This window comes from Mastigoproctus giganteus, chromosome 5, assembly GCF_048544385.1.
Source record: "Mastigoproctus giganteus isolate SK-2022 chromosome 5, ASM4854438v1, whole genome shotgun sequence".
NCBI lineage: Eukaryota > Metazoa > Arthropoda > Arachnida > Uropygi > Thelyphonidae > Mastigoproctus > Mastigoproctus giganteus.
The window spans coordinates 97,561,180-98,714,612 of NC_143579.1; the positions used below are offsets into that span (position 1 = coordinate 97,561,180).

The 1,153,433-nt window shown below is 37.9% G+C and overlaps 4 protein-coding genes across 6 annotated transcripts in view; 2 read left to right on the forward strand and 2 right to left on the reverse strand.

Annotated features, from left to right (window-relative positions):
* Positions 1–12,696, reverse strand: part of LanA (laminin subunit alpha) — a 1,178,005-nt gene extending 1,165,309 nt beyond the window's left edge. Inside the window, exon 1 of the mRNA XM_090374120.1 lies at positions 12,292–12,696. Coding sequence (XP_090230246.1) covers positions 12,292–12,696 — 405 coding nt within the window. The remainder of the gene's footprint in view (positions 1–12,291) is intronic.
* Positions 12,697–33,841: 21,145 nt separating this feature from the next.
* l(2)gd1 (lethal (2) giant discs 1) lies at positions 33,842–552,036 on the forward strand. 2 transcript variants are annotated; one of them, XM_090373359.1, is made up of 23 exons: positions 33,842–33,881; positions 45,293–45,440; positions 76,751–76,860; positions 106,928–107,185; positions 140,023–140,119; positions 171,990–172,130; positions 184,792–184,904; positions 196,817–196,892; positions 237,660–237,779; positions 247,584–247,738; positions 268,450–268,522; positions 291,014–291,163; positions 319,812–319,951; positions 329,292–329,348; positions 333,666–333,797; positions 355,876–355,934; positions 370,912–371,028; positions 434,246–434,310; positions 458,884–458,936; positions 480,947–480,998; positions 502,233–502,332; positions 529,027–529,117; positions 551,901–552,036. In XM_090373359.1, exons 2-23 carry the CDS (start codon positions 45,308–45,310, stop codon positions 552,018–552,020), a joined length of 2,412 nt encoding a protein of 803 aa, XP_090229485.1. In that variant the 5' UTR covers positions 33,842–33,881; positions 45,293–45,307; the 3' UTR covers positions 552,021–552,036. The 2 variants fall into 2 exon arrangements, with proteins under 2 accessions (XP_090229485.1, XP_090229484.1); XM_090373358.1 differs by lacking the exon at positions 33,842–33,881 and adding an exon at positions 33,946–34,108.
* A 24,549-nt stretch (positions 552,037–576,585) lies between these two features.
* On the forward strand, positions 576,586–698,512 carry LOC150085579 (acid sphingomyelinase-like phosphodiesterase 3b). The gene is made up of 7 exons (XM_090374121.1): positions 576,586–577,160; positions 590,610–590,826; positions 601,953–602,197; positions 626,233–626,396; positions 647,029–647,221; positions 684,970–685,181; positions 697,522–698,512. Exons 1-7 carry the CDS (start codon positions 577,034–577,036, stop codon positions 698,038–698,040), a joined length of 1,677 nt encoding a protein of 558 aa, XP_090230247.1. The 5' UTR covers positions 576,586–577,033; the 3' UTR covers positions 698,041–698,512.
* A 55,013-nt stretch (positions 698,513–753,525) lies between these two features.
* Positions 753,526–1,153,433, reverse strand: part of LOC150085580 (uncharacterized) — a 433,845-nt gene continuing 33,937 nt past the window's right edge. Inside the window, exons 2-4 of one of the 2 annotated variants that reach the window (XM_090374122.1) lie at positions 1,046,273–1,046,377; positions 779,355–779,516; positions 753,526–755,587 (exon numbers count right to left, since the gene is read on the reverse strand). In XM_090374122.1, the coding sequence (XP_090230248.1) occupies positions 755,239–755,587; positions 779,355–779,516; positions 1,046,273–1,046,377 (616 nt within the window). In that variant the 3' untranslated portion in view covers positions 753,526–755,238. Of the gene's footprint in view, positions 755,588–779,354; positions 779,517–884,039; positions 884,467–1,046,272; positions 1,046,378–1,153,433 lie in introns of those variants that run through there. The other variant, XM_090374123.1, reaches the window with a different exon arrangement.

A 1,153,433-nucleotide genomic window follows, 5' to 3' on the forward strand; every position in this document is an offset into this window, starting at 1 on the left:
AACAATTTTTAGCTCTTATCTGACTTTCCAACAATCTTAAGTTTATTACAAAAAGCTTTGACATGTCCATGCAGTTCATGAACCAATTGTCCTTGTTTTTGCAATTTGAGATTCAGTTCGTTTAGGTATCCAGTGACATCTACAAGAAATGCTAAATCACACACCCACTCATCATCTTTTACGAGGTTAATTGCGTTTCCTTTTATGTCCATAAAATCTGCAATGTCTTGTCTTGTCTCAGATCATAAAATCGTTTTAACATTTTACTCAACCACCTCACTTCACAATAATAAAACACATCTTCATAATCCGAAAATAGGTCTGCCAAATACTCCTTAAATTGGCAGTGATTAAGTGCACGTGACTTAATAAAGTTAATACTGACTACTACAACTTCCATAACATTTGTGAATTTAATCGATTTTGCACACAGATTTTGTTGGTGGATAATGCAGTGAAAATTTGTTAAATTTTCCTGATGGATCTGTAGTTCTATTGCTCTTTCATGAACTATTCCAATAAATCCCTTCCGTGCATCAACCATTGCAGGAGCTCCATCAGTGCACATGCCAGATAGTGAACTCCATTTAAGCCCAAATCTCTCGAAGACTGTGTTGACTGTTTCAAATATATCTTCACCGGTAGTTGTTCCTTTTAACGGCCGAAACGCCAATAATTCTTCTGTGATGTGGAAATCCGCATCAACTCCTCGAAGAAATATATCGGAGGCATCGGTGCTGTCATCCAAAGCAATTGAAAATGCTTTCAATCTAGTAATCTTCTCTTTTAAACTTTTTTCGATATCATCAGCCATAATTTCTATCCGTCGGACAACAGTACGTCTCGACAAACGAATATTCTCGAAGTCTTTTTTCTTTTCAGGACATATTATACTTGCAACATCCAACAGACATTCTTTGATAAATTCTCCTTCACCAAATGACTTAGAATGCTTAGCGATTTTTTCGCTTACCACAAAGCTGGCTTTGACAATGCTGTGGTGCTGCGTTCTTTGCTTGTTGAACATTTGCTGGGTATCGAAGTTCTTCTTCAACTTCTGTATTTCATCTTTTCGCAGTTGTCCATCAATTTTTTGATGATCCGCATGTCTCGAAGTAAAGTATCTCTTCAAGTTGTATTCTTTGTTGACAGATACAGATTCCTTGCACAGCAAACATACAGGAAATCCTTTATTCAGAATAAAATAATAATCCTCCGTTCAGTTGTCTTGAAATTGACGATTCTCTGCATCTACTTTTCTTTTTTTTTTGACGTAACCCCTATCATTGTCCCAAATTTATAAGCGATATTCAGAACTGTCGAACAAACTGTCTTCTACACAGCAGGCACAGAACAGAACACAACATCAATGCAAGCGCCGAACTGACACGTTGTAACACGTTCACACACGCCGCTAGTCAAAGTGAGAAAGAGACCTTGGTGGGAGAAAACATGATGTGTTTTGCGCAAGTCATATGATGTAAGCTTAATGTGAGTTAATAGAACACACCATGTTTTCTCCCACCAAGAATCAGACAAACTTCGCTGAAATAGATTAGGGCCGGATTAAAAGAAGTAGAGGACAGGATATGGCCCGCGGGCCGCCCATATGTGCTCTATAGCTAAGCTATGAAAGCTTTGAGAGTGGTGGCACATTCCTTCACATCGTTGCTGACTTACGAATACGAGTACATTTCAGAACATCTAATCATTTATAACATGTTATAAATACAAAATAAGTTCAAATTCGTGATAAACAAAATAAATATAAATACAAAAATACAGAAAAGGTATTCACTCTTATTTTTTTCAGTGTCAAGGTAGTATTGCCATGATTCAATGGCACTTTACAGTTAGCTGAAAAGAAGTCCTTCTCCATACAGTTAAAGACTTTGGGATGAGTATTAATGTGAAGAAAGCAAAAATTGATAGTCAGCAAAGCAGAAGATACTCCAAAATAAGCACAGAGTTAATTGGAACAGAACTAATTTATAAATTTATTTACCTAGGGCATAACAACTAATGACATAAAAAGCAAAGTGGAAATTAAAAAAAAGAACAGTTGCTATGGCAAAACATGCATTTACCATAGTGTGTGTTGGGGGGGGGGGGGAGAGATAATTAACAGCCCAAGATCTTAATGTAAAAACTAGGCTTACAGTTAAAAATGGTTTGTTCGGTCCATTCTATCATATGGAACCAGAACACGGATAAGAAAAAATACCGAAAATAAACGGTTTTGAAATGGAAACATATGAAAGAAAGATGAAAATATTGGAAAACAAAATTACGGAATGAAGCTGTACTATAAATGATAAACGCTGCAATAATTATAAAGGTTTTGAGGTGAGGAAGAGCAAAGGGATAAAATAAGCGCTAATTGTTTGTTTGAATATTATTATTTTTTATAGTTTTCATCATATGATAGGGGAGCATTCGCTCCCCCTGCTCCCTCCCTGGCTACGCCACATCATTATTAATATCAATTTATTTTTAAATGAGCGAATTTTGTTATTACTAGTGGAACTGATTTTTTTGTTACAGTGAAACTTTTAGAGTGCTATTACATATCATGTATAGCATTTCTGTCCATTAAATTATTTTTGACATGTATACTATTAAATGTAAATGTAACCATGTTAAAGAAAAGGAAAATAGCATACAAAGTAAGTCAATAGCTTCGTAACTGTAAAAGTCTGTAAATATATATGTAATTAAAGTAGCAAAAACAGTCAAATTCGGAGTCTTCATGCTTTCTGTTATTGACTGCTGAAATAGCCACCTGCGGCTTTTTGCACTAGCCGCAGGTGGCTATTTCAGCAGTGAATGGGAGCAGGGTATACGTCATATACCTCTGGATTTTTTTTTAGGTGAATAGCGTATACCTTCTGGTTTTTGAAAGACTTGAAAAAACAAATATTAAAATATTTATTGAAAATTAAAAAATAAATTTACTAGAATTTGATTACCAGCATTCAGAATATTGTGTTGAAAAATCGCTTGTTTTATTCTATACGACCGAAGCGAAATCCATTAATAAGCCTGATATGCACAGTGTACTCTCTGCTTTTCGTAACAGAGTATACCTTCTGTTAATTTTACGACTACAGCACTGAGTGGGAGCTAGCTAGGGAATCGCTTGTGGAGTTGATGTCAGGATGTGGCGTCTTTGCTTGAAAAGAGAGAAACGGAAAATGTGGAAAAAGCTGTAAAAGATTATCTGTAACTCATTAGTGCATTAACAAGCTGTATAGCAGTTGGGATATGTGTGTGTAGTTGTTGCTGGAGGTCAAGATAGACAGCAAGAAGCCAATACGTGGTCCAAGTCATCAGTTTCTCCGCAGAAAGAGTATCTTCAGAAAGACCCATATCATGCAGCTTTGTCTTGATGGGGGCTGTGTCCAGTTAACAGAAACGAGGTTTGGTGTAAACTACTGAAGGCACTATCTTATCGATGGAAGAGACCAAGGGAAGGAACTTCCTGGTAATGAGATCTCTGTCACCAGTTGACCAACAATTCTGCCAGATGGAGACGAGTTCTGCCCAAATGAGTTTTTCCTCTGCTTTGATATCGGTGTCGACCTGTATTTGAATACTAAGGAAGGAGCAACTTGGTTCTTGCTAACATAGTAAATTAAACCCTGGAAAATGGCATAAAGTTCCAAGGGATGACTACTAGTGAGTGCTTTTAGAGCTGCAGTAGCGGTTGTTCTGAAGAGCGAGTCATATGGAATAGGATGATTCTCTATGTTTGTTAAAGATGATCATTCTCCAGCACCATAGCGAACAACTTGAATGAAAATAGTGGAGTAAGTACGTAAGCTGAAGAAACCTACCCTTCCATTCCCAGTCTCTATGGCCCATTCTCCTTCACAGAAAGTGTATTGAGATATCAGTTCTGTGTATAGAGGACATCCTGCATAATTATCTGATCCCGAAAAGGACTCAGAATGATCCCGACAACAATATACTCCAAAAATATAACACAACCTCCACTTCCATAAGGATGTACGAAGCTATTTGGATCTCCACTTTCCAGGTTGATAGGTAGAGCATGCAGGTTCAATTTTCTAGCAAGTTCACTCACCAAACCTCACATCAATGGAATTTGGGACAATATATAAAAGTTTCCTCTTCCCAACTACACCAGCCATGTTAGAATTACACCAGAATTACACCAGCCATGTTAGAGCAGATCTGTCAACAGGTTGATTAGCGTTGGGATGTTCCATTGCAACTTTCGATTTGTACAAATTTTTTCCCAGTATAATATTTCGTCCATGTAAGCATACAAAGTTATAAGGCAACAAACAAAGTCAATTTCAAGCCACCTATACATAAGTTGCAATACTGTATGCAGTCAAAGGTGTGAAACTATTTTTGACTTACCCTATATACGGGACACCTAATGAAAAATAACACATAGAAACTATGAATTGAAGGGAAATAGAAAGCAAAAGAGAAAGAAGACGCTCCAGACAATTATAGATAAGATTGTTTTATTTTTATTTATTGTTTTATTTCTCGGGTTGCCATAGTATGATCCCGATCACATTACGGCAACCCCCGCAGTGTATTTGGGATGATATTGACCCCAGCAAGGCCAATCCGTGAAGTGGTATAAATGTAGTGGTTATGTAGTGTTGAATGATCCATCTCTTAGCCCAGCGTATAGCAGAGTATGGTACACACCAGTTTCTATCCTTGCTCAGTGCAGGAAGAGGGGGGGTCTACTGTTATTACGTTCAATTCTTTGTGCTGATAAACAGATCCGAGTCTGTTCCACAGTGAGAGGATCACAAAAACGTCCAGGAACTGATCAAATCACAACTCAATCCGCCAAGTCCAAGAGTATATTCAGCTCAGTCTAATTTGAGGATTCATACAAAGTCCCTTATCTCCGACCTCAGGTGTGCAGTTCTGATATGCAGTCCACTATCATGAAAATCAGACTACCGGTAATCCTCCGCAAATGCACACTGAAATATACACTGCAGAAAACTGAGAAATGGTTGGTCATTGGATCTTCCAGCACCAACAACGTCCGCAAAGATCGAAGCCTAATTCAAGAATTAGACCCATCAGCAGCTTCTTTAACCTGTTGATGAAGACAGTGGAGTTGATGGCCTCCATCACGAATTGATGAAGGCCATTACAAAGTCTATTTCAAGCTACATACATGACCATCAACTCCTCAAGCGAATGGCATAGTGGCATAGTTTGGGTCAGGTGCCACCGGTGGTTTCCCACATCTGCGCCGTATGTACTCTGTGATGGAATGCAGAACAACTGCAAAGGCCAGAAAAAAGTGTAATGTCTGGTTTATGAAGTATTGTGTTTTGTTCTGTTGTTGTGTCTCTGGCTGCTTGGCCGCAGGGCCCCTAATGGGATCCTACGTTTCCGCCACCACCACTGGGAGGTGAGCCAGGCTGCCTGTTATACTCTGGCTGGTCTCTGCCACGGTCGCCTGAGCTTCCTGACAGAGACCAAGTAAAAAAAAAAGTTACATGTATGGGACGTACGTCCGAAACGCACGCACCTGTAACTATTGGGGACAGAGATGTGCTCCCAGTATCTATGGCTGCCCCAGGCAATGTAAACCCTGTTTTTGTTAGCCAATGATCTGCCACGTCCTTGGTGACAACTCAACGATCCAGTTAACATTTCCTGGTACTTTTGCCCTGGTACTATATTTCGGCGCTACATGCTCTTCCTGATCCCCTCTGTTAGGCACATACTGAGATTCCTGCGATAGACCTCATCCTTTAATTCCTGAGGGGTTAGGTTTTCATCGATGTCAAACAGGACTATTGATGGGCCTTGCCGCTTCGGAGCCTCCACTCACAGTCCATAGTTTGTTATATCAGTATTCTTTAGGATTTCCAGTGCCTCCTCTCTGGTATCTGTCTCTATTGTAATGCCAGGGTTCCTGGTTTTTGGTATACTTTTAATTCTTTTGTTCTTCATTTGTTCTTTCATGTTTTTTGTGAGTGCCTCTTTGACCTTCTCACTCGTTCCCAGTCTTGCGCCTTCGGTAGGCTTAACTAATATAACGTGAGCCTCCGTTTGTTTTTTGGGTCCTTTGTCAGGTTTTGCTCTTGTCGGCTGATTAGTTGTGGCTGTAGTTAAGCCATTCCTCAACCCCTCGGCAAAGGAACGGGGGCGTTGTAGCATTTGTTTTTCCTGTTCCTGAGCTAGAACATCAAGCTTAGTTTGCGTTCTCTCATTGTCAATGTGGAGGTTGAGGATAACATACTCCATCTTTCCGAAAAGCCAAGCGAATGGCACAAGAAATGCGTATTTCCCTGTACCCATGCAGCACAAGGAACCGCACAGGTCTGATTTTTAATAATCTTGCCAATGACAAGAACGCAGAACAAACAGCCACTAGCTATTAAAATACATACAGTACAGGGAACTGAATCAATACAAGAGTAAATGCCATCAGGATACAGCGCAAGGAAGAGCAATTTTGCACAGACTCGTGCAAGACAAGGAACTGCATGCTTTGGATCTCTATATGCAGATGTTGAAGTGAAGATGTTGAAGGAGGAACTGTGAAGAAATAGATCGAGCTTAAGTATAAAGAAGTTGCAAGGCTCTCTTCTCAGTGCCTTGGAGAAGAGAGCCTTGCAACTGGTGCGTGGAGATCCTTGGTAGCCAACCTCCTGAATACGGCATACAACGAATGGATGGATTATATACATTATAAATACGATTTTCAACGGCCCCCCGATGCTACTGGCCCATATGGAAATGTTCACGCTCTTCAAATAGCCAGTGCGACCCTATGATCATGGGATGATGATAAACGTGCTAAACTGCCAGATGCGTTCATATATAGTATTCATATCTTTTAAGCAGACGGCCTCCGTAGCCGAGTGGTAAGGAACGCAAGTGCAATAACACACGCTCTTTGAGTAGAGTGGGGTTCACGCCTCTGACTGCTGAATACAGTCTATCTGCCAACCCACACTGGACTGGCAGATTATGGTCTATTTCCCTCAACATGAATTGAGGAGGCGGCTTCCATCCTGCAGTGGATTGATAATGACTGCTGCTTACTTTACCTTTTAAGCATGCCATGCCTGATGGAATTTTTTTCCCGTACTGTAACTATCACAACTTCGTTATAAAGTGTCCAGAATAATCTCTTTCTCAAATGATAAACGACATTTGAAAATCTTAAATTTATATATTTCACATAATGAAAATGTTATGTAATTTTTATTATTGTTGCTGTAATTCTGACAGTCAGTGTACTTTCTGAATGCATGGCTAATTGAGTACGTTGGAACGCGGTCCTTTGTATTTACTAACACGTGAGTAAATACAAAGGCTCTAAAGACAATATTCTTTAGTCTGCCTACTTCAATGAACAGTCCAAACACTTTTCATTTCCACTTTTGCACTGAAGAAATACAGATGACGATAATATAATTAGTGACACTGAACAAGTGAAATGAAAATAAAAGAAAAACAAAACGAAGAAAAACAAAAATAGGTCAACAATTATACGATTTGGAGAACTTGCTGCACAGAGTATGCATACGGCAGTACTCAATGCTTCTTAGTCGTGAAAGAAACATGCATGCAGAAAACAAAAAATGAAATGAGAAGTTGGCCTACTACAAACAAGTTAAAAAGTGCAGTAAAAGTTCTTTAGGTCACAGCTCTTGATAAGGAGAGTTCGCCTACATCCTAGTCCTCACATTCAAGACATAAATTATTATTATTATTTTTTTTTTTCACTTCTAATTTTAGAATTATAATTTCCAGAAAGAAGATAAGATACACGTTGCTAGCATTCCTCCTCCCGCCAACAAACTTGGAAGGGTGTCCCGCAGTTCGGGCATCCAGACGACTTGTTAAATGCATTTTGCGGAGTTTGAACACACTATGTCGCGATCTAACAGCAGGGCCGGCTTTGGGGATAAGTCGAGTAGGTACTGGTCCTGGAGCACAAACGCTCCTTAAACCTTGGCGCAAATTGGTAAAATTAATCATTCTAAAAAATGAAAATCTTCGCATCGGAGGGAGAGGGGCGCCATCAATCAATGTGGTGGCTTGGGGTGCCATATACCCTTGAGTCGACCCTGTCCAACAGTACAAATTTTCGGTCTGTAGAATCTGCACGGTGGACTGTTGAGGCGGCAGTTTGAAGAGCAGAGTAGAATAGTAAAACGTTCCGTTACACAATACAAAATTCCACAAAGCATCCAAATGTTAACTCCATATTGTTCATTTCTATTTTGCTAAAATTGATCATAAATTAAATGCAGAAGATAATCCAGTCGTTTTCATTAAACCTGAGAGATATTTTTGCTGAAGGATAATTTTTTTTTTTTAATTATGCTGACATTTTTACCTAAATTTGACAGTACGTGTGGACAATAAAACTCGTACAACTGCAATACTGTATGCCATATATCCTGAGCTGGAGAAGGGGGCGACGGCTGATTTGGTATGGTTGTTAAAGATCACGTGAAGGAACCGTTCGATAATCTGGCGATGGGGTGTGGGACAAAATTTACAGTTTCGCCTATGCTGAAGCAACGTAATTAGGAGCCAGTACGGGGCCTCCGTAGCGGAGTCGTCAGGAACGGGAGTGCAGTAGCACACGCTCCTTTGGTAGACCGGGGTTCAAGCCCCGACTGCTAAATACGGTCGATCTGCCAACCCGCATTGGATCAGCGTGGCAGATTATGGTCCACTTCCCTCAACATGAATTGTTGAGGAGGCTTCCATCCTGCAGTGGGTTGATAATGGCTGCAGTTTACCTTTTTACTGTATATCAAATAAAACGGTAAAGGTGTTCATGAACTTTACAGGCTATAAACAGTGGCGTACTAGGTGTAAAAATATTGGTTGCCAGGAGACAAAGGGGGCCCGGCCCACCCACAACTATTATATTTTCAAGCTACTAAAAGGTCATTAGCATTTTTGACATATTGTCTAATGTTATTGCAAGGGGGCCACTTGCCATAGGGCAAGCTGACACTCTGACTAGTCTGCCACTGGCTATAAAAAACCTTGAAGAAGTATCTCAGACATAGTTAGCTATTCCAGGATAGTATTAGACTGAAGTTTGAAACAAAAACAGTGGCGAAACTATCAGTACCACTGCAGCTGGTATGGATGGTTGGTTTGATGCAGGGGCGTATTGGGGTGAATATTCCCCCTTAACATGTGTATAAGTGTTCCTAAGTCTATCTAAAAACACTCAAAAACCTGGTCGTCATGCCCACCCCTTACGTGACGCGATATATCTGGATACGATAGTGGTTTGATGTGGTTCGTGAAGCACGGGGGGGGGGGGGGGGGAAGGTGTACAGAATTTTCGTTTTGCTGCTGAACAAAACTATTATTTTATTTTTGTTTGCGACTGCAAATTTCTGATGTCCTTGTATTTTGACATGAAAAAAAAAAAAAAAAAAACGCGGCGATCAGCAATCCACTTTTTTTTTTATTCATTTATTTTTAAATTGGCAAAAATTTACTTAAAATGTCGTCTTTCTTTCTCAGCTTCAGTTGCACAAACACAGCACTACAAACTACACTCATTTCTGGCAATTTTACAGAATTCTGTATATCAACACAGATATACAGAATTCGTAAATTAATCCTGAGCATATACAGTACTTAAAATTTTGTTGTATATTATTGCTGATACTTCGCAGCATTACTTATGAATAATGCACAACTCACTATTGAAGAAAGTGTTTTACCAAAGACCGCCATAACAGAGTAGTCAGGCACGAGGGTGAATAAAGTACATGCACTTTGAGTGATCGTGGTTCAAGCCACCATGATTGCTCTGTTTTTCTTATCTTGGGAACCACATGGACTCTGACCTGTAGTATAAACATAAAATTTACTGATTTATTTTAATTTATAATATCAGAAAAGTGTTTTGAGCTTGGATAAAAAAAAAATCCCGAAATATTATTATTATTAGCTACATGGTGCAAGGAAGCTTGAGGCTTATGCTGCACCGGCCAAAAAAAAAAAAAAAAAATTCCCCGAGTTACCCTGAGAGAGAAAGTCAAAAGTAGAATGGAATCACCCTGAAAAAGAAGAAATGATGATATCCAGCTCAGGACCTTGGGTGTGCTGAGCCCACACTCACCCGATGTGATTTTTTTTCTTTTGGTAGTTGTTAGCGCATCGGCTTCTGTTACCATAATGCACCTCCCAAGGTTTTTGCAGTACTTTGATCCAAGCCCAAGGCGGGATTCGAACCCGCGACCATTGGGTTGCTAGGCAGGCACTTTACCCACCCAGCTAGCCCGGCCGGCACCAGATGTGATGGTTTGGTGTTTTTTTTTTTTTAGGAGCATTAACAACTAAATCCATATTGCTCCGAGTATATGCAGTGGTTATTCCCTGACCTTTCTGCATTCTCCGTATTTGGTGGTCAAGGGCTCGAACCGCGGTCTAATCAAGAAGAGTGTGCTAGGCACTGCCGCTCCTGCCCATCTGGCTACGGAGACGCCCAACCAGATGTGAGCCCCTGGGGTTATATATGTCTAAACCAAAATTAGCTTTCTAATTCGGAGCTGACAGGGCTGGTATTACATATGAAGTTCAACCACTCACATAATTAAATAATAATAATAAAGAACCCTAAAGAGGTTATCATTAGCAGCAAAACCGTGGCTACCTGAGTGACTATCTTTTGAGATCCAAATACCCCCAGGGGCTCACATCTGGTGAGTATGGGCTTGGCACACCCAGGGTCCTGAGCTGGATATCATCATTCTTCTCTTCCTTGGTGATTCCTTTCTCTCTCTCTCTCTCTCTCTCTCTCTCTCTCTCACAGGGTAAAAGGGAAATTTTTTTTTGGCTGGTGCAGCATAAGCCTCAGGCTTCCTTGCACCATATGGCTAATAATAATAATATCCTCTATTACCAGCCCATATCATCATTGTAATTCGTGAAGGATCAAATGAAAGTACACAAACAACTCTATTTGCGTTCTGTTATCAATTATTCACTGTGCTTTGGCGCCGCACAGTGGATTGCCTCTTAAACCAGGCATATTTCATTTGTGACTTTTGGTGTATTTTTAAGAAATTTCCAGAGTTTCTTCTGATAAGCATTTTAAACAAATATTTTTGACAGTGGCGCATTTACGCGCGCCTGGGGCCCATAAGTTGGGGCCTCCATAAATTAAAATATTTTATCGAAGTCAACACCTCAGTTTTGTAAAAAAAAAAAAAAATCGGAAATAAATTATTATATTATAACATGTCAAATTATTTGAAATAATTACAATGTCATTAAAATGACAACCGTCTACACTCTCGACACTATTAGTAAAGTTCCTAATAGAGACTTCAAAATCCCACAGTGGAAGTGTTGAACTACGATTTCTGATCAACCACTATTCTGATTAATTATATGAATGGACAAACCAATGTCGACAACAGAAGGAAATAATAAAAAGCCTATTTGAAATTTTCGTTATGTAAAAATAATTTATTACTCTGATACGATACCCAAGAGAAAAGAATCATCATTATAACTACTTCTGATATTCGACAAAGGTCTGTGGTTCTTCTTTAAATAAACTTCCTGTTTATACTCGAGACAACCACATGAAGTCAAACGAATTCGCAGGATAGAAGTTGTGCAAGAACATCACCGCATTCAGTAGACAAGGGACTGAAGCACGACCAATTCAAACGCGCGTACAAATATATTCTCGAATTTCACCACTCGGCTACTGCTACGTTTTTAATTAATATAAAGCTAATTATAGCGAGTATTTACAGATGGGCACCTCCCAACGTTAGGCTCCTAACGGGGCCTAACGCTACTTCGCACTCAGCCCACCATGAAAGTTGGCCAAGTCGCACATTTTCGTGGCAAGTCAGGAATTCGATCGCTCGCGCAATATGCACTTTGGTACTTCAGAATATTTTATTCAGTATCACTGGCTTCCTCTAACGCATAAATACAGAACCCATCAGAACCAATCTAATAAAATATTATGGATCACCCTGAAATATACATAAACGAAAATATAAACTTGTAGAGATTACTATATACTAAATAAAGTTTCAGTGTACAGCCCTATACACGTTTTTTAGAAAATATATAAACAATATATGCTTTCATACGCGATTTCAAAATAATGATCCTTTGCAAATCCTTTCAAAATATTAATATAAAAAAAATCGAAAACAAAGCAATTCTATTGAAAAGACCTACAACCTACATATAACTCTGGTTTCTTAAATAAATAAAATAACTATATGAAAAAAAAAAAAAAAAAAGCACACTCACCTGTCCAAGATCAATTGTAAGATTGATTTCATTGTACCTGTTACCGCGAGAAAGTGGGGGACTTTGCCACCAACGTTGAGATCCATCAATAGCGTTTTCGGCAGGATGAGCTCGTTTTGGATCTGCGGGATCGCAATAATCACAAACTTGACCCTGAATAAGATTAACATTTGGATTGTCTTGTCTGTCGGTGTTTGCACCAACAAGTTTACAATATAATTCAGGTCCCGAAACACCCTCTCCGCACGTTGCAGAAGCCCATATTTTGCGCCCTTCAGCCAAATTAAAGAAAGGAGGGTTTAGGACTTGTCCCGCTGTTCGAGGAACAGTAAGGCACATGAGCAGTAACCATGCAGTCAACGCTGCGATAACGAACTTCCCGCTCCTACTTTCTCCTCGTAACATCTTGTTTACTCTGACTGTAAAGACTGGACTGAAGAAAGTTTATAACGAGGCTGGTCCATTTTCTTTAGAGGAGGGTAAAGACAAGCGTCATTAATCAGTAACATCCCTAATGGATGTGAGATGCCTCAGACACACGCGAGTTTGAAGTTCCGCATGGTACAAAATGTAATTTATATTTGCTCTATTTTTCTGAAGACCAAAGGGAAAACAAAAATAAAATTAATATTTTAGTTATCTTTTCTTTCAGACATTTCACATACAGGGCAATCTTATTAGATATTTCCCATGCTTTTATTTCGGCTTATTCGTTTTATTCTACATTGCGTTTTATTCTACTTTTTAATTATTGTTAATTAAGTATGGTAATTACAGTTTTGAAATGGTGCTTCGACTGACAAGATGGGAAGTAATGTTTGTTTTATATGCATATATTTGTTTTATTTTGTTTTTATACATATATTTGTTTTATTTCGTTTTTATACATACATTTGTTTTATTTCATTATTATACATATATTTGTTTTATTTCGTTTTTATACATACATTTGTTTTATTTCATTTTTATACATATATTTGTTTTATTTCGTTTTTATACATATTTTGTTGATTTTTTGTCTTTGACAAGATGGGAGGAAATGTTTGTTTAAATATATATATATATAGGTGGTGGGATCAAAAAGTTCGGTGAATGGCATTGCCAGATTAAGGTACGAGCTAGCAGGGCCCTTGCCAGGGGTCCATTCTTTAAGGGGCACCAAATTTTACAAATAATGAAAAAAAATATATATCTATAAGTATATGTATATACACTGGTGTTCAAAGAAAGTGCATCACCTAGGAATTTCACATTTCTAACCCTTTTTCGCGATGGGATGTTACATTAATGACTAGCATCACAAATAAAAATATATACAAAAAATATTTATTAATAGTTAAGGCAAAGCTAAGTAGTATTTGACAGGCGCTCTCAAAATATTCCAAATGACCATTTGCAACCTTTATACAACAGTTTTGGTAAACACGATAATTATGACTGAAATATTATCAGAAGCCCTCAGTTTGCTTCAGTTTATCATTTTAAATGGAAAACAAAATGAAAAGTTCACCAGGAGCAAACTAATATTTAGTTGAACCGCCTCTGGCCCTGATGACAGCAGCACACCGTCGAGGCATTGGCAAGATCAATTTCTGAAGATAATCAACTGATAGTTCGTGGTCCCAAACACGAATTATGGCTTCCTGAAGTTCACAAAGGATCTTTGGTTTCTTTCTGGCAACTTCAGATTCCAACGATGCCAACAGTTGTCTATAGGATTCAGGTCCGGGCTGTTTCCTCGCCAGCTAACAGTTGTAATGGACCGTTCTTCCAACCATTTTTTCACCTGTAACAAATGTTCGACATTACTGTCGAACCTCTAATGCAGAAATGAAGCTAAAGTAACTACAGAAGTGCCTACTTACACTTTTTGCACAATGACAAGGAGCAGAGTCGTCTTGAAAGATGCAGTTACTTGGCAGGTTGAAATGGTCTCTAATGGTTGGCAGCAATTTGTTTTCTAATTACGGAACCTTTTATAAACTGCAGATGATCTACTCCGCGATACGAAATGCAACCCCATATCATTTGGCTGGTAGGGAATTTCACTGTAGACATCATACAGTCTGGATGGTATTCTTCATCACGTCTACGGCGAATCGTTTGTCTCCTATCAGAGCCATGCAGGTTGAATTTCTCCTCATCCAAGAAAATAACTGACTTCCACTGCTCGGGGGACCATTTGAAATGCTCCATACACCAAATTAATCGGGCCTTTTTCATTTTTTGTGTGAGGAGGGGCTCCTCTCAGGACGACGGGCTACAAGTCCATTTTTGAAGAGGCGTCTGTTACTGCACTTGCCGCCATTCCTGTATGTTCTTCCCATTCTCTTTTCAGCTCAGACGAAGAAGATTTACGATTTTTAAGGCATAAGCGTTTCAAAACGCGGTCGCCTTTTGGCGTAGAGACTCGTTTGCGTCCGGTTCCTTTTTTTCTATCAGCAGAACAAGTATTCTTGAGTTCGGAAAGAAATCTACTCACTGTCGACTGATTACAAGACATTCTATAAACAATATGACGGGAAGAACATCCTTCCGCACGTAAAGCAACAATAGCACTCTTTCTTCGTGGCGTCAACTGCACGTAACTCACCATCCTGACACAAGCAAGAAATGACTACAACTCTTGCAGAGCGTGCTTATACAGCTGAAAGTAACAGCTGATGCAATATTACATCATCGCTACGCGTGTCAATCTTATCTGATGCAATCTGTTTGAAATTTTGCCATATACATAAGTTATTCGGACTACAATTACAATTTTAAGGGGTGATACACTTTCTCTGAACACCAGTGTATATATATATATATATATCCTTAGTAAAGGGGCGCCGAAAAATCTTTCTGCCCGTGGCTCGGAAATACCTTGGTCCTGGCCTGGTGAATGGCTTTGTATCTTGAAACTTAGCTGCCGCAATATGTTCGCTGATTCATCTGTGCATAACAAGACACGTATCACTCCGTTCATCTGCAGTCAGTGTGAAGTAGCACATGTTGAATGGAAAGTGTTCTATATGTTTCTGCACATTTTAAAAATAAATGATTTTAATGAGAAACAAATTTGCAAAAAGTGCAACAGAAACCCACCAAATACAACAGTTTTGGTGTGTTTAAAAACATCTTATATGAAAGCTGTTTAAAAACAGCTTTCATATAAGATGCTGTATAGTTCGAAAACTGTTCAATAGTTCACAAAGTTTAAAGAGCTGCTTATTCGTCGAAAATAATTCTCGGTCTGGCCGCCATGAAACTTACAAACCAATGATGCAATCGCTCGTGTTCGTGAGCTGGTCGACATTTAACTATTACCGAAGTTGCTAGTGAAATTCATATTTATTATGGGACCTATCAATCAATTTTAACACAAGATTTGTCAATGCGATGTAGTTCAGCCAGATTTGTGCTTTGCATCCTCACTTATGATCACAGAAAGAACGGCGTGTTCTAGCATGTCAGGATCGTCATCAACGTGCTGTTGCTGCTCCACACTTTATGTTGTTTCCATCTTTACTAGTGACATATTCTATGATCCGGAAAAAGACCCAATATTCTCAACTGATTGCTCCGTCTTTTCCAAGGCCTAAAAAAAAAAAACCAACATAAACTCGTTAAATGTAAAGATCATGCTTATCGTATTTTCTGACTGACAAGGCATTGTTCATTATGAATTCGTCCCATATGGTCAAACAAAGTTATTTTTGCGATTATGAGATGCTGTTCGAAAAAAACGGCCGGAAAAGTGGGCCTCCAAAGACTTGGCGTTTACGTCTTGACAACGTCCTGCACACTCGGCTTTCCATTGAAGAATTTCTTGCAAAGCATTCCATTACTCTGGTCTCCCCCTTTTCATTCGTACTCAACAGATTTAGCTCCCTGTGATTTTTTTTTTTTTTTTTTTTTTTCAGACTTAAAGCGCTCATGAAAGGTCACGGATTTTCGACAACTAAGGAAAACATTCTAGAATGCAATACAGGAACTATTAGCAATTCAATTTTTGAAATATTAGCCCAGCCCCGAACCGTTTAAACACATCGCATATACAGGGCGCTCAAAATGATAAATGCGTCATTAATATCTTACAGAGAACATCTGTAACCCGGGCGATATTCAGAGCCATACGCAAAGAGAGCCGAGAGCCCGCATAAACCCTGGAAGAAACAACCACACCAGGCTGACCTGTCTTTCTCTGCAGACAAAAAGGTAAAATGCAGCCATTATCAACCCACTGAAGGATGGAAGCCTCCTCAACAATTCATGCTGAGGGAAATGGACCATAATCTGCCACGCTGGTCCAGTGCGGATTGGCTGATCGACCGTATTCAGCAGTCAGGGGCTTGAACCCCGGTCTACTCAAAGAGCGTGTGCTACTGCACTCCCGCTCCTGACCACTCGGCTACGGAGGCCGTTTTTCCCCGCTCCGCAGACAACCCGACACCAATTCCGGGCTTCTTCCACAGTGTCTGGGACCGGGGAATCTCACCCACTTGCCTCCCTCCCTCTCCTTTTTCGGCGCTCCTGGATGAGACTCTTTATTTTATTTTTATTTATTTCGTATGATGTGATCAATACACGAAGGAACCAGTTTTTTTCTTGCTTCCTTCGTGTATCGTGGCCGGAATATCCAACCAACCGGTTGGTTCGGCACCATCCTGATATCCAGCCAGAGGCGGGAATCGAACCCGCGACCTTTGGGTTGCCAGGCAGGCACTTTACCTACTCGGCTAGCCCGGTCGGCAGACTCTATGATTCCAATTAACAGGGCATAACCCCTCCTCCATTTTTAAATTTCTGCGTGTGTGTGGGCGCTTCTGACCGTGTTAACATGAAGAATGGGAGCTGTCGCATCTAGGCGACAGTTCTCAAGGATGGCAAAATGGTCACAACCCTTTACATATTTCAGGGGCAGCAGACGCGGCATTTTCTTGTTTGTTCTCCATGTTTCTATGTCATGCCAACGCCTCCGCCTGTAACTATTAACAATTCATCAGCATTACAGAGCAGATTCGGGGAGGGGGACAAGAGGTAATATATATTTAATGGTGCAAGTTCATATATAATATAAGTTATTGTGGAGAAAAGGATGCATTTCCAAATAACTGCTTCGGGAGCAGAAATTAGTTGTCGGTCTTAGGATTTTCTGAAAGGAGAAAAGCAGTGTCTTGGGGGAATCAATGGGCTTTAATTATCATGTAGTGTAAAAAAGAAAAAGAAAAAAAACATCATATTATTTTTATCATGAGAAGGCTGGGCTGTAGTTGCTTTAGCTCTTATCTCCAAACGGCACTTCCTCGGAAGCAGAAATACCTCATCCCTGCTTTGAAACACAGTAGAAAACTTCAACAACAATTGTAAAGTTAAAATTAGAAAGAACTTTGAACTTTCTAAAAAAATCTAAAACTTGAACAGTAGTTCCAATATTCACTGAAATATCGGACTTCCCTGAAAGCTCGTACTTCGAACTTGCATTGCATGTTTTCTATATTTACTTTGTCAATGTAGCTGTCAGAGGCGGGCAACCTTTCCTACCATTCAAAAATAAACCAAATCTCAATTACTGACTTGTCATAATGATTTCACAAGTGTACAGTATCTTTGAATAATTTTTTTTCCAACAAAAAGTAGTAAAATGCGCAATATTTAATCCAAAGTATTATATTTAATTTTAATATGCATAAATTTTGTAATACTACAAAAACTTTCATGTTAATTTTGAGAATGTTTGTGTTGTGTATTAAGTGTAGGTGTATTTTTATATGTATGAAATGCGATCGACCGAATTATGCTTTTTAATCGACCTGCTTTGATCAAAAATGTTAAAGCATCATATTTAGATCGACCCGGTCTAAATATGATGCTTTAAAACTAAATACTTTAATGGTAGAACATTGTACTGTACTTCAAAACAACTACCTAAAAAGTGATTTATTTTAATTTATTGATAATGTTTATTCCCTATAGTCATATTGGAAAAATAAACATCACTGTTTATCATGGATGTTTCCTCCATGGTAAACAGTGTGTTCAACTGTAAAGTTCGGAGGGAAAAAAATTATATTTTCTTTATTAATAGAAAGAAAAATAATATTGACGAAACTACCATTCCGTTAGACATGCAACTGCGAGGGGAGATGGGAGATAAAGAGTCAAAAACTTGTGGTTAGCATAACTTTAAGGAAATCCCACATCAGTACACAGTGTACCGATATGGGATTTACTTAAAGATATAATTACCATCAGGGATAAAGGGAAGCGTTTTTGCTTCCGCAAAGGTGTCTACAGTGGTCTCAGACAGTTATTAAATTCTGTACACTGGGACCAACAGCAAATAGTTGTTAAAGAGCATAAAAAGGGTATCCCGTTCGAGAATCATGTGAGTGAAGTTATAATTAGTGGTTTAGGTCCCCACCCCATGTAGGACTGGTCTATGAAGCTGGTGAAGGCTCAAATTCGAGAACGGCTGATATAAATTTGTATTTCGCATATGAGACCTCAGACCTGTACACAGTACTCCAGGTACGGCCTGAACATTGCCTTATACAAGAAGACAATCACCTCTTTATCCCTGCTAAAAATTTTCTTGTATATCATTGACAAGACACCATGAGCTGCTCTTGCGGAACGTCTGCAAGAGCAGCTCAAGTTCCAGTCAAGATATTGACTGGAAATTGTGGTTGGTCACTCGCATACTAGAAAGACTTTTGTGGATTTATTAGATGATTGTTTTCTGCAGCAGCACGTTCGAGAGGGAATCAGGGAGGGTAATACTATTGATCTCGTTATCACCAGTGAATATTCATGTAAAAGAATTTGCAGATAAAGGAAACGCTAGGTGGCAGTGATCACAGTGTATTGATGTTGGATTTACTAAAAGATATAATTACCATCAGGGGTAAAGGGAAGGGTATTTTGCTTCCAGAAATGTAACTACAGTGGTCTCAGACATTTTTTAAATTCTGTACAGTAGGACCAACTGATGATGTCACAAATAGCAAATTCTAAGCGGGAATCATTTAGGGAACTAATCGTGGAAGCTACCAGGCTTTTCATACCGATTAAGAAATGTTGTTCAAGGTTTAGGCCTAAACGGATGTCAGATGAATTAATGAGACTCGTGGATTAGAATAAAAATGCATTGGATGCATATGAATTATCAGGTGACACAGAAGCCAATGGCAGATATAACATAGTCTGTAATCAAGTCACAAAGGAGGTTAGGCAAGCGAAGGCAAATTAAGAGAAATCTTTTGCAAAGGATGCTAAGAAAAACAGCAAGGACTTCTTTACTAAATTTTTTTTTTTTTTTTTTTTTTGAAGGAAATGGGTACTAATGCTATTGACATGAAGTACATCAATTAAGGCATTAATTCGATCACAGCCCTGTATCATGAATCTTCCCTATTCGTCTTGGAGCGTTTCACATCCTTTCAAAAATGACGGCACATTTTTTAAAGGATTTTGTTTTATCTGTTGATAAAAATTATTTTGTATACACAATATATTATACCCATAAATTTCATGTATTCATATTCTCTGGTCGGGTTTGCCTGTTTTATAGGTCAAAAAACTGAGTTTCTGGGAGATAAAACTTTAAAATTTTCACGTGAGACCGTCTACCTCAGCCACAGTGTGAAAAATGCCCATAAAAGAACCTCACTTGACAGGATTGAAATCCGAAACCTTTTCCAGACGATGTGGGAAGGACGAGGATTATATTTAACCACAGGGGCTCACATCTGGTGAGTATGGGCTTGGCACACCTAGGGTTCTGAGCTGGATATCATCATTCTTCTCTTTCTTGGTGATTTCCTTTTGTCTCTCTCTCTCTCTCTCTCTCTCACACACACACACACACACACACACACACACACACACACACACACACACACACACACACACACACACACACACACACACACACACACACACACACACACACACACAGGGTAACTTGGGAATTTTTTTTGGATGGTGCAGCATAAGCCTCAGGCTTCCTTGCACCATATAGCTAATAATAATAATAATAATAATAATAATAATAATAACCTACCCGCGTGGCTGCATGAAAGCGTACAGTGTTTATTTGTTACCAGCGAATTTGTGATCCTAGTGACAACTTAACTTTGCATATACCGTGCATTTAATTATCTGTTGATGTCAATTGAAAAGGTTTCTAATTTTTTTGACAATTAGTGCATGAAACGAAACAAATTTTTTTCTGGCTACTCAGATCAGGTCTTCTCTGATCTTTCTTCGTAATCTTGGCAAAATCGGTCATGTCCAAACGAGTCTCACCATCAGGCGTTGTTTGGAGGTGATTGTCCAGCTGACTCAAAGGATAGCTCTTTGCTCCTCCTACCTCTCAGTCTCTTATACCAGTGCTATTCAATGAGTATGGACGGTACACCTTTGGATGGATAAGACTGATTTTGGTTGGATAGCTTAGATGGAATAGCTTAGGTGGGATAAGATCAACACACACACACACACACACACACCTCTCCGAATTGACAAAAAAATACAGTTTTTCTTTTAAAGTCCGTCTATGTTAGGTCAGGTTATGTTAGATTAGGTAGCCGAGCAGTCAGGGGCGCGAGTGCAGTAGCACAAGCACCTTGAATGCACAGGGGTTCAAACCCGTGACTATTAAATACGATTAACATTTGTATTGATTGATTTATTGTAAACTCCAGTGACCTGGTGGTCGTGCTGGAGTATAAACAAAAAGTCCTTTAAAAGAAAAGTACGTCTGTAGTATCTATAATATGATTTGGATCTGGTTTGAATAACAAGAAAGATTCTTAAGGGGATTTATGAACTGCTGCAAAAGGCAAAGGGTTGAATTTTATAGTTAGTCTTTTGAAGTGCCCTATGCTTTAAAGCTTTAAAAATACAAGGGTTTTACATTGGCAAACTAGCAATCTATTGACCAGATTTTTGAGACGAATATCAGGGCCAAGGTATTCTGAAGATAAAAAAAAATTGTTACCTGGATAAAAATGAATGAAGCAGTGCAAAATCGTGCTCACTCATTTTTAGGCATTTTAAAGTTAAAAAGAAACAGTGTACACTGAGTGATCACTGAATTATGACCACCCCTATGAAAACTGAATGCGACCCGTTGACTATGTGAGGTACGAGAGGGCGCACTTAGTCGACCTTCGTAGCATAGATAATGTGTCAGTGGTTCAGTAGGTAGTAAAATTCCGAGCGTGATGGGTAAAAGGAAGGATTTATCGGACTTTGATAAAGGGCAGATTGTGGGTGCTCGACGAGCTAGTGCCTCGATTTCCCAAACGTCTGAACTGGTGGGGTGTTCGAGAGCCGCCGTATTTAAAGTGTACCAGGACTGATGTAAAAATGGTCAAACAACGACCCGACGGCAAAACTGCAAAGGTCAGCGAACGGTTGATGTTAAAGGTGAGCGCTGGGTCGGAACACCCGTACAGGCGAACAGGCTCAGCAATGTTGAAGAGTTGACTACCCAATACAACATGTGCCAACCCGGAACGATATCTGGCTTGACCATGAATCACACGCTCGCATGTATGGGCTATACCAATAGACGACCCCGACGGCATCCTCTCCTAACCAAGGTTCATCGGCGTAAGAGACTCTCCTGGTGCAAAGAGCATGCAATTTGGACATAAGAAGACTGGAAGAAGGTGTGCTGGTCGGATGAGTCATGTTATTTACTCCACACCGAGGATGATAGTGTACGGATTTGGCGTCAACAACATGAGGCTGTTGATCCATCATGCATGGTATCAAAAGTGCAGGCTGATGGAGGCGGTTTGGTGTGGGATATGTTTCACTGGCAGGAACCTGAACCCCTGGTGCATGTGGAACAACGTATCAGTGACCTCCGCTATCGTCAATTGCTTGCTGACTGTGTACACCCCGCTATGTTGCCCCCTTTTCCCGAATACCAATAGATGGTATTTTCCAAGATGACAATGCGCCGAGCCATCGGGCACCTGTTGTGCAGGAATGGTTTGAGGAATACAGTTCTGACTTTCAGCATATCGATTGACCTCAGAACTCCACGATTTCAATCCCATAGTGCACTTTTGGGACAATATGGAAAGGCATATCAGGCGTCTGGATACAGCAATCCCCTCCATACTTGCATTGCTAACTGCATTACACACAGCTTGGTTGGCCCTACCTTCCGAACGCTTCTGACGTCTTGTTGAATCAATGTAACTTTGGATAGCTGCTGTACTGAGGGCAAAAGGAGGACCTACGAAGTATTAGGTAGGTGGTCATAATTCAGTTACACTCAGCCTATAAATAATTATATATAATCATGTGAGGACCAAAGTGTGGATTCATGCATGTTGATTCATGCTTAGTTATTCCTGAAATAGTGCTTCCTTCACTCCAAAATGCTTTAGCATTAGCATAAGCAGTGGCAAACGGTGCAAGAAAGCAAGCTTATACAGCATCAGACAAGAAAAAAAAAAACAAAAAAAAAAACACGACATCTCCCATTTCACCGTCTCATTCTCTCCAATTGTTTGTCTAGTTCTTATTTACTCTATCAACTTCCACATCAACAGAAGAAAGCTTGTTCCCTCAATCCACCACCCTCAGGCAAACTTCCGCACGTATATTCAGCAATGGTCATTCCTCAGTTTGAGTTTATACTCCCTGATTTGTGTGTTTAGGCTCAGCGACAGGAAGAATCCAATCAGCATTGAACTTGCTCTATCCATTCAAAGCGTTAAACACTTCAATCAGATCAGCACACAGGTGTTTAGTCTCTAGACGCTGCAATTTGCAGTACTGAAGCTTTTCTTGGTAAGAGCACCCCCTTTGTTCCCCTCACCAATGTCGTTGCTCTCTGTACTCGTACCAGCAGCTAAACATACTTCCAGAAATGAGGTCGACCGGCATGAATGCAGTACTCAAGATGTGGCCTGATCATTGCCTTATACACTGGGATAATCACCTCATCCCTAATAGCAGAATTCATGTATATCTTCGATAACCCCATGGGCTCACATCTGGTGATTATGGGCTAGGCACACCCAGGGTCCTAGGCTGGATATCATCATTCTTCTCTTTCTTGGTGATTGCCTTCTACTTCTGTGTGTGTCTCTCTTTCTCTCTCTCTCTGTCTCTCGGGGTAATTTGGAAATTTTTTTTTAGCTGGTGTAGCATAAGCCTCAGGCTTCCTTGCACTATGTGGCTACTACTACTAATAATGATGATGATGGGATGGCCCAGTGGTTACGACACTGGACTACCAACGAACGCAGTACTCGAACCCAGGTTCGAGTACCGCCTTTGCGGAAGAGAACGCGGCTCGATCACACTGGGAGACCGGTATATAATAGTAATAAATTAGAATAATAATAATTATAAATAAATTAATGGTAATAAAAATTAATAAAATAAATAAACATCGTGAAAGTTGCTCCAAAGTCCCTACGTACCCCAAGGTCGGAGTAGCGGCTAAGGCAGATTGTGGCGCCATCTGGTGTCACCCCCGTTAATTACCACTGGACATAAGCCGAAGCTAAACAGTTCCCCTCCATATCTATGGATGATGTCGCAGAGAAATATTAATTATACTGCATCGAGTGTGGCGCAGGATAAACTCACTCTCGTTCAGGCCTTAGGCAGAGGGGTCGGTTCGAAAAATCAGAGACGGTCTGCTGATAAAGACAGTGGAGCGAGTGGCGCTGTCCCCCGTACGGCTATCACAAGAGAAGGGCAAGACCATCCAGCCCCACCAACTGGAAGTGCTTCCTGTGGAACTGCGCTAGTGGCCACCCAGGATGGAGGGAAAGGTCAACGCATGAAGTGGAGCATCAAAATGATTATGTACATCATGCAAGCATACTACGTAATAACGAAGCTGGAGACTGATGTGACAACTTACAGGGCGAGACTACATACCAAGTAGCTGAAACGATTCCGGGATATTCAGATCACCGGACAGCGAATAGTGGACCAGAGAAGGACCATCGTCACGAAGAACCTGATAGCTGCTGTAATCTTGGAAAAAATCAAACAGTACGTGAGCGATCAACTACAAAGGTTAAAGAACACGGAACCACAGGAGGAAGAACATACCACCACCGAACCAGAGGAGGGAGAGCAAGAAGATATACAACCCACAGCAGCTAAAGTGGAAAGAGCCGATGTCATGATATCCAGAATGGAGGACGAGTGGAAGAAGGCTCTAACAGAATTCGAAGGAATGGACTCCAGAAACACTCACGTGATACGGAAGCAGAGGCCGAATAGAACTTTGCGGAGAGTCACAGACCACCTGAATCGGCACATAATACCCCATTGCAGCAATGGTGCAACATTGCAGGCCATCCACACAGCCGTGTATTGTGCTACGGTAGCAGCCACGAGGATTAACGGGAGAGAAACGAGAGACCAGCAGCAGAAGAACCGAAAACAGAAGGAACCACCAGCTCGGGAAAGAAGACTTCAACATAAGATAGAAGAATGAAGAGTCAAGGTGGCCAATTGACCCAGTACCAACGGGGAAATAAGAGAAAAATTAATTGGAAAAGTGAAGAGCATCCTCAAGAGAGAGACAGCGTCCACAGAAAACACGAAATAAAAAAAAAATCAGAGAATAAGAAGTATTTGGACACATTGAAGCAGAACTTCCTTGCACTCAGCAAGAGACTACGCCGATACAAAGATAGCTTCCAGAGGAAAATAAACAACCGAATCTTTGATGAGGACCAAAGAGGCTTCTACAGGAATCTCGGAGAAGACGGGAAAGAAGGGAACAGTTCACCCCAGAAGAAGACGATTGAGGAGTTCTGGGGAAACATAGGGAGTAGGGAAGTAAGACATAACAGCTGAGCACCCTGGACAGAACTAGAACGGAAGAAATGAGAGGGTAGGAGATTCGGGAAGAAGAAGTAAAACAGACGATCAAGAACTCCCAACTGGCGAACTCCAGGAATAGATGACGTTAGCATTTTAGCATTAGCATTAGTAGAGGCGTGTGATGCAAGAAAGCAAGCTTATGCAGCATGAGCCAAAAAAAAAAAAAAAAAAAAAATTGCCACTTCAACCCCTCCGTTCGTTTAAAATACCTGTCCAGCTTAGCCTTAAATTCATTTAGGCTATCAACTTCCACAACAAGGGATGGAAGTCTGTTCCACGACTACAACTACTGGCACATTACGCTCACTTGCAAAAACAAGCACCTGCAGAGCAGTTCACCTGAATGATAAGGCACCCAGAGACAATCCCGAAGTTTCTCATTCATTAAATCACACATCTGAAGCCTAAAGACGAAGATATAAGAAACCTGGCGAAATATAGGCTAATCACCTGCCTCCGAACAATGTACAAGATCCTGACCAGCTTCATAACCAGGAAGATACCTGACCACTTGGAGAGCCAGAACATAATGGCTGAACAGCAGAAAGGTTGCAAGCGGCTGAGCAAAGGATGCAAGGAATTAACCATGGATGCTGCGGTTATGGAGCAAGCCTACAAGAAGCGCCGCAACATGTACACTGCCTATATCACTAGATGCGAGCATCACTAGACTCTGGGGAGATTCCCTTGGATTGGAAAAGTGCAAATGTATCTCCCATACATAAGGGTGGCTCTAAAAGTGAAGTTGGAAATTATCCACCTGTCAGTCTGACTTCAGTAGTAGGGAAAATCATGGAGGCAATGATCAAGGGTGCAATTCAGGATCATTTGGATCGAATTGAAATTCTCAAGGATACCCAGCATGGTTTTGTAAAGGGAAAATCATGATTAACAAATCTGGTTCGCTATTTCGAAAGGGTCACTCACGAGCTGGATATAGGGAATAATTTCGACATTGTTTATTTAGATTTTAGCAAAGCTTTTGACTCAGTCCCACATGAGCGGTTGCTTTATAAGCTGGAACAGGTTGGAATCACTGGGAAAATCCTTAGATGGATAGAAGGATGGCTTCGGGGCAGGAGGCAGAGGGTTGTGATAAATGGCTATTCCTCAGATTGAGTTGATGTAAGAAGTGGAGTTCCCCAAGGATCATTATTAGGACCACTATTGTTTTTAATTTTCATAAACGACATTGATGAAGGGATAGAGGGCGTGATGTCTAAATTTGCAGATGATGTTAAAATTGGTAGAGTAGTTAATGATCACTGTCAAGCTGAGCTTCTTCAGAGAGACCTAGATATACTCCAGGAATGGTCAGAAAAATGGCAGCTGTGCTTTAATCCAACAAAGTGTAAGGTATTACACCTGGGAAACAGTAATCCCAAAAAAACTTATTCACTTGGTGGAGTTCAACTAAACTCAGTACTGGAGGAAAGGGACTTGGGTGTTACGATACGGTCAGACATGAAATTCTCTGAGCATTGTAAACAGGTTGCAAGGAAGGCCCATGGTGTCCTATCGATGATCTATCGAACTTTTGCAAGTAGAGATAGGGACGTGATAATCCCATTATATAAGGCTTATGTTAGACTACACTTGGAATACTGTGTTCAAGTATGGAGACCGCACCTAAAGAAAGACATCGAGCTTCTTGAAAGGGTGCAAAGAAGGGTAACTCGCCTGGTGAGATCGGCAAAAGGGCGTCCTTATGAAGAAAGACTTCGAATATGTGGGTTGCAGAGTTTGGAAACTAGACACCTTAGAGGAGATTTGATTGAGGTGTTTAAGGCTCTGAGAGGCATCAGTAAACTGAATGAGGACAAAATTTTCAAGATTATAAATGATGCTAGAACTAGGGGACATAAATTGAAGTTACGGGGGGAAATGTTTAGATTGGACTGCAGGAAGTTTTATTTTAGCCAGCGAGTTATAAACTACCGGAATAAGTTGCCTTCATGGGTGGTAGAGGCCGATAGTTTGGGGAAATTCATAGGTCATCTGGATAGTACTTTTGGGTAAGGGAAGCGCATAGGATGATAGGTTTAATTTCCTTTTTATTTATTTTTTATTTTATTTTTTTATTTATTAATTATTATTATTTAGTTATTTATCTTATTTATTTATTTTTTTTTTTGTTTTTATCATTGATTTGTTCGGATTTTTTTTTGGCTGGTACAGCATAAGCCATAGGCTTTCTTGCACCATGCGGCCGTTACTAATACTAATACTAATACTAATACATCGATTATTGCAAGGCTTTCGACTCCGTGCCTCATAGCTGGCTAATAGAAGCGCTGAAGATCTGAAGTCGGAAAAATCACAACCAGGCCAATCCCCATCAGGAGAGGAATTTTTCAAGGAGATGCCCTGAGCCCATTGTGGTTCTATCTAGCACTTTACTCGCCATTCACCATGCTCAACAATAGCAAACCTCATATAACCTCATATATCCTTCTTTGAGGATATAACCTCAAAGAAGGAAAGAAAGAAGAACCTGCACACCCTCACCCACCTGATGTACATGGATGACATCAAGCTCTACGCAGGAACCGAGAAGCACTTCCAGAAACTGCTCCAGGTCACCGAAAAATTCAGCCATGATATTAGGATAGAATTTGGTCTAGACAAATGCAAGACCCACGCATTGCGCCAGGGAAAATTAGTCAATCGAAACTACCAACTGCAGAGTGGTAAGGAGATCAAAGCCGTGGCAGAGGGAAAGGCCTACAAATACTTGGGGATGATACAGGCTCAGAAGTTAAAGCACAAGGAAATTAAGGCCTTCCTAACCGAAAAAATACCACCAGAGGCTCAGAAGCCTGCTGAAAGCAAAACTGAATGAGGGTAGAACACAGTTAAAGCCACAAACACCTATGCAGTCCCAGTGCTAATATACTCCTTCGGGGTCATATATTGGACTAACACCGAGCTGGAGGATATCATGAGAAAGACAAGGACAATGATGACCAAGAGCCGCTCACACCATCCGAAATCTGCCGTGGAGAGTCTGACAATTGCCCGGGAAGAAGAAGGAAGAGGCCTGATAGACCAACAGAAAACAGCGATAGTTAACCTGAAAGACTAGCTCCCGAGACACACAGCTGCAGTCCAACAGGCCATAAGGAAGATAAACAAGCGGTATACCCCACTCAACCTAAGCGAGGAATCCCCTTCCCCAACCAGGAGATTCAAACGAAACTAGAAAGATGGGCAGAGAAGACACTCCATGGCAGATACTACAATGATCTCCATCAAGATCACATAGAGAAAACTGCTTCCAATGCATGGCTCATGAGGGGGACGCTCTTGCCCAAGACTGAAGGACTCATGCTCGCCATCCAAGACCAGGTAATCAAAATCAAAAATTATAGAAAATACCTCGTCAAGGAACCCGGAATGTCCGATGATACATGTCGACGATGCCGCAGAAACGACGGCCTCAGAAACGATCTAACACATCACCGTGGGGTGCAATGTCATCACCCAGACTGAGTACACTCATAGACACGACCAAGTAGCAAGGATAATACATCGGAAGCTAGCGAGGAAATACCAGTTGACCAAAGAAAGTGTCCCATACTACAAGTCCGAACTACAGGCAGTACTAGAGATCCCAACCCACAAGCTGTACTGGGACCTCGGTATAATAATGGATAGGACATTCCCGCACAACAGACCGGACATAATCCTTGTGGACAAGAAGGAAAATACTACCTATCTGATTGACATAGCGGTACTCAACACTGGCAACCCGCAGAAAGCCCATGGGGAAAAAAATCAGGAAATACACGAACCTAAGACAGGAGATTAGAATTAGCATTAGCATTAGTAGAGGCATTTGATGCAAGAAAGCAAGCTTATGCAGCATCAGCCAAAAAAAAAAAAAAAAAAAAAACTACTTCCACTTCACCGCTCTGTTCGTTCAAAATACCTGTCCAGCTGAGCCTTAAACTTATTTAGGCTATCAACCTCCACCACAAGGGATGGCAGTCTGTTCCACCAACCAACCACCCGCTGGCTAAAGGCAAATTTCCGCACGACTATCCTACATCTGTCTTTCCCAAATTGGAATTTATGCCCTCTCAGGTGATTTTTCTGAGCTAGAGGAAGAATCCCATCAGCATTGAGCATTCTTAAACCATTCAAGGCTTTATACACCTCTATCAGATCATCTCGCTGGTGCCTAGTCTCCAGACACTGTAATTTGCAAAACTTAAGCCTTTCTTCGTAAGAGCACCCCTTTGTTCCATTCACTAATCTTGTTGCCCTTCTCTGTACTCGTTCCAGCAGCTCTACATCGTTCTTGAAATGAGGCCTCCAGACCTGTATACAGTACTCTAGGTGTGGCCTGACCATTGCCTTATACAATGGAATAATCACCTCCTTATCCCTGCTGGAAAAATTCCTGTATATCATTGACAATACTCCATGAGCTACTCTTGCAGCCCGTCTGCACTGCTCAGAGAACTTCATATCTGCCTGCACAATCACCCCCAAGTCCCTTTCATTCTCTACCACTGTCAGTGTAGTACCACAGAGTTGATACGTTGCTCTGGGGTTGCTGTTTCCCATGTGTAGTACTTTACATTTGTCAATGTTAAACTTCATTTGCCACCTCTCGGCCCATCTGCTCAACCTTTCCAGATCCTGTTGCAGCAGCATAGTGTCAGTAGTGTCCTTGACAACCCTGCCAACCTGTGTATCATCTGCAAACTTGGACATTAAGCTTGATATACCATCATCAATATCATTTATAAATACAGAAAACAATAATGGACCCAACACTGAGCCCTGAGGGACTCCACTAATAACATTAGTCCACAATGAGCAGTGTCCATTGATTACCACTCTCTGGCTTCTCCCTCTCAACCACCCCTTTATCCATAGCAGCAATTTGCCTCCAATGTCACACTGCTCCAATTTGTGTAGCAGTCTTCCATGTGCAACAGTATCAAAAGCCTTTCTAAGATCCAAGTATATAATATCAAAGTTATTCCCTGCATCCAGTTCTTTTGTGACTGCATCATAGTATCCAATCAAGTTGGTCAGGCAAGACTTCCCCTTAACAAAACCATGCTGTGTCTGAGCTATAACTGAAGTCTTGTCTAAATGATCCTGCAGTGCTTCTTTAACAAGTGCCTCCATTAATTTTCCTGGAACAGAAGTTAAGCTCACAGGTCGATAATTACTTGTGTCAGCCTTTGATCCTCCTTTGTGAATTGGGGGTCACATTTGAACATTTCCAGTCTATGGATACCTCCCCTGAGTCCAAGGAAGCTCTCATAATTATGGCTAAGGGTTTGCTTACTTCCTTTGCTGCCTCCTTTAATATAACTGGATAGATCCCATCCACCCCGGGTGCCTTTCTTGTGTTTATCTTCGACAGTTTCTCCTACACTTTACTCTCAGTTATTACAAGATTCTCTAGCTTACTGCCAGAGTTGAATACACCTCTGCCATTCCCCTTGCTGAATAACTGCTCATGTGTGAATGTCGATGCAAAATATTCATTTAGTTTGTTAGCTACCTGAGCAGGATCATCAACAGTTGACCCATCAATATCAAGTGGACCAATCTGATTCATCCCCTTCCTTCTAGAGTTTACATAAGTAAAGAACTCTTTGCTGTTTTTCTTTGCATCCCTTGCCAAGGATTTCTCATAATCTGCCTTCGCCTGCCTAACCTCCTTTGTAACTTGGTTGCATATCAACTTGTATCTATTATAGGCTTCTGTGTCATGTGTTAATTTGTAAGTATCCCATGCATTTTTCTTCTCTGCCATATGCCTCATTAGTTCATCTGACATCCATTTTGGCCTAAATCTTGAACAATATTTCTTAGTTAGTATGTAAAGCCTAGTAGCTTCCAAGATAAGTTCTTTGAATGCTTCCCATTTTGAATTTGCTGTTGGTAACATTATCAGTTGGTCCCACTGTATAGAATTTAAATACTGTCTCAGTCCATCGTAGTCGCCTTTACGGAAGCAATAACCCTTCCCTTTACCCTTAATGGTAGTTACCTCTTTGAGTAAATCCCACTTCAGCACACTGTGATCACTGCCACCTAGTGGTTCATTTATCTGCAGATTCTTAATGCATGAAGAATCACTGCTGATAATCAAATCAAGAGTATTACTCCCTCTAGTTGCCTCCCGAACATGCTGATGTAGAAAACAATCATCCAATAAATCCACAAAAGCCCTGCTAGTGTGTGAGTAACCAGCCCCCAAATTCCAGTCAATATCTGGGAAATTAAAATCTCCCATTATAAGACTCTCTGATTTACTGGCCCACTCTATTTCCCTGTACAGTTCCTTATTATACTCATCAGAGTCATTAGGCCTATAGCACACTCCTACTCTCAATTTTGTTCTCCCAATGCTTATGTCACACCAAACTGACTCAACACTGCACTGTCCAGCGATGTCGACTGGCTTCACTTCCTTGGTTTTTATGTGTTTCTTAACTAATAGCATAACTCCTTCCCCCTTCCTATCCTGTGTATCCTTTCTGTAGACGTTGTACTCCCCAAATTGCAGTTCTGCATCCCTTATATCTGTGTGACACCACGTCTCTGATATCCCAACAATATCTGCCTTTGATGTTTTGAGCAATACCTCAAATTCATCAAATTTATTTACTAAACTCCTAGCATTGGTGTACACGCAAGTATACCTGCACCTGTTTCTATTCTTAGCTACCCTAACACAACCCATGTGTTTACTTGTACCGCAATGGCTCCCAGCACTCTCTGAAATACCATGCATCTTGTTTTTCAGGCTTCTGCTCATTCTAATAGAAGCAGTGCAAGAATCTCTTTCACCTCTGCCAGTGGCTACTGTCAATCTATTGGTCTTTGTCTCCCCATTCTAGCAGTTTTCCGACCCACCTAACACTGCCTCGATAGCATCAGCAAATATTCTTGCACCCTTTCTATTTAAGTGTATCCCATCCCTGTAGAAGCAATCTCTCCTCTTAACAAGTACAGTCTAGGCTGAAAAAAATTCTACCCCTTGAGCCTTGCACAATCTTTCCAGGGCCGAATTGATCAACAAGGCTCTCATCATATACTCCCTCCTATCGTGTCTGGGCAGAATTGCAGACACTTTCAAATTCAACCCTAATTCTCGGCTTTTGTTCAACAGTGACCTGTATTTGTTAAGTAATTCTGCCGGTCTCCTACTCTTAATATTATTAGTGCCAACGTGTACAACTATATCACCTTTTGTGCCCTTAAAAGATATTCGCTCTACAACGTCATCAACCTTTGCCCCTGGCAGACATACCCTGGTCCTGTTTCACCTATCTTTTTTACAAAGCATGTTCCCCGTTTCCCTGACAATAGAGTCACCAACAACTACTAGTTCCTTCGGGACCAACGCATTCTGCCTTGGGGGTTGTCTCTGTGTCACGCGATGCCCAAGTGCAAGCTCTGGCGTTGATGTGGGCAGCTGAGAGCTTGATGGGCCCCTCAATTTAGTTTCTTCGAGGGCATCCACCCTGTCCTTCAAGCTCTCATATAGGCCCACAAGAACGCCGAGTTGTTGCCTGATATTGATACACTCCTTGCATCGCGCACACATCCCCCTTGGCAGTATCATGTCCCGTACCGATTGAATACCCGATTGCAGAGCAATCGGGTATTCAAACTGGCTGCAGATCAAAGAGGTGTGACCTATGGAACAAGTAACGACCATTCCGATCATCGCGTTAACCGCAGGTATGTTACCAAAATCCTACATAACAGCCTAGCAGCAATAGGTCTTCCCAGCGAACACCTACAAGGAACTCCAGTAAGTCGCAATTCTGAACACCTGTAGTATAGTCAGAGAGTTCCTCGACCAACAGTAACACCAGACACAACCACCCTGGGAACTTGATAACAATACCCGTCACGAGGTGGAACCCCCAATCAGGGAGAAACAATATAAGAGCAATAATAATAATAATAATAATAATAAAACTCCTGAGCTGTTTTGGGAGCATATCTGCATTGTTCATAGAACTTCATAACCGAGTGTACAATTACTCCCAGGGCTCTTTCATTTTTCAACTCCCTGATTGCAGTATCACACATTTTATACGTTACTCTGGGGGTTACTGCCACCCATATGCAGTACTTTGCATTTCTCATTGTTAATCTTCAATACTCATCACAAATCTCTAACTATTCTAGATCCTGAAGCGTTAAGCAGATTGGATGAGATTTTTTGTTACAAGTATTCAGTAGCATACTTGTCACAAAAAATGTCACTGTGATTACTGCTCCCGCTAGAAAATCTTGGGACTGCATGTGTATATTATGTAGCATTTATAATTCCTATGTTATTTTAACCTTAGGTCAGAGGGAAATGTCACTCGTTTTTTCCACCCCAGATCGGTTGTGTTTCGTTGAACTCGTCCTCAATTATTTTCTGAAATTTTTGGACTTTTTTTTTTTTTTTTTTTTCTTTTTTCCAGAAAGTGCCTGAATTAGTCGATATCAGGTGGGGGTAGCATGATTTTTCTCCCGGAAAATCTGGGTTAATGTATAGTAAGTCCAACACAGAATACGTGCATTTACAGACAGAATAAGTATACTAACACACCACAGCCATAGTGGCTTTGCGTTAATACGCATATATACACTCTTACTTTACGCTGGGACATATCTTGAATTCAAGATATTCACTGTATATCTTGAATGTGATTGGATTTGGGGTAGTCACAGCGTAGTATTACTCTGTGGTAATCCTGAGTATAGTAATATTGGATAACTTTTCGATTATACGAAAGTATTGTAAACTGTATATATATATATATTTATTTTTTTTATTATTATTCTTTCCAGCTTATTGAGTGGTGAGTGGGTTTTCCAAGGGAAAAAGAAAAGTTCTATTTTGTAAATGGCAGGTCGACGTAGAAGTGCGCCATCAGGAAATAAACGAAATGCCAGCGGAAATTCTTTTGCCCAAGTATGGCATTTTTTTTTAAAATCAAAATACAATATAGCATATGTATAGCTAGCCCTGCTCCACAGACTGTAATCGAAATAATTCAGGAAAATATGTTATAATAATTTCTTAGAGTGTTAACAAATGAAAATATTACATCATTCACGAATCGCTGTTGGTAGGTTTGTAGTCTCTCTGTGAGGCAGTGAATTTAGACTAGTGGTTTGTATTATTTTCTCCGGAGCTCCAGAGTGGCATGTACTTTTCCAAAGTTGAGGTAATGCAGTTAGCCTACTCGTGCAGGATGTCGAGCCCTAAAAAAATAATAATAATAAATAAAATAAAATAAAGCTTCCACAGCCCATTATATCTCTGTGATACGTTTTGAATTTGTCCATCCAAATGAATTTGGGAAACGGGAATGTCTGATGGGGTGTTAGCTATTAGTATTTAATTAATAATTACAAATGGAGCAAGAAGCTTATACAGAATTAGACAAAATAAGCAAGTACTCTCTAGTGAAAGTCAATTTTTGCATATCTGACCTTTTGCAGCCATATTTTTTGGTTTATGTTCCCTTTGGTCTGAGAAAGAGTAAAGTTTTCTTGTCATTTTGTCATTGCTCTTCTCTATGCCTGTTACAAAAATTCCACATTCCAGAGCTGTATAAAGTTCTTATGTGGCCTAACCATTGCTTTATACAGTGTGGTAACTCCTTGTAAAAAAAAGGTAAAGTGCAGCCATTATCAACCCACTGCAGGATAGAAGCCTCCTCAACAATTCATGCTGAGGGAAATGGACCATAATCTGCCATGCTGGTCCAGTGCGGGTTGGCAGATCAACCATATTCAGCAGTCAGGGGCTTGAACCCCAGTCTACTCAAGGAGTGTGTGGTATGCACTACCGCTCCTGACCACTTGGCTACGGAACTCCTTGTTCCTGTTAGCAAAATTCTTGTATGTCATTGATAGAACTCCTTGAGTTATGGTAGCAGCATGTACATTCTTCAGAGAACTTCATGTCAGACTGTACAGTTACCCTCAGTCGCTTTCCTTCACCACCAACTTGAGTGTGGTATCATCCAATTGGTATGTTATTGTGGGATTATTTCTGCCCATATACAGTACCTTACATTTATTACTGTTAAACTTCTTTTGACATTTCTCAGATTTTGTCTTTTTACAGTAGCCCCTGATTGCTGTCATTAATCACCTTGCCAACCATTGCATCATCTGAAAACTTAGATAACAAGATTGTAATATACCTTCATCAATATCATTAATAAATATTGAAAACACTAACTAGTCCAGCAGTGAATTGCAAGGGACTCCACTAATAACATTATTCGTAGTAGACTGGTGCACATTTATAACCACCCTCTGGTGGTTGTAAATGTGCTTCTATCACTCAGATCCCTTGATCATGATGAATTAACTTGCTCATAATTTCACACTACTCAAATTTGTACAGCAGTCTTTTGTGTGTGTAACAGTATTAAATCTCTACTAAATCTTAGTTTATGATATAAAAATTACTTTTTGCATGCAGTGTTACTGCATCATAATAGCTAATCACATTGGCCATACAAGTTTCCCCTTAAGAAATTCATGCTGTGATTTCTGTGTAACTGCATTCCTCTCAAGATGATCCTACAGTACTTCTTTATTCAATGACTAACAGAAGTCAGTCTTACAGGTCTGTAATAACTCACTTTACCCTTCTAACTCCCTTTATTAATAAGGGAGACATTTGCACCTTCAGTATGTAGGTACGTCCCCTAAATCCAAGTACCCTCTCATAATTATGATCAAAGGTTTGTTTACCTCTTTTGCTGCTGCTGCTGCTTTTAATATAAAATTATAATTTGGTATATTTTGTATTCTCAATCCAAAAACTTCTTCCTGCATAAAACTTGATCCAGGATCATCAGATCATGGACATTGAACCAGGTTATCTGAACAGGATCATCAGTATATGTACATAAATAAAAGAATTCTTTGCCAGAGACTTGTGGAAATCTATCTAAGCTCAACTTATCCCCTTCTTCACTTGATTTAAGGCATGTTTTTACTTGCCATAGATTTCTATATACCCTGATAATTTATAATCATTGTTTTATTTAGTTTATGCCACTAGTTGCATCAGTTCATGACATCTGTTTAGATCTAAACCTTGAATAGTTTATATTTATCATTATAAAAAGCATAATAGCTTTGATGATGTCCTTGCATGTAGCACAGTTGGTAGAATCACTATGCTTACTGTACCAGGTTCAGAGACCTGAATTTGAATCGCGTCAGTGATGTGAGGAATTTTAACGGGCTGTTTTCACATTGTGATTGAGATTGTCTTCAGCAAGGTTAGCATGCCCCCTTCCCCCAGAAACAAAGGATTTTCATCCAGTAAGTAAACAGGCAAATTGACTACAGAACACATACAATTTATAGACACAAGCATTAGCATTAGTAGAGGCATATGTTGCAAGAAAGCAAGCTTATACAGCATCAGCCAAAAAAAAAAAAAACACCTTCCCAATTTCACCCATCCATTCACTCCAAATGTTTGTCTAGTTCTGCCTTAAATTTATTTAAGCCAACCACTTCTACAACAACAGATGGAAGTTTGTTTCAGCGTTCAACCACCTGCTGGCTAAGTGCAAATTTCTGCATGTCTATTCTACAACTGTCTTTCCTCAGTTTAAATTTATGTTCCCTCAGATGATCAATCTCGGCAAAAGGAGAAATCCCATCAGCATTGAACACGCTCAAACCATTTAAGGCCTTATACACTTTAATCAGATCACCTCACAGGTGCATAGTCTCCAGACACTAATTTTCAAAACTTAAGCCTTTCTTCATAAGAGCAACCATTTGTTCCATTCATTAATCTTGTTGCCCTTCTCTGTACTTGTTCCAGCAGCTCTATATCCTTCCTAAAATGTGGCCTCCAGACCTGTATACAGTACTCAAGGTGTGGCCTAACCATTTCCTTATAAAAAGCAATAATCACATCCTTTTCCCTGTTAGAAAATTCCTGTATATATCATTGACAAGACACCATGAGCTACTCTTGCAGACCATCTGCACTGCTCAGAAAACTATATCTGACTGCACAAATATCCCAGGTCCTTTTCATTCTTTACCACACTTAGTGTAGTACCATACAGTTGATATGTTACTCTGGGTTTACTGCTACCCATATTCAGTATTTTTCATTTGCCAAGGTTAAACTTCATTTGCCACCTCTCAACCCATCTGCTCAACTTTTCTAGATCCTATTGCAGTAGCGTACTGTAATTTGTGGCATTAACCACCCTTCGTGTCATCTGCAAACTTAGACATTAAGTCTGATATTCATCATCAATAACATTAATAAATACAGAAAACAACAATGGACGCAATGCTGAACCCTGGGCAACTCCACTAATAACATTAGTCCACAAAGAGCAGTGACCATTGATTACCACTCTCTGTCTTCTCCCAATCAACCAACCTTTTATCCATAGCAGAAATTTTTCCCCACTGCCACACTGTTCCAATTTATGTTAGAACAGTGTGGCATTGGGGAAATTTAACAAACCCATGCTATGTCTGAACTATAACTGAAGTCTTGTCTAGATGATCCTGCAGTGCTTTTTTAATCAGAGCTTCTATTAATTTCTCCTGAACAGAAGTTAAACTAACAGGTCTGTAATTACTTGTGTCATTCTGTGATCTTCCTTTATGAATTGGGCTCACATTTGCACATCTCCAGTCCATGGGTACTTCCCCCGAGCCCAAGGATGCTCTCATAATTATGGCTAAGAGTTTGCTGCCTCCTTTAATATAGCTGGATAGATCCCATCCACTCCGGGTGCCTTCCTTATGTTTATCAACAATTTCTCTTCCACTTTGCTCTGAGTTATTACAAAATCATTTAGCTCACTGCCGGAGTTGAATTCATCTTTTGCACCCCCCCCCTCCCCAAATAACTCTTCATGTGTAAATGTAGATGCAGAGCCGACTGGGCTAGCCGGGTGGGTAAAGTCCCTGCCTGGCAACCCAAAGGTCGCGGGTTCGAATCCCCGCCTCGGGCTTGGATCAAAGTACTGCAAAAACCTTGGGAGGTGCGTTATGGCCACAGAAGCATATGCGCCAACAACTACCAAAAAAAAATTTTAAAAAATGTAGATGCAGTAGTTGAAATAGAATTTAATTTTTTGTTATCTACATTTGTATTTACGTGTTTTTTTTTTACATTTAATTAAATAGGAAATCCACCAGTTATTAGATAATATTAATAACATTTGTGTTATATGGTTTTAATAATATTGCTAAATTCTGAGGAAAATACTTAAAACATGAGTATTTTTTTCAAAAGTCATTGTGAAACTATATCTTGTGTAGTCAGCAGCCACAACTTGGCTGCTGACTGCACATTGGGAAGGAGTGGGCTACACATGGCCTGCAAGCTGTGGGTTGGGCACTCCTGTGTATATTCCAAGATTAATGCACGAGTGTGTAGATGGATGTGTGACTATTTTTGCTCTTAGTAACCATAAAACAGCCTATGTATGCTTACCCCATGAGAACCCCAGCAGGCCCACTGATCCCCTACTCCTTGTTTTCCATACTGCTACATGTTCCAATAGAAGCAGTGTAAGAATGAATTTTACCTTGGCTGTTAGGGAGGGCTGTTAGATCAAACTATTACTCCGTGTGTTTCCCCCTAAACTAGCAGTTTTCTTCTATACCCAATACTGCCTTAATAGCATTAGTAAATATTCTTAGTATTTACTTAGTTTACTTAAATATTTAAGTGTATTCCTTTCCTGTAAGAACAGTTTCCTGTTAACCAGAACACACCATCCTGAGAAAAATTCTACTCCAACAAGCCCAGGGCCACCTTTAGGTATTCACAGGTCCTAGGTACTCATCATTCTGAGGCCTCACAAACTGTCAGCCTCACTTCATTCTGAGGCTGACAGTTTGAATAAATTCAAAGGTCTACTGAATACTTACCTTTATGAGGAGAGAAGCCTATAATTTGTGTTTTCTTATCTACTTAGATGTTTTATTTTATTTTTATTTATTTTTTTTTTTGGAAGTGCAGCAAAAGCCTGTGGCTTCCTTGCACTATATGGCAAATACTATTACTTTCCAAAAAAATTCCCATTCATTTTATCAAATATACGTGATCTCAGTTCTGATCTCAGTGATGTCCATTTCCACCTGCACTCTGCAGGTGGAAATGGACAGGTGTACAAACAGCTTTAACTTTTCAAATATCTGCCAGCAATTCCTTAAAAATTCTCGAATGGGACAAAGATAATTGAGTTAATTTCAGTCCTAAAGATGAGTCCTGTCTTATATCTTGTAAAAAAAAAAAAAAAAAAGTCTATAGCACCTATGCTTATCTTTGATGACACTCAGATTTCTAGATAAGATCACATATCTCTATTGGGGATTACCCTGACTTCTAATCTCTCTCTTGACATAAGCACATCACAAAAATTGTTTCCTCTTCATCTCAAAAGCTGGGTTTTCTTTTTGGCTTTAGACATTACTTTCTTCTAACACTGTACAAATTTGAAATCTGCCCTACTATGGAATATTGTTCTCACATCTGGAGTGATCCCCCAAAACCTCTCTCTCTTACAAAACAAATTGTTTCTTACAAAGTTTTTCCACTCTTTGTGTCATAGATTGGTCTTGGTCTAATAAAAGCGCTCGTCCCCGAAGGTCGGAGCTCTGCTGCATGTATTAGCTCTAGAATTACAACAGTTATCCAAGTAAAAAGGTACGATCTAAGGAACCATAACTGATTTAATGAGCCATTCGCGGTTTCACCTTGCTTAGGCATGTACTTAGACATGCATGGCTTAATCTTTGAGACAAGCATATGACTACTGGCAGGATCAACCAGGTAGCATTTGCAACAGTCCACGAATGCACTGCGGTCTCGCCGCAGAAAATCGTTTCCGACTGCGTCGCAGTCGAGGTGCGCCAAGTCTGGCACACCACGGTACACTCTCGGCATACCGTGTCTTAAATAAGACCTCACAATGAGGAGCAGTTCGCCTCGATCCCGCTCTGCTCTCCAACTCGTGGTGCGGAAGAATGCTTCGACTTCGAAAGAAATCTCGGCGCTCGGGCGCATATGCAGCAAACTCAATAAATAGAAATTCGAATCCAGAACGCCGCCCGATCAGCACTTCGGCCGAAACAGGCGACTGGATCTGCTGTGTAGACCAACGGGCACTACTTCGCGAACGGAACGAGAGGCATAGAGGAGAGGTGTAACACATGGCAGGGGTTCACAGGTACGCTGCACTTTATCAAGAGTCGATTAGCCATCATCGGTATCGGTATTGATCAGCCCACACATATTTTTCACCATTCGTTTCCATTACTTCTCTTATCGGTCAGTATCTGCTTTATTCGCCCTCGTTTCTGGGGGCTTTTCTTCGAACACCCAGCGATTTTAGGATGACTAAGACATCGGACCGCCGTACACTTCTCAGCGCAGGCGGCCCCAGACCGTCCCTTTTGGGCTCACATTTTCTTTTTCATGTGTGTTCTGCTTGTAATTTACATGGCGGTACGTGTATCGGAAATTTGTTTAAACGTTCCTCACCATTCTTTTTCGGTGATGGCAACGTACGGCGCATTATTCAAGCGACTGGCTAGGTCGCTGGGACGGTCTCTGCTGTACCCTATATTATTCAACATAGAATCGTGCTCTGGTGATGGCTCGCATTTAAGACTCATTTCCGTCGGCAAGCGTCTCTGCTCCCGCTGACACACCATGATACTGTCATGACCATCCTCCCCTCTCAGATGTGAGGACTGCCTCTCTCAAGGGGATACACTTAAATAGAAAGGGTGCAAGAATATTTGCTGATGCTATCGAGGCAGTGTTAGGTGGGTCGGAAAACTGCTAGCTTGGGGGGAGGCAAAGACCAGTAGATTGACAGTAGCCACTGGCAGAGGTGAAAGAGATTCTTGCACTGCTTCTATTAGAATGAGCAGAAGCCTGAAAAACAAGATGCATGGTATTTCAGAGACTGCTGGGAGCCATTGCGGTACAAGTAAACACATGGGTTGTGTTAGGGTAGCTAAGAATAGAAACAGGTGCAGGTATACTTGCGTGTACACCAATGCTAGGAGTTTAGTAAATAAATTTGATGAATTTGAGGTATTGCTCAAAACATCAAAGGCAGATATTGTTGGGATATCAGAGACGTGGTGTCACACAGATATAAGGGATGTAGAACTGCAATTTGGGGAGTACAACGTCTACAGAAAGGATAGACAGGATAGGAAGGGGGGGAGGGGTTATGCTATTAGTTAAGAAACACATAAAAACCAAGGAAGTGAAGCCAGTCGACATCGCTGGACAGTGCAGTGTTGAGTCAGTTTGGTGTGACATAAGCATTGGGAGATCAAAATTTACAGTAGGAGTGTGCTATAGGCCTAATGACTCTGATGATTATAATAAGGAACTGTACAGGGAAATAGAGTGGGCCAGTAAATCAGAGAGTCTTATAATGGGAGATTTTAATTTCCCAGATATTGACTGGAATTTGGGGGCTGGTTACTCACACACTAGCAGGGCTTTTGTGGATTTATTGGATGATTGTTTTCTACATCAGCATGTTCGGGAGGCAACTAGAGGGAGTAATACTCTTGATTTGATTATCAGCAGTGATTCTTCATGCATTAAGAATCTGCAGATAAATGAACCACTAGGTGGCAGTGATCACAGTGTGCTGAAGTGGGATTTACTCAAAGAGGTAACTACCATTAGGGGTAAAGGGAAGGGTTATTGCTTCCGTAAAGGCGACTAAGATGGACTGAGACAGTATTTAAATTCTATACAGTGGGACCAACTGATGATGTTACCAACAGCAAATTCAAAATGGGAAGCATTCAAAGAACTTATCTTGGAAGCTACTAGGCTTTACATACCAACTAAGAAATATTGTTCAAGGTTTAGGCCAAAATGGATGTCAGATGAACTAATGAGGCATATGGCAGAGAAGAAAAATGCATGGGATACTTACAAATTAACACATGACACAGAAGCCTATGATAGATACAAGTTGATATGCAACCAAGTTACAAAGGAGTTTAGGCAGGCGAAGGCAGATTACGAGAAATCTTTGGCAAGGGATGCAAAGAAAAACAGCAAAGAGTTCTTTACTTATGTAAACTCTAGAAGGAAGGGGATGAATCAGATTGGTCCACTTGATATTGATGGGTCAACTGTTGATGATCCTGCTCAGGTAGCTAACAAACTAAATGAATAATTTTCATCAACATTCACACATGAGCAGTTATTCAGCAAGGGGAATGCCAGAGGTGTATTCAACTCTAGCAGTAAGCTACAGAATCTTGAAATAACTGGGAGTAAAGTGGAGGAGAAACTGTTGAAGATAAGCACAAGAAAGGCACCCGGGGTGGATGGGATCTATCCAGTTATATTAAAGGAGGCAGCAAAGGAAGTAAGCAAACCCTTAGCCATAATTATGAGAGCTTCCTTGGACTCAGGGAAGTACCCATGGACTGGAGATTTGCAAATGTGACCCCAATTCACAAAGGAGGATCAAAGGCTGACACAAGTAATTATAGACCTGTGAGCTTAACTTCTGTTCCAGGAAAAGTAATGGAGGCACTTGTTAAAGAAGCACTGCAGGATCATTTAGACAAGACTTCAGTTATAGCTCAGACACAGCATGGTTTTGTTAAGGGGAAGTCTTGCCTGACCAACTTGATTGGATACTATGATGCAGTCACAAAAGAACTGGATGCAGGGAATAACTTTGATATTATATACTTGGATCTTAGAAAGGCTTTTGATACTGTTGCACATGGAAGACTGCTACACAAATTGGAGCAGTGTGACATTGAAGGCAAATTGCTATTATGGATAAAGGGATCGTTGAGGGGGAGAAGACAGAGAGTGGTAATCAATGGACACTGCTCATCGTGGACTAATGTTATTAGTGGAGTCCCTCAGGGCTCAGTGTTGGGTCCATTATTGTTTTCTGTATTTATGAATGATATTGATGATGGTATATCAAGCTTAATGTCCAAGTTTGCAGATGATACAAAGGTTGGCAGGGTTGTCAAGGACACTACTGACACTATGCTGCTGCAACAGGATCTGGAAAGGTTGAGCAGATGGGCTGAGAGGTGGCAAATGAAGTTTAACATTGACAAATGTAAAGTACTACACATGGGAAACAGCAAACCCAGAGCAACGTATCAACTCTGTGGTACTACACTGACAGTGGTAGAGAATGAAAGGGACTTGGGGGTGGTTGTGCAGGCAGATCTGAAGTTCTCTGATCAGTGCAGACGGGCTGCAAGAGTAGCTCATGGAGTATTGTCAATGATATACAGGAATTTTTCCAGCAGGGATAAGGAGGTGATTATTCCATTGTATAAGGCAATGGTCAGGCCACACCTAGAGTACTGTATACAGGTCTGGAGGCCTCATTTCAAGAACGATGTAGAGCTGCTGGAACGAGTACAGAGAAGGGCAACAAGATTAGTGAATGGAACAAAGGGGTGCTCTTACGAAGAAAGGCTTAAGTTTTGCAAATTACAGTGTCTGGAGACTAGGCACCAGCGAGGTGATCTGATAGAGGTGTATAAAGCCTTGAATGGTTTAAGCATGCTCAATGCTGATGGGATTCTTCCTCTAGCTCAGAAAAATCACCTGAGAGGGCATAAATTCAAATTGAGGAAAGACAGATGTAGGATAGACATGCGGAAATTTGCCTTTAGCCAGCGGGTGGTTGGTTGGTGGAACAGACTCCCATCCCTTGTGGTGGAGGTTGATAGCCTAAATAAGTTTAAGGCTCAGCTGGACAGGTATTTTGAACGAACAGAGGGGTGAAGTGGAAGTGGGTTTTTTTTTTTTGGCGGATGCTGCATAAGCTTGCTTTCTTGCATCAAATGCCTCTACTAATGCTAATGTTCTGTTTCTGCTGCTTGCCTTTTCTAAAGATACTTCCATGGGCACCATTCTTCTGAATGGCTTCTGTAATTCTTCCTCTCTCTTCCAAACCAGTTTGAACACTTACTGCAACCAGTCACCATCCATATACCTTCAACTTCAAACTCATAGAGCCAACTTTTCTTCCTACTCATTTATCCTTTCAACTTTCACATTCTAGAATAACCTTCCTTCACATATATTTCTTGAAAATTGCTATGTACAGAAATTCTAGTATAACATCAACAAGTTTCTTCTTCTGTCTTTCTAACCTTCAACTTACACATGGTACTAAGTACTTTAGATTTTAATACATTTTGTGTTTGGGGGTTTAATACTAATAAAAAATCACAGGAATCATTACATATTAATAAAAAGAATCATAAATAAAATAATTGTGATAAATTTAAAAATATAAGAAATATATAGGAAGTTTTTTTTTTTTTTTTTTTTTTTCCTTGAGAGAGAGAGAGAGAGAGATGGTTGATTGTATTCTAACAAAATAAAACATTATACATTCTGCACATAAAAGAGTACAGTTAATAATTATTTATGGAAATAATTTGTTTGCATGTTTCACTGGGAATGTGGTCTGGAACATACACTTAGTGTCCCAGTACATAAATGCACTACTGCTGCAACAAGTGTACTTATTTTTGCATACTGTGTATGTAAAACCGTACTGTGTGTGTGTGTGTCTTTCCCTTGAATGTCTAATAGTTCCGAGGGGGTGGGTTTCACATAATTGTGAAACCCACCCCCTCTATACAGTCTGGAAAATCAAGGGTTTACTTTAATAATGGTTTATATATAAGAATGTAAAAAAAATAAATAAATTCAAGACTATCATGACCATGTGTGTGTGTGTGTGTGTGTGTGTGTGTGCGCGTGCGTGCGTGTGTGAGTGCGTGTGTGCGGCGCCTCCGTAGCCAGGTGGGAAGGAGCAGCAGTGCATAGCACACGCTTCTTGATTAGACCGGGGTTCGAGCCCGTCACCACCAAATATGGAGGATGCGGAAAGGTCAGGGAATGACCACCGCATATCCCGGAGCAATATGGCCTTAGTTGCTAATGCTCCTAAAAACCAAACAACAAACAACAAGCGTGCGTGTGTGCTTGTATCAAGACCATGTGTGTATCAAGACAACACTTCATGTGGTAAGTGTTGTTTTTTTTTTCATGATTGGCATTTTCTGATTTTTTTTTTTTTTTTTCTGTTAGCTTGGCCTACTGGAGATGCCAGATATATCAGGCTTAGGTGAAATAGAGGATAATGAGAGTGATGAGGATGAAGAAGCCTTAGAAGCAGAACTTTCAGCCTTAGTTTCTGGAAAATCTCCTTCAAGAGCTTTAAGAAAACCAAGGAAAGGTAATATTTATGAGGTTGTTTCCTTAAATAACTCTATTTTGTCATTAAATTATTTCATAGTTGTATTATAGTTATTAAATTATTTAAGAATGTAAAGATTCAGTTTGCTGTATTTCATTTAAAAATGACATCTTTTTTTTTCACTTTGAACTACACTGAAAGAAGTGGTAATCACTGCTAATAGAGAAAAATACTTTACAGATTTCACTCCACTGTTTAACACTTTCAGAACTACGTATATACGAGGGGCATTCAAAAAATAAGTTACACCTGCCGCCATCTCTTGGTATAATTGTGCAACAAATGTGGCACCTGCACAGAATGGAGTACAGGTGCCACATTTGGTATAATTGCGTCCCCTGGTAGGTGAGTTTCGTTGACATAGCGGTAACAGTTGTGTAGGAACAAGCGTTCATAATGGCATGTCAGGTAGAATGTTTTTTGACTGTGAAAGAGTTGTTTACATTGTTTATTTATGGCAAAAGGCACAACAATTAATGCTGCCTCATAGGCGCCTCCGTAGTCAGGTGGGCAGGAGCAGCAGTGCGTAGCACATGCTTCTTGAGTAGACCGGGGTCGGAGCCCATGACCACCAAATATAGAGGATGCGGAAAGGGGGAATGACCACTGCATATCCCCGGAGCAACATGGCCTTAGTTGCTAATGCTCCAAAAAACCAAATAACAACAACAACAGCTGCCTCGTACTGCCAAACATTATGGTCTTTGTGAACAGCCATGAAAAACAAAAGGCTTGGAAAGTTAAGCAAAGGTTGTTCCCATTCAGGACAATGCCACGCCACACAATGCATGCACAACACGGCACTTTCTCAAAAGTTTTGGATGGGAGGTATGGCAACATCCACCTTACTGTCTTGATCTTTTGCCTTATGACTATCACATCTTCGGTAAGCTGAAAGAACATCTAGGGGGGACATTGATTTGCATATGATGAGCAGGTGCAAACAGCAGTTTGATGGCGGCTGAATGACCAAGGAGTGGATTTCTATCATTAGGGAGTCGAACATTTAGTCACACGTTCCGAGAAGTGTTTGCGCCAGCTCGGTGACTATGTCGAAAAGTAGTGTGAGGTATGTGCTTTCTATTGCATAATGTTATGTACCTCAATAAATGTCTCTTGGGCTACAATGGTCAAGTGTAACTTATTTTTTGAATTGCCCTCGTAGATATATGTTTTTCATGCAAGGGAGGCTAACTATTTTTCATGCGAGGGAGGCTAACTATTTTTCATGCGAGGGAGTTTTGGGGACGAGAGTAGCCTTATGCAGGCAAAGTTTTTACTGCTGAGGAACATAGAGAAGTTTTTTCTGTTTTATTAACTTAAATTTGCTTGAATTGGCATATTGAATTGTCTTATTTTGAAGAGTAGCTCTATATTCCTAGTTACGATACTTAGTTTAAATTTTAACGTAGATAGAGATTTTGTAATTTATTACTTAGTATCGGTAATGGTATCCAATCCATGTGTTTATAAGTTTTGCAGAGCTGGCAAACCGGAAGTTTTTTAGCTATAGTTAGCCGCTTTATTGACCAATTGTTATATTAAATTATTTTCTGTAAGTAGCTTATAGACCCAGGCAAGATCCTTGGTTTATTCTGAATTTAGACAGCGAGATTTTGGAAATTAATTACTATTTAAGTGTCCGTAGATTTACCATTCGTAACTTGCCGCCATTGTTATACGATACAACGTTATAGCCCGAACTAGATAGCGTTAGCTTAGTATAGTATAGTATAGTATATAATATTATCAATTAATCAGTAATTTATTAATCTTGTTGACCTTCATAGGGCTACGGAGGCGCCCTATACCTTAAACAATATTTCTTAGTTGATATGTAAAGCCTAGTAGCTTCCAAGATAATTTATTTGAATGTTTCCCATTTTGAATTTGCTGTTGGTAACATCATCAGTTGGTCCCATATAGAATTTAACCGTACAGAATTTATATACTGTCTCAGACCACCGTAGTCACCTTTACGAAAGCAAAAACCCTTCCCTTTATCTCTTTGAGTAAATCCCACTTCAGCACACTGTGATCACTGCCACCTAGTGGTTTCTTTATCTGCAGATTCTTAATGTATGAAGAATCACTACTGATAATCAGATCAAGAGTATTACTCCCTCTAGTTGCCTCCAAAACATGCTGATGTAGAAAACAATCATCCAATAAATTCACAAAAGCCTTCCTAGTGTGTGAGTGACCAACCCACAGATTGAAGTCAATATCTGGGAAATTAAAATCCCCCATTATAAGACTGTCTGATTTACTGGCCTGCTCTATTTCCCTGTACAGTTCCTTATTATACTCATCAGAGTCATTAGGCCTATAACACAGTCCTACTCTCAATTTTGATCTCCCAATGCTTATGTCACAACAAACTGACTCAACACTGCACTGCCCAGCGATGTCGACTGGCTTCACTTCCTTAGATTTTATGCATTTCTTAACTAATAGTATAACTTCTCCTCCCTTTCTATCTTGTCTATCCTTCCTGTAGACATTGTACTCGCCAAATTCCAGTTCTGCATTCCTTATATCTGTGTGACACTACGTCTCTGATATCCCAACAATAGCTGCCTTTGATGTTCTGAGCAATACCTCAAATTCATCAAATTTATTTACCAAACTTCTAGCATTGGTGTACATGCAAGTATACATGCACCTGTTCCCATTCTTAGCTACCCTAACACAACCCATGTGTGTGGCGCCTCTGTAGCCAGGTGGGCAGGAGCAGCAGTGCGTAGCACACGCTTCTTGATTAGACCGGGGTTCAAGCCCGTGACCACCAGATACAGAGGATGCGGTAAGGTCAGGGAATGACCCCCGCATATCCCGTGAGCAATATGGCCTTAGTTGCTAATGCCCCTAAAAACCAAATAACAAATAACAACCCATGTGTTTACTTCTACCGCAATGACTTCCAGCAGTGTCTGAAATACCCTGCATCTTGTTTTCCAGGTTGCTACTGATTCCAATAGAAGCAGTGCAAGAATCACTTTCACCTCTACCAGAGGCTACTATTAATCTATTACTCCTTGTATCCACCTCCAAGCTAGCAGTTTTCCGACCCACCTAACACTGCCTCGATAGCACCAGAAAATATTCTTGCACCCTTTCTATTTAAGTGTATCCCATCCCTGTAAAAGTAGTCTCCTGTTAACAAGTACAGACCAGGCTGAAAAAAATTCTACCCCTTGAGCCTCACAAAATCTTTCCAGGGCCGAATTGGTCGACAAGGCTCTCATCATATACTCCCTCCTATCGTGTCTGGGCAAAATTACAGACACTTTCAAATTCAACCCTAATTCACGGCTTTTTTTCAACAGTGACCTGTACTTGTTAAGTAATTCTGTCGGTCTCCTACTCTTAATATCATTAGTGCCGATGTGTACAACAATATCACCCTTTGTACCCTTAAAAGATGATATCTGCCCTACAACATCATCAACCTTTATCCCTGGCAGGCAGATATACGCTGGTCCTGTTCCACCTATCCTTTTTACAAACCATGCTCCCTGTTTCCGGGCGCCTCCGTAGCCAGGTGGGAAGGAGCAGCTTGTTAGATTGTTTGTTATTTGGTTTTTAGGAGCATTAGCAACTAAGGCCATATTGCTCGGGGGATATGCGGTGGTCATTCCCTGACCTTTCCGCATCCTCCGTATTTTGTGGTCACGGGCTCGAACCCCGGTCTAATCAAGAAGTGTGTGCTACGCACTGCTGCTCCTGCCCACCTGGCTACGGAGGCGCCGGGGGAAGGAGCAGCAGTGTATAGTACACGCTTCTTGATTAGACCGGGGTTCGAGCCAGTCACCACCAAATACGGAAGATGTGGAAAGGTCGGGGAATGACCACCACATATCTCAGAGCGATATGGCCTTAGTTGCTAATGCTCCTAAAAACCAAATAACAAACAAACAAACAAATCCCTGTTTCCCTGACAATAGAGTCACCAACAACTACTAGTTCCTGTGGGACCAGTGCATTCTGCATTGAGGGTTGCCGCTGTGTTGTGTGATGACCAAGTGCAAGCTCTGGTGTTGATGTGGGCAGCTGAGAGCTTGATGCGCCCCTGAATTTAGATCCTTCGAGGGCATCCACCTGTTCTTCAAGCTCTCATATAGGCCCATAACAACACTCAGTTGTCGCCTCATTTCCTCACACTCCTTACATTGCGTGCACACAAAGACATTCCCCTTGGTAATATCATGTCCCGTAACTGATTGCTCCACAAACATCAAACTAGCAGTGCATTTTAAAAGGCTGTGATTCAGAGGGCAACTGCCCACTTCCTCATTTCTCCCCTGAGCCACAGCACTCCATTTAGGTTGAGCCTTTTGCTTTGCTGCTCTGGTGTGAGTCATGATTCCGATTCAATTTCAATAAAATTTCAATTTCAGTAAAAAATTATAACCCTAAACTTGTATCCCAATGCAGTTGTAACACTATATATCTATATATATTTTTTAAGTGTCAAGTATTATCTTCAAATTTCTTTATATAAGTTCCGTATCAAGTTATGTATTAATTAATTATGTTACGTTCGTAAAATCTAAGTCGTTATATGTATTTATGAAGGTCTACAGTTGACCCATTTACAGTTGTGTGTTTTTTTTTTTTTTTTTTTGGCTGATGCTGCATAAGCTTGCTTTCTTGCATCATATGCCTCTACTAATGCTAACTATGTAACTATGTGGGAGCAGATTTTCACATCTGCTAAGCAGACTTTTTATATTTCTTAACCTGTTTATACTCACCTCTTTAATCATTATGCTTGTAGTCTGGGTGTAATGGACCTGAAAAGCAGCCCCAAAAGGAAACTCAGTAGTGTGGTGCTGGCATTTATGAAATTTCTTAATGCATTTTTTTCCCTGGTTAGTATAATACTATGTAATTCACAAAACGAAAATTTCTCATTAATAATCACAATAGTTATTTTTTATGAAATCATATTTATTCGATTTTGTTCTTTTCTTTTTTTGATTTGATGCCGGTTTATAACATACTTCTAATAAAAATAATTTTCCTTGAAATTTTTTTATGAAGAAAATATATATCAAACAATGATTCTGTAACAGTTTAATTTTCAAAAATCAATCCATTAGTAGCACATGCTATTTTTCTTTGTGTGTGAGCATGGGCGAATCCAGGTTTTGTGAGACTGAAGCTTATGCAATTTTTGGGGCCCTCTTTAAGAAAAAAAATACAAAATTATGAATACGAAATTAGGTATTAAAGTGAATATTAATTTAAAATGAATTTAGAAATTTATAATTTATTTAGAATAAAAATCATAACAAATTACAATTTAAAAAAGCTGACAAATACCACAAACATCACAAAATCCAGAAAAATAAAATAATATTTTTATTAATTAACTGCCTGATAACACCTCTATAATACTTTTTTTTCTACATTTTTTGGCTGCATACTCTTTGATTGCCTCTACACATATGGGGATTTTGTAATATCATTTTCTGTTGAGAGAATACAAAGATAATTCAGTCTTTCCTCAAGCATGGTTGATCAAAATTTTTTTTTTTTTGTTGACAGTTTATAAAAGTCCCTTTTAGCTTCACAACTTGTCATTGGTAATGTCATGTAAATTTTTAGGTTGCTGTAAAATTTAGGAAAACCTCCATCAAGTTTCTTTCATATATGAGCTGTTTCAGGACATTTCAACTTTTCTTGTGCAGTGACTAATCTTAATACTCTCTGAAGTGATGACACTCAGTTTGTCATCATTGTCCTTGTTGTAGTGGCATATTATGAGTTTTATGTTAACTTCGTTAATATCAGTATTTCATGTCAAATCAGCAAGAAATTTGAATCTATTTCCATATGATTCACTCCACTTCATTAATTGAATTATTAAACAATCCAACAGCCTATTTGTTACTTCTATTTTAAATTTATCTCTTCTCCTTAACCCTGACTTGGTCTAGTCCTTTTAATTAATTACTAATTACCGAAAATACCGAAGTAGTCAACAACTTCAGCTACTGTGGCAGCAACTTTTTGTCTGATGAGATTAAGGGAATGAGCTGTGCATGGCACATACTCTGCTACTTATTAATGTTTTTAAAGAGTGCTTGCAGCCCTTTGTCCTCACCTTTCATAACAGCTGCATTGTCATACAACTGACTGCAAATGTTGTTCAACAGCAGGTTACAATCATCTAGAACTTTTTTCACTTTGTTGAATAAAGTCACAGATAGATGGCTTTCAGTTGGTGAAAAAAAGTCAAAAATCACACAGATTTTTCTGTTATAACAATAGTGCATAATAATAGCCAAATGATCAGTGTTTGTCACAATCTGGTGTAGAATCTACATAATGGAGTTGTATTTGGTGTCTGATTTATTTATTTGATTTACCACTTCATTTTGTACATGTTTTGCCATTATTTCAATTAATTCTTCGTAAACTGTTTTTTTTTTTTTTTTTTAATTTTTACATTTTTCCAGGAATAAAGAATTGAAACAAACAATCAATGAGAAAAAAAAGACCTATAAACTGTTCCTACAAACTAAAGACCTACATCTACACATAAAATATAAAAAGCTTCGAGCCAAAGTCAGAAAACTAACCAGAAGAATCCGACGAGATGACTGGGATAAATTTGTTAAATCTTTAGAACGTGATATCACGGGCCCACAGAGAAGAGGTTTTAAAATTTTTAAGAAATTACAACTAGACACAAATGATCAAATAAAAACCAACTCCATCTCCCAAGCAGAATGGAAGCAACACTATTCCAAACTATGGTATAACCCAGACGCTGGGAAATTCGAAGATGAATCTGTGATAACCAAAGATGACGAAAATATAACAATGGAAGAACTAGAGTTAATATTACAAAAATCAGAAAACCGAAAAAGCCCAGGCATAGACCATTTGAATGTAGAACTATTTAAATATGGGGGCACGTTACTAAAAAAAGCATTACTAAAATTATTTAACATCATATGGCATAATCCTCTGCTTGCACCTTCACGATGGTGGGACTGTTAGTAATCCTGGGTATAACCACCATGCACAAGTATATGGTGGTGGCCACCCAGGTATGAACCAACATAAGCAGGGGTCGAGGTGTGGCGCCCACACCACATGGAGGAACGCCGCCCCTCTATGTTACCAGGCAGTACTAGGTGGTAGATGACTCTCATCAACCGGTGCAATACCACCACTTTGCTTATTGGAGGCTTGAAGTGGTGGAACCCATGTTTAGTCTCTAGAGCTAAGTTCCTGTCAACTCTTCCCTATCTCTTCCATCATGCAGTATGATTGATGACTTTTGAGGTTATGATGAACATCGTGGCGAGATCCAATATTCCTTACATTTCGAGGGTACAGCTCTAAAACGGTGTTCGCAGGCTGGCCGCTAGATAGTACACCAGACCGAACCTATTGGTAACTCTCTAGGAGGCTTCCGGATCAGCTAGTGTATAATCTTGCTACCTCTACTCTGCCAGATAGTGACTGGAGGGAGTCTGAGTAGTGTGTATGCGGGGAGCATTGTCGAGGCCACATTATGTCAAGGATCTGGGTATATTCTTACCATATGTACGCCATATCCAAAAATTTCATTACTTCATACAGCATGTCCCACCCACTTTTTCTTACCATTGAATACACCATGAATTGTCAAACTAATAGAGCAAGCTTATCTGCGAAAAGATCGAAACATCCCAAGCACTTCCTAATTCATTTCACAAATATACGTGGTCTCAATTCTAATCTCAACGATGTCCATTTCCACTTGCAGTCTGCCAAACCCCATGTACTTTTTCTGACAGAATCTCAGTTATCAGTTGTTCAACTACTGCTCATCTCAGATGCCCAAATTACTTGTGCATATGTCCATTCCGATATTCCTTGTCAGAGACTTGGTAATTTGGAATCTCCTCTTTTCAATCTTCTCTGGCTTAAAATCTCTCTACCTCATTGTGTCAATTTCATCTGTTGTCTCTACCATTCTCCCAACTCCACTAATCACTTGGAGCTCTTTGACTTTCTCTCTTTGCCACTTGACTTTCTCCAGTCCAACATTCCTAACAGTGAGGTAATTTTCCTTGGTAATTTTAATGTTCACAACTCCATCTGGCTTCCGTTTTCTAGCCACACCGACCCAGCTGGTCGAGATGCTGAGGCTTTTGCAATTACTAATGACATTGCACAGATTGTTCATTTACCTACAAGAATACTGGACAATCCTAATCTTTTACGCTTGATCTTTTTCTCACAAACAATCCTTCTAAGTACACGGTCGAAGTGAGAGGTCCTTTAGGCACTTCAGATCACAACTTGGTGATTGTCTCTTCTCCAATGGAACCTTTATCTCATGGTTATTTCCAACCTTGTGTCGTTTGGTATTACAAGAATGCAAAATGGGATGAACTGCGAGACTTCTTTTCTTCTTTTCCTTGGTTGGATTACTGTTTCAAAACTTCTGATGTCAACATTTCCTCAGATTGTATCAGTGAAATTATTCTTGCAGGAATGGAATCCTTTATCCCACACTCGACTTTAAAATCTCGTCTTTTATCTAAACCTTGGTTTTCCAATAAACGTGCTAAGGCTGTTCAAGAGAAGAATGTTGCATATCGTAATTGGCTTGTTTCTAATTCTTCAGTGTCATTTTCTGCCTACACCAAAGCTCGCAACAATTGTAAAGCAGTTATTAATCAGTCCAAACTAGAGTTTGAACAGGCTAAGAGTAGAAAACTTACTTCTTGCCCTAATGGTAGCCGAGCATTCTGGTCTCTTGCCAAAGCTATTGGCCGCAACTTTTGCCCATCTCTGCTCCCACCTCTGTCCAAACCAGATGGTTCTGTTGTCACTTCAGCCAAGGATAAAGCTGACCTGCTAGCATCCCATTTTTCTTCCAGCTCATGTATTAATGATCTTGGTAAAACACCTCCCACCATTCCCAACACACTCCATTCAATGCCTCCTGTGGTCTTTCGTCAAAAGGTTATCAGAAGGATTTTGATGAATCTTGATGCTAAGAAAGCTCCAGGTCCTGATGGTATTTCTCCACTTGTTCTCAAAACCTGTGCTCCTGAACTTACTCCTATTCTTTACCGCCTTTTTTTCACTTTCTTATTCCAAAGGTGTTTTTCCTTCTGCTTGGAATGCTCATATCCAGCCAGTTCCTAAATAGGGTGACAAATCCCTCCCATCCAATTATCGTCCCATTGCAATTACTTCTACTCTTTCTAAAGTAATGGAGAAATCAATTAACCGCCAACTCTTAAACTACCTAGAAACCTTCCATCTGATCAATGATCGCCAGTATGGATTCTGTCAGTGTCGATCCACTGGTGATATTCTGGCTTATGTTACCCATTAATGGATTAATTCAACGGAAAGATTCGGTGAAACACAAGTTGTTGCTGTTGACATCTCAAAGGATTTCGATTGTGTTTGGCATAAAGGTCTTCTAAACAAGCTTCCATCTTATGGTTTGCCCACTGTGTTTAGTAATTGGTTATCCAGTTTTCTCTCTGATCGCTCACTGAGGGTGATGGTAGATGGCTCTCTGTCTTCTAATTTCTCCACTAATGACGGTGTCCCCCAAGGTTCAGTTCTTTCCTCCACTCTTTTCCTGTTGCATATTAATGACCTTCTTTCATTGACTGGAAATCCTATCCATAGTTTTGCTGATGATAGCACATTGCATTCCACTTTCCATTTTGAGAAACCTTGTCCTGCTCAATCAGCTTCAATTTCTCAAAAATCTGCTACCAATTCCTTAAACGCCGATCTTCAGGTAATTCTCCAGTGGGGCAAAGACAACTTAGTTGATTTCAACCCTTCTAAAACTCAGTCTTGTCTTATATCTCGCAAAAAGGATTCTTCTGCTCCTATGCTTATCTTTAGTGACACTCTGATTTCTAGGCAAAATGATATATCTCTTTTGGGGATTACCCTGACTTCTAATCTCTTTTGGCACAAGCACATTACAAATATCGCTTCCTCTGCATCTAAAAAACTTGGTTTTCTCTTTCGCTCTCGGCGTTACTTTTCTTCTAAACTGCTGCTCACTTTGTATAAATCTCAAATCCGCCCTGCCATGGAATATTGTTCCCACATCTAGGGTGGTGCCCCCAAATCCTCTCTCAAGCTTCTTGATTCCATTCAGAAGAGGGCAGTTAGGTTAATTAATGATTCATCTCTAACAGAGTCTCTCCACTTGTTCTCTCATAGACGTACTGTTTCTGCTGCATGTCTCTTCTACAGATACTTCCATGGGCACTGTTCTATAATTCCTGCTCTCTCTTTCAAAACAGTCCGAACATGTGCCGCCACCAGCCAACATCCATTTACTGTCCAACTTCAAACTCACAGAACCAACTTTTCATCTTCCTCGTTTATTCATTCAACTGCCGTTTTCTGGAACAACCTTCCTTCATACGTATTTCCTGAAAATTACAGTCTACAGAAGTTCAAGTCCAATGTGAACAAATATCTTCTTTCGTCTTCTGAACCTCCACCCAAGCACGGTACTAAGTACTATAGGTTCTAATACCTATCGTGTTTGGGGTTTACATAAAAAAAAAAAAATAAATAAAATAAGCAACAGATGCCCAAAGATTGGGAAACAGGAATAGTAATCAATTTACACAAAAAAGGCTTCAGAAATAAACCTAACAACTACAGAGGGATAACACTGCTATACTCTAATATACTAAAGAATAAACTTAATAAATACAGTGAACAATTCTTAGAAGAAGAACAATGTGGGTTCAGAAAAGGGAGAAGCACAATAGATGCCATTTTCTCACTACAGCAAATTTTGGAGAAAAGAAGAGAATTCAATCTACCAACATTTCTGCTCTTTATTGATTATGAAAAAGCATATGACAATGTAAACCGGGAAAAACTTTGGCAGATTCTACGTGAAGAAAATATTCCAACCCAACTCCGGAAAGCAATCCAAAGACTATATAAAAACCAAAAAGTCTGTATAAAATATTTTAATGGCCAACTATCAGACCCAGTTAACACCAAGAAAGGAGTGAAACACGGATGTGAACTATCACCAAATTTATTTAATATCTACATCAATAAAATTCTTAAAGAATGAAAACAAACGTTAACAATGGAATACAGTTGAACAACAGGAATAAAATCCAAACTATATTATATGCTGATGATCAAGTTATAAATGCGAAATCCGAAGATGAACTACAGATAGCAGCAAATGAACTTAATAAAATAGGTAAAAAGTACGAGATGAAAATCTCCACCTCAAAAACAAAATCAATGGGATTATGTGGAAAAAACATACAAAGAGTCAAAATTGTTATTGTTGATAAAATAATAGAATAAATATATGACTTCACCTATTTGGAAAATTTAATATCAAATGAAGGGAAAGACATCCACATTAAACTACAAAAATATAATAAAATGAATGGAACGATTAAACGCCACTTGGAAAACAAATGACAACTGAAACAAAATTATGACTGCACAACATCACTTCAAAACCAGCCCTCTTCTACAGCTGTGAGACTTGGGTCATAAATAAGAAAGATGCACACAAACTAGAAGCAGCACAAATGAAATTTTTAAGACCATTATTAGGCTTTACAAGACTAGACCACCAAAGAAATATAGATATCCGCGAGAAATTAAAAAAAGTAGATAACATAGTAAATGACATAAAACGGTATCAGGAAAAATGGATCAGCCACGTAGAAAGAATGAACCCAGACCAGATCCCAAAATTAGCCTTTAACTACAAACCTACAGGCAAGAGAGATGTTGGTCGACCAAGACAACGATGGCGAGATCAAGACCACCTCCAAGAGCTACAACGGAACAGGTCTTAAAAGACCTAAGCCGGACCAAGTTCATGATGATGATGAATTGCAAATAATTTTAAAATTTTTTAATTTTAAAATTTATAAACAACATTTTTCAATATGTGTTGATTAACTTTTTTAACCTTGTGCAATGAAATTCTTGAGATGGTAGATTGTGACACATTTTGAAGAAAAAAAGTAGATCGCATCACAAATTAAGTTGGCCACCCCTGATTTACAACATTCTGCATTGTTTATAGGAAAGAATGACACATTAAGTAATAATTTAAATGATAAATGCACAGTTTTGAAAACAAGTGTAAACCACAGTACAGGTTAAAGAGTCAGTATTTGATTTAAAGGGGGGGTGTTGGTTTCGATGTCCATGTATTGCCGTATTCTTGCCGGTTCACTGGGAATGTCTATCACTTGCCACAACTAACGCTAATAATAAAACTAATATATTGATTCTGGGCATTGCAGACATTGATTTACATTTCATAGGTGTGCTCTCAGGAGTATGTATGTAGACCTACATTTCAAAAATCACTCTAAACAATGTGTCTGTTAATGCATGAATTATCATCAATTTTTCTAGTTTGTGCTGCCATCTATTATCTGTGTTTCCAACTAGTTGTTCAGCTTTAATAGATGGCAGCTTGAAAGTAGCCTTGAAAATTGGAGGTGAAGATTGCAAATGTTGACTTCTGTTGTCTGATATTTAAAGGTTGTTTCTGTTGAATTCAGATCCAAAATTTAATAAAGTCTGAACAAATATATATGTAGTGACAAAATGATGCTAGGAAGCAAGCTTATACAGTAGGGGTGGCCAACAAGTCAGTTATGATCTACCAGTCGATCGCAGCTTTAATTTCGGTTGATCATGACGAATTTTAAATACAGTGGATTCCAGTTATTTGGGCCACCGGTTAATCGGGCAGCTGTTTATTTGGGACAAATCTTAAAGAAAAGAATCCAATCGAGAAAATAGCCAGGGGTTTACTTCACTTAATTGGGACAACATGTTGTTTAATCTTGGCAAAAGACTGCAGCACTTGAGATTACCCTACGATTGCCTCCGACCATACCACGTGCTTTGGTCAGATTTCTGGAGGTCACAACCATAAAACAATTAGCAGTGTTTTTCTGTTAGTGCAACCAATTATAAACAGATATTAAACTCAATCTTGTTGAATTTGCAATAATACCGACAACTGGAATTCTGTGGATTTTTATGGTGAAATGTGATTTCACTTCCATGAAATCTTCAATCGTATAAAAAATTAAATTTTCGGAATCTTCTCTTCATTCCTATTTTTTAAGCTTCATAACTTGTTACTCCCTTCTCACTTGCATGTATCGTGTTACTTGCAGTTTGTGTGTGCTTGTTATTGTTTGCGTATCTTTTTTAACCCCTCCTCCAAATGTCAGTGAACAAAAATATCAACTACTGTTGTTATTATGTAATACCATATGGAAAAGTATTCTTCCATATAGTATTCTTCCGGAAGAAAATATACAGAAGAAAAGTATTCTTCCGTATTCTTCTTCTTTTCCATTATTACGTATTACAGTACGTATTAATTAAGCTATACATGTAAGCGTAAATTTATTTTTCTTTTGCTAACCTGTGGAAAATATTCTTCTAATTTTCATATATCATTTAATTTTTTAATTGGTAAGGTAATAAAGTGGAAATTTGTACATAATATATCTTTACTTTTATAGTAAATATTCATCCTATTTTCACTAATTAGAATCGCTGTTTAATAGAATTAAAATTCAATTTACAAATGTGATCACAGTGACTGGTGCTTACTACATATCGTATAGTGAATGGTACTTTGCTATGGTGAGTCCATCATAACACGATTTGATTGTACAGAGAATCAATCATAAAGCTGGGGTTCAGTGTATTTTTAACTATTTACGTGAAACTTCACATAATTGGGGTGGCTGCTTAATCGGGCCAAAATGCACTAGTCCTGAAGTGTCCCAAATAACCCAAATATATATAGCTGTTATATATATAGCTGTATATATAAAAAATAGATTAGTCAAAATCTAAACGTTGTTATTATTATTATGCGCCCCACTGCATATTCGTGGTGACTACTCTTGTTACCACGCAGCCGCTAGGCTTGTCTAACGAAAATTCACTCAGTTACGGTGTGGAGAGCATCGTGTATGTGTTGAATTCTTATTTAGGTTACTTAATATTAATAACTGGAGAGTACTTGCACATTAATTTAATACCCTTTGATTTGAAATGAATACTACAAAAAAGAGTAAAACGTATTATTTTCATCAAGGTTGGGAACTAGAATACTTTTTTGTAATGATAAAAGAAAATGTTGTTGTTTGATTTGCAACGTTTCCATGGCTATACCCAAAAAAGGAAATTTAGAAAGGCATTTCAATGCACTCTATGGTAAATACCAATCAGATTTTCTGCCTAATAGTGACCTTAGAAAAAATAAATTAAAAGAACTTAAATCCAGATTATTCGCACAACAAAATTTCTTCATTTACAATGGTAAATATGGTAAATGCTCCACTCTGTGGTAAATACCAATTGGATTTTCTGCCTAATAGTGACCTTAGAAAAAATAAATTAAAAGAACTTAAATCCAGATTATTCGCAGAACAAAATTTCTTCATTTACAATCTAAATCAGTAACTGTAGCATCATTTGAAGTGAGTCATTTTGCAAAAAAATGCAAACCATTTTCTTATGGTCAGTGATCGAAGATGCATTTTTAGAAATAATAGTTTCTCTTTTTGAAAATTTTAAGAATAAAAATGAAATTAAAAATGCCCTTCAAGATCTGCAATTATCTCGAAATACTGTGATGCAACCCATCGAAAAAATGAGTAAAAATGTGAAGGAACAGTTGCGTGCCCATATTGCTAATTGTGTGTCCTTTTTTTTACAACTGGATGAATCTATAGACGTTAGTGATCTATAGCTCAATGGCTCGTTTTTATTCATATATGTTCAATGATTCTGTCACTAGGGTGTGGTTTCGTTAAAAGAATTAGAGATCTTTACATATTTAATGCATTCAAAAATTTTATCGAAAAACTTAAATTACCACTATTGAAGCTCGTATCAATAATAACAGATGGAATTAAAGCAATGACAGAGCATCTTAATGGATTCATTGCATTGTGCCAAATGAATTTCCAGATATTTTGAGTTACCAGTGTATCATCCACCATCAAGTGTTAGCCAGCAAAAGATTAAATATTAAAGGTGTTATGGACATAGCTTTCAAAATCGTGAATTCCATCAGAGGATAATCTCTTCAAAGGAGACTTTTCAAAATGCAACTTGATGAAAATGAACTAGATTTAATATTACACACAGACGTGAGGTGGCTGAGTCGGAGTAAGTTTCTACAGAGATTTCAAAATTTGAAATTAAATGAAATGAATGAAATTAAAAAATTTGTTGATCAAAGGGGAGATGGTTATCAGCAGCTACAAGATACAGAGTGGTTGTGTGATCTGGTTTTTGCCAGATTTTACCAGTAAATTAAGTGATCTGAATTTGGAATTACAAGGAAAAAATAAAAATGTGGGCGACATGATTAGTAGTATTTCTGCATATAAATATCAGTTTTTTGGAACTGGCTAAGAATCTCAAAGAAAACAAAATCTATCATTTTGCAAATATACAAGATCATTTGCAGAAATATCCTGTTTTTGAATTTTTATATTAGAAATATGTTTCTGATATTGAGAAAGTTGTGGATGATTTTTAAACCAGATTTAGTGATTTTAAAACAATTGAAGACTTGTTCAATGTATTTCTTATCAATTTAATGTCGACTTAGAGACAAAACAAATTGCAGAAAAAATTGCTCAGATTTTTCATATAGAGAAAATATTACTTGAAAATGAAATTATTACATTGCAAAATGATATCTTTCTAAAAGCCAGATCATCAGAAAAAGACTTTTGGAAATATGTTTGCTTAGAAAAGTACCCAAATGTAAAAAAATGCAGTGAACTTTTAAATTCCTGTTTTGGTTCCCCATATCTATGTTAATCGGCCTTTTCCTAGTTGAAACAAACAAAGATGAAGAATTGGTCTACTCTTACGGACTTGCATACAGAATATTCTTATCGCAGTATATCCCCAATTTTGAAAGCTTCGCAGATGACATGAAGACACAAACTTCACATGAATTAAAAATTTCAATACATGTGAATTTAAAATAAGAATTCAGAATTGTATTTAATTTTAAAATTTATAAACAGCATTTTTCAGTATGTATCGATTAACTTTTTTTAACATGCACAATGAAATTCTAGAGTTGGTAGATTGTGACACATTTTGAAGAAAAAAAAAAAAAGGAGATTACATCACAAATTAAGTTGGCCACCCCTGTTATACAGCTACAGCAAAAAAAAAAAAAAAAACCTACTTTTTTTTTTTTGCACATACCTTCTAATAATTTTTAAGCCTTTCTTTAAGGTCATTCAAACTATTCACTTCTACAACATAAGGTGAAAGTTTATTCCGACAATGAATTGTTCTCTAGCTGGAAACATTTTGCAATTCTTTGTAACCATTATTTTTTTCAATTTAAATTTATATTCCCTTGTGTGTGTGTCATTTGAGAAAGAACAAGTATATTCATCAGCATTTAGTTAGCATTAGCATTAGTAGAGGCATTTGATGCAAGAAAGAAAGCTTATGCAGCATCAGCCAAAAAAAAAAAAAAAAACCATTTCCACTTTGCCCCTCTGTTCGTTTGAAATACCTGTCCAGCTGAGTCTTAAACTTATTTAAGCTATCAACTTCCACGACAAGGGATGGAAGTCTGTTCCACCAACCAACCACCCGCTGGCTAAAGGCAAATTTCCACACCTCTATCCTACATCTGTCTTTCCTCAATTTGAATTTATGCCCTCTCAGGTGATTATTCTGAGCAAGAGGAAGAATCCCATCAGCATTGAGCATGCTCAAACCATTCAAGGCTTTATACACCTCTATCAGATCACCTCGCTTGTGCCTAGTCTCCAGACACTGTAATTTGCAAAACTTAAGCCTTTCTTCGTAAGAGCTTCCCTTTGTTCCATTCACTAATCTTGCTGCCCTTCTCTGTATTCGTTCCAGCAGCTCTACATTCTTCTTGCAATGAGGCCTCCAGACCTGTATACAGTACTCATGGTGTGCCCTGACCACTGCCTTATACAAGGGAATAATCATCTCCTTATCCCTGCTAGAAAAATTCCTGTATATCATTGATAAGACACCATGAGCTACTCTTGCAGCCCATCTGCACTGCTCACAGAACTTCATATCTGCCTGCACAACCACCCCCAGGTCCCTTTCATTCTCTACCACTGTCAGTGTAGTACCACAGAATTGATACGTTGCTCCGGGGTTGCTGTTTCCCACATTGACAAATTACATTTGTCAATGTTAAACTTCATTTGCCACATCTCAGCCCATCTGCTCAACATTTCCAGATCCTGTTGCAGGAGCATATTGTCAGTAGTGTCCTTGACAACCCTGCCAACCTTCGTATTGTCTGCAAACTTGGACATTAAGCTTGATATACCATCATCAATATCATTTATAAATACAGAAAACAATAATGGACCCAACACTGAACCCTGAGGGACTCCACTAATAACATTAGTCCACGATGAGCAGTGTCCATTGATTACCACTCTCTGTCTTCTCCACCTCAACCACCCCTTTATCCATAGCAGCAATTTGCCTCCACTGCCACACTGCTCCAATTTGTGCAGCAGACTTCCATGTGCAACAGTATCAAAAGCCTTTTGAAGATCCAAGTATATAATATCAAAGTTATTCCCTGCATCCAGTTCTTTTGTGACTGCATCATAGTATCCAATCAAATTGGTCAGGCAAGACTTTCCCTTAACAAAACCATGCTGTGTCCGACTGAAGTCTTGTCTAGGTGATCCTGCAGTGCTTCTTTAACCAGTGCCTCCATTAATTTTCCTGGAACAGAAGTTAAACTCATAGGTCTATAATTACTTGTGTCAGCCTTTGATCCTCCTTTGTGAATTGGGGTCACATTTGCACATCTCCAGTCTATGGGCACCTCCCCTGAGTCCAAGGAAGCTCTCATAATTATGGCTAAGGGTTTGCTTACTTCCTTTGCTGCCTCCTTTAATATAACTGGATAGATCCCATCCACTCCAGGTGCCTTTCTTGTGTTTATCTTCAACAATTTCTCCTCCACTTTACTCTCAGTTATTACTAGATTATCTAGCTTACTGCCAGAGTTGAATACACCTCTGGCATTCCCCTCTCTGAATAACTCCTAATGTGTGAATTTCGATTCAAAATATTAATTTAGTTTGTTAGCTACTTGAGCAGGATCATCTACAGTTGACCCATCGATATCAAGTGGACCAATCTGATTCATCCCCTTCCTTCTAGAGTTTATATAAGTAAAGAACTCTTTGCTGTTTTTCTTTGCATCCCTTTCAAAGATTTCTCGTAATCTCCCTTTGCCTGCCTAACCTCCTTTGTAACTTGGTTACAGCTCAACTTGTATCTATCTATCATAGGCTTCTGTGTCACGTGTTAATTTGTATGTATCCCATGCATTTTTCTTCTCTGCCATATGTCTCATTAGTTCCTCTAACATCCATTTAGGCAAACCTTGAACAATATTTCTTAGTTAGTATGTAAAGCCTAGTAGCTTCCAAGATAAGTTCTTTGAATGCTTCCCATTTTGAATTTGCTGTTGGTAACATCCTCAGTTGATCCCACTGTATAGAATTTAAATACTGTCTCAGTCCATCGTAGTCGCCTTTACGAAAGCAATAACCCTTCCCTTTACCCCGAATGGTGGTTACCCCTTTGAGTAAATCCCACTTCAGCACACTGTGATCACTGCCACCTAGTGGTTCCTGTATCTGCATCTTCTTAATGCATGAAGAATCACTAGTGATAATCAAATCAAGAGTATTACTCCCTCTAGTTGCTTCCCGAACATGCTAATGTAGAAAACAATCATCCAATAAATCCACAAAAGCCTTGCTAGTGTGTGTGAGTGACCAGCCCCTAAATTCCAATCAATATTTGGGAAATTAAAATCCCCCATTATAAGACTCTGTGATGTACTGGCCTACTCTATTTCCCTGTACAGTTTCTTATTATACTCATCAGAGTCATTAGGCCTATAGCACACTCCTACTCTCAATTTTGATCTCCCAATGCTTATGTCACACCAAACTGGCTCGACACTGCACTGTCCAGCGATGTCGACTTGCTTCACTTCCTTGGATTTTATGTGTTTCATAACTAATAGCATAATCCCTCCTCCCTTTCTATTCTGTCTATTCTTTCTGTAGAATTTGTACTCCTCAAATTCCAGTTTTGCATTCCTTAAATCTGTGTGACACCACATCTCTGATATCCCAACAATATCTGCCTTTGATGTTTTGAGCAATACCTCAAATTCATCAAATTTATTTACTAAACTCCTAGTATTGGTGTACACGCAAGTATACATGCACCTGTTTCTATTCTTAGCTAACACAACCCATGTGTTTACTTGTACCGCAATGACTCACAGCAGTCTCTGAAATATCCTGCATCTTGTTTTTCAGGCTTCTGCTCATTCCAATAGAAACAATGCAAGAATCACTTTCACCTCTGCCAGTGGCTACTGTTAATCTATTAGTCTTTGTATCTCCCCAAGCTAGCCGTTTTCCGACCCACCTAACACTGCCTTGATAGCATCAGCAAATATTCTTGCACCCTTTCTATTTAAGTGTATCCCATCCCTGTAGAAGCAGTCTCTCCTGTTAACAAGTACAGTCCAGGCTGAAAAAAATTCTACCCCTTGAGCCTTGCACAATCTCTCCAGGGCCGAATCAATCAACAAGGCTCTCATCATATACTCCCTCCTATGGTGTCTGGGCAGAATTGCAGATACTTTCAAATTCAACCCTAATTCACGGCTTTTTTCCAACAGTGACCTGTACTTGTTAAGTAATTCTGCCGGTCTCTCAACCTATTTAAACACTTTAATGAAGTCTCCTTGCAGATGCTATAATTTATAGAATTAAAGTCTTTCCTGTTAAGAGTACCCTCTTGTACTTGTGACTAGGCTTTGTTGCTCTTCTATATACCCAATCACCCCAGAGGCTGACACTTTCTTCTTGATTCCTCTCTATCTCTCTCTCTCTCTCTCTCTCTCTCTCCCCGGCTCCTCAGTAGTGAGGCGGGTAGGAGCAGCAGTAGCACATGCTTCTTGTTTAGACCGCGGTTCGAGCCCGTGACCACCAAATACGGAGGATGCAGAAAGGTCAGAGAATGGTCACCACATATCCCCGGAGCAATATGGCCTTAGTTCCTAATGCTTCTGAAAACCAAATAATAGTAGTAGTAGTAGTGGCATGTGATGCAAGAAAGCAAGCATTTGAGCTTATGCAGCAACAGCCAAAAAAAAAAAAAATTACAAAATAATCCCCTCTAAATATTTGTCCAGTTCCTCCTTAAATTTATTTAACCTATCAACTTCCACAACGACATGGAAGTTTGTTCCAGTATTAACCAGCAAATCCCACTGGCTAAAGGCAAATTTCCACACATCTATTCTACATTTGTCCTTCCTCAATTTCAATTTATGCCCCCTTAGGTTCGTAATCTGAACAAGTGGAAGAATCCCATCAGAATTCAGCGTGCTCAACCCATTCAAGGCCTTGTACACCTCAATCAGATCACCTTGCAGGTGCCTAGTCTCCAGATGCTGCAATTTGCAGAACTTAAGCCTCTCCTGGTAAGAGGATCCCTTACTTCCCCTCACCAATCTTGTTGCTCTTCTCTGTACATGCTCAAGCAAATCTACATCCTTCTTAAATGAGGCCTCCAGACCTGCATGCAATACTAAAGGCATTCCTGCTCATTGCCTTGTACAGAGGGACAATCACCTCCTTTTCCCTTCTAACAAAATTCCTATATATCATTGACAAAACCCCATGACCTGCCCTGGCAGCCTGTCTGCATTGCTCAGAAAACTTCATATCTGACTGCACAATTACTCCCAGGACTTTTTCATTTTCTACCACCTTAAGTGTAGTACCACACAGTTGGTACGTTTCTCTGCGGTTACTTCTACCCATATGCAGTACTTTGCATTTTTCAATGTTAAACTTCAGTTGCCACTTCTCAGCCCATCTGCCAAAATTTTCTAGATCCTGTTGCAGTAACACACTGCCATTATTGTTATTAGCAACCATGCCGACCTTTGTATCATCTGCAAACTTCGATACGAAGCCTGATATACCTTCATCAATATCATTGATAAATATACAAAACAACAGTGGACACAATACTGAACCCTGTGGGACTCCGCTAATAACATTAGTCCAGAAGAGCAGCACCCATTGATTACCACCCTCTGTCTTCTCCCACTCAACAATCCTTTTATCCATTGTAGCAACTTACCTTAAGGTACATTGTAACTTAATACCTCCGTAGCCGAGTGGGCAGGAGTGGGAGTGCAGTAGCACACGCTCTTTGAGTAGACGGGGTTCAAGAACCTGACTACTGAATATGGTCAATCTGGCAACCCGCACTGGACCAGCGTGGCAGATTATGGTCCATTTCCCTCAGCATGAATTGCTGAGGAGGCATCCATTCTGCAGTGGGTTGATAATGGCTGCACTTTACTTTTTTTTTTACCCTTAATACCATTCTGCTCCAATTTTTACAGTAGCTTCCATGCGCAACAGTGTCAAAAGCTTTCCGGAAATCCAAGTATATGATATCAAAATTATTTTTTGCATCCAGTTCCTTTGTAACCACATCATAATAACCAATCAAATTTGTCAGACAAGACTTTCCCTTAACAAACCCATGCTGTGTCTGAATTATTGCTGCAGTCTTTTCTAGATGATCCTGCAATGCATCTTTAACCAGTGTTATTTTACCCGGAACAGAAGTTAAACTAACTGGTCTGTAATTACTCGTGTCACCCTTCGATCCCCCTTTGTGAATTGGGGATACATTTGCACATCTCCAGTCCGTGGGAACCTCCCCTGGGTCCAAGGATGCTCTCATAATTATGGCTAAGGGTTTGCTTAGTTGCTTTGCCGCCTCCTTTAATATAACTGGATAGATCCCATCCACCCCAGGTGCCTTTCTTATATTTAACTTCAACAATTTCTTCTCCACTTTGTTCTCAGTTATTACGAAATCATTAAGCACCCTGTTACAATTTGATAACCTTGTGGCATTTTCAAACCTTAATAACTCCTCATGTGTGAATGTAGATGCAAAATACTCATTCAGTTTGTTTGCTGTTTGAGCTGTATCAACAGTTGAACCATTGATATCAGGTGAACCAATCAGATTCATCCCCTTCCTTTTAGAGTTTATATAAACTTTAAAAGGAAGGGGATGTTTTTCTTAGCATCCTTTGCCAAAGATTTCTTGTAATCTGCCTTTGCCTACCTAACCTCCTTTGTGACTTGATTGCAGACTACGTTATATCTGCCATTGGCTTCAGTGTCACCTGACCTGATAATTCATATGCATCCCATGCATTTTTATTCTAATCCACGAGTCTCATTAGTTCATCTGACATCTGTTTAGGCCTAAACCCCGAACAATATTTTTAATAGGTATGAAACGTTTAGTAGCTTCCACTATTAATTCCTTGAATGCTTCCCACTTAAATTTCCTGTTGGTAACATCATCAGTTGGTCCCACTGTACAGAATTTAAAAACTGTCTTAGACCACTATAGTCACCTTTACGGAAGCAAAAACCCCTTTCTTTACCCCTGATGGTAATTATATCTTTAAGTAAATCCCACATCAGTACACTGTGATCACTGACACCTAATGGTTTCTTTATCTTGATCATTTAATACACAAATGATCAGCAGTGATCATTCGTGTATTAAATTCTTATTACATGAATGAACACTGCTGATAACCAGATGAAGAGTATTACCCTCTCTGGTTGCCTCTCGAACATGCTGCGGCAGAAAACAATCATCCAATAAGTCCAGAAAAGTCTTACTAGTGTGCGAGTGACCAACCCATAAGTTCCATTCTTTATCTGGGAAGTTAAAATCCCCCATTATAAGACATTCTGATTTACTAGCCCACTCTATTTCTCTGTACAATTGTTCATTGTACTCATTCGAGTCATTAGTCCTATAACACAGTTTAGGCCTAAATGGTTGTCAGATGAACTAATGAGACATGTGGCAGAGAAGAAAAATGCATGGGATACATACAAATTAATGGGTGACATGGAAGCCTATGATAGATATAAGTTGGTCTGTAACCAAGTCACAAAGGAGATTAGGCAGGCAAAGGCAGACTACGAAAAATCCTTGGCAAAGGATGCAAAGAAAAACAGAAAAGAGTTCTTTACATATTTAAACTCAAGAAGGAAAGGGATGAATCAGATTGGTCCACTGGATATTGATGGTTCAACAGTTGAGGATCCTGCTCAGGTGGCTAACAATCTAAACGAGTATTTTGCATCTACATTCACGCATGAGGAGTTATTCAGGAAGGAGAATGATGTAGGTAAAGTAAACATTGGCAGTGAGCTGGATGATTTTGTAATAACTGAGAGGAAAGTGGAGGAGAGATTGTTGAGGATAAACATAAAAAAGGCACCTGGGGTGGATGGGATCTATCCAGTTATATTAAAGGAGGCAGCAAAGGAAGTAAGCAAACCCCTAGCTATAATTATGAGAGCTTCTTTGGACTCAGGGGAGGTACCCATAGACAGGAGATGTGCAAATGTAACCCCAATTCACAAAGGAGGATCAAAGGCTGACACAAGTAATTATAGACCTGTTAGTTTAACTTCTGTTCCAGGTGAATTAATGGAGGCACTGGTTAAAGAAGCACTGCAGAATCATCTAGACAAGAATTCAGTTATAGCTCAGACACAGCATGGTTTTGTTAAGGGCAGGTCTTGTCTGACCAATTTGATTGGATACTATGATGCAGTCACAAAAGAACTGGATGCAGGGAATAACTTTGATATTATATATCTGGATCTTAGAAAGGCTTTTGATACTGTTGTACATGGAAGACTGCTGCACAAATTGGAGCAGTGTGGCACTGGAGGCAAATTGCTGCTATCGATAAGGGGATGGTTGAGTGGCAGAAGACAGAGAGTGGTAATCAATGGACACTGCTCAAAGTGGACTAATGTTATTAGTGGAGTTCCTCAGGGTTCAGTGTTGGGTCCGTTGTTGTTTTCGGTGTTTATGAATGATATTGATGATGGGATATCAAGTTTAATGTCCAAGTTTGCAGATGATACAAAGGTTGGCAGGGTTGTTAAGGACACTACTGATGCTATGCTGCTGCAACAGGATCTGGAAAGGTTGAACAGATGGGCTGAGAGGTGGTAAATGAAGTTTAACATTGACAAATGTAAAGTACTACATATGGGAAACAGTAACCCCAGAGCAACGTATCAACTCTGCGGTACTACACTGACAGTGGTGGAGAATGAAAAGGACCTGGGGGTAATTGTGCAGGCAGATATGAAGTTCTCTGAGCAGTGCAGACGAGCTGCAAGAGTAGCTCTTGGTGTCTTGTCAATGATATACAGGAATTTTTCTAGAAGGGATAAGGAGGTGATTAATCCCTTGTATAAGGCAATGGTTAGGCCACATCTTGAGTACTGTATACAGGTCTGGAGGCCTCATTTCAAGAAGGATGTAGAGCTGCTGGAACGGGTACGGAGAAGGGCAACAAGATTAGTGAATGGAACAAAGGGTTGCTCTTACGAAGAAAGGCTTAAGTTTTGCAAATTACAGAGTCTGGAGACTAGGCACCAGCGAGGTGATCTGATAGAGCTGTATAAGGCTTTGAATGGTTTGAGCATGCTCAATGCCAATGGGATTCTTCATCTTGCTCAGAATAATCACCTCAGAGGGCATAAATTCAAATTGACGAAGGACGGATGTCGGATAGATGTGCGGAAATTTGCCTTTGGCCAGCGGGTCGTTGGTTGGTGGAACCGACTTCCATCACTTGTTGTTGAAGTTGATAGCCTAAACAAATTTAAAGCTCAACTGGACAGGTATTTCGAACGAACGGAGGGGTGAAATGGGAGTGGTGTGTGTTTTTTTTTTTTTTTGGCTGATGCTGAATAAGCTTGCTTTCTTGCATCATATGCCTATGCTAATGCTAATACATTCCTACTCTTATTTTTGCTTTTGCATTGCTTATGTCACACCAAACTGACTCAACAGTGCACTGTTCATCTATATCAACTGGATGCACTTGTTTTGATTTTATGGTTTTCTTAATTAACAGCATAACACCTCCTCCCTTCCTATCCCATCTATCCTTTCTGTACACATTGTACTCCCCAAATTCCAGTTCTGCATTCTTTATATCTGTGTGACACCACATCTCTGCTATCCCAACAATATCTGCCTTTGATGTCTTGACCAACACTTCAAATTCTTCAAATTAATTTACTATACTTCTAGCATTGGTATATATGCAAGTATACATATACCTATCCTTATTATTAGTTACCCTAACACATCCCATATACCCACCTGTTTCACGATGACTGCCATCAGTCCCTGAAACCCCCTACACCCCTTACTCCACGCCGCTGCTTATTCTAATAGAAGTTGTGCAAGAATCACCGTCACTTCTGCCTGCAGCTACTTTTAACGTTTTAGTCTTCGAATCTCCCCCAAGCTAGCAGTTTTCCGACCCACCTAAACTGCCTCGATAGCATCAGCAAATATTCTTGCACCCTTTCTATTTAAATGTATTCCATCCCTGTAGAAGCACTCTCTCCTGTTAACAAGCACAGACCAGGCTGAAAAAAATTGTACCCCTTGAGCCTTGCACATTTCCTCCAGGGTCGAATTGATTGACAAGGCCCTCATCATGTACTCCCTCCTATCGTGTCTGGGCAGAATTGCAGACACTCAAATTTAACCGTAAATCACGACTTTTTTGCAACATTGACCTGTACTTTTTAAGTAAATCTGCAGATCTACTCTTAATGTCATTAGTGCCAATGTGTACAACAATATCGTCTTTTGTGCTCTTAAAAGATGATATATGCTTTACATCGTCATCAACTTTTGCCCCTGGCAGACATACCCTGGTTCTATTCCATCTATCCTTTTTACACAATATATTCACCATCTCCCTGACAATAGAATCACCGACGAGTTTAGTTTGTGTTTTAGTTTGTTGGTTTTTCGGAGCATTAGCAACTAAGGCCATATTGCTCTGGGAATATGCGGTGGTCATTTCCTGACCTTTCCGTATCCTCCGTATTTGGTGGTGACGGGCTCGAACCCCGGTCTAATCAAGAAGCGTGTGCTACGCACTGCTGCTCCTTTCCACCTGGCTACGGAGGCGCCCTCCCCGACGATAACTAACTCCTGTGGGACCAGTGCAGTCTGCCTTGGAGGTTGCTGCTGTGTTGCCTGATGCCCAGGAGTGAGCTCTGGCATTGAGTTGGGCAACTGAGAGCTTGATGGGCCCCTCATATTAATTTCTTCAAGGGCATCTACCCTACACCTCAAGCTCTCATAGATGACCATGAGAATGCTGAGCTGATGCCTGATTTCTAGACACTCTCTGCACCTGACACACACACACAGACATCCTCCTTGATAAATATATGGCTAGATCATGTTCCGTTCCAGAGAGTTTGGCAAACATTTCACAAGTTGCACATTTTTTAAGGCTGCAGTGTGTTGGAGAATTGCCTCTCCCCCCTCAGTTTTCTCCCGAGTCACAGCACTCCTGCCACTTTGTGCCCGTTGCTTTTCTGCTCTAGTCTGGGGCATGATATTTACTAAATAACAACAATAACTCTCTCTCTCTCTCTCTCTCTCAGGGTAACTCTGGAATTTTTTGGCTGGTGCAGCATAAGCCTTGGGCTTCCTTGCACCGTGTGGCTAATAATAATAATTCCGCCGACCGGGCTAGCCGAGTGGGTAAAGTACCTTCCCGGCAACCCAAAGGTCGCAGGTTCGATTCCCGCCTCGGGCTTGGATCAAAGTACTGCAAAAACCTTGGGAGGTGCAATATGGCCACAGAAGCCGATGCGCCAACAACTACCAAATCAAAAAAAAAAATAATAATTCCAGCAGACCTATAGCCTTCCTAAAATGAAACTTTGATTATGAGCATTTTCACACAATATTTTGGTAGTGTCATTGATGCTCATATTACATTTGTTTGTTATTAGTGAGTTTTGCATTGGTAATTTTCAAAATTTAGATAACATTAAAATTTTAGATTATCTTTTTGAACTTCGAATTGACGAAATTTGCTTAATTCAATTTTTTATTATTGGTCAAATTTTGAATTAATGCCGTGGAATATAAATATATGTGGAAGAGTAATATCTGTATGATAAATAAGGGAATGAATAGGTGAAATGGGAGGTGTGTGGTTTTTTTTTTTTTTTGGCTGATGCTTGCTTTCTTGCAACATTTGCTGCTGCTAATGCTGAAGTTTAGATAGGTATGTTTGAAAGAAATATGAAATATGCTGAAATTCTCTGCCAAAAACTATGGAGTATGCAGATTTCATTTGAGGATTTCAACATAATTTATATATTTTTCAAATATATCAGTCTAAATTCCTTCACATTTATACATATTACAGTAATTATGATTAGTATTGAGTTCCATTTGCAGTGACCATATGTCATATATTCATGTTTTTATACTCATGTCATACTTCAGTATATATATACAGAGTGATTCATAAGTAAGGAAAATATTTTGAATAACTGCTGATGTAAAAATGTATATGTTGTTTGAAAAATAGTGTATAATTTTGTTTTTGTCATTTCAGAATAATTTGAACATAGGAGTACAATGAGCCTTATGATGAATGATTGGATTGAAATTGTAAAGTGGCATGCAATGTATGAAAATGCCTGCAGATGTTGCACACTAGTTTTAAAAGCTTTTTTGGATATAAAATACCCACAATAAAGACCATAAAGCAAATTGTGAAGAAGTTTGATGTGGGAACAGTGCACAGTATACCAAAACCTGATAGACCTTGTATCTCAAAGACATAAGGAGGTGATTATCTCCTTTATAATGCAATGGTCAGGCCACACCTTTAGTACTGTGTACAGGTCTGGAAGCCTCATTTTAGGAAGGTTGTAGAGTTGCTAGAATGAGTACAAAAAAAAAAAGGTAACAAGACTAGTGAGGGGAACAAAGGGGGTGCTCTTACAAAGAAAGGCTTAAGTTTTGCAAATTGCAGCATCTGGAGACTAGGCACCTGCAAGGTGATCTGATTGAGGTGTATAAGGCCTTGAATGGATTGAGCAGGCTCAATGCTGATGGGATTCTTCCGCTTGCTCAGATTACAAACCTGAGGGGCCATAAACTGAAATTGAGGAAAGACAGTTGTCGAATATATGTGCAGAAATTTTCCTTTAGCCAGCAGGTAGTTGATTGCTGGAACAAACTTCCATCTGTTGTGGAAGTTGATAGCTTAAATAAATTCAAGGAAGAAGTGGATAAACTTGAAATGAATGGATGGGTGAAGCGGGAAGGTTTTTTTTTTTTTTTGGCTGATGCTGTATAATCTTGCTTGCTTGCTTGCATCATATACCTATACTAATGCTAATCATTTACTACTTTGGAACCTGTGCTACGTTTAAGAGAGGATATTGAAAGAATTATAAAAAAATCCTCAAAGAAAGTAAAGTTTTAAACTTAAAATACCTAAAATAAGATTAAATAGAATCATAAAGGAACTTAAATACAAAATTTATCATCCTATGTTGCTAAAAGTTTTGATTGAGGACAACCCAGACAAAACCTGGAATTTACCAAATGGATTTTGACCATTTTGACAATATCTGGTTCTTATAAACCAGATATTGTTGATGAGGTTTTTTGGACTGATGAAGTCACATTTAAACCAAAGGGGAATGTTAATCACCATATCTGTGTAAAATTACTCTCTTAATAAGCCCATTTATTTTTTAACAAGGATTTAAATTCTCCTTGCTTGACAGTCTGATCTGAAATTTGGACAGATGTTCTCAGACATTTTTTGTCTTTGAGGGAACCATAACAGGAGAAAGCTAACTGCCAAAAGACAATTTTAGGAAGGTTGTAGAGTTGCTAGAAATCCATTAATGCATTTCAAAATGAATTTTCAGCATCTTTTTTTTATGCAGCAGCATCTAATCCACTGACATGCTAGAAAAAGTTCCTAGCATGTCAGTGGATTAGACAGTGGGGTTCCATTGAATGGCCACTGCTCTTCCCAGATTTAACACTGTGATTATTTTTTGTGGGGATGCTTAAACAGTAAAATATTTAGTGATATGCATTGGATTGTACTGACACTTCAGCAGTCAATAATTAGAGAATTTCTGAGGAATTATGCCTTGTTATGTGTTTTGAAAAAAAAAAAAAATTTTTTTTTTTCATTTTTTCACAAGAGCTGCAGATGTAAAATATCATATTTGATTTTTGTTATCTGCAGACTTTCCAGTTTTCCCTGCAAAACCTAAAAGATAACAAGACTTTTTTAGAAAGTTGTGTCCCATCTCCTCAAGCTACAACCATTGTATTATTATTTTATTTATTTGGATAAAATCAGTTTATGTTAATCTCAGAAGTACAGTCCATTCCGGTTATTTGGGACACATTGGGACTAGTGCATTTTGGCCCGATTATGCGGCTGCCCCAATTATCCGAAATTTCACGTAAATAGTTAAAAATACAATGTACCCCCCCATCCTTTTTTTTTTACTATTAGTTCACTGTATAATCAAATTCAGTTATTACTATTTTTTTTTTTATTATTTTTTTTTTTTTATCTTTTTATTTTATTTTATTTATTTTTTTTATTATTTATTTATTTTTTTTTTTTTTTTTTAGGCCCTTGCCACTGAAATCTTAGGAAATTATGTGGCAGGGCCTGCCAGAGTACTTACTTCTAATGTGATCCCTCTATGCCTGACCTGCCCCTCGGGGCTAAGTGTGGGCAACGGGGGTCTCACTAGGGGCCCAACGGCTAAAAGGTCAGAGGAACAACACAACATGACACTACACAACATAAACATGTACCGTACACTTTTTAAAATCTCTGGCCTTCACAGTGTTCTGTGTTTCACAAACAGAGTACACAACACGGAGATGGGGGAAACCGCTGGGGCCGTTAGACAATGAACACTTTACACTTTATACAATCAAATCACGTTATGACAAACTCAACATAATAAAGTACCGTTCACTATACGATGTACAGTAAGCGCCGGTCATTGTGATCACGTTTGTGAATTGAATTTTAATTCTATTAAACAGCGATTCTAATTAGCGAAAATAGGAGGAATATTATCCACAGGCTATAAAAGCAAAGATATATTAAGCACAAATTTACCCTTTATTACCTTACCAATTAAAAAATTAAATGATACGTGAATATTGGAAGAATATATGTGATAATCGGAATAATTAATACATACTGTAATAAGTACATACGAACTAGTTGACATTCCTGTTCACTGACATTTGTGGGTAGGGGTTAAAATTTAAAACAGTAAAAAGATAAGCAATCAATAACAAAGAACACGGCACACACAAATTGCAAGTAACACGATACGCGCAAGTGAGAACCGAGTAACGAGTTACAAAGCTTTAAAAATATGAATGAAGAGATCTGAAAATTTATTTTTTTATATGATTGAAGATTCCATAGAAGTGTAAACACATTTTACCATAATAACCCACAGAATTCCAGCTGTAGGTATTATCGCAAATTCAATAAGATCGAGTTTACTATTCGTTTATGATAGATTTCACTAACAGAAAAGCCCAATAAACAGATGACTGCTAATTGTTTTTATTGTTTTATGGTTGTGACCTCCAGAATTTCCACCGAACCACGTGGTACCGTCGGAGACAATCGTGGGGTAATCTCCAGTGCTGCAGTCTTCTGCCCCGATTAAATGGCATGCTGTCCCAATTAAGCGAAGTAAACCCTGGCTATTTTCTTGATTGGTTTCTGTTTTTTTAAGATTTGCCCCAAATAAATGGCTGCCCCGATTAACCGGTGGCCCAAATAACCGGAATCCACTGTATATTGATGATATTTTTACTCTGAACTAAGGACAGGGAACAGCTTTTACAGTCAGAAAAAAAGTGAGTTGGTTAGGTGAAGTATAAATTTAGAAATCACAGAATGTAAACACTTAGTCCAATTTTAAAATTAAATGTAGCACTTAGGCCAATTTTAACACTAAATTCAAAAATTTCAGCCTAAATAAGACAGAAGTCCAGACAACAAATAGCCTAAACCTTAGTGAGAGAGGAGAGAGGCAGAGGCAGGCTTCTCCCAATGACTTTTAACAGAAACTGTGTGTGCGTGTGTGTGCGTGCGTGCGTGCGTGTGTGCGCGCGTGCGTGCGTGTGCGTGTGTGCGCATTTATTTATTTATTTATTATTTTTTTTCTGTTTAGCCATTGAGCTGAGTGATATTAATCGGTTAGCATCTGAATGCATGAAAGATCAACCCAGTGATGATGATGATGGTGATGACGTTAATTTATCTGATGATGAAGAGCTTGTGGTAATTAGTAAAATATTTGTCTCTAATATCAGTTTAGTTTGTATTTCTTGAGAATATTTCTTGTGCTACATTTTTTTGTAACATGAAGCTTAAAAATTGTGAAAAATAACTTTCATAACACAATTTAGAATGTATCATGTGTGACAGTTTTTCATTATTTTCCCTAATCTAGGGAAGTGATAATATATTCAGTCAGAACCTCCCAAATCTCCAAATACAGCAACCCTACTTAGTACCAGCAGGAACTATTGGAGGGCTATCATCAGCAACTCACCTGGCCCCCTGAATTCTATGATTGGCTTTTTTATTCAAAAAAAAAAAAAAAAAAAAGTAATCATATTACATATCACAGTAATTTTAAAAAAAAATTTATAACCTATGTAGTTTTGTGGGACAATTTTTGACTCTGGACTTTATAAGCTTATATAATGGCTATAAATGGAGGGTTTTTGGTGAAAAAAAATTTTTTTTTCATTTTTTCAAAAGAACTGCAGATGTAAAATATCATATTTGATATATCTGCAGACTTTCCAGTTTTCACTGCAAAACCATAAAAGATACAAGATTTTTAGAAATCTTGTATCTTTTATGGTTTTACAGTAAACCTAGTTTTCTTAAAAATTTTTGTGAATTTTTTTAATTATTGAATTATTGAATTGAAATAATGTCCTGTAGATTGCAGTTTAGGCTTAGTACCACAATTAATTTAGACAAAGGACAGTTACATCTGAGCCCCATTCAGTTTTGTTTAAAATTTTCTTACAAATATAGGTTACCTGTTGAAGTATGTTGTATGTACAGTCAGTCCTCGTATAGCACGATAGTTGTGTTCCTAGAAACCCTCGTGCAATGCAAAATCATGCAATATAAACAACAGGCCCTATGGGAAAAATAGGATTAGGTGCCAACCACCCAAGATTGAACACACATTTGTAACCAAATCATTACCAAACACAATAAATAATGGTAATCAAATACTTGCGTATTTTATTACGACTATTACGTAATAAAATATTGCTAATGTTTTTGCTTCTATCGTAAGCAAACTTGTTTTTTGTTTGATTTTCTATCCAAACAGATGACAGCCGTTCCATCTCTTCCAATTCTTTGTGTCTTAATCTAATGGATTTTAATTACACTTTGAGTTGTACCTGCTATGAAAGTTGTTTTTATTTTCTCTGCATTCTTTGTAATTCTCGGAGTTGCCTCATTTAGGTCTGTAGCACGTGCAATATCACATGGTCTTTCACTTCGCTCAAAGCATTTCACAATTTCATATTTTTTCTCTATCGATAGAGGCGAATTGGCCATAAGCCTTACCGGGGAAACCCCGGTGGGCCAGAGGCTGGTGTGATTTTGGCCATAAACCATAGTATGAGGCCACTACAAATTTTCCCGGGTAAGAATTTTTGATCCAGTCCACCTCTGTTTATCGATATTGCTTTTCTTTTTTTCTCTGAATCTGCAGTGTCTTCACCAGGATGCTTCCTTTTCACACCTTTTAAGTATTTTACTCATTTTTAAGGAATAAAGCACAATTAAAAAACGAGGAGGCACGCTTGTTACACATAAACAAAGCTGCGTGCATGTAGCAACTGAATAAACAACACCGTAAAGGCAGAGATACACTATTAACACCTCACATTTCTAGGGGTTACTACCATAAAACAATAAAAACAATTTCCAGTTGCATTTCTGCTAGTGGAATCTGTTATAAACTGGTAGTAAACTCTATCTAATTGCATTTGCTATTATACCGATAGCTGGAATTGTGTTGTTTTTACGTTATTATGATGAAATGTGTTTCCCCTTCACTGATATAAAAAACATAAATACATTTTCAGAATCTTCTCTTCATTCCTATCGTGTTGCCTTCGGTTGGGGTGATTTCGCGTTCGACTGCCATTTCTTGTAAGCACAAAGGCGAATCGTGCATAAGCGAATTCGGTTTGTGTTATATAAGATATCAGTCCCCTATATATAAATCGTGTATGATCGAATTCGTGTAGTGTAAACACGTGTTATACGAGGACTGACTATATTCAGTATGTGGACTATACTAGTTAAGGAAAACATTAGGGTAGTGCAGCAGTTCCCAAACTGTGCTCTGTGGCACCCCAGGGCGCTGCTGCGAACTCGTAGGGGTGCCGCAAGATATTTAGAATTTTCGAGGGAAAATGTCGGACACCAAACGAACTACTAACACGAGGTAGTTCATAGTTTCAACATTACTTAAGTTGTTTGGACCTAACTACTTAATAAACGGAACTGTTAGGTATTTATTTTGGCCTAGGGGCACTGTGAAAAAATTACTGAGACACTAAGGGTGCCGTGAACCGAGAAAGTTTGGGAACCCCTGGGGTAGTGTATGGGTTTTAGAGGTAATAATATGAAAAATTACCAAAACAACTAAGAGAAATACAAAAAGACATTATCATAACCTACATTTCAAATGCTATGAACAGTTATAGCTTTATTTGTAAAAAATTTCATCAGGAAAAACTAAACACATTATCAGAGCCAATAAAAATATAATTTTCAAGCAGTTACTTGGCCTCTGTTAAAAATTAAATTTTAAAAACAATAATACTAAATTTACTTCCCTACTTAAATTTCTTATATCTCCATTAAGATTTAGGTTTATTACTTTTAGAAATGGTAGATATACAAAGACACTCAGTAAATTGCTAGAAAAATCAGTCAGTATAATTATCAGTAATATTGATAATGCAAGATTTATTAACAGTTATTCCAGGAGTTATTCAATCTTTTAGTAATGTATTGATAAAGGTATATTAATGATATTGATGAAGGTATATCAGGCTTAATGTCTAAGTTTGCAGATGATACAAAGGTTGACAGGGTGGTTAATGATGATGGTATGCTATTCAAAAAATCTAGAAAAATTAGCCAAGTAGGCTGAGAAATGGCAATTGAGGTTTAATATTGACAAATGCAAAGTACTGCAGATGAACAGCAGTAATCCCAGATTAATATACCGACTGTGTGGTACTACATTCTTAGTGAAAAATGAAACAAGATCTGGAGATAATTGTGGTCAGATATGAAGTTCTCTGAGCAGTGCAGACAGGCTGCCAGGACAGCACATGGAGTTTTGTCAATGGTATGCAGGGATTTTGCTAGCAGGGATAAGGTGATTATTCTATTGTATAAGGCAATGATGATGTCACATTATTATTATTATTATTATTATTAGCCATATGGTGCAAGGAAGCCTGAGGCTTATGCTGCACCAGGCAAAAAAAAAAAAATTCTGAATTACCCAAAGAGAGAGAGAGAGAGAGAGAAAGAGAGGTAGAAGGGAATCACCAAGAAAGAGAAGAATGATGATATCCAGCTCGGGACCCTGGGTGTGCCAAGCCCATACTCACCAGATGTGAGCCCCCTCTGGAGACTATACACCTGCTAAAGTGATCTCATTGAGGCGTTTAAGACTTTGAATGGATTAAAAAAGCTCAGTGCTGATGGCATTCTTCCTCTTGCTCAGACTGCACATGAGGGGTCATAAATTCAAGTCAAGCAAGGATAATTGCAGACTAGATGTTCAGAAGTTTGGATTTAGTCAACAGGTGGTTGATTACTGGAACAAACTTCCATCTGATATTGTGGAAGTGGATAGCTTTAATAAATGTAAGGAAGAACTAGACAAACTGTTGGAGGAATGGGTATGTGAAGTGGGAACATTTTTTTTATTTTTGGCTGATACTGTACAAGCTTGCTTTCTTGCATAATTTGCCACTACTAATATTAATATTTATGCTAATGTTATTTTTCATATTGGCACATATGACTTCAGTAATCTGTTTACTAGTATTTCACATTATAATTTAAACTTGCATCATTTATACACAGCCAATTATAGATTAGCAAATTTGCAATAGCGGCATTGTTTAAGTTACATCTCATATTGTGAATACCTTCATGACGAGTTGCCATATGACCCCTCGAGTCAAGTTGACACGAGGGGTCATAAATTCAAGTCAAGCAAAGATAATTGCAGACTAGATGTTCAGAAGTTTGGATTTAGTCAACTCAAGCTGTGAAAGAGTTATACATAGTCTAACTCTTTCGCACTTGAGGCATAAGCCCTTAATGCATTAGAATTTAAAATTATTATTTGATAATTGCTGTAACATTTTAAAGGAGGAACCATTATGTCTATAATGGGTTTTCCTTATTTATTGAAAGTATATATGTAGCAATGAGGGGATGGACAGTAAATCATGTGTAGTGGCTTACCTTTACCAGCACTATTATTATGAATGAACCTAAACCAACGTATTATAACTTTTGGTAGATTTGTTGATGACGTGATTTTCAACCAACCAACCAAATTTTAATGAAGAAATTGCTGATATTTATCCTCCACCACAACTTGATTATTGAATGCATTAATGCTTCCAGCCAATGGGAGGCCTCTTATCTGGATATATTTTATTGGAAGACCATGATAATAATAATATAAATACAAAAATCTACAATAAAAGGAAAGTTTTCAAATTCCGAGTAGTCAATCAGTTTATGTAATACTTCTAAAAAGATTCATGGCTATGTTATCAAATCACAGTGTGTGAGAGTAATTAAAATCTATAGTTATATTAAATATACTATAACTGAAATAAATAAAATAAACTAATCAAAGAACCAATGTTCAATATATATATATATATATATTTTTTTTTTTTTTTTATGAAAATGCCAAACATGAATGGTATCAGAACTTATAGTAATTGGTACCATGTGTGGGTTGAAAGTTGAGAAGATTGACGATACTGTTGACATTAGACTTAAATTTTTGTAGAGGTTGCAGCAAGTGTTTGTGAAGAACTGAAATTAAGTTATCTTTTTCCCCATTGGAGAATTACCTGGAGATTAGCATTTAAGAAATTGGTGGTGGGTATTTGAAAAGTTTAAGCTGTTTGTGCAGAGCAAGGTTTCTCAACCTGGAATGTGGAATGCAATGTATTATCATTATTGAAACTATGGATAGGATTTGCAGTCAGTGGAAGAAGGTTATTAATATACAAGAAGAAACAGAGTTGAAGAAAGAACTGAATCTTGGAATGCTAGCATTAGTGAAAAAGTTAGAACACATAGGAGCCATCTGCCATCACCTGCAGTAAGTTATAAAACCAAAAACTTGATACCCAATTGCACAAAACAGTCGGTAGTCCATATTGATAGAAGCCTGTTTATATGGCTTTATGCTAAACACAATTGAAAGCCTTAGAAATGTCCAGGGCAACTGCTTCAGTTTCACCAAACTTTGCCATTGAATTTGGTAATATAAGTTGATATATCATCAGTACGGCGCAATATAGCCGAAGCTGCTCTTGTGCCATTAAACCCCAAACAACAACAGTATATCATCAGTGAATTGGCATTGACAGAATCCGTTTTGGCAAATGATTATCTGATTGAAGTATCAAGATAGTTTATGAGTCGGCTGTTAATAGGTTTCACCATTATTTTAGAAAGAATGGAGGTTAGTAGTAAGAGCAGTGTGATGATAATTGGAGGAATTTATCACTCTTTTTAGGAACTGGCCGGATATGAGCAAATATCCAAGCAAAAGGATAAAAAGTCAGTGGCATAAGAAAGTGTAAAATGGCAAACAATAGGGCAGGCTCAGAGCACAGGTTTTGAGAACATGTGGAGAAATGCCATCAGGACCTGGAGCTTTCTTGGAATCAAGATTGGCCTAAATTTCTTCTGATATCTTTTTGACTGAAGACTACAGGAGGCATTGAGTGGAATTTACTGGGAATGGTAAAGGTGATTTAACAGGATTGTCAATACAATGGTTAGAAGAAAAGTAGGCTTCTGGCAAGTTGACTTTATCTTTATCTCAGGAGGCAATAGTCCCATCAGGTTTTAACAGAGTTGGGAGTATAGCTGGGCAGAAGTTGTGGCCAAGAGATATAGCAAGAGACCAGAATTCTCGGACTACCTTTTGGACAAGAAGCAAGTTTTCAAATCTTAGCCTGTTCAAAATCAAATTTGGACTGACTAATAACTGCTTTGTTTGTTGTGAGCTTAGTTTAATGTAGGTAGAAAATGAACATAGAGATTTGGATACCAGAAAAGCATAACCACACACCCACCGCTCTTGATTTTTTTTTTTTTTTTTTTGCAAACAACCCTTCAAAATATAGTTGAGGTGAGTGGTCCGCTAGGCACCTCACATCACAACTTGGTTGCTTATTGCCAGTTGTAATATGCAACATTCTTATCTTGAACAGCCTTGGTACACTTTATTGAAAAACCAAGGTTTATTAAAGAGTGAGCATGGAATAAAGGATAAATAAAATATTCTTGTAGGGAAGTTATCCCTATAAGAGTAATTTCATGACACAGTGTGAGCAACCATTGACAGCAGAAGATTTAAAACAGTAATCATTCCAAGGAAAAAAGAATAGGTATCTTGCTCATGTATCATCCTGTTTCACATTCTTGTATTTTCAGACAACACTAGGCTGAGAAAGTTACCTCAACTCTATATTTTGAAGGGTTGTTTGTGAAAAAAAGATCAAGGGTGTTGGATATGTGATTAGGTTTTTCTGGTATTCTGGTAGGAAAATGAACAATCTGTGTGAAGTCATTAGTAATTACAAAAGCTTCAGCATTTTGACTAGCTGGGTCTGTGCTATGAAATTGAAGCCAGCTGGAATTGTAAACACTAAAATTGCCAACAAAAATTACCTGGGTTTTAGGAAAGTTGGACTTGAGAAAGAAGTATACTATAGATTAGTAAAGTTGACTACAGAGATTAGTGGAGTTGGGAGAACAATAAAGACAGCAGGTGAATTTGACACAATCGGGTAGAGAAATTTTAAGACAGAGAAGAAAAGAGGAGATTCCAAATTACAAAGTGTGTGACAGTTAATTTTAGAATGGAAATATGAATAAGTACCATCTATGATGCAAAACAAGTCATGCACCAAATAATTAGGACAACTGAGATGAGCAGTGTTTGACTCAAACTAATAATTTACAATTGTGTCAGAAAAAGTAAGTGGTGTTTGGCAGACTGTAAGTGGAAATGAGTATCATTGCAATTGGCACTAAGATCACATATATTTGTGAAATGAGTGAGAAGTAGTAGAGGCAAATTATGCAAGTAGAAAGCTTATACAGCATCAGCCAAAAAAAGAAAACAAGCTAACAATTTTTATTTCACCTGTCCATCCCCTCTGATAGTTTATATAGTTCTTCCTTGAAATGATTCAAACTACGCACCTCCACAACACGATAGGTGTTTGCTCCAACAATCAACCATCCTCTGGGTGGAGGAAAATTTCTGCCCATCTGTCCTGCAACTACCTTTTTCAGTTTCAATTTATGACCCCTTGTCTGAGCAAGAGGAAGCATTTCATCAGCATTCAGGTTTCTCAATCCATTCAAGGCCTTAAACATCTCAATCATATCTACTTGTAGATGCCTAGTCTCCAGACACTGCAATTTGCAAAACAAGCTCTTGCCTGGTAAGAGCACACTTTTGTTCTCCTAACCCATCTTGCTATTCTTCTCTGCACCTGTTCCTACAGATCTATCACCTTCCTAAAAGGAGCTTCTAGACCTATATGCAGTATTCAAGATGTGACCCAAATCATTGCCTTATGGAAAGGAATAATCACCCCCCTGTTCTTAGGCGCCTCCGTAGCCAGGTGGGAGGGAGCAGCAGTGTGTAGCACATGCTTCTTGATTAGACCGGGGTTCGAGCCCGTCACCCCCAAATACGGAGGATGCGGAAAGGTCAGGGAACGACCACCACATATTCCCGTTGCAATATGGCCTTAGTTGCTAATGCTCCTAAACACCAAATAACAAAACAAACAAACCCCCCTGTCCCTTGCTGCAAAATTCCTTCATTGACAAAATCCCATGAGCTGTCTTCACTGCTCAGAGAACTTCGTATCTGACTGGACAATTACCCAGGGCTTTTTCATTCTCAACTTCCCTGAATGTAATACCACAGAGATTACTGCTCCCCATATGAAGCAACTTGCAATTTGTGGGAACTGGGGTTTTTGTTTTATTTTATTCTATTTATTTTATTACTTTCAAATATCCCTATTTACCTTGGAACCTCTGTGGTAGTTGTTATTATGTTTCAATTTAAACTTGTAGGTGCCTAGTATGCTCACCTCCTCCAAGGCCCACAAGGCTACTTGACTGCAATAATTTCTTTTCCTCAGAAGATTCTGGGCAATGAGGATTTAATTGTTTCCCCCTTCCAGGATAAACTTCAGTGGCTTATTTTTTGAGGGCTGTGCATATTTCTCTTGAATAATGAGACATTTTCATTATCAACATAACAAAGTTTATTGCACTGTTAGAATCATATGGGAAATACAAAGTACTAAATGAATCATAAATATACAATTACACAATTCTTTCTCCTTCTGCACATAATTACAAACCTCTCATATATTCCTTTCCCTTCCCACACGGTTTATAACTATCTAAAAATATATGAGCAAGACAAAATACTAAATTAACCAAAATGTACAATCACCCAATTCATGGGAATACATACTTTGACACTTACTGTTAGTTTCCCTTTCTTCTTTTCTAGCTCTACCCTCTAATGTAAGTTAAAAGTAAACACTCAGTAACAGTAGTGCCTCCGTAGCCAGGTGAGCAGGAACAGCAGTGCGTAGCACGCTTCTTGATTAGACTGGGGTTCGAGCCCGTGACCACCAAATACGGAGGATGCGGAAAGGTCAGGTTCCTATTGATTATTAATTTCGATTAACACATTTCCGTTTTGCATAATGCACTTGTGGGACAAATTAATAGCATTAATCAAGGCCAGCCTGTATTTATATATATATAAAATGAGAAAAAATAAATATGAAAATTAATGGTAAAAATAGTAATGCAAACATGCACATTCCACTAAACATTGCATAAAGTAATCTATAAAACTAAAATAAAATGTACAGTTGGTACGTTTCTCTGGGGTTACTTCTACCCATATTGACAAATGCAGTACTTTGCATTTGTTAATGTTACAACTTTAGTTGCCACTTCTCAGCCCATCTGCTCAGCTTTTTCTTGTTTATACTCTGGCATGACCACCAGTTCGGTGGAGTTTACAATAAATCATCAATACAAACGTTAATCATATTTAGCAGTCATGGGCTTGAACCCTGGTCCACTGAAAGAGAGTGTGCTACTGCACTCTTGTTCCTGACCACTCAGCTATGTTTTCTAGATCCTGTTGCAGTAGCATACTGTCATTAACAACCCTGCCAACATTGTTTGTTATACCCATCACAGAGGCCTGTAACAGCCGACCGGGCTAGCCAGGTGGGTAAAGTGCCTGTCTGGCAACCCAAAGGTCGCGGGTTCGAATCCCGCCTCGGGCTTGGATCAAAGTACTACAAAAACTTTGGGAGGTGCACTATGGCCACAGAAGCCGATGCGCCAACAACTACCAAACCAAAAAAAAAAAAAACCAAAAAAAAAAAAGGCCTGTAACACTTTCTACTCCTTTTTTTGTTTTTCCAGTACTTATTATATTTCACACCAAACTGATTGTGTGCTTCTTTATTAAGAGTATAGCCCTCATTCTATCTGTACTCTCTGTACACATTCTATTCCCATATTGAAATTCTGAAAATTTGAATTTTGTATATTCCCTTATATCTGAATGACACCATGTAACCGATATCTGTAGAGTGTCTGCATTTGGTTATTTGATCAGCAGCTCAAATTCATCAAATTTATTTACTGTGTTCCTAGTTCCTAGCATTAGTGTAAATACAAGCATTAGTTCCTCATAGTACATACCTGGAATTGTTTTTATTCTTAGTAACCATGACACAGCCTGGTGGAATGACCAGAATACCCAGCACATTTATTATTATTAGCTATATGGTGCAAGGAAACCTGAGGCTTTTGCTGCACCAGCCAAAAAAAAAAATAATTCCCATGAAACCGAGAGAGAGAGAGAGAGAGAGAGAGAGAGAGAGAGAGAGAGAGAGAGAGAGAGAGAGTGAGTGAGTGAGTGAGTGTCAAAAGTAGAAGGGAATCACCAAGAAACCTGAGGCTTTTGCTGCACCAGCCAAAAAAAAAAATAATTCCCATGTTACCCTGAGAGAGAGAGAGAGAGAGAGAGAGAGAGAGTGAGAGTGAGTGAGTGAGTGAGTGAGTGTCAAAAGTAGAAGGGAATCACCAAGAAACAGAAGAATGATGATATCCAGCTCAGGACTCACATACTCACCAGATGTGATCCCCTGGGGTAGTAGTGTGAGGAAGGACATAAACACCGCAATCAGAAATTCCTATAGGTATCCAGTCCCGAGGTACTGCAGTTTGCGGAACTGAAGCTCCCCCTAGTAAGAGCATCCCTTTGTTCCTCTGACCAGTCCTGTTTCCCTTATCTGCACCTGATCCAAAATATACACATCCTTGTTAAAATGCAGCCTCCAGCCCCATATGTAACTGTTAAGATTTTGCCTGACCACTATACAATGGGACAACCACCTCCCCACCCCGCTAGCACAACTCCTGCATATCATTGACAAAACCCCATGAATAGCTTATCTGCACTTATCAGAAAATTTCATATCTCACTGCACATCCACCCCTCCTCCCAGGTACTTTCCACCACCTTGAGTGCGATACCACACAACTGGTAAATTAATTCGAGGTTACTGCTCCCAGATTAATATCTAGGAGCTATGACCTTACATTTGTCAGTGCTAAACTTCAATTGCCACCCTCCAAGCCATCCACCCAACTTGTCCAGATCCTGCTGCAACAACACACAACTCGAAATTCCTGACACCCGACAGACCCAAAACCAAGTAGAATGGCCGGGTGCACAGCAATTCCTTTGTCTTAGGCAAATAAGTGTGTACTAGGTTTAATTCAACTGTTCTCACATAGGCTTTTTTTGTGATACAGTTGAATTGAATTTTGCATTTTTTGTTTTGAATTATACAGGGTGTTCCAAAAAGGTGTAACCAATTTTAAATGTTTGTAACAAATGCAATTTTAATGATAGAAACACAAAACCTGTGCTAAATGTGAGAAAAAGAGTTGAAGTTTTTACTGACATTCAACATGTGCACCACTTGTCACACGAACAAAAAGGTGTAACCAATTTTAAATGAGCAATACAAACATGTTGGAGAAAATGGAACAAGATGAACGTGTAATGACACGGATTTGTTTCACGGACGAGTGCACATTTCATGTTTTGGGAAAGGTGAATAAGCAAAATGCCAGAATTTGGGGGACCGAAAACCCACACTGCACGCAGGAGTATCAGCGAGATAGTGCAAAGGTGAATGTGTGGTGTGGCATCATGGTTGATCGTGTTCTTTCAAGAAGCGACTGTGAGAGCCGATAATTACCAGGACATGCTTGAGCTTTATGTGTATCCTCAATTGGATGAACTGCCAAATGGGGTTATTTTCCAACAGGATGGAGTGCCGCCACATTGGGCTCTGAGTGTGAGGAGGTCTCTTGATGATAAGTTTCCTGACTGTTGGATTGGGCATGATGGTCCCATTGTGTGGCCACCATGTTCATCAGATTTATCCCCTTGTGATTTCTTCTTATGGGGATTCATCAAAGACACAGTCTACAAGACCCCTGTTGCAGACATCGCAGACTTAAAGCGCAGAATTACAAACGCAATTACCATGATTAAGCGTGAAATTCTTGAAAAAACATAGGATGAACTTTATTACCGATTAGATATTGTTTGTGTGACAAGTGGTGCACATGTTGAATGTCAGTAAAAACTTCAAATGTTTTTCTTACATTTAGCACAGGTTTTGTGTTTCTATCATTAAAATTACATTTATTACAAACATTTAAAATTGGTTACACTTTTTGGGACACCCTGTATAATATTCTCTTTATTTTCACTCTTGATTATCATGGCTGCACAATCAATGGCTAAAGATGTTCAGAAGGCAATGGAAAGTGAGGAGGGAACCAGTGTATGGAAATCTCCAAAGATGAAAGCACTGACTGTGAGATTAGAGAGGATCCCAGAAGAGGAACATGAAGGAAGTTCCTTTGAAGAATCAGAGGGTGAAAGTGATGTTAATCCATCTGTATTAACGGAAGTGTTATGTCAAAGAACAGGATTCAGGAGATCACAAACAGAGGAAATGGAGATTAGCATTAGTTGAGGCATATAATGCAGAAAAGCAAACTTATACAGCATCAGCCAAAAAAAAAAAAAAAAAAAAAAACCTTCCTATTTTACCCATCCGGTCACTCCAAATGTTTGTCTAGTTCAGCCTCTTAAATTTAAGCTATCAACTTCCACAACAACAACAGATGGAAGTCTGTTCCAGCAATCAACTACCTGCTGGCTAAAGGCAAATTTCCGCACATCTATTCTACAACTGTCTTTCCTCAATTTCAATCTATGCCACCTCAGGTTCTTAGTCTTGAGCAAGCAGAATTATTCTGTCAGCATTGAGCCTGCTCAAACCATACAAGGCCTTATACACCTCAATCAGATCATCTCGCAGGTGCCTAGTCTCCAGATGTTGCAATTTCAGAACTTAAGCCTTTCTTTGTAAGCGAACCCACTTTGTTCCACTCACCAGTCTCGTTGCCCTTCTCTGCACTTGTTCTAGCAACTCTACATCCTTCCTGAAATGAAGCCTCCAGACCTGCATGTAGTACTCAAGGTGTGGAATGACCATTGCCTTATACAAAGATATAATCACCTCCTTGTATCTGCTAGCAAAATTCCTATGTATCATTGACAAAACTCTATGACCTGCTCTGGCAGCCCATCTCCACTGCTCAGAGAATTTCATATCCGACTGCTCAATTACCCCCAGATCTTTTTCATTCTCCACCTTCCTGAGTGTAATACACACAGTTAGTATATTTCTCTTGGGTTACTGCTACCCATATGCGGTACTTTGCATTTGTTAATATTAAACTCCAGTTGCCACTTCTCAGTCCATCTACCTAACTTTAATAGATCCTGTTGCAGCAACATACTGTCTTTACTGTCATTAATAACCCTGCCAACCTTTTTATCATCTGTAAACTTGGACATTAAGCCTGATATATCTTCATTGATATCATTGATAAATACACAAAACAACAATGAGCCCAGCACCAAACCCTGGGGGACTCCACTAATAACATTAGTCCACATAGAGCAGTCAACCATCTCTCACTCAACCATCCCTTTATCCATTGCAGCAATTTGCCCTTAATGTCATACCGCTCCAATTTGTACAGCCGTCTTTCATGTGCAACAGTATCAAAAGCTTTCCTGAAATCCAAGTATACAATATCATAATTATTTTGAGCATCCATTTCCTTTGTGAACACATTGTAATATTGAATCAAATTGGTCAGACAAGACTTTCCCTTAAGAAACTGATACTGTGTCTGAACTATTTCTGCTGTCTTGTCTAGTTGATCCTGTATCACTTGATCTGTATTGCTGCTGTCTTTAACCAGTGACTCCATTATTTTTCCTGTAACGGAAGTTAAACTAACAGGTCTATAATTATTTGTGTCATCCTTTGAAACTCCCCTTTGTGAATTGGGGATACATTTGCACATCTCCAGTCCACCATGACCTCCTCTGAATCTAAGGATGCTCCCATAATTATGGCTAAGGGTTTGCTAACTTCCCTCACTGCCGCCTTCAATATAACTGGATAGATTCCATCCACCCCAGGTGCCTTTTTTTTATGTTTTAACTTCAACAATTTCTCCTCCACTTTGCTCTCAGTTATTACAAAATCACATAGTCCCCTGTTAGAGTTTGAAAACTGCTGGCATTCCACTCCTTGAATAACTCCTCATGTATGAATGTGGATGCAAAATATTCATTCAGTTTATCAGCTACTTGAGCAGGAGCACCAATAGTCGAACCATCTATGTTAAGTTGACCAATCTGATTCATCCCCCTTCCTTCTAGAGTTTACATAAGTAAAGAACTCTTTGCTGTTTTGCTTTGCATCCTTTGCCAAAGATTTCTTATAATCTGCCTTTGCCTGCCTAACCTCCTTCATTACTTGATTACACACTAACTTATATCTGTTGTAGACGTCTGTGTCGCCTGATAATTTTTATGCATCCCATGCATTTTTCTTCTCTGCCACAGCCTCATTAATTCATCTGACACCCATATAGGCCTGAACCTTGAACAGTATTTCTTACTTGGTATGAAAAACCTAGTAGCCTCCAAGATTAAGTCCTTGAGGCTTCCCATTTTGAATTCACCATTGTTAACATCATCAGTTGATCCCACTGTATAGAATTTAAAAACTGTGATCCCACTGTATCGAATTTCAATATATACTTAAAGAATCTGTGGAAGATGCTTTTAGTGATATTAAAAGAGTAAGAAAAAGTTGCATGACTTCCTTTTCTGTGATGCAAACAAAGTTACAAGGATAGCAATGCAAGAAATTTTAGAGATGTGTGACTTATTGGAATTGAAATCAATTCCAGTATGGTTAAAGAAGGTTAAAAGAATTGATAAAAAACACATGAGAATTATGCAGTTTTATTAAAATGAATAGTGAACAGTTAAAAATGAGTGAAGATGAAAGAAGACGTAGAATAGATGTGCGGTAATTTGCCTTTAGCAAGCGGGTGGTTAATTGCTGGAACAAACTTCCATCTGTCATTGTGGAAGTTGATAGGTTAAATAAATTAAGGTGGAACTGGACAAACATTTAGAAGGAATGGTTGTGTGAATTTTTTTTTTTTTTGGCTGATGCTGCATAAGCTCATACACTGCTTTGTTGCATCACATGCCACTACTACTACTACTACGTCCTGAAATCTATTAAGCTGGCATTAAAAAATGTCAAGATTAAAAGAATGAGAACTATAAGAGATAAGGGAGTTGTGTTAGAGGTGAAATCAAAAGCAGACATTAAAAGTGTATCTGAATGTTATCTTGTTCGAGAAAAAGGTACAAAGCAGAATTACCAGGACAGTCTAGTTCCAGAATAATTATATATGATGTTGAAAAAGGAATAGATAAGAATGAATTTGTGGATCAATTATATAAAAGAAATAGGTGTTTCAAGGACAGTTTGAAAAAGATCTTCAAATAAAGTCAGTGGCAAAAGTAGTAAATACGATTATGAAAAACTTTATAATTGAAGTATCAGAACACATGACGAAGTATTTGATAGATAAAGGTAGAGAGTACCTACACTGGTCTTTGTATAAAGTTAGAGATATCATAAAGGTTGTTAAGTATTTTAAGTGCCTTGCCTATGGACAAATGGTCAGAAATTGTAGATTTAAAACTGTGTGTGTGTTCGGATGGGGACCACATATATAAGGATTGCCTGTTAAAAGTGGAACCGCCAATGTGTGTTAATTGTAAGAGACAAGATAGGAGGGCTGACCATTCTGTAAGAAGTCGAGACTATCCTCTGTATAAGAAGTATATTGATCAACTTAAGAATAACATACGGTATGGATAGACAAAATAGCCAGGACTTTAAAGGATTAAAATAGTCCAAGTGAATAGTCAGCATCCATGTCAAGTTGCATTACAGTTGGCGGAGAAAATAAAACTTGTTCTAGCAACTCTACATCCTTCCTAAAATGAGGCCTCCAGGCCTGTATGCAGTACTCAAAATGTGGCTTGACCGTTGCCTTATACAAAGGGATAATCACATCCTTTTCCCTACTAGCAAAATTCCTGTATATCATTGACAATACCCCATGACCTGCTCAGGTAGCTTGTCTGCATTGCACAGAAAACTTCATATCTGACTGCACAATTACTCCCAGATCTTTTTCATTTTCTACCACTCTTAAGTGTTGTACCACATAGTTGGTAAGTTTCTCTAGGGTTACTTCTACCCGTGTGCAGTACTTTGCATTTGTCAATGTTAAACTTCTCAGCCCATCTGCTCAAATTTTTTAGATCCTGTTGCAGTAGCACACTGCCATTACTGTCATTAACAACCCTGCCAACCTTTGTATCATCTGCAAACTTCGACATTATGCCTGATATACCTTCATCAATATCAGTGATAAATATACAAAACATCATTGGGCCCAACACTGAACCTTGGGTTGACTACACTAATAACATTAGTCCATGAAGAGCAGTATCCATTGATTATCACTCTCTGTATTCTGCCACTCAACCACCCTTATATCCATTGTAGCAACTTGCATTTAATACCATACTGTCATCCTTTGATCCCCCTTTGTGAATTGGGGATGTATTTGCCCATCTACAGTCCGTGAGGAGTTTCCCTGAGTCCAAGAATGCTCTCATAATTACAACTATGGTTTGCTTACATCCTTTGCTGCCTCTTTTCACATAACTGGATAGATCCCATCCACCCTAGGTGCCTTTCTTATGTTTAACTTCAACAATTTCTCCTCCACTTTTCTCTCAGTTATTACAAAATCGTTGAGCACCCTGTTACAGTTTGATAAACATCTGGCATTTTCCTCCCTTAATAACTCCTTATGTGTGAATGTAGATGCAAAATACACATTCAGGTTATCAGCAGATTATCAGATTATCTGAGCAGGTCATCAACAGTTGAATCATCGATATCGTGGACCAATCTGATTCATCCCCTTTCTTCTAGAGTTTAATTTAGTAAAGAAGTCCTTGCTGTTTTTCTTAGCATCCTTTGCCAAAGATTTCTCGTAATTTACCTTCGCTTTCCTAACCTCCTTTTTGACTTGATTACAGACTAGGTTATCTCTGCCATTGGCTTCTGTGTCACCTGAAAATTCATATGCATCCCATGAATTTTTATTCTGTGACACGAGTCCCATTAGTTCATCTGACATCCGTTTAGGCCTAAACCTTGAACGATATTTTTTAATTGGTATGAAAAGCCTAGTAGCTTCCACGATTAGTTCCTTGAATGATTCCCACTTAGAATTTGCTATTGGTGACATCATCAGTTGGTCCCACTGTACAGAATTTAAAATATGTCTGAGACCACTGTAGTTACATTTATGGAAGCAAAATACCCTTCCCTTTACCCCTGATGGTAATTATATCTTTAAGTAAATCCCACATCAGTACACTGTGATCACTGCCGCCTGGTGGTTCCTTTATCTCCAAATTCTTTATACACGAGTAATCACTGGTGATAACGAGATCAGTAGTATTACCCTCCGTAATTCCCTCTTGAACGTGCTGCTGCAGAAAACAATCTTCCAATAAATCCACAAAATCTTGCTAGTGTGTGAGTGATCAATCCACAAGTTCCAGTCAATATTTGGGAAGTTAAATTCCTCCATTTTAACACTCTGATGTACTGGCCCATTCTATTTCTTTGTACAATTGTTCATTGTACTCATTAGAGTCATTAGGCCTATGACACACTCCTACTCTCAGTTCTGCTTTCGCAGTGTTTATGTCACACCAAACTGACTCAATATTGTGCTGTCCACAAATGTCAACTGGATGCACTTCCTTAGATTTTGTTTTTCTGATTAACAGCATAACCTCACCTCCCTTCGTATCCTGTCTATCCTTTCTGTACACATTGTGCTCTCCAAATACCAATTCTGCATTGCTTATATCTGTGTGACACTGTGTTTCTGATATCTCAGCAAAACTGGAACTAGGGTGAGATGAGCGGGGTGCCAGCCCCAGGTGCAGCATATTAAGGGCGCATTTGACCAGTTATATTTTAAAATTGCTTAATTTTTGATTTAATTACAGTGAGACCTATGTTTAATGAACTTCTTTATGCAAATTTTTTGAATTCCTTTTGGTAATTACATATAAAAGTTTCTGTAGAATTAAAAAAAATTGCATATGACAAATGGATTACGTGTGACTTTACATTGCATGCTTTGTTTTCACCTCTGGCCTTTAGGCAATTTTTTTTTTTTTTCTGATAAGCAATTAGAAAGTGCAAATTAAGGGTTAAATGAATTACCGTGCCACAATGTAAATAGAACGTAAAATGTATGCAGCTACTTATCCCTATCTTAGCCAATCAAAAAATTAAGGTGGATTCTCGACACGGATAATAGCTTCTGGTCAACTTGCGTTCTTTGTTTAAGATAAAAATAGAACTTGTATTAAAAGAAATACCGAATTATCCTTGTACATGCTACTTATGATTCCAGGACTTTTTGTGAGAGTTAAAAAATTATAAATTTGGGATTTATAGTCACTTATGGAAAAAAATATCAGGGAGGAATAGTGTTTTACAAATTTCAAAAATAACAGAGAAACTCCAATTACAAACTTCTATGAAGTATGGCCCTTTTTTGTGATGTCATACTTCTTAGCTTTTTTTTTAGTTTGTCCTCCATTGGTTAGCACTGGAATACAAACAAAATTTTTCAAATATCTCTTGATATTTTTAACAGATATTTGAAAAATCATGTTTTATCAATTCTGCAGGATATAAAATCTGTAACCCCTTTAAAACTTCTCCAATTTGTTCATGAGTATTGTCTAATAGAATCTTATCCAAATGTAGAAAAAGCATTATGAATTTTTCTTACCCTGCCTGTAACAGTAGCTTCTTGTGAAATTTCCTTCAAAGTGAGAAAAATTCAATTAAAAATTCAATTCGAGTATTATTCAATTAATACACCTTCATTGCATATTTTTAGTTTATGTTATAATGTTAAAAGTACTATATTTCACAATATTTTGTTTCTATCATTTTTTACTAGATATATAAACATAAACTATCTGGTTTTCTAATTTCTCTGTGGTTATATGTACTTTCTTTGTAGTTTAGAATTAAAATCTCTGTAGATATAAACGAATATTTGTAAGTTTCTTTTTATTTGATATTTTTGTTTTGTTATATTCATTGTATTATTTAAATTATTTTATTAATAAACATATACAAATGGTCGACCGTTCGATTGCAGAGGCGTAACAAGGGGGGGAATACCCCCGGGGGTCGAAATGAGGGGTGCGCACTGAAGGAATCGACTAGGATCGTCGATGCCCCCGGGCATCGACAACCCTAGCTACGCTATTGAAAGATTGACTACCAGCATATAATGGGGGCGTACTTATAACGCTTTTGCCCCCAGGCATAGGATTGCCTAGTTCTGCCTCTGTATCTCAGCAATATCTGTCTTTGATGTCTGGACCAGCACTTCAAATTCATCAAATTTATTTACTATACTTCTAGCATTGGTGTACATGCAAGTATACATGCAGCTATTCTTATTCTTAGTTACACCTAACACAGTCCATGTATTTATTTGTTTCATGATAACTCCCACCAGTCCCTGAAACCCCAGCATCCCCACCCTCCAGGTCGCTGCTTATTCTAACAGAAGCAGTGCAAGAGCCACTTTCACCTCTGCCTGCGGCTACTGTTAACCTTTGTGAATCCCCCAAGCTAGCAGTTTTCCGACCCACCTAATGCTGCCTTGATAGCATCAGCAAACACTCTTGCACTTCTTCTATTTAAGTGTATCCCACAGTCTCTCCTGTTAATAAGCACAGACCATGCTGAGAAAAATTCTACCCCACGAGCATTGCACGATCCCTCCTTTGATTTACAAGGCTCTCATCATATACTCCCTCCTATCGTGTCTGGGCAGAATTGCAGGCACTTTCCTGTCTGGATTCAGATGAAATAGACGAGAAGAAGTGGTATTGGCAAGAACCAGAAATGGGCATACTCATATTACACACCTGTTTTTATTATTGGAAGAAGGTCCACCCCAGTGCACATCCTGTTAGATACAACTTACAGTTCACCACTTTCTTGTAGACTGTTCTCTTTATTTATCAATCCATTCTAGCACCTTTTGGTCATTCAGCAAATTAAACGAATCCCAGATTTTCTCTCTTTTTCTTGGAAACCATGCAAACATAGAATTGTTAAATTGCTGGCCTATGTGCAAGTATATAATTAAATTGTTAAAAGGTATATGGATATAAGAAATAAACTATGAACTGACACAATTTGGCCTTAGTAGCCCTTGTGTCATTAAACTTGATAACAACAGCAGACATTTTTAAATTTAATTCTAACTCGCGAATTTTTTTTAGCATTGATCTGTACTTGTTAAGTAAATCTGCTGATCTCCTGCTCTTAATGTCATTAGTACCAATGTGTAGAACAATATCACTCTTTGTGCCCTTAAAAGATGATAGCTGTTCTCCAATGTCATCAACTTTTGCCCCTGGCAGACATACCCTGGTCCTATTCCACATATCCTTTTTACACAATATATTACCCTTCTCCCTGACAATAGAGTCACTGACAATAACAAATTCCTGTGGGACCGGCACATTATGCCTTGAAAATTGCCACTGTATTGCCTTATGCGTAAGAGTGAGCTCTGGCATTGAGGTGGGCAGCTGAGAGCTTGATGGGTCCCCCATTTTCATACCTTCGAGGGCATCTACTTGACTCTTCAAACTCTCATAAGCACCCATCAGAATGCTGAATTGCACCTAATTTCTTGACGCTCTCTGCACTTAGCACACACAAAGACATCCTCCTTGACTAGATCATGTCGTGTTCCAGAGAGTTCTGCAAACCTTTTACAAGCTGCACATTTTTTTAGGCTGTGATGTGTTGGAGAATCGCCCTCTCGGGTCTCCCTCGAGTCACAGCACTCCTGCTACTTTGTGCCCATTGCTTTGCTGCACTAGTCTGAGGCATAATAATGAAATTAACAATGAAATTTAATAAGATTAATAAATTTAATTAATTAATTAATTATCAATGCTACACTATCTAATAGATTCCTAAATGCAGTGATTCGTATTATGCCAACTAGTTTTACGTTAGAGCTACCTACTTACTGCAATTCAAAATTTGAATTCTCTACCACTCACTCTATACGAAAATAATGGCTGCAAGATTCAAACTAAACAATGGTTTTACGTTGCACGTAAAAAACTGCGGTACAGATTGGAGCACTATGGCATTAATGACAAGTTGCTACTATGGATAAAGGGATGGTTGAGTGGGAGTAGACAGAGAGTGGTAATCAATGGACGCTGCTCTTCTTGGACTAATGTTATTAGTGTAGTCCGGCTGAGGTTTGGTGTTGGGCAAATTGTTGTTTTCTATATTTATCAGTGATATTGATGAAGGTATATCAGGCTTAAAGTTTGCAGACAGTACGAAGGTTGGCAGGGTTGTTAATGACAACATGCTACAGTAACAGGATCTAGAAAAGTTGGGCAGGTGTTCTGAGAGGTGGAAACTGAAGTTTAACATTGACAAATTCAAAGTACTGCTTATGGGTAAGAGTAACACGAGAGCAACATATCAACTGCATGGTACTACACTCAGGTAGTGGAGAATGAAAAAGACCTGTGCAGTCAGATATGAAATTTTCTGAGCAATGCAGCAGGCTTCCAGAGCAACTCATGGGGTTTTGTCAATGATATACAGGAATTTTGCTAGCAGGTATAAGGAGATGATTTTCTGTTTGTACCTTGAGTACTGCATACAGGTCTGGACGCTTCATTTAAGGAAGGATGAAGAGCTGCTGGAATGAGTACAGAGCAGGGCAATGAGATTGGTGAGGGGGGAACTAAGGGTTGCTCTTACCAGGGTAGGCTTAAGTTCTGCAAATTGCAGCATCTGGAGACTAGGCACCTGTAACATGATCTGATTGAGGTATATAAGGCTTCAAATGGTTTGAGCAGGCTCAATGCTGTTGGGATTCTTCCTCTTGCTCATATTGCTTGCCTGAGGGGAGAATAAATTCAAATTGAAGAAAGATAGTTGCTGTGTGGAAATTTACCATTAGCCAGCGGGTGGTTGATTGCTGAAACAAACTACTGTCTGTCGTAGTGGAGATCGAAAACTTAAATTCAAGGAAGAAGTGGGCAAACCTTTGGAGCGAATGGATGGGTGAAATGGGAAGGTTTTTTGGCTCTTCTCAGTTGTTTTTTGGCTTGATGGAAGGAATGTGCTGGGAAGATTCAATCAAATACTGAATGGGTTATATGTTGAGGATGAAATTGATTTAGAAAATGAAGAATAAAGAAGTATAAGAAGATTGAATGTAATGTATCAGAACAACTCAAGAACTTGTGTTCACTATAAAAGAAATAAATGAAGCTATTAAGAAAACTAAATGTGGTAAGGCACGAGGAGCAGATAATATTCTTGTAGAAGCTGTTAAAGTGTTCATGCAGGAGTGGCCAGGTATTGTGTTGCAGATGTATAACACTTGTTTAATAGAAGGGATTATTACTAATAAATGGAAAGTTGGAAGTGTTAAATTATTATTGAAGAAGGCTAATAAAGAAGTATGTGACCTGAGATCCTATAGGACAATTGTCTTACTATCAGTGATAGGTAAAATTATGGGGCAAATGGTAATGACGAGATTAAATAGTTATTATAACATTAGTACTGTCTAACTAATATTCCGTTTGTTATTGTTAGTAAAGATAATAATCACAGTGTCAATATATAATATTTTAGAAACATTATTCAAACGGTTGACTGAAAAGTGGAAGTTTTGTTCTACCAGGAATGTATCAGAGCAAGTGCAGTATCCATTTCCGCTGATATTCTAATAATGGAAGCCTCACGTTTTGTAGAGGATTTTGGTTGAAACTTTGCTTCAAGGTCATATAACCGTTAAGCCTTTAAAATTTCAAATGTCAAGAGTGTCTGTATGTACTGTAAATAATAAATAAAATATGTTTTACAAATTAATAATAATACCCTAACACAAAAAAATACAAGTTAAGTATTTGAGAGCCCCTGCATCCATCCTGTGTAAAAGCCGTATTAGTGTCATTGATTGTAGTTCTCATGCAGTATATTTCTAAATTCTCCCATTCCCCTCACCTTATCCTCTCTTGATCTTTGGCTCTCTTTCATTCCACTTCCTCTAATGGAGTAATGCTCCTAATTTAGTTTAGTACATTTTTTCCTATACAGCCATTCCCTGACTTACATAGATTGCGTTCTGCGGAACTCTACGTAAGTCGGAATTTCCCTAAATGCTTATGCAGCACTTGCAAATTTGATTGAATTTGATTGAAGCAAAATAGAAATGTTCGACAAACATGTAAATAGAATTATTTATTGTATTTATTAAATTTGTTACCTCATACGCAGGAAAAATTACAAAAGCATGCAATTTAAAAAATTTCAAAATTATAAAATTATAAAAAATAGAGAGGAGACAGGCATAACATCAGTAAGTTTTACTTCTCGAGATTGTTGCCAGAATCAACATCTTCAGCTGATAATTACCCCACTGTGGAGGTTGAGGGCTGTGGAAATTTAGAAGGGGTCGGCCACTCAACCTTACGAAAGAACATATTAATGGATGACTGGATGGTGACTTTTTTCTTTTCATCGTCGATTTCTTTGTAGCAAGCAAGCATATCATTAATCCCTCTGTTAACATTTAAGAATCGTTTGCTGTCAAGATCCATCTTCTCAAACCTCGCCGTTGTCGATGCAATTTCACGAAATGCCACTTCCATCTCTCTGGTGGTGAAGCATCTCGGCTCCTCATTTGGTTCTTCTTGAGCTTCGTCAGCATTTTCTTCTTTCACTATTGCTGCCTGCAAGTCAATAAGTTCTTCGTTAGATAATTCCTTCTCTTCTTCCTCTATTAACTCCTCCACATCTTTGGCATCAACTTCTAACTGAAGTAGCTCTACAACCTTTACAATCTTATCTGTACCTCTTCATATGATTCATCTTTTTCAAATCCTTTGAAGCTTTTTATATGCCGTGGGCATATTTTCCTCTACACGCCATTTAAACCATTTTTAGTAATTTCCGCCGAGGCCTTATTAATGTTTAAGATGGTGTAGTAAATATTATAAGATTTCCAAAAGTCTCCTTAATGTAAAATTTTTCTCACCGTCTACTGCAGACAATGCCTGAGCAAATTTTGTGCTTAAATAGTATGCTTTTAAATTTGCAATAACACCTTGATCCATAGATTGGATAAGTGAAGTTGTTTTTGGCGGTAGAAATATGACACTCACGTTCGAATTGAAATCATATAGATACGTAGGATGTCCAGGAGCATTATCTAATAGAAGCAAAATCTTGAAAATAACGTAGTTGTCTTTACAATATTTTTCAACCTTGGGAATGAAGCAGCATTAAAACCACTCCTCAAAGAGAGATATTGTTATCTGTGCTCTCTGGTTTGATTGGAAATGCATGGGTAGGATGGCTTTATTGATGCCCTTAAATGCATGAGGATTTCCAGAATGGTACACAAGCAGTGGTTTTAATCTGTAATCTCCTGATGCATTAGTACCAAGCAAGAGCTTGGGACATACATTGCCTTTTTGGCAATGTATGTTTGATCCGGCATTTTTTTTTTGCAATACAGAGCAGTCTTATCAACGTTAAAAATTTGCTGCATTGAATAGCCGCCTTCATCAATAATTTTTTCTAACACATCACAAAATTTCTCTGCAGCTGCAGAATTGGCACTGGCGACTTCATCGCCTACTTTAATGTTGTGGAAACCACCACAATGCTATTAAACCACCCATTGCTTGCCATGAACTTGGGTTGGGGTTTGCCGTACTTATCCTTAATATCTTCATAAACACTTCTTGCTTTTGCTTGAATGGTCATCAGATTCAGGGACACTCGCTTCTGAATCTGATTTTCCATCCTTATTATTAATAGTTTTTCCATCTTCGATATAACACCTGAACGCTGTTTTGTGATCACTGTTGATCTTAAATGCATTGATCCTTTAACATGTTCTTTTTTACGCACACCGTCCCTTAAAATAGTATTCATTCTTGAAGCAGCGAGACCTAATTCCGTGCAATAGATGACAAACTTTGTCCTGCTTTGTACTTAATCATTTTCATCTTCATTTATTTCTAAATCAATTTTGTTTGGTTTCCTAGCACTGCCAGCACTTGCATTTTCCGTTGGTCCCTTTCCCTTCACCATTGTAATAAGTAAATAGGAACAAAGAGAAGATTCTGAAAATTTGTTTTTTATATGATTGAAGATTTCAGTGAAGGAACTCATTTCACCATAATACCGTAATGTAAAAACCCACAGAATTCCAGTTATCAGTATTATCACAAATGCAATAAGATCGAGTTTACTACCCGTTTATAATAGATTGTGCTAACAGAAAAGCCTAATAAAGTGGAAAGTGCAAATTGTTTTTATTGTTTTATGGTAGTGATCTCCAGAAATGTGTTTTAGATTCTTATAACAGAACATACGATAACGACGAAAGTGCAATTTCCATTATAAAAATGACCATTTGGAGAGATAATAGCTTCGTTATATTGTGAAAATTTCAAATTTTGAGGTCGTGGAACGAATTACCAAAAAAAACAATGTATTATTGGGTTAACATAATATTTTTATGATACCTTATTTTATCCATAATACATTTCCATTTTTTTAAAGTTTGCACCCGCCGGCAAAAATTTATGTAAAGTCAAATATGTGTAAGTCGAGTATTACGCAAGTCGGAGAGTTCCTATATATAGATTTTTTTCTTCCCCACACACCATTGGCTTTCTCATTCTTGCTCTTTCCAAGCTATTAGTCTACTTGAGCCTGAGGAATTTTTTCTTTCTATGCTAGTACTCCTATTACTACTCTAATCTTCCTTTACTATTTATAGCTTTCTCAGTAATCCCCACCCTGTTATGTTATTGACTTTAGTTTACCGAGAACTGAGGGGAACAATTCTCCAACGCATCACAGCCTAAAAAAATGCGCAACTTGTGAAATGTTTGCCGAACTCTCTGGAACAGAACATGATCTAGCCAAGGAGGATGTCTTTGTGTGTGTGTGTGCCTGCCAGGTGCAGAGAGTGTCTAGAAATTAGGCATCAACTCAGCGTTCTACTGGGCGTCTATGAGAGCTTGAGGAGTAAGGTAGATGCCCTCGAAGAAATTAATATGAGGGGCCCGTCAAGCGCTCAGCTGCCCAACTTAATGCCAGAGCTCACTCCTGGGCATCAGGCAACGCAGCGGCATTCTCTAAGGCAGAATGCACTGGTCCCAAAGGAACTAGTTATTGTTGGTGACTCTATTGTCAGGGAGACGGGGAATATATGTTGTGTAAAAAGGATAGAGGGAACACGACCAGGGTATGTCTGCCAGGGGCAAAAGTTGATGACATTGTAAAGCATATATCATCTTTTAAGGCACAAAAGGTGATATTGTTGTACACATTGGCACCAATCACATTAAGAGTAGATCTGCAGATTTACTTAAAAAGTACAGGTCAATGTTGCAAATGAAAGTGTCTGCAATTCTGCCCAGACACGATAGGAGGGAGTACATGATGAGGGCCTTGTCAATCAATTCGACCCTGGAGGAAATGTGCAAGGCTCAAGGGGTACAATTTTTTTCAGCCTGGTCTGTGCTTGTTAACAGGAGAGAGTGCTTCTACAGGGATGGGATACACTTAAATAGAAAGGGTGCAAGAATATTTGCTGATGCTATTGAGGCAGTTTTAGGTGGGTCGGAAAACTGATAGCTTGGGGGGATTCAAAGACTAAAACGTTAAAAGTAGCTGCAGGCAGAAGTGTCGGTGATTCTTGCACAACTTCTATTAGAATAAGCAGCGGCGTGGAGTAAGGGGTGTTGGGGGTTTCAGGGACTGATGGCAGTCATCGTGAAACAGGTGGGTATATGGGATGTGTTAGGGTAACTAATAATAAGGATGGGTATATGTATACTTGCATATATACCAATGCTAGAAGTATAGTAAATAAATTTGAAGAATTTGAAGTGTTGGTCAAGACATCAAAGGCAGATATTGTTGGGATAGCAGAGATGTGGTGTCACACAGATATAAAGAATGCAGAACTGGAATTTGGGGAGTACAATGTGTACAGAAAGGATAGATGGGATAGGAAGGGAGGAGGTGTTATGCTGTTAATTAAGAAAACCATAAAATCAAAACAAGTGCATCCAGTTGACATAGATGAACAGTACACTGTCGAGTCAGTTTGGTGTGACATAAGCAATGCAAAAGCAAAAATAAGAGTAGGAATGTGTTATAGGACTAATGACTCGAATGAGTACAATGAACAATTGTACAGAGAAATAGAGTGGGCTAGTAAATCAGAATGTCTTATAATGGGGGATTTTAACTTCCCAGATAAAGACTGGAACTTATGGGTTGGTCACTCGCACACTAGTAAGACTTTTCTGGACTTATTGGATGATTGTTTTCTGCCGCAGCATGTTCGAGAGGCAACCAGAGAGGGTAATACTCTTCATCTGGTTATCAGCAGTGATCATTCATGTAATAAGAATTTAATACACGAATGATCACTGCTGATCATTTGTGTATTAAATGATCAAGATAAAGAAACCATTAGGTGTCAGTGATCACAGTGTACTGATGTGGGATTTACTTAAAGATATAATTACCATCAGGGGTAAAGGAAGGGGTTTTTGCTTCCGTAAAGATGAATACAGTGGTCTCAGACAGTTTTTAAATTCTGTACAGTGGGATCAACTGATAATGTTACCAACAGTAAATTCTAAGTGGGAAGCATTCAAGGAATTAATCGTGGATGCTACTAAAAGTTTCATACCTATTAAGAAATATTGTTCAAGGTTTAGGCCTAAATGGTTATCAAATGAACTAACGAGACTTGTGACAGAGAAGAAAAATGCATGGGTGCATATAAATTATCAAGCGACTCAGAAGCCTATGGCAGATATAAGCTAATCTGTAATCAGGTCATAAAGGAGGTTTGGCAGGTGAAGGCAGATTATGAGAAATCTTTGGCAAAAGATGCTAAAAAAAACAGCAAGGATTTCTTTACTTATATAAACTCTAAAAGGAAAGGGATGAATCTGATTGGTCCACTTGGTATCGCTGGTTCGACTGTTGATGATCCTGCTCAGATAGCAAACAAACTGAATGAGTATTTTGCATCTACATTCACACATGAGGAGTTATTAAGGTTTGAAAATGGCAGAAGATTATCAAATTGTAGCAGGTTACTTAATGGTTTGGAATAACTGAGAGCAAAGTGGAGGAGAAATTGTTGAAGTTAAACATAAGAAAGGCACCTGGGGTGGATGGGATCTATCCAGCTATATTAATGGAGGCGACAAAGCTACTAAGAAAACCCTTAGCCATAATTATGAGAGCATCCTTGGATTCAGGGGAGGTCCCCATGGACTGGAGATGTGCAAATGTATCCCCACTTCACAAAGGGGGATCGAAGCGTGACACGAGTAATTACAGAACAGTTAGTTTAATTTCTGTTCCAGATAAAATAATGGACTCGCCGGTTAAAGATGCATTGCAGGATCATCTAGACAAGACTGCAGCAATAATTGAGACACAGCATGGGTTTGTTAAGGGAAAGTCTTGTCTGACAAATTTGATAGGGTATTATGATGTTCGCCTCCGTAGCCAGGTGGGAAGGAGCAGCAGTGCATAGCACACGCTTCTTGATTAGACTGGGGTTCAAGCCTGTCACCGCCAAATACGGAGGATGCGGAAAGGTCAGTGAATGACCACCGCATATCCCGGAGCAATATGGCCTTAGTTGCTAATGCCCCTAAAAACCAAAATAAAAAATTATGATGTGGTTACAAAGGAACTGGATGCAAAAAATAATTTTGATATCATATATTTGGATTTCAGGAAAGCTTTTGACACTGTTGCACATGGAAGACTATTGTACAAATTGGAACAGAATGGTATTAAGGGTAAGTTGCTACAATGGATAAAAGGATGGTTGAGTGGGAGGAGACAGAGGGTGGTAATCAATGGGTGCTGCTCTTCGTGGACTAATGTTATTAGCGGAGTCTCATAGGGTTCGGTGTTGGGTCCACTGTTGTTTTGTGTATTTATCAATGATATTGATGAAGGTATATCGGGCTTAGTATCGAAGTTTGCAGATGATACAAAGGTTGGCAGGGTTGTTAATGACAGTAATGGCAGTGTGCTACTGCAACAGGATCTAGATAATTTGGGCAGATGGGCTAAGAAGTGGCAACTGAAGTTTAACCTTGACAAATGCAAAGTACTGCATATGGGTAGAAGTAACCCCAGAGAAATGTACCAACTGTGTGGTACTACACTTAAGGTGGTAGAAAATGAAAAAGACCTGGGAGTAATTGTGCAGTCAGATATGAAGTTTTCTGAGCAATGTAGACAGGCTGCCAGGACAGGTCATGGGGTTTTGTGAATGATATATAGGAATTTTGCTAACAGGGAAAAGGAGGTTATTGTCCCTCTGTATAAGGGAATGATCAGGCCATACCTTGAGTTCTGCGTACAGGTCTGGAAGCCTCATTTTAAGAAGGATGTAGATTTGCTTGAGTGTGTACAGAGAAGTTCAACAAGATTGGTTTGGGGAATGAATGAATCCTCTTACCAAGAAAGGCTTAAGTTCTGCAAATTGCAGTGGCTGGAGACTAGGTTCCTGCGCGGTGATCTGATTGAGGTGTATAAGGCCTTGAATGAATTGAGCACGCTGAATTCTGATATGATCCTTCCACTTGTTCAGATTACAAACCTAAGGGGCCATAAATTCAAATTAAGAAAAGCAGATGTAGAATAGATGTGCAGAAAGTTGCCTTTAGCCAGTGGGTGGTTAATTGCTGGAACAAACTTCCATCTGTCGTTGTGGAAGCTGATAGGTTAAATAAATTTAAGGAGGAACTGGACAGGCATTTGGAGGGAATGGTGTGATTTATTATTTTTTTTTCCCTTTTTGGCTGATGCTGCGTAAGCTCATACACTTGCTTTCTTGCATCACATGCCGCTACTACTACTACCGTTAGTATTTTACCATATTAGTAGCTTATGATTAATTTTAATTTCGCTATTACAGGTTTTTTTTTTTTAAACCTGCTTTTGTCTGAATGTTTTAATTCAATTAATTTAAAGCAGTATAGTTCTTTGCTAAATTATTGAATACCATTTAATATTAGTATTCAATAGTATTGCTTAATACCAAAGAGTAAAGATTAAAAACAACAGAGTAATAATTGTGCATATTTTATTAGAAATTATCAAACTTATGTAGAAATTTTAGAAAGAAATATTAAATTTTTAAAAATTTATAAATTTTCATAATTCTAAATCATCAAATTAGAAATTCTTATTCTTTGAATTCTTAGGCTGAACTACAGGACCTTACCCATGGTGCATCACACACCACTTCATCCCCATCTTTGCCTGTTCATGAATCGCCCCCACCTCCAATTCCACCAAGAGCCAAAGCGAATTATGTTCCACTTCCTTCAGAAAATAAAGAAGAATTAGTTTCAACAGTAAGCATTCTGGAAGCAAGGTTAAAGTTATATAAAGGAGCAGTAGACGTAGCTAAATCTATGGGTGATGTGTCAAAATGTAGAAGATATGGAAGAGCACTAAAGGTATGTCCAAAATTATAGTGTTTAGCCATGTCAAAAGCCATGTTTTGCCATGTCTTTCTAAATTGATTGTGGATATTCTTATATGTTCTATAATTTTTACAGTTAACAATGATTTATTAGAATTATTAACTGCTGGTGTTAAAGTATATGTTAAGATATCCTGCCACAGAGGGATTACAGTACATTTCAGATTTACTCTGAAATGAATTTTTTAAAAATTTATTTTATTATTTAAGATATTGTTTTAAATATCAGGGATAACAGATTTCTGGTTGCACGTTTAGATAATTGCAGTATTTATACATTCATGAATTTCTATATAAAATATTCTGTAAAATATATAAAAAATATATTTTACAGAAACATTTTTTTTAAAAATGTTTTTGCTACATCAAGATGCATTTCTGTTTCCTATTTCCGAACTGTTATGAACTAAACAGATTTTTTTTTGCAAACAGCTGTCATGATGTGTCTCCCTCCCTGCACTTTGATTATCTTCTGAAATAAAATCCTCCTGAAGGTGTGTGTTAACTACACCATGTAATAGAAAAAGATAATGTTTGATTAAATATGACGTAGCAAATTTAATTTGGCCTACAGGATTTGCTTTTGGGATGGAGAATCAGCATTTAATTTGCAAAGTTAATTGACTATCTTTCTTCACTTAAAATTCAAGGTATAATTTTATTACATAGTTAAAATACTATAGGTAATAAATAAATTTCCATTTGTATAAATTTGCCTTCAGCCAGCAGGTAGTTGATTGCTGGAACAAACTTCCATCTGTTCTTGTGGAAGTTGATAGCTTAAAGAAATTCAAGGAGGAACTGGACAAACATTTAGAGGGAATGCGAAATTGTTTTTTTTTTTTTCCCGCTTTCTTTCTTGCATCCCGTGCGTCTACTACTACTATTTATACTAGCAGTGGCTACTACAACCAGAGGAGCATATTGTTTAATTGTAACTTTTTATTTAAACTGATAAATCAGCATAACTCTAATGTCTAACAGTGGGCCTGCATTTTCTGTGCAAGTGTACAGGATGTGTGTGTGTGTGTTTGTTTGTTTTTTTTTTATGAAAACCCCAAACACGAAAGGTATCAGAACCTATAGTACTTAGTACCGTGCATGGGTTGAAGGAGAAGTGTGGGGGGGAGGGGGATGCCGGAAACTTTGCTCTAGAGACTAAACATGGGTTTTACCACTTCAAGCCTCCAATAAGCAAAGTGGTGGTATTTCACCGGTTGATGAAAGTCATCTACCACCTAAGTAAAGAACTCTTTGCTGTTTTTTTTTTGCATCCTTTGCAAAAGATTTCTAGTAATCTGCCTTCGTCTGCCTAACCTTCTTTATTTATTATTTTTTTTTTTATGAGAACCCCAAACACGAGAGGTATTATAACCTATAGTACTTAGTACCATGCTTGGGTTGGAGGTTGAGAAGACGAAAGAAGATATTTGTTGATATTGGACTTGAACTTCTGTAGATTGTAATTTTCAGGAAATACTTATGAAGGAAGGTTGTTCCAGAAAACGGCAGTTGAATGAATAAATGAGGAAGATGAAAAGTTGGTTCTGTGGGTTTGAAGTTGGACAGTAAATGGATGTTGGCTGGTGGCGGCACGTGTTCGGACTGTTTTGAAAGAGAGAGCGGGAATTATAGAAGCCAATTCAGAAGAACAGTGCCCATGGAAGTATCTGTAGAAGACGCATGTAGCAGAAACAGTGCATCTATGAGACAGCGAATGGAGAGACTCTGTTAGAGATGAATCATTAATTAACCTAACTGCCCTCTTCTGAATGGAATCAAGAAGCCTGAGAGACGTTTTGGGGGCACCACCCCAGATGTGGGAACAATATTCCATGGCAGGACGGATTTGCGATTTATACAGAGTGAGCAGCTGTTTGGGAGAAAAGTAACGCCGAGAGCGAAAGAGAAAACCAAGTTTTTTAGATGCAGAGGAAGCAATATTTGTAATGTGCTTGTGCCAAGAGAGATCAGAAGTCAGGGTAATCCCCAAAAGAGATATATCATTTTGCCTAGAAATCGGAGTGTCACTAAAGATAAGCATAGGAGCAGAAGAATCCTTTTTGCGAGATATAAGACAAGATTGAGTTTTAGAAGGGTTGAAATCAACTAAGTTGTCTTTACCCCACTGGAGAATTACCTGAAGATCGGCATTTAAGGAATTGGCAGCAGATTTTCGAGAAGTTGAAGCTGATTGAGCTGGACAAGGTTTCTCAAAATGGAAAGTTGAATGCAATGTGCTATCATTGGCAAAACTATGGATAGGATTTCCAGTCAATGGAAGAAGGTCATTGATATAAAAGAGGAAAAGAGTGGGGGAAAGAACTGAACCTTGGGGGACACCGGCATTAGTGGAGAAGTTAGAAGACAGAGAGCCATCTACCATCACCCTCAGTGAGCGATCAGAGAGAAAACTGGATAACCAATTACTAAAAACAGATGGCAAACCATAAGATGGAAGCTTGTTTAGAAGACCTTTATGCCAAACACGATCAAAAGCCTTTGAGATGTCAAGAGCAACTACTTGTGTTTCACCGAACCTTTCCATTGAATTAGTCCATAAATGGGTAACATAAGCCAGAATATCACCAGTGGATCGACACTGACGGAATCCATACTGGCGATCGTTGATCAGACGGAAGGTTTCTAGGTAGTTTAAGAGTTGGCGGTTAATTGATTTCTCCATTACTTTAGAAAGAGTAGAAGTAAGTGCAATGGGACGATAATTGGATGGGAGGGATTTGTCACCCTTTTTAGGAACTGGCTGGATATGAGCAAATTTCCAAGCAGAAGGAAAAACACCTTTGGAATAAGAAAGTGAAAAAAGGCGGCAAAGAATAGGAGTAAGTTCAGGAGCACAGGTTTTGAGAACAAGTGGAGAAATACCATCAGGACCTGGAGCTTTCTTAGCATCAAGATTCATTAAAATCCTTCTGATATCCTTTTGACGGAAGACCACAGGAGGCATTGAATGGAGTGTGTTAGGAATGGTGGGAGGTGTTTTACCGAGATCATTAATACTTGAGCTCAAAGAAAAATGGGATGCTAGCAGGTCAGATTTATCCTTGGCTGAAGTGACAACAGAACCATCTGGTTTGGACAGAGGTGGGAGCAGAGATGGGCAAAAGTTGCGGCCAATAGCTTTGGCAAGAGACCAGAATGCTCGGCTACCATTAGGGCAAGAAGCAAGTTTTCTACTCTTAGCCTGTTCAAACTCTAGTTTGGACTGATTAATAACTGCTTTACAATTGTTGCGAGCTTTGGTGTACGCAGAAAATGAAACTGAAGAATTAGAAACAAGCCAACTACGATATGCAACGTTCTTCTCTTGGACAGCCTTAGCACATTTATTGGAAAACCAAGGTTTAGATAAAGGACGAGATTTTAAAGTGGAGTGTGGGATAAAGGATTCCATTCCTGCAAAAATAATTTCACTGACACGATCTGAGCAAACGTTGACATCAGAAATTTTGAAACAGTAATCAGACCAAGGAAAAGAAGAAAAGAAGTCTCGCAGGTCATCCCATTTTGCATTCTTGTAATGCCAAACAATACGAGGTTGGGAATAGCCATGAGATAAAGGTTCCATTGGAGAAGAGGCAATCACCAAGTTGTGATCTGAAGTGCCTAAAGGACCTCTCACTTCAACCTTGTACTTAGAAGGGTTGTTTGTGAGAAAAAGATCAAGCGTATTGGCTGTATGATTAGGATTGTCCGGTATTCTTGTAGGTAAATGAACAATCTGTGCTAGGTCATTAGTAATTGCAAAAGCCTCAGCATCTCGACCTGCTGGGTCGGTGTGACTAGAAAACGTAAGCCAGCTGGAGTTGTGAACGTTAAAATCACCAAGGAAAATTACCTGACTGTTAGGAAAGTTGGACTGGAGAAAGTCAAGTTGCAAAGAGAGGAAGTCAAAGAGCTCCAATTGATTAGTGGAGTTGGGAGAACGGTAGAGACAACAGATGAATTTTGCACAATGAGGTAGAGAGATTTTAAGCCAGAGAAGATCAAAAAGAGGAGATTCCAAATTGCCAAGTCTCTGACAGGGAATATCAGAACGGACATATGCACAAGTACCACCTTTGAGGCGAAAGGAATCATACAGCAAATAATTTGGACATCTGAGATGAGCAGTAGTTGAATCAACTGATAACTGAGATTCAGTCAGAAAAAGTACATGGGGTTTGGAAGACTGCAAGTGGAAATGGACATCGTTGAGATTAGAATTGAGACCACGTATATTTGTGAAATGAATTAGGAAGTCCTTGGGAGGTTTAGATCTTTTCGCAGATAAGCTTGCTCTATTATTTTGACAATTCATGGTGTATTCAATAGTAAGAAAAAGTGGGTGGGACATGCTGTATGAAGTAATGAAATTTTTGGATATGGCGTACATGTGGTAAGAATATACCCAGATCCTTGACATAACGTGGCCTCGACAATGCTCCCCGCATACACACTGCTCGGACTCCCTCTAGTCACTATCTGGCAGAGTAGAGGTAGCAAGATTATACACTAGCTGATCCGGAAGCTTCCTAGAGAGTTACCAATAGGTTCAGTCTGGCGTACTAACTAGCGGCCGGCCTGCGAACACCATTTTAGAGCTGTACCCTCGAAATGCAAGGAATATTGGATCTCGCCACGACATTCATCATAACCTCAAAAATCATCAATCATACTGCATGATGGAAGAGATAGGGAAGGGTTGGCCGGAACTTATCTCTAGAGACTAAACATGGGTTCCACTACTTCAAGCCTCCAATAAGCAAAGTGGTGGTATTTCACCGGTTGATGAGAGTCATCTACCACCTAGTACTGCCTGGTAACATAGAGGGGCGGCGTTCCTCCATGTGGTGTGGGCGGAACACCTCGACCCCTGCTTACGTTGGTTCACACCTGGGTGGTCACCCACCATGTACTTGTGCATGAAGGTTATACCCAGGATTACTAACAGTCCCACCATCGTGAAGGTGCAAGCAGAGGATTTGGCTGTCATAGACCGTCCGGACTTCGCCGAAATTGGGTCCACTTTGACTTGAGTGTCACCCGAATATCAGTTCCATCAGCGTTTTAGACTCCCAGGTGGCAAGAACAGCTTGTCTGGCATATCTGAGAGAATGTCTGTGACAACCTCAAGGACCAGTGTGTGTGTGTGTGTGTGTGTGTGTGTGTGTGTGTGTGTGTGTGTGTACGTACGTACGCACTCACGTGCATGCAGAAATGCATGCATATTCATGTACCTGTATCCATTTACACCAATGAGCCAAAACATTATGACCAGCGAGTCGTTATTCAAATCGAAGCAACTGCAGGTGAACTACAGCATGTGCATGGGTCAAGACACAGTATAAAAGGCACCTGATACTGAGCTCTGTTAATCAGTGTTACTCTTGTTCTTCAGATGGGAAAGGCAGCGGACTTAAGCGAGTTTGACAAAGGCCAAATTGTAATGGCCAAAGCATATCATATCTGAGCATATCTGAAAAGGCACAGCTGGTGGGATGCTCACAGTCAGCCATGGTTAGTACCTATTGTTTTTGTTTTGTTTGTTGTTTGGTTTTTAGGAGCATTAGCAACTAAGGCCATATTGCTCCGGGATATGCGATGGTCATTCCCTGACCTTTCCGCATCCTCCATATTTGGTGGTGACGGGCTCGAACCCCGGTCTAATCAAGAAGCGTGTGCTACGCACTGCTGCTTCTTCCCACCTGGCTACGGAGGCGCCGGTTAGTACCTACTGAAAGTGATCCGAGGAGGGCGAACCCACGAACTGCAGGCAAGGTGTTGGACGATTATGGCTCATTGATGTTCGAGATGAGCGAAGGCTCCCCCAGATGGTAATTGGAATGCTTGTGATGGGAGTAATCACAAGCATTCCACTGCAACTCACTGGTAATTGGAATGCTTGTGATGGGAGTAATGTGTCACAACACACAGTACATCGGCTGACCGGGCTAGCCAGATGGGTAAAGTGCCTGCCTGGCAACCCAAAGGTTGCGGGTTTGAATCCCGCCTCGGGCATGGATCAAAGTACTGCAAAAACCCTGGGAGGTGCATTATGGCCACAGAAGCCGATGTGGCAACAACTAACAAAAAAAAAAAAAAAAAACACAGTACATCGAACTCTACTGAAAATGGGCTATGTAGCTACAGGCCACTCTGATTGCCCATGCTAACCACGGTTCACCGGTGACAGCACCTACAGTGGGCATGCAAGCATGGAAACTGGACCTGGAGTGATTGGAAGAAGGTCGTCTGGTCCAGCAAATCACGTTTCCTTTTGCTGTTGTTGTTATTTGATTTTTAGGAGCATTAGCAACTAAGGCCATATTGCTCCAGGGATATGTGGTTGTTATTCCCTGATCCTCCGTATTTGGTAGTCATGGGCTCAAACCCCGGTCTAATCAAGAAGCGTGTGCTATGCACTGCCGCTCCTGCCCACCTGGCTACGGAGGCGTCATTTCCTGTTGCACCATGTGGATGGCCGGGTACATGTGCGTCATTAACCTGGGGAAATAATGGTGCCTGGATGCACCATGGGACGAAAACAAGCTGGTAGCAGTGTTCTGCTGGGATGCCCTGGGTCCAGTCATCCCTGTGCCGGGCACTCTGACATCTACCACCTACCTAAACATCATTGCTGACTAGGTACACCCTTTCATGGCAACGGTTTTCCCCTCTGGCGGTGCCGTCTTTCAGCAGGATAATGAGCCATGCCACACAGCTCTAATTGTTCGAGACTGGATTGTGGAACACGAGGAAGACTTGCAGGTATTGCCCTGCCCTCCAAATTCCCCAGACATCAATCCCATCTAGCACCTGTGGTTTGTGTTGTAACAGCAACTCCGATCTGTGGCATCTCAACCACAGACCTTACAGAAGTTAAAAGATCTGCTGGTTATGTGTTGGTACCAGATACCAGAAGACGCATTTAGAAATCTTGTAGCATCCATGCATCATCGGGTACGAGCTGTTTTCGCTGCACATTCAGGACCAACATCATATTAGGTAGGTGGTCATAATATTTTGGCTCATAGGTGTATGTTATCTCAGGAAAAACAGTCCCATAAACAATTCCCCAGAACTTATTCTAGGAATATGGTCTGGGGCATTGATTCCCAGAATGGCTCTAAGAATGTAGTCGGAAATTACCAACCGGTCAGTCTAACTTCACTAGTAGGGAAAATCATATAGGCAATGAGCAAGGGTGGAATTCAGGGTCATTTGGATAGAAATCAAAATCTGAAGGATATGGAGCATGATTTTGTAAAGGAAAAATTGTTTAAAAAGTCTGGTTCGCTATAGTGATAGGGTCACTCGTGAGCTGGATTAAGGGAATAATTTTGACATTGTTTATTTAGATTTCAGCAAAGCATTTGATTCAGTTCCATATGAGTGGTTACTTTATAAGCTGGAACAGGTTGGAATAACAGGGAAAATTATTAGATGGATATCAGGATGGCTTCAGGGCATCAGACAGAGAGTTGTGATAAATGATAAATGGTTATTCCTTAGATTGGGTTAATATAAAAAGTGGGATTTCCCATGGATCAGTGTGGGGACCACTGTTGTTTTTAATTTTCTTAAATGACATTGATGCAGGGATAGAGGGCATAATGTCTAAATTTGCATGTGATGTAAACATTAGTAGAGTTGTTAATGATTACCGCGGCGCCTCTGTAGCCAGGTGGGCAGGAGCAGCAGTGCGTAGCACATGCTTCTTGATTAGACCAGGGTTCGAGCCCGTGACCACCAAATACGGAGGATGCGGAAAGGTCGGGGAATGACCACCGCATATCCTCGGAGCAATATGGCCTTAGTTGCTAATGCTTCTAAAAACCAAATAACAAACAAACAAACAATGATTACCGCCAAGCAGAGCTTCTTCAGAGTGACCTAGATAGACTTCAGGGATGGTCAGAAAAGTGGCAACTATGCTTTAATTCAGCAAAGTGCAAGGTCTTATACCTGGGGAACAGTAACCCCAAAATAACATACACTTATTGGAGTTGAACTAAAGTCAGTAGTGGAAGAAAGGGACTTGGAAGTTACGATTCAGTCAGACATTAAGTTCTCTGAGCATTGTAGGCAGGTTGAAAAGTAGGTCCATGATGTCCTATCAATGATTTATTGAACATTTGCTAGTAGAGATAAAGATGTCATAATCCCATTATATAAGGCTATCGTTACACTTGGAATATTGTGTCCAAGTGTAGAGACCGCACCTAAAAAAAGGCCACACTTGGAATATCGTGTCCAAGTGTAGAGACCGCACCTAAAAAAAGGCATCGAGCTTCTTGAAAGGGTTCAGGGAAGGGTAACTCTGTATTTATAAATGATATTGATGATATTATATCAGGCTTAATGTCCAAGTTTGCAGACGATACGAAGGTTGGCAGGGTTGTTAATGACACTGCTGCAACAGGATCTAGGAAAGTTGAGCAGATTGGCTGAGAGGTGGCAAATGAAGTTTAACATTGACAAATGTAAAGTACTACATATGGGAAGCAGTAACCCCAGAGTAATGTATCAACTCTGAGGTACTACACTGACAGTGGTAGCGAATGAAAAGGACCTGGAGGTAATTGTGCAGGCAGATATGAAGTTTTGTGAGCAGTTCAGACGGTCTGCAAGAGTAGCTCATGGTGTCTTGTCAGTCATGTACAGGAATTTTTCTAGCAGGGATAAGGAGGTGATTATCTCCTTGTATAAGCATTGGTCAGGTATACAGTACCTTGAGTACTGTATACAGGTCTGGAGGCCTTATTTTAAGAAGGATGTAGAGTTGGAACGAGTACAAAGAAGGGCAACAAGATTAGTGAAAGACAGTTGTAGGATAGATGTGCAGAAGTTTGCCTTTAGCCAGCAAATAGTTGATTGGTGGAACAGACTTCCATCTTTTGTTGTGGAAGTTGATAGCCTAAATAAATTTAAGGCTGAGTCGGACAGGTATTTGGAACGAACAGAGGGGTGAAATCGGAGTGGTTTTTTTGGCTGATGCTGTATAAGCTTGCTTTCTTGCATCGTATGCCTCTACTAAGAGTTGCAGAGTTTGGAAACTAGACACCTTAGAGGAGATTTGATTGAGGTGTTTAAGGCTCTGAGAGGTATCAGTAAAATGAATGAGGACAAAATTTTCAAGATTATAAATGATGCTAGAACTAGGGGACATAAATTCAAGTTACGGGGGGAAATGTTTAGATTGGACTGCAGGAAGTTTTATTTTAGCCAGCGAGTTATAAATTACTGGAATAAGTTGCCTTCATGGGTGGTAGAGGCTGACAGTTTGGGGAAATTCAAAGGTCATCTGGATAGTACTTTCGGGTAAGGGAAGCGCATAGGATGATAGGTTTAATTTCCTTTTTATTTATTTTTTATTTTATTTTTTTTATTTATTAATTATTATTATTTAGTTATTTATTTAATTAATTTATTTATTTTTTGTTTTTATCATTGTTTTGTTCGGATTTTTTTTTTTTTGGCTGGTGCAGCATAAGCCATAGGCTTTCTTGCACCATGCGGCCATTACTAATACTAATGCTAATGCTAACTCACCTGGTGAGATCGGCAAAAGGACGTCTTTAGGAGAGACTTCATATATGTGGGTTGCACAGCTTGGAAACTATGCACCTTAGAGGTGGCTTGATTGAGGTGTTTAAGGCTCTGATAGGCAATAGTAAAATGAATGAAGATGAAATTTTCACGGTTATAAATGATTCTAGAACAGGGGCCCTTAATTCACATTACGTGGGGGATGTTTAGACTGCATTGCAGGAACTTTTATTTTAGCTAGCGAGTTAAAAATTACTGGAATAAGTTACCTACATGGGTGGTAGAGGCTGACAGTTTGGGGAAATTCAAAGGTCAGCTGGATAGTTACCTATGGGAGGAGGGAAATGCATGGGTTGCCTATTTCCTTTTCTCATATTATCTCTCTATACATTCAAAACGTTTAACTCCTAGTGATATTTATTCAAGCCAATAGGAGAAGAGGTCGGGGCAATTATGTCACTACAAATGCACAGGTAAATAATTACATCGTTGTCTTCCATTGAAAGACTGAATCTACCTCCATAACGTTCACCATCGTCGTGCACTTGCTTCACTCTGTAATACCTGACCATGCACTGAATCATTTGATGTTCCGTTTTAATGTCAGCTGATGAAAGGACCCAATATAGTTTGCATATTTGTAAATAGTTTAGTATTTTGTAAATATTTTAGTTCTGCTCTTTTGGATGCAACGATATTCCTCATGCATTATGGAACCCCAAGCAAAAGGCCTTTTCCTAAGTGATATATGTAAACGCAGGTAAATAATTACTTAGTGATATTTATTCCACCACGAGAATGTTGCGTGGATGGGGGTGGGGTAGCCAGTGGAAGAAGAGGGATGCATGTCACGTGGTACAACTGGGCAGGACAATTACATCACTACAGATGCACAGGTAAATAATTACGTAGATCATTTCCTGATTAGACATCGATCATAGTGTTTGTGTAAGGCACCACCTGTGGTTTCCCTGAACTGTGCCATCAGTATTCTTGTGATGAATATAGAACCTCTGTAAAAGCCAGAAAAGTGTTGTGTGTAGTTTAGTTAGTTGTTTGATGGCACCAGGGGTTCCTCCCCCATCTCCTTGTGTAGTTTAGTGTTGGTACTGTTGTTTGGGCTGGCTTCTTGGCAGCAGGGCCTCTAGTGGGACTCCATGTTGTCCACTACCACCACTGGGAGGTGAGCCAGGCTGTCCACAGTACTCTGGCTGCTCTCCATCAGGGGTCTCCTAAGCTTCCTGGTGGAGAACAAAAGGAAAAAAAAAAAAAAAAAGCATCAGTGAGGGAGATAGCTCAAGGATAGGAGTAGAAAGAGGGAGGAAGAACATCAGTGCATTTCGACAGGTGTGTCTTTTACTTAGAAACGATTTGACTTACTCCATCATACCACTACATTTTATGTAGAAAACCATGCACGAGGGTTGGCGTGCAAAACTCCCTAGTTATTTATTAATTATTTATTTTATTTAATTTTATTATTATTATATTTATTTATTTATTTTTTTTGGCTGCTGCAGCATAAGCCTTATGCTTCTTTGCACCACACACCAAATGGCCATTACTAATATATTAAATTGAAATTATATTGAATTCAGTTTAACTCTGCACATGCACACACGCACATGCATGGTAATCCAGAGGTATTTTCACAAGTTTATAACTTATAATTTTTTGTTTAATTTCTGTTTTTAAGTTGCTAGGGATTTCAAGAACTGCTGGGAGTTATCATGAAACAATGAAATCAAACTAGTTATATTAAAGGAGGTGGCAAAGGAAGTAAGCAAACCCTTAGCCACAATTATGAGAGCATCCTTGGATGCGGGAGTTCCACACGAACTGGAGGTGTGTGCAAATTAGCATTAGCAAAGGCACACGATACAAGAAAGCAAGCTTATATAGCATCAGCCAAAAAAAAAAAAAAAAACCTTATTTCACCCATTCACTCACTCCAAATGTTTGTCAAACATTACCTTGAATCTATTTAAGCTATCAACCTCTGCAACGACAGATGGAAGTTTGTTCCAGCAATCAACCACCCGCTGGCTAAAGCCAAACTTCTGCACATTTATCCTACAACTGTCTTTCCTCAATTTGAATTGATGCCCTCTTAGGCGATTATTCTAAGCAAATGGAAAAATCCCATCAGCATTGAGCATGCTCAAACCATTCAAGGCTTTATACACCTCAATCAGATCACCTCGCAGGTGCCTAGGCTCCAGACACTGTAATTTGCAAAACTTAAGCCTTTCTTTGTAAGAGCAACCCTTTGCTCCATTCACTAATTTTGTTCCCCTTTTCTGTACTCATTCCAACAGCTCTACATGCTTCTTAAAATGAGGCTTCCAGACCTGTATATGGGCGCCTCCTTAGCCAGGTAGGAAGGAGCAGCAGTGCATAGCACACGCTTCTTGATTAGACCGGCGTTCGAGCTCGTCACCACCAAATACGGAGGATGCGGAAAGGTCAGGGAATGACCACCGCATATCCCGGAGCAATATGGCCTTAGTTGCTAATGCTATTACAAACAACAACAACATCCAGATGTGTATACAGTACTCAAGGTGTGGTCTGACCCTTGCCTTATACCAGGGGATAATCACCTCCTTATCCCTCTAGAAAAATTCCTATATATCATCGACAAGACACCATGAGCTATTCTTGCAGACCGTCTGCATTGCTTTAGAAAACTTTATATCTGCCTGCACCAGGTCCTTTTCATTCTTTACCATTGTCAGTGTGGTACCACAGAGTTGATACTTTACTCTGGGATTACTGCTTCCCATATGTAATACTTTACATTTGTCAATGTTAAACTTCATTTGCCACCTCTCAGCCCTTCTGCTCAACTTTTCTAGATCCTGTTTCAGCAGTGTACTGTCATTGGTGTCATTAACAACCCTGCCAACCTTCGTTTCGTCTGCAAACTTGAACATTAAGCCTCATATACCATCATCAATATCATTTATAAATACAGAAAACAACAATGGACACATTATTGAACCCTGAGGGACTCCACTAATAACATTAGTCCATGAAGAGCAGTGTCCACTGATTACCACTCTCTGTCTTCTCCCACTCAACCATCCCTTTATCCATAGCAGCAATTTCCCCCACTGCCACTCTGCTCCAATTTGTGCAGCTGTCTTCCATGTGCAACAGTATCCAAGGCTACGATCCAAATATATGATATCAAAGTTATTCTTTGCATCCAGTTCCTTTGTGACTACATCATAGTGTCCAATCAAATTAGTCAGACAAGACTTCCCCCTTAACAAAACAATGCTGTGTCTGAGCTATAACTGAAGTCTTGTCTAGATGTTCCTGTAATGCTTCTTTAACCAGTGCCTCCATTAATCTCCTTGGAACAGAAGTTAAACTAACAGGTCTGTAATTACCTGTGTCTCCCTTTGATCCTCCTTTGTGGATTGGGATCACATTTGCACATCTCCAGTCTGTGGGTACCTCCCCCTTTCTCATAATTATGGCTATGGGTTTGCTTACTTCCTTTGCTGCCTCCTTTAATATAACTGGATAGATCCCATCTACACCGGGTGCCTTTTTTATGTTTATCTTCAACAATTTCTCCTCCACTTTCCTCTCAGTTATTACAAAATCATCCAGCTCACTGCCAGAGTTGAATACACCTGTGGCATTCCCCTCCCTGAATAACTCCTCATGTGTGAATGTAGATGCAAAATATTCATTTAGTTTGTTAGCCACTTGAGCAGGATTGTCAACAGTTGAACCATCGATATCAAATGGACCAACCTGATTCATCCCCTTCCTTCTAGAGTTTACATAAGTAAAGAACTGTTTGCTGTTTTTTTTGCATCCTTTGCCAAAGATTTCTTGCAATCTGCCTTCGCCTGCCTAATCTCCTTTGTAACTTGGTTTCAGACCAGCTTATATCTATCATAGGCTTCTGTGTCACATATTAATTTATGTACCCCATACATTTTTCTTCTCTGTCACATGTCTAATTAGTTCATCTGCCATCCATTTAGGCCTAAATCTTGAACAATATTTCTTTGTTGGTATGAAAAGCCTATTAGCTTCCAAGTTTAATTCTTTGGTTGCTTTATCTGCAGATTCCTAATGCATGAAGCATCACTACTGATAATCAGATCAAGAGTATTACTCCCTCTAGTTGCCTCCCAACATGCTACTGTAGAAAACAATCATCCAATAAATCCACAAAAGCCTTGCTAGTGTGTGAGTGAACAACCCACAAATTCCAGTCAATATCTGGGAAATTAAAATCCCCATTATAAGATACTCTAATTTACTGGCCCACTCTATTTCTCTGCACAATTTCTCATTACACTCATCAGATTCATTAGGCCTATAACACACACCTACTCTCATTTTTCCTTTCCCAGTGCTTATGTCACACCAAACACACTCAACATTGCGTTGTCCACCAACATCAGTTGGATGCACTTCGTTAGATTTTATGTGTGTCTTAACTAACAGCATAACCCCTCGTCCCTTCTTGTCCTGTCTATCCTTTCTGTACACATTGTACTCCCCAAATTCCAGTTCTGCACTGCTTATGTCTGTGGGACACCATGTCTCTGATATCCCAACAATATCTGCCTTTGATGTCTTGACTAGTACTTCAAACTCATCAAATTTATTAACTATACTCCTAGCATTGGTGTACATGTACGTATACATGCACCTGTTTCTACTCTTAGTTTTCCACAACAAAGCCCATTTATTTACTTGTTCCCCTATGACTCCCAGCAGTCCTGGAATTTCCCATTGCCTTGCTTTCCAGGCTGCTGCTTAATTGCATTTCAATAGAAGTAGTGAATCACTTTTACCTCTGCCAGCAGCTACTGTTTATCTATTAGTCCATGCATCTCCCCAAGCTAGCAGTTTTCCGACCCACCTAACTCTGCCTCGATAGCATCAGCAAATATTCTTGCATCCTTTCTATTTAAGTGTATCCCTTCCCTTCCCTGTGGAAGCAGTCTCTCCTGTTACCAAGCACAGACCAGGCTGAGAAAAATTCTACCCCTTGAGTCTTGCACAATCTCTCCAGGGCTGAATTGATCGACAAGGCACTCATCATATACTCCCTCCTATCGTGTCTGGGCAGAATTGCATACACTTTCAGATTCAACCCTAACTCACGGCTTTTTTCCAGCATTGTGACCACATCGTAGTATCCAGTTTGATTGGATACTACGATGTCGTCACAAAGGACTCCTACTCTTAATATCATTAGTGCCAACGTGTACAACAATATCACCCTTTGTGCCTTTAAAGGATGATATCTGCTCTACAACGTCATCAACCTTTGCCCCTGGCAGACATACTCTGGCCCTGTTCCATCTATCCTGTTTTCACAATATGTTCCCCGTTTCCCTGACAATAGAGTCACCTACAACAACTAGTTCCTTTGGGATCAGCGCATTCTGCCCTCGGGGTTGCTAGGAAATTACCACCGCATATTCCTTGAGCAATATGGCCTTAGTTGCTAATGCTCCTAAAAAAAAAAAAAGCTTCTGTGTTGCGTGATGTCCAAGTGAAAGCTCTGGTATTGATGTGGGCAGCTGAGAGCTTGATTTGCTCCTCAATTTAAATCCTTCGAGGGCATCCACCCTGTCCTTCAAGCTCTAATATAAGCCCATAACAATACCGAGTTGGTGCCTGATTTCCTCGCACTCCTTACATCGCGCAGCTACAAAGACCTTGGCAATATCATGTCTCATTCCTGTTGCTCACAAACATCAAACAAGCAGTGCATTTCAACAGACTGTGATTCAGAGGACAACCGCCACCCTCAGTTCTCCCCTGAGCCACAGCACTTCCACTTGTTTGAGCCTTTTGCTTTGCTGCTCTGGTCTAAGTTATGATTTCTATTTAAGTCAATAAAATTCCAATACAAAATATAACTCTAAACCTATATCCCAATGCAGTTATAACACTATATATATGTATTTCGGTATCGAATTTTATCTCTGAGTTAAGTTATATATGACTTTAACCCCTGTCAACTTATATGTATTAATTTATGGTGTTACGTTGGTAATAACTAGGTCACTTTATTTATTTATTTAAAAAAATACAATTCAGTTGACAATGAAATGTGTGAGTGATTTATTAATCTTTATTTAATAAGATTAATAAATTTTACCGATTAATTGATACTACTACACTCGCTATCTAGTTTTCCGTTAAACCTTACGCTAGCACACATTGTATCGTATAACAATGGCAGCAAGTTACGAACAGTTAATCTATGGCTCGAGGTATTATTTACTTTCCAAATCGCGCTATCTAAATTCAAAATAAATCACGGAGTTTGACTAGGTCTATAAGCTACTTATAGAAAATAATTTAATCTAACAATTAAATAAAGCGGCTAAGTATAATTAAAAACTTTCATTTGCAGGAGCTGCAAAACCTGTCCACACGTGCATTTGATACCCTTACCGATACTAAGTAATAACCTACAAAATCTCTATCTAAATTCAATTTAAACTAAAGTATTGTTACTAGGAATATAAAGCAACTCTAAAAAATAAATTAATATGCCAATTTAAGTCAATAAAAAAGCAAAAACTTCTCTATTTTTTGCTGGAGCCGTAAAAACTTCACCTGTTCACATGTACTCTCGTAACCAGTCAAATGTATCTCCAATTCACAAAGGGGGATCAAAGGGTGACATGAGTAATTAGAGACCTGTTAATTTAATTTCTGTTCCAGGGAAAATAATGGAGATACTGGTTAAAGAAACATTTCAGGATCATCTAGACAAGACTGCAGTAATAGTTCAGACACAGCATGGGTTTGTTTATGGAAAGTCTTGTGTGACCAGTTCGATTGGATACTGCAATGTGGTCACAAAGGAACTGGATGCAGAAAATAATTTTGATATCATATACTTGGATTTCAGGAAAACTTTTGATACTGTTGCACATTGAAGACTACTATACAAATTGGAGCAGTATGGCATTAAGGGCAAGTTACTACAATAGATAAAAGGATGGTTGGAGAAAGTGGGGGAAGACAGAGAGTGGTTAATTAATGGACACTGCTCTTCGTGGACTAATGTTATTATTGGAGTTCCCCCAAGGTTCAGTATTGGGCCCATTGTTGTTTTGTATATGGTAAACCCCTGCTATTCGCGGGGAGTTACATTCCCGAGAAATGCTGCGAATACCGAAAACACGAATACTGAGTTATGGCTCCCATAGTAATAAAGGGGTTCCGTTCCAAAGTATGAAATATATAAGAAAAACTAGTCTAAATTTTTGTGTATGTATGTATTATATGTACCTTCATAATATGACTATGTACATAGACAGTACATAGTGAAATGCAAGCATATGGCATCGAAATGAAAATAAGAAACAATTTAATATTAAATGTAATATTTATTAGAAATTTCAAACAAATCTTTCAAACCAGCGCCTTTGCTAGCTAAAAAAACTTATCCCACCAGTGCTATCACCAGTTTCGCTAAAGTGTTGATAAAGGAGTTTTGCCTTTTCACGAATGATGAGTGAATTTAATGGAATTTTATTTTGAGTTCGGTCTTCTATCCACAGATTTAAAGCTTTTCCATTTTTTCTAATTTAACATCACGAGTTATAGAGCAAATTTTTGAAGCAATTAGCACATTTTCACGGACACTATGGCGGATTTTTCCTTCTGATTTCTTGATTGATTGTACCGTTGACTCATTGATTTTATAATGTTTTGCCACTGAGGAGACACTTTCACCATTAGAAATTTTGTCTAATAACTCAATTTTATTCAGTAATGTCATCACCTTTGATCTTTTCACATTTCCCTTGTTATTCGTAGCCATATTTTTATACGGGTTAGAAAGAACTTGTTAAAAATAAAGTCACTTTCTTCCGTTAACACACTCGAAAAAGTCTGTTTTACACTGCAAAACGGTAGATTGATCACTTTTGTAAGCATATCAATTTATAAATTTATTCAATTTATAAATTGATAAATTTATAAATTTATTCAATTTATAAGCATATAAACTAAAAGCAAACGATGAAATCTTCCATGACAAGCGCATAACACATACTGAACAAGGATTAGCGAGAAACATCCACACTTGCGATTTTGTCACCCCTCTCCCCCACCCACCGAGCGCTGTTTTGACTGGGAAAGATAATTTTAGCCACGCCCATGTTTTTTTTATGGCGTAAAATGTTCACGGCGCTTTAAAATTCACATTTTTTCAGGTTTCATTTTATATGAAATCAGCAACTGCGAATACGCGAAACCGCGAATACAGATACCGCGAATAGCGGGGGTTTACTGTATTTATAAATTATATTGATGAAGGTATATCATGCTTAATGTCTAAGTATGCAGACAATATAAAGGTTGGGAGGGTTACTAATGGTGGTAATGACAGTATGCTACTCCAACTGGATATAGAAAAGTTGGGCAGATGGGCTGAGAAGTGGCAACTAAAAAATGCATAGTACTGCATATGGGTTGCAGTAACCAGAGAGAAATGTACCAAATGTGTGTTACTACACTCAGGGTGGCAGAGAATGAAAAAGACCTGGGATTAATTGTGCAGTCAGATATGAAGTTTTTTGAGCAGTCCAGATAGGCTGCAGTGCAGGTCATGGGGTCTTCTCAAAGATATGCAGGAATTTTGCTAGCAGGGATAAGTAGGTGATTATTCCTTGTATAAGGCAATCAAGCCGCAATGTGAGTACTGTATACAGGTCTGGAGGCCTCATTTTAGAAAGTATGTAGTGTTGCTAGAATGAGTACAGAGAAGAGCAACAAGATTGGTGAGGGGAACAAAGGGATGCTCTTACCAAGAAAAGCTTAAGTTGTACAAATTGCAGCATCTGTAGAGTGGGCACCTATGATATGATTTGAATAGTTTGAGCAGGCTCATTGTTGATGGGATTCTTTCTCTTGCTTCGATTATGAACTTGACAGGCAGGGGCATAAACTCAAATTGAATAAAGACAGTTGTAGAATAGATGTGCGGAAGTTTTCTTATAGCCAGTGGATAGGTTGATTATTGGAACAAACTTCCATCTGTCATTGTGGAAGTTGATAGCTTAAATAAATTCAGTGAAGAACTGGACAAACGTTTGGAGTGATTGGTTGGTGAAATGTTTTTTTTTTTTTTTTTTTTTTTCCTCTTGGCTGATGCTGTATAAGCTTGCTTTCTTGCATCATATGCCTTTGCTACTGCTAATTTCTGACCCCCTATGTAGAAGTAATTCAGAGTACAGGAGAATTACTCCTGTACTCTGAATTCTCCTTTACAGGAGAATTTAGAGGTTTATGGATGGGATCCTGAAATGTTCATCTCTAAAATTGTTATGGGTGAGGAAACATGGGTTTATCACTGGAATCCAGAGATTAAGCAAGAATCAATGCAAATGGAAGCACAAGGGTTCGCCCCTACCCAAAAATTTTGGACACAACCTCCAGTTGGCAAGATTATGGCCACCATTTTTTGGGATGCTGAGAGAATTTTGTACATTTACTACTTGGAACACAAGCAGACAGTTACCTGGAGTCATATGCATCCCTACTATACAACCTAAGGGAAGTCATAAAGGAAAAAATGGTGTGGAAAACATTCCAGAGGTCTGCTGCTTATTCACAACAACACACCAGTGCACAGGTCACATGCTGTTGCTGCTGCTTTGAGAGACTGTGACTTTACAGAACTTACCCATCTACCTTAGTTCAGATCTTGGCTCCAATGACTATTTCTTGTTTTGCCATCTCAAGAAAAATGTATGTGGACATCACTTTTCTGATGATAATGAACTGAAGTCTATTGTTTCTGCATTCTTTGATGGACAGGATAAATAATTTTATTTGTCTTGTATTTCTTTATTGCCAACAAAATGGAACAAGTGTATTGAAGTTCAAGGGAGTTACATTGAAAAATAAAAACAGATTTTTGTCTCTTCTCATTTCCTTCATAGGTATATAGATAAATTATTGAATGCTCCGGTATCATTAGCTATTGCTACTGGACACATTTCCTTCTCTTTCTATACCGAAATGGAGTTATAGTTTCTAGATATAAAGAGCGTTACAGAGCTAATCACTTTATTTTGACAAAACTGAGTAGTTCATAAGTTGATTGGAAGTACAGCTTCCTAAAGGTGTGTGAATGTGATGCAGGTGTTCAGTTAGCTAGCAGCACAAGGAGTTGTGTGATCCATCCTAGTCTGTTCTTTGGTCATTAGCACAAGGAGTCCCTCAGTGGTGCAGCAGTTCAATTGGTCAGCAACACGAGGAGCTGCATTATGACACTGTAGTCATTGCTTTGTGAGAAGGGTTACTAAATTGTTGTGTTTTTTTTTGCTTTGCGGCGCAATTTAGCATTAGCATTAGTAGAGGCATTTGATGCAAGAAAGCAAGCTTATGCAGCATCAGCCAAAAAAAAAAAAAAAAACGAATAAATAAATAAATAAATAAAAAATAACCACTTCCACTTCACCCCTCTGTTCGTTCGAAATACCTTTCCAGCTGAACCTTAAACTTATTTAGGCTATCAACTTCCACGACAAGGGATGGAAGTCTATTCCAGCAACCAACCACCTGCTGGCTAAAGGCAAATTTCCTCACGTCTATCCTACATCTGTCTTTCCTCAATTTGAATTTATGCCCTCTCAGGTGATTATTCTGAGCAAGAGGAAGAATCCCATCAGCATTGAACATGCTCAAACCATTCAAGGCTTTATACACCTCTATCAGATCACCTTGCCGGTGCCTAGTCTTCAGACACTGTAATTTGCAAAATGTAAGCCTTTCTTCGTAAGAGCACCCCTTTGTTCCGTTCACTAATCTTGTTGCCCTTCTCTGTACTCGTTCCAGCATCTCTATATCCTTCTTGAAATGAGGCCTCCAGACCTGTATAAAGTACTCTAGGTGCGGTCTGACCATTGCCTTATACAAGGGAATAATCACCTCCTTATCCCTGCTAGAAAACTTCCTATATATCATCGACAATACACCACGAGCTACTCTTGCACCCATCTGCACTGCTCAGAAAACTTCATATCTGCCTGCACAACCACCCCCAGGTCCCTTTCATTCTCTACCACTGTTAGTGTAGTACCACAGAGTTGATACGTTGCTCTGGGATTGCTGTTTCCCATATGTAGTACTTTACATTTGTCAATGTTAAACTTCATTTGCCACCTCTCAGAATATCTGCTCAACCTTTCCAGATCCTGTTGCAGTAGCATAGTGTCAGTAGTGTCCTTGACAACCCTGCCAACCTTCGTATCGTCTGCGTACTTGGACATTAAGCTTGATATACCATCATCAATATCATTTATAAATATAGAAAACAGTAATGGACCCAATACTGAACCCTGAGGGACTCCACTAATAACGTTAGTCCACGATGAGCAGTGTCCATTGATTACCACTCTCTGTCTTCTCCCCCCTCAACCACCCCTTTATCCACAGCAGCAATTTGCCTCCAGTGTCACACTGCTCCAATTTGTGCAGCAGTCTTCCATGTGCAACAGTATCAAAAGCCTTTCTAAGATCCAAGTATATAATATCAAAGTTATTCGCTGCATCCAGTTCTTTTGTGACTGCATCATAGTATCCAATCAAATTGGTCAGTCAAGACTTCCCCTTAACAAAACATGCTGTGTCCGAGCTATAACTGAAGTCTTGTATAGATGATCCTGCAGTGCTTCTTTAACCAGTGCCTCCATTCATTTTCCAGGAACAGAAGATAAACTAACAGGTCTATAATTACTTGTGTCACCCTTTGATCCTCCATTGTGAATTGGGGGTCACATTTGCGCATCTCCAGTCCTTGGGTATTTCCCCTGAGTCCAAGGAAGCTCTCATAATTATGGCTAAGGGTTTGCTTACTTCCTTTGCTGCCTCCTTTAATATAACTGGTTAGGTCCCATCCACCCCAGGTGCCTTTCTTGTATTTATCTTCAACAATTTGTCCTCCACTTTACTCTCAGTTATTACAAGATTCTCTAGCTTACTGCTAGAGTTGAATACACCTCTGGCATTTCCCTTGCTGAATAACTCCTCATGTGTGAATGTCGATGCAAAATATTCATTCAGTTTGTTAGCTACCTGAGCAGGATCATCAACAGTTGACCCATCGATATCAAGTGGACCAATCTGATTCATCCCCTTCCTTCTAGAGTTTACATAAGTAAAGAACACTTTGCTGTTTTTCTTTGCATCCCTTGCCAAAGATTTCTCGTAATCTGCTTTCGCCTGCCTAACCTTCTGTGTAACTTGGTTACAGATCAACTTGTATCTATCATAGGCTTCTGTGTCACGTGTTAATTTGTATGTATCTCATGCATTTTTCTTCTCTGCCATATGTCTTATTAGTTCATCTGACATCCACTTAGGCCTAAACCTTGAACAATATTTCTTAGTTGGTATGTAAAGCCTAGCTATGTTCTTTGAATGCTTCCCATTTTGAATTTGCTGTTGGTAACATCATCAGTTGGTCCCACTGTATAGAATTTAAATTCTGTCTCAGTCCATCGTAGTCGCCTTTACGAAAGCAATAACCCTTCCCTTTACCCCTAATGGTAGTTACCTCTTTGAGTAAATTCCACTTCAGCACACTGTGATCACTGCCACCTAGTGGTTCATTTACCTGCAGATTCTTAATGCACGAAGAATCACTACTGATAAACAAATCAAGAGTATTACTCCCTCTAGTCGCCTCCTGAACATGCTGATGTAGAAAACAATCATCCAATAAATCCACAAAAGCCTTGCTAGTGTGTGAGTGACCAGCCCCCAAATTCCAGTCAATATCTGGGAAATTAAAATCCCCCATTATAAGACTCTCTGATTTACTGGCCCACTCTATTTCCCCGTACAGTTTCTTATTATACTCATTAGAGTCATTAGGCCTATAGCACACTTCTACTGTCAATTTTGTTCTCCCAGTGCTTATGTCACACCAAACTGACTCGACACTGCACTGTCCAGCAATGTCGACTGGCTTCACTTCCTTGGATTTTATGTATTTCTTAACTAATAGCATAACCCCTCCTCCCTTCCTATCCTGTCTATCCTTTCTGTAGACATTGTACTCCCCAAATTCCAGTTCTGCATTCCTTATATCTGTGTGACACCACGTCTCTGAAATCCCCACAATATCTGCCTTGGAGGAGTATACAAGGTCATGATTTACCATGTTAGGAGGGAGCTGGAGATTAGTCTCCTTATAAGCCCTAACATTACTGTAGTGTGGAATTGTACAACAATGGGGGTGTACAACACTCATTGTTGTACAAGAACAGAATACTATCCATTCGTGCCTACCTACAATTGTAACATGATGTGTTCTCAGGAATCTATAAGCCTCATTTTAAGACTTGAGTTGCTAGAATAAGCAGAGAAGGGCAACAAGACTGGTGAGGGAAACAATGGGGTGCTCTTATGAAGAAAGGCTTAAGTTCTGTAAATTGCAGCATCTGGAGACTAGGCACCTGTGAGGTGATTTGATTGAGGTGTATTGAATGGTTTGAGCAAGCTCAATGCTGATGGGATTCTTCCTTCTGCTCAGATTACAAACCTGAGGGGGCATAAACTGAAACTGAGGAAAGTCAGTTGTTGAACAGGTGTGTGGAAATTTGCTTTTAGCTAGCAGGTAGTTGATTGCTGGAACAAATATCCATCTGTCATTGTGGAAGTTGATTGCTTAAATAAATTCAAATTAGAACTAGACAAATATTTGAAACTAATGGATGTGAAATGGGAAGGTTTTTTTTTTGGCTGATTCTGTATAAGCTTGCTTTCTTGCATCATATGCCTCTACTAATGCTATAGCTAAAGCTGTAAACCCCTCATTCGGGTCTCCTTGCTGGTGCCTAGTTTCTAGATTCTCTAATTCCTTTCTTTGTAAGTTATCCTTCTCTTCCGTGAACTAATCTTGTTCCTCTTCTCTGTGCCAGTTCCAGCAGATTCATATCCTTCGAAATATGAGGCTTCCAGACCTGTGTGATTGATCAAGATGCAGCCTAACCATTGCCTTATACAACAGGATAAATACTTCCTTATCTCAGCTGGTAAAATTCCTGTATATCATTGATTGAACCCCCACGAACTATCCTCTCCACTAACTTTCTGTTTAAACCACTCTGCCAACATTTTGTATTATCCGAAAACTTAGACATTCCTGATAAGCTGTCATCACTTTTGTTAACAAAAATAATTTGATAGTATGAACCATAGCTATAATGCTCAGTGCATTCTACTTTGATATCAATATTAGTAAAAGAATAAGAGGGATGCGAATGAAATCCAATTTAACCTCTATTGTAAACCTACAAACAATGGTATGCTTCTGTTATACAGCTATCACCCGTTCACCTACAAAAGACTGATTATCTTTAATCAATTTCTCAATGCTTATTCAACTACAGAATCTGCTTGGGGCTCAGAAATACAAATATTAAACAGGGGGTTACCCATTTGCTACAATAGACAGAATTAGGGTACAAACTAAGAAGTATAGAATACAAAAAGAGTACACCAACCAACAATAGTAATATTAAACAATACTTTATTTCTGTCCCATATGTTGAACAATGGCACAAACAACTTAACAGATTCTTTAAAGATATGATATCGAATTTAAAATTGTAGCCAGGCCAATATGGAAATTAAACGCTATATTGAACAATCTCTCAGTCCTTTCCTCATTTGCAACACAAATAAATGACCTAGTATACAATATTTCTTGTGGTGATTGCGACTTGTCTTATCAGGGTTCTACGCGGTTTCCTCTGAATTTTCGTGATAATCAACATGTGGCCTCAGTTCGTACTTCTTGTTCAGCAGCGTCAGAATTAGCCTTTCATGCCATTAATGAAAAACACTTTTTTATTTAACGAGGCCAAAATACTTAGTGTCCAACGTAATAATACGAGACTGTTAATTGCAGACACTATCGAAATAAAATTACACTAGAATTCTGTTAATCTTCGCCGGCCATATCTAATCTCCAGCTCGTGGTCCTTTACGTGCATGCACGAAGACGAACAATCCCTAGTTAAGTTCCATGCTCACCCCTATTTGGTAATTTTAATTTCTGTGATCATGACATACGGTCGAAAAGCATTATCAGCTTCAGGAAGTAAAATCGTTTTGCAATTTGTTTCGTTAAATTAATTTTTTACTTAATTTTTAATTGTGTTAAATTGATATTTAATTGTGTTCATATGATTTTTAATTATTGTTAATTATTTCTTATTGTAATGTAAGATTTTCGATTTTTAATTATTGTTAATTATTTCTTACTGTAATGTAAGATTTTCGTTTTTTAATTATTGTTAATTATTTCTTACTGTAATGTAAGATTTTCGATTTTTAATTTTTTTCGTTTTAATTTCTGGAGAGTATCATATGGAAATATTCTACGTATCATAGTGAGGTTTTTTTTTTTTTTTTTATGTGAACCCCAAACACGAGAGGTATTAGAACCTATAGTACTTAGTACCGTGCTTGGGTTGGAGGTTGAGAAGACGAAAGATATTTGTTGACATTGGACTTGAACTTCTGTAGATTGTAATTTTCAGGAAATATGTACGAAGGAAGGTTGTTCCAGAAAACGTCAGTTGAATGAATAAATGAGGAAGATGAAAAGTTGGTTCTGCGGGTTTGAAGTTGGACAGTAAATGGATGTTGGCTGGTGGCGACACGTGTTTGGACTATTTTGAAAGAGAGAGAGCGGGAATTATAGAAGCCAGTTCAGAAGAACAGTGCCCATGGAAGTATCTGTAGAAGACACATGCAGCAGAAACAGTACGTCTATGAAAAAGCGAGTGGAGAGACTCTGTTAGAGATGAATCATTAAATAATCTAACTGCCCTCTTCTGAATGGAATCAAGAAGCCTGAGAGAGGTTTTGGGGGCACCACCCCAGATGTGGGAACAATATTCCATGGCAGGGCAGATTTGCAATTTACACAGAGTGAGTATCTGTTTGGAAGAAATGTAATGCCGAAAGCGAAAGAGAAAACCAAGTTTTTTAGATGCAGAGGAAGCAATATTTGTAATGTGCTTGTGCCAAGAGAGATTAGAAGTCAGGGTAATCCCCAAAAGAGATATATCATTTTGCCTAGAAATCGGAGTGTCACTAAAGATAAGCATAGGAGCAGAAGAATCCTTTTTGCGAGATATAAGACAAGACTGAGTTTTAGAAGGGTTGAAATCAAGTTGTCTTTGCCCCACTGGAGAATTACCTGAAGATCGGCATTTAAGGAATTGGTAGCAGATTTTCGAGAAGTTGAAGCTGATTGAGCAGGACAAGGTTTCTCAAAATGGAAAGTGAAATGCAATGTGCTATCATCAGCAAAACTATGGATAGGATTTCCAGTCAATGGAAGAAGGTCATTAATATACAAGAGGAAAAGAGTGGGGGAAAGAACTGAACCTTGGGGACACCGGCATTAGTGGAGAAGTTAGAAGAAAGAGAGCCATCTACCATCACCCTCAGTGAGCGATCAGAGAGAAAACTGGATAACCAATTACTAAACACAGTGGGCAAACCATAAGATGGAAGCTTGTTTAGAACACCTTTATGCCAAACACGATCAAAAGCCTTTGAGATGTCGAGAGCAACTACTTGTGTTTCATCGAACCTTTCCATTGAATTAGTCCATAAATGGGTAACATAAGCCAGAATATCAACAGTGGATCGACACTGGCGGAATCCATACTGGTGATCGTTGATCAGACAGAAGGTTTCTAGGTAGTTTAAGAGTTGGCGGTTAATTGATTTCTCCATTACTTTAGAAAGAGTAGAAGTAATTGCTATGGGACGATAATTGGATTGGAGGGATTTGTCATCCTTTTTAGGAACTGGCTGGAAAAGAGCAAATTTCCAAGCAGAAGGAAAAACACCTTTGGAATAAGAAAGTGAAAAAAGGGGCAAAGAATAGGAGTAAGTTCAGGAGTAAAGGTTTTGAGAACAAGTGGAGAAATACCATCAGGACCTGGAGCTTTCTTAGCATCAAGATTCATCAAAATCCTTCTGATATCCTTTTGACGGAAAACCAAAGGAGGCATTGATCTTTCAGTATCTTCTTCAGCGGCGAAAAACATTTTTAAACGATTGATTTGTATGAGCGCTTCTTCTGTTTTTATCGGTGGTTCGTTATTAATATGTTCTTCGACAGAATGACCTTCTTCCATTTCTTCATCCTCGTGAGGAACTTCTTGAAAAATATCGATGATAATGTTGTTGATATCTAGAGCACCATCTTCTGTAGTGAAGTTCGAGTCTATATCTTTGTAGCCAGGGTCACTTGTAGCGAAAGTATCATACATTATCAATAGATGTTGAAGTTCTTGTTCTTCTTGGTGCTCCACATCGCTGTTCACAACTTCAATTTTTGCGTTTGAGAAGCCAGACTTTACAAAACAGTTCACCACAGTTTGTTTTCTAATTGCGTTTACTGAAGAGGAAATCCAGTGAATCACATCTAGGATGCTGAGTTTCTTTGCAAGGTCACTTGCACATGTTACATCGTTCATGTTTGCAATGAGATGTCTTAAAACACGTTTTCTGTAGTGAAGTTTAAATTTTTTTATAATCCTTTGATCCAAGGGCTGACACTCTGCAGATTGTGTTTGGTGGCAGAAAAACGATTTGAATGTTGGACAATTCAATGTGCAGTGAGATGCAGCATTATCCATGAAAAGAATAATTTTTCTGTTTTGACGAATCATGTTTTGGTTAAAGTGACTTATCCATTCGCTCATGATATCTCGTGTCATCCACGCTTTTTTTATTAGACTTCCAGTCAACATTCTAAAGATTCAACTTTATGCCCTTGAAACAATGAGGATTTTGTGGTTTTCCTATAAAAAGAGGTTGTTCAAAGTCTCCCAGCATATTTGTACACAATAGTTCAGTCAAGCATTCCTTAGAAATTTTTCTGCCCTGGCCCTTTTTGTTTTTTAGACTCATTGTTTTTTCAGGAAGAGCTTTAAAAAACAATCCTGTTTCATCACAGTTGTAAATATCCTTAGCTTCAAAATCACGACATAAATCTTCCAATTTGATGGTCCACTCTGTTACAACCCCAGTATCAACAGATCCACCTTCACCACTTACGGTTTTCCAAGAAATTTTATGTTGAGTTTTGAACTTGCCTAGCCATCCCACAGAAACTTTGAACTCATTTACTCCCATAGATTTCGCAACCTCCGAAGCCTTTTCCCTAATAATAGGCCCATTAATGGGAATTTTTTTAGCACGTGTGCGACTAAACCACTCTTACGTAACATTGTCAATTTGAAGTCCAACAGTTTTCGGGAATGATTTTTGAACCTGATCATTTACGTGTTGTCAAAATTGTTTGAGCAATTCATTTTTTTTTATTTAGAATGTCGCTTACCTGCATCTTCCCGATTTTGAATTTTGCAAGGAGATTGCGAACACTATTTTTTTGTCGATCATATGCATTAATGAGTTCGACTTTATCTTTTAAAGTTAAATGTTTACGAGAAGACATTGTGCACTTCACACGACACTGAACAAAACTGAAAACTGAAACTCAAAAGACGAAAGGCCGACAAAATTCCCCCCCCCCTGCACACACCGAATTCATCAGAAGTTTTACACATGCCTTAAAATTCTTGAAAAAGGGTTTAGAATGGCGGCATCATAGAAAATAAACACACGATTGAGGCAATACGTGGAAGAAACGTTCCTAGAAAAAGGGCCGTGAGCTCGTCCGCTGTCTGTTATTGGGAGATCAAATTAAGTGTTAATCTAAATGAAACAGTGCAGATTGCCTGTCCACATCCGTTACAGTGAATGTATGCTAGACAGAAGCTGAAAACAATTTAAAACCAATAGAGGAGAGTTGGGGAATTTGAAAATGTCCGTTATAGAGAGATGTCCGTTAAAGAGAGGTGTCCGTTAGGAGAAGTTTCACTGTAATACAATATTTATTCACATAGTAAGAATGTAACAATAATGTAATCAGTTTGTTTTAATAGTTAAGTAAATTGTAATGAATAAATTTAAAAGGCTGTGGTAGCTTTTGTGTTTGAAAAGGGAAAAAAAAACATTTGTCAAGACTGAGGTAGAGGTATATTCAGAATGTTCGAATAAAATGAAATGGCATTTGGGTTCTTTAGATGAAGTAATAAAATGTCCAGATGGTACCAATGTGATTATTAAAGATCAACCACATCTGAAAGGTTAAAGACTGATAGTTCTGCACAAAGAGCGGAAAGGCTGGACTACTTTACAGTGGATAATTTAAATTTTCTGCTGATGACAGGTTAAAAAACTGTAAATAATATATTGATTATTTTGGAGTAAGAATAAAATAACATAAGCTTGATAGGTGGGCATGATGTCTGTCTTCTCACATTAGGTATGCACTATCTCTATCTAGTTGCAGAATACCCCAGTTGTAGATATACTCCATATCATCATCTGTATTAGAGGAGAAGGAAAGCTGAGCGAATTTTGTAGTATGTTGTATTATTTTTGTCAAGTTATGGCAGATTGAAATCATATATAACACTAAAGAACAAGGCTTTATAGGTTATTCCTTTCACAGTGTTCAAGTTAGTCAGTCTCAGGTTAGGGCTGCACTGTTATATTTTTTTCTGTCATCTTGGATAGATGCAGAGGTTTGCTTTCAGCCAGCAGATGGTCGATCATTAGAACAAACTTCCATCTGTTGTGGAAGTGGGCAGTTTTAATAAATTCAAGGAAGAATTAGACAAATTATTGGAGAAGTTGGACAGGTGATGTGGGATTTTTTTGTCTCTACTTGATACCACATAAGCCGATACTACATAAGCTTGCTTTCTTGTATCATATGCCACTACTACTACTGCTAATAATAATAATAATATCATGGAGAGGGTCTTATTTAGCTTTCACATTAAAAATAAAGGTCATATTACAATAGATCAAAATTCAAAGGCCAAAAAGAACAAGCTCCTACATAAACCTAACTTGATTATAATCAAGCCAGCTGAAGAGTCTACACATCAGCAAGGCCATCAAAGACACCGTTACCAAGCACATTAAAGCAAACACGAAATCACTGAAAATCAACTACATAAGAAAAACCAGGAACACTGGCATCACAATCGAGGCATACACAAAAGCTGACGTGCAAGCCCTTCTAGAACTCACTGCTGCTGCAGGGCTAAATCTCTAAGCCAAAACCAGAGGATCATCAGTCATAATTTGTGATGTCTCCAAAAATATTGCCAAAGAAGAGTTATTAAAGGAAGTATATGAGCACAACCTCAGCAGTTTCATCACTAGAGAAGAAAGAGGCCTTCAGAGGATCCCTACTGAAATGCTCAACTATTTGCCCTCCACGCTGAATTCAAATTGGATAGTGGAGCCATCACTACAGGAAAATTATCAACTCTCAGCCTAGAATATATATTGGATGGCAGTCTCATCGGTACTGAGAGCACTTCCATTTCCAAGTGTTTTCGGTGCCTAAAATTTGGCCGCGCCACATGCTTGTGGCAAACAGTGCCTACCTGTGGTCAATGTGCAGAGCGAGGCCACTTGCAGAAGGAGTATCAGAAAAAGGTAGATTCTCCATTGTGTGCAAACTGCAAGTCAAACGAAATAGATAGAGACCACTCCATCCACCATCCCAACTGCCCAGTATACCAAAAAACCAAGTGTCTTCTCCAACAACAGACTGACTATGGCTGCACACCATAATTGTAATAACAACAGGGAACTTAGATTTCTACAGTACAATGCCCAAAGAACTCGAAGTGTTGCTGACCAACTTAAAAAGAAAGCCGAAGTGGGGGCGTAATTGATGTTATATTCCTGCAGAAGTTCTACATATGTTCTGGACACATTCAAGGCTACCTAACTTCTTTTAAAATTGTGGTGTCCACTGGTAATATCCCAAAAGCAGCGATAATTATTAGAAACAAGGACATTATTTTTGACAAAATCCATGACCATCTGTGTTCACATTATCTGTGAGCTCATATTGTTCTATGACATTTGCAGTTTACCTAATATCAGTATACACTAGACCTGGCAAAAACATCATGCCAACAATCCAGTACCTACAGCATGCCAAAAATGTAATAGTCAAAAAATACTAATATCCATGGATGGCAATTGCCACTATTTGGCTATGCCATTCATGGCATAGCCAAAACCTCCAAGCCAACCCAACCCATTCAGCAAATGGAACCCAGCTATAGGACTACATTGTCACTTCCACCTATGATGTACTTAATCAGCCAGATCACCTACCTTTTTGTCGTGAATCTACAATTGACATCACTCTGGCCAGGTGGACAACACTCTTTCTTCTCCTACCAGCAATATCACCAGGTATGTCCTGAAGCATGCTGACTGGGACCTCTTTGCTACCACCAGCCTGAGAACATAACATGTACCACCCTCAACTTACCTCCTGTAAAAGAGCATGATGCCACCATCAAAGTGTAATTTTCAAAGTATGCAAAACAGCAATCCCTAGAAAGAAGCCACAGCAAAGCTCGGCACTCTGGTGGCACCACAAACTTAACATCCTTCGATGGCAAACATTGCATGCCAGGAAAAGATTTCAGTCTGCTCGGTCATCCTGGCCCCAATCTGAAGTAATTGCACTTCAAGAAGCCTAAAGAGAAATCCATCAACTGCCAACTCTTATATTATTCTGAAACCTTCCATCTGATCAATGTTTGCCAACATGAATTCTATTAGCATTAATAGAGGCATACGATGCTAGAAAGCAAGCTTATGCAGCATCAGCCAAAAAAAAAAAAAAAAAAACTCTCCCATTTCATCCCTCCATTTGTTCCAAATGCCTGTCCAGCTCAGCCTTAAATTTATTTAGGCTATTAGCTTCTACAACAAAAGATGGAAGCCTGTTCCACCAATCAACTATGCCGACCGGGCTAGCCAGGTGGGTAAGGTGCCTGCCTGGCAACCCAAAGGTCGCGGGTTCGAATCCCGCCTCGGGCTTGGATCAAAGTACTGCAAAAACCTTGGGAGGTGCACTATGGCCACAGAAGCCGATGCGCCAACAACTACCAAAAAAAAAAAAAAAAAAAAACCATTCAACTACCTGCTGGCTAAAGGCAAATTTCCGCACATCTATTCTATAACTATCTTTCCTCAGTTTGAAACTGTGCCCCCTCAGGTTCTTAGTCTGAGCAAGACAAAGAATCCCATCAGCATTCAGCTTGCTCAATCCATTCAAGGCCTTATACACCTCGATCAGATCACCTCGTAGGTGCCTACTCTCCAGATGCTGCAATTTGCAAAATTTAAGCCTTTCTTGGTAAGAGCACCCCTTTGTTCCCCTCACCAATCTTGTTGCCCTCTTTGTACTCGCTCTAGAAACTCTATATTCTAAAATGAGGCTTCCAGACCTGTACACAGTACTCTAGGTGTGGCCTGACCATTGCCTTGTATAACGGGATTATCACCTCCCTGTCCCTACTAGCAAAATTCCTATATATCATTGACAAGAGTTAGTGTTAATAAATTGGTGATATATTGACGTATGTTACTTATCTTTGGGTCTAATTTGATGGAAATGTTTGGTGAAATTCAAGCAGTTACTCTTGACATTTCTAAGGCATTTGATCACATTTGGTAAATGTCTTCTAAATAAGCTCCCATCTTATGGACTGACTGAGTGACTGTGCTTTCTTGGCATCAAGAAAGAAAGTATTTTGCTTTACTTTATTCCATTTTGCAGCCCAGTTACAAATTGAAATTTTTTATATTATAGTTTTTTAATATTACTTGCTATTTTTTGTCTTATTGTGTCCTTTTGAGAGTTGTCAAGAAACCACTCTTCATTTGTCTCCTTCAAAACAGACATTTGCAGTTTAGTATGATTCCCTGATCCAAAGTTTGTGTGAGAGCTGTGGTATTAGGAGGAAACAGGTGCTTGATATTGCCATCATCACTTGTTAAAATGTTAGCAAAAGAATGTGCAGGTGCATTAATGCTTTCATTTGCATTTAATTTTTCCTTTTGAATAGCTTTACTTCTATAAAAAAAAATTCTGAAATCATTTTGAAAAAACAAAGCTTGAGATTGCATCTTTAAATTCTTATGTAGTAACTATTTCCATTTTGCATACTTAAAAATGACATTCTGAATTATAGAGGGTCCGAATTACTTAAATATGAATTAGTGAAGTTTTCTGTTTAAAGTCAATTTATCTGGATAACTAAACAATCGATGCATATCTGAAAGGTTTTTATTTTTTTGCATTGATTTTTAAAGACTTTAGACAACTTACTGAAGACTGCAAAAGAAGGAAAACCAATAAATGAAGAAGAAATTCCACCACCAGTTGGCATTCCAAAGCCTAGAACATCAGGTATATAAAAATAAGTTCATTTTAAATATCTCATATAAAGAATCTTTTTTTTTTTTTATCTGATATTATTCTTAATAATCCTTGAAGTAACATAAAGCTATAACTTTATATTTTACATGAAAAATTAAATTTTTTCAACATATTAGTCAAAATGTTATCAATCCTACTTCAGTATGAGTCTGGGTTATATATATATGCTAAAGGCAAGTATGTATGTAAGGTAGGGCAGAACCCGAATATGAGTTCAACTCAGCATTAAAGGCAAGTAATATACCTCATGAACTAGGTTCCATTAACATCTGGAACATGTGGATGGATGTTTTTGCATTTTTCATATATGTATATATTTACAGGGTGTTTCAAAAGTGATGGTCAATAATTTAAAGGTGAACTGTACAGACTACAATATGTAAAAAAAGCCTAGTAAACATGGGTCCTTAAGTGAATCGTTTTCAAGATATTGCACATTTCTAGTTGGGATCCACCACTGACAAGGTGAACTGGGATCCACCATTGACTTGTTTGTTTATGTTAGGTTATGCTCATTCTCTTCATTTCCCCTCTCTCAATACTCTGAGACATAGCAGGCATACTAGTACTTGTCAAAGGATAGTCAACATGAAAAGAGGTTACAGCAATGAAAAGCATGCGGACATGCACTTCATGTATGATAAAGCCAACGGCAGTGCACTCGAGACTGCACGTTTGTATCAAGAAGCATTTCCTCGCCGAAGGTAGCCCAACAGGTGCACATTCATCAGGGTACATCAACGCCTTAGAGAACATGGGTGCTTCACACATGGAGTACAAGTAGGCAGGCCCAGAAGCATAACACCCGATGTTGAGGAAAGGGTGTTAGAAAGAACATCCTGCAACATGTAACATCTGTAAAAATCCTTTAATTTTTGGTATTGAAACTAAAAATTAAAAATGTTGTATCTTATTAAACATAAGATAAAACATAAAACCACCTTTAGCAAAGGATTCACAGCTTTTTGCTAAACTAGTGCTCCCATAGTCAGTGGCCGATCTTAATAGAAAATGGTGCATTATCTTGAAAACAGTTCATTTGTGGCCCGATGTTCACTGGGAATTTTTTGTTTATTTTGGTTTGTACTTTTCACCTTTAAATTATTGACCATCATTTTTGAAATACCCTGTATATATATATATATATATATAGGAAAAAATATATTATTATCAGTGTATTAGGTGGAGGTGCTGAACTGTCAGTTGTAATTACCATGGAAAAATTGAGAACACATGCATGGTAAAAACAGAATACCTGAAATGAAATTAAAGTTTAACATAAATATATAAAATAATAAAAATAAATAAAGTAAAGGAAAGCTTAAATAATGCCAATAGAATCCTCTAAAAAAAAAAAAAAAAAAAAGAACTAAATCCAAAAGAAGGCAAAATAAGAAAACTTAATGTGTGCATGGACAGGAAAATGTTGAAATAGCTGAGTGCCATCAGAGACCAAAGAAGAAAACAGAAAGTTCACTGTATGGTGTATTTAAGTCAGTTGAAGTAACCCCGATTGGGCAGGGGAAAAGAGTGTGAAGTGATCAAAGTGAACCGTATATACACTGGTGTTCAAAGAAAGTGCATCACCAAGGAATTTCACATTTCTAACCCTTTTTCACAATGGTATGTAGACGTAGGTAAATGTAATTGTATATTGTTATCAACAAAATTTTCAATTTCTGGTGTATCATTATTTTTTTTATTCACCTTAATATTCACCTTATATCTTAAACAGTAATCCTTTCAAGTTGTAAATTTTCTAAAGTGAGCTTTTAAAGGCAAAAGTAAGGTATTTTTTAAAAAACAAAAGAAAGTCATATTTTTATAATTTTAATAAAATCTAAAAAATAAATTAGTGACATAGATTTGCTACACATAAAAGTATTGGGAATTTGCATTTTTTATATATTGTCTGAAAATAAAAAACGGTAACATGAAAACAGAAACTTCCTTTTACATGTAACAAGATATGGAAAATTCAACACCCTAATTTTTATCGAATCACTCACTGCGCCCCCCCAAAGAATTCTAACTTTGAATATGTCCCTTGTCGACAAAAGGTTGGACACCATTGCAGTAGAAGGTGAACCAAAGTTCATTGGGAATATTCCTTGATCTGCTCACTGTTGACCAATGCAACTTCTCCGCATGTGAGACAGGTGGTCGGATAGGTTTTACTAGGTACCACTAAGTTGTAGAAAGGTAATCCCTTTAGCTTTCTCAATTCTTGCTTAGCAGCAGCACTTCCTAAATTGCCTGAAGGCCAGAAGTGCGAACAGTGTGTCTGTATGCAGTTAAGTCTCTCCAAAGCTGTTCATTATATGAAAATTTTCTTCACTCAACTGAAACTATTTTAAATGTAATTCCCAAGGGGATTAAAAAAAATCGCTATAAAAGGAGTTCGTTAAAGAGAGGTTTGACTGATTAATTTAGAATTCTAAAAATGGTTATAAAGTTTTATATAGAAGAGATCTTAACAATAGACAGTGAAAAATGCAAATTTAGTTAAATAACTTTAAGCTTATTTGAAAAGTAGGTAAACATGTGAAAAAATTTACCGAATATTACAAATTTTGAAGTGTACAGCATCCAAATGTCACGCATCACTGTTAATAAAGGTGCCGGTACGCCGTACGATTGCATACTGTCCCAAAAAAAGGGCTGTGTATATATATATATATATATATGCATACACACACAAGGTGATTCACTACCAGTGCAACAAACTTGCAGGAGGTGTAGGGGAGACAAAGACGAATCGGAATCACATAGCATTGCAGGATCCGAAATGCCTTCGTCATGCGGGAGGTTGCTTGAACAAAGAAGCAAAGAAAAAGAACAGAAACAGCAACTCGTTAGTGAAACAGAAATCATTTTAATGACAAGTTTTACATTGGCAAAATGCCATGCTACAGAAGGTGTTCGAAAATTCGACCAGAAGCAGTCACACAGGCTTCACAGCGCCGCTGCATGGAATCCCTAACGTTCTGGAAGATTCCTGGTGTGTCTCGAATCTCCCCTGCAGCTACAGAGAAGCAAACGACGAGGTCTTCAACTGAATCAATGGGGGTCTCGTACACCAATGTCTTCATTTGACCCCAGCAGAAGAAGTCCAGGCATGATCTAACAGGCTAATGAACCGGACCACCACGACCTATCCAGTGCTGTCCAAATGTAAAGTTTAGGTGTTGGCGGACGTCATTGGTGTAATGTGGGGGAGCCCCATCATGTTGGAACCACATTGAGCGGTGCAACGACTGAGGAACATGTGCTTCTTCAATACATTCAGGCAGGACTTGCTATAGAAAGATCAAGTATGCCCTACTATCCAGACGAGAGGACAGAAGGTACGGTCCAATGAGGTGGTCTCCAACAATGTTGGCCCAAACATTGACAGAGAAACGGCGTTGAGTTGCGCGTGTTTGCATACCATGGGGGTTCTCCAAAGCCCAAATGGGCATTACGTTGATTGAAGGTCCCCTCTCTTGTGAAACTTGCCTCATCTGTGAACAATACGGATGCAGCAAATGCACTGTCTGCCGCACTCTGTTGAAGAAATCAAGTAGCAAAAGTCCTCCGGAGTGGATAATCCACAGGCTCCAATGATTGGACGCATTGCAGATGGTATGAACTCATTTGGTTTGTTGACAGTATCCTCCATACGGTGGATTGGGAACCAATCGTTGGCCTATCGCTCGAGTACTCGTACTCGGATTGCCTTCTGCAAGACGTAGGACATTCTCCTCATTGTCTGGTGTTCTTGTCGTTCGCTCTCGATTCATGGTACCTCTTGTGAAACAACCAGTCTCACATAACCTTCTGTGCACACGTGCGAAAATTGTACGATGAGGAGCACGCCTGTGCGGGAAATGTTCCTGGTACAAGCGCAGAGCGACGCGCCCCATTACAGTCTGCAGCTCCACGTGCGAGGTGCATGTCGGCCAGTTCAACGTTTGAATACTCGTCCATCCTATGGCCTCGGGAACCGGTTCGCAAATGCTGACTTCCAGCGGGATCGCTGTTCACGCGACATCCCGTTCAATGTCCTCTACCACATGACAAAGGCATTTCGGACCCTGCAATGCTATGTGATTCCGATTTGTCTTTGTGCCCCCTACACCTCCTGCAAGTTTGTCGCACTGGTAGTGAATCACCCTGTATACATAACCAAGTTTGACTGTATATCATAAGGGTATCTAATCCACGCATTGGACAAGTTTTGCAGCTCCTGCGAACGCTAAGTTTATAACTATATTTAGTCGGTTTATTGAATTAATTGTTAGACTAAATTATTTTCTCTAAGTAGCTTATAGACCTAGTCAAGCTCCATGGTTTATTTTCCATTTAGATAGCGCGATTTTGAAAGTAATTAATACCTCGTGTCCGTAGATTTACTGTTCGTAACTTGCCGCCATTGTTATACAATACAATGTATAACCCTGAACTAGATAGTGTAAGGTTTAACGGAAAACTAGATAGCAAGTATAGTAGTATCACTTTATCAGTAAAATTTACTAATCTTATTAAATTTCATTGTCAATTAAATTGTACTTTTTTAACTAAATACATATAACGACCCAGTTTTTACAAACGTAACATTATAAATTAATACATATAACTTGACAGGAATTAGAAAGTCATATAACGTAACTCGGAGATAATATTCGACACTGAAATACACATATATAGTGTTATAATTATAATTGCATTGGGATATAAGTTTAGGGTTATATTTTGTATTGGAGTTTTATTTGAAATTGAATAGAAATCATGACTCAGACCAGAGCAACAAAGCAAAAGGCTTAAACTAATGGGAGTGCTGTAGCTCAGGGGAGAACTGAGAAGACGATTGTCCTCTGAATCACAGCCTTTTGAAATGCACTGCTTCTTTGATGTTTGTGGAGCTATCAGGAATGGGACATGATATTGCCAAGGGGAATGTAGTAGTAGTAGTAGTAGTAGTAGTAGTAGTAGTGGCATGTGATGCAAGAAAGCAAGTGTATGAGCTTATGCAGCATCAGCCAAAAAAAAAAAAAAAAAAAAAAATCACACCATTCCCTCCAAATGCCTGTCCAGTTCCTCCTTAAATTTATTCAACCTATCAACTTCCACAATGACAGATGGAAGTTTGTTCCAGCAATCACCCACTGGCTAAAGGCAAATTTCCGCACATCTGTTCTACATCTGTCTTTTCTTAATTTGAATTTATGCCCCCTTAGGTTCGTAATCTGAACAAGTGGAAGGATCCCATCAGAATTCAGCGTGCTCAACCCATTCAATGTCTTTGTGTGTACATGATTTAAGGAGTGTGAGGATATCAGGCACCAACTCAGCATTTTTATGGGCCTAAATGAGAACTTGAAGGACAGGGTGAATGCCCTCGAAGGATTTAAATTGAGGGGGCCCATCAAGCTCTCATTTGCCCACATCAATGCCAGAGCTTGTACTTGAACATCATGCAATGCAGTGGCAACCCACGAGGCAAAATGCACTGGTCCCAAAATAACTGGTTGTTGTCGGTGACTCTATTGTCAGAGAAAAGGGGAACATATTGTGCAAAAAGGATAGGTGGAACAGGACCAGGGTATGTCTGCCAGGGGCAAAGGTTGATGACGTTGTAGAGCAGATATCATCTTTTAAGGGCACAAAGGGTGATATTATTGTACACAGCACTAATGATATTAAAAGTAGGAGACTGGTGGAATTACTTAACAAGTACAGATCAATGTTGAAAAAAAGCCATGAGTTAGGGTTGAATTTGAAAGTGTCTGCGATTCTGCCCAGACACGATAGGAGAGAGTATACGATGAGAGCCTTGTCGATCAATTCATCCCTGGAGAGATTGTGCAAGGCTCAAGGGGTAAAATTTTTCTCAGCCTGATCTGTGCTTGTTAACAGGAGAAAGTGCTTCTACAGGGATGGGATACACTTAAATAGAAAGGGTTCAAGATTATTTGCTGATGCTATCGAGGCAGAGTTTGGTGGGTCGGAAAACTGCTGTCTTGGGGGGGGATACACAGACTAATTGATTAACAGTAGCTGCTGGCAGAGGTGAAAGCAATTCTTGCACTGCTTCTGTTGAAATGAAATTGAGCAGCAGCCTGTAAAGCAAGTCAATGGGGATTTCCAGGACTGCTGGGAGTCATAGTGGAACAAGTAAATACATGGGCTGTGTTAGGGTAACAAAGAGTAGAAATAGGTGCATGTATACTTGCATGTACACCAATACTAGGAGTATAGTTAATAAATTTGATGATCTGGAAGTGCTAGTCAAGATATCAAAGGCAGATATTGTTGGGATATCAGAGACATGGTGACATACAGACATAAGCAGTGCAGAATTGGAATTTGGGGAGTACAATGTGTACAGAAAGGATAGACAAGACAGGAATGGAGGAGGGGTTATGCTGTTAGTTAAGAAACACATAAAATCTAAGGAAGTGCATCCATTTGATGTTGGTGGACAATGCAATTGAGTCTGTTTGGTGTGACATAAGCACTGGGAAAGGAAAAATGAGAGTAGGTGTGTGTTATAGGCCTAATGAACAATCGTGCAGAGAAATAGAGGGGGCCTGTAAATCAGAATGTCTTATAATGGGGGATTTTAATTTCTCCGAGATTGACTGGAATTTGTGAGTTGGTCACACACACACTAGCAAGGCTTACGTGGATTTATTAGATAATTGTTTTCTACAGCAGCATGTTTGGGAGGCAACTAGAGGGAGTAATACTCTTGATCTGATTATCAGTAGTGATTCTTCATGCATTAGGAATCTTCAGATAAAGGAACCGCTAGGTGGCAGTGGTCACAGTGTGCTGAAGTGGGATTTACTCAGAGAGGTAACTACCATCAGTGGTAAAGGGAATGGTTTTTGCTTTCACAAAGGTGACTACAGTGATCTGAGACACTATTTAAATTCTATACGGTCGGACCAACTGACAATGAGTTACCAACAGTAAATTCAAAATGGGAAGCATTCAAAGAAATAATCTTGTAAGCAACTAGACTTTTCATACCATACCAACTAAGAAATATTGTTCAAGATTTAGGCCTAAATGGATGTCAGATAAACTAATTGGACATGTGGCAGAGAATAAAAATCCATGGGAAACATAAATTAACAGGTGACACAGAAGCCTATGATAGATATAAGCCGGTCTGTATTAGCATTAGTAGAGGCATATGATGCAAGAAAACAAGCTTATGCAGCATCAGCCGAAAAAAAACTTCCATTTCACCCCTCCGTTCGTTCGAAATACCTGTCCTGCTGAGCCTTCAATTTATTTAGGCTATCAACTTCCACAACAAGGGATGGAAGTTTTATTATGTATGGAAGTCTGTTCCACCAACCAACTACCCACTGGCTAAAGGCAAATTTCCGCACATCTATCCTACATCTGTCTTTCCTCAATTTGAATTTATGCCCTCTCAGGTGATTATTCTGAGCAAGAGGAAGAATCACATCAGCATTGAGCATGCTTAAACCATTCAAGGCTTTATACACCTCTATCAGATCACCTTGCTAGTGCCTAGTCTCCAGTCACTGTAATTTGCACCCCTTTGTTCCATTCACTAATCTTGTTGCCCTTCTCTGTACTCGTTCCAGCAGCTCTACATCCTTCTTGAAATGAGGCCTCCAGACCTGTATACAGTACTCAGTGTGGCCTGACCATTGCCTTATACAAGGGAATAATCAAAGGAGGTTAGGCAGGCGAAGGCAGATTACAAGAAATCTTTGGCAAAGGATGCAAAGAAAAACAGCAAAGATTTCTTTACTTATGTAAACTCTTGAAGGAACTGGATGAATCATATTTTTTCACTTGATATTGATGGTTCAATTCCTGCTCCTGCTCAGGTGGCTAACAAACTAAATGAGCAATTTGCATATACATTCACACATGAGGAGTTATTCAGGGAGGAGAATGCCAGAGGTGAGTTAAACTCTGGCATTGAGCTAGATGATTTTGTAATAACTGAGAGGGAAGTGGAGGAGAAATTGTTGAAGATAAACATAAAAAAGACCCGGGGTGGATGGGATCTATCCAGTTATATTAAAGGAGGCATCAAAATAAGTAAGCAAACCCTTAGCCATAATTATTAGAGCTTCTTTGGGCTCAGGGGAGGTACCCATGGACTGGAGATGTGCAAATGTAACCCCAGTTCACAAAGGTGGATCAAAGGGCAACACAAGTAATTATAGACCTGTTAGTTTAACTTCTTTTCCAGAAAAATTAATGGAGGCACTGATTAAAGAAGCACTGCAAGATCATCTAGACAAGACTTCAGTTATAGCTCAGACAGAGCATGGTTTTGTTAAGGGAAAGTTTTTCCTGACCAATTTGATTGGTTACTATGATGTGGTCACAAAGGAACTGGATGCAGAGGATAACTTTGATATCATATATTTGGATCTTATAAAGGCGTTTGATACTGTTGCACGTGGAAGACTTGAACAAATTGGAGCAGTGTGGCATTGGAGGCAAAGTGCTGTTATGGATAAAGGGATGGATGAGTGGGAGAAGACAGAGATTGGTAATCAGTGGACACTGCTCATCGTGGACTAATGTTATTAGTGGAGACCCTCAAGGTTGAGTGTTGGGTGCATTGTTGTTTTTTGTATTTATAAATGATACTGATGATATTATATCAAGCTTAATGTCCAATTTTGCAGACGATACGAACGTATCAACTCTGTGGTACTCCACTGACAGTGGTAGAGAATGAAAAGGACCTGGGGATTATTGTGCAGGCAGATATGAAGTTCTCTGAGCAGTGCAGATGGGCTGCAAGAGTAGCTCATGGTGTCTTGTCAATGGTATACAGGAATTTTTCTAGCAGGGATAAGGAGGTGATTATCCCCTTATATAAGGCAATGGTCAAGTCACATCTTGAGTATTGTATACAGGCCTCAAATTAAGAAGGATGTAGAGCTGTTGGAACAAGTACAGAGACGGGCAACAAGATTAGTGAATGGAACAAATTGTTGCTCTTATGAAGAAAGGCTTAAGTTTTGCAAATTACAGTGTCAGGAGACACAGCGAGGTGATCTGATTGAGGTGTATAAAGCTTTGAATGGTTTGAGCATTCTTAGTGCTGGTGGGATTATTCCTCTTGTTCAGAATAATCGCCTGAGAGGGCATAAATTCAAATCGAGGAAAGGCAGTTGTAGGATAGATGTGTTGAAGTTTGCCTTTAGCCAGGCCTCCGTAGCCAGGTGGGCAGGAGCTGCAGTGCGTAGCACACGCTTCTTGATTAGACTGGGGTTCGAGCCCGTGACCACCAAATACACAGGATGTCGAAAGGTCAGGGAATGACCACCGCATATCCCCGGAGCAATATGGCCCTAGTTGTTAATGCTCCTAAAAAACAAATAACAACCTTTAGCCAGTGGGTGGTTGATTGCTGGAACAAACTTCGATCTGTTGTCATAGAAATTGATAGCTTAAACAGGTTCAAAACAGAACTAGACAAGGATTTGGAGTGAGTGGATGGGTGAAATGAGAAGAGGGTATGTCTTTTTTTTTTTTTTTGTCTGATGCTATATAAGCTTGCTTTCTTACTTCATGTGCCCTTGCTAATGCTAATATACACTGGTGTTCAAAGAAAGTGCATCAACCCTTAAAATTGTACTTGTGCGAATAATGTATATGGCAATATTTCTTATAGATTTCATCAGATACGATTGACACACGTAGGTGATGACGTAATATTGCATCTGCTGTTACTTTTAGCTATATAAGTACCCTCTGCAAGTGTTGCAGTCATTCCTTGCTTGTGTCAGGATGGCGAGTTATGTGCAGTTGATTCCACGAAGAAAGAGTGCTGTTGTTGCTTTACGTGAGGAAGGATGTTCTTCCTATTATATTGCTTATAGAGTGTCTTGTAATCAGTTGACAGTAAATAGATTTCTTTCGAAACTCAAGAATACTGGTTCTGCTGATAGGAAAAAAAGGATCCGGACACAATGAGTCTCTACGCCAAAACAGAACCACATCTTGAAGCACTTATGCCTTAAAAACCATAAAGCTTCTTTGTCTGAGCTGAAAAGAGAATGGGAAGAACATACAGGAATGGCAGCAAGTGCAGTAACAGGCAGACGACACCTCTTCAAAAATGGACTTGCAGCCCGGACTAAGAAGGACTAAGAAGCCCCTCCTCACACAAAAAATGTAAAATGCCTGATTAATTTGGTGTAAGGAGCATTTCAAATGGATCCCCGAGCAGTGGAAGTCAGTTATTTTCTCGGATAAGAAATTCATCCTGCATGGCTGTGATGGGAGAGAAATGATTTGGAATAGCCGTGGTGAAGAATACCAATCAGACTGTATGGTGTCTACAGTGAAATTCCCTACAAGCCAAATGGTATGGGGGTGCATTTCGTATCGCGGAGTAGATCATCTGCAGTTTATAAAAGGTTCCGTAAATGCCAATGGATACCTGGGTATATTAGAAAACAAATTGCTGCCAGCCATTAGAGACCATTTCAAGATTTCACAAATGCTAATGGATACCTGGCTATATTGAAGACAAATTGCTGCCAAGTAACTGCATATTTTAGGATGACTCTGCTCCTTGTCATTGGGCGAAAAGTGTAAGTAGGCACTTCTGTAATTACTTTAGCTTCATTTGTGCATTAGAGGTTCAACAGTAATGTGTTTACATTTGTTACAGTGAAAAAATGGTTGGAAGAATGGTCTGTTACAACTCTTAGCTGGCCAGGAAACAGCCCGGACCTGAATCCTTTAGAGAACTGTTGGCATCGTATGGAATCTGCAGTTGCCAGAAAGAAACCAAAGACCCTTCGTGAACTTCAGGAAGCCATAATTCGTGTTTGGAATCACGAACTGTCAATTGATTATCTTCAGAAATTGATCTTGTCAATACCTTGACGGTATGCTGGTGTTATCAGGGCCAGAGGTGGTTCAACTAAATATTAATTTTCACCTGGTGAACTTTTCATTTTATTTTCCATTTAAAATGATAAACTGAAGGAAATTGAGGGCTTCTGATAACATTTCAGCCATAATTGTTGTGTACCAAAACTGTTGTATAAAGATTGCAGATGCTCATTTTGGAATATTTTGAGACCACCTGTCAAATATTACTTAGATTTTATTTTTTTGAAATTATAAATATATGACTTCCTTTTGTTTTTCAAAAAAATACCTTACTTTTGCCTTTAAATGCTCACTTTTTGACAATTTGCAAAATTTAAAATGCTGTTTTAATTCACTTTCCGCACAGGCCGTAGGTTGGACTCTGCTGGGAATCAACTTAATTTGGTGCAAGGCCCATTCGAGAGTTAGGAGGGAGTGATTTTCTTTTACCTCGACAAATGATCATTGTTGTTTTGTGGAAGTGCGTTATCCATATTTTTCCGTAAATTTTTCCCATCTCTGTTTATATGGTCAGAGTAACTGAATATCCGAATGACACTAACATTTTGGAGGCAACTTCGTAGCCAGGTGGGCAGGAGTAGCAGTGCGTAGCACAAGCTTCTTGATTAGACTGGAGTTCAAGCCCGTGACCACCAAATACGGACGATATGGAAAGGTCAGGGAATGACCACCACATATCCCCAGAGCAATATGGCGTTAGTTGCTAATGCCCCTAAAAACCAAATAATAACAACAGACATTTTGGACAGTTTCAAAAAAAGAAAAATTCAAATTTAAGAACTAGTGACAATATTGATGACGTGAGAAGGAAAATGAGAATAACAAAAGTAATTGAACCTTCTAAACATGAAATGTTGGCATTTGGTGAGAATGAATTTAGAAAATTGTCAATTAGGCTTCAGTTAAATGAAAGAGATAAAATTCGTCCATTTCGGGAATACCTAATCGAAAAGACGTTTTTTGGAAAAATTGAAGAGCATTTGATGAAAGCTCTGAGTATGATACCAATTTCATCGAGTGAATGTGAATGAGGATTTTAACAAATGAATCTGATCATCAGCCCAACTAGAGCTTTACTGATGACAAAAACAATTTCTTCATTACTATTTATTAATTAAAATTGTAGGCCCACGGTTGACATGCTTCGATCCAGCAAATATGTCAATTCATGGCTGCTTCGGAAATGTCATTCAACAACAGACACAAATAGTAAAGTCAGTATAGGTGTTGGATGAAAACTCAATAAAAATTTGTAATATTCTATAAAAACTTTATGAAATTATTTTTACTAATTTTTACTTATTTTTTAGTTATTACTTATTTTTTATATACTTGAATAAAAAATTTATGCTTAATAAACTTTGTGTTAATATACTTAATTTGTTGTTCTTATTCAAAAATCATTACCACTTAGTAACAATATCAGGAAATAATTTTTTAGAGTACTGTACTTTTCATGTCCTTTTAATTTTCAATTTTTCCTGATAGCAAAGAACGAGTACCGGCACCTATTTTTTTTTTCAAAAAAGCACTGTATATACATATATATATTGATTATAACAAGCACGGAAATAACGAGACCACAGTTATAACAAGCAAAAAGCTATAATGATTTTAATTTACGCTTATTCCCATACAATCGCTCACTGGTATAATGAGCATACTAAATGGATTTACCATACAAATTTTGGTAACTTTGCAAACCTTCTTAATTCCTCGTGTAGTCAGAAAACATCGTTTGTACGCTGTGTACGCATGAAAGATGTTTTATTTTGTGTGAAAACATCTATGGCGGCACTGGAGTAAAACTGTTTAAATTTTTAAACAGTTTGATCGAACCTTACTTACTTACTTACGATACTTAGAAAGTTGATGTTGATCAAAATCTTGAGAAGCCGATTTTATTAAAGTCTGCATTTTATTCTTACATAATATTTTGCTTTTATTCTTGCATAATATTACTACCTGCTGCTTACTCTACCGAATCAACATTAGCATTAGCATTAGTAGAGGCATTTGATGCAAGAAAGCAAGCTTATGCAGCATCAGCCAAAAAAAAAGAAAAAAAAAAAAACCCACTTCCACTTCACCCCTCTGTTCGTTCAAAATACCTGTCCAGCTGAGCCTTAAACTTATTTAGGCTATCAACCTCCACCACAAGGGATGGAAGTCTGTTCCACCAACCAACCACCCGCTGGCTAAAGGCAAATTTCCGCACATCTATCCTACATCTGTCTTTCCTCAATTTGAATTTATGCCCTCTCAGGTGATTTTTCTGAGCTAGAGGAAGAATCCCATCAGCATTGAGCATGCTTAAACCATTCAAGGCTTTATACACCTCTATCAGATCACCTTGCTGGTGCCTAGTCTCCAGACACTGTAATTTGCAAAACTTAAGCCTTTCTTCGTAAGAGCACCCCTTTGTTCCATTCACTAATCTTGTTGCCCTTCTCTGTACTCGTTCCAGCAGCTCTACATCCTTCTTGAAATGAGGCCTCCAGACCTGTATACAGTACTCTAGGTGTGGCCTGACCATTGCCTTATACAATGGAATAATCACCTCCTTATCCCTGCTGGAAAAGTTCCTGTATATCATTGACAATACTCCATGAGCTACTCTTGCAGCCCGTCTGCACTGCTCAGAGAACTTCATATCTGCCTGCACAACCACCCCAAGTCCCTTTCATTCTCTACCACTGTCAGTGTAGTACCACAGAGTTGATACGTTGCTCTGGGGTTGTTGTTTCCCCTGTGTAGTACTTTACATTTGTCAATGTTAAACTTCATTTGCCACCTCTCAGCCCATCTGCTCAACCTTTCCAGATCCTGTTGCAGCAGCATAGTGTCAGTAGTGTCCTTGACAACCCTGCCTACCTTTGTATCGTCTGCAAACTTGGACATTAAGCTTGATATACCATCATCAGTATCATTTATAAATACAGAAAACAATAATGGACCCAACACTGAGCCCTGAGGGACTCCACTAATAACATTAGTCCACGATGAGCAGTGTCCATTGATTACCACTCTCTGTCTTCTCCCCCTCAACCACCCCTTTATCCATAGCAGCAATTTGCCTCCAATGTCACACTGCTCCAATTTGTGTAGCAGTCTTCCATGTGCAACAGTATCAAAAGCCTTTCTAAGATCCAAGTATATAATATCAAAGTTATTCCCTGCATCCAGTTCTTTTGTGACTGCATCATAGTATCCAATCAAGTTGGTCAGGCAAGACTTCCCCTTAACAAAACCATGCTGTGTCTGAGCTATAACTGAAGTCTTGTCTAAATGATCCTTCAGTGCTTCTTTAACCAGTGCCTCCATTAATTTTCCTGGAACAGAAGTTAAGCTCACAGGTCTATAATTACTTGTGTCAGCCTTTGATCCTCCTTTGTGAATTGGGGTCACGTTTGCACATTTCCAGTCTATGGGTACCTCCCCTGAGTCCAAGGAAGCTCTCATAATTATGGCTAAGGGTTTGCTTACTTCCTTTGCTGCCTCCTTTAATATAACTGGATAGATCCCATCCACCCCTGGTGCCTTTCTTGTATTTATCTTCAACAGTTTCTCCTCCACTTTACTCCCAGTTATTTCAAGATTCTGTAGCTTACTGCCAGAGTTGAATACACCTCTGGCATTCCCCTTGCTGAATAACTCCTCATGTGTGAATGTCGATGCAAAATATTCATTTAGTTTGTTAGCTACCTGAGCAGGATCATCAACAGTTGACCCATCACTATCAAGTGGACCAATCTGATTCATCCCCTTCCTTCTAGAGTTTACATAAGTAAAGAACTCTTTGCTGTTTTTCTTTGCATCCCTTGCCAAGGATTTCTCGTAATCTGCTTTCGCCTGGCTAACCTCCTTTGTAACTTGGTTGCATATCAACTTGTATCTATCATAGGCTTCTGTGTCATGTGTTAATTTGTAAGTATCCCATGCATTTTTCCTCATTAGTTCATCATTAGTTCATCTGACATATGCCTCATTAGTTCATCTGACATCCATTTTGGCCTAAACCTTGAACAATATTTCTTAGTTGGTATGTAAAGCCTAGTAGCTTCCAAGATAAGTTCTTTGAATGCTTCCCATTTTGAATTTGCTGTTGGTAACATCATCAGTTGGTCCCACTGTATAGAATTTAAATACTGTCTCAGACCATCGTAGTCGCCTTTACGGAAGCAATAACCCTTCCCTTTACCCCTAATGGTAGTTACCTCTTTGAGTAAATCCCACTTCAGCACACTGTGATCACTGCCACCTAGTGGTTCATTTATCTGCAGATTTTTAATGCATGAAGAATCACTGCTGATAATCAAATCAAGAGTATTACTCCCTCTAGTTGCCTCCCGAACATGCTGATGTAGAAAACAATCATCCAATAAATCCACAAAAGCCCTGCTAGTGTGTGAGTAACCAGCCCCCAAATTCCAGTCAATATCTGGGAAATTAAAATCTCCCATTATAAGACTCTCTGATTTACTGGCCCACTCTATTTCCCTGTACAGTTCCTTATTATAATCATCAGAGTCATTAGGCCTATAGCACACTCCTACTCTCAATTTTGATCTCCCAATGCTTATGTCACACCAAACTGGCTCAACACTGCACTGTCCAGCGATGTCGACTGGCTTCACTTCCTTGGTTTTTATGTGTTTCTTAACTAATAGCATAACCCCTCCCCCCTTCCTATCCTGTCTATCCTTTCTGTAGACGTTGTACTCCCCAAATTGCAGTTCTGCATCCCTTATATCTGTGTGACACCACGTCTCTGATATCCCAACAATATCTGCCTTTGATGTTTTGAGCAATACCTCAAATTCATTAAATTTATTTACTAAACTCCTAGCATTGGTGTACACACAAGTATACCTGCACCTGTTTCTATTCTTAGCTACCCTAACACAACCCATGTGTTTACTTGTACCGCAATGGCTCCCAGCAGTCTCTGAAATACCATGCATCTTGTTTTTTAGGCTTCTGCTCATTCTAATAGAAGCAGTGCAAGAATCTCTTTCACCTCTGCCAGTGGCTACTGTCAATCTATTGGTCTTTGTCTCCCCCCCAAGCTAGCAGTTTTCCGACCCACCTAACACTGCCTCGATAGCATCAGCAAATATTCTTGCACCCTTTCTATTTAAGTGTATCCCATCCCTGTAGAAGCGATCTCTCCTGTTAACAAGTACAGTCCATTAGTGACTGAGTTAGCATCCTTAGTGCCATTTAGGAAGTGACTTAAAATTTAACAGCCACCTAAGAAGCGACGTCAGTTGCATAATTTCCGTAAAAAAATTTCGTTAACAATCATTTTCATCTTTTCTGTTACAAGAAAATCTCATTACCAATCTTGCTCTAGTGTCGTCATAGATGTTTTTATATAAAAAAACCCAGTTCTCGGAATAGACAAAAATGAAAAGGGCAACTTAGCTTTTATGACCACTGGCATCGGATCAGTGGTCAGTTTATGACCTTGTCCTTTCAGGGACAGGGGCTATACAATAGTGCATTACCCTATTTACAAATTGTCTTGTTTTCCTTGAACCATAAAGTTATTTTGTAAACGATAATTCTAAGAACTTTGTATGGAGATCACTTTATCATTTTAAAGTAAAATCAGTTAGAAATGAATCCTTCCTTTGGAAACATGTCTACTAACAAAAGAAAGTGTCTCTTGATTCATGAAAAAGTCAAATTTAATTGTGTGTTAGAACGCGTTGCCAAAAATGTTGAATTGTGAAAAAAAGGTTTCTTTGTCCTCTTCAAGTGTATCAACCTTGTGGAAGAATAAATGAAGTTGTTTGCATATCAGCACTGGAAAAGAACATAATTCAAGATCAGACAGTCTATTGCAATTCTGCACTTCTTTGATGAAGCATTGCTTCAATGGTTCACTACACAAAGAAGTGCAGAATTGCAATAGACTGTCTGATCTTGAAGGCTCAAGCGGAAAAATTTGCTAAACACTTTGGACATGATGATTTTGTATGTAACAATGGTTGGCTGGATCGATTTAAAAAACCGACATAACATCATTTATGCAAAAATTAGTTGAGAATCTCGATCTTGAATGGATTGACCATGTTTGGGCAAAAACAGAAAAGATTTCAATGACAAAGACATCTACAACACCGACAAAATAGGACTTTTTTTATAATTTGACACCTGACAATTCAATTTAATTCAAATGGAAAAAATGTGTTGGTGAAAAAAAATAAAAGGCTCGCTTTGTGGTGCTCGTATGCACAAATATGACAGGAACTGATAAAAAAAAAACTGTTTGTTATCGGAAAATTGTTAAAACCTCTGTTTCAAAAACGTAAGAAAACTTTCTGTGGATTACACTGCGAACAAGAAAGCTTGGATGACTTCAGATATTTTTCGGCAATATGTAAATGATTGGAATAAGGAGCTGTTCAAAAAGAAGAAAAGTATTTTATTGTTAGTTGCTAACTGTCCTGCACATACCACCACTTTGCTTATTGGAGGCTTGAAGTGGTGAAACCCATGTTTAGTCTCTAGAGCAAAGTTTCCGGCATCCCCCCTCTCCCCACACTTCTCCTTCAACCCATGCACGGTACTAAGTACTATAGGTTTGATACCTTTCGTGTTTGGGGTTCTCATAAAAAAAAAAAAAAAAATCCCCCAGATTCAAAATTTTTCCCATATTAAGCAAGTGTTTCTGCCTCCCAATGGGCACACTATGATCTCCGTTGTCAATGCGCCAATAAACAACAAAACAACCAACCAACCTCCCGATGTGACATCAATTTTACAACCAGTGGACATAGGTGTAATCAAGAGTTTGAAAGGATTTTAAAAAAGATTTATATAGTTCTATATCTAATTAGTCAAAGAGAACAGAAACTTAATGAGTCTATATCGATCTTAGATGCTATAAATTTATTGTATGATCTGTGGAAAAACATTACTTCGACAACCATATTGAACTGCTTCAAGAAATCAAAATTAAATTCAAATGAAATTTCAATCGTAGATGATGATGGAAATGAAGAAAACAACCTACCATTATCCGAATGGTTGCTATGTAACAGCGTTGTAGGGATATTGTAGATGCTGTGCTCAACAAATACAGTAAAGACAATGATTGTGATGATACGATGACAAGTGAAAGTGAATCAAAATCAGTGCCGACAATCTCACAAGCTCAAGGTGCAATGGACACATTAAATTTGTTTGAAGGAACTGAGGCAACTAATGAGACTTTTAATGCTTTGAGTGTTTTAAGGGGAAACTTAAGAAATATAAAAGTTTAATCTTTAAAACAAACATCAATTTTAAGATTCATAAATAGACTAATTGAAATTGTGTTTATTATTAATTAGTATTGTTTTTAATTATGGAGAAATAAATTGTGTTTAGTATTAAGTGTATTGTAGTTTATACAAGCATATTAATACAAATAATATGTGGATATATACTTATATTATTTTGTTTCTGTCTAATATTTCTTTTATTTTTTGAATCTGTCTTTTTATCAAGTTATTGAGAATTTAAAAAAATAGGAGGTAGATGTAACTCATCACTGATATAAAGTGTTCATTGTCTAATGGCCCCAGGGGTTTCCCCATCTTCGCTATCACTGATATAGTGAGTAATGGTTATAGCGAGGAAATTTTGTCTGTCCCTTGATGCTTGTTATAACCAAGTTTGACTGTGTGTGTGTGAGCAAAAGTTTAAACTGAGGCAAAGCACAAGTATCAAATATTAAAGAAACACTAATAACCAAAAATCAAATCCTACTAGTGTTATCTCTCTACACATTAAAAAAGTTTTCCTCCTTGTGATATTTATTCGACCTTGAGAATGCTGCACGGTGGGGTAGCCAGTGAGAGAAGAAGAATGCTAGTCACGTAGTGCAAGTGGGCAGGGCAATTACTTCACTACAAATGCACAGGTAAATAATTACATAGGTCATTTCCTGATTAGATATCGATCAGTGCATTTTTGCAGGTGTCTGGAATCCATGACGTTTGATTTATTAACGCATTAATTAACACAATGCCACGACCTAGATTGGCAATCACTGATTCCGAGAGAAAACGACGCTGTCACGTGTCAACACAGAAATATAGAGAGAAACATGCCAAAGGTTAAACTAATTAGAGAATAAGTTCAATGATGACGGAGCAAATGGAAAATCAACGGAATAGGAAGCAGGTAGCTAATATGGATGAAGAACATGTCGAAACTCAGTGAACCATTAAACGGCTCAGACATAACGTAAGATCTTCACAAGATCTTTATAACGAAGAAACCACTGAAGTATCATATTGCGATTTAGGTATATGGTAGATGAATGTTAGCACTGTGGCAGATTATCTTTTCACAGCGAACTCGGAAGAACCACACATTCGCGTTGCCACCAAGGGAAGGTATGTTTGCTGATGGCAGATACCTATCCAGACGCTTTAAAGACTTTGTTGATTGATAACACGGAAAAAGGGAGACAAATCCGAGAACACGTTCTAGTCTACGAAAATCTTTATGCCTTCGCATCTTTTAATGCCAAAAACACAGAAGAAGTCTATAGGACATTGAGTTCCTGTGGAGTAGTGGTGGCAGTGGATTGTAATGCAAATTCCCCATTGTGGGGCAGCAAGACTTCTGATGATAGAGGTATGATGCTTGAAGATTTGCTTGCTGCTACTGGAATGGAAGTAATGAATACTGCAGCTCGTGCTCCTATTTATTCGGCAGTACATGGTCATGAGTCCTACATAGATGTTACAATTGCAACTCAGGCTATCAGGAATAAGATTAAGAATTGGAGTGTGATTGAGAATTACACAACAAGTGACCACAACAGTATATCTCCTTTAATGTAGTGTCTGATGATGAAATTACAATTATATATGATACTAATAGATATTTAACTAAAAGTGTAGATTGGATTTGGAACTGTGTATTTGGATGCTATTAATAGTGTAAAGTGGGGATCCTCCTTTGTGAATTGGAGTCACATTTGCACATAGAAGAAGCTCTCATAATTATGGCTAAGGGTTTGCTTATTTCCTTTGCTGCCTCCTTTAATATAACTGGATAGAACTTACAGAGTTAAGAAAGAAACATTTAAACTAAGGAAAAAGTTTCAATGTCAGAGAAGGTAAGGAAATTTAGATCTGCTATCTATGTATAAAGAGTTGTACAAAGAAAAGAGGGATTTGTATGTTAGAGCAGTCAATAGAACTAAGATTAACACGTGGAAGAAGTTTTTAGAGGAACAGGGTTGCCGAGGTCCACGGAACTCTCTTTTTAAAATTATAACTAACAAGCGTAGTTTAACGGATATAACTTGCCCTATTGGTGCTTGTAGTAGCCAGACACTTACTTGGACTGAGTCTGTGAGTAAAATCTTGGATGATCTCTTTCCGGTTGGAATAGATCCATATACAGTGCAACAGATGCAGATGGTATTGGAGAATGCCCAGTATGATTCAGAAGAGCTGGAGGAAAAATTTACATTTAATGAGGTAAAAGAGGCCATGGACTGTGTGAAGGAGAGTAAGTCGCAGGGCCTTGACAAAGTAGAAGTTATTGTTATGAAAAAGTTTTTCAGTTAAAACCTGAATTGTACAATAAATGTATAGAGGAGGGTGCCTTCCCATCTTGCTGGAAAGAAGCTCAAATTAAATTGATTGCTAAAAGTTTAGATTGAATGTTAAATGAAACTGGAGCATATCAGCCTATTGCTCTACTTCCAGTCTTAGGAAAGGTATTTGAACAGTTATGTGTAAACCGATTGATGATTATATATGAAAACAAACAGATGTCCTCAGTAACCCAATATGGGTTTAAGCAAGGTTATTCAACTGAGGATGCGATATATAAGTTGGTTCAGACAGTGAAGTGGAGTGGTTATCGATATGTTCTAGGGATATTTGTAGATTTCAGAGGCGCATTTGATTGTTTATGGTGGGAAAGTATCCTTGCCAGAATTAGAAGAACTGGATGTTCAAATAAACAAGTGGTTAAAACTAAATATGCTAAGATAACCAAGAAAGTATATCGTGGATGTCCCCAAGGCTCGGTGATTGGCCCCTTTGCATGGAATCTGGTATTTAATGATTTTTTAAATCTCTCTATACCTGAAGTAGAAATTATAGTGTATGCTGATTATTTAGCATTGGTTATACAAGGAAATGCTAGATCTGAGATTGAGAAAAAAGCTGAGGAGACATTAAAAGTTTTGGTGGAATGGTTAAAAATATATAAATTAGAAATTTCTAAGGATAAGACTGTTCACGGGGGCAAGTTAAGTATGAATTGAGCCCCAACCGTGAGGCTTCAGGGTGATGCTGTTGGATATGTTGACTACAAAATATTTAGAATTACTTTTGGAAGAACAGCTCTTTTTTACAGAGCATATGAGATTTTTGAAGAATAAAATTAGAACTCTGTATGCCAAGCTCCAGAGGGATAGTAAGGGCTGATTGGAATATTAAAGGTAGAACAATAAGTCTAATATATGAATGTTTATTTGTGCCCATAGTCACTTACACTTCTGGAACTTGGGTACATCGAGTGCAGAAAGTTGTGATACAAAAATATTTATTGCAGACTCAAAGATTTGCTTTGTTAGGAATAACAAGGGCATGTCGGACGGTCTCCTCTAAGGCCTTACAGATTATATCTGGAAGGATTCCTGTCTGGTTCCTGGTCCTGCTGGCAGGAATGTTGTATTATACAAGGAAAAATGTAAATAAAACAATAATGAATTTAACATCATGTCCTAATAGAGAGAGATACTTTATTCAAAATTCGATGTTAAGTCAGAAAAGAAGCGATTTTTACAATCTATAATGGAGATATGGCAAGAGAAATGGGAACAAACTGAAAAAGGACAAACAACTTTTATGTTTTGATATTATAGAAGAGTTGATATTATAGAAGTTCAGAGAAAGATATGGCTGCAATTTGGATTAAATGCAACATTACTGCTCATGGGCCATGGATTGGCATTAAGGCTGAAACAACTTGGGTTAAAGAATAACCCAAGGATAAGGACAAGTAATAGTGAGATATGTGGTGCCCGAGCCATCTTAACATGTCATGTTAGAATGCCATTGCTATCTTGATCTGAGATCTAAGTTGGAAGGATCTATCGGCATACTGGAGAAAGAGAGACTCTGGGTTCTCTTATTTAAATGATTATGTAAGTGAAATGTTTAGGAGATGACTTGTTTTAAATCTAGATAGTGGATAGTCCCTGGGAGCCAGGAACTAGATAGTCCCTGGCTCCCAGTGCTAGGGACGGAAACCTCAATGATTGAGATTGGTCGGACATGATCAAAGTCAAATTGTCTCATCCAAGGCTAAACGGCTGAAATTTACTAACATTGTTTGATTTGAGTTTATTTGATTTTTATTTTATTCAAAATTATATGAGTTCTAGAAACTTAAGAATTGTATCCTGTTAATTTGGATTAACAGGATACAGTGGGCTTTGGCCCAGGGAATGGTTGAGCTTAATGGAGACTTTAATTAATATTATTATTTTTTATGGCAAAGAAATAAAACTACTTAATTAAAAATAACCGTGTTTTTAATTACAAAGTGAATTGCAATGCATAGTACATGAAATAGTTATGTGACTGAATATGTTGTAGTCCATACATACTGTATTTCAAATTTTAGTGTAATTTTAGATGTTTTGAATAATTAAAAAATAAATATTATTTTTAGTTTCAGATACCTGCTAAAATATCCATTAAATTTGGTGCATGCTTTCATGAATATAACAGATTTTTAATGTGCAGTACAATGTATTCAACTTGTCCATTTACACTGTTTTTAATTCTGCTTCTATAATGTGAAGTTTTGATAACAGATTTTTTGTATTTCCTCGAAGCTTAAGTTATTTTATTTCAATAATTTTTCAACCCCATGCCATTCCTCTGATCAATGGGATTGCTGTTTAATGGAATTAGTCCATTCCGGTTATTTGGGACACATTGGGACTAGTGCATTTTGGCCTGATTAAGAGGCTGCCCCAATTATCTGAAGTTTCACGTAAATAGTTAAAAATACAATGTACCCCCCCCCCCTTTACAATTGGTTCACTGTACAATCAAATCATGTTATGATGGAGTCACCATAGTAAAGTACCGTTCACTATACGATGTGCAGTAAGCACTGGTCATTGTGATCATGTTCGTGAATTGAATTTTAATACTATTAAACTGTAATTCTAATTATCGAAAATAGGAGGAATATTATCCACAGGCTATAAAAGCAAAGATATATTAAGTAGAAATTTACCCTTTATTACCTTGCCAATTAAAAAATTAAATGATACGTGAAAATCGGAAGAATATACGTGATAATCGGAATAATTAATATGTACTGTAATATGTACATACCAACTAGTTGACATTTCTGTTCACTGGCATTTGTGGGTGGGGGTTAAAATTTAAAACAGTAAAAAGATAAGCAATCAATAATAAAGAACATGGCACACACAAATTGCAAGTAACACAATACGTGCAAGTGAGAACGGAGTAACGAGTTACAAAGCTTTAAAAATAGGAATGAAGAGAAGATCTGAAAATTAATTTTTTTTTATGATTGAAGATTTCATGCAAGTGTAAACACATTTCACCATAATAACCCACAGAATTCCAGCCGTCGGTATTATCGCAAAATCAATAAGATTGAGTTTACTGTCCATTTATGATAGATTTCACTAACAGAAAAGCCCAGTAAACAGGTGACTGCTAATTGTTTTTATTGTTTTATGGTTGTGACCTCCAGAATTTCGACCGAACCACGTGGTACCGTCGGAGATAATCGTAGGGTAATCTCCAGTGCTGTGGTCTCCTTCCCCCAATTAAACGGCATGCTGTCCCAATTAAGCGAAGTAAACCCTGGCTATTTTCTCAATTGGTTTCTGTTTTTTAAGATTTGCTCCAAATAAACGGATGTCCCGATTAACCGGTGACCCAAATAACCAGAATCCATTGTATAATACATTTTTGGTCACAGTAACAGTCCTTGTACACTTAGTATATTCTGTGTATGACATGTGCCCAAATAATTAAGATAAAATGAGATGAAGAAAATCTTGTTTCTTTTAGGCACTGCACAAATTCTCCATACAAAATTTTCAAATTGCACCAACCATTAGGCATTTTCAGATAATGTCTTTGGTATCTGGTCATCCACATACAATTTGAACTCCAGAAGTGATCAAGGCTTAGCAACCAAAATTGATGAATCCTCTTTATAAATAAAAGGCAATGGCTAAGAGAAGCTCAATTAAATCAGATCTAGGGTTGCATGCTTTTCATAGCATAAGGCAAATGTTACTGTTAGTATTCAAAAAACAGACACAGAATGATTCTTCTTCGCAGACAAAAAAACCACAATGAAAAAAAATTTTTAATCACCAAGATGATCAAATTTTTGTTCTTAGGTGGCTATTGGATGTACCCATAATGTGGGGGGGAAATGGAATAGAGGGGTTGTCAACACCAGAATTTATGCAAACATGGAGTTAATAATTGTTGAATGGTGCTTTGCACACATTAGCGTTTTCAGGCAGAATTCAGTTCATGCCCCTTAAGCTGCTGACATCACAAACATGGCCTTGAACCAATTCCAGTATTATCATGGTTTGAACCAGTTCCAGTATTATCATGGTTTAAGTCAGTTCCTTTTTCAAACATTTGCCTATGTTTCATTATCATTATGGTTTGTCAATTCCATCATCAAAAATGGCCTTTGTTCCATTATCATCATATCTCATGGAATGGTCCTTTGGAACGCCTGTGACTTGATAGATTAGCATTAGTGGAGGCATTTGATGCAAGAAAGCAAGCTTATGCAGCATCAGCCAAAAAAAAAAAAAAAAAAAACCCACTTCACCCCTCTGTTCATTCAAAATACCTGTCCAGCTGAGCCTTAAACTTATTTAGGCTATCAACCTCCACTGCAAGGGATGGAAGTCTGTTCCACCAACCAACCAACCACCCGCTGACTAAAGGCAAATTTCCGCACGTCTATCCTACATCTGTCTTTCCTCAGTTTGAATTTATGCCATCTTAGGTGATTATTCTGAGCTAGAGGAAGAATCCCATCAGCATTGAGCATGCTCAAACCATTCAAGGCTTTATACACCTCTATCAGATCACCTCGCTGGTGCTTAGTCTCCAGACACTGTAATTTGCAAAACTTAAGCTTTCTTTGTAAGAGCACCCCTTTGTTCCATTCACTAATCTTGTTGCCCTTCTCTGTACTCGTTCCAGCAGCTCTACATCCTTCTTGAAATGAGGCCTCCAGACCTGTATACAGTACTCTAGGTGTGGCCTGACCATTGCCTTATACAAGGGAATAATCACCTCCTTATCCCTGCTGGAAAAATTCCTGTATATCATTGACAATACTCCATGAGCTACTCTTGCAGCCCGTCTGCACTGCTCAGAGAACTTCATATCTGCCTGCACAACCACCCTCAAGTCCCTTTCATTCTCTACCACTGTCAGTGTAGTACCACAGAGTTGATACGTTGCTCTGGGGTTGCTGTTTCCCATGTGTAGTACTTTACATATGTCAATGTTAAACTTCATTTGCCACCTCTCAGCCCATCTGCTCAACCTTTCCAGATCCTGTTGCAGCAGCATAGTGTCAGTAGTGTCCTTGACAACCCTGCCAACCTTTGTGTCATCTGCAAACTTGGACATTAAGCTTGATATACCATCATCAATATCATTTATAAATACAGAAAACAATAATGGACCCAACACTGAGCCCTGAGGGACTCCACTAATAACATTAGTCCACGATGAGCAGTGTCCATTGATTACCACTCTCTGTCTTCTCCCCCTCAACCACCCCTTTATCCATAGCAGCAATTTGCCTCCAATGCCACACTGCTCCAATTTGTGTAGCAGTCTTCCATGTGCAACAGTATCAAAAGCCTTTCTAAGATCCAAGTATATAATATCAAAGCTATTCCCTGCATCCAGTTCTTTTGTGACTGCATCATAGTATCCAATCAAATTGGTCAGGCAAGACTTCCCCTTAACAAAACCATGCTGTGTCCGAGCTATAACTGAAGTCTTGTCTAAATGATCCTGCAGTGCTTCTTTAACCAGTGCCTCCATTAATTTTCCTGGAACAGAAGTTAAGCTCACAGGTCTATACTTACTTGTGTCAGCCTTTGATCCTCCTTTGTGAATTGGGGTCACATTTGCACATTTCCAGTCTATGGTACCTCCCCTGAGTCCAAGGAAGCTCTCATAATTATGGCTAAGGGTTTGCTTATTTCCTTTGCTGCCTCCTTTAATATAACTGGATAGATCCCATCCACCCCGGGTGCCTTTCTTGTGTTTATCTTCAACAGTTTCTCCTCCACTTTACTCCCAGTTATTTCAAGATTCTGTAGCTTACTGCTAGAGTTGAATACACCTCTGGCATTCCCCTCGCTGAATAACTCCTCATGTGTGAATGTCTATGCAAAATATTCATTTAGTTTGTTAGCTACCTGAGCAGGATCATCAACAGTTGACCCATCAATATCAAGTGGACCAATCTGATTCATCCCCTACCTTCTAGAGTTTACATAAGTAAAGAACTCTTTGCTGTTTTTCTTTGCATCCCTTGCCAAGGATTTCTCGTAATCTGCCTTCGCCTGCCTAACCTCCTTTGTAACTTGGTTGCATATCAACTTGTATCTATCATAGGCTTCTGTGTCATGTGTTAATTTGTAAGTATCCCATGCATTTTTCTTCTCTGCCATATGCCTCATTAGTTAATCTGACATCCATTTTGGCCTAAACCTTGAACAATATTTCTTAGTTGATATGTAAAGCCTAGTAGCTTCCAAGATAAGTTCTTTGAATGCTTCCCATTTTGAATTTGCTGTTGGTAACATCATCAGTTGGTTCCACTGTATAGAATTTAAATACTGTCTCAGTCCATCGTAGTCGCCTTTACGGAAGCAATAACCCTTCCCTTTATTTACCCCTAATGGTAGTTACCTCTTTGAGTAAATCCCACTTCAGCACACTGTGATCACTGCCACCTAGTGGTTCATTTATCTGCAGATTGAATGGCATTATCACCATGTTCCATAATGCTGAATTTTGTTTACTATGTATCAATAAATAAATTCTTTTGATAGCAATGAATTTCTGTTTTTTATGGAAGCTGTTAAAAAACACTCTTGTAACAGTATTTATTACATTACTGTCCGTTTTGTCTATTTTTAAAATCCATACTATGGTAACCGTTAACCTTCCTACAAGTGTGTTCTGGACAGTATGCAAGTCACCTGGAGTGAGTTTTTCAGGGAATTTTGAAGTTTATAAAAATTAAAACACTATGTATGTGAATGCTTTTAAATATTAATATTTTCCTATTTTGACATTATAGTTGAACAGTAGGATGAGATTATTGTCAAAAATAAAATAAAAATTTCTTTAAAAAATATTTTAAAAAATTGGCATATTTTTCATTGAAGTAATATTATTTCATTTTTATCAACATCTGGAATTCCAGAATTTCTTTTATTTCTGCCTGATGTTAAGTCCATGTTTACCAAATCTTGTCAAAAAGTTGCACCTTCCTAGGAGCAAAATTGAAACTGTTGTAAATATAGAAATGACAGTTATTATTTGGAAACAGAAATATGATATTTCTGTGAGCAACAGTGTGTAGCACATGCTTCTTGATTAGACCGAGGTTCGAGCCCGTCACCACCAAATACGGAGGATGCGGAAAGGTCAGGGAATGACCACTGCATATTCCCGGAGCAATATGGCCTTAGTTGCTAATGCTCCTAAAATCAAAACAAACAACAACATTGTTGTTTTCTCTGTTTATTAATGATATTGATGAAAGTATATCAGGCTTAATGTCTAAGTTTGCAGATGATACAAAAGTTGGCAGAGTGGTTAAATGACACGAATAACAGTATGCTACTGCAACAAGATCTAGAAAAATTAGGCAGATGGGCTGAGAAATGGTAATTGAAGTTTAACAGTGACAAATGCAAAGTACTGCATATGGGTATCAGTAATCCCAGATTAAGGTAACAGCTGTGTGTTACTACGCTCAGGATAGTGGAAAATGAAAAAGCCCTGGGGTAATTTTTTTTTTTTTATGAAAACCCCAAACACGAAAGGTATCAAAACCTATAGTACTTAGTACCGTGCATGGGTTGAAGGAGAAGTATGGGGGGGAGGGGGATGCCGGAAACTTTGCTCTAGAGACTAATCATGGGTTTCACCACTTCAAGCCTCCAATAAGCAAAGTGGTGGTATTTCACCGGTTGATGAAAGTCATCTACCACCTATTGGTTAGATATGAAGTTCTCTCTGAGCAGTGGAAACATACTGCCAGGGCAGCACATAGGTCAGCACATTGTCAATGATATACAGGAATTTTGCTAGCAGGGATAAGGAGGTGATCATTCCACTGTATAAGGCATTGGTCGGGTCACGTCTTGTGTACTGCATACAGGTTTGGAGGCCTCATTTTAGCAAGAATGTAGAGCTCCTGGAGTAGGTACAGAGAAAGACAAGAGTAGTGAAGGGAACAAAAGAGTGCTTGTACCAAAACAGGTTCAGTTCTGCAAATTGCAACATTTGGGGACTAGGCACCTGTGAGGTGATCTGATTAGAGTTGTTTAAAGCTTTGAATGGATTGAGCATGCTCAAATTGGTGGGATACTTTCTCTTGATCAGACTATGCACATGATTCTTAAATTCAAATTTAAGAAGGATGGTTGCAGAATAGATTGAGGAAGTTTGCTCTTAGCCACTGGGTGGTTGATTACTGGAACATATTTCCATCTGATGTTGTGGTAGTGGATATCTTCAATAAACTTGAAGAAGAACTAGACAAATTAATGGAGGAAATAGATAGGAGGTTTTTTTTTCCTTTTTTGATTGATGCTGTATATGCTTGCTTTCTTGCATCATTTGCCAATACTAACATGACAGGAGAGCCCTGCAAATAATCATCTGCTCAGAATTCAGGTTGTGATTGTTGCAGCAGGTACAGGCCTTAGTGAGACAATTGGAATATATGTCAACACCAGTACAGTGCAGGATACTGTATGATATGCACTAGCGTAGCTACCCTTTTTCAGACCCACAGACAAAGAACATGTTTGGGCCCATACTTAATTAATTAAAATTGCAAAAACAGGAGACGGCCAAAGATGCTGGGCCCCTAAATGGCCCGGAGGCAATTGCCATGCATGCCTACATGGTAGCTACGCCACTGATGATATGCATTATTTACCACAGTTGTCCACAAACTGCCAATCTTCCCAACTATTGCCAGATGCCAACTAGCTTGGTGTAAGGCCTGCCATTCTTGGACTGTAGACCAATGGAAAGTGCTTTTGTGTGATGAATTATGGAAGTACTCTAGCGTGCTTTGGAGTGGTGAAGTATGGTCTACCAGTCTGATGGTCATGCTGGGGTTTGGCAGATGCTTGGAGAAAGGTATATGCTGGATGTATTGTCTCAAAATTATAGGTTAGCAGAAGCAGTGTGATTGTCTACAGCTGCCTTTCATGGTTTGGCCTGGGACCTCCGTTGTTTTGGGCTTTTTTTAAAACCACAAATGCCGAGGTATATATGATGCCTACATCATGATAGTGCATCACGGAAGGAGACATAGTATATATATGTGTACATGCCTGTATCAGCAGCATAACACTTCATGTCATACTGCTCACAGTGTGACATTCTGGTTTGAGAACATGAGCGTCAAAATGTTGGACTAGCTAGCCAGTGGAAAATATCGGAGGATATTTAAAAAACTGGTGGAGAGTGTTCCATGGAAACTAGAAGCTGTCCTTAAAATTAAAGGTTTCAGTTCACATTAGTTTTCCTGTAAATAAAGGTTATTTGTAGATATGCAGGTGTCTGGATATTAATGGTATGGCAGTGTATAGTGAATACTTTTATTATTATCCCAGCTTGAACTCAGGGTTATTCTTGTATGAATATACATTTCTTTTTGCTGTCCCTAGATTAATAATTATGCAACAGTATTTTTATCACCAGGTTAAAATGAATTAGCATTTGTTCAAATAAATTCTGCACTCTTTTAATATATAGAAGTAGTAATTTGTATTTTTGTTTCACTTAACCATCAATTTTAAAATCAGTAATAAATAAATAAAATGAAAACATATGACCTACAAAATTATTTCTTTATAGATTATCATTTTCAACATATTGTGTAAAATTTAATGAACCATGCATTCAGAAATATATTTGGAAAATTAAATGCACTAGGCATAATCCTTATGGGTTTTGATAATTAACTATATAATATTGGTGTAAATACACCATAGTTAACCCATATATTTGAGCTACGATTGTAGCGTAGAAGGCATTGTTTTAAATGTATCTCATAATGTGGTTGCCTTCACAACAAGATAGCTACTATTGAATTACTTCAAATAAATAACGCTTCTCTAGTAGAGAAGGCTACTGTTATTTATTTTAAGCGGCACCACCACCCAGACGATCGTTTCGAAGCTTTTTGTATGTATGTATGTGAATATCTACTCGATTATCCACTTGTCCCTATTAGACTTAGAAAAGCAAAAAGTAGAGGGAAAGTTATAGTAGGAGGGGAAGAGGAAACGAAACGATTCAGAAGAATGAAAGGGACAGTAACTCCTTCAACTCACACCACTCAAAAAAACTCATAAATTCCTCGAATAGGCAACGCTTCTCCAGTAGAGAAGACTGTTGTTACCTATTCTCGGAAACTCCGTGATTATCTGGCTCCCCTAGCGACCGTTTCAAGACTATTGGTCTATCATCAGTGGGCGGGCAGGTACCCAGGTAATACAACAAGCCATCTCAGTTGCGAAGTTATATCCACATTATGAGAGATGCCAGAAGGGTGTGGTGGTAATGTATTTGGAAAATTAAATGCACTAGGCATAATCCTTATGCGTTTTGATAATTAACTATATAATATCAGTGTAAATACACCATAGTTAACCCATATATTTGAGCTACGAATGTAGCGTAGAAGGCATCGTTTTAAATGTATCTCATAATGTGGTTGCCTTCACAACAAGATAGCTACTATTGAATTACTTCAAATAAATAACGCTTCCCTAGTAGAGAAGGCTACTGTTATTTATTTTCAGCAGTACCACCACCCAGATGATCGTTTCGAAGCTTTTTGGCTTTGTCATCAGTGGGCGGGTAGGTACCCAGGTAATACAACAAGCCATCTCAGTTGCGAAGTTATATCCACATTATGAAATATAATACAGTTGATATAACTTGTTAGTTTCATGTATTAATATGAGTACAATTTTCTTCTTTTTTTTTTTTGTGCATTAATTTTTTTCGTTACTGCAACTGCTTTACGTACATTTCCTTTGAGTTTTTTTTTTTTTTTTAATTTCCCTGTGGAAAATTGTCATTAAAAAATTCATCATCACGCATATTATTTAATTTTTTTGTGAAATGGTGCTATCCCTTGCACCATTGCAGACAATGTCGTTGGTGTGTTATTATGATATGGAGTACCATCATATTGAGGTGGGGGGAAATGAGTTTGAGCATAATCATTTAAAAATGTGGGAAACATAAGAGGATGTAATATGGAATTTTTTACTTTATCTTTTAAGCTTTTGCTTGTTTCATTGAGCAAATCCTTCCGTACCATATTTACAATATAGACTAAACAGTGCCATTCATAATTTTTAAATAAAGTTTTTCTTTTGCTGTACTGAATTTTTCTGTAGAACTGTTTTGCTCAATTGGACTTATATAGCACTAATTAGGGAATGTCAGCTGGGACCTAGAAATAGCATTATAGTAAAATTTTTATTAAAATTATATTTGTTTAATGGATTTTACGTATTAAAATGTTACACATTATTTTTTTTTAATTTATTGGAAACATAAAGTGTTTTTTGTTATATGATTATTAGCACAGATATCAACAGATAATAATAGTCCTGTAGCAATGCCCAGCTCACCATCTTCACAGATATTTCCTCCTAAACCTTCACTATCACCACCACCACCACCACAATCAAGATTTGATATGAAAAGAGATAGTGATTCAGATGGTAAGTTTTTATATAAACTGTGTTTTCATTTGTGCATGCACATACAGGTATTCCTTGATAATAGGGGTTAGAGATCAATGAACTTTCACGATTGGCAAAATTGTGAATAGCAAATACAGTAAACTCTATTATGGAATAATAGTGAGAAAGGGTCTCCATTCTTGTTAGATGTCCATTAACGAGAATGATTTAGGACAAAGGCTGGCTTTTTCCTTCATCCTCCTTCCATATAATTGCAATTTCAACACCTTCTGAATTACACTTCTACCGGATACAACCATTCCTGAAGAAAACCCCAGGTAAGAGTATTCTTCTGCCTTAAAATAAAATATATAATATTTCTAAAATTTAATATTCCTTTTAAATTTCCAAAAATAGCCTATACTACCCTTTTCAAAAAATCCACAAAGTTTATTTTAAATCCATAATGAGATCGCATATCCTCTACAAGGAAAAATTACAGTAAATTATTAGCATTTGTCCAATTTTACGAAAATTAGCAGTCTTGACTACTCAGGTTGTCTGTCCAACTGTCTAATAAAGTTTCGAGACTTTAGGACCTCCACATATTTTTTTTATTCTATGTCATATGTCCATTAACTTGAAAGATTTTTTCAAGATCATTTGTTGCCCCACGTAATTGAAAAGTTAAACCGTTACTCTGTGTATGTATGTATGTATTAGAAACACTGAAATGAAGTTAAACAATAAAAAGAACAAGCTTTTGTTTATCTTGACTTTATTGGTTGATACCAATAAAGTCAAGTAATTAGCAGAAATACAGTAAGTAATTAGCAGAAAATAATTTTTACAGGTATCACTATACCATGACTGAGTGGTGGTGGTGTCTGGAAAAAATTTGTTCCGAGTTGGTGCTAAACAGCTGAAGTTGAGATACTGGTCAATTTTCATAGTCCTTAAAAACCCAAATTTAACTCTGCTTTTACCAATGTTTGACACTCCCCCCCCCCCCCTTTTCCACACTGTGTTCCTCATAAACACTGGAAACAGACATACCTGAGTAATTTCTCTAACAACTTGAATTTATGTGAAATTTTCAGATGAACATGCTTTCTCTTTTCATTAGTTTTCGTAAGGCTATAATGTTACACTGTAAGTGTGGTTATAATAATGAAGCGCTGAAATTTTTTAATAATAAAGAAACAACACGATATGATAGTAAACTTATCCATGAATAGACTAGGGCACCTGCCATCTGCTGCCATGACTCACAAGTTCCTAGTTTTACCTTATCTCCTGAATACACTTTGGTGCCAATGAAATTTTTCCATGTTAAATCACAGCCTGTAAATTCAATGGTTTACTGTACTACTGTACTTCAAGTAAAGAGAAATGAGGGATTTACATTCCTGGCTAGTTGTCCAAAAAAAAGAAAAAAAAAAAAAAGTGCAATTTTTAAACAATAGAAATAGGGAAAAATTATATACATATAAAACATGACTTACATTATGTCAATGGTGCCTCCGTAGCCAGGTGGGCAAGAGCAGCAGTGCATAGAACACGCTTCTTGATTAGACCGGGGTTTGAGCCCGTGCCCACCACCAATACGGAGGATGCGCAAAGGTCAGGGAATGACCACCGCATATCCCGCGGAGCAATATGGCCTTAATTGCTAATGCTCCTAAAAACCAAATAAACAAACAAACAAACAAACATTATGTCAAGTCCTTTATTTGTTTAAGGCTGTGTTTTACAAACTTAAACAGATATGGGGCTTGATAAATATTCCTGCTGCCTCATTACAAGCCCTCTATGTACTTGAACACATACAGGGCTTGAGGTGTTACATTCATGTGCAAAAGTTATAGAAGTTTTATGTTTTTCACTGTATGAAACCACACATACTGTGTGTGTGTGTGTGTGTGTGTGTGTGTGTGTGTGTGTGTGTGTGTGTGTGTGTGTGTGTGTGAAACTGGAGAAACATATTCCATATATAAATTCAACATTTAAATTTCATACCACTGAAGCCTATTTAAATAAATAGGCTTCAGTGGTATGAAATTTGATTATTATTATTATTATTTTATTTGATTATTAATAATCATAATAATCAGATATATCTTATCTTAATATTAATAAAAATAATAATCAGATATATCTTATCTGATTATTATTTTTTTTTTTTACAGAGCTGTACATTGAAATAAAGCAAGGAGTTCCTCTCTGGATGATTGTTATACAAAAGTGTCATCTCAATGCTATGAAAACATTTCCAACAGACAGGAACATGTAGCCTCAGGAAAGGTGGAGGCTGTGCTTAGGCAGTAAAATTAAAAAATTATCAATGCACAGCCTTAACAACCAAATATAGCAGAAAATTGTTTGTTTGTCTTGTATTGGGGTTCTCATTAGTGATAGTGTCATTCTTACTCTATTAAGTATATAGTGTATCATAACCTTAAAAATGGAGTTGCAATATTAGGCAACCTGGATTTGAACTAAGATAGCCCTTTTGTAGAAATTTGGAGCGAAATATATACAACAATATTTGTTGATAATGAAAAGGAAGTGAAACACCAAAAAGCCAGTGAGTTGGTATGTCTCTTTATGGCCCTAGGATTTTCACGAATTAAGAAAATTTTTCACAAGTGAGAACTCTGAAATGCCATGCTGATGAGATGGGATGGTATGGCTGCTTGACTGGCTAAAGCTATACAAACTGAATTGAAAATTAATAAAATGATGGTTGCCTGGTGAAGAATAAAAGGAAATACGTGGGAAAAAGGGGAAGGAATTTGGCTGCTGATGCCTCATCTTTTCCTGCTGCCCCATTTTTGCCTACTGGTGAGCCACATTGCACACCAGTGGGCAATGGAGGAACATATTGTTTCAATAAGCCTTCAACTCTGCAAAGCCTGAGTTGAGCAGCTGTAGCTCTGATATTAAGACAACCATTAAGCAAACACAATCCTGGCCAGCAAGGCACTCAAAGCTGTGAAAAATTGTTTTCCAAAACATTGAAAAACCAAGGTTTAGATAAAGGACAAGATTTTAAAGTGGAGTGTGCAATAAAGGATTCCATTCCTACAAGAATAATTTTACATTGTTACAATCTGTGCAAATATTGAAATCGGAAGTTTTGAAACAGTAACCCGACCAAAGAAAAGAAATCATTCATCCCGTTTCCCATTCTTGTAATGCAAACAATATGAGGTTGGGAATAGTCGTGAGATAAAGGCTCCATTAGAGAAGAGACAATCACCAAGTTGTGATCTGAGGTACCTGAAGGACCACTCTACTTAGAAGGGTTGTTTGTGAGAAAAAGGTCAAGCGTGTTGGCTGTATGGTTGGGATTGTCCAGTATTCTTGTAGGTAAATGAACAATCTGTGCAAGGTCATTAGAAATTGCAAAAGCCTCAGCATCTCGACCAGCTGGGTCAGTGTGACTAGAAAACGGGAGCCAGCTTCAGTTGTGAACATTAAAATCACCAAGGAAAATGGTGATTTTAATGTTCACAACTGAAGTGTTCACTCTATTAGGAAAGTTGGCCTGGAGAAAGTCAAGTTGCAAAGAGAGAAAGTCAAAGAGCTCCAAGTGATTAGTGGAGTTGGGAGAATGGTAGAGACAACAGATGAAATTGACACAATGAGGTAGAGAGATTTTAAGCCAGAGAAGATTATTATTATTATTATTATTATTATTATTATTAATGGCCATATGGTACAAGGAAGCCTGAGGCTTATGCGGCACCAGCCAAAAAAAAAAAAAAAAAAAAATTCCCAAGTTACCCCCTGAGAGAGAGAGAGAGAGAGAGAGAGAGAAGTAGAAAGGAATCACCAAGAAAGAGAAGAATGATGATATCCAGCTCAGGACCCTGGGTTTGCCAAGCCCATACTCACTAGATGTGAGCCCCCGGGGTTAAATTGAAAAGAGGAGATTCCAAATTACCAAGTCTCTGACAAGGAATATCGGAATGGACATATGCACAAGTACCACCTTTGAGGCGAAAGGAATCATACAGCAAATCATTTGGGCAACTGAGATGAGCAGTAGTTGAATCAACTGATAACCGAGATTCTGTCAGAAAAAGTACATGGGGTTTGGCAGAATGCAAGTGGAAATGGACATCGTTGAGATTAGAATTGAGACCCCGTATATTTGTGAAATGAACTAGGAAGTGTTTTGGAGGGTTAGATCTTTTCACAGATAAGCTTACTCTATTAGTTTGACAGTTCATGGTGTATTCAATAGTAAGAAAAAGTGGGTGGGACATGCTGTATGAAGTAATGAAATTTTTGGATTTGGCATACACATGGTAAGAATATACCCACATCCTTGACATAACGTGGCCTCGACAAAGACCCCCCCCTCATGCACACTACTCAGACTCCCTCCACCATCTCTCTCACCATCTGGCAGAGTAGAGGTAGCAAGATTATACACTAACTGATCCAGAAGCTTCCTAAAGAGTTACCAATAGGTTCGGTCCGGTGTACTAACTAGCGACCGGCCTGCAAACACCGTTTTAGAGCCATACTCTTGAAATGTAAGGAAGATTGGATCTCGCCATGATGTTCATCATAACGTCAAAAGTCATCAGTCATTCTGCATGATGGAAGAGAAGGGTTGACCATTACTTAGCTCTAGACACTAAACATGGGTTCCACAACTTCAAGCCTCCAATAAGCAAAGTGGTGGTATTGCACCGGTTGATGAGAGTTATCTACCACCTAGTATTGCCTGGTAACACAGAGGGGCGACATTCCTCCATGTGGTGTGGACGCCACACCTCAATCCCTGCTTATGTTGGTTCACACCTGGGTGGTCACCCAGTGTGCTTGTGCATGGAGGTTATACCCAGGATTACTAACAGTCCCACCATCATGAAGGTGCAAGCAGATGATTTGGCTGTCACAGACCATCCGGACTCTGCCGAAATTGCATCTACTTGACTTGAATGTCTCCTGAATATCAGTTCTATCAGCGTTTTAGACTCCCAGGTAGCAAGTACAGCTTGTCTGGCCTATCTGAGAGAATGTCTGTGACAACCTCAAGAACATATAATAAAATAATTAATTCAATGCCAGTAGCATTGCAATTTTCTTAATTTTTATTCTTAATTGCTTATTCTTAATCTTATTCTTAATTTTATCCTTAATCTTCTTTGCAAATTCTTAATTTTCTTTATTTTACAATTATTCAATTTATATTATTATTATTGCTGTTATATTATTTGATTGGGGATTCCACCTTGTGACGAATCCTCTGATTGGGGATTCCACCTCGTGACGGATATTGCTACCAATTACACAGGGTGGTGGTTGTTGTTATGTCTGGTGTTACTGTTGGTCGAGGAACTCTATCCTATATGTGTTCAGGATTGCGACTTTCTGGAGTTCCTTTTAGGTGTTTGCTGGGAGACCTATTGCTGCTAGGCTGTGATGTAGGGTCTTGGGCACCATACCTGCGGTTGACATGATAATTGTGATGGTTATATATTATTATTATTAGCCATATGGTGCAGCGAAGCCTGAGGCTTATGTTGTACCAGTCAAAAAAAAAAAAAAAAAGGGTTGCCCTGAGAGAGAGAGAGAGAGAGAGAGAGAGAGAGAGAGAGAGAGAGAGAGAGAGAGAGAGAGAAGTAGAAGGGTGTATATATACAGGGTGTCTTAAAAATATTGGTACAAACGTTTAGGGGAGGTACATAACATCTAAAAGAATATGAATCGCATAGGAACCCATAACCGGAAATGTCACGGGAAAATAGTAACAAAGGCACAAGAAGCAGAAATGACACAAGACAGTAATTAGTGGCAAACATTTATTTGACATAATATTAACAATGGAGTATGAGATGGATGCATTTCATGATGTTACAACACATGCTTAAAGGTTCCACCATGAGACGTGATGCATGCGTGACACTGACGCAGCATGGATTTGCGGACACGGTCGAACACACCTGGAGTTTCTTTAACAATAGCAGCAGTGCAGATGAGTCTCGCCACGAGATCCATTTCCGTCTCCACAGGCAATTCATACACGATAGATTTGAGGGCCCCCCCACAGAAAGAAATCAAGGTTCGATAAATCAGGTGAGCGTGGGGGCCAGGCAACAGGTTCACCCTGGCCAATCCATCGATGCCCAAAACACCTGTTGAAATGGTCACAAACACACCTTCCATAATGGGCAGGCGCCCCATCATGCTGAAACCAAATGTTGCATCTCACATTTGCTCGAACATCGCCAAGTAACTCTGGTAGAACTTGTTCAAGAAAGATCTGATGTTTAGCAGAGTTCGTGCGGGATGCTAACGACTAAACAGTCACCGACCATACCTGCCCACACATTTATTGCAAAGCGATGTTGTGCCACTAACGATGTCACTAACAGAAGATATATTGTGAATGATGTTACTGTCCTGAATAAGGTAAATGTTGGAAGTGATCACAGAATGGTAAGATGTACACTTGATATAGATGTAGGAAAGGAAAGGAAAAAACTGACCCGAGTAAATAATACAAAGGTCTTTGAGATAACAGAAGAGGAGAAAAAGCAGTATGTACTGGAACTTAAGAACAAGTATGAGCTTCTGCAGACTGCTGCGAACCAAGATATTGACGAGGAATATTACAACTTTTTGAAAGTGATAAAGCCCAAGAAACCTATAGGGAAAAAGAAATCCAAAGAAGAAAAAATTAGTCAAGAAACACTTGTCATGATGAACCGAAGAGACGACAAATGAAAAGCAAGAAAAACACTGACAGGGAGAAAATTGAGTATACTCAGTTATGCAAAGCCATTAGAAAGAGACTCAGAGAGGACATAAGAAGATTTAACACAAGAAAAGTAGAACAAGCATTAAGGGAAAACAAAGCATTTAAATCAGCAGTCATGAGCAGTAATACAGAAAGACAAATGATACTGAAACTGAAGAATAGCAATGGTATACTTATAAACAGCAGAGAAGGCATAATTCAAATAGCAGAAGACTACTATAGAGAATTATACAAGGAGCAGGGGAATGATGCCAGCAGTGGGGAAGATGGATTGCAAAGTAGCAACACATACGACATACCCAATATTCTTCCTGATGAGGTAGAACATGCATTGAAGAAAATGAAGAATCAGAAAGCCCCGGGGGAAGATGAAGTTACTGTAGAGTTGTTAAAATTGGGAGGAAGAGACATAACACAAAAACTGGCAAGGCTCTTCACAAAGTGCATTAGAAAAGGTGTGACACCTAAGCAGTGGAATAATGCAATCATAGTTTTGCTGCATAAGAAAGGAGATAAATCAGAAATTGGAAATTATAGACCAATTAGCTTGCTATCCCACATCTACAAGTTGTTCACAAGGGTCATTACTAACAGATTAGACAGAATACTTGATGAGAATCAACCGAAAGAGCAAGCTGGCTTTAGGACAGGATTCTCAACTATGGATCACCTTCATGTAATATCACAGCTAATGGAGAAAGCAAATGAATATAAAACACCATTATGCCTGGCATTTGTGGATTATGAAAAGGCATTTGACTCCATACAGCATAAGGCAATGTTTCGGGCACTGGAAAGACAAGGCATTGATACCCCATATATTATGATTTTGAAGAAAATATATAAGAGTGCTACCTCCTTTATTAGACTAGACAAAGACAGTAGGAAATTTAAAATTGAGAAAGGAGTTCGACAAGGAGACACAATATCTCCGAAGCTGTTTACTGCTGCCCTTGAGGAAGCTTTCAGAAGATTAGACTGGTCGCAGAAAGGAGTCAATGTGAACGGAGAGTACCTAAACCATTTACGATTTGCAGATGACATTGTGGTCATTAGCCACGATCCCAACGAATTAGAGGAAAATCTTAATCAGTTATGCACAGCTAGTGAGGATTTTGGACTAAAGATGAATATGGCTAAAACAAAAGTAATGATGAAGAAGTATGCCACAGAAAGGGAAATAAAGATTGAAGGAGCAGTAATTGAAAAGGTGGAGTCATATACTTATCTGGGACAAGTCATTAGCTGTAATTATGATAAATGGCTGGAAGTCAAGAGAAGAATAAATTTTGGATGGATAGCATTCAGGAAATATAGTCACATACTGAAGAGCAATATCCCAGTTTTTCTGAAACGTAAAATAATGAACCAATGTATACTCCCCACCATGACTTATGGAAGTGAAACTTGGGCACTCACCAAAAGAATGGAAGAGAAGCTGAGAACTACACAGCGAAGAATGGAACGAATCATATTGGGAATCAGACTCTTAGATAAGAAGAGAAACACATGGATTAGGCAACAAACTCAAGTAAAGGACATTCTTATCAGAACTAAAGAACTAAAATGGTCCTGGGCAGGACACATAGCTCGAAGACATGATGAGAGATGGACTAAGAAAATAACAGAATGGTATCCAAGAGGAGCTAGAAGAAAACCTGGAAGACAAAGGCGGAGATGGATAGATGAAATTCATGAGTTTGTGGGTAGTAAATGGATGGCCAGTGCTCAAAACAGAAGGAACTGGAAAGTTGCTGGAGAGGCCTTCATCCTGCAGTGGATTGAAAATGGCTGATGATGATGATGATGATGTTGTGCCGCATGGGGGCGCACACCGTTTGGGTTGTTGTGAGCCCGCGCATGAGCATTGTGCTGATTGAATAAGCCTTCCCGAGTGAAATAAGTCATCCATGAACAAAACATTGACTGGACAATTCAAGCCTTGAACACTTTCTTGGAGAAACCACTGCACAAAAGCCACACGTGCAGGATGATCTTGGGGGAGTAGTAACTCAACCCTTTGGAGATGAAAGGGGTGTAAGGAATCGTCGTGCCAGACACACTGTACACTGCAATGAGACACTCCTAAGGCAGAAGCAACGGCACGTGTGCTAGTAGTAGGATTATTCTGGACGGCATTCAACACACTTTTTTCCATGGCGGGAGTTCGCGTTGAATGTGTTCTGCCCACACTACTACTGTTACCTCTAAATGACCCATAATCGCACAAATTTTGATGCACACGCGCAAACAAACGGTGGTCCGGTACATGTCTGTCTGTGAAGCGCGTCTCCCTTAATTTGCAGGCACCTCCGTAGCCAGGTTGGAAGGAGCAGCAGTGCATAACACATGCTTCTTGATTAGACTGGGGTTCGCACCCGTCACCACCAAATACGGAGGATGCGGAAAGGTCAGGAAATGACCACCGCATATCCTGGAGCAATATGGCCTTAGTTGCTAATGCTCTAAATAACAAACAAACTAACAAACACTAAATTCGTTGAGTGGCTCATCCATTGCCCTCTGCTAATCCATACACTAGGTGCATGTCTGCCAGCTCACAGTTCGTATATCAATGCATTCTCTTTGTGCGGCGACTACTGCTTGAATGAGTAAACCAGAAATTTTCCCTCTCGCAAACTGATGAACAGTGCCATGTACCGACTTATGGTGATGTTTCCGGTTATGGGTTCCTATGCGATTGACATTCCTTTAGATGTTACCTACCTCCTCTAAATGTTTGTACCAATATTTTTGAGACACCCTGTATGTATATATATATATATATATATAAATAAATAAATATAAAGAATCTTTCTTTCTTTTCATATTATTTCCTAATCTAACCTTTAAAGTTAGGTCAGGAAATATAAGGAAACCTTTTCTATTATTTCCTAACGTACTATTTAAGGTCAGGTTATGAAATATAACAAAAAATAAAGAAACCTTTTCCTTTTTATAATATAGTGAAAACACTCGTGAACTCCAAAATTCTGCTTTTAATAATGAGAAAAAACATAATGAAGAACATAAAAAATGAACAGAACAGTTCTTTTTCAAAAAAAAAATCAATTTTATGAATACAAATCATATAGTTGCACCTCAATAGCTATTCGTAATTTGATTAATAATATTCTGAAAAGTATCTTCATGATTTTTCCCATAAATTTGACGGCACATATATTCATTCAAGTGACCCATCAACATATCTTTACTGCTGCCATTTAGTCTTTTAGTCACACTTTTTAGTCTCTTCCACTGGGCTTCAATGTTATTCGTATGTGTTCCTGTATTTGGATCTACAAAATGTTCCTTATGTTTCACTGTTAAATGTTTGTAATTCTTTTTTTCTAAAGCCGTAATATGCCTATATCCACTCCATTCATCTGTTATATGATGGTAGTGTATGTTTTTTTTTTTTTTTTTTTTTTACTACTTTTTGAATAATGCATAAAAGAGTTTTTGCTTTCTGATTTTTTATGAATTTCACGAACCCTAATTTTGATTCTCTTTCAAATACTCCAAACACCCATTTCTTCTCTGCAGTTAAATTTCATTCTCTGTGATGTTTTGGTTTTACCAATATGGTTTCATCAGCTTCTACAGTTTTCCCCGATCCACCCAACTTAATGGAGTTTTTTAACAACTGCAATTCACAAATATCTCTTAGTTTCTTATAAAACTTAATTGCTGCTACTTTCGAAATCTCCATATGGGATGCTGTCATAGTTACTGGCATGCACTTGACCAAAAGTGTATAATATACATTATCTTTTTTAATGGAAGTTTTGTATTTTCCATAAAACTATGTTTTAATTAAGAAACTTGTGGAGAACATTTTTTACAATGCCAGAACTTTTCATATAACTCTTTTTGTGATTCATTTAGTTTAAAATAATCATTGCACTTAAAACATTACAATTTCAGTTTTATTAATTTAGTTTTCATCAAAAACTCAAGCAACGTTATATTTTCCTTACAAATTTCTTCCATCTTTAAAAGATTCATCGCTACTGTTACCTATTTACTGTTCCTTACAAAACTAATTATGCACTGTTCTTTATTCATAAATACACATCATAATGCCAACCAGTGACTACACAGTATCTTGTCATCTGTCACACCCACCACCAATCATTTCATCACATGTCACACCTACGTGTCAATCAATATATTGTTCTCATCTTCTGCTCCAGACTGATAACACCAACCGTCTGTTTACCGAGCGAGCAGCACTAGAGTGCAGTAGTGGCAAACAATTTGCCCAGTAAGTTACCTAAAGTTTCCTGTGGTTCTCATGTTGGCTTTCTTTACCTTAGCCAGAAATCCAAATATAGCTCTTCAATTCAACATAAATCACATCGATGTACCGAGGTCATTACTCCTAGGTATATTAAAGAATGTTATTGTAAATTTATTTTACCAAGAGTTTTCAAATCTTTTTGTTTTGGAAATTGATTACCATAGTAGGTTAAACCAGAAGGAAGATTCTGATTTAGTCGTAGGCTTTTCTACTGTCAAGTTTGTCGAGAGAGTCTAAAAGAAGAGAAGATGCTGTTCTTTTGCTCATTTAGAAAGTGTGTTATGGCTGCATGTGAATACATGGTGTACAAGTTCCCACTGAAAAAATTTTATTCTTATAATACTGAGGTAGTGCATGATTTCCAGCTTTTAAATTTTCTGTACCAGTACTTCTTGCAATCATTATAGATAAAGCAATGATGTTTTGGAGCATCAGTTTCAGTGTGAGGGCCTATCAGATGCTATTATGAAAGAAAAAAAACGAAATTGATGTACATTAGTCCTTGTTTTGGTAATTGACAAATGTACAAGGAACCTTGATAATTTGCCAATTATCCCAAATCATACTTGGCATTTTAACAATTCCTTGTAGCAGTGCCGAGTGTGCAAGAATATTCTGCCAGGTTAGAAAAACAAAAAATGAGTTCAGGTCTTTTTTCTGCTGAAGCTTTGGAAATGCTCCTGGCTGCTATGTCTAGTAGCAGGACCAATGTTATTAACAAAACTTTGACTCAACATTTCTGAAGCAGGCAAATTCTGTAACAGTATCTTTCTTGAAGCAGTCAAAACCATTTGGTGTTTTGTAGAATATCCAAACAGAAAATGTTAGATAAGGTAATGTGTAAAAACATACTGTATTAGTAAACATTCCCAAGCCTTTTAATGTATTTTAATATAAAATGTACATCTTGCCAGTAAAATGTAATTTCCAGTACCAGTGGACTTTTAAAAAACCTCCTGCTCTTTCCAAAAAATCTTGTTTTTCTGGACCAAAATTTGTTTTTTGAAAAATGTGCTTTTTGTCTGTTTTGGCCAAAAATCTCTTATTTTCCTCCTGCTTGCTACCCTTTCAGAAACTATCCCTTGGGTCTTTTGCTAGCAGGAATCCCTTTGTATAAGGCAGTATTAAAAGCAATAGCACCTCACTATCCACATCTTGAGCTGCATAGGTCTGGAAGGATCTATTGGAATGGGTGCAAGGAAGATTAGTGAGGGAGAACAAAAGCCTTTCTCTTACAAAGAAAGGCTTTAGTTCTTCAAATTGCAGCATCTGGAGACCAAGTGCAGTAATTTGAGGTGTTTAAGACTGCATGGATTGAGTATGGTAAATGCTAATGACATCCTTTCTTGCTTCAACTTCACACATGAGGGAATATAAATTCAAGTTGAGAAAGGATTATTATAGGGTAGAATGTTATACTAATACCTTTGTATTATCAGTGAACTTAACGTCAGAAACCAAACTTGATTTCTACTCTGAAAACCCTGAATTTACTCTGATTATAATTTGTGAAATTTAATTTGAGTTAAATGTGTAATCCTAAAAATTGTCACATTGTTATAACATCTGGTTCACTGTTCAATTAACATTTTGTAAAAAATAATACATTTTCTCAGATACAACACGTCCATTACTTTGTGCAAGGAGGGATCAATATAAGGTAGCTGCCCTAAGAGCAAAGAAGGCTGGAGATAACCCGACTGCATTAAAATTTGTTCGGATTGCCAAGGTACATGCTCATAATGTTTAATACTTTACTAAGTAAAAGTATACTATTCATTTTTTTTGTATTAGAGTATTATTGTGTCTGATTTGTAAAATTCTTACTTATTTATTTTTAATAGCAATTGACTTCTGTACTTTTTTGAGAGTCACTGCTGATATTCAGAACTGTTGGTTATTTGGTTTTTAGGAGCATTAGCAACTAAGGCCATATTACTGTATTCAGAACTTAGCCTTAGCTGGATATCATACATTTTGCCAGCTGTATGTTATTGATGGGTAGTGTTTTCTAATCTACTCTATCTTCTTCACTGGCTTACAGTAGGACCTCAATTACCAAGGTGAATGGGACTGAGACTTTCTTGAATAATAAAAACCTCACATAATAGAATGAATAAATTTTACCTTTTTTAATTAAGAGTTTGGGTCTTGTTTTTTAATTAAGAGTTTGGGTCTTGTTTATCGTTGTATTTATCATTGAATACTGTAATTTTTAAAATGTAGTTCTTATGAAATAAAACATTAAATTGTGTAGTAGTAGTACTGTATATGTAAAAAGTAAAATTATAGTACTGAACAGTATGTATTATGCATTTAACCCAGCAGTGGTGGTACCCCCATTTGAGGCAAATGTGGTGGTGGTAAAGTACCTGAGAGTTGCATTATTTATTTATTATTATTATTTTTTAATCCTGTTCGAACAGTGTCAGTATTTCACCTTTTCTTAACAAATTTCAGTATTTATTGTGTATAACTTTTTAAGTTTTAATAAAAAGTTAAATTTTTAAAAGATGCTGTATGTTTAATATAAACATAAATCTGGTAATCAGTTCCATTTTCCAGTTTTAAAGACTGTTACATGTATGAAGTTTCAATGTGCATATATTTTTGAATCCTTCTTTGACTAGGATTAAAAAAAAAAAAAAACCATCATTATTGTATCTATCAAGGTAATTTGATAGTATCTTGATGAATTGTAGTACTTATTAATTGTAACGTTTTATTTTTTAATAAAAAATAAATAGTTAAAAATGCTGTACTTTTATCCCATCTTTTATTTTCCAAAAAAATAAAAATAAATAAGGACTTAATACAAACATGGATCTAGTCTTCCATTTTAAAAGACCATTATGAATGTGAAATTTCAAACATGTGCATAGCATATATTTTTGCTTATTATGTATATAAATACTTTTAAAAAATATTAAAAACATTAAAAACATACTGTGAGTGTGTGTATATATTTAATATTATTCAAGTTTTATTTCCAATCTGGTGCACTTCATGGTATGTAGTAGCATCCATCTTGAGAGAATACAGAGTTTTATTTTGTTAAAACACCACAAATCTTACATGAAGAACTCCTGTAGAAGCAGTGTGAGAAGAATGAAAGTAACTTTGAACTATAAACAAAAAAACGTAATTCGAAACCATAGAAATGTCATCATTTCCTGTCACCTGCTACTGGTCACCAAATAATTGTAAACTGTTAGCAGGGGGCCTGATTGATTCTCGTGCACAATCCACTGCAAAAACCTTAAGAAATCACTTCAGAAGCTATTGCAGTTAAAGTTTGAATTTTTAGAAAGGTAAAAGAAAAAATTTCAGGTAAAAGAAATTAATCATTGATTAATTATTAACACAAGATTATTAACATCAAGTTCTAATAAGATTCCATTTGGATTAATATTGTTGGCCATTAATCCAAATAGAATACAGTCAGTTCTGCTATATTACGGTATATGTGTTCCTAAAAATCTCCACATTATGGTATTGCGCACATTAAAAACAACAGGACTTATGGGAAAAATAGGGATAGGAGCAGAGCATCCAAAAAAAATGCTCAGTCTGGTAAGTAAAATAGTAAAAAAAAGTTGGAAACCCAATAGGTTTAAACATCTTAAATTTCTAATAAATAAATATTACAGTAAATATAGCACTTTACCCTGACAGGGTATGAAGTTTGTTTGATTGATATTTCTGGTCACTGACAATTTCTTCTTTTTTTTTTTTTTTTTGCATTGCAAAATTTAAAACAGTAAAAAAGATGATCAATCAATAATGATGAAAATGGCACAAAAGATAAGGTTCTGAAAATTTATTTATGTTTTTTATATGATTGAAGAGGAAACACATCTCACCATAACGTAAAAACCCACAGAATTCCATGCTATTGGCATTAGCATTAGTAGAGGCATACAGTGCAAGAAAGCAAGCTTATACAACATCAGCCAAAAAAAAAAAAAAAAAAAACCCCTCCCATTTCCACCCCTCCATTCATTCCAAATGCCTGTCCAACTCAGCCTTAAATTTATTTATCAACTTCCACAACAAAAGATGGAAGTCTGTTCCACCAATCAACCACCCACTGGCTAAAGGAAAATTTCCGCACATCTACTCTACAACTGTCTTTCCTCAATTTGAATCTATGCCCCCTCAGGTTCTTAATCTGAAAAAGAGGAAGAATCCCATTAGCTTTCAGCTTGCTCATTCCATTCAAGGCCTTATACACCTCAATCAGATCACCTTGCAGGTGCCTAGTCTCCAGGTGCTGAATTTGCAGAACATAAGCCTTTCTTGGTAAGAGCACCACTTTGTTCCCCTCACCAATCTTGTTGCCCTTCTTTGTACTTGTTCTAGCAACTCTACATCCTTCCTAAAATGAGGCCTCCAGACCTGTACACAGTACTCTAGGTGTGGGCTGACAGGATAATCACCTCTCCATCCCTGCTAGCAAAATTCCTATATAACATTGACAAGACTCCATGACCTGCCCTGGCAGCTCGTCTGCACTGCTCAGTGAACTTCATATTTGACTGCACAATTACCCCCAGGTCTTTTTCATTTTCCACTTCCCTGAGTGTAGTAACACACAGTTGGTATGTTTCTCTTAGGTTATTGCTACCCATATGCAGTACTTTGAATTTGTCAACGTTAAAGTTCAGTTGCCACTTCTCAGCCCATTTGCCCAACTTATCTAGATTATGTTAGAGTAGCATACTGTCTTTACTGTCGTTAACAACCCTGCCAACCTTTGTATCATCTGCAAACTTAGACATTAAACCTGATATACCTTCATCAATATCATTGATAAATATACAAAACAATAATGGGCCCAACACCGAACCCTGGTGAACCCCACTGCATTTTGTCTAGATGATCCTGCAATGCTTCTTTAACCAGTGTTTCCATTATTTTCCCCAGAACACAAGTTAAACTAACAGGTCTATAGTTACTTGTGTCACCTTTTGAACCCCCTTTGTGAATTGGTGACACATTTGCACACCTCCAGTCCATGGGGTGGAGTTGTGCAAATAGTGTAATTTTTAAAATGTATTATTGCAAATGTTATAAGATTGAATTTACTACCCGTTTATAATTAGTTTTAGACTACCTGTTTTTACTACCCATTTATTGTTAGACTGCACTGATAGAACTGCAAATTGTTTTTATTGTTTTATGGTAGTGACCTTCAGAAATGTGCTTCTCTGCTCGCACTATCCCCCCCCCCCTCACGAAATTTCTGTTTGAACAGAAGATCTTGGGAATACAGTGAATGATAAGTTTGATAACAGTGTCTCTGACCAATACAATTACAGTAAATGGGAAATATAGCTCTCACACATTTGATGTTTGACATTTTTTAAATTTCATAAACTCGTATGTATTGCTGCGCAATTCGCTATGTTCAGCTTGGCGCTGGGTTTTATGTTTACCTGGTGTTACTCGCAGACGAAATCGTGCATGAGCCAACACAAAAATCGCGTTATAGTCGCATTGTTCCCTAATTTATAAATCATGTTGGAGCAAATTTGCATTGCAAAAATGCACATTATAGCAGAACTGACTGTATACTGTTCCTATGGTTATTCTTTTCAGAAAAAAATAATTACCTATTTTTATAAAGTATGGGAACTTGAATTTTAGCCACATGATCTCACCATTTCATAATCATTTTCCCCCCCCCCCAAGTAGTAGACAGCTTTATCTAATTATGCTAAATTTTTGTGTCTAATTTTAATGGTTTTCTGGTTGCTGCTGTTCTTTCTCATTGCTTCTTTCTTTTATTGTATTTTTTCTGAAATGATTTCCCCTTCACCTAGAACTTGGAATTCTGGCATATTATTTTCTGTAATTAACCACTCTTTAGTGTCATTTGTAATGATTTGTTCACAACTATTAATTTTTTCAAAAAAGTATTCTTCAGCAGTAGGTGCAGGCACACTATTTTTCTGTATCACATTCACTGCAGGCCAAATTTTTGCCTGTGATTTATATTGATGGTTTTTCTACTTTGTGCTCAACCTTAAGCAGCCATGTAAATTATGTCTGATATTGATAAATTTAATGACCCAGTGGCATTTTGTGCTAATATAGAAGGTGCAAAAGAAGTTTCTTGAATCGGTCATTCAGCTAGGTGACTGTAGACCCATCTTGAATGGAATTAAGCCACTTAATAATTATATGTCACTACTCCACAATCCAGATCCAGAAGTTGACAAAATTAAACAAGGCAATGCGTAAATAGATATATCAAAAAAATAAACAATGGCTATTTTTTTTTCCACTAATTTCTGATTTTTTTAAACTTTTTAAAAATTTGGATTTGACTTTTGGAATAACTTTATTCTGTTATTGACCAACTGCCAAATAAAAGCAAATGAATAATTAAAAGCATTTATATACATATTTTTTGTTTTTATGAATTTTCCAAAATTTCATGAAGAACTCATTTCACACGGCCAACCACTAGTTTAAAATTCTCTGCCTGAGACCCAGGCTTTTTTTTTTTTATAAACATGAAAACCCCCAAGTACAAAATGTATTAGAACCTATAGTACTTAGTAGTGTGCATGGGTTGAAGGTTGAAATGATGAAAGAAGATACTAGTTGACATTACACACAAATTTCTGCAGAAGAAGAAAAGCTGGTTCTGAGTTTGAAGTTGAACAGTAAAAGGATGCTGACTGCTTGCAGTACGTGTTTGTATCAATTTAGAAGGCGGGAAGAGGGAATTATAGAAGCCAGTTCAGAAGAAAAGTGTCTGTGGATGTATCCATAGAAAAAAAGCATGTAGCAGAAACAAAATGTCTATGAGATAGAGAGAGTGGAGAAATTTTATAAGAGAGATAAGTCATTAATTAACCTAACTATCTTCTTTTGGATGGAGTCTAGCAGCCTAAGAGAAGTTAAGTGGTTACTGCTCCAGATTTGGGAACAATATTCCATGTTAGGCAGATTTGTAGTTTATACATAGTGAGTAGTTGTTTAGAAAAAAAAGTAACACCAAGGGTGAAAGAAAAAACCCAGTTTTTTAGATGCAGAGGAAGCAATATTTGTTGTGCTTATGCCATGAGAGATTAGAAGTCAAGTCATTCCTAATAGAGATGTGTGATCCTGTCTAGAAATCTGAGTGTCGTCAAAGATAAGCACAGGAACCGAAGAATCCTTTTTTGCGAGATATAAGACAGGACTGAGTTTTAGAAGGATTGAAATTAACTGTTATATTTGCTCCATTGGAGAACTATACGGAGATCAGCATTTAAGGAATTGGTAGTGGATATTCAAGTTGAAGCTGTTTATGCAGGGCAAGGTTTCTCAAACTGGAAGGTGGAATGCAATATGCTATCATTATCCTTAGCATTGGATTTCTGTAACCAAGACTGAAAAATTTTGGCTGTAATTGTGTTTTGTTTATACAGTTACTGTTAACTGGTTATTGCTAAGCAATAAATTACTTTAAAATGTCTTGATTTGAATACTTAACTAATTATTAATGGGTGGTGTTTTGTGCCATCTGCATTACAGTATAATCAAATAGTGATCCCTCTTTTACTTAATTTTCCACCATTATAAGGCTGTCTTCAAACAACATGTCTTCAAAGAAAGTGTTTATTTTTTTCTGAGGGGTGGGGGGAGGGACAAATTATAAAATATAGTCATCTCATTGAGATGAAAATATCCTTTGCTTCGTTTTTTCAAGAATGGACTGCAGCCCATCTATAGTTATTCTTTTCTCAACTGATAGAACAGAAGCTCACTGCAAACATTTTATTCCTGTACTTAAGTTTTGTTTCAAACCCCTCCTGTTTAGCACTTGGAATTGATTTCCTACTTTTAAATTATTCACTAGCATCACTTCCATCAATCTTTTGTGTGCAGCAGTAACAAATACAATGCACAAGATTTAACAACTCTTGTGCATTTTTGATTTGCTGTCAACATCTTTGGAACTTATCATGCCGACACCTTTTTCGTAATGAGAATTTCTGTTATTGGAGAAAGCTTCAACTAGGGTGTCCCCTAAGGACATAGTGGACACCCCAGTTGAAGCTTTCTCCCATTATCTGCTGCAAATGCACATGACTATGTAATTCAAAAAATCAAATTAATTGCTTATGTATGTAAAATCAACTCCAAAACAGGTCTCTTCCTGCCCAGTAATCAGCCCTTTAAAAATTCTGATACTACAAGATTTGCTAACCAATCAATAAATAGTGTTTCTAGTCCTGATGAAATTTATCATATAATTTTTAAAATGTCTTAAATTTAACTCACATCTCAATTCTTGTCACAGTAGCGGCAGATCCTTCTTAAGAATCTGTTTTGATTTTTTCCTGATTTATCATTTTCTTATTCTTAATGTTTTTTAGGTAATATTGTTAGCAGTGGTGAATTGCTTACAAAATAAGTTCCATGCCTTACTTTGTTCCATTTTGGATTTTATGGAACTTTGTGTGTGGAACTTTGCAGATATCTCAGGATTGTAGATTCCATTCAAAAGAGGGTAGTTAGGTTAATTAATGGAGGGCTGTAAGGTTAATTAATGGAGGGCTGTTAGGTTAATTAATGACTCTTTTCTAACAAATTCTTTCCACTCTCTGTCTCATAGATGTTCTGTTTCTGCTGCATTCCTTTTCTATAGATTCTTTCATGGCACTGTTCTTCTGAATTGTCTTCTATAATTCCCACTTTCTCTCTTCCAAACCAGTCTGAACACATTCCGTAACCAGTCAACTTCCTTTTACTGTCCAACTTCAAACTCACAGAACCAACTTTTCTTCTTCCTCATTTATTCATTCAACTTCTGTTTTCCGGAACAATCTCCCTTCACATATATTTCCTGAAAATTACAGTCTGTTAAGTTTAACTTCTGTTCCTTGGAAAATAATGGTCATTGGTTAAAGAAGTACTGCAGGATCATCTAGACCAGTTCTTCTCAAACTATCTATGGTGAAGGACCAGTTTCTTTTATTTCCAACCCATTGCAGACTGATACTTTTGTAAAATACAAATCGGGAGAGAGAGAGGTTCCATTGAATAAGAGACCATCACTAAGTTGTTATCTCAGATACCTGGAGGAGAGGTAATATTAACTGTTTGCTCTGAAGAGCTGTGTAAGGAAAAGATCAAGAGGGTTACGTTTAGATTGGTGCTTGGTTTAGATTATCCACTGTCCAAGTTGATAAATAAGTTGTATATAATCAATAGTAATAGCAAAAGGCTCAGCATCCCTTCCAACTGCACCATATAAAAAATTAAAACTGGTTGAGTTATGATCATTAAAACCAAGGAAAATTATTTCATTGTTAAGAAAGTTAAATTTGGGAAAGTAGAGTTTCACAGGAAGAAAGTCAAAAAAAAGTTCTGAGTGATTTGTAGAGAATTTGGAAGAATGATAGAGAGCATCAAAGAATGACAGCAAATGAATTTGACTGGGTGGGTAAAGAGATTTTAAGCCAGAGGAGATCAAAAAGAAGAGAAACCAGATTAGGAAGTTTTGCAAGGAATATGTGAACAGAATATGTGCTAGCAACGTCATTAACAGCATCATCAAAGTTCATATTGCGAGTTAGTAGTGGAATAAATGTTGAGATGCTTCAAAACCTTCAGAAGAAGTGGAGAAACGCCATCAGGATCTGGAGACCTCATCATCAAGATTATTCAGACCTTCTTTTTATTCTATTTATTAATCAGACCTCCTTTGACCTTCTTTTATCGGACTGTTCACAGATACCACCTTTAAAGTGAAAGCAATCATAGAGTAAATAATTAGAAAAATGAGATGAGTGGTGGTGGTCAAACTAACTGATAACTGAGATTGTCAGAAAACGTTAGTGAGGCTTGGCAGCTTGTAAGTTGAAATGGACATCATTGAGATTGGAACTTTTTTTTTTTTTTTTTTTGGTAGTTGTTGGCGCATAGACTTCTGTGGCCATAATGCACTTCCCAAGGTTTTTGTAGTACTCTGATCCAAGCCCAAGCCTGGAATTGAACCCACGACCTTTGGGTTGCCAGGCAGGCACTTTACCCACCCGGCTAGCCCTGTCGATGAGATTGGAACTAAGATCATATATATTTTTGAAGTGGATTAGAGTTTTCGGAGATTTAGATCCACTTGCAGATAAGTTTGATCCCTTAGGTTGACTATTATAGATGATGAGGTAAAACTTTGGAGTGGGGGGAGGTACATATGAATTTATGAAATTTTTAGATATGGAATCACAAGAATACCTGGCCATTGCAACCGTAGCTACCTGATGTTAATGGTTTCTGTAGTATCTTGCCTTATTCGATTGCCTCCTAAAGTGTTGCCAGTAGATTTAGTCTGGTGGGCTATCTAGTGATTGGCTAGTTTGTTAAAACTGATTGAAAGCTGTACTTTGAAATGTAAAGAATGCTGTATCTTGCTATGATAGGCATCATAACAAGATCCACAATCATCAAAAGACTTACAATAAGACATGACTGATACTGTAAGCTAGAAGAGATGGGAAGATGCCAGAGTTTTGGTCTGGAGACCAAACGTGGTTTATCAACAAATCAAGCCTCCATTAAAATTGGTGGCATTGCATTGGGTGAGGAGAGTCATCAAGCCTAGTAGTGTCTAGTTTTACAGTGGGCTGGCTACTCCTCTGTGTGTTATGGATGACCCACCTTGACTCCTGCATAATTATCATTCACACCAGGGTAGTTCCCTCCTCTACCAGCACAGTATTTCTTGCACTTGTAATTTTGCACATGTAATACACAGCATTACTAACAATCTGACCTTCACATTGGTGAGACTCAGGAACAGTCCCACCAGCGTGAAAGTACAAGCACAGGATTTGTTTGTCACAGAATGACTGAATTTTGCCTAAATGCATAAATGCACTTAATGCATAAGTGGAACCTGAAATGATATCATTTTAAGATATATTGATGGAGCTGATAAATAATATCAGCTCCACCAATGTTTTTCAGACTCCGAAGCAGTCCTTAGTTATCATTGCTGGATGAATGTCTACAACAAACCTCAGGAACTAAGAATTTTTTTGTGCATATTGAATCACCCTGTGCATGTATATACATGGAACTTAAAAAAAAAAAAAAAAACACTGCATTTGTGGATTAAAAAGCTAAAAATAAGTGGTAGAAAACAGTTAAAATATACAAACTGCTTGCCTAATGAAGGTCAAAGACAAGTTTTTGGGTAGAAAATATACAAATATATCTAACTTTATTTACAAGAAAACTAATATATGTGCTGAAATCTCTAGCCCACCAGTTCCCAAACTGTGTGCCGCAATGAACACACAGGAGCACTGTGGGATATTTAAAATTTTCGAGGGAAACACAGCAATACTCAACATCTGTGGGATACCTCGCGAACTACTAGCTCGAGCTAGTTCACAGTTTCAACATTATTTATTAAGTTATTGTTATTTTGTTTTTTTAGGAGCATTAGCAACAAAGGCCATATTGCTCCGGGATATGCAGTGATCATTCCCTGACCTTTCTGCATCCTCCGTATTTGGTGGTGACGGGCTCGAACCCCGGTCTAATCAATTAGCATGTGCTACACACTGCTGCTCGAACCCCGGTCTAATCAAGAAGCATGTGCTACACACTGCTGCTCCTTCCCACCTGGCTAAGGAGGCGCTATTTATTAAGTTGTTTGGACCTAACTACTTAATAAACGGAACTGTTAGGTATTTCTTTTGGCCTAGGGGCACTGTGAAAAAAAATTACTGAGACACTAAGGGTGCTGTGAACCGAGAAAGTTGGGAAACCTCTACTCTAGCCTGTTATGACTGCCTCCAGTACTCACCACCAGTTTTTTGTAAATGTCTTCTGATAATTTTGCTGTTTTTGCTCTGAATTTTGTGCGAGATCTCTCTCTCTCTCTGTCTCTTTTCACATGTACCCGATAATCCACTTCATCCCAAAGGTTCTTTTTCTGTAGGATTGAGATTAGGGCTCTGGAGCCTGTGCATCTTTTCAGCACTCAGGTCCTACAACCAGTCCATCATAATGTGAACAGTATGACATTGAATGTTTTCCTGCTAGTCTGGACCTTCTTCAGCATGCTGTTAGAATGCAGTAATGCATTATTGTGAGCCGACCGGGCTAGCCGAGTGGGTCAAGTACCTGCCCGGCAACCCAAAGGTCGCGGGTTCGATTCCCGCCTCGGGCTTGGATCAAAGTACTGCAAAAACCTCTTGGGAGGTGCAATATGGCCACAGAAGCCGATGCGCCAACAACTACCAAATCAAATCAAAATCAATCAAGCATTATTGTGCAGGACAATCTAGGTAGGCCACAGCATTCGTGCTTTTGTTCAAAACAACCAATCAGTCTAACCCAAAGCATGAAAAACAGATCCAGCCCATCTTGCTGTCTCCACCAAAATTCATTGTCAGGACAATACTGTCTGGCAGGTAGCTTTCTCCAGCCATTTGCCACACCCAGGTATGACCCATCAGACTGGTAGACCATATACTGTGATTCGTCATGCCAATGCACAGCTTTTCATTGGTCTGTGGCCCAAGAACAATGGGCCTTACCCTTTAAATAAGGGTGATTTGTGGCTTGTGAACAGCAGCACAATCATGGTAATCCATATAATGTAGTGTGACAAATGTCCCAGTCATTTTACTGAAGGCTGTGTGTATTGTGACAATGTCAGCCTGCATTCTAAGTGGACGATTCTTTGAAGGGCTCTCCTGTCGCATTCCTTTAGCTTCAGAGGTTTTCTGGATCATTTTATGATGGTTTCAGCCAGTGTACTTCCATTTGCAGATAATGCCACAAATCATGGACCTGGGGATCTTCATTCCCATTGAAATGTCACATACAGACTGACTGTTTATGTGGCATCCTGTTATCATTCCATCTGGAAGTCTGTTACCTCCATATATCATAGCATCTTGCATTCACAATTGTACTACGGTCTCCTTGAAGACATATGAGCATATTTATAGTTGTGTCATACACCTGATGCTTGGGTAGGATGTGACCAACTATCTATGGAGGAGCATGTGATAGAATAAAAAAAAAATTTCATCTGCTGGGATCCCCATCCTGTCAGGAACCATGTGGCACCTGTGTCTGAAACAACCAAGGCAAATAGCATTTCAGTTGTCTTAAACCTCTCAAATGGGTCTGTGGGGAAGGTTGAAAGGATATGGTTTTATACTTTACAGATCACTAATAAAACTACTTGCCTAATGAAGGTTGAAGACAAGTTTTTGGGTAGAAATTCTTCGTACAGTACCCTCCAATTAAAATTAGAGGGCACTTTCCTAAATCATATAGGAATATATCACAAAATATAATAGTTATTACAGTAAAGTCAGTGTTTCATCTTAACCATTAGGAAGGCACAGTATGGCCCTAATAGCCTTTGTGTCATTAAATTTTATCACAACGACAATGGCAACATATGTTCCAGTGCTCCTATCAGACTGGCTGTGCCCTACTCCAGAAGCACAGCCAGCCCTTTGAATTACTTACCCTTATATCTGAAAATGAAATTTTTTTAAATTCATTGGGTTACATATTAAAAGTATATCTAGAAAGAATGCTTGTATTTAACAGACAGGAATTGACTTTTGATTTTTAAAATTTAAACTTGTTTTGTAATTTTTTTTTCAGCAATTTGATGCTGTAATTGATGCTTTTGACAATGGACAACCAGTTGATCTAAGCAATATGCCTCCTCCTCCTTCAGGTATTTTCTGACATAAATATAGCCTTTGATAAAAATTCATCTTTTGAATTCACAATACATGCATACATTTATAATTAGGGCTTTTTTATTAGTTTATTGGAATGTTTCAAGATGCTCTATTTATGTCAAATTCAATTTATTCACATCATGAGAAATAAACTTCTGTCTCTGCAGATCAATATCTGGTGATTAATCTATAGTTAAGTTTTCACACTCTGTATATATCAAATTGAAATTATGCACATAAATGAAGTAACTTATGCAAATTAGTACATGTGCCCTTATTCACATAAACAAAAAATATATGGGAATATGGGTGATTTAAGTAACATGGCTTAGTCACACAGTTTGATTGTGTGCCTATACCAAGAATGTGTGACAAAAATTTCATATCCATTGGCATAGAAACACCATATTGGTGATCCAGCAATTTGAGAGTTCCACAGGGTTAGCAATCAGTTGTCAAGATGAAAATGGACCAATCGCCAATGGAGCTAGTAAAGATTTTGATTGACCATCTCCCTAAATGTGATATTGCATTTGTATAAAGAGATTCAGCGAGGGCGCTGAATCTCTTTAAAAGTTACAGCTGACAGTTACAGGCTCCGCAAAAACGATAAGTGTTTGCCTTTTATTTACATGATTGTTATTTTATATTGTACTTAATACGTAGTCATATAGTTATAGTTACGCTGGTTATTTTTTATTTTTAATTTAGATAAAGAGTTTTTGTGGATTTTACTTACGATAGGTAAAACCGTTATTTCGTTCCATTTTGTAGCCATTGTTTTTGGATATAGTGGTAGGGAATTCAAATTTTTTAATTGAGGTAGCTAGGTAGCTCTAACGCATAATTATATAGTAATACGCTTCACTGTTTCTATTTAATAGTTTCTATTGATATTTAATTTATTGATTTTATTAATTTAAACTACCATGCCCCAGACTAGAGCAGCAAAGCAACGGGCACAAAGTGGCAGGAGTGCTGTGAATCGGGGGGAGAACTGAGGGGGGCAATTCTCCAACGCATCACAGCCTAAAAAAATGTGCAACTTGTGAAATGTTTGCCGAACTCTCTGGAACGGAACATGATATTGCCATGGGGGATGTCTTTGTGTGTGCGCAATGTAAGGAGTGTAAGGAAATCAGGCGACAACTCAGCGTTGTTATGGGCCTATATGAGAGTTTGAAGGACAGGGTGGATGCCCTCGAAAGATCTAAATTGAGGGGCCCATCAGGCTCTCAGCTGCCCACCTCAACGCCAGAGCTCACTCCTGGGCATCGGGCAACACGGCGGCAATCTCCAAAGCAGAATGCGCTGGTCCCAAAGGAACTAGTTATTGTTGGTGACTCTATTGTCAGGGAGACGGGGAATATATTTTGTAAAAAGGATAGGTGGAACAGGACCAGGGTATGTCTGCCAGGGGCAAAGGATGATGACGTTGTAGAGCGGATATCATCTTTCAAGGGCACAAAAGGTGATATAGTTGTACACGTTGGTACTAATGATATTAAGAGTAGGAGACCGGCGGAATTACTCAACAAGTACAGGTCACTGTTGAAAAAAAGCCGTGAAATAGGGTTGAATTTGAAAGTGTCTGCAATTCTGCCCAGACACGATAGGAGGGAGTACATGATGAGAGCCTTGTCGATCAATTTGGCCCTGGAAAGATTGTGCAAGGCTCAAGGGGTAGAATTTTTTTCAGCCTGGACTGTACTTGTTAACAGGAGAGATTGCTTCTACAGGGATGGGATACACTTAAATAGAAAGGGTGCAAGAATATTTGCTGATGCTATCGAGGCAGTGTTAGGTGGGTCGGAAAACTGCTAGTTTGGGGGGATACAAAGACTAATAGTTTAACAGTAACCGCAGGCAGAGGTGAAGGTGATTCTTGCACAACTTCTATTAGAATAAGAAGCGACCTGGAGCGAGGGGTGTTGGGGGTTTCAGGGACGGATGGCAGTCATCATGGAATAGTTGGGTATATGGGATGTGTTAGGGTAACAGGGAATAGGCATAGGAGCATGTATGCTTGCATGTATACCAATGCTAGAAGTATAGTAAATAAATTTGATGAATTTGAAGTGTTGGTCAAGACATCAAAGGCGGATATTGTTGGGATAGCAGAGACGTGGTGTCACAAAGATATAAGGAATGCAGAACTGGAATTTGGGGAGTACAATGTGTACAGAAAGGATAGACAGGACAGAAAGGGAGGGGGTGTTATGCTGTTAATTAAGAAAAACATAAAATCAAAGGAAGTGCACCCAGTTAATATAGATGAACAGTGCTCTGTTGAGTCAGTTTGGTGTGAGATAAGCACTGCGAAAGGAAAAATAAGAGTAGGAGTGTGTTATAGGCCTAATGACTTGAATGAGTACAATGAACAATTGTACAGAGAAATAGAGTGGGCCAGTAAATCAGAATGTCTTATAATGGGGGATTTTAACTTCCCAGATATTGACTGGAACTTGTGGGTTGGTCACTCACACACTAGTCAGACTTTTGTGGAGTTATTGGATGATTGTTTTCTGCAGCAGCATGTTCGAGAGGCAACCAGAGAAAGTAACACTCTTGATCTGGTTATCAGCAGTGATCATTCGTGTATTAAGAATTTGCAGATAAAGGAACCACTAGGTGGCAGTGATCACAGTGTGCTGAAGTGGGATTTACTCAAAGAGGTAACTACCGTCAGGGGTAAAGGAAAGGGTTTTTGCTTCCGTAAAGGGGAGTACAGTGGTCTCAGACAGTTTTTAAATTCTGTACAGTGGGATCAACTGACGATGTTACAAACAGTAAATTCTAAGTGGGAAACATTCAAAGAATTAATCGTGGAAGCTACTAGACTTTATATACCGATTAAGAAATATCGTTCAAGATTTAGGCCTAAATGGTTATCAAATGAACTAATGAGACTCGTGACAGAGAAGAAAAATGCATGGGATGCATATAAATTATCAGGTGACGCAGAAGCCTGTGGCAGATATAAGCTAGTCTGTAATCAGGTCACAAAGGAGGTTCGGCAGGCGAAGGCGGATTACGAGAAATCTTTGGCAAAAGATGCTAAGAAAAACAGCAAGGATTTCTTTACTTATATAAACTCTAAAAGGAAGGGGATGAATATGATTGGACCACTTGACATCGATGGTTCGACTGTTGATGATCCTGCTCAGATAGCAAACAAACTGAATGAGTATTTTGCATCTACATTCACACGTGAGGAATTATTACAATTTGAAAATGGAAGAAGGTTATCAAATTGTAGCAGTGTGCTTAATGATTTTGTAATAACTGAGAGCAAAGTGGAGGAGAAATTGTTGAAGTTAAACATAAGAAAGGCACCTGGGGTGGATGGGATCTATCCAGTTATTTTAAAGGAGGCGGCAAAGCAACTAAGCAAACCCTTAGCCATAATTATGAGCATCCTTGGACTCAGGGGAGGTTCCCACGGACTGGAGATGTGCAAATGTGTCCCCAATTCACAAAGGTGGATCGAAGGGTGACACGAGTAATTACAGACCAGTTAGTTTAACTTCTGTTCCGGGTAAAATAATGGAGTCGCTGGTTAAAGATGCATTGCAGGATCATCTAGACAAGACTGCAGCGATAACTCAAACACAGCATGGGTTTGTTAAGGGAAAGTCTTGTCTGACAAATTTGATTGGTTATTATGATGTGGTCACAAAGGAACTGGATGCAAAAAATAATTTTGATATCATATACTTGGATTTCAGGAAAGCTTTTGACACTGTTGCGCATGGAAGACTACTGTACAAATTGGAGCAGAATGGTATTAAGGGTAAGTTGCTACAATGGATAAAAGGATGGTTAAGTGGGAGAAGACAGAGGGTGGTAATCAATGGGTGCTGCTCTTCGTGGACTAATGTTATTAGTGGAGTCCCACAGGGTTCGGTGTTGGGTCCACTGTTGTTTTGTGTATTTATCAATGATATTGATGAAGGTATATCAGGCTTAATGTCGAAGTTTGCAGATGACACAAAGGTTGGCAGGGTTGTTAATGACAGTAATGGCAGTGTGCTACTGCAACAGGATCTAGATAATTTGGGCAGATGGGCTAAGAAGTGGCAACTGAGGTTCTACCTTGACAAATGCAAAGTACTGCATATGGGTAGAAATAACCCCAGAGAAACGTACCAACTGTGTGGTACTACACTTAAGGTGGTAGAAAATGAAAAAGACCTGGGAGTAATTGTGCAGTCAGATATGAAGTTTTCTGAGCAGTGCAGACAGGCTGCTAGGGCGGGTCATGGGGTTTTGTCAATGATATATAGGAATTTTGCTAGCAGGGAAAAGGAGGTGATTGTCCCTCTGTATAAGGCAATGGTCAGGCCACGCCTTGAGTACTGCGTACAGGTCTGGAGGCCTCATTTTAGGAAGGATGTAGATTTGCTTGAGCGTGTACAGAGAAGAGCAACACGATTGGTGAGGGGAATGAAGGGATTCTCTTACCAAGAGAGGCTTAAGTTCTGCAAATTGCAGTGGCTGGAGACTAGGCACCTGCGCGGTGATCTGATTGAGGTCTATAAGGCCTTGAATGGGTTGAGCACGCTGAATTCTGATGGGATCCTTCCACTTGTTCAGATTACCAACCTACGGGGACATAAGTTCAAATTAAGAAAGGACAGATGTAGAATAGATGTGCGGAAATTTGCCTTTAGCCAGCGGGTGGTTAATTGCTGGAACAAACTTCCATCTGTCGTTGTAGAAGTTGATAGGTTAAATAAATTTAAGGAGGAACTGGACAGGCATTTGGAGGGAATGGTGTGATTTTTTTTTTTTTTTTTTTTTGGCTGATGCTGCATAAGCTCCTACACTTGCTTTCTTGCATCATGTGCCACTACTACTACTACTATATACACTCCTCATTGGTGGATGGTTTGTAAGCACAGTAACTCTCATCTGAGTTTCAGCCATCTCTTAGGGTAGAATATCTGTATCCCATAGGCCGGGGCGCTTCTGTAGCCAGGTGGGCAGGAGCAACAGTGCGTAGCACACGCTTCTTGATCAGACCAGGGTTCGAGCCCGTGACCACCAAATACGGAGGATGCGGAAAGGTCAGGAAATGACAACCGCATGTCCCCGGAGCAACATGGCCTTAGTTGCTAATGCTCCAAATAACAATAACAACCAACCATCCCATAGGCTGAAGGGGAGAGAAGAGGGGGGGGGTCTGTTTGCACAACCTATGATTTTTACCCCGTTTCAACTGGAGTCAAGAACATGTCATTTGAACCAAAAGAAGTACTGAGAGAGAGAGAGAGAAATCCTGTGTCAGACTTTTTAGGGGTATAGCCAGTCCCCAGTTCTATGCAATAGTTGGTAATGCTCTCCACATTGTGCTACTGCTTTAAAGCAAGGATATTTCACTAATGAAGTGGCCACCAAGGTCTCCAGACCTGAATCCCTTATATTGCATGTATTGTGAGAATTATTTCATATAAAATACTGCTGTACAAATTGAGGCTATGGAAAGTAACTAGGACAAGATACTGCAAGTAATAAGGGCAAGTTACTGCTCTGGATGAGGGGTCAGTTATCAGTGGACACTGCTTGATCTTTTTTGGACTAATTTTATTAGTGGAGTTCCACAGGGTTTAGTGCTCGGCCCATTGTTGTTTTCTGTAGTTATTAATGATATTGATGAAGATATATCAGGCTTAATGTTTAAGTTTTCAAATGATATAATGGTTGCAATGTGGTTAATGACAATATTGAAGTTATGGTGCTACAAAATTATCTAGAAAAATTAGGCAGGTGAGCTGAGAAATGTTAATTGAAGCTTAACATTGATAAGTGCAAGGTAAATGCAGAAATCCCAGAGTAACGTACCAAATTTGTGGTACTATACTCAAGATAGTGGAAAATGAAAAGCCCTGGGGGGAATATTTGTGCAGTCAATTATGAATTTAATTTTGCAGTGCATACAGGCTGCCAGGACAGCTCTTTTCATTTTGTCAGTGATATAAACATTGCTAGGAGGGATAAGCTTTTGATACTGTTGCATATGGAAGTTGTACAAATTGGAGAGGTATGGCATTAAGGGTAAGTTGCTACAATGGATAAAGGAATGGTTGAGTGGGAGAAGACAAAGAATGCTAATCAATGGACACTGGTCTTCAAATAACAAATGTTATTAGTGGAGCTCCCCAGGGTTCGGTGTTGGGCCCATTGTTGTTTTGTATATTTATCAATGATATTGATGAAGGCATATCAGGTTTAATGTCCAAGTTTGCAGATGATACGAAGGTTGACAGGGTTGTTAACGGCAGCATTAGCATTAGTAGAGGCATATGATGCAAGAAAGAAAGCTTATGCAGCATCAGCAAAATAAAAAATAAAAAAAAAAAAACCACTCCCATTTCACCCCTCTGTTTGTTCGAAATACCTGTCCAGCTGAGCCTTAAATTTATTTAGGCTATCAACTTCCACAACAAGGGATGAAAGTCTGTTCCACCAACCAGCTACATGCTGGCTAAAGGCAAATTTCCGCACTTCTATCCTACATCTGTCTTTCCTCAAATTTGAATTTATGCCCTCTCAGGTAATTATTCTGAGCAAGAGGAAGAATCCCATCGGCATTGAACATGCTCAAACCATTCAAGGCTTTATACACCTCTATCAGATCACCTTGCCGGTGCCTAATCTCCAGACACTGTAATTTGCAAAACTTAAGCATTTATTCGTAAGAACAGCCGTTTGTTCCATTCACTAATCTTGTTGCCCTTCTCTGTACTCGTTCCAGCAGCTCTACATCCTTCTTGAAACGAAGCCTCCATACCTGTATACAGTACTCAAGGTGTGGCCTGACCATTGCCTTATACAAGGGAATAATCACCTCCTTATCCCTGCTAGAAAAATTCCTGTATATCATTGACAAGACACCATGAGCTACTCTTGCAGCCTGTCTGCACTTCTCAGAGAACTTCATATCTGCCTGCACAATTACCACCAGGTCCTTTTCATTCTCTACCACTGTCAGTGTGGTACCACAGAGTTGATACGTTGCTCTGGGGTTATTGTTTCCCATTTGTAGTACTTTACATTTGCCACCTCTCAGCTCATCTGCTCAACCTTTCCAGATCCTGTTGCAGCAGCATAGCATCAGTAGTGCCCTTATCTACCCTGCCAACCTTTGTATTGTCTGCAGACTTGGACATTAAGCTTCATATACCATCATCAGTATCATTTATAAATACAGAAAACAATAATGGACCCAACACTGAACCCTGAGGGACTCCACTAATAACATTAGTCCACGATCAGCAGTGTCCATTGATTACAACTCTCTGTCTTCTCCCTCTCAACCATCCCTTTATCAATAGCAGCAATTTGCCTCCAATGCCACACTGCTCCAATTTGTGCAGCAGTCTTCCATGTGCAACAGTATCAAAAGCCTTTCTAAGATCCAAATATATAATATCAAAGTTATTCCCTGCATCCACTTGTTTTGTGACAGCATCATAGTATCCAATCAGATTTATTAGGCAAGACTTTTCCTTACCAAAGCCATGCTGTGTCCGAGCTATAACTGAAGTCTTGTCTAGATGATCCTGCAGTGCTTCTTTAACCAGTGCTCCATTAATTTTCCTGGAACAGAAGTTAAACTTACAGGTCTATAATTACTTGTGTCAGCCTTTGATCCTCATTTGTGAATTGGGGTCACATCTCCAGTCTATGGGTACCTCACCTGAGTCTAAAGAAGCTCTCATAATTATGGCTAATGGTTTGCTTACTTCCTTTGCTGCCTCTTTTAATATAGCTGGATAGATCCCATCCACCCTGAGTGCCTTTTTTCTGTTTATCCTCAACAATTTCTCCTCCACTTTCCTCTCAGTTATTACAAAATCATCTAGTTCACTGCCAGAGTTTACTTCACCTCTGGCATTCCCCTTCCTGAATAACTCCTCATGTGTGAACGTAGATGCAAAATACTCATTTTGTTTGTTAGCCACCTGAGCAGGATCCTCAGCTGTTGAACCATCAGTATCCAGTGGACCAATCTGATTCATCCCTTTCCTTCTAGAGTTTACATAGGTGAACTCTTTTCTGTTTTTCTTAGCATCCTTTGCCAAGGATTTCTCATAATCTGCATTTACCTGCCTAATCTCCTTTGTGACTTGGTTACAGACCAGCTTGTATCTATCATAGGCTTCCATGTCACCCATTAATTTATATGTATCTCATGCATTTTTATTCTCTGCCATATGTCTCATTAGTTCATCTGACATCCATTTAGGCCTAAACCTTGAACAATATTTCTTAGTTGGTATGTAAAGCCTAGTAGCTTCCAAGATAAGTTCTTTGAATGCTTCCCCTTTGGAATTTGCTGTTGGTAACATCATCAGTTAGTCACTCTGTATAGAATTTAAATATTGTCTCAGACCATCGTAATCACCTTTACGAAGGCAAAAACCCTTCCCTTTATCCCTGATGGTAGTCGCCTCTTTGAGTAAATCCCACTTCAGTACACTGTGATCACTGCCACCTAGTGGTTCCTTTATCTGCAGATTCTTAATGCATGAAGAATTACTACTGATAATCAGATCAAAATTATTACTCAATCTACTTGCCTCCCGATTATCATGCTGATGTAGAAAACAATCATCCAATAAATCCACAAAAGCCTTGCTAGTGTGTGAGTGACCAAACCACAAATTCCTTTCAATATCTGGGAAATTAAAATCCCCCATCATAAGACTCTCTGATTTACTGGCCCACTCTATTTGCCTGTACAGTTTCTTATTATACTCATCAGAGTCATTAGACCTATAGCACCCTCCTACTCTCAATTTTGATCTCCCAGTGCTTATGTCACACCAAACTGACTCGACACTGCACTGTCCAGCGATGTCGACTGGCTTCACTTCCTTGAATTTTATGTGTTTCTTAACTAATAGCATAACCCCTCCTCCCTTGCTATCCTGTTTATCTTTTCTGTACACATTGTACTCACCAAATTCCAGTTCTTCATTCCTTATTTCTGTGTGATACGACGTCTCTGATATCCCCACAATATCTGCCTTTGATGTTATGAGCAGTACCTCAATAAGCAAAGACAATATGCTGCTCCAACTGGATCTAGATAAGTTGGGCAAATGGGCTGAGAAGTGGCAACTTAAGTTTAATATTGGCAAATGCAAAATACTGCATTTCGGTAGTAATAACCAAAGAGAAATGTGCCAGTTGTGTGGTTCTACACTCAGGGAAGTGGAAAGTGAAAAAGACCTTGGGGGTCATTGTGCAGTCAAATATGAAGTGTGCTGAGCAGTGCAGACAGGCTGCTAGGGCAGGTCATGGAGTCTTGTCAATGATATATAGGAATTTTGCTATCAGGGACAGGGAGGTGATTATCCCTTTATACAAGGCAATGGTCAGACCACACCTAGAGTACTGTGTGCAGGGCTGGAGGCCTCATTTTAGGAAGGATGTAGGGTTGCTAGAACAAGTACGAAGAGCAACAAGATTGGTGAGGGGAACAAAGGGTGCTCTTACCAAGAAAGGCTTAAGTTCTGCAAATTGCAGTGCCTGTGTTGAGCAAGCTGAATAATGACAGGATTCCTTTCTCTTGCTTATATTAAGAACCTGAGGAGTCACAGTTTCAAATTGAGGAAAGACAGTTGTAGAATAGATATGTGGAAATTTGTCTGTAATCCACGGGTAGTTGATTGATGGAACAGTCATCCATCTTTTGTTGTGGAATTTGATAGCCGAAATAAATTTAAGGCTGAGCTGGACAGGCATTTGAAATGAATGGAGGGGTGAAATGGGAGGTTTTTTTTTTTTTTTTTGGCTGGTGCTGCATAAGCATCGTATGCCTCAACTAATGCTAATGCGGAGGTGATTATCCCATTATACAAGGCAATGGTTAGGCCACATCTTGAGTACTGCATACAAGTCAGTAGGCTTCATTTTAGGAAGAATATAGTGAACCTGGAACGAGTGCAGAGGCAGGCAAAAACATTAGTGAATGGAACAAAGGGGATCCTACAATTTGCAGAACTGAAGACTTTCTCTTTATGAGAAAGTCTTCAGTTTTGCAAATTGTAGGGTGGGATTTTTCCTCTTGTTCCGACTACTCACATGAGGGGCATAAATTCAAATTGAGTCAGGATTGTTGCTCACAACAATTGATCACCTACTGCCTTCAGCCAGTAGGTAATCAATTGTTGGGATCATTGTGGAGAAGAGTAGTTGATTCATTTGTCGTTTTGAAACAGACTGTCAGTGATTATCATAGAATCTTATTAATGTCTACGTTTCCCTTTGTTACCTATTCATTTTCAGTTATATGTATAAATTAATTTCTGTATTTTAGAAATGATGTGTTTATTACTCAAAAATTCATAAGGTACTTATGCTTTATGAAATAATGTGTTTCTATACTAGATTTCATCAGCATGTTTCCTTTGTTTCATTTATACTTTTTATTAATTGCGTTCTTTGGAGAAACTGTCAAATGTAAGAAAATTGCAAAATAACAGCAAATCAAGTCCAACAAGCAATACTCTTGATCTGATTATTAGCAGTGACTACATACATTAAGAATCTGCAGATAAAAGAACCACTAGGTGGCAGTGATCACAATTTTATTGATATATATATTTTATTTACTTAGATATATGTAGCTATTGTCAACTGAAAAGGTAAGGGCTTTTGCTTTAATAAAAGTGACCATAATGGTTGTGATAGATTTTAAAATCTATTCAGTGGAACCAAAGATGGTGTTACCAACAGTGAATTTTAAAGGGAAGCATTCGGGAAAGTGACCATAGAAACTACTAGGCTTTGTATACCAAGAGATGCCATTCAGGCTTAGACCCAAATGGATATGAGATGATCTGGTGAGACTAAGGGAAGAAAAATGCATGGGATGCTTATAAATTATACAGAGAAACCTACAGTATGTATAAACTAGCTTGAAATCAAGCCACAAAGTGATTTAGGCAAGTTAAAGGAGATCACAAGAAGTTTCTGTCAAAGAAAAGTAACAAAAGTGTCTTTACTTATGTAACCACTAGAACAAATAGGATGAATCGCATTGTTCCACTAGGTATGAATAGTACAACAATTGACAAATCTGCTCAGGTTGCTGACAGCCTGAATAGATATTTGCATCTACATTCACGTATGAGGAAAGTTTTTAGAGGTAGAAATGCTAAAGAAATGTATAAAATTACGGGTAACTAAATGAAAGTGGAAGACAAATTGGTGAAGGCAAACATAAATAAGGTGGCTGCGAAAGGGGTCTGTCCAATTATATTGAGAGATGCAGGAAAGGAGGTCAATAAACCATTAGCCATAACCATGAGAACATCCTTGGATTCAGAGGAGGTTCCTAAGGACTAGAGATTTGTGAGCATATCCTTGATTCATAAAGGAGGATCAAATGGCGAAATGAATAATTATAGACTTGTAAACTTGACTTCTATTCCAAGTAAAATAATGGAATCATTGGTTAAAGAAGTAATGCAGGACCATCTAGACATGAATATAGTCACAGCATGGGTTTGTTAAGGGATTATCTTGTCTGACCAATCTGAATGGATACTGTGACACAGTAACAAAGGAACTGGATGCACAAAATAATTTTGATATCATATACTTTGATTTCAGAAAAGCTTTTGATACTGTTGCACATACTGAACCAACCAGCATTACTTTAAAAAATATTATTCCAGTTATAGAAGTGTTCAGACCAGATAATGCTCTGAAATCCATTTTTTTTTTCTTTTTCAGGACAGAATTCTTTTAAAAGCATTTGGTTGTTAATGAATGGTCCTCTATGACAGTATAGCTAACTTGACACGTCCTTTTTTGGAGCGATCTGGTTCTTGTCACAGACTGGAGGAATTTCTGAAGGCCTTGTCAACATAGTTGTGCAGTTTCCAGCCCACAAAATGTGAAAATTGGCCTGTGAAAATGTGAAAATTGGCACTTGCAGACATAATATGCAATGGCACAGTATGACTGAGTTGCTGATGTGCCTAAAAACTGATGATTATTAACATAATTTCCCACCCATTGTCTAGTGATTCATTTTCAAATTGCTTCAAATACTCAAGTTTTCTATTTTTAATATTGTTACCTTTGTCAGTTGCATGACATCTGACAGACATTTTTTTCTTTCCTTCTTTTATATATATATATATAGATATATATATATATATATATATATATATACTTAACTTATTTATACCTTAATATTTTTAAATTATGATGTTACTTGGGAGATAAGCCTATCCATACCAGGGCTAGATTTAAATATAACTTGCAAGTTCGTTGAGGTCACTACAAACCTGACGCTCCCAAATAGTACCGTAATTTAAAAATAATAATGTATAAATAAGTTAAGTACATATACAACCCATGCACGTATAATGTCTAATTGTCCACAGACAATAGCATTAATGCTGGAGCCAATATTTACAATACTTATGCCGTTTAATATTTAAACCTAAATATCATTTGACATAATTCCAATATATATACAGGAACTCTCCGACTTTACATAAGTTTTTGTCGGCCAGTGCAAACTTAAAAAATCGTGGAAACATATTTTATGCAATTGCGTAGAAATAAATGGAGGTATCGTGAAAATATCGTAATGTGAACCCAATAATGCATTGGTTTCTTTTTTTTTTTTTTTGTAATTCATTCCAAGGCCTTGGAAGTTGAAAATTTTGCTATATTACTAAACTATTTCTCTCTCTAAAAGCTTATATGTATAATGGAAATTGCACTCCCCTTTCATCGTTATCATATATTCCCATTATAAGAATTAATTTTGAACGCCATTGTGATATCTTTCTAAGGCACATTTCTGGAGGTCACGACCATAAAACAATTTGCTCTTTCCTGTTTATTGGGCTTTTCTGTTGGTGCATATAATTATAAACGAGTAGTAAACTCGATCTTATTACATTTGTGATAATACCGATAACTGAAATTGTGTGGGTTTTTACGCTATTATGGTGAAATGAGTTCCCCTTCACTGAAATCTTCGATCATATAAAAAACAAATTTTCAGAAACTTCTCTTCATTCCTATTTGTGTATTACGATGATGAAGGGAAAGGGACCAATGGAAAGTGCAAGTGCTAGCAGTGCCAGGAAACAAAACAAAATTGATTTAGAAATGAAGATGAAAATGATTAAGTACGAAGCAGGACAAAGTTCGTTATCTATTGCAAGGGAATTAGGATAACACGCACTTAAGATCAACAGTGATCACAAAAGAGCTATATCGAAGTGGAACAGCTATTAATAATACGGATGGAAAATCAGATTCAGAAGCGGTTGCCCCTGAGTCTAATGACCATTCATGCAAAAGCAACAAGTATTTATAAAGATATTAAGGATAAGTATGGTGAACCCCTGCAGAGAAATTTTGTGATGTGTTGGAAAAAATTATCGTTAAAGGCAGCTATTGAATGCAGCAAATTTTTAACGTTGATGAGATTGCTCTGTATTGGAAAAAAATGCTGGATCGAACATACATTGCCAAAGATGAAAATACACTGCCAGATTTTAAAAAAATAGTACTACGCTCTTACTTAGGGCTAATATGCAGTGGGAGATTACAGATTAAAACCACTGCTTGTGTACCATTCTGGAAATCCTCGTGCATTTAAGGGCATCAATAAAGCTACCCTCCCTTTGTATTTACGATCGAACCAGAGAGCATGGATAACACTTTGAGGATTGGTTTAAATGCTGCTTTATTCCTGAGGTTGAAAAATATTGGAATGACAGCGACGTTCCTTTCAAGATTTTGCTTCTGTTAGATAATGCTCCTGGTCAAAAAATATTTATTAATAGTTAAGGCAACGCTAAGTAATATTTCACAGATGCTCTCGAAATATTCAAAATGAGCATTTGCAACCTTTATAAAACAGTTTTGGTAAACATGACAACTATGGCTGAAATGTTCTCAGAATTTGTTTAATTTTATCATTTTAAATATAAAACAAAATGAAAAGTTCACTAGGTGCAAACTAATATTTATTTGAACTGCTTCGGCCCCTGATGACAGCAGCATATTGACGAAACATTGACAAGGTCAATTTCTGAAGATAATCAACTGATAGTTCACGGTTCCAAACACGAATTACCGCTTCTTGAAGTTCACGAAGGGTTTTTGGTTTCTTTCTGGCAACTGCAGATTCCACACAATGCCAACATTTCTCTATAGGATTTACGTCCGGTTTTAGGTGAGTGGGGGTAGGGCTTGCCGATTAGGGAGGTACTTATATATTTATAATTTCTTGCAATCACAACATTTTCTTATTTTGAGTTTATTTTTCATCCTTTTGAGTTTGTGAACGCATCATGTCGGTGGAATTTTTGAAATCAGAAAAAGGAAACCCGAAATTGTGCTTTAGTAGACATTTGTTTTATAAAGACAGGCAAAATGAAACAAAAATTCATTGGAAATGTCAAAATTACCGAAAAACCAAATGGGCCACTTGAGTTACTATGGTAGATAACACCATCGTTAAAACATGGAAGGAGCACAATCATTGTGGAGACGCAGCAGTAGTTGAGGCAGCACAACTTCTTGATACCATTCGAACTTATGCAGAAACAACAAATAATATGCCTCATAGTATTATTTCAAATGTTTCGAGAATCTGTAGCCAAGCAGCAGCCCCTATGCTTCCAAGTGTAGATACAATGAAACGAACAATCCAAAATATAAGAAATCGAAATTTTGATGGCCCAGTTCTTCCAACGCATCGTAGAGACACAGTTTTTACAGAAGAATATAAAACATCATGCAATGGAGAATTGTTTCTACAATTTGATTCTGGACCCGAGGACAATTGTATGTTAATTTTCAGTACGAAAAGAAATTTGCAGTTGTTAGCGTGAACACTATGCCGATGGGACTTTCAAAACTGTTACCTTACTTTTTTATCAGCTGTATACGATACATGGATTCAAGGACAAAATATCGCTTCCATTAGTTTATGCATTATTGCCTAAGAAGTCTGAGGAAATGTATGTACAGTCGGTCCTCGTATAACACGTGTTTGCATTACACGAATTCGATCATACACGATTTATAAATAGGGGAACGTTATCTTATATAACACGAACCGAATTCGCTTATACACGATTCGCCTTTGTGTTTACAAGAAATGGCAGTCGAACGCGGAATCACCCCAACTGAACGCAACACGATAGGAATGAAGAAGATTCTGAAAATGTATTTGTGTTTCATATCATTGAAGGGGAAACACATTTCACCATAATAACGTAACAACCAACACAATTCCAGCTATCGATATAATCGCAAATGCAATTAGATGGAGTTTACTACCAGTTTATAACAGGTTCCACTAGCAGAAACGCAACTGGGCGTTGTTTTTATTGTTTTATGAAATTGTTTTTATTGTTTTATGGTAGTAACCTCCAAAAATGTGCTTTAGTAAAATGGGAGGTGTTAATTAATAGTGTATCTCGGCCTTTACGGTGTTATTTATTCAGTTGCTACACGCGCGCAGCTTTGTTTATGTGTATGAATCGTGCCTCCTCGTTTTGTAATTGTGCTTTATTCCCTAAAAATTAGTAAAATACTTAAAAGGTGTGAAAAGGAAGCGTCCTGGCTAAGACACTGCAGATTCAGAGAGAAAAAAAAAAAGCAATATCGATAAACAGAGGCGGACTGGGTCAAAAATTCTTACCCGGGAAAATTTATAGTGGCCTCATACTACGGTTTATGGCCAAAATCACACCGGCCTCCGGCCCACCGTGGTTTCCCCCGTAAGGCCAGTCCGCTTCTGTCAATAGAGAAAAAATATGAAATTGTGAAACGCTTTGAGCGAAATGAAAGACCATGTGATATTGCACGTGCTACAGACCTAAATGAGGCAACGCCGAGAATTACAAAGAATGCGGAGAAAATAAAAATAACTTTCGTAGCGGGAACAACTCAAAGTGTAATTAAAATCCATTAGATTAAGACACAAAGAATTGGAAGAGATGGAACGGCTGTCATCTCTTTGGATAGAAAATCAAACAAAAAGCAAGTTTGCTTACGATAGAAGCAAAAGCATTAGCAATATTTTATTACGACTTACGTATTATAATTTATACTTACGTATTATAAAATACGTAAGTATTTTATTACGACTATTTTATTTAATATAATAAATTTTTTACGAATAAAATATGTATTTTATTCGTAAAAAATACTTTTTAGTATTAAAAAATACTAAAAATACTTTATTATAATATAATATTATTTTTATTACGTATTTTAATCGTTATAAAATACGTAAGTATTTTATAACGATTAAAATTACCCGATTATTTATTGTGTTTGGTAATGTTTTGGTTCCAAATGTGTGTTCAATCTTGGGTGGTCGGCACCTAACCCTACTTTTCCCATAGGGCCTGTTATTTATATTGCACGATTTTGCATCGCACGAGGATTTCTAGGAACGCAACTATCGTGCTATACGAGGACAGACTGGTTGTATCTCTACTACAGCAGCTGAAAGTATTGGAACCGGCTATGTTCCACAACCCCCACAATCAATAACTATAGATTTTGAGATGGTGATGATGGCCAGAAGAGTTTTTCCTGGTGCTTCGTAATTGGGGTTGTTTTTTCCACTTTTCACAATGTATTTTTTGTTCTATTCAGAATAATGAATTGAAACAACATTATGAAACTGATGCTAATTTTGCTTTAAATATGCGAATTTTGGCAGCAATTGCATTTGTGCCCACTCCAATTGTGATTGTCATTTTTTAACATTTGTGTGAAAATGGTGTTTTTCCTCCAGAATCGCGAGAAGTTGTTGATTATTTTGAGGATACGTGGATTGGACACCCAACCAGACGACATCTTCGTCGACCACCAAAGTATTCCCATGAAATGTGGAACGTACGTCAGCTTGTTCTTAGGATTACCAAGAACGAATAATTCTGTTGAAGGGTGGCATAGAAGATTTGAGGAACAAGTCGCTGCTTATCATCCCAACATTTGGAAATTTATCGATTCGTCGACCACCAAAGTATTCCCATGAAATGTGGAACGTACGTCAGCTTGTTCTTAGGATTACCAAGAACGAATAATTCTGTTGAAGGGTGGCATAGAAGATTTGAGGAACAAGTCGCTGCTTATCATCCCAACATTTGGAAATTTATCGATTGCATTAAAAAAGAACAAAGTATTAAAGAAATGCGCATTGAACAATATTTAAGTGGAAGTGATCCGGGCAACAAAAAAAGGAAGTATCGCGGTTTTTTGATGAACGAATTAAAAGGCTTGTTAGTGCATATGATGAACGGGGTGATATTGTTGATTATCTAAGAGGTATAGCGCATAATATTTCTTATTAATAATTTATATACTGTGTTGTAAATATTACAGTTTCTTAGTAATTAATTATCCCAAAGTGACTGATTCTGAAGATTGCATAAACATTCATTTTGAATTTTTGTAGTGTACTATGACATACCTAATGTTATAATTAGTTTATTTTAAAATTAACCAATTGTTATATTGTTCAAATAATGGATTTTTTACTGTTTTTGTGATACATGTTAACAATTAAAATACATAATCTACCTATTAAATTACATATTTCCATACATGTGTTTTTTTATTTCCATACTATTCCCTCATAGTTCATAGAATTCCAAAAAATAGGCTAATCATAGCTTAAGGCAGAAACTTAAATAATTTTTATATATAATTTGACCAAACACATCTCATTGCTTCTAGACGGTAAAATGCAATAAACTGACGTGGCTGTAAATTGCTGGCGGTAAATTTTCCGGACCCCGTAATGGACTGTTCTTCCAACCATTTTTTCACCTGTAACAAATGTAAACACATTACTGTCAAATCTCTAATACAGAAATGAAGCTAAAGTAACTACAGAAGTACCTACTCACATTTTTGCCGATTACAAGGTGCACAGTCGTCCTGATAGATGCAGTTACTTGGCAGATTGAAATGGTCTCTAATGGTTGGCAGCAATTTGCCTTCCAGTATAGCCAGGTATCCATTGGCATTTATGGAACCTTTTATAAACTGCAGGTGGCCTACCCCGCGATACGAAATGCACCCCCATGTCATTTGGCTGGTAGTGAATTTCAGTTTAGACACCGTACAGTCTGGACGGTATTCTTCACCACGTCTACGGCGAATCGTTTCTCTCTCATCAGAGCCATGCAGGTTGAATTTCTTCTCATCCGAGAAAATAACTGACTTCCACTGCTCGGGGGGGGGGGCATTCGACATGCTCCTTACACCAAATTAATCAGGCCTTTTTCATTTTTTGTGTGAGGAAAAGCTTCATCTTAGGACGACGGGCTACAAGTCCATTGGCAAGGGGGGCATTCGACATGCTCCTTACACCAAATTAATCAGGCCTTTTTCATTTTTTGTGTGAGGGAAAGCTTCATCTTAGGACGACGGGCTACAAGTCCATTTTTGAAGAGGCGTCTTCTGACTGTTACTGCCCTTGCTACCATTCCTGTGTGTTCTTCCCATTCTCTTTTCAGCTCAGACTACGGCGCCTCTGTAGCCAGGTAGGAAGAAGCAGCAGTGCATAGCACATGCTTCTTGATTATACCGAGGTTCGATCCCGTCATGGGACCAAATATGGAGGATGCGGAAAGGTCAGGGAATGACCACCGCATATCCCAGAGCAATATGGTCTTAGTTGCTAATGCTCCTAAAAACCAAGTAACAATCAGTTCAGAAGAAGAAACTTTACGGTTTTTAAGGCCTGAGTGTTTCAAAACACAGTCCTGTTTTGGCGTAGAGACGCGTTTCTGTCTGGTTCCTTTTTTCCTATCAGCAGAACCAGTATTGTTGAGTTTGGAAAGAAATCTACTCACTGTTGACTGATTACAAGACACTCTATAAGCAATATGATGGAAAGAACATCCTTCCTCACGTAAACCAACAATAGCACTCTTTCTTTGTGGCGTCAACTGCACATAACTTGCCATCCTGACACAAGCAAGGAATGGCTGCAACTCTTGCAGAGCGTGCTTATATAGCTGAAAGTAATGGCTGATGCAATATTATGTCATCACCTATGCATGTCAGTCTTATCTGATGAAATCCGTAAGAAATATTACCATATACTTGTTATTCGGACAACAATTACAATTTTAAGGGTGATGTACTTTCTCTGAACACCAGTGTATATATATACACTGCTGCTGCTCCTGCCCTCGGTGGGCAGGAGCAGCAGCAGTTCGTAGCACACGCTTGTTGATTAGACTGAGGTTCGAACCCGTGACCACCAAATACGGAGGATACGAAAAGATCAGGGAATGACCACCACATATCCTCCGGAGCAATATGGGCTTAGTTGCTAATGCTGCTAAAAACCAAATAACAAACAAAACAGCAAATGTATATTTTTGCCATTTGGTGCAAACTTTAAAAAATCATGGAAATGTATTTTGCATCCAGTAGGAATAAATGGAGGTATTGTGAAAAATCGTAATGGGAATCCAATAACACATTGTTTTTTTTTGGTAATTCGTTCCAAGACCTCAGTAGTTGAAATTTTCGTCATATAGCTGATCTGTTTATCTCTCCTAAAGGTCATTTTTATAATGGAAATTGCACTTCACTTTCATCGTTATCATATGTTCCATTATGAGAATCAATTTTGAATGCCTTTGTGATATTTTTCTAAAATGCATTTCTCGGGGTCACTACCATAAAAGAAAAACAATTTGCACTTTCTGGTTTATTGGGCTTTTCTCTTAGTGCAATATATTATAAACGAGTAGTAAACTTGCTCTTATTGCACTGGTGATCATAGTGATAACTGGAATTCTGTGGGTTATGGTATTATTGTGAAATGAGTTCTTCACTGAAACCTTCAATCATTTAAAAAACGTAAATAAATTTTCAGAATCTTTTCTTCATTTCTATTTACTTATTACAATGATGAAGAGAAAGGGACTAATGGAAAGTGCAAGTGCTTACAGTGCTAGGAAACTAAACAAAATTGATTTAGAAATGGAGATGATTAATTAAGAAGTATGAAGCAGGACAAAGTTTGTCATCTATTGCATGGAAATATGTCTTGCTGCTTCAACAGTGAATACTATTTTAAGGGACAATGTGTGTTTAAATGAACGTGTTAAAGGATCGACGCATTTAAGATCAGCAGTGATCACAAAACAGCGTTCAGGTGCTATATCGAAGATGGAAAAGCTATTAATAATATGGATGGAAAATCAGATTCAGAAGCGAATGCCCCTGAGTCTAATGACCATTCAAGCAAAAGCAAGAAGTATTTATGAAGATATTAAGGATAAGTACAGCGAACCCCAATCCAAGTTTGTAGCAAGCAATGGGTGGTTTAATAGGTTCACGCATCGCATGAGTTTCCAAAACTTTAAAGTATGCGGTGAAGTCGCCAGTGTCGATTCTGCAGCTGCAGAGAAATTTTGTGATGTGTTGGAAAAAATTGTTGATGAATGCGGCTGTTGAATGCAGCAAATTTTTAACGTTGACGAGACTGCTCTGTATTGGAAAAAAATGCCGGATCGAACATATATTGCCAATGAGGAAAAGACAATGCCAGGTTTCAAGGCTTCAAAAGATAGGACCATGCTCTTGCTTGTGTACCATTCTGGAAATCCTCGTGCACTTAAGGGCATCACTTAAAATGATGCTCCACTTAAAGCCACCCTACCCATGCATTTCCATTCGAACCAGAGAGCATGGATAACAGTATCTCTCTTCGAGGATTGATTTAAATGTTGCTTCATTGCTGAGGTTGAAAAATTTTGTAAAGATAACGCCGTTCCTTTCAAGATTTCGCTTTTATTAGATAATGCTCCTGGACATCTTACATATCTAGATGATTTCAATTTGAACGTGCGAGTCATATTTCTACCACCAAACACGACTTCACTCATCCAACCTATGGATCAGGGTGTTATTTCGAAATTAAAAGCATACTATTCAAGCTCAAAATTTGCTCAGGCACTGTCTTCAGTAGACGGTGAGAAAAATTTTACATTAAGAGACGTTTGGAAATCTTACACTATATACCATGCCATCTTAAACATTAATAAGGCCAGGGCAGAAAATACTAAAAGTTGTTTAAATGGCGCATGGAAGAAAATATTCCCATGGGAAAATATTCCCATGTGGTGAAGTCACCAGTGCCGATTTTGCAGCTGCAGAGAAATTTGTGATATGTTTGTAATTTTTCCTGCACATGAGATAAGAAATTTGAATAAATAATTCTGTTTTCATGTTCATCGAACATTTCTGTTTTGCTTTAGTCAAATTCACCACGCATAGTTGCAAGTGCTGCATAAGCATTTAGGGAAATTCTGACTTACATAAAATTCGACTTATGCAGTGTGAGGAGCTCGTCTCCACGGTTGAAAATATTGATCCATGGAGGATAGTATATAGAATTACAACAAATGAACTCCCAAGAGGAGAGGTAGTGTCATCAACCAAAACTTCCCAAGGAAATATGACTACCACCTGACACAGCTCAGTCAATAACATCCTGGACACCATCTTCAAAACCCAGGTAATACCAGTACCCAAAGGCAGATGCAACTACAAACAGAAAATGAGACATATAGCAACCATCAACTGGAACCACCCTTCACTTTGCAGGAGCTCAACACTGCTGCCTCTAAAATCAGAACAAGGAAATCCTCAGGCCTAGACCTTCTTGAACCTGAAATCATCAAGAAGACAATAGAATATACCCCACAACCTGTCCTGCATTTCTTTAACCACTGTCTACAAACATGCTAATTCCTGAGGGACTGGAAAACATCAAACAGACTGATCCTCAAAAACCCAACCAAACCACAAGACCAGCCAAACTCCTACAGGCCTATTGCTCTCCATACTTTGCTTAGCAAGCTATTGGAACACCTCATCCATCAGCATATTGAAAACCATTATAACTCAGCCAAACTTCAATCTCCAAACCAATATGGATTCTGCAAAGGCTTGTCCACAGTGGACACTCTTCAAGTGATCATCACAGTCGCACAAAACACGGATAAAAAATACTCTTTAGTCATCTCCATTGACTTTGCCGGGGTATTTGACATCATTTTGATGGTCAAGCATCCTCAGCAGACTCCACACTGCCAACCTTCCAAAGAACCTTTATGACTGCATCCGAAACTACCTTTCTCAGAGGAAAATCATAGTAACAACACCCTACAGCCAGGTCTCACGACAGGTCTACAGAGGTTGTCCGCAGGGCTCTGTCTGGGTACCTCCTGTGGAATATTTTCCTAGATGAATTCCTAAACTACGATCTTCAAAACGTACATTCCCAGCCATATGCGGATGATTTGGTACTCACTCTCGCAGCGGACCCTTGACAGGAATGGGCAAACGATAACTTCCTTCACATCTCATCAACAAAAACTAGCTCCTTACTGCTCAAAGGGAACCTAAATATTAGGAGGTCCCCACAAATAAAAATACATGAAACAACAATCCTCTTAACAGAGCAAATGAAGCACCTGGGGATTGTCCTCGACAGAAACCTGACATTCACTCCCCACTTAAAATTCATCCAAACAAAGATCTAAAAGTACATGGTCATGATCAATAGAAGCACCCGAAGAGACTGGGATCTTAAATGCCGTACACTGTCCTTGCTCTATAAGGCTGCCTTTATGTCAATCATCAGCTATGCCTCCAGCATATGGTACCACAAAGCAATAACGGTGACAAATAGAAAGAAACTTGACACAATACAGCACTCCACACTGCTGACTATATGTACTGCACGGTCAACACCCACGCCTTACAAGTGCTGGCTGGTGCCCTCCCCCCTTGACCTGGAGATTGTCCGGACAGGCCAATGTATAACCTCACAAAAGGCATAACAATAACCTGCCTTGCCTATACCACGGACCCAACAAACACCCTCACGATGGAGAAAAGACAACTTGACACTCACCTAATGCAGATATGGCAGGACTGCTGGACCAATTTCACCAAGGAAAACATCACCAGGAAATTTATACCCAAAGTCGCCACGTTGGTTTTTCCCGGGTCTACATGCTACCTTCCTGCTAACAGGACACGGACCCATTAGGAAGAAACATTCCATCGTAGGCATCACTATGTCACTGTGGAATCCCTGAAAGTTGGTTGGTTAGGCATCTCCGTAACCAGGTGGGCAGGAGCAGCAGTGCATAGCACATGCTTCTTGATTAGACCAGTGTTCGAGTCCATGACCACCAAATACGGAGAATGCGGAAAGGTCAGGGAATGACCACTGCATATCACCAGAGCAATATGGCCTTAGTTGCTAATGCTCCTAAAAAAAAACCAAATAACAATAACCTGAAAGTTGGAAGCACCTAATGTATGGATGTGAACTATATGAAGATCTCAGATGCCAAGTAATAACAAAAATATATTATCTGCCGCTAGACCAGGAACATCACATCCTGAGTGATGAAAGGCACTACAGTGCCTTCAAGATATTTGCCCATGATCTCTTCAAGAGATGATAAACCTTCCAGCTCAACTAAGACATAATTCTGACGTTGAATGTCCCTCCAGTAGCAACCGAGGTATACATCCACCCACAACCAAACCAAGCCTGGCAACAAAACTGATAGTACAACCTGGACGCGACCTATGTGCCAGGAACGATGTCTTCACTGGATACAACACTTACTGATCTGGACTCTGCACTGACCTTGAAAATGTGCAGTTCTGCTGCCAGTGCCATCAGGTGATTTGTATCGTGCTCCCTTGTGTGGTATTTATAACCCCTCATCACTTGCGGGGGAGGAGAGGAGTTTTGTTCCCCCCACTTCTTCTGGTGACGCATTGGCCTGCCTCACTGACTGATTGGGGTCGCCTTCCCTAACATCTCCATACTTTTGTCTTCCCCCCCAGTCTTCAGTCTGCCTCCCCACTCTATCTATATGCAAGTGAATGCCCCACACATCGAAATTTAAACATGTCAAATTAACTGCGACCTCCAGTTTTTTTTGGCTTTTCCGGCTTCAGTGTTCCCCTATGTTTTTTTTTAAATTTTTTTTATAGGTCCTTGCCACTGAAATCTCAGGAAATTAGGTGGTAGGTCCAGTCAGAGTAAATAATTATAATAATGGTGTACCTTGTCTGCCTCCCTGTGGAGGCAGACAAGGTACACGGGGTGGAGTTGGGCAACGTTGGGTCCCATTAGAGGCCCAGCAGCTAAATAACCAGAAGAACAATGGTACGACACTACACGTATACAAAATCCATACACCTTTAAACCTCTGGCATTGACAATGTTCTGTTTCACACCCACAAAGTATACTATGCGGAGATGGGGAAATCCCTGGTGCCGTTTGACACTAAACACACTCTACTACCCTTACGTAAGTCGGCGAGTGGCTGTATATATATATATATATATATATATATATACACACACACACACACACACACGGGGTGTCTCAAAAATATTGGTACAAACGTTTAGGGGAGGTAGGTAACATCTAAAGGAATGTGAATCGCATAGGAACCCATAACCGGAAACGGCATGAGAAAATAGTAGCAGAGGCAGAAGAAGCAGAAATGACACAAGACAGTAATTAGTGGCAAGCATTTATTTGACATAATATTAACAATGGAGTACGAGATGGATGCATTTCATGATATTACAACAGATGCTTGAAGGTTCCACCATGAGACGCGATGCATGCATGACACCAATGCAGCATGCATTGGTGGACACGGTTGAACACACCTGGAGTTTCTTTGACAGTAGCAGCAGCGCAGACGAGTCTCGCCATGAGATCCATTTCCGTCTCCACAGGAGATTCATACACGATAGATTTGAGGGCCCCCACAGAAAGAAATCAAGGCTCGATAAATCAGGTGAGCGTGGGGGCCAGGCAACGGGTCCACCATGGCCAATCCATCGACGTCCAAAACGCCTGTTAAAATGGTCACAAACACACCTTCCATAATGGGCAGGTGCCCCGTCATGTTGAAACCAAATTGTGTCTCACATTTGCTAGAATATCGTCAAGGAACCCTGGTAGAACTTGTTCAAGAAAGATCTGATATTTAGTGGAGTTCATGTGGAATGGTAACAGGTATGGGCCAACTAAGCAGTCACCGACCATACCTGCCCACAGATTTATAGTGAAGCGATGTTGTGCAGCATGGGGGTGCACACCATGTGGGTTGTCGTGAGCCCACACATGAGCATTGTGCTGATTGAATAAGCCTTCCCGAGTGAAATAAGTCTCATCCATGAACAAAACATTGACTGGACAATTCAAGCCTTGAACACTTTCTTGGAGAAACCACTGCACAAAAGCCACACGTGCAGGATGATCTTGGGGGAGTAGTAACTTAACCCTTTGGAGATGAAAAGGGTGTAAGGAATCGTTGTGCCAGACATGCTGTACACTGCAACGAGACACTCCTAAGGCAGAGGCAACGGCACATGTGCTGGTAGTAGAATTATTCTGGACGGCATTCAACACACTTTCTTCCATGGTGGGAATTTGCGTCGAACGTGGTCTGCCCACACTACTCCTGTTACCTCTAGATGACCCATAATTGCACAAATGTTGATGCCAAACAAACGATGGTCCGGTACATGTCTGTCTGGAAGCTTTCTCCATAAATTCATTGAACGACTCATCCATTGCCCTCTGCTAATCCATACACTCGGTTCATGTCTGCCAGCTCACAGTTCGTATATCGATGCATGCTCTTCGTGCGGTGACTACCATGCCGTCTACCGACTTACAGTGACGTTTCCGGTTATGGGTTCCTATGCAATTCACATTCCTTTAGATGTTACCTACCTCCCCTAAACGTTTGTTCCAATATTTTTGAGAAACCCTGTATATAGTTAGATATATATATATATATATACACATATATATGTATATACATATACATATATATATATATATGTATGTATGTATGTATATATATACAGGGTGTTTCAGTTAAACGTTTCAGAACTTCTAAGAGGGGTAGGGTACATCCTGACAACTCGAAATCATATAGCAATGTGGGGTCGGAAATTCTTTCCTGAAGCAGTGTTGTACACAGAAGCACCATAAAGAAAAGAGACCGTAAGTGAGAAATCGTTTTAATAATACATGAAAAGAAGCAAAAGGTACATGGATTAAAGTAAGTGTTCGAAGTTTCTTCCACGGGCTACAATGCACGCCTCACATCTCCGACGCATGGACATCCGAACATTCTGGAATACTCCAGGCGAATTTCTTCGGCAGCTACTGCGATTCTTGCAACCAGCTCCTCAGCATTGTCAACAGGGGTGTCATAAACTAGCGATTTCATATGACCCCAGAAATAAAAATCAAGACATGATAGGTCGGGTGACCGAGCAGGCCAACGCACGGGACCACCACGTCCGATCCACTGTTGACCAAATGTGACATCCAGGTAGTTACGAACATCTCCGCTATAATGGGCAGGGGCTCCATCGTGTTGGAACCACATTGTCTGTTGCGTCGATGCAGAAATCTGTTCATCTCTCAAAAGTTGTGGCAATACTTGCTGCAGAAAGATCAAGTAGATAGGTCCGGTTAGACGACACGGTAACAGGTAAGGTCCGATGAGGTGATCTCCCATAATACCGGCCCATACATTGACCGAAAATCGAATCTGTGCTGCACGACGTCGTATTGCATGCGAGTTCTCGACCGCCCAGATATGGTCGTTATGCGTGTTGAAAATTCCTTCCCTTGTGAAGGATGCCTCATCGGAAAACAACACTTCAGCAGGAAAAAGGGGATTTGTAGCACATTTTCCAAGGTATCACTGTGCGAAAGCAAAATGAGGTGCATAATCCTCCGGTTGCTGTGTCTGGACACGCTGCCTGGAGTATTCCAGAATGTTCGGATGTCCATGCGTCGCAGATGTGAGGCGTGCATTGTAGCCCGTGGAAGAAACTTCGAACACTTACTTTAATCCATGTACCTTTTGCTTCTTTTCATGTATTATTAAAACGATTTCTCACTTACGGTCTCTTTTCTTTTTATGGTGCTTCTGTGTACAACACCGCTTCAGGAAAGCATTTCCGACCCCACATTGCTATATGATTTCGAGTTGTCAGGATGTACCCTACCCCTCTTAGAAGTTCTGAAACGTTTAACTGAAACACCCTGTATATATATATATATATATATACAGGGTGATTCACTACCAGTGCGACAAACTTGCAGGAGGTGTAGGGGGCACAAAGACGAATCGGAATTACATAGCATTGCAGGGTCCGAAATGCCTTCGTCATGCGGTAGAGGACGTTGAACGGGAGGTCACGTGAACAGCGATCCCGCTGGAAGTCAGCATTTGCAAACCGGTTCCCGAGGCAGTAGGATGGACGAGTATTCGACTGGTTTTTTCACGAGAGGTACCATGAATTGAGAGCGAACGACGAGGACGCCAGACAATGAGGAGAATGAGCAGAAGGCAATCTGAGTACTAGTTCTCGAGCGATAGGCCAACGATTGGGTATTTCCCAATCCACTGTACGGAGGATACTGTCAGTAAACCAAATGAGTTCATACCATCTGCAACGCGTCCAATCATTGGAGCCTGCGGATTATCCACTCCGGAGGACTTTTGCTACTTGGTTTCTTCAACAGAAACGGTTCGCAAATGCTGACTTCCAGCGGGATCGCTGTTCACGCAACGTCCCGTTCAACGTCCTCTACTGCATGACGAAGGCATTTCGGACCCTGCAATGCTATGTGATTCCGATTCGTCTTTGTTGCCCCCTACACCTCCTGCAAGTTTGTCGCACTGGTAGTGAATCACCCTGTATATATATATTCAAATAAAGGTAAAATAAAATGAAATAAGATTTATGCCAGTAGCATGGCAAACCAGTAGAGTGAAAATGAGAAAGGGAGTGGGGGGGAGAAAAATAAGAAAGTACTGTTGGAGAAACGTTCCTAAATAAGTTAGAAAATGAAGTCCAAATACAAAGAAATTTAATGGCACCTCCATGATGGCACCGGTTTCCAAATTGTGTGAAATATCACTAATATGGAAATGTAATCTACTAACAATACAAGACCAATAAATTTAAAATGAAAAAATAAAATAAAATAGAAAATAAGATAGACTGACCATTATGCCCCATCTTGTGTATATATATCTATATTTGGTGTGGGTTGAAGCCCTTTTATGTGCTTTTCTCTTGCCGGTTTTCTTTAAATGATGATAATGTAGTATTTTATGTTTTTGTTTAGGTTTACTACAAATTATTGTAGGTTATTATTATTATTATTTTGTTTGTTTGGCTTCCAAATGGCAGCATTGAGTGATGGTATCTGTCTTTTATGGGATTAATTTTGGAGTGTATAATAATTCCTCATTCAACAACCATAATTCATTCATCTGTATACCTTTCAGTGTGAATACATAAATAAGGACTTACATTGTACTTACAAATACAGCATTCTCTAATTTGATTCATTTTACCCATTGTATATTTTTTTTTGTCCAATATGTTTTCCAACTGAATAAACAAAAATGGTAGAATTAGAGTATAATAGAATGCCTGAAAAATGCATATGGCACAAGAAACTTCAAGCAGTAACAAATGAGATGTTATATAAATTGTAATACATTAAAGGCCATTTTCAGTTCAACCAAAAAGGCAATACTGTACTTCATTTTTTTATGAAAGAAAAAATCACATTCATTGCTTAAATTGTATTTAAAATATAATAATATCACTTTTTTTTTTTTTTTTCCTGAAAACCCCAAACACGAAAGATATAGGACCTATAGATTACAACCTATAGTTAGCATTAGTATATGATGCAAGAAAGCAAGCTTATGCAGCATCAGCCAAAAAAAAAAAAAAAAACTTCCACTTCACCCCACCATTCGTTTGAAATACCTGTCCAGCTGAGCCTTAAATTTATTTAGGCTATCAACTTCCACAACAAGGGATGGAAGTCTGTTCCACCAACCAACTACCTGCTGGCTAAAGGCAAATTTCCGGACATCTATCCTACATCTGCCTTTCCTCAATTTGAATTTATGACCTCTCAGGTGATTATTCTGAGCAAGAGGCAGAATCCTATCAGCATTGAGCATGCTTAAACCATTCAAGGCTTTATACACCTCTATCAGATCACCTCGCCAGTGCCTAGTCTCCAGACACTGTAATTTGCAAAACTTAAGCCTTTATTTGTAAGAGCAACCCTTTGTTCCATTCACTAATCTTGTTGCCCTTCTCTGTACTCGTTCCAGCAGCTCTACATCCTTCTTGAAACGAAGCCTCCAGACCTGTATACAGTACTCAAGGTGTGGCCTGACCATTGCCTTATACAAGGGAATAATCACCTCCTTATCCCTGCTAGAAATATTCCTGTATATCATTGATAAGACACCATGAGCTACTCTTGCAGCCCGTCTGCACTGCTCAGAGAACTTCATATCTGCCTGCACAATTACCCTCAGGTCCTTTTCATTCTCTGCTACTGTCAGTGTAGTACCACAGAGTTGGTACGTTGCTCTGGGGTTGCTGTTTCCCATATGTAGTATTTACATTTGTCAATGTTAAACTTCATTTGCCACCTCTCAGCCCATCTGCTCAACCTTTCCAGATCCTGTTGCAGCAGCATAGCGTCAGTAGTGTCCTTAACAACCCTGCCAACCTTTGTATCATCTGCAAACTTGGACATTAAGCTCGATATACCATCATCAATATTATTTATAAATACAGAAAACAATAATGGACCCAACACCGAACCCTGAGGGACTCTGCTAATAACATTAGTTGGCACGTATAGTACCAACCCAAGCTATAGGACCTATAGCTTGTGTTGGAGGTTGGGTAGACGAAAGAAGATATTTATTGACATTAGACTTGAACTTTTGTAGACTGTAATTTTCAGGAAATACATATGAAGGAAGGTTGTTCCAGAAAACGGCAGTTGAATGAATAAACGAGGAAGATGAAAAGTTGGTTCTGTGAGTTTGAAGTTGGACAGAAAATGGATGTTGGCTGGTGGTGGCACGTGTCGGACTGTTTTGAAAGAGAGAGCAGTAATTAGAGAAGCCAATTCAGAAGAACAGGTTTTGGGGGCACCGCCCCCAGTTGTGGGGACAATATTCCATTGAAGAGTGGGTTTACGATTTGTACAGAGTGAACAGCTGTTTCAAAGAAAAGTAACGCTGAGAGCGAAAGAGAAAACCAAGTTTTTTAGATGCAGAAGAAACAATATTTGTAATATGCTTATGCCAAGAGAGATTAGAAGTCAGGGTAATCTCCAAAAGAGATATATCGTCTTGCCTAGAAATCGGAGTGTCGCCAAGATAAGCATAAGAGCAGAAGAATCCTTTTTGCGAGATATAAGACAGGACTTTAGAAGGATTGAAATCAACTAAGTTGTCTTTGCCCCACTGGAGAGTTATCTGGAGATCAGCATTTAAGGAGTTGGTAGCAGATATTCAAGAAGTTAAAGCTGATGGAGCAGGGTAAGGTTTCTCAAATTGGAAAGTGGAATGCAATGTGCTATGATCGGCAAAACTATGGATTGACTTTCCAGTTAATGGAAGGTCATTAATATACAAGAGGAAAAGAGTGGGGGAAAGAACCTTGAGGGACGTCAGCTTTAGTGGAGAAGTTAGAAGGGAGAGAGAGCCATCTACCATCACCCTCAATGAACGATCAGAGAGAAAACTGGATAACCAATTACAAAAAACATTTGGGAAACCATAAGATGGAAGCTTGTTTAGAAAACATTTGTGCCAAACATGATCAAAAGTGTTTGAGATGTCAAGGCCAACTGCTTGTGTTTGACCAAACTTTTCCATTGAATTTGTCCCTAAATGGGTAACATAAGCTAGAATATCACCAGTGGATTGACATTGACAGAATCCATACTGGTGATCATTGAACAGACGGAAGGTTTCTAGGTAGTTTAAGAGTAAGCAGCAAAGAACAGGAGTAAGTTTGGGAGCACAGGTTTTGAGAACAATTGGAGAAATACCATCAGAATCTGGAGCTTTCTTAGCATCAAGATTCGTCAAATTCCTTCTGACAGGCTTTTGACGTAAGACCACAGGAGGCATTGACTAGAGCATGTTGGGAATTGTGGGAGGTGTTTTACCAAGATCATTAATACATCAGTTGGAAGAAAAATGGAATGTTAGCAGGTCAGCTTTATCCTTGGCTGAAGTGACAACAGAACCATCTGGTTTTGATAGAGGTGGGCAAAAGTTGCAGCCAATAGCTTTGGCAAGAGACCAGAATGCTCGGCTACCATTAGGGCAAGAAGCAAGTTTTCTACTCTTAGCCTGTTCAAAATCTAGTTTGGGCTGATTAATAACTGGGTAGAGATTCAGAAACGGGTACCCCTTTCAAAATGGCGGCGAGGAGAGGGGGGGAAAGCAATGATTGACGGATTGTGACTCCGCCCACTCACTGCGTTCCCCCTCCTCTCCTCGCCCGATGGATTTCAACTGACACGCGGACGGCACTTGGCACAGCAACAAATATGGCGGCTGAAAACAAATGATAAATCCAATAAATTTAAAAGTTCAAGTTACCAAAATGCACGTTTTTTCGCGATAATAAAATGTCACGTGATATTTAAATAAGTCGCATATAGCTGAAAAGGGGAGAAGGAAATTTAAAAGGAAATTTCGCGAAAGAAAAGGAACGGCAAATCAACAAAATTTAAAAATAAAACAAAAAGTTACGCGAAATGCAATCACTTGATTCTTCTCGCCCATACATAACTAGACTATTTCGCGAGCATTAACAACGAACTGAGACGAAGAAATACCACTTGAAAACTGAAAATCTATATTATATATCTATAAGTATATTATTTCATTTCCTACTTTTAGCGTTCGGCAAAAACTATTAATTCACTCGAAAACAGCAAAAATGTACGATCATAATATCAATTTAGGAATTATTACTTCGGTAAAACGGCGCTCGAAACTTTGAAGACGAAACGCGCTAGGGCATTAGTTCAAAATTAGCTCTCTGTAAAAAGAAATTCGCGCGCTCTACATCAAGAAACACCAATCTCATTTTCCTTTCACACCGAAAACATTTGTACTCACACGAAATCAAAATAAATTTGATTGCGTGTGAGTACAAATGTTTTCGGTGTGAAAGGAAAATGAGAGGTTGAACGGAGAGAAACAAAGAAAAAAAAAAACCTGTGAAAAAGAAGATGACACAGCAACAACAGGACACCCGCACAAATGAAATACTGTCTAAAAATGACCGCCGGAGCCTGGAAATGGCGCAATAGTAATCAGCCAATCACATTGTGATTGGCTAATTACAGTACTATTACTAATATGGCTTCGAGCGCCGTTTTGCCGAAGTAATAATTCCTAAATTGATATTATGATCGTACATTTTTGCTGTTTTCGAGTGAATTAATAGTTTTTGCTGAACGCTAAAAGTAGGAAATTAAATAATATACAGTACTTCTGTTTATGTATATTGAGAGTTTCAATTTTGTAAATTGAGTAGAAATTATTAGTTTCTCTCAGTGGGGGGGGGCAATTTTCAAGTGAGATTATTATTATTATTGTTATTAGCTATATGGTGCAAGGAAGCCTGAGGCTTATGCTGCACCAGCCAAAAAAAAAAAAAAAAAATTCCCCAGTTACCCTAAGAGAGAGAGAGAGAGAGAGAGAGAGAGAGAGAAAAGTAAAAGGGAATCACCAAGAAAGGGAAGAATGACGATATCCAGCTCAGGACCCTGGGTTTGTTCTTTTGCTTACATAATCCTCCTACCCCAATGAGCAGGCTAGTCATCAGTGGTAGCAGCTGTTCTGTTAGCTAGCAGAACATGTATTCTAACTCTTCCCACAGTTTATAATGTAATGTATTCAAATCCATGTTTCCACAGGGCCAAAGTGAAGACTTGATAAACTCAGAAGCATTTACTTTGAACTATTGGTACAACATTATGCAAGGAAGATATGTCTTGATTAAGTGAAAATCCTCATTCTGCATTATGGAAGTTTACAAGGTGTTTAATACCACTAATATGCATACACTGTGTGCATTACCAGTGTACATTATGAATTTAAAACCACTAATGTATGCATTAGTGGTATAAAGTACCCAAATTAGATTTTCCAACTCTACTAACTGCCCCTTTTCATTAAAGACGATTACCGTGTAATGTGATCAAAATGCCTGAAATCAGTGTTTTCAGATCATTGTAACAAACCACTAACTGTATGAGATAGAAAATTGTAAAAGGATATATTACTAGACCTTCAAGTGCAAAGCGGCTGTTAATAGTATATAAATAACTAAATTAGTGAAAAGAAGATAGTCTGAAAAAAAGTATAATGTGTCTTCATATCAGTTACCAAGTGCAACTGAAATAAAATATTATAAATTAATAAAAGCAAACAGCATAAAGCAATACAAACATACAGTGTAAAAAGTAATATGAAACAGATCCACTATACCAGTATTAATGTGTAAAGATAAGGATGGAAAAAATCTTGTAGCAAGCAAATATCTGAGTCAAACTTGGGCAGGTCAAAAACATTAATACCAGTGTCTCAAAATAAGTTAAAATATATAATCTTTGCAGGAACTGCAGTTATGCTTTTCATTTGGAATATAGCATTTTAATGTTCAACAGATATTTTCAAATGTTTTGAAAGTAGTCACAATGTTATGAAATAAAAAAATAATAATAAACATTGGTTGTATATATAATGCCATGTTATAAGGTTGGAGAATAAAAAGGACAGCAGCAAAAAAGTAATGAAGCTGAATTTTAAAAAATACCTAATGTGAGTACGTATTGCTCCGGAGAGGGTGCTGGAAAAGCACAGAAGTGTGACCTTGTCAATCCCACAATCCAGACCAGTTAGCCTTACGTTGTTTTTTTGTATGAACGTCCTCTGTGCATTGTGTCTAACATCATCAGAAACCAAAGAATCAACATCAAGTTTTTTGTAAAGCTGGAGAAGAGTCCCACTGAAACACATGAAACATTACAAACAGCTTATGGTGATGAAGCTCTATCCTGAGAAAAAACGTTTTGATGGTTTAAGCATTTTAAAGAGGGCAGAGAGGATACAGCAGACGACCCTTGAAATGGATGACCAAAAACAACCTAGAGTCCCAAATTGGTGGAATGTGTACAATTTATTAGCAAGTGACTGCTGAGTAACATTGAACAAGCAAGTAATGCTAACAAATGATTTAAACCACTGTAACAAATGTATTTAGTTCCCTGGGGAGGAAGATGAGTAAGAAAATATTTCCTTATTCAAATTTTGCATTATTTGAATTCAGTCATTACTATTTTTGCCATACTGTGTATAACCATGAAATACTCAAGCACAAAAATTAAGATATGCAGTTTCCTGCATAAAAATAAATACTAACAAGATGAATTATTCAGGCAAGCTGTGAAAGTGTAAATGCCCAACTTCAATTTGTAAAGAAAAGAAAATTATTATAATTAATAAAGAAAATTGTGAAAAAGTGGTAAACAAGTACATGCAAAATCAGGTAAAAACATCTTCAGTATCCTTAGATAACTAATAATTTCAAAGTAAGAAGGTAAGAAAATTCAAAATAAAAATGTAAGAAACAGTATTGAAGGTTACTACATACAGGTTTGAAAACCTCATTTTAGGAAGGATGTAGATCCAGAAAGGGTGCAGAGAAGCACAACAAGGTTTGTTGTGCATGGAAACAAAAGAAAAGTAAAAAAGGTACACCTATCGAGAGAGACTGGGTTTCCTTAAATTGAAGTCTGAAAACTAGTCATCTGTGTGGTGACCTAGTTGAACACTAAGCAGTTAACTAAAATAAATGTTAACATCTTTTCACTTTCTCAGATGACACACAAAAGGGAACAAACATTTAAATTGGAAAAGGATGGTTGTAGATTACATATGCTGAAATTTGCATTCAGCTAAAGTGTAATCAATACTTAGAATAAACAACTGGAATTGGTTTGAGGGTAGGAACTGTGCAAAGTAAGGATTTTAAGCTCCTGGGAATGGATAAGTTTTTCTGGAAAATTTTATCATCTTTTTTTTTTTTTTTTTTTTTTTTGACTTAAGTAACATATTAAATTGTTCAATAAATAGTTTAATAGTCTTACTCACATGTGTTAGCTTATTTTTAAATTTAGCTAGAAATTTTCAACTTAATCTATCGGTGATTTGGTGTGAATATTGTAGCACATAACTAATGTAGTGCATGGTAGTTAGATTATAGGGCTTTAATTTTGATAGATAAGTAACTGGAAGGTTCTAATCACATAGGTTGGCATATATTTTTTATTTTTAACTAAGAAATTTTACTTTTAGTAAGGCTATAACTAATTTAAAATGCTACAAATTTAGCAGTATAGCATAACGTATAACATAAAAAAAAAAAAAAAAAATGGGAGAGTGGTTATCTATAAAAATGGGAGAGTGGTTATGCACAGAGTGAGAAAGTAGAAAAGGTGAGCCAAGGCTGCTCCTAGTTCCAGGGCAGGATCCGGAAACAGTGCAAAACGCAGGTTAGAGAAAAAAAAAAAAAATATTAAGCTTAAATAAATCGGAAAAAAATAAATAATAAATAAAAATAATTAAAGAATAAATAAATAATTTTAATGCCACACCCTGGCTACATTGAAGAGGAAGATGTAAGTCGGGTGCCAGCAGAGAGAGAGAGAATGAAAAAAAAAAAAAAAAAAATGGGAGAGTGGTTATCTATCTTGCACAGAGTGAGAAAGAAGAAAAGGGGAGCCAAGGCTGCTCCTAGTTCTACGGTAGGACACGGAAACAGTGCAGAACGGAGGTTAGAAAAAAAGAAAAAAAAAAAAAGAACATCAGTAGAAGGAGTGACTTTCAGTTGGCAGTGGAATTGTTAATGATCGGCATTTCCACGTCCACTATGTTTTTAAAGATTAAAACGAAAGAAGAAACAAAATAAAATGAAAGTAAAGAATTAAGTAACTTAAAATTAAATTGTCAAGCATCGGACCGTTCAAAGTCGTTGAAATTTCACCCGACCGATGTGGTGAGTGGTTTTTCTTCGTCTCAGTTCGTTGTTAATGCTCGCGAAATAATGTTTTATTTTTAAATTTTGTTGATTTGCCGTTCCTTTTCTTTCGCGAAATTTCCTTTTAAATTACCTTCTCCCCTTTTCAGCTATATTCGACTTATTCAAATGTCACGTGACATTTTTGTAACTTTAACTTTTAAATTTATTTGGTTTACCTTAGCGTGCCTCGTGTTTCCAGTGCCGTTAGGTACATGGCACGGGGATGACACGGCTGGCACGCAGTGCGTGCCACCCATGCCGGCTGTTTCCGTGTATTAAGGAGATCATGTGACAATGGGCGGAGTCAACACGCGTCAATCACGGCCGTCTCGCCGCCATTTTGAAAGGGGTACCCGTTTCTGAATCTCTGCCAATAACTGCTTTACAATTGTTGCGATCTTTGGTGTAGGCAGAAAATGAAACTGAAGAATTGGAAATAAACCAATTATGATATGCAATGTTCTTCTCTTGAACAGCCTTAGCACATATATTGGAAAACCAAGGTTTAGATGAAGAACGAGATTTTAATGTGGAGTGTGGAATAAAGGATTCAATTCCTACAAGAATATTTTAATGACACAATCTGAGCAAATGTTTACATCAGAAGTTTTCAAACAGTAATCCAACCAAGGAAAAGAAGAAAAGAAATCTCACAGTTCATCCCATTTTGAATTCTTATACTGCCAAAGAACACAAGGTTGGGAATAGCCATAAGATAAAGACTCCATTGGAGAAGAGACGACCAAGTTGTGATCGGAGGTACCTAAAGGACTACTCAATTCGACCGTGTACTTAGAAGGGTTTTGTGCGAGAAAAAGATCTAGCATGTTGGCTGTATGGTTAGGATTGTCCAGTATTATTGTAGGTAAATGTACAATCTGTTCAAGGTCATTAGTAATTGCAAAAGCCCCATCATCTCGACGAACTGGGTCGGTGTGACTAGAAAACGGAAGTCAGCTGGAATTGTGGACATTAAAAGGAAAATTACCTCACTGTTAGGAAAGTTGCATTGGAGAAAGTCAAGTTGCAAAGAGGAAGCCAAAGAATTCCAAGTGATTAGTGGAGTTGGGAGAATGGTAGAGACTAAAACGAAATTGACACAATGAGGTAGAGAGATTTGAAGCCAGAGAAGATTGAAAAGAGGAGATTCCAAATTAACAAGTCTCTGATAGGGAATATCGGAATGGACACATGCACAAGTTCCACCTTTGAGGTGAAAGGAATCACACAGCAAATAATTTGGGTGGCTGAGATGTGCAGTAGTTGAATCAACTGATAACTGAGATTCTGTCAGAATCTCAGTTATCATGGGGTTTGGCAGAATGCAAGTGGAAATGGACATCGTTGAGATTAGAATTGAGACCACGTATATTTGTGAAATGAACTAGGAAGTGTTTTGGAGGTTTAGATCTTTTCACAGATAAGCTTATTCTATTAGTTTGACAATTCATGGTGTATTCAATAGTAAGAAAAAGTGGGGGGCATGCTGTATGAAGTTATGAAATTTTTGGATATGATGTACGCATGATAAGAATATACCCAGATCCTTGACATAACGTGCCCCCCTTCCCATACACACTACTCGGACGCCTTCCAGTCACCATCTGGCAGAGTAGAGGTAGCAAGATTATGCACTAGCTGATCCGGAAACTTCCTAAAGGAAGCTTCCAGAGGCTTCATCATAACCTCAATAACCCCCAAGTGTAATACATTGGATCAACTGGGAAATGTCAGAAGACTAGCACGACCTTTACGTGTGAGGATAGGTAACAAAACAAAGTTGAAATTAATGAATTTTATAGTTAATAACAGAGTTCAAGAAAACAAAATTCACAGCTTCTTTGAAAACGTTTTTTTCTTTATTGAATCTATTAATGGTCTTGGTTAAGCAATGATTGGTTTACATCATGATAAAGTTATTGATTGGTGTTATTTCAGTTTGAACAGCGGTAATCAAATTTCAGCATTTCATCTAGGCCCAAAATTTACTTTGTTGAGAGACTGTCTGGTGAACATTACTAAAATCTCATATGTTCATGTCATGTTTTTTTCCCCCCCTTCGTGTGTCATGTTATTCCCTGTCTGAGTAGAGGCTGGGGTTTGAAGGTTGACTCCTCCCTGTAATGATTTTGAAGATATTTGCAAACATGTTTCTCAAAGCCAGTGTACAGTTGTCATAGACAAGATGAATAACCAGAAGTATGAATTTTATGGCTATACTGTTATTGTAAAAGAATAAGAAACACACCTAGTCGTGATGGCTTTTAAATTGTCTTCAAAGGTAATAAATTTTATAATTTTTAAGTGTAGCTGAGAGAGAAAGATGGAGCCATTGCAGTAACCATTTCCCCATCTCTCCCCCCCCAGGTTTTGATTAGAATAATAAAATCAAGAGTTTAAAGATAATGTTTTATACAGTGATTCAGATTTGCTTCTGAAACCCCTAATTTTTTGTGACCATAAGTTGACATATAAGTGTCCCCTACTGAATGGAGTGTAATGTGCTGTAACATTTTTGTGGTAACTGGTATTTCTTCTACATTTACTATCTCTGAAGAGTTACTTCTTCCGGTAAGATAACAGTGCTTTTTCTAGTTGATGATCTAAAGAGTTGCCAAATTTAATTGATGTTGAATTTACCAGATTGTTTTAACTCTTGTATTCATATAATGCCAACTTCCCAAGACAGTCAATATCTTTCAACCTCATGCTATCATATTAGATAGTCTGTTGATGATTAAATTCTGTATAAATTAAAAAAACTTTTGAATTTCTTTATTGATTATCTGTATGTTGTATTAACTGTAAATGATATGTTAACTGTTAGCAGCATATCAAAGCAACACCGATTGAAAAATACAGTACAGGTGATGATAAATTCCTAGAGTTTCTAACACCTACCCACCCATCTTACAACCATTATGTGTATTTGAACGAAGTTTCATAAAACAGTGTAATGATTTCACGAATGAACAATATTTGCTTATTTATTTTTTCCCTGATAAGTTAAAAATCAAGTTTGCTGTATTGATGTTGAATAAGAAACTAATTATGAAATGCTCTTTATTATATTTATGTTATATGCTCTATATTATATAATTATGAGTTGTTCAATAAGAAACTAATTTTTGTGCCCATATAATGAAAAGATGATATGATTGGTTGAGCTATTATTTGTTGTCATGTTCTTCAGCCAGTAAGATTTATTCCATACAGTAATGCTATCAGTAGTTTAGCATCCATACTAAGAGTCCCAGGCACAATATGGCCCAAGAGGCCCTTGCGCCAATAAACCCAAATACAACAACAACTAAGAGTCCATTGTACTTTGTATTTCTAATGCATCTTTGTTTAAAGTTGTTGTTTAATGTATCAATCCTTGTAAGATAAAGATTGTAGTAATCGTAAAATAAAGAACTGGAAGTTTAGCCTCATAGCAACTACAAAGACTTCTAAAATGCTGGTCACCAAGCTGGGTTTCTTATTTGTGGTGGTTGCCATGGAAACTGTTTGTTTAGTCAAGGGTGTCAGTATTAATTTTTCTTATGTATTACAATTTCTGGTGCTCGCATAACAGCACATACATTGATCAGTGGGTGTGTGATACAAACAGTGCTTATGACTGTTACCTGCGTGTCTTATGGGGGATGGAACCTTGGAGATTATTTGTTACTGAAAGTGACTGGCAGCTGAGCCTTTGAGCACTTGACTGGTTTAGATTGCTGGCCTGTGCTTGTGTGTGTGTGGGGGGGGGGGGGGCTAGAGTTCTGTGTACATATTCCAGCATGACCACTAGGTCAGAGGAGTTTACACTTAAATATTTCATCACCAAATATGAACAAGTTAATTGTATTTAGACTTGGACTTAATTTAGATTGGTGAATTGTGCTTGGGGTGTCTGTTTATACTCCAGTATGACCACTAGTTCACAGGAATTTACAGTGAATATAGTTCACTATAAATTCCTCAACAACGAATATAGTTGTTAACTGTATTTAGTAGTCACACAGACTTGAACCAGTCATATGCACGTGCTAGCGCACTCTTGGCTACATAGGGCCAAAACCTTGTTAGGAGCTGAATATGAATCTGCATCCTCATACAAGAGCCAGATTGAAAGCATAGGGCTTCCTCGAGCCCGTCACCACCAAACATGGAGGATGCGGAAAGGTCAGAGAATGACCACCGCATATCCCGGAGCAATATGGCCTTAGTTGCTAATGCCCCTAAAAAAAACAAAAATAACATAAAATAACATAGGGCTTCCTGCAAATAAAGTTTAGATTCACAGTAAATGAAAAGGTACTGGAACAACAATTCTAATTGTTCTGTTTTTAACACCCATTTTTTTTTTGCCAGTGCAGCAAAAGCCTGTGGCTTCCTTGCACCTATATGGCAAATACTATTACTATTACACTGCATTAGTCAATGTAAACTTGCCATGAAAAATACATGGTCTGTTCATATTTTGGAACATGAACAGAAACTATTATTTATTTATTATATATTATTCATTTATTTATATATTTTTTGGTGGAACCACTTAGATATGATATTGTGTGTCTAGTTGGTTAAATATTCCACTGAAGCACACAAATCTTTTACTTGGAATTATATTTTAGTTTGATTTTCATATAAAACATACTTCTGTAATAATTAAATAATACAACTATTTCATATTGTACTACTTTAGAAATAAATCAGGCTTCACCAAGTCAACCAAAACAAGAGTTTCAGAAATTAGAAAAAGGGGCCAACAGTGAAAATGAAAATTTTCCACCTGAGAAAATAGTACCTGTACCTGAGAATAATGGTAAATGAAGTTGCCATATTTTATGCAATTTTTGCTATTTGTTTTTGTAGACATTTTGTTTCTTTCATTAAATAAATCAGAAGTTGAGGTTCACATTAGCTGATGTGAGCTCAACTTATGTCATTATCTAGTCAGGTGGAAGCTTCATATAAAAGACAAAGCAGTGTATATATATATATATGTAAAGTTATATTTAAAACTGTTCCCACATTATTTAAATATGCCTTATGCATTTACAGTAAGTAATATCAAGATAAAAGAATTACTTTCGAATGTTTTTCATATTAGAAATTTTAGCATCACCTTTCACATTTGAATTATAGTGAAGAGTAAAAATCACTTGCAAATATCAGCAACATAGTTTTTGTTGCCCAGTAAATAGTCAGCTGTCTTAGTGCCAATTAAAATTTTATGTGAATAAGTTTTAATATTTTTCAAAGATTCTTTATTACTGTTTAATCTCAGACTACTGAGATTGATGAAATTGCAGATCTGATTGTCTCTCTCTTCTTTCCTCTGTCTTTGGATATTATTGTATCTAATTTCAGTTCCACTCACATTATCATCCAGTAAACCTTACAAGTTGTCTTGGGAAAACAATTGGCCATTTTGCCTATGGAAAAGTAGCCAATAATTCAAAAGTTTCTCCCTAGCCTGCCTGATTCTTGGAAACTCAGCACTTTACTAAGCATAAATCAGTATGGCTTTCATAAACACAGATAATTTATTCACCTCATGATGAAAGCATAGACAAATATATGTAATGCTTTTCTTAACAACAAACACCTAATAATGATTTTTCTTGATATAAGAGAAAGCTTTAACAGGAGTAACTTGGCATACTTCAGGATTTTCTGTGGGCTGAGAGATACTTATCACTTTTAATTCAATACTTACTGACAGACTCTTCCAAGTCAGATGTCAAAAAAGAATCTGTCAGGACTCAGCAATACATTTTATAGAAAGTGCAAAATGCACTTATATCCAGAAAAAAACTTAAATATTAGCCTCTAGCAAATAGTATTTGATTTTGTGGCCTTGACTTTCTGATTCTTGACCAAAAAACAACTTCTTGGAGCATAACAAATACATATGACATGTTTTAAAAACTTATCAGGATAATAGCAGAATAAAAATAATCTAAATGAGGTTGATGTTGAGGAGCACTGTCCAGAACTAATAAAAATTTTGAAAAGAGTTCCCTTTTTTACACAGCAAACCTTAACTTCTGGCATAGTGTTTGTAGAACCGCTCTTTGTGAATTTCTAGTGTCACTCAAGCATTTTTAGTCATCTTAGCACATGCATAAAGGGTCTGTTGCCTTCACCGTGCCTCTCCCCATCAATCCACAGTAAATAACTTAACTCCTAATGAATAATTTTAAAAAAAATTTTTTATGTCCATCCATTCATCCATCCATACATAATAACTCAACTCTCATTGGATAGATTTTCATGAAATTTTACATGTAGTTCTGTTATCTCAAATTTCATTCCAGCTGGATTAATAAAAATCTGGGAATTATTATTTCTTTTGCCATTCATCTGCATGTAATCACTTGACTCAACAGTGGATGAATTTTTATAAAATTTTGTATTTAGCTCTTTTAGAATGTTAAGCAAGAATTCACAAATGTCATTTAAATTGGACTAATTGAAATCCAACAATTATTAATTAATTTCTACATACATGCCACACAAGCTACCCATGTACTGTATATTATAGCTGAAGCACTGGATATTTGTGCGTAGCACACGCTTCTTGATTAGACCGGGATTCGAACCCGTCACCACCAAATATGGAGGATGCGGAAAGGTCAGGAAATTACCAGCGCATATACCGGGGCAATATGGCCTTAGTTGTTAATGCTTCTAAAAACCGAATAACAACAACAACGACTGGATATTTAGTTACATTTTTCAAACAATGATGGATTCCACAATGATAAATGAGCAGTGGTGTGAGTTTGCAATCACTTGCTACATTGCTAGCTAGCAATACAGTTAGTAATCTTTTTTTTTATTAGCTTGAAAACTAGGCAACCTCTTTTCATTGTGCCCCATAATTTCAGCAAATAGAAAATTAGTATTAGCATTAGTAGAGGCATTTGATGCAAGAAAGCAAGCTTATGCAGCATCAGCCAAAAAAAAAAAAAAATAAATAAATAATTAAATAAAATAAATAAATAAAAAAATAATAATAAATAAATAAATAAAAAAAAAAATAATAAATAAATAAAAAATAACCACTTCCACTTCACCCCTCTGTTCGTTCGAAATACCTGTCCAGCTGAGCCTTAAACTTATTTAGGTTATCAACTTCCATAACAAGGGATGGAAGTCTATTCCAACCAACCAACCACCAGCTGGCTAAAGGCAAATTTCCTCACGTCTATCCTACATCTGTCCTTTCTCAATTTGAATTTATGCCCTCTCAGGTGATTATTCTGAGCAAGAGGAAGAATCCCATCAGCATTGAGCATGCTCAAACCATTCAAGGCTTTATACACCTCTATCAGATCACCTCGCCGGTGCCTAGTCTCCTGACACTGTAATTTGCAAAACTTAAGCCTTTCTTCGTAAGAGCACCCCTTTGTTCAATTCACTAATCTTGTTGCCCTTCTCTGTACTCGTTCCAGCATCTCTACATCCTTCTTGAAATGAGGCCTCCAGACCTGTATACAGTACTCTGGGTGTGGTCTCACCATTGCCTTATACAAGGGAATAATCACCTCCTTATCCCTGCTAGAAAAATTTAAATATATCATCGACAATACACCATGAGCTACTCTTGCAGCCTGTATGCACTGCTCAGAAAACTTCATATCTGCCTGCACAACAACCCCCAGGTCCCTTTCATTCTCTACCACTATCAGTGTAGTACCACAGAGTTGATACATTGCTCTGGGGTTGCTGTTTCCCATATGTACTTTACATTTGTCAATGTTAAACTTCATTTGCCACCTCTCAGCCCACTGCTCATCCTTTCCAGATCCTGTTGCAGTAGCATAGTGTCAGTAGTGTCCTTGCAACCCTGAAAACCTTCGTATCGTCTGCAAACTTGGACATTAAGCTTGATATACCATGATCAATATCATTTATAAATACAGAAAACAATAATGGACCCAATACTAAACCCTGAGGGACTCCACTAATAACGTTAGTCCACGATGAGCAGTGTCCATTGATTACCACTCTCTGTCTTCTCCCCCTCAACCACCCCTTTATCCATAGCAGCAATTTGCCTCCAATGCCACACTGCTCCAATTTGTGCAGCAGTCTTCCATGTGCAACAGTATCAAAAGCCTTTCTAAGATCCAAGTATATAATATCAAAGTTATTCCCTGCATCCAGTTCTTTTGTTACTGCATCATAGTATCCATTCAAATTGGTCAGGCAAGACTTCCCCTTAACAAAACCATGCTGTGTCTGAGTTATAACTGAAGTCTCGTCTAGATGATCCTGCAGTGCTTCTTTAACCAGTGCCTCCATTAATTTTCCAGGAACAGAAGATAAACTAACAGGTTTATAATTACTTGTGTCGCCCTTTGATCCTCCTTTGTGAATTGGGGTCACATTTGCGCATCTCCAGTCCATGGGTATTTCCCCTGAGTCCAAGGAAGCTCTCATAATTATGGCTAAGGGTTTGCTTACTTCCTTTGCTACCTCCTTTAATATAACTGGTTAGATCCCATCCACCCCAGGTGCCTTTCTTGTTTTTATCTTCAACAATTTCTCCTCCACTTTACTCTCAGTTATTACAAGATTCTCTAGCTTACTGCCAAAGTTGAATACACCTCTGGCATTCCGCCTCGCTGAATAACTCCTCATGTGTGAATGTCGATGCAAAATATTCATTCAGTTTGTTAGCTACCTGAGCAGGATCATCAACAGCTGACCCATCGATATCAAGTGGACCAATCTGATTCATCCCCTTCCTTCTAGAGTTTACATAAGTAAAGAACTCTTTGCTGTTTTTCTTTGCATCCCTTGCCAAAGATTTCTTGTTATGTGCCTTTGCCTGCCTAACCTCCTTGGTAACTTGGTTACAGATCAACTTGTATCTATCATAGGCTTCTGTGTCACGTGTTAATTTGTATGTATCCCATGCATTTTTCTTCTCTGCCATATGTCTCATTAGTTCATCTGACATCCACTTAGGCCTAAACCTTGAACAGTATTTCTTAGTTGGTATGTAAAGGCTAGTAGCTTCCAAGATAAGTTCTTTGAATGCTTCCCATTTTGAATTTGCTGTTGGTAACATCATCAGTTGGCCCCACTGTATAGAATTTAAATACTGTCTCAGTCCATCGTAGTCGCCTTTACGAAAGCAATAACCCTTCCCTTTACCCCTAATAGTAGTTACCTCTTTCAGTAAATCCCACTTCAGCACATTGTGATCACTGCCACCTAGTGGTTCATTTACCTGCAGATTCTTAATGCATGAAGAATCACTACTGATAATCAAATCAAGAGTATTACTCCCTCTAGTTGCCTCCTGAACATGCTGATGTAGAAAACAATCATCCAATAAATCCACAAAAGCCTTGCTAGTGTGTGAGTGATCAGCCCTCAATTTCCAGTCAATATCTGGTAAATTAAAATCCCCCATTATAAGACTCTCTGATTTACTGGCCCATTCTATTTCCCCATACAGTTTCTTATTATACTCATCAGAGTCATTAGGCCTATAGCATACTCCTACTCTCAATTTTGATCTCCCAATGCTTATGTCACACCAAACTGACTCGACACTGCACTGTCCAGCAATGTCAACTGGCTTCACTTCCTTAGATTTTATGTATTTCTTAACTAATAGCATAACCCCTCCTCTCTTCCTACCCTGTCTATCCTTTCTGTAGACATTTTTCTCCCCAAATTTCAGTTCTACATTCCTTATATCTGTGTGACACCACGTCTCTGAAATCCCACAATATCTGTCTTTGATGTTTTGAGCAATACCTCAAATTCATCAAATTTATTTACTAAACTCCTAGCATTGGTGTACATGCAAGTATACATGCACCTGTTCTTTTTCGTAGCTACCCTAACACAACCTATGTGTTTATTTGTACCCCAATGATTCCCAGCAGTCTCTGAAATAGGCACTAGTCTCCAGATGCTGCAATTTGCAGTGTCTGGAGACTAGGCACCTGCAAGTGATCTGATTAGCATTAGTAGAGGCATATGATGCAAGAAAGCAAGCTTATAAAGCATCAGCCAAAAAAAAAAATAAAAAAATAAAAATACCTTCCCATTTCACTGATCCATTCATTCCGAATGTTTGTCTAGTTCTGCCTTGAATTTATTTAAGATATCAACTTCAACAACAACATATGGAAGTTTGTTCCAGCAATCAACTACTCGCTGGCTAAAGGCAAACTTGCTGTTGTTGTTGTTGTTGTTTGGTTTTAAGGAGCATTAGCAACTAAGGCCATATTGCTCCGTGAATATGCGGTGGTCATTCCCTGACCTTTCCGCATCCTCCGTATTTGGTGGTGACGGGCTCGAACCCCGGTCTAATCAAGAAGCGTGTGCTATGCACTGCTGCTCCTTGCCACCTGGCTACGGAGGCGGCAGGCAAACTTGCCCACATCTGTTCTGCAACTGTCTTTCCTCAGTTTGAATCTATCAAAGTTACGCAACGCTGAATCACTTTTTTATTGCCAGTGAACAGTAACAGGTACTGTTTCAATTTGTTGGTACAGTTGATGTTGAGATGGCACAATAGGATGTCCAAGCTTGGCATTTAACCATCTGATTAGAAAACATTCAAAGGGTTTTGAGATGAAAGACTAGATTAATGATGCATAAATGAAGCGAGATAGGATATAGATAGCAAAATAAACAGTTTTGTTTATTATAATATTTATTCACAGAAAAGTACCAATTCAGTTAATTTAAGTAATAATCTAACATGCCTAAAATGTTAACACTTTGCATACCTTAACTAACTTATTTTTGTACGTTGTGGAGAGGGAGAAGACATAAAAAAATTAAAGTTTATTTTTAAAAGAATTAACAAATTAACAATTTTTACTGATATTCTTCATATTTAATTGTATCTTAAAATACTGATAAAAAAAACAAAAATTATTTTAACATGTTATATTGTATTGCATTATTTTCTGTTCTTGTTATTATTATTTTCTTGAAGAACGATTTTATGAAATTTGTTTATTTTTTAATCCAAAATGTAACTATTTTATTGCATATGTAGATTCAGAAAGATTCCGGAATTGCATACTGGTATTTAAATGGTTTGTGCTATGGCTGTAAGGTTTCGCCAGGTGTTGATGTTGACCTTGATGTGAACATATGCCAAGTGGGAACTGGCTCGACCACTTCGCTTGTGTGTCAGCCGATTGATTGAGAAATGTCGCAGTTTCAACAGTGTGCTAACACCAAGTTGTTCTTTAAACTTGGGAAAAGTGCTATAGAGATGCTGCAAGAATTACGGAAAGTTTATGGAGATGATGCTTTTGAAGAAAACAGCCATTTACGAGGGTTTAATTTGTTTAAAAATCGACAAGAAACACTGGAAGATGAACCTTGCAGCGGACACCCTTTGACATCACGAAAGCTAAGGAATACTTGTGAAAGGCAAATGACCATTGTTGAGATTGTTCATGAAGTTGGGCTGCCTATAAGCACAGTACACACAATCATAATGCAAGATTTAGGGATGCACTGCATGTGTGAACAGTTTGTTTCACACTTGCCGTTGGATGATCAAATGGACAGCAGGAATGGCATCGCTAGTGATTTGTTCAAAAAAATCTATGCAGGATCCAAGCTTCCTAAGCAAAGTGTTCACTGGCAGGCGAAGGCAGATTATGAGAAATCTTTGGCAAAAGATGCTAAGAAAAACAGCAAGGATTTCTTTACTTATATAAACTCTAAAAGGAAAGGGATGAATCTGATTGGTCCACTTGACATCGATGGTTCGATTGTTGATGATCCTGCTCAGATAGCAAACAAACTGAATGAGTATTTTGCATCTACATTCACACATGAGGAATTATTAATGTTTGAAAATGGCAGGAGGTTATCAAATTGTAGCAGGATACTTAATGATTTTGTAATAACTGAGAGCAAAGTGGAGCAGAAATTGTTGAAGTTGTTGAAATTGTTGAACATAAGAAAAGCACCTGGGGTGGATGGGATCTATCCAGTTATATTAAAGGAGGTGGCAAAGCAACTAAGCAAACCCTTAGCCATAATTATGACAGCATCCTTGGACTCAGGGGTGGTTCCCACCGCCTGGAGATGTGCAAATGTATCCCCAATTCACAAAATGGTATCGAAGGGTGACACAAATAATTACAGGCCAGTTAGTTTGACTTCTGTTCCGGGTAAAATAATGGAGTCACTGGTTAAAGATGCATTGCAGGATCATCTAGACAAGACTGCAGCAATAATTCAGACACAGCATGGGTTTGTTAAGGGAAAGTCTTCTCTGACAAATTTGATAGGATATTATGATGTGGTTACAAAGGAACTGGATGCAAAATATAATTTTGATATCATATATTTGGATTTCAGGAAAGCTTTTGACACTGTTGCGCATGGAAGACTATTGTTCAAATTGAAGCAGAATAGTATTAAGGGTAAGTTGCTACAATGGATAAAAGGATGGTTAAGAGGGAGAAAACAGAGGGTGGTAATCAATCATGGACTAATGTTATTAGGGGAGTCCCACAGGTTTCGGTGTTGGGTCCACTGTTGTTTTGTATATTTATCAGTGATATTTATGAAGTTTGCAGATGATACAAAGGTTGGCAGGGTTGTTAATGACAGTAATGGCAGTGTGCTATTGCAACAGGATCTAGATAATTTGGGCAGATGGGCTAAGAAGTGGCAACTGAAGTTTAACCTTGACAAATGCAAAGTACTGCATATGGGTAGAAGTAAACCAGAGAAATGTACGAACTGTGTGGTACTACACTTAAGGTGGTACAAAATGAAAAAGACCTGGGTGTAATTGTGCAGTCAGATATGAAATTTTCTGAGCAATGCAGACAGGCTGCCAGGGCAGGTCATGGGGTTTTGTCAATGATATATAGGAATTTTGCTAGCAGGGAAAAGGAGGTGATTGTCCTTCTGTATAACACAATTGTCAGGCCATGCCTTGAGTACTGCGTACAGGTCTGGAGGCTTCATTTTAGGAAGGATGTAGATTTGCTTGAGCATGTACAGAGAAGGGCAACAAGATTGGTGAGGGGAATGAAGGATCCTTTTATCTGCAGTTCTGCAAATTGCAGTGGCTGGAGACTAGGCACCTGCGCGGTGATCTGATCGAGGTGTATAAGGCCTTGAATGGGTTGAGCATGCTGAGTTCTGAATGGATCCTTCCACTTGTTTAGATTACGAACCTAAGGGGGCAAAAATTGAAATTAAGAAAGGACAGATATAGAATAGATGTGCGAAAATTTGCATTTAGCCAGCGGGTGGTTAATTGCTGGTACAAACTTCTATCTGTCGTTGTGGAAGTTGATAGGTTGAATAAATTTAAGGAGGAATTGGACAGGCATTTGGAGGGAATGATGTGATTTTTTTTTTTTTTTTTTGGCTGATGCTGAATAAGTTCATGCACTTGCTTTCTTGCATCACATGCCACTGCTATTACTACTATTACTACTATTAATGAATGGAAGAAAGGCTTAAATTTTGCAAATTACAGTGTCTGGAGACCAGGCACCTACAATGTGATCTGATTGAGGTGTATAAAGCCTTGAATGGTGTGAGTAAGCTCAATGCTGACAGAATTCTTCCTCTTGCTCAGAATAATCATTTGAGAGGGCATAAATTCAAATTGAGGAAAGACAGATGCAGGATAGATGTGCAGAAGTTTGCCTTTAGCCAGCGGGCGGTTGGTTGGTTGGTGGAACAGACTTCCATCCTTTGTTGTGGAAGTTGATAGCCTAAATAAATTTAAGGTTGAGCTGGACAGGTACTTGGAACGAATGGAAGGGTGAAATGGGAGCGTGTTTTTTTTTTTTTTTTTGGCTGATGCTGCAGAAGCTTGCTTTCTTGCATCATATGCGTCTACTAATGCTAAACTGAAAATGGGGCTTCAGGGTCATTATTTTGCTACGGTGAATGACAGCAAAGAAAACGGCAGAGTGGCCTTACGTGTACTAAAAAAGCACTATTTTAAAGAATGTTTCAAGTCTTGGGAAGACTGATGGAGCAAGAGGTGCGTGTGCGTGCATGCATAAAGTACTTTGAAGGTGATTATGTTAGTAAGCCCAACTCTTCCTTGTATATTAAAATCCCAGAAACGTTTTTGAATGTACCTCATATATATATATACGTATAGGAAGAATTGTAAACAAAATTGTTTTATTTAGCAAAATGATATTTTATTTAAAATTTTTATCAATCTCTGAACCAAACTCTGTTTTCCTGAGTTTTCCCATTAGTTTACTGATTTTTACCAATGCAGATCCTTGCAATATGATATACTTTTAAAATTTAGTTTATATTTAATCAGAGGTTTCACTTATTGTAATTTATTTCAAGTTAATACCAAGAAACTTTTGGGTAGATTATTCCTTATTGAATGATCAGTGTCATTACAGGAAAAACTTTCTTTCTAATACACTGCATATTCTATATATAATTGTATGCAAGTTATATGTTGTGTTAGAATGATTTATTTCCAGTCCACCAAACATCATAAGTTTATAATTGACTTAATATGAAGCTTTTAAAGCTCTTTTATTTTAAAGAAACCCTTTAACTAAATAGCTCTACCTTCCATGCATGCTCTCTTCCCATCCCCTTCTGTCTCTTTTTCTAGCACCTGAAGACTCAAGTTTATTTAATGCTCCACCTCCTCCATCATCACTTTTAGAAGCCTTGCAACAAAGGTTTGAAAAGTTTCAGAGCACAATGAATGAAGCTGCAGCAGCAGGCAATAAGAGCAAAGTTAGACGGTTAGGAAGAATTGTACAAGTAAGTGAAATTATATATTATTAATAATATGTTTGAAAAGTTATCATAATTTGTAATATGCCACTCAGTATACCAGGAATAGCGTTTACATGGTAAATTCTCATTAATAAGATTATCCACTTGGGTTGATTAAATGTGAGTTGAGTATACTGTTTTTTTTAACATTTTTTTAAAAGCAGATTTAAGTCAGTTGTTTAAATGTTACAGTACACTAATATTAATTAATATATTGTAACAGTGCCCAATATATTAATTAATATTAGTGTAATATAAATAAAGAAAATCTGTTTGTAATAGATTTAAATGTGTGGAGAAACTGCGGCCTTAAGGCCGCATGCAGCCCTTTGGGGGTATCAGTTGTGGCCCTTTGTCTGTTTCTCTCAAATGCAAAATCCACCTTTTATTTCATGACATAACACCAAACTAAAAATATTTTTAAGGTAAATTTTATCTATTTTCTTTTTTTTTATATATATATATCGTTATTCTCCTTATATAATTTAGTTTAAGTTTAAGGAAATGTGACATGAAAGAATACACAGCTGTTCTAGACTCACTGATTGAAGAATACAATGAAAGGGTTGCTGATTTGAGAAACATGATCTCACACTGAAACTAGCTTTTCAACCACACTTGATTGATGTCACCAAAGCATATGATGACTTATAGATGGAATTAATTGAGCTCGTGGAAGATATAATTCTGAAATCTCTATTTGAAGCGAAGAAGAATCCTCTTCAAATATAGAAAAATGCTGTTGAATACCTACATCTACATCAACGTGCTCATCGAATGCTATCTTGTTTTGGCACAAACTACTGTTGTGAATCAATGTTTTCATATATGATACAAATAAAAACAAACTTGAGATCTCAGTTGATGGATATTCAACTGGATTAAAACTAAGCTCAACCAGATATCAGGCTACTATCTGGCATTAAGCAGTTGCAAAAAAGTCATTTAATGGTTTGTTGTCTAAGTTCATCCATTTTTAGTTTTGTTATCATCATTGCTAAACAAATAAATGTCTTTGCTAATTTTTTTTGTTTAAATTCCTCATAAAATAACAGGCTGTAATTAAAATTGTAAATATGCCTACAAAAAATATAATTTTTTGTATATATGAAATTCTCAGCATGCGGCCTAATAGTAGCGTGGTTAAATAAAATGTGACCTTCCAATATAAAAATGTTCCCCACCCCTGCGATAAACAAATGGTAGCTAGAAAGAGACTATGAAAACTATTGACAAACTACTCTCCGATCAGGCAGTGATTGATCTGAATCACTATGTCAATCAGTAACCTATGATATGGTTTCTGACCATATCATAGGTCAGTCAGATCAGTGGGTCACATGATCTTATTTGCTATTACAATTTTTTTTAATTTTTTTTTTAATGAAAACCCTAATCACAAGTACTTAGTACCATGCATGGGCTGAAGGTTGAGAAGGTGAAAGAACATACTTGTTCATTTTAGACTTCAATTTCTGTAGATCATAATTTTCAGGAAATATATGTGAAGGGAGGTTGTTCCAAAAAACTGAAGTTGAACGGATGTTCAATGTTAACAATATACTATGTTAATTTTATGCAGCTTGATTTTGAGTGAATTGTGTAATTTACCAAAACAAATCGTGTTTGGCTTTTTGTTGGGGGTTTTCTTCATTTCGTCAAACATTCATTTGAACCTTCTCACTAAATAGTTAGTTCTATCAGCCACTGAACACTGTCATATTATCCAATGGCATAGGAGGTACCTAGCATTTAATTTTGCATTTGGCATTACTTTTTATTTGGGTTATAAGAGTGTTTTTTATTTTGGACATCACTGGTTGATTATATCATATTTATTTTATTCATTTTGTTTTTACCTTTGTTCCTCTATGCAGGATATTAGCCATTGTAAAAAAAAAAATCCTACATGACTAATTTTCATTGCAAGTTTTAAATATGAAAGTTTGGTATAATGCTGTAAGATATAATGCTGTAACCCATAAGCATAAGAGGATATCTGGTTTTTAACTTTTTTTTTCCTCTCTCAGGTTATTCCTTCAGGTAACTGTTAAAAAATTTCTAAGCAGTATGAGACCATCAAGTTTCCATCGCACTCTGTGTTGAAAGTTGTGAATGTTGATTTAACCAAATTGTCACTGTCTTAATTTGTGTTTACTAATAGCATAAGAGAAAGCCTTGCTATTACAAAATATAATGCTGTAATTTTATACTGTAGGCCTGTGAATGTGAAAATTACTGAAACAAATCCTATTTATTTGTTATCAGAGGTTTTCTTCATTTAGTGTGTCTTTAAATGCCCATATGAACCATCCCTCTTAGCGGCTGTTTCTAGGCATAAAATTACATGCTGCAAATGTTTTAAAAATAAAATGTTACTTTAAGATAGGTCGGAAAAATTTGCAAAATCACTGGTTAGTAGAATACATTCAGATTTTCTGGAGTGTTCATCAGCATATCAGTTTTTATGTTACAAAGTTTGTACTCATGTGGGACGGGACTGCTCACCAACTTTTGTCAGTTGCTCTTTGTTGTTTTGTAGAACTTTACACTTCTGACAGAACTCTCATGTTCTTCTTTTACCTTCATTTTAATATTGCTGTCGTGGGTATTGGAATGCTGCCAACTTGAGTGGATACACTTTCCAATTACTGAATATGTAAAAGGGGGAAATCCTGGGAATAAAGGGCTGACTGGATAAACTCATCTCCCCATTTATCAAGAAGTATCAGTTCCTGATAGTTTTATATTCTGTTTCTTTACTGTGCTGCTTGATAGACAATAATGTAAGCATTTGCATATAGTAGTAGTAATAGCAAATGATGCAAGAAAGCAGGCTTATATAGCATAAGCAAAAAAAAACAGTTCACCTATCTGTACCCTCCAAGAATTTGTCAAGTTCTCCCTTGAATTTATTCAACCCATCCACTTCCACGACAACAGATGGAAGCATTTTCTAAAAATCAACCACCCACTGATTGAAGGCAAACTTCTACGCATCTATCCTGCAACCAACCTTCTTCAACTTGAATTTATGCCCTCTCGTGTGCAGTCTTTGGCAAGTGGAAGAATACCATTAACCTTCAGCTTGCTCAATCTATTCAAGGCTTTGAACATCTCAATCCAATCTCCCTTCAGGATCCTGGATTCAAGACACTGCTATTTGAAGTCTTTCTAAGTAAGAGCACCCTTTTGTTTCCTTCACCAATCTGGTTGCCCTTCTCTGCATCTGTTCCCGCAGAATTATATCCTTTCTAAAGTGAGGCCTCCAGACCTGTATACCGTACTCAAGATGCAGCCTAACCATGACCTTTTACAAAGGGATAATCACCTTCTTATCCCCGCTGGCAAAGGTTCTGTATAACATTGACAAAACCCCATGAGGCAGCCTGGCAGCATGTCATGTCTGCACTGTTCAGAGAATTTCATATCTGACTGTACAATTATCCCCAGATCTTTTTCTTTCTCCACTACCCTCAGTGTAGTACCACACAGTTGATAAGTTACTCTGGGGTTACTGCAACCCATATGCAATACCTTGCTTTGTCAATGTTAAACTTCAATTGCCATTTCTTAGCCAGTCGACTCTATTTTCCTAGATCTTGCTGCTGTAGCTCACTGATGACTGTCATTAACCACCTTGCCAAGCTCTGTGTCATCTGCAAACTTTGACATTAAGCCCGGATATACCTTCATCAGTATCATTGATAAATATTAAAAACAACAATGGACTCAGTACTGAACTCTATGGAACTCCACCATAACATTAGTCCACGAAGATTGTATCAGTATGAATGTTTGAGCAGCATGGACGATTCAATATTTTTAATGGCAGTGAATTGTAATGGGAAATTTTTGGTTTTAGTAAACCAACTGTGACAGCTGCTTTTCAGCAAAAGAGGCAAATCAAGGCCAATACCTACTTGAAGTTAGTAGAAAGCATGCGTAGGAGGTGGCGGTAAAAGGCCAACCAAAGATTTCCTATCATATATTAGGTTTTTTGAATTACAGTCCTCTTTTCAGCTACTGATTCAGATATTTTTGTAATATAATGTATTTCTATCTTCTTGAAATTTTAATGGAGAAACTGGGGCAAAAAAATACCTCAAAAGCAGAGTGAACAGACTGGTCCCAGAGAAAAAAGGAAAGAACAGGAATCAAAATGACTCCACATAACAGTGAATTAAAGAGGGAGAGTGCATCTTCAATCAAAGCATAATTAGTTGATCTCAGGCAAAGGGAATGGTTTGCTACCATCATTGAGAATTGTTATACTTAATGTGTGCAAATCATTATTATAGTACAGCTCAATCTTTTTTGCCCTGTTAGACTTCCATTCATTTTTACTTCATGCCATCCTGTTTCCTGGTGGATCTTTAACCCTTTTAACTAGCGTAAGTGCTGTTTCTTCTGATGACTGCTTGCCACCATTAGATCATCTTCCTTTTGGTCCATCTGTCTAATTACCGTTATTTTTTGTTTCTTATTTCTGTTTAACTGATTTTTCTCTCCCATCATTTCTAGATGCCTGTACCATCTTAAATTTGCTTTAATCTTAAATTTGCTTTATCTACCTGTGGATTTTTGTTATTTCAAGATGTTTTCTTATTTGTGCATTTATAATGTGGACTTTTCATTGCTTCCGTCTGCTCCATTTATTTTTCTTAATGGCAATCTTTTCTCAGGTGTTTATTTCTGCCATATTCATTACCACCTGCCTTTCTAATTATATACTGTATAGATTTTTAATATTTTAGCCAGTAGAACAGATCTATGCACTGTATTAAAGATATCTGAACTGCTACAGAGAATTTTTTGTTCATGATTTCCACATTTCATCCAATCCATGTTCAGGAGTACGATCTCAAACAAAAATAGAGTACAGGTATGCATATTGGTCAGAAAACTGAGAAGTTCAAACTGGTTTACATCTGTCTCAAATTTGCTGGATAGGTTGTTACATTTGAATTACACACAAAAAGATTATTATCCAGACTCTGGTTTCTGAATGAAACATATCATAATTTTTATTCTCTGAAGCAACTGTTGTTGTTGTTTTTTATTTCTTTGCATTGACTTCAAGGCAATTGAAGTGTCCCAGCAGTTGTAGGAAAACATTTTTACACTTCCAAAAATAGCGGGAAACTGTTTGGTGTGGATTATGCAAGTGAAGATTTAAAAGCCTTTTCTTTTATTCATAAAAAAAAGTATAAAACTTGGTCTTGTAAACAATATCCCATGCATTATTTTTTTTTGTTGTTTATTTATTTATTTTTTTTCCTTGTTACTTTATTATATATTTTTTTAAATGGAATGTTATCAGAGTGATTTTATGTTAATTACTTCAGTTACATTGTGGTGCCAAGTTTTTCATTTCCAAATTTTGATAAGGGAATATATAAGAATAAAATAATCTAGTTTAATAAAAATAAGTTAACAATCCAGAAAAGTTTTCGGAAAATAGACAGCTGTGCCACCAATGCATTCTCCCTTTATCCATGTTTTCAGTTTTGTAAATTTTGTGTTTGGTTTCATAATTTATTATTCAAAAACAGCAATCCCCAAGTTACTGTATTTCAGATGTTATATCAGTGTAATATATACACTGGTATATATTACACTGGTATAACAGTGTAATATATACAGTATATATAAAACAAAAAGATAAACACGAATGTAAGTGCTGTGCAAGCAATATCCAACAGACCAGTTAGTTTAACTTCTGTTCCGGGTAAAATAATGGAGTCACTGATTAAAGATGCATTGCAGGACTGAGAAGTGGCAACTGAAGTTTAACATTGAAAATTGCAAAGTACTGCATATGGGTAGAAATACCCCACAGAAACATACCAACTGTGTGGTACTACACTTAAGGAGGTAGAAAATGAAAAAGACCTGGGAGTAATTGTGCAGTCAGATATGAAGTTTTCTGAGCAATGCAGATAGGCTGCAAGGGCAGGTCATGGGGTTTTGTCAATGATATATAGGAATTTTGCTAGCAGGGAAAAGCCTTGAGTACTGCGTGCAGGTCTGGAGGCCTCATTTTAGGAAGGATGTAGATTTGCTTGAGCGTGTACAGAGAAGGGCAACAAGATTGGTGAGGGGAATGAAGGGATCCTCTTACCAGGAGAGGCTTAAGTTCTGCAAATTGCACCTGCGAGGTGAACTGATTGAGGTGTATAAGGCCTTGAATGGGTTGAGCATGCTGAATTCTGATGGGATTCTTCCACTTGTTCAGATTACGAACCTAAGGGGCATAAATTGAAATTGAGGAAGGACAGATGTAGAATAGATGTGCAGAAATTTGCATTTAGTCAGCGGGTGGTTAATTGCTGGAACAAACTTCCATCTATCGTTGTGAAAGTTGATAGGTTAAATAAATTTAAGGAGGAACCGGACAAATATTTAGAGGGGATTGTTTTGTAATTTTTTTTTGGCTGATGCTGCATAAGCTCATACGCTTGGTTTCTTGCATCACATGCCACTACTACTACCGCCTGTTTTCTACTGTAAGCACCCTATTAGAGAATTAGGAGAGAGTGATTTTCCTTTATCCTGGAAATTCATCTGTTGTTTTGCAGAAACGAGTTTCATACTTTCACTAAATTTCACTTGTCTCTGTTTTACATGGTATGTACAAGTGGTCCCTAAATCAGTTTTGTTTTAGCTCCTGCTGCTGTGCAAGTAACCTTACAATGTCTAAAAGGAATCCTTGAGTGTAGTGTGAAAAAGTGGAAGTGCTTAATAGTGTAGATTGGAGAGTTAAAATAAAAAGAAAAATCTATTTAAAATTTGTTATCCCTGCCAGTAGTGTGTCAACCATTCTGAAAATCCATGTTTCAGTTCTCACACTGTTTGATGAAATGGGACCCAGTCAGAAGCATGCGAAATTATGCCTGTATGAAGCCATTTTTTGTAAGTGGATGAAGTTGATTCGAGACCAAAACATGCCACTATCAGGGCCATTAATAAAAGAAAAGGCTATGAAGTATGCATCTTTTCTGGGGCATAAAGCCAGTTCCAGTTGGCTGGGCAAATTTTAAAAGTGGCATGTCTTACTTGAAAGAGTGATTTCTGGTGAAAGTGGAGTTGTAATCAAAAAAGACTGTACCCACTGGAAAGAAACAGTTTTGAAAAAAATTATTGAGCCAAAAGGCATATTCACCATTGATGAAATAGGTCTGTTTTTTAAATGTTTGCCGAACAAGACAGTGACTTTTAAAGGTATAAATGTTTAGGTTGTAAAAATAGAAAGGAGAAAATTACAGTTTTGGTTGGTGCAAATATGTCTGGTAATGAAAAACTGAAGCTTTTGGTAATGGGCAGAAGTAAACAACCCGGATGTTTCAAAGGAGTAAAGTCATTAGAGTTGGACTAATGACTCTCTGGAACGGAACATGATATTGCCATGGGGGATGTCTTTGTGTGTGCGCGATGTAAGGAGTGTAAGGAAATCAGGCGACAACTCAGCGTTGTTATGGGCCTATATGAGAGTTTGAAGGACAGGGTGGATGCCCTCGAAGGAAATAAATTGAGGGGCCCATCAAGCTCTCAGCTGCCCACATCAACGCCAGAGCTTGCACTTGGTCATCACGCAACACAGCGGCAACCCCTAAGGCAGAATGCGCTGGTCCCACAGGAACTAGTAGTTGTTGGTGACTCTATTGTCAGGGAAACGGGGAACATGCTATGTAAAAAGGATAGGTGGAACAGGACCAGGGTATGTCTGCCAGGGGCAAAGGTTGATGACGTTGTAGAGCGGATATCATCTTTCAAGGGCACAAAAGGTGATATAGTTGTACACGTTGGCACTAATGATATTAAGAGTAGGAGACCGGCAGAATTACTCAACAAGTACAGGTCACTGTTGAAAAAAAGCCAAGAATTAGGGTTGAATTTGAAAGTGTCTGCAATTCTGCCCAGACACGATAGGAGGGAGTATATGATGAGAGCCTTGTCGATCAATTCGGCCCTGGAAAGATTGTGCAAGGCTCAAGGGGTAGAATTTTTTTCAGCCTGGACTGTACTTGTTAACAGGAGAGACTGCTTCTATAGGGATGGGATACACTTAAATAGAAAGGGTGCAAGAATATTTGCTGATGCTATCGAGGCAGTGTTAGGTGGGTCGGAAAACTGCTAGCTTGGGGGGATACAAAGACTAATAGTTTAACAGTAACCGCAGGCAGAGGTGAAGGTGATTCTTGCACAACTTCTATTAGAATAAGAAGCGACCTGGAGCGAGGGGTGTTGGGGGTTTCAGGGACGGATGGCAGTCATCCTGGAATAGTTGGGTATATGGGATGTGTTAGGGTAACAAGGAATAGGCATAGGAGCATGTATGCTTGCATGTATACCAATGCTAGAAGTATAGTAAATAAATTTGATGAATTTGAAGTGTTGGTCAAGACATCAAAGGCGGATATTGTTGGGATAGCAGAGACGTGGTGTCACAAAGATATAAGGAATGCAGAACTGGAATTTGGGGAGTACAATGTGTACAGAAAGGATAGACAGGACAGAAAGGGAGGAGGTGTTATGCTGTTAATTAAGAAAAACATAAAATCAAAAGAAGTGCATCCAGTTGATATAGATGGACAGTGCACTGTTGAGTCAGTTTGGTGTGACATAAGCACTGCAAAAGCAAAAATAAGAGTAGAAGTGTGTTATAGGCCTAATGACTCGAATGAGTACAATGAACAATTGTACAGAGAAATAGAGTGGGCCAGTAAATCAGAATGTCTTATAATGGGGGATTTTAACTTCCCAAATATTGACTGGAACTTGTGGGTTGGTCACTCACACACTAGTCAGACTTTTGTGGATTTATTGGATGATTGTTTTCTGCAGCAGCATGTTCGAGAGGCAACCAGAGAAAGTAATACTCTTGATCTGGTTATCAGCAGTGATCATTCGTGTATTAAGAATTTGCAGATAAAGGAACCACTAGGTGGCAGTGATCACAGTGTACTGCAGTGGGATTTACTCAAAGAGGTAACTACCGTCAGGGGTAAAGGAAAGGGTTTTTGCTTCCGTAAAGGGGAGTACAGTGGTCTCAGACAGTTTTTAAATTCTGTACAGTGGGATCAACTGACGATGTTACAAACAGTAAATTCTAAGTGGGAAGCATTCAAGGAATTAATCGTGGAAGCTACTAGACTTTTCATACCGATGAAGAAATATTGTTCAAGGTTTAGGCCTAAATGGTTATCAAATGAACTAATGAGACTCGTGACAGAGAAGAAAAATGCATGGGATGCATATAAATTATCAGGCGACGCAGAAGCCTGTGGCAGATATAAGCTAGTCTGTAATCAGGTCACAAAGGAGGTTCGGCAGGCAAAGGCGGATTACGAGAAATCTTTGGCAAAAGATGCTAAGAAAAACAGCAAGGATTTCTTTACTTATATAAACTCTAAAAGGAAGGGGATGAATATGATTGGTCCACTTGACATCGATGGTTCGACTGTTGATGATCCTGCTCAGATAGCAAACAAACTGAATGAGTATTTTGCATCTACATTCACACGTGAGGAATTATTACAGTTTGAAAATGGAAGAAGGTTATCAAATTGTAGCAGGATACTTAATGATTTTGTAATAACTGAGAGCAAAGTGGAGGAGAAATTGTTGAAGTTAAACATAAGAAAGGCACCTGGGGTGGATGGGATCTATCTAGTTATATTAAAGGAGGTGGCAAAGCAACTAAGCAAACCCTTAGCCATAATTATGAGAGCATCCTTGGATTCAGGGGAGGTTCCCACGGACTGGAGATGTGCAAATGTATCCCCAATTCACAAAGGAGGTTCGAAGGGTGACACGAGTAATTACAGACCAGTTAGTTTAACTTCTGTTCCGTGTAAAATAATGGAGTCACTGGTTAAAGATGCATTGCAGGATCATCTAGACAAGACTGCAGCAATAATTCAAACACAGCATGGGTTTGTTAAGGGAAAGTCTTGTCTGACAAATTTGATTGGTTATTATGATGTGGTCACAAAGGAACTGGATGCAAAAAATAATTTTGATATCATATACTTGGATTTCAGGAAAGCTTTTGACACTGTTGTGCATGAAAGACTATTGTACAAATTGGAGCAGAATGGGATTAAGGGTAAGTTGCTACAATGGATAAAAGGATGGTTAAGTGGGAGAAGACAGAGGGTGGTAATCAATGGGTGCTGCTCTTCGTGGACTAATGTTATTAGTGGAGTCCCACAGGGTTCGGTGTTGGGTCCACTGTTGTTTTGTATATTTATCAATGATATTGATGAAGGTATATCAGGCTTAATGTCGAAGTTTGCAGATGACACGAAGGTTGGCAGGGTTGTTAATGACAGTCATGGCAGTGTGCTACTGCAACAGGATCTAGATAATTTGGGCAGATGGGCTAAGAAGTGGCAACTGAAGTTTAACCTTGACAAATGCAAAGTACTGCATATGGGTAGAAGTAACCCCAGAGAAACGTACCAACTGTATGGTACTACACTTAAGGTGGTAGAAAATGAAAAAGACCTGGGAATTATTGTGCAGTCAGATATGAAGTTTTCTGAGCAATGCAGACAGGCTGCTAGGGCAGGTCATGGGGTTTTGTCAATGATATATAGGAATTTTGCTAGCAGGGAAAAGGAGGTGATTGTCCCTCTGTATAAGGCAATGGTCTGGCCACGCCTTGAGTACTGCGTACAGGTCTGGAGGCCTCATTTTAGGAAGGATGTAGATTTGCTTGAGCGTGTACAGAGAAGAGCAACACGATTGGTGAGGGGAATGAAGGGATTCTCTTACCAAGAGAGGCTTAAGTTCTGCAAATTGCAGTGGCTGGAGACTAGGCACCTGCGCGGTGATCTGATTGAGGTCTATAAGGCCTTGAATGGGTTGAGCACGCTGAATTCTGATGGGATCCTCCCACTTGTTCAGAATACGAACCTACGGGGACATAAGTTCAAATTAAGAAAGGATAGATGTAGAATAGATGTGCGGAAATTTGCCTTTAGCCAGCGGGTGGTTAATTGCTGGAACAAACTTCCATCTGTCGTTGTGGAAGTTGATAGGTTAAATAAATTTAAGGAGGAACTGGACAGGCATTTGGAGGGTATGGTGTGATTTTTTTTTTTTTTTTTTTGGCCGATGCTGCATAAGCTCCTACACTTGCTTTCTTGCATCAAGTGCCACTACTACTACTACTACTACTACATCTACAACAAAAAAATCTTGGATGACAAGTGAAATTTTTGAACAGTGCATTTGAAATTTCGATAGAAAGATGATGAAAGAAAACAGAAAAATCGCTGTGATTGTTGAAAATTGTGCTACCTACTTTTACTCGGTAATATCGAAACTTACTAGTATGAAGCTCATTTTTCTTCCCTCTGATCACCTCATCTAAACTGCAGCCAATGGACCAAGGCATTATCAAGAATTTGAAAATGCACTACCAAAGGTGCATACTGAAAAAAGTTATACTCAAATACCAACCAACCTATAGATTCTGTTATAGATTTCCGGATGTGCATATCAAAGTTGGCAAAAGTGTGGAGTCAAGATATGATGAATTGTTTTGCAAAAGCATATTTTGCTAAAATGCCAATAAACAGCAATGAGAGGGATGAACTACTACAAGATAATGAGCAATCGTGGGAAGAATTCCAAGCAAGAGATTTGATCAGTGGAGAAATTGTTCTTGACAAATTTTTAGGAGTTGATAATGTTGTAATAGTAGCTGAATATCCAAGTGATTCCAACATTTTGGAGAGTATTCAAAGAACTAATTACAATATCGATGATGAGTTGTACGAAAATGAAGGCAATATTAAACCTTCCAAACATGAGATGTTGGTGGCATTTGAAATTTTGCATCAAGGCTTTAAGTGTGAAGGAAATGTGCCAGAAAATATATTTGAGTGTTTAAACAAATGCAAACATTTTTATGGACAGTGTACAATAAAATCCCGTGTACACCAAAAAATAACCAAATAATTCTTAAAAGTGTACTAATATATTGTGCGCATTATGTAAGTAGTCATTTCTTAATATGTATGTATTAATAAATTAATTGTTTTAAAATTTATTCATTTCCATTTATTTCTGACTTATTTCCCATTTTTTACTAAATTTCTGAATGTTACTATATTTACTATATATTTGAATTAGTATTTTTCATTGTTGAAAGGTCATGTTTCTTTATAACGAAATTTCTGTTTAATGAATTTTCAAGAAAATTTTCGATTTCGTTATATAGAGCTCCGACTGTATATATATATATATATATATATAGGCAAATAGAATAAATAAGTGTATGGTAGGAGTGCTGATCTGTCAGGTGTAGTTATAATGGAAAAAAATAAAAGTGCCTGAAAATTAAAATCAGATTACACAAAAAAAATTTAAATAAAATAAAATTAAATGAAAATATATAAATGGTACTTAATGCTGTAGGTCCTAAGATTTTAACTATGTCGTCAAGGGCCGTCAGCCAAAACCAAAGGAAACACAGTATTAAGCAAGGCCTCTGTTTCTGTTATGATGTATACATGGCAGACAGAAAAAGCAAGCAGATGTATACATCATAGCTGACATGGCAAAGACCAAAAAGAAAAGGAATAATTAAAAATCAAAATTACACTAAAATTAAAACCAATTGATTCCAGTGAATGAAAAATGAATGAATAGCAAACAGCCCTACCCGAATTTTGAAAAGAAAGTGAAATTTCAGGACAAAAGAATATAGTCAGGATATGACAACTAACTGCTGAGCAGAGGGAAGTGAACACAACAGGGCTGTTTTGGAAACCAAAGAAGTTAGCCAATAGTTCCCCGCAAATTTATAACAGCTAAAGTAACCCTGAGAACGGGGGGAGAAGAAGGTGTAAATCGGCCAAAGTGAACCATACCTGCGTGATGAAGAAGTCGGCAATTAAACAAATGAGGCAAATGGACCAGCAAAGGGGAGAATTCTAGACTAACTAAGTAGCATTGAAAAGACTAAACTTTGTTGTAGAAGAAAAAAGGAGTGATAGCAGAAAAATAGTATCTCGAATATTGCTTTCGCCCAGCCTTGATCACACATGAGATATAAAATGTGGTGTTTAAGAACAGCAAAAAATAATTGGAAGAAGGGGAATATAGTGGTGCTCAGACAGTCCAGGGTTGCATAATCCATACCAAAAGTGCATCCCTGGACATAGAACTGGACACATTCGTCGTGTTTGTGTTTAAGTCAGTAATGGTATTGTTTTTACAAATATGAGACTGAATAATGTATAAAAATAAAGATGACAAAACATTTATCCTCCATAACTTACTCTGGAGAGAACAAATAACTATGACTATTTGGCTAATTACTTAGACGTGGACATTAATATCAATGGCCCTCATACTACAATTAACATATATAATAAAAGAGATGCTTTTAATTTCAAAATAGTCACTTCACCCATTAGCACTCCTACATTTCAAAAAAAAGAGCATTCCAATATAATAATCTCTTAATACATCAGAATTTCCATTATTTGCAGTAGCAACATTCTCTTTTTAGACAATATCAAATTACTCTCATAATAAACTGCTTGGTAATAGTTTCCCTTCAGCTTTCCTTTACTATCATTTTAGGAAAGCACTCAATTTCATGAAATTTAAAAAACTTATTGATAACAATATTGATATTAACAATGTAATTGCTGGTTGATATCTTTGGTTATATCCCTTATATATGACTGTACATTATGTACAGTCATATATAAGGGATATATAGTCTCATATTTGTAAAAACAATAACCATTACTGACTTAAACACATGAAGTATATGCCCATTCCTATGTCCAGGGATCCACTTTTGGTACGGATTACGCAACTCCAGACTGCCCGAGCACCACTATATTCCCCTTCTTCCAATTACTTTTTTGCCATTCTTAAACACTACATTTTATATCTCGTGTGCGATTAGGCTGGCCAAAAGCAATATTCGAGATACTATTTTTCTGGTATCATCCCCTTTTTCTTCTACAACAAAGTTTAGAGTCTTTTCAACACTACTTTGTTAGGCTAGATTTCTGCCCTTTGCTGGTCCATTTGCCTCATTTGTTTAATTGCTGACTTCCCTGTCACATCGGTACGGTTCACTTTGACCAATTTATACCTTCTTTCCCCCCTATTCTCGGGGTTACTTTAACTGTTATAAATTCGCTGAGAACTATCAGTTAACTACTTTGGTTTCCATTACAGCCCTGTTGTATTCGCTTCCCTCAGCTCGACAATTAGTTGTCATATCCTGACTATATTCTTTTGTCCTGAAATTTTGCTTTCTTTGTCAAAATTCAGGCAGGGCTGTTTGCTATTCATTCATTTTTTGTTCACTAGAATCAATTGGTTTTAATTTTAGTGTAATTTTGATTTTTACTTTTTATTTATTTCAGTATTATATTGATTTTGTTTTTTAATTATTCTTTTTCTTTTTGGTCTCTGTTGAGTCGACTGTGATGTCAGATGCCTTGCTTATTGTTGTGTTTCCTTTGGTTTTGGCTGCTGGCTTTTGACGACATAATTAAAATCTTAGGACCTGCAGAATTAAGTACCATTTATGTATTTTCATTTAATTTTATTTTATTTAAAATTTTTTTATGTAGTCTGCTTTTATTTATCAGGCACTTTTAATTTTTTTCATTATAACTACACCTGACAGGTCAGCACTCCTACCCATGCACTTATTTATTCTATTTGCCTATATTTCATTATGGTTGCTGGGCATTTCTGCTATTACTAACAGTCCTGGATCCATAATCAATTATTATATATTATTATTATTATTTTTTTTTTTTTTCGTTCTTTTTTAGACATTCCGTTTTATCTCACTACAACCTATTATTATTATTGTTATTGCTGCTCTTATATTATTTCTCCCTGATTGGGGGTTCCATCTCGTGACGGGATATTGCTACCAAGTACACAGGGTGGTTATTATGTCTGATGTTACTGTTGGTCGAGGAACTCTCTGACAATCCTACAGGTGGTCAGGATTGTGACTTTCTGGAGTTCCTTGTAGGTGTTCGCTGGGAGCCCCTATTGCTGCTAGGCTGTTATTATTATTAGCAATTAATAACTATTAATAATTATTATTATTAATAGCAATATTCCAATCTACATAAATGACCACTCTTAACAACTCACCTCAAGCAGTTGTTTTGGGAAACAAAACAATTAGTAAAAACTCACAGTTACAAATTTTTATGGTTAAAACATGGAAGGATTTATGTGAAAAAGAATGAATCATCAAGAGCCATAAGAATTTTGAGTTCAAAAGATCTGCAGTATATAGAGCTAAGGTAAAATTAAGACATCAGGTATGCTTTTTGAGGAATCACGGATTTTTAATTCACCATTACATTTTTTAAATAATCCGAATATTCAAGCTCTTATAATTGATAAAAATTAGTTCTTTCTGGTAGCTCTAAATATCAGGTCATTAAGAAAAAATTGGTTTAACTTCTTGCAATATATAAATGCAATGAAAGAATTTATTTCATGTATAGTTTTAACAGAGGTTAACATAAAAAGTGATGAAATTTCTAATTATAACATACAAGGTTATGACAAGGTCTATATGTTGAGAGATTTGATAGTATGAATCAGAGCTGTAATACTCAATATGTTCTACGTTGATAATGATATTAGTAAATTAATAAGAGGAGTTTACCTCAATATAGTACGTGGAACACTTCCGTATGATACCCTCCAGAAATTAAAACGGAAAAAACGAAAAAATCGACAACTTACCGGTACATTAAAGTAAAATATAAATAATTAAAGTAAATTATAAATAATTAAATAATCAGTTTAACACAATTCAAAATCAATTCAAAACAATTAAAATTCAAATTAACGCAATTAAAAGAAGCTAACGAAAATATTCAAAACGATTTTCCTTCCTGAAGCTGACAATGCTTTTCGACCGACTGTCGTGATCACAGGAATGAAAATTGAGAGATTTGAGAAGGGGTGGAGAAATAATAATATACTATAGAATATGCTTTAAGGCAGTACAGGTTTACCACTTAACTCAGTCTTGTGAAAACTGCTGTGTCAAATTATTAGGAGAAGATCCAAAAAAACACATTCATGATTTGTTCTTTTTATAGGCCACCATCAGATTCTATAAACAGTTTCCTAATTGAATTAGATAACATAATTCTGCTATGGGATGATATACAGGCTAATAAGACCATACTAGTAGGAGATTTTAATATTAATTTACTAACCGATGAAACTGATAATGTGATGCTCAGATACTCTGCAATTTTAAACAATTATGGATTTGAACATACCTTATTTGGAATAACTAGGCAACAAAGGATGGAGGGTGATAGAACAGTAAGCTCTTGTTTAGATCACCTTATAACAAATATAAATTTTAAGTATGCTAATTCTTACATACTATTAAATCAATTTTCAGATCACAGAACATGTATACTAATAGTAGATATGTACTCAAAACAACATCCATGTGAAGATATAAAATTAACAAATGTATGAAGAAAAATTATTTATCAACAGGTAAACTGAGACAGAACATAGATAACATGTTAATACAAGAGCAAGTATCTTACACAAGAAATGTAAATGTCTTTTCAAATAAGATAATACAAATGATAAACAATTCGAGGTTTAATACAGAGAGAAAAGTAAATCACTCAGCTTGCAACATAAATTCTAGGAGTATCAGGATTAAGCTTAAATAAATAAATAAATAAATTTTTCTGTTTATACTCCGGGACGACCAAACGGTCAGAGGAGTTCACAAGATAGACAGATTACAAGAAACAGCACCGTATTCAGTAGTCACGGGCTTGAACCCCGGTCACTCAAGGCACGCGTACTTATGCACCAGCGCGCCTGACCACTAGGCTACGGCGGCCCTTAAGAAACCTTGGATGATTAACGAAATAGAAGAATTAATGGTACAAAGGGATAAATACTTCAGGCAGTATAGAAATTGACAGGTATGACAAGAAAACAAAAAAAAAAAAAAAAACACTTATTACAATCAACTTTTTATGGATAAGCAGATAACTCAAAAGGATAAATGGAACATTATAAATAACCTGTTAAGTACAAGGAAGAAATTATCAAGGGGAAATCAAATTAAAACACTATTAGAACAGATTCCTGGTGCAAACAAACAATATGAGGCTGCAAATAGGTTTGCCAAAGCTGTATTAGATCTCAGCAGATATTATATTCATTATTGTCAAAATTCCTTAATCAACAAGATAGTCTTCCTCAGATAATGAACTCTTGTGTAGTCTAGTCTTAACTCCACAATATACTGAGATTCTTAAGATTATAGAACAGTTAGAGAACAAGAAATCTTATGAACTGTACTGCATTTTTTTTTTTTTTTTGTTAGTTGTTGGCGCATAGGCTTCTGTGGCCATAATGCACCTCCCAGGGTTTTTGCAGTACTTTGATCCAAGCCCGAGGTGGGAATCGAACCCGCGACCTTTGGGTTACCAGGCAGGCACTTTACCACCTGGCTAGCCCAGTCGGCCTGGACTGCATTACAGTAACCGAAGTAAAGAGAAATAAAGAACAGTTCTCTGTTCTCTTGGTGGAGCTTATAGCATGGATGTTAGAGTCGGGAAGCTATCCTACAAATTTACTTTCATTTAAGGTAATTCCTGTATATAAAAAGGGATCACCAGATGACTTTTGCAATTATAGACCAATAACAATACAGTCAGTTATAAATAAGATAATAGAAAATTATATTTTTTCCCATATAAGCAAATATTTACATCAATATGGACTGTTAAACAACTCTCTATTCTCATATCAGAAAGGCAAGAGCACACAGACATTATTAGAGAATTTAGTACAGGTTGGCCTCGATTAATGCGATTAATTCGTCCCGCGAGTGCATTGCACAAAATGAAAATGCCTTAATCGAATATAATAATCAATAGGAAAAATTATAATTGGTCCTTGACCTTTTGGAATGTCCATAAAGAATTTTAAAAATGCCTTTTAATACCTTTTTAACTGCATACAATGTAAAAGATAATGAAAATAATTATGGAATTAAATGTTTATTGCATAAAACAGCGGTTTCCCAAACTGTGCGCCGCGGAATATTTAAAATTTTTGAGGGAAACACAGCGATACTCAACATGTCAGACACCGCGCGAACTACTGGCTTGAGGTAGTTCACAGTTTCAGCATTTCTTATTAAGTTGTTTGGACCTAACTACTAAATGGAACTGTTAGGTATTTCTTTTAGTCTGGGTGCTCCTTGAAAAAATTACTGAGACACTAAGGGCGCCATGAACCGAGAAAGTTTGGGAATCTATGACATAAAATACACAATGAAGAAAAGACTGTTGCGGAAATATTTGAACAGTGTTGACTTTCTCTTTTCATCAGTCAGTTTCCAATAGCCGACAACAATCTTCTCTGGGCCCTGGCAAAATAAATATCGCAGAGAACCTCAAACCTTTTGTTTGACGTTCTCTGCGATATGAAAGATTTCATCTGGTTCTTTTACTGTTATCTCCTTTGTGGTAGGAGATAACGGTTCATCTGGCTCATTTAAAAATTTGAATTTTTATGCATGTGGGCATTGACTTTATTAGCAGGAGACAAACAAGTAACACTTCTTCTTTCGATGGTTGATGGAACACACGAGGCGGACAGCAGGCAGACATATGTTTATTGACCGTACGACTCACGGTAAGCTTAACACGCGATTCAAATCTTTTTCAACTATTGCATAAAAAAAAAAAAAGATCGCATTAACTGGAAATTTGCATCATGTAAACCGAAAAGTGGTATAATTTTTCAGATAGCGTTAACCGAAAATTGTGTTAATCAAACTCGCGTTATGCAAGGCCTTGCTGCAGACTCTTTTAACTTCCATTTAAACAACAATAACTTCATAATGATTTTATTTATAGATTTGACCAAAGCATATGACGTAATTGATATCTCAGTATTGCAACAAAAATTACTGAAATATCATATAAGGGGAAGAATCAATCAACTCTTAGCATGTTATTTAACCAAAAGAAAAATAACAGTTGAAGTAGAAAATACAAAGGGAAAATCATATAATGTAAAGAGAGGAGTACCTCAGGGTACTCATGCGGGGCCAATCGTGTTCAACATCTATATAAATGACATATTCAAAGTAATAAAAGAACTCCTTTATAAAAATTTATTCAGATGATATAATCTTATATACAATTGGAAAGAACCTGACAAAAGTGGCTAAAGATTTACAGCAGGATTTAATACATTTACAAACTTGGTTGCATGATAATAAATTAGCACTCAGCTTTGAAAAAACAAAATTTGTGGTAATTAGACCTCATCAAACCTCTGACATTCATCCCTCTATTAAATTACATAAACATGAATGCCTACATGATCAGAATTTCCAGAATTGCAAATGTTTAACTGTGGAAGAAGTTTCAAATCATTGTTACCTTGGGTTATGGATTGACTACAGTCTAAGTTGGGCAATGCATATAACAAATTTGTACAAAAAAATAAGATTTTATGTGTACATTTTTTACTACATTAAGAATAAGTTAAATCTTAGAATAAAAGTTACCTTATATTATGCATTAGTGGACTCCCAACTCAATTATTTAGTAAATGTATGGCCACGAGCAAATATAACTGAAATAAGGGTAATAAACAACTTAATTAACAGGACTTTGAGACTTTTAATGGAGACAAACTTTTGGAATGACCTGAATAAGAGAAAGCAATTTTTGTTGAAATATAAAATACTTTATCCAGTTCAAAAACTGAAGTTAAATTTAATCTTGAAAAATTTTAACACTATTTTTGAAGAGTCGAATCTGCAAAGAAATGTCTCACATAATTTAAGGAACCCAAAAGCAATTGTTTTGCCTCACCCTAGGGTACTAAATAGATTTGGAGATGGGCATAAAATGAATATAATAAATAACTTGTTGGCTAGTGTAGAGCTAGTGCAGGCTCAGGAGAAGTTATTCTTGCTCCAAATTAAAATTCTTAATAAGAAAAGTTTTGATACTCGATATGTATTGATTAGAATTGCTATTCAGATAAATTGCTATCTCTGTTTGCATTCGGAATGTACTATGTGTTGTGATTTCATTATCTTTTCTGTTAGATAACAAATTTGTATGCAAAAACTGTTGTAAATGAAGAATTACAACTTGTCGAGAAATTTACTTTTCTTAAGTTCATTTATTGTAAACAAATTCTCATGATAAAAATAAATTGTATTGTATTATTATTATTATTATTATTATTTATATAATATATATATATATATATGAAGTAATTTACAGTATTATATGCAATTTTTGCATAGCATGCTAAGCCATCCATGTCAGAAATATCCCAGAAATTGTTCACAGAGGATTTTATATATATATATGTTACCCGAGGGCAGGATTTGTCTATTTTTATCCAAAACTCTTTACTTAATTTCACCTTCATTCAGAAAAATTGCTAGACTTTTACTTGTGGCTTCATGGCCAAATTTTCTGGACAAAATATTTAAGTAGAATATGAATATATGCCTACATCATACACTGTTTGTTGCATTGTACATGGAGGCTTATTAATCTTTGATACTGAATATATACAGAACACTTAATTCTGTGTAATTTAAACATGTTGCTACATCTGTGTCTTTTTTTTTTCCCCCCATAAAGCAATATGATGATGCCATAAAATTATACAGTGCTGGCAAAACTGTATCCATTGATGACCTTCCAGTGCCTCCAGGTAATTTTTTTTTTTTTTTCTGTTTTTTGTTTTAATGAGAAACTTGTCTTTTCTAAAATGCATATTGATTGTACTTTAATTTTTTTTTTTGTTTTGAACATTGTATCATAAACTATTTGCTGAAGAGTGATGCAAATTTTGTGACATTGTTTGTCGATTGTATATTTTAGATTGCTCTTGACAAATTTTCATAATTGGAACTTTTCAATTAAATTATGTCAACTATTGTACACTCAGATGCCATCAGTCAGTTAGTTTTAAGTTAAAAATCACTACTCATATGAGTAATTTTTAACTTAAGGCCTCTAAGACAACTCTTCCTCTGTACATCCAGTAAAAAACAAATCTGATCTTGTTTATGCTGCTTTAGAACCAAGAACCACCCATCAGTCAAGTTTTGTTATATCCCAAAATATTCTGGAATTCCAGGGAATGAACAGACAGACTAGGATGCCAAACACCCAAACATTCAAACTAGTAACAAACTTTCTGGTTAAACAAAAATCATAACCATGGCAGTCTAGTTTCAGAACAAGTTGACAGGAAGTGTTTTGGCCAAGTAACATATCAGCTGTCATAGTTCGTGTCGCAAACCTGCTGGGACATATATGTATACATATATAGGTTGTCGGATAACCTGCAACCATTATTGCTGATGAAGGCAGCCACCGCTGCCGAAAGCTCCTGTTTTAGTGGTTTTTAGTAATTTTAAATATCTTTTTAGCACTTTTAAGTTTATATTTTGTTGCATTTTATTCTTGTTATATACACCATCTTATTTTATACAGTCAATATGTGTAATTTTGTTTAATAAAGGCATTTTATCGATTTGAGTCAGTGTTTTAGTAGCATCATAGATGAATCAAGAGTTCCTGACTCCAGAGGCCTCTTCAATGAACATATCAGCTATACACATTTTACTCATTATTATTTTTTTTATCTTTTAGTGGGAGATAATTCCCCTTCCAATGCATACATTTTAGCACACAGCAATTAAGCATATTCTTGTTAACTGCAATGATAGTTGTACATCATTCATTATTGAACTAGAGGAACCATTGACGCCAACACACTTAATATAAAATTATGCAAATCTCAAAGACCTCAATCGTTTATAGAAGATTTAAGTAAATAATAGAGGTCTGATGTAGCTGAGTGGTCAGGAGCGTTAGAGCAGTAGCATGCACTCTTTGAGTAGACCGAGGTACAAGCCCGTGACTTATAAATACAATTAACTTTTGTATCGATGATTTATTGTAAACTCCACTGACCTGGTCGTCATGCTGGAGTATAAACAAGAACTACCAACAGCAAATTTAAAATGGGAAGCATTCAAAGAACTTACCTTGGACGCTACTAGGCTTTACATACCAACTAAGACATATTGTTCAAGGTTTAGGCCTAAATGGATGTCAGATGAACTAATGAGACATATGGCAGAGAAGAAAAATGCATGGGATACATATAAATTAACACATGACACAGAAGCCTGTGATAGATATAAGTTGTTCTGTAACCAAGTTACAAAGGAGGTTAGGCAGGTGAAGGCAGATTACGAGAAATCTTTGGCAAGGGATGCAAAGAAAAACAGCAAAGAGTTCTTTGCTTATGTAAACTCTAGAACAGGGGTGGGCAACTTTTTTTCGTCAGCGGGCCGAATGAAATTTTCGTATCATGATGCGGGCCGAATGAAATTTTCGCAACATGATGCGGGCCGAAATAGATTGAACGATTTAATAAAAAAAATCAGAACCTAAAAAATGTTATATTACTTGAATTACCAAATTATTAATGTATTTTTAAAAAAAATATCTGAATGTCCAATTATCATTGAAAATGCGGCATTTGGCATCAATTTTTCTTTTTTTTTTAATTGGCTCATTTTATTTATATTAAATTTAAAATAATTATATTAAATTAAAAATTGTAATAATTAGAAAAGGCATAAAACGTAAAATATCTCGCACCAATATTATTTTTTTCAATAAGAAGTCAAACCCAAAGGAACTTCGTTCGATCGATGCTACAGTAATAATTAGGAAATAACTCTTTGACGCTGCGTAGAATCACTTGGTTACTGTTGTACTGGTCGCGATTCCCGATTGAACCGAATTAAGCTGAACGTTTACGGCGAGTGTAGTCAGGTATGGATTTTCTATATTTATGCATTTACCGAGGGGGCCGGATTCAACATCGTCGGGGGCTGGATGTGGCCCGCGGGCCGGCTGTTGCCCACCCCTGCTCTAGAAGGAAGGGGATGAATCCGATTGGTCCACTTGATATCGATGGTTCAACTGTTGATGATCCTGCTCAGGTAGCTAACAAACTAAATGAATATTTTGCATCGACATTCACACATGAGGAGTTATTCAGCGAGGGGAATGCCAGAGGTGTATTCAACTCTGGCAGTAAGCTAGAGAATCTTGTAATAACTGAGAGTAAAGTGGAGGAGAAATTGTTGAAGATAAACACAAGAAAGGCACCTGGGATGGATCAGATCTATCCAGTTATATTAAAGGAGGCAGCAAAGGAAGTAAGCAAACCCTTAGCCATAAGTACGAGAGCTTCCTTGGACTCAGGGGAGGTACCCATAGACTGGAGATGTGCAAATGTGACCCCAATTCACAAAGGAGGATCAAGGGCTGACACAAGTAATTATAGACCAGTGAGTTTAACTTCTGTTCCAGGAAAATTAATGGAGGCACTGGTTAAAGAAGCACTGCAGGATCATCTAGACAAGACTTCAGTTATAGCTCGGACACAGCATGGTTTTGTTAAGGCGAAGTCTTGCCTGACCAATTTGATTGGATACTATGATGCAGTCAGAAAAGAACTGGATGCAGGGAATAACTTTGATATTATATACTTGGATCTTAGAAAGGCTTTTGCTACTGTTGCACATGGAAGACTGCTGCACAAATTGGAGCAGTGTGGCATTGGAGGCAAATTGCTGCTATGAATAAAGGGGTGGTTGAGGGGGGAGAAGACAGAGAGTGGTAATCAATGGACACTGCCCATCGTGGACTAATGTTATTAGTGGAGTCCTTCAGGGTTCAGTGTTGGGTCCAATACTGTTTTCTGTATTTATAAATAATACTGTTGATGGTATATCAAGCTTAATGTCCAGGTTTGCAGACGATACAAAGGTTGGCAGGATTGTTAAGGACACTACTGACGCTATGCTGCTGCTGCAACAGGATCTGGAAAGGTTGAGTAAATGGGCTCAGAGGTGGCAAATGAAGTTTAACATTGACAAATGTAAAGTACTACATATGGGAAACAGTAACCCCAGAGCAACGTATCAACTCTGTGGTACTATACTGACAGTGGTAGAGAATTAAAAGGACCTGGGGTATTACCCCCATATGAAGTTCTCTGAGCAGTGCAGACGGGGTTGCAAGAGTAGCTCATGGTGTCTTATTAATGATATACAGGAATTTTTCCAGCAGGGATAAGGAGGTGATTATTCCCTTGTATAAGGCAATGGTTAGGCCACACCTTGAGTACTGTATACAGGTCTGGAGGCCTCATTTCAAGAAGGATGCAGAGCTGCTGGAACGAGTACAGAGAAGGGCAACTAGATTGGTGAATGGGACAAAGGGGTTCTCTTACGAAGAAAGGCTTAAGTTTTGCAAATTACAGTGTCTAGAGACTAGGCACTGGCGAGGTAATCTGATAGAGGTGTATAAAGCCTTGAATGGTTTGAGCATGCTTAATGCTGATGGGATTCTTCCTCTTGCTCAGAATAATCACCTGAGAGGGCATAAATTCAAATTGAGGAAAGACAGATGTAGGATAGATGTGTGGAAATTTTCCTTTAACCAGCGGGTAGTTGGTTGGTGGAACAGACTTCCATCCCTTGTTGTGGAAATTGATAGCCTAAATAAATTTAAGGCTCAGCTGGACAGGTATTTCGAATGAACAGAGGGGTGAAGTGGTTTTTTTTTTTTTTTTGGCTGATGCGCATAAGCTTGCTTTCTTACATCATATGCCTCTACTAATGCTAATTTCACCTTATTATAACTTTCAAACTCATGCATCTCAAGCAAGTTCAGAATAGGGACATTTTGGCCTTATTAGCCCTTGTGCCAATAAATGCAAATAACAATCTTCTCCATGAAGAAGATTGTTATTTGCATTTATTCAGACATTACCAGTGTGTGCTCATCTGGTTAGACATAGTCTGGAGAAAATTTGCATGTGGTATTAGCTTGATGCTACATACAAAGGACCAGGAGTTTGTGAAAGTGATGTAATCTCAAGGAGAGATACTAACATTAATATCTCTCTCCTCACCTTCAAATCATTGTTAATATATCTTCTGGAGAAGAGATATTAACATTAAGATATTAAGCTTGTAGGACAATCTCTAAATGCCCAGATGGTGTAAGTGCCAGCCTGTGATCAGGTGAATGCTTTTGAGAGAGGCAAGATAATTATTGGAACTTGCACTGAGCAGTATTAGTAATGATAAGTAATGCAAGAAAACAAGCTTAGGCGGCATCACCTTAAAAAAAATATATTAACATTTTCCTTATTACTTGTCCCATTCCTCTATTAGTTTGTCTAGTTTCTTGAATTTATTCAAATTACCTACCTCCACATCAGATAGAAGTTTGAAGGCAAATTTCTGCAGAAAGTGAAACAGAGTGACATCCTTAGAAAAGAGGAACAATCAGAGCTGCTGCTCGTATGCCCCACATTACATCTAAACCTTGGCATTGTTTGCAATGGTATCAAGCTCTTCATTTTGGATACTGGAAAAAGGACTTTTGGAGTGACAATTTTCAGTGCACAACCCCTCAGATCAACAATCTGGTGTGGGTTTGGGGAATGTCTAGAAAATGTTATCTACTGCAGTGTATTGTGCTTGTAGTGAAATTCATAGAAAAGCAATATTTCTTGTGATTTGGATTCAGACTATTAGTTGTGGTGCCAAAAACATTACCATCAATGCTGAATGGTACACTGGCATGTTGATCAATTCTGTACAGTTCTAGGGAAATGAGTCCTTATGTTCCAGTGCAATAATGCTCCATCCTATACAGCATCAGCATTAGTAAAGGCATGTGATGTGGGAGGGCAAGCTTGTGCAGCATCGGCCAAAGGAAGGGAGAAAAAAAAAAATTCCCATTCCACTCATCCATTCACTCCAGATGTTTGTTTGATTCTGCCTTGAATTTGTTTGGGCTGTCAACTTCTGCAGTGATGAATGGAAGTTTGTTCCAGCAGTCAGCTGGCTGGGGGTGGGTTTCTGCACATCTGTTCTGCAGCTGTCTTTCTTCAATTTTAATTTGTGTCGCCTTGGGTCTGGGCAGGAGAAGAAATCCTGTCGGTGTTGGGCTTTCTCGGGCCATTCGGGGTCTTGTGCACCTCAGTCGAATCGCCTCGTGGGTGCCTGGTCTCTGGACACTGGTTTGCAAAACTTAAGCCTTCAACTCATAAGATTATGTAAAAACATGATTTGAGGAAAACAAAGTTCAAAAACTTACCTGGCCTGCACAGAATCCAGACCTGAATCTGAATAAACACCTTTGGAATATACTGAAATGCTGGATTAGGTTGCAGTTAGTATGCCCTGCTTCCACAACCGAATTGGCAGCTGTACTGAGGGAGGACTGGGCATTAATTTCTGCTGCCTTCCAAAAAGAACTAGTATACTGGTGTTCAAAATTTAAAGACCAGTCAGGTTCACCTGTAGCTTCTCATAGGAGTGGCCTGGATATGGGAAAGCATACCAAAGGAACCTCGTCTCGTGAGGTACAGAAATGATGAAGGAAACAACACTGGCACAACAATGGAAACAAAATGGTACAGAGGGACTTTATTCAAAAATGGCAACATGGCACTGGCTGCGATGATACAGATGCATCACTGCCAAAGATGGGACAAGGGGAAGAGGTGGTCCTCAGTTGGAGATATGGCCACCCTTATTGTTGATGCAGGCTCTGCACCACCTATCCATACATAGAACAATGTTGTTGATAAGTTCTTGCGGTAACATCGTCCATTCCTCTGTCAGCACCCCATCTTCAGCGAGTGAACATTTTCTGGTGGGTATGGACGTGTCCGCTAGGTGTCTCCCCCAGAGCATCCCGTATGTGTTCGATATGATTTAGGTCGGTAGAGCGTACAGGCCAATCCATACGAACAATGTCCTCACCCTCCAAAAGCATATCAACAGCAGCAGCAATGCAGTGGGATATGGTGTTATCATCCATAAACACGAACTTAGGGCCAATGGCACCTTGGAACAGATGCACACGGAGAAGGATTACCTCAGTACAGTAGCGTGCACTGGTTACAGTACCGCCTTCCAGTATCTGGAGTTCTGTATGTCCATCCAAGATAACACCTCCCCAGACGAGAACACCTCGACTGTCATATTGATCCCTTTCAGTGATGTTTGTGGGGTGATACCATGTGCCAACCTCTCACCAGATTAGCTAACATCCAGAATCACTGCTGAGACTGAATCTACTCTTATCAGTAAAGAGTACCTTAAGTAAAGATTTTGTGATTGTAACCTTTAGAAATAGTGTTGGTCCTTAAGTTTTGCACACCAGTGTAAAAAGCTTTCCAAGGTGCTGTTATTAGGGCCAAAAGTGGGTCTACAGCTTATTGCTTTTTCATTAAACTTTGTATTTTTACAAAATGCTTAGAGCATAGAACAAAAATCTTATGAATTTCAAGTGTTGGCAAAATCAACAAATGGTGATATAAGGTACAAGAAATTTCATAAATGTATTAATAAGACATGTAAAATGTGATTGTGGTGTGTGCAATGTGTATAAACATGATACAAGGGTGAAGGGAGAAAATACAAGATCAGGGGCTGATACAGTATCAAATACAGTAGATCCTAGATTCAATAAGTGCAGTAGTCACCTAATAGACAGGAACTGTCAGTGCAATATTGAATCAGTCTGATATGATATGGGAAAATGATAAAATAAAGCTACTATAGCAGTATGTGAAACACTTGGGATACATGGTTTGATCAAAAAGTCAGTAAATGATCTTACAACTCTTGAATGCATAGTGGTAGCTAAAAGGATTTGAGTGGGGTTTACAGCATCTTTTGAGCCTGCACTCACCAAGTTGTTATGCTCCAGTCTAGGGGAAAACTTCTTTGAGTGAGCAAACACTTGTTTTTCTAATTTCTTGCATTAACTGATAATGATGAAATGTGAACATGATCAATAAACAATTTTTGAACAACAAAAATATTCTGGTTGCTTTACACCTACTCCACCGTATGGTCTGATATGACACCTTGTGTCTTTTGACTATTCCCAAACTTACAATAGGACATGAAAGGAAACTGATCAGAGTTTGATTCCAGAATTAATCACACACAATGGACTACCTACAAGCATTACGGACTACCTACTTACAAGCAAAGAGAAATTATGGGAGTGACATTGAAAAATATGTAATTAATGATATTGAAATTTCACATGATTATTTAATGAAAGAAATTTCGAGTACAGGCCAGTAAATCTCCTGGGGTTGATGGCATATAACCTATAATCTTAAGGGAGCCAGAAACTAAGTGCATTGAACCATTGAGGCTAATTATGAGATTCTGTTGGATTGGAAAAGTGACTATGTATTTCCAATACATAAGGGTGGTTCTAAGAGTGAAGTGGGAAATTACCAACCAGTCAGTCTAACTTCAGTGGTAGGGAAATTCATGGAGGCAATGATCAAGGGTGGAATTCAGGATTATTTGTATAGAAATGGAATTCAGAAGGATACTCCACATGGTTTTGTAAAGGGAAAATCATGTTTAACAAATCTGGTTAGCTGTTTTGAGGAGGGTCACTCATGGGCTAGATTTAGGGAATAATTTCTACATTGTTTATTTGGATTTCAGCAAAGCATTTGACTGAGTCTCACATGATTGGTTACTTTATAAGCCGGAACAAGTTGGAATTATGGGGAAAATCCTCAGATGGATAGTTGGATGGCTTCAGGGTAGGAGTCAGAGGGTTGTGATAAATGGTTATTCCCAGTGCTTTTTTTTTTTTGGAACGTTTGAGTATGCCATACGCAACGGTACAGCATACCGGCACCTTTATTAACAGTGACATTTGGATGCTGTACACTTCGAAATTTGTAATATTTGATAAATTTTTTCACACGTTTACCTACTTTTCAAATAAGCTTAGTTATTTAACTAAATTTGCATTTTTCACTGTCTATTGTTAAGATATTTTCTATATAAAACTTTATAACCATTTTTAGAATTCTAAATTACTCTGTCAGACTTATTTTTAACAAACTCCTTTTATAGCAGATTTTTTTGAAATACCCTTGGAAATTACATTTAAAATAGTTTCTGTCGAGCGAAGAAAATTTTCATATAACGAACGGCTTAGGAGAGACTTAACTGGGTACGCACTGTTCGCATTTCTGGCCTTCAGGCAAATTAGGAAATTAGTGCTGCTGCCAAGCAAGAATTGAGAGAATTAAAGGGATTACCATTCTACAATTTAGGGGTACCTGTTAAAACCTATCCGACCACCTGTCCCAAATACAGAGAAGTCGCACTGATCAACAGTGAGCAGATCAAGGATAATTTCCAATTGGCTCTGGTTCATCTTCTACTTCAGTCGTGTCCAACCTTTTACTATACAGGGACCATATTCAAAGTTAGATTTTTTCGGGCGCTGCACCGAGTGATTCGAGAAAAATTAGCGCATTACATTTTCCATATCTTGTTACATATAAAAGGAAATTTCTGTTTTCATGTTTTCATGTTTTTCATGTTTTCATGTCACGTTTTTTATTTTCAGGCTATATATAAAAAATGCAAATTCCCAATACTTTTATGTGTAACAAATCTGTGTTACTAATTTATTTTTTAGAGTTCATTAAAATTATAAAAATATGACTTACTTTTGTTTTTCAAAAAAAAAAAAAAAAAAAACCTTACTTTTGCCTTTAAAGGCTCACTTTAGAAAATTTACAACCCGAAAGGATCACTGCTTAAGATGAATATAAGGTGAATAAATAAAAATAATGATGAACCTAAAATTGAAAATATTCAAAAATTTTATTAAGTATGTACAATACAAGATTACATTTACTAAACAAAACATTTAATGAGAATTTTTTTTTGATAATTAGGAAAAAATTAAAATGCTGTATTTACTTTCCGCGTGGGCCGTAGGTTGTACACTGCTGTGAATCAACTGTAAGTGCCCCGTTTGAGAATTAGGAGGGAGTGATTTAATTTTAATTCGACAAATAATCATCTGTTGTTTCGCGGAAGTGCGTTATCCACATTTTTCCTTAAATTTTCCCTATCTCTGTTTACATGGTCACAGTAACTGAATATCAGAATGACAATTACATTTTGGACAGTTAAAAAAAAAAAGAAGAAGAAAAAATTCAAATTAGGAACTAGTGACAATATCGATGACGAGAGAAGGAAAATGAGGACAACGAAAGTATTAAACCTTCTAAACGTGAAACGTTGGCATTTGGCGAAAATGAAGTAAAAAAATTGTCAATTAGGCTTCAATTAAATGAAAGAGATAAAATTCGTGGATTTTGAGAATACCTAATCGAAAAGACGGTTTTGGAAAAACTGAAGAGCATTTGAGGAACACTCTGTTTATGATACCAATTTCATTGAGTGAATATGAACGAGGATTTTCACAAACAAATCTGATTGTCAGCCCAACCAGAGCTTCATTGATGACAAAAACAATTTCTTCACTACTATTTCTTAAAATTGTAGGCCCACCGGTGACACACTTTGTTCCAGCAAATATGTCGATTCGTGGCTGCTTCGGAAATGTCATTCATCAACAGACACAAACAGTAAGAAAAGAAGTCAGCAATAGTGTGTTGGATGAGAACACGATAAAAATTTGGAATATTCTATAAAAACTTTATTATGAAATTATTTTTACTTATTACTTAGTTTTATGTACTTGAATAATAAATTTATGCTTAATAAACTGTGTTAATATACTTAATTTGTTGTTCTTATTCCAAAAACATTACTACTAAAGTAACAATATCAGGAAATACTTTTTTAGAGTACTATACTTTTCATGTCCTTTTAATTTTTCCTGATAGCAAAGAATGAGTACTGGCACTTTTTTTTTTTACATAAAAAAGCACTGGTTATTCCTCAGATTGGGTTGATGTAAGAAGTGGGATTCTTTAATCATCAGTATTAGGACCGCTGTTGTTTTTGAATTTTCATAAATGACATTGATGAAGGGATAGAGTGTGTGATGTCTAAATTTGCAGATGATGTAAAGGATGGTAGAGTAGTTAATGATCACTGCCAAGCAGAGCTTCTTCAGAGTAACCTAAGTAGACTTTGGGGATAGTCAGAAAAATGACAGCGATGCTTTAATCCAGCAGAGTTTAAGGTATTATACCTGGGGAAGAGTAAGTTACCTACATTGATAGCAGAGGCTGACAGTTTCGGAAAATTCAAAGGTTAGCTGGATAGTTATCTATGGGAGGAGGGAAACATATAGGTTGTCTATTTATTTTTCTTTTATTAATTATTTATTTTTAAAAAAATTTCTTATAATTTTATTTTAATTTATTTTATTTATATATATATTTTTTTGCTAGTGCAGCATATGCCATAGGCTTCCTTGCACTATGTGGCCATTGCTAATACTAATACATCTATTCAGCAGCCATCCTTCCTCGATTTGAATTTATGTCCCCACATCCCACATGTTTGTACACGTACACTTAGCAAGAGGAACGATTTCATCAGCTTACTCAGTATATTCAAAGCCCTAAAGTCCTCAGTTAGATCTCCTTCCAGGTGTCTAGTTTCAAGACACTGCAATTTACAGAATTCAATCCTTTCTTGGTAAGAGCACCCTTTATTATTATTGTTATTATTGTTGCTCTTATATTATTTCTCCCTGATTCGAGAATTCCACTCCATGACAGGTATTGCTACCAAGTACACAGGGTGGTTGTCATGTCTGGTATTACTGATGGTTGAGGAACTCTCTGACTATCCTACAGGTGTTCAGGATTGCGACTTTCTGGAGTTCCTTGTAGGTGTTCTCTGGGAGACCTATTTCTGCTAGGCTGCTATGTAGGGTCTTTAGCACCATACCGGTAGTTGACACGATGATCAGGATGGTCGTTACTTCTTGCATATGCCATGTCTCAGGTTCATGTACTTCCTAATTTTTATCTCGTGGGTTTTCTGGACATTGCTAATGTTGGGCAGCACTATCAAAAAAAATAAATAAATAAAAAATAGCATGTAGCCGAGTGGTCAGGAGCGGGAGTGCAGTAGCACATGCTCTTTGAGTAGACCGGGGTTCAAGCCCCTGACTGCTGATTACGGTCGATCTGCCAACCCGCACTGGACCAGCGTGGCAGATTATGGTCCATTTCCCTCAGCATGAATTGTTGAGGAGGCTTCCATTCTGCAGTGGGTTGTAAGGGCTGCACTTTACCTTTTTTTTTTTTTTTTTATGTCAATCAGGTGGGTAGCCTTTTCCATCTTGTCCTGTTGTGCGGGATGGTCTTATCCGTTATTATGGCACAGTTGCAGTACAGCTTGTGGGTTGGGGTCTCTAGTACTGCCTGGGGTTCATACTTGTAGTATGGTACACTTTCTTTGGTCAACTGGTATTTCTTTGCTAGCTTCTGATGTATTATCCTGGCTACCTGGTCTTGTCTATGAGTGTACTCAGTCAGGGTTATCGATCGCCTTGCACTCCGTGGTATTGTGTTGGATTGTTTCTGAGACCAGGTGACATCGTCGACATGTGTCATCTGACATTCCGGGCTCATTTGCAATGTATTTTTATAGTTTCTGGTGTTGATTACCTGGTCTTGGATGGCCAGCACGAATCCTTTAGTCTCGGGGAAGAGCATCCCGTTTGTGAGCCATGCATTGGAAGCAATGTTATTGGTGTGATCTTGATGGAGGTCATTGTACTACCTTCTTTGCCCATCTTTCTAGCTTCATTTCTTGTGCTGTCTGGGTGGGAGGGGCCTCTGCACTTTGGTTGAGTGGGGTATACCACTCATCTATCTCCTTATGGCCTGGTGGAGTGGTGCTGTTCTCGAAGTAATCCTTTAGGTTAACTATTGCTGTTTTCTGTTGCTCTATCAGGCCCCTTCCTCCCTCTTTCCGAGGTATTGTTATTCTCTCCACTGCTGACTTTGGGTGGTGTTGGCGACTCTTGGTCATTGTTGTCCTTGTCTTTTGCATTAAAACTTCTAGCTCGGTGTTAGTCCAATCTATGACCCCGAATGTGTATGTTAGTACTGCAGCTGCATAGGTGTTTATGGCCTTAACTGTATTCCCTCTGCTCAATTTTGCTTTCAGCAGGCATCTGAGTCTCTGATGATATTTTTCGATCAGCCACTTCTTGATTTCCTTGTGCTCTAACTGCTGAGCTTGCATCATCCCTAGGTATTTGTAGGTCTCTCTTTCTGTCATAGCTTCAATCTCTTTACCAGTCAGCAGCTGATAGTTTCGGCTGACTAATTTTCCTTGGTACAGGGAAAATCCTTCAGTCTCGGGGACCAAATTCCATTCTGATGTCCTTGCTGAATTCTACGGTGATCCGGAGTAGTTGCTGGAGTTGCTTCTCAGTTGCTGCATAGAGCTTGATGTCATCCATGTATATCAGGTGGGTGAGGATGTACAGATTCTTTCTTCCTTCTTTGAGGTTATATCCATACTTGCTGCCGTTAAGCATGGTCAATAGCGGGTTGAGTGCTAGACAGAACCACAGTGGACTTAGAGCATCTCTGTGAAAGATTCCTCTTCTGATGGGGTCTGGTTGTGATGTTCTCAACCTTAATGGTGGTACTCCATTTCGCCATTGTTGCTCTTAGGAAGTTTGTTACTATCAGATTTACCTTGTAGATCGTCAGTGTCTCTATTAGCCAGCTATGAGATACGGAGTTGAAGACCCTGCAGTAATCGATGTAGGCCATGTATAGGTTGTAGTGCTTCTTGTAGGCTTTCTCCATAACTGCGGCTTCTATGGTTAATTGCTCGTTGCATCCTTTCTGCTGTTTGGCCATTATGTTCTGACTCTCTAAGTGGTCTGATATCTTCTTGGTTATACAGCTGGTCAGAATCTTGTACATCGTTGGGAGCCATGTGATTTGCCTGTATTTCACTGGGTTTCTTGTAACTTTGTCTTTAGGCTTCAGATATGTGACTCCTTCAGTGAGAAACTTCAGAATTGTCTCCAGGTGCCTTATCATTCAAGTGAACTGCTCTGCTAGGTGCTTGTGTGTGCAAGTGAGGTTCTTGTACCAGTAGTTGTGGATGTTATCAATTCCTGGGGTCCACCAGTTGTGGGTGTTCCTGATCGACTGTTTTACTACTTGTTGAATCTCCCACTCTCTCATCTCTTGTACGTCCTTGGTTTTCTTCCATTCTACTTCTATTCAGGGGGCTCGGCTGTTATGTCTTACTTCACTGCTCCAGATATTTCCCCAGAACTCTTCGATTGTCTTCTTCTCGGGTGGTCCGTTTCCTGTTTTCTCATCTTCTCCCAGTTTCCTGTAGAAGGCTCTTTGGTCCTCATCGATGATTCGGTTGTTTATTTTCCTTTGGGAGCTCTCTTTGTATCGGCGTAGTCTCTTGCTGAGTGTGAAGAGGTTCTGCTTCAGTGTGTCTGCATGTTCTCCTATTCTCAGATTTCTGGTCTCATGTTTGCTATGGACACAGTCTCTCTTGAGGATGCTCTTCACCTTTCCAATCAATGGGTCAACTGACCTATCTCAACTCTTAATTCTATCTTCTGCTAAAGTCTTCTTTCTCAAGCTGGCGGTTCCTTCTGTTTTCGGTTCTTCTGCTGCTAGTCTCTTGTTTCTTTTCCATTAATCCTAGTGGCTGCTGTGGCAGCATAGTATACAGCTGTGTGGATAGCCTCCAGCATTGCACCATTGTTGTCAAAGTAATGTGGTATTATTTGCCGATTGAGGTAGTCTGTTACTCTCCACAGGATTTTATTTGGCCTCTGCTTAGGTATCATGTGGGTTCTTATGGGGTCCATTCCTTTGAATTCTGTTAGGGCCTTCTTCCACTCAGCTTCTATTCTGGATATCGTGACTTCGTCTCTTTCCACTTCGGCTACTCTGGGTTGTATTTCTTCTTGCTCTTCCTCCTCTGGTTCCGTGGTATGCTGTTCCTCCTCTAGTTCCACATTGACCATATTCTTTGTTCTTTGTAGTTGATCACTCACATCCTGCTTGATTTTTTCCAAGATGGCAGGAGCTATTAGGTTCTTCGCAACGATGGTCCTTCTTTGGTCCGATAATCGCTGTTCAGTGACCTGAATATCTGGGAATCATTCCAATCACTTGTATGTATTCGCAACCTGTAAATTGTCATATTGGCTCTGGTTATTTCCTAGTATGCTCGCATGATGTACGTATTCATTTCAGTACTCCACTTCATGCATTGGCACCTTCTTCCGTTCTTCCTATTATTATTATTATTATTAGCCATAGGGTGCAAGGAAGCCTGAAGCTTTTGCTGAACCAGCCAAAAAAAAAAAATTCTGAGTTAACCTGAGAGAAAACTTGGGCCAGAAGTAGAAGGGAATCACCAAGAAAGAGAAGAATAATGATATCCAGCTCAGGACCCTAGGTGTGCCAAGCGCTTACTCACCAGATGTAAGCCTCTGGGGTTTTTTCACATCACTGATATTGTTGCTCTTTTGTACATCCATTCCAAATATCAACATCCTTTATAAAATGAGACTTCTGGACTTTATGAAGTACTCAAAATGCAGCCTAACCATTGCCTTACGCAATGTGATAATCATTGTGTAAGGCTTATGCCTGCTGTATGTTTTTGAAAAAACTTCAGCAGCTGTCCTGGCAGTCTATTTGCGCTGGAATTTTGCCTGACTGCAGTTACTCCCAGATATTTTTCACTACATTACCCTCAGTGTTGTACAACAGATTTGATATGTTAATCTAGGAATACTGCTACTCATCTGTAGTATATGAAATTTACAAATTGTTAAACTTCAATTGCCATATCTCAGCCCATCTTTTTTTTTTTTTCCCTTTTATGAAAACTAGAAGCACAAAAGGTATTAGAACCTGTAGTACTTAGTACCATGTGTAGGCTGAAGATTGAGAAGATGAAAGAACATACTTGTTGATATTAGACTTGAATTTCTGTAGATTGTAATTTTCAGGGAATATGTATGAAGGGAGGTTGTTCCAGAAAACAGAAGTTGAATGAATAAATGAGAAAGAAAAAAAGTTGGTTCTGTGAGTGTGAAGTATGACAGTAAAAAGATGTTGACTGGTTGTGGCAAGTGTTCGGATTGCTCTGGAAGAGAGAGCGAGAATTATAGAAACCAATTCAGAAGAACAGTGCCCATCGAAGTATCTATAGAAAAGGCATGCAGCAGAAACAGAATGTCTATGAGACAAAGAGTGGAGAGACTTTGTTAGAGATGAGTCATTAATTAGCTTAACTACCCTTCAATTGAATCTTGAAGCCTGAAAGAGGCTTTGGGCACTACCCAAGATGTGGGAAAAATATTCCATGGTAGGAATTTGCAATTCCTACCATGGAATATTTGCAATTTGTACAGAGTGTGAACAGCTGTTTGAAAGAAAAGTAATGCTGAAAGAAAAAGAGAAAAACAAATTTTTTAGATGCAGAGGAAGCAATATTTGTAATATACTTATGCTTAAGAGAGATTAGAAGATAGAGTTGTTGTTGTTGTTATTTGGTTTTTAGGAGCATTAGCAATTAAGGCCATATTGCTCCGGGGATATGCTGTGGTCATTCCCTGACCTTTCCGCATCCTCCGTATTTCGTGGTCATGCGCTCAAACTCCGGTCTAATCAAGAAGCATGTGCTGCTCCTGCCTACCTGGCTACGGAGGCACCCAAGAGAAGATTTCCCCAATAGAAATCTTCTCTTTTCCCAAGAGAAGATTTCCCCAATAGAGATGTATGATCTTGGCTAGAAATCAAGATATCATCGAAGATAAGCATAGGAGCTGAGGAATTCTTTTTTGAAATATATGACAGGACTGAGATTTAGAAGAATTGAAATCAACTAAGTTATCTTTGTCCCACTGAGAATTACCTGGAAAACAGCATTTAAGGAATTGGTAGTGGATATTCCAGAAGTTGAAGTTTTTTATGCAGGGCAAGGTTTCTCAAACTGGAAGGTGGAATGCAATGTGCTATCATCAGCAAAACTATGAATAGGATTTCCAGTTAATGGAATAAGGTCATTAAGATACAAGAGGAGAAGAGTGGGAGAAAGAACTGAACTTTGGGGAACACCAGCATTATTGGAGAAGTGAGAAGACAGACAGCTACCTACCATCACCTGCGGTGAGCAGTTAGAAAGAACGCTGGATACCCAGTTACAAAAAAAAAAAATGTTGGAAAACCATAAGATAGAAGCTTATTTAGAAAACCCTTATGCCAAACATGATCAAATGAAATGCCTTTGAAATGTCAAGCACAATTGCTTGAGTTTCACCAAACCTTTCCATTGAATTTGTCCACAGATGAGTAACAAAAGCCAGAATATCACTAATGGATTGACACTGATGGAATCCATGCTGCTGAACATTGATCAGATGGAAGGTTTCTAGATAGTTTAAGAGTTGGTGGTTAATTTATTTTCCCATTACTTTAGAAAGAGTAGAAGTAAGTGCAATGTGATGATAATTGGATGGGAGGTATTTGTCACCCTTTTTAGAATCTGGCTGTGTGAGCAAATTTCCAAGCAGAAGGGAAAACACCTTTGGAATAGAAAAGTGAAAAAAAGGTGACACAGAACAGGAACAAGCTCAGGAGCACAGGTTTTGAGAACAAGTGGAGAAATATCATCAGGACCTGGAGCTTTCTTAGCCTCAAGGTTTGACGGAAGACTACAGGAGGCATTGAATGCAGTGTACTAGAAATAGTAGAAGGAGTTTACCAAGATTATCAATAGACAAGTTGGAACAAAAGTAGAAATTTTATAGGTCAGCTTTATTTTAGCCGAAGTGGCAATAGAACCACCTGGTTTTGGCAGCAGTGGGAATAGAGATGGGCAAAAGTTGCAGCCATTAGCTTTAGCAAGAGACCAGAATTCTCGACTACCATTTGGACAAGAAGCAAATTTTCTGCTCTTAGCCTGTTCAAAATCTAGTTTGGACTGAATAATAACTGTTTTTCAATTATTATGTACTTTGATGTAAGCAGAAAATGAATGTGGCGATTTGGATACAAGCCAATTGTGAAATGCAACATTCTTATTTTGAATGGCCTTAGCAAATTCTTGCAATGCCAAACAACACAAGCATGAGAATGGCCACAAGAGAAAGGGTCCATTGGAAAACTTTGGTTTTTCAATAAAGGAAGTGATTTTAAGGTGTAGTGTGGAATAAAGGGTTTCATCCTTACAAGAATATTTTTCATTGACATAATCTGAGCAAACGTTGACATCAGAAGACTTGAAATAGTAATCTGACCTCCCTAGAAAATGAAGAAAAAAAATCTTACAGATGATCCCGTTTTGCATTCTTGCAATACCAAACAACACAAGATTGAGAATTTCCACAAGAAAAAGGGTTCATTGGAGAAGAGACCATCAAAAAGTTGTGATCCGAGGTGCCTATAGGAACGCTCATCTCGACTGTGTACTTAAAAGGGTTGTTGTTCGTGAAAAAATTATTAAGAGTGTTGGCTGCACGATTAGGATTGTCTGGTATTCCGGTAGGAAAATTAACAATCTATGTGAGGTCATTAGTAATTACAAAACTTCAGCATCTCGACCAGCTGGGTCTGTGTGACTAGAAAATGCAAGCCAGCTGGAGTTGTGAACATTAAAATCACCAAGGAAAATTACCTCACTGTTAGGAAAGTTTTACTGGAGAAAGTCAAATTTCAAAGAGTTCCAAATGATTAGTGGAGTTGGGAGAGCATTAGATGCAATAGAAGAATTTGACAGAATGTGGTATTGAGATTTTAAGCCAGAGAAGATCGAAAAAAGGAGATTCCAAATTGCTAAGTCTCTGACAGGGAACACCAGAAAATATGTATGCACAAGTACCACCTTTGAAGCAAAAGGAATCATAGAGTGATTGATTCAGATAACTGAGCAATGGTTTAATCAACTGATAACTGGGATTCTGTCAGAAAAAGTACTTTGGGTTTGGCAGACTGTAAGTGGAAATAGACATCATTGAGATTAGAACTGAGACCACGTATATATGTGAAATGAACGAGGAAGTGTTTGGGAAGTTTAGATTTTTTTCGCAGATAAGTTTATTCTGTTAATTTGACAATTTGTGATGTATTCAGTAGTATGAAAAGGTAGGAAGGACATGCTTTATGAAGTAATGAAGTTTTTGGATATGGTATATACTCAACTCATTGACATAATGTGATCTCTACAGTTCCCCCCACATACACACTCCTCGGATTCTCATGATCCAGCAGAGTAGAGGTATCAAGATTATACTCTAGCTGTTCCAGAAGCGTCCTAGAGAGTTACCAATAGGTTCAGTCTGGTGGACTATATAATGGATGAGCTGCAAACACCTTTTAGAGCTATGCCATCGAATTGTAAGGAAGATCAGATCTTGCTGCTGTTGTTGTTTAGTTTTTAGGAGCATTAGCAACTAAGGCCATATTGCTCCGGGGATATGTGGTGGGCATTCCCTGACCTTTCCGCATCCTCCGTATTTGGTGGTCATGGGCTCGAATCCCAGTCTAATCAAGAAGCATGTGCTACACACTGCTGCTCCTGCCCACCTGGCTATGGAGGCGCCATTAGATCTTCCCATGATGTTCATCGTAACCTCAAAAGACATTAATCGTACTGTTTCTAGATCTTGTTGCAGTAGCATACCTTGATTACTGTCATTAACCACCATGCCAACTTTCACATCATCTGTAAACTTAGACATTAAGCCTGACATGCCTTTGTCAGTGTCATTAATGAATATTGAAAACCAAGTATGGATCCCGCACTGAACACTGGGAGAATCTACTAATAACATTAAATCAAGAAGAGCAGTGTCCATTGATAACCATTCTATCTTTTCCCACTCAACTATCCCTTTATCCATAGGAGTGATTGTCTTTAATGCCATACTGCTCTAATTTGCATAGCATTCTTTTATATAAAACAGTATCGAAAGCTTGTCTGAAATCTAGGTTTATGATGTCAAATTATTTTTTGCATCGATTTCATTTGTTACTGTGTCATAGTATCCATTCAGATTGTCAAAATTGCCCCTTACAAATTTATGCTGTGACTGATTATAACTGCACGCCTATGTGGATGAACTTGCATTACTTCTTTAACCAGTGACTTCATTATATTCCCTGGAACAGGAGTTAAGCTAACAATTATATCACCTTTTGATGATTCCCTTTGTGAATTGGGGATATTATTTGCACATCTCTAATTCATAGGGACCCTCCCCTGAATCTGGATGCTCTCATAATCATTTCTAAAAGTTTGATGATCTCCTTTTGTTGCCTCCATGAAAATAATTGGATAGATCTCATCCACACCAGGTGCCTTTTTTTTTTTTTTTTACATTTAGCTTTGACAGTTTCCTTTATAAAAAAAAAAAAAGTAAAGTGCAGCCATTATCAACCCACTGCAGGATGGAAGCCTCCTCAACAATTCATGTTGAGGGAAATGGACCATAATCTGCCACGCTGGTCCAGTGCGGGTTGGCAGATCGCCCATATTCAGCAGTCAGGGGCTTGAACCCCGGTCTACTCCAAGAGCGTGTGCTACTGCACTCCCGCTCCTGCCCACTCGGCTACGGAGGCCGGTGTTTCCTTTATAGTGACCTCTTAATTATCACAAAATCATTCTGTTGGCTGTTAGAATTTGATACACTGCTGGCATCCCCATTCCTAAAAAATGCCTTTGTGTGAATTGTAAGATGCAAAATACCTATTGTTTGTCAGTAGCTTGAGCAGAATAATCAATGATTAAGCCATTCTTGTCTAGTAGACCAATGTGATTTCTTCTCTTTCTTCTAGTAGTTACATAAGTAAAAATGGCTTTGCTGCTTATGTTTCAACATTCTATTTATATCAGACACACTTGTAATGAGAAGGTGTCACATATCAGGAAGAATGTGACAGGTGTAGAATCACAGCACAAGAATAATGTGACTGGCTCTGAAAACGGGACTGTCACCCATTCAGTGATAACTAATGCGAAGTTTGAGCTGTAATTCATAGTTGCAAAGTAACCACCAAACAAACCATTCTGAGATGACCCATATTCCTGAATTCATTTGCCCATTATACAGCTCTCCATTGTTTTTCTAGCATTGGAAAGAGTTATGTCAGGATCAAGTGACCAGGAGACACAAATGTTGCCATGTGGTGACATTTGTGTCTCCTGGTCACAAATGTTGCCATGTGGTGATGTCTTCAGTAACGAATCCTATTGTTCTTTGTGACAGATGACTGCAATTGTGTATGGTGATGAGGTGGTAATAGGTTCAACCCATCTGTTGTTCTTGACCAGCACGAGCACCAACAGTCATGGTATGGGGCAAGCATAAGTTATGGTAGGTAGTCTCCTTTGTTTACCGTACCATGAAGTCTGAGAGCCTAGGAGTACATCAACAAGATCCTGTAATTTTGTTGCAGGTACCACAAAAGGTAGTATTTTCAAACATACCATGTACATACTATAAAGGGTATTTTGTGCACTGGGTCCACAAACTACCCTTTGTAGTGTGTGCATAATGGCCTAACATGTCTAAAACAGAAGATTTTTTAGACATGTTAGGCCATCATAACCAGTTCCATCTGCAATCAGTACATACTATAACTGTCTTGATCTAACCAGTTGAAAAATGCATGGCAGACATTTTACGTGATGCTGCCTATCATCTGTATGATTCTTAGGTTTGACATGTACAAGCACGTATTGTAAACCACAGGTGTTATTAGATACTGAAGAGGCATATGTTGTATTTTTTTTTTTTTTTTTTTTTAAAGTGTATTATTCTTTTGCTTTGTAACTTGTATCATTTCATTCTCACATATATATGAGTATTTACTCCAATTTTAAGTTGGTTCCTTACTCATGAAATGTTCATGTTTTAGAGTTTAAGATAATGTGATTTTGTTGATTGGAACTTACAGAATTATAACATTGTATGTTATTGGATTCTCATTAGTGCCTTTCTGTGCTGACAACTGCAGATTGGCTGAATCTTGCAGAATCAACTGCCGCCTCCGTAGCCAGGTGGGCAGGAGCGGCAGTGCGTAGCACACGCTTCTTGATTAGACCGGGGTTCGAGCCATGACCACCAGATACGGAGGATGCAGAAAGGTCAGGGAATAACCACCGCATCCCGGAGCAACATGGCCTTAGTTGCTAATGCTCCTAAAAACCAAATAACAACAACAGCAAAATCAACTGTGATAAATATTATTTAAAGATGGAAAACCATAGGCGATACTTCAATGGAAAAAAATCTGGATAGCCTAATAAACTCATACAATATTTGATGAATCATAAAGAGGATTGTGCCTCATGCTTATCATTTCATGAAAACATAATGGCAACATTTTTACAGTATACCCTGTGAAGGGTATATTGTATGTATATCACTTTTGTATACAAAGAGATTATATATGCCGACCGGGCTAGCCGAGTGGGTAAAGTACCTGCCCGGCAACCCAAAGGTCGCGGGTTCGATTCCCGCCTTGGGCTTGGATCAAAGTACTGCAAAAAAACCTTGGGAGGTGCAATATGGCCACAGAAGCCAATGCGCCAACAACTACCAAAAAAAAAAAAAAAAGATTATATATAAAATGGAGCAGTCCAAGAGGTTACAGGGACATTTATCAACTATTTATAGGGAGCTGAATAGCCTTGAGTTCAGTAGTAGGCCACTGGGAAAAAGCCCATTATCACTGTCACCAGTGCAAAATCAGCTTTGAATAGTGGCAGAAGGTGTTGTGGAGTGGCTGATCTCACTAAACTGTGTTTCAAAAACACTTCCTTTTGGAGTGTGTCATCTCAAACATGAAATTTGGTGCAGGCAGTCATGATGTTATGGGGGTCGTCTCAGCTGGTCTAAACTTTGTCCTTAGCAGTATTGCCTAAAACCATGAAGTTCATGACTTACTTGGATGTGTTGAACAATAATGCACTACATATGCTGCAGCAGTACTATCAACAAAATCTTGTTTTGCATTAATCAATGACGAGAAATATTTGAAATTAAGTAACTCTGTGTAACACAATGAAAATGGTGACTCTAATAGTAAGGAGAAAAATGGATAAACTACTGGTTTAAGTGGCATAATTTCAAGAATCAAAGGAGAATTTCCAGGCCTATTTCCGGGTCTGGAAATTCCACATAGTATTCCAAAGTATTCCACAACAGTAGTAATTGTTGTGGAATACTTTGATAAATTTTCAATAATTATATATTTTATGCTAGAATGTGTTTATTATTATTATTTATTATTATTTTTTTTTTTCAGGATTTGCCCCTTTTCCAAAAGAAGAAATTCCAGATAAAGAAGCTGTAAAATGTGAGCCTTTGCCTCCTCCTCCACCATCAACTCTGCCACCAAGTGAACCTATAGCAACTACTAAACCAAGAGTAGGTTCAGCTAGTTCGCGAAACCCACGTAAGTGAATTTTTAACAAAAAAATAAGTTTATCAGAGAAAGTTTGTTAGATATAGCCCTATCAAAGTGTTATAATGTAGAATAATAATAATAGAATATCTACATTGTTTCATTCCTATTCATGAGCAGATTCTTTAATAGTTAATTTTGTATAATCATAAACATACTCCTTAAAGTTTTATTTCTTTTTTCCTGTACTATTGCATTTTTCTTTGGACCTGGCATTTACCACATAAGAAATTCTGCTAAAGTTCTTGCCCTCCTTTTACCTGTTTTAATATCACTTAACATTCCTTCTTTTATACAGGCAATGTCACATAACACATGGTCTGTACTTTCAATATTGCTTCAGGGTCTGAAAACAGTGAAAAAAGTTTATTTAAATATATGCCTAAGGTTGCTTTGTTTCTGAGTTACAGCCTTCCTTTGGTCTCCAGGTAGGAAACCACATTATGGCGACATAGTAGGTAGGTATAAAAGATTACTGTTCCATTGTGCATAATCTAAATTTATTTTGAAAATGTATTTTACTGTTTACAATCATACCTTATTACTATAAAATCAGTTCTAATGCAGTTTCCTGAGAGAAAAAAAGGGGGGAAATTTTGTGCTATTAGTAATACTGAACATTTCAAGTGATCAATGGACTCATTTTTCAATCTGAGAAATGACAGACAAATAATCTCATGTTTGGCTTTCCAAGTAGGATGTCACAGCAGGATGTCTGTATGTAGATAGATTTCTGAATCTTCATTTGCCAAATAAGAAGATCTATGAAAAATAGATAGTGTCTTAGAGATATGGGATCATCCAGTAAGTAAGTAAGTTTCAGTTGGTGGTAAACCAATTAATACCAGAATGGTTAGGTTGGAGGAGCAGGTTCTGATTCACATGGAGTAAAATCCTGGTGATCCTTTCCAAAAGAAGAAATTCCAGATAAAGAAGCTGTGAAATCTGAGCCTTTGCCTCCTCCACCATCAACTAGGCGCCTCCGTAGCCAGGTAAGCAGGAGCAGCAGTGCATAGCACATGCTTCTTGATTAGACCGGGGTTCGAGCCCGTGACCACCAAATATGGAGGATGCGGAAAGGTCAGGGAATGACCACCGCATATACCCGGAGCAATATGGCCTTAGTTGTTAATGCTCCTAAAAACCAAATAACAACAACAACAAAACCACCATCAGCTCTGCCACCAAGTGGTGGCAGAGTTGATGGTGGAGGAGCCAAAGCCTGAAATGTGCTGTCAGCCAGGTGCTGCTGAAGGATAATAGCATCAGAGGGCATAGTACACAACTGGAAAATTTTATGGAAACAACAACTTTATCCATATCACATTCAGAGATTACAAGGTCTTCCTGAAGCTGATTTTCTACTACAATGAGCTTTTTTATACACGGTTCCTACAATTATCTTGATGAGGTTGGCTCCACAAGAAACAGTGTGATTAATTTTTGCAATGCTCATTACTGACAGAGGAGAATCTATATACCATCATCCAGTCAAGGCACAGCAATTTAGTGTTAATGTATAGGCAGGAATTATTGTCATACTGCTTAATTGGTTATTTTGTTTTTTGTGTAAGGTTAACCATAGAATTCTTTTCCATTTTTTGGGATTGATTTACATAATTTTACTAAAATGTGTTTAGTAAGTTTCTTTTGCTATATAACATTGTATGTGGTTTATGCGTGGCAGCAATCTGCCTCATTTTAGTCACGTAGTCAGATATTATTTGAATGAGCATTTCTCTGATAGATGGATAATCCATGGAGGCCTGTTGTGTGGCTTGCTCACTTCCTAGACCTGAATCCATTATTTTTTAATTTTTACCTGTGGGGTCACCTAAAATTCATTGTTGGCATAACAACAAACCATTGGCAACATTGAAATGCTTTGTGAATTTGTAGAGCAAGGATCCAGCAAATCAAACAATGCCCAGAATTTTTCAGTGCATTGGGCACTCCTTGATGAGGTGCATTCAGGCATGTATTCAACGACAAAGCATTTCCTTTAAAGGTAAGATGGATAACTCTTTAAACACAAAATAGGCTGTAACTTGAAAACAAAGTAATTTTTTGGATATGTTTGTATAAACCTTTTTCATTGTTTTCAGATCCAGAATTGGTCCCATATACAGTCTGTCCTTGTATAGCACGATAGTTGTGTTCCTAGAAACTCTCGTGCAATGCAAAATCGTGCAATATAAACAACAGGCCCTATGGGAAAAGTGGGATTAGGTGCCGACCACCCAAGATTGAACACACATTTGGAACCAAAACATTACCAAACACAATAAATAATCGGGTAATTTTAATCGTTATAAAATACTTACGTATTTTATAACGATTAAAATACGTAATAAAAATAATATTATATTATAATAAAGTATTTTTAGTATTTTTTAATACTAAAAAAGTATTTTTTATGGATAAAATACGTATTTTATTCGTAAAAAATTTATTATATTAAATAAAACAGTCGTAATAAAATACTTACGTATTTTATAATACGTAAGTATAAATTATAATACGTAAGTCGTAATAAAATATTGCTAATGCTTTTGCTTCTATCGTAAGCAAACTTGTTTTTTGTTTGAATTTTTATCCAAAGAGATGACAGCCGTTCCATCTCTTCCAATTCTTTGTGTCTTAATCTAATGGATTTTAATTACACTTTGAGTTGTTCCCGCTATGAAAGTTGTTTTTTTTTCTCTGCATTCTTTGTAATTCTCGGCGTTGCCTCATTTAGGTCTGTAGCACGTGCAATATCACATGGTCTTTCATTTCGCTCAAAGCGTTTCACAATTTCATATTTTTTCTCTATCGACAGAGGCGGATTGGCCAAAAGCCTTACCGGGTAAACCCCGGTGGGCCGGAGGCCGGTGTGATTTTGGCCATAAACCATAGTATGAGGCCACTACAAATTTTCCCAGGTAAGAATTTTTGACCCAGTCCGCCTCTGTTTATCGATATTGCTTCTTTTTTTTTTCTCTCTGAATCTGCAGTGTCTTAGCCAGGACGCTTCCTTTTCACACCTTTTAAGTATTTTACTCGTTTTTAGGGAATAAAGCACAATTACAAAACGAGGAGGCATGCTTGATACACATAAACAAAGCTGCGCGCGTATAGCAACTGAATAAACAACACCGTAAAGGCCGAGATACACTATTAACACCTCACATTTTACTAAAGCACATTTCTGGGGGTTACTACCATAAAACAATAAAAACAATTTCCAGTTGCGTTTCTGCTAGTGGAATCTGTTATAAACTGGTAGTAAACTCCATCTAATTGCATTTGCGATTATATCGATAGCTGGAATTGTGTTGGTTTTTACGTTATTATGGTGAAATGTGTTTCCCCTTCACTGATATAAAACACATAAATACATTTTCAGAATCTTCTTCGTTCCTATCGTGTTGCGTTCAGTTGGGGTGATTCCGCATTCGACTGCCATTTCTTGTAAACACAAAGGCGAATCGTGTATAAGCGAATTCGGTTCGTGTTATATAAGATAACGTTCCCCTATTTATAAATCGTGTATGATCGAATTCGTGTAATGCAAACACGTGTTATACGAGGTCCGACTCTCTCTCTCTCTCTCTCTCTCTCTCTCTCTCTCTCTCTCTGTGTGTGTGTGTGTGTGTGTGTGTGTGTGTGTGTGTGTGTGTGTGTGTGTGTGTGTGTGTGTGTGAGAAACTACTTGCCTATCTTGCATTTGGCTGCATAGATAGAGCTAGTAAGTATATAATACATATTGTGTATTATAGTTATAAGCCATTGTCTGGTTGTTTAGCTAATGGGAGGTGAAATTAGGATAGAAATAGACACTCCTGCCCTCAAATTACACTAATAGCCCGGAGTGTGGAAAATTTTAGTTTTAGGAAAGTGATATATGATTGAAGAATATAAAGTTGGTGCTCATGTTATTCCTAATTTCATCTTCCAGTTAGCTAAACAACCAGACAAATGACTTTTAACTATAACTACACAACCAGACAAATGACTTATAACTATAACTACACTTATAACTATAACTACAAAATATAAAACAAAACAAAACAAAAAAAAATATATATATACATCTAAACCTCTTTTTACGCGATAGATACGTTCCTAAAAATTATGCGTAAAAATAATTCACATAAAAAGAACTACTGACTCCGTAGAAAAAGTGAAGATTGGTTCCAAACCTGAAATATAAGCAAAATAATGAAAAAAACAAACAAACATTATAAGATTTTTATTTACATTTCATGGAGAACACACATACATATAATGAATTTTAATAACTTTAAAAAAAAACATATTCATTTCTGTTTGCTAAGGATTCTATAAAAAAATTGTTATTCGCTATCAGTTTCTGACAATAAATGTGAATGCTTTCATTCGTGAGACTGTAATATCACTAGAACTACTAGATATGGTATTATCGTCATCGCCTTCTGCCTCAACTTGTGGAATTCTTCTTGTCATGTCTTGAACAAAAGTACCACTGGTTGTTTCAGTAGTTTTAGGCATGAACTCAGTTATTAATCGCCGTGTTGATGCTTTAGATAAGTCGCGATATAATTCTCTGTATGGAGACATTATCAACTTAAGCTCATGTGAAAACTTCCCAGCACATTCTTCATTTGGATCATGTCGGGCAAAATAATTACCTAAATTACTGGTCAGTTTAAGACCTTCTTTAATTATATCAGCAGTAAAAGTAGGATTATCTTGATCATTATCATTAACTTCTTCCCTTTCAGCAGTCTCAGAAACAATCTCCACTATTTGTCTTCGCTAAGAGGTTTATCAATTAACAATTCTTCGATATCTGCCGACGTAAGATCATCGAATCCTTCTCTGCCAATTTCACATGCCAAACTTATTATATTGGGGAATTCTGCAGTATGATTGAATGAAGGAAACAGGAGCATTCTCTTTAACGCATGCGGGCCAAATAGCATTCCAGCATGCATTCATAGTTTCTGGTCTCAATTCAGATAACGAAAATCGAACCTGATCAATACAATCCACAATTGAAAATTTTTTCCACACATCCATAATGATGTGTTTCATCATCATTTAGCTTGTTCAAAATGAACTGAAATGTTCGTCTGACATAATATGTTTTAAAAGTCACAATTATACCCTGATCTAGAGGTTGTAGCAATGATGTGGTATTGGATGGCAGAAAACAAAATTGCACATTTGGGTGTTCTATGGCAGGATGACCGGGTGCATTATCAGGAATCAAAAGCACTTTAAATTCGAGACACTTGTCATTCAAATAGCATCTAACTTCTGGCACAAAATGTTTGTGGAACCACTCAATGAAAATATCAATGGTCACCCAAGCTTTTTTGTTGGCCATCCAATGAACTGGCAGTTTTTGAAAATCTATGCCTTTCATTGCCCATGGTCTTAATGATCAATTTATGAGCAGTGGTTTTAACATATGATCTCCTAAAGCATTCGAACAACATAGGAGTGTTATGCGATCCTTTGCTGCTTTGAACCCACCAACAGTTTTTTGCATTTTTGATATGTAAGTTCTGTTTGGCATTTTTTTCCAGAAAAGGCCAGTTTCATCCATATTCCAAACTTGTTCACGAGTGTAACCTCCGTCTTCAATTGGCCCCGAGTGCCAAGCGATAGTGCCCAAGCAAATGTGCAATTTTGTGCGATACATAGCGTTCTTTCTCAGCGGATTAGTTATATTTATTTTCCAGTGTCACTATTCTTCTTGTTTTTCATAAGTGATTCTTTACTTAAAAGCTTTGAAGTAGAATCCAGAAAGGAAATACACCTTTCTTTCCTTGTGTATATATATATAATCCGTACTAACCTAACTAAACCTCTAAACCGCTTGGTCACTGGTGGCACCGCTCCTGCCTCCACGTGGCGGGGCTGGTAACCTGGGAGAAGAAAAACACTCTCCCGGGGCAAAAAGGAGCAAAGATGGACATAAATAGACATGCCACTTATGGATCTCATGATCCAGATCTCTCAAACAGAGAAGACTTAAATGCAGGTAATGCAAAACGGCAGAAAAAAGAAGGAACAGAAACCCCTGCTCCTCTTTTTTTGATATTGCATTCTTTGACTGAGAATCCTTTGAGTAAGCTCTCCTCATTCTTAATACAGAAATGTCTTGAGAATGTGGCGGGTCCACCAAAAATGGTTCGAAGATTAAAATCCGGAGACCTTCTAGTGGAGATGAATGAGAATAAACACTCGGAAAAACTATTAAAAATATTGACTTTTGGTGGAATTCCCACAAAGGTTACCCCGCATGCCACCTTAAACTCCTCTAAAGGGGTAATAGCTGAGTGGGATCTCCTTAATGTATCTGAGGAGGAAATTGTTCAGGAATTAGGCGATCAAAATGTAATAAATGTCAAAAGGATAATCATTAAGAAAGATGGGGTTCTTATTCCTACCCGAATGGTCATTCTTACATTTAAAACACCAATTTTACCAACAACTGTTAAAGCTGGATATTTAAGGTGCAAAATTCGACCTTATATTCCAAACCCAGTCTGGTGTTTTAAATGCCAAAAATTTGGACACTCACTAGCAGTCTGCAGGGGTGTAACCACCTGTGCCTCCTGTGGTTCAAAAGAGCATGTTCACACAGACTGCCCCACTGAAATACAAAGCTGCCCAAACTGTAAGGGGAATCATTCAGCATTTTCAAAGGAGTGCATCCAGTGGCAGACTGAAAAGAATATACAAAAGTACAAAGTAGAACACAAGGTGCCATACCAATAAGCAAAAAGACATTGTTTAATTTCAAATAAATTGCCATCTTATTCTTCAGTTGTAAAAAAAGCGATGATCCATAACAGTACAAACAGATTGTTTAGTTCCGCCAATTATCTCAATTTCTGATTGGGCCAGGTCAGTCCTCTCTACACTAAAAGAACAGCTTACCCAACAGCAATCAACTCATTCGGTAAACACACCATTGACAATACCGCCAGATAAAAATTCTGTATACAACAGCCAATTAATCAAACAAGCTCTGAAAGAAATAATCAAAAAACCAATACTGATACCATGGACATAGATAGAAATTCACACCGAGATGATCCACTTCTTGAACTTCATGCAGAAGAGGAGGACATGGACGTCACTATACCAAATTTCCCAAAAAGGGAAAAAAGACTAGACAGGCGCAAACAGACCACATCCCGTAAGCAAGCAGACACACCCGATAATCCTCAATAATGCATAGAATCATTCAATGGAATTGTCGCGGACTCCGAGCTAACTTAGACGATGTTTATGACTTAATTACCGAATATAAGCCTGCTGTTCTTTGTCTACAGGAAACAAACCTGACCCCTAAAATAACTATGAACATAAAACAACATATAATGCTTAGAAAGGATAGAAACGACTCTAATACAGCACATGGAGGTGTAGCATTCCTAGTAAACTCCAGAACTCCTTTCAGACCAGTCCCACTGCAAACAACTTTAGAAGCAATTGCTGCTAGAGTTATGGTTAAGATAGCAGTAACAGTTGTTTCCATATACCTTTCGCCAAACTATTCATACTCTCTAGCAGATTTGAATGATTTAGTTACCCAGCTGCCACCACCTTTCTGTATCTTGGGTGACTGGAATGGGCATCACCCCCTATGGGGTTCCTCGCACCTTGATAAGAGAGGTCAGTTAATTGAAAAATTTCTTGAAAGGCACAACTTAACATTATTAAACAATGGGACTCACACGTACGTGCATCTTTCCTCAAGGTCAACTTCTGCAATTGATCTTTCAATATGCTTGCCAAACCTCCTTCCTCTTATTGATTGGACGGTCACTGATAACCTGCGAAATAATGACCACTTTCCAGTAATATGCACACTATCGGCTAACTCTCCTCCTCAAACTGAGATAAAAACTGTTTGGAAATTCAACAAAGCTAACTGGAAGAAATATCAAGAGCTGGCACATCTAGATATTCAGACTATTGAGACCCTCAACATTGACTCTGCCGTAACTTACATAACTCAGCAAATGATAGCAGCTGCAGAAACCAGTATACCCAGATCATCTATGAAAACTCGCTCCCACCCAAAAATATGGTGGAATGAAGCCTGTAGCAATGCCAAAAAAGAGAACAATAGATACTGGAACTTATTTCGTAAATACCCAACCACAGCTAATCTCATACAGTTCAAGAAAGCTAGAGCTAAATCTCGTCACTACAATGAATAACCAAAAAAGAGACATGGTCTAAATATGCCTCCTCTATAAACAGGACCACAAATATCAGAACTGTTTGGACTAAAGTTCGAAGAATTAATGGAAAATATCCACCTATAACCACTCCGATAATATATCTAAAAGGCAAAGAAATCTGCAATCCTCTCGATATTTCTAATACATTAGGTGAAACCTTCGAAAAAATCTCTGCTGTAACCACATTTGAGCCAAGTTTCCAGGCACATAAAGTACAAGCAGAAAAATATAATCTCAATTTCAGTACTTCACGACAGCATCCATATAACGTACCCCTTACCATGGCAGGGTTACGTAGTGCACTTGCAAGATCCAAAAATAGTGCTGCTGACCCTGATGGAGTGTACTATGCCATGATATATCACTTGAGTGAAGAATCCCTTTCTGCTCTGCTTAAACTGTATAATAGAATCTTTGGCGAAGATTACTACCCTACCAGTTGGCGTCATTCTATTGTATTAGCTTCCCAAAATTATTATTTTCCAAAACCAGGAAAGGACCATTCAGATCCAGCAAATTACCGACCGATAGTGTTAACTAGTTGTATAGGAAAAGCATTAGAAAAAATAATTAATGCCAGATTGACATGGTTCCTAGAGACTGAATGCATTCTAAGTCAAAATCAATATGGATTTCAAAGAACTAGATCAACACTTGACCTTATGGTCAAAGCTGAAGGAAACATCCAAAATGCATTTCTCAGGAACGAACACCTAGTGATGATATGTCTTGACATCAAAAAAGCTTTTAATACAACCCGGCGGTGTGGAATTCTTCACGATCTCTATGAACCCGGTATTCGTGGTCATCTTCCAAAATTTATCCAGAACTTTTTGAGCAATAGGACCTTTCAGGTACGATTTCACTCTGCTCTTTCGCAAACATTTGTGCAAGAAGAGGGGGGCTCCCTCAGGGTTCTGTGCTTAGTGCCACGCTCTTCTCTCTCAGGATTAATTCCATTACCAAATGTTTTCCCGACACAGTCGAAACTTATCTGTATGCCGACGATCTGGCAATCTCAAGCCACTCACAAAACATGTGTTTCATTGAAAGGCAGCTTCAAGGTACAATTAACAAGCTTGTTCGGTGGGCCAAAAATAATGAATACAGACTTTCAAAACAAAAAACAACAGCAATTCATTTTTGCTGTAAATGGAATTTACATCCAGATCCCGATTTACATCTTGATTCTCATCCAATTTCTTTTCAGCGGAGTATTAGCTTTCTTGGACTAATTCTGGATAAAAAACTTAGTTTCTTAGAGCATATTAAGCATATTCATACAACCTGTCTAAAGAAGCTGAATCTCCTCAGGGCAATTTCCGCTGTGTCATGGGGTACAGATCGGTATATGCTGCTGCACTTATACCGGTCGCTCATAAGATCCACACTAGACTATGGGTCACCTGCATATGCCTCAGCTAGAGAAAGTGTATTAAAATGGCTCGACCCAGTACATCACAATGCTCTCCGAATTGCACTGAGAGCTTTTCGTACATCGCCATTTCAGAGTCTCTATACGAACCACCACACTATAAGCACACGAACCACCCCTATTTCTTCGTCGGCAAGCTCTGTTATTAAGTTATGCAGCAAAAATCAGAAGTTTTCCACATCATCCTATAAAGCAGTATTTATTCACCCCAAAATGGCATAATTTTTACCAAAATAAACCTTTGCAGAATAAACCATGTGGCATTAGATTACAAAGCATAACTACGTGCTGGGAACTAAATATGAATGACATGATTCTAGATATTAGCACAGCTATGCCACCATGGCAAATACTCTTGGCCAATGTTGACCAACATTTCCAACAATGGGGAAAGAATGCACTTCCAAATTTCAGTATTCAGCAGATCCATGCAACTCACTCTTTTCAGTTCTCTAGTTTTACCCAAATTTACACTGATGGTTCCAAGACAGATAAGTTAGAGCAGCTGCAGTTCTACCAAACATTACAGTATCCCAGCAGCTCCCTTTGGAGTACAGTATTTACACCCCAGAACTGTATGCTATCCTGATGGCTCTAGACAATGTAAAACAATCATTATATCCTCAAACTATTATCTACACCGATTCCTTAAGCACTGTATCTGCTCTTCAGTGTAAATTTCCTTCCAGTCATCCGTTTCTACAACAAATTCAAACCAAGTTAGTGCAGCTTCTTGCAAACAGGCAAAAATTAATTTTCTGTTGGATACCTGGGCACTCTGGAATCAGAGGAAACGAACAAGCCGATCTTGCAGCCAAGAATGCCAGTCACATAAAATCAGACATGCAGATACCTTACACAGATTTAAAACGCATCATACATAGCAATATTAGAAAAAAATGGCTATCCATTTGGCAGGGAGTAAAAAGCAATAAGCTTTTTCAGATTAAAAATGATCACAAGAAGTGGCTATCAAGCCTAAGAGGCAATAGAAAGGAAGAAGTAGCACTTGCTAGAATTCGAATAGGACATACTCACCTAACTCATAGTTATTTACTCACTCAGGATGACCCTCCACTATGTAGCAACTGTCAAACTCAACTCACAGTAAACCACTTGATCATTGAATGTCCATTATATCTGAGAGAACGAAAAACAGCTTTCTCTTCACATCTATATTCTTCTAATAAACTTACCTTACAACAGATTCTCGGAGACTGATAAGATATTAATGATGTTTTTACCTTCCTCAAAATGATAAACAAATATCACCTGATCTGAATCCTTTTATTTAATATAACAATCATGTACCAAATAAGATTGAAATAGGTGCATTATGGCCTTAGTAGCCCTTGCACCAATAAATCCAACAAACAACAACAACAACAACAACCATCTTCAATTATTTTAGCAAGTTTTTGTGGAAATGCTTTAGCAGCTGTTTCATCAGCAGAAGCCGTTTCACCTTTAATTTTTATATTATGAAGAGCATGTCTTTTAATAAACTTAGCCAACCAACCATTGCTTGCATGAAATTCATATTTTTTCCTCGATTGAGATGAAGTATCTGGCTGCAGTTTTTTAATCTGTTCATAAGATCTCAGTGCTGATTGCTTGATGGAATTTCCGTCAACTGGCATTCTTTTTTGTACATTATCTTCTATCCACATCACTAAAGCTTTTTCGGCCTTTTCTAGAACAACATCTCTTGTGTATGATGATAATTTTGCACTCAATTTTGTACCAGAACATACCGCTTTTCTATAAGCCTCTTCATATTTCTTTATAGATCTGATAGTTGATTCACGGACTCCAAAATGTTTACCCACAGCCATCGCACCTTCCCCAGTTTGAAGACGATCTAAAATTTGAATTTTTATATCCAAGGAAACGGCTATCCTTATTTTTTTTGTTATCGGCAACATCATGTGAGGGCTGGATTAAAATCTTCGGTTAATGAAATGAAAGTTTGAAAATTACATGCAATGTAGCTTACCATTTATTATTTCTTGGGAAAATTATTAATTTTAGAATGCAATTTTTATTTTGATTTCACTTAAAAAATGCAAATGCAAAAAATGCGGTAACTGTGTTCTCAAACACCAAATCACCAAATTCAAACTGCTAAGAACTGCTTTTTTATGCGCAGTCAGTTATGTAATTCGAGGAATTCCCAATAAATTAAATTCATAAGAATTTTCTAAGCTGATATGAGAAACCAAATTCAAACTGCAAACAACTGCTGTTTTTTTTTTTTTTTTTTTGTTTATGCACAGTCAGTTATGTAATTCTGGGAATTTTGAATTTTCTTAATTGAAACGAGAATGCAATTCTACAAAATTCTCAGAATTTTGTTGAATTACAGATTTTTTCCTAACTTAGAATTAGATAGTATGAATCAGAGCTGTAATACCCAATATGTTCTACGTTGATAATAATATTAGTAAATTAATAAGAGGAGTTTACCTCAATATAGTACGTGGAACACTTCCGTATGATACCCTCCAGAAATTAAAACGGAAAAAACGAAAAAATCGACAACTTACCGGTACATTAAAGTAAAATATAAATAATTAAAGTAAAATATAAATAATTAAATAATCAATTTAACACAATTCAAAATCAATTCAAAACAATTAAAATTCAAATTAACGCAATTAAAAGAATCTAACGAAAATATTCAAAACGATTTTCCTTCCTGAAGCTGACAATGCTTTTCGACCGACTGTCGTGATCACAGGAATGAAAATTACCGAATCAGGCTAAACCTGCAACTTAAATAGTGATTGTGTCTTCGCGCATGCGCGTAAAGGTCCACGCATCGGAGATCAAATATGGCCGCCGAACATTAACAGAATTCTCGTGTAATTTAATTTCAACGGTTTCTGCAATTAATAGTCGCGTATAATTACGTTGAACGTTAAGTATTTTGGCCTCGTTAAATAAAAAAGTATGTTTTTCGTTAATGGCATGAAAGGCTAATTCTGACGCTGCTGAACGAGAAGCACGAACTGAGGCTTCGTGTTGATTTACACGGATATTAAGAGAAAACCGCGTCGAACCCTGATAAGACGAGTCGCAATCACTGCAAGAAATGTTGTATACTAGATCATTAATTTGTGTTGCGAACGCCGAAAGAACCGAGCGATTGTTCAGTATAGTGTGTAACTTCCGTATAGGCCTAGCTATAATTTTAAATTCGGTATCTTTAAAGAATCTGTTAAGCTGTTTGTGCCACTGTTCAACATATGGGACAGAAATAAAGTATTTTTTGATATTACTATTGTTGATTGGTGCAGTATTTTGTATCCTATCCTTAGCTTGTACCCTAATTCGATTTATTGTGTTAATGGGATAACCCCTGTTCAAGAATCTGCTAGTTAGTATTTGTATTTCTGAGTCTAAAGCAGAATCCGTCGTTGAATATTTATAGGCATTTAGAAATTGATTAAAGATAATCGATCTTTTGTAGGTGAACGGGTGGTAGCTATTATAATGTAGAAGCATACCGGTGTTTGTGGGTTTTCGATAGATGCTAAATTGTATTTTGTTCGAGTCCCGGGTAAGCGTGAAATTTAGAAAGTTTAATGACTTAGTATCCGTATCTTCCCTTTCCAATGTAAATTTGAGTCTAGAATGAATATTATTAAACGAATGTAAAATATCTTGGATAGTACTACTATCGGTAATAACTAGAACATCGTCTAAATACCTCCCATAGTATGTGATACGGGGACGAAAAGGTGTCAAATGTATCTGCTCAATCGTTGAGAGATAGATCTCTGACATTAAGCCACTCAGGCTCAAACCCATTGGTAATCCAAAAATTTGTTTGTACACCTTGTCTCGAAAGGTGATGTAGTTAGCCTCAACTAATAGTTTAATTAAGTGAAAAATCTCCTTTATAGGCAGCTTCGTATAATTAATCGGTGTCGAGTTTTTATTTAACATATCCCAAATAATATCTAATGTGTATTCAACGTTTACATTCGTATATAATGATGTAACATCTAATGAGAATAAATTGTCATTGTCGCCGAGTCCACAGTCTTTAAGATTATTAAATAATGTATCGTAATTCTTAATCCCAAATTGTATAACCTGTCTAAAAGGTTTTATAATGTTATATACATGTGTGGCTAAGGCTGAAAATGCCGAGTTCCTGTAGGAAACAATAGGTCGAATCGGAAATCCAGGCTTGTGTAATTTTACCTGACTATTTCATTATTGACTATTTCATTCACTTCCTGTCTCTCCAGTAGTATACAATCGATACACACAATTATGGGAGATTTTTTGAATGGCTTGGTACAAAATTACATTAAATCTACACTAAGGTACTCGGCCCAAAGTTACCATATTTCTTTCCTAAAATATTGCCTTCAAAACAACATCGTTCCGAAGTTTGCCAGGGTGAATTTAAATCAAAAAATTTCAGGCATAAAACAACTATCACTGGCGACATCACGTAATATTGTTAAGCTTGCCTTAAAATCTCGATATTCGGATAAACAAAAATACCTTTCCCAGGTTAGGAAGCTTCGCGATAAATTAAAAAATTATCTACATCCGAACGATTGGTCTGTATTGAAGACCTCCATAGATTTGCGACGGGAAGCACAAGGCTCAGAAATAAAAAACAGACACGTTAATAAGTTGCAAACATTATCGAATAGTTCAAGACACGTTCATGCGAATTCTAACACATTGTCGCGAGCTTGCGACCAAGTTCACACGAGTTGGGTGACATCCCCCCCACAGACACATAACGCACTACCACAGAATATGTCGGCTAGTTCACGAACACCCCCTCACCCAGTATCCAACGAACCGACATATCAACAGGTTACAAATCTTTCCTCGTGTACACTATCGCAGGACCAGATTTCACTTTTATCCAAAGGATTAAATTATAATTTACCACCTCGAAAGCTGCCAAAAAAACAATGCGTAATTGATATTGAATTTGGACTTCGTAGTGTTCCACAAAAAGATGTATTTATTCAGCAAGTTAACCAAGTAGTGAATAACATAAAAGAAACGCGACTTCCTAAATTGAATACACATGACAGTTCAGCTTTACGAGAACTTCGAGAAAATAAGGACATTATTATACAGAGGGCAGATAAAGGAGATACAGTGGTAATACTAGATAAACATGATTATATTAATAAGTTAGATTCAGTTGTATCTGATAGCTCCACTTATTGTGAAGTGGACCCGACACTGTTTACCAATTTGGTAAATCAATACAATAAAACGTTAACCACATATCGAAAAAACGACTACATTACTATGGTTCAGTTGAAGGAATTGAAGTCCAGAACATACAATATTCCTGCACTTTTTGGTCAGGTAAAATTACACAAGCCTGGATTTCCGATTCGACCTATTGTTTCCTACAGGAACTCGGCATTTTCAGCCTTAGCCACACATGTATATAACATTATAAAACCTTTTAGACAGGTTATACAATTTGGGATTAAGAATTACGATACATTATTTAATAATCTTAAAGACTGTAGACTCGGCGACAATGACAATTTATTCTCATTAGATGTTACATCATTATATACGAATGTAAACGTTGAATACACATTAGATATTATTTGGGATATGTTAAATAAAAACTCGACACCGATTAATTATACGAAGCTGCCTATAAAGGAGATTTTTCACTTAATTAAACTATTAGTTGAGGCTAACTACATCACCTTTCGAGACAAGGTGTACAAACAAATTTTTGGATTACCAATGGGTTTGAGCCTGAGTGGCTTAATGTCAGAGATCTATCTCTCAACGATTGAGCAGATACATTTGACACCTTTTCGTCCCCGTATCACATACTATGGGAGGTATTTAGACGATGTTCTAGTTATTACCGATAGTAGTACTATCCAAGATATTTTACATTCGTTTAATAATATTCATTCTAGACTCAAATTTACATTGGAAAGGGAAGATACGGATACTAAGTCATTAAACTTTCTAAATTTCACGCTTACCCGGGACTCGAACAAAATACAATTTAGCATCTATCGAAAACCCACAAACACCGGTATGCTTCTACATTATAATAGCTACCACCCGTTCACCTACAAAAGATCGATTATCTTTAATCAATTTCTAAATGCCTATAAATATTCAACGACGGATTCTGCTTTAGACTCAGAAATACAAATATTAACTAGCAGATTCTTGAACAGGGGTTATCCCATTAACACAATAAATCGAATTAGGGTACAAGGCTAAGGATAGGATACAAAATACTGCACCAATCAACAATAGTAATATCAAAAAATACTTTATTTCTGTCCCATATGTTGAACAGTGGCACAAACAGCTTAACAGATTCTTTAAAGATACCGAATTTAAAATTATAGCTAGGCCTATACGGAAGTTACACACTATACTGAACAATCGCTCGGTTCTTTCGGCGTTCGCAACACAAATTAATGATCTAGTATACAACATTTCTTGCGGTGATTGCGACTCGTCTTATCAGGGTTCGACGCGGTTTTCTCTTAATATCCGTGTAAATCAACACGAAGCCTCAGTTCGTGCTTCTCGTTCAGCAGCGTCAGAATTAGCCTTTCATGCCATTAACGAAAAACATACTTTTTTATTTAACGAGGCCAAAATACTTAACGTTCAACGTAATTATACGCGACTATTAATTGCAGAAACCGTTGAAATTAAATTACACGAGAATTTTGTTAATGTTCGGCGGCCATATTTGATCTCCGATGCGTGGACCTTTACGCGCATGCGCGAAGACACATAATCACTATTTAAGTTGCAGGTTTAGCCTGATTCGGTAATTTTCATTCCTGTGATCACGACAGTCGGTCGAAAAGCATTGTCAGCTTCAGGAAGGAAAATCGTTTTGAATATTTTCGTTAGATTCTTTTAATTGCGTTAATTTGAATTTTAATTGTTTTGAATTGATTTTGAATTGTGTTAAATTGATTATTTAATTATTTATATTTTACTTTAATTATTTATATTTTACTTTAATGTACCGGTAAGTTGTCGATTTTTTCGTTTTTTCCGTTTTAATTTCTGGAGGGTATCATACGGAAGTGTTCCACGTACTATATTGAGGTAAACTCCTCTTATTAATTTACTAACTTAGAATTTAGGTTGGTCGTGTAAAAGTGAATAAAAATTGCGTAAAAAAATTATTTTTGCCAATTCGCGTAACTCTGAATTCGCATAAAAAAAATTCGCATAAAAAGAGGTTTAGGTGTGTATATATATATATATATATATATATATATATATATGCTGTGTAACCGAGAAAGTATCAGGACACTCCTTGATGAATATTGTGTTTAGTGTGTCAGAAGACTCCGCACATGCATCATCTCAAACATACTAATATCCAAACCTTTTATGAGAAAAAGGTTTGGATAGCCTCAAAAACTTATTGAACATGTTTGATGAACCAGAAAGATTATTATTTGTAATAGCTATATAGTGCAAGAAAGCAACAGGCTTTTGCTGCACTGAAAAAAAAGAAAAAAGAGAGAGAGAGAGTACATAAGAAAATACAAATTATGCACTTCTTTTCTCACATAAGTAACTATCCAGTTGACTTTAGAATTTCTTAAAACTATCAGCTGCAACTACTGCAGAATCAACTTGTTCCAGTAACCAACAATTCACTGTCTAAAAGAAAACTTCCTACAATATACTCTAAACCTTTCCCGTGTAATTTAAATTTATTGCCCCTAGTTCTGGAATTCTTTATAACAATGAAAATTCCACTTTCATTCATTTTACTAACCCATCTCAGAGCCTTATATATACCTCAACCAGGTGCCCCTAAGGTGTTATTGCCAAGTTCTGTAGTCCACATAATCGAAGTCTTTCTTCAATTATGTGGGCCATTTTCACCAATCTCACCCTGTGAGTTGCCTGTCTTTGGACTCTTTCGAAAAGCTCAATGTCTTTTTGTGGATGATGTTTCCATATGGGAATACAGTATTCCAAATACAGTGAGACTTTATTTGAAACACTGTAATTGCCTTATACAGTGGGATTATAATCTCCCTATCTCTACATATATTGTTATAAAATATTGCTCAATAAATCATTGATAGGACACCATGGGCTTTTCTGGCTGCCTTTTTACACTGCTCAGAAAACTTCATATCGCCTGTATCATAAATCCAAGATACCTTTCTTCTTCTATTGTTTTTGATTCAACTCCACCAAGTGTATAAGCTATTTTGGGGTTGGTATTCTCCAAGTATAAGACCTTGCATTTTGCTGCATTAAAACATATGCCACTTTTCAGAGTGTTGCTTGGCACTCACTGATCACCAACAACTCTCCTAATCTTTACATCATCAGCAAATTTTGACATTGCACCCTCTGTCCCTTCATTTGTGTTGTTTATGAAAATCAGAAATATTGGTCCAAGAATCAATCCTTGGCAGACCCCACTTCTACCTTACAGTCACCCTGCAACCCATCTTAGAATCTTTCTAGTAATCCCAACTTGTTTCACTTATACAGTAACCTTTCATGAAGGACTGAGTCAAATGCCTTGTTAAAATTCAAATAAACTATGTCAAAATTGATTCCTACATCTAGCTCATGAGTAACTGTGTCAAATAGCTTTACCAGGTTAGTTAAGCATGAGTTTCCCTTAACAAAACCTTGTTGTTTCCTGCTGAATGCCATTTTTATTGAAATGTCCCTAGATTGCACTCTTAACTATTGCCTTTAAGATTTTCCCTACCACTGAAGTCGAACTGGCCTGTAGTTACTGATTCATTCTTAGAACCACTTTTTATGTATTGGCAATATGTTGGAACTTCTCCAATCAAAAAGAATCTCTCCAGCGTCCAGTGATGCTCTCATAATTAACTTAAATGATTCGACACTCTCTCCCACCTCCCTCAAAATTATGGTAGTTTCTGTCTAGATAGCTGCACATAAGCCAAATATCACAGTCTTCAATGCAAGATGGCATTTGGAGCAGTATAGTCCTTGACATTCTTATGTTCATGATATTCATCAGTCTATGACACTGACAGAAGGTGCTATGGAGTAAAAAAATCTTGCTGCACAATGTTTTAATTCAGTGCTTGTATTTGCATGTGAAATTGCCCAGAGTTGTTTCTTATTGGAGCACATTATCTCAACCATGAAGTTTGACAGAGGCAGTCTGATGGTATGGGGCTGGTTTGTACTTGGTCCATCTGTGATAGTGCCCGAAACCATGAAGCATATGAGCATAGACATTCAGTACAATTATATAAATATAATATTTATATTCTTCTATCTTTCCAAATTTTTAACAATAGAATCATCAATGTATAGCCCAGTACCAGTTTCCTTTTGATTTCTTCTTGGCTGCTTCCTTTATTTGTGAATAATGATCTCAGAGATATAAAGTTGTCGGCCAAGACTATTTTTGGTAAGGAACTAAATTAATTTTTGAGCAATTTGTGATATATCAACAATTATTAATTTAATTTTACTATAATTAATTTTTAATCCTAGTTTTGTGCCGTCATAGTTGCCTTTCAAGTTAAGTTTTCGTTTAACATTAGCATTAGTAGAGACATATGATGTAGGAAAGCAAGCTTATGTAGCATCAGCCAAACAAAAAAAAAAAAAAAAAAAAAAAACTACCCATTTCATCCATCCATTCACTCCATATGCTTGTCTAGTTCTGCCTTGAACTTATTTAAGTTCTCGACCTCTGCTACGACATCTGGAAGTTTCTTCCAACCATCAAGCAACCCCTGGCTAAAGGCAAATTTCTGCACTATCCTTGGTTTTGCCAATGATAGCACTATCCAGGTATTTTTCCAGTGGGGCAAAGACAACTTAGTTGATTTCAATCCTTCTAAAAACAGTCCTTCTTATATCTCGCAAAAAGGACTCTTCTGCTCCTAGCTTATTTTTGGCGACACTCCAATTTCTAGGCAAGATGATATATCTCTTTTGGGGATTACCCTGACTTCTAATCTCTCTTGGCACAAGCACATTACAAATATTGCTTCTTCTGCATCTAAAAAATTTGGTTTTCTCTTTTACTTTTTTTCCAAACAGCTGTTCACTCTGTATAAATCGCAGATCCGCCCTACCATGAAATATCGTTCCCGCATCTGGGGCAGTGCCCTCCAAAACCTCTCTCAGGTTTCTAGATTCCATTCAGAAGAGGGCAGTTTGGTTAATTAATGACTCATCTCTAACAGAGTCTCTCCACTCTCTGTCTCACAGACGTACTGTTTCTGCTGCATGCCTTTTCTACAGATACTTCCATGGGCACTGTTCTTCGAAATTGGCTTCTATAATTCCCCATTCTCTCTTTCAAAACAGTTCAAACACGTGTGGCCACCAGCTAACATCCATTTACTGTCCAACATCAAACTCACAGAACCAACTTTTCATCTTACCCATTTATTCATTCAACTGCCGTTTTCTGGAACAACCTTCCTTCATATGTATTTCCTGAAAATTACAGTCTACAGAAGTTCAAGTCTAATGTCAACAAATATCTTCTTTCATCTTCTCAACCTCCAACCCATGCACAGTACTAAGTATGATTGTATGATTCCTTCTGCCTCAAAGGTAGTACTTGTGCATATGTCCATTCCAATATTCCCTGTCAGAGACTTGGCAATTTGGAATCTCCTCTTTTCGATCTTCTCTGGCTTAAAATCTCTCTACCTCATTGTGTCAAATTCATCTGTTGTCTCTACCATTCTCCCAATTCCACTAATCACTTGGAGCTCTTTGACTTCCTCTCTTTGCAACTTGACTTTCTCCAGTCCAACTTTCCTAACAGTGAGGTAATTTTCCTTGGTGATTTTAATGTTCACAACTACAACTGGCTTCTGTTTTCTAGTCACAATGACCTAGCTGGTCGAGATGCTGGGGCTTTTGCAGTTACTAATGACCTTGCACAGATTGTTCATTTACATACAAGAATACCGGACAATCCTAACCATACAGCCAACACGCTTGATCCTTTTCTCACAAACAATCCTTCTAAGTACACGGTCGAAGTTAGTGGTCCTTTAGGCACCTCAGATCACAACTTAGTGATTGTCTTTTCTCCTATGGAGCCTTTATCTCATGGCTATTTCCAACCTCGTATTGTTTGGCATTACAAGAATGCAAAATGGGATGACCTGCGAGATTTCTTTTCTTCTTTTCCTTGGTGGGATTACTGTTTGAAAACTTCTGATGTCAACGTTTGCTCAGATTGTGTCAGTGAAATTATTCTTGTAGGAATGGAATCCTTTATTCCACACTCCACTTTAAAATCTCGTCCTTTATCTAAACCTTGGTTTTCCAATAAATGTGCTAAAGCTGTTCAAGAGAAGAATGTTGCATATCGTAATTGGCTTGTTTCCAAATCTTCAGTTTCATTTTCTGCCTACACCAAAGCTCGCAACAATTGTAAAGTAGCTATTAATCAGTCCAAACTAGATTTTGAACAGGCTAAGAGTAGAAAACTTGCTTCTTGCCCTAATCGTAGCCAAGCATACTGGTCTCTTGCCAAAGCTATTGGCCGCAACTTTTGCCCATCTCTGCTCCCACCTCTTTCAAAACCAGTTGGTTCTGTTGTCACTTCAGCCGAGGATAAAGCTGACCTGCTAGCATCCCATTTTACTTCTAACTCCTGTATTAATGATCTTTGCAAAACACCTCCCACCATTCCCAACATGCTCCATTCAATGCCTCCTGTGGTCTTCCGTCAAAAGGATGTCAGAAGGATTTTGACAAACTTGATGCTAAGAAAGCTCCAGGTCCTGATGGTATTTCTCCACTTGTTCTCAAAACCTGTTCTCCTGAACTTCCTCCTCTTGTTTGCCGCCTTTTTTCACTTTCTTATTCCAATGGTGTTTTTCCTTCTGCTTGGAAATTTGCTCATATCCAACCATTCCTAAAAAGAATGACAAATCCCTCCCATCCAATTATCATCCCATTGCAATTACTTCTACTCTTTCTAAAGTAATGGAGAAATAAATTAACTGCCAACTCTTAAACCACCTAGAAACCTTCTGTCTGATCAATGATTGCCAGTGTGGATTCCGTCAGTGTCGATCCACTGGTGATATTCTGGCTTATGTTACCCATTTATGGACAAATTTAATGGAAAAGTTCGGTGAAAAACAAGCAGTTGCTCTTGACATCTCAAAGGCTTTCGATCGTGTTTGGCTTAAATGTCTCCTAAACAAGCTACCATCTTATGGTTTGCCAACTGTTTTTTGTAATTGGTTATCCAGTTTTCTCTCTGATCGCTCATTGAGGGTGATGGTAGATGGCTCTCTGTCTTCTAACTTTTCCACTAATGCTGGTGTCCCCCCGTGATTCAGTTCTTTCCCCCACTCTTTTCCTCTTGTATATTAACAACCTTGTTCCATTGACTGGAAATCCTATCCATAGTTTTTCTGATGATACCATATTGCATTCCACTTTCCATTTTGAGAAACCTTGCCGTGCTCAATCAGCTTCAACTTCTCGAATATCTGCTACCAACTCCTTAAATGCCGATCTCCAGGTAATTCTCCAGTGGGGCAAAGACAACTTGGTTGATTTCAATCCTTCTAAAACTCAGTCTTGTCTTATATCTCGCAAAACGGATTCTTCTGCTCCTATGCTTATCTTTGGTGACACTCCAATTTCTAGGCAAAATGATATATCTCCTTTGGGGATTACCCTGACTTCTAATCTCTCTATAAAATCAGTAAAATGCACTACACTTTTATCGTGTATTAGAATCACATCTTCGGATATAGGAATGAATTTTGAATGCCTCTGTGATATTTTTCTAAAGCACGTTTCTGGAGGTCACATTTATAGAGGTCACAACCATAAAACACTAAAAAAAAATTTACAGTTTCTGGTTTATTGGGCTTTTCTGTTAGTGCAATAAACGGGTAGAAAACTTGATCTTATTGCATTTGTGATAATACCAGTAGCTGGAATTCTATGTTTTCATGTTATTATGGTGAAATGTGTTTCCCCTTCACTAAAATCAGCTCTTCATTTCTATATCTCAACTTCATGTCACTTATGTGTGTCGTGATAGTTCAAATTTGTGTGTGCCATGTGATTTGTTATTGATTGACACTTACTTTTTTTTTTACTGTTTTAAATTTTACTACCCAAAAAAAAAAAATGTCAGTGAACAGAAAGAGAGATGAATTTGAGTGTAAAAGATAAGTTACAAATTATAGAAATGTACAATAAATTAAACTTAGGCAATATGTCTCAAAGGGAAGGGGCAGTAAAATTAGGAGTGCTTCAGTCATCATTATTAAAGTCACATCACACATTAAACACTAATGTGATTAGTGAAACCAGAAAAAGGCAGCATGAAGGAAGCTGCCAAACAGTAGATGAAGCTCTGTTCGTTTGGTTCAAATAGACCAGCTCATTTAATGCACCAATCAATTATAGCATTCTTCTTCAAACAGCTAATGATTTTGCTGAAAAACTATATGAAGAGTTCGAGTTGACTGACAGATGGCTGACATTGTTTACAAAAACTTCAAGGAGAAAAACAGGATTCCAATGGTTCTGCAGCTGACACTTGGTTGAAAACCTCTTGGCAAACAGTGTTAAGCACTTTTAATCTTGCAGATATTTTTAATACAGATGAAACAGGGCTACCTGAGACCATTGTGTGATTTTTAAATATTCCTCTGAGTCTGCAGGAAAGAAGATCATGGACAGGAATACTGTTCTTTTTACATGCAACATTATGGGAACAATCAAGATAAAGCCGTTAATTATAGAGAAGATTAAATAGCCTAGATGTTTTTAAAGGACTAAAACAGCTGCCCGTTGAATATGCCAATAATACCAGTTCTTGGATGACAGCTTCTTTACTTGAAGATTATCTTCGTAAATGGGATTGCAGTTGGATAAAAAAAACAAAAAAAATTGCATTAGTTTTGGACAACTGTCAAGCTCATCCAAAGTTGTTGACTTTCAAAAACATTGAATTAGTTTTTCTACCTTCGAATACCACATCACTGATTCAACCTCTCAACCAGGGAACTAAAAACCTTTAAGACCTTTTATAGATAGGATATGAGGTGAAGAATCATCCAGTGTGTTGATGAAGGTTTGTGAACATCATCCAATATCTCAAAGCAGATAACTGGTCTTGATGTACTTCATATAACAGGGAGTGAATGAAGTTTGCAAATTTTATAGGCACCTCCATAGCCAGGTGGGAAGGAGCAGCAGTGTGTAGCACACGCTTCTTGATTAGACCGGGGTTCGAGCCCGTCACCACCAAATACGGAGGATGCGGAAAGGTCAGGGAATGACCACCGTATATTCCCGGAGCAATATGGCCTTAGTTGCTAATGCTCCTAAAAACCAAATAACAAACAAACTTATTGCAGGCTTGAAGTGGTGGATGTTGTTGTTATTTGGTTTTTTAGGAGCATTAGCAACTAAGGCCATATTGCTCTGGGGATATGCGGTTCATTCCCTGACCTTTCTGCATCCTCCGTATTTGGTGATCATGGGCTCGAATCCTGGTCTAATCAAGAAGCGTGTGCTACACACTGCTGCTCCTGCCAAACTATCTACGGAGGTGCCGAAGTGGTGGAACCCATGTTTAGTCTCGAGAGCAAAGCTCCGGCAAACCCCCGTCTCTTCCATCATGCAGTATGATTGATGTCTTTTGGGGTTATAATAGACATCATGGCAATATCCAATCTACCATATATTTCGAGGTACAACTCTGAAATGTTGTTCGCAGGCCAGCTGCTACAGAGTCCACCGGACCGAACCTGTTGGTAACTTTCTGGATTAGCTAGTGTATAATCTTGCTGCCTCTACTCTGCCAGTTAGTGACTGGAGGGGGTCCGAGTAGTGTGCATGCACAGTCATTGTCAAGAAGCTAGGTATACCCTTGCCATGTGTACGCCAAATTAAAAATTTCATTACTTCATACAGCATGGCCTCCCAACCTTTACTTACTACTGAATACATGTTGTTTGGCATTACAAGAATGCAAAATAGGATGATCTGCGAGATTTCTTTCCTTGTTGGATTACTGTTTCAAATCTTTATTGTCAACATTGCTCAGGTCGTGTTAGTGAAATTATTCTTGTAGGGATGAAATTCATTATTTTTTCACACTCCATGTATGCACTCCATTGTATGCAATACTTTCTTTGCAGTTTGCAATGTAAAGACGAGTACGCGTATTAATCTTTCTCCTGGTCGGCTATTCTCATTCAGACCGTAGTCGTCAGGCCACTGCACCGATTATCATGCACAACAATTTATTAGTGCTATTTGTATAAATGCGTATTATTTTTAATTTTATTTAACTTTGAATTTTTAATTTTAATTTTAGCGAATCAAGATGTCAAGGAAAAGAAAAATTGATTCCGAATGTCATGTCTTCAATGAACTTTGGTCGATTAATTATTTATTTTAAAAGGGACAATAACCAATGTACCTGCCTTATATGTAACGAAGCAGTTTCTGTGTTGAAAGAATGTAATTTGAAACGGCATTATACGACAAAACATGTGTCAACTTACGATAAACTTCAAGGAGAGTTGCGAAACAAGAAATTTCAAGAGCTGAGCTTTGATTTCAAGAGGCAACAACAACAGATGACATTATTATTATTATTACTAGCCATATGGTGCAAGGAAGCCTGAGGCTCATGTTTCACTAATCAGAATTTAAATTTAATTAGAGCTAGTTTGCAAGCATCTCAAATCATTGCTGAAGGGAGGGTTTTTACTGATGGCAAGTTTGTGAAAAGAGTGTGCCTATCAATTGCAGAAGAAATATGCCCTGATCAAGTTAAGCACTTCGCTGCTATAAGTTTATCAATGTCAACTTTAACAAGAAGATTCAAAGTCTTGTCTACTAATGTTAAAGATCAGCTAAAACAAAAAATTACAGATTTTATAAATTTTTTGATTGCAATTGATGAAAGTGAAGATATTACCAACTCAGTACAGTTCCTCATTTACATATGTGGTATAAATCAAAATTTTGAAGTCACAGAAGAACTGGCTGCACTTGAAAGCCTGAAGAATAGAACTTCTGGTGAAAACATATTTTATAGTGTATCAAAAGTGTTTGAAGACCTGCAGCTTGATTGGGAATTGTTGACAGCAATTACGACCGATGGTGCAAAGAATACGGTTGGAAAAAATATTGGTTTCATCGGCCATGTTAATAAATATTTTGATTCCAAAAACATCGAAAGACCTATACAATTTCATTGTGTTATTCACCAGCAATCATTGTGCGGTAAATTTTCGTCTTCAAACTCAATCATGTTGACTATAATTAGCATTGTGAATTTTATAAGCAAAAATGGCCTGAACCATCGTCAGTTTAAAATTTTCTTGGAGGAAATTGAAAGCGAATATGGTGATTTTTTGTATCTTACGGAGGTGCGATGGTTGAGTCTCAGTAATGTGTTAAAAAGATTTTTTCAACTCAGAACTGAAATAGACATATTCATGAACGAAAAATTAAAACCAGTCCCAGAATTAACAGACTCTAAATGGTTATGGGAACTTGCATTTTAAATAGATATTTGTGAACATTTGAATACATTGAATAAAAAACTTCAAAGTCGCAATCTACTTGTAAATGACTTGTTCTAGAATATTAAAGCATTTCAGACAAAATTAGAATTATTTAAAAATCAAATTGAACAAAATAATTTTTCCCATTTTTTGTGTTGTGAAAGTTTATACAATAAAATGCCCAATTGTGATTTTTCTGCTGACAATTTTGTCCGAAATCTTGAATTATTGATGGAAGCATTTGTTGATTTCGAAAACAATAGAAAATTACATTATTTCAGAATCCATATGATGTAAATGTTTCACAAAAAGATAAACTACAATTAGAAATCATAGATCTTCAGAGTAACGATAACCTGAAAACATTTTTCATTGAAAAATGAAACAATTAACTTTTATAAAACTTTTGACAGAAAATGAATTTCCAGAATTAAAAAAATTAGCAAGAAGAATAATTTCTATTTTTGGTAGCACTTACCTATGTGAACAAACATATTCAAAAATGAAATATATAAAATCCAAACATCGATCAAGAATGACAGATGAACATTTGCAAGACTTTTTAAGATTGGGAACTTCTACTATTAAACCTAACATTTCAATTATTGCTAAATCAAAACAACTACAACCATCTCATTGATTAGTTATTTCTGTAATATCAAATGTGATTATAATAATAAAAAATTGTGATTTTTAATATGACTATGTCTTTATTTACAATAAATATCCCTCGTTTATAATTTTTCTATCTTGTACACCCCATTTGACCTGGTGAAGTTGCTAAAATTGCATTTTTTGGTTTACAGTGTTTTTAGCCGTCAAAATTGCACCGACTCCAGCCCGCCATTTGTTATGAATTTTCTATGTTGCCCTCCGATGAAAAAGGTTGGGGACCTCTGATCTAGAATATAGAATATTGATAAGCAGCATGAACATATCTCTCTCTATAGATTAAAAAAGTTTTCCTCCTACTGATATTTATTCGAGCCAATGGGAGAAGACGGCGAGGCAATTACATCATTACAAATGCAATTAATTATTGACAACTGCCCCATAATATTTACCAGCTTGTGCATGCTTCACTGACTAACATTTGATGTTCCATTGTAACATTTTTTGTATATTAATGAATATTGTATATTTGTAAATAGTTTAGTTTTTTGTAAATATTTTAAATATTTGTATAGTTTGTAAATATTTCAGTTAAATATTTTAGTCCTGCTCTTTCAAATGCAACAATATTCCTCATGCATTATGGAATCCGAAGCAAAAGGCCTTTCGCTAAAATCTATTATTTGGGTACCACTTGTCTCCACACAGTGGGCGTAGGGATAAACACCCTAGGCATGTCAACCTAGGAGGAAAGGGGTGGGGCTGAACAATAAGTGGCACCTGTCAATCACTGCCTTCCTGACTTTTAGTCAAAGTATGGGGTCGTACCCATGATCTGAATTTTTACCAGGCCTTTTCCTAAGTGACCTATGTAAATAATTACATAGGTCATTTCCTGATTAGTGGGTGTCTTACGTATAAAAGATGTAACTTGTTCCGTCATACCTCTACATATTCATAGAAAAGCATGGCTGGGGTTTGGGGAGCAAAGCGAGCAGGGGGCAGAGCCCCCTAGTAGGTCATTAAAATTAAATAACAGTATAAAGAAGTGTGGGGACATTTCATTAAATACAAGTATAAAATAACCAGTATTCTACACTAAGACACCATATGGAGTCTTGGTGTAGAATACTGGTTGAACTGAGGACCCAAAGTCCTCAGTTCAATTGGTGTCTGGCATGATAAACTCCAGTTATATACAGTATCTGCAATTTTGCATTTGCATGGAATATTATGAACATAGAAGAAATAGTGCCCAGATTTATTTTTGTTTTTAATTTGTAACTAAGGCTTCACCCCCTGCTCACTGCGCTCACTTCTTTTGATAAAATAAAATACTTACCAAAGCTTTCGACACTGTGTGTGTCTCTTCCTCAGCTAGGAATACATCAATACATTACATATGGAAATCAAGAATGGTACCATGTGGTTATGCTAGATAAACAAAGCATGTGCACGAAGTTTATCTAGCTTGACCATGCTAAAACAGAAGGTTATTTTACCACAGTAAAAGCTTCTGTTATGTATTTTAGTATTTGTTACATATTACTATGTAACCTGCACCCTCTTCTCCCATTGGCTGAATAAAAATCACTAGGAGGAAAACTTTTTTAATGTATAGAAAGATGACACATTATGCTTTAGTAAACCTAGTGTGCTAAAAATTTGGTTGCTTTTACAATATGACTAGTGTGTTGGAAACTTCTGTAGTTTACAGTTAATGTTTAAAATATATTTTTAAAATATTGTTTACAATTATTTCTTTTGTTTCAATAAATTAATGTTAAGATTTATTTATGCTGTAGTTCAAAGGAATCCGTCATCTGTAATGGAGAAACAATTAAATTTCCTTCTTGAAAGACAAAGATTGTTCAGACAAGCTGCTCTGGAATCAAAGAGAAATGGAGATATTCAGCAGGCTAAAGAATATCTTCGTATGAGCAAGGTTGTTTAAGTATATAATTGTTACTTTATTTTTAAAATTTATTTTTCATTGATAAAGTCTTTAAAATTTCATAAGAGTTACCTCTATCTTTCTCCATTTTGATAAAAAATTTTTATAGTCCAAGGGGAAGCAATACAGACTTTATCAATTTACTATAAACCCAGAGCAACCAAGGCTCAATATGTCCTATGTCTAAATCAGATTTAAAATTTCATAAGAGTTACCTCTATCTTTCTCCATAGGATTTCTTCTCCTCTAAACCCTCAAAATTAACTCCAGTTTGGGCTCACATTTGGTGAGTATGGGCTTGGCACACCCAGGGTCCTGAGCTTGATATCATCATTCTTCTCTTTCTTGGTGATTCCTTTCTACTTTTGACACTTTCTCTCTCTCTCTCTCTCTCTCTCTCTCTCTCTCTCTCTCTCTCTCTCTCTCTCTCTCTCTCAGGAATTTTTTTTGTCTGGTGCAGCATAAGCTTCATGCTTCCTTGCACCAACCATATGGCTAATAATAATAATAAATAATAATAATTCGACACCTTATTCTTGTTTACACATGGTTCAAAATTTAAAATGATTAAAATATACACTTCATTAAAATCTTATAAATACATTCTTAAAAAAATCCACCTTCAAAAAATGCCACCTTTGCTGAATAAGGATGTAATCAATCTGATTCCTTGTTTTATGATCAGGAGATTTCTATGTGTAGAGCCTTCTCAGGTGTTGCTGACAGCAGGTTTTACATATGGCAAGACTGTTCAGATGACAAAATTTAATTAAACTTTCTCCCCGTTCATTTCTAGTGCTAAGACAATACCTACCACATTCCGGACTATAAGCGACTGTCTTCCCTACTTTTGCATTGAAATCACCAATGAGTATAAAAACGTCCTTTTTTGGGACCAGATCAAGAGTTGCTGGGAGATTTTTATAATAAACATCCATATCATCATCTATGGATGTTGATGTTGCAGCATATGCAACTAAAATTGTGAGATTTACTGGTTGGCTGTAAAGTCTAACCATCATCATTCTACTATTAATAGGATTGTATCCAAGAAGAGACCTTGAACATTCCTTATTCAAAATGACAGCAACAATGTTCTTTTACTTGGTCACTTCCAGAAAAAACAACCAAAAACTCATTTCCAGTTTCCCATTTCCATTTCCAAAAATCCATTTCCAGAGGATAAATGCACCCTTTAAAATTCTTCTTCTTCTGGACAATGCACCTAAACACCCCCCCCCTCCAGGATTGTTGATGTTACCATTACTGTTATGTTCCTGCCACCAATTTTGACGTCTCTTATTCACCTATGGATCAGGGTGGCATTGAAACTTTCAAAAGTTATTATTTCCAGTGGACATTTACTCAGGTTGTTTTGGATACTGATGGCAAACATCAACCTTTTGTGGAAGATTTTTCGAAGAACTATGACATCAAGAAAGCAATTCACTACTTTGGAGATGCATGGGCATGCACAAGTTTCACAGCCTTGCATGCAGGGAGTTTAGAAAGAGATTTGGCCTGATGTCACTGAGTTTTATAACTTCTATCATGAAGTTGAACTTTGCAATTCAATGTGTGACATCATTGCCATTGCAAGGAGAGTTGGATTTGAAGACATAGATGAGTCCAACATGGATGAATTTCTTCAATCCCACACAGGGGAGCTCATCAATGAGAATCTTCTCAAATTGGAGAAAGACTTAAATGAAAAAGATTATGAGCACCCTGTTGTTGAACCGGTTAAATACCTTTCGACAAAGCAAATGGCTGAATTTTTAAGCCCATTGACAATGCCATTAGTATCATTAATGAGAATGATCCTAACAGAGAGAGAGAGAGAGAAAAGCACTAAAGTTCCTAGATAGATTCGGAACTCTTTGGCTTGTTACAAAGCACTCTGCAGGAAGAGAAAAAAAAATGCTGTCCATTAGCTCTCTCTTGACTATTTCTTTAACAGATGAAAATTCAGTCCACCAACCCAGGGTCTGTATCAGTTTATTCATCATTTGATTAAATTAATTACAGTCAATGCTCTAATTGAAGAAAAAAATAAATAATTGCATTTCTTTAAGTTTTCATAGATAGTTATTTTTCATTTTGGAATGCATCCCTATTTTACCCATGTAAAAGTCAATTCACTTTACATGATTTCACTTTATGCAGCAATTTCTCGGAACCAATTAATCGCATAATGCAAGAGAGAGATACCTGTAATTTCAGTACAACCAAAGAACACATATGCTGCTATCTTCCAGAAATGTCAGTCAGTACCAACAAATAAATGCTTTAATCCTGCCCAAATGTTGACTGGGCCCAATCTGAACTCCCAACAGTGACATAAAAACAAAAATTACTCTGTAAGGTTACTGAATCAAAATGTGATAGTCTTGTCTGTGTAGGAATCATAATGCAAAAGTTGTTCTTGTTTGACTCTACATAGGACACAGTGTTTGTACATTGCAGTAGAATTCTGTTTGATCTGACTGCAGCTTACCAGGAACTTTTATGTGAGTTCAGAACTTTTAGGTAGGGATGATAAATGAAAAATTAAATTATTTTATGATTTTCTCATAAATGAAGATGTGGATCACCAAAATAGTCCACCAACTGGAAATTTTGTCAGCCAAGAATGGTTAAGAACTACTGGTGCGATGCTGCTACACCCCCATGCTAAATAACTAGTTAGTGTGGGAGTTGATCATGGTTCTAACTCTTGTGAGTACTAAATACAAAGCTGTCAGACTTTGGATTTATGACAGAGAATCTTTTTTACAGTGGAAACTGTTTTACTTGAGTTGAGCCTTCTCCCTCTCACTGCCATAATATAATTAGTGTCAAAGAGTTCCTCCATTGTTTTCTAAAACTCAGTTTTTTTTTCACGAAAAAAAAAATAATAAATAAATAGAATTATGTTAAAGTTGGAATTCTTTAAATTTTGAGAATTTCTACTTATTTTCATGCATTGTTCTATGTTATTTGCAGCCACTTCTTAGTAGCTGTGCAGTGCGAAGTTAATTAACAATGTCTTTTGGTAAGATGCTAAAGAACTAAAATGTTAAAATAAAACATAAAATTCCAGAAGATATATGCAAAATTTTCCTGTATTGTCAAATCTAAAAGGGAACATGTTTATGTTGAGAACACATTATGATTTTTCAGTTTCAATTGTGGTAAGCATGATATAATCAGAATTTGCAAACAAATAAGCACAAGAAGAGCTTACGGTGCATAGAAAGAAATGCAAAAATAGATATTTCAATTCATTGTGGTGCTAATGATGATGATTACAAAGATAATGCATGTTTGTGTGTTTATTTGCATCTTTTGTCAGAGAACAATTTCCCTCTGAGTTTTGCTAATCATCAGGCACATTGTTCAGAAATATGTTTCACTGTAGTTAAATAGCAAAAAACTATGGTTCTGGAAAAACAAAAATAATAGGTATTGTTAATGAAATTCCACAGATAGGAAAAGATGTAATGATGGCTCTGAAAAATGGGCCATTTTTGATTGCTACATGTGGTAGTAATTAAAGTGATTCCAAGCTGCATCCATTATGGTGACCTATTATAATAAAAAAAATTGCTTAGGTTGAAAATGGCTTGATCTTAGTGCCAGCATTGGAAGGTGACTCTACGTGGTACAATATTAGATATCTGAATATCCTAAAAGCATGTGGATTCCTTCCAAAAACTCTCTGACACTTAGTGTTGATAACGTGCCTGTTCTGTTAGGCTAAAAAATTGAAGTAGCAAGGTTAATAAAAGGGGAATTGAGCACTTAGTATTGGTAGTAGCATGTGATGCAAGAAAGCAAATGTATAAAGTATCAGCCAAAAAAAGAGAAATCTTTCCCACATTGCCTGTCCACACTGTTCAATAATTTTTCTAGTTATTCCTTGAATTTAGTGAAGCTAACCACTTCCACAACAACAGATGGAAGTTCTTCCAACAGTCAACCACCTATTGGCTAAAGGTAATTCTCTGCATATCTGCAACCATGCTTCCTCAATTTGAATTTATGCCATCTCATGTACAATCTGAGCAAGGGGAAGAATCCCACCTGCATTGTTAATAATTGCACTTGTTAGTAATAGTTTATCCTTGTGGCCTTATTCATTTTTGTGCCAATAAGGGAGCTGCATGCCTTTCTGTGAAAGTGAATGAATACTTCATGTAATTTATTGTCATCTAGAAAGAAGTGCTTAAAGGTAAGGTAGAGTTAAACAATTTCAACTCATACATGCCACTAATGTAAAAAAAAAAAAAAAAAAAACATGAAGCATGTGTGAATACATTTTGGCTGTCTTTAGTTAAACAGGGGAATCTTTGACAAATCTGTTTAAAGAAGAGGTCAGGAGGGGTGAGAAAGCAATATGAGCACTTTTTAAGTTACCAATTTGAAAAGTACAAGTTTAAATCAAATCATGATTATAAAAGTTTAAAAGAAAACAAATTGAGAAACTCGAGAAAAAGAACTTTTGGATTGCAAACTTTTTGTAAAAGCAAGCCAATAATTCTAGACGTGCACACTTGTGCACAGTGTATTCATATTTCTCTCTTCTAGCTTAAATAAGGCAATCTGCTTGTTTCTTTTAAATATTATGCCAACTTTTGAAAGTTTGAAGATAGCTTTTCAATCCAACATACTCACATTTTTGCAAAAGTTTTCAAACTTCTACTTCCATTTTGGAAATTGATTACTGTAGCAGACTAAACCCAAAGGACGACTCTGATTTAGTCATCTGCATTTCTACTTCCAGAGTTGTAGAGAGTCTAAACAAGAGGAGAAAATTGTGTTCTTTTGTTCAGTGATAGTATATTGCTATAAATGTTGAGGTTGCACAAATTTCATCACTTTGGCAGTGCATCATTTTTAGTTTTGAAATTTTTTGTGAAAAAGTTTCCAGTACTCCTCAGTGTTGTAAAGATAAAGCAGGAGATCTTTCAAATCATCAGTTCCGCAAGGGTAGGCAAATCGCCAGGCCTGGATAAAATTGAAGTTGCTGTAATAAAAAGAACATATGAAAAATTTCCTGACGTATATACAATAATGTATTTGGAAGAGGGAGCTTTCCCATCATGCTGGAGAAGGACACAAGTTAAATTATTAATCAAAAATATGGATAAATTGTTAAATGAGATCAGTTCATATCGTCCCATTGCTCTCCTTCTGGTCATGGCAAAAATTTATGAATGGTTATGTATAAACCGATTGATGATAAGTTATAACAATAAAGGCATAGCATCAAGAAAACATTATGGTTTCAAGAAAGGTCTTTCAACTGAAGATGCAGCCTATAAATCCAAGTTGTGGAGAGTTGTGGGATGAGATATGTGCTAGATATTTTTGTCGATTTTAAATGTGCCTTCGACAGATTGTGGTGGGAAAGCATCCTTAATAGGATTAGTATGACAGATTGCTCTAATAAAATTTATTCTGTATTCAGGAATTATTATAGTGAACGACAAGTTGTTGTTAAAACAAGATTTAGTGATCTTGTTATTAAGCAGGAAAATATATCGAGGTTGTCCTCAGGGCTCAGTGATAGGCTCTTTTGCTTGGAACATGGTATTCGATGAATTTTTGAATGAGGAAATACCAGATGTGGAAAGTATCGCCTATGCAGATGATTTGGTTATGATTGTCTCTGGAAATGCCAGGTCACAAGTTTGAAAGTGGGGCTGACGAGGCTTTAAGCAAGTTAGCAGACTGGTCCAAAAAACATAAGTTATTAATATCTAATGAAAAGACTGTCCAAATGTTATTAAAAGGAAAACTGAGTATGAATCGGGCTCCTACTGTGAGGCTTCTGGGTGATGCAGTTCATTACGTGAGAGTAAATAAATATCTTGGACTCAAAATCGAAGAATGGTCGTATTTTACCAAACATGTTAAATACTTAAAAGAAAAAATTCGGACACTGTATACTAAGCTCCGGAGGTTGGTGCGTACTGACTGGGGGATAAAGGGCAGCGCCACAAATTTATTATATGAATGCTTGTTCCTGCCAATCATAACGTATGCCTCTGGGGCTTGGGTGCACAGAATACCAATTAATTCAAAAGCATTTGATCCAAGCACAAAGATTTGCATTATTAGGAATAACTCAAGCGTGTCGAACTGTCTCCTCAGAGGCCTTGCAGGTGGTCTTGGGTAGGGTCCCTGTTCAGTCAATGGTTTTATTGGCGGGTCTGCTGTTCCTAACAAAAAGAAATATAAACAGGACATATTTAGGTATAACCTCCGGTCCTGATAATGCAAACTTATTCAATATTAGACGTAAAATTAGAAAAGAAAAAGGATAATGAAGGAAATTTTAAATAAATGGCAGGAAAATTGGGATATATGTGAGAAAGGACAGCAGACCTATGAGTTCATTCCAAAGGTAGAAATTATGGACATGAAGAAGAAACCATGGCTACAGTTTGGACTGAACTCAATGTTCCTATTGACTGGACATGGACTCGCTTTGAGACTTAATCAGTTGGGGCTGGTGGACAGTGGATTTTGTCATTGTGGTAGTCCAGAGACATCATTGCACATTATGTTCGATTGTGTAACATATATGTTGATTTGAGGCATGAACTAGAGATGTCTCTTGGAGGTCTGGAGAGAGGTGGTCTGTGGATGATGTTTATGAATAAGTGCCTCTTCTCATATTTTAATAAATTTGTAGTCACGATTTTCAGTAGAAGGAAAAAGATACGGGAAGATAGTAGAGGCCCACCTACTCGTAGCAGGGATGGGAACTCCCATAATTAAGATAAATGGATTTAATCCTTAAGATTAATCTTTCTTATGGGAGGCCAAGTGGCCGATTTAAAAGTTTTTAATTTATTTGAGTTGAGTTGAGTTATATTATATTAAATTAACAATATGTTTTAATTAGACTAGTAATATAAAACCATTTTCATGACATTAACCATGGATGGGCTTCAGTCCAGGGAATGGTAGTCTGAAAACGGGAACTTAATGGAAAAATCATCAGTTCTGTCAGTTTCATTTGTGATCACACTAGGTGCTATTATGAAAGAAGGAAAAATTGAAGAACAGGTGTCCTTGGTTGAGGAAGTGATATGTGCAAAAGGAATCTTGAAATTTAGCTGATTATCCCAAGTTACACTTAGCATTTTAACATTCCTCATAGCAGTGCTGAATGTGAGAGATTTTTCAGCCAGGTTAAAAAAAAAAACAAAAAAAACACTGAGTTCAGATCTCTTTCTGGTGAGCTTTTGAAATGCTCTTGCTAGCCAAGTCCAGACAGCAGGGTGGGGCAAAGGCTGAAACGGTATCTTTCTTGAAGCAGTCAAAATTAGTTGTCTAACAGAATATCAAAAAAGAAATCCCAGACAGAAAAGGTACACTGAAAGGACAGAACTCATGGAATACCTGGTTTTTGGGCAATATGACGCTGTCACCTGTCTTGGTAGTGGACGAACCCACTGCTTGGTAAGTATATAGGTACACTGCATCATTCACGTAGATGTTACGGATAAATGTCGTGAGTTAACCGACTTTGAAAGAGTGATGATAGTGGGTGCCCAATGCATGGGTTATTCTATCGCAGAGGTGATACAGAAATTGCACTATCCCTGTTTGACAGTATCAAGAATACGCCATTTCCGGAATAACATCTTATCATGAATGGAGAAAGGTGGTGGATGAATGTGGCCGTCGACATCTGTCTTGCATTGTTTTTCAGCCAACCGGAGAGCAACATGGCACAAATCACTGCCAATTTCAACAAGGGAGGTGCCAGAAACATCTCCACCAAGACCATCAGACAATCATTAGCTGCAGTAGGTTATGGGAGCTGCTGACCCATCAGAGTCCCATTGCTAATACCACAACACAGGACTCGACGCCTCAATTGGGCGAAAGAACATTGGCACTGGACCTTAGATGATTGGAGATGGGTCTCCTGGTCCGATGAGTTCCGTTTCCAGTTATTTCGAGTAGACGGGAGGGTGCATATCTGGTAGAAACTGCATGAAGCTATGCACCTGTCATGTCAACATGGAACTGTTCAGGCAGGTGGATGGTTGGTAATGGTTTGGGGTGTGTTTAACTGGCACATGTTGGGACACTCTGGTACGTTCAGGGACATATCTCTGAATGGTCCAGGTTACATGTCCATCCTTGCAGACCATCTATATCCCTTCTTGATCATTGTGCACCCACAGAGCAATGGACTCTTCCAGCAGGAGAGTGCACCTCCTCACACATCCATTGTGACTAGAACATGGTGCGAAGAGCATTCCACAGATTTTACCACCATGGAATGGCCTCCATGCACCTGTCATGTCAACATGGAACTGTTCAGGCAGGTGGATGGTTGGTAATGGTTTGGGGTGTGTTTAACTGGCACATGTTGGGACACTCTGGTACGTTCAGGGACATATCTCTGAATGGTCCAGGTTACATGTCCATCCTTGCAGACCATCTATATCCCTTCTTGATCATTGTGCACCCACAGAGCAATGGACTCTTCCAGCAGGAGAGTGCACCTCCTCACACATCCATTGTGACTAGAACATGGTGCGAAGAGCATTCCACAGATTTTACCACCATGGAATGGCCTCCCCATTCATTGGGTATGAACCCTGTGGCGCATCTTTGGGTCTGTGAAAAGGTCTGTTCGAGCTTTGGATCCTCCACCCAGGAATGCAACAGAATGATGGACAGTGGTGCAGCAAGCATGGATGGAAATACCTGTGAAATGCTTTTGTGAATTTGTGGACTCAATGCCTCGTCGTTTGACTCCCCCTTATCTAGGCAAAAGGTGGACCTACCCATTGCTAGGTAGGCATCCCATGATTTCTGTCCATTCAATGTATATATTAGGTAAGCTAAAAAATACTGTAGCTCTATTTTAATATAAAATATGTATTTTGCCACTGAAATTTCATTTCTAAATGTAATCTGACTTCAAGAAAAACTTTTCTGATTTATCCAAAAAATCTGTTTTCCTCTTGTATTTTGTTGTTTTTGCCCAAAAACCTGTTTACAAATGCCTTATCTGCAGCTTTTTGAAAGTCAAAATCAAGTGATCATGTTCATCATCTAAATGATTATTCTTAAAATCATCTTACTTAATGGTCATGATAGAGTATAAACAGAATTTTTTTTTTAATAAAAATGTCTGTCTTAACATAATTTACAAGGGTAAAAATAGTGCTTTTATACATTATTCATCTGTTCTAGAATTCTAAAAATATCACTTCTCTTTATGCATCTAATATTAAATAAACACATTAATTTTCTTTCTAAACTTCAAAATGTTTACTAGATATTTTAATTTTATAAAATTTTTTCTCTTTTAAAGGGAATAGAACCCATGGTTGAAGCTACTCGATGTGGTCTTCCTATTGATGCAACAACGGTATGGTGTGGTATGCTATATTGGAAATAAGATAAAATTTTGTATAAAGGAAATAAATAATTTCCTTTTGTTTTTCACCTATCTTCTTTAATACACTCATTTGTCATTAAAATATGAATGCTATCATAATGTTTTAGGCCTATGTTTTTTTTTTTATATAGTAATTTGCCATCTTTAATAAGAAATGACTTATAACTGTGTGATATTTCTAGGAATTGTGGTGGTGATAGTAGTATATATGTAGCGAATTATTTTAACAATATCCAATGAATGTTGGAATGCTATTTTGGATTGAGGTTTGGAAAATTGGTTGATCATGCAAATTCCTGCACACTTCTGTTCCAATTTGGACATAGTGCATAGATCTGTTTGAGAATAGCATTACCATAAGGGAACAATAACAGCATTAGCAGGTGTTGCTACTTTTAGACAGTCTTCAATTAGTTCACAGTATCAGGCATTGCTCTATACATACCAAAAACTACAGTTATTCCCAACAAAACATTCCAAGGCTGCAATGCTACTGTCATCGGCCTGTGTTGATTTTACCATGCCTGAAGGATATACTGATTTAAGTTGTTTCTACTACACTCATCACTTGCCATCCAGTTGATACTTTAACAGGTTACATAATTTACTGATTCAATCACTTCTGTGTTTTACAATGTTCCTTTTACTATTCAAATCACTTTGGTGATTGAATATGACAGGTGTATAGTTATAAGTATTCATTCTTACATTTCAACTGGTGGAGGATACAATCCATTATGGTGCTGGAAATGGGTAACCATTATTACCACCTTATATTTCATGGTGAATTCCTCCATAATGACATTTAGCAGTGTTGGGCACATACTTCTGAATGCACCCTAGGTGGCATGCAATGCAGTTCAAACATAAATAAGTGGAACATGATGCATTTCAAGCATGAGTGGCATACAATGCATTTCAAACAGTAATAATGGCACACTGCAGCAAAGGATGGATACCTCAGCCCCACTCCCTTTACCTGAGACTGGCTTACTACAGAACTGAGCCAGAGGCCTTTAAAGAAGTGCACTTGTCTCTAGGATTTCTCTAGTCTTCTCCAAACATACGACAAGTCATGAAATCACTATACTGTTATTACTATTATTAGCCATATGGTGCAGCATAAGCCTCGGGCTTCTTTGCAAAAATCCTCGTATAACACATGTTTACACTACACAAATTCAATCAATTATACACGATTTATAAATAGGGGAACGATGTCGAACTGAATTTGCTTATACACGATTGGATTTTTCTTGTAAACTTATGTTTACAAGAAATAGCACTTGAACTCTGGAATCATCTGAACTGAATGAAGAGAAGTTTCTGAAAATGTATTTATATTTTTCATATTATTGAAGATTTCAGTAAAGGGGAAACACATTTCACCATAATAACATAAAAGCCCAAAATTCCAGCTGTCGGTATTATCTCAAACGCAATTAGATCGAGTTTACTACCTGTTTATAACAGATTCCACTAGCAGGAATGCAACTGGAAATTGTTTTTATTGTTTTATGGTAGTGACCTCCAGAAATGTGTTTTAGCAAAATGTAATTGTGTTTTATTCTCTAAAAATGAGTAAAATATTTGAGAAAAAAGTGTGAAAATGAAGCGTGCTGGTGAAGATACTACAGATTCAGAGAGAAAAGAAAAGCATTATCGATAGACTGTCAAAAATTCTTACCGGGGGGGGGGGGGAACTTGTAGCGGCCTCATACAAGTGTGTTTATGGCCAAAATCACACCGGCCTCCAGCCCACAGGAGTTTCCCCAGTAAGGCCAGTCCACTTCTGTTGATAGAGGAAAAAAATGAAATTATGAAACACTGAGCGAAATGAAAGAACATGTGATATTGTGTGTATTGCAAAATAGAAAAATTCGCTATAAAGATGTTCGTTAATTAAACATAGGTTGGACTTGTATATGTCAAAAGTTTTTTTTGATGCCCTCTTGAACTGCTGCCCGTAAGCAATGCTTACCTCTCCTACCCACTGGCGATGGCCCTTCATGAGGAGCAGCAAGTTCTCACATGTCAGGATCTTTGTGAAGGTGATTTTGCTTTGTTTCTCAATGGAAAGCTGTCTTCTCTTAGGGCAAAAAAAAGAATGACAATCTTGATCAAATCTGAACTGATAGTGATCATATTTTTTGATTTCACAGAGCTTTTATTGAATTTTTGATGTTTGGCATTGTTCCTTGTGAATTGGTGAATTTGTCCCATATGGTCAAACAGTGAACATCGAATACTTCCAATATTTCTACAGTAATTTTGTGATTACAGTAGAAATATTTCTACTGTTTTTGGAGAAGGCTGATAAAATGGGCTTCAGGACTTCAGGCACATGTATAATGACAGTGCCCCTACATACTTGACACTTTAAAACCAAGAAATTTTTGTGAACCATTCCATTATTGCTGTCCTCCATCTGCTATATTCACAAGATTTAGCTTCCTGTACCCCCCCCCTCCCCAAAGCTTAAAGCCTCCCGAAAGTTCAGATTTTCCGTAACTAAGAAAATTATTCAGGATACAACACCATAAGAACTATAAGCAATTCCAAAAGGAGCTTAGCAGGAATGCTTCCAGATGTTGCAGAAGTTTCGGAATCAATGTATGAAGTTTCATGGAGACTATATATACACTCTATATATAATGAATATTTCGAAGGCGATCCATCCAAATTGCAAACAAGTACATTGCACACATAAACATGACAAATCTGGAAATTTTCAAAGGCAAACTGGGAAAAACATTCTTCCTGCATATCACTCGATAACCAAATTATCCAACATCAATCAGTTGATAACATCACCAAATATATCACAAGTCAGATAAAACAATTGCTATACCTCATTCTGATACTGGAAATCACAGGCATTCCAGTTGCTGGTGGAATGGTGCTTGCAGTGATGCAAAAAAAGAAAATAATAAAGTGTGGAATTTATTCTGCAAACATCCAACTACCCTTAAAATTCCTTGATTACAAGTAACTTAAAGCCAAAGCACAATGCATAAGAAGGAAAGCTAAGAAAGAATCCTGGACTAAATTTATCTCCACTCTCACACAGCCTTATGTGGAGAAAAATAAAACAACTCATTGAGGAAACCCATTTGACTCCCTCGCCAATCCTATGGTGGAGGGCAAGATCTGCCCTCTCCTGAGGAAATAGCAAATGCCCTTCAGAATCGTTTCCCAACTGGTTGCTAAAATTGCATGTGAACAAACTTTTCAGAAGGATAAAATGAGAGCTGTGAAGATGAGAATGGATTTTAGTACAGGCTCATCACATATGTATTCAACAAGCTCTGCTGGCCCTGATGGGATGGAATTTTAATAAATGTAATACATACTGAAGAAAGAATATATAATAATAAATAATTTTCTTTTCAAAAAACACCTCATTGTGAGGAGCATGCACTTTTTTGTTTCTCTTTGCAAGGAAAAAAACAGTTGCAGTCTAATTCTTTTCTATTCCTGATGCGAACTAGTTAGAGCATGAAGTCATATCTGAGTCAGTCAGTCATCTATTGTTACCACATCCTTGAACATGCCCAACGTTATGTGCTGTCAAAATCCAATATATGAGGTAGCTCCATTTGTAAGTGAGCCTTAGTTTGGGCAACTTCTGCTCTTGTTTACATTGGGCATAAACCAGAAAGACTTAGTAGAATGTCATAATTGATCCTGCATTTTTTCTGTGTGCATGATAAGTAATGGAGATTTCACTCCTGATCAGATCAGATCATGAACCCAAATGATTGAATCATTAGTTTTTGAAGGCATCGAGCAAGGATCATCTTCAACAGACAAACAGTTCTCTTCAAACTTTTCAAGTGACATGTAGCCTCTTCCCTGAAAGTTTTTTTTTTTTTTTTTTTTACATTTTGCGTATTTCTGTTGCCCTTTCCCTAATTTGAAAGAAAATTTGATGAAAATTTATTGCTCAATAAAAGCAGTCATTTTAAAATGCAGTAAAGCACTTTACATTCAATGTATGCTAATTTAAGACTGGCAGATAAATGGGTGGTTCATGCATTTCTATGTGCTGCAATTTCAAAATAGAAAATCAACTTTTTGATCTCATTTCATAATAGCTGTGAATATTAATATGCTTGTTCTTTCATTTTAATATGTATTCTTTTAACAGTTGTGTGTGTGTGTGTGTGTGTGTGTGTGTGTGTGTGTGTGTGTGTGTGTGTGTGTGTGTGTGTGTGTGTGTGTGTGTGCGTGCGTGCATGCATGCATACAAATGCTTATTTTCTTTTTATTATTATCATTAAACAGATTCCTACACCACCACAGTTACAAGAAGATTTTGAAATAATTGACAAATCTGAGTGCCTTTCACCAGAAATAGGGGGAGATAAAGAGGAGTTATTCCGTAATTTAGAAAGAGATCTTACTCGTCAAATAGAAGTAATATAATTTCATTCTTTTATTTCATTTTTTTTTATTTTTCATTCTTTCTGTAACAATGTTTTCTGTCATAATTAAAAATAAACTTGTTGAAGAAAATTATTTAATTTAAATTCACTGCCCTGCCAAAAGTATTCAAACACCCTCAACTTATGAGAAAGTCTAGTTGGCAGCAGCCTGTACTTTTATGTAAATCTTTTGCAGTGATGCTTTGTCTTCTAAGATTGAACTTGTAAATCATTCCTGAACAGCAGTTAGTGAGGGTAAGCATGATGTGATAAAGTATGGGTTGAGTGGAACAGTGCCCACAAAATTATTAAAAAATAAAAGAATGATGATTCATCAAAGCATGCTTTTACTGTGATGTTCAACTTACAGATTCATCACTTCCATAATTTTCAGAATTGCTTTCCTGTAGTGACTGCTGTCCATTTATATCATTGTAACATGATAAACTGTACAAGGTTGCTCTTGTGACATAGCAATATATAATGAATATTTCGAAGGCGATCCATCCAAATTGCAAACAAGTACATTGCACACATAAACATGACAAATCTGGAAATTTTCAAAGGCAAACTGGGAAAAACATTCTTCCTGCATATCACTCGATAACCAAATTATCCAACATCAATCAGTTGATAACATCACCAAGTATATCACAAGTCAGATAAAACAACTGCTATACCTCATTCTGATACTGGAAATCACAGTATCATCATTTCATAGTGGAAATAAAATAAAAACCATATATTAACATTTCCAAAGTCAAATGGTATTTTGTTTGGTACTTACAGAGCTGGGGGGAGAGTAAGAAATAGGGTTATGTCATGTAGAGTGTTGCCCAGTCTGATGACCATGTGAGTTTGCATTGTTCTGTTAGATGTTTAAGAACCTGGTGCATAGCATGTGTGTGTTCTATCAAAGATAGAATATTTCTTATATTGCAAACTTTGGAATCCTGTGTTTGTTTTCCAAACTGTTCCAGTTGTACTGATAAAACTTTAGGTGATAATCCATCACCATCCTTCCAACAGAACTTGCAAATGTTGTGTCATAAAGGATTAAGTAGTGTGATTTAAACTGGCAGACATAGTTATGGTTTCATTATCCCAAATCTGAACCCCTAAGCACCTGTGGAGGGTTACTTAGAAAAGTATCCAACTAGCACCTTGCCTGTACATGATATGATTGTCATTTGCTGAATTGTTTGATGGTAATGGGAAAATCATAATTATAAGTTATACTGAAATTTGACAGAGATGTCTCACCACTTTCTGGTAGTTCAAGCAGCAACAGAAAAAAGGACCTACATTGTTACTAAATGTACTTTGTTGGGGTGTATATAAACTTTTGAATGGGTATCATATACCGATATAAATTTTTTTGACATTCATTGGGCTTTTCCATTTTTTGTAATGGTGCTTTTATATAATGGTTGACCTATATAACATACATAAACCACACAAAAAATTAGTTGTGTATAAGTTTCAATTATTAATGTGTAATCCTTCCTTTAGCATGAATAACTGCATGAATTCTCATTTGTAGGGTTTCCACTAGACTCCTTTAATAGTTTATATCAATATTAGGCCAGTTTGAAAACAGTTGAGCTATAATTCATTCATTTTTCATGGATTTTGTTGTGTTTTCACTTTCTGTTCCAGATAGTAACATATGTTCTCTGTGAGATTTAAATCTGGTGACCTGGCTGGCCAATTTAAATCCCCAACCATTCCCTCTTATTCCTCTTGCCCCAGTTTCTTGTGCCAGTTTAAAACAGTAGAGGCCCTGTGAACCAGACTGTTGCTGTCCTGGGATACAAGAGTATCAAAATCATTAATGACCCTCAAATATTCAGCAGAAGGCACAATCTGATCATCCAGAATAATTTATGTAGCCATTCTGATTCATTCTCATTGGATGAAATGCTTCCTGCTTCTGTAAACTGCTTCTGTCAGTCGGTCGAGTCTAAGCAAAACTTGAATTCATCAGATCACATCACATCTTTCCAGTTATCAACAGTCCAGTTTGTTCAATTTTTATGCCTTTTAGCTCATATTAGCTGCTTTTTTTTTAATGCTGATAAAAAAATATATATATTATGCTTTGATATTATATTAGAAGATATCCATGTTATACAATTCTCTTTGCAGAAACTGACTGATAGGTCCTTGGTTAACTGTATGCAGGTGTTTTGGTATCATATTATTTAATGAAAAACAACTTCTTGTTTGAAGTCATTTTTCATTAAATAGATGTACTATTTCTCATTGATTGTGTTCACTTAGCACAGACTTTCAACCATTCATTCATTTTTCATGGATTTTGTTGTGTTTTCACTTTCTGTTCCAGATAGTAACATATGTTCTCTGTGAGATTTAAATCTGGTGACCTGGCTGGCCAATTTAAATCCCCAACCATTCCCTCTTATTCCTCTTGCCCCAGTTTCTTGTGCCAGTTTAAAACAGTAGAGGCCCTGTCTGCCATTCTTATGCCATTCTTAAATACTATTATTACTGTTCTTTTTGAAAGACAAGCAAATTCAGCTACTTCTACTTCTTTATCATGCTAATTGCTATCGCTCCTTTTTTTCCCACCTGCTAACATCATTTCATAGTGGAAACCCTTGCTTCTTCAGTCATAACTGGTACCTGTAAATAAAGAAAATGAGTTAACTTTGGAAATTGTTATTAGCTGTAGAAACTGTTATGGAACAAAAAGTTTTCCTGTTTTTATTGGAAAATGTTTTTTCTGATTTAACACACCAATCATTAAAGAGCTCACTCATCATCCAGGCTTTTTTTTTTTTTTTGTTAAATTTGTACTGCATCGGTAGACGTTTTTTAAGGCAATCTAAGTTTTGCTCAGAAAATGAAAACAAAACAAAAAGAAAATGTTTTTTTCCAGCATGCACCTTAAAAAAAAAAAAAAGAAAAAAAAAACATTTTAATCATTGTTAATCCTTTGCAATCAGACATGCCTTTCTGTTTTGCCAATTATATAGCTTGTTTTCCTGCTCTTCTGGTGTAATTATTGAACTGCCTTCTATATATACTTCATATAAACAATTTGATAGTCTAACAGTGTTTACATTCAGTTGTTAACAGCCAGTGTATAATTTTTCTTCTGTGTATATACTAACTGCTGCAAACAGTATTTAGTCATGGCATCAACATCTTGTAAAGGCCTTTCAGATGAAGAAATTGTTAGAACTTTCTAACTCATTAGATTTACTTTTGTCCAATAGCAATGATATTATTTTCAATATTGATGATATCTTATAGCAGTGAAGAAGAAATTGATGATGACCTGTCAACCAATGTTGGTGTGTAAAATTGGAGACCAAGCAAGATAAATGATGTTTAATTCAAACATTTTCCCTTTAATGTTTCAAACTGCGGATTCCATTGAAGTGATTCAAGTATTCGAAAAACTGAACTTGAATATTTTCAGCTGTTTTTTTTTTTTTTTTTACCAATTCTTTGTTTGAAGAAATTTTGAATGAAACAAATAATTATACTAATGAAACTCTTTCAAATAAGTTACTTCCTGATTGTTCTATATGTTGCAACTGAGTTCTGGTTTCAATAAATGAACTAAAGGCTCTTTTTATATATACAATAGAACCCGGATAAGAAATTTCCGCATAAGAAGTTTTCCCCTGTACTAAGTCCAATTTTATCTCTATAGGTTGTAATGTATTATTTTCCCACGTAAGAAGTTTCCTACATAAAGAAGTTTGTGATAAAGAATGCACAGTGTATTATTATAATGACATTTTCCCACTTAATACGTTTTTTAAATATAGAAATTATTTTTTTTAATATTAAAAACTATTAAACGATATAAACATTTGGCAATCGAACAAGTTAGTGCCAAGCATCATTTTAGTTCATAGTAAACCACCGAAGTAGGTGAAATAGCATCATTTTTGTTATATCTCATATTGGCGCCTCCGTAGCCAGGTGGGAAGGAGCAGCAGTGCGTAGCACACGCTTCTTGATTAGACCGGGGTTCGAGCCCGTCACCACCAAATACGGATGATGCGGAAAGGTCAGGGAATGACCACCGCATATCCCGGAGCAATATGGCCTTAGTTGCTAATGCTCCCAAAACCCAAATAACAAAAAAACACATCTCATATTGTGAATGCCTTCACAATGAGCTGCCCTGATATTGCCCTATCTCCAATAAGTAATGCTTTGCCAATGGAGAAGACTAATGTTACTTATTTTCAGCGGATACCACCACCCAGGGGTGGTAGTATCTGCTGAGAATCCATTGCCGAAGTTTACCTATTCGAGAATCCATTGGCGAAGTGTTGCTTATTCAAGGTAGTTCGATATCAGGGCTACTCGTTGCAAAAGCATTCACAATATGAGATATAACAGAAACAATGCCATTTCATCTACTTTGGTGGTTTACTACGAACTAAAATGATGCTAAGCACTAACTTGTTCGATCAGTGAATTTTCCGTAGTTTGAGGCTTTCAGCGCTAAAACCTTTTTAGTATAAACATTTTGATATAATGGAAGTGCAAAATTAATGAAGAACAAAAAATCTCCAGCCCCTGGGAACATATCGATGGAATTAATTAAATATGGACCACCAAGTCTTTTTGATCTGATAGCACAGCTGATTAACAGATGTATACTGTTAAGGAAAACTCCAAATGAATGGAAGGTAAGTTATATTTCATCCTTATATAAAAAGGAAATAAGCTGGATCCAGGGAACTATAGGGGCTTAAGTGTTAATTGCACTATGTCCTGACTATACTCTAAAGTGGTTCAGTTAAAATTACGAGAGGAGATAAAGGATAAGATAAGTGAAGAACAAAGTTGATTTAGGTCAGGTCGCTCTTGTGTGGACAATCTGGTTGTTCTACAACAGCTGGTGGAGTAAAGAAAAGCAAAGAATAAAGATACCTTCTTTGCTTCATCAATTTAGGAAAGGCTTATGACTCCTTTCCAAGAAAGGAATTGTGGAACTGATTAGGGAATTGTACAATAACAACGTGGGAATATATTAAATTTGGGAATACTTTATCTAGCCTGATTTATCCAACAAAGGGGCTGAGACAAGGATATAACCTATCACCTTTATTATTTAATGTTTTCTTGGAATGTGCTCTACAAGAATGGAAAAGAAGCTGTTATGGAATGGGAATACCAATGACAGATATCTTTGGAGTCTAAATTTTGCTGATGATCAGGTTGTCATTACATAAGAAGCTTATGATTTAGAATACACGTTGAGAGAAAATTGCATCTTACATATGACCAATGGGGCCTCAATATTAATTTTACAAAGACAGAATATCTAAGCACAGCGGAACATCCTGAAGAATTGAAAGTTACACAGTCTATACATCTAAAACCTATTGACTTTTTCAAATATCTTGGATGTAGATTAACTAAGAAAGGATTGGGGAAAGAGGAAGTTTACACAAGAATTCATCAAAGTAGGAAGATTCTTAATACCCTAAACTCTATATGGTAGGACAACAGCATCTCCCGTAGAACTAAAAAACATATCGGACAGTCGTTAGTGGAATCAGTACTTTGCTATGGATGTGAGGTGTGGACACTGAAAGAGGGTGACAGAAAGAAGCTTAGAGCCCTAGAGATGGACTACCTACATTGGAGTGCTAAAGTTTCTAGGCTAGAGAGGATAACGAATGAGGAAATAAGAAGACTTATGCATGCAGATGAAGATATTATAGAACGAGTAGAAAATAGGAGGTTGAGTTGGTTTGGACATCTGCTGCGCATGAATGAAGTGAGGTGGCCTAAAATTATATATGAGTGAATATCACAAGGGAAGCGAAGGCGAGGATGCCCTAGAAAAACATGGAAGGAAGGTGCACTTTCAGCCATGAGAAAGATAAATTTGAAAGCTGAAGATGCCCACATCCGGCGACTTTGCAAAATGGGAACATAAGGCAGTGATCTGCTGTATTAAGTTGAACATAGATAGATAGATATAATGGAAGTGACATATTGCAATTGTTTTCATCGATATCCATAATTGGTACGTAGACCACGTTAAGTGTTACATTCTGATGGTTATGAAGAGTTATGAATTACTTAGTGGATTGTTCTCTATCTTAATGTAATTGTGACCTTTTAAGGTATGTTGAAACTCGAAAGGAGCTATTCTTCCAAGTTGGTAATGAGTTTACCAATAACAGAATGTTAAGCAATTAGAAATCTTCAGTTTAAAAATGTTTCCCATAGGCAGAGTGAAATATTTATTAATTTTAAATTAGTACTTAAAAATCATCTTTATCTTATGTATGTGTACCTTTTCATTTTTATTTGTGTAGTTAATATTTCATACCCTTAGATCACTTTCCCTTCTAAGAAGTTCTCCCGCATAAGAAGTTCTAAACCTCCAGTCCCTTGGAAAACATCTTATCCCGGTTCTATTGTATATATACAGTATATATATATATAAGTACCATGTTTCTATATTTCTATATTTTTATTTTTAACTATATAGCCTAATATTAGTGCATGACCATGGCCTAAAAAGGGAACCAAATATCCACCATAACTAGTGAAGTCATACTTAATCTAAAATTAACATAATAACAAATCAAGAGTATCATGATGTTGTTACTGCATAAAGCTTACAAGGTATGTTTTGTTAGATGGCACCTGGGATTTCTCCCATCTCCGCGCATAAAGCTTACATTGAAAGGCACGTCAACTTGGAGCTAGCATCTCTCAATATATGCTATCAGTAACAACATGAGCCATCTGTTTCTGCGAGTTACATGCCAGTCACACCTTATTAATATATACCAAATATAAGATAAGATTTAAGACAAGTTAAAGTATATAAAATAGCTGAAAAGTCCATTTTGAATTATTTAAATTTTAATTTTTAAGCTAAGTTAAGATAAGATTTAAGATGAGTTAAAGTTAACAGATAGCATAATGTGCTAAACTTGTCGAATATGACTTACACAATAAAAAAATTTTTACGAACTGCTGTCTGGCAAAATATAACTGCTAGCCCTATGGATAGCTTTTCTTTTACAATATTTACATGAGTGTTTCTATTACTCTAGCTAAATGGGCAGGAAAAAGCAAAGGGCATAAGCCAAAGAAATAGGTGAAAAGAGCAGGCAAAAGTAATAGTGGTAGTGCCTCAATTTCCCTCGAATTACTCTAATAGATTTTGAGGCGGAAGAAATTAGAGTTAGATAGCAAATAGATAAAAGAATAGGTAAAGACAGCAAGCTGGGGTTGTAAATCCCCGTACCTTAGTAGGGTTCCTGGTAATTCGTTTGTGTGAAGAATTTTGTGCTATTACAACTAAGTTTAAGCGACTTAGATGTATAAATGAAAGCCATAGTAATAGCTAGTATTAAGTATCTCTAGACAAAATGCAAAAAGGATAAGATTTTTCCCAATACATTGGAGCTAACAATAATGCAAAAAGGCAAAGATTTTACCAATACTTTGGAGCTACCAAAAACTTGGAATGACCCTAGCGACAGTGAGAAAATAAAGAAAGTTCAAAGCTCCCTCTTTAGACTCATATGATTATGGAAATAATATCCACCAATTAGAAGCGATATGAGTAGAGGCGACCTTTGGGGAAAAAAAAATTTTTGTTCCTTCTCATAGAACAACCATGGGTATAACTTTTTCAGAGTGTAAGACACACACACGCACACATGCCGACTGGGCTAGCCAGGTGGTTAAAGTGCCTGCCTGGCAACCCAAAGGTCGTGGGTTCGAATCCCGCCTCAGGCTTGGAGCAGAGTAAAATGCAAAAACTTTGGGAGGTGCATTATGGCCACGATGCAACAACTAAACAAAAAAAAAAAAAAAAAGTGTAACACACGGATCAACTGTTCCATGAGAAGTACCTAGTATATACTTATATACATAAGTTCTACCTTAGACATCACTTCAGTGCGACCCCTATATTCCTAACTATATCTTGTGGGCAGATATTAACATGCCATAATTTTATTGCAATAAAAATAGTTCTATATAGATGTTTTAAATATAAATTTACGAGGAAAGCCATTTTTACATAGCTTATTGATAAAATCAGTTAGTGATGCTAGGATATTAACTCAACTATTACATATTCTTATTATTCTTAATCCTTGTGATTTAATTACATTACTATGAATTCTACATGATATGTTCGAATGCCAATGCACGAGATTTAGTCTCAAATTTAAAGTCAGTACGTTTGTCGTACACTTTAGTATCAACCTTTCCAGCTTTAATTTTAATGCCAATATCTAAAAATGTGGCAGCAATAAAACTATCATTATTAGTATGTTCCGGCTGCAGATCCGAAGGATAAAAAGTTGTCATTTCCTGTAGAAAATTTGGCTCATTAATTGCAATAAGATCATCAATATATCTATAAAGTATAACATTTTTGTTAAATTTACTTTTAAAGTGGTGCAAATATAGGTTGACCATGATGCTATTGTTATTTGGTTTTTAGGAGCATTAGCAACTAAGGCCATATTGCTCCGGGTATATGCGGTGGTCATTTCCTGACCTTTTCGCATCCTCTGTATTTGGTGGTCATGGGCTCGAACCCTGGTCTGATCAAGAAGCGTGTGCTACACACTGCTGTTCCTGCCCACCTGGCTACGGAGGCGCCAGGCCACGATGCATGAACCACATGCACCCATGGCTATACCTGTATGTTGCCTATAAATCCCACTTCCATTAACTATAAAGCAGTTCAGTAGACATAAGTCTATTAAATTATCCCAATAATACTTATCACAAAGGATATCCCTATAATATTTGTTCAAAACGTTTTTTAGATTTCTATGCAATATGCTAGTAAACAGATTTTTGAAGTCGTATGTGCCAATATTTCCCCCTGAGGTCTCCATGGTCGATGTCGAGCCTACAGTAGAAGTGAAAGCAGCCATACAATCCCTAAAGAATGGCAGGGCACCCGGCTTTGATCACTTCTGTGGTGACTTGGTCCACTCCTGGTGCCCTAAAGAATGGCAGGGCACCAGGAGTGGACCAAGTCACCACAGAAGTGATCAAAGCCGGGGGAGATGTACTGCTTCGCCGACTACACTCACTCCACAAAACCATCTGGTGCACTGAACAAATTCCGCCAACATGGAGGAAAGCCATTATCATGCCAATCCACAAGAAAGGTGATAACCGGGATTGCAAGAACTACCATGGTATCAGTCTCCTTTCCATCATCGGAAAGGTCCTTATGAAGATCATTCAGTCAAGGCTGCAAAAACATCACTAGCAAACCAGTCGAGAAGAACAGGCGGGATTTAGACCTGGGCGAGGATGCTGTGATCAAATTTTCACCATCCGTCAGCTTGGTGAAGATTTGAACCGTCATTGTTTTTATTGACTTTAAGTCTGCTTTCGACTGTGTCCACCAGCCCGCCTTATGGAAATTGCTAGAGGTGGAACATGTACCTCGAAAAGTCATCGCACTCCTCCAAACTGCATATTCTGCAAAACCAGAATGATTTATCTGAGGAATTTACCATCCAAACTGGAGTCCGCCAAGGGGACGTGGCCTCCCCGTTGCTTTTTAACATCGTGGTCAACACCATTATGAGGCAAACATTCAGCAACAGATGGGGCATACAATATGGCAAGGATCACTATGTGACTGACTTGATGTTTGCCGACGATAGTGCTATCTTTGCCGGAAATGACGCTGAAGCCACAGAAATCCTCTACGACATTGCCCGCATTGCCGGCCATACGGGTTGAAGATCAATGCTAATAAGACAAAGGCCCTGACAACAGATGGGTCGCAAGCCACCATCTATCTCGAAGGCGTCCAGATCGAGCAAGTGCAGGACTTTAAATTCCTTGGGTCGCCGGTCCAGGAGAAGAAAGTTGCATCCACCGTGGAGATCCACAGCAGAATTGGACAGGCGGCCACTGCATTCGTCTTGCTCAAATGGTGTCTGTGGAAGAGGACCAACATTTCCTCAAAGACTAAAATCTGACTCTTCCGGACTTTGATCCTGCCCATTCTCCTTTATGGATTGGAAACATGGATTTGTCTCAAGCTAGATTTAAACAAACTTGAAGTATTCCAAATGCGATGCCTGCGGCAGATCCTGGGCATCTCACTTCATGACCGCATCACTAATGATATCAGCGCCAGATGCCAACAGCAACCAACCATCGCCGACCAAATCCAGAAGCGAAGGCTTAGATGGTTTGGTCACGTATGTAGTATGGGCGCGAATCGAATACCATCCACACTCCTTTGGAGACAACGACCCACCCAATGGAGCATTCAACGGACCAGGCCTAGGAAAACGTGGGCCAAGCAAGCAGAAAATGACCTGAAGAGCCGACGTCTCGACCTTAATCAGGCCAGGACTGATGCCATGGATCGTAAAGCATGGAAGAACATCACAGAGCAAGTCCGAAACCCTGCGGCATCTACAGCAGCGCACTGGTTGCGTGGCCAACCGCCTCCTCCAGCTGCCAGCTAAGGACCAAAGAAGAAGAAGAAGATAATCTAAAACCTTTCCATTATTTAATATAATCTTTGTGTCTCTTACCTTACTTAATACTATTTTTACCAATGTTTCCAGCTTTTTATGTGGAACTTCTACATAACTATCACTGCAATAGGTTATAAACCTAAATGCTATTGGGGATTTATGAAACTTAGGGATTCAAAGCACATGCGAAAACTTGGTGTTATAGCAATTAAGATTTAACATTCTTCTCATAGCCATCAGCCTTTTTCTAGCAACATTACTGTTATCTTCCACTTTCTTATATGTGGTACTGCTATTAAGCTCTTTAACCAGAGAGTCAATATAAAGCTTTTTACAGATAATCCCATAGTTGTTGGCTGCCTTGTCAACAGTGGTTATAATAAATTTTAATTGCATGTCTAATATCTGCTGCTTAATTAACTTTAAATCAAACATCTTGTCACTATCATTCCATTTGAATGTACTCCGAACCTGTTTTTCCAACGCTTTGTATACAGGGCAGGTCCACATACGGAAAGCCTCTACTGGCATGCCGTATTTATATGCTAATTTTAGGCCTAAATTGGCATATAAATACGGCAAAATAGGCCAAAATTGTGCTAAATATATGTGGATTTGCTTACAAATTTGTTTTACAAAATTGTGCTAAATATATGTGGATTTGCTTACAAATTTGTTTCATACTAACCCTAAAACAGGGTCTAAATTTAAAACCATAGGTCAACAGTTTCCTGAGTTCATTCTGCTTGACAATTCCCAGGTCTTCTGTTATTACATGCTTATGGTGTTTATTGACTAAGAATGGTACTCCGGCAAAGGGCATCATTTTCTGTAATACTCAAATTTATAGCCTCATTTTTGTAGTTACAAACCTTAAGTCTAATTGGCTTAACGTAGCTGAACCTAGTCCCAATAATGGAGTTGGATAACGGCAGTGCATAGTTAAAACTATTAAGAATCTGATCCAGATTTATGCTATCTAAGACCTTATATGAAATTTTAAAACTTATGAACTCCTTTGAGCCTACTATCTAATTACCTAGTTTAAACTTAAAAATGTCCGATAACAGATGTTTCAAGTGCACATTAGTGAATTTATAATTTCTACTTACTTTAAGCAGTGCTTTCAACCGGCTAACCTTCAAACCGAACATCAAATCATGAATGGTCTTAATACCAATAATGGGTTGATCCCAAGACTTTATCAAATCTGAAAAATTACCTATCATATTTGCTTTACATAAATCCTTGTTGCTTCTATCTTGCAAACTCTTTTGACCATAACATCCGATTGCCTTTGTTTTTACTAATTGGAATGCACTATATATACATTGCTCATGTTTTTAACTTGCAAAACAATGCCCATTAAATTTGCTATTCAATTCATAAGGATAAATCGATTTTTGCTTAAGAATATGTAGGTTTTTCTAAACTCAGCCTATCTTTATAATTACCTTCAATGGTAAGGATACATATAGAAATGCTGTTAAAGTTATGGAACTGAAAATGTTGCAACTCTATATCATTTTTATTCCTAAATGACCTGACACGCGATCTGTGAATATTGATTCTTATATGCAATGGTCCATCTGTTTGCCCTACTTATTTGGCCCCACATTCACCACATTTGATTATATAGACTACCCCACTGGTATGGCAAAAGGCCAGGAAATTATTCTCTGCAGCATCTAACTGCGATGAGTTCATAACCGGACATGTTTGGCAGAGCTCTTTACCACAACTACTAAATTTAAGCTCATTAATATGTTCTATGCTGGTTGCAGAATGTTTCTGCTTGTTATTATTACCATCAACATTACACCAGGCAACACTAAATCGGATGTCTCATTAGAACTTAGAGCATCTAATGCTACCTGGCCAGCAAGATTATTTATAAGTTCACCCAGAGCCTCAGTGGAAATCGCGGTACAGTCTACGTGACCGACATAGTATCTTATTATCTTTGGCTGCTTAATAACTCATATTAACCAATTATTTCAAAAATTATAAAAATTAAAAACTGTACAAAACTCCATCTATTATAGCTGAACTAATGGTAACCCTAAAATCTACAGGAATTACTAAAATAGGACTAGAAAATTTAAAGCAACATGCAACGATTTAAAGCAATATGTCTCTCCTGGTAGACAAGTCAAGACACAGGCAGAACACATTGCGAATATTTATATAATAGAAATAAATTGCAATACCTGAATTATGTATAAAAACTACTGAAAATAAAAAAAATGACTGAAAGTAAAAAAGTAAAAATGACCGAAAGTAAAAATGTCAGGACGAATTAATGCCATCAGGTTAGATTAAACATTACATATGCCTGCGAATATAAGTGCCATGCGCAATAAAGATATATATACAGTATATATATATATATATATATACTATCATTAAATTTTATTAAATATTAACATTAATTAAATTATAATAAAGTAAATAAATAAAGTAAATAAATAATTAGGCATTCATTAGAGGCAGCGACATGCAATTCCTCCATATGAAGCTGAAATACATCCAATATTTTAAATTAAATAAAATAAAACATAAGCCAGTAGTATGGCAAAAACTATACAAATTTTAGAATAATGCCAATTATATAATAATTTAGTGGTACCCCCCCCCCCCCCCGAGAGGTACCAGTTACGAAAGACATGAAATATCACCAAAGGAGGATTAAAGGAACTACCGAACGATAACAAAATCAGAATAAATTAAAATAAATATAGACTAACCATTATGCCCCATATCGACAGAGGACCACGAGGCCAATAATGGTCACGGTAGTTCCTTTAACCCTCCTTTGGTGATATTTCACGTCTTTCGGAACTGGTATCTCTGGGGGGGGGGGTACCGCTAAATTATTATATAATTGGCATTATTCTAAAATTTGTATAGTTTTTATTAATCGGATTTAAAACTCGAAATTATACAAGGGTTACCAGCTACTATTATGTCTATTCTTTTTTTTTCGTTCGTTTGTTTATTTGGGTTATTTTTATGTTAATTTTCGCTCTACAGTTTTTGCCCTACTACTGGCTTATGTTTTATTTTATTTAATTTAAAATATTGGATATCATCATCATCATCATCAGCCATTTTCAATCCACTGCAGGATGAAGGCCTCTCCAGCAACTTTCCAGTTCCTTCTGTTTTGAGCACTGGCCATCCATTTACTACTCAAAAACTCATGAATTTCATCTATCCATCTCTGCCTTTGTCTTCCAGGTTTTCTTCTAGCTCCTCTTGGGTACCATTCTGTTATTTTCTTAGTCCATCTGTCATCATGTCTTCGAGCTATGTGTCCTGCCCAAGACCATTTTAGTTCTTTAGTTTTGATAAGAATGTCCTTTACTTGAGTTTGCTGCCTAATCCATGTGTTTCTCTTCTTATCTAACAGTCTGATTCCCAATATAATTCGTTCCATTCTTCGCTGTGTAGTTCTTAGCTTCTCCTCCATTCTTTTGGTGAGTGCCCAAGTTTCACTTCCATAAGTCATGGTGGGGAGTATACATTGATTCATTATTTTACGTTTCAGACAAACTGGGATATTGCTCTTCAGTATGTGACTATATTTCCTGAATGCTATCCATCCAAAATTTATTCTTCTCTTGACTTCCAGCCATTTATCATTATTACAGCTAATAACTTGTCCCAGATAAGTATATGACTCCACCTTTTCAATTACTGCTCCTTCAATCATTATTTCCCTTTCCATGGCATACTTGTTCATCATTACTTTTGTTTTAGCCATATTCATCTTTAGTCCAAAATCCTTACTAACTGTACATAACTGATTAAGATTTTCCTCTAATTCTTTGGGATCGTGGCTTATGACCACAATGTCATCTGCAAATCGTAAATGGTTTAGGTACTCTCCGTTCACATTGACTCCTTTCTGCGACCAGTCTAATCTTCTGAAAGCTTCCTCAAGGGCAGCAATAAACAGCTTTGGAGATATTGTGTCTCCTTGTTGAACTCCTTTCTCGATTTGAAATTTCCTACTGTCTTTGTCTAGTCTAATAAAGGATGTAACACTCTCATATATTTTCTTCAAAATCATAATATATGGAGTATCTGCCTTGTCTTTCCAGTGCCCGAAACATTGCCTTATGCTGTATGGAGTCAAACGCCTTTTCATAATCCACAAATGCCAGGTGTTTTAAATGGTGTTTTATATTCATTTGCTTTCTCCATTAGCTGTGATATTACGTGAAGGTGATCCATAGTTGAGAATCCTGTCCTAAAGCCAGCTTGCTCTTTCGGTTGATTCTCATCAAGTATTCTTTCTAATCTGTTAGTAATGACCCTTGTGAACAACTTGTAGATATGGGATAACAAGCTAATTGGTCTATAATTTCCAATTTCTGATTTATCTCCTTTCTTATGCAGCAAAACTATGATTGCATTATTCCACTGCTTAGGCATCACACCTTTTCTAATGCACTTTGTGAAGAGCCTTGCCAGTTTTTGTGTTATGTCTCTTCCTCCCAATTTTAACAACTCTACAGTAACTTCATCTTCCCCCGGGGCTTTCCGATTCTTCATTTTCTTCAATGCATGTTCTACCTCATCAGGAAGAATATCGGGCATGTCGTATGTGTTGCTACTTTGCAATCCATCTTCCCCACTGCTGGTATCATTCCCTCGCTCCTTGTATAATTCTCTATAGTAGTCTTCTGCTATTTGAATTATGCCTTCTCTGCTGTTTATAAGTACACCATTGCTATTCTTCAGTTTCAGTATCATTTGTCTTTCTGTATTACTGCTCATGGCTGCTGTTTTAAATCCTTTGTTTTCCCTTAATGCTTGTTCTACTTTTCTTGTGTTAAATCTTCTTATGTCCTCTCTGAGTCTCTTTCTAATGGCTTTGCATAACTCAGTATACTCAATTTTCTCCCTGTCAGTGTTTTTCTTGCTCTTCATTTGTCGTCTTTGGTTCATCATGACAAGTGTTTCTTGACTAATTTTTTCTTCTTTGGATTTCTGTTTTCCTATAGGTTTCTTGGGCTTTATCACTTTCAGAAAGTTGTAATATTCCTCATCAATATCTTGGTCCTGAGCAGTCTGCAGAAGCTCGAACTTGTTCTTAAGTTCCAGTACATACTGCTTTTTCTCCTCCTCTGTTATTTCAAAGACCTTTGTATTATTTACTCGAGTCAGTTTTTTCCTTTCCTTTCCTACATCTATATCAAGTGTACATCTTACCATTCTGTGATCACTTCCAACATTTACCTTATTCAGGAGGGTAACATCATTCACAATATATCTTCTGTTAGTGAGGATGAAGTCGATTTCATTAGTTGTTAATCCATTTGGACTCTTCCATGTCCACTTTCTGTTCACCCTTTTCTTGAAAAAAGTGTTCATTACTGACATTCCTTGAGATTCTGCAAATTCCACAAGTCTTTCACCTCTTTTATTTCTTTCACCAATTCCAAAATTTCCTATAGTTCCTCTTTCTGCGCTGTTTTGCCTTTTTCCAACCTTAGCATTGAAGTCCCCCATAATAATAGTGTAGTGGGTTTTCTGCTCATCTACAAGACTCTCAATTTCAGTGTACATTTCTTCAACCTCTTCATCATCATGGCTCGATGTTGGTGGATAAATCATTATAATCTTTAGCTTGTACCTCTTAGAAATCTTGAGTATTAGTCTTGAAACCCTTGGTGATGTACTTTTGAATTCCAAAATGTTGTTTTTAAAATCTTTATGGACCAGAAACCCAACTCCACCTTCACTCCTTTCACTGTTTCCATTGTGTACAGCAGATTTCCACTTGATAAACTTATAAGTGATTCATTTCTTCTTCTTGTTTCAGCCAAACCGATGATATTCCAATTCACATTTTCTAATTCCTTTTCCAGCTCTAATATCCTGTCTTCACCGATGAGTGATCGTACGTTATAACAGGCCAAGTTCAATTTCCGTGCATGGCAGTCTGGTCGTACCCAGAGATTCTTAGCATCCTCTGCTTCCACTCTGATCCTCTCGCTGCCGTAAGAGGGAGAGTGAAAGCTGCTGGGGACTGAGGGCCATTTGTATTGTTGTGCTCTCATTGCTGGAGGGTTTGGTCTTTTCCTCTTCACGCTGACCAGGCGTCTTGAAGAGAACCACTCTACACGTTCGTTGCCACCTAAGTGACGTAACAGGGCTTACCATCGAGAAGGTGTGCATGAGTGGATTTTAGGGAGGCAGGCCAACCGGACTTCTCCTAAATCTTCTGTAATAGAGAGATGTCGGATCCATCAGTGTTTTAGGCTGAGTGTCTGATAACACACAGGATACCTGTTCCCCTCTAAGCCCCTATTGGATATATATATATATATATATCTTTATTGCAATCAGAGAATAGATAGTATGAATCAGAGCTGTACTACTCAATATGTTCTACGTTGATAATAATATTAGTAAAATAATAAGAGAATAGTTACATGGATGCCTGATGTAATACCCATAACAGCAACAATGCTAGGGGTTTTTTGTGTGATTATTAGCATGAGACTAAATGAAGAAACAAATTTCTATAAAGGAAGAAAATAGAAGCGTTGGAGGAAAAGAAACAGTTTAGTATTATGACACATGCCCCAGAAATCTAGTATTGCATCCCAACGTATGTTTCAAGAAATACCACACACTAAAATCATATAAATGATAAATATTTAAAATGTCTGAAATGTTTTTATAGTGTTTTTTCAACCAGTTTTATATAATAATTCATGTAAACTCAAAAATGAATAATATTTGAAGAGCTCGTATTGGTTTCAATAAATGAACCAAAGGCTTTTTTGTGTAATTATTAACATGGGACCAAATGAAAAAACAAACTTCTATAAAGGAAGAAAATGTCTGAAACGTTTTTATGTTTTATCAATCAGTTTTATATAATAACTCATGTAAATTTGAAAATGAATAACATTTGAAGAGCTCATATTCAGTATTAATTTTCGAGCTGAACCACAAAGGGTTAAAGACATTTTGGTTTATAGTTCATTAGTTAATATGGATTACCTCTATATTGGTGCTGCTTCATACATTGAAGCACTTTCATCCCGTTTAAATTTTTTTCCTTTTCATTTCCTTTGTTTAAATCCTGCTGACCATCCTGAGCATGTTTTAAAGTCACTCAACCTCAACTTTAAGATTTTAGCATCTCCACAGTTGAAGAAATTAAAGACAAATCCCTCCTTTGCAGTGCCAATATAGCAATCCAAACAGAAGTTTAGTTAATATCTTTCACAGCCAACTGTCAATGCATGCAGATTCGGAAAGAATCCTTCACCTTACAAGTCCTTATCAGTGGCTACTCAGTGGAATATTTTTTTTCACATACTTGCTTAACCCATTATAACACACTCTTTCATCATCTTGAAGTTCAGCTCTTCTGAGCCATTTCTTTTCCTTTACTTTCACCTTGTGGTTTTCATTAATTCATGAACTCATTGTTTCTGAGATAAGTGGACAATGTGTCAGGCAGAATTCTACATTGCTTAGTAATGTCTGATTTCCTCTTGTTCCTTTTTGTACTTTGTTAATCACTTCTACTTTTTTGACATTAGCATTAGTTGAGGCATATGATGCAAGAATACAAGCTTATACAGCATCAGCCAAAAAAAAACAAAAATAAAACTTTCCCATTTTACCCATCCAGTCTAGTTTGTCTAGTTCAGTCTTAAATTCATTTAAGCTGTCGACTTCCACAGCGACATATAGAAGTCTGTTCAAGCAATCAACTACTTGCTGGCTAAAGGCAAACTTCCGCACATCTATTCTACAACTGTCTTTCCTCAATTTGAATCTATGTCCCCTTCAGGTTCATAATCTGAGAAAACGGAAGAATCTCATCAGCACTGAGTCTGCTCAAACCATTCAAGACCTTATACACTTCACTCAGATCACCTCGCCGGTTCCTGCAGGATTTAAGCCTTTCTTGGTAAGAGCACCCCTTTGTTCCTCTCACCAATCTTATTGCCCTTCTTTGCACTCGTTCTAGCAACTCTATATCCTTCCTAAAATGAGGCTTCTAGACCTGTATGCAGTACTCAAGGTATGACCTGACCATTCCCTTATACAAAAGAATAATCACCTACTTGTCTCTGCTAGCAAAATTCCTATATATCATGACAAGACTCCATGGTCTGCTCTGGTATCCAGTCTGCACTGCTCAGAGAACTTCATATCTCACTGCACAATTACCCGCAGGTCTTTTTCATTCTCCACTTCCCAGTGTAGTACCACTCACTTGGTATGTTTTTATTGGGTTACTGCTACCCATATAGGTGCCTCTGTAGCCAGGTGGGAAGGAGCAGCAGTGTGTAACACACGCTTCTTGATTAGACCAGGGTTCGAGCCCATCACCACCAAATACAGAGGATGCGGAAAGGTCAGGGAATGACCACTGCATATTCTCGGAGCAATATGGCCTTAGTTGCTAATGCTCCTAAACACTAAATAACAACATAACAAGCTACCCATATGCAGTAATTTGCATTTGTCAAATTAGATAGCTTTGTGTGCATAGTGCATTTAGACATGTTTTCTAGTGGTGCTTTCAACTCAGGAGATTACTGTTATGACTATCTCTAAAGCTCTCTGGGCACAGAGTGGAATTCTTGTTTTTCTAATGAAAATTCATACTTTGGTAAATAAAATCACAGCAAGACAAATTCCTAATGTGATTAACTGCCTGACTGACTACAAATTATCCAACGTTATAAGCACCAAACATCAAATTAAAGATGAGTGAGTTTCTTACTGATCTTTATATTATGAAGAATAGGAGGTTCAAGGAGCAAAATAATTTTAAATAATTTTTGTCTAGCAACCAGTGAGTGGCACTAACTCATATCTAAATTCAGTCTGTGATCCTAAAGGATTGAAAGAAGACACATTGATTCCATTAAAAGAATGTCTCAATTGTAATCTTCTGGAAAAAGCAATTCTAAACACTCTAGGCAAGCTAATAATTCCAGGCACGTCCTCACTTGTGCAGAAAGTCTCATGTTTCTCTCTCTCTCTCTCTCTCTCTCTCTCTCTCTCTCTCTCTCTCTCTCTCTCTCTCTCTCTCCCGGCTTGAATAAAGCAGTTTTTTGTTTCTTTCTTTTAAATGTTATGCCAATTTTTTAAAATTTAAACATGGTTGTTTAATCTAAGGCATCTCGTATCCATGTACTAAGGTCATTATTCCAAAATATATTGAAGAATGTTATTTGTAAATTCATTTTATGAACATTTTTTAAATCTTTCACTTCCATTTTGAAAATTGATTACCATAACTGACTAAACTAGAAGGATTATTCATATTTGGTAATAGGCATTTATACTGCCAAGGTTGTAGCGAGTCTAAAACAAGAGGAGAAGATTCTGTTCTTTTGCTCAGTGAATAATTAAGTCATGGCTGCATGTTACTATGTTCTCATTAAAAAATTACAATCTTATAAATGCTGAGGTAGAAATCAATCTGGCAGTGTAACATTTTCACATTTGTAATTTTTTGTGAATAGATTTCCAGTACTTCTTGGTATTGTTAAAGATAAAACAGCAGCACAGTGGTCTCCAAACATTGTGTGTTAACCCTTTTCAAGTGTGCTTCAAGATTAGAAAAACTCCATTGAGTTCAATGGTAATCACTATTTAGGTGTGCTGTGAATATGCCTCCTTTAACTTCAAGTGTGGCTTGAGTGACAAAAGATTGAGAACCACTGCAGTAGATGTTTTGAGTCATCAGGTCTCTCAGTGTTTCATTGTGAGAACCTACCAGACACTATTATGAAAGAAAAAAGAATTGATGGTCCTTGGTTGGCAGAACTGACAATATGTTTACTATAAAATTCACTATAAATATATTATACTTTAATATACAGTAAACCCCCGCTATTCGCGGTATCTGTATTCGTGGTTTCGCGTATTCGCGATCGCCGATTTAATATAAAATGAAACCTAAAAAATGTGAATTTTAAAGCACCGTGAATATTTTCCGCCATAAAAAAACATGGGCGTGGCTAAAATTATCTTTCCCGGTCAAAACAGCGCTCAGTGGGTGGGGGGAGAGGGGTGACAAAATCGCGAGCGTGAATGTTTCTCGCTAATCCTTGTTCAGTATGTGTTATGCGCTTGTCATGGAAGGTTTCGCCGTTTGCTTTTAATTTATATGCTTATAAATTGAATAAATTTATCAATTTATAAATTGATATGCTTAAAAAATGATAAATACTTTAATATACAGTAAACCCCCGCTATTCGCGGTATCTGTATTCGTGGTTTCGCGTATTCGCGATCGCCGATTTAATATAAAATGAAACCTAAAAAATGTGAATTTTAAAGCACCGTGAATATTTTCCGCCATAAAAAAACATGGGCGTGGCTAAAATTATCTTTCCCGGTCAAAACAGCGCTCAGTGGGTGGGGGGAGAGGGGTGACAAAATCGCGAGCGTGAATGTTTCTCGCTAATCCTTGTTCAGTATGTGTTATGCGCTTGTCATGGAAGGTTTCGCCGTTTGCTTTTAATTTATATGCTTATAAATTGAATAAATTTATCAATTTATAAATTGATATGCTTAAAAAATGATAAATCTACCGTTTTGCAGTGTAAAACAGACTTTTTCGAGTGTGTTGACGGAAGAAAGTGACTATTGTGGACAAGTTCTTTCTAACCCCTACAAAAATATGGCTACGAATAACAAGAGAAATGTGAAAATATCAAAGAAGGTGATGACATTAGCGAATAAAATTGAGTTATTAGATAAAATTTCTAATGGTGAAAGTGTCTCCTCAGTGGCAAAACATTATAAAATCAATGAGTCAACGGTACGATCAATCAAGAAATTGGAAGAAAAAATCCGCCGTAGTGTCTGTGAAAATGCACTAATTGCTGCAAAAATTTGCTCTGTAACTCGTGATGTTAAATTAGACATCTAGTGGTGCTTTCACTAGATGTCTAAATCCGTGGATAGAAGACCGAACTCAAAATAAAATTCCGTTAAGTTCACTCATTATTCGTGAAAAGGCAAAACTCCTTTATCAACATTTTACGGAAATTGGTGATAGCACTGGCGGGATAAGTTTTTTTGCTAGCAAAGGCGCTGGTTTGAAAGATTTGTTTGAAATTTCTAATAAATATTACATTTAATATTAAATTGTTTCTTATTTTCATTTCGATGCCATATGCTTGCATTTCACTATGTACTGTCTATGTACATAGTCATATTATGAAGGTACATATAATACATACATAGACAAAATTTTAGACTAGTTTTTCTTATATATTTCATACTTTGGAACGGAATCACTTTATTACTATGGGAGCCATAACTTAGTATTCGCGTTTTCGGTATTCGCGACATTTCTCAGGAACGTAACCCCCGCGAATAGCGGGGGTTTACTGTACTTTAAAAATTTACTATAAATATAAATTTACATAGTATTTAATTTTATTTTACATATCTAACTACTCATTTCAACTTATATGATCCTATCATTGCCATATTAGTTTTCCCCTGTATATATATCTGTTAATCTATTATATAACCAAAAAAGTAATGATAAATTGTTCTCTTCAGATCTGTCTCAGGAATAAGAATCATTTTCTTAGCCTTGGTGATGTGTCTTCTGCATCCAAGTAAGTCTTTTACTTATTTTTTACTGTTTGCATCCACTCACTCATCATTGAAATATAAATACACTTTGGAACAATATAGGGCTTTAGTTTCATGAACCAAAATTTCATTGAACTGATTGAGTGATATTTTGTTGATAATCCCTATGATCTTTGTGCTTTTAACAATGGCTGATTGTGGATGAGATTCATCAATTCTGCTGTTATCCTGTTTTTCCAGAGACAAGGACTCAACCACCAACTTGTTTGATCTTAACCCAACCAAATGTTTATAAGATGAAGTTGAAAGACTTATCTGAAGTATAGAACTCTGCTATCTACAGTACCAGAGCCATGGAGTACTCACCAGGCAGCACAACAGACTGCACTAAAGGAATTGTTTCATTTTATGGAAGCTCTGTACACTGTTAGTTTGTTCATATTTCAGTGGTAGTGAATATGCTTACAGATATTAATTGGAATATAATTGAGCTATATTAAAACAGTAATTCTGTTATTTTGTTATTAGTGCAAAGCACACCAAAATCATCGATGATTTTTACATGCCATTGTAATGCCATTATTTGAGGTAATGGAGACATATAAATGTTTAAGGGGACTAACCTCAAAGTTAGCAAACTTTGAGGCAGTTTCAGCAGTTCTCCCATTTGATTGAGAAAATGAGAAAAACCTTTTGAAATCAATGGAAATTCTGTAAAACTCAACCAGTGTATAAAATTCAGTCTGATAATGTTATTATATATCATTATCGGCCAGATCTAGAGTTGCCACCACTCCACGTTTGACCCAGAATCTTTGAGTTTAAGCATGAAATGTTCTGGCTCTGATTTTTGTTATAATTTCTCTTGGTCACAGAATGGTAGAGAAAAAATAATATTCCCATTCCATTTTGAGGTAATGTTACTATATGCTATTATATGCTTTTTTTCCCCTTTAGAATGATGTAACTTATTATTTTTTTTTCTTTATAATAATGTAATTTATGAAACAATTTAAGAATATTTCCATAAATTGTCTAAAAATACATAACTTAATATTTCATTAAATGAAAGCAAAGATCTTTATATCATTAATAATAATCCAGAACTGGTGCATTGCTGTGGCAGATTTATATATATATATATATATATATATGTATGTGTTATTTTCTTTTTAATGGCACTTTGACATATAAGTATTATTGTTCATACAAATCTGGTAATCAAGTTAGCCCAACTAGGTTATCTTAATTCAGCATGGCCTATACATATTAATTTTAAGAAGTATATTACTATATGGTAATGAATTTTTCATTACACTTTACTGATGAATTTTCATTACCTTCAGCTAAAATTATGTTTAAGTCAATACTAATTTTAAATAACAATACATTTACATATATTATAATATTATAACATAGAACATTCCATCACGTAGCCATCAATCCCCTACTTCTTCGGGGGCTTTGAGTGGATTGACAGCCCATCTGATGTAATGTCTCATACCTACCCGTTTCTGTTGTCCATATACCAGTTTTGCCTTTTTGCTATATTAATTTAACTTTCAAATTTACATTTTAAATTTTAAATTTAAATTTTCAAATTTACATTTAAAATTTAAAATATTTCATTTACTTATTTTTATTTTAGTTAAAATTTTTATAATCGTTCTCTACAACAAACTATGATAGGGGACACAAAGCCCGATGTAAGTATCCGATATTGTGAAGGCTCTTACCTACTGTTATTGTCCTGAGGAAGTTGTAGATTAGAAAGGGGTTATTTCCTACTTTCTAATTGTTATATAAGTAGCGAAGCTTTTTACTGCGCAGTCGCACTTACTTTATACTGTGTAGTGTTGGTCTGCTGGGGGGGGGGGGTATTTATTTGGTTGTTGGGTGGTTGGTTTTCTGTTAATTCCTTATGAAATATGCCAACAATGGGATTTAAGTTTGTCTTATCAAATTGTATTTATATGAGTATTTACATTTACCTTTGTACTTACATATGTTTTTACTGTTATTTATACATTTGTTTCTGCCTTACCTCGGACTGCGCCGGTAACACTTTTCTAAGGCATAACAGCAGGTATATGTCCTAAGGTATGGCTATATACATATATACATCCGGGTTCGAGCCCGTCAGCACCAAATACGGAGGATGCGGAAAGGTCAGGGAATGACCACCGCATATCCCCGGAGCAATATGGCCTTAGTTGCTAATGCTCCTCAAAACCAAATAACTAACTAACTAGGCGCCTCCGTAGCCAGGTGGGCAGGAGCAGCAGTGCATAGCACATGCTTCTTGATTAGACCGGGGTTCAAGCCCGTGCCCACCAAATACGGAGGATGTGGAAAGGTCGGGGAATGACCACCGCATATCCCCGGAGCAATATGGCCTTGGGTGCTAATACTCCTAAAAACCAAATAACAAACAAACAAACTAATTAACTATATATACAGCCTCTTACTAGGTGATATTTTCTAATACTTTTATATTTTTATCTGCGGGGGGGGGGGGGTTGTTGAGGGTTGTAGTGCGGTCAAACGAAGAGCCTTGTCTGAGCGCAAAAAAACGTATAAACATGGGGAATTTTATTAAAAGCTATAATATACTTAGGAGAGCAGACAATTAAACAAATGAGGCATAAGGGAGAAAACTAAAACAAAGTAGCATTGACAAAGTAAACTTTGTCTTAGAATCAAAAAATAAGTTACAGCAGAAAAATAGTATCTCAAATATTGCTTTCAGCCAGTCTAATCGCACATGAGATATGAGAAGTAGTGTATAAGAAGAGCAAAAAGTAGAGCCGCTCCCCAATTAATGTTAAGAGTTGCGTTCCGTGGAACTCTACATAAGTCGGATTTTACGTAAGTCGGAATTTCTCCCATGCTTGTGCAGCACTTGCAGCTGTGCTCGCTGAATTGATTGAATCAAAAAAAAAAAAAAAATATTCAATGAACATGTGAATAGAATTATTTATTGTAATTATTCAATTTTTTATCTCATGCACAGGAAAAATTACAAAAGTGTGCAATTTATAAAATTACAAAAACAGAGAGGAGACAGGCAGTAATGTCAGTAAGTTTTACTTCTTGAGCATCGTTGCTAGAATCGGCTTCTTCAGTTGATAAGTACGCTGCTGTGGAGATTTAGAAGGAGTTGGCCGCTCAACCTTTCGAAAGAACATATGGATAACTGGACAGTTGCTGGAACATAATGGATGACTGGACAGTGGCTTTTTTCTTTTCATCGTAGATTTCTTTGTAGCAAGCAAGCATATCATTCACCCCTCTGTTAACTTTTAAGAATCGTTCACTGTCAGGATCAGGATCCATCTTCTCAAACCTCGCCATTGCCAGTGCTATCATCTCCTTGCCATTGCCAATTTGGTTCATCTTGAGTTTCATCAGCATTTTCTTCTTTCACTATCGCTGCCTGCAAGTCAATAAGTTCTTCATTAGATAATTCCTTCTCTTCTTCCTCTGTTAACTCCTCCACATCTTTGGCAATAATCTCCAACTGAAGTAGCTCTGCAACCTTTACAATCTTATCTGTAACCTCTTCATATGATTCGTCTTTTTGAAATCCTTCAAAGCCTTTTACATGCCACAGGTATATTTCTTCGAGGTGCCATTTAAACAACTTTTAGTTATTTCTGCCCAGGCCTTATTAATATTTAAAAGATGGCCTAGTAAATGTTGTAAGATTTCTAAAAGTCTCAACATAAAATTTTTCTCACCATCTACTGCAGACAATGCCTGAGGGCGCCTCCGTAGCCAGGTGGAAAGGAGCAGTAGTGCATAGCACACACTTCTTTGATTATACTGGGGTTCGAGCCTGTCACCACCAAATACGGAAGATGCGGAAAGGTCGGAATAACCACCATGTATCCTGGAACAATGTGGCCTTAGTTGCTAATGCTCCTAAAAACCAAATAACAACAAACAACAGTGCCTGAGCAAATGTTGTGTGTAAATAGTATGCTTTTAAATTCGAAATAACACTCTGATCCATAGGTTGGATGATTAAAGTCATATTTGGCAGTAGAAATATGACTCATGTTCAAATTGAAATCATCTAGATGCATAGGATGTCCAGGAATGTTATCTACTAGAAGCAAAATCTTGAAAGGAACATTGTTGTCTTTACAATATTTTTTAACCTTGGGAATGAAGCAGCATTTAAACCGATCTTCAAAGAAAGATATTGTTATCCATACTCTCTGGTTTGATTGGAAATACATGGGTAGAGTGGCTTTATTGATGCCCTTAAATTCACGAGGATTTCCAGAATCGGTACAGATTGTGTACCATTCTGGAAGTCCAAAAATTAACAGATTGGTACACAATCTGTACCAATACGTTAATCTGTAATCTCCCGTCACATTAGTCCCAAGCAAGAGCGTGGCCCTATCTTTAGAAGCATTGAAATTTGGCATTGTCTTTTCCCCTTTAGCAATGTACGTTCAATCCGGAATTTTTTTTCCAATACGCAGGAGTCTCGTCAACTTTAAATATTTGCTGCGTTGAATAGCCACCTTCATCAATAATTTTTTCCTACACCTCACAAAATTTCTCTGCAGCTGCAGAATTGTCACTGGTGACTTCAATACTTTAATGTTTTGGAAATCAGCCCGATGCTTGAACCTATTAAACCACCTGTTGCTTGCCACAAACTTGGCTTTAAATTCATCGTACTTATCCTTAATATCTTCATAAATACTTCTTGCTTTTGCTTGAATGGCCATTGGACTCGGGGGAACTTGCTTCTGAATCTGATTTTCGATCCATATTATTAATAGCTTTTCCATCTTCAATACAGTTGGTCGTCGACTTATGACCGACTTCCGTTCTGACTGACAGGTCGTAAGTCGATCTGGTCGTATGTCGGCCATATATTTATTAACAGTATTTTTTAACCTTTCTAATCTTTTTATCATCTTTATGATTTATTTTTATAATCTTTTATTTTTTATTTTAAATACAGTAATGTTTTTATCTTTTACTTAGCGATACTGAATATACCTTCGTTTCTACGCCTAGGCTATCTCTCTCTCAATGAGGTTAAATTCAAACGTTCTCTACATTTTAATTGGTTTATTATTCATACTGTTTATAAAAAAACAAAACTACAATCTATAATTATATTGTACATAATGTACTGTAAACACAAAAATAGAATCTAAAATTAATGTAAAAATTAATACAAATGAAATTTACAAAATCAATTTTCAATCTTTGCTTGTGCTGGGTTGTGCATCGTCAGGGCCAAGTTCTTGGGTTGAGGTAGGAGATGTTTATTTATAGAGATATTATGCAAAGAAAATCTTTTTTTAAAAACGCTTAAACCACCCAGTACTAGCCTGAAAATCTTATGTGTAATCGTCTCCGGCGCGTGATTTTAAACTGAAACAAACTTCTAGCCTTTGCTTGCACTGTGTGAAGGCTCATGGGTGTATTTTTTTGTATTAAATCTTCCATACACATAAACAACAATTTCTCCATTTCATGGATGGGTTTCTGTCGTTGTTTGGTTAAAATTGTAGACTTAATAAGTGCAGAATAAGCACTTATTAAGTGTAGACTTAATAAGTGCTTTCACAGCTTCCCGAATTCTTTCTTTGTCCTTAAGTATCGTCAATACCGTGGAATGTGATAACTTCAAGTCACATGCTATCGTATTCACTTTCTTTCCGCCTTCATACTGCTGGATAATTTTCATTTTACACTCTAAATCAATAGTTTTCCTTGACTTTTTAGCTGGCGTATATGTAGATGAAGTCATTTTCCTTTTACTAAACATTTTATGCGTATTTCAGTAGAATTTTAATTAATACACCACACGCAACAGATGCTTGAAAGCGACTGGGTGTATGAGAGAGAGTGACTGGGTGTATGTGCCTGGTGCTGTCTTCAGGCCTCCCGTCATCGATGTGCCTCCTCACCTGGGTTGTGGGTGTCACCAGTAGTGATTTCCTGATTTATTATCAATTTATTTATTTATTATTATTTTTTTGTGGTCGTAAGTCGCATAGGTCGTAAGTCGACGACCAAGTGTATAGCACCTGAACACTATTTTGTGATCACTGTTGATCTTAAGTGTTTTGATCCTTTGACATGTTCTTTTATACGTGCACTGTCCTTTAAAATAGTATTTGCTGTTGAAGCAGCGAAACTAATTCCCTTGCAATGGATGACAAACTTTGTACTGCTTCGTACTTCTTAATTAAACATATTCATATCTAAATCAATTTTGTTTCGTTTCTTGGCACTACCAGCACGTGCACTTTCTGTTGGCCCCTTTCCCCTTCATTATTGTAATACGTAAATAAGAATGAAGAAAAGTTTCTGAAAATTTGTTTTTTATATGATTGAAGATTTCAGTGACGGGGAACTCGTTTCACCATAATACCGTAACGTAAAAACCCACAGAATTCCAGTTATCGGGATTATTGTAAATGCAGTAAGATCAAATTTACTACCCATTTATAATAGTTTGCGGTAACAGAAAAGCCCAATAAACCAGAAAAAGAAAATTGTTTTTCGTCGTGACCTCCAGAAAACATGCTTTAGAAAATTATGACAAAGGCGTTCAAAATAGATTCATATAACAGGAACATATGATAATGATGAAAGTGTTGTGCAATTTCCATTATAAATATGACCTTTTAAAGAGATAAATAGCTTAGTAATATAGCAAAATTTTCACCTTCCAAGGACTTAGAATGAATTACAAAAAAAAAACAAAAAACAGTGTGTTATTGGGTTCACATTACAATATTTTCACAATACCTCCATTTATCCCTACAAATGAAAAATACGTTTCCATATTTTTTTCAGTTTGTACCACCTAGCAAAAACGTATGTAAAGTCAAATTTGGGTAAGTTGAGTATTATGTAAGTCAGGGAGTTCCTGTAATTGGAACGTAGTGGTGCTCGGGTAGTACGGGATTGCATAATCCATACCTAAAGTAGGTCCCTATGTGCCTCGTGTTTAAAGTTAGTAATGGTATTGTTATTACAAATATGAGACAGAAAAATGTCTAAAAAGAACAATACAAATAAAGACAACAAAACAGTTAGCAATACAAGACAAACAAAATGTAATGCCCCTGTAAGTTAGCCAATCCATGGGCACAGGCTTTCTACACCATCAGACACGACAGAGGCTAGGGGATATGACCAATCCTATGTCCAGGGACCTAGTTTAGGTACAGGTTATGCAATCCCAGACTGCCCGAGCACCACTACATTCCCCCTTCTTCCAATTACTTTTTGCTGTTCTTATACACTACTTCTTGTATCTCGTGCATGATTAGGCTGGCAGAAAGCAATATTCGAGATAATGTTTTTCTGCTATCACTTCTTTTTTCTTCTAAGACAAAGTTTAGAGTCTTTCAAATCTACTTTGTTTGTCTAGTTTTCTCCTCTTTGCTGGCCCATTTGCCTCATTTGTTTAATTGCCTACTCCCCCCCACCATTACACATGTGCGGCAGTTCACTTTCACCAATTCACACCTTCTTCCACCCTCTACTGGTCTCTGTTACAGCCCTGTTATGTTTTCTTCACTTGGTTCATCAGTAAGTTTTCATATCCTGACTATTTGCTTTCATCCTGATATTTCGCTTTCTTTGTTAAAATTCAGGTAGGGTGGTTTGCTATTCATTAATTTTTTTATTTAACTGGAATCAATTGGTTTTAGCTTAATTTTGCATTTTACTTATTTATTTTAGTTTTATAGTATTTTTTGTTTTTGGTTTTGTTTTTTATTTCTTTTTAGTCTCTGTCCAGTTGGCTATAATGTATAAGTTTTCTCACTTTTTCTGTCTGCTATACATCATAATAGAAATAGAGGCCTTGCTTATTGCAGTGTTTCTTTTGGTTTTGGCTGCCGGCTCTTAATGATGTAGTTAAAATCTTAGGGCCTACAGTATTAAGTACCATTTATATATTTTCATTTAATTTTATATATATAATTTTTTAGGTAATCTGTTTTTATTTTTCAGGCACTTTTAATTCTTTCCATTGTAGCTGCACCTGTCAGGTCAATACTCTTACCCATACACTTATCTAATCCATTTGCCTATATATATATATATATATATATATATAATTAGTTGCATGAAAAGAAACGTTAATAAACTGTACTTATGGACCAATGCACTTGCAACAGCAATGAATGCATAGTGACCATAATGTGTATATAATATGTGGTGCATGGTATTTTAATATTGAAGAAAATCATAATAAGTTGTATACTCCAGTATATTTATAGAAAATGCAAGGGATAATAAAAGGAAAAAAAGGTTAGTACAAAATAGTATAATATACAAAACCTATTGCTATTTACCCACAATCTAGATTACTTTGTCCAGAGTCAGCTACCCAGATTGAGAGTAAAAAAGAACAGGGGATCTCTGTTTCTGTAATGATCAATATATGCTAAGTTATGTTATGCAAAATAATAATAATAAATTTTAGAATTTATTATTATTATTCTAAAATTTATTATTTTGCATAACATAACTTAGCACGGCTTAGTGTCGAAATTTGCAGATGATACAAAAGTTGGCAGGATTGTTAATGACAGTAACGGCAGTGTGCTACTGCAACAGGATCTAGATAATTTCGACAGATTGGGCTAAAAAGTGGCAACTGAAGTTTAACCTTGAGAAATGCAAAGTACTGCATATGGGTAGAAGTAACCCCCAGAGAAACGTACCAACTGTGTGGTACTACACTTAAGGTGGTAGAAAATGAAAAAGACCTGGGAGCAATTGTGCAGTCAGATGTGAAGTTTTCTGAGCAATGCTGCCAGGGCAGGTCATGGGGTTTTGTCAATGATATATAGGAATTTTGCTAGCAGGGAAAAGGAGGTGATTGTCTCTTTGTATAAGGCAATGGTCAGGCCACGCCTTGAGTACTGCATACAGGTTTGGAGGCCTCATTTTTAGGAAGGATGTAGATTTGCTTGAGCATGTACAGAGAAGGGCAACAATATTGGTGAGGGGAATGAAGGGATCCTCTTACCAAGAGAGGCTTAAGTTCTGCAAATTGCAGTAGCTGGAGACTAGGCACCTGCACAGTGATCTGATTGAGGTGTATAAGGCTTTGAATGGCTTGAGCACGCTGAATTCTGATGGGATCCTTCCACTTGTTCAGATTACGAACCTAAGGGGGCATAAATTCAAATTAAGAAAAGACAGATGCAGAATAGATGTGCGGAAATTTGCTTTTAGCCAGCGGGTTGTTAATTGCTGGAACAAACTTCCATCTGTCATTGTGGAAGTTGATAGGTTAAATAAATTTAAGGAGAAACTGGACAGGCATTTGGAGGGAATGGTGTGATTTTTTTTTGGCTGATGCTGCATAAGCTCATACACTTGCTTTCTTGCATCACATGCCACTACTAGTACTTTTGGTGAAGGGAATGAAGGAATCCTCTTACCAAGAGAGAGAGGCTTAAGTTCTGCAAATTGCAGTGGCTGGAGACTAGGCCTGCGCGTTGATCTGATTGAGGTGTATAAGGTCTTGAATGGGTTAGCATGATTAATTCTGACACTTGCTCAGATTACGAACCTAAGAGGGCATAAATTCAAATTGAGAAAAGACAGTTGTAGAATAGATGTGAGGAAATTTGCTTTAGCCAGCAGGTGGTTAATTGCTGGAACAAACTTCCATCTGTCGTTGTGGAAGTTGATAGCTTAAAAAATTCAAGGAGGAACTGGACAAACATTTAGAGGGAAGGGTTGTGTGGATTTTTTTTTTTTTGGCTGATGCTACATAAGCTCATATGCTTTGTTTCTTGCATCACATGCCTCTATTACTATTACTATTTTGGACTGCATAGATTAAAAAATATATGCAACCAAAATGGTTCACTGAATTAAGAGAAAAACAAAAAAACTTATGTGATCCGATCAGCATTATAGCCCCTGGGGTGCACATCTGATGAGTATGGACTTGGCACACCCAGTATCCTGAACTGGATATCATCATTCTTCTCTTTCTTGATGATTCCCCTTCTACTTTTGACTCTTGTTTTCTCTCTCTCTCTCTTGGGGTAATTCAGAATTTTTTTTTTTTTTTTTTTTTTGGCTGGGCACATAAGCCTGAGGCTTCCTTGCTGCACCATATGGCTAATAATAATAATAATAATAATGAAACCATAGTGTTATCTTGATTTAAGCAGTGATAAGATGCTCTCATCATCTATTTTATGTGCGGTTGGATCTTGACTATTTTTAATGTCCCTTTTAGTATTATAATCATATTTCCCACCTTCTTCACTGGTGATTTCTAGATAATTCTAAACCAGTTCTTGTTTCAAGGAGCTAATTTCACAAATTTTAGTTTTTTTTATGGTTACGAAAATCAAATTATGAATAGTCTTTCCCCTATCGTCTTCATATTCATTTATATAATCATGACTTCAGTTTTAATGTATGAATAGTTTATTGCATACTGTATTAAATTTATTTAGTAATGTGCAGTTTTACTATAGAATGTTGTTGTATGGTTTTGGGAGCATTAGCAACTAAACAATATTGCTCTGTATATATTGTCTGTAAATTGCAGGTGTTTTGAGGTTGATTTTCTCTTTGTTGGATGAAAAAACCTAATTTCCAGGAGGGGAAAAACCATGCTACCCTCTCCTGAGACTGACTAACTCAGCCATCTGCCCAGAGTGGGAGGATGGTTACCTACCTACCTGCTGTGCTGGCCACGAGACCACTATAGAACGGTAGACAGTTTTAATTCCATGCTTGCTTTACCGGGGAATGGAGTGGAATTCGTAAACCTCTGCCTGGTTTGACACCTGTTTTGTGTTGCCTTTTTACATTTTCCTGTTTCGGTATTGTTTTACCTGCTGTGTGAAAATTTGCTCTTATCTAGCCAATTCATAAACAGGTGTTAGCTGAAGCAGAGGTTTACAGATTCCACTTCATTCCCCAGTAAAGCAAGTATGGAATTAAAGCTGTCTACCATTCTGTAGTGCCCTCATGATTACAAAGCAGGTAGGATTGTCATCCTCTATTCAAGACATCTCTGTAGAGGACAGATTCTTTGAATAGAGGACTGGTTTATAGATTCCTTGAATAGAGGACATAGAGATGTCCTCAAATTTTCCATCTGAGTCACAATTGCCAGTATGGATTTCATCATTGTCAATCCACTAGCAATATCTTTGCCTATTTAATTCATCTCTGTGCATATTTCATGGAAGATGTTTTAGAAACTTAATTAGTAGATGACTTTCTGTCTTTCAGTCCAGCCTTTTTTAGGTCACAGGTGTCAACACAACCCATGCAGTCACAGGCCTCATGGGTTGTTACAACAATCAGCCACAAAGGCCACTTCTTAGCACTAATTATGCAGTTTTAAAAACAAAATTTAATTTTTGTTATGTATGTTTCCATTTACAGTTTTCTCCTTTTTTTTTACATTTTTTAATTAAGTACAGAATTCTACCAATTATTAACATAATACTAATAACATTCCTGTTATATGTTTAGTTTCCAGAGCAAAGTTTCCGGCATCCCCCCCCCCCATCTCCTTCAACCCATTCGTGGTACTACTAATAATAATAATACTATCTAGTACCACTACTAATGCTAATATAAAATAACGCTAATAATATAAACTTACTAGTGCTAATAGTAATACTAGGTGGTAGATGACTCTTATCAACCAGCGCATTACCACCACCTTGCTTATTGGAGGCTTGAAGTGGTGAAATCCATATTTAGTCTCCAGAGCAAAGTTTCCGGCATCCTTCTCTCCCTCCTCATTTCCTTCAATCCATGTGTGGTACTAAGTACTATAGGTTTTGATACCTTTCGTGTTTGGGGTTTTCATTTAAAAAAAAAAAAAAAAATTAAATAATAATAATAAAAAAATCACAATGCTGGTACCTGCATACATCCTATTATGGAGGTCATTATTTTACCTCATGACAAGAGATGGCAAATTGACAATTGGGCTAGCATATGCTGTGCAGTCTGACTGTTGAGTATTTCATTGTTTTCCTTCTTTTCACCATTCGTGATCCACACCTGTTGTTGATAATGCATACACAAGGCAGTACCTCTGCATAGTATAAGGACTAGTTATCGTATATCTTGTTTAAGTTGATAAAGAGGCTCAATCGCCTTGGAAGCCTTGAATTTATTGGCTGTATATAATTTCAGTTTTAATTTGTACATAGTGTACTTATTTTTTTATATTTTATCCATGAGTGTCCGTGTACTTAATTTATTTTTAATGAACTTTACTTATTTTGACTGTCTTGTAGAAGCAATATAAATTGGTAGAAGCAATATTTATTTCATTATGACTATTCCTGGTGGTCAAGGTCTCTTCTCTAACAATTCATACATTTAACAGACATTTTTGGGGCAACCTTCAAAACATAGATCTGCATACATGCTATCCAGGTCTCACACATGAATAATGTAGAACTACATATGTGTCAATGAAAAGGTTAATAAAAGAATCCAAGTTACTGTCAAAGTTTAGTGACAGTAACTTGCAAATTTTACATTACTTGGGAAGTGTAAAAATTGGATCATTATTATGTATAGATGTATCTGTTATTGTAGTAATCTGATTGAGCATGAACAATCTCTGAGTAAATTAGATAAGGGTCAGAGAATTAAAATTAAGTGGTGCACAAAAACAAAGGTTATGAAAGTAGGGAAAGACAAATGAAGTTTAGAGTGTAGATAGATTAAATAATTAAGAATTGGACAAAAAAGTAATTTTGTGTACCTTGTAACAGTCTTTAATAATGATGAAAGATGTGGACAAATACAATAGAATAAGTAAAAGCAGGAAATGTAGGAATCCAATTAAACAAATTCCTCCGGAATAAAAGTGAAATTAGCCAAAAGGCGAAATTAGATGTTCATAACATTGTTTTTAGAAATGAAAGCTTTAGAAAAATAAATGAGACTGACCAATGAAAGTGGTGGAAAGACCATATTACAAATAAAGAAATGCAAAGAAATTTTGATGTAAAAGGTAGCTAGTCAAAGGTAAGTGAAACAAATTTAAGATGGGTGTGGGTATGTAGAAGGGATGAGAGATTAGCTAAACAGTTATTTAAAGCAAAAAAGAATGGTAATAGAGGTAGACAAAGAGGAAAGCAGATTTATGGTGTCAAACTTTAGAAAAAAGAGGACTTACTTTGGCTAGGCTAAAAGATCTAAAAGAAATAGCATTGCATAAAGGACAACAGAAGGCTTATAATCAGAAGAGCTAATCACAGATTTACCAAAACGTTAGCTGGGACTGCCTAAAGACAATAAATAAAAGTAATAATGATGTCACAGTGACTAGTACAACCACTGGATATAACAGATTTGGATGATGGTGATGATGATTGAAATACGATAAAATTTGTTTATAGTGACTGAGGTGTCTCCGTAGCCAGGTGGGCAGGAGCAGCAGTGCGTAGCACACGCTTCTTGATTAGACCGGTCACGAGCCCGTGACCACCAAATACGGAGGATGCGGAAAGGTCAGGGAATGACCACCGCATATCCCCGGAGCAATATGGCATTAGTTGCTAATGCTCCTAAAAACCAAAAAATAACAATATAGTGACTGACTGCCTTTGGAAATTACTGGTCACTATAATTTCAGTCACCATAGCTGGTCAGTATAAAGAAGGCCCCAACAAGTTACGCATATGGTATATGTAAAAAAAATCAGCCAGAACTTATAGGCATATTAGTTGACTAAAATACAATAAATGATGTAATTTTAAAAAGAATTTACTTTAAACACATTTTTATATTAAAACAAAAAATGGAAAATTACCATAATATGCCATATTACAATAATATCTTCCTATACATTAAAATAAATTTCCTCTTAATGATATTTATTCAGCCAATGGGAGAAGAGAGATGCTGGTTACATGGTAATATGTAACAATTAAGAAAATACGTAACAGAAGCTTGTTTTACCACAGTAAAACAAACTTCTGTTTAAGCGTGGTCACGCGCTATGTTTATCGAACACGACCATGTGGTACCAATCTTGATTTCCATATGTAATGTATTTATTTAAATAAACTAAATGCAACAAGGCATAATATTTTAAGAGTTTAGGGTTCTGTTTCTATATAATATCAGTGTAGGTACACATAGACAACTCTTAAAGAAAAACTATGATCATAATTTGAAAGGCACCCACTGATGAAAAGCCAACTAGCTTTGAAACAGTGCTGTCTGGGTGATGGTGCCCACTGAGAATAAGTGACGATAGTCTTCTTTATTAGTGAAGCGTTACTTATTCGAGGTAGTGCAATACATGTTAACTCGTTGTGAAGAATGAACACAATATGAGACACAGATGAAATGAGGCTTTTCACATTACAATCATAGTTTTCTTTAAGAGTTGTCTACGGTGTAGCTACACCAATATTATATAGATACAGTAACATATTTATGTATTCATAGCTGAGGAAGAGACACACACACAGAGTGGAAAGCTTCTGTAAGTATTTTCTTTTATGTTATCAAAAGAAGCGAGCGCAACGAGCAGGGGGCAAAACCCCCTAGTGGTATATTATTAAAATAAGTTGATTATGTACAATTTTGATATGATTTGTGAAAGGCATAAATAACATGAGGGAAAATTAAGTTCCTAATATGGAAATGAACACACAAATTCAGGAAAATTATAAAATTGGGTTGTGTTTTCTTTCAATTTCATTATTTAACAAAATTTAAAGATAACACTAAGGCAAATTCCTCTGATTAAAGAATCAAGCATAACCAGTTCAGATTAAGAATTCAAGCTGTATTTGGTCAACATTTTGGAATCTCCTTGGATTCTGTTTTCAAGTCATGTAACATTTCTAGTTGCTCTCTCAGCCATTTAATTAAATTTAACAGTTTTATTATTTTTTTTAAAGTTCTATCATTAACAACAAAGTGGACCATAACAAACTTATCTGTATATGTTTTTACTATTTTCTTACTTTTTAGATTTGAAAAACTGTCACAGGAGACAAAGAAAGATTTAGCAGTAATTCAACATGTGTGGCAACAAAATCATCCCTTTCCACGTTTCCATTATGAAACTAGGCTGTTTTCAATGGTTCAGTGAGTTAGCCTTTGTTTTACTTTTCAAAAAAAATCACTGAAATATTTTATTTAAATGCATCTATTGTCATCAATTTCAAAAATTAAGTAAAAAAATGTTGCTTACTGTTTCTTTTTTGGGAGGAAGGCTGCATTTCACATCAATTTGTTAGCTTTGCATGCCCAATTACTTCATGTCTCATGGATAAAAATCATACCACTCTGACCAAATAAATTTTGTTGAAATTAAATATATAAAATTCATTACCAAATTCAATTTTGGCATGCATTGGATTGTTTAGAGTAATACTTTGTTTCTGATGTTGATTTCACATTGAAAATATTCAAGTTATTTACTATATTATCTTTTAGTACTTACTAAAAGTTAATATGTATGCAAACCCATATAAGATATATAATAAAGATCTAAATTGCTGATGGTGATCATTTCAGGACCCACTTGTGAGACAAGTGTATCAAATTTCAGCAATGTCCAGCGTGCTGCAAAAATAATATCCTCAACTTTTTTATGGAAACCCCAAACACAAGAGATATTAGAACCTATAGTACTTAGTACCATGCTTGGGTTGGAGCTTGAGAAGACAAAAGAAGATATTTGTTGACATTAGACTTGAACATCTGTAGACTATAATTTTCAGGAAAGACATACGAAGGAAGGTTGTTCCAGAAAACAGCAGTTCAATGAATAAATGAGGAAGATGAAAAGTTGGTTTTGTGAGTTTGAAGTTGGACAGTAAATGGATGTTGGCTAGTGGCAGCACATGTTTGGACTGTTTTGAAAGAGAGAGCGGGAATTATAAAAGCCAATTAAGAAGAACAGTGCCCATGAAATTATCTATAGAAAAGGCTTGCAGCAGAAACAGTACGTTTATGAGACTGTTAGAGAGGAGTCATTAATTAACCTAACTGCCCTCTTCCTAATGGAATCTAGAAGCCTGAGAGAGGTTTTGGAGGCACTACCCCAGATGCGGGAACAAAATTCCATCGTAGAGCGGATTTGCAATTTGTACAGAATGAACAGTTGTTTGTAAGAAAAGTAACGCCGAGAGCAAAAGAGAAAACCAAGTTTTTTAGATGAAGAGGAAACAATATTTGTAATGTGCTTGTGCCAAGAGAGATTAGAAGTCAGGGTAATCCCCAAAAGAGATATATCAACTTGTCTAGAAATCTGAGTGTCACCAAAGATAAGAATAAGAGCAGAAGAATCCTTTTTTGAGAGATATACACAAGACTGAGTTTTATAAGGGTTGAAATCAACTAAGTTATCTTTGCCCCACTGGAGAATTACCTGGAGATCGGCATTTAAGGAATTGGTAGCGGATATTCGAGAATTTGAAGCTGTTTGAGCAGGGTAAGGTTTCTCAAAATGGAAAGTGAAATGCAATGTGCTATCATCGGCAAAACTATGGATAAGATTTCCAGTCAATGGAAGGAAGTGATTCATATACAAGAAGAAGAGGAAAAGAGTGGGGGGAAAGAACTGAACCTTGGGGGACACCAGCATTAGTGGAGAAGTTAGAAGTCAGAGAGCCGTCTACCATCACCCTCAGTGAGCAATCAGAGAGAAAACTGGATAACCAATTACAAAAAAAAAATTGGCAAACCATAAGATGGAATTTTGTTTAGAAGACCTTTATGCCAAACACGATCGAAAGTCTTTGAGATGTCAAGAGCAACTACTTGTGTTTCACTGAAATTTTCCATTGAATTTGTTCATAAATGGGTAACATAAGCCAGAATATCACTTCTGGTGTCGATACACTAGTGTCATCGTCAGCGTCGAAACTAGTGTATCGATGCTGACGGAATCCATACTGGCGAATGTTGATCAGATGGAAGGTTTCTAGGTAGTTTGGCGGTTAATTGATTTCTACATTACTTTAGAAAGAGTAGAAGTAATTGCAATGGGACGATAATTGAATGGGAGGGATTTGTTCACCCTTTTTAGGAACTGGTTGGATATGAGCAAATTTCCAAGCAGAAGGAAAAACACCTTTGGAATAAGCATGTGAAAAAAGGCGGCAAAGAACACTAGTAAGTTCAGGAGCACAGGTTTTGAGAACAAGCAGAGAAATACCATTGGTACCTGGAGCTTTCTTAGCATCAAGATTCATCAAAATTCTTCTGACATCCTTTTGACGGAAGACCACAGGAGGCATTGAATGGAGCATGGTAGGAGGTGGCGTCTCCGTAGCCAGGTGGGAAGGAGCAGCAGTGCCCGTCACCACCAAATACAGAGGATGCGGAAAGGTCAGGGAATGACTACCGTATATCCCGGAGCAATATGGCCTTAGTTGCTAATGCTCCTAAAAACCAAAAATAACAAACAAACATGGTAGGAGGTGTTTTACCAAGATGATTAATACATCAGTTGGAAGAAAAATGGGATGCTAGCAGGTCGGCTTTATCCTTGGCTGAAGTGACAAGAGAACCATCTGGTTTTGGACGTGTGCTTGTGAATGTTCGGATACCATTAGGGCAATGATTAGACCGGGGTTCGAGCCCGTCACCACCAAATACGGAGGATGCTGAAAGGTCAGGGAATGACCACTGCATATCCCGGAGCAATATGGCCTTAGTTGCTAATGCTCCTAAAATCCAAATAACAAACAAACAAAGAAACATTAGGGCAAGAAGCAAATTTTCTACTCTTAGCCTGTTCAAAATCTAGTTTGGACTGATTAATAACTGCTTTACAATTGTTGCGAGCTTTGGTGTAGGCAGAAAATGAAACTGAAGAATTGGAAACAAGCCAATTACAACATGCAGCATTCTTCTCTTGAACAGCTTTAGCACACTTATTGGAAAACCAAGGTTTAGATAAAGGATGAGATTTTAAAGTGGAGTGTGGGATGAAGGATTCCATTCCTACAAGAATAATTTCACTGATACAATCCGAGCAAATGTTGACATCAGAAGTTTTGAAACAGTAATCAGACCAAGGAAAAGAATAAAAGAAATCTTGCAGGTCATCCCATTTTGCATTTTTGTAATGCCAAACAATACGAGGTTGGGAATAACCATGAGATAAAGGCTCCATTGGAGAAGAGACAATTACCAAGTTGTGATCGGAGGTGCCTAAAGGAACTCTCACTTCGACCATGTACTTAGAAAGATTGTTTGTGAGAAAAAGATCAAGCGTATTGGCTGTATGGTTAGATTCTGGGACCGCAAGTGGTTGGAAAGTCTGTGGATTGGATCCTCTGGTAACAATAGCATGAACAGAGACAGGGGAGTTAGGCTTCACCCCCTTTTTGAGGCGGTGGTTTTGGCCAGAGATAAACATTTTAATTTTCCACGTCTCCAGACCACTTCCGGTTCTGGTACAAGTGAAAGGAATGCTGAGTATGCGCCTGGTCATCCACATGTGCCGTGAACCTGGTATTTAAGGATGTGTCGCTTAAGTCTCACTATTACTGAGGAAGGAGGCAGACACCTCCGAAAGCTCTAATAATGTTTTTTAACGTCTTTTTTATCACTTTTATATTTATATTTTAATGCATTTTAACTTATTTACTTATTTTATTTATTTTATTTTTGTTATAGTTTAGTTTTTTGTAAATATTATTTTACAGTCTTTTCTATCATTTTATTTTATTTTATTTCATTATTCAATCAGTCATAAACGGTTGGTGTGTGTGTTTAAAATTGGTGGTATGAATAATCCCAACCCCAGAGGCCTTATTGCAGATATGGTTAGAATTATCCAGTATTCTTATAGGTAAATGAACAATCTGTGCACGGTCATTAGTAATTGCAAAAGCCTCGGCATCTCGACTAGCGGGGTCGGTGTGACTAGAAAACAGAAACCAGCTGGAGTTGTGAACATTACAATTACCAAGGAAAATTACCTCACAGTTAGGAAAGTTGGACTGGAGAAAGTCAAGTTGCAAAGAGACGAAGTTTGTTTGTTTGTTTGTTATTTGGTTTTTAGGAGCATTAGCAACTAAGGCCATATTGCTCCAGGGTTATGCAGTGGTCATTCCCTGACCTTTCCACATCCTCCATATTTGGTTGTGACGGGCTCGAACCCCGGTCTAATCAAGAAGCGTGTGCTACGCACTGCTGCTCCTTCCCACCTGGCTACGGAGGCGCCCAACAAAGAGAGGAAGTCAAAGAGCTCCAAGTGATTAGTGGAATTGGGATAATGGTACAGACAACAGATGAATTTGACGTAATGAGGTAGAGAGATTTTAAGCCAGAGAAGATCAAAAATAGGAGATTCCAAATTACCAAGTCTCTGACAGGGAATATCGGAATGGACATGTGCACAAATACCACCTTTGAGGCAGAAGGAATCATACAGTGAATAATTTTGGCAATTGAGATGAGCAGTAGTGGAATCAATTGAGATTCTGTTAGAAATAGTACATGGGGTTTGGCAGACTGCAAGTGGAAACAGACGGCGTTGAGATTAGAATTGAAACCATGTATATTTGTTAAATGAACTAGGAAGTGTTTGGGAGGGTCAGATCTTTTTGCAGATAAACTTATTCTATTAGTTGGACAATTCATTGTGTATTCAATAGTAAGAAAAAGTGGTGGGGGGACTTGCTATATGAAGTAATGAAATTTTTGGAAGTGGCGTACACATGGTAAGAATATACACAGATCCTTGACATAACATGGCTTCGGCAATGCCCCCCCCCCCAGCATTCACAATACTTAGACTCCCTCCAGTCACTATCTGGCAGAGTAGAGGTAGCAAGATTAGATACTAGCTGATCCAGAAGCCTCCTAAAGAGTTACCAATGCGTTCGGTCCGGTGTACTAACTAGCAGTCGGCATGTGAACACCGTTTTATAGCTGTACCCTCGACATGTAAGGAGAATTGGATCTTGCCATGATATTCATCATAACCTCAAAAGTCATTAGTCATACTGCATGATGAAACAATTGGGAAGGGTTGACTGGAACTTAGCTCTGGGGACTAAACATGGGTTCCACCACTTCAAGCCTCCAATAAGAAACGTGGTGGTATTGCCCCGGTTGATGAGAGTCATCTACCACTTAGTATTGCCTGGTAACACAGGGGCAACATTCCTCCATGTGTGTGAGTGTCACGCTTCAACCCCTGCTTATATTGGTTCACACCTGGGTGGTCACCCACCGTGTGCTTGTGCATGGAAGTTTTACCCAGGATTACTAACTGTCCCACTATCGTGAGGGTGCAAGCAGAATAATTTGGTTGTAGTACTAGTAGTAGTAGTGGCATGTGATGCAAGAAAGCAAGTGTATGAGCTTATGCAGCATCAGCCAAAAAAAAAAAAAAAAAAATCACACCATTCCCTCCAAATGCCTGTCCAGTTCCTCCTTAAATTTATTCAACCTATCAACTTCCACAATGACAGATGGAAGTTTGTTCCAGCAATTAACCCCCCACTGGCTAAATGCTAATTTCCGCACATTTATTCTACATCTGTCCTTTCTTAATTTGAATTTATGCCCCCTTAGGTTCGTAATCTGAACAAGTGGAAGGATCCCATCAGAATTCAGTGTGCTTAACCCATTCAAGGCCTTATACACCTCAATCAGATTACCACACAGGTGCCTAGTCTCCAGCCACTGCAATTTGCAGAACTTAAGCCTCTCTTGGTAAGAGGATCCCTTCATTCCCCTCACCAATCTTGTTGCCCTTCTCTGTACACGCTCAATCAAATCTACATCCTTCCTAAAAATTAGGCCTCCAGACCTATACGCAGTACTTAAGGTGTGGCCTGACCATTGCCTTATACAGGGGGACAATCACCTTCTTTTCCCTGCTAGCAAAATTCCTATATATATCATTGACAAAACCCCATGACCTGCCCTGGCAGCATGTCTGCATTACTCAGAAAACTTCATATCTGACTGCACAGTTACTCCCAGGTCTTTTTCAGTTTCTACCACCTTAAGTGTAGTACCACACAGTTGGTACGTTTCTCTGGGGGTTACTTCTACCCATATGCAGTACTTTGCATTTCTCAAGGTTAAACTTCAGTTGCCACTTCTTAGCCCATCTGCCCAAATTATGTAGATACTCTTGCAGTAGCACATTGCCATTACTGTCATTAACAACCCTGCCAACTTTTGTATCATCTGCAAACTTCGACACTAAGCCTGATATACCTTCATCAATATCATTGATAAATATACAAAACAACAGTGGACCCAACACCAAATTCTGTGGGACTCCACTAATAACATTAATCCACGAAGTGCAGCACCCATTGATTACCACCCTCTCTCTTCTACCACTTAACCATCCTTTTATCCATTGTAGCAAATTATCCTTTATACCATTCTGCTCTAATTTGTACAATAGTCTTCCATGCACAACAGTGTCAAAAGCTTTCCTGAAATCCAAATATATGATATCAAAATTATTTTTTGCATCCAGTTCCTTTTGTTACAGACCATCCGGACTTCGCAGAAATTGGATCCACTTGACTTGAATGTCACCCAAATATCAGTTCTAACAGCATTTTAGACTCAGGTAACAAGTACAGCTTGTCTGGCATATCTGAGAGAATGTCTGTGTTTCATGATAGTGAGACTTTTAGTACCATTGATTATATCTTCTATTTGCAAAGTCTAAAAATGTTGTGAATTCTTAGTATACGGAGGTTAAGAGGGTGCTATTAACATCACACACAAAAATGTGCAAGTTTCTGTGATACTGAGGCTCTGAGTGCCAAGCAATTTCAGTATGGTTTTCAAAGCATTACTTCTAAAGAGAGTCTAAAGTCAATAGATTCACTTTTTTTTGTTTGTTCTAAATACAGTTTTCCCTATTTTCTATATTGCAGTGGTTCTTTTTCACTACAACATAAGGAGGAGGAGGCAGAGGCCCAGAAAGTAAATTTACCTGTTTCTTTTTCAAACAGTAGTAACAATCTAACTCAGCCAAGTGGTCACCTTGTGGCACTTTTCCAGCCTTCCCCAAAGGACTGGAAACCTGAGCAATAAAGCTAACACATAGGGTCAAAAGGAGTAAATTATGGATTATGAGAACTTTCCACTAATGAAACTAGCAGTAGTGACAAACACACTGGTGGGTCATCTGATAGGGTAGCCAACTTTCTCTTTAATTACTAGAAAAAAGTTTTGAATTTTTTTTTATTCTCTTCAGCTGTACCAATATTTCATCTTTTTTTTAATGGATTACAATACATATAATTTTTAATATATATTTTTTTAAATATTAAGGGTTTTAGCATTAGCAGAGGCATGTGATGCAAAAAAGCAAGTTTTATAGCATCAGCCAAAAAAAAAAATAAAAACTTCCCGTTTCACCCATCCATTGTCTACTTTAGCCTTGAATTTATTTAAGCTGTCAACTTCCACAATGGCAGATGGAAGTTTGTTCCAGCAATCAACCACCTGCTGGCTAAAGGCAAACTTCCGCACATCTATTCTACAAATGTCTTTCCTCGATTTGAATTTATGCCCCCTCAGGTTCGTAATCTGAGCAATAGGAAGAATCCCATCAGCATTGAGCCTGTTCAGACTTCAGTCAGACCACCTCGTAGGTGTCTCATCTCTAGACTCTGCAATTTGCAGAACTTAAGCCTTCCTTGGTAACCCTTTGTTCAACTCAATAATCTCCCGTGACCACCAAATACGGAGGATGCGGAAAAGTCAGGGAATGACCACCGCATATCCCCAGAGCAATATGGCCTTAGTTGCTAATGCTCCTTAAAACCAAATGACCAACTAACCGACTAACTCAATAATCTCGTTGCCCTTCTCTCTACTCATTCCATCAGCTCCACCTCTTTCCTAAAATGAGGCCTCCAGACCTGTATGCAATATTCAAGATTTGGCCTGACCATTGCCTTATACATGGGGATAAACACCTTCTTATCCCTGCTAGCAAAATTCCTATGTATCATTGACAAGACCTCATGAGCTGCTTTTGCAGTCTTTTTGCTCTGCTCAGAAAATTTCATATCTGACTGTACAATTACCCCGAGGTCTTTTTCATTCTCCACTACCCTGAGTGAGGCACAACACAGTTGGTTTTTTTACTCTGGGAATACTGCTTCCAATATGCAATACTTTGCATTTGTCAATTTTAGACTTTAGTTGCCACCTCTCAGCCCATCCTTTCAACTTTTCCAGATACTGTTGCAGTAGCATATTGTCCTTACTTCAATAACAACCCTACCAGCCTTTGTATTGTCTGCACACTTGGACATTAAGAATGATAAACCTTTATCAATATCATTGATAACTATACAAAACAACAGTGGGTCCAAAACCAAAACTGAGGGACTCCACTAATCACATTAGTCCACAAAGAGCAGTGTCCATTGATTACCACTCTTTGTCTTCTCCCACTCAACCATCCCTTTATCCATAGCAGCAACTTGCCCTTAATGGCATACTGCTGTGAATGGAAGACTACTGCTGTGTTGTACATTAGTCTTCCATGTGCAACAGTGTCAAAAGCTTTTCTGAAATCCAGGTATATGATATCAAAATTATTTTTTGCATCCTGTTCCTTTTTAACCACATCGTAGTATTCAATCAAATTTGTCAGACAAGACTTTCCCTTAACAAACTCATGCTGTGTCTGAATTATTACTGCAGTCTTGTCTAGATGATTCTGCAATGTATCTCATCATAATTAAAAGGTATATAAATATACCTTTTTCTGCCTCCTTTAATATAACTGGGTAGATCCCATCCACCCCAGGTGCCTTTCTTATGTTTAACTTCAACAGTTTCTGTTCCACTTTGCTCTTAGTTATTACAAAATCATTTAGCTCACTGCCAGATTTTAATACACCTCCGGCATTCCCTTCCCTGAATAACTCCTCATGTGTAAATGTAGATGCAAAATACTCATTCAATTTGTTAGCTTCCTGAGCAGGGTCATCAACAGTTGAACCATTGACATCAAGTGGACCAATCTGATTCATCCCCTTCCTTGTAGAGTTTACACAGGTAAAGGACTTTTGCTGTTTTTCTTTGCCAAAAAATTCTTGTAATCTGCCTTTGCTTGCCTAATCTCCTTTTTGACTTGATTACAGACTAGCTTATATCTACCATAGTCTTCTATGTCGCCTGATAATTTATATGCATCCCATGCATTTTTCTTCTCTGCTATGAGTCTCATTAGTTCATCTGACATCCATTTAGGCCTAAACCTTGAACAGTATTTCTTAATCGGTATGAAAAGCCTAGTTGCTTCCATGATTACTTCCTTGAATGCTTCCCATTTAGAATTTGCTGTTGGTAACATCATCAGTTGGTCCCACTGCAGAATTTAAAAACTGTCTGAGTTGGTGGTTATTTGATTTCTCCATTACTTTAGAAAGGGTAGAAGTGATTGCAATGGGACGATAATTGGATGGGAAGGATTTGTCGCCCTTTGTAAGAACTGGCTGGATATGAGCAAATTTCCAAGCAGAATTAAAGGCACCTTTGGAATAAGAAAGTGAAAAAGGGCAACACAAAACAGGAATAAACTCAGGTGCACAGGTTTTGAGAAAAAGTGGAGAAATATCATCAGGAGCTTTCTTAACATCAAGATTCATCAAAATCCTTCTGACATCCCTTTGATGAAAGATCACAGTAGGCACTGAATGGAGTGTACTGGGAATGGTGGGAGGTGGTTTAGCAAGGTCACCAATACACGATTTGGAAGAAAAATGGGATGCCAGCAGGTCAGCTTTATCTTTGGCTGAAGTGGAAATTAAATACCATCTGGTTTTGACAGAGGTGAGAACAGAGATGGGCAAAAGTTGCCTGTTCGAAATCTTTGGACTGAATAATAACTGCTTTACAATTGTTGCAAGCTTTGATGTAGGAAGAAAATGAATCTGGAGATTAGATACAAGCCAATTGTGATATGCAGCAGTCTTATCTTGAACAGGTGCCTCCGTAGCCAGGTGGGAAGGAGCAGCAGTGCATAGCACACGCTTCTTGATTAGACCGGGGTTCGAGACCGTCACCACCAAATACGGAGGCTGCGGAAAGGTCACGGAATGATCACCGCATATTGATAGGTGGAATAGGACCAGGGTATGTCTGCCAGGGGCAAAAGTTGATGACGTTGTAGAGCGGATATCATCTTTTAAGGGCACAAAAGGTGATATAGTTGTACACGTTGGCACTAATGACATTAAGAGTAGGAGACCGGCGGAATTACTTGACAAGTACAGGTCACTGATGAAAAAAAGCCGTGAATTAGGGTTGAAATTGAAAGTGTCTGCAATTCTGCCCAGACACGATAGGAGGGAGTATATGATGAGAGCCCTGTCAATCAATTCGGCCCTGGAAAGATTGTGCAGGGCTCAAGGGGTAGAATTTTTTTCAGCCTGGTCTGTACTTGTTAACAGGAGAGACTGCTTCTACAGGGATGGGATACACTTAAATAGAAAGGGTGCAAGAATGTTTGCTGATGCTATCGAGGCAATGTTAGGTGGGTCGGAAAACTGCTAGATTGGGGGGATACAAGGACTAATAGATTAACAGTAGCCACTGGCAGAGGTGAAAGTGATTCTTGCACTGCTTCTATTGGAATGAGCCGCAGCCTGGAAAATAAGATGCAGGATATTTCAGAGACTGCTGGGAATCATTGGGGTACAAGTAAACACATGGGTTGTGTTAGGGTAGCTAAGAAAAAGAACAGGTGCATGTATACTTGTGTGTACACCAATGCTAGGAGTTTAGTAAATAAATTTGATGAATTTGTGGTATTGCTCAAAACATCAAAGGCAGATATTGTGGGGATTTCAGAGACGTGGTGTCACACAGATATAAGAAATGCAGAACTGGAATTTGGGGAGTACAATGTCTACAGAAAGGATAGACAGGATAGGAAGGGAGGAGGGGTTATGCTATTAGTTAAAAAACACATAAAATCCAAGGAAGTGAAGCCAGTCGACATCGCTGGACAGTGCAGTGTCGAGTCAGTTTGGTGTGACATAAGCATTGGGAGATCAAAATTGAGAGTAGGAGTGTGCTATAGGCCTAATGACTCTGATGAGTATAATAAGAAACTGTTCGGAGAAATAGAGTGGGCCAGTAAATCAGAGAGTCTTATAATGGGGGATTTTAATTTCCCAGATATTGACTGGAATTTGGGGGCTGGTCACTCACACAGTAGCAAGGCTTTTGTGGATTTATTGGATGATTGTTTTCTACATCAGCATGTTCGGGAGGCAACTAGAGGGAGTAATACTCTTGATTTGATTATCAGTAGTGATTCTTCATGCATTAAGAATCTGCAGATAAATGAACCACTTGGTGGCAGTGATCACAGTGTGCTGAAGTGGGAGTTACTCAAAGAGGTAACTACCATTAGGGGTAAAGGGAAGGGGTATTGCTTTCGTAAAGGCGACTACAATGGACTGAGACAGTATTTAAATTCTATACAGTGGGATCAACTGATGATATTGCCAACAGCAAATTCAAAATGGGAAGCATTCAAAGAACTTATCGTGGAAGCTACTAGGCTTTACATACCAACTAAGAAATATTGTTCAAGGTTTAGGCCTAAATGGTTGTCAGATGAACTAATGAGGCATATGGCAGAGAAGAAAAATGCATGGGATACATACAAATTAACACGTGACACGGACGCCTATGATAGATACAAGTTGATCTGTAACCAAGTTACAAAGGAGGTTGGCAGGCGAAGGCAGATTACGAGAGATCCTTGGCAAGGGATGCGAAGAAAAACAGCAAAGAGTTCTTTACTTATGTAAACTCTAGAAGGAAGGGGATGAATCAGATTGGTCCACTTGAGATCGATGGGTCAACTGTTGATGACCCTGCTCGGGTAGCTAACAAACTAAATGAATATTTTGCATCGACATTCACACATGAGGAGTTATTCAGCGAGGGGAATGCCAGAGGTGTATTCAACTCTAGCAGTAAGCTAGAGAATCTTGTAATAACTGAGAGCAAAGTGGAGGAGAAATTGTTGAAGATAAACACAAGAAAGGCACCTGGGGTTGATGGGATCTATCCAGTTATATTAAAGGAGGCAGCAAAGGAGGTAAGCAAACCCTTAGCCATAATTATGAGAGCTTCCTTGGACTCAGGGGAGGTACCCATTGACTGGAGATGTGCAAATGTGACCCCAATTCACAAAGGGGGATCAAAGGCTGACACAAGTAATTATAGACCTGTGAGTTTAACTTCTGTTCCCGGAAAATTAATGGAGGCACTGGTGAAAGAAGCACTGCAGGATCATCTAGACAAGACTTCAGTTATAGCTAGGACACAGCATGGTTTTGTTAAGGGGAAGTCTTGCCTGACCAATTTGATTGGATACTATGATGCAGTCACAAAAGAACTGGATGCAGGGAATAACTTTGATATTATATACTTGGATCTTAGAAAGGCTTTTGATACTGTTGCACATGGAAGACTGCTGCACAAATTGGAGCAGTGTGGCATTGGAGGCAAGTTGCTGCTATGGATAAAGGGGTGGTTGAGGGGGAGAAGACAGAGAGTGGTAATCAATGGACACTGCTCATCGTGGACTAATGTTATTAGTGGAGTCCCTCGGGGTTCAGTATTGGGGCCTTTATTGTTTTCTGTATTTATAAATGATATTGATGATGGTATATCAGGCTTAATGTCCAAGTTTGCAGACGATACGAAGGTTGGCAGGGTTGTCAAGGACACTACTGACACTATGCTGCTGCAACAGGATTTGGAAAGGTTGAGCAGATGGGCTTCGAGGTGGCAAATGAAGTTTAACATTGACAAATGTAAAGTACTACATATGGGAAACAGCAACCCCAGAGCAACGTATCAACTCTGTGGTACTACACTGACAGTGGTAGAGAATGAAAGGGACCTGGGGGTGGTGGTGGTGGTGCAGGCAGATATGAAGTTCTCTGAGCAGTGCAGATGAGCTGCAAGAGTAGCTCATGGTGTATTGTCAATGATATATAGGAATTTTTCTAGCAGGGATAAGGAGGTGATTATTCCCTTGTATAAGGCAATGGTCAGGCCACACCTAGAGTACTGTATACAGGCCTGGAGGCCTCATTTCAGGAAGGATGTAGAGCTGCTGGAACGAGTACAGAGAAGGGCAACTAGATTGGTGAATGGGACAAAGGGGTTCTCTTACGAAGAAAGGCTTAAGTTTTGCAAATTACAGTGTCTGGAAACTAGGCACCAGCGGGGTGATCTGATAGAGGTGTACAAAGCCTTGAATGGTTTGAGCATGCTCAATGCTGATGGGATTCTTCCTCTAGCTCAGAAAAATCACCTGAGAGGGCATAAATTCAAATTGAGGAAAGACAGATGTAGGATAGATGTGCGGAAATTTGCCTTTAGCCAGCGGGTGGTTGGTGGGTGGAACAGACTTCCATCCCTTGTCGTGGAAGTTGATAGCCTAAATAAGTTTAAGGCTCAGCTGGACAGGTATTTCGAACGAACAGAGGGGTGAAGTGGATGTGGTTATTTTTATTTATTTATGTTACTTTTTTTTTTTTTTTTTTTTTTTGGCTGATGCTGCATAAGCTTGCTTTCTTGCATCAAATGCCTCTACTAATGCTAATGCTAATGCTAATATTCCCGGAGCAATATGGCCTTAGTTGCTAATGCTCCTAAAAAAATAAAAAAATTAAAAAAATAACAAAAAAATTAACTTGAACATCCTTGTTGGAAAACCAATGTTTAGATGAAGGATGAGATTTTAAGAAAGAGTATGGAATTAAGGACTTCATCCCTACAAGAATAATTTCACTGACACGATATGAGCAAACATTGACATCGGAAGATTTGAAAAGTAATCTGACCAAGGAAAAGAAGAAAAGAAATCTCACAGATCACCCTATTTAGCATTCTTGCAATGCCAAACAACACAAGGTTAAGAATGGCTCCATTGGAGAAGAGATAATCATCAAGTTTTGATCTGAGATGCCTTCAGGACCACTCACCGTGACCCTATACTTAGAAGAAAGAAAAAAAAAATGTCAAGCGTGTTGGCTGTGTGGTTAGGATTGTCTGTTATTTTGGAAAATAAATTAAGAATCTGTGCGTGGTCATTCATAATTGTAATAGCTTCAGCATCTTGACCAGTTGAGTCTGTGACTAGAAAATGGAAGCCAGATGGAGTTGTGAACATTAAAATCACCAAGAAAATTTACCTTACTGTAGTGGAGTTGGGATAATGATAGAGACAATTGCTGAATTTGACAGAATGTGGTATTGAGATTTTAAGCCAGAGAAGATCGAAAAAAGGAGATTCCAAATTGCTAAGTCTCTGGTCTCTGACAGGGAATACCAGAATGTAAGTATGCACAAGTACCACCTTTGAAGCAAAAGGAATCATACAGCAAATAATTTGGACAACTGAGATGACCAGTGGTTTTATTAACTGTTAATTGGGATTCTGTCAGAAGAAGTACATGGGGTTTGGCAGATTGTAATTGGAAATGGACATAATTGAGAACTGAGACCACTTATTTGTGAAATGAATGAGGCAGTGTTTGGGAGGTTTAGATCTTTTCATAGATAAGTTTGTTCTTTTATTTTGACATTCCATGATGTATTCAATAGTCAGAAAAGGTAGAGAAGTCATGCTGCATGAAGTAATGAAATTTTTGGATATGACAAGAATATACCCAGTTCCTTGACATAACATGTCCTCGATAATGCCCTCACACATACACACTTCTTGGATTCCCTTCATTCACCATCTGGCAGAGTAGAGGCAATGAGGTTATACACCGACTGATTCTGAAGCCTCCTAAAGAGTACAAATAGGTTCAGTCTGGTGGACGTCTTGCGGCCAACTTGGAAACACTGTTTTAGAGCTGTACCCTTGAAATATAAGGAAGATTGGATCTTGCTACAATGTCCATCATAACCTGAAAAGACATCAATCATACTACATGATGGAAGAGATGGAAGTGTTGCCAGAGCTTTGCTCTGTAGGCTAAACGTGGAATCCACACTTCAAGCCTCCACTAAGCAAACTGGGAGAATTGGACCGGTTGACAAGTGTCATCTACCATCTTGTAGATGCCTGGTAATACAGAGGGGGTGGCATTCCTCTGTGTGGTGTGGGCACTACACCTTGACCCCTTCTAATGTTGGATCGCACCTGGGTGGTCACCTCCAGTATGCTAATTACCATATTTCAGGACTTGTGAATAGGGGTTATACCCAGGTTTACTAACAGTAAACAGGGGTCCGTAGCTGAGTGGTCAGGAACAGGAGTGCAGTAGCACACGCTCTTTGAGTAGACTGGGGTTCAAGATCCTGACTGCTAAATACGGTAGATCTGCCAACCTGCATTAGACCAGCGTGGTAGATTATGGTCCATTTTCCTCAGCATGAATTGTTGAGGAGGCTTTCATCCTGCAGTGGGTTGATAATGGCTGCAGTTTACCTTTTTTTTTTTTTTTTTTTTTAAATTAACAATCCCACTATTGTGAAGGTGCAAGCAGAGGATCTGACTGTCACAGACTGACCAGACTTTCCCAAAATTAGGTCACTTGACTTGAGTCACCCAAATATCAGCAACGTTTTAGACTCACAGGTGGCAAACCCAGCTTGGCATACCTAAGAGAATGTCTGTGACAGCCTCAAGGACCAAGTTGTTAATTAGAAATATTGGAAAACCAATATTTCTAATAGTGTCTACTCTATTGTCATTCCTTCTCAATGTGTTAGAATTGCTACCATATGTAATAACTACATTATTGCTGTTTCCAACCTTAAAAATTTGTTTCATAAATTTATTGGCAGTCCTTTTCCTTTATCTTATTTAAATTATCATTTTTATAAAGCTCTTAATATAATCAACCAAAAAAAATTGTTTTTTCAAAATCCATTAGCTTTACTGCAGATTTCTCATTTATTTGTGTGTGTGTGTGTGTCAGTCAGTCGTGTTTTTTCACACGCTTTTGGCCTCGGCATTACTGCCAGGCGTCAGTCTAAATTTCCGACTCTTTGGCTTAATTTGCAACTTTATTTATTTCAAATATTTTTTCCAGATACATAATACAGTGACATCTTACTTTACTTGTGTGTTTATATTACACGAATTTAAAATAGCACATGGCAAGCATATTTACAGAAAGCACCACGAGAGGGAGAGTGCATACTCAAACAGATATTCAACCACGATGAAGCAGGTTTATATTGGGAAAAAATGTCTGATTGCACTTATATTTCCATTGCCAAAAACACTGTGCCTGGCTTTAAGGCAGCGAAAGATTGGCTAACATTTCTGTTTGGTTCTAATATGGAGGGTCACAAACTGAAACCTGTATGTATTTACCACTATGAAAAATCCTTGTGCTCTTAAAGCTTACGACAGGTCGGACATGCCCTTGTACTGGTACTCAAACCCTAAAGGGTGGATGACTGCTGTTATTTTCAGAAGTTATATTGGATCTCAATTACTTCCAGAATTGGAAGTGTATTTCAAGGCAGAATGTTATGTTATGTTATTTTGGTTTTTAGGAGCATTAGCAACTAAGGCCATATTGCTCCGGGGATATGCGGTGGTCATTCCCTGACCTTTCCGCATCCTCTGTATTTGGTGGTCACGGGCTCGAACCCCGGTCTAATCAAGAAGCGTGTGCTACGCACTGCTGCTCCTGCCCACCTGGCTACGGAGGTGCCTCAAGGCAGAAGGAATTCCATTCAACATCTTACTTATTCTTGATAATGCCACAAGCCATATGTTGATGTCTCTTCCAATACCAAGATTGTTTTTTCCCTGGCAAATAGAACCTCAATACTTCAGCCTATGGACCAACATATGTGATTAAATCTTTTAAGGCTTAGTATTTAAAGTGCATTCTGGCTGATCTAATTGACCAGACCGACCATGAACAGATGAGTATGCAGCAATATTAGCGAGCCTCCAATATGAAAGATGTTTTAAAATTCATTGATATTGCATGTTGTGAGGTTCCACATAACTGTATTCAAATCGTGGCATAAGTTATGTCCAGATCTTATCAATGCCTTCAAAGGTTCGGATACCAATGAAGATTATTCACAAACTAAAGACAAATGCGTGAAACTTGCTAAAAAGATAAGGTTCACTAAGTGGAGACAACTGACATCGATGATTTAATTGATTCACATCATCAAGGATTGTCAAATGAAGATAGATCTGTTTGTACTGGAGCAGCATTGCATTCAAGAAGAGCAGGCAGCAATGAGTGAAAGCCCAGAGGTTAAAGAAGAACAGAGCCTGGCAGTGAAAGGAATATCGAAAGCATTAAATCTTATAGTAAAAAAAAATTAAATCTTATAGATGAAGGCCTAAATCTGTTAACTGTCGAAGACCCTAATCTTGAACGATGCTGAAAAGTGCAATGTAAAACTAGGCTAGAATTTGGTTGCTACTATGAATTGTTGCATAAGAAGAGGCAACATGCAAAGCAACTAACTCTGGATTGCTTTTTCAAGTGCCAAGGGAGCAGTCAAATAAAACCCTCCACCTCCTGGGTTAGCATAACACCTATGTGGTCTGAATCTGAGGGAACAGAATCTGACCATGATGATCTCTTATAGGCCTTTATTGCATATTTTTTTGTGATTGTTTACATTATGCATGAATTTAAATTGTGTGAGACATTCCGGCACATAACCCTCGTGTAAATTAAGAGGTCACTGTACATCCACACTTCATCTTACTTTATCTATTTGTCCCACATTATATCTCACCCAAAACTCTGATCACCTTTTTTTTTTATGGAAGAAAACTTCTAAGTAGCTCTCACTGAGTTCCCTCAAGATGTATTCCAGAGAAGGCATTCTACCCACCTGACATGCATTACCAAAACTGACAACACACTCTTTGCACTTGAATACTGTTGGTTGGGTGCCACTGACATCTGGCTTTGCCAGATGTGGGATGGCAACATGGCACTCTCCTTTGCAGGCTTCCCTTCTTCTGCAAACTGTCTTCCTTTCCATGGTAATAGGTGGTCTCCCAGTTCCAGGGGTGATTCCCACTTCTCCCCCTCCCATCTCTTTGCTCCACCAGAAGATGCCTTCTTTCCTCATCCTCCTCCTTGTACCCACTTTCATCCCACCCCTTACTATCTTCCCCATTCACCCCAAACCTAACACAACACTTTTCACATACAACAAACTACACTTTTTCTGGTGCCTCCGTAGCCAGGTAGGCAGGAGCAGCAGTGCGTAGCACACACTTCTTGATTAGATCGGGGTTCGAGCCTGTGACAACCAAATACGGAGGATGCGGAAAGGTCAGGGAATGACCACCACATATCCCCGGAGTAATATGGCCTTAGTTGCTAATGCTCCAAAAAAAAAAAAAACCAAATCCCAACTACACTTTTTCTGGCTTTTACACAGGTTCTGTATACATCACAAGAGTGCCATAGTGCAGATGTGGGAAACCACCAGTGGACCTTACCCAAACTAGTTTGACTTTTTTTTTGTATGGTGTCTTTTGTAGGATGGCACTGAAACAAACGTAAGTTCAACTCTGCCTTTGTACTCTGTGGTTAATACAGAGCTCTGTATAAAGCCAGAAGTGTGTGTAGTGTTGTGTGTTGCTGTGTTGTCTAGTTGTTTCTGACTGTTTTGTTACTAAGCAGGTGATCACCTGAAAAGCCTGCCCAGTGTCCGTCTACACCATGGGGAGACAGGCCACAACTACGCATGTACTGCAGCCGCCCTCGGAACCCTCTGGTTTACAGCTCTTACTGCCCTAATATCATAGAAAAAAAAAAATAAATAAAAAAATAAATAAATAAAATAAAAGTAAGTAAATAATAAAAACTAAATAATAAAATCCCATCCCTTGGGCAGCCCAAACACAGGGTACCAGCAAAAATAAATGAGTAAATAAATAAAAATAAAAAGTGAAATAAAATTAAATAATAAAAAATAAAAAGTGAAATAAAATTAAATAATAAAAAATTAATAAAATAAGTAAAAAATAAATAAAATAATAATAATAATAATAAAAAATAAATAAATAAATAAAAAGAAATTAAAAAAAGTGCCTTCATATACATATACACTGATGAGCCAAAACATTATGACCAGCAAGTTGCTATTCAGATCGAAGCAAATGCAGGTGAACTACGGCGTGTGCATGGGTCGGGACATGGTATAAAAAACACGTGATACCGAGCTCCGTTAATCAGTGCCACTCTTGTTCTTCAGATGGAAAAGGCAGTGGACTTAAGAGAGTCTGACGAAGGCCAAATTGTAATGGCCAGACGACTGGGCCAGAGCATATCCGAAACGGCACGGCTGGTGGGATGCTCACGGTCAGCATGGTTAGTATTTATTGAAAGTGGTCCGAGAAGGAGAAACCCACGAACCGCCGGCAAGGTGTTGGATGACCATGGCTCATCGATGCTCGAGTGAGCAAAGGCTCTCCTGGATGGCATGTGGCGACAGAAGGGCGACTGTGGAGCAAATTGCCAGTAATTGGAATGCTGGTGATGGGAGTAATGTGTCACAACACACACACACAGTACCTCGAACCCTGCTAAAAATGGGGCTGTGTAGCTGCAGGCTGCTCCAAGTGCCCATGCTAACCATGGTTCACCGGCGACAGTGCCTACAATGGCCACACGAGCATTGAAACTGGACCTTGAGTGATTGGAAGAAGGTCGTCTGGTCCAATGAATCATGTTTCCTGTTGCACCATGTGGATGGCTGGGTAAGTGTGCATCATTTACCTGGGGAAGTGATGGTGCTTTGATGCACCGTGGGAGAAAACAAGCTGGTAGCGGCGGTGTCATGCTTTGGGCAATGTTCTGCTGGGATACCCTGGGTCCAGTCATCCATGTGCCAGGCACTCTGACATCTACCACCTATCTAAGCATCATTGCTGACCAGGTACACCCTTTCATGGCAGCGGTCTTCCCCTCTGGTGGTGCTGTCTTTCAGCAGGATAATGTGCCATGCCACACCGCCCGGATTGTTTGAGACTGGTTCGCGGAACATGAGGAAAACTTCCAGGTATTGCCCTGGCCTCCAAATTCCCCAGACATCCACCCCATCGAGCATCTATGGTTTGTGTTGGAACAGCAACTCTGATCTGTGGCATCTCAACCACAGACCTTACAGGAGTTAAAGGATTTGCTGATTACGTGTTGGCACCAGATACCACAAGACACATTTAGAAATCTTGTAGCATCCATGCCTCGCAAGGTATGAGCTGTTTTGGCTGCATGTGGAGGACCAACATCATAATAGGTAGGTGGTCATAATGTTTTGGCTCATCAGTGTATACAGTAATACCCCGACTTACGCGAACTCGGAGTTACGCGGTTCTTGATTTTTTTCATTTGGTGTATATCTAAAATTAGCTTACCAGTGATTTGGAAGTCAAATTATAAAGCTTGGGTGACAGCTTCCGTTTTTGAGGACTGGTTTGGTCACCACTTCATATCCGAAGTCGAACGTTATTGCAAGTCTAAAGAGATTCTATTTAAAGTGATGCTTCTTATTGACAATGCACCCGGTCACCCTCCTGCCACCCTAATTAATTTCGACCCACGTGTGAAAGCTGTGTTTTTGCCTCCAAATACATCGGCTTGCTTCAACCGATGGACCAGGGAGTCGTCAAAACATTCATGAGGCATTCGTTTGCACGTCTGAATGAAGCTATGAGACAAAATAGTGAGATATCTGTTAAAGACTTTTGGAAACAATTCAATGTTTTAGATGCCTTAAGAATCATTGAAGAATCTTGAAATTCACAAAAAAACATTGAATGGTGTCTGGAAGAAACTTTGTCCATTTTTTTCAAAAACGAGACGAAAACAACACCAGAAACTGATCATGTTGCTCGTGTGATGGAAGAAGTTGTTAATCTTGCCAGGCAATTAGATTTGGAAGTCAATGGTGATGATGTCAATGAGCTGTTGGATTTACATAGTCAGGAGCTGACAATGAATGAGCTCATAGAGATGTGTGAGCAAAATGTCACTGAAGTATCCGACACTTCAGACCCAGTTCCACTAGAAAAGCACATGATGATTGCAAGCTTGACAGAAGGTCTCAGTTCAATTGAAAAGGGCTTAAAAATTTTCGAAAACATAGATTCCAACGAAGAACGCTTTATAGCTACAAAGCAAGGAATAAAAAAATTATTAGATGAATTGTTGTCAGACGAATTTGTTAGATTTTATGAAGCCATCGACATCGAAATAACTTTTTTACATAACTCATTTATTTTTTAATACATATTTGGTATTAATATGTATAAAGAACTGCAATTTTATTAAATATTTTTCTTCTAAACTAGTGTTTTTGTTAGTCCTTGGTCCCAATTAAACAAAATTTATATGTATTTATATGCAGAGTTGTACCCTGACTTACGCGAATTCGACTAAAGCGATTTTCGTTAGACCCACCTATCGCGTAACTTCGGGGTATTACTGTATATCTTTCTAATCCCACACTGGCCAATGGCCAATGCCAGCAGGAGTTTCCACTAGAAGGCTAGGAGGTATTTCATAGTTGATTGAGAAGGCATCTCAAACAATCAAAAGCAAGGCGAGCAAATTTTTGCAGGGACTGGAAAAGTTTCTCTGGTGCTCAGGAAGTCCAGCTCATGTCTGGGGATAGGTATAGATATATTGAGGGTCAGATGGCTCTGGGGATTTCTCCCATCTCTGCGTATGTTCTATATATCGAGTGACAGTACCCTATGCCAGAGGTTTAAACAATAATGTATGGATCATGCGGTATGTAGTTTGTTGTGCCCATTGTTCATCCGGCCTGTTGGCTGTCAGGCCCCTAGGGAGACCCAGCGTTACCATACCTAGTGATGGGGAAGTCAGCCGGATGTACCAAGGGAATAATTATACTCTGGCAGGTCCTGCCACTTACTTTCCTGGGATTTTGGTGGCTAGGACTTAAAATAAAGGTTGGAGCAATCGTGGTTGATTTAAGTAAAATTGCATTTAGAACGCGATGTGTGGGGTTATGCTGAAAGGAGTATTCTAGAGCCGGAAAGGTCGGGCAAAATTTGATGTGATTTATATTTGAACATGTGGGGCAGTCACTGTACAAGATAAAGTGTTGGGAGGGGAGGGTGAAGACTGGGGGGTGAAATAGGAAGAAGAGGGGTCGGATAGGAAGGTGACCCCCCATTTTCAGTGGGACATGCCCGTGCCCCACAAGAGTGAAAATATGGGGGGAAACTCCCCCCCTCTCCCAAGGAAAAAAAAAAAAACAGGTCCACCCAAGGGAGTGCGGTTTTGGGTCACCAATAGGCCATATCACCTCTTGTATCTCCCTTGTAATCCAAATGGTGCTGTCAGGTACAGTGGTGTCACCACTGACTCAATGAACAAGGTCTTGTCCTGGCAAGCCAGGGTTTACGGTTCTGTAATTTTTGTTATTGGGCCTTTGTTGTGCATTGAATTGGAGTTTTCTTCTGTTTACTTTCAGGAGTGGGAATTTTGAATTGGTGTTCAAACTGGGTATCACAGAGTGGGTGCTGTGGAATAGCTTCGTACATTATGGGAAGTTTTATTTGTGTGTCAAATTCTTGTTTTTGACCTCCTGCAGTCCTTCTAGTCGGGTTACCTTTGGTGTATATCATTGTTTTCTTTCTGGAAAATAGATCCTGGACATATGCCTTGTAGTCCTCTTGAGTGTCTGACAGTCTCGGTTCTTGGTTGTCTGGTATATACTGGATTGCCATTATTAGGCCTAGTTGTAGGTCGTCATACAGATCACAGTCAAACATTAAGTGTCTCCAGGACTCCGGGTTACCACAGGGACAGTCCACGTTATCTATGATGCCCAGTTGGTGAAGCTTAGCTTTAAACGGGCTGTGTCTTGTAAGGAGGAAGGTGGTATTCTGACCCGGGTGAAACCACGCTGTTACCTTGGGGTAAAGCTTGGTGACAGTGGGAAGGAATCTTCTAGTCACTGTGCCTTTTTGTGTGTCACTCCATTTCCTCTGCGAAATCTGGACGAGGTGGTCTGTGATTCTTCTCTTCTCATAGTTGTGGTCAGTGGTGAGGTCATACATTGTAGCTAATGTGTTTCTAGCAAGATGGTAGAGCAGACCCCAGCGGGTAGCCTCGAGGTCCAGGAGAAGAACCCCTGCCAGGACCTGGAGGGCAGCCGTGCTAGTCATTCTAGTTGCTCTTGTCATGGTAAGGAGGATGGTCTTCAAATGATTTCGAGGATCCTTTTATTCGCTTCTAGACCTGCCCTCACTACCAGACAGGGGAACCATACGTGATGGCAGGAATGAATAGAGCTTTGTAGTAGAGGGACAGGGTAGTACGGCTGAGTCCCCAGTCCCTGTGGGTTGACTCTAGCGACAAGGGCCGCATATCTTCTTATCTTTTGTTTAATATATTCTAGGTGTGGCTTAAAATTTAATTTTATGTCCAAGATTATTCCTGGGTATTTGATCTGTTTGCACAGCTTAACTGTTTTGTTGTCAATCTTAATTTGTGGTGGTCTCCTTAAGTCTAGCGTACCTTTTAGCAGCACTGATTTTGTCTTGTCAGGTGCTAGTTTGAACAAGTGTAGCTCCGTCCAATGTAGCAGCTTTTGCAAGGCATCATTTTCTTGCATTTCTAGGGAGGACCTGCTGTCAGCCTCGATGGTCGACCAAATCATCTGCATAGGCCTGGGCCTCCACACCACCAAAATCCATGGCAAGGAAGTCATATAAGACAAAGTTCCAGTCTGCTTTCATAAGGGTGACTACTGTGGTCTCAGTTTAAATTTTATGCAGTAGGACCAGCTGATGATGTTATCAGCAGCAAATTCTAAATGGGAAGCATTTAGGGAAATAATCGTAGATGCTAGTAGGCTTTTCATACCAACTAAGAAATACTGTGCAAGGCTTAGACCTAAATGGATATCAGGTGACCGATGAGATTTGTGGCAGAAAATAAAAATGCATAGGATGTATAAATTATCAGGAAATACAGAATATTATGGTAACTATAAATTAGTCAGTAATCAAGTCACAAAGGCCCCGAGTGCCAAGCGTTAGTGACAAGCGATTTTCTCAATGATTTATAGAGTGCTCTTATTAAAGAAAAAGTTTTATTTGATTTCTAGTGTCTTTTTCTATTTAATTTACTTCCAGTTGTTCTGTGCTTAAAGTATTAAGTAAGAACACAGAAAGGAAAACAACCTTTCTTTATTTAGTATATATATTTTACTAATAACAAACAACTAACTTCTACAACCGCTTGGTCACTGGTGGCACCGCTCCTGCCTCCACGTGGCGGGGCCGGTAACCTGGGGGATAAGACAACCCCTGGGGCTAAAAGGAGCAGAGATGGAAACAAGTGATTTTCCACGCTTAGAGCCAAAGAGCTCTCAATTAAATGAGACACACGACACTGACCATGACTCCTCTATCTCAAAGAGAATGAAGAAAGACACTGGCAGACAGGAATTACCAGCCTTCCTGATTATACATTCTCTGTCAACGCAACCTGTCGGCAAGCTCTCCCCCTTCACCATTCAGAGATGCCTAGAACATGCTGCAGGTTCACCAAAAATGGTGAAATGGTCTTCAATCTGGAGATTTGTTAATAGAGACCACCAATTCTAGACATTCTGAGCTACTACTACGTCTGACATCCTTGAGTGGAATCCCAGTTCAAATCACACCACACACCACCCTCAATTCTTCAAAGGGAGTGAATGGGATTTATTGAACGTCCCCGAAGATGAAATAGTTCAAGAACTTAAAGAACAAAATGTCACTCAAACCAAAAGGATCATGATCCGAAAAGATGGCAATTTAGTCCCTACCCGGAGTATAATTTTAACATTCAGTTCTCCAAATCTACCATCTTCAGTCAAGGCAGGATATTTAAACTGTCGCGTTCGGCCCTATATCCCGAACCCTCTGAGATGTTTCAAATGCCAGAAATTTGGCCATTCCCAGATAGCATGCTGTGGAGATGCAACTTGCGCAAACTGTGGGTGTAAAACACATACACAAACAGAATGTAAGGCACCAACTCCACAGTGTCCGAATTGCAAAGGCAACCATCCCGCTTATTCCAAAGACTGCGACCTCTGGAAGTTGGGGAAAAAAATACAAAAATATAAAATTGAAAATAAGGTTTCCTATCAAGAGGCAAGAAAACAAGTAAAATTAAGTATGCCAAAACACACCAATGCTACTGCTACACACAGTCACCAATCAGTAGCATGTCAGACTGAAGTGACCATTCCTCCAGACACATCGATCTCCAACTAGGCTCGGTTAGTCCTATCTATTGAACATCCATCTGCACCAAACGTAGTAGACCAATGCAGTAATACACCACTAACAGTTCCATCCCAGAGACCTCCCCGTTGTCAAGCAGTAGATAATTTACAGAAATCAGATCCTGTTGAGGCAAAGCAATCTCACATATCAAGCATGGACACTGATGACATAACTAATCAGGATCTGCTTGAAATACATGCAGATGGAGATATGGAAGAAAGCAATGACTCAGAACGCCCTAATTTTTTAAGAAAAGAAAAATCAAAACTCGAAAGAGGTAAACAAGCCACCCACAAAAAACAGACAGACTCAACTTCCACCCACAGAACTAAATAATGGAACAGATCATACAGTGGAATTGCAGAGGTTTTCGCAGCAGTATTGACGATATTTATGAATTAATTCACCATTTCAAACCCGCTGCTATGTGCTTACAAGAAACAAATTTAACGCCAAAAATCTCCGTTTCAGTCAAAAATTATACCATCTTCAGAAAAGATCGATCTGAAACTAACAGTCCTCATGGAGGAGTAGCTATACTTGTGGAATCAAGAGTCCCTTCCAGGCACATTCCTTTGAAAACACCATTAGAAGCTGTTGCAACGCGTATAGTTATCGGTATCACATTGACAGTGGTCTCGATATATCTTCCGCCAAACCATCCATGCACATTTCAGGATCTGGAAAACCTTATTTCTCAATTACCATCTCCGATCTGTCTATTAGGCGATTTTAATGGACATCATCCATTGTGGGGTTCACTGGTCTCAGATGGACGTGGCGAACTTATTGAAATGCTACTTGATAGAGAGAATCTGACACTGTTGAACACTGGCTTACCCACCTACATCCATTTTCCTACTGGATCAAGCACTGCTATCGATCTCTCAGTCTGCTCTCCGATCCTGTTCCCAACCATAGAGTGGACAGTACACGACAATCCTCTAAACAGCGATCACTTTCCGCTGATTTGTAGCATTCAATCCACCCATTTCAGGCAAACACAAACAAAAACTCAATGGAAATTTTCCAAAGCAAACTGGACAAAATTTACCAATCATGTATCTTTTGATGAGGATATCATTACGTCTTTTCCTATTGACGCTGCCACCGAATATATTACAAAGCAGATACTAACAGCTGCAACAGCAGCCATCCAAAAGTCTCAAATAAGAAAACATCGACATACCAATCACTGGTGGAATGGTGATTGCAATAAAGCGAAAAAGGAAAAAAATGCAGCATGGAATACCTTCCGCAAATATCCCACCACTGCCAACCTTTATTAACTACAAGAAACTGAGAGCCAAAGCTCGTTTCATCCGGCGAAAGGCCAAAAAAGATTCATGGGTAAAATTCGCCTCCTCAATCAACAAAGATACTGATACCCGAATAATCTGGGAAAAAATAAAGAAGCTAAGTGGAAAATATCATGTACCACCTTCTCCTATTATTAACTGGAATGGGAAGGAGATCTCCTCTCCTGGAGAGATTGCCAATGCTTTAGGAACTGTGTTCTGTGAATTATCTGCCTCAAGTGCATATCAACAGTCTTTCCAAAAAATTAAAGCCTGAATAGAGAAAAGGAAACTGAACTTCAAAGCTAACTGCCATTTACCCTATAACCAACCATTAACAATTTCTGAACTGAAAGAAGTTATGTATACCTCAAGTAACAGTGCCCCTGGCCCTGACAGAATTTACTATATAATGCTTCAACATCTCAATCAGAAATCACTATCTTTATTGCTTAAATTTTACAATCGGATATTCTCAGAACATATATTCCCGACCTCCTGGCAACATTCTTATATAATAGCTATACCGAAACCTGGAAAAGATCACTCGATTCTGCACAATTATAGACCAATTTCTCTTACCAGCTGCTTGAGTAAGACTTTGGAAAAAATGGTTCACCATCGTCTCACATGGTATCTTGAATCCCAAAACATAATCAGTAATAATCAGTTTGGTTTCCGAAAGAATAGATCATCCCTAGACCTCATGACCAAAGCCGAATCCAACATAAGAAATGCATTCATCAGAAATCAACATCTCGTCATGATATGCCTTGATATAGAGAAGGCATTCGATACCACATGGCGATACGGCATCCTAAGAGATCTCCATTCTATTCATATGAGAGGGCACTTACCATATTTTATTCAAAGCTTTCTTCGACACAGGTCTTTCCAAGTTAAGTACCGGCAGGTTTTATCTCAAACATATATACAAGAAGAAGGAGTCCCACAGGGGTCTGTTCTTTATGCCACTCTGTTCTCACTACGAATAAACAATATTACAAACTGCATTCCAAACACCGTTGACTCATATCTCTATGCGGATGACCTTACCATATCCTGCCATTCCCAGAATATGAACTATATCGAGAGGCATCTACAAATATCCATAAACAACTTTGAATTATGGATGGCACAAAATGGATACAGACTGTCAAGCCACAAATCAACAGCCATACATTTCTGCACAAAGCACAGAATGCATCCTGAACCTGAGTTGCACTTGGCCAATCACCCTATACCAATCGTGAACAGTATTCGGCTCCTAGGGCTAATTTTTGATAAGAAATTAAATTTCCAGGAGCACATAAAATATCTAAGAACCTCTTGCGCAAGGAAAATGAATATACTCCGGGTAATCTCCAGTACATCTTGGGGTGCAGATCGCTGTACCCTGCTCCACTTGTATAAGTCCCTAATTAGATCTCGGCTAGACTACGGACTGGCACCTCTTTATGACTCAGCTAGGGAAAGCACCTTAGCGCGTCTTGCGCCCATCCAACATTCGTCTCTTAGGATAGCCCTAGGTGCATACAGAACATCACTGGTTCAAAGTCTTTACGTTGAAGCTCACGAACCTCCACTTAGCATCAGAAGAAAAATGTTACTGATGAATTACTCAGCTAAAATTAAAAGCCTGCCTACTCATCCTGTTTGGCCACTCCTGCATGATCCTCTGTGGAAACCTCACTATAGAAATAAACCCAGAACAATTCAGCCTGCTGGTATCAGACTGCAGATTCTAGCAGAAAGCTAGAACATCCAATTCGATAATATCCTCAAAGAATCAAAAGATCCAGATCCCCCATGGTCTACTCTCACATTTTCTTCTCATGAATACCTTGAGCAATGGGGTAAAAGTTCCATAGCAAATATTAACATCCAACAACTACATTATGCTCATACACAAAGGTACCCCGAATTCACCAAGATCTATACTGATGGTTCAAAGTCTGACAATCAAGTGGGTGCAGCTGCTGTCTTCCCTAATTCAACTATCTCATTTTCACTTCCAGTCGAATGCAGCAGTTATACGGCTGAGCTTCATGCCATTAAGCTTGCTCTTGAAAATATCTCACTGCTGTCAATAAATAAAAGTATAGTATATACTGATTCACAAAGTGCTATTTTAGCTTTGAAAGGTATTTCCTCACCTACCAATCCTTTATTAAAACTCATAAAACATAAGCTGATGCAGCTTCATGAGCATAAACAAACTGTCATCTTTTCTTGGGTCCCAGGCCACAGTGGTATTCCAGGAAATGAATGTGCAGATGATGCTGCAAAGCATCCTTCAAATATAGCCTCAACAAATGATCTAGTCCCATATCCTGATTACAGACACAAAATTCAGAAAACATGCATGGAACAATGGACACTTCTGTGGAAAATGCAAACAAATAACAAGCTATTTCAAATAAAATCTGAACCACAATTATGGACTTCTAGCCTTCATAAAAATAGAAAAGAAGAAGTAATCTTAGCCAGAATCCGAATAGGTCACACTCACCTCACACATCTCTATCTGCTTACAGGGAATGATCCTCCTCAATGTACAAACTGCTCACAGCCACTTACAGTAAAACATATACTTGTCGAATGTAGCTTGTTTAACAACGCCCGACGAATGGCTTTTAGTTCCATCTCAGATCTGCAACAACCTTTGTCTCTCAATAGCATCATAGGCAAAGAAGCAAATCTCTCTGAATTATTTCTCTATTTAAAACAAATTAAAGTGTATGATCGTTTTTAACTGCTGTACAAGCAGTTCCCGTATGTAAAGTCAATTGATTTGGGAGGTGCAATATGGCCTAAGTTGCCCTTGCACCAAAAAAACACCACAACAACAACAACAACAACAAGTCACAAAGTTTTTATGTTTAAACATAAAAAAGGTGCCTGGGGTGGATGTGATTTATCCAGTTATATTAAAGAAGGCAGCAAAGGAGATAAGTAAACCCTTAGCCATAACTATGGATTCAGGGAAGAACCCTGTGGACGGGAGATGTGCAAATGTATCCTCAGTTCACAAAGTGGTCTCACGAGACGACATGAGTAATTACAAACCTGTTAGCTTAACTTCTGTTCCAGAGAAAATAATAATCACTGGTTAAAGAAGTAATGCAGGAGTGCAAGTTATACTTCAGTCACAGCATTGGATTTTGATCATCTGAATGCATATATGTTTGCATTTTTGAGACCTATATGCCAGTGTTTCTCATCTAAATTTTACAGGCGCCTCCGTAGCCAGGTGGGAAGGAGCAGCAGTGTGTAGCACATGTTTCTTGATTAGACCGGGGTTCAAGCCCGTCACCACCAAATACAGACGATGCGGAAAGGTCAGGAAATGACCACCCCATATTCCCGGAGCAATATGGCCTTAGTTGCTAATGCTCCTAAAAACCAAATAACAACAACAACAACATCTAAATTTTATTGACAATTTTATTTATTTTGATATTTTTTTAAATATCAAAATAAATTTAGTAATGACCATATGTAATGACCATATGGTGCAAGGAAGCCTAAGGCTTATGCTGCACCAAAAAAAAAAAAAAAAAAAGAAAGAAAGAAAGAAAGGGAAAAAAGTGTAAAATAATAACAATAAAATTAATAAAAGAAAATGAAATAGACAACCTATGTGTTTCCCTCTCCCATAGATAACTTTCTAGCTGACCTTTGAATTTCTCCAAACTGTCAGCCTCTAACACTCGTGTAGGTAACTTATTCCAGTATTTTATAACTCGCTGGCTAAAATAAAACTTCCTGCAATCCATCCTAAACATCCTCCTTGCAACTTGAATTTATGGCCCCTAGTTCTAGAATCATTTATAACTGTGAAAATTTCGTCGTCATCCATTTTACTTTTGCCTCTCAGTGCCTTAAACACCTTAATCAAGTCTCCTCTAAGGTGCCTAGTTTCCAAGTGTGCAACCCAAAAATTTGAAGTCTTTCCTCATACGGATGCCCTTTTGTCAATTTCACCAGGTGAAGTTATCTGTCTTTGGACCCTTTCAAGAAGCTCAATGTCTTTTTTAGGTGCGGCTCCATACTTGAAAACAGTATTCCAAGTGTGGTTTAACAATAGCCCTATATAATGGGATTATGACGTCCTTATCTCTACTAACAAATGTTCGATAAATCATCGATTGGAAACCATGGACCTTCCTTGCAACCTGTCTGCAATGCTTATAGAACCTTATCTGACCATACATCTGACCGTATCATAACTCCCAAGTCCCTTTCTTCCACTAGTGACTTTAGCCCAACTGCACCAAATGTATAAGTTATTTTGGAATTACTGTTCCCCAGGTGTAAGACTTGAACTTTTCTGGATTAAAGAAAGCCGCTACTGTTCTGTCCATCCCTAAAGTCTATCTAGGTCACTAAAGACAAGTCATAGGTACGAGAATAATAACAGCAAAAATAGCAGCAGTACCAACAATGTCTGTTGGTACTGCTGCTATTCTCTTGAACGATCAGCATGTCGTTGATCGTCCAAGTCTACATGCCAACGTCAAACCACGAGGAACAGGAAGTAGAAGTAGAAGACATCTGCGAACAACTAGAGGAAGTACTCAGAGACATACCATCAAACCTCAATGTGGTAATCGTGGAAGATTGAAATGGGTGGTAGGAGAAGAAAGAGAACACAAGATCACTGGAAATTACAGACTGGGAAACCGAAATAAACAAGGGCAGTACCTTGTAGATTTCTGCAGACAAGAGAAACTCATCATCACAAATACATGGTATCAAGTTCCCAAAAGAAGAAGGTATACATTCGAGGTGAGCGGACACGCTTAGACAGGGCTCCTCAGTTAAGTGGTTTACTTTTGGATAGTGCTTTTAAATATTTGATTTATTTAGATATTGTTGGATTATTTTGTTATAGGTTTTCCTGTAACTGTTTGATTTTAATAATATTATAGATATAATTTTTTAAAGTTACTTTCATTGATATTTATTTAACTTTATAATGGTAGTTACGAGATCTGCCTTAAACACGTCACAAAGTATCGTGACTCACACGGAAATAGCCGATGGCGATTTACGGGTGAGTAATGATTTAATCCATTGTGGAACCTGTGGAATGTTTTCCAAGGTCGACCTGGTGACAAATCCTACCTCACCTGGGGATTCTTTTCTTTGTGATCGATGTAAGGAGTGCACCGATCTTAAATTACAATTTGGTGCACTGATGGAACAATTTGAGTCCCTATAAAAACGAGTGCTTGCCCTGGAAAATAATGCATCTGGGAGCTTGTGAGGGACTCAAAACTCCAGCAATCTACCAAGTGATGCACACCGATTCGAGCCTCAAAACAGAAACACCAAGTGCAAACTACTCTGGTTAAAAAGGACATTGTTTTATTAGGAGACTCCATTATCAGGGAAACGGGGAATATTTTTTTGTAATAAGGATAGGTGGAGCAGAACCAGGGTATGTCTGCCGGGAGCAACTATTTATGATGTCACCAACAGATTGTCAGATTTTAAAGGGGGTAAAGAAAATATTATTATTCATGTGGGTACAAATGATATTAAACGTACACGATCTGACGATTTGTTGGAAAAATACAGGACCATGCTGAGGAAATGTCGCGAGCTAGGCCATAATGTCTGTGTGTCTGCAATTCTGCCCAGACACGATAGGAGGGATTATATGTTAAGAGCCTTGTGGATTAACTCAAGACTTGAAGGAATCTGCAAGGCTTTAGGGGGTAAATTCTATCAGCATGGCTCACACTTGTAGGTAGAAGGAATTTGTTTTGTAGAGACGGGATACACTTAAACAAAGGTGGTGCAAAAGTTTTTGCCAGTATTATTGAGGATACCTTAAAGGTTCAGGGAAACTGCTAGTTAGGGGGGGATGTGGGTAATACTGACACGCGTTTATCTGATAATATTGGTCAAAGTAACTCTTGCACATACCTTAAGAGTTCTTATCTGTTACTCCAACTGGACGTATTATCTAGATGTTCTGGGGGCAGAAATGTTTCACGTGAGCGGGTAGCTAATATCAGGGAAGAGAGCCTAAAAAACTTCAAGGGTTGTGTTAGGGTTGCTAATTATACAAGAACAGTAAATCTCAATTGTTTATACAGTAATGTTAGAAGTGTCGTCAATAAAATGAGGGAATTCGAACTGCTGGTTAAAACAAATAACGCGGACATAATAGGGCTTACAGAGACGTGGTGCCACCCGGAAATTGGGGATGATGAGTTTCAGTATGGCTTGTATAATGTATTTAGGAAGGATAGGTTAGATAGAAGGGGTGGTGGGGTAATGCTTCTTATCAGAAGCAGCCTGAGTGCGACGATAGCTTTCCCGGATTCAGACATTTCACATGCTAGTATAGAGTCTGTATGGTGTGAGATAGTTGGAAACAAAGGTATAATGCGAGTAGGAGTAATCTACAGACCAGATGATTGTGAAGATTATGACAAAACCTCTACATGCAAATGGAATGGGCAAGTAAGCGTCAATGCCTTATTACGGGTGATTTAAATTTGCCTCTAATTGATTGGAGTAAATGGGAAGGAAACTCGACATGGGGAACAAAATTTTTAAATCAACCAGATGACTGTTATTTGTATCAACATGTCAGGGAAAGTACTAGAGAAAAGAATATCCTAGACCTCATCATCACACATGAATCAGATGACATAACAGTGCTGACAGTAGAGGAACCAGTAGCAGGAAGTGATCACGGAGTTCTACGGTGGATGATGAGGAGAGAGGTAGCAGAAGTAAAAGGCAAAGGAATGGGTTTTAATTTCAGAAAAGGAAATTACGATGCCTTAAGGTACTACATGGCTTCTATTAACTGGGTAGATATCATGCAGAGAATGAATACAATTGAACTATGGTACGCTTTTAAAACATTAATCACAGATGCCCTGAATGCGTATATACCATTAAAAAAATACTCCATGAGAAGGGTTCCAAGTTGGATGAATAGTGAAGTTGCCACATTACTTGAGGAGAAAAAAGGTGGCATGGAAAGGTTACAGAGCAATAAAAAGTACCGAAGCCTATAACAGCTACAAGGTGATGTGTAATAGAGCCACAGAAAAGGTTCGACAGGCAAAGGCAGTTTATGAGAAATCACTAGCCAGCAGAGTAAAGAGGGGGGGGGGGATAAAGAATTCTTCACATATATAAATGCCAAAAAGGGCAGGACAAACCAGAACGGACCTTTACGTAAGGGAAAGGGGATAGTATTAAATACACCAGCTGCCGTTGCAGATGAACTCAACAGTTATTTTGCATCGATATTTACAAATGAAAAGCCTTTTGTGGCAATCGGAAATTGTGGGAGCGAAGTTGAAAAATATGTAATTAATGATATTGAAATCTCGCAAGATTATTTAATGAAAAAACTTTCGAGCCTACAGACCAGTAAGGCTCCTGGAGTTGATGGAATATACCCTATAATCTTAAGAGAGGTGGCAAGCGAGTACATTGAACCATTGATGCTAATTATGCAAGCATCACTAGACTCTGCGGAGATTCCCTTGGATTGGAAAAGTGTAAATGTATCTCCCATACATAAGGGTGGCTCTAAAAGTGAAATTGGAAATTATCGACCTGTCAGTCTGACTTCAGTAGTAGGGAAAATCATGGAGGCAATGATCAAGGGTGGAATTCAGGATCATTTGGATCGAATTGAAATTCTCAAGGATACCCAGCATGGTTTTGTAAAGGGAAAATCATGTTTAACAAATCTGGTTCGCTATTTCGAAAGGGTCACTCACGAGGTGGATTTAGGGAATAATTTCGACATTGTTTATTTAGATTTCAGCAAAGCTTTTGACTCAGTCCCATATGAGCAGTTGCTTTATAAGCTGGAACAGGTTAGAATCACTGGGAAAATCCTTAGATGGATAGAAGGATGGCTTCAGGGCAGGAGGCAGAGGGTTGTGATAAATGGCTATTCCTCAGATTGGTTAAGAAGTGGGGTTCCCCAAGGATCAGTATTAGGACCACTGTTGTTTTTAATTTTCATAAACGACATTGATGAAGGGATAGAGGGCATGATGTCTAAATTTGCAGATGATGTTAAAATTGGTAGAGTAGTTAATGATCACTGTCAAGCTGAGCTTCTTCAGAGAGACCTAGATAGACTTCAGGAATGGTCAGAAAAATGGCAGCTGTGCTTTAATCCAACAAAGTGTAAGGTATTACACCTGGGAAACAGTAATCCCAAAATAACTTATTCACTTGGTGGAGTTCAACTAAACCCAGTACTGGAGGAAAGGGACTTGGGTGTTACGATACGGTCAGACATGAAATTCTCTGAGCATTGTAAACAGGTTGCAAGGAAGGCCCATGGTGTCCTATCGATGATCTATCGAACTTTTGCAAGTAGAGATAGGGACGTGATAATCCCATTATATAAGGCTTATGTTAGACCACACTTGGAATACTGTGTTCAAGTATGGAGACCGCACCTAAAGAATGACATCGAGCTTCTTGAAAGGGTGCAAAGAAGGGTAACTCGCCTGGTGAGATCGGCAAAAGGGCGTCCTTATGAAGAAAGACTTCGAATATTTGGGTTGTAGAGTTTGGAAACTAGACACCTTAGAGGAGATTTGATTGAGGTGTTTAAGGCTCTGAGAGGCATCAGTAAAATGAATGAGTACAAAATTTTCAAGATTATAAATGATGCTAGAACTAGGGGACATAAATTCAAGTTACAGGGGGAAATGTTTAGATTGGACTGCAGGAAGTTTTATTTTAGCCACCGAGTTATAAATTACTGGAATAAGTTGCCTTCATGGGTGATAGAGGCCGACAGTTTGGGGAAATTCAAAGGTCATCTGGATAGTACTTTCAGGTAAGGGAAGCGCATAGGATGATAGGTTTAATTTCCTTTTTTTTTTTTTTATTAATTATTATTATTTAGTTATTTTTTATTTTATTATTTTTTTTAATCATTGTGTTGTTCGGATTTCTTTTTTTTTTTTTTGGCTGGTGCAGCATAAGCCATAGGCTTTCTTGCACCATGCGGCCGTTACTAATACTAATACATGGAAGAGCCCAGGAGACTCAAATAGATATCAGCTAGATTATATGCTAGTAAAAAAAAGATATTTATTTATTTATATCGAAATCAAGTCAGAAAATCCATAGCTTACCCAGGTGCAGATGCAGATAGTGATCACAATCTTGTAATGTTAAAGAGGACTAAAATTTTAAACACTAAAGAAAAGGAGCAACAGGAAGAAGTGGAATTTAGAATTATTAAGACAAGAAGAAGTAAAGCAAAAATTCAAAGACACAATAGGTGAAGTGGTACAAAAAAACCTTAATGAAAACAAAACAGTAGAAGAAAAATGGAAGTTTATTAAAGAAACCATCACAAGAGCAACAACAGGAATTGTAGGCTTCAAAGGAACAGAAGCGATGAAACCCTGGATCTCACAAGAAATATGGGCAAAAGTAGAGGAAAAAAGGAAATGGAAAACCAACAATACTAAAGAAGGTGTAGCAAAATATAAGAAATTAAGGAATGAACTACAAAGAGAGTGTAGGCAACGAGGGAAACGTGGTGGAGCAAGAGGTGTAGATTCATTGAAGATCTAGATAAAAAAAGGCAGATCAGATCTAGCTTTTAATGAAATTAGACACTTCACAAGGAAGAAGGGAATAAGATCCAGCACTATAAACAACAAACATGGTCAACTTTTGACAGAACCTGAAGAAATAAAAACAAGATGGAAAGAATATATCACCGAACTCTACCAAAAAGACCAGCAACAAGAAATAGAAATCAAAAGGAGTGGCTCAGAAGACAACACAGAAGACAACCTGCCAATAACCAAAGAAGAATTTGAAGCGGCACTAAAAGCAGTGCCTAATGGAAAAGCAGCAGGAATTGACTCCTTGCCCATTGAGCTCATTAAAGAGGGTGGTGATGAGCTATATGAATGTATTTTCACCTTAACAAACCAGATGTACAAAGAAGGTTCATGGCCTGAAGATCATTGCACAGCAGTCATGATCCCATTCCTCAAAAAGCACAATACCAAGGAATGCAGCCAACACTGGACTATCAGCCTTATCCTACATGTATCCAAAATACTACTAAAAATAATAAAACAGAGAATCAGTGACAAAATTAACAGATATTTAGCACCCAACCAATTTGGTTTCAGGAAAGATAGGGGCACAAGAGATGCCATCGCAGCCCTAAGGCTCATGGGAGAGAGCTTTATTGACCTAGGAAGAAATCTTCACATCTGCTTCATTGATTATGAGAAAGCTTTCGATAGAATACAATGGCCAAAACTCTTCTCAATCCTGGAAAAAATAGGAATGGACGAAAACATACTAAACTTAATAAAAAAATTGTACAAAGACCGGAAAGCCATAGTATACATTGATAACTTGGAAACAGACCCAACAAAAATAGAAAAAGGAGTACGACAAGGCTGCCTACTTTCACCAGGCCTATTTAATATCTATGGGGAGAAAATGATGGCAGAAGCCCTTGGAAACAGCAATTTAGGAGTGACCATAAATGGTGAACAAATAAAAGCAATAAAATTTGCAGATGATCGAGCAATTGTAGCAACCAGAAGGAGTGACCTGATCGAGATGTTAAAGCTGATCAACCACACAGCAGAGGCTTATGATATGAAAATTAACATGAACAAAAGGAAGTGCATGACATTCTCAAAGGACCCCAAAGCTATGAACATCAAAATAGGAAACAATGATATTGAACAAGTAGCAAAATTTAAATATTTAGGACAAATTCTGAGCCAAGATGTAAGATGCACCAACGAAATAATAGCAAGAATTGGGCAAGCAAAACAAGCTTTCAAAGAAAAACAAAAAATTCTGAAACAAAGTATTTGAATGAGCATATAAGGTAAAGAATTCTAAAATCCTATATGCATCCGAAACCTGGACAATAAACAAACGAGACAGACAGAGAATTGAAGCATTTGAGATGTGGTGCTGAAGAAAATTCAAGAAAATAAGCTGGACCAAAAAAAAGACCAATGAAGAAGTCTTAGAAGAGCTAGGAGAAAAATGAAAAGCAACCAGAAGGAGTGACCTTCTTGAAAGAAATTTAAATATTTAGGACAAATTCTGAGCCAAGATGTAAGATGCACCAACGAAATAATAGCAAGAATTGGGCAAGAAAAACAAGCTTTCAAGGAAAAACAAAAAATTCTGACAACAAAGTATTTGAATGAGCATATAAGGAAAAGAATTCTAAAATCCTATGTTTGAAACATGGCCCTATATGCATCCGAAACCTGGACAATAAACAAACGAGACAGACAGAGAATTGAAGCATTTGAGATGTGGTGCTGAAGAAAATTCAAGAAAATAAGCTGGACCAAAAAAAAAGACCAATGAAGAAGTCTTAGAAGAGCTAGGAGAAAAATGAAAAATGATAAACCTAATCAAGAAGCGAAGAGGAAGGTGGTTCGGACATAACCTAAGACACAGTGAAATGTTAAGCCAGATTATAGAAGGAAAGATTAATGGAACTAGACCCAGAGGGTGACCCAGAAACAATTTCATAAAGCAACTGCAAGGGGATACAACAACAAGATCATACCAGGACTTGAAGAAGCTGGCACTGAACAGAGAGATGTGGAAAAAAGTCATCAGTGCTACCAACCAGTTGTAGAGACTGAAGGAACCCACGATGATGACTATTCCCCAAGTGTAAGACCTTGAACTTTTCTGGATTAAAGCAAAGCTGCCACTGTTCTGTCCATTCCTGAAGTCTATCTAGGTCACTAAAGAAGCTCTGCTTGGTGGTGACATTTACTACTGTACCAATATTTACATCATCTGCATATTTAGACATCACACCCTCTATCCCTTCATCCATGTCATTGAAGAAAATCAAAAACAACAGTGGTCCCAATACTGATCCTTGGGGAACCCCACTTCTTACATTAACCTAATCTGAGGAATAACCATTAATCACAACCCTCTGCCTCCTGCCCTGAAGCTATCTTGCTCTCTATCCAAGGATTTTCTCTGATTCCAACCTGTTCCAGCTTATAAAGTAACCACTCCTGTGAGATTGAGTCAAATGCTTTGCTGAACTCTAAATAAACAATATTAAAATTATTCCTTATATCCAGCCCATGAGTGTCAAAATAGCTAACCAGATTTGTTAAACATGATTTTATCTTTACAAAACCATGCTGTGCATCCTTCAGAATTCTATTTCTATCTAAATGGCCCTGAATTCCATCCTTGATCAATGCCTCTGTGATTTTCCCTATTACTGAAGTCAGACTGACCGGTCAGTAATTTCTCACTACACTCTTAAAACCGCCTTTATGTATTGGCAATACATTGGCACTTTTCAAATCCAATTGAATCTCTCCTGAGTACAGTGATGCTCTCATAATTAGCCTCAATAATTCAATGCACTCGTTTGCTGCCTCCCTTAAAATTATGCTGATATATGCCATCAACCCCAGGAGCCTTACTCACCTGTAGGCTTGAAAGTTTTTTCATTAAATAATCATGTGAAATTTCGGTATCATTAAGTACATATTTTTAACTTCATTCCCATAATTTCTCATTGACCTAAAGGGTTTTTCTTCTGTAAATATCAATGCAAAGTAACTGTTGAGTTCATCTGCATCAGTTGGGATAGTATCTAATACTATCCCACGTCGATTACATAAGGGTCTGATCTGATTTGGCCTTCTCTTCTTTCCTTTTATATATGAAGAATTTCTTGTCCCCACTCTTTGTTCTCTTTGCCAGCGATTTCTCATAATCTGCCTTTGCCAGCCTAAGATTTTCTGTGGTGCCATTATAGATCAACTTGTAGTTGTATAGGCTTCAGTACTTTTTATTGCTCTGTAAATTTTCCATGGCTTCTTTTTCTGTTCAAGTAATCTGGCAACTTCATTATTCATCCAACTTGGAATCTTCCTCGTGGAGTATTTTTTAATGGTGTACATGCATTCGAGGTTTCTGTGATTAATGTTTTAAAGGTACAGGTAACCCCTATATAATATGGTACTTCTACAATATGGTTTTGCTCTAACACGATTGATAAAATGTGGCAGTCCTCGCATAACACGGTACTTGTACTTATATAGTATGGTTTCACTCCAACACAGAGAATTGTGGCAACCTTGCATAACACAGTATTTTTGAGCCTTTGTGTGTGGGGAAAAACCCTGCTATTATGTTGGATGTAATTTTTCAATATTTCCATTCTTTTTTGTGAGTTCCAGCTTTTGGCTTGCCAATTGTTATGCAAAAAAAAAAAAAAAAAAATATTGGGTAATCCCCGTGTGAGGTTCTGTGCTGTTGATCTTGTGCTTGTTGAAATTGTGGAAAAATCTAGATTTCAAACTTTTATTACTATTGAATAATGTTCCAGACCATCCAAAAGATTTGTCATCCAAACGTTGAAGTAATGTTCAACGTTCTACCACCTAGTAAAACTTCTTTAATTAGATCAAGGCATTATATCTACCTTTGAAACTCTTTACATCAGAAAATTGTTACAATGGATTTGGAAAAATTGATTCCAAATTGAATTGATGGAAAATTGAAGTGATGGAGGCATGGAAACATTTTTCAGTTGTGGACTGTATCGGAATATAGCTTTATTGCTCAAAGAAGTAAAACCGTCAACATCAAATGCGTGTTGGAAAAATGTATGGGCAAAGTCAGTTTATTCAGGAAATATGATCGAACCAGCCCAAAATGGAATCAGTGCTAGAGTAGAACTTCATAAGTCGGTAGGACGGGAAGGTTTTGATGATATGACTACTAAAGCCCTTGTGGGTTTGTAGAATTGGCATCACAGTTTGTAGAATCGGCATCATCTCCGCACCAGGTGGAAAATTCACAAGTTCAAATCCCTTTGATGATGGGAGGAATTTTTATGGGTCTTTTTTAAAATGTAGAAGAGTTATTCAGTCTCAGGCGAGGGTAGCATGGTTTGTTCTCCCGGAAAGTCTGGTTTTTTGTCCAGAAAATTAGAAAATCGACCTCAGAACACATGCAATTTGAACACAGAGCAACACAGCCTTAGTTTCCGATGCTCCTAAAAAATATGATTACTGAAGATGTTCAAGAATTACTGGTAGAAAAAGAGGCTGGCAAAGGTGATTTGGTGGAAATTGTATCAGAGAAAAATCAAAAGCAGATCAGAGGATGATAGCACAGTTGAAAATTCTGAACTTCCAAATTTTACACTAAAAAATATATAGAAAAGCATAAAGTTAGCCAAGCAATTAGAATCTTATTTTTTTAATTTAGGTTCTTCGACTGTGAAAGGAGTCCAAAGTTCAAAAGGGAGCTTCAAAAATGATTAGTTCCTTACAATGAAATTACAAATATTTATCAAGCAAAAGCAAAAGCAAACAAACCCAGATTGACGATTTTTTTAAAAAGAGCAGAAAATACACGAAATCTAGAATGGTGTATTTTTGTCAGTTTTGTTAACATTTTTTTTAACGAAATGGCATATTTTTGTTAGCTCTTGGAACGTAGCCCCCTTTTTGTACTGGTTCTTAGTTCCATATAACACGATTTCGCACTACACTACATTTTATAGGAACCATTAGCATTAGTAGAGGCATTTGATGCAAGAAAGCAAGCTTATACAGCATCAGCCAAAAAAAAAAAAAAAAAACCACTTCCACTTCACCCCTCTGTTCGTTCAAAATACCTGTCCAGCTGAGCCTTAAACTTATTTAGGCTATCAACCTCCACCACAAGGGATGGAAGTCTGTTCCACCAACCAACCACCCGCTGGCTAAAGGCAAATTTCCGCACGTCTATACTACATCTGTCTTTCCTCAATTTGAATTTATGCCCTCTCAGGTGATTTTTCTGAGCTAGAGGAAGAATCCCATCAGCATTGAGCATGCTTAAACCATTCAAGGCTTTATACACCTCTATCAGATCACCTCGCTGGTGCCTAGTCTCCAGACATTGTAATTTGCAAAACTTAAGCCTTTCTTCGTAAGAGCACCCCTTTGTTCCATTCACTAATCTTGTTGCCCTTCTCTGTACTCGTTCCAGCAGCTCTACATCCTTCTTGAAATGAGGCCTCCAGACCTGTATACAGTACTCTAGGTGTGGCCTGACCATCGCCTTATACAATGGAATAATCACCTCCTTATCCCTGCTGGAAAAATTCCTGTATATCATTGACAATACTCCATGAGCTACTCTTGCAGCCCGTCTGCACTGCTCAGAGAACTTCATATCTGCCTGCACAACCACCCCCAAGTCCCTTTCATTCTCTACCACTGTCAGTGTTGTACCACAGAGTTGATACGTTGCTGTGGGGTTGCTGTTTCCCATGTGTAGTATTTTACATTTGTCAATGTTAAACTTCATTTGCCACCTCTCAGCCCATCTGCTCAACCTTTCCAGATCCTGTTGCAGCAGCATAGTGTCAGTAGTGTCCTTGACAACCCTGCCAACCTTTGTATCGTCTGCAAACTTGGACATTAAGCCCGATATACCATCATCAATATCATTTATAAATACAGAAAACAATAATGGACCCAACAGTGAGCCCTGAGGGACTCCACTAATAACATCAGTCCACGATGAGCAGTGTCCATTGATTACCACTCTCTGTCTTCTCCCCCTCAACCACCCCTTTATCCATAGCAGCAATTTGCCTCCAATGTCACACTGCTCCAATTTGTGTAGCAGTCTTCCATGTGCAACAGTATCAAAAGCCTTTCTAAGATCCAAGTATATAATACTTGGATATAATACAACCTAACTGCCATGTTATACAAGGGTTACTGGTATACCATAATTCAATCGTATTCACTCTCTATGAGATATCTACCCAGTTAATAGAGGCTGCGTATCACCTTAAGCCATCTTAATCTCCTTTCCTGAAATTATAACCCATTCCTTTGCCTTTAACTTCTGCTACCTCTCTCTCTCTCTCTCTTCATCGCCCACCATAGAACTTCAGGATCACTTCTTGCTACTGGTTCCTGTACTGTCAGCCCTATTATGTCATCTTGTTCATGGGTGATGAGCAGGTCTAGAATATTCTTTTCCTTACTACTTTCCCTTACATGTTGATACAAATAGCAATCATCTAGTTGATTTAAAAATTTTGTCCCCCATATCAATTTTCCTTCCTATTTGCTCCAATCAATTAGAGGCAAATTAAAGTCACCCTTAATAAGACATGCACACTTACTTACTCATTCCATTTGCATGTAAAGGATCTCATGACTTGGCCTGTCGATTACTCCCCATCTCATTATATCTTTGCTTCCGACTATCTCACACCATATAGATTCTATACTAGCATACAAAATGGCTGAATCTGGGAAAGCTTTCATTGTGCTCAGGCTGCTTTTGATAAGAAGCATGACCAGTGTTGCCATTTTAGCGGTTTTCCCGCTAGATTTAGCGGAATTGCTTCAGGTTTAGCGGATAAAAATATGAAATAGCGGATAGCGGATTTTTTAGCGGGAAGAGTATAAATGTTTAGCATTTTATGTATTTTGGCAATGTAACATTTATATTAAGAAATATTAAATTAATTGTTCAATTAATTATTTAATTAACAATAAAAATAATTCATAATTGAAATAGTAGGGATATCATATTTCATAGTTTTTTTTTTTATAAAGCGAAGAATCGGTTTTATATTATTCTGGATTTCCCTGAGGAGAACCCCAACAATTTTACGTAGTTACGCTCGCGGTCAAACGACCTGATCATTGGGTCATGGCTTTAAATTGTTGAATCAAATCTAAAAATGTGGAAAAAATTCTAATGACGCCTTTTTTTGAAACAGCGAAGGAATGGCATTGGATAATTTTTCTTCGTCGTATTTGTTTGGCTTCCAAGAAATGCGATCCGAATTACCGACATCTCTTTCAACGTTTCTAATAACCACAGAGCAATAAGTAATAAGAGTAATAAGTAATAATTATTTCTAATAACCACAGTGTAATAATATCTTAGTATAGTTAGTCCTCGTATAACATGATAGTTGTATTCCTAGAAACCCTCGTGCAATGCAAAATCGTGCGTTTAGTAAATCCATCAGCCGACAAAATCAATTCAAATATTTATACAGTGCCATAAACGATGGTGCAGATCCGAAAAAGATAGTGCATTCGTGTCAAACAAGGTGGTTATCCATTGAAGTTGCTATAACAAGAATTTTAGAACAGTATATTGAATTAAAAGCCCATTTTGAAATAACTCGTTTGACTGACAAATGTTATACTGCAGAACTTCTTTATTCAATGTTCAAAGATGAAAGTAATTTAGCGTATCTTTTATTTTAAAACCTATCTTATCTGAAGTACAAAGAGTAAACAAATCTTTTGAATCAAATACTGCCGATCCTACATTATTACTACATGATTTAAACATGCTATTGTCGATGATTGCCAATAAAATGTTTTTACCAAATACACATATTGAAAGGATAGAAGAGGACATTAATAATTATTTAGACCCTAAGCCATATTTAGGTTACCAATTTGAAAGAAAAATAAATGAATTAATAATGAATAAACTTATCACAACAACAACAACAGATGAAATGGCAATAACAGAGAGAGATGCCGTAATTTCTTGATTGATTTGTATCCACAATTAAAACAACGCCTTCCGGGCAACATAAAAGAATTAAAAAAAAATGTCTCAGTTAACAATATATTAAAGCAACAAAACAAACCACTGATAAATTTATTACAAAATTTAAAATTGTCTGAAGTAGAAATTGAAAAAATTGAGCAACAGTATATAAACATTACTCTCGTTAAATGGGAAAACATCTACAATACAATGAAGTTTTGGTCAGAAGTTTCGAAATATCGAGATGCAAGCGGTAAAAATCCATTTAAAGAAATTAGCGAATTTGCATTGGGTATTTTAATTTTGCCATTATCCAATGCAGATGTGGAAAGAATATTCAGCAACTTAAATCTAGTAAAAAACAAAACACGCAACAGAATGAGTGTTGGCACGGTTAATGCAATCTTATTAGTACGATACGGGCTCAAAAGAGTTGAAAAGTGTTGTAAAAATTATGTTTTACCTGAAGAAGTGCTTCGCAAAATAGGTACACAAGAAGCATATGATGAGGAGGTATTGAATTTCGAAATTAATTTAGATTTTTAGATATTGATTTTATATTAAAAACAGAAAAATAAATAACTGTTTATATATACTATTTGTTTGTTTGTTTTATTCACTACAAAGTACAAACAAATGAAAATTTAAAAAATTTGGCGGGTCAAGTGCTAAAAATAGCGGATTTTGAGTATGCGGCTAGCGGGAAATATTATTAAGAGTTGGCAACACTGAGCATGACCCCACCACCCCTTCTGTCTACCCAGTCCTTCCTAAATGCATTGTATATGCTGTACTGAAACTCATCATCTCCTTGATAGATACAAGTTGATATGCAACCAAGTTACAAAGGAGGTTAGGCAGGCGAAGGCAGATTACGAGAAATCCTTGGCACGGGATGCAAAGAAAAACAGCAAAGAGTTCTTTACTTATGTAAACTCTAGAAGGAAGGGGATGAATCAGATTGGTCCACTTGATATTGATGGGTCAACTGTTGATGATCCTGCTCAGGTAGCTAACAAACTAAATGAATATTTTGCATCGACATTCACACATGAGGAGTTATTCAGCAAGGGGAATGCCAGAGGTGTATTCAATTCTAGCAGTAAGCTACAGAATCTTGAAATAACTGGGAGTAAAGTGGAGGAGAAACTGTTGAAGATAAACACAAGAAAGGCACCCGGGGTGGATGGGATCTATCCAGTTATATTAAAGGAGGCAGCAAAGGAAGTAAGCAAACCCTTAGTCATAATTATGAGAGCTTCCTTGGACTCAGGGGAGGTACCCATAGACTGGATGTGTGCAAATGTGACCCCAATTCACAAAGGAGGATCAAAGGCTGACACAAGTAATTATAGACTTGCGAGCTTAACTTCTGTTCCAGGAAAATTAATGGAGGCACTGGTTAAAGAAGCACTGCAGGATCATTTAGACAAGACTTCAGTTATAGCTCAGGCACAGCATGGTTTTGTTAAGGGGAAGTCTTGCCTGACCAACTTGATTGGATACTATGATACAGTCACAAAAGAACTGGATGCAGGGAATAACTTTGATATTATATACTTGGATCTTAGAAAGGCTTTTGATACTGTTGCACATGGAAGACTGCTGCACAAATTGGAGCAGTGTGACATTGGAGGCAAATTGCTGCTATGGATAAAGGGGTGGTTGAGGGGGAGAAGACAGAAAGTGGTAATCAATGGACACTGTTCATCGTGGACTAATGTTATTAGTGGAGTCCCTCAGGGCTCAGTGTTCGGTCCATTATTGTTTTCTGTATTTATAAATGATATTGATGATGGTATATCAAGCTTAATGTCCAAGTTTGCAGATGATACAAAGGTTGGCAGGGTTGTCAAGGACGCTACTGACACTATGCTGCTGCAACAGGATCTGGAAAGGTTGAGCAGATGGGCTGAGAGGTGGCAAATGAAGTTTAACATTGACAAATGTAAAGTACTACACATGGGAAACAGCAACCCCAGAGCAACGTATCAACTCTGTGGTACTACACTGACAGTGGTAGAGAATGAAAGGGACTTGGGGGTGGGTGTGCAGGCAGATATGAAATTCTCTGAACAGTGCAGACGGGCTGCAAGAGTAGCTCATGGAGTATTGTCAATGATATACAGGAATTTTTCCAGCAGGGATAAGGAGGTGATTATTCCATTGTATAAGGCAATGATCAGGCCACACCTAGAGTACTGTATACAGGTCTGGAGGCCTCATTTCAAGAAGGATGTAGAGCTGCTGGAACGAGTACAGAGAAGGGCAACAAGATTAGTGAATGGAACAAAGGGGTGCTCTTACGAAGAAAGGCTTAAGTTTTGCAAATTACAGTGTCTGGAGACTAGGCACCAGCGAGGTGATCTGATAGAGGTGTATAAAGCCTTGAATGGTTTAAGCATGCTCAATGCTGATGGGATTCTTCCTCTAGCTCAGAAAAATCACCTGAGAGGGCATAAATTCAAATTGAGGAAAGACAGATGTAGGATAGACGTGCGGAAATTTGCCTTTAGCCAGCGGGTGGTTGGTTGGTGGAACAGACTTCCATCCCTTGTGGTGGAGGTTGATAGCCTAAATAAGTTTAAGGCTCAGCTGGACAGGTATTTTGAACGAACAGAGGGGTGAAGTGGAAGTGGGTTTTTTTTTTTTTTTTTTTGGCTGATGCTGCATAAGCTTGCTTTCTTGCATCAAATGCCTCTACTAATGCTAAATGCTAATGCTATCTCCGGGTGACACCACGTTTCCATAAGCCCTATTATGTCAGCGTTACTTGTCCTAACCAGCAGTTCGAATTCACTCATTTTAATGATGACGTTTCTGACATTACTGTATAAACAATTAAGACTTAGTGTTCTGTATAATTAACTAACCTGACACACTCCTTGAAGTTATTTAAGCTTGCTTTCCTGGCATTAGTTACCCGCTCATTTGAAATGTTTTTGCCCTCAGAACAAAGCAGATTTTTATCTCCATAGGCTCACAACTGGTTGGATATCATCATTCTTCTCTTTCTTGGTGATTCCTTTCTGCTTCTGACTCTCTCTCTCTCTCACAGGGTAACTTGGAATTTTTTTTTGGCTGGTGCAGCATAAGCCTCTGGCTTCCCTGCACCATACAGCTAATAATAATCTTGTTAATATGATCTGTTGCTTTAACAAACAAGAACTCTTGAGGTATGTGTAAGCATTACTTTGACCAATATTATCAGATAAATATATGTCTATATTACCCTTGTCCCTCCAAACTAGCAGTTTCTCTGAACCTCTAAGGTATCCTCAATGATACTGGCAAAAACTCTTGCACCACCTTTGTTTAAATGTATCTCGTCTTTACAAAACAGATTCCTTCTACCTAGAAGTGTGGGCCAAGCTGAGAAAAATTTCCCCCCCAAAAGTCTTGCAGAGTCCTTCAAGTCTTGAGTTAATCCACAAGGCTTTCAACATATAATCCCTCCTATTGTGCCTGGATAGAATTGCAGACACATAGACATTCTGATCTAACTCACGGGATTTCTTCAGCATGGTCCTATATTTGTCTAACAGATTGTCAGAGCGCTTAATATCATTAGTTCCCACATGAATAATAATATTTTCTTTTTTAGGGGGGGGGGCTTAAAATCCAACAATCTGTTGGTGACGTCATTCATTACTGCTCCCGGCAGACATATCCTGGTTCTAGTCCACCCAGTGGCAGCCCAAGCATGACAAGCATGTTCAACCAGTTCTGTTGAACAGGTCCCCACGCATAGATGGTTTAAATGATATCATGTGCATCTTTTTCGCATTTCTATCAACAAGCTTACCGCCATCTAATTGTCTAGTTAACCACATTATCGTTACTCCAAGAGCACTTGCACAAGTCGACTTGAAAATTATTCTGAGCATATACTTCATTCTCAATGTGTATATTTCATTTGATATTGCACATTTAAAACAGTTTCCGTAGAATAGAAAATATCCACATAACAAACGGATTATGAGAGACGTAACTGGAAACGCATTTTTTGTACCTCTGGCCGTCAGGCAATTGAGGCAATTAGTGCTGCTGCTAAGTGTGAATTAAGAGTCAAAGGGATTACCATTCTGCAACTTACTGGTACGGTCAGTCCTCGTATAGCACGATAGTTGTGTTCCTGGAAACCCTCGTGCAATGCAAAATCGTGCAATATAAACAACAGGCCCTATGGGTAAAATAGGGTTAGGTGCCACATTTGTAACCAAAACATTACCAAACAATAAATAATCGTAATAAAATACTTACCATACGTATTTTGTTACAACTATTACGTAATAAAATATTGCTAATGCTTTTGCTTCTATCGTAAGCAAACTTGTTTTTTGTTTGATTTTTTATCCAAACAGATGACAGCCGTTCCATGTCTTCCAATTCTTTGTGTCTTAATCTAATGGATTTTAATTACACTTTGAGTTGTTCCTGCTATGGAAGTTGTTTTTATTTTCTCTGCATTCTTTGTATTTCTCGGCGTTGCCTCATTTAGGCCTGTAGCACGTGCAATATCACATGGTCTTTCATTTCGCTCAAAGTGTTTCACAATTTCATATTTTTTTCTCTATCAACAGAGGCGGACTGTTCTTAAGCCTTACCATGGAAACCCCCGGTGGGCTGGGGGCCGGTGTGATTTTGGCCATAAACCATAGTATGAGGCCACTATAAATTTCCCTGGGTAAGAATTTTTGATCCAGTCCACCTCTGTTTATCGATATTGCTTTTGTTTTTCTATGTGAATCTGCAGTGTCTTCACCAGGACGCTTCCTTTTCACACCTTCAAAAGTATTTTACTCATTTTTAGGGAATAAAGCACAATTACAAAATGAGGAGGCACGATTTATACACATAAACAAAGCTGCGCGCCTGTAGCAACTGAATAAACAACACCCTAAAGGCAGAGATACACTATTAACACCTCACATTTTACTAAAGCACATTTCTAGGGGTTACTACCATAAAACAATAAAAACAATTTCCAGTTGCGTTTCTGCTAGTGGAATCTGTTATAAACTGGTAGTAAACTCGATCTAATTGCATTTGCGATTATACCGATAGCTGGAATTGTGTTGGTTATTATGGGGAAATGTGTTTCCCCTTCACTGATATAAAAAACATAAATACATTTTCAGAATCTTCTCTTCATTCCTATCGTGTTGCATTCGGTTGGGATGATTTTGAGTTAGACTGCCATTTCTTGTAAACACAAAGGCGAATCGTGCATAAGCGAATTCGGTTCATGTTATATAAGATATCGTTCCCCTATTTATAAATCGTGTATGATCGAATTTGTGTAATGCAAACATGTGTTATACGAGGACTGACTGTATTGGTAAAATTTATCCAACCTCCTGTTCCACATATGAAGAAGTTGCACTGGTCATCTGATTGGTTAATGTTTACCAGTATTCAACATAGTGGGCAAATAATTCATTCATTTAAAATTAATACAATACATGAAATTGCAGACTTGTATTAATTTTCTTATTATCTGGATCTGTGTTTCCTATTTATATTTTGCAGTTACAAAATAGCTTGTTTTGTACATTATATTTCAATTTTTTCTCAAGGTAATTTTTATAATAAAAAATATAACAGCATATGCTAACAACTTATTTGTTAGCATATGCTTATAGCTCTGATTCTCTATACAATTTAAATTTTTTAGCATTGCTTATAAATATTACAAAACTTACCTTCTAATCCATATGGTTAAAATATGAAGAAGAAATTAAAAGGAAAAATTTTTTCCCCATTTTAATTTTTTTTCTTTTTCCCAGGGGGGAAAAAAGTGAACTCTTTTACTATGCTTTAGAATTTAAAGTTTATTTCCAGAATGATTTTGTTATTTTTGTTTGTTGTTTCATTATATTATATGTGAGATATGTTGTAATTCTTTTTTTTGCAATAAATTAATAATAATTTTTCATGCCTTATTTTATTTTTTAATCCAAATATTTTGGGGCAGCAAATTTGATTTTGCTTACTGGCAGCACAAAAAAAGGTCACAGTGGCCTTGTGTTTTGTAAAATATTAAAATCATTATAAAGAATAACAAGTTGTTATTATTGTATCGTATCATTTACTACTAAATACTAAAATGTGTAATATTTGAAAGTATATATTTTTTTATTCCTTACCACAATTGACTGTTCTTATGCTACGTAGGCGCACTGATAATTTTTAAGAAATTAATATTTATAAAGACAAAAAAGTTTAATGCAAATAATTTACATGATATAAATATCTTTAATAATAATACATGAAATAATAAGCTATTAAGGTGAAAATATTTTATTTTCACCTTAATAGCTTAGAAATTAAATTAATTATTTTTAAATTCAAGAAGAAAAATGTGACTTCAGAAAAGGGAGAAGCACAATGGATGCCATTTTCTCATTACAACAAATTTTGTAGAAAAGAAGAGAATTCATCCTACCAACATTTCTGCTGTTTATTGATTATGAAAAAGCATATGACAATGTAAACCGGGAACAACTTTGGCAGATTCTACCTGAAGAAAATATCCCAACCAACTCCTGAAAATTATACAAAGCCAATATAAAAACTCAAAAGTCTGCATAAAATATTCTAATGGCCAACTATCAGACCCAATTAACACCAATAAAGGAGTCAAATAAGGATGTGGACCATCACCAAATTTATTTAATATCTACATCAATAAAATTATTAAAGAATGGAAACAAACAATTAACAACGGAATACAGTTGAACAACAGGAGTACAATCCAACCTATATTATATGCCGATGATCAAGTTATAATTGCAAAATCCGAAGATGGACTACAGATAGCAGCAAATGAACTGAATAAAATAGGTAAAAAGTACGAGATGAAAATCTCTATCTCAAAAACAAAATCAATGGGATTATGTGGAAAAAACATACTAAAAGTCAAAATTTTTATTGATGAAAATAAAAGAACAAATATCTGATTTCACCTATTTGGGAGTTCGAGCCCGTCACCACCAAATACGGAGTATGCGGAAAGGTCAAGGAATGACCACCGCATATCCCGGAGCAATATGGCCTTAGTTGCTAATGCTCCTAAAAACCAAATAACAACAACAACAACCTATTTGGGAAATTTAATATCAAATGAAGGGAAAAACATTCACACTAAACTACAAAAATATAATAAAATGAATGGAACTATTAAACGGCACTTCGGAAAACAAATGACAACTGAAACAAAATTACAACTGAGCTGCACAACATCACTTCAAAATCAGCCTTCTTCTACAGCTGTGAGACTTGAGTCATAAATAAGAAAGATGCACACAAACTAGAAGCAGCACAAATGAGATTTTTAAGACCATTATTAGGCTTTACAAGACTAGACCATCAAAGAAATTTAGATATTTGTGAGAAATTAAAAGCAGATAACATAGTAAATGACATAAAACGGTAACAGAAAAAAATGGATCAGCCACATAGAAATAATAATTATTATTATTATTAGCTACATGGTGCAAAGAAGCATGAAGCTTAGGGGCTACACCAGCCAAAAAAAAAAAAAAAAAATCCTGAGTTACCCTGAGAGAGAGAGAGAGAGAGAGAGAGAGAGAGAGAGAGAGAGAGAGAGAGAGAGAGTCAAAAGTAGAAGGGAATCACCAAGAAAGAGAAGAATGATGATATCCAGCTCAGGACCGTGGGTGTGCCAAGCCCATACTCACCAGATGTGAGCTCGTGGGTTATGAACCCAGATCAGATCCCAAAATTAGCCATTACCTACAAACCTACGGGCAAATTCAAATTATTATATTAGAGCCACCCGTAATTTCTTACCTATACCCATGTATGTGTTATGACTGTAAATGGTGTGTGTTCTCTGGTTGATTTGCCTGTTTTGTTGGATGAAAAACCCCAGTTTCTGGGGGGAAAATCTTGTTATCTATGCCTGAGACTGACTAACTCAGCCACGGAGCGAAAAAAGCCCATTAAAGTTCCTAGCATCATTGATGGGATTCAAGCCCGGGCCTTTTCCATGTGGTTTGGGGAGCATGGTGACAATACTACTGTGCTACCCATGCAGACCTACAGGCAAGAGAGATGTGGGGCGACCAAGACGACGATTGAAAGATCAGGACCGCCTACAATGGAACAGGTCTTAAAAGACTTAAACCGGACCAAGTTCATGATGATGATGATGATATTTTTAAATTTAATGATTTCTTAGTTACTGTAAAATTTGAAAAAAAAATAAATAAATAAAAAACACTATTACAAAAACACCTCCTATAAGTTTTGCACAGGACCCCAGGGCCCACAAGTAATTTTTGAACTGGGCTCCGCAAGTAATTCTTGTACAGACCCCGGCAAAATTTGGGGCCAGCCCTGAATCCACCTATCCTTATTACAAAAAATATTTCCCGTTTCTCTGACAATAGTCTCCTAATAGAACTAAGTCCTTCTGAACCAGAGCAGTTTGCACTTGGTCATTCTGCTGTAGGACCTGAATCTGGAGTGCATCACTTGGTAGGTTACTAGAGCTTTGAGTCCTTGACGAGCTCCCAGTTACATTATTCTCGAGGGCGAGCACCCATTTTTCAATGACCCAAATTATTCCAGCAATGCACCAAATTTTACCTTTAGATCAGTACACTCCTTACAACGGTGACAAAGAAAAGAATTGCTAGGTGAGTTATGATTATCTACTAGGTCGACCTTGGAATACATGTCACAGGTTCTGAAAACGATGAAATCATGATTCATCTGGAAATTGCCATTGGCTATTTCCAGGTGACGATACCCTGTGATGAAGTGTTCAAGGTGGATCTTGTCACAATCATTGTTAAATTTGCTAAATATCACAGAAAATAACTTTTAAAAAATTATATTTATAATACTATAAAAATTAAATTTACAAAATGTTACAGGAAAAAAAACTTATATCAAAATAAACTTTACAATATATTAAATTAATTATTTAGAAGCAATTATCTAACCTCCTTAACCCTAATCTAATCCTTTTTAATCTGTAATCCTCCCTTTTTATGGCGTCTCCGTAGCCAGGTGGGCAGGAGCAGCAGTGCGTAGCACACGCTTCTTGATTAGACCGGGGTTCGAGCCCGTGACCACCAAATACGGAGGATGCGGAAAGGTCAGGGAATGACCACCGCATATCCCTAGAGCAATTTATTTATCTTATTTTTGTTACACAGAGCATTAAAATTATGATAAATGAATTAGCTTTCGGCTGGGTGGCAGCCTTCATCAGATTAAAATACTTTGAATGGCAGTTAGAATAGAGATGCACTGCCAGGATGGTGCGTGAGACACGTGGTTAATTGTTTGTTGATGTTTGTGGCTGTGACGTATGGTGGTGACGTGGCCAGCGTTTGTCTATGGACAGAATTACTGCTTCTGTGATGGGGTTAAGTTGACAACCACTGTTCCTGTTCAACGAGGTATCCGAGCATTTTATACTTAACGATTCCAACCAGGTGCGCCTTAAGTAATGGTGGGACTTGTCTACAACCACGACATCGCGGTGTGGGTCGATGTCGTGGTGGGTTGTCCAGACATGCTCGGCAATAGCTGAGTGTTCTACATCCGCCAAACGGATCGCCCTTTTATGTTCTGAGAGGCGTTTCTCGAGACGACGACCAGTCTCTCCAAAGTAGCAGCTCGTGCAGTCACAGCAAGAGATGCGATAGACCACACCACTCTGTAGAAGGGTGGGGACAGGTGTTTTTATGTTGGAAAGGAGAGAACGCAGTTTCTTGCCTGGGAGTTGGATGCACTTCACCCCATGCGATCTTAGGATTCTACCGATCTGCTGTGACAGGTTGGGGTAGTATGGGATGAATGCCCTCGTGGAAGACTCGTCACTGTTGGTGTTGCTGTTGGTCGTCACGTTGTCGCGTGCTTGTAGATCACATCTGTTAAGGACATCGATGGGGTAGCCACACCTCGTAAGGTCTACTTTGACTCTGGTGATCTCTTTGCGCCTTTCATCTGCAGAGCTGGAGTGTGTCCAGGCGCGAGTTAGCAAGGTTCGGGCGGTTGAGAGGAGGTGGCCCCGTGTGTGTGCTGACTGGAAGTTGGTAAATTGGCCAGCACACATAGGCTTACGATAAACCGTTGTCTTCAAGCATGTGTCTTCGCGCCGGACAAGTGTATCTAGGTATGGTATAGAGTTGTTCGACTCCAGCTCAACCGTGAATTTTATGAAGGGTGACAGTGAGTTGAGGTGGGTTAGGAGTCGCTGACTTGAGTCTCTAGGGATCACTACGAACACATCGTCTACGTAGCGACACCAAAAGGCGATGTGATCCGGTGCGTGTGTAAACGCACGTCCCTCTAACTCCTCCATCACGACGTTTGCTGTGACCGAGCTGACAGGGGAACCCATGGCTGTGCCATGTATCTGCTGGTAGATTGAACCATTAAATTGAACCATCGTCATTCTACCGGCGGACAAAGGCCGTCGTACAGTTGTAATGAACCACACTGATTACATGGCGAAAGCCTTACTGCTCTTACGAGACACTACCGTCTACAAACCCCTAACCATCGACCCCAACAAGGCTTTGGAACGATGGGAGTCAGAGGTGAATATCCTCACCAACACTTGGCTGAAGCAAGGGAAAATCATCTCTTATGATGGAACCCTCAGCGACAGAACTAAGCTGACGCCTGATGACATTTCCGCCGCCCTCAGACTGTGCTTAACAGGGGGTGCAATCATGTTTAATGGTTCAATCTACCAGCAGATACATGGCACAGCCATGGGTTCCCCTGTCAGCTCGGTCACAGCAAACATCGTGATGGAGGAGTTAGAGGGACGTGCGTTTACACACGCACCGGATCACATCGCCTTTTGGTGTTGCTACGTAGACGATGTGTTCGTAGTGATCCCTAGAGACTCAAGTCAGCGACTCCTAACCCACCTCAACTCACTGTCACCCTTCATAAAATTCACGGTTGAGCTGGAGTCGAACAACTCTATACCATACCTAGATACACTTGTCCGGCGCGAAGACACATGCTTGAAGACAACGGTTTATCGTAAGCCTATGTGTGCTGGCCAATTTACCAACTTCCAGTCAGCACACACACGGGGCCACCTCCTCTCAACCGCCCGAACCTTGCTAACTCGCGCCTGGACACACTCCAGCTCTGCAGATGAAAGGCGCAAAGAGATCACCAGAGTCAAAGTAGACCTTACGAGGTGTGGCTACCCCATCGATGTCCTTAACAGATGTGATCTACAAGCACGCGACAACGTGACGACCAACAGCAACACCAACAGTGACGAGTCTTCCACGAGGGCATTCATCCCATACTACCCCAACCTGTCACAGCAGATCGGTAGAATCCTAAGATCGCATGGGGTGAAGTGCATCCAACTCCCAGGCAAGAAACTGCGTTCTCTCCTTTCCAACATAAAAACACCTGTCCCCACCCTTCTACAGAGTGGTGTGGTCTATCGCATCTCTTGCCGTGACTGCACGAGCTGCTACTTTGGAGAGACTGGTCGTCGTCTCGAGAAACGCCTCTCAGAACATAAAAGGGCGATCCGTTTGGCGGATGTAGAACACTCAGCTATTGCCGAGCATGTCTGGACAACCCACCACGACATCGACCCACACCGCGATGTCGTGGTTGTAGACAAGTCCCACCATTACTTAAGGCGCACCTGGTTGGAATCGTTAAGTATAAAATGCTCGGATACCTCGTTGAACAGGAACAGTGGTTGTCAACTTAACCCCATCACAGAAGCAGTAATTCTGTCCATAGACAAACGCTGGCCACGTCACCACCATACGTCACAGCCACAAACATCAACAAACAATTAACCACGTGTCTCACGCACCATCCTGGCAGTGCATCTCTATTCCAACTGCCATTCAAAGTATTTTAATCTGATGAAGGCTGCCACCCAGCCGAAAGCTAATTCATTTATCATAATTTTAATGCTCTGTGTAACAAAAATAAGATAAATAAATTATGAATCCAGAGCACACAGGCGTGTTTTATTATCCCTAGAGCAATATGGCCTTAATTGCTAATGCTCCTAAAAACTAAATAACAAACAAACTCCCATTTTGTAGTGAATGTTTTCCGTTTCTTTAAATTAAATTTAAATATATATTACTTAGAGGGGGAAAAATTTAGAAAAATATACAATTGGTGAATTATATTCAATTAAGACAAGCCTAAACCACTATATATTTAGATGCCATTTCATGCATCTTGCTGATGCCCATCATCAGACCGTGCTGTTGACATACTCCTACTTGCCGATTCTACCAGAAACCTGATGTGCATTAGCAGGTAGCATCTGGCAGCAAACATTGGCAAGTAGGCATCTGTCAGCAGCATGGTCTGATGATTTGTGTCAGCAAGATGCCTTAAACATCACTTTAATGTATATAGGTGATTAGCTTAAAAAGTATATTATTAATTTCACATGGTATATGAGTGGTATTAAATATAGTAATAACCTTAATGGAAAACAACCACATAACGTCCTTCCCTAACTATATTAGAATTATATTCACTTAATCACAGTTTTTTTTTTTATTTAATAAAAATTTAATAAAAAATTGCCAAGTAGCTGTTTTCATTAGAAAAACTGTTACTTGGCAATTTTACTTTTAATTTTAACATTCTTTCAAGATGTTATGTATTTTGACCTTCAACATTATTCATTGAGGGGTGTCCAAATACTTTTGGCCATATTATGTGTGTATGCAAAGATTCTGTTTTCAGGATTTTTTCATATACACATATTGTTTCCAATTTACAGCCCATTTTGTGTTCTGGAAATTATCCTGTAAAAAGTGCCTATCATCTCTGGGTAGACAAACCATATTACAGCAGCATAGGTAGATTGGCATAAAAGTTGAGTACTGTTGGTAGTTATAGCTGCTTAGTGTAAAATCAATTTTGAGTGCATTTCAGTAAAGGGGGGGGGGGGATGACCTTAAGTGACAGTGTGCATTTGAAGTGAGAATGGAGGCCTCTTCAAACCAGAAAGTGTCAGATGTACATCTCATGGATAGAATTGCTGAGTGAAATATAGCCACAGCAGAACATCAGTACATGGAAAGGTTTCCAAATGATTATCTACCAGATAAGAAGACTTTTCAGAGAATAGACGAGTGTCCTGAAGATACAGAATAGTTTCACAAAAGAGTTGTAGATTATTACCGGAGTTATTGGAAGCAGCGAGTCCTGAAATGGGGAGGAAAATCATGGTGACAGCACCTGAAAGATTGATGTAGCAGAGGGCATAAGAAATACAATTGGAGAGAATTTTATGGAAAAAAACAGCTAAGTCTGTTTCACATTCAATGATTATAGGGCCATACTGAAGCTGATTTCTCACCACAAGAAACTTTTTATACTTGGTTCCTACAGCAGTGTGCTGACAGTCCTCTATTCTACCCTCAATGTTTTTTTCTTGTGAGGCTGGCTTTACAAGAAATGGGGTTATCAATTTTTGCAATACTCATGATTGTGCAAAAGAGAATTGCAGGCCATCATCTAGTTGAGACACCAGCATCAATTTAGTAAATAATGTATGGGCAGGAATTATTGCTGATTGCTTAATCAGTCCTTTTGTTTTGCCTGGAAAGTTAACTGGAGAATCCTATCCATGTTTTTTAAGGAAAGGAATGATTTACTAGATGAAGTTACTCTTGCTGTCAGACTTTGTAGATGGGTTATACATAAAAGAACACTGCCTCATTTTAATCAAGTAGTCTAGAGACTGAATGAGCATTTCTCTGGTAAATGGATATGCCATTTAGCCCCCCCCCCCCCCCCAACATTCCATGCCTGGCTCATTCCCCAGACCTAAATCCATTTTTACATGTAGACATTCCATCACCTGATCCACTGTTTGTGCCATATATTTACAGTGAAATGTTTTGCATTGTTTTGCCAATATGTAGAGCAAGGATGCCAGCAAATCCATACAATGTGAATGTTTTGATGCATCAAGCACAAGGCAGTCTTGAGCATTCCATTTTAAAGTTAAGGTAGAAATTCTTGAAACACAAAATAAGCCATAACTTGGAAGCAAAGTGATTTTGGTTATATGTTTATACAAACTTTTTTTCTTCTTCTTCTTCTTCTTCCCCCAGGTTGACTCAATCCTAAATATACATTTCAAAAGTAAATATAACCTGTGTGTTATATTTACTTTTGAAATGTGTATACCAGTTATATTTATATTTTATTTATCATACTTTAATAACATGCTAATACTTCACCCATTTATTATATTTAATAATAAAAGAGGCCTATGTGCTCCGGATTCATAATGCAAAAAAATTTTTATTTTGTTGCACAGAGCATTAAACTACAATACATAAATAAGCTTTCGGCTGGATGGCAGCCTTCATCGGATTAAAATACTTGAATGGCAGTTGGAATAGAGATGCACTGCCAGGATGGTGCATGAGGCGCGTGGTTAATTGTTTGTTGATGTTTGTGGCTGTGACGTATGGTGGTGACTTGGCCAGCGTTTGTCTATGGATAGAATTACTGACTCTGTGATGGGATTAACTTGACAACCACTGTTCCAGCCGAAAGCTTATTTATGTATTGTAGTTTAATGCTCTGTGCAACAAAATAAAAATTTTTTCGCATTTGTTATATTGAAACCTTTTCTGTTTTTTTTAATTTAATAAATTAATCAGTAAATCTATTAATCTTGATAAACTTTATTGTCAATGAAATTGTATTTTTAACTCTATATATTTATAACGACTTAATCGTAACAAATAATTAATACATAACTATAGTGGTACACGTGATACGGAAGTTGTATAAAGGGAACTCGTAGAAAACACTAGATACCGGAAAAAAATAAAAAATAAAAAAAAAATTAACATAACTGTTTTTGGATATAACTTAAGGATTTAATTTTAGTTTTGAAATTTTATTGAATTAAATTGGAATCATGACTCTGACCAGAGCAGCAAAGCAAAAGGCTCAAGCTAATGGGAGTGCTGTGGTTCAGGGGAGAACTGAGGGGGGCAGTTGCCCTCTGAATCACAGTCTTTTAAAATGCACTGTTTGCTTGATGTTTGCGGAGCAGTCGGGTACGGGACATGATACTGCCAAGGGGGATGTCTTTGTGTGTGCACGATGTAAGGAGTGCAAGGAAATCAGGCGACAACTCAGCGTTGTTATGGGCCTTTATGAGAGCTTGAAGGACAGGGTGGATGCCCTCAAAGGAAATAAATTGAGGGGCCCATCAAGCTCTCAGCTGCCCACATCAATGCCAGAGCTTGCACTTGGTCATCAGGCAACACAGAGGCAGCCCCCTAGGCAGAATGCGCTGGTCCCACAGGAACTAGTAGTTGTTGGTGACTCTATTGTCAGGGAAACGGGGAACATGCTTTGTAAAAAGGATAGGTGGAATAGGACCAGGGTATGTCTGCCAGGGGCAAAGGTTGATGACGTTGTAGAGCGAATATCATCTTTTAAGGGCACAAAAGGTGATATAGTTGTACACGTTGGCACTAATGATATTAAGAGTAGGAGACCGGCGGAATTACTTAGCAAGTACAGGTCACTGTTGAAAAAAAGCCGTGAATTAGGGTTGAATTTGAAAGTGTCTGCAATTCTGCCCAGACACGATAGGAGGGAGTATATGATGAGAGCCTTGTCGATCAATTCGGCCCTGGAGGGATTGTGCAAGGCTCAAGGGGTAGAATTTTTTTCAGCCTGGACTGTACTTGTTAACAGGAGAGATTGCTTTTACAGGGATGGGATACACTTAAATAGAAAGGGTGCAAGAATTTTTGCTGATGCTGTCGAGGCAGTGTTAGGTTGGTCGGAAAACTGCTAGTTGGGGGGGATACAAGGACTAATAGATTAACAGTAGCCACTGGCAGAAGTGGAAGTGATTCTTGCACTGCTTCTATTGAAATGAGCAGAAGCCTGAAAAACAAGATTCAGGATATTTCAGAGACTGCTGGGAGTCATTGCGGTACAAGTAAACACATGGGTTGTGTTAGGGTAGGTAAGAATAGAAACAGGTGCATGTATACCTGCGTGTACACCAATGCTAGGAGTTTGGTAAATAAATTTGTTGAATTTGAGGTATTGCTCAAAACATCAAAGGCAGATATTGTTGGGATATCAGAGACGTGGTGTCACACAGATATAAGTAATGCGGAACTGGAATTTGGGGAGTGCAATGTGTATAGAAAGGATAGACAGGACAGGAGGGGAGGAGGGGTTATGCTATTAGTTAAGAAACACATAAAGTCCAAGGAAGTGAAGCCAGTCGACATCGATGGACAGGGCAGTGTTGAGTCAGTTTGGTGTGACATAGGCATAGGGAAATCAAAATTGAGAGTAGGAGTGTGCTATAGGCCTAATGACTCTGATGAGTATAATAAGATATTGTACAGGGAAATAGAGTGGGCCAGTAAATCAGAGAGTCTTATAATGGGGGATTTTAATTTCCCAGATATTGACTGGAATTTGTGGGTTGGTCACTCGCACACTAGCAAGGCTTTTGTGGATTTATTGGATGATTGTTTTCTACATCAGCATGTTCGTGAGGCAACAAGAGGGAGCAATACTCTTGATCTGATTATCAGTAGTGATTCTTCATGCATTAAGAATCTGCAGATAAATGAACCACTAGGTGGCAGTGATCACAGTGTGTTGAAGTGGGATTTACTCAAGGAGGTAACTACCATCAGAGGTAAAGGGAAGGGTTTTTGTTTTCGTAAAGGCGACTATGATGGTCTGAGACAGTATTTAAATTCTATACAGTGGGACCAACTGACGATGTTACCAACAGCAAACTCAAAATGGGAAGCATTCAAGGAACTAATCTTGGAGGCTACCAGGCTTTACATACCAACTAAGAAATACTGTTCAAGGTTTAGGCCTAAATGGTTGTCAGATGAACTAATGAGACAGGTGGCAGAGAAGAAAAATGCATGGGATACATACAAATTAATGGGTGACATGGAAGCCTATGATAGATATAAGTTGGTCTGTAACCAAGTCACAAAGGAGATTAGGCAGGCAAAGGCAGACTACGAAAAATCCTTGGCAAAGGATACAAAGAAAAACAGAAAAGAGTTCTTTACATATTTAAACTCAAGAAGGAAAGGGATGAATCAGATTGGTCCACTGGATATTGATGGTTCAACAGTTGAGGATCCTGCTCAGGTGGCTAACAATCTAAACGAGTATTTTGCATCTACATTCACGCATGAGGGAGTTATTCAGGAAGGAGAATGATGTAGGTAAAGTAAGCATTGGCAGTGAGCTGGATGATTTTGTAATAACTGAGAAGAAAGTGGAGGAGAGATTGTTGAGGATAAACATAAAAAAGGCACCTGGGGTGGATGGGATCTATCCAGTTATATTAAAGGAGGCGGCAAAGGAAGTAAGCAAACCCCTAGCCATAATTATGAGAGCTTCTTTGGACTCAGGGGAGGTACCCATAGACTGGAGATGTGCAAATGTAACCCCAATTCACAAAGGAGGATCAAAGGCTGACACAAGTAATTATAGACCTGTTAGTTTAACTTCTGTTCCAGGTAAATTAATGGAGGCACTGGTTAAAGAAGCACTGCAGGATCATCTAGACAAGAATTCAATTATAGCTCAGACGCAGCATGGTTTTGTTAAGGGCAGGTCTTGCCTGACCAATTTGATTGGATACTATGATGTATTCACAAAAGAACTGGATGCAGGGAATAACTTTGATATTATATATTTGGATCTTAGAAAGGCTTTTGATACTGTTGCACATGGAAGACTGCTGCACAAATTGGAGCAGTGTGGCATTGGAGGCAAATTGCTGCTATGGATAAGGGGATGGTTGAGTGGCAGAAGACAGAGAGTGGTAATCAATGGACACTGCTCAACATGGACTAATGTTATTAGTGGAGTTCCTCAGGGTTCAGTGTTGGGTCCGTTGTTGTTTTCGGTGTTTATGAATGATATTGATGATGGGATATCAAGTTTAATGTCCAAGTTTGCAGATGATACAAAGGTTGGCAGGGTTGTTAAGGACACTACTGACGCTATGCTGCTGCAACAGGATCTAGAAAGGTTGAACAGATGGGCTGAGAGGTGGCAAATGAAGTTTAACATTGACAAATGTAAAGTACTACATATGGGAAACAGTAACCCCAGAGCAACGTATCGACTCTGCGGTACTACACTGACAGTGGTGGAGAATGAAAAGGACCTGGGGGTAATTGTGCAGGCAGATATGAAGTTCTCTGAGCAGTGCAGACGAGCTGCAAGAGTAGCTCATGGTGTCTTGTCAATGATATACAGATATTTTTCTAGCAGGGATAAAGAGGTGATTATTCCCTTGTATAAGGCAATGGTTAGGCCACATCTTGAGTACTGTATACAGGTCTGGAGGCCTCATTTCAAGAAGGATGTAGAGCTGCTGGAACGAGTACAGAGAAGGGCAACAAGATTAGTGAATGGAACAAAGGGTTGCTCTTACGAAGAAAGGCTTAAGTTTTGCAAATTACAGAGTCTGGAGACTAGGCACCGGCGAGGTTGATCTGATAGAGGTGTATAAGGCTTTGAATGGTTTGAGCATGCTCAATGCCAATGGGATTCTTCATCTTGCTCAGAATAATCACCTCAGAGGGCATAAATTCAAATTGAGGAAGAACGGATGTCGGATAGATGTGCGGAAATTTGCCTTTGGCCAGCGGGTGGTTGGTTGGTGGAACCGACTTCCATCACTTGTTGTTGAGGCTGATGGCCTAGACAGATTTAAGGCTCAACTGGACAAGTATTTCAAACGAACGGAGGGGTGGTGAAGTGGGAGTGGTGTGTTTTTTTTTTTTTTTTTTTGGCTGATGCTGAATAAGCTTGCTTTCTTGCATCATATGCCTCTACTAATGCTAATGCTAAATATTGCTTAAAGAAAAAAAATTAAGAAACAATATGCAATTGTTGAATTATATTTTAAATAATCACAGATCTTTGTAAATATTTTTTTAAATAAAAATTCTAACAAAAAATTTCAGATTAACAGTTTCCATTAGAATTTTTGCATTATTTTAACAGCTGTTGCTCTTTAACATATTTGATCTTTATATTACTAAAGTCAATTTATCAAAAGAACTAATTACTTTTATGCTTTTAGATGTCATCCAGATCTGGGTGCTGATGATGTAGAACTTATTATAGAGAGGGGAATAAATCTACCAGGTCAGACTCCAATTTTCTAATATTTTTGATTTGCTGGTTTATTTTCTAGATCAGGGTCAGTATCTTTCCTCTATCAGGGTCTTGCTGACCCTGACAGAGGAAAGATAAAGACCAAGGAAAGCACTCGGCAGACATGTAGCCAGCTAAGTGTGTTCCTTGTAAACTGATATGCTGCTGTCTACGAATTTTGTTTACCAAGGATGCAAAAACATAGAGAAATAAGTAACAAGAAGGGAACATCATCATCATCATCATCAGCCATTTTCAATCCACTGCAGGATGAAGGCCTCTCCAGCAACTTTCCAGTTCCTTCTGTTTTGAGCACTGGCCATCCATTTACTACTCGAAAACTCATGAATTTCATCTATCCATCTCCGCCTTTGTCTTCCAGGTTTTCTTCTAGCTCCTCTTGGGTACCATTCTGTTATTTTCTTAGTCCATCTGTCATCATGTCTTCAAGCTATGTGTCCTGCCCAAGACCACTTTAGTTCTTTAGTTTTGATAAGAATGTCCTTTACTTGAGTTTGCTGCCTAATCCATGTGTTTCTCTTTTTATCTAACAGTCTGATTCCCAATATGATTCATTCCATTCTTCGCTGTGTAGTTCTCAGCTTCTCTTCCATTCTTTTGTTGAGTGCCCAAGTTTCACTTCCATAAGTCATGGTGGGGAGTATACATTGATTCATTATTTTACGTTTCAGACAAACTGGGATATTGCTCTTCAGTATGTGACTATATTTCCTGAATGCTATCCATCCAAAATTTATTCTTCTCTTGACTTCCAGCCATTTATCATTATTACAGCTAATAACTTGTCCCAGATAAGTATATGACTCCACCTTTTGAATTACTGCTCCTTCAATCATTATTTCCCTTTCCGTGGCATACTTCTTCATCATTACTTTTGTTTTAGCCATATTCATCTTTAGTCCAAAATCCTTACTAACTGTGCATAACTGATTAAGATTTTCCTCTAATTCTTTGGGATCGTGGCTTATGACCACAATGTCATCTGCAAATCGTAAATGGTTTAGGTACTCTCCGTTCACATTGACTCCTTTCTGCGACCAGTCTAATCTTCTGACAGCTTCCTCAAGGGCAGCAGTAAACAGCTTCGGAGATATTGTGTCTCCTTGTCGAACTCCTTTCTCGATTTTAAATTTGCTACTGTCTTTGTCTAGTCTAATAAAGGATGTAGCACTCTCATATATTTTCTTCAAAATCATAATATATGGAGTATCTATGCCTTGTCTTTCCAGTGCCCGAAACATTGCCTTATGCTGTATGGAGTCAAATGCCTTTTCATAATCCACAAATGCCAGGCATAATGGTGTTTTATATTCATTTGCTTTCTCCATTAGCTGTGATATTACGTGAAGGTGATCCATAGTTGAGAATCCTGTCCTAAAGCCAGCTTGCTCTTTCGGTTGATTCTCATCAAGTATTCTTTCTAATCTGTTAGTAATGACCCTTGTGAACAACTTGTAGATATGGGATAACAAGCTAATTGGTCTATAATTTCCAATTTCTGATTTATCTCCTTTCTTATGCAGCAAAACTATGATTGCATTATTCCACTGCTTAGGCATCACACCTTTTCTAATGCACTTTGTGAAGAGCCTTGCCAGTTTTTGTGTTATGTCTCTTCCTCCCAATTTTAACAACTCTACAGTAACTTCATCTTCCCCCGGGCTTTCCGATTCTTCATTTTCTTCAATGCATGTTCTACCTCATCAGGAAGAATATCGGGTATGTCGTATGTGTTGCTACTTTGCAATCCAACTTCCCCACTGCTGGTATCATTCCCTCGCTCCTTGTATAATTCTCTATAGTAGTCTTCTGCTATTTGAATTATGCCTTCTCTGCTGTTTATAAGTACACCATTGCTATTCTTCAGTTTCAGTATCATTTGTCTTTCTGTATTACTGCTCATGGCTGCTGATTTAAATCCTTTGTTTTCCCTTAATGCTTGTTCTACTTTTCTTGTGTTAAATCTTCTTATGTCTCTGAGTCTCTTTCTAATGGCTTTGCATAACTCAGTATACTCAATTTTCTCCCTGTCAGTGTTTTTCTTGCTCTTCATTTGTCGTCTTTGGTTCATCATGACAAGTGTTTCTTGACTAATTTTTTCTTCTTTGGATTTCTGTTTCCCTATAGGTTTCTTGGGCTTTATCACTTTCAGAAAGTTGTAATATTCCTCGTCAATATCTTGGTCCTGAGCAGTCTGCAGAAGCTCGAACTTGTTCTTAAGTTCCAGTACATACTGCTTTTTCTCCTCCTCTGTTATTTCAAAGACCTTTGTATTATTTACTCGAGTCAGTTTTTTCCTTTCCTTTCCTACATCTATATCAAGTGTACATCTTACCATTCTGTGATCACTTCCAACATTTACCTTATTCAGGATGGTAACATCATTCACAATATATCTTCTGTTAGTGAGGATGAAGTCGATTTCATTAGTTGTTAATCCATTTGGACTCTTCCATGTCCACTTTCTGTTCACCCTTTTCTTGAAAAAAGTGTTCATTACTGACATTCCTTGAGATTCTGCAAATTCCACAAGTCTTTCACCTCTTTTATTTCTTTCACCAATTCCGAAATTTCCTATAGTTCCTCTTTCTGCGCTGTTTTGCCTCTTTCCAACCTTAGCATTGAAGTCCCCCATAATAATAGTGTAGTGGGTTTTCTGCTCATCTACAAGACTCTCAATTTCAGTGTACATTTCTTCAACCTCTTCATCATCATGGCTCGATGTTGGTGCATAAATCATTATAATCTTTAGCTTGTACCTCTTAGAAATCTTGAGTATTAGTCTTGACACCCTTGGTGATGTACTTTTGAATTCCAAAATGTTGTTTTTAAAATCTTTATGGACCAGAAACCCAACTCCACCTTCACTCCTTTCACTGTTTCCATTGGTGTACAGCAGATTTCCACTTGATAAACTTATAAGTGATTCATTTCTTCTTCTTGTTTCAGCCAAACCGATGATATTCCAATTCACATTTTCTAATTCCTTTTCCAGCTCTAATATCCTGTCTTCACCGATGAGTGATCGTACGTTATAACAGGCCAAGTTCAATTTCCGTGCATGGCAGTCTGGTCGTACCCAGAGATTCTTAGCACCCTCTGCTTCCACTCTGATCCTCTTGCTGCCGTAAGAGGGAGAGTGAAAGCTGCTGGGGACTCAGGGCCATTTGTATTGTTGTGCTCTCATTGCTGGAGGGTTTGGTCTTTTCCTCTTCACGCTGACCAGGCGTCTTGAAGAGAACCACTCTACACGTTCGTTGCCACCTTAGTGACGTAACAGGGCTTACCATCGAGAAGGTGTGCATGAGTGGATTTTAGGGAGGCAGGCCAACCGGACTTCTCCTAAATCTTCTGTAATAGAGAGATATCGGATCCATCAGTGTTTTAGGCTGAGTGTCTGATAACACACAGGATACCTGTTCCCCTCTAAGCCCTCTAAGAAGGGAACAATCACCTTTAACTAATGGAGAAACAATCACATTTAACCCAATCTAATAATTGTTTGGAATGAAGAAAGAAGGTTTTTTTATGTTGAATGCCAAATGTAGGGGGGGTAAGCTGTAATTTAAAAAAATAATCACAGAGACTGATCTAGATGTAGAAGAAAAATGACAGCACCTCCATAGAAATAATAGAAACTGTAAAAAAAATCCTTTCTCTGTATAAGAAAAATTTAAAAGAATCTAACAAAACAAGGAAACACCTTTAAAGAATAGTAAAGCAATACACTGTAATCTGGGATAAAGAAATCCCAAAATGTTTCAAGAAAATTCTGAAAATGCAGAACTTTTCACAGTCCTTTGTAAGCAAGCAGAGTCCTTTCAGAATTCAATCGGTGTAGTTCTATTTTAAAAGGCGGTTGTGTAACTGAAATGTAGTTTACTTCTTCTTTACTTCTGAATGGTATAAAGTAGTTTTATTTTCTAAGTTGTGGAATTTGTTATGGAAAGTTTGATGATGATAGTAGGTTTTCGAAGACTACTTGACTATTGAATACTTTTTTTATTGAATATTAACCACTTTTTCTGATCTGCCACAAAATTGTTTTTCCTATGAAAGAATACAATGTCAAGCATTATTGTGAGAGGAAATGTAGAGATAAATTCAATTGTCTCACTGATGCACACAACAAAAATGTAAAATCTGAAATTTGAAAACCTCTTTGATGGGTGAACAAAACATTTTAAGGGGGAGGGGGAACAGTAAATTCAGAATTATTCAGGATTGCATACTAGATTGGTAGTGGCTGAAATAATTTCAAAATTAAACAGGGTGCATCTACCTAGGGTAAAGTTGATGTCATTGTAGAGCAGCTATTATGTTTTAAGGGAACAAAAGGTGATATCATTGTACATGTTAGTACTAATGATATTAGGAGTAGTGGATCTGAAGATTTAATTAACAAGAACAGGACAATGTTGAGAAAAAGTCGACAGTTAGCATGGATTGAAATTACAAGTGTCTGCAATTCTGTTCAGACATGGCAGGGGGAGTACACATTGAGATTCTTGTCGGTCGTTTCAGCATTGGAAAGACTGTGCAAGTTCCACAGGATAGAAATTTTCTTGGTAGAAATGATCTGTGTTTGTTAACAGGAGAGACTTTTTTTGCAAAGATGCGATATACTTAAATAGAGGAGTACAAGATTATTTACTGATGCTATCAAGGCAGTGTTAAGTGGGTTGTAAAAGTGCTAACTGGTGGGGGGGGGATACCCGGATTAATAGATGAGTAGCGGCTGCAGCAGATGTGAAAGTGATTCTTGCACTACTTCTACCGGAATGTGTAGCAGCTGGGTAAACAAGGTATTAGAGATTTCAAGACCTGCTGGGATTATTAATGGAACAAGAAAATATATGGTCTGTATTAGGGTTACTGAGAGTAAAACAGGTAAAAGTATACTTGCATATAGCTCTGAGAAAACAAAAATGAGAGAAAGTGTGTCTTATAAGCTTAATGACTGATGAATATAATCAACTATAAATGCAAATGGAGTGGGCCAGTAAATTGGATTGCCTCATAATTCCTTTACCCCTCATTACCATCAGGGGTAAAGGAAAGGGTTTTTGCCTCCGTAAAGGTGAGTACAGTGGTCTCAGACAGTTTTTAAATTCTGTACAGTGGGATCAACTGACGATGTTACTAACAGTAAATTCTAAGTGGGAAGCATTCAAGGAATTAATCATGGATGCTACTAAAAGTTTCATACCTATTAAGAAATATTGTTCAAGGTTTTGGCCTAAATGGTTATCAAATGAACTAATGAGACACGTGACAGAAGAAAAATACATGGGATGCATATAAATTATCAAGCAACACAGAAGCCTCTAATCAGGTCACAAAGGAGGTTAGGCACGCGAAGGCAGATTATGAGAAATCTTTGGCAAAAGATGCTAAAAAAAACAGCAAGGATTTCTTTACTTATATAAACTCTAAAAGGAAGGGGATGAATCTGATTGGTCCACTTGATATCGATGGTTCGACTGTTGATGATCCTGTTCAGATAGCAAACAAACTGAATGAGTATTTTGCATCTAAATTCACACATGAGGAGTTAGTAAGGTTTGAAAATGGCAGAAGGTTATCAAATTGTAGCAGGGTGCTTAATCATTTTGTAATAACTAAGAGCAAAGTGGAAGAGAAATTGTTGAAGTTAAACATAAGAAAGGCACCTGGGGTGGATGGGATCTATCCAGTTATATTAAAGGAGGCGACAAAGCGACTAAGCAAATCCTTAGCCATAATTATGAGAGCATCCTTGGACTCAGGGGAGGTCCCCATGGACTGGAGTTGTGCAAATGTATACCCAATTCACAAAGGGGGGATCGAAGGGTGCCACAAGTAATTACAGACCAGTTAGTTAAACTTCTGTTCCAGGTAAAATAATGGAGTCACTGGTTAAAGATGCATTGCTAGACAAGACTGCAGCAATAATTCAGACACAGCATGGGTTTGTTAAGGGGAAAGTTTTGTCTGACAAATTTGATAGGATATTATGATGTGGTTACAAAGGAACTGGATGCAAAAAACAATTTTGATATCATATATTTGGATTTCAGGAAAGCTTTTGACACTGTTGCGCATGGAAGACTATTGTACAAATTGGAGCAGAATGGTATTAAGGGTAAGTTGCTACAATGGATAAAAGGATGGTTAAGTGGGAGAAGACAGAGGGTGGTAATCAATGGGTGCTGCTCTTCTTGGACTAATGTTATTAGTGGAGTCCCACAGGATTCAGTGTTAGGTCCACTGTTGTTTTGTATATTTATCAATGATATTGATGAAGGTATATCAGGCTTAATGTCGAAGTTTGCAGATGATACAAAGGTTGGCAGGGTTAGTAATGGCAGTCTGCTACTGCAACAGGATCTAGATAATTTGGGCAGATGGGCTAAGAAGTGGCAACTGAAGTTTAACCTTGACAAATGCAAAGTACTGCATATGAGTAGAAGTAACCCCAGAGAAAAGTACCAACTGTGCGGTACTACACTTAAGGTGGTAGAAAATGAAAAAGACCTGGGAGTAATTGTGCAGTCAGATATGAAGTTTTCTGAGCAATGCAGCCTGTCTGCATTTCTGAGCAATGCAGACAGGCTGTCAGGGCAGGTCATGGGGTTTTGTCAATGATATATAGGAATTTTGCTAGCAGGGAGAAGGAGGTGATTGTCTCTCTGTATAAGGCAATGGTTAGGCTGCACCTTGAGTACTGCGTACAGGTCTGGAGGCCTCATTTTAGGAAGGATGTAGATTTGCTTGAGCGTGTACAGAGAAGGGCAACAAGATTGGTGAGGGGAATGAAGGGATCCTCTTACCAAGAGAGGCTTAAGTTCTGCAAATTGCAGTGGCTGGAGACTAGGCACTTGCGCGTTGATCTGATTGAGGTGTATAAGGCCTTGAATTGGTTGAGCACAATGAATTCTGATGGGATCCTTCCACTTGTTCAGATTACGAACCTAAGGGGACATAAATTCAAATTAAAAAAGACAGATGTAGAATAGATGTGCGGAAATTTTCCTTTACCCAGTGGGTTGTTAATTGCTGGAACAAACTTCTATCTGTCGTTGTGGAAGTTGATAGGTTAAATAAATTTAAGGAGGAACTGGACAGGCATTTGGAGGGAATGGTGTGATTTTTTTTTTTTTTGGTTGATGCTGCATAAGCTCATACACTTGCTTTCTTGCATCAAATGCCACTACTACTACTACTATAATGTAGAACTTTAACTTTCCGGATATTGACAGGAATCTGTGGTTGGTCACTCGCACAGTAGCAAGACTTGTATATTTATTGAATGAATTTTTTTTACGCTAGAATGTCAAAGAGGTAATGAGAGAAATCAGTACTCTTGATCTGAATATTAGCAGCAACCTTTTGTGCATTAATAATCTGCAGATAAAAGACCCACTACGTGAAGTGATCGTAGTGTATTGATGTAGAATGAAACTACTGTCAAGGGTAAAGGGAAATACTTTTGATTTTGTAAAGGTGATTACAGTGTCTCAGACAGTTTTTAAATTCTTTGCAATGCAACCAACTGATGAAGTTATCAACAGCAATTCTAAATGGGTAGCATTCAAGGACATAATTGTAGAAGCTGCCAGACTTTTTATACCAGTTAAGAGACACTATTCAAAGCTTAGACATAAGTGGTTGCCTGAGGTACTGAGGAGAATTGTGGCAAAGAAGAAAATGCATGGGATTCATAGAAATTATCAGATGATACAGAAGCCTGCAATAGATATGAATCTTTAGTCAAGTCACAAAGGGATTAGGTAAGTTAAGGCAGATTACAAGAATTCTTTGGCAGAGAATGCAAAGATAAACAGCAAAGGCTCCTTTACTTATGTAAAACCAGAAGGAAGGGGATGAATCACATTGATACAATAGATATGGTTGGTTTAAATGCTGATGACAAACTGAATAGATATTTTCTTCCTTTATTATGAAACCCCCAGAAATGAAAGCTATTAGAACCTATAAATAAATAGTACCGTGCTTGGGTTGAAGATTGGGAAAATGAAAGAAGATATTTGTTGATATTAGACTTGAACTTCTGTAGTTTGTAATTTTCAGAAAATACCTATGAAAGAAGGTTATTCAAGAGATTGGAAGTTGAATGAATAAATGAGGAAAAAGGAAAATTGGTTTTGTGAATTCGAAGTAGAACAATAAAAGAATGTTGACTAGTTGGGGCACATGTTCAGACTGCTTTGAAAGAGATAGAGAAAGCAGGAATTATAGAAGCCAATTCAGAAGAACGGTGCCCATGGACGTATCCGTAGAAAAAGAAAAGCATGCACAGAGACAGAATATATATGAGACAGAGAGTGGTAAGACTCTGTTAGAGATGAATCATTAATTAACCTAACTGCTCTCCTTTGAATGGAATCTAGAAGCCTGAGAGAGGTTTTGGGGGCACCGCCCCAGATGTGGGAACAATATTTCATGGTAGGGCGGATTTGCTATTTGTACAGAGTGAACAACTGTTTGGAAGAAAAGTAATGATGAGAATGAAAGAGAAAATCCAGCTTTTTAGATGCAGAGGAAGCAATATTTGCTATGTGCTTGTGCCAAGAGAGATTACAAATCAGGATAATCCCCAATAGGGATATATAATCTATCCTAGAAATCAGTGTCATCGAAGAAAAGCATAGGAGCAGAACAAGCCTTTTTTTGTGAGATATAAGACAGGATTGAGTTTTAGAAGGATTAAAATCAGCTAAGTTATCTTAGTCCCACTAGAGAATTACCTGGAGATCAATATTTAAGGTGTTGGTAGTACATATTTGAGAAATTTAAGCTGTTTGTGCAGGGCAAGATTTCTCAAACTGGAAGGTGGAATGCAATGTGTTATCATTAGAAAAACTATAGATATGATTTCTGGTCAATGAAGAAAGTCATTATTATATAAGAAGAAAAGAGGGGGAGAAAGTACTGAACCTTGGGGAACACCAGAATTACTGGAGAAGTTAGAAGACAGAGAGCCATCTACTATCACCCACAGTGAGCGGTCAGAGAGAAAACTAGATACCCAGTTGCAAAAAAAGTTGGCAAACCAGAAGATGGAAGCTTTTTTAGAAGTCCTTTATGCCAAACACGACCAAAAGCTTTTGAAATGTCAAGAGCAACTGCTTGAGTTTCACCAAACGTTTCCATTGAATTGGCCCGTAGATGGGTAATAGCACCATAAAAGTTCGTGGCATCCTCAACGGGATTTGAACCCGGCCCTTTTTCATCTGGTGTGGGGAGAATGGCGATGATACCACTGTGCTACCCGTACAGAATAAACTTGATATAATAAAGAAAATAGATGGAGTATAAGCAGGAGTAACACTAATGGCAGAATATAACATTGGATCTTTAAGATGTTGTTTTTTTTATGTGTGGTTAATAAAATCACATTCTTAATTTCTCTATTTCTTATTTAGCCTCATTATTTCTGCATTAAATATATTAAAAATAAAACTTTCTAGATAATGGAAAAATTGAAATAATGGCACTTTGAATTCTCGAATGTGTTGTTATTCTGAAAGTCTACTGTAGTTTAAGAGTTGGCAGTTAATTGATTTCTCCATTACTTTAGAAAGATTAGCTGGAGATTTGGAAACAAACTAATTACAATACACAGCATTCTTCTCTTGAACAGCCTTTGCACATTTATGGGGAAACCAAGGTTTAGATAAAGGACAAGACTTTAAGGTGGAGTGTGGAATAAAGGACTCCATCCCTACAAGAATAATTTCACTGACATGATATCAGCAAACACTGACATCAGAAGATTTGAAACAGTAATCCCACCAAATAAAAGTAGAAATGAAATCTTGCATATCATCCCATTTTGCATTCTTGTAATGCCAAACAACACTAAGTTGAGAATGGCCACGAGTGAAAGGCTCCATTGGAGAAAAGACCATCACTAATTAGTGATCTGAATTGCCTAGAGGACCACTTGCCTTGACCATGTACTTAGAAGGGTTGTTTATCAAAAAAAGATCAAGTGTGTGGCTCTATGGTTAGGATTGTTTGGTATTCTGTTAGGTAAATGAACAATCTGCGTGAGGTCATTAGTAATTGCAAAAGCCACTGAATTTTGACCAGCTGAGTCTGTATGACTAGAAAATAGAGCCAGCTGGAGTTGTGAACATTAAAATCACCAAGTAAAATTACCTCACTGTTAGGAAAGTTTTACTGGAGAAAGTCAAGTTTCAAAGAGAGGTAGTCAAAGAGTTCCAGGTGATTAGTAGTAGTAGTGGCATGTGATGCAAGAAAGCAAGTGTATGAGCTTATGCAGCATCAGCCAAAAAAAAAAAAAAAAAATCACACCATTCCCTCCAAATGCCTGTCCAGTTCCTCCTTAAATTTATTTAACCTATCAACTTCCACAACAGCAGATGGAAGTTTGTTCCAACAATTAACAACCCACTGGCTAAAAGCAAATTTCCACACATCTATTCTACATCTGTCTTTTCTTAATCTGAAATGTTCGTAATCTGAACAAGTGGAAGGATCCCATCAGAATTCAGTATGCTCAACCCATTCAAGGCCTTATACACCACAATCAGATCACCGCGCAGGTGCCTAGTCTCCAGCCACTGCAGTTTGCAGAACTTAAGCCTCTCTTGGTAAGAGGATCCCTTCATTCCCCTCACCAATCTTGTTGCCCTTCTCTGTACATGCTCAAGCAAATCGACATCCTTTCTAAAATGAGACCTCCAGACTGAACACAGTACTCAACGTGCTGCCTGACCATTGCCTTATACAGAGGGACAATCACCTCCTTCTCCCTGCTAGCAAAATTCCTATATATCATTGACAAAACCCCATGACCTGCCCTGGCAGCCTGTCTGCATTGCTCAGAAAACTTCATATCTGACTGCACAATTACTCCCAGGTCTTTTTCATTTTCTACCACCTTAAGTGTAGTACCACACAGTTGGTACGTTTCTCTGGGGTTACTTCTACCCATATGCAGTACTTTGTATTTGTCAAGGTTAAACTTCAGTTGCCACTTCTTAGCCCATCTGCCCAAATTATCTAGATCCTGTTGCAGTGGCACACTGCCATTAGTGTCATTAACAACCCTGCCAACCATTTGTATCATCTGCAAACTTCGACACTAAGCTTGATATACCTTCATCAATATCATTGATAAATATACAAAACAACAGAGGACCTAACACCGAACCCTGTGGGACTCCACTAATAACATTAGTCCACGAAGAGCAGCACCCATTGATTACCACCCTCTGTCTTCTCCCACTTAGCCATCCTTTTATCCATTGTAGCAACTTACCCTTAATACCATTCTGCTCCAATTTGTACAGTAGTCTTCCATGCGCAACAGTGTCAAAAGCTTTCTTGAAATCCAAATATATGATATCAAAATTATTTTTTGCATCCAGTTCCTTTGTAACCACATCATAATATCCTATCAAATTTGTCAGACAAAACTTTCCCCTTAACAAACCCATGCTGTGTCTGAATTATTGCTGCAGTCTTGTCTAGATGATCCTGCAATGCATCTTTAACCATTGACTCCATTATTTTACCCGGAACAGAAGTTAAACTAACTAGTCTGTAATTACTCCTGTCACCCTTCGATCCCCCCCTTTGTGGATTGGGGATACATTTGCATATCTCCAGTCCGTGGGGACCTCCCCTGAGTCCAAGAATGCTCTCATAATTATAGCTAAGGGTTTGCTTAGTTGCTTTGCCGCCTCCTGATTAGAGAGATTTTAAGCCAGAGAAGATTGAAAACAGGAAATTACAAATTATTAAGTCTCTGACAGGGAATATCAGAATGGACCTATGCACAATACCACCTTTGACGTGGTTGAATTAACCAATAACTGGGATTTTGTCAAAAAAAGTATGTGGAGTTTGGCAGTAAGTAGAAATGAACATCATTGAGATTAGAACTGAGGCTACATTTATTTGTGAAATGAAGAAGGAAATGTTTGGGAGGTTTAGATCTTTTTTCAGATAAGTTTTTTCTATTAGTTTGACAATTCATGGTGTGACAATTAAGAAAAAATGGGGGGGGGGGAAACAAGCTGCATGAAGTAATGAAATTTTTGCATATGGTGTACACATGTTAAAAATATACTTAGCTCCTTGACATAATATGGCCTCCACAATGCCCCTGCATTCATATTATATTTTCTTTTACGCAAGGAATATTTTTTAGGAATTTTTTTATGAAAATCCCAAACAAGAGAGGTAGTAGGACCTATAGTACTTAGTACCGTGCTTGGATTGGAGGTTGAGAAGACGAGAGAAGATATTTGTTGGCATTAGACTTGAACTTTTGTAGACTGTAATTTTCAATAAAGACATATGAAGGAAGGTTGTTCCAGAAAACGGCAGTTGAATGAATAAACGAAGAAGATGAAAAGTTGGTTCTGTGAGTTTGAAGTTGGACAGTAAATGGATGTTGGCTGGTGGCAGCATGTGTTTGGACTATTTTGAAAGAGCGAGTGGGAATTAGAGCAGCCAATTCAGAAGAACAGTGCATATGGAAGTGTCTGTAGAAAAGGCATGTGCAGACACCGAGTGGAGAGACTATTAGAGATGAGTCATTAATTAACTGAACTGCCCTCTTCTGAATGGGATCTTGAAGTTTGAGAGAGGTTTTGCGGGCATCACTACCCCAGATGTGGGAACAATATTCCATGGTAGGGCAGATTTGCAATTTGTACATGGTGAACAGCTGTTTGAAAGAAAAGTAATGCCGAGAGCGAAAGAGAAAACCAAGTATTTTAGATGCAGAAGAAGCAATATTTGTAATGTGCTTGTGCCAAGAGAGATTAGAAGGCAGGGTGATCCCTATCAACTTGCCTAGAAATCGGAGTGTCACCAAAGATAAGCATAGGAGCAGAAGAATCCTTTTTGAGAGATATAAGACAAGACTGAGTTTTATAAGGATTGATATCAACTAAGTTGTCTTTGCCCCACTGGAGAATTACCTGGAGATCGGCATTTAAGGAATTGGTAGTGGATATTTGAGAAGTTGAAGCTGATTGAGCAGGGCAAGGTTTCTCAAAATGGAAAGTGTAATGCAGTGTGCTGTCATTGGCAAAACTATGGATAGGACGTCTAGTCAATGGAAGAAGGTCAATTAATATAGTTGAAAAAACTAAACCTTGGGGTCACCAGCATTAGTGGAGAAGTTAGAAGACGGAGAGTCATCACCCTCAGTGAGCAATCAGAGAGAAAACTGGATAACCAATTACTAAAAACAGTTGGCAAACCATAAGATGGAAGCTTGTTTAGAAGACCTCTATGCCAAACACGATCGAAAGCCTTTGAGATGCTTATGTTTCACTGAACTTTTCCATTGAATTTGTCCATGAATGGGTAACATTTATGGACAAATGTTATCCATACTGGTGATCCATACTGGTGATCGTTGATCAGACGAAAGGTTTATAGGTAGTTTAATTGTTGACGGTTAATTGATTTCTCCATTACTTTAGAAAGGGTAGAAGTGATTGCAATGGGACGATAATTGGATGGGAGGGATTTGTCACCCTTTTTAGGAACTGGCTGGATATGAGCAAATTTCCAAGCAGAAGGAAAAACACCTTTGGAATAAGAAAGTGAAAAAAGGCGGCAAAGAACAGGAGTAAGTTCAAGAGCACAGGTTTTGAGAACAAGTGGAGAAATACCATCAGGACCTGGAACTTAGCATCAAGATTTGTCAAAATCCTGCTAACATCCTTTTGACCGAAGACAACAGGAGGCATTGAATGGAGCGTGTTGAGAATGGTCGGAGGTGTTTTACCAAGATCATTAATACATGAGTTGGAAAAAAAATAGGATGCTAGCAGGTCAGCTTTATCCTTGGCTGAAGTGACAACAGAACCATCTGATTTTGACAGAGGTGGGAGGCAGAGATGGGTAAAAGTTGCGGCCAATAGCTTTGGCAAGAGACCAGAATGCTTGCCCTAATGGTAACCGAGCATTTTGGCAAGAGACCAGAATGCTCGGTTACCATTAGGGCAAGAAGCAAGTTTTGTAATCTTAGTCTGTTCAAAATCTATTTACAATTGTTGCGAGCTTTGGCGTAGACAGAAAATGAAACTGAAGAATTGGAAACAAGTCAATTATGATATGCAACATTCTTCTCCTGAATGACCTTAGCACATTTATTGGTAAACCAAGGTTTATATAAAGGACGAGATTTTATTTAAAGCGGAGTGTGGGATAAAGGATTCGGTTCCTACAAGAATAATTTCACTGACACGATCTGAGCAAATGTTGACATCAGAAGTTTTGAAACAGTAGTCCGACCAAGGAAAAGAAGAAAAGAAATCTCACAGGTCATCCCATTTTGCATTCTTGTTATGCCAAACAAAGTTTTTGCACTAAATGACTGATGCACTAAAAATGAATGTTGATTTGAAATAAAATGAAATGAATGAAAAATGAATGTGTTGCACTAAAAGACTGATGTTCAAATTGGAATGCCAGAAGTGTATCAAATTCTAACAAAGCTAAATGTAAAAAAGGGCACATGGGAAAAAATGAGATATATAACCAATTATACTAAGAGATGCAACAAAAGGGGTCAGCAAACCTTTAGCCACAATTATGAGAGAGCACCCCTGGATTCAGGATTAAGGGATAATCTTGTCTGGCCAATCTGATTGGAACTATGATACACTGAGAAAGTAACTGGATGGATAGAAAAATTAATTTTGATATCATATACGTTGATTTCAGAGAAGCTTTTGATACTGTTGCACTAAAAAACTGATGTTCAAATTGGAGTGTTCGGGAGCATTAAGGGCAAGTTACTGCTACAGACTTCGTATATGTGGGTTTTACAACTTGGAAACTAGGCAGCTTAGAGGAGACTTGATTGAGGTATTAAGTCTCTGAGTGGAAAAGTAAAGTGAACGAGCATGAAATTTTCACAGTTATAAATGATTCTAGAACTAGGAGCCATAAATTAGAGTTATGGGGGGAAATTTAGGCTGGATTGCAGGAAGTTTATTTTAACCAGCAAGTTATAAATTACTGGAATAAGTTACCTATGTCGGTGGTTGAGTTTGGGGAAATTCAAAGGTCAGCTGGATAGTTACTCATGGGAGGAGGGAAATGCATATGTTACCCACTTTTTTTTTTCCTGGTGCAGCATAAGTCTTAAGCCTTCTTGCACCATATATGGCCATTACTAATACAGGTCAACCATCACTAATCCGGCAGCGTTGGGGCCTGTGGGGTGTTGGATTAGTGAGTTTGCCGGATCACCGATGGTTATTTTAGCACATACATTTTACCCAACAGCTAACCGCCTCCTTCTACCTTTAACACGTTGACTGCCAAGCTAATTTAAGAAAAAATTCCCCAGGGGCCAAAAAATATTTAGGAAATAATTTGATTAGTAATTCTAAAATAAATATTGTAATGTCGGTGTTGTCGTTTTTTCGCTTAAAATATATAAAAAAAAAAGTATTTTTTTATGTTGCATATATGTGGCCAACATGGCCACATGTGTTGGTTACTTTATTTCTTGAGAAGCCATGTCGGCCACACATGTGTAACGCTATTACAGCATACATATGAAGGTCGTTTGTGATTAGTTTATTGCACTCACAGCGAGTGCTGCAATAAAACTAATTACATTAAAATAAACTCTCAAACATCGCAATAAGTTTGTCAGTATTGTTAGAGATTTTGTGAAAACAAGTTCGTTAGCACGCTGTTATCCATCATATTGTGTTGTGTTTTTCCGCAAGTTTGTACAAGTGTGTTGTAAAAAAAAAAAAAAAAAATCTAGAAAGGAATGGCTAAAAGGAAATTACTAAGATAAGAGGAACTGAGAGAAATTGCTGGAATTTACAATTAAGCAGAGTTAAACTTCTCACAGATGTAGAATAGATGTGCAGAAATTTGCCTTTAGCCAGCCACAATGACAGATGGAAGAACAAACTTCCATCTGTCATTGTGGAAGTTGATAGGTTAAATAAATTTAAGGAGGAACTGGATAAGAGGGATTTGGGTGTGTAATAAACATTTGTTTTCTAAATCAATTTAGAGGGATTTGTTTTGTAAATTTTTTTTTTTTGGCTGATGCTGCACACTTGCTTTCTTGCATCACTATTACTACTACTACATCACCGCTGTCGAGTTTTTTTCAGACGTTCAACTTTATCTGTTATGGACAGTGTACATTGTTTGCACTTCACATCATGGGAGGCACTTACCTTATGCATTGTAACCATGGCTGGGGCTAAATGTGAGCAGGTTATAATAATAAATGCAGAAAAACAAGTGGGCATGGCTTGCCAGTGTTTACGAGTTCGTGCCAAAGCTGATGCTGCAATGAGCGCTACCAATACAGTAGCGGCTGGTCAGTGCGCCGACCCAGGAAATTTAAAATTACGTTTGCGGAAATTATGTCCGAATTAGCGGTGTAACCGGATTACCGGTGGGCAGATTAATGATGGTCAACGTGTACTAAATAATTTTCAATCGTATTGTGTCCCACTTTGCAAATACCGAAGAACCTGTGATAAATGTGTACACCTCTGTGAAGTACGGAGTTTCAATGCGGTATCCAGTTCTGTGGCTATTTCAGAATTTTGATTGCCAAGGGTTTTGTCATAAATTTTATGTTAGCATCTGCAGTTAAAAGATTTGTTTCTTTGCGGTATAGCGCATCTACTGCTAACTTTATAGGAACTATTGTAGATATAGCCGCAGATAATAAATTAAATTCATCCTCACAAAAATAAATGCTTAAATCTAAATCACTTAAAGCTTTCTGCACACAATATCTCAACTCAAAAAGCTTTCAAGCATGGACAATAAACTGTTCCAATGAGCTTTGGAATCTAATTGCATGACAATTTATTTGCCAAATTCTGTTGCAGTATACTTTTGCAAATATATATCATTTTTTGTTGGTGGTTATAAAATCACCTTTATATGATTAATTGTTTATGATTAAATCATAAACAATTATTTTTTTAAATTAGATACCGATATTTGGGATCCCGGGATCTTGGTTTTGTAAACTCTAGCTGATGCTGTATATAAGCTTGCTTTCTTGCATCATATGCCTCTATTAATGCTGATAATAGTTTTAATTATCTGCTGCACTTTTAAGGAACAAGGTAATGACAGTTATTTAGGGCCCATTGTATATGCATATTGGCTTGAAACATAAAGCAGAGGTCACCAATTAGTGGATTGCAGTCTGCTAATTGGTTACCCCTGCTCTTAGATGGGTTGCAAAAAAATTTTTGTGGACCGTGAGGTAAATGAACCTAAATCATTAATTTAAATATATAATCGGGCCTCTGTTTTACGAACTTCTTTATAGCAAATTTTTATTATTATTATTATTAGCCATATGGTGCAAGGCTTATGCTGCACCAGTCAAAAAAAATTTCTCAATTTCCCCAAGAGAGAGAGAGAGAGAGAGAGAGAGAGAGAGTCAGAAGTAGAAGGGAATCACCAAGAAAGAATGATGATATCCAGCTCAGGACCCTGGGTGTGCCAAGCCCATACTCACCAGATGTGAGCCCTTGTGCTGTCGGTTGTACAATCATTTTGTAAGAAACTCGACATATTTTCCTTTGATTTAATTATGAGGCGCTGCACTTTCCGTGTATGAAAGAAGTATTGACCGAAGAACTTAATATACAATTAGATAAAAGCGAATACAATAATTTTCTAGAAAAACTAAAACATAGATTCGACGAATGGTTTGCAGATTTTAAAAAAAAATGGGAAAATCAACACAACTCCCCGTATGTCCATTTTCACTTGAACCAAATGAGGAATAGATTAATGAGGCAGCAAAATCATTTAAAAGTAATAAAGCTGCACTGAAATTAGAAACGACTGATTTTCAAGAAGATTTTGCTTTGAAAGATAAAATTAATGAAATTGAGTGATTTTCAACAGTTTTGTTGAAAATAAAAAATATGTGAAATGTGAAAAGTATCCTAAAATAAGGAAACTGTGTACTCAATTATGTACAATGTTTGGATCAGCATATATATGTGAATCAATGTTTTCAAAAATAATCAACGTTTTCAAAATTAAGAACAAGTTTTGTTCTCGGCTAATGAACAGTCATCTGCGAAATTTGCTTCAAATATCAAGTACAATGTGTGTTCCAGATTTTACAAAAATTGTTTTAGAAAACTTTTTTTCATTAATATGTGTATGTACATAAATTTTAGCATTGTATCTATAGTAATTACATAAATATCACTTAATATTTATTAGATGATTTATTAATTTTATTTTAATTTCAAGCATGCGGACCGTGATAAGATATTTTTTTATAATACGGACTGTGATCAAAACTAATTGGTTTCTCCCAGTCTAGAGCGTGGTTTCTCAAACTGGTACATACCACTACTGGTATGCCAGCAGTGGTATGGCTGGCATACCAGTAGTGGTATACCAAAGCTGGCATACCACTACTGGTATGCCAGCCATTGTTTATGGCACATGGTTTAATTTAAAAAAATTTTAAATATAAAAAAAAAATTTAAATTAAAAAAAAAAAGAATAAAATATAAGCCACATTTAATAATACACAGTACTGGGAGAAACATTACGTAACTCATATCTGGTGTCGGTCAGTCTTTCCTAGTTCACCTTGGAAAGACTGACCTGGCTAAATAAAGCTAAACCTGGCTTTGTTCTAAACTGTAGTAATGAATGAAATAGCAGCATTTAGTGGGACATCAGAAAAAAAAAAAAAAAAATTTTTTTTAAATAAGCTTTTTTCATCTTTTTTGCAGACTGATATACTTTTTTTTGCACAACAGTAGATTATTTTGTTTGTATTTTGTTCATACTACTATATTATGACATGTGCCAATATTAATAATTAACGTTAGTTTTTAAAACTACCAAAAATTGCTCACATATAGACACAATGTTTTTGTTTGATTTCTTGATTTATATTATAAGTATTAAATGTAGTACATTGATATTATTATTTTGTTTTTTATTATTACAGTTTTCTAGTTCTTAACTCCTTTAGAGTTTAACTAGGTATTTAAAATTCATAATGTCATTATTTCCAGTATTGGCCACCCTAACAGCCACTGTTATGAAGCAGATAATCATGTGCATTCATGTTTAGTATTTTTAGACAGTTTGATTTTTGGTTGCACTGTTTCTACAGCAGCATGTGTGAGAGGCAACCAGAGGGAGTAATACTCTTGATCTGATTGTCAGCAGTGATTATTCATGCATTAAGAATCTGCAGATAAAAGAATCAGTAGGTAGCAATGATCACAGTATAGTAATGTGGGATTTACTTAAAGATGTAACTACCATCAGGGGGAACGGGAATGGTTTTTGAAAGCAAAAACAGACAGTTTCAGACAGTTTTAAAATTCTATACAGTAAGACCAACTGATGATGTTACCAACAGCAAATTCTGAATGGGAAGCATTCAAAGAATTAATCTTGAAAGCTACTAGGCTTTTCATACCAACTAAGGAATACTGTTCAAGGTTTAGGCCTAAATGGATGTCAGAACTAATGAGACTCATGGCAGAGAAGAAAAATGCATTGAATCAGGGCCGGATTTACATATAAGCTACAGCTTAGGGCCTCGCAATACAAGGGGCCTTGCTCCATCTTAAAAAATCCTTTTTGTCACAGGTGAACTGTAAGAGAGAAAGGCCTCATACATATTATAGCTTGGGGCCACAACAAGTTTTATTCCGGCCCTGCATGGAATGCATACAAATTATTAAGTGATACACAGAAGCCTCCTATAGATAAGCTAGTCTGTAATAAAGTCACAAAGGAGGTTAAGCAGGTGAAGGCAGATTACTAGAAATCTTTGGCAAAGGATGCAAAGAAAAACAGCAAAGAGTTCTTTACTTATGTAAACTCTAGAAGGATGGGGATGAATCAGGTTAATCCACTTGATATTGATGGTAAGACTGTTGATGATCTTACTCAGGTAGCTGACAGAGTGATTGAGTATTTGCATCTACATTCAGTTGTGGAATTCTGTGGGGAAGTGGAGACCAGAAGTTTATCAAACTCTAACAGGGAGCTAAATGATTTTGTAATAATTGAGAGTAAAGTGGAAGAGAAATTGTTGAAGTTAAACATAAGAAAGGCAACTTAGGTAGATGGGATCTATCCAGTTATATTAAAGGAGGCAGCAAAGGAAGTAAGCAAACCCTTGGTCATAATTATGAGAGCATCCTTGGATTCAGGGGAGGTCCCCATGGAATGGAGATGGGCATATTTATCCCCAATTCACAACTAGGATCAAAGGTTGACACAAGTAATTACAGACTTGTTAGTTTAATTTCTGTTCTGGGGAAAATAATCGAGTCAATGGTTAAAGAACCAATGCAGGATCATCTAAATAAGACTGCAGTTATAGTTTAGACAGAGCATGGGTTTGTTACAGGGAGGTCTTGTCTGACTAGTTTGATTGGATACTACGATGTGGTCACAAAGGAACTGGATGCAAAAAATAATTTTGATATCATATACTTGGATTTCAGGAAAGCTTTTGATTCTTTTGCACATGGAAGACTGCTGTACAAATTGGCGCAGTATGGCATTAAGAGCACCAGCTTGCTCTTTTAATGCCATACTGAAATTTGCAATTTGCTGCTGTTAATTCCAGAAAAGAGAAGACAGAGAATAGTAATCAATGGCTACTGCTCTTCATGGACTAATGTTATTAGTGGAGTCTCTAGGGTTCAGTATTGGTCCCATTGTTGTTTTCTTTATTTATCAATGATATTGATGAAGGTATATCAGGCTTAATGTCGAAGTTTGCAGATGATACAAAGATTGGCAAGGTAGTTAATGACAGTACACTACTGCAACAGGATCTAGAAAAATTGAGCAGATGGGCTGAGAGAAGTTTAACATCGACATATGCAAAGTATTGCATTTGGTTAGCAGTAACCCCAGAGTAACGTACCAACTATGCATTACTTGCCAGAGCAGCTCATGGAACCTTGTCAATGAATATATATATATATATGAATGGTTTGTACCAGCTCAATGCTGATTGGATTCTTCCTCTTGCTCAGATTACAGACCTGAGGTGACATAAATTCAAATTAAGAAAGACAGTTGCAAAATAGATGTGTGGAAATTTTCTTTTAGCCATCTGGTGGTTAATTTCTGGAACAAACTTTCATCTGTCGCTGTGAAAGTCGATAGCTTAAATTCAGGGAAGAACTGGACAAACTTTTTGAGGAATCGATGTGTTAAATTGGGATGGTTTTTTTTCCCCTCTTTTAACTGATGCTGTATGAGTTTGCATTCTTGCATCATATGCCTCTACTAATGCTAATTACTTACACGTGCTTGATTTTAAAAAGTAATCTAGTTAATGCAACAAAATCTGAGATGGGACCTGCTAAATTGCAGGCCCTAGACAACTTAATTACTGAAGTTAAATCAAATGGTTGAGATATTACATAGAAACCAATTTTCCAAACTAAATAAGGATAATTATGGATTCTTCTTGACTTCATTTAATACACTCTCTGGACTCTGTAATTGAGTCAGGAGTGGGAATGCAGTAGCACACACTCTCTGAGTAGACTGATGTTCAAGCCCCTGACTGCTAAATATATTTGATCTGCCAACCCACACTGGACCAGCATAGCAAATTATGGTCCATTTCCCTCAAAATGAACTGTTGAGGGGGGGTTCCATCCTGCAGTGGATTGATAATTGCTGCAGTTTATTCTTTATATATATATATATATATATATATATATATATATAATAATAATAGTAATAATAATATAGTAATAGAAAAGATGTAGGAAAGCAGAAAGAGATGACAGAGTTATAATAGAATAGAATAAGTTATATAATAGAATAGAATAATTCAGGCCTTGCACACGAATAAATATTACCACTTTCAATAAACAGCTTTATCATGGCCTGTTAAACTACTGCTTTCAACAAGCTTACAAATATAACACACCTATAGAGGCATACCAAATGTGGATCAGCCATACTTTCACCCTATTAAAGCATAAATTTGCTATATCCAGTTCAAATATATATAGTCAGAATAAATATTACAACCTGGCTAATCTAAAGCAAAAACTACAGGAAATACACAGAGACTTCATCATCACACCTATAGATAAAGCAGCTAACAATTATGCATTTATTTGCAAATCCTTCTATGCACAAACCTTAGCCACTGAACTGAACTCAAGTAATACTTACAAGCCTATTTCCAGTACCTGCAATACTATTACCAAAAAACTCATAGCCTTCAATAAAAAACTAAAGCTAAACATGAACAACTACAGCTTACCTTACATATACTTCATTCCTAAATTTCACAAACAACCCATAGGTTTCAGATTCATAACCTCCTGCAAAAATAGCTATGTGCACAAACCGGGTAAAATGCTTGAACATCTACTGCAACCACTGCTAAATAATTTACAGAACAGCAAAATCATAGGCAATAACCTACCCGTATTAAAATTTTTACAGAATAATAAAGTTAATAACCTTCAAACTTTTGACTTCCAAAGCCTATTTACAAGTATTGATCAAACAAATCTGAAATCAGTACTAAAAGACATTTATACAAAATACAAAGATAGTATAACCTGCAATGTTCATCACTGGAACAACTTACTGAACCTGTGTATTTCTAATAATTTTATATACGATGGTAATACTATATATCAGCAAATGATAGGAACACCTATGGGCAGCCCAGCCTCATGTGTAATAGCCAACTTATATCTATTTTGGTCAGAAACCGCTTTTCCACAGGACCTAATACTATACAGATACATCGATGATCTCATTGTGATCAACTGCCTGAACTTCATCATGGAGTATGGACACTTGTACCCAGCAGAACTTATATTGGAAAAAACAAACGTCTCGGATACAGCAGCCCATTTCTTGGATCTGGATATCAATGTAACGAATGATATAGCCACTATAAACTTGTACAACAAACGTGAAGCTTTCAATTTCAGCATAGTCAGCCTTACACAATGGAATTCTAACATATCCAAAAGAATTCATGCCAACGTTATTCTAGCTCAATGCATTCGTATAGCTACTATTTGCAGCAATACAGAAACCACAATCCATAACATAAGGATATTATGTAATAAACTTTTGAACAACCTCTTTCCAAAAGCTTATTTACGCCATCACATCCGCAAAGCCCTCAACATATTGAGGTATAATAAAATAAAGGATATCAATATCACCAGTGTTATTGACATATAATTATCCCCATTAATATCAAGTATGTATATAGTGTATATACAATACACGAGGCCTCTGTGGTGTCTTACAGTCTGAAAAACTTGTACCCACCAATTGGCCTACTTCCGTGTATTTATCTTGTAATTATAATTTAATAATTTAATATTTATCTTATTATTATTATGTTCTAACATATCTTTATGTATTTATTTTACACAACTGACTTTAAATACATGATGCACACACTCCCAGACATTCGTTCAGGGTCCTATCTAAAGGAACGGGCTAGCAACCCCGAACTACCCGAGCACCACTACAAATCTCTACCTCAATCATCTTTCCACTTTACTAGCTTCTACCTTTTTATGCCCTGTGCGCCATTAGTTTATCGACCGCAACACCAGGGCTCTATTTTTCTATCTTTACCCATACTTTTTTCGCCTTAAACAAAGTTTAGCTTCCCTCAACAGCTACTTTGTCAGTTATCATATTTCTTACCTATCCTGGGCAGTTTGGACATCATGTATTTAACCTACCGTAACCCTCCGCCCACTTATTTACGTACACCAAAATTTGTATACGCTAGGTGCCGTTAGCGTACCCGCACATAAATACTAGCGTATCACACTGACACGCACTTTTCTGTTAGTCCTGCCAACAGCGGTAAGTCAGTCTTTCGTATACTACTTAACTGTCGTCGTGCATTCCCTTTGTTCTCAACTTTCATATGGTTGTACTTACTTCTGTAAGGTCATCCATGTTCTGTATGCTTTTCCTTAATTTTAACTTATTACATTTTACCTATCATAATTAATTTTAACTTTTTACCTATCATAATTTTAACTTTTTACCTATCAAAATTATTTTACCACGTGTTCCCTAACACGTGCTTTGGCATACAGAACATGTCGGAAACAGAAGTAAGAGCATTGCTATATTTTTTCATAATTTTGGTGGATGACCTCTGACGAAGACACAAAAATTATGAAAGACTTGGCAATGTATTTCCTCCTTGGTCGTTTGTTCAAATTTTCACTTGGTACATATTCTTTCAATTATTACCCTTACTGATTTCTTTACTTCCCCCCCCTACTTCGTTCACACAGCCTTTCGCTACCAGGGTACACTGTACTTTCTTTGCTTCTACCTTTTATCATATATTATATTCTGCACTAAATAAATTTATTCATTTATTTTATATATATATATATATATATATATATATGAACATTGTAACCACTGCATTATGTAAATTTCCTTTCTATTTATATGAAATCTGTTTTTAATTATAATTCAAACAAAGATTATTTTTTATAGGGAAACCAGATGACCTTGACTCGTATATTAAGATTGAGTTTCCCTATCCAAATGTAAGTTATTTCTCCACATCAATTATAGTTTGTTTTTCTCCATATTAATATGGTTCTAAAAGAATGATATTTTTGAGAATGAATTAAAAAATATTGTAACATATGTTACATACAGCATCATGTCAATTATCTTAACTGTGACCAGTTGAGATAGCATTTGTATAAATTATTTTTGCAGATTGAAAACGTTTGGAATAATTTTTTTCTATACCTAATGTATTTACTAAAAATCAGTTTTGTTTTGTCCTAGTACATCAAATTTTAAACAAAGGCAGCAAAACGTTTACCATAGTACATTTTTATAGCTTATGCTAAAGCTTGAGAATGCTGTTTACAGTTGTTTAAAAGTGCATTGATTGGTTTTATTTTTGTAATCTGATAGTAATTGTCAAGATCAACTCAGATGTTCAGTTGTGAAGTTTAAAAGGAGACCTCCTCCTAGTAAATATTCTTTAATCACTATAAGTCAAAAAGAAACAGAATTGACTGCATAACTATGGTTACCTAGGAAAATAATAACCAAAAAACAAAAAAAAATGTTAACCAAACAAAAAATATAAATATCCAGCCTCTTCCACTTAAAAAGAATGTTAGGTTTACAGAGGGTAAAGGCATGCACATGCTCTGAATTAACAGATAGCTGTGATGATTGAGACTTTCCCCTCCAACCTTACTGGATTATATATTAAAGGTGGGGAGAGGAGGTGTGTGTGTGTGTGTGAAAAATGTTTTCAGGGTTGCTTTGAGTACATTTAAAATAATTTGTCAATTATGTTTATGTATGAATTCTTTTGAAATCTTCCGGTAAGTGCTGCCATCTCGTTATCAGTATTTTAAAATAATTATAGACAGTTTATAATACAAGGATTATGCACATGTAATCTACATGTGCTCCTCCTCACTCTATCCATATGCATGCACACTACCATTTATCAGGATAATAAATTGAAGCACTAGTATGCTTGAAACGAAGTTCCTGCATTGAAGGTTTATGTAGAGGCTTTTAAAAATGGATGATATTGATGAAGTAATATTGCTTCAGGTCAGATTACAGTTTCAGATCAAAGATTGTTATCATAATTGAAACTGTGTGGTTAATGCCAACCCAAATTTATAAATTGTTGTAGGAAGTGTGTGGCGAGTCAATGGTAGATCTTAGCATTTTAGTCTCAAAGTTTCATCGTGTTCAGACCACCACTGAAGATAAGCAGTGCCTAGATGTACCAAGAACATCTACAGACAACACATCATTCCAAACTAGACAGTCATTATTAACACTGTTTTGGAGGAAAACAGACATGAACTGTGAAAAAGTAACCAGTGAATCTGGAATACCAAAATCATTTGCTCACCAAATTTTAACTGAGGTGTTACAAAATCATAAGGTCACTATCCAGTGGGTTGCACGCTTGCTATCAGATAAGCAACAAGGAAAGTGTAAAGAAATTGCAGTGCAGTTACTCACACATGAAGAGTTTTTAAAATGCATTTTGCCATTGATGAGACATGGGCATGTAACTTTGAACCTGAGCTGAAGTAACTGTCAGCTCAGTGGAAGCATCTATCTTTGCCAAGTTCCTCTAAATGTTGCTGGCAGTGATCAAAGGTGAAACAAATGGCTATCATGGCCTACCATTATGAGGGCATTACTGCTGCTGATCACACCACTTGGAAGATCAGTACCTGGAGACCACTACGCAACATTTCTTTGTTAGAAATTATGCCCAAAAATTCATCGGAAATGGCCACAGATGTTGGAAGCTGGTGTGCTAGTACTCCAAGACAAAGTAGTGCTTCATAACATAATCTGCACAGCTCATTTTCGCTAATTACAAGTGAGACGCACTACCTCACTCACCTCATAATCCTGATACAAATCCTTGTTGTTACGCTAAATTCCCCAAACTCCAGAAACCATTGCATAGACAAGATTTCTGTCTTTCGAAGCATTGAGTGCAGCTGTTACCCAACATGTCAGAAAACAATTAAATGGCATTCACAAATTATTCAAACATTGGGGCCCCAGGTGTCAAGCGTTTCCATGGCCAAACAATCTCTGAGGTCTATAAAGCGATTTCAAGCATTTTCCTTCAAAGGATCACTCTTCTTATTAAGTTTAGTTTAAAGTTAGCTTCTCTTAAGTTTTTCATTAAGCACAGTAGATTTCATCTTACAAGTAGAAAGTTGAGTCAGGAAAGAAAAGACACTTTTCCTTTTATTAGAGTTACTAACTCAACTAGCCTAACAACCGCTTGGCCACTCATGGCATTACTCCTGCCTCCCCATGGTGGGGTCGGTAACCTGAGTGGGCAAACCAGCCCTTGGGCCAAAAGAAGTACAAAATAGACAAAGAAACCTTTCCTCCCCTTGATCAATTGAGATCATCTACTGATAAAGACCGACCCGATCATGACTCAAATCAAAAGACAAAAAAGAAATCTACGTCGGCAAGATCACTCAGCCTTTCTCCTTATTCATTCTCTATCAGATTTTCCTGTGAGCAAATTATCCCCATTTCTAATCCAGAAATGCTTGGAAAATGCTGCAGGATCACTGAAGATGGTAAAGTGATTACAGTCTGGAGATCTGCTGGTAGAAACAATAAAACCAAAACACTTTGAAATATTAATAAAACTGACCACATTGGAATTCCCGTGAAAATAATGCCCCATGCCACTCTGAATACCTCCAAAGGAGTTATAGCAGAATGGGACCTCATTAACATCTCAGAGGATGAAATTGTGCAGGAATCGACAGATCAAAGAGTAATACATGCAAAAAGAATTTTAATCTGGAAAGATGAAGAATTAAAGCCTACATGGAACATAATACTGAACTTTAGTAACCCAAATTTACCAACAATGGTTAAAGCAGGGTATCTAAATTGTCATATACGTCCATATAAACCGAATCCCATCAGGTGTTATAAGTGCCAGAAATATGGACATTCCCAGATAGCATGCTGTGGCACTATGATTTGCCCAAACTGTGGTTGAACAAAACACACTCAAGCTGATTATACTGTAACCCCCCTTCACCTGTCCCAATTGTAAAGTTAACCACTGGCATATTCAAAAAATTGTGAAATATGGTGGAAAGTGGGGAAAAAATACAAAACAGAAAACAAAGTAATGTATGAGGAAGCCAAAAAGCATATTATGCAGTTTATGTCGAAACACACGTATGCAAAAGCAACCCAACACAGTCACTCTGTTGCTACTCAGACTGACATTACAGTCCCTCCAAACACTTCTTTTGCTATTTGGGCCAAGTTTGTACTTAATGCTAAGCCACAACCTGCCAAACACAAGCAACTGGAACAAGGAATGAATACTCCAATTTCAGTTTCACCCAATATGAAACTACTAATAAAGCAGACAAAACAGCACCAACAGATAATGCTCAGACCAAGAATCAATTCCTATACATATGGATGTTGACAACAAAACTGACCTAGAAGAAACTATATTAGAACTTCATGCAGAAGAATACATGGATACAGAGCGACTGGTTTCCCCAAAAAAAGACAGAAATAAAACAGATTGCTACAAACAAACTGCTTCAAAAAAGAGACAGATCAAAACAACTCTTAAAGCCAAGTAATGAAGCACATACTTCAATAGAACTGCAGAGGCATACAAGCCAATACTGATGATCTATATGATCTGATTAATAAGTACAATCCAGTGAGTTTGTCTGCAAGAAACTAATTTAACACCACTGGTAACTCCCTCAATTAAAAACTTCAAAAGAGCCTCCGTAGCCAAGTGGTCAGGAGTGGTAGTGCAGTAGCACACGCTCTTTGAGTAGACCAGGGTTCAAGCCCCTGACTGCTGAATACGGTCGATCTGCCAACCCGCACTGGACCAGCGTGGCAGATTATGGTCCATTTCCCTCAGCATGAATTGTTGAGGAGGCTTCCATCCTGCAGTGGGTTGATAATGGCTGCACTTTATTTTTTTTTTTTTTTTTTTTACTGTAAAATACGCATATGGAGAGGTAGCAATACTAGTTAACTCTAAAATACCTGCTCGGCATATCTCTCTACAGACTGACTTAGAAGCTGTTGCTGTGTGTGTTGCACTTGGAATAACACTAACTCTTATTTCAATATACCTCCTACCAAATATACCTTTCATGGAACCAGAAGATCTTACAGTATAAGTGCCAATGCCTTTCTGTCTCTTTGGAGATTTCAATGGGCATCACCCACTGTGGGGATCTTCCTACATGGATCAAAGAGGACATCTGATTGAGACCTTACTAAACCAACAGTAGTTAACTTTACTAAATACTGGCCATCAACTTATTTTCACCTACCCTCAGGATCTACTTCAGCAATTGACCTATCCATCTGTTCTTCCATACTGTTCCCCAGTATGAAGTGGTCAATCTTAGATGATCTGCACAACAGCAATCATTTTGTAATCATATGCAAAATTCAAACTAAACAATCCAACTGTCCCAATTACAGAGTAAAATGTAAGTTCTCAAAAGCAAATTGGGCAAAAGACTCAATCTGTGTTTCCTTTGATGATCAACGTATTAAAACACGACCGATAGATGAAGTCACGAGCACATTACCACAAATATTTTGGCAGCAGTTTCTGAAGCAATTTCTCGGTCCTTTTCAAACCAACACTGACATGTGAAACACTGGTGGAAAGAGGCTTGTAGCACTGCCAAAAGAGAAAAAAATAAAGCTTGGAACCAGTTTCATAGGATCCCCACAACAGCCAACCTCATATTATATAAAAAACAAAAGGCAAGAGCAAGACTAATAAGAAGAAAAGCCAAAAAAGACTCCTGGATAAAATTTGCCTGTACCATCACAAAGGACACCAGCAGTTGGTGTCCTTTGTGATGGTACATAAATACATTCCATTTGCTGCTCCTTTCTTGATTAGAAATGGACAAGAACTGTCCTCCCTCTAAAGAAACGGTGCCTCTGTAGCTGTTTGTTTGTTATTTGGTTTTTAGGAGCATTAGCAACTAAGGCCATATTGCTCCGGGAATATGCAGTGGTCATTCCCTGACCTTTCCGCATCCTCTGAGCACATTACCACAAATATGTGGAGGCTATGGAGGCGCTGCTCCCTCTGTAGCCAGGTGGGCAGGAGCAGCAGTGCATAGCACACGCTTCTTGGTTAGACCGGTGTTCAAGCCCATGACCACCAAATATGGAGGCTGCAGAAAGGTCAGGGAACAACCACTGCATATCCCTGGAGCAATATGGCCTTAGTTGCTAATGCTCCTAAAAACCAAATAAATAACAAACAAACAAACCTAAAGAAATATGCAGTTTTCTTGGAGAAACTTTTAATGAAATGTCTGCCGCATCTACATATGACAATTCATTCCTAAAAATTAAAACCACAGCAGAAAAATATAAAATAAATTTTAATACCACTCTCTTTCCTATAACCAACCCTTCAACTTAACTGAACTCCAAGAAGCCCTAAACAGATCAGCAAACAGTGCAGTAGGACCAGACAGAATCTACTATATAATGCTCACACATCTCAATAACAAATCTTTAAACTTATTACTAGTATTCTGTAATCAGATTTTCCTTGAATGTGTTTAACTACAGCATGATGCCTCATGGCATCATGATTTGTATTCTTGCCTTTCCTAAATAGTAGTAGTAGTAGCATGTGATGCAAGAAAGCAAGCATTTGAGCTTATGCAGCATCAGCCAAAAAAAAAATACAAAACAATCCCCTCTAAATATTTGTCCAGTTCTTCCTTAAATTTATTTAACCTATCAACTTCCATAACAACAGATGGAAGTTTGTTCCAGCAATTAACCACCCACTGGCTAAAGGCAAATTTCCGCACATCTATTCTACATCTGTTCTTCCTCAATTTTAATTTATGCCACCTTAGGTTCGTAATCTGAACAAGTGGAAGAATCCCATCAGAATTCACCATGCTCAACCCATTCAAGGTCTTATACACCTCAATCAGATCACCTCGCGGGTGCCTAGTCTCCAGTTGCTGCAATTTGCAGAACTTAAACCTCTCCTGGTAAGAGGATCCCTTCATTCCCCTCACCAATCTTGTTGCCCTTCTCTGTACATGCTCAATCAAATCTACATCCTTCGTAAAATGAGGCCTCCAGACCTGCACGCAGTACTCAAGGTGTGGCCTGACCATTGCCTTATACAGAGGGACAATCACCTCCTTTTCCCTGCTAACAAAATTCCTGTATATGATTGACAACACCCCATGGCCTGTCCTGGCAGTCTGTCGGCATTGCTCAGAAAACTTCACATCTGACTGCATAATTACTCCCAGGTTCATTTTCATTTTCATTTTCCTACCTCCTTAAGTGTAGTACCACACAGTTGGTACGTTTCTCTGGGGTTACTTCTACCCATATGCAGTACTTTGCATTTTTCAATGTTAAAAAAACTTCAGTTGCCACTTCTCAGCCCATCTGCCAAAATTTTCTAGATCCTGTTGCAGTAACACACTGCCATTACTGTTATTAGCAACCCTGCCAACCTTTGTGTCATCTGCAAACTTTGACACTAAGCCTGATATACCTTCATCAATATCATTGATAAATATTCAAAACAACAGTGGACCCAACACCGAACCCTGTGGTACTCCACTGATAACATTAGTCCACAAAGAGCAGCACCCATTGATTACCACCCTCTGTCTTCTCCTACTCAACCATCCCTTTATCCATTGTAGCAACTTACCCTTAATAGCATTCTGCTCCAATTTGTACAGTAGTCTTCTGTGCGGAACAGTGTCAAAAGCTTTCCTGAAATCCAAGTATATGATATCAAAATTATTTTTTGCATTCAGTTCCTTTGTAACCACATCATAATAACCAATCAAATTTGTCAGACAAGAATTTCCCTTAACAAACCCCATGCTGTGTCTGAATTATTGCTGCAGTCTTGTCTAGATGATCCTGCAATGCATCTTTAACCAGTGACTCCATTATTTTATCTGGAACAGAAGTTAAACTAACTGGTCTGTAATTACTCGTGTTATCCTTCGATCCCCCTTTGTGAATTGGGGACACATTTGCACTTCTCTAGTCAATGGGGACCTCCCCTAAATTGTTGAAGGATCAATCAGTTCTGCAAAACTGCCGACCAATTTCTCTCACAAGCAGTCTCTGTAAAGCACTCGAAAAAATGATACACAGCAATAAACTTAAATGGATCTTTGAAAGTAAAAATGCTATTAAATTGCAACCAGTATGGTTTCCGACAAAACAGATCCTGAAACCAATATTCACAACACTTAGGTTAAAAATGAACATCTAGTGATGGTCAGTCTAGAAATCGAAAAGGTTTTCAATACCACATGGAGGTATGGCATTCTTCTTCGAGAGCTCTATTCCTAGGGGTTGAGAGGACACTTACCACAATTCATTCAGAATTTTCTTAAGCATAGAACCTTTTATCCATACAAAATGCTACCTTCTTTGCAATTAGGCTAAACACCATGACGCAGAATATTCCCGAAACTTTAGAAATATATATGTATGCCGACAATCTTGCCATATCATGCCATTGATCAAACGTTAATACAATTGAGAAATAGCTACTACTCTCCATAAATAAGCTGGAGACATGGACCCAACAAAATAGCCGCCTATCAGAACAAAAGACGATTGCGATCCACTTCTATAAAAAATATAAATAACTGAACTTAAATTAAGAAATCATCCGATTCCTCTCACCAGCAATATTAGTTTTTAGGTTTAACACTAGATGCGAAACTCAATTTTGCCATGCATATAAATTATCTTAGAACTATCTGTTTGCAAAAACTCAGTATACTCAGAGCTATCTCTGCCATGGCATGGGATGCAGATAGATACACTATCCTCATCTTGTATCGTTCTCTCATCAGGTCACATCTAGAATGTGGTGCAATCGTTTGTGACTTATCCAGGAAAAGTGTGCTCACAAGGCTAAATATCATACAGCACAATGCTCTTCGCACTGCTCTTGGAGCCTTTTGAACTTCCCCGGTCCATAGTCTCTGTTTAGAGGCAGACGAACCTCCACGCCACCTGAGAAGGAAAATGTTACTCCTTACCTATGCAGCCAGACTTAAAAGCCTTCCAGATCATTTCAATCAACTACTACTCTTCAATCCTGAATGGATAACATTTTATAATAATAAACCCACTGAAAATAGACCCACCAGTGTTAGACTACAAGAGGTGATTCACTGCTGGAATGCACATTTTGAAAACATGCTCAAAGAAACTAAAATACATGATCCACCCTGGTCCACACACCTACCTTAGTGTGACATGTATTTCCAACAATGGGGGAGGGGGAAAGTCCCTGGAAAACTGTAACATCAAACAACTGCAAGAAGGGCATGCTTATAGCAATGCACAGAGCTGCACAATATATACTGATGGCTCAAAATCAGATGCTGCTGTAGGTGTTGCAGCAGTTTTTCCCCCCTCTTTCACAGTATCTGTTTCTCTCCCAACTGAATGCAGAACTGTATGCATGGTGCCTCCGCAGCCAGGTGGAGGAGCAGCAGTGCGTAGCACATGCTTCTTGATTAGACCGGGGTTTGAGTCCATGACCACCAAATATGGAGGATGCGGAAATGTCAGGGAATGACCACCGCATATCCCCGGAGCAATATAGCCTTATTTACTAATGCTCCTAAAAACCAAATAACAACAACAACTGTATGCAATCCAGCTAACTATAGACAATATCAATATCCATGTGAACACCCTAGCCGGATGGGTGAAGTGCCTGCCTGGCAACCCAAAGGTCAAGGGTTCGAATCCCGTCTCGGGCTTGGATCAGAGTAGAAAATGCGAAAACCTTGGGAGGTGCATTATGGCCACAGAAGCCGATGCGGCAACAACTAACAAAAAAAAAAGTTAATATACAGATTCCATGAGTGTGCTGTCTGCAATAAGCAATAAATTCTCAACTCCACAACCCACAGTAAAAGAAATCCTGTCTGGTCTAAATCATTTAGCATTAGCATTAGTAGAGGCATTTGATGCAAGAAAGCAAGCTTATGCAGCATCAGCCAAAAAAAAAAAACCCACTTCCACTTCACCCCTCTGTTTGTTCAAAATACCTGTCCAGCTGAGCCTTAAACTTATTTAGGCTATCAACCTCCACCACAAGGGATGGAAGTCTGTTCCACCAACCAACCACCCACTGGCTAAAGGCAAATTTCCGCACGTCTATCCTACATCTGTCTTTCCTCAATTTGAAATTATGCCCTCTCAGGTGATTATTCTGAACGAGAGGAAGAATCCCATCAGCATTGAGCATGCTTAAACCATTCAAGGCTTTATACACCTCTATCAGATCACCTCGCTGGTGCCTAGTCTCCAGACACTGTAATTTGCAAAGCCTTTCTTCGTAAGAGCACCCCTTTGTTCCATTCACTAATCTTGTTGCCCTTCTCTGTACTCATTCCAGCAGCTCTACATCCTTCTTGAAATGAGGCCTCCAGACCTGTATACAGTACTCTAGGTGTGGCCTGACCATTGCCTTATACAATGGAATAATCACCTCCTTATCCCTGCTGGAAAAATTCCTATATATCATTGACAATACTCCATGAGCTACTCTTGCAGCCTGTCTGCACTGCTCAGAGAACTTCATATCTGCCTGCACAACCACCCCCAAGTCCCTTTCATTCTCTACCACTGTCAGTGTAGTACCAGAGAGTTGATACGTTGCTCTGGGGTTGCTGTTTCCCATGTGTAGTACTTTACATTTGTCAATGTTAAACTTCATTTGCCACCTCTCAGCCCATCTGCTCAACCTTTCCAGATCCTGTTGCAGCAGCATAGTGTCAGTAGTGTCCTTGACAACCCTGCCAACCTTTGTATCATCTGCAAACTTGGACATTTATGGAATAGGAATCATACTGTAAGCTTCTGTTGGATTCCAGGGCATGCTGACATCATAGGTAACGAAACAGCAGACCAGGCAGCCAAGCAGCACCACACCTCCATCTTACCAAGTACCCTATGTAGATTTACTAACATATATCTGACATATATGTAGAGACCTGTAGTTAAACATTTGGAAGGCACACATACAAAGAATAAATTGTTTGAAATGAAACGTGAGCCACAACCATGGAACTCCAGCTACGAGCAAAACAGGCATGAAGAGGTAATACTGGCAAGACCACATTTATATGATTCAGAAATCATGTAATCAGACTATATGAATATTTCTAATGTCAAATAAAGCGAATTTCCAGCATCAATCCAAATACTAGAATAGATACGTTGTGGCCTAAGATGGCCTTGTGCTGATTAACATCTACACCAACCAACCTACCAACCTATTCAAACATTGGGTAGCAATCAATGAGGTGTAAAGGAGACTACATTGAAGGCATTTAATGTAAATTATGTTATAAAATGAATTCCTTTTAAGTTAACCATTACTTTTACTTTTGTATTACTTTTGAGATAACCCTTATAGATGCAGTAGTAAAATAGTTTTTGAATCAGAGGAAGAGAAGATTGTGTCTTGTCAATCTTTGTTGCTTTCATAAGCAATGTTAGCTTGACAGACATAATCTCGACATACAAAAGCTGAAATTCTCTAGAATTCAGATATCCAGAAATTGAAGAACTTAAATCAGCTGTTACCTAGTTGTAGAAAACAATATTGCTTAAAAAAAGAAGACTAGTTTTTTTTTACAAATTCCAGTTAGTTTAAAAATTTGTTTCTTTTTTTTTTCTTTCACTTTCTTTTCTCATTCTCTTCTCTAAAAACATGCTTAACGTCTAGCAATATACTCTTAGATGTAGAGATTATAATCAAAAGCAGTAATTCATCTGCTAAAGAATTTCACACATTTGTTCTAGTTCAGGTTGGTAATCTGCTGAAAGTTTCCAGCAAAACCATATTTCTTATTTTTTTAATGAATTTTTTTATGACATTATAAAAAAATTCCGATTTGATTTTTGAAATAATTTCACTCTAATATTGGACAGCCATATTAACATAAAAACCAATTAATATTTAAAAGAATTTATGTGCAAAGCTTTTGTTTATATGAATTTTCAAAATTTCATGAAGAAACTTGCTCTGTCAATAGAAAACTCATTTCTGTTTTTTTTCCTCTTGAACACATTCAGGAAACTCACTCTAGAAAGGGTTTATGTCAGTTGATATATAGTGGTAATCTGTTTTGGGTGATCAAGCTGTGATCAGCAGATAGATAAACTCTCCACTCTGGAATCTTTATCATATATTTATGTTGTGGTCTTTTCAAAAATTGGATTTTTACTGATTAGCGGATAATAGCATTGTTCTTTCTTATGTCTAATCATTTTATGGTACTTACGTAATGCAAAGCTAATTAACAACATCTTTCAATAAGATGCTAAAAAATGTGACATAATTTCAAAAGATATATATATATATATATACATATATACAGTAGAACTTTGGTTATCCAGAACGTCAGTTATCCAGAATAATTTGAAAGGCTGATCTTTCTTCTTTTTTATTTATTTTTATTAATGGTAGTACAGCAAGCTCTGGTTATAGTGGTCACATTTGCAAATTGAATTTTGATTATAATAAGCGAAAGATCGAGTTTACTACCTGTTTATAACAGATTATACAAACTAAAAGCCCAATAAACTGAAAACTGAAAATTGTTTTATGGTTGTGACCTCTAGAATTCTATGTGACCTTCAGAAATGTGCTTTAGAAAAATATTACAGAGACTGCTGGGTTTTCTCGGAAACCATGAGTGAATTTCAGATTAGTTCAGCTCCAGATTCGGTAAGAATAATATCGGCCCGAAACTGTGCAATTTATTACTTTTCTCAATTTTTTACAGTAAAATGTGAACAAAAAGAAAATGCATAGTTTTAACATTCCAACAAAAAACAGAAATTATTAATAGAATTAGAAAAGGTGGAAATTTAGGACATCTCTCCAAAGAGTTTAATGTGAGAACTTCAACAATTTACAACATCAAGAAAAATTCCAATTCTATAACAGAATTTGTGTCGATTGTGGATAATGAAGGAGAATGTAGCAGGGAAAAAATATCGAAACCTAAAAATGCTACTTTAGACAGTGCGCTCACTTTATTTATTTATTTTTTTTTTATTTAGTTATTTTTGTTCTTCAGAGTGAAGTTTAGGTGAACCAGTGTCTGGCCCAATGTTGTGCGAAAAAGGATTGGATTTTAATCGAAAATTAATAAGTAATGAAGATTTTAAGACAAGCACAGGTTGGCTGAAAAACTTTAAACTGAGGCACGGTATACGTGAACTATATATTCAAGGAGAGAAACTTTCTGCAGACGAATCGGCAGCGGTGTCCTTTGGAAAATAAGTTTGCTTCAGTTATAGCAAATTAAGAGAAAGAAAACATTTATAATGTTGGGTTTATTATGGAAAGCATTACTGAGAAAAACCCTAGCCCCTAAAAGAGAAATGCCTGCACCAACTTTTAAGATGAGAAAAAGAGAGAGTTACAATTGCTATGTGTGCAAATGCCACTGGGACTCACAGATTGTCTGTGCTCATTTTCAGTAAGTTGAAAAAACCAAGAGCATTTAAAATCTTTCTAATTTTCCTGTTTTGTATAAAAATCATAAAAATGCCTGGATGGTGTATAATTTTTTTTTATTTAATTAATCTTATTTAATTTAATTGTAAGTTAAGATTAAATTTAATATTATATAAATTATATAAATTATTATATAATATAAAATTTAATTAAATATTAAATTTATTTACCCTTTATTTTTAATCTTAAAAATTATCCAGAAAATTTGGCTATCTGGAAGAGGTCTGACATCAGTTATTCCAGATAACTGATACTCTTTATGAAGGATTTTCCGTGTATTGTCAAATCTGAAAAAAAAAAAAAAAAAAAAAAAGGAAAAGTAACATGTTTGCTTTGTGGACCCATATATAGATGCTATTTTTTAATTTCAAACATGCCTTAATTATGGATAAATGAATACTTGGTGGAAATTTACTACTGTTTAAAAAGATAGTTTTTATGAAATTTCAGCTGATGCATGCCACTAAAGTAAAAAAAAAAATTTGAAGCATGTATGTACACATTGTCTGTGTTTGGTTAAATGTGTAACTAGGCTGGTAGAATAGTAACAAACTTTGATGAGTCTATTTAAAGAAAAGTTTTGATGTGGTGAGAAAACCATATGAGCCCTTTTCAGAGTTATCAAATTGAAAAATACAACAAGCAATCACTAGTGAGCAGCGCTGACTCGTGTACAAATGTAGTCCATAATTGAAAGGTTTGGAAAGAAAAAACCTCAACAAGAAAAAGAACTTCTGCATTGCAGACTTCTGGTAAAAGTACTTCTGAACAGGCCAAGCAAGTTGATAACACTATGCAAGTTATCCTCACTTATGTAAAAAGTCTGTTTATATTTCCTCTCCTCCAGCTGTATTTTAAAAAAAAACTCCTGCTTTTTCCAAAAATTCTCATGTGTTTTGGGAAGGCTTCCCCACTGCTAAACTTAGTAGGCTAAGTTGGATGGAATACTAGTTCCTGAGATGGCTAAACAGTGTGATGGGCACCTTTCCCATCTCCCAAAGAATTCTCTATGCAAACCTTGAAATGAAACTCTGGAAAACCACCACTAATGAGAGGAACCTACACAAGATGACAGTGTCCAAATGAACTCAACTGACATATGGCAAGTTATTACTTACCCCCACCACTAAACAAACCTAGCAAAGTATAACATCTAGTCTAAGATTCTCGTTGCAAAACCTGCAGTACCTTAAAGGGCTATAGGGCTATGATAATTTTTCCTGTGAATGCTATCAGATCACATAACTTGAAATTGATGCCACAAATTTCTGTAGCTCTAAGTGCTATAGACAGGAAATCTTGAAAGAACCTTAAACATGAGCAGATTATGACAAAACTGTCACTTGCATCTCAGTAAAAAATCAGTGGAATAACCAATTATTACTACACCAAGGTCAGTTTATTGTCATTAGAGGATTCCCAGACTGAGTTCGGTGTTGTCCAAGATTTGCCAGACTCCGATTAAGTGGCACTCAGACTGGGTTCGTGTATCTGGATCTGATAGATTGTAACTCTAACTTTGTTAACTCAGTTATATATAACTTTTTGTAAATACTGTACTATTATTGTAATTACTTTCATTATTTACAATGTACACATTCATGGAAATAAAAGGATTTTAATTATAAAAATAACTGCACATCACGCCATGCATTTTTCAGGATGTAAAGCCATCTCCATAACCACGTACGGGTTCTCATTGTATCATACACACATATTCTGTTTACTGATATAGTTGAGTGAAAGTGCACTTCATTGGTGAACCATATGTAGTGAATAACTGTTCTGTTATTTTCCAAATATTGAATGTGAATTCATTATTTTGGTCAGGGTTCATTGTAGCTACATTTTGTAAAGAAACCAGTTTTATGTCTTCTTGAACAATACTTAACAGATTTCCTTATGCAATGAAAGTAATTACTTCCCTTGCACGAGCAGTATTTTCGGGCATCCTCGCATCTTTTCTGTCAGCAATATCCAGAAAGAAGCCTGCTTCTTATTGTTTATCACAGAATGAGATCTTCAAACTTCATTACTAGAGATCACCTTGAAATGGCGATCTGCCAGCGTGCATCACTAATGGTAAAAAATAAAAATAAAAAAACCCACTCCCACGTCTTGTCTTTAATGATACAAAAACTCAGCAGTGCTAACCCAAATTGAAAACTACAGATATTTAAAACTGTTGTCTTTTCTTTTACAACCCTATAAATGAGATAATTTTAGTCTGAGCACCATTGTTTATGTAAACACATGATTATTAAAAAAGTTCTTTACAACATCAAAAAATTATTCTGAGGTAACTATGTTGTAAAACCTTTTTTTTATTTTTTTTGTATTCCATAAAAGTAAAGGAAGTCTCAGTTTTCTCACTTGTGAATTCATCTTACATCTGCAAGTACCACGATATTCTTATTTTTCTGTTTTTCTGTTGTAGAGGCAATCTGAAAATTATTTTTCCCTGGTGCTGCCACTACAGCTGTAATTGTAGTGCTTAAAGCAATAGTGGATAAAACGCAATTTGATGTGTCTTAACATAGACATCCATTTGCTGTCTCTGTTAAGATACATTCAAGAAAGATCTTCCTTTTATCCTGTGGGATATTTCAGATGTGGAAAGTTTAGAACAGAATGTTTATGCCAAATCAACAATTTATTTTGGCTAGTAGTCACTGAAAGCCAGTGAAGAGTACTTGTTTGAGTTTTCTATTATAGTTCATGCAAATTGAAAATAAAGGCAAATGTTGTCAGCCATCCCTCAGGCAGTTGTTTTGACTTTGAGGAATGGTGTTTAGTGAATCCTATAAATTTCAAATCCTCAAACAGTTGTGTATGGTGAGAAGCACCCTTAGTTAATTGATTGGACACATTGTGACAGTGATTTGTTTTCAGATGTTGTTTTAAGTGATGAAGTTACATGACGTCAGGAAGTGAAACAGCACGACAGAGAGTGGGAACAGAAGTTCCTTTAATGTGCATTGAACATATTATTCATGGCTATAAGGTCAACAAGCTTTGTGCTGTTTCATTTTGGAAGGATATACAGTGCATTATTTTTTTACAGAATGTACATTTACACATTTACTAGTATTGCTGATTTCACTGCTGGATTACTGATTGGTGCGTATATAGAACATTTGTAGGAAACAAGTAAAATTTTGAAAGCATGCCTTTAATTTGATACATAGAATACTGATCTGCTGCAGATAGTTCTCTTCTTCTTTTTTTTCTTTTTTTTGTTGTAAAGACCTTTAGTTATAACTCTGTATATTTTATTATGATTACTCTGTTTACATAATTGAGAATTTATGTTTAAATAAAGAAGGAATAAATATGTTTAATTTTTTTTAATAATTTGCCAGTTAGAAATTTTAAACTAGCAGCTAAATTTCATTATTCACCATTAACTTTAACCCTTTGCAGTCCATTGTTATTTCTGCTGCCTTCCTGTTCCAGTCTAGCATGAAAATGAAAAAAAAAAATGAATACTGAATATGAGCTCTTCAACATTATTTTTGGGTTTACATGATTTATTATAATAAAAGTGATTGATAAACATTCAAAAAACATTTCAGACATTTTAAATATTTGTTATGTATATGGTTTTAGCATGTGGTATTTCTTGAAACATTCACCAGGATGCAATCCTAGTTTTCTGGAGCATGTCTCACAATACCAAACTGTTTGTTTTCTTCCACCACCAAGCCTTCTGTCACTACATACTGCACAGACTTTCTTCTTTCTTAATTTTCTCGTTTCATCACAAAATGAGGACAGCCATTCAATCTCTCTTTAGTATCTGAACTTAATGGCTTTTTCTAGAAGGGACATTCTTAATTTGAACATCTCCTACTAGCTGAACAAGCAGCTTCTTTCAAAACTGCTTGTGACAAAGGTTTTTTTTTTTAGATGGATCCTCCTTCATCAAGATAATTGAGACTTCTAATAGCAAGAAAAGCAATTTTTTCCACCATTTCATTGATTTCTGAGTGAATAGCTCACACGGTAATGGTCAACTGTTTGTCTACCACTTTCATATTTTTTATATATTCACAAATAGCAACTGGCTGTTCCGTCTGTAAGATTTCCCTTCCTTTTACCTTTCCTGCTATGAAAAACAACTCCATGTTTTTCAGTTTTCTTTTTCATATTGATCTCTAGTAGTAAACTCTTCCTGTTTCTTATAACAGTGCCTGTCAGGTATATATTCAGTTTATAAATTTGGCTATCCGGAAGAGATCTGACATCAATTATTCCGGATAACTGATTCTCTTTATGAAGGATTTTCTGTGTATTGTCAAATCTTCTGTTAGTTGAATACTAGTGTAAAAATTGGTCAGTAAACAAATGAAATCCACTACCCTCAACACTTTAAAGAAGCATTTGGATGAGTTGAAGCCACATCAGCATTGGTTGACAGGTTATCATCAATTTCTTCATCACTGCTGCCAGATATATCATTGGGATAAAAAAAAAAATCATCCTCACTATTGGATAAAATTAAATCGCACTCTGAATCGGAAGGTTCTAACAATTTCTCGATTTCTTCATCAGAAAGGCCTTTTCAAGATGTTGACACCATGACTAAACACTTTGTGTCTGGTAGAGAGTAAATATAGGATGAACACTAAAAACAAAGAAAACTAAAGACAATGGCTGTTAACAATTGAATGTAAACATTCAAACATTCAATCATCAAAGTGTTTATATGAAGTATAAATAGAAGGCAGTTCAATAAATACACTGGAAAAGTGGGAAAACAAGCTATAAAATTGGCAAAATAGAAAGTTGTGTCTAATTGGACATTGGACTGGAAGAGAAATTTTATAATGGTGCGTGAGAGGAGATATTGGACTAAAAAGGGTTAAGAATATAATTTTTAAAAAAATCTTACAATGAATGTTACAACAGTTTCTCATTAAAAAACAACTTTTTCTAATATGTGAACAAACTGAAATCAGAATGTCCTACAAAAGGATGATTAATTTTTTAGAATTTGCAGAATTTTTAAGAAAAATTATAATTTTTGACTTCTAACAGTGAGAAACATTGCTTCCCAGTTATGAGGATTAATAACTGGAAAGTATTTCATTGTTGGCAGTTACAAAATGATATTTCAGATATTTCAAAGTTTCTCTTGCAAAATGAAGCTGTCTTGACAGATAGATGTATAATAGAATAAGATATTTCATTATAGAATTCCAATTACTCAAAATTCTTTATGAAATATTTTTACTTTTATTTTTCCCTATATTTTCCTCAAAGAAATTGACAGATTTAATATTTAACTATAAGAAAAAAAATTATCACATGAACATAGTAAAATCATGATTAAATATATAGGATGAGTCAAAAAGAATAGAACACTTTCAAAAATTTATTACTCAGTAACTAGGTTATATATGAACATGTAGTCAAAACCAATTTATAAAGGAACTATCACAATGCTATAATCTTACAAATACTCAATATGCACCCCCTCGTGTTGCACAGACACATCAGTCCTGTAGTCTAATTCATTCCAGACCCTTTGTAGCATATCATGGTTGAAATGGTTGAATATCATGGTTGAAATGGCATTCATGATGCATTCCTTAAGGCTGTGAAGAAGAGGTGGTACAAACATGAGTTTCTTGACATACCCCCTCACAAGAATTCACATAGTGTGATATCTAGGGATCTGGCAGGCCACTGTTCCAGAGGCAGGTTATATCCGTTCAATTATTTTTGAATCGCTCTGTATATTAAGTATCATGAATGAAATGAAGAAAATAAATTTCACCACGTTACCTCTGTATATTACTAGCACCACTGATATGATGGTAATGTATAAAATCTTTGCTGGAAAAAAATAATATAATAGTTTATAGATTTTCTTTTTTCCAGTGAAGTTTCTGTGCATAACATCAGTGTGCTAGTATCGAAGTGGTGTGGATAATCTACTCAAATCATTTCGATTAACCTTCCATAAACAGGGATTTTTATCTGTACATTTAAATGAGCTCTATAATAAATCTTTAAGACATTTTAATGGCAGTGAAGTAAAATTGACATGGAGCTTAAATTGCATATTAGTGCTAGCCTGTTTTCTTAACCATGAGGCTTTGTTTTCAGATGAAACTAGCATTGTTTACCCTAAGGAGCAGTTTTATTCGTGTTAATTTCCTCTTCAGAGTACTTTTTTTTCTTTCATTATTTTTTTGCTGCTACCTTTTATACTGTAGGTCAATTGCATTTCAAATTGATTATCTGTTTATCTGAAAGAAACTCAGTCCCAATGTTTTGTATAACTAAGATTGTGTTGTATAATGTATTTTTATTATCCTCATGTGGAGATATATGAGGTGTAGATCAAGAGTTTCCAGACTAGCTGCATGGAGCACTAACCACATGTAGGTTAGCAGTTCAACATGCTAAAATTTATTATGAGATAGGGTAGTGAGTTTTGTGCCGATAGGATGTTATACTTTTGTGCAGTTGGTGTTTGTGTTTCTGTTGAGATTTTGATCTTGTGACTTTTGTAGCTGAGTAAGATGACAGATGTTAAGGAACAGCGAATGTATATCAAATTTTGTCATAAAATTGAGAAAAATAGATTTGAAGACTTGCAAAATGCTTAAACAAGTTTGGCGATGATGCTATGTGTAAAACACGAAATTTTTAATGATATTTGTGTTTCCAAAGTGGCCAAACTTCGGTTCAGGATTTCATGTACTCAGGTCACCCATCTTCAAGTTGGACTGATTAGAACATTGAAAAAGTGCATCAAGTCATCCATGAGGACAGATGATATCGTTAACATCTAGCCTCATCTAGATGAGGCTAGATATTAACATCTATGTCATCTAGCCTCATGGATGACTTGATTCACTTTTTCAACATTTTACTTCAATTTGACAATGGTGTGACATTCTAGGCCTACCATATGGTGCCTGCTGACATATTTTAAATAAAAATTTAAACATGAGGCAGACTACTGCAATATTTGTTTCCTGTTTGCTGAGAGATTAATAGAAACAGAACCAGCTTTTTCTGTGTTTTTATTCCTTGGAAAGGAAGTTTCCCTGACAGTGGAAACTTCCTTTCCAAGGTCATAGCAGGATTTATAGATGAAAGCTGGGTTTATAGTTGTAACCTAGAAACAAAGCAATACTCCGAGTAGAAAAGTCCATCTTCGCATCCAAAAAAAAAAAAAAAATTGGCAGGGTAGGTCAGATAAAATGTCAAAAGTATGCTGATCGTTTTCTTTGACAGTGAGGGAATTGTCTATCAGGAGTTTCTTCTGCCAAGCTAAACTGTAAATCACCAATTCTATAGTGGGGGGTCCTAAGTCATTTGAGATAGGATAAGCAGAAAATGATCAGACAAATGGCACATTCAGGATTGACTTCTGCATCACAACAATATGCCAGTCCACGTGGCTTTGTCAGTTCAGCAGTTTATAGCCAAAAACAAAATGGTAATGTACCACATCCTCCCTGTTCTTTCAACCTAGACCCCTGTGACTTCTTCCTGTTCCACAAAATGAAAATCCATTTAAAAGGACAAAGATTCAAGGGCATTTTGTAATCTCTGAAGCAGAACTTCAGAGAGTGCTAGACAGCATCATGAAAGAGGAGTTCCAGATGTGCTTCAAACAGTGGAGACGCACTGGAATCAATGAATAAACTCTGAAGGGGACTAATTTGAGCCAGATAATGCCAACATGTAACTAACAAACTAAATTAATTTTGTTGCCCCAGTTCAGAAACTTTTATTTTGCACCGTGTATATGGTAAAGCACAGAGAAACTTAAGCAATTGCTTTCTTTTAGCATTTCAGAGATATTTGATCAAGTTGCACAATTGGTCTCTTTCAAGTAAATGCCCATCATATGAACTTTTTAATTTCGTTTTACAATTAGATTGTGAATAGGGGTCTCTTTAGTCTCAACCAATGCGATGTTTTTTTTTTTTTTTTTTTCCCCATTGGTTTTATACATTCCATTTTCTAATTAGCTCTCACATGCATTCTCTCATTGAATATCATTCTGATATTCTCTCCCCCCTTTTTAGTTATCTCTGCCACCCATTCTTTTGAACAATATTACCTCTTTTCCATTTCCTGAAAACCGAAACCTAGAAATTTTTGACGAAACCTTTTGACTCTCCAGTCCTCAGCTCTTTCATGCTAATTGAGTTCTATAGGTTTGAAAACCTCTCTATTTACAACTACCATTAAAATTCAGTAAACCCCTGCTATTCGCGGTTTCGCTTATTCGCGGTCGCTGATTTAATATAAAATGAAACCTAAAAAAAATGTGAATTTTAAAGCGCTGTGAACATTTTCCGCCATAAAAACACATGGACGTGGCTAAAATTATCTTTCCCGGTCAAAACAGCACTCAGTGAGTCGGGGGAGAGGGGTGACAAAATATGACAAGCGCATAACACAAAGTATGTGTCATGCGCTTGTCATGGAAGGTTTCGTCATTTGTTTTTAATTTATATGCTTATAAACTGAATAAATTTATCAATTTAAAATTGATATGCTTACAAAAGTGATAAATCTACCATTTTGCAGTGTAAAACAGACTCTTTGGAGTGTGTTAATGGAAGAAAGTGACTTTATTGTGGACAAGTTCTTTCTAACCCGTACAAAAATATGGCTGCGAATAACAAGGGAAATGTGAAAAGATCAAAGAAAGTGATAACATTAGCGAATAAAATTGAGTTATTAGATAAAATTTCTAATGGTGAAAGTGTCTCGTCAGTGGCAAAACATTATAAAATCAATGCGTCAACGCTACCATCAATCAAGAAATCGGAAGAAAAAATCCGCCGTAGTGTCCGTGAAAACGCGCTAATTGCTTCAAAAATTTGCTCTGTAACTCCTGATGTTAAATTAGAAAAAAATTGAAAAAGCTTAAAATCTGTGGATAGAAGACTGAACTCAAAATAAAATTCTGTTAAGTTCACTCATCATTCGCGAAAAGGCAAAACTGCTTTATCAACACTTTAGCGAAACTGATGATAGCACTGGCGGGATAAGTTTTCTTGCTAGCAAAGGCGCTGGTTTGAAAGATTTGTTTGAAATTTCTAATAAACATTACATTTAATATTAAATTGTTTCTTATTTTCATTTCGATGCCATATGCTTGCAATTAACTATGTACTGTCTATGTACATAATCATATTATGAAGGTACCTATAATACATACATAGACAAAATTTTAGACTAGTTTTTCTTATATATTTCATACTTTGGAACGGAACACCTTTATTACTATTTGAGCCATAACTCAGTATTCACGTTTTCGGTATTCACGACATTTCTCAGGAACGTAACCCCCTTGAATAGCGGGGGTTTGCTGATTGTAAAAATTTTTTAAGCTTAAAAAATGATGTTACAATGATCATTTGGTTAACTTTTATTTAATTTTAATAGGATAATCCTCAAAGAAATAGAACACATACTGTGAAGAATACCAATAATCCAGGTTAGTAATATAATAAAAACATTTTATTTCTTATTAAATCCTTCAAAAATTATATTGGCTAATTAAAATGTTTCTTTTAAAGTACTAATTCACTGAGCCTCCCCCCCCCCCAATCCTCCACCTGTGGTTACCTTTTAGAATGATATTTGCAAATAAATTTTACAGATATAAAAAAGTGATGCATTAAAAATCCTCCAGTGGGCACATTGGCAAAGTAAACTAAAATAAATTAAAAGAAGTGGGATTAAATATCCATTAGAATGACGTTATTGGATTTACATGATAGTATGTGAGTCAGTGAGGCATCACTCTCACCCAGAATTCAAGTTATAAAATATTAACAACCATAGTGCTAATACAACAAAAACAAGATTAAATGTTGTTTTATCTTTGATCCAATCCATACAAATACAGTATTATAAACTAGTTTTCATTGGTTCTGACACATTTGGAAGCTGCAGTTACTTACAAATGTGTTCGGTTGTATAATTGTCCTGGCCATTTTAACAATTTGAAAACAATTTTGGGAACTGTAACACCTGGAACGTTTTGTACTTGATTTAAACAACTTCAATAATGCACACATTCCATTGCATTTAATTTTTTTCTTAACTGAATTGAAAGTGAAAAGTAAATCAATATTTAGCATTTTACCAATTACCTTTTCACTTTACTCTAATATTCATAAATTTTTTTGTAACGTACTGCTTATTTTCTCCTATATTTTAATAAAAATGTATTTCATGGACTGTCTCTGATTAAGAGAATAAACAAATAGTAATAATTCATCATTTATATATATTAATAAATTAATAATAAAAAGCAAACTCTTTAAAAAAGCAGCCACTTTAATATGTGCATGAAAAAAAAAAAAAATGACAATAATGCTGAATTTCTATTTGTCCTATTTTAATTGTCTGGACAAAATTATTTTAAAAGTATCAAATATTAAATTTCACAAAATATCATCTACGAGTCATTTCGTATGGACAGACAAGACGGATGTGGTGAATACAATAACTACTTCATTCATTTGCAAATGCTCCTAAAAGTGAATTTATCAAACAGATACCAATTAGTGCATTTAGAACTTTGTTTTTAAATAGTTTAATTAAAAGCCATGACAAAGAGTAAAATTACATTTAATTAATTTCCTTATTTATTTAATTAATATTTAATAATAATTAATATAATATAATTAAAAATAATTAATATTTAATTAATTTGTTTGTACCTTTTACACATAGTAATAGTATTCACTATATAGTGCATGGAAGCCACAGACATTTGCTGCACTGGGGGAAAAAAAATAAAAAAACAGAAAAAAAATATAAATTATATGCTTCCTCTTCATACAGGTAACTATCCAGTTGACCTTTGAATTTATTCAAACTGTCAGCCTTGACTACCTGCAGTGGCAACTTGTTCTAGCAATCAATGATTCTCTGGCTAAAAGAAAAATTCCTACAATCTAATCTAAACCTCAACCCCTGTAATTTGAATTTATGGTCCCTAGTTCTGGAATTCTTTATAATGGTGAAAATTCCACCTTCGTTCATTTTACTAATCTCTCTCTCTCAGTGCTTTATAAACTTCAATCAGATCACCTCTGAGGTTCCTGATTACCAAGCTCTAGCACACACAGTCCTTCCCCATAAAAAAGCTTTAAGCTCCCCTTAAAGAAGCTCAGTGTCGTTTTTTCAGATGAGGTCTCCTTACATGAACACAGTATTCCAAATGTGCTCTCACAATTGCCTTATACAGTGGGATTATGACCTCCCTATCTCTACAGGATAACATTTGATAAATCATCAATAGGACACCATGGGCTTTCTTGGTTGCCTGTTTACGCTGTTCAGAAAACTTCATATCTGCCCATATTGTAACTCCCAGATCCCCTTCTTTCTCTACTGTTTTTAATTCAACTCCCCTATATAATTCAACTTCAACAACTGGTGCCTCCGTAGCCAGGTGGGCAGAAAACTTCATATCTGCCCATATTGTAACTCCCAGATCCCCTTCTTTCTCTACTGTTTTTAATTCAACTCCCCTATATAATTCAACTTCAACAACTGGTGCCTCCGTAGCCAGGTGGGCAGGAGCAGCAGTGCATAGCATACGCTTCTTGATTAGACCAGGTTCGAACCCGTGACCACTAAATATGGAGGATGCGGAAAGGTCAGGGAATGACCACCGCATATCCCCGGAGCAATATGGCATTAGTTGCTAATGCTCCTAAAAACCAAATAACAAACAACTTCAACAACTGTTTTTAATTCAACCCCAATATAATTTATTTTGAGATTGTTCTTCCCCAAATGTAAGACCTTGCATTTTGCTGGATTAAAATTTAGCTGCTGTTTTCTGACCATTCCTGAAGGAGCACTGCTTGGCACTGATCATTAACGACTCTACCAATCTTTACATCATCTGTAAATTTTTACATTACGCCTTCTATCCCTTTGTCTATGTCTTTTATGAAAATGAAAAACAAGTGGTCCAAGAACCGATCTTTGATGGATCCCACTCCTGATATTACACCAGTCTGAAGAATATCCTTTAATCACAACTCTGTCTTCTGCCTTGCAGCCACCCAGCAGTCTCTCTTAGAATCTTACCAGTAATCCCAACCTGTTCAAGCTTATACAGTAACCTATCACGAGGAACCGAGTCAAATGCTTTGCTAAAATCCAAATAAACTATGTCGAAATTCTTCCCTACATCCAAGTCATGAGTAACTGTGTCAAAATAGCCTACTAAGTTAGTTAAACATGATTTTCCCTTAACAAAACACTGTTGTGTGTCTTTCAGAATGCCATATCTATCTAAATGTCCTAGGATTGCACTCTTGATTATTGCCTCTAAGATTTTTTCCTACCACTTCATCACTGAAGTCAGATAAATTGGTCTGTAGTTACCAACTTCACTCTTAGAACTGTCTTTATGTTATGACTATATGTTGGAACTTCTCTAATCCAAAAGGATTCTTCCCTGCCCCAGAGTTTAAAAGATGCCCTCGTAATTAACCCTCAATGGTTCATTAGTCTCCCTCAGTATTACTGGGTATATGCCATCAACTCCAGGGGCCTTACTTGCTTTTATGCTCAGAAATTTTTCTAATAACCAATCATCTGTAATTACAAAATCACTAATTTCATATGGCTCAGCTTTTTCATATGATACTGAGTACCTATTCAATTCATCCGCAACATCAACTGGGTTATCTGAGAATTTCCCACACCCAGTTCTCGCACCCGTAAGGGTTTGAACTGATTAGCTTTCTTCTTCGATATATTCACATACATGAAAAATTCCTTGTTTTTCCATTCATTGCTGTCTTAGCCAATGCTTTATTATATGCAGCCTTTGGCCTCCCTAATTTGTACTATTATAAATCAACTTGTACTTGTTGTAGGCTTCAATACTTTTCATCTGTAACTATTCTACGTTATCTTTTTCTGCTCTGTTTGACCAGCCAGCTCTGCAGTCATCCATTTCAGCATCTCCCTTCTGCAATATTTTCTTAGTGGTATATATGCATTCATGGCTTCTGTGATTTTTGCTTTTAAAGTATTCCATAATGCAAATGTATCCGCCCTCACCTCGACAATCTGCCAATTCACAGATGCCATGTAGTGCCTTAAACTGTCAAAGTTCCCCCCCCTTCTTAAGTTAAAACCCCATGACTGCAACATCTTCCAGCTGACAATTGCATGATCACTTCCTGACAATGGTTCCTGTACTTTAAGCCCTGTGATGTCATCTGATTCATTAGTAATGATGAGGTCAAGAATATTCTTGCTCCTAGTACTTTCTTTAACATGCTGATACAAGTAATAATCATTTAGGTTAAAAAGGCCTCGAAATTCACTATTCATTAGAAAGTTAAAATTCTGTTTAATTCGGACAAATGGAAAATAAATATGTTGAGGTAGAACCTTTTAATAAGGTAAACTAAAGCAAAAACAAACAAATTAATACAGAAGCTTTCAAGTCAAGGAGACTCTTCATCACATGAAATACGTTAGCATTAGTAGAGGCATACGATGCAAGAAAGCAAGCTTATGCAGCATCAGCCAAAAAAAAAAAAAAAAAAAAAACCACTTCCACTTCACCCCCTCTTGTTCATTCAAAATACCTGTCCAGGTGAGCCTTAAACTTATTTAGGCTATCAACTTCCACGACAAGGGATGGAAGTCTGTTCCACCAACCAACCACCCACTGGCTAAAGGCAAATTTCCGCACGTCTATTCTACATCTGTCTTTCCTCAATTTGAATTTATGCCCTCTCAGGTGATTATTCTGAGCGAGAGGAAGAATCCCATCAGCATTGAGCATTCCCAAACCAGTCAAGGCTTTATACACCTCTATCAGATCACCTCGCTGGTGCCTAGTCTCCAGACACTGTAATTTGCAAAACTTAAGCCTTTCTTCGTAAGAGCACCCCTTTGTTCCATTCACTAATCTTGTTGCCCTTCTCTGTACTCATTCCAGCAGCTCTACATCCTTTTTGAAATGAGGCCTCCAGACCTGTATACAGTACTCTAGATGTGGCCTTATACAAGGGAATAATCACCTCCTTATCCCTGCTAGAAAAATTCCTATATATCATTGGCAATACACCATGAGCTACTCTTGCAGCCCGTCTGCACTGTTCAGAGAACTTCATATCTGCCTGCACAACCACCCCCAGGTCCCTTTCATTCTCTACCACTGTCAGTGTAGTACCACAGAGTTGATACGTTGCTCTGGGGTTGCTGTTTCCCATGTGTAGTACTTTACATTTGTCAACGTTAAACTTCATTTGCCACCTCTCAGCCCATCTGCTCAACCTTTCCAGATCCTGTTGCAGCAGCATAGTGTCAGTAGTGTCCTTGACAGTCCTGCCTGCCTTTGTATTGTCTGCAAACTTCGACATTAAGCTTGATATACCATCATCAATATCATTTATTAATACAGAAAACAGTAGTGGACCCAACACTGAGCCCTGAGGAACTCCACTAATAACATTAGTCCACGACGAGCAGTGTCCATTGATTACCACTCTCTGTCTTCTCCCCCTCAGCCACCCCTTTATCCACAGCAGCAATTTGCCTCCAATGTCACACTGCTCCAATTTGTGCAGCAGTCTTCCATGTGCAACAGTATCAAAAGCCTTTCTAAGATCCAAGTATATAATATCAAAGCTATTCCCTGCATCCAGTTCTTTTGTGACTGCATCATAGTATCCAATAAAATTGGTCAGGCAAGACTTCCCCTTAGCAAAACCATGCTGTGTCCGAGCTATAACTGAAGTCTTGTCTAAATGATCCTGCAGTGCTTCTTTAACTAGTGCCTCCATTAATTTTCCTGGAACAGAAGTTAAACTCTCAGGTCTATAATTACTTGTGTCAGCCTTTGATCCTCCTTTGTGAATTGGGGTCATATTTGCACATCTCCAGTCTGTGGGTACCTCCCCTGAGTCCAAGGAAGCTCTCATAATTATGTCTAAGGGTTTGCTTACTTCCTCTGCTGCTTCCTTTAATATAACTGGATAGATCCCATCCACCCTGGGTGCCTTTCTTGTGTTTATCTTCAACAATTTCTCCTCCACTTTACTCTCAGTTATTACAAGATTCTCTAGCTTACTGCTAGAGTTGAATACACCTCTGGCTTTCCCCTCGCTAAATAACTCCTCATGTGTGAATGTCGATGCAAAATATTCATTTAGTTTGTTAGCTACCTGAGCAGGATCATCAACAGTTGACCCATCGATATCAAGTGGACCAATCTGATTCATCCCCTTCCTTCTAGAGTTTACATAAGTAAAGAACTCTTTGCTGTTTTTCTTTGCATCCCTTGCCAAAGATTTCTCGTAATCTGCCTTCGCCTGCCTAACCTCCTTTGTAACTTGGTTACATATCAACTTGTATCTATCATAGGCTCTGTGTCATATGTTAATTTGTATGTATCCCATGCATGTTTCTTCTCTGCCATATGCCTCATCAGTTCATCTGACATCCATTTAGGCCTAAACCTTGAACAATATGTAAAGCCTAGTAGCTTCCAAGATAAGTTCTTTGAATGCTTCCCATTTTGCATTTGCTGTTGGTAACATCATCAGTTGGTCCCACTGTATAGAATTTAAATGCTGTCTCAGTCCATCATAGTCGCCTTTACGAAAGGAATAACCCTTCCCTTTACCCCTAATGGTAGTTACCTCTTTGAGTAAATCCCACTTCAGCACACTGTGATCACTGCCACCTAGTGGTTCATTTATCTGCAGATTCTTAATGCATGAAGAATCACTGCTGTAATCAAATCAAGAGTATTCCTCCCTCTAGTTGCCTCCCGAACATGCTGATGTAGAAAACAATCATCCAATAAATCCACAAAAGCCTTGCTAGTGTGTGAGTGACCAGCCCCCAAATTCCAGTCAATATCTGGGAAATTAAAATTTCCCATTATAAGACTCTCTGGTTTACTGGCCCACTCTATGTCCCTGTACAGTTTCTTATTATACTCATCAGAGTCATTAGACCTATAGCACACTCCTACTCTCAATTTTGATCTCCCAATGCTTATGTCACACCAAACTGACTCGACACTGCACTGTCCAGCGATGTCTACTGGCTTCACTTCTTTGGATTTTATGTATTTCTTAACTAATAGCATAACCCCTCCTCCCTTCCTATCCAGTCTATCCTTTATCCTTTCTGTAGACGTTGTACTCCCCAAATTCCAGTTCTGCATTCCTTATATCTGTGTGACACCACGTCTCTGATATCCCAACAATATCTGCCTTTGATGTTTTGAGCAATACCTCAAATTCATCAAACATTAGTAAGAAAACAAAGAATGCCTGGTCGTGGTCATGTGAAGTGTGATACGAGTGCAAGCAACAATTACTGGTTGAAGCCAGACGTTTGTAGCTGTGATTGCAAACACGTACATGAGGTGCATGCCAGCGTTCATCACACTGGAGTATAACTGCCTCCTTAATAGGATGAATACATCCTCCTTTATTTCGATTAAAAGCACCATGGCAACACGATATGTGGAGTGATTCTAGCCACAATCGTTGGTGGTAATTTCGTGAGTGGTTGATGACTTTGATGTCTCGGTGTGGATCAAGATTGTGTTGAGATGACCAATAATGCTCTGTGACTGCCGATCCGCTCCCTGTTACAGAGCAACTCAGTGTATCACATTTCTTGCCATCGCTGTGGTGGTTGTTACACTGTGGAATCTAACAGAAGACTCTGAGACCGGATGTCATAACATGAGAGGGCAATCCAGTCTGCTGATTTGGAGCACTCGGCTGTCGCAGGGCATTATTGGTCATCTCAACATGATCTTGACCCACGCAGAGACATTGAAGTTATCGATTACTCGCGAAATTGCCACCAATGATTGTGACTAGAATCATTCCACATATTGTGTTACCCTGGTGCTTTTAATCGAAATAAAGGAGCATGTATTCATCTTATTATGGAGGCAGTTATTCTCCATCGTGATGAACATTGGCATGCACCCCATATATGCACTTTTCAATCACAGCTACAAATGTCTAGCTCCAATCAGTAATTATTGCTTACACTCATGCCACACTTCACATGACCACAACCGGGCATTCTTTGTTTTTGTACTAACTTATTTCAGCTGATGAAGAGACTCCTTGACTTGAAAGCTTCTGTATTGATTTGTTTTAATTTTTTTTTTTTTTTTTTTTTCCTTTAGTTTACCTTATTAAAAGGTTCTACCTCAAAATATTTGTTTTTGTTTTGTCCGGATTAAACAGAATTTTAACTTTAATAATCATCTAGTTTATTTTAAAAAGTTTTTCCCCATGGTGAATTTCTCTCCCACTTATTCCAATCAATCTAGGGCAGATTAAAGTCACCCATAATAAGATATTCATGCTTGCTTTCTCATTTATTTTATATATAGAGACTCTCATCATACTCTTCACAATCTTCCAGTGTGTAGATTACTCCCACTCTCATTATACCTTTGCTTCCAACTAACTTGCACCACGCAGATTCTGTGCTGGCAGACGTAACTTCAGACTCAGCAAAAGGCTCTTTTTGTGCTTAGGCTGCTTTTGATAAGCATGACCCCTCCACTACTACTACCCATTCTATCTTCCCTTTATGGTATGTATAATGTCTTTTCTAAATACATTATACATACCATAATGGAACTCATCATCCCCAATTTCAGGTTTGTGTCATGTTTCTGTTAACTCTATTATATCAGCATTAGTTGTCTTAACCAGGAGTTCAAATTCAGCCATTTTATTGACAACACTCCTGACATTACTGTAGACACAATTATTTAAGACTAAGTAATCTTCTATAGTTTACTACCTTGATACACACCTTGAAGTTATTTAGGTTTGTATCCCAAGCTTTATCTTCACCCCCCCTCATTTGAAAAGCTGCTAATCTCAGAACGTGTTATTAACATTGGCTGTTGTATCAACAAACAAAAATTCTTGAGGTGAGTGAAAGCGTTACTTTTATCCATATCATCAGATAAATGCTGATCTAAATTAACCTTCTTCCCTCTAACTAGCAGTTTCCTTGAACTCTTAAGGTACTACCGTAAACTTACTTTGTGCTTAATAAATGCTTGTATGGCAATGGTTTACATCCTTTTTTCCTTTACAATTTTCAGAAAAAATAGCAACATTTTGATGATTTAAGATCATTATATAGTGCCGAGTCACTAATACTTAAGATGTTCATATTATTATTACTAGCCATATAGTGCAAGGAAGCCTGAGACTTATGCTGCACCAGCCAAAAAAAATTCAGAGTTATCCTGAGAGGGAGAGAGAGAGAGAGAGAGAGAGAGAGAGAGAAGTAGAAGGAAATCACCAAAAAAGAGAAGAATGATGATATACAGCTCAGGACCCTGGGTGTGCCAAGCCCATACTCACCAGATGTGAGTCCCTGGAGGTGCTGTAATGTCCAGTCTTTACTTGATGATACCCCAGTTTTATGCAGCAACTGGTCGAAGCATTATTGATAACCTTAGGAGAGGCATATAAAGCATGACTTATAAGATAAAAAAAAAAAAAAAAAAAGGTAAACTGCAGCCATTATCAACCCATTGCAGGATGGAAGCCTCCTCAACAATTCATGTTGAGGGAAATGGACCATAATCTGCCACGGTGGTCCAGTTCGGGTTGGCAGATTGACCGTATTTAGCAGTCAGGGGCTTGAACCCTGGTCTACTCGAGGAGCATGTGCTACTGCACTCCCGCTCCTGACCACTCAGCTATGGTTTGTAGAAAGAGGGTACAATTTCAGCCAAAGTGGAATCTGTTAGATGCTATTCATGATGTTGTTCCTTGGAATAGTATTGCATAAATGGCTTTAATAAGAATGTCATTGAAAAACGTGGTCCAGAAAATTAGTATTGTAAGATGGAAATGGGACTTTGATGGTACGTATGTATTTTGTTGGAGAATTTGGAGAGTTTGTTAAGGTGGATGATGATGTTGCTGCTACAGCAGTGCTAATACTAGAAGTGCTACTGACTACCAAAGCAAAATAAAGTTTTTGTTATTAGTGATGAAAGTGAAAATTAAAATGTATGCTATTGTTAAGAATGCATGTAAGACATGGGACAATCTGTGCAATGAAATTGCACATATTGTCTTATGTTCTTTAAGTTAATTAGTCTCTTATAGAGTTAATTTCTTCTTTAAGTTAATTAGTTTATTCATCATTATCATCATCAGACATTTTCAATCCACTGCAGGATGAAGGCCTCTCCAACAACTTTCCTGTTCCTTCTGTTTTGTGCAATTCCCATCCATTTACTACCCATGAACCCTTGAATTTCATCTGTTCGTCTCCATTGTTGTCTTCTGGGTTTTCTTTTAGCTCCTCTTGGGTACCACTCTGTTATTTTCTTAGTCCATCTGTCATCATGTCTTCGAGCTATGTGTCCTGAGGCGCCTCCGTAGCCAGGTGGGAAGGAGCAGCAGTGCGTAGCACACGCTTCTTGATTAGACCGGGGTTCGAGCCCGTCACCACCAAATATGGAGGATGCGGAAAGGTCAGGGAATGACCACCACATATCCCGGAGCAATATGGCCTTAGTTGCTAATGCTCCTAAAAAAAAAAAAAAACCCAAAATAACAAATATGTGTCCTGCCCAAGACCATTTCAGTTCTTTAGTTTTGATAAGAATGTCCTTCATTTGTATTTCCTGCCTAATCCATGTGTTTCTCTTCTTATCTAACAGTCTGATTCCTGATATAATTTGTTCCTTTATTCGCAGTGTAGTTTTCAGCTTCTCTTCCATTTTTGGTGATGCCCAAGTTTCACTTCCATAAGTCATGGTGGGGAGTATACACTGTTCATTATTTTACGTTTCTGACAAATTGGGATACTGCTCCTCAGTATGTGACTATATTTCCTGAATGCTAACCAACCAAAATTTATTCTTCTCTTGACTTCCAGCCATTTATCATTATTACAGCTAATGACTTGTTCCAGATAAGTATATGAATTCACCTTTTCAATTACTGCTCCTTCAATCATTATTTCCCTTTCTGTGGCATACTTGTTCATCATTACTTTTGTTTTAGCCATATTCATCTTTAGTCCAAAATCCTTACTAACTGTGCATAACTGATTAAGATTTTCCTCTAATTCTTTGGGATCATGGCTTATGACCACAATGTCATCTGCAAATCGTAAATGGTTTAGGTACTCTCCATTCACATTGACTCCTTTCTGCGACCAGTCTAATCTTCTGAAAGCTTCCTCAAGGGCAGCAGTAAACAGCTTTGGAGATATTGTGTCTCTTTGTCGAACTCCTTTCTCAATTTTAAATTGCTACTGTCTTTGTCTAGTCTAATAAAGGAGGCAGCATTCTCATATACTTTCTTCAAAATCATAATGTAAGGGGTGTCTATGCCTTGTCTTTCCAGTGCCCAAAACATTGCCGTATGCTGTATGGAGTCAAATGCCTTTTCATAATCTGCAAATGCCAGGCATAATGGTGTTTTTTATTCATTTGCTTTCCCCATTAGCTGCAATATTGCGTGAAGGTTATCCATAGTTGAGAATCCTGTCCTAAAGCCGGCATGCTCTTTCAGTTGATTCTTGTCAAGTATTCTTTCTAATCTGTTAGGAATGACCCTTGTAAACAACTTGTAGATGTAGGACAACAAACTAATTGGGCTATGATTTCCAATTCCTGATTTATCTCCTTTCTTATGCAGCAAAATTATGATTGCATTATTCCACTCCTTAGGCGTCACGCCTTTCCTAATGTATTTTGGGAAGAGGCCTGCCAGTTTCTGTGTCATGTCTCTTCCTCCCAATTTTAACAACTCTGCAGTAATCATTTTCACCTGGGGCTTTCTTATTCTTCATTTTCTTCAATGCATGTTCTACCTCGTCAGGAAAGATGTTGGGTATATGTGTTGCTAATTTGTGATCTATCTTCCCCACTGCTTGCATAATTTCTTTGCTCCGTATATAATTCTTTATAGCAGTCTTCTGCTAATTTTATTATGCCTTCTCTGCTGTTTATAAGTACACCACCACTATTCTTCAGATTCAGATCGTTTGTCTTTCTGTATTACTGCTCATGACTGCTGATTTAAGTTCTTTGTTTTCCCTTAATGCATGTTCTACTTTCCTCATGTTAAATCTTCTTATGTCCTCTCTGAGTCTCTTTCTAATGGCTTTCCATAACTCAGTACAGGCATACCTCGCTTTACGACTCTTTGCTTTAGAGCATTTCGCTAATATGGCACTTTTCAATTATATTCACTAGCTGTACCCTTTGCAAAAATTTCGCAATTGGTAGCATGGTTTTTATTGCCTGATATTTTCTCGTAAAGTTTTGTACAATTCATTGTCATCTATATAAAATACTATTGAAAAGGGCAGAATATTAAAAAGTACACTAAAAGCTCACCTTTCATTTTAAAAACTCAGTCAAACTTTCATTATTATTGTTTCATTTTCTTTTCTTGCAGATGCTTCTACTGCACAGTACATCTTTAGTATCCAGCAAATATCAGCCCTGATGTTGATATTTCAACTCCCCTGTTCCTTATCTCCATGTGTTTAATGTCCTGTTTAAGCTTCTCACTCTGTTCTTCATATTGTCATTTTCTAGAACAATTTGCATATTCGCACAATCGTGTCATTCAGCACGACCATTCAGAGTAGCATGCCTGCGGACATAATTCTAAATCCTTAAGTTATTACTCACCTTAAAAAACAAAAAACAAATAAACTCAAAGTTGGTAACAATAACTGATCACTTCTGTATGTTTTAAGCAGATTAAACATAACGGATGGTAATCAGCGTATGAGCTCATGTGCACAACGTCGGGACTTATAGTGAGCGAGCAGTACAATGGAATCCTAATGATTAGTTCTTTCTTTTAAGTTAGGCAGCTCTAGTAGATAATAATAATTATTTTTTTTTTGGAATAAAGGAACGAATATGCAAATTGTTAATCATTTAAATAGTTAAAGTGCAAATTGTTAATCAGAAAAAAAATGCCTTATCAACTTAAACAACTGTTTGTTTAACAGTTAACACCTTCCAGTGGCTCCATCTATGAAGTGAATGTTGAACTATTCTCGTTTGTAGTACAAACTGGTCCATTCTGTAAAATAAAACTATTTGGAATTTTTAAATTTTAACAACTTTTTGCACACCTGGGAAGAAATATCTTCACTATGATACCACTTCCAGCCCGATCGGTTAAGCCTATCATTCACACTGACTGACAAAAGAAAATGGCTTCTGTACAAAATATATCTATATAATATTGATGTAGATATACCATAGATAACTCTTAAGAAACTACAATGGTAGTGTGGGAGGCATCATTTGCTCTGTATCTCATATTGTATTTACACTGATATTATATAGATATTAAACTCTTAACGTATTATGCCTTGTGCATTTAGTTATTTTTAAGTATAAAATATATAGATGTTTATTATTTTTAGTGCTTGCCTTGCTCTTAATGGTGTTTTCGGTGGTGACGCACACATCAGCTGATTCCGAGCTGAATCAAGCGAGTCAACCAGCACCATTTTGTTTCCCGTGCTGTCTGTTTATAGCATTTATGCACTTCATGTCTCAGTGTCATATTCTAGCAATTTTCAAACTTTTTACATGTGTTATTGTTATAATTGTGATTATTAATTACAGTACAATGGCCCCTGTGTAGTGCTAGAGAAAAGAAGAGTCGCAAGAAGCCTCCTACTTTAAATCAAAAGCTAGAAATGATTAAGCTTAGTGAGAAAGGCATGATATGGCTTAAGCTAGGTTTGGCATGCCAAACAGCACAGTAGTGAACTCAAAGGAGACGTTCTTGAAAGAAATTAAAAGTGCTACTCAAGTGAACCTGAAAGTCATAAGAAAGCGAGACAGCCTTATTGCCAATATGAAGGAGAAAGTTTTAGTGGTCTGGATAAAAAATCAAACCAGCCACAACGTTCCTTTAAGCCAAGGCCTAATCCAGATCAAGGTCCTAACTCTCCTCAATTCTATGAAGGCTGAGAGAGGAGAGGCAGCTACGGAAGAGAGGTTTGAAGCTAGCATATTGGCAATAAGGCTGTCTCGCTTTCTTATGACTTTCAGGTTCACTTGAGTAGCACTTTTAATTTCTTTCAAGAACGTCTCCTTTGAGTTCACTACTGTGCTGTTTGGCATGCCAAACCTAGCTTAAGGCATATCATGCCTTTCTCACTAAGCTTAATCATTTCTAGCTTTTGATTTAAAGTAAGAGGCTTGCAACTCTTCTTTTCACTAGCACTACACTTAGGGTCCATTGTACTGTAATTAATAATCACAATTATAACAATAACACAAGTAAAAAGTTTGCAGAAAGTTATCCAGATGAGCTAGCTAAGGTAATTGATGAAGGTTGGCTACACTAAGCAGCAGATTTTCGATATCAACAAAACAGCCCTATATTGAAAGAAGATGCCGTTAGGCATCTTCTTCCAATATAGGGCTTTCATACCTTCTTCCAACCTAGGGCGGGCTTTCTAGCTAGAGAGGAGGAGTCAATGCCTGGCTTCAAAGCTGCTAAGGATTGGCTGACTCATTTGTTAATGCAGCTGGTGACTGCAAGTTGAAGGCAATGCTCATCTGCCATTCTGAATATCCTAGGGCCCTCAAGACTTATGCTAAAGCTAGCCTGCCTGTATATTATAAATCAAACAACAAAACCTGGATGACAGCAAATCTGTTTACTACGTGGTTTAATGAAGATTTTAAAACCAACGTCAAGGCCTACTGCTTAGTAAAAAAAAATCCTTTCAAGAAATTACTGATTAGTGATAATGCATCTGGTCACTCAAGGGCTCTGATGGAGATGTACGAGGAGATTAATGTTGTTTTCCTGCCTGCTAACACAAAATCTATTCTGCAGCCCATGGATCAAGGAGTAATTGCTGTTTTCAAGTCCTATTATTTAAGATAGACATTTGTTAAGGTTATAGCTGCCTTAGATAGTGACACCTCTGATGGGCCTAAGCAAAATAAATTGAAAGCCTCCTGGAAAGAATTTACTATTCTAGATGCCATTAAGAACATTTGTGATTCATGGGAAGAGGTCAAAAATATCAACATTAAAAGGACTTTGGAATAAGTTGATTCCCACCTACATGGATGACTTTGAAGGGTTTGAGATTGCAGTGGAGAAAGTGACCGAAAATGTGGTGGAAACGGCAAGATAACTGGAAGTGGAGCCAGAAGATGTGGCTGAGTTGCTGGCATCTCGTGATCAGCCTTTAACGGATGAGGACTTGCTTTTGGTAGATGAGCAAAGAAGGTTACCTCTTGAGATGGAATCTACTCCTGACAAAGATCCAGTGAGCATTGCCGAAATGATAACGAAAGATTTAGAATACTATATTGGCTTACTTGATACAGTAGTGGCAGGCTTTGAGAGGATTGACGCCAATTTTGAAAGAAGTTCTGCAGTGGGTAAAATACTATCAAATGGTATAGCATACTACAGAGAAATCCTTTGCGAAAGGAAGGTCAGTCAATTAGACAAACTTATTTGTTGTCTTATTTTAAGTAAGTGCCACACCACCCCAACCTTCAACAGCAAGTAGCCCTACCATTCAACAGCCATCAACATCAAGACAACTCTACACCAGCAAAGAGAATAAGATTCATTGAAGGCTCAGATGATGAAGCTCCACTATCTCCTTCAGCCTTCCTTCCATAATTACTTCTTCTAAAATGTTCATTCATCAGTCACCATAAGCAAAGGACAAAAATATTTTAAGGTTATGGTACTGTAGCATTTTTTTTTAAATTTATTATTTTTACTTTTGCATCGTTTTTTTAGGCCTAGCACTATTGACTGGAGAAGTGCAAATGTTATTAGGCTTTTATATGTATCAAGTGAAAAAAAGGCTGTGATTCGCTTTAAGGCAATATTTGCTTTATGGCAGTGGTCTGAAACCTAGCCTACCATATTAGTGAGATATGTCTGTATACCAGTGTTTATCTTGCTCTTCATTTGTCGTCTTTGTTTTATCATGACTAAGTGTTTCTTGACTAATTTTTTCTTCCTTGAATTTCTTTTTACCTATAGGTTTCTCAGGCTTTATCACTTTCAGAAAGCTGTTGTGTTACTCCTTGATATCTTGGTCCTGAAAGGTCTGCAGAAGCTCAAACTTGTTCTTAAGTTCCAGTACATATTGCCTTTCTGTTATCTCAAAGATCTTTGTATTATTTACTCAAGTCAGTTTTTCCTTTCTTTTCTTACATCTATATCAAATGTGCATTTACCATTCTGTGATCACTTCCAATATTTACCTTGTTCAGGATGGTAGCATCGTTCACAATATATCTTCTGTTAGTGAGGGTGAAATCAATTTCATTAGTTGTTAATCTATTTGGACTCTTCCATGTCCACTTTCTGTTCACCCTTTTCTTGAAAAAAGTGTGCATTACTGACATTCCTCGAGATTCTGCAAATTCCACAGGTCTTTCACCTCTTTCATTTCTTTCATCAATTCTAAAATTTCTTATAGTTTCTATTTCTGTTCTGTTTTGTCTCTTTCCAACCTTATTATTGAAGTTCCCCCATAATGATGGTATAGTGAGTTTTCTGTTCATCTAGAATTCTCTCAATTTCGGTATACCTTTCTTCAACTTCTTCATTATCATTTGGTTCATATATCATTATAACCTTTAGTTTGTACCTCTTAGAAATCCTGAGTAATAGTCTTAACACCCTAGGTGATGTACTTTTGAATTCCAAAATGTTTTTGATATCTTTGTTGGACCAGAAAGCCAACTCCACCTTCACTCTTTTCACTGTTTCCATTGGTGTGCAGCGGATTACCACTTGATAAACTTGTAAGTGATTCATTTCTTCTTGTTTTAACCAAGCCAATGATATTCCAATTTACATTTTTTTAACTCCTTTTCCAGCTGTAATAACCTATCTTCACCAATGAGCAATCTTAGATTGTAACGGGCCAAATTCAGAATGCATGCAGCTTGGTTGGACCCAGAGATTCTTTGCATTCTCTGCTTCCGCTCTTCCTCTTGCTGCTCTAAGAGGGAGAGTAAAAGCCACTGGGAACTGAGGACCATTTGTTTAATCGTGTTATCATATTTATTAAAGTGCTGGAGGTTTGGTCTTTCCTCTTCACACTAACCAATCATCTTGAAGTGAACCACTCTACACGTTTGTTGCCATCAAAGTGACGTAACAAGGCTTACCGACGAGAAGGTGTGTGTGGATTTTAGGGAGACAGGCCAACGGACTTCTCCTAAATCCTCTAAAATAGAAAGATATTGGATTCATCAGTGTTTTAGACTGAATGTCTGATAACACAACTATATGCAATCCAAGTATATGCCACAAATATATGAAATCACACATACGATGTATATGAAATCCAAGTATATGATAACAAAATTATTTTTTGCATCCAGTTTGTTTGTGACCACATCATAGTATCCAATAAAATTGGTCAGACAAGACTTCCCCTTAACAAACCCATATAGATAATCCTGCAACACTTCTTTAACCAGAGACTCCATTATTTTTCCTGGAATAGAAGATAAACTAACTGGTCTGTAATTACTTGTCACCCTTCGATCCCCACTTTGTGAATTGGGGATACATTTGCACATCTTCCCTGAGTCCTAGGATGCTCTCATAATTTTTGCTAAGGGTTTGCTTACTTCCTTTGCTCTCTCCTTTAATATAACTGGATAAATCCTATCCACCCCAAGTACCTTTTTTATGCTTAACTTCAACAATTTCTCTTCCACTTTGCTCTCAGTTATTACAAAATCATTTATCTCCCTGTTAGTTTAATAAGCTTCTGTCCTCCACTTCCCTACAGAATTCCTCATATATGAATGTAGATACAAAATACTCATTCAGTTTGTCAGCCATCTGAGCAGGATCATCAACAGTAGAACCATCCATATCAAGTGTACCATGTTTAGGCTTAGGTTTTGATTGAGTGGAATCTGTAGAATAGCAGTATCCTGGTTTTGTGTTGGTAATGGTTGGGCAGTTTGTTACTTGTATACAAGCAGCACAGCACTGTCTCTTGAATTCTTTAAGGCATCAGCATAATATGTGATGTGAAGCCGAAGACGAAAGAATATCGATGGTGTTTTGCAGTTCCTCGTTTCTAACTTTGAAGTTTTGATTGTCTGTAAATAGATTGTTAAGAATAAATTTTAAGTAACCAAGTTTTTCATGAAGAAAATTAGTAGTTGCTTTAATAAATCTATTGCTTTCATTAATAAAAAAATTCAACAATTTCTTTATGCATTTTATAAGCCTGAGCTCTAGCATCAACTTTGAAACAACAGTACTTGTTTGTTGACATTGACAGTCTTTATTTTGAAAATTATCATTAGGAGAAGAATCTATTCTGACATGACCTACCATGAAGGATGCATTTAATTTTGCACCTGTTTATATCCTGTGTAAGTCCAGATCCTCATTTTAAATGCTAATATCATTAACAACAGTTTTTCATCCATGTTAAATTGAAAAATTAAAATTTTAATTCAAAATTCAGTCATTAGCCTTACTTCCTTAGCTGTCACTACATGTGCTGTTATTCTACGGTATGCAAGGATGATAGGAACAGAGAGAACAGAACGGCTTAGCAACTCACTAATGCAAGATCAAGGTCACGTTGCTATCAGACACGTTGAGCTTGAAAAACACTGAATGATAGCTGAAAGAGCATGTAAGAAGTAGCTTCCAAAACTTATCTTTTTGCCTGATCTCATTATTCACCACTTGGATCTGGCATTTCCAGAATCAGCCTTGATATGGCAACACTAAAAAGAACTTAATACTGCAATTTTAATTACACAAATCAATAAAAATTTGTGGAGCACAGAATACAACCAGACACTACATCCTCCTAGCAAATCCCCCTTAAAAACTTCCCACTGTAGTGCTTTAGCAAGAAATATGGATGTGTCGGAGTTTATCAAGACATGTCACATGTTTCTTTCGTCAGCCAAGACTTCAATCCACCTTAACTGATAGAGGCCCAGCTTCACATCAGAGATTTGAGGAGATAAATGTGAAGAGATAAACAATTTTATCTCACCATTGCTTTGAGGAGATAAAATTGTTTATTCCTCTCAAAGCAGTGGTATGGTGGAAAAAGCCACTATACAAGTGACTTTTGAAAAGTTTGTGGCTTGAGTATGACGGGTTTATTTGAGGATTCTGGTAACAGGTCTCTTTTCAATGTAGTCCTCTTTGGAGTTATTACACTTTTGCCACCAGTGCTTCAATGTGTTGATTCTTGCTGTAAAGAAAGTTTCCTCTTGGGCCTACGGGAATGCATCCACTGCAGCACTGATGTCACTTTTGATGGGAAAATGGATGCCAACCAGGTATTTTTTTTCAAATTAGGAAATAGGTAGAAGTCTGATTCTTATAAATCTGATGACTATGGAGGGAATGGTCCAAGATTTCAAAGTCAAATTCGTGTAGTGCAGCCATGACAGTGAAAGGTTTGTGAGCAGATGTATTGTCCTGGTGGAAAGGCTCTTTTGCTCAGTTTTCCTCAGCATTTGTCTTTGATATTTTCATGCAAACACCTCACAAAGTTTGCATAATATGCTCCTATAACTGTCTGGACTTTCTGAAGGTTATCCTCTAGTAACACTTCATCAGCTTCCCAAAAACCCAATGCCATCATCTTGCCAGTTGAAGGAATTGACATAGCTTTCTTTGGAGGGTGTTTCCTGTGTTTCCTTTATTTGGACTGCTCTTTTGTCTATGGTTGAAAGTGATGGACCCACATCTCATCCATAGTCACAAACCTTGCAAAGCAATTTGCTGAATCTGCTTGAAAATATTGAAAATGTTCATAATTTTTAAGACTTTAGTTCCTTCATGAATAATAATAGTAATACTCTCCTTATCCTCCCATTTAAAACTTACAACCAGTTGGCAGCATAATGTGTTAACTCCTGACAGACATACTTTGGTTCTAGTTTTTGTCTTTATTATAAAAGTTACCTGTTTCCCTGACAACAGTCTTCCCCCATAATAAAACTGGCCAGAGTGTTCTGAATAATAAAATATTATTCATGATATTATTAAACATTGTAAAAATAATATTAAAAATTTGAAAAAGATATTCAAATGAAACTATTGGAATACATTTTGTGCATATGACAGAATGAGTTATGTTTAGCCATTATTTGCAAGTTCTATACAATTGCAAGTTTCAATCTTGAAATACATTGAAAATTCTAGTACAGTAGAGCAATCAGTTAACCAGAATAATTAATGTCAGATTTTTTCCGGATAGCAAAATTTTTCTGATAACGAACGCCAGGTAAAATTAAATAAATTCTGTTATAATGTATTAAGGTAAAAGAAAATCCTTGACATTTTACCATAAAAAAACTGAGAAAAATAATAAATTGCAGTTTCGGGCCAATATTATTCTTACTGAATCTTGAGCTAAACTAAACATAATATGAAACGAAGAGAACAAAATATGTCATGGAAAATTGGGTTCACAGAAGTGAATGACTAAATTCTATCACTTGTGAATTCCAAGAAAACCCATTAGTCCTAATACAACATTTCACCAGATATATGACTTAAAAAAATTGGCAGAAATACTCTCATAGCATAATAAATATTTGTCTCAGAGACTACCACTAATAAAAAAAAAGAAGAAGAAAAATCAGCCTTTCAAATTATTCCGGATAACTGACTTCTGGATAACCAATGTTCTACTGTATTTCAATTAACTATTGCAACTAAGTTAATTGCATATCAATTAACGATATGCAATTAACTTAGTTCACTCACGTGAAACAGGCCTGCAGATGGGAAACAGTGAGTTCCCAATTTGCCACAATTCTTTGGCATTGAAGTGTTTCAACCATTCAAATTTTAGTATTTCAATAATAAATTACTTAAATCTACAACATGATATAATAGCATAGTCTCAATCAATTGATTAGCACACAGTAATAACAATCACGTAGACTGCCTCTTCCAATTAACTTAGTTAAGTTTGTGAAGAAGTATGTCAAATGACATTTCTTAAAGAAGGCACCTGCAGTTTCCTAACTCCAGTTTCTGCAGCTTCCTATATTCTGACTCCAGTCAAACAGTTTTGATTGTTAGCAGAATAAAGCTGTTCAATTTGCTGACATTGCTATGGATGACTTCTTATGTTTCAGTTATACCCTGTGTGTAATTTATTTTTATAAGCTTGGAAACAAGAGAGGATATGCATTAATTCAAGGAGAAGGAATTAAACTGAAGAGAAAAGGATCAGTATAATTTTCACTTGTTCCATTGACTGTAATTTGGTTTTGGAAAACATTGTAAATAGCTTCTCTATAATTGACATTATAACATAGGATAGCAGTTGAGTTTATTGGCTTCCTATGTATCTTGTTTAAAATTCTTATAAATAGTTTTTTTTTTTTTTTTTTTTTTTTTTTTTTGAATTTTGTTATATAGGTTTCATCAATGCATAATGCAATTTATAACACAGATGTTTTTAAGTAATACCTGTAAGCTCTAATTTTAGGAACATATAATTATAGGGAAAAATTAATGATTATGGCAGAAAGATATTCACATAAGTGAGTTAAATTTGTTGAATTTTTTAAAGTGTTAGAAAAGTGTATGCATTCCTATTCCAGCATTCATTACTGTTGCAGAATAACTAAAACTTCATTATATTTTTAAAATTTCAGTTTATAATGAATCATTCAAGTTCCAAATAAATAGGAAAGCTCGACAGTTAGCTAGGTGCTTTAAAAGGCAAGCCATCAAATTGGATGTATATTCAAAAGGGTAAGTATCACTTTTTATAATTCATAAGTTTTAAAGAGTATTAATAGTATAATAATCTAAAATTGAAGGAGACTAGAAGCTTCAGCCATATTCTAAAGCTTTTGTCATTATGGATGTCTGAGAACTTGAGTTCTAGTGAAAAACCAATGCTCTTACACTAGTAACATCTATCCAATTGCGAGCATTGCCTCAAAAACAAAAGTTGCTTTGTTTCTCAACATCAAAGCAACTTTTGTCACCACAAGTTGCCTTAATGGTGAATCATAGACAAGCAGAACTCCCATGTTTTCAACATATTTGCAACATTGTAGCTATTTCAATAATTGTTTCCATTTCTGCCAACCTTTCTGATTTTTGCTAGATTTTCAGTATCCATGCATGTTATTGTTTACAGAAAGTTCACTTTTTTCCTGGATTTAGGTTAAATTTAATTTTTTTTTTTTTTTTTAGTTTTGGGTTTTAAACCACTGTTTAGTGGCTCTGATCCTACTCAAGTTTAGCATATAGAATGTCAATTATTATTATTAGTGGTGGTAATAATAATAGTACTGGCAAATGATACAAGGAGGCAAACTTATACAGCGTCAGTCAAAAAAAATTATGCTATCCACTTTGTCTATCCATTCCCCCCCCCCTAATAATATGCCTGATTTCTTCCTTAAATTTATTCAAAATGTATTCAATCATTGAGAGACTGTACAGGGCTCTTGGAATAGAATTTTACTCAGCGTGGTCTGTGCTTGTTAACAGGAGAGATTGTTTTTACATGGATTTTACTGATGCTATCGAGGCAGTGTTAGGTGGGTATCCCCAAGCTATCGGAAAACCGATAGCTTGGGGATACACAGACTAATAGATTAACTAGAGCTGCAGGCAGAAGTGAAAGTGATTCTTGCTCTGCTTACTGATGGAACACACAGCAGCCTGGAAAGCAATATCTTGGGGGGATTTCAAGCCCTGATGTGAGTCATCATCAAACAAAACAAAAGAAAAAAAAAATACATGGGCTGTGTTAGGATAACTAAGAGTAAGAACAGATGCATGTATACTTGCATATACACTAATACTAGGAGCATAGTAAATAAATTTGATGAATTTGAAATACTGATTAAGTCATCAAATGTAGACTGTCGGGATATCAGACATGGTGTCACTCAGAGATAAGGGCTGAAGAAGTTGAATATGGGGGATACAATCTGTACAGAAAGAACATAGTGTGTAGTGTTGCTTGTCAAGCAGCACCGAGCTTCCCCCGACTCTGCACTGTGTAAAGGCCAGAGACAGTGAAGTTTTAGTGCAGTGTTGGTCTGTTGTTCCTCCAGCCATTTAGCCATGGGGACCCTAGTGGAACCCCACATTGCCCATCCTTTGACCCGTGGAGCATGGACGCAGGCTGGGCGTATAGGGAGTAAAGAATCCTCTGGCTGGGGTGAATCCTGTATGTAGCCCGAGCTTGCCAGAGAGGGCCCCAAGTTAAAAACACACACACACACACACACTGGAAAGGGAAGAAAGTGAAAAAGGGAACTGGTAAGATAGATGAAGAGGAGAGGAATAGGTGAAGATAAAGAAGCTGGATGATAGGAAGACTTTCCATCTGTAAATAGGAAGTTGAAGGAATAGAGGGACACCTCCCACATCAGCCAGGTCAGCTAAAGCCAGTGTCAGCAAATCCCACATCATGCCTCAGAAGAAGGGACATGACTTCAGAAGGGCAGGAGGGTTTCCTTGTAGGTTGCCCCCCCACTGCAGTCTGATTTGTGGGACCTGTTAGAGCAACACACACACACACACACACACACACACACACACACACACACACACCTACATGCACTCAGCCTGGTTGCACACCTGTCATACTTACATTTGCACGATTGCAATTTTTTTTAATATATATATATATACATATTTAGAGGCAGACTGAAAAAAAAGCACATAAAAAAACTATCTCGCACATCTTACTTTCATCATCATACAAATAGGCAGATGCCACCTAAATAAAACAATTACCACGACTTCACTTTTTTTTTTTTTTTTTTTTTTTAATACTAATCATAAGCATTCATTTGGTCACCACGTGGTTTACACAGTTGACCTAACATTCACTCACATTTATACAACATAACCTTCAAGAATAGCTTTTTTTTTTTTCTTTTTTTTTTTTTTTTTTTTTACATATCCAGGGTACAACTGTTAATACTTATAAGACGCCCTCATTCATTCCCCATCCCACTCAATACAGTACCCTGAATAGGACAACACGATCCTTGAGGTTGTCACAGACATTTTCTCTGATATGCGAGACAAGCTGTACTTGCTACCTGGGAGTCAAAAACGCTGATGGAACTGATATTTGGGTGACATTCAAGTCAAATGGACCCAATTTCAGCAAAGTCTAGATGGTCTGTGACAGCCAAATCTTCTGCTTGCACCTTCACAATGGTGGAACTGTTATTAATGCTGGGTATAACCTCCATACACAAGCACACTGTGGGTGACCAACCAACATAAGCAGGAGTCAAGGTGTGGTGCCCACACCACATGGAGGAATGCTGCCATTCTGTGTTACCAGGAAATACTAGATGGTCAATGACCCTCATCAACCGGTGCAATACCGCCACTTTGCTTATTGGAGGTTTAAAGTGGTGGAACCCGTGTTTAGTCTCCAGAGCTAAGTTCCAATCAACCGTTCCCCATCTCTTCCATCATGCAGTATGACTGATGACTTTTGAGGTTGTGATGAACATCATGGCGAGATCCAATCTTCCTTACATTTTGAGGGTACAGCTCTAAAACGGTTTTCGCAGGCAGGCCGTTAGTTAATACACCGGACCGAACCTGTTGGTAACTCTCTAGGAGGCTTCCGGATCAGCTAGTGTATAATCTTGCTACCTCTACTCTGCCAGATGATGACTGGAGGAAGTTCAAGTAGTGTGTATGCGGGGAGCATTGTCGAGGCCATGTTATGTCAAGGATCTGGGTATATTCTTACTATGTGTACGTCATAATAAAAAATTTCATTGCTTCATACAGCATGTCCTCCTCCATTTTTTCTTACTACTGAATACAGAATTAATTGTCAAACTAATAGAGCAAGCTTATCTGTGAAAAGATCTAAACCTCCCAAACACTTCCTAGTTCATTTCACAAATATACGTGGTCTCAATTCTAATCTCAATGCCGTCCATTTCCACTTGCAGTCTGCCAAACCCCATGTACTATTTCTGACAGAATCTCAGTTATCGATTGATTCCACTACTGCTCGTCTCAATTGCCAAATTATTCACTGTATGATTCATTTCGCCACAAAGGCGGTACTTGTGCACATGTCCATTCCGATATTCCCTGTCAGAGACTTGGTAATTTGGAATCTCCTCTTTTCGATCTTCTCTGGCTTAAAATCTCTCTACCTCATTGTGTCAAATTCATCTGTTGTCTCTACCATTCTCCCAACTCCACTAATCACTTGGGGCACTTTGACTTCCTCTCTTTGCAACTTGACTTTCTCCAGTCCAACTTTCCTAACAGTGAGGTAATTTTCCTTGGTGATTTTCACAACTGTTCACAACTCCAGCTGGCTTCCATTTTCTAGTCACACCAATTCAGCTGAGATGCTGAGACTTTTGCAATTACTAATGACCTTGTGCAGATTATTCATTTACCTACAAGAATACCGGACAATCCTAACCATACAGCCAACATGCTTGATCTTTTTCTCACAAACAATCCTACTAAGTACACGGTCGAAGTTTTTTGTCCTTTAGATGTTTTGTCCTCAGTTGATTGTCTCTTCTCCAATGGAGCCTTTATATCATGGCTATTCCCAACTTCATATTGTTTGGCATTACAAGAGTTCAAAATGGGATGACCTGCAAGATTTCTTTTCCTTGGTTGGATCACTGTTTCAAAACTTCTGATGTCAACGTTTGCTCAGATTGTGTCAGTGAAATTATTCTTGTAGCAATGGAATCCTTTATTCCACACTCCACTTTAAAATCTCGTCCTTTATCTAAACCTTGGTTTTCCAATAAATGTGCTAAGGCTGTTCAAGAAAAGAACGTTGCATATCGTAATTGACTTGTTTCCAAATCTTCAGATTCATTTTCTGCCTACACCAAAGCTTGCAATAATTATAAAGCAGTTATTAATCAGTCCAAACTAGATTTTGAACAGGCTAAGAGTAGAAAACTTGCCCTAATGGTTAGACGAGAATTCTGTTCTCTTGCCAAAGCTATTGGCTGCAACTTTTGCCCATCTCTGCTCCCACCTCTGTCAAAACCAGATGGTTCTGTTGTCACTTCAGCCAAGGATAAAGCTGACCTCCTTGCATCCCATTTTTCTTCCAACTCATGTATTAATTGATCTTGCTAAAACACCTCCCACCATTCCTGACACGCCCCATTCAATGCCTCCTGTGGTCTTCCGTCAAAAGTATGTCAGAAGGATATTGATGAATCTTGATGCTAAGAAAGCTCCAGGTCCCGATGGTATTTCTCCACTTGTTCTCAAAACCTGTGCTCCTGAACTTACTCCTGTTCTTTGCCACCTTTTTTTCATTTTTTTATTCCAAAGGTGTTTTTCCTTCTGCTTGGAAATTTGCTCATATCCAGCCAGTTCCTAAAAAGGGTGACAAATCCCTCCCATCAAATTATCGTCCCATTGCAATTACTTCTACTCTTTCTAAAGTAATGGAGAAATCAATTAACCGCCAACTCTTACACTACCTAGAAACCTTCCGTCTGATCCACGATTGCCAGTATGGATTCCATCAGTGTCGATCCACTGGTGATATTCTGGCTTATGTTACCCATTTATGGACTAATTCAATGCAAAGGTTTGGTGAAACACAAGTAGTTGCTCTTGACATCTCAAAGGCTTTTGACTATGTTTGGCATAAAGGTCTTCGAAACAAGCTTCCATCTTATGGTTTGGCAACTGTTTTTAGTAATTGGTTATCCAGTTTTCTCTCGGATCGCTCTCTGTCTTCTAACTTCTCCACTAACGCCGGTGTTCCCCAAGGTTCAGTTCTTTCACCCACTCTTTTCCTCTTGTATATTAATGACCTTCTTCCATTGACTGGAAATCCTATCCGTAGTTTTGCCGATGATAGCACATTGCATTTCACTTTCCATTTTGAGAAACTGTGCTTTATTGTTCCAGTACCTCTTATGTTTGGAGTTTTCATAAAAAAAAACACTTTTTTTTTTCTTTTTTTCTTTTTTTTTTGGCAAGTTAAGTGGATTCATTTCCCATCCAGCACAAGACACACAAATTGGCATATACATACATACCTACATTCATTCACTCACATATATACATATTTACTCATACATTTGTATACATGCATATGCACACGTTCACGCCCGCGCGCACACACCCAGTACAGCACAGCAGACACTCATGTGCCTAAAAACATATACACATTATTCCCTTTAGACTTATTTCAGCTCATATACTTGCACTCAATGTGTCCACTTATATTTATAATTTTTATACTTGGGATAATAATAGTAGACAAATAACATATTTTTATGGTTAGACATATAAAATACTTAAAGACACATTCAACTTATATATTTACATCTGTGTTACAAAAATAAGTGTTACAAAAGAAATGTGATAAATAATACTGATGCAAGCTCTCAATCATGCCCAACAATGCAGAAGTGATTGAGAGCTGCAAGCCAGCATAGACTGCCATTCGTAGTTCATAAATACACCAAAATACAAAATGCACAAGCAGGAGCTCCCCATCACATCCAACAATGCAAATGTGACAGAGAGCTGCAAAAAAAGCTTAAACTGCCATACACACTGTCACTCAACAAGCTTATATATTCCAAGAATGATCATTAAGCATAGTGTGTATCACTATCACTCAACAATCCCACCCAGGCAAGAGCTCTCCATCACGTCAGGCAGTCCAGATGCAATAGAGTGCTTCAGATTATCATGCACACGATTGACATTTATACAACTATTCACAGGATACATACACTCATTAAAAAAAAAAAAAAAAAAAAATGAAACATGCATGCTATGACACATAAACATTCTCATACTCTTGAACTTTAACAAATCATTCCATGAAATATACACAATTATACATCAATAATACACATTTATACAGATAAACATGGATATCTCATTTAACAAATATCAATATCTAACTTATACATTCTCACTGGGTGGGAAACACATTCTAACAGGCCAGTCTCACTTTGGTTAGTATCCATAAGTACATGTCACAATCAGGTAAGCATATTGGTCTAAGTGGGGGGGGGGGGTCACAACCTGAGTAATCATAGTATGGTTACTTTTCCTGTCTCAACTTTTTGAGCAAACTCAGACAAGATCATGTAATGCCTTTCATTTAAGATGAGTAGTTACACATCTCTGTAGTTTTATAGGTCCAGTCTTGGACATAAGTCTACCTCTGTGGTAGTCATAAAGAATATGGCCCCAATCCTAATCAGCATCAGCTGCACAGGTACATTTACAATCCTAGGTGAGACCCAGTTGGCACAGCTTTGCATTCAGGGAACCATGCCCTGTTAGCAGAAATATGACATAGAGTCCTGGGACAAATGGAAGGGGGGGACTAGGGTTACCTAAAGCAGGAACTTCCCAGTGACTTCTCCTTTAGGTGTCTGTTCCCACTAACTCTGCCATTGCTGGTAGAGTGTGGTTGCTATTCTTTTTCTTTCTTTCTTCTTTAATATCAGTCTCAAGGTTTATGGTAATCCTTAAGATTTTAGTTGGGATTCTTTTTGAGTCTATAGTTTAGTCCACTTTTAATTATTTCTAAGTCCAGTGGCAGTGCCCCTGCCACGACCTGCAGAGCAGGTGTACAGATAGTGCAGCATGCACTCAGGGTGGTTAAGAGTATAATCCTCTGCATATATGGAATCTAATTTCTTTTTTGTTGTAGGAATGTAAAAAATGCACTTTAGCATTAGCATTAGTAGAGGCATATGATGCAAGAAAGCAAGCTTATTCAGCATCAGCCAAAAAAAAAAAAAAAAAAAGCACAACCACTACTCTCATTTCACCCCTCCGTTCGTTCGAAATACCTGTCCAGCTGAGCCTTAAATTTGTTTAGGCTATCAACTTCAACAACAAGTGATGGAAGTCTATTCCACAAACCAACTGCCCGCTGGCTAAAGGCAAATTTCTGCACATCTATCCGACATCCGTCCTTCCTCAATTTGAATTTATTCCCTCTCAGGTGATTATTCTGAGCAAGAGGAAGAATCCCATCGGCATTGAGCATGCTCAAGCCATTCAAAGCCTTATACACCTCTATCAGATCACCTTGCTGATGCCTAGTCTCCAGACACTGTAATTTGCAAAACTTAAGCCTTTCTTTGTAAGAGCAACCCTTTGTTCCATTCACTAATCTTGTTGCCCTTCTCTGTACTCATTCCAGCAGCTCTACATCCTTCTTGAAATGAGGTCTCCAGACCTGTATACAGTACTCAAGGTGTGGCCTGACCAATGCCTTATACAGGGGAATAATCACATCCCTATCCCTGCTAGAAAAATTCCTGTATATCATTGACAAGACACCATGAGCTACTCTTGCAGCTCGTCTGCACTGCTCAGAGAACTTCATATCTGCCTGCACAATTACCCCCAGGTCCTTTTCATTCTCTACCACTGTCAGCGTAGTACCACAGAGTTGATACGTTGATCTGGGGTTACTGTTTCCCATATATAGTACTTTACATTTGTCAATATTAAACTTCATTTGCCACCTCTCAGCCCATCTGCTCAACCTTTCCAGATCCTGTTGCAGCAGCATAGCATCAGTAGTGTCCTTAACAACCCTGCCAACCTTTGTATCGTCTGCAAACTTGGACATTAAGCTTGATATACCATCATCAATATCATTTATAAATACAGAAAACAACACTGAACCCTGAGGAACTCCACTAACAACATTAGTCCACGTTGAGCAGTGTCCATTGATTACCACTCTCTGTCTTCTGCCACTCAACCATCCCTTTATCCATAGCAGCAATAGCAGTCTTCCATTATGGTAATTCAAGGTTTATGGTAATCCTTAAGATGTTAGTTGGGATTCTTTTTGAGTCTATAGTTTAGTCCACTTTTAATTATTCTTTATAGTCCACTTTTTATTCTTCCACTTTTTATTCTTCTCTAAAGTGGGTCTATAGTACCATATGCCTGCACCATAGGTAATAACTGGGAGGAAGGTTGCCTTATAAATAAGAGCAAATGTCTTCCTTTTTAAACCCCAATCAGCATGACTGATCCTAGAATTCATAAACCTAGATATTTCATTTCTGTTACTGGGGCTATTGTTTTATCTGCTATTTTAATCAATGGACATCTGTTCAAGTTACCTTTTAACAGAATTGATTTGGTTTTACTGCTGGATATTGCTAGTTTTTGTATACTTGACCATTGCTGGAGGATAGTGATTGCTAAATTGGCAATGCTGTTCTAAAACAACCCAGGAGTTGGCCTTAACAAGCAAGACAAGGTCAGTGAAGGAAGCCCTGTCAGTTGGGCCAATTTCTGTCGCAAGGAATTCATCTGGCACCAGGTTGCAAAAACTGGAACCCAGCACTGAACCCTGGGACATCCTTTTGTCACTCGTCAGGTGACGCACTGATATCTGGTTTTGACTTACACCTGTCTTAAGTATATCTCATTTTGCATATCTCAATGTATAAGCTGGTATAGATTTTGTGATATTCCACCACATCACAATCTGCAAAGTATGTTGGCCACCACAGTGCATAAAAGGCTCCTGAAAAATCAATGGATATGATCAATACATATTTTTCCTCGCCTGTATGTGCTGTTTTGACTAAATAGTCTGTGGCATCCTCTGGATTATCTGTGATTAAATCCAAACTGTTTGTATGATTGCAAATTGACATTGAGGTAGTAAGTCTGTAACCTGAATAGCATGAACATTAGCATTAGTAGAGGCATATGATGCAAGAAAGCAAGCTTACACAGCATTAGCCAAAAGAAAACCTTCCCATTTCACCCATCCATTTGCTCCAAAAGTTTGTCCAGTTCTTCCTTGAATTTATTTAAGCTATCAGCTTCCACAATGACAGATGGAAGTTTGTTCCAGCAATAAACCACCCAATGACAGATGGAAGTTTGTTCCAGCAAAAGTCATTGGCTAAAGGAAAATTTCTGCACATCTATTCTACAACTGTCATTCCTCAATTTAAGTTTGTGCCCCCTCAGGTTCATAATCTTTGCATGAAGAAGAATTGAGCCTGCTCAAACCATTCAAAGTCTTATACACCTCAATCAAATCACCTTCAGGTGCCTAGTCTCCAGATGCTGCGATTTGCAGAACTTAAGCCTTACTTGGTAAGGCCAACCCTGTTGCCCTTGTCTGTACTCATTCTAGCAACTCCACATTCTTCCTAAAATGAGGCTTCCAGACCTGTACGCAGTACTGGTGTGGCCTCACCATTGCCTTATACTAAGGGAATTCACCTCTTTATCCTTGCTGGCACAATTCCTGTATATCATTGACAATACCCCATGACCTGCTCTGGCAACCTGTCTGCACTGATAAAAAAACCTTCATATCTGACTGCACAATTACCTCCAGGTCTTTTTGATTCTCCACTACCCTTAGTGTAGTACCACACATGTGGTACGTTTCTCTGGGATTATTGCTACCCATATGCAGTGCTTTGCATATCTCAATGTTAAACTTCTCTCAGCCAATATGCCCAATTTTCCTAGATCCTGTTGCAGTAGCATACTGTCATTAATAACCCTGCCAACCTTTGTATCATCTGCAAAATTGGACATTAAGCCTGATATACCTTCATCGATATCATTGATAAATATACAAAACAACAGTGGGCTCAACACAGAACCCTGGGGGACTCCACCAATAACATTAGTGTATGAAGAGCAGTGTCCATTGATTACCACTCTCTGTCTTCTCCCACTCAACTATTGTTTTATCTATTGTAGCAATTTGCCCTTAATGCCATACTGCTCCAATTTGTACAGTAGTCTTCCATGTGTAACAGTATCGAAAACTTTCCTGAAAACCAAGTAGATGATATCAAAATTTTTTTTTTCATCCGGTACCTTTGTGACCACATCCTAATTTCCAATTAAATTGATCAGACAAGACTTCCCCTTAACAAATTCATGTTGTTTCTGAATTATTACTGCACTCATGTCTAGATTGTCCTGCAATGCTACTTTAACCAGTGACTCCATTATCCTCTTTTTAGGTCCCCATTGACTGAAGATGTGCAAATGTATCCCCAATTCACAAAGGGATCCAATGGTGACACAAGAAATTACAGATCTCCCCCTGAGTCCAAGGATGCTCTCATAATTATGACATAAGATTTGCTTACTTCCTTTTCCACCTCCCTTAATATAACTGGATAGATTCCATCTACCCCAGTTGCCTTTTTTATGTTCAATTTCAAAAATTTCTCCTCCGCTTTGCTCTCAGTTATTACAAAACTATTTAGCTCCCTGCTAGAGTTTGATAACCTTTTGGATTCCACTTCCATAAAGAATTCCTTTTGTGAGTGTAGATTCAAAATACTCATTCAGTTTGTCAGCTATCTGTGCAGGTTCATCAACAGTCAAACCATCAGTATCAGTGGACCAATTTGACTCATTCCTTTCTTTCTAGAATTGACAAGAATAATGAAGTTTTGCTGTTCTTCTTTGCATCCTTTGCCAAAGATTTTTCATAACCTGCCTTTGCTTGCCTAATCCTTTTATGAGTTGATTAGGGACTAGCTTATATCTACCATATAATTCTGTGTGGACAGATAATTTATATGCATCCCATGCATTTTTCTTCTCTGCCACAAGTCTCATTAGATTATCTGACATCCACTTAGGCCTAAAGCTTGAATAGCATTTCGTAGTTGGTATGAAAATCCTAGCAGCTTCGAAGATTAATTCCTAGAGTGCGTGCTATATAGAATTTGCTGTTGGAAACATCATCAGTTCGTCCCACTGTATAGAATTTAAAATCACCTTTATGAAAGAAAAAACCCTTCCTTTTACCCATGAAGGTAGTTACATCTTTAAGTAAATCCCACATCAATACACTGTAATCACTGCCACCTAGTGGTTCCTTTATGTGCAAATACTTAATGCATGAGTGATCATTGCTGATAATCAGATCAAGAGTATTACTCCCTCTGGTTGATTCTCTAATAATCTGCTGTAGAAAACAGTCATCCAGTAAATCCACAAAACTCTTGCTAGTATGCAGTGACCAATCTACAAGTTACAGTCAATATCTGGAAAGTTAAAATCCCCCCGTTATAAGACATTCTGATTTACTGGCAGACTCTATTTCTCTGTACAGTTATTAGGCCATTAGGCCTAAAACACACTCCTACTCTCATTTTTGCTTTTCCAGTGCTTACGTCACACCAAACTGACTCAACATTGCACTGGCCACCCATGTCAACTGGGTGCAGTTCCTTAGATCTAGGCACCTCTGTAGCGGGGTGGGCAGGAGCAGCAGTGCATAGCACACGCTTCTTGACCACCAAATACAGAGGATGCGGAAAGGTCAGGGAATGACCACCGCATATCCCCGAAGCAAGGCCTTAGTTGCTAATGCTCCTAAAAATAAAATAACAACAATGACAACAACATCCTTAGATCTTATGTGTTTCTTCACTAACAGCACAACCCCTCCTTCCTTTCTGTCCTGTCTGTCCTGTACACATTGTACTCCCCAAATTCAATTTCTGCATTCCTTATATCCGTGTGTCACCACATCTTTGATATTCCAAAAATATCCGCCATTGATGTCTTGACCAGCACTTCATATTCATCAAATTTATTTACTATATAGTATCGTTGGTGTTCATGCAGTATACCTGCACCTCTTCTTGCTCTTAGTTACACAAACACAGTCAATATATATTTACTTGTTCTATGATGATGTGCAGAAGCTCTAGAAATTCCTAGCACCTTGCTTTTCAGGCTTCTGCTCATTCCAATAGAAGCAGTGCAAGAATCACTTTCACCTCTGCCTATGGCCTTTGTTAATCTACTCGTCTCTGTATACCACCAAGCTAGTAGTTTTCTGCCCCATCTAACACTGCCTCAGTAGCATCAGCAAATATTCTTGCACCCTTTCTATTTAAGTGTATCCCATCCCAGTAGAAGCAATCTTTAAGCCAGGGGTTCTTAACCTGGTGCTTGCAAGCACCATTACACTCTTTAAAAAATAAATTTTGCTCGTGACCGATCCTAAAATCGGTGCTCACAAGCACCTTAACTTAAGCTAAAAATTTTATATATAAATCTTTGTATTTAAAAAAGGTGCTTTCTATTTCTCAAGATTTTGTGATAATTACAAAAATCCATGCTATTCTTCGCTAGAAAATCCTTTCTTTTGTTAGTGATTGGAGGAAAATTATATATTTCCCAATGTTTTAATTTAAAAAAAAAAAAAAAAAAAAAAAAAAAGGTCAAAATTTAACGATTTGATGTATTCTTAAAATTTTTTTATTATTAATTATCGTTAATTTGACATTTATTTAGTAAGAAAAATTTTTACAAAATTCTTTGTTGACAGTACGATCACTTTTGCCGTAGCGTCGCTACAGACCGAGGATACTGCCTCGTGTGCGATTCTCAGTTTCTAGTTTTAACAGGTTAGAACAGGTTTCTTCTGGGTTTTGCTCAGTTGCACTTCTGCTATAGGTACTGTATATGTATAGTAATGACTTTAAAGGTGATGAAAGTGTTATAGTAAGAAATCTGATTTTGTGTGCAAATGCTTAAATGTATTTTCTTTTAACAGATTTAACTAAAGTTACTAAACCCTTTCAAAATGGATAAGTTTTTAAAAAGAAACCAAAACAACCATGATGAGATAAAAAATGATGCATTAACACTACCTTTGCAGTCACCTGATTTAGACCCACACATTTCAAATACAAAAAAAAACATAAAAAAAAAAACATATGCATATTAGTCCTCTTAGGAATATGATTATTTTGTAATAGATAATAGTAATGGAACTGGTGTAATTTGCTTATTATGTCAGGCATGTTTGGCTGGTTATCAGAAGTTGAATTGTGAAAGACATTACCAAGCATGCCATAGGAATTTTTTCCCCAAATTTTGTGATATTAGAAAAGCTAAACTTCAAGAAGAAAAAAAAAAAACTTGAAAGATAGAAAAATATTTTAAATTAGGTTTTTTAAAAAACAGCACTTCATTTATTTTATCAAATATAATTGCAAAGCATTCATTATACTAGTGATGATATAATAAAAAATTGTGTAGTGTCATCATTAGAAGTGCTTACTAGCGCCTTACCAGAAAAACAGAAAACTACCTTGATTAGCTCCACCAAAAATATTTCCTTGAGTAATGATACGGTTTCAAATCGAGTTTATAAAATGGCAGATGCAATATTCAATTAATTATTAGGTGGAATCAAAAGTTGTGTATTTTTTTCACTGGGACTTGCTGAGTTGACTGATGTTTTGGGCATATCACAACTCATGTGCTTTGTTCATTTGATTCAACATGATGGCAGCTGCGAAGAAGATTTTTTGGCTATTTTGCCGCTTCATACAACTGGGAAAGATGTATATGGATATTCATCAAATTTATTTACAATTTAATTTACAATTAAAAACTACATTATGAAATTCCTCACAGTGCACAAAACTGATCTGAGTAAACTTGTGTCAAATGTTACCAATGGTGCACCTCACACGATAGGTAAAAACAAAGCCCTTATTGCTTATCTTAATAGAGATGAAAGGATACTTGATTTTGTGCATTATCACTGTTTCATTCATATTGAGGCCTTGTGTTCACGAATGTAAGGTCAAAAAGAAATTATAGGATGTTTTGAGGTCATTGTTAAAGTCATCAACCATTTTATTGCTAAATCCCTAAATAAGCAACTTCTAAAAATATTTTTGGAAGATCTTCAAGCACAACATTCTCATCTTATTACCCATACAAAGGTTCGTTGCTCAGTCATGGGAAGGCACTCTCCAGAATTTGGGAGGTGTTTAAGAAGTAAAAGCTGTTCTAATAAAAAGCAATAAAGAATACCTTTTTAATGAAATTTTTACTGAATATTTCAAAGATTACACTTTCATTCATGGTTCAGAGCTTTAGCCATTTAAATGAATTAAATTTGAGGCTACAGGGAAAAGATAAATTTGTGGTATTTATACAAGGAGATCATTAAATTTGAGAAAAAACTTCAAGTGTTTCAGAATCAAGTTTTAAAAGGAAATTTGCTTCATTTTCCTACTCATAAAAAATGTATAGAGGAAACTGCTGGGAAGTGCTCAACATTTATAATGAATGTAATCAAAGACCTTAGTGACCAAGTCCAAGAAAGATTTGAATACCTGAAAGAGCACCTCTCAAAATTTGAATTAACGATAAATTACAGAAATTTTGAAATCAGTAACTTGGAACAAATTTTCAGTCAAAATGAAAAATTATTTTTTGCATCAGATAGGTTACATAAGACTATCCCTTAACAAAGTGATTGCAGTATAATTGCATTCCTGTCCAGATAGTCCTGCATTAATTCTTTAACCAGTGACTTCATCCCTGGAACGGACATTAAGCTGACAGTGTTTTAATTACTCATGTTACCTTTTGATACCCCTTTATGAATTGGAGAAACATTTGCACATCAGCACTGTGGACTGGAGTCCACAGTGCTGATGTGCTGTTGGCGCATCGGCTTCTGTGGCCATAATGCACCTCCCAAGGTTTTTACACTACTCTGATCCAAGCCCGAGGCGGGATTCGAACCCGCGACCTTTGGGTTGCCAGGGAGGCACTTTACCCACCCAGCTAGCCCGGTCGGCTACATCTCTTGTAACTTGACACACCTCTTTGCACACTCATAGAGCTTCTAGACAGCACTGTGAAACTGATTTTGTGGAACCCTCTTTAACTCCCTTGTCATGTTGGTTTGGATTTCTGAAATGCTGTCAAAATGATGCACTTTCAGTTGGGATTTCACTTTGGGTAACAGCAAATAATCAGCAGGTGCCAACCCTGGAAAATATGGGGATGGTGAAGAACTGTAATGCCATTCTGTGTGAGAAACTACTTGACAATCATTGCAGGGTGCATTGTCATGAAGCTAGAACCACTCACCTGACTTGGCCACATCTGGCCTAACATGCCAAATTCTTTTCAACTGCCACCCTTCTGGTACATATTCTTTGTGCACAACTCCTTACCAATCAAAAAAAAAAAAAAAATCATCAACATCGTTTTGGTTTGAGACTTTGGAACCACAGTTTCTTCGGCCTTTGCAAGTTTTCTCAAACCCATGCAGCTGATCCTTTTTTTTTTTTTTTTTTTTTTTTTGGATTTGTACGCAAAGCACCAGGAAGAGTCCTCTCCTGATGGGAATTGGCTTGGTCATGGTGTTCCTGACTTTGATTGTGATTCTCCATTTTGCCATGGTTGATTCTGGGAAGTTTTTCACTGTCAGCTTGACTGTAGATATTCACCTTCTGTGTCACCCAGCTTTGGGACATGGAGTCAAAAACCTTGCAGCAGTCAATGTAGGCTATATACAGGTTACAATGCTTCTTGTAGGCAAAAGACTTGTAGGCTTGCTTGATTACTGCTGCATCCATGGTGCATTCTTTACTTACATCCCTTCTGTTTTTAACCATTTTTTATTTCTCTCTCTCTCTCTCTCTCTCTCTCTCTCTCTCTCTCTCTCTCTCTCTCTCTCTCTCTCTCTAATTGGTCTGATAGCTTCTTTGCTCTGCAAGTGGTCAGGATTTTATACATTGTTCAGAGACAGGTAATCAGTCTGTACTTTGCCTTTTTTTTTTTTTTTTTTTTTTTTGTATCTTTGTCTTTTGCCTTCAAGTAGGTGATTCCTTGAGTGAGATACTCTGGTGTTGTCTCAGGGTGCCTTAATCATTTGGGTTAACTACTCTCCTAGGTGCTTATGTGTTTTACTAAACTTCTTGTACCAATATTTTTGGATGTTGTCTATTCATTGGGTTTGCCAGCTGTGGAACTTCCTGATTGTCTGTAATGCTTCTTCCTCATGAATCTTTTGTGTCCTTGGTTTTCTTCCATTCTAGATCTATACAGGTAGCCCGGGTGTTATGCCTAACTTCACTGCTCAATAGGTTGCCCCAAAACTCCTTGATCGTCTTCTGGTCGGGTGGTCCATTACCTTCCTTCTCTACTTGTCCAATGCTCCTCTAAAAAGCTCTATGATTTTTATTGAAGATCCAGTTTGTTTTCCTGAGCTCTCTCTCTCTCTCTCTGTATCAGCATGATCTCTTGCTGAATACGAGAAGGTTCTGCTTCAAGGTGTCTAGATATTGTTCTGTCCTCTGTTTCTTGTTGTTTTCTATGAGCATTGTCTTTCTTCAGGATGCTCTTCTCTTTTCCAATCAGCTGCTTGCTTCTGTTTCCCCATTGGTACTGGGTTAGCTGAGTGTCTTGACTCTTAGCTCTTCTATCTTCTGCTGAAGCCTTCTTTTCCATGCTGGCAGTTCCTTGTTTTTGCATTTCTCATTCTACTGGGCTCTGGTTTCTCTTCCATTGATCCTGGTGACTCCTACTATAGCACAGTGTACAACCCCGCAGATGGTGTTCATTGGTACATCGTCGTTATTGAGGTAATCTAGCATTATTCTTCAATTGAGGTGGTCTGTGACTTGCCATGGTATTCTGTTGGTTCTCTGTTTCAGTAAGGTGAGTCCTTGTGGTATCCATTCCCTTGAATTCTGGTAGGGCCTTCTACTCATTTTCTATTTTCAATATCACAACCTCATCTTTTCCCACTTGAGTTGCTCCAGGTTGTGCTTCTTGCTTTTTCTACTTTAGTTCGGATTAATTGTTTTCTGTATTATTTTTTCGTTTTTGTGTTTGGTAACACAAACATCCTACTTTATTTTTGACCACAATTGCAGGCGGTATCAAGTTTTTTGTGATGATGGTCCATCTCTGGTCGGCTATTCACTGTTCTGTGACCTGGAATGTTGGGAATTGTTAAGAAGTAACCAAGATTGTCTCCATCTTTGATTACTTTGTAGTATGTTTGCATACTATACTGAACTTATTCATTTTGATGTTCCATTTCATGCATTGGCATTTCTTCCCCTCCTGGGTGGTCACTAGCTTAGTTGCTCTTGGAACACTTCCATTTGGTTGGGCTGGATGGTTTTGCTCTTTCCTTGTGGTAGTCATACAAGGGACAGCACTACTTGCTTCACTATTTTCCCCACGAGTCTGTTTCTGATTTTTCAAACTGATTCCCCTCTGTTTAAGGGCTGAATGCAATTGACTTCATCCTGCACAACACTTGATGCAATATGTTCAGTTCTATTCAACTTCTTCAACTGGCTGTGGAGATGGGCCTCTTCAGCTTTGGCTTGTGTCTAGTAGTGGTTTTGGTTATTAGGAGCAGCACTGTATGGTTCCACTTCTGGCCTCAGCTGTCACTTCAACCTTGAAGTGATTTTAGCGATTTTGCTCTTTAAGGAAGCGGGACTCAAACCAGGATCTGCTAGTTTGTGGGGTTTTCCCTATCTTAAATTTTCTACCCCCTGCACACACATTGATACAGCTAGTTCTGAGATAACTACCTAAATCTGTATTTGGTCTAACATGTAGGCTTCGTATATATATATATAGACTCTCGATTTTCCGGGATAGATGGTAAAAAACAAATCTCGGTTAATCCAAAAATACTGAAGTCCCAGACATACGTAAGAGATATGTTCCAGGACTTCTTACTTCGTTGAGTTTTACGTAACTCGGGAATGACTAATAACATATTGCTACTATATTATTATTGACAAATCTGAATTCAGCACGATGCTTGTTAATGTTTGACCATTTTCATACATTCTTATTAGTTTAATTTTCTGATCCAAATCGATCACTTTCCTTTTGTTGGTAGATGTACTAGTACCACTATCACTTATTCTCTTAGTCGACACCATGATAACAGTCAAAATGAAATTTTCTGTAAACTTCACAGGGTTATGGCAAAAACTCACTATTATCACCCCACACAAGCTCACATTTTACTAAAGCACATTTCTGGAGGTCAACAAAAAACAATAAAAACAATTTGCACTTTCCATTTTATTGGGCATTTCTGTTAGCGCAATCTATTATAAATTCTATTATAACTCGATCTTATTGCATTTTCGATAAAACCGAAGTGTGTCCCCCCCCCCCCTTCACTGAAATCTTCAGTCATATATATAAAAAAAAAAAACCATTGTTTCAATTGTATCATAAATAATTGTAAGAACTTTCTCTTTTTTTCTTATTTTTTGTTACTCCGATCTCACTTGTGCAATTTTTGCGTGCCATGATCGTCGTTATCAATTGCTTATTATTATTTTTTTTTGTTGTTGTTTTAAATTTTACAATCCTAAAAATTAAAAAAAATAAAAAATCGAGTCAAAACAAATTTACATAAATCCATAGTTGCTTAAGTTGGGGACTTACTGTATCGAAAAATGTTCAGCAACCTACGTAAAAAATATGGCGATAGATAAAAAAACTTACCACATGCTACTCGTGTGTCCAATACGATGCTTCCCTTTGTTTTTTACAATGTCGCGTATGGTTTGGTCACCAACATTATAATGGGTTCATTAGAGATTTAATGGATGCACCATTTTCAAACTTTTGAATAATTTTAAGTCTGTTTAACTGAAAGTGCAACTCTTTTGCATTTACCCATCATTTTCGCGATTTCTAAACAAAACAAAAAAAAAAAAAATTTCAACATCCCTGACACAAATAACGAAACAAAATTTGTATTTTTGCGGTGCGATGGAACACAACAATCGACGCAATGCACTAAATAAAACTAAACATTAGGTCTCTTTTTTTTTTTTTTTTTTTTTTGAGCAGCGGGTGTGAAGATAGCAGGGGTTGCAAGATAATAGGCACATTAATCTCCCAGTGACGACTTATAATGCCACTTCTTGTTGCTTATTTACGACTTGCAAAATATCTGTTTATACCTATTCTAGTTATCTTGAATTTTATGATTTCTGGTTGATTTTTTTTTTTTTTAAATTTGAAGTCTTGAAGTGTCCCAGTAAATCGAGAATCTGTTCTGTGTGTGTGTGTGTGTGTGTGTGTGTGTGTGTGTGTGTGTGTGTGTGTGTGTGTGTGTGTGTGTAGGAATATGTATATTCAGATAGTATAAACTGTATTCTTTTTCATTGTTAAGTTTTGCCACCACAGCGGGGCTAGTTTTTCTATAAAAAAGTTCTATAATATATACAGGTGTAGATAAACCATAAATAGCTCTTAAACAAAAACTACAACCGTAGTGTAAAGGCATTGTTTCAATTGTATCTTATATTGTGGCCATCCTTCACAACGAGTTACCATGTATTGCACTACCTCGAATAAGTAACTCTTCACTAATAGAGAGGACTGCTGACCGGGCTAGCCGGGTGGGTAAAGTGCCTGCCTGGCAACCCAAAGGTCGCGGGTTTGAATCCCGCCTCGGGCTTGGATCAAAGTACTGCAAAAACCTTGGGAGGTGCATTATGGCCACAGAAGCCGATGCGCCAACAACTACCAAAAAAAACAATAGAGAAGACTATTGATACTTATTCTCGGTGGACACCACCACCGCCACCACCCAGATGGCACTGTTTCGAGGCCTGTTACGACTTGCAAAATATCTGTTTATACCTATTCTAGTTATCTAGTAATTTGGTAGTTATTCGCCAACAACTACCAAAAAAAACAATAGAGAAGACTATTGTTACTTATTCGCGGTGGACACCACCACCGCCACCACCCAGATGGCACTGTTTCAAGGCTTGTTGGCCTTTCATTGGTGGATGGGCAGGTACCCTGGTATTGCAATCATGACAACCCAGTTGTGAAGTTAATCCCACAATATGAGAGATTTCAGGTGTACATAATAATACTATAATAAATATAAATGCAACAAGGCATAATACTATAAGAGCTTAAAATTATACTATTAAATATAGGCATAGATACACCATAAATAGCTCTTAAATGAAAACTACAATCATAGTGTAAAAGCATCTAAAAGCCTTGAAATGGTGCCATCTGGGTGGTGGTGCCCACTAAGAATAAGTAACAATAGTTATCTCTATTAGTGAAGCATTACTTATTCGAGGTAGTGCAATATATGGTAACTCGTTGTGGATGATCACAATATGATATAATTGAAATGATGCTTTTACACTACAATTGTAGTTTTCGTTTAAGAGCTATTGATGGTGTATCCACACCTATATTTAATAGTATAATTTTAAGCTCTTATAGTATTATGCCTTGTTGCATTTATATTTATTATAAATTAAGATTATTTGTAGTGTGACAGCATCGCATAGTAAAGCAATGGGCAAAATGTTTTGTTCAACACATTGCTTAATTTCGGTTATTTCTATAAAAAGTAGCATGTATACCCTATACACGTGAAAAATGTTATATTTTATGTGAAAACATCTATGGCTGCACAAGAGACCATTTAAATTTTTGAATGGTTTGATCAAAACTAACTTACTTACTTACGCTACTTAGAAGCATAGGTAAGTAGGTTAATGTTGATCAAAATCTTGAGAAGCATATTTTATTAAAGTCTGCATTTTATTCTTGCATAATATTACTACACGCTTTCTTGCATAATATTCTACTTTTATTCTTGCATAATATTACTACCCGCTGCTTAATCTACCAAATCAATGTTAGTAACTGAGTTAGCGTCATTTCCATATCTTAGAATGAACTCACTCTACTGAATCAACTACTTACTCTACCGAATCAACATTAGTGACTGAGTTAGCATTGCTAGCACCATTTAGGAAGTGACATCATTTGTGTCATTTAAAAGCTAACAGCCACCTAATAGGAAGTGATGTCAATTGCATCACTTCCGTAAAAAAATTTCATTGTTTGTTATTTGGTTTTTAGGAGCATTAGCAACTAAAGCCATATTGCTCCAGGGATATGCGGTGGTCATTCCCTGACATTTCTGCATCCTCCGTATTTGGTGGTCACGGGCTCGAACCCCAGTCTAATCAAGAAGCGTGTGCTACGCACTGCCCATCTGGCTATGGAGGCGCCTAAAAAATTTCGTTAACAATATATTTTACTCTAGTGCCGCCATAGATGTTTTCACATCAAAAAATGCTAGATATATTGTAACAAATTCATTATTACTAGAAAACTTTCTATCTAATTAAATAGCTAGTAGGAAGAGTTTTTTGTCAGTTATATCAGTAGCTGATGTAATACAACCTGAGCTGAATTATATCAGTAGCTGATATAATACAGCCTGAGTTGATTCATTGTTATTTATTGATTAGGTATATTGATTGATTGCAGCTCTTGAGAAGGTCAGTACTTAAACTGATAATTGGTCATACTGTGGGGTTCATGTTTTTTAAGCACAGGGTGGTCATCATAGTGTAAAAGCATCTAAAAGCTTCAATTGTAATTGATTGCTGCTGCAATATACCTAACTGTATCCTCCTAACGCATTTGCTGCTGGAACGCAAGCTCGCATAAAAATGAACTGCAATTTTTGTGCCTTGACACAAATATACATCCATTCAGTTGCAATCAATAAATGAGTACTGTGTTTAGAAAGGCACACGAAAATTACTACTGAGCAATATTAGCACACAGATTGATTCATGGGTTATTGCATTACAGCTAAGGCGTCTCCATAGCCAGGTGGGAAGGAGCAGCAGTGCATAGCACACGCTTCTTGATTAGACCGGGGTTCGAGCCTGTCACCACCAAATACGGAGGATGCGGAAAGGTCAAGGGAATGACCACCGCATATCACGGAGCAATATGGCCTTAGTTGCTAATGCTCCTGAAAACCAAATAGCAAATAGCATTACAGCTAGGATTTTGCTTAGCACCAATCACACTGTCTAGAGCAGGGTTTCTCAAACGGGGTTCCGTGAGATGTCAGTAGGGGTTCCACGAGAGATCGTGATTGAAAAAAAAAATGAACATCATTTTTCGAACTCTGCACATCACGCGATGCTAGCACTCGCACTGATGGACAATGATCGAGCATCTCTGTTAGCAATTTCATTAGAGGTCTATCAGCGCCATATGGCAGTGCGCAGTAGGACCGTGTTCATTTGGTTGATTCTGTTCTCGGTTTTTGACACGAGATAGAGGAGACCATTGATAATTGGTGAGCACTGTATTGCACAGATGGGAGGATAGTAGGTTGACGACATCAGCCTCTCCCTCCCTTACCTCCCCAACTTCTGTTGTAAACATTGCAAAATGTGGATTGTGTAGGTTAGAAGCAAATAGTTTTTGTATTTTAGCATTAAATCAGCTCACTTAGCATTAAATTAGTTTTTGTATTTTTGCAATTTTCTAGTTTAGTTATTTATTATTCCCTGCTGTTTTATATTTTATTAGCATTTGTGTTTTACAAACATGTCTGACGGTCTAATGTGGCAATTTTTGAAGACGAGGTGTGAGATTGAAGAAGATTCTAGACCTATAGACAATTCTGATAAGGTTAGTGATGAAGAATTTACAATCTTCTGAGTCATTTCACTGCCCTAGTTTAGACTGGGGTTCAAGCCCGTCACCACCAAATACGGAGGATGCGGAAAGGTCAGGAATGACCACCGCATATTCACAGAGCAACATGGCCTTAGTTGCTAATGCTCCTAAAAACCAACCAACCAATCAACCAACTGCCCTAGTCCAAGGGACACAAAAAAGTCTGTCTTTACAATTAAAGCTACTTAATCAATGGGTTTTACATCGGCTAGTAATCAGAGTTGTCCTATTCCATTGTGCATCATCTGTGGCAAACAACTTACAAATGCAGCAATGCTCCAGAAAAATTGAAAAGACAACTACAAATCACAACCATTTGAAGTAAAGGTGCTGTTTATTTTAAAAGGTTATTGGAATCTCAAATAAAAAAGAGTAAAGCTTTTGTTAAAAAGTCACATTCAGTGAAAAAGCCCAGGAAGCAAGTTATTTGGTAGCAGAACTTATTGCCTAGAAAAGGGAAAGTAATGAGTTGGTGAGAACCTAATAATGCCAGCATGTAAAATTATAGTGAGTAAAATGCTAGGACAAACTGTGGTATGAGAAATTGAAATGGTTCTACTCTCAAACAGTACAATAAGTCAAAGTATTGATGATATGTCACATGATGCTGAAGAGGTTTTGTGTAATAAACTGAAAAACAGCAGCTTCTCTATCCAGGTTGATGAATCGACAGATTTCACCAATAAATGTCATACTGTAGCATTTTTAAGATTTGTAAATGGTGAAATTCAAGAAAACTTTTTCTGCTGCAAAGAACTGCCCAAAACAAGCAAAGGCCAAGATATATTTAATGTTTTGTCTTTGTATCTGAAAACATAAGATCTTTCTTGGAGGAACTGTGTTGGTATCTGTACTGATGGTACCCCATCAATGGTTGGCTCCGTGACAGCTTTTGCCTATTGGTTTGTACAGAAGCATATAATTTAATCTCTCTAACAATACGCTTTTGTCAATTAACGATGAAGAGACACAATTTGGCCGTAGTAGCCCTTGTGTCGTTAAACCGAACTACAACAACATCAACAGCTTTTGCCTATCTTGTAAAAAAAAGAAATTCCTGATGCTGTCACAACACACTGCTTTCTTCACAGAGAGGTGCTGGTGTCAAAATCCCCTGGAGGTGAAATGAAAAAAGTTCTGGATGATGCTGCAAAAATGGTTAACTTTATTAAACAAAGACTAGCTTATTAGAGAATGTTTAAAAACCGTGTGAAAATCTGGTCAAGGAGCACATAAATCTCCTACTACATAAAGAAATCTGGTGGTTTAGCAGAGGAAGAGTTCGCAACAAGCTGGTTGAGCTGAAAGGTGAATTTCCGAAGTACTTTCCAGAAATAGTAGGCCAGATTTTACTGAGTGCTTTGAAGATTAAGAATGGCTGCAGAAACTAGCCTACTTAGCAGATATTTTTCATCACATGAACAAGTTGCACAAGTCTCTGCAAGGCCCTGAAGAAAATGTTTTGACTTCAAGTGGCAAGATTTTTGGATTTAAAAGGAAACTGAATCTTTGGAAAAATCATGTTGCAAAAGGAAATCTTGAAATGTTTCCACTTCTGCTTGGGCTTGAGAGTGAGGAAGGATCTCAGCAAGTCTCAAGTCTTATTGAAAAATTACCTGGAAGAACTGCAGAACAAAATAGAACAGTATTTTCCCTCCCTTTCAACACAAGTGTATGGCTAGGTGAGGGACCCTTTCTCTGAATCTTCTGCTCAGCCTGGGAACTTGACTTTTGTGTTGTTATTGGATTTTAGGAGCATCGGCAACTAAAGCCGTGTTGCTCCATGTATATTGTCTATAAATGCACGTGTTCTGAGGTCAATGTATATTGTCTATAAATTGCATGTCCTGAGACAAAAAAAACCTGAGTTTCCAGGAAAAAAAGCCATCGCTTGAGACTGACTAACTCAGCCATGATGTGAAAAAGACCCATAAAAATTCCTCCCATCATCGCCAGGATTTGAACTCGGGTCTTTTCCACCTGGTGTGGGGAGGACATCAGTCCTACAAACTATGCTACCCACGAGGGTAAGAACTTAACTTTGAGAGAAGAGGAAGAACTTTGTGAGCTGCAGTTTGATCGTACGCTCAAGATGAGATTTACTGATCTGCTCCTAGACAAGTTCTGGATTTCTTTGAAAGAAGAATATCCTGCCATTCATAGGAAAGGCAATGAACATTTTGCTGCAGTTTTCAACTTCTTATATGTGTGAGCAAGCGTTTTTCTTGTTTAAAAAGCATCAAGAGCAACGACAGAAATCGTCTCATTTCAGTTGAAGATGAAATTCATGTGTGCTTATCTCAAGTTAGACCCAGAACTGAGTATTTGTGCAGCAAAAATATAAGCACAGGTTTCACATTAAAGAGTTAAATTTCATTCTTTATTTTTAGTTTCAAAAATAACACTTTTTATGCATATATAGGCCTATAAAATATATCAAGAAACCAACACATGTATAATAATTTGTAACTGCTAGGTCTATATTTGAGCCTGATCTTGTCACTTAGTAAGAAAATATTTTTTCAAAGTATTGTATAAAATTGTCTTAGGCTATATTTTTATTCATATTGATTTGGCTTATGGTTTTAGTAGCTTTACTGTTCAACATTGTCAATAAATTGTCATGTTGTAAATAAAATTAATTGAAATCAATTTACAAACTTTATTTAAATTAAATCTACCTAGCCTACCTTTAGAAAAATTAAATCCCATTTTGGCTTAAGCCAGTTATTTAACACAAATTTATTATGTTTGCTTTAAAATTTATGAAAAGAAAAGAGAGATTCATTTCAAGAAAGGTTGGCTAAAAAGTCAATTTTAGTTTTAAATAGGCGAAAAAAAACACTCTTGCACATACCATACCTCATTAGCATCTTGTATGGTAGAAATTTGTGATAAGACTTTTAGGCCTACTGGGATAAGATAAAAAAAAATCAAGTAGGAAATTAAAAAAATATTGAATAACTGAAGTTTCCTCTACCTACACACTGACTTGCATGCATTAGAGTTGACATCTTTTGCGGGAGAGGGAGAACCACAAAAAAAGGGTGTGGCTAATAAGTAGGCCAAAATAAACAGATCCACAGAAAAATATAATCCTCTACTCAAAAGTGCATTGACAATTATTATTGAATTATTATATATACAACTTACTGAGCATGCGTATCGTGCTCAGTATCGCTATCACGTATCGTGAGCGGTAGATATAATTTTTATGCAGGGACCTAAAAATTATTTCAAGGGTTCCTCCAGAGTAAAAATATTGAGAAAGGCTGGTCTAGAGAGTGCTACAAAACTGTATACTTCATTCACAGTTTCATATGTTCTTTGCTTTTGTTGAAGTTATTTTATCTAGTTTAGTATTTTCCACAAGAAGAAAAGGTAAAAATTTTTAAAGATTATGCTTGCGGAATTTTAATTCTTTAATTTGTGAAAAACATAACATCATCTTTAGTGTGTGTGTCTGCTGGTAAAATTTTGTGTTAAAATTGTTTTTCTATAAAATTTTATCCTAAAGGGTTGTAATAATAGATCCACAGCCTGGGACATCAGGACTGAAAAGAAGCAGGGATAGACAGTATATTGAAGCTGATGACATTGAATGAGCTCTTTATAATATGCCATCTGATACTAAAAATAAAGTTATATTCAAGTGATGTGGATTCCAAATCTCGTTCAAATGCATCTGTTGACGTTAGGACACTACAAACAATAGATGCCCACGTGACGTTGAGTGATAATTCTACACAAATGAAATCCATTTACTAAAAAACACTCTACTTATTACAGCACCTCACAGAAGCACCATAAGCACACATAAAGGACCCTTACAAATATAAGTGGCAGCTAACGTGTTAATTTATAAAAACGTTAGACTTCTGTCTCTGCATATTCTGTTTACAGACATAATGTTTAATTGATATTTTGGTGGCATTATTTTAAATTATATATTCTAACTTTAATAACGTTTGGTGTGTGTGTGTGTGTGTGTGTGTGTGTGTGTGTGTGTGTGTGTGTGTGTGTGTGTGTGTGTGTGTGTGTGTGTGTGTGTGTGTGTGTGTGCGCACACGTTTTTATTTTCCTTTCCTTCCACAGTGGCTTTTTTCGAGGTGATAGTCTTCTAGGAACTGTAAATGTAAAATTAGTTGATCTGGAAAAGAAGTGTACCGTTCATGACAGCTTTGATGTAAGTGATGTTTGTTTTTACTAAAATTATTGAATTTTTTATTGTTGTGAAAATATGCTTTATATTAGTTTTTTGAAGCATGTAATATATCAAGGGTGTCCAAACCATGTAAAATAAAGTATTTTCATAATATGCTACTTTATTTATTAATGAACATATCAAATATGGCTGAATGAAAATATTAATTGTGGTTTTGAAATGACTCAATCTGAAAAGAAAATTTTTATTATGTTCATGAATTTTATTAAATGAAATTCACATACATACATACTTTGAAGACTTGTAAGCCACTTTCCTCCAAAGATTATCTGGTGTGGCTCTCAGGGTTACAAAGCTTGTTGACCAATGTAATATGTAAATGGAAATCATTACGCATTAGATTGCTGTATATTTTTTGTTTTTTTTTATATTTTACATTCTTACAGAGTTAAAAGCATGTCCATTTGGCAATTTTCAAATTTGCTAACTTTACCCCCTTTAAAATTACTGAATTAATTTCTTTAAACTACAGTTTTAAAATATATTGGTAACATTTAATTTGATGCTGCTTTATGTCATAATAAAAGTTTCATAAATAAAGACAATGAGAACTTATTGACACTGAGAGTATTATAAATAGTAAAACAGATTATTCTGATCAGCAGATGCATGTTACTAAACTCTTCTAAAACAAATACACAGAATTTTTGCAATTGAAAATTAACAAATAACATACACATTATATATTTGGAGCAGAGCGAGAGAAACAATGATGCTTATTAAAGAAAAATTGAACAACCAGGAATGACTGAAGGCATTATAGATCTATTATATTTATTCATGGTTGGCTTGAAGTAATTGCCACTGATTCAGTCACACTCGCATTCAGTGCCACAATATCTGGCTTTATGTGCTTGCAGTAAGTTGCTTATATATTTTTTACTTTTATTATTTTCTTTTTTAATAATGATTGTAATAAAACAATTCTTATATTATTTGCAAAGTAGTACTGTTGTATTACTAACCAATAATGACTATCAATTTTAAACTCAGAAAATCTAGAACTTTCTTTAAATATTAAGGGAATATACAACATTATGACCACCTACCTAATATGATGTTGGTCCTCCACGTGCAACCAAAACAGCTCGTACCCGGCAAGGCATGGATGCCACAAGATTTCTAAACGTGTCTTGTGGTATCTGGTACCAACGTGTAACCAGCAGATCCTTAAACTCCTGTAAGGTTGAGATGCTGCAGATCGGAGTTGTTCTTCCAACAGAAACCACAGATGCTGAATGGGATTGATGTCTGGGGAATTTGAAGGCCAGGGCAATACCTGAAAGTCTTCCTCATGTTCCGCAAACCAGTCTCAAACAATCCAGGCGGTGTGGCATGGCACATTATCCTGCTGAAAGATGACACCACCAGAGGGGAAGACCGTTGCCACGAAAGGGTGTACCTAGTCAGCAATGATGTTTAGGTAGATGGTAGACGTCAGAGTGCCTGGCACATGGATAACTGGACCCATGGTATTCCAAAAGAACAGCACCCAAAGCACGACACCACTGCCACCGGCTCGTTTTTGTCCCACGGTGCATCCAGGCGCCATCGCTTTACCAGGTAAACGACACACATGTACCCGGCCATCCACATGGTGAAACAGGAAATGTGATTCATCGGACCAGACAACCTTCTTCCAATCACTCAAAGTCCAGTTTCGATGCTTCCATGCCCATTGTAGGCACTGTTACCGGTGAACTGTGGTTATCATGGACACTCAGAGCAGCCTGTGGCTACACAGCCCCATTTTCAGCAGGGTTCGATGTACTGTGTGTTATGACACATTACTTCCATCACCAGCATTCCAATTACTGGCAAATTGGATGAAATGCAGTATTATGTAAAAGAAAGATTTAAAATAATATAATAGCAAAATGTAAATGGGAAGTGGGCATCAATAACCTTTAAAACATAACTGACATGCTCAAACTCAGCTATTTTTAAATTAAATATTCAACTAAAGTACATTACAGTATTTTGTTTTATTTTTCCCCCACCTTAAAATCATGTTTTTAAGAAAATCTATTTTATTTGATACATCACTCATGTCACACATACCTTGAAATATTATAAAACTTTTAACTGTATCTAAACATGAGACAGCTTCTGTAGCCAATACATCATTTTCAATGACTTGTGGTAATTCACCTTCATTGTTATCCATAGGACATTTGTTTAGTTTTAGAACTTCAGCAGCCATTTATTATTATTTTTAAAGTAATTTATTCTGAAGGAATTAACAAATAGTACACATACAGATCATATGGCAGGAACTCCTTTACAAAACATATATTATTACTCAACATCAGTGATCAGCAGACGTAGTACTGACCTCCGGTATTTGAAATTTAGGTTCCATAAATCAGAACTGATTTCAAAAAAATTAATTAATTAACCTTCATTATTATCCATAGGACATTTGTTTAGTTTTAGCCATTTATTATTATTTTTAAAATCATTTATTCTGAAGAAATTAAAAATAGTACACATACAGGCCATATGGCAGGAACCCCTTTACAAAAGATATATATTATTACAGCGATCAGTAGACATAATACTGACCTACGGTATTTTAAATTTAGGTTCCATAAATCAGAACTGAGTTCAAAAAACTAATGAGATCAAAAAATAGCATTGACTGAGGAAGAACTATTCTTCAGTTTTTCAGTCTGTGAAATGGCAACCAAAGTGCAGGACTAGCACGTAGCCTGTTTTGTGTAATCCTCTAGCCTGAAAAGTTGAGGGAACACAAACTGTCATCTCTATTGGAATGGGATTGACTGCCTTCTTTAAAACAGAAATCTTTCATAAGTTAATGAGATTGATTGTCTTGATTCCATAGCATAACTGCTCTTAAAGAAACATCATAGAACTGATCTTTCACAGGTCTAATGGAAGAGGCATAGTTGGCAACAGATCTCACATACAAATTAAAATACTTTGTAATATTTGACACTTAGTTTTAGTATTAGTAGTGGCAAATGATACAAAAAAGCAAGCTTATGCCACATGCAAAAAAATAAAATAAGGAACAGGAAAAGAAAACCTTCCCATTTCCTCCAACAGTTTGTCTAGTTCTTTGAATTTATTCAAGCTATCCACTTCCACAACATCAAATGGAAGTTTGTTGCTGCAATCAACCACCTGCTGGCTAAAGGCAAACTTCTGTACATCTATCCTGCAACCATCACACCTCAATTTGAATATATGCCCCTTCTTGTGCATAGTTTGAGCAAGATGAAGAATTCCATCAGCATTGAGCTTGCTTAGTCCATTCAAAGCCTTAAACACTCAATCAGGTTACCTCACAGGTGACCTGATTGAGTGCTTATTGAGTCTCCAGATGCTGCAATTTGGAAAACTGAACTCTTTCTTGGTAAGAGCACTTTTTTGTTCCTTCAACTAATCTTATTGTCCTTCTCTGCACGTATTCTAACAGTTCTATATCCTTCCTAAAATGAGGCCTCCAGACCTATATGCAGTATTCAAGATGTGGCGTGACCATTGTCTTATACAATGGAATAAGGAACCTGGAGTGGATGAAATCTATCCAGTTATATTAAAAGAGGCATCAAAGAAAGTAAGCAAACCCTTAGCCATAATTATGAGAGCTTCCCTGGACTCAGGGAGGTACCCATGGACTGGAGATGTGTAAATGTGACCCCAATCCACAAAGGAGGATCAAAGGGAGACACAGGTAATTGCAGACCTGTTAGTTTAACTTCTGTTCCAGAGAAATTAATGGAGGCACTGATTAAAGAAGCATTGCCGGATCATCTAGACAAGACTTCAGTTATAGCTCGGACACAGCATGGGTTTGTTAAGGGGAAGTCTTATCTGACTAATTTGATTGGATACTATGATGTAGTCACAAAGGAACTGGATTCAAAGAATAGCTTTGATATCATATATTTGGATCTTCATTATTGTTGCATAAAATTATATATAAACTTAAAATAAAAATGTAAATAATAAAAATAATAAGAATAAAACAATAACAAAACATTATATATATTTAACTTCTTGCTTTGGCTGTAGCTAAATCAGTCATAATATATTTTTTTTAAAACTAAAGAATCACAAATACTTTCTGTAGATATTATTGCCAAATTATTTAATCTTTGCTTTTTGTTTAGTACTACTATAATAAAACTAAGTTCCTGTATAAACATCATGTATAAAGTTCCTATTCCTGTATGAGCCCCAGGAAACAAGACTTTATTTGGATCTACCACAGGTTCAAATGCTACGTTCTTCATTTGAGATGTTTAGGGGCTCACATCTGGTGAGTATGGGCTTGGCACACCCAGGGTCTTGAGCTGGATATCATCATTCTTTTCTTTCTTGGTGAGTCCCTTCTACTTGAGAGACACACACACACACTCTCTCTCTCTTAGGGTAACTCAAATTTTTTTTTTTTTTTGGCTGGTGCAGCATAAGCCTCAGGCTTCCTTGCACCATATGGCTAATAAATAATAATAATAGTAATAATAATAATATGGAAGACTGCTGCACAAATTGGAGCAGTGTGCCATTGGAGGCAAATTGCTGCAATGGATAAAGGGATGGTTGAGTGGGAGAAGACTGAGAGTGGTAATCAATGGACACTGCTCTTCATGGACTAATGTTATTAGTGGAGTCCCTCAGGGTTCAGTGTTGGGTCCATTGTCATTTTCTGTATTTATAAATGATATTGATGATGGTATATCAGGCTTAATGTCCAAGTTTGCAAACGATACGAAGGTTGGCAGGGTTGTTAATGGCACTAATGACAGTACAGTGCTGCAGCAGGATCTAGAAAAGTTGAGCAGATGGCCTGAGAGGTGCCAAATGAAGTTTAACATTGACAAATATAAAGTACTACATATGGGAAGCAGTAATCCCAGAGTAACGTATCAACTCTGTGGTACCACACTGACAGTGGCAGAGAATTAAAAGGACCTGGGGGTAATTGTGCAGGCAGATATGAAGTTTTCTGAGCAGTGCAGATGGTCTGCAAGAGTAGCTCATGGTGTCTTGTCAGTGATATACAGGAATTTTTCTAGCAGGGATAAAGAGGTGATTATCCCCTTGTATAAGACAGTGGTCAGGCCACACCTAGAGTACTGTATACAGGTCTGGAGGCCTCATTTCAAAAAGGATGTAGAGCTGCTGGAACGAGTACAGAGAAGGGCAACAAGATTAGTGAATGGAACAAAGGGGTGCTCTTATGAAGAAAGGCTTAAGTTTTGCAAATTACAGTGTCTGGAGACTAGGCACCTGCAAGATGATCTGATTGAGGTGTATAAAGCCTTGAATGGTTTGAGCATGCTTAATGCAGATGGGATTCTTCCTCTTGCTCAGAATAATCGCCTGAGAGGACATAAATTCAAATTGAGGAAAGACGGTTGTAGGATAGATGTGCGGAAGTTTGCCTTTAGCCAGCGGGTGGTTGATTGCTGGAACAAACTTCCATCTGTCGTAGCAGTTGATAGCTTAAATAGATTAAAGGCGTGAGTTTTCACCCTCCACTCACTCGAAATTCACATTTGGAGTGAGTGGATGGGTGAAATAAGGGTTTTTTTTTTTTTTTTTTTTTGGCTGATGCTATATAAGCTTGCTTTCTTGCATCATGCACCTTTGCTAATGGTAATGCTAATAATCATCTTATTTCTGTATATCATTGACAAAACTCCATGTGCTGTCCTGGCGGCCTGTCTGTCCTCCTGCTCAGAGAACTTCATATCTGATTGCACAATTACCCAGGTCTTTTTCATTGCTGCAATCCTCTACCCTGAGTGTAATACCACACAGTTGGTACATTAATCTGAGATTACTGCTACCCCCATATGTGGTACCTTGCATTTGTCAAGGTTAAACCTCAATTGCCATTTCTTGGGCCAACTGCCTATTTTTCTAGGTCTTGTTGCAGTAAGTAAAGTAAAGTGCAGCCATTATCAACAATTCATGCTGAGGGAAATGGACCATAATCTGCCACGCTGGTCCAGTGTGGGTTGGCAGATCGACCGTATTCAGCAGTAAGGAGCTTGAATCTCGGTCTGCTCAAAGAGCGTGTGCTACTCCCGCTCCTGACCACTTGGCTACGGAGGCCTTGTTGCAGTAGCATACTGCCATTACTGTCGTTTACCAACTTTTGTATCATCTGCAAACTGGATGAGATCAAGTTTCAACATGCAAATAAAGCCTTCCTAACTGTTGCATTCTGTTTCCAAAACAAAAATTTAGAATCAAAAAAAAACCACCCTAAAAACTTTACCACATCATGCCAGTTAATTATTGTTTGTTTGTTTGTTAGTTATTTGGTTTTTAGGAGCATTAGCAACTAAGGCCATATTGCTCCGGGATATGCGGTGGTCATTCCCTGACCTTTCCGCATCCTCTGTATTTGGTGGTGACGGGCTCGAACCCCGGTCTAATCAAGAAGCGTGTGCTACGCACTGCTGCTCCTTCCCACCTGGCTACGGAGGTGCCTCCAGTTAATTATGACCTCATCAATAGATACACAAACTGGGACTGGATTGCATGCAAGAGAAAAACAAATGTTTGGTTTTGGTAAAATTTATTTTAAGGCCAAACCTTTTCAAGTAAAAAATAATGTCCCAGATGTGGAGTTGAAAGGCATTCTCTGCAATACTAGAAAAATTTATTCATCTATCATAGCAACGGACAAATCAAGTCATTTGCATAAGTACTGAAGGTTTAGATTAACCATCAAGAAAGGAATTAGAATAACAGTAAATAAAACAGCTGAGAAAACTCCAACTCTGCAAATTAAAAAATGCCTATTTATGACGACAAAAAAATTCTAGGAAGGCCAACAAGAATCTGCTAATTAAATAATAATTAGCTAAGCAACACTGTAATTGCTTTACCTGGATGAAGTCAAATGCTGCATAAATAACAAAACTCAAAACATGCAATTCCTTACTTTCTTCACAAGATTTATAGAACCTTGGCATTTACTGATTCAGACAGGTAACTGTAGATCTGTGTTCATACCCATAATGAAAGTTTCAACTCTATTAAAGTAAACACATTTAGACACATTGGCAGAAAGCAAAATCAGTTCTATCATGCATCATTATCTGGTAGGGAGGGGGGTGGGAATGACCATAGAAAGGCTTTAAAATACAAAATTTCAAAAAGTTAGTCAAAATGTTTTTATGTCAAATAAACTATACAGGGTTATTCAAAATGAAGATCGCGAGCATGGGAACAAAACTTTAGATATTATGCGTTTTTTCGAGATGGCTACAAATGATTATGACACATGCACTCTCCCAAAAAAAAAATTCTGAAACCCCAGACTACATTTTGAATAACCCTGTATACGTTAAAATGTTTATGTCAAATATACTACATACGTTAAAATGTTTATGTCAAATATACTACATACGTTAAAATGTTTATGTCAAATATACTACATACGTTAAAATGTTTATGTCAAATATGTACAAAAATGCTATCAAATGAAATTGCAAATATCAAATTTGTGTTTACCACAACAGAGATGGCACAGACATCTGTGCCAGATAGTGCTGCATTCAAAATGGCATCACCTGTGGAGAAATAATATCATGTTCTCTGTTATCATGAAACAAAAATCAAGTGTTTCAGTGCAACGATCATTGTAAACTAAATTTCACAGTGATCCACCAACACATCCTGGCACTCCTTTGGCCACACCACACCACTGACAAAGTCACTGTTAAACTAGAATATATAAAGAAAATCTGTTCTATTATGGTTTTTCACTGCATAAGGACCACCATTATTCAAATCCATCGCATTTTCGGTTCAATCGATGTATCAGTTCGATAATGCTTGCATTTGTCTAATATTCAAAATGCAGTGATTCCCTGACCATTATTGGCTTTGTGGTTTGCCATCAAGATGGGGTATAATGATCAGTCTATTTTATATTTTATTTTTAGTTGGTCATATGTTGTTGTTTGGTTTTTGCTGCTTTACAGTGATATTTCACATAATTCGGACCAGGTGCAGTCTGGGTGCCACTAGCTTAGTTTGAATTGGCATTTCTAAATTATTTTGAAAATTATTCTAAATTATTTTGGAGCATTCCTTCTACAATATCCTTATCTTCATTCCCTCCTCTTCTTATTATTTTATTATGTATGGTTTAATTTAGTATTCGCTGTACTGGTTTGCCATGCTGCTGGCAAACAAATTTTATTTATTTATTTATATTTTATTATAATATAAGCAGCATGTAGTGGATAATGCACTGTAGCCACTTAATTAATATATATATTTTGACTAACCCTGTACAAATCACCTTTTTTCAGAATCAGTATATTTCAGATGGAAAACTTTTTCTGAGTCTGAACTTTTTCTAAACCTTATTAGTTTATTACGCATAAATTACACATATTCAGTTTCCTTTGACACACCTACATTAGAATTCAGTCAACATGTGCCTTGCTTCTAATTAGTGGCATCAGTATATGAATGATGTTAAAATTTTGCAACTCTTCAAAAAAGAGAGAAAACAGAATTCCTTTTGTTACCAACGTTAAAATCACCTACACTCACATAACTACAAATACTTATAGTAATTGTGTGATTTGTATTTATTGGGCACCTGATATGCAAATTAAGTTCACAACATATGCACTGCATTAGTTTCATGCCTATCATTCTACATGTATGCAAGGCATATTTCTCTTTTTAATATATACTAGGGGGCTCTGCCCCCTGCTTGCTTTGGTTGCCAATCCCCATGTTTTTCTACGTAATATGTAGAGGTATGATGGAGTAAGTCAAATCTTTTCTATGTAAAAGACACCTGTCAAAACGCACTGATCAATATCTAATCTAATATATAAAAGAAAATAGAAAGTGTAAGAAAAACTATAAAAAGTAAAATTGTGTGAATGACAGTTATTATCAATTGCATGTTCTATCTTAGCCTCTTCACTGGACAGCCTGATGGCTGTGCAGGCCCTCAGGAGCCTCATGGTTATCCAAGCTGACACCATGCTGTAGCTTTTCCTAGCTGGCATGGTGTGTGATGCTGATGCTGGCCATTAGGGTAACCCCCAAGCCAGTGTGGGACAGAGCTTCAAAAAGCATGTTCCACCATAGGAATCTCTTTTCCTATGTTCTTTTATTCCTACCACCTAGGGTGGTTGAATAAAAGATCTCCCACCCTGGGTGGCCCCTACTCCCTTTTGGATGTATGATTTGAAAGTGGGTGGCTCACCCCACCACCCACTTTCAACTTCCACCCTCTGGACCAGGGGATGGGTCCCCTTACTATCTCCCCTTTTAAATCAGGCAAGTGCCTCAACTACTGCCCCCCCTCTGTTCTCTGCCCCTCTTATCCCACCCTCTTCCTATCTCCCCATTATCTCCTTTCCAATATATTTTTTTCTTTTTTTGGGGGGGAGGCTCTCCTTAGATACCTAGGCTACACCAGGGTTCACCCTGCCAGAGCTTTCTTCTCTCCTAATGTGTTCTCGCCCACCCCTCCGGGGCGGTGATGGAAACTGGGGGATAGTGGCTCTCCACATGCCCCCAGGCTAAATGGCTAGAGGAACAGCACGACCCACACTAATATTTCACAAAACACATGCTAACACACACCCTGGCCTTATGCAGAGTATTGCATTCTACACAGAGTAAAAACACGGAGTTGGGGGAGACCCCCGGTGCAACCAGACAAAAAACACTATCTCACCATGATCAATATCTAATCAGTAAATAATCTGTGTAATTATTTACATGTGCATTTGTAGTGCGTGGTATTCAATCACTATGTAATTATTTACCTGTTTACATAGGTCATTTAGGAAAAGGCCTTTTGCTTCGGGTTTGGTAATGCATGAGGAATATTGTTGCATCCCAAAGAGCAGGACTAAAATATTTAACTGAAATATTTACAAAATACTAAACATTAGCATTAGTAGAGGCATATGATGCAAGAAAGCAAGCTTATGCAGCATCAGGCAAAAAAAAACAAAAAAAAAACCCACTTCCACTTCACCCCTCCGTTCGTTAGAAATACCTGTCCAGCTGAGCCTTAAATTTATTTGGGCTATCAACTTCCACGACAAGGGATGGAAGTCTGTTCCACCAACCAACTACCCGCTGGCTAAAGGCAAATTTCCGCACATGTATCCTACATCTGTCTTTCCTCAATTTGAATTTATGCCCTCTCAGGTGATTATTCTGAGCAAGAGGAAGAATCCCATCAGCATTGAGCATGCTCAAACCATTCAAGGCTTTATACACCTCTATCAGATCACCTCGCTGGCCGGAGCAATATGGCCTTAGTTGCTAATGCTCCTAAAAACCAAATAACAAACAATAACAAATAACAAACCTCGCTGGTGCCTAGTCTCCAGACACTGTAATTTGCAAAACTTAAACCTTTCTTCGTAAGAGTAGCCCTAAACTACTGTATTTACTGTATTTTATATATTAATGAATACAATAGTGTAGTATTTTGTAAATATTTTAAATATTTGTATAGTTTGTAAATATTTCAGTTAATATTTGTAAAATAATAAGAGAAGTTTACCTCAATATAATACGTAGAACACTTCCGTATGATACTCTCCACCAATTAAAACGAAAAAATGAATTTTCGTTCCTGTGATCAGAACTTACGGTTGAAAAGCGTTGTCAGCTTCAGAAAGGAAAATCATTTTGCATTTTTTTCATTATATTTCTTTTAGTTAACTATTTAATTTTTAATTGCATTAGATTGATTTTTAATGGTGTTCAATTGATTTTTAATTATTTTTTACTGTTATGTAAGATTTTCAATTTTTTAATTTTAATTGCTGGAGAGTATCAAACATATTATATTGAGGTAAACTTCTCTTATTATTTTTCAAATATTAATATAAACGTAGAACGTATTGAGCATTACAGCTCTGGTTCACACTATCATATTTCAGTTAAGTATTTTAGACCTGCTCTTTGGGATGCAACAATATTTTCCTGCAACGTTATGGAGGCAGTTGTCAATAATTAATTACATTTGTAGTGACGTAATTGCCTCACTCTCTTCTCCCATTGGCTAGGAGGAAAACTTTTTTTTAAGTATAGAGAGAGAGATATAAATTATGTATATTCAGGGCAGATGCAAGAAAGACAATAAAACTTTCTCTTTCTCAATCATTTTGCATACTGACAGATAACATCACTCTGAATAAAAATTGTACACATTTTTTTCTTTATATATATATATGTTGAATTGAATAACAAGAAAGAGGAAACAAGGCAGAAAAATGGAAAAAAAGAGGATGTAGTCTAGTGCATGGACAATAAAGTGGGGAAAAAAAAGTGAGGGAGCTAAAGAGTGATAGAAGAGGAATAGAAAATAACAAAAAATAAATAAATAAAATAATTACAAAATTGACAAAATAAGGACGTTGCCACACAGCTTACCAAACCTACCTCTCATCCATTGTCAACTGCCAGGATTGCTAGCAAAATAGCAACATGTTCTTCATTTCTGATGTAAACCACAAGCCAAAGGGTAAAAAAGGAAAAACATAAATAAAAATGAGAATAACATTTTATTGTTACAGAAAAAAATGAAAATGAAAAAGTTTTTGTGAGCAAAATAAATTCTTTTTTTACAAGGATTAAAAAGGGGCATATTTTGAAAAGGGCTTGTAAACTTTACAGTTGACACAATGAAAACGAGAAATTAAAAACTGGAATATCAACAACAGAAATTTCTAAAAACATATAACTTATTAGTTTAATCCAAGTAAAAGTAAAGAGATTTGAAAACAGTAAAAAGCAAGTAGCCTTGGAAAAAATAGAGACATGTGAGGTGGCAATACGACTATTACATTATAGAGACATGTGAGGTGGCAATATGACTGTACGTGGGACAAAATGAAACCAAAACTGAAAAGCATGTGCCAATGATATACAAATATAAACTTATATATGACAGCAACACCTAGTAATAAAAATGTGGAAAGTGAAAAAGACCTGAGGGTAATTGTGCAGTCAAATATGAAGTTCACTGAGCAGTGCAGATGGCTGCCAGGGCAGTTCATGGAGTCTTGTCAATGATATATAGGAATTTTGCTAGCAGGGACAGGGAGGTGATTATCCCGTTTTTTTATTTTATTTTTTTTTTTTTTGATTTTTGTTTTTTTTTTTTTTTAGGAGCATTAGCAACTAAGGCCATATTGCTCCGGGAATATGTGGTGGTCATTTCCTTACCTTTCCGCATCCTCCGTATTTGGTGGTGACGGGCTCGAACCCCGGTCTAATCAAGAAGCAATGTGCTATGCATTGCTGCTCCTTCTCACCTGGCTATGGAGGCACCCTCCCATTGTCCAAGGTCAGGCCACACTTAGAATACTGTGTACAGGTCTGGAGCCCTCGTTTTAGAAAGGATGTAGAGTTGTAGAATGAGTACAAAGAAGGGCAACAAGATTGGTGAGGGGAACAAAGGGCACTCTTACCAAGAAAGCTTAAGTCCTGTGAATTGCAGCACCTGGAGAGTAGACACCTGCAAGATGATCTGATTGAGGTGTATAAAGCCTTGAATGGGTTGAGCAGGCTGAATGCTGATGGGATTCTTCCTCTTGCTCAGATTAAGAACCTGAAGGGGCATATATTCAAATGGAGGAAAGACAGTTGTAGAATAGATGTGTGGAAATTTGCCTTTAGCCAGCAGGTGGTTGATTGGTGGAACAGACTTCCATCTTTTTTTGTGGAAGTTGATAGCCTAAATAAATTTAAGGCTGAGCTGGACAGGCTTTTGGAACGAATGGAGGGGTGAAATGGGAGGAGGGTTTTTTGGCTGATGCTGCATAAGCTTGCTTTCTTGCATCGTATGCCTCTAGTAATGCTAATACCTAATGATAAAAATTTTGTCAAAACTAGAAATAATTAGAAATTTAAAAAAAAATGCATATATTGCATAGAGACATTATACTAAAGGTAGTAATATATATACCAGGGGTGGGCACGCATGAGGTCAATGAGAGTCGCATTCCGGTTTTTCATATATTATAAAGAGCCACGCCATAGTTACATAGTATTAAATACACAAATTCAAATTTAATTTAATTTAATTTAATTAATATGATTACATATTCTACACAAGTCTTAAGTGCTATGTAAAGTATACATATATAAGAAAATATAATTAAGAGAAAGAAAATACAAAATAATTTCAAAGATTTAACGAAGACCTTTGGTCTTCGTTAAATCTTTGAAATTTGGCGTAAATTTTGTTAAAGCCGTTCGCAGCAATTCAGTGTGATGATGATTGGTCAACTGTGAACGATATTTCAACTTCACGAACTTCATTGTGGAGTACAAAGATTCACAGCAATATGTTGTACCAAAAATTGAAATTAGACGGCAAGCAGCTTTCTTTAAATGTGGATATTTTGATTCTGGCACGAGTTTCCAAAATTCAATTATAGAAGTAGATTTGTGCTGCATTTGCAATGCCTGATCCTCTTTCATCTCTAATAACTCCAATTCGCCAGCCGCTTTTTCAACAAGTATTATTTCAGAAATTGGAAATCCATCTTCAATAATATCACAAATAAATGGGTTCACAAAATATGCAAATACAGATTTCAAAACTTTTCAAATCTTCAAACCTATGTTTGAAATCTGCTTGCAATTCTTCTTTGTATTCGTCTAACTTTTCTTCTTTGATATTAATTATATTTGCTTTTACTCGTGGAAAATGATTAAATATTTTGTTCTGAAGATTGTACACAAAAAGCCGAAGTTTAGCTTCAAAACTAAATACAGTTTGTGACAAATCAATAATAATTTTTTTCTTTCCTTGTAAAGTCAAATTAAGTGTTTGCAAATGTTCTATAATGTCTGTAAGGAACGTTAAGTCAGAAAGCCAAGTTTCATTTTCTAATTCTGAGTATTTTTTTTCCTTTTTCTTTTGTAAATGTTATGATAGGATTTAGGAGTTCCACAAAACGGCTCAAAACATTGTAAGTTGACAGCCATCTTACAACACACCACAGGGATAAATCATTGGGCAATTCATCTGTTTCGTCATTCATTCGCAACTCTTCTAAAAAGTTCTTAAATTGACGATGTGTTTTGGCATTTGTTCTAATTAAATTCACAATCTGCAAAACAATCTTCCACACATTTTCCTATTTGAAGTACTTCGCTATGAGATGCTCGCGGTGAATTATGCAGTGAAGAGGTAAGAAAAGTGGAATTTTAGGATCGTTGTTTAAAAGACCAATGAGACCTTGGTTTTTCCCTATCATTGCAGGCGCTCCGTCGGTCGCAACACTTACAAGTTTATCACGAGGCAATTCAAACCTGTTCATTACTTCATCAAGCGCATTTCTAACATCGATACCGCCAGTTGTTTCGATAAGAGCTACTAGGTCTAACATTTCTTCCTTCACATTTACGTCTGCAGATACATACAAAGCGGACAAAAATGGCCAATTGTGGAACATTCTGAATGTCTGTAGACTCGTCGAGAGCTAAACTAAATGCTGTACAATTTTTCAAATCACACATCAAACTATTTTCAACATTTTTACTAACTGCACCAATATGACGCTCAGTTGTACGGCGTGATAGGAACCTGTGCGATCAATTTTTGTAGTTTTGTATTATCTGGATCCAAAACTTTAACCAGTTCTTCCAAGTTTCTTTTAATAAATTCTCCTTCTCCATATGGACATTTGGCACGAGCAATATTCCAAGCTATCAAAAAACTAGCTTCGTTTGCTCTGTCATCTTCGCGACTAAAAGAAGACAAGAGTCCTTGTTGCTTATGAAGACCAGATTGCAAGGACTTAAGTTTCTCTGTTCGCAATTTTGAATTGAGTGGATATTGAGTTGAAAAGCGGGATGACTTACTTCGTAATGTCGACGTAAATTGCTTACTTTGTAGTTTGCAATTGTAACTTTACAAATAAGACACAACGACTTTCCATTATTGTCAATAAAAGCAAAATTTTCTACCCAATTCTTCTTGAAAGATTCTATTTTCTTGTTCGTATTTTCGTTTTTTGATATTTTATCAAAGAGGTCATGTTATCAAAAAATCAAAAAATTTAAATAAATTTAATTCCAAAGTCTGGAATTGAAACTCTTATGGGAGGTTTTGTCACATAGTGTTGCACAAGTCCACTGATGGCGGCAGCAGTGTAAATGCGCGCGGATTTATTTATAATCAAAATAAAAAATAGCAAAATATCTAGACATAAAAAAAAAATAAACACAACATAAAATCCGTATAACAAAATATTACTTAGTTAATTTAACAAGATTCAGTGAAAAAAGTTCTGAAATAATAAAATTAAAAAAGATTTAATGGGAGCCGCACTTAACTCAACGAAGAGCCGCATGCAGCTCACCGTTGATATATACTGTACATATAAAACAAATCACACATACTCATGTAACCATTGCACAGTTTACACATATGGCCAAGATCAGTCGTACCGCAATTTCACACCTTAACCTACCATTTCAGTAATTTTTTTATTAATATTATTATTTATTTTTTTTATATATGTATATAAAAAGTATATTATTCAGAGTTTTTTTTTTTTTTTTTTTATGTAGACCCCAAACACGAGAGGTATTAGAACCTATAGTATGTAGTACCGTGCTTGGGTTGGAGGTTGGGAAGACGAAAGAAGATATTTGTTGACATTGGACTTGAACTTCTGTAGACTGTAATTTTCAGGAGATACGTATGAAGGAAGGTTGTTCCAGAAAACGGCAGTTGAAGGAATTAACGAGGAAGATGAAAGTTGATTCTGTGAGTTTGAAGTTGGACAGTAAATGGATGTTGTCTGGTGGCGGCACGTGTTTGGACAGTTTTTAAAAAAGAGAGCGGAAATTATAAAAGCTAATTCAGAAGAACAGTGCCCATGAAAATATCTGTAGAAGAGGCATGCAGCAGAAACAGTACGTCTATGATACAACAAGTGGAGAAACTGTTAGAGATGAATCATTAATTAACCTAATTGCCATCTTCTGAATGGAATCTAGAAGCCTGAGAGAGGTTTTGGGGGCACCACCCCAGATGTGGGAACATTATTCCATGTAGGGCGGATTTGTGATTTGTACAGAGTGAACAGCTGTTTGGAAGAAAAGTAACACTGAGAGCGAAAGAGAAAACCAAGTTTTTTAGATGTAGAGGAAGCAGTATTTGTAATGTGCTTGTGCCAAGAGAGATTAGAAGTCAGGGTAATCCCCAAAAGAGATATATAATTTTTCCTAGAAATCGGAGCGTCACCAAAGATAAGCATAGGAGCAGAAGAATCCTTTTTGCGAGATATAAGACAAGGTTGAGTTTTAGAAGGATTGAAATCAACTACGTTTTCTTTGCCCCACTGGAGAATTACCCGGAGATTCGCATTTAAGTAATTAATAGTGGATATTCGAGTGGACATTTAAGTAATTAATAGTGGATATTCGCATTTAAGTAATTGGTAGTGGATATTCGAGAAATTGAAGCTGATTGAGCAGGACAAGGTTTCTCAAAATGGAAAGTGGAATGCAATGAAAAATGAAAGTGGGATGCTATCATCGGCAAAACTATGGATAGGATTTCCAGTCAATGGAAGAAGGTCATTAATATACAAGAGGAAAAGAGTGGGGGAAAGAACTGATGAACCTTGGGGGACAGCATTAGTGGAGAAGTTAGAAGACAGAGAGCCATCTACCATCACCCTCAGTGAGCAATCAGAGAGAAAACTGGATAACCAATTACAAAAACAGTTGCCAAACCATAAGATGGAAGCTTGTTTAGAAGACCTTTATGCCAAACACGAACGAAAGCCATTGAGATGTCTAGAGCAACTACTTGTGTTTCACCAAACTTTTCCATTGAATTAGTCCATAAATGGGTAACATAAGCCAGAATATCACCAGTGGATCGACACTGACGGAATCCGTACTGGCGATCATTGATCAGACGGAAGGTTTCTAGGTAGTTTAAGAGTTGGCGGTTATTTATTTCTCCATTATTTTAGAAAGAATAGAAGTAATTGCAATGGGACGATAATTGGATGGGAGGGATTTGTCACCCTTTTTAGAAACTGGCTGGATATGAGTAAATTTCCAATCAGAAGGAAAAACACCTTTGAAATAAGAAAGTGAAAAAAGGCGACAAAGAACAGGAGTAAGTTCAGAAGCATAGGTTTTGAGAAAAAGTGGAGAAATACCATCGGGACCTGGAGCTTTCTTAGCATCAAGATCTGTCAAAATCCTTCTGACATCCTTTTGATGGAAGACCAGGAGCATTGAATGGAGCGTGTTGGGAATGGTGGGAAGTGTTTTACCAAGTTCATTAATACATGAGTTGGAAGAAAAATGGGATGCTAGCAGGTCAGCTTTATCCTTGGCTGAAGTGAGAACAGAACCATCTGGTTTGGACAGAGGTGGGAGCAGAGAGGGGCAAAAGTTGCAGCCAATAGCTTTGGCAAGAGACCAAAATGCTCATCTACCTTTAGGGCAAGAAGCAAGATTTCTACTCTTAGCCTGTTCAAACTCTAGTTTGGACTGATTAATAACTGCTTTACCATTGTTGCGAGCTTTGGTGTAGGCAGAAAATGAAACTGAAGAATTAGAAACAAGCCAATTACGATATGCAACGTTCTTCTCTTGAACAGCCGGAGCACATTTATTGGAAAACCACGTTTTAGATAAAGGATGAGATTTAAAAGTGGAGTGTGGGATAAAGGATTCCATCCCTGCAAGTATAATTTCACTGACACAATATGAGCAAACATTGACATCAGAAGTTTTGAAACAGTAATCCAACCAAGGAAAAGAAGAAAAGAAATCTCGCAGGTCATCCCATTTTGCATTCTTGTAATGCCAAAACAATACGAGGTTGGGAACAGCCATGAGATAAAGGCTCCATTGGAGAAGAGACAATCATCAAGTTGTGATCTCAGGTGCCTAAAGGACCTCTCACTTCAACCGTGTACTGAGAAGGGTTGTTTGTGAGTAAAAGATCAAGCATGTTGGCTGTATGGTTAGGATTGTCCATCCGGTATTCGTGTAGGTAAAAGAACAATCTGTGCGAGGTCATTAATAATTGCAAAAGCCTCAGCATCTCGACCAGCTGGGTCAGTGTGACTAGAAAACGGTAGCCAGCTGGAGTTGTGAACATTAAAATCACCAAGAAAAATTGTCTCACTGTTAGGAAAGTCGGGCCATAGAAAGTCCACCTTTATTGGACTTTCTCCAGTCAAAGAGCTCCAAGTGATTAGTGGAGTTGGGAGAATGGTAGAGACAACAGATGAATTTGAGACAATGAGGTAGAGAGATTTTAAGCCAGAGAAGATCGAAAAGAGGAGATTCCAAATTATCAAATCTTCGACAGGGAATATCAGAACGGACATATGCACAAGTACCACCTTTGAGACAAAAGGAATCATATAGCGAATAATTTGGGCAACTGAGATGAGCAGTAGTTGAATCAACCGATAACTTAGATTCAGTCAGAAAAAGTACATGGGATTTTGCAGATTGCAAGTGGAAATGGACATCTTTGAGATTAGAATTGAGACCATGTATATTTGTGAAGTGGATTAGGAAGTGTTTGGGAAGTTTAGATCTTTTCGCAGAAAAGCTTGCTCTGTTAGTTTTACAATTCATGGTGTATTCAATAATAAGAAAAAGTGGGTTGGACATGCTGTATGAAGTAGATTCAGTCAGAAAAAGTACATGGGGTTTTGTAGATTGCAAGTGGAAATGGACATCTTTGAGATTAGAATTGAGACCATGTATATTTGTGAAGTGGATTAGGAAGTGTTTGGCAAGTTTAGATCTTTTCGCAGAAAAGCTTGCTCTGTTAGTTTTACAATTCATGGTGTATTCAATAATAAGAAAAAGTGGGTTGGACATGCTGTATGAAGTAATGAAATTTTTGAATATGGCGTGCACATGGTAAGAATATACCCAGATTCTTGACATAACGTGGCCTTGACAATACCCCCGCATACACACTACTCGGACTGCCTCCAGTCACTATCTGGCAGACTAGAGGTAGCAAGATTATACACTAGCTGATATGGAAGCCTCCTAAAGAGTTACCAATAGGTTCGGTCCAGTGTACTAACTAGCAGCCAGCTTGCGAACACCGTTTTAGAGCTGTACCCTCAAAATGTAAGGAAGATTGGATCTCACCATGATGTTCATCATAACCTCAAAAGTCATCAATCATACTGCATGATGAAGAGATGGGGAAGGGTTGACCATTACTTAGCTCTGGAGACTAAAAATGGGTTCCATCACTTCAAGCCTCCAATAAGCAAAGTGGTGGTATTGCACCGGTTGATGAGAGTCATCTACCACTTTGTACTGCCTGGTAACCCACAGGGGCAGCATTCCTCCATGTGGTGTGGGTGCCACACCTCGACCCCTGCTTACGTTGGTTCACACCTGGGTGGTCACCCACCATGTACTTGTGCATGCAGGTTATACCCAGGATTACTAACAGTCTGACCATCATGAAGGTGCAAGCAGATGATTTGGCTGTCACAGACCGTCTGGACTTTGCTGAAATTGGGTTCACTTGACTGGAGTGTCACCCGAATGTCAGTTCCATCAGTGTGCAAGAGTGCAAATTCATAATAACAAAGAGGACATTCTCATTCACTCTCTTTTACTCATATAAACACATTCACTCATCACAGCACTCTAAATATATAAAACACCACACACTCACTTTTTTTTCTCCACTAAGTTTACTTAGGAAACTCAAACTCACATAATCTTTAGTTCAACTTGCCAATTCATTCACACACTGGCATACATTATGCAACACTAACAACATACATACAAGCTCATGCATACACCAGGCTGGCATTCACACAGAAACAGGGAACAAATATTCCACAGTCACATTCATCCATAGACAAGGACATATATAGACCACCTGGTTCACATACACACAGGAACGTTTTGCTATCACACATTCATACAACACCTGATCAGCACTAAATGGGCAAAGAGATGACTTTGATGTGGACAGGAACCCCTAAGTAGTATCACATTTAGGTAAATCTCAGTTCAGCAGGTAGACAATATGTGGAGATGGCTTGGTAGTTTCAGAAGTATTATTTTTAGTGTCAGTAGAACTATTTTGAGGTTGGTTTATGCTGCATTCATTGGAAGGGTTTGTAGAGTTTGCCGAAGCAAAGCTCTCCTTGTTTCAAAGACTACCTGCAATAACTTGGTAAAAGCTTTGTAATATTCTTCTTCAATGAGGTAGAGACATTCATAGTTTCTTAGAAGTGAAACTATGAACACCTGTCCACTTTTATTGCAATTGCAAAGATTGGATGAACATTGAAATATGTACTAACAATTCTACAGGCTGTTGTAATGGCAAGTAGGATGATTCTCTACATGGAGCCCAGTTTGTTTTTATTCCTGACTATTGCTGTCCTATGAAACCAGATTCCATCACCATGCAAGATTACTCCTTTATAGATCAGAGCTAATGTCTTTCTTTTTAATCATCAGTCAGCTTTGCTGATTCTGGTGATCAGACCTGCATAATTTCTTACCTTTTGTAGATAGAAGGTTAATTTATAATCAAATATGATGCCCAGGTATTTAAGTTCCTGGACTATTTTCAAGGAAGTATTAATGATTTTTATAACAGGTGATCTGCGCAGACTTTAAACAGTATAGTTTTAGTTTTATGTGGGATTATATTGAGTTTATGAACACTAGTCCACTGCTCTAGCTTCTTTAGGCTAAATTTATTTGAGTTTCTAGTTCTGCCTGGGAGTTTGCCTTCACAGTCAGAACCAGGTTGTCTGCAAAGACAATGGCCTCCATAGGACAGAGATCAATAGCAAATTATGAGAGCATCCTTGGATTCAGGGAAAGTTCCCATGGACTGGAGAAGTGCAAATGAACAAAGGAAGGTCAAAGGGTGACATGAGCAATTACAGATCTGTTAGTTTAACTTCTGTTCCAGGAAAAATTATGGAGTCACTGGTTAAAGAAGCATTGCAGGATCATCCAGACAAGACTGCAGTAGTAATTCAGACATAGTACGGGTATGTTAAGGGGGGGTTAGTCTTGCCTGACACCAATTTGATTGGATGCTATGATGTGGTCACAAATGAACTGGATGCAAAAATAATTTTGATATCATATTTGGATTTCAAGAAAGCTTGTGATAATGTTACATATGGAAGACTGCTGTACAAATTGGAGCAGTATGGCATTAAGGGCAAGTTGCTGCTATGGATAAAAGGTGAGAGAGAGAGAGACAGAGGACAGTGGACACTGCTCTTCGTGGACTAATATTATTAGTGGAGTCCCCCATGATTCTGTGTTGGGCCCATTGTTGTTTTCTGTATTTATCAATGATATTGATGAAGGTATATCAGGTTTAATGTTCAAGTTTGCAGATGGTATGAAGGTTGGCAGAGTTGTTAATGACAGTAATGATACCACACTGCTGCAACAGGATCTAGAAAAGTTAGGCAGATGGGCTGAAGGTGGCAACTGAAGTTTAACAGTAGCAAATGCAAAGTGCATATGGGTAGCAGTAACCTCAGAGTTATGTACCAATTGTGCAGTATTACACTCAGGGTAGTGGAGAATGAGAAAGACCTGGGGGTTATTGTGCAGTTAGATATGAAGTTTTCTCTCAACTGCATAATTTGACAGTCACACCTTAAATCACCACACCTCTCCAATTGTCTTCACAGTGTTTTGTGTTTTCTAACAGGAATTTCAGACTGTTGTGGCTAAGTTTCCTTTAATTGTCACATATTCTGTTCAGCCTCTGTAAATTGCCATGTCCTCTTTCACATGGCTGCAGCTCTACTGTGCTTGCTTAGAGAACAGATTTAAAATCTGTACCAAAAGTATCAAAGTTCTGAGATTTATTTTTAATTGATATGTCTTTACTTGGATGACATATTAATTCTGATACCAAAATAAACATAGTACAGATTTCTTTTAAAAGTCTTGTTCATTGTCTCTGATTTTATGGTGTGGTGTGGTAGAAGGAATCAGGATTTTTGATACCCAGACATGTTTTCTGAAAAAAAAAATACCCAATTTTATTTCACATTAACAATAATAACAAGAATAATAATAACAACAGCAACACATGTTAATTCAAATGACAGAAAGTGAGAGCACTGTTGCAACAGCCACTCTGAAAATCTTCATAGTGGTGTTAGACTCTAAAAACGAATAATAATAAGACATTAGTAGTGACAGAAAATGATTCAAGGAAGTAGGCTCATACAGCATCAGCAAAAAAAAAAAAAAAAAAAAGGAAAAAAAATACTTCCCACATCACCTGCCCCCTCCAGTACTTTGTATAATTTCTTCTTAAATTTATTTGAACTACCCTTTGGCTAAAGGCAAATTTTTACATATCTTACAATAGATAGTCCAGATCAGCATGATCCTAAATCATGTCAGTTTAAGAAGCAGTCTGTTAACTTTTTTTTTTTTTTAATGCATTGCTCCAGTATTTTTATTCTCCTAAGTGTGATAAGTGATCACCTTCAATAACCACTGGGAGTATAATTTTTCTCTCTGTCACTGAAGGAATAAATAAGAATTTATGGTACTTTTGAATTTTTTGAGTTAAACCTCATTTTGGCTCTGTGGAGAAATGTTAATCTTTGCAAAATAAACCATGTAGACTTTTTTTTTTTTAAATCATTCCTTGATTTTTTTGTATTTTACTAATTGTTTAAAAACTTAAAATGCCGTTATATTTACTTTATAGCTTATGGAAGGAAGAAAGCCATGTGGTGGTAAACTTGAAGTTAAGGTGCACATTCGAGAACCTCTCCTCGCAAAACAAATTGAAGAAGTAAAGGAGCGGTGGTTAGTCATTGGTAGCTAGCAAAATTAGAACCCTAAAGTTATATTAATAAGAAAATAAACTTAGTTATTCCTTTAATACTTGTTAACTATTGATATATATATATATATATATAGGTATATATATATACGTATAGATGCACACACATACATAAACCTGAAAAGCATTGGTATTTCATAAAGAAAATGAACAAAATTTAAATATACACCATTAAGTTTCAAAATTTTTTTAGTTCCAAAAGAAAATATTTGAAATCACTCTTCATGTAAGCTGTATAAAAACAAACAAAAAAATTAAATAAATTTGGAAATGTATAATTATGTAAAAGCTGTAATATTGATTTTTTTTATATAGTGGTATTTTTATGTTTATTCTATAAAATAATTTATTTGTAGTAACTTATATTTATGTTATATAAATTTGAAAAATTGATATCATAATAAAATATTTTTGTTTTTCTTAAAGAAAATTTCCAGAATTTGAAAAAAAAAAATTATAAGTGTGGTTTTTATACTTGTTAAAAAAAAAAAAAAAGTATTGTTTGAAATACTTTGTATCCAAACTTTGTCATTGCTTATAAATTGTTACCTACCAATTTGAATATGCAAATGGCGATTTTGTGTATAGTAGTTTTATTTATTTTATTTTCAAAAACTGATATTTTAATACTTGATTTCAAATACTTCTTTATCAAACTTTTAACTGCTTAATAAATTTAAGAAATATTATGCTTCAGTTTAATCTTCAATATTAGTTTGCACTTTGCTTTCTTCCATTTACCTGTTTCTTTCTTTTTCCTTTCTTTCTTTTGAAGAAATATGTAAATTGTATATAATATAATATTTATATTTGAATTAGTCAAAACATTGTCCTTTTTGCTTAGTCTAGATGTTGCAAAAAAAATTATATAATTTTTGGGATGTATATAACTTAAACGTATATATATAACTTAAAACTCATTGGCAATTGTTTTTGGGAATCAAACTGCCCCATTTGTTTTTCACTATTTTATTCTGTTCACTCTGGAATCATTCATTAATAAAAAAATTGTTCAGTTGTGAATACGGTGAAAATGTGCTATAAAGTTGGTGATATCTTGTATATGATGTTACCTGGCTTCCAGTGACTTTAGAAACCCTTGAATTAGAATATTCTAACTATCTAATTATTGATTCTTTTTTTTTCTGAATCTCTGTTCACTTATTTTTTTTTGCTAAAAGTACAATAGAAGTTCAGAACAAATATCATTAATAACATATTGCCTAAATCATGGTTAACAGCCGAGTGCTTAATTAAAAAGTACTTGAAAATTAGCATTAGCATTAGCAAAGGCACATGATGCAAGAAAGCAAGCTTATATAGCATCAGCCAAAAAAAAAAAAAAAAAAAAAAACCCTATTTCACCCATCCACTCGCTTCAAATGTTTGTTAAGTTCTGCCTTGAATCTATTTAGGCTATCAACTTCTACAATGACAGATGCAAGTTTGTTCCAGCAATCAACCACCTGCTGGCTAAAGGCAAACTTCCACACATCTATCCTACAACCGTCTTTCCTCAATTTGAATTTATGCCTCTCAGACAATTATCCTGAGCAAGGGGAAGAATCCCTTCAGCATTGAGTATGTCCAAACCATTCAAGGCTTTATACACCTCAGTCAGATCACCTCGCAGGTGCCTAGTCTCCAGACACTGTAATTTGCAAAACTTAAGCCTTTCTTTGTAAGAGCAACCCTTTGTTCCATTCACTAATCTTGTTGCCCTTATCTGTACTTGTTCCAACAGCTCTACATCCTTCTTAAAATGAGGCCTCCAGACTTGTATACAGTACTCAAGGTGTGGCCTGACCATTGCCTTATACAGTGGGATAATCACCTCCTTATCCCTGCTAGAAATAGCGTAGCATTTGAAATGTACCCAGCAATTAAGCATAGTTACACAAAGCTGGGAATGGACTAGTGCACACTGGAACACTGCTCAATAAGCATTGATAACATCAGGTATACAGCTAATAATTAACCCTACAGTGCCTGTAGTAGTAACAAGTATGGTAGCACACTATTACTTTCTTTTTAATTTCTGGAAAAAGCTTGTAGGATTTTTAAATTCTTCCTGGATTTTATATTTACTTATATACAATGCTTACTGTGTATAAGTAATTTGCATAAATTACTTATATGCAATTTGTTAACTTTTATTTAAAAAAAAAATGAATAGTTAAAAAAAGTATTGTTTTTTTACTTTTATTTTTAAAAAAAGTAATATTAGTTCTGCTGAAGATTTAAAAATATATATACACAAACTTTAAAGGTGAAACTTAAATAGTTTCCAATTTCCAATTTAAAAAAACCATTAAATATGTGAAATTTCAAATGTGCATATGCTCATATATTTATGCTTGTTATGTGTATAAATTAGTTTTTAAAAAAATGTAAAAAAAAAAAAATATATATATATATATATATATATATTAGATACTATTATTTACTTAAATTTTCAAATTTGGTGAGTTGTGAAGCATGAGAAATTTGAACGTTGCTTAGTCTATCCAGAGTGTATATCAAATGTGCATGCTTTATGAAAACCTTTCATAGTGACAAATGGGCCTGGAGTACTGGGGTCCATAGTTTAACAAATAGATATTTATTTAAAGTATACCCAGTATAAAATAAAATAAAATAAAATATTTCAGCAGTAGCTTTCGGAACTCGTGTCCCTTCGTCAACTGACAAATTTGAATACATTACAAGCAAAGTGTGGCACGTTACTCATTCGTCATTGTTGTAGCACGGACGTGTGCTGCCTTGCGCCAGTGATCATCCATCAATAAAACGGTTGTCTCCAGGATTGGATGTATACGCATGCCTTTCTGGCGATTTAATGCCTTAGGGTTGTTCATTATGTTTAGTGACTCTAGCCATAGGCGGTGGTGAAAGTGTCGCGCGTGGTCCACTATCTCAAAGTCGCGCTTGGGGTCAAGATCGTGGTTGGTAGCCCAAAAATGTTCTGCAAGCGCGGACTGGTCAGTTTCGGCAAGCCGGATTGCTCTGTCGTGTTCCGTGAGGCGATCCTGGAGACGTCTCGATGTCTCACCTACGTAGCAACTGTTACAGGCCCTACAGGTGATACGGTACACTACATTGCTGCGTAAGACAGGTGTGACAGGGGTCTTCACACTGGAGACAAGTGAACGTAGGTTCCTACCTGGTAATTGTACACATTTGATGTTGTAACTTCTCAGGATCTTCGAGATACGTCCTGACACTCCTGGATAGTACGGAATGTAGGCGGATGATATGCCGACTTGCTTCGGAGGTCTTGGTTTGGAAGTAAGTTCTTGTGCCACGCCCCAAGCCATCTCAATAGCACTGCCCGCACCCTGTTCTCCAGAGCCTGGAGCCATTCCAGCACCGACACAATTAGACGTAACTTCACACGGGAGATCTCTAACACAATTAGAGATCTCCCGTGTGAAGGCGGACCTAACCAGATGCGGTTATCCATCCCATGTACTAAACAGATGCTTGTTACAGGCACAAGAACTTACTTCCAACCCAAGACCTCCGAAGCAAGTCGGCATATCATCCGCCTACATTCCGTACTATCCAGGAGTGTCAGGACGTATCTCGAAGATCCTGAGAAGTTACAACATCAAATGTGTACAATTACCAGGTAGGAACCTACGTTCACTTGTCTCCAGTGTGAAGACCCCTGTCACACCTGTCTTACGCAGCAATGTAGTGTACCGTATCACCTGTAGGGCCTGTAACAGTTGCTACGTAGGTGAGACATCGAGACGTCTCCAGGATCGCCTCACGGAACACGACAGAGCAATCCGGCTTGCCGAAACTGACCAGTCCGCGCTTGCAGAACATTTTTGGGCTACCAACCACGATCTTGACCCCAAGCGCGACTTTGAGATAGTGGACCACGCGCGACACTTTCACCACCGCCTATGGCTAGAGTCACTAAACATAATGAACAACCCTAAGGCATTAAATCGCCAGAAAGGCATGCGTATACATCCAATCCTGGAGACAACCGTTTTATTGATGGATGATCACTGGCGCAAGGCAGCACACGTCCGTGCTACAACAATGACGAATGAGTAACGTGCCACACTTTGCTTGTAATGTATTCAAATTTGTCAGTTGACGAAGGGACACGAGTTCCGAAAGCTACTGCTGAAATATTTTATTTTATTTTATTTTATACTGGGTATACTTTAAATAAATATCTATTTGTAAAACCTTTCATGTTTTCATAATGTGTGAAAAAAAAATTATTGCATGCAGATAAACTTATCATTGTGAATATTATTTTTTTGTCCCTGTTTATTTGAAACTAGTTTACACACACACACACACACAGTTACTTATAAACATTTTATATCTAGCTTCTTGTATTACCATATTTCCTGTATTCTTACCATTCTAAATTATGTACTCACAGATCATCCAAAAATAATACATCTTTTGCCAAATATGTAAATAGTAATAATAAAGGAGGGAACAAACCACCGCATATAACTTACCAAATAGAAATCACTGAAACAAACACACAATGAAACAAAAACAGTCATTAAAAAAAAAAATTGCAAAACCATGTGTTTCCATATTATTTTGCATAAATAATGAGTTTAAGACTAGATAATTCTTAAGTTAGATGGAAATAAACAGAAATAGCAAACAAACAAACATGCAAGGAATATTTTGTAGCAGAATGAGTATGATTCCCACAGTATTACAAATTAAATTGTAACAAACATGATAGCATGTTTGTTACAACTCCCCCTGTAGTGATTGTCATGGCATTCTCATAACCCTTGAAAAAATTCAAAACTAAACCAAATGAAAATTTTTCTATATTTAGGGAGGTACAGAAAATCAGTGTTTTATCTTCAGCCAATAATTAATATGGGTTTAATATTTTTGAGTTAGAGGTATATTGCTGTTAAGGTATATTGCATTAAGGTATATTGCTGTTACCATAGGTTAAAAGTATATATTTTATTAACAAGTATTCCATTTCATTAAATTTTCCATTTCAAGCCTTAGTAAATATTGAATCAAAGGACAAGCTTCATTACACAGTTTAAATCCTAAATTTAACTGATTTTTATTTTTGCCATTTCAAAAAAAAAAATCAGAAAAAATGTTTAATTAAAATTCTTAATTTGTATAATATAAAATATCAAAATTTGTCACTTCCAATAGTCAATGTTCGCATTATGGTTGTTGTGACTTTCCATAAGTATGATAATCTTGTCACTCTTCATTCTCAAAACATTTACATTGAACCTCTCAAATCTAGCAACTTTAGGACCTGATCTTTGCTAGGATCTTGGAATTGTTCTGATTTCATATGATTACAGCAAACATAGGAACATCAAACATCAAACCAGTTGATAGCAAAATACTCCCCTTTACAGAAATAGTGCACTGAATGAATTTATCCGTGCATTATGTTACATAACTTGTAACTAAAATGGTTAAAATATTCACTCATACTGCTATGCCATAATAATCAAGCGGCCAACTTGAAAATCAACAGAAAGCAACCATGCCTCTTGTTCAGTTACATAATTACCTAAATAAAAATTTATTTAATTTGATTAATATCACAAACTCAATTTGTAATCAACCTTTCAAATGATATATATGATAAGTCGTTGTAGGTGAAAATTTAAGGGTAAGGCCATTGACCAAACATATATACAAGGATGATTTTGATAATGTGTAATAGGTTGATGTGAGACCAGAGATATACTGTTTAAAAATCTTATGAAACTAAAATCAAAAAAAAGTATAATTTTTTAATTTCTGTTATTGTGTTCTTGTTAATAAATAAAAACAAGTTCCCCACCCCCCCCTCACATAAACATCTGGAATTATCCAGACAAGAGAGATATTTCAGTTATTTATGAATTTAGTAATCATGAGTGTTTTATATAAAAAAATAAATATTTGTCTCAATTGCCATAAGCCATTGTGATAGAATGGAAATTACTATTGATAAAAAACTTTTGGGTGTTGGTTTGTGCATGAATGTTAAAAATGTGCAAATGCTGTGCCTTTTTGTATTTTTATGCTGCTGCTTCTATGCCTTTTAATAGATTTAATTACATTTATAGCAGCAAATTTCTAATTAGTAAAATAAAATATGTGCACAAACTGTTATGTCATTAAATTTGTACTGTTCTAATTTTTAACAAAAGGGCAAAAATAAAGATATGCAGAATAGTTACAAGAATCAAGTTTATGTAAATGTAACATAAATATATAATATGAAATTTGTTTTTATTTCCTTAATTATAACATGAATACTGAGACATATTTTGCAAGTAATTTTTTAATTTTGCAGAAAGAACAGGACACAACTGTTTTAACTCCCCTTTTTTTGTGAAGAATTATTTAAATTGTATAAGAAAATGCTGTGGTCTTGTGTCTCACAGCATAATAAACCCTACCTTTTTGTTGGTATTATACTGCTTTGAAACAGATGGTATTACCAAGATTATTCTACCATTTGTTTTAAAAGATGAAATACAGCTATTACAACCTATTTCACAGGTGGCCTCCTGTGGAAATTCTGAATCAAAATAACCAAAAAGGAAGTTAGTCTCACTTGCCAAGACTTTATCTCCTCTACAACTTGATCTTTCACATGGTGTGAATTTAATAAAATAAGATGCCAAAAAAAAAAAAAAAAACAAATAACAAAGAAATTTTTATACACTACATATGCCACAGCCCCATCAAGGATAGATTTTGCAACAAAAAAAAAACTCAGACTTCATTTCAACAACACCTGAATACTGTAACTAGAGAGTGTGTTGAGCATCTGTTGTCCTATGCTATGATAACATTTAATCGACGAATTGCATTTACTAAAGGAAGAGGCCTTGGCGTGCAACATAATACCCCTAGATAGATCCCTCTTAATGGAAATTACAGTTTGAATGTTGGAACAACAATAACTTGCTGAACAGAACTTAATAAAGAGCTGAGTAAATCTTCTAAACATTTTCTCTAAAAAAGATGAGAATTAACTGTTAAGTGATATAACAATATCTTTGACTTTGCCTTGCACTGTTATATTATTCATTTTAGGTTGGTTTCAATGTGGTTCATATTGCACATTCATTTACCATGACCATCACTACAACAGCTAGAGGCGCCTCCGTAGCCAGGTGGGAAGGAGCAGCAGTGCGTTACACAAGCTTCTTGATTAGACCGGGGTTCGAGCCCGTCACCACCAAATACGGAGGATGTGGAGAGGTCAGGGAATGACCACCGCATATTCCCGGAGCAATATGGCCTTAGTTGCTAATGCTCCTAAAAACCAAATAACAAACAAACAACAGCTAGAAAAAAAAATAGGATGATATCCATATCAGTCCAGCTTTGTCCTTAGCTAGGGTGAAAATGGAACCACCAGGTTTTAACAGGTTAGAGTGCAGATGGGCAAACGTTGCAGCAAATAGCTTTGTCAAGAGACCAGAATGCTTGAGTACCATTTAGACAGAGAGCAAGTATTCTGCTTGTACTGTGTTCAAAATTTAGTTTGGACTCTTATTTATTTATTTTTTTTCTCTTTTTCTTTTCCCTCTTTTTTTTTTTTTTTTTTTTTTTTTTTTTTTATGAACGCCCCAAACACAAAATGTACTAGAACCTAAAATGCTTAGTACCATGCATGGATTGAAGGTTTATAGAATGCTTGTTGATATTAAGATTTGAATTTCTGTAGATTGTAGTTTTTGGGAAATATGTGTGAAGGGAGATTTTTCCAGAAAATTGAATGAAGGAAGAAGAAAAGTTAGTTCTGTGAGTTTCAAGTTGGGCAGTAAAAGAATGCTAACTCATGGAACGTATTCAGACTGATTTATAGATGATCACACCAGTCATCATCTATCACCACCTTGGAAAATACCAAAATTGAAATTGTTCCTGCTGATACATATAGAATGTGGCTATGTTATACAGATTAGTAGATAGATGTTCCAGTTTACCAAAGTTTTAAAAGTAACGTACCCAGCAGTTTTTATCATTTCATTAACAGGAATTCATTTTGTTTGTTTTTTTTTTATGAAAACCCCAAACATGAAAGGGATTAGAACCCGTGGTACTTAGCACCATGCATGGATTGAAGGTTGAAAAGATGAAAGAAGATACTTGTTTACATTAGACTTGAATTTCTATAGATTGTAATCTTCAGTAAATAATTGTCTAATGCTCTAAATCAATACATGGTCTACTTTGACTCCGTATCCCATAGTTGGGGCATGGAGTCAAAGTAGACCATGTATTGAATTGAAGATCTTACTGGGTACCCATATGAGAGAGAGAGAAAACAAAAAGAGGCTCCAGTGGAAAGAGAACCATCACCGAATTGTGATCTGTGGTGCCTACCAGCTCACTAACATTGATTCATACACTGAAGGGTTGTTAATGGAAAAAAGAACAAGAGTATTTGGGGTTAGAATTTCATAACTCCAGTAAATCTTGACTTGATGGAGTTATGAAAATTAGAATCGTGAAGAAGAAAAATTACTTCATTGTTAGGAAATGATGAAGGCAGTTCTATGAATCAGAGCCTTATTGCAAGTTGGCTGATTGTTGTAGGGTTTTAGGCAGAGATCTGAGGAAACTGTGATCTTTTCATGGTTTCCTCTGATCTTCCACCCGCTATATTGTGAGGACAGTGATTATGCCATTTATGCTACCTACAAGGGATTATTGCAGGTATTGCTTGTAGAATATATGCAAGCAGAACTTGCTGTACGTGTACATAACACAGTAGGAGATAACTTTTATGTGTGTCAGAGAGAGAGAGAGAGAATAAAGAAATTAAGCAGAATTTTAGTTTTTTTTCAGATGTGTTTAAATGCTTGAAAAAAGGATCTTTGCCCTGGAAAGAATGAAATCAAACCTGGGAACACATCAAGCACTCAGCTGTTCACCTTGAAGTTTGATTCTTGAAGTTTCATGATAATCACTCCTTGGCTCCAAGGAATGATTATCATGCATAAGCGGCATTGGCTCCTCATGTGGTAACTGTTCTTGATGACTCTGTTATCATGAGTGAAGAATACTTTATGTAATAAGAATAGGTTGAATATGAACAGGGTATATGTGTCAGGAGCTAAAATTCTGTATATTGTAAAACAATTATTGTCTGCACTGCTCAGAAGTTTTCTGAGCAGTGCTGTCAATGCAGCTCATGTGGTCTTGTCATTGATATACAGGAATTTTGCTAGCAGGGATAAAGAAAGTGATTATCCCTTTGTATAAGGTGATGCTCAGGCCACGCCTTGAGTACTGCCTACAAGTCTGGAGGCCTCATTTTATGAAGGGTGTAGAGCTGCTGCAATGAGTACAGAGAAGGGCAATGAGATTGGTGTGGGGGAACAAGGGTTTCTCTTACCAAGGAAGGCTTAAGTTCTGCAAATTGCAGCATCTGGAGACTCGGTACCTGCAAGGTGATCTGATTGTGTATAAGGCCTTGAATAGTTTGAGCAAGCTCAATGCTGATGGGATTATTCTTGTTCAGATTACTCACCTGAGGGGACAAATTCAAATTGAGGAAAGACAGTTGTAGAATAGATGTGTGGAAATTTGCCTTTAGCCAACAGATGGTTGATTGCTGGAACAAACTTCTGATGGAAGTTTGTTGTGGAAGTTGATAGCATACACAAATTCAAGGAAGAACTGGGTAAACTTTTGGAGCTAATGAAAGGTTTTTTCTTTTTTTTTTTGGCTGATGCTGTATGAGCTTTCTTTTTTGCATCAATGCCTCTATTAATGCAAATGCTAATTATCTCTCAGAGTCACAAAAAAAAAACTTTCAATACTAATAGTTAAGATTCTGAAGCTTGTGATGTAAGTAGGAAATGATGTCAGGGGAAAAACCCACGAGTTAATGTTGAATTTGTAAGTGTGTAAATTTGCAAAGGCATGATTGGAGGGTGCTTATGAGAGAAGCCACATAAATCAATTTGGCTCTGAAGAGAATTTTCAAAGCTCAAGAGACGAGAGGTTCGCTTGGTATGCTTTTCCCATATTCAGGTCACTCCTATGAGAAGCTACAGTTGAAAACTCGACTGGTCTTTAAATTTTACACACCAGTGTTCACAACGTTCATTTTATTCATTTATTTTTGCCCACAATTTACAATTTCAAGATTATATACACACTTTAAAAAAACAAGCTTTTATACATCAATTTATATATAAGATTTATTATCTACATATATTAATATGCTCTGTACAAATCTTAGTTCGTGTGTGTAAGTGTGTATTTTCCAGGCATAAGCCCATCTTCACCTTGGTAACCTCTGTTATTGTTGCTGTAGAAACAACATAACCAGCCTGAGGATTATTTAGAATAAAAGTGTAAGCTGGCCTTGGTTTACTTTCATTGTATTTGCATATTGCACGACTACCGCACCTGCAGAAAGTAGTGCAATACCAGTGGGTGCCTGCAATCCCGTTCTCCGTCAGCCTAAACCTGAGAGCAAAAAAAAGAAAAGAAGAGAGAGTGGTAAATAAACTGTGAGGCCAGACAGCACTACAGTTCGTCTTTTAAAGACGGCATACATTACAACAAATTCAAAAATACAAATTATTATATTAAGGTCACCCGTAATTTCTTACATACTAACCCTAATTTGTGTCTGTAAATTGTGTATATTCTGTGGTCGATTTGCCTGTTTTGCAAGAAGATAAAGACTCCAGTTTTTGCTGAAAAAACCTTGCTATCTATACCTGAGACTGACTAACTCAGCCACGGAGTGAAAAAAGCCCATTTAAGTTCCCCGCATCATTGACGGAATTTGAACCGAGCCTTTTCCACTCGGTGTGGGGATGACGAGACTATACCACTGTGCTACATGTGGACTGCATATGTTACAACATTTGTATTTATTTATTTATTTATTATAGTCTTTGGTGTCCCCTAGACATATCCACCTAATATCACTGACTTTATTATACTTAAACAATCCTGGTAAAGAAAAAAAATAATAATAAATAAACAAAAGTGTTAGGCTTGTGTAATGTGTAAGTCTGAGTTTGTTATATACAGGACACCCAGCCACCACCCAGGATAACTGCTACCCGTTGCCCGTCTTTATGAATGTGGGTCTGGGTCTACTATACTGTCTGTGCTGATCGCACAAAATTTCCCCGCCCTCCAGTAGAAGTGCTAGATCAGAGGGTGCCAGCAATCCCGCCCCCCCAAGTTGCCCTAGCCTGGGAGCCATCATAAAAAAAAAATATATATATATATATATATATATATATATACAGGGTGTCTCAAAAATATTAGTACAAACGTTTAGGATAGGTATGTAACATCTAAAGGAATGTGAATCGCATATGAACCCATAACCGGAAACATCACCGGAAATCGGTACACGGCGCTGTTCATCAGTTCGCGAGAGGGAAAATTTCTGGTTTACTCATTCAAGCAGTAGTCGCCGCACAAAAAGCATGCATCGATATACGAACTGTGAGCTGGCAGACATGCAGCTAGTGTATGGATTAGCAGAGGGCCCATACCTGTTACCATCCCGCATGAACTCTGCTAAATATCAGATCTTTCTTGAACAAGTTCTACCAGGATTACTTGACGATGTTCCAGGAAATGCTAGATGCAACATTTGGTTTCAACGTGACGGGGCGCCTTCCCATTATGGAAGGTGTGTTCGTGACCATTTGAATAGGCGTTTTGGGCGTCGATGGATTGGTCGTGGTGGACCCTTTGCCTGGCCTCCATGCTCACCTGATTTATCAAGCCTTGATTTCTTTCTGTGGTGGCCCCTCAAATCTGTCGTGTATGAATTACCTGTGGAGGCGGAAATGGATCTCGTGGTGAGACTCATCTGCACTGCTGCTACTGTCAAACTCCAGGTGTGTTCGACCATGTCCGCCAATCCATGCTGCATCGGTGTCACACATGCATTGCGTCTCATAGTGGAACCTTCAAGCATCTGTTGTAATATCATGAAATGCATCCATCTCGTACTCCATTGTTAATATTATGTCAAATAAATGTTTGCCACTAATTACTGTCTTGTGCCTCTGCTACTGCTTTCCCGTGATGTTTCCGGTTATGGGTTCCTATGCAATTCACATTCCTTTAGATGTTACCTACCTCCCCTAAACGTTTGTACCAATATTTTTGAGACACCCTGTATATATATACATATATATATTACAGGAAGTAACAGTTTAAAATATTATTGGGTCACCATGTAATATACGCGGCACTAGCACCATCAAAATTAACTAAACATTTATTTTTCTGACTTTAACTTACTTAAACCAATTTTGTTTTATTTTAACATATTAAATCTTACTTTATTTAACCTGACCTTAATTTATATAAACCTACCTAAACTTATATAAACCTACTTAAAATAAATTCACCTGTACCACGTGTTGTATATTTCATGTCAGAAACAGAGGCTATACCCATTTATTGCCGTTTCCTCCTTTGATTTAGGTGGCTGGCCCCTGAAAAAGGTGCAGAGCATTTAGCATTTAGCATTAGTAGAGGCATTTGATGCAAGAAAGCAAGCTTATGCAGCATCAGCCAAAAAAAAAAAAAAAACCCACTTCCACTTCACCCCTCTGTTCGTTCAAAATACCTATCCAGCTGAGCCTTAAACTTATTTAGGCTGTCAACCTCCACCACAAGGGATGGAAGTCTGTTCCACCAACCAACCACCCGCTGGCTAAAGGCAAATTTCCGCACGTCTATCCTACATCTGTCTTTCCTCAATTTGAATTTATGCCCTCTCAGGTGATTTTTCTGAACTAGAGGAAGAATCCCATCAGCATTGAGTATGCTTAAACCATTCAAGGCTTTATACACCTCTATCAGATCGCCTCGCTGGTGCCTAGTCTCCAGACACTATAATTTGCAAAACTTAAGCCTTTCTTCGTAAGAGCACCCCTTTGTTCCATTCACTAATCTTGTTGCCCTTCTCTGTACTCGTTCCAGCAGCTCTACATCCTTCTTGAAATGAGGCCTCCAGACCTGTATACAGTACTCTAGGTGTGGCCTGACCATCGCCTTATACAATGGAATAATCACCTCCTTATCCCTGCTGGAAAAATTCCTGTATATCATTGACAACACTCCATGAGCTACTCTTGCAGCCCGTCTGCACTGCTCAGAGTACTTCATATCTGCCTGCACAACCACCCCCAAGTCCCTTTCATTCGGAGAAACAGCACGAGATCATACGGAGGAACAGCACTAAGTTATTCTTATTATTATTAATATTTTTATTCTTATATATTTTTATCTTATTAATTCTTACTATTATCTCAGCTCCCTTATTTGGTCCGTTCACCCTTTGTTCTCCATAATTAGCATTACTAGTAATGTAACTTTAGCATATTGCCCTTCATGACTACTAACTTATATATATATATATATAAAAATAATAAAAACACACAAAAATAAATAATAAAAGATAAAAAATAATTAAAAAAATATATGCAATAATAAAATAAAATAATAAATCTCCCCTCCCTGCACAGGCATTCAGGAATCAAAGTCTCCTACTCCTGTGGGAAGAGGGAAAAAAATAATAAAAAATAAAAGAGAGAGAAAAAAAAAAATTTGAAACAAAAAAAAGACACAATCCTGCACTTAGTTACTTACATAGTGCCAGCAAACAACAAAAAGAATAAAAAAAAAACAAAAAAAACGAATACCCGGATGGTTAGGGGGGGGGGGGAAACCTCTACTCCCTACCCAAATCTCACCCTGGCAATTTATCCCGCACTAGGTTAATTTCCACAGTGCCAGCAAACAAACAAAAAATAATAATAAAATAATAATAAATAAAATAAAATAAAACCAGGACAAGAGTAGGATGAGGGGGGAGAAGAGAAAAATCTATACAGTGAACAGTTATTAGTTTACAAATATCCAGGCTGATAACTGTCTTCTTTTTAGAAATACAGAAATAGCACACCTTTGAAAAGCAACAAACTTATTATGATCAGACATTACATGGGCATCCACAGATAATTTTACAGAGGGGGAACAAAGCTTGGAGACAAATAATTATATCAATAAATTTTTATTTTTTTTTAAAATAATTATTTAATTAAAAAAGTAGATTACAGAATACAGTATTGTGTCAATACAAAAACACATACATAACGTATATAAATTTACAATATAAAGGAAACAAGAATTAATACACACACACATATATATATATATAAATTTCAATAATCTCGTATAAGAATTGAATTCTCCGTCTATCGCTTGCAAAGCTATTGATGACATTTTCAATAAATTTCTTCTTTACTGCTTCCTCTTCTAGTTTCTTCCTGTGCACACTAATCATATATAGCCTGATAAGCGAGTTTCTGAGATAGTGGACACCTTAACCATGTTTTCCCACGTCTCAAGGTGCTGAAACTTCTTTCAATGGTACAGGTTGTAACAGGTAATGTCATACCAATAGTTATTGCCGAATTAATAAAAGGAAAATAGTCAATGTTCCAAAAATTCTGGTAAAATTTGGGGAATATCAGTTGATGAACCAAAAACAGGAACACGTGTTTTATTGCTGCAATAGATGAAACACATGTTCAATGGTTATCCGCCGAGGGCCAAAACCGGCCACCAGTAATAAAATTTTAAGGCAGACAAAGCATCCCACGGAGGGGCAATACCCCTCCCACCCATCTGTCAACGCTCAAGTCTGACAAGTAGTTATTTTCATTTCCCTACCTCAAATCACTAATTACATTCTTTAATTCGGGCTCTAATTCTCATACGACAAACAATCATATAATACATGGCACCAAGTTTCTTCATCATCACATACACAGTAAGGATTTGACTTTAAACAAAAATAATATAATTTACTATTCAAAGAACCATGCCCTGTTAACAAAAAAGAAGTCTCCATACTAGGAAAAAAACAACATATTCAGTTTAAAACATGCAAAAGAAACATTTGGAATAAAGTGTTTGGTGACCACACCAATAATACTATCCGTCCATCTGGCTTACCAGATTTCCATTAACTTAGCATATATTCTTTTCTTTTCAACCTTAGGGTCAATGTTAAGATCACACAATGTTTAAACACGTTAATTATTATGCTTCATAATATGGTAACAGAAAGCTCTATACATTATAAAAAGATCTAATGGCATGTGGTCCGCTAATACCTGCTGGGCATTATGTTACAACGAGGGTTCTTAACTTGGTGCTTGCGAGCACCATTGTGGTCTTTAAAAAATAAAGTTTGCTCTCGACCGATCCCAAAATGGCTGCTCGTGAGTACCTTCTCAAAAAAAATTATATTTAAAAAAAGGTGCTTTCTATTTCTCAACTTTCTGTGATATTCTACAAAAATCCATGCCAATCTTCCCTAGAAAATCCTTTTTTCACGGGATGCCTCAAATTCTACGAAATAGCGTAGGATCGTATAATAATAATGTCGTTGGATTCGGTAGTCTACAGTGGACACAGAACTCGACCTCAACAGAAAACATGCAAGCGACAGCCAGATAGATTTATCTTCGTCCTCGGTAAGAATCTCTGTAAATGCGCTTATTAATTAGACAAGTATAATATTGTTTTATTGTTTTAATTAATGTCTTATTAGTCTAATAAGACTAATATTTCTATTTTTCTATTGATCGGTCAAAGTTAAAATCATAGGGGTAAAAGTAAGCCTCATATGATTAACTTAAACCATTCAATTTTTTTAATAGCTCAGAACAACTGAATGAAGGCAATCAAATCATTTTTGATAGCACTTAAAATTTATGCTTTTTTTTTTTTTTGGACACTCATGAAGGAAGCCACATGGAACACATGTGCCCTGTGGCTTCCTTCATGAGTGTTCAAAAAAAGTGTTCCGTGTGGCTCCCTTCATGAGTGTCAGTGATTGGAGGAAGATTATATATTTCGGGACGTTTTAATCTCAAAAACGGTCAAAGTTTGACACTTTGACAATATTCTTAATTTTTTTTATTATTAATTATTGTTAATTTGACATATATTTAGTAAGAAAAATTTTTACAAAATACTTTGTTGAGAGAGTACGATGATTGATTGTTGCCGTAGTGTCGCTACAGGCCGAGGATACTGCCTCGTGTGTTCTTAGTTTCTGGTTTTAACAGGTTTCGCTCGCCTGCAATAGGCACAGAGTACTCTGTGGAAATAGGTACCGTATATGTGTAGTGCTGATGAAAATATTATAAGAAATCGGTTAAAATTTAGTGACGAGTACCCCCTTCCAAAATGGCAGATTGACATGTCTAACCCGCTATAGTTAGTGTTAGGGTGTTTATTTCTCTCCCCTTTTTCTTTGTTTTAAAATCGGGAACTTATTCTCTTATTTTAAAACAGCGGGAGGGGGGGGTAAACACCCTAGTTTAACCATTATTAGTTAATTAAATTGTATATTCTCCTTTAAAAAGTCTTCATTTTCTTAGGCCTAAATATGTTCAACTAATCCTAACATCCGCGAGCATGACCCAAATCCATAGTTCCCTCATTAAGCTAATAAGGTGTTTAACTCCCGCCCACCCGCTGTATTAAAATAGGAAAACGAGTTCCCGATTTTAAAACAGAGGGGATGGGGAGAATAAACAACTTAACTGACACTAACCATTGCGGGCTGCATTGTCAATCACTACCATTTTGGAAAGGAGTAGCCGTCACAAAATTTTAACCAAGAAATCTTTCGATTTTGTGTGCAAATGCTGAAATGTATTTTCTTTTTACAGATTTAACTAAAGTTACTAAACCCTTTCAAAACGGTTTTTGAAAAAGAAGCAGAAACGATCATGAGGAAATAATGATGCATTATTACTACCATTGCAGTCGTCTGATCAGACCTACACGTTTCAAATGCAAAGAAAAAAAAATTAAAAAGTATGCATTTCAGACCTCTTAGGAACAGGGGCGTATTCAGGGGTGGGCAGAGGGGATATATCCCCCTTAACCAAATATTTGAAATTAAACAAACGGAACGCAGGAGGCGTTCTAAAAAAAAATCAACCCTCAGAACGAGGAGGGAGAAGTTTACTTCCCTTTACAAAATTAAACTTTACAATCTTCTACTTTACAAAATTACGAAACTTACATATGCCTCTTTCTTTTCTATGCCTTTATAATCCTCTGTTAAGCACATGAGCAAAATAATAAAATTACTAAGTTAATCAGCATATACCTTTACTCAATTCATACTTCTTCACAGCAATACTTATGGAGAACCTCTCGTACAGTCCCAAATTCACATACACATATGTTCATCCTATACACATTCTTTTATTCCTTCTTCCACATACATAAGACAAAAGGTAATTTCGTTATTCCCTTTCTTAATCAACCCTTTTTTTTTTTCCTTTTAAAATGCTTTACAACAAACAATAGTGGGAACTTATCCCCCTCTCTTTTTTAAGTAACTTTGACTCACCTTTCTGAAGTGTCTTACAACCTAACATATATTTACACATACATATATATATATAACATCAGATTTGGCCATACGTGTGAAAGTGCTTTTTCATTAATGAACAATATCAAAAAAAAAAAAAAAAAAAAAAAGACAACATCACATTTTGGAAGAAAAATTGCGATTTCTTCATAATGGAGAAATTAATTTCGAAGGTTTGGCATAATCTCTTAAAAGTCAAGGTTCACGCTGATAAGGTAATAAATATTAGGGTACAAAAATTTTAATTGAGAAATTTTCTTGTATGCGTAATACGGCTAATAAATTAATTTTTAATCTTTAAGCAAAAAAATTTATTTTTTAATATATGGTGCTCGCACATACTGTTAGCTGCAAAATTTTGCTCGCTTAAAGTAATGGTTCAGAAGCCCCGCATTACAATATACAGGGTGGTCAAAACGTCCTGCACCGATTTAAAATTTTAATAATTAAATTATGCAAATGATAGAACCATTTAGTAAAAGTTATATAAAAGTTCAAGTCTTAAAGTTTTATTCTTAATGCAGTTTTTAATTATCACACTTAAACATGGTCGCCATCATTGTTGGCTATTTGGGGTCTCCCAGATCGTGGTTTGTTATTAACTGAACCAGTTTCTTTAAATTTTTTTGTCCAACTACTAATTGACCATGAGGGTGCATACTTTTTCTAATGAGTAGTGAACTTTCTTCTCACAGCTGTTGTTGATTTAAACTCTGCAAGCCAAAGAACGCAATTAACTTTTTCTTCAATTGTCGCCTTATGTGGTCATTCAATATATTGAAAATAAAAGAGAAATTGACAAAAAGGAAAATCAAATTTACATGGATGAAATTATTATATAAAACACTTTAAGACTTGAGCTTTAATATAATTTTTACTAAATGGTTCTATCATTTGTATAACTTTAGTTATTAAAATTAAAAATTAAAATCGGTTGATAATGGGAGTTAAGAAACCAAACTAGTACAGCGGAAAACTCTTTTTATGCAGAATTTCTTATCCGGGTTCTACTGTATATATTTTTGTATACTGAATTTATATTACGGTTACCCGACAACAACCTTATCCATCCAAGTATATTATGTTTTGAAAATTGTGTGTTCTTCGATCGGTTTCACTGGAGTTTTTTTTTTTTTTTTTTTTAAATCCCAATTTTCTTTAACAAAAACTTTGCTATCGCTTCTTGAGACAGATTATCTATAAAAGTTTCTCGTTTCATTAAAGCAATTCGAACTCTGACCCTTTTCACACCTGGTTATAAGCTGCTAACTGCCAGGAAGACTTTTCCCGCAATGTAGTGCATATACTGCTTAGTTCAGTTTATACAGAATAAAAAAACCATATAATTTTTAGTAGGACGAAAAAATTAATATTTCATTGGGTTAGGTGGGTGTTAACTGCAAAAGCAACTAAGGTTATGACGTGTTAATATATTGTGCTGTAAATGATGCATTCTTTGACCGACTTTTTGTATGCAGGATGACCACACCCTGTTTCCGCCAGCGGAAAACAATGCAACCTGCGCCTAAGAGCGACTAACTGAGTCACTTCATGAGAAGAGTCCGCAAACATTTCTCGGCCCCTTTTCTATCTGGTGTGTCCGTCTCAGGCATAGTTAGGAAAGCCCCCCCCCCCCCGCATGAAACTTGGGTTTTCGTCCAGCAAAACAGACAAATCGACCATGGAACGCTCGCAATTTACAGACGGAATACATAATACACAGCAGATGATTTTAAATATTCGAGTGACCTAATAAAATAGTTTGTTTTATCTTGTGTGTGGGAGGAAGGTGTTTACAACCAACGTGCTAGGTCAAGATGAATATATGGCCAGAGGCATACTGACCCAGGTGATCGGTCAATGATCACCACAGGGTCAAATAGCAAATTTCGGTTACCGACTGATAGCCGTGACAGGATAAGTGACCCGGCTAAGAACAGAACTTATGGGAGGCGCCAGGAAAAATCCAACCAGTCTGCTCATGTACCAAAGTCATTTGAAAAGTTCGTAACCTGAGTATGAAAGGCTAATAATACAGTGTTAAAAATTTCTGTACTTAATCCATAACACTTCTGATAGTAAACCATTAAATTTCATGCATTTTCAATAAAGCCTCTTTTTAATTATAGGTATTGAAGTTAACAAGGTTGTATGAACGAGGTAAGATGGACAAAAACGCTGGTTGTGCAGTAGTCCAATAATTGGCAAAAAAAGGTTCTAACGCCAAAGGCAATTCATGAGGATATAGTTATAGCATAGGAGAGGATGCCTCTTCCTGTTCTACGTTAAGAAGTGTGCAGCAGAATTTAAACGAGGGAAGGAGGGCGTGAAATATGACCTACTCTGTGGAAGACCGGCAACGTATATCACTCTAGAAGTTATTTATGTGTGATGAGCGATAGTTGAGCGCCTTGGAATCTCATCTGAACGTGCATACCTCGAAATAAGAGAGATTCGGTGTTAAAAAATTCGGTGAAAAAGGTGTTAGCAAGATGGATCCAAAAGTTTTTTTTAGAAGATCAAAAAGGCACAAGAGTTATAAAGTCAATTGAGCATTTGAATCTTTCAGTCGATCCATCACTTCAAGCCAGAGTCAAACTGGTATCCAAATAGTGGAAACACAGCTCTTCTCCCTCTTTAAAGAGAGCCAAGTCGAATACTTCTGCTGGCAAGGTGATAGCGTTAGCTTTTTTTTTTTTTGGATGAAGGTGATGATGGACTGTTGATAGTAAGTACGTATATATTCATGTGTAGGGTGACGTTAGGGTGCAAAGAAAAACAGCAAAGACTTCTTTACTTATATAACTCTAGAAGGAAGGGGTTGAATCGGGTTGGTCCACTTGATATCGATGGTTCGACTGTTGACGATCCCGTTCAGATAGCTGACAAACTGAACGAGTATTTCATATCTACATTCACAGATGAGGAATCCTGTAGGGAAGTAGAAGACAGAAGCTTATTAAACTCTAACAGGTAGCTTAATAATTTTGTAATAACTGAGAGCAAAGTGGAGTAGAAATTTCTGAAGTTAAACATAAGAGAGGCACATCGGGTGGTTGTGATCTATCCAGTTTGTTAAAGGAGGCGGCAAAGGAAGTAACGAAACTCTTAGCCGTAATTATGAGAGCGTGCTTGGACTCAGAGGAGGTCCCCATGAACCGGAGATGTCCAAATGTAAATCCAATTCACAAAGTGTGATGAAAGGGTAACAGAAGTAATTACAGACCTGTTAGTTTAACTTCTGTTTCAGGGAAAAATAATGGAGTCACTAGTTAAAGAAGTATTGCAGGATCATCTAGGCAAGACTGCAGTAATAGTTCAAACACAGCATGGGTTTGTTAATGGGAAGTCTTGCCCCCACCAATTTGATTGAATACTATGATGTGGTCACAAAGGAACTGGAGGCAAAAAATAATTTTTATATCATATACTTCCATTTCAGGAAAGCTTTTCATATTGTTGCACATGGAAGAATGCTGTACAAATTGAAGCGGTATGGCATTAAGGGCAAGTTACTGCAATGGATAAAGGGATGATAGAGTGGGAGACGGCAGAGAGTGGTAATAAATGGACACTGCTCTACGTGGACTAATGTTATTAGTGTAGACTCCCAGGGTTTGGTGCTGGGCTCATTGTTGTTTTGTGTATTTATCAATGAAGGTATATCAGGCTTAATGTCCAAGTTTTCAGATGATAGAAAGGTTGGCAGTGTTGTTAATGATAGTAAAGACAGTATGCTACTGCAACAGGATCTAGAAACGTTAGTCAGATGGGCTGAGAAGTGGCAAGTGAAGTTTAACATTGGCAAATGCAAAGTACTGCATATGGGTAGCAGTAACCCCAGGGAAACGTACTAAATGTGTGGTACTACACTGACAGTGGTAGAGAATTAAAAAGACCTGGGGGGTGATTGTGCAGTAAGATATGAAGTTTTCTGAGGGCTACCAGAGCAGGACATCGGGTCTTGTCAATGATATACAGGAATTTTGCTAGTTGCGATAAGGAGGTGATTATCCCTTTGTACAAGGCAGTGGTCAGGCCGAGCCTTGAGTACTGCATACAGATCTGGCGGCGTCGTTTTAGGAAGGTTGTAGATTTGCTAGAACGAGTACAGAGAATGGCAACAGGTATGGAAACACACACACACACACACACACACACACACACACACACACACACACACACACACACACACACACACACTCAATCCTGCAACCACTCAAGGTCAGGCCGCATCTTGAGTACTGCATACAGGTCTGGAAGCCTCATTTTAAGAAGGATGTAGAGCTGTTGGAATGAGTACAGAGAAGGGCAACAAGCTTAGTGAATGGAACGAAGGGTTGCTCTTACGAAGAAAGGCTTAAGTTTTGCAGTTTACAGTGTCTGGATACTAGGTGATCTGATTGAGGTATATAAAGCCTTGACTGGTTTGAGCATTCTCAATGCTCATGGGATTTTTCCTCTTGCTGAGAATAATCACCTGAGAGGGCATAATTCAAATTGAGGAAAGACAGTTGTAGAATAGATGTGCAGAAGATTGCCTTTATCTAGCGGGTAGTTCATTGGTGGAACAAACTTCCATCTTTTGTTGTGGAAGTTGATAGCCTAAATAAATTTAAGGCTGAACTGGACATGTATTTGGAACGAACGGAGGGGTGAAATGAGAATGGTTTTTTTTTTTTTTTTTTTTTTCTTTGGCTGATGCTGCATAAGTTTGCTTTCTTGCATCGTATGCCTCTACTAATGCTAATGCTAATAAACCGGATATAACAGTTATATTCAAATTGTTATTAAACACAACAATAGCTGTCTTTGGTTTAACAGCTGTAGGTAATGGCATTAGCTTTTTTTCGGATGATAGTGACGATGGAGTTTTACTAGTTGGTTTTCATCCAAAAGGCTATCCGTCACAAGGGCATATTACGCAGACCTTGTGAGGGTCTTGCGTGAACACATTAAAGACAAAAGCGAAGTAAAACTTAGCAAAGGAGACTGGTCCCACCACGATAACGCGCTGCTCATAAGTCTGTCATTGCCATTGATGCACTGCATGAGTTTGCTCCGAAGTCTTGTAAGTGAAGGCCAGAATTCATGGGATACCTGGTTCTTGGACAACGCGACCTGTCACCCCTCGCGCTAGTGGACGAACTCACTGCTTGGCAGGTATATAGGTGCACTGCATTCACGTGACGGTAATTCGATCTCAGTATGGATAAACGTCGTGAGTTAACCGAATTTCAAAGAGGGATGAAAGTGGGTCCCCGACGCATTGGTCACTTTATCGCGGAGCGGTGGTACAGAAATTGCACTGCCCCCGTTCGACAGTATCAAGAATGTATCTGGAACACGCTATATCCAGAATAACAGCACATCGTGGACAGCGCTGTGTGTGGAGAAAGGTGATGGATGAATGTGGCTGTCGACGTCAGCCAACCGGGAGTGATAGTGACATAAATCACCGCCGACTTCAACAAGGTAAGTGCGAGAAACGTATCCACCAATACCATCATTAGCCGCCGACTTACCAGAGTACCATTTCTAACACCACAGCACAGGATTCTACGCCTTAACTGGGCAAAAGAACATCGGCACTGGACCTTGGATGATTGGAGATGGGTCTCCTGGCCCGATGAGTTCCGTTTCCAGTTATTTCGAGCAGACGGAGGGTGCGTATCTGGCGGAAACGGCACGACGCTATGCACCCGTCATGTCAACAAGAAACTGTACAGGCAGGTGGACGGTCAGCAATGTTCTCGGGCGTGTTCAACTGACAGGTTGGGATCTTTGGTATGCCTAGCTCTAGACGCATTTCTGAATGGTCCACGTTACGTGTCCATACTTATTATTATTATTATTATTAGCCATATGGTGCAAGGAAGCCTGAGGCTTATGCTACCCTAGGCAAAAAAAATTCAGAATTACCCTGAGAGAGAGAAAGTAGAAGGGGAATCACCAAGAAAGAGAAGAATGATGATAACCAGCTCAGGACTCTGGGTGTGCCAAGCCCATAGTCACCAGATGTGAGCCCTGGGGTTAATTTGCAGACCATCTGCATCCCTTCATAGTCGTTGTGCATCCACAGGGCAATGGACTCTTCTAGTAGGGCAATATGCCTCCCCACAGGGCAATGGACTCTTCTAGTAGGACAATGTGCGTCCCAACAGGGTAATGGACTCTTCCTGCAGGACAATGTGCCTCCCCACAGGGCAATGGACTCTTCTAGTAGGACAATGTACGTCCCCACAGGGTAATGGACTCTTCTAGCAGGACAATGTGCCTCTCCACAGAGCCATGGTGACTAAAACATGGTTCGAAGAGCATTCCGCAGATTTTACCACCATGGAATGGCCTCTCCGTTTACCGGACATGAACCCTGTGGAGCCTCTTTGGGATGCTGTGGAACAGTCCGCTCGATCTCCACCCAGGAATGCGACGTAATTATGGAAGTGGTGCAGCAAGCATGAATGAATATACCTGTTGAACGCTGCAGTGGATACATTCATGAGGCCGAAGAGAATATTTTCTTCGCAATTGGAATGAACGCCTTGAAGCCCAGGTCGCAAAAGTTTATTGTAACTTATGCTCAGGAGTGGAACTATGGAATCTTATACTACTTCGGTCGTTTTTTGCTTTACCGTAGTGTCATTTTTAGTTATATTGCGATACTGCTCAAAACTACTCATGCCAAAAACTTTTCAAACACCCTTCGCCATTGACCTTCTCCATTAACTACATGACCTTCGTCATTGACTAAGTCTGTCTCTGTGCTTTCTGCCGTTCTGGTCAGTCATCTGTCATTCACATCCGATGACTGAAACAAAAAGACTTTTTTACATTTCGTATGAGAGGACAGTGACGCTGACCTCTGCGTTATCCACAAGGATAACGAGCCGGTCAGTATTATTTTCAGCACGCTATATTTTTAATACCTTCTTCCATCAGTCAATGTTTTCTTCTACTCAAAATGATTCGTATATCCTAATATAATAGTACTATTGTTTGAATTATTAAGGAAAATAATTCATGCTCATTAGTGTATCTGTTAGTTCCCATTGCTAACCACCATGTGTATAATGAATGACCTATGAGAAAAATTTATGCAACTTCTTCGTATCCATTTATTTCTGATCGCGGGTGCATGTGAAGTGTTTGGAATGCGATTTTAGTTTTGTTAGTCGATGTCATTTTGTCAACGATGTTTAGTGGCTGTTGTACCCAAATATTCCCAATTGTGCAGGTGCTTGTTAAGTGCACAGAGTACTAAGATATTAAGTACGAAGTACTCTACTATGTTACTGTTGTGTGGTTAAGTGTTTGGTCGGGAAAGTCCTTTTGATTTTGTTCATCGATGTGATTTCGAGACGATGATTGCACGGTGATGTTCTTCAAGAGAACGCTAATCAAGAGATAACGATAAAGTGATTTACAGCATTGCCGAACTGTCATTCAGGCCAAGTGGACATTCCACTTGGAATATCAGTTTTAATGTTGCGATGTAGCATGTTTTGGAATAGATAAACGAATTTAGGTTCCATATGTGTAACTAATGCTTCGGAGTGGAACTATGGGATCTGATACCACTTTGGTCGTTTTTTGCTTTACCGTAGTGTCATTTTTAACGATGTTAAATTGTGATACTACTGGAAAACGAGATGTACATAACGATTTAATTGGTGGGTATAAAAAATGTGCTTCGTGCATATATATATATATATGTGTGTGTGTGTATGTATATACGAATTATTACTTTAAAAAATATTTTTCATTTGGATTTATTTACTTTTTATGTGTTATTATTCCATTGGCCCAAACCAGGGAAAGAAATCTCACTAAGTGTTTTTAATTTAAAGAAGAATTGCGAGATCACCTTTAACAGGACCGAAATTATAAAGAAATCACAGCAATCTATAATCTGTTGGGTCACTGTACACCTTTCCTATATTCAGATGTACAGACATCAATCAAAGAACATACTAACAAGTAACAACTCTATGGACGGATTAAAAATCATTTATGTCGAATATCTGTATGTTTTAACTTTTCGTAGGCCTGGGCATGGTGTCAGTAACAGACAGACCACTCCACTGACACTTCGGCAGGTCAAGTGGACCTGCACATGTCGAGCAAATAATATTTTCTGAAATTTAAATTATTCTAATACAACGAAAATTTGGGCTTTACCGATTTATGCATACTGTGATTTATGAAGGTGCATGCTTAACTACTGACTCCAATTTTTCCCTGGAACAGAACTCAACCTTACATATTTATGTGCTGTGGCTATTAAATAATAGGACCTTTTTAAAATGAAATAACGAAATATTTTGTATCTTACAAGTTATCCCCTTCAAAATAATTGCCTTGGGCTTACACACACAGTTTCATACATTTCTTCCAAGCACAGAAACATTTCTTTAAGCCCTCTTTACACCTTGGTTGGTTTTTTTTCAGAATGTCTTCAGTGGACTGAAAATGGATTCCTTTAAGTACACTTTTCAGTTTAGGGAAAAGGAAAAAGTCACAAAGGTCAGGCAAGTAGGGTACATGTTCCAATAGAGGGATTTGTTTTTTGGTCAGAAACAGGAAATCAAAGAGCACATCATGTGCTGGAGCATCGTCTGGTTGGAGCATCCAATCATCTTTCCACAATTCAAGTCTCTTCCTTTCAATTTTTTTCACACAGCCTTGTCACAATAATAAGAATTAGAATAAGTAGCGACCTGGAGCGAGGGGTGCTGGGGTTTTCAGTGACTGATGGCAGTCATCGGGAAACAGGTGGGTATATAGGATGGGTCAGGGTAACTAGGAATAGGTGCATGTATGCTTGCATGTATACCAATGCTAGAAGTATAGTAAATAAATTTGATGAATTTGAAGTGTTGGTCAAGACATCAAAGGCAGATATTGTTGGGAGATCAGACGTGGTGTCACACTGATATTAGGAATGCAGAATTGGAATTTGGGGAGTACAATGTGTACAGAAAGGATAGACAGGATAGGATTGTTTGTTTGTTATTTGGTTTTTAGGAGCATTAGCAACTAAGACCATATTGTTCCGGGGATATCTGGTGGTCATTCACTGACCTTTCCACATCCTCCATATTTGATGGGCATGGGCTCGAACCCTGAGCTAATCAAGAAGCACGTGCTACACACTGCTGCTCTTGCCCACTTCGCTCTGGAGAGGCCACAGCATAGGAAGAGAAGAGGTGTCATGCTGTTAATTAAGAAAAACAAAATCAAAAGAAGTGCATGCAGTTGATATAGATGAACAGTGCACTGTTGAATCAGCTTGGTGTGACATAAGCACTGTGAAAGCAAAAATAAGAGTAGGAGTGTGTTATAGGCCTAATGACTCGAAGGAGTACAATGAACAATTGTACAGAGAAATAGAGTGGGCTAGTAAATCAGCATGCCTTATAATGGGGGATTTTAACTTCCCAGATATTGACTGGAACTTGTGGGTTGGTCACTCACACACTAGTAAGACTTTTGTGGATTTATTGGATGATTGTTTTCTGCAGCAGTATGTTCGAGAGGCAACCAGAGAGGGTAATACTCTTGATCTGGTTATCAGCAGTGATCATTCATCTATTAAGAATTTCCAGATAAAGGAACCACTAGGTGGCAGTGATCACAGTGTACTGATGCGGGATTTAGTTAAAGATATTACTATCAGGGGTAAAGGAAAGGATTTTTGCTTCCGTAAAGGTGAGTACAGTGGTCTCAGACAGTTTTTAAATTCTGTACAGTGGGATCAACTGACTATGTTACCAACAGTAAATTCTAAGTGGGAAGCAGTCAAGGAATTAATCGGGGAAGCTACTAAAAGTTTCATACATATTAAGAAATATTGTTCAAGGTTTAGGCCAATGGTTATCAAATGAGCTAATGAGACTCGTGACAGAGAAGAAACATGCATGGGATGCATATAAATTATCAAGCGACTCAGAAGCCTATGGCAGATATAAGCTAGTCTGTAATCAGGTCACAAAGGAGGTTGGCCGACCGGGCTAGCCAGGTGGGTAAAGTGCCTGCCTGGCAACCCAAAGGTCGCGGGTTCGATTCCCGCCTCGGGCTTGGATCAAAGTACTGCAAAAACCTTGGGAGGTGCACTATGGCCACAGAAGCCGATGCCAACAACTACCAAACCAAAAAAAAAACAAAGGAGGTTAGGCAGGCGAAGGCAGATTACGGGAAATCTTTGGTAAAGGATGCTAAGAAAAACAGAAATTATTTCTTTACTTATATAAACTGTAATAGGAAGGGGATGAATCTGATTGGTCCACTTGATATTGAAGGTTCGACTGTTGATGATTCTGCTCAGATAGCAAACAAATTGAATGAGTATTTTGCATCTACATTCACACATGAGGAGTTATTAAGGTTTGAAAATGGCAGAAGGTTATCAAATTGTAGCAGGGTGCTTAATGATTTTGTAATAATTGAGAGCAAAGTGGAGGAGAAATTGTTGAAGTTAAACATAAGAAAGGCACCTGGGGTGGATGGGATCTATCCGGTTATATTAAAGGAGGCAGCAAAGCAACTAAGCAAACCCTTAGCCATAATTATGAGAGCATCCTTGGAATCAGGGGAGGTCCTCACGGACTGGAGATGTGCAAATGTATCCCCAATTCACAAAGGTGAAGCGAAGGGTAACACGAGTAATTACAGACCAGTTAGTTTAACTTCTGTTCTGGGTAAAATAATGGAGTCACTGGTTAAAGATGCATTGCTAGACAAGACTGCAGCAATAATTCAGACACAGCATGGATTTTGTTAAGGGAAAGTCTTGTCTGACAAATTTGATAGGATATTATGATGTGGTTACAAAGGAACTGGATGCAAAAAATAATTTTGATATCATATATTTGGTTTTCAGGAAAGCTTTTGACACTGTTGCGCATGGAAGACTATTGTACAAATTGGAGCAGAATGGTATTAAGGGTAAGTTGCTACAATGTATAAAAGGATGGTTGAGTGGGAGAAGACAGAGGGTGATAATCAATGGGTGCTGCTATTCGTGGACTAATGTTATTAGTGGGGTCCCACAGGGTTCGGTGTTGGGTCCACCGTTGTTTTGTATATTTATCAATAATATTGATGAAGGTATATCAGGCTTAGTGTTGAAGTTTGCAGATGATACAAAGGTTGGCAGGGTTGTTAATGACAGTAATGGCAGTGTGCTACTGCAACAGGATCTAGAAAATTTGGGCAGATGGGCTAAGAAGTGGCAGCTGAAGTTTAACCTTGACAAACCCAAAGTACTGCACATGGGTAGAAGTAGCTCCAGAGAAACGTACCAACTATATGGTACTACACTTAAGGAGGTAGAAAATGAAAAAGACCTGGGAGTAATTGTGCAGTTAGATATGGAGTTTTCTGAGCAATGCAGTCAGGCTGCCAGGGCAGGTCATGCGGTTTTGTCAATGATATATAGGAATTTTGCTAGCAGGGAAAAGGAGGTGATTGTCCCTCTGTATAAGGCAATGGTCAGGCCAGTCCTTGAGTACTGCATACAGGTCTGGAGGCCTCATTTAAGGAAGGATGTAGATTTGCTTGAGCATGTACAGAGAAGGGCAACAAGATTGGTGAGGGGAATGAAGGATCCTTTTACCAAGAGAGGCTTAAGTTCTGCAAATTGCAATGGCTGGAGACTAGGCACCTGCGCGGTGATCTGATTGAGGTGTATAAGGCCTTGAATGGGTTGAGCATGCTGAATTCTGATGAGATCCTTCCACTTGTTCGGATTACAAACCTAAGGGGGCATAAATTCAAATTAAGAAAACACATGTAGAACAGATGTGCGGAAATTTGCCTTTAGCCAGCAGGTGGTTAATTGCTGGAACAAACTTCCATCTGTCATTGTGGAAGTTGATAGGTTAAATAAATTTAAGGAGGAACTGGACAGGCATTTGGAGGGAATGGTTTGTTTTTTTTTGGCTGATGCTGCATAAGTTTTTTTTGACTTTATGATTTCCTTGACTTTATGAAGATAATCACACAATATCAGAGATTCCAAAAGGTTTATATGATAATATTTAAAAATAACTAAATGCACATGGCATAATACTTAAGAGTTTAATATCTATATAATATCGGTGTAGATACAGCATAGATAAATAACTCTTAAGGAACTACGATGGTAGTTAGTGTGGGAAGCATTATTTGCTCTGTATCTTCTCATATTGTGCTCTTCCTTTATAACGAGTTGCCATGATATCAGTAGTAGTAGTAGTAGTAGTAGTGGCATGTGATGCAAGAAAGCAAGTATATAAGCTTATGCAGCATCAACCAAAAAAAAAAAAAAAAAAAAAAATCACACCATTCCCTCCAAATGCCTGTCCAGTTCCTCCTTAAATTTATTCAACCCATCAACTTCCACAACGACAGATGGAAGTTTGTTCCAGCAATTAACCACCTGCTGGCTAAAGGAAAATTTCCGCACATCTATTCTATATCTGTCTTTTCTTAATTTGAATTTATGCCCCCTTAGGTTCGTAATCTGTACAAGTGGAAGGATCCCATCAGAATTCAGCGTGAAAGCCTTATACACCTCAATCAGATCACAGCGCAGGTGCCTAGTCTCCAGCCACTGCAATTTGCAGAACTTTAGCCTCTCTTGGTATGAGGATCCCTTCATTGCCCTCACCAATCTTGTTGCCCTTCTCTGTACACACTCAAGCAAATTGACATCGTTCCTAAAATGAGGCCTCCAGACCTGTACGCAGTACTCAAGGCGTGGCCTGACCATTGTCTTATACAGAGGGACAATCACCTCCTTTTCCCTGCTAGCAAAATTCCTATATATCATTGACAATACCCCATGACCTGCCCTGGCACACCCTGTCTGCATTGCTCAGAAAACTTCATATCTGACTGCACAATTACTCCCAGGTCTTTTTCATTTTCTACCACCTTAAGTGTAGTACCACACAGTTGGTACTTTTCTCTCGGGTTACTTTGTGGGGGGTGGTAAAAGTGTTTTATTTCATGTCTCTTCTTTTTTTTTATTAATTTATATTTATTTATTTATATATTTATATATCCTCTTATAAACCCCTCCCACTTTTACACCTGACTTGATTGATTTCAGAAAATCCCAGACTCACGGGGACCTCAATTATATTAGGTATTCTTCCACTGGACTGGCTGAGTTTTGGAATGACAGACACACACATGAATGTATTATATAACATTGTTTATTGACATATCATATATAAGAAAACTTGCAATAACATTTAACTGAATACAATATTTAGTTGGAGACTTGTTATCTCACTAATGTTTAAATGTGTATATATCGTGATATCAAATAAATCATTTCACCAACAATTATCCAATTCTAATACATATTCTTATATATTATAACATTGTGTCTCTTCATGTTCTACATAGGCTTCGATAGGTCATGGTATTCACCTCACACAATCTCTCGCTCTCTACTCCTAAACAGTCCGTATAAATGAACAACCAACTATCAGCCAATGAGCTGGCTAACAAATTCATTAAGAGTTCGTTTTTCCAAAATTGTAAGGAAAGTACATTTATTCAATCAAACATTTCCTTATATCCAGGTTAACAGTCAACATTAATCAACCAAATTAAATAGTACCCTTCCAATCAATTAATCCACAACTCCTTAATAGCCTACCTGTTTAATCAATTCCTACTCCAATCAGATATATTCACCATAAATCAACATTCACAATAATTCAAAATTCAACTTTTAACTCTACACTAGTTAGGAAACCTTTACCCAATCGTTAACAATTCTTAATTACTTAATAGGTCATTTCTTTCTATCAAACATTAATACAGAACTTCACTTCCAATTATAGACTACTTACACCTTAATTACATTACTCTTATGCCACCCTCTAGGCTGATTATCTTTCTTTATGTATTACATTAGTACACTTATATATATATTTATCACTTTGACATCCCTCCTTAACTATATAGCATTATCCTATAGTCCTTCCCTTACTAATTTAGGTTCATTTATTCTCAGAAAACTTCCTAACACTTACGTGATTTACTGGGCTTTTCTCCTTGCTCGGTTTACTTTCCTATCTGCCTTAGGTCATCCATCCGGGGATCATGGTAATCTTTCTGATGTTTCCCTACCGGGTACTACGCGGCTGGATTTAATTCAGGATCCTATATTCTTTCTTAGTCAGCATTTTTTCGTGGACTGAGGTGCTTTCTGAGTAGGCCAGTCGCTCGACAGCTCATTTGATTAAACTTTACCTCTAGAATTCTCAGAGTGTGTTTCTCCTTTCTCCCTCCATACTGCTTCAATATCTACAAGTGAACATTCCTTCCTACTCTAGTCTTACCTAGAGTTCTTATCACAATTCTCCCGCTACTACTTCCATCTGCCCCAGGACTGCATCCACCACCCAAACTAGATCACGACTCTTTCCGAATCACCCCAAAACAAAACTCCTCGAATCTGCTCAGTATCAATCTTTTTTCAGACCCTTCTCTACGTTCTCTCAAAAATCCCTCTGCTTTCTTCCTGGCCAATCGTTGACTTCCACCTCCTTTCCTTCGTGATTCTTATTCGTCTCCTTTCATTTCCGTGGGCGTGTTTTTTCATCCTTTATGTCCGAACTTTCGTTGGTCTAGAAATTTCGGGATCATTCTAGATGGTAAAGCGTAAGTTCCGGTCAACTAAGAGAGTTTCAGGTCTTCTTTGTGACCTCACACTCACATCCATTACTACGTCGCCCACACTTGCTAGAGTCGCACCGTGAAATTTTTAAGAGGGCCACTTCCGCACTCAGTGCCCTTTCTATAGAGTATATGCTCCTGTCTTAAGTGGGATTTGTTTCGGTCCATTATAATTACTACTCACTAAGGAATCCTTTACAACCGAGATATAACTAACTGGGAGTGTCTGGAATAACCTTCGAATTCCAGTGTTTCCTAACCCATGATATTTGAGCTGAAAACTAACTATTTACACTACAATTAATTTTCCCAATATTTAACAAAACTTTATTAAATTATTGTAAGGATGGGTCCTTACAACTTCTCCCCACATGCAGTACTTTGCATTTGTGAAGGTTAAACTTCAGTTGCCACTTCTTAGTCCATCTGCCCAAATTATCTAGATCCTGTTGCAGTAGCACACTACCATTACTGTCATTAACAACCCTGCCAACCTTTGTATCATCTGCAAACTTCGACACTAAGCCTTATATACCTTCATCAATATCATTGATAAATATACAAAACAACAGTGGACCCAACACCGAACCCTGTGGTACTCCACTAATAACATTAGTCCACGAAGAACGGCACCCATTGATTACCACCCTGTCTTCTCCCACTTAACCATATTGCATTACCTCGAATAAGTAATGCTTTCCATTTAGTTGTTTTTAAATATTATCATATAAACCTTTTGGCATCTCTCATATTGTGTGTTTATGTTCATAACTGGGTTGTCATGTCTGCAATACCAGGGTACCTGCCCACCCACCGATGATAGGCCAATAGCTTTGAAATGGTCCCGTCCTGGTGGTGGTGGTACTCACTGAGAATTAGTAACAATGGTCCTCTCTATTAGTGAAGCATTACTTATTCAAGGTTGTGCAATACCATGGCACTCGTTGTGAAGGAGGAGCACAATATGAGATAGAGAGCAAATAATGCCTCCCACACTAACTACCATCGTAGTTCCTTAAGAATTATCTATGGTGTATTGACACCGATATTATATAGCTATTTTCTAAAGAAAATGATTTCAAGATGTTTGTTTTGCCTAAATGATTTCCAGGAATATTTTAGTTCCATAACTCAAGGAGTACCTGTTAGGTAAAAAAAAAACCTCTTTAATTACAAAAGATCAATGACAAATAAGTACAGATTTGACATTCAAGACAGTGTTGGCATGATAGTTGAAACAAGTTGATGCGTAAAACTTAAAATATGAAAAAAAAAAAAATTAATGCAAGTTTACGTGCACTGTTTAGGTAATCATCATTGATAATTACCTGAACTTATGATTGCATAATTGATGATTATGCAATCATCATTGATACAATCCAATGAAGTGTTACAACTTCAGATATTTAATACGCTTAATGCAGAAGCTGTGTGACTTTATGAAGAAATTTGGCAAGTTGAGGACTTAGCATCAGTAGAGGCACATGATGTTAGGAAGCAAGCTTATACAGCATCAGCCAAAAAAAAAAAAAAAAAACTCCCATTTCACTCCCCCATTTGTTCCAAATACCTAGAACAAATGGAGTGGTGATAAATTTCCATGTCACCCATTAATTTATATCTCTATCTATCTCTCTATCATAAGCTTCCTTGTCACCCATTAATTTATATCTATTCCATGCATTTTTCTTCTTTGCCACGTCTCATTAATTAATCTGAATCCATTTAGGCCTAAACCTTGAACAATATTTCTTAGTTGGTATGTAAAGCCTAGTAGCATTCCAAGATTAATTCTTTGAATGCTTCCCATTTTGAATTTGCTATTGGTAACATCATCAGTTGGTCCCACCATATAGAATTTAAATACTGTCTCAGACCATCGTAGTCACCTTTACGAAAGCAACAACACTTCCCTTTACTCCTGATGGTAGTTACCTTGTTGAGTAAATCCCACTACAGCACAGTGATCACTGCCACCTAGTGGTTCCTTTATCTGCAGATTCTTAATGCATGAAGAATCACTACTGATAATCAAATTGATAGTATTACTCCCTCTAGTTGCCTCCCGAACATGCTGATGTGGAAAACAATCATCCAATAAATCGACAAAAGCCTTGCTAAGTGTGTGAGTGACCAACTCACAAATTCCAGTCAATATCTGGGAAATTAAAATACCCCATTATAAGACACTCTGATTTACTGGCCCACTCTATTTCCCTGTACAGTTTCTTATTATACTCATCAGAGTCATTAGGCCTATAGTACGCTCCTACTCTCAATTTTGATCTCCCATGCTTATGTCACACCAAACTGACTCACTCTGCACTGACCAGCGATGTCGACTGGCTTCACTTCTTTGGATTTTGTGTGTTTTAATAGCATAACCCCTCCTCCCTTCCTATCCTGGCTATCCTTTCTATAGACGTTGTACTCCCCAAATTCCAGTCCTGCATTCCTTTTATCTGTGTGACACCACGTCTCTGATATCCGCCTTTGATGCTTTGAGCAATACCTCAGATTCATCAAATTTATTAACCAAACTCCTAGCATTGGTGTACACTCAAGTATACCTTCACTTGTTCCTATTCTTAGCTACTCTAACACAACCCATATGTTTACTTGTACTGCAATGACTCCCAGCACTCTGAAATATCCTGCATCTTGTTTTCCAGGCTTCTGCTCATTCCAATAGAAGCATGTGGACATGTGTTTTTGTAATTGGCGGCTCCTAGAACGTTAGTTCAACTCCGCCTCGTATCTCTGTGAAGAACAGTATCACTACAAATGGGCCAGATATGTGTGTGATGAAGGTTTGTGTGTATTATGTTTGTTCTGTTGTTCTGTTCTGGCCGCTTAGCTACCCAGAAGCATCAGTCACCTGGACAGATGATTCTGGGTACTCGTCCACACCACGGGAAGGTGGGCCAGTCTCAGCTAATCACGTACTGTCTCAATACGAGACTCTGATCCATCTGATGTTGCCAAAAGGTGGGCCAGATTCCTCTAGGGGCCCACTCCAGAGGAGAGAAAAAAAAAAAAAAAAAAGAAACATATATTTATTTTGATTTTCGCGTGGTGTAAAAGAAAGGGAAAAAAAAATGATATCACTGTAAAATGCAAAACAAAAAAAAAAAAAAAAAAAAAAAGTGACAGCAACCCTGAAGAACGCAAAAAAAAAAAAAAACCAACCATGTGACTGATTGTAGAACGTGAAGAGAAAAAAATAGTAATAAGAATTAAATAAATAAAATAAATTAAATAAATAATTAATAAAATAAAATAAAATAAAATAAATAAATAAAAAAAAAACCATGTGACTGATTGTAGAACACGAAGAGAAAAAAAAAAAAATATATATATATATATATATATATATATATACACACGTATATATCTATAAAAAAAAAAAGAGGGGGGGAAGAGAAAGAGAGAGAGAGATGTTTTCCTTCCTGAGCACAGGCTGCAGAAACAAGCTCCACAGCCCATGCAGCAGGATGGGGGGGGAAATACATGGTCGGTTTCAGTTCATTGCTGGGTCCTCGATGTTTGCCACTGGGGGCCTGTTAATCCTTCTTCTGCGCCTAAAGACTTCAGCTGAGTAGGTTTGCAGTGCAGGGAGGTTGTTAGGGTTCTGTAGGAAAAGCTCTAGATGCTCACCAGAGATCTGTGTACAGCTGACAAGGTTGTGTCTCAGATCAGCATACGCAATGCACTCGAATAGTACATGCCACCAGTTCTCTTTGGCTCCACAATGGCAGAGATCTGTTGGGTGGAGACCCAGATGGTGTAATTTTTCATGGATCTGTGTCCGGTAATTAGGGATGATGTTTCTAGTGAAGGGGTGAACCAAGACTGTACAGATTTAGTAGCAGTGTAGGTTACATCAGGTAGGAATCTTTTTGTGACAATCCAATAGAAGCAGTGCAAGGATCACCTCTGCCAGCGGCTACTGTTAATCTATTAGTCTTTGTATACCCACAAGCTAGCAGTTTTCCGACCCGCCTAACACTGCCTTGATAGCATCAGCAATTATTCTTGCACCCTTTCTATTTAAGTGTATCCCATCCCTGTAGAAGCAGTCTCTCCTGTTAACAAGTACAGACCAGGCTGAAAAAAATTCCACCTCTTGAGGCTTGCACTGTCTTTCCAGGGCTGATTGATCGACAAGGCTCATCATATACTCCTTCCTATTGTGTCTGGGCAGAATTGCAGACACTTTCAAATTCATCCCTAATTCACGGCTTTTTTTCAACAGTGACCTGTATTAAGTAATTCTGCCGGTCTCCTACTCTTAATATCATTAGTGCCAACGTGTACAACTATATATCACCTTTTGTGCCCTTAAAAGATGATATCTGCTCTATAATGTCATCAACCTCTGTCCCTGGCAGACATACCCTATCCTTTTTACAAAGCATGTTCCCCCTTTCCCTGACAGTAGAGTCACCAACAACTTCTGGTTCCTGTGGGACCAGCGCATTCTGCCTTGGGGATTGCCGCTGTGTTGCGTGATGACCAAGTGCAAGCTCTGGCATTGGTGGCGGCAGCTGAGAGCTTGATGGGCCCCCTCAATTTAGATCCTTCGAGGGCATCCACCCTGTCCTTCAAACTCTCATATAGGCCCATAACAAGGCTGAGTTGTCACCTGATTTCTTTACACTCCTTGCATCGCACACACACAAAGACATCCCCCATGGCAATATCATGTCCCATACCTGATTGTTCCACAAACATCATGCAAGCAGTGCATTTTAAAAGGCTGTGATTCAGAGTTCAACTGGCCCCCTCAGTTCTCCTCTGAGCCACAGCACTCCCATTAGCTTGAGCCTTTCGCTCTGCTGCTCTGGTCTGAGTCATGATTTAGATTTAATTTCAATTTCAGTACAAAATTATAACCCTAAAGTTGTATCCCAACACAGTTATAACGCTATATATATTGTTCAGTATCAAGTATTATCTACGTGTTCCGTTTATATAACTTCCGTATCAAATTCTGTATTAATTAATTATGTTACGTTTGTAATCTAAGTTGTTATATGTATTTAGTTAAAAGTACAGTTTAATTGACAACGAAGTTTAACAAAATTAATAGATTTACTGATTAATATAGTATAGTATTATATACTGTACTATACTAACACTATGTAGTTCGGGATATAACGTTGTATCGTAATATTAGTAAATTAATAAGAGGAGTTTACCTCAATATAGTACGTGGAACACTTCCGTATGATACCCTCCAGAAATTAAAACGGAAAAAACGAAAAAATCGACAACTTACCAGTACATTAAAGTAAAATATAAATAATTAAAGTAAAATATAAATAATTAAATAATCAATTTAACACAATTCAAAATCAATTCAAAACAATTAAAATTCACATTAACGCAATTAAAAGAATCTAACGAAAATATTCAAAACGATTTTCCTTCCTGAAGCTGACAATGCTTTTCGACCGACTGTCGTGATCACAGGAATGAATTTTCATTTCGACCGACTGTCGTGATCACAGGAATGAATTTTCATTTCGACCGACTGTCGTGATCACAGGAATGAATTTTCATTCCTGTGATCACGACAGTCGGTCGAAAAGCATTGTCAGCTTCAGGAAGGAAAATCGTTTTGAATATTTTCGTTAGATTCTTTTAATTGCGTTAATGTGAATTTTAATTGTTTTGAATTGATTTTGAATTGTGTTAAATTGATTATTTAATTATTTATATTTTACTTTAATGTACCGGTAAGTTGTCGGTTTTTTCCGTTTTAATTTCTGGAGGGTATCATACGGAAGTGTTCCACGTACTATATTGAGGTAAACTCCTCTTATTAATTTACTAATATTATTATCAACGTAGAACATATTGAGTATTACAGCTCTGATTCATACTAACGTTGTATCGTATAACAATGGCGGCAAGTTACGAACTGTAAATCTACGGACACTTAAGTATTAATTAACTTCCAAATCTCGCTGTCTCATTTCAGAATAAGCTAACAATCCTGACTAGGTCTATAAGCTACTTATACAAAATAATTTGATGTAACAATTGGTCAATAAAGCGGCTAAATATGGCTAAAAAACTTCTTGTTCAGCAGAGCTGCAACTTTAGAAATTAAAGGCAGGTTATGCTCCACTCCGGTTTAAGTGGTCATTATTTCACCAATTTCCAGAACTTCTGGATTTCTCTATCAGAATTTCAAAGTTCTTGTTGACCTTAGGAAGTTGAAACATTTTTTTCTAATAGACAATGTATATACATTTACTGAAAGTTTGATCTCTTTCTTTTAATGAAATCATGACATTACAGAAGTTATTTCCATCTTTTTCCTATTTTCATAGTTATTGCTTTTGGGAAAGAGGAAGGCATATTTTTATTTAATATTTAATTCTTTCAGCATTATATTCTAATTCAAATGATGAAAAATCTCTTATATATTATAGGAACATTTTGGCATATTACTGATATTCACTGGGATAAGAAATATTCAGAGTATGGAGATGTAAATGAAATGTGTCATAGTTCACCAAAAGAATTGGATATCCATAGTAATGGGTTCTATGGAAATTATAATTGTGATTCCCCATGGAGTCTTGTCCAGTCTGCCGTAAGAGCCATGAAGGAGTTTGAGCCAAATCCAGATTTTATTATTTGGACAGGGTAAGAAAACTTCTGTAATACTTACCAGTAATTTTATTTATGAATATTTAATATAATATATAATAATATGGTATATGGTTATGTTATGAATAGTTGGGTATATACTCATAAACGTATTGCACTGCAAATAAATAGCATGAAATGGACGAAGTCTTTAAACAAAGGCAGTGATTTCTCTAATTGAAATGCTGTTTCCATAATATTTTTACAATATGGAAATCTAAAGAAGCAGCAGTTTTTTTTTTTACAAGAAATATGCTATTTATTTACAAAGTGGTTCCACAACCTTGATGGCTCTTTTGACAGTTATTGCTGTTTCATTAGAATAGTAATCTCAACCAATGAGCCTCTACCGTCCAGGACTTTAAAGGCAACCTGGGAAATTGGAACATTCCACTTACTAGTTTGAGAATACATTTTGCATTCTCAAACTAGAAAGGAACTTATTTCTTATGATTAATAAGAGGGTTGCAGAATGGTTTGGATTTTACCAAGTTTGTAAAGGGATTAGCAGAAATAAAAGGTCAAAAAACATTGCTTTATAGGAGGGATTTTTAAATCACCTTCTCTGGAATCCCAGGGTTCTGTGATGGGGTCTCGGGTTCTGTAAAATGTTTATAAAAACTTTGATATTTTGCATGTTTATGAAACTTTAAATTATGCACTACTGACTTTTTATTTATTTTACGCACAGAGTAATAATTAATATTATTTGGTGACAATATACAATCAGTCCTCATATAGCACGATAGTTGTGTTCCTAGAAACCCTCGTGCAATGCAAAATCGTGCAATATGAACAACAGGCCCTATGGGAAAAATAGGGTTAGGTGCCGACCACCCAAGATTGAACACACATTTGAAACCAAAACTTTACCAAACACAATAAATAATCGTAATAAAATACTTATGTATTTTATTACGACTATTACATAATAAAATATTGCTAATGCTTTTGCTTCTATCGTAAGCAAACTTGTTTTTTGTTTGATTTTCTATCCAAATTGATGACAGCCATTCCATCTCTTCCAATTCTTGTGTCTTAATCTAATGGATTTTAATTACACTTTGAGTTGTTCCTGTTATGAAAGTTGTTTTTATTTTCTCTGCATTCTTTGTAATTCTCGGCATTGCCTCATTTAGGTCTGTAGCACATGCAATATCACATGGTCTTTCATTTCGCTCAAAGCGTTTCACAATTTCATATTTTTTCTGTATCGACAGAGGCGGACTGGCCATAAGCCTTACCGGGGAAACCCCAGTTGGCCGGAGGCCGTGTGATTTTGGCCATAAACACTAGTATGAGGCCACTATAAATTTCCCTGGGTAAGAATTTTTGACCCAGTCCACCTCTGTTTATCGATATTGCTTTTCTTTTTCTCTCTGAATCTGTAGTGTATTCACCAGGACGCTTCCTTTTCACACCTTTTAAGTATTTTACTCATTTTTAGGGAGTAAAGCATAATTACAAAACGAGGAGGCATGCTTGATACACATAAACAAAGCTGCACACATATAGCAACTGAATAAACAACACCGTAAAGGCAGAGATACACTATTAACACCTCACATTTTACTAAAGCACATTTCTAGGGGTTACTACCATAAAACAATAAAAACAATTTCCAGTTGCGTTTCTGCTAGTGGAATCTGTTATAAACTGGTAGTAAACTCGATCTAATTGCATTTGCGATTATACCGATAGCTGGAATTGTGTTGGTTTTTACGTTATTATGGTGAAATGTGTTTCCCCTTCACTGATATAAGAAACATAAATACATTTTCAGAATCTTCTCTTCTTTCCTATCGTGTTGCGTTCGGTTGGGGTGATTCTGCGTTTGACTGCATTTCTTGTAAACACAAAGGCGAATCGTAGATAAGCGAATTCGGTTCATGTTATATAAGATATCGTTCCCCTATTTATAAATCGTGTATGATCGAATTTGTGTAATGTAAACATGTGTTATACAGGGACTGACTGTATAGTGTAACAGTGAAATCATATAAATGGTGAAACATATTCTGGAAACCAGATTAGTGTTATAGCCTGCAATGTCTTCAAATTCAGTGTGTTTTTATAGTCATAAATATTGTGAAGTCCCATTATAACTCTCCTGCTATCCCACTTTTTTCACTCTTTTCATCTAGTTCCATGATCAATTCTGTGAGGTGCCATGCATTTTTTGTGTATATCAGGCCCATTTAAAATGCTTTCCTGCTTATATTGCTTTTTTTTTTTTTAAGGTTCCAGGAAGGAATAAGTCCAGATATAATCTTCTTTCCTCTTAGGTTTGGGAAACAGATGATAGACTAAATCCCTCCTATAAAGCAATGTTTTTTGACCTTCTGTTTCTGCTAATCCCTTTACAAACTTGGTAAAATCCAAACCATTCTGCAACTCTTATTAATCATAAGAAATAAGTTTCTTACTAGTTTAAGAATACAAATTGTTTCTAGTGCAGGAAATGTTTGTTTATTTCATATTTAATTCGAAGCTTCTTTGAGGTAAAACAGCTGCTCTTTATAATTGAGTGTCTTCCAATTAGTGGGTGAATTTGCATCCTCTCCTCGGCTCTTTTTTTTTTTTTTTTTTTTTGTTAATTCCTTGCTTATACAGTAGTCAATATCTTTGTGTTCATTATGACATCAATAAATTTCATTAATGACAACATTATTATTGAAAAAGGTTGTTTATTAGCATTAGTAGAAGCATACAATGCAAGAAAGCAAGCTTTAAGCAAGCCAAAAAAAACAAAAAAAAAAAAAAAAAACCCCTCCCAATTCACCCCTCCATTTGTACCAGATGCCTGTCCAGCTCAGCCTTAAATTTATTTAAATTTATATTCCATAACAAAAGATGGAAGCCTGTTCCACCAATCAACTACCCGCTTGCAAAAGGCAAATTTCCGCACATAATTCTACAACTATCTTTCCTCAATTTGAAACTGTGCCCCCTCACGTGGCGCCTCCATAGTCAGGTGTGATGGAGCAGCACTGGGTAGCACACGCTTCTTGATTAGACCGGGGTTCGAACCCGTCACCACCAAATACGGAGGATGTGGAAAGGTCAGGGAATGACCACCGCATATCCCGGAGCAATATGGCCTTAGTTGCTAATGCTCCTAAAAACCAAATAAACAACATAAACAACAACAGCCCCCTCAGGTTCTTAGTCTGAGCAAGAGGGAAGAATCCCATCAGCATTCAGCTTGCTCAACCCATTCAAGGCCTTATACACCTCAATCAGATCACCCCGCAGGTGCCTACTCTCCAGGCACTGCAATTTGCAGAACTTAAGCCTTCCTTGGTAAGAGCACCCCTTTGTTCCCCTCACCAATCTTGTTGCCCTTCTTCGTACTCATTCTAGCAACTCTATATCCTTCCTAAAATGAGGCCTCCAGACCTATACAAATTTCTAGGTGTGGCTTGACTTGCCTTGTATAATGGGATAATCATCTCCCTGTCCCTGCTGTCAAAATTCCTAATATATCATTGACAAAACTCCAAGACCTGCCCTGGCAGCCCATCTGCACTGCTCAGCGAACTTCATATTTGAAGTTCGCTGAGCAGTGAACCCCCAGGTCTTTTTCACTTTCCACTTTCCTGAGTGTAGTACAACACAGTTGGTACGTTTCTCTTATGCTTGGTAATGCTCTTCCATCATTTTTACTACCCAGGTAATATGCATGCATTGTTTAATTATATCTCATATTGTGAGTACCACAATGAGTTGCCTAGGTATTGCACTGCTTTGAATAAGTAACGCTTCACTAGTGGAGAAGACTAATGTTACTTATTACTCTGTGGATACCACCACCCAGACGGCACTGTTTCACTGCGTGTTGACTTACTCGTTGGTGGGTGGGCAGGTACCCTGATAACCTGTTGCAATAGTGACCCAGTTATGAAGTATAACTCCAATATGAGAGATGATGGCGTGCATGGGTTAATCTAAAAATATTTGACTAAATGTCTAAGAGTATGAAAAAAGTTGTTAATTTAAACTAGTGGTTACCTGGTCTGCCTCACGGGGCGAATGCGGGCAACGTTGGGCCTCAGCTGGGGTCCAGCAGCTATATGGCCAGAGGAACAATGGTACATAACATAACACATTCACATGATCCACACACTTAAATCTCTGGCCTTCCCAGTGAACTGGTATACTCACTGGGAGCAACGCGGAGATGGGATCCAGGTAGTATGCATGCATCATTTAATTTCATCTCATATTGTGAATAAATCCAAACTATATTATATGCTGATGATCAAGTTATAATTGCAAAATCCGAAGATGAACTACCGATAGCAGCAAATGAACTTAATAAAATAGGTAAAAAGTACGAGATGAAAATCTCCACCTCGAAAACAAAATCAATGGGATTATGTGGAAAAAACATACAAAGAGTCAAAATTGTTATTGATGATAAAATAATAGAACAAATATCTGACTTCACCTATTTGGCAAATTTAATATCAAATGAAGGGAAAGACATCCACATTAAACTACAAAAATATAATAAAATGAATGGAACGATTAAACGCCACTTTGGAAAACAAATGACAAGTGAAACAAAATTACGACTGCACAACATCACTTCAAAATCAGCCCTCTTCCACAGCTGTGAGACTTGGGTCAATAAATAAGAAAGATGCACACAAACTAGAAGCAGCACAAATGAAATTTTTAAGACCATTATTAGGCTTTACAAGACTAGACCACCAAAGAAATATAGATATCCGCGAGAAATTAAAAGTAGATAACATAGTAAATGACATAAAACGGTATCAGGAAAAATGGATCAGCCATGTAGAAAGAATGAACCCTGACCGGATCCCGAAATTAGCCTTTAACTACAAACCTACAGGCAAGAGAGATGTTGGTCGACCAAGACAACGATGGCGAAATCAAGACCACCTCCAAGAGCTACAACAGAACAGGTCTTAAAAGACCTAAGCCGGACCAAGTTCATGATGATGATGATGATTGTGAATATGAAGAAGTTATTCACAATATGAGATATAATTAAACAATGTATGCATATACTATCTGGGTGGTAGAAATGATGGAAGTGCATAAACAACCTTTGTCATACTCTTAGACATTTAGTCAAGAAATATTTGTAGCATTATTATTATTATTATATTAATATTAAATTTACACAATAATACTCAAATTATGTTTTGTTTAATTTATATAATATTTTTAAAAAATTTTCATTCTTTTTAATACAGTTCATTCCGGTTATTTGGGACACATCGGGACTAGTGCATTTTGGCCCGATTTAAGCGGCTGCCCCAATTATCCGAAGTTTCACCTAAATAGTTAAATATACAATGTACCCCCCCCCCCCTTTACAATTGGTTCACTGTATAAGCAAATCACGTTACGACAAACTCAACATAGTAAAGTACCGTTCACTATACAATGTGCAGTGGCCGACCGGGCTAGCCGAGTGGGTAAAGTACCTGCCCGGTAACCCAAAGGTCGCCGGTTCGATTCCCGCCTCGGGCTTGGATCAAAGTACTGCAGAGGCCTTGGGAGGTGCAATATGGCCACAGAAGCCGATGCGCCAACAACTACCAAATAAAAAAAAAAAAAAAAAACAATGTGCAGTAAGCGCCGGTCATTGTGATCACGTTTGTGAATTGAATCTTAATTCTGTTAAACAGCGATTCTAATTAGTGAAAATAGGAGGAATTATTATCCACAGGCTATAAAAGTAAAGATATATTAAGCACAAATTTACTCTTTATTACCTTACCAATTAAAAAATTAAATAAAATGTGAAATTCGGAAGAATATACATGATAATCGGAATAATTAATACGTACTGTGATATGTACATACTAACTAAACTAGTTGACATTTCTGTTCACTGACATTTGTGGGTGGGGGTTAAAATTTAAAACAGTAAAAAGATAAGCAATCAATAACTAACAAAAAACACGGCCCACACAAATAGCAAGTAACACAATACACGTAAGTGAGAACGGAGTAACGAGTTACAAAGCTTTAAAAATAGGAATGAAGAGAAATCTGAAAATTAATTTTTTTATATGATTGAAGATTTCATGGAAGTGTAAACACATTTCATCATAATAACCCACAGAATTCCAGCTTTCAGTGTTATTGCAAATTCAGTAAGATCGAGTTTACTGTCCGTTTATGATAGATTTCACTAACAGAAAAGCCCAATAAATAGATGACTACTAATTGTTTTATTTCCAGAATTTCGACCGAACGACGTGGTACCGTCGGAGACAATCGTAGGGTAATCTCCAATGCTGCAGTCTCCCACCCCGATTAAACGGCATGCTGTCCCAATTAAGCGAAGTAAACCCTGGCTATTTTCTCGATTGGTTTCTGTTTTTTAAGATTTACCCCAAATAAACGGCTGCCTCGATTAACCGGTGGCCCAAACAACCGAAATCCACTGTATTTATTATAATATATTAAATGTGCGGGTTTTCAACTTGCATATACTATTGCTTCATAATCTCACCAGTAATTTCATGCATGAATATTTAATATAATATATAATAATACGGTATATGGTTATGTTAAGAATAGATGCATGTGAAGGTTGCAAAAAAAAAAAAAAAAAAAAAGCTAAAACAAAATCAATGTTATCTACCAAAATATTGACGAAAAATAGTCTCTAGAAAAAGTCTCACATTTGTATAATGCTCTCCCACTTATAGTGCTATTTGGAGGTAGTACTATAAGAGGAAGTTTACTGTATTTTTAAAATTGTCCTAATTGTAGTATTATAATGTCATATTACAAAGCATTAGTTTTTGGTGAACATTTATATTCAATCTAGGAGCGTTTCCAAGTAGCTGCCTATAAGTTGAAATTATGTGAGTGTCAGGAAGTAAACATGGACATTGGTTTCTCATTGAGATATAGTTATATTAATGCTCTGAGATTTACACAAATTATTGCACAATACATTATTTTTGGTTTGTGAAATGTTTAAAATATTTAAATTTACATATTTTAAACATTTAAAAATATTTTATTTAATTTATCCTAAGACTAACTATAATGCATTGATGGAAAGCTCGGCTGAATGGCAGCTGAGATGATCAGATAATTCTCAGTGATATTTACAGTTGAAAACAAGCTCAACTCTAGGAAATGTGAAGGAGCCAGTTTGCTACCAAATAAGTGAAAATGATCTTAGAGAAGCATTTACTAGAAAAGCCACTGAGTTTAAAGAAGGGCAAGGGAGGTTGTTATATATATTCAGTTATAATTAAAAAGATGCATACGAGTGTTCCAAACCATTGAGAATATTCACGAGAGTGCCATTAGACTTCAGGAAGATCCCTTGGACTGGAGAAGTGCTAATGTATCCTCAGTCCACAAAGGAGGCAGTAAAGAGGAGGTAGGTAACTATAGGCCAGCCAATTTGACTTTGGTGGTAGAGCAGATCATTGAGAGAGTCTATGATTAAACATTCCAATCTTGACCATCTGGACAAGATTGAAATCTTGAGTACATCCCAGCCTGGGTTTGTTGAGGGGGAGGTCATACCTAACCAGTCTGGTAAATTACTGTTATGGAGTTATTATGCAACTAACAATTGTGACATTACATATCTATATTTTAGTTAAGCTAGATGAGGTCCCTCAGGGATGGGTGTTGAGTCCCCTCATTTCTGATTTTCATAAGATATTGATGTGAGTATCCAAGGTAAACTGTCAAAGTTTGCTGATGATTTTGAGGGTGATTAATAATTTGAGTCTGGCCATGTTGCTTCAGAAAGACTTTTGACACTGTCTCTCGTGGAAAGGTGTTATATAAACTATAAGAAATTGGAGTTACTGGCAAGATTCTACACTGGATAAAAGGCTGTCTAAAAGATAGTTATTGTCATAAATGGTCAGTCTTCAGGGTGGGCCAGCTTAACAAGTGGGGGTCCCACAGGTTTTGATGTTGGGCTCCTCATTTCTGATTGTCCTAAATGATATTGACAAGGATATGCATGGTAAGCTGTTAAAGTTTGCTGATGATTCGAAGGTGGAAAGGGTAATTAACAATTCAAGACATGCCACGCTGCTTGAAAAAGACTTGGAATGGTTGTATATATGGTCTGAGGAATGGCAACTAAATGTTTAATGTTTCTAAATGATTATGCATTTGGGTAACAGAAATCCTGGAATTTCTTATAAGTAGGAAGGAAGCTAAAAGTGGTTCAGGATGAAAAAAGACCTAATGGTTATTATTTAGTCAGAAATTAAAGTTTGTATGCAGTGTAAACAGGTGGCTAGGAAGGTACACGGATCCTGTTCATATTTACAGGACCAATGCTAATAGAGAAAAGGATGTCGTTATCCTCTATGCAAGAAGATGGTTAGATTGCGTTTGGAATATTGTATTCAGGTCTGTAGACTGCACCTAAAAGGGACATGCATGAATTAAAAATTAAGGAGAAATTTGATTGAAGTGTGTAGGGTGCTGAAGGAATTGAGTAAAATGAAATTATGAATAGGACACCATGTAAGGAAGGTCTCTCTTGTAGATAAGACAAGGACAAGTGGACATAAATAAGTTGCAAGGAACAGACGAGTAGATTTCACAAAGTACTGGGCAGTGGGTTCTTGAACACTAGAATAAGTTGTCTCCCAAAGTGACAGTGTCATAGGGTGTGTGGTAAAGTACCAAGTGGGATTGGATGGTGGGAATGGAAATAATATAAATACTCTGTTTTATTTTATTTTTATCATTACTGTCTATTTTAAAAAAAAATTTAAATTTTAATTTATTTATTTTTGGCTGATGCTGAAAACATCTGCTTCCTTGTATCATTTAGTCTTACTAATACTGAAGAAAATCAAATGGTGTGAAAAATGAAGAAAACTGCAATATTCGTCAGTTTCCAAATAAAATTGTATGTCATAGCTCCTTACCATCAAAATTAATCTTCAAGTGTAGTACACAAAATGAATGCAGTGGTTCAAATACTGAAAAAATAAAGGGAAGAAAATAATAATAGTTATTCAGTGGGCTTTACTGAAGTCTATACAGCCACTCTCCGACTTACATAAGGGTTGTGTTCTACAGAACTCTACATAAGTCGCAATTTCCCTAAGTGCTTATGCAGCACTCAAAAACTAATGCACGCTGAATTTGATTGAAGCAAAAAAGAAATGTTCGACAAACATTTAAATAGAATTATTTATTCAGTTTTTTATCTCATGTGCAGGAAAAATTACGTGTACAAAATTACAAAAATTTCAAAATTATAAAATTACAAGAGAGAGGAGACAGGCATAACGTCAGCAAGTTTTACCTTTCAAGCATCATTGCCAGAATTAACTCTCCAGCTGATAAGCATGCTGCTGCTGCTGCAGAAGTTGAGGGCTGTGGATATTTAGAAGGGGTTTTTGCCAAAATTTCTCTGCAGCTGCAGAATCAGCACTGGTGATTTCATCGCATACTTTAATGTTTTGGAAACCAGTGTGATGCTTGACCTATTAAACCACTCATTGCTTGCAACAAACTTGGCTTGGGATTCACCATACTTATCCTTAATATATTCATAAATACTTCTTGCTTTTGCTCGAATGGCCATTGGACTCAGGGGCACTTGCTTCTGAATGTGATTTTCCATTCATATTATTAATAGCTTTTCCATCTTTGATATAGCACCTGAACACTGTTTTTGTGATCACTGTCAATCTTATATGTGTTGATCTTTTAACACATTCTTTTATACGTGCACTGTCCCTTAAAATAGTATTCATATAAAATAGTATTTTTTCAATTTGAATTTATTCCCCCTCAAGTGTGTAATCTGAGCAAGAGGAAGGATCCCATCACTAGACAAACATTTGGAGTGACTGGATGGGTGAAATGGGAATGGTTTTTTTTTTTTTTTTTTTTGGCTGATACTGTATAAGCTTGCTTTCTTGCATCATATGCCTCAACTAATGCTTTACAGCAAATTTTGTAATTGGAACATTTTCATTGAAGAAGTTCAACTTGTGCATTGTGGCTGTGAAGCATTATTGTGATCTTTTCTTACCATGATTCCTGCTGAGAGAGATGGTGGCTGTTCTATACATTTGTTAAAAAGTAACTCAGCTGCTGTGTAATGCATTTGTTGCTGCTGTGTAATGGAGAATGACAAGGACAGGGTATATTAAAGACATTCAATCTCTGGCTGATTTGAGGGAAAGCATCATAAGGCATGTTGCTAACATTTCTTGTGACATGCTTTGGGCAACAGTTGTCATAATATACTTCCATCATAGTGGGGCGCAATATGGCCTGAATAGCCCTTGCACTAAAATTTAATACTACAACAACCATCATAGCGAACACAAAATAGTCACTATATCAAGTATCTCAATCTTTGTACGTAGCAGTTCGTTGAAACAGTACTCCATAGTTTTTGGAACTTTTTTTTTTTTTTTTTTAACTTTTATTTCTGTATTCTTTGTATAGTCTGTTCCAAATTGCATCTTTCATGGTAGAAAGAGAAAATTTGTAAGTTCTCTACTTGCAGCCAGCTGGAATGATGCACTTTAATTACGACAGCCCTTTACATAGAAGAATTCATCATTTTGTCTTCTCAGTTTTTCTTATCCAAAGCATCAATATAATTATAAAATGCAGCATAATGACTTTGCTCTTTCTTCTCTGTCAGTAAATTTTTTTTTTTTAATCATTCAATTTTTCATGTCTGAATTATAAATATAATATACTTTACAAAAAAAATCAGTTATCCATTATTACATATTTTATTTTCCATTATTTTTTATGTGATCCTTGTACTTCCACTAAAATTGTGGTCCATAGGTGTATTATGACCTACAAGTTGTGATATGCTGTTCTAGAGCATCACTGGTGGGTTTGGTCCAGTTGGGCGAAGAAAGTAGCTTAATAAAATAAATATATAAAAATATTTTTAAATTAATTATGCATAACAAACAAAATATTAAAGTTAGTCATTTTATAATATTAAGACAATTATAAAATATTTTATTTGCAGTATATGAATTTTAGGATAGATTTTTCACTTTGGTCTGCACACCGAAGTTGACATCAATCTTAGTAGTAGTCACATACATGAATTTTTTTGAATTATTAATTTTCTATTTTTTTCCCATCCCCAGAGATAACCTGCCACACGTGTGGAATCCTGCCCCACAGTGGCAAGATATTTATCAGGGCTTGTATGATATTACTAGTTTGATAACAAAAGCATTTCCAAATGTAACTATTCTTCCAGTTATTGGGAATCATGATACTTATCCACCAGATGAAATTATTAATAATACAAAAGTTTATCAAGATTACTTGAAGAGAGGTGGTTGGGAAATGCTCCTTCCAGATACCACATGGTCAACGTTTTTAGAAGGTATGATTTAATATTGTTAATTTTATCCCAAAATCCTTATATCTGTGCAGTTGTAAAATCCTTATATTGCATAGAGAATATCAATTAGCATGTAGCACAAAGAAGACTTGAGCTTGCATATAAAATGTGATATATCTTGTATATAAGATGCTATTTTACTGTCATGGCATGTGCACTTTTGTGTATTATGGTTTACATTACAAGTTAAATAATTGAAACACTGAGTTGATAACCAGATGCCCTTCTTAATAATCTTTAGTAATTTTTCAATCATACTAAAGCAGTAATGTATCATGCAAAACAGAATAAAACAAACAAATCTTAGTTTCAGAAAGGAAACTTTTCATTGTGGCTTATGTGTGCTCAGTATCAAGCAGCCTTAATTGTGTCAGTAACTATAAATGAAAAATTGTCCTGCATAACTAGTCAAAATTTGATAGACTGTGTAGATGATATTAAACTATGTACTTATTTTAATATTCATTTTTTCCTTCCTCTTTGTTTCACAAAAACTGTACTAATAAAGAATTTATTTTTTTATAAATGTTAGTACTTAACAAATTATTAATCAAGCCCCATTAGAAATATAATTCCACACTGCATTAGTATTTTGCTATACGTTACTAATGGACAAGTGCTTGCATTTTTTTAAAATCAGGAAATAGTAACAGATTGCTCTTTATTAGGAAGAGAAAAAATTAAAGAATGTTTGACAAACTTATTACGTTGGAACTTACTTATAACAGTCCTTGTTTTTTCAGTTTCTTGATAGTTATATCATTGTAACCTGAATGAATTTGTTTAGTCTGTTTGCAGATAGTTTTAGCTATAGTTTTAATGATATTTAATTATATAAAATAAAATCAAAATTTAAAAAAAATCACAAAAAAATGGTAAAAAAAATTGTAGAAAAGTTCATAAAAAAACTATTTCTTTCTCTTTTTTTGATGCTATACTATCTTCTACATTTTGATTCAGTTTCAGCAACTTTTTGATCTGAATTCTGAAGAATGTTGTTTTTTTTTTTTTTTTTTAAGCCAAAATTGCACAGCAACTTCTATTTTTGTGTTGCCATCTCATCTATTAACGATGTGTCCACTCGTAGTTGGAAAGACAAATAAGATGGAAGCACATACAAAGAGAAGCAGTAATTAGATTTGTAGAGGCATATGATGCAAGAAAGCAAGCTTATACAGCATCAGCCAAAAAAAAAAAAAACCTTCCCATTTCACCCATCCATTTGCTCCAAATGTTTGTCTAGTTCTGCCTTGAATTTATTTAAGCTGTCAACTTCTACAACAACACATGAAAGTTTGTTCCAGCAATCAACCACACGTGGTTAAAGGAAAACTTCCACACATCTATTCTACAACTGTCTTTCCTCAGTTTGAATTTGTCCACTCAGGTGTTTAATCTGGGCAAGAGGCAGAATTCCATCAGCATTGAGCTTGCTCAAACCATTCAAGGTTTATTCACCTAAATCAGATCACCTCGCAGGTGCCTAGTCACCAGACACTGTAATTTGCAAATCTTAAGCCTTTCTTTGTAAGAGCAACCCTTTGTTTCATTTGCTAACCTTGTTGCCCTCCTCTGTACTCGTTCCAGCAGCTCTACATCCTTCCTAAAATGAGGCCTCCAGACCTGTATACAGTACTCAAGGTGTGGCCTGACCATTGCCTTATACAAAGTGATAATCACCTCCTTATCCCTGCTAGAAAAATTCCTGTATATCATTGACAAGACACCATGAGCTACTCTTGCAGACTGTCTGCACTGCTCAGAAAACTTCATATCTGACTGTGCAATTACCCCCAGGTCTTTTTCATTTTATACCGCCTTGAGTGTAGTTACACAGTTGATATGTTACTGCTGGGGTTATATGCTACCCATATGCAATACCTTCCATTTGTCAATGTTAAACTTCAGTTCCCACCTCTCAGCCCAACTGCTTAACATTTCTAGATCCTGTTGCAGTAGTGTAGTGTCATTAGTGTCGTTAACAACCCTGCCAACCTTCGTATCGTCTGCAAACTTGGACATTAAGCCTGATATACCATCATCAATATCATTTATAAATACAGTAAATCCCCCGCTATTCGCGGTATCTGTATTCGCGATCGCTGATTTAATATAAAATGAAACCTAAAAAAATTTGAATTTTAAAGCACCGTGAATATTTTCCACCATAAAAAAAACATGGGCGTGGCTAAAATTATCTTTCCCGGTCAAAACAGCGCTGAGTGGGTGCTGGGGAGAGGGTTGACAAAATCGCGAGCGTGGATGTTTCTCGCTAATCCTTGTTCAGTATGTATTATGCGCTTGTCATGGAAGATTTTGTCGTTTGCTTTTAATTTATATGCTTATAAATTGAATAAATTTATCAATTTATAAATTTATATGCTTACAAAAATGATAAATCTACCGTTTTGCAGTGTAAAACAGACTTTTTCGAGTGTGTTAACGGAAGAAAGTGACTTTATTGTGGACAAGTTCTTTCTAACCCCTACAAAAATATGGCTACGAATAACAAGAGAAATGTGAAAATATCAAAGAAGGTGATGACATTAGCGAATAAAATTGAGTTATTAGATAAAATTTCTAATGGTGAAAGTGTCTCCTCAGTGGCAAAATATTATAAAATCAATGAGTCAACGGTACGATCAATCAAAAAATCGGAAGAAAAAATCTGCCGTAGTGTCCGTGAAAACGCACTAATTGCTTCAAAAATTTGCTCTGTAACTCGTGATGTTAAATTATAAAAAATGGAAAAAGCTTTAAATCTGTGGATAGAATACCGAACTCAAAATAAAATTCCGTTAAGTTCACTCATCATTCGTGAAAAGGTAAAACTCGTTTATCAACACTTTAGCGAAACTGGTGATAGCACTGGCGGGATAAGTTTTTTTTTGCTAGCAGAGGTGCTGGTTTGAAAGATTTGTTTGAAATTTCTAATAAATATTACATTTAATATTAAATTGTTTCTTATTTTCATTTCGATGCCATATGCTTGCATTTCACTATGTACTGTTGTTGTTGTTAGTTGTTATTTGGTTTTTAGGAGCATTAGCAACTAAGGCCATATTGCTCCGGGATATGCGGTGGTCATTCTCTGACCTTTCCGCTTCCTCCGTATTTGGTGGTGACGGGCTCGAACCCCGGTCTAATCAACAAGCGTGTGCTACTCACTGCTGCTCCTTCCCACCTGGCTACGGAGGTGCCTACTATGTACTGTCTATGTACATAGTCATATTATGAAGGTACATATAATACATACATAGACAAAATTTTAGACTAGTTTTTCTTATATATTTCATACTTTGGAACGGAACCCGTTTATTACTATGGGAGCCATAACTCAGTATTCGCTTTTTTCGGTATTTGCAACATTTCTCAGGAACGTAACCCCAGCGAATAGCGGGGGTTTACTGTACAGAAAACAACAATGGACCCAACACTGAACTCTGGGGGACTCCACTAATAATATCAATCCACAAAGAGCAGTGTCCATTGATTGCTTCAATTTGTACAGTAGCCTTCAGTAATGTCAACAGTAATGGACATATTAATTTGAATTATATATGAAACACTTGAAAAAAAGTATATATACACATTCACAGTCTTCCAATTAAATATATTTCTATGTACACTAGATCTTGGTAGCAAGTTCACACATTTCTTCCAGGTGGTTCACACATTTCTTCCAGGGATAGTTGAGTGTCAGAAGGCAGAGCGTGGTAATCAATGGACACTGCTCTTTGTGGATTGATGTTATTAGTGAAGTTCCCCAGAGTTCAGTGTTCGGTCTATTGTTGTTTTCTCTATTTATAAATGATATTGAGGATGGTATATCAGGCTTAATGTCCAAGTTTGCAGACGATACGAAGGTTGGCAGGGTTGTTAATGACCTGGTTTTTGTGTGTTGTTGATGTATTTCCACAAATCAATATTGATAGGCGATCCCTTCATGATCCTAATTACTAGATTTTGGTAGAATCACTATAGTGATTTTGTTGTGTTATGTTTTACAGTGTTGTGTGTTGTTCCTAAGCGACCCTATAAGGATTCTAAAGCCAACAAGATGGGAAATCCCTGACCAGCCCAACTGGGGTCATTCGGCAGGTGGATCTTACTGCTAGGGTCAACTGCATTCCAATAAGTTTCCCTTCTTTTATTCCTGGAATAGGGCCAAGACTTATTGGAAATGTGAGTATGCTGCTCTAAGCAAACTTGGTGTCCCATTTGTGTGTGTGCCTTGTGTGTAAGTGTCCCCTTGTAGGGCTCTCTGGTGGGTGAGGTACTTAGTGCATCAGAAATTTTATTTTACTTTCATGACTAATTTAAGTGCTTTACTTCCTTCTGAGGCCCTAACAAGGACCCTACCTAATTAAATATGATGCTTACACCAATTCTGTTAAAAGAGTCAGAACTGGATACACCACCATCTGTAACACTGCTTTTTCTCATTTTCCATTCTTCCAGAGAGCAGACAATCGGGAAAATGTTGCCCTTCATACAGAAAGGATTAGGGGGGTAGTAGAGGCATGTGATGCAAGAAAGCAAGCTTATGTAGCATCATCCAAAAAAAAAAAAAAAAAAAAAAAAACATTTAACACATTCATTCCATCTAAATGTTTGTCCAGTTCCTCCTTCAATTTATTTAAGCAATCAACTTCCACAATTACAGAAGGATGTTTGTTCCAGCAATCAATTACCCACTAAAGGCAAATTTCCACACATCTATTCTACAACTGGTTTTCCTCAATTTGAATTTATGCCCCTTCAGGTTTATAATCTGAGCAAGAGGAAGAATCCCATCAGAATTGAACCTGCTGAACCCGTTCAAGTCCTTATACACCTCAGTCAAATCACCTCACAGGTGCCTAGTCACTAGATGCTGCAATTTGCAAAACGTAAGCCTTTCTTGGTAAGACCACCCTTTCGTTCCCCTCACCAATCTTGTTGCCCTTCTCTGTACTCACTCAAGCAACTCTACATCTTTCCTAAAATGAGGCCTAAAGACCTTTATGCAGTTCTCAAGATGTGGCCTGATCATTGCTTTATACAAAGGGATAATCACCTCCTTTTCCCTACTAGCAAAATTGCCGTATGTCATTGACAATACCCTATGACCTGCACTGGCCGCCTGTCTGCGCTGCTCAGAAAATTTCATATATGACTGCACAATTACTCCCAGGTCTTTTTCATTTTCTACCACCCCAAGTGTAATACCGCACAGTTGGTACATTTCTCTGGGGTTACGTCTACCCATAATGCAGTACTTTGCATATTTCAATGTTAAACTTCAGTTGCCACTTCTCAGCTCATCTGCCCACATTTTATAGATCCTGTTGTAGTAGCATACTGTCATTAACAACCTTGCTGACCTTTGTATCATCTGCAAATTTCGACATTAAGCCTGATAAAAATAAAAGTAAACTGCAGACATTATAAACTCACAGCAGGATGGAAGTCTCCTCAACAATTCATGCTGAGAGAAATGGACCATAATCTGCCACTCTGGTCCAGTGCGAGTTGGAAGATTGACTGTATTTAGCAGTCAGGTGCTTGAACCCTGATCTACTCAGAGTGTGTGTTACTGCACTCCTGCTCCTGACCACTCGGCTATAGATACCTTCATCTATATCATTGATAAATATACAAAACAACAGTAGGCCCAACACTGAACCCTGGGAAACTCCACTAATAAAACGGAAACTCAATTAATAACTAATAAATCAGTGTGTCTTATAATGGGGGATTTTAATTTCCCAGATATTGACTGGAATTTGTGGGATGGTCACTCGGACACTAGCAGGGACTTTGTGGACTTATTGGATGATTGTTTTCTACATCAGAATATTTGGGAGGCAACTAGAGGGAGTAATACTCTTAATCTGATTATCAATAGTGATTCTTCATGCATTAAGAATCTGCAGATAAAGGAACCACTAGGTGGCAGTGATCACAGTGTGCTGAAGTGGGATTTACTCAACAAGGTAACTACCATCAGGGGTAAAGGGAAGGGTTTTTGCTTTCGTAAAGGTTACTACGGTGGTCTGAGACAGTCTTTAAATTCTATACGGTGGGACCAACTGATGATGTTACCAACAGCAAATTCAAAATGGGAAGCATTCAAAGAAATTATCTTGGAAGCTGGCTTTACATACCTACTAAGAAGTGGCATGTGATGCAAGAAAGCAAGTGTATGAGCTTATGCAGCATCAGCCAAAAAAAAAAAAAAAAAAAAACCACACCATTCCCTCCAAATGCCTGTCCGTTTCCTCCTTAAATTTATTCAACCTATCAACTTCCACAACGACAGATGGAAGTTTGTTCCAGCAATTAACCACCCGCTGGCTAAAGGCAAATCTCCACACATCTATTCTACATCTCTCTTTTCTTAATTTGAATTTATGCCCCCTTAGGTTCATAATCTGAACAAGTGGAAGGATCCCATTAGAATTCGGCACGCTCTAACCCATTCAAGGCCTTATACACCTCAATCAGATCACCGCGCAGGTGCCTAGTCTCCAGCCACTGCAATTTGCAGAACTTAAGCCTCTCTTGGTAAGAGGATCCCTTCATTCCCCTCACCAATCTTGTTGCCCTTCTCTGTACACGCTCAAGTAAATCTACATCATTCCTAAAATGAGGCCTCCAGACCTGTATGTAGTACTCAAGGCATGGACTGACCATTCACTTATACAGAGAGACAATCACCTCCTTCTCCCTGCTGGCAAAATTCCTATATATCATTGACAAAACCCCATGACCTACTCTGACAGCCTGTCTGCATTGCTCAGAAAACTTCATATCTGACTGCACAATTACTCCCAGGTCTTTTTCATTTTCTACCACCTTAAGCATAGTACCACACAGTTGGTACATTTCTCTGGGGTTACTTCTACCCATATGCAGTACTTTGCATTTGTCAAGGTTAAACTTCAGTTGCCACTTCTTAGTCCATCTGCCAAAGTTAACTAGATCCTGTTGGAGTAGCACACTGTCATTAACAACCCTGCCAACCTTTGTATCATCTGCAAACTTCCACATTACGCCTGATATACCTTCATCAATATCATTGATAAATATACAAAACAGCAGTGGACCTAACACCGAACCCTGTGCGACTCCACTAATAACATTAGTCCACGAAGAGCAGCACCCATTGATTACCACCCTCTGTCTTTTCCCACTTAGCCATCCTTTTATCCATTGTAGCAACTTACCCTTAATACCATTCTGCTCCAATTTGTAGAGTAGTCTTCCATGCGCAACAGTGTCAAAGGCTTTCCTGAAATCCAAATATATGATATCAAAATTATTTTTTGCATCCAGTTCCTTTGTAACCACATCATAATATCCTATCAAATTTGTCAGAGAAGACTTTCCCTTAACAAACCCATGCTGTGTCTGAATTATTGCTGCAGTCTTGTCTAGATGATCCTGCAATGCATCTTTAACCAGTCACTCCATTATTTTACCCGGAACAGAAGTTAAACTAACTGGTCTGTAATTACTTGTCACCCTTCGATCCCCCTTTGTTAATTGGGGATACATTTGCACATTTCCAGTCCGTGGGAACCTCCCCTGAGTCCAAGGATGCTCTCATAATTATGGCTAAGGGTTTGCTTAGTTGCTTTGCCGCCTCCTTTAATATAACTGGATAGATCCCATCCGCCCCAGGTGCTTTTCTTGTTTAACTTCAACAATTTCTCCTCCACTTTGCTTTCAGTTATTACAAAATCATTAAGTATCCTGCTACAATTTGATAACCTTCTGCCATTTTCAAACCTTAATAATTCCTCAAGTGTGAATGTTGATGCAAAGTACTCATTCAGTTTGTTTGCTATCTGAGCAGGATCATCAACACTCGAACCATCGATGTCAAGGGGACCAATCAGATTCATCCCCTTCCTTTTACAGTTTATATAAGTAAAGAAATCCTTGCTGTTTTTCTTAGCATCTTTTGCCAAGGATTTCTCGTAATCTGCCTTCACCTGCCTAACCTCCTTTGTGACCTGATTACAGACTAGCTTATATCTGCCATAGGCTTCTGAGTCGCTTGAAAATTTATATGCATCCCATGCATTTTTCTTCTCTGTTACGAGTTAGGCTTAAACCTTAAACAGTATTTCTTAATAGGTATGAAACTTTTAATAGCATCCACGATTAATTCCTTGAATGCTTCCCACTTAGAATTTACTGTTGGTAACATCGTCAGTTGATCCCACTGTACAGAATTCAAAAACTGTCGGAGACCACTGTACTCACCTTTACGGAAGCAAAAACCCTTTCCTTTACCCCTGATGGTAATTAAATCTTTAAGTAAATCCCACATCAGTACACTGTGATCACTGCCACCTAGTGGTTCCTTTATCTGCAAATTCTTAATAAACGAATGATCACTGCTGATAACCAGATCAAGAGTATTACTTTCTCTGGTTGCCTCTCGAACATGCTGCTGCAGAAAACAATCATCCAATAAATCCACAAAAGTCTGACTAGTGTGTGAGTGACCAAACTACAAGTTCCAGTCAATATCTGGGAAGTTAAAATCGCTCATTATAACACATTCCGATTTACTAGCCATTCTATTTCTCTGTACAATTGTTCATTGTACTCATTTGAGTCATTAGGCCTATAACACACTCCTACTCTTATTTTTGCTTTCGCAGTGCTTATGTCACACCAAACTGACTCAACAGTGCACTGTTCATCTATATCAACTGGATGCGCTTCTTTTGATTTTGTTTTTCTTAATTAGCAGCATAACACCTCCTCCCTTTCTATCCTGTCTATCCTTTCTGTACACATTGTACTCCCCAACTGGTGTTGTATCCAATTCTGACTCTTTTAACAGAATTGGTGTAAGCATCCTATTTAATTAGGTAGGGTCCTTGTCGGGGCCTCAGAAGGAAGTAAAGCACTTAAATGTCAGATGAACTAATGAGACATTTGGCAGAGAAGAAAAATGCATTGGATATATATAAACTAATGGGCGACATGGAAGCCTATAATAGATATATGCTGGTCTGTAACCAAGTCACAAAGGAGATTAAGCAGGCAAAGGCAGATTATGAGAAATCCTTGGCAAAGGATGCAAAGAAAACAACAAAGAGTTCTTTACCTATGTAAACTCTAGAAGGAAAGGAATGAATCAGGCTGGATATTGATGGTTCAAATGTTGATGATCCTGCTCGGATGGCTAACGAACTAAATGAGTATTTTGCATCTACATTCACCCATGAGGAGTTATTCAGGGAGGGGAATGCCAGAGGTGAATTAAACTCTGGCAGTGAGCTAAATGATTTTGTAATAACTGAGAGGAAATTGGAGGAGAAATTGTTGAAGATAAACATAAAAAAGGCACCAGGGGTGAATGGATCTATCCAGTTATATTAAAGGAGACAGCAAAGGAAGTAAGCAAACCCTTAGCCATAATTATGAGAGCTTCTTTGGACTCAGGGGAGGTACCCGTGGACTGGAGATGTGCAAATATGACCCCAATTCACAAAGGAGGATCAAAGGGCAACACAAGTAATTATAGACCTGTTAGTTTAACTTCTGTTCCAGGAAAATTAATGGAGGCACTGGTTAAAAAAGCACTGCAGGATCATCTAGACAAGACTTCAGTTATAGCTCAGACGTAGCATGGTTTTGTTAAGGGAAAGTTTTGCCTGACCAGTTTGATTGGATACTATGATATGGGCAAAAAGGAACTGGATGCAGGGAATAACTTTGATATCATATATTTGGATCTTAGAAGCTTTTGATAATGTTGCACATGGAAGACTTCTGCACAAATTGGAGCAGTGTGACATTGGAGGCAAATTGCTGCTATGGATAAAGGGATGGTTGAGTGGGAGAAGACAGAGTGTGGTAATCAATGGACACTGCTCATTGTGGACTAATGTTATTGGTGGAGTCCCTCGGTGTTCAGTGTTGGGTCCATTGTTGTTTTCTGCATTTATAAATGATATTGATCATGGAATATCAAGCTTAACGTCCAAGTTTGCAGATGATATGAAGGTTGGCAGGGTTGTTAAGGACACTAATGACAGTACACTGCTGCAACAGGATCTAGAAAGGTTTAGCAGATGGGCTGAGAGGTGGCAAATAAAGTTTAACATTGACAAATGTAAAGTACTGCATATGGGAAGCAGCAACCCCAGAGTGACATATCAACTCTGTGGTACTACACTGACAGTGGTAGAGAACGAAAAGGACCTGGGGTTAATCGTGCAGGCAGATATGAAGTTTTCTGAGCAGTGTAGACGGTCTGCAAGAGTAGCTGATAGTGTCTTGTCAATGATATACAGGAATTTTTCTAGCAGGGATAAGGAGGTGATTAATCCCTTATATAAGGCAATGGTCAGGCCACACCTTGAGTACTGTATACAGGTCTGGAGGCCTCATTTTAAGAAGGATGTAGAGCTGTTAGAACCAATACAGAGAAGGGCAACAAGATTAGCAGGTGGTTGGTTGGTGGAACAGACTTCCATCCTTTGTTGTGGAAGTTGATAGCCTAAAGAAATTTAAGTCTGAGCTGGACAGGTACTTGGAGTGAATGGAACAAACGGTTGCTCTTACGAAGAAAGGCTTAAATTTTGCAAATTACAGTGTCTAGAGACTAGTCACCTGCGAGGTGATCTGATTGACGTGTATAAAGCCTTGAATGGTTTGCGCATGCTCATTGCTGATGGAATTCTTCCTCTTGCTCAGAATAATCATTTGAGAGGGCATAAATTCAAATTGAGGAAAGACAGATGTAGGATAGATGTGTGGAAGTTTGTCTTTAGCCAGCAGGTGGTTGGTTGGTGGAACAGACTTCCATCCTTTGTTGTGGAAGTTGATAGCCTAAAGAAATTTAAGTCTGAGCTGGACAGGTACTTGGAGTGAACCAAGGGGTGAAATGGGAGCGTGCTTTTTTTTTTTTTTTATTTTGGCTGATACTGTATAAGCTTGCTTTCTTGCATCATATGCCTCTACTGATGCTAATGCTAAAACATTAGTCCACGAAGAGCAGCATCCACTGATTACCACTCTGTCTTCTCCCACTCAATCACCCTTTTATCCATTGTTGCAACTTACCATTAATACCATACTGTTCCAATTTGTACAGTAGTCTTCTCTTACATTATCAAAAGCTTTTTTGAAATCTAAGTATATGATATCAAAATTGGTTTTTGGAACCAGTTCCTTTGTAACCACATCATAGTATCCAATTAAATTTGTCAGACAAGGCTTTCCCTTAACAAACCCATGCTGTGTCTGAATTATTACTGCAATCTTGTCTAGATGATCACGCAATGCATCTTTATCCACTGACTCCATTATTTTTTCCCGGAACAGAAGTTAAACTAAGGGTGTGTAATTACTTGTGTCACCCTTAGATCCCCTTTTGTGAATTGGGGGTACATTTTCACATCTCCAGTCCGTGGGGACTCCCCTCGAGTCCAAGGATGGTGCCTCCATAGCCAGGTGGAAAGGAGCAGCAGTGTGTTGCACACGCTTCTTGATTAGACCGGGGTTCGAGCCACATCACCACCAAATATGGAGGTTGCGGAAAGGTCAAGGGAATGACCACCGCATATTCTTGGAGCAATATGGCCTTAGGTGCTAATGCTCCTAAAATCCTAATAACAAACGAGTCCAAGGATACTCTCATAATTATGGATAAGGGTTTGCTTATTTCCTTTGCCACCTCCTTTAATATAACTGGATAGATCCCATCCACCCCAGGTGCCTTTCTTATGTTTAACTTCAACAATTTCTCCTCCACTTTGCTCTCAGTTATTACAAAATTATTAAGCACCCTTTTACAATTTGATAAACTTCTGGCATTTCTCCCTTTAATAACTCCTCATGTGTGAATGTAGATGCAAAATGCTCGTTCAGGTTATTAACTATCTGAGCAGGATCATCAACAGTTGAACCATTGATATCAGTGGGCCAATCTGATTCATCGCCTTCCTTCCAGAGTTTATATAACTAAAGACGTCCTTGCTGTTTTTCTTATCATCCTTTGCCAAAGATTTTTCGTAATCTTCCTTTGCTAGCTTATATCTATCGTAGGTTTCTTTGTTGCCTGATAATTTTTATTTATCCCTTGTATTTTTCTTCTCTGCCATGAGTCTTGTTAGTTCATCTGACATCCATTTAGGCCTAAAGCTTGAACAGAATTTCTTAATCGGTATGAAAAGCCTAGTAGCTTCCACAATTACTTCCTCGAATGCTTCCCATTTAGAATTTGCTGCTGGTAACAGCATCAATTGGTCCCACTGTATACAATTTAAAAACTGTCAGAGACCACTATAGTCACCTTTGCGAAAGCAAAAACCGTTCCCTTTACCCCTGATGGTAGTAATATCTTTAAACAAATCCCACATCAGTATACTGTGATCACTGCCACCCAGTGGTTCTCTTATATGCAAATTCTTAATGCACGAATAATCACAGCTGATAACCAGATCAAGAGTATTACTCCCCCTGGTTGCTTCTCGAACATGCTGCTGTTGAAAACAATCATCCAATTAATCCAAAAAAGCCTTGCTAGTTTCCGAGTCACCAACTCAGAGGTCCCAGTCGATGTCTGGGAAGTTAAAATCACCCATCAGACAGTCTGATTTACTGGTCTACTCTATTTCTCTGTAGTTGTTCATTATACTCATCAGAGTCATTAGGCCTATAAAACATTCCTACTCTCATCTTTGTTTTTCCAGTGCTTACATCACAACAAACTGACTCAACATTGCACTGTCCACCTATTTCAGCTGGATGCATGTCCTTACATTTTGTGTTTCTTAACTAACAGCATAACTCTTCCTCCCTTCCTATCCTGTCTATCCTTTCTGTACACATTGTACTCCCCAAATTCCAATTCCACGATATTCTGTCTGGCAGGATCTTCAAAACCTGTGGAAAGGCTATGTTTTGGAGACATTCTATTTGAAGCTGCAAGTTTAAAACAAGTCCATTAAATTCTGAAAGCCCCTCTAACATTGTAACTCCTCATAGAACTCTGAACACTTCACATGGTGTCGTATCAGTGGGATCTTCATGTTGCGGAAGAAGAGATCTGCTCTGAATTGAAAAAGTTGACCAAGGAGTTACAGCTGTCAAATATATATCAATGCAAAAGGATAGAAGTATTCCTACTGGGGGTTCTCATCCTAACGTTCAACACTGTACATCCCCCAAATCCACTAAAGTATATTTAGTGCCAACAGTATGGCCATTCACAAACATCCTGTCATTGTAATCCTGCCTATGCTGAATGTGGTGCTAATGACCATGAAAGCAAGGAATATCTAGTGTCACAGTATACAAGCTCCAAAGCCAATTTGTACAAATTTCCAGGGGGGGGGGGAAGGGACCACCCTGCATACTCTTGAGCATAGCAGCAGTGGAAGGAAGAGAAAGAAGACACCTCTGAAAGCAGCAGTGCGTAGCACACTCTTCTTGATTAGACCGGGGTTCGAGCCCATGACCACCAAATATGGAGGATGCAGAAATGTCAGGGAATGACCACCACATATTCCCGGAGCAATATGGCCTTAGTTGCTAATGCTCGTAAAAACCAAACAACAACAAGAGAAAGAAATCCAGAAACTGAAAACAGCTAAACATTTCTTACCAGTAGGCCAGGAAACTCGTCCAACCAGTAAATATTAGCAGGGTCTCATACACCCAGGAGGTTTCTGAGAAGAGTACTGTAGGGATACAAATGGAGATGACCATACCACCATCAGAGTCATTTACTCCCATCTGCCAACATTTACTAAGCTCGGAAAACCCAGCTTCGAAAGATCAGTCGGCTGCCACCCCTATATCTGTGCCTCCTAATGCTCTCCACCGGAGAGGGCATTAGGAGACAAAAGCTTTTTCACTTCTCCATTAAGATCTTAAAAATATGTTGAGACACCTCTAGCTGTCTACCAGAAACTCTTTACATAACATAGAATGCACTATTCTGACTTCAGGCAGTCTAAACAGATGGCTCTAGGATCGGCTGTCGTCCTCCCACAAAAATGTTTCAAGCAAAATTCCACAGTAAGCTAGCATATTAAGAGTAGATCTTTGGACTTAAGAGGTACAGGTCAATGTTTAAAAAAAGTCAAGAGTTAGGGTTAAATTTGAAAGGGTCTGCAATTCTGCCCAGACACTTTAGGAGGGAGTATATGATTGAAAGTCTTGTCAATTAATTTGTCCCTGGAGAGATTGTGCAAGGCTTGTGGGATAGAACTTTTTTCAGCATGGTCTGTGCTTGTTAACATGAGAGACTTCTTCTACAGGGATGGGATATACTTAAATAGAAAGGTTGTAAGAATATTTGCTGATTAGGCAGTGTTAGGTGGGTCAGAAAACTGCTACCTTGGGGGTACACAGATTAATAGATTAACAATAGATGCAGGCAGAAGTGAAAGTGATTCTTGCACTGCTTCTATTGAAATGAGCAGCAGCGTGGAAAGCAAGGTGTTGGGGATTTCAAGAACTGCTCGTAGTCACCCTCAAACAAATAAGTACATGGGCTAAGAACAGGTACACATTTTCTTGTATGTACACCAGTGCTAGGAGTATAGTAAATGAATTTGAAGTGCTGGTCAAGACATCAAAGGTGGATATTGTTGGGATATCAAAGAAGTGATATCACACAGATATAAGCAGTGGTGTGCTGGTAAATTTTTAACAACTGGCTCACTAAAGGAAAAAAACAAGATCAAGCATATGTGTGTGTATATTTATTGTAAGCTTTACTGATTTACAACAATTTGGAATACAAAAATTTCAAACAATAATAAAATAATTATTTTTTAATTGTAATTTACATATAGCCAATTGATTTTCATAAAATGCTTTTGTTGATTTCTGCCAAGCTCTTATATCTATGATTGTGATTTCACCATGATTTGACAAATGGAGTTGCATGTCAATCCGCCAACTCTTTTCTCAATAAATTTATCATTATTAAATCCAATATGTGAACTATTGTTAACTATATCTCACCCTCATACAGTTTATGTTCATTAAACTGAAACCTCTTTCAGCTGCTGATTGCAATAGTGCTAATTATCTTTTTAGCTTTTAGTTTGCTTACAGGGATTGAAACATTTTTTGATTCTACATTATTATCTACAAAATCCTGAAAATCGTTCAAATCAGTTTCATATTTCAAAATTTCGCTTAAATGGTACAATTTTTTTCACTAGGTATCCATGGTGAAAACTATTTCTATTATCAGCAAACATCTGCTTAATTTTGCCTGGACTGCTTCTTCTTATGGTAATAACCTTATCAGTTTCCCAACAATTCTAGAAATGCAAAATCTTTGACAGACGTCGATCATGGGAATGTTTAATTAATAAAATTAAGCGGATGTTTGTTCAAGATAATATTCCTGTAAAATTGTTACAGGAGATAATCCCTATACACAGACTGCCGCATAGGAAAGGGGACAACAGGAAAGAAGCACAAAGACTGCTGAAATAAGTGCACTCCACCTGTATTTTCTGTGTCACCGTATACAAGCTAATCACTCAAATCCCTCTAGCCATTGTGAATTGAAGTGTGTAGTGCTCTACAGTTTATAGATGTTGTCAGTTTAACTGACTTGCAAAATTCTTGAAAATTTAACAATTGGCTCACATGAGCTGGCTTCAGCACCACCAATGGATATAAGGAGTGCAGAATTTGAAATTTCCTTAATAGGTAGCTTCGTATAATTAATCAGTATCGAGTTTTTATTTAACATATCCCAAATAATATCTAATTCAGCGTTTACATTCGTATATAATGAGGTAACATCTAGTGAGAATAAATTGTCATTGTCGCCAAGTCTACAGTCTTTAAGATTATTAAATAATGTATCGTAGTTCTTAATCCCAAATTGTATTACCTGTCTAAAGGGTTTTATAATGCTATATACATGTGTGGCTGAGGATGAAAATGCTGAGTTCCTGTAGGAAACAATAGGTCGAATAGAAAATCCAGTCATGTGTAATTTTACCTGACCGAAAAGTGCATTGAGCGTTACAGCTCTGATTCATACTATCTAATTCATTTTTTAAACTCTTATTGACTATTTCATTCACTTCCTGTCTCTCCGGGAGTAACCTATCGATACACACAATTATGGGGGATTTTTTGAACGGCTTTGTGCAAAATTATATTAAATCAACATTAAGATACTCGGCCCAAAGTTACCATATTTCTTTTCTAAAATATTGCCTTCAAAACAACATCATTCCGAAATTCGCCAGGGTTAATTTAAATCAAAAAATTTCAGGCATAAAACAACTAACACTGGCCACATCGTGTAATATCGTTAAGCTTGCCTTAAAATCTTGATATTCGAATAAACAAAAATACCTTTCCCAGGGTAGGAAGCTTCGCAATAAATTAAAAACTTATCTACATCCGAACGATTGGTCGGTATTGAAGACCTCCATAGATTTGGGACGGGAAACACAGGTCTCAGAAATAAAAAAAACAGACACGTTAATAAATTGCAAACATTATCGGAAAGGTCAAGACACATTCATGCGAATTCTAACACATTGTTGCAGGCCTGCGACCAAGTACATACAAGTTGGGTGACAACCCCCCCCACAGACACACAATGTACTACCACAGAATACGTCAGCTAGTTAACGAACACCCCCTCACCCAGTATTCAACGAACCGACATATCAACAGGTTACAAATCTTACCTCATGTACACTATCGCAGGACCAGATTTCACTTTTATCCAAAGGATTAAATTATAATTTACCATCTCGAAAACTACCTAAAAAAACAATGCGTAATTGATATTGAATTTGGACTTCGTAATGTTATACAAAAAGATTTATTTATTCAACATGTTAACCAAGTAGTGAATAACATAAAAGAAACGCGACTTCCTAAATTGAATACACATGACAGTTCAGCTTCACGAGAACTTCTGGGAAATAAGGACATTATTATACAGAGGGCAGATAAAGGAGATACGGTGGTAATACTAGATAGACATGATTATATTAATAAGTTAGATTCAGTTGTTTCAGATACCTCCACTTATCTTGAAGTAGACCCGGCACTGTCTACTAGTTTGATCAATCAATACAATAAAACGTTAACCACGTATCGGAAAAATGACTACATTACTATGGCTCAGTTAAAGGAATTGAAGGCCAGAACATACAATATTCCTACACTTTTCGGTCAGGTAAAATTACACAACTGGATTTTCTATTCGACCTATTGTTTCCTACAGGAACTCGGCATTTTCATCCTTAGCCACACATGTATATAGCATTATAAAACCCTTTAGACAGGTAATACAATTTGGGATTAAGAATTACGGTACATTATTTAATAATCTTAGACTGTAGACTTGGCGACAATGACAATTTATTCTCACTAGATGTTACCTCGTTATATACGAATGTAAACGTTGAAATTCACATTAGATATTATTTGGGATATGTTAAATAATAACTCGATACCGATTAATTATACGAAGCTACTTATTAAGGAAATTTTTCACCTAATTAAACTGTTAGTTATTAAACTGTTAAACCTAATTAAACTGTTAGTGGTAATCAATGGACACTGCTCAACGTGGACTAATGTTATTAGTGGAGTTCCTCAAGGTTCAGTGTTGGGTCCGTTGTTGTTTTCGGTGTTTATGAATGATATTGATGATGGGATATCAAGTTTAATGTCCAAGTTTGCAGATGATACAAAGGTTGGCAGGGTCGTCAAGGACACTACTGACGCTATGCTGCTGCAACAGGATCTGGAAAGGTTGAACAGATGGGCTGAGAGGTGGCAAATGAAGTTTAACATTGACAAATGTAAAGTACTGCATATGGGAAACAGTAACCCCAGAGCAACGTATCAACTCTGCGGTACCACACTGACAGTGGTGGAGAATGAAAAGGACCTGGGGTAATTGTGCAGGGAGATATGAAGTTCTCTGAGCAGTGCAGACGAGCTGCAAGAGTAGCTCATGGTGTCTTGTCAATGATATACAGGAATTTTTCTAGCAGGGATAAGGAGGTGATTATTCCCTTGTATAAGGCAATGGTTAGGCCACATCTTGAGTACTGTATACAGGTCTGGAGGCCTCATTTCAAGAAGGATGTAGAGCTGCTGGAACGGGTACAGAGAAGGGCAACAAGATTAGTAAATGGAACAAAGGGTTGCTCTTACGAAGAAAGGCTTAAGTTTTGCAAATTACAGAGTCTGGAGACTAGGCACCGGCGAGGTGATCTGATAGAGGTGTATAAGGCCTTGAATGGTTTGAGCATGCTCAATGCCAATGGGATTCTTCATCTTTCTCAGAATAATCACCTCAGAGGGCATAAATTCAAATTGAGGAAGGATGGATGTCGGATAGATGTGCGGAAATTTGCCTTTGGCCAGCGGGTGGTTGGTTGGTGGAACCGACTTCCATCACTTGTTGTTGAAGTTGATAGCCTAAACAAATTTAAAGCTCAACTGGACAGGTATTTCGAACGAACGGAGGGGTGAAATGGGAGAGGGTTTTTTTTTTTTTTTTTTTTGGGCTGATGCTGAATAAGCTTGCTTTCTTGCATCGTATGCCTCTACTAATGCTAATGCTAATGCTAGTTGAGGTCAACTATATCACCTTTTGAGACAAGGTGTACAAACAAATTTGTGATTACCAATGGGTTTGAGCCTGAGCGGCTTAATGTCAGAGATCTATCTCTCAACAATTGAGCATATACATTTGACACCTTTTCGACCCCATATCAAATACTATGGGAGGTATTTAGACTATGTTCTAGTTATTACTGATAGTAGTACTATCCAAGACATTTTACATTCGTTTAATAATATTCATTCTAGACTCAAATTTACATTGGAAAGTGAGGATACGGATACAAAGTCATTAAACTTTCTAAATTTCACGCTTACTCGGGACTCGAATAAGATACAATTTAGCATCTATCGAAAACCTACAAACACCGGTATGCTTCTACATTATAATAGCTATCACTCATTCACCTACAAAAGATCAACATCTTTAATCAATTTCTAAGTGCCTATAAATATTCAATGATGGAATCTGCTTTGGGCTCAGAAATACAAATATTAACTAGCAGGTTTTTAAACAGAGGTTATCCCCTTGCCACAATAAACCGGATTATGGTACAGGCTAAGGATAGGATACAAAATACTACACCAACCAACAATAGTAATATCAAAAAATACTTTATTTCTGTCCCATATGTTGAACAGTGGTACAAACAGCTTAATAGATTCTTTAAAGATACAGAATTTAAAATTGTGGCTAGGCCAATACAGAAATTATACACTATACTGAACAATCACTCGGTTCTTTCCACGTTCGCAACACAAATTAATGACCTGGTATACAACATTTCTTGCGGTGATTGCTTCTCGTCTTACCAAGGTTCGGCGCGTTGTTCTCTGAATATTCGTGTAAATCAACATGAAGCCTCAGTTCGTGCTTCTCATTCAGCAGCGTCAGAATTAGCCTTTCATGCCATTAATGAAAAATACTTTTTTATTTAACGAGGCCAAAATACTTAAATGTCCAACGTAATTATACGTGACTATTAATTGCAGAAACTGTCGAAATTAAATTACACGAGAATTCTGTTAATGTTTGTCGGCCATATTTGATCTCCGATTCGTGGACCTTTATGTGCATTCACGAAGACAAATAATCACTATTTAAGTTTCATGTTCAACCCTATTCGTTAATTTTCATTCCTGTGATCACGACACACAGTCAAAGTGTTGTCAGCTTCAGGAAGGAAAATCGTTTTGAATATTTTCGTTAGATTCTTTTTAATATTTTTAATTGCCTTAAATTGATTTTTAATTCTGTTAAATCGATTTTAATTGTGTTAAATTGGGTTTTAATTATTTTTTACTCTAATGTAAATTTTCGATTTTTTTCATTTTAATTTCTGGAGAGTATCATACGGAAGTGTTCTACATACTATATTGAGGTAAACTCCTCTTATTATTTTACAAAGGACATGTTTTGAGAAGAGAAAGCATGCTGAGGAAAGTGATAGAGGGGAAGGTAACTGTTGGGAGAAGAAGAATTGGAATGATGGATTGGATGGGAAGAGGAAATTATGCAGGAAAGCACAAGATAGAGAAGAATGGCGACAATGGACCCCTGTGGGCAGAGAACTTGAAGAAGTAGTAGTTCTGGAACAGTGAAAATTCTGTGTTCATTCATTTTACTAACTTCTCAGAGGCTTATAAATCCCGATCAGGTCCCATCTAAGTTGCTTGGTTGCCAACCTCTGCAGCCAACATATTGAAGTTTTTTTGTTTGTGGTTGCGCTTTTGCTGATCTCACTGTGCAAGTTTCTCATCTTTGGACCTTTTCATGAAGTTTAATATCTTTTTTTTTATGTCAGGTCTCCATATTTGGACATAGTATTCCAAATGCAGTCTTACAATTACCTATCTCTATAGGATATTGTTCGATAAATCATCGATAGTTCCATGGGCTCTTCCCTGGCCACCTGTTTACTGCCCATAGAACTTGATATCTGCCTATATCATAATCCCCAGATCCCTTTCTTTCTCCACTGTTTTTAATCCAGCCCTACTAAGTGTATAAATTATTTTGGGGTTGTTATTCCCCAAGTGTAAGACCTTGTATTTTGTTGCATTAAAACATAGCTGCCACTTTTCTTACTGTTCTTGGAGCCTGTTCAAGTCATTCTGAAGGAATGCTGTTTAGCTCTGATCATTAACGACTCTCCCAATTTTTACATTGTCTGCAAATTTTAACATTGTGCCCTCTATCCCTTTGTCAATGTTCTTTATGAAAATTAACAGTGAAAATTGGTTCTTGGACCACTGCAAAATAATAATAGTCCAAGGTCCTTGCAGAGACCCCACTTCTGATGTTACATCAGACTGAATCTGAATGACATTAATCACGCCCCTCTGCCTTCTGCCCTGCAGCCACCCTGGGATCCACCTTAGAATCTTTCCAGTAATCCCAACGTGTTCCAGCTTGTATGGTCACATGCCTTGCTAAAATCCAAATAAACCTTGTAGAATTGTTCCCTACATCCAAATCACAAGTAGCTGTCAAAATAGCTTACCAGATTAACAAAACCATGTTACGTGTCCTCCAGAATGCATTTCTTTCTAAATATCTCTGGATTTGCACTTTTAGTTATTGCCTCCAAGATTTTTCCCTACCAATGAAGTCAACAAACTGGTCTGTAGTTACCAACTTCACTCTTAGAACCATCTTTGTGTGGTGATAAGTTGGCACTTCTCCTGTCCAACGATGTCCTCATAATTAACCTCAATAGTTCAGTACACTCTATTTGAAGGGTTGTTAGTGAGAAACGGAAGTGTTAGGTATTTATGTAGGTTTGTTTGGTATTCTAGTAGGTAAATGAACAAGTTGTGTGAAGTCATTAGTGATAGCATATGCCTCAGCATCTCTACCGGCTGGGTGGGTCTATGCAAATAGAAATTTGAAACCAGCTATAGTTATGACTTTAAAATCACTAGGACAAATATTTTACTGTGGGGAAAGTTAGATTGGAGAAAGTTGTTTCAAAGAAAGTAAGAAAGCCAAAACGTTTTGAGTGATTTTTTTTTGTAGTTAGGAGAATGACAGAAGCATGCGATGAAGGTGCATTATGGCCTTGTTGCCCTTGTGCCATAAAGCCTATAAATAAACAAACAAACAAGCATGAAATGAATTTGACAGAATGGAGTAAAGAGATTTCAAGTCAGAGGAAATCAAAACAGGAGATTCCAGATTAGGAAGTCTTTGACAAAGAATATCAGCATGTACATGGGCAGAAATATCACCTTTAAAGCAAATATCATTGTATAGGAATAATTAGGACAGGTGAGATGAGTGATTGATGAGTGAATTGATATTGAGTTTTGCTCAAGAAAAAGTGCAGCTTTGGTAGATTGTAGGTGGAAAGGACAATCGCTGAGATTGGAACTGAAACTGTATATATTTGTGAAATGAATTACGAAGTTATTTTACAGGATGGTTCAAATCAGTAAGAAAAGTTCATATAAAAAAACATCCACTGGGACTGTATTTCCAAGTCACAGCTATTTGTATTTTCAAATTGAAGTTAACTTTATGTTTAAGTTATTGAGGCAGGTTTTTTGTGGTCTGACCATTCTGGCAGATGTGCACCTTGCATACGGGCAGAGGAATTGTGCAGAAGTGAGATGCTTCTATGTAGAAAGTTTCAGCATTAGCAGCAGTCCAAAACAAAAGCAGTTTATAGGGTAGATCAGTGCCCAAGGGAAAGAATCATTCACACTAAATACAGCCAACTGAGAGACTAAGATTTGCAATAATGGTTGTTTTGGGAGAACAAGTGCTAAATCACATAGAACAAAATTCTGGTGACAGTATCAGAAGAATTACAATGGAATTCGTAACCTACATAACTATCTAGATTTTAAGGGGGAACATGTTTTTTCCCCACATTTTACTCCCATCATTTTACAGAGTCAGAGATCTCCATAAGACAGATTTCATTGTGTGTAGTTCAAACAACAGTTTGTTGGCAACCCTTTATTTTATTTATTTACTTTTTTTGGGCTTCTGCTTTTTATTGGTTGATGCTGGTTTCATATAGGATGGCGTACTTGATTTTCATGACTACCTGTGGGCAGAAGAAAATCCTTCAAGACACCAACAACAATTCAGTATCAATGTAGGTGGATTTGTTGATGATTATGTAATAGGTCCTTTTGTTTTGTCCACACACCTGACAGCACAGAATTACTATCACTTTAGATAATGGTTTACCTCCAGTAATGTTCCTCTTGCAACTAGGAGATGAGTGTTGCTCATTTAAGATGGTTCTCCTAGTGATTTCAGACAGACAGCACAATAGTACTCAAATGTAATTGAGTACTGTTCATAAAATTTACCTTGGTAAATGGACAAACTGTGGAGGATGTAATGTGTGGGCCACCTGCTGACCATACCTCAGTCCACTAGTTTCTTATTTATGGGATCACTTGAAGTCACTATTTTATTCTATTTCACTTGTTAGCCAGTTGAAAGGGGAGGGGTCAGCAAATTCTTAGCACACCAGGTATAAACTAATTGCTGAACATTAAACTGAAACCTTATTTTTGACCATTTTATTACTCACATCTTTAATTTGCTAACAAAAATTTGACTTTGTTGAAAGATATTTGAGAATTTGTGCTTATTAATGTTAGGAGTTAGCATTTTTTAGAAAATCCATATGTAAGGATATATATATTTTTTTTATTTTATGAAAACCCCAAACACAAAAGGTATCAAAACCTATAGTACTTTGTACCGTGCATGGGTTGAAGCAGAAGTGTATGGCAGGGGGATGCCGGAAACTTTGCTCTAGAGACGAAACATGGGTTTCACCACTTCAAGCCTCCAATAAGCAAAGTGGTGGTATTGCACTGGTTGATGAGAGTCATCTACCACCTGTATGTATATTACGCTATCTTTAATTTGCTAACAAAAATTTGACTATTGAAGGAGATTTAAGAATTTGTGCTGGTCAGTGTTAGGAGTTCGTACCACAGTTATAAGGTTAGCATTACTCAATCTGTTATTAACATCCTGTATTGTTAAATGCACACAATAGAGTTATAATATAATAAAGGTCATACAAAATTGCATACAATGACCAAAGTAGTTACCACACAAAAAACTCCAAATCAACCAGAGCTAATTTTAAGTTAACTGCATGTACAATTTACACTTACACAATTTAGGTTCCTTAAACTTTTATTTATATCCATATATGTGCCACTCCCCCCACTACATTAGAATTTTTTTTATAAATTATTCTAGATTTAATGGAACTAAAATTGGGGATCTGCACCATTGTTATAAATGAATTTCATTGTATTTAAATTAATGCCAGAAAAGGTACAAGGCTTAACTTCCAGGATATTATAAAATTGCTTATATAAATGAATGGTATACTTAATGCTATACTATGCTTGCCACATAGTTCATTTTTATCTTTTATCTGTAGGTGGATTTTATAGCATTAAGTTGCATCATAGATTGAAAATTATTGGACTAAACACATTATTATGGTATTATAAAAACAAAGTGGTGGAACATATGTCTGATCCTGCAGGTCACTTTTCATGGTTAGAATCTGAACTAATTCAAACAAGGGAAAAAGGAGAAAAGGTAAGCTGTAGTTAGATTTTTTTTTATTACTTTTAAATTGTCAGTTGTTGACGTTGGCAGTATGACACATTAATTCTATAAATCAGCAAACAACAATATTTAACTCTTAAATACTACTGAATTACTATTTAATATTTAATTATTTGCATGTGAAATTGTATAAATAAATGTAAATACTGTACAATTAAAATTATAAAATAAATAAAATATTTTATAATTTTAATTGTACAGTATAAAATACTGTACAATTAAAATTAAGAAAAGGTTAAAATATAAAATGCTAGCTTTTGACACCTAGATGTCTTTCTCAATCAGATCAATGTGTATCTGGGAGTTTGCTCATATATATATATATATCTGTAGGCATGTGAGACTGGTCATGCATTCAACCTTTTGTGTGATTGCTGTCTGTATTGCTTTCATTATCACATTCTAGCAAGCTCTTTGAACCTTCCCTCCCACTTTGAGTTTTGTTGCAATGTAGTATCAGAAACTCAGAGAAGTTGAATAAGAGTTTTTCTGTCACTGTTAATTCTTTTTTGCAATGCATTGCCTCTGATCAGTATTATTGTTGCTAATCATTTTCATATTCAGTGAGTTTTTGAGTGGGGGTTTTGTGTGGTGTCCCCTCTGCCAAATGTGTTCAGCAGTGGTTGAGCATGTTTGACAGAGGGGATACCACATAAATTATTATTATAGTTTATGTGAATTATTATTATTACTATTATTATTATCATCATCTCTCTATACATTAAAAAAGTTTTCCTCCTAGCGATATTTATTCAAGACAATGGGAGAAGAGGGCAAAACAATTACGTCACTACAAATGTGCAGGTAAATTGTTGTACATTGTTGTCTTCCATTGAAAGACAACTGCCTACATAACATTCACCAACCTCGTGCATGGGGCTCACATCTGGTGAGTATGGGCTTGGCAAACCCAGAGTCCTGAGCTGGATATCATCGTTATTCTCTTTCTTGGTGATTCCTTTCTATTTCTCTCTCTCAGGGTAATTTGAGAATTATTTTTTGGCTGGTGCAGCATAAGCCTCAGGCTTCCTTGCATCATATGGCTAATAATAATAATAATAATAATAATAATAATAATGTTCTTCACTCTGTAATACATGACCATGCACGGCATCATTTGATGTTCCATCGTAATGTCAGCTGAAGAAGGGACCTAATATAGTTTGTATATTTGTAAATATTTTAGTCCTGCTCTTTCGGATGCAGCAGTATTCCTCATGCATTATGGAACCCGAAGTAAAAGGCCTTTTCCTAAGTGACCTATGTAAATGCAGGTAAATAATTACATAGTGATATTTATTCCATCTTGAGAATGCTGTGTGGTGGGGGTAGCCAATGGGAGAAGAGGGATGCAGGTCACATGATACAAGTGAGTGGGGAAATTATGTCACTACAAATGCACAGGTAAATAATTACATAGGTCATTTCCTGATTAGATATCGATCATAGAGTTTGGGTAAGGTGCCATCTGTAATTTCCTACATCTGTGCCATCAGTACTCTTTTGTAAAAGCCAGAAAAGTGTTGTGTTGCATGTGTAGTTTAGTGTTGGGTTCTGTTGTTTGTGCTGGCTTCTTGGCCACAGGGCCCCTAGTGGAATTCCATGTTGCCCGCCATCACCACTGGGAGATGAGCCAGGCTGTTCACAGTACTCTGGCTGCTCTCCATCAGGGGTCGCCTGAGCTTCCTGATGGAGAACAAAAGGAAAAAAAAAAAAAGCATGAGTGAGGGAGATAGCTGAAGGACAGGAGTAAAAAGGGGAGGGAAGAACGTCATCAGTGTTTTTCAACAGGTGTGTCTTTTACATAGAAAATATTTGACTTACCCCGTCATGCCTCTACATTTTCCATAGAAAAGTGTGTGCAGGGGTTGGCGAGCAAGGGACGAAGCCTCCTAGTTATTATTATTGTTATTATAATTTATGTGGCAAAATTTGTGAAATTATGTGGAAGCAAAATCAAATTTATAAACTTTAAAACAAGATATAGGTATTGTCATTATTGTGGCTAAAAAGGCTTATAATGGATTGATGAAAATATAATAAGGCTCTGGAGTTACAATAAACAACTCCAGAGCATTATTATATTTTCATAAATATTCACAATAATATGAACAGAATTATCAATCTTTTGGTTGGCTTGGAAATTAAGATGAGCTATCTTCTGAGAATTTCACCCCCCCCCCATTTATGATGGAAATTAAGATGAGCTGTCTTCTGAGAATTTCACCCCCCCCCATTTATTGAAAGCGGCCTCTAGCTAGAAAATCTGCAAAATCCTTTATACATATTATAGACATGGTACAAATGGGGATAAAGGGGAAAGCACTTCATTTGATTTATAATTGTATCTTTCTGCCGATTGTTATGTATGGTTCATCAATCTGGATTAGCCATGCAGTCAAGCTAAGAAACGCCAGAAAGCTTTATTCTGTACATCGAGTTATATTACTCAAAATGGTTATGGCCTGCAGAACTGTTTTCACAGAAGCTCTGCAGGTGTTGGGCGGCAAAATGCCACTTGATTTACAGTTGATATTTAGAGGCTTGTCCTTTTATATGAGTAGGGGAATAAAATCTGGGTTGATGGACATCAAAATTAACACTTTAAATGGCAAAAAACGAAAAGAGGATTTGGGAGCTCCTTTTAGAAAAATGCCAAAGCAGATGGAATTATTCAGAAAAAGGTAAAATAACATTCAAATTTTCCCCTTATGTTAATGGTGTAAATTATATTAAACCAGTCTAGTTGGTATCTAATCTACATTGTACTTTCTTATTAACAGGTCATGGATCATTTTTTACTAAACTGCATAGTCTTGGAATCATAGAAAGATGCAAATGTACGTGTGTGATCTAAAAACATGAGAACATGTTATACGGGGGGGGGGGGGTCTTCGTTATCCGAGGATAATTAGTTCCAGAAAATTCCACTTAAAACGGGGACCAAATTTTCGTAATGTGCATTGTGTACTTGAGGCTAAAATATTAAAAGAACATTTAGCTATGTGCAACATTATCAAAACACTGTCCAACTAATGGAATCAAAGGCACCAGCAAAGTCTACAAAAATTCCCAAGGTATATTTATAATTCTATCCCTGAATATTGTGAACTAGAGTGCAGTGCATCTTCAGTGCCTACACTAGGAGTGAAGCCATATTGTCTGTTTGAAAGTCAAACATTATTTTGGTAGACAGCAATCCACATGGCTAAAAGCTTCCCATAAACTTTACTTAGACCAGGAAGCAATGCAATAGGTCTATATAAAGCAGGTGAACTCATTGGTTTGATTGGAGATTTTAGAATAACCTTGAACAGTGCATTTTTCCAGGGAGACAGAAACACACCATCCCTTGGACAATTATTAAAAACTTGTAATAATTCATTCGAATAAAGATTAGAGAATTTTTGATTACCTCTCCCTCCAGTAGGTCCATACCTGGACATTTGTTATTTTTAATGGATTTAACAACGGTAAGAAGATCATCATGGGTAAAAGGCAATTCTTCAACTTTATTACCATAAGACTTATTCAATGCACTCATGTGACGATGTTCTAGATTAACATTCTATTGTCATGTCCTTGACAATAGAATATATAACATCTGCAGCTGCTCTGAATTTGCCAATACAAATGTTATAAACCAATCCTTAAGGGTCAATATTCCCTGATATTTTCACTAACATTTTATAGCAGTCATTTCTTTTTAGCTATAGCATGGACATACTTGTTACGAAGGCTTTGATAGTCTTTCTTTAATCGAATAACTTCCAAGGCATTTTCCCTGTTTGCTCTTCTGAAATTGCTTCCTAGCCTTATTAACCTGCTTTTTCAGTAGAGTAAGCTGAGGTACCACTTAACCAGTCTGTTTTATCTGTTGCTGTTTCATAGCAGTTACATGTGCGTCATAGATAACTTTTTTGCAAAAACTCCACAAAGTTCCCACCTATCATATTAGATAACTCAGAGACTGTGATCATAGCTTGCTGAATACTTTTTCAAAGTTAGATAACTTTTTCAAAGTTATCCCAGTTTGCACACTTAACAGCAAAGCACTTTAATTGAAGCAAGCCAAGAATGTTTTCCTTACGTTTATTGATTTCATAAAATATTGCACAATGATCACTCAATACCCAGTCAGATTTGACTTTCTATCTACAGACGAATCTAACGGCAATTGAGTTAGTAAAAGTTACGTCGATGTTTGATTCACCATTTACTGTCCAAAAGATGGAATCCTCACCAGGTTGATTGTGAACCATAAGCTTCCGCACTGCTGTCATATCATCTAAAGCTTTCCCTTTATCATCGGTAGTGCCACTGAACCGAAGTGAACTCTTGGCATTAGAATCAATTGCAAACAATATAGGCAAATCTCCTAGCCTATCAAGTACACTATCAATATAAACTAAATATGGCCAAATGTCAGAATTGTATTTAAAATACATCGAAACAAACATAAATTCACCAACTGATTTGCTGATTTGATTTGATTTGATTTGATTTGATATGATATAGTGATTTGCATTAGAGTAATTTGGACTATTGGCACTAGTTATGAAAGGAATCAACTGTACTCAGTTTAATTAGTTTAAACACCCTTTGATATTCTGGACACCTTTTATCACTAATAGGATGGTCTCCCATGTGATTTATAGCAATACAGTTTGAACAGTCTCTTTGTTAATGTTTTTGCAATTGTTATATGTATGGCCTTTCCCAGCACACAGTGGTTACATATAGGATCTTGTTGTCTACATGTTTTGGCAGTATGCCCAAAACCCTGACAATTGTAGCATACAGTCACAAGATAGAAATCATTTAATCTGTATGACATCAGTCCAACAAACAAACAAATGCTGCTGTTGCATTAGAAACATTCTAATTCTTTGTGAAACCTCCAAATTCCGGTTATCACCAGAACCACTCCTGTTCCTACTTATGAAGTGAACAGTGACCCCAGCAACCATCTCCTCTTTCATCAATCCCAAATGCAAAAGATTTTTCTTATACTTGTCACATAGATCGTCCTTCTGAATTTCCTTACCAACATCATACACAATTAACTTCATTCCAGATCTTTTGGGAAATCCAAAAGATCTGGAATGAAGTTAATGTTCTTTTTAGTTTGTCTCTAAAACAATGCCATGATCACTTTTCTTACTTTCTGTATCCTGACCCCTCTCAACGAGTTTTGTGTTTCTTTATCCACAGCAATTAGGACTTCTTCACTACTTTTAAGTACAAGACATCTTTAGCTAGAATTAATAAAATATGATTGACTTTCAAGCCAACATCCTTCGCACCAGAAGTCACATCACTCTTGACTATACCACTATGAAGTTTCTGATTCTGTTGGTTATCTATATCTCGCTTATAATTCTGAACAGATTCGTGCATACATTGTATCCATTCCTTAAATTTCTCATTCTGTATTACAAGTTCAAAAATCAGGCCTCAAGAAGACCCCATCTAGACAGTATCCCTCTGATTGATATCCCTTTCCTTGCAAAAAGGAAATCTTTGCATAACTGCATTGTTATTTCTGTAAAGGTATTACCTGCTCTCAAATCACCATCTGCTTTGGGCAGTTTCTCTCCCTAAAAGAAGTCATGTTTTTGGACATCAGGATCAAAATTAATGCTTTTTTTTTTTCCCTAATTTATTTTGAACATGATGACAAGATAATACTCACTTCAGTGTCTTCCCTATATCAGTGATTCTCAACCTTTATAGATATTGCCCCTAAAGGGATTTTTTAGACAGTTTTTTTCCTATTTGCCCAAAGGAATTTTAAACAATAAAATATTTTATATTTACTCTTTTTATTTAATGGGATCTGAGCCTGATGCTTCTAGCTAAAAGTTGAATTTCAGTATGATGTTAGTAAGTTTAATTCTGTCTCCTCTTAAACATATATCTATTCTGTTTCTTTCTTATGTTAATATTTTATTTACTGAACTAAAACTACTTTCAGTCATATAAGATGTTGGAAAACAAAGAAGTACAGTTGGGCTCCAACATTCAATGGTAATTCGTTCCACAAAACCCATTGTAAGTTGAAACCAATAATACATTGATTTCCTGTAATTCATTCCCCAACAACACATAAAATGGGTATTTCTTACCTGTTATACTTAATTTTTATGAAAGATTATTTAATAAATAGTTATAAAACATCTTAAAATAAAAAAACAAACAAAATTAATTAGCATTTACCTTAGACTTGAAGTGCAGAGCTGATGAAATCTATGGTGGCGGGACTATATCAAGCATCGGGTGTCTTTTCAGTCTTTTGTCTTTTGCTGCTACTGGCAAAGAAACTGTCCAAAGTGGACTGTTTTTGACGACTTTTTTTGTAGCTTCCTGAAGTAAGAAATGACTTTGTCTTCCATTTTGCCCATTGTGAGTTCAGTGTTTTCAATGTTGGGGTGTTGTTTTTACCACTTCTCTTAAATGCTCCCAACAAGAAATGACAGTCTTCAGCTGACACTTTTTGGGTGTCTTTTATTTCCTCTTCCTCTCCAGTGGCACTCCGTAATTTTCTCCAACTCTTGTAGCTCCTCTGTTGTTAGCTATCGCCCATGAGCATCAATAAGATCCTCCACATCCTCTTTGCCAACCTCCAGAACCATTGATTTACTAAGAGTGACAATATCATTTGTCAAAGCACCGTCATCTTCAAATCTGTCAACGTTATGTATAATTAAAGGCCAGATATTTTTACAGGCTGAATTTAAGCACCTGGTGGAAACATCATTCCAAGAACTTACAATCAGCCTCACACAGTCCAGCAGGTTGAACTTCGACTTCCAAAAATCTTTGAGGGTGACAGCATTTTCACCAGAGGTTGCTGCAAAGCAACTTTCAAACATTTTCGTGGTTTAGATTTTCTTGAAGTTTGCAATCACTTGCTGGTCCATTGGTTGAAAAAGAGGAGTGGTGCTGGGTGGCAAAAATTTGATTTGAACAAAGTTAAATTGTGCCTCAAGAGATTGAACAGGGTTGGGATCATGGCCTGTAGCATTATCCAGCAGGAGTAGTGCCTTCACAGGAAGTATTTTTCTCAAGATAACTCTTCACTGCAGGACAGAAAACTTCAAGTTCCCATTCATTGAAGACATATCCTGTAACCCAGGCCTTCTTGTTACTGTGCCAAAACGCTCCCAGCATGCCTTTGTTGACCTTTTGTTGTTTAAATACTCTGGGGGGTGTTAGAGTGATACACAAGCTAAGGCTTCAGCTTAAAATCTTGAGATACATTGGCACCCAATAGGAGAGTGAACCTATATTTCATAGGTTTATGCCCAGGTAAACTAGCCTTATCCTTAGGGATATATGTTCTGCTGAGCATTCACTTCCAGAAGAGGCCGATTTCGTCAGTGTTAAAAACTTGCTGGGGAAGATAATCCCCCTGATCAACAAACTCCTAGAATTCAATTTTAAAGGTCTCAGCTGCTTTTTTTATCAGCACTGGATGCCTCCTCATGCCTTTCAACACTTGATATTCACCCTTTTTTGAAGCGCTCGAACCAGCCTCTGCTGGTTCGAACCAGCCTCTGCTGGTTTTAGTCCTCAAAGCTGTTACTGGTTGATGGAGTTTTAATTTTCAGATCGTCATAGATCTGAAACAATCATATGAGTGATGTTCCATGTGCCACGCATTGAACATTAACAAAGACACTAATTGGTTGAGAACAATCGTTCAAGTGATGTTCCGTGTGCCCCCACATCTGAAAATTTCCACCCATGTATCTTTCTAGCTATATTGGAAAGCCATCAGTACTTACAAATATCATCAGTCCTTAAAATAAGAGATCATATTGAAGATACAGTTGACCCTTGAACAACACGGGGGGGGGGGGGGGGGGTTAGGCGCGCCAACCTCCACACAGTCGAAAATCCATGTATGACTTTTGACTCCCCAAAAACTTAACTACCTACTGTTGACTGGAAGCCTTACAGATAACATAAACAGTTGATTAACATATATTTTGTATGTTATTTGTATTATATACTGTATTCTTACAATAAAGTAAGCTAGAGAAAAGAAAATCTTATTAAGAAAATCATAAGAGAAAATACATTTACAGTACTGTGCTGTATTTATTGATACCGTAAGTTTACGTCGTCTGTTTACAAGATGAATCGTCTTTCTGTCAGTACCTTACCTACATCAATATTGTCTTATATGATACAAAACACTGTAGATGTTATATGTATTACTAACACTATTACTACTACTACTAACACTATTACGTATTACTATTACTAATAGACATCAAAAATGAAAATATAATGAGAAAAAGAAATTCATATTTATTTACAGGTATAACGATTCATGCATTGATAATGAAGAAGCAGCAATATGATTGCTTTATGGTAGCCTAGTGTAATTGATATAATTGCTTCACAGTAGCCTAGCCTATGCACTAATGAATTGTTATAAAATTTTTATGACATACAGTATTAGTCATATTCATAATACAGTATTGGAAACATTGTTACATTTTAAAAAAAACCACTTACCTGTGATGATAGGGTGATACGCAGTTTCTCCAATTACGAGAGGGGGGGGGAGAGAGAGAGAGACACACACACACAGAGACATACTGTACGGTAATGTAATTCTTTGAAAGCAAAGTTATAAAACAGTAAGAAAACTAACACATTATTAATTTTGTATTAAATATCACTCACCTTATGCCTATGTAAGGATAGGCTATCCACTTCAATACAAATCTTGCACATGATGTTCTACACAATGAATACTTAGGCAATGATGAGACACAAAATCATCTCATACAGTTCTTGCCGTACAGATTTTCACACAAAGACACACACACACACACACACACACACATGCACAACAGATAAGTTTATTAATTGTATGGTATGATGATTGTTTGCTATTCATTAAATGGATCATCATAAAGGTTTTCATCCTTGTCGTCTTCACGTTGAGTAGGCACACTCGGTGTAACTTTATGGAAATACATCGTAATTTCTGTCTGACATTTTTGTTTTCATTTCTGTAAAAATGTTTCTATACGGTACCAATCCTTCTACCGTTTGCTTTAGTTTCAGTGCCTGTATCATAGAAGGGTCCATGTCATAAAAAAAGCCAAAAGCAGTCTTGAATAATCGGAACCCTTCTGCCAGATTGTTAATGCCAGTTTGTTTTCTGGCACTGCTTCTTCTACATCTTCTTCCTCATCATCTGGCACTGGTTCGAAAGCACTCATTTCCATCAAGTCATCTTCTGTTAATTCCTCTGGTGTTGGTGTCTGTTAGCTCTTGAATTTCTCCAAGATCCATATCTTGAAACCCTTTACCCCCCCCACACCTTTTTTGCCATATTCACAATCTCTTTCATAATTTCCTTGATTGGCTCTGTCATAAATCCTTGATTGGCTCTGTCATAAATCCTGTGAAGTCATGCACAACATCTGGACACAGATTTCTCCAGCAGGAATTTGTTTCGGGCTTGTGGCTTTCATGGCTTTTTCTATAACAACAATGGCATCTTCAATGGTGTAATCCTTCCAGACTTTCATGATGTTCTCTCTATCGGGGTTCTCTTTCATAGCGTTTACAATCCTTTCCATAAAGTACCGTGTGTCATGAACCTTAAAGGTCCTTATGACCCCCTGATCTAGAGGCTGAATTAGAGACTGTGTTTGAGGCCATTTTGACGTCTTTGGTGTAAAACTCATGGGGTTCTGGGGGGCCAGGGGCATTGTCCAATATCAAAAGAACTTTAAAAGGCAGTCCCTTACTAGCAAGGTACCTCCTGACTTCAGGGACAAAGCATTGATGGAACCAATCCAGGAAAAGGGTTCTCATTGTCCAGGCCTTCTTGTTGTTCAACCAAAAGACTGGCAGCTGGTGTTTATCTTTTCCCTTCAAGGCTCTGGGGTTAGCAGCTTTATAGATAAGGGTAGTCCTGATTGTCGACTGCATTTGCACAAAACAATAGAGTTGGCCTATCCCTTCCTGCCTTAAATCCTGCTGCTGGCTTCTCTTCCTTACTAATAAATGTCCTTTGTGTCATTTTTTTTTCCAGAAGAGAGCACTTTTGTCTGCATTAAACACCTGTTAAGGCAGATATCCTTTCTCCTCAATAATTTTCTTAATGGCATCTCATCTCCTGCCTCTTGGTCAGCAGAAGCTGCTCCTGTTATCTTGACATTTTTTAAGCCAAACCATTTTCTAAAATTATCAAACCATCCTTTGCTGGCATTAAATTCTCCAGCTTTAGATCTTTCACCTTCCTTTTGCTTCAAGTTGTCATATAATGACTTCTCTTTTTCTCGAATCATATTAGAGTATATAGGTATGCCTTTCTTATAGCAATCTTATATCACCCACATAAAAGTTGCATTTTCAATATGAGATAAAAAGGTATTTCACAAAAAGTGCAAGGTTTTCGCACCTTGTTGGCATAGCTGCAGCAACAGCTTCACAAATTTCCTTTTTTTTTTTTTTTATAATGGTCCTTACGTTGGATTCGTTTATCTTGAAATGGTGGGTAACCGCAGCTGCAGACCTCAATCTACAGTACATATCAAGCAATTCAACTTTTTCTTGTAATGTCATGACTTTTCTCTGCTTCTTGGGAGCACTTCCAGCATCACCAGTTGGCACTTATATGGTGTTATTCAAGGTTTATGGTATTGCACTAAACACGGTGAAAAATACGGAAGAACCGTGAGAGATTGTTTTACTGCAATACGCAATTTTCTGGAGAGACGAACTGCTCATGCAGAGATGATTAACCTCACACGGTGTTTTAAGCCAATACTTACAACACTTGAGCTCACCCCAATAGCAACAAGAGGTGGCTACGAAATTATTACAGTAGTACAGTATGTACTACAGTTAATTTTATGCAGTTATGATTTAATATTGCATCTTTACATCTGTTTACTCTCTCGACTGAAAATAGCCATGTAAGGTCTGTAATTTTTTGTGTGTGTAAGTTTTGATAAATTTTAACTTTTTATAACAGACTACTCGTAGGCTACCTGTTTTTAAAACAGGATACAATTATTAGATTGTTAATTCATCTCATACTGTTTACTTAATATGATTTTTTATACTTTTTTGCTTTTTTCTTCTCTTGAGTTTATGCATACATCGCCTCTTGTGCAAACATCAAAAATTAAGCTATGATATACAAATATACATATATATATATATATCTTTGTATGTGTATATATATATAGGCTGTATAGGCTACATGGTTTGTCTGCGAGTTTTTTCAAATTGTCGCAAATCTCCAAAAAATTTTCCAATATATTTATTGAAAAAAATCTGCATATAAGTGGGCCCAAGCAGTTCAAACTTGTGTTGTTCAAGGGTCAACTGTATATCAGTTCCTGAGAATATCAGATGTTGATGTCATCGTAAGGCGAGGCCCCACTGCTTTGGCCATTTCAGACCACATCGTTGGATAAAGAAGTTTAGTTTTTTTTTTGATCCCCACAACTCAGCCATTCTACCCTTTTCAAATCTATATTTGCATTCTTCATTACATTTTAATTCAATGAGTTCTTGAATTTCTTCACTAACAGACCTGGCATCACATCCAGTCGGGTCTAACTTCCATGGCTTCACTTCAAAAGAAAATAAATTTTTCATTTCACCTTTTTAAAGAACACAAATGATTTGAATAATTCTTAAGATCATTCTGTGATCTTAAGAATTTTTGTGAGAGATTCATTGATTTCAGCTAACTCTTGCATACCATGAAATTGTTTTCTCACTAAATTACTCTTAGATATTTCCAGTTTTTCAGTGAAGGCTTTTAATATGCATTTGCAGTCTATCAACGTAATTAATTTCCGTTGAAGTTAAAGTGATACTTTAAGTTTTCGGAAAATCCAAGTCATATGGTATATGTTGTTTTTGTGTTTGCCGATCTCCTTTACTTTCTAAAAAACTAATTATCTTAGTTTTAATGATAATAACTAGCTGATCCGGAAGCCTCCTAGAGAGTTACTAATTGGTTCAATGTGATGTATTAACTAGCAGCTCGCCTGCGAACACCATTTTTGAGCTGTACTCTCGAAATGTAAGGAGGTTTGGACCTCGCCATGGTGTTCGTCATAATCTCAAAAGACATCGATCATACTGCATAGTGGAAGAGATGGGGAAGGGTTGACTGGAACTTAGCTCTGGAGACTAAACATGGGATCCACCACTTCAAGTCTTCAATAAGCAAAGCTGTGGTTTTGCACCGGTTGATGAGAGTCATCAACTGTAGAGTCATCACACCTCAACCCCTGCTTACGTTGGTTTGCATCTGGGTTGTCACCCACAGTGTGCTTGCAAATGAGGGTTATACCCTTGATTACTGATAGTCCCACCATTGTGAAGGTGCAAGCAGAGGATTTGGCTGTCACAAACCTTCTGGACTTTGCTGAAATTAGGTCCACTTGATTTGAGTGTCACGTGAATATCAGTTCCATCAGCATTTTAGACTCCCAGGTAGTAAGCACAGCTTGTCTGGCTTATCTGAGAGAATGTGTGTGGCAACCTCAATTTGTGACCTTTCATCATTTTCGTGGGGTGCAGACTGCTGTACCCTTCTCCGGCTTTACTGGGCTCTTGGCCATACTAAACTTGATTATGATCTCAGGTTTATGTTTCTGCTAGAGATAGTGTACTTCAATGTTTAGATCCAATTCATCATCATGCCATCTGCACTGCCACTGGACCATTCCTGCATCTTCTGTCCAAAGCCTCTTCATTAACGCAAATGATCCATCTTTCTCTTTTCAACGTAAGCAGTTGTCCCTGACGTACACTTTCAAATTAGAGTCCCCATCTTTGAACATTAGAGTTAGTCCCCATTAGAGTCTTTGAACCACAATGAGAAAATCTCTACAATGCTTGTTGGATTGCCAATCAACCTTTTTGCATTTGAATCCAAGGGTTGTTAAGTGAATTTCACAAAACAATATACAGTGCCCAAGTCACCAGCCTTCCACCCTGGCATGCACCTCTTCCAATTTTTGATTACTCCATTAAGATCTGAAAGAAGGTTGAGACACCTTCAGCTATCTACTGGCAACTCTGCATCACATAGAATGCACTATTCTGACTTCCTGCCAATCTAAACTGATGGCTTAAAGTAAGAACCATATCTGGGATCAGTTGTCGTCCTCCCACAAAAAAGTTTCAAGCAAGATTACACAATAAGCTAGCATATTAAGAGTAGGAGATCTGTGGACTTACTTAACAAGTACAGGTCAATGTTTATAAAACGTCAAGAGTTAGGGTTAAATTTTGAAAGTTTCTACAATTCTGCCCAGACACGATAGGGAGTATAAGATTGAGAGCCTTGTGGGGTAGAATTTTTTTCAATGTAGTCTGTGCTTGTTAACAGGAAGACTGCTTCTACAGGGATGGGATATACTTAAATAGAAAGGGTGTAAGAATATTTGCTGATGCTATGGAGGCAGTGGGTCAGAAAACTGCTAGCTTTGGGGGATAAAAGTGATTTATGAGAGGTAAAAGTGATTCTTGAACTTCTTCTATTGGAATGAGCAGCTGGAAAGCAAGGTGCTGGAGATTTGCCGTTTTGTCAACTTTGAGGGGTGCTGATCGCCATACCCTACTCCAACTCTACCAGGCTCTTGCCCATCCTAAACTTAGTTATGGTTTTCAGGTTTATGCTTCTGCTAGAGATAGTGTGCTTCAGTGCTTACATTTAGTCCATTGCCAGGCCATCCACACTATCACTGGTCAAATAACTTTTGGTATTCTAATCCAAGGGTCTGTTAATGAACTAAATGTGACTGTAAACAATGCTGCCCAGTCACCAAGGTAATTCCTTCCACCCTGGCATACCCTTCTTCCAACTTGATTACACAATGACTTCTCCCACAAGATCTAGGAGAAGGTCGCCACCCCACCAGCAGTCTACTGGCAACTCTTTGAATTTCATTGAGCATAGTATTCTGACTTCTTGCCAGTCTACACAGATGGCTCAAAAGTCAGAATCATATGTGGGATCAGTTGTTCTCCCACACAAAGACAGTATCCAGCAAGATTCCACAAGAAAGTAACATATATTCTGCAGAGTTGCATGCAAAAAAAAAAAAAAAAACTTAATCAGCTTTAAAGAGAGTGATTACCAAAAATGTATGATACATACTGATTTGTCGAGCATCTTATATTCATCAAGTGTCTGTTATCGATGAGGTAAACCCTCATTCAGTTCTGTCGTGGATTCGGCAGATACTTTTTTCTCCCATTGAATCTGCTTCTGCTGGATCCCAAGCCACACTGGAAGTCAGAGGAATTAGCTGTTACTGCCACAGAATCAGCCATTCACCTGGATAACCAGACTGCAGACAAATTATATGCATCAAATTATATTCCCAGTGATAAGATTCTTGGCATCAACAAGCCACAAATGAACTACTGTATACCAAATTAAGCTTGTAATCTAGTAATGGAAGTCCAGTCTGTGCATGGCGGGGGGGGGAGGTGATGGGAAGAAGTTGTTCTTGCTCAGCTCTGCATAGGTCACAGTCATCTTATGCACCCTTTCTGCTGAGGGCAAATGACCCACCTATGTGTGAGAACTGTAAAACTATTTTAACGATTATTCATATTTTTATGTAATATCCCATTTTTATCATTGCACAACATTTATGTTTTATGCATTTTATTAGTCTGGCTGAACTGTTTACACTCAGCCAGATTTTAGATGACAGAGACAATATGTTTGATATTTTTAACATTTTACAGTCTGTTAATTTATGCACAAGCATTTGAATTAATTCTTTTATAAATTTCCTTCTTTTGATACAGTAACCTGTTTAGAGGTTTCCAGATATCATTTTTGGTGTATTTTCTTTATCTTGACTTGGTGCATTATGGTCTTAGTTGCCAGTGCACCATTACACACGAAATAACCAACCAAACCTCAACATTTACAGTTAGAAGCAACATAAAACTCTGAGAAATGTTAAGTTGATCTTAGAATGATCAACTTAACATTTGTTAGAAAAGCCATTAAGTTTAAAAAAGAGAAAAGCCCTAAGGGAGGATGGCACATATATATATATATATATATATATAACTATACAAATAAATTAGAATAAGGATTAAAATAAAATAATGCCAGCAGTATGGCAAGACAAGAGAAAAGTCGAAATTAAACCTATATTAAATCAAACCGAGCAGGGAGGGAAGAGAGGGGTAACAAGAATAAAAATATTGCAGCAGAAACTCTCTAAAATAATTTTGAAAATCTAAATATACGAATAATAATTCATTGAGTTTTAAAAGCCAATTAAATAGAAATTTAACGGTGCCCCCTCTGATGGACACCAGGTCCAAATTTATGTGAAATATCACCAACAGAGATGTAAACCACTACAAAAAAACAAAACAAAAATAAACCAAAAATTGACTGACCATTACACCCCATCTCGACAGAGGACCATAAGGCCAATAATGGTCAGGGAATTGTTGCATATCGAACGCTAGACAAATCGCCACAAAGGAGAATTGATCGAAAGATCAGTCCGCCACCCGATCCCCAGATCGAACCACCAATGCAGGGGAATTGAACAGCGGTGGGCCTGATGCAGCGAAAATTAAAAATAGAACAGATACAAGCACTCCAGTGCAAAGCCACGCTACTGACAAAAGTAATTAACCAGTTTATATAGATGAATAATGAACTATGGATGGCAGCACAGACGCAGCATTAGCAATTCGCCCACTACTATCATATGATATAATTATACATATGATAGTTTTTTTTAAACGTTATTATTTGAATAACATTTAAAATAGTTGGAAATGGAATATTTCATAATATATATATATATATATATATATATATCCAAGTATAACAATTAAATTAAATGTTATAATGTTGCAAATATTAAATGTTATAATAAATATAAATATTATAATAAATATTAAGTAGTAACATAACCAATTAATGCCATCTAGGACGATTAAACATTACATCGGTCTGTATGAATATGAGTTAAGTTAATAACTCATGCCTAACAATAATTATAGCTCTTTCTATAATTTTAGTTTAATTTAATATTTTGGCTATCCGTCGGGCTAACAGTCATCTTGCCAGTTAACTGCTAAATTTGGGATTAATTAACAAAATTTTATTACTACTATTTGGCTCTAACTTACTACAAATTTTATACTTTTGGCTCTAACTACTACAAAATTTATACATTTGGCTCTAACTTTATACTATTTTACGTATATTAGGACATAGTTATGCTGGACGATGACTACAGAAACGGATAGCTCGTTAATTATGGTTGATACATGGTAAGGGTTAGCCCTCGAAAAAGTCCCTTGCAATGTATCTTATTGCCATAACTAACATTTTAATGGTATTTTTATATATATTTATTGCTTATGTCATGGCATAGATTGATTTTTTCCAGGTCACGTTGGGTACCCGCCATGGTTTATGGTTTACCTGATAAGCTAGTATATCATATTTTACTTTTAAAAAAACTCTTACCATTATTAACTTAACTCATATATATATATATATAATTATACATATATTTGAATAACGTTTAAAATAGTTGGAAACGGAATCTTTCATAATAAAAATAAAAAGTACAGCATACGTCAGAGGCAGCAAAAAGCATATTCCTCTACATGATGCTTGAAATATAACCATACAAATAAATTAGAATGAGAGTTAAAATAAAAAATAAAATAATGCCAGCAGTATGGCAAGACAAGAGCGAAAATAGTCGAAATTAAACCTAAATTAAATCAAACCAAGCAGGGAGGGAAGACAGGGGTAACAAGAGTAAAAATATTGCCGCAGAATTTTATTTTTTATTTTAACTCTCATTCTAATTTATTTGTATGGTTATATATATGTATAAAACCAATATTACGTTTAAAATTAAAACATATGCCAGTAGTATGGCAAAACTGTTGGGCAAAAATTTAAACTTAATAGTTAAATTAACATAAAGGTTGAATCAACAGGGAGGGGGAAAGCAAAAGTAAAAAGACTAAAATTGTAGCTGAAAGTCTCCGAATATTTAGAAATTTAATTAAAAAACAAATTAAAAATAATTCCATTTAAAATTAAAGCCAATTAAATAGAATTTAGCTGTGCCCCCCCCCCCTCGATATGGGCATAATGGAGACTAAAACTAATAATAGACTGACCATTATGCCCCATATCGTAAACATGTAGTTTCAGTTGATGGATAAAAATAAATTCTTCACATTTCTTCACAGCTCTCTATTAAGTCCATTTTGCTGCTATAAATTGTTATTTGCCTGAAGCAAAGTCACTAATGTAGTACTGTTTTAGATACATTCATCTACTCAACTAAATATGTGTGCTATATTTTCCCCCTTCTTCCTTCCACTATGTATTACTTGAAAATCCCAGGTATTGTTACTATTCTCTATTCTCTCATTATACTTTGGGTTTCTGTTTCAGCTTGTTTTTAGGCCTGTTGGGACTTGCATGATTTTTTGCTTTTGTTTTTCCTGCAGTACAAACATTTGGTATTAGATTCCTTATTATACTAACACTTACAAAGCCAGGGCCCTTTCTAAAAGGTCAGGCTTTACAACCCCAGCTAGCCTGGTATGCTTAATATCTTTTTCTATACTTTTTATGTACTTTCTACTTCTAGCTTTTTTCCCCATTCGTAAAACTGTTAGTGCAATACAATGGTGATACTGCTTGTTTTAAATTCTTATTTTAATTCATCTAATTTACACAAAATTCCAACATAAAAAAAAATATTTTTTTTCCCCTTTCAAATTTACTTAAAATCTACATTAAATTCAAAAATATTTTTTCCTACTATGCAAAATGCTTATTTATATTTTATTTTACCCTTATTTTTACCTTAATTTTATTATATCATTGACACTGCATTGGGACTACCTTGTCCATACTGTAAGAGAATGTGCTAATTTTATTCTTTTTTTTGCTTTTTGCTTTATTTTGTCTTTCTCCCACTGTTATGGACAAGTATAGAAATGACAAGTTTAGGGGAAGTAGGTAACATCTAAAGGAATGTGAATCGCATAGGAACCCATAACCGGAAACATCATGGGAAAGTAGTAGTAGAGGCCCAAGAAGCAGAAATGACACAAAACATTTATTTGACATAATATTAACAATGGAGTATGAGAAGGATGCTTTTCATGATGTTACAACAGATGCTCGAAGGTTCCACCATGAGATGTGATGCATGCGTGACACCGACGCAGCATGGATTGGCGGACATGGTCGTATACACCTGGAGTTTCTTTGACAGTAGCAGCAGCGCAGATGAGTCTCGCCACGAGATCCATTTCCGTCTCCACAGGCGATTCATACACGATAGATTTGAGGGCCCCCACAGAAAGAAATCAAGGCTCGATAAATCAGGAGAGTGTGGGGGCCAGGCAATGGGTCCACCACGGCCAATCCATCGATGCCCAAAATGGCTGTTCAAATGGTCACGAACACACCTTCCATAATGGGCAGGTGCCCCGTCATGTTGAAACCAAATGTTGCGTCTCACATTTGCTGGAACATCGTCAAGTAACCCTGGTAGAACTTGTTCAAGAAAGATCCGATATTTAGCGGAGTTCAGAGTTCATGCAGGATGGTAACAGGTATGGGCCGACTAAGCAGTCACCGACCATACCTGCCCACACATTTATTGCGAAGTGATGTTGTGCCGCATGGGGGCGCACACTATGTGGGTTGTCGTGAGCCCACACATGAGCATTGTGCTGATTGAATAAGCCTTCCCGTGTGAAATAAGCCTCATCCGTGAACAAAACATAGGCTGGAAAATTCAAGTCTTGAACGCTTTCTTGGAGAAACCACTGCGCAAAAACCACACGTGCAGGATGATCTTGGGGGAGCAGTAACTGAGCCCTTTAGAAATTAAAGGAGTGTAAGGAATCATCGTGCCAGACACGCTGTACACTGGAACGAGACACTCGTGAGGCAGAGGCAACAGCACGTGTGCTGGTAGTAGAATTATTCTGGATGGCATTCAACACACTTTCTTCCGTGGTGGGAGTTCGTGTTGAACGTGGTCTGCCTGCACTACTCCTGTTACCTCTAAATGACCCATAATCGCACAAATTTTGATGCACACGTGCAAACAAACGGTGGTCCAGTACATATGTGTCTGGAAGCGTTCTCCATAAATTCGTTGAGCGGCTCATCCATTACCCTCTGCTAATCCATACACTAGGTGCATGTTTGCCAGCTCACAGTTCGTATATCGATGCATTCTCTTCGTGCGGCAACTACCACGGCGTGTACTGGCTTATGGTGACATTTCCGGTTATGGGTTCCTATGTGATTCACATTCCTTTAGATGTTACCTACCTCCCCTAAACGTTTGTACCAATATTTTTGAGACACCCTGTATATATATAAGCACGAATTCTGTTGACCCAAAGTTCTAAACTCACTAGCAAAACCATAAGTATGAACACCAAATAATTCAGTCTATAAAAAAAGTTACTATTGACCCAATGGATTAAAAATATTGCCTTCCTTCCCTTCCCTCCTCCATTGGGGCAATAGTAATTTTTTTTATAGACTGAATTATTTGGTGTTCATACTTATGGTTTTGCTAGTGAGTTTAGAACTTTGGGTCAACAGAATTCATGCCTATATTCGTGTTTCAGACTTTTTATTTTTATCATTATTATCATACAAATAATACAAATCAAATTAAAAACATAACTAATACCATAATTAAACAGAATCTTAATAGACCTGATTTTAGCTATAAAAAAATTATGAAAAAATCAAATGGTGGAAATCAAAGAAACCTCAGAATTCTTTCTTATAGAAGCTGCTATGTTAGCAGACTAAAAAAAGTAGCAAATTTAAATATTTCAAAGACTGTAGATGAAAAATTGTACTTGTCATATGGTTTACAAATACACAAAGTGGTGATTCCTCAAATTCTGTTGACCCAAAGTTCAAGACTCACTAGCAAAACCATAAGTATGAACACCAATAATCCAGCCTATAAAATTCACCCAATGGATTAAAAATATTGCCTTCCTTCCCTTCCCTCCTCCATGCATCTGTTTCAGACTTTTTATTTTTATCATTATTTTTTTTAATAAAAATTCCAAAGACGAAAGCTATTAGAATCTATAATACCTAGTACTTTGCATGGTTAAAGGTTGAGAAGACAGAAGTTACTTGTTGACATTAGACTTGAATTTCTGAAGATTATAATTTTTTTGGAAAATACATATGCAGGAAGGTCGTTCCAGAAAACAGAAGTTGAAGGGATAAATGAGGAAGAAGAAAACATTTTAAGTCGCATGATTGTTTTTTTTTTATAGATTTTATGGATTGGAGAAGTGAGTTGATAAACATTTTTAATTGATAGATTTAATTCCACTTTAAAGTGGAATTAAATTTACAGTACTTTATTTTTAAGATTGCTATCAGGTTTTCGTCAAAAACATTTATTACTAAGATATTTGAGATGATTTACATGCACTGTAGTTGATTACAAATATCATAGATAGAGATAATTAATTCCTTACAAAGGAATTAATTATTTTTCTCTCCCTCTCCCAGGTATACCTAATAGGACACATTTCGCCTGGACACAGTAATCGTGGTCGCCTGAAAACAGAGAATCCTCCTTTATTCTATTTGCAGTTTAATGAAAAATATTTGGACATCATCAGAAGACATCATGATATTATTGCTGGGCAACTTTTTGGACATCTTCACTTTGATACATTTGAATTGTTCAGAAATCAAAATGGTATGCATACATTTTGTTGCTAATTATTTACCATTTAAAAGAATTTAGTATTAGTTTCAGTTACTCACTTATTCCAGCTGCCGAATCATTTAATCACATAATAGGAACTGCACATAGAGATGGCAGAACAGAAGTGTCATTTCAACAGTAGTTTATAACTTAGCTTATTGCAATCTAATATTCAGTGAGGAATGAACTGTTAATCCTAAAGATGGACTACCAAGATGATACACACAAGTGTGTGTTGGATTCTGACATTGTCCCATCTTTAAGTACTCCCATTTCAGCCAGCCATTTATTAATAACTACACACACACACACACACACACACACACACACACACACACACACACACACACACACACACACACACACACACACACACAGGGCAAAAGGGATGCATTCCTTAAAAATCATTCAAAGGAAAGTTAAATGTATAGTATGCATCTACACATATTTATTATAATGAGCAATAATTTGAAGTGAACAGTAGCAAATTAAAAAAAAAATAATAATATATGGTATAAAAGAAACAAAATGGTGATTCATTTACTGGCTGAAGCTGATGACTAAGGCTCTGAGGCCAAAATGAGGATTCTGCATTCTTTGCTTTGACAAAAGTTTCAGGTGACATCTGCTTAGCTTGTTTTTCCATTTTATATAGTTTCCTATAGTAACAAGGTGTGTTCAACTTTTCTGCTTATGTCAAGGCTGCATTCCATATTAGAGTTGTCATTTTTAGGGAGGTCATGTTAAGGAAAGGTGGGCTCTTGAAACAATAATCATCAATATAAGAGCCTTCTCAATGAGAGCAGTAATTTTTCATTTGCTGCCATCAGCAGCAACATTGATTTTATTAGCTTCACTTACCCTTTGCTTCTTTGACAGTCAAATATATTTACCACAAATATATTTGTACCAGTGGTCAAAGTTTTGTTAAGAGTTTAATTGAGACAAAGAAATAAGCATGGAACAGTAGAGACCACAGATTCCAATTTGTATGAGCATTATAAGAGATTTTGAAGTCACAGATGGGGTAAAATGGGTGAAAGCTGAATTATGAATAAGCGAATAAGCACTAGCAAAGAGAGCTAAGAATAAAAATTGGGAATTCATCTGTGAATACAAAAAAAAAAAAGAAGAGAGTAAATCAAATAGACCTCCTTAACTGTTACCTAGGAGCCTCAGTCATGCTTGACCAATTTGGTAAATTACTGTGATGTGAATTACTGTGTGGTAAATTACTGTGAATATTAAACGGTTGATATTAATAAATTATTGTGCCACAGCAAAAACGAAGGGAAAATGACGGGTTGCATTTAAAAAATACGTTTAATGTTATGTAAAAATACTTTGATGTTCATGCGAACAAAAAAAGAAAAAAAAAAAAAAAAGAGTAAAAATAATACAAGAAAGTAAGTAATACATAGCTTTCAGACTGGAAAATGTTCTTCATCAGTTGTGACTGTTAATCTAAAGTATAGAAATATAGAACTCTATGTGCATGCCATGGCAGTCATGTATGGTGAACTATGTGTATGTAATAATTAGCTGTTAGAAGGGAAAGCTTGTAGCTATAGCTGTAATGCATGGGAAAGTTGTAAATGTCAACATTTGTCAGCCAAGAGGATGACCATCTCAGTAATGGGATGGACACAACTTCCTCTGATTCGGTTAAAGGAATCTTTACAGTGTGAGATGTTCAGTGACTCCAGCCAGGCGCGCGGTGACAGTGATGGCGGAACCGATCAATAATCATGACATCACGGCATGGGTCAATGTTGTGCTGGTTCGACCAGAAGTGCTTAGCAATGGCTGAGTGCTCCACGTCTGCTAAATGGATAGATTTTTCGTGTTCAGAAACACGACTGCTGAGCCTTCTGCCAGTTTCTCCAATGTAGCAGCCAGTACAGTCACGGCAGGAAATACAGTAGACTAATCCACTCTACAGCAAGGGAGGAACCGATGTTTTAACTCTTGAGACGAGGAATCGCAACTTCCTTCCCAGGAGTTGTAAAGGTCTTAAAGGCTCATGAGATAATCTCATGAGCCTTTAAGACCCTAGAAATCTGTTGTGATCGGTCAGGTAGAACGGGATAAAAGCGGTCGAGGCAGAGTCATTACTGTGCATAGGCCTGTGGGTTGCTATGTGGTCACGGGCCTGTAGGTCACACCTATCTAGGGCACTGGTGGGGTAGCCACACCTAGTGAGATCTGTCTTAACCCAAGTAATCTCAGTGTGTCTCTCCTCCACAGAACTAGAGTGGGTCCAGGCGTGGGTTAGCAGGGCCTGCGCTGTGACGAGAAGGTGGCTACGTACGTGTGCTGACCAGTAGTTGGTGAATTGGCCAGCACACATCGGCTTGTGATAGACTGTTGTCTTCAAACACATGCCCTCGCACCGGACAAGGATATCCAAGTATGGAAGGGTATTGTCCGACTCCAGTTTGATGGTGAATTGATTGAAAGGCAACAGAGTTAAGCTGGTGCAGAAGTCGGTTGACCGACTCCCAGGGAATGACTACAAACTCATCATCCCTGTAGCGATACCAAAAGGCAATAGGATCTGGTAGACCCACAAATGTGCGACTCCAACTCCTCCATTGTGATGTTTGCCATAACTGAACTAACCGGGGAACCTATGGCTGTACCATGTATCTGCTGGTAAATGGAGTCACTAAACATGGCGGCACAAATGTCTTGTGAAGTTAGAGAAGACTGGGATCGAAGTGAAAAGCAATCGCTACAGCATGAGATGTGCAGTGATAGTATTGAAGTGCTTATATTAAACAGTTGGATGAAAGTAACAGTTTTGGCATTATATATCAAGGCTTCGATAAAGCTTTTGATACATCTGTCGTGGAAGGCTGCTATATAAACTGGAAGGAGTTGGAATTACTGTTAAGATCCTATGATGGATTGCAAGCTGGCTAATAAAGAGTGTTGTCATAAATGGTCAGTCTTCAAAATTCACAAGTGTAACAAGTGGGGTCCTCTCTTATTTCTAATTTTCATAAATGATATTGATGAGGGTATCCAAGGGAAGGTGTTAAAGTTGGCAGAAGATCTGAAAGTGGGAATGAGGCAGTGAGTGAGAGTGAATTCAGAGCAGAATTAGATGGTTTTCTTGTCTTGGAATAGTACAAATATTCTGTTTTATTATTATTATTGTTATTGTTGCTCTTATATTATTTCTACCTAATTGGGGTTTCCACCTCGTTATGGGTATTGCTACAAAGTGCACAGGGTGGTTGTTATGTTTGGTGTTACTGTTTGTCGAGGAACTCTGATTATCCTACAGTTGTTCAGGATTGTGACTTTTTGGAGTTCCTTGTAAGTGTTCGCTGGGAGACCTATTGCTGTTCATCCCGATAATCGTGTCAACCACATACCAGTGGTTGACGCGATGATCGGGATGGTTGTTACTTGTTGCATATGCCACATCTCTTTGTCTCCTGTCTTAGGTTTGTGTGCTTCTTGATTTTTTTCTCCATGGATTTTCTGCACGTTGCCAGTGTGTTGGGTACTGCTACGTCAATCAGATAGGTAGCCTTTTTCTTCTTGTCCACAAGGGTTATGTCCAGTCTGTTGTGTGGGATTGTCTTATCCATTTTTATGGCACAGTCCCAGTACAGCTTGTGGGTTGGGGTTCATACTTGTAGTATGGTACACTTTCTTTTATCATTATTATTACTCTTGATATTTTAAGGAGTCCTTATGTGCTCTAATGTAATAACTAGATCGTATGTATAGCTTAGCTTAATTTTCAGCACTCACCTCATAGTAATCTGCTTAGCTGGTGGAGGGTTTTACCACATACATAGTGGTTATAGGATTCTAATACTTTACAGGTTTAAAATTAAGTTATGGGCTGTAGAAAAATTTTTAAGAAAGGAAAGTGCACCTTCCATGGTTGCCTAATTAAATTAAATTAAATGAAGAGAAAAAAGAGAATATAAGCTAATAATCACGCACGAGCGACTTTCGAGTTTCCTCGTCTTCAGTTAGCTATAGTGGAGGGGGGGAAGAGAGCGCGCTTGCGTTATATGCGGGTTGGGTTCCCGAAATGCATTTCAGTGCACGTGGAAACTTGATACGTGCTAAATTCCAAATGGGGGAGAAATTGGCGGGAATCTTTTTGTTTAACACGTTGAGTGATGTATGGCGCTTAAACCATTCAATGACGAGGGCTTCGTTTTCAAGGATTTTGTAGCTAGAATTTAATTTAATTACTGTGATGGCTGAATCGATGAGTGGGTTGTGATTTTGAGATTGGACGTGTTGTGTTAGTTCTGTGCTTGCTGAATTAGTTTTGAAGCTATTAAAGTGGTAGTATGCACGTGTGTTGGAAATTTTTGATGTCCCGAATTTTGCTGTTGTACTGCCTATGTAACATGCTTGGCAATCTGATTGGCATCTGATCAAATATATAATGTTGTTGTAATCTTGTGTCTCGTACTCGTGGGTTGTCTTGTATGAATTGAATTTGGAACTTAATTTGTTATACGATGTGAATATTAATTTGATATCTGTATTTTTAAAAATCTGTTGAAGTCTTCTAGTGTATTGTTGATGATATGGGAGCGCGATAAGGGGTTTGTGTGTCTTATTCTTGTTCACGTGGTTAATAATTTTGTTTGGGTTATTAGTGTTATTATGAATTTTGGTGATGGTTTCTTTTATTAGTTGTGGTGGGTATTTTCTGTCGATGAATTTTTTGGTGAGGTATTGTAATTCTATAGATAGGTCTGTTTGTGTGTGGCTATATTTTACAGCGTTGTATATCTGGTTGTATAGAACTGCTTTTTTGATGTATAGAGGGTGGTGTGAGTGGTAATGTAAGAATTTACCTGTATGTGTGTTTTTTCTGAATATTTTGGTGCCTAAAGATGTGTTTATTTTGTATACAGTGAGGTTTAGAAAATTAATTTTATTATCGTTTTCTACTTCGAGGGTGAATTTGAGTCTTTCATGTGTTGTGTTAAAGGTGTTCAGTAAAGTATCGATGGTGGTTCTATTGCCTATTAAGAGGACGTCATCTGCATACCTCATGTATAGTTTAATTCCTGGGGGAAGGGTTGGAGAATTTTTTCTTCGATAGATGCGAGGTAGATCTCGGATAAAGGGGCAGAGATACCGAGGCCCATGGGAAGGCCGAAAATTTGTTCGTAGACGTTATTTTGGAATTTAAATTGTTTGGCGTCAAGTAACAGTGATGTGGGTTCTAAAATATCATTAATGTTTAAGTCGGTACGTTTTGTTAATGTGTCGTCTTTGATTAATAGATCTTTAAGGGCCAGTAGCATGGATTCGATGTGTACGTTTGTGTATAGGGAGACGACGTCGAAGGACGCGAGAATATCGTTTTCAGATATGGTTATGGAGGTTATATATTACCGTTATATGGAGGTTATATATTATGTTAAAGACGCCATGATAGAAATACAAACCAAACTTGATAACCACCCAGATAAATATCGAATCATACATGAAACTAACGCTGTTTTTAACTCCCAATTAACCAGTAAACCTAACATTCCCCAACAACAATTAATCCACATACGAGACTTCATGAAAACCCCAAACATTATAATACAAAAGGCAGACAAAGGGGATACCATCGCAATCATGGACAAAAACACATATACAAAGAAAATGTTACACATCTTATCAGATTCAACAACATACAGAACTTGCAACACGTTTAATATTAACAAACTTAAAAATAAACTTGATGGGATCCTAAGAAGACTCAGAGCCAACAAACAAATTAATTTACACACCCTCCAGCAAATAGGCATACGCAATAACATTCTCCCACACATTTTTGGTATAGTCAAACTCCATAAACAAGGTTATCCTTTAAGGCCCATCGTTTCTTATAAACAATCCGCCTATGCTAACCTATCCATATTCCTGGTCAAAATCATTTCACCTTTAATGAGATTTTCTCGGTTCAGGGTTTACAACACTAAACAAGCACACGAATATATAACCTCCATAACCATATCTGAAAACGTTATTCTCGCGTCCTTCGACGTCGTCTCCCTATACACAAACGTACACATCGAATCCATGCTACTGGCCCTTAAAGATCTATTAATCAAAGACGACACATTAACAAAACGTACCGACTTAAACATTAATGATATTTTAGAACTCACATCACTGTTACTTGACGCCAAACAATTTAAATTCCAAAATAACGTCTACGAACAAATTTTCGGCCTTCCCATGGGCCTCGGTATCTCTGCCCCTTTATCCGAGATCTACCTCGCATCTATTGAAGAAAAAATTCTCCAACCCTTTCCTCCAGGAATTAAACTATACATGAGGTATGCAGATGACGTCCTCTTAATAGGCAATAGAACCACCATCGATACTTTACTGAACACCTTTAACACAACACATGAAAGACTCAAATTCACCCTTGAAGTAGAAAACGATAATAAAATTAATTTTCTAAACCTCACTGTATACAAAATAAACACATCTTTAGGCACCAAAATATACAGAAAAAACACACATACAGGTAAATTCTTACATTACCACTCACACCACCCTCTATACATCAAAAAAGCAGTTCTATACAACCAGATATACAACGCTGTAAAATATAGCCACACACAAACAGACCTATCTATAGAATTACAATACCTCACCAAAAAATTCATCGACAGAAAATACCCCACCACAACTAATAAAAGAAACCATCACCAAAATTCATAATAACACTAATAACCCAAACAAAATTATTAACCACGTGAACAAGAATAAGACACACAAACCCCTTATCGCGCTCCCATATCATCAACAATACGCTAGAAGACTTCAACAGATTTTTAAAAATACAGATATCAAATTAATATTCACATCGTATAACAAATTAAGTTCCAAATTCAATTCATACAAGACAACCCACGAGTACGAGACACAAGATTACAACAACATTATATATTTGATCAGATGCCAATCAGATTGCCAAGCATGTTACATAGGCAGTACAACAGCAAAATTCGGGACATCAAAAATTTCCAACACACGTGCATACTACCACTTTAATAGCTTCAAAACTAATTCAGCAAGCACAGAACTAACACAACACGTCCAATCTCAAAATCACAACCCACTCATCGATTCAGCCATCACAGTAATTAAATTAAATTCTAGCTACAAAATCCTTGAAAACGAAGCCCTCGTCATTGAATGGTTTAAGCGCCATACATCACTCAACGTGTTAAACAAAAAGATTCCCGCCAATTTCTCCCCCATTTGGAATTTAGCACGTATCAAGTTTCCACGTGCACTGAAATGCATTTCGGGAACCCAACCCGCATATAACGCAAGCGCGCTCTCTTCCCCCCCCTCCACTCTAGCTAACTGAAGACGAGGAAACTCGAAAGTCGCTCGTGCGCGATTATTAGCTTATATTCTCTTTTTTCTCTTCATTTAATTTAATTTAATTAGGCAACCATGGAAGGTGCACTTTCCTTTCTTAAAAATTTTTCTACAGCCCATAACTTAATTTTAAACCTGTAAAGTATTAGAATCCTGTAACCACTATGTATGTGGTAAAACCCTCCACCAGCTAAGCGGATTACTATGAGGTGAGTGCTGAAAATTAAGCTAAGCTATACATACGATCTCATTATTATTATTAATAATTTTATTATTATTAATTTTGGTTGATGCAGAAAAAGTCCACTTCCTAGAATCACTTAGCCTTACTAATACTAAAATCTTAATCAACTAGTAATCTTTTAAATTTGTAGAACTGTGGGAACCCAACCCATAATTAATTATTATCCAGAATTGGAAGATGATGTTACCAACAGCAAATTCAAAATGGGAAGCATTCAAAGAATTAATCTTGGAAGCTACTAGGCTTTTCATACCAACAAAGAAATATTGTTCAAGATTTAGGCCTAAACGGATGTCAGATGAACTAATTAGACATGTGACAGAGAAGAAAAATGCATGGGATACATATAAATTAACATGTGACACAGAAGCCTATGATAGATATAAGTTGGTCTGTAACCAAGTTACAAAGGAGGTTAGGCAGATTACGAGAAATCTTTCGCAAAGGATGCAAAGAGTTCTTTACTTATGTAAACTCTAGAAGGAAGGGGATGAATCAGATTGGTCCATTTGATATCGATGGTTCAACTGTTGATGATCCTGCCCAGGTAGCTAACAAACTAAATGAATATTTTGCTTCGACATTCACACCTGAAGAGTTATTCAGGGAGGGGAATGCCAGAGGTGTATTCAACTCTGGCAGTAAGCTAGATAATCTTGTAATAACCGAGAGTAAAGTGGTGGAGAAATTGTTGAAGATAAACACAAGAAAGGCACCTGGGGTGGATGGAATCTATCCAGTTATATTAAAGTAGGCAGCAAAGGAAGTAAGCAAACCCTTAGCCATAATTATGAGAGCTTCCCTGGACTCAGGGGAGGTACCCATGGACTGGAGATGTGCAAATGTGACCCCAATTCACAAAGGAGGATCAAAGGGAGACACAGGTAATTACAGACCTGTTAGTTTAACTTCTGTTCCAGGAAAATTAATGGAGGCACTGGTTAAAGAAGCATTGCAGTATCATCTAGACAAGACTTCAGTTATAACTTGGACACAGCATGGGTTTGTTAAGGGAAAGTTTTGTCTGACTAATTTGATTGGATACTGTGATATAGTCACAAAGGAACTGGACGCAAAGAATAACTTTGATATCATATATTTGGATCTTAGAAAAGCCTTTGATACTGTTGCACATGGAAGACTGCTGCACAAATTGGAGCAGTGTGGCATTGGAGGCAAATTTCTGCTATGGATAAAGGGATGGTTGAGTGTGAGAAGACAGAGTGGTAATCAATGGACACTGCTCTTCGTGGACTAATGTTATTAGTAGACTCGCTCAGGGTTCAGTGTTAGGTCCATTGTTGTTTTCTGTATTTATAAATGATATTGATGATGGTATATCAGGCTTAATGTCCAAGTTTGCAGACGATACGAAGGTTGGCAGGGTTTTTAATGACACTAATGACAGTTCACTGCTGCGACAGGATCTAGAAAAGTTGAGCAGATGGTTGAGAGGTGGCGAATGAAGTTTAAAATTGACAAATGTAAAGTACTACATATGGGAAGCAGTAATCCCAGAGTAACGTATCAGCTGTGTGGTACCACACTGACAGTGGTAGAGAATGAAAAGGACCTGGGGGTAATTGTGCAGGCATATATGAAGTTTTCTTAGCAGTGCAGCCGGTCTGCAAGAGTAGCTCATAGTGTCTTGTCAATGATATACAGGAATTTTTCTAGCAGGGAAAAGGGGGTGATTATCCCTTTGTATAAGGCAATGGTCAGGCGATTATCCCTTTGTATAAGGCAATACAGTACACACCTTGAGTAGTGTATACAGTACCTTATTTTAGGAAGGATGTAGAGCTGTTGGAATGAGTACAGAGAAGGGCAACAAGATTAGTGAATGGAACAAAGGGTTGCTGTTACGAAGAAAGGCTTAAGTTTTGCAAATTACAGTGTCTGGACACTAGGCACCTGCTAGGTGATCTGAATGAGATGGATAAAGCCTTGAATGGTTTGAGCATGCTCAATGCGGATGGGATTCTTCCTCTTGTTCAGAATAATTGCCTGAGAGGGCATAAATTCAAATTGTAGGATAGATGTGTGGAAGTTTGCCTTTAGCTAGCGGGTAGTTGATTGTTGGAACAAACTTGCATCTGCCGTTGTAGAAGTTGATAGCTTAAATAGATTCAAGGCAGAACTTGACAAACATTTGGAGCGAGTGGATGGATGAAATAAGTGGGGTTTTTTTTTTTCCTTTGGCTGATGCTATATAAGCTTGCTTTCTTGCATCATGTGTCTTTGTTAATGCGAATGAATAAGTTCTGAATATTGTTTTTTCTTATATGCAGGCAACACCTACAAACTCCAGCACTCTTGGGTAAGGATGAGATTAGATTTGACTTTTCTCAGATATTTTCAAGTTCTTGAAAAAGTGCTGGAATTTTGCAATACAGTGAGACATATTACAAAAGACCTCAGTCATTTCTCCCATCTCAAATAAATGGATTGAGTTTTCTAAAATGAAGTTACAGATCACAAAATTTAGGCATATGAAGATAAATTGCAATCTCTGCTTCATGATTTTTAAGCCAGATTTAATTACTTTTAGAAATTAAATCCTGTTTTTTATTTTATAAACCCGTTTGTGATTAGTGACAGTTTCCTAATTCTTAGTACACTTGACTACTGATAATGGCATCATATTTTATGTAGAAATAGTACTAGTGGCATTTCAGAAATTTGTTTATAATATTTTATAAAATATTATAAATTTGGGCAATCCTTTTAAATTAGTGTTTTACCTTGTACTGCTTTAGGTATTAGTATTAAGTGTTGGCAACATGATATAAAGAAGTGATGCAAAGCTTATACAGCATCAGTCAAAAAATAAATAAATAAAAGTAATAAAATAAATAAATACCCACTTCATTTATCCATTCCTGTCAATAATTTGGCCACACCTTTAATTTTATTCAAACTACCCATTTTCACAACAGTAGGTGGAAGTTCATTCCAAAAGTCAATTACTCTTTGGCTGAAATTTATTGAAATTTATTTATTGAATTTAAATTTATGTCCCTTGTGTGTATGTCATCTTAAATAGAGTAAAGATGTGATCAGCATTTAATTTACTTAACCTTTTTAAATTTTATTCACTTCAGTTAAGTCTAGTTTACAGAAATTGCAATTTACAGAATCCCAGTTTTGGTAAGAATATCCTTTTGTGTTTCCAACCAAGCTTGTTGCTGTTTTCTGTGTATTTTCCAACAGATCTATGTCTTTTCTAAAAAGGCAATGGTTTGGCCACATCTGATATTCCAGATGTGGCCAAATCATTGCCTTAAACAGTTGCATAACCATCACTTTATCTATGCTGGAAGAATTCCTGTATATCATTGACAGAACCTTATGAGCAGCTCCAACAATTTTTTTTTTTTACTGTTTAGAGAACTTCATGACTTCCGGCATGATCACCCCTTAGGTCTTTTTTCTTATCACCTATCTTGAGTGTGCTATACAAATAGTATATTATTCTGGGATTACTGCTAACCAAATGCAGTATTTTGCATTTATCAATGCTAACCCTCTGTGGTCCAGCATTTCATTCACTGCAACGTCATAAAATTCCATCCGGTGCACCCATCAGTGTGTCCGATTACAGAATTTATTTTCCCACTGTGCTGGCACAATTATTGCACTACCAAACATGTACGGAAGTTTGCCTTTAGACAATGGGTAGTTGATTGCTGGAACAAACTTGCATCTGTCGTAGAATACAAAAGGTATACCTTAAATAGATTCAAGGCAGAACTTGAAGGCGAATCATATGAAGAGGTTACAGATGAGATTGTAAAGGTTGCAGAGCTACTTCAGTTGGAGGTTGTTGCCAAAGAAATGGAGGAGTTAATAGAGAAAGAAGAGAAGGATTTATCTAACGAAGAACTTATTGACTTGCAGGCAGCGATAGTGAAAGAAGAAAATGCTGACAAAGCTCAAGATGAACCAAATGAGGAGCTGAGACGCTTCATCATCAGAGAGAGAGAGAGATGGCAATGCCATTTCGTTAAATTTCATTGGCAATGGGGAGGTTTGAGAAGATGGATTCTGACAGAATGATTCTTAAAAGTTAACAGAGGGGGGAATGATATGCTTGCTACAAAGAAATCTACAATGAAAAGAAAAAGCCACTGTCCAGTCATCCATTAATATGTTCTTTTGTAAGGTTGAGTGGCCGACCCCTTCTAAATCTCCACAGCCTTCAACCTCTGCAATGGCGTACTTATCAGCTGAAGAAGCCAGTTCTGTCAATCATGCTCGAGAGGAAAAACTTATTGACATTATGCCTGTCTCCTCTCTTTTTTTGTAATTTTATAATTTTTAAATTGTACGCTTTTGTAATTTTTCCTGCGCATGAGATACAAAAATTGAATAAATACAATAAATAATTCTATTCTCATGTTCGTTGAACATTTATTTTTTGGTTCAATCAATTCAGCAAGCACAGTTATGAGTGCTGCACAAGTATGGGGGAGAAATTCCGACTTACGTAGAGTTCTGCGGAATGCAATCCTTACGTTAATCGGTGAGTGGCTGTATATAAATGAGTAGAGTATTGTATGGAAATATATTCAGCTTCCATTATACTGAAATTTATTTTCTGAACTAAAGCTTACCCTTCTGAAGTAGCATATTAATATTTCCAAAATGATGTTTACTATAACCAGAAAGTCAAGCATGCACAGGTCACATTACTTTCTGGACATATAGTGTGTGATCAAAGAAGTTCCTTGCCTATTAAAAAAATAATAAGTAAATAATAAATTGTGACTTGCAGTGCATTTGTTGTTCCCTCCCCCCCCCCCCCCCAGGAGCAAGCAGATATGCATTTTATGTATGGTTTGGCAGATGGCAATTTTCTGGAGGCTCGTCGTTTGTACCACGAAAGGTTTTGGGAACCTTTCGTGGTTTTTGATGATAAGTTATTTGGGCCCTATTCCAAACAACCTCACAGGGCAGGTGAGGTTGTTTGGAATAGGGCAAACTTTCTGGAAAACAACATGCCTGATTTCTTGAACGACACACTGCTGATCATTCGTCAACAAGCACACTTCATGCACGATGGCACTCCCGCACATTTCAGCCACCTAGCCCGCAATTACCTGAATCGAAGGTTTCCTGGTCGGTGGATAGATAGTGGTGGACCAACTGCCTGGCCTCCACGCTCATGATTTAAACCCACTAGATTTCTTCTTGTGGGGGCCACTTAAAGTCATTGGTGTATTCGACTCCTGTAGATGATGTGAAAACTCTCCGCAATCAAATTGTGGCAGGCTGTGAGATGATACGAAACATGCCAGGAATTTGGCATCGTCTTCGTGAATCCATGAGACGTTGATGTGAGGCCTGTATTCAAGCAGAAGATGGACATTTTGAACAATTACTATAAGGTGACGTGAACAGTTAAGTGTCAGACAGACCTTCAAAACTCGGAAACCAAGCATTTCTGGAACTATGTTGATATAAAATATTTTTATTGTCTGCATATGAGGAACTCATTCCTGAAGTTATGCCGTGTATCTTTGAGACACCCGGTATATATATACATATACAGTGAAACTTCTCCTAACGGACACCTCTCTTTAATGGACATCTCTCTACAACGGACATTTTCAAATTCCCCAACTCTCCTCTATTGGTTTTAACGTGTTTTCAGCTTCTGTCTAGCGGACATTCTCTGTAACGGACGTGGACAGGCAATCTGCACTGTTTCGTTTAGATTAGCACTTAATTTGATCTCCCCGTAACGGACAGCGGGCGAGCTCATGGCCCTTTTTCTAGGAACGTTTCTTCCACATATTGCCTCAATCGTGTGTTTATTTTCTATTTCCAATTCTCTGAATTTTATCAAGGTTTTAAACCCTTTTTCAAGAATTTTAAGGCACGTGTAAAACTTCTGATGAATTCGGTGTGTGCGGGGGGGGGGGGGATTTTGTCAGCCTTTCGTCTTTTGAGTTTCAGTTTTCAGTTTTGTTCAGTGTTGTGTGAAGCGCACAATGTCTTCTCATAAACATTTAACTTTAAAAGATAAAGTCGAACTCATTAATGCGTATGATCGGCAAAAAAATAGTGTTCGCAATCTCGCTGCAAAATTCAAAATTGGGAAGATGCCGGTAAGCGACATCCTAAAGGGAAAAAAACGAACTGCTCAAACAATTTTGGCAACACGTAAATGATCAGGTTCAAAAATCATTCCTGAAAACTGTTGGACTTCAAATTGACAATGTTACGTATGAGTGGTTTAGTCGCGCACTTGCTAAAAAAATTCCCATTAATGGGCCTATTATTAGGAAAAGGCTTTGACGGTTGCAAAATCTATGGGAGTAAATGAGTTCAAACTTCTGTGGGATGGCTAGACAAGTTCAAAACTCGGCATAAAATTTCTTGGAAAACCGTAAGTAGTGAAGGTGGATCTGTTGATATTGGGGTTGTAACAGAGTGGACCATCAAATTGGAAGATTTATGTTGTGATTTTGAAGCTAAGGATATTTACAACTGTGACGAAACAGGGCTGTTTTTTAAAGCTCTTCCTGAAAAAACAATGAGTCTAAAAAACGAAAAGTGCCAGGGCAGAAAAATTTCTAAGGAACGCTTGACTGTACTATTGTGTACAAATATGCTGGGAGACTTTGAACAACCTCTTGTTATAGGAAAACCACAAAATCCTCATTGTTTCAAGGGCATAAAGTTGAATCTTTTGAATGTTGACTGGAAGTCTAATAAAAAAGCGTGGATGACACGAGATATCATGAGCGAATGGATAAGTCACTTTAACCAAATCATGATTTGTCAAAACAGAAAAATTATTCTTTTCATGGATAATGCTGCATCTCACCCGCACATTGAATTGTATCATTCAAATTGTTTTTCTGCCACCAAACACATCTGCAGAGTGTCAGCCCTTGGATCAAGGGATAAAAAATTTTAAACTTCACTACAGAAAACGTGTTTTAGGACATCTCATTGCAAACATGAACGATGTAACATGTGCGAGTGACCTTGCAAAGAAAATCAGCATCCTAGACGCAATTCAATGGATTTCCCCTTCAGTAAACGCAATTAGAAAACAAACTGTCGTGAACCGTTTTGTAAAGTCTGGCTTCTCAAACACAAAAATTGAAGTTGTGAACAGCAATGTGGAGCACCAAGAACAAGAACTTCATCTATTGATAATGTACGATACTTCAGCTACAAGTGACCCTGGCTACAAAGATATAGACTCGAACCTCACTACAGAAGTGGTGCTATAGATATCAACGACATTATCATCGATATTTTTGAAGAAGTTCCTCATGAGGATGAAGAAATGGAAGGAGGTCATTATGTCGAAGAACATCAACGACGAACCACCGATGAAAATAGAAGAAGCGCTCATACAAATCAATCGTTTAAAAATGTTTTTCGCTGCTGAAGAAGATACTGAAGGACTTTCGATGGTTTCTTCACTCCAAACAAATGTTGAAAACAAAATTATCAGCCGGAAGAAGGTGCAGAAGAAAATAAGTGATTACTGTATGCATTTTTCTTAAGATAAAGTCATAATATGCATAGCACAATTATGTATATTATTTACAAAAATATTGTGCAAAATCTGTATATAATTTAATTTAATTTTACATTAAATGTTTAACGATTTTTCTTTATCTCTTATGTATGTAATTGTATATTATTTACAAAAATATTGTTCAAAATCTGTATATATTTTAATTTAATTTTACATTAAATGTTTGACGATTTTTCTTTCTTTCTTTCTTTTTTTTTTCTCCCTCAGACTTCTTGTTAGCGGACACTTCTCTTTAACGGACACATTCTCGTTCCCCGTGGCTGTCCGTTAAAGGAAGTTTCACTGTATATATATATCCAAGTTTGAAATTTTAGTTTTACCTGCACTAATATAACAATGTGTGTTCTGCAAGTATTTTTGAACAAGCTGATTTATTGTAGTCAAAACTTGCTTTAATAAATGTTTAAGTAATTTAGTGCTGAGAAGGTTAATATCATCATATTATATTTTAAATTCTGTTGACACTCCTTCAATTCTTCAAATCTACAGAAAAAAGTGTTAATTCAAAAAATGGACTGAAATGCGTGTGCCACCAACACCCTTATTATCCTTTTCTCAGTGATATGCCTCTTAACAGTTGCAGAATATCTATCAGATGTGGAAAAACATCAGAAAATAGTAAGTTTTCTAGGCTATAATACAGTTAATCATATTATGATTAACTTACTCATAAACAGTAAAGTTGAATGGTTTTGGTGGTGGAGTTAATTGACAAGGTTTCTTTCAGGAACTGATTTGCATTTACTAGGCAAGGCTCAGGTGTTAATTTGATATTAATGATAGATAATTTTCATTGGTGATTTGAATTACTAAGGAGTTCATAACTCCAATTAGCTTCCATATTCCAGTTGGTATTATATGAAAGTTTTTGCTGCTACCCCTAATGACCTTATATGACCTGTTATTTACTTATTAAAATACCATGTGTTAATAACCATCTTTCTATCATTTTTGATCTTTTCCTCACTTATGGTAAACAGTTAATTTTAGGCATTCATAGGTCCCTCAGATGACATTACTATAGTACCAAGCAGGTTTTTCTGTGCAGTAGTTTTATTTATATTTTATACCCTTGGTTGAAATCTTGTTATTTTTATTTGATACTTGCTTCCATAGTGTCAAAAATATTCTTGTAGAAATGATAATGTGTACATTATCATTTCGCCTGAAACTTATTTTGTCTAAACCGTTGTTTTTTAGCAAATGTACTGAGGCCCTTCAAGAAAAAATAAAGAATGTCATAACTGATTTACAACAAAATCTCCAGTTTCATTTTCTGCTGATATTAATGCTTGCAGTAGTTGCAACAAGTTATTAATGCAACCAGATTAGTTTGAAAAGTCCTAGAGTAGAAAACTTATCTTGTCTGAATGCCTCAGGCTTTCTGATTGCCTGTTAAATTCACTGTTTGCAAATATCATCTGTCCCCAGGGGCTCATATCTGGTGAGTATGGGCTTGGCAAACCTAGAGTCCTGAGCTGGATATCATCATTCTTCTTTTTCTTGGCGATTTCCCCCCCCCCCCCCCTCTCTCTCTCTCTCTCTCTCTCTCTCTCTCTCTCTCTCTCTCTCTCTCTCTCTCTCTCTCTCTCTCTCTCTCTCTCTCTCAGGGTAACTCGGGAATTTTTTTTTTGGCTGGTGCAGCATAAGCCTCAGACTTCCTTGCACCATGTAGCTAATAATAATAATATCTCAACACCTTAATTGATCGTTTTGATAGATTTCCTCTCTCCTGAATGCATTTAATGTATATCTTTCTTTGTTTTTTCATTAGAAAAAGATCTCTAATGTGTTCATTAAGGCATTATTATATGTAGGTAGATAATAATCAGAATAAAGCAATGTTTCACCATGTGGAGGTAAAATATTTAATTAATGGCTTCCAGAACTATACTGTACAACCAGACTTGAAAGATATTAATAAACTGTATGTTATGTATAACCCTTATTTTGAGGATTTCATCAATAGTGTGAGCAAATTAGAATATTTCTAGTTACATTTTTAATTTTTTAAGTTGCCTAATATTCATAAATTTACTAAAAGGTTCGAGATATTTATAACACTTGCAAAACTGTGGAGTTATGTTGAAATCAAGTAGGAACAGCATTGAATGATAAGGCATTCTGTGAGACTGAGTTTATTTTATTGACAGGGTGTTTATTGGTCTGGGTAAATTTTTCTTAGTTGGAATATTGTGTGGCAGCCGAGTCAACTGTCAGGTTGTACAACCAGGGCCAACCTGGAGGTATGTTCGAGGGAGCCTATTTTCTGCATGCAGGGTCTGCTTTTCACTTCTTCAATCTGAAGTCCCAAAATTTTAGCAGTATGGGTACACCAGCAGAGCAAAGATTTCATTGAAGCCTTCAAGGTGCTCTCCCTTTCCTTGAATATTAATAGAAACAGTGCCAACCAACAGTCTTATGTCATAGCTAGCAGCAGTGGGAATTGGAATAGTAAAGCTAAAAAAAAAAAGCTCTCTCTAATATCCAGCAGTGTGACCCTGAACCGTCAGTTGCTTTGTGATATTCAGTTTTATCTTCTGACTAGGACAACTTGGTCATAAATCTGGGAATAGTATAGCATTATTATGCTGATATTTCTTGTGGTATTTTTAAAATAAATTTAAACTAAAATCATGCCTCAAACTATAGCAGCATCAGCAAAAAGCTCAAAATAGCAGGAATGCTTTAGTTCTAGAGAGAACTGCTAATAGCAGTTCTTTTTTGCAATGGAGCTTTATACAGTGTTTTCTCCTGTAGTTTGCATTGTCCTCTGTTTTGGGGAGGGGGGGACATGATACGACCAAAAAGGATGCCTTTGAAGGTTTTCAATCCACAGAGTGAGATTAATTGCAAATTTAACATTCTGATAGGTGTATTGTAGGAATAATTTTTAGCCAAATGACTGTGATTAGTATAACAAACATCTATACAGATACAGTGGGCCAGCAAATCAGAATATCTTATGGGTGTTTTATCTCTCTATATATTGACTTCAGTTGGTCACACCCACAGTAGAATTTTTTAGGATTTACTGAATGACTGTTTTCTACAGCAGCATGAGGCAACAAGAGAATCTCTAGATAAAGGAACCACTAGGTGGCAGTAACATAATACATTGTGATATATTTATCACAATGGGTAAAGGAAGGGGTTTTGTTTTCATAAAGGTAACCACAATTGTCTTAGACAGTTTTTTAAATACTTTACAGTGGGATCAACTGATGATGTTACCAACTGTAAATGCTAAATGGGAAATGTTTGGGGAAGTAATAGCAGAAGCTGCTAACCTCCTCAGAAGATACATAAACCCACGGTAAGTATAGACTAGTTTACAGTCAAGTCAGTTAGGTGGTTAAGCCAATTAAGGCAGATTATCCTGAGCCTTTGACTAAGAATGGAAGTAGAAGTAGCAAAAATTCTTTGCTTATGTTAATAATTAAATGAAAAGGATGAACCACATTGGCCCACTAGATGTGAATACCCAGTTGATGACGATGTTCAGGTTGCTGACAAACTGAATAAATATTTTGCAGCTACATACACAATTTCTGTGTGAAGAAATTTTTATGAATGGGAATGCTAGAAGTATATGAAGTATAGCTGGGAGCTAAATGATTTTGTGATAACTGTGAGGAAAGTGAAAAAGAAATTGAGGCTAAAAGTAAATAGGGCTCCTTGTAAGTTGAAGAAATCTGTCCAATTTTATTAAAATCAGTAGCAGTAAAAGAGTTAAGCTAACCTTTATGAGCACATCATTTAATTCAGGGGTGATTTGCATTTGCACAGACATTTTTGCACATTTCCCTCTAAGTTGGATATGTGCAAATGTCTCTTTATTCACAAAGTAGCAAGTTTTGTTAAGGGGAGATCTTGTCAGACCAATCTTATTTATACTGTGATACAGGTAGTCATCGACTTATGACCATGTTAGGTTCTGACCGACCGGTCGTAAAGCAATCTGGACGCAAGTCTGACTAGTTTAGGTAAATCAGACACTGTGTACAACACAATTGGCTTACTGTTTACAAAAATAAAAAATATTATGAAAAAGATATCAAATACTGTATAAAACCTAAAAAATATTTTATCATAAAGAACTAAACAAAACATATGTAGAAAATAGATAAGAAATATTTTACTGGCCACTCGTGCTTGGCTGCGGGTCATCAATGCCGCCACTTTATGTAGTGGGAGTTGATTTTTGTCTGAATTGTTTGTTTCCTTTTCTGCTCATAAATTTCACGGTATGGCCGAAAAGCATCTTGTACCATTCGTTCAATCCCTGCAAATCGTTAGATGTTTGGGTCCATTTCCTCAAAATGTGTAAGAAGTTTATTTAGTAGAGAAAAACCCTCTAGTGGTGAATTTTCTTTCTGGTTCTTCCTCATCTTCATTTTTCTCTTCTTCTAGCCTTTCTTCTTCAGCCACTCTTTCTTCTTCCAAAGTGATAAGTTCTTCATTCATAAGTTCTCCAGATTCTTGCTCTAGCAGCTCCTCAACATCTTCCACTTCAATCTCTAAAGAAAGTCCATTTGCCAGCGTTACAATATTTTCCGTAACAATTTCAAGTTCATGTTCACTATCAAATTCATCAATAGTATTAACAAAATGCTGGATACAGTTTTTCCAGATTCCATTCATGCATTTCTTTGTCACAGCCTCCCATGCAGCCACAATATTTTTGATGCATTTATAAATATTGTACTGTTTCCAAAACTCTCGCAAAGATAGTTCTGGGTCGGTGTCTGTTGCGGCTATAGCTTGGGCGAAAGTGGTTCGAAGATAGTGCTCCTTAAATGAGGCAATCACCCCTTGGTTCATAGGCTGAATAAGTGGAGTTGTATTTGGCAAATAAACAACTTTTACATCTGGATGGAGGTGGTCTAGGTGAGGTGAATGGCCAGGTGCATTATCTAAGATTAATACAGTTTTGAAAGGAATTTCTTTCTCGAAGCAATATTCATGAACTTGAGGTACAAAACAATTTAGAAACCAGTCTTCAAACAATGTTTGAGTTATCCAGGCTTTTTGGTTTGAACGGAAGTATACAGGCAGAGTGTGCTTGTTTACATTCTTGAACGCACAGGGATTTTCAGAATGATAAATTAAAAAAGGCTTCAGTTTAAAACCTGCGATGTTCCCGCCAAGAAGCAAAGTCAGCCTATCTTTAGGCATGCTTTTGGCTTCTTGGTGAATGTAAGTGCGTTCTTGCATCCTTTTCCACAACAATCCAGTGTCATTCACGTTGAAAAGCTGCTCTGGTTGGTACCCTCCTTCCGTAATTATTTCATCTAGACTTTTAACAAACTCTTGAGCTCCTTCCACATCCGCACTTGCTGATTCTCCGGTGACTCGAACCCTATGAAGGTTGAATCTTCTTTTGAACCATCCTGTACTTGCTATAAATGTCTGAGTGTAATCTTTTCCGGCACATTTCTTCAGCGTCTGAAAGAGATTTCTAGCCTTCAACTGTACTGTAAGAAGGCTTAAGGGTGTTTGCTTCTGTATCTGATCTTCCATTCAAAGAAACAATTTTTCCATTTCACGGATGGGCCCTGCATGTTGTTTCGTTATCACTGTTGCTCGCATGGGTGCCGAACCTTTAACAACTTCGCAAATCCTTTCTTTGTCTTTCAAAATCGTTGACACTGTAGAATGAGATAACTTAAAATCACGTGCAATCGCATTCACCTTCTTTCCTTCTTCGTGCTGCTTGATAACTTTCAATTTTGTGTCTAAATCAATGGCCTTTCTTTCTTTCTTGGCAGGTCTAGGAGTAGACAAAGGCACTTTCCTCTTGGTTGACATGTTTAGGGGTTTTAAAAAAATGCTAATTGTAACACAGATATAACTGAACCAAAAATAGTAAACATAATATGTATGCAAACAGAGATCAAGACGCATGAATCACGACATACATACATCGGTAAGATGTTTTGTTCGACTGTGATGGCAAAGCTGACTAAATGGATTAAGACTAGCTTATTCACACCAAACACATGTTACTGGGCATGTGGGCTGACGCTACACGCACAACCGTTCCCATTAGGCTACGGGGACCACACAGATAGGGCATGTGAGTGTAGTAGAAAAATCTGAGAGCACTGCATTAAGAGAGGGGGTTGACATGCATATAGCATTCTTCCTAGCAACAATCTTGTATGTCTGCCCAGTTCAGACTGAAACACTGTGCGAGATGCAGTAGCAGTCGTAAGTCAATCAGTCGTAAAGCGCATAGGTCGTAAGTCGACAACTACCTGTACAGTGACAAATAAACTGAATACAAATAGTAATTTTGACGCCACATACTTAGATTCCAGTAAAGCTTTTAACACTGTTCCACACTGTACAAATCTTCTGTACAAATTGGAGCATTGTGGAGGGGTTAGTTACTGCTATAGATAAAGAGATAGGTCAGTGGCAGGGGAGAGAGAGGGTGTTTTAAAAATTGACAATGCTCATCTTGGACTAATGTGCTGGGACTAATGGGCCCTTTACTGTTTTCAGTATTTATTAATTATATTGATTGAAGGCATATCAAGCTTATTGACTAAGTATGGAGATGATCAGCAAGGTGTACTACTGCAAGACCTAGAAATGCATGGATGTGCTGAGCAGTGACAATTGAGATTTACCACTGATGAATGCAAAGTACTGCATATGGGCAGCTGTAATCCTAGAATAACATACCAGTTGGGGATACTACACACAAGGGGGCAGAGATCAAAAGAAACCTAAGGATATTGGGACAGTTTACTTGAAGTTCTCTGATCATTGTAGACAGGTTGCTAGAACAGCTCATGGTCTTCTTTTAATGACATACAGAAATTTAGCCATCAGAGACTAGAAGACAATTATAATATTGTATAAGGCAATAGTTCAGTTTCTTAGTACTTCATACAGGTCTGGAGGCCTCATTTTAAGATGGGTGTGGTTCTGTTGAAATAGGTAAAAGAAAAGCAAAAAGATTAGTCAAAGAAACAAAAGATACTTTTACCATGAAAGACTTCAGTTCTGCAAATTTCTGCGTGTGAAAACTAGGCACCTGTGATGAGACCTGATTGAAGTGTTTAAGGCTTAAAATGGATTGAGTAAACTAAGCCAAGGGAGTAGCTTGAAGTCTTCGTTGTGATCCTCAAACCACTCACGGACAATTCTGGCAACATGGCATGGCGCATTGTCTTGCTGCTAGATACCATCACCCCCCAGGGAACATGGTCAACATGTATGGGTGTACGTGATCGGCAACGTTAGATAGGTAACCATTTGCGTTCAGGGTGCCCTCCAGAGGTATCGGCGGACCCAAGTCATGCCATGAAACATTCCCCAGACCATAACGCCACCTCCACCAGCCTGCCTTCTGCCTACAATTGTGTCCAGGTGTCTGTTTTTGGAGGTTTCATGCCTAATATGCCACCATCCATCCACTCTGTAGAGCAGAAACCATGACTCATGGGAGAAGGCCAGCCGTTGTCACTCAACCGGGGTCCTGTGTCAGTATTGCTGTGCAAACTGACGGCATTGTTTGCGTCGAATGGCCGTCAGTGTGGGTACTGTCACTAAGCGTCTGCACCGAAGCCCAGTGTGCAACAGGGTTCATTGTACTGTCATGTTGGAGACTTTTCTGGTGGCCCCCACAGTTCATATGGACGGCTAGTTGAGTACCAACAGTAGTGTACCAATCGGTCCTGACTGACCGTTTCAGCCAACGTTCACCTCTGGGATCAATGGCGCATGGGGCTCCACAATTAGCACATTGGGTCGTGAAAACTGTCCCATTCGGCCAGTCTTGATACACTTTCACCACTGCAGCATGTGAGCATTTCACAAAGTTCACTGTTTCAGAAATGCTGGCATCCCTGGTCTGACAGCCTATGATCATGCCTTTTTCCAGGTCTGATAGGTCGCGTGCTTTCCCATGACAGAGGCTGTTATGTTCATGGATGGCAAACATCAAGCCTTATATGCTTGCGGTGTGTGATGTCTGCATTAGGGGGTCATAATATTGTGACTGGACTCTATTTCTGATTGTGATCCATTGGGAGGAGGGAGTTATGTTATTAGTTAAAAAACATAGTCTAGGGAAGTGCATCCAGTTAACATGGGTGGACAGTGCATTGTTGAGTCAGTTTGGTGACATAAATACTGGGAAAGGGAAAATGAGAGTAGGTGTGTGTTATAGGCCTAATGAATCTGATCAGTATAATATTGTTGGCTGACGAGGCTAGTGGGAGTTCAAAGCCGCTAAGTGGATTTCCTTATTTATTGATTTGAAATTATTGTTTTTCTAAAACTTTTGATTTAAATTTAGTATTATAGCATTATTTTGTGATTTTCTGATTAATCTCGTGTATTTATTCTTTACTCGGCCTTGTAATTGCATAAAAGTATCGGTAATTCGCAGGTGGTAGATGACTCATCAACCGGTGCAATACCACCACTTTGCTTATTGGAGGCTTGAAGTGGTGAAACCCATGTTTAGTCTTTAGAGCAAAGTTTCCGGCAACACTACCCCCCCATCATACTTCTTTTTCAACCCATGCACGGTACTAAGTACTATAGATTTTGATACCTTTCGTGTTTGGGGTTTTCATAAAAAAAAAAAAAAAAAAAAAGGGTATCAAATCCACGTGTTACAAGTTGCAGCTCCGCTGAACAAGAAGTTTTTTAGCCATATTTAGCTGCTTTATTGACCAATTGTTACATCAAATTATTTTCTATAAGTAGCTTATAGACCTGGTAAGGATCCTTAGTTTATTCTGAATTGAGACAGCAAGATTTGGAACTTAATTAATACTTAAGTGTCCGTAGATTTACCATTTGTAACTTGCCACCATTGTTATACGACACGACGTTATTTCCCGAACTAGATAGCGTAAGCTTGGTTTAGTAAAAGTAAAGTGCAGCCATTATCAACCCACTGCAGGATGGAAGCCTTCTCAACAATTCATGCTGAGGGAAATGGACCATAATCTGCCACGCTGGTCCAGTGCGAGTTGGCAGATCGACCGTATTCAGCAGTCAGGGGCTTGAACCCCGGTCTACTCAAAGAACGTGTGCTACTGCACTCCCGCTCCTGCCCACTCGGCTACGGAGGCCGTCTTGTATAGTATAGTATATAATATAATTGTATAGTATAGTATATAATAGTATAGTATATATACTATTATATAATAGTATAGTATATAATATAATATTGTCAATTAATCAGTAAAATCTATTAATCTTGTTAAACTTCATTGTCAATTAAATTGTACTTTTAACTAAATACATATAACGACTTAGATTACAAATGTAACATAATTAATTAATACATTAATTAAGAAAAACATAAAATCAAAAGAAGTGCATCTAGTTGATAATAGTTGATATAGATCAACAGTGCACTGTTGAGTCAGTTTGGTGTGACATAAGCACTGCAAAAGGAAAAATAAGAGTAGGAGTGTGTTATGGGCCTAATGTCTTGAATGAGTACAATGAACAATTGTACAAAGAAATAGTGTGCTAGTAAATCGGAATGTCTTATAATGGGGGATTTTAACTTCCCAGATATTGACTGGAACTTGTGGCTTGGTCACTCTCACACTAGTAAGACTTTTGTGGATTTATTGGATGATTGTTTTCTACAGCAGCATGTTCGAGAGGCAACCAGAGAGGATCTGGTTATCAGCAGTGATCATTAGTGTATTAAGAATTTGCACATAAAGGAACCACTGTGGCAGTGATAACACATCAGTACACTGTGATCACTGCCACAGTGATCACAGTGTACTGATGTGGGATTTACTTAAAGATATAATTACCATCAGGGGTAAAGGAAAGGGTTTTTGCTTCCATAAAGGTGAGTACAGTGGTCTCAGACAATTTTTAAATTCTGTACAGTGGGATCAACTGACGATGGTAACAACAGTAAATTCTAAGTGGGAAGCATTCAAGGAATTAATTGTGGAAGCTACTAAAAGTTTCATACCTATTAAGAAATATTGTTCAAGGTTTAGGCCTAAATGGTTATCAAATGAACTAATCAGACTCGTGACAGAGAAGAAAAATGCATGCGATGCATATAAATTATCAAGCGACTCAGAAGCCTATGGCAGATATAAGCTAGTCTGTAATCAGGTCACAAAGGAGGTTAGGCAGGCGAAGGCAGATTACGAGAAATCTTTGGCAAAAGATGCTAAGAAAAACAGCAAAGATTTCTTTACTTATATAAACTCTAAAAGGAAAGGGATGAATCTGATTGGTCCACTTGATATCAATGGTTCGACTGTTGATGATCCTACTCAGATAGCAAACAAATTGAATGAGTATTTTGCATCTACATTCACACATGAGGAGTTATTAAGGTTTGAAAATAGCAGAAGGTTATCAAATTGTAGCAGGGTACTTAATGATATTGTAATAACTGAGAGCAAAGTGGAGGAGACATTGTTGAAGTTAAACATAAGAAAAGCACCTGGGGTGGATGGGATCTATCCAGTTATATTAAAGGAGGCGGCAAAGCAACTAAGCAAGCCCATAGCCATAATTATGAGAGCATCCTTGGACTCAGGGGAGGTCCGCACTGACTGGAGATGTGCAAATATATCCCCAAGTCACAAAGGGGGATTGAAGGGTGACACGAGCAATTACAGACCAGTTAGTTTAACTTCTGTTCCGGGTAAAATAATGGAGTCGCTGGTTAAAGATGCATTACTAGACAAGACTGCAGCATTAATTCAGACACAGCATGAGTTTTGTTAAGGGAAAGTCTTGTCTGACAAATTTGATAGGATGTTATGATGTGGTTACAAAGGAACTGGATGCAAAAAATAATATTGATATCATATACTTGGATTTCAGGAAAGCTTTTGACACTGTTGCGCATGGAAGACTACTGTATAAATTGGAGCAGAATGGTATTAAGGGTAAGTTGCTACAATAGATAAAAGGATGGTTAAGTGGGAGAAGACAGAGGGTGGTAATCAATGGGTGCTGCTCTTCGTGGACTAATGTTATTAGTGGAGTCCCACAGGGTTCGGTGTTGGGTCCACTGTTGTTTTGTGTATTTATCAATGATATTGATGAAGGTATATCAGGCTTAATGTCGAAGTTTGCAGATGACACAAAGGTTGGCAGGGTTGTTAATGACAGTAATGGCAGTGTGCTACTGCAACAGGATCTAGATAATTTGGGCAGATGGGCTAAGAAGTGGCAACTGAAGTTCAACCATGACAAATGCAAAGTACTGCATATGGGGAGAAGTAATGCCAGAGAAATGTACCAACTGTGTGGTACTACATTTAAGGTGGTAGAAAATGAAAAAGACCTGGGAGTAATTGTGCAGTCAGATATGAAGTTTTCTGAGCAATGCAGACAGGCTGCCAGGGCAGGTCATGGGGTTTTGTCAATGATATATAGGAATTTTACTAGTAGGTAAAAGGAGGTGATTGTCCCTCTGTATAAGGCAATGGTCAGGCCACGCCTTGAGTACTGCGTACAGGTCTGGAGGCCTCATTTTAGGAAGGATGTAGATTTACTTGAGCATGTACAGAGAAGGGCAACAAGATTGGTGAGGGGAATGAAAGGATCCTCTTACCAAGAGAGGCTTAAGTTCTGCAAATTGCAGTGGCTGGAGACTAGGCACCTGCGCGGTGATCTGATTGAGGTGTATAAGGCTTTGAATGAGTTGAGCACGCTGAATTCTGATGGGATCCTTCCACTTGTTCAGATTACAAACCTAAGGGGGCATATTAAGGAAAGACAGATGTAGAATAGATGTGCAGAAATTTGCCTTTAGCCAACGGGTGGTTAACCATTATTAATTAATACATAACTTGATACGGAAGTTATATAAACAGAACTTGTAGGCGCCTCCGTAGCCAGGTGGGAAGGAGCAGCAGTGCATAGCACACGCTTCTTGATTAGACCGGGGTTCGAGCCCGTCACCACCAAATACGGAGAATGCGGAAAGGTCAGGGAATGACCACCGCATATCCCGGAGCAATATGGCCTTAGTTGCTAATGCTCCTAAAAACCAAATAACAAACAAACAAACAGAACTTGTAGATGATACTCGAAACTGAAAAATATGTATAGCGTTATAACTGTGTTGGGATACAAGTTTAGGGTTATAAGTTTGTACTGAAATTGAAATTTTATTAAAATTAAATCGAAATCATGACTCAGACCAGAGCAACAAAGCAAAAGGCTCAAGCTAATGGGAGTACTGTGGCTCAGAGGAGAACTGAGCGGGACAGTTGCCCTCTGAATCACAGCCTTTTAAAATGCACTGCTTGCATGATGTTTTTAGAGCAATCAGGTACGGAACATGATATTGTCATGGGGGATGTCTTTGTGTGTGCACGATGTAAGGAGTGTAAGGAAATCAGGCGAAAACTCAGCATTGTTATGGGCCTATATGAGAGCTTGAAGTACAGGGTGGATGCCCTCGAAGGATCTAAATTGAGGGGCCCATCAAGCTCTCAGCTGCCCACATCAACACCAAAGATTGCACTTGATCATCGTGCAACACAGCAGCAATCATTGCTGCAATTAAAGATTCTATTAAAGATTCAACCCCCAAGGCAGAATGCACTGGTCCCACAGGAACTAGTAGTGGTTAGGGACTATTTTCAGGGAAATGGGGAACATGGTATGTAAAAAAGGATAGGTGGAACAGGACCAGGGAATGTCTGCCAGGGGTAAAGGTTGATGACGTTGTAGAACCGATATCATCTTTTAAGGGCACAAAAGGTGATATAGTTGTACACATTGGCACTAATGATATTAAGAGTAGGAGACTGATGGAATTACTTAACAAGTACAGGTCACTGTTGAAAAAAAGCCATGAATTAGGGTTGAATTTGAAAGTGTCTGCAATTCTGCCCAGACATGATAGGAGGGAGTATATAATGAGAGCCTTGTTAATCAATTCGGCCCTGGAAAGATTGTGCAAGACTCAAGAGATAGACTTTTTTTCAGCCTGGTCTGTACTTGCTAACAGGAGAGACTGCTTCTACAGGGATGGGATACACTTAAATAGAAAGGAAACAAGAATATTTGCTGATGCTATCGATGCAGTGTTAGGTGGGTCGGAAAACTGCTAGCTTGTGGGGGCGGTACAAGGACTAATAGATTAACAGTAGCCGCTGGCAGAGGTGAAAGTGATTCTTGCACTGCTTCTATCGGAATGAGCAGCAGCCTGGAAAACAAGATGCAAGATATTTCAGAGACTGCTGGGAGTCATTGCAGTACAAGTGAACACATGGGTTGTGTTAGGGTAGCTAAGAATAGGAACAGGTGCATGTATACTTGTGTGTACACCAATGCTAGGAGTTTGGCAAATAAATTTGATGAATTTAAGGTATTGCTCAAAACATCAAAGGCAGATATTGTTGGGATATCAGAGATGTGGAGTCACACAGATATAAGGAATGCAGAACTGGAATTTGGGCAGTACAATGTGTACAGAAAGGATAGGAAGGGTTACGCTATTAGTTAAGAAACACATAAAATTCAAGGAAGTGAAGCCAGTCATCATCGCTGGACAGTGCAGTGTCGAGCCAGTTTGGTGTGACATAAGCATTGAGAGATCAAAATTGAGAGTAGTGAATTTTGAGTGTGCTATAGGCCTAATGACTCTGATGTGTATAATAAGAAACTTTACAGGGAAATAGAGTGGGCCAGTAAATCAGAGAATCTTATAATGGGGGATTTTAATTTCCCAGATATTGACTGGAAATTGTGGGTTGGTCACTCACACACTAGAAAGGCTTTTGGGGATTTATTGGATGCTTGTTTTCTACATCAGCATGTTTGAGAGGCAACTAGAGGGAGTAATACCCTTGATCTAATTATCAGTAGTGATTCTTCGTGCATTAAGAATCTGAAGATAAAGGAACAACTAGGTGGCAGTGAGCACAGTGTGCTGAAGTGGGATTTACTCAAAGAGGTAACTCCCATCGGGGGGTAAAGGGAAGGGTTTTTGCTTTCTTAAAGGCAACTACGATGGTCTCAGACAGTATTTAAATTCTATACGGTGGGACCAACTGATGATGTTACCAACAGCAAATTTAAAATGGGAAGCATTCAAAAAACTTATCTTGGAAACTACTAGGCTTTACATACCAACTAAGAAATATTGTTCAAGGTTTAGGCCTAAATGGATGTCAGATGAAATAATGAGACATATGGCAGAGAAGAAAATGGACACTGCTCTTTGTGGACAAATGTTATTAGTGGAGTTCCCTAGGGTTCAGTGCTGGGCCCATTGTTGTTTTGTGTATTCATCAGTGATATTGATGAAGGTATATCAGGATTACTGTCCAAGTTTGCAGATGATACAAAGGTTGGCAGGGTTGTTAACAACAGTTAAGACAGTCTGCTACTCCAACTGGATCTAGATAAGTTGGGCAAATGGGCTGAGAAGTGGCAACTGAAGTTTAACATTGAAAAATGCAAAGTACTGCATATGGGTAGTAATAATGCAAGAGAAACATACCAACTGTGTGGTACTACACTCAGGGAAGTGGAAAGTGAAAAAGAACTGGGGGTAATTGTGCAGTCAAATATGAAGTTTGCTGAGCAGTGCAGATGGGCTGCCAGGGCAGGTCATGGAGCCTTGTCAATGATATATAGGAATTTTGCTATCAGGGACAGGGAGGTGATTATTCCATTGTACAAGGCAATGTGTACAGGTCTGGAGGCCTCATTTTAGGAAGGATGTTAGAGTTGCTAGAATGTGTACAAGGGAAACAAGATTGGTGAGGGGGAACAAAGGGGTGCTCTTACCAAGAAAGGCTTAAGTTCTGCAAATTGCAGCACTTGGAGAGTAGGCACCTGTGAGGTGATCTGATTGAGGTGTCAAGCCATTGAATGGGTTGAGCAAGCTGAATGCTGATGGGATTCTTGCTCAAATTAAGAACCTGAGGGGCCATAGATTCAAATTGAAGAAAGACAGTTGTAGAGTAGATGTGTGTTAATTTGCCTTTAGCCAGCGGGTGGTTGGTTGGTGGAACAGACTTCCATCTTTTGTTGTGGAAGTTGATAGCCAAAATAAATTTAAGGCTGAGCTGGACAGGCATTTGGAATGAATGGAGGGGTGAAATGGGAGGGTTTTTTTTTTTCTGGCTGATGCTGCATAAGCTTGCTTTCTTGCACTGTATGCCTATGCTAATGCTAGAAATCCAAAGTTTTTTTTTTTTTTTTTTTTTTTTTTAAATATGAAATTCATTTTTTATTTTCTCTTCTATGTATCCAGCGCTGGATGTAATTTCTAAATGAACTTTCTCTACCTCTTCAGTTGCACCACTCATCTTAGCTGTTCATCGAGACTGTTTTGTTACAGAATTTAGGTAACCAAGAGAACCGAGTCTCGACGAACAGCTAATATTTTCTTAGAAAAAAATTGGAAAGAATTGCTTTAGCAACACCAATAGTTGCATAAAACAATGTTGCACATGACCATATTCTCCACCTCCTCAAAATATGAGGTGGTTGAAGAGGGAGGCTATATTGCATATTTCTGTAAATAGCTATGTGTTATATGTTATAGGGGATTTTACAAAGATCTTTTTACCCAAGAAATAACTTTAAGAAACTTTGCCAAAATTCTGAGTTTTACAGAAGCTTGAGGATCAAGCTTTTGTAAGCCTTGGGTGAATCTGATTAGGATAGAAAACCTATAATGCACTTTTATTGTATTCAGAGCAGTGTCACTAACAGAAATGCAAATGTTTTCACCAGGGATCAGTTCTCAGTTGGGTCATAATAACTGTAAAGGATTGTTGTAATCTTGCAATTGTTGAGTGATCCACATTTTTGAGAACCTTTGAAGCAAATAAATGCAGAAAAAGTTTCCCACATATCAAATGCACAATATAATGGCCAATAAGCATCTGCCATTTCATTGGCAGGCACCAGATGCACTTTTCTTCAATACTTATAAAATTTCATGAATAATATCATCATAAATTGTATTAAGATAATTATGCCTCTAGGTAAATTCATTTAGAATGGTTTTTATTATTTTTTTTTTTATTTATCCAATTTTTTAAAAATATTATTTGAAAACTAGTTTGTTTAACTTATTGAAAGGGATATTGCTGCTTGCCAAGGTGAGATACATGTACTTTTAAAAGTCAGTTTTCTCATCTCTTGACATACACGACTCAATTAAAAGTGACTGATCTGGCAATTTTTCCCTGCTTTTTCTTTCTTTTTGACCACAATGTGTGATGTTGTCTTCACATTGGTTGACCTGGAATTTTTTCCTGCATGGAACATTCTTTTTGCAAACAGCACAAAAGAAATTATTTGCCATCCTTAGTAAAATATTTTCTGTAATTGGCAATCTACAATTTGCTAAGTTTAGCAGTATATTTGATTTTTGGACAAAAGCTCCAGCTGCAAATCAGTAACATATGAAAGCACATTCAATTTCTTGTCATTAATGGCATGAGAATTAAAGCAAAGTTAATGTGTCTTTCCATTCTTAATTTTCTGTTTAAAATCTTGTTTCCAAGTTTAATTGTATGAAAAACTGATCAAATTAACAAAATTTGCAGTGCTGCTAGTAATATGTTATATGCATTAACGATTAAAATGGCCACAATATATGCATTTGCCATATGTAGCGACCGGGCTAGCCGGGTGGGTAAAGTGCCTGCCTGGCAACCCAAAGGTCGCAGGTTTGAATCCCGCCTCGGGCTTGGATCACAGTACTGCAAAATCCTTGGGAGGTGCATTATGGCCACAGAAGCCGATGCTCCAACAACTAAATAAAACAAACAAGCCATATGCAACTTTCAGCTCACTCCCCGTCATCCTTGTAGATCCGTCAGAATATAGCCAAACTAGAATAATTGTGGCAAATATTTTGCCCAAACTGTTTCAAAGAAGTACAGATTAATATCGAAGTAATTACAAAAACCTTTTCCTGGCTCCCTTCGCTGTTAGCTAAGGTGTCAGTGGGGTGGACTCGTGTAAAAATGCAATTTGATAATTTTTTACATGTATGACTATTTTGTCCTTTAAAAAATTACAGTTATTGCCCAAAAATTATCTAAATCTAGAAATTGCTATGTAAACTTGTCCATGAGCAAAAATGCCAACTTTGTTGAAAGTTTGACCCTGAGATTTGTTGGTTGTGATGACAAAAGCTAAGAAATTGTCTTCTTTTTAAAGTAAATGGCAAGTTAGTTTCACTGGGAGATAAATTAATTCTTTGGATTTTTTATTTACTTATTTTTTTTTCTCTCAATTTTACTATAAATGAAACCTTTTACAAGAGGAATCAGGTCAAAAGCTTGATTAGTCTTTTGAGTTATTCAAGTTCAAAGTGCATTCCAGACTGAGGGACATAAGCAAATTATTATGTAGATAATTGATATCAAAGATAGGAAGGAAAGGGGGGACTGAAATGGAACGTTATGGGATGTTACAGATTAAAAGGCCACAGTATGCATTTACAATTATTTAAGTTGTCAGGGTCAAACTTTCAACAAAGTTGCCATTTTTGCTCATGGACAATTATTTAAATTGTAAATATCAAACTCAGGAGAGGGGAAGGGAATAATTCGAACAAGGGAATAATTCGGACAAGGGAATTTTACAACTGTCATGACTTAAGGCACTTACTGTTCACAATTGATCACGTTTTTTATCATCAGGCATTTTCAAATACAGACGTTATAAATTGCTTTATGTTCAATAGATTCACTATCTGCAGCACAGAAAATGTAATTTTCAGATTTGTATCCTCTTTGACACTCACTGGAAAGATATTTGCTTAATCTGCATTATTTAAAGCAGAGAACTTTTTTTTTTTGACACATGTATTAGATTTTCTTAATGTGCAGAAGAGAATTGCATCTCCATGATAACAAATAGGTTTTTATTAAACTTTTATATAATACAAGCTCAATACACATTAATTTGTTAGCAGGTGACATTTCAGGATTCTTGCTGGACCCCATCACATAAACCAAATATGCTATGGGGATATATATATATATCCTTTCCAAATTATATTGTAGGTTAAATCCTGCTTGCTACAAAGATACAAAAGAGAACAAGAAAGCCTCCTACTTTTGATTATAAAAAAAAAAAGCCAAAACAGCCTTATCTATTTTATGATTTCCGAGTTATAACACGATTTTCCAAGAAGCTTTATAATGCATCGCAGATGGCTATAAAAATTATTATATTAACACTGTATCGTGATTTTTCTTGAGATTTTAGCATAGATAAATTTTAAATAAATAATCATGATAGAAATGGAATTTTTATTATATACAAATGTAGCTTGTATTATATACAAGTTTAATGAAACCTATTTGTTAAGAATTTTCACATTTATAATGGTATAATAGCATTATTTTATTATTCTATATATAAATATATGTAGTATAAATTTAACCACAGGATTTAACCTTTTCTTAAGTGAGTTTGCCCATAGTGAATTTACTTCCTTCATGAAACTTTTTGAAATTTTCTAAAAATTAAAACTTTGTAATATGCTTTTAAATAATGCTTTGTAATATGCTTTGTAATATGCACGGAAAATGAACTTGGCCTGTTATAATGTAAGAACACTCATCGGTGAAGACAGGATATTAGAGCTGGAAAAGGAATTGGAAAATGTGAATTGGAATATCATCGGTTTGGCTGAAACAAGAAGAAGAAATGAATCACTTATAAGTTTACCAAGTGGAAATCTGCTGTACACCAATGGAAACAGTGAAAGAAGTGAAGGTGGAGTTGGGTTTCTGGTCCATAAATTTTTTAAAAACAACATTTTGGAATTCAAAAGTACATCACCAAGAGTGTCAAGACTAATACTCAAGATTTCTAAGAGATACAAGCTAAAGATTATAATGATTTATGCACCAACATCGAGCCATGATGATGAAGAGGTTGAAGAAATGTATACAGAAATGGAGAGTCTTCTAGACGAGCAGAAAACCCACTACACTATTATTATGGGAGACTTCAATGCTAAGGTTGGAAAAAGACAAAACAGCGCAGAAAGGGGAACAATAGGAAATTTTAGAATTGGTGAAAGAAATGAAAGAGGTGAAAGACTTGTGGAATTTGCAGAATCTCAAGGATTGTCAGTAATGAACACTTTTTTCAAGAAAAGGGTGAACAGAAAGTGGACATGGAAGAGTCCAAATGGATTAACTACTAATGAAATCGACTTCATCCTCACTAACAGAAGATATATTGTGAATGATGTTACTGTCCTGAATAAGGTAAATGTTGGAAGTGATCACAGAATGGTAAGATGTACACTTGATATAGATGTAGGAAAGGAAAGGAAAAAACTGACCCGAGTAAATAATACAAAGGTCTTTGAGATAACAGAAGAGGAGAAAAAGCAGTATGTACTGGAACTTAAGAACAAGTATGAGCTTCTGCAGACTGCTGAGGACCAAGATATCGACGAGGAATATTACAACTTTTTGAAAGTGATAAAGCCCAAGAAACCTATAGGGAAAAAGAAATCCAAAGAAGAAAAAATTAGTCAAGAAACACTTGTCATGATGAACCGAAGACGACAAATGAAGAGCAAGAAAAACACTGACAGGGAGAAAATTGAGTATACTGAGTTATGCAAAGCCATTAGAAAGAGACTCAGAGAGGACATAAGAAGATTTAACACAAGAAAAGTAGAACAAGCATTAAGGGAAAACAAAGGATTTAAATCAGCAGCCATGAGCAGTAATACAGAAAGACAAATGATACTGAAACTGAAGAATAGCGATGGTGTACTTATAAACAGCAGAGAAGGCATAATTCAAATAGCAGAAGACTATTATAGAGAATTATACAAGGAGCAGGGGAATGATGCCAGCAGTGGGGAAGATGGATTGCAAAGTAGCAACACATACGACATACCCAATATTCTTCCTGATGAGGTAGAACATGCATTGAAGAAAATGAAGAATCAGAAAGCCCCGGGGGAAGATGAAGTTACTGTAGAGTTGTTAAAATTGGGAGGAAGAGACGTAACACAAAAACTGGCAAGGCTCTTCACAAAGTGCATTAGAAAAGGTGTGACACCTAAGCAGTGGAATAATGCCATCATAGTTTTGCTGCATAAGAAAGGAGATAAATCAGAAATTGGAAATTATAGACCAATTAGCTTGCTATCCCACATCTACAAGTTGTTCACAAGGGTCATTACTAACAGATTAGACAGAATACTTGATGAGAATCAACCGAAAGAGCAAGCTGGCTTTAGGACAGGATTCTCAACTATGGATCACCTTCATGTAATATCACAGCTAATGGAGAAAGCAAATGAATATAAAACACCATTATGCCTGGCATTTGTGGATTATGAAAAGGCATTTGACTCCATACAGCATAAGGCAATGTTTCGGGCACTGGAAAGACAAGGCATTGATACCCCATATATTATGATTTTGAAGAAAATATATGAGAGTGCTACCTCCTTTATTAGACTAGACAAAGACAGTAGGAAATTTAAAATTGAGAAAGGAGTTCGACAAGGAGACACAATATCTCCGAAGCTGTTTACTGCTGCCCTTGAGGAAGCTTTCAGAAGATTAGACTGGTCGCAGAAAGGAGTCAATGTGAACGGAGAGTACCTAAACCATTTACGATTTGCAGATGACATTGTGGTCATTAGCCACGATCCCAACGAATTAGAGGAAAATCTTAATCAGTTATGCACAGCTAGTAAGGATTTTGGACTAAAGATGAATATGGCTAAAACAAAAGTAATGATGAACAAGTATGCCACAGAAAGGGAAATAAAGATTGAAGGAGCAGTAATTGAAAAGGTGGAGTCATATACTTATCTGGGACAAGTCATTAGCTGTAATAATGATAAATGGCTGGAAGTCAAGAGAAGAATAAATTTTGGATGGATAGCATTCAGGAAATATAGTCACATACTGAAGAGCAATATCCCAGTTTGTCTGAAACGTAAAATAATGAACCAATGTATACTCCCCACCATGACTTATGGAAGTGAAACTTGGGCACTCACCAAAAGAATGGAAGAGAAGCTGAGAACTACACAACGAAGAATGGAACGAATCATATTGTTAGATATGAATGGGAATCAGACTGTTAGATAAGAAGAGAAACACATGGATTAGGCAACAAACTCAAGTAAAGGACATTCTTATCAAAACTAAAGAACTAAAATGGTCCTGGGCAGGACACATAGCTCGAAGACATGATGACAGATGGACTAAGAAAATAACAGAATGGTATCCAAGAGGAGCTAGAAGAAAACCTGGAAGACAAAGGCGGAGATGGATAGATGAAATTCATGAGTTTGTGGGTAGTAAATGGATGGCCAGTGCTCAAAACAGAAGGAACTGGAAAGTTGCTGGAGAGGCCTTCATCCTGCAGTGGATTGAAAATGGCTGATGATGATGATGATGATGAATATGCTTTTAAATATTATTTTTTCTTTATTTTGAATTGATTGCCCATCATTGGAGTGAAGTTATAGCCAAAAATTAAATCAATTTTTTTAAAATTCAAAAAATATTTGAAAAAAAAAAAAAAAAAATTGGAATTGTAGTGTGTGTGTGTGTGTGTGTGTGTTTAGTAATTTCTATATCTGTTTATTCATCTTTCATTTCAGTTTCATCAATTATTAAACTCAATTCCACAAAATCTTGGCTGTTTTTTTTATATACCTAAATAATATATTGCAATCAGTGGAAAAAATTTTAAATGTATGCCTGATGAAATGCCCATAACAGCAACAATGCTAGGGGTTCACGCAATAACCAACAGGCTGGTGCACTATGGCCACAGATGCCGATGTGCCTAATAAATCTCCAAACAAATGAACCAACAGGCATGATATCCTTTGATTTTTCAAAGTCGTTTTTATGCTCCCATCTATTTAAAACGGTGTCTGCTATTAGCTGGAAACACAAATAAGTGATGGTGGCATATACCAGAATATTTTAAAACATTAATGAACACCTTATTCAAATCATATATGAAATGATCTTGGAAAACACACAATGCATTTCCCAAAACTCACACACACGCAAAATATAAGTTTTTGTATGTACTCTCCAGTGCCTTCACATACAAAATGTAGGCTTATGTGTATACTTCCCAGAGCCCACATACCCAAAATGTAAATTTACATATGTATTGGGTTAGCAGTAGTATTAATGCTCTCATTGCATTAATACCATTAATGCAATGGTATTAATGCTCTCAGTAAAACAAATTTAGCCTTAACCACAATTTTTACTTATTGAATTACTTCCAATGATAGTGAGGTCCTGCAGCACTCAGCAACAGCTTTTAAATAAATGGCAGATTAACATTTTGGACTTGTTATTTGTTTAAAATCAGTGCAATACCAAAGCAACCTTGGTTAAAGCAGTTTGTTCTGCTGGTTAAGACCATTGCATTAACTAAGAGGTTTAAATCCTGCTAGCCACAGATAGGATAATAAAGTCTTATTTTCTTCAAACAGTAGTGTATGTTTCAGTTCTTGTTCTTATAAAAGAAAGTATTATTGAACTATGTTTGATTTCTCATAAACAGGTGATATAGTGAGTTCTGCATTGTTAGCTCCAGCTATTACCCCTTGGCACAGTAAATGGCCACCAGTGAAAGGTCTAAGTGTACCAGTTAACCCTGCAATAAGACTGATGCATTATAATCGTATTGATGGATCACTTCTAGATTACCAACAGTACTTTCTCAATTTAACATTGGCAAATAGTCTCTACTCAGATGACATGCTTACAAATAAGGTAAGTGTATTCTTATCACTCTGTAAATGAAAATATGTATGCTAAAAAATATGTATACAAAGGAAAAATATATGTAGTAAAAGTATACAAAGGTTACTGAGACATTCTCTCCTTTGTAGCTAGTGCTTTCTAATGGAGTGAAATTTTGAAAAATATAATATCAAAAAATTAAATAACAAAATAAAATAAAATATCAACAATATGTCCATCAGAAACTCATCTCATCAGGAAATACAAGCCTCAGTGAATGAAAAATCCCAAAGAACATATTTCAGTAATTTCTTGGGCTGAGCAGGCTGTGTTTTATGCTGACCGTACTTGCAATTACTTGTCAAGTCAAGAACTTATAACTCTAAAAGTTAAGACTTTTTGAACTAGGTTGTTAAAAATCCCCAGACAGTACCATCTTAATGGAAACTACAATTAATGTTTAGCCCAGAAGTGGTGGCACTTAGTATGACAGACCCCAAATTTTCTTTATTTCTGAAAAAAGTTTTTTTTTTTTTTAATTATGCTAGGAGTATACCAGTGGTTGACCTTTTACTAATGGTTGCAATGCTTATTAAATGTATTTTTTTTTTTTAAAGAAAAACTCTAAAATTTAAAAATTTCTGGTTTTTATACCTGTTATTTTCAATGAAATTAAACATTAATTTAGATAATAAAAAAAAAAAAAAAAAAAAAAATTATATTAAAATGAATGAAAGTATTAGTCTTTCATTTTCAAGTGTACAAGATCATTAAACTCATCAAACCAGAGTATTACGCGTGCATACCTCTTTCAACTTAGATTTCTGCTTGGAGCTGAATCAAGCTGCAAGTAGAATTATAGGACACCATTGCCTATTTGCTGTAACTTTGTGTGCATTGTCCCTATCCCATAATTATTATAGTTATCTCATTATACACTCTATTGTATTTTATTTATTTATATATTTATGATACGCTTAAGAATATAGGATGTGGGTCCTCCTATTTGTAGTGGATACTGAGATGTGTGAGTATTTGAAATGTAATATCTGAAGAAACATTTTTATTGAGAAAAAAATTACATCACATTGAACAAAGTGAAAAATAATTGCATTATGATTACAAAGTTATGATTATTACATTATTATTATTACAATAGCTTAATAAGTCACAATAAGGATGACACAAATTGCAATTAAGTAGTCTCTTGAGTGCTTAAATTGTTTGCCTTCATCATTTACACATTCCTGTACTCTAGCTTCTACATTCAAGCACACTTTGGCACAGAGGTCTTTATTGTTATGTTTCTTGGCGTACTCCTCTTATGAATAGAATCATGTCATCAACAGTGCGTGGTTTTCTTGAAAATACTTTATCTTTGATAACGCCCCACAAGAAGAAGGGGTGAGGTCTGGTGATCGTGGTGGCCATTCAACTGGCCATCATCGACCTGCCACCTATGGGAGAATTCTTGGTCAAAATGCACGGTTACAGCATAGTGGGGAGGAGTCCCATCTCTCTGAAAAAAGAAGTCCTCATTAGCATGCTGTAGTAGTGTCCTTCAGCATGTTAAGATACAGGTTGGTTTACAGCTGTACTGGAAAAGATAGGTCCAATGACCCCTTTACGTGAAAGGCCCACCCAAACTGTAACCCCAGGTTGATTCAACTGTTTCAATTGTTACATGGGAGTTTTCTGTTGAATAATAGACACCGTTGTGCCTATTAACAGCGCCTGACAGTTTAAAATTTGCTTTGTTGGACCAACAAATTTTTCGAATGATGCCATCACCTTGTCTTTCTTCATTCAAAACTACCTCGCAGAATTGTAAATGGCAATCCGGATCATCCTCTAATAATCCATGAATTAATCTTGGCCGATACATTTGCAAACCTAAACGTTGCATCAGACGACCCAAAGATCTGTGGGGAATGCCTAACTAACTAGAAGCTCTCTTTTTTTGATTTTCGTGGGTTTTGAGTAAATGCCACAGCAACTAACATTTCATTTTCAGGGGTAGTAACACTGACTGGTCAAACACTCTTTGGCATATTACAGATGGACCCAGTCTGATCAAATTTATCACTTATTCTATAGTTTGTTAACCTACTTGGTGGTGCTGTATCAAATTCTTCACCCCATTTCTGTCGAACCTTTTCAGCATTCTATGTCTTCTAGTATTGTTTGATTATTTACTTTTGTTGGTCATTGGTTAAATTACCAGCCATAATTATCTGGAAAAAACATTAAAAAATATAAAAAAATTCATAAATGAGGAATGCAAAATAATAAAAGATATATAATAAATATTTAAAGATTTAATTTCTCAGACTCACAACTGTATACCTACTTTTGCATCCCCCCCCTATATAATTTGCAGTTTCATCTGCAGTAATTGCTCAGAATATCTGTCTTCAGCTTGGATGACCCTTGTTTGTTTGATTATGAAATTTGTAACTTATGGAGGACAGCAGCAGTGTTATTGTGTCGCAGTATCAAAACTTCTCTGAAGTAGTTCATCTTTTGTGTTTACTTTGCTTTCATGCACCACGTTTTTTACATGATCCCTTATAAAAATAAATAAATAAATTTTCTGTTTATACTCCAGCATGACAACCAAGTCAGTAGAGCTTACAATAAATCGTCAATACACATATTTATCGTATTTAGTAGTCAGGGGCTTGAACCGTGGGCCACTCAAGGAACGCATGCTATGCACGCTCCTGACCACTGGGCTACATCATGTAGTAATTTGAGGGGATTACAATCTGGTAAACACAATGGTCAGTTCAGCATTACTGCTTTTCTCAATCCATTGGCCAGGGAACCATTCATTCAAGAACCATGTGCTATTTCCATGGGGGTGAGGGAGTAATCATGTTTGTAGAGAAAGATTTTATAAGGAGAGCAACAGTTAATTTTGCAAAAATTTGGCGTGTGTATATATATATATATATATCTCACCTGTCAGACATTGCAGGAAGTTTGACCCAAGAAGCTGATCACCAAGCACACTATTACACTACACCACACATCTACAGAGAAATTCAATTGGAATTTACTTTCCACTGTTCCAAATTTATTCTCATAAGCCTATAAATTTGAGTATATATCACTTATCTGTTATTGTTGACTCCATGAGTGAAATGTACCTCAGCAGAGAACAAAATGTAGCATGCAAACAGTGGTGTACAGTTTAACCATTTCCAGAATTCTAATTGCCAGTGGAAATCTAGAGTTGGTTAGCTGTTTTGCAGGTTCAAGATGTTGAATGGTATGGATGCAATTTTCCTTTGTTTCACTTTCTCCAGAATCTTGTGTGTAGAATATTGAAGCTGGCAGAAATTCTTTAAGTATTAATTTAGGGGCTGCAATCTGTTATTTCAGTAAGTAATGTTTTCCTTCTAACCTATATCCTTTCATTATTATTCAGTTCATATTAATTTTTTTTGGAATATTGTCTGCATTCATTCAGATGTGTGATCTACACAATTAAAACTTCCATTTATGACCTTCCACAAAATGAAGCACCCAAAGCTTTAAGGATTAACTTGCAGAAGTTTATTAAGCTTGGCCAATCTTGGCTTAGAGTAATGGCAGTTATTGGCATTGATGAGGCTTTGGCTGACATTAATGGATTCCATGTTTTACAGTAAAAATTTTAATTTTTAATTCTAGTGAGAATAATAAATATACTTAAAAAATGAATTGTACACTGCTAAATTGAAATGCATGATTTATAACCATTTATCATTTATTTGCTCATTAAATATATAATTATGTGAGAAACTGTCTTAAAGATTAAATGAGTACAATGGGTGTTTCATTGAAAGCTGTGTTTTTACATGAAATGTATTATGTGAAATTGTGCACCCTCAGAAGAAACGTTTCTAGACAAATTATTGGTTGCCACCAGCAGTAAGTTAAACTATTTTATTAATTTGGCATGAGGCATCAAAAAGGGTTGCCCATTTTTTGCATATTCTTTTCACAGTATTCTTTCATCATGATGACACCCTGAATGTGGTGGGCAGGCTACTGGCACTGAATTCCAAGTTACTTTCCTTTAGTTCAGGTAAAGTATGTATATTATGGATATAGGTATTATCTTTGATATCCCAAAGGTATTATCTCTGGCATAATTTGAAGTGACTGTGGTTCCCATTTTTTGTCAGTTTATTTACAAGGTGATAGTACCCCACAGTCATTCCAAAATGATATTCACCAAACAGAAGGGTGAAGCTTTGATATCTTGAAGAATTGAATCTGGTTTGATGTGTTATATATAACTCCTTGCCACTACTGTACTTAAGAAATCCCTGAAAACAGATGGCAGCATTTTCTGGATAACAAGGTATGCTTCCTCTGAATTTTAAAGTTCAGGCTCTTTTTCACACTGTTATTAACGATTTCATGTGTCCTCACTTAAAATTATTTGTTTCACGGTAAGTGAAACTTGAATAATTTTATTTGAGTTTGGACTTAAATAAAATTGGTTAATTTTTGGCAAATTTTTTCCTTGATTAATTTGTCAGCTTCCCAACAAAGACTATTGTACATCAGTTCTTCCTTCTTTTATAATAGCTTCTTGTTAGATTCTCACACAGATTGACAATTCTGCAAAATGGCTGTTTTATCTGTTTTGTTTTTGTTTCATCTTTTACTTTATCTTTAATGGAAACTTCTCCACATTTCGAATTTGAAAATGCCAGCTGATGAAATTTGTGCTACAACAGCACTTATGTGATTCTGTCTAATTTAGTAATCTACTTCAGAAGTGGAAGATTTAATGTGATGTGTAAGAAATGTAATTTCTTATTTAATGTAGTGTAGTGTAAGAAATGTAATTTCTTACACTACATTAAATTTCTGTGGTACTACACATCTAACACATTTTTCAATGTATCTAAGAGTAATGACCTCAGCTTATGGATATGTGAGATCCATTGGATTGAAGAGCTATATTGGAATTTTTGAATGTTAGCACAATAAGTAAATTGCATTATTCAAGCCAGAAGAGTTCATTAATTTGTCATATTTAAAAACCACTTTTGAATCGTGAACTGGATTTGGACATGAAGCACATATTGGCGATCACTTGCTGTACTTTTCAGTTAATTCTGAAGATTGCTTATATGGTGACTACTTCTAACCTCTTTTTTAAATAGAATTATCAGAGGTTTATACCATTAATCTACCAGTGTAATTATTCTTCAGTGTGTGCTTACATGCTTAAATTTTTTTTACGGTAGCATGCATTAATTGAAACCATTTAAAACCTATCTTTCCTTTTAGCAACACTTCTTTCTATATAATAGTTAATGTCCATTAAACATATTTCTGAACAATGTGCCAGAAATATGTTTAATGGCATACATAATCCTCCTCTGAGTTGAAGCAGAGGAGGATTATATGTCATGTTCTTTGATAAACAGTGAAACTTAATATTTGGCACCATCATCATCATCACAGTGAAATACTGCATTTATTTCTGCATTCCTTTCTATATGGTGCGCATTGTCCTTATGCTTATTTTTTTGCAAATGTGTGATCTTGCATTTTCAACCACTTGAAATTTAAAAATTGCACCCACAAAACAAATGTGTTGTTACCTTTTCCAGATTTTAAATGTGGAAAACCTTGAATTTATGACTTTGGAAAATTTTCATAAATATTTCTTTGGTATTTTACTGAAAGACATTATTAATTACCTTCACACAACACAAATACAGTGAAATGCTGTGCTGTTGTCACATGTTACAGAGAACAATGCTGTTTCCCCACATTCCATCTTCTACATATGTCATGCAACATATTTAGACCATGGGCAAATTCTTTTACAAAAATAAGCAGTAATTTGCAACATTTCACATTTAACATAGCCCACTTTTTTTTTTTTTTAAAGAGGAGCAACAATCTGTTACCACCACTAAGTGGAGAAGTACACAGAAAGATGGAGTTCTACCTTAAATCCAGAGGGTTCCCAGCTATGCACCATATAATTTTTGGCTTATGAATTGTTACCATTAATCTACCAGTAATTCGAAAACAAGCTGTACTATGACAATGCATGTATTCTTAGTGATTTGAAAGAGGCCATACAGCAGGAGACAGCATTGACCTTGGCAGAAATGTTACACTGTAAGCAGTGTGAATCATAATGTAACTTGACTACAGGTTGTCCAGGAATTGGACACCCTTGATATAGACCTGCACCACAGACCCCCAGATTCACATCTGCATATCCTTTTCACAGCACGAAAAGCCCCTGAATGATAGACTCAATTGGACATTCCCTTATTCTGTTACCATAGGACCTTATTATTGGACATTATATTATTAGCCCAAGTTTGCAGATGATACAGAGGTTGGCAGGTTGTTAATGACAGTATGCTACTGAACCAGGATCTAGAAAATTTAGGGAGATGGGCCGAGAAGTGGAAACTGAAGTTTAACATTGACAAATGCAGGATACTGTATATGGGTAGCAGTAACCCCAGGGTAGTATATCAACTGTGTGGTACTACACTCAGGGTTAGTTGAGAATGAAAAAGATCTGGGGGGGGGGGATTTTACAAACAGACTGCCAGGACAGCTCATGGGGTTTTGTCAATGATATACAGGAATTTTGCTAGCAGGGATAAGGAGGTGGTTATCCTTTTGTATAAGGCCCTGGTCAGGCCACATCTTGAGTATTGCATACAGGTCTGGAGGCCTCATTTTAGGAACAATGTAGAGCTGCTGGAATGAGTGCAGAGAAGGGCAACAAGATTGGTGAGGGGAACAAAAGGAGCTCTTACCAAGAAAGGGTTCAGTTCTGCAACATTGAATGGTTTGGGCAAGCTCAGTGCTGATGAGATTCTTCCTCTTGCTCAGATTATGCACTTGAAGGGACATAAATTCAAACTGAGGAAAGATAGTTGCAGAATATATGTGTGGAAATTTGCTTTTAGCCGGCCAGTAGTTGATTGCCGGACAAACTTTCATCTGTTGTTGTGGAAGTTGACAGCTTAACTAAATTCAAGGAAGAACTAGACAAATGTGTGGACAGAATGGATAGGTGAAATGGGAAGTGTTTTTATTTATTTATTATTATTTTTTTTCCTGATGCTGTATAAGCATTCTTGCATCCATTGCAAGAATGCTTATACAGCATCGGCAATGGCAACCATTTTTTTGACAAAAAAGGGGGGAGGGGAATGTGTCGAGTGATGAATAACAATTTTCATATTCCTCAATTATTGTTTACTTTTAATCTGCATCATTAATTATTTTGTCAATGAAAACATTTGACCATAAACAAATAAAATAACATTTTCGTTAAACCAATCATTAAAAATATGAATTTAAAATTAATGGGGTCTCTGTACCCAGTTCTGGCATTGTGCTATTCATATGTTTAGGAACAGCTCGAATTGCTCATAAACAAAGAGTATCCATACTGAAAAATGTGACAGTTGTTTTCTCAAGTGAAAACGAAAAGTGCCAGTGTAAACAACCCCAGGGCCAATTATGAAGAATGTGTTAGTTTCGTTTTCACAATTGCTGCTCTTTGCTAATCTTAGCAGAGTGCAACTTTTTCCCACTCAGCAACAAATTATGCCACACCCAAAGAGACAAATGAGTATGACCGAAAAACAAAAAATTGCATGCCCAAATGGTGTTATTTTAAAAAATTATTTAAAAATATACATTTTAAATCCAAAAATATATTGTTCATAGTTTTGTCCATAATACACTGAAATGTAGGGTAACATCAAAATATGAACAATTTTGAATTATTTCTTGCTAATAGAAGGTTTTAAAAAATGTAGCATCTTAAGGGATGACGTGCTGGATCGTGTGACAGCAAATGTGCAGCTGTTGAAGGGTTAAAGGAATGCTTCAAGGCATTAAATCAAATAGTCAGCATCTTGGAGCAAATTGATCTCACCAGAAACCTATCTGTGCAGTGAGGAGTGTGCGACTTGGTGGGGTGATATCAACCACAATTTTGCAGTTCTAGAACCATCCCTTGCAATAAATCCAAATTTCAGCTCCTATACTGATGATTATATCAAAAGATCCTAAATAGATTCATGCAATTAATAATGAAACCTGTGTATAGTTTGAAAACTAACTGACTATCTACCCCAACTAAACTATAGTAAGTCAGTCCACGTGAAAATCACAAAGAGGAAGCTCAAGAATGACATCCAAGTTATTGTTAATGGTGAGAGAATTTGGAAAGTTTCATCTCACATACCTATGGCTAATGTCAGATTAAGATCTAAATTTCAAAGGAAACTTCCTAAAGACCAAGAAGAAGACAAAGGCTGCCACAATATTAAACTGATTTTCCAATACATTGAGAGATATCTCAAACCTATACCTTTATATGCCTCTGAAATGTGGTCCTCTATACCTGTTGTCATAACAAATTTCTCACAATAGAATATTGAATTTTGTGGTAGTTAAACAATTTTGGAGAGAACTTGCCTACCACTTTATATCTATTCTTCAAGTCAATTCAGATATAACTTCCTGGAAGCATGCTGTTCTCAATAAACACTTGTCCACTAAGCTGCTAACTCAGTGGAGTGGATTCCCCATCCTTGGAAGATATTATAACACTTGCCAAAAAAAGAAATAGAAACAAGCAGAACCAGTACCATACCTCCCACTCAGGATGATACCCACAGAGTTTCAACGCCTTATGCATTGATCCAAATAAGTTCAAAGATAATAAAGCCTACAGATGCTAAATCCGGGGTCAAATTTGGATCAAATCACCAGAATTGTCATAAAAGCCTGACCTTAATTTATATCAGTAAATAATGATGTACAATAATAACATGTAATATATATTACATTATATATAATAAAAAAAAAGGGTGTCTCAAAAATACACGGCGCAACTTCAGGAATGAGGTCCTCATATGTAGACAATAAAAATATTTTATAACAACATAGTTCCGGAAATGCTTGGTTTCCGAGTTTTGAAGGTCTGTCTATGACACTTAAATGTTCACATCACCTTATAGTAATTGTTCAAAATGTCCACCTTCTGCCTGAATACAGGGCTCACATTGACGTCTCATGGATTTGCGAAGACGATGCCAAATTCCTGGCATGTTTCGTATTGTCTCACAACCTGCCACAATTTGATTGCTGAGCGTTTCCACATCAGCTACTGGAGTCGAATACACCAATGACTTTAAATGGCCTCACAAAAAGAAATCTAGTGGGTTTAAATCAGTGAGCGTGGAGGCCAGGCAGTTGGTCCACCCCTCTACTTCAGGAGTTGTATATCTTGGTCATCCTCTATCGGCAGCACAAGGTGTAAAGGTCCCATGTTCACAAAAGCGGTGATAGATACCTTCAAATGTTTTCCTGTCTGGACATCTTCGTTCTGGGAACCTTTCGTGATACAAACAACGAGCCTCCATAGCACTGCCGTCAGCCAAACTGTACATAAATTGCATATCCGCTTGCTCCTTATTTGAGTATATGGTCGGAATGGAAAACCACCAGATTCTGTCAGTACCCTGTGATGACTTTTTGATAAAATTTTTTGACCTTTGTCCGCATATATTGTTAAAAATGTATAACAAATGTCATCGAGAGAAAGTTTCCGAGATCTTGGAAGATTGCTCTGCTTAAGATCCTGCATAAGCCTGGTAAGCCTAAGGGGGATCCTCGATCATACAGACCTATTTCTCTTTTGGCTAATCTTGGCAAGTTGTTTGAAAGGTTGCTGGCTCCTCGAATTGTTGATATGCTGAATGAAGGTCATGTTACCTCGGATTGTCAATTTGGTTTTAAACAGGGTCACTCAACTGAAGAAGCTATTTTGACATTAATCAATTACAAAAAATCCTCTCCTGAGAAGTATGTCTTGGTTGTGTTTGTGGACTTTGAGGGTGCTTTTGATTCTGTGTGGTGGGAGAGTGTGTTAACATCCTTAAGAATGTCTCAATGTGACAGATACATATATGGAGTAATTCGTTCTTACTTCTGTGATAGGCAGGTGAGGGTCTGTGCAAAACATCTGACGTTTGGAAAATATATCAGTCGAGGTGCCCGCAGGGATCTGTTTTGGGTCCTATATTTTGGAACACAGTTTTGGATCAGTGGCTGAATAGGCCTAGTGCCTCAAGATGCCTGCAGGTGGCGTACGCGGATGACCTGGTTGTTGGAGTTCCTGGTGGGTCTAGATTGATGTTGGAGCAGAGAATACGAGATGTTCTGGAAGACCTTTCTGAGTGGGCCTCCTTAAACAAATTAAAAATTTCATCTAAGAAAACTAACTTCATGGTGTTTAAAAAACATTTTGATTATAACCGTCCGCCCAGAGTATTGTTAAATGGAAGACAAATTCCTTTTGTGTCTAGCACTAAATACTTAGGAGTTATTCTGGATGATAGGTTGGGATTCCATTTGCACGTATCACACCTCAATGATAAAATCAAGAAATTCACGTCTTCGGTGATTAGAATCTCCAAAAAAGAATGGGGACTTAACAAACGAACGATGTCACTGTATTACAAAACTATCTTCCTGCCAATGTTGCTTATGCAGCTGGTGTGTGGTCGGGATCAGTGATTAAAGTAAAAATAAAAAACAAACTCATGTCATTTACAAAGATCTATGTTGTTGGCCCTATTGCATGCCCCGAGGACAGTATCTACGGCTGCGCTACAGGTAATTGCTGGATCTATTCCTCTTGATCTCTACATTGCATATCATGGAATGTTATATGCTATGAGAAAGGAAATCCCTGCTAATTATTTGGACATTTCCATCAACCTGGATGCCAGTGTTAAGGAGGAGAAACTTAGAATCTGGAATGAACTAATAGAGATTTGGAGGAATCGGTGGATTTCGTCGTAGGTGGGAGTAATAACTAGGAATATTATTCCTGCTGCGGACTTTGCTACTTCTAAAACAGTTTCGTCATGGTTTTGTCCTTCAATGTTCACCAACTATGTGCTGACAGGACATGGGTCCTTTTGAGACAAATTATGTTCATGGGGCCTGGAGCCAGATCTGTGGTGTTCTTGTGGTGAGGCGGAAACTTGGCTGCATACAGTTTCGTTGCCCATTTTATAATGTTGAGAGGCGTCGTCTTTTCGAACTGATTCTCGATCTAGCTGAAAACAACGTGCAGGAGTTTGTGAACGGAGTGTCTAATTTTCAGGCATTGCAGGTTTTTGCTGCTGCAGTGTTCTCTAAGAGATCAATTATAAGGAACCTATCAGAAAATGAACTGGCAGTGTATGTTGGGAGTTTTGCTTGATTGCATCTGGGCTTGGGAGCCTCAGACCTGGAAGCTTTATGTCAATAGTATTGCACTTTCTCTTTTGGGTGTAGAAACAGGTTAATGTTTCTAAGTGTTATTGTTAAGTTAATGTCATTCTAAGTGTATGTATTTGCTATTTACATGTAAATATTTGTATAATGTTGCTTTTGTCTCAACAAGTATACATTGTTCTTAGTTGGAAATTTTTTTTATTTTTTTTTCCCCTGGCCTCCAAGTTTGGGCAGCCTTGGGGGCAGGATTGTTGGCACCTACCAGTATAGCACTACTTCCGGTAGATGCGGGATTTGTGCATTACAGCACACTCCGAGAATGGTTGATTTCAGGTGTTGGTTAATCCCTGGTGGCGAAATGGCCTGAAATAACACTCTTTTTCAGGCCTGTTTTGCAGACGTTCTGAGATTTTACAGGAGTAAAAGGTGGAGATGGGCTTATGTCTAGGAGCCACCCTTCTTATCAGGACACACACAATCAAATGTACAGAAAGACTACAGTGTATATATATAAGAGTATGTATATAAAATCTGTATATACAGTTGTGTGTTGATATAAAATATTTTTATTGTCTACATATGAGGAACTCATTTCTGAAGTTATGCTGTGTATTTTTGAGACACCCTGTATAATGTAAATATAAACAGTTTCTATCTATGTAAAATAACCTGTAAATTCCTTCTGTACTCAAATCAAAATAACATAATGCAAATAGCAATGTAAATTTCCAAAGAACTGATGTGTACGAAATCCCTACGTTTTTCTAATTCAGTGTGTTTAATAGTAATAATGAAGTATTTGCAGTAGAGGAAAGTACCTTCCCCTGCTGTATTTTGTCATTGGTGTTCCTACTATTTTAAGGTCACCATCTGGTATCAGTTTTAGAAGTCTGGTGTCAGTGTCTAAAGACACTTGGTATATTTATTTTGTTATTTAGTCCACTTGTTGTCCAGTTATATCCATTCAGAATCATTGGGAACCTGATAATTACTATATTAATATAGTATTAATAATTAGTACTATATTAATTTTTAATATTGGATTCTAGTTTTTAATTACTTACTTTTATTTATATAGGAAAACGATTCACATGATGGACCTGGTCAACTTGATTCATTATACAATCCAGGAAATGCAACCTGGGAATTATTGTATACCTTTACAAAAACTTACAATGTGTCTAATGCCACAACTGAATCTTTAGTTGAAGTCTATGAAAAAGTACAAGCACATTCCTCCCTCTTTGAGAAGTATTATAATTATACTACAGTGGCCAAGGATAGTGGTCCATGTAACAATTCATGCAGGCAATTTCATTTGTGTTCTATTGGATATGTTGAGCAGTCTAGATATAAAACCTGTTTGTATTCCACTCCCAGTGAGATGTCAAAGAACATGATTTGGAAGGCAGAAATGGAAGATGGAGACAGAGATACCACTGATAGAAAGATTCAGGATTCAAATAATGCACCTGTTATCCTGAATGCTTTAATTGGCTCTGTAGCAGTGATACTTGCAGTTGCAATAGTGGCAATTGTTGCTCATCAAAAACGATCTCGTCTAATGAGAGGACCTCGATATGCACATTTTCCATAAAAAAAAAATATAATAATAAAAAATAACAAAATGGTCACTTTTTGTGAATGCACAAAACTTTTAAAAAGAGTAAGAATGTTGGGTATATAATGTTATTAAAAAGTTCCTGTACTTAAATTTATGTGATTAATCATGTTATCCTCAGATTGTACTTCTGGTTTCGAAGTGGTAAATAAGAATATAAAAAAATTATAACTATTCTTATCTAAATGTTGAAATTAAATATTTTGAACAGTTTTATCTTGTAATAGTAATTGGTTCCAGAGCTGCAAGCTGTGATAAAGTAAAACAAATAGGTTATAAATAAGAAGCTTGTGCATTTTCCGCCCCTCCCTCTGACTGAAAAAAGTTTACCTGCTTTAACTATATTGGATAAAACTGTGCACAGGTATATAAAATTATGCCAATCAAACACTCAAGTTAATTAGCTATGTTACTAGTACTATGCTAATATAAAAAATTAGAAATCTTATAATGCCGTATTGGTGGACTAATAATAGAATAGCAATTGCTTAAAAAATGGTACTCACCTTGAATAAATCTGCAGTGGTATATTGAGAAGAGATGGTTAGTATTTAGGTTGAATTGTTAGCTAAGAAACTAAGGGGGGAAATGAAGAAAAACTGAATTTAAAATAAGTGCAAGGAGGTAGAAGTGTACACATCCGATCCTTGGTTGTCATTGAAGAGGGAAGAAGTAATTTGAAAGCTTGAATAAAATAATACGATGAGGCCAATAGTCATTACGAAGGACTTTCATTAAATAATAACGTCTTCAGTTGGCAATTGAATGGCCAGAGAACGCGTGTTGTTTTAAAGGTTTAAGTTTATACTCTTGTGATGCACTTTTTGACACGTGGGAAATTTAATTATTTCTTTTTTTTTTTTTTTTTTTTTCTTTTCGTTTTTCTTCATTTCCCCCCTTAGTTTCTTAGCTAACAATTCAACCTAAATACTAACCATCTCTTCTCAATATACCACTGCAGATTTATTCAAGGTGAGTACTGTTTTTCAAGCAATTGCTATTCTATTATTAGTACTATGCTATTAGTAATCAATTTCATAGCTAAACAGGCCAATGATGCTTTATCTATTTATATCATTGCAGTGCAGCTATTGTATAATAAGATAATTTTGTTTGCCCATTGGAATAAATTTTATTTTAATTTATTGTGGTATATGATGTCAATGTAATATAAGACAAAAGCAGCCTTATTGATGTTTGTCCTTATGTGACCACAAGGAATATTATTATCCCACCTACCTAAGCTATGAATTAGAAACAGCATAATACCACATTCTTATTAGAATGTGTGTTTACCTTATTTTTTTAAAATCAAAGAAACTTAATTTCCATGAATGTTTAAAACTGTGCTTTATTTTAAATTTATCAGAACTGTGGTAGCCATTTAATAGTCATCAGTATTCATTGAAAGTTTAGTTATTGTGCTGAAGTATACTTTAGGTCTATCAAAGCAGCTTTGAAAACTTTACCTCTAGCTTATATGCAATTGATCAGTTTCACAACCAAAAAGTCTCACATATCTATGTCGTTGTCTCATTGGTTTACTAATCGTGATGGCAACTCTTATCAGTTAAGCTGTTATTACTGATGATTACTTTCAACTCCTTTAAAAAAGCAGTATATATATCAAGTACAAAAGAAACAAAAAGGAGAAATCAAAAATACACATGTATTTCTGATTGCTCCACCTCCTCAGTAACTGCATTTTATGTGCATTTATTGCTTGCATACCTGTTTGACCTAGTGTATACCCACATTCTTTTATTAATTATTATTATTATTTTTTTTATCATTGTTTTATTTGTGGGTTTTTTTTAATCATTATTTTATTTGCGGGGTTTTTTTTTATCATTGTTTTATTTGTGGAGTTTTTTTTTTTGCTCGTGCAGCACAAGTCATAGGCTTTCTTGCACCATGTGGTTAATACTAATTTAGAGATAAATTAGTATTAATATTAGCCACATCACCACGCCGTACTTCTCTCTGTCTTGGGTGAGATTAAAAAAATCCTCAGCTGATCTGCGAGTCCAGTTGCAGATGTTTTTCAGCCAAGAAAGTTTCCTCCTCCCTACTCCTCTCTTTCTATCTAGTTTCCCCTCTATTATTACTTGAAGCAATTTAGATTTCACATTTCTAAGGATGTGCCCCAGGTAGGCAGTTTTCTTTTTCTTCACTAAGCTCAACAATTCACATTTTCTTCTTGCTCTTTTCGAGACTTCAATGTTGGTGATTCTGTCTATCCAAGATATTTTTAGCATGTGTCTGTGGATCCACATTTCAAAGGCCTCTATTTTGTTCATGCTCGATGTTTTCAGCATCCAAGTTTCAACTCCGTATAATAGTATGGACCACACATAAGACCTACTGAATTTCAGTCTGATTGATAGATCTAGAGCTTTGTGACACAGCATTGTTCTGTATTTTGTAAAGGCATTTCTCACAACCTCTATTCTTGCTTTTATTTCTGCTTTTAGATCAACGTTTAGCCAATTACCAAGGTATTTAAAATGAGTCTGTCTGTTGGAGCTCCATTCAATAATAGCTGGACTTGGCTTACTGGAAAAATAAATAATTATAAAATTCAATTTAAAAAATAAACACTTTGCTCCACTTGTTAACTTGAATTTTATTGTTAATACCCACATATGCCTTTCGCACAACATAAATTATTTTGATTCTCTTACTTAGTGTGAGATGTCACCCCAGCCTGCTGTCAAAATTGCAAAATAATGAAATATCCACTACCCCTAACTTCCTTTTTATGGTTGATGTTATTGGTATGGTCCTATGTGTTATTAGCCCTTGTTGGAATTGTGAGTGGTGGACTGGGCTGGGGATATCTTATATCATTAATTTGGTATTTAATTCTAAATGTGGAGTATTCTCATAGACTTCTGGCCAGAATTTTCACGTGTTAGTGCATGTGAAAGGAGAAATGAGTAATCAAGAAAAATAAAGAGAATTAAGGTGGTGTAGACACATTTTTTTACTGTTTGGTATCTGTTTCCTATAACCTGTATGACAAATTTTGACCAGCATCCCTGCACTAGAAATTCACACACTATGCTCACTGTGTACAATTGATTTTGAGTTTCCATATTTTTAATAGTAGAACAGGAGGATGCTCAAAATCTTTATTTCTTAATTAATTAAAATTTATTAATTGATATATGACACAAAGAGCAGTAATTCCCTTCATTGCATGGCAGGCCAAGGGTAAATGTAGGTTAACTCCATGTGTTATTAAGGAATGTTTAGTATGTAGTGTGTCCAAAAGGGAAAACCTGTGATCAAGAAACATATGCGGTATGAAATTGCCAAAATGATTATCATATGTATTCACTTCAGCATTTATCAACTTGAGGCTTTTTGTTTTCCTTGAACTGGACAATGTATACTATTTTTAAGAGAGGAAAGCAAGACACCTCCGTAGCCAGATGGGAAGGGGCAGCAGTGCGTAGCATACACTTCTTGATTAGACCAGGGTACGAGCCCGTCACCACCAAATACGGAGGATGCGGAAAGGTCAGGAAATGACCACCGCATATTCCCGAAGCAATATGGCCTTAGTTGCTAATGCTCCTAAAAACCAAATAACAAACAAACAAGAGGAAAGCAAGCTTCAGTGGTAGCAGTTTGACAAGAGCTGCCAGTCACAAATAGTAACAATTAGAGTTTTGAAAACATGTTAATCACAGTTATCACATAACTGATTAGATGTATGAGTGCTACAGCAAGGTTTTTTTTGAAGCTGTTTAGAGAGATCTAAACTATACTTTAGCCAATTATCATATAAATTTTAAATATAATGTAAATACTAAATCAAAAATTACCTTGAAGATATTCTTTGAGTAAATGAAGATGTAAACTTATAAAAATAATTGTCATGATACAAACCATTTCAGGATCTATTTTAGTACTGTACTATCTTGTTAGAGTTTTGAAAACATGTTAATCACAGTTATCACATAACTGATTAGATGTATGAGTGCTACAGCAAGGTTTTTTTTGAAGCTGTTTAGAGAGATCTAAACTATACTTTAGCCAATTATCATATAAATTTTAAATATAATGTAAATACTAAATCAAAAATTACCTTGAAGATATTCTTTGAGTAAATGAAGATGTAAACTTATAAAAATAATTGTCATGATACAAACCATTTCAGGATCTATTTTAGTACTGTACTATCTTGTTGGTGATTTTATGAAATTAACTATCTTGTGAAGTTTCTTGTAAGGAAAATAAAAGATTATAATTATTTCTGTCTTAACAGATTCCTACTCACATATTTAGCAGTCTTACAGAGAATATTCTGTACATAATGAAGGTTGGCAGGAGGGGATGGTGGGCAAACATGAGGCAAAAAAAAAGAAAAAAAAGATTGATTCCATCATATTAAGCCAGTGATTTGTATCCTCACATCTATCACATTTGCTGTGCCATATTTGCTCCACAGCTGAATTTGATACCATCTAACTTCCAGTCTCAAGTGGCAATGGAGTAGGACTTTTCATCTTGGTTTTATAACCATAACAAGAAAATCAGCCCCTGAATTTCAGCATTGTTGAATGAAGGCAGAAATGTGTTAATTACGTCTGGGATTGTTCTGAAAATAAGTATATAAAGAAGTGTTGGATATAATAAATACTTGGAAAATTTTTAATATTAATGAGGCTAAATAATGCAAGGAAGCAGACCTTCTACATCAGCCAAAAAATATATTAATAATAATAATTAACTATATAGTATCGGTGTAAATACACCATAGTTAACCCATATATTTGAACTACGTAAGTAGCGTAGAGGGCATCGTTTTAATTGTATCTCATAATGTGGTTGCCTTCACAACGAGATAGCTACTATTGCATTACTTCAAATAAATAGCGCTTCTCTAGTAGAGAAGACTACTGTTATTTATTTTCAGCGGTACCACCACCCAGACGATCGTTTCGAAGCTGTGCGGCTTCATCATCAGTGGGCGGGCAGGTACCCAGGTAATACAACAAGCCATCACAGTTGCGAAATTATATCCACATTATGAGAGATGCCAAAAGGGTGTGGTGGTAATGTATTTGGAAAATTAAATGCACAGGGCATAATCCTTATGGGTTTTGGTAATTAACTATATAGTATCGGTGTAAATACACCATAGTTAACCCATATATTTGAACCATATATATGATGAAGCCACACAGCTTCAAAATGATCATCTGGGTGGTGGTACCGCTGAAAATAAATAACAGTAGTCTTCTCTACTAGGGAAGCGTTATTTATTTGAAGTAATGCAATAGTAGCTATCTCATTGTGAAGGCACCCACATTATGAGATACAATTAAAACAATGCCCTCTACGCTACATACGTAGTTCAAATATATGGGTTAACTATGGTGTATTTACACCGATACTATATAGTTAATTATCAAAATCCATAAGGATTATGCCCTGTGCATTTAATTTCCCAAATAATAATAATATATAAAATGAAATAAAACTAGTTATAATATTCCCACTCACACAGGTAATCATCTCTAATTCTGCTTTAAATCTAGTCAGACTCACTGGAATAAGTTGCCATTGGGAGGCAACTTACTGCAGTAATCACCAACTTGCTATCCATAGGCTACCCTCATATTCTGTTATTTCCTGATATTTTATATTTGTGCCATCAGTTCTTGTCTCACTGGTGAGAGAGAGAGAGAGCACAGAACTTCCTCACTCATTTTACTCAATATTTTCAATGTTTTGTACACTTCAGTCAGATTTGCACTCATCACTAATCTAGTTGCCCTTCTTTGAACCTGGTGAACTATGGCCATAGATGCTGATGCGAGAAATAAATCCCCAATGAACCAACCAACCAACCTTCTTTGAACTCTCTCCAGACGTTCTGTGTATTTTTATTTATTTATTTTTTTTAATGACATGAATACAGTAATCCAGGTGCAGTCTAACCATTGTCTTGTATAGAGGGATAATGAACTCTTTCTTCCTACTAGAAAAGATCCTATAAATCATGGATAGGACACCATGTGTCCTCCTTGATATATATATATGGTGCCCTGTTTACACTGCCTGACATAGAAAATTTCATGTCAGATTGAATTGAGCACTTGTCTTAATTTTTATAATAATAAAAATAAAGTTATTTATTTAGTCACTCCTCTTATACCAGCTGGCATTGAAGTATAAAAATAAAACTAAACAGAACATTCATACTATTCTCATTGCCATAAGGTATTGAACCAACTTTGCTTTTAACTTAGCTAGATTCATTGCCTGTACCTAGGGCTCACAATACCGGTCAAAATCTTAATACAGGTATTTTTAATTTTTGAGACCGGGATACCGATATTCCAAAAACAAACATTTTTCTCAATAAATTTTGATGACAATTAGTGCAATGAAGTAAGGAAAAAAACGAGTAATTACTTGAATTCATGTTTTAAATCAAACTTTTATTACAATAATAAATATTCTGATAAAAAATTATTAAAATACAGTTATTCAAAAAATATATATATTAATACTGCAAATTTAGTTATGTTTAAACATATACACTACCTGTCTACATAAAGTGAGCTCTTAAGGAACATAAGCAGTGGATAATGTTATGGTTTAAACTGGATCTAATTTTGGTACATATTTGATTAGCGGCAGAAAACGCCCTTTCAGATTCTTTGCTGGATGATGCTGTTATGCTGAGATAGTCATAGACAAGTGAGGGAATAAGGGGTTTACACCCCCCCCCCATTTCCTCATCTTCAAAAAATGTTATTTCCTTTAACCACACTTTCTAGGCTTTGACCTTTTTTTAGCAGAAACAGTTAAGTCTTTCATTAATTGCCAAATCAAGTTTATCTTTTAATGACTGTACAGCCACTCCCTGGCTTAAGTAATACTCGACTTAACTGAAAACTGAAATTTGATTTTACGTTAGTTTTTGCTGGCCAGTACAAACTTAAAAAAATCATGGAAACGTATTTTGCCTCCTGTAGAAATAAATGGAAGTATTGTGAAAATATTGTAATGTGAACCCAATAACTTTTTTTTTTTTTTTTTTTTGGTAATTCGTTCCAAGCCCTCGGAAGTAATGAAATTTTCGCTATATAACTAAGCTATTTATCCCTCTAAGAGGTCATTTTTATAATGGAAATTGCAGTACACTTTCATCGTTATCACGTTCCGTTATAAGAATCAATTTTGAATGCCTTTGTGCTATTTTTCTAAAACACATTTCTGCAGGTCACTACTATAAAACAAAAACAATTTGCTGTTAGTGCAATCTATTATAAATGGGTAGTAAACTCAGTCTTTTGCATTTGTGATAATCCCGATAACTGAAATTGCGTGGGTTTTTACGTTATGGTGAAATATGTTCCCCTTCACTGAAACCTTCAATCATATAAAAATCAATTTTCAGAATCTTCTCTTCATTCCTATTTACTTAATACAATAGTGAAGGGAAAGGGACCAACGGAAAATGCAAGTGCTGGCACTGCTAGGAAAAAAACAAAGTTGATTTAGAAATGAAGATGATTAATTAAGAAGTACAAAGCAGGACAAAGTTTGTCATCTATTGCACGGAATTAAGTCTCACTGCTTCAACAGTGAATACTATTTTGAGGGACACTGCACGTATAAAAGAACATGTTAAAGATCAATGCATTTAAGATCAACAGTGATCACAAAACAGCGTTAGTAGTAGTAGTGGCATGTGATGCAAGAAAGCAAATGTATGAGCTTATGCAGCATCAGCCAAAAAAAAAAAAAAAAAATCACACCATTCCCTCCAAATGTCTGTCCAGTTCCTCCTTAAATTTATTCAACCTATCAACTTCCACAACGACAGATGGAAGTTTGTTCCAGCAATTAACCACCCGCTGGCTAAAGGCAAATTTCCACACATCTATTCTACATCTGTCCTTTCTTAATTTGAATTTATGCCCCCTTAGGTTCGTAATCTGAACAAGTCGAAGGATCCCATCAGAATTCAGTGTGCTCAACCCATTCAAAGCCTTATACACCTCAATCAGATCACCGCGCAGGTGCCTAGTCTCCAGCCACTGCAATTTGCAGAACTTAAGCCTCTCTTGGTAAGAGGATCCCTTCATTCCCCTCACCAATCTTGTTGCCCTTCTCTGTACACGCTCAAGTAAATCTACATCCTTCCTAAAATGAGGCCTCCAGACCTGTACGCAGTACTCAAGGCGTGGCCTGACCATTGCCTTATACAGAAGGACAATCACCTCCTTTTCCTTGCTAGCAAAATTCCTATATATCATTGACAAAACCCCATGACCTGCCCTGGCAGCCTGTCTGCATTGATCAGAAAACTTCATATCTGCCTGCACAATTACTCCCAGGTATTTTTCATTTTCTACCACCTTAAGTGTAGTACCACACAGTTGGTGCGTTTTTCTGGGTTTACTTCTACCCATATGCAGTACTTTGCATTTGTAAGGTTAAACTTCAGTTGCCACTTCTTAGCCCATCTGCCCAAATTACCTAGATCCTGTTGCAGTAGCACACTGCCATTACTGTCATTAACAACCCTGCCAACCTTTGTATCATCTGCAAACTTCGACATTAAGCCTGATATACCTTCATCAATATCGGGAAATTCCGTTTGGGTGCTATATCGAAGATGGAACAGCTATTAATAATATGGATGGAAAATCAGATTCAGAAGCAAGTAACCCTGAGTCGAATGGCCATTCAAGCAAAAGCAAGAAGTATTTACAAAGATATTAAGGATAAGTACGGCGAACACCAAGCCAAGTTCGTGGCAAGCAATGGGTAGTTTAATAGGTTCAACCATCGCACTGGTTTCCAAAACATTAAAGTATGTGGCGAAGTCACCAGTGCCGAGTCTGCAGTTGCAGAGAATTTGTGATGTGTTGGAAAAAACCCCTTCTAAATCTCCACAGCCCTCAACTTCTGCAGTGGCGTGCTTATCAGCTGGAGAGTTAATTCTGGCAATGATGCTTGAAAGGTAAAACTTGCTGACATTATGCCTGTCTCCTCTCTCTTTTTGTAATTTTTCCTGCAAATGAGAAAAAAATTGAATAATTCTATTTAAATGTTTTTCGAACATTTCTTTTTTGCTTCAATCAAATTTGCGAGTGCTGCATAAGCATTTAGGGAAATTCCGACTTATGTAGAGTTCCACAGAACACAACCCTTATGGAAGTCGAGGAGTGGTTGTATCTCATTAGAGTCAGTTAATTTCTTATTTTGGGAATAATTTGCGGAACACTGATGTTCTGTTCCATTGCTGGTCTTCTAAGGTTAAATTCTGTTCATCATTTTTCTGAAGGCAAAAGACTTTATTAAATGAAGTAAAATTTTCTCTACAGTATCTTTGCTGAGTCTGGGAAATAATTTGCTATCATCTTGTGTTCCGCTTTGCAAATACTGAAGAACCTATGATTACTTTGTATGCCTCTGTGAAATATGCAGTTTCAGTGCAATTCTCTAGCTATTTCAGAATTTTGATTGCCAAGTGTTTTCATCATAAAGAGCTTTCATTAACATTTCATTTTTGTGTGCAACACTGTCTAGAAAACCAGATCTGAATTTCATGACGTTTTCAGGTTTCTGTTACATTTGCACTGTGTATAACAATCCCTCAGTTGAAAATTCAGTAATATTAAAATGATTTTTTTGTTGTAGATTTTATAACTTTTATGTGAATAAGCAATAAACAATTATTGTTTAAATCAGTACCGAAAACCCGGTATTTGAATACCGGAAAAAAATTACCGGGATCTCAGTATTGTAAGCCTACCATGTTGAGAGATAACTTGCCTTCATGGTTGGTTATAGTGGTTTTTATAAAAATAGCACTAAATTATATGCAGCAAGAGGCCATTTCTTGCATTCTTTATAAATGTATTATTATAAAAACTTTCTCCTTTTTATGGGATTTTTTTTCTGCCCCATGATGGATACTGGTACCAAATTCCATGGGATAGTTGGTTGTGTACGGTTCTTAATTATAATTGTTTTTATTGATGGTCAAGGAATTCTCTGACTATTTTACAGGAGTGCCACGTAAGTGTTTTCTGGAAGACCTATTGCTACTAAGTTCTTAATGGAGACTCTTTAGCACCATGACTGTGGTTGACACAATGATCTGAATGATATTACTCGTTCCATATTTTTGAATTTTTTTTTTTAGAAATCGTGAAATTGGATAAATGCAAAAAAGATTTGTGCTTTCAATTAAACAAACAAAAACTAGAAATTATTCAAAAGTTTGAAAACAGTGTATCAGTTAAATCTAATGAACTATTATAATGTTGGTGACCAAACCATATGCGACATTATAAAAAATAAAGGGAAGCTATTAGATTTAAAATTGACATTGTAAAAAATATAAGGAAGCATTGTATTGGACATGCGAGTAGTGCGTGGTAAGTTTTTTTTCATTTTTTATCTATCTCCATATTTGTTTCAAGGTTTCTGAACATTTTTCGATACAGTGACTATCGAAAAATGTTCAGCAACTTATGTAACTTCGGACTTACATTAATTTTTTTCTTCACTCGAATTTTTATTTTTTTAGTATTGTAAAATTTAAAACAGTAAAAAAAAAGTAATAAAATAAGCAATCAATAACGACGATCATGGCATGCACAAATTGCACAAGTGAGATGCAGAGTAACATGCTTAAAAATAGGAATGAAGAGAAGATTCTTAAAATTTATTTATGTTTCTTTTTTATATGACTGAAGATTTCAGTGAAGGGGACACACATTTCACCATAATAACGTAAAAACCTACAGAATTACAGCTATCAGTATTATTGCAAATGCAATAAGATCGAACACACTGCCCGTTTATAATTAGATTGCGCTAACAGAAAAGCCCAATAAACCAGAAATTGCAAATTGTCTTTACTGTTTTATGGTTGTTAACATTAAAGTATCCCTATGTAGAGGGCTCTGGAACGAGTTATAAGGCTCATACTGAAGAGAAATTTGGACAACCCATTCGGGGTTCGCAGGGGAGGTACATTGTTCTGTTTCTGAAACTTAGTTCCGCAAGTGTAGCCCGTCTAGAAGGTGAATACAGCCTGAGAGCAGCATGTTAAGGCGGCCTCTTCCTATAGTAAGGTAGACTCCTGATTGTGGAGGTTTCCTTGTACCTCTGTGAGGAATCGAAGTCTGGCATTGTCGTAAAATGGGACACTTATACATAAGGTGTTCCCAGGACTCCTCTTCACTACAATGGCAATATGGGTTATTTTCTATTCCCATGGTTGTCAGTTTTTGCTGAAACAGTCCATGGCCTGTAATCAGGAAGGTGATTTGCAATCCAGGTGAGTACCAGGGAGGAGGCCTTGGGAACGTATGACTTATTGAGGGAATAAACCTTTTGGGGATTGCTCCTTTTGGCATTGTATCCCATATTTCTTGCCAGAGGTTTTTTAGGTGGTCTGCAATTCTTCTTTCCTATTTAGGGTCATTTGCATGATCCAATTGCAGATTTAACAGTTTCATTGGGACTCCTTTTTCAGAAGAGACCAGTATTGACAACTTCCAGATAGAGAGGTAAGTAACTTGCAATGACTCATAATGTAGGGATGCTGACAGTACAGCAAGCCCTGATAACCAGGGCTTGCTGACTGTCATTCAAGCTTGTGCTTGTTTCTTTTTTTTTTTCCAGGATTGCCTTTCACACCAGATGGAGGCTCCATAGCACACAATTGTTTGACATATTTTACCTTAAATATTAATGATAGAGTTTTATTCTTTAGACCCAAATCTGCTCTACCAAACCATCTTATCATTGCAGTGTATTTTTGGATTTTAGCTGACAGGTATTTTAATTGAGGGTGGAAGGATAAGTTGGCATCTAGATAAAGACCCAGATTCTTTTTGTGTAGAGACGGGGTGTTGTGTGGGTGCCTCCCTCTCACAGCACCATCTTGCTTCCACCCCTTCCTTCGAGGCACCACCCTTTTTCGTCTATGTCACTCTAACTTTCAATCTCTTAGGACAAATCCGTGCCCCCAGCTCTCAGGGGCTGTATAACACCTGGAGCTGCAGCATTGGATTGCGTTGTGATTTTTAGATTGGGCGATCACAGAGCGTCAACCCAATGCCCGCTCTAACCTCTACTTTACTTCTGCTTATTTCCTCTGGTGTCTATTTAAATATTGACAGAGAGAGAGACATGTGTAACACATAACATTTATTATAACAAAGGAAATGGGTACACATCACTTGCATTCTGTGTGGGTAATTTGTATAAATGTGACATACATGTGTCAATTCCGTATATCAGGTTACAATAATCTCAAGGGTGTGAGTAAAGTGGTAAGAATAGTACATTTAACCCTTCATAGAATTCTGTATTCCATCTTATAGACAAACTTGTCGTTCACTAGATTGTTCTAGGCCATATGTCTGCAATGCTCATAAATACCTTTTGTATTTTACATATTTTAGGCAAAGAGAAACATAGGGGTGGCTAAATTTTATGCCCTTTTGTCTCAATACTTTTTCCATCATCGTTAGAAAACCAGCACTTGCCCATACTTGATTATACCACTTTTGTGGGCATTCGACTTTCTAGGAAAACTTTCTGGTACTTGTTATAGCATTATAGTCATTCCACCTAATATTGAATTAACAAATAGTCCATATATATTTTAGTGCACTTGCATCATTTATACACAACCAATTATAGATTAGCAAATTTGCAATAGCAGCATCGTTTTAGTTACATCTCATATTGTGAATACCTTCACGAGTTGCCATGACATTGCACTACTTCGAATAAGTAATGCTTCACCCGAAGGAGAAGACTGTTGTTACTTATTCTCAGTGGATACCACCACCCAGACGGCACAGTTTCAGGGCTATTTTGTGTATGTGTGTGATAATAACTCGACTATCCACTTGTCCCTATTAGACTTAGAAAAGCAAAAAGGTAGAGGGAAAGTAATAGTAGGAGTGGAAGAGGAAAAGAAACGGTGTAGAATGAAAGGGACAGTAACTCCTTCAACTCACACCACTCAAAAACTCAAACTCCTTGAACAGGCAATGCTTCCCCAGTGGAGAAGGCAGTTGTTACCTATTCTTGGAAACTCCAGACATCATCAGCTCCCCATGGTGCCGTTTCAGGGCTATTTGGCCCTTCTTTGGTGGGTGGATAAGTACCCAAGTGATGTAATGATGACAAAACAGTTGTGAGGTATATCTCCACAATATGAGAGATGCCTGATGGTGTATGATATAAGTTAGGACTCAAATGCATTAAGGGCTTATGCCTCAAGCTGCGAAAGAGTTAGACTATGTATATTTTAATGCACTTTCATCATTTATATGCAACCAATTATAGATTAGCAAATTTGCAATAGCGGCATCGTTTTAGTTACATCTCATATTGTGAATACCTTCACGACGAGTTGCCATGACATTGTACTACTTCAAATAAGTAATGCTTCACCCGAAGGAGAAGACTGTTGTTACTTATTCTCAGTGGATACCACCACCCAGACAGCACCGTTTCGGGGCTATTTGGCCCTTCTTCGATGCCGCTATTGCAAATTTGCTAATCTATAATTGGTTGTGTATAAACGATGCAAGTGCACTAAAATATACATAGTCTAACTCTTTCGCAGATTGAGGCATAAGCCCTTAATGCATTAGAGTATTAACAAATAGTTCGAGAGAATCAGGAAAGAAGCATTGAAATGTTATCTGTTGATGTTGTTTTTGAGGTTTACATTACACAAATGAAATAATGGCTTACCGGTTAAATCACTTGCTCCTGAATTCAGTTAAGAGGCTTCCTTCTCTCCAGTGAAATCTGGGTGTGGTCCTCTGTCGTTTCGGATCTTTTACCTCTGGTAGTCGTACTTCTTTTTTGATTGCCGTCAGCAACATTGTCTGCGAACTCTTTGGAACGCAATTGGAAAGAACCTTTCCAATTGCGTTCGGATAATTTCCAATTCCAATTGCAACTGGATAGCTCTAACTCTCAGCTCTCTCTCTCTCTCTCTCTCTCTCTCTCTCTGGCGCCTCCGTAGCCAGGTGGGAAGGAGCAGCAGTGCATAGCACACGCTTCTTGATTAGACCGGGGTTCGAGCCCGTCACCACCAAATACGGAGGATGCAGAAAGGTCAGGAAATGACCACCACATATCCCGGAGCAATATGGCCTTAGTTGCTAATGCTCCTAAAAACCAAATAACAAACACACACACTCTCTCTCTCTCTCTCTCTCTCTCTCTCTCTCTCTCTCCCCCTGCTCTTCACTGATTTCCTGTCTCCAACTGCTTAACTGCCCCCTTTTTGGGCCCCCAATACTCTTATATACCTCGTGCCTTTGCTCTACTTTTCCCAAAAAGATTCTCCTTTCATTGGCTATGCTAAAATAAAGGGATTATTCACTTCCTGCCGATGGTAATAAAGGAAGTCGTAAAAATGGAAGGAAACTTTGTTCTTTTGGTTATCTGAGCTTATGTCATAGAGACGAAGTGACCCAAGAACGCACTTATTCCCTCCGATGTTACTATCTTTGGTAACCGTCCCACGGTCATGTGTGCTTCGCTATGATCATAAACATCTTTTATTTGCTGTTGTTGACATGGGAACCAAGGACCTTACTCTCCTTCCACCCACGTTATTAATCCCTATTAAAAGCGAATGCAAGTTTCTGGTGGTTATTGCAATCCTTGCCCTCTTATTGGCTCTTTCATGTTTTCTCCTAAGTAATTCAGATTTTGCCTTCTCCCCCATCGGACAGACATACTGCAGCACATGTCTGCAATTGAGGCTGAAGCTGGAGCATTTGTACTTTTTCCCCACAACCAAGGGTTTCTTTTCTTCTTTTGCTTAATTATCGTGGGTTCCGATCGAATACAGGTTTTGACATTTTAACCTAAATATCCTAAAATATGGTTTTATTGATAGAATAGTTAATTAGATCTGCTTGATCGTCAAGACCTGAGAATTTCTTAGTCTCACAGTTTTTAATTTTCATCACTGGTAGTCTTCTGATATGGAGCTTTTCTTTTAGAAGGATTGTCTTTGTTTTTTTGCCAGACGTTGTTAGTTTGTACATGGCAGCCCAGTCTTACAGTTTTCCCAGTGCAAATTTGGCTTGTACTTCCAATGTGGCTCTTGTACCGGAATTAACAAACAGTACGAGATCATTGGCAAAGGGTGAGGATAGGGGTTTGACTTTGCCAAGATCCATCCCCAGGAACTCATCCAAGTCAAAGGACCAAAGATATGGCCCAAGGACCGAGCCCTGGGGACAGCCTCGCAGTATATTCCTGGTAACTGTTTAATATTTGGTGGTTACCTCTACTGCTGTGTTGCTGAGGTAGAACTTTATACTGTTATAAAGACTGCTGGACATCTTGGCCTGCCGAAGTCTTCGAAGGATGCTGGGCCACCATAGTCAATTGAAGGCCCCAGCAAAGTCCACCATTATGGATAGACTGGACAGTATTTAGATTCTATCTGGGAAGCTAGGGAGATTAACCTGCAGATAGCAACTTCAGTACTGCAGCCTGTTTTAAATCCAAATTGATTCAGAGATGGTGATTGTTGTTCTTTGTAGTAGTTGGTGAGATGGAAGAGCAGAAGTCGTTCTTGGAGTTTGGCCAAATAGAAATCAGGGCTGTTGGTCTGTAAGATGTTGGGATTTGAGGTTTTTTTTTTTTTTTGTTTTTAGAATTAACTTGAGTATTGCAACTTTCCAGAAGGCAGGAAAAGTTCCTTCAGCAAGGCATCTATTAAATAAACGTAAGAGAGTTACAAGATAATGTTCTGCAAACTTTTTTACTATGTCCACCTCCAGCAAGTCCAAGGCTGGGGATTTACCCTCCTTTGTTTTGGCCAGGGCCCAATTCATCTCCAGGGATGCGAAGGATGGTTCATTAGTATCTGGTATGTACGTTCGGTTTCTATCAATGATTTCTCATTGCTCTGGTGTTAGTGCCATCAAACCAAGAGACAAATTGGATTGAGGTTTCGTCCGGCCTGAGTGTGGTGTCCAAGACCTCACCTCTGGGGAGCCTGTTTGTAACGAATCCAGAACACAGTGCCTTATGGGTTGCAGTTTCCCCGCTGTGGCAACTAGTTTGCCATGACTCCTTCTTACATATGCATATTTCTTTGGAGTATGAATTTCTTATCACACGGTAAGCTTCCCATGCTGCAGCCACCTCTGTGGGGGAGGGTGGACTTGGGCTCATTGAAATGTCTTCCTGGCTGGGTGGACTCTTCTCAATATCACAAATTTGCATTCCACCAGGAAACTGCATACTTGAATGGTCTTCTATGCAAGATGGAAGCATCACAGGCACTCCTGATGGTAATTGTTACGCACTCTTCAGGTAAGAGTGTAATTAGATAGTGGGATGTCTTCCTGGAGAATCTTGGCCTGTTTCTCTTGGAATCAGTGCCAATCTGCTTTTTTGGTGTTGTATCTCACTATGACCCTGGGAATTGGTGGTGGTGGCATGCATTCCACGGAGTGAACAAGAGAGAAGATGATTGCTCTGTGGTCCAATGTTGTCCATGACTCTTGAACAGCCCAGTTGATCAGTTTGCTTTCAGTGTCGGGCATTACTATAGTGAAACCAATTGTGCTCTCCCAGAGGGAGCTGCTAAAGGTGAAGAGGTGACTTGGACAATTCAGTATCTCAGACCAGACAAAATAATGTAATCTTCAAGTCTTGTACCATTTCTCGTTGATGTTCTGTCTGGAGTTAGGCTGTGTCAGAGTGCTGAGTGACAGTTAGTGTCCATGCCTTAGCTAGTTTAACTAGGATTACATGCGACTCAGTTTTCTTGGCTGTCTTTTTTTTTTGCACTTTGTCAGGTAAACTAGTGATTGATCACGTTGCACCATTCCTATTCCTCTGTGAAGGATCAAGGGCATTGTTGCATTTGGCTTTCCCATTCCTATGTAAGGACATCAATTTTGGCTTGTAATCTTTCATGATCTTTATGCAGGTTTAGAACTACTGTCTCCACTTTGCTGAAGATACCAGTTACATCAGACCTGATGGCAGCAGTAATCCTGTTTGACTGCTTTGCCATATATTTCTCTAAGGACCCTCTAATAGTCATGATCTGATCAATTGGAGCACCTGTTAATGGGGGACCTTGACTTAACTTTTAGTTTCTTCACATTCTGACTCACTGCAGGACTCGTTTCCACCCCTCTTCAGGTGTGGAAATGAGTCTTGCAGCAATGTTTCAACACTTAAGTGTCTTTGTTTGTGTATTTCCCAGCAGAGGGGGCCTCTGCTGGATCGAGTAGGGTAGTAGTCATACGTTTGTTCTTTTTCAAGATGTTCAACTTCTTTATCACTCATTGATTTTGATGGTTGCCCAGATAATTTTGGAGAGGGGCAGTCAGTTTACCATTCCAGTCTTGGTACAGGTTGTTAGATTCTGAGGGAGAACAATAGTGTTTAGGTCTCATGGGACAAGCACTGGAATGGAGCTGTTTTTACTCCATTCTGCAATGAAATGGGGTAAAAACAGGTGGTCATGAGTGGGCAATTACTGCCATAGGCAGTATAGTGTAACCAAATAGCCAGAGGCGGATTAAGCAGTAAGCGGACGCGTAGGACCCGGAATGCTAAGGGGCCCGAGGTCTTAAAATGTCTTTTCATTAGGATTCGAGGAAAATGTTTTTTTGTATACAATCAACCCTCCTATAACGCGGTATTATTTAAGCTTTTGAAGGGAATTTATTTGAGTTTTGGCGGGATTCTAACTTTTAACTGGACATCAGGGGATGAAACTAGTATAGCATAAATAGGCCCAAATTAAGTAAATATATATTTTTTTTAATTACACAAAAAAATCGATCCCTGCCAAAATAATAATTCGATTTAAATACGATTTATGATATGCGGAAAGAGGGCTACATATAAAATAAAAATTTGAGGTTTGTAACTTTTTTTAGTTTAAAAGCAAATTGCCCTGACAGGCTGCTATTTTCATAATGAGATTTTTTTGTAAGAAAAACGATCATAATTCGGAAAAGGGGCCCCAAAATTTTTACCGCTTGGGGCTCCCCACTTGGCTTGATCCGCTTCTGCAAATAGCACTTCCTAAAGGAAGGCTTAAGCAGCAACAGTAGCATGACTGTGACAATTAACTTTAAATATATGTCAACCTATATTAGGAATTGCATTGTTTCCCAGAAGTAGTGACCTTCAGCTGGTCAGACAATGGTAGCAGTTTGCTTTGGCTTAAACAAGATTGTTCACAAACATGTTAAAATTAAAAGTTACTTATCTGCTATAAGTCTGGTGCCTCCATAACCCATATGATTGGAAAGCTTTTGGTGTCCACTACACAATGATATCCATCAGATTGGGTAACAAGTTCGATTTATTACTGAATTTCTGTCACTTTAAGGAGCACAAATTACCATAAACCTGGTAATTTGTGCAGTGATTCCCTGGGGTCCTTGGTAGTGTATTTCCTGGTGTTGATTACCTGGATGGCATGCATGAATGCCATGCAGTCTTGGGAAAGGGCTTTCCTTTCATGAGCCAAGTGTTCTAAGTCATCTTATATATGTAGGCTTGATGGAGGTCATTGTAGGGTCTGCATTGGAATTTTCTTTGCCCATCTTTCTGTCTATGTGAATGTGGTCTCCTCGTTGAGGTTGAGCGCCGTTTGTCCCTTTCTCATGGCTTGGTAGATTGATGCTGAGTTTTCCTGTGGAAGTAATCCTGCAGGTTCTTAATTGCCTACTTCTCTTGTTCAATGAGGTCAGTCAATATTCCCCCCCCCCCACTTTCTTTATGGGCAATGGGCAGTCTCTCAATGGATTGAATATTACATTAGGAGGTATGTGCAGCAAAATGAAACTATTATTTTTATATATTCTTAGAATTCTTTCGTAATTAATTACTTTTCACTTCTACTAATTACAGAAAAAGAAAAATTCAAGTAATTTAAGAAATAAAAATCTAACTTGCCTGAAATGTAACATACTGCATCCATTAACTAACTTGTTATACTTATGTATAGTATGCATATGCAGTTAGAAATTTTAGTCCTATTAAAAAAAGAAAAAAAAAAGTCCACTGCATTGGCTGGCTGCATGTATACCATGCAATGAGAGGGGTTGATGCTTAGCCATTAGGGTACCATTTATGAGATCATTGTAGACTGAATAAGTGGAGTTAAATCTCTCTACTATAGTTGCCTGAACTTCTGTGTACTTTCAAATTAAGCAATATTCTGTTATCTGTGGTAACATCAAGTTGATTCCAGTAGTTATGGGACATTTTTTTTTTTCTTTTTATAAATCTGTTTCTATACTGAAACCAAAGTTGGATCTGCAAATGCCCTCAACCAATCCAGATTTCAACAAACAGATTTTGGGGTTAATTTAATGCTATCTAGTGATAATCATGAAGGGGAATGTTAGATTATACATGTTGGACATTTGAAAACTTTGAATTTTATTTTTGTTTTTTCTTGTATTAAAATAGTTATTTGCATTTTAGCCTTTTAGAGTCCTTTGTAGTTAAAGAAATATGAAATTTTGGCATACTTGTAACTGAGGTGTATCAATGCACCTTATGACACTGTCGCAACATCAAGCTTATGTATAGGTGGAGTCACTTTAGATACTTAATTCTGGTTTCACACAAATTATCATGCAGTGTAACACCATTCAAATGACCCAACACTTATTTATGACAGTACAACAAAATTGACTTTACTTATAATAATAAAAGCAAATGTTATAATTTTGAATTAATGTGAAATTTATGACTTATTATGATTAACAATTATGAATATATAGTGGCAGACATAAATACTGCATCACTTGTGAATTTTGCAAATAATGTGTTTTGTGCTGCAGTGTGGGTTGCAGAAATGTTCGAAATGCATTTGTTAGATGGGATATATATCACTGTGAATGAAATCCAATAAAGACTCCACCTGATATACCTAATTGCCATAAATATCTTCCCGAAGGGTAAAATGCTTAATTAATAGAAACATGAGAAATCATGCAAATGGCAATCATGACAACCAAACATACATTTTATTGCATTTACATGTAGAAACTGAAATGACAAGTTAACATAATACTATTATGTACTGTAAATCAGCAAAATATGTCCTCAATATTTTGTTGTTCTTCCTTGAGCTGCAATTACAGCCTTTCAATGATCTGGCATAGATTTAATCAACTTCTGGATATACAGTCGCCCAGTTTCGTGGCATCACACCTTTACAATCTTCTGCAGCTGAATCTTACTTGTTGGCTTCTTCTGAGCAATTTTCGACTACATTATGTACCAGCAATTTTCAATAGGGTTCAAATCTGACTGTTGCCGGGCCAGTCCAACACTGTAATGCCAGCATTTCTGAGGTATGACTGCACATTAAGGGAGAAAAATGAGGGAAAACATTGGTATATGCTTTAAGCCTTGTGAGACAAGAAGACAAACTCATTATTAAATCTAAATAGCATAAAACTTACCAATTTTGCTGTGTGGCAAGGTGCTGAGTCCTGTTGAAAAATGCAGTTTTGGACATGTGTCGTGATCCCTAAAATGGGTTTCAGGCACTCCTCCAAGACAGCAGTGTAGGTTTCTGCATCCACCGTTCCATTAATAAACTTAATTCGCCCCACCCCTTTGCTTGTTATGCATCCCCAGACCATCTGACCAGCAGGGAACTTTACAGTTGGTGTTATGCAGTCAGGATGGTATGCCTCCGATTTTCGTCTTTTGACATATTGCTTCACATCCGAGCCATACAGGTTGAATTTTGATTCGTCAGAAAAGGTGACAAGTGTCCCATTGCTCTTTTGTCCATGAAACTTGTGTTTTAGCCCAAGCAAGTCAGTTCTTCCTTATGTGTTGGGTCAACAAAGGCTTCTTCTTGGGGTGATAGGCATGCAGACCACTCTTTGGACTTTCCATTAACTTGCACTTGTTCAACACCAGAGGCCATCTCAAAGTCCAGTTTTAGATCAGGAGCACAAGCATGGCAATTACAAAGGCAAAGCCCCTTCAAATATCAACCTTGGGAAGGGGTAGTCACTCTCTTACGGCCTGATACAGGTCTTCTCTTCACATCACTAGTTTCATGCTTTAATTTCAGCACCCGGAATACTGTTGACTGGTGGCAGTCTATTTTATCAGCGATAGCACTCGTACAAAGCCTTTCCTGGGACTGGCACTGAAACTCACAAAATTTCAAGGTCTACATAGAAGAACACCTTGAAATATGCCACATTCCTTACTTAATGGAGACACCTTGCATATTGCCCTGTATTTTTATATATATAGGCAGTAAGTCCCTGACATACTTAAGAGATACATTCCAGGACTTCTTACATAAGTTGTTTTATGTAACTTGGGAATGACTAACAAAATATTGCTACTATATCCCTGATGTGGCAAAATTACAAAAACCACATAATATCCTCTGAAGAATGAAATGAAGAAATGCATTGCCGGTACGAGACCGTGTGATCTGCTCCAAGTTATCCAGAGTCACCAGGAGTTTCGGACCGAATCCCGATTAGTCTTGGTCTAATAAAAGCGCTTGTCCCCAAAGGTCGGAGCTCTGCTGCATCTATTAGCTCTAGAATTACCACAGTTATCCAAGTAAAAAGGTATGATCTAAGGAACCATAACTGATTTAATGAGCCATTCGCGGTTTCACCTTGCTTAGGCATGTACTGAGACATGCATGGCTTAATCTTTGAGACAAGCCTATGACTACTGGCAGGATCAACCAGGTTTCTTCATAATTCATTTCACAAATATACATGGTCTCAATTCTAATCTCAACAATGTCTATTTCCACTTGCAGTCTGCCAAGCCCCATGTACTTTTTCTCACAGAATCTCAGTTATCGGTTGATTCAACTACTGCTCATCTCAATGCCCAAATTATTCGCTGTATGATTCCTTTCGCCTCAAAGGTGGTACTTGTGCATATGTCCGTTCTGATATTCCCTGTCAGAGACATGGCAATTTGGAATCTCCTCTCTTTGATCTTCTCTGGCTTAAAATCTCTCTACCTCATTTTGTCAAATTCATGATGAGCCCTTTCAACAGCCTGACATGCCTCTGCAGATCTATGGGTGTACACTAGGGCTTGCAAACCGGTTAAATCGGTTTTCATATTGAGTTGTTAAAACCGGATTCGAATATTTTCTTAGTTAGCCCTCAAATATAGTTTTTTGTTACGCACATTTTCTTTTGTTTGTTCGTTTGTCTGGATCATTCAACTGCTTTGTTTTAAACATGTTTTTTATTTTATGTTTAGGTACGAATCTCATGGGCAAGTGGCCCAAATCTAGGAGGGGTACCTTTGACCTTCCCAACTGTATCATGGCACGATGCAGGTGTACTCATTTACGGCTGAGTGAGTCGGAGCGATAGCATAAAAGAAAATGCTCAACATTTCTCCGTTCCATCTATCTTGTTCGCCAGGCAAGTTATGGAACACGCCTTATTGATGGTTACCCACTAGAAACAGATTCGCTGAATATTGCATCAAATTTCAATTGTAGAAAGTTTTTTGCTTCTTTATTCCTATTAAATTTGCAATCAAATGTTCTCCAAAAAGCAGCTTCACCAAATTTAGCTTTTATGTAATTTTGAAAATACAATAGATTTAATTGGGGAAAAAAAATTGCAAGTAAATAAATAAAAAATTTCTTTCATGAAAATTTTGAAACTTGCCTCTTTCATTCAGTGCTTGCAGGAGTGACGCATAGTTTTGTGCCTTTGTTATCTTCGATATTTTTATTTAAAATGTCAGTGATATAAATTCCTACTAATTAATATGTCTAAGATGAAATCAAATGTATGGAATTATTTTGCTCGAAAAAACAAAGATGAAGCACAATGTTCGAAATGTCAGAAGATAATGAAGTCGTCTGGAAGATCTACATCATCTTTGATGTTGCATTTAAAGAAAATGCACCAGATTGACATTAAACAAGATAACAGTGAACCTCCTGTAAAAATGGTAAGAACATTAGAAAACTTTATCGTTAAAAAATCTATGGAAGAAGAGATTTCAAAATTAGCTGCTTTAGATGGATTTCTTTTAATTCAATTGCCAAGAGTGAGTTTATACAATCAAGCCTTCACCTTCAGAGAAATAAATACGATAAATTACCACAAGCCTCAGTGAATGGAATTAAAAATATGGTTCTGAATTATTATAAAACTAAGAAAGAACTCATTCAGCATTTCAAAAATTCATTGGTTTTGGGTGCACGGTATTCATTGACTCTAGCCGAATATACATCTATACAAAATAAAAGGTATATGAATATAAATGTGCATTCAAAAGACAATCATTGGTTGTTAGGTCTTATTGAGATTAATGGTTCACTTGATAGCAGAAGAACTGAGCAAATTGTGAATGGACACTTGAAGGAATTTGGTTTGAACTTGGATGAGGATATTGTTGCCTGCACCACTGATGGAGCAGCAATGATGATTAAGTTTGACAAGTAAATTACGCCTAATCATCATGTATAGCCCATTGTATACATCTGTCAGTTATAGATGTACTTTATGAAAAAGCAATCAATTATGGTACAACTCTGAGTCTCCCAAAGACCATGAAGAAAATGAAAATAATGAAGAAAGTGGTGATGATGAAGAAGTTGAAGAAAGACAGCAAGGCATGCTTTATCAAACCGACTTTACCGATGAGCTCAATTATTTCTTCAATCCAATGGCCAATATTGCACAAACTATTAACAAAGTCAGAAAAATTTGCAAGCTTTTTCGAAAATCGCCTACCAAAAATGACGTATATTACAAAATTTTGTTAAAGCAAAATTTAATGGGAAAGAATATAAACTTATATTAGATTGAAAGACTAGATGGGATAGCACATTCTATATGATTGAGAGATTTTTGAAATTGAAAAATTGCATTCCAAACGCTCTGTGCAGTACTGTCAACTGAAACTATGTCTGACGTTGACTGGAAAACATTTGAATTGCTATCTGAAACTTTGCGACCAGTTGAAATGATTCTGAAGGCTATAACCTCAGAAGATAGACTTACTTAAAGCAGAGTCTTCAATAGAATTTCTGCTTGCTAAGCTTGATACAGCAGAAAACCCATTTGCTTTAAAGTTTCACCAAAGTCTTTTGCAGCGTTACACTGCAAGACGAAATTGCCAAACTGTGGCTTTGCTGAGCTATCTACACAACGCCAAAAAGTTTAGGAAAGAAGATTCAGGTTCAAGAACTTTTGATTTTCCAAGTAAGCAAGTTTTGAAAAAGCATGCTGAAGAGATTTATCAGAGATTATTTTCCAAATATTCCTAAGGAGTCTTAGCATTGAATGAAGAAACTGAAAATAAACGAACTGTTCTTTTAGAAGAAAACAAAGACTTGCCTAGTTCCGATGTTGGAAATACACTCATGCAAGAGCATGATAGTGTAATAAAGAGATTAACTGATGAGCCTTCAAAATATCCGAGTGAACTGGAAATCAGCAAAGAATTTAAAATTTTGGAGGCAACTAGCAGTAGAAGTGAAAAGCTGGAGAAAGTTTATAGAGCACTGCTGACCATTAAACCGACAAGTGTCCAACCTGAGAGAGTGTTTTCGATCACTGGTCTCTTTAACACAAGTCTATCAGGAAAAATGCTTAATATACTGTGTTTTTTAAAGTATCATTTTCAGAAAAAAGCTGAGCAATCAACAGTAAAGTAATTTCCCCAAGCTGTTTTTTTTTCACATGATTATTATAGGGCTTATTATTTTTTTTGTTTACTATACGAGAAGATAGTTTTTATTCAAAGGATTTGAATACAATTTGTAATTTTGTATAATCTCAAGCTGGTTACTTTTTTGGAGCATTTTAATTTTATTTTTTTTTACTATAAGAGGTGATAGATTTTGTTTAAAAGATTTGATTACGATTTATACAATCTACCCAAGATAAAATAAATACCTATGTTATAAGCTTTTAATTATTTTCCTTAAGTCTGAGAAAATCAGTTTTAAAACCGGTTTTAAGAGTAAACTTCGGTTAAACTCGGTTTTGAAATGTCTCAGTTTTATGCAAGCCCTAGTGTACACCTTGTCATTTTGACTGTTGTAACTCTCCTCAATAGTAAAAATCTTTTCATCTGTGCAGAGTATCTGTTGATGCTTACCATTCACATACCGACACTGCAGTGCCTCTGTTCCAAGAGCTGGAGTTAGGAACTGTCCTGTTCTCCTGCGGTAGTCACCCATCCCTAGATCACTTTTGATTATGTGTGACATCAATCTTGGTGATATTCCCATTTCTTTGTACATGATTTTCTGTTTTCCACCACCTTGATAGCAGCAGGGGTCTTCACAGTTCTTGGGTGGCCAAACCGGGGACTGTTAGTTCCTTCGTACATATTTCCTGAGCAAATTACAGTCTACAGAAGTTCAAGTCCAACGTCAACAAATATCTTCTTTCGTCTTCTCAACCTCCAACCCAAGCACGGTACTAAGTACTATAGGTTCTAATACCTCTCGTGTTTGGGGTTTACATAAATTTAAAAAAAAAAAAAAAAAAAATTCTGTTGTTCATTGTACCTATCAATTGCTCAGTAGAGAAATCTTCAGCTTATTCCAAGTGGTTTTAGAAGTTTGAAAATTGTAGATGCATCGTGTCCTGCCTTATGAAGACCTATGACAGCAGTCCTGTTTTCTTTTATCACCCCTTTCCACTTTTTTTTACCTGTTAAAAGAAAACCATACATTAGTACTATACATGATTAGTACTATACCCACAGCTCTGCGATATCATTTTCTATTTTCACAGGAGTTACTTTTGTGTCAGTTTTTTTTTTTTTTTTTTTTTTAATGGCAGTACTGTGTATATTGGTAATTACAAATGATGCAGGAAAGCAAGCTTATGCAGCAGCATCTGCAAAAAAATTCCACACTCTGTCCATCTCAAATAGTTTGTCTAGTTCTTAAAATTACCCACTTCCACAACAACTGATGGAAGTTTGTCCCAACAAGCAACCATCCACTGGTTGAATGCAAACTTCTGCTCATCTATCTTGCAACCATCCTTCCTTATGTATGTAATCTGAGCAAAAGGAAAAAGCCATCAGCATTGAGCTTGCTCAATTTATTCAAAGTCTTAAACACCTCACAGGTGGTACCCAGAGTAAGGGAAGCACTTGTTTCCTCCCCTTTCCCCCTGTTTTTCAATTTTAATACAAGTCAATGTAATTTTTCTCACAAGAGGACTAGCAAATAAAAAAAACGGTTAATTTCATTTCAGAATTGTAGCAAATTTTTTATTTAAAATTTCACAAAATGAGCAACTTTTAAAAATTTTGTGTGTAGTGCTATAGCAGCTTTGTCGTGTACTGAAAGTGAAATTTTACATTTTACTGGTGGCAACACTGGTGCACATGCATTTTGGGTGTTAATTTTTCCTTTAACCTCATTCTTGATCAGACTACAGTAAGCGTTGGATGTATGTGACAACACTTTCCTCATTCTCGTACATTACATATTATTGACCTAAAATATAAATCTACATTCAAGTTGAGAAGTGACTAATTATGGTAAGCTTTTTAACAATTTTTATTTAATTTAACAAAAAAATTTATAATATAAATGCCTTCTGGCTGAACTTCTTTAAAATATGAAGTCAAAACTGTCATTTTATCTTGTATTTGAAAAGATAATTTTGTAATATACAGGCAAACCCTGCATTATGTGGTATTTTTGAGCTTTTGTGCAGGAAAACCCTGCACAAAATTATCATGTTGGATATAACTTTTTAACATTTCCTTTCTTTTTTGTGAATCCCTGCTAGTCATTATACAAAAAAAAAAGTGCTTGTTTCAGACCATAAAAAATTGTGACTGTGCAGTTCTTGATTTTTAAGATTTTTGTAAGGTTTTTTTTTTTTTTTTTGATCGTTCATAAATTTTTCCAGGTACTTTTACTAAACTTTGTTCTTAAAAACCGTATTGGAATTTTTCTTTGTTGTGAATTAAATTCCAGCCCTAAATTATGCATGCCCAAAGAAAGCAAAAAAAGCACTGCTCAAAAGAAACTATTTCTCTAGAATCAGAGATACAAATTTTGGATTGTCTTAAAAAATGTATCATATGTTGCAAAAAAGTTTAAATTTAAATGAAGCAAAATCTGGACCATAAAGAAAAATGAACAGAAAATTAGAACTGCTGTTGCTGCAGTATCTTTCATTTCCCCAAATATGACATGGCAGTGTAATTAAAGAAAAGGCACTAAACATTTATAACCATTTAAAATAAAATGGAGAATTTTCTGTTAATCTGGAGTTTGTTGCCAGTAAAGGTTGTTTTGAGCAATTTAAAATATGCTTCTCATTATATAACATAAGGATTCAAAGGGAAAGTGCATTGGCTGATAATGAAGCTGCCAAGAAGTATGCAAAGGAATTTCAAAAAATTATTGAAGAGCATGGATACACACCACATCAAGTTTTTAAAGTTGATGAGACAGGTCTTGGGTGGAAAAAATGCCCAATGAAACGTTTATTTCAAAAAAAGAGAAAACTGCACCATGTTTTATGGTGCAGTTTTATAGGTTGATGCAAATAATTATAGACCTGTTAGTTTAACTTCTGTTCCCAGGAATATAATGGAGTCACTGGTTAAAGAAGTGATGCAGGATCGCCTAGACAAGACTGCAGTAATAGTTCAGAACAAGCATGGGTTTGTTAAGGAGAAGTCTTGTCTGACAAATTTGATTGGATACTACGATATGGTCACAAAGGAACTGGATGAAAAAAATAATTTTGATACTGTTGTACATGGAAGACTGCAAATTGGAGCGCTATGGCATTAAGGGCAAGTTGCTGCAATGGATAAAGGAATGGTTGAGTGGGAGACAGCAGGGAGTAGTAATAAATGGACACCGCTCTAAGTGGACTAATGTTATTAGTGGAGTCACCCAGGGTTTGGTGCTGGGCCCATTGTTGTTTTGTGTATTTATTAATGATATCGATGAAGGTATATCAGGCTTAATGTCCAAGTTTGCAGATGATACAAAGAGTTGTTAATGATAGTAAAGACAGTATGGTACTGCAACAGGATCTAGAAAAGTTAGGTAGATATGCTGAGAAGCGGCAACTGAAGTTGAATATTAACAAATACAAAGTACTGCATACCAACTGTGTGGTACTGCACTCAGGGAATGGAGAATAAAAAAGACCTGGGGGTAATTGAGCAGTTGGATATGAAGTTCTCCGAACAGTGGAGATTGGCTGCCAGAGCAGGTCGTGGATTTTTGTCAATGATACATAGGAATTTTGCTAGCAGAGACAAAGAGGTGATTATACCTTTGTATAAGGCAGTGGTCAGGCCACACCTTGAGTACTGCATACAGGTCTGGAGACCTCATTTTAGGAAGGATGTAGAGTTTCTAAAATAAGTTCCCTTCTTTCTAGAGAAGAGGAACAAAGGGGGTTCTATTACCAGGAGAGGCTTAAATTCTGTAACTTGTAGCTTTTTTTTTTTTTTTTTTTTTTGGTAGTTGTTGGCCGCATAGGCTTCTGTGGCCATAATGCACCTCCCAAGGTTTTTGCAGTACTTTGATCCAAGCCAGAGGCGGGAATCGAACCCGCGACCTTTGGGTTGCTAGGTAGGCACTTTACCCATCCGGCTAGCCCGGTCGGTTGACTTGTAGCATCTGGGGGCTAGGCACTTGCAAAATGATCTGATTGAGGTGTACAGTACAAGGTCTTGAATGGTTTCAGCAGGCATCAATGCTGATGGGATACTTCCGTTTGCTCAGATTAAGAACCTGAGGGGGGCATAAATTCAAATTGAGGAAAGACAGTTGTAGAATAGATGTGCAGAAGTTTGCCTTTAGCCAGCAGGTAGTTGATTGCTGGAACAGACTTCCATCTGATGTTGTGGAAGTTGATAGCTTAATTTCGTGGTGTCACACAGATATAAGGGATGCAGAACTGCAATTTGGGGAGTATGACGTCTACAGAAAGGATAGACAGGATAGGAAGGGGGGAGGGGTTATGCTATTAGTTAAGAAACACATAAAAACCAAGGAAGTGAAGCCAGTCGACATCGCTGGACAGTGCAGTGTTGAGTCAGTTTGGTGTGACATAAGCATTGGGAGATCAAAATTGAGAGTAGGAGTGTGCTATAGGCCTAATGACTCTGATGAGTATAATAAGGAACTGTACAGGGAAATAGAGTGGGCCAGTAAATCAGAGAGTCTTATAATGGGAGATTTTAATTTCCCAGATATTGACTGGAATTTGGGGGCTGGTTACTCACGCACTAGCAGGGCTTTTGTGGATTTATTGGATGATTGTTTTCTACATCAGAATGTTCGGGAGGCAACTAGAGGGCGTAATACTCTTGATTTGATTATCAGCAGTGATTCTTCATGCATTAAGAATCTGCAGATAAATGAACCACTAGGTGGCAGTGATCACAGTGTGCTGAAGTGGGATTTACTCAAAGAGGTAACTACCATTAGGGTTAAAGGGAAGGGTTATCGCTTCCGTAAAGGCGACTACGATGGACTGAGACAGTATTTAAATTCTATACAGTGGGACCAACTGATGATGTTACCAACAGCAAATTCAAAATGGGAAGCATTCAAAGAACTTATCTTGGAAGCTACTAGGCTTTACATACTAACTAAGAAATATTGTTCAAGGTTTAGGCCAAAATGGATGTCAGATGAACTAATGAGGCATATGGCAGAGAAGAAAAATGCATGGGATACTTACAAATTAACACATGACACAGAAGCCTATGATAGATACAAGTTGATATGCAACCAAGTTACAAAGGAGGTTAGGCAGGCGAGGAGGTTAGACTAGAGGGCGGAGGTTAGAGGAAAGGAGGTTATACTAGAGGGCGTAATACTCTTGATTTGATTATCAGCAGTGATTCTTCATGCATTAAGAATCTGCAGATAAATGAACCACTAGGTGGCAGTGATCACAGTGTGCTGAAGTGGGATTTACTCAAAGAGGTAACTACCATTAGGGGTAAAGGGAAGGGTTATTGCTTCCGTAAAGGCGACTACGATGGACTGAGACAGTATTTAAATTCTATACAGTGGGACCAACTGATGATGTTACCAACAGCAAATTCAAAATGGGAAGCATTCAAAGAACTTATCTTGGAAGCTACTAGGCTTTACATACTAACTAAGAAATATTGTTCAAGGTTTAGGCCAAAATGGATGTCAGATGAACTAATGAGGCATATGGCAGAGAAGAAAAATGCATGGGATACTTACAAATTAACACATGACACAGAAGCCTATGATAGATACAAGTTGATATGCAACCAAGTTACAAAGGAGGTTAGGCAGGCGAAGGCAAATTACGAGAAATCCTTGGCAAGGGATGCAAAGAAAAACAGCAAAGAGTTCTTTACTTATGTAAACTCTAGAAGGAAGGGGATGAATCAGATTGGTCCACTTGATATTGATGGGTCAACTGTTGATGATCCTGCTCAGGTAGCTAACAAACTAAATGAATATTTTGCATCGACATTCACACATGAGGAGTTATTCAGCAAGGGGAATGCCAGAGGTGTATTCAACTCTAGCAGTAAGCTACAGAATCTTGAAATAACTGGGAGTAAAGTGGAGGAGAAACTGTTGAAGATAAACACAAGAAAGGCACCCGGGGTGGATGGGATCTATCCAGTTATATTAAAGGAGGCAGCAAAGGAAGTAAGCAAACCCTTAGCCATAATTATGAGAGCTTCCTTGGACTCAGGGGAGGTACCCATAGACTGGAAATGTGCAAATGTGACCCCAATTCACAAAGGAGGATCAAAGGCTGACACAAGTAATTATAGACCTGTGAGCTTAACTTCTGTTCCAGGAAAATTAATGGAGGCACTGGTTAAAGAAGCACTGCAGGATCATTTAGACAAGACTTCAGTTATAGCTCAGACACAGCATTGTTTTGTTAAGGGGAAGTCTTGCCTGACCAACTTGATTGGATACTATGATGCAGTCACAAAAGAACTGGATGCAGGGAATAACTTTGATATTATATACTTGGATCTTAGAAAGGCTTTTGATACTGTTGCACATGGAAGACTGCTACACAGATTGGAGCAGTGTGACATTGGAGGCAAATTGCTGCTATGGATAAAGGGGTGGTTGAGGGGGAGAAGACAGAGAGTAGTAATCAATGGACACTGCTCATCATGGACTAATGTTATTAGTGGAGTCCCTCAGGGCTCAGTGTTGGGTCCATTATTGTTTTCTGTATTTATAAATGATATTGATGATGGTATATCAAGCTTAATGTCCAAGTTTGCAGACGATACAAAGGTTGGCAGGGTTGTCAAGGACACTACTGACACTATGCTGCTGCAACAGGATCTGGAAAGGTTGAGCAGATGGGCTGAGAGGTGGCAAATGAAGTTTAACATTGACAAATGTAAAGTACTACACATGGGAAACAGCAACCCCAGAGCAACGTACCAACTCTGTGGTACTACACTGACAGTGGTAGAGAATGAAAGGGACTTGGGGGTGGTTGTGCAGGCAGATATGAAGTTCTCTGAGCAGTGCAGACGGGCTGCAAGAGTAGCTCATGGAGTATTGTCAATGATATACAGGAATTTTTCCAGCAGGGATAAGGAGGTGATTATTCCATTGTATAAGGCAATGGTCAGGCCACACCTAGAGTACTGTATACAGGTCTGGAGGCCTCATTTCAAGAAGGATGTAGAGCTGCTGGAACGAGTACAGAGAAGGGCAACAAGATTAGTGAATGGAACAAAGGGGTGCTCTTACGAAGAAAGGCTTAAGTTTTGCAAATTACAGTGTCTGGAGACTGGGCACCAGCGATGTGATCCGATAGAGATGTATAAAGCCTTGAATGGTTTAAGCATGCTCAATGCTGATGGGATTCTTCCTCTAGCTCAGAAAAATCACCTGAGAGGGCATAAATTCAAATTGAGGAAAGACAGATGTAGGATAGACGTGCGGAAATTTGCCTTTAGCCAGCGGGTGGTTGGGTGGTGGAGGTTGATAGCCTAAATAAGTTTAAGGCTCAGCTGGACAGGTATTTTGAACGAACAGAGGGGTGAAGTGGAAGTAGGTTTTTTTTTTTTTTTTTTTTTTTTTGGCTGAGCTTGCTTTCTTGCATCAAATGCCTCTACTAATGCTAATGCTAAAAATAAATTTAAGGCTGAACTAGAACACCATATATCTTCCTAGCTGCTTGTTTGTACTGCATAGAAAATTTTGTCCCACAGAGTCTTAACTCCTAAGTCATCGTGAAACACTTTTGACTCCTCTAGCTTATAAGTAACTCCTAGGAGCATTAAAGTTCAGTTTTTACATGAAAAAACTGAATTTTTTCATGTTAAAAATTTTCATGTCCATTTTTGAAGCAAAATGCCCTGGTTCTGGTTATTAACCACCTTTCTCAACAGACTTTTACAACTTTGAATATATGTTGTATAAGTGTGCTATAAGTGTGTACACATGGTGTTTAATTCCACTATCCCAATGTTTTTCTGTGCATTTATCCCATTATTTGTTTACCATCTGCTAGCTCCTTTCCACGAATCAACTAAAATTACTGTCATAATTTTATGTTAATTATAGGTTGCCAATGATAGTAGTCTCTTTCAGAAGAGCATACTTTCTTAAAATGACTCACTTACACATTGCAGTTTTTGATTATTCAGTTGAATGTTTTGACATGAAAAAAATTAAATTGTTACATAACAAAAACCAAAGTTAATCAAAAACTTATTTAATCAAAAATTTTAAAATATTGAGAAAAAAACCAAAGAAAATTTAAGTATGGCTGAGAAACAAAATTTTTTTAAAAATATATGATCCACTATATAATTTATGTTATCACTTTACCTATTTTTTTCATAATTGTTATTAACTTGGTTTGTCATTTTATTACATGTACTTATATTAAAGATATACTTTCAAATTAATTTACCATGTATGATTTGAAAAATTTATATATACTGATATTAAATTTTCAAAAAAAAAAAAAAAAAAATTCTGTTAATTGAATCAACTTTCAGTTTCCCAAAGGGAGTATAATAAACAGAACCCACTGTGTATCACGATACAGTCAAAAAGTTCAGGCTGAACCAATATTTGGGAAATGAAGAAAATTAATGTGTATTTGGATGACTCTCCTTTGATGATCTGTCCATTCAAATACATCCTTAACAGTACCTACACCAATTCCAATGTTTCTAAAAATTTCTGGATGCATTCTGGTAAGGCTTCCTTTCAAATTGCTAATAGTATTTGTGTCACGTCCTCAATATTTCCTCAATCATTGCAAATCTGTAAGTTTTCAAATCGGTTTAGGCTTTGGGGAACAAATCACGTGAAAATAGCAGATGGGAAGATGGATTGCAGTGCTTCACAAGAAATTCGTGAATGGAAGGTGCTAAGTATACAGGGACATTGTCTGGATTCAAGCATCAATTCTCCAGAGTCCACTTTTCTAGACATTTTCTCTGAACAATTTCCATCAAACGTTTCTAGTTGACCTGGTTTGTATGTTTGAGCATAAAGGACAAATAATAATAATGAACAGTGCCTTGAGAAAAAAAGTCAAAAAAATATAATAAGAATTATCTTCACATTTTCCTTGTTGTTCTGGACCTTGGAAAAGGAGTTTCTATTAAGGAGACTGGGCTTTTGTTTCTGGCAGCTCTTGTGCTCATGATTCATCACCAGTAATGATGGAAGAAACAAAATGTGGTTTGGCAGCAGCAGCACCTTGACATGTGACAAATTGCCACCCTTGTGATCATCAGTGAGGCAGAAACTTGGTGTAACGTATCACACTCACAAATGTTCAGTAAAATTGCTCATTTTAAAATGTGATGAAACAAAAAGCCTATTTAGCATATGCTGAATCAGATTGATTGTGGATATATTTGTGAATAATGCATTACTATGTCCAGCTGAATCACTGAACAAGTCACAAGTTAGGACTGAATTTGAAAGTGTCTGCAATTCTGCACAGACACGATAGGAGGGAGTATATGACGAGAGCCTTGTCAATCAATTCATCCCTGGAGAGATCATGCAAGGCTTGTGGGGTAGAATTTTTCTCAGTGTGGTTTGCTGTTGAGGCAGCATTATTTGGGTCAGAAAACTGTTATCTTGGGGGGATGATACACAGACTAATAGATTAACAGCAGCCACAGGCAGAGGTGGAAGTGATTCTTGCACTGCTTTTATTGGAATGAGAAGCAGCCTGAAAGGCAAATTGCTTGGGATCACAAGAGCTGCTGGTAGTCATGAAACAAGTAAATACATGGGCTGTGTTAGGGTAACTAAGAGTAAGAACAAGTGGATGTATACTTGCATGTACACCAATGCTAGGAGTATAGTCAATAATTGGCGCCTCCGTAGCCAGGTGGGAAGGAGCAGCAGTGCGTAGCACATGCTTCTTGATTAGACCGGGGTTCGAGCCCGTCACCACCAAATACGGAGGATGCGGAAAGGTCAGGGAATGACCACCGCATATTCCCGGAGCAATATGGCCTTAGTTGCTAATGCTCCTAAAAACCAAACAACAACAACATAGTCAATAAATTTGATGAATGTGAAGTACTGGTCAAGACATTGAAGGCAGATATTAATATTAGTAATGGCCATATGGTGCAAAGAGGCCTAAGACTTATGTTGCAGCAGCCAAAAATAAATAAATAAAAACAAAATAAAATAAATAATTAATAATAAGAGAAAAGAAAAATACACAAACTGCATTTCCTTCCTCCTGTAGGTATTGCTGGGATATTAGAGACTGCATAACTGGAATTTGGGGAGTACAATGTGTACATAAAGGATAGGAAGGGCTGTGCTGTTAATTAAGAAACAAAATCTAAGGCAGTATACATCCAGTTGACATGGGCGGACAGTGCAATGCTGAGTCAGTTTGGTGTGATATTAGCACATGGAAAGGAAAAAAGGGAGTATGAGCGTGTTATAGGCCTAATGAGTCTGATGAGTACAGTCAGTCCTCGTATAACACGTGTTTTCATTACACGAATTCGATCATACACGATTTTTAAATAGGGGAACGTTATCTTATATAACACGAACCGAATTCGCTTATGCACGATTCGCCTTTGTGTTTACAAGAAATGGCAGTCGAACGAGGAATCACCCCAACTGAACGCAACACAATAGGAATGAAGAAGATTCTGAAAATGTATTTATGTGTTTTATATAAGTGAAGGGGAAACACATTTCACCATAATAACGTAAAAACCAACACAATTCCAGCTATCGGTATAATCGCAAATGCAATTAGATGGAGTTTACTACCAGTTTATAACAGATTCCACTAGCAGAAACACAACTGGAAATTGTTTTTATTGTTTTATGGTAGTAACCCCGAGAAATGTGCTTTAGTAAAATGTGGGGTGTTAATTAATAGTGTATCTCGGCCTTTACGGTGTTGTTTATTCAGTTGCTACACGCGCGCAGCTTTGTTTATGTGTATAAAGCGTGCCTCCTCGTTTTGTAATTGTGCTTTGTTCCCTAAAAATGAGTAAAATACTTAAAAGGTGTGAAAAGGAAGCGTTCTGGCTAAGACATTGCAGATTCAGGGGAAAAAAAAAAAAGCAATATCGATAAACAGAGGCGGACTGGATCAAAAATTCTTAACCGGGAAAATTTATAGTGGCCTCATACTACGGTTTATGGCCAAAATCACACCAGCCTCCGGCCCACCATGGTTTCCTCCGTAAGGCTTCTGTCCGCCTCTGTCGATAGAGAAAAAATATGAAATTGTGAAACACTTTGAGCGAAATGAAAGGCCATGTGATATTGCACGTGCTATAGACCTAAATCAGGCAACGCCGAGAATTACAAAGAATGCAGAGAAAATAAAAACAACTTTCATAGCAGGAACAACTCGGTGTAATTAAAATCCATTAGATTAAGACACAAGAATTGGAAGAGATGGAACGGCTGTCGTCTGTTTGGATAGAAAATCAAACAAAAAGCAAGTTTGCTTACGATAGAAGCAAAAGCATTAGCAATATTTTATTACGACTTACGTATTATAATTTATACTTACGTATTATAAAATATGTAAGTATTTTATTACGACTATTTTATTTAATATAATAATTTTTTTACGAATAAAATACGTATTTTATTCATAAAAAATACTTTTTTAGTATTAAAAAATACTAAAAATACTTTATTATAATATTTTTATTACGTATTTTAATCGTTATAAAATGCTTACGTATTTTATAACGATTAAAATTACCCGATTATTTATCGTTTGGTAATGTTTTGGTTCCAAATGTGTGTTCAATCTTGGGTGGTCGGCACCTAACCCTACTTTTCCCATAGGGCCTGTTGTTTATATTGCACGATTTCGCATTGCACGAGGATTTCTAGGAACACAACTATCGTGCTATACGAGGACAGACTGTACAACGAACAAATGTACAGAGAAATAATGGGCCAGTAAATGATGTCTTCTAATGGTGGATTTTAACTTTCCAGACTGGATAGTTAAAATCCATTGATTGGAACTTGTGGGTTGGTCACTTGCACACTAGCAACACTTTTGTGGATTTATTGGATGACTGTTTTCTATAGCAGCATGTTCGAGGGGCAAACAGGGAGAGTAATACTCTTGATCTCATCATCAGCAGTGATTATACATGCATTAAGAATTTTCAGATAAAGGAACCACTAGGTGACAGTGATCATATTGTAGTGATGTGGGATTTACTTAAAGATGTAACTACCATCAAGGGTAAAGGAAAGGGTTTTTGCTTTCATAAAGGTGACTAGTGGTTTCAGACAGTTTTTAAATTCTATGCAGTGGAACCAACTAATCATGTTGCCAACAGCAAATTCTAAATAGGAAGCATTCAAGAAAGTAATCTTGGAAGTTACTAGGCTTTTTGTTCCCACTAAGAAATATTGTTCAAGGTTTAGGCCTAAATGAAAGTCAGACGAACTAATGAGACTTGTCGCAGAGAAGAAAAATGCATGGGCCACATAAATTATCAGGAGACACAGATGTCTATGGTAAATATAAGATAGGAGGTTAGGCAAGCGAAGGTAGATTACGAGAAATCTTTGCCAAAGGATGCAAATAGGAACAGCAAAGACTTCTTTATTTATGTAAACTCTAGAAGGTAGGGGATGAATCAGATTAGTCCATTTGATATGATGGTTCGACTGTTGGTGATCCTGCCCACAAAACTGAATGAGTATTTTGCATCTATATTCACTAATGAGGAGTTATTTAGGGAGAGAATGCCAGAAGGTTATCAAACTCTAACAGGAAGCTAAAAGATTTTGTAATAACTGAGAGCAAAGTGGAGGAAAATTGTTGAAGTTAAACATAAGAAAAGCACCTGAGATCTATCCAATTATATTAAAGAAGTCATCAAAAGGAAGTAAGCAAACCCTTTTGAGAGTATCTCTGGATTCAAGGGAAGTCCCGTTGGACTCGAGATGTACAAATGTATCCCCAATTCACAAAGGAGTCAAAGAATTAAAAAATTAATTCTTTGACTCTGGGTCCAAAAAATTATTTTGATATCATATACTTGGATTTCAGGAAAGCTTTTGATAGTGCTTGTTAGTTTAACTTCTGTTCTGGGGAAAATAATTGAGTCACTGGTTAAAGAAGTGTTGCAAGATCATTTAGACAAGGCTGCAGTTGTAGTTCAGACACATCATGGGTTTGTTAAGGAGAAGTCTTGTCTGACAAATTTGATTGGATACTATAATATGGTCACTAAGGAACTGGGTCCAAAAAATTATTTTGATATCATATACTTGGATTTCAGGAAAGCTTTTGATACTGTTGTACATAAAAGACTGCTGTACAAATTGGAGCCATATGGTATTAAGGGCAAGTTGTTGCTATGGATAAAAAGATGTTGTCACAAGGGCTACTTAGGCCATATTGTGCCTATCAGTGATATGAAAGTTACCAATGGTGACTGTTATGGAAACAGGCAGAAACGATCATTTAATTTTATTCGTTTAAGAAAGCAGAATAACTCTATGGGATTACCAGCATTACCTATGATATAAGAGAGTTTCAAAGGTTTGTTTAGATTTGAAAGAAAGCTGAATGAGAGTTGCCGAGCATGTTTTTATAATGTACATTCAGAGACCGTTGCAGTGTGTACACTGGGAAGGACCATTTCCTCTGAGGAGAAATAGGTGAGTCAACTGACTATGACCGATTCGTGCTCTGGCTAAGATTACCTCTTCCTTTCTGTTCGCACAGTAACTAGAGGTCCATAAGTGTGGTTCTGGTTTTAATTTGAAATAGCTTGTTATCTGTTTCAGCTTGCCGTAGATGTGTCCATTGTTCCTTACATATCATTTGTACATTAGATCTGTAATCCACATATAGAATGCAAAAACATGAAGATGCTGAGTTGGATGGATGTTTTGTAACATAGTCTACGCATTCGTTTCCTGGTATCCCAGTGTGGACTGGGATCCAGCAGAAGATGACTACTTGCTGGCATTCCTGAATATGTATTCTTACTTCTTATGGTTTTAATTAAAGGATTGGTTGGTGAGTTGATGTTTTGTAAATCTACTAGTGTACTCTGCAAGTCTATATTATATATATTACAAGTTATAACAAGTATATATTATACTTGTTTTGATGGAGAGATGGAGTATATTTTCTAGGGCAAGCTTAATGGCAAGTAACTCAGCTGTATAACTGCTGCATGCTCTGCATGTTTAGAGGGAAAACTGCTGCAGCACCTACTCCACTATCAGACTTTGATCCATCCATATATAATTTTGTGTTTGAGCAATATGAAGTTGTTGCATGTTCATATTTGCAAGAAATGTTTTCCCCAGTTTAGGAAGTAATTGTCACAAGATGGTTTAATACAGGACCATGGGGAAACTGAAGTGTTTGGATCTTGGACTTTTTCGAGGTGTATATTCTAACTTTCTGATAGTGCTTGCAGTCTGATACCAATAAGCTGAACTGCTTTGGGTTTATTTCTATAGAACATTTTAAACTGTGGATCACTAAGTATTGGCCAAATGGGATGGGTAGGCATGCTCTGAATTTTAACAGCATAATTCAGAATTAACACCTTTCTTCTGAGACAGTGGAACTTCATGGGCTTCAGTGTAGAGACTTTGTACTGGAAATGTTCTATAAGCACCTGTAGCAATCCTGAGAGCAGAATGTTGAACAGGAGCAAACCATGCTAGCACACGCTCCTAGCAGAGTCACACACCGGGACCCCATAATCAAGATGAGACCTAATTAGAGCTCTATACAGGTGAAGTAAGGTGTAGCGGTCTGCAACCCATGTTGTAGAAGAAAGAACTCTGAGAATGTTCATTTTTTTTCTGGCAGGTTGTCCGGAGATATTTAACATGTTCTAAGAAATTAAGCTTGCTATCAAAAATTAGACTGAGGAGGCGAATGCTATTCATAACTGAGATAGGATGATTTGTCAGGTGTAGCTCTGGGTCAGGATCGATCCCTCATTTGTTACAAAAAGTGAGTGGCACTAGATTTCTGATGAGATAGTCAGTACTCATTCTGTGTCATTGTAGTTCAATATCGTTTTGTGATATTTGTAGTAATTCATATTCAGCAAACTACAGGAAACGGTCAGATCATTGGCATAAAGATCTGACATAAAGGCATGAATTCACAGTGTTGAGAATGTTTGGTAATATGATTTATTCTCATTGCAAATAAGGTGTAACTGAGCCCTGTTGGACTCCTTCCTCTGGAATATAGGTTTGTCGATAGTGGACTTGAAAAGATCTGTACTGAATGAAGTTTTGTATGTAACATAAGTGGCCTCTCAGGTCAAGGGAATGAAGATCTTTCAAGATACCAAGTGGTGTCAGAGGCTTTCTGTATGTCAAGGCATACCATAACAAGATGTTCGTTTCGGATAAATGCATTCCTGATATTTATTTCAGCTTTGACCATGAGATCCAGGGATGACCGTTTTTTTTTTTTTTTTTTTTCTGAAACCAAATTGGTTATCAGAGATTAGATTTTTTGAATCAAGGTACCATGTTAATCGGCAGTGTATAATTTTTTCTAGAGTTTCTCAAGCAGCTGGTAAATAAAATAGGTCTATGGTTGTGATCTTTCCTTGGTTTGGGAATTGCCGGTACATAGAAGTGATGCCAGAAAGTGGGGAATGAAAGTTCAATAAATATACGGTTGTAGAAGGTCAGCAGCAAGGATAATGATTTGCTATCTAAGTGTTGAAGCATTACATAATACACTCCATCAGAACCAGCAGCACTGTGTTTTTTGAGGTATATATAGCTTCTTGAATTACGATCATTCTTGAAGTTTGATCATAGTAAGTAGCTGATTGTATGGTAAAGAAGAGGTCGTTTTCAAATTTAATTGTGATTTTTTGGCTGAAGCTTTAATTTTCTGAAATCATGGATTGTGTGAAGTCGAGGCAGACAACTGAGAGAATATATACCCTAGGGCATTTGCAATCTCTTCAGTAGCTCCTGTCCATTCCAGTTGAAAATTGGTGAGGATAATAGAGGAAATTCCATTTAGTTGCCTTATTTTTTTATTAAGTGAGGCTGCAAATTGGATCCAAGAGTCTCTTTTAGCTTGCTTTCTGATGTGTTGGGCCTTGGCTCTGAGTTTCTTATAATTTATGAGATTATTGGTGGTAGGATGTTTCTGGAATATATTCCACACTTGGTTTTTCCCCTTTTTTGGCATTCTTAAAATCCTCATTCCACCAATAATTTATTGGTCTACAGATGTTTAACTGTGATTGTGAGATGGCAATAGATGCAGCTGCTAGAATTTGTTTGACGAAATGATGGGCAACCGTGTCAATTGGAAGAGATTCAATGATCTGTTTATCAAGAGAAACACGAGACGTGTACTTCACCCAGTCTGCCTTGGCAAATTTTCATTTTATGCGGTTTTCTAGAGCTATAGAGTCTGATATTTGAATTTTACAGATTAATGGGTAGTGATCACTTGTTAGTGGATAATCAAGAGTTGTCCACTCAATACTAGGAAAGAGGATTGGAGAGCAGATAGACAGATCTATTGCAAAGGTTGTTCCTGTTGGGAGACGGATGTAAGTTGATGAACCAGTATTTAGGATGGTTAAGTTTTGTCTGTCAAAGAGAATTTCAATGAGTTGTCCTCGTCCATCCGTATTGGGAGAACCCCAGGATGGATGGTGTCCCTTGAAGTTCATTTTGTCTATTTCCACAGATTGAGAACGAGAGTAGCCTTGTGCAGGCGAAGTTTTTAGTACTCCTGGAATAGAGAAGTTTTTTCTGTTTTATTAGCTAAAATTGGCATATTAACTTATTTTCTAGAGTAGCTTTATATTCCTAGTTACAATACTTAGTTTAAAGTTTAACTTAGATAGAGATTTTGTAGGTACACTTTCACTTTGATACACTTTCAGTATCAGTAAGGGTATCAAATCCATGTGTTACAAGTTGCAGCTCCGCTGAACGAGAAGTTTTTTAGCTGCTTTATTGACCAATTGTTATGTCAAATTATTTTCTATAAATAGCTTATAGACCTAGTCAGGATCCTTAGTTTATTCTGAATTGAGACAGCGAGATTTGGAAGTTAATTAATACTTAAGTGTCCGTAGATTTACCGTTCGTAACTTGCTGCCATTGTTATATGATACGACGTTATATTCCGAACCAGATAGCGTAAGCTTAGTATAGTATAGTATAGTATAGTACAGTACATAATATAATATTGTCAATCAATCAGTAAAATCTATTAATCTTGTTAAACTTCATTGTCAATTAAATTGTACTTTTTAACTAAATACATATAACGACTTAGATTACAAGCGGAACTTGTAGATAATACTCAATACTAAAAAATATATATAGCGTTATAACTGTGTTGGGATACAAGTTTAGGGTTATAATTTTGCACTGAAATTGAAATTTTATTGAAATTAAATCGAAATCATAACTCAGACCAGAGCAGCAAAGCAAAAGGCTCAAGCTAATGGGAGTGCTGGGGCTCAGGGTAGAACTGAGGGGGGGGGGGGGGGGCAGTTGCCCCTCTGAATCACAGCCTTTTAAAATGCACTGCTTGCATGATGTTTATGGAGCAATGGGGTACGGGACATAATATTGCCATGGGGGGATGTCTTTGTGTGTGTGCACGATGTAAGGAGTTTAAGGAAATCAGGCGACAACTCAGCATTGTTATGGGCCTATATGAGAGCTTGAAGGACAGGGTTGATGCCCTCAAAGGATCTAAATTGAGAGGCCCATCAAGCTCTCAGCTGCCCACATCAATGCCAGAGCTTACACTTGGTCATCATGCAACACAGCGGCAACCCCCAAGGCAGAATGCATTGGTGACTCTATTGTCAGGGAAACGAGGAACATGCTTTGTAAAAAGGATAGGTGGAACAGGACCAGGGTATGTGTGCCAGGGGCAAAGGTTGATGATGTTGTAGAGCAGATATCATCTTTTAAGGGCACAAAAGGTGATATAGTTGTACACGTTGGCACTAATGGTATTAAGAGTAGGAGACCAGCAGAATTACTTAACAAGTACAGGTCACTGTTGAAAAAAAGCCGTGAATTAGGGTTGAATTTGAAAGTTATTATTATTAGCTATATGGTGCAAGGAAGCCTGAGGCTTATGCTGCACCAGCCAAAAAAAAAAAAAAATTCCCCAGTTACCCTGAGAGAGAGAGAGAGAGAGAGAGAGAGAAAAGTCAAAGGGAATCACCAAGAAAGGGAACAATAATGATATCCAGCTCATCATTCTTCCCTTTCTTGGTGATTCCCTTTTACCTCTCTCTCTCTCTCTCTCTCTCTCTCAGGGTAACTGGGGAATTTTTTTTTTTTTTTGGCTGGTGCAGCATATGCCTCAGGCTTCCTTGTGCCATATAGCTAATAATAATAATAACTTTCAAATTCAACCCTAATTCATGGCTTTTTTTCAACAGTGACCTGTACTTGTTAAGTAATTCCACTGGTCTCCTACTCTTAATATCATTAGTGCCAAGCCGACCGGGCTAGCCGAGTGGGTAAAGTACCTGCCCGGCAACCCAAAGGTCGCGGGTTCGATTCCCGCCTCGGGCTTGGATCAAAGTACTGCAAAAAACCTTGGGAGGTGCAATATGGCCACAGAAGCCGATGCGCCAACAACTACCAAATCAAAAAAAAAAAAATTAGTGCCAATGTGTACAACTATATCACCTTTTGTGCCCTTAAAAGATGATATCCGCTCTACAACGTCATCAACCTTTGCCCCTGGCAGACACTGTACTCCTCAAATTCCAGTTCTGCATTCCTTATATCTGTGTGACACCACATCTCTGATATCCCAACAATATCTGCCTTTGATGTTTTGAGCAATACCTCAAATTCATTTACAAAACTCCTAGTACAGGTGTATACACACAAGTATACATGCACCTGTTCCTATTCTTAGCTACCCTAACACAACCCATGTGTTTACTTGTACGGCAATGACTCCCAGCAGTCTCTGAAATATCCTGCATCTTGTTTTCCAGGCTGCTGCTCATTCCAATAGAAGCAGTGCAAGAATCGCTTTCACCTCTGTGTCTGCAATTCTGCCCTGGAAAGATTGTGCAAGGCTCAAGGGGTAGAATTTTTTTTCAGCCTGGTCTGTACTTGTTAACAGGAGAGACTGCTTCTACAGGGATGGGATACACTTAAATAGAAAGGGTGCAAGAATGTTTGCTGATGCTATCGAGGCAGTGTTAGTTGGGTCGAAAACTGCTAGATTGGGGGATACAAGGACTAATAGATTAACAGTAGCCACTGGAAGAGGTGAAAGTGATTCTTGCACTACTTCTATTTGAATGAGCAGCAGGCTAGAAAATAAGATGCAGGATATTTCAGAGACTGCTGGGAATCATTGGGGTATAAGTAAACATATGGGTTGTGTTATGGTAGCTAAGAAAAAGAACAGGTGCATGTATACTTGCGTCTACACCAATGCTAGGAGTTTAGTAAATAAATTTGATGAATTTGAGGTATTGCTCAAAACATCAAAGGCAGATATTGTTGGGATTTCAGAGACGTGGGGTCACACAGATATAAGGAATGCAGAACTGGAATTTGGGGAATACAACATCTACAGAAAGGATAGGAAGGGAGGAGGGGTTATGCTATTAGTTAGGAAGTGCAGCCAGTCGACATTGCTGGACAGTGCAGTGTCGAGTCAGTTTGGTGTGACATAAGCATTGGGAGATCAAAATTGAGAGTAGGTGTGTGCTATAGGCCTAATGACTCTGATGAGTATAATAAGCAACTGTACAGGGAAATAGAGTGGGCCAGTAAATCACAGAGTCTTATAAAGGGGGATTGGAATTTGGGGGCTGGTCACTCACACACTAGCAAGGCTTTTGTGGATTTATTGGATGATTGTTTTCTACATCAGCATGTTCTGGAGGCAACTAGAGGGAGTAATACTCTTGATTTGATTATCAGTAGTGATTCTTCGTGCATTAAGAATCTGCAGATAAATGAACCACTAAGTGGCAGTAATCACAGTGTGCTGAAGTGGGATTTAATCAAAGAGGTAACTACCATTAGGGGTAAAGGGAAGGGTTATTACTTTTGTAAAGGCGACTATAATGGACTGAAACGGTATTTAAATTCTATACAGTGGGACCAACTGATGATGTTACCAACAGCAAATTCAAAATGGGAAGCATTCAAAGAACTTATCTTGGAAGCTACTGGGCTTTACATACCAACTAAGAAATATTGTTCAAGGTTTAGGCCTAAATGGATGTCAGATGAACTAATGAGACATATGGTAGAGAAGAAAAATGCATGGGATACATACAAATTAACACGTGGCGCAGAAGCCTATGATGGATACAAGTTGATCTGTAACCAAGTTACAAAGGAGGTTAGGCAGGCGAAGGCAGATTACGAGAAATCTTTGGCAAGGGATGCAAAGAAAAACAGCAAAGAGTTCTTTACTTATGTAAACTCTAGAAGGAAGGGGATGAATCAGATTGGTCCACTTGATATCGATGGGTCAACTGTTGATGATCCTGCTCAGGTAGCTAACAAACTAAATGAATATTTTGCATCGACATTCACACAAGAGGAGTTATTCAGCGAGGGGAATGCCAGAGGTGTATTCAACTCTGGCAGTAAGCTAGAGAATCTTGTAATAACTGAGAGTAAAGTGGAGGAGAAATTGTTGAAGATAAACACAAGAAAGGCACCTGAGGTGGATGGGATCTATGCAGTTATATTAAAGGAGGCAGCAAAGGAAGTAAGCAAACCATTAGCCATAATTATGAGAGCTTCCTTGGACTCAGGGGAGGTACCCATGGACTGAAGATGTGCAAATGTGACCCCACTTCACAAAGGAGGATCAAAGGCTGACATCAGTAATTATAGACCTGTGCGTTTAACTTCTGTTCCCAGAAAAATAATGGAGGCACTGTTAAAGAAGCACTGCAGGATCGGATCATCTAGACAAGACTTCAGTTATAGCTCGGACACAGCATGGTTTTGTTAAGGGGAAGTCTTGCGTGACCAATTTGATTGGATACTATGATGTGGTCACAAAGGAATAACTTTGATATGATATAATTTGATCTTAGAAAGGCTTTTGCTACTGTTGCACATGGAAGACTGCTGCACAAATTGGAGCAGTGTGGCATTCGAGGCAAATTGCTGCTATGGATAAAGGGGTGGTTGAGGGGGAGAACACAGAGAGTGGTAATCAATGGACACTGCTCATCGTGGACTAATGTTATTAGTGGAGTCCCTCTGGGGGTCAGTATTGGGTCCATTATTGTTTTCTGTATTTATAAATGATATTGATGATAGTATATCAAGCGTAATGTCCAAGTTTTCAGACGATACGAAGGTTGGCAGGGTTGTCAAGGACACTACTCACACTATGCTGCTGCAACAGTGGAAGAGAATGAGGGACCTGGGGGTGGTTGTGCAGGCAGATATGAAGTTCTCTGAGCAGTGCAAACGGGCTGCAAGAGTAGCTAATGGTGTATTGTCAATTATATATAGGAATTTTTCTAGCAGGGATAAGGAGGTGATTATTCCCTTGTATAAGGCAATCGTCAGGCCATATTTAGAGTACTGTATACAGGCCTGGAGGACTCATTTCAAGAAGGCTGCTGGAACGAGTACAGATGTAGAATAGATGTGCGGAAATTTGCCTTTAGCCAGCAGGTGGTTGGTTGGTGGAACAGACTTCCATCCCTTGTCGTGGAAGTTGATACCCTAATTAAGTTTAAGGCTCAGCTGGACAGGTATTTCGAATAAACAGAGGGGTGAAGTGAAAGTGGTTATTTTTTTATTTTTTTTTTTTTTTTGGCTGATGCTGCATAAGCTTGCTTTCTTACATAAAATGCCTATACTAATGCTAATGTGTACAGAAAGGATAGACAGGATAGAAAGGGTTATGCTATTAGTTAAGAAACACATAAAATCCAAGGAAGTGAAGCCAGTCGACATCGCTGGACAGTGCAGTGTCACTTTGGTGTGACATAAGCATTGGGAGATCAAAATTGAGAGTAGGAGTGTGCTATAGACCTAATGACTCTGATGAGTATAATAAGGAACTGTACAGGGAAATAGAGTGGGCCAGTAAATCAGAGTCTTATAATGGGGGATTTTAATTTCCCAGATATTGACTGGAATTTGTGAGTTAGTCACTCGCACACTAGGAAGGCTTTTGTGGATTTATTGGATAATTGTTTTCTACATCAGCATGTTCGTGAGGCAATTAGCGGGGAGTAATACTCTTAAGCTGATTATCAGTTCTGATTCTTCATGTACAGTAATACCCCGACTTACGCTACCCCGACTTACGCGAACTCGGAGTTACGCGGTTCTTGATTTTTTTTCGTTTGGCAACGCTGCCGCCCACTATCTTCAAGGTCGTTTTTCATATGTTATCGATATACGGTGCGACGGCGGAGAATGAGAGCGAAAGATGAACAAAATTCAACTTTGCTGCTTTTATGTTTTTTATATCAGTTTAGGGGAAACACATTTCACCATAATAACGTAAAAACCAACACAATTCCAGCTATCGGTATAATCGCAAATGCAATTAGATCGAGTTTACTACCAGTTTATAACAGATTTCACTAGCAGAAACGCAACTGGATTTTTATTGTTTTATGGTAGTAACCCCTAGAAATGTGAGGTGTTAATAGTGTATCTCTGCCTTTATGGTGTTGTTTATTCAGTTGCTACATGCGCGCAGCTTTGTTTATGTGTACCAAGCGTGCCTCCTCGTTTTGTAATTGTGCTTTATTCCCTAAAAATGAGTAAAATACTTAATTAAAAGGTGTGAAAAGGAAGCGTCCTGGTGAAGACACTGCAGATTCAGAGAGAAAAAGAAAAGCAATTATCGATAAACAGAGGCGGACTGGATCAAAAATTCTTACCCGGGAAAATTTATAGTGGCCTCATACTATGGTTTATGGCCAAAATCACACTGGCCCACCGGGGTTTCCCCGGTAAGGCTTATGGCCAGTCCGCCTCTGTCGATAGAGAAAAAATATGAAATTGTGAAACGCTTTGAGTGAAATGAAAGACAATGTGATATTGCACGTGCTACAGGCCTAAATGAAGCAACGGCAAAAAGCACATGACAATTGCAAACTTGACAGGTTGAAAACTGAAAAGGGCTCAATTGTAAAGGGCTTAAAAATTTTAGAAAACATAGACTCCAACGAAGAACGCGTTATAGCTACAAAGCAAGGAATAAAAAAATTATTAGCTTGCTACGACGAAATTCTGCGTGAAAAAAAGAAGGCGCTGTGTCGTCAGACGAATTTGTTAGATTTTATGAAGCCATCGACATAGAAATAACTTTTTTACGTAAGTCATTTGCTTTTTTAATACATATTTTGTATTAATATGTATAAAGAACTGCAATTTTATTAATATTTTTCTTCTAAACTAGTGTTTTTGTTAGTCCTTGGTCCCAATTAAGCAAAATTTATATGTATTTATATGCAAAGTTGTACCCCGACTTACGCGAATTCGACTTACGCGATTTTCGTCGGACCCACCTATCGCGTAACTTCGGGGTATTACTGTATTAAGAATCTGCAGATAAAGGAACCACTAGGCAGTGATCACAGTGTGCTGAAGTGGGATTTACTCAGAGAGGTAACTACCATCAGGGGTAAAGGGAAGGGTTTTTGCTTTCGTAAAGGCGACTATGATGGTCTGGGACAGTATTTAAATTCTATACAGTGGGATCAACTGATGATGTTACCAACAGCAAATTCAAAATGAGAAGCATTCAAAGAATTTATCTTGGAAGCTACTAGGCTTTACATACCAACTAAGAAATATTGTTCAAGGTTTAGGCCTAAATGGATGTCAGATGAACTAATGAGACATATGGCAGAGAAGAAAAATGCATGGGATACATACAAATTAATTGGTGACATGGAAGCCTATGATAGATACAAGTTGATCTGTAACCAAGTCACAAAGGAGATTAGGTAGGCAGGCAAAGGCAGATTATGAGGAATCATTGGCAAAGGATGCAAAGAAAAACAGAAAAGAGTTCTTTACTTACTTATGTAAGCTCTAGAAGGAAAGGGATAAATCAGATTAATCCACTGGATATTGATGGTTGAACAGTTGAGGATCCTGCTCAGGTTGCTAACAAACTAAATGAGTATTTTGCATCTATATTCACCCATGAGGAGTTATTCAGGAAGGGGAAGCCAAAGGTGAAGTAAACTCTTGCAGTGACCTAGATGATTTTGTAATAACTGAGAGGAAAGTGGAGGAGAAATTGTTGAGGATAAACATAAAAAATGCACCTGGAGTGGATGGGATCTATTCAGTTATATTAAAGGAGGCAGCGAAGGAAGTAAGCAAACCCTTAGTCATAATTATGAGAGCTTCTTTGTACTCAGGGGAGGTACCCATACACTGGAGAAGTGCAAATGTGACCCCAATTCACAAAGGAGGATCAAAGGTTGACACAAGTAATTATAGACCTGTGAGTTTAACTTCTGTTCCAGGAAAATTAATGGAGACACTGGTTAAAGAAGCACTGCAGGATCATCTAGACAAGACTTCAGTTATAGCTCGGACACAGCATGGTTTTGTTAAGAGGAAGTCTTGCCTGACCAATTTGATTGGATACTATGATGTGGTCACAAAGGAATAACTTTGATATGATATATTTTGATCTTAGAAAGGCTTTTGCTATTATTGCACATGGAAGACTGCTGCACAAATTGGAGCAGTGTGGCACTGGAGGCAAATTGCTGCTATGACAGACTTGAGTAATCAATGGACACTGCTCAACGTGAACTAATTAGCATTAGTAGAGGCATATGATGCAAGAAAGCAAGCTTATGCAGCATCAGCCAAAAAAAAAAAAAAAAAAAAAAAAATGTTTGTGTAGTCCCTCAGGGTTCAGTGTTGGGTCCATTGTTTTCTGTATTCATAAATGATACTGATGATGGTATGTATTTCAAACTTAATGTCCAAGTTTGCAGACGATACAAAGGTTGGCAGAGTTGTTAAGGACACTACTGACGCTATGCTGCTGCAACAGGATCTGGAAAGGTTGAGCAGATGGGCTGAGAGGTGGCAAATGAAGTTTAACATTGACAAATGTAAAGTACTACATATGGGAAACAGCAACCCTAGAGCAACGTATAAACTCTGTGGTACTACACCGATAGTGGTAGAGAATGAAAAGGATCTGGGGGTAATTGTGCAGGCAGATATGAAGTTCTCTGAGCAGTGCAGACGGGCTGCAAGTGTAGCTCATGGTGTCTTGTCAATGATTTACAGGAATTTTTCTAGGAGGGATAAGGATGTGATTATTCCCTCGTATAAGGCAATGGTCAGGCCACACCTTGAGTACTATATACAGGTCTGGAGGCCTCATTTCAAGAAGGATGTAGAGCTGCTGGAAAGAGTGCAGAGAAGAGCAACAAGATTAGTGAATGGAATAGAGGGTTACTCTTACAAAGAAAGGCTTAAGTTTTGCAAAATACTGTGATTGGAGACTAGGCACCGGCGAGGTGATCTGATAGAGATGTATAAAGCCTTGAATGGTTTGAGCATGCTCAATGCCGAGGGGATTCTTACTCAGAATAATCACCTCAGAGGGCAGAAATTCAGATTGAGGAAAGACAGTTGTAGGATAGATGTGCAGAAATTTGCCTTTAGCCAGCAGGTAGTTGGTTGGTGAAACAGACTTCCATCTCATATTGTGGAAGTTGATAGCTAAACAAATTTAAGGCTGAGCTGGACAGGTATTTCAACCGAACGGAAGGGTGAAATGGAAGTGGTTTTTTTTTTTTTGGCTGATGCTGCATAAGCTTGCTTTCTTGCATCATATTTCCCTACTAATGCAAAAGTCTCCCAATAAACAGAAAGAGGTTGGCACCTGCAGGATAAGATCTTCAAGTTCATGAATAGCACAAGGATGACTGGGTGGTAGATCAAAACAAGTGTCAGATTAATGCCAATTGCTATTTGGGTAGCAATAGCTTCTATTAGAGGTTTGTAATGAAATGCATCTGTAAGAAACTAGTGAATCTATGAGAATGGCTGCTCCACTGAGAACATTATGATAAAGGGATGACAGAGTGGCAATCAATGGACACTGTTCTTCATGGAGTAATGTTACTAGTGGAGTCCCCCAGGGTTCAGTATTGAGCCCGTCGTTGTTTTCAGTATTTATCAATGATATTGATGGAAGTAGATCAGGCTTAATGTCCAAGTTTGCAGACAATACAAAGGTTGGCAGGATTGGTAATGACAGTACGCTTCTACAACAGGATCTAGAAATGTTGGTGAGATGGGCTGAGAAGTGACAACTGAAGTTCAACATTGACAAATGCAAAGTATTGCATATGGGGGGGGGTGCCTCCATAGCCAGGTGCAGCAGTGCATAGCGCACGCTTCTTGATTAGACGGGGTTCGAGCCCGTGACCACCAAATACGGAGGATGCGGAAAGGTCAGGTAATGACCACCGCATATCCCCGGAGCAATATGGCCTTAGTTGCTAATGCTCCTAAAAACCAAACAACAACAACATTGCATATGGGTAGCAGTAACACTAGAGTAACGTACCAACTATGCATTTCTCACTCAGGGTAGTAGAGAATGAAAAAGACCTGGTGATTATTGTGCAGGCAGGTATGAAGTTTTCTGAGCAGTTCATGCAGGCTTCCAGAACCATCCATGGAGTCTTGTCAATGATATACAGGAATTTTGCTAGCAGAGCCTAGAAGGTGATTATCCCTTTGTATAAAGGGATGGTCAGGCCACACCTTTAGTACTGCATATAGGCAAGCAGGTCTCATTTGGATGTAGAGCTGCTGGAATGAGTACAGAGGTACAGAGAAGGGCATCGAGATTGGTGAGAGGAATTTCTTGCTCTTACCAAGAACGGCCTAAGCTCTACAAATTGAAGTGTCTGGCGATTAGGCACCTGTGAGGACAGCTGATTGAGGCCTTGAATGGTTTGAGCAAGCTCATTGCTGATGGGCTTGTTCCTGTTGCTCAGAATATGTAACTGAGGTGACAGAATAGTTGTGCAGAAATTTGCCTTTAGTTAGTGGGAGGTTTATTGCTGGAAAAAAACTTCGATCTGTCATAATGTAAGTTGAAAGCTTAAACAAATTCATTGAAGAACTAGACAAATGGATGGTTTTTTTTTTGTGTGATGCTGCTGTGTGCATCATATGCATCTGCTAATGTCCACAATTTCAAGCTACAGAGGCAGTCCTGAACTTTTTGATCACATCTCGTATGTGTGTGTGTGTGTGTGCGTATATATACACACCTGTAATGAAGATAAATTGATAATTGACATAAGTATATAAATTTCCACATATTTCAATAGTAATAATTTAAAACCACTGCATATCCTATCTTATCAAGAAGCTGTAAAATGGCAGTGGTTTATATAAGCATGAAATATTTCAATGGCTAAAAAACTTAGTGTACATGCCAAACATTTTTTTAACATGTTAACTTTGGAAATCCAATTATTTTACTTATAAGTGCCCTAAATGTTTCTTTTATGTTGGAAAGAGTAGAAGTGGCTTTAGCCACATGACTTAATGAAAGAACGATGAAAAAGAACCTGTCAGTGACTATACTAATATGGGTCTTGTGCAAGAAAAAACCATGAGTATAGAGTAAGTTTTTTGGCCATTAAATTATTATGCTTCTATAAACCTACCACTCTACTTGAACTTTAAATATTGACTTCAACAATTTGGAAGAAAAGTTGTGGTGGAAGATGGATATCCATGGGCTGGAGAATTTCAGCTACCATCACAAACCTATTTCTGCACCATTTCAAATCTCAGATTCAAAATTTTTTAATCTTTCTTTTCAGTTGATTGATATTTTAGAAATTAAATGAAAAGTTGCCAATGGCAAATTGGGTTATTGATGTGTGTTTAATTTTGTAGTAGTACACATCTCTCACTGGGATTCCAAAAATCTGTAGAAATATTATTGCACAACCCATAAGATACATAGAAATGTACAGTAAGAACACAATGTTGATTCAGTATTTTCATATTGAATGCTAAAAAAAAAAAAAAAAAAAAAAAAAAATCAGGGAATATAAATATAACCTATTGAAGAAAGCTAATAGACTGGAACTTAGGAAGTTTGCAATTGGTCATTGTGTTGACCACTGGAATAAACTGCCTTCCTGGGTGGTTGAGGTTGACAGTCTGATGAAGGGACCAGCTGGATTGCTATATGATGGTGGGAAGATATGAGAAGAGGGATTTGATTTTTATGATTATGTAAGGCAATGTGTATATTAAAGCTCTAAAAGGAGCAAAATAAATACTGTTAATAGTGATGAAATAGTAAAGGTGCTATAAACTGAAGAGAAAGCCCCAAAACACACACACACAGTTAATAAAATTATTACTATAAGGATACATTGAATGGTACATTATCAAGGGCTAGAATCATTCAATACTTCCCAATAATAATTAGCAGCAGCATCTATGTGTATTTCTTATTGCCATCTGCGAGTATATGCAGGAATTAAAGACAGGATAACAGGTCATACTGTGAAAAGGTAATACATTTCTGATAATTTAAAAGCTTACTGGCAAAATAACCACTAGCCCCACAGCTAGCAGAAAGGACAACATACACCAATGAGCCAGAACATCATGACCGCCTATCTAATATGATGTTGGTCCTCCACGTGCAGCCAAAACAGCTCATACCTGGCAAGGCATGGACGCTACAAGATTTCTGGTTAGGTACCAACACCTAACCAGCAGATCCTTCAACTCCTGTAAGGTCCGTGGTTGAGATGCCGCAGATTGGAGTAGCTGTTCCAACACAAACCACAGATGCTCGATGGGATTGATGTCTGGAGAATTTGGAGGCCAGGGCAATACCTGGAAGTCTTCCTCATGTTCCCTGAACCAGTCTCCAACAATCGAGGCAGTGTGGCATGGTGCATTATCCTGCTGAAAGACAGCAATTCTAGAGGGGAAGACCATTGCCATGAAAGGGTGTACCTGGTCAGCAATGATGTTTACATAGGTGGTAGACAGAGTGCCCGGCACATGGATGACTGGATCCAGGGTATCCTAGCAGAACATCATCCAAATCATGACACCACTGCCACTGGCTTGTTTTCGTCCCATGGTGCATCCAGGCGGCACTTCCTCAGGTAAACGATGCACACATACCCAGTTGTCCACATGGTGCAACAGGAAACGTGATTCATCGGACCATACGGCCTTCTTTCAATCACTCAAGGTCGAGTTTCAATGCTCGCGTGCCCACTGTAGGTGCTGTCCCTGTGATCTGTCGTTAGCATGGACACTTGGGGCGGCTTGTGGCTACGCAGCCCCACTTTCAGCAGAGTTCCACGTACTGTGTGTTGTGCACATTACTCCCATCACCAGCATTCCAATTACTGGAAAGTTGCCACATACCATCTGGGAGAGTCTTCGCTCACCTCAAGTATTGATGAGCTGTGGTCGGCTAACACCCCTCCGACAGTTTGTGGGTTTCCCCTCCTTGGACCACTTTTAGTAGGTACTAACCATGGTTGACTGTGAGCACCCCACCAGCTATGCTGTTTCAGATGTGCTTTGGCCATTACAATTTGGCCTTTGTAAGACTTGCTCAAGTCTGCTGCCTTTCCCATCTGAATAACAGGAGTAACACTGATTAATGGAGCTCCGTATCAGGTGTTTTTTATACCATGTCCCGACCCGTGCCGTAGTTCACCTGCAGTTGCTTCGATTTGCATGACTCGCTGGTCAAATGTTTTGGATCATGTGTATATGTTTTGTACATGTATAAAAACACACCCCTAGGGGCTCACATATGGTGAGTATGGGCTTGGCACAGCCAGGGTCTGAGCTGGATGTCATCATCATTCTCTCTCTTGGTGATCCCCCCCCCCTCTCTCTCAAGAGTAACTCAATTTTTTTTTTTTGGCTGGTGCAGCAAAAGCCTCAGGCTTCCTTTCACCATATAGCTAATTATAATATTAATAAAATGTTGGAGGGGCAATACTATTAAGGTGTAAGTGAAATTATAAAATGTGAAATAAAACAAATTCTTAAACTATTTTATTAATGTCATTTTCCTCGGACATGCGCTTACCACAAACAAACAAAGGTTACTAATTTTTTTTCATCTTTCATTGTACCTTATGTCTGTATCTGAAAATAATGAGAAATTTGAATGATGTTATATTTTGGTTATGGTTTTAGTACCAACTTAAACTATACATCCAATCTTTATTTGAAATCTAGAAATTCTGCTTCCATTAATACATTTGTAGACCTTATTTTTTATTGTTACTAATAACACAATGAAATCTGAGGAGTCTTTTTGTATCAGTATGTGTTAGCATACTAATGATTGACAATGTTTCCCCCCATCCTCCAACTTTGTAATTATACTGATGTATCATAAGTGTAAAAGGTTTTCAGATTTTAATAATTTTGTTTAATCTTTAACAAAATAGGAAATATCTATCCAAATCAAAAATAAATTCAAAAACAGTTACTAGAATTTACTATTCATTATTAAGTATATATATATGTATATATATATAAAAATCAATAACAATATATTGTAAATTTTGGTAAGACTGCAATTTAATATTCAATAGCAAATAATAAATGCAGTTTTACATCACCTTCCTGCTTGGATTTGAATGCTTCAGTGATGATAAGGATGTATAGCTATATAATATTTCATATAAATAGAACATTCAATTTGGATGTTTTATTTATAAAACATTCAAGTTGGACACTAAACCAAGCTTCATAGCACAAAATTCCAATGTATACAAATAATCTACTTTTGTTTTATAAATCATGAAAAGAGCTCTTTTCTGCATTAAACAGAAAACTTTTTAGTTGTTTTTTTAAATACTAGTAGCTTGAAAAAAAAAAAAAAAAAAAAAAATTGGAATTTTTGACATTCTTGCAGATATAACAAGGTAAAGTTGTGTAGTTTTAATATATATCAATATTATTCTGACAATGATATTCATTACATTTCACTTAATGTATCTCATTAAGATTGCTTTCATTTTCAGCCTAGAACAGTTTCTGTGCAATAAAAAAAAAAAAAACTTTTGGGTTGCGTTTCTAATGACACTATAGAATCTTATAATGGCACATCAAAAATATTTATTGTTAACCTGTTACTGAATGTAATGTAGTGCACAAATAGACGGTCCCTTTCAAGTTAGCTTGAAAGGAGATTCAGCACCACATACACTATTCTCCCCAAGGATGATCATTTCTGTGGTGCTCTTATTTATTTTTTGAGGGAAGAGAGTTCAAGGAGAATGTATTATCCATATACTATAATAACAAGAGCCAAAAGAAAAGGGGGGGGGGGAAACCAACTTACATTTATTTCAAAGAAAATAAATATTGCATTGGCAATATTTTAAGGCAAGGTTGGCAATCTAGATAAACATTATCAAAGTAAGAATAAATCAATTCACATAATGAATGGGCTAATAACAGATCAATACTAGTATATCTGTGCACAAATCAGTTGCATTATAAATTGTATACATATTTGAAATGCTTTTATCTTGATGGCTACTGCAGTTAAGAGCTCTTTTCTGAAATGCTTCGAGCTTTATAAGCTTAAAATATGTTTATATCTTCCTAATATATATTCAGCTATCATATGGGGACCATCATACTGAGCAAGGCTTTGGGTACTCTTCAACATATCTCACTTATTAAGTTCTTTGCATTAAAAAGCACGATACTCAATATACAGAAATTTAGATTTTATGTAAATGAATAAATTGAAAACCCAAAGCATTTATATCAACAATTGATAGAATTTCCTTTTTGTGCAATTCCTGAAAAACTTCAGAAATATTTGACAATATTTTACTGCTAAGTAAAAGTATGAGATAACCCAGAGCCCATTGCTCGTACATCATTGTAACACAAATAATTTTTCACCTTTATGAAGGCTTCTGTGTAAGAAATGCAATTCACACTTACGGAGTTTTGCAAAATATAAGTTAAATATATTATGCCATATTAATAGAAAGTTGCTATTAAGGCCTCTAAATAAGCCAGCAAATTAGTAGCAAGCTGTAATCCTTACTTATCCTTTTTATTTTATAAAAAAACTTGGAAGTCAACTTTAATTATGTGCATCAAATTAAAACTTATATTATCTTGCTTTTCTGTTTGAAACCTTGGAGCTGGCAATTTTTGTGACCCTCAAAAGGCACATTCAAGCTCAATTCAGAATGAAAGAAGTGTAGCTTATTAATGGTAAGTCACAAATATTGTGCCCTTCATAGTTTTCAAAGGTGTGAAGAGCCTTTTAGTAGTAAATATGACAAATGTCGAGCTGTTGTATAGATGAAATAACAGTGGCATATTTGAAAGATATAAGCTTGCACTGCTGTAATACCATCTGTATTATACTGACTGCTTCCTTTGTAAATCCAAATGTATGTTGAAACTGAAATCAGTGAAAGAAGTGCATTCAAATGAGTTTCTTATCCTCTGAGGACTGCAACACTCTCAAAGTTTTGCTAGACACTTTGCAACAGTCTGGTGTTGTTTTTAATTACACAAATTGGTATAGGAGCCATACCTTAGTCATCACATGCCAACCAACTCTACTGAATGACACAACATTTGCATTTTGGTTTCTTCTTTATCATAACTTGTTCCACTTGAGAAGCATCTGATGGTGGAACAACTATACCATGTTGTACTTCTACTAGGCCCGGTTCCAGTGGACTTGTATCTTTGGGAGTAGTTCCATTGGCACCGTGTTTTGGACTGCCCACATTGTTGGCTGTAGTATATTTCATAGGTGATTCAATATCACCTGGAACTACATCATCTTCATGCTCACTGGGAACTGGAGTAATAGGTTTTCCTTCTTTTATAAGGCTAATAATACTATCAGCCTCTCTGCTAAGCTCTCCATCAGGCCGAAAAGGATTGTCAACACCGTCAGTACTAAAGAAAAAAAATATAAAAAAGATATAAAAGAGTACAATAAATATACTCTGACAGTCATTCAATTATGATGAAAAGAAATTTTAACAGTATATAAAGTTTCCAAAAAAAAAAGAAAAAACTGTTGGAACTACTTAGATTATCAGCATGTCTTTGAAATAAATATTAAGCAGTTCTCAATTTTTTTGTTAAACACCATTAAAATTTAATAAAGTGAATAAGTTTTGTGCCAAATCCAGGGTCAGATTTACACATAAACTAAACAAGCTACAGCTTAGGGCCTCACATTACAAGGGGCCTCGCTCCATCTTAAAAAATCATTTTTTTAATATTGTCACAGGTAAGAGAGAAGGGCTATATCTGAGAAGTATAATTTTTAAATATTTTCCTTTATGTAACTCTGTAATATTAATAATAACTATAGATGAGGTATTGTGCTCTAGGTTTAATTTAATTTTTAAGAGTGTCAGCATTATGTGCAAAAAGCACCTGTCTTCACCATGCCCATCTACATATAATGTCTACTCCTAATGGAGAGATTTTCATATAATTTTACGTTTGGCTTGTTTAGAAGAATTTGTTGAGCCATCCAAATTTCATTAAAATTAAACCAATACAAATCTCTCAATTATTATTTCTTTGTATGTCCATCTGTATGATTAGCATGAGATGGATAGACAAAAACTTGACTCCTACTGAATGGATTTTCATAAAATTTTATATAGTGAAACGTCCTTAATAGCTATATATAAAGGATTTTTTAAAGCGGACACCTCGGTCTTGGGTCAACAATGACACTAATTAGACTTATGACAGCCACAGATTACGGAGTAGATTGCAGAATGTTGTTAATAAGCTCACAACTACTGATATAGAATTTGCAAACTTCATTTTGACTATCTGAAGCAGTTTCACTAACATGTACATAATTTAAGGCAATAAAATTGTAAACCTGAGAGAGCGGAGAAGCAGTGAGTTTTAGTGAAAATGTGAGAATAGAGTTATATAATACTCTATAATAAATTTCTTTTAAAAAATTAACACGCTACAAATGCAATATCTTACATTTGTAGTGTTGCCAAAGCTATTGGCCACAAATTTTGCCCATCTCTGCTCCCACCTCTTTCAAAACCAGATGGTTCTGTTTTCACTTCAGCCAAGGATAAAGCTGACCTGCTAGCATCCCATTTTTGTTCCACCTCATTTATTAATGATCTTGCTAAAACACCTCCCACCATTCCCAACATGCTCCATTCAATGCCTCCTGTGGTCTTCTGTCAAAAGGATATCAGAAGGATTTTGACGAATCTTGATGCTAAGAAAGCTCCAGGTCCTGAGGGTATTTCTCCACTTGTTCTCAAAACCTGTGCTCCTGAACTTACTCCTGTTCTTTGCCGCCATTTTTCCTTCTGCTTGGAAATTTGCTCATATCCAGCAAGTTCCTAAAAAGGGTGACAAATCCCTCCCATCCAATTATCATCCCATTGCAATTACTTCTATTCTTTCTAAAGTAACAGAGAAATTAATTAACCGCCAACTCTTAAACTACCTAGAAACCTTCCGTCTGATCAAATTGCCTGTATGGATTCTGTCGGTGTCGATCCACTGGTGATATTCTGCCTTGTTACCCATTTATGGACAAATTCAATGGAAAAGTTTGGGGAAACACAAGCAGTTGCTCTTGACATCTCAAAGGCTTTTGATCGTGTTTGACATAAATGTCTCCTAAACAAGCTTCCATCTTATGGTTTGCCAGCTATTTTTTGTAATTGGTTATCCAGTTTTCTCTCTGATCACTCACTGAGAGTGATGGTAGATGGCTCTGTCTTCTAACTTTTCCACTAATGCTAGTGTCCCCCAAGATTCAGTTCTTTCCTCCACTCTTTTCCTCTTGTATATTAATGACTTTCTTCCATTGACTGGAAATCCTATCCATAGTTTTGCCGATGATAGCACATTGCATTGCACTTTCCATTTTGAGAAACCTTGCCATGCTCAATCAGCTTCAACTTCTCGAATATCCGCTAACAATTCCTTAAATGCCAATCTCCAGGTAATTCTCCAGTGGGGGGCAAAGACAACTTAGTTGATTTCAATCCTTCTAAAACTCAGTCTTTTTGTCTTATAGCATTAGTAGAGGCATTTGATGCAAGAAAGCAAGCTTATGCAGCATCAGCCAAAAAAAAAACCCACTTCCACCTCACCCCTCTGTTCGTTCAAAATACCTGTCCAGCTGAGCCTTAAACTTATTTAGGCTATCAACCTCCACGACAAGGGATGGAAGTCTGTTCCACCAACCAACCACCCGCTGGCTAAAGGCAAATTTCCGCATGTCTATCCTACATCTGTCTTTCCTCGATTTGAATTTATGCCCTCTCAGGTGATTATTCTGAGCTAGAGGAAGAATCCCATCAGCATTGAGCATGCTCAAACCATTCAAGGCTTTATACACCTCTATCAGATCACCTCGCTGGTGCCTAGTCTCCAGCCACTGTAATTTGCAAAACTTAAGCCTTTCTTCATAAGAGCACCCCTTTGTTCCATTCACTAATCTTGTTGCCCTTCTCTGTACTCGTTCCAGCAGCTCTACATCCTTCTTGAAATGAGGCCTCCAGACCTGTATACAGTACTCTAGGTGTGGCCTGACCATTGCCTTATACAAGGGAATAATCACCTCCTTATCCCTGCTGGAAAAATTCCTGTATAGCATTGACAATACTCCATGAGCTACTCTTGCAGCCTGTCTGCACTGCTCAGAGAACTTCATATCTGCCTGCACAACCACCCCCAAGTCCCTTTCATTCTCTACCACTGTCAGTGTAGTACCACAGAGTTGATACGTTGCTCTGGGGTTGCTGTTTCCCATGTGTAGTACTTTACATTTGTCAATGTTAAACTTCATTTGCCACCTCTCAGCCCATCTGCTCAACCTTTCCAGATCCTGTTGCAGCAGCATAGTGTCAGTAGTGGCCTTGACAACCCTGCCAATTGTATATTGTATCGTCTGCAAACTTGGACATTAAGCTTGATATACCATCATCAATATCATTTATAAATACAGAAAACAATAATGGACACAACACTGAGCCCTGAGGGACTCCACTAACATTAGTCCACGATGAGCAGTGTCCATTGATTACCACTCTCTGTCTTCTCCCCCTCAACCACCCCTTTATCCATAGCAGCAATTTGCCTCCAATGTCACACTGCTCCAATTTGTGTAGCAGTCTTCCATGTGCAACAGTATCAAAAGCCTTTCTAAGATCCAAGTATATAATATCAAAGCTATTCCCTGCATCCAGTTCTTTTGTGACTGCATCATAGTATCCAATAAAATTGGTCAGGCAAGACTTCCCCTTAACAAAACCATGCTGTGTCCGAGCTATAACTGAAGTCTTGTCTAAATGATTCTGCAGTGCTTCTTTAACCAGTGCCTCCATTAATTTTCCTGGAACAGAAGTTAAGCTCACAGGTCTATAATTACTTGTGTCAGCCTTTGATCCTCCTTATATCGCAAAAAGGATTCTTCTGCTCCTATGCTTATCTTTGGTGACACTCCAATTTCTAGGCAAAATGATATCTCTTTTGGGGATTACCCTGACTTCTAATCTCTCTTGGCATAAGTACATTTCAAATATTCCTTCCTCTCCATCTAAAAAACTTGGTTTTCTCTTTTGCTCTCACCATCACTTTTCTTCCAAACAGCTGTTCACTCTCTACAAATCGCAAATCCACCCTATCATGGAATATTGTTCCCAAATCTGGGGTGGTGCCCCCAAAACCTCTCTCTCTCAGCCTTCTAGATTCCCATCTTCCTCGTTTATGCATTCAGCTGCCGTTTTTCGGAACAACTTTCCTTCGTACGTATTTCCTGAGAATTACAGTCTACAGAAGTTCAAGTCTAATGTCAACAAATATCTTCTTTCGTCTTCTCAACCTCCAACCCAAGCATGGTACTAAGTACTATAGGTTCTAATATCTCTTGTGTTTAGAGGTTTTCATAAAAAAAAAAAAAAGTTACAAATGACAAGTTAGAGGATCCCCAGTACCAACTGACAATCAACACTATGTCCTTTCTGTATTGTAATCCCCATAATTAAATTCTGCATCCATTATATCTGAGTGACACCACCTCTCTGATATCCCAAAAATGTCTGCATTTGATGTCTTGACCTTCAAATCAAATTAAGTTTATTTACTATGCTCCTACATTGGGGTACATATAACTTAATCAGATTCTTGTTATTTCCCAGCATTTCACAATTCCAGCACCTCTGCCATGTTACTTATGCCCACTTTGTTCAAGAAAATCTCGTTTGCCAATTCCAGAACCTGTAACTGAATTTTGGGAAAACTGGCATGAAGTTCTTGAACACAATGAATACACTTCAGCCTTTTATTCTGCCATATAGAGTTTATTGTGGCACAAGAGACCTCCTGTCATGCTTTTGCAACCTCATCTTTTTGTAAGCAAAAAGGCCTGCATGCTCTGGATTCCGTTTTTGCTCTGTGGCACAGAGCAAAAATGGAAAGAAAATGACTGGCTGCAGTAAAAAAACATTAATGCTCACATGAATAAAAACAAAGCACAAGTAAAAATAATACAGGAAAGTAATACATAGCTTTTGGACTGGAAGGCATCCATCTGTTGTGAGCATTAATCTAAAATATAGAACTCTTATCTGCGTGCCATGGCAGTCATGTATGGTGAACTGTGTGTATGTAAAAATTAGCTGTTAGAAGGGAAATCTTGTAGAAGGAAAATGCCTGGGAACGTTACAAATGCCAACGTTTGTCAGCCAAGAGGATGGTCTTCTCAGTAACGGGATGGATGCGACATCCTCTATTCCAGTTAAAGGATCTGCTACAGCATGAGATGTGCAGCGATTCCAACCAGGCACAGCAACCGATCAATGATCATGATATAGCAGCGTGGGTCAATGTTGTGCTGGGTTGAGCAGAAGTGCTCAGCAATGGCTGAGTGCTCCACATCCACTAAACGGATAGCTTTTTCACATTCATAAACGTAACTACCGAGCCTCCTAAAAGTTTCCCCAATGTAGCAGTCACTGCAGGGAATACAGTAGACTAATCCACTCAGCAGCGGGGACCAATGTTTTATCTCTTGAAACGAGGGATCACAACTTCTTGCCTGGGAGTTATAAGCACTTTATCCCATGAGCCTTTAAGACTAGAAATCTGTTGTGATAGATTCAGGTAGGTAGAACAGGATAAAGGCGGTCGAGATGGAGTCATTACCGCACATGGTCCACCTGTAGATTACACCTATCTAAGGCACAGGTGGGGTAGCCACACCTCACAAGATCTGTTAACCCTAGTAATCTCAGTGCATCTCTTATCCACAGAACTAGAGTGGGTCCAGGGTTAGCAGGGCTCGCACTGTGCCGAGAAGATGTCTGCGTGCATGTGCTGACTGGTCGCAAGCACACATAAGCTTGCGATAGACTGTTGTCTTCAAACGAGTGCTCTCATGCCGGACAAGGGTATCCAAGTATGGAAGGGTATTATTGTCTGACAACAAGGACAATACCAAGGGTATTTTATCCTACAACTCCCATTACCAACATAGAGCTGCTACAATAGACTGCTCACAGTTTGTACTAAATTTGAGTGATAAGCACTTATCAGCAGAGCAATTGAATTTACTCACCCTGGGAATGAATTTTGCTGTTCTTCACCGCAGGCCACCCATCACTGAGATTGCCTTGGGTGTCAAAGTGTCATTAACACACATCTCTAATCTCAGTCGCCGACAAATCTCTGTTCTCAACACATTGAAACGGGATACTTCCATTGTTTTCCTTCCGGCAGACAAAGGGCATCAAAGAGTCATTTTGAACTATTCCGACTATGAAGTGAAAGCCCTATTACTCCTATGAGACACCTCTACCAACCAGTAATCATCTCTCCTGCCAAGACCCTGGAATGATGGGAGTCCAAAGTAAACAACCTCATCAACGGTTGATTTTGGTAATGGGAAAGTCACCGAATCCATACGCTGGCATCTACATGCCTCCAGCTGCCAGATTCTGCAGTTTTACGGACCACCAAAAATCCACAAGGAAGGAGAGTACCCTTAAGACCTATCATCTCCTGTTGTGGTTTGCCAACTTAAGAGTTATGTAAGTTTGTTTTGAGCTTACTCTCTCCCCTCCTGGGCCAGACTACCAACACCATCTCTAACAGTGGGGAGTTCCTAGATTGGACCTGTACCCTATCCATCTTGGATCATCAAGTCATAGCCTCATTTGACGTGGTGTCTCTTTTCACTTTGATCCTGGTCAAACTGGCCATTATACATGCCAAAGAGCTTCTGGACAACGACCAGACCCCGAGCAACAGAGCTCCAACTTTAAAGGACATTTACGCCGCCCTTAGATATGTGCTTGACTTGTGGGGACCATCATGTTTGGTGACCATTTACCAGCAGATGCACGGTATAGCCATGGGTTCCCCCGGTTAGTTTATGGCAAACATCACAATGGAGGAGTTGGAGAGTCACGCATTTGTGGGTCTACCAGATCCCATTGCCTTTTGGTGTAACTACCTGGGTGTTTGTGGCCATTCCCAAGGAGTTGGGCAACCAACTTTTGCACTACCTTAACTCTCTGTCGCCTTTCATTCAAATCCACTATCGAGCTGAAGTCAGACAATACCCTTCCATACTTGGATACCCTTGTTTATAACAAGGGCATGCATTTGAAGATAATCTATCGCAAGCTGATGTGTGTGCTGGCCAATTCACCAACTACCAGTCAGCACATGCAAACAGCCATATTCTCAGCAAGCGTAAGCCCCGCTAACCCTCGCCTGGACCCACTCTAGTTCTGCGAATGAGATGCACTGAGATTACTAGGGTTAAGACATATCTTGCAAGGTAAAACTACCCCACCTGTGTCCTATATAGGTGTGACCTACAGGCCCATGCGCAGTAATGACTTCACCTCGACCGCCTTTATTCCATTCTACCCAAACCTATCACAACAGATTTCTAGTCTTAAAGGCTCATGGGAAAAAGTACTTACAACTATCGAGCAGGAAGTTGCGATCCCTCGTTTCAAGAGTTAAAACATTGGTTAAAATATATTTTACTGCAACCTGTCTTTTTTTTCTGCGGCACAATAATTTATTATTATTAATCATCTTTTTGCTTCTTAATATTATATTCACTCCATGATTCCCGAACTGATGGGCTGATCCTTGCCCCACTCTCTCTCTCTGTTTGAGAAAGATCAGTTGTTGCATGGTCTGCTGAGATGATAAAGAATTGAATGTTGCTCCTTGGTTTATTGGTTACAACAAACGGCAGGAAAAACTATTTCTATATTGTGATCTAGATATTCATTGTTATTATAACAAGATGGTCAGGCATGTTGTCAAAAATAAACAAGATGCTGTTCTTAGATTTTCTTCCTTACACTATTTACTGGAGAAGCAAAGTTTTAAATTATTAATGTTATACTAAAATAATATAATTCAAAGACTGCATGTATCTCTCACCAGTCAATCTATTACATTAAACTAAAAAAAAAAATAGTGCTTCCATTACTAAGCCTTTGCGTAATAACTCAACAAACTAAAATATTTTTGAGCAGACTGGCGCTATCTAATTCTAAAGATGAGTTACAAAGAATATTTAACCAATGATCTAAGAACTCCGGACACCAGAAAAGAACTTCGTTTTGCATATTGGAATTCTAATTAAGTCCCTTTGACAGTTCTACTTAAAATTGAAAGAAAAACAGTGAAGTAGAAATACAAACTACTTGCCTAACAGATCAAACCATACACTGCTTAACTGGTCAACACATTTGTTGACCAGGGGAATAATCTGCCTCTCTGAGTGGTCTAGGCTGGTAGTAAGAATGTGTTTGTTTTTGTTTTTTTTTTTTTTAATTCAGCAAAAATCTAGTGTTTTTGGCCTATATTAATACTAATTAACGTAAGACTGTTTTGATTCAACAAAAAAGCTAAAATTTAAAATTTATGATAAAAACATAAACTACATCCAATGACTCGACATTTGCAGCTGTTTCTATTTGGGACTTAATTAAAACGCCATTAATAATGGCGTTTTAATTAAGATCATAAATTTTCTTTGAGATTACATAGCAAATACGCACCACTACAGGATTTTGTTTTTAAGCATTTAGAATGCTTTGAAAATATTATAACGTGATAGTCACAAATGAAGTGTTTGGTTATCAAAATAAATGCTACAAAAATTTTTCTTGTAACTCTTTTCATTAGTTGATGATTCATCAGTCTGTGTGAAGTTCATCAGTATCTGATAATTATGACTAACTGTTAGTCTCAGGAAAGTACACTGTAATTTAGAACTTATCATGCAGAATGCCTAAAATGAATATTGTTCATATTAAAAAATTAGTAAAAGTAATGGGAAGACAAAACCCTACTGCATTTGAGGAAAATGGGTTTACAGTTATAAGAGAAGACAAAGTTATAAATTTAGAATTTTGTTAAATAATGAGGGCAAAATTTAGGAATTTTAATTTTGAGAATCCATATGTTTTGCACTATCTTCCTAGCTCTTTGACTCTGGCAAAGGAATACCTAGACTGAGACAGACTTAGAATATGCCAACTACTACTGTATAACCCTCTGTCTTCATGACCAAGAAGACCCACTGTGAGGCTGCTACATAGCAAGTAATCTGAAAGAGCAACTTGGTTGGTTAGGATGCTACATGTTGGCTACTGACACACTGTTTATCTTGCAGAGGTCTGCAAAAAGAACAGGGGATGTGTAGTGCCATTTGGTGTACCTGTGTCAACCATGAGTAAAGTGACCAGACATCGCAAATTTCAGTCGTTTGCCCCATATTGCAAACTGTCCCGGATTGGGCATGTAGCCTTCATACTTAATAATGGCAAACATAATGCAAATCATTTGCATTAGGTTTGCCGGGAACCAATGGTATAACGGAAAGAGTTTTTTCAATAGTAAATAAGCTGTGGACATCAACAAAAACACAGCTGACCGTAGAAATGCCAAAAGAAATACTATGAGTTGAGTGCAATTTTGCCAATTCTTATGAAGAATTTTACGAAGAAATAGCAAATAAATTATTACGAAAAATTCACTCAGCAGAAATATAGATTTAATTATATTATTTAATTTCTCTTCTTTTTATTGTTAAAAGAAGTATGTATTATTATTTCACAGAAAAAACCTAAGCTTTTTTCATTAAACAAAAATAAAAATCGATTAAAAACATGACCCCCTCTAATAAGTGGTATTTTACCCCCTTCCAATCACAATTATTTTACTCAGTTCACATCCTTCACGCAACCTTCACTGAACTATGTTCATTACATAGCATAACACGAGGGGTACCGTACACTGAATCTCAGCCTTTCTTTGAAAAAAATAAATGCACACATATACACTGTGCTGCCACTTTATTAGGTACACCTACCTAGCAGCATGTTCACCTCTTTAGCCTTCAAAACAGCCTGAATTCGTCTAGGCATGGATTGAACAAGATGCTGAAAATGTGCAGGAATGAAGTAGGTCATGCAGTTCCTTGAGATTCGACAGAGGTGTAGGCCTGCAGCGAACAGCTCATCCTAAAGATGTTCAATAGGATTGAGACCTGCGGACTGAGCGGGCCACTGCAGCAAAGAAAAGTCATTGTCATGTTCCTGGAACCATTCCATAGTGATTCAGGCTTTGTGCACTGGTGCATTATCCTACTAGAAGTAACCATCTGACTGAGGATAAACTGTCAACATGAACGGATGCACTTGGTCAGCAACGATGTTTAGGTACGATGTGGCATTCAGACGTGAATCTATGGGTATCAATGGACCCAATGTGCACCGGCGCATTATCCTGCTGGAAGTAATTCTGTTCCAGGAAAATTAATGGAGGCACTGGTTAAAGAAGCACTGCAGGATCATCTAGACAAGACTTCAGTTATAGCTCGGACACAGCATGGTTTTGTTAAGGGAAGACTTGCCTGACCAATTTGATTGGATACTATGATGCAGTCACAAAAGAACTGGATGCAGGGCATAACTCTGATATTATATATTTCGATCTTAGAAAGGCTTTTGCTACTGTTGCACATGGAAGACTGCTGCACAAATTGGAGCAGTGTGGCATTGGAGGCAAATTGCTGCTATGGATAAAGGGGTGGTTGAGGGGGAGAAGACAGAGAGTGGTAATCAATGGACACTGCTCATCGTGGACTAATGTTATTAGTGGAGTCCCTCAGGGTTCAGTGTTGGTCCATTATTGTTTTCTGTATTTATAAATGATATCGATGATGGTATATCAAGCTTAATGTCCAAGTTTGTAGACAATACAAAGGTTGGCAGGGTTGTTAATGACACTACTGACGCTGTGCTGCTGCTGCAACAGGATCTGGAAAGGTTGAGCAGATGGGCTGAGAGGTGGCAAATGAAGTTTAACATTGACAAATGTAAAGTACTATATATGGGAAACAGCAACCCCAGAGCAATGTATGAACTCTGTGGTACTACACTGACAGTGGTAGACAATGAAAAGGACCTGGGGGTAATTGTGCAGGCAGATATGAAATTCTCTGAGCAGTGCAGATGGGCTGCAAGAGTAGCTCATGGTGTCTTGTCAATGATATACAGGAATTTTTCTAGTAGGGATAAGGAGGTGATTATTCCCTTGTATAATCATAAGGCAATGGTCAGGTCACACCTTGAATACTGTATACAGGTGTGGAGGCCTCATTTTAAGAAAGATGTAGAGCTGCTGGAACGAGTACAGAGAAGGGCAACAAGATTAGTGAATGGAACAAAGGGTTGCTCTTACGAAGAAAGGCTTAAGTTTTGCAAATTACAGTGTCTGGGGACTAGGCACCGGCGAGGTGATCTGATAGAGGTGTATAAAGTCTTGAATGGTTTGAGCATGCTCAATGCTGATAAGATTCTCCCTCTTGCTCGGAATAATCACCCGAGAGGGCATAAATTCAGATTGAGGAAAGACAGATGTAGGATAGATGTGCAGAAATTTGCCTTTAGCCAGTGGGTAGGTGGTTGGTGGAAAAGACTTCCATCCCTTGTTATGGAAGTTGATAGCCTAAATAAATTGGATCAGCTGGACAGGATTTTCGAACGAACGGAGGGGTGAAATGGAAGTTTTTTTTTTTTTGGCTGATGCTGCATAATCTTGCTTTCTTGCATCGTATGCCTCTACTAATGCTAATGCTATTGTAACCATCTGACTGAGGATAAACTGTCAACATGAACAGACTTCAAATGAACAGTCAGCAAAGATATGGCATTCAGACATGAATCTATGGGTATCAATGGACCCAATGTGTGCCAAGAAAACATTCCCCACACCATAGCACTGCCCCCACCACCTTGCACAGTAGTCTTCAGACATGACGGGTCCATGGATTCATGTTGTTTTCGCCAAATTCTGAGAATTCCATCAACCTGATGCACCAGGAACTTCGACTCGTCAGACCAAGCAACTGTTTTCCAATCCTTGATAGTCAAGTGCTGGTGTTGCTGTGCCCACAGGAGGCATGCTCTCTTGTTCTTCATTGATAACAAAGGTACACGATTTGGCTGTCATCTGTTGTAGCCCATTTGTGACAAAGTGCAACTACTAGTGGTCTGTTGTGATATTGTGTTCTGCACGCCAAGGTTGTATTCTGATGTGATGTGGGACATTGTGGCCCATCTGTTTGCTTGCACAATTCTAGCCATCCCTCCTCTAACCTCTCTCATCAACAAGCAATTTTCTTCCACATTAGTGGAAGAAAATTGCTTGTTGATGAGTTAGTGCCGTTGAGAGGATGTTTTCTGTTCGTTGCACCATTCTCGATACACCCTTGAAACTGTGGTGCATGAAAAGTTCAGGAGATGCTTTGTCCAGCCTGTCTTGCACCTACTACCATGCGACATTCGAAGTCTATTAGATCACTCCTTTTTCCCATTCTTGCTACGGTTTGTATGCTTAACTGATACTAGAAAGGTTGTTCTGCTGCATTTATATCCATAACTGTGGTCATGTGACTTGCAGTGTTGTGGGACAAACCATTTGTGTGCACAGCAGGGGTGTACCTAATAAAGGGGCAGCACAGTGTATACACACACACACACACTATATTTGGTTTTTTTGAGAAGTTTGATATTTTATAAGTTTAGTTCAAAGTCAATGTATTTAATTTTTATTTTGTATGTGAATATTTTTTATTTATGAAATTTTCTAAAAAACGTGTATATTTTTTCTAGGGGGTTGCAAAATCTCCCCCTATAGATGTCCCACATTGGAATGATAGGGATCTGGTCACTTTAACCACGTGAGACTGGGATGATTGAAAGTTTATAACCAGAGCTGATGCTGGACGTAAAAAACTGCAGTTCTGACTGCAGGTGTACTGAACATTATTAGAGAGAGAGAGCCAGGAGAGAATGGGAGGAAATAGTGAATCTCCACTTACTCTTATTGATTTTAGAGCCAACAATGGCTAGGGCTATACAACTTGTAGAATGCTGGCTAGTTTTAAATCAATTCCCCACACTACCCAGGTGAGTATCACATGGGTAGTGTGAAGAAGCAAGAAGGGTTCCCACAGCATCAATGAAGGTTGTTACTGACACGGACACTTCTATTTGGATCACCCAGCTTTTTTCCCAATTTTTTTAATATTCCAGTTTCTCACAAAGACCTGACCTATGTGACAACTGGTAGCCCTAGCACCCATCATTCACCCCTCACTTGTAAGTGAAATGCAAATGATGATTTTTAGAGGTCTGACCCGGAGAGAGTGAATGACAAACTTATCAGTGGTATTTTTAAAAATCCTGGAAATAAGGTGAGTAGAGGAGGGTGTGGATGGTGGAGATTTTAATTAATCTCTTGCTGGATTAGTAAAATCTGGGCACACGATTAAAATGTGCCACAGGACTCACACATAGGAGGGTCATCAGCCCTCAGCAAGAACGAATGTGTCAGATGACTATGTCCTATGTGGGTCTGGGCTAGGACAACTTCCTCTTTATGATATCTGCACAGACTATACTGCCAGGTTCAATTACAGGCTTTATCTGATGTAATTTACTTGTCTGTGTACTCCATGACTCCTGCCATTGGGAGTGTATCTTTTGGTGTATTATTTGCCTGTAGTCTGTATAGGGGACTGATAAGTCACAATTATTAGTGGGAATTGTTGATTTGGCTGCAGTGTCAGCCAAATCATTTCCCCTAATCCCAGTGTGGCTGGGAATCCAGTAGAAGCAGAATCATATTCATGTTCATGGAGAGAGTCGATCTTCTGCTGAACCCGAGACAGAACTGGGTGAGGATTATATCTCACTGATAATTAAAGCCTGTAAGATGCTCAAAGAATCAGAATATAAAATGAACCGTTGGTGCTGGTATTCAGCAATGTGGTCCACGGTTAACTCAATAGCATGCAGCTCTGCAGTAAGTATGCTGCATTCAGGGAAAATCTGCTCTGATATAGTGGTGTCCAGAAAGACAGCAGCAGATCCTACATATGATTCAAACTTTGAGCCATATGTATGCGTGAAGTCAGAATGTTCAGCCTGGTGTGCTGAATAGAGCTGCAGGTGGACATCTGCATGGAGTATCTGACTTTCCCCAGTTTTCAAGGGAAATGTTGCATGTTGGAACGTGAGCATGCCAGGGTGGAATGGGCTGCTTTGGTGTTTGGGCAACCTTGTCTACCTTTATTTCAAGTTCTCTGAGTAGCTCTTGGACATAAATACCAAAAGGATGATTCGCAGTCTCATGGGCTCTGTATAAACTTTCCCATCATGGTCATATAGGATGGTCTGGCAGGAATTTCAGTTTTAAAGCATACTTTAGAGACAACTGCTTACGTCGAAGCGATAACGGTGGTTCATGTGCTTCAACGTATAGGCTTTGGACAGGAGATGTTCGATATACTCCAGTAGCTAGACATGATGATGAATAGGGTCCAGCCATCAAAGTACACTGCTTCTAGCCAATGCATATACTTGGCTACCGTAGTCTAGTTTGGATCGTACTAGTGCATGGTAAATGCATAATAGGGTGCATCGGTCTGCACCCCAAAGTATAGAGGAGAGAGAGCAGAGAATATTCAGGCCTCCCGTGCACTTTGTACGGTGTTGACGGATGTGTTTCAGAAGGTCAACTTTTTAGCAAATAAGAGTTCCCACGAATTTTGTGTCTTGTACTACTGGAATAGTATTTTGTCTGACCTTCAATTCAGGTGTTCAGGATGAAGATTCTGCTTATGACAAAAATGTACGTAGTCTTCTGTGAGTGAGAACCCTGAATCCATTAACAAGTGCCCAGAAATTAATGCGATCAATGGCTTGTGGCCATTGTCTTTCAATAACCCTCATGTTGCATGACTGACAAAATATGCTAAAGTCATCAACATAGAGTGGTGTTTATAGTTGGAAGAAGTTGTTCTCTGATAGCATTTACTTTGATGGCAAAAAGCATGACACTTAGTACTGATCATTGCAGTACTCCCTACTCTTGGCAAAATGAGCAAGAATCCTACACGAACTTGAAAAGACTGATTGGTTAAAAAGTTTTTAATAAACAGAAGAAGATACTCTCTAAGACCAATACTATACAAATCTTTTAAGATACCAAATCTCCAAGTTGTGTCACACGCTTTCTCCATATCAAAGAATACAGATACAAGACGTTTGAGTTTTAGGAAAGCATCCCAGATGGATGCTTCCAGTCTAATAAGATGGTCCAGAGTGGACCGATTAGTTCACACTGGATGCTGGAGAGAAGGTCATTAGTTTCTAAATATCAGATTAAATGAAAATTAACCATTCTCTCCTGGATTTTGTGCAGACAGCTAGTCAAAGTGCTAGGATGATAATTAGTAGGGATTTTAGGATCCTTTCCTTGCTTGGCAAATTCAAGAACAATTGCCTTGTACCAGGCATCCAGAAACTGCTCTTCAATAAAGATTCTATTATATAAAAGGAGCAGGTGATCCATAGATTTTGGTAAAAGATGCTTAATCATTTCATAATGGATGCCATCTAGTCCAACATCACTTGCCTTAGAAAGGACATGAGCTCTTTTCAGTTCCTGTATAGCGAATGGCCCGTTGTAGGGATAAAGGCCCTTTGATGTGCCCATGTTTCGATTTTATGTTTGAAGAACTCTGGGGAACAGGAAGATGTTGCAGAGATGTTTGAAAATGCTATCCACTGGGTGAGTTTGATGGAATGGATCCACGATTCCTTTTGGCTGTGATGGCAAATGTAAAGTGCTTTCGCTCGTGCACATTTAAAAGCTATTAGATTGGCTGTGGTAAGATATCGTGGAAATATCTGCCAATGCACTTTCAACAAAAGTGGGTTCTACCCTTCATTAATCCCAAAATTTCTGTTATTGTGCAAACAGGAAAAATGCTTGATTAATACTTGAAAAATGCTTAAATCTATACACAGGACAGGAGATTCAGCATTGTACAAGCTGAAAAACAAGAATTTAAAATTAGCGGCATCTCTCTCATCTAATTATTGAAGCACACTGACTTTGCATTTTATGGCAGCTCCTCCAATTCTTACATTCTCTGGCTTCCTATTGTGGAGAAGTGTGGGCTGGTGTCCAATTGTTGAAGCATGCAGGTTTTTCTATTCACTTGAAAAGCAATGCAGAGGGTAGGTTTTTTTTTGGACACAAAAAAAAAATATATATTTGACAATTAAGACTGCATTAAAAAAATGAACAATTCTGAATTATTTCTTTCCAATTTTAAGTTTATAAATGAGGTAGCTTTTCCTGTGTGCAATCTTCAAAAGACATTGGTAAACCTGGTCAAGAGTTAAGATTTCAACTTTTGGTGGAATATTTATGCAGCTTGGGATCACATCAATTCACTGCAAGACAGTGCAAGGTACAAGACAATTGTTGGCTATGATAATTTGACAAGTATGATAATTCTATGAATTCTTAGGGAGAATTTGGTGTAAACAAGGACAGCAAATGCAAACTTTTAACATGCTGTGCTGTAAATGGTGTATTCTGTGATCATAATCCATTCTTGATATTTGACATTTTTGATGGAGTGTAATATCCACCTTCATTTTTTAATGCACATTCTACTTTTCTTTTAAGAGATCATGTTAAAAAGTGTCACGGAACTGGTTAAAGACTGGGATACAAGAGAACCTTGTTTGCACTTTTACTTCTGTAAGTTGCATTTTTGAGCAAATAAACATGGAGGGAGGGTTTGTTCCAGAAACCATTATTGGATGCTGGCTGGGTAATGCGGATCTTCTGATGTTCAGTTTGCAGTCTGTGCTATAATTTTTATTAAAAGAAGTTAGTAGTGGGCTAGTACTGTGGATGAGTTAAGGAAAGGTGAGTGAGATTGTGTGTGGGTCAGAATTGGAGTCCAAATCCCTTACATGGAAAAGCACTCTGGCCAAGTGAGGCATTTTCACCAGGGCCTGTGGCAGTTTGGTGCTCCTGGTTAAGGGATGGTACCAATGGAGTCTTGCTGAAATAGGCACATACTCCCTTTCTAACATGCCTATGAGAAGGATTGGCACGAATACTTTTATACAAAATAAATGGATGCCAAGTTATGATATGGTAATGCATTTTTACTCCACTATGTTAAAGATACATCATAGTGAGGAATCAGGCTCTTCCATGGTGGATAAGAGACATTGCTATCCTGGAGAATACATTCAAATTCAAATGCTCTTTTAGTCAAAGACTTGTAGGTCTTTGTTTCACTATGTTTGGTTTCATAAAAATGAAACCATTGGGGATTACAGAGATATTTCCAGTTGAAATGTGTGTGAAGACTGTATTTTAGCTGCATGTATACATAAAAGTGATTTACCTCTTGAGAAATAGTAGGGGCTCATTTGCTTCCCTATACAAGCTTTTTGTCGGAGAAGTATAAAAGCCCTGAGGCTGTTCAAAGAGCACTATGCTGAATAGTAGTGAGATGCTGTAATGTGCTCTTCCCGGTAGAGAAATATACTGGAGAACTATAATCTAGTCATTATCTGATTAATGCCTTATGTAAATTTATTAGAGATTTTCAGTCTATACCACAAGATGTAGCTGATACTGATCGAAGGATGTTTCGTTTTTGTACATAGTAAGAAGCTTAATGAATGTTACAAATGCCTGAAAGTTAAGTTTATAGACTATCATTAATTCCAAAAAATGAATGGTATTTGAAACTAGAATAACATTATTCTTTATCTGTAGTTCAAGGTGCAGTGCACAAGTCTTTTGTAGAAATGAATAGCAGAGGACTTTTGGTCAGAAATTCGATAACCATTTTGTATGGTCTAGCATTCCAACTTATTTATCGCCAGCTAGAGGTGGCACTCTATGGTATTCATGTTCTGAGAACACAGGCTATAGTAAGGTCATCTGCATACATGTATGCTTCCAGAATATGTGGGTTGTCCTGTGCCATGGTATTTATTCTGAGGGCAAATAATGTTGCATATACCCTTTCAGTACACCTTGCTCTTGAATGTGAGAAAGGAACAAGGCTCTGAAAATGAACCTGAAGAGTTTTATAATGGAAGGTTTGGATCAGCTGGGGAAAGTATCCTTATCCTCTTAAGCCTGCAGTGTGCAATAGTGTGCCATGGGAGCAACATGTGTTTCAAAAGCCGCAAGTGGAATTTTATTTATTGATTTGAAATTGTTTTTCTCTTAAATTTAGTATTGTTTTGTGGTTTTCTGAGAAATTTTGCGTATTTATTCTTTACTTGGCTTTTGTAATTGCATAAAAAAAACCACAGTCTACTTCTTCCAGCATTGTATCGATACAAGCATTTGAATTCGGCCACCATTGTTTTGTATTGATATAACAGATACTGGAAGTTTCTACATAGCTTGTAGCAGTCTATCAGTATTAGCAGAGGATTATAAACTATAATTTATAGCAATACTTGTGTTTTAATAATTTTACTTTATCAAGTAGTCCATAACATATGACATTAATATTTGTAGAGCTTTTAGAATCAGTCTATTTGATGTAGATATAATATCGCAAATAGTTTGCATGAGAGTTCGAATCACGTAGATTGGTAATAGATTGTTAATTTATTAAAACTACTTAGAATTTACAAATATAAATGTTATAGCCTAATACTTATAACAAACTTGATAGGAGATACGGAATTAATATAATGTAAACTTGGTAAGGGATACGAAATATGTATACTGTAAGCTTGATACCGAAATATGCATATATAGAGTTAGTACTGCACTGAAATATAAGTTTAATGTAGTATTTTAATTGTATTGAAATTGAATCGAAATCATGCCTCAGACCAGAACAAAAAGCTCAAGGTAGTGGAAGTGCTGTGGCTTAAGGGAGAACTGGGGGGGGGGGGTGGCCTCTGAATCACAGCCTTTTGAAATGTACTGCTTGTTTGATGTTTGTGGGGATAACAGGAATGAGATATGATATTGCCAAGGGGAATGTCTCTGTATGTGTGCTCAATGTAAGGAGAGTGAGGAAGTAGGCACCAACTCAGCATTGTTCAGTGCCTTTGTGAGAGCTTCAAGAACAGAGTGGATGCCCTTGGAAGGATTTAAATGGGGGGGCATCAAGCTCTCAGCTGCCCACATCAATGCCACAGCTTTCACTTGAACATCAGATAACACAGTGGCAATCCCCAAGGCAGAATATGCTGGTCCCACAGGAGCTAGTTATTGTTGGTGACTCAATTGTCAGGGAAACGAGAAATATATTGTGCAAAACGGATAGGTGGAATAGGATCAGGGTATGTCTGCTAGGGGAAAAAGTTCAGAACATAGAACAGGTATCATCTTTTAAGGGAACAAAAGGTGGTACTGTTGTACAGGTTGGCACTAATGACATTAAGTGTAGGTCTGCAGGATTACTTAACAAGTACAGTTCAATGTTAAAAAAAAAGATGTGAGTTAGGGTTAATTTTGAAAGCATCTGCAATTCTGCCCAGACATGATAAGAAGAAGTACATGGTAAGAACCTTGTCAATCAATTTGGCCCTGGAGAGATTGTGCTCATGGGGCAGAATTTTTCTCAGTGTGGTCTATGCTTGTTAACAGGAGTGACTGCTACAAGGATGGGATACACTTAAATAGTAAGTTTGCAAGAATATTTGCCAATGCTATTGAAGCAGTGTTAGGTGGGCCAAAAAACTGCTAGCTTGGGGGAGGGGGATACACAGACAAATAGATTAACAATGGCCACCGGCAGAGGTGAAAGTGATTCTTGCACTGCTTCTATTGAAATGAGCAGCAGCCTGGGAAGCAAGGTGCTAGGGATTTCTAGAACTGTTGAGTGTCATCATGGAACAAGTAAATACATTGGCGGTGTTCAGGTAACTTAGAATTAGAACAGGTACATGTATACTTGCATGTACACCAATGCTAGGAGTTTAGTTTATAAATTTGACGTGCTGGTCAAAAAATAAAAGGTGGATATTGTTGGGATATCAGAGATGTGATGCCACACGGATATAAGAAATGCAGAACTTGAATCTGGGGAGTATGATGTGTACAGAGAAGACAGACAGGATAGCTAAGGAGGAGAGGTTATCCTGTTTGTTAGGAAGCAAAATCTAAGGCAGTGCAATGTTGAGTCAGTTTGGTGTGACATAAGCACTGGGAAAGCAAAAATAAGGGTAGGAGTGTGTTAAAGCCTAATGACTCTGATGAGTACAATGAACAACTGTACAGAGAAACAGAGTATGGGCAGTAAATCAAAATTTGTTTTAATGCAGAATTTTAACGTCCCAGATATTGACTGGAATTTATGGATTGGTCACTCGCAACAACAGCAAGACTTTTGTAGACATACTGGATGACTGTTTTCTACAGCAACATGTGTAAGAGGCAACCACTGGGAATAATACTTTTGATCTGATTATCAGTTGTGATTATTCATGCATTAAGAATCTGGAGGGAAAGAACCACTAAGGAGTAGTGATCACAGTGTACTAATGTGGGGTTTACTTAAAGATGTAATTACCATCAGGGGTAAAGGGAATGGTATTTGCTTTCGTAAAGGTAACTATGGTGGTCTTAGACAATTCTTAAATTCTATACTGTGGGACCAACTGATGATGTTACCAACAGCAAATTCTAAATAGGAAGCATTCAAGGAAGTAAACCTGGACGCTACTAGGCTTTTCGTGCCAACTAAGAAACACTGTTCAAATATAGGCCTAAATGAATGTCAGATGAACTAATGAGACCTGTGGTGGAGAATCAAAATGCATGGGATGCATAAAAATTATTAGGTGACACAGAAGCTAGTCTGTAATCAAAGGAGATTAGGCAGGCGATGAATGCAATGAAAAACAGCAAAGACTTCTTTACTTATGTAAACTCTAGAAGGAAGGGGATGAATCAGATTGGTTCACTTTATATCGATAGTTTGAATGTTGATCCTGCTCAGGTAGCTGACAAAGTGAATGAGCATTTTGCATCTATGTTCACACATGAGGAATTCTGTGGAGAAGTGGAAGCCAGAAGTTTATCCAACTCTAATAAGGAGCTAAATGACTTTGTAATAACAAAGAGGAAAGTGGAGGAGAAATTATTGAAGTTAAACATAAGAAATGCACCTGGGGTAGATGGGATCCATCCAGCTATATTAAGGAAGGCAGCAAAGGAAGTAAGCAAACCCTTAGCCATAATTATGAGCGAGCATCTTTGTATTCAGGGTTGGTCCCCATGGACTGCAGAAGTGCATATCTATTCTCAATCCACAAAGGGGAGCATCAAAGGGCAACACGAGTAATTACAGACCTGTTAGTTTAACTTCTGTTCCAGGGAATGGAATGGAGTCACTAGTTAAAGAAGTAATGCAGGATCATCTAGATAAGACTGCAGCTATAGTTTAGACACAACATGAGATTGTTAATAGGAAATCTTGCCTGACCAATTTGATTGGATACTACGATGTGATCCCAAAGGAACTGGATGCAAAAAATAATTTTGATATCATATACTTGGATTTCAGGAAAGCTTGATACTGTTACACATACACCGATGAGCCAAAACATTATCACCACCTACCTAATATGATGTTGGTCTTCCACGTGCAGCTAAAACAGCTTGTACCCGGTGAGGCATGGACACTACAAGATTTCTAGATGTGTCTTGTGGTTTTTGGTACCAACACATAACCAGCAGATCCTTTAACTCCGATAAGGTCCATGGTTGAGACGCCGCAGATTGGAGTTGCTGTTCGAGCACAAACCACAGATGCCCAATGGGATTGATGCCTGGGGAATTTGGAGGCCAGGGTAATACCAGGAAGTCTTCCTCATGTTCCACAAACCGGTCTTGAACAATCCAGGTGGTGTGGCATGGCATATTATCCTGCTGAAAGACTGCACCACCAAAGGGGAAAGACCGTTGCCGTGAAAGGGTGTACCTGGTCAGCAATGATGTTTAGGCAGATGGTAGATGTCCGAGTACCTGACACATGGATGACTGGACACAGGGTATCCAGCAGAACATCACTCAAAGCCTGACACTGCTGCCACCGGATTGTTTTTGTCCCACGGTGCATCCAGACACCATCGCTTCCCCTGATAACCAACGTAACAGGAAATGTGATTCATCAGACCAGATGACCTTCTTCCAGTCACTCAATGTCCAGTTTTGATGCTCGTGTGCCCATTGTAGGCGCTGTCGCTGGTGAACCGTGGTTAGCATGGGCACTCGGAGCAGTCTGCGGCTATGCAGCCCCATTTTTGGCAGGGTTCTATGTACTGTGTGTTGTGACACGTTACTCCCATCACCAGCATTCCAATTACCGGTGAGTTGCACCACAGTCGCCAAGTACCATCCGGGAGAGCCTTCACCCACCTCGAGCATCGATGAGCCGTGGTCATCCAACACCTCTCTGGTAGTTCGTGGGTTCCCTCTCCTCTGACTACTTTCAGTAGGTGCTAACCACGGTGATCATTAGCACCCCACCAGCCGTGCCATTTCAGATGTGCTCTGACCAAGTCATCTGGCCATTACAATTTGGCCTTTGTCAAACTCTCTTAAGTCTGTTGCCTTTGCCATCTGAAGAACAAGAGCAACACTGATTTATGGAGCTCAGTATCATGTGCTTTTTATACCGTGTCCCGACCTGTGCATGTGCCATAGTTCACCTGCAGTTGCTTCGATTTGCATAACGACTCGCTGGTCATAATATTTTGGCTCATCGGTGTAGAAGGCTGCTGTACAAATTTGAGCAGTATGGCATTAAAGGAAAGTTGCTGCTATGGATAAAAGGATGGTTCAGCCAGAGAAGACAGTGTGGTAATCAATGGACACTGATCGTTGTGAACTAATATTATTAGTGGAGTCCCCCAGGGTTCGTTGTTGTTTTCTATATTTATCAATGATATTGAAGGTATAACAGGCTTAATGCCCAAGTATGCGGATGATACAACAGTTGGCATGGTTGTTAATAATAGTAATGACTGTAGCAGCTGCAACAGGATCTAGAAAAGTTGGACAAATTGGCTGAGATTTGGCAACTGAAGTTTAACATTGATAAATGTAAAGTACTGCATAGGGGTAGCAGTAACCCCAGAATAATTTACCAATTGTGCAGTACTATGCTCAGGGTAGTGGAGAATGAAAAAAACCTGGGAGTAATTGTGCCATCTGACATGAAGACAAGCTACCAGAACAGCTCATGGGGTCTTGTCAATGATATACAGGAACTTTGCTAGCAGGGATAAGGAGGTATTATCTCCTTGTATAAGGCAATGGTCAGGCCACACACCTTGAGTACTACATACAGATCTAAAGACCTAATTTTAGGAAAGATGTAGAGCTGCTGGAATGGGTACAGAGAAGGCCAATGAGTTGGCGACAGGAACTAAGGGATGCTCTTACCAAGAAAGACTTGAGTTCTGCAAATTATACGGTGTCTGGAGACTAGGCATCTGCGAGGTGATCTGATTGAGGTGTATAACACCTTGAATAGTTTGAGCAAGCTCAATGCTGCTGATGGGATTCTTCCTCTTGCTCAGATTACACACTTGAAGGGGCATAAATTCAAATTGAGGAAAAACAGTTGCAGAATAGATGTGTGGAAATTTGCCTTTAGCCAGCGAGAGGTTATTTGCTGGAACAAACTTCCATCGTCATTATGGAAGTTGATAGCTTAAATAAATTCAAGAAACAACTGGACAAACTTTTGGAGTGGATGGAGAGGTGAAAGGGAAGTGTTTTTTTTTTTTGTTTTTTTTTGCTGATGCTTGCTTTCTTGCATCATATTGCACTACTAATGCTACATTTACAACTGAATTTAATATATAGAGGTGATGTTTCTCTGCCAGGTACATCACTTATACAGCCAGAAGACCAATGCATTACATTCCCATTTAAGGCTGCCTATTAGCTTCAATTAATTTAACCAATTATGAAGCTAATGACAATTAACAATAGTCAATCAAAGAATTTTGGAAGAATTATAACATAATGAAAACAACAAGCAGTATTAGTGATGCCTGGGAAGAAGTAAGGTCCTCCATTCATTGACAAATTTTGAGGGAATTTAAAAACATCTATCAGAAAGTACAAGATGTTTCCATTTTGCAGTTTAATCTCTTTCTGATAATCCTCTGAAATTTTAAATGTTATGTATGTAATATTCATTCACTTGCAATAACTTTTCTTAACAATTTAATTGTTTTCATTTTGTACAAGCTAAAGCATCACTTCAAATAATATGGGTAAATATTTTATTTTGCCATACCTCATGTGCCACTTGACATCTTCAGGGGAAGTCATGTTTGGTGATATGGACGTAAAATCAAATGGGATGTCAGGAGATTCAGGCGTAGTGACGTAATTAGGTTTCTGTGATTCGTAAAATGTCACGCGCACCTTGGACGGCGGCTTCAGAGGAATCTGTTCTCTAAGAAAAGTCATAAATAGATTAGCAACTTGATGGATAAAAATAAGGATAGCAAACTATAAAAGTAGTTAGAGTACAATGTAAACCACCATATTACCAATGATATAAAGCTACATCCAGGATTTCTGAGTTAGGAGAGAGAGAGAGAGAGAGAGAGAGAGACAGAGAGAGAGAGAGAGAGAGAGAGAGAGAGAGAGAGAGCGAGAGAGATGAAATAGCAATCATTCAGCTACACCAGGTAGGAAATGTACAGTCATGAACTGGTAAGAGGTTGGTTTTTCACATTTTGTATATTGACTTTCAAATGTTTTAGGCATATGAGTGCAGGGATGTGCCGACCAGGGGTGCAAAGGGTGCATCGCACCCGGGCACTGAATGTTTAGGGATGCCAATGCTAAATGCCATTAAATTATATAATTCTTATATTACAAATCTCAACAAAAAATTAAAAGATTTGTTTAAATTAATAATAAGTGACTTAAAATAATAATTGTCAATTATTTTAAGTCATTTAAGTAATGGGGCAGAAATTGAAAATTAAATTTTTAATAATTTTGGATAGAGATTAAATTTTTGACGATTTATAATTATTATTATTTATTATTTTTTTTGTTAAATATTATTTATTTAAATAACAATTTGTTGAATCATTCTCTTTAGATGGCTGACAGAAAAAGTAAACTTTCCGGCACAGCCTGCCGAAAAAGAGGAGAGTATAAAAAAAGTTTCTACTGCAATTTCACAATTTTTTGAACACCTGAAAAAAGTCAAAAAACTGGAGAATCGTCGCAATCACTGTTAGATACTTTCTATGATGACAAAACATCACTCAAATTCCGTAGAAGATTGCTTTTTGGAAAATCAACCGCCTATTGAAGAAATTTCATCAAAAGTTGAATGTATACGACAGGAACCTCTACTGGTGATATCTGACCAGATTTGACCAGTAAATGGCTAAAATTGTTAGCGAACAGTATTAGAATGTTTTTAGTAGAACTCAATCTAGAACAAGTTTAACATTATAACTTTCCTTTAGATGATAAGAATAGGTCATTTTCTACAGAATATTATTATAAACAATTAAATAATGGGGAAAAAATTCTTAGAAGCTGGTTATTATATTCAAAGTCAAAAAATTCTGTATTTTGCCTTTGTTGAAAACTATTTCATAATAAAACTACGGGGTTTAACCATATTGGTTTTTTTGATTGGCAACATTTATCGAGAGCTTTAGATAGACACAAAAAAAGTAAAGCACATATTGACAGTTTTAAATCATGGATTGATCTCAAAAAATCTATTAAACATGAAAACACGATTGATACGTTCATTGAGAATTTGATAAAGTTGGAAAAACAGAGATAGAAACCAGTAATAGAAAGAATTATTTATGCAATTCGATTTTTGGCAGGGCAAAATTTAGCTTTAAGAGGCCATAATAATAAATTGTACGAGGAAAGAAACAGAAATTTTCTAAAATTAATAGAAACATTTGCACAGTTTGATAGCATTATGGCAGAACATTTAACACGCATTCAAAATGATTGTAAAAAAATGCCTCATTATCTATGGGATAAAATTCAGAATGATATAATATCTGTCATTGGTCAGAAAGTGAAAAATACTATTTTAGATATGTTAAAACAAAGTAAATGTTATTCGGTTATATTAGATTGTACGCCAGATGCTAATCACGAAGAACAAATAACGGTAATTGTAAGATTTGTTAACTTAAATAATGAAGCAAAAAAAAAAAAAAAAAAATTGAAGTAAAAGAACATTTATTAGGCTTTAATATTCCAGATACAACAGGTGAGGGTCTTACTAATTTTGTACTTAATTTTTGACAACGGGGCTAACATGAAGGGTAAAAATAGTGGTCTTCAGAAATGAATTTTAGATATCAAGCTGAGAGCATTTTATGTGCCATGAGCAGTGCATAGTTTAAATTTAAAGAAGAACTTTTTATTTTATTATATACAGAAGGCACATTGCTGTATACAACTCCCCTCGGGGCTTCAAGCCAGGAGTTTACATAAAAGAAATTACACAACATAATAAACTAAACTAAAAAAAAAAGCATTATGACTCCAGAAAGATTTGAACACTGGGGGTGATGGATAGGTCCTCGGGAGCAGGTTCTAATGTCTTCTGACGTGGTCCCGGGAAGGAAGTCGACCGAGTACTGAATGCAAATTTGTAGAGGTCGCCATCCACGGACTGTATGTCTTGCAGCATTTGCATGGGTAGGAACAGATCAGATAGCCTTAACCGGTTTGGAATGGCCTGTAGGATTGGATTAGCCCTAAGGCTTGGGACTGGGATCCTCCATCCGCAGTTAGCCCAGAAATCTGGTACTGAAATAATGCTGACCATCATTTTGATGGCAAAGACAAGTCTTCTCTCGTTAATGATGGCAGGAAGATGTCTGACGTTGAGAGCTGCCGCCATCTGGGTGGTCCTTGGTGCAGGGGGAAGCTGAAATTTCCATATGGCCCACTTTAGTAGCCAGAATTCCCCCGCAAAAATCCGTCTAAGATGGGTCATAGCAGTTGGGGTCCAGACTTCGGCACCATAGAGTATGACCAGATAAACATGTCTTAATATATCTGTACCCAACAGCCTGGTCATGGACGTGCATAAGTTGTTGTTTAATCATCCACCGGAGTCAACAGAACTTTATTTGCAAGTGGTCTATGTGCGGTAGATAAGAGAGCTTTTGATCAAAAATAATGCCCAGATCTGTATGTTGTTGGATGGCAGAAATTGCAGATCCTCTTAAAATGGGTTGCACTATTGTTGGGCTCCATTTGAGAGAGAAAGTCAACTGTTTTGACTTCTCAGGATTGATGTGAAGTCCGAAACCAGAGAGGAAGGCCTCAAGGTTCCGGATTTTCTGAAGAATTAAGGCATTGATGTATTCAGCAGTGTCTCCAAGGCTGATGGGAGTAAACAGTTTTCTCTAGAAATTGAAAATTTTTTTGGCATTGTTCAGGAAATATATGTATTCTTTTTGGCATCTACATTTCGGTGGAAAATTTTACAGGAAGAGTGCCCCACATTAACTGTTAAACCGGTAGTAGTAGTGGCAGCATGTGATGCAAGAAAGCAAATGTATGAGCTTATGCAGCATCAGCCAAAAAAAAAAAAAAAATCACACCATTCCCTCCAAATGCCTGTCCAGTTCCTCCTTAAATTTATTCAACCTATCAACTTCCACAACGACAGATGGAAGTTTGTTCCAGCAATTAACCACCCGCTGGCTAAAGGCAAATTTCCGCACAACTAATCTACATCTGTCTTTTCTTAATTTGAATTTATGCCCCCTTAGGTTCGTAATCTGAATAAGTGGAAGGATCCCATCAGAATTCAGCGTGCTGAACCCATTCAAGGCCTTATACACCTCAATCAGATCACCGCGCAGGTGCCTAGTCTCCAGCCACTACAATTTGCAGAACTTAAGCCTCTCTTGATAAGAGGATCCCTTCATTCCCCTCACCAATCTTGTTGCCCTTCTCTGTACACGCTCAAGTAAATCTACATCCTTCCTAAAATGAGGCCTCCAGACCTGTACGCAGTACTCAAGGCGTGGCCTGACCATTGCCTTATACAGAGGGATAATCACCTCCTTTTCCCTGCTAGCGAAATTCCTATATATCATTGACAAAACCCCATGACCTGCCCTGCCAGCCTGTCTGCATTGCTCAGAAAACTTCATATCTGACTGCACAATTACTCCCAGGTCTTTTTTCATTTTCTACCACCTTAAGTGTAGTACCACACAGTTGGTATGTTTCTCTGGGGTTACTTCTACCCATATGCAGTACTTTGTATTTGTCAAGGTTAAACTTCAGTTGCCACTTCTTAGCCCATCTGCCCAAATTATCTAGATCCTGCTGCAGTAGCACACTGCCATTACTGTCATTAACAACCCTGCCAACCTTTGTATCATCTGCAAACTTCGACACTAAGCCTGATATACCTTCATCAATATCATTGATAAATATACAAAACAACAGTGGACCCAACACCGAACCCTGTGGGACTCCACTAATATTAGTCCAAGAAGAGCAGCACCCATTGATTACCACCCTCTGTCTTCTCCCACTTAACCATCCTTTTATCCATTGTAGCAACTTACCCTTAATACCATTCTGCTCCAATTTGTACAATAGTCTTCCATGCGCAACGGTGTCAAAAGCTTTCCTGAAATCCAAATATATGATATCAAAATTATTTTTTGCATCCAGTTCCTTTGTAACCACATCATAATATCCTATCGAATTTGTCAGACAAGACTTTCTCTTAACAAACCCATGCTGTGTCTGAATAATATATTGCTGCAGTCTTGTCTAGATGATTCTGCAATGCATCTTTAACCAGCGACTCCATTATTTTACCCGGAACAGAAGTTAAACTAATTGGAGACCAGGTGGGAAATCAGGGTTGATGCAATAAAAGCACTCAAGTACAATTTGGATGCAATGTATGATATATCATGAGCAATCTCAGGATAGTAATACTCTAAATTCTGCCAAATCTTTACTAACAAAAAATCAAGTTGTACAAATTTATATGTTCTGTTGTAATTTGGTACAACATTTTATCAAAAATTAATATTGCTAGTAATTTAATGCAAAAGTCTGATCAAGTCATACCAACAATAATAGAAATGTTAAAACAAGTAAATGACTATTTCAAAGAGTGTAGAACTGATATGATGGCTTCAAAAACATGTTAGAAGAAACTAAGAAAATTTCTGAAGAAATAGACTGCGAGACATCATTTCCAGATGTTGAAATAATTTGACCACATAAGAAAAAGATGTTTTTGTATGAAAATGTGGAAGATGAAAGTATTTTATTGCCTTTATAAAGTCAATTTTTATTTTACTATTTTGGATACAGCAATTCCCACAATTAAGGAAAGATTGAATTTATGCATAGCATAATGAAAGTTTTCAATTTTTAGATGACATTTTTTCATTAAAATTGCTTGAAAGAGATACGAAATTTAAATATTGTATGCATTTACAAATTAAATTATCAAACTGCACAACAGGAATCCCACATAAGTGCTTTGGAATTGTGCATTGAAATAGATATTCTTTTAACTTATATTAAATCTAAAATTGCCTTGGAAATTTTTGAATACATTTTTTTCAAATGACATGGTCAGTTTATAACCAAACCTTACTGTAGCTTTAAGAATATTCTTAACGATGCCAGTTACAGATGCATTAGGAGAGAGAGAGATCTTTTTCAATACTTAAGATTATTAAAAATCATTTACGATCAACTATGAAATAAGACAGGCTTTCGAAATTAAGTATTATTAGTATTGAAAACACAATTGTTTCCAAATTAGATAAATCTGACATTATTAATGAGTTTGCAACAAATGAAGCAAAGAAAATTTATTTTACGTAATGACATACAGGTAATGCAATTGTAATTGTTAATATACACTGTGCTGCCACTTTATTAGGTACACCTACCTAGTAGTGTGTTGAGCCTCCATTAGCCTTCAAAACAGCCTGAATTCGTCTAGGCATGATTGAACAAGGTGCAGGAATGGAGTATCATGCAGACATGAGTGTGTCATGCAGTTCCTTGAGATTCAACAGTGGTGTAGGCCTGCAGCGAACAGCCCTTTCCAGCTCATCCCAAAGATGTTCAAATAAATAGGCTTGAGATCCAGGGGACTGAGTGGACCACTGCAGCAAAGAAAAGTCATTGTCGTGTTCCTGGAACCATTCCATAGTGATTCAGGCTTCGTGCACTGGCACATTATCCTGCTGGAAGTAACCATCTGACTGAGGATAAACTGTCAACATGAATGGATGCACTTGGTCAGCAATGATGTGGCATTCAGACGTGAATCTATGGGTATCAATGGACCCAACGTGTGCCAAGAAAACATTCCCCACACCATAACACTGCCCCCACCCCCACTGCATTGTGGCTACCTTCACAACGAGATACCAGGTATTGCACTACTTTGAATAAACAATGCTTCTCTAATAGAGGAGACACCTACCAATGAGTGAGCCAACAAGCTCCGAAACGCGTCTGGGTGGTGGTGCCCACTGAGAATAAATAATAGTAGTCAAGAAGTCAGTAGGTGCCTCCGTAGCCAGGTGGGCAGGAGCGGCAATGTGTAGCACACGCTTCTTGATTAGACCGGGATTCGAGCCCGTGACCACCAAATACGGAGGATGAGGAACGGTCAGGGAATGACCACCGCATATCCCCGGAGCAATATGGCCTTAGTTGCTAATGCTCCTAAAAACCAAACAACATCAAGAAGTCAGTAGTCTATTAGAGAAGCATTGTTTATCGAAGTAGTGCAATACCTGGTATCTCGTGAAGGTAGCCACAATATGAGATAAAATCAAATGATACCTTTACACTAGTAGCCCCAGGGGCTCACATCTGGTGAGTATGGGCTTGGCACACCCAGGGTCCTGAGCTGGATATCATCATTCTTCTCTTTCTTGGTGATTCCCTACTACTTTTGTCTCTCTCTCTCTCTCTCTCTCTCTCTCTCTCTCTCTCTCTCTCTCTCTCAGGATTTTTTTTTTTTTTTGGCTGGTGCAGCATAAGCCTCAGGCTTCCTTGCACCATATAGCTAATAATAATAAATGTAGTTAAACTTATGGGTAAACTATGGTGTATTTACACCTATTATATAGTTAATTTCAACCCATAACATATTATGCCTTGTGCATTTAGTCTTTAAAATAAGACCTGTACATACAAATCGAACTTGTCTTCATTAACTTTTCAGTGACTGATGAGAAAACAGTTGATGTAAAGGATGACAAATTATTTCTCGCACACACACAGGTGACAAAGACCCTTGGCGCACCCCTGTATGACTGCATTTTACTGAATATCTTCAGTTAAAACTGGAGCATCTTTTAGGATAGGCTTTGTATGTTGAATGCCACATTTTGGTGAATATATGCCACATTGTCCACTAGAAAAGTATCAATTTTACCTCTAGTATTGTCTTAGTTTTAGGTTTGCTTTGCAACATACAAATATACATTATAATGTTAAAATAACAAATGAGAGTAACATCACAAAATGCCAAAATAATTTTAAGTATGTCATCTGTCACTTCTGTGAGTTTTTTTGCTATGACAATTGGTGGATAACAAAGCTGTTTGATATGACTATGACTAACTCTGGCTGACTCGTCCTGACTTTTGGTTCATACTGTATATGTTAAATCTGATATCCAAATAAAGAACAGCAAATATTTTAAAAACATTATACAGGGTGTCTCAAAAATATTGGTACAAACGTTTAGGGGAGGTAGGTAACATCTAAAGAAATATGAATCGCATAGGAACCCATAACCGGAAACGTCACCGTAAGTCGGTACATGGCGCTGTTCATCAGTTCGCGAGAGGGAAAATTTCTGGTTTACTCATTCAAGCAGTAGTCACCGCACGAATAGCATGCATCGATATACGAACTGTGAGCTGGCAGACATGCACCTAGTGTATGGATTAGCCGCTCAACGAATTTATGGAGAACGCTTCCCAGACAGACATGTACCGGACCACCATTTGTTTGCGCGTGTGCATCAAAATTTGTGTGATTATGGGTCATTTAGACGTAACAGGAGTAGTAGGGGCAGACCACGTTCGACGCGAACTCATGTCTGGCACGACGATTCCTTACACCCCTTTCATCTCCATAGGGTTCAGTTACTGCTTCCCCAAGATCATCCTGCACGTGTGGCTTTTGCGCAGTGGTTTCTCCAAGAAAGTGTTCAAGCCTTGAATTTTCCAGCCTATGTTTTGGTCACGGATGAGGCTTATTTCTCGGGAAGGCTTATTCAATCAGCACAATGCTCATGTGTGGACTCACGACAACCCACACAGAGTGCACCCCCATGCGGCACAAAAATCGCTTCACAATAAATGTGTGGGCAGGTATGGTCGGTGATTGCTTAGTCGGCTCGTACCTGTTACCATCCTGCATGAAGTCCGCTAAATATCGGACCTTTCTTAAACAAGTTCTACCAGGGTTACTTCACGATGTTCCAGCAAATGTGAGATGCAACATTTGGTGTTGACATGACGGGGTCCCTGCCCATTATGGAAGGTGTGTTCGTGACCATTTGAACAGCCGTTTTGGGCGTCGATGGATTGGCCGTGGTGGACTCGTTGCCTGGCCTCCAAGGCCACCTGATTTATCGAGTCTTGATTTCTTTCTGTGGGGAGCCCTCAAATCTATTGTGAATGAATCGCCTGTGGAGATGGAAATGGATCTCATGGAGAGACTCGTCTGTGCTGCTGCTGCTATTGTCAAAGAAACTCCAGGTGTGTTCGACTGTGTCCGCCAATCCATGCTGCGTTGGTGTTGTGCATGCATCGTGTCTCATGGTGGAACCTTCGAGCATCTGTTGTAACATCATGAAATGCGTCCATCTTGTACTCCATTGTTAATATTTGTCAAATAAACATTTATTTGACAAATATTAATGCCACTAATTACTGTCTTGTGTCATTTCTGCTTCTTGTGCCTCTGCTACTACTTTCCCGCGACGTTTCCAGTTATGGGTTCCTATGCGATACACATTCCTTTAGATGTTACCTACCTCCCCTAAACATTTGTACCAATATTTTTGAGACACCCTGGATATCTTAAACTGTTTAAAAACAAGTCACATATTAAGAAGAACAGAATCATTGAAAACAATGATTCTGGTTTTTTTTTTTTTTTTTTTTTGTGTGTGTAAAACTGTCATTGTTAACTCTGGGACAGTGACATCAGAATGCCTATCTCCCCAAGCATCAAAATTATATTGTCAAATTATTTATTTAATCTTTTAAGATGGCTTATTATGTTATCTATAGCCCTAATAATGTACTAGCTTTTATACATCAAGGTTAGGTTAGGTTTGTGATTTTTTTGGTTCATTAGCAACAAGGGCTATTATGCATCAAGGACAAGGTTATAGCTTGTTAAAAATAAATTATAGTAACCTACAAAAGAGGTTATCTTGTAAAATGGCTATATAAGTATAAGAGTAAAAGGTGATAAATGCATAAAAAATATAAATGGTATTTTATATACTTATGCAAAAATCAATATGTTGTAAGAAGTTAAAAACAGCTGACACCACCGTTCAGCTTGGTATACTGAATAGAGCTGCAGGTAGACAGACAGACTTTACCCAGTCCTTAAGGGAAAAGTCACATGCTGGAATATGAGCATGCCAAGGTGAAAGGGTTTGCCTTGGTGTTTGGGCAACCTTGTCTACCACGATATCCAAATCTTGGAGTAGCACTTGGACACTAATACCGAAAGGACAATTGGCAGTCTGACAGGCATTGTACAAATTTTCCCATCATGGTTCAAAAACAGAGTTCCACATAGGATGGTCTGGCAGGGATTTAAGTGTTAAGGCATATCCGAGAGGCAACTTTATGTGAAACAATAACAATGGTTCATTTGCTTCCATGTATAGCCTCTGGATAGAAGATGGTCAGAATGCTCCAGTAGCAATACAAATAGCTTGATGATGGATGGGATCCAGCCATCATAGTATGCTGTTCCTGGCTGATGCAGATACCTGGGAACCATTCTGAGGAAAAGTTGTTTTAAAACTGTTTGTATGTGTATATTTGTGAATGAGAGGGTTTTTTATTTTTGATTGTGTGTTTGTGTGCGTGGGTGAAACGTGTGATTGAAAATGTATCATGTTGCATTATATACATGTAATTGTCCTTAATTTTTATCGCTTGGCCTCCTAGTAACTTTTTATTTACCATTGTCTAATGTTGTTGCCCCTCCCCCCCCACATATTTGTCATTTTTAGTAAAGCAAAAGAATTTTAAAAATTCATATGAGAGCTTTTGTGTGGCTTACACTAGGTTTGCAATATCCTTGTGTATAAAATGTTCTGTTTTCTCCCATTTTAGCTGTAAAATTTCAAATTAGCTGATGTTGGCATATGTAGTTTGCAAATACTAAAATAAATTTTTAAAAATATGCAAAAGAAAGCATTATGTACACATGCTCAGCTGTTTTTTCATATGGATAGTGTTGATACACACACAAACACACACTTTATAGTAGATTGTTGCAAGTAAGGGTGATTGGTAACATGATCTTTAATATGGTGGGGTCAACTTTTTTTAAAAGAAAACATTGTTATGTATATAGCATTGCAAAGCCACAAATGTGCTTAATGTCTTAGTATTTACTTCATGTATCTTATCATTACAGTGTTGTATTTCTTCATCAAGTGGGATTGTGTAGGCATTTCAGTAGCTGTTACACCTGGTATTCTAATACAGCCATGTACTGCTTAGTTTCAATAAATGTTATTTTACTTGATAATCTAGTTGAGCCCACACGAGTACACAGTACATGCATAATAAGGTGAATTGGTCTGCACCCAAGAAGTAGAGGAGAGAGCATGGAAAATATTCAGTCCTCTCATACACTTTGTATGAAGTTAATGGATAATTCGAGAAAGGTGAACTTTTTATCAAATACCGGTCCTAAGAATTTTGTGTCTATCACTACCAGAATAGCATTTTTTCCGAGGCTCAGTTGAGGTTCAGGTTGAAGATTACACTAACGACAAAAATTATACATGAACTGTCTTTTGCAGCAAGAACCTGAATCCATTAGTCAATTACCAGGAATTGAGGTGATCAATGGCTTGTTACACTTATATTTCAATAACCCTCACATTGCACGACTGAGAAAATATGCTACATAGAAGGCACTGTTTATAGTTGGAGGAATTCTTTTGTGATAGCAAAAAGCATAACACTTAATACTGATCCTTGTGGTACTCCCTCCTCTTGGCAAAAGGGGAGAGAGAGAGAGTGAGGCGCCTACACAAATTTGAAAGACCAATTGGCTAAAAAGTTTTTGATAAAAAAAAGGGGGGGGGGAAGATGGCCTCTAAGACTTCTTTGTAAGTCTTTTAAGATGGCAAAACTGCAAGATGTCATGCATTGCATTTTCTCCATGTCAAAGAATACAGACCAGTTGCTCCTGTCTTAGGAAAGCATCCTGGATAGATGTTTCCAGTCTAATTAAACGGTCCAGAGAGGATCTGTTTTTTCAGAAGCCACACTGCATACTAGAGAGAAGGTCATTTGATTCTAGAAACCATTCTTTGCAGAATTTTGCACAAACAGCTAGTCACAGCAATAGGTCAATAGTTTGAAGGAATTTTAGGATCCTTACCTGACTTAGCAAAAGCAAGAACAATTGCTTTGCACCAGGCATCCGGAAACTGCTCTTCGATAAAGATACAGAAGGAGAGGGTAATCCATAGATTTATGAGAAAAGTGCTTAGTCGTTTTATAATGAATTTCATTTGGTCCAACAATACTTGCTTCCTCAAGTATTGTTGGACCAAATGGTTAGAGCTCTTTTAATCTTGTGTATGGTGAATGGCCCATTATAGAGGTAAAGGCCTTTTGATGTGAAATCAATGTTTTACTTTTTTGGACCAGGAACTCCAGGATTATATTGCAGAGATATTAGAAAATTCTTCTCCAACAGCATTGGCTATTGCAATTGGCTCTGCAATAGTGCATCCATTATATCCAGGACTGATGAAGGGCAGGAGGTATATTTTCCCCCTTCATTTTCCGGATTTTGTCTCAGCCCACCTTAGTGCTGGTAGACTAGGTAATAGATGAGTGAAACAGATCCGCAATTCCTTTCGACTCTGAGGGTGAATGTAGAATGGCAGTAGTAGGATATCGTTGGAATATCTCCCAAGCTTTGTTTGGAGCCTTTTTTTTTTGGTGCTGTGCATTCTGCTTTCCACCATAGCTTAGGAAAAGGTGGTGTGTAGAGTTTTTAGAATGGCAGTTGCAGCTGCATGAACAATATTTTCTGTGATGTATATGACTACATCATTGATTGGCTCCTGACTGACTATAGTGATCTAAAACTCAAGCATGTTTCCCAAAATGTGATCCGTGAGATGTGAACAAGTGTTCTGTAAAAAATCCTAATTAATAATTAAAATAATAAATAAATTTTGCATATTTGTAGTGTACACCACTTTTGTATCATTCTAATTTTTAACTTTTTTTTTTTGGTCATTAATATACTGTACTGGCATAATATACTGTACTGCTCTAGCAGATGGTGAAAGACATTCCAGTCAGCCTGAGTACTAATCAAATAGACCACAGAACACTTCATTTTAGCAGGCTTTGCACAGAGAAGTATGCGTAGAGGTAGTGACATCTATAAAAAAGTAGCAACGTAGTGATCTAATATGCAGTTCGGATCCGATTTAGCCTGGAGTACACAGGTTGAGGGAAGAAAACTGATATCATACATTGTTCAGGTGGATGAAGCAAAGTAGCCTTTGGCTGATACATTCTTCCATATTTACAGTGCTGGTGGTGTGGTGCAGACTGTCTTTGCAATTACAAGATTAGTTCTGTAGCAGTGCGGAAAACTAGTAAGCATAACTAAACACACTTCCTCGTATAAATATTTTTTTGATAATTATCAGTATTTCAAAATATTATTAAAATAAATGACTACAGATTTGTAGTTGGAAAAAGAAACTTTAAAAAGAGAAACAAGTACTTCTAGTATTGCAACTGTGATCAACGAAAACGAATACAACATTGTCACACTTCATAGTGAGGATGAACAATCACAGCCTTTTGAATTTTGGCTTTACATGTGTTGGAAATAAAGATGCTCCTGATGCACAGTGCGTCATATGTAATAATATATATTAGCAAACATTTCTTTGGCTCCCGCTAAACTTGTGTTCTGTAAATATATTGTGAGATGAAAAGTTGGGAAAACACTGCTCTAGCATATGGCGAAAGGCATTCCAGTCAGCCTGATAAATCTTCCACCATAGTAAGCTTAAAGGTAGACACAGTCTCCCATTAAGTAGGCTGGTTATCGTGGGGAAGTGATCCCTTCTGTAGAGGGTCTCCTCCACCTTCCAAGTAAATGAAGAGAGGAGAAAAGGGGAGTGGATAAAAATATCAATGGCAGAAAACATATGGGTAGGCATGTGGAAGAAGGTGTTAGCCACATTTAGAAGCGGGGGTATTGTCAGTGGGCATATGCTCTGTGACATATTCCATTAATATCAGCACTATCTCACAGGGTTTTATGGCCATTGAAATTCCCGAGAAGTAGGATGGGAAAGGCAGCTGCAGAATGAGATAATCAAGGTCCGTCTAGGACACGGGTGGTGAACCTTTTTAAGGGTGCATGCCAAAATTGGCTAAATCTTTTAAAAAATTACCCTCTCATGCCCAGAACACAAAATGGGCTATATCTTTTAAAAAACTACCCTTAGCGTTAAGCCATCCAAGGACGCCTGAGATGCACTGAGCTTCCAGCAAATCTCTACAGTAGCAACTAAGACCATATTGCTCTGGAGATATGTGGTGGTCATTCCCTGACCTTTCTGCGTCCTCCGTATTTGGTGATCATCGGCTCGAACCCTGGTCTAATCAAGAAGAGTGTGCTATGCACTGCTGCTCCTGCCCACCTGGCTATGGAGGTGCCAACAGGAGCATTGTGGTCCAGGCTCCCTTCTCCAGTGTGAAACGTTGTGTCCACAGGGATTGCCCTCAGGGCTTTGTCCTGGGTTCCCTTTTCTGGAACTCTGTACTCGATGAGCTTCTGAGTACTGGACTTAGACAATGTCCAAACCTTGGCATACGCCGATGATCTCTCCCTGATCCTGGCAGGGGACTCTTGCTCAACTTGAAGTATCTGCCAACAGAGCTCTTACTACCCTGCAAGAGTGGTAAGCATCTCATGCATGAAAACCCAATCCATTCTCCTGAAGGGCTATCTTGATCCACGGAGGCCGCCTCAAATCAAAATACATGGCACAACCATCAAGCTTGTTACCTAGCTGAAACTCCTTGGCATTATCATCGACAACAAACTAACATTTCTTCCACACCTCAACTATCTACAGAGAAAAATAAACTACTGCACTGGTTGCCAGGGTGACCCACCGAGATTGAGGGCTCAAAAAGCGCACTCTAGCATTACTCTATAAAGCCATATTCATACCAGCCATCACCTACGCTTCTGGCATATGGTTCACCAAAGCCACCTAACAGGGACCTTTGCAGCAAACTGAACCTTCTTGGACTTTCCAACAGCTCCCTTTGCACCTGTGGTGCCCAGGAGACCTGGGACCACGTGATGCATGACTGCCTACTATGTGATGACCTTAGATCTTCTCTCATCACACAAATCAATTTCATCCCGAGAGACCAGGAGAAACATCTCCTGGAAACCCACCATACCTATACAGCCTTTACTAACTTTGCTCAGGGCCTCTTCATGAGGCAGAAAACCCTGCCACAACCTCAGAATCAGACTCAACCAGACAATGATAAGGCCTAATCAGCCATGTGTCAAGACCACTACTTTCTTCAGCGTACTGCAATACCCGTGAAGACTTTCAACCTGCACAATAATTGTGCCTTTACAATACAGCCTCAATATACCATGACTCCGGCTTCCCCCCCCCACCAACTTGACTACACTACCTGGACAGGACTTGTCTGTCCCATGATTGACACTACCCGGATTTGACCCTCTCAGATTGACTCTACCAAATATATCTTCATGCAGCTTACTACTGAAATGATTTCGCCACCTTGTCAGTCCCAGGATTGACACTACTCAAATCTGACCTTCTCGGACTGGACTGGACTCTACCAACTATGACCACACAGCATTGCTGCCAATGCCAAGTGGCAATCCTGAACCCCGTGCTCCCTTGCACAGCCCTGTTTCTTCCCTTTTACACTGATTGGGGGATGCCAGTCCCCTTGTCTCCTCCTCCCCCACCACTGCCCCCCTCTTTCCTTCTGGTGGGGCATGGGCCTGCCTCACTGATTTTGGAGTCATCTACTCTATCGACCCTATACCTCTGTCTCTTGCCCCCCAGCCTTCAGTCTCCCCTTACCCTCTAGCTTTCCAACTAGTGTTGATCCCACGTCAAAATTATCCTGGCCCTACACCCAAAATTCTTAATTCCACACTGTATAACTTAAAACTCCTTTGGCATGACCCAACCTCTAGCATCTCCCCCCCCCCTTTTTTTAAGGTACTAGCATTGAAATCCCAGGAAATTAGGTGGCAGGACCTGGCAGAGTACTTATTTAAAAATACCGTGTACCTGGCCTGCCTCCGCGGGGCTGTGTGGGCAATGTTGGGCCTCAGCAGGGGTCCAGCAGCTAAACGGCCAGATGAACAACGGTACACGACACTACACCCAACAATATCCATTCACTTTTAAATCTCTGGCCTTTACAATGTTCTGTAACACACGACAATGTAGACTACGCAGAGATGGGGGAAACCCCTGGTGCTGTTAGACCCTAAACATACTTTACCTAAACATCACTGTTGACCAGGTACACCATTTCATGGCAACGGTCTTCCCCTCTGGCGGTCTTTCAGCAGGATAATGCGCCATGCCACACAGCTTGGATTGTTAGAGACTGATTCGTGGAACATGACAAAGACTTCCAGGTATTGCTCTAGTCTCCAAATTCCCCACACATCAATCATCTGTGGTTTGTGTTGGAACAGCAACTCCGATCTGCAGAGTCTTAACCACGACCTTACAGGTGTTAAAGGATCTGCTGGTTACGTGTTGGTACCAGATACCACAAGACATTTAGAAATCTTGCAGCGTCCATGCCTCGCCGGGTACGAGCTGTTTTGGCTGCACATGGAGGACCAACGTCATATTAGGCAGGTGATTATGTTTCGGCTCGTTGGTGTAGGTATTTCTGTGACACCATAAAACAATTATGTGTTAAAAAAAAAAAATAGGCTATATATAAAATGACCAGATGTCCCAGATTATGTGGAACAGTTCCAGATTTCAGTCATTTGCCCCGCATTGTAAACTGTCCTGGATTGGATATGGCCCCCATATACAAATCATTTGCATTACGTTTGCCGGGAACAAATGGTACAATGGAAAGATTTTTTTCGACTGCAGAAACGCTGAAAGAAATACTACAAGTTAAGTGCAATTTTGCTAATTCTTGTGAAGAAATAGCAAATAATGAAGAAACAATAAGAAAAATTCACTCAGCAGAAAAATATATTTCATTATATTATTTAATTTCTCTTGTTTTTATTGTTAAAAGAAGTATGTATTTTTATTATTATTTCACAGAAAAAAACCTAACCTTTTTCACTAAATAAAAATCGATTAAAAACATAACCCCTCTAATAAGTGTTTTTTTTTTTTTTTTTTTTTCAGCCTTTCTGTGAGAGAGAGAAAAAAAAAAAGATATATATATATAAAATACAAATTAAATCCAATTGCTCTACTATTTTCTTTATACATTTTTGTACTCAATTTTGCTGTCTATTCTTTGATTCAATTTGTATTATATTTTTACCTTACATTTTATAGTTACACACACACAAACTATATATATATATATATATATATATATATATATATACACACTATATTTGGTTTTTTTAAGAAGTTTGATATTTTATTTTTTAAGTTTAGTTCAAAGCAGTCAATGTATTTAAATTTGTATTTTTTATATATAAAAAATGCATTTCTAAGGAGGTTGAAATGCTAAGGATCTGGTCACTTTAGCTATATATATACTGAACTTACTGGGTGCGTAAGTTCAGTATGGGTGCACTTGCTTATACCAGAATCCTTTCTTTAAGGTTGGGCCTTACGCACTGTTTTTTTAATGACTTTTTCTACACTTTTTTTTTTCTTTATACTGTCTTTTTCTATTTTTTCCCCGTTTGTAAAACTATTAATGCAATACTTGCTCCGTCTTTCCGAACTCCTATTGCTATTTTTGCCTTCTTTTGAAAATCTTTTCTCCCCTTCCCATCCCCTAGAATTTACCATTCTCTATACCCTTTGCTTGTCTATACTTTTTCATGCACTTCCCATACATTTGTATTATATTCCACATTACACTTTTGTATTTATTTTAATTTACACGTTTTACACTGCGTAGGGACTACCTTATCTACTAGCATTACGATAAAAGGCTACGTATTTGTCCTCCCCCTTTTTTCTAATACTACAGATAAGTTTGGAAATGAATTTCCTGGCTATGTATCATATTTTCATCTACTATATTCAAATTATGCATATTTGCCATCCCCTGATTCGACCTCTTGCTAAAATTGCCCTCCCATCTCTGAATATAGTGTTATTTATTTATTTACTTGTATATTCTTTTTTTTTCCCCCCCTTCCTCAGTCCCAGTTTATTTTTGCAATAGGTTTTTCAAATTCTTTCACCTGTTTAACCACTACTTCACTTCCACTTTCTACTATTCCTTAAATTTCTCTTAGTTCTGGCACTTGTGGACTTTTCATTTCCATAGACACTATTTATTCTACAAACCATATATATATATATATAGTGTTCTTATTGAAGATTATGATGATATCTGGTTAAGTTTACAGTATTAGGTATTTGTCAGTTGTGCAACGTTAATACTATTGTACATAGGGCAATTAGACATTATACATGCATGAAATTATGTTGGTCGATTTTATTTAATTAAATGGTATTTATCTGTAGGGAATTAGGTGTATATGGACCAGGCTACCAAGTTAGCAAATGCAAACTACCTGTAGCCTGGGAGGCCTATAAACGTTATATTAATGAAATGGTATTAAAAATAATATGATGCTAAATAATGAAAATAACAATAAAAATGATAATAAACATTATCATTTTTATTGTTATTTTCATTCCTTGGCCCTCACTTGGCCATCTGTCTGCTATTTCAATGGCGGCTTTGAGCAGAACAATAGCCAGACTAAAGGAATGTCTCATACCAACCCGTTTATGTTGTCCCCATACCAGTTTTGCTAGTTATTAATTTTTAAGAGTGTCTCGTTGCAGTGTACAGCATGTCTGGCACGACACGCTGTACACTGCAACACCTTACACCCCTTTCATTTCCAAAGGGTTCAGTTACTGCTCCCCCAAGATCATCCTGCACGTGTAGCTTTTGCACAGTGGTTTCTCCAAGAAATTGTTCAAGACTTGAATTTTCCAGCCTATGTTTTGTTCACGGATGAGGCTTATTTCACTCAGGAAGGCTTATTCGATCAGCACAATGCTCGTGTGTGGGCTCACGACAACCCACACGGTGTGTGCCCCCATGCGGCACAACATCGCTTCGCAATAAATGTGTGGGCAGGTATGGTCGGTGACTGCTTAGTCGGCCCATACCTGTTACCATCCCGCATGAACTCAGATAAATATCGGATCTTTCTTGAACAAGTTCTACCAGGGTTACTTGACGATGTTCCAGCAAATGTGAGACGCAAAATTTGGTTTCAACATGACGGGACGCCCGCCCATTATGAAAGGTGTGTTTGTGACCATTTGAACAGGCGTTTTGGGCATCGATGGATTGGCTGTGGTGGACCCGTTGCCTGGCTCCCATGCTCACCTGATTTATCGAGCCTTGATTTCTTTCTGTGGGGGGAGCCCTCAAATCTATCGTGTATGAATATAGCCTATGGAGACGGAAATGGATCTCGTGGCAAGACTCGTCTGCGGTGCTGCTACTGTCAAAGAAACTCCAGGTGTGTTCGACCGTGTCCGCCAATCCATGCTGTGTCGGTGTCACACATGCATTGCATCTCATGGTCAAACCTTAGAGCATCTGTTGTAACATCATGAAATGCATCCATCTCGTACTCCATTGTTAATATTATGTCAAATAAATGTTTGCCACTAATTACTGTCTTGTGCCTCTGCTACTACTTTCCCGTGACGTTTCCGGTTATGGGTTCCTATGCAATTCACATTCCTTTAGAACCTACCTTCCCTAAACGTTTGTTTTTGAGACACTCCATATAAATGAAATGATGTGTTTATATCAGTATAAAATGTGTTGTAAAATACAAGTATGTTAATAAAAATGGGTTGCTATCCCCTGGACAGGGCCGGTATAGTTTTTCTAAGGCGTGATGACCTGTTTTTTGTCTTGGGGGGGGGATAGCTATGTACAGCCTCCTTCAATGTGCATTTTCACCCTATGTCACTAGGTTTTATACTGTATTAAAATGAAGGGATATAAACGTTATGTGTATAGTATATCTTAGGCACAATTATTTTGTTGTTGGTAGTTTGTATCCGGTGATAATTTCTCATTATTTAGATTGTCTGATTTAGGAAAGGGGGGAAATGTTTGGTAGGCCAGGTTACAGTGCAGTCAAACGACGAGCCTCTTCTGAGCGCAATAAACCCGGGTATCAAAATTGGGAAGTTTTTATCTTATTTGATAATGGACACAAATATTTTTAGACAACCTACTAGTGGTAAGCTACGGACCATTTATAGTTCTAAACTGTTTCAGTAAGTGTATAGGGGTTGGCGTTAGGGTGGTGTATGTTGAGGTTCGTAAGTATGGCCGCTTTAATATGGTGTCTGCTGTAGTTGGTGGGTATATTATTCTTGATGAGAGTTTCTATGAGTTTTTTAATTGCTTCCATTGTATTATTATTATTATTAGCTATATGGTGAAGGAAGCCTGAGGCTTATGCTGCACCAGCCAAAAAAAAAAAATTCCCGAGTTACCCGAGAGAGAGAGAGAGAGAAATAGAAGGGAATCACCAAGAAAGAGAAGAATGATGATATCCAGCTCAGGACCCTGGGTGTGCCAAGCCCATACTCACCAGATGCGGTATTATCTAGATTATTGCAGATGTGTATTAACCTGTTTGTTTGATTTCTAATAGTGTTGCCATGGATATGCTTAGCTAGATTGCTCTCCCAGTTGATAAGCTTTATAGATGGGAAGCTGAAATGGTCTCTCTTATCATAGTGTTGAGTGTAGACATTGTCTTTGGTTATGGTGATTTTGCTGTCGAGATAGTAAGCTTGTAAGTTGCTATTCAGGTTAGTGTGTTCTGTGGGGTAAATTTCCTGGGCTAAAATGTCGAAATTGATGACCAGGACATCATCAATATATCTGTAGAATATAATTTCTTCTTTGATGTTGTTTTTGAAATAATGCAGGTAAAGGTTGGCTATGGAGCAGGAACTGCTAGACCCCATGGCTACCCCCTCCCCTAGTCTGTACGTAAATACTGTCTCCCATAACCATGTAATTGTTTTTGACATTAAGATTAATAAGGTCGTGCCAATATTGTTTATTGCATTTCATAATGTTTTGATGATTTTCTTAGTAGTGTAAAAGGACTTTAATTAAATTGTCATGGAATATACTGGTGAAAAGGTTTTTAAAGTTGTAAGTGTATAGGCTTCTGATACTGTTGTTATTGTTTTTGATGTATTCTAAATATTTTTTGTTATTGGAAATAATTTTAGTATTAGTGATTTGGTTGGCTATATAATTTAATTTGTCCTGCATTAAATTACTGGATGGTTTCGTGTAGCTGTTTTTACCTGAGGTGATGAACCTTTTTCCAATCGGGACTTTATGGAATTTGGGGATCCAATATGTGAATGAGTATTGTGTATTATCTATTTTTAATTTGAGTTTTTTGTGCATGGCTATAATTTTTTTGCTAATGCTGCTAGGTGTGGAGTTCATAAGCTTGTATGTATCGCTGTGGTTCATCTCCTCTTTAAGTGTGTCAATGTAGAACTTTTTGCAAATAATGCTGAAGTTGTTATTGGCCTTATCTGTATTTGTGATGACGAGTTTATTTTGCAGTTCTTTCATTTTGTAATAAATTTTTTTAGGTTATACTGCTTAATGCATTTTTGTAGTGGTATGATTTCTTTGAATCTAGCTAGAATACGGAAGTATTTATCCAACTTTGAAAGGCTTCTACTGGTGTGTTGAATTTGTATGCAGTTTTAAAGGCAAACTGGAGTAGATCCGTGTAAATAGATTTGCGTGTATTTTTTAGGTTGGCGGGGGTGTGGGGTCTAAATTTAGTTCCCTTTTCCATGATCTCTCTTGGTATGTGATCCTCTATAATGTTAAGGTCGCCTGTGATGATATGGTTGTAATGTGGATCTATGTATTTTTTATATTTGTTTTCCTGGCGGTAGAAGGGTTGGTCTATGGTGTTCATATTGGCAATGGTATTTTTATAGTTACAAATGGCCAAACCTATAGTTTTGTTGTATCTGTTTCTAATTTTTATGTTGATGTTTTTAATAGGAAGGTATGTCTTGGTTTTATTGATAATATCTATGATGTTGACGTGGTCAAATGAACGATTAAGGAATTTAATAATGCAGTATTCTTTTTTTTGTTCTGTCTGGGTAATCAATGCCGATTCTGAATTTAAAAATATCTTCTAGAGTATGGTTGAGATCAGGGCTCCCACGCCTGGGTTTTTCCACCCAGATCTGGGTTTTTTGATTGTCATCTGGGTTGATAGGTTTTTTTCACAAAAATATCTCATTATCTGGGTTTTTTCGGTAATTTTTAATTTTAAGTCAAAATTTATTTTTATTTCTTGTAAATACAATAAAATATAATACATTTAATAACAGTTTACAATATTCTTAATTGTATATTCTAACAATACTGATCATAATTTATAATATCTCAAGTGCATGTACAAAATACTACAAATGTAAAAGGATTTCAAAGTTTTCGCAGGGTTCTACACTATGGTTTTCGTTCGTGTTACTAACATGTGTGCGCAGCCTATTGAGCAGGCGTAAGGCGGTCTTTACTGCACAGTCTTTCGTGATCATTCGTGGTATTATTGCATTATTTTGTGTGATTTTTACATTTATGCGTGTACTACATACAGTGATATAATAAATTTAAATTGTAGTGACTATTTCTATTTTATGTTAATGGATTAGTGATTTATTTTTTATTTTATAGAACATTTTAAATAAGATAACTGCTAACTAGCCATATACACAAATTGCCCACAATGTCTGAAACTTGTTCCCCACAGAGAAAGATGAGTAAACGGTGGTATACACAAAATTTTAGAAATGAATGGTTAGAAATCTGGAATTAAAGGATTGGTTGAAAGAAGACAGTAATGAAAAAGGTGCGTCTTACTGTATTTGTTGTGAAATGAAATTAAAGAATGCCAATAAATCGATGTTACTAGCGCATAAAAATACAGTTAAACATAAAAAAGTGCAAATATTGCTAAAACAAGTTCAACGTTAGACACGTTCTTCACAAAACGTAAACCTACGGAGAATAAAGAAGTAGCAAAGGCAGAGTTAACAATTGCTGCACTCATTTCTGAGCATAATATTCCATTTGCGCAATGCGATCACCTTATAGAAGCATGTCATGATAGCAATATTGCAAAACAAGTTCAGATGAAGGCGACTAAAGTCTCTTATCTTATACAAGATGGCATAGCCTATCATGAAAAAAATATATATTTCTAACATATGCAGAAACAACAAATTTTCAGTGATAATAGATAAAAGTACAGATTTATCTTTATCGCAAGTTCTAGCTGTTGTTGTTCGATATTTTGATATTCAAAAACTTGATGTTGTAGATGTGTTACTTTACACTGTTTGTGTCAAAAATGGTACTTCAGAAGGGCTTTATCAAGCTGTAAAAGATCTTTTCATAGAAAAAAAAACATTCAAATAAGTAATCTCGTTGGCTTTGGAAGTGATAATTGTGCCACTATGATGGGCACTAAGAGTGGGTTCCAGTCATTGCTAAAAAAGGAGGTACCATCAGTATTTATAATGGGATGTGTTTGCCATTCTTTTGCATTATGTGCTAGTAATTCAGTCAAGGTACTACCATCATATCTAGAAATATTTATAAAAGATATATCTTGTTATTTTTCCCGTAGTAGTAAAAGATTAAACGAGTTCAAAATGATTCCAGATGTTGTAGATACTGCTAAGCATAAAATCCCTAAATTAGCACAAACATGATAGTTATTCCGTGGCAATGTAATAAAAATTATTATTGAACAGTGGGATGCGTTAGTTCTTTATTTTCAGTCTCAATCAAAAATTGACAAAATCGATGGCGCAGGGAATATTTACAATACTATGATCACCAAAGGAACTAAGCATATGTTGTTGTTTTTAGGATATGTACTGGAGAAAATAAACTGCCTGAATATTGAATTTCAATCTGAGTATTTCAGATTGCACTTACTTCATTCAATGGTTTCAATTGAGTATAAAAATATTCTTAGTTTTTTAATAAAAGAAGAAGTCATTACCGGTTGAAAGTCAAGCTGGTTGAAATTGATCCAAGCAATGCAATAAATCATAAGCCTCTGAATAAAATATATTTGGGAGGCCGTTGTATGGCCTTATTAAATTCAACACCACTTGGTGACAGTGAAAGCAGGTTTAAAAATTTATTAATTAAAATTTCTTGTTGAACTTTGTATGGAAATCAGAAAAAGATTTCCTCTAAATGACGATGGAATTATCGCCAGTCTCAAGGTTCTTGACCCAGCAGTGATACATGATTGTGCCAAATCGCCATCCTCAATTTTCCATTTAGCAATGCAGTTCCCTCACCTTGTTTCTGAAGACAAAATAGATCTAGATGATGAATGGAGATCATTTCGTTTAAATCAAGATTTAGATCTCTCTTACAAAACCATCCCTGAGTGTTGGTATCTGTTATGTAATGTAAAAGATGGCTTTAATAATTCTAAATATGAGATTTTATCTAACTTTGTGACCAGTCTAACTATTTTACCTCACTCTTCGGCAAGCGTAGAAAGAATATTTTCCCAAGTAAACCATATAAAACCAAAAGCCACAAACTCCCTTAAACCAGAAACCGTGAAAGATCGACTAATGGCAAAACAAGCAATAAATAGATCTAATCAAAACTGCTATACATGGAAACCTAAATCAGAATTGGTAAAAGATGTCATACAAGGAACTAGTCATAAAAGATACAAAGAACGTTTGAAAAAAATGAAAGAACTTCAAAAAATAAATGTGGAGGGAACTGAATGGGATGAAAATTCTGATTACAATTAAATAAAAGATATTTTTGCATGGTAAGTTTTATCTTATTTGTGTTGCTATACTATATGATGAAAACTAGGTTTTTTTTGGGTTTATTTAAGTTGCAATCTAAGTTTTTTCAAAATTTGTGAGTGGGAGCCCTGGTTGAGATGTATGTTCTGGATATTGAGTTTTTGGTGAATCTTGCTTAATGCTTTTAGTTTGCTGATTTTAAGAACAAAAAGGGTATTGTGGATGTTTTTTTTACAGTGATAGGTTCCGTATCCCATTCTGTGAGAAGTTTATCAAAGTCGTTAAGGTTTTGTGGCTTACTCCTATTGTCATCGCTATGTTCTTGTCTAATTTTACCATGTTTTATCCCATTAGTGCGCCAGTTTTTAGTGAGTTGAAAGATAGTATATGGATAGTATATGTACATTGTTCGGGGCTATTGTAAATTAAATTTCTGCCATTAACTCTATTGTTTAGTCCGTATGGGTAGAGGGATTTATACAGTAGTATAAACAGGTCTTCCATAATTCCTCTTTTTGTGGTGTTTTACATTATTGCTAGGATGGCAATGGATATATTAGTGAATTTGTGTTTTTGGAAGTTTTAGTTCAATTTCATTGGTGTATTTGTCTGTAGTGTTGGAGCTGCTGTCTTTCGTGGGGTTTTCGCCATATTTCTTTATTTGTGAACGGTGAAGGTTTAATCTTATGTGTAGCTCTGTGCTGATTTGCCCTATATATTGTATTCCGCATATTTTACATATAATAAGGTATATGACATTTTTTGTATGGCAAAAAAATGGTGTATTATCGGAGGTTTGCTGATGCTGGCTATGCATGTATGGACATGTTTTGCATAGTTTACTGTTACGTTTTTTAAATTTTAGCTGACTCTGGTGGCGTAGACTATCAACATAGTCTTCGATGTGTGGGAAATTGTAGTCTTTAGTTCCAAAGGGTTTCGTTTTATTCACTTGTGGTGTGGCAGCATTTTATGCTATATGACCGTTTTCAGGAAATGTCGGGGACCTGTGTGGTCATGTCTAATCCCGGGGTGCAATTTATGCTGTGGTACCCATACAGCATGTTGTTCCTATATGTAGTATTGTTCATGTTTAATAAGAAATTATGATGTTTTTATGATATATGAAAATATAAGGTCCAGGTTCCATGTAATTACACTTTATTACCTTTATCGATGGAATTTTACAAATTTTGCTTAAATTTAATTGTTTGTTTTAATTGTTAACCTCATTATCACTGTAGTCCCAGGAGCTAGCTAGCAAAGCTGGGTACTAGCAGAGTAAATTATATTGTCTTCTTATTGAAGATTATGATAATGATATCTGGTTAAGTTTACAGTATTAGGTATTTGTCAGTTGTGCAACGTTAATGCTATTGTACATAGGGCAATTAGACATTATACCTGCATGAAATTATATTGGTCGATTTTATTTAATTAAATGATATTTATCTGTAGGGAATTAGGTGTTATATGGACCAAGCTACCAAGTTAGCAAATGTAAACTAGCTTTAGCCTGGGAGGCCTATAAACAGTATATTAATGAAATGGTATTAAAAATAATATGATGCAAAATAATGAAAATAACAATAATGCCTTGAGTACTGTGTACAGGTCTGGAGGCCTCATTTTAGGAAGGATGTAGATTTGCTTGAGTGTGTACAGAGAAGGGCAACAAGATTGGTGAGGGGAATGAAGGGATCCTCTTACCAAGAGAGGCTTAAGTTCTGCATATTGCAGTGGCTGGAGACTAGGCACCTGCGCGGTGATCTGATTGAGGTGTATAAGGCCTTGAATGGGTTGAGCACACTGAATTCTGATGGGATCCTTTCACTTGTTCAGATTATGAACCTAAGGGGGCATAAATTCAAATTAAGAAAAGACAGATGTAGAACAGATGTGCGGAAATTTGCCTTTAGCCAGCGTGTGGTTAATAGCTGGAACAAACCTCCATCTGTCGTTGTGGAAGTTGATAAGTTAAATAAATTTAAGGAGGAACTGGACAGGCATTTGGAGGGAATGGTGTGATTTTATTATTTATTTTTTTTTTTTGGCTGATGCTGCATAAGCTCATACACTTGCTTTCTTGCATCACATGCCACTACTACAATAAAAATGCCTGTAGCAGACAGATGGCCAAGTGAGGGAATGTTATTTGCAATTTACATTGTTTATTTTCATTATTTAGCATCATATTATTTTTCATACCATCTCATTAATATACCATTTATAGGCCTCCCAGGTTAAAACTAGTTTATATTTGCTAACTTGGTAGCCTGGTCCATATACACCTAATTCCCTACAGATAAATACCATTTAATTAAATTAAATCAGCCAATATATAAAAAAATATATATATATATATTTTAAAGAAGATTGATATTTTATCTTATAAGTTTAGTTCAAAGAATATATATATTTAATTTATATTTTGTATGTGAATATTTTTTATAAATAAAAAAATGTGTGTATATTGTTCTTTGGGGGGAAGGGGGGGTTAAATCGATGTCCCGCATTGGAATATTGAAGATCCGGTCACTTTATATTTACTGTTAGGTAAAATGAAACTGAAATTACACAACTATTTAAATATATTTTTGTAATTTTAGAACTACATACTAATTATAAGGGATCGTAAACTATCGAACTTCTATTAATTTATTTACTCAGCTTGCTAATTGTAATACGATAATGTACAGTACTTTAGAAATATCCTAATTAGAAACAAAAGATAACAATAAATTACAAATATACAGGTTAATCCAAACTCAAAAATCTGGTTACCATATTATTTAGTCCCGAATGCAATAAATAATTACTCTATTCAGTCTCACTGAAATTATATTACTAATGTAAGACGTATAGTGATATATATATATATATTACGTTATGTATAAATTATAAGTGGATAATAATATGTATAACATACGTTTGTATATTTGCATGTGCACTCCCTGGTCAATAGCAGTAACCCGGTGTCTCTTAGGGAAAAAAATGATGATAAATAATAAACTAGGCCCGTAGAGGCAGAAAGATAAGCGGAATTTATATCTCCCGCAAAAAATAGTATGAATTTTAATCCAGCCTCTCTTAGTACGTGCTTCGTCATCGCTGACCAAACCGGTTATGATTTTGTCCACAGAGTAATAAGATATCTTACTGCACAAACTGTCTTTACTCAAAACTTAATATTATTTCGATTTATTTCAGTTTTGCAATGATAACAATTCAATGAAAAATGGGACAGAATCGCGGTATGTATTATAGTTGTATTCAGGGCCGTGCCAAGCCATTTTAGTACCTGCAGCAAGAATGAAAAATTGCGCCCTACTGCCATGGCAACGTTGGAAATGATTTAATCTTTCTTTTGGCGTCCCTTTCAGCTTTTAATCAGAGGCAAAAGCCTCGTTCACCTCACCCTCGGAACGGCTCTGGTTGTATTATTATAAATTTAGTTTATAGACTTAATAAAAATACTTTTAATATTATTTGTACTCCAACGGAATTACAAAGAAAAATATTAAAAAGCGTTTAAATCGTTCTTATATCGAATTAATAAACAGCAGCAACAAAATTCCGTTTTTTAATCATTTTTGAAGGCCAAGTAGGAAACCTTACACCTATTGTTTGTTTGTTATTTGGTTTTTAGGAGCATTGGCAACTAAGGCCATATTGCTCCGGGATATGCGGTGGTCATTCCCTGACCTTTCCGCATCCGGTGGTGGCGGGCTCGAACCCCGGTCTAATCAAGAAGCGTGTGCTACGCACTGCTGCTCCTTCCCACCTGGCTACGGAGGCGGCCTTTACTTACACCTATTACATCAGATAGATACAAATAATAACTTAACTACTAATTTTAAACAAAGGGTAATAAAAACCAATAATTTTTAAGAAATACACAAGTCTACTTATAAGATTGAAATAGGCCTCTGCTCTCAGGATTTATTATAAGGATATTTATTTAGCTAGCTGAGAAAAACGGATAACATAGGTTTTAGGTAAAAACTCTTTAATAAATAAGATAAAAAATAAAGTAAATAAGTCACCAAGACTTTTGGACACAAGCCTTGGTGACTTGTTTACTTTTTTTTTTATCTTATTTATTAGAGTTTTTACCTAAAACCTATGTTAACCATTTTTCTCAGCAAGCTAAATAAATATCCTTCTACTTATCTGGGTTTAACATTTTCTTTCAACTAACAGTTGAGAATTAATGCATATAACTTATTTAAAAAAACTGATATGTTCAAGGAAGTATCTAATTCTAAAATTTTATATGCATCACATACGTGATATCAAGCAAAAAATGCGTTTCTCTAAAACGTTTTAAATTAGATCTGATAAAAATTTCTGATCCTTAGAGCTATTTACATATTTGGGACTGAACATATTGCGCACCCGGATATTCCAAGTACAAGAGTTCGTGGAATTCGGCTCTTTATGTGGATTTTTCTTTTTTTCTTTTTAACCTGACACTAATTTTAGAGTTTAAAACATTCCACAACGCGCTCTAGTTAAGAGTGCAAGCATTAGAGATAGTAACATCTTTCAAAAGAACTCCAAAATTCGCAGTCCAGTATTCTTTCTAACAGCTTATCTCGTTTAGTTATAATAACTATCTGTCCTCATTTCTATCCCCCCCCCCACAAGGTACAAAGTACTGAAGCATGATAACCAATCGCCAACACTCATATTATTGTATAGCGATCAAGGTTGAGAATGCGTGATTACAGAACTAATATAAACAGCTAGTCAAGCAAAACTTCAAAAGTAGTAAGTCCGCGGTCAAACTAGTTGAATTCTTCCCTGTGGTAATTGCCATGGAATACCTTTTACTTTTTACTTTCTGGGGAAGGGATTACATTTTTACTACAGGTTTATTTCCACGTTAGCGGCTTCGCCCACACGCCAAACGAATTTTTTTTGGGCGTATTTCCCACAGCACTTGCTATTAATGATGTCAGCAGGTTTCAATTGTGGTTCTACGTACATCGTCCATGTGGCAGCGGAATGTTTTATCTAGAATTGCCTCCGCCTCCACACGCGATTAAGACAGCTCAGAATGATTTGCCACGTTTAGGTGTCTATCTTTAACTGACGTTCAGCTAAACGAAGATGACGCCTTCCAGACACTTCCGGTTTTTCATAAGTGCGTGTTCGCATTTGTGTTTCGTGAGTCCAAATGGATCATATAACCAAACTCTACACCCTTTTAGTCTTAAATTAACTGGATGTGCCTTTGTGTCAATAACAGTAAACTGCTATACATATTTATACTGATGTAAATAAATGTATACATCTGTGTTTTGATTGTAGTTGGCGTGTTTCCCAATAAAAAAAAAAAAAAAGTTCTTGTTTATACTCCGGCAGTAAGGCCAGGTCAGTAGAGTTTACAATAAATCAGTCAATCAATACAAATTGTTAATCGTATTTAGCAGTCACCCGTGACCGGGGTGACGTAGCCGAGTGGTCAGAAGCACTCGCGCTTCTGACCACTCGGCTACGTCAGGGCTAAAAAATTCTGTAACACAGCGGTTCTCAAACTTTAGTGACATAAGGACCCCCTTTTAGTTTGAAAAATTTTCTACGGATCTCTAAACTTAACAAAACCGTTTCTATGCTGTATATTCTTTCAGTTTTTTAAATATTTATAAGAAATTATCAACATGACCCCATGCATCTCTTCGGACCTCCAGGTGTCTGAGAAGAGCTGCACTACAGAAAGAGTTCTGGTAAAGGTTTAGACAGGACTATTAAGTTGGAAAATCTAGCGAACTATAAAAGATAACTCACTCTTCCCTTCCCCTCCCCATTATAAATGTATTACTCGAATCCAGAAAGGTTTTCCTATACTACTGTTTCTCCAAATTCGGGTATATCTATGTAATCGCCCAGTAGTTCCCCCATTACTCTAGAAACCTCCGAGAAATATTCCGTTCTCTTCTTACCGTTAAAAATTTTAATTAATCTTTTACTAGTGTTGTAATAAAGTCATCAGCGACTTGAACATTTATAATTCCAGATAAACTCTGGAAAAGCCCAAGACCCTAACGCACTCAACTTTTTTTGTTTGCATCTTCTGATACTCGTTATGAATTTCAAGATATATAACTTTCAAGACTATGCAACTTTACTTTGTAACGAGTTCTTCCTTTAAAACTTCAACTAAATCGCTGTTTTACGAAGGTCGAATTGTTTTTTAAAGCACTGAAGCGATAGCTTTGAACAGCTACTGTAACTTTTCACCAAACAAAAATGCGAATAAAACACGACAGAATTGTACGATGCTTTTTTACATTTAGTGCAGCGTTTCTAAAACTTCTGTGAGATGTGAACAAGTGTTCCGTGAAAAATCGTAATTAAAAAAAAATAATAAAATAAATAAATTTTGCATATTTGTAGTGTACACCACTTTTGAATCATGTTAAAAATTATAATTTTTAATTTATAAAGGAAATTAGTTCAGCCTGGAGAACCCGGGTCGAAGGAGAGGGAGAAGCGAACCGATATCATAACTAAACTAATTTCCTTTATAAATATTTTTTGATAATTATCAGTATTTCGAAATAAATGACCACGGATTTGTGGTTGAAAAAGGAACTTTAAAACGATAAGAAAGCACTTCTAGTAGTGAAAATGTGATCGATGAAAACGAACACAATATTGTCACACTTCAAAGTGAGGATGAACAATCGCAGCCTTTTGTTCCCAAAAATCCTGAAGTGAAAAAACAGGAATCAACTAATAAAAGACCAAAAAGAAAGTATGATAACAGCTATTTGCATTTCGGTTTCACATGTGTTGGAAATAAAGATGCTCCTGATGCACAGTTCATCGTACGTAATAAAATATTAGCAAACAGTTCTTTGGCTCCCGCTAAACTTGTTTCGTAAGTGTTCCGTGACTAAAAAAGTTTGGGAAACGCTGATCTAGGGGATGGCGAGTTTCACTATAGTATACTCTCGATTTTTTGGGATAGATGGTAAAAAAAAAAAAAAAAAAAAAAATTCCTGGTTAATCCAAAAATACAGTAAGTCCCCAACATATCGGATATAGGGGTAACCCTGGAAGCCGCCAGTAACTAACCAAAATACTTTGCAGTCCCCAACATACGAAAGAGATATGTTCCAAGAATTCTTACGTAGTCGAGTTTTACGTAATTCGGGAATTCCAAATAAAATATTGCTACTATATCCCTGATATGACAAAATTTTAAAAACCACAATATCCTCAGAAGGAAAATAGTTATATATTTTTAATTAGTTCAATTAAAAACTTTATCTGGGGACAGCGGTGAAGTAGCCAGAGTGGCACATAAGAAAAGAAAACATAAAAGGAAGAAAAATACGCGTGCTTTTGTACTGTATTTTGTCTATTGTTTTCACACCGATATATAGTTTTTGTACTGTAAAAACCGATTTGTATTTCGTAGCCTTGGTTATTATAGTTGAACTTCATTGGTGCCGACCGCTTCTCGTATTCTGTTTTTCTCCTTTATGGTGTTCACCGTTGCCACTGACAAATCTGAATTCCGCGCTATAATTGTTAATGTTTGGCCATTTTTATACATCCTTATTATTTTAATTTTCTTATCCAAATCGATCGCTTTCTTTTTCTTGATAGATTTACTAGTACCGCTGTCATTTATTCTCTTTAGTCAGCGCCATGATAACAGTCAAAATTAAATTTTATGAGAAGAGGGGACTCACATCTGGTGAATATGGGCTTGGCGCACCCAGGGTCCTGAGCTGGATATCATCATTCTTCTCTTCCTTTGTGATCTCTCTCTCTCTCTCTCTCTCTCTCTGTCGGTAACTCAGAAATTTTTTTTGGCTGGTGCAGCAAAAGCCTCAGGCTTCCTTGCACCACATGGCTAATAATAACTGCACAGGGTTAAGCCGAAAACTCACCATTAGACCCCACGCGAGCTCACATTTTACTAAAGCACATTTCTGGAGGTCACTGCCATAAAACAAAAAAAACAATTTGCACTTTCTGGGTTACTGGGCTTTTCTGTTAGTGCAATTCATTATAAACGGGTAGTAAACTCGATCTTGCATTTGCGATGATACCTGGAATTATGTGGGTTTTTACGTTATTATGGTGAAATGTGTCCCCTTCACTGATATCTTCAGTCATATAAAAAATATATAAATAACGTAAGTTCGAAGCTACGTAAGTCGGGGACTTGCAGTATCGAAAAATGTTCAGCAACCTACGTAAAAAATATGGCGATAGATAAAAAACAAAAAAATTTACCATGAACGCACTAATTGGACACGCATTTATTTTTTACGATGTTGATTTTAAATCGAATAGCTTGCCTTTACTTTTTACAATTTCGCGTATGATTTGGTCACCAACATTATGTTTCATTGGAGATTTAACAGATACACCGTTTTCAAACTTTTGAATAATTTCAAGTTTTTGTTTAATTGAAAGCACAACTCTTGTGTTTGCCCATCATTTTCGCGATTTCTAAACAAAACAAAACAAAATAAAAAAATTCGATATTCCTGACATAAATAACGAAACAAAATTTGTCCTTTTGAGGTGCGACAGAACACAACAATCGACGCACTAAAACAAACTAAACATTTGGTCTCTTTTTTTTTTTTTTTTTTTTTTTTTGAGGGACGAGTGTGAAGACAGCAGGGGTTGCAAGATAATAGGCACACAAATCTCCCAATACTGACATATAACGCTGCTTCTTGTCCCTTGTTTACGACTTTGCTGCAAATCATCTGTTTATACCTATTCTAGTTATTACTTGAATTTTATGATTTCTGGTTGATTTTTTTATTTTTTATTTTTTTTTATTTGGAATCTTGAAGTGTCCCGGTTAATCTGATCCCGGTAAATCGAGAGTCTGCTGTATAATGTGTTTAGGAAGGATAAACAAGACAGAAGAGGTGGGATGGTCATTAGCATTAGTAGAGGCATTTGATGCAAGAAAGCAAGCTTATGCAGCATCAGCCAAAAAAAAAAAAAACCCACTTCCACTTCACCACTCTGTTCGTTCAAAATACCTGTCCAGCTGAGCCTTAAAACTTATTTAGGCTATCAACTTCCACTACAAGGGATGGAAGTCTGTTCCACCAACCAACCACCCGCTGGCTAAAGGCAAATTTCCGCACGTCTATCCTACATCTGTCTTTGGGCGCCTCCGTAGCCAGGTGGGAAGGAGCAGCAGTGCGTAGCACATGCTTCTTGATTAGACCGGGGTTCGAGCCCGTCACCACCAAATACGGAGTATGCGGAAAGGTCAAGGAATGACCACCGCATATCCCGGAGCAATATGGCCTTAGTTGCTAATGCTCCTAAAAACCAAATAACAAACAAACAAACAAACATCTGTCTTTCTTCAATTTGAATTTATGCCCTCTCAGGTGATTATTCTGAGCTAGAGGAAGAATCCCATCAACATTGAGCATGCTCAAACCATTCAAGGCTTTATACACCTCTATCAGATCACCTCGCTGGTGCCTAGTCTCCAGACACTGTAATTTGCAAAACTTAAGCCTTTCTTCGTAAGAGCACCCCTTTGTTCCATTCGCTAATCTTGTTGCCCTTCTCTGTACTCGTTCCAGCAGCTCTACATCCTTCTTGAAATGAGGCCTCCAGACCTGTATACAGTACTCTAGGTGTGGCCTGACCATTGCCTTATACAAGGGAATAATCACCTCCTTATCCCTGCTGGAAAAATTCCTGTATATCATTGACAATACTCCATGAGCTACTCTTGCAGCCCATCTGCACTGCTCAGAGAACTTCATATCTGCCTGCACAACCACCCCCAAGTCCCTTTCATTCTCTACCACTGTCAGTGTAGTACCACAGAGTTGATACGTTGCTCTGGGGTTGCTGTTTCCCATGTGTAGTACTTTACATTTATCAATGTTAAACTTCATTTGCCACCTCTCAGCCCATCTGCTCAACCTTTCCAGATCCTGTTACAGCAGCATAGTGTCAGTAGTGTCCTTGACAACCCTGCCAACCTTTGTATCGGCTGCAAACTTGGACATTAAGCTTGATATACCATCATCAATATCATTTATAAATACAGAAAACAATAATGGACCCAACACTGAGCCCTGAGGGACTCCACTAATAACATTAGTCCACGATGAGCAGTGTCCATTGATTACCACTCTCTGTCTTCTCCCCCTCAACCACCCCTTTATCCATAGCAGCAATTTGCCTCCAATGTCACACTGCTCCAATTTGTGTAGCAGTCTTCCATGTGCAACAGTATCAAAAGCCTTTCTAAGATCCAAGTATATAATACCTAGTATATAATGTCATGATTCTTATCAAAATCATCTTCAGTGCAAGTAAATCTTTCTCAGGTTCAGAACTTATGCATGTCAGCCTAGAATCTATGCAGTGTGATGTTATAAATTATTAAATAATATACCTAAACTAAAATAATATGCAGTAAAATAAGAAGTTTTCCAAGAGACTAGAGGTTTAGAACTTCTTACGAGGGAAAACTTCCTGGTCCTATGTTACCAGCTAGTGACTTAAATAACGAAACAAGTGAGCATGAATGAGAATCTGTGCGTTTTTCAGATATTCAGGAATCTCTTCAGGAAATAATGTCTATAAATGATTCATCTTTCTCTTCAGCCTATCAGAATTTGAATGAACTCTTTTGAAAACATCTTTTTACCCTATCACTTGCCAACAATTAAGCCAAACAACTTATGCCTTACTGCAGCATCAAAACATGCAATTAATGTATTCTATATGAACGCACGCAGTCTTAAAACATAACATGAAATCCTTGCTCAACTGACATCATGGAATCTGCATCCAGACCTGATGGTTTTTACTGAGATGTGGTTCTCTCCTGAGGTTTCAATCGAAATTCCACACTACTCTCTTTTTCAAAGTTGCAGAGGTGATTCAAAAGGTGGTGGAGTTGATATTTATGTTCATAGTCATCTGCGATGCTCTGCCTTTCCTATTTCAAATCTGCCTGATCTAGCTTGTGAACTCACTTTTATCTGCAATGCCTCTTTGGTGATGGGGTGTCTATACCGACCTCCCTCAGCTTCAGTTAATAGCTTCCTTATCTCATTATAATATTTCTAATCTCATCCTTGATGCCCTTAGGAAAATACAACTCTCCAAAGCGCTTATCAAATATTTCTCCAACAAATTACACATAGCTTTCCTACAAAAATGCTTATATCAACAACGTCATCCCCAAATTCGCCCGCATTTTTCCCAAAAATAACTGTTAAAAATATCCACATATCATACACCGCACGTCTATCGCGATCATACGTGAAGAACTTAAGAAAAGATTTAACAAAAAACACCAACTTTTAAATGTATACACCAATTACGATTCTTTCTCAAAAGAAACATGCCACCGGACGCCTGGATTGAATATATTAACCACAACAATATACATATCAACGCCACCATCCAACACAAAGCACAGAAACACACCAAAAAATGGAACACACTCACATCTAAACCCCCCCCCCAAAAAAAAATCTCCACCGTTAACCTCTCCTCAAAATCCTTCACCCCCTTCCGAGCTCTCCGGCCTAGAATTTGGCTTCAATTTTGTCATTAAAGAACAACACTATCCAATAAAAGATTGTATAATCGAACTCCAGTCTAAACTCGATCAACATCTCGATAAGTGGCGACTTATACACCAGTCTAATAGGATAACAAATTCTAAACTGACATCTCTCCCTAACATTAAAAAACTACTCTCGGATTTACAAAGACTAAGCAAAACCCCAAATATCATCATCCAAAAAGCTGACAAAGGAGTCACAATCGTTATCCTGGACAAGAACACCTACACAGAAAAAATGTAGTTAATTTTAGCCGACCAAGATACATATACAAATGACAGCAACCACAACATTACAAAACTTAAAAATAAGCTTGATACAATTCTCAACTGCTTTTTTACGCATATCCTAAATAGCTATGAAAAATATTCATATATATCAGGAGCCCAGGGATTAAAGACCACCAGGCCAAGAGGGAAAATATGCCTGTTCATCTCAGACAAGATTCGTAATATGTTAAAGAAAGGAGACAACCTTGCAAGAATTGCTAGAGCAACAGGAATCCAGGCAGATAAATTAAATACACAAACGTACAGAAACAAGTCACTGATTGCATCCGGCCAGAGAAAAGAAAAAAATACTATAGTTCTCAACTTACAGGTATCATAACAAGCAAGAAAAAATGGACAGTTTTGAACAAGCTATTACCGGGAAGGAAACTGAAATCACGGAGATACGTTGGAGATGTAGTTGAAAACGAGGTACTCATTTCAGATGACGAGCTAAAAGCTACTGCCTTCTGTAACCACTTTATATCAAGTGTGAATAACTTCTTTCAAGACGAACTTTGCTTCAGAGACAATGAAATGAAAGAATCTGCCAAGTACTCAATCAGAAACTTTTTTTCTCGCTCCCCTCTCGAATCTAGAGATTTTAGAAGCAGGGCATCAATTGAAAGAAAAGGGAGCACCTGGCTTTGATGAAATATCTCCTCCTTTGTTGAGAAAGGTCCTTAGCTCAATTCTTACGCCACTGAAGTATATATTCAGTCTCTCCTTTCAATCTGGTAAATTCCCTTCTCAATTCAAAAAAGCAATAATCGTCCCTGTTCCAAAGGGGAAACCGTTGTAACTCTTATCAATAACTTTCGCCAAATAGCTCTACTCAGTTTTTGCAAAATTATTCGAAAAAAATTCTTCATGGCAGACTCATGGGTTTTCTCGAAGTAAATCAGCTTCATTGACCTTGCAATTGTTGACTTCTGTGCGAGGATCATTGATAGTCTTGAAAAGGGTCACTATGCTGTAGCACTGTTTCTTGACTTATCTAAAGCTTTTGATTGCATAAACCATAATATTCTACTTAGTAAACTCAACAATCTTGGCTTGAGAAAGAAAATTAACCTTCTCTTTGAAGACTACCTTACTAATCGGCCGTTTGTCGTAAGGACAAATCATCTGTTATTTCTCCAGGGAAGTACCTCAAGGCTCAGTTCTCGAACCTATCCTATTTGTTCTTTACATCGATGAATTTCTCTCTCTTTTTCCATCTTCTCACCTAGTAGCGTATGCTGATGATATTTCAATCCTGATCATCGATAAAGACCCTAACCAGCTTCAACTCAAAATCTCTGCCTTGCTCTCTGTCATGCATAATTGGCTTCAAAAGAATTAGCTTATACTGAATCCAGAAAATTCAAAATACATAGTGCTTAGAACGAAAAACAAACCACTAAATATTGATTTATACGTAACATACAAAGAAAAACAACTAGAAAGGGTGAATGAAACCAAGTTTCTCGGAATCTGGCTAGATAAGCTAAGTTAGGAAAAACAAATGAGAACCCTACGAAAGAAAACTTCGTCACTAGCAGGAATACTCGCCAGGGCCTCTGCCTGGGTGTCTCCTTCCCTTCTCAGACTAGTATTCCTTTCTTTAATTCAGCCGTACCTCACCTATGGAATTATCTCATGGGGTACCACCAACCAAGAAAACCTTGCGAGAATCAACTCCATTCTTAATCGATGCGTTCGTTCAATTTTGGGCCTTCCTTGAAACGCATTGAAAAACAAATGAGGGTTCTCATTTGTTTTTCCTAACTTAGCTTATCTAGCCAGATTCCGAGAAACTTGGTTTCATTCACCCTTTCTAGTTGTTTTTCTTTGTATGTTACGTATAAATCAATATTTAGTGGTTTGTTTTTCGTTCTAAGCACTATGTATTTTGAATTTTCTGGATTCAGTATAAGCTAATTCTTTTGAAGCCAATTATGCATGACAGAGAGCAAGGCAGAGATTTTGAGTTGAAGCTGGTTAGGGTCTTTATCGATGATCAGGATTGAAATATCATCAGCATACGCTACTAGGTGAGAAGATGGGAAAAGAAGATGATATAAGTGAAGCCCCTTAGCATCTACCAACTGCTACAGAAAGCCAAGGCGGTCTTTGTTTACAATGCTTTGAAGACACTAGAGTTTCCCCCTCTCTACAGATCCTTTTTCATAACAATAAAAGAAGAAGAAATATCGCACAATCTAAAAAATTAAGCCAACCTGAAGATTCTGCTTTTCAGAAAAGCCACAGGTCAGAAAAATATAAAATACAGAGGCACTAAAACCTGGAACAAACTTCCTGCAAAAATCAAAAATGTCACTTCACTAAACCGATTCAAGAAACTACTAATTGAATACATCACCAGAGATGTATGATTCAAATTGACTTCCATTTAACTCCTAGATTTTAAAACCACAGAGGAAATCATTATCAATATGGAAATAATATACAAATGTTAAAGGAAGAAGTTGGCAAATAGTTTGTAAATTTCTGTGCATATATTTCATTATTTTTTCTTTTCTTTCATCATTTAATTGTAAAAATATTCCCAATGATATAAGTAATGATGGTTTATGAAATCTTCAGTAAAGAAATGTACAAAAAGCTCCAATTTCTTTCTGTATTTTCTGTTCAACATTACCTGTACAATTTCAGAACTGTATATTCATTTTTTTTTAAGGGAACACCCCCTAAAGAGCCAATGACTTGTTCGTGTTCTCCCTTCCTTTTTGCTGTTACCTCCCAAAAAAGTAACATAAAATAGGGATAAAATTAGTATAATTAATAATTATTATGATCATATAATCAGAATAATTAATTTGTAAAACTGCCAAGAAGCGACGAATAATTAGGGCCAATACGGTAGACAGAAAAAAAATACGGTTATTCTTTAAAGAATTACCAAAAAATATTAATGGTGATCTATAGAAATAAATAAAGTATTATTCAGCTTTTAGCATACCTTAAGAGGCTACAATTACAAGTAAGATAGAACAGCAAAATCTCATATTGTGATTGCCTTCACAATATGAGATTGTAATATGTAAAATCTTACAAATTAATTAAAATAAAGATATTTGGTTTTTTTTCTCAAAGTAATATTAAAATAGAAGAACGTTAGATTTAGTGATGGGATAGTTTAAGCATGAGAATTAGGAATGGTAGCCAAGGGGTAAACTATCAATTCCCATAATACAAGAGAGCAAACAGGGACAGCAGGACTAGGTAAAGGAGTGGCATTTGAGAATAGGCATGAAAAGGGTTGCTTGAGAACGAACAATAGGATGGGAGGCGGGATTAGTAAAACCGGCGTCAGGCTGACTGATATTTGAATTGAGAGAAAGGTGCGAAACGAAATGAGTGTTTGTGGCGGTTGCCGGTGGACATCAAAGGGTCTGCTGCCTGTGAGAAAAAAATAGGGGTTGGTTTGCACGAAAAAGGGGTTGGTTTGCACGCTAGGGAGACAGCCTGGAAGAAAGGTGTTAGCGAATGAAACGGAACGTAAATTTAAACTGTAAGGGGAGGATTGGTTGGAGTCCTTGAGGGAGGCGTGCCAGGCTTGAGGGGCAGTGTAGAGTTCGGGGAACAAAAAGAGAGAGCGTGCGAAAAAAAGAGGGGAATTTATCGGAGAAAAAAAGTGAAAGAGTTGATGAAATATAGTGAGGTTATCGGAAATGTAAGGGAGTGAAAAAAAAGAGATGAACATGTAAGGGGTAGTTAAAGGGAGTTCGTTAAACAGTAAGAATGAAAGAAGAAGATATACATAAATGACCAAGTTCACCGAGGAAGGCGATAATACCCAGAAATAGTCCTGGAACAGAAAGAAGCAGTCTTGGAACAGAAGTAGTCCTGGAACAGAAAGTAGCGGTCCTGAATGCCGTACGATATTTCCCTGGAGTCCGTAAGATATTGCTCTGGATGGCGGAAGATAGCAGCCCTGAATGAGGAAAAGGTATAAGGCCCTAATGGAGACGTCCCGCCAGAAATTAGAAGTAAGTGCCAAGTTAGCATAAGCACACTTTAAATTATTAGACAGACTAAATGGGAATAATAAGAGAATTATAGGGGAAGGTCATATGAGAAATATACACTATGATATATATGTAGATGAGTAGAGTAGTAGTGTTAGAAATAATAATGAACGGAGAATATATGGAGATGATCAAATTACATACGAATGAATGGATATAAAGTAACTAATTTAGACGGGGTAATTAAAAGGGATAATTAAGGTGAATGCTATCATATATGATGATCCAGATGTACTATGGTGACCAAGTCAAAGTTTTTTTGTTTAGTGCTGGTATGAACCAGATAAGATACACGCTAGTTTATAGGATGGTTTCAATTGTATCATGGTAATTTAGCCAGAGGAGGTTTTGTGATTAGTATTGCTATATAAGAAGAAAGGATTGTATAAGAAAGTTGAATGTGGAAATTGAGTGTGATCCCAAAGAAAAATTGATTATGAAAGATTCATGAAAGTGTTAATTTCCCTGTGCTAAATAAGTGATGTACATGAATATTAAATTACATAACCGATTAGTTCATACAATGTACCATATATGTTGTGTTATAATGTGTGCATAATTATTCTTGATTTCTTTTCCTGTATATATGTGTAATAAAGAATTGTATATAGCCTTTAATGAAGTTGTGTTTTCAATTTCCCAAGAACCCGATTTCTTCTGTGAGATATACGAGTCAGATGCGAAAGGTGGGGTAAAGAAAAGAATAAAGAAAAGGTTCAAATAGAATATTGGCATTCATACAGATTAAAATCCCCCCCCCCCCTACAAGATGCTCTGAGTATTGCACTACCTCGAATAAGCAACTCTTCGCCAGTGGAGAAAAAAATTCAAATTATTTTAAGTTACCCAGAATTTATATACACTGTGCTGCCATTTTATTAGGTAAACTTATCTAGTAGCGTGTTGAACCTCCTTTAGCCTTCAAAACAGCCTGAATTCGTCTAGGCATGGATTGAACAAGATGCTGAAAACGTTGTGCAGGAATGGAATACCATGCAGACATGAGTGTGTAACGTAGTTCCTTGAGATTCGACGGAGGTGTAGGCCTGCAGCGAACAGCCCTTTGTCAGCTCATCGCAAAGATGTTCAATAGGATTGAGATCGATGGACTGAGCGGGCCACTGCAGCAAAGAAAAATCATTGTCATGTTCCTGGAACCATTCCATAGTAATTCGGGCTTTGTGCACCGGCGCATTATCCTGCTGGAAGTAACCATCTGACTGAGGATAAGCTGTCAACATGAACGGATGCACTTGGTCAGCAACGATGTTTAGGTACGATGCGATGTGGCATTCAGATTTGTTTGTTGTTTGGTTTTTAGGAGCATTAGCAACTAAGGCCATATTGCTCCGGGATATGCGGTGGTCATTCCCTGACCTTTTCGCATCCTTCATATTTGGTGGCGACGGGCTCGAACCCCGGTCTAATCAAGAAGTGTGTGCTATGCACTGCTGCTCCTTCCCACCTGGCTACGGAGGCGCCTGTGGCATTCAGACGTGAATCTATTGGTATCAATGGACCCAACGTGTGCCAAGAAAACATTCTCCACACCAGAACACTGCCCCCACCACCTAGTACAGTAGTCATGAATTCATGGACCCGTCAGACATGACGGGTCCATGAATTCATGTTGTTTTCGCCAAATTTTGAGCCTCGACTCGTCAAAACTAAAGCAACTGTTTTCCAATCCTCGATAGCCCAGTGCTGGTGTTGCTGTGCCCACAGGAGGCGTGCTCTCTTGTTCTTCATTGATAACAAAAGGTACACGATGTGGCCCATTCGCGACAAAGTGAGACTAGTGGTCGGTTGCGATTATTTTGTTCTGCGCACAAAGGTTGTATTCTGACATGATGTGCGACATTGTGGCCCGTCAGTCTGCTTGCACAATTCTAGGCATCCTCCTCTGATTAACGAGATTTTCTTCCACAGGAGTGCCGTTGAGAGGATATTTTCTGTTCGTTGCACCATTCTCGATACACCCTTGAAACTGTGGTGAGTGAAAAGTTCAGGAGAACTGCCGCTTCAGAGATGCTTTGTCCAGCACGTCTTGCACCTACTACCATGTCACGTTCCAAGTCTGTTAGATCACTCCTTTTCCCCATTCATGCTAAGGTTTGTATGCTTAATGCTTAACTGATACTAGAAAGGTTGTTGTGCTGCATTATATCCACAACTGTGGTCATGTGACTTGCAACGTTGTGGGACAAACCATTTGTGTGCACAGCAGGGGTGTACCTAATAAAGTGGCAGCACAGTGTATGTATTGTGTCTGTAAATTGCGTAAGTTCTCTGGTCGATTTGCCTGTTTTGCTGGACGGAAAAACCCCAGTTTCCCTAACGAAAAAACACCTGTTTCTGGTGTTTTCTCGTTAGGGAAACCTTGCCATTACGCCTGAGACTGACTAACTCTGCCACGGAGTAAAAAAAAAGCCCATTAAAGTTCCTCGTGACATCGACGGGATTCGAACCCGGGCCTTTTCCATCTGGTGTGGAGAGGACGATACCCCTGTGCTACACGCGCAGACTTCGCCAATGAAGAAGATTCATGTTACTTATTCTCGGCGGATACCACCACCACTCAGGGGTCGTGGTGGTATCCGCCGAGAATAAGTAAGGTTAGTCTTCTCCATTGGCGAAGCGTTGCCTATTCGACGTAGTGCAATATCAGGGCAACTCGTTATGAAGGTATTGACAATATTTATTTATTTTTTTTTTTTGTCCTCGCTTTTTCCCATTATATATGGGGTCAGCATTTTTATTGTTTTGGCATGCAATTTTTACGGCCGGATGCCCTTCCTGACGCCAACCATCACACCCTTTATCCGAGCTGGGGATATGCGGTGGTCATTCCCTGACCTTCCGCATCCTCTGTATTTGGTGGTCACTGGCTCGAACGCCGGTTAATCAAGAAGCGTGTGCTACCGCTACTGCTCCTGCCCACGGAGGCGCCCTTTGAAAGTATTCACAATATGAGATTAGATAGTATGAATCAGAGCTGTAATACTCAATATGTTCTACGTTGATAATATTAGTAAATTAATTTCTGGAGGGTATCATACGGAAGTGTTCCACGTACTATATTGAGGTAGACTCCTCTTATTAATTTACTCACAATATGAGATGTAAAAAACGATACCATTTCACCCACTTCAGTGATTTACAACGAAATAAAATGATACTATGCTAAAACTACTCGATTACCAAAATGTTTATATTGTTTACTTTTTTTAAATATAAAAATAAAGAATTTCTATATTTAAAAAACGTATTAAGTGGAAAAACGTCATTATGATATACACTGTATTCTTTATCACGTATTTCAAAAGCTTTTTACCCGGGCAAAATAATATATTACAATACAGAGTGATTCAGGAGGAACAGTAAATACTTGTGGGAGGTTACAGTATCGATTATGCTGAGTAAAAAAGTTCGTATAAACATGTGTCCAATTCTCAATGGATACGGAGATACATCTTTTTGAAACTGGCGCGCACAGATCCCTGAATCAGATGTGACCAAGAAGCAATTATAACCTGACGCTCTTTGGTATTAGAAGTGTTGTTAGGAATGCTGCACATCTTCACACATGCTGAATATCCCGATGTGGTGTTTGTCCACGGTTTTTGCGGTGGAAGTGTTACTGCTGCTTGTAGAGAATACCGTCGACGGTTTCCTAACCGCAGAATACCGGATTCAAGAACGTTTACACCAAACTGCGTGAGATTGGTACAGTTCCCATATTTCTTCTGAACGTGCAAATGAACAAAATGTGGATAAACACATTCTTCAGTCAGTAGAACGTAGTCCTACTATTAGCACACGAAGAATTTTTACGCGTATCAGTATTCCACAGACAAGAGTATGGCGAACATTGTATCCATTTCACATACAGCGGGTGCAACACCTTCAACCAGGAGACGACGCCCACCGATTGGAATTTCGTCGGTGGGTAAATGCTAATTGCTAATCGCCGATTAATTCTATTAGTACTGTTCAGCGATGACGCTACTTTCACCCCTGACAGTATCAACAACACCCATAACTCTTATAGGTGGTCAAACTAAAATCCATATGCCACTGTCGAAACAAATTTTCAACATCGCTTTTCTGTAAACGTGTGGTTCTGTATCATCGACAATCACTTGATTGGGCCTATTGTGTTACAAAATCGTCTTAGAGGGCCCATTTACCTAGAATTTCTGCAAAACGAACTTCCACTACTATTGGAGGATGTTCCCTTGGCTACAAAGATTGGGATGTACTTTCATCATGGTGGAGCTCCCGCACATTATACCCGTCTGCTGATACAATATAATAATCGAACTTTCCCTAAACGATGGATCGGCTGCGGTGGTGCCGTTCATTGGCCACCAAGTTCTCCAGACCTCACTCCGTTTGTGGGGATGGATGAAAAAGCGCAGTATACAAAGAAAAGGTGAATACAAGAGACCAATTGCTCGCTCGCATTTTGAATACTGCTGCCCTCAAAGGAACGCCAAGACGACCTCATGTGGTAATATGACAACAGGTCATATTACCACAAGAATTGCAAAGTGCAGAGGTTGGTGGTGGGATTTTCGAGCATTTATTGTGAACTGTAAAAAAAATTGTCAATCTCTCATTGTGACCTGCTGGCATCTGGTGTTTGACTGTAACGGGTCGTTCTGGAACACGTGCAAAAGCACGTGTTGTTCTGGAACTTCTGGAAAAGTCGTTCTGGAACACGTGTTCGCGGAGACGGCAAACTATGATAGACCTGGTGATTTGGAGGAAGGAAGTCATATGGCTCATGCATCCATTCATGAATAAACAGGTACTCTGATTTGGTTTTCTTGAAAAAAAATAAAATAAATAAAACAAAAAATACGCAGCACTTTTCTTGTACAGGGACTAGCAAATAAAGACTTCGTTGTTTGCATTAATTGTTTTAAAGGTTTTTTTTTTTTTTTTTGGCTCTTTATATGATCATTATTAAATTAATAATTCAGAAGACATCCATTTTGAACTAAAAACAACGTGCTTTTATTTTCTTTATATTTGGTTTTACTGTATGGGGTGATTTCAGTGGCAACTGGCTATGTAGTGCCACTGTAACACTGGTGGGGGGGGAGATGTAAATAACTTTGTGTTTATTACTGATTATTTATTTTGCATTTATAGTGGAAGTCATAAATACAAACGCAACCTTACGAATGCAATCGTATTCAAAAGGCTGCGGTCACGCCAAGCGATTTCAGGCGAATTGTACGAAGTCTCTTTACATCGTGCGAATCGAGGTGATAACACTGCAAGCAATCGATCGCTGCTTCAGTCACGGCTTAACGTCATTTCACACCTAGTAAATGTTCTTGAGCCGACCGTTATTTCGGCAGGTAAAGAAAACCAACGGCGCAACCATAAATTCATACTGGGGAGTGCAAACTTATACTGAGAGTACAGTATCTATTATTATTTCGCATACAAAAAAAAAAAAAAAAAAAAAAAAAATCAACTTCTGTTTGAACCCAGAAAACTAAGTCTGGGGTCTATTTTTTTGATATTGTCCTTAAGTGGACAGTAATAAAACCAACAATAGGACATTTCTAATAACCTGAACTGACGGACGTTCGTAATAATAATAACAACTGATAATAGCTAAATACTGTATATGATTTTCTTGAAAACGGGTGCAATGAATCTTTGAACCCTTCCCCCCCCCACACACCTGACTGCGCTATTATTATTAGCTATATGGGGTGCAATGAAGCCTTATGCTGCACCAGCCAAAAAAAAAAAAAAAAAAATTCCCGAGTTACCCTGAGAGAGTCAAAAGTACAAGGGAATCACCAAGAAAGAGAAGAATGATGATATCCAGCTCAGGACCCAGGGTGTGGCAAGCTCATACTCACCAGATGCGAGCCCCTGGAGTTAATTGAGTTGGGTAAAGTAAAGCGATGGAAGAACATTCAGTGCATCAAATTTTTACAAATCCCTGGAAAATGGCTCACTGAAATTACTACAAAATGCAAAGCTTCCTAATAGTGATTATTCATACCAAATTCCGTTAATGCAGCCATACATACTGCTTTTAAATTAAAGGTTAATTTAAAATTCTACTTATTTGAAACGTTCATCTCATTTGAAATTTTATTCCATTAACATTATCTCATTATTATTATTATCTATATGGTGCAAAGAAGCCTGAGGCTTATGCTGCACCAGCCAAAAAAAAAAAAAAAAAAAAAAATTCCCGAATTACCCTGAGAGAGAGAGAGAGAATTATGATATCCAGCTCAGGACCCTGGGTGTGCCAAGCCCATATTCACCAGATGTGAGCCCCTTTACCTCAAAGCTTTCCAGGTGAAAACAAGATTAATCAACTTTTTTCTTTTTAATCTTTTATTATTATAAATAAACCTTGCAGGTTAAAAAGGAGATAGGTACAGATTTAATAAATGCACGCCAGGGCTCCCACGCCTGGGTTTTTCCACCCAGATCTGGGTTTTTTGATTGTCATCTGGGTTGATAGGTTTTTTTCACAAAAATATCTCATTATCTGGGTTTTTTCGGTAATTTTTAATTTTAAGTCAAAATTTATTTTTATTTCTTGTAAATACAATAAAATATAATACATTTAATAACAGTTTACAATATTCTTAATTGTATATTCTAACAATACTGATCATAATTTATAATATCTCAAGTGCATGTACAAAATACTACAAATGTAAAAGGATTTCAAAGTTTTCGCAGGGTTCTACACTATGGTTTTCGTTCGTGTTACTAACATGTGTGCGCAGCCTATTGAGCAGGCGTAAGGCGGTCTTTACTGCACAGTCTTTCGTGATCATTCGTGGTATTATTGCATTATTTTGTGTGATTTTTACATTTATGCGTGTACTACATACAGTGATATAATAAATTTAAATTGTAGTGACTATTTCTATTTTATGTTAATGGATTAGTGATTTATTTTTTATTTTATAGAACATTTTAAATAAGATAACTGCTAACTAGCCATATACACAAATTGCCCACAATGTCTGAAACTTGTTCCCCACAGAGAAAGATGAGTAAACGGTGGTATACACAAAATTTTAGAAATGAATGGTTAGAAATCTGGAATTAAAGGATTGGTTGAAAGAAGACAGTAATGAAAAAGGTGCGTCTTACTGTATTTGTTGTGAAATGAAATTAAAGAATGCCAATAAATCGATGTTACTAGCGCATAAAAATACAGTTAAACATAAAAAAAGTGCAAATATTGCTAAAACAAGTTCAACGTTAGACACGTTCTTCACAAAACGTAAACCTACGGAGAATAAAGAAGTAGCAAAGGCAGAGTTAACAATTGCTGCACTCATTTCTGAGCATAATATTCCATTTGCGCAATGCGATCACCTTATAGAAGCATGTAAGAAAGCATGTCATGATAGCAATATTGCAAAACAAGTTCAGATGAAGGCGACTAAAGTCTCTTATCTTATACAAGATGGCATAGCCTATCATGAAAAAAATATATATTTCTAACATATGCAGAAACAACAAATTTTCAGTGATAATAGATAAAAGTACAGATTTATCTTTATCGCAAGTTCTAGCTGTTGTTGTTCGATATTTTGATATTCAAAAACTTGATGTTGTAGATGTGTTACTTTACACTGTTTGTGTCAAAAATGGTACTTCAGAAGGGCTTTATCAAGCTGTAAAAGATCTTTTCATAGAAAAAAAAACATTCAAATAAGTAATCTCGTTGGCTTTGGAAGTGATAATTGTGCCACTATGATGGGCACTAAGAGTGGGTTCCAGTCATTGCTAAAAAAGGAGGTACCATCAGTATTTATAATGGGATGTGTTTGCCATTCTTTTGCATTATGTGCTAGTAATTCAGTCAAGGTACTACCATCATATCTAGAAATATTTATAAAAGATATATCTTGTTATTTTTCCCGTAGTAGTAAAAGATTAAACGAGTTCAAAATGATTCCAGATGTTGTAGATACTGCTAAGCATAAAATCCCTAAATTAGCACAAACATGATAGTTATTCCGTGGCAATGTAATAAAAATTATTATTGAACAGTGGGATGCGTTAGTTCTTTATTTTCAGTCTCAATCAAAAATTGACAAAATCGATGGTGCAGGGAATATTTACAATACTATGATCACCAAAGGAACTAAGCATATGTTATTGTTTTTAGGATATGTACTGGAGAAAATAAACTGCCTGAATATTGAATTTCAATCTGAGTATTTCAGATTGCACTTACTTCATTCAACGGTTTCAATTGAGTATAAAAATATTCTTAGTTTTTTAATAAAAGAAGAAGTCATTACCGGTTGAAAGTCAAGCTGGTTGAAATTGATCCAAGCAATGCAATAAATCATAAGCCTCTGAATAAAATATATTTGGGAGGCCGTTGTATGGCCTTATTAAATTCAACACCACTTGGTGACAGTGAAAGCAGGTTTAAAAATTTATTAATTAAAATTTCTTGTTGAACTTTGTATGGAAATCAGAAAAAGATTTCCTCTAAATGACGATGGAATTATCGCCAGTCTCAAGGTTCTTGACCCAGCAGTGATACATGATTGTGCCAAATCGCCATCCTCAATTTTCCATTTAGCAATGCAGTTCCCTCACCTTGTTTCTGAAGACAAAATAGATCTAGATGATGAATGGAGATCATTTCGTTTAAATCAAGATTTAGATCTCTCTTACAAAACCATCCCTGAGTGTTGGTATCTGTTATGTAATGTAAAAGATGGCTTTAATAATTCTAAATATGAGATTTTATCTAACTTTGTGACCAGTCTAACTATTTTACCTCACTCTTCGGCAAGCGTAGAAAGAATATTTTCCCAAGTAAACCATATAAAACCAAAAGCCACAAACTCCCTTAAACCAGAAACCGTGAAAGATCGACTAATGGCAAAACAAGCAATAAATAGATCTAATCAAAATTGCTATACATGGAAACCTAAATCAGAATTGGTAAAAGATGTCATACAAGGAACTTGTCATAAAAGATACAAAGAACGTTTGAAAAAAATGAAAGAACTTCAAAAAATAAATGTGGAGGGAACTGAATGGGATGAAAATTCTGATTACAATTAAATAAAAGATATTTTTGCATGGTAAGTTTTATCTTATTTGTGTTGCTATACTATATGATGAAAACTAGGTTTTTTTTTGGGTTTATTTAAGTTGCAATCTAAGTTTTTTCAAAATTTGTGAGTGGGAGCCCTGATGCACGCAAATGAATTGTATTGTACGTACTTCTAAGTTGTTCAGTTTATTTATTACATTTAAAAAATTGAAAAGGGGACTGAATGTCCTTGTTTATGTTGTCCACGATCTAAAAGTTTATTATTTATTAGCGTACACAAGAACCTAAATTTTATCAAGTGCAGCCGATTGTATAGAGGGACAAACTATATCTTTGTAAGTAAAATAAAATTTCTTAATGATAAATCTTCACTAAATCTAAACGTATGAAAATTCTTATTACTTTTTGTTGAATTCTTCCCAGTGAATGTATGGTAGCGGGTCAGTGATATGCCCAGACTGGAACATGTAGAATCAAGTAAAACCAGAGTTACACACATAAATGATGAAATATGAGAAGACTTTTAGGCAACAGTATGTCTGCAAATGAATCCCTAAAGTTCTATAAGGTAATGGCGCCTCCGAAGCCAGGTGAGCAGGAGCAGCAGTGCGTAGCACACGCTTCTTGATTAGACCGGGGTTCGAGCCCGTGACCACCAGATGCGGAAAGGTCAGGGAATGACCACCGCATATCCCCGGAGCAATATGGCCTTAGTTGCTAATGCTCCTAAAAACCAAACAACAACTATAAGGTAATTAAGTTATTTTCGTTATATGTACCGTAAAAGAACACTGGAAGTAATTTATTACTCCTAAGTTCTTATGGATGGATACTGGATGTATTTGTTTATTATTTAATTCGTACTTCTAGAATTTTTATTTTTTATTCAGATGGGCAAAGGTCGTTATATTTTGGATATCTTGAGCATTAGATTATTTCTTGTGGAAAAATTAACCAGTGTTTGTATAGCTTCGATAAGTCTGTCAAAATCCAAAGAAAAGGAAATATCTGTGAATAATTTGATGCGCATGATAAGAAACGGACAGAAGGTAAACATAATTGCTAAGTATCCATGGCTAATGCGATCAGAACTATTAACGATGGTGAGCGATCTGTAGAACAATATTTTAACATGTGTTACGAAGGTTTTATTGTTCGCGTATTGAGAAATTCACTTGAAATCCCTTGCAGTAACAGCACAAGTCAACAGAATGAAACTTGGGGGGGGGGGGGGTATTTTAAATGTTAGTTATTATCCTTTTCATATATTTCTTATTATATTTTATCTCACAGAAGATTTTTCTTAGGTGCCCTCACACCTATCAAGGCCATACCTTTTGCCACCTGACTGCTATACTCTGTGTATCACAGAAGATTCTGAGGATAATGAGGTTAATTTCTTTTGTTTCCCCTTTATCAGTGTCCAGGATTCTCTCGCCAAATTGTGCGAGACCAAACACTTAACTAGGCAAGCAAGGCGCGTGTTATTTAGAATAACAGGACTAAAAGTGAAAATAAAACATGAAATTACATACTTATATACACATAATATACAACTGAACTAGATAGCATATAATATGACATACCAAGTTAAATCAGACACCTTGCACATATTATTCTTGTTTCCCTTAACTATTTCGCTAATCTGAGTTGACCATTATATGAAAACACCTGATTCATTCTTCTAGCCATAACTAATTCCTAACACTTGTACATTCACTATACCTATTTTATTTTCTCCTGGATACAATTCTGTTTCATATATTAACAATCAAATATACTACATTCATCATTCAGCTCTGTGTTCTCACCACACTGTTACAATATACTTGTTAACCAATCTTCAGTATCCTAAAGTCCCTACTTGTTATTAATCACTCAGATAAACCAACAAATCTTCATCAATTAAAAAACTATATTCAGAGTTGCTCATATAACTCAATTATCTATCATTAAAACATAATCAGAATCCTTTATAAACTTTACTACTCTTCTAACACATTATAGCTATCTGAACATCAATTTCATCTATTACTCATTCCTTCGTTTCCCTTGCATTATACATTAACCCTTTTTAACATAATAAACTCTGTTAGTGTTATCTACCTCAGAGATAATTTATCTTTCGCTTTACTTTCTAGTGCTACCCCCTTTTCATTAATTACTCTACTATTTCACTAACAGTCCTTGTTAACTTAGTGTACTTAATTAGTGTACTATATTTTTCTTTTCTTTTCCGGGGAGGTTTCAGGCTTCCATCTTAGGCTCTCCAGGCTATCTTCTAAGGCTTTCCTTCATTTGCTTTCTCCTGAATCTGCTTCAGATAATTTTCTGGAACTCTTGACTGCTTAGGTCTGGCATCCTTTCTCCAGCTTTGAATACACAACTCCTCCTTTACTACGGATCATTCAGATGTATCTTTCTCCAAGAGGTCATTACCTTTCCTGGTTCACTTAACCGTCTTTCATGACCTTTTTCTTATCATACTTAGCCTCGCTGTTACTTTGCTACTCTTAACTATTTTCCTCCTTATTGTACAGGGCCCTTTTTGCACTCCCTACATTTCTACGCTGCCCGACTTACTTCTTCTTCACCCGTCACCACGATCATCCCTTTAGCTACACTCCCTCTTACTCTTGCCACTTCTGTCTTCTTCCTGCCCCTTCTGTGTCTCTCACACTGACGACTCCAACTTTTTCTCCGTCGTTTGACCCTCCTTCCCCAGGACTTTACCAATCCCAAGAATTCACCTAATCGTCCCCTCTTTTCTATTCGTTAAAAAATTTACCATAACTATTTTCCCTGTGTGCAAACCAAACCGTGTTCACTATTTTGTTGTTTAGTTCTCAGGGTAGCACAATCCTTTCATGTCTGCCGTCCGTCGTCTCCCAGGATTGCCATTTTCGTCTTTTCCCATTTGCGAAAATGTTGACAACTTACCAAAAAGCCACAGTGATCTGGTCTTTTTTTGCCCCAAACGCTAGCCCATCGGGACTTATGTACAGATGCCGCATTGATCAAACGTTTCTTAATCACCTGCATTTCATCGACCCATTGTTCTGTTTCCATTAACCCTTTCCCGCTTGTTCACTAATGACCACTCCTTCCCTATTATGGGGCGGCTGTTCTTGTTTACTCACCGTTCACCCCCCTTTCCCATGGATCTAAAATAAAATAAATAAATTTTCTGTTTATACTACGGGACGACCAAACGGTCAGAGGAGTTCACAAGATAGACAGAATACAAGAAACAGCACCGTATTTAGCAGTCACGGTCTTGAACCCCGGTCACTCAAAGCACGTGTACTTATGCACCCGCGCGCTTGACCACTAGCCTACGGCGGCCTTCATCTACATTTATATGTTACTTTCTCTTCCATTTGACTGCTATTCAGTTTGCACATCTGTAATCGCTTATTTTCTAAATCTAGTATTCTTCCCATGTACGCTTCTCTTAAATGTCAAAATTTCTTTTCCATATCAAAGATTAAATTATTCCCAAATTACAAATTTTCCCATAACCTCTAAATCTCTATATTTGTAAGACTGACATCTTACAAAACGACGTGCCCCTTTAAAACTGGCTCTCACTGCTTACATAAGCAAATAACCCATTCATGTGCATAGCGACGCTTTGGATCTCTTCCCCTACTGGCAATAAACTGGTTAAATGAGACACAGCACCATTAGCTCCAGTTTCTGGTTCTTAATGCTTTTATTAGTATTTATTCGCAATTAACAAGACAAGACGATAAAAACTATTTCGTCACTAACAGTAACGATAAACTTGAAATAAAACGATTAGATAGACCTAACAGATAGGAAAAGAGTAAAGGAACAAATTAAACCACGGTAAAAGAAAAGAAAAATGTATATGTGAGCTAATGTGTATAAATACCTTACTTCCTTCTAATTAGTCTTATTCGTCTTTAGAACTTCAACACAAGACTAAGAAATCTGTACAGTGCCTTTCTGTTGTTATCCCTCTCCCATCCTCACTCAGATAACCATCAGATAACTCATATAACATAAGGGGAAACAATACTGAACGTTTATAATTTCCAACAGGCTCATAGGAATTACAGTCAGCAATGGGACAGTGATGTAGTTCAGCCAGTTAGTAGAAGATAACGGCACCTTTCCAGTTGAAACATTTATATATATATATATATATATATATATATATATATATATATATATATATATATATATATATATATATATATAAAATAAGCAACTGGAGGCTCTTAATCGATAACATTTTGTCACTTCACGCTTTTTTATTCTCATAAGAGTATATGTTACCGTTACAGTATGGTCAATGACTGTAATTTTAATGAATGCACAATGAGTGAAGTTAAAGTGTGTGTAATTAACGAGTGAACATAAATTAAAGTGTACATAAACAGAAACCAAACGCTACCAAGGTAGGTAACGTATATATTCAATAGTAGATATTACGATTCTTGGTGCTACTTGCAGTAAGCTTTAGTTCTCTTCAAGTATTGAAGGTTTTCCGAACTTTATTCAGATCAATATTCTTTTATAATACTGTAAAAAGTATATACTGTGATTCTTCACCTTAAGGAATGCATTTCTGCTCATTCGCTTCCAGTTTCTGGGACGATAGCACTATTGTAACCTTGCTGAGTACTGACTTCCGCACCTGTAGTTGCGATTTCGTTCGGTACATTCGACCATTCTGAGATTCAGTCAAAACACGCAGTCAGTCGCTTTGCAGTTCAACCGTCACATCTAATTTCGTTTCTCACTTCCTTATAATAATATTTCATAGTCACGGGTGTACGGCCAAATTTGTTAATAAGTGGCTAGTTTCAGAGGACTTTCAACTAAGGGCCATCCCCGGTAAATTTTTATCAAACTAATTTTTTAACAAAGGATTCGGATAATCCCCAAAAATTTAACAAGTGGCTCACACGAGTCCCCAGTCTCCTCCGGCACGCTCCTACATACAGTGGTCCATGGGAACCTCAGAGCTTTCGAAATCTATTTAACACTAAGTCCTATAATGCAGTACCCAGCTATTAGCTTCTATCGAACTCGCTGTGCCGCGCACCACTGGCCTTTCTCGAAAATTAACGAAATACATGCTGCAGTTCAGTTCATACCCACGCAGTTCTATAACTCCTACATTATTAGCATAGTTGACATTTTACATAGGTGACTTTCGGTAGTGTCCAAGTACTTTTGATAACACACTGTATCTGTTACTGGAAAAAGATCATTTAAGTCCATCATGAGATCATCATGAATGTACATTACCGTGTAGTGCGTACAAAACAACCTGCATGAAATATAATATTAATACACTACAAAATTTGTTCGTTTGTGCGCTGTCTTCCACTTGCCATTTTCCGCTTCTCGCCCGGGGCATTCTAAAACAATTCCCCTGCTTTCTGAAGCGGAAATAACAAGTAAGTAGTTATGGCAACGGTCGGTGTTGTCTTCCAAGCATCGCATCAAACATGTCCTTCATCGTTCAGTGCTTTAAACTTGGCCGTGAAACTTTTCTGGAACCGCCGACCTCAGCAGAGACATGGATAGAAGTGTTGAGGGTAAAACAAAATTTAAAAAAAATCACCTTAGCATATACCTGGTATTACAGAGGACGAAATTTATTTTAGTGGCGACCTTTAAAGCTTCAAGGGTAGTTAACAGGCACGCGCCAAGTATCGTACAGGCCAGAGCAACAAGTGGAGCGTGTGTATGTGTTGGAGACTAGGAAAATTGTAATAAGATTTTTTTCAACCTTGTCACGAAACGTATGACGTAACATCACATTATTAATACCTCCGGTATTTACTGGTGGAGGCCAAGGTCTTGTGGGCTGGAGCACAAACGAGGAGGAAATGATGCTTGGGAAGATTCTGATAACAGCGGAATTCGAATTTCTTTCTAGCTAGCCGGACAGTGACCATTTTTAATAAAACAGTAAAACTCCTGGCTATTCGGACTGCTTTTTATGTATGTATTTTGTTAATGCGGAACGAATATTTTTTCCTAGACGAGAATTCAATGTGTCATTCTCGTCTTGAAATTTTAATTTTCAAATTGTTTCACACTCACTCTGTAAAAAAAAAAAGAAAAATTAACAAGTAAAGCCATTCAAAAATGGCTTTACTTTTCTGCAAATTAAAAGATTAAAGCAGTTTACTGTTAGATAATGCATTATACACAGCCTACCGTCGAAATATTTTATGAAGTTACTAAGTCATCCAATACCTTCCCTTACCAAAATTTAAAAACTGAGTATCAAAGAAAACAACTGAAGGGGATTTTTTATTTATTTAATTTTTTGGCGATTATGACAAGCGAACATGATAGGTGAAAGATGAGTAAGCTGGATAGTATGACGACGGAAGAAGAAACTGCAGTAGCATTTTACGGGGGAAATCTGTAGGTGAAGCGGAAAGTGAAAAAAAATAAAAAGAAAGTAAAGAAAAATTCATGAAGGCAGCAGCTGCCTAGAATACTCTTATTACATCTGCTCATTCTGATGTGTAATTCGAAAAGTATTTTTATTAAAATACTTTATTCAATAGAAAATATCGGATTTCATAAGAAGTTTAGAGAACTACCTTGTCCTATCATGTGTTTGTGGTTTTGCGGCCAGGAGGATTTAAGTTGCTGTTTAGTTAATGCAATTGCTTTCCCGGCTAACTAGAAATCTCACTTATCTTAGGACTGAATGGGATGGTGATGTGAAGGGTTTTCTGTCGGTGGTGATATATTTGACAAAGTTGTCACGGGTGTCAATTCTGTAGCTTCCTAAGGTGGAAGTCACTACGCTTCTTATGAAAGGTAATGGATATCCATTACAAATGAATACATTACCTCCGACTAAGGCACGCTTCACATCAAGATCCATTCATTCCCGGGATAAGCTAAAGCACAAGATAAAAACAAAATTCTCTGCTTCAAGGGACATTCTACAATTCAAACTTCTCCCTCCTTCCCCACACCAACAGAAAGGTGACATTACACATCTTGTGTATCAACTGTGGGATTTGTGAAGGTGTTTACGTAGGGCAGTCAGAGGAAGCTGTTCAAAGGGGGATCCCTTTGAACAGCTGGATGCAGCTGTTCAAAATAACTGGATGCAGGGAATAACTTTGATATTATATATTTGGATCTTAGAAAGGCGTTTGATACTGTTGCACATGGAAGACTGCTACACAAATTGGAGCAGTGTGACATTGGAGGCAAATTGCTGCTATGGATAAAGGGGTGGTTGAGGGGGAGAAGACAGAGAGTAGTAATCAATGGACACTGCTCATCGTGGACTAATGTTATTAGTGGAGTCCCGCAGGGTTCAGTGTTGGGTCCATTGTTGTTTTCTGTATTTATAAATGATATTGATGATGGTATATCAAGCTTAATGTCCAAGTTTGCAGACGATACAAAGGTTGGCAGGGTTGTTAGGGACACTACCGACGCTATGCTGCTGCAACAGGATCTGGAGAGGTTGAGCAGATGGGCTGAGAGGTGACCAATGAAGTTTAAAATTGACAAATGTAAAGTACTACATATGGGAAACAATAACCCCAGAGCAACGTATCAACTCTGTGGTGCTACACTGACAGTGGTAGAGAATGAAAGGGACCTGGGAGTAATTGTTCAGGCAGATATGAAGTTTTCTGAGCAGTGCAAACGGGCTGCAAGAGTAGCTCATGGTGTCTTTTCAATGATATACAGGAATTTTTCTAGCAGGGATAAGGAGGTGATTATTCCCTTGTATAAGGCAATGGTCAGGCTACACCTTGAGTACTGTATACAGGTGTGGAGGCCTCATTTTAAGAAAGATGTAGAGCTGCTGAAACGAGTACAGAGAAGGGCAACAAGATTAGTGAATGGAACAAAGGGTTGCTCTTACGAAGAAAGGCTTAAGTTTTGGAAATTACAGTGTCTGGAGACTGGGCACCGGCGAGGTGATCTGATAGAGTTGTATAAAGCCTTGAATGGTTTGAGCATGCTCAATGCCGATGGGACTCTTTCTCTTACTCAGAATAATCATCTGAGAGGGTATAAATTCAAATTGAGGAAAGACAGATGTAGGATAGATGTGCGTAAATTTGCCTTTAGCCAGCGGTTAGTTGGTTGGTGGAACAGACTTCCATCCCTTGTTGTGGAAGTTGATAGCCTAAATAAATTTAAGGCTCAGCTGGACAGGTATTTGGAACGAACAGAGGGGTGAAATAGGAGTGGTTTTTTTTTTTTTTTTTGGCTGATGCTGCATAAGCTTGGTTTCTTGCATCATATGCCTCTACTAATGCTGATCTCTCTTCATCCTCTTCAACATATCGAACACGCCTTCGCTTCCACTTTAGTTCTGTCTGTACAGAGGCCAGTTTTATGGACAGCAATCAGCAGCAATAATTACAATGCAGGTGGATAAACATGAAGAACTCAAGCGAGCTAGGCAATCCTCTTACGTTATTTAAAATAATGTACTGTATTTGCTTTTTGTTAACTGGTGACCGTTTCTTCAGTCTTTTTCTGTTTGCCTTTATTTAAATGTTTCTAATTTGTTTTTAAAAATTTTATCACTGATGAAGTAAACCAGAATTATGAGTTTATGAAATGTCTGATTTTTTAATTTTTAATACAGCTATTCCTGGCATTTAATCTGTGTTTGCGCATCTTTCCCAACGGACATGATTTAATTAGACATGCCCCCATACACTTATACATCCCTAGTTTTCGAGTGGACTGTGTTCAACAACATAGCTCCAGCCTATTCTGTCCACAACTCTATATGGATGTAAGATCAAGATAATTCAAGAACACAAAAGAGCAGAGCCAAGCTTCAAACAGCAGCCAATGAAACCATTGTTTGGATAATCAACACGCAATAACTGCACCCCATTCTTTCAGAATTTAAGCAGTTCAGTCAATAAACTCCACTATACCTTACAGAATTTCCTCCTACTTGAAGTATTTACTTTTATTTGCCTCATTGAAAGTGCTCCTCTGAGATTTCTCTCTCTACACAGACACGATTCAGTTTGATGGAAATTATCCAGTTCTAAGGTGGCTGCAAACTCTTAATAGAGTTTGCTGTGGTGTTGCCTCCTATGGCAATTCTGAAAAGATATCGGTAATACGTTGGAGCCTTAAAATAGCTTGTACAACTCTTCAGAATACGTTTAAAATCACCCATATTTGTGTATCAGGAAGGCAAATCTTGTTAGTATGCCTTCAAAAGGCATATATAAACTTAAGGAATCCATTTTCAATCGATTTAATGTTGACATGCTGACTCCGACGTTCAATATTATTACTTGCAAGTATATTATGCTCAGTCTTCGAAGAAAGTAAATCCACGCCTGATATGAACAGAATGTTTGCAAGGTGGTAGATGACTTTCATTAACCGGTGAAATACCACCACTTTGCTTATTGGAGCCTAAGTGGTGAAACCCATGTTTAGTCTCTAGAGCAAAGTTTCCGGCATCCCCCTCCCCCCATACTTCTCCTTCAACCCATGCATTGTACTAAGTACTGTAGGTTTTGATACCTTTCGTGTTTGGAGTTTTCATAAAAAAAAAAAAAAAAAAAAAAAAAAAAGGAATAATGAAAGTGTATGGAGGAAGAGAGCAATGAACAAAAATTACAAGACTGCAAAAGAGAAACGGGAGAATTTCCGTCACCGAAATCGAAAGTTGTATATTTAATATTTTTAATAGAAAATTTATAATACGTATGCCAGTATTACAAACATGTATAACATGAACAAACGAACATCTTAATCTATTCAACCTGTTAAATTATAAATGCCTACAGATTTATGAAAAATGGGTTTTCTCCTCTCCATTCATATCGAAGCTCATACATATCACAGAAATCCATTCAGAAAGATGGCAAAATATTATATTGTATAATGCGTGGACGGGCTGGGATGTACAACCTATAATTCCGAGAGATTTTATTGCTGTTAAATGGGACAATTGATAGTACCAAAAATATATTCTTCGTGAGCAGATTATTCTGGAAAAGAGTTCTTAACAACTCTCACAGGCTTGGTTTTTAGTTTGGTTTTTTATGGCGCATTGGCAGCTAAGGCCATAATGCGCGCTCTCACAGGCTCCATTAAACAATAACTAGATATGTGTAGCACAACACCTCAGCTTTTGCTTTTTTCAAAACCTCAATAAATAAAAATTATTCGGGCAACTACACCTATGTTCAAAAATCCAATACAACTAATTACCACGCTTCCTTAACCCAGTTTAGCCCTCATGAGTAGCACTTTGGTTATAATCACCATCCTGCCCCACCGTGTAAAAACGTTTCTAGTTCGAATCCCTTCAATGAAGCGAGATATTTTTATGGGCTTTTTTCACAACATAGTTGAATTAGTAGATCTCAGGCGAGGGTTGCATAGTTCTTTCTCCTGAAAACTCGGGTTTTCGTTCGGCAAACCGACCAGAGAATGCACGCGATTACAGATAATATAACTGACGCTTCATAGCCTTATTACTTTGGAGCTCAATACACACCTAACAAGTTTGTTAAGTATAAATTATAGGCAAGGGGGATTTGCAAGTAGGTCGAGTGTGTACGCTTAGCAAGCTCTTATCAGTGTTCATGACGAAAGAAGAGGTCACCGTCGACAGCTGGAAATTCGGCAAAAGGAGACTTATGTAATCATACTTCATGAATAATCTACCAAAAAATTTGAAAATTCTAAAATTTTTTTATAAGTTGTTGTTATTTGGTTTTTAGGAGCATTAGCAACTAAGGCCATATTGCTCCGGGGATATGCGGTGGTCATTCCCTGACCTTTCTGCATCCTCCGTATTTGGTGGCTCACGGGCTCGAACCCCAGTCTAATCAAGAAGCGTGTGCTACGCATTGCTGCTCCTGCCCACCTGGCTACGGAGGCGCCGAAATTTTTTTATAAGATCTCGCATTCAATTCCTATAGAGACAGATGTGCGTGATATGAAGTTTGCAACTTATGTTTAAACACAAAGCAGAGAGATCTGCTTAAGCAATACATCGTTACAAGTATACGGATTCTGAATTTGATACATAATAATAAATAAGTCTACTAAAGTACGGCTATAAAACGTTTAAATAAAAATAAAATAAATTTTCTGTTTATATTCCAGGACGACTACCAAGTGGGAGTTCACAAGATAGAGATAACAGACAGGAAAATAGAAAGAACAGCACCACATTTAGTAGTTGGGGCTGAACCACAATCACTCAAGCGTGTACTTCTACGGCAACAGGAAAAAATATCCCATTTTCTAATTATTATTATAATACTTAACAGCATAAAAATATCCCCGGATAATAGGAGTTTTTTTTCTGATTGTTTTGTGTCGTCGAGGAGGGGGAGTGCTTAGCTGAGGTAAGGTGTTTTCGCCCCTATTCCCGCTGTTTTAAAATCGGTAAACGAGTTCACAGCGTCAAGTGGGGAGATAAACACCCTAGTCATATCAACATAGGAAAGTGGTCGGGGAAAGCAGTGAGTGGCACCTGTCAATCGCTGCTTTGTTTCTGACCGTTAGTGGAAATATGGACTTGTATCCAAGATCGTGATTTTTACCTACTTAAATATTTTTTTTCCGGGATTCACTTCTACATACTAGTTTTTGACCACTCGTCTACGGCGGCTTTGTTTTGATAAGTGTGAATAACTAAATATAATAATACAGTATCGCTGAGAAAAACGGATGAAATAAAACAGGTTGAAATAAAATTCCTTTAATAAACTTGGAACAAATTAAAATAAAACAAATCAATAAAAGTAATAAATCACTTTTATTGTTTTGTTTTATCTCACTTCGTCTCACGGAAGACGCCCTTCTTCAGTTGTAAGCGTTATTTACAAAATACAGAATGTCATGTGCCCAGCTATGGTGGTTATGCAGGTGGAAACCGCGTGATATAGGTGCAGGCAACAATTAGTTGTTGGAAGTAGCGGCTTGCTTATTTCTTTGTTTGTTATTTGGTTTTTAGAAGCATTAGCAACTAAGGCCATATTGCTCCGGGGATATGCGGTGGTCATTCCCTGACCTTTTCCCCATCCTCCGTATTTGGTGGTGACGCGCTGGAACCCCGGTCTAATCAAGAAGCGTGTGCTACGCACTGCTGCTTCTGCCCACCTGGCTACGGAGGCGCTAGCGGCTTGCGGTTGTAGCGGTAACGTTTAGCTAGGCTGCAGGTGCCAACGTCTGTCATTTAGGAGGATGGTTGCCTCAGTGATGGGATGGGATGGGTACGACTCCTCTGTTTCAGTTAAAGGAATCGCTACAGCACGAGATATGGAGCGATTGCAACCAGACACGACGACGGTAGTGGCGGGATCAGTCAATAATCTTGACGTCGGGGCGTGGGTCGATGTTGTGATGGGTGGACCAGAAGTGCTCAGAGATCGCCGAGTGTTCGACGTCCGAAGAACGAATTGCTTTCTCATGCTCAGAGACTAGATTTCCGAGTCTTCTGACAGTTTCACCTGCGTAGCAGCCAGTGCAGTCACGGCAGAAAATGCGGTACACCAAGCCGCTCCCCGTAGGAGTGTGTATGTGTGGGGGGCGGGGAATCGGTCCTAACACTCGAAACGAGGGAGAGCAATCTTCTGCCTGGAAGCTGCAAGCACTTTATCCCATGAGGGTATAAGAGCCTAGAAAGTTGTGGTGACAGGTTCAGGTAGTATGGGATAAAGCGGTCGAGGTGGGGCCATCACTGCGTGTGGCCCTAGGGTTGGCGACGCGGTAACGGCCTGCAGGTCACACCTATCTAAGGCACTGGCAGGGTAGTCGCATTTTGCCAGATCCGCTTTTATCTTAACGATCTCAGTGCGCCTTTCATCCACAGAACTGGAGTGGGTCCAGGCACGGGTTAGTAAAGCTCTCTCGGTGCAAAGAAGTAGGCTGCCAGCATGTGCTGACCAGTTGTTGGTGAACTGGCTAGCACACACCGCCTTGCGATAGACTGACGTCTTTAGGCGCCTCCGTAGCCAGGTGGGCAGGAGCAGCAGTGGTAGCACACGCTTCTTGATTAGACCGGGGTTCGAGCCCGTCACCACCAAATACGGAGGATGCGGAAAGGTCAGGAATATGGCCTAGTTGCTAATGCTCCTAAAAACTAAATAACAACTGACGTCTTTAAAACGCATGCCCTCGCACTGAACCAAGGAATCTAAGAAAGGAAGCGCATTGGCCGACTCCAGTTCAATGGTGAATTGAATGAAGGACGACAGAGAGTTGAGGTGACGCAAAAATTCGGTCTCCTGACCCGCGGGAAATAATCACAAGTCGTCCACGTAGCGACACCAATAGGCTATAGGGACTCTCCAGTTCCTCCACTGCGATGTTTGCTGTGAAAAAAAAACTTCCCAAAAATATTTTCCTTAGTGTTATTCATATGGACAAAGTATGGCTAAATAAAACACGAATAAAATTTCTTTAATAATTCTAAAAATTATAGGCCATCATAAGAATTCATTTAAAGTGTTCTAAAGAAAAAATTAGATCTTGTGTGTATCAGAGCATATTACAATTAAAAAAAAAATCTTTATTGTAAATTAGTGTTGCCCCCTAGTGCTGGAAAACTAACGTTTCGATGCTCTGTATTGGCCAATGAACCATGTCCTACTTGATCAGAAAAAGACGTCATGGAAAAGTTACAGAGCAATAAAAAGTACTGAAACTTATAACAGTTACAAATTGATCTGTAATAGTGCCACAGAAAAGGTTAGCTGGCAAAGAGGGGGGGGGGATAAGGAATTCGTCACATATATAAATGCAAAGAAGAGAAGGACAAACCAGATCGGACCCTTATGTAATGGACGTGGGATAGTATTAGATACCCCAGCTGAAGTTGCAGGTGAACTCAACAGTTATTTTGCATCGACATTTACAGAAGATAAGCCCCTTTACGTCAATGAGAAATTATGGGAGTGAAGTTGAAAAAAAATGTAATTAATGATGTTGAAATTTCACATGTTTATTTAATTAAAAAAAAAAAAAACTTTCCAGCCTACAGGCCACTAAGACTCCTGGGTTGATGGCATATACCCTATAATCTTAAGGGAGGCGGCAAGTGAGTGCACTGAACCATTGAGGCTAATTATGAGAGCATCACTGGACTCAGGAGTGATTCTGTTGGATTGAAAAAGTGCTAATGTGTCTCCAATACATAAGGGCGGTTCTAAGAGAAGTGGAAAATTACCGGCCATTTAGTCTAACTTCAGTAGTAGGGAAAATCATGGAGACAATAATTAAGGGTGGAATTCAGGATCACTTAGATAGAAATAGAATTCTGAAGGATACTCAGCATGGTTTTGGAAAGAGAAAATCATGTTTAACTAATCTGGTTAGCTATTTTTACAGAGTCACTCAAAAGCTGGATTTAGGGAATAATTTTGACTTCAGCAAAGCATTTGACCCAGTCCCACATGAGCGATTACTTTATAAGCTGAAACAGGTTGAAATCACAGAGAAAATCCTTAGATGGATAACCGGATTGCTTCAGGGCAGGAGGCAGAGGGTTGTGATAAACGGTTATTTCTCAGATTGGGTTGATGTAAGAATAGGGCTTACAATACTAATATTCCGAGATCCCGAATACCGGAACTCAGGTCTTTTTTTTCCGGTATTCAAATCCCGGTATTGATACAAAAATACCGGTTTTTCGGTACTAATTTAAAAAATAATTATCATGATTTATTCACATAACGGTTATAGAATCGACAACAATAAATCATCAATACTGCTGAATTTGCAAATGAGGGATTGTGTTATACACAGTACAAATACAATGGAAACCTGAAAACCTCAGGAAACTAAGACATGAAATCTTACAAATATATTTCTCTTAGTAAGTGTAGTGTGTGTGGAAGTAAAGCATTCAAGGAATAACGAAAACATCATTACGGAAATATTTTCGTTAGTGGCAGTAGGCCTGGTAGGGCAATTAAGGAATATGGTGAACAGTGATATAGCAGGTGCGGAAGGGTTAAAATTAAAAGCTTCCGAACAATAGTTTAATCCCTCTATTAATACCGCTACTTGAGGATGCGACACAGTGCATTTTGGGAAAGGGTGTCACAGTATGGAGCAGTTCAAAGGTATTGTGAACAGGTGATCTTGAGATAAAAGAGTTTCGTTATGTGGGAAAAATATTCTGTTTTTCCCACCAAAGGAAGAAGAGTGAGTTTAAAGAATAGCACCGTCATTGGGTCAGGTTTAAATTACTTTGCTTATGTGCAAACCCCTCTGCGGTTTGCACATAAGCTTGCGTATAAAAAAAGTAGTACAAGGGGCGATTGTAACTTGCAATCAATTCAATAAATAAATAAATGAGAAGAAAATAAATAAGGTGCTCGCATCAAAAGAGGGGTTTGCGGTTGTTGTTCGGAGGGGGTTGCAGACTTCCAGTGGTAGTTCTAAGTTCAGTTCGGATCCTGTTCTGACAATGTCCAGCTGTATAGTGAAGGTTTCCGCTGGGCACGTTCCTGTGCTAGAAGTTAATCCGGAAGTTGAATAACAAGCCAATCAGATAGTGCCCTGGTAATTTCCTTCAGTATTAACAGAGAACTGTTCTCGAAATCCCGAAATAAGATAGTACTGGAAGAGCTAAACAGCAAAGATGCAGAGTTCAACTAAGAGGGGGAGGGGGGGGGAGAGATATCACGGCACTCCGTGGAAGGAACCAGCACAAAGGAATCCCACTGTAAAAGAGAAGGAAGGTAAGTCCTCTGAACTGTGTTGTTTTGGAAACGGTACTTAGATAAAGTGGGAGATTATTTTAGAGTAAAGTTGAAGTAACACGAGAAATAAGGAAATTCGAATTTCGATTTAGTATTGAGTTGGTTTATTGGTTGAAGTTGTAAAGAAAATTGATATTGCTAAGTTAAGAGAGATTACATGGAATTGTTAGCATTAAGTTAGCGACTTATGGATTGCTATTGTGAAGAGTATTGATATTGGTGATTAAGATTGAATTAGTTTAGTGTTCGAAGCTGTAGAGAGTTCAGATTGTTAATTGAGAGAAATTTTATGGAAATGATAGCATGTATTAGCAGATTAAATGAGAAAAAAAATGAATAGATTAGATGTAAATGAACACCAGTTATGTATTGTAAGTAGATTTGTATGATAAATGACTTTTGTTTTATATTTGTGTAATTGCTCTTGAGAAACTGCCACCTCTCATATAATATACACACACACACACACGATATATAATACATACTCGTGTGGCGGGGGGGGGAATACCCTCAGCTCCTGGAAATTATTTTTTAACGCAGTCAGATAACTTGTGGGGGCTTAGTGCTTGAGGGGGGGGGGGCTGTTGTACGAAAATCATAACAATGGCCACTGACGGCGATACTAAGGTACAGGTAAATAAATATAAATAAATAAATAACCGCCCCACAACTTAGATTTGGTTTCCTCACCAAGCTTAACCGTCAGTCCTTTTCTTTCGTTAATACAGATATAGTGCCATAAAAAAGGAAATATATTTTATTTTTGATAAAAAGGAAATAAGATTTTTTGAAGATGAGGGAATAAGGGGGGTTAAACTGCAACTTGTCTACGACTATCTCAGTATAAAGCACCAACCAGCACAGAATCCATAAGGACGTTTTCTGCCGCTAATTAAATATGTATCTCCCATACATAAGGGTGGCTCTAAAAGTGAAGTGGGAAATTATCGACCTGTCAGGCTGACTTCAGTAGTAGGGAAAATCATGGAGGCATTGATCAAGGGTGGAATTCAGGATCATTTGGATCGAATTGAAATTCTCAAGGATACTCAGCATGGTTTTGTAAAGGGAAAATCATGTTTAACAAATCTGGTTCGCTATTTCGAAAGGGTCACTCACGAGCTGGATTTAGGGAATAATTTCGACATTGTTTATTTAGATTTCAGCAAAGCTTTTGACTCAGTCCCACACGAGCGGTTGCTTTATAAGCTGGAACAGGTTGGAATCACTGGGAAAATCCTTAGATGGATAGAAGGATGGCTTCAGGGCAGGAGGCAGAGGGTTGTGATAAATGGCTATTCCTCAGATTGGGTTGATGTAAGAAGTGGGGTTCCCCAAGGATCAGTATTAGGACCACTGTTGTTTTTAATTTTCATAAACGACATTGATGAAGGGATAGAGGGCGTGATGTCTAAATTTGCAGATGATGTTAAAATTGGTAGAGTAGTTAATGATCACTGTCAAGCTGAGCTTCTTCAGAGAGACCTAGATAGACTTCAAGAATGGTCAGAAAAATGGCAGCTGTGCTTTAATCCAACAAAGTGTAAGATATTACACCTGGGAAACAGTAATCCCAAAATAACTTATTCACTTGGTGGAGTTCAACTAAACCCAGTACTGGAGGAAAGGGACTTGGGTGTTACGATACGGTCAGACATGAAATTCTCTGAGCATTGTAAACAGGTTGCAAGGAAGGCCCATGGTGTCCTATCGATGATCTATCGAACTTTTGCAAGTAGAGATAGGGACGTGATAATCCCATTATATAAGGCCTATGTTAGACCACACTTGGAATACTGTGTTCAAGTATGGAGACCGCACCTAAAGAAAGACATCGAGCTTCTTGAAAGGGTGCAAAGAAGGGTAACTCGCCTGGTGAGATCGGCAAAAGGGCGTCCTTATGAAGAAAGACTTCGAATATGTGGGTTGCAGAGTTTGGAAACTAGACACCTTAGAGGAGATTTGATTGAGGTGTTTAAGGCTCTGAGAGGCATCAGTAAAATGAATGAGGACAAAATTTTCAAGATTATAAATGATGCTAGAACTAGGGGACATAAATTCAAGTTACGCGGGGAAATGTTTAGATTGGACTGCAGGAAGTTTTATTTTAGCCAGCGAGTTATAAATTACTGGAATAAGTTGCCTTCATGGGTGGTAGAGGCCGACAGTTTGGGGAAATTCAAAGGTCATCTGGATAGTACTTTCGGGTAAGGGAAGCGCATAGGATGATAGGATTAATTTCCTTTTTATTTCATTTTATTATTTTTATTTATTTATTAATTATTATTATTTATTTATTTATTTAATTTTTGTTTTTATCATTGTTTTGTTCGGATTTTTTTTTTTTTTTTTTGGCTGGTGCAGCATAAGCCATAGGCTTTCTTGCACCATACGGCCGTTACTAATACTAATACTAATACCAAAAGTAGATTCAATTTAAACGATAACACTGTTGAGTTTCTTAATAAGAGCTCACTTTATTCGGACAGGTAGTGCGGATGCTTTTTTTTTTTTTTTTAGAATAACTGTGTTTAATAATTTTTTCTATAATATTTATTATTATAATTAAAGTTTGATTTAAAACGTGAAGTAATTACTTGTTTTTTTCCTTACTTAATTGCACCTAATTGTCATCAAAATTTATTGCGAAAAATGTTTTTTTTTTTTTTTTTTTTTTTTTGAATACTAGTATCCTGGTTTCATAAATTAAAAATACCGGTATTGTGAGCCCTGTTTCTCAAGGATCAGTATTAGGACCACTGTTGTTTTTGATTTTCATAAATGATATCGATGAAGGGACAGAGGGCGTGATGTCTAAATTTGCAAATGATGTGAAGATTGGTAGAGTAGTTAATCACCGCCAAGGAGCTTCAGAGTGACCTAGATAGACTTCAGGGATGGTCAGAAAAATGGCAGCTACTTTAATTCAGCAAAGTGTAAGGTATTGCACCTGGGGACAGTAACCCCAAAATAACTTATACACTTGGCAGAGTTGAACTACAGCCAGTAGTGGAGGAAAGGTACTTGGGTGTTACGATACGGTCAGACAAAGTTCTCGGAGCATTGTAGGCTGGTTGCAAGGAAGGCCCATGGTGTCCTAACAATGATTTATCGAACAATTGCTAGTAGAGATGATATGGACGTCATAATTCCATTATATAAGGCTATTGTTAGACCATACTTGGAATACAGTACTGTGTTCCAAGTATGGAGACCGTACCTAAAGAAAGACATTATGCTTATTGAAAGGGTCCAAAGACGGGTAACTCGTCTGGTTAGATCGGCAAAAGGGCGTCCATATGAGGAAAGACTTCGAAATGTGGGTTGCAGAGCTTGGAAACTAGGCACTTTGGAGAAGACGTGACCGAGGTGTTTAAGGCTCTCAGAGCCTTAAACACCTCTTAAGCAAAATGAATGAGGACGAAATTTTCACAGTTATAAATGATTCTAGAACAAGGACAGTACTGTAGCTAGAGCTTTGCCGCCCCTCTCAATACACACCAAAAATACTACAAAAAGTCAAAACGACGTATAGGGAAATAAATTAAAAGACTGTTTATTTTCGAAATAAAACTTTAATTCCGACGTTCTAAAATGTCATTTTTCTTGCTTTTCTGTTAGCAAAATCGTCGATGACATTGTCGAAGTCTATTTCATCACTCAGTTGCTGTGCTATAGACAGTGTGGCAAGATTTCTTTAACACAAGGTACTCACTGTAGATCGTAGGTAATTCTTAATCAATTTTAATTTAGAAAAACTCCTCTCAACTAGCAACACTTACATAAATAAAAGAATGGTCGAAAAATAAAATTGACTCACGTGAAAAGTGCCACTCCCAAAAAATTGCCGCCCGGGGCGGATCACCCCCACTAGCTACGCCACTGAACAAGGGGCCATAATTTCAAGTTACGGGGGAGGAGAAGGGGGCTGGAGATGTTTAGACTGGATTTCAGGAAGTTTTATTTTAGCCAGCGAGTTATAAATTACTGGAATAAGTTACCTACGTGGGGGGAGGGAAACGTATAGGTTGTATATTTCCTTTTCTCTTATTAATTATTATTATTTTTAATTTTCTTCTTATTTTATTTTTTGTTATTTTATTATTATTTTTTTAAAATTTTTTTTTGCTGGTGCAGCATAAGCCATAGCCTTCCTTGCACCATGTGGCCATTGCTAATACTAATACAGTACTATTAAAAATAATCATCTCAGCGTATTAAAAACCCGAACATCATGATCAAGTCCATAAAATCAGTTGCCGTTCCAGTCTTGTGAAGTGCAGTGGATTAGTGTTGCTGCTCTCTCATTCTGTATAGAAAACGACTGAATTAGATATCCGTTAAGGACGAAGTTAAGAAATACTTCTGGTCGGGACGGCAAGAAGTTTTATGGATGTCTCGTCACCATGGCCAGAGTCGGTTTCGAGCGAAAATTCCATGGTTCCCCGCCCCACTCCGAAAAACTTGGCTTTTCGTACAGCAAAACCGACAGCGCAAGACTACAAACACAATGCAGTGACACTTCAGTTGCCTTGGCGCCTTTAGGTCTGATTGTCCTAAATTTTCGTTTTATTGCGTCTGTGATGAATGATTTGCTGCTATGAATGTTCTGTTGTAACATAGTTGTCGAAAATTTTTGAATCACAGATGTCCTCCAACTTTGAACCTTGATATTTTTTTTTGCTATCATAGTTAGAGAGTTGTTCTTGAAATCTCCAAGATATGCCACCAGCGGCGCTACATACTAGTTTACTGAATAGCTCGAACCTTTTCCGGTTTGCTGATGATACAAAAGTTGTCAGGGTGGGTAATGACAGTAATCAGGGTATATATTATTCCAACAAGATCTGGATGAATTAGAAAGATGGGCCAAATAGTGACAATTCAGGTTTAACGCTGATGAATGCACGGTACTGCATTTGGGTAGCAGTATTCCCAGAGTAATATACCAATTCGGTGAGCCAATGCTCAAGGTAGTGAAGAATGAAAAGGTGTGTTACAACTTTCATTAATTCAGTAAATGTTTCATGAAATGTAATTCTTCTGTTTTGATGGTCTTATATGAAATTTTATTTTGGTTAAAAAAAAAAATGTTTATCATTGCACAAAATGTTTTATTGTTCAGGGAGCTATAAAATTTAAGTTTTATTGGTGGTTTTTTTTTTTTTTTTTTTTTTTCAAAAGTCATTTATAATTTCAAGTCGTTTATAATTTGAATTTCCACTTTCGTCAAAAAAGTTTTAGATTTTTAAAATTAATATTTTTAATAATTTATGGGAAAAGTATAAATATATTTTATTATTTTTATGATTATTACATTAAAACTCTGATTATGATCAGTTTCCTATTGTTCGACAATTTAATGGATAAAGGTAAATCTTCAATATATTATAAATGAAAGTCGGTTGGAGACTCCTTGCTTTAGCGATACTTACAACGATCGTCATCAAGTTAATATCGAAAATTCCAGCAAGGAAGTGAACTGCTTTATGGAAAGCAAGTTTCTTCAATAAACAGGCCTATCACCTCCTTGGTAGTCCAAATTTAGCCAAAGATTTCTTCAATGATAATCGCTTATATTTAATATATGCTATTGTTGATTTTGTAATATTCGTTTATGCTTAGGCTGCCGACAGTTTTCTGTATTAATTTTAAATGAGTTATCGATTTTTTGAAAAATACTGAAAATACTGCGAGAATGAAGCTACCTATGGTGATTGATTATAAGCGTCAACAGACCTTAAAAAGGAAGTGATGCATTAAAAACCAGATTGAAGGATGGCGACTTAGCTGAATTCATCTTTTCATTCTGGAGGCTTTTGAAGATTTGTGTTAGATTATAGTAGAGGACACGGCACTGAAACTTCCTGGATATTTTTAGAAATTTGTTCATTACCTAAGAGAGGATTTCATCATCCGTATCACCATAGTTCTTGCCGAGTTTGATACCAAGTTTTTTTTTTCTTTCCCTTGTACATCGTTCCTACTTGGTTAGTCGCCCAAGTCGAGGAAGAACATTCGTCATCGTCACACTCCAAATTTCTGACGTCGCACATAGTGGACAGATAAGCAGTAGAAGAGCTTAATCTGGTTGTCGAGTTCAAAATTGTCTTTTATTGTTGTTTAACACGTTTGCTGAATCGCACAAATAATTATGGAGGCAAGGAGTAGTCGAGCAGCACGAGTGAATTACAGCTAGTAATGGCACCGGAAGATGAAGACGTAAGCAGTATTCTTTCGATTTCAAGAGGAGAAATAAAATAAATAAATAAATAAAGAGAGCAACGGATGACCTACGAAACTTGGCTAAGAATAATTAGCATTACATGTATAAATAACAGTGGCTGAACACAAAAAATTTCGAAATAATAATAAATTAAAAAGGCAGCAACCCGAATAACATAATTGAAGAAACGAACTGATATTTTTATAGAAAAGAAACATGAGTAAGTAGATATCTTTCTTCTTTTAAGCAAGTTCAGTCTACTAATGAATAAAACTATACAATGGTGGTTATTTTAGGAAATTTAATCTGCAGCTTTGTCTCAGAGTTTGATCAGGATACCAATAATAGAGTTCGCAATTATAAGTATATATATTTCTTCTTATATAAAAATGCTGTACGTCAGTTAATATCAGCATTTGTTTTAGCATTCTTATTCACCGATAAATAAAAAGATCTTAGGATTCCAATTTTTGGGAGGTCTGCCAATGGAAAATCCCACATCATAACCTTGCAGCTCATTCTACAAGGCAACAAGCTTAGGTTCTTTCTTCCTATGCAAATTCTGTGCCAAGTTCAAAGTTTAGACATTGCCTATTGCTGCTTTATCTACAACTAACACTACAAGAAATGTTCAATTAGATCATGGATGCATGTGAAAACAGCATATTGGTATAGTTAAGGACTTTTCCCTTAACTAAAAAGCTCTAATCATATTTTTATTTCATCATCCACACAATTTTAAATATTGTATATATATATATATATATATATTCATAAAACTCTTTGAAATCAAGCACCCCGAGGTGATTGAAAGGTGCCGCAGTTTAAAAAGCATACTTTGGTTGAGCAGTTTTAAAGGAACCATTTCAATAAATAGTGAAGTACAAACAACTGAGCATATTTACATCAATGGCTATTCTGTACTTTCATCTGTTTTTTGCGAGCAGTATTTAAACTTCACGGATAATACACAAATTGGCCAAAGATTTTTTTTTTTTTTTTTTACATTAAGACAATCACAGACAGAAATCAATACAAATAGACGCAATGAAACACTGAGACTTGGGGTGATGATGCGCTGCCTCATTGAGCATAAAGACTGCACAGGCTATTCGACTGCAGTAATCTGAAGTCAGAATGAGGAAAATGCGTGGTCTATCAGACTCTGAAAAAGGTCTTATCGCGGTTGCACGTTTAGCAGGAGCCACGGTTCATGAAACAAAAGACAACTGGTTTCTCGAAAGCATCCATCTCAAAGGATTTTAATGATTGGAAAGCAAGCGATTCTACCACATCTCAAAAGCGTAAATATGGCAGTAAAACAATACAGTACTTAAAGAGCGAAGCCGTCGTACTCTAAGGAGGACTGTACGGAAAAATAGAACATCCATTGTGCAGCAAATAACACCTGAATTGAACTAAGCCCAGAACTTCCCCACCAAGGCGCCTCCGTAGCCAGGTGGGAAGGAGCAGCCGTGCGTAGCACATGCTTCTTGATTAGACCGGGGTTCGAGCCCGTCACCACCAAATACGGAGGATGCGGAAAGGTCAGGGAATGACCACCGCATATCCCGGAGCAATATGGCCTTAGTTGCTAATGCTCCTAAAAACCAAATAAACAAACAAAACCAGAACTTCTCTAATTTAAGCAGTACCATGGCAGGGAATTGATGAAATTGGGTATTGGGAGTCGCTGCTTATTCGGTATCTACGAGGGATGATCATTTAATTCACGGACTGGTGCAAGATTTCATGTTTACCGCGCGAACTTTCCATAACTGCCGCTAGAGGCGCTCTCCCTGATCGCTACTGAGCAGACGCTGTGTGTGCATGCCAGTACTTGTCGAGCTAATGTTGCGTGAAGAGTTTTTTCAACCGCGTGTCACTGACGATCGTGTTGAAGCAAGTATCACGTCAGACATACAGATTGAAGAGGGATATGTGATTCGTTATTGTGTCAGACGAGCTTAAATGCGTTGAAAACAGTTAAAAGAGACGAATGAAGCGTATGGTAATGAGTGCCTTGGTAGGACGGCCATATTCCGGTGTGACCAAACTGTCCAGTGTGAAGTGGTTTCTCCATGTGCAGGCAGTGATCACTGTCATAGGTGCCGAGGTTCTGTCCCGTCTCCTTATTTCTTCCTATTTCCACGTCTGAAGAAAGCTCTGAAAGGCAAGCATTTCGCGTTCGGCAACGATACTCGCAGAGCCACAAGAGAAGCACTTCGCAGTCTCTCGAAAACAGGCTTGCAAGAAGCATTTAATGCGTGGGTACGAGACAGTGGCGAAAGTGTGTAAAGTTCAAGGGAGATTATTTCGAGAAGGAGAAATCTACTGAATATTCAGATGATGACAATTAAGATAAGATCTTGCACCAGTCCGCGAATTAAATGATCACCCCTCGTACTTGTTTCAGAGACAAAAAAAAAAAAAAAAAAAAAAAAACACTATTCGGCAACAAAGACCTCTTCCTTCAATTCTGTCGCAGCTACTCGATATTTTGCTAAAAGAATGATTACAATTAGACCAAAACTCACTAAAACACCTACAGAATCCATGCTGTCCGCATACTTACTGTTATTCAAACAAAGGCGGCTCGATTAGATACTGAATAAAGGTTCGTATTTTTTGGCCAGTGTCTGTACAATGATTTTAATTCTCGTAACAGAACAAACTTGCCTTTGTAATAAGTTTCCCTACTTTCAAAAATAGCTTTATCTACATTACAATTTTAAAAATTGATTTCGTATACCGCATGAAAGCTCACATCGAAAAACTTCTTTATAACTATTTTGTTTGTGTGTTGTCACTAGATACCATCTGACGAGGGACCAGTTAGTCCTGAAACAGGCTGTCATAGAAGTCATCTTTTAAACAAACAGCAAATTAACCTATCAGCGAGCAAACTGTTTGAAAGTGGTGCAATACTAGGGCAACTCAAGAATGTTGCAAAGGTACGTTTTGGTTTCTGTTAGAATTAAGATCAACCACTAATTTTTGTCCAGTTCGAGCTATCAAACTCCACAACAACAACAGATGGAAGTTTGTTCCAGCAATCAACCACTCGCTGGTTAAAGGCAAATTTTCGCACATCTATTCTAAAACTGTTCTTTCCTCAGTTTGAATTTATGCTCCCTCAGGTTTGTAATCTGAGCAAGAAAAAGAATCCCATCAGTATTGGGCCTGCTCAAACGATTCAAGGCCTTATACACCTCAATCAGATCACATCGCAGGTGCCTAGTCTACAGACGCTGCAATTTACAGAACTTAAGCCTTACTTGGTAAGAGGATCCCTTCGTTCCCCCTCACCAATCTTGTTGCCCTTCTGTACTCGTTACAGCAACTCTACAGCATTCCTAAAATGAGGCTCCAGACGTATACGCAGTACTCAAGGCGAGGCCCGACCATTTTTATTTTCTTTCTTTTATTCTTTATTAACAAAAACAACAAGTGGCCCCTAGCCGAGAAACTGGCAAATCCGCTATGTACATACATACATACATATTATATACAATGACATACATAGATATATATATACAATAATATACATAATCATGTTAATTACTCTGTCATAAGTGTAATGAACCTGTATGGGTTTACAATGCAAATCACATCAGTATAAATTGTGGCACAGGAACCACAAGATAGTCTTTTTCTGTCCTAGGAAGAACGAAAACCGCACCCTCTGCTGGTAGTGCTATACCAGTGGGTGCTAGCTAATCCCGTATCCACAGCTGCCCAAACTGGGGTACCAGCTAAAAAAAAAAGGAGATGGCAGGTGATATCAGTTTTAAGAGATATCGATAGACATTGCAGGTGTTGGCTTGGTTCCTTGCTGTTGATAGACTTGAGAAGAATTGCTTTCTTTTGGTGAAAACAGCAGAGCAGAATTGTTTTAGAGCTGAGAACGATTGAGAATTTGCAGTCAGTGCCACTTAATTTCCTTCAGAGAAGTTGCTGACAGCAGCTCGTAGTGTAGATCTGTCGTCGTGATACAGGCTGCAGCGATGCAGAATGTGCGTCCAGGTTTCCTCAGGCCTGACCATTGCCTTAAACAAAGGGATAATCACCTCCTTAACCCTACTAGCAAAATTCCTGTATATCATTGACAAAATCCCATAGTTAAATCCCGCTGGCCGCAAAAACAGATTAAAGGACAAGAAGTCCTGCAACCACCTTATAAAGGAAATAAGGTCACTTTTGTTTTGCATGGATTCTGCATTCTTAAAGACAAATGCCATCGTTAATGCCAGTGCTAGATTACTTTCTTAATATTTCTGGATTGTAAAAACCTTTTTTTTTTTTTTTTTTTTTAACGTAATATGGAGGATTTGAAACTATTTTGAATTTTAAAAAGTGTCGGATTCTACAGAATATACTATAATTTAACTATAATCGCTACTTATGTTCTTTCTACTCTTTCCTTACTAATATATTCTAATTGCAATCGCATGCTATCTCAGTTACATGGTGCTTACTCAATATTCCCTGACAGTCAGCTCTGTATAAATATCACGTTACCAAAGATTTTTTTTTTCCAAATAAAAGATAACAATAATGATTTGAAAATCAATGGAATTGAGAAAAAGTGGTCTCAAGTGAGTTATAACAAGAAATTGCAGTTAGCATTAGCAGAGACATATGATGGAAGAAAGCAAGCTTATAACAACATCTGCCAAAAAAAAGAAAAGAAAAAAAAAATCCCATTTCACCCATCCAATTGCTCTTAAAGTTTGTCCAATTCTTCCTTGAATTTTATACTTCTACAACAACAGGGAAGTTTGTTCCAGCAATCAACCACCCGCTGGCTAAAGGCAAATTTCCGTCTATTCCACAACTGTCTTCAATTTATGGGGGGGGGGGGGATAATTCAACAATTTGAATTTATGCTCACTCGGGTTTATAAACTGAGCAAGAATCCCATCAGTATTGAACCTGCTCAAACGATTCAAGGCCTTATACACCTAAAAAAAAAAAAAAAAACCACCTCGTAGGTGCCTAGTCTCCAGACGCTGCAATGTGCATCACTTAAGCCTTTCTCGGTAAGAGGATCCCTTCGTTCTCCTCAACAATCTCGATGCCCTTCTTTGCACTCGTTATAGCAACTCTACGTCCTTCCTAAAATGAGGATCCCACACCTGTACGCAGTACTCAAGGCACGCCCTGACCATTGCCTTATACAAAGGGATAATCACCTCCTTATCCCTACTAGCAAAATTCCTGTATATCATTGACAAAACCCCCCATAACCTGCTCTGATAGCCTGTCTGTCCTGGTCAGAAAACTTCATATCTGACTGCACAATTAACCGAAGGTCTTCTTCATTCTTTACAGCTCTGAGTGTGGTACCGCACAGTTGGTACGTTTCTCTGGGATTACTTCTACCATATGCAGTATTTGACACTTTTCAATGTTAAACTTCAGTTGCCACATCTCATCCCATCTGCCCAGCTTTTCTAAATCGTGTTGCAGTAGCATACTGTCATTAACAACCCTGCCAACCTTTGTATCATCTGCAAACTTGGACATTAAGCCTGATTTACCTTCATCAACATCATTCATAAATATACAAAACAACAATGTGCCCCAACACTGAACTCTGGTGCCCTCTACTAATAACATTAGTCCATGAAGAGCAATGTCCATTTATTACCACATCTATCGTCTCCCACTCAACCACCTTTTCATTCATTGTCGAAACTTACCCTTAATGCCATACTGCTCCAATTTGTATAGCAGTCTTCTATGTACAACAGTATCAAAAACTTTCCTGAAATCCAAGTATATGATATCAAAATTATTTTTTTTTGTATCCAGTTCCTTTGTGATCACATCATAGCATCCAACCACTGGTCAGACAAGACTTCCCCCCTTAACAAACCCATGCTGTGTCTGAATTATTACTGCTGTCTTGTCTAGATGATTCTACAATGCTTCTTTAACCAGTGACTCCATTATTTTCATGGGAACAGAAGTTAAACTAACAGATCTGTAATTACTCGTGTCACCTTCTGATCTCCCCCCCTTGTGAATTGGGGACACGTTTACACATCTCCAGTCAGTGGGGACTTCCCCTGAGTCCAAGGATGCTCTCTTAATTATGACTAAGGGTTTGCTTAATTCTTGTTGGTGCCTTCATTATTATAACTAGATATATCCTATCCACCCCAGGTGCCTTTCTTATGTTTAACTTCAACAATTTCTCCTGCACTTTGCTCTCAGTTATTACAAAATAATTGAGCTCCCTGCTAGAGTTTAATAAGCTTCTGTCCTCCATTTCCCGACCGAATTTCTCATGTCTGAATGTAGATGCAAAATACTGGTTCAGTTTGTCAGCTATCGAGCAGGATCATCAACACTCGAACCATCTTTATCAATTGGACCAACCTAATTCACTTCCTTTCTTCTAGACTTTACATAAGTAATGAAGTCTTTGTTGTTTTTCTTTGCATCCTTTTCCAAAGATTTCTCATAATCTGCCTTCGCTTGCCTAACCTCCTTTGTGACTTGATTACAGACTAGCTTATATCTTACCCTAGACTCCTGTGTCTCCTGATAATTTATATGCATCAGATGTATTTTTCTTCTCTGACGCACGTCTCATTAGTTCATCTGACATCCATTTAGGCATAAACTTTCTTGAATGCTTCCCATTTAGAATTTGCCGTTGGTAACATCATCAGTTGTTCCCACTTTATATAATTGAAAAACTGTCTCAGACCAATACAGTTACCTTTATGAAAGCAAAATCCCTTCCCTTTACCCCTGATGGTAGGTAAGTAAATCCCACATTAGCATTACGGAGGTTGATTCAGCCTTTTGATAACGATTTTGATAATTAATCCTGCTTGTGATGTATGGCAGCAATGTAATTTTTTTTTCGCACAGGCGCAGTCCCAAACCTTATGAACAGGTGTATCAGTTGTAGAAGTTGTTTTAATGTCGACATGCTTCGGAAATTGGACCCATGGTTGGAAGGTTACATAACCGCACTTTCCGAAGAAGGGTACAGTTATGCGAAAACTATTGATAGGTGCAAGTCGAAAAATTTTAGTGTACGGAAGTTCGATATCCATAAGGTTTTGAATGGCAAAGGAAAATTTCCCGAAGCTGCTGCAAGTGAGCGGAAAACACCGAAGAACTGCAACATGATCCAAGTCGAACGAGGGAGGTAGTACGAAAAGTGCAGTCGCTCGTTGTCCGTGAAAATCCAAAAACCCAGAGAGCTATAGTGTCACGTGTGGGAACATCCCAGTCAACCGTTTGTCGCATAATCAACGAAAATTTGCAACTGGATAAGAAGCACAAGGCCCTCGTACACCACCTCGGAGCAAGGCACATTGCAGAGCGGCGGATGAATGCTCGAAAACTCTACGAAAAATATCTGGTAGCTGAAAGGTGGAAATTCGTAGCTACATTGGACGAAGCGTGGGTATACCTCTCCGACTGCAACAAAATTCGGGCAATTTATTACCGTCCACAGGGTGACAAGGCCTTTCCAACATGGGCGCATCAGTTCAAGAAATGTTTTGGCCGAGGTTTTATGGTTGTAGCCGGTTTTTTTTATAACGGCAAATTTGAGTTGCGTAGAGTCGCTAAAAACGTAGTAGTAGTAGTGGCATGTGATGCAAGAAAGCAAGTGTATGAGCTTATGCAGCATCAGCCAAAAAAAAAAAAATTCACTGAAAGTCAACTCAGTGTATTACCACACTGAAGTTTTACAGCCGTTGTTTGAACGTGAAATACCCACATTGTACGGTTCTGATGCTGAAAAGGTCTGGGTGCACCAGGATAGGGTGTCCAGCCACAGTCATGTTCCACCCGTCCTTTTTTTGCGGAGAATGGAAGCGGTGACAGATATTCGTTCGATTCCATTTGAAGATATACCTATTAAATCACCTGACGCCGCACCCATGGATTTTTGCGCATTCGGACTTTTGAAAAGAGCTCTCGGAAACCGCCGCCCCAGAATTGTTGAAGGTTTGTGGAAAGTCTGCCAGCAGGAATGGGACAAGATCGACTTGGCAGTTTTGTAGCGGGGTTTACTTCAGTAGAAATTGCGATGCCGTGCGATAGTCCATGAGTAGGGAAAACAAATAGAACACAACCGGTGGTGGCGGCACGGAATTTTGTAGTTTTAAAGGACTGTCAAAATCGTTATCAAAAGGCTGAATCTACCCTCCGTAGTAGAGACACCGTGACCGCTAAATAGGATTAACATTTGTATTGATTGATTTATTGGTAACTCCACTGACATGGTGGGCGTGCCGGAGTATAAACAAAAACATATGATGCAAGAAAGCAAGCTTATATAGCATCAGCCAAAAAAAAAAAAAAACCTTCCCATTTCACCCATCCATTCACTTCAAATGCTTATATAGTTCTGCCTTGAACTTATTTAAGTTTTCGACCTCTACTACGACAGACGGAAGTTTGTTCCAAATACCTACTCGCTGGCTAAAGGCAAATTTCTGCACGACTATTCTACAATTGTCTTTCCTCAATTTCAATTTATGTTTCCTCTGGTGAGTAATCTGAGCAAGAGGAAGAATCCCATTAGCATTGAACTTGCTCAAACCATTTAAGGCCTTATACACCTCAATTAGATCATCACGCAGGTGCTTAGTCTCCAGACGTTGCAGTTTGCAGAACCCAAGTCATTCTTGGTAAGAGCAACCGTTTATTCGACTCACCAATCTCGTTGTCTTTCTCTATACTCGTTCCAGCAGCTCCACATCCTTCCTAAAATGACGCCTCCAAGCCTGTATGCAGTGCTCAAGATGTGGCCTGATCATTGCCTTATATAAGGGAATAATCACTTCCTTATCCCTGCTAGCAAAATTTATGTATATCATTGACAAGACAACAAGACTCTTGCACCCTGTCTGCAGTGCTCAAAAAAACGTATCGCACTGCACAATTATCCCCAAGTTATTTTCATTCTCTACTACTCTGATTGTAGTACGACATGGTTAGTACGTTATTCTGTGGTTACTGCTACCCATATGCAGTACTATACATTTATTAGTAAGTATTAAACTTCAGTTGCCATCTCTCCGCCCATCAACTTTTCTAGATCCTCTTGCAGTAGTATACTATCATTAAAAACCCTGCCAACCTTCGTATCGTATGCAAACTTAGACATCAACCATGAATATACCCTCAATATCATTGATAAATACAGAAAACAGCACTGGGCCCCAACACCGAACCCTGGCGACTACAGTAATAACATTATTCCAGAAGAGCAGTGTCCACTTATTACTACTCTGCCCTTTCCTACTCAACCATCCTTTTATCCATTGCAGAAACTTGCCCTTAATGCCATACTGCTCCAATTTGTACATCAGCACAATGCGATCACTGCCAGCTAGCGGTTCCTTTAGCTGCAAATTCTTAATTTACGAATAATCACTGCTGATAATCAGCTCAATAGTATTATTCCCTCTCGAACACGCTGCTGTAGAAAACGATCATCCAATAAATCCACAAAAGTCTTGTTAATGTGCGAGTGACCAACGCACAAGTTCCAATCAAAATCTAGGAAGTTAAAATCCCCATTATAAGAAATTGTGATTTACTGGTCCACTATTTCTCTGTACAACTGAACTCAGAGTACAATTCAAATAAACGTACTGATCAGTCACTAGGCCTATAACACACTCCTACTCTAATTTTTGCTTTCCCAGTGTCACACCAAACTGACTCAACATTTCACTGTCCATCTATGTCAACTGAATATACTTTCTTAGATTTTGTTTCTTAACTAACAGCATAATCCCTCCTCCTTTCCTATCCTGTCTGTATACGTTGTACTCCCCGTATTCCAATTCTGCACTGCTTATATGTGTGTGTAAGCATGTCTCTGATATCCCAACAATATCCGCCTCTGATGTCTTGACCAGCACTTCAAATTCATCAAATTTATTTACTAGACTCCTAACATTGGTGTACATGCACTTATTCTTAGTTATCCTAACACAGCCCATGTATTTACTTATTCCATGGTGACTCCCTCAAATCCCTAGCACCTTGCTTTTTAGGCTGCTGCTCATTCTAGTACAGCAGTGCAAGAATCACTTTCACCTCTGCCTGCGGCTACTGTTGATCTTTTAGTCTGTGAATTCCCCCCCCCCCAAGCTAGCAGTTTTCCGACCCACCTAACACTGCTTCGATAGCATCAGCAAATATTCTTGCACCCTTTCTATTTAAGAGTATCCCATCCCTGTAGAAGCAATCTCTCCTATTAACAAGCACAGATCACGCTGAGAAGAATTCTACTCCATGGGCCTTACATAATCTCTCCAGGGCATCATATACTTCCCTCCTATGGTATCTGGGCAGAATTGCAGACACTTTGAAATTTAATCCTAACTCGCGACTTTTTTCAACAATGACCTGTACATTAAGTAAATCTGCAGATCTCCTACTGTTGATGTCATTAGCGCCAACGTGTTCAACAATATCACCCTCTGTGTCCTTAAAAGATGATATCTTCTCTATAACGTCATCAACTTTTTTCCCCTGGCAGACATACCCTGGTCTTATTCCACCTATCCTTTTGCACAATATTTTACTCGTTTCCCTGACAACAGAGTCACCGATAATATCTAGTGCCTGTGGGACCAGAGTTTCTGCCTTGAGGATTGCCGCTGTGTTGCCTGATGCACAAGAGTTGAGTTGAGAAGACAACTAATTGTCAATATTACACTAATATAATAGATTCCTAAATGCAGTGACTCTGATACGTATTGTTCTATCTAGTTTTACTTTATACCTTGCGCTAATAAGTTTGGAATGAATCCTGGAAAAAATATCTCGCGGAAAAATATCCCATTTTCTTGTTAAGATACGTAAACGTTTGATTATAATTTGTATGATTTTTTGAAAATTTTAAATATATTTAAATTGTAAAAATATATCCACTTGACGATGTTTTTAAATCACGAACTCGTTTACCGATTTTAAAACAGCTGGATAAGGGGGAAACCACCCTACCTACCTCAGCTAATACCCTAGACGACACAAATCTCGCCTTCACCGAATCACAAAATTAGACTGTGCAATCAATCCATTTTTATCGGGGGATATTTTTACCGGTTACCGTTTAGAATATACATTATGCTATACCGTAAGACCACAAGGATAAATTAGTTATATGCCCAACAAGTGATTTGGAGTTAAGTTAATTACAATATATAACAAAATTATCCAACTAACGCCAACCTAATTGATTCGAACTTTAGATCTACTTATTTACCACAATTAAAAATTTGAATTCCCCTACCGCTCACGCTATACTATAAGAATGGCGGCAAGTTCGAACGAAACAACGGTTTTGGCTATAAGTAGTAACGTACAAAATTTCTAGATAAATTAAAAATAATAAGCATGACTAGGACAATAAAGCTACTTATAAAGTACGAAATAATATGATAATTAAATCAATAAAATGGCAAAAAGTCTTAAAAAAAAACTTATCATTTTTTGGAGCTGGAAATTCATTGCTTGCACATATATAACTCCAGTTTATTACCATGTTCATTTAATACAATAACCGCCCATCTATACAATCTTTTCTTGTAACTGTGGTAACTCGGAAATTCCAACTGGGTGATTTTATTGATATCTGCAAGACTGAGTACGTAGGATGCCTTGAATGTTTTAAAAACGCCGACTCCGAAGAGCTCTTTCATTCTGTAGAACAGGACAAGAATCTGCTTTTCGACTAGCAACATGGAAGAGAAACTTGTACACACTTCATCCACTACGTGTGATACTAGAAATTATCCGTAAAACTTATTCTGAATAGATGTAACTGGAAAACAATGGAGCTCTGTACCTCTCTGACATGAATTCGTGCGACTTCGACCCAATTTACAGATAATATACTCTCGACGCAAAATCAAAACCACAGTAAAAACAGTGGTCTCGTTAAATCTTTCTTGACGCATTTGTTATAAAGTGAGGAACTATTAGAAACAAGTAGCGCTGAGGCAGCAAGGCATTGAGGCGTCAGTATACCATGTGTGTAGGCGCCTCCGTAGCCAGGTGGTCAGGAGCAGTAGTGTGTAGCATACGCTTCTTGATTAGACCGAGGTTCGAGCCTGTGACCACAAAATACGGAGGATGCGGAAAGGTCAGGGAATGACCACCGCATATCCCTAGAGCAATATGGCCTTAGTTGCTAATGCTCCAAAATAACAACAAGAACATCAATTTTCTTACAACATACCATGTGTGTAAAATTCACATATTCTATCTCAATTTGACAGGACAAAACCTCAACTTTCGGAGAGAAAAACCGCAACTTTCACTCGAGATCGATTAACTTCACTAAGGTGTGAAAATAATTCCATAAAAGTTCCTTCAGTATTGACAGAAATTAAACCAAGACCTTTTCCACTCGGGGTGCAAGAACAGGTGCTAATCGAAAGGGTCAGTGACTGGATGCTATCATATGCGTCAGCCGCTGTGCGTACTGCTAAGGGATCATACCATAAATCTGATTTAATAAGCATTATTATACAGGCTACCTTAATTTGATCTTCGTTTGTGAGGTCTTCCGGTGTTCTCTCTCTTTTTCCAATTATTACATTATGAAGGAGTAACACACACACACACTCTTCCGCCATTGATGAACCCATTCATAGAAGCACTTCCACAAGCTATTTTATTGATATATTTGAGAGTGATCAATGGCAGTCTTCACAGAACATGTCGAACACAACGGCTATAAACGCTGCGTAGTCATCAGATCTTCCATTATGCAGTTCACAAAACGGTTCACATTTAAGTACAGTACTTAGATAGCATGTCGCAACTATCAGCGTATTCAAGAGCATACATTACCAGCAGTTCGCCCAAACATGTGGTTGTACTGTGGCGCTGCCATTTCTCGAATTAAATTATCAGCTTGGTTAGTAATCACTTTTTTCATAAAGTAAACAGATCAAAAAATTAGCTCATAGGCATACAAAAAAAAAACTCAGTTTCTTGGCACATCCATCTTCTTTCTCCTTAAACGAACGTTACATTTCAGCGTTTTTTTTTTTTTTTTCCTTCCTCTTCGAGTCACCCTTAATGCTAGCAACTAACTTTTACATACGGCAGCCCTGCAGTAAAAGGTAATAATTAAAAACTTCTCCGTATTACGAAGAAGGAGTTATAGTTCTACACTACTTCCGGTTTTATTCCCATTAAAATAGGTAAATAACTTAAATTTCTTCTTGTTACAGTAAATGGTAATTTTGGAGATTATTTGTTATCCTTTCCATGAATAGCATAATTTTTGACAACCATTACTGTGTCCAAGCGGTATTTCATAACTGGTAACACGCGAATGGTTTTACCAGTTATGAAAAGGATGGCTGATGTTTTCCCACTCTAGCCGACGTGACCTGGTGTCTCCTGCATCTGGAGACATTCTAGAGCATGACACAGACAAAAGGTAATAACAATAACTCTTAATCATGGTCTATTCTTCAACTGCGTAATGTTCCATGAACTGCGAATAGAATTTCCTGGTCTTCTATTTTAGACAGCTGCCAGGAAACAATTTTAAAAGGTAAGAAACAATTTAGGAGGGAAACAGAAGGAAAATATTTTAACGGTAGGACGCTCTTGCAGGAAAAAAAAAAAAAAAGAGTAGGATTCGAAATATTCTCTCTCTCTCAAAACAAACGGGAACTATCAATTTAAGGGTTTTGTTGTTACTGCTTTGTTTCTAAACAGAACACAATAGATAAAACATTACAGGCATAGCAATCGCAATAAAGAACAATTCCCTCTTACCTTTTTCATTTGTCAAAAAACAATCTCTAATGTAATAATTAGAAAATCACTTCAAGTGTGAGAGGACACACAAGATTTTTGGTGTTGGTAGATATGCTGTAATTTAGTACATTGCATCACAAAGTTGAACGACCACAGAAAAATACAGTACTGTATATGAGTCAGACCCCCCCCCCCCGATTCCTCGGACTCTCCTCACATTGGCTGAGCCTATGAGAACACCACGCTAAAATCGTTTGCCACTACGTACGAGAAAGTTATACAAGATAATTTACAATGATTCTGTGACCGCGCTTGAGTTAATTTTATTAGATACAACATGGCTATACTCAATTCAAGACAAAGAAAATTCTTAAAAAACACTCCGGTTATCATAATCGTGAATGGGGAAAACAAGCTCAAATGAATGTAAAGTAGTTTGAGGAAACGAGAGGTTTTTATCTCGTTGCAGGATAAAAATAGTTTCGGAGGGGCAAAAACTATGCAACCTTTACAACAATGGTGTTATATATACTGTATACACATAGGGTGTTTCAAAAGTGATGGTCAATAATTTAAAGGTGAACTGTGCAGACTACAATATGCAAAAAAAAGACTAGTAAACATGGGTCCTTAAGTGAATCGGTTTCGAGATTTTGCACATTTCTAGTTGGGATCCACCACTGACAAGGTGAACTGTACAAAGTTGGGATCCACCACTGACAAGGTGAACTGTACAGAGTTGGGATCCACCACCGACAAGGTGAACTGTACAGAGTTGGGATCCACCACCGACAAGGTGAACTGTACAGAGTTGGGATCCACCACTGACTTGTTTGTTTAGGTTAGGTTATGCTCATTCTCTCCCTTTCTCAATGCTCTGAGACATAGCAGGCATACCAGTACTTGTCAAAGGATAGTCAAAATGGAAAGAGGTTAGAGCAACGAAGAGTACGCGGACATGCACTTCATGTATGGTAAAGCCAACGGCCGTGTACTCGAGGCTACAAGTTCGTACCAAGAAGCATTTCCCCGCCGAAGTCAGCCCAACAGGCGCACATTCATCAGGGTACAGCAACACCTTGGGCGCTTCGCACATGGAGTACGAGCAGGTAGGCCCTGACGTTGAGGAAAGGGTGTTAGAAAGAACATCCTGTAACATGTAACATCTGTAAAATCCTGTGGTGTTCAAACCAAAAATTAAAAATGCATTATCTTATGTTTAATAAAACCACCCTTAGCAAAGGATTCAGAGCTTTTTGCTAAACTAGTTCCCCCCATAGTCAGTGGCGGATCTTAACAGAAAATGTGCATTATCTCGAAAACGGTTCATTTGCGGTACGATGTTCTCTGGGACTTTTTTGCTTATTTTAGTTTGTACTTTTCACCTTTAAATTATTGCCATCATTTTTGAAACATCCTATATGTCAGTGGTGTGGCTCTGATCAAGAGTGCTCTCTGTTCTATAGATTATTTCTTGCTGCATAAGGACCACCGCCATGCAAATCCTCTGCATTGGTTGATCTATCGGGGAATGGAAGGGTGGTTTGGTTCTTCGATATTTCCGTCTTTGCGATGATTTGTATGTCGATTGAAATGCAGCGATTCCATGACCATTATTGGCCTCGTGGTCCTCTGTCGATATGGGGCATAATGGTAAGTCTATCATTTTGATATTTTAGTTTTTGTAGTTTCTTTAACCCCTTTTTGGTGATATTTCACGTCTTTTGGAACTGGTACCTTCGAAGGGGGTACCGCTAAATTATATATAATTGGCATTATTTTAAATTTACATCGCTTTTATTAATTGGGTTTAATGACTAAATTATACAGCGGATTATCGACTACCTTTTTGTTTTATTATCTCTACTTTCCCTTCCCTGTTTGTTTATTTTATATTATTTTGCGTTTTGTTTCGCTCTGCATTTTTGCCGTACTACTGGCTGATGTTTTTTTTATTTTAAATATCATATTTATTTTAATTATCAGATATATATATATATATATAAAAAGACTGATGTTCCTCCCGCCTGGACACAATAGAACTCAGATTACCCAGACGGTGGAACGGTAAGCCTGGTCGTAGCCATTACGGATGCTGATCATTAGGACAAAACCATAGCCAAAAGAATAATAAAATTCCACCTTGTGAAGCAACAGAAGTATTTGGATGGATAAACATAACTTTTGATGTATGTATTATATATGAAACGCACTAACAATTAGTTTCAGCTGATAAATTGATAATTTAAAATATTTTTCATTTTCTGACTGCTTTCATATAATAAATATAATATTTCAATATTAGAAGAAATATAGGATTAAATTTAAATATTTTAAAATATGCAATATGCAAATAAACGTTGAAAACTAAAATCATAATACACAGCATTAAAATAAATAAATCGATAATCAAGTAATTAACGCAAGCAATATGACAGAATAAATAAAAACATAATAAAAAAAACCAAGGGGTGGTCCTTCCGTATGAAAAGTAACTTTACTAAAAAGACAAAACTCATTATGTATCCAAGTTCTTCAAGAAAAAGAAACACTAAATAAACACTAAATCTGAGTTCTATTGTGTCCAGACGGGAGGAACATCAGTCTTATTTATTTTTTTTTTTATTAAAAAAAAATAATACCACGAAACTAAAACAGAAAATTAATGCTACAGTTAATTTATTCTTAACTTGTCATTGATGTTATTCTGTCAATTGATTTTAGTTAAAAACTTAATTATGACTGGTTTATTTATCTTAACTCTTTTTACTAGAATTTAATTTAACTTTAATTTGCATATTGCGTTTGGTTTAGGCCTATCGATTGGATGGATCGACGTTCAAATTTAAAAGTCTACGATAAACTAGGGAGCTTCTCCCCTACTCGCCAACCTTCGGGCACGCTTTTCTACGTAAAATATAGAGCTATGATGAGGTAAGTCAAGCTTTTCTACGTAAAAAAGACACCTATCGGACCCACTGATCGATATCTAATCAGGAAATGACCTACGTAATTATTTACCTGTGCATTTGTAGTGACGAAATTTCCCCGCCCACTTGTACCACATCCCTCTTCTCCCATTGGTTACCTCACCCGAACCACGCGGCATTTTCAAGGTTGAATAAATATCACTATGTATTTATTTACTTGTGACTTAGAAAAAGGCCTTTTGCTTCAGGTACCACAATGCACGAGGAATACTGTTGAATCCGAGAGAGCAGGCCTAAAATACTGTATTTACAAACTATACAAATATTTAAAAAATACTAAACTATTTACAAATATACAAACTATATCGGGTTCCTTCATCAGCTGACATTACAAGGGAACATAAAATGATGCCGGGCATGGTCATGTATTAGACCAGCGTTTCCCAAACTCTGTTCCGTGAGATGTGAAGAAGTGTTCCGTGAAAAATCGTAATTAATAATTAGAAAATAAAATAAAATAAATAAATTTTGCATATTTGTAGCGGATCCACTTTTGTATTATTATAATTTTTAACATTATTTTTTCTGTTATTAATATACTGGCATAGACTAACGATCAGATAGACCGCGGAACACTATTTTGGTGGGCTTTTGCATAGAGAACTATGCGTAGAGGTAATGACATCTACGAAAAAGTAGCAATGTAGTGATCTAATATGCAATTCGTATGCGGTTTAGCCTGGAGAAATCGGGTCGAAAGAGAAGCGAACCGATATATAACTAAACTCATTTCCTTTATATATATATATATTTTTTTTTTGATAATTATCAGTATTTCAAAATATTAGTATTAAAATGGTTTGTAGTTGAAAAAAAGAACTTTAAAAACGAGAATAAAGCACTTCTAGTAGTGCAAATGTGACCGATGAAAACGAACACGATATTGTCACACTTCAGAGTGAGGATGAACAATCGCAGCCTTTTGTTTTCCAAAAATCCGAAGTGAAAAAACAAGAACCAACTAATTCGGCTTCACATGTGTTGGAAATAAAGATGCTCCTGATGCACAGTTCATCGTAAGTAATAAAATATTAGCAAACAGTTCTTTGGCTCCCGCTAAACTTGCGTTTCGCAAGTGTTCCATAAATATATTGAGAGATGAAAAGTTCCGTGACTAAAAAAAAGTTTGAGAAAAGCTGTATTAGACAGTGAACCACCTGTTTTCTTTCAATGGAAGACAACGGTGTAATTATTTACCCGCGCATTTGTAGGTAGTGACGTAATTGCCCCGAATAAATATCACTAGGAGGAAAATATTTTTTTAATGTATATAGAGATATTGCTCATAACTTTACTGTATTTGTCGATGAAGAATTAGGTTATCAGTTTGTAGAGATGATGAGACTTCAAGTTTGTGTATAATATTACCATCTATTAACTATTGGTACACCCAGCGAATCTCTTATAAATTGATTGTTGTCAATCAATTAACAAGCGGCTCGCTTACGGAAACCAGCTGATCATCGCACGTAACTGATTGTTTTATCAACGGGCTCGGTAAACCATTCAAGATCAAACAGGCTTGGGAGAACCCGGCTGAACTCGTGGCGGTATAGCCCCGCTCATACCTAGTATGTCCTTCTAATGTGCACTTGTCATTTCCCTTTCTGGTGAAGCGTGTTGTGTCACGTGTGTAAAGCTACCAGCTCTTACCTGCCGGTAATGCCGCATGGTTGCATCACAGTGTTACGCAGACCTTTGGAGTCCCACAGTACAACCGACTTCCTGCATTTCGTTTCAATGACACGCGTGAATTCAGGGTAAAGGACGCAGAAAGAAACAGAGCTGAGCAATGAAAAGCTATTTTTGAAAGAATTTTTATTACAGAAAAACATGGGAATAATTTTCATACCTTGGAAGCGAATATGATAAGCACAATGTTCAGTTCCATTACGAAACGTAGCCTTAACCAGTGCAGAAAAGGTCATAAAGCCAGGCGATCAAAGAATTTTTTAGAGAATAACCCTCCTCTCTTAAGGGCTTAAATAGATGGAGTAAATTTAATTATGATAGTATTCTCACTCTTTGTCGAACAACACATACAACGGGCCATAAACCTAAATTTAAAATGGATGGCTTCAGGATAGATATGCGAAAATTTGCTTTTAGTCGGAAAGTAATCAGTGTTGGAAGAAAGTACCACCTGGTGCTGTGAAAGTGCATAGTTCGAATAAATTTAAAGGAAGAACTAGACAAATTATTAGAGTCAGACATATGGCGTGACTTTTTTTTCTGCTGATTCTGTATAAAATTGCTTCTCTGCATCATTTTCTACTACTACCAACAATAATAATAATTTCATCTCCAATCAACACAGAAAATAAGGTAGGCCAAACTGCCAAGTTGAAGTGCTCCTTTTTGTTGTTATTATTGGAGTCTGGCGCAAGAGCTGCTCAGGCCATATTTCATCAAGTAATCCTCTGAGATGGAAAAAAAAAAAAAAAAAGAAATCTATAGAAAAATTTAACCTTGACGAGATTTAAGGAATTATATCTATAGATAACTTTTGAATTTAGAAAATCGGACTAGTTTTTGTTTTCAAAGAAAATCGTGTCCAATCATTCTTTACCGAGTTTTGGTTTTACAGTTTTTTTTTTTTTTTGATTCTACATACAGGTTGTACAGAAATAAAAATTAAGTAAATACGAACCCAAAAGGATTCTCGCTGCTCCAATACTTCTTCTTTGGCTATTTATATAACCTGCCGTGAACACCAAATCCCCACGCGATGCGATGATTAAACCAGAAATAAACGAATTGCTTACACTAACTGGTTCTTTCTTAGTCTCCGCCCTGGTTTTCACCGAGCATCCGAGTAACATTCGTACTTACTGGACACGGACCCTTCAGGAAAAAATCAACAGATCTGGGCATCGAACAAAACCCACTTTGCACATGCGGATAACCTGAAAGCATATAATGTACTACTGTCCTTATTATGATGATTACAGGACAAGACTGATCACAAAAACACAGGTAAACCTACACCATCAGGAACATCTATTTCTGCAAGATGAGCTTTACTATCATGCCCTTACCGAGTTTGCTTAATCAACCTTCCAACTCAGACAACAATCTCCTATGCAACAGTTCGACAGTAGTACAAAGAGAATCCACCTAAACGCAGTGCAAACCCCTATGGGGTAGGATAAACTAGTGCCTCTGCCGGGGTACAATACGTTGCAAATCCCATCCCGGGTAGGATTAACTTCAAACCCTGCTGACACCTTCGGGTGTAGGATGAATTCGCACCTGTATATTGGAAGGTGGGTCAGGTGCTACAAACGCCTTCGGGTGTTAAATGCCATATGACACCTCTTTGTAGGGTAACATTTACCCTGCAACATTTTTTTCTTTTCTTGGCCCTGGGCGGGTGGGCTCCCCAGGCCAGGGGTTCCAACTTTCATTCCCTTCCGTCATCTGGAGGACGCTTTCTTTCCACTTTAACTTCCCCCCTCTTTAGCTATCTTCCTCGTTTTCTTCCTTTTTTTTTTTTTTTTTTTTTAACTTGGTCTCTGTCAGGAAGCTCACGCGATCCTGGCAGAAGGAGGCCAGCCAGAGTATTATGGGCAGCCTGGCTCACCTCCCAATGGTGGTGGCGGGCAACGCGGGACCTCATTAGAGGTTCTGCAGCCAAGAAGCCAGTGACATAACAGAACAAAGCTATTCTGACACAAACCAGACATTGCACTTTTTCTGGCTTTTACCGAAATCCTGTACTTCTTCACAAAGTACCATGGCACAGATGTGGGAAACCACCGGTGGCACCTTACAAAAAACACTATGGTTCTTTCAACAAGTGGGTACTGATGCAGCAAGTTTAAGTTTTAATTTGTGTGCTGCTCTTTTGCATCATCTATTCAAAATACTCTGAAGACAGACACCGCAGTGATTTTTCAAGGACTTTGCAACAGTTAATAATTGGCATCTTGCACACTTTCTTGGATCAAAATGCAGTGTCCTTCCACTTCTAGAGTTAGTACAGATAGCTCCTAATTCGCATTGTCAATACAAGATCTTAGAAACAACAGATTCAATACATAGATGTACAAAGGAACATCTGTCGCTTAGCTTATAAGTTCTAGTGTATAAGTAGTCTTCAGGGAAAAAATAAAATTGTCTCTATGGTTATTCCGAGCTTGGATTACTCTATTTGATACTCAATAAGCTAGACATGCATCGCGCCATCTAGTAAGCAAATTTTAAAGTATACTTCCCATTTTACAGACCATTTTTTATAAATGAATAAATTTTCTTTTTTTATATGTCGGATATCCAAACGCCAGAAAGGTTTACATACAAGACAGTATGAGAATATTATCTTACTGTACATTATGTGTAAAGATTTAAACGTGGCGCTAGTAAATCTGTACAGGCATACTGATCACTCAGATAGTCGTCATATGCAATAAATAAAACTGGGCAACTTTTGTACCAACCTGTTTCAGAAGGGAAAACGAATTCGTAATATATAACCTATAAATACTGCTTTCATGTATTACGACAAATGATTCTTATTATTCTTCCCCCAAGTACATGTGTATACAGATGAACTCCCCCCTAGCTTGCAAATAAACGCGCAATGTCTGAAGAGACGGACGTAATGATCTTTAGTAATATTTTTCAATATTTTTTGTTAATGTAATGAAGAGGAAGTAGACGCTTCATATCAGCTCACTATGTGCAGCAACTGTTATGCCAACACCTTTTTAATGCTGAAAGGGAAACAAAACAACAAAAAGAAATCCTTATTACAGTTCATTAAAATCTTCCTTACGTCATCACAGGCCCTTGTATTCTAGTGGTTCTTATGTTTTTTTGACCCAAAAATTTCCCAAGCCTCTGCAGTCTTACCTTTGATAATATGCAGCTCACTACATGAGTGGGGTTATTGTTAAATGCCGTCTACCAGGACTGAGACAACGCTGAGTATATTTTAAGCTACTTAAGATCGTTGACACGCACTCCTTGTGTCGCTGACAAACACTTCTCTAGGCACGTTTCAAGACTAGCTAAGTTTATAACAGTGAGAAATTGGTAGTAGAGGCAGTACACAATTGCATACATCCGGATACATTACGGTGCTAAATTTATAAAGGTGTAGGAGCTGTTGTATTGATTAGGATAAATTAGTGAAAATCAACTTTGATTGTTCACTAATTTATTCTAATATAATTCGATTCCGTTGCAACAACTTTCTGGTTGTTTGGGCTAAAGGAAGTTTAGGCTGTCACCTTCTCATTATCCCCCCCCCCCCCCGACACCACTTCTGTGATATAAAGAGTTCACTTACACTCATTTTAAATTGAATTTATAGAATTAAAGAAAACACAATTCTATTTTCTCTGTGTTTTTCAGCATCACGTCATTTACTTACTCTGAGCAAGAGGAAGAATCCCATCTAGCATTCAGCTTGCTCAACCCATTCAAGGCCTTATACACCTCAATCAGATCACCTTGCAGGTGCCTACTCTCCAGGCGATGCAATTTGCAGAACATAAGCCTTTCTTTGTAAGAGCGCCCCTTTGTTCCCCTCATCAATCTTGTTGCCCTTCTTTGTACTCGTTCTAGCAACTCTACATTCTTCCTAAAATGAGGCCTCCACACCTATACACAGTACTCTGACCATTACCTTTTATAACGGCATAATCACCTCCTGTCCCTGCTAGCAAAATTCCTATATACCATTGACAAGACTCCATGACCGGCCTCGGCAGACAGTCTGCACTGCTCAGCTTCATATTTGACTGCACAATTACCCCAGATCTTTTTCACTTTCTATTTCCCTGAGTGTAGTACCACACAGTTGGTACGTTTCTCTTCGGTTATTGCTACCCATATGCAGTACTTTGCATTTGTCAATGTTCAACTTCAGTTGCCACTTCTCAACCCATTTTCTCAACTTATCTAGATCCACTTGGAGTAGCATACTGTCTTTACTGTCGTTAACAACTCTGCCAACCTTTGTATCATCTGCAAACTTGGACATTAAACCAGATATACCTTCATCAATATCACTGATAAATATACAACACAACAATGGACCCAACACCGAACCCTGGGAAACTCCACTAATAACATTTGTCCACGAAGAGCAGTGTCCAATCATTCCATTGTAGCAACTTACCCTTAATGCCATACCTCTCCAATTTGTACAATAGTCTTTCATGTGCAACAGTATCAATAGCTTTCCAGAAATCCAAGTATATGATATCAAAATTATTTTTGGCATTTAGTTCCTTTGTGACCACATCATAGTAACCAATCAAATTGATCAGACAAGACTTCCCTTTAACAAACCCATGCTGTGTCTTAACTATTACTGCAGTCTTGTCTAGATGATCTTGCAATGATTCTTTAACCAGTGATTCCATTATTTTCCCCGGAACACAAGTTAAACTAACAGGTCTGTAGTTACTTGTATCACCTTTTGCACCCCCCCCCCTTTGTGAATTAGTGATACATTTACACACCCCCAGTCCATGGGGACCTCCCCTGAGTCCAAGGAAGCTCTCATAATTATGGCTAAGGGTTTGCTTACTTCCTTTGCTGCCTCCTTTAATATAACTGGATAGATCCCGTCCACCCTAAGTGCAGGAGCGGATTAAGGTCGGTTGAGATACCGGGCGCAGAAGAAAATATTGGGCCCCCTTAAAAAAAAAAGAGAGACAGGGAAAATAAAAATACATGTACATTTTTTTAAATAAATAAAAAATATTATGTACTATTAATGCTTTATTTCCAATAAAATTTGAATATAATATATGTATAATATAATTAATAATAGCATAATAATAATAATCACAAAGTTTTGAACTAATATGTTCAACTAATTTGTTGGGGTTTTGCGTGGGCCCTTCAGAAGTCGGGGCCCAGGGCGCGCGCCCGGTGCGCCAGCCGTTAAATCCACCTCTGCCTAAGTGCGTTCCTTATGGTTAACTTCAACAATTTCTCCTCCACTTTGCTCTCAGTTATTATAAAATCACTTAGTTCCCTGTTAGCGTTTGATAAACTTCTGGCACTCCCCTCATTGAATAACTCCTCATGTGTGAATGTAGATGCAAAATACTCATTCAGGTTATCCAGCTGCATGAGAATGATCATCAATAGTCAACCCATTTATGTTAAGTGGTGCAATCTGATTCATCCCTTTCCTTCTAGAGTTTACTTATGTAAACTCTAGAAGGTTTACATAAGCGTACATAAGTAAACTCTAAGAACATGATGGGGCACAGTTTCAAATTGAGGAAATATAGTTGTAGAATAGATGTGCGGAAATTTGCCTTTAGCCAGCGGGTAGTTTATTGCTGGAACAGGCTTCCATCTTTTGTTGTGGAAGCTAATAGCCTAAATAAATTTAAGACTGAGCTGGGCAGGCCTTTGGAACGAATGGAGGGGGTGAAATGAGAGGGATTTTTTTTTTTTTTTTTTTTTGGCTGATGCTGCATAAGCTTGCTTTCTTGCATCGTATGCCTCTACTAATGCTAATATACTTAAAACTTGCTAATGCCTTCCTGATTGGCAGTTACAATTAAGTAGAAAATTTTAAGTCGAACAGAATGTAGTGTTTCATTTTTGCATTAGATGCCATTAAAAATATTTGAAAGGAACTCGTAACAAAGGCAGTCTCACGCAAGTGGCTATCTCTAGAAAATTGGCCTTCTTATTAAGAACGTTACGACTGACTGATGACGACTTCCCACGCTCGGTGGGAAATAATATGGTTAAAGGAAGTGGATGATGCAAACTCCTCTAGCCGCCCATGATTTTACTTAGAAGACTCGACGAGTTCATTTTTTACCCTATTATTATCCAGTACTATTCAGTGGTGGTAACCTCGGGAGTTGTCTGTTTAGTATTTAAGTTGTGTGCGAGATGACGCTCAATTGTCATCTTTTAAGAATCTCCTGATATCAAAGGAGAAGGAAAAGTTGGTTAAAATGATTTCACAAGGCAGGATTGTAATCTAGGTATCATTGAAAACGCTTCTGTATATATGAGCAGTTTGTACACTGTCAAGGTTAAAAATAATAAGAAGGCTGACCTAACGAATGGCATTCTCATACACGACTTCGTTTCGCTTGATAACGAGTGTAACAAAGAGCACGAACAATCTCGTTTTTCAATAACAATGATAAGTAATTGAAAAACGAGATATCTTAAATCCTTGGTTTCACTGAGACCACAAGTACTGACCATGCAGATTTAATATTCAAAGACATTATCAAGGCATTTTTACTGAATTACAATTTTACATTTGACGCAACCTGCGAGGTACAGTTAGGGGGTGAGTGTGTGGGGGAAGTCATGAGTACGGATGAGACTACTTCTTGGTAATAGTTGTGATTATTGATATGATTGTTCAGACACAATGTTGATATTGTGCATATGAGCTTATCAACTTTGGTAAGTCCGTGGTTGATTGTATTTTGTTAACTGAATACCAAAACTAAGCATACGCAAGGGTTGTTATGCAATTTGAAGCATTACTACGCTCTTTAGTGTGGCTTCCTAGTCTAAGAACCAATAATATTCTAGTAAGTACAAGTATATTTACATCTGTGTGTATGTTTTTGAATAAATAAATAAATATGTACATCCGACTAGCCGTTACTTGAGGCTGTATTTAGAGTAACCACTTTTGCGGTGATAAATTGATAATAAATGCGAAATTTTCTAAAAATTCTAGTAACATCCACACATTTTCCCAGGCTCTCGAAGACAAGAGAGCCTGGAAGAGAGAGAGAGGAGGAAAAAAAAAAAAAAAACAGTATAAGCAAAACTGAAACAGAAAGGCCTATTTCATCGTATTTATTTCCTGCTTTGTTTACTTGCCCACCTCAGGCTATATTTTGTGAGGTGGATAACAAGCGATGTGCATGTCTATATTTTCTTTTGATCTTTATTCTCTCTCCCCCCTCTTTAGGATTAATTACAACGTATAGCAAAAATGTTTGTTATTTAGCTATTTCTTGTAAGTTGTGTATTGAATCCAAAGTCGATGTTGGTTTTTTCCCTCTAGTATTGATAAGCATTTAACCCACATATTTTCGCGGCAATTCTGTGAGTTAATAATGTACCAATACTGTAATATATAACATTCTATATTAGTCATATAATTGTTATTATTTATTTATTATTTTTTTTTCCAGTTTTCTATTGCTACCAAAGAAAACTGCAAGTTTCCTCTAGACTCCTGTTCTGTTAGTTGATATTATAAGTTTAAAAAGCAGATGAACCATAACATCGTTGGTGTTAACAAGTTTTACAGTGCATTTTGCCTATTTTGGAATGCCTATGGGTGATCAAGACAACTTGTGGACGCTTCATTTCTGCTGTAGTACGAGTCGTAGATCAAAGCAAGGCAGGCACAAAGAAGCAAACAATTTCTTGGTTCCAAGAAACAGTCTTGCCTCCAACACACTCCATATCAAACTGGGGCCGGTGAAACAATTTTATAAAGCATACTATACTCGAAATGACACCTTCAAGCATATATATGCTATCTATGTTTCTAAAATTGTCTGACATATTTAAGACGTTGGCTTCGCAAGATCTCAAAGACAGAATGACTGCAGCTAAGCGAAATGACTAGCAGTCGTTTCGCCTTGTAGTGAATGGCCTTCTTGGTAATATTAAGGGTGAAAATTACAAAGAACTGGTTGACAAGCTGATTAAAATTACAGAAAAATAGATGCAATGTCAATCAAGCTCTATTACTCGCACTCCCACTTCGATTTTTTCAGACAAAATCTGGTAAATGTTAGTGAAAAGCATGGGGAAGGATTGTAAGAAGACATACAATCAACAAAGGAGAGGAACCAAGGAAGGTGGGATGAAGCTATGATGAGCAACTATATCTGGTTCTTGGTTGGGGTTATCTTACTGACTACAAAAGACAATTTATGCAAATATGTTCATTTTAAAGACTTTTTTAATTAACCCAATTTATGATTTTTAATTTGATGATTTTTTTTAGCTTGTGTGACTTGGTTTAAAAATATTTAATTTCCTTACAGAGTAGAGTATTAAATCTGATATGGTATAATAATAATAATAATAATAATAATAATAATAATAATAATAGCTTTAATGTGCAATAGCATATTAAAACTGCAGCCATTATCAATCCACTTCAGAATGGAAGCATCCTCAATAATTTATGTTGACATGTTGGACAGACACCTTATGTGATCGAGACCCGCTAATATTAGAGGGTCTCGATCACACAAGTTGTCTGTCCAACATGTCTAAGTGAAGTTTCAAGACAACAGTATTCCCATAATGTTTTTTATATAATTCACGAGGGAAATGGACCATAATCTTCCACGCTGGTCCAGTGCGGATTGGCAGATCAACCGTATTTAGCAGTCATGGGCTTGAACCCGGGTCTACTCAAAGAGCGTGTGCTACTGCACTCCCGTTACTGACCACTCGGCTAAGGAGGCCGTTTACTGCATATTAATGTTCTTTAATTTAAAGGCAACTTATTGTTGCTATGCGAAAAACAAGGTCATATTCTGAATCAGCGTAACAAAAGCATCCCCAGAGGCTCATATCTGGTGAGTATGGGCTTGGCACACCCATGGTCCTGAGCTGGATATCATCATTCTTCTTTTCTAGGTGGTTTCTTCAATCTCTCAATTTTTTTTTTTTTTTTTTAATTTGGCTGGTGCAGCATAAGCCTCAGGCTTTCTTGCACCACATGGCTAATAATAATAATAATAATAATAATAATAATAAATTCAAAAATAAACAATAAGACATGCAAAACAAAGTTTTCAGCACTTTTTTTTTTTTTTTTTTTTTTTGAAAATCTGTTACATAGTATTATAATAAAGAAAGCACTATATTGTAAATCATATTAGCTGTTCAAGCAACATTTCTGGAATTGTTTTAAACCTGATTCTGCCTTATCAGTAAATGAAGAGAGTCACCAGACAACTCCCATTATCGATGAATCACAAAAAAAATTCATTTCTTTACCGCATGTTTAGGAAGCAAATAAAACGGGAACGCCCACAGCGATGATAGTAATGCGGAGGTTAAATTAATAATAGTGTGGGTTGTGATAAGAATTCTGTCTCACTTTGTTGTTTTGAGAAGGTCCAAGCATACTCTAGTAAGCCTTACGCAAAGACTCTAGAACACTCATGAAGAGCTTGTTAATGACTGGAATTTCACAAATTTTTTGCACACCCCAAAATATATGAACTTGAAAATATCATTGAAAACATACGAATATAACTTTTTTTAAGGATTTGAAATGACAATGAGCGTCTGTCGATAATGAGAACATTTATTTATAGTTCATAACCTAAAGCAGCTACAAAGAAATTTTGATGTGCACCCAAATTTTAAAGATAAATTCCGAGTTTATCGGACCAGTTGATCTTTACTATACTCCCAATTTACAGATATAGGCAGGGATGTGCTTCCAATCTGTTCGCTAGAGAACTGACATCCCACATTCCCAATTAAAACAGTCTGTTAAAATTTATCAAACTATTTTTTTTTTTTTAAATAAGGTCTTGGATAATCCCCATAACAAGGACTTCGAGCTCCTTGTTAAATTTTTAACAATTATCCAAGTCCCCTCCAGCATACTCCTGGATACAGGGTCTTCCTACGGTGTGAGTTGCCTTGGCCAAAACCAACCTATAAAACTCAATCTTTACGAATAGCTATGGAATGCTAACAAGGTAATGGGAATTTCACTTATCTCTACTAGCAATTACAGTTTTGAATATCATCACAGAGAACTATGGTGGAGTTGAACTAACGTTTAGGGGTCGCCTTACATAACACACTTATGAAGAGCTTGTTAATAACTCAAATTTCACAAATTTTTTTGCACACCCCAAAATATATGAACTTTAAAATATCATTGATGAACACACACACTCTATTAGCAAAAAGTTTCCATAAAAAACATCATACATCTCATATTGTGAAGTTAAATCACAACGAGTCGCCACACTCTTAACTTAAAATCAATAGCACCTCCCACAAAGAGAAGTTATTGCTATTTATTTGCAGTGAGAACCATTAACCGGGCTGACCGTTTTAGATAATATACGGTCATCGGTAGGTAGCAACCCCATAGTTATTTGTACGCTTATTATACCAATTCCCTTACTAGATGCGTTTCTTAGCTAAAAGTTTATTAAGTAGTTTAATTTATCGAAGCTTGTTGGTATCATATTATTGATTCTTATCATCGCCAGATTATCAGTCGTTGCAGGTAGAGTGCCCTAGTTGTCCACCGATGAAGAGACAATAAAATTAGTAACGGCCAGTCTGGGTAATAGCGCGCACTAAACTGAAGTGAGAGGATAAGACAACGCCTCGTGATTTTCTTCACAATATCATCGTACAATATATATGATATTTTTTGACAAAAATGTGTTAGTAGCTATATTTTCTGTGAACATAAAATGTATTTGCACTACTTGTCTTTCTGAGTGTGTAAAACTAGAAATTTGCTTTTCATCGGTGAAACAGATTTTATTATTTAATAAAATAAGTATTTTTGAATACATATTAAAATCAATCCTAATGTGGTTTTCGTATCTGATTCTATTACAGTACTAAGAATATTAATAGCAGAATTCTACACGTACAGCAGACGGCAGAAATACTTGCATAGATTACGTAGTTTCTTCATGCTTCCGAGTAGCGTCACCTGCCTTTACAGGTGTACAACACTTTTCCCCCTTCCTGAGTCACAAAAGAAAAGTTGTAAGCAAGTCAGTAATGACTGCATACTTGTGCAGTTAGTTCGAAAACTTTGGCACGACTCCAACCCCTTCCCCTGGTGAATTACAAGATGTTTCAAGGACCAGGAAAACACTGCTTTCTTCCACGTTCACACAACTGCTATACCATAACCTCTTTGTAAACTTAAGAACAATGACAACGCGGACTTTGGTGCAACGTTTTTTAAAATTTCCTTTTTTTTTCTGATTGAAAATATACCAATATATGAAAATCAATCTTGTGAAAGAGGTTTGTGAAGAACCAAAAATTACCCAACTGTTTTCTGGGTAACACAGAGGAGGAAAAAAATTGCTACTTCTGCATTTCTGGCACGGTTGTCACATAGCAGTCTAGAAATAGCTGACATTATTTATTTATTTTTTTCACTTAGCAATGGATGGGGCTTAGAAAAAAACCTCTATTGTAAATATGTTTTTTTCCCTTTATTGTTCAACATTTGTGCGCTTTCACTCTGCGTTTATATTTACTAAACAGTGTCATTCCGTTTTTCATCTTCTCAGGGACTGAATGCTGCTACTGATAATTGAGATGGGCGTTCATATTTATACATTTAAAGTAACAAAGGCCCTCATGTTTATGATGCTGTACAAGTAACTCAAAAATATTCTATCCATCCAGCAGGAATGAGAGAAAATGAATACTTTTGTCATTACTTTCCAGAAACACAACCAAACTGCTAAGAACCCAAGAAAAGCAATAATAAATGTACTTAATATTTAGAGTTACTCTAAATATTAAGTATTAAATATTAAGTGTAAAGTACATTTAATATTTTCTCTCATATTACCGACATTTAAAACAGAAATATATTTTTATTATTAATGATTAACCACACAAGCATTTTTTCCCCCTCCTCTCGAAAATCTGGAAAACCTTTCCACCATTCTCAATGAATGAAACTGTAGAGAATGGGCTAAAAATTTATGGGTTGGCTTCAATATGGACCCAGGTAAAGCAATAAACGTACTATGAGTTCAGTGCTTGAAGAGATCATATGAATGAAATAAGCGGCAAGACTGAAATTTTCAGTTGCGAAAACACCATTTTTTTTTATTATTATTTTATTTTATTTTTTTGTTGACGAGAGTTTCTCAATTTTCCTCCCTCACAATCAATTTGATTTTGTCTCACATTTTCTAATAACCACTGATTACTTTATTTTGCAATTACGTCAAAAAATATTTCAAAAAGGCATTTCACTTTGAATCTTAGCAGGTTGTTTATTTATTTCTACCAGATTGAAGATATTAAAATACTCTAGTCATTACTACACTTACCTGTGTAGTAATGACTAGGGTATTTTAATATCTTCAATCTTCTTAACATCACTTAATACGGGTTTTTCGTCATTACAGGCTTTTTAAGAAGGTAAGATTGGGAATTACAGCTAATGATATTATTCTCAAAATGTTGGTGACCATTCGATGAAGTCTCCTGTTTTGACAACACCAGATGACGAGCAAGCATGCAGTACTTCGCAATCTGAAAGGGAAACTTTTTGGTTCTTAGTTACTCTTTTCTCTTGTGATTCAAACTGAGCGAATTCCTCATGAAAAATTTTGTTACCATCGTTTGTAATCGATGCTAAAATTAGAGAAATGTAATGTAGATGTGAATTTCCAGAGCGAGCTTTTCTTTTTGAAAAATCTCTACACAAGTGTCATAAAAATTTTCAAAACATTTTAAATGACAAGAACAGCTACTTCCCTTTTTTTTTCCAGGAGAAACTTTCTTTCCAGTATAAGGCTGTCCATGAAGCTTTGCCTGTTTTAGTTTACTTATTAGGAACCAGGATTCCAAATTCTTTTTCTCTTGTTAGGCAATTTACTTTGACTGTCATTAGCATCACTTGAACAAGATTGTTGTTTGTAATTTGGTTTTTAGGAGCATTAGCAACTAAGGCCATATTGCTCCGGGATATGCGGTGGTCATTCCCTGACCTTTCCGCATCCTCAGTATTTGGTGGTGACGGGCTCGAATCCCGGTCTAATCAAGAAGCGTGTGCTACGCATTGCTGCTCCTTCCCACCTGGCTACGGAGGCGCCCACTTGAACAAGATATCTCAAGAAAACTTAAATAACAAACAAACAACACACAGCAAACTAAATAAAATGACGTACGAGTATAAAGACAGCAATTAAAACAACACGCCTGCAGTCTGGAATGTAAAACAATACATTCCAGAATGTAAAATAATCTGAAATCACCTGTTATGTCTTCATTATTTTAACAGTTGACCAGACCACTAGAGGAAACACCGTATATTTTTAAAACAATATAAATCAATGATTTACGCCCTTTTCCAATTAAGTTTTTTTCATGTATGTAATAAGAAATAAATCTGTAACTTGTACCATTTTATATAAAGCGAAACAGTTATCCATTTTTATAAGCAGCACTATATTTAGGTTATCTTTGTAAAACTGCTGACTTGCCCCTCCCCCTTTTAAAAATAAATGATTCGAATATAACAATTAAAAATATTTGTTGAGTTCTAATGAGCTAAGAGTCATAATCATCTGATCTTTAATTGGGATTCTACTAGTACTCATATCGCGGTCTCCAAGTTTGAATGAATAATTCCGGTTGGTCATTCATTAGTTCATTGAAACGTAACCCAATTAGTATAACATAGTAATCGTGCGTCTACTGTGAGCGAGCTCGGCTGTTTGTAAATGAAAAGCTGAATTACCGGAAATTATTTTCCAGGCTATTGAACAAAAGGTTAAATCCTAAGAGCCAAAAGAAACATCCAGGGTAGTTTAAAACAGCAAGCAAATAGCGACTCAGTCGTTATCCGGTAATCAAACTTAACTAAACAATGAAATTTGAACCATTCCATAAGATAAGCAGAACATATTAAAAATTAGGATCGAAAATAAAATACCATTTAAGATCTCGTATGATTTTTAACAGGTAAAAGTAGAGCAGAAACCATATTTTATTACAATATCATTTCTGCATTTCGTGCTAAATCGCAAAAATTGCGCAAAAGCAAAGTGTGCAAATGACACGATTCAAGTACTTGTCAATTTTTGCATGACGATTGTGGGGGACTATGCAGAAAAGTGTAGCATTTGCGTTCGACGATACATTTTCGTATACATTGATTAGTGATGCTGATAAACAAGGTGACGGATCTGCGTAAAACCGTTGATAAGATGATTATTTCAAAAATTATCCACATTAACGATTCATTCACTTTTCTGATTTTTAAAGAAGGGCATATCCACAAGGCTGTTTCTGTTAGCAATCCAAAACAGGAACGCAACGATTTCAAATATGTTCCTCATTAATGGTTAATACACTTCTGATTTTTAAACAAGGGTATGGTGAGGATATAGTCCCCTATCCCAGAAGGTATAATAATATTTTCATTTTAATATAGTAATTTTCATCTTCAGCTTTTATTTATATCCACGTCAATAAGCAATAAATAAATTGTTGTTAGCATATTCCTGCTTGTACAAAGTCTCCGTAGCAGTGTCTCTTTCTCCACCACCTTTGTATGACCACGTGGAATTAATCATAAAAATATCTTTGCCGTTATGGTAACACAATATAATGGCATTTTATGTAGCACTTCAAGGCTAGACATGTGGAGCACTTCGCCATAACGTTTATATAATTTCCCACCAACCAGCTGCAGTTCCTATGATCGACCATTTTCATTGTGGAAGAATTGAAATCCTTCTTGTTCTCCGAAATATATCACTTTTGGTCAAACTCGACTGTCCGTCGTCACGGCACACCTGCTCACTTAGTAATTTATCTATGGTGCAACGTCGAGAAGTCTTATCTAGTCAGTGATAAACACTCACTAGACGTACCAGGCGTTATCTTTTCTATAGTGTCTAAGTATGCACGCTAAGCTTCTTGAAGAGACAGGAGAGAGAAAAAAAAAAAAAAAAACAGAAAGAAAAACAACAAAAGTGGAGAGAGATCGGAGAGCCGTTAGTACTGTAACTCCGCGCATTGCTTTAACATGAGAAGAGTGGCGCTTAAAGGAATAAAAGGCTGTAGCAGGCGGTCAATGAAAGAACTTACTCGCTTTGAGGAGGAACTTCGTTCAGAACCATGGTGACGTCGTAAGCCGTTATGCACGAGGACAAGTAAACAGCGTCCCTACTGCATCACTTTTGCTACAAGAGAAGGTAAACGAAGCGAGCACTATCAATGATGTCAGAGAAGTTCAAGTATCCGCAGTGAAACAGCAGTTGTGGTCTCCAGCATTCGGGAAGACAACGAAAGATCAGTCACGAAACAAATACAATTATTTAAAAGAGAGACTCCACGTCCGTCGTCAAGTGTATCACTGCCTCCCTCAGGTACTCCGTCAACTGCGTTTCTTGATACTGTTTGAGGGTCTTATACATACGTACATATACACACTTGCATATACACTGCACGTGACGCAACAAAACCCTTGGCAGCTGCACCACTAGAGCGTTCCAACACCCTCGGGAACAAGTGCCGTCAGTGGCGCACAGCTGCCGGCTTCTATTCTAGGGCATGTCGGGAACGGACGGACTGATGCGGAAGCAGTGGAATTGAGATGTTTTCGTAGTGGCAGCAGATGAGAGGATTGTGGCGCGTGTCAAATGGTCGTGATGTGCTATTCACTTTCTCCACCTCCGTCGTTCCATCATTAGCATAAAAGAGAAAGTCTTCAAAGCTTGGGTTTGTGTTGCTTGCATAACAGAGCAGCTTTATCTCCTTCTATACACTATGTAAGAATAAATTTCCTAAAACTGGAAGGCTTATTTTAGTTACTACAGCAGGTGTTAGTGTTCCCTCTGCACAACACACGCACATACTGTAATTATTCGATAGCATTACAGCATAATTACAGTAATCCGGTTCGTTTAGTAAAGGATGAGTTAGATAACAGATTGTTGCAATCAAAGCAAGTCACGCAAGGGCATTTAAGACAATGAAAGCTATTGATTAGCGACTTATTTTACTTGGGCATGATAATTGAGCGCTGTTTGATCCAATGAACTTTCCCTGTACTAGTATGACCCAAAAGGTTACAAATCAGTCATATGTCAGTTTAACATTGATATTTCATAAAGCAGTTATAAAATTTGGTCTCAGTATTAGAATGGCTAAACCATAGAAGGAAGGGACTTTCTGTATTTGCCAAAGAAAAGAGAACATTCCTCCAATCGAATACAATCGTTCAACTTCATTGTTTATGTACACAATTTCAGATAATGTTACTGTTACACAACTTTAACTAATCATAACATCGGAAATGCTTGTAATGATTTATCAGATTAACAAACGGAAGAGAAGTGAATTATCCAGCAGGTTTGGGGAGATTTCCAATTAAATATTTGTGGATTTATTTAATATAATAGGCAGTGCCCCTTTCAGAGAGATGCGCAGTGAAATAATTTCTAGGAACGCGCGAAGCTAGTGGCCGATTTAGCTTTTAGTATCAGAAGAATCAAAATTCATAATGTTCTTGTTTTATACTCCGACACGACCACTAGATCAGTGGAGTTTACAATAAATCAATCAATACAAATGTTAATCGTATTTAGCAGTTACAGGCTTGAACCACGTTTCACTCAGAGAACGTGTGCTACTGCACTTGCGCTCCTGACAACTCGGCAACGTCAGGCCTTAATGACAAGAATCAAATATGAATCTGTGAAATCATTATTTGTAAAAAAAAAAAAAAAAAAAAAAAGGTTATGTTATTATTTTTCACACATTCAACAGGAACACCGCCATTGACTCACTCTCAAAAATGTTCATATAGAAATAAAAGAACATTCTGAATCTAGAGATTAGCTAACTTATATGAATCACGAGTCCTTGGCGCGTACCCTTTTGGGCATAGTAACAAAATTATATTAAGTGTTCTGAGCGCTGTAGACAGTTTGCAGGACAGCTCATGGGATTTTGCCAATGATATACACGAGTTTTGGCGAGCGGGAATAAGGAGGTGATTATCCCGTGTATAATGCAATGATTAGGCCATCTTAGTACTGTATACAGGTCTGGACGCCTCACTTCAGAAAGGCTGTGGATCTGTTGGAACCGGTGCAGAGAAGGGTAACGAGATTAGTGAGGGGGAACAAAAGGATACCAAGAAAAGAGTCAGTTGCAACGTGCTTTCAAGCCAGCGGGTAGTTGACTGACAAACAAACAAACAAACTTTCATCTTGTGCTGTGGAAGTGGGTAGTTTGAACAAATTTAGAGGAACTAGACAAAATTATTAGGAGTCGGATAGGTGATGTGGGATTTTTTTCCCCTGCTGATACTGTATAAGCTTGCTTTCTTGCATCATTTGCCACTACTAATACAAAATATACACGTGCCCGAACTTTCACTCATCGAGATTACACGGTACAATCTATTAAAGGGGAAGGAGGACTTTAAGGCAGCAAAAGTTGCTATGTTACATACTAAATGAAATCGAACAGTGAGCATACTTTTTATGTTCACACATTTTGTCTTAACAGGCTTCTTGAGTATAATTTCCATTATTTTATTTATTATTTTTTTTTCATTTTTAATCAATTATGGAATATTGCATTACCAGGGTACCTGCCCGCCCACTGATGATGAAGCCCAATAGCTTCGAAACGATCGTCTGGGTGGTGGTATCCTCTGAAAATAAATAACAGTAGTCTTCTCTACTAGAGAAGCGTTATTTTTTTGAAGTACTGTAGTCAATACCAGCTATCTCGTTGTGAAGGCACCAACAATATTGGATAGAATTAAAAAGATGTCTTTTACACTACATAGTAGTTCAAATTTATGGGTAAACTATGGTGTATTTACACCGATATTATATAGTTAAATACCAAAACCCATAAGAATTATGCCTTGTGCATTTCATTTTCAAATTATTAATCAATAAACGGCAGTTAATTAATAAAACTGTGTAGCAGCAATTTTCTTTCATTAATAACAGTATCTTTTGACAGAAAGATATGTTCTTTACAGGTGCCCGTGTCCTTCCAATTTCAATCTTTTGAGCAACGATAAGTGCTTAATTTTATAAAAATTCAAAATCTTTTGGAGAGTCTTTATACTTAAACATCAATTTCATATTCTTGATTTCCGTGTAAAGTCGGCCTGTTAAGCATAGATAGCAAGCGCAGAATACCAAGAATCAAACAGCACTAAGTTCATCGTTTTACTATTTCCCACTCGACCTTACTACAAGCGCAATACAATCGGTAGTCACTGCTGGGAATTCAGTCTTCTATGACGTATCGATGCTTTTCTAAGCACTTAAAAACTCGGTGCCCACTGGAGTGATAAGTTAGAGTTTATCGCTCGAGTTCCTTTCCTGAAATATTCTTACAAACTTCAAAACAGCTGGCTTCCTTCATTCGATGTGAATGAAGGAAGTAAGCGCTATAATTCACAAATGAAAATTAACGTAAAAATTCATAATAAAAATAATCACATCTAAAAAAAAAAAAAAAAATCAAGATGTTGACGAATTCTCATTTCTCGGATAGTTACTAGCCGAAGTAACAGATGCTGCCCCGAGATTTTCAAAATTGAGTATAATGCCTTTATTGCACAGAGATATATAGATTTGAATAATTTCTAAATTATTTTCAAGTTAAAAAATGCAATTTAAAGATGCAACTACCATCAAGGGCAAAGGCATCAATGGCTCTTGCTTTCTTAAAGGTGATTATTATTTATTATTATCTTTATTTTCTCCTAAGAGACACCCGCTTACGGCTATTAACCAGGGGGTTTGTAGTGGTCTCAGATAATTTTTAAAATCTATTCAGAGGGACTAACTGATGATAACAGCAAATTCTAAATGAGAAGTTCGAGGAAATAATCACAGCAGCTACTAAATTTTTATGCCAATTGAGAGGTACTGTTCAAGGTTTACACCTAAACAGATGTCAGATGAACTAATGAGACCAGTGGCAGAGAAGAGAAGAAAATTGCATGGGATGCTTATAAACTATCAGGAGATACACAAACCAACAGTAGATGCAAATTAGTTTTCAATTAAGTCACAAAGTAGGTAAAGCATGCTAAGGCACATTACGAGATGCCGCCTTTGCAAAGATTTTTTTGCTTATGTAAACACTGAATCACATTTGTCCGCTATACATGAATATTATAACTGCTGATGATCCTGCTCAGATTACTGACAAACTGAATAGACAATCTACGTCTAGGTTCACATATGATTATTTTTTTTTTTTTAGGGATGAGGTTGGAGATGCCAGAAGTATATAAATGCATAACTGGGAGCCGAATGATTTTATGATAATTGAGAGGAAAGTGGGAGAGAAATTACTGAAGCTAAACATATAAGATACCTGGGACGGATGGAATCTACCAATTATATTAAGAGAGCTAGCAAAGGAGATAAGAAAATCCTTAGCCATAATTATGAGAGCATTGTTGGATTCAGGGAAGGTCAACGTGGACGCACATTCAACAAGGATCAAAGGGTTACATGAGTAATTACAGACCTGTTAGTTTAACTTCTGTTCCAAGGAAAATAATGGAGTCACTGGTTAAAAAAGTAATGCGGGACCATCTAGACAGGAATGCAGTTATACTTCAGTCATAGCATGGGTTTGTTAGGGGGAGACCTTGTCGGTCCAATTTGATTGGCTACTATGATGCAGTGACAAAGGAATTGGATGCAAAAAATAATTTTGACATCAAACTTAGATTTCATCAAAGCTTCTGATATTGTTCCGCATGAAAGAATCTTCTACAAAATGGAGCAGGGTGGCATTAGGGGCAAGTTACTGCTGTGGATAAAGGATGGTTGAGTGGCAGAGTGGTTATTAAAAATATGATGAGAACTAGATAGTAACGTTCAATGAGAAGGATGGGATTGTTTTACTGGATAAAGTTTTCCAAACAGTTTTAGTATTCCAAAATGATTACTCTCAGTTCCTTTTTAATGTTCGATGTGGAATTTCGCAGAAGCACGAGTTGGAAAACCTATATCGCATAAGTAAACTGTTGCGAAAGGAATCAATACTTTAGTACCTGCTTGTTTACTTAAAGATGAATAGCTCTGTTGTATAATTCAACCAGAACTGGGACAAATACTGACTTTTAAACTTGATTCTCGAAGAACTGTGGAGGGATTCAGTTTTTCCTGGTGATTCACATGCAGTAAATCAATTAAGAATTAAATGGAACTTTAATTCAGTTGAAATGAACTAAACTATCAAAAAAAGTTTTTTGAAAATACATCTTCAGTGACAAGTCGAATTTCGTTGTCCTGCTAAAAGGATGCCACAGGAAACATGTTATCGATTTCCTTGTTATTCAACCTCCTAGCCACAGGTAAAGTTTACTGACGATCGCATTAACTCTGTCATTAACAGAACATATGTTTCTCCATCTTTATGGCATAATTCAGAATGTTTCGATTTTCACAAAAATATTACTTAACAGATTTTTAAACAAATTTATGTGACATTAAGTTTGGTTACTTAAGTAAACTTTGAGGAAATTAACGTCAACGTAAGAGTCTGCGTGGTAATGATTTTCTTCATTTTTGAGAACTTCATATATAAACTGATAATTTCATTTCATTTCTTAAAGACAACTTCATTTCTGAGTTTTAAAGCACACGCTTTAACTTTTCCTTTGGATGAAAATCTCATTTTGATGTAAAAAAAAAATAAAATAAAATAAAATAAATAAAAGTAAGGTGTGCAGCCATTATCAACCCACTGTAGGATGGAAGCCTCCTGAACAATTCATGTTGAGGGAAATGGGCCATAATCTGCCACGCTGCTCCAGTGCGGGTTGGCAGATCGACCGTATTTAGCAATCAGAGGCTTGAACTCCGGTCTACTCAAGGAGCGGGTGCTACTGCACTCCCGCTCCTAACCACTCGGCTACACATCATTTTGGTACAGAACAGCAAACCCACACGTTCTGATACATTTTCTTCACCGCTGTGAAGAAATAAGTGCAGTGAAAAATAACGTCATACGTGTTTTTTTTTTTTTTTTTGATCCCCCCCCCCCTTGCTTATATTATCATAAGAGCATGCTCGCATCAAGGAAAATTTTTTTCTGTTCATCCTGCAAGTAAGATGATATTTCAACACAATTCAGCCGATCCAACTCGATCGGCTAAATGTTTGTCTACGTCGTGGTTACAATTCCTGTTGTTATGAAGAAACTGTAAGCAAAAGCAACCTCATGTGCCATGCCCTTTACAAGATTCGCATCGTAGAGAGTGCAAAGGTTGGCACCTTATACCACGCAGCCAGGATTTCCTCATCACCATTTATCAGCCTATCGAGTACGCTAGGCATCGATAGTAGGGTGTCATTCAGGGCCGCTGCGTGCAGGTTGTGCATCGTACAAAGCCTGATCAAGGAAGGGTGGGGGGCTTCCGAGTTTAATAGTTTACCAAATTTTAAAAATTAAAATAAAAACTAAACAGCCTATTCTTGTTTGTTTGTACTTTACTATAAACATTACTAAAAAATTATCAGCTCATTATATTATCATTTAAAATTTGTTTTCATCTGTAAATTATAAGAAACAGAAGGATAAACATTATGATTAAAGACATTTCTTTTGTTAAGTGTTAAAACCTAATTGTAGCTTTTTTAATTCCAGACTGTTTTGTTATGTGTTCAGTGATCATTACGAGATCTATTAAAATAACCGTGTTCAATTATTTATTTATTTATTTATTATTTTCTTTTGTGTGGGGATGCCGATAAAACTGCACACAAGGTGCCTCCGTAGGCACGCGTTCCTGGACTGTCATCTGTCTTTCACTATGGGTCCTAGAGAACTCTTCACACTCTGACTTTACTCAATGAGAATTTACACTGTCACATAAGGAGGTTCTTTCTTAGTTATAGCTTCTGGTCATGTGCATAGCTTTTATGCATGCTATCCTTCTTATTCAATAATAGTGCCAATAGATGGCGCCACTATTTAGACTATTAATTGTATTGCTTTGCAACGCTTTATTGGTTGATGGCGTTGTCGAAACGGCTAAGGTATATTCCAAAATTTAAGCTAATCTTTCTTCCAAGGCAATAACCGTATTTATATTATTCGTTTAATTTTTTTTTGCGAATAACGCAGAAGGCAACAATAAACACGAACAATATAAGAGCATCAACGAAACTTCTGCGCTAAGATATTTAGAATCTTTTCACAGAGGTGTGTGTGCGCGCGCGCAGTGGCTCTATAGAGACTATTATTATTAGATATATGGTGCAAAGAAGCCTGAGGCTTATGCTGCACCAGCCAAAAAAAAAAATTCCCGAGTTACCCAGAGAGAGAGAGAGAGAGAGAGAGAGAGAGAGAGAGAGAGAGAGAGAAGGGAATCACCAAGAAAGAGAAGAATGATGATATTCAGCTCGGGACCCAGGGTGTGCCAAGCCCATACTCACCAGATGTGAGCCCCTGGGGTTCGACGCTGTAGGGATTAGTGGAAGCAGGAGTGAAACAAGAATCAACAGACTATGGGCCAAGAAAGGGTATCCAATTGTGGAGTCAGAACTGCTATGGCTCTGAGATGAAATCACTATCTGAGCATCCCATTCAAGGAAATAAAGATAAACAAAAAATTGTATATACAATATATAAAAAAGTGCATATATTTTTTTATTCATTTTTATGGCTCTTTGGTTCATTAATTACAGTACTGAGTTATTTTTCACTGCAAATGTATAGTATTTTAGCCAGGGCCTATTTAAGGGGGAATGGATTAAGGAGAAGGCGGCCTGGTTTTCCCAGCTACAATTGGAGGTCTCAAAATTTATCTATTATATAAACGCCTTTCTTGAATAAGTGTTTCTTCATGATACTAGCCTCGAATATTATTAGTTAAACCAGTAGCATTACGGATAAAAAATAATTTAACGTTTGTTTTCATTACTTCAGGTACACTCAATAACATCTACATGGAAACGTGTTCCCCCCACCCCTTAACTATTCCTCGATTCTTTTGACAAAAAAAAAAAAAAAAACCGGAAAGAAATGATATAAATGAGAGATGTAAATTAAAAAAAAAAAAAAAAAAAAAAAAACACGTAACTGGGAAAGAAATTTACTGATTAATAAAGTAATCAGTGAACGTTAAACTTGAACTTTATTTTTAATCATTATACTTAATCTCCAGATCATAAATAAGACAAGTCAGTCACAGAATCCCCCATCATCGTCATCAGCCATTTTCAATCCACTGCAGGATGAAAGCCACTCCAGCAACTTTCCAGTTCCTTCTGTTTTGTGCAATGGCAATCCATTTACTACCCACAAACTCATGAATTTCATCTGTCCATCTCCGTCACTGTCTCCAAAGTTTTCTTCTTGGGTACCATTCTGTTATATTCTTAGCCCATCTTCTCATCATGTATTCGATGCTATGTGTCCTGCCCAAGACAATTTTAGTTCTTTAGTTTTGATAAGAATGTCCTTTACTTGAGTTTGCTGCCTAATCCGCGTGTTTCTATTCTTATCTAACAGTCTGATTCCCAATATAATTCGTTCCATTCTTCGCTGTGTAGTTCTCAGCTTCTCTTCCATTCTTTTGGTGAGTGCCCAAGTTTCACTTCCATAAGTCATGGTGGGGAGTATACATTGGTTCATTATTTTACGTTTCAGACAAACTGGGACATTGCTCTTCAGTATGTGACTATATTTCCTTAATGCTATCCATCCAAAATTTATTCTTCTCTTGACTTCCAGCCATTTATCATTATTACAGCTAATAACTTGTCCCAGATAAGTATATGACTCCTTTTCAATTACTGCTCCTTCAATCATTATTTCCCTTTCTGTGACATACTTGTTCACCGTTATTTTTGTTTTAGCCATATTTATCTTTAGTCCAAAATCCTCACTAACTCAGAATAACCGACTACGATTTTCCTCTAATTCTTTAGATTGTGCCTTATGACTACAATGTCATCTGCAAATCGTAAATAGTTTAGGTACTCTCCATTCAGATTGACTCCTTTCTGCGACCAGTCTAATCTTCTGAAAGCTTCCTCAAGGAAAGCAGTAAACAACTTTGGAGATACTGTGTCTCCTTGTCGAACTCCTTTCTCAATTTTAAATTTGCTACTGTCTTTGTCTAGTCTAATAAAGGAGGTAGCACTCTCATATATTTTCTTCAAAATCATAATATATGGGGTATCAATGCCTTGTCTTTCCAGTGCCCGAAACATTGCCTTATGCTGTACGGAGTCAAATGCCTTTTCGTAATCCACAAATGCCAGGCATAATGGTGTTTTATATTAATTTGCTTTCTCCATTAGCTGTGATATTACGTGAAGGTGATCCGTAGTTGAGAATCCTGTCCTAAAGCCAGCTTGCTCTTTCGGTTGATTCTCATCAAGTATTCTTTCTAATCTGTTAGTAATGACCCTTGTGAACAACTTGTAGATATGGGATAACAAACTAATTGGTCTATAATTTCCAATTTCGGATTTATCTCCTTTCTTATGCAGCAAAACTATGATTGCATTATTCCACTCCTTAGGCGTCACACCTTTTCGAATGTATTTTGAGAAGAGTCTTGCTAATTTTAACAACTCTACAGTAACTTCATCTTCTCCCGAGGCTTTCTGGTTCTTCATTTTCCTCAACGCATGTTCTATCTCATCAGGAAGGATATCGGGTATGTCGTATGAGGCGCCTCCGTAGCCAGGTGGGAAGGAGCAGCAGTGCGTGTAGCAGAAGCGTAGATCTAATCAAGAAGCGTAGCACACGCTTCTTGATTAGACCGGGGTTCGAGCCCATCACCACCACCAAATACGGAGGATGCGGAAAGGTCAGGGAATGACCACCGTATATCCCGGAGCAATATGGTTGCTAATGCTCCTAAAAACCAATTAACAAACAAACATGTCATATGTGTTACTAATTTGCGATCCATCTGCTCCACTGCTGGCATCATTCCCTCGCTCCTTGTATAATTCTCTATAGCAGTCTTCTGCTATTTGAATTATGCCTTCTCTGTTATTTATATGTACACCATCGCTATTCTTCAGTTTCAGTATGATTTGTCTTTCTGTATTTCTGCTTATTTAAGTCCTTTGTTTTCCCTTAATGCTTCTACTATTCTTGTGTTAAATCTTCTTATGTCCTCTCTGAGTCTCTTTCTAATGGGTTTGCATAACTCAATATACTCAAATTTTATCCCTGTCACTGTTTATCTTGCTCTTCATTTGTCGTCTTCGGTTCATCATGACAAGTGTTTCTTGACTAATTTTTTTCTTCTTTGGATTTATCACTTTCAGAAAGTTGTAATATTCCTCGTCGATATCTTGGTCCTGAGCAGTCTGCAGACGTTCAAACTTGTTCTAACGTTCCAGTACATACTGCTTTTTCTCCTCTTTTGTTATCTCAAAGACCGTATTATTTATTCGAGTCAGTTTTTTTCCTTTCTTTTCTTACATCAAGTGTGCATCTTACCATTCTGTGATCACTTCCAACATTTACCTTGTTCAGGACAGTAACATCATTCACAATATATCTTCTGTTAGTGAAGTGAGGATGAAAGCAAAATGACTGACTTTGAATATATGTTGTAGGAGAGTATACTATACTAAATGTGTAATTATAGTATACTAAACATTTTCCAATATCTCCAAATAACAATTGATTTTTCAAAAATATTTATTACTAAATTAAATCAACACAAGGCAGTACTTTATATCTTGTCAAGAGGTGCATCGGGTTAAGTTACATCACAATTTACAATATATTTCGGAAACCTAAGGGAACTCAAAAGTGTGCTCAGTCCTGTGCCGCGAGGGTGTTTAAATGGGCCTTGAATTTAGCTACATTATGGATCAAATAGGCAGGCTGCTCTAAATAGACTTTTCTTTTCCGGGCTACTCTAACCACTATTTATAGTGTTTCTCTATACGAAAATGAGTTCCGAACAACCTATTTAATGAAAGCTTTCGAGACAGAACTCATTCGTAATTTGTAACATGTCAAATGTATTGATATAGCAAAGGGCAGCGCAGAATTCTCCTTGCCTGGATTGAATGTTCCCTTTGTTGGGATTTGGAGCCCCTTTTCAGGCCAGGGCCCGGACGCATCACCTCCCCACGGACAGGACCTGATAAAAGTAGTTTCTCATAATTTTATAGCGGATTACTTAGAACGCTAGTAGTTAAATTTCCTAGGAGACTTGGCATAAATTTCTTTGAAGGAAAGAAGACACTGAGAATGAGCACAGGCAGTGGCGGACTGGTCAGGGTGTCAGCTTGCCCTATGGCAAGTGAGACCCCTTGCAATAACATTAGACAATATGTTAATGACCTTTTAGTAGCTTGAAAATATAATAGTTGTGGGTGGACCCCCTTTGTCTCCTGGCAACCAATATTTTTAGACCCAGTCCGCCAGTGAGCACAGGAACAGCAGTGAGTATAAGTTGATTTGGGGGTTGTACAACTCCTAATAATGATTTATCAAGAGCTGTGAAACATTCCCACTAACCTCATTGAGGTAAAATAATATAATAAAAACAATTAACTTCGGCACAACAGCTTTTTCTATTTCTCATTTCCGCGCTTTTGGTCTGCTTCGCAACCATCTGCTAAATACATCAAACCTCTCCTCCAAGATACTTCCCTTGCTGTCTCGCTCTAGTTCCGACACAAGGAGGGGGGGGGGATTTCCCCGAGTGGGCTGGTTCTCGTTCCTGAGAATAAAAAATTCGAGTTTCCAGGAGAGGGGGGGGGCACTCATCCAAAACAAATTAAGTACATCAATTTTTGTTTATATTCTGTACGGCATGGCCAGAACAGTTTACAACATTTTAACTGCTTTATTCAGCCCATACAGGGCGTTTATAAATTACACCAACAGGGGTAGTTCTACGTACTAAACAAATTAAAAAGTTCCATCCAATTCTGAACGGTTACGGAGCAATGGCTGTTTCAATTTTTAAAAATTATGAAATTTTCAATAGTAAAAAAAGAATAAAAATAAAAGTAAACATATAATAACAACAAGATATACTTAGCATGAATAAATATTTTGCTATTTACGTGTCCGCTTATCATTTTTATTATTATTCCATAGTATTATTTTTTTACCATTCAAAGCTCAATAGCCATTTAAATATTCAAACAGCCATAAGAGTTCAGAATCGGGCGGTGTTTATATGAAATTTTTTAAAATTGTTTTGGCGTATAATTCCACTTGTAATTTTGCTGGTGTCATTTAGAAACACACGATGGACCCTGCACTTTTTCGTGGCGGTGTAGGACTCGACTTTGCAATGTGTGTACCAAAGACCATAGAAAGCCCTTCCCTCGGCCAAAGAGTTCCCAAAAGTTCCTCCCGTGCAGACAAACGTATTTTTCAACTTCAACTGGTGGAGTTGATTTTATATATATACTTGTACAGGAGGCACGAGTATATCGCCAATAAGTGACTGTCTTCTAATTATCTTCCTATTTTTTTTTGGAAGAAAAGGCAGTAACAACCCTTGGCAGAGACAGTGTGGCCATGATGTGAAAAAATATCATTAGCACAAAGCTTTTCTACACGGTGCAGGAGGGATTGAAGCGAGGGTAACAGAGGCGTTTTCTACATAGTGGAAGAAAGCAGCGACACTATCTACTATGTCACCCGCAAGAGTTAAGTCGCTCGGATTGCTTAGCATTTGTCCCAAGGCAACTAAGGCCACAAGACGCCAGCGCATTGTAAATTACTTGCATTCTGTGGTCAGTTAATTAATTTGCAGGATTACAAAAAAAAAAACCTAACCCGTGCCTGAGACCGATTAAGCTGGTTATAATGTGAAGAACAGCCCATTCAAGAAGAGGAATTCGACCATTTCGGAGTGCTGAACCGCAAATCAATGCACACTATGATAGATGGTTATCGCAAGTGTTCTAATGTGTTCTGTAGGAGAAACTTTTAAATTCCAGTTCGAAAAAACACTTTCGATGGAAAAGTGTTTTCAAAGTAACTGCTGTTGAAAAAGCATGTAGTAAAAATGAGTACTTGTGTGATAACGGATAGAGTGAATCATTCATAGAGGGGGTTACTGATTTAGCAAGCGTCTTCTTCTCAACAAAGTTGGACTTAATTTCGGAACAATGGTCTCTGATAGGGGAAATATAAGATTAATTGCTATAAATTAAATTTGACATTTATGTGTAGAAGGGATAGAAATTAAACTTACTGAAGTAGAAAAATCTGGTCTTGTCTAGGGTATTTCGCCACTCGAGATAGGCAAGAAGAGGCAGCATTTGGTACATCATTCTAACACAACATATTTACAATGAGCGAAAGTAAAAGCCTAATTACAGCTACCATTGGGTTAGAATGGGGAGGGGGGGGAGAATGAACAGAGTCCTGTATGACAATAATTACCAACAAGATGCGATCTAAGCAGATTTTTTATATACAATAAAGATAAAAAAAAAATCAACTTTTAAGAAATATTTTAATTATATACACGAAAAAATTCCTGGAGTCTAAAATAGTTTAATGGAAATTCCCCATTTTTTTTACCATATTAGATGCTTAAAATATACCTAAAATTATGTGCAATACGTTTTTAAAATAAAATATATTAACGATAAAAACAATAACAATAAATTTAAGTAATTTTAATTTTGTAAACAGCTAATATTGTGAGATTTAAAAAATCCAATTAAATTAAAATACAGACAACGGAACCCACATCCGTTCTTACAATAGTCTTTTAGCGAGTTCAAATCGTAATGCAATCATAATAACTAGGGTAGGGACTGCTCATTCAGTGTACTAAAATCAATCTGAACTCGAAAGAGAATGCGTATTCAGCCAAAAATTACCGTCTCCATAACACTCCCTAGATTTTGATGAATTCTAAAATACCTACACTCTTATTCTAACCTTAAGGAGATACTAAATATCAAAATCAGCCTTTCCTCATTAGTAGTAATAATCCTTAACTTGAACTAATGAGAGAACAATTACACCACCGCAGGAAGTCACTCAGATCTTATTCCACCACAGCAGGAAGTCGGTTCAATAACACGCATATTATCGTGCATAATTTTGTTATCTGTCACAAGGTACTCAACACAGAACAGTAACTGCCACAAAAAATAAGTTTTCAGCATAACACGTATGCTAGCAGAGAGAGAGAGAGAGAGAGAGAAAAAGATATAGACTATAATTAGCAGGACGCTATGATGAGCAACCACGCTGTGTGCACCGGATGTTTGATCAGGAAACGATTTCTCTTATAGACCGTACGCACACTGACATCTTAATTGTAGAGCTATCTTATCACTGAAGAGAACTGCTGAATGATAAGATTCTGATCAAAGCACTGCCGTAACTTCGGGTACTAATTGAAAGGGGAGGAGAGAGAATAAAAGCAAGAGCACTATCATTTTGGTCATCTAATTAATACATTTTCCTCCAACTCCGCGAAAGAGAGGAAGGCCCTTAAACAATGAAAATAAAACAATTATCCCCTTAGACATATGCGACACAAACATAATGAAGCCGTTCATAAATTTAATAACATGCCATTATTTGTCATACAGTTTGGTTTAAGTAAGATAACAAATGTTAACTATATCGTATTCAAGTCGGACTGTGATTAATTTAAAGTAAGCACCGTGAAATTTACGGCCATGGCGCGTAAGTACATAGCATTGTCTATAAATATGAGTATTCTAGACTGGTCAGAAAGCATTATGTAGGGGGAAAAAATACTAGTTTGCCGAAGAACTCTTAGGCTTAAGACCAGTTAGCTGCTAATTTCAAATTAGCATGTTAGCAAATTAGCTAATGAAAAAGTTAACTAAAAAATTATGGCTATAAAAATATCAGGTTTACTTTCCTATTGGCTACTCTAATACACAGTACACTTATAAATGAAATTTACTTATGGGTAAAAACATATACGCGTACGATCAAAAAGTTCTGGGACAGAACTAATATTTGGAAAACGATGACGCTTACGGGCTACTCGAATAGATCACCTTCCAAAGAAGTCTCCTTGACACAGTGTACACCAATTCCAACGCTTCTGCAACTTCTGGACGCTTTCCTGATAGGTTTCTTTTGGAATTGCTAATAGTTCTTCCTGTTCATCATGACAACGTCCCTGCATACTTGGCACCTTCCATTCACGAATTATTTGCGAAACACTCAATCACTGTGGTCCCCCATCTGTTATACTCACGGAATTAACTTCCTACGATTTATTTATTTATTTATGATTCCCCCCCCCCCAAGCTGAAAGTACAGATTTGCAACGACTGAGTAAATTATCGTGATTGCAAGCGCCAATTCCTGAAATCCACTTTTCCGGGTGTTTTTTCTCTTAACAACATCACGCAATCGCAGTAGAACTGTTCTGTCCTGGTTCACTGCCTGACCATGCGGGACATATTCAAAAAACAATGTGCTACGTGTCAAAAAATGCGATATGCATAATCTTCAACATTTGATTGATATGGCTTGATTTTTGGGGTCCTGGAGAAGAAGTCTTCCATTAACAGGATTGGATCTTTGTTTCTAGATCAATCATTGCCATACACCCATGATTCGTCACTAATAATGACCGAAGAAACAAAGTATGTCAGCAGCTGTATGGTGCCGAAGATCCTGACATGAGAGAATTCGCCGCTCTGTGTGACCATCAGTGAAGGAGGCGAGCCACAAATTTGGTTGAAACGCTTCGCATTCCCAAATCTCGTGTTCAAGTTGTCTGACATGTCCCATAAGAAATATCAATTATATTAGCAACTTCGAAGATAGTTAAATGTCCATCACTTCTGATAAGATCACGAAAGCAAGGAATTGAATCGTTGCTTTTAAAAGTTGAAAGGCGGTTAGAGTGAGTACAAGCGGCCTATTTAAACTTTGCGACTCACTGGAAAGTCTTCGAACGGCACATACAGTGCTAGGGAAAATTTTCTGAATCCATTTAATATGAAGAACAGAACATCACTGCGTGACGTTTCATTCTTCAATCCCTCCCTGCATATTCGGCAGGCGCCTCCGTAGCCAGGTGGGCAGGAGCAACAGTGCATAGCACACGCTTCTTGATTAGACTGGGGTTCAAGCCCATGACCACCAAATACGGAGGATGCGGAAAGGTTAGGGAATGACCACCGCATATCCACGGAGCAAAATGGCCTTAGTTGCTAATGCTCCTAAAAAAAAAAAAAAAACCACACACACACACACACACGCATATTCGGCATTGTAGCAAGTAGTCGCAACTCGCTATGCCAGCAACGATATTCCTACGAACACCTTTGTATCTTTAAATTCCTACGTAATTTTATTCCTCATATATTTATATATATTTCGAGCTGTAAAAAAAAAAGTCTTTCATCTCCTATGGGCATATTGGTATAAAACGCCAGCGCATACTCTTATTTTGAAATGTATTTTATTTTAATATACGCAGACATATGAAGAAAGTAAAGTGTAAAGTGTGTTCGTGTCAAACGGCACCAGCAGGGGTTTCCCCCATCTCCGCGTGGTTTTCATTGTGGGTGTAACAGATTATTATTATTATTATTATTATTATCTGTTTATTTCTCTTCCGAGACACCCATAGACAGCACCTGGCTAGAGGGTGTGGTTACATTATAGTATTTACAAGCATGTTTACATGAACTTATTTACAAAATTTGGAGATGTAAAAACACAGAATATGTGGTTAATGAATTAATTGTTAAGTTGGTTTTATTAATTGCAAATGGTTGTTAAATGCTAAATATTATTATATAAATTATTAAATTAGTCTTATTATATTTATACTTGCCGATACACATTACCAAAGATTTCTGTCCTATACATTTTGTCTGTACATAGTTTCTCTGCATCTATATTTAAATTATTAAAATAATTCACAGTATTTGCTGGGAAAAATCTCCCCAGAGAGTCCAATTGAGTCAGTTGGCACTTGAGACTTGGTTCTTCCCTGTTTATTCTCGGTCGTATCATCCGGGGGCGAGTGATCACGTTTCCCACTTTCGGCGCATCTATTCTCTCCGTTAGTAGCTTTGCCAGAGTTAAGATGTTTCTAGTTGTGATGATATACTTCCAGGGTGTGATGTCCAGATTGGCAGACAAGACCGCTCTTGAGATGGTAAACGGTTTCCCGGCAATCTTGTTTAGCCATCTCAGGAGCCAGTATTCTACTCCTAAGAAGGCCTTGATGTTGCTCTCAGGGGCTGATGACCAGATAGTCGATGCGTACAACGGAATCGGTGTAACGCATTTAAGGATGTATTGAATTATAAGATGAGGGCTTCGGAGACCGGTGAGTTCTTGTCTAGTGCTCCACAGTGCTGCGTATGTCTTTTTCCTAATGTGTTCGAAGTGAGGTATGAAGTTTAATCCTTCATCCCACTTGAGGCCAAGGTCAACATGTGCGGGGGAATTTTGGATTCTGGTATTGTTCACAAAAATCGTAATTTCATTTTTCTTCTTTTTGTTGGTGAAGGTCATTTGGGCAGTTTTCTTTTCATTAAGTTTCAGGCCAATGTAGTGCAGATATTCTTCTAGCTTCTTGATTGCCTTGTTTGCTTCCTCTGATAGATGGGGTGCAGTTTCTTGTTCTTTAGATGTTACAAAAAATTTCAAATCGTCAGCATATGTAATAAATTGTTCACAGTTTTGAGCTAAAAATGGGGCTAGTGCTATTGCAAAGAAAGTGGCGGACAATACGCCCCCTTGAGGTACACCCCTGGAGATACAGTAAGATGCTGTTTGTTTCCCGTTTATTGCGATAATTTGTCTTTCTTGAAGGGTGTTAGTGAGAATGCTTAAAGTGCTTCCTGAAATGAGTTAAGATCACTGTTAAGACCAGAGATTTAACACACTCAGCCCCGTGGAGGCAGACCAGGTACATCAGTATTAAAGTTAATTACTCTGGCGGGCCCTGCCACCTAATTTCCTGAGATTTCAGTGGCTAGGGCCTAAAAAAAAAAAAAATAATAATAACGCGATTTTAAGGGGTGGTTCGCTAATGAGGTTAAATTTCGGAATTGATGCGCGATTTGGCTGTTATAATTTGGAAGTTTAAGTTTTTGTCGTGTTAGGCGTACACTGTGATGTATAGAGAGATTTTTTTTTTTTTTTTTTTTTTAAAGGAGCATTAGCAACTAAGGCCATATTGCTCCGGGATATGCGGTGGTCATTCCCTGACCTTTCCACATCCTCCATATTTGGTGGTGACAGGCTCGAACCCCGGTCTAATCAAGAAGCGTGTGCTACGCACTGCTGCTCCTTCCCACCTGGCTACGGAGGCGCCAATGTATAGTGTATAGTGTAGAGTGTAGAGAGAGTGAGAGAGAGAGAGAGAGGGGGGGGGGGGGGGAAAGACTGAAGGGAAAAGACAGAAGTATGGGACCAATAGGGAAGACGATCCCAGATTTCAATGCGACATGCCCATGCCGCACCAGGAGAAGTAAACGGGGGGACGGCGAGGAGGGGACGGTTCGTCCTCTTCCTCCGCCAGGATAGGGTGAGAAAGTGGGCCAGACAAGGTGTCCAACCCAAATCGCCAAAAGGCGAGGCAACAGCCTAGCTGTGGTCATAGTTGTGGTTTTTGGTTGGCAATTCAGAATCACTTCAGGTGGGTTACTGCGGTCATGGTTTTTGTATGTTCAGTTCAGTGTCACTTCAGGTAGGTCACAGTTTTGGCTCAGTGTCTCACTAGTCTCGTGTTCGTCTTATGGGGTCAGGAAGAGGACTGATGACTCTGGTCAGTTTGCAGTACTGCTTTGATGTCAATTCAGGTAGTCATATTCGTTGAGAGCATCAGTCCTGGCCTTTTGCACCAAGTCATGAATGGAAAGGTATCTTTTTTGGTAATTTCCTCTGATTGGTTGTAGTCATGCGGTATATCCATGCTGTAGTCTTGAATGTCTCCTCCTTGGTTAGCTTCAATGGAGTTCTTCTACTCAGATGTTTCTGTATTGTTGCGGATAGCGATTTCCGTTCTCCGTCTGTTAAAGATGTCCCGAGCGTAGCGGCTGAACGCAGTGTACTCGCCTTCTGAATCCAGGAGGTGATGCTCGTTGTCTTTTGGTACGAACTTTATACTGGTGATGAATACTGATCTTTGTTCCTCATAGCATTCACATTTGTGTATGATATATTGCCAGGTTTCCATACGGCCACAGGTGCAAGTTGGGTCCTCGGTCAGTCCGAGTGCATTCAGTTTTGCGTTAAAGGGCCCATGGCCCGTCAGGAGGAATGTGGTGTTCAGTCCTGGGTAGAAGCATTTGGGGGACTTTGGATAGGTCTTGTCTACGTATGGTATAAATTTCCGTGTGACTTCACCCTTGGTCGTCTCTTGCCATCTCCTCTGCCAAATTTCTTTCAGGTGTTCCATGATTTTCTGTTTTTCCGTTCGGTGGTTGTTTGTAGGGTCCAGTGTAAAAGTGTCAAACGTGGTCGGTGTTCCTTTTGCCAGGTAGTACATCAACCCACATCTCGGCACCTCCAGGTCCAGAGGGAGAGTTCCCGCCAGGACCTGCAGCGCGCAGGTACTCATCGTGTTACACGCCCTGGTGACGGTGAAGAGTATTTTTCGCTGTATCGTTTCGAGGATTCTTATATTTACTGCGGTTCTTGCTTTGGCGTACCATATTGGGGCTCCATAAGTAATTGCTGGGACGAAAATCGCTTTATAGTAGAGGGATAATGTTCTTTTGTTTAGTCCCCAGTCTCTGCGTGTTATACTCCATAATTAGGTCATATCTCTCCGAGAGACGCATCATCGTGGAAGCACCTTATGGTAGAGTGAATCGTGATGTCCACAGGGGCTGTCCCCAGGGTTCTGTTCTGGGGCCGCTCCTGTGGAATATGGTTTTGGATGGGTTCTTGGCTTTGCACCTCGGTGATGTGCGCTCCCAGGCCTTTGCTGATGATTTGGTCCTCACCATTGCTGCAGATAGCCGGGCCCAGCTAGAGGAAAAGGCCAATCAGGCAATGCTGATATTGCAAAACTGGACCAGAACCCACTGCCTGACGATATCAACAACAAAGACGTCCTCCGTCCTGCTAAAAGGCAAGCTTGATATACGTAGACCGCCACAAATAAAGGTGGGACCTACCACAATAAAATTAGTGACCCAGTTAAAATATTTAGGAGTTATACTGGATGGTAATCTTACCTTTAAACACCATCTAACTTATATCAGAGCCAAAATCAAAAGATACTCTGGATTGGTGGCTAGGATCGTCAGGCGGGACTGGGGGTTAAACCAACGCACCCTGTCATTGTTTTATAAAACAACCTTCCTACCGATCATCACTTACGCCTCAGCAATATGGTTTTCCAAAACGGGAACTGTAGTAAACCGACGCATCCTTGATGCAACGCAAAGAACAATCCTACTGACAGTTACACGTGCTTGTAGGACAACCAGTACCCACGCGCTGCAGGTCTTGGCCGGAGCTCTTCCCCTTGACTTAGAGATCATGCGTAGGGGAATGAACTACCACATAGAGAAAGGAATACCTTGTACATACCATGGCTATACTGTGGACGTTAATGCACCACAAAAAAATGAAAAGACAAGGCTGCAAAAACACCTGATGCAAGTTTGGCAGGAGCGTTGGGCCAACTCAAATAAGGGAAATATCACCAGGAAATTCATTCCGAACATCGACAGGATGTACCCCAGTCCCCCAACTTGGTTTCAACCTGGCTTATACACCACCTATTTATTGACTGGTCACGGGGCCTTTAAAGCCAAGCTGGCAGCGCTGGGGATTGAGGTGGATCCGAGATGTGCCTGTGGGGAGCTTGAGTGCTGGGAGCACATTATGTATGATTGCACCCATTATGAGGACCTCAGGTGCAGACTGATCACTGCAATACACTACCTCCCCAAGAACTTGGAATCACATCTATTGGACTCACTTGAGGAATACAGGGAGCTAAAGGAATATGCCCAAAAACTATTTGGTAGGCGTAAAACACTGATAGCCATCTACAGAAGAAGATAAAAAAAAAAAAAAAAAAGGAGACACAGAACACGCGTGGAGAGGACTCAAGGAGAACCTCGCCCAGGAACCTGCTTACTACTAATCATCTAAAACCAGCGATCGCAAGAATAACCCCATGGAGCTGCGGATCTTCCCATGATGAAGAGAACCACAGCCATAGCTAACAGACCAACAATGGACCTGACCAGTGTTCATAGCTGAGGAAATATATGGCTATCAATGACAGAGAAGACCAACGAAGATAGAGAAACTCCAAGTTGCTGCCTCAACGGAGCCATATTGGCTCTATGCTCTGCACTCTCTTGTGCAGTGCAATTCTTTTACTCCCACTCCCGGCAGGGGAGAGAGGTGACGGCTTGCTGTCGCCTCTCTTCCCAGCCACACCATTTCTTCCCTCTGGTGGGGCATGGGCATGCCTCACTGAAAAATTGGGGGTCACCTACCCTATCGACCCTCTTCTTCCTATTTCACCCCCCAGCCTTCACTCTCCCCTCCCAGCACTTTTTCTTGCACAACGTATAGCCCTACACGTCCAAATTTAAAATACACCAAAAAATTTCGCCCAACCTTTTAGGCACTTTAGAAACAGGCTTTCAGCGTCAAACCCCATATTAGTGCTTTAATGTAAGTGATATAAAATCAACCGCGGTCGTTCCAATTTTATTTTAGGTCCTAGCCACTAAAATCCCAGGAAAGTAAGTGGCAGGACCTGCCAGAGTACAATTGACTCAATGGTAACACCCGGCTAGCCTCCACGTGGCGAGGTATGGGCAACGTCTGGTCCCATTAGGGGCCTGGCGGCCAATAAGCCGGATAAACAATGGGCACAACATATAACACTACTCATGACCCACACACTTCTAAATCTCTGGCTTTGACAGGGTACTGTCACCGATACATAGAACATTCGCGGAGATGGGAGAAATCCCAGGAGCCGCTAGACCCTCAATACCTCATACCTCTCTGCGTGTTACTCTGACTACTAGTGCTGCGTATTTTCTCAGCTTCTCCTTCAGATATAAGAGATGTTGTTCAAAGGACAGGTTGGAATCTAGGATAATGCCTACGTATTTCATCTGTTTTGCTAGTTTGATTGTGCTTCCCCTTACTTTTATCTGGAGCGGCCGTCTGATATTGAGTGTTCCTCTCAGTAGAATTGAGTTCGTTTTGGTTGGGGAAATCTCCAGTGTATGCAAGTTTGCCCAGTCCTGGAGTACTTGCAGTGCATGGTTCGCACGGGCTTCTAACTGTAATCTAGAGCTCGCTGCCACCGTTAAGACACAGAAGTTACCAGGCTCACGACCAAACAACCATATTATGCATCATTCAAAATCACTACAACAGAATCAAACTACAAATTACTCAGCCTTGCATCTTCTTGGCCTGCAGGGGCACTAGTGAAACACTTCTACACTACAAAGCGTACCTCTACCTGGATGCGGTATCCCCAACGTATTAAAACCACAAATAATGAAAGGAAAACCTGACTCAGACCCGCCATTAAGTCGAAGTTTGGGAGGAACATTCCGGTTATACTGAGCAGGACCTTCTTAAAGGTTCAAACACCCTCACAGAAGCTTGCCAGGGCCATTATCACCCACCACAAACGCCTGAGGGAAGACATATGAAGATTGAGGTGAGAACTACCTCCAGAACGAACCATAGACGATTGATGAAGGCCATCAGAGCTCCAACAAGGACATACATCCAAACTTCTTTAATGTGCACACTTTTCTATCAAAATGCTAGAAGTCTGAGAAATAAACTTCAGACAATGGAAATTCTTCTTTTGTCAAGGTGGTATGACATCATTTGTATCACAGAGACATGGCTGTCCCCCAATGAAGAAGACCTCGCATTTTCTCAAGCCACTTGCTTCTCGGGCATTTTTGCCTCCAGGGAACGGACAACTGGTGGTGGTGTAGGCATTCTCTTCAACACAAAAAAATTCTCACTGACAAGCTCAGCAACACTAAAAACAGAACTGTTTGAAGCTGCAAGAGCCTCACTCAGCATTCAAGGCCAGATTTGACGTGTGCACAGTCTACATCCCCCCTCCCACAGTAAAGAACACTTTACAAGAGATCTCCAACTGGATCATTAATCAATGCCACCCTAAAGCAACATTACTAGTATGTGGAGACTTTAATATTAGCTCAGGCCAACACAGTCTTCGCAAATTGTTATCTTCTAATCTGGCATCAGTAGGTCTGACCCTCCGGAATTTTTCCCCTACCAGAGGCTCTAACCTGTTAGACTTAATATTTGCAACAGACACCCTCACCGTTGACAGTCAACCGGAAACAGCCTTCATGTCAGACCATCTACCAGTAGGCCTCATTCTTCCAATCACTCCCAGGACATCCTGGCAACATCAGGCACCAGTTAAGAAGACAGTGATTAGCCCTTCTCTCCTCAATCCAGAGAAATGCTGCTTCGCAGCATCTATTTTTCCTTGGGAAGCCCTAAACCAATGTGATCCTCAGCTCGGGCTGCACTTTCTTACCTGCTGGCTGCAGTCTATTGCTCGAACTGCAGCGTCAAAAACAGTTTCAATCTCCTGTCGAAGCAAAGCATGGTGGACCCAAGATCTCAGACTTAAATTTCGGAATAAACAACGACTACATGCAAAATGGAAAGCAAAATTAGACCCACTAGACAGAATTGCATACTCAAGAGCCCGCGCCCAGTTCAATAGAAGCAAATCTGAAGCCATTAAAGCCTATATCGACAAAACAATCAAGATCGGGAAAGCACCGTTTAAGGCAAGGCATGATGAATTCCCTCAACAACTTAATCCAATTGAATGGCTAGACTACATCACAAGATTTAAGCCAAAGTCAGCATCAGACTTTAAAATTCACAACAGTTGTCAGCGAGATGTCCTCGCTTCCATCATCATCACAAAAAGAGAGCTTATCCAGGCCATCAATGATATCCCACCAACGTCTTGCACTGGATATGATGGGGTCCCACAATTCATTCTTAAGAGCGTTAGTGTTTCATCATTGATGCACTCCTAGGTATCTTCAATGGAATCCTCACAACCCAAAGTTTCCCAACAGCCTGGAATCAATATATTGTCCGACCAATCCCCAAAACACAAGGAGCGACATCAATTTCACAATTCAGGCCAATAATGAAAGCCTCATGTCTCCTCAAAGTCATGGAGAAGTGCCTTCTTCCTATCCTAACAAACCAGGTTCTGCCATGTGAATCACAATACATTCACTATGCCTTGAAACGCAGGTCCACCATTACAAACCTATTGCAAACCACCAACACCATTCTGGGGGCTCTACAAGATAGGGCTGAGATGGCAATTGTTTATCTGGATATCCAGTCTGCATTCGACAGTATAGACATCCAGCCCCTCCTACAACTTTGTGAGGATGGATACCAGATAAAAGGCAATATACTGGAATTCTTGAAGTCGCTACTTACGACCAGGGTCCTTCACTTGACTGTGAATAAAAAATCTTTCACAAGGAAAGTTTGTGTAGGTGTACCCCAGGGCGGAGTTCTCTCAGGGCTCCTCTTTACGGCTGCCATCCACCCATTCCTGTGTCAGCAAACAGAATTTATCAGTTATGCAGACGACTTGAAGCTCCTCTATCGGATCAACGGGACCGCCCGACCTGATTCTGTTTCTGGAAACATTATCAACAGCCTCAAGAATCTGATTACATACTTGGCACAGTTCTCTCTTAAGATAAATCCAAAAAAATCTGCACAAATGGTATTTTCCCTCAAATCAAACCCATCGCAACTAAACCTGGAAATCCACGGAACCCCCATCACCCCAGTCATCAAGCACAAAGATCTCGGCGTTATATTCGACCCTAAACTCAGTTTCAAACACCATGTTGCAGACTTTCACAACAAGGTCTGCAGAGCAAGATGGCTTGCCAAACAACACCTCCTTCATGTCACAGAGCCTGAGTACACGCTCCAATACATATACCGGTTTCTGCAGCCAGTCATCACCTACGGGTCAGAAATCTGGGCGTCGGCAACGAAAACCACGCTAAAAACCATCGCATCTGATGAGTACTGGCTTATTCGGTGGGTCCTCTTCAAGCATAAACTGCCACCACTTATACATACTTCAGATATCACCCAACTTCTAAATTACAGAAAAGTCTCTCCAAACGGATATTTGCCCTCCGCTTGCTTGTGACAATTAAAATGATAGCGGGTGAAGTCAATACGCCAAATTTCTGGCAGATGTGCAATTGGAGGATCCCACCAAAACCCTTAAGAGCCCTCCCCTCTCTGCAGGCTGTGGCGTGGAGGCTCAGAATAGGGGATAGATTCCTGCCCATGGAGATGCTCCACAATGTCCAGGAGATGGATGTGGACTACAAAAAGTTCATAGAGGACAAACCGTACAGAAGACGCATCATCAGGGACCAGCTTTCGTCTTCAACCGAGTGACTGTCATCGTCCTTTCATGTGTCTTCATTTCACATGTTAATATTAATTTTATATGTAAAATATGTAATTATACGTTTTATGTCCTAATATATGTTTTAAGTAATTTTTCCTGTATAAGTTATTTAATGTTAAACCCCTAGCATTGTCGCTGTAGTGGGTATTATTGCATCAGGCAATCATGTAACCAATCACTGCCTGCAATAAAGATATATATCATTCGCGAAAGATTGTGCGTTGACATCACCCAAGTCGAGTGCCAGGAATTCATCAAAAACAATGTTTCACAGGAACGGCCCCTGGACAGATCCCTGCGGACCGATCTTGTCAGGCTCCGGAACGGTGCCATTACCCTGATTTTTCTATCAGAATGGTAGGATCTAATGCAATTATATAAATTCATGGGGATTTTTACCTTGCGGAATCTGCTCAGGACGCTCGGCCACCAAAGGGTATCGAACGCCCCAGCGAAGTCGACCGCAATTACCAGGAAGTACTTTTCGTTACATTGTGCTGCGCTTTCTAGGAGGTTCCGAATTGCCTCAATGGTGGAGAGTCCGGGTTTGAACCCATATTGTCTGGGTGACTGTAGGTAGTTTCTTTGCAGTGGCTGAGTATTCTTCGATGTAGTATTCTCTCCAGGAGTTTACTTGGTGTTGATAGCAGCGCTATGGGACGGTAAGAGTTTGGTTGTTCAGGTAGTTTAGTTGGGTTTTTCAGGATGAGCTTGAGATGTGCTGTTTTCCAGCAGGTTAGGAAATGGCCCACTCTGAGGCAGCAGTTGAAGAGGTGCAGCAGGGTTTCCGGTATGTGCTCCACCGCTCTCTTAACGAGTTCTGGGTCCAGGAGGTCAGGGCCAGGGAATTTCTTGTTTCGCATTTGTGTTGCGGCTTCCTGTAGCTCATCCATGGTAATTGGCGGCTCCGTTTGTTGGGTGTTATAGGTCTTGTCCGTTTGCCTGTATGATGGCTTGTTAGTCTTCCGCGAGTATATTCGGTGGGTCTTTTAAAATGGTGTTCAAAATGTTGGCCACCGATACGTCCCATGTTGTGGTGAGGGTGCGTTTCGGCGTTGTAGTTATTTTCCCCCTGGGGAGTTTATTTGTTGTGATCTTGTAGACCACTCCCCAGGGATTCTCATTACTGTACATTTACTTGAGACCAGTCGTTCCCAGGAGGACTTTACTTTTCTTTATACTCTCAGTATAAGTATTTCTAATACTGTATATTGGCGGCGCAGGTAAGTGACCTCAGCGGGCGGCCACGACCACCGTGCTCTTTGATATTATTCCTTCCTTTTTTTGTTGGACTAATCTCCTTTGTCGTTTCAGCTCTGGGGTCCACCAGGGTATGACCTTGCTCGAAGGCGTTTTTCTTTTTATGGCGACTTCAGCTGTCTTGGTTATAATGTTTGTTATTATTTGTTGCAGTTCGTCTGGGTCCTCTCTTATTTCTTGGCCGTCCTGTCTGGTTTGCTCTCTTCTATCATGTTGGGCTCTACTGATGAGCTGTTCTCGGTAGAGTTCCCAATTGGCTTTGGAGATTGCAAACCTGTTTAGCATCGTCCTTTCTGTTGCGGTTCTTGCTGTGGTTCTCTATATTCGGTAGGTGATGGTACGGTGATCCGACGTGGTCCAAGCATTTTGCACCGTCCAGTTGGTCACGTGGGAATCGATATTTCTTGTGGTTAGGGTGATGTCAATGGTCGCCTCCCAAAGTATATTACAGAAGGTTGGGAGGCAAAAAGGTTGATTTTTAACCGTTAGTATTGAGTTAGCCAGTAACTCTTCCAGTCTTTGGCCGTTTCTGGTGCCTTGCCGGTCCGGCGTGGCGCTGTGCCAGACTGGGGATCGGCAGTTGACGTCGGCACCTATTATGATCCTCTGTCCTGCTGGGTAGTTTGGACATCCTGGAGATATGTAATGGCGAAGTCAATCTTGACGCCGGGTCTGCAGTAGAGAGAGAGACTGCGTATAAGCAGCCGACAGAGCTGATTATAAGATAGATAATCGCGTGTATATATTACCCCTTAAAAAAAAAAGGGTAAACTGCAGCCATTTCAGTCCACTGTAGGATTGAAATGGCTACAGTTGAGGAAGCATCCTCAACAATTCATATTGAGGGAAATGGACCACAATCTGCCACGCTGGTCCAGTGTGGATTGGCAGATCAACCGCATTTATCAGTCAGGCGCTTGAACTCCGGTCTACTGAAAGAGCGTGTGCTACTGCACTCCCGCTCCTGACCACTCGTCTACGGAGGTCCTATCCTCCCTTAAACTGTTTCTCTCAAAATTTAAGACTTCCTCAATGATACTGGCAACTACCTTTGCATTACATTTCAAATTTATTCTAACTCGACAAAATACATTCTTTTTAACTTCTGTACTGACCACGCTGATAAAAAAAATATATATATATATCTCCTTCCCGAAAAGCTTGCCTATTCCCTCAAGTTAATACATAAGGCTTTCAGGATAATCGCTCATAACTGTCTCTCGTGATAGCACAGTGGTTATAATCACTGTGCTATCACGAGAGCACAGTGGTTATAATCACTGTGCTATCACGAGAGCACAGTGGTTATAATCACTGTCCTCCCTACACTGCGTGGAAAAGGCCGGGGTTAGAATCCTGTCAATGACGTGAGGCTTTGAAATAATAATAAAATAATAATAAATAAATAAATAAAATCATTGCGTGGCCGAGTTATTCCATCTCACGCGAGGATAAAGTTCGTTCTCTCTCTCTCTCTCTCTCTCTCTCTCTCTCTCTCTCTCTCTCTCTCTCTCTCTCTCTCTCTCTCTCTCCGAAAACAGATTTTTTAACCAGCAACACAGGTAAACCGACCGCCAAACACACGTAATTTATAGACATACATAAATATGGGTGGATGAGGTTACCGTAATATGACTTTTTTATTTTAAAGTCCTTGTCATGCCCGGAGACATTTGCAGACATATTCTGACCTAACATGCGGCACTTCATCAATGTCGTATATTTAATCCAAAAAAAAATCGTCGGTTCGTGTGCGTTTGTATCATTATTCCCCATATGAATAACAATCCTCTCTTCACTGCCTTAAAATCTGATACTCTATTAGTAATATAATCAACTGTTGCTCCCAACAAATCCCACACCCTAGTACTGTTCTACCTATCCGTATTACAAAAAAAGTTACCGTTCCCTCTTGACAATGGATTCCCCCACCCAAAAAAAAAAAAAAAAAAAATTTTGAACTCATCTGGCAGGTCACTAAATACAGAGTCTAAATCACTCAGAAGTCACTAAATACTAAAGTCCTGATGTGGCCCTAGCGTTATTTGTCTCTAGGGTAATCACTCGTTTCTTCTGTGATTAATTCATCTTATAAAATGCACTAAATTTTAATTAGAGATCAGTACATTCCCTTATATCATGAACAAAGAAAAGAACGTCAATTAAGCTAGGATTATCTACACCGAACTTGGAATACATGCCACAAGCTACACGAGCGATGAACTCATGACTCATATGAGAATCGCCTACGACCATTTCCGTCTGAGTCATGATCACTTCAGACAAATTATTCGAAATAGATCTTGTAGCAGCCATTATTACGATAGTACAAATTAAGCTGACAAAATATAACAGACGTAAATTTACAAATTATTACAGTAATTAAGCAATTACCAAAACTTTATCTGCCACTGAACTTAAAAATTTAAGGTTATAATGTACAAAAAAGAATGTAACTTGGCAGAATTAGCTTTAAGAAAGTAATCTAGCTTTAAGAAAGTAAGTTAGCTTTAGAAGTTAAGAATTAAATTTACAGAATATTATAGACTTCAAAAACTTCAGAAATTTGCGAAATCCAGCTGAAAGTCTTCCACATACTGAAAAAGATGTGGCACTTACAGACGAGTTTACACTGTTACAGAGCATCTGTGCTATTGTTTTGATTTGACTGATCTGTATAAGGATATTAGTGCTGGTCAATAATCCAGAAGAGTAGCGTCTTTTAATAGGCAGCTGAAGTAAAAGTTTAAAAGCTGTGATGCTTCACAACAGGAATATACACCCATCCATTCCCACAACCTCCATTTACGCACACATATTTCTTGAAAATTACAATCTACAGAAATTGAAGTCTAATATCAAAGAGTTCTTTCATCTTCTGAACCTTCAACCCATGCATAGTACGAAGTACTATACGTTCTAATACCTTTTGTGTTTGGGGTTTTCATTAAAAAAATTGCACTCTATTCACATACGAGGGGCAATTGTTTCGCCTTGTAGCGAATGGCTTTCTTGGTAACAATAACATTGAAAATTACAAAGACTAGTTTACAAACTGATTGGAAATCGTGGAAAAATGTAATGCAGAATTTCAATCAAGCTACATTACTTGCACTCTCTCCTGGATTTCTTAAGAGCAAATCTGGGAGATGTTAGTTATGAGCACGGGGAGATTTCACCAGGACATAAAATCAATGGACAAGAGGCACAGAGGAAACGAGGGAGGATGAAGATATGGGAGACCATATCTGGTTCTTGATTTGCGATGATTATACTGACCACGAAGAACAAAGACTTTGAAATATACATTTTTAAGGAAAATTTTTTGATTAACCAGCGGAGGATTTTACTTTTTAATTAGTAATTTTTTAGCATATTATTTACTTGCAGCAAATAAAAATGGAGTAAAAAGAATAAAAAAAAAAATATTGAAATATATAATTAAAAGAATAAAAAGTCAAAAAAATCAGTAAACTCCAAGTTCAGTTTTCGTAATACTGAAGATTATTGGAAAGATTTTCCTCTAAAATACAATTTTTCAGAGAGGCAGCGGTACGTCCACAAACAGAACTGTAGCGGTATATATGGTACTAATGAGTGCGTCACTGAGAAGGCAGAATGTAAAAAAATTCCGTCTTTCTGCGATATCTACTAGACTCCCGTGACCCTACGGAAGTGGGAGAAATTTGACATGTTACTTTGTTTAAGGAGACTGGATTGAACAGTATATACGTAAAACAAAACGCAAAGTGTGAAATCTAATTTGAAAATACCTTGAAAATTGGCAGACGATATGTTTTATGTACGACAGTGCACTAGCCCACTTTCCCTAATGTTTCTGACTTTTTAAATATGGAGTTCAGCAATCACAACAATCGATGGACTGGTCGGAATTACACTGGCCACCACGATCACCAAACCTTAAATCCTTAGAGCACTTTGAGTAGAAGTCACACGAAATCCATGGTTCTTTCTACGCGTATTAACACGCAACACGAAATGAAAAATCGCATTCTGGATGTAAGACATGTAGACATGTATGTAATACAATAAGAAATGCCAGGGACCCTAGTTGATAGCGCAGTGGTTTTAATCACCATCCTTCCACACCGGTCGAAAAAGTTCGAATTCGAATCCCGCCAATGACGCTAAGAATTTTTATGGTTTTTTTTTTTTTTTTTTAACAACGTGGCTCAGGGAAGGGTTGAGTAGTTTTTCCTACAGCAAACCGACCGAAGAATACATGTGTAGAATATAGACGTCAGTATATATATATATTTTTTACAAATAGTATCTGTATTTCAGGGGTAAGTGTATTTTACGAATAAAATACACTGACTCCTCACATACATAGCCTTAGCTGTTTTGGCACTTACACACCGAAGTTAAAGTTACCAGGAAATCGTGGATTCTCGGGCTGAATTGAACAAGAATGGAGGTTTACTTTGAATATGGAACGAGATGCTTTCCCTTTAGGTTTATTTAATTTCTTTTATGTTTTTTAAATAATTTTTTATGTACGACAGTGCACTAGCCCACTTTCCCTGAAGTTTCTGAATTTTAAATAAGAATTAAAAAAAAATTCTTAATCCTTATTTATTTTTATCTGTAGAATATGCTCCTACATTTGTTTCGTGAAATTTAACGAAATGCCTTGTGTTGTGTGCGTGTGAATTCAATGTTTTTCATTTTTGAAAATTAATAATATATTAATATTCTAATTAAAGAAGAGGATAATATCCTGATTTGCATATTTTGTTGCCATGCACGTAATATTTTCTGCTATATAACACAAACCAAAGTAAAGTAAGCTTCTCTGTACGCCATTTAGTCATCGTGTGGAAGCAGATCATAAAGGAGAAAATTTTTGGACGGAATGTCAAAGGAACGAAGGCAAAATTCAATTTTAGATAAATTTTCTTTTCAAGGATTTATTCTCCCACTTATAATACAGCTAAAATACCCTCCGAACAAGAGAAAAAAAAAGTTTCAAAACTGCGTCAATTAAATAAATGTTTTACGCAATTAAAATCTTATTTATTTATTTGAAGAGAACGCCACAGGAAAATTCCTCGTTATGGCCCCAGTACAAATAATTTATTATAATAGTTTGATACATATAGGATTAAGGGCTGAAATGCCCCGGACTGCGAGAAGAGTTTACTGTCATATAAGTTAGTGTAATAGCCTCCTTTCTATTCACAGTAAACTGAAACCATACACATTGAACTTTAGTGTGTGTGTGTGTGTGTGTGTGTGAGTGAGTGAGTGAGTGAGAGAGAGAGAGAGAGAGAGAGAGAGCTGGCAAGCAGGCATCCTGCGTAGAGATACAGATACTCTTAGTCCATTAAGCGCATAACTGCTGCATTCGATTTGGATAGTGTAAAACTTTCCAGTTAATACAATTTTCTTAATTTTGCATATTTTACCGAAAATGCAGCATGCTTCACATCAAATAACAAATGCAATTTAAAGGGAGGGGAAGCAAGGGGAAGAAGTTCACTTAAGCAATATTAATAAAATAATTTATAAAAATACGGATTATTGCACCCCTCCTCACATAATTCAGGAACCATATAATGTGTGAAAAAAAATAGGAAAAAAAATCTATTTTTTACAACGCCACAAGGATTATGACATTTTAAATCCAATACTGCGTTGTCATTAATACACTTAACCCCGTATTAATACACTGTCATTAATACACTTAACCCCGCTAATGCGGGGTTAAGTGTATTAATGACAACGTATTAATACGTTGTATTAATACATTAATACACAAAGTATTAATGACAACTGGATTACTTGTATTGTGCGACGTGGATGAATGGCGTACAAAGAAGCATAAATACAGGATCTTATATTAACTCGTGAGCCTGAAAGACAACTTACCTATTTAGCGGATGTATATCAAATCAGATATGGACTATAATTTTAAAATATTATTTTGTTTCGGCAACTGAACATTTCCTACAGGTAACGGAGAATTTCCATTTTACTGAAACAATATTCGTGAACCAAAATTTTCACTACTTTTAAATCCACAATAAAATTATTATTGTGGATTTAAACTGGATCCACAAAAGCATTTTTTATATTTCTGCTAGAAAATAAAAACAGGCAAGTTTTTAATTGGAACTAGATCATTCTTCTTTAAACAAAAAGAAGAATAAGTCACTACTTTTAGAATAAATTGTCCGTGTAATATATTAGAATAAACTGGCCTTGTTGACTTACGTACGTAGCCCAGTGGTCAGGAGCGAGAGTGCATATCACGCGTTCCTTGAGTGGACCGGGGTTCAAGCCCGTGACTACTAAAATACGATAAATGTTTGTATTGACGATTTATTGTAAACTCTACTGACTTGGTTGTCGTGCCGGAGTATAAACAGAAAATTTATTTTACGTATTAATACATAGCCAGGAAAATATCATTTTGGATACTATCTCAAAGAGAAACACTTTCTCCAGTTTTCTTCGTTATGCGGCCTTACATAAGAGGGACTCGTCAAATTAAGCTAATTATATAATGCATCTTCAAAAATACTCTCAGAGGTATATATATACACACCTATTGATCTCTGCGAAACTGGTAATGAACACTATTTGTCACTGAAATTGATTACAATTTTAAGTCAAAATGAACTCACTCTCTCTCAGAGTACGAGCAACATCAAAATTGTGTCCCCATATACCAAACAAGAACAGTTATGCAGATCGCTAACTGCAGCAGAAATTTAAAAAGTGCGAATATCAACCTTGTGAGACATTTTTATACACTTTCTGTACTTCAGCTAAAGGCAGGGCAACGGTTTTAGTTGGCTGAGGTATAAAGGTATAAGACATATCTTACATGTATTCCGTAACAAAATCGGCTAGATATATGATCGTAGTGGGATAAACTTGGCTATATATATATTATAATAATAATTCAAATGTAGGCGAACGTGGCTCATGAGGTAGATTTAGTAGATGGAGAAGAGTAATGTTACTTATTCTCAGCGAACACCACCGCCCAGACGGCACCGTTTCGAAGCTTCTTGATTTTTTTTTAGATTAAACTACGCACGCCATCAAGCATCTCTCATATTGTGGAGTTATACTTCATAACTGGGTTGTCACTATTGCTACAACAGGGTACCTGCCCACCCACCGATGAGTAAACCAACAAGCTTCGAAATGGTGCCGTCTGGATGATGGTGGTGGTATCCGCCGAGAATAAGTAACATTAGTCTTCCCACTGGTGAAGCGTTACTTAATCAAAGCAGTGCAATTCCTCGGAAACTCTTGTGAATGTTATAACATGATATATGAATAAACGATGCATTCATACTACCTGGGTAGTAGAGATGATGGAAGTGCAGTACTCATGCATAAACAACCTCTTTCATACTCAGAAATATTTTTAAACTTCTGAAGTGACGAACGTTACAGGCCTTCCACAGCGTGGGTCTTCCAGGCTCTCCCTCCCTCGTTTAAATTCTGCTGAAAACTTCTTAACCATGGAACACGAAGAGGGGAGTCTCCCCTCACACGTGCTGTAATCATATCCTCATGAATTGCTTTTGGCGTTAGTCCTTTTTTTCCGAAATAATTGAGTGACTGCACGGCTACTAATTTTTCCATCTTTCCTCATTCACGCAACTTTGACTTCAGGACAAAAAGACGTTATTAAAACTGGATGAAACTTGGTGGGTTACTATTTGAAGTGTTATACATTAAATAAAGAAAATTTAACGGTGTACTACAACCCTTTCATTCTCCGGCTAAGAACTTTTCAAATCTCCTCGTATATATTTGATTAATCTGCTTCTGCGTTATCCGTAAACAAAACGATTTTATTATGATGTTACCTTCCTGAACAGGATGGGTGAACCTGCCCATGATGACAAAGAAGAAAAATTCCTTACTTTCCGACTTTACAATGAACTAGAACTACTTTTCTTTGAAGCATATCGTTGATGAATTGTTGCTTTCTTCTCCTATTCTGCAGTATAACAAACCCATGAAGATATTGGTATTTACTTAAAATTGATGAGAACATCAACCTTGAGAACAGCTCTTCTTGGTGCGGAAAGTAAAAAAAACATTTCAGACCAGTTGGCCGTCCTTAATAATCTCTGTCATTCCTAGGTTGGAATGTGTAGAACAACTAATATAATGTGTATTCTAAAATTATTTTTATTGTTAATTCGTTGATTATTTTATTGTTATTTTATTTTATTTTATTATTTTTATTGTTAATTCGTTGATTATTTTACAATTAACGTACAGCTATATATGAATTTTAGACAATGTAAAATTTCCGTGGATCGTTAGGTTAATATGTTGGCGTAAGTAATCATTGTGTCCTTGTTGCTACTTTGTACACATCTTAACTAAAAACAAATTCAGCCTTAGACTTATTGTGTTTTCAGACTGCAGGACAAATCATTGGGGCCGCATCCTCATAGCTGCCAACATTTTACTTTCAAAAAGCTGAATATCAGGCAGTTGTAAGTAGGAAGAAAAAAGGAGGATTCTGAGCAAAAACAAATCCTAATATATATGCGTTACATTTCTGGGGGGGTTCGGTTTATTTTTAATTAATTGATTTCTTTTTCTGTGACTAAGAAGAAAAAAGTAAACACAGTTATCTTCTTATCAATTATTTAATATTATAACTTTATAGAACACTTAACAGAACTATAGTTTTACGTTCCCTAATGTTAGCCGTTCAGTTTAATTACAATTGTAAAAAAATTTATTACTCTTTTCTCTCCCCCCATACAAAACAAACTATAAGGGAAAAGAAATAATAATACTGTAATTACAGAAATACTATTTGTTCGATTTTAATGAAAGTTGGATCGCTTGACAAATCGTTCTAAAAGAACAAAATATAAAATTTCATAACAATCCGTTCACTCTTGGAGTCGAATTGTTAAATGCGGACGGACAGATATGGAGGAGACATAGGGGCTTATATATATATATATATATATATATATAAGACAACTGGTTTTGACTGCTTCAAGAAATACACTGTTGCACACTTGGCCCTCTTCAGAAAAGACGAGTCCAAATATTGTTCATAGTGGATCTTGTCTAGAGTTGCCTCTGAGAAGCATTTCCAAAGCTTCACCAGAAAGAAAAGATCTGAACGCAGTTTTTGATTTTCTAAACTGGCTGAGTATTCTCTTACACTGCTATGAGGAATTTTTAAATGTCAAGCATAACTTGGGATAACTTGATATATATCAAGATTATGCACTCGTCAGTTCCCCAACCAATGGATCACTGTAGATCAATTCTTTCTTCTTTCATAACAGAATATGTTAGGTTCTCACAGTGGAACTGATGCTGCAAAACGTCTGTTGCTTCATCTATTTCTTTATCTTTAACGACACCAAGAAGCAATGGAAACTTATCCGCAAAAAATTTTAAAGAACATCATTTTTCAATGGGAAGATAGTGAAAGTTCAATACAACCATTAAGCACTTCCTCTCTGAGAAAAAGAACAGAATCTTTTTTTTTTTTTTTTTTTTTTGCTAATTCGCTTCGCTATCGGGAAACCATATTTTTGAATCCCACCATTTTGTACAACAGACTCTCGATTAACCGGGACACTTCAAGACTCCAAATTAAAAAAAAATAAATAAAATAATAATAAAATAATCAAAAAATTCAAGTAATAACTAGAATAGGTATAAACAGATATTTTGCAAGTCGTAAGTAAGCGACAAGTGGCATTATAAGTCGTCATTAGGAGATTAGTGTACCTATTATCTTGCAACCTCCGCTATCTTCACAACCGCCGCTCAAAAAAAAAAAAAAAAAAAAAAAAAAAGACCAAATGTTTAGTTTGTTTTAGTGTGTCGCGTCGATTGTTGTGTTCCTTCGCAGCGCCAAAGGACAAATTTTGTTTTGTTATTTATGTCAGGGATGTCGGAAATTTTTTTATAGTAGATTTTTTTTTTTTTTTGTTCAGAAATCGCGAAAATTATGTGTAAACGCAAAAGAGTTGCGTTTCAGTTAAATAAAAACTTGAAATTATTCAAAAGTTTGAAAACGGTGCGTCTGTTAAATCACTAAGGAATCATTATTATAAGGATGTATCAAAATGGCCAAACATTAACAAGTATCGCGCGGAATTCAGATTTGTCAATAATAATACAGTAGCGATATGTTATTAGTCATTCCCGAGTTACGTAAAACTCGACGAAGTAAGAAGTCCTGGAACGTATGTCGGGGACTTTTAGATTAACCGGGATTTGTTTTTTACCATCTATCCCGAAAAATCGAGAGAGTACTGTATTTCGTAAATCCGGAGAGTTAGCAGCTATGCCTCCTCACTGCCCTTAAATTTGAAGGATTCAAAATTAGATCCAAATTACACGAAGATATTTCATTTAACTAATATTACGTAAAACTTATAATGGTTTTGTGGAAACATTTTTTTTTTCTTTTTCAAGGAGCAATTTTTTTAACTTTAAAACTTTAGTTCGAACATAATTATTTTCTTTCTGTAGCTGAACACTACTAACAAAGAGTCACTACTAAAAAGTTTTAAAACTGACCCCCGAGTACAAGTAAGGAGGAGACTGCTACTGTATTTGTTTTTATCACGCAGCGGTCACTTTCATATTTCTGCATATATCATTTAATTCATACGTTATGTTAATGCAATATTCAGTTTTACTTTATAGTAAAACTGAATATTGTGAAACTAGATATACTGAGTACATCTAGTTTCACAATATTCAATATGTGTAATTGTAGCTTTAATTTTTCACATCACGAAACTAATGTGAAAAAATAAAACTACAATCAAGGTTATACTTGGCAAGATGTGATTCGAGTACGGCGCGAACTTTCCATAACTGCCGTTAGAGGCGCTCTCCCTGATCGCTACTGAACAGACTGTGTGCGCACGCCAGTACGTGTAGAACTAGTGTTGTGTGAAGAGTTTTTTTTTTTTTTTTTTTAAGCAGCGTGTCACTGATGATCGGTTTGAAGCAAGTATCATGTTGGACATACAGATTGAACAGCGATATGTGATTCTTTATTGTGTCAGACGGGGCTTAAATGCATTGGAAACAGTTAAAAAGATGAATGAAGCGTTTTGGTAGGACGGCCATATTCCGGTGTGACTGAACTTTCTGGTGTGAAGAAGTGGTTTCTCCATCAAGACAATGCCAGGCCCCATACGGCTAATATTGTGCAGGCAGTGATCACTGCCAAAGGTGCCGAGGTCCTGTAACATCCCGCTTATTGACGAACTTAGCCCAATGTGATTTCTTCCTGTTTCCACGTCTGAAGAAAGCTCTGAAAGGCAAGCGTTTCGCGTCCAACACAATGCTGCGCGCAGACACAACGGAAGCACTTCGCAGTCTTTCGAAAAATGGCTTGCAAGAAGCATTTAATGCTTAAGTACGACGGTTGCGAAAGTGTGTAAAGTTCAAGGGGAAAGTATTTCGAGAAGAAAAAAAATCCACAGATAATTTAGATGATGATGATGATGATGATATCAATTAAGATAAGATCTTGCACCAGCCTGCGAATTAAATGATCACCCTTCGTATTTAAACGCAACAAACGAAATGCAAATTTGAACCCCGACCCAGCTAATTAAGAGGTCTAAACTAAACGCAAATATTCAAATCATCCCTGATTCAATGAACTAAATCATAAAAATAGAATTAAAAAATGTTATAATAAATTTGTTAAAGCAACTTTAATATAATAGAATAAATAAAAGCATAATGAGGAAAACAAGGTGGTCAAATTAAGATTAAAGAAGAAACAAAGAAATAAGGTGAGAAGGGGGAAAAAATTATTTATCTAAAAATTATTTTTTTAATTATTTGCACAAAGTAACATTCGTTCTCACTACTGAGTGTTAGCGTCGTTTCGTTTCTTTATTTTGTAATTATTATTATATCTTAGTATTCCGGTAGCAGAATCGCACTTTGCCAAGTGTAATGCAAATTGAAGCATTAATTTCAGGGTATATTTATGTTCATTTTTATACAATCATGGAGATAATATTCAATATTTTCCCACAAACATAATATATACTACCTACTGTTCGCTGCCATAAAGTATTCTCAAGTATTAAAACATACGACTTTTCATTGGATCTACCTTTTCATGTACTACTCATAAACACAGCCGAGCATAAAATTACTTCACATGAGGAATTTAAACATTTTATGTCGACATTCCATGAAATTCAATTTTAGGGCGGCGCTAATAAATGAATAAATCTATGCAACAGACTGGATGAACAGCCATTTAACTTATGTGCAATGATTAAAAACTTTAAGAAAGTATGAAAAGTTTTTCATCCCTAGAATATCTCAAAGCCTTTAAAAGAGAGAAAGATAAAGAAGTGGCTCACATCTGGTGAGTATGGGCTTGGCACACCCATGGTCCTGAGCTGGATATCATCATTCTTCTCTCTCTCTCTCTCTCTCTCTCTCTCTCTCTCTCTCTCTCTCTCTCTCTCTCTCTCTCTCTCTCCTTTTTTTCCTGCGGAAAACTCCCAGGTTTTTTTTTCCCCTGAGATTTGCTCCCAGACTTTTTCTTTATTATTTTTTCCTTCCAACACCACGGCCTCTCTCTCGCCCCATCCCCCTCTGGAGTGGGCCTCCAGAGGAATCTGTCTCACCTTTTGGCAACATCAGGCGAGACAGAATCTCGAATTGAGACAGTTCGTGCTCTACTGGGAGTGGCTCACCTCCCCATGGTGTGGACGAGTATCTGGAATCATCTCCCCAGTTGACTGATGCTTCTGGGTAGCCAAGTGATCAGAACAACACAATAGACACAGTTCATACAAATTCACACTAATCACATATGAGGCCCTTTCACAGTAGTGCTGTTCTTCACAGAGACACGAAGCAGAGTTGAATTGAATTGACGTTCTAGGAGCCGCCCTTTACAATAAATATGTCCACATGCCTATTCGCGTTCCTACCAACCCATTTTTGTGTCAGTTTTAAACTTGGAGAGGCCGAGGTGTCAGATTAAATTGTGTATGTGTGTGTGTGTGTGTGTGTGTGTGTGTGGACTGTACGTCAAAATCGAAACATTAAATGACAAAAACCTGAGCGAACTTCAAAATCAGTTGAAGTGTCTGGATCAAAATCAAAAAAATTAAATTCAAAATCAGTTGAGGTGTCTATTCAATAAATCGAACTACAGTGTTTAAATGAGCACAACGGGCAATACGTTCTGACGCCGGCAGTCGAAGGTTAAACGAATGATATCATTCTCACTGATAAAGTGCTTCAAGGAAAGGAACTCAGTTCTAACTACAATTTAGCGTAATCAGAGTTACACCAGAAAATCTCTAAAATCAAATCTTCCTGAACTTTTGGAAGCGGCAGTATTTCCAAAAGTTCAAGATCCCATATTGTCGTGGAAAACGACAACATGGGGTCTCTTTAATGGATAAATACAACTGGGAAATTCTACTATAGACCGCAAACAGTCCAGCTCGCACACGAGTCCTCTGGACTTCGTGTTCTTTGCAATGTTGGAGGAACTTCATGCGGACTTCGTGTTCTTTGCAATGTTAAAGGAATTAAGTTTTCGGCGGCTAACTTTCAGAAGCTGTGGCCCGAAGGATCAGAAAGTTCAAACAGAATGGCTCGTTAAATGATATCCGAAAGTTACACATCCATGGCAAGCAATGATTGACAAGGAGAATTATACTGAAAAATTTTAATCTTTTTTAAACCATCCGAGTATATTTCGAGCATGTCTCAGAGGGGAAAAAAAAAAATCCTGAAAATGACATGCTTATTTCTAAATATGATTATTGAAAAAAAATAATAATAATTCGCTTTTCAGTGTTATCATAACACCAGTCTATGCGCTTCCGGTAAATCTAGCCCTCCATAAAACTTACTAAACTACCACAAGTCCATCAGTTAATGCAGTATTATTTTGTTGCCAGAATTATTCAGGATGGTATTTACTCTTTCAGTGACGTAACCTTGTAAGTTATGGACACATCTTTAACGCATAAAGTGTAGTGAAAGAAGAATAAGCACTAACAAAGAAAAGAGTTAATTTGATAAGGTTTGATGTAACTTGTGCCCACTGCTTTACTCTCTCTCGCTTCTGTTTGTCACATAAAAAAACATAATTGCCTCTGCCTTGGCTTAGTCAGTAACGACTTTGAATTCCATGTGGTAAGATCTGGATTCGAAACACATCGATGACGGTAAGAATTTTATATTTTCTCCCGAGACTAAATTATGGTCTCAGATGAAGTAAGAAATACAGAGACACTTTATGGCCGGACGGTGATGATACCACCGTGCTACCCGCGCAGACTATATACACAAAAACCTATACGGAAAAGATAGACTACAAAACAATTTAATTAATATAAAATAAATTTTATCATCATTAAAATTTGTAATAAATTACCTCGTCAAGCTGTGGTCTCATATAACTACTTATTCAACTTGCAAGATTCATTTTAACGACCAGGTTAAGGGCATTTCAATAAACACATCTTCCTCTACAGCAGATTCCAACCTTTTCAGAATATGAACCATATTCATATTTCACCAATATTCTCGACTCAATATCCTCTAATATTACAGAAATACTGACATCTTAAAATATTTGCCAAAAAATTATTATTTATAACTTTTAAAACATATGATAAATTGAATTAAATTAAATCACATTATGATTAATTTATATGTTTTTAATTATTTAATTCGCTATTATCTATTATTTCTTCGTGCCGAATCTACGCGATCCAAACACGGATCGAGTGGATTCGACCCACAAACTGGGAAATACTACTCTAAAATAACCACAGACAAAATACGGCTCGCAATCCAATCTAATCTGGTACCCGATAAGACACTATATCATTAATAATCTATCCCTTCAATTTCTCAGTTAGTTCCTGTCCAAGTATGATGCTAGTAATCAGGACGCTTCTAATGAAAACGTATGCGACTGCTGTCCGTGTATTAGCAGATGTTATTGAGTTGTTCCTGCTATGTTAGGTAAGTTCACAGTTATTTCGTTCGTTACCATTGCATATAAAGAGTCAAGCTGTACTTTATTTCAGACGAACGTGAAAGTGTACTACATCGGTGTGGATAATTTAAAGATAGTATCAATTTTCAAAATAGAATTTTTCACACGAGTCGCTCCAGTCCGCGGTCACGTCGAAATCTCTCCACCCCTGCCTCCGGTCAAAAAGTAATTTCCCGTCCTTGTACTACAATCTTTCACAAAGTCTTTAAAATATCACTTCTATTTCTAAAGTGTTAATTCCTCAAGGAAAAATCAAACTTAGCACATGTGCTGTAGGAACCCTAAAGATACCACACTGAATAACAGGAAATAATGGCTCAAAATAGAACCCAGAAGAGGAAGCTTACTTCAAACAGTCTTTCCTAGTTGTACCCTCTTTCTCTCCCACCGCACGAAACATCTATGCGGAATCACTCGTATTTCCTTTCAATGGTACGCAACAATGTGTGGAATACGAGAATGAGCCACAGGGGCAAAAGAGAAATATTGATCTCATTTAGCCTGTAGTGAACAGTATGATGTGCTTTCACATACGGTTGATACATATTTTAACATTAAATACAGAGGTCTCCTCAAGAATTTTTACTAGATTATCCTTAGTTACATTATATTTTCATTTGGTTTTTCTCTTTTTTTCCAAACTAGTTTCATTGATTTATTTTTGCTTCACTAGTTAACAAATGTCATAACATGACGAATAGGGAACTAGGATTTCCATGCAGAAATAACTAAATGCACGTATATAGACTGTAAAGTGCAATGCTAGAATTAATTAATTTACTACCAATTCTTTAAATCAGTGTTTCTCAACTTCTGTCGAATCCTCCCCCCCCCCTTTTTTTTTTAAATAACCAAAATTCAAAACTGTTCCGCAATCCCCTTGCTACTCGTAAATATAAGCGCATGACCACCGAGCAATAGGTATTTTTCAACCAAAATACTACGTCCACATAGTGTCCCCCCCCCATCACCATACACACGTTTTCCTGAATGTAACAGCCATTCAAAGTCAGACGCAATCACGGAATTGTATCTTGATTCACCTTTGCGCTTGCCCAAGGAAATGTAATACAAGCGGAAGGCACCAATGTTATTTCTTCCAATTCGTTTTTTTATCATTAAGAAAAAACATGCGTGTAATATATTTACACCATTAAGTGTACCTCCCTAAGTACATCGTTTCTCTTTTATGCATCCCGATCGCGATCGTTTAGATCACGGGTCAACACCCTTTTGACACTGACAAGCAACATTCGATTTCCATCGTCATAATGAAGGACGCACGACCAAGCGGAAGGACCTGCCAGAGTAAAACTGAGTCTACTGGGTTCCTGGTCTGCCTCCACGGGGCGTAAGTGGGGCAACGTTGGGCCTCAGCAGGGATCTAGCGGCTAAATGACCAGATGAACAACCGTACACGATACTACATGAACAAGTCCCTCACACTTTTAAATCTCTGGCATTTCCCAGCGAACTGGTTCACCCACAATGAAAGCACCGCGGAGATGGGGGAAACCCCTGGTGCCGTATGACAATAACACACTTTACACTTATTCAAAAAAGTGAACGTGTATATTGATTACATAAACGTATAATTGTTTTATTTTATCTCATGATATCAGTTTCATAATTATCTTATTTCGGCGTATATTGTTGATAACCACATGTTTTTAGAGGAAAAATTTTTTTATTTATGTTTCACATTTCTTATAACCATAAAAAAGCAATGCTTCCTGGACGTGCATACACACTTTGATAGTGCAACAGATAGTTCACCAATTTAGTAGAATATCCATTCTACTAAATTGGTGAACATTATATAGAAGATCTCATTTATCTATTTATTTAGCGCGAAAGGTTAAAAGATAAATAAAACGAGTAATATTACGAGTAATTATAGTAATACATGTAAATCGTGTATACTCTAGTTACTATACAGAACTATTTACATAACTATATCCATGTATTACATTCATACACTTGATATACTATTTACATTATACATACAACTGAACAATTAATATGAATAAAATTTACAATTTTTATAAAGCTGAGCTCTCCGTGTACACAGTCGCATTACACTTTCATCCATTACAAACTTTCTTCGTCTAAACGCTATGTACAAATTTAAAACTACGGCGTATGTTTCATTATTTTTATTTATTAAAACAATTTTAAGAATTACAATATTCAGTTTAAACAACCCCTTTCCTCTTCATTTCATCAATCGCCAAATTGATTTTAACATATGCCAAACGTTATCAACACTCCTTATAAATGGTTTATTTGATTTTCTATTACTGGTTTGTCAAAATTTGTACACAGGCAGCACGTTAGCTTATCAGTAAAACACTGTGGGACCCTCGGCGACAGTACACGGTGGTTTCGCCATTTTCATTCGTCTGGGGAGGTCTGGTTTGATTCCCGTCTGTGACTACCGGAATTTCTATAATTCTCTTCGATCGAAGCTGCAGTTAGTCGATCTCAGGCAGAGGGAGTAGGAAATCCACCACACAAATCGGCCCGTGGGTACACACACTATGTACAGACATAATATAACGCATCACAATATAGTCTAAACCGCTGATGCGCCTAAAACCCTACAGTAGCAACAAATACTGAGGACCCACAAGCCACACATGGTTTGCTGGCTATCGATCCCTGGTTTAAACTGTCTTTCATTTTATTCGGGCTTCAGCAGTGTGACTGATTAATGTAATAACTAAGTATAGTAATAATTAATGTAATAACTGATTAATGTAATAACTAAGTATAGTAATAATTAATGTAATAACTGATTAATGTAATAACTAAGTAACACAAAATACATGCTATTTAATTGGCTAACCTATCAACACCATGTTGCTAGAAGTATGTTTCATTTAGCCTGTAGTGAACAGGCTAAATAAAACTCGATATGGTAAAGAAACCTTTTACCAATACAATATCGAATCAGGTGCTGATATACACTGGTGTACAAAACTTAAGGACCAACACTATTTCTAAGGTTACACCCACAAAATATTCACTTAAGGTACTCTTTACTGATGAGAGTAGATTCAGTCTCGCAGCGATTCTGGATGTCAGCTAATCTGGCGAGAGTTTGGCCCACGGTATCACCCCGCCAACATCACTGAAAAAAAAACGATATATCGATCGAGGTGTTCTCGTCGGAAGGCATTATTTTGGATGGACGTACACAACTCCAGATACTGGAAGGCGGTAACTGTAACCGGTGCACGCTACTGTACTGAGGTAATTCTTCCCCATGTGCGTCTGTTCCGAGGTGCCATTGGCCCTGAGTTCGTGTTTATGGATGATAACGCCACACCCCATCGCACTGCAGCTGTTAATATGCTTTTGGAAAGTGAGGACATTGTTCGTATGGATTGGCCTGCCCGTTCCCCTCGATCTAAATCCCATCGAACACATATGGGACGCTTTGGGGAGACGACTAGCGGCACGTCCACACCTACCAGAAAATGTTCACCAGCTGAAGATGGCGCTGACAGAGGAATGGACGATTACCACAAGAACATATCAAGCAACGTTGTTCTAAGTATGGACAGGCGGTGCAAAGCCTACATCAACATTAGGGTGGCCATATCTCCTACTGAGGACCACATCAGTAGGAGATATGGCCAGAAAATTCAATTACCTACTGCAGGTGTGAGCTTGGTCCCGAAGCCGACGTTGCAGTAAGACTGGGACTCTGGGTGTCTCAATCTAACTTTTGCACTTCCATGCTTTGTTATTCTGAAACAGAGCAGAATTTTCCAGAATATCAATGTGCTGCACCTCATGGCATTTATCGTTCCAAGAACATCCAAAAGCCCGACCCCAAATCCACGAGAAACAATCCCCAAACGGCGACAGCACCTTTGCCAAACTTCACATTTGGGACAGTACTCTGAGGTAAATAACATTCTCCGGATAACAATCAGACCCAAACAAGATTCATCGCATCGGAAAAGATCCGACGAACCGTGATTCGTAATTCCATAACACAGCTTTCCAACGTTGAGGGGCCGTTGCGATTGGTTGTACACCAAGTTAAGTCGACACTGTGCACTGGGTTCTAGGGGACTCTAGCACTATGATATTCATCCCCAATCTGCAAATGGCCCAATCCATTCCCTCCCATAGGAAGAAGGGATGGGCTGGGACCTATCACCCTAATTCTGTCTGCCTCTTAATATCCCCCTAAAAGAAGGTGGGTTGCCTCTACAGGAGTGTCCCTCTGTCCCATTGTTCTTACTATTTCTAGGTGGAAGCCTTCATATTATCCAACTAACGTGCCGTCCCCTTTGTCCCAAACTGAAACTGCCATCTCCATGTTTCCTTTAAGATTTTTAATTTTTTATTTCCCTCTTTTATTCCCTCATTTCCGTTTCCTTCTGTTTCACTTTTTTTTTTCTATCGGGGCCCTCCCTAGCAAGTTAAGGCCACTTCCGGGGTTGCCTCCCGCCAGAGTACGCATACGTCTGCTTACCTACAGCCCTGGCCCATTTTCCCGAGATAGTGACGGAAAAGGGAGTACCCTTGGTTTCCAAGCGCCCTGCGATTAAGAGGCCAGATGAACATAACAACTCAACAGTGCACTGCACTACACGAACAAATCTAATACTTAAACATACACAATCTGGCCTTTAAAGTGAAGTGTATGCATCAGAGATACTACGCGGAGTTGGGAGAACCCGGTGCCGCCAGACAATTAACACTATGTGCACTGCGATGTTTGTTTTGTGTGCCGCAGCTGTTCCGTAAATTCCAATGCTATGCAGCTCATACACTGTGCTGCCACTTTATTAGGTTCACCTACCTAGTAGCGGTTCGGCCTCCTTTAGCCTTCAAAACAGCCTGAATTCCTCTAGGCATGGATTGAACAAGATGCTGAAAACGTTCTCCAGGAATGATTACCATGCAGAAATGAGATTCGACGGAGGTGTAGGCCTGCAGCGAACAGACCTTTCTAGCTCATCCCAAAGATGTTTAATAGAATTGAGATCCAGGGGACTGAGCGGGCCATTGCAGCAAAGAACAGTCATTGTCATGTTCCTGGGACCATTCCATAGTGATTCGAGCGTTGTGCACCGGTGCATTATCCTGCTGGAAGTAACCATCTGACTGAGCATAAACTGTCAACATGAACGGGTGCATTTGGTCAGCAACAATGTTTAGGTACGATGTGGCATTCAGACGTGAATCTATGGGTATCAATGGACCCAACGTGTGCCAAGAAAAATTCCCCACACCATAACGCTGCCCCACCACCTTGCACAATAGTCGTCAGACATGACGGGTCCATGGATTCATGTTGTTTTCGCCAAGTTCTGAGCCTTCCATCAGCATGATGCACCAGGAACTTCGACTCGTCAGACCAAGCAACTGTTTTCCAATCCTCGATAGTCCAGTGCTGGTGTTGCTGTGCCCACAGTAGGCGTGCTCTATTTCTTCTTCATTGATAACAAAGGTACGCGATGTGGCCGTCGGCTGTTGTAGCCCATTCGCGACAGAGTGCGACTAGTGGTCCGTTGCGATATTTTGTTCTGCGCAACAAGGTTTATTCTGACGTAATATGCAACATTATGGCCAATCTGTTTGCTTGAACAATTCTAGCCATCCTCCTCTGGCCTCTCTCATCAACAAGCGATTTTCTTCCACAGGAGTGCCGTGCCGCTGAGAGGATGTTTTCTGTTCGTTTCACCATTCTCGATACACCCTTGAAACTGTGGTGCGTGAAAAGTTCAGGAGAACTGCCGTTTCAGAGATGCTTTGTCCAGCACGCCTTGCACCTACTACCATGCCACGTTCAAAGTCCGTTAGATCACTCCTTTTCCCCATTCTTGCTACGGTTTGTACGCTTAACTGATACTCGAAAGGTTGCTGTGCTGCATTATATCCACAACTGTGGTCATGTGACTTGCAACGTTGTGGGACAAGCCATTTGTGTGCACAGCAGCGGTGTACCTAATAAAGTAGCAGTACAGTGTAGGTGGAAGCAGAGATGGGCAAAAGTTGCGGCCAATACATTTGGCAAGAGCAGAATGCTCGGCTACCATTAGGACTGGTTGGCTATTGGGTTTTATTGGCGCATTAGCAACTAAGGCTATAATGCGCCAAAACCATCTGAGCTATTAGGGCAAGATGCGAGTTTTCTACTCTTAGCCTGTTCAAAATCTACTTTGGACTGATTAATAACTGCTTTACAATTGTTACGAGCTTTGGTGTAGGCAGAAAATGAAACTGAAGAATTGGAAACAAGCCAATTAAGATATGCAACATTCTTCTCTTGAACAGACTTAGCACATTTATTGGAAAAAAACAAGGTTTAGATAAAGGACGAGATTTAAAGTGGAGTATGAAATAAAACGTTTCATCTCTACAAGAATAATTTCACTGACACAATCTGAGCAAACGTTGACATCAGAAGTTTTGAAATAATTATGTGACCAATGAAAAGAAATCTAGCAGGTCATTCCATTTTGCATTCTTGGAATGTCAAACCACACTATGTTGGGAATAGCCATGAGATAAAGGCTCCAATGGAGAAGAGACAATCACCAAGTTGTGATCTGAGGTGCCTAAAGAACCACTCACTTCGACCGTGTACTTAGAAGGGTTATTTGTGAGAAAAGGATCAAGCGTGTTGGCTGTACGGTTAGGATTGTCCGGTATTCTGGTAGGTAAATGAACAATCTGTGCGAAGTCATTAGAAATTTCAAAAACCTCGACCTCTCCACCAGCTGGGTCTGTGTGACTATAAAACGGAAGCCAGCTGGAGTCGTGAACATTAAAATCACCAACGAAAATTACCTGACTGTTAGGAAAGATGCAAAGAGAGAGGAAGTCAAAGAGATCCAAGTGATTAGTGGAGTTTGGAGAACGGGAGAGAGATTTTAAGCCAGAGAAGATCGAAAACAGGAGATTCCAAAAACGGACATATGCACAAGTATCCCCATCTTTGAGGCGAAAGGAATCATACTTCGAATAATTTTGGCAACTGAGATGAGCAGTGGTTGAATCAACCAACCGATAACTGTGATTCTGTCAGAAAAAGTACATGGGGTTTGGCAAACTGTAAGTGGAAATGGACATCATTGAGATTAGAACTGAGACCACGTATATTTGTGAAATGAACTAGGAAGTTCTAGGAACTTTGGGAGATTTAGATCTTTTTGCAGGTAAGTTTGCTCTATTAGTTTGGCAATTCATGGTGTATTCAATAGTAAGAAAAAGTAGAGGGGGGGATATGCTGTATGAAGTAAGGAAATTTTTGGATATGGCGTACACATGGTAAGAATATACCCAGGGCCTTGACATAACGTGGCCTCCACAATGCTAGAACTCCCTCAAATCACTATCTGTCAGAGTAGAGGTAGCAAGATCATACACTAGCTGATCCGGAAGCCTTCTAGAGAATTGCCAATGGGTTCGGTTCGGTGTACTAACTAGCTATTTATTTGTTATTTTTGGTTTTTAGGAGCATTAGCAACTAAGGCCATATTGCTCCGGGACATGCGGTGGTCATTCCCTGACCTTTCCGCATCCTCCATATTTGGTGGTGACAGGCTCGAACCTCGGTCTAATCAAGAAGCGTGTGCTACGCACTGCTGCTCCTTCCCACCTGGCTACGGAGGCGCCGTACTAACTAGCGCCGGCCTGCGAACACTGTTTTAGAGCTATACCCTCGAAATGTAAGGAAGTTTGAATCTCGCCGTGGTGTTCATCATAACCTCAAAAGACATCAACCATACTGCATGGTGGAAGAAATGGCGAAAAAGTGATCGGAACTTAGCTCTGGAGACTAAACATCGGTTTCACCACTTCAAGCCTCCAACAAGCAAAGTGGTGGTATTGCACTGGTTGATGACAGTTATCTACCGCCTAGTATTGCTGGAAACACAGAGGGGCAGCATTCCTCTGTGTGATGTGGGTGCCACACCTCGACCCCTGCTTACGTTGGTTCACACCTGGGTGGTCACCCACAGTGTGCTTTCGCATGGGGGTTATACTCAGGATTACTAAAAGTCCCACCATCGTGAAGGTGCAAGCAGAGGATTTGGCTGTCACAGAGCGTCCGGACTTCGCCGAATTTGGGTCCACTTCACTTGAGTGTCACCAGAATATCAGTTCCATTAGCGTTTTAGACTCCCAGGTAGCAAGCACAGCTTGTCTGGCATATCTGAGAAAATGTCTGCGACAGCTTCAAGGTCTGCAGCCATAATTTATCCAGGGTTTTGCTGAAATAGCAGGAGCAGATTGCTGCTACAATTGTTTTTATACTTATTCCTGATACAGGGAATAGGAATGTTCATAATTCATTTTCCAAAATCCCAATGGTATCCCGATACCTCTACCAATACAGTGCATTTTATTAGCTCATATCCTATTTTTATAGGTGCCCAGGCAACTAGGCAATGAAATAGCCATCGGTACCTGTAATATTCTTGCGTGTGTACAGTGGCTGCTTTGTTTGTTTTTCATCCTGCAATTCTCATTCAAGACGTAAAAAGAGCCCATAAAGAATTCCTCTCATCGAGTTGATATTAAACCAAGGCCTTTTCCCCATGATGGAGAAGGAGAGCGATTATAACCATCTGTTCCAGTTGCATAGGCAAGGATAGGAACACCAATCGGAAGTACTATTGCATTACGAGTGATGACCTTCCTTCTTTTAATACTTTCCTTCATACACTTAGCCTAAAAACTGTTTGCTGTCTTCTGTTTAACCGAAGGCCATTACCGTCTAAATGAGGTCACCACGTGTCCAACTGAACGTAAGTTTGCGTGTTTCCGGCAAGGAATGAAACTGTTGTGTTATAAACCTGTACATACTGTCATCTTGTAACTATGGTCATATTGATCGCACTATTATTATCCAATTTCTTCATTTCATTTTCATTACTCGCCTTACCTAGAGTGACAGAAATTCTCCTCTTCACTTTTGTCGGTTTATTTTTTTTTAGCACGTTATTGATAATTATTGCTTAATTTTGCTACGTGTATGAAGTAAAATGAGATGTAAGGGAACATTCGTATCGGGAGCAGGTCCAGTTCTGCAAGCTCTTGTAATGCTACAAGCTGACAGCGTTACCTCATAAGTGTGTAAATTAACCCAAAACAACTCATGCGGTTTAATCGTTGATACAGGAATCTCCGACGTTAAAAACTAAGAGACGAGTATTCCATGCATAAAGCAACGGTAGCCCTCAAGGCTAGCATAACATTTACGAGTGCTGCTTTTCAACACCTTAAAGAAAAGGCCTCTTCCGGTCCAGTATAGACAGGAGAAACTTCTATAACGTTTTATTCACACTGACTGATTCAGTTTGTCTTGGTCACGGATTGCACTAACCCCCTCCCCATATTTGGGGTTTGGGGGTGTGTTTTTTTTTTTTTTTTTTTTTTTTTTTTATGTGAAAACATCTATAGCGGCACTTAACAATTGAATGTAACGGAAGTTTAGCAATCACGTCACACTACCTACGCGAGTACAGAACAGATAATGCAGAACCGCAATTCACTACGGATGAGCTTATCCTGCCGGTTTCACGTATAGTGACGAAAAAAAAAATGCCCAGGTCCGGACCTCCTGGAGCCGGAAATAATCAAAAAAGTCGTAGAAATGAACCGGAACTCTTGCTCCAACTCTTTAATCTATGCCTGAGAGTGGGAGCATACCCGAAAGATTGGAAAATGACCAACGTTAAACTAATAATTAAGAATCCAAACAAACCACCAGAACAGCCATCTTCCTACAGACCGATCACACTACTCACAGTACTAAGTAAACTTTTTGAACGAGTACTGTTATCCAGAATAAATCACCACTACCAACAGGCAAACCTACCCTCACCAAACCAGTACGGATTCAAACCAGGTCGATCCACTCCAAAGCCTAATTGCACAAGCACAAGAATCTGAGAAAAAATACGTACTAGCTATCTCAATTAATTTTGCCGGGGAGTTCGACACCATATGGTGGCCGACGTCCTGGGCCAGCTCCGGGAGGCAGGGGTTCCTGGCAACCTCTTCAATGTGCTTAAAAGCTATCTCACCGACAGAGCAATCAAGATAAAAACTCCCTACAAAGAATTAGAAAGAAAATATATAGAGGTTACCCACAGGAGTCAGTACTTGGACCAACAATGTGGAATCTCTTGATGGACCAGTTTCTAAACAAGAATCGGGAAGAGGGTCCGCTCACAAGCCTTTACGGACGACCTCATCCTGACAATAGAAGCTAACTCCAGCTTACAATTGGAAATACTGGCAAACCGCGCTGTGCAAATTCTCAAAGACTGGGCTACACACCATTGACTACAAATCTCACCGACGAAGACCAACTCCATACTCTTAAAGGGAACACTGAACACCCGCAGACCACCCCAAATTAAAATTGGCACTAGAACAATTAAGCTCAGCACAGAGCTCAATATCTGAGCGTCATCTTGGATACCCGCTTATCCTTCAAACCGTACCTAAACTACGTAAGAAGAAGAATAAGAAACTGCACTGCCAGAATTGCCCGAAGAGACTGGGGACTGAAACAGAGAACGATGATGTTTTATTATAAAGCAGCCTTCTTACCAATCGCGATATACGCAACTGGTGCCTGGTACAAAAAGGCCAGCACAGCTGCAAACCTAAGAATACTTGATTCCATACATAGAATCATGCTACTCACTGCTACTCGCGCCTGCAGCACAGTGAGCACATACGCTCTGCAAGTCATCGCTGGAATCCTCCCCTTAGACCTAGAGGTGATGAGGAGAGGCATCCTCCACGAGCTCGCTAAAGACAATGCTTGTACACACCTTGACTTCAACGGAGATCCATGAAATGACCGCAATGCGGAAAAAGAAGACTCCAGACCCACTTGCTGCAGGCGTGGTAGACACGATGGGATGTCTCCATCAAAGGTCAGATAATAACAAAGTTCTTTCCAAATGTAGGTGGATTCTAACCAAAATTACCAACCTGGTACGAATCTGGTCTGTTTCTGATGTACCTATTCACAGGACAAGATGCCTTAAACGCCAAACTAACAACTCTGGGAATAATTGAAAATCCAAATTGTGCTTGTGGCGATCCAAAAACTTGGTCGCACTTAATGTTTGACTGCCACCAATACGACGACATTCCCTGCCAGCTGGTGACAAGACTACAACATTCACCCAAGGACCAGGAGCAATTCATCATGGACGATATAGAACCATATATGGCATTCACTGAATTTGCACAGAAACTGTTTAACAGACGCCGAGCCACACTGGACCAACAAGCAAATAACAACTGGAAACTAAATGGAGTGACTAATGCAAAAAGACCCGCAGACCAAAACGGTAGAGGAGGAACAAGTAACAAAAGGCAACTAAGAATGGAGCAAGCAACATAACGACAATATAAAATGGGACAAGCCACTTTTTCACAACAAATTCCATACCTCCAACGAAAATAAAAGGACATGGTCTACAACTCTGTGACTGACTGAACCCAGTATCTGCATAAGGGCCACACGGACCTTTTGCAGATTCAGGCCATGAACCATGCAGCTTCGCTCCCTCCGAACCCCACCTTTCCCTCCCTGGTGAGACATGGACATGCCTCACTGAGGACACCTATCGCTCCCATACTTCTATCTTTACCCCCTGAGTCTTCTGTCTCCCCTCCTACTCTATTTATATACAACGCGAAAGCCCCACACACTAAATTTAACAACACTCAAAATAATCTTCGCCCAGTCTCGGCCTATCCATCTACGTAATATCAAACCCCCCCCCGTCACCACCAAATACGGAGGATGCGGAAAGGTCAGGGAATGACCACCGCATATCCCGGAGCAATATGGCCTTAGTTGCTAATGCTCCTAAAAACCAAATAACAACAAAAACAACCCCCCCCCCCCAGCGGTGTTCACGGGAATGCAACATATGCTGTATGCAGACAAGCGAAATGAGTATATACATGTGTATATACACATATATATTATGAATTTTTTTAGGTCCTAGCCGCCGAAATCTCAGGAAACTAAGCGGCAGGACCTGCCAGAGTAACTACTAGGTTCCTGGTCTGCCTCCACGGGGCGAAGGTGGGCAACGTTGGGATCCAGCGACTAAATGACCAACGGTATACATGTACAATACCCACACACTCTTAAATCTCTGGCATTCCAGCAAACTGATACACCCACAATGAAAGCAACGCGGAGATGGGGGGAAAACTCTGGTGCCGCATGACATCAATATACCTTATACTACCTACACGACTGGTGAGAAACGTGATGTGAAATATTGAAATTAAAGCAATATCATAGGGGCCACAGTAGCCTTGTGACAACGTTGCTGGCTTGTCACAAGCTGGTCGAGATTCGATTACAGCTGCTACCCTTATGGGAATTTTCCCAGGGGGTTTTTCACCGGGATTGACTCCGGTTTTCCCCTCACAATAGACAAACCGCCCTTTGCGACGAGGGGAACACGAAAATTTGATAGGGCCAGGGACGCGCGTAGATTAAACTTCGCAGCCTTTTCGCTGTGGACTTTACTCTTGAGGGAAGGAGGTTAGTGGGGCAGTAGCGGCACCATTATAATGAGTTGCGGCAGTCTATTTAACAGACATGTTCTGTTCCTTAAAAGAATGCATTGCATGCACTCAGGTAGTGGATTTCGGCTCCAGCTAAAATCCATCGATTAAAATGCGAATAATCGTGCTGTTCAGCAAAATCAATTGCTGGACCTGCTGCAAAATATAAATCCATTACAAACAAAAAAAAAAAAAAAAAAAAGGTAGTTAATGTGCGCAGAGCATTTAATTTCAGGCGCGTTAGCAAACGTTAATAATTCCTGATGTACAGCAAAAAGCCCTATTTATGCGCATGTCAGCAAGCATAATATCCAGTGCTTCAGTTACAGTGTGTGTCCCATGAGATGTACAGGGTGATTCACTACCAGTGCGACAGGCGCCTCCGTAGCCAGGTGGGCAGGAGCAGCAGTGGCACACGCTTCTTGATTAGACCGAGGTTCGAGCCCGTGACCACCAAATATGGAGGATGCGGAAAGGTCAGGGAATGACCACCGCATATCCCCGGAGCAATATGGCCTTAGTTGCTAATGCTCCTAAAAACCAAATAACAAACAACCAGTGCGACAAACTTGCAGGAGGTTTAGGGGACACAAAGACGAATCGGAATCACATAGCATTGCAGGGTCCGAAATGCCTTCGTCATGCGGTAGAGGACGTTGAACGGGATGTCGCCTGAACAGCGATCCCGCTGGAAGTCAGCATTTGCGAACCGGTTCCCGAGGCAGTAGGATGGACGAGTATTCAAACGTTGAACTGGCCTACATGCACCTCGCGTATGGAGCTGCAGACTGTAACGGGCGCGCCGCTCTGCGCTTGTACCAGGAACGATTCCCGCACAGGCGTGCTCCTCATCATACGATTTTCGCACGTGTGCACAGAAGGTTACGTGAGACTGGTTGTTTCACGAGAGGTACCATGAATCGAGAGCGAACGACGAGGACGCCAGACAATGAGGAGAATGTCCTACGTCTTGCAGAAGGCAATCCGAGTACGAGTACTCGAGCGATAGGTCAACAATTGGGTATTTCCCAATCCGCTGTATGGATGATACTGTCAACAAACCAAATGAGTTCATACCATCTGCAACGCGTCCAATCATTGGAACCTGCGGATTATCTACTCCGGAGGACTTTTGCTACTTTGTTTCTTCAACAGAAACAGTTCGCAAATGCTGACTTCCAGCGGAATCGCTGTTCACGCGACCTCCCGTTCAACGACCTCTACCGCATGACGAAGGCATTTCGGACCCTGCAATGCTATGTGATTCCGATTCGTCTTTGTGCCCACTACAATCGTACTTCTTGCAGTAGTAACTGCACGAAGTATGACTGTGACGTGACATTTTTATTTATTAATTTTTATTAATATTATTATTATTTTTTTTAAAATTTTTATTAGCAAGCGGCCCCTAGCCAGAAACTGGCAACTCCGTATATATTATATTCAGAATCATATGATATACAAAAATAAAAATCAGAAATATAAATTGCGGCACAAGGAACCACAGGACAAGTATATGGCACAATGAGCCATATGACATGAATAAGACCAAACGTGACGCAAGGAGCCACTGATATTACGAAGTCAAAATAAGATGAAGACAAATAACAATATGGTCACAAGTAACTACATAAATTGTCCAATAAGATTAGCCTGTTTACAAAGGACCACGATGATCATTAACTACCAGGTCAATTACACAGTTTATTTCGGCATCTAACTTTTTCACAGAATTCTTGTCCATAGTCTATAAGCTTTCTACTGTTCTTCCCTCGGGTTCAAGCAGCACTAATCTTCTCTGGAATAATTTATTGGAAAATTTTTGAAAAGCCTGAAACCTTCCACAGTCTTAATTAATTGAGCCACATCGCCCTCTGTCAGGTGAGCAAGATTAGGACTAGCAAATAAAAATTAATTTCTGAAATCCAAGTACTAATGACAATAATATTAAACATGACTCCATGTATCCAAGCCGTGCTGTGACACTGCGACCTTTCCGAAACACCCAGCTGATTCAGCTTTGCTAAAATGAGCCATGACCGGTTAATAAAAACAGTTTGTAGATTATGCACAAACCATTTTTCTGGCGGAACACCAAAAACAGAGGCAAAGAACCTACGAGTTATTGCACCTTTATTTGAGTTAGCCCATCTTTGATTCCAAAGAGTCATTAAGATATCTAAGATTCGCCTGGCCTCATTTTTAGGATCATTAGCCAAATCCAACTCAAGATCACGAATAATAAAAGGAGTTCCACGACAAATTTTGAAAGTCATTACTCTATAAATCAGAAAGAGGTCAATTGGCATTTTCCTTGTGACAATCTGTAGCGCATCAGTGGAGACAGTTCTATAAACTAGAGCCATCTTTAGGACCATCATCCTCTGAATGGAATAGTTTTGTTATATATATTTTTTTTAAATTAACACAGTCTATCCAAGTTGAGATACCATAAGAAACAACAGGAAGGAAAACAGTCATAAAGAAGAGATAGTGCTCTACCTCTAATACTCCAATACTTCCTAGTAATTCTTGCTACCATGTTAACAAAATTTGCAACCTTTTCAGATAGAAAATTGATATGGGTGTCAAATCTAAGAACTCTGTCAATGAAGACTCCAAGATATTTAGTATTCTTAACGGACTTTAAACTTTCACAACCGATTAGCACATGAGATTCTCTACGTACACATAGGTTCCCCTTTAGCAATAATATTTTTGGTTTTGACCTGGATATTGTTAATTTATGGACATCACAGCAAGCATTCAGATCTTTTATGCAATCATACGAACATGACTATATTCCTTCCGTAACCAATCCTCTAATACCAATGTCCACATTAGTGGCCCAAAAGCTACTACATCTACTATACGGTACTACATACGGTAACTACATCTACTATTCGAGGATGTCTGCAAGGACATCCTCGAATAGCAGAAAATCAAATCAAGAAATACGAGATTTTTAGTGTTTTCCACCAACCATGGAATAAAACGAAAGACGAAAAACCCAAATTTTTAAAATATTTAATATTTACAATAAATGATTTACAAACAAAATATTACTGATAGTAATTTTAAAATAAAATAAAACAACTGTGATATACAGGATAATAATAAAATGCCGAATTTAAAATGCAATAAAATATACTGGGTTAAAAGCGCTAAAATACTAACTGAAGCTTTCAAAGGCTTCTGCCTTCTTTCTCAACACTGTTGAGAAAGAAGGCAGAAGCCTTTGAAAGCTTCAGTTAGTATTTTAGCGCTTTTAACCCAGTATATTTTATTGCATTTTAAATTCGGCATTTTATTATTATCCTGTATATCACAGTTGTTTTATTTTATTTTAAAATTACTATCAGTAATATTTTGTTTGTAAATCATTTATTGTAAATATTAAATATTTTAAAAATTTGGGTTTTTCGTCTTTCGTTTTATTCCATGGTTGGTGGAAAACACTAAAAATTATAGTATGAGTATACCCAACCCCAGAGGCCTATTTGAAGAAGAAATACGAGAGATGATAGAATGAGAGATTCCGGAGGAACAAGTACAACAGCCGATCAGGAAGAATCACAACTTTCGAACCCCAAGAATAGATAACATCTAAAACTACTAGTACAAAAAGTTCAGCTGCATACACAGTAACATATCAGAACAGCAATTCACCCAGAAAAAGCACCCTTACACAATCACAATTGTTGTAATAGGGTTTTAGGAGCATCAGCGACTAACGCCATATTGCTCCGTATATACTGTATGTAAATTGCGTGTGTTGCGTGGTATATTTTCTGTTTGCTGGACGAAAAACCCGAGTTTCCGGGAGCTACCCTCGCCTGAGACCGACACTAACTCAGCCACATTGTGAAAAAGGCCCATAATTCCTCACGTCATCAACGGGACTCGAACTTGGGTCTTTTTCACCCGGTGTGGGGGAAGACGGCGATTCTACCAACTGTGCTACCCACGAGGGCACACAATCACAGTCTGACTTAAGGAATCACTTATCTGAGGGCAAGGACAAAAACACCACAAACCTGGCGCAGTACAGATCCCCTGTCTTCCAAAAATCCTGGCCAGCTGCATAACTAAGATTTCAGACCACTTGGAGAGCAGACCATCACAACCGAGCAGCAGAAGGAACGTAAGCAGATCCCAAAAAGGATGCAAGGTGCAATTGACCAATGATGCGGCAGTTATGGAGCAAACCTACAAGAAGTACCGCAACCTGTACATAGCCTACATCGAATATCGCAGGGCCTTCGATTCCATGCTCCCATAGCTGGCTGATAAGACACTGAAACTCCACAAAGTCAACCTGACACTGACACACTTCCTTCAAGAAATCACGGCGAAATGAAGGACCACCATCACAGTCAAGAACATCACGACCGGACCTATCGCTATCACAAGAGGAATCTTCCAGGGAGATGCCCTGAGCTCACTGTGGTCCTGTCTTCCACTCAACCCACTGTCCACCATGCTCAACAAGAGCAAGTACGGATATATACCCTAAAAGAAGGGGGGAGGGACTTGTACACCCTCTCTCACCGCTTGTACATGATGACATCAAACTATGCTGGAACCAAGAATCAACTACAATAGATACTCCGTATCAACGAAGAGTTCGGCACTGACATCACGTTACAATCTGGCCTAGACAAATGCAAGACTCATAACTTGCATCAGAAAAATTCAGTCGGCCGAAAATACCAGCTGAAAACCGGTAAAGAGATTGAAGCGATGACAGAGGGAGAGACATACAAATATCTAGGGATGATGCAAGCTCAAAGCTATAATTCAAGGAGATCAAGGCCCGCCCCACTGAGAAATACCATCCGAAACTAATAAGCCTGTTCAGAAGGCGATTAGGATTATTTCCAGGAAAACACAGCGCCAATCTACCACGCCATAAGGAACACACACACACACACCACTCAATCTCAACAAGGAGACCCTACCCATACAGAGAGAAGAAACGACGACAGAAAGATGGGCGAAGAACGAGCTCCATGGTAGACACTACAATGACCTCCACCAAGACTACACAGATAAAGACTACATTTCAGCGCATGGCTATCAAGCGGGAACTATACAGAAAATACAACGCCAAAGACCTCAAGTAAGAGACAACATATGTTTACAATGCCACCTGATCCCAAAAACAATCCAGCAGATCGTCTTGGGATACAGAGTTATCACTGGACGGGATAAACTCATAGACATAACTAGGTCGTCAGAATAATACATCAAAAGCTAGCGCAAAAATATCATTTGATCAAAGAAAATGTACCGTATTCCAAGTAAGAACTTCAGACCGTGGTAGAGACCTCTAATCACAAACTATACTGGAATCGCGCCATAAAGGACAGGACGACCCCGCACAACACACTTGACATAATCCTTATCGACAAGAAGAAAGTAACTACCTACCTGATCGACATAGCGGTACCCAACACCACAAACCTCCATAAAAGATCAGGAAGTACACAGACCTAAGATAGAAAGTCAAAGAAATGTGGCACATAAAACAAGTAATGACTATCCCAATTACCGCGTCAACCACCGGCATGGTGTCAAATATCCTCCATAAGAAACTAGCAACAGTTGGCCTCCCAGAGAACCCTTATATGGAACTCCAGAAAGCCGCGATTCTAAACTCCTGTAGAATAGTCACAGAGTTCCAGGACCAAAACTAATAATAATAACACTAACGTTAAGACAAGAGAGCAAAGAGATGTGACATATGCAACAAGTAACAACCATCCCGATCATCGTGTCGACCACCGGTATGGTGCCAAAGCCCCTACATAACAGCCTAGCAGCAATAAGTCTCCCAGCGAACACCTACAAGGAACTCCAGAAAGTCTCACTCCTGAACACCTGTAGGACAGATAGAGAGTTACTCGACTAACAGTAACACCAGACATAACAACAGCCATCCTGTGTACTTGTGGTAGCAATACCCGTCACGAGGTGGAACTCGCAATCCAGAAAAAAATAATATAATAATAAGCGAACACACAACCAACCACCCCATACACTTGGTACCAGTGACTGTCACGGGGTGGAAAAAAAAAAATCTCACAAGGAGAAACAGTTGTCATCATCATTAAGCCTGACGTAGCCCAGTGGTCAGGAGCGAGAGTGCATAGCACGCGTTCCTTGAGTGCACCGGGGTTCAAGCCCGTGACTACTAAATACAAATAAATATTTGTATTGACGATTTATTGTAAACTCTACTGACTTGGTTGTCGTGCCGGAGTATAAACAGAAAAAATTTAAGATTTATTTATAATAATAATATCGGTCATGTTGGAATACAATAAAAGTAAATTAGCAAGGGAGGGGGTAGAATTTTTTTTTTTTTTTTTTTGGCAATATAAATTCATAGCGACTGTCAAACAATTTCAACTGAGATGTAATGACAACTGTTGAAATACAATATCAAAAGGTAAGGAATTTGAAGGATTTTTCGGATAAGAACAAAATTTATGTTCTCTATTTGCATTCTACTATAGGTAACAAGAAGAATCAGCAGCAGTATTATAGTTTTGATACAGATTACAGTCTTTTCTAGTCTTCTAATTCTTCAGATATATCGTTTATGATATTTTTTAATCGGTAAACACATCTACATCATAAAAACAAAATCAACACTTTCTAGGGTCAAAATACCTTGGTTTTTGTTTCCAGAGTAAAACTAACAATTCTTCCAGAGAGTAATCAGTAAGTCGTTCGCATTCTTCATACAGATTCTTAATGTTCTTGTGAGAGTTAAATGCAATGGTCGCAAGCGTTCAGGGAAATCAGAACTTCAAAATTATAAAGTAGTTAATGCTATGTCGATCTTTTCAAAATGATGACACAGGAATTTAGTCCATTTGTGTGTTTTGTGGCCGTCAGGAATTAAACTGCTAGTTGAAATAGTACTTTGCTGTAAGCATTAAGACCATTGCATATATTACGCAGTTTAAATCTTGCAGTCCACAAAGGGAGGACAAGAAAGTTCTAGGGAAGGGTTTATTGTAAAAAAAAAAAAAAAAAAAAAAGAAAAGAAAAAAAAAAAAAAAAAAAAAGAAAAGAAAAAAAAAAAAAAAAAAAAAAAGAAAAGAAAAAAAAAGTAGCACCGATTTAAATACACCAAATAAAAAACATTAAGAATCAGAGCGTTAAGAGCGATATTCGAGTATGCCAGGAATAGGCTTATGCATGACTTACTTTGCATTGAAAAGACAAAAGCATTTTCATAAGGACTTTTTATTTTATTCATCAAACTGATAGTGGGGTTCGCATTACCCTATATTACAATTCACACAAACTTGTTAAAAGTTTGTGTGAATATACTGGATTACAAAATGATTTACAATAGGATAATTTATATGCTCAATTTCAAAACACACACACAAGCAACTACAAGAAATACTATAATTAACATTTAAGTCAAAACACAGCGATAATAGTGTTTATTTGGACTAAGTATTTCCGCCATTCTATCTATCGATGCGGGGATAAGCCATAACCTTTTAGTTAATTGCCGCATAACCATATGTGATAGTTTGTTCACCTCCATAACCTTTCCAAGTTACCATGCCCATATAAAGCATGTTACATGAGCTGATAAAAAAAAAAAAAAATCTGAAATCACTGTTTTAATATTTATTTACATTAAGCAGAAGTGTACACTTCTCCATGAGATATATTATTTCAAGTTAATGAGATATTTTTTTATTATCTTTAAATCTTTATAAACTTCTTAAATCTTTAAAATGGATTGAATGATTTTTACGAAACAATTATTTTATTATTTGTGGGTTTAGTTTTTGAAATGAACCACTCTTTTACCAAGTGGATAAATGAAAAATTCGTTTATTAATTAGATGCTTTGACCTAATTCCTGAACTTATAACAAAGGTAACGTTTAAGCATCCTTTCCGGATCCCATTCTCAGACCATACAGGACTGTTAACAGTTACTCACCCTGACTTGTCTAAGACTATTCTGACAAGTCATGGTGAGGAGCTGTTAACAGTCCTATATGGTGTGATGATGGGCTCCGACGAGGATCTTGAAACGAAATCTTTGTAATAAGTTTAGCAATTAGGCAAAACACGTAAAACTATTTTGCATTATCAAAGCGGTAAAAAAGTGGTTCACTTCAAAAAGTAATCCATGAACAATCACGTAGCGTCATTTACAATTTATATTTTATTATTGTTCTTATCTTGTTTATATTAATTTTAACATTAAATTTAAAATTTAGCATTATTTTATCATATTTTTTTCGAAGTGTGCAGTCTAGTCGTCAATAGCTTGATTTTATAGTACAGTATTATGATTCCCGATCCTAAAGGGCTCTTCAAGTTATTTAAAATAATATGAAGTATAAAGCTTTATTATCCGATAGATAAACTTATTTATGTACATTTAGTAATTCATACAGTTTTCTAGAAATAACGCGTTACTCTTTTCAGGCTATGAGATAACGTCAAAAGATGACTAAAAAATTAAATCCACCGAGACGTTCCTCACCACGCTGTTTACGAAATCGTAAACATTCAGACAAAAATCAGTGCTGGGATTAGTGCACAAATACAGGACTTTTATTTATTTACCTTCAGACATTACAGGAAACATCTTATTACATGCGGATTGATCAATTTTGTTTAAATTTTACGACACGCAAGACGCCATGAAAATAGCGGTTTACGTGACCGTAAAATTAAACAAAAGTGTTCAACAACTTACGGTAAAAAAGAAAAAGAAAAAAAGTGCCGTGTGTGGTTCATTATTAAATAACTCAAGCCAGGAAACACGAAACATATGGTGAAATAGACTTCCTTATGAAAATAAAATACAGTATTATTATTACTAATTAGTATGTTCTATGCTATTTTGGCGCCACCTATTTTGCATTTAGTACACGGCATTGTACACCATCCTTATTCCGCTAATAACTATGAAACAAGCCTTTGATGCTACAAAGAGGCACACGCCCTGTCAGCGGGAGCGACTTAAACAACGAACGAGGGGAAGAACAAGCACAACGAGATCTACTGATACACATATTTCCTCGATATGAAACTCAATGGCCTTTCATAAAAACATAATCATTCATCCATCAGCTGCAGAAGCCTTACTTACCTTACCTTATCTAACTCTCAGTCACAGAAGGATACTGGGATTAGGAAAACGCTTCTTTCCTTCACGCTTAAGAAAATCTTTCAAAAAGGCGTCTGTTGGTCTTCAAACACGCGCCAGAATGGCGGACGACTACGCCCCAACGTACGGTTACACTAGCAGCCAGCTCCGCAAGATAAATTGTCACCGTGTCGCGTGCTAGACGAGAGGGAGTTGCCCTACTGAAGTGATGGTTGCTAGTCTCGCGCTGGTAAAGGGAGCAAGAGTTCCTCGTGAACGCTGCTCGCTACCTTGACCCTTATTATAGTTCTAGTTATACTTTACGCAGGGTGGTGATCGTGAATGAAGTGATTCGATTTCTGTTTTTCCTAAAATAACGGGGAAACTGCCGAAAAGTGTGTGTCGTATACGGCTGCTCTGAATTTATAAAATTATTTCGAAGAAAACATATTAGAAATATGCGTGTGTGCGCATGATGAGTACTTGCGTATAAGAAATGTTATACTTCTGTGTCGCATTTCCATTATTATTATTCCTCACTAATTTTATTACCGCTTCTGTCGAGAATTTTAAAGAAAAGTGGATGCAGAAATAACATGTGTGCTGGACTAGAGGCTCGAAAAGTTATACCTGTAGAGTACATTCATGGTCGGTCCATCGGAAGAACTTAGACATGACAGGAATGCATTACCAGCATTCGTTTGAGCAATGTGGTAGTCACATTGCCCAAAACAACTAAGGCCATGAGACGCAAGTGTATCGTGTGTGTGTGTGTGTGTGTGTGTGTGTGAGAGAGAGAGAGAGAGAGAGAGAGAGAGAGCTTTTCTCTTTTGACGAGAGGATTATGATGACGAGTTTCGAACTCTGCCCTTTTCAGGGTGTGGAAGGATAGCGATCGAGCCCGCTGTGCTAGTCGTAAGGATTTCAGTTATAATCTGCGTTAGAATGGACTAGAAATTCAAAAGTAAAAAGGAAGGACACGTCCAATTCCTACCTTTTTACTTTATAGAATTCAAGCTTAAAAGATCCGGTTATCAAACCTCCCAAAAAAAGTTTTTCTATGGTCATTATCGATTATGATTACCACATTCGTATTTAATCGCGGTCTCCGATTATCAAAACCAAAGAAATTGGCATATAATGTGTTTGCATGTGTAAGATAAAATTTTGACGAATACAAGATGTGTATTCAACCTTGTTTTTGTTACCAAAAATAGTGTTTCCATTGTTAATATTTTTCCAATTCGAACACTCTTTCTCAATGTTTTTTTTAATATTACTCCAAAATGTCTCAAAACGTTAGAACTATTAAATCAAAACTGGACTGCAAAGTTTGGTAACTAGACATCTTAGAGTACGAGGCTAATTGAAATATATAAGGTCTTAAGGGGGAAATCAGTAAAGTGAATGATGAATGTATATTTTCTAAAATATACCTCCCTCATTTTCTAAAGGTGTATAGCAATGGTCAGGTGCAAGAGTGCATAAGTACACGCGCTTTGAGTGTTGTTGTTGGTTTAGGGATTTATTAGGCGCACTGGCAACTATGGCCATAGTGTGCCAAAGCGCCAGCGCTTTGAGTTGACCGTGGTTCAAGCTGGAGTGACTACTAACTACGGTACTGTTTGTTGTGTTTGCTGTATTTTTTAAACTTCTCTGACCGCGTGGTCGTCCTGGAATATACAGAGGAAATTTATTTATTTATTATTTTTTTTCCATCACGGGGGGCGGCTATAACCCCTTTAGTTCCTACCTGGGACCGCTTCTGCTGGTAGGAGAAACAAGAAACAAATCTTAGGGAGCAACAGAAGGATCGATCCCAAAGTTTATTTTCGATCAGCATGATGTAGATCACTGAAATAAATTACCAATATAGCCAAAGCTTGGAGCCTGGTAAAGTTCAAAGAGGAACTGACCAGTCATATTTAGCGATGGAGACAGCATGAATGACTGGATATATATTTTTTTATTTTATTTATTTATTATTATTATTTTATTTTTTTGAAGATACAGAAAAAGTCCTCTTTCCTACTTAGCCATCCTAACACTGCTATTAACAAAAATTATCCAACAACGGATAATGTATCGCATACTTTTATTTAAGGGCGTCTCCGTAGCCAGGAGCAGCAGTGGATAGCACACGCTTCTTGATTAGATCGGGGTTCAAGCCGCATATCCCCGGAGCAATATGGCCTTAGTTGCTAATGCTCCTAAAAACCAAATAACAACATTTATTTAATGACTACGTATCCACAACGAATAAATTAAATCTGCAACTTATTTATAATTTAAAGAATATCTCTTAAATTTTTAAAATAAAATTCACAAGAACACACAGCGCCTAGACAAAAAAAAAAAAAAAAAAAATTACAGAACAGCATATAATGTTTTGATAACTACCGCCATACTGTCTGTCACGGAACCAATAAGAGACTGAACGTTGTCTAAGGAGCTTCAGGTCAGGATCGTTTTTCCAACAATACATCTTGCAAAATGGCACTCAATCTCTACCACCTAATTTCTCCACTAATGCAGATGTTCCCCAAGGCTGTTCTTTCTCCCATTCCTTTCCTCTTATATATTAATGCCCTTCTCCCACTGACTGGCAATTCTATCCATAGTTTTGTTGATGACAGCACATTGCATTCCACCTTCAACTTCTCGAATATCCACTACCAATTACCTAAATGCTAATCTCCATTGGGGCTGTTGTAATAGGGCTTTTTTTTTTTTAAGGAGCATCAGTGACTAAGACCATATTGCTCCGTATATGCTGTTTGTAAATGTCATGTGTTCTGTGGTCGATTTTGTGATTGCTGGACGAAAAACCGGAATTTCCCGGAGAAAAAACCATGCTACCCTCGCCTGAGACGACTAACTCAGCCGCGTTGTGAAGAGGCCCACAAATTCCTCATGTCATCGACAGGACTCGAACTCCGGTCTTTTCCACCCGGTGTGGGGAAGACGGTGATTCTACCAACTGTGCTACCCACAAGCGCTCTCCAGTGATGCAAAGATCGTTGGTTCCAACCCTAAAAGTTGGTCCTGACTTACCTCTCACAAAAAGGTTTCTTGTGCTCCCATGCTTATCTACGATGACGCTCAGATTTCTAGACGAGATCACATATCTCTATTACCCTGACTTGTAATCTGTCTTGGAATAAGCACATCACAAATATTGCTTCCTCTGCATCTAAAAAACTGTCTTTTTTTTCTTTCGCTATCGACGCTACTCTTCTTCAAAACAGCTACTGTCTCTGTACAAATCGCAAATCCACCCTACCATGGGATACTGTTCCCAAATCTGGGGCGGACCCTAAAACCCCTCTCTGGCTTCTAGATTCCATTGAAAGAATGGGAATTAGGTTAATTAACGACTCATCTCTAACAAAGTCTCTCCACTCTTAATTAATATATATATATATTATTATATATTATTATAGTTTTATCATTATTGTTTTTTTATTATTATTATTTTTTTAAGCTCTAGAGTGGGCCACCAGAGTTTTTTTTTGTCTCATCTGAGACCATAAGTGTTCCATCTACTGGACTTGGCCCACTTTCCCGTGATGTGGACGAGCACTCAAAAGCAGCTTTCCTAGTGATTGCTGCTTCTCGGTAGCCAAGAGACCAGCACCACACAACAAAACAAACATTGATTACACAAACATGACATTAATACACGGCTGGCCTATTTTCTAGAGTCTGTTCAACTAACATGGGCACGAGGCGGATCAAATCCGCCTCGTGCACCTAGAACGGACGTTCTAGGTGCCGACCTTGCATATACACGTCTCCACTCTTAACTCTCCGAGAAGTTCTGTTTCTGCTGCTTGGCTTTTCTATAGATGATCACTGTTCTTAATTAGCTTCTATAATTCCTTCTCTCTTCTCCCCCCCCCCCAAACCAGTCCGAGCACGTGCAACAACCAGCATCCTTTTCTCTTCAAACTCACAGAACGAACTTTTCTTTTTTCCTCATTTATTCCTTCGACTTCTATTTTCTGGAATAACCTTCCTTCATACGTGTTTTCTGAAAGTTAGCATCTACAGAAATTCAAGTCTAATGTTCACAAGTATCTTCTTTCAACTTCTCAACCCATGCACGGTACTAAGTACTATAAATTCTAATACCTATTGTGCTTGGGGTTTTCATAAATAAAAAAAAAAAGTCTCATACGGCCACTAGATACTATACCGAACAGAGTATAAGTAACGGATATGTCGAGTCTCGTTAAGTCTTTCAGGCTCTCGCCGGAGTTCCATGAACTGAGTCAGGAAAAGTTCAAGCTTTTCTTTTCTTTCTTTAACTCTATGGTATTTCCTGAAAATTAAATGTTTATACAGCTCTTCTATAGCATTACGTATCACAAAAACGTCGACTTGGCGCATTATGGCCTTAGCTGCCAATGCGCAATTAAAAACCAAATCAATCAACCACAAGAACTACGATGATAAATACATATTCTAAGCCTTAGAATTCCCAAACTTTCTGAGCCCACGCCTCCCTTGACCTGTAAAATTTTCCCGGCGCCTCCCTTGAAGTAAAACATCCATAATTATGCAATTTCTAGTTCTTCGGCAAAACTATAGTTTCTCCTATTGAGTGTGGTTTTTTTACATTTCGCGATTCTGTAAGAAACTTGATACGACACTAGCAATGCATTTGATGGAACAGAAACTATTTTTTTGAAGGTTTGCTTTTGTTTACTAAACTCATGTATATATATTTTTTATTTATATATGTTATGTTATGAAAATTACATTTCTGTTAAAACTTTTCGCGCCTCCTTTTGCACTAGTTCGCGCCTCCCAGTTTGGAAATCGCTGTTCTAAGGAATTAGTGGGAAATGAAACAACTTGAATATTTATTTATTTATTTACATAAAAGGGGAGATCATTTAGTTCCGGACTGGTGCAAAATTTTATGTTTACCACGTGAACTTTCCATAACTGCTGCTGGAGGCGCTCTCCCTGATCACTTTATTCTTTATCATCTTTATTTTTATTCCCTTTATTCCCTATCATCTTTATTTTCTCCTAAGAGACACCCACTTACGGCTATTAACCAGGGGGTGCACAAAAACTCTCTTCGCGCAACTACTGTTGCGCGAAGAGAGTTTTCTTAACCGCGTGTCACTGACGATCGTTTTGAAGCAAGTATCATGTCAGACAGATTGAACAGCGATATGTGATTCGTTATTGTGTCAGACGAGGCTTAAATGCATCGGAAGCAGTTAAAGAGATGAATGAAGCGTACGGTAACGAGTGTCTTGGCAGGGCGACCATATCCCGGTGTGAAGTGGTTTCTCCATCAAGACAATGCCAGACCTCATACGGCTAATATCGTACAGGCAGTGATCACTGTCATAGGTGCCGAGGTTCTGCGATATCCCCCTTATTCACCGGACTTATTCCCGTGTGATTTCTTCCTGTTTCCACGTCTGAAGAAAACATTGAAAGGCAAGCGTTTCGCGTCCGACACAACGATGCTCGCAGAGCCACAACGGAAGCACCAGTCTTTCGAAAAATGACTTACAAGAAACATTTAATGCGTGGGTACAATGGTGGCGAAACTGTGTAAAGTTCAAGGGAGAGTATCGCGAGAAGGAGTAATCCACAGAAGCTTCAGATGATGACAATTAAGATAAGATGTTGCATCAGTCCGCGAATTAAATAATCATCCTTCGTACTTCTCACCCACTGACTCTAAACTTTGTTGAGAGGGATGAGCATTTAGAATAGAATACAATTAAAATATATGTATACGAGAAGAAAATTAAATTATAGGATTAATGAAATAAGAGTACAAAGTAATTTCTTATACACAGATGAGTTAAGTGTATAATCAATGTCGTGATTACTTAATACCCGAAGGAACGGAACACAGAACTAAGCAAGTAATTGTTGGATGCGAGGGACAGCCAGTAAGAAATAATTTTTACGATAATAATTCTATCTGAGTATAAAGAAAGGTTTTTTTTTTTTTTTAGAAAACGGGAACTCAGTAACAGAGTTTATGATACTGAAAACAAGAAGAGACCCACAAAGTACTTCGCCATCGTTTGAGAATCGTTCTGAAGAGAGGCGATTCTAAAACGATATCAAGGCAATTTCAAAGCATAGGAATTTAATGAATTTAATCTGAATTCGCTTAAGTCTATGAGAAAGGCATACTTGTGTGGACAAAATAAATGTCCACACAAGTATGCAACAATCAACTGCATACTTGTATGCAATAATCAAAAACAATGAATATAAGTTGCTTGTAGAGGGAAGAATTATAATTTTTTTCACTCTTAAAAGTCGAGGAAGAACGCTTAATTATACTGAGAAGTTTGAAAGTTTCGGATCGATATGGAAAGAGCTGTGAAGATCACATCGGAAAAAAACACGTAAGTCCTTCAATATACGAGAGTACTAGAAATAACAGAATTTCAATGGAATAATCAGTGATGACTAAGATCGAACTAGACGATTCGAGGGGAAAGCGACATCATTTACATTTTAACAAGTTTAGAAACTTTTTTTTTTGTTGAGCCAGAGTGAGAGGGAATCGAGACAGGATTGGAGTTCATGTCAGTTGAAGAAGAAAACTGTGTAAAGTGTAAAGTTTTAAGAACATCTGCGCAAAGATTCCACTCAATGTGTGCAGACTGAAATACAATTCACAGATCATTAATTCAGACAAACAAAAGCGGAGTTAAGAATGAATGTCGAGGAACACTTTGTGAAACAGTAAACCAAGTTGTTGACCAAGTACCTTCAATTATTAGAGATGGTTAATAATTCTAAAGTTGAAACAAACATGCAGTACACGAGATCGAAGATCATGAGATGCGGGCATCAAGAGAAGACCCCATGTGTGAATAAAGTCAAATGCACGCGAAATATCAAGGAACGGCGAATCAATTTGATTTCCTTTGATCAAATTAATTCGCAGGAAATGAGAGAACTTACAATGCAAAATTTGAAACAGTGGATTTTCTGGAAAGAAAAGCATACTAGTGATTATAGATAAAAGGCTGAAAATAGGAACTAAGATATTTATAGAATATTAGTTCAAAAATTTTAGCAATTATATTAAGTGTGGGAAGCAGCAGCACTACAAAACTTTCACTAGACAATAGAACATTACTTCATATTCATTATTCGCCTGCATTATTGTTAACAAATACTAATTAGTATTTATATATTAGTATGAAATATACTAATTAGTATATTTTATATACTGATAAGTAATAATTTGTACAGGTCTTGTTATAGTAGCATACCCTATCTATGAAAGTCTGCAACACAAATAAAAATACATTCAAAAGAGATTTACCCCTCGGAATGAAAACGACTTTGCACTAAACCAGTAGATTATAACTATACATTTATTTACGGTGTAAAGTAAGACCATTACAGCGTTTGAAACGAAAAAAAAAAAATCATCACAAATGAGTTATTTCTTTTAAATGGAAGATTTCAGTCAGAATTTTAAACAAAATACTGAATTCACAGCGTCGCACAAAATTGCCTTTACATAGGGTAAATCACGCAAGCAAAACTACATTTATTTAGCTTTAAAATTTGACGAAACATTATATAATATTAAAATATCAAATTACATTCGTCCCACATGACAGGAATGTTGTAACAGTTTATAATTTCACACTCCCAAGATGCTCAAAAGAACAATCGAGCTGGTGATAGCACAAATTCAAACGATTCACCAACCTTACTGACGTAAAGTCAAGTTAACGAAACTCGACGAATAGTTACAAGTGTTACATTGGAAATGCACCGTTTAACATTCCGTTGCAGTTCCTTTGATGCGTGTATGGGGTGGGAGAATAGTTTGCAAAGACAATTTCAAAAAGTCGGCTGAATCAATGCGCTGCATCAGCCCCTGCCTACTATGCACGTCCCTAAGAAAATAGTTACTTCCTCTGTCTCAGACGCAATTGCAATCGCGCGCACAGATTCCGTATTTATGTTTTCTTTATGTAGGGCGTTATAGTTTATAAATGACAGCAAAGTGATCTCTCTCGAATTTCATACCTGAAATTTAAGTGCGTCTGCTAAAGAAACAATTACATTTGTTCTCAACATTTATTTATTTTGAAAGTCAGGGCTAAAAAGACTGAGATCTAGACTGCAGTAGTTTCCAATGATCAAGTGTCAGTATTACTGTACATCTATGCTGCTAGAAGTCTCATTTTAAGGTCCAGAACGGTAATGCACACGATCGGTTATCGTGCTTTTGGGAGAGAGAGAAAACAACTGATGATAGAGAAGTAAACAAGGAAATCTTGTAGAAAATGAAAGAGCTGCGGTGTAGAAGTGCCGAGATTTTATTTTTATTCCGTCAATAAATTATCACCAGTGCCTTTTATCAAGTAAGGATGAGAAAGAGTATTTAAATTTCTATTTCATTTCTCCGCACTGATCCAAGATTTCCACTGGTTAATACAGTTTTTATTTTTTTCCCCCAGCTTTTTCCTGATCACTGATGCTTTTGATTTCAAATAATACGAGTGTGGAATGTGTTGTTTTCGATTAGCACAAGGGATTCAGGCAGTGAGGGGGGGGGGAAGAATGTGTCGCTTTTGTAAATTGCACGGGTCCAGCCCAGATTGCCTGTTTGAGGGATATTAACATCTCGTAAAACCATACAAACCTCAGAACATCTAACTCAAACTAACATGAAAGACTTAAACTATTATCTGCCTAAACAAACGAGTAAAGCGTGGAGAAAAGGGGAAACATTAAATCGAACTCTCCCCCTCCATGTTTGTTCCACATCCTCTAAAGACTTCAGCGAACCTAAAAGAAAATTTTTCATTAACGATTGCCAAAAGAGTGAAAAGTGGCTTATGAAAATTACAGTACAGCATCTTCCAAGCAACCACTCATAACATTTCATGGGGAGGGACGGAAGCTAAAATTGGATTCATTTCAAATAACAAGCGCAAAACAGTAGAGGAAGTGGCTATCTTCAAAACTTGTTGTATGAAATCCTTTGTAATTAGCGAAGATTTTATTGTTAAAAATTAATTTATTTAAAGTGGATTCAATTCATTATCCAAAAAATTCAATATTTACTTTCTGTATGATTGAAATGGATATTAAAAGCTGCATGCTGCAATGAAATCAGAAGAGAAAATAAAATGCTAGAAAAGTTAATAACCCCCCATAATTCAAACAATAAACATTATTAAAAATTACCTCCATCCATAAATGTTCTGAAACATAACAAAACAAAATTCACAAGGAATCTTAAACAGCCGGTTTTCAAACAAATACCGCAGAATGCATAAAACATTCTGTCGGCGTTAGAAATGTTAACAAGTCATTGGTCACACAATTCTTAATTAGATAATTCTGGTAAAACTCAGTTAATGAGGTTCATTTTAAAGGGGAATATGATTCAATTTGCCAAACTTACTCACCTTTCTACAGCTGGCCTCCGAAAAACACAATTGCAGTGGAGAGCGTTTATACAAGCCAAGGACGTCCAGCTGTATTGATTAACGATAGTGCACAGCAACAGAAGTACCGCTAATCTAGGCGTCTGTTTGCTGCTACTAGCTTCTTCATAGCGACCCACTTTTTATTCCATTTCATTTCCTTTTCTACTGTGACCTATATTCATCTCAGCGCCCTTAAAGCAATTTTAACAGGACTGAACAGCATTTATTGAAGTGGCTGACATCTTCACATTACCGAAATATTTTGTAAATTTCTGCCGGACGCTTGAAGGATCCAACTCAATATGACAGTTTTCTTACTTCCGTAATCAGCATTTCGTTTTTAGCCAGCCATTAAACGACTGGGTCATAGCGAAATTAAAAATATTAAATTAGTCCCCACGTAGCCAATATTCATTGCGACTGAAAAGTATATATATACACGTACATACCTGATATAATTCTATCATCTTTTGTGTTAAGAGTATTACAGTATTTTAAAACAATTATAATCCGCTTCAAAGAAACATGCCTATGTTTTCATAAGTCAGAGCTATGAGGTCATAATTAACTGAAATTTAGGAGACCGCCGTATCAAAAAGCTCTCCGAAGTAGTAGAGTGGTTATAATCAATGTCCCACACCACGTGGAAAATGTCTGAGTTCAAAGCCCGTCAATGGCACGAGGATTTTTATGAGTATTTCTCCCAGCATCGGTCAGCTTCCAAAGTGCTGAGGGCTTACTTTTCTGTCTTGGATTTATCTTTTTTGAGAAGTAAATACGAAAGCTGTCCTGTGTTCATGTCTTGTTCTCCAAGAGTTCTAAGACTGAATCGCCTGATACCTCCTTTACTTCGACATCAATTTTTTTTCCTTTTGAAATAGGGGTACTTCAAGTTTTTTTTTTTATTCTTTTCTCTAACAGTTTCTTTTGTTACTCCATCAGGAGTATTAGTAGGTACAAATATGAGTGTAGCATCTGATTCGTCCTGCTGTGTGAATTGTTGTGAGCTTAATAGGTAATGTAAGATGGGAGTGAACGATTCTTTACGTGGGAGTAGTCGTTTCTGTTGAGTTCTGACGGGATATCTCCCTGCTACCTTCTCAGCGTATAAAAGTTTGTGTGTATTTATAAAGGTTTCACCGTTTTTTCTTGCCACTTGATATATGTTCAGCTCTACCTTAAGCAATTGCATTTCTTTTTTTTCTCCTTTCCACCGCTGGCTTGCTCTTGAGTACGCAGGGTGCTCTCCTTGGCAGTTAATGTAAGTTGGTTTTGTAGCTGATGATATAATTTGGTGATCTTTTTCACTACATTGAGCACATGCAAGGATATCACGACAGGCAATTTGTGAGGGTCCAGATAAAGGTGACTTAAAGCACCTTAAAAGATTTGGTACATATGGAGGAACTGTGCGGTTTAGTTGTTGTAACTGGGTTTTAGGAGCATCGGCGACTAAGACCATGCTGCTTCGTGTGTATTGTCTGTAAATTGTGTGTGTTCTGAGGTCGATTTTCTGTTTGCTGGACGAAAAACCCGAGTTTCCGGGAGAAAAAGCCACGCTACCCTCGCCTGAGACCGACTAACTCAGCCATGTTGTGAAAAAGACCCATAAAAATTCCTCGCGTCATCGACGGGATTCGAACGCAGGTCTTTTCCACCCAGTGTGGGGAGGACGGTGATTCTACCAACTGTCCTACCCACGAGGGCGTGCAGTTTAGATAGCCAACTTTGATCGAATTAGGAGATAGTAGTAGATTAAAAGTAAGAATTAGGTTTCTACTAGGTACCAGATTCCCATCTTGTCATACAAATATTTTTTGAAGCTGTCACTCCGTGGCTTTTTAGTTTTGAATAGATTATCTCCTCGGAAACTTCGCAGGTCTCATTCCAAGATGCCTCGGGATGAATTCAATATCTTGTAGAGTGTTACTACAGTCCCTATTCCCCAATGTATGTTGCTCGGAGGAGCTGTTCTGAGCGCCAATTACTTTTTTGTCTCAACGAGGATGTCGCCAGAACGAAGCCGTTTGAGTGAATCGGATAAATCTGCTAGCCTTTCCAAACCTTTCTGGATGAAGGGCAGCATTTTTCCTATGGGATTTTTTTCGTTGGTGGAGTGTAACAGTTATCGAGGCGTTGTACCTGATATATCTTCGGTTCTCGGCCTCTTTGCTGACGTTTTTTGAGTCAATTCTATAATTTTTTTTGTTAGGGACCTTGTTGGGGTCCCAGAAGAAGAAGAAGATGGAGTATCAGGATTCTAGTGAGGGTTTTTTTTTTTTTTTTTAATTTCTGTTGATTGCCCGGGGACTCCCTACCAAGCACGGAGTCTAAATGGGATGCCAACAAGCTGGCAAAAAATGAATGAGCTCGGGAGTGATTGTTGTTGTTGGTATTGAGTTTAACGACACAAAGGCTACTGAGGCCAAATTGTGTCTTTTCATAGTTTATTTATATGCAGCATATCGTTAAAGATATTAAATTATATGCTCCTGCACAGCACAGGCCAATATGTTTTAAATACATTAAAAGTTTTTCTATATTTACTTCATTTCCTAAGAAGTGAGATAAATCATGTGAAATGTTCAACATGGAGAGTGGCTGAAAAGTGTTTTACCGGATGGTTGAATGTAAGGGACAATAAACCAGAAAATGACGGACCGTAAGTTGTCTGTAAGAGGATGAGCACTGCGGTGGGTTTTCTCCCAACAGTAGGGAGCGATGAGTATGATGAGTGTGTTCAATTCTCAGTCTTGCCAATATCACTTCCTCTCGTCTGTTTCGTCAGAAGCCGGAGAGTCACAGCTTTGAAACTTGTTTTATCTGCTAATGTTTATTGTTGGTGTTACTTTTCCAGATCTATGACCAGCTGTCGTAGCATGCTTTGCGAATGACAGGTTTATAGTCAGCGTAAGGAACCTGGGGGTGTTCAGAGAGAGCAGGTTGAAAATGTTTAGCGGCAAGGTCAGCACTTTCATTTCCCAGAATGCCAAAATGGCTAGGGATGGATGTATTTCAAGACAGGATGAGAAGATAAGAAATTCTTCCTTATGGCAGACAAAGCACTGAGGGAGTCTGTGTAAATTGTGGCAAGTGAGATGGAAAGCTCAATAATCTTACTAAGTGCTAACTTGATGGCGTATAATTCAGCAGTGAAGACGCTGCAGGTTAATGGTAGTGAGGCTGTAACCGTAAGTGAAGCAAAAAGTGCCGCAGCATCAATCATACTGGCAGTTTTCTAACCAGCAGTATGGATTTTACAGGCATGAGAGTTCATAGTGTGAGCTGAGTGCAACGCCTGATATTGCAGGAAAGTATGATATTCTTCTCCCACTTTAAATCGATATTGCAACTCTGAACAACCTCTTTAATCCTGAGTAAGGCAGGTCCATTTTCAATTGGCTTGCTCTCATAGAAGAAATCTCACCGAGTATTATAATAAAGATACTGCCAACTAGGGTGCGATGGAAGACTCTGGATCTTAGCACCGTAGTAGAGCAGTAATGTTTTTATACGAAGATGTAATTGGGTTTGATTTCATTTTGGTTTTATGGCGCAAGGGCGACTAAGGCCATGATGCACCAAGCGCCAAGATAATGTAATTGGGGATCATCCGCTTCAGTATAAAGACTTTGAATTGGAGAAGTCCTGAAAGCTCGTCAGAGCACTGTGCTGGATGACATTTAGCCGTTGTAAAGTAGTGCTCCTAGCAGAGTCATATAATGGACAACCATAATCTAGGCGTGAACGGATTAAAGTTCTGTAAAGATGCAGTAAAGTATACCGATCGGCTCCATGGACGAGACTGATCAAAGTATGTTCAAATACGTTAGACAAGTATTTCTTAAATGAGTAATTTGAGCTTGGAAGTTCAGCTTGCTGCCTAATATCAGTCCAGGAAATCTAACTGTAGTAACAAGTGGCATTGGAGTGTTGTTTATTTACAATTTAGGATCACGATGTAGAGCCCAACGCTTGCAACCATTCCGTGAAGACCAAGATTCTATTTTGGTTATGGCAAGCTGGAGCTGCCGTTCGATTGTTTTCATACTTTGAGATTAACAGGAAATGGTAAAGTCGCCTGCATACATGTAAGTTTTTGGGATATCTCGTGTCATGTCATTAACACGAATCTCTGCATCTCACATTCTTCCTGAATGTGAGATGCAGGCGATAATTAAAGAATGGCGCCAGGAAGGAGGTCAGGCATTTTCAGAGAAGATCCAATTGTAGAAAATCAACAGGATACACATGTCCTCTTCAAGTAAATCCTTCAGCATAATGTAATGAACACCATCTTAGTCTGCAGTACTGTTGGAAGATCTGTTTAATGATTCTTTAAGTTCTACGAAAATTTATTTTGTTTCACAGAGCAAACTGGAATTATAATTAATAAGCTTTCGGCTGGGAGGCAGCCTTCTTCAGATTGAATACATGAATGGCAGTTGGAATAGAGATGTGCACTGCCAGGATGGTGCGTGAGGCGCGTGGTTAATTGTTTGTTGATGTTCGTGGCTGTGACGTATGGTGGTGACGTGGCCAGCGTTTGTCTATGGATAGAATTACTGCCTCAGTGATGGGGTTAACTTGGCAACCACTGTTCCTCTTTAAGTTCTGTTAATGCAAATGGTTGGTTGTACGGGAAGGAGGATGCATAGGAGGCAGAAGCAGAGATTGTGGTAAACGACTGTCTGCGCGGTAGCACAGTGGTATCGTCACCGTCCTTCCCACACAGGGTGGAAAAGGCCCGTGTTCGAATCCCGTCGATAACCCGAAGAATTTCAATGGGCTTTTTTCACTCCGTGGCTGAGTTAATCGGTTTCAGGCGCAAACAACAAAGGTTCACCCCCAAGAAACTGGGTTTTTTCGTAAAGCAAAACACACAAATCGACCACAGAACACACTCAATTAACAGAACACACAAATCGACCATAGGACACACTCAATTAAGACACACCGCACGGAATATGAATTTAATTATTCGGGTGGCCAATTTAATGCCGTAATTTGGTTTGGTTTTTTTGTGACAAACGATTCTGCTAGTGCATTAGCAACTTCTTCAGGAGTGACACGTCTTTCCCTTTCCAGTGAAGTATCGTAGAGGGCAGCCAAACAAATTTGCCATTTAGGGTCTGCATCCTTATCCAGATGAGCCGTGTATCGGTGCCTTTTGTGATGGTTGAGGAAAAAGCGATTCACGAATCACGTTTCGCTTTCCGTCTAATTTGTCTCGCTTTAGCTTTAAGTCTTTTATCAACAATAAAGGTTTTTTGGTAGGAAACTTGCGGAAATTATTCCAATCACAATTTTTCTCCTATTTGACATGAAAGCAAGCTGTATTCTACTAGTGATTTCGGTGAATAAGTTATATCTTGGATTTTGGAATAGAAGTATTAGCTGCAATCAGAACCTGATTGGTTATGTAAGTAGTTATATCATCAATAGGGTTTTTTGGAACATAAAGTCTGTCTAGACATATATGGGCAGAATAGCCATCCCAGTTCGCCTTTTTAAACTTCCAAGTGGATCGCTGATCAGGATTTCGAGTTCCGCATCCTCCGTATTTGGTGGTCACGGGCTCGAACCCCGGTCTAATCAAACAGCGCACTGCCACTCCTGCCCACCTGGCTACGGAGGCGCCAAAGAACGTTCAATTCGTTAGCTTTCTACTATATTTCTATGACTTTTCCACTTCGATCAAGTAAACGCCTAGTTAATTCTCTTTCTGTTTTCTTTGTGTTCGCCATTTCTCCATTTTTAACTCTTGCTAGCGACTTCTCGTACTCAGCTTTTGCTTGTCTTATCCCATTAATGCTTTTTGATTATGTGTGCTACAGGCTACGATTTATAATACTCACATAAATCGGTATCCAGCGATAGCCTGAATGTATTCCAATTTTTTTTTTCTTTTGTTCAGTTGAACGCTTAACCTCAACTTATCGTTACTTGGGCATCTTTGCCAAATTCAAAGATGGGCAACTTCAATAATGTGGGCTACAGCGCATTGCAACCAAGCACATTACAGAGAAGCTGATTGAGGTTCTTCATTGTAACAAATGCATTCGTAGCTTCCAAGATAAATTCCCTGAATATTTCCCATAATGTATGCGTTCTTTTCCAACAATGTATGGTTAAGTCTCCAGTTAATAGAGACCAAGCAATACTTAAATCCACTATGATCTCCACTCTTGAAATTGAAGTCTTCCTTTTTCTTTTCACTAAGGAAATCTATCCTTTTTACAACATTGTGATCACTATCCACTGTTGGCTCCTGTACTGTCAAATTTTAGATGCACTTTGGACCTTTGGTGAGTACCAAGTCGAAGATTGACATCTTTTCTCTGATGCATTGGAATAAATAACAATCATTGAGATGACCCAAAAATCTTTTGTCCTATTTGCCTGTAAGCAATTCTCAGTCTAAAAGGGGGCTGATTGAAACTGCCCATAATTAGAATTTGAATGAGCAGCCAATCGCACTTGGCTACTCATCCAAGTTGCCATAGAGATTTTTTCCATACTCCTTAGAATCATTTGGCCTGTATTTATTATGTTAAATTATATTATAACGTAAAATTTCATGTAAAATAGCACAGTTAAAACTAAACTTTTAGACATCAGCGTAAATTAAATAATACAACACGAAAGGTAAATTCCTCCTGCAAGAAATCTACCAGATAAAGTCAAGCAAGCAAAAAGGAAAAAAACTAAGTTGCTGTTATTGGGTTTTAGGAGAATCAGCGACTAAGGCCAAGTTGCTCCGTGTATAATTCGATAAATTGCGTGTGTTCTGAGATTGATTTTCTGTTTACTGGAAGAGGAAAAAAAAAAAAAAACTGCGCTACCCTCGCCTTTAAACCGACTAACTCAGCCACGTTGTGAAAAAGAACTATAAAAATTCCTCCCCTCATCGAATGGATTCGAAACCAGGTCTTTTTTCAACCGGTGTGGGTAGAACGGCGATTCTACTAACTGTGCTACACACGACGGTAAAACTTTAAGGCAACAGTATGAAGAAATTATTATTATAATTGTGAATGATGAAAGTCAAAATAATTTTTTTTCATTTAATGTACTTATAAGTTTTCTTGTTTTTCTGCAAGTTTTTGATGGAATACCAATATTAAAAAAAAGGAAATACTAAATTTCACACTATTTATAAATCTTAAAATCGTGTAGTATAAGAATGAAGCAAGAAAAAATATAATAATAATAATAAATAAATAAATAAAATAAAGCAAGCAAAGGCTTGCCATCTGTATACTATTACGTAGCACAATGTTCGTGTACCAACAAAATACAATTACATATCTTTCTTTCTATACATTAAAATAATTTTCCTCCTAATGATATTTATTCAACCAATTGGAGAAGAGAGATACGTAGTAATACGTAACAAATACAAAAATACGTTACAGAAGCTTGTTTTAATGTGGTAAAATAAACTTCCATTTAAGCGCTATGTTTATCTAACATGACCACGAAGTACCATTCTTGATTTCCATATGTAACGTATTTATTTAAATAAACTAAATGCAACAAGGCATAATATTTTAAGAGTTTAAGATTCTATATAATATCGGTGTAGATACATCATAGACTCTTAAGACCTAACTCTAAAAGAAAAACTACGATCGTAGTGTGAAAGGCACCCACCGATGATTGATTGTTTGTTTGTTTGTTTGTTATTTGGTTTTTAGGAGAATTAGCAACTAAGGCCATATTGCTCCGGGGATATGCGGTGGTCATTCTCTGACCTTGTCGCATCCTCTGTATTTGGTGGGTGCAGGCTCCAACCCCGGTTTAATCAAGAAACGTGTACTACGCACTGCTGCTCCTGGCCACCTGGCTACGGAGGCGCCCACCCACCGATGAAAAAAAACGGTGCAGTCTGGATGATGGTGCCCACCGAGAATAAGTGACAATAGTCTTCTCCATTAGTGAAGCGTTGGTTATTCGAGGTAGTGCAATACATGGTAACACGTTGTGAAGGATGAGCACAATGTGAGATACAGATGAAATTATGCCTTTCACACTCCGATCGTAGTTTTACTTTGATTTGTCTATGGTGTATCTACACCGATATTATATAGATATAGTAACGTATTTATGTATTCATAGCTGAGGAAGGGAGGCACAGAGTCGAAAGCTTCTGCAAGTATTTTATTTTATCAAAAGAAGCGAAGCCCCCTAATGATTATTAATTTTTTTTCTTGGTACCACAAATTGTTGTCGTATGCTTTAGCGGAACAAAAAACGCTCCATTCAAATACTGCATAGTTATTTGATAAACTCTGAAAAGCGCACATTATTAGCTTCATCTTAGTGGTATAAAGTACATCAGGTCGAGCGTTCAGGTAGTTTATGGTATTTGTAGCAGCATTCAAATTCAGCTTAATTCCATTTCTAGCCTTTCCATGAAACGTTAAGAGTGAAAGAATTCCGTGCCATTTTCACATGCCAACCATTAGTCATGGTGAGGGTAATCTGACCCACGGTGGATTTGATTCTCTCTTCCTTCTCCGTTCTTTCCATTCCTATTTGTTGCTAAAATTACTCAAAAACACTATGCATATTTCAACAGTTAAGGTAATACTGGTCGTCAATTTTTAGCGTGTCGCCATTAGTTTCTCTCCCCACCCCATCTATGTGTGTTCTTCAAAACGCTTCCCGGAAGTTTATCCCATACAAATATGTACATCTTCTTACCCACACCAACGGAGGGGAAAAGCGGAAATGCGCAGTCCCAAAATTTGGAGTTCTTTTAAGAACATTGTCTATATTTAAGGCATAATTTTAAATGAGAGAGAGAGATTAAACAAAATCAAATTATTATTTCAAGCGAAGTGGTGCCTGTGACTCATACCCATCGTTTTTATTTTATTTTATTATTTATTTATTTTTATTTTTAGTAACTGCAGCATTCATACTCTCTTTCCCTTTACCCAGTATATTTTTGCTGGCCTTCCTCTCACGGTTATAGCAGTGCTTAGGATCGCTGCCCTTTCACGCCGTGTAGAAAAGGCATGAATTCGAATCTCGTCCCGAAGGTGGATCTTTTATTTTCCAACAAAGAATATTACAGAAACAAGACATTGGCCTCTTACAGACTTAGTTGCTTTGGCGCTTAACACATCGCCATCACCAGGCATCATCCGTTATATGTTCAATAATGCATTGTCTACTTGGTGTTTGCTAAGCAACAAAGAAGATCTAGACCAGGTAAACAAGTTAGCCCATTTAGAATGTGTTTAGAAGACAGTAGAAGAGAAAGCTTGGATTTTGCAGCAGCAGATCAAATAACTGAGCCATAATGCATGACTGGATGCAAATAAGTTTTTATATACAATACTTCACTATTATGGATATCGGAAATATTAAGATTTTGCTTAAGGCAGATCTTTTATGAACTTGGACGTTATGAATTTTTTGTTTCGAATGACAGGAAAAAATCGAAATGAGCAGATTTCCTAGTCATAAAGAGAAGAGCAGCCTTATGAGCATTTAGAGCGAAGCCAACAGAAAGAATCAAGTTACAGATAATATCTAAACACTGATTACAGTTACAGATAATATCTAAACATAAAGAAATTATTTTCCATAGCTTCTTCCACAAAATATGAGATAGATAAAATCTTCAAATCAACTACATAAACAATTATGGGGTGGTTATCCGTAGCCGAGTGGGCAGGAGCGGGAGTGCAGTAACACACGCTCTTTGAGTAGACCGGGGTTCAAGCCCCTGACTACGGTCGATCTGCCAACCCGCACTGGACCAGCGTGGCAGATTATGGTCCATTTCCCTCAGCATGAATTGTTGGGGAGGCTTCCACCCTGCAGTGGGTTGATAATGGCTGCACTTTACTTTTTTTTTTTTTTTTATATTGAATTAGTGCGGGATTAAAGACAGCAGATGGTGTACCACCATTAATTTACCTGCAAATATGGTTTCACCCAAATCACTTTCTCGGAACAAAAACGGAGTTTTGAATGAAGAACAGAAGAGGGCCAGAAATGGAGTGGTGGTAATCGTACAGGAAAGGAACAAAGGTTTTGGAATTGAATGAATCAAAAGCAGTTGAGTATTACTGCTTGCTTGAATGGCAAGAAAAGTAGTATAAAGTAAAAAAATTAAACTGCAGAGAAGTCCCTTTTTACCGAAATGAACTGGTCAGAAGGACAAAATCTGTCTCCAATATAGGACAAAATGGGTCTCCAATCTTCGAGTATTTGCGATTCTGTTTTTTTCCCTACGGCAAAAATGGATTTTCATTCTAATAATCAGGAAAGAATTTCTGCTATAAAAATATGTTAAAATAACAGAGAGGGGTTCATAAATGAAAGGGATAGCAAATTTTAATATAAAGATAGGACTGTTAATGGCTACCTTGACTATTTCGGAGTTTATAAGTATTGAGGGGGAGAGGAGAAAGATTATTTTGCCAAACTAATGGAGAATCGTTTATATTCTTTACAGAGTGACAGATAAAATAAAGCCATACTTTAAGATTCTCAGGCGGCAATTCTTAGTGAGAATTTCAATGGAGGATCTTTTAGTGGAAGGGGAACTTTGAATTAAGAAAACTAAAAATTCTAACTCTTCTAACCTTACAAAGTAGCTCTTGCTTGACAATGTTCCTGACATAAATTAGGAGTTGGAAGGATTTTTACCTCCTACAGAGGTTTTATTTTAAGCGTACCTTGTCAAGTTCAGAGTCCCACATGATTTAGAGATAGGCTAGATACAGGAAAATGTTGAAGTCTTTTTAGCAATAAAAGATAGCCGCCAGATAATAGTCTTTTGCTAGTTCAACAGGGACAGAAGAAAACAAACCCCACGAAAAAAGTCTGAATATCTAGAGTTAAGTCAATATTTGTTCCTTTATAAAGGCAAAGCCTCTTGCATCCTTGAATGGAGGTTTTCTCAGATATATGAGAAAAAGAGGAGTGAGTTTTTTAAATACCAAGACCAAAGATAATGGAAAGGAGTCAAAGGAAATATTACTGACAGCAGGGTTGATATTTTAATGTTGGTGAATAGTAGAACTAGAGCATTATTATCTCTAATGGTTAAACTAATTATTTGAGCAAGTTTAAGAGCAGTAAACTGAGTAATTTCGAGTAATTTCTGCGGTTCATTCATATTATTTCATTTTTTCATCTCTCTCGTTATTCAATCACCAATTCTTACAAACAACGGATAAAAACCACCCAACGTAGAATTTGCAATATTCTCCATATGACTAGTCAGTCTAGCAATACATACAAATCTGACGAATACGATTAGTCTGGCCACTATAGTTGTTGGAAAGCAGTGCCTACTGCAGCAGTATAAAACAGTTCTCCGTTTACTGAAGGCATGACAACATACATCAGAAATTCCGTATTAAAAATGTTTTTTGTTTAACGAAACACTTATAAAAGTAAGTTTCTTTTGATTAGGCAAAACTATTTCATCTTTTTTGTTAAGGAGCACAAAATTGCTATTATTACCTCGTTTATCTCACTGTAAAAACTACGGTTAGAACAACGAAATTTGAACTGTGTTTCTCCGAAAACTCAGGCTAATCAGTATCCACAAATATAATTTGCATTTCCTAGAGACAAAATTACGTCCCTTACACAGCATCAGCGATATGTCTGGAACCCGATTTCATACATCTATGCATCACATCACTCTTCTTCGCCCGCCCCCTCCCTCCCTCCTTAGGTCATTTCTGCTGATTCAACTTGTTCCCATTTAGTATGAGTAATTAAGAAGTTTATTCTTGGAATACAATACAAAGAGAATTCTGGCACGTATCCCGCAGTCAACTTAATTGTCAGTTACATAATCCCAGTAGCACCATTTTTATGTAAGGTGTTTTTGCGATCTCCTACATAAAGACCGGATATCACGTGACATCTCTCGCCTATAATTCCTGGGAAGTGACAGCGATAAGGATGATTAAATCTACATAACACAGCATTCCATCCCACACAGAGAGAGAGAGAGAGAGAGAGAGAGAGACATAATATTAATTCTGCAGTGTTTTATAAGAGCGTGGGCGATTGCCCACCTTTCAAAAATTTATGGAGAAATGTGTTTCCTTCACAATCAAGCAAGAATATGCAGGGGAGGACTGCGATCCGTGAATCAACACCTCCAGTCAGAGGTAAAAAGGGGAGTCACAAAGCGAACATAACAAGAAATAAACTTAAGAAATTGTTAAATTTTTGAGGAATATCCGAGACTAATAATGGGAACCTTACAAAGAGTAATAGCCGACGTTGATGTATCCTGCCAACGTAGTTCCATAGAGGGCATTAAAATACAGTTAAAAACAGTTTACCAAAGTTGCCCATTACATTGATAAAGGTTACCATCATGTCTAGTACAATGAAAAGTAAAATCAGATATAAAAAACCAGAACCTTCCAAAGCAAACAAACAAAAGAACAACATTTTAAAAACAACAATGGAGAAAGCACAAGGTCTTGTTTGCATGGAGGAAGCCTGTTAAAAATCTAGTTAATAACTGCTTTAGAATTGTTGCAGGCAGAAAATGAACAAAAAATGAACATGAACATAAATCCCGTCCCTTTATATAATCCTTGGAAAACCAAGGTTTAGATAAAGGAAGGGATTTCAGGTTGGAGTGTGAAATAAAACATTTCATCTCTACAAGAATAATTTCACCGACACGATCTGAGCAAACGTTGAGCCATCAGAAGATTTGGAACAGTAACCCGACCAAGGCAAAGAAGAAAAGAAATCTGGCAGATCATCCCATTCTGCATTCCTATAATGCCAAACAACACGAGGTTGGGAATGGCCATGAGATGAGAGAAAGGCTCCACTGGAGAAGAAACCGTCACCAAGTTGTGATCTGAGATGCCTAGAGGACCAGTCACTTCGACTGTGTACTTAGAAGGGTTGTTTTGGAGAAAAAGATCAAGAGTGTTGGCTGTGCGGTTAGGATTCTCTGGTATTCTGGTAGGTAAATGAATATCTGTCAGAAGTCATTCGTAACTGCAAAAGCCTCAGCATCTCGACCAGCTGGGTCCGTATGACTAGAAAGCGGAAGCCAGCTGGAGTTGTGAACGTTAAAATCATCAAGGAAAATTAACTCACTGTTGGGAAAGTTGGGCTGGAGAAACTCAAGTTTCAAAGACAGAGAGTCAAAGAGATCTGAGTGATTATTGGAGGTGGTAGAACGATAGAGGCAACAGACGAATTTGAAAGAATGCGGTGGAGAGATTTTAAAACAAAGAAAATCAAAAAGAGGAGATCTCAAATTACTAAGTCCCTAACAGGGAATATCAGAGTGGACACATGCACAAGTACCACCTTTGAAGCGAAAGAAATCATAAAGCGAATATCAGGACAACTCAGATGAGTAGTGGTTGAATCAACAGATAATTGGGATTCTTGCAGAAAAATTACGTTGGGTTTGGCAGACCGAAAGTGGAAATGGACAGTACTGAGTTTGGAACTGAGATCACGGATATTTGTGAAGCAAACAAGGTAGAATTTGGGAGGTAGGTTTAGGTTTTTCGCAGATACGTTCATTCCATTTTGACAATTTAGGTATTCAGCAGTAAGAAAGAGCGGGAGGGACATGCATGAAGTAATGAAATTTTTGGATATGGCGTACACACGGCAAGAATATACCCAGTTCTTTGGCATAATGTGGTCTCAACAATGTCCGCCGCATACACACCATTCGGAATCCCTCCAGTGACTATCTGGCAGAGTAGAGGCAGCAAGATTATACACCAACTGATTTGGAAGCCTCATAGACAGCCCTCCTGGGTAGCACAATTAGTAGAGTTGCCGTCCTTCCCACCGGGTGGAAAAAACCCGAGTTCGAATCCCGTCGATAACAGGAGGAATTTTTATGAGCCTTTTTCACAACGTGGCTGAGTTAGTCGGTCTCGTGTGGCACGATTTTTTTCCCCTGCAACTCTGGTTTTTCGTCCAGCAAACAGAAAATCGACCACAGAACACACGCAATTTACAGACAGTATACATGGTGCAATTTGGATTTAGTGGATAATGCTCCTAAAACCATACAACAACAATATTTATTGAATAAAGTTTATACATTTATGTATTGTTGAAAAGATCGTTATTAAAAAATACCAACAGTCAAAGGACTGGAAACATCTGGCATTGATTCTTGAAATGTTTATGGTATTTACTGTTTATGATATTTATTTTATTTTTGAAGAAGAAAAAAATTGTTTTATATTTTGTATTAAATGTAGTTATGCAAATGTATTATACACTACCATGCTTTACTTATTTTTATTTTTTATACAAAAAGTTCTCTTTATTTTTATCTCGAAAAAGTATAGAAATAGAGTTACTTTTCTTTTCTTTACCTGAGTTTCGCATGACTGTAATATGACACCCGAAATCTGGCAAATTCCAACATCATGCTGGGATCATTTCTAAAGGTTTTCGGATTTGGGAAGTTCTAGTATTAGCATTAGTAGAGGCATAGGATGCAAGAAAGCAAGCTTATACAGCATCAGCAAAAAAAAAAAAAAAAACCTTCCCATTTCATCCATCCATTCCCTCCAGATGTTCCTTTCTCACTTTTAGAAATTAAAAACTCAAAAACTACTATAGGTGGTATCGAAAAGCAGTGTTTTGCATTGCAATCAGTATTGAAGGAGTTATTTTTAAACAATAAAAATATTTCGAAATTTGACTGCCAGAGCGCGCGCAAAAAAGTGATTAATTTATAAAAAATTACACCAGGGTAAAAATTTTCAGCAGTCTTTATTGACGATCAAAACCTTTGTGTCCACCATTATTTCGTAATAAGCAATCAAGACAGGCATTGTGCTCTGTACAGCTGCCTTCAAAATTTCTGACAAAATGTTCACCTCCTCCTGACTGATTTTCGTCCTTCAGTTCTGAAAGAGATGTTGCACTTCACCAACTGTGATTCTGGCAGATGACTGCTTCTAGGCTCAGGAGTTAGGTGGCTTTTTCGAAACGCCTTACTATTTTTAATACGACTCTTCTCGAACAAGTTCTTCAGACATTTTTCTGTCTTTTATACGTTCTGAGGGCTGCAATAACACTATCGTAATTCTTGTAATTAAATTCAATTAAAAATGCTTTATACAGTATTTAGGCAAAATTTTAGAACGAACTTGATTGGACTTGGAAACGTAAGTTAGGGCTAAAGCTTCAAGCTTTTTTTTTTTTTTTTTATCTTGACGATGAAGATTAAGACCACGACGAACAAACACTCGAATTCTCCGATACCAGAGTCATTCTCTTTTTGTAAAGAACTCAAAAGTAAATGTTTATTGGAGTAAATAAATATTTTGTGTCAATGGTGGTCAAATTTCGCACTATTTCATCGTTTACAAATTTCCCAGACATATCTGATTACAATATATAAAAAAACGTTTTCTCTATGCCCTTATAGTTTTGGAGTTATTAAATGAATTTTTGAAAGGGTTTTATAACTACCCTGTATTTAGGTTTCTTTTTTTTTCTTTTTTTTTTCTCTTGAAATTAGTTTTTCTATGGAGTTTCTACTTTATGTAGAAAGACTCCCTACATGTTCTTGTTTATACTCCAGCACGACCACCATCAAGGTCAGTGGAGTTTACAATAAATCAATACAAGCATTAAACCTATTTAGCAGTCACGGGCTTGAACTCTGGTCCGCTAAAAGAGCACATGCTATTGCACGCTCACCCCTGACCACTCGGCTACGTCAGGCCTCTGTATGGTGTTTAACTATTGAAATCTTTTTCTACAATTCACGCAACTTGTATGAATTTTATGAAACTACAACTGTTTTTCAGTTAAAAATGAGAAAATTTAATAATATAAAAATAAGTACAGCATCGTGGTGTATGATGCATTTACATAAGTTTGTCATTCTCTAGGATGAATACCTGGCGAGTGACATGCACTAACTCGACTCACGGTGAGTATTGACGAGTAAAATATATTTTCAGTGTCTATTTTTAATTCATTTTGCATCGAGACATTTAAGACCATGAGGCATTAGCATATTACGTCCATAAATTACAGCCGATTTCCTATTTTTTCTGGTTGAAAAACCCTGGTTTCCTGGATAAAAATTATGCAATCTCGGCTGACAACCAGTGACTCGACTACATAATGGAAAAAGCCCACAAGATTCTCATATCTATGCGGAACACGAATCCAATCCTTTTCTATACAGTGTGAAAGGAGAGTGTTACGTGTTGCAGTGTGAAAGGAGTGTGGGGCATACGTTAGAATACAGCTAGCGTATGCCCTACACAAAGTTTAAACTTAATCACGTCTAAATTAAATCACGTTTATAAAAAATTGCCCTTTCTAATTCTAACGCTCACCCTACGATAGTTTTTTTTTAGGTCCTAGCCACTGAAATCTCAGGAAATTAGGTGGCAGGACCTGCCTGAGTAAAAATTTAAAACTGGTGTACCTGGTCAATCTCTCCGAGGCTAAGTGTGGGCAACGTTGGGCCCCCATGAGGGGTCCGGCGGCTAATAGCCCAGACGAACAACGATACACAACATTATTAAGGCTTTGAATGGGTTCAGCACGCTGAATTCTGATGGGATCCGTCCACTTGTTCAGATTACGAACCTAAGGGGGCATAAATTCAAATTAAGAAAGGACAGATGTAGAATAGATGTGCGGAAATTTGCCTTTAGCCAGCGGGTGGTTAATTGCTGGAACAAACTTCCATCTGTCGTTGTGTAAGTTGATAGGTTGAATAAATTTAAGGAGGAACTGGACAGGCATTTGGAGGGAATGGTGTGATTTTTTTTTTTTTTTTTGGCTGATGCTGCATAAGCTCATACACTTGCTTTCTTGCATCACATGCCCCTACTACTACTACTACTATTACACACCACAAAATCACACACTTCTAAATCTCTGGCCTTTACAGTGAACTGTATCACATGACAATGAAAACGACGCGTAGATGGGGGAAACCCCTGATAGCGTTTGACCCTAAACACACTTTACACTATCCTGTCCATAATAAATAGGACTTTTACAAGAACAGATAATGATGCCATTGCCCCTCTATACAGGGTGATTCACTACCAGTGCGACAAATTTGCAGGAGGTGTAGGGGGCACAAAGACGAATCGGAATCCCATAGCATTGCAGGGTCCGAAATGCCCTCGTCATGCGGTAGAGGGCGTTGAACTGGAGGTCGCGTGAACAGCGATCCCGCTGGAAGTCAGCATTTGCGAACCGTTTCTGTTGAAGAAACCAAGTAGCAAAAGTCCTCCGGAGTGGATAATCCGCAGGCTCCAATGATTGGACGCGTTGCAGATGGTATGAACTCATTTGGTTTGTTGACAGTATCCTCCATACAGTGGACTGGAAAATACCCAATCGTTGGCCTATCGCTCGAGTACTCATACTCGGATTGCCTTCCGCAAGACGTAGGACATTCTCCTCATTGTCTGGCGTCCCCGTCGTTCGCTCTCGATTCATGGTACCTCTCGTGAAACAACCAGTCTCACGAAACCTTCTGTGCACACGTGCGAAAATCGTATGATGAGGAGCACGCCTGTGCGGGAAACGTTCCTGGTACAAGCGCAGAGCGGCGCGCCCGTTACAGTCCGCAGCTCTATACGCGAGGTGCATGTCGGCCAGTTCAACGTTTGAATACTCGTCCATCCTACTGCCTCGGGAACCCTGCAATTCTATGTGATTCTGATTCGTCTTTGTGCCCCCTACACCTTCTGCAAGTTTGTCGCACTGGTAGTGAATCACCATGTATAAGACGACAGTGACACCGCATTTAGAATATTGTGTTCAGGTCGAAGGCTACACTTGAAGAAAGACAGAGCTTCTACAAAGGGTTCAAAGAAGTGCAACCAGATTGGAAAGAAGTGCTAATTGATATCTACATGAAGAGCAGCTTAGAAAGTGTGGACTCGAAGTTTGGCATCAATATATTTTAAGCAGGATTTCATCGTGGTTTATAAGGCCATGAAGGGAATCAATAGAATGAACGAGGGAGGTATATTTTCACTGACAGAAGAGAGAACCAGGGTGCAAAAATGCAAAGGAACAAAAGGCTGGATCTCATGAAATTTAATTTCTATACAATGAATTTCGGGAAAAGTGTTGTAGATCATTAGAATATATGGCCTACAACGTGATACAGGCAGAGACTCTCGTAAAGTTCAAGTATATCACGTACGAGTAAAACTCCTCCCTATTCTAATATTCTTAGCTCTTTGCTAGTTATTTATTGTACTAAGCTTTCGCCTGTTTTAGTCTATCAGTAGTTTGTTACATATGCTTATAATACTTGTGTAAATCGTTTGTGTTGCAATAATCTGTAACTGTCCCATAGTTTTTTTTTTTTTTAGGCATATATGCATAAATCGCCTACTGCCTTCACTATATCCGTCCGCATGAAATAACTCGATTCCCGTGAACGAATGGATTTTCGGGAGAGAAAAAAAAACTATATATATATATATACGTTTACAATAGTTCGATTTTCTTAAGTACTGGTGTTTTATACATATAGGTATTGGCGTTAATACAATACTGGTCTTTAAGTTAGCCTAGTCTCGGTTATCTTAAATTCACATGGCCTATACATTTAGGAACTTATTGCGTATTGCTAAAGAAATTTTCATGATAATTACTGATGAAAATTTTTTATGTATCTGTAGCAATAGGTAATCATCAATACTATTTTTTAACTATATAATAATATTTATACATTTTTGCTTTACATCACGTGGCCGTCAATCCCCTACTTCATCGGGGGCTTTGAGTGGATTAACAGCCCATTCGATGTAATGCTTTTATACTCACCCGTTTCTGTTTGTATCTATCACAGCTTTGCTATTTTATTTAATTCTGGATACTAAGGACTTATGTTTATATTAATTTTCTTAATTATTGTTAGCTAAACTAGTATTAATTATGAATTAGTTAATTTTTTACAATCTCTTCAGCAACTGTGATAGAATACACAAAGCCCAACGGGTAAGCATTTTATATTGTTATACTACAACTACTTACTTAAATGTGGTCCAGTGGAGGTCGTGGAGTCGAAAAGGGAATTTCCCGCTTTTAATTTGGTTTTATGTATGGTAATTTTTATGGCGCAGTCGCATTAGCATTTCACTGTGTGCTGATGTCGCCTTGGCCGAAGTCCCCGATTTTCAAGCCAATGCCTATTATGGTGGTTTGTTGTTGGTTCGATGAAATTCTGTTAAATTTCTGTAGTTTTGTGTTAACTTGTGGTTAAAATTCCTGTATTTACATGTGTATTTACATTAATTTTTACATTTGTTTTATGCCTTACCTCGGACTGTGCCGGTACCACTTTTCCAAGGCGTAACAGCACGTGTATGTCCAGAGGCAAAGCTATATACATATATACAGCCTCTTACTATGGTTTTTTTTTTTTTTTTTTGTTGGGGGGGGGGGGTTCAATTTTGGCAAAGGTTGTAGTGCAGTCAGGCGACGAGCCTCGTATGAGTGCAATAAACCTTATAATCTTGGGGATACTCTTTTGAGTAATTACTATTTTATTTTTAGATGGTTTTTGATGAAAGTATGCAGGTCTACATTGGGGTGGTGTTTTCTGATATTAGCGTATATGGCAGTTTTTATATGATATTTACTGTATTGTTTGGGAATTTTATTTATATCCAGTGTTCTGATGAGTTTTTGTATTGCTATCTTTCCGCTATTTATATTGCTGCATATTTTTAATAGTCTGTTTGTTTGGTTTCTTATGGTATTCCCGTGTATATGTTTAGCTATGTTACTATCCCAGTGTGTAAGTTTTATTGTTTCGAAATTAAAATGGTCTCTTTTGTCATAGTGTTGTGTACATATTTTGTCTGTGTTGATGGCAATTTCGCTGTCTAGGTAGACAGCTTTTTGGTTATTATCTGGATTTGTGCATTCAATTTTTAGGTCTGTTGGGTAAGTGTTCTTTGCTACGTTTATAAAGTTGTCATGGTTGATCACGAGTACGTCATCTATGTATCTGTAGAATTTTATTTTGTTGGTAATGTTACTTTCATAATAGTGCAGGTAGAGGTTAGCCATGGCACATGAACTGCTGGAGCCCATAGCTATCCCCCTGCTTTGTATATATGTTCTGCCCCCCATTAGAATGTAATTGCCTTTAACACTGATTTTTGTGAGGTCATTCCAGTATTGTTTTTTGCATTGCAGTATGTTTTGATGTTTTTGGTAGTATATCTGTAGTACTTCTATTAGGTTGTCGTGTGCTATACTTGTGAAGAGGTTTTTGAAGTCATATGTGTTTATACTTTTTATATGATTGCTTTGTTTTTTTAGGTCGTCCAAATATTCTTTGTTGTTGGTGATAATTCTGGTGTTTTCGATTTCTTTGGTGATGCTTTTTAATTTGTCTTCCATAATCTTACTAGTATACTTGATGTAGCTATTTTTGCCTGAAGTGATGAATCTTTTTCCCGTAGGTATCTTGTGATATTTTGGAATCCAGTAAATGTAGGGGTATTGCATCCTATCTATTTTAATTTTTAGTTTTTTATGCATGGCCAAAATTTTTTTGCTGATGCTGTTTGGATTGGCGTCTATGTACTTGTATGTTTCATTGTCATGCAATTCTTCTTTAATGGCTTCTATGTAGAATTTCTTGCAAATGATACTGAAATTATTGTTTGCTTTGTCGGTTCTAGTGATAACGAATTTGTTTTGTATTTCTTTAATTTTATTGTTGATGGTTTTTAAATTTAAGTGTTTGTTATTTTTATTATGTTTTTGTAGTGTTATGTTTTCCCTGAAGCATTCTAATATGTTTTCCGTATTGGCGTTTATCCAACATTGGAATGATTCTATGGGTTCATTGTTTTTGTGTGCTGCTTTGAATGCAAATTGTAACAGATCTGTGTATATTGATTTTTTTATATAATCCAACCTAATTGGGGTGTTGGGTCTGAATTTTGTACCCTTTTTCATTGTTTCTCTTAGTGTTTTGTCTTCGATGATATTGAGGTCTCCTGTTACTATATGATTGTAATGTGTATTGATGAAATTTTTATATCTACTTTCCTGGCAGTGACATGGTTGTTCTTCTTCATTTTATTAATGGTGTTTTTGTAATTGCAGATGGTTAGTCCTATGGGTTTGGTGTATTTGTATCTAATTTTTATTTGTGTGTTTTTGATAGGTAGGTAACTTTTGTTATTATTAATGATATTACCGATATTAACTGTGTCGTATAAACGGTTTTGGTATTTTATTATGCAGTACTCTTTTTTAGTGTGTACGTTGAAATTTATGCCTATTCTGAATTTAAATATGTCTTCAAGTATATTGTTGAGGTGTATGTTCTGTGTTTTTTGCCTTTGGTATATTTTGCTAAATGCTCTAAGTTTGCTTATTTTAATAGAGAATAGTGTGTTGTGTCTATTTTTGGTGTTTATGGGGTCTGTATCCCATTCTGTTAAGAGTTTTTCGAAATCATTGATATTTATTGGTATTTTGCTGTTGCTTTTATTGTATTCCTGTAATTTTCCGTTTTTAATCCCATTATATTGCCAGTTTTTGCTGATTTAACGATGCACAAAAGACAGATTAAGAAACAATAGAATGATAATACAAAAGAATTATAATACAAAAGAATAATAATAAGTACTCTGTTCGTACCCAAGCATTGCAAAAACGGCTACTGGGACAACAGAAAAAGCTATAAAGAAATTAAATAAAACTACTATATTAGAAAACTAAAAATAAAACACGAAATGAAACAGCATAAAAAATTCCTACATTTAGGTATTACGGAACATACATAAAGGGCCTTAAATTAATTACAAAATGCACAATAGATAACAACATGGACGCTAAAACAAATAAGAATAACATGCTGTACGGGTATCACAGCATAAAAGGCACCCCGGGACCGAAAATGACCACGCGGGACCCGTCTCTTCATAACAATGGTCACTTTGCATACAATGCCGCCACACCACTAGGGAGAAAAGAAGCAAATAAACTAAAACGTCTAAACAATGAAAATATCGGGCTACACGCACAACAAATAAAACAACTCAAATTCAAAAAATGCAACAGCAAACTCTGTAAAACCTGTCCCTACATGCACAACATACACCATCAAAATTCTAAAGAAGTGCCAACATTCTGTCACACCAAAAATGTAATCTACCTAATTACATGCAGGTTATGTGGGATACAGTACATTGGACAAACAAGTACAGAACTCCACCTTCGGATGAACCTTCACAGATCACAAATAAACAGATATGATGAAAACGCTGCAACAGACGTCCAACAAAACAGGACAGACAAATACAATAACGAAATCGAATACAGACATTTCAAAAAGCATGACTTCGCCAACATATCCATTGCCATTCTAAACATTATTGATAACAACACACAAAGAGGAATCATGGAAGATATGTACATTCTATTATATAAATCCCTATATCCTTATGGATTAAACAATCGATTCAACGGAAGGAACTTCGCATTCATCAGCCCAGAAACATGTACTTACAACATTTTCCAGATCAGCAAAAACTGGCAATATAATGGGATTAAAAACGGAAAATTACAGGAATACAATAAAAGCAACAGCAAAATACCAATAAATATCAATGATTTCGAAAAACTCTTAACAGAATGGGATACAGACCCCATAAACACCAAAAATAGACACAACACACTATTCTCTATTAAAATAAGCAAACTTAGAGCATTTAGCAAAATATACCAAAGGCAAAAAACACAGAACATACACCTCAACAATATACTTGAAGACATATTTAAATTCAGAATAGGCATAAATTTCAACGTACACACTAAAAAAGAGTACTGCATAATAAAATACCAAAACCGTTTATACGACACAGTTAATATCGGTAATATCATTAATAATAACAAAAGTTACCTACCTATCAAAAACACACAAATAAAAATTAGATACAAATACACCAAACCCATAGGACTAACCATCTGCAATTACAAAAACACCATTAATAAAATGAAGAAGAACAACCATGTCACTGCCAGGAAAGTAGATATAAAAATTTCATCAATACACATTACAATCATATAGTAACAGGAGACCTCAATATCATCGAAGACAAAACACTAAGAGAAACAATGAAAAAGGGTACAAAATTCAGACCCAACACCCCAATTAGGTTGGATTATATAAAAAAATCAATATACACAGATCTGTTACAATTTGCATTCAAAGCAGCACACAAAAACAATGAACCCATAGAATCATTCCAATGTTGGATAAACGCCAATACGGAAAACATATTAGAATGCTTCAGGGAAAACATAACACTACAAAAACATAATAAAAATAACAAACACTTAAATTTAAAAACCATCAACAATAAAATTAAAGAAATACAAAACAAATTCGTTATCACTAGAACCGACAAAGCAAACAATAATTTCAGTATCATTTGCAAGAAATTCTACATAGAAGCCATTAAAGAAGAATTGCATGACAATGAAACATACAAGTACATAGACGCCAATCCAAACAGCATCAGCAAAAAAATTTTGGCCATGCATAAAAAACTAAAAATTAAAATAGACAGGATGCAATACCCCTACATTTACTGGATTCCAAAATATCACAAGATACCTACGGGAAAAAGATTCATCACTTCAGGCAAAAATAGCTACATCAAGTATACTAGTAAGATTATGGAAGACAAATTAAAAAGCATCACCAAAGAAATCGAAAACACCAGAATTATCACCAACAACAAAGAATATTTGGACGACCTAAAAAAACAAAGCAATCATATAAAAAGTATAAACACATATGACTTCAAAAACCTCTTCACAAGTATAGCACACGACAACCTAATAGAAGTACTACAGATATACTACCAAAAACATCAAAACATACTGCAATGCAAAAAACAATACTGGAATGACCTCACAAAAATCAGTGTTAAAGGCAATTACATTCTAATGGGGGGCAGAACATATATACAAAGCAGGGGGATAGCTATGGGCTCCAGCAGTTCATGTGCCATGGCTAACCTCTACCTGCACTATTATGAAAGTAACATTACCAACAAAATAAAATTCTACAGATACATAGATGACGTACTCGTGATCAACCATGACAACTTTATAAACGTAGCAAAGAACACTTACCCAACAGACCTAAAAATTGAATGCACAAATCCAGATAATAACCAAAAAGCTGTCTACCTAGACAGCGAAATTGCCATCAACACAGACAAAATATGTACACAACACTATGACAAAAGAGACCATTTTAATTTCGAAACAATAAAACTTACACACTGGGATAGTAACATAGCTAAACATATACACGGGAATACCATAAGAAACCAAACAAACAGACTATTAAAAATATGCAGCAATATAAATAGCGGAAAGATAGCAATACAAAAACTCATCAGAACACTGGATATAAATAAAATTCCCAAACAATACAGTAAATATCATATAAAAACTGCCATATACGCTAATATCAGAAAACACCACCCCAATGTAGACCTGCATACTTTCATCAAAAACCATCTAAAAATAAAATAGTAATTACTCAAAAGAGTATCCCCAAGATTATAAGGTTTATTGCACTCATACGAGGCTCGTCGCCTGACTGCACTACAACCTTTGCCAAAATTGAACCCCCCCCCCCCAACAAAAAAAAAAAAAAAAACCATAGTAAGAGGCTGTATATATGTATATAGCTTTGCCTCTGGACATACACGTGCTGTTACGCCTTGGAAAAGTGGTACCGGCACAGTCCGAGGTAAGGCATAAAACAAATGTAAAAATTAATGTAAATACACATGTAAATACAGGAATTTTAACCACAAGTTAACACAAAACTACAGAAATTTAACAGAATTTCATCGAACCAACAACAAACCACCATAATAGGCATTGGCTTGAAAATCGGGGACTTCGGCCAAGGCGACATCAGCACACAGTGAAATGCTAATGCGACTGCGCCATAAAAATTACCATACATAAAACCAAATTAAAAGCGGGAAATTCCCTTTTCGACTCCACGACCTCCACTGGACCACATTTAAGTAAGTAGTTGTAGTATAACAATATAAAATGCTTACCCGTTGGGCTTTGTGTATTCTATCACAGTTGCTGAAGAGATTGTAAAAAATTAACTAATTCATAATTAATACTAGTTTAGCTAACAATAATTAAGAAAATTAATATAAACATAAGTCCTTAGTATCCAGAATTAAATAAAATAGCAAAGCTGTGATAGATACAAACAGAAACGGGTGAGTATAAAAGCATTACATCGAATGGGCTGTTAATCCACTCAAAGCCCCCGATGAAGTAGGGGATTGACGGCCACGTGATGTAAAGCAAAAATGTATAAATATTATTATATAGTTAAAAAATAGTATTGATGATTACCTATTGCTACAGATACATAAAAAATTTTCATCAGTAATTATCATGAAAATTTCTTTAGCAATACGCAATAAGTTCCTAAATGTATAGGCCATGTGAATTTAAGATAACCGAGACTAGGCTAACTTAAAGACCAGTATTGTATTAACGCCAATACCTATATGTATAAAACACCAGTACTTAAGAAAATCGAACTATTGTAAACGTATATACACTGGCACGTATAATGTTCAATTGGCCAACATGGCAATAACAATGGCATTAACGATGCACAAAAGACAGATTAAGAAACAATAGAATGATAATACAAAAGAATTATAATACAAAAGAATAATATATATATATATATATACAGTGTATATTATACACTGTATATGCATAGATATATGTGGCCATTTGAGAAAGAATTGTCGAAACATCCCAAATTTCATTAAAATCGGACCAAGATAAATCTGAAAATTATTTTCTGTCCGCATGTAGCACTTCGACTCTCGGTGGCTGGATTTTCAAGATGTTTATATTTGGTTCTTTTAGAATGATTTGTCGAGTTTCAATGTCATTGAAATTGGACCAATAGAAATCCGAAAATTATTATTATTATTTTTTTTTTCTCTTGCATATCATATAGGCTATCCACATACTGTATACTGCAGCTGGAGCACTAGATATTAAAGTTGTTGCCCTGCGCTGTCTGGAGGAAAGGATGGGCAATATGGCCTATGCGGAGCAACGATTCACGTGAAAAAGCATCCTTTTTGCGCTTTTTTTTTTGTTTGTTATAAATCACGAATCATTTGCTATTTTACTATTTGCAACTTCTAATTGTTAAGGCGCCTGCACTGAGTATATTAACTAACCTTTTTTTGTACAATTAAACCGTAACTTCTGTTGTCATCCATTTTTATTTATTTATTTATTTATTTAATTAATTAATTATTTATTTTTTTATGATACTTCTCTTCTGGAACGAATACATTTGTGGCCTCTAGGATAAAATGCCTTGAATGAATTCAATAACAAACTGGTATCCAGAAGCATACTGTTGTCTTTGCAGTTAATCGAGCCCAAGCGATACCTTAATCTAGCATCATCTCCCCTCCCCCCCATCCTTTCTTGAAATTGAAGCTTTCACCTTTTTCACACTACCCATATTGTGACATTGTGGCCTACTGGCTAATGGATCCATACGAGACGATTTCTGCAATGTCAAAAATTTCATAAAACAGGACCCAATGAAAATAAAACAATTAATGGACACATCTTAATTTTTTATGATTTATCCATTTAATTCTTTCATTTAGTTAAGCTTATCAAACTTTTTAATTAATCAAGCTTCAAAATTACTATTTAAAACGGACAACAAAGAACGAACGACCGACCGATTCTTTTCTCTCTATTAAGGAAACAGTTTAACCGCGTTTCACACAATTAATATGTTAACTTGTTTATGCTTGTATAGATAACGGTTATAATTAAAGCAGTCTTATGTTCGATTCATATTCCAGGATGCAAAATTCAAAAAAAAAAAAAAAAAGAAAGAAAGGAAGGAAAGAAAAAAGAGAGGAAAAAAAATTCTGAAATTAAGTAACCACGTCTGCATTTCTGAGCAACTTATTTATTTAATGAGAAAGTGCATAATATATTTTAGAGCCATGTGCGATATTTAGAAGTGTTGTGCTGGGTAATTATTATGAATAGTTACGTAATAATGTGTCGCTGATGTGAAAAAAAAACATTCGCATTTAGCATGCCGAGTGTTACATGTTTTGACGGTGTGCCAAAGAATGATTTTAACTAGCATTTAGAATATTAGCTAGAGTGACCTTCAAAGGCGTATTACCATATTAAATTATATCTATCTTTAGAAAATATAAATATAATTTAATATAGTTAGATTTTATCTGAAAAAAAATGCAAACTATGTTATACCTTTTTTTTAGGCACGTTAGCATACGTATGTGCATAAAACATCTACTGTCCTAACCATGTCCGCCCGCATTTAATACTGGTCTCTCAGCGAACGCATTTTCATGAAATTTTATAATTGGCTTTTTTAGAAGCCAAATATAAAATGTGGCTTCTAGAACATATTCCAAATTTCATTAAAATTGGACCAATATAGTTCCGGCAATTATTATTTCTTTTTTTTTTTTTCATATATGTGTATCACATAGGTTATCCATATACCATAGGTTTTGTAGATGAAGCACTGGATATCATGTTTGTTGCTGTGCGCTGAAATTTTGTGTTCATTATTATTTCGCTAATGAAAAATGGAATCTGAATGTGGCAGTTTTCGGGCTTCCATAAACACGACCCTGTTTCTCCTATTCTCAAACTCATACTGTACCAATAAATTGCTAAACGAGTTTCATTTTGAACTGTGGTGCCCTCTGTTGATCAGATAACGAGACTTTAAGAAATAAACTGAGCTCTGATAAACTTAGCAAACAGGATAAACAAAACTCTCCTTAAAAATAAAAACATAATGCAATTAATTTCGAAATAAAATAATTGAAAAATTTGAGATACGAAAACAGAAGTTATATAAACAAAATCAAAAATCATTAATCGATTTTTGAACGCGAGCAATCATTCAAGCAACATGTAAAGGTGGGAATGCATGCAGAGTATTTGTTCGAGATGATTAATTTGTAAACGATGTGCTGCCAAGTAGGAATGGTCAGGAGTGCATTTTTGAAATAAAAAATAAAAAAAAAAAAAATGAAAAGCAAAACTAAATTTGAAATAAGCAATTTATGTCTGTCCTATAATAAATTCCGGAACTTGATAATGAAGTAAAGCATTGATATAGAGAGGGTTCAGTTTAGAAGTAATAGGGCCCTAAAATAAGTAATTCTGGATTTCGGATTTTTATCTTCACAAAAGGAAACAGCGAGATCCAAGCCACGGTTTAAACCTAAGTCTGCACTGGGTTCAGATAGTTCGTAACAGCAAAGTACCAACTTTTAGATAGCAGCCTTATTGTTATAATAGTACAAAGCCAATCTCATCTGAAAGCCCATCATTCAGGAAAGAACATCTTTCAAATACTGTATTTAATAAAAAAAAATACAAAATATCGTATATTTAGTTATCACCTGAATGAAATTGAAAATCAAACTTTGAAGGACGATGACAGTTACAGACACATCAATTTGCACTATCTCCCCTCCCCAATTTAGGAACTGGATCGAAAATTATAACTTTTTATGTCACTCGATAAAATGAGATGTAACTAAAACGATGCCGCTATTGCAAATTTGCTAATCTATAATTGCTTGTGTATAAATGATGCAAGTGCAATAAAATAAACATAGTCTAACCCTTTCGCAGCTTGAGGCATAAGCCCTTAGCCCATAAGTCCTAGAGTCCTAACTCATATTATACACCATCAGGCATCGCTCATATTGTGGAGATATACTTCACAACTGTTTTGTCATCATTACATCACTTGGGTACCTGCCCACCCACCGAGGACGGGCCAAACAGCCCTGAAACGGCACCAGGGGGAGCCTGATGATGTCCGGAATTTCCAAGAATAGGCAACAACAGCCTTCTCCACTGGGGAAGCGTTGCCTATTCGAGGAGTTTATGAGTGGTTTGAGTTGAAGGAGTTACTGTCCCTTTCATTCTTCTACACCGTTTCTTTTCCTCTTCCACTCCTACTATTACTTTCCCTCTACCTTTTTGCCTTTCTAAGTCTAATAGGGACAACTGGATAGTCGAGTTATTATCCCACACAAATACAAAATAGCCCTGAAACGGTGCCCGTCTTGGGGGTCTGATGGCCACTCAGTTTCCTCGAATAGGTAACAACAATCTTCTCTACTGGGAAGCGTTGTCTATTCGAGGAATATATGAGCTTTGTGTGTGTGAGTAAAAAGAGCTGAGTTTCCTCGAATAGGTAACAACAGTCTTTTCTACTGGGGAAGCGTTGCCTATTCGAGGAATATATGAGCTTTGAGTGTGAGTTGAAGGAGCAACTGTCCCTTCTACGGCATTTCCTTCCTCTACCCCTCTTACTATCACCTTCCTACATCTTTATCTCTTTTCTAAGTCTAATAGGGATAGTATGAGGATAACCGAGAACTTTATCCCATACCATATTTCAAAACGGTGCAGTCTGGGTGGTGGTATTCGCTGAGAATAAGTAACAACAGTCTTCTCCTTCGGGTGAAGCGTTACTTATTCAAAGTAGTGCAATGTCATGGCAACTCGTCGTGAAGGTATTCACAATATGAGATGTAACTTAAACGATGCCGCTATTGCAAATTTGCTAATCTATAATTGGCTGTGTATAAATGATGAAAGTGCACAAAGATATACATAGTCACTCGATAAACTAAATACAACTAGAATATTGGAGCAAATCGACTTGCATGCCTGTCAGCATAATGTATTAACATTTTGGTCTGCGAATCATTAAAGATAACTAGGGAAAAAGAGAATTATTTATTTACGACCTTTACTTGTAAATGAAGTCTTACCCTTTCGCTTTTGGCTGTCGGCCAACTTCCTGATAGATATGTAAATTATAGTATACGCGAAAGATATTTAAATCTCCCTAGAAATTTTCAATTGCGCTAACTTTGCTGTACGAAGCTCCCCTTGTTTAGGCGTGTCACGCCACATTAAAACAAATTTAATGTCATCGTGCAAGCATCCACAGTTAGACAATCCACTCCAAAATAGCTACTAATAATCATGATTTAAATATGCAATAACCTTTATTAGCTGTTCGCTGAAGCCAGAATCAAGATGTAATACAATAGATGTATTATGCAAGGTGTCTCAAAATACACGGCATAACTTCAGGAACGAGTTCCTCATATGCAGATAATAAAAATATTTTATATCAACATAGTTCCGGAAATGCTTGGTTTCCGAGTTTTGAAGGTCTGTCTATGACACTTAACTGTTCACATCACCTTATAGTAACTGTTCAAAATGTCCACCTTCTGCCTGAATACAGGCCTCACATCGAGGTCTCATGGACTCGCGAAGACGATGCCAAATTCCTGCCACGGCGCCTCCGTAGCCAGGTGGGAAAGAGCAGCAGTGCGTAGCACACGCTTTTTGATTAGACCGGGGTTCGAGCCCGTCACCACCAAATACGGAAAGGTCAGGGAATGACCACCGCTATCCAGTAGCAATATGGCCTTAGTTGCTAATGCTCCTAAAAAAAAAAAAAAAAAAAAAAAAACCAAATAACAACCTGTCACAATTCGATTGCGGAGAGTTTCCACATCAGCTACCGGAGTCGAATACACCAATGACTTTAAGTGGCCCCACAAGAAAAAATCTAGTGGGTTTAAATCAGTGAGCGTGGAGGCCAGCCAGTTGGTCCACCTCTACCTATCCACCGACCAGAAAACCTTCGATTCAGATAATTGCTGGCTAGGTGGCTGAAATGTGCGGGAGCGCCATCGTGCATGAAGTGTGTTTGTTAAAGAATGATCAGTGGCGTGTCGTCCAAGAAATTAGGCATGTTGTTTTACAGAAAGTTTCTGTACGCCTGCCCTGTGAGTTTGTTTGGAAGTATATGGGGCCCAAATAACTTATCACCAAAAACACCCACCCAGATGTTGAGGCTGAACCGCTGTTGGTGATGTAATGGAAGAATTGCATGTGGGTTTTCCTCAGCCCATACATGCTGATTGTGAAAGTTTTGGACTCCATCTCGTGTGAACGGTGCTTCATCTGTGAATATCACTAAGGCAGGAAAATGAGGAGTTACCACCCTGCTGCAAGAACCACTTGCAGAACATTACTCGCACAGGGTAATCTGTTGGTGACAAAGCCTGTACCTGTTGCAGATGGTAAGGATACAGTTCGTGTTCTCCCAACACTGGCAGAGATGAAAGTGATTCTTGAACTGCTTCTATTGGAATGAGCAGCAGCCTGGAAAACAAGATGCAGGGTATTTCAGAGACTGCTGGGAGTCATTGCGGTACAAGAAAACACATGGGTTGTGTTAAGGTAGCTAAAAATAGGAACAGGTGCATGTATACTTGCGTGTACACCAATGCAAGGAGTTTGGTAAATAAATTTGATGAATTTGAGGTATTTCTCAAAACATCAGAGGCAGATATTGTTCGGATATCAGAGACGTGGTTGTCACACAGATGTAAGGAATGCAGAACTGGAATTTGGGGAGTACATTGTGTACAGAAAGGATAGACAGGATAGGAATGGAGGAGGGATTATGCTATTAGTTATTAGTTATTTTAGTTATTAGTTACTAAAACCTATTAGTTAAGAAACACATAAAATCCAAGGAAGTGAAGCCAGTCGACATCGCTGGACGGTGCAGTGTCGAGTCAGTTTGGTGTGACATAAGCATTGGGAGATCAAAATTGAGAGTAGGAGTGTGCTATAGGCCTAATGACTCTGATGAGTATAATAAGAAACTGTACAGGGAAATAGAGTGGGCCAGTAAATCAGAGAGTCTTATAATGGGGGATTTTAATTTCCCAGATATTGAGTGCAATTTGTGAGTTGGCCACTCACACACTAGCAAGGCTTTTGTGGATTTATTGGATGATTGTACCCCTGATGGTAGTTACCTCTGAGTGTATCCCACTTCAGCACACTGTGACCACTGGGTGGCAGTGATCACAGTGTGCTGAAGTGGGATATACTCAGAGGTAACTACCATCAGGGGTAAAGGGAAGGCTTTCGTAAAGGCGACTACGATGGTCTGAGACAGTATTTAAATTCTATACAGTGGGACCAACCCATGATGTTACCAACAGCAAATTCAAAATGGGAAGCATTCAAAGAACTTATCTTGGAAGCTACTAGGCTTTACATACCAACTAAGAAATATTGTTCAATGTTTAGACCTAAATGGATGTCATATGAACTAATGAGACATATGGCAGAGAAGAACAATGAATGGGATACATATAAATTGGTGGGTGACATGGAAGCCTATGATAGATATAAGCTGGTCTGTAACCAAGTCACAAAGGAGATTAGGCAGGCAAAGGCAGATTATGAGATATCCTTGGCAAAGGATGCAAAGAAAAACAGAAAAGAGTTCTTTACCTATGTAAACTCTAGAAGGAAAGGGATGAATCAGATTGGTCCACTGGATATTGATGGTTCAACAGTTGAGGATCCTGCTCAGGTGGCTAACAAACTAAACGAGTATTTTGCATCTACATTCACACATGAGGAGTTACTCAGGAAGGGGAATGCCAGGGGTGAAGTAAACTCTGACAGTGAGCTAGATGATTTTGTAATAACTGAGAGGAAAGTGAAGGAGAAATTGTTGAGGATAAACATAAAAAAGGCACCTGGGGTGGATGCGATCTATCCGGTTATATTAAAGGAAGCAGCAAAGGAAGTAAGCAAACCCTTAGCCATAATTATGAGAGCTTCTTTGGACTCAGTCGAGGTACCCATAGACTGGAGATGTACAAATGTGACCCCAATTCACAAAGGAGGATCAATGGCTGACACAAGTAATTATAGACCTGTGAGTTTAACTTCTGTTCCAGGAAAATTAATGGAGGCACTGGTTAAAGAAGCACTGCACGATTATCTACACAAGATTTCAGTTATAGCTCGGACACAGCACGGTTTTGTTAAGGGAAAGTCTTGCCTGACCAATTTGATTGGAAACAAGATGCAGTCACAAAAGAACTGAATGCAGGGAATAACTTTGATATTTATTTGGATCTTAGAAAGGCTTTTGATACTGTTGCACATGGAAGACTGCTGAACAAATTGGAGCAGTGTGGCTTTGGATGCAAATTGCTGCTATGGATAAAGGGATGGTTGAGGAGGAGAAGACAGAGAGTGGTAATCAATGGACACTGCTCATCGTGGACTAATGTTATTAGTGGAATCGCTCAGGGTTCAGTGTTGGTCCATTGTTGTTTTCTGTATTTATAAATGATATTGATGATGGTATATCAAGCTTACTGTCCAAGTTTGCAGACGATACAAAGGTTAGCAGGGTTGTTAAGGACACTACTGACGCTATGCTGCTGCAACAGGATCTGGAGAGAGGTTGAGCAGATGGGCTGAGAGGTGGCAAATGAAATTTAACATTGACAAATGTAAAGTACTACATATGGGAAACAGTAATCCCAGAGCAACGTTTCAACTCTTTGGTACGACAGTGACAGTGGTAGAGAATGAAAAGGACCTGGGGGTAATTGCGCAAGCAGATATGAAGTTTTCTGAGCAGCAGACGGGCTGCAAGAGTAGTTCATTGTGTCTTGACAATGATATACAGGAATTTTTCTAGCAGGGATAAGGAGGTGATTATTCCCTTGTATAAGGCAATGGTCAGGCCACACCTTGAGTATTATATATAGGTCTGGAGGCCTCATTTCAAAAATGATGTAGAGCTCCTGTAACGAATATAGTGAAGGGCAACAAGATTAGTGAATGTAACAAAGGGTTGCTCTTATGAAGAAAGGCTTAAGTTTTACAAAATACAGTGTCTGGCGACTAGGCAAGCGTGGTGATCTGATAGAGGTGTATAAAGCCTTGAATGGTTTGAGCATGCGCAATGCCGATGGGATTCTTCCTCTTGCTCAGAATAATCACCTGAGAGGGCATAAATTCAAATTGAGGAAAGGCAGATGTAGGATAGATGTGCGGAAATTCGCCTTTAGTCAGCCGGTACTTGGTTGGTGGAACAGACTTCCATCCGTTGTTGTGGAAGTTGATAGCCTAAATAAATTTAAGGCTCAGCTGGACAGGTATTTGGAACGAACGGAGGGGTGGGTGAAATGGGAGTGGGTTTTTTTTTTTTTTTTTTTTTGGCTGATGCTGCATAAGCTTGCTTTCTTGTATCACTTGCCTCTACCAATGCTAACACTCTACAAATAGTCGAACGTTGAACAGCCAGTTGCATTGCTATTCTGCACGTGCTGATTCCCGGAGTGACATGCCCAATATCCAAAATCTCCTCCTCTACTTTAGGAGTCGTAGATCTTGGTCGTCCTCTGTCGGCAGCACGAGGTGTAAAGGTCCCATGTTCACAAAGGCGGCGATGGATACCTTCAAACGTTTTCCTGTCTGGACATCTTCGTTCTGGGAACCTTTCGTGGTACAAACGACGAGCCTCAGAGCATTGCCGTCCGCCAAACCGTACATAAAGTGCATATCCGCTTGCTCCTGATTTGAGTACATGGTGGGAATGGAAAACCACCAGATTCTGTCAGTACCTTGTCATGAAGGAAATCACCTGCGGGAGATAAGACATTCCGGTTAATAACTCGGGAACCAAGCATTTCCGGAACTAAGTTGACATAAAATATCTTTAATGTCCACATATGAGGAACTCATTCCTGAAGTTATGCCGTGTATTTTTGAGACACCCTGTATATTTTTAAATTTCACTACTGTATAATATACCTATGCTGGAATAGAGAAGATACAGTAAGGGTTGATATTTAAAAAAAAAAAAAAAAAAAAAAAAAAACCACTATATGATGATCCATTATATTAGGGTCGACTTCATCAATCTATGATTTATAATTGCATCAAATGTGAGTGCTTCCACAAACTACTACTTTTCATTTTCAGAGCTAAATCAGACATTATATATACCTTGCAATTTCGCGTTCCCCGTCCCCTTCCTTGAAACCATGTGCTTCATGTTTCAGTGGGCTATTCAAACGTTTCAGTGGGCTATTCAATTCGGACGTCTATTAAACCCCACTTAGTAGTTTAATAGACTCAATTCAGAGAAATCCTCGAGTTCCTGTTGCTAACAATTTGCCACTTCATATAAGCACAAATATAAAATCCCCCCCTGGATTTTATATTTGCGCACTCTGGTTCTCGTTTCACCTATGGAAGAATAGATCTTCCTCATTCATTTCCTTGTTGTTGTTGTTATTTGGTTTTTAGGAGCATTAGCAACTAAGGCCTTATTGCTCCGTGATATGCGGTGGTCATTCCTTGACCTTTCCGCATCCCCGTATTTGGTGGTGACGGGCTCGAACCCCGGTCTAATCAAGAAGCGTGTGCTACGCACTGCTGCTCCTTCCCACCTGGCTACGGAGGCGCCGCATTCACTTCCTTCAGACCCTTCAGTGCCTTATACACAACTTCAATCAGATCTCCCGTTTAGATGTCTAGTTGTCAGACTTTATAGTCCCATGCAATAAAATTCTTATTTTGAATTACGAGTGATACATTTTTCAGTGGATATCTAGAATTGTGAAATACAGTGGCTATACAATGGACCTAACTACATAATGGCTATCTATAATTGAAAAATACCGCATCTATTCAAATGGAGGCTAGTCTAATGTGCGCTACTACGCATATTCTGGCATTTGACACATGCTTGTCTCATCAGTATATGAGCTACTACACATGGTAGTAGCTCATATACCGATGGCAAAGTATTTTTTTTTTTTTTTGAAACTTAAAATGGCATTCAGACTACAACAGTAGTTCCCAAATTGAGTTCCCCGAAAAATCAGTGAATTATATAAGTTGTCACTAATATTAAACGCTAAAAGAAAGATATCATTAAAAACTTTAATCATCAGCAATAATATAATAATGTATTATAAATTTGAAAAAGTTGTCCTTAGTGTTGAAAAATAAAAATAAAAAAATAATAAAAATTCTGTACCAGATACATAGTGTGTCCTGCTGCCAGCATATTTAACGTGTTTTACCTTTAAGAGTCATCGGCATGCGTTAAAAACGTTTTAATTTTCATATATTAATAAAAATTCATGGATAATATAACAACGTTTTTATTTTATTAATAATAATTACATATTGGCTACTGAAAGTATTGGTCTGTGATGACTAAAGTGGGATATAATTTTTGCATTGAAGAGTTCACGACTAAATACACCATCTATAGTTGTTCCATTACGTGTAATATTTATCGAAAGATCTGATAACATGTCCAAGTTGAAGAATGTTTTCATAAATGTGCAGAACTCTTTTGCAGCCTCAGAGTTTAATTGTAAAGGAAAAAATTACATTCAATCTGAAAACACCAGGTGACTTGAAACCAGATGTGTTTTCGAATTAACGCATTTCCCAGTTTCCGAAAGTTTTTTGTATCTTAAAACCTTAATACTGTACAGTACTTCTGTTTCTAAATTCCTTAGCTTTTCAACGTCCACATTATCCGGTTTATTAGGAGAGAAATTTCCTTGATCACATGTTCATATTTTCCATTATCCTGGAAAAACTACTGCAATTTTCAGAAGTTTGAAAGTTTTTCCTCTAGTATAGAGCTACGATGAAGCTCCGTGCAAAATTTCATTAAATTTGGTCCAGTAGAAGATAAATTATTATTGACATCATACAAGTATGATTGCAACAATACGAGTTACAATAATTCGCTTCTGGCAGAGGCTGAAGATGACGTCGCTTCCATAACGCTTTTCGCATGACGGTTTTTCGTTACAAAATTTTTGGAATAACGCCAGTAAAAACGTTTTTAACGTCAAAAGGTAGTAGCTTTTATAAGCATAAAACGTAGCAGCAGCGTTTAGAACGGACAGGAGCGCATCGCAAGACACTTTCCATTCGTCATTCGTACGGCAATGTCATGTACATAGTTTGTTATTAAAAATATGATATTTTATTAAAGTTCCGCTTCGTAAAATTTTTAAGTTCGACACCTGCATTCCAGTAAATTATATAAAATAAAATTTTTCTTAGGGGTACTTTAGCCTTCCTTCAGTCCCCTTCTTTCCATTGGTGCGCCTGTGGCGCTGTCCCGATTCCCCCCTTTTTGTGCTGTATAATAAGTGCCCAGATCCTTAGCATTCCAATTCGGGACATCTGAGGGGGGGGATTTTTCAACCCCCCTAGAAACAATATACACATACAAAATACAAATTAAATACATTGACTTCTTTGAACTAAACTTATAAAATAATATACAAAGGGTACTAGGAAAGTTTTGCAATATGACGCAACAATGAATCACAGGAAGCTGCTTGTTGCTGCATGTTGAGACATGTTCATACGTGCATAGTAGCCGCCGCGCCAAGTCGATGGGCTCAGTTATTCATTAGTAGTGAGAGTGTAAAGTGCTTACGATGGCATCGTGGTCACGAAATGAGATAAGGACAGTTTTGCGGTATAATTTCGTGCGTGGTTTAACCACAGACCAGTGCTTAGAAGAAATGACTCTTGCACCAGATGATGATTGTCCACATCGTACAACGATATTCAGGTGGTATAGAGAATTCCAAAGGGGAATTTCACTCTGGAGGATTCTGAGAGGCCGGGAAGGCCAGTTACGGAGGAAAACGTTACTGCTGTGAGGAAAATGCTTGACGAAAACAGGCGAGTGACCTACCAACAGATAGAGGATACTTTGGGCCTAAATGCGCCAACAATTCGTTCGATTCTGCAAGATCATTTGCACGTGAAGAAACTTTGTTCTCTCTGGGTGCCGCATCAACTGACCGAAGAGCAGATGACACGACGTGTGACTTGGTGCCGGGAGATGTTAAAAAAGTTTGATAAGGGACAATCTCGGTATGTGAACAACATCGTGACAGGTGACGAGACTTGGCTGTACTATTACGATCTGCCGATCAAGGCTCAAAACAAAGTTTGGGTCTTTGATGATGACGACACACCCGTAATTGTCAGAAAATCCCGATCTGTAAAGAAGAAAATGATAGCTGTATTTTTCAAATCGAGTGGAATTGTGGAACGTGTCGTTTTGGACACGCAGAAGACAGTCACAGCTAAGTGGTATACTGAACAATGCCTGCCTAAAGTCATTGGATCTATGAAGAACCTGCGGCCAAAGTCAAGAATGGACACCTGGTACCTCCATCACGATAATGCTCTTGCTCACTGCGCCAAAGCCTGCACCGAATATTTGACCACGACAGGACTGAAACTTCTCGAGCACCCTCCGTACAGGCCAGACCTTGCTCTCTGCGACTTTGCACTGTTCCCGCATGTGAAAATGAAGCTAAAAGGGAGGCGGTTTTCCAGTGATGAGGAGCTTTTCCGGGCTTGGGACAACGAGTGTGCTTTACTCCCTAGTGAAACTTGGCAGAACTGGTTTAAAGATTGGTTTCGGAGGATGGAGAGGTTGTTGTTGTTGTTATTTGGTTTTTAGGAGCATTAGCAACTAAGGCCATATTGCTCCGGGATATGCGGTGGTCATTCCCTGACCTTTCCGCATCCTCCATATTTGGTGGTGACGGGCTCGAACCCCGGTCTAATCAAGAAGCGTGTGCTAACGCACCGCTGCTCCTTCCCACCTGGCTACGGAGGCGCAAGGATGGAGAGGTGTATTGAATGTAGAGGAAATTACTTTGAAAAAATTAAATAAACAAAGCTGTATTGCAAAACTTTCCTAGTACCCTTTGTATATATATATATATATCCCATTTTGTGGGGGTTCTTTTTTTTTTTTTTTTTTTTCTTTTTTTTTTTTTTCTTTCACAGGAAGGCTGAAATTCCGTATACGGTACTCCTCGTGGTACCCTACGTAACGAACAGAAGGTTGCGTGAAGGACGTGAACTGAGAAAAATAGTTGTAAAACACATCCAGGGGCCTGCGCTGGATATCATCATTCTTCTCTTTCTTGGTGATTCCCTTCCATTCTACTTCTGACTTTTTCTCTCTCTCTCTCTCTCTCTCTCTCTCTCTCTCTCTCTGGGTAATTCAGAAATTTTTTTTTTTTTTTTTTGGCTTGTGCAGCATAAGCCTCAGGCTTCCTTGCACTATATGGCTATTATTAATAATAATAATAATTAGAAGGGTGGGGGAAACACTTATTGGAGGGGTCATGTTTTTAATCTATTTTCATTTTTGTTTAGTGAAAAAAAGGTTAGTTTTTTCTGTGAAATAATAATAAAAATACATACTCCTTTTAACAATAAAAACAAGAGAAATTAAATAATATAATTAAATATATATTTTCCGCTGAGTGAATTTTTCTTAATAATTCTTCATTATTTGCTATTTATTCGTAAAAATCTTCAGAAGAATTAGCAAAATTGCACTTAATTTAAACGCTTTCAGCGTTTCTGCGGCCAGTTGTTTTTTTGTTGACGTACACAACTTACTTACTATCGAAAAAACTCTTTCCGTTCCACCATTGGTTCCTGGCAAACATAATGCAAATGATTTGCATTATGTTCGCAAATTATTTTAAACATAATGCAAACAATGTTTAAAATCTGAAATTTTAAACATTGTTTGCCATTAAGTATGGAAGCTACATGTCCAATCCGGGACAGTTTGCAATGAGGGGAAAACGACTGAAATCCGGGACTGTACCGCATAATCCGGGACTTCTAGTCATAATTCTAAACACAAAAATTCACTAGCAGGATAGTTCAGTTTGATGAGGACACCACTAACGAGTGCAGGCCAATACAGGTAAAGATTCTCCCTTTAGTTTGCCGCGCAAATCGCAGAAAACGTATTTTAATTTAATCGTGAATAATGGGTACTGAAAGAAAGAAACTGACATGTGAAGAGCAATTACGATAAATTCAGATGCATATTCGTACACAATATTTTCCGAATAAAAATCGCAGTCCATCCCAAATAACAGAACACGAATTCGATTTCTCGGTTAATATCATTACACTTTCGTAAAAAGTCGGAACAGTTCTGGATGTGCTGCGAGTAAGAAGAGTTGCTGGAACTTTTATTCATTAACTAAATAGAATGTTGAATGCTCTGAGGTACCGATCCAAAACTGAATAAAGTTTCGTAATAAGTAATTATTCTTATAGGCAAAACAAACTCTTCTTTCTTTCTTCATTTTTCTAATTTCTTCAACCGTTGAATATGCACACATTACAGAAACAAAACGTACATCGACCTCTCGGAATTCTTAGTATAGCTAACCACCGATCTTATCCCTTAGACAAAGAAACCAAATTATGATATTAGAGTCCCCCGTAAATGATTACATCTACCCATATATTTATTTGTCTATAAATTGCGTGTGTTCTCTGGTCGATTTGCCAGTTGGATGAAAAAACCCCAATTTCTGGGGGGATATAACCTTGTTATCTACGCCTGAGACCGACTAACTCACCCACGGAGTGAAAAAAGCCCGCTAAAGTTCCTCGCGTTATCGACGGGATTCGAACTCGGGCCTTTTCCACCCAGTGTGGTGAGGACGGGGACGATATCACTGTGCTACCGCGCAGACAGTCAACCTTTAGACAGTAAAATCCTGTTACCGTTACAACAAACTTCTCGGAAGTAGGCAAATCATTCTGATGTGCTGAAATTTCGTCTAACAAATATCGCTGAAACTTATTTCGAAAGAATTATTATTTTTTAAATAATGTATGTTGAATTTTTCTAATACATAGAAGTAGTAATTTTCGGTTTATTTTACTTAAATAGCGAAAATAATAAAATAACTAAATATTTTGTTCATAGAGTATCCATCATCTGAAAGCATATTTTATTATATATCACACGTGCATAAATACGGTTACAACACAAAGAACTTATTACTTTTCACATTATTAATACAGACGCAAGATAAAAATTAATCACTTGTGGTATTTAGGATATATAAAAAAATTTAACACGTGTATCTCTACGTGTATTGCTTACAGCACTGAAATTAAAAGTAAAAGGTTAACCTGTTTTCTCTATTTATGGATATACCAGCTGTGACTGGAAGCAAGGGTTATCACCGCGAAAGATCGAGCGCAGAAAAGATATCAGAGTGGCTAAAAAGCATAATAGCATTTGGTAGGTCTAAACAACACCCTGTTAAAGAAGTAGATAAATCTGCTGGTGTTTCAGAAAGAACAGTAATAAAAAATTTCAATGAATAATGTGAGTCGAAATGAATCAGAAATCAGTGGCAGAACTATGGTCGAAAGCCTGTACTAAGTGAGCGTGATTGGCAACGAATATCTCGCCTGGTAAAAGAAAAACTATTTCAAACAAGAGATCTGCGGCAAACAGTTAACCAAGAATCTCATCAGATTTCTGAGAGAACACTTCCGATAAAATTGCATAAGATAGATATCTCGTGTAGGATCTCCCGAAAAAGACCAGTTTAACAGCTGCGCATAAAAAAGTCCGGCCCAGCTAATATGGGATAAAATGCAAAAAAACTGGTTTATTAATGATTAGAAAATTCTTAATGCAGTCTGACGGATCCAAATTTTGCCTACAGTGGAACGATGCCAAGCATCGAGTTCACAGGAGAAACAACGAAGCATTTCATCCAGACTGCGTGCAAGGTGCCTACAATCTGGTGGTGAATCAGTGATGCATTGAGGATGTTTTAATTATTATAAACTGGGTCTCATATCCGTAATAAATACCAACCAGGATGAATCAGGGTGGCTATACAAATATTCTGGATGATCAGGGAATACCGTCTGCTAAACATCTGAGGACACTCATGAATTTCAAGATGACAACTGTTCGGTGCGCAGGGCCTCTACTGTTTTAAACTGGCACAAGGAACACAAGGGAATAGTAGGGCATTTAAAATGGTCAAGTTAACAGATTTAAATCCTACCGAGAAGGTGTGGCATTAACTTGAGCGGAAAGTGAAAACAAAATAACATCTACGAAATCTGAATGAATTGCGGTTTTCATTGTTTTCAGAATGACTTAATATTGATAAAAAAAAAACTGTTTAAGGGATCTAGCTGAATCCTTATCACGAGAATTCATGATGAAGGAAGGGTTACACATTATTAATTGAAAAACTGCACAGATAACTAATTTTTTTGTTCGGCCTCATTAAGATACACTGAAGCTAAAGTGCTTAAATTTCGATGTCTTTCTGAAATTTCAGTTTTACATCTACAGAATTCAATACAATTTCAACGAAGCCTTCAACCTGCGAGTGATTAAAAGGCAAAAAAAGCTTCTGTTGGCAATATGGCATAACTCAAATTAAAGAGTTTTTTTTTTTTTTTTTTTTTGTCCCTTTGTTTTCAATTGAAGTTCACTTCAAGACTGAAGTTCAATGGAATACAGTACATGTATACATTTACTCTCGTGAAATGATATTCTTCTAGCATGCCTGATCTTAAGTTTGTTTGTTTGTTATTTGGTTTTTAGGAGCATTAGCAACTAAGGCCATATTGCTCCGGGAATATGCGGTGGTCATTCCTTGACCTTTCCGCATCCTCCAGTATTTGGTGGTGACGGGCTCGAACCCCGGTCTAATAAAGAAGCGTGTGCTACGCACTGCTGCTCCTTCCCACCTGGCTACGGAGGCGCCCTGATCTTAAGTAATCGAGACACTTGATTGTGTCACAAAACAATTTATTTCCATACTTTTCAACGTCATCTTCTACAGTGGGCATATCTTTAAATTACTAGGATTAATTCACGTATTTTTTACTTATGTACATTAGTAAACATTAATGAGATACAATTGACGCCAGCAATTAATACACTGGGCAACACAGCAACCCTCAGCAGGCTCTGTATTCTTTCTCTTGCTTTTCAAGTTACTACTTGAACAATGTATCACTTATACTCTCCTTTATACGTTTCAAGTTACTACTTAAAACGTAAAAAGGGAAATGCAGCGTCTCGTATATATTCCAATAGGGAGGGTCTAAGTAGGCCAAAAATTGAATCTACCTAAGCTTTTAGCCACAATAAAATTATTTACTGACCCATGTATCTTCCCAAGCTAACAGTTTCCTCAACATTGCCTCAATAGCATCAGCAAATATTCGTTGTACTTCTTCTATTCAAGTGTATCCCACCTCTACAAAAGCAGTGCCCTCTGTCAACAAGTGAAAGAGATGCTGAGAGAAATTCTACTCAAAATTGTACCATGGGCAATGGCATGTATACCTCTTAATGCCTCTTCGTTGAAAACTTTTGGCGTTATCGAGGTTGATTATCTGTAGAAAAACAGAAATAAGTTTCACATTCTCTCTTTTGGGTTGTCAGGTGGTGTTAATCCACTCACGATTAAATGGAAGCCTAGCCGGATATTTGCTTCGATCGGTTTCTTAAGCGGTTCTGAAGTGAGAAAAGTTTGACGGTTGAGCCATAGAAGCAACAAGAGCAGGCGTTCTTAAGTACGTATTAGGTACAGAAAGCGTTTCCTTGAAAGAAAGCCAAAGGCAAAATTTTCAGAAATTCCAGTTGCACTCAGAGGTTACACTGCCATTCTTTCTTTCATTCCATACCAGCTACCCTGAAAAAACATAAGAATCGTGTAATTGGAATGTTATTCTATTCAAGTATTTGTTTCTGTACTAAAAAGATGAATAACTTTTTAATATTTTCAAGTTATACTAAAAAAACGCTGCCAGAGAGCTAAATGATTTTCTAATAACAGAGAGCAAAGCGGAGGACAAATTGTTGAAATTGAACATAAGAAAGGCTTCTAGGGTGGATGGGATCTATCCAGTTATATTAAAGGAAGCAGCAAAGGAAGTTAGCACACCCTTAATTACAATTATGAAAGCTCCCATGGACTAGAGATGTGCAAATGTGTCCCCAATTCACAAAGGACGATACAAATAATTACAGACCTGTTAATTTAACTTCTGTTCCAGGGAAATTAATGAAGGCACTAGTTAAGGAAGCAACGCAGGATCATCTAGACAAGACTTTAGTTATAGCTGGCACACAGCATGGGTTTGTTAAAGAGATTTATCTGATTAATTTGACTAGATACTATGATGTAGTCACAAAAGAACTGGATGCAAAAAATAATTTTGATATCATATCCTTGGATTTTAGGAAAGCTTTTGACACTGTTGCACATGCAAGACTACTGTACAAACTGGAGCAGTATGTCATTAAGGGCAAGTTGCTACAATGGATCAAAGGACGGTTGAGTGGTAGAAGACAGAGAGTGGTAATTAATGGACACTGCCCTTGGTGGACTAATGTTATTTAGCGGAGCGCCCGGGGTTCAGTGTTGGGCCCATTGTTTTCTGTATTTATTGTATTTATCAATGATATTGAGAAGGTATATCAGGATTAATGTCTAAGTTTGTACACGATACGAAGGTTGGCAGGGTTGTTAATGACAGTACGCTACTGCAACAGGATCTGAAAACTGAAGGTGGAAACTGAAGTTTAACATTGACAAATGTAAAATACTGCATATGGTTAGCAGTAACTCTAGGGTAACGTATCAACTGGGTGGTACTACACTCAGGGTAGTGGAGAATGAAAAGGACCTTGGGGTATTTGGGCAGTCAGATATGAAGTTTTCTGAGAAGTGCAGACAGGCTGTAAGAATAGCTCAATGGTGTCTTGTCAATGATATACAGGAATTTTCTAGGAGGGTTAAGGAGGTGATTATCCCCTTGTATAAGGCAATGGTCAGGCCACACCTTGAGTACTGTATATCTAAGATGTAGAGCTATTGGAACGAGTACAGAGAAGGGCAACGAGATTGTTGAGTAGAACAAAGGGTTGCTGTTACCAAGAAAGGTTTAAGTTCTGCAGATTGCAGCTTCTGGTGACTAGGCACCTGCGAGGTTATCTAATTGAGGTGTATAAGGCCTTAAATGGTTTGAGCAAGCTCAATGCTGATGGGATTCTTCCTTTTGCTGAGATTACTCACCTAAGGGGTGGGTAATCTGGGGAAAATTTGAATTTACTACATAAATTCAAATTGAGGAAAGACAATTGTAGAATAGATGTGCGGAAATTTGCCTTTAGCCAGCGGGTAGTTGATAGTTGGAACAAACTTCCATCTGTTGTAGTGGAGGTTAACAACTTAAATAAGTTAAAGGCAGAACTAGAAAAACATTCGGAGTGAATTAATGGGTGAAATGGAAAGGGTTTTTTTTTTGCTGATGCTGTATAAACTTGCTTCTTGCATCATATGCCTCTACTAGTGCTACTGGTGAGTGACCTTTACGTATAGAAATGGTCTTAGATATCTATGCTTAATTATTTCGTTTACTGATGTTTGAATATCACAGTGCAGAGGCAATGTTCACAAACGACTTTTGATTGCCCTTGTTAGTCTGTGTCTCTAAAGTCACGTCTAATTGTGACATTACCTTGCCAATTTCATGGTTCGGTTGCATTCCGTTGCAAATTGCTAAAGAGACAACCCAAATCTACACAACAGCTGTTGTGCAGATTTGGATTGTGTTTAAATAACACAACAGCTGACAGTTTATCTAGTACAGTACTCCGGCAAAAGCAAACCACAATTACAATTTTGGGATTAAAGAACACGGTTTGACGTTACGATATGTCACTATTTCTAATAGCATAACATGGAAACTATTATTAGTCTAATTAATTAATACTAACTTGCAAATTCCATTTATTTACTAATTAGTAGTGATCATATAAAAAGAAGAGAATGGATTTTCAAATTATTTTTCACAATCGCAATTTACGAATACATATAAAACATGAAAAAGTACCACAGGAAGCCCTATGACAACAGAAAATACAGGTGGGACTTAACTTATTTTCAATTTTTCGTATTAATTTTAGACATATAGATACGAAAAGTGGCTTATTCGAAGATACACGCAGCTGGCACAAGTTTTACAATTCAGCATAACAATACACAGTCGGAGTGATACCACTACACCGGAATTTTTGGTTTCAACAATTAGTTATTGAAACCATAACGGAAATTTATACTCCTTTTCCATAAATTACAATATGTAAAAAATTTTCACAGAGATTCTGCTTATTTGCATTACTTCGCGTTTCTTTATGAACTTGGTATGCTGATTCTAAATATGACTTCAGTTTTTGAATATCCTCAAGTTCTGGCTTGCCCGAAAACTGTTGTTGTTGTGCTTATTGACGAAATAGCTGCTGTGGCTATAATGCATCTCTCACGGGTTGTTCTCTTCAGTAATCTCTCTTACTTTGATTTACTTTACATGGTCCTATTTTACATATTTTGTGGAGTAAAGTTTTCACTGGCTATCTTTGGTGTCGTACGTTATATTTGATTATACTGATTTATTATTTTTGATAGAGACTTCTGATACCTTAATTCTATCACCCAAAAGGTGTTGCAAGGTAAGTGTGTCTGGGATTTGCGTCGGTGACTTAAAAGCTGTTTTTCTTTCTTTTGTAAATAACAGTCTAAAGATCAAGTGTTTGACTGTTTGCGGTATATGACATAAATTGTCCTGGAGAGGATGTTCCCTTCTGAGAAAGTGGGTTTGAGTAAGACGTGTGTCCTCCTATTCTTAGTCTGATTAGAATTACTTCTTGTCTGGTATTTTGTTCGCTCAATTTCCACCGTTGTAATTCTGGCTTAATTTGAAAACGTTTATTTTGAACTTGATCTGTCCATTCCTGTTGACATTTTGATGTTTATTTATAGTCTGCATATGGTATTTTAAAGTCTGGACCTATAGGGCCTGGTGCCACTTCCACTGCACTGCCAGTTTCTTCATTCTCCTTGATTCCAATGTGCCCAGGAATCGAACATGATTTTACTGTGTGATTCGGCCTGGTAATCTTATCTAGTGTGTTTTGAATCTGTCTCAAGACCGGGTCATTGTTCTCAGGCCATGTTGTAAAGTTTATATTACATTTACGCAATCTGTAAAAACTGTCTCACACCATATTTGGTTTAGGGCTAATTTACTGCTTGTAGTTAAGCTGTATAAATGCTACATTCGACAGGAAGTTGTTTTTCTAAAACTATGTTTGACAAGATTGCTGCTGCTGTGCCCGCCTTGGTATCCATTTAGGAACCATCTGTATGTATTTTTGTGTACAACGGAAAATGCGTTACACACACGGCATGTAACTGTTGGAAGTTGATTCCCTATCTAAAAAGATAAGGAATCGTTCGCCCATTTGTGAAAGAAAAAGTCACAGGTTGGTAATGCTGTATTCCAGGGTGGCTGCTACATTATTTTCAGTCTGAAACTGTTGTTGTTATTTGGTTTTTAGGAGCATTAGCAACTAAGGCCATATTGCTCCGGGGATATGCGGTGGTCATTCCATGACCTTTCCGCATCCTCCGTATATGGTGGTCACGGGCTCGAACCCCGGTCTAATCAAGAAGCTACTCCTGCCCACCTGTCTGGAATTGTTGTGAAGACCGAAAACGAGACAAACTTCATATATAATCAGCAGTAGTGATTTCCCCTTCATTTTCAGAATAGTTTTACAAAAACTATTCTGAAAATGATGCAGGCATTATAATCACTTCCCGCTCGTGATTTTTTTTTTTTTTTTTTTGTTAGTTGTTGGAGCATCAGCTTCTGTAGCCATAATGCACCTCCCAAGGTTTTTACATTTTACTGTGATCCAAGCCCGAAGCGGGATTCGAACCCGCGACCTTTGAGTTGCCAGGCAGGCACTTTACCCACCTGGCTAGCCCGGTCGGCCCTGTTTGTGATACACGAATCTAAATTTGGAAAATTAAATGCACTAGGCATAATCCTTATGGGTTTTGATAATTAACTATATAATATCGGTGTAAATACACCATAGTTAACCCATAGATTTGAGCTACGTTTGTAGCGTAGAAGGCATCGTTTTAATTGTATCTCATAATGTGGTTGCCTTCACAACAAGATAGCTACTATTGAATTACTTCAAATAAATAACGCTTCTCTAGTAGAGAAGACTACTGTTATTTATTTTCAGCGCACCACCACCCAGACGATCGTTTCGAAGCTTTTTGGCTTCGTCATCAGTGGGCGGGTTGGTAATACAACAAGCCATCTCAGTTGCGAAGTTATATCCACATTATGACTACCACACCCTTCTGGCATCTCTCATAAGGTGGATATAACTTCGCAACTGAGATGGCTTGTTGTATTACCTACCCGCCCACTGATGACGAAGCCAAAAAGCTTCGAAACGATCGTCTGGGTGGTGTGTCAGGGGCTCTCTCTTTCTTCCTGTCTTTCTCTCTTTCTGTGTTTATTCCCCTCGACTTACGGCCGTATTACTTTTCCTATGATAATTGTTCTAAATGAGATGATCGTCGGGCTAGGACAAAATCCGTGCTCTCGGCTATTAAATGCTTTTCTAGCACCCAATCGCTGCAGCATCGAATTCGCGTTGTGTTTAAAGGATCGAGTGAACACAGGATGTCAAACTCGATCCCCCGCCATGACCCCTCCTGGGTTCGAACTGGTTTGAACTGGTGTATTTGATTACCGGCAGAGAGAATGAGACATTGTGTAACACATAACAATATTTATTATCACAAAAGAAAACATGCATACAGATTTACATTCCATCTAGTGGGTTTGTGTAGAAGTTAAAATTATGTGTATATATAAGCTTCTAGGTTTCTGTTCAGAACAAGGATCTGGTATTTGCTGGATTCTGCTATCACTGGAACTATTCCTCCAATAGACTTATTATTTGGTTCTAGATTTACAAGCTACAACAATTCAATTCACAAAACACTTCAACATAGAACAAGAACGGTTGGAACAGGAGAACCTTGGGCAAAGTACTTTTGATGTGCTCATCACCTTTAGGCCGTCTTACCTGCGTTCTAATGTGAACAGGTTCATCCCCCTTTGGTTCTTATCCCCCCCCCAGCACTTTGCTGTACGATTCTGTGTACCAACTACTCTAGGAGAAATTCACATTTTATTATCAAATTCACAAAGGTTAAATATTTAGGAAGGAAGCATTGAAATGGTATCTGTTTGTGTCATATTCTAAGCTTACATTCGCACAAGTGAGATAAGGGCTTACCAGTTAAATCTCTTGCTTCAGGTTAGCCGGTGGGACCTCCTCTCCTCCGGTAGAAACTAGGGTGTGGTCTTCTGAGCCATGCTTCCTTTTTTGTCTTCATTTCTTCTCGGCCGTTCTTTTCGGGCTCCAGCGAAACACGACTGCAGAACCTTCCCTTCACATCGTTTGGACCCTGAACTTTCGACGGCAAGACGTTCCACTCTCCTCCCAGTCTCTCTGTTGGAAAAACTAAAAGGTGTCTCCTTCTCCCCTTCTTGGTGCCTCTCATCTCTTATATACTAACATTATCTTGCTCTACGTCACAGTGATAGAATCATCGTGGAATGTCCATTTCGCAGGGACAACTGAACGTCCCCCCCCCACGCTGTAGCAATAAATCCCCTTCTAGTACCATCGTGGGCGTGAAAGAGGAGATGTTCTGGCTTTGTTTGAACTAGGGCGATGGGGAAAAGCATTATTGGTCTGTACACTCGATCTCCTTTGAAAATAAGTTTCTGCTCTCATTGTATTACAACATAGGTTTCGAATGAATATAGTTTTATGATCTTATCCCACAGATTCCCGAGATATAATTTGCAACAATTGCATGGTTTATTTTGGGTAGACCGAAGAGTTTTAAAGAGGCGTTGTTTTTAATAAAGTTCAAAATATACCAAGACACTGCATTAGCTATTTATCAGAGAATAGATTCCGCCTGATTATTGAGAGATCCTGAAACTCTCGGTCTAACATCCTCCCCTGCTCCGCCGAAATTTTCTGGAAACGAGACAACCGTTTCGGATCCAGGAAATTCTATTCATGGGATATGAAAGGTATCGACATGAATTTTCCTCTGCTTCCTTCCTTTACAAACTATAAATCGATCTCATTGTCTATATTATAATAACACAAATGTGGACAACAACAGTAAGTAAGAGGTGTCAGGCTACCTATAAGGTTCAGCCTATTACCTTTGTGTAATCTAAGTAAACTAATCTAGAAAATCAGATTATATGAATTACTCAAATAACATATATGCTAAACACTCAATAGCATAGGTGAAAAATACTTCACTAATCTATGTGATAAACACTTCATTATATATGTGGTAATGTATATTTGCCTGACATATGTAAAAAATGCTTTGAGAATATGGGTGAAACTACTTGAATAATATAAGTACTACAATGCTATATGTGATACATATTTGTTTAATTGATAAATGCCTGTGCACTGGTGGGAGTTCAACGAGAGTTTGTGTGATCCCATCTCCACTTCTTCTAGCTGTGATACCATAAAGTTCGTTCTTCACTAGCTCTTGATTGATGGGGTATGATATCACACCTTTTCTTTCACAGTATGAGTTCCTGGCACAGGTGCACATCTACTTTATTTTCACACATTTCTCCGGGTATTCCCGGAAGTAGACATGAAACAAAAAAAAACATGTATTAGTAGATGTCCTTATCATTTAGGAAATTATAAACATAAGATAATCGGATATATTGTAAAACAATTCACTATGGAAAAACAGTTAACATATATAAAAACTAAGATTAACATTTATATAAGCACTCATAATTAAAATAGGTTATTCACATTGACATACAATTCTAATTCATTGGTATAACATTAATTCTTCAAAAGTCCATCCGATCATCAGAATTACAACACTTGCTGTTGATTGTTCTCTGGTGATGATGAAAGCAGTAGGTTCAGCTCCCTTGCACTTATTTCATTGTTTCTAATGCAATAGTTGCTTCCATTTTGGAAGGTTGAGACGCTACACTGCACTTCTGTTCTCCAGGAAAAAGAAATTCTGGGGTACATAGCACTGCACTGCATGACACATAAATAGCACTAATAGCACTGACCCGAATAGCGATAGTCTTTGCTAAGGACTAAAACAGGTTTCTGATCCTTCCTAAGTGGATGTCCTCATGGAATAGGCACATCTTATGAATTCAACTTCACACTGATCAAACTTTCCATTACCACACTGATTTCTTCCACTGCTTTATTAGTGTAGGAGATTAATCAGGTTCTTCTTTCTTCTGACTTTCAACCTAATTATTGACAGCTTCAAGAACTTTATTCTTCCTTGATCTTGGCAAATAAAGAAACTTTTCCTCTCTATCTACTTTCATTCTTTTAATTTGCAAGTAGGCATAGATTACCTTAATTAGCACAATATTTTCAAACAGCACTCTGGATTTTAGAGACATGAGCACAAGTACAATAGTTTTGTTTCTGTTTTTTTTTTTTTCCCATTATAGGTGATAATGACTATGTATTTGTTCTGTCTTGACTTTTCTACGTTAATACAATGTCAATAACTCCTTAATTTCATATGTGATAAAGTTCTAATTAGTAGATAAAGTTCTTTTCGAAAATTATTTATGGAACTAGGAATCCGATTTATATTGTTTCCAACCTTTATCTGAGAATAAAACTGAGTTTTCTTTTCAGAAATAGCACAAGAAGAAGATCCTCTTATCTTGACCTTGAAATTCAGATGTTACATCTTTTTCACTTATCTCTTTCCTTCAGAAAAATGATAAAAGCAAGTAGTGACTGGGAGGAACCTGCCGTCCCCAGGCTAATCGCTTCTTCTCATCTCCAAAAAAAAAACTGAATATTATTTTTCCTTTCTTTTTTTTTTTCACTCTGGACTTCTCCTTGAACTTGGATTTAGACATGCAATGAGAGAGAGAGAAAACAAAAGGGAATAGGGGGGTACCCGTGAAGCCCTAGACCAATTGCATCCTTCCTCTCTACATTTAATCTTGTATACTCAGAATATATTTTGCGGGGAAAAATATTGATATCTGCTCAATAATAGTGTTTGTTCAATAATAGTTAATTAAACGTTCTGGCACTAATCTCTTTTTTCTTTCTAAAAAAAACTTATTCTTTTACCTGACATCTATATCTTATGATAAATTAAGTGCCCTTTCTTGTGCTTCTAACTATACCATTTAATACCCTGTGCTCGTTGAGCTATCCAATCACATAACTGCTGATGAACACAATAATAGAGTCCAATGAAATCTATCCTTTCTCCTTTTCTTCCATTAAGGTAACCTTCTCGATGCCCAGTGCCAAGTTGAGCCAGTAAGTACAATACAAGAAAATGCTAATTCTTGGGGGTTAACCATAAGCTCATTTTAATGCATCTATCAACTTAACAATATAATCATATCCATCATTTGCCCAATTTCGTTCTGAAGTTCCTTCTTGTGTTTGTTCATTATCAGGAGTTGTGACACGACCTACAAATCTTTTCCACTAAACCCAGGTTATCTGAGTGTGGGGGTTGGTGCTTCTGCTCCCCCCTATACATAGGTTGTATCTTCCATTTCAATGGTTACAACTACACTTGATAGGATATAATCGGCGGTTTTTTTTTCCCAAATGACCTGTAATCCTATTTCTGCTAACCACAATGTCTCAGCAGTGCTCTTGTCATGTCAATCTTCATCCCAATCTTTCTACTAAATAACCATGTTTACCTTCTTAACCTGCAAAGGGCAAAAATGCCTATTTATCTGAAATATATTGTATCAGTTTTGAAGCTCATTCTCTTCTTAAAAAGTAGTCACGACCTGGGAAATTGGGCTCCCAGGTGACAACGGTTTCAGTTAAACAGAACGACCTTTCAACAAATAACCAAGAACCTGATTATTATTATTATTTTTTTCTCAATCTTTCCAAGCGTCTCTAATAAGACCTGCTAAATCAAAACCTCTGTCATTGTCTCGTGAGTCCATTCTCGAAGCAAGTGGTCCAAGCATCCACTGTAACGTTCTCTCAGCCCTACCTGGTTGTTCCTCCTGATCTGCATTTCTCAGTACTTCATCATTTTGCTCTGGGGGTTCAGTTCTCTGCATCTGCATTTCACCGGCGGGATTACTTTGCTCTATTTCTTCTTTTACATCGGGAGCTGATTCGGGAACCAACATTTCATCTTGTGTGGGGGGAACAATCGTTACAACTTGAGGAGTATGGGTTGCACGACTCCGGCTACGCAAATTGTAACCATGTGAGTGGACTGGTGTGTGGGCGGTTTCAACTGGACCCTTGGTCTGCTCTATCTCTGCTTGCTTATCCTGTTCTACTTCTGACTGAAATTTTTGTCCCTTGTCTGGTAAATATCTCAACGGTATGGAAACGGGGAGCCTCGGGACCACAAATGAGGTATCCATCGAATCATCCCATGGCTCTTCTTCGGTTTCAATTTCCTCATATAAGTGTTTTGGTTTAGTTTGTTCCAAGGTTGAGCCTGGAGGAGTATCAGCTTCAGGCTGTTCGATCCGTAGTTCTGGAAAAGGTCTACGATCTATTACTTTAGTAAGCCTATCTACATGAACCAATTGTTTATCCTTGGGCTTATAAATGTGTTGAATCTGATAATTTACAGGAGAGGTTTGTGCTATTACCCTATAAGGTCCTGTACTCTGCCGTGCCAATTTGCGTGTCTGACCTGGTCTAACTTTTGGTGTATATAAATATACCACACTGCCTACTCTGATCTGTTTATCCACAGCTCTGGTGGAGCGATAACGTTCTTGGTTTTCTGCTGCCTCTTGGAGATGTTGTTCAACAATATTGTATGTGCGTTGCATTCTTGCTACCATCTGTTCAGAGTAATGTTCTAAAGAAGCATAAGTCGGCTGGCTTTGAGATGTCCAAATGTGTTGGGGTAGGACCAAATCTCTGCCATATAACAAATAATTAGGCGTTTCCTGTGTAGATGAGTGAACAGCAGAGTGATAGGCTGCCACGGCTAGCGGTATGCACAGATGCCAATCTGACTGTGTGGTATTGACCACGTGCGACAGAATTGCTGCCAGTGTCTTGTTCAGACGTTCTACTTTGCCGTTGCATTGCGGATGATACGGAGTTGTCTCGAGCTTCTTAATTCCAAGACGTTCATAAATGTTTATCATTAACTGACTGCAAAAATTACTACCTCGATCTGTTAATAGCACTTGGGGAATTCCATGTCTTGCCACAACAGAATTAATAAATGCAGTTGCCACTTCTTCAGCTTTTTGTGTCTTCAAGGGTACCACTTCAGCGTATCTTGTGAAGAAATCTACGACTACTAGAAGATATTTGTCCCCATCTAGACTCGTAGGTAATGGCCCAAGTATGTCCATGCTTACCCTGTACCAAGGTGTCGTCTCAGCAGGGACTCGCATAAGGCTTGCCTTTGCTTTAGGATTAAATCCTCTTCTCTCCAGACATGAAGCACAGGTGTCCACATAACCTTTTATGTCAGTAAACATATTCAGCCAGAAAAAATCTTTTTTAACTCTTTGTAATGTCTTATCAAACGCCAGGTGTCCACTCTGAGGAAGATCATGACATGCTCTCATGATTTCCAATTTTAATGCATGTGGGACAACTAATTGTTCTAGAGGTCCCTCTCTAGTAGATCTTGCATCAGGAAGAGTATAATGATATAGTATTCCATCGTTCAGATAGTATGAATCTGGAATCTTCACTGATGATTGAGTATTATTCTCTAGTTGTGTGATTAAGAGGTTTAATTTGTCATCTTCTCTCTGTAATGATCTCACCAGATCCTTAGTGGCATTTTTTGGCATCACTAATGCTTCTAGGGTGATTTCCGTTGATAAGGGTGCAACTGTCTTTGTGACATTTCTCCTGTGTGATTTAGGCTCAGACTCCTCTTCCAGCACTGGTCGAGATAGGAAATCTGCATTTGAGTGTAGGCGACCTGGACGGTACTCCACTGAAAAATCGTACCCTTGCAGCATCAAGTTCCATCTAGTTAATCTAGGATTAGGGTTCTTCAACTGAAGTAAATACTTCAATGCGGCATTGTCTGATATTATGACAAACTTTCTGCCATATAAGTAAGGTCTGAACTGCGAGATTGAATACACAACAGCTAGACTCTCCTTTTCAACAGTGCTATATGATTTCTCAGCCTGCTTCAGCAATCTACTTGCGTATGCAATCGGCTGCCTGGAGCCATCCTTTGTAATCTGTTCCAATACACTCCCGATTGCAAAATCGCTCGCATCAGAACTCAAATAGAACATCTGAGAAAAGTCTGGATAGATTAACAACGGTTCCGATATCAATGCTGTTTTTAACTTTTCAAACGCTGCCTGCGTCGCTTCATTCCAGACAAAAGGAGTATCCTTCTTCGTAAGATTGGTTAATGGACGAGATATTTCTGCATAATCCTTAATAAACTTTCTGTAAAACCCAGTCATCCCTAAAAATCTTCTCACTTGCTTAACGGTCCTAGGTGCCAAGCACTTTTTGATGGCCGCCATGTTCTCCGCGTCTGGAAGAACTCCATCTGAATTGACTCTATGACCCAAATAAGATATTTCCTGCTTTAGGAATTCACATTTTGATGGCTTGAGTTTAAGGTCGTATTGTCTCAAGCGTTGAAAGACCATTTCCAATCTTTCCATGTGACTTTTGAGGTCGGGGCTTGAGATAATTATGTCGTCCAGGTAACAAAAGATGGTTTGTCTTTTCAATCCTTCAAGGACAATAGACATGGCTCTCACGAACGATGCCGGACTATTCTTTAAACCGAATGGGAGACGTCGAAATTCGTAAAAAAAGCTTGGCCAGTAGTGAAAGCTGTTTTGTGTCGGTCCGCAGGGTGGACTGGAATCTGCCAAAAGCCCGCCTGTAGGTCCAAAGTGGAATAATATCGAGCTTTCCCAAGGATGTCCAAAATCTCATGAATTTGAGGGATAGGGAAACAATCTGCCACCGTGTGGGCGTTCAATTTACGGTAGTCAACACAAAAACGTAAATTGCCATCTTTTTTCTTGACCATCACAATGGGCGCTGAGTAAGGCGAGAAACTAGGTGTGATTATATTAGCATCCAAAAGTTCGTTGACTTGATCTTCTACCTGAGATCTTAGGGCGTAGGGAGTACGATAAGCAGATTGCTTAATTGGAACACTAGAATCTAATTTTATTCTATGTTGCACTACATTGGATCGACCCAACTGGCTAGGTGACTTAGCAAAAACATCTTTATATTTATGTAACAGTTTAACAAGTTCTTGATGTTCACTAACAGTCAAATGTTCCAGATCGAAATCTTTGATTGTCACCGGAGGTGATCTTTCAGCCCTCCTTTGTTCACCTGCAAAATTAACTTTGCGCATATTAATAGGCTCAATTTTCGCTAATGCCATTCCCGCTGCGAGATGTAAAGGCTCAGAGGATGTGTTGGCTACTGAAATAGCTGCCTTTCTGTCTTTGGATAACTTGTCTACAGAGTTTCCAACCGCTAACGCATTACTCGCGAGATTATAATTGGGTTCAGCAAGAACTAACTGTCCTGGGTGGTATGTGTTTGCACACTGAACTGTCAAAACCATTTCTGTGTTGGGTGGAATAATGTGTTTTGATGTTAATTTTCCCACACCAGGTTTTTGGTCACCCATAATGCGTTCTCTCACCCCTGTTTCTCTTACGCAAATCCCAAGTGGTACTGACTTTAAAATTCTTTTCCCTGCGTCCAGTATAAATGAAAATTTCCGCAAAGCATCAGAGCCTAAAACTAGTTGGTATCGCGGACTCAACCTATCTAGGGCCACAAAAGCATCAACTTTAAAAGGTTTCCCATCTAGAGTTAACTCTACAGTAATTTTGGTGTGTAGAGGTACTATATTTCCAGAGATTCCACAAACTGTAACGTCAGGATGCCTCTGTTTTAGCGATCTATTATGTTTAATTTTGTAGAAAATATCTGCACCGATTAAAGTGATTGAAGCCCCACTATCAACCAAAAATCTCGATTTTATTCCTTGTATTAGCCCATCAACTAATGGTAGATCTGTGTCATTATCTGCTGTAAAGACGCCATGTTCAGCTCTGTTTCCCCGAATATTTTGTTTAGGAAACTTTCGTTGTCATCTTGGCCTGTCCCTAAACTGCCAACGTGAAGAGATCCCCATGTGATTTACATGTCTCTGATTCGCCCACCTGGGTTGTCTATATTCTTCATTTTTTTCATATAATGCTTCCCTAGGCCTTGTATTAATAGAATCCGCATTTACTCTAGCTGGAACACGATTTACATTTGTACTAGGAAAGGACCCCCTAACTTTTGGACAGGGCCTATACATGTTTCTGGGTACCGTTCGTCGCCGATAAAAAGTCCCCTCGAACGGCGTGGAAAGACTTGGTCCTTCGGTAAAATTATTTCTCTTCTCCCTGCCTTGGGGCAAGTGAAAGGAGAACGCTTGTTTCCTACTACTGATGACGTCATTCGTTCTCCCCTGCTCGCTCGCGCGGGCGTCGTCTGTAAATAGACTCTCCCTCGGAGTCATGAACGGGGTCAGAGAGGATCTCCCCTCTCCTTCCTGTTTGTTATATAAGCAGTAAGAACTATTTAGATTATTACTGATTTCTTTTAACTGATCATTAATTTCTAACACAAATTTTTGAAATCGATCATTTAATGAAGATAGTTGTCTTTCCAGGCTGTTTATTTCGATGTTATTTGTTACTATCGCTTGTTTTTCATTGTGAACGATACTGTTAGCTACATTTATGTGAGCTTTTTGATGAGTTTGCATTAACTTTTCATTCGTTTCTTCGAGAGATGCTACCCCCACTGCGGCCTGAAAGTTGGTCGGATTCTGACTCAGGACCAAACGTTTCAGCTTCATATTTAATCCGTTTAGGAATTGAGCTAGAAGGGTTTGATCCCTTAGTGCCAAAATTTCAGGTGTTTCTTTTTCCATCTGATAAGCCATCCTGCACAAGTTCTTTAAACGCGAAGCAAACTGAATAACCGATTCATCTGCATTTTGTTTAGCAGTGCTAAAGCGCTGTAGTTGAGTTATAAGAGGCTCAGTTCGTTTGAAACGCTCAACCAAAGCTGCCTTAAATCGCTGATAATTTTTCTCTGCACGTAATTCGAGCGAATGTGAGTAAAATTGTGCGACTTCTCCCCTAAGTTTCGATTTAATAATAATTAATTTTTGAGTGTCTGTCCAATTTGTAATTTCCACTACCTCTTCCAGTGTTTCAAAGAACTGAGAAATCGGAATTTCTTCTTCTGACCCACAAAACGTTGGAATCAAATTGATATAACCCACATGTAAAGCTGAATTTGTTCTTACCTGATCAACAGATGACTCTGGTTCTGTTGGGGATAACGATTCTGATATGGCTAAACTCGCCCCATCTGAATTCTGACTCTCCATTGTCTGTATAGTATTATTATTTTACCGTTATTTATTCAAATAATAACCCTAACTATAAAGTATAGTCCTTCCCACTTAAATAGGCCGCTTGTATATTTCAATACATAAATACAAGTATCTTAAATTACAATAGTAATGTTTTACACTATGGACTTACCTTTTGAAGTTCTCAAGACATAAATACACACTAACAACACTTAAAAGAAATAATATAAAATATTTATGCTAACAATAAGCAGCAACTTAGATTTGCCTACCCTTTATCTTTTAGTCAATTGTGTCTAAACTGCTATTAGGTTAATGAGAAAATTGCTACTTTTTGCTGTGCCTACTCAAACAATAGTACTAATGCTAATAGCAACAATATGTTGTTATTGAGTATAAAAAAATGTAGAAATAATACATTATTTCACTCTGCCAACTTCTCAAAACACCAGCAACCATTTTTTTTTCGCTCTTCATCTATTTCTGCACTTCAAATGTTCTGTTTTATCTTGGATCATAAGAACCATCAGGGGTTTAGTACTTGCGTCTTTGTTCTGCATTGGCTAGACATTTTTTTCTCATCCTGGTCACGGCACCATATTGTCAGGGGCTCTCTCTTTCTTCCTGTCTTTCTCTCTTTCTGTGTTTATTCCCCTCGACTTACGGCCGTATTACTTTTCCTATGATAATTGTTCTAAATGAGATGATCGTCGGGCTAGGACAAAATCCGTGCTCTCGGCTATTAAATGCTTTTCTAGCACCCAATCGCTGCAGCATCGAATTCGCGTTGTGTTTAAAGGATCGAGTGAACACAGGATGTCAAACTCGATCCCCCGCCATGACCCCTCCTGGGTTCGAACTGGTTTGAACTGGTGTATTTGATTACCGGCAGAGAGAATGAGACATTGTGTAACACATAACAATATTTATTATCACAAAAGAAAACATGCATACAGATTTACATTCCATCTAGTGGGTTTGTGTAGAAGTTAAAATTATGTGTATATATAAGCTTCTAGGTTTCTGTTCAGAACAAGGATCTGGTATTTGCTGGATTCTGCTATCACTGGAACTATTCCTCCAATAGACTTATTATTTGGTTCTAGATTTACAAGCTACAACAATTCAATTCACAAAACACTTCAACATAGAACAAGAACGGTTGGAACAGGAGAACCTTGGGCAAAGTACTTTTGATGTGCTCATCACCTTTAGGCCGTCTTACCTGCGTTCTAATGTGAACAGGTTCATCCCCCTTTGGTTCTTATTCCCCCCCAGCACTTTGCTGTACGATTCTGTGTACCAACTACTCTAGGAGAAATTCACATTTTATTATCAAATTCACAAAGGTTAAATATTTAGGAAGGAAGCATTGAAATGGTATCTGTTTGTGTCATATTCTAAGCTTACATTCGCACAAGTGAGATAAGGGCTTACCAGTTAAATCTCTTGCTTCAGGTTAGCCGGTGGGACCTCCTCTCCTCCGGTAGAAACCAGGGTGTGGTCTTCTGAGCCATGCTTCCATTTTTGTCTTCATTTCTTCTCGGCCGTTCTTTTCGGGCTCCAGCGAAACACGACTGCAGAACCTTCCCTTCACATCGTTTGGACCCTGAACTTTCGACGGCAAGACGTTCCACTCTCCTCCCAGTCTCTCTGTTGGAAAAACTAAAAGGTGTCTCCTTCTCCCCTTCTTGGTGCCTCTCATCTCTTATATACTAACATTATCTTGCTCTACGTCACAGTGATAGAATCATCGTGGAATGTCCATTTCGCAGGGACAACTGAACGTCCCCCCCCCACGCTGTAGCAATAAATCCCCTTCTAGTACCATCGTGGGCGTGAAAGAGGAGATGTTCTGGCTTTGTTTGAACTAGGGCGATGGGGAAAAGCATTATTGGTCTGTACACTCGATCTCCTTTGAAAATAAGTTTCGGCTCTCATTGTATTACAACATAGGTTTCGAATGAATATAGTTTTATGATCTTATCCCACAGATTCCCGAGATATAATTTGCAACAATTGCATGGTTTATTTTGGGTAGACCGAAGAGTTTTAAAGAGGCGTTGTTTTTAATAAAGTTCAAAATATACCAAGACACTGCATTAGCTATTTATCAGAGAATAGATTCCGCCTGATTATTGAGAGATCCTGAAACTCTCGGTCTAACAGGTGGTACGCTGAAAATAAATAACAGTAGTCTTCTCTACTAGAGAAGCGTTATTTATTTGAAGTAATTCAATAGTAGCTATCTTGTTGTGAAGGCAACCACATTATGAGATACAATTAAAACGATGCCTTCTACGCTACAAACGTAGCTCAAATCTATGGGTTAACTATGGTGTATTTACACCGATATTATATAGATAACGAATCTAAATGTACCAAGCTTTTCTTGTAATTCAGCATTTTTCGTAAATAGATGCTCCTGATGGTAAGACAAGATAAACTTTAAGTTACCTTGGCAACGACCCCAAAACGGAGCTTGTATTATTTACTTATAGTTATCTTATTTTCTGAGAATGACGCAAACACGTAGATCAAATGAAGGTTGCTCTGGAAGAGGCTATTTCAGGTTACTGTCGTGCCCATCTCCAGTCTCTAGACAGTGCTACCATAGCAACTACCACGGTAGGAACTGTGATATTTTACGTTAGGCAGATGCCGTGATATAATATTGTTTACAGTACCCATAAAAGAAGAAACGTGAAAAATGCCTGATTACAGGATTCATCCAAATGGTAGAGACAGTACAATTTGCATAGAGCATATGGCACTATATACCTAATTCTTAAAAATAAGATAAGTGTGATAAGAAATTGTGAACCAGATGTGAACATAGAGTTCAATTCACAGTGAAGGGTGCTTTATTCATTAATCTGTTTGTGTGACCTATTATATTTAATTAAACAATAGTCCACTATATAGGTTAATAACATTTTAATTAACCACTTGTTCTCAATTCTAATTCCTTGAATATTAAAAATTAAGCTTATCAAGGAACTCACACAACGAAGCGTTATCGTACAGTATCCGTAAACTGCATCTATCCACACTTTGTTTGCAGAATGTACAATCCCGAGAAGGCACACTATAGCCAGTACATGTATAGTATAGTATCTTATGTAGGACGGCACCTGAACGTCAATTCATCTCGGCACTATAGCCAGTGTGCTTATGCGCCATTGAACACCCATGACACACACACAATCTCGGAAAAACCTTACCAGACTGGTGATTAGTTGGCTGAATGACGCCAGATAACTCAATGCAACTTGAACAGATCTCAATGCATTAGTCGTATACCATCTTCTGATTCAAACCTGACCTTTTCAAACAAATAAGGAGTGTAAAACCACTCGGTCATGTAAACCCTTAAAAATTTTAAGTTATACATACTTACGCTTCAGATAGCATTTTAGAGCTCGGTAAATATTCACACTGAGCACATGGACCATCCTACACACCGGACAGTTAATTACGGAAACTATCCACAACAGTAGGGTGTCATATATTTCTACAATATTACCTGAAACCATCATGAAACACACACGTGAGTGTATAACTGAAAATTTATTCCTCACAGTGCTAACTTTCAATATTCCGTGAAGTAATGCTCCGTACAGGAAACAATACCATTAACAGATATTAATATTTAAAATATGTCTAATATAATTATTTATGTTTAAAGCTGGATTTTTATGACACTTTATATAAAGACATTTAATGTTCTTCAGTTTAAAACATTTAATTGTTCTTCAGTTCATGTGTTGGACTTTAGTTATAGTTTCGTTTAGTTTAAATCGGAAGGACTTTAGTTATATTCGGTACAGCCAATAATAATTAGTATTAGTCATATAGTACAAGGAAGCCACAGACGTTTGCTGCGAAAGAGTACAGAAATGCATGGGTCTGAGTGACCATGGTTCAAGCCCACGTGACTAATAAATACAGTGATGCTATTGTATTTCTATATCTTGTGAACTCCTCTGACCTTATGTGGCCGTCAAGGAATATAAACAGAAGATTTATTTATTGATACGCTTCGAGTTATGGAAGCTATAGTTGTAATCATGCAATATACTACACCAGTTATTTAATATTATGCTCACTTTCACACACTTTTTCCCCCTACCTTCATCTCTACAACTCTTTCTCAACTCGTTTCATTTGTTCCTCTATAGAAATCATACATCAATTTATGAAACTTATGAAATAAAATACTTATGAAACTTAATAATTTTACAACAGGATTACACCTTATATCGAAAAACGACGGTAATCAAAGAAAGAATTAAGTTTACAAAACCAAGAAGCTTAATCACTATTTCTTTGTTTTCTTCCTGAATATTTTTGACGTGCTCTATTGTTGATGTGCTCATTAGTTTGCCTTCCCTGTAGAGAGTCTTATCTTTTATCAACACAGCAATTAAAACTTTTGTTCATCCTAAATGACTGTCCTGTCGCTTTTATTTACAGGCTGTAAAATGAATGTGAAAGATTCGAACATAGCTTTCTCACGGGACACTTCCGCTTCCTATTCGTTCTTTTGATTGAAAAGAACGAATAGGAAGACATACACACAGACACACATACAGGAAGCATAAACACTGAAGGCATCGTAAAATGCTGAAATGTTTTTAATTTGTTCTTTAGAATTTCTTCGTTAATTGCGACCTTTCCACGACCTATTCAGCAAGTTTTGCCTACCCAATAATCCCATACACTGTCTGTATTTTTCCTATTGAGACAGAGCAAAAACAAGCATTGTTTGAAGTTTCCTCATATTTAACTGATAATAGGCTCCAACTGAGTCTTCTATCAGCTGATGCATTCTTATACAAGGAGGGATTTTAACACAGGAAATTCTTCTAAACTTTCAATGTCTCACTATAAGACAGTGAACTGACAGAAATAATTTAAAGTTAATAATCATGCTACAATTAAACATGAATATCTGGCGTCTGTTTAAGACATATAATATTCCTATTTAATGTCTTTTTAGACCCTAGAGATGTTGCTTACATGATATCTATATAATAACTTCGCGACTTGAATTCGACAACAGAACAGCAATTATTTTTTTTCTGAATGGACTCCAACAAGATGGCAATACATATTTAGAGCATGGAGCTTTGAATAATTGAAATCTAGAATCTTATCTACCCCACAGAGGGTAGATAACAATAAAGATTTCAGATAAGATTTTCTTAATTTCTAAAGGATTAAATTAAGTAGCACCTGTGTGTGTCACCTTTTTAATTGGTGTGCAAGCAGCAGAGACTAAATTATTTCAATGACGCACGGTCATACCTTCTCACTTAATGTTCCCGCTGAAACTATATCTCGTATTAAGAAAACAAAGCTTGTACTAACCAAGAAAAATTTCATTCAGAAAAAATCAGAAAAATACTGTATATTGAATCGCGATATGATACAAAGATTTCAAAATAAAACAACAATAAAACATTCATAAGTTACTCTACTTGTCCGGGAAGTTGAATATTACTCCAATAATAATCGGAGCAGAATGGTATTAAGGGTAAGTTGCTACAATGGATAAAAGGATGGTTGAGTGGGAGAAGACAGAGGGTGGTAATCAATGGGTGCTGCTCTTCGTCGACTAATGTTATTAGTGGAGTCCCACAGGTTTGGTGTTGGGTCCACTGTTGTTTTGTATATTTATCAATGATATCAACTCTCTATCACCAAGAAGAAAAATACCAACGATGTGAACATCATTATAGCGAACTCTCTAGTTAAAAAAGTCACCCAACATAAAGATTTGGGTATTATCTGGGACAAAGACCTCACCTTCTTACCTCGCTTTAATGCCACTCGAACGAAAACATATTCGGCTTTATGGGCAGTAAAACAAGAGATCTCCAACTTCCATAACCCGGACCTTATCATCAAATACATTCTCCGTTGTATTTTCCCAATTCCATTATATGCCTCGACTATATGGTCCTCAGCACCCTCATCATACCAAGCCAGGTTCCTCTCCCTGGAATTCTGGATCTTGAAATGGCTAAATAGGGTTGCCGGGCTAACACCTACAATCTCAAAATCTGTTCTGGTCACCAATCTTAATACGCTTCCTTGGAGGTATCTCATCATCTCTAGGAACCTTCTTACCCTCTCTCAGCTTCTATCCGGAAAACTGAAGTCACCCGATATATGGGATATCATCGCCAGACCATCCGACAGGAGAAGATGCCAGTCCAATACCTCCCCATACAGATCGAAGCTGCGTAGCATGTCCTCCCTGGACAACATGTTTCCACACAACTCCTTCCAGATATTTAATAGATTAGCCATAGACGTTGAGAAACTTTGCAAGGACAGAACATACAGAGCTTCCATTCTTGCAGACATGTATTCCTTAGTCATGCTCTAGGAGGACTCTTTGTGATGCCGCACTATCCACGCTCCGATGTATCCGTTTTTTTTTTTTTTTTTTTTGATTTGGTAGTTGTTGGCGCATCGGCTTCTGTGGCCATATTGCACCGCCCAAGGTTTTTGCAGTACTTTGATCCAAGCCCGAGGCGGGAATCGAACCCGCGACCTTTGGGTTGCCGGGCAGGTACTTTACCCACTCGGCTAGCCCGGTCGGCGATGTATCCGTATGCACCTTTATCTGTTATAACTTTATGTTTTTGTATCTTTACCAGTGGCTGTTTAAGGCCGTATATTGTATTTGGCTCTGTATACAATGTATTTGTCTGTATTTTATGTTTTATCTTTGTATGTAATTCATGTCCTCTAGCTGCATAGCTGTAAAAGGACATTTCTTCGGAAATAAATTGATATTAATAATAATAATAATATTGATGAAGGTATATCAGGCTTAATGTCGAAGTTTGCAGATGATACAAAGGTTGGCAGGGTTGTTAATGACAGTAATGGCAGTGTGCTACTGCAACAGGATCTAGATAATTTGGGCAGATGGGCTAAGAAGTGGCAACTGAAGTTTAACCTTGACAAATGCAAAGTACTGTACTGCATATGGGTAGAAGTAACCCCAGAGAAACGTACCAACTGTGTGGTACTACACTTAAGGTGGTAGAAAATGAAAAAGACCTGGGAGTAATTGTGCAGTCAGATATGAAGTTTTCTGAGCAATGCAGACCGGCTGCCAGAGCAGGTCATGGGGGTTGTCAATGATATACAGGAATTTTGCTAGCAGGGAAAAGGAGGTGATTGTCCTTCTGTATAAGGCAATGGTCAGGCCACGCCTTGAGTACTGCGTACAAGTCTGGAGGCCTCATTTTAGGAAGGATGTAGATTTGCTTGAGCGTGTACAGAGAGGCAACAAGATTGGTGAGGGGAATGAAGGGATCCTCTTACCAAGAGAGGCTTAAGTACTGCAAGGTGATCTGATTGAGGTGTACACGGCCTTGAATACGTTGAGCACGCTGAACTCTGATGGGATTCTTCCACTTGTTCAGATTACGAACCTAAGGGGGCATAAATTGAAATTGAGGAAAGACCGATGTAGAATAGATGTGCGGAATTTAGCCAGCAGGTGGTTAACTGCTGGAACAAACTTCCATCTGTCGTTGTGGAAGTTGATAGGTTAAATACATTTAAGGAGGAACTGGACAAACATTTAGAGGAAATTGTTTTGTAATTTTTTTTTTTTTTTAGCTGATGCTGAATAAACTCACACACTTGCTTTCTTGCATCACATGCCACTACTATTACGACCAATCAAACTTTGAAAAGTTATGGAATCATTAAAATTAATGATTTTCTTTATTGTACCGTAAAATCCTCTCTTAAATGTTCATGTATTTATTCTATCCCACTAAATTCACAGTAAACCTCTTTGAATGCAGTAAACTGTGCGTGATTACGAAATATACAAATATTTTGGCATGCAGAAGTGATCATCCATTATCCGGAAATTAATTTAAAACGTGTATGCATTACGAAGAGCATACGAAAGAGCTACTGACAGTTTCAAAGACGAATGACAGATTTCATTTGGACAAAATATGTGCATATTATTGCTCAGTATTTTAAACATTCCCAAGTCACCAGTAAGCAATGTGCTGAAGAAAGAGGAGTAAATGAATTTTTTGGAAAGAGCAGTGGTTCACAAGCCTTTGACAACAAAAAACATATGCATACCGAACTGGGCTGTGGATTAATGGAAATTGATCCTGGGCAATGAGGAGTCACGCTATACGTCTTCATGTCTGGCGGGCGTGTTTAGATATGGGGAATGCGTGAACGCTTGCTAGGTCGGTGTGTGGTACCATTGTAATCTTGGAAGGAGGAGGTGTGGATAAGTTATACAGCATAGGACGAAGGAGGACTGCCCTGACTACTTGCATTATGTATGTTGCCTATTTAATGATGATATTTTTATAACAATACCCACAAGTTCTTACTGGATCATCACATGGTTGCAAGGATCTTCGTGATTGCAAAACAATTTGATTTCATTTCATTAAACTAAGATACCTGGAAACTAAGTACATCACAAAGTTAAGTAAACAAAATGGCATGTGTTTTTCAGTGTTTGAAAGAAGTCTATACGATAATTAAAAATTATTTTAGAATAGCAAGATCATCTAGGAAAGAACCATAAAATTATTAATTTGCAAAATTGATAGGCATATCGTTAAATAAGGATCACTCGAGAATAATATTAACTGTGCTAAATTTGCACGCACTGAAGGTCACGGTAACAGCAAACATTATAGGATAAATATCACCTTACGGAATTTATCTAACAAATCGTTTATGGAAACAATGAATAAAATAGATCCCCATAGGGGATCCCTGAAGCATTCCAGAATGACCAGCTGAGGTACTGCTATCAACTATGATGGAAGCAAGCAGACCTGTTAGTGAGGAAGTGCTCGAGTAAGCTTAGCGATCGAGAGGGGTTGTCCAGAATTCTGCAGTTGCGCAGTTTCAAGAATGAAATAGGATACTTAACGGTGTTACCGAAACATCTTGAACAAAGTCGAGAAATATAGTGTCCTATTACATGCCAGCGAACATGGTATCCGCGCATATGAATTAAGGAAGCTCCTACCAATGTTTTCCGACTTAGTCAACTGATAATTCTCTAGTATTTATCTGTTATGTTATTCTTTTGCATTTCGGCAAAAGTTCGTTAGTTAACAGTTCTAGGAACGAGGCTATTCTGTGGAGTTCGTTTGTTAGTTTTCTTGTAAATTCAAAACTGTGATAATTCGGAGAGTTTTTTTTTTCTTAATTACACAAATTTGTTAATTTTTGTATATTTTAGCTTCACTGTGATAGCAGTATCATTCAGGTCATGCTGTAGGACATACATAACTTAAAAAAAAAAAAAAAAAAAAACATTTACATCTGTTCATTATCGCCGCAATTTTCGGTCTTTACAAAATTGTTGTCTATTAGGCCATAAACAACAAAGCACAATTCCAAACGTTCTCAAATTCTCTATTGACTGGTGAAGATCTAGCAGAGATCTATGATTATTATTAAATACTTTATCCTTTAAGAAGCCTCACAAAAAATAACTGCATGTTGTTAAATCAGGGAAGCGTGGTGGCCGTTCAATGGAACCCTGCCATTGTAACCAGAGAACTTGGAAATTTTCTAAGAATTCTCTGATACCAGGTTTTGATAGACTGCACTGTTCGCACTTCATTACTTCTTCACAATTTGTTTTATGGTCTTTATTATGGATGGTTTTGTCGAAAAAACTTCTTGAAGTGGCATGCAACTTCTGCAGCATTTTCATATTTTGCATCCCACTTTACAATTTCGATCCTCTCCTTCATTGAAAGGCCTTGGTAATTTGCTTGAAGCAATATTTTTTTATATTTTTACAAAATTATAAACTATTTTTCAAATAACATACGTGTTTACATCGGCAAACTGTTCAAAATAGTTTTCTTACTTTGGACCACCCTGTACAGCAGCCTAAAAAGCAAGAGAGGGGTAGATAAAAAACCTGATAAAGGTCCACATGGGACTAGCAATTACATGGACTATGTAAAAGTTACTTAAAACACTAACAGGCACACATTTACTTTCTTATACACTAATGCTAGGAGTATAGTGAATAAATCTGAAGAGTTTGAAGTATTGGTTAAGTCATCAAATGCTGGCATTGTCGGTGTAACAGAACTATGGTGTCACTCTGATGTCGGGAATGCAGAATTTGAATATCGTGAATATAATATGAACAGAGAGGACAGACTTGACGGGAGGAAAGGGGGGGGGGAATGGTTTTGGTTAAGAAGAACAGACGATGAAATAATACATCCGGTAGACGAGTTGACAGTACAATACTGAGTCAGTCTGATGTGATATAAACACTGAGAATTAGATATATTGATATTGGGAATTAGGTATATTGAGGTAAACTTCTCTTATTATTTTTATAAACACTGGGAATACAAAAATGAAATAAGACTATTCAGGTTTAGTGTGTTACAAAATTAGTCTGTTACATGCCAAATAACTGTGATGAATATAATGAATAACAATACAGACAAATAAAGTAGGTCAGCAAATTAGAACATTTTATCATGGTCGGGGGGGGGGGGTAATTTTAACATTTTAGATATCTATTAGAACTTGTGGATGAGCAGCTCACTCAGTAGCAGAACATTTCTCGATTTTCTGGATGATGGCTTTCTACATCAACGTGTCACAGAGGCAACAAGAGAAAGCAATATTCTTAATCTAGTAATCAATAATAAGTTTTTCATCAGAACCTTTCTTCAAGTAAAGGAACCTTTAGGTGGCAGTAGTCGCAGAATATTGATGTGAGATTTATTCGCAGAAATAACTACTGTCAACGGTAATGAAAATGGATTTTGTTTTCGCAAAGGTGATTATAAGCTCAGACATTTTTAAACCCTTTTCAGAGGCATCAACAACTGATGTTGTTAAAAATAAATAACAAACGGGAAGTGTTTAGTACAGGCAATCATCGAAGCTACTAAGGGTTTTATACCAACTGAGATACGTTCATATTTAGACATAAATAGATGTCAGATGAACTGATAAGCTTCTTCTCAGCCACTATGGTTAGTGGCTGAGAAGAAATATGCACAGGATGATTATAAATTATCAGTGGATATAGAGTCCTAGAGTAAGTACAAACTAGTGTTTAATCAAGTTACCCAGGCATTTAAGAAGGATAAAGCAGATTATGAGAAGTCGTTAGAGTGCAAATAAAAGCAGTAAGGAATTCTTTGCATATGTTACTGGAAGGAAAGAGTAACTAACATTGGTCCACTGGATATGAATGAATATAACCGCCTCATGATTACAGATTTCTTATAAACCGAATCAGCTAATAAACTAAATTTTCCATCTATATTCACACATGAAGTTTACAAGGATGGGACTAGCAAAAACTATCTAATACTGATTGGGAGTTAATGATTTTATAATAACAAAAATTAAGCTAGAAGAGAAATTGTTGCATCTAAAAGTGGACAAAGTACGTGGGGCTGATGGGATATATTCAATCATATTAAAGAAGCTCCAAAGGTAGTTATACCTTTAACCATAATAGTGAGAGCATCCATAGATTAAGGAGAAGTAATTGCAGATTAGACATCTGAAAATATATCTCCTATTTACAACAGTGGTTCAGAGGGTAAAGTGGGCTAAGAGGTTAAATTTACAGGCTTGTAAGTTTAACTTCTGTGCCAGGAAAAATAATGGAATATATTGATGGTGAAAGAAGTAATGAAAGATCAGCTCGATACGAGTGGGGTTATATGGTATAGGTTTGTGAAATGTAGACCATGTCTTACCAATCTGATTAGCTAGCATGAGGCCGTCACAAAGGAACTGGACGTAAGGAATAATTTTCAGTAAAGCTTTTGATATTGTACCATACGTGCGATTGCTCTATAAACTGAAACATAATGTAGCATTTTGGGAAAGTTACTACTATGAATAAAGGTATGGTTAAGTGGTCGGAAACAGAGTGGTACTTCACAGAAGTCCCCTTATTCTTTATTATAAGAGGACCTTATTAGGTCCCTTTATTCTTTTTAATATTTATTTATGATACTGATCTAGGAATTTCAGGTTCAATGTCTGTTTGCTAATGATACAAATGTGAGAATGATGGTTAATGACAGTAATTGGTATGCAACTTCAAAAAGATCTACATAAACTAGTCGGATGGGCTGAAAAATAGCAATTGAGATTTAATAGTGATAAATGCAAAAGGTACTACACATTTGGGTAATGGAATATGAAAAAGATCTAAGGGTAACTGTAGAGTCCGACATGAAATTCGCTGAGCAATGCAAAGAACCAGCCAGAACAGCTCATAGGGTTCTGTCAATAGTATACAGAAAATCTGCTAACACGGACAAAGAGGTGATCATCCCGTTGTATAAAGCATTTGGTTAGGCCACAACACATCCAGAACACATTTGAAAAGGGTGCAGAGAAAAGCAAAAAGATTCTTACCAATAATTTCTGTAAATTGCAGTCTGGAAACTAAGAATCTGAGTGGTGACCTAATTGAAGTGTATAGAGCTTTTAAAAAGGTTTAAGTAAACTAACTAATGGCAACATTGCTCCTTCATGAAAATATAATAACGCATAAGGCGGCATAATTTAAATTAGAAAAGGATAGTTGCAGAACAGATGTGTAGAAATTTGCATTGAGCCAAAGGGTAATCGATTGTTGGAATTAAAAAAAAAAAAAAAAAAAAACTTCCACCTGGTATTGTGTGGAGGTGAGTAGTTTGAATAAATTTAAGGAAGGCTTGGACACATGGGAAAAGAAGAATGGAAGAAATTAAGGTTTTTTTAATGGTGGTGTATAAGAATTGCTACCTTTCATCATGTTCCCAATACTAATACTAACGATATTATATCAATGAGATATCTATGTGTATCGCTGTAACGAAAAATAACTTTTGATATACATTAGCCAAGTCAACTAGATTAATCCGAAATAAGAGATCAAGACAGAGTAATCACAGCTTATGAGTTAATACTGCTCTTATGTCGTTGCTATAAAATTTAATTTGCGATTTCTTTGGGACAACGATTATTCCAATAAGGAGAGGTTATTCACATCCGTAATCTTAGTGGCCAGTGCGCCTGTCAATTATTTTTGTAGTCTTTTAGGTTTCCAAAAGTTTTGAAGTTGTGTGCAAGAGTAATAATGATTGTTTCCATGACGTTAACTGTCTAGAACACACCAGGCAGTAACTCCGATATTAGTTAGTACTATATTTCGACATAAAGATCACGCCTTGTCATCCATTACTACACCCTGTCCTCCAACAATACTAACATCACTTCAGTCGCTGTATTGTATAAACCAGCTCTGCTACTGTAAGCTGTTGTTGTTTGGTTTTTAGGAGCATTAGTAACTAAGGCTATATTGCTCCGGGATATGCGGTGTTCATTCCCTGACCTTTCCGCATCCTCCGTATTTGGTGGTGAAGGGCTCGAACCCCGATCTAATCAAGAAGCGTGTGCTACGCACTGCTGCTCCTTCCCACCTGGCTACGGAGGCACCGCTACTGTAAGCAGGGGCTCTCACCTTCGAAACTGATCGCCCGAACCACATTTCTTGCCCTAATGCACGCATGTGAGGTCATGTGAGATGACTGTGGGAATGAAACCTTCCAACGCTTATTGAAGTCTCATCTCACGAATTACGCGAAAAGCAGGTAGCTCATGCAGTGGACCGTGCGTGTCTAGGTCCTTACAAGTGAACTTAGAATTGTTAAGAATCGCAAAACTTTTCATAGATAGAAAAGTATTTACGATTTTCGTATTTATTTTAAGTAAAAATAGTAACGAGATCTTTTAGCTTTAGATTACGTTTTTTTACGTTTAGCACTTTTAGACTACATCTACTATAATACAGGTTTTTCATTTCGTACAATTACTGTAGCAATCAAATTTGCTAATGATAAAAACAGGAGGTCAGTAGCTGATTTATGTTATTCAGATGAAGACGACAAAAGAACCACCATCCAAAAAGAAACTGACTGCATATATAGATACCTGAAAAACGGTATGGAAGTGAACAATTTAATTATCTTCAACCAGTTACTCTCGAACAAAATTTTCCCACAGCAGTGGAAAAACTATCTCATCAAACCTTTAGCCAAAGTTCAGTCGCCATCGAAACCTAAACACTTCCGACCCATCTCTAACTCCTCCAGCCTGCTGAAGCTCCTGGAGAAGGCCTTACTCCCCATCCTCACTAAGCAGATCTTGCCCAGTAATCCAGTCCAAATTCACTACTCCCTTCCAAACAGATCAACGATCACCAATCTGCTAGCCACCACGAATACTATCTTGTCAGCATTGGAGAATAGGCAGGAACTAGCTGTGACTTACTTAGACATTGAGGCTGCATTTGATGCCGTCCAAGTAAACCAACTTCTCACTCTCCTGGAATGCCACTTCCAGATCACAGGGAACATATTATGCTTTCTCTCCTCTCTTCTGAATAACAGAGTTATAAAGCTTCATACAGGAGATCGCACCCTTACTAGATCCGTCACCGCAGGAGTCCCACAAGGAGGGGTCCTTTCGGGCCTTCTGTTTTCATCCATTATCTTCCCACTGGTTGCACATTCTCGATGTCTACTGAGCTATGCGGACGATATCAAGATACTCACTCCCATCATTCCCGGTCAAGGCCTAGATCTGGTAAAAGTGGAAATTAACAACACTCTCACCACAGTCACATCTTACCTCTGCCAGTTTGGGCTCAAGATCAATCCTGCTAAGTCCGAATTCATGGTGTATTCATTGAAGCAAACTCCTTCTTCTCTCCAGCCTTCGGTCGGCAACACCCTCATCCCAATTGTGTCCAGCCATCGTGATCTGGGCGTTGTATTCGACCCAAAACTTCGATTCAACGCCCACATGGATATGCTCCTCACACGTGCTTCAAGACTCCGGTGGATAGCAAAACAGCATCTCCTTCATATCACAGACAAAAAGATAACCGTGAGGTACATAAGAACAGTTATCTTTCCACCTTTACTCTATGCTGCTGAAATTTGGGCGTCAGCGGCACCGTCAATAAAGAAACCACTCTTTGCCACAGAATTCTGGCTCCTAAAGTGGGCCAACAGGAAGCACAACCTTCCAGCTCTGATTCGTACCACACAGCTTGCCAACTCTCTCGGAATTCCACGGCTTCCCACCTTAATCGATGACCAACGCCTCCTAGCAACAGTCAAGATGATAACAGGCATAATGGCAACACCTTCATTCTGGGATACCTGTGGCTGGAGGATCCCCCCTGCTGCCCTTAGGGCCAATCCCGAGCTCTACTCGCATTCAGCACGACTCCATCTCTCGGACAGGTTCCTTCCTCAGCAGATGCTCAAGCAAACCCAGGCACTGGACGCCGACCTGAACAAATTCGCTGCTGACCGGACTTACGGGAAAAAATTATGACGAGTAGGACTAATCAGCAATGACTGATGTATACCTTGCACCTGTTCCTGTCTGATTGAGCTGGTGCTCTTATCTCGATGTTAAGCCAGCTCAAGCAGATTTAACTCTCGTAAGGAGTTCTCTCCTTTGTATTATAATATGTTTTCTTTGTAAAATTACCTTTTTGTAAATAATTGTTCAATTTTCCCAAGTTTGGGAAACTGTAAGCCCCTGGCTTTATGGCCGTGAAGGGTAATAAAAGATTAGCTCTCTCTCTCTCTCTCTCTAACAACTTAACGGTAAAGGACAAGGTGCGATTTATAAATGAATCGTAACAGAAAGTCAAAAACAAAAGTGAGGAAACATTCTAATTTTCAGTAGTTTCATTTAAAATGCTTCACCGAATAAAAACTAAGCTGCAAAAAGTAATAAAAAATAAGGGAAACGTAGTGTACAGAATGCTAGGCGCACGTGTTAGTAAACTTATTAGTCTTCATATTGACTCATTCTCAAAAAGTATTTCTTCCGTATTTTCTGAATATATAAATACCTTTTTTAATACAGTACTTCATTACTTTTATTATATTCCTGCATTCCATACTTCCCCTTTATTCCTAACTTTCCGGGAAAATGCAATTTTTGAAATGATATTTCCTGAATATCATTTCAAATAGGTTGTTTCCGTTCTCTGCTTGTTCTAGAACAAAAAAACAGAGCATTATACTCGTAAAAAGTGAGAGAGTTCTCCACTTCTGTTTCTAGATCTTAACAAAAAAAACTGAGGCTCTTGATTAGTCCAATTTCATTTCTTGAGTTGCATGTAATGTAACGAAAAGCTATTTTATGTCCTCTGTATTAAATTCTGAAATCCTCTCTCTTCAGGACAAAAAAGTGATAGTGAGACATTGGGCAAAAACAAAAATAAATAAATAAGATCTAAATATATAAACAAAAACAGCCAATGGAGTTAATGCAAACAAATAAATAACAATTACTAATGTAAACAAGACTATTACTACTAGTCGCTCACATAAAAAATAGATAAGCAGTTTCAACAGAGTTAAAAAATAGTTAGAACGGCAGAGTTCAGACGATTAGAACAGCAGTTTCTAATGGGTGGTCAAGTCTAATCATCTGTGAATGAAGCCGCATCACATCAGGAAAGAATATATGTGGGGTCAGATTTCTTAGCTTAGGACTTCAACGGTGTAAAATCGACACCAAAGCAGGGGTCGCAGCAAAGATTTGTGCTCCATAGCTTATTTTCATACACAGCATATGGAGACCAATCTGAAGAGAATTGCATATGTTGATGATACTGGAGAGAGAAATATGCATGAAATACAAACAAGATTCTGTAGTTTTAATCAAGAGTTGGGAAGTGTAGAACTGCAGGTTCCTCTTCTCCAGCGCACCCGATGATGCTGTTGACATCTAGCTGATGCGTCATTTCAGTGACTCATCGGCTAGACGCTCTCAGATGTTTTCATGGCCTGATGTCAAGACTCTACTCACTCTCGAGATTATCAATGAATTCCGTTATGCCCGATTCAGCCACCTTAGAAACCATTATTCCAATTCGAGGTGATGTTTTTCGCGTGAGAGTGGGGCTGAAGACCATGTTAATATAATCATGTATGTAAACCGACTATTCCAACACCCATAATGATGATGTTTAAACTAAAGGTATTAATTTAAAAGAAATTTACAGAAGTTGTGAATTCTATTATATGGATATTAATCTATTCTAAAGCTAAAATAACATCACTTCACGTTTTGCTTTGAGATTCCGTTATCAAGTAAAGATGTATAGAGATACCACCAACCTACTCCAAGCGCTCTTCCCAAAAAATATAATACTGTACAGAACTTTGTAAAAGTTGGTCATATCGTTCTGTCGATTTTATTTTTATGATATGATAACGGAAAACGCTTCTTCACAAAGCAGATGATTTGGAAACGTTCCTAAAGAGCAAATTAATGTAATATTTTGTGGAGCGAAGCAATGCCTTTCTCGCAATATTTGCAGAACATATGATAAAAATCATCCATCTAACTAGAACCTCTAAAACTTCTAAAATCAAATAAATTTCTTATTCCCTCAGACCCAACTTTCTAGAAACGCCCGAGTTATTCGCAAAGAACTGCGCCTTAAGAACCTTATACACCATATCACTAGTATATAAACTTCTAAGCATATATAAAAACTATATATAAGCATATATATAAACTTCTAAGCATAACTTACAAGTCTGAGTAGCCTTAGAAAAATATAGCACATATGCCTAGAAAAGCGAACATGCTAAAAGACACTATGCAAATTACCAATGACTAGAACACCACCCATTAATTTAATGAACCTTCACAAAATAAAACTAAACTATATTAAGAACAAAGGTTACTAGAAGGAAATTTTATCTTTCCCTGTCTCTAATAATACGTATTATACTGACTGAGAACTGCGCCTCCTCGGAATAACGTTGAAACTGCACATCATTCTTAATTTTTGATACAACCAGCGCTAGTGCATTCAAAAAGTAAGCCAAATAAGTACTCAACTTAATCTAAACTGAGAATCACCTTAAGAGTCATCGCAGCAGACCGGCAAACTAAGAGTCGAAGCTCTATATAACGACCATCCCGGGAGTGAGAGAACGGTCGTTATATCGGAAGGGAGTTATATCGATTGTTCAGAAAATAGTATTAGGTTAATGGAAAATTGGCCGGGACCAACCAGATAGGACGGTATAACGTATGGAACGTCAAAAAGAGGGTCCCTATAAAGAGCTTCGACTGTATTCCCCAATACAGAAATTTCATTTCCATAACTTATATTAGGCACCAATAAAAACTGTATATAAAAACTATACAGTTTTTATTGGTTTGCAATGATACGTGGTGCGAAGTGTTTTCCTTTTTATTAAGTATAATATGTGTAGGAGAATATCAATTAAGGCAAGATTCCACTTTTTAACATGATTTCTTCAGACCTTTTCATTTTTGTGCAGAATTACGGTTAGATTAATGTAAGGATAATCTCTTCAGGAAAGCGTGCGTGAGAGAGGGAGGAAGAGAGAGATACTCAGTCGAAACACATAAGCCACATCCTTAAAAGCGGGTATGACAGCCAACATATAATACCTAAAAAATGAGTAAATCTGATGTGAAAATTTAAATTTTTTATGTATTTGTTCTTGGAGTTTGAATTGTTAAGATCAACCATGCCTTCTTTTATTTGCAAATAGAGAAAAATCATATGACTGGCATGAAAAGAACAACGACCCTGCAGAGATCAGCCACCCGTTATAGATTGCTGTTTAAGTATACTTGCAGGCCACATCTGCTGCTCTATTAATCAGTCCACTATCTCGCGTGTGGACATGTTCCCTAGTTCAATGACCGCTGAGACTGGCAATTGTTTCAGGGTCAAGAGTTCTTACAAATCCCCTCCCCCTTTATATCTACAGCAAGGAACCTATCTTCGACTAGAAAAGTTTAAAACATCTCTAAAGAACAAGGTTTAGATAACTGATAAAGCGATTTCTCTAGCCTTAGAAATCATAGCACGTGCTGTAGTATTGATTAGTTGATCGATAATTTTTTTTTTTTTTTTTTTACCTCGTGATTTTCTTCTTCCCACGTGCTCACGCATTTCGTGCAAAGTAGGTCACGCGTACAGACTCGTTGTTATGGCAACTAAAAATTACACATAAAGGAGTAAGCTAGTACCTGAACATACGCGATATGTAAAGACGGTAGCACAATCGGTTATTATTTATAATGCTCCTTTATCCTGGTTGACAAGAAAGATGAGAGGTTACTTAAAGGATATGAACTCGTGCATCTCCTTGTCATTTAGTAACTTAGGCGAAAGCACTACGGGAAACTAAACGTATGTCCATTTCATACAAATTGCGTATCTGTGCTATTTGTTGCTATTCTCAAATAATTTCCATAAGCAGTTGTAACATTATTGTAGCGGCATCTAAACTTCCATTTGTATATTTGCTTTTATCCACTGACCTTTTTATGTCTACATTCAGGGGTGTGCTGCCAATCTGTTAACAAGGGACTCACTCGAGAAGTATTTCAGTCATCCCCTGCTAAAACAGTCTGTTACATTTTATGAAACAATTTATTTTTAAACAAAATATTCCTATAATCCCCAAAATTTAACAAGGGGTTCAAGCAAACCTCCTGAGTCCAGCACATTCCGGTCTACATTGTAATGTCATTTCGATTTAAGTTCTTCACAGTCCAGCTATTCCAGATTAAAGCCTGTGTTCTAATATCTGTGTTTCTTTTTCGCCATTATTCTACAAATATACAGTCTACTATTGTATACAATCTACAAATAAAAATTAATACAATAAATTTTTCACTGTACAGTGTGGCTATTTCCCCGGTGCTTGGGATCTGAAGATTGCCAGATGCTAAATTTCTGAGGAATTTTGAATGCAAGGCTTAAAATGTACTAAAGCAGATAAAAAAAAATGAAGAGAAAAAAGTATGTTATTAATTCAGCAGTGCCTTTTCGATTGTTCTTCTTTCAAATGAAGACTGATGCAATTGGTAAACATTAATTATATGGCATTATCTGAATAAAAATTATCAGGAGGTATCTTGGGAAGCTCGGGGTAGCTTCCCAAAAAAGTCCTCATGATTTTTCCTCTGGGGTAGACATAGGTTTGTTTGTTTGTTTTAGAGTTTTATGGCGCATTAGCCATAGGCTCCGGAAGTTAAAGATCAAACGTAGATCTTGTAGAGGTTTGTTTAGAGGCTATTTCACTACGCATGTTCTATGATTACGAAGATGGGAGGAATGTTTTTCGTGGCCAACAGGATTAACACTGCCTGGTTAATACAATGGTGTTAATGGTCATAACAGAATTAACTTCTTTGCCTTCACAACAAATTATCCACATATTTTTGAAAACCACGAGAGGATAAAACAGGCCTCCTTACTTTGCAAAATTTCAGTAAGGACATGTCACATTAGCTATTTTTTATAAGTTTGAAGCTTTACACTTAAGCAACTCTTGTGACTTAAGTTGTTTTAGATAATTTGGTCTTTCTTTTAGTCCTTGGGTTCTATAAACAAACATTATAAGATGCTCTGAAATGAAGCAAGAGTAAGTTCCAAAGAGCAAAGCGATGAATGCGAGGATTCATTGTGTTACAAATTTTGCTGGACCGTCAACTTCAACAGATTTGGACCACCAACCAGAAATTTATAACGCGCCGCATTTAGGAAAAAGTGTTGAGTGACTTAGCGATTTCAAGTGCAAGCAGAAATCAATGGTTCTAAATTAGAGCGGTTACTTAAAGCAGGAACTAAAATTACAGAATATCGAATGCTTTCAAAATATTTATTTATGGAAAACGGCATATATCTTCGTAAAGATATTAATAGTGTTCTGAACGAAGGCATTGAACACAATCCTAAATAACGGCATATATTTAGTGATGACGCAAAATTACGTCGAAAAGCGGTTTTGCTGCACAATGGAAATGCATTCCCTGAATTCCACTATTCATGCTGTTGGTTTGAAAGAAATATGAAAGTATGTCCGAGATCCTGAATGCAATAAAACACGATGAATTTACTTGGAATGCCTGTGATGATCTTAAGGTTAAGTAATTGGCTTACTCACTGGTCTACAGGGAGCTTCGACAGAATACTATGCTTTTCTAAGTTTGTGGCACAGTCGTGCAAACAAAAAACATACTGTGTGGCAGTAGGAAAACATGGAGGAATTTTTACCAGGAGAAAATAATATAAAATGTGTTCCATTGGTAGAACCAAAGAAGGATCTTCTTATTCGCCCTTTGCACATAAAGCATGGATTAATGGAAAAATTTTGTTAAGGCTCTGAATAAAGAAGGAAATGGATTTTGGTACTTAAAAGAACTGTTTCCCCATTTAAGAGATGCAGAACTAAAAGAAAGATTTTTCATTAGGCTTCAAATAAAGAAACTCCCCAAATATGATGCATTTGAAACAAAGTGACAGAATACCGAATTAGCAGTTTGGCAATCGTTTAAAGAATTTGTACGGATTTCTTGAAAGAGGAAAAAGAAGATAATTATGAATATCTTGTCAACTTTACGTGTAACAAAGGCTATAAAAAAATGGGCTGCCGGATATTTTCGAAAATTCATTTTCTTCATTCAGATTTCAGTTTTTTCCCCCCTAAAAATCTGGGAGCAAACGGGAACACTTTCCTCAGGCCATATCCACTATGCTCTCTTCCTAATGAAAGCCACGATCTCCTAGCATAGCAGTATCCCAAGTCGCTAGGATACTAACATGATGGGAGATTACTGTTGGTTTCTTTAGAGGGAAAGCAAAATCGACTATAAGAAAAACTCTGAGGGGTAAATATTACAAACATTTCTAAGGAAGCAAAATGCATGTAGTATTTTATGTTTGATTAAAGTATTTTAAAACGAATAAGAATCAATCAAGACAGAATATGTATTATTGTATAATTTTGAAACGGGATTGGGTCGTTTATTAAATTAATAAAATTTCAGTGTATCTTTCAATGACGACGCGATAGTGAGATAATTCCTGGAGCGAATAAATACATGGGCTGTGTTCGGATAACTAAGAATAAGAACAGACGCATGTATACAAATTTGTACTTGCATGTAAACAAATTTTAGGAGCATAGTAAATAAATTTAATGAATTTGAAGTGCTGGCCGAATCATCAATGCAAACATTATGGGGATATCAGAGGCGTGGTGTCACTCAGATATAAGGGACGCAGAATTTGAATATGGGGAGTAGAGGATTTTGAATATGGAGAGTACAGGCCGATCTCAAACTCATCCTGCCTGCTGAAGCTGCTAGAAAAAATACTGCTGCCAATCCTCGCCAAGAAAATCCTGCCAAACAACCCCCACAGATTCACTATGCACTTAAATGTGACCTCACAGCCTTTGAGAATAGGGAAGAACTAGCAGCCACCTATATAGACATTGAGTCTGCATTCGACGCCGTGCACATCCCAACTCTCCTAAAGCTACTAGACCACCACTATTAGATAGCTGGTGACATCTTAGCCTTCCTCATATCTCTGCTGTAAAACCGTATAGTCAAACTGTACGGTTAAGTGCCAAGAAGAGCAGGACAAACCAGACCGGACCTTTACGTAAAGGAAAGGGGATAGTATTAAATACATCAGCTGCCGTTGCAGATGAACTCAACAGTTATTTTGCATCGATATTTACAAATGAAAAACCTTTTGTGGCAATGGGAAATTGTGGCAGCGAAGTTGAAAAATATGTAATTAATGATATTGAAATTTCGCAAGATTATTTAATGAAAAAAACTTTCGAGCCTACAGGCCACTAAGGCTCCTGGAGTTTATGGAATATACCCTATAATCTTAAGGGAGGAGGCAAGTGAGTGCATTGAACCATTGAGGCTAATTATGCGAGCATCACTAGACTCTGGGGAGATTCCCTTAGATTGGAAAAGTGCCAAAGTATCTCCCATACATAAGGGTGGCTCTAAGAGTGAAGTGGGAAATTATCGACCTGTCAGTCTCATTTCAGTGGTAGGGAAAAATCATGAAGGCAATGATCAAGGGTGGAATACTCAGCAAGGATACTCAGCATGGTTATGTAAAGGGAAAATCATGTTTAACAAATCTGATTCGCTATTTTGAAAGGGTCACTCACGAGCTGGATTTATGGAATAATTTCGACATTGTTTATTTAGATTTCAGCAAAGCTTTTGACTCATGAGCGGTTGCTTTATAAGCTGGAACAGGTTGGAATCACTGGGAAAATCCTTAGATGGATAGCAGGATGGCTTCAGGGCAGGAGGCAGGTTGTGATAAATGGCTATTCCTCAGATTGGATTCATGTAAAAAGTGGGGTTTCCCAAGGATCAGTATTAGGACCACTGTTGTTTTTAATTTTCATAAACGACATCGATGAAGGGATATAGAGGGCGTGATGTCTAAATTTGCAGATGATTTTAAAATTGGTAGAGTAGTTAATGATCACTGTCAAGCTGAGCTTCTTCAGAGAGACCTAGATAGACTTCAGAAATGGTCAGAAAAATAGCAGCTATGCTTTAATCCAACAAAGTGTAAGGTATTATACACCTGGGAAACAGTAATCCCAAAATAACTTATTCACTTGGTGGAGTTCAACTAAACTCAGTACTGGAGGAAAGGGACTTGGGTGTTACGATATGGTCAGACATGAAATTCTCTGAGCATTGTAAACAGGTTGCAATGAAGGCCCATGGTGTCCTATCGATGATCTATCGAACTTTTGCAAGTAGAGATAGGGACGTGATAATTCCATTATATAAGGCTTTTGTTAGACCACACTTGGAATACTGTGTTCAAGTATGAAGATGCACCTAAAGAAAGACATCGAGCTTCTTGAATGGGTGAAAAGACGGGTAACCCGCCTGGTGAGATCGGGAAAAAGGCGTCCTTATGAAGAAAGACTTCGAATATGTGGGTTGCAGAGTTTGGAAACTAGACACCTTAGAGGAGATTTGATTAAGGTGTTTAAGGCTCTGAGAGGCATCAGTAAAATGAATGAGGTCGAAATTTTCAAGATTATAAATGATGCTAGAACTAGGGGACATAAATTCAAGTTACGGGGGGAAATGTTTAGATTGGACTGCAGGCAGGAAGTCTTAATTTAGCCAGCGAATTATAAATTACTGGAATAAGTTGCCTACATGGGTGGTAGAGGCTGACAGTTTGGGGAAATTCAAAGGTCATCTGGATAGTACCTTCGGATGAGGGAAGTGCATAGGATGATAAGTTTAATTTCCTATTCTTTTATTAATTATTATTTATTTTTTCTTTTTTTATCATTGTTTTATTCGGTTTTTTTTTTTTGGCTGGTGCAGCATAAGCGATAGGCTTTCTTGCACCATGCGGCCATTACTAATACTAACTGTCTGTAGATAACACCCAATATTGAAAAGTAATCTCGGTTGGAGTCCCGGAAAGTGGGAGTACTACCTGGCCTCCTCTTCACTGCCCTCATTGCGCCATTGGTAGTCCTAGAGCTGAATACCCTGGTTTATGCAGATGACCTAAAGATTCTCATGTCAATTAAGGCAAACCAAAATCCTCAACAAATCTCTGAAGAGCTAACCGCCATTCTCTCATCGATATCTACCTACATTAAGCAATTTGGTCTACACATCAATCCTGAGAAGTCAGAAACCATGGTTTGTCTCGCTCAAACAAAACCCAATAAAAATCCATCCAAACCTCAATGGAGTTTCCATCCCGCTTGTTCAAAATCACATTGACCTAGGGATCAGTACTGCCTCCTAAAGTAGGCTTGCCACAAGCTCAACTACCTCCCCAGCTCCGAATCACCGCTATGGCCAACACGGCTCACGTGGCTCATTGATGAAAGGAGACTCCTCATTACGGTCAAGCTCATGACTGGTCTCATCGCCGCTCCCTCCTTCTGGGAGGATCCCAGTAGTACATCTGCGAGAAACTCCGTAGCTATGCCCTCTTCGAACATGCCTTCACATGTCGGACCGGTTCCTTCCTCAGCAGATGTTATCACGCGTCCAGGATCTAGATGTCGACTTCAACAAGTTTAGTCGGGATCAACAATATAGGAAAAGAATACTCTGTAGTGTGTGGCCAAGTCCACCACTATTATAATCTGATCCCCAATCAATGCATTCTATCACTCAATTCAATGTATATAATTATGCAATCCAATGTATATTCTTATTTTATGTATTTTGTAACTAAGGGTGCGTATTTCTTTACTTTTTTTCTAATAGTTTATTAGCTTATTCATTATTATTTTATTATCCTTTTAGTTTATTTAGGCAACCTTGTCTCATATTACTTTGTTAACCCCTGGCCACCGTGCCGTGACGGGCAGTTGCAACTACACTATCATGTAAGCATCAATTCTGTGTTGCAGTAAAGATCTCTCTCTCTCTCTCTCTCTCTCTCTCTTGTTTTATTATTTCTTTGTAAAAAATTAAAAAAAGGGACGGAGAAAAACTCGGTTTTTGAAAAGGACGGGAGGACCTTTTTCACTAATTATATTACAATGGAGAGATGGAGAAGGATCAAATGCAGTAAAAAAGACAGATTCTCCATCGTAAATCCAGAGAGTTGGTAGCCATGGGCAGTTCAAGAGAAATTAATCAATAGATTGATCAAAATGAATAATTATTTTTGTTAAGGATTACAAAGGGCTCTTTATATAGAAAATGATCGATTCCGTACTTTTATCATTATTATTCAACGAAATGTTAATAATGAAATACATGCTAATGAAAAAAAAAAAAAACCCAGAAAAGTACGTAAAGCAATCATTCTGTTTCAGTCAAGCAGTTTTCACAATTACTGTTCCTGATATAGCTGCGTCTGTTTTGTGATAAAGCATTTCAAAGGGGCACGCAAGTTTAATCAATTAGATTAGAAATGCACACACGTTCCGTAAATCACCGAGTACACCAACTGATGTATAAGTCTGTTTAAACAACAGACAACATTCTGAAAACACACCAGTCGCTGAGAAAGCAGTTCCCGGCAGCTGTTCTGAATTGATGAGTCTGGGTAATACCCAGACTCAACAGTTCAGAACAGGTGCACAAGCAACTCCTGTTCCTGTACGAGTTGACCGAGTGGTTAAATTCAGAAAATAAATGCATGCAAAAACACAGCTGAAGAATAAAACTTATGTAGCAGATAACCTGAATTCCCACAATGAAACATTGTGATGAAAACTGATTAAAAATAAAAGAAAAAAAATTAGAATTCAACTTTAGTTTTCTTTTCTGCTTATATGTAATGCAGCCTGTGTGCTTTATTAATGTGAATCTTCCCATATTTATTGGTTAAAACTGAATTCGATTAACTACAGAAAATACGCCTCGCTAATTACTTCTGTCATTTATAGACTACTATAAACTGGATATTAACAATGATTTTCAGCGGCAGTTTTAAGGATTATACTGAGTAAAGTAATGACATTAAGAGTAGATCTGCAGAATTACTTAACAAGTACAGGAAAATGTTGTAATTAAGGGTGCAACTTTCAAATTTCTTTGTCAGAAATTTGAAAGTTTCTGCAATTCTGCCCAGACACAATAGGAGGGAGTATATGATGAGAGCCTTGTCAATCAATTTGGACCTGGGGGAGATTACGCAAAGCTCATGGGAATAGAATTTCTTTTTTGCGCGGTCATCGTCATCAGTCGTTTTCAATCCACTGCAGGATGAAAACCTATCCAGCAATTTTCCAGTTCCTTCTGTTTTGTGCAATGGCAATCCATTTACTGCCCAATAACTCTTGAATTTCATCTGTCAGATCATAGTAGTGATAGAAGTAGTAGCAGTAGTAGAAGCATGTGATGCAAGAAAGCAAGCGTATGAGCTTATGTAGTTTCAGCCAAAAAAAACAATTTCACACATCCATTCCCTCTAAACGTTTGTCCAGCTCCCTCTTGAATTTATTAAGCTATCCACTTCCACAACGACAGAAGGAAGTTTGTTCTAGCAATTAACAACCCGCTGGCTAAAGGAAAATTTCACAGCACGTCTATTCTACAACTTTCTTTCCTCAATTTGAATTTATGCCCCCTCAGGTTCGTAATCTGATCAAGCGGAAGAATACCATCAGAATTCAGAGTGCTCAACCCATTCAAGGCCTTACACACCTCAATCAGATCACATCGAAGGTGCCTAGTCTCCAGCCGCTGCAATTTACAGAACTTAAGCCTTCATTGGTAAGACGACCCCTTCTCTGTATACGCTCGATCAACTCTACATCCTTCCTAAAATGAGGCCTCCAGACTTGTACGCAGTACTCAAGGCGTGGCCTGACTATTGCCTTATACACAGAGACAATCACTTCCTTTTCCCTACTAGCAAAATTCCTGTATATTATGGACAATAAATACCCCATGACCTGCTCTGGCAGTCTGGCTCATATGAAGTTTTCTGAGGAATGTCTGCATTCCTCAGAAAACGTCATATCCGACTGCACAATTACTCACAGATCGTTTTCATTTTCTATCATCCTAAGTGTAGTATCACACAGTTGGTACACGTTTCTCTGAGGTTACTTCTACCCATATGCAGTACTTTGCATTTGTAAATATTAAACTTCAGTTGCCACTTCTCAGCCAATCTACTCAAATTTTCTAGATCCTGTTGCAGTAGCACACTGCCATTACTGTCATTAACAACCCTGCCAACCTCTGTATCATCTGTCCATTCGACATTAAGCCTGATATATCTTCATCAATATCATTTATAAATATACAAAACAACAGTGGGCCCAACACTGAACCCTGGGAAACTCCACTAATAACATTAGTCCATGAAGAGCAGTGTCCATTTATTACCACACTTTATTGTCTCCCACTCAACCACTCTTTCATCCATTGTCGAAACGTGATCTTAAAGACACACTGCTCCAATCTGTATAGTAGTCTTCTATATGCAACAGTATCAAAAGCCTTTCTAAGATCCAAATATATGATATCAAAATTATTTTTTGCACCCAGTTCCTTAGTGACCATATTTAGTATCCAATCAAACTGGTCGGACAAGACTTCCCCTTAACAAACCCATGCTGTGTCTGAATTATTACTGCAGTTTTGTGTAGATGATCCTGCAATGCATCTTTAACCAGTGTCTCCATTATTTTCCCCGGAACAGAAGTTAAACTAACTGGTCTGTAATTACTCGTGTCACCCTCAGATCCCCCTCTGTGAATTGGGGATACATTTGCACATCTCCTGTCCGTGAGGACTTCACCTGAGTCCAAGGATGCTATCATAATTAAGGATAAGGGTTTGCTTAGTTCCTTTGCCGCCTCCTTTAATATAACTGTCTAGATCCCATCCACCCCAGGTGTCTTTCTTATGTTTAACTTCAACAATTTTTCCTCCACTTTTCTCTCTGTTGTTGTTTTCCAGGTTTTATTTTAGCTCCTCTTCGGTACCATTCTGTTAATTTTTTAGTCCATCTGTCATCATGTCTTCGTCTATGTATCCTGCCAAAGTCCATTTCAGTTCTTTAGTTTTGATAAGAATGCCCTTTACTTGCCCTAATGCACGTGTTTCTCTTTTTATCCAACAGTCTGATTCCTAATATAATTCGTTCCATTCTTCGCTGTGTAGTTTTCGGCTTCTCTTCCATAATTTTGGTGAATGTCCAAGTTTTACTTCCATAAGTCATAGTGGGGTGTATACATTGGTTCATTATTTTACGTTTCCGACAAATTGGGATATTGTTCCTCAGTATGTGACTATATTTCCTGAATGCTATCCATCCAAAATTTATTCTTTCTTGACTTCCAGCCATTTATTTTAATTACAGCTAATGACTTGTCGTATATGAATCCTAAAAACAAAAAGATCCCCAATGCCAATCAGATCTCGTATATCATAAATGAACACTAAAAGTAGAAAGATCCCTAATGCCAATCACTAAGGTACCCCCGCTCATGACACTCAAATTAGTTTCTGCTTTCTATCATGTAACCAACATTTTATTCACCGTAATATCTTAGTTCTAATTCCGTTCATGGACAAGTATAGGGTGCACGAAAGGTAACTACCTCTTTGTTTCCCTTGAAAAAAAAAATAAATAAAATAATAATAATAATAATAAAATAAAATGAAAATTCATGCAAATATGAAACAGTTTTCCATATGCCCACTTGCATTTTCAACACTTTTATGCAATCGGATTCCAACGATTACCTGATGTCTCCTGTAACGTGCTGGAAAACTACGCTGTTCTTTTTTTCAAAGTCGTCCAAAGTTTGGAGTTTTTTTCTTTTAAACTTCTGGTTTTCCATCGTAATATGATGGAAAAGCACAATGCGATTTTTTCGTAAGAAAATTTCCTCAGATGTTCTGAAGCTAATCGGGATGGTTTTCAACAATCACCCCAGCTTATCCCTGAAAATTCCATTCATCAACTGCAATATTTAGGGAGCGGTTATTGTGCTTAATGTGGTTTCTCCGCACAGAATTTTTCAGGTTTCAGTGCAAAACAAACAACATACATAGTCTTAGAAGTCTCTTTGGCTGTCTATCAGAAAATCGCTGCCTATCCTTTGGCAGCGATTTTCTTGGGCTGCATTAAAAAGCAAATCAACCGTTTCAACAAAATCTGGAGACCGTGAAGTCGAAGAACATCCACTTAGCTCCATATCTTCAGCTAACCCTATTATGAGCTTCCTGTGACAATTCCTGATTATCTTAGGCTCAATACAAGCATATATATATATATATATATATATATATATGTTTTTTTTATTTTTTTTATTTCTGTTCACTCACCTCCTATTTGGCTTGGTAATTCAGCCCACAATTTTCTTAATTATCATAACTTTTAGGATCTGATGAAAAACCTGATCGTGTATCAACTTTTATTTTGCTGATATCAGATTTATTTGCATAGTTCCCCTTTTTTTTGATTTACAGCCAAATTTACCCACCCTTATCTTATGTTAGCTACCGTTACCATTATTTTTTTATTACAGATCACTTTTTTATTTTTTATTACAGGTCACTTTTTTATTTTTTAAATTACAGGTCACTTTTTAATTACTTATTTCTATCCTTTTCTGTGTAACTTACACTTCCATTATTATATTTATATATATTAAAAATATTATATATATATAATATTTTAAAATTTTTTAAAGCTTATTACATTATATATATATTATTTATTTTATTTATCATAATTATTGCATTTCAGAAATTTTAAGATAAAAACAAAAACCTGGCTTAGCTAAAATTAACGCTGTGGCAGTCGGCTAAAGACATTATCGGATGGTATTTGGTCATTAAATCAATCGAACTAAAATAACTACTCATGCTTCTATTTCATGAGTGTATAGCGGTATGTTACTGTTATAGGTATTGTACACGGTATATTTATTAGGTGTAAAGGTTAAGAGGCAGATCTAGTAACGCAGTAATTTTAGAAAAAATAAATTTCATCAAGTGCGAGAGGAAGCGAATGATTTATTACAACTACCTTTTGTTTCTGTTTTGGAGGTTATTTTAAGAATGTAATAAATTCTTCCATCAGTAAAATTTATTGCAATTAGCATTTTAATAGAAAGAAGAAAAAGTGTCTATTGACCTCACATTACGAAGCAGAAGCGGTATAGGAAAGGGGATCAAGATACCAAACAGGGCGGAAAGGGAGTTGAAAAAAAAAAAGAGGATTTTGCACATTGAAACTATATTAAAGGATTTGTGATTTAAGGAATTTAATGGCTTTCCTCGGCTAGAAATACAGAGCTAGAGTTTAAAGTAATTTAGTGCCGCAGTTATTCATCATTCCTTTAGTTCACAAGTAAAGTAACAAGGACGAATATGTGCAGCGCTATTATCAGGAATAACTAAAAGATATGACAGTTGTTGTTGTTTAGAACATTAGCAACTAAAGCCATATTGCTCCGGGGATATGCCGTGGTCATTCCCTGACCTTTCCGCATCCTCCATATTTGGTGGTCACGGGCTCGAACCCCAGCCTAATCAAGAGGCGTGTGCTACGCACTGTCGCTCCTGCCCACGGAGGCGCTTAAGATATGACAGATATATTCGAAAACACAACAGCTGTTAGACAGGTGAAGAATATTTCTTGAAATGCTATCCTGTGGTAAAAACATTCCACAAAACACATTTGTTGCCTGTTAAAGAAAAATTTGACTTACGACTTGGCGGGATTCTTTCTGTAGCTAGAAAAGTCGGCTAACTCCTCCTGGTGATCGTATACTAAAGTCTCCACCATAGAACCTTTGGAACTACCAAATGATACTCTAGAGGCAAAAGAACAATCATCAGTAATGAAACAAGGAAGGTTGCTAACCTTAAATTACAGATTATGGTTATGAGTAAATTTATCATATATAAAGTTCTATGAAATATATGGTTTAGAAAAATCATTGTGTGGAATCCATATAAATCCCAAATTTTTTTGTTTTATTATTTTTTTTATAAATAACACAATTTTAGTGTGCACCATGTAGAAGTAGTTGGTCATGAAATGTGAAAGGACGAAAGTTTTATGTCAAAATAGAGTCATTTCGCAGTAACGACCAGTGGAAATCCGTACCGAACTGAAATAGGCATATAGTTATTTCACAGTAATTCGCTTCCACAATTACTATGAAAGCACATTCACGCACATAAGGCGTGGCTAAGGTGCTCTCACCCTGAAAGCGCCTAGTCAGCAGAGTGACGACAATTAATCTTATCATTCAGTGAGCAAATCAAATTGAACCAAGCAAGATAATTTTATGCGTTCAGTAATAATATTTTTCTTTACCACCCACCGAGTTCGTGTAGGAAAAAATTGTTTTATGTGTAAACTTCTTTAACGACATCTACTAAATTTCGAACAGCTAGAACCGAAATCATGAACGATGTCATTTATGCTCACGCCCGCTACTTATTCTACCGAATCAATGTTAGTGATAAATAGGATACACACGCTTACTCTACCGAATCAACGTTTGGAAAAGGTTAGGCCAATAGCCTAATTACCCATTTGATTGTAGCCATTTGTTGAATAGCATGATTGCAACAATACAAGTATTTGTATTGTTACAATCATGATGGATCATATTATTCTGTCAGGCTTTATCGCAAATTACACATGCAGCGCTACGAGATCTGCAAGAAACGACAGTATCCACGCATAATACGATATCGAAACTATGACTTGGCTCAGGATCTCAACGAGTACAAGCGCGAGATGGTAACGCTGCACATTCCATTTGGTAATGAAGAAACAGAGATGAAATATGTCAAGATCTACGACGACAATGAAGAGCTCATACTAGATCGTAAATTGTTTGAATCGGACTTGGACATTAGCAAAACGATTGAAAATGTAAAACGACGTGTCAAGACAACGACGACATTGACCCTGACAAAGCATGAGGTAATGACCTGCATAGCCTTGTAACGCGATTGCGAGAAACCCCCTTTCGAAACTTTTACAATTAATCCAACAGCGAGATGAATGAATATCTAAAGCTCGCCACGCTCAACGGACTCAGCGCAATTGCAAAGAAACACGCAAACCTAATGACCAACGAGGATTTATGCAACTTAATGAGAATAGCCAATGACGAGCAAAAGATTCTATTCATACTTGTAATTTGGAGTCTGTTATCTCCCAATTGAGAACCGATTCAAATACATGTATTCTTGACCGACCCAGCTGGTTGCAGAAAAACGTTTATGATTCGCATTTTGATGGAAATATACAACCGCTTCAGTAATACCGACTGGTACTGTAATAACGCCTACATCACATGCGCTTCAACTGGTAAGGCTGAAGCGCATGTAATGTAATGATCTTGGATGTGCACAGAGCTGATTTATGCTATCTCTGTGCACGTCCAAGGTCACTGCCCTCAAGATATCCATCTCTCTGGTTACCAAAAGGTTTCTGCCACGGGTGGCAATGGTTAGCCCAAAGCCACCTAAGTGGTAGGTATACCCCGAATCATAAGCGTTTTTTCGCACGTCCAAGGCCACCTCCCATGATCCTTTGCTTTAAATGCTTTACTTTAACTTCTGCAAGATATCCATTTGTCTAGTTACCCAAAGGTTTCTGCCACGGGTGGAAATGTTTAGCACAACGCCACCTAAGTGGTATGCCTCTAATCATAAACGTTTTTCCGCCACCAGCTGATTTATGCCAGCATGAGCACATTCAAGATCACTTCCCATGATCCTTTGCGCGATTCGACACGGAAATGACGTCAATGACGATATTTCCGCGTCGCAAAATCGTGACATTAATTTTACTACCGTCCGAAATTTAGTAGGTACCGCCAAAGCCGTTTACATATCAAAAAAAAAAACCATTGTCCATCCTCTCAAAAATTTGTCTAGTTCTTCCTTGAATTTATTTAAACTACCCACTTCTACAATAACAAATGGAAGTTTATTCAACGGGCGGTTGATTGTCGGAATAAACCTACACATCTATCCTGCCACCATCCTTTTCGAATCTCAATTTATGCCCCCTCGTGGATAGCACAGTAGGTAGAATCGTCGTCCTCCCACACAGGGTGGAAAAGACCCGAGTTTGAGACTCATCGATGACGTGAGGAATTTTTAGGCCTTTTTCACAACGTGGCTGAGTCGGTCGGTCGGTCTCAGGCGAGAGTAGCATGTTTTTTCTCCCGGAAACGCGAGTTTTTCGTCCAGAAAAACAGAAAATCTTCAACAGAACACATGCAATTTACAGACCGTATATACGAAGCAATATAACCATAGTCGCTGATGTTCCGAATATCCTACTGCAACAAGTGCATAATTATCTCTAGGCCTTTTTCGTTTTACAGTACCCTGAATACCACACGGTACGTTATTTTACGATTATTATTATCCATATGCAGCACCTGGCATTTGACAACATGAAGCTTCCACTGCCATTTCTCCGCCCATCTCCTTAATTTTTTTCCTATCTTGTTGCAGTACCTTACCCCGATTACTGTCATCAACCACCCTACCAATCTTTGTATCATTATTGATTAATATCCTAATTGCAGGCAGTGAATAGTTACATGGATGCCTGATGCAATAATACGCATAACAGCGACAATACTAGGGGTTTAACATAAAATTAACTAATACAAGAAAAATTACATAAAACATATGTATTAAAAATAAAACGTACAATTTTTGTATAATGACACATATTACATATAAAAATTATATTAACATGGGAAATGAAAGAACTTTTTTTTTTTTTTTTTTTGCTACACACTGCGCAATGAAAAAACGATGGCAGTCACTCGGCTGAAGACGAAAGCTCTTCCCTCATGATGCGCTTTCTGTACGATTTGTCCTCTGTGAACTTTTTTGTAGTCAACATCCATCTCCTGGATGTTGTGGAGCATCTTCATGGGCAGGAATCTGTCGCCTATCCTGACCTCCACGCCACAGACTGCAGAGAGGGGAGGGTTCTTAAGGGTTTCGGGGAGATACTCCAATTGCACATCTGCCAAAAACTTGGTGTATTGGTTTTACCCGCTATCATATTAATTGATACAAGCAAGCGGAGGATGAATATCCGTTCGGACACTTTCTGTATTTTAAAAGTTGGGTAATATCTGAAGTATGTGTGAGGGGGGGGACAGTTTATGCTTGAAGAGGTCCCACCGAAGAAGCCAGTACTCATCAGGTGCAATGGTTTTTAGCGTGGTTTTTGTTGCCGACTCCCAGATTTCCAATCCGTAGGTGATGACTGACTGCAGAAACCGGTATATGTATTGGGGCGTGCACTCAGGCTCTGTGACATGGTGTTGTTTGGCAAGCCATCTGGATCTGCAGACCTTGTGCAGATCCAGTTTTCAAACACGATATTGCAGACAAAATGTTTGCAACATGGTGTTTGAAACTGAGTTTAGGGTCGAAAATAACGCCGAGATCTCTATGCTTGGTTACTGGGGTACCATGGATTTCCAGGTTTAGTTGCGTTGGGTTTGATTTGAGTGAGAACACAATTTGTACGGATTTGTTTAGATTTCTCTTAAGAGAAACTGTGCTAATATCTAATCAGATTTAAGGCTACTGTTAATGATGATTTCGGAAGCAGAATCAGGTTGGACGGTCCCTTGGATCCGATAGAGGAGCTTCAAGTCGTCTGCATACCTGATAAATTCTGTTTACTGGCACAGGAACGGGTGCATGGAGGCCGTAAAGAGGAGCCCTGAAAGAACTCCGTCCTGAGTTCTTAACTACTGCACAAACCTACACAAACTTTCCTTGTGAATGATTTTTTATTCAGAGTCAGGTGAAGGACCCTGGTCGTAAGTAGCGACTTCAAGAATTCCAGTATATTGCCTTTGATCTGGTATCCCCCCCCCTCACAAAGTTGCAGGGGAAGCTGGATGTCTATGCTGCCGAATGTAGACTGGATATCCAGATAAACAATTGCCATCTCAGCCCTAGCTTGTGGAGCCCCCAGAATGGTGTTGGCGGCTTCCAGCAGATTGGTAATGGTTGACCTGTGTTTCAAGGCATAGTTTCATCTATAAAGTTAGACATTAAGCCTGATATACCTTCATAAATAACATTAATAAAATAGAAAACAGCTATGGGCCCAGCACTGAACCCTGGAGAACTTCACTATTGACATTAATCTACGAAGAGCATTAATAACTACTCTGTGTTCTTCTACTCAACCATCCCTTTATCAAGAGCAGTAACTTTCCCCTAATGCCACACTGCTCCAATTTGTACAGCAGTGTTATGTGCAATAGTATTAAACGTTTCCTGACACCCAAGTATGTGATATCAAAATTATGTTTTGTATCCAAGTCTTATATTGCTGTGTCATACTATCCAATCAGACTGGGCAGACAAGATCGTCCCCTAACAAATTCAGGCTGACTGCAGTATAATTTCATTCCTGTCTAGACAGACTTGCATTACTTCTTTAACCAGAGATTCTGCGCCTCCGTAGCCAGGTGGGCAGGAGCAGCAGTGCGTAGCACATGCTTCTTGATTAGACCGGGGTTCCAGCCCGTGAGCCAACAAATACGGAGGATGCGGAAAGGTCAGGGAGTGACCACCGCATATCCCCAGGGCAATATGGCCTTAGTTGCTAATGCTCTTAAATAATAACAACAACAACCAGAGATTCCATTATTTTCCATGAAAAATAAACGAAAATGATACTGCTAGTGAATAAATTTGCCCTTCTGCAATTTACTCACCGCACATGTTCTGAAAATGTCCAAGGAACAATATTTCAAAGTGGTTAACACGCTATGTTTTGGGAGGGTCTAATCCTAAATGTCTGAGTAGCAAACTTTGCTCGTTTCAAGGCCATTAAGGAATTTCGTGTCATAAGGAAGCGCTAGCAGATGCCGACACTGATGGCATTCTAAAAATAAAACGATCGATACTTTAATAAGATGGAGTATAGTTTCTTAGCTGCGCAACCGATTTTGTCGTATCCTTCCTGTGAAAGCCGAAAGTGCAGATCACGTGTAACGCAGCACACTTGCATGCACTGGAAGGGGAGAGGTTATGTACAGATATGCATGCCTGGATGTACAAACATCACATGGAAACATGAAGGAGAACAATTTACTGTTATATTTGTCTTACGGGATTGTAAAGTGAAGCGTTTCAAGCGATATTAATGATAGGAGAATAATAAACACAACACAACAGTAACTGGCCTGTATTTCAATATAAACGTTTCCATACTTTATGATTAGTTAGACAACTAAGGATGAATCCACAGTTATCCATTTCATTATCCATAAATTTTGAACACCAACTTTATAAGATAAAGTGAGCAGCTGCTTTAACAATAACATTTTAGCTGATCTGATAATACTGATTTATAAATATAATACAATTAAATATAAAATTCAACTCACCATGTGACAAAATTATCGTTAACTGGAAAGTCAAAGTTAGATTTTTTTTTTTTTTTTTTTTTTTTTAAATTTGCTAAACATGTACAGTACCCCAAATATTCCAATCAGCTATAACTCTGTTAGATGAAAAAGCTTCATATTTTAGTACAGTATATTGTATTTATATTTAATACTTCATTTCGTGACTTTTACAAACCAAATAAATGTTGTTTATTCATATACAGAAAAAAAATTAACTCCACCTGTAGTTATCCTGCTGTTGTTTATAAAAAAAATTGTCTAATTAATACTGCAGAAAAGAATACAACAGCTCAGTGGTCCACACTTGGGGAAACTAATAAGTTATCTGATGCGGCTTGGCTTTAAAGATGGTCATGTATCATTTCCTTTCATAACGGTTTCTTTTAATCCAATAAATTGGTAATTACGTCTCAGAAATCTTCCAGAGGCCTTTAATGTTGAACATGCTGCTATTATGAGAACTATATTCTACAGTGTGTGCTTTGCATTTTAATCACTCCAATAAATTAATAGAAAACCGACAGTGATTTTCATATGCTTAAAGTTAATTTTGCTCAGCGTTTCGGAGTTTTCTTTATTTCAGAGTTAAATAAAACCTTATCATATATGCATGTTTTAATAGTCGGTTTCCTAAGATTTTCTATTTTACATAATGAAAGCCTAATGAGTGGAGCTTAAATAAAATTTTTTTCAGGAAACAAGTTCCCCGAAACAAATTTAAGCTTAAAAGTAATATATTTAGCGATGCCTTGAAGAATGGGCAAAAATCTCAGGAGAAAAACAGTTTTGAACATGCTTTCAAGGGATTGTGGAATCAATGGGCTTGGTATACTAATCCCCAAGAGGAGTATTTGAACAAGACATGATGCAAAATAAGGCGTGCTAAACTAACGCGTTTTTAAATGCATTCTCATAACTTTTGGGTAGCAACGTGTATTTCTTTTTTATATGCTTAACTGAAAAAAAAACCGTTTCTGTATTGCAAATTAAACACTAACTCATACAAGATACACGATTTTGATGATTTTAAATTCGTAATACGATACAATTTCAATACTCAAAACAAAAAATGCTGTTTCTAAAATCACCTGTTAATTTTTCACCTAACCACAGTGTCCAAAGATAATAAATGCAGTTTCCTTAATATTTTAGAACAAACCTTTAACACTTTAAACTCATTCACATTCTGTAATCTAATCTCGAAAGCTTAATTTCAATCCTTATTCGAAATTCATCTGAACGCAAATTAATGTTTTCTTCTTTCTGTCTTCCTTTCCAGCCTAACCAAACCTTGATAGAACACAGTGTAATAAAGAAACTAACCTTCAAATTCTTTATTAGAAAATACATTAGCATTAGCATTAGCATTAGTAGAGGCATATGGTGCAAGAAAGCAAGCTTATTCAGCATCAGCCAAAAAAAAAAAAAAAAAAACCCCTCTCCCATTTCACCCCTCCGTTCGTTCGAAATACCTGTCCAGTTGAGCTTTAAATTTGTTTAGGCTATCAACTTCAACAACAAGTGATGGAAGTCGGTTCCACCAACCAACCACCCGCTAGCCAAAGGCAAATTTCCGCACATCTATCCGACATCCGTCCTTCCTCAATTTGAATTTATGCCCTCTGAGGTGATTATTCTGAGAACGATGAAGAATCCCATTGGCATTGAGCATGCTCAAACCATTCAAACCCTTATACACCTCTATCAGATCACCTCGCCGGTGCCTAGTCTCCAGACTCTGTAATTTGCAAAACTTAAGCCTTTCTTCGTAACAGCAACCCTTTGTTCCATTTACTAATCTTGTTGCCCTTCTCTGTACCCGTTCCAGCAGCTCTACATCCTTCTTGAAATGAGGCCTCCAGACCTGTATACAGTACTCAAGATGTGGACTAACCATTGCCTTATACAAGGGAATAATCACCTCCTTATCCCTGCTAGAAAAATTCCTGTATATCATTGACAAGACACCATGAGCTACTCTTGCAGCTCGTCTGCACTGCTCAGAGAACTTCATATCTGCCTGCACAATTACCCCCAGGTCCTTTTCATTCTCCACCACTGTCAGTGTAGTACTGCAGAGTTGATACATTGCTCTGGGGTTACTGTTACCCATATGTAGTACTTTACATTTGTCAATGTTAAACTTCATTTGCCACCTCTCAGCCCATCTGTTCAACCTTTCCAGATCCTGTTGCAGCAGCATAGCGTCAGTAGTGTCCTTAACGACCCTGCCAACCTTTGTATCATCTGCAAACTTAGACATTAAACTTGATATCCCATCATCAATATCATTCATAAACACCGAAAACAACAATGGACCCAACACTGAACCTTGAGGAACTCCACTAATAACATTAGTCCACGTTGAGCAGTGTCCATTGATTACCACTCTCTGTCTTCTGCCACTCAACCATCCCCTTATCCATAGCAGCAATTTGCCTCCAATGCCACACTGCTCCAATTTGTGCAGCAGTCTTCCATGTGCAACAGTATCAAAAGCCTTTCTAAGATCCAAATATATAATATCAAAGTTATTCCCTGCATCCAGTTCTTTTGTGACTACATCATAGTATCCAATCAAATTGGTCAGGCAAGACCTGCCCTTAACAAAACCATGCTGCGTCTGAGCTATAACTGAATTCTTGTCTAGATGATCCTGCAGTGCTTCTTTAGCCAGTGCCTCCATTAATTTACCTGGAACAGAAGTTAAACTAACAGGTCTATAATTACTTGTGTCAGCCTGTGATCCTCCTTTGTGAATTGGGGTTACATTTGCACATCTCCAGTCTATGGGTACCTCCCCTGAGTCCAAAGAAGCTCTCATAATTATGGCTAGGGGTTTGCATACTTCCTTTGCTGCCTCCTTTAATATAACTGGATAGATCCCATCCACCCCAGGTGCCTTTTTTATGTTTATCCTCAACAATCTCTCCTCCACTTTCCTCTCAGTTATTACAAAATCATCCAGCTCACTGCCAATGTTTACTTTACCTACATCATTCTCCTTCCTGAATAACTCCTCATGCGTGAATGTAGATGCAAAATACTCGTTTAGATTGTTAGCCACCTGAGCAGGATCCTCAACTGTTGAACCATCAATATCCAGTGGACCAATCTGATTCATCCCTTTCCTTCTCGAGTTCAAGTATGTAAAGAACTCCTTTCTGTTTTTCTTTGCATCCTTTGCCAAGGATTTTTCGTAGTCTGCCTTTGCCTGCCTAATCTCCTTTGTGACTTGGTTACAGACCAACTTATATCTATCATAGGCTTCCATGTCACCCATTAATTTGTATGTATCCCATGCATTTTTCTTCTCTGCCACATGTCTCATTAGTCCATCTGACAACCATTTAGGCCTAAACCTTGAACAATATTTCTTAGTTGGTATGTAAAGCCTGGTAGCCACCAAGATTAGTTCCTTGAATGCTTCCCATTTTGAGTTTGCTGTTGGTAACATCATCAGTTGGTCCCACTGTATAGAATTTAAATACTGTCTCAGACCATCATAGTCGCCTTTACGAAAACAAAAACCCTTCCCTTTACCTCTGATGGTAGTTACCTCCTTGAGTAAATCCCACTTCAACACACTGTGATCACTGCCACCTAGTGGTTCATTTATCTGCAGGTTCTTAATGCATGAAGAATCACTACTGATAATCAGATCAAAAGTATTGCTCCCTCTTGTTGCCTCACGAACATGCTGATGTAGAAAACAATCATCCAATAAATCCACAAAAGCCTTGCTAGTGTGCGAGTGACCAACCCACAAATTGCAGTCAATATCTGGGAAATTAAAATCCCCCATTATAAGACTCTCTGATTTACTGGCCCACTCTATTTCCCTGTACAATATATTATTATACTCATCAGAGTCATTAGGCCTATAGCACACTCCTACTCTCAATTTTGATTTCCCTATGCTTATGTCACACCAAACTGACTCGACACTGCCCTGTCCATCGATGTCAACTGGCTTCACTTCCTTTGACTTTATGTGTTTCTTAATTAATAGCATAACCCCTCCTCCCCTCCTGTCCTGTCTATCCTTTCTATATACATTGTATTCCCCAAATTCCAGTTCCGCATTACTTATATCTGTGTGACACCACGTCTCTGATATCCCAACAATATCTGCCTTTGATGTTTTGAGCAATACCTCAAATTCATCAAATTTATTTACCAAACTCCTAGCATTGGTGTACACGCAGGTATACATGCACCTGTTTCTATTCTTAGCTACCCTAACACAACCCATGTGTTTACTTGTAACGCAATGACTACCAGCAGTCTCTGAAATATCCTGCATCTTGTTTTTCAGACTTCTGCTCATTTGAATAGAAGCAGTGCAAGAATCACTTCCACCTCTGCCAGTGGCTACTGTTAATCTATTAGTCCTTGTATCCCCCCCAACTAGCAGTTTTCCGACCCACCTAACACTGCCTCGACAGCATCAGCAAAAATTCTTGCACCCTTTCTATTTAAGTGTATCCCATCCCTGTAGAAGCAATCTCTCCTGTTAACAAGTACATTACATTAAAATACATGAATGAGATTATGTATTTTCTAATTAAGAAGTTGAAAGTTAGTTTCTTTATCATTCAGGAGAGTATGCACACGCACAAATCCAACTAATATCAAACAACATAATTAATACAATCAGTTGACACTACGGTAACCCTCCTATAACACAGTAGTTAGGTTTCTATAAAATCTTGTGGAGTGCGAAACCATGTTATACGGGACTGAGAACCAGTACAAAAAGGGGGTTACGTTCCAAAAGCTAACAAAAATACACCAATTTTTAAAAAAATAACTATCGGAAACTTAATTTTATTTGAAATAGTAATAATTGAGCAAATGTCTTACAAACTATGATACATATATATCAGATAATACACGTTCATTTAATTTTCTTCCTCTTCATCGCTGCTAAGCACAATTAAACCAGAACGTTTTCTCCGTTGCAGATATATCTTCAGCTTCTGACGGTGTAAAATTTGGAACTTCAGAATTACTATCTGCGCTACCATCCTCTTGATTGATTTGGTTTACCTCCGACCAAATCCGACCGATTTCCACCAAATCCGCTTCGCTAGCCTCTTTTTTCTACCAGTAATTCTTGGACTATCATCAAAACCTTCTCCTCTTACTGACTTAGGGGTGGAATTTAATTCACAACAAAGAAATTATTCCAATACGGTTCTTATGGGCAAAGTTTAGTAATATATATACCCGGAAAAATTTATAAACGATCAAATAAAAACGAAAATAACCTTACAAAAACCTTAAAAGTCACGAACTGCACTCTTCAAAGTCGCAATTTTCAATGGTCTCAAACAATGGCAGAAGGTTATCAAATTGTAGCAGGGTGCTTAATGATTTTGTAATAACTGAGAGCAAAGTGGAGGAGAAATTATTGAAGTTAAACATAAGAAAAGCACCTGGGGTGGATGGGATCTATCCAGTTATATTAAAGGAGGCGGAAAAGCAACTAAGCAAACCCTTAGCCATAATTATGAGAGCATCCTTGGACTCAGGGGAGGTTCCCAAGGACTGGAGATGTGCAAATGTATCCCCATTTCACAAAGGGGGATCGAAGGGTGACACGAGTAATTACAGACCAGTTAGTTTAACTTCTGTTCCGGGTAAAATAATGGAGTCACTGGTTAAAGATGCATTGCAGGATCATCTAGACAAGACAGTAGCAATAATTCAGACACAGCATGGGTTTGTTAAGGGAAGGTCTTGTCTGACAAATATGATAGGATATTATGATGTGGTTACAAAGGAACTGGATGCAAAAAATAATTTTGATATCATATATTTGGATTTCAGGAAAGCTTTTGACACTGTTGCGCATGGAAGACTATTGTACAAATTGGAGCAGAATGGTATTAAGGGTAAGTTGCTACAATGGACCTACAATTCTTGCACCCTTTCTATTTAAGTGTATCCCATCCCTGTAGAAGCAAGTGGGAGAAGACAGAGAGTGGTAATCAATGGGTGCTGCTCTTCGTGGACTAATGTTATTAGTGGAGTCCCACAGGGTTCGGTGTTGGGTCCACTGTTGTTTTGTATATTTATCAATGATATTGATGAAGGTATACCAGGCTTAATGTTGAAGTTTCCAGATGATACAAATGTTGGCAGGGTTGTTAATGACAGTAATGGCAGTGTGCTACTGCAACAGGATCTAGATAATTTGGGCAGATGGGCTAAGAAGTGGCAACTGAAGTTTAACCTTGACAAATGCAAAGTACTGCATATGGGTAGAAGTAACTCCAGAGAAACGTACCAACTGTGTGGTACTATACTTAAGGTGGTAGAAAAAGAAAAAGACCTGGGAGTAATTGTGCAGTCAGATATGAAGTTTTCTGAGCAATGCAGACAGGCTGCCAGGGCAGGTCATGGGGTTTTGTCAATGATATATAGGAATTTTGCTAGCAGGGAAAAGGAGGTGATTATCCCTCTGTATAAGGCAATTGATAGGCCACGCCTTGCGTACAGGTCTGGAGGCCTCGTTTTAGGAAGGATGTAGATTTACTTGAGCGTGTACAGAGAAGGGCAACAAGATTGGTGAGGGGAATGAAGGGATCCTCTTTTTTCTGCAAAGTTCTGCAAATTACAGTGGCTGGAGACTAGGCACCTGCGCGGTGATCTGATTGAGGTGTATAAGGCCTTGAATGGGTTGAGCACGCTGAATTCTGATGGGATCCTTCCAATTGTTCAGATTACGAACCTAAGGGGGCATAAATTCAAATTAAGAAAAGACAGATGTAGAATAGATGTGCAGAAATTTGCCTTTAGCCAGAGGGTGGTTAATTTGCTGGAACAAACTTCCATCTGTCGCTGTGGAAGTTGATAGGTTGAATAAATTTAAGGAGGAACTGGACAGGCATTTGGAGGGAATGGTGTGATTTTTTTTTTTTTTTTTTTTTTTGCTGATGCTGCATAAGCTCATACACTTGCTTTCTTGCATCACATGCCACTACTACAAGCACAAGTTCAATAGCATAAGTTCACAGAACCTAACGCGGGGATTTCCCAACTTTTTTTTTTCTTTTTTTTTTGTATAACTGAGAATTTTTTTTGTATAAGCGAGAATTCACAAAAAAGAATGTAAATGTTGAAAAATTATATTCAACACAGCAGAATTTCACCCGCAAAAGCTCAAAAATAGCGTGTTATTCGAGGTTTGCCACAATCCTCTAATCGTGTTATACGGCGGGTTGCCTGTATAATAAAAGTAAGGAATAAAGTAATTAATATCAAATATTAATGAAATGAATATTTATTCAGTTAGAACTAGCTAAATAAAAGGCTAGACTTATAAATTCTACAAGAGGTTACTGGGAAAAATCTATTTATAAGAATCGGATATTGATTCTTATGAAACAGATTAAATGAATGTAAATGAATTTCATATTCAATCGCTAAATAAATGTAAATAATAATTAACAAATACACAGGGTGACTCGAAACTCAGGAACCAAACATTTATTATTATTATATATATCGAAAATTTTATTTCTTAAGGCACGTAAAATATATTTTTACAACATTTTGTGAAATTAAAAAAAAAACACATTTTAAAACTTGGCACAGGTAGATAAGTCACCATAGTCGCTACAAAGACTGCCGCCAAAGTACACAGATATATTCACTCGGGAAGATTTACTGCCATAAACAAACAAATTAATAAGGTACAGGCCTACGTTTGGTACTAATGACAGAACTGATGAATCCTAGAACACTTTCCTTGCAAGGAACACCAATTCATTGCAGTAAGTAGAAGGAATTTAAGTCTCCGTTGCTCCTCCAGAGTAGCTGCGAATTTAGCTGTAGAAGAGGAACGTATTTCCTTGCCCTGATCTGGCATTCCAGTTAATCCCAAAGGTGTTCAATAGGATTCAATGCTGAACTTAGAGTTAATCAGGTGAGACGGATTTCGTTTTTCTTAAAACAGGTTTTTATAATGCTCGCTACATGGAATGAAATATTATCGTGCTGGAACATGAAGGACACATTTATACAAAAGTACAAATTGTTCAATATGTTAGTGTACTACCGGCAGTGGTTTTTGACTTGGAGGTAACAGTTTCGATTCCAAATGGAGAAAGGCAGCCCCAAACCCTTCTCCCTCATCCGAAGACTGCAACGCAGCTCATCGCTTCACAGGACCTGTTTACACTGTTCCATGGTTCAAGGACAATTGGCCAGGCACTACCGTAAATATTCGTTGGTGTGATGTCGTACTTGGAAGTAGCAGTTCTGATGAACAGTGCTGTGCAGCCCTTCGAACACTGCCGGGGACATCGGGGACTCCAACGTAACGTTTTCCAAGGATATCACTTAATTCCTCAGGGATTAAGCGATTTCTATCCGTACATCGCTCTCTCCTTCTACCTTTTCACTACATCGGCTAGAACCGAGTTTTCCAGGTTCAAACGTGTGCCTGTCGCGTGATGACAAATTACTTATATGGAATCCAACGATGGTTAAGCCTATTTGAAACTCGATAAACTGTTTGCCGTAACATATTCGTTTTGTTTTGTTTCTTTTATTTATATGGAACGTAATAGTGCGAGGAAACTAGAGGATTTTACTGTACCACCCCCCAAAAAAAAAAAAAAAAAACCACTATGCATGTGCTTCCAAAGGCGCCATTGAAATTTCCCAAACCGTCGGGTTAAACTACCCATGAAGACAATAATTAATTATCTTCATATATAGATATGTAGTTGTATGTAGCCAGCTAAAGGAAAGCTTTCTGCAATCGAGTCTATAACTTCACCTTAGTCTCAATTTTTTCCCTTGGTTCTAGTGTCACTGAGCCCAGCAGCGGTGACACCTAGCTTGATAGCCCCATCATCGGTTTAAGATTAGAGGATTAAGATAAGTAATTCTGTCTAACTTCCTAATCACACAGCGATACTTGAGTAGGTTTGGAAGTGGCACGTTATTTACTCGGAATTATACATGAAACGGGTTTGACAGCAGACCCCGCGCCACCCTCTGCGTACACAAGAGGGCAAATGGTTTGTTTTTGTGCGGTTGTTCTCGTCGGATGATTGAAACTATTGCTAAATAAAGTCAGATTTGCTTTATGTTTCTTTTATTATTACATGAAATGGTTTATAATTAAATAAATTTTCTGTTTATACTCCGGCACGACAACCAAGTCAGTAGAGTTTACAATAAATCGTCAATACAAATATTTATCGTATTTAGTAGTCACGGGCTTGAACTCCGGTCCACTCAAGGAACGCGTGCTATGCACTCTCGCTCCTGACCACTGGGCTACGTCAGGCCTAAAACCAGTTATCACATCAAGCCACAGATTAGCACTTCTCTGTGAAATCAAACGATGTATGCACGTATTCGCCAACAATTGTTATTATTTACTTATTTATACATCTATTATTTGGCAGAGCAGCTCCATTGTTGTCTACACACTTAAACCTGCTCCCGCTTTGCATACATTTCGTTCACACTGTTCAATGTATTGGGAGTATTCGGATTTCCGAACGTTTTTGGTAGAGTAGTAGCATATGTATTACGTGTCATATGCAAATAAATACAAAATTGGAATTCCTGACTTTTCGATCACCTCACTCACTCACACACACACAAGTTAGTGCACTGCATCAAGTCTGTACGTAATAAATAAACCGAAGTTGATTAAACAGAATCGTTTTATTTACACCTCATACTGCGAATGCCTTCAGAACGTGTTGCCTGTTCGTTAAACTTCGAATAAGTAATGCTTCCACAATTGAGAAGTTATTGTTGTTACTTATTCTCGGTAGATACTGCCACTACCCAGATGTTTCAGAATATATATGTTGGGATGTAATGCTCTTTGGCCTAAAAGTTGGAGAAAAGCTTAAGGGTCAGCGAATAGAAGAAGGATAATAGGAGACCAAAGAGTTTACCCCGAAAGAAAGGAAAGGAGCCACCTCCATTTTACTTACACTCACTCATTTATACCTCGAATAAGTAATGCTTCCCCAGTAGAGGCGACTATTGTTACTTATTATCAGTTTCAGTAGATACCACCACCGAAGGCTGTTTCAGGGCTATTTGGCCCTTCATCGTGGGTGGGTGGGTGGGTAGGTAGCCGGTGGTATAAAGACTGACAATCCAGTTGTGAAATTAACTCCACAATACGAGAGACGACAAATGAAGTACAGTAGTTTAAAACAGTTTTAAAAAAACTTGCACACCAAGTATATATTTCCTATCCCTGTAAATTCCAAATTTGAAGCTTTTACCAAAACGAGTATCGTGTCTGTAAACTGAGTGAAAACTGTAATCAGTTTGCATGTTTTCAACGGTAAAACTTGATGTTGTTGTTATTTGGTTTTTAGGAGCATTAGCAACTAAGACGATATTGCTCCGGGGATATACGGTGATCATTCCCTGACCTTTCCGCATCGTCCGTATTTGGTGGTCACGGGATCGAACCACAGTCTAATCAAGAAGCGTGTGCTACGCACTGCTGCTCCTGCCCACCTGGCTACGGAGGCGCGGTAAAACCTGAATTCCAGGAGAAGAAACCATGAAACTCTCGCCCGAGACCGACTTAGGTATTCGCTCACGATTCAACTTCTTACTCCCGAACCAACTGCACTTGTTTGTGTTACTTCTATTCTCTGGTTCTGGCTTCTCAATCGTCAACAGAGAATGCTTGATTGGAAAGTGCCAAAACATTAAATTAAAAATGACTATTGTCAAAGTTGCGATTGACACTGTTGTCAAAGCTTGCTGATGATTTAAAGATAAGCAGGAGGAGAAAGAACTACAACCAATTCATTTTGCTTCAGAATGATTTAGATCGGTTGTACCAATGTTCTGTAAAATGGAAACTGCAGTATAATGCTCCCAAATTTAAGGGTCTGCAGCTAGAGAACAGATTCAGGAGTTACTTATGAGCGACGGGGAGTGAAGTTAAAAGTGGTCCAGGAAAGAAAAAAAAAAAAAAAAAAACTTTGAGATTACGATTCAGTCATTCAAGTACATACATTTTCTTCGGACCCTGCGCAGCCATTGCTTGATTACAAGCTTCTAGTGCAGTTTATTTGTGGCCAGGTAAAAGTCTGAATTTTTTCAGGAATCTTGCCACTGGAAATATAATTTGGTACGTGTTCTTTGCCTATAGTCTGTGTAGAAGATAACAGGAGATGGTTATTCAGGGGAATAGTTGATTTTGGAGTGGTGTCAACTAATTAATTTCCCCTGATCACAATGTTGTATTCTTTCGTTGAATCAGAATTTGAAATCCGCGTCTGCGGATTTCAAATTCTGATTCAACAAAAGAATAAAACATCTGACGAATCCGGGCCAGGACTGGTTGTGAGTTATACTTCATCATTAGTAAATGCCTATAACAAGCTTGACGAATCAGTATACAGGGTGTCTCAAAAATACACGGCATAACTTCAGGAATGAGTTCCTCATATGTAGACAATAAAAATATTTTATATCAACATAGTTCCGGAAATGCTTGGTTCCCGAGTTATTAACCGGAATGTCTTATCTCCCGCAGGTGATTTCCTTCATCGCAAGGTACTGACAGAATCTGGTGGTTTTCCATTTAGACCATGTACTCAAATCAGGAGCAAGCGGATATGCACTTTATGTACGGTTTGGCGGACGGCAATGCTCTGGAGGCTCGTCGTTTGTACCAAGATTCACAGAGCGAAGATGTCCAGACAGGAAAACGTTTGAAGGTATCCATCGCCGCCTTTGTGAACATGGGACCTTTATACCTCGTGCTGCCGACAGAGGACGACCAAGATCTACGACTCCTGAAGTAGAGAGGTGGACCAACTGCCTGGCCTCCACGTTCACAGATTTAAACCCACTAGATTTCTTGTTGTGCGGCCATTTAAAGTCATTAGTGTATTAGACTCCGGTAGCTGATGTGAAAACTCTCCGAAATCGAATTGTGGCAGGGTGTGGGACAATATGAAACATGCTAGGAATTTGACATCGTCTTCGCGAGTCCATGAGACGTCGATGTGAGGCCTGTATTCAAGCAGAAGATGGACATTTAGAATAATTACTATAAGGTGGTGTGAACAGTTAAGTGTCATAAACAGACCTTTAAAACTCGGAAACCAAGCATTTCCGGAACTATGTTGATATAAAATATTTTTATTGTCTACATATGAGGAACTCATTCCTGAAGTTATGCCGTGTATTTTTGAGACACCTTGTATATATCTTTGGTAAATTTATCTTTGAAGTCATCAAGGGCTGGTTCTACTGCATGCAACTCTGTTGTATAATTTGTTGCCTCCGCATTAGCAACGTCTCCTTGCGTAGGAGTGAACTGGTGTGTGATGCTAGTGAAGGATCAGGAACGGCATATAAGATTGTAGTTCGCCACGTGGGCTTCATTGTTTTTTGAGTGTCTGCGAATAAAAATGGCTCTGCGCCTAGGCCTCTCCGACTCGGAACGTGAAATGACTGTGGAGATAAGACGTGCAGGTGCCAGCACCTCGAAAACAGCCAAATGGTTAAGAGCTCTCGTTCTCTGATGTTACAAGTCTACTGTGGCTGGCTCAACAGCGGTCGAACAAATAGCCAAAGGTCACATGTGGGACAGTCACGCATGACTGATGCCCATTGTGAGCGTCGTGCGTCTTGTCTCTTAACACATCAGAGACGCAGCATAGTGGACCACCCACTATAACGTAGGAACAGAAAATCAATATCCACCGGACATCAGCTCGTATAGGCTATGGCAGTCGACGGCCGTCACAGGACTGCGCTTTGAATGCACCGGACATGTCCATTCAAGTGGAAATCTGTCGTTTGGCCTAAAGAATCCCGTTTCCAACTCTATCATTCTGATGGGCATTCCGCATTTCGAGAAAGCAACATGAGGCGATGGCATTAGGAAGTAATGTTGGTGTTCAGCAGCAGGTGATGTTATGATTTGGGGACTGTTTTTGTGGCATACCTGGATCCTCTGATCACCGATAATCGAAAGCTTGATGATAGCGCTCACCTTTCTATAGTCGCCGACCATGTACACCCCCTTAATGATGACAGTGTACCTAAAAACCAAACTAATATTTTTAGGCCACCCGAATAATTAAATTCATCTGCCGTGCTGCATATCTTATGTCTGTTAATTTCGTGTGTTCTACGGTCGATTTGTCTGTTTTGCTGGACGAAAAACCCAGTTTCTAGGGGGAAACCTTGCTATATACGCCCGAGACCGACTAACTCAGTCACGGAGTGAAAAAAGCCCATTAATGTTCCTCGCGTCTTAGACGGGATTCGAACCCGGGCCTTTTCCACCCGGTGTGGGGAGGACGATGACGATACCACTGTGCTACCCGCGCAGACAATGAAAGTGTACCTAGATGACCCCAGCGTCTATCAAAAAGCACCATGCCTCAAGGTCCGGCATGTTGATAACTGGTTTCAGGAACATGACAATGAATTCGACGTCCTCCCATGGCCGCCTAACTCACTCCATCTAAACCCAATTGCAGGTTTGGGACCTACTGTAAAATGACGCTATGACCATCCACCTGATTGCGCAATTGCCCAATTATTGGACATATTGTGCAACACATGGGTAGAACTACTACAGGGTATCCTGCAGCACCTTGTGAAGTCCATGGAAAGACATATATGAGCTGTATTACGAGCAAAAGGTGGCCCACAAAGCATTAGGTAAATATTGCTAATGCAAAGTCAACTCAGTGTATATGTGCTACTTTGCTGTGGAATCTGAATGGATACAGTTTTCTGTTAAAGAATAGCAGCTGATCCCAAACATTCTGCTTCGAGCCACATGTACAGACGAACAGAAGAGTATTCTGCTCGACGTGCTGCAAACAGTTGTCAGAAAATAGAGAGTGCTGTTGCAGCTTTTCCCTAGGTATTAAAGGAAAAGTCGCATGTTGAGAGCATAACATACCAGCGTGGAAAGAATTGCCTACATGATTAAGCAGTCATGTCTGTTGTCAAGCTTAGCTCACTCAACAGCCTATAAATTCCAATATCAAAGGGTTGGTCGGCAGTTTAATGAGTGTTGTACATATTTTCTTTTCGTGGTATTTGCTTCAACATAAATGCTTTGGACAGGAGATGTGAGAAATGCTCCAATACCAGTCCGGATGGCCTGGTGGTGAACTAGATCTAGCCATCGAAGTACACTATCTGTAGCAGAAGCATAATGAGAACCATAACCGAGTTTAGAACGGAAAAGAGCTCGGTACAGACGAAGAAAAGATTACAGCGATCTGCGCTCCAAAGTTAACGAAGTGGATGTTAAGCCTTTTGGCACATATATTGTCCTTAGCTGAGAAATATGTTGTAGAAAAGTCAGCTTCTTGTCAAAAATGGTATTTAACTTCTGCTACCACCGGGATGATGTTTTGCTCAAGTAAATTAATAATTCTCAGTCAGGATGAAGATGAAAACAATTTGCCTCCTATTTGATACCTTTGAGGTATCAAATAAATTGATACCTTTTATTTGATACCTTTAAGGTATCAAATAAAACGTAGAGAATTACCACACTATTTGCTGAAACGATCACAGCAATCGAGCAAATATTTCCGAAGATAATTAAAAGGGAAATCACGGACACCTTTTTCGATGACCCTGTATTTCTGGCAGATGCAGAGAAAGCTCTCTTCCTTGTATCATTTACCATTATAATATGTCCGTAAACTGTGTCACTTACCAAAGCAAATTGGTAAATCCAAGAATTTACCGGGCTTTGGATTTTACAGTAATATATACACTTCGAAGGAGATTGTTTTGAGAGGAGGAGGCTCGGGCGAGAGAGAGAGAGAGCGCACTGGCAAACCTCGACGACGAATATTTTCATCGTAAACAAGAAAACCTGCCATAGATGAGTGTATAATGTGGTCGGTTTTCTTGTTTACAAATGTGAAACCAGAGTTAAGGAGAATGGAAAAAAGCCATGCAACTCTAGACTTATTTAAACTTACTTTCATTCCAACTCAGGCTCTGTTCATGTGGAAGGATATTATACAAATTTGTATTAGGGTCCCAGTAAATGATTACTTCTACCCATATATTTATTTTGTCCGTAAATTTCTGCGTGTGTTCTATGGTCGATTTGCCTCTTTGCTGGACGAAAAACCCGAGTTGCCGGGGGGGGGGGGGGGGGGGGGGGCAGGTGAAAGCTTGCTATATACGGCTGAGACCGACTAACTCAGCCACGGAGTGAAAAACGCCCACTAAAGTTCCCATGTCATAGACGGGATTCGAACCCCGTTCTTTTCCACCCGGTGTGGGGAAGACGATGACGATACCACTGTGCTACACGCGCAGACTGGCTAAATGAACAAGTCATATCTTCCAAAGTTCCGGGTTTTGCTGCCCTTAATTCGAAATCAGTGACTGAAAGGTAGGCATTCATTCAGCAGCACCCGCCACCCATCAAACACCGTAATTAAAAATGAACTTATAATGGGACATCGAATATTATGACGGTGGCAATTATGATAGATCCATTGGCACTTTTATCCACGTGGAAGTTTTCTTTCAATTCAATATATCAGCGTCACAAACTTTAGTGATCATGTTGACCTCAAGATCACCAAACCCAACATTCACCACGGGCACTGTTATTTCTGTTTACCTGTACGTGTTAATATGCTGTGCATAAGTCTCCGAAATTCCCGGGTTCGAATCCTGTCAATAACACAAGGATTTTAATTTTTATGGGTTTTTTTCACACCGTAGCTTAGTTTAGTCGGTCTCAGAAGAGGGTGTATGGTTTTTACCTCCCGGAAAATTTGCATTTTTTTTTTTTTTTTGTCTAGTGTCAGAGGTAAATCGACTATAGTACACAAGCAATTTACAGACATAATGACGCCCTTAGTTGCTTTGTACACACACACACACAAGACTGGACTCAGAGAATGAACAGTATGCTGTAAAAATAGTTTCTAGACAAAAGGCAAAACACACGAAATGAATTTTTCCTACCTCCAAGTATAGCGACCGTGGCAAGGACCTTTATAATGATAAATTGTTGGGAGTTGTCCATGAACCTCGTCTATGTAAAATAAAGAAATGTAAAATAAAAATATAGTTACTTCTAGTTTTAAGAGAACAGAAGGGTGGTAACGCTTCTGCGTTAAGGGCGGGATAAATTATCTTTTGTGCAACAAAAGAAGTTAGATTTAGTCAGAGGACTTCATATCCCTGTGTGCATATGCAATTATTTGTTTCGCAACAGGAGAAAAATACATTTTACTAATCAATTGATAAACATTACAGGGTCTCTATTGAAATTCTTCGTTGGTCTAATAAATAAGTAATGAAAGTTTTTTTTAAGTACCTGAGTTTTTACTTAGTATTGCTGCACCATTGTGCAATATTTTCCATTATGAAGCAGTCATATTTAGGCGCGTTGGCAAATGCGTATAAAGTGGCTATTGCATTCATGTGCGTCCATCGCTCACTCTGTCAGAATTTCATGAAATTTACACTGTTAGAAAGATTTTTCCAGTCATTCCTAATTTCATTAAAATCCGACCACTAGAAATCAGGAAATTTTTAATCATAAAATTTTGATTCATCTCTAAACGCATAAATGGAAGTACGTTTCGTAGTTTTGTGCATTACCCGATAAGGATACGTCAAATCTACACCAAACTTTCAGCATATCTTTTGTTAGTCCCTGCGAAGGTTTTTGGATAAATTCTGATTCGACAATTCACCGGGGGAGATGTCAAATTTTCATTAGCTTCAGATATTCGAGCATTACTTGAGGGAAAAGTCAAATGACATCAAACTTTCAGCTCTTGTGTAGTTGGTCCCGAATGAAGGGACCAACTACACGAGCTGAATGAAGGAGTGAGTTTTATGTCCAGTTCCGATTCTCTGACCAGTAAATTTTGTCATATTTAATATTCTTGTTGATTTTTTCATCAAATACTCTGCCTGAAAAATTAATAGTAGCTTGGCTATTTATTTGCAACCCATTCTTTGGCATTATTAGTTCAAAAATATCTGCTTAAAAAATTTTGATTTTATGATTGTTTCGGAAAAAAAAAAATCAGGCATATACTGCTAATGAACAAAATAATAATTACTAATGGAAGATCTTCAAAATTATCTTCTTACTCACCTAAAACCTTAATTAATATTTTGTAGGATATCCAAAAGAATGTGTGACAGCTTTATAACATTTAGGTATGGAACACACTGTTTTTTTTATCTTTCATGCGAAATTTCATAAGGCCTCGCGACCAGCACAGTTGGTATAATCACTGTTCTCCCCACACCAGGTGGAAAAGATCTGATTTATTTTTTTATTTATGAAAACCCCGAACACGAGCGGTATTAGTACCCATAGCACTTAGTACCGTGCATGGGTTGAAGGCAGAGAATATGAAACAAGATATTTGCTGACATCAAATTTGAAATATTCAGCTCTGCAATTAGTAGAACTTGTAAGAAATCATTTGAAAAATTTCAATATCAATTTTGAAAAACATACTGTTGGATCAGATAGTGACGGTGCTAGTATTACGTTAAAATATGGTTGTGAGTCTCCTGTATTATATCATTTGTGTGTCTTAACCGTACAATACATTTAGCTGTATGCTATGTTTTGTACAAGAAAAGCATGAGTTACGAGGAAAACGAAGTTGAAACAGTTGATGATGACTTTGCTGATTAAGATTATTCAGAAGATGATTTCTCCTTTGATGAAGAGAAAGAAGAACTCTGTTTTGATACTGAATAATTAGAATTATCAGTCTTATGATTTAAAGAAAAATATTCAAATTATTCGTCAAACAGTAAAATATTTTAAGAAATCTACTGTGCACAATGGTTTTCTACAACAGAAAATAAAATGGAATTAGGATATGAAATTAAATTAATCACAGATGTTAAGACGCGTTGGAATTCATTACTTGATATGATTTTAACGTATTTAAGACTGTTTTAATTCATTAAAGCAGCCCTTGAAGATCTTGGTAATATGGATTTAATAAAAAATCTCAACATTCAATTGCTTCACGAATTGAGTAACTCCTTAAAGCCGATTAAATTAACTATAGAAGCACTTAGTAGACAAGATGCAAATCTTTATTCAGCACATTTGGCAGTTAACTTTATTCTAAAAAAAAATGGAAGAAATTCCAGGGAATTTAGGTCAAGAACTATTAAATAAATAAAAACTCGTATAAATGAACGTCGAAATGAAAATCTTGAAGACATTTTGAATTTTCTTGTAATGCTAATAGATTACCAAACAAATTAATAATAGATTACCAAACAAAACGGCTTATAGATTTTGCATCTAACATTGATTAGGCTGTTTCCAAGTGAAATTGTTTAATTTAATGAGAATCAAACTGATTATAATGAGAATTTCGCGAATATTATGCACCATTAAAGACAGAATTAAAAACAGAATTAAAGACAATTTTAGAAAACGCAAAAAATCCTCATCCTCCACTTTCAGAAACAAATTTTAATAAATTAAAGCAAGAATTTATGTTATTTGTAAGTATAGGCAGTTCTCGCTTTACGATTTTTTTTTACCAAGTATCAACAAAATCGAAAATATGAACATTAACTGCAAAAAAAATAAATGTTAAACATTCATAAATACGGCATTCCAAACCATGTGCGTGGCTATACAATACAGTGTACCCCGCTTTATGATATTAATCCGTTCCAGAGACACCATTGTATCGTTAAAATATCGTAATGTGAACCCAATAACACATTGTGTTTTTGGTAATTCGTTTCAAGATCTCGGAAGTTCAGATTTTCGCTGTATAACTAAGCTATTTATCTCTAAAATGTCATTTTTAAGGTCACGAGGCCATATCAAAGGTCGTGAGCGTGGTTTGTAAATTGTATTAGTTACCAATTCAAATCATTAAAATGCACTACACTTTCATCGTTATCATATGTTCCGTTATAAGAATCAATTTTAAACGCCTTTGTGATATTTTTCTAAAGCACATTTCTGGAGGTCACGACCATAAAACAAAAACAATTTGCACTTTCCGGTTTATTGGGTTTTGCTATTACTGCAAGCAATTATAAACGGATAGTAAAGTCGAACTTATTGCATTTGCGAAAATACCGATTGCTGGAATTGTGTGGTTTTACGTTATTAGGGTGAAATGTGTTTCCCCTTTACTGAAATCTTCAATCGTATAAAAAACATAAATAAATTTTCAGAATCTTCTCTTCATTCCCTTTTTTTTAAAGCTTCGTAAACTTGTTGCTCCACGCGAATGGTGTTAGTTGCAATTTGCGTGTGCCGTTAAAAAATGCTTATGCATGCAATCGTGAAATTTATAATTAAAAGAGAAGATTATCTTAGAAACAAACGCCTCTTGAAAATTTCTGAAGACGACGACTCCTTGTGCAACAAACCAACGAGTGCGGAGCCAATAATGAAATCAATGAGTGTGCATTTAGTTGATGATGAAGAATAGCAACATTTGTAAGTCGCAAATAAAATCTCTATTATTATAATTTGCTTGAATTTACAGGCTACGTTTTCATTTCTTTCGATAAATCAATCATTGTTTAATCATAAATTAGCTAACTAATTTCGTTGTTGAGAACGTAATCCCTATTTTTAACCTTATGTCTAAGGGAAATAAATTCCCGCTTTACGAGTTTTCGTTTTACGATCGCGCGCTAGGAACGAATTAACTCGTAAAGTCGAGAACTATCTGGACTGGACTTAAGTACTAAACTGAAAATCTGAACAAATTATATTATGCTTTATTAACGATTCAACCTACATCAACAACAGCCGAGCAAACATTCTCCGTTGCGGCAAACGTTTGCACTAAAGTACGTTCTAGATTATCTGACATATCACTAAATGCCTTAGTTTTTTTTAATACTGGTTTTTAAATAAAGTTAAAGCGTAATTTATTTTACTTATTGTTAGTTATTACTTAGAATGCATTTCTGGATGTGAAATATAAATCTAAATAAAAATGTTTACTAATGTACATAATACCTATTTGTTACCAAATCAATTTATGATGTTAATTTTGTGGTGCAATCAAAAAAAATAGGTTGCTCAGAATTTTTTAAGCTAGGACTCTGACTCGGTATTTTGGACTCGACTCGGACACATACTCGCTTATCCCCCTACTTCCAACTAACTCATACCACACAGATTCTATGCTGCCAGACGTAATTCAAACTCGGCAAAAGCTCTTTTCGCGTTCAGGCTGCTTTTGATAAACAGCAAGACACCACCCCCCTCCTATTTTCCATAAATGCATTACACATACCACAGCGGAACTCCTCATCTCCAATTTCCGGGTTGTGCCACGTTTCTGTTAGCCCTATTATATCAGCATTAGATGTCCTAACTAGGAGTTCAAATTCAGCCATTTTATTGACAACACTACTGATATTACTTCAAAATTTCTAGGAACGAATGGGGACTAAAAACAATACTCTCCGTATCTTGTATCGTACTGTCTTTATTCCAATTCTATCATATGCCTTTTTACTGTAAAATCCAAACTGGACACTATACAAAGGTCTTTTCTCTTGGCATTGCTACGAATATGCCGTCCAGTTTTCACACCGGCTCTGCAAGCTATCGCAGGCACTTTACCCGCCGACCTTCATGTGATTTATAAAGGTCTCTGCTATTATATTAGGAAAAGGATACCTGTTACTTTCCTAGGCCCCGCACCACGTGGAAAAGGCCCAAGGTTCGAATCCCGTCGATGACGCGGGGAACCGCGTCATCGACGGGAACTTTAATGGGCTTTTTTCACTCCGTGGCTGAGTTAGTCGGTCTCAGGCATAGATAGCAAGGTTTTCCCCCAGAAACTGCGGTTTTTTCGTCCAGCAAACAGGCAAATCAACCAGAGAACACACGCAATTTACAGACAAAATAGATATATAGGGTATATATTAGAAATAATTGGTGGCCCTATTATAATAATATGTTACCTTCCTAGTGGAAGCAAGCGACCCAGGAGGGAATTAACTGAGTCATTCCAGTTAGTGGTTTCTGTGTTGTTGTTCACTACATTGTTGTACCCTTCGTGAGAGTGAAACTTGTTTTTGCTAATTTTATATAATAGACCCCAGGGATCAGAATTTCCTGTGGAGTGAAGTAAGTATTGCCAGGAGGCAAGTTTCTGTTTTGCAATTGTATTTCAATATTCTTTCCACTGGCCTTTACAGATATATTTTAGTCTGGTGACTTCTGGTTCTGGGCCCCCTCTTCTGGAACATAATTTTGGACAGCTAGCTCATGCAAAAACCGGGAAATATTGACAACCTGACAAAAACCTCTACGCAGATGATTTGGTTCTTCTAATTCCAGGTCGATCACGTCTCCCACTAGAACAATCGGCCAATATAAAACTCTTTCTGAGCTAATCAAGTGGACTAGTATAAATAAACTCCGAATATCTGCCACAAAAACAAAACTGATGGTTTTTAAGAGCATTTGGATTACAGAAGACCTCCCAATATAAAGATAGATGGTAAAAAACCAAACTTATAGTTAGGCCATCCGAATAATTAAATTCATCTGCCGTGTTGTGTGTGTGGGGCATTCGCTTTCGTAAAGATAGAGGGGGAGAGACGGAAGACTGGGGGGGGAGAAAGAAAGACGTATTGGGACGATAGGACAGCAACCTCACGAGGTCAGTGAGGTAGGCCCATGCCTCACCAGGAGAAGGAAAGGGGATGGCGGGGGGAGAAACCGTCCCCCCGTAGGGGAAATGGGAGGAGAAAGGTACCAGAAAGGGAGTCTGGTACAATCGCCAACTGGCGTCTGCGGAAATGCTGCGCATTGACCCAGCTGGTGGGGATTCGAAGATTGGTAGTCATGTCCAAGATGTCATCCATGGGACAGGGTCCCGTCCGTGTTTGTTGCTCGTCCTTATTCAGTTTGTTTCCTTGGTTCTCCATTTCTTGGAGGGGTAAGGAGGGTACCAGGCGAGGGAGATCAGGACATCCATGGGAAAGGGGTTCCGTCAATGTTAGTTGCTGTCCTGATTTGGTTTGCTTCCTTAAATTTCAACTTTTAGAGGTGGAACTTGCGTCGCGCTTCCCAGCCCAAGCTGGTGGTGGTGGTGCCGGGTTTACATCTTTTCGCTGATTTATGGTGGTGGTGGTAGATTACGGGCTGCGACGATTTGGGTTCTCCTCGCGAACAAAGCCTGTGCGTAGTTTGAGAAGGCTTGATATTCCTCCTTCGTGTCTAGGAGGTGATGTCCTTGTCCCTGTCGTAAGTATTGGATGGATTCTAGTGATGAGGACACTGAGTAGGTCATCATAGAGCTGGCAGTCATCCATGAGGTGCTGCCAGCTCTCCAACCCCCTACGGGTGCAAGTTGGGTCACCTTGGATTCCGAGTTGTGATAGTTTGGCATTTATTGCTCCATGCCCAGTCAGGAGGTAAGTTACTTGGTGAACCGGGAAGTACCAGGTTGGCGAGATTGGGTAGTTCCGATCGCCATCTGGTAGAAACCTCGTAATGTCTCCTTTGTAAGAAGTTGTCCATCTTTCTTGCCACGCCCGCTGCAGGTGAGCGTGTAGCCTTTTCTTTTCCACGTTCCTGTTGTTGGTTAGGTCAATGGTAAATCCCAGGCAGGTCTGTCTGGGGGTACCTTTTTCTAGGTAATACAGAAGGTTCCGTCGGACGATTTCTAAATCCAACGGGAGAACGCCAGCGAGGACTTCCAGCGAGTAGATGCTCACCGTCTGGCAGGCGCGGGTGATGGTTAGCAAAATAGATCTATAGTTAGAGTCGATTATGCATCTGTTGGTTACTGTTGTGGTTTTTTGGTACCATGCGCCTGGTGAGTAGGTAGTAATCGGGGTGAAGATGGTTCTGTAGAACAAGTGCAAGACACGCTTGTTCAGTCCCCATTCTTTGCGCGTGACTCTTGCGACCATTGCTGCATAACGTTTAATTTTTTCACGTAGGTATTTCAGGTGATCCTGGAATGACAGGTTTGAGTCCAGGACCACACCCAAGTATTTCAGCTGTCCTGAGAATTTGATAGTTTTCTGGTCGATCTTTATTTGCGGGGGCCGCCTGAGATCGAGGCGTCCCTTCAGTAGGATAGAGTTTCTTTGCAGGGGATATTCTTAACTGGTTTCCGTTTGCCCATTCTTGGAGAGTGATCAGGGCCCGATTTGTGAGGGCCTCCAGTTCTGCTCTTGAGTTTTTCGGTACTGTTAGAATAAGATCGTCGGCGAATGCCTGAGGAAAGTGTCCAAGACGATGTTCCACAGAAGTGGACCGAGGACACCTTGTGGGTTCGGTCGTAACACCATACTCGTATCCGGCCATTTTACAGAGTTCTATATTCATCATAGTGTACCATGGCCGAGTTGAACTAACGTTTAAGTGCCGATGTACATAAGACACAACACGTTATTACTGTAGACACAGTTAAGGCTAAGCATTTTTCTATAGTTTACTATCTTAACACACCCCTTGAAGTCATTTAGGCTTGTTTCCCCATCTTTCACATCCCGCTCATTTGAAAGGTTGCGACACTCAGAACATCTTGCCAACATCGGCTATTATGGCAACAAACAAGAATTCTTGAGGTGAGTTTAAGCATTACTTTAATCCATATCATCAGATAAACGCGGATCTATATTACCCTTCTCCGCCCTAACTAGCAGTTTCCCTGAACCCTCAATGACACTGGCCAAAATCCTTGCACCACCTTTGTTCAAATAAATACCATCTCTACAAAATAAATTTCCTTCTTGTTGTGAAAAATAAATAAACACTATCTGTTGTGCAAAAGATGTAAAATTATTTGTACAAGTGCGGACGCTGATAAAAACTCTTTCCCCCCCCCCAACAGAACTGCAAGACTTGAGGGAGTCTTGCAGATTCCCTCGTCTTGAATTAATCCAGAAGGCTTTTAGCATATAATCCCTCCTATCCTGTCTGTGCAGAATTGCAGACACATACACATTCAGACCTAACTTGCGGAATTTTTTCAGCATGGTCCTATATTTATCCAACAGATGGTCAGGTCGTGTTCGTTTCATACAGTTACTCCCCACATTAATAATAATGCTCTATTCCCCCCTCCCACTTAGAATCTGATAATCTATTGGTAACATCATCAATTGTTGCTCCCGGCAAAGGCGCATTATAGCCAAAGTAGCTCATGCGCCATCAAACCCTCATACCAACAACAACAAGCTCCGGGAAAACACACCCCGGTCCACCTATCTTTATTCTAAAAAATATTACCCGTTTACCTGGCAATAGAGCCTCCTAAAAAAAAAAAACAAGATCACCTTAAATCAGAGCCGTATGCACTTGACAATTCCTATCTGAGACCCGAGTAGGGAGCGCATCACTTGACAGGTCATGAGATACTTGAGTCCATGATGAGCTCCCAGTAACATTTGTTTCTAGGGTAAGCACTCGTATCTTCAGACTCAAATTCTTCTCGTAACGCACCAAGTTCTAATTTCAGATTGGTACACTCCTTACATAGGGTGCAAAGAAAAGAATCATCAAATGCGCTAGGTTTGTCCACTAAACCACCCTTAGAATACAAGCCACAGGCTATACAAATGATGAACTCATAACATACACCGGTAATGCCTATAGGCATTTCCGTCTACTCATATCCTTGGACTTGGTATTGTAAGTAGATCTTGTAGCAACTTGTTAAAATCTGAAAATTAGAAATATTTCGAAAATTTAAATTTATAATATATTACAGAATTTAAATTACCAAAATATTACAGAAATGAAACTGTTCCCAAAACGTTAACCACTATAGAAGTTAAATTTAAGCTACTAAACGAAAGTTACGAAGTTCCCATCAAAATATTGAAAGCAAGGGCTACCTGAATATTAAGTTGCAGCTTTTCGAATACTTAACTAAATACAAAAATAAACTAACCTACATGACTATATGGATTCGAACTATATATTAACTACAGTTTATTATGTTAAATAAAAAAAAAAAACTCTGGAAATTATTCCAAAAACTAATCTTTTATGATGTTCCAAATGCACAGCCACCGTATACAATCAAGTGCAACAATGACTGTTTCCGGCTACAGAGATGTCAGGACTACGAAAGATCGAAGTAAGCTGAGGTATAAAAAGTGAAATAATTATCTAAATTTATCCCTTTAGGTTTTAAAATATTCTTAAATTTTGCCCTTTTACAATTAAAATTTTATTATTTCACAGTCATCTATATTATATTACTTCTATCCTTACGGTTACTGGTTTAGATACAGACACACGAGTATATCGGAATTGAAACCGGAGGTTCTGGGTCCAATTCCGATTGATAGCCTCTCTTCCAGGGAATAGCTCCCATCCTTTCAATATCTCAGGATGTAGATAATGTTCTCAGAGGCCTTTGTACCATGTTTAACGTCGATGTGATAACCTATTTTCCCTGTATGTACATCGTTCCTTCTCCCCAGTAAAAGTACTGCTACACAAATCCCACGTCACTGGCTATTCATGGTGAAGTTTTGATTGTCGAATACAGAACAGTTGTTTTTAATCTGCGGTTGTTATTTGATAGTTATTGATTGTTTTGTTCGTGCTTGTTTAAGTATCGCATTACTCAAAGTTTGCGGTTAAATGGTTATTTCTCGCACGATTACCCCTGTGAAGGTTGCCTCTTCGATGCAAGATGTCTCCTACGGGAATGCTACATTTACAGAAAAATGTCATTCTTTTTAATATATTTTTTTTTTATAAAGGAAGCTTTTTTTTTTTTTTTTTTTTTTTGCAATGTTAAAAGGATTTGATCGAAGTTGGACTGTTGGTTGGTTATTTGGCGTTTAACGGCGCTTTGAAAACTAATACCATAATGCGCCAAGTCAAGCATTTGATCGAGTTAATGATATTCAAAATGTAGGAAGGAGAACGGTGTGTTTCGATTAAGCACAGTTAACGAAATAATTATAAATCCACCCATGTTCTATTTGTAGTGTCCACTGGTAATGTCTCATAATTGAAACAATAATACAGAATTTGAAAGCTACATCAGAATTGAAAATAAGTTCTCTATGCACGCAACCTTCCACGTTTTACTATTTTATAGATGAACAACGTCCTCTTCTCAACAATTCCCCACCCGAAGAGTAAGAAAATAGTATTCTATTAGCTGTTTACGAATTCAGCCAGTAACCACTGAAAAGACAATACAGATACCACTATTTTAACATGAGATTTCTATTTAAACTTAAACTTCCTTTACTGCCACTCGTTATATTTTTGTATAAAAGCTTATCATCATATAAAAGCTTTTTGTAAAAATTATTGTGAAATATTTTAACCAGTATATATTCAATAGGAATGACCTATAAGCCAAATTCTTAATGAACATATTATTAGATAACAGCAGTTACTCTTAATTAAATTCGGCACAGAAATGAATTGTCCTCGATTTTCTGTTATAGTTGTAGTTTGAAAATTACAAACAAATTGTAGTAATACTGCTCTATATTACAGACTACTACAGTAATACTTACTACATGGGATCTGATTTTAGTAATTTAAACAAATACATTACAATTTATAAATCGATAATGCCCCGCACCCAATTAATTACCTTCTTGTATTTCCAAATGTTTTAAAGAAATTCAAACATTTGGAAATACGAAAATCAGAAATCAGATAGGAACAGAGTAAGCAAGTCAAATTTATAAAAGTCTTCATAACTAACCCAATAACAGACACATCCATGACTCAATAGTAAAGAGCAAGAAAAAAAAAATACTGCATGAATACTATAATAGTGCACATCTCACGTCGGATGAGAGAATTATTACAACGGATAACCTATAATTTTCGCTGTATACTGTTATGCTGCAGCTCATTCATTGGCACATAAGCAGAACTGTTTTGGGAGGATTAATAAAGCAATCCCCATTGAATATGCAGTAAATTCAACATTCACGGATTAAACTGATTCCTATTCTGGCCTATGCTATACCTCGTTTGGGTCATATCGAAAGGCTGACCTCATATTATCCTCAGCAGACCCCTGAAAATACAAGGTATTATCGCTTATTTGCAACCTCTAGTTGCAATTGCAATGTACTCATACCTTCTTTGCTTTCGACTATGGTTTTTCTCATTTAAAAAAATAAAATTTTTGATATTACATATACACATTTGAAATACAAAGCTTAGTCAGACAATTATTAGAATTTTCAGAATTTAAAGGGGGTTGAGGAGGGTGAATAGTCATGGTTTCAGTTGGTGAGATGCCAATGAACATGCCTCGGTGTAATGAAGAAATGAGCAGTAACGGTGGATAGCGGGTTGGCAGGACTTTCTACAAAATTTTCCTGAGAAAATGGAAAGTATGGCGAATACGCAAAACGTATAGTTAGAGAGAGAGAGAGAGAGAGAGAGAGAGAGAGAGAGAGAGAGAGAGAGAGAGAGAGAGAGAGAGAGAGAGAGAGAGAGAGAGTTAGAGAGAGAGAGAGAGAGAGAGAGAGAGAGAGAGAGAAAATAATAGGAAAATATTATTCTCACATTAGAAAGAAAAGTGGAAAACAGACTAGTTAATAATGAAATGCTCTGGGAAACAGTAATCCCAAAATAACTTATTCACTTGGTGGAGTTCAACTAAACCCAGTACTGGAGGAAAGGGACTTGGGTGTTACGATACGGTCAGACATGAAATTCTCTGAGCATTGTAAACAGGTTGCAAGGAAGGCCCATGGTGTCCTATCGATGATCTATCGAACTTTTGCAAGTAGAGATAGGGACGTGATAATCCCATTATATAAGGCTTTTGTTAGAGCACACTTGGAATACTGTGTTCAAGTATGGAGACCGCACCTAAAGAAAGACATCGAGCTTCTTGAAAGGGTGCAAAGACGGATAACTCGCCTGGTGAGATCGGCAAAAGGGCTTCCTTATGAAGAAAGACTTCGAATATGTGGGTTGCAGAGTTTGGAAACTAGACACTTTAGAGGAGATTTGATTGAGGTGTTTAAGGCTCTGAGAGGCATCAGTAAAATGAATGAAGACGAAATTTTCAAAATTATAAATGATGCTAGAACTAGAGGACATAAATTCAAGTTACGGGGGGAAATGTTTAGATTGGACTGCAAGAAGTTTTATTTTAGCCATCGAGTTAAAGATTACTGGAATAAGTTGCCTACATGGGTGGTAGAGGCTGACAGTTTGGGGAAATTCAATGGCTCTCCTTTAATATCCCTTCCTGGCAGAGGGACGAGCCGATCAGTCGCCTCGCCCCTCTGCAACCCCACCTTTCCTTCTGGTGAGGCATGAGCATGCCTCACTGACCACCTGAGGAAATCTCCTCTTTCTCCCCCATACTTCTGCCTTTGCCCCCCCCCAACCTTCTGCCTCCTCTCCCCCACTCTACGTATACACGACGCGAACGCCCTACACTCTAAATTAATCTAGCCCAAAAATAATCTTTGCCCAGTCTCGGCGTAATTATCCCACGCATTGCCCTGCTCCTGTCATATAAATAATCATAAGATTCTTTATTGACATAAATTTTATACAATAGTGATTCCTTACACAGAAAGGCAGAGGAATCTTACAATTTGTTGTTTATACAAGTGATTTTGTTTTATAAAAAAAATAATTAAAAAAATAATAAATAAAAATAATAAAAATGCATGCACACGTGCTGTATGCAAGCATCCAAAGTAATTACAACTGCATGGATGCGTATATATTATGTAGTATCACTGTTGTGTATATATATATATATATATATATAAAAGGTTTTTTTTTTTAGGTCCTAGCCGCTGAAATCTCAGGAAATTACGCGGCAGGACCTGCCAGAGTAACTTAAGTCTACTAGGTTCCTGGTCTGTCTCCACCGGGCGAAGTTGGGGCAAAGCTGGGCTCCAGCGGCTAAATGACCAGATGAACAACGGTACACGACATTACACAGTTACAATACCCACACACTTTTAAACCTCTGGCATTCCCAGCAAACTGGTACACCCACAAAGAAAGCAACGCGGAGATGGCAGAAACCCCTGGTGCTACATGACAACAATATACCTTACACCAACGTTTGATTGAATACTATGATGTGGTTATAAAGGCAGTGGATGCAAAAAATAATATTGATATCATATACAGCACTTGGATTTCAGGAAAGTTTTGACATTGTTGCGCATGGAAGAGTGCTGTACAAATTGGAGCAGTATGGTATTAAGGGTTAGCTGCTACAATGGATAAAAGGGTGGTTGAGTGGGAGAAGACAGTGGTAATCAATATACGCTGCTCTTCGTGGACTAATGTTATTAGTGGAGTCCCACAGGATTCGGTTTTGGGCACAGTGTTGTTTTCTGTATTTATCAATGATATTGATGAAGGTATATCAGGCTTAATGTCGAAGTTTGCAGATGATACAAAGGTTGGAAGGGTTGTTAATGACAGTAATGGCAGTGTGCTACTCCAATAGTATCTAAAATATTGGGGAGATGAGCTGAGAAGTGGCAACTGAAGTTGACAAAAAATTGACAAAAGCAAAGTACTGCATATGGGTAGAAGTAACCCCAGAGAAACGTACCAACTGTGCGGTACTACACTTAGGGTGGTAGAAAATGAAAAAGATTTGGGAGTAATTGTGCAGTCAGATATGAAGTTTTCTGAGCAATGCAGACAGGCTGCCAGAGCAGATCATGGGGTATTGTCAAAGATATACAGGAATTTTGCTAGTAGGAAAAATGAGGTGATCATCCCGTTGTATTTTTTTTTTTTTTTTTTTGGTAGTTGTTGGCTAATAGGCTTCTGTGGCCATAATGCACCTCCCAAGGTTTCTGCAGTACTTTGATCCAAGCCCGAGGCGGGAATCGAACCCGCGACCTTTGGGTTGCCAGGCAGGCACTTTACCCACCCGGCTAGCCCGGTAGGCTTCCCTTTGCGTAAGGTAAAGGGAAGCCGACCGGGCCGCGGCTTGAGTACTGCGTACAAGTCTGGAGGCTTCATTTTAGGAAGGATGTAGATTTGCTTGAGCGTATACAGAAAAGGGCAACAAGATCGGTGAGGGGAACGAAGGAGTACTCTTACCAAGAAAGGCTTAAGTTCTGCAAATTGCAGCGGACTAGGCACCTTCGAGGTGATCTGATTGAGGTGTATAAGGCCTTGAATGGGTTCTGATGGGATTCTTCCGATTGCTCAGATTACGAACCCGAATTGAGGAAAGACACTTATAGAATAGATGTGCGGAAATTTGCCTTTAGCCAGCGGGTTGTTAATTGCTGGAACAAACTTCCATCTGTCGTTGTGGAAGTTGATAGCTTAAATAAATTTAAGGAGGAACTGGACAAACATCTTACGCTTGCTTTCTTGAATCACATTCCTCCATTACTAGTGCTGCTCCTTTAAAACACACACACTGAATTAATCGTGCTCCACAGAAAAGAATACGATTTTAATAAATTGTGGTCACACAATATATCCTCTGTTTCATTACGAATCAAAAACTGAATTGAGTACGTCTGACATGTTCCACATATTACTATAATCTAGTCCATGAATTATCTGAAATAATATATTTATATTAAGAAGATACGCCATCTTTAAGCAAATTTTTTATGGCATATCCAATAAGTTCATTTATGTCATAAATTTATCATTTATTAAATCAATTTCCACTTTTACTTTTATTTTACTGGGGCCATAATGGAAGGAGGGATGGATGATTACACGGAAGCACTGTAACTAAGTCATCTATATTTGAACAGTTGCACACCTCGAATATCTTTCATGCCTGTGTTATAGTGAATGTGATCTAGTCACAGTTTGATGGATTAAAAACCATTACACCTTCGCTCAAGAACACCTGCAACAAGCCGTGATGGGCACACTGCATCGTGTCTTTACGTAAAACAACTAAAGTTATTTACCTAATGTTCCTGTCATTACTGAGAACAGAACAGAATGCTTCACAATGGTCTAGTGATGGAATGGAACTTACATTTCCAAAAGGATGGTAATACTCTTATGCCAGTATGATGATAGAACATACTGGAAATGAATTAAATTTAATAAATTTTAGAAGTGAATTTGTAAAAGGAAGTAACGCGTTAAAAACGCGTTCTCCCTTTTGCCGAAAAGGGCAGATCTGTATCTTATATGCCCTATACATATTTCAGAATTTTTCATTTTCACTAGTGTTTGTTTGGTGATTATAGTTGAGTACGGAGCCTTTGTTACTATTCATATAGACTTCTATGTGCTATAAAAGTCTTTGTATGAATAATTGAAGAAATAATTAAGGGACATTATAAGATTATTTACATGCCCAAACCTGCAACACGCTCAGACAGACGCGCAGTTAATCTCGCTGTATATCAAGTTAAAAAGGGTGATGACACCGTCGTTGCCATAGTAACAAAAAAAAAGTACACGAATGGTCATCATGTGTGTGGACGAGTGGGGGGGGGATTATAAGCAACACAATGCTATTAGGGCGGATCCAAGTCGTACTACTTCCGTGCCCACTGCCCCCACAAGACCGGTTACATTTAGAGGGAAAATTAGAAACCGGAACTAGAAAAAGCTACCATTCACGGTTCTATATTAATGAGCGGGGTTAGATGGTTTCAACCGCTTGTTCCACTACACATCAAAACTAGTGCATTTTGGTAGATGGATTCATAAACTAACACAAACTGGGGGGCCACTTTAAAATCCCCTTTAACATGTTAAGGACAATCACAGATAAAATAACAAGGTTGGCGATCCACTAAGAATGCAGTTATTGCCGTCCACATAGAACTGTTAGCAAATCAGAATATTTAGTATTGTACAAAAAATCGCCTTAATAATGCCTGAATATATTTTTAATTATTATAATGGGTGCCATTTCAAAAGAAACATGTAATATCATTCACAACCAAGGAAACAATCTCATATTTGTCGACATGTTTCTAAAATAAAGATATTTAGATATTATTATTTACAAAGTTCACAAAATCTGAAATTAGACTGAAACGGAAAAGTACTACTGCACAGAAGAGAGTTTTGGAACGTTGACTGTGCCTCCGTAGTGCAAGTTCCAGAGACCTAAAATCCATGTGAAAGCTACTTGTGACCAGTGATGAGTGGTCTGAAAGCATATCCGCCTCTTAAGAAGTCATTGATTTGTTATTGTTATTTGTTTTTTTTTTTTTTTTTTAGGAGCATTAGCAACTAAGGTCATAGCTCCGGGATATGCGGTGGTCATTCCCTGACCTTTCCGCATCCTCCGTATTTGGTGGTGACGGGCTCGAACCCCGGTCTAATCAAGAAGCGTGTGCTATGCACAGCTGCTCCTTCCCACCTGGCTACGGAGTCGCCTGTCATTATTGACAAAATACATTAGGAAAAAACAACAAACTTGGGCTAAAGAACATGCTAATTGGATAATTCAACAATGGGAATCGGTAATATTCTCTGACGAATCCAAATTTAACCTCACCAGATCGGATGGTAAATGCTACATTCGGCGTAGATCTGACAAAGCTTACACTGTGACTGTATTCAACCAACAGTAAAGTTTCATTAGGCCGGATGGTTTGGGGATGCATAAAGAGCAGAGTGGACAAAATAAATTCTGTAAAATGATACGGCTAATGGTAGCTATTACACAAAAATTTTATAGGAGACTCTTCTGCCCGTCATCAGAGAACCCTTCGAAGTAATAGAAAACCGTGTTTTCAATGTGACATGACTCTGCGCTGTTATAATTATACTGATTTTTCATAAAAATATCCTACAGGAGATTTTATCACTGCCTTACACAGACATAGCTTTCTAGCGATTAATTTTATAATAGTGTCTTTATAATAGCGATCTGCAAGATTTCCCATATATTTTGTGAAGATAGGCAGACTTCACGGACTAGATGATCACTCTATTGGGTTTAAGTTAGGAGATTGGGGTGGCTGCACTATACTTTGCAATATCCCCTCTTGTGGTTTAGTTGCTAGAAGGTCCCTGCACAACTTAGAGCTGTGCTTCAAGTCATTTTCTTGTAATATAAAATTTCTTCCACAAAGTCGAAGTGTTCAGAGGTACGCTGCATTATGTTCAAGAATGTTTTCAAAGTCTTCTTTTCTTAAGTTTCCTTCAATTCTGATCATGTCACCTATCCCAGAAAAATAGAAGCAACCCCAGATCATGATGGAATCACTACCGTTCTTTGCTGTAGACAGTGTGGTACCTTTTTTTTTTTTTTTCAGTCGATTGTCTCACATAAGCTCTATGCTTGGATCCAAAAATTTTAAATTTGGATTCAACCTTCCACAGTAAGTTTTCCCACTATTCATCGCTCGTAGAAGCCAACCGTTTCTTTCGATTTCCCGGTTTTAATAAGAGTTTTCTGACCTCTACACAAACGTGAAGTCCTGTTTGTTTAAGACAACGTTTTACAGTGGATGTAGACAAGGGAGTTTCTCTGTTCCTATTGAGCTCAGTCCAGGTTTCAGATGCAGTAAGACGTCAACTGCGTTAAGAAATTAGTGTTATGATTTTATCTTGTGCTTCTGTTGTTACGCGCAGTCGTCCTGATCGTGGTTTGTCCTTTAAACTGTCAGTCATCTTGAACCGTCAAATGGTAGTTTGTACTCCTTTAAATTAAACACCTAGTTTTTTGTCAATACTTCTTATGAAATAATTTTCTTTATAGATTTATAACAGCACTTTTTTTATCAACACTCAGTTCCTTAGTTTTTTTCCATGTTTATTACGAAACACAAAACTTACACCAAACACTTTCTCAATGACGTTCGATTTTATAAGTTACACTTCTTACTCCTCAATTTATATTCTTGCAAAACACTCTGGAATCATCTACAACGTTCTACCGCATTTAGGAATCTTCTACAATGTTCCACCACATTCAAGAGTCTTCACCTTTCTGGAATATTCTAGAAATTTCTTAAATATTATTTAAGTTTTTTGATTTTTATACATAACAGAAAATATTTTTAATAAAAATTGGTAAACAAGTTGGTCTTGTTTTAATAAAAACTTTGAAAATTAAGAAAAAAATTAAATGTGATTCCAAACTTTTGGGCGGGGGTATATCTAATATAGGTCTAATGGTATAAAAACCGTATCGTTTGCTGCTGGTATATTTTTTACCATCTTATTACGTAATGTTAATTTCAAATACTGGTCATAATGAAAGGCATTCACATGGCCTTCACTGCATTTTTGTGATTATTTGTAAATAAATGTCTTAATATTTTTTAATTTAATTTATTTTCTTATTAATAATCATTTCACATCAGCGTATAATAAATCTGAGGATATAGGGGCAATTATTTCAACTGTAATGATTGTTTTGGAACATGGAATGTTAGAATCTTATATGAGGCTGGGAAACAAGCGAATGTGGCTAGGGAAATGAAACATTGTGAAGTAGTAATTCTCAGTTTAAGTGAGACCAGATGGACTAACTCAGAAATCTGCCATTCCGAAGGTATTGCCTTATAATACTATTAATGTTTGATATTTATTACTTAAAGCCAACCAATGGCAACCCCGCTGTCAGTTACACATAATTTAACAGTACTCTTATATACTCCCTCTCCTGTTTGCCCAAGTACAGGAAGGGAAAAAACCTACCATGACCAAAAAAGATTGATATGAACAAATTTAAAAATAATCAAATTACATATAATTAAATTTCAGACAAAGTCCAAACTTCATTGGAAAGATCTGCATCTGTTCACAGTCTGTTGGACAGCCAGCAACGCTAGGAGCTGCCGAGAAGAGAAATACCAGCGCCAGGAGCTGCCGAGAGCAGAAATTCCAGCACAAGAAGCTGCCGAGAACAGAAATGCCAGAACAAGGAGCTGGAGTTGCAGTGGATATAGCAGACTCAAGCCTCCACGATTTCACAGAATTCTAGGTAATTCGGCTACACCATACCGCATTACAAATCCAGGGCTTCCAGATGCAGAAAAGAGTCTTCCGCATAAGAAATACTGCAGTTGCAAAAGCTTGGAAAGCCAAGAAGTTCTCCTGTTTATCAACTAGAATTGTCTCGCAGCCTTCTGCTACAAGATTGAGATTACTAACCCAAGATACCAATTTAATTCGTAGATCGCAGTACTCCTCACAGTTGTACATATGTTCCCATGATTCTCTTTCGCCACAATGGCAACTAGATCTTTCATTAATTCCTAAATCATGCAACTTTGCATTAATCGAACCATGACCAGTTAATAAGAACATAGCTTGTAAGTTTGAGGCAAACCATTTGAATTTTATCGAGGCTGCATTTCTTAAATCGGGGGAAAATTTTTGTGTAATCTGCCCTTTCTCACAAACACTCCAACGCTCTTGCCAGACTTACCAAAGCATCCCAGATTCTTGTCCTTTCCTTCCTGGGATCTGCCAAAATGTCCACCTGTATATTCAGAAAAGAACAGGAGACAATACACATAAAAATGTGAGAATTATGATCCACGATTCACTGAAGGAATCAGTAGCTAATTTTATTCCATACTCGGATTGCATAATTATATTACAACTGCAGGGTAACCCAGTTAATATTAATATAATACAAATTTATGCACTTACAGCGGATAAGAGTGATGATGTTATTGAAGAATTTTATAGACAATTGAAAGACATCACAAGTAACTCCAAAAAACATGACGCAAATATTATCATGGGAGACTTTAATGCCAAAATCGGCAAAGGAAAGATACTTGATATTATGGGAAATTTTGGTCCGGATTTAAGAAATGAGCGAGGAGATCGGCTCATTCAGTTCTGCCAAGAGGAGTGATGATGATAACAACATAACAGCGAACGCATGGTTTAAAGTTCCAGCCAGATGACCCTATAATTGGAAATCCCCCCCCCTCTCCCAAGGCAAACTAAGGACTATAGTTAGAATTCAGATTGATTTCATACTGATTAATAAGTGCTTTCGGAACAGTTTCAAAGGGGCCAAAAAACTTACCCTGGTATGGATGCTGATTCCGATCATAACTTATTAACAGATATTATTAAAACAAGGTTGTGAACCATTAGGAAAGGAAATAAGACAAACAGATTAAATTGTGAAAAACTCAGTCTCAACTGTAAAATAAAAAATGAGGAAATAGCTGAAAATAAAATTAAACACCAGAGTGAGAACTAAAGACGTAAATGACGAATGGAAGGAGTTTGATAAGATCATTATCAGTACTGGAAAAGAAATTCCAAGTGATGAAAAACAACCTGCAAAAAGCAATGGATGACAGAAGAAATCCTAAACCTAATGGATGAAAGAAGGAAGTTCAAAAATGGTGCTCCAGCTAAATACCAGCAGTCATAAAAAGGGAAATTAAAGAAGAAAAAGATGAGTGGATGCTAGAAGAAGCAACAGAGATAGAAGAATTATAACGAAGGTATGATCATTTCCATTTACACAAGAAGCTGAAATAATTAACAGGAAATACAAACAGAAAGATGCCATACACAATAAAGAATAGCCAGAATAAATTAGTTTTAAGAGGTGATGACAGAAAGAAGATATGGGAAACTTACATCAAGACACTTTTTGATGATGCCAGATAGGACGTTAGTGTAGAAATGCCTAGGGAGGAAGGCCTTGAAATTCTAATCTGAAGTGAAATATGCTCTGGGAGTGACAAAGACTGGCAAGGCAGTCGGCCCGGATCAAATCCCAATTGAAATAGTGAAACTTCTAGATGAAGAAAATCTGAAAGATCTAACCAAAATGTTCAATAAAATATTATCTAAATGGAACACTACCTAACGATTGGTTGAGGTCTTCTTTCATCCCTCTTCCAAAGAACAACATCACCTCATGCAACGATTTTCGTCTTATTAGTCTGATGAGCCACATGTTGAAGTTGTTGCTACGGATAATCCAAAACAGGATTTACAAAAAATGTGAAACAGTAATCTCTGACACCTAATTTTGATTCCGAAGCCGACTAGGCAAAAGAGAAGCTCTCCTAGGTCTGAACCTGCTGTTACAAAAATGTAGAGAACACCAGAATACAAGTGTTCATCCGCTTCATAGACTTTGAAAAGGCTTTCGATCAGGTACAACATGAAAAGCTTATAGAAGCATTTAAAAAGCTAGATCTTGATGTACGGGACATCAGACTTATCAAATAAATTTACTGGAATCAAACAGCCACTATAAGTGTTGAATTGGGTGAAACTGATGAAATCGATATAAAAAGAGGGGAAGGCAGGGTGGGATACTCTCGCCCATGCTAATTAACATTTATTCTTAGTTATTTTCCAAAATGCATTGTAGGAAAGGAAAGAAAGAATTAAAATAAATGGTTAGCTGTTACATAGCATACGATGCGCTGACGATATTGCTATATTCACAGAAAATACAGACCTTTAATTTCTTTTGGATTGTATTAACGACAAATGTAATGATATGTGTCTTAAGAATCAATGTCAACAATACAAAATACATGATCGTGATTAAAACTCCAGTAAGCCAAGTCTAGCTATTATTGAATGGAACTCCAATAAACAGAGTGACTCATTTTAAATACCTTAGTAGTTGGCTGAATGCTGATCTAGATCCGGAAGCAGTAATAAAGGAAAGAATAGAGGTTGCGAGAAATACCTTTATAAAATACAGAACAATGCTGTGTAACAAAGCTGTGTTTGTCTGTCAATCAGACTGAAATTCGTTAGGTGTTATGTATGGTCCATACGGAGTTGAAACTTGTACTCAGAAAACATCTAGCATGAACAAAACAGAGGCCTTCGAAATGTGGATCTACAGAAACATGCTGAAAGTACCTTGGTTAGACAGATATTATTAAAACAAGATTGTTTTAGTTCAAACAAGATTGAACGTTGGTGATTTACCGTTGGTAAATCACCAACGTTCAAGTATTGAAAAGAGCAGGAAGAAAACGTGAATTGTTGAGTTTAGGGAAGAGAAGGAAAACTGCCTACCTGCGGACACATCCTTAGAAATGAGAAATATGAACTTCTCCAAGTAATAATAGAGAGGAAAATAGAGAGAAAGTGTAAAGTGTGTTAGTTGTCAGACGGCACCAGGGGTTTCCCCCATCTCCGCGTAGTTTTAACTGTAGGTGTAATAGATCACTGTTTAGTCCAGAGATTTAAAAGTGAATGGGGTTTGGAAGTATTGTGTTGTGTATCGTTGTTCTTCTGGCCATTTAGCCGCTGGACCCCTATTGAGGTCCAACGTTGCCCCACTTACGCCCTGTGGAGACAGACCAGGTGCCCAGTAGATTATTGTATACTCTGGCAGGCCCTGCCATCTAATTTCCTGAAATTTCAGTGGCTAGGGCCTACAAACTAATAAAATAGAATAAAATAAATGCTAGTGTGTGTATATACAATACAATGACTATTTCGAGGTGTAGTTCGCTAATAAGGTTAAACGCCGAAATTGGTGCGCGATTTGGCTGAAAGAATTTGGAAGTTTATTTAGATTTTGTCGTGTGGGGCATAAACTGTGCTGTATAGGGAGAGAAAGGGGGAAGACTGGGGAGGAGGAAAGATAGAAGTATGGGGTAAATAGGGTTTGTTTGTTTGTTATTTGGTTTTTAGGAGCATTAGCAACTAAGGCCATATTGCTCCGGGGATATGCGGTGGTCATTCCCTGACCTTTCCGCATCCTCCCTGTTTGGTGGTGACGGACTCGAACCCCGGTCTAATCAAGAAACGTGTGCTACGCAATGCTGCTCCTTCCCACCTGCATACGGAGGCGCCCGGTCAATAGGGAAGGCGACCTAGTTGCCAGTGCATCATACCCATGCCGCACCAGAAGGTGAAGTTTGTGGTGGCGGGGGAGGAGACCAGGTGTAGCCTCCCCCGCCGGGGTTTGGGAGAGAAAGTAGGCCGTGTAAGGGTGCAGGTCCAGATCGCAAATAAGACATGTTTGCAGCATGACAGCTGTATGTTCGTCTGGTACTCCTCCCTGAGACGATGTCCCGTCCTTGTTGCTCATCTATTTGTGGGCTTCCATCATTTGGTGTCTTCTTTGGTTGGCTTTGTACTGGTGGTCATTAGTTCCGTTTTGTTGTCCGGTTTTGTGTAGATTTAACCATGGGGTGTCATCCTTAGTTGTCTCTATCAGTGGTGATCTTGTTTATGTCATTTGTTCGTTTGAGCCATTGTGGATGGCTATTTCAGTTCTTCTATTGAAGATGTACTGCGCGAATAAGCTGAATGCGATATACTCTACTTCTGGGTCTAATAGGTGCTGATCGTTGTTTATTGGTATATATTGAATCCTAGTGATGAGTAGTGATCTCATCTCCTCGTAGCATTCGCATTCGTGCATTACGTGCTGCCATGTCTCTATATTACCGCAGGTACACATTGGATTCTCTGTTATTACAAGCGCATTTAGCTTCGCATTAAATGACCCATTCAGGAGAAAGGTGGTGTTCAATCCTGGGTAGAACCACTTGGCGGCCTTGAGGTAGGTTTTGTCCACTCGGGGTATAAACCGCCGTGTGACTTCTCCCTTGGTTGTCTCTTGCCATCTTTCCTGCCACTTTTTCGTTAGGTGTTCCACAATTCTCTGCTTTTCGTTTTTTTGGTTATTTGTGTGGTCCAGAGTGGATGTTTTAAATGTGGTCGGTGTGCCCTTTGCCAAGAGGTACATCAATCCGCGCCTAGCCACCTCAAGGTCCACGGGTAGGGCACCCGCTAGTACCTGCAGGGCGCTGGTACTTAGTGTTGTAAGCCCTGGTGATTGTTAGGACGATTTTGTGCTGGATTGTTTCCAGGATTCTTTTATTCACAGCGGTTCCCGCTTTATTATATTGGGACACCATATGTTATTGCAGGGACAAATATAGTTTTGTAATACAGGGATAGAGTTTTCTTGTTCAGTCTCCAATTCCTGCGTGTTACTCTAGCTAATAGCGCAGCGTAGTGATCGTTTTTTGCTTTAGATGGATTAAGTGCTGTTTAAAGGACAGGTTGGAGTCCAATATGATGCCTAGATATTTCATGTGTTTTGCCAACTTGACTATGGTATCTGCAATTTTAATCTGTGGTGGTCGTCTGGTGTCGAGAGTCCCCCCTTCAACAAGACGGAATTAGTTTTGGTGAGGGAAATCTCCAGCGTGTGCACAGTTTGCCCAGCCTTGCAGTGTTGTTGTGGCTTGATTTACGAGGGCCTCAAGTTGTGACCTGGAGTCCGTAGCTACAGTTAAGACGAGATCATCGGCAAACGCCTGGCGTTAAGACGAGATCATCGGGCGCCTACTACTTCGCCCAGGTCCAGAGAGCCAGGAACTCGTCGAATACGATGTTCCACATGAGCGGCCCCAGGACAGAGCTCTGCGAGCAGCCCCTGCGGACTGGGCTGGTCAGGCTTCGGAAGGGTGACATTACTTTGATATTTCTGTCGGAAAGGTAAGATTTAATGCATTTGTATAGATTTGCTGGGATTCCAGCATTCCGGAGTTTAATAGGGGGAGACAGGGGAGGAAGAAACTTTCATGGCTGGAAAACATTTGCAACTGAATCGGCAGATCAACTAAGGATCTTTTTCATCTCGCCCAAGACAGCGAGAGGTAACAGCGCGGTGATCGCCAACCTCCAATAAGGAAACGGTATCAAAAGAAGAAAAGGCTTGTTTTGGTAAAAATATTTACAGTGATGCAATTTATGTGACAGCCACTGTATATACTAGTTACTAGTGTTAAAATAGAAATAGCAGTGAAAATAACAATACTACGTATTTCTACGTTTTCAAGGACTGACAGAGAAGAGGAAGGGGTGAGATTTCTTATTCCCGTCAGTATTCATACCGTCTGCTGTTACCTTCGCTGTATTCTTCACAGCATTTTCTTAGCTTTGCTCAAGATATATATGGCAACCCCCCCCCCCCCCCCCCACACACACACACACTATTGCTAACAACCAGGTGACTTGTAGTTTTGAATGTGTTTTATTAGGCAAAAATAAGTTATCAAATAGATCTGGGTGTGAAATCAAACAAAGGTGAAAGTGAAAAAAATTAATCTGAAATAAAAAAAAAAAAAAAGTTTTTGTTTTTTAAGCACATGGATTTGCACTGCCTATTGTGGAGTCCACATGCTTAAAAAATAAAACTGGGTTTTTTTTTCAGGTTTTCATTTTTTTTCTTTCACCTATTTTTAATTTCTACTACTAGCTGTGCAGTTCTGCTAGTATCACTATATATTAGACATTTCAATCAAATATAGTGTTGGTGTTCATCAATAATCAAATAACGAACAACAGCTAACAAAGGTAATAACTGTGTTAACCTTTACTGCTAAAGTCAATTTATATACTGGCGGGTATATGAATTGACTTTAGCAGTAACACTTTGTCACTTTTAGAATATTAAAAACTGATTTTGATTCTTTCTCCATTATGCTGGCACATCCAAAGGTTGATTTATTTACGAAACGCTCGAGGACTCGAGAAAAAAAATTGGTTGTACATCCTATTTCGCTTAGATTTAAAATATTACATGACATAACAAGATAATTATCTGTTAAACTTTTATAACGAAATAGAAAACATAATTATACCATAAAATTTTTTTCGCCGTGATATAGTGCAACCGGAAAGGGGAGGGGCCCGACCGGTCCTATCATTGTGCTCCTGCAGCCACGGAAGGAGTAACCAGAATAAGACGATTATAAGATAAAGTCGATTGCATTTAGGAAAAAGGTAACTGGCAAAAATTGACAGTGATATAGAAATTATTTTAATTATGCTGTTAAATTGTTTACCCAAGGCTTCATTTGCTTTTCTAGATTGCTCAATTTAAATACTGAGAGTGCTCAGTATTTTAGCGACATTTATCTCCCTGAAATCCTGACATACAGAAAATGTATTCTCTGGAGCAAAGCTTTAATCATCCTAGTGTAACACCGAAGGTTCCAAAGTCATTCAAGTATTGCAAATGAGTCAATTTGCACGGTTATTGCGTTCCATATCCAAACAGCTAAACAATTCATTCAGAAAAAAGAACTATTAATCATAATGATGCGTCGCGCATGGAGAGAGAGAGAAAAAAAAGCAATATAGTAATATGACAAAATGCAAGAAGGCCTTACTATTATAGTAGAACCAAAGTCCTGATTCCAGTAGTTTTAGTGGTAGCCTATTTCACACAACATTATCTCTCGATAATCGTATGTGTAATTCGATGGAGCTAAAAAAGCAATATTTATGGAATATAAGGCCACAACTGATCCAATGAATTGATAACAATACTGATCGTCCAGCAATTCAGAAGGTCCTGCATACGAAACGGCAGGGAGGACGAGCTGAACTATAAATGACTATCCTCAGCGTCCTCAATATGACAAATGATCCATTTGTTGAAAAATTTATGAAATTTCGTCCCTCGCATTTGGAATATTATATTGTATTTTATGTGAACTTTTGTTCCTCTTATATCGAATATTGCACCCCCACACACATCCATAAAAATGACCCACTGTAATAGCAGCCGACAGTCGTCAATCCTTGGCAGCATTTTTTTATCTTTGAAATTTCGTGAGTAAAGTGGGCAACAATCGTTTTATTTGTTCTTTCACAGGCACGTTTTCCACTAACATACTGCCGGGGTTTTGTCCAACTGATTTTTATGGGTTGTGACACATGAAAGAAATAATTTTTTTTCTGCATGCATGACAGCATTTCTTATGAAAAGTTAACTTTATTCCTTGCATCAGGATACGTAAACTTTAACCCAATGCACGATGAATCTTAAAATATACTAAGAATGACATTATCTTCACGTTCGTAAACCTGTCTCCAAAAATATTTTATGGCGCCATCGAGAAAAGGCATGCGGATATAAAATCATGTCCAGTAAGAAGCTCGTTTGCACCTACAGTAGTGAATAAAGACTCTTTACTTAACTGAAATTATGAAATGTGTACTTGACCCTGAATCACAAATATCACAGAACCTCAGTAACAAGTCGGAGGGAAGAGTATGGGTCATTAATTATCACATAAATGACAGAGAAAAATAAATAAATTAAATTTATTTAATGTACCAAAAATATCGAAATAGATGACAGCAGACAGTGGGGATGGGTATGTGGTTAAATAGAATAAAGAATTTTGTGAGTAGTCTTCACGTCTAAAAATATCATTACATCCATCAATTCAAGAGGTACATTGGTAATTTATGCAAGAACAACAAATAAGATACGCCATTTCTTAACAAACTAAAATTGCATTTCAATCTCTCTCATCTTCAAAAATATATCTGAATATACATATGAGTATTTTGTCGTAATCCATTATTCTTCCGAGCAACATGATAAATGTTATTGCAAGTACTATTATAGCATAATTCAGAACTGCAAACAGCAATGGTTAATGATAAGATATAGGAAATGCATTTTTCTGATAGACTTCGGGAACAGTAAACTCAGCAAAATCCAGAACTTGACAATCCGGGGCGGGGGAAAGAATTACAATTAGGAAATATTAAAAAATCAATCTGGCCCTCGTATAATTTATATATCTTCGACAAGAAATCACGCAAAAAAGTAGCATCATTTTTCTCTTTATAAGATGCTTGCAGGACTAGCTGTCCTTTAAATTGTTTTTGCGACCAGCAATATTTCAACTACAGAGACAATGCAATTGTAATTCTCACAGCAAGCAAATTTTCCTTTGCAACGAGTTGCCTTGGTATTGCACTACTTTCAAACAGACGGCCTCTCCAAAAAAGATTAATTGGCTATTTTATTTAAAAGACTGCTATGACAGCCCGTTTCGGGACAAAATGGTTTCTCACTAGATCGCAGGTTATCTCTAGTGACAACAAGCAGACAAAACAGTTACAAATAAATTGTTCGATGTAAGCTGCCATGCGGAATAAGAATCTGTTTTAAAAGTTGTAATATAGCTAAGACTGTTTGTTTGTTTGTTTAAAATAGTGTAACACCAGGGCAACCCGTTACAAAAGCAAGTTTGTTCTACTGTGAGAATTAGATTAGTGCATTATCTACAGTTGAAATCCAGATGCCCACAAAAACAGAGGACACAATAGTCATTAAATATAGTTGATAAATGTTTATAAATGTATAAGTTCAGTTTTTTGTGCTTATTTATTGAAATATGCTCTTTTAAAAGTACTCAGTCACTAGGTTCATCTCTTTAAATCCGGCAAGTATTAACACCGGCAACTGTTGGTCTAAGAAACGTACTGCTTACGTCAAGCAGTCGGTACAACGTGTAAGATTCAAAATCTTACAGAATAAAAATAATAATAAGTTGGTTTTATTAATTAAGAAATATTAGTTCTTGTTGCTAGTGAATACAAAAGTAATATCGTCTGATTTCAATAAATAGGATTTTTCAGCATGGAATGTAAATTTAATGAGTAGTAAGTAATAAAAGCAGAGCCATTAGCCATCTACTTCCGTTATAAGCAGGGAAACTACTGTAAAGCAGCATGGGTCCAAACAACAACAGGCAAATTAAGCTTTATGCAGGATCAAAATAGTAAGGACAGTTTACTTCAAACAGTCGCAAACAGGAAGTGTATTCTTAAAGAGCACACAAGTTTCCAAAGATAGATGCTGTGGTCACTAATGTCATTTTTTGTGGTTTTGGAACGCTATGGAGACAAGCCGTTATATGAGAGGAGAAGAGTTGTTTTCTGGATGTTCGGAAAACATCAAAGGGCACACCGGATGGCAGCAGATCCAGCAGGTTGTAAAAAAGGGGAGTATTGATCACGTGCTACTGGGCCGGTGGAATAAGAGTTTTCCAACAAATGGAATGAAAAAAATCATAAAGTAGATATAGGATTGGAAGAAGTCACTGAGAATAGGCGTGGCGAAATCGGGAGTAAGATGAAGGAAAAAGGGAGTGAAAGGGTGGCAGAGAAGAGACACAAGTTGAGATTTTGGCGGTGTGAGTGAAAATGGTCTAGGGGCACAAAGTTGAGATTTTTGACGGTGTGAGTGAAAATGGTTTAGGGACACAAAGTAGAGATTTTTGTCAGTGTGGGTGAAAATGGTTTAGAGACAGAGTTGAGGTTTTTTTGTCGGTGTTTCTGAAAATGGGTTAGTCAAAGACACAAAGTTGATATTTTGGCGGTGTGAGTGAAAATGGTTTAGGAGGACACAAAGTTGAGATTTTGTCGGTGTGAGTTAAAATAGTTTAGTCGGTCAGATTTGAGCAAGTGCTGACCAGTTTAAGATGGGATAGTCAGTCAGTGTCAGTAAGTTGAGTAGTTGTAGTATAAATTAGTGTTGGAGAGAAGAAAGGGGATCAAGTTAAGATGTAGCAGTTAGTCAATCCGTCAGCCAGTAGCAGACAGTTTTATTTCAGTTAAGAGAGTTCAGAGTTTTCAGAGTTTTTTACAGAGTTCAGTAAAGAGCAGAAGGCAACTAAAATAGTCGAGAATGCAGAATACGGCGAAGTTAGCTCATTGTAGGATAAACAAGATGTCTGATGCCCAGGAGATAATGGAGCTGAAGCTGATAGAATCCGGAGCCGGACCGAAGGGAGAACAAACGTGCTGACCAGATGAAATGAATCGTTTTTAGGAGCAAAGGTACTCGAAACCCAAGAAGCAAACCCGAAAACTCCTGTCGAACTCTCCAAGGTTTGCGAGATGCGTTCCAGATGGAGTTGACCTGCTGTTCACCGCGAGAAAGATGAAGGACATGCCGCAGAGCCTCAAGATAACTAAGTAAGTGGCTAGTTACATAAGTATTCTCATACACACCAAGAACTGTAGGAACCTCGAAATTTGATTAGCTGGACTTTTAAAAGATACTGTGTATAAGAATTTCTCAGTTGTAAGGGTAGGTTATTTTAGGATATGTGCTGAAGGACATTAGCCAGGGCAAGTTAATAGATATATAAATAATTTTGGAAGGGAATACATATATAAAATATTTGAAGTAATTGATGTCTTGTTTATAATTGCTTGATAGGCTACAATTAAATATGTTTTGGATGGGAATTAGAAGTGAGTGATACCTGTTAATAATCATTGTGATAAGTAAATGAATAAGTATTGAATTATGTAAGAAATAATAGAAAGAGGATTGATATTTTGTTATTGATGGTTTTAAATGATGCAGGATTGAATGTATACTGAACGGGATTGGTATTGTTATTAATGGTTTTAACTGATGCATGATTAAGATATGTATAAGAAGATGAGACTAGATCATGTTGTCATATGTTTGGGTTTAAACATTTTGGTTGGTTTTGATGTATTCATGTAAATATGTACAATAAATTGAATTTTATATATAACCTTTGTGTGTGTTTTTTGTTGTTCTGAGTACCAGCCTATCCGAAGGGAATTAAATACATCTAAGAGCTCTTCCCCTTGAACCTAGAATTTTCTGTGAAGTTAATAGTCAGATGCGCAAGTGGGGAGTTATTGTAAAGGGGAACTAATCACAAGGGGATAGATAAAAAAATATATAAGAAAATGGATATAATATAAAATATATGTAATAAAATAAGCTACTAAAATCCCCAACCCCACAAACGAATTATGTGGATGAAAGTTACGGAATGAGAGTAGCTGGCGAATACCGATTACAAAAGTACAGCGGTTAATTCTAATACACACAATTTATTACAAATTTTTTTGCACAACGTTCTTTACGCTATTTGACCTATGGAAATTGATGCCATTGTATGACCCACACCTCGACAATGCCACATAAAACTGCCCATGCGCAACGGGATTTTCACAAGCAACCACTATATCCATCATACCGAAACTCCGTCCTTGCCACTTCTTACTGCAAAGGGAAACAGTACCAGAAACTGTATGTATCACAGTAAAAACAGGCACTCCATATTGCCAATACGAGATATGGAGAGTACAGAGTATTAAATTATGTCACTTTCGCTCAAATCGTGGAAGTTAAACCCTCCGTCTTTGCTGATTAATATATTAGAAACTCTAATTGCAAGTACTGATACATTCAAGAACTTCGGTGTCCTATTTCGATCTGACCTTCATCCCTCTTCCTATGCTGATCACGTAATATCTCAGACTGCCAAACTTTTTGGCTTAATTACGCGTTCTTCCTCAATTTTCAAGAGTTATTCTTTATAAGCAGCTTATAGTTCCCATTTTTGATTATTGTGATATTATTTGGTTCCCCCTTCAAATTAAATTCTTATGCTTTCAAAATTGCCTTGCTTTTCACCATCGAAACTATGGAGCTCTGTGTGATCGCTTCAGAATCGTGTCTCTTCACTCCAACAACAGCTCCATGGGTCTCTATCTGTCTACAATATCATAAAATCTATTATCGAGTCCCCATCTTTTCTTGAACAAAGACCTTTCAGTATACCCCGCTTGAATTCTCATTATAAAACTAATTTCTCACTGCCTGTACCTCGTACTCTGCACTTACTTGGAAGTCCTGTGTTCCGTTTTTACACTTAAACCGTCTATGTATAAGAAACTGCTCTTTACTCTGTTTTGCTTATCCAAATTTTGTATATATTTTAAAACTAGTGACTCTTTTGCCCTGATTCTCTGTAATCTAGGGTTTGCATGCCATGTGGGTGACAAGTTCGTAAATAGAGATTCTTATCTCAAGCTTTGCACAAACTAAACTCATCCACGCTAACAAAGATAAATTGCTAACAAACAGCATGGATTTCATATACGAAATGTTTGAATTAAAAAAAGGTACCGTAGAGTTTCTTATTTTTACGTTTAAACTATTTGAAGTCTGAACTTTCATTTTGTCGTATTGAGTTAATTTTTGAATTTATGTTAAAAATTAGAATTAATATCACCGTTCGGATTTCACGATTTCTAAATTCCAATTTTTTTAAATCAACTCCTTTCTTCTCAATGGAAAAGTTGTTCCCGCCCTTGGTCAGTTTAGCCTAATATATATGTCACTGGTGTACTTCTGAAACGAACCTAAATCGATTTAATTTGAAGAAAAAAACATAACACAACGGTTGTGTATTTAATGTTCCTCTTCAGTACACGCGCGTTTAGCTGCTGGCTATAAGAGGGAAGTCTATGTCGCCTGAACTCAAGCTACAACCATTTTGGTTGCTTTTCCTTTTTTTCAAATAAAATCGGTTCACGTTCAATTCAGAAGTTATTAAACTAAACCGAAGATGGGGAACGACTTTCCCACCGAGAAAAAAATAGTTGTTTAGGTAAAATTTTAATTAAAAAATCGTAAAATCTATGAAGTAATATTTTGTCAAATTCAAAAATAAGCTCAAACAAGATGAAAAGAAAGGCCAGACAACAAATAGCCTAAACCTAAAAAAGAGCAGCTAGACCCCCGTTACCCTTTAATTGAAACACGTTGTATACAGGACAGGAACAAAAAATACGAACCATCACACTGGTAAAAGAGATGTTTGGTGCATATACGTACCCCTAACGGTGCTAATATGAGGTGGAAATTTGTATGTTACAAAGTAAGTATATATATATAAAAAAAAAAAAAAACAGGAGGCAAGCAGGAAACTGATAAGAGCATATCAGTTATTCTTTAGCTTATATAATCACCAAATACTAAAATAAATCTTGCAATCACCAATAAAACGTAAGAAATAAAACTTTATTAAATATATAAGCTCTTATTCCGGGCGCACAAGTCTTTTTTTGATAATAATCGCCAAAAAAAAAAAAAAATATATATATATATATATATAATATATTACACTCCCATCGCCTTCATCAAATTCTTGAAACCCACTGAGTAAAAAGACTTCGGTTGAGGTCATAACCAATGACGTACGTAATTTTAAAGCTCCCCATCATCAATAAAATATTTGCCATCAAACGATTCATTGCCTGTTCAATATGTTGTCATCTTCATCTGTCTCGCAGCCAGGGAGGTGTTCCAACACAAGTCCCATGAAGTGCATTCTGTGTTCAGGTTTTAGTACCCTGGAATCCATTGCACGCTTTCCAAATTTGAACGATCATGCAATATGACATAGACTAAACCAAGGGCAATTCAACATCATCCACTACATCGTCGATCCTATCCGGTCTATCAGCTAGGATCACTAATTTAAATAGATAAGAACTGCATAGCTTGCAATTTCAACTGAATATCCTGACCTGACATTGACAAAAGTATCGAACATCTTTATGCAAATATTACAATTCAGTTATAAACAGCCATAAGAGAAAATAATCTTCGCCATACGATTATGGCATACTTCGCCATAATAAGACTATTGTTAACTTATAAAAGCGCAAAAACAGGGCTTTATACCACCATGAGAGTTTGTTAGTTGAATAAAGATGCTCGTATATGAAGAAATTTTTTATTATCTCTATTTTCTTTTCATGAAAGAGAATAGCAATTACAGCCTATTCGCCGAATACATTCTTATTGCAATGGTCACAGAAGCATTTATGGTTCAGATACATATACAAGTAACACGACAGCGTTTAAAATTCCAACATTCAAGTAACTGCGAATCATTGTTTCACAATGAAATAAATTGGAAATGTATTTATTTTCCTATTTTTATCATTCGTTTTGGTTGATAATGAAAACAGTAAAGATATCCTACTGTAGTATTTAATGTGTTAACTGATATAATGGGTCGTTAACATTTATCTCAAATGATGAAGAAATGAATGCACATCACAATATTTCTAGATCCTGATGCAGTAACACACTGCAACAGGATCTAGAAAATTTGGGCAAATGAGCTGAGAAGTGGCAGCTGAAGTTTAATATTGAAAAATGCAAAGTACTGCATATGGGTAAAAGTAACCCTAGAGAAACGTACCAACTGTGTGGTACTACACTTAAGGTGGTAGAAAATAAAAAAGACCTGGGCGTAATTGTGCAGTTAGATATGAAGTTTTCTGGGCAATGCAGACAGGCTGCCAGGGCAGGTCATGGGATGTTGTCAATGATATACAGGAATTTTGCTAGCAGGGAAAAGGAGGTGATTGTCCCTCTGTATAAGGCAATAGTCAAGCCACGCCTTGAGTACTGCGTGCAGGTCTGGAGGCCTCATTTTAGGAAGGATGTAGATTTGCTTGAGCGTGTACAGAGAAGGGCAACAAGATTGAGGAGGGGAATGAAGGGATCCTCTTACAAATTTCAGCAAAGTTCTTACAAAGTTCTGCAAATTTCAGCAGCTGGAGACTAGGCACCTGCGAGGTAATCTGATTGAGGTGCATAAGGCCTTGAATGGGTTGAGCACGACGATTCTGATGGGATTCTTCCACTTGTTCAGATTACGAACCTAAGGGGGCATAAATTGAAATTGAGGAAGGACAGATGTAGAATAGATGTGCGGAAATTTGCCTTTAGCCAGCGGGTGGTTAATTGCTGGAACAAACTTCCATCTGTCGTTGTGGAAGCAGATAGGTTAAATAAATTTAAGAAGGAACTAGACAAATATTTAGAGGGGATTGTTTTATTTTATTTATTTATTTTTTTTTTGGCCAATGCTGCATAAGCTCATACACTTGCTTTCTTGCATCACATGCCACTACTACAAGAAATAAATCTGTTCCCACTTCGAGACTACATGTTAAAAAAAGGGCGCCTCCGTAGCCAGGTGGGCAGGAGCAGCAGTGCGTAGCACACGCTTCTTGATTAGACCGGAGTTCGAGCCCGTGACCACCAAATACGGAGGATGCAGAAAGGTCAGGGAATGACCACCGCATATCCACGGAGCAATATGGCCTTAGTTGCTAATGCTCCCAAGAACCAAATAAAAAACAAACAAACGTTAAAAAAAGTACGAATGCATTAAATGTTTTTCAAGGCTTTTATCTCAAGAAGCACTACTCTTTCTCTTCCAAGTTTTTATGCCAATTTATTTATTTATTTATTTATTGTCAGTTTTCGCCTCGTTTTATTTCTTAAGTAATACATTCGGATTCTAATTATTGCTAGCAAGTTGTATATGTCCTGAGGTCGCGTACTTCCGGTGCACTTCCGCGGCGTGTGCATTTATCTTTGTTCCGCATGGCTAAAATTCTTATTTTGCTAAGAGAGTGGTTGGATCCAGTTTTATTGATATTATATATGAGATACAGAGAGCGAGAGCAGCAGTGATGTGCCTGGCAGAGCACAACGAAAATAATAATCATCTGGGTCTTCGCGGAATAGAAAATCACATAATTAGTTCCTAAGGCTCATCAACGATGGCGTATCAGTACAGCTGATGCCATCATACAGTATGTGTGCACATAAAAGTGATGTATACTTAGAATGAAATCTGCCAAGGCTGTAAGTGGGCATTAAAGTACTTTATTCTTTATGAGGGATATTTTCTTCTTATCTTTCACTACTTCACGTGAGATAATAGGTAAATACTTAATGGACGTTGAATAAGGAAAACATATGCTTAGAAAAAGATGAAGCAGATATCCAATACAAAGGGAGATGTAATGCTCTGGAAGACGGATAACTGAATAAATGGGGATAACTAAGGCCTTTACACGGTATCGTTTGATTAAAAATCAAACGATATTCTTTAAAGATAACTTATTTAAATAATAAACGTTGGACGGCGCTGTTTACAAATAGCGCCAAGGGAACAAAATCATAAGGCACCGGATATCGTGCTCGTAAGTTTCGTGTATTTTATAGATAACTTGTCTGCATTTGTGGGACGACAAACCACAGCTACCGGGAGGGAAACCTTACATTTCCACTCGAAATCGGAAAATCCGGTCTCTATCTCAAAACCTTTTGGAGGTCCCTACCATCAACTCAAGTGATTAAAGTACTCTAATCTGGAGACGGGAATTGAATCTACACCTCTCCAAACGGGAGACAAGTGGGGCGGCTAGAAACAACCATTGTAGTGAGGTCTGCATCTTGTGCGTTGTATGATAAGTGAAGCAGAGTAATGAAAGCACTGCAAGTAAAAAAAAATCTAGTGTTATGAATTTTTGTTACTCACCATTCGGATTTCTACAATAACGTATGAAATGTACGGTGAATGCTCATATGAAAATGTGATTTGACGGCAATCAGAAAGTAATAAATAGGATTACCACCTTCCAAATTGGCTCATTGTACCTTATTTCAACGCATTAATTATTATCCCTTTGGTGTACATAGCACGTTGGCAACGTCCGCAAACCACTGTATAGCGCATAACACCAACAGTTCAGCGATATCACAGCGCAAGCAACATCCAGCACAAATGAACGCCTGCCCTTGAACTATTATGTACTGTACTGCCACAGAGGTCCATTATGGTGTGGTTTGGATTTATTGTGCGTGACGGTAAGTGAATCAAACTGATGAAAACCTAAGAAGAAAAGACCGCAAATGATTATGAAGTGTATAAGTGTTCGTTTTCTTCAATCTGCTCAAGAATCCAACATTTAGTCATAAGTTAAAATTATTCTCCACTATCTTTTTAATATCTCTTTCAAACCTTAGAAATTATTTAAACCACAAGGGGAATAATAAAAGACTTGCACAGGAATTCATGGGATGTATTAGTCAAATTAAATTAAACTAAACCGAAGAATTAAATTAAATACATATGAACGTTTTTTCATTTATTAATAATCCATATATGTGTAACAATCCCCATGCACAAGGTTATCAATTTTTGCGCAACTTATTGGTCAGGCAATTACGGCAACATAGCACATATTGATATGGAGCGAAATATTTTTTGGCAAACGGCAAAATGCGGTTTTACTGCGAAAGTGGTGGGATTTGGAGGTACAGTACAGCGTAACATGGATTTTTAAGTGAAACTTCTTCAGACGCGCCCCAGGCAGTTTTCACATAGGAGTAACTTGCGTCAGTTTATTGGCAAAAATCGTCAACAAAATGCAACACGAAATGATTCATTGCCCCCCACCATTTTACGACTCCGTACCAGGCACGAACGACACGGCGACCGTACATAGCAGCGGGGAATGACGCAATCAGTATCCATACAGCGCGACCGCGGTGTAACTCGCACATGTTGCGTTTAAAATTTAAATCACTATATCTCAGCTTCAAGCAGTCCGATTTTAAAATTTTAAAAGCCAAAATATTTCTTTCGTCATTCTCTACCGCATTTCATAAAACATTTCGACGAAAAAAAATTAATACTTCAACATGCCGAAGACTAATAGGGAGCGCTGTAAGATGTATAGAGCATGTATACGTGCAATGCGAAACAGAGTTTCGCATTGCACGTATACATGCAAAACGAAAGCAGAGACCAAAACCGCGACTGATAAATGTTCTGTCCCCGTAGACAACATGATACACCAGCTGCCGAGAAATATTGAGGACGATCGGTGCATCAATGTACACATAAAACGAAAGAAAACCCATAAATCAAGTTTTCTCAGGGGCATCGTAAGGAAACGCATTGTTAACAGTTGGTTGAGGCTCCGTTGTATAAAATGTACAAATAAACGCCGTACGAAATCACTTTAATAAACGTTTCAAAAAAAGTTTCACTGAACTTCCGCTATGCGTGCTCGGCACACGCAATCAAATCACTTTACTTGTGTGTGTGTGTGTGTGTGTGTGCGCGCGCGCTGATGCCGGCACAAGGTTCTTTTGAATTTTTTTTTTTTTTTTTTTTTTTTTGAGAACCCCAAACACGAAAGGTATTAGAACCCATAGTACTTAGTACCGTGCTTGGGTTGGAGGTTGAGAAGACGAAATAAGATATTTGTTGACATTGGACTTGAACTTCTGTAGATTGTAATTTTCAGGAAATACGTATGAAGGAAGGTTGTTCCAGAAAACGGCAGTTGAATGAATAAATGAGGAAGATGAAAAGTTGGTTCTGTGGGTTTGAAGTTGGACAGTAAATGGATGTTGGCTGGTGGCGGCACGTGTTCGGACTGTTTTGAAAGAGAGAGCGGGAATTACAAAAGCCAATTCAGTAGAGTATGGAAGTATCTGCAGAAAAGGCATGCAGCAGAAACAGAACGTCTATGAGACAAAGATTCTGTTAGAGATGAGTCATTAATTAACCTAACCGCCCTCTTCTGAATGGAAACTAGAAACCTGAGAGAACTTTTTGGGGGCACCGCCTCAGATGTGGGAACAATGTCCCATGGTAGGGCGGATTTTCGATTTGTACAGAGTGAGCAGCTGTTTGGAAAAAAAGTAACGCCGAGAGCGAAACAACAAACAAGAAAAACATACCAAAGGAATAGGCATTTATCGGACGCAGACATTCTAGGCTTTGGAAAATAATTACAGATACTTGAGAAGCGGTACCATAAAGCAATTGCTGATAGCAAGCAAAACAGTTAGCAACATCTGGTGGAAGAAACAGCAAATATTGACCCTTGGGAAATAATCTATAAGCTTTCGGCGCCTCCATAGCCAGGTGGGAAGGAGCAGCAGTGCATAGCACATGCTTCTTGATTAGACCGGGGTCCGAGCCCGTCACCACCAAATACAGAGGATGTGGAAAGGTCAGGGAATGACCACCGCATATCCCGGAGCAATATGGCCTTAGTTGCTAATGCTCCTAAAAAAACCAAATAACTAACTAATATATAATAAGCTTTCAAGAAATAATTTTTTGTTTGGTGAAATTTATAATACGGTAATTAGAAAGAATCAAGAAAATTCGGACTGGGAATCTACAGTCGAGGTAATAGTGGGTAGCCTCTTTCCAGAAGACTTACCTTATATGGACAGCCCTGACCAAGCAGAAATTAGGCGCATTAATCGGGAATACATGGTAACAACCGACTGCCATTTTTAACATGCTTGACTTAGGAGCTGGAGTAGCTAAACTGAACCGTAAAAAATGCCCTGGCATTGACCTGATTGAGAATCAAGTGATTGAAAAATTTTATGAATTCTTCCCTGAGACCTTATTAAACTTATTTAATAAATGTTTGCTAGAGGGGTTTTTCCCTCGCGAATGGAAGCTTGTGCTTTTAAAAATCTTGCATAAACTGGGAAAGACAAAAACAAACCCAGAACATACAGGCTTCTTTATTGGACAATCTTGGCAAATTATTTGAAAGGATGATTTCCCCAAGGATTTCAGAATTATTCACAGAACATCAACTCTCCTCTGATTGCCAGTTCGGATTCAAAAAAGGACGATCCATTGAGGATGCAATCTCAACCCTGCTGACTTATATTCAGTTTTAAAACACTGAATATCAGGAGGCAAACAGCAAATATGTTCTTGCTATTTTTATTGATTTGGCGGACGCTTTCGATTACTTTGTTGGGAGAGTGCCCTCAGGTCACTGCAGATGGTAAAGTGTGGCAACTACCTGTGCAGTCTTTAGGTCTTACTTTAAGGACCAACAAATTAGTATGTGCAAAGCACTTATCATATACATTTACCGTTTCTAGAGGATGCCCTCAGGGTTCAGTCTAGGGACCTCTTCTGGAAAGCGGTGCTAGAGCAGTAGTTCACAAAGCATAGCAAAGGGTTCATGAGAGTTGCATATGGTGATGACCTGGTGGTAGTTGTGCAGGGAGGATGAAGAAGTGGGGTTCTTGATCCTCCCTGCAAATTCTCGAACAAAAATTCAGTCAGTTTTGAATGATTTATTGGCCTAGAAGGGTTTAAATAAACTAAAGATTTCTGTCACTAAGACCAATTTCATGGTGTTTAACACCACCTTCGATTATGGAAGTACGCCAAAGGTAAACCTATATGGTACTCAAATTCCATATATACAGAACACCAAATATTTGTGTTTAACTTTAGATGATCGTCTCAAGTTTCATATGTCACTAAAATCAATGAAAAATCAAAAAGTTTGTAGATGCAGTAGTTACAATTTTCTGCAAGGAATGGGGTTTATCTAAAAAAAACTCGTATTATACTACAAGACAATATTTCTTCCCGTTGTGATTTATGGTATTAGTATTTGGTTTCCGGCTGCTACCAAGGTTATAACTAAAGCTAAGCTTCTGTCCCTGGAATGTACAATGTTGCTTACAGTTATACGCGCTCCCACAACAGTATCGACAAATGCCTTGCAGGTACCATCCCCCTGTATTTACAAGTTATTTTCCTAGGTATAGTATATAACTTAAAGGGAAGGCTGTCACTAACACTGAATATCACATCTAATCCAAATAATAACATTAAGGAAGAAAAAGGTAGAATTTGGGGTGAGCCTGTGAATTGCTGGCAGCAACGTTGGGATGTAAGTGAGTGTGGAACATTGCAAGAGGGTTCATTCCAGCTGTAGGATTTGCAATGAACAAGAGGGTAACTTCTTGGTTTTCTCCCACCATCACCACGAGTTGCTTAATCACTGGACATGACTTTAGGGCCAAACTATTTGAAAGAGGATTAGAATTCTCTTTCATATACCTACTGATCCCTACTCTTCATGCGGTGAGGTTGCATCTTGAAAACATGTAATCCTTGACTGCGGACTATGCCTCAGACAGGCAGGAATTACTAAATATGTTACCAAAACTAACGGAGAATAATTTACCTCTCTTGGTTGAGAGCCGGGATATCTTTGCTTTGCTTCAGGAATTCTCAGCAAGTTTTTAAAAGAAATCAGGAGGTAAGAACTTTATTGCAGGATACAAAGTAACGAAAGTGCTGCACATCACATCTTCATAGGATGTTTCTGGATTATAGTGTGAGTTGATCTTCCTTTCCTGAAAACCCAAATGAAGGCTTGCATTTGTGGATGAACTCTGAGGAGAGATAATGTTAATGTTTTTCTAAGTGTTACTGTTACATTAATGTTATTCTACGTGTATATATGTATTTGCTATTTACATGTAAATAATTGTATAATGTTTCTTTCGATTCAACAAGTGTATATTGTTCCTAGTTGGAACCTTTTTTTTTCTTTTCATATCAGGACACACGCGCGCACCAGTACAAAGGGCTACAACATATATAAGAGTATGTATATAAAATTTGTATATAAATTGATTAATATGTATCTTGAGAATGTATATACAGTTGTGTTAATAAATGAAAATGTAATGAATGCTCGTAAGGGCGAACAAGGTGTCGAATAAATATGCGTCTTGTAAAGATGAGCTGTAGGCCTATATGCATTTTAATAATATTATATTTGATATGCTAACAGCATATGAAAATTTTAAAAGCCAATTTTAATTTTATCGAACAAAATTATTATAAACAATTGTTACAGTGGAGTTTTTGTTCGATAAAATTCAAATTGGCTTTTAAAATTTTCATATGCTGTTAGCATATCAAATATAATATTATTAAAATACATATATGCCTACAGCTCATTCAGCTGTAATGCTCATATTTACAAGACGCATATTTATTCGGCACCTTGTTGACCATTACGAGCATTCATTATATTTTCATTTATTAACACACGACTGTATATAGTAGTGGCATGTGATGCAAGAAAGCATGTGTATGAGCTTATGCAGCATCAGCCAAAAAAAAAAAAAACACACCATTCCCTCGAAATGCCTGTCCAGTTCCTCCTTAAATTTATTCAACCTATCAACTTCCACAACGACAGATGGAAGTTTGTTCCAGCAATTAACCACCCGCTGGCTAAAGGCAAATTTCCGCACATCTATTCTACATCTGTCTTTTCTTAATTTGAATTTATGCCCCCTTAGGTTCGTAATCTGAACAAGTGGAAGGATCCCATTAGCATTCAGCGTGCTCAACCTATTCAAGGCCTTATACACCTCAATCAGATCACCGCGCAGGTGCCTAGTCTCCAGCCACTGCAATTTGCAGAATTTAAGCCTCTCTTGTTAAGAGGATCCCTTCATTCCCCTCACCAATCTTGTTGCCCTTCTCTGTGCACGCTCAAGCAAATCTACATCCTTCCTAAAGTGAGGCTTCCAGACCTGCACGCAGTACTCAAGGCGTGGACTGACCATTGCCAATGCAGTGGGACAATCACCTCCTTTTCCCTGCTAGCAAAATTCCTATATATCATTGACAAAACCCCATGACCTGCCCTGGCAGCCTGTCTGCATTGCTCAGAAAACTTCATATCTGCCTGCACAATTACTCCCAGGTCTTTTTCATTTTCTACCACCTTAAGTGTAGTACCACACAGTTGGTACGTTTCTCTGGGGTTACTTCTACCCATATGCAGTACTTTGCATTTGTCAAGGTTAAACTTCAGTTGCCACTTCTTAGCCCATCTGCCCAAATTATCCAGATATCCTGTTGCAGTAGCACACTGCCATTACTGTCATTAACAACCCTGCCAACCTTTGTATCATGTGGAAACTTCGACATTCTCAAGATACATTAATTATTTTATATACAAGATTTATATAAACTTATGTATGTTGTAGCCCTCTGTACATGTGTGTGTGTCCTGATATGAAGGGTGGCTCCTAGACATAAGCCCATCTCCACCTATTACTCCTGTGATAACTCAGAACCTCTGGAAAACAGGCTGGAAAAAAGTGCTGTGTAAGGCCATTTCACCACCAGGGAGCAACCAGCACGCACCTGGATCAACCATTCCATGTATGCTGTAATGCAGAAATCCCGCAACCACCAGATGAAGTAGGTACTAGCAATCCTGCCCCCAGGGTTTCCCAGACCTGGGGGCCAGCGAGGAAAAAAGAAAGTTCCAACTAGGAACAATATACACTTCTTGAATCGAAAGAAACATTATACAATTATTTACATGTAAATAGCAAATACATATATATACACGTAGAATAACATTAATTTAACAGTAACACTTAGAAAACATTAACATTATCTCTCCTCAGAGTCCATCCACAAATGCAAGCTTTCATTTGGGTTTCCAGGAGCGGAAGATCCTGGAAACCTTGTTAACGGAAGTTCTGCAAATGTGCAGAACTTCCGTTAACTTTTATCCTGCAATAGAGTTCTTACCTCCTGTCTTCTTTTAAAAACTGGCTGAGAATTCCTGAAGCAAAGCAAAAATGTCCCGGCTCTGAACCAAGAGAGAGAGAGAGAGAGAGAGAGAGAGAGATAAATTAATCTCCGTTAGGTTTGGTAACCTATTCGGTATTTCCTACCTGTCTGAGGCACAGAGTCCACAGTCAACGATGACATGTTTTCAAGATGCAACCTCACCGCACGAAGAGTAGGGAACAGTAGGTATATGAAAGGGGATTCTAATCCTCTTTCAAATAGTTTGGCCCTTAAGCCATGTCCAGTGATCCCTTTTTGTTTTCCTTTTAGTACCCGCATCACTTATTAATAACCCTATATTCACTAGTATTCTTCCAGTTAAAAGGAAAATCAGATATTATTAAGTGAGTGTTATTTAAAACTCCACCCGTAAGTGTTATCAAAAACTCCACCCGTAACTAAGCGAAAATCCACATAAGTTGTTACTGGGAGCCTACTCCTTACTCAAGACGTAGAGACTTCCCCTGGGAAAGTAGATGGGTCACAGAAGTAGCTGAGTCATATAAACAAAGAGCCGTTCGCATGTGTAAGTGAAATACCGTTAGACAGCATTCATACATATTAGATATCACCCTTCCTTTCTGAAGAAAGCAACGAAGAGGTTTGGCTCATAATTCTTAGTTATATATAAGACATGCTGGCCGTGTGTCACGATGAGGGTGATTTGATCATCCATCCCTTTTCCATCACTTGTTGTCTTCTTGTGCTTGGAACATCAGTCCTCACTTCGACGTCCAATGAGATGCTGAAATTGAGCAAACTTAGGGAGAAACTTCTCGCTTAAAAGAGGGTCCTTGGGAGACCCAGTAAGAGAGTCGTAACGAGAGGCAACAGAGTTGGGCGAATCGAGGGCAGTCTACGAGTCCAGCAAGTCGAGGCAGTCGGAGAAGAGGGTCGAAGGAACCGTCGTCAAACCCGATGGGGTTCGCCGCTAAAACAGAGAGCCAACGCCCTGATCGCAAGGCAGGTTCCTACATCGACCTATCGCCTGAATGTCTGAGCCTCGGTGGAGGTTGAGACCAGACAGCAACCAAGAGTACCCATTCTATAAGTGTGGAAGGAGAATGTCTGAAATTACTATAATTGACTAGAAAGTCGTGTTAAATCCCTACCTATGAGGAACAATAATGATCAAATGATTTCTTCCTAGTACATTTGTGTTTCTTAGTATTTTGTGACCTAAAAGATCTTTCCAATAGACTTCTATAGAAGTCTATGCGCTGAGTTAAAGTTTATGGGTTAAAGTAATAACGATAGCAACATATTTAGGTGTAAGTACTATAATATGGTAACTTGCGTATAACCACTATGTCATCTTACTCATGTGTCCTGATATACTCATGTTTTAATATTTTAAATCGTGTATTGTGAAAGTGTTGTGTATGACTGCTCTTTAATAAATGTTTGTTTTGTTTTTAATGATTGCCTCTTTGCTAATTCTTACCCACACCAAAGAATACAGAATTAGGAATAAATTATTGTAGCATTGAAGATGAAGCCCGCGCAACAGTCTTCAATGAAAAACACAACGCCGACCCAAACAGATATTCATCGAGGGAAAGTTCTCCCCCCCCCTTTGGATATTGAGGTCGTGTCCTGTTTGATGACGAGACAATCATCAGGGGAGTCAGAGACAGTGGAGCCTTATGGCATCCATCACGCTAAAATAAGCGTCATACTGCACTAACTTTGAAAAGTAACATGAACGCCCAGCCCTCTTCTCTCCACTGGTACCATGACTAATGGTCACTATCCACACACACCTCTCAAACACAATTTCTCAAAGAAGAATAAACAATCCTTAGCGAGAGAATAACCTACTAACCGGGATGGCGATGAAGTAATGTATTAACTATTAACCATATTCAAATGAATCGATTATATTTTCTCCATAATGACATTAATAAAAATAACTGCTAATCATTCAAATATCATGAATATAATCGAATGAATCGATTATGCTCGATGACTACTTACAAGGACTTCGTTTTTGTTTGTGTGTGTTATGGGGGTTCAAAGGCGCATAAGCTGCTGTGGCTATAGTGCGCCTGTTTTTGCTTGGATAACGCATTATAAAAGCTTTATGTGGAATTTATTCTCACTTAAAATGGAATTAAGTTGATTTATTTTAGAAATGCAATATCTTTTCAGATCTGGCAGTGGATTCAGCCGGCCTAATTCGCATCTGTTCAAGTATGCTCTTTCTCCTTCCAGTGGGAGCACACATGCCGAACACTTTATTATTATTCAAGTACACGTGGTTATGTACAGACAACAGTACAAAAAATTAGTCACTTGTGTATAACTTGAAAACAAGCTTAGAATATCTTCTACGCTTGTCTGCTTACAGCAATGAAATTAGAGTAAAAGATGTTAGTGAGTGGCTAAAAGGAGTAATAGCATTTGGCAGATCTAAAGGGCATCCTATTAAAGAAATAGCTGAATTTGTTAGTGTTTCAGAAATAACAGTTTAAGAAATAGTGCAGTCAAAATAAACCAAAAATCAGTGGCAAAAGCCCTCGTGCGTAGCACAGTTGGTAGGATCACCGTCCCGCCAACACCGGGCAAAAAGAGTTCGAATCCTCGATGACGGGAAGAATTTATGGATTTTTTCACAACGTGGCTGAGTTAATGGATCTCAGGCGATAGTAGCATGGTTTTTTTGTCCCGGTAACTCGAGTTTTTCGTCCAGCAAAACAGAAAATCGACCTCAGAACACCCGAAATTTAGAGACAATATACACAGAGCAACAAAGCTTTAGTTGCCGATGCTCCTAAAACCCAACAACATCAGTGGCAGAATTGTAGAATCTGTGTACTAATAATTAGTACACAGATTCGTAAATAATGATCAATTATTGATCATGATTTACATGATTGGCAATGAATATCGCATCTAGTAAACGAAACAAGATTTCAAACAAGATGAGAACTGTTGCGAACAGTTAACCAAGAACTTAATCAGCAGATTTCTGAGAGAAAGAACACTACTAAGAGAATTGCATAATATGGATATCTGGAGTAGGGTTCTAACAAAATGACTTAACAGCTGCGCATAAAAAAATCCCGGCTAACAGACTAAAAGAAATAAAACTGAACTATTAATGATTAGAAAACTGATGCAGTATGAAGGATCTAAATATTACTAAAGTGAAAACACAATAGCATCCACGAAACCTGAGTGAATTACAGTCTCAGTTGTTTTTAGAATGGCTTAATGTTGATACAAACTATTTATGGGGTATACGCTGAATTTCTACCAACGAGAACTCACGAAGAAATTCGTGATAAAGGAGGAACTGCGCATTATTAATTAAAAAAAAAATTAGACAGGTGACAATTTTTTTTATCCGGTGTCTGTATGATGGGGGCGGGAGAAAGATGTCACTATCATAGCAATAATAAATTGTCAGCTTATTTATTTGTTTCGTTTTCGAAATAAGAGTATAGCTTTCTAATAAGAACCCTGCAAATTAGCAATACCACGCTGAAGCTAAAGAGAAGGAATATCAGAAGATTAAGCAATTTAATAACGATAAACATGCCCCATTTATGAAATATAATTGGTAAACAGATTAAATTCTGAATATGAATTCATGTTCAATATTGCGTTGTGGTGAAATATACATAGATATGATTTAAAGCTAATTAATCCGTTAATTTGATAAAGAAACTAAAAGTCCTTGTAAGGCGCAATGAAAAAAAAAACCGTTTAAAGAATTACGAAATCAAGCGCTCGATCCTTTATTGTGTGGAAGGGTTGACCATATATAGTTAAAATATCGATAAACATTGATCCAACTTTGCACAGATGTTTCGCTTTTTATTTCACATTGAAATAAAAAGTTGCATCCACTTTTATTCCACTTCCTTTGCTCGTGTAAAACTGATCCTAAGCTTAATTTAACCTTGTTAGACTATAACGCATACTAAAGAATCATTCATTCTAATACGAACAGAGTTAACTCATAAAATAAACCAATGCTTAATAAATTATACATTTATAAAGATTTAACATAGCCGAGTGGTCAAGTCTTGTAGAGTACACCGAAACGAGTTTTAAGCGTGGTTCAAGACTATCTGACTGCTAATTACCGTTAATGATTGTATTCTCGTTAAAATTAACTAAAAATTCTTCTAACCTTGTCGTCGGATATGAACAGAACACTTTTTCTTTAATAGTCTTTCAATATATATATTTGAATAATGGCTTTAAAAGTTAGAATGAAATGAAATAAATATAAAACTATCATTTATTTTATTTCTTTTTTCTGTCTATATAAGCTGGTTAAGCTTACATTATGTTGATGATGTGGTTCTACTCTGGAGTGCTGGTCTATTCTATAGTTTTTCTCGCTGCATAAAGACTACCGCTATGCAAATCCTCTGTATTTGTGGATCAATCGGGGGATGAAGGGGTGGTTCGGTCCTTCGATTGGTTCGCCTTTGCGACGATTTTTCTAGCGATTGAAATGCAGCGATTCCATTACCATTATTAGCCTCGTGGTCCTCCGTCGATATGGAGCATAATGGTCAATCTATTTTGTTACTTTGTTTTATTTTAGTAGTTCGTTTTAGTCCCGTTTTGGTGATATTTCACGTCTCTCGGAACTGGTACCTTACAATGGGGGGGGGGGTTCCGCTAAATTATTACACACAATTGGCTTTATATTTTAAATTTAAAATGGATTTATTATTAATTGTACTTCTAAATTATTTGGAGACTTTCGGCTACAGATTCAGTCTTGTTACCTTTACTTTTCCCCCTCCCTGTTGATTTAATTTTTATGTTCAATTTTTCGCTCTACAGTTTTTCCATGCTGCTGGCGTATGTATTGATTTTTATTTTTATATTAATTATCGATTATATATATAATTATTATTAAAGCAGCTTAATTTATTCACTTGTAATCTTAAAAGTCAACAGTTTTTACATCACGACAATATATTCACATTATCAGTCCATAAGTTGGAGGCGAAAATACGTGTAAGTAGGATAAGAAGCCATTGGGGTGGCCAATGTGACGTGCTTTGTTATTAGTTTCAATGATAAAACCCGAATATTGCTGATATGAATCACTTTGTCGGAAACCTTTAAGATGCTGAACCCAGTGTAGGAGCATCATACACACAATTAAATGAACCTGAAGGAGGTCGTATAATCAGGCTCCGTGAGGCTGAATGATCTACTCCACAAACTGGTGTTTATATTGGAATGATCCAACAACAGTGTGGATACAAACACACACTCACAGTGGCTGTTTACGTTTCGAAACACCCAGACAAATATCTCAGCATGAGCACTGTACAATTCGGCGGCGGACTACAGGCGATATTTGCCCCCTCAGATAGTTAATAGATTACGTTGTATAATTTTATAGCTAAGGATTAAAGTACTATCTGTGAAGTCATTAAATTTTTTTAGCAAAAGCTTATTTCCCAGTACTCACCTTTCTTGAGGTGAGTACTGGGAAATAAGAATTACGTTAATTCATCTTTTTGGACATATATTAGCAGGCAAGTGGAAGAAGCAGGACTGCATTCATTGGAAAAACTTCTCTTCTCACAGGTGGAACCTCTCGTCCTATTGTCGTTTTCTCAACAGTTAAATAACTCTTTATTCTAACAGGACAATGGTCTCCTCTATGCATTGTAAATCGATTCTCTACATTGTCAATATGCTTCCTGGTTTGCCATAGTTCCTGATTTTTCTCCTATTCGGCATATACGGACATAATGGAACAATAACTTAAAGCCGTGCTCAACCAGTCTAAACCTTGCAGTTTAACGAAACGGTTCAACTATGTATGGAGTGATATTCAAGAGAACATCAAATACCTTTATCGCCCAATGCCAAGAGCCATAATGGCTTCATCGCTGTCAGGAGTTCGCACTTCATATTTTAGTATGTTGATTTTTATCATTAAATAATATAATTTTATCTGATGTTTGATGATTATTTCTTGCCTATAGTATTACCAATGCTCAGATAAATAAATAATTTTCCGTTTATACTCCAGGACGACCACACGATCATAGGAGTTCGCAAGACAGAACACAACAAATAGCACCATATTTAGCAATCACGAACGCTAGAACCACGATCACTCAAAGTGCATATACTTATGCACCCTCGTGACTGACCATCCCGCTACGGCAGCTAATGTACCCTTTTAGGATGAGGAAAATTTCTGATACTGAGTGTATTTTAAGATTACTTTTAAGACTACTCTGAGAACTCTGAAAGCACTTTCCTTATAAATTACCGAACAGATAATTTAATTTATGAGGAATCTCTCTGTCTGTGGTAGAGGGAGTTAAATTTTTTTCTTGGTATTCATTAAAAAGTTTCATAAGACTAAATTAAACTTAAAGCTATCTTTACAGTTTGACACTGAGGAAGCAGAATAGAACGCTTCTGCGAAACTTCTGTGCAAGTTGGATCAATTTCTGAGTTTTAATTGACAGAAATAAAATTAGTCGCCCTTTCCACGCAGGTTCGTGTGCTTCTTTCTTCGTTCTTTAAACTTTACAGTTATGCCGAGGCACCCAAACGCCAGATAGCAAGCAGAGCATGCCCAGAGCGCTGCAGATAATCCTGTACAGAAGCTGAAATTAAAATGTAAAGAACTTAATAGACAGTTATAAAATAAAAATGAAAACATATCTAAATACAGTACAATACTGTAATATTTATTTTGTCCAGCATGCAACCACTAAAGCAATAATCTGTGTTATCCACGATTGTCCAGTGATAAGTTCTGAACTCAGCTGAAGTAAAGCGGAGGACTGTCTTATTGAATAACCGCCGCAGTTTAAATGCAGTTTAGTTTCGGAAACATATATGAAAAAAATGGTCACATTTTTTCATATTATATCCTTAAACTGACATTAAACTAATCTAATTAAATTCTGATAATTTAGCCTAAGTGTGGCATAAGGAAGGTAAAGGAAACGAAGTTTGAAATTTGTCATCACACTATCCAACACAGTAAATGGATTACCGGTATATGAAATACTTCGAAAAATGGAAAACAACCATAGCTCAGAAAGTCAGAAAAGGAAATGTGGAGAAAGCATATCGTAAATGTGCGCAATAAATAAAACAAATGAAACTAATATTTCTTCTGAGTGAAACAGATCCAAGAGCAAATCCTAAAATCTAATCTAAAACAGCTGTGCCATGACAAAGATTTTTCCCAGCTTCGCTGTGTAAAATTTAAATGACTGTACAATAAAAGCAAAGAGAACCTTACATTTCCAAGACAATGAATAACGCCTGGACAACTGCTTTACCATCCAAAGCTTCAATTGTTTTAATGCTCCGTATGGCCATCTGGGATTTAAAACACTTTAATGTTTAGTTCATCCATCTGTATTTTCTCATATTTCTTGTTCCTTTTCTTTCTGCCTATGTAAGTTTCTTTGATGAAAATGGATTGAATGTGGACCGAAAGACTAGAATGAGCACAAAGCACATCCTTAACTTGTGCAATTAAGGTAGCACTTTTGTTTTTGGAAACTAAAGAGTCTACTATGTATCGTTGTAAATGCCAGTTTTCGCTGACACGCTCATTATAACATCAAATGGTCTGCAGTGACGGAATTCAGAAACATTTATAGTGCAGAGTCTTAGCTTTAAAAGCTTCGCCCTTGTTCGCCAACGGCCTTTGTAAGCAAGCCACTTACTTCTACAATAGCATTTTACACAGCACCTGCGTATTACGTCACTCTATGGCCTTGGTTCTTAACAGTCATCATCTCGTTCCAATAAGAGACTTTCACAACTTGGCAGTCTCCACTACTTGAAAATAACACACGACAGAGCACTGTACTAGACTGCAACTGATTCAGAGGAATTCCAAGTAAAATGTGGTAACTTGTTTGTTTCTCGTGATACATGCCCATTGAAAGTAAATTAAAGCTTGAAATAAATGACCAAGGTCATTGAGTAGTATACCACAGTATTTAATGCCGATGTTGACACAGTGATATTCAAGTCTAATGTGAAATCAAGTCTAAGGACACAAAGTAACACCCCACTAGTCTAGACTAAATGAGGAGGTTGGTAATGCGGAAATCGAAAAATCGTGAATAAATTTTACAATTGCGAATAGGTTTATCAGATTTTCAAATCTTGAAATCTGGATACAAACACGCGCAAAAGAATTGTAGAACACGTGCTAGAAGGAAGCGACTTCAAGGTGTGCAATGTTGCATGCACCGTTTTATCAGATGTGCCGCAGATGAGTATCGTGCGATACTTTAACCATGTCTTGTAAGACTGATTTACAAATTACGAAATATTAGGAGGAGATAAATGTAAATTCATAAATAACAATATGCCACTGAAGTAATAATATTTTACACCACCAAAGGAGCAGCACATATGTAGCGAACAGGTGCAATGCACTGAGGCCTCCAGCCTGGCATTCTTATATGGAACCGATAACATAACTATAGGTGCCCCAAACTGAATTTTGTACTGGGGGCCTACAAGAGTGTGCTACAATACTGTACAGCACCTTTCAAATCCACCACCCCTCCTTATAATAATGTTCTTGTTTATACTCCGGCAAGACCACCAGGTCAGTGAGTTTACAATAAATCAGTCAATACAAATGTTAATCGTATTTAGCAGTCACGGACGTGAATCCTGGTCCACTCAAAGAGCGTATGCTACTGCACTCGCGCTCTTGACCACTCGGCTACGTCAGACCTTATTACAGCGATAACGAACCTTTATTTCATCCTATGTGCCAAAACATGCAAACTAAAACAAAAATATAACAAATTTCGGCAAAAAACAGGCTTAAATAATAAGGTCTTTATTTTTATTATAAAAGGCAAAAGACAATATGGTAAAGCAATTTTCTGATATATATGTTTATATTCGAAAATTTTTGTCAGTGTAAATTAATAAAATTTGAAAGCAGGATTTTCATTGTCCTGCTTAATATAAAGAAGGACAAGTGATTTGCATCTGTAAATAGGAACTCTCTCGATTAAATCTGGACGTTTGGTAACTTTATTGTAAATAATTATTTATGTACCTACTGGAGAAATATTATTGAAAAATACGGGTTTGTTTCAGATAAATTGTACAAAATGTATATAAAATATTGCAACATAAGCTACATATTAGATATGATGTGCAAATCCAAGTAGCACTAATTTCAAATTACAGGAAAGCCATGCTTACTTAAACAACTGGGTAATGCACACCCTGCCTTACATTTCAGGGGAGTTCGGCCAAGTGATTTGTATCCTTCAAGTGGGGTTTCTGTAGCAGCACTCCCTTGGGAGAGGGATACGGGTGCACAAGAGGAATTGGTTAACCTATTGACATGGAATTTAATGAAAATGTCCCTAAGGTAAGCTATACATACAAATGTATGTATAGCTTAGCTTAATTTAAGGATATTTTAAGGATATGAAAATGTCCCTAAAGATATTTTAAATAAGACCTGAAATTTCAAAAGTAAACCAGCTGCTATTCAAAATTTATCGTGAATGTAGAAGGGGCGGCTATAAACTAAACCGAAAGCTAACTCAAAGACCAATAAAACGTGCACTGAAATTTTTGTTTCGATCCGACTCTACCTTATCAATCCGACTCTTCCCAAACATCTGAAACGTACCTCTATCACACTTTCCTCTAACAAGCATTTGAACACTTCACCCCAAAGCATTAATAGTTAATTTCACAGGTAACATTACAGGCAGATTGCAACAGGATTTAAAAGACAAATCTACTGAACTGCAGGTAAATAGAACAGAATGGAACTAGGAAATGATCAGGATCCCCTCATAGGAGTTGTGATGATAGTAGGTTGTCACATGAAGAGCATGTCCATTCTCCAGATACCAAAAAAGAATGGGAATACTTAAAATCAACTGTTGGAACCATTGCATGTCAATGGAATAAAATCTACGCTACTATATATCAAGTTTGGTAGACTAATGATCCTCAGAGCATGTCGAAGTTGAAATAGATTGCAGAAACTTTTATTTTGAAGTTTCTGCAATTTTTTCGTTTCTTCGTTCTTAAGCTATGGGCTTAAGAACGAAGTGGAGTTGAAGTTTTTCTCTGAAACTGACCTCAAAATTTCGTTTACAAGCTCATTCATATCAAGATGCGCCAGGAGCTTCAACAATTTCTCATATATAAAAGGAAAAAAAGGCCATTTCCTATTCTCAAGCTGAAAGCTTTGTTAGCAAGGGAGTTGCATTGGCAGTTTTGGGTCCGGTCAAGTGCAAGGTTATCTAATATTCACAGAAAAATCAGAAAAAAGGGCAGGTCTAACAAATAAGAACCTGCCCCCTACACAAAAAAAGAGAGAAAGTATTCAAACTAAGTTGGATATTTTTGTTCGTTGAGGAATATTCATCTCATTATACTGTTACGTGAGCTGAATTATTATTATTATTATTAGAAATCTCACAATGGTAGGTTTTCTTTGAATGTATACTTGCCATCAATCATCCGAAAAATTTAAAATAAAACACAAAACTTTAGGAATGGAAGCGTTCATCACAGTTTTGTTTACCACACTCTGTGAAAGAATGGAACGAAATGAGTGAAAAGCGTCATTGGTTCTTAAGTAAATGAAAGATTTTATCATCATGTGAGAATGCAAAGATGCGTCGCCATCATCCGAACCCCAACAATTTGTTTACAGTAAGCTGTTAGTTCATACCTGACGATTTTATCTTTACACCTACTGCACAGTTGTGAAAGAAACAAGTTTCCTGTACTTCCTGTCTTCCACTACATGCACTTAAATTACCTTACTGATAAGTAACTCTAAGGAAACGAATACTTCATGAAAGGAACGAATCTGGGAGTGCGGTCTCGTACTAAAGAGAAGATGCCCCGATAATCTATACAAGAAAAGAACGCTAACAGAGGACGAGACTGATGTCATCGACCGTTTCGTATGGCATGATTAATGCTTCCTTCTCTGAAGGCGAACTGCTCACGCTCGTACATAGCTGTGAACTTGTTGCAAACTGTAACACCCACAGTGGCGTTAGGATGTTCAAGTCAACTTAAAAGAAAGCAACAGGATATAAGTTCAGCGCGAGAATCAGAAAGCCGTTTTATCTGCATATACACTAGTGTGCAAAATTTAAGGACCAATCAGGTTTTCACATGTAACTCATAGGAGTGGCCTGGATACGGGAAAAGCATACCAAACGAACCTCGTGAGGTACACAACAACGGAAATAAAAAGGTACAGAGACTTTATTCAAAAATGGCAACATAGCACTGGCTGCCATGATACAGATGCATCACTTCCAAAGATGGAACAAAGGGAAGAGGTGGTCCTCAGTAGGAGATATGACCACCCCTAATGTCGATGCAGGCTATGCACCACCTGTCCATACTTAGAACAACGTTGTTGATAAGTTCTTGCGGTAACATCGTCCATTCCTCTGTCAGCGCCATCTTCAGCTGGTGAACATTTTCTGGTGGGTGTGTACGTGCCGCTAGGCGTCTCCCCAGAGCGTCCCATAAACGTTATCATCCGTAAACACGAACTTGGGGCCAATGCACCTCGGAACAGATGCACATGGGGAAGGAATACCTCAGTACAGTAGAATGCACCAGTTACAGTACCGCCTTCCACTATCTGGAGTCGTGTATGTCCATCCAAGATAACGCCCCAGACGAGAACACCTCGACCGCCATATCGATCCCTTTCAGCGATGTTTGCGGGGTGATATCGTGTGCCAACCTCTCGCCAGATTAACTGACGTCCAGAATCGCTGCTGAGACTGAATCTACTCTCATCAATAGAGTACCTTAAGTAAAGATTTTGTGGTTGTAACCTTTAGAAATAGTGTTGGTCCTTAAGTTTTGCACACCAGTGTTACTTAACTACACTTATTGTACTATTTTAATGCAACTGAGAAGAAAGTGTGAGATACCGCTGGTTTTACTTGAAGCTTTTGAGTAATGAATTAAACCTTAGAAAATGAACGGAGATACTCAGATGAATATTCTTGCAAGTAATAGAAAAGAACCTCATTCACTCTGATACTAGATCTAAAGCTGTAAACTGCTGGTAATCATAGATTAATTTTAAGTTTCGTGTTGTTTAACATGAGGATACGTCAGAATCTGACTAGAAGGGTATAATATAGCCAAGCATCATCTGTTTATTATTATTATTATTAAAACGGGCGCAATTAGCCCAATGTTTACGGCGTACGATGGCCCGAGTTCGAATCCCGCCACAAGGGGAAGTCGCTTCAGCGGACCTACCTCCCCCCCAATGTTGAAATGATGGCTGAGGGAGAAAGTGTCGACATGTTGTGTCGCGCCCAATAACTACACCTGCCACTGGATCCAAACGCCAAAGCTAAACAGCTTCATCCATAGATGGATGAAGATGAGAAGTAGAAATTTGAACATACTGCATCGAGTGTGGTGCATGATAAAGTAACTCGCTTTCAGCCCTTAGGCAGAGAAGTCAACTCGAAAAGTCGGGGGAAGTCTTCCGAGGACAACAGTGGAGCAAGTGGAGCTGTCCCCATACTACAATTGAAGGGTAAGACCATCCAGCCCAACAAACTGTAAGCGCTTCCTGTGCTAGAGACCAACCAGGAAGGAAGAAAGAGCCAAAAGCATGAAGCTGAGCAATGAAATGAATAAGTTCATCATGCGAGCATATTACGAAGTAACCAAACAAAATGGAGAGATTTACTTTAAAACTATATTTAGATATCTTTAAATGCATAACTGTGATATCGGCGCAATAGAATCCAATAACGTGCCTGTATCCAATAACTACCCTGATGTAGAAATATTTAGGTGCTATAAAAATGTGCGTAAAAGTTTCAGCCAAACGGTGAGAGAATGGCAGTGTAAGAACGTACAATGCCTTTAAAAACCATAAGGCGACATAATGTGCAGCTGACGGACTTTGGAAGATGGTCGGATTATTGGGTTATCAGAAACTGGATGGTCGGCAAGGCAAATCATGTTTTTTTCTGAATGGCTGTATGCTGTGGCAACAATGGGTACAGGAAGGTACTCGAACACATCTCCACGGCTCTGGCGAAATCAGGACGTCAGAATGGGAGGTTCAGCGGATCCGTCAACTAGCAACAGGAATCAGATCTCTCACGGTCTGCAAGATTTCCAACAACGTAACTCCATTCTTGTCTGTGGTCGTCTCCAGAAGCCCGATTAACATACAACTGCGAAAAGTGAAACTGCATTCCTGCCGTCCTCATCTGCCTCTGACGCCATCATCGTCAGCGTCTGCAGTGACGCACGAGAGAGAGAGAGAGAGAGAGAGAGAGAGAGAGAGAGGACAAAAATCGTATCGTATCTCCTTTAGTTTGTTTGGGATACACTGATGGCAGTATGCGCGTCTGAAGACTCGCCGAGGATAGAGGTAATCCATCCTGCATAAGGGAGCGGCATACCGGGCCAACATCAATAATCATGGTATGAGGAGCTATCAATTAAAATAGCTGTTCACCTCTGGTCGTTAATGATGGTACATACACTGCTAAAACCATTCTAAGATCAGTGCTTCTACCCTTTCTATGCTCCATTCTAAAATCCTCTTTCCAGGAGGAAAATGTCAGCCCACATAGTTCTCATATCCGAAAGCGTCAACGTGATGTGTACGGCTTCTTTGCCAGCGCGTTCACCACATCTGTTGAATACGTTTCGGATATGATAGAATGGTCGGCACCTCTCAGCTCCCTTTCACTCTTCACCAACTTCTTGCACTTGTGCTGAAGATTGTTGTTGTTGTTGCAGTAGGTTTCTGAGGAGCATTAGCGACTAATACCATATTGCTTTGTACTGTCTGCAAACTGCTTGTGTTCTATTGTCGATTTTCTGTTTGCTGGACGAAAATCTCGAGTTTTCTGGAGAAAAACCATGCTACCCTCGCCTGAGACCGACTAACCCAGCCACGTCGTAGAAATGGCCCATAAAAATTCCTCACGTCATCGATGGGACTCAAACTGAGGTCTTTTCCACCAGGTGTGGGAAGAACGGCGATTCTATAAATTGTGCTACCCACGATGGCTGTGCAGAAGAAAAACCGCCCTTAGACTCTACCGCGATATTTCTTCCCCATTTATCGCTGTTCACGAAAGTCATACTTAATCATTAAGTGTACCAATTGGTAACTGGCTGAACTGGTAAACCTAATCATTTTCACTCTCAGTGAAATCGATATGGAGGAAGCTGCGCTTTGGCTTCTGAAATGGTTGTCTTTCATTGCTAGAGTGGCCATGTCAAGAGTATGCGTCATCTGCCCACACTCGAAGCCTTGGTGGTCCAGCAACATTATGCGCCAGTTTAAAGAAAAACAACGACTACATGCCCAATTGAAGAGATCACCCACAGAAAGATCATACTCAGCGTACTCAATAGCCAGATGCAGTTTCCTAGAAGATCCAAGAAGCAGGCTATCAAGTCGTTCATGGAGAAGAGGACAGCGTGTGGCCAGCGATCCTGGTCGGCCAATCACATCCGGTTAGCAGAATCGTTAGACCTGGCCGAATGGTAATCATGTATCGTCAAAACAGACAGTGCAGCTGCGGACTTTCCCTGGAACAGTGCCCACTACGACATAACTAATTTCACTAACGTGACGATTGGCGAAGAGGAGCTAATCAAGGCCATCAATGCCCTGTCCAAAGGCTAGCACTCTCCTGCTAGCCTTTTCCCATCCAGCTCGTGTGGGATAATTAATAATAATAATAAAAAAATAAAATTAAATTAAAAAAACCCCTCTTTCTTTCTTTTTTTTTTTTTTCTTCTTTTCCCCCATCATTCTGCTTGCTGACATCTTGGCCGACGCTCTATTCCTTTCCGTGACCAGGTTGTGGGATTTAAACTTTTTTTTTTCCCGCGTTCTGACCTGGGCTGGGTCTCCACAGACCAGGAAAGCTCCTCTCTCACCCCTATATGTTTATTTAATTTTTTTTATTTTATTTATTATTATTATTATTGGTTTTTTTTTTTTTTTTTTTTTTTTGTTTGCGTTGCTGTTCTAGCAATCCATCCTGGATTGGGACTTCCCTGGGCTGGGACAGTCCTTCTCCTCTTTACTCCTTCCCTCTCTTCATCTTATACAAGTTTTTCTTTCCTCCCTGGGAACTCTTTGACCAGGGAGGAGAGAAACTACCAACGTGGCTTCTCCTTTATATCAGTGCCTCTCTATGGCCCTGCTGCCAGCCACAGGCGCCTCCGTAGCCAGGTGGGAAGGAGCAGCAGTGCGTAGCACACGCTTCTTGATTAGACCGGGGTTCGAGCCCGTCACCACCAAATACGGAGGATGCGGAAAGGTTAAGGAATGACCGCCGCATATCCTGGAGCAATATGGCCTTAGTTGCTAATGCTCCTAAAAACCAAACAACAGCTGCCAGCCACATGGTGACCCTTATAGTCTGACAACAAAGGACACAGATTGAAACGCTGGTAATTTACTAATTTCCCAATAGATAATAAAACTAATCTCACCTACGTTGTCATTGATGTCAAGAAACCAATTCGGTTTCTTGACATCAATTGAGCATTCTGTATCGGTTTTCAATTCTGTGGTAGATGAGTGGCTCAAAGAGCTTACTCAGCATCCACAGCAGAGCGATAGGCCTATATGAGCCTGGCATGTCCTGGGGTTTTTCAGGATAAGTCTGACTCGGGCTGTCTTCCACGAAGTTGGAAAGAAACCTTCCATGAAGCACGTGACCGTCCCCAAGTGCTTTAGGTGTGGCCGATTCGGACACACTACACATACCTGTGCCCAAACCATTCCCACATGTGGACACTGTGCTGAAAAGGGCCACGAATTCAATGAATGCCCAAAAAAGCAGAACTGCCAACATGCACAAATTGTAAGTCGCAACAAATGCAAGCGGATCATTCAAACAGGGATAACAAGTGCCCTGTTTATATTAAAGCAAAGGGAATGTATCAACTAAGACTGGACTATGGCAGCACGCCTTAAACACTATAACAACAACCGGGTCCATTTCGTCCAGCTAAATGCCCAAAGATCCAAGGCAGTCGCAACTCAGCTAACCAAAAAAGCTGATGAAGAGAACACAGACATCCTGCTTATACAGGAGGCCTACGCCCACAGTAAAGGGGTCGGGGGAAAACCCCTCTGACTTACAAATTAGTCCAAATAGATGGGGAAACCCCTTGGGCAGCGGTTCTAATAAAAAACCCTAACTACACGGTAACCAAACTAACAAATTACTGTCTTCCTTGGGCGGCGTGCACTCACATTGTCACAGCCCTGGGCGAATTCTATGCGGTTTCACTCTACTGCAGGCCAGGAGAGGATATCTTACCTGCCATAACATATCTGTAGACATCATGAACGCAAAAATAATTGTTGGTGCAGACGTAAACTGTCGCTCACCTGCATGGCATAGTGAACCCCAGGAACGACGTGGTGCTATAAAAGGACAGCGTCTTGAGGAATTCCTCACAAACAGTTATTTCACCATCTTAAACCGACCAAATAATCGGCCGACATTCTCCAGCACCATGGGGGAGACCCCAATAGATATTACATTGGCCACCAGATCTACTGCTGACCACATTACCTTGTGGACTATTACCGAAGATTCGACAACGTCTGATCACAGAGAAATCAAGTTCAACTTGAACCGATCCATAACCAGAACAACAACACCAAGGCAAAAGCAATTTAGATATACTATCCACAAGGCTGACTGGCCTAGGTTCCAGGAGACGCTGCGTATGACTGCTAATGCACTTGAAACGGATAGACTAAATCTAGATCAACATCAAGCTATAATAACAAATTAATCGCTGACGCTGCTGACAGAACTATCGAAAAGAAAAGACCGATCCCGGGGGCCGTCCCCTGGTGATTCCCGGAGCTCCAACAACTCAGACAGGAGATGAACACCTCCAGGAAAAGCTTCCAGCGCTTCAGGCGCAGCTGGCCTACTGCAGAAGTGGAAGCACTGCCGGAGCAATACCGCGCAATCAGAAATCAATACACAGCTAAGATCCGGGAACGGAAGCAACGTACATGGGCGCACCTGGTCTCTGAGAGAGGAAACAATGATCCTTGGGGAGTGGTTTTTCGTGTGACCAGGAAAAAGCTTCCAAGAGGCGAAGCTCCCAGCAACCAGTGAGCCACAGGGAGAATATACCAAGACGTGGAAAGACTCCATTAATAACATCTTGGACGCCATGTTTCTGGAACACCAGGACCCAATTATGCCGGAACAACTAACATGCCACCAAAACAGTACCTACACCACGGCAGAAGTAGAGGAGCCTTTCACCAGGATTGTCCTGGAAAATTCAGCCGCCAAACTACGGAACAAGAAATCACCAGGCGTGGATCTCCTAGAGCCCGAAATCGTAAAAAAGGCTGCTGAGGCCATTCCCAATCAAATACTAAACCTTTTCAGCAGATGCTTAAAAGAAGGATTCTTCCCCCTCGCATGGAGGGCGGCGGAGCTCCGCCTTGTCTTAAAAAAGCGACAGGACCTCCCGGGGTCCTATCGACCCATTGCACTATTGACAGTGTTAAGCAAACTCCTGGAACACCTATTGCGGAGCAGGATGGATTGAAACTCACTACACCAACTCAGGACTGCAATCGCCAAACCAGCACGGTTTCCGGAGAGGACACTCAACTGTTGATGCCGTGGAGAACATCATCAAAGCAGCCACAGCAACAAACAGAAAATACTTTCTTCTCATAGCAGTGGATTTCGCCGGGGCGTTTGATACCCCCTGGTGGCCAAGCGTCCTCGGCAGGCTCCGGGAGGCTAACCTGCCAATCAATCTTTATAAATGCATTGCTACCTACCTGTCAAATAGATCCATCACTGTCACAGCCCCGTTCTGCTCAGTCTCAAGATAAGTACATATAGGATGCCCACAAGGCTCTGTCCTGTTGTTTGTTGTTATTTGGTTTTTAGGAGCATTAGCAACTCAGGCCATATTGCTCCGGGATATGCGGTGGTCATTCCCTAACCTTTCCGCATCCTCCGTATTTGGTGGTGACGGGCTCGAACCCCGGTCTAATCAAGAAGCGTGTGCTATGCACTGCTACTCCTTCCCACCTGGCTACGGAGGCGCCGGCTCTGTCCTAGGCCCACTTCTCTGGAATGTGGTCCTGGACGGCTTCTTAAACTTTGATATTGGGAATGCTAAGACACAGGCCTATGCGGACGACCTTGTCCTGATGCTCGCTGAGGACAGTAGAGCTCAATTAGAAAACAGTGCAAACCGGGCGCTTGCTGCCTTACAACAATGGGCCAATCAAAACAATCTGACAATATCCCCAACAAAGACAAGTTCAATACTACTTCGGGGAACTTTGGACATCAGGAGGCCTCCCCAAATAAAAGTTCAGGGAACCACACCCAAACTAACAACAGAATTAAAGCGTCTCGGTGTCATCTTAGACAAGAATTTATCTTTCGCACCCCACATTAACAATATCCGGAACAAAATTAGAAAATATTCCTCTGTCTTCACAACAACTACTCGCAAGGACTGGGGCCTGAGAAAGAAGACCCTCGCCTTTTACCACAAAACGATCTACTGCCAGTCATCCTATATGCATCAGGAGTGTGGTATCCGAAAGCAACAACCGCAACAAACAGAAGAAAGTTAGAAACAACGCAACGATACATCCTGCTCACTATATCCAGAGCCTGCAATAGTCAGCACCCACGCACTCCAGGTCGTAATGGGTGCCGTTCCTCTGGACTTGGAAGTCGTTCTATGTGCCATTTCTCCAAAGACCAAACTGCTACCTGCCAGAGCTTCACGATAGATCTGACAAATGTCACCAAAACAAAAAAGAAGAGACTAACCCTGCACCTCCAACAAACTTGGCAAACACGCTGGGAAAATTCACCAAAGGGTTCAATTACCCGAAAATTCGTGCCAAAAGTACACTATGTATTCCCAACATATCCGTACTGGCTTTCACCAGGACTACTAACCACATACTTGCTCACCGCCCACGGTGCCATCAGACAGAAGCTATCAGATTTTGCACTGAGCGACACACCTCTCTGCCACTGTGGACAGACAGAAACGTGGGAGCACCTGATGCACCACTGTCAATTATACGACGACTTACGCTGCCGTCTAATTACAGAGACCTAATATATATTACTAAATCAGGAGGACCGTGTACTGGAAGAGGAATACAGCTACAAAGCTTTGACCAAATACGCGCCAGACCTCTTCGGCAGAAGGACCTTCCCTGTGCCACAATCAAGGCAACCGCGAACACCGTAATCTCCACTCCTCACCAGACCCAGAGAGAAGCTCGATCACACGGATACTCGCCTATTAAGACTCATCTATCTGGAAGAAACCCCACCCCATGAATTGCTAAAACATAGAAGAGACAAAACCTAAAGAGACTTTCTTTCCCGAACTTGAAATCCACAGGCCGGACAACTGGCTAAGACACTGTCCATATGGACATTTAGATATGACAACTACCCAAGACGGAGTTGCTTTCTAGAAATTACTAAAACGCTGACCTGACACAGTGGCACCGTAAGTGAAAATCTGCACCTGACAGATAACTAGCAAGCATTGAGCTAAGCTGGAAACCTAGCTAACCAAAATTACCCTCGATGAGACCCGATCCTAGGAATGATATATGCACTGCATGGACAACCAGGCCTGGCGCTGGAACCTGTCTGGACATTTCTACCCATGATATAACAAATACAGAAATGCTACTGCAGAGCCATACTGGTGATCTGAGTCAGCTCCCTTGCCTGTCTCTCTCCTCCCCGGCGGAAAGAGGGGATGACAGTCCCCCTGCTCGCCACCCTCTGGTGGGGCATAGGGCTATCCCACTGACATCTGATTGGAGTCACATTCACTATTGACCCCATACTTCTGTCTTTCTCCCCCAGCCTTCAGTCTTCCCACCTTCTCTATCTGCAGCTAGCATATGCACACACGACAAAATCTAACTTTATCCAAATCACTCTCGCCCACTTTTCCGGCCTTTCATACTTCAAGAGCTCGCCCTTCGCAATCGAACGAATTAATTTTTTTTAGGTCCTCGCCACTGAAATCTCAGGAAACTAGGTGGCAGCACCAGCCAGACTAAACTAACTACTGGGTACCTGGTCTGCCTCCACGGGGAGAAGTGGGGGCACGTCGGGCCTCAGCAGAGGTCTGGCGGCTAAATGGCCAGAAGAACAACGGTACATGACATTACACACCCCAAGATCCACACACTTTTAAATCTCTGGCCTTTACAGTGTACTGTATCACCTGACAATGTAAACTACGCGGAGATGGGGGAAACCCCTGGTGCCGCTTGACCCTAAACACACTTTACTTTACCTAAACATCATTTTATCACGCTATAATCAAATTCGCCCAACAAATGAAATACCCCGGGATCATTTTTGACAGCAAGCTCACATTCCAACGGCATCTCAGGCAACTCAGGACCAAGATTAGGAACTACTCGGGCCTGATTGCGCGAGTCTCACGCAGGGACTGGGGCTGAGTAAGCAAACCATGTTGCTGTACTACAAGACTACTTTTCTCCCGTCTTTCACATACGGTGCACCAATATGGTACCATAGAACCAGACTGACCACTTTACATGGCAACAAAAGAATACTGGACTCGACACAACAAACAATATTACTCAAAACCACCTGAGCCTGCAATACTGTGAGCACAGAGGCGCCCTAGGTTCTTACTGGATCCTTACCACTAGATCTCGAAGTGGTCAGATGCGGACTAGCATACTACGTGTCAAAAGGAATTTCTGTGACCTACTCGGGCTTTACGACTGAAGCCACAAACAATATAAAAATGGAAAAAGCTCGGCTCTTGGCACACTTAAAACAGGAATGGCAAAACAGGTGGACAGACTCAAACAAAGGGGAGGTGACAAGACGCTTCATATCTGATGTAGACAGGGTTTTCCCGTAACTACCTGTATGGTTCCACCCAGGGCTATATGCCACCTACTTATTGACGGGTCACGGCCCCCTTCAACGAGAAACTAACGTTTCTGGGCCTCCTCCAAGACTCTAACTGTTCGTGTGGCAAACCGGAAAGCTGGACCTATTTCATGCACGAATATACAAACTACGAGGACCTATGTGGAAACCTAATAACAAGATTGACCTACCTGCCACGAGCATCATCTCTTGGACACAAGCGAAGAATATAAGAACCTCACTAGATTCGCACAGGAACTCTTTGCCAGAAGAAGAACCCGTTCTGCGATCAGGAACTAAGGGCACAGTATGCCTTGTAAGAGACATTAAACTTCGACAACAACCGGACTTTGAGCAAATACACCAGCACTGAAACCCAAATTGTCTGACCCAACCAACCTACTTGAATAGGACGCAAACCACAGAAACGATGGGCTCATTTGATGGAAAAGGCGCTGGACCGCCCTCCCTGATGACGGAAACAGGATCAACGGACCAGACCCCTCCGGGATGCAAAAAAGACACGCTACCCTGGTCGGGTATATAACCCATAAACGTGACTGACCTCAACCTACCTGGATGGACACATGGCCTATGAATGACATGGGCGGCACTGGTTCCGACTGCTTTGTTGGACCCATATCTTTCCCCACCTTGAACAGCAGATTTGCTGCAGTGCGCCAATTGGCGACCGAGCTTTCCTGACTTTCTTTCCACCCCACTTCACTGGCAGGGGGGAGGTGACTATCCTCTTGTCTCCTCCCCTCCTCGCCACCCCATTTTTCCCACAAACCACCCCAACATGCGGCCACTGCTCAGCAAAAGGCCATGAATATAATGCCTGCCCCCCACAAAGATGTGGGACCTACCTGCATAAACTGCAAAAACTTAAAGCTAGAGTACAAACATTCGCTGAGAGACCCCATGTGTCCCACGTACCAACGAGCCAAGAGTTTACACCAAAGTAGGATTAACTATGGGGATGAAAATTAAAGCTTGCAACACAAATATACTAAAAATAATTCAAATAAATGCGCAGTATTTATTTGGCTAGAGCAGTAGCCGACCAGATCCGAGTTAAAGCTGAAGAGAAAAACACGGATGTCATAATATTACAGGAGCCATACTCGCATGGGAAACGGGTTGTAGGCTACCCACTCACCTACAAGGTGATACACACAGTTGAAGACACTCCATGGGCTGCTGTCCTGGTAAGGAACAGCAATATCACCGTGACTAAAATCACGCAGTTCTGCACGGAGTGGGCCGCCTGTGCCCAGCTAAATACAGCTTTAGGGAACCTGTACGTTGTAGCACTCTATTGTAGACCAGGACAACAGATAGATTTTGCAATCGACTACCTTCAATGCCTGCAGGACATCCTACCAAACCAAAAAAATCATCATAGGAGCTAACGTGAACTGTCGATCCCCGACATGGCACAGTACTACCCCTGGCAGGCGTGGAACACAAAATGGTCAACGCCTTGAGGATTACTTGGCAGGATCACAGCTGACAGTGCTAAATCAGCCTCACCACTTGCCAACCTTTCGCAACACCCTCTGGAAGGCTACGATTGATGTATTCCTAGCCGCTAGGAACTTGGAGGGATTTGTGACTGACTAGAAGGTGGAGGAGGCATGGACTACCTCAGTCCACCGTGCAATCACCTTTAAAATAATCAGACAACTGACAACAGTAACACTAACAAACCAACAGAAAAACAGATATGCAGTTGCCAAAGCAGACTGGATGTCATTCAAAAATCTGCTCATCACAGCCATAGAAAGCAACCCAGCCAGTATAAACCCACAGAATGACCCGGATGACCTGCTGAGATCTACCACAGATCTAATACAAACCATTAGCGATCGAACAATCAAAAGAAAAACCCCAAAACCTGGTGCTGTTCCTTGGTGGACCCCAGAAATAGCCATGCTTCGACGCCAGATGCAAAAAGCTAGGAAAGATTTCCAGAGAGCCCGTAGGACTTGGCCGGCACATGAAGTGGAGGCTTTAAGACAGCGCTATCGAGAAGCCAGAAATCACTATACGGACGCGATACAGAAAAGCAAGAAGTGTTCCTGGGAGCGTCTAGTATCCACGACAGGAAGAACTGACCCCTGGGGTGTAGTTTACAAGGTGACTACAAACAAACTGCCTAGGGGGGGAGGTGATCAGCACCAACAGGACCTCGCAAGGAGACTACACAACCACTCGGGAGCAATCAACGGGTAATATACTCGACGCAATTTTCAAGGAACCCGCGGCCCTAACTCTGCAAGAACAACATAAGATCTGCGAAGAAAATGAAAAATATATCACCCCTGCGCTCGAGCCCCTCTTCACCCATGAGGAACTCGGCGCAGCTGCTACCAGGATCAAAAACCGCAAATGCCCGGGACTTGATATGATCGAACCGGAGATACTGAAAAAAAAAAAAAAAAATAGTAGAAATTGCCCCGCAAATCCTACTCGCCCTCTGCAACAGATGTTTGGAAACAGGGAAATTCCCTGCGGCGTGGAAAACTGCAAACACCAAACTAATTCTGAAAAACGCTACTAAGAACCCAGAATGTCCATCATCATACAGACCCATCGCTCTGCTCTCAGTAGTCAGTAAATTATACGAGAGGCTGCTCCACATGCGGATACAGAACCACTACGAAAGGGCAGGCCTGGTAGCTAAAAATCCGTTTGGCTTTAAGCCAGGATCCTCTACGGTGGATGCTCTTGGAGATCTACTTAGGAAAGCACAAGAGTGTAGGAAAAAATATCTATTGGTCATTTCAGTCGATTTTGCCGGGGCTTTCGTCTCACTTTGGTGGCCGAGCGTCCTGAACAGATTGAGAGAAGCTGCAGTACCAATCAACTTATACAAAGCAATGGAAGACTACCTTTCAGGCAGAAGAGTGGAAATAAATACAAATTATCGAAAAATCACAAGAAACATACATAGGGGATATCCGCAGGGGTCTTTCTTGGGTCCTCTCATTTGGAACATGGTCTTGGACGATTTCCTGTGCCAGGACTTGGAGCTGGCTGAGGCCCAAGCCTTTGCGGACGATCTCATTGTTACTATTGAGGCAGATTCCAGAGTCCAACTGGAAAACATCGGTAATCAGGCAATGCAGAAATTACAATACTGGGCCACAAAAAACCAGCTAAAAATTGCACCGACGAAAACCATATCCATCTTGCTGAAAGGAACTCTTCAGGTACAGCGTCCGCCCCAAATAAAAATAAATGGCCTGACCATCAAACTGACCAAGCAAATGAAGTACTTTGGAGTTATCTTAGATAATAACCTATCCTCCATACCTCACCTGAAACACATAAGAATGAAAATAAAAAGATACTCAGCCCTAGTGGCTAGGATTACGAGGAAGGATTGGGGACTGAAAAAACGAACCCTAATGCTATATTATAAATCAACCTTCATCCCAGCAATAATCTACGCAGCTGCAGTATGGTACACCAAAACATCACTGGCAACCAACAAGAAAATCCTGGATATGACACATAGGACCATCCTATTGACAACCACACGAGCTTACCGCACGGTAAGCACACCTGCACTGCAGGTGCTTGCTGGAGCGCTACCCCTGGATTTAGAAGCTGTGAAAGCAGGACTGCTCTACCTGCACTCAAAGGGAGTGGCCGCAAATCATCAGGACTTCACAATCAACCCAGCAAGCAGTCAAAAAACGGAAAGAGCACAACTACAGACCTACCTCCTTCAGAAGTGGCAGGAAAGATGGACAGAGACGACAAAGGGCGAGATCACTCGTAAATTCTTTCCAGAACTGAACAAAATATGCTCAAGGCAACCGGGCTGGTTCTTCCCGGGCTTGCACCTGACCTCGTTACTCACAGGACATGGACGCTTCAACCAGAAACTGTTAGGCTTCGGCCTCGCCGATGACCGAAATTGCACGTGCAGGGAGGTCGAAAGCTGGGACCACCTGCTTTACGACTGCCCACAATACGCAGACCTCAGATGCACCCTCATCACGAAAATCCATTACCTCCCCAAAGGACTTGAACATCACTTCATTGACACGGAAGAGGAGTACCGCGCGCTCTCCCAGTATGCACAGGACCTCTTCACAAGGAGAAGGGTGTTAATTGCCATACATCGAGACTGATAGTACAGTAACATAAATCGCATAAGACAGAGACAACTCCTGGAAAAGAAAACTGTGAAGAAAAGAAAATGAACGGAAAAGAAAGGGATAAAGAAAAGAAGAAGGGAAAAAGAAGAATAAAAGAGAATCAACAAAAAAAACGGACAGGGATTGCCCCATGAGTGTCCCAACTTGAATCAAGTGGACAAGAATAGAGACAACAAACAACAAACTGCAGTCTAGCTCCCAAAGCCTCACAGCAGCCTGAAGAGGGCACCCTAGTCCCCTTCACCTTATGCCCTACTCCCTCGGGGAGACGATTCTCTCATCGCCCCCACCATTTCTACTCTGGTGGGGCATGGGCATGCCACACTGAAACTTGGGGCTGTCTTCCCTATTGGTTCCATACGTCTGTCTTTCTCCCCCCCAGTCTTCAGCTCCCCCCTCTCTATCTTCACGCTAGTGAAGACCCACACACCTAAATTTAAATACATCCAAAATATCTTCACCCACATTCTGGCCCAACTCAAGCGACATCAACCCCATGATTGACGTTGGTATGTGTATGCACGTTGTGTGTACATATGCGCATGTGTGTATATATGTGCTTGTGTACACACATATATGCATGCAATATAATTTTTTTTATTTATTTATCTTTCTTATTATTATTTTATTTTATCTATTTATCTTTTTATTATTATTTTATGTCTTTATTTATTTACTTTTTTTTTTTAGGTCGTAGCCACCGAAATCTCAGGAAATTAGGTGGCAGGACCTGCCAGAGTAAACAATTATAATGCTGGTATACCTGGCCTGCTTCCACGGGGCTGAGCGCAGACAACGTTGGGCCTCAGCAGGGGTACAGTGGCTAAATGGCCAGAAGAACAACGGTACATAACACATATACGTATACAATATCCATACACTTTTAAATCCCTGGCCTTTCCAGTGAACTGGACACCTATAATGAAAGCAATGCAGAGATGGGGGAACCCCTGGTACCGCTTGACACTAAATACACTCTATCTAAACATCATCAGGTGAAACGAAAAGGAAACCCCAATGTCCTATCACAGACGAGACCCCGACTGAGGATAAATGCCAATTCACAAAGCAGGCGAACAGCCTACTACTCTAAACACAACAAAAGAACAGATAAACACTCGGAGATTGCCCGCAAGGATGAAACCCCAACTAAAAAACAAACCGGACTGAACCATAGATACATCGACTGTGACAACGAAGGAGGAACAAGAAGTGAACTTAACAATGAACAAATACCCGTGCACCACGAGGTACACGACTAGTCGCCTACAACCACAAGCAGAACCTGAGGACATCCACATAGCTGGAACAAAGAGATCCTTGCTCCTGTTCCAGGACAAATACCAGACCGACAACTCGGACGGAGTTGCCGTGTGTGACACGCAGCCCAGCTGCCGACGCCACATGCCCCTGGGCCCTCCACCCCTCCTTTCCTTCTGGTGAGGCATGTGCATGACTCACTGATCTACTGGGGGCGCCTACTCTACTGTCCCCATGATTCTGCCTTACTCCCCACAGTCTACAGTCTCCTCCCTCTCTATCTTTACGCAAGCGTATGCCCCACACCAAAACTTTAAACAACTCCAAATTAACTACACCTACTTTCGTTCTTCTTACATCTAATCGATATTTTCCCACGCAATTGAAGACACGCACATATATACATATTACACATACACATATTTTTATATGTGCGTGTGTATATGTATATACTCTTTTATATATATATATATATATATATATATATATATATATATATATATATATATATACACACACACACACACAATTATTTTTTTATAGGTCCTAGCTGCTGAAATCTCAGGAAATTAGGCGGCAGGACCTGCAAGAGTAAAAATAGTTTACTAGGTTCCTGGTCTGCCTCCACAGGGCGTAAGTGGGGCAACATTGAGCCTCAGCAGGGGTCTAGCGGCTAAACGACCACATGAACAACGGTACACGACATAACACAAATTCAATACCTACACACTTTTAAATTTCTGGCTTTCCCAGCAAACTAGTACACCCACAATGTAAGCAACGCGGAGATGGGGGAAACCCCTGGTGCCGCTAGACATCAACACACTTTACACAAAATCAATGGCCAATTCCACCAGAACTGGCCAAAGATCAGCAACCCTGACAACAACCGGCAACCCTCTGTGACAAAAGCGAAAAGAATAAGGAAAAGACAGCGTTTTTTTTTTTTTCCTCACTCCTGAAAGAACCTGATCACTGCACTTGATATGGATCCCGGAATTGACACCTCTACTACCTGGACAAGACTTGACAAACAGTGACAAACCACCGGACAAGACACTTATCAACACTCCTCCTTCACTGACTTGACTAAACTGGACGGGACCTGGTCCCATGAGTGATATCCCAAATGGGAACACCAATACCACTGAAGACCAACTGCAGCTTGCTGCTGGCTATCTTGGCTCTCAAACCATGATCCCTTGCATGGTCCTATCTTTTCCCCTCTCCCCCGTCAGGGGGAAGGGGGGGGGGATGGTCTTTTCCGCCTCCTTGCCACTCCTCTCTTCGCCTGGTGGGGATAGAGAATGCGACCCCATATTTCTGTCTTTTCCCCCTAGCCTTCTGTCTCCTCCCCCACTCTACCTAATACGCTAGCGTATACCCCACATAACTTGAAAAATTTAATAACGACTAAATTTAATTGTGTTCACACTAAACTCATTTGGCATTTCTACTCAATTTTCTTAACCCCCACCGAGCGAGAATTTTTTTTTATTATTATTTTTCTTTATTTATTTATTATTATTATTTTTTTTAGGTCCTAGCCACTGAAATCTCAGGAAATTAGGTGGCAGAACCTGCCAGAGTAACTATCTAAACACTAGTGTATCTGGTCTGCCTCCACGAGGTATAGTGTGGACAACGTTGGGTCCCAGCAGAGGTCTATCGGCTAAATGGCTAGAAGAACAACGATACACAACACTACACTTACAAAATCCATACTTTTAAATCTCTGGCCTTTACAGTGGACTGTCACACTACAATGAAAGCCACGCGGAGATGGTGGGAAATCCCCGGAGCCGTTAGACCCAAATATACCTAAACATCATTGCTGACCAGGTACACCCTTTCATGGCAACGGTCTTCCCCTCTGGCGGTGACGTCTTTCAGCAGGATAATGTGCCATGCCACACCGCCCATTGTTCGAGACTGGTTCACAGAACATGAGGAAGACTTCCAGGTATTGCCCTGGCCTCCAAATTCCCCAGACATCAATCCCATCGACCATCTGTGGTTTGTATTGGAACAGCAACTCCGATCTACGGCGTCTCAACCACGGACCTCACAATAGTTAAAGGGTCTGATGGTTACGTGTTAGTACCAGATACCACAAGACACATTTAGAAATCTTGTAGCGTCCATGCTTCGCTGGGTACGAGCTGTTTTGGCTTCACGTGGAGGACCCACATCATATTAGGTAGGTGGTCATAATGTTTTGGCTCATCGGTGTAGATTATTCACTAGGAGGTAATGAATGCCCCGGATCAGTTTTTTTATACACGTGCTATTGTTAAGAACAGCTGATATAAAAAAAAATATATAAAATACAATATTTCTAAATCTTTGTTGTCGATTTCTGATATTGTGAAAATTTGCTTTTTAGCTAAAGATGGAAGTTTGTTGAATAAACTTCCATCTGCTATTGTGTGAGTGGGTAGGTTTAAAAATTTTAACACAGAGACAATTGCAAGAGGGAGTACAGATGAGGTTATTTATTTATTCACATTATTTTTATTTTGCATTTTTTGGCTGATGCAATATAAGCTTGTTTCCTTGCATCATTTTCCACTACTAGTGTTATGGAAGTAGACCAGCTACTTTTCATGAATACAAAACAGGTACCGTGACCTTCAATGGCAGTCTAAACACGAAATTATTACGACACCTAATGTCAATAGGAAAAATCTAAAAAATAATTAGGTATTACGCACAGAACTGGTCCGCCACTGAAAATGACTGCAAGTAGATCATGCACAACACAACAGTAAGGAAAATAATGTATACCGTAGATATAATCTTTTTTTTTTCCAGGACGAAGACAAAGAACATAATTTTGAAGAGTCTGTCAATTTTCCTCCACTAAACAGAAAGTTAAGGAAGACAAAAAGTTGCAATGTGAATGCTTTTGAATTTAAAAATAGGTTTATATTATGGTCCTACATTTTCCTCAAAAACTATTTTTCACGATGTCAAATCCTAGATAAGCACTTTTTACATCGTCAATACAAAAGAGAGAAAGTTCAAACATCTGAATCAAATTATATTTACGCACTTTATTACAAATATAATAACCGCTTCAAAATGGAGTAATAATAAGGGATATATGAACATAAAAGAAAAACTAATTCAGTTTAACTAGCAAATTCCATAAACTTTTACTCTGGCTTTATTCTTCCTCTAAGCAACTATTAACTTTGTACAAATCTCAAATTTGTCTTGTGTAATGCTGTTTCCACGTCTGGACATGTATGTTAAAAACAACTTCGCATGAAAAAAAAGAATAAACAAAAAAGAGTATATTTTAGCGTCTTTTCTTTTGTGATTACCTCGAACCAAACGTTATGATTTATTAATGATGATTCGGACGGGATAATGTTCAATGATTTATCGAACATTATCCTGTAGAGAAATGGAGGATATAGTCCCACTGTAACGCAACTGTAAGACCATTTTTGGAACACTGTGGTCAAGTATGGAGACCTCATTTGAAAAAAGATACTGAGCTTCTTGAAAATGTCCAAAGACGAGCACCCAGCATGGTGATATCATCCATCATCTTTCCTTTACTGTAAGTCATTTCACACCACATTGACTCAACGTTTGCATTACCTTGATCTGACTCAGGCAGATTTTCCTTACCTTCATGCAGTTTTTGATCAGAAGCATCAGTGCCCCATACTTCCATCATTCCCTATTTCTCCTTAACACACACAATATTTACTGAAATAAAAATCTCGTATCTTTGAGTGGTACCAGGTCTCAATAAACTAAGCCCAACCACATGAACATTACTCGACTTGATCAAAAGCTCAAATTCATTTAATTTGCTTTCAATACTTCTGGAATTACTACGAGTATATAGGCATATTAAACTCCGAACTAAAAGTTCCCCTGAATCAAAGTATCCCCAGGAGCATTTGCAAAACCTTTTGCATCTCCTCTGTTTAAGTGAATAGCATCTTTAAAAAATAAATTCCATCCATTAACTAAGGTTGGCCATTCTGAGAAATAACCCCCCCCCCCAATAAGATTTGAAAAGTTCCTCAAGTCTAGAGTTAATTCACAAGGCTTTCATCATAAAAATCCTTCCTGTCATATAAAATAAAATAAATATTCTGTTTATACTCCGGCACGACAACCAAGTCAATAGAGTTTACAATAAATCGTCAATACAAATATTTATCGTATTTAGTAGTCACAGGCTTGAACCCCGGTCCACTCAAGGAACGCGTGCTATACACTCTCGCTCCTTACCACTCGGCTACGTCAGGCCTAACTGGGCAGGACTGCAGATACAAGAACATTTTGTTCTATCTCGCGACACTTTTCAACATGACCTTATATTTCATAAGTAATTAATGAGTTCGTTTAAGTTTTAATTCATTAGTCTTATATGTATTAACCACATGACCATTTACCCACTAGTGATAAATTGTTCGTTACATCGTTAATTTTTACTCCCGGTAGACATACTCTGTTTCTATACCATCTGTCTTTCTTTCAAAACATATTCAGTTCCCCTATCAAAACATATTCAGTTCCCCGAAACCAAAGCCTTCGGCACAGGTTGATCCATTTCTGGGACTGGATTCGGAAGCACAATCGCCCGACATAGTAGCAGCCACTTAAGTCTCTGACGAATCCACAAACTGAATTAGCTCTCGGAGGTCAACTGGCTTTCTCAGCGACTTAATTACTCCTGGCAGTCTGATGAGTTTTGAAATGAATTCATCATACCTCACTCTCGGCATATTGCGAAAAAGTCATATTGGGGGCCACCCAAGAATTTCCTCATTTAAACAGTCTGGATTATTTCTACATTGCGTGTATCCTCTGGTCGGTTTGCCCTGCTTTGCTAAGGAAAAAAATCTTGCTATTCTCTCCTGAGACTGACGAACTCAACCAGGAGTGAAAAAACCCACAAGTTCCTCGCTTAATTTAAGGGATTCAAACCCGGGCGTTTTCCGGACGGAAAGGACTTGGGAAAACGTTGATTATAACTATTGTGCCACTAGCGAAGACGGCATCTTATGTAAAGAAATATCTCTAAGTCAGCTAGCGAAAGCTCGGCTGATTTAGTGATATGAGTATATGAGATATGATTTAGAGACATGAGTACAATAAACAGGCCCTAATTCACAAAAGAATCGCTGCTGGCAATTCTGCCGTCGTTTGGAATGTTATGACTCAATTTTCTAGATGAATACATTTCTTCTAATTAAAATTTTAAAATTAGAAACTATATTACTATGAATTCAGAAACAATTTACTCATTTATTTATTATACTAGAACACTACAAATGACTATTGCAATTTGCTAAAATACAATTTACTACTCTCAGGTTACGAAGTTCCCGCCAAGATACTAATAACAAAAACTATTTGAATATGAAGCAGTAGCTTTTTAAATACTTATTTACATACAAAAATAAGTTAACTACAATTTAGTACGTTAATAAGTAAAAAAATCTTAAAAATTATTTCAAAAACTAACCTATTATGAAGAGGTTCAAATATTCGTAGCCACACGAAACCATTTTGTACTTATTAGAGTAATTAATTTTACATTATTCAGTCTGCGTTCACTATTTCGTGCTGCATTTATTCAGGGTCAACATTCTTAATACTAATCAAATAAATAAATATAAATATATATAAACACTTCCTGTCATTCCTATCACAATTGGAGCGCGCCTCTTAATACTCAGAATGCATCTGTATTCTGTCTGCAACTTATTCTAAACTTCTCAACATGCGAAATGGATTTTTTGCCTTTTATGTTGTCATCTGTTGACATTGTTTAGTGTTGTCTTTCTTTTTTTAATAATTTATTAATAAATTATTAAAAATTTACTACTGTATCCCCTTAGTTGACATTCAAAACAATGCAAATCAGTGGCTACGCCACCAAAATAACCATTAAAAGAAACAGCAACTTTCTCATTCCCTTCGATTGGCATCACAGCTTATGAAGCTTAGAACTATAATTAAGTCATTACGTTCCTGCAGAAATTCAACATTTAGCGTCTTCCTACTTATCGAGACACTGCGACTTAAAAAAATAAATAAATAAAAATAAAAAAAAAGAAGAAAATTTGAAATAAAAACTTATCAAAGCAATAAGGGTTAAGGGCTATAATATTATCTTATCAAAGTTACCAATAGAAGACTCCAGAAGAAAATATTGTATCGTGAACTTTTAAGGTTATATTATTTTCCTGCAGCAATGATGGAGAAGATTTCGCTGACAACCGCCTCAGTGCAGCATTATACATAGTACAAGTCCAAGAATACTAGTTCAGTTCCGATATCATCTGCAGCTAGTCATAATAATCGCGCGTTAATAGTCCTGTCACGAGTAACGTTAAAAAAAATATATACGTAAAGCTAGTTTAATGGACGTGAATCACGCATTTAACTATGGTCACATAATTTTTTACCTGTTTTTGTAAGTAAGGAAGAAGCAGAAAGTTCAGAGAATTGTTACCTATAGTGGACGTTGCACCATCACCCGCCTACAACACTGCGTTACGCGGATAGCTAATGTTACCTAGATCTTACAATCTTTGCAATCTGCATGGTAATGGCAAAAGCCATATACCAGCGAATCCATGAAAGCGAGAGAAAAATATATAAAATATTCTATTAATGTTTATAACCAAATAAATTTCATACGAATTGATATGTACAATAGTAGCAGAAAAGTTTTAAAATATATAAAACGATTTCGAAGTCTTCACGTGGATTAAACTCGGATGTTCTCCTAGTCATCTAGTGGAAGCAGTTGTTCTTCTGGCTCTTGGCTGAAGGGCTCATAATGGAACTCCACAGTGCTTGTAAACACCATTAGGAGGTAAGCCCGGCTGTCCATCATTCTCTGGTTAATTCTCGCCAGGTGTTCTTGATTGGAGGCCTAACAGCGGTAGAATCCGCACTGAAGAAGCAGTGTCAGCATCAATTCTACTCCTGAAGGGGCTCTGCAAAAAGGAAGATCCCTCAAGTGTAGTGCCAGCATAGAAATCCTACCTCATTTGAGGTTTTCATTTAGGAGTCAGTGTTCAGAGTTAGTAGATGAATCTGGTTGTGGTCAAGAATGGTGTTGTCGAGAGTTCATTAGCCAGTAAATAAATAAATTTTCTGGTTATACTCCAGGAAGACCACACGATCTGAAGAGTTCATAAGATAGATATTGATTGATATTACTTAAAGCGGTCCCAGCCAACCAATGGCAACCCCGCTGTCAGTTACACATAATTTAGTTCACAAGATAGAGAGAGCATCAAATAAACAGTAGTGGGAAGGATGCCTCTAGTTCAGGAAATATATGCAGTCTATGTGTGTATCTCTACTTGGTATAGTACGCCTCAGTTGAATCACTGAGTTGGCAAACTCTGAGAAGGCAATGTAATAGTGTTCATCTTGCAGATACAAATATTCGTGGTGGAAAGGTTGGTTATGGATCTTTGTTATCCAGAACCGGATTAGGCATATCCGGAAGGATAAGCCTAATCCGGAAGTCATCACACAGTAGTCATTCATACACAGCATGGTCCCATGTTTCCTGCTGGCGGCAGTCACACAGTGGGTTTTGTTGGATTCCGAGCGCTATTAATTTGTGGTTGAAGGGGTCGTGACCCGTCAGAAGGAAGGTCACCTTGAAGGCCCGGTGAGAACCAGGAAGGAGGCTTTGGGTAGGTCTGGGCAACCGCTAACACAAACTTTTTAGTTACTGCGCCCTTCATGGTAGTATTTCAGGTTTCTTGTCTGATGGTCTGAATATTGTCCGCAATACACTTTTGTTCGCTCTTAGGGCCATTAATAGTGTACAACTGTATACCCAGCATCTCTGTAGGGATACCTTTCTTTAATCGTCCATACAGACCGCTCTGTACAACCTCCAAGTAAAGAGGTAGGCAGCCAGCTAGGACTTGTAAGGCTCGCGTGTTCACGGTTCGGCTGGCTCTGGCTACTGTTAGAAGCATTGCTTTTTGGAGAGATTCAACTTTGTTTATTGCGGTATAAGGAAACCCCTAGAGTTACCTTATACCGCAATAAACAGACACTTAGGATCGATTTTGTTTTTACCACCAGATATTATTATTATTATTATTAGTAGTAGCCATATGGTGCAAGGAAGCCTGAGACTTATGCTGCACCAACCAAAAAAAAAAAAAAATTCGAGTCCCTGGGTGTGTCAAGCCAATACTCACCAGATGTGAGCCCCTGTGGCATATGAGTGGGGGTCCTGGAGTTCCCTGAGCCCGGTTTGCCCAAGTTTCTATTTGGGCTCTGGAATCGTCATGAATAACTAACACCAAGTCGTCCGCAAAGTCTAGGGATTTTGTGCACTCGAGGTCCATACCAAAAAACTCGTTCCAAACAATGGACGCAAAGGATGGCCGAAGGACTGAGACTTGAGGGCAACCCAGAGTGATCAGCCTGGTGACTTGCTGGTACTTAATCAAGATCTTTCGGTGGTTAAGGTAAACGCATATACATCTGTACAGATGTTGAGGTGTATAGATTTTGTGATGCGACTGAGAAGTCGATTATTATGGCTGAAGAATATTTAGATACTGATTCTGTGGCAGTGGATATAAGGTATTGGATAGTGTTCTCGGTGCTTGAACCCTGCTTGAAGTCGTATCGATGTGATGAGGCTAGGTTGGAGTCTGCATAGAGTTTCTCCAGCCTGATGTGAAGCAACCTTTCTAGAAGTTAATCAAAGACGGGAAGCAAGCCTGTACGAATGAGGATTGTCGAACAGTTTATCAGGATCCTTTAGAATTTGTTTGAGGTTGACCTGCTTCCAAATGTTCAGAAATTAACCAGCAGCCAAGAATTAATTGCACGTAGCCGGAAGAGTCTGGAGGAATTTTTCAGAAAATTTCTTTATGACGTCGACCTCTAAGAGATCACTTCCGGATGTTGCATTTTCTTTTGTGTTTTGGGGTGCTGCTTGTAGCTCCTTGAGCTGGAAGGGTTCCTCAACATTATCAGTAGTGTAGATCTGATTTCTCGCGATGATGTACTGTTATTCACTGGTTAAGGCCTCGTCATTAGCAGGGAAGAGGGTGGGTCTAACATATAGGCAATAGAGTGCTCCCATGTAAGTCATCGAACTGTCGAGTTGACTTGTCGAACACAGCAAGAGCCGTGCCGAGGGTGAGGCGAACGAGGCTCTAGCCTCAGGTTAAAAGCTGAAAGGAGCGCCAAAAGAAAGATTAAATAATTGGCAACTTTGCCATCATTAACAGTAGGGCACAATTTTCCATTCTTGCCTCAGGTACCAAAATTGGCTAGGCATGGCCCTGGAACGGAGGACCCTCTGTTCCAGGGGAGAGCCCCTGGGGAACGTACTGGTTACTATGCGGTCGGAGTGAACGACGCCTCAGTGACGTGAATTAGCTTGGTTAGTTAGCTCTTGGATTATCATTTCAATATTGTAGTTTTTGGCAAACGCCCCCCCCCCCCTTTTAGTAAACTATACCCAGAAGACTATCAATGTTTGCTAAGTAAAATGACATCATTTTCATGGCTGACATTTGGGGTTTTGGCCCATTCTGAGTCCATCTTCAAAAACTGCTTTTTTCAGCTGTTTACACTTTTTTGCTTTACCACATTCACTAGCCTGGTTTTGTTATAAGAAACGTTGTCTCTTGGCCTACAGTATTTGATGTTGTCTGCCATCTTGTCTTCCTCTAGTGTTTCCTTCAAAAATGGCGATGTGGCGGGGAAAATTAGAGGGAAAGTGAGTATAGGGCGCCGCCTTTTTGAATCGTGACATTGGAAATAAAATGTATTATATGTGTTTATATATTGTTAAAGACTTTGGTAAGAGCCCGTAGGAACCCTTTTTATAAATAATAATTATTGATTTTTAAGTGAAAAATCATATACTAGTCCCATTCAAGTGCCAATTGGGCTTGATTGGGCTATTGTTTAGTCACCATATTACAGGTCATATCTCTGTTCCTATTGGAACATTGAGACTATATTTGGTGTGCAGGAACATCAGGGATTTACTTCATTTTGAGAATTTTTGAGCGCCCCTGGTTATAAATAAAGAAGTTATGGAATTTTGAAAATTGACTTGTTTTCAGTTGGTACCTTGGCAATTGGCAATATACTGTATATTTAATTGAACATTACAGAACTGTTCTGGAGAGCTGATACTGCCCTGGCTGGAAGTGATTTATCAGGGCAGAACTGTTTGTCGGCCAAGGACTTTTGGCCCTTAATTAGTCATCTTAAGGTTTTCATCCAGTTTTGGATGAACTGTTAAATTGGAACTGTGACCACAGTTGAACTAGTAAATCGTTTTAGATCTGGACTTCTTTCCAGGGTTTGCTCTTATTCTATTGTTGTTCAGTTTGATTTGCTTTGTTTTAAATTGTAATTAAGTATACTGGTTGTAAATATCTTTTGTTTGTTTGAACATTGTAAAATATGTCTAATGTGTATTCTTCTTCATCATCTATACCAAATGATTAACAGCAGTTTCCGCCTTTGCATTCAACTCGAATTGAGTTGAACGACTTTTCTAACAATGTAAATAATCAAGGCGTTCCCGGACGGGTTAAGCACCACCTCTACATTGTACTTTGTTTTCTCATTAATCAATAATTTATTAGAAGTTTTAAAAGACGGGGATAGAGTTACTTCCAAAATGGTTATAGAAGTCAAAATCTGAAACTCCATGGAGAGGGTTTTGCTTAAACTGTCTATGGAAAACGAGAAATTAAAGACTAGGAATGAGGAAAGAAATTTGCCTGCTGTTCCTACGCTGCCAAGCTATGTGGCCACACAAAGTGTTCAGAATTTGGATATGAAATGACCACAGCTCAAACACGTAATTATTGTTCGTGCAGACAAAGATAATGTGTACAAAACTAGTGAAGAAGTGAAATCTGAGGTGTCTAAGAGGCTTAAAGATGAATTTAAAAAGGTAAAAATTAAGTCTGTAAGAAAGGGAAAGAAAAAGCAATTTTGATAAGGACGGCTACGAACTCAGATTTAGAAAAACTTAAAAATTGTGATACATTTTATAGAGCTGAAGCGCTCAGTTGATCTTCCTAAAAAGCTATCTCCAACTTTGATAGTTTATGATGTTGTCAAGGACGTAACTGATGAGGATTTTCTTGAGGACTTCTTTGGTAAAAACTTTCTTGAGTTGGGCATCTCGGAGGAGAAATTTAAACAAATACTAAAATTACATTCAAAATTAAATCTAGGATTAGAAATTACAGTCATTGGATCATTGAAACTTTGGGTGGGATTAGAAGAGCAATTATGGGTTCTGGTGGTAGGATCTATATTATTTGGTCTGTCCATGATGTGAAGAACTTTTTAATAGTATCCAGATGTCTCCGGTCTCTCTCCGTTGTTTAAATTATGACCACTCGGCCATAAACTGCCACCAGGTTAATAGTACTTGTGGCCATTTTGATAATATTGGTCACTTGAATGTCCGGATAAGGAGGCTCCCATTGTTTACCCCAAATGTAAGGCTCGAAAGCGAAAGGCGAATCATTCGTACAGAGATAGTAAATGTCCCGAATATATAAGGGCCCAGGAAGCTAACAAAATAAGAACAGTTTATGCTTAATACATCAAATACACTGGTGTGCAAAATTTAAGGACCAGTCAGGTTTTCGCCTGTAGCTTCTCATAGAAGTGGCCTGGATATGGGAAAAGCATACAAAAAGGAACCTCGTGAAGTACAGAAATGATGAAGGACATAACAACGGAATCAAAACGGTACAGAGGGCCTTTATTCAAAATTGGCAACATAGCACTGGCTGCCATGATACAGATGCATCACTGCCAAAGATGGAACAAAGGCAATAGTTAGTCCTCAGTAGGAGATATGGACATCACTAATGTAGATTCAGGTTTGCACCGCCTGTCCATACTTAGAACAATGTTGTTGATTAGTTCTTGCGGTAATATCGTCCATTCCTCTGTCAGCGCAATCTTCAGCTGATAAAAATTTTCTGGTGGGTGTGTACGTGCCGCTAGGCGTCTCCCCAGAGCGTCCCATATGTGTTCGATGGGATTTAGATCGTGGAGGAACGGACAGGCCAATCCATACGAACAATGTCCTCACTTTCCAAAAGCATATGAACACTGTAGTGGTGCAGTGGTGCGAACACGAACTCGAGGCCAATGGCACCTCGGAACAGACGCACTTGGGGAAGGGTTACCTCGGTACAGTAGCGTGCACCGGTTACAGTACCGCCTTCCAATATCTGGAGCTGTGTACGTCCATTCAAGATAACGCTTCCCCAGACGAGAACACCTCGACCGCCATATCGATCCCTTTCAGTGATGTTTGAGGGGTGATACCGTGTGCCAACCTCTCGCCAGATTAGCTGACGTCCAGAATCGCTGCTGACACTGAATCTACTCTCAACAATAAAGAATACCTTAAGTAAAGATTTTGTGGTTGTAACCTTTAGAAATAGTGTTATTCCTTAAGTTTTGCACACCAGTATGTGTGTGTGTGTATATATATATATATATATATATATACTCGTAAATACTACTATCAATAATGATCCTTGGAGTTTGTCCTACAAGTTAGCTATGGAAAAGTTTCATCCGGATGAGGTATTCTCATCTATTACATCTGGAGGCATGAAGACTATTTCCTGGAGTGAGTCAATAAATGATATTAGCTTAATGCATCAGGATGTCACAGTACCTGAAGGCACTGAGCAGACAGACTTCAGAATAAAACAGCTAACATATGAAGGAGAGGTTTTTGAAGAACCGTATTGTTGGGACTCTGACAGAAAGTGCACGTTAACTGATGATAAATTTCAAAATTGCGGAGTCTACAACTTGTTTTCTATTTGATATCATGGCCATCAGCAATAAAAACCTAGCTGTGTTTAAAAGAATTGTTTTGGTGAATTGATTATGCACTTATTGAACTTGGTTTATCAGGGTGGAAATGTCTGTTGGCCAAGGAATTTTGGTTTATTAATATATACTATAAGGTTTTCATTTCATTATTGGTGAACTGGCTGGATTGGAACTGTTATTGTATGTCCGATCGTGTGTTTTTTCATAGTCCTGGTATTGGTGATACAATTAATGTCTCTATGACTTGCTGAATTATTTACTGGCAAGAGCGGGAGTTGTTTCTCCTAAAAGATTATTAATTATTAGTTGTCTAACAAACTAATGTATTGAACTGAGCCTTTTTTGGAATGAGGGCGTGTGTGGATTTACTTGCACGTTGTCTAAATATTGGAAGTCTTGACTGTTGAGGGTTGAACTTCCCATAGTGTTTTGGGCCTCTGGTTTGGCCCAATACTTTTGTTAGTGTTTGGCAGGATAATCTCATGAAATGTAGAGCTGGTGATTGACTGGCCCTTGTGTGACTGTAAAATGTATATTGTGGAAGTTATTGTGATCTCCCTCTGAATTTAGAGGATAGACATTGTGGAGTTATTATGTTGGCTACACAGGGATATGTCATTGTTTTTTTGTTTTTTGTTTTTTTTGTCATAGTGATTTGTAGTTGTATTATTTAGGTATATATTGTTTTATGGATATTTATTTATAAATATTTAAAATATTGTAAATAACAGATTTTCTGTCCCTTACTAATTGTTTAACCCAATGTATTATGTAATTGGGAGATTTCCTTTTGGAAATTATTCTTGCTTTTGTGGAGAGAATTTAAACTGTCCTTGTTTCTTCTCCTGAGCCGGGAGAGGCTGGAATGTATTCTAATTTTGTTTTATTGTTTCTCGCTGTACTTGTGGGTGGGTGTTGTTAACTCTTTGCTAGTATTCAATTGTAATGGGCTTAAAACTTGACTTAGCTTTTTGTCTAGACATGATTTTCTTTGTTTCCTGTTTTCCTAATGTTAGAATTCAGGAAATAGAATTGGTTGGTTAATGTCTCCCCACTTGTGTTGTGGGATGATCTAAAGCTAGAACCAATGTACATATTGTTGTTATTGTATATTTAGTCTTAAGTTAATCTAAACTTAAGACTAAATATGACTGATATTTAGTCTTAAGTTTAAATTAAGTATCTGTTCACTAGTCTTTCTTAAATCTGTTATACTTTCTTACTCTATTTTACTCATTCTTCTAGGGAATGTCTTTTTTTTCTTCCCCTACTTTCTATCTCTATTTTCCCTTCTCCCCGCTCCCATACTTCTCATTCTATTACTCATTTCCTTTTCATAAAATACCTGAATACTTTGTATTATTTACTTTCTCTTCTATGTCAGGGGATGTCTATTTCTTTTTCCCCATATCTTCTATCCAAATTTTCCTTCCCTTCCAATTCCCATACTTCTCATTCTTATCTCCACTTCCTTTCCCTAAACACCTTGGCTCCCAGGCTTCCCTGATAGCCCCAGTAAGAGTTTCAGTTTAAAAGCAGTCCCTGGCGCGCCTCCTCGAGGCCAAGGTTAGGAGTCAGAGGGCAGAGAACCAGGTGTCCCCTGTCCCCTACCCGCGAGGTCGCCAGGTGCCGGCACTCAACACTCCACACATACTTACACGTCTACCTACTTGCACTTGCCGGCCATGGCCTTTTGCCTTTTCAGATGCTACTTCAGTATATAGGAGAAACCTGGAGACCGCAATTAAAACAAACACACCTTGACTATGAGGTCACTCCCAAGGGATCATTGTTACCGGTCGAAGATACTAAATCACGCCAAGAGGCCTTATTTTAGATTTCCTGATACTATCCATGTATCTGTTTCTTAGCGCTCTATATGATTCTCTAGCTGCCTCAACCTCAGGCTGTGGTAGAGCAGCACGTGCCCTTTGGGATGTCTTTCTTTCTTGGAGCTCTTTCCTTTGGGTGTCTAAATCAACAATCCACGAAGGGAGAGCGCAGCGAAAAGGTTTACGTATAGGTATTGCTGCCGCACAGACTTGCTGAAGTGTCTTTTTTAAGTGCAGTAGCACAATCTTCAGGTATTCGTTGTCGTGGTTGTGGGGGGTCCACTTGAAGCTCGGTTGTCAGTTCGTAATAAAACCGGTACCAATAAGCCTTCTTGGTGCAGTACCTCACCACATCATTAGGTGTCGGAGGAATATTGTCCACACACACACACACACACACACACACACACACACACACACACACACACAGAGAGAGAGAGAGAGAGAGAGAGAGAGAGAGAGAGAGAGAGAGAGAGAGAGAGAGAGAGAGAGCTAATCGCCCTGTGGTCAGAAGTCGTCCAAGACTCATTTACTCTCCATTTGGAAAATTTGCATGCGATTACAGGTGTAGCTATAGTAACATCAATGGTGCGCTTCCATACAGTACTGCTAAATATGGGAAGATTTCTCGGCTGGTTCAGGACCTGTAGGTTGGAGAAAATTATGAAATTCCGCAGTTCCTCCCTACTGTGAGAGCCTGTATGGTTTACTGTTCCACCTAGGACAGCGACAATTTGCACGGGGCAATTAAGAGTTTACCCCTCTGAGAACACGTCAAGAGCCGTTTGAATGAGGTAAATAGAGCTAGCAATATCCTCCGCAGGTTTGTTATATATATGGAGAGAACATGGAAAGACCCAAGAGCTGCTAAAATCTGTGCACAAACACTATTGAGGGTGCACAACAATGATATTTTGGTTACAGTAACCTCAGTGTTTTTAACTACAACTGCAGCCCAACGCTCATCGGTGGGAGTGCAAATAAGTCTATATTTATTTGGGCAACCATGTGGGAGTAAGGCTTTTGAAGTAAGATAACATCGATCTGTTCTTCTTGTGCCTTTAGCTTAATCTGGTCTGCAAAAGTCCTCGCAACTTCTTCCAACAACTCATTTAAATGTTCTCTTAAAAAGTGCAGTAGGATGTTCTTGTTAATCTCCTAGGGCAGAACAATAGGCCCAACTAAATTGTCGCCAATTATTCCTGCCCACAACATTCATGCTGAATTAATGCTGATGTCTTGATTGAACAATGGCATGGGGATTTTCTTCAGCCCATCAATGAGCGTTGTGAACATGACCACACATCCCAATAAATCCAGCTTCATCAGCAAATAATACAGCAGATAGAAAATGGTAATCACGAGCACACATGTGCAGAAACCAAGTACAAAAAAAGCTCCTCGTGGCGAGAAGTCAGCTTCAGTAAGTCCTCGTATTCTCTGAAGATGTGGATAAAACTGTGGTCCCTTAAAATTCTCTACTTAGTCATATGTCCACGTTCTCTGCTGT

Bases quoted from the DNA above. Each gene is read 5' to 3' on its own strand.
- LOC150085579 (XM_090374121.1), top strand. From the start codon at position 577,034: ATGCTTCGGAGTGGAACTATGGGATCTGATACCACTTTGGTCGTTTTT. The intron at 590,827-601,952 runs GTAAGAAAACTT...TCCCATCCCCAG, and splicing joins GATTTTATTATTTGGACAGG to AGATAACCTGCCACACGTGT. The intron at 626,397-647,028 runs GTAAGCTGTAGT...TCCCTCTCCCAG, and splicing joins CAAGGGAAAAAGGAGAAAAG to GTATACCTAATAGGACACAT.